This window comes from Anthonomus grandis, chromosome 10 (assembly GCF_022605725.1).
Source record: "Anthonomus grandis grandis chromosome 10, icAntGran1.3, whole genome shotgun sequence".
Lineage (NCBI taxonomy): Eukaryota > Metazoa > Arthropoda > Insecta > Coleoptera > Curculionidae > Anthonomus > Anthonomus grandis.
Window position 1 is genome coordinate 29,062,130 of NC_065555.1, and position 984,144 is coordinate 30,046,273.

General features: G+C 33.2%; 4 protein-coding genes and 11 long non-coding RNA genes across 18 annotated transcripts; 7 read left to right on the forward strand and 8 right to left on the reverse strand.

Annotated features, from left to right (window-relative positions):
- The first annotated feature begins 9,301 nt into the window (after nt 1-9,301).
- On the forward strand, nt 9,302-13,998 carry LOC126740862 (uncharacterized). Its single transcript, XR_007662040.1, has 2 exons — nt 9,302-10,078; nt 10,319-13,998. It is a non-coding gene; the product is annotated as an uncharacterized LOC126740862 (long non-coding RNA).
- A 1,259-nt stretch (nt 13,999-15,257) lies between these two features.
- On the reverse strand, nt 15,258-276,842 carry LOC126740856 (intermembrane lipid transfer protein Vps13D). Of its 2 annotated transcripts, none has more exons than XM_050447025.1 (63): nt 276,634-276,842; nt 276,336-276,456; nt 261,162-261,352; nt 260,923-261,102; nt 257,792-258,040; nt 253,521-253,694; nt 245,232-245,449; nt 240,061-240,184; nt 239,818-239,979; nt 239,633-239,757; nt 239,397-239,542; nt 223,214-223,376; nt 222,896-223,076; nt 222,589-222,778; nt 222,307-222,531; nt 218,119-218,244; nt 217,864-218,035; nt 212,245-212,465; nt 211,923-212,182; nt 204,976-205,150; nt 204,561-204,739; nt 196,319-196,611; nt 178,739-178,995; nt 172,961-173,154; nt 169,327-169,557; nt 168,800-168,995; nt 166,217-166,526; nt 160,155-160,343; nt 152,698-153,031; nt 130,636-130,871; nt 129,739-129,913; nt 129,121-129,675; nt 123,476-123,671; nt 123,190-123,364; nt 119,350-119,563; nt 118,549-118,772; nt 118,248-118,482; nt 117,775-117,989; nt 105,878-106,221; nt 105,680-105,822; nt 94,196-94,360; nt 93,378-93,586; nt 88,734-88,920; nt 88,501-88,680; nt 88,232-88,447; nt 75,279-75,503; nt 75,036-75,217; nt 71,559-71,734; nt 60,994-61,168; nt 60,768-60,901; nt 56,089-56,206; nt 55,579-55,712; nt 55,370-55,518; nt 43,686-43,796; nt 43,439-43,624; nt 43,242-43,379; nt 31,903-32,075; nt 31,619-31,838; nt 31,314-31,562; nt 26,520-26,758; nt 26,245-26,364; nt 26,018-26,161; nt 15,258-15,618 (listed from the first exon to the last, which is right to left on the reverse strand). In XM_050447025.1, the coding sequence occupies exons 2-63, from the start codon at nt 276,427-276,429 to the stop codon at nt 15,363-15,365; spliced, it is 12,357 nt and encodes a 4,118-aa protein (XP_050302982.1). In that variant the 5' UTR covers nt 276,430-276,456; nt 276,634-276,842; the 3' UTR covers nt 15,258-15,362. The 2 variants fall into 2 exon arrangements, with proteins under 2 accessions (XP_050302982.1, XP_050302980.1); XM_050447023.1 differs by having other exon boundaries at nt 55,579-55,781.
- LOC126740863 (uncharacterized) lies at nt 29,632-31,302 on the reverse strand. Its single transcript, XR_007662041.1, has 3 exons — nt 30,753-31,302; nt 29,975-30,688; nt 29,632-29,909 (listed from the first exon to the last, which is right to left on the reverse strand). It is a non-coding gene; the product is annotated as an uncharacterized LOC126740863 (long non-coding RNA).
- Nucleotides 38,672-40,053, forward strand: LOC126740866 (uncharacterized). Its single transcript, XR_007662044.1, has 3 exons — nt 38,672-38,920; nt 38,977-39,145; nt 39,211-40,053. It is a non-coding gene; the product is annotated as an uncharacterized LOC126740866 (long non-coding RNA).
- Nucleotides 86,364-88,499, forward strand: LOC126740864 (uncharacterized). Its single transcript, XR_007662042.1, has 3 exons — nt 86,364-86,638; nt 86,711-86,849; nt 86,965-88,499. It is a non-coding gene; the product is annotated as an uncharacterized LOC126740864 (long non-coding RNA).
- On the reverse strand, nt 101,776-105,649 carry LOC126740859 (uncharacterized). Of its 2 annotated transcripts, XM_050447028.1 has the most exons (4): nt 103,796-105,649; nt 103,491-103,567; nt 103,310-103,378; nt 101,776-103,167 (listed from the first exon to the last, which is right to left on the reverse strand). In XM_050447028.1, exons 2-4 carry the CDS (start codon nt 103,543-103,545, stop codon nt 102,218-102,220), a joined length of 1,074 nt encoding a protein of 357 aa, XP_050302985.1. In that variant the 5' UTR covers nt 103,546-103,567; nt 103,796-105,649; the 3' UTR covers nt 101,776-102,217. The 2 variants fall into 2 exon arrangements, with proteins under 2 accessions (XP_050302985.1, XP_050302986.1); XM_050447029.1 differs by lacking the exon at nt 103,796-105,649 and having other exon boundaries at nt 103,491-103,649.
- Nucleotides 107,784-109,073, reverse strand: LOC126740869 (uncharacterized). Its single transcript, XR_007662046.1, has 2 exons — nt 108,248-109,073; nt 107,784-108,163 (listed from the first exon to the last, which is right to left on the reverse strand). It is a non-coding gene; the product is annotated as an uncharacterized LOC126740869 (long non-coding RNA).
- LOC126740865 (uncharacterized) lies at nt 144,585-148,086 on the forward strand. The gene is made up of 3 exons (XR_007662043.1): nt 144,585-144,733; nt 145,466-146,563; nt 147,662-148,086. It is a non-coding gene; the product is annotated as an uncharacterized LOC126740865 (long non-coding RNA).
- Nucleotides 276,843-284,896: 8,054 nt separating the features above from the next.
- LOC126741381 (39S ribosomal protein L1, mitochondrial) lies at nt 284,897-309,615 on the forward strand. The gene is made up of 8 exons (XM_050447773.1): nt 284,897-285,064; nt 285,187-285,376; nt 292,481-292,700; nt 301,658-301,834; nt 302,145-302,212; nt 302,273-302,429; nt 309,203-309,300; nt 309,415-309,615. The coding sequence occupies exons 1-8, from the start codon at nt 285,046-285,048 to the stop codon at nt 309,575-309,577; spliced, it is 1,092 nt and encodes a 363-aa protein (XP_050303730.1). The 5' UTR covers nt 284,897-285,045; the 3' UTR covers nt 309,578-309,615.
- A 9,983-nt stretch (nt 309,616-319,598) lies between these two features.
- On the reverse strand, nt 319,599-737,553 carry LOC126741745 (aryl hydrocarbon receptor protein 1). The gene is made up of 17 exons (XM_050448292.1): nt 737,287-737,553; nt 716,796-717,022; nt 597,315-597,505; nt 365,436-365,536; nt 365,285-365,374; nt 360,387-360,596; nt 360,142-360,329; nt 359,956-360,062; nt 359,754-359,895; nt 355,711-355,872; nt 349,506-349,644; nt 349,261-349,451; nt 340,591-340,762; nt 340,221-340,400; nt 339,876-340,075; nt 339,664-339,818; nt 319,599-322,008 (listed from the first exon to the last, which is right to left on the reverse strand). Exons 2-17 carry the CDS (start codon nt 716,852-716,854, stop codon nt 321,851-321,853), a joined length of 2,445 nt encoding a protein of 814 aa, XP_050304249.1. The 5' UTR covers nt 716,855-717,022; nt 737,287-737,553; the 3' UTR covers nt 319,599-321,850.
- On the forward strand, nt 483,850-485,989 carry LOC126741748 (uncharacterized). Its single transcript, XR_007662314.1, has 2 exons — nt 483,850-483,991; nt 485,037-485,989. It is a non-coding gene; the product is annotated as an uncharacterized LOC126741748 (long non-coding RNA).
- On the reverse strand, nt 533,380-535,305 carry LOC126741746 (uncharacterized). Its single transcript, XR_007662311.1, has 2 exons — nt 533,679-535,305; nt 533,380-533,617 (listed from the first exon to the last, which is right to left on the reverse strand). It is a non-coding gene; the product is annotated as an uncharacterized LOC126741746 (long non-coding RNA).
- LOC126741747 (uncharacterized) lies at nt 553,095-553,663 on the reverse strand. Its single transcript, XR_007662313.1, has 2 exons — nt 553,485-553,663; nt 553,095-553,412 (listed from the first exon to the last, which is right to left on the reverse strand). It is a non-coding gene; the product is annotated as an uncharacterized LOC126741747 (long non-coding RNA).
- A 180,211-nt stretch (nt 737,554-917,764) lies between the features above and the next one.
- On the reverse strand, nt 917,765-950,821 carry LOC126741459 (uncharacterized). Its single transcript, XR_007662189.1, has 3 exons — nt 950,683-950,821; nt 950,510-950,591; nt 917,765-918,049 (listed from the first exon to the last, which is right to left on the reverse strand). It is a non-coding gene; the product is annotated as an uncharacterized LOC126741459 (long non-coding RNA).
- A 14,762-nt stretch (nt 950,822-965,583) lies between these two features.
- On the forward strand, nt 965,584-978,235 carry LOC126741596 (uncharacterized). 2 transcript variants are annotated; one of them, XR_007662235.1, is made up of 3 exons: nt 965,584-965,911; nt 976,872-977,510; nt 977,877-978,235. It is a non-coding gene; the product is annotated as an uncharacterized LOC126741596 (long non-coding RNA). The 2 variants fall into 2 exon arrangements; XR_007662234.1 differs by lacking the exon at nt 965,584-965,911 and adding an exon at nt 966,074-966,641.
- The last annotated feature ends 5,909 nt before the right edge of the window (nt 978,236-984,144 follow it).

Genomic DNA, 984,144 nt, shown 5'->3' on the forward strand with positions numbered 1-984,144 from the left:
CTTGTTACCTTATTGTTGTGGACTAGGTTCCTGTTCTTGTCGAACGGTGATTTTATTTACGTCAGTTTTCACTTTCTCTCTAACTTTGAATACCCACTCTTAAGTGATATAATTCTACTCGGTGTTGAACAGTTAGTTAGCAGTTGTTTTTTGTTCAGCGATCAGTTCAGCCGCAGTAAAAAGCACTTTTTCATTTTTATCAATGTGGACTTAGAGGTCTACTCTACTAAGTCAAAATACTCCACGAAGCAAACAGCAGACCCCAATAACGGCGACTCTTCCCCCATCGTCAGTAAAAAGCGTGCATTCTTGAAAGAATAAGTAGAGAAATGAACTGAAATGGTGATATGTATCTCACCGATCAGTCCACAAAAAGCGAAGGCTCTAGATCCAAAAGAAAAAAAAAGAGCGGACTAAGACTTCAAGAGTTAAGTTAAGTTATCCTACTCCCTCAAATGCAAAAAATTCCATCCTAAGCACCTCCAAAATAAATCAAATCCCACCTAAACCCCAACAATCCCTCCCCAGTCCTAATGGCCCCGGCGGGAGCCTAACGCCGCTCCAGAATCAGAGCTCGAGGGGTCCAGAGTTTTGAGGTAAAAGAACAACCCGACTGGTGCTGCAGAGCCAGGCTCCTGTTCATAATAAACGGGAACAGCCTAGAGAGAGAGAACTAGCAAGTAGGCGGGCATTTACCCAGTCCCAGAGGGCGAGGAAATGCATCTTTCCGAACCCGAAAGTCCTGAAATTAATGTTACTTGGGAGCTTGTGCCTGGGCAATGTAGCCCCTCAGCATTTCGAGTTGTAAACAAAGTCAACAATTCAAATAAATCAAATGAAAATCAGCATATAAGTAATAGTGGTGTTGCAACCTCTAAAAACCCTCTGTATATGCACCTAAACAACCTTTCCCTAGCGGGTAGGAACAAAGTCCTACAAAAAGTATTTAGAGACACTACAAAACGAGCAGCTAAATACAAGTTGATAGGTGAAAATGAAATAATCATAATTAAAGTACTATCAACTTTTAAATTCATGTAGAGCAATCTATAAACAAGGCAACAGCCCGAATATGGCAATTACGGCGAACAATAGGTACAAGATGAGGCCTAACACCCCATGTTCTTAAGTGGCTTTATACTGCAGCTATACGACCGGGGGTCTCCTACGCATCCGTGGTATGTTGGCCAGCGAAATTAAAGGTCACCAACACCCAAAAACTGGCTAGACTGCAAAGACTGCTCTGCTTGAGAATTACCGGAGCCAAGAGAACAACACCTGCGGCACCTCTAAACATTCTTTTTGGGCTACCGGAACTCCCAGTCTGAATTAAAATGGAGACCATGGCGGCGTATAAGAGAGTCAAGGATAGTGGAGAATGGTGCAATGTTCACTTAGGACAAGGCTCAGACTCAGGATGTGTAAGAACATACCAATTCTGGCATCAGGATGTACTACAGCGAGTGGAAAACTAAGTTTAAAGAAAGGCTTTCGGGTGGTAATCCCGACAAGGAAAGAATGGTGAACCAACCAAATCAAGGAGCTAAACGGTTTCCAGATGGGTCATCGATAGAAAGGATTAAGTCAACCGGAGGCGGAGTGTACAGGATGGAAACGAATACAGTAAAATTCTTTCCGCTAGGAGAAGACACCACAGTTTTCCAAGCGGAGGTGTTTGCTATACTTGAAGTAGAAAATGACCGTATTCGGTATAAATATATAAACGATATCTACTCTGATAGTCAAGCTGCCTCAGGGCGATCCAAAAATCTAGGGGCAGCTCAGCGCTAGTCCAGGAGACGCATTAAAGCTGGCAGTCTTCAGCACACAGAGAAGTGAAATTTTGGGTCTCACCTGGGTCCCAGAACACCAGGGTTTCGAGGGCAATGAACGGGTAGACGAAATAGCAAGACAAACTTCCCTTAGCCTCTTCGTAGGCTTCGGCATCTACTTCTCTTGGTATAAGAGAAAGTCTGCTCTCTCCGAATTGGTACAGGGGAGGAAACTTCATACTTATTGATTCTTCATAGGAATTTGCGATAGGTGGAGTCGTCTGAGAAGGAACATTTTTGTCTTTGGCAATGCTTTTCGGGCCTATCCAGAAATTTTGCTGCATGCACTGATGGGCATTTAAAGCGGCGCTTTTGCGTTTTCCAGTAAACAAGCTCGTGGCATTTACTTTCTTCAAACAAGGTTAACGCTGTTTAGAATTTAAGGTCGTTTTACCTGATAACCGTTCTTTTTTTCAGTTATTAAGGATTTTGCTGGTCAAATAGATTGGGATATTTTTGACTGGGCATGCTAGAAGTAGAAAACATTTAGTTTTATTTAGTATTTTCGAGATTATACAATTTCTCTCTGAAGCGTGTATTGCGTTTTTTAAGGTATTCCTGGATCGTGTCTATCTCCAGGTCTTTGTGGAGATCTGACGTCCTGAACCATCTAACCGCAAATGTCCTGAAGGATTTTATTTTGAAACCTTTGAAGGGTAATTGTGAAGCATATTGGAATATTAAATAAAAGGGTTTATTGTTTGTTTTTTAGGACATCTGAAGTATCTGAGAGAGTGTTCGCCATCGCAGTTGCAACACTTAGGTTTTTCGGCTTGTTCGATGCCTTTGTTCGGACAATCGCCAGAGAAATGTTTCCACCGCATTTGTGGCAACACTCGACAGTTTTGCAGGGTGTGCCCAAACTCGAAGCATCTATTACATTGACCTATTTACTTTATTTTAGCGGGTTGTAATTTTTTGATTTCAACTTTAACATAGTTGATTTTTTTAAGGTTGTATATTGAACTTGGTGATTGGCACCAAAAATCTCAGCAAATCAGTTTCAATGTTTCTTCTTGGGCCTACCTAAAGATCTGAATTGAGACAACGTGCAAGCCTTTATTCAGAGGACGGGCCACGGCTCTAGCTCCCCCACCCTTACTACTACTACTACTCTTAGCCAACTACGTGAAGCGAACCGTTTTTATCTGACCTACCAGTGTAAAACTCCATTTACCATAATGACTACCTAGGTAAAACCCAATTTTATCATGATGGATAGCTACATCCAACTTCCGTAAACCGACGTCATGTCGCCGAGTGGCCACACTGTTGGTACGAACAATCGACAACGATAACGATGATCGCCAGACATCAAGGCGGTTCGAACGAGACAAGGAAAGAGCAACCTTATTCAATGTCAACCAAAAGACCGACTCAGAACTTTCAAACCTCGCTGGAGGAGCTGAGCAAATGAGGGGGCAGGCCCACCTGCAACAAGTGATCAAGGAGTTAACCCAAGAACTCAAAAGGAGATCCGTCTTCAGCTTACTACCAGAATCTAACAACACTCTTCCTACCTTAAAAAATCAAATCAGTCCAGGCACTCCCTACCACCGCATTCTTGTCACGCTTTCTGTTACTGCAACAGCTCCCAAAACCGATGCTCCAACTACGGGCGAAACCACAATGGAGAAGGATGGATTCACTTTTATAGCCTCTAGAAAGAGAAAAAATTCTTGACTCTTCGGGCACTTGAAGCCCCCACTCCAACCCAAATAAATGATGCCTCTTCAACTGCATCCTCCTCCAAGCCAGGGTTCCGCTCCCACCCCAAACCTCAGAAGAATATATGAAGATCAATCCTTCCTTACGAATAAGAAGGAGTAATTCTACTCATTTGTACTGCCCGACCGGAGGAAGCTCCATAACGTCATTCGCGGTGTGTTAAAGCATTGGTCTTCTCATCAGATAGCTGAGGAACTTGATAACAGAGGATTCGATCCTGCTGCGTCAGTCTCGTGGTATTACAACGGAGACCGTCAACCCACCCTGCTTGTACATGCGCAATTACCGACGTAATAGAAAAATATCTTTGAGCTCACAGACAGCCTGAACGTAAAGATCAGATTCGAAGGTCGAGGAACAGGGACAGTCAATGTCACCGATGCTAAGCTAGATACTCAGTACATCCAAAATCGCTCAAATGTGCAGAAGACCCACTTCCAAGTGCCAAAAGCTCCCTAAACCACGACAAACTGTGCAAACTGCAAGAGGGATCACCCAGCCTCATATCGAGGCTGTCCTAAATTATAATCAAAGTTTACACAAGGAGATCATTATGTCTTTCTTTATTCCTTAAAAAAGAAGAACAACGTGCTGAATATGAAAATCATAACATCATAACAGGATTTGTTACGATTAAAAAAAAAAAAAAGTTAGCGCCAAACATGTAATCACTCTGTTTGTAGAGATGTATCTCTTTTCTACTACAGGTACAAATTAAATGTCGTAAATTTTACCGTCTACGAAATTTATTTTGTTTTATGAGAAATAAGTATACTCTATAGAAAAATTTATAAAAATGCGATAAATCAATAGTCAATAATGCATTGAATCGGAAAGAAACTTCACTCACCTGATCTGGATCTAAGATTTCGTATATAGCCTCTCCTTTCTTCTCCTGTTACAACTCTGAGCACTCTCTCTTTGATTAGACTTATACTATTTTAACTAATTTAAATAGGTAGTATTATATGTTAAATAAATACCGCACATAATCTTAAGCATAAAAACAAGTCCGTCTTATGAAGAAAACAAAAAGATGCTAATCTTCCTAAATGGTTTGTGGAGTTCATAGGCCTGCGCCTTTTTTATTTAATATTTGTAATAATACTTATGTACCATAATATACCAGTACTACTGGAAATAAACAATCCATTTTACGAGGTAAAATCAATATTATACAAATGAAAGGAATCACAAATTTAGACGAAATGAAGCAATTCCAAAGATGCGTATATACAAAAAAACTTTTATCCTTATTTTGACCTAAGAACACTCCCTTAGCTTTTTGCTTCCTAAATATTGGTCTACTTTATCTCACTACTAATTAATATGTAAAATAACTAACGTTGTACAAAATTAGTTTTATCCTAGGAAAAATATATTTTTTTAGCACTATCCCTTAACGTTTAATTAGAATTAAGGGATTCATTTACTACCTAAATACTAATAAAAGATAAACTCACAAGCATTCATGACATATCACAATAAAATATCATATTTATGACAGTTATAAGATGGTTTTATAAAACATGTTCTTAATTCAATACGTCATTCACAAATTGTTATATAGTTTATAAACCGTTGAAAATTAGTTATGAAAACAAAAATCTTGCTGCTGAAAACGTTAAGAAATATAAACTAAACCGTTTATGAACAGCATTGAACTGATGTGGTCAGATGGATGACTTGTACTAAACTGCAAATGCGTACTGCCTTCATAAATCAGAAAATAATATAAAATATAGACTCAAGTAAATTATTATTGTTCGTAATAAAAATAGACAGCCGGTGTCCAAAATAAACACGGAAAATATCTTACAAGTAAAAATTCCTTTAAATAGTGCATTTTTATAATATAATTTATAAATGTGGATTACTAGCGTTAAATATCTAATATATTTTTCTCTATTTCCCGAAAATTAATGATAATTTTCTCACATCATCCATTTTAAATTAAGGTAAATTGAAAACTCTGCAGTCTCCCTCCACTTATTGATTAAACATTCAGTTTTTTTTAATTCCCGACATGTTTCGGACACAGTGGTGTCCATCATCAGGGGATATTAAAAAAAAACAATAATAATAAATAGAGGTTTTTTTTGACATGGAATCAAATTCTGGGGCATCTGATATCAATTTAAAAATTTTCATTCCCCGATGAATGATGATGGACACCACTGTATCCGAAACATGTCGGGAAAATTAAAAAACTGAATGTTTAATAAATAAGTGGAGGAAGACTGCAGGATTTTCATTTTACCTTAATATACGACTCTACTGCAAGTATGGAATATTTCTGCACCATTTTAAATTAACTAATCTTTTGACACTCGAGGCGTATTTCCAAAAATTTTGACAGTAAACGTGGCCATGTTACAAAATTTGAGAGTAAAGTCGTCTTAATAAGTGTTATAATAAAATGTTTACAAAGATCTCAATTTCATGATATAGGGTGTCAAAATTTATTTGTTTTTTTAAATCTATCTCAGTTTAATGAAAATAGTTTTTTCTCATAAAATTTAGAATATGAGGGTTTTTGAGATTAAATTTAGTAAACTTTTTCACTTAAATTTTGTTAGAAATATTTTATAATTTTTATCATTTATCAGATAGGTTAACCCTCAAGGTTCATAACATTTACACCCTACATATATACCTCGAGCATTTCAGTTTGTTTTTGCATAACTTTTAAAATTAATGTAAAATATTAAAAGAAAAACATAAGTCTATTATTGATTTTGTACCTTGGCTACTTAAATACATTTATTATTAATTAAGCTAATTCTTCATAAGCTAGGTGGAAAGTCATTATAGTCAAGGTTTTAATAATAATGTGAAATGGCACCGCCTCTTAACCACGCTGACTTTTCATTTTATTATAATTTCATATAATGAGGCAAATGGTACTTTATACCGCATTACTCGGGTAAGTGTGTGCAGTGTATTTTTTTCATATTTTAAAATCATAATGTGCATTTTCATTTAGAATGTACTAGAGAATATAACAGAGAAACCCTTGAAGAATCTTGACGACAAATCTAGACATCCAAACTTCTGTCATTTCGAAAATATTTCAATGTTGGCTTAGCTGCGCATAATTACTCAACGCCCCCCTAACTGGTATCATAATCCTCATTAACTATTAATTTCATATAACTCATTAAAAACTAATCGAAATTAGCAACGGATAAATTTTAATTCCTCGTATTAATTTGCCATCCTGTATGGATTTGATCAAGTCATCAAAGTATTGATGTTTCATTTGGCAAGAGCTTCCTTAAAAAATTGAATGTTATACTATGTTTCAGACTAAGTAGTAGAATTTCATTACAAAGTTTCCATTATTTTACAATTTTTTACCTAGCTTTGCAGGAAAATACAATTAATTCGTACTTTTTCCAATATTTTAATCAAAATTATTCTTACTTCTCACTTACTCATTGAGCTACATAATATATTTACTCTTATATATACTTTTTATTTACTTTTATACAGATATGATCATTCTAACTTCGCCTATAGGAATTATATATCGCGGTAGGTCTAGCAACGTTGTGATAACATACTCGAAGCAGCGGACCCCGCCGAAGCCCGAAACCGAAACCTTACAGTGTTCTTAAGCCGTTCAAGTGGAAATGCACTGCTCTGTGGCAAATTAAAAAAAAAATTTTGTTTTGTTTGAGTCTTTGCTGCTGCCTGTCCTAACAGTAAAAAATAAACTAAAAACCGACTGCAATAATGTTGTAAACATAAATTAACTAAATATTGGACAGGAAATAAAAAATTAATTCAAAATAAAGCAAAATCTTATGTCAGGTTTAAAAAGGCCACCCTGTTTAGCAGTGCAGTACATCAATCGATCATAAAACGACCTTCTCGTGTTCGACAACATTTCAATGGAGATACTATTAAATGCTGCTTAGTTTTAACACAAAGCTCTTCTAAATTAGTAGCCCGTTCATTTTCGTGCCTATAAATTTGTTCTTTTAGGTATCCCCAAAGAAAAAAATCATTGGGGGCTAAATCGGGGCTTCTGGCGGGCCATTTAATAGTACCGTTTCCACTGATTGTTCGATCAGGGAAAGACGTTTCGAGAAATTGACGTACCACTAATGCATTATGAGCGGAACAAACATCCTGTTGAAACCAAACTTGTTCTAAATTGATATTGAGCCCTCGAATAGCAGGAAGAAGTTCATCCCTCAAAAGATTAAGGTATTTGTTGGCATTGAGGTTTTCATCGATAAAAAAAGGGCCTATAATTGAATCACTTAAAATGCCAGCCCATACATTAACCTTTTGAGGGTATTGTGAACGTGTTGGTATGTTTATGTGCTTATTTTCCCTCGAATAACCCACTGTAATGGACGGATTATGTTTACCATAAATAGAGAAAGAGGACTCATCTGAAAACAAAATGTTACTAATAAACATTTCGTCCCGATTTGCCCTTTCCAATACTTCATGGCAAAATTCCATCCGTCTCTCATGGTCCTGTGGGAAAATTTCTTGGGTTTTTTGCAACTTGTAGCACTATGAATAATTGGCGAGCGGTTTTAAATTTTAATCTTGGCTGATTAAGCAGGAAGCTATAGGAATAAAAATAACGTTAAAGGCTTAAAAATTAAAATGCAATCTCATATTGGCGGTGCAGTGTGGTGGGGATAAGAATTGTCTCGTTTTTCGATGAACGAGTGGAGAGCCGTGCGGCAGAAATATCAGTGTTGCCAAACGTATTAATTTGGAAATGACATGTATTGTGCCCTCTGTCTGTCTAATGCGGACTCCATATGTCCCCTCTCGCTTACGCTCATAGACTATTTCCTATAGGCGAGGTTTGAATGATTATATCTGTATATATTTACTCATTGAGCTATATATTGGCTTTTTCAAATTTACTACTATGGGTCATGGAGGCTATTTTTATCTCTAGTTTTTAGATTTTAAAATCCATTTGTCATGAATTAATTTGCCAGTTATTTTCTTATTTATACAGAAGTAGCCAATAGTTGTAGTAGAAGTAGCTGGGAAGAAGCAAGCTATAATATCAAAAATATACAAACTGTCTAAATTTTCTATGATTCGTAACCTCAAGCAAATTTTTCCTTTTCTGGCGCCGAATATATATGTTATTCGCAATAGACAAAATCCCACTGCCAGATTTTTTTGCACACAACACGTTGTGGGTATAGTAATTTACCCACGATGCAACCAGATATATTTTTTCGAACACTGAGTAAAGATAATTGACCAGAACGTGTTGTGGATACATTTCATCACCCACAACGCGAATGAAGTTTTAGCGAGTTGTAAAGCATTCATTTTGCCTACGTCGCGTTCTGGGTATTAAGATTTATTCAGAATGCGTTGGAGGTGAATTGCCGGTTGTCGGAGACAGTCTGTGACACGTACGGATAGATGACGGGTGCAAGTATTGTATTTTTATGTTTTGTGATTTGTGATTCATTGTGTGTGTCTTTGAGAATATTCCAAGATGAAAACTGAGTTTGAACAAAGATTATGGGAATTAATGTCAAAGAAAAAAGACAGGTCATTGTTATTATTAGACGAACGTTACATAGAAATTGTAAATGAGACAAAAGTAGCACTTCAAAGGAGACGGGATGGGCTAGAATTATCATCCAAACAACATCGTAGACTAAAACGATCATCTAAAGTCGAAATTATACCAATTTGTAATGACGTCATTTTTGTTTAGCATATTCCAAACAGCGGCGACAACAATCTTTTTAAAAAAATTGGTGTCTGATGATTATTCATCTTTTATATACTAGGTTATGTGAAATATCCGTCACTGTCAATCAACGATATTGGTTTGTCAACTTGTTCTTGAAAGTTATTTCGAAAAGTGTTAGATAATGCGTAAAAAAGATATAATAGGTATAATGAACAATCGCAGCTGATGATTTTAAATGCATTGGATTTTTTTCAACTGGAAAAGGAACAAGTCCGAAAGGGAATTGCACTTCAAATTGAGAATGTGATAGAGCGAGCCGCAGATGCAACAAAATTGAGCACAACAACGATCGCAAATATAAAATAGAATGGGATAAAATCAGATCAGGATTACGCAGCCCGTATATCTTCCAAGCAAAAGACAGCAAAAACCAAAATTACAACATATTTGAAACATAGAATTCGGGACACAATTTATTCTATGTACGGCAGAAAAGAATATGTAATATTGGCAACAATAAGAGAAAAGTTCAGGGAAGAAATTGAATATTTTGAGTTTTCCATTGACTCCTTAAGAAGATGGATCAATAGTATAGGCTTCAAGTGGAAAAAATCAAATAACAGAAAATATTTGATGGACTTGCCAAATATTGTTCATAAAAGAATCATTTTTTTAAGGGAGTATATCAAAAATAGAAATGTAGGTCCGGAAGGTTTTACTCCAGTTTTCATTGACGAGACGTGGATTTTTAGCAAGGGATCATTTCGTAGTAGCTGGCAAGATGACACCAAGCACACGGATTCAAGGAAAAACAGTGAAGGTAAAAATTATCTGGTTATCTTTTTTTGAATAAAAACTATTGCCCTTGTAAGGGCCCTCTAACTTCATAATTTCATCTGTTTCATAGTTTCATACAATTTCTCTCGAAGACAATATGAGGGAATTTAACTCCATACACTACTCGTATGTGCATGGAACATTACTTATTAATTATATTAAATTTATGTTCTGGAAGAATGATTTCTAAAAGAAGAGAATTGAATTATCTTTTATTTTTAAGGTCATCGTTATATCGTGGTCCACGCCGGAACCAAAGATGGCTTCATCAAGGGTGCAAATTTAATATTCAAGAGTGGATTAAAGACGGGAGATTATCATGACAATATGAACAGGAAAAACTTCGAAAACTGTTGTAGATTTGGTTTTTGCGGTCTTTTACTTGGAAAATATATGAGCAGCGTAATCCTGATCTGATTTTATCCCATACTTCTTTATATTTGCGATCGTTCTTGTGCTCAATTTTGTTGCATCTGCGGCACGCTCTATCACATTCTCAATTTGAAGTGCAATTCCGTTTCGGACTTGTTGTTTATGTCCCATTATTTATGATTAATTATAATAATATTTGTTAATTGTTAAGTTTGTTAATACAATAAATACTACAAGATTTTTTAACATTTTTTGGGAATGAAAGTATATACACAAATATAAAAATATAATAATATGCTGCTAAAATAAATCATTTGTTAATTTCTGAAAGTATAAAAATACCTAGCAGACTATTAATTTCTGAAGGCGATGGTAAAGTTTCTAACCTAATATTGATTGGCAAAAATATCTACGCCATACGTTTTTTCTCACCTGGATGACGTAACTACAAATGGGTAAAGTACAATGCAACGATATATTAGAATGGTCACCCGTCAAAACACCAGCATTCCAAACAATGTCATCCACCTTCTATTTACATTGTTTGAGAAGTAAAATGCTGACGGGTGACCATTCTAATATATCGTTGCACTGGACTTTATAATTTCGACTTTATTAACAGTTGGCGAAAAAGATAAACTAGTTAACAAGGAACATTTAGTAAACCAATCAGGTTTAATTTTTTATTGTGCAGCAAGTGAAATGTATGATATAACAGCTCATTTACAAATAGGACACAAAAGAGAAAAGGCAATGGAAAATGAAATAAAAAAGAAATACTGCAATGTTACTAGAGAGGTAATTCATATATATTTAGACTTGTGTCAATCGTGTGCTCTGAAGAAAAAGGTAAAAAGTAAAGGATTAGTTGTAAAACCTATGATTATGAGTGAAATGAATTCACGTTGCCAGGTAATGTTAATTAACATTTGTCATTATTATTTCCATGGTTATGTGTTCTGTTACGTTATATTGTATTTACCTTGATAACATTTTGATTTGCTGTAACTTTATTATCACAGTACCACTAACTTAATGTTTTTCTTTAGGTTGACCTTATCGATATGCAAAGTGAGCCTGATGGAGAATATACATTTATTCTCAATTATCAAGATCACTAAACTAAATTTGTAATACTACGACCACTTAAAACAAACACAGCAAATGAAGTGGCAGATGTTATTCTCGATATATTCTGTTTGTTTGGAGCCCCAAATATTTTGCATAGTGACAATGAAAGAGAATTCAGCAACCAGGTAAATTTGATTGCATTGTACAAAAGCTTTTATTACTTGAGTAAACTTTAGGTCATTGAACAATTAGCAGCCAGTTGGTCAGCTATAAAAATCGTTCACGGTAAACCACGACATTCTCAGAGTCAGGGCTCCGTTGAAAGAGCAAATCGAGATGTTCGCGATAGCCTTGTAGCCTGGATGTCAGACACGAACTTAAAAATATACCTGGACTGCTAATGCACATGGCCACGATACCCAAAAATGACCACTGCATGGTGGCCGCCATTTTTATAGTGGTTGTGTCCTTTTGATGTTGGTCACTCTGAAAATTTTTAATGTTGCCAACAAAAAATATATTAAATAACAGTAATGAAGTTGACATTTGACGTGTGAGTATAGCGGATTGCCTAGTTTTTGGCGATTTGTAAACGACGCTTGGGTATATCGTCTGGAACAGGCGATGTATCTTTCTCCTTATCTAATACGTGAATAATGTATCACCATCTTTATTTAAAGGTATTTGGTTCAGTTTCTCAAAACCGAATTATTGTGAATTGTCTGTCTGTGTTGTTTATAATAGAATGATATATTGAGGTGTTGACAGAATAATATATTTGTAATTTTTACTATATAAACCCTTTATAATTACAAACCCTCATAAAATCATCTATATTTTCATTCTTATATATGGTTGTACCTATTAATGTGGAAACACTGTACATGGAAGGAAAGCAAAACTCGTCATAGTAAAAATAGAAAGAAAATAAGTGTTTTTAACTGAATTTGTTAAGTAAATACAACCAAACATTTAAATGAATAATATGATTTTCATGGTATTAGGATTTATAAGATTCAAGATTATCAGAGTGATAAAACAAATATTTTAAAGTGCATGCATCTATTCCAAGTTGATTGAAACTTTGTCTCATTTTAGATGAGGACTACTTTCTTTCATAAATTTTAACGAAATTCTTAAAGGAAAACAAGAAAAATCACAGATCTAACGCAATTATCTTAAATTCTTACCTATATGTAACTTTCTATTTTGTATTTTTGTAAACATAACCTCTCAAAAACTTTAACTGTTTTGTATCCTTACAATTGGCACAACTAAAATTTGTCAGAGTGACCAACATCGAAAAGACACAATCACGGAAAATAGCTGCCCCCTAGTAGTGGTCATTTACTTTTCATTGAATTGGCAGTCCAGGTATATTTATTAAGTTCGTGATGTCAGATAATAACTGTCAAAATTGGGCAAAAGACCTTCGAATTATTCAGACTACAAAAAACCGCAGTTTCCATACAGGTATAAAGCGAACACCTTATGAAGCCATGTTTGGAACTCCACAGAGAAATGGACTTTTGGATTCATGCTTGGACACACACTGTGTAGCAAATGAAATTAAGACCGAAGAACAACTTGAAGAGCATCTGAAATTAATAAAAGAGTCTTTAGAAAACGAACAAGAAAACGACACCGAATTTAGTATCGAAAAGGAACGAGAAAACGAAATGCAATTTTATATGGAAACCGAATTAGATATAGAAGTCGAAAATAATACGAACGAGGGAAGGTTGGTAAATGGAAAAGTCGATATGATGAATTGTTTTGTTTGTGATAATATGTACGTCCCACGCAATAAGTGCATTGAATGTAATGCATAGTCATTGCATATGGCCTGTGCCATTGATTGGGATTTACCATTATGCAAACTTTGTGGTAATAAAAAGGCAACTGAGTTGCAAACGGAGGCTTGAACAACAAGTTGATAAAATGCTTAACCAATCGCAAAGCAAATTTCCACCTGTTAATGTAGGTGACAATGTTTTGATAAACGTACCAGAGGTAGATCGCGGGCGTTTAGCTCCTCGAAACGTATTATCAGTCATTATGGAAAAAACCGATCAAGGATTGTACGTTCTGGGTACCAAAAATGGAAAATTGACACGATTATACAGCAGAAATGAGTTTCAATTATCTCCTTCAGTATTTTTATCTTTATCTGAGGTCGTTGCAGATTCTTCTGTCAATGTGCGCCAGGAAGCCATGTTGTCTTCGGGGTCTAAACAAGGTTTTGTTAAATGTAACTGTTTGAAAGGTTGTCAAACTAAAGCATGTGCATGTGTAAAATGTAATTCCAAATGCCACAAGAGTAATTCTTGTAAGAACAAATAGTGTTTTTCAAATAATTTTTATTTTCCTATTTCTACATTTCGTTTAGTGTTTTGTTTTCAATATAATATACTGTAACTCTGTGATAGGTGTGTACCTTTTAATAAACGTTTTATATTGTTCATTGTTTTACTTGAAACGTATTCTGGGTATAACGCAATAGACAGAACGCGACGTGGGCAAAAGAAATGCTCCACAAAGCAAAACCACGGCGGACGAATCCATCATTCGCATTGTAGGTGACGTAATTTACCCAAAACGCGTTCTGGATAATTAAGTCTACTCCTACTCCTATTAAGTCTACTACCTTGTGTGCAAAAAAATCGGGCAGTGGGCGATTTCGGCCGTTGCGAATAACATATATATACACAATTATGCAAATGAAGGTAAGACACACACCTCATACTTAATCAAAAACAGTATGCAAACAATTTATCCATATAATTGCATCATGCACCTTACTGGATACTATTTGAGAAACTAAGAAATGCAAATACTATTCAGTGTCATTAACTCTGATAACTTACTATGTTTTGCTATCTGGACCTGAAGATTTGTATTGGATTATATATGGAAGACCGCAGTGTTAAACAGCTGGCTCAAAGCTTACTAAATTTTTTAAATGATAATGGAATTAATATCAAAGATTGTCGAGCGGAAAATATCGCAGCTTACAAGCAAATATTAAGAACATAAATAAGTATGCGGAGGAAATTCGCTTATTCATTAAATTTAGAAGGATTAATTTTCTTTCATTTCATTGAAAACCTATATTAATTTTATTTCGCTTCAAATATTTTAACAAAAGCAGTTTGAAAACAAAAATTCCAATTTTCAAAAGATTATCGGACAGTAGGTGATCTACCCGACCTGATGCAACGAAAACACTTTTATGTAATTATCAAACAAATTTTGGATCACATATTTAATAACGAAGATCAAAAGGTTAAACGTCCTAATTAAGGTTATTGACTAAATTTCGAAAATGAATAATGACTATTACATACTACACGTTACAGTCACCATTAAAATATTTGAATCGGTTAAAGGGTAGTGTGGTAAAATACTGCATTGCCAATGATTATCACTTTAATATGAGTTCATTTAATAGTAAAATATGTTTTTTAAATAATTAAATTTAATTTTATTAATTATTAGTGATTCAATTGTGCGGATTTGTCAAGCAACAAAGTTCCTAGCCTTCCTTTCAGAAGCCATAGGTACAATATGAAAAATTAATGTGATTTAAAAAAATATATTGAATAGTCTTTTTGCATAAATTTTAAAAATCCACAAAAAATTACACAAAACACTGAAATGCTCTGTATAAGTGAATAATAAAATATATCCTTGCACTTTTTCACCATAAAATTACAAAGTTCTCCTAGTATACATATATTTACAGAATTATCTTTATTATGTTTGTACATAGACCTTTGCACCTAAGCTAAAATACCTGATTCGATACATGTTATATACAATCTTCAGTCTTCTGAGATAGTAACGTTCTCGTCACTGGTCAAAGTGTAAAGCTGTTCCACGTAAAGAGATTTGGCGTAATTAATTTGTTGTGCGGTAGTTAGAGCGAGTTCGGCCGTTCTACAGCGGACTCTCGGTCGTTTTATTGGATCTGCGTTGACCAGGATCGCGTTCGGACCAGAATAGTGCATTACAATTTCTATGTAGTATCTGGATTCACCGCTTTCTTTTTCCTTTATCACGTTGCAGCTTTCCAAATCACTAAAGGTAAAATACTTTGTTACAAATAATAAAAAATTATCGACTAGTATGTATTATATTTCGCCCGAAAAAGCTGATTATTAACATAAGAATGCTCGTTTTGATACATTAACTTTACATGTTTCACTCACTTTCAAAAGTTTTTTATATAAAAATCAAGAGACAAAAGTCGTACAAGAGATCCTTTATTGACAGCCTCAATACAAAACCAAAAGTCTTAGTCACAAATCTCGTATCTATCTACATACAGAGTGGTCCAGTTTAAACGTCATTAATTTTAATTTGTTGTCTTTATGAGTTTTTATGCGTTGTTCCAAGACGCCTCGTGATGTCGCTACAAGTTCAGGAAGCAACAGTCCGCAGAATCAAACCTAGATGGCGGCACTGCCACCGATGGAAATAAAGTTTCACAAAATGGAGCTAACGTAAACCAAAACGTTGACAACAAAAAAGACACCGAATGGACTGAAATTAGGAGAAAACCAAAAAGGTTAAACAACAAGACAGTGGTCCATGTAACCCCACGTCCCGACCCCATTAGAAGATCATAATCCCAAAAATCTTTGAAAAATGTATTGCTGCTCAACTTGTAAAATTTTTTGAGGGTAACAATCTGTTTACATCCAGCCAGTTTGGTTTAAGGAAGGGTAAAAGTACCACTATAGCTATTTTAGACTTAGTTGATTACTTGTTAAATGCTTTTAATAGCTTGCAATATGGCAGTGTCTTGTTCTGCGATCTGAGCAAGGCATTCGACTGTGTTCGATTGCTGCAAAAACTTTCTAAATATGGACTCAGTCCCAACAGTGTTAAACTTCTCGCTTCCCATCTAGCCAATAGGGATCAGATGGTGTTCCCCAAGGATCTGTTTTGGGGCCTATCCTCTTTTTGATCTATATAAATGACCTACCATTAACTGAACCATCTGGTTTTTGCTGATGACACAACAGTGGCATGTGCCGAAGATACTCTTGTAACCGTAGAGAGGGAATTAAGAGTATTGCAGGGGGAAATTCAGGAATGGTTTAACATGAACCGATTGCATCTCAACGCAGACAAGACCAACAAAGTTATTTTTACTCTGAGACCAGCTGACATATCAAAGGATTTTTCTCTTAAGTTTCTGGGAGTTTTATTGGATCTTCTACTTCACTGGCATTTCCACATTAATATTGTTGCCGGAAGGCTAAAAACATCTATATATGCCCTTCGTCGCCTAGCTGGATGTTTATCTGAATCTGGCTTAAGACAGACTATTTTGGCACCTTCCATCCCTTAGCCACATATGCTATTCTACCGTGGGGCCATGCCCCACAAACAAAAAGGTTGTTTTCACTACAAAGAAGGGCAATCAGAATTTTGGGTAGGCTGGGTTGCAGGGAGGATTGTAGATCTGTTTTCTTTATGAAGGGAATACTTACCCTACCTTCCGTATATATATTGGAAAATCTTTTATTGATATACAGGAATAATGATCGGTATAAAGTACATGGTGATATACACAACTATGGTTCTAGAAACATAAATAGGCTAGTTCCAATTTATCAACACTTAACAAGGTGTCAGAGTGGTCCCGGATTTCTAGCTGTCAAGTTATATAATAAACTTCTTTATTTATTATGCTTATTATATTTAACTTGTTTATTTATTATAACTTTTAAACCCTGACCCGCTACTGGGGGCGATTCAGAGCGTTGATTAAACGCCACTCCAGAGAGAAAGGCTCATGGAAAAAGATTCAAAAGAGAAAAAAAATTGAGATACATAATCTAAAAAAAATAGTTAACGATTTTGAAAAAATTGAAAGTTTTAAAACCATAGAAGAATAAGTGAAGGAGCTAGTAAAAGAACCTGAAAATTCCAAAAAACAAATTATATAATCATTATTTCTCATAATCTGGAGTAAGCAAAAAATGTAAACAAAAACCTAATCATTAGCAACCAAATTTAACTATACATCTGAGGCAATTATAAGAATAAGCAAATAACAAAAACAAACTTGAGTATTTCTGCAAACGTCTCAGGGAAGATGCAAGCATTCCGGCGCTCCCAGAAGAAAAGAGAATGCAGGTATCGGATCTGGATAATGAAAATAGGTTGCTGAACACTGAACAGGGAATTAGTTCCTCCGGCTCCCTCGGATGAAAAGGAGAACAACTGTGAGGCAGAGAAGAGTGAAGAAACTTATAACAAAATATTCTAATATAAATAACAAAATATACATAAATAACATAAATAACTATATAAATAACAAAATATACATATTCAAAAACAATGTAATTAACAAAAATAACAGCAAACCAAAGAAAAATCCGTTTTTTATGCTGCGCGGAACTCTAGGAGTATCTAAAGTGGTTATCAGGGATACCACAAACTGGGCTGTCAAACATAAAATAATTATAGAGAATAAAATAAACATCGTAAAAACTCAAAAAGAGAGACTGGATTTAGCGCTTTTCCCGAAGGTGCTTCAGGACCACAGAAATCTAACAAAGCTTCTCAGGGACAAAGGAGTAGAATTCCAGTCGTTTTTTTCTTGAGACATACAAAAAACTGAATATAATTCTGAGGGTTGTAACGAAGTTGCTAAATTATCTGTAATTTTCTTATTTATCTATAGAATTAGTCGGTTCTTTTTCCAACTTAAATTAATAATTTTCAACATTCATATTGACAACTAAGCTTTGCCCAGTAAATTTAGTGCGGTACTGCCGCCCTGGAAATGCCTGCTGAGTCCATCGAAATGGCCGAACTTCCACCACAAGAGCCTAGCTCCTGCCCTAGGACTCCGGCAGGCCCCTAGGACGAAAACGACGGGTTCCAACCCGTCGTTAGCAGGAGGAAGATGAGGAAGACCTCAGACCCGGAGGCGGTCCCGAGGAAAAATCCAGCCATGACCCAGCCCCAGCCCACCAAACAACCCACCCAGACTCCCTCCACTTCCAGAGTTGGGTTCAGAAAAACTCCACCTGAGCCCAGAACCGAGCCCGTTCCGCCACCTCCAAAGGCCAAAATCCCCCAATTGTTATCCGTGAGAAGCAGATATCGAGAACAGGAGGTATCTGCTGCCCTCAAAGCCAAAGGAGTAAACCAAGGCCACCTCGTCAACATACGTGACGGCATCAAAACCCATCCACAGTCAATCGAGGACTACAGAAAAACTTAGGACCATCTAGACGAAAACAAAGTGCCATTCCACTCTTTCTCCCTGCCTGAGGACAGGAGATTGTACATCGTCTTCCGAGGACCGCTCTAGCACTAGCCAGCCGAGAGTATCCTGGAGGACCTAAGGAACCTGGGATTCCGCCCACACACTGCACTCCGTTACTACAACAGAAGTGTGGCCAACTGCACGCAACTGCCGAATGCACAAAACCCAGAGACCAGCCAGCCACATTCGCAATCTGCAGAGGACTGCACGAATTACCTGGGATGCCCCAGAAACCCAAAGCAGATCCAGAAGGCAACACACCTCAGCATCCAGCAGCAGCAGCAGCTGCCGCCCCACCACCGCCCGATACAAACCCGAATGCCATTATTTGCTTCTATGCAGCACCAATTCCAAATGCTGCTGCAGAGCATTAAACCAGTGGAGGCCAATTAGCATTAACGCATTTCCTCATAAATATTATATATAAATAAAGGTCAGTTTCAAAGTACAAAGTAACTTTCCCAAACAGTTGAATCCCGTGTTTAGAGTTGGGCGAGTGGAATATCAATGAAGAACATACTTAGTGATTTGTATCAAAAGATTCGTATAATTCGTACTGAAATTAAATAAAAGATATACAATACTATTGTATAAATGTATAATATGCCGTATGACAGGGCGTTTTGTATCAATGTATTTATACAATACGATACCAACAGTACGAATACGATACATACGAATTGCGATTGCCGATTCAACCGAAAGGCAGTTAATACAACTAGGACTGTTCGGTACGATACAGGATGCAAATCCATTAAATTGGGATAATATATTTTACACACCCAATATAAACAGCAAATTAGACATTTTTAATAAGGACATTTTACATTTGGTTAACAAACATGCTCCTATTAAATGAAGAAAAGTTTAAATAAAACCATTTACGCCATGGATAACCACAACCATTAAACTATTAATAAATCTCTGAGACAAAGCACATCGAAGATATTTAAAATCTAAAGCTCAAGCTCACTGGAATTATTATAAAGATTATTCGAGAAGAAGTTTCATGTTTCAACTTATTATCTACTACAAGGGGTAAAGAATTTTGGTCAACTGTAAATAGGTTTAATTTAACTTCTAAAAACATAGTGTATGATGTGCCTTCGGATGTAGCAAACGCTTTATTACTTAATAATTATTATGCAAGCTGTAACAGTGTTCCTGATGACAGAGCGACTTCTAATGACAGAATGATAATTCTAATAAATTTCTCCTTGATAAATATAGAGTTAAATTTTCAATTAATAGATACAGAAAGAGTTGATAAAATAATAAGCATAATAAATACAAACGCAATCGGGGAAGATGATATATTAGTTAGAGAGTTAAAATTATGTTTACCTTATTGTGAAAAACATCTAATTAACATTTTAAATACATGTGTTTTGGAAAAAGTTTATCCCTGACCTTTGGAAAAAAGCAATAATTAAACCTTTGCCTAAAGTTTGTAATCCTAATGAACCCAATGATCTTAGACCTATCAGTATATTGCCAGTAATGTCAAAAATAATCGAGAAGTACATCTACAAACCAATAATTTCTTTTACAAATACATATAATATAATTCCGGATTCTTAATCGGGCTTTCGTAAAGATTTTAGCACAACTTGCTTAATTAATATAACGAATGATATAAGAGCAAATGAGGATAAAGAGGAGGTCACTTGTTTGTGTTTATTAGATTTTAGCAAAGCTTTTGATACCCTTAATCATAAATTGCTACTGTCTAAACTTAGCTACTTTGGGCTATCAAATAATTCAATTAAATTTATGGAGAATTTTTTAATCAATAGGTCATATTGCGTTTCGATAAAAAATTGTTCGACTCAAGAAAAATCGGAGTATTTGCCAATGAAAGCAGGTGTACCCTAGGGATCAGTTTGTGCTAGTCTTCAACAATATGCTGATGACTTCCAGTTGTATGTATCGTTGTCTAAATATAATTTACAAGAATCTCAATTAAACTTCAACTCAGATTTAAATAAAATTAACCAATTTGCATCCCAACATAATTTAAAATTAAAGGCTTCAAAATGTTCGCTGGGAGCAGCATATATAAAATTAAGCGTGAAATTTATAAAGTGAACCACTCTACTTAGACAGCTTTTTAATACGCAGGAACACTCATATCATACTAGATTTCAAAATATCTCATAAAACAGCAAACTTTCAAAAATCTTTAAATTTTTTTGCAGTTCAGTTATGGAATAAGCTTCCAAATAGCGAAAAATATTTATCTATGTACAAATTTTCTAAGTATATAAAAAATCAACTGCTAGTTGACCAGATGAGCTGTTAATAAGTTGTTGATTATTTTTAAATTGTATTTTTTTTTATTGATAATATCACTATCCTTATACGAAGCCACCGTAATATAGAAAGCCAGAAACATCATCCCATTCTCCAGCAGCTACGTCACGTCGAACGTCTATTGCCCGAACGACTCGACTTCCTCGCCCAGTCGCCCGGCCCGGCATTAGGTATGCATCTATATTACTACGGGGTATTGGACGAAATCATGTAAAATCGAGCGCTCGTTTTCCTGAACAATAATAATAATTAATAAAAGTTTTACTTAGAGTTTTGAATAGAATTACCGTAAAGGTGAGATTAAATTATTAAATAATAATTGTTAGTAGGTATAAACTGCTAACTAATCTCTTTTAGATGCCAAATCGTTGCTGTGTTCCTTTATGTAATAGCAATTATGATAACACGGCTGAGAAAGTTTCGACTTTTCAATTTCCAAAAGAAAAAAGTTGAATGGAATGGTTGCGGCGTATTCATCGGGAAAATGTTAAACCTACAAAAAGTTCTTGTGTTTGTGCAAAACATTTTAACGCCCGTTTTATAATAAGGGAAGATTCCGTAAAGCGAGATGACGGCAGTATATTAACATTATCTCGAAGGGCTCCTAAGCTTACGAAGGATGCCGTTCCAACAATATTTGAAAATCAACCTAAATATATGTCTTCCAGCCTTCCTGCACCTCGCGTAGACCCAGAAGAACGTGCAAAAAACCATGCGTTGGCGCTAAAACTGGAAGAAGAAAAGAAGGCGAAGGCTGATATTATAGAAGACTTTATAGACTTAAAAAACAATTATCAAACTAATCTTAAAGACGTACTTGACTGTGATATGCATGTAAAGACTGAAGGTAATATGTTTTTAATAAATTTTTAATTATTATTTAGTTTTTAATTATTAAAGTAAAATATGATGTAGATAAACCTTTCCTAATATACTGTGTAAAAGTTTTACGTAATATGTGCATGGTAATTACTTATCAACATTTTATTTGGGAAGATAGTTACATTAAAGATTTATTAGGTCAAAGTCATAAATGCTGTAGCTGGTCAAAATTTAAAAACATAGTTAGTCATTTAAATAATATTAAAACGTTTGACACCACAGATAAAAACGATGCAGAAATTTATTTAAAAAATGCCGTAGAACTATTAAATAACATCTCCAACGATAACAAAGAAATAGATAAAAATATTTTCAGTAAAATCGTATTTTTGCGGGAGCAGTTAGAATTAATATATAAAAAGCAAGTAAAATATTCTGCTGACATGTTAGTTTGGGCTTTTGACATATATTATCGTTATCCAGGTGCTTACGGTATTAGAAACTCTAACTCTTTGACATTGCCTCATCCTAAATATTTAAAAAAGCTAACAATAAAGTTGGGCACAGACAATGCAGGTATAGATGATTCTCATAAATCTTATTTAAAAACTAAACTTACTCACCTAGAAAACTGCGAAACTAGGGTGAATCTACTTTTGGATGAGATATATGTTAAACCTGAAATCTCTTACTCTGATGGTAAATTGCAAGGCTATGCATATGTTTCTAAAGAGTCAGCTACAACAATACAAACTTCTATGATAACATCAATTTTATCTAAAAATAAAGATGTAGTAGGACTGTTTCCCATTAAAAGTTAAAGTCAGAACAACTAGTTGATCTAATAAAAACTGTAATAGAATTTTTAACAAAAATCGGTTACCTCGTTATCACTATTATATCCGACAATAATAGAGTTAATAGAAAAGCATTTGAAATTTTATGCGGGGGAAAGTTAGGTAGCTACATGATAAATTCATTCGACGAAACAAGCAAAATATTTTTTCTATTTGATTTAGTACACATTTTCAAATGTGTTCGTAATAACTGGCTTAATCAAAAAGATGACAAGCAAAGCTTTATAATGCCAACAATGTTTCCATTAGACATGACAAATAATGTGAATAATAATAATACTATTATAACCGATATAGACAGAGAAAATTATTCAAGTATAAACAAATCGCGTGTATTGCTGACTTAAAAAAAATTTACCGAATTGAAGAACATAAATTAATAAAGACTGCACCAGCTTTGTCTAAAAAAGTAATATACCCAAATTCGCTAGAAAGACAAAATGTCAATTTATGCACAAGACTATTCGACGAAAAAAATATTTCCGCATTAAAATTGCAAAAATCTACAACCAATTTCACTTATGAGACAACAGCCATGTTTCTTCAAATGATGTCTAACTGGTGGAATATTGTAAATTGTCGAACTCCTTTTAAAGGCATTCACAAACGTAACATCTTAATGAATCCTATTAAAGACAAAAACGATGTTCAACTAATGTTTTTAAAACTGTTCGATAAATGGCTGAAACTATGGGACAATTTGAGTATTCAGGGCGAAGGTATAAAAAATGCAAGAACAAGGAATGGAAAGCTGTCAGCAGAAACGCAATGCTTATCACATTCCACAAAAACTTATATCGAAATATGCAGCTATCTATTTGAAAAACATAATTTTAAATATGTTCTGCTGGGCAAATTTCAAACAGATACGCTTGAAGGCCGATTTGGTCAATATAGATCAATGAGTGGTGCAAACTATCACATATCAGTATCACAAGTGTTACAGTCCGAAAAAAAATAAAATTACTTAGCTTAATTACAATGAAGTCTTCGAGATCTGGAAACTTTGAGCTAAAGGAATTTTTCGACACACGTCAAGAATTTCAAGATGAGAATATAACGGAGAACGAAATTGTGTCATTTGACAGTATCGATAGCAGTTCTTACAACAATGTAGATCCGGATGATAGTATCATCCTAATGTATATTGCTGGATATATTGTATTTAAACTCTCCAAGAAACTAACATGCCAAAAATGTATGTCAGTTTTAATGTATGATAAAAGCATGCCTGCCGATATTCAAAACAAAAATTATGATTATTTAAAATTAAGTGATAGGGGTGGACTACGATATCCAAAAGAAATTTTTCACGAAGTATTAATAATAACTTTTAACATCTTTAAATCTCTAATATCGGACAGATATGAAGAAAATTATTTAAAATGCTCATCTCAGAGAGCCGTCCTCACCAAGCTTGCTGTTGGAATTATTTTCGACAATTCAGATATCAATCCTGAAATAACATGTGACTGTGGAATTCTTATGTCAGATCTTGTAAAAAATGCGGTATTTAAGTTTTCAAATATTTTATTAAATAATTACCGAAAAGTCCAAAATAATACAATCCATGCCGCCAAACTAAAAAAAAATTATAGAGAAAAAAGAAAAACAAAATGTGTCCAAATCAAAAGATAAAAACCAAAAACCAGAACCAAAGACCAGAAAATATAAAAAACTTTCCAGTTCATAAAATTATTTTATTAAATTTTTTATTCTGTTTTTATCGAGTTTTTTATCTAGCTATTTGAGTTTTATTTCTGTTGGTGTTTTATTAAATTTATGTTAAACCAACTTTCATATTATTATATTTATTATTTATTTATTTCATTATAATTATGTTTATTTTTTTTTAAGAGCTTTGTATTTATGTTTTAATTTATTATAAATATATATTTCGAGAGGTATTAAAAGCTTGTATGGGTTATTTGCCTTATATTTATACCTTGTTAAAGAATGTTATATTTTTTTATGATATTTTTGTTTTAATACAAAAATATGATTTTATGTATTTTGTACTACTACCAGCACACTATCAATTTTAAACAATTATTTAGTATTTTCCTAAGGGTTTTATATTTATGTTTCAATTTATTCTATTCTATATATGTGCATACATATAATATACTTTGGTAGCTATTAAAAACTTGTATGGGTTATTTGTCTTATATTTATAGCTTGTTGAAGTATTTTAGATTTTTTTTATGTTGTTTTGTTTTAATAAAAAATATTATTTTGTTTCTTTTATACTACTACAAACTATCTATCCATTTTATTAAATAATTATTTAGTATTTTATTAAATTTATTTTAAACCATTTTACAGTGGCTATATTTATTATTTTTTAAAGAGTTTTGTATTTGTTTTAATTAATAGTTATAAATATATATATGTTTCAGTAGTTATTAAAAACTATTGTATCATATAGGCCTTATTTGCCTTATAATTATAACTCATTAAAGAATTTGTTGATTTTTATATCATTTTTGTTTTAATAAAGAATATGTTTTTATTATTTGTACTTCTTTCTACTAACACACTATTAATTTTATTAAACAATATTATCATTTAAACGATACACAATGATAATATTATGATTTTAACAGCGGTAGTATTGAATAAATACGGCTATAGCATACGAACGACACGGGATACTCAGACGTTCGACGTGACGTCACGACTCGAGGGTTCTGGCTTTCTATATTACGGTGGCTTCGCCTTATAGCCAAGCCAATATTCCTTGGCGTTGCCGGCGCGAATTTCTTAAAGCTCCGGCCATGCTTCGTTTTGTTCCCCGACTGTTAAAGACTGGACAATAATAATTATTGGTTATTAATTCTACGCCTTGGTATTCCGCCCTCAACCGATTTAGTTGTTAATTTGTTTAGGTTTAGCTTTAAAGGTCTGCACAGTTATGCTTTATGATGCATATCTTGTGGATCGGTTTAAAAATCGCGGTGTAAGTCTTTATTTGCTTATATTATGATTTTGATTACTAATATTGTTTCTTGAATATTTAACAAATAAAAACATTTTGATTTGATTTGCAAATTATTACACAGAACAACAGATTTAACTATGGTAAACTTTTAAGAATTACTTCAGTTCAGAAACAGTATGAATAAAGTAAATAAATGCAAAAATGTCTAAAATATCATTCAGCTTGTTTATTTCTTATTTAGTAAAATTCTTTTACCTTAGGGAACATTCTATCACTGTAGTCAATTCTGGAAATTTAACAGTGGTGACTATCCTAATCATTCTGTCCGAAACGATGCATAAAAGATCCTCGGAAGCGTTACCCAAAATTTGGTAGGCCAGCAGTTTTTCTTCATATCGTCTATATTAACGGAAAAATAATTTACTATTTATTGCAAATGAAGTTAACATTTGTCACAGTGAATGTAAAAAAATAATACTCACTTGTCATTTACCATAAACAAAAACTGTTGTCCTTGGCTCTGTTTCCCGTCATATTTTGGTAAAAGGCCAGCAGGGCCATGCACACATCTTGGTAACCTTTTTCTTTCAGGTATTAGCTTACTAAAAATATAGGAGCATTCAATTAAATATCAAAAACATATCGAATTATGCGAAAAAAATCATCTTTCCATTTATCACAAGATATACATTGATAAAAACAAAAAAGGGCTCACTGAAACATTAAAATATATTTTATTCTAAGTTTCAAATATTACCTTCTACTTGAATCTCTGACAGCTCTGGCTGTTTCCGAAGCAAAATCTAATACGCCGACCACCGGTTTTGTAAAAGCTCCCACTACACCTTTGCCGAATCCCGAAAATACTCCCGATATCCCGTCGTTTGATGCGCCTTCGTAAACTTGTTTGAAAATACCAGTGGCTCCTCCGAGAAAACCGAAACCAAGTCCTTTAATACCCGCTAAAATGTGGTCGGAGGATTTTCCGGTTTCCACCTAGAATAGTAGAAATAACGACAATTTAAAAGAAAAGAATATAACATATAAAGTGCATCCGTAAAGTAGCGGATTAATCCAATAAAAATTTATTGAACCGTTTCTGAACAAAATGCGCGAACCCGTTGATTTTAATATTTGGTTTAGGGTTTTTCCATGGAAATTAAATATACAGGGTGACACAAAGAAAAAGATATGACGTCATCAATATGTTTTTTAAATGGAAACCACCATTGTTTAATGCAGAATCAGAAAGAACGCATTGTTTTACAAAGGATATGGTACAACTCAATAGTGGTTACATAAGCAATTTTGAAGGAAAAATTGTGATAAAATGTAAAATTAAAGAAATACCTATCTAAACTAAATATTCGAATTGAGCCCCGTTAAAAACCTGACAATAACCAAGGCGATTTAAAAATCTTTTTGAACGTTGTCAATGACATCTGGAGTAACATTTCTAATTTCCTGGCGAATTTGTTCTTTTAAATCTTCTTAACTCTGTGGTTTAGTGACATGCACTTTACTTTTTAAGTATCCCCATAAAAAGTAATCGAGGGAAGTTAAATCTGGCGATCTGGGTGGCCATTCAATGAATCCTCGTCTACCTATCCAAACTAATCTAGATAATTGCGATCGGGTAAAGCATAGTATGGCGGAGCTCCATCTTGCTGAAAGAAAAGATTACGTTGCTGCATGTCGGGTTCTTTCAAATTCGGATACAAAGTTATCAGAGCGGGGATAAGATCATTTTGAAGAAAGTCCAAATACCTCTCACCAGTGAGAATGTTATCTAAAAAGTAAGGTCCTAAAACTCTTCCTTCCACTATACCGCACCACACATTGTGTTGTGTATGACATTCTGTGAACCAATGAGAGATTCGGTCGCCCAGTATCGACAATTCTGTCTGTTCACATGGCCATTTAGACTAAACATTGCTTCGTCAGAAAATATTCGTTTTACAAAATTATTGTTATCATTACATAATTGCTGCATTTGCTCACAAAATTCATTTCGGCGATCAAAATCTTCTTCCGATAGCTCTTGAAGTAAGAATATTTTATAAGGGTAGAACTTTGCGCTTTTTTCAATACTTTATGCACAGTAGATGGCGATAAATTAACCTTAGACGTCATGCCTGTGATTGTTGCTTTGGAATTATCTTGGACCGTTAACAGAATGTTAAGCTTATCTTCTTCAGTTATTTAACCCCGACCAGCTTTTTGAGTATCCCGATAATGCCCGAATTTACGAAACTTTGCTTTAACTCTGCTGACCATGCTTTGGCTAATAGGCGACCGATCAGGATCAATTGCATTAAACTGAACCACCTCCTTTTGAGTAGGCGACATATCTCCGAAACCAATTATGCACAGGATTTCGATTATTTTAAGTTCAGTTAATTTTCTCATATTTCATACAATAACAGTGAGTAATAAAGTGTAGTTACTAATAAAACGCAGGATGATACTGCTTTCGCCTCCCAAAAAGAATAAACACCACTTGCAAATGTAAAAATACTTCAAATAGTTGTACCAAAATACGTACATACGTACCAATTCACTTTTTGACACTGACAACAACAACGACAACAACTAAAAAACCAACATATCAACATTTAATTTAGATAGGTATTTCTTTAATATTAGATTTTATCACCATTTTTTGTTCAAAATTGCTTATGTTGCTGTATGCTTTCTGATTCTGCATTAAAAAATCGCGGTGTCCATTTAAAAAACATATTGATGACGTCGTATCTTTTTTTTTTGAGTCACCGTGTATATTTAATTTCCATGTAGAAAAACCCTAAACCCAATATTAAAATCGACGGGTTCGGGCATTTTTTTCAGAAACGATCCATTTCATTTTTATTGGATTTATCCGCTACTTTACGGATGCACTCTATATGAGAATATTGGGGACAAAATATGAGCTGCACAATTTTGGTTCTCTGTCAAATCTTTATAAGTTCATCTCATTGGACATTAACATTTTAATTTTTATCAAGAAAATACGTTACGATCGTTTTATTTTTAGCGTATGACTTAGACTTATTGCAATTTAATACTTTGATTTTCAAACTCAATATTTTTCGTAGTTATTACATCGACTATAATGCAATCGGTGTCCAGTTTAATATTCCTAATCTTGAAGTCAGACGGCATCATTCTAATGTTTTAACATTTTATAAGATATTAAATAGTTTATAATATCATTGTCCTAATATCTTGAAAGGAATTCCTTTTAGAACCTGTCAAAGAAGTGTCAACCTGTTTTTTCTGTTAAGTTTTATCTTGGTATATTTTTTTTGTAATACTAATATTATATTTGTATTATTCTATTATCTTGCATTTCGTATATTTTTTATATTATTTTCTATTTTAAATAAATAAACTTACTAGGTAGCTAAGCTATCAAAAGGAAGAAACAAGCCCAGGGGTAAAAGCCGACAGATAAAACCCTTGCTCCTGGAGTTATAAAAAAAAATATTAAACCTCAAGTAAATTGTTGCATTTAGAAATTAAACTTAGATTGAATAAAATTAACGAAATGTATCATATGTTATCGTAAAGGTTTAAGTCTATATTTGTTCTAAGTACTGTAATAAAAATTTATTTTCACTTTTTTGCTCTCTGCTTTCTTCTACCGGGTGGTGCGTCGCCGAGCAGAACAGAGGAAATCCCATGTAAATTTTAAGGGGGTCAATTATTGGCTTCCCTGTACATTTTACAGATAACTTTTTGAAGAGACCAATCTGGCAAACCCTCGTGCAAAGTTTCAAAAAAATTTAATAAGCAAATCTTGAATTATTCAATTAAATATAATAAAGCAAAATTACCAAATTTTTGGTTCAGGTAAAACCAGACACCAGACACCAGCAAACAATTTGTTATAAGGCTTTGTCAAATCTGACGTACAGCCGAATACAAGAAATGTGTTTTTTTCGTTTTATCAATATCACAACCATACATTCAAAGTAAGACACGTTAACATTACTTTTTTAACTAAACTTTTATTTAATATAACGATGAACTGTTTTTGTACAAATTGAGGCTGTGTTGAACTCAAGGCCATTGGTACCTCTTTCTAGTGACTCCAATGATCTAGCGGTTTTAACACCAGGTCATTTTTTAATCGGTCAACCGTTAACTACAATACCACAAACAGATTTAATAATCATCCCTGACAATAGATTAAATATGTACCAAAGTTACCTGAATACTTTAGAAGAAAGGTCCAAATGGAACACTTTGTTTCCTAGCATTAAGGTAGGGACTTTAGTAATCATAAAAGACGATAATACAGCTCCACTATTTTGGAAGCTCGGTCGTGTTACGGAGTGTTTTCCGGGTAAAGACGATGTAGTTGGGGTAGTGAACGTTCAAACCAACCATGGTGTCATAAAGCGTGCAATTTCAAAAATGTGTGTATTGCCAATAAACAATAATGACTTTGGCAAAATGTAAATATTACAGTAGGTTAGTTCAATTCAAATGTCAGACCTAAAATGTTATTTTGTAAATTAACACTTATTTAATTTCTGTTATCTGTAGAGTAAGCATAGCTTTTAAGATGCACATTTTAGATTTAGGTTTGTTTTAGTTAAGTTTAAGTAACTAAGTAATATTTGTGTATAACTCTCTTTTTGTTCTCTAATGTATATAAATTAACACTTTGATACTTTAAGGTATATGTACGTATCTTATATCTACTTATGCTGTTTTATGTTTTGAAAGTTAATTCTTTCAAAGGGGGCGGTATGTTCCGTCGTTGCATAAATAATAATCCTTAAGCGTACGATCTCCTTTAATGTAAGCGCTTCTCGCGCCCTCTTTACTAATGTAGAACTCCTCTCTTTCACAGTCATTCAGTATTAAGATTTCAGCCATCATCAACGGCAAACACATCACTTCCATTCAATAATTCGGCTAAAATTATTTATATTTCAAACATAATTTCATGTAAACCAGTAGTTACTCTCTTTAAGTATACCTTAATTGCAAAATAGTGTTTTTTATTGAAAACCGAACCAGAGTACGTGTGTGAACTCACATGCACAACACGTGTAATAGTTGAAATAGACGGAATGGGCTTGGTGGGGAAATAAACTGAAAATAAAACCTTCCTGCATAAAGCCACTTAATTATGACTATTTTTTCGTCGATTAAATAATTCATACTTGTTTTCAAATATCGACTGTCACTGATTTATTAACACTTTTCCTCACGTCAGTGACAATACTCGTTTTACTGGTGCCCGTTTGGTTTTACCTGAACCGAAAATTTGCCAATTTTGCAATTACATTTTATTGAATAATTAAAGATTCGCTTATTAAAATTTTTTGAAACTTTGCACAAGGGTTTGCCAGATTGGTCTCTTCAAAAAGTCATCTTATATTTTTTCTATAAAATGTACAGAGAAGCCAATAATTGACCCCCTTAAAATTTACTTGGGTTTTCCTATGTTCCGCTCGGCGACGCACCACCCGGTATATTACTTTTAACTACTCAAACTCACAAGTGACCTAAGTAGTACAAAGAACTATTTAATTACCTGTCTAATTTTCATCCTCATTTCCTCGTGGTAATCATCCATTGCGATTTTTCCCAAACCATCACTTAACGATTCGGTGACTTTGGCTGCAGAATTCGATAAACCATGCGTAACATTTTTTACAAGCGCCCCAACGTTTCCTTCAAAAATAAAACCAGAAATCCCTTCGGAGACATCGTTCATTAGTCCAAGTGGATTTCCAATAAAATCGATGGAGCCGAGAATAACGCCTGCTTGCCATCTCAATTCCTAAAAAAAATTGTGTAAAAAATCGTTATATTTTTAATTTTGAATAGTTCACATACATCTTTGAAATGTTTTACGATACTCTTGATCAAGAACTGGCTAGTTTCAAAGGGATGCTTTCGGTCGAATGGCTCTAACAGTATGGCAGCGTCTTCAAATTTTATTAAGGTCAAGCCGAGTTTTTTCTTTATTCTCTGTAGTTGTTTTGACAACTTGGTAGCCGTTCTAACACTAAGGCGAATTTCATCAGGAATGAGTTTTAATACACCAAAATAGTATCTATGATAGACAAAATTTGATTTTTATTATGTAGTTTCAAGAAATATCTTTTGATTAAACTTACCGTTTTGATGTGGAGGCGGAAACTTCGGTTAATAATCGCTGCGTTTCATAGTCGGTCTCGTCTTTATAAAGTACTTCTTCCTCTTTAGAATGAAACCCGATAAAAGCCAGTACTTTTAAAAGAAGCCTCTCTTCGATTATTGCTGTGATTTTCTTAAGTCTTAATATCAGATGCTAAAAATTAGAGGGTCTAGTTTAAAATAATGTAAATGGAATATGGGAAATCGGTAAAGATGCAAGAACCAAATTGCGAAAAAGTGAAAAAGTTGCGCAATCAAATATCTAGAAATAATCTGCCATCTACTTCTTGGAAATCGGAATAGACAGAGAAAAAAAAGAAAAAAATGGAAAGAAGAGTTAAAGGGTTTCCTAAAAAAAAATTGCAAAATTTTGCAACTGTTATTCCTTTATGTTTCCTGAATGGAATATGCGTTTCGTACAAAGTATAATAAGTAGTATAAGTGGACAGTTAAAAGTAATAAATCAATCAGGTTTTCGTCACTTTTTTCCACATTTCAGGTGAGCGTCACTCATGTGAACCTGCTGTAATTAATCTATGCGATGCCTTCTTGAAAGAACTAAATAAGGGCAACTATGTTCTGGCTATATTTCTCGATTTTAAGAGAGCATTCGAGACTGTAAATAGAGCTAATCTGTTAAAAAAATTGGAAAAGATGGGTATTAAACATAAAGTTTTAATGTGGTTTAAATCTTACTTACAAAACAGGTCGCAAAAAGTCAAGTTTAAAAACAGTGTGTCCGAGTTACTAATCAACGAATATTCTCAGGGAACTGTTTTAGGTCCCCTGTTATTTCTGTTATACAGGGTGTCTGAAAAGTCAACGATAATACTGAAGGGACTGATGGAGCAACTCATAAGCACCCAGAAAAACATAAAATGACCTTAGTAAAAAATCGATGGTTTTCGAGATATTGGCACTTTAGTGGAAGTCACCAACTCCTACTCTTGGATCAGATTTTCGATTGTCACGCCTTAAAAATAGATATTTTTTAGAATCTCTTTTTAGCTATGCAACACTAAATAGCCATTTTACTGATCAAAGACAAACATTAAACTAAACGGCCAAAAAATGTAATAAGAAATCTATTCTAAAATAAAGTATTACTTATTTTTATTTTTTTAACTTTGAATTTGACCGCTCATACTGGACCAAAAAAATTATACGGCAACCTGACTAATACCTTAAAAACTTTGCTCATTTAATCTACTTTTTAAAATTACCTAAATGTTTGTTTAACAGTTTACTATTATTGTGTTATAGTAAAAAATAACCCTAATTCACCTTATGATATCATTGTAAAAAAAATTAAACAAATTTTTAAGTTATGTTTAAAATGTTTTTATTTAACTTAAAAATTAAAAAAATCAAGAGCGAAGGTAATTCTTATCACCATAGCAATAAACAACAAACATTTTTGGAATTTAGTTTGTTTACAGTATTCCGTGAACTAACTACTTTTGTGCTTGTATCCTAACGTTTCTGTTACCTTTTGCTTTGGATTTGTTTTTGAGTTAATTTTCCTGTGGACTGTGTTCTTTGTTTTATTGGTTAATCATTTATTATGCCCTTGCCGTATACCGCCCAAGAATATGCAAACATGCATCTCATTTATGGTGAATGCAGAGGAAATGCTCTAGCAGCATCTAATCTTTATCAAGAAAGATATCCGAATTTGGCCCGATATCCTGACTATCGTGTATTTATTAATGTTCACCGCTCATATTCCGAAGGCAGAATGCCTCATGCTCCTGTTCGAGAGGGAAGACCTCGTATTGATTATGTTGATCAAGTTTTAGAAGACATTGAAAATGATTCGACTACTTCGGCACGAGCAATCGGAAGAAGAACAGGGATACCGAAATCGGTAGTAAACAACATCACTAGGCGATTTCAATATCACCCTTATCATGTTCAACGAGTGCAAAGCCTACTGCCTCGAGATTACGAACCACGCCTACAATTTTGTCGCAGAATTTTGCAAAAAAATCAAGAGGATCCGAATTTTTTAAATAATATACTGTGCTCGGATCAGAGTACATTCAAAAAGTTCTTTATGAACATGCACAATTTGCACACTTATGCATCGGAAAATCCCCACTCTATTCGAGAAGAAAGGTCACAGTACCGATTTAAAGTAAACTTGTGGACCGGTATCTTGAACGGACGTGTAATTGGCCCATTCGAATTACCAGAAAATTTGAACTGGCAGGCTTATTTAGATTTTTGTCGAAACAATCTACCAATTCTTTTAGAAGTTGTTCCTTTGGCCAGTCGCCGAATAATATGGTTCCAAAATGATGGTTGCTCGGCACATTATGCCCATGAAGTTCGTCGGTATTTAAACCAAACATACCCCAACAGATGGATCGGCCGACTTGGTCTAATTTTATGGCCTCCCAGGTCTCCAGACCTAAACCCGCTCGATTTTTTTTACTGGGCTTGCATAAAAGAAAAGGTTTATGCATAGATAAACAGTTTATAGGGGTTAATAGAATGGAAACTTCCATATAAACGAACGTGCCAACAAAATTAAGACGAGACTAGCGGCATCTCTCGAGAGTGAAAAAAGTAAAAGCATATGAACAGTAGAAACCTCCTTAAAATTGAAAGCTTCAACTGTTTAACTACTATTTCAATTTTTCGATACTAGATGGCGCACGACACCCATATTGGCGGGATTTTTAATAGATTGATATCTTTTACAAAAATGATACTACATTACATAAATAAAACGAAAATTATATTTTCCCGAATACATACTTTATTGCTTAAAAAATACAACATAATATTTATACATAAATATAGGTATCAACAAGTAAATAAGTAAAATTATTGGATAAATGGTAGTAGAGAGCGCTCTTAGATTTTCGTTCATGATAAAGCCATTTTAATTTTTTTGCAAAACATTTTTATAAAAAATAATAATTATGTTCCTAGCAAGTAAAATACATGTAATATTATGTATGAACAAAATTTTGCAAAATTAGATACTGCAAGCAACTAAAATTTTTTTAAAAGCAAAAATCAAAACCATATATTATAATAAGTATAGTTGACTCCATCGATATTTTATTTTGGTCACCTGTTAAAAAACTTTTAAAACAATGCGAATTATGTACTATAACATTTTAAAACTATTTTTATAACACTTGAAAATTTTATTTTTAATTTCTTCATCATATAAACAGTCAAACAGTGTGCATTTCATTTTTGCACTGCCTATTTTTTTCACCAAATACCCAGAAACATATCTAAGTGCCTGTACCTCAATGGGCCGTATGTTGTTCGATGGCAACTTATCTGGTATGCTACAAAATTCGGTTCGGGCCTCATCCTTTTGATCAGCTTCGTCTTCTGGCAGACCCTAATATAAAGAAAAAAAAGTAAATTATTACGATTTATGTAAAATTAATTATGTAAATTTCTATAGTAACTCCTTTTTCATATTAGATTTATGGTCAAATATTTTATTGGTATTTTTTATGACATATATTTTTTACTCACCTGCGAAACTAGTCTTTTAAATCATATTAGTGCAATTTTTAAATTTTTTTTTGACATTGGAATCTTAATCAGCATCATCACAAACCCCCTGTATGCAAATTTTGAGCTCTCTAATGTACACGGTGTTTTAATGAAATTTCCATAAATTTAGTAAAAAGTTGTTGATTTGATCCATATATCGGACCACCCTGTATAAGGTATTGATATTTTTGAACTTAAAATTATTATATTGTTACAGGGTGATTCGATATAGGGGTCTAATTATCGATTTTTATAAAAATTTATGAACATTTTATTAAAACACCCCTGTATAGTAAAGAGCTAAAAATTCGTATAGGGGGGTTTCAGTGATTCTAATTAAGATTCCATTGCCACAAAAATTCTAAAAATTGCCCTAATTTTTAGAATTTTTGAAATTTGACCCCCCTAATTACCCAAAAGTATGACCCTGAAACAAGGTTTGCTTATTATATGTAGGAAAAGAAATTCGTCGCGACATATCAACCAAAAAAATAAATAAATAAAAATCGGTTAAAAAACAAAAATTTTACAGGGGTGGGGATACTTTAGGGTGGACACACTGTAGATAGGTAATAAAATATTCATGAAAATCAATATTTTTATATATGTATTGTGAAAGAAAAATAAAAAGTACACAATTGAGAATTACAATAAATTTCATTTCATTTTGCTATAATTATTATACCTTTAAAAATAATATAATACTGTAGGTATTATAATATAAGAAAATTATTATAATAAAAGAAATTGATCCTAAGAATTTAAGAGGTACCTATCTAATTTACCCAAATTTTTGTTTGTACCTGATTATTTATAACTGAAATAGGAAAATTCCCAGTAACCCAGGCCATCTATAATCCTTATAGGATTATAGGAATAATTATGAAATAATTTGCATTCAAGGTACCTAGGAAATTATTGGATTCTTTTTCTACTTTTAGACTGAAATTTGGTGATAAATTTCTATTACCTACATATAAATATATAAAATGCACTCACAGATAAAAATATTGATTTTATTTTGAGTTTTTTTTTAAAGATAGGTATATTTTTTCCATTTCAAAATTATTTGTTCCATTTTTTTTATTTCTAATAAATTGTAATATACGTAAAACGTTTTAGCATAACAATAAAAAACACAACATTTCAAAGAAAAAAAGATAAATACAAAATAGTGATTGTGATGAAAATAGTGATAGGCAATATTTTTGTCTGTGAGTGTATATACTATCTTCTAGCATCTAGAAAAAAATATTAAAATAATGGTTTTTTTTAAATATTATATGTTAAACTGTAATAAAATAAAAAAACGAAAATAAATAAGTAGGTTCTGGTATAATGGCTGAAGAAATTTTTTCATAATTTTTATGTACTTATGAATTTATGTATGTATGAGAAGATTTGGATTTTTGCATTCGAGCAGGGGGCATAGAGTCAACATTTTGGGTCAAAAATTGTCTTTATTACCGAAATTCTTTTTGCCATTGTATCTTAGAAACGAAGCACCCAAAATCAAAAAGCATTAAATGGCAAAATATTTTCAGAGCAGTGCAGAGAATAACCCCTTTGAAATTTTGCCCCATGTTTAACAAACACCCTGTATTTTATATAGGCAAATTCATAAATGTTAAAATATATTAATTAATACATTTATGGAATGGATATTATATAAAAATAATAAATATGGAAAAAGGAAAAACATTCTACTTACATTTAAATCTCCAATTGCAGTGGCAAATAACAGTACTATAAGTCTTATAAAGTTCTTGAGAAACACTGAGCAAAATTGTCACTAAACAAACACAAAATGAGGCACAAAAGTAGCGGCGAACTCGAACGTAGCGTAGCAAAATAAACAAAATGTAATGTATGTGAATCACAACCATAGAACCATATCGATCGGAGTTTTATATTCGTCATCAGGTAGTAAAAGTACGCGAGGGTTGCCTGACTTCTACCTTCATACTACCGCCATCTAGGGAGATTGAAGAAAGCTTTATATGAATTCATTTTGGTAATCCGAGATCGCAGGGTATGGGTTTATGCAAGACCAATAAATAATATTGCTGAATTACGGCAGCGAATAAATGATGCAGCCCAAGATCTTAGCGCTGCCAGGAATACAAGATGGATCAATAGGTCATTTATTAAAAGATGCCACGCCTGCATTCGCGTTGGTGGTAGACAGTTCGAACATATTATTTGATTTTTATTTTTTTTTTAAGTTAAATGAGCAAACTTTTTAAGGTATTAGCCGGGTTGCCGTACAATTTTTCGGTCCAGTATGAGCGGTCAAATTCAAAGTTAAAAAAATAAAAATAAGTAATACTTTATTTTAGAATAGATTTCTTATTACATTTTTTGGCCGTTTAGTTTAATGTTTGTCTTTGATCAGTAAAATGGCTATTTAGTGTTGCATAGCTAAAAAGAGATTCTAAAAAATATATATTTCTAAGGCGTGACAATCGAAAATCTGATCCAAGAGTAGGATTTTGGTGACTTCCACTAAAGTGCCAATATCTCGAAAACCATCGATTTTTTACTAAGGTCATTTTATGTTTTTCTGGGTGCTTATGAGTTGCTCCATCAGCCCCTTCAGTATTATCGTTGACTTTCCGGACACCCTGTATATTAATGATATCGTTAATATTATAAGTGATTGTAAAATAGAGCTTTTTGCTGACGACACTATGATTTATTTAATCGGGAGGGATCTAAATGAAATGCAAATAATTCTTAATAATGATTTATCTAATTTATTTAAATGGCTTTGCAGTAATAGTCTTTGTCTAAACACATCAAAATCGAAATTTTGTTTATTTGGAAAAAAGAGCAAATTAATGCACTTCAATGTGAAAGATATTAACATTGTGGTAAATAATGAAAAGATAAGAGTATGAGAGTCAAATTAAATATTTATGAGTAATATTTGATTGTAACTTAAATTTTTATGCACACGCTGATTACATAACTAGAAAATGTTCCATAAAAATTGGTTTCATTGCGAGAGTGGGAAAACAATTATCAATGGCTAATTGAATGGCTAATCAATGGCTTATGGCTAAAGAATTCTACAAACAAATGATGCTGTCCTGACTATAGTTTTATTATTGTGTATTTGTATTGTTTGGTTTGCTTTACTTTTGAAATAAATATTGTTAATGCATCATTAATTTCAAATTTTACTCGATTTCGCGAGGAATATGTACCACATTTTTCTCCCATTATCTACAAGCGTCTTCCGGGAGCGCGTACCAAATTGCTCAAAAGCAAGATAGGCAACCAAACATGCAGCGGATGTGTGATGTGTCATTTTGGAGGTTAGATGTTTTCGTTTTGTGTTGAGATGATAATATAAAATGATAATAATATATAAATTATTTGGGTATTGAGGTACACTTAATAATTTTTTAATTTTTATCAGTTTTTACTTTTGCATTTAATCAAACGCATACCATACAATCCATATAAGTAAGTATATAAAGGACCCCAAATGTATATTTGCTTTGTTGATTCGATGTTTTTAGTTAGGTCTTATATGTGTCTTGTGAGGGCAGGAACTTTGTGAGGACCTTTTTATCTTGTACTGGCTTTAGTGTGAATATGAAGGAAAAGAAATAAAATGTTCTGGTTGCGGAAAGACTTTTAGTAAAAAATGGAATTTAAAAAACCATATCAAAAAGAAACACTCCACAGGTAAAACATAAAATTTTACTTTTTTTTCAGAATATGTTTAGTTTACTTGTATTTTGCTGTTTTAGAGGAAGATGTATTTTTAGAAAAGCAGAGAGAAGGACAGTTTGCATGCACTATTTGTAATAAATCATTTAGAAATTTAAGACAATTTAAATACTATAAAAAAACATGCAGGCACCCATAACGAGACCCAAAATCTTATAAATCCGTCAGAACAAAGTAACAAGAAATGTCCACTTTGTGATTATTCAACTGTTGTGACAATAGATATGCATAAACATTTTGAAAATGTCCATGAACTAGCTTTGACATTTTTTAATAAAACATTTACATCTTCTCTTGAAACAGAGACTAGTTCATCTTTTGTGATGAAGACGAGGTACTTTTAATGCTAAAAATCACAAAGTTTTATTATATTATTGTCATAGATCAGGTTCTTTTAATTCCACTAGTAAAGGAATACATCACATTAAGATACAAGGTAGCAATACAATGAATGAGTATTGTCCAGCATCAATAAAACTTATTATTCAGTCTAACGGAAGTTGTGAAATTACTTTCTTAGAGACACATGTTGGCCACCTATTTTTAACAAAAAATGAAAGACAATCATTAGCTGCAAAGATGGCTCTAAAAATTCCAATCAATCAAATTTTGAATGATGTACAAGATTCATTGCATACTGACTCCCAGTTACAAAGAATCCACCTTCTTAAGTAGAAAGATCTTTATAATATAGAGAAGAGCTTTAATTTACAGTCAACAATTATTCGGCATCAAAATGATGCAGTAAGTGCTGATTCCTGGGTAAAAGAAATGCTATATAAAGCACAGCAAACCTATTCAGATAGATATACAGAACTGAAATATAAAGACTTCGTTTTGATTATTATGACTCCCGGGCAAGAAGAGGTAGATAACTGACTTACTGACTTAATTATTAGATGGAAGATAAATTATAACATTTATTTTTTAGGTTCTTAAGAAGTACGGATCTGACTGTATCTGCGTAGATGGAACACATGGATTAAACCAGTACAATTTTGAGTTACATACCTTGCTAGTTCTTGATAATCTTAGAGAAGGTTTTCCATGTTGCTTTTTAATTTCGAATCGAGCCGACACTGAAGTTATGACCATTTTCTTTAACTCTATAAAAGACAGAATTGGAGAAGACATTTATGTCAGATATGGTACAAGTATATTATAAAGCTTGGGAAAACATAATGGGGCCATATCAGTTTCGGTGAGTAGGTTGTTTTTTTTTATTATCACTAACTTATATATTTTAAAAAATCTACCAACAATTTCTTCAAAGGAAAAGCAGGTTTGTTTTTATATTAAAACTATTTACTAGCTAGATGTAAAACAACATTATGTTTGTTTTTAGGTGTTGGTCTATAAGCATTTAAGGACATTGCTTCAAGAAAGGGACATTTCAGCATTTAATGCAATGCTCCATAACTTCCTCCAGACCATGACTAGTGAGTCATTAACTAATGATTTTGCCACGTACTTAAAGAACATTATGTAAATAAGGCTACACATGGGCCTACTGTCACCGAAAATGCAGTGGTTTGAATACGAACATGCATTTAGAGAGGATGCACCGAAAAATTAAATACATATACTTTCACGGTCAAAAGGTCAAAAGACTTGACAAAGTCATTCATGAAATTTTAAGATTTATTCGTAATAAGCTGTTTAATAGACTCATTGCATTAAATAAAGACAAGCTGTTTACTAAAATTAAGGAGCTACGCAATCGCCACAAAACCAGTCGGAAAATGGATATTGGGCTAGTTATCTCCAACGGAAATGGTTGGTAAATTGCATCCTCTCCGCCAAATAATTTCGAAGTATACAATATTGAACAAACACAAACTAATGATTGTAAGTGCCAGATTGTCTGCAAGGAATGTGATATATGTTTCCACAAATATTCCTGTACATGCATTAAATGGAACTCTCATGCATTAAATGGACTCATGCATTAAATGGAATATGTGTAAGCATATTCACTCGCTTGGCAGATATTTAAAGTAATACCATGATCAAGCTTCACAACCAGAACTCCCACCTGAACCTAGTGGTATATATTATGTATTTATGTATGTGCAAATTCATACAGTTTTTTTTTGAGTTTATTGTTGCATAACTTTAAGATTCATTAGAACTTTTTAATGCATAAAGTCTATATAAACATAGGTCGAAAAATGCTTGGCTTCCGAAATACAGGGCGTTGAAAGTAAAAAATGTCATTTTTTATTTAACTAAAAAGAACGTTACGCTACTGCTTTTTTCACAATAAAAAATATTTGTATAATCTTCCACAAGTTTCTAACAAAAACCACCTCTTCACTTTTTTTTGTCCGGAGAACGATTTGTGCCAAAAAAAATAAAATCTAGGTACTGAGAGCGTCCTGCAAATTTTCGAAAATCCGATAATCCCAGAAGTTACGGGAATAGTATATAGGCTTTAAAACAAACCCCTACAGAGAGAACTGTTCATTACGACTTGGAAAAAAAAAACATATTGCATTGGAAAGCCTTGAAGAGTCAATTGGCAGGATCACCTGCAAAGAATAAATGGATGCATTTGAAAAGCTTATTGCTCCAATTGGTCCCCTCAGCCATCGTTAATGGTCCATTATCAGCCATTAACGATATCGACCTTCATATTAACAAGAAAGAAGTTAACTTTTAGTAGTAACTTTTAGAAGTTAACGTCGACTTTTCTCTACAAAAAAGAAAAAAAAAACAAACTTTAAACCTTGTTAAACCAAATTATGAAGAAAGTCAGAACATTGCAATAAATTCTCTTATGGAAACATGTGATTTGGAAGCAGAAAATGATGATGTTTTATTGGATTAATTTTTTGTGAAATTATATTTAATAATATGTGGAAAATACATTAGAAGTACATACATAGTATACATACAATCAGTATTTTTTTACATAAAACCTCATTTTCCAGCGACCTTTCTAAGTACCTATTTTGCTGTCTTAATTTTTCAATAAATATGTATACCAGGAACTGGTAAACTGGTATGTATAATACAACTCAGTAAAGTAAAAAAATAAGCTGCTCCGACCTTGATGGAACTCCCTGTATAAGGTAACAAAAGCTAACTAATAAAAAAATGTAAATAAATAAAGATTTACAAGTCTAAAAATATAAATTTTTTAGAGCATTCTGAATATTCAATACAAAACCAAAATTCTTTCTTAGTTAAAGGGCTTGTTAGCATATTTTTATTTTTTTTTATCAAAACTTTGGGTTCTTTTGTTTTTTGTTTGCCTTTGCTAACATTAAACACACTATTCTTTTAATCAATAAATTAATTAAAATCAATTACTGATTAAACATTTTCAACCGATTAGGTATCAAAAATCCAAAAAAATCATCTTTTATCTGTTACACATAGAGAAACAAGAACGGTGGTGTGATTGTGGTGTGATTGTGGCCTATCTTGCTTCCTCCCCGTTTCTTGCCTGTTCGCTATTGGTTGAAGCCATTTGGTACGCGCTCCCGAAAGACGCTTGTATTATCTGGGCACGATGTGCAAGGTCGAAGCACTTGTACGAGAGCAACGACGGTGAAAACAAGTAAATTTTTGGCGTCGGCGTCGGTACTAAGTCAACTGTTCAAACAATTTAATTAATTTTCGGTTTAAAAACCATTGTGTGATGGTGGTGAGACTGGACTGCAACTAAGGGGATCCCCGTTAAGAAGACCACAACTGTCTTATTGAGTAGTGTGGTACATTCGTTTTTTTTTACAATTTTCTTACTTGCGTTAGCAATCACTTACAATTTTCAAATACAGTCCACAATCTTTTCAATTTGTATTTATGCGTTGACAAATATTTTTTAATATTTTTTGTTGTTGTCTCTTAGGTAATATGGTATAACATTTTGTGAATATTGATATTTTATGTAATATATGTTTATGCAGAAAATAAAAGATTATTCTCAACACAGAATGCACTGTTAAAGTTTAGACACTGCGATTCGGGTCACCCTGTATGTGTTTACGCCCTTGATTTCCCGGAAAAAACTAAAAAATTATATCAAGAGAAAAAAATGTCTCACCTTAAAGATTACAGCGTTTTCATTAGTCTGAGGTTGAATTTCGGACTTTAAGTCTATAGCTGGCAAAAAATCGGTGGCTTCATCAGTGGCTTTTGGAGGAGTAACGTATAGAACTACAGGAACAGTAGCATCAAGCAGCTAAAACAAACAAAAAATCTCCTATTATTACATATTGTTGGATTGCGTATATCTCTTACCTGATTGTCAATTTGCATATCTTTGACGCTCACGCAAAATTGCTTATACTCCGAAGTAAAAATCGTTTCGGCGATAATATTGGAAAAATACGCATAAAGTAACTCTTCCGGTGCCTTTCTAGATACAACACTGATGCCTAGGCCCTTTATATCTAGGTTAAATTGAAGTTCATCGGCTTCGTTATTCTTAAAATTAATAAAAAATTAATTCAGTTAAATATATGAACAAAGATCGAATTAAACTCACTGAATTTACATCGTTGACCACAAGCCGTGGCCTTTGGCTTATTGTTCCCCATTCTCTATCGTCTGGAAGAGCATAAGTTCGTGTCTCTTGAACATCTTTTATAGTAATTACCTACAAACAGGTTGGAAGTTAATAGACCAATTTAAAAAACATTGTTCAATGTCACTTGTTTTATCGTAATCGGCGTTTAATTAAAGTACATGTAAAAAAAAGTCATTAATAACTTTAAATTAGAATACCATAAATCTGGCACGGAGGCCTTACACTATTCTAATTCAGATCTCACCAGTAAGTAATAAAGTCTTTTTAATGCATTTTCGCTTGAAAAGGACTTAAATTATCTATAATAGAACCCTAATTTTTTAATGCTGCGTTTATAGTATTATATAGGGCGATTGACGACCGATGGTACGATTAACAGCTGATCAAGTCAATTTACACCCTTCAAAATACAGCACGGTTCTCTATAAACCAAAACTAAAAGCATTTAGTAAAATAAATACGTCTTTTACGAAACTAACGATTTATAAATAACATGTTAGTTACGCCATCTGTCGAAAAAATTTAAAGTCTAGTATGGCCGCCGACGACGCCCCCTTAAGAGAAATTAATCGTCTTAAATATCTAGAAAAGTACACAGTAAAACTTGCTGATTTCTTTACATTTTTTGTGGAATTAAAATTGTATACCATACTTAATAGATTTTATAAAACTATGTAACATTAATATTTATATCGCTATTATTTAAAATGAGAAACCAATTAAAAATAAATAACAGTCATTAAGTCTTCGGTAGTTTTTAAAATAAAAGTAAAAATCTTCTACCTTAAATTTGATCTATTTTCGTATTCTTTAACTTTACTAGAAGAGTACGAAGTATGATTTATGGAGTAACCAAAAATTAAATCCAAAGATGTAAAACAGTCCGTAGAGCAATCATTTGTAAATAAAAAATCCAAAAATATGTTTTGACTGTTTGGAACATCAATCTTCTGATACATGTTATACAAAAACAAACATTTGCGCCAGTTGTAAAGTCGGTGAATTAACTAGATATCTTACTTTTACTGGAAACATAATAGACGACAAACATAAGAAGCCATAGGTAAAGAGTCACATGCTAAAGGAGAAAATTATCTCAATTAATTTGGAAAAAAAATGTAAAACACCTGGGTCATTCCCGTTATGACTTACGGAATAAAAACAACTACGCTTACCACCATATACAGGGTGTCCCAGAAGTCGACGATCAATCTTAAGGAGGGGAAGGAGGAGGTCATTTAGAATCTAAATATCTATATATGTGGTTATCAAAATATTGATGGCTAAAAAGTTATTCACCTTTTTGTATTTTTTATTAAAATTGAATATTGCGAACAATAAAAGAGTTGTTCGCTGATTGCAAAATGAATGCGGTAAACTACTGTTTTATTTTTGATTATGTTTAATTCTTAGGGATGTCCTTTTAATTTTAAAATAGTTTTAAAAACTCTAGTGTCTCTCTACTAATGTCTTCTAGTCCAAAAAAATGTTTAAAAACAAGTTTTGATTTCAAAAAATCTTAGTAAGTTTTTTTAATGGATGGTGATAAAAAGAAATTACCCTTTAAAAAACTGACCCGCCCTTAGAAAATCTTGAGAAATTATTGTAGATTCTTAACATAATAATAAAAACAGATTTGTTTTACCCAATTTCTAATGGAAAATACTTTACTTGTACCATTGCCAATTCTTTTAAAAATCACAACTTTTAAAGGGGTTTTTATTTATTACCAATATTATTAAGGTAGGTATTTACCATTTACCTATTCTTAAATTTAAGGTGAACGTTAAAGTTCAGTTTAAAAATATTTTGAATATTTTGCATTGTCCTTTTTTGTTGAGATAAAAATAACAAACGATTTGGTATTTTTCAAATCAGTCTTAGGTACGCTTTCCTACATACTGGGCTATTACATTTCGACCTTTGCAATTAATAAGTACCTATTTTTTTTTATTTGTTAGTTCAACTATTAAAGATACCTTATGCACCACAGGAATATGAAGAAATGCATTATGTCTACGGGTTTTGTGACAGTAATGCTCGGGCTGCTGCTAGAGAGTATAGGGCACGATTTCCTAATAGAGCACATTATCCTGATTACAGAGTGTTTCAAAATGTTCATAGGATATACGTGAATGGTCAAATTCCTGGCCAGCATTTGCCCAGAGAAGGAAGGCCTAGAGTTGATATTGGTGAAGATGAGATAATAAATATGGTAGCAGAAAATCCGACCATTAGTATTCGACGTATAGCAAGGCGTTTGGGATTATCATCTTCATCGGTGCATCGTATTTTGAGAAGATCTCTGTTACATCCATATCATGTGCAACGGGTGCAAGCATTGTTACCCGGAGACTACGCCACAAGAGTACGATTTTAGGGATATGTTACGTCGCAACAGAACCGACCCTCAGTTTTTCCAAAGAATTTTGTGGAGCGATGAATCATTGTTTCAAAGGATAGGAATATTTAATATTTACAATTTACATCATTGGGAATAAATTTGAAATAAACATGTGGGCTGGAATAATTGAGGGTAAGTTAATTGGCCCTTTTGAATTACCAAGACGACTCAATGGCGAAAGCTACCTCAATTTTTTACAAAATCATTTAAATGGCTTACTACAAGACGTATCCTTAGAAACACATCGAAACATGTGGTTGCAGCATGGTGGAGCTCTTCCACACTACGCTCAAGTAGTGAGAGTTTATATCAACCAACCAATCGTTGGATTGGAAGGGGTGGGACTATCCGCTAGCCACCGCGGTCCCCCGACCTTAACCCATTGGACTTCTTTTTGTGGGGTTATTTTAAGGAATTAGTTTACGCTACAGAAACTCGCACTGAACAGGAATTGCGTCAAAAAAAAAAAGAAGCGATCAGAGTGATCAATAACAACCAGCGGGGATTCCAACGGTTAAAAAGAAATTTTATTCGACGATGTAGATTATGTGTAAGGGTAGGCGGCAGACATTTTGAACATTTAATGTAGTTAATACCTTATTTATAATTAAATAAAAAAATATTATTACAATTTCTTGTATTTTTGAAAAAATGTGGCAATGGTACAAATAAAGTATTTTCCATTAGAAATTGTGTAAGACAAATCTGTATTCAAGTCTTTAATTATGTTATGAAACTACAGCTCGGAAATATCCAAATCACAAGTGAAATTTGGGTGCGCAGTGGCAAAATCCTCGAAAGCCCATTTTAGGCCGTTGGTTTATAATTTTCTGTCTTCATCGCACACTGACTCTCTCACTCTTTCTTCCCGCATCTCAAAGGCCATTTCGATATGGGCGAGTTGTACATTAATTTCTCAAGATTTTTTAAGGATGAGTCAGTTTTTTAAAGGTTAATTTCATTGAATCAGCATCCATTAAAAAAAATTATTCATATTTTTTGAAAATAAAACTTGTTTTTAAGATCATATTTTTCTTGACTAGAAGAGAACAAATTTTTTGAAACTATTTTAAAATTAAAAGGACACTCCTAAGAATTAAACATGACTAAAAACAAATCAGTAGAATAATCGGTTTATTTTGCATAACTTTTTTATTGTTGCCAGCATTCAATTTTAATAAAAAGTACAAATATTAAATTACTTTAAAGTACAAATATTAAATGACTTTTGGGACACCCTGTATAGCTGATGCACTTCGAACAACGCAACGGGACATCGAACGAATGATGTTAGGACTAAGTCTTAAGTACCATATTCTAAACACAGAAAGTATACAAGGAACTAGAAAGTATCCAAGAAGTCGATGATATCAGAACACGTATAGCCCAGTTAAAACGGAGCAGGGTGGACGACACAACATACTTCTCTAAGAACCTTAGAAATATTATTGTATCTCGGTATCAACATCAATAATCAGTAAAACCGAACTATGGAGATCAAAACGAGAGTAAGATAAAGTTCGAGCCGCCTTTGTAAAAATGAAAAAAGTGTTAACCAGTAAGGACTTGAAGCTGCAGTTGCGAATGAAGATTGTATGCTGCTAGGTCCTCCCAGTTCTTTTGTGGATTCATAGACACTGAGATAATAATAATAATAATAATAATAATAATAATAATAATAATAATAATAATAATAATAATAATAATAATAATAATAATAATAATAATGAAAAGCTAAAAGCTAACTAATAATAATATAAATGAAATAAATTTCTTATCCGACGCTAAAGCACGTTAATGATATAATTTGTATACTTATACAAGTTTTGGTTTAAAAGGAAATTAAAAAATTCCGCTATGAAACACAACTGAGACTGAGACGGGATGAAAGCAACCTTATATAAAAATATTAAACCCTGTTGTAAATTGTACTTGGCACTTTTAGTTTAGATTTGGTTTATGAATTTATTAGTTTTTTTTATAACGGTATTTGAATGATGCTGGTTTAAAACTTTTTAAATCAGTTGGTATATTACTGTATAGCATGTAAATATTATACGAGAATGATCTGGTAAAGAGACTTGTTTTATGCAAAGGTGGAGATAGCAAACCCTTAAATCTTGGATTTAAGGTATGAACGTCGGATCTAAATTTAATTTTTCGTTAAAGATATGGAGGGCTTTTGTTGAAAATTAAATCATGAAACAAAACCACTGAGTGAACTTTACAACGATTTTCCATGTCAAGCCAATGGTGAGTGAATTTGGGTCGAATTTTCTTATACCATACACAAACCTCAAACTGGCCCTCTGAACTCGCTGCACTCCATCTTTATCCTGTTTGGTTAAAGTTGCTTTGTTAAAGTGCAGCGAGATTTATTGGTCAAACAGGGACCATAAACCGCATCACAATAATTAAAGTGGCTCAATACAAGTGCGTTTGTTAAAGTTAATTTTTCTTTCTGATCTAATGCAAGCCTATGCGGATACAGTAATTTTAGATTGGCATATGCCTTTTGTACAGGGTCTTTCCCCACATATTGACCCTCCCCCTCTACAGGGGTAATGCGAAAAGTTAAAAAAAAATTTAATACAAAACTTTTGGGGTTTTACTTTAAATTTTTGAATCCGATGTCAAATTTTTTTTTTCGTTTAGAAACGTCAAGTTTTGACAGATGATCAGTTTTTTCTTATGAAACACCCTGTATATGACTTCATAGTTAAAAAGAGCCAAATTTTCTGATTTCAAATATATATAGTTTAGCTATGTTTTATTAAACCGTTTCGGAAATATCGGGCTCCAAACTTTAAAAAAATAATATATGCTGTACAACAGCTGTAGCCTTTTCTGAATCCTGATTGACGTAATGGGAGAATATAGTATCCATTTAAGTGTTCTATTAGTCTGGCAGCTAAAATTTTTTCAAATATTTTTAAACATGGTGATAAGATTGATATAGGCCGTAGTTTATTATAATCCGTCGGTTCATTTTTAGTTTTTGGTAGTGGCAAAACCTTAGTGATTTTCCAGAACTCGGGAAATGTATATGTCAGTATGCTACATTTATATATATTAACTAAGAACTTTAAAGTGTGTGGACAGCATAGCTTTAACATTTCACTATTTAGGCCATCCGAACCTAGGGCATTCGATTTGATAGAAGATAAAACTGAAAGAACTTCTCTTTCATCGGTAAGTCGAAAAACTAGTTTTTCATTAAAATCGCTTACTTAATTATTGGTGTAAAAAAATACTAAATTTGGATCCGGTTGCTCCAGCTGTGAAAACTGTAGAAAAAATTGTTTATTTCTTTAGGAATATTAATGTCACTAGAAATGTCCCCTTTAGATCTTGTATTCAATATATCCAGTTTCCTAAGTGAATTCCATAAAAGCCCACCGTTACCCCTATTTGTATTTATATTGTATTGTAAAAAAGCTTTCTTTTCTCTGTTAATGGCGCTTGTAGTTTCATTTTTAATATTTTTGTAAAACGTCCAGTTATCAGGTATCATATATCCTTTAAATTTATTGTTTGTCTTTTTGTTTAATCAAACAGCCCACGGCAAAAGTGCACCAAGATTGATTTGTTTGTTTAAATTTAACAGTTTTGTAGGGAGCTAAATTATCAAATAGGTTTAATAATAATTAAGTAAAACAAAGTACTTTAAAATTTGAGTCGTTAAGATAAAAAATATTATCATTGATAATATTTTTTATGCATGTATAGCAAATGCTTAAACATCTAGAATCATAACATATGTAGGTCTACCGACGATTACTAAGAATCATTTAGTCTCCCATTATTTTCAATCATCAAGTTAATACTATCAAACGACGCATTTATTAATTAAAATTAAAATATTTTGGTCACATCATAAGATGAAATGGAAATAAGACAACTTGATTATTATTATAGAGTAGTCCAGAAAGAAATCCAGAACATACTCGTTAAAAAAAATTGAGGCAATAATACGAAAAATCTAGAGTCCAATTTTTCTGAGCAGTTGTCAATAAAACAATAGTTCTTAACATGACAGCCAACACGATGGCTTAGTATCGTTAAAAGGTAATGGTACCAGAAAAAGAAGAAGTTAAAAATGCCTCTTATTGATTTGAAGAGTACCTTCGGTCCAACTTTGCTGACCTCCTGTAACCTCATTGTTTTATGCTTTATGTTGTATGTTATTTTTAGTTGCATTGTTAGTTTTGACTCATTTTAGACACCAATAATTTTTGTTAGTCATACGCTTTAGGGCCGTTTGACATGTAGCCGACGCTCAGTGCTGACCATCAGCAGCTTTACTATCGCGTTTTCACATGCTGCGGATGATCAGTTGTTCAGTATGTATCTGCGAAACAACATCGTGCGCGCCGTTGCCGTTTATATTATTTTACGTAGAAGACAACAAAAACCGAAGAAAAAGAGGTTGTGGGTACACCCCCTTGTTCTAGAGCGAAACGTAGCAGGTGCATTCGTAACATTATACTCCAGCCTCAGGGAAGATGAAAGAAAATTTTATAAATATTTTCGAATGTCATTCAATTAATCAATCAATCAATCAATGCTTTATTATCATAAAATTAAAAATTTTGTCGACAAAGCTATTATTTAAATAAATCATACAAACAAAATATACATAAAGCAAAACAAAAAATACAAATATATAAAAATAAAAAATATAACAAAACATACAAAAAACTTAACAATTTTATAAATTGTTTGAGTTTGAAATTATATAATAGTCAATAAAATCCTTTGACGAACTGCATTCCAAATTAGAAAGTAACTTGAAATTTACTGATAAAATTCGAGTTTCTATTTCATCGGTGGAGCGAATGTGTGTAGCATTAAAGTAAGTAACAAACTTGTAGGTGGTGCACAAGTTTTAATATTTATTTCAAGAAAGTAAATAAAGTACCTGAAAACTCTATCAACAAGAAACAGAAAGAATAATAAATATGTGTATAGTTATAATAATATCAGTAATCTTTATCTAAGCAGGTATTAGTAAGTTCAGTTAAGGTAGGGTGCATTGTTGCTTGTGATATGGATTCAATTGGTGATGGTGCAGGAGTGGCAGTGTAGTTAGAATAATGTGATGCTGCGATCGGATTCTGTATTGAATGCACATAATTGTGTCCCTCTTGTAAGTTAATGGTAGATCCTAAGTTGGGCCTAGATACCTCGTACGAGTAAGCACTACTCCAGGATGGTGCTGGTGAAGGGGTAACCCTAGAATAAGTACTACTATTTCCTGAGAGAGCATTCCGTGGTTGATATACGAGAATGTTTTTCATGTCAAGCATAAGACGCATAACTTCTACACGAAACTGTAGTTCCTTTGCCTCATCAAATGATTTTACGGTAGGCAAAAGTGAAGTAAAAAATGCCCTATCATCATCTTCCTCCGCTTCTTCAGTACCCTTAAGTAAGTTTATGAGGTCCTGATCAGTATCCGTATCCCTCTTACGTTTCTTTCTTTCAAATGTTTGTTCTTTATGTGAGAGTCGTCTAATCTAACTTCTGCCGATTTTGTGGCTCCCGTGTCGGAATTTGCTCCACTCTCCACTGCATTACTCTTGTTCATAAAAGTTGAAATGTCATCTTCATAATTTGTATCAGTCCTACGATAATATAGAGAAGACTTAGGAAAGTAGAATTAGCCTAGTGTTATAAGTTACTCATTTACTCGTTAAGTCGTTATTTAAGTGTTTCTTTAAATTTAATTAATAAGGATGATAGGGGTAGTCTATTTCAACCCCTTTACAACGAACCACCTATTTAAGTTTTTCGCATTTGTATACTGAATGAGTTGTTGTAAATATTTGAAAAATGTAGGTATTAAAGCAGCCAGTTAACTATTCTTTTTCTGTTTCTTTTTTGATTAGTTTAGGTACACAAATCTAGAACGTTTACATATTATTTTTTGTTTATTCTATTTTTTTTTCAGGTATTTGGCAAGTGGCAATACGTTCACAGACCTACATTTCACATACCGCCTAGGAATATCTACAATAAGTGGCATAGTAGATATATTTTGTGATAGTGCTTAGGATATTGTCAAATCTGAATGTATGCCAATATTAACACGTGATAACTGGATTGAAATATCTTCACAATTTAATGAATACGCGAATTTTTCCAACTGCATACGGAAAACACATAAGAATAATCAAACCAATAAAAAGTGGCTCTCTGTGTTTTAATTACAAACATTTCGTCTCGATAGCGCTTTTAGGAATGTGCGATGCCAATTATTATTTTACATACGTTGACGTAGGTGCGTGCGGGCAATTTTGTGATTCAAATGTGTTCACCAACACCACTTTTTAGAAGCGGTTAGAAAGCGAACGTCTAGACCTTCCAGAGGATTTTGCACTACCTAACGGTGATGAAACAGCTCTACCGTATGTTATTGTCGCTGATGAAGCGTTTGCATTGATCAGACACGTCCTACGTTCATATGCAAGAAAGAACTTGAATTATAAGAAGAAAATGTTCAATTACCGACTGACACGAGCTAGACGATTCATTGAATGCACTTTTGGTATATTGACAAATAAATGGCGTATTTTCCATAGACCTCTAAATGTATCTTTCAGGCAAAAAAAATTGTAAAAGCATGTTGTCTCTTACAAAATTTTGTACGAATAAGAGACGGTTACTCATTTTCACATACGTTGTCAATAAGAGGTTTAGAAGATATCGACACATCTACTTCTTCAATAAGATCTGCCACTTCTGTTAGAAATTCTTTTGCAAATTATTTTACTAGTTTAGGCGAACGCGTCTCGCAAGACTCGAAAATTTAAATTTGTAATTTGTGTTAAATATTACTTGTACAATAAAAGTTATGCAATCTGATACTAATTTGTTTTCCTTACCTGAATCCTTCTTTTCTAGCTCAGACTTATTACTAAAACCTGCAATCAATATTTCAGCCACACGTTCAAAAGCAGCATATTTCATATCACGGTTTTTATAATCCTCGCAAGAGGAATCTGGCAAATACATTTTTCTTCTTGTATTGTAGCTATTAATAATTCGGTATCAATATAAATATTATTATTTTTCTTATCACTCATTTAATACACTCTTTCGGCAAATGCTAACACAATAATAAGCAAACCAAATCACGAAAACACTGCAACACTGCTTGCCGACCATCAGCTTGCATGTGAAATACACCAAATCTACAGTGGCTCTACCTCACGCTGATCGTACGAGATGGCTCCAAAATCCTTAAAGCGCAAAATTCCTAAAACCCAAACGTCCTAATTGGAGCGGCTCGGCATTCATCGGAATTTCTGGGATCCCTATGTTACATTGAACCAAGGATAGATCGGTATTATATTTGTCAACGTCGCATTTCATAATCATCATGGCGCCTGGAAACGGTCGATCCTCGCTCCATACATAAGCGTCGCACTCTTCAGTAATTTTCTACCCGAGTACCCCAATTTGTACTGTTTAGGGTTTGAAGTGATGTAAAAATAGCAACGATTTTTATTGTCTATGTCTATGAAGTATTGGGAAAAATGGGATTATTTAGATGAAATTTATAACGGAAATAAGTAAAAGTAATGTGTTTTTGTTAAGTAATTATCTATTACTTGTACATATACAGTTAGAGTCTTTGCTCTCGTTGGATAGAAAAAAATGCAATGAATAATAGTTAAATTATTAGAAATGTTTCATAGAAAAAACTACACAATACCACCTTTTGAATAAAATATTATTTGTTATAAGGTGGCTTTATTTAGTAGGTAAATTAAACAACATATTTTCACCAAATGTTAAAACGAGGTTATTTAGAAAACAAACTTTTTACAGCGGCTAAGGGAAAGGAAGTGATGAGAGGGGTAACAAAAGAAGTTGAGTATAAATCCAAGGGTAAGTATACATGGTTACCATACAAGCGTTTATTTAATAAGTAAATTTATTATTTTCAGAGTCGAAGACATCGTCATATAATGCTAAATATTAATGTACCTTGTTACTTTTTTATAATGTAGGTAGTTCTGTTAAAAATATATTTTATGGTATTAATTTAGAATGTATTTTTTTTTGTAAATGTGGTTTTTTATATAAAAATAAAAAGCCTAAATCTAAGTATTAAACAATAATTGTGATGGTCAAGTAGCCGCCATCATTCCATGATTTTTTTATTTCTCTGATGGGTGCCACGTCAAAAATATTAAGTATCAGGTTAAAAAAAAAAAAATTAAGTAGGTAGGTTTAAAATCACTCTGTACAAGAAACTAATATTTTATAATAAACTACATGAGGTAGTTTAAAAATAATGTAAAAATAAAGATCTTTTTAAATCTGCTTACTACTAATTTCTTTCTTCTAACAAGCACCTTCACGTCCTCGGGTAGGTCGTCCAACCGCAACTGGATTACCCAGTTGCCCTCTATTTCGGTCCATTCGGTGAACCCAGTAACTCTAAAATTATTAAAATTTAATAAAAATAATATGCCTTTAATTTAAGAAATAATATACTAAAAACAAACTGTTTTCCTACCTTCTAGCTTCTTCCAAAAAAGCGTCCATTTTTATATTAGAAGGTGTAAATCGAACTAAACTGAAAACTAATCCTACACACCTACGACGATAGTAGGAGTAGGTACCCGTCCCAAGACCCGACTCCTGTGAAGTCCTCTCAATAATGGCTTGTTTACACCAGCTTAGTGCTAATCATTAGTATTCGATAATCGCACTAATACCAACACGTGTAAACAAACCGAATTAGCCCTAAGTACTAGCAAAATTTCAAGAGTGAGTCAATAGAAACTGATTCTATTTACTAATCACTTAGTGCGAGTAGCGAGTACTAATGATTAGCACTAAGCTCGTGTAAACAAGCCATAATGAAAATACGAAACTACTGACAACACTGCTTTTTACTATTCGGATCGGTAGGACAAATAAACATTAGGACAAATGTTGTAATCCCGATCGTACGCATCCGCTCGGGCTCGGCTGACGCCCGACGGACGATCCGTGCCGAGCTTATTAGATTAGTTTGCGCTCATACATATATTCATCATCACTGACGGTCAGCGCTGACCATCGGCTACATGTGAAACGGCCCTTATTGTATTTATCAGAAGTATGTATTTACCTTTTGTATTTCTTGACTTGTATAAGAGTGATTCACTTGTTGACAGTGATAGATAAATAAACTCAAAAATCAATATCCAAATAATTTCAATAGATCTATTTTATTTACCTGCGTGGGCCCATCCATGTTGATTTCAATTCGCAAAGTTCCAGACCCAGGTCTTAGCCTTTGAAATTCCACGGCTTGTTCTATCGGCACCCCCTTGTCTGTTAATTTGTGGCATGTAGGTTGCGGAAGACCAAGTACCGCTAAACTTCCTAGAAAAACGTCAGCCTTTCAGTAAAAAACATAAAACAATGATCGATTGTTAAAGTCACCTTCTCTGAGTCCGTAAAAACCGTCCTCTGCCTGAACGCACATATTGTGATGGTCACAACAGAGTCTTCCGTTTTCAGTAAATCTCCACCGTTGAGTAGACCGTCTACGAGGATCTATGCGCCGTAATGTGAGTCTGCCAACAGAATTAAATATTTTGGCTTGCTGCCTCGGACTAACACTACCATATCTATCTTTAAAATCGCTGAAAGAAAGATTGAAATTCTTCTGATGAGATTCTACACAATTTATTTTCGATTCGTTTGGATGTGTGATTTAGATGAGAGACGTTAAAAGTTAATAATCATATATTAAGTGTTTAAAACAAAGAGTGCGCCAATTTGTAGTTTTTTTATCGAAAATTTGAACATTACAAGTTTAAAAAATCAATTGCACATGACTATTAAAACCCCAAACATGGAAATCATTCTCCTAATATTCGCCAAGAGAATTCACATTATAAATCCAATACCTTCCATTAGATATTATGAATTAATTATTTTATTATTTACCTCGAATAATAGTTGGGTTGAGGCGCAGTATCCGCTATATCCAAAACAAGAAGGTTCTCTTGAGACCTCTGTGCATTAGGGTGGCTTGGCGGACAACTGCCTTCATGGACCAAATAACCTATTAAAAAATAGCAATAATAATACGAAAGAAAATATTACGGATTTCTGCTGTATTCGAAAGCCTCCTTATTTTATAATTTAATCAGTTTTTTTTATTGTTGTAGTTTTGTTGGTATTTTTCAGTTAGTTCATCTAATGCTGCCACGTTATGTGCGAAACACGTGTCATTTTTGCTGAATTAATATAGATTAAAACATTTGTTTTGTACTTTATTGGCGTTATAATCAATATTAAAAAAAATAATAAAGTGGCTCATCGAAAATATACCGCAAAGCATGAGACAAAAAAAGTTCTTTTCCAACAGAGTGGAAAAGAACTTTTTGGCAAAATCCAAGAGCACGTAGAGTTTTTTTATTTTTTTTTCAAACGGTAATGATTGCTCATCCAAAAGGATTCTTTTAATCCCTTCTATACATTGCCACGTAGAAAATCGATCGACTCTTTTAAAAAATATGGAGCATAGAACTCTGCCTGTCTCACCAAAAATCTACTACGCCTAAAAAGACGCGAAATTCGGCTAGTGACAGGTCTTTTAACCGGTCACTGGCACTCAAGAACCCATCTCCATACTATCGGTATTGCGGACAACCCGGAAGCGTAATTCCAGACCCCAACCTTAATTAGCACGCCTCAGCTCCAGAACCGTCCGATAACATCCGATCATGAAAATTAACGTACCCCAACCCGGTTCAGCGCGTATTACTTTGCCCAACCACATTCAGCGCGCATTACTGAATCAGTTTGGAGACTAGTATTCGAGATTGTATGATTGCGAAGTGAAACGCGAAGCACGTGCTACCGTATTAAAATGTTCTAATCTTGCAAATATATTACTTTTTTTTTATAATTGTGCTAAGCTGTAAATTCAGTACTTCTTCTGTGTTCATGTGCACCATGTCAGAGCTCAAGAAACTTCTAGAATTTGATGTCAACTGTTTGGTAATTGAGAATCAAAGCGAAATAAACAGTCCTGAAAATTTTACCGCTGTAGTTCGAACTAAGTTTAGTGGAGATAATCCAGGCATAGAAATCAATAACTGGTTATCCAAGTTTTCTGAAGCCACCTGTACAAACTGGATTGTATGGAAAGCAATTCCACATCCAAAACGGTACTTATATAAGAAATTATTCAAATGTCAACATAGTCGTTTGAACAAACCAAAGACACCAAAAAAAAAGTAAATGCCGACAACGAAATTTAAACTGCGATGCATTAATTAGTGTACTTGTTAAGAAGATAAACAAGGATACAATAAAAAACGATAAATATCTTAAACACGAATTAAACGTAGAAATAAAGGTAAGTTTTGTATAATATAATATTATGGTAACGTAATCCAATACCTAGATCTGGCAACAATATTATCACGTTACGCAAAAACGTGGTCCATAATAAAGTTGCACCGATTTAATATTTTTTGACAGTTTATATGCCGATATGTTAGAAAGATCTGGTCAATAGTAAAGAGGACATTAACGTCGTTTTTTCCCGCGCAAAACATCAAAGACGTGCTTTCATCCTCTTTGTCTAGTTCGGTTGGCCACATTCTAGCGCAGTGGCTGCGTGCGTTTTAATGTTTTATTTTTTTTAGTAAAAATCATTTATGTAAATACCGGGTGTTTCTCCAATGTGGTTCCCCCCTATAACTTCTTTATTTTTTTAGATAAAAATATGAAATTTGGCAAGGTTATTTATCAGATAAATTGGGATCAACTGACTTGTTCAAATATTTTTTGTCACTTCCGGTATCACCGCAAATGGTACCATCTTTATAATTTCAAATGGCATCCAATATATTTTTTACATATTTAAATATAAAATGACTCTTTGACTTGAAAACTGGTGTTTTTAACATAATCATGGCATTCTAGATTAAAAATTAAAAATTAAAAAATAATATAAAGGAAATGTCAAAAATTGACATATGAGGTACCATTGTATTCAAAATGTCATTCTCTGTCGAAATATGTAATAAAATATATAGGGTGCCATTTGAAATTCTTAGTTGGTACCATTTCCGCTAAAACCGGAAGTGACAAAAAATATTTGAATATGTCAGTTAATCCCAATTTATCTGATAAACAATGTTGCCAATTTTTCATTTTTTTATCTAAAAAAATAAAAAAGTTATAGGGGGGAATCACCTTTGAGAAACACATATAGAATAAGAACAAAAATTGGTCATCCTAGTAAAAGCATATAGGCTTACAAACTGTTTAAAAATACATTTTTATTATGTTCTGCTTTAATATCAAATGTTCACTTATAAACGTTTTAGATTAAATTCAAACACAATCATCGAGTAAAAGTTGGTGAAGCATTTAGCTATTTAAGAATGTCTGATGCAACAAGAACCACATTTTTGGAGTAATTTAATATTGGAATGAGTGCAGCTGTTTCTCACAAATTCCACGAATTAAGTATTAATGGAGAGACTGACACAGTTACAGAATTTTCAGATGTTACTTGATTTTGATTTGTTTATGGATTTATAATGTGTCCTTAAGGACTGTAATACGAAGGTTGGTAGAAGAGAATCTTTTAAAAGAATCGCTTAGCCCGATTGGAATTTGCCCGTCAGCATATACACTGGACAAAGCATGAATGGAAACGTGTTTGCTGGAGCGACGAATCGAAGTTTAATTTGTTTAATTCCGATGGAATTCAATATGTTAGATGTCCTTCTGGCCAGCGTTTGAATCCCAAGTACACAAAACCCACAGTTAAGCATGGAGGTGGATCAGTGATGGTTTGGGGTTGTTTCTCAGGTTATAGAATGGGCCCGTTACATCGCGTAGAGGGCATAATGGACAGGTTTATGTACAGGAATATTCTCAGAGATGTTATGTTGCCCTATGTCGAAGACAATTTACCATTGAGATTCCAATTCCAGCAAGATAATGACCTGAAGCATTCCTTCAAAATTATGAAGCAATTTTTCGAAGAAGAAAAAATTCCAATTTTAAAATGTCCATTCCAGTCACCCGATCTTAATCCCATCGAAAATTTATGGGAAATTGTAGATCGTGATATTAGGGATACAAACTATTCAAATAAAGGTGAATTATTCGAACGGTTGCAACAGAAATGGAAAAATATTGGTTTAAAACTCATAGGCAATCTTATTGAATCAATGCCACGTAGATGTCAGACTGTAATAGACAATAATGGGTATTTTGCAAAATACTAATATTGTAGATGGTTTAGTTTGTAATTAAGAAAAAATACTTCGAAAAAAAAGATGTTAAAAATGGTTATTTTTTAAATTTGTCTATCTACTTTAGTTAGCTACTTTTATTAGTTATTTCTTATTATTTACCAAACTAGGCGATTGTTTCTAAAGAATGTTTTATTATTTTTATACATGTTCATGTTGCCCATAACATACTTAAATATCTTTATTAAAGAATTTTTATTTCTTTTGATTTTTTTAAAAACCATTTGTCTGTCTACTTTTGGCCATTACTGTAGGTCCTTTAATAACGATGACCGTTTATAACGACCCATGCTCAGTAGTCCCTTCGCCATCATTATATCCAACTTTCACTGTATTTATTATTATTTATTAATTATTTAATTATTTATTCTCACTTTTTTAAAATTTTAATCAAAAATCAAATAAATATTATTAGTTAAAATAGTGAAAATTATTTAAAAAATGATTGCCTTTTGCTGGCCAGTGTATTACCACTTTTATATTATTTTAGCGTTTATAAATATTTTTAAATAACAACCAAAAAGAAAAACTTTTTACTGTATCAATAAGTAATTAATTTGCAATTAAAAAAAAATCGGGCCCGCATTAAGGAAATATTCCTGATGGTTATTAATACGTTGAAACGTTGAGAAACGTATGAATGAGATACTATCATTTTAAAAGGAATAAAAAATGCTTTCAAAATAAGTTATAAAAAATGCAGGTCCGTATTCAAAAACAAAAAGTTGACAGTCGTTGCCAAGATACCAAACGTTATAAAAAAAAAATTAAACATTAAGTTTAGTAGAGCACAAAAAATTATAAATATAAAAGTAAATTTCTAAAACCAACAGTTTTGAAAATAGTCATTTAAATAAAATTTGGCGTTTTTTTTATAAATCACCCTGTAATTTACGAACTAATAAGCATTTTGCAACGCTATAAAAGGATTTAGAACAAGGATCAAAATTGGCAACTTTTTTCTAATTTAACCACCCCCGTATCTCCTATAGTTTCGGAAATAGCAATAGTCACACATGGCAAATAGAACACCCTGTATAAAAACATAAGCACATGTACACTATTTCACCATTACACTATAACAACTCTAAAATGCAAGCGGTACTTAAATACAGGGTCTCCTAAATTTGGTTCTAAGGCTGACAACTTTCAACACACTGTAGCTCAAGAAGAAGTTTAGGACACAACACCCTTAAGGATCAGCATCTTGTTCTGCAATACCCCGTGTAGCAAGTTAATTTATACATAGTATACTTTGATTAATACTTTAAAGAATTAAGGATAAGATATTATGTAAAAAACTGGGAAATAAATATTTTTGCATTTATATTTTGTTTGTACCTTCTAGGGTCATCCTCCATAATTGCGATCTTTGACTGGGGATCTTCCGCGCTAGAAAAACCTTATTCTTTTTTCCTACGTCCAATACTAATTCTTGACACTCCACGTCATGGGGATCTTTCACTCTATGAGCGCTAAAAACAGGAACAAAAATATTTTATATTCTAGCAAATAGTGATTTATTAGTGAATAAAAGTACATTTAGACATTAATTATTGTGACTTACTTCTTAAAAGTTCCAACAAAAGCAATGTAGATGAAGTTCTCGTACGTCAGTTCACCTACTAGGCCCAAATTGTTAACGTCGCATAACTTTGAAACACCCCCAGGAGCGACTAGTTTTATAAGCGGTTTTTTCGTAGGTTCATCCCATGCATATGGTACGCTTGAATGTGCCCTTGCTATATACAATTAAAAAGAAACAAAAATAATATAAATGTATTTGTTTAGGTTATTTTTATTTTTATACAGAGTGTGTCAGCCAAATGACAAATGGAAAAAATTCGGTAATAAATGAACGAAAGCATATTTCAAAAAAATGCTACTTGAATTTGTGAAAGAATTATAAATCAAAGCAGCTGTTTGATGTTGGATCTACATGTATATCGGGATTTATTAATTCGCAGATAAAAATCAATTCGGAGCCATTCAAACAGTAAAAGAAAACAAACAAATTTATAAAGTAGTTTGATTTTATGACTGAAATGAATAATTTTTTGATTTGCGACTAATCTCTGTATTTTCTCCTGGGAAAAAATTCCAATCTGGGCTTGGTGAGAGACTTGCTGGATCTTCTTAGCATTATTGCTGTAATTTTAGCTTCCTATTTTGCTTTTCTTAATCAAATAAAATTTTTGTTTTTTTTTTGGCCCTTAATAGACGGAGTATGTTTCCTCAAAGCTAAAGGCTGCTGTAAGGCTTTATGGCAGAATTTATGAAAGAGTGAACATTTTAACATACAATCAGCCTTTCTATATTCATTCTTATAAACCAATCCTTCCAAGAAGGAATGTTTCCAGAAATTAAAAAAATACAAGTTAAAAAAGAGAGTACCTCTGACAAACAATTATAGATCTGTGGTAGATCCATCTATCTTTTCAAGAACATTTGAACGTGCTTTTTACGATAGTCTCTTAAAACACTTAAACAAAATCTCCTATTTTACTAAAGTTTTTAAAACAACAGATCCAGAGAAACTGCTTTATTCAGTTACATAAATAAAACTGCGAAAGCCATAGTTCCTGGAAAGTACACATTTGCAGTGTATTTTGACTTGAGTAAGACTTTCAATATGATGAATCACAAACTTCTCTTGGACGTCCTCAAATCAGCGAGAATTTGCGGTAAGGAATCAAAATATCCCTCAATTTTGGAAATTCCATTGCGGCTAAAATGCAGAAATTTTATGATGAAAAGTTGTTTGTTCTAAATTCTGGCAAGACCAAGTTTATCCTGTTCTAAAATAGAGACAAAACAAAAAATGCTTTGACTCTTAAAGTAAATGAGGTAAAAATTGGACTGGTGAAACTAGTTTTCTAGGGCAAAAAGAATAGTAAGCACCCTACTTGGAGCACTGTGCCTCATTATGTCTGAGTTACAGGATAATGACTGCCTTCTCTTTTTATTTGTATAAAATATGCTGCTTCTCACATAAAAATCAAAACTTGTTTTAAAAAAAATTACTAAATTAATCTAAATCATCAGACAAGAAATAAGCACAACTTCTCAGTACCCAGACATAAGACCAAATTTTAAAAGACAGTCCTTATTATTTTTATGCGAAATCAGGAAGGAAATTGCATATATACAACATATTTGATAAGAAAAAAAAACAATTCTTTATCCAACATCCATATTATTTAACAAATGAATTTTTTGAACATTTTGAATTCCAATAAATTTAGAAAGCTTGGCTGAAGCAGCTGCCCATATTGCTAAATTTTATATTTTGTTGAACAGGTGTTTATCTTTCGTGAATCAGGCGTTTGTGAAATCTACAGTAATATGCAAAGCAAAATAATAGGCGAAGGGTCCTGTTTACTTCACAATATTTATTTCAAAAATCTCGACGCGTTTCGGTTGTTAAACCATTGTCAAGAGAAAATATGTAAGTAAAAATATAAAAGGGTGTTATTAAACTAATAAATTAATTAAAAACACAGTAAAAGTTACATGATATTATCACAAAGTGTCTATAAATAGGTTAAAAACAACGACACACATAACATTACAATGCATTAATCTAAAAACATCACACCGTATATTTATAAACCATGACGGATTTTGGGTTTTAAAAATTCCATATGGGTACTACATTATAGACAGATATTTAATACTAGTACGAATAGAAACGTCTCGGATTAAACGCGACTAAAACAACATTTTAAAAATCTAGTTTTGCTATTTCTAGATTTTCTATTATGTTTAATTCTTTGCTTTCATTTAGGTTATGCAAAACTTATGGAAAATACACAAGTTAATTGTTTGAACGAACCTTATTATAAGGGCTTATTAATGCCCACTACCGAGAAGCGGCCAAGATTGTAAATTTATTTAAGTAGTTTACCACATTCCTGTAAATTAATAGTTTTTTTAAAATGTTCTGTTAGTCGCGTTTAATCCTAAATATTTCTATTCGTACTAGTATTCAATATCTGTGTATAATGTAGTACCCATATCGAATTTTTAAAAACCAAAATCCGTTATGGTTTGTAAATATACGGTATGATGAGATGCTTCTAGATTAATGTATTGTAATGTTATGTGTGTGCCGTTGTTTTTAACCCTTTTATGGACATTTTGTGTTAATATCATGTAACTTTTAGTATGTTTTTAATTAATTTATTAGTTTAATAACACCCTTTTATATTTTTACTTAGGGGAGAGGTCCCTATTTTTGGACCGGTCCTATTTTTAACCTCTTAAATTGGACCATCGCCTTTATTCGAATAAAAACTGTGCCAGGCGCCATTTGTTGGCCGGTAGATATAGCTTATATATTTGCTAGCCGCAGCCCGAACAAGAGATCTGTACAGTTCGGATAATTCGGGAAATAACATGTGTTATGTTTTCGTGCTGGCTGATGTAATTTTGCTGTTAGCTTCTTAGGGCTTTATTTTTTACTGGTGAGTAACTTTGTCATCTACCTATATATACATTTTAAACATGTTGTCACCTATTATTTCACCTAATAGTTTACCTGTTTTTCACAACAAAACCGTTTTAAAAACGACTATTTTAAAGTGAGGTTATAGTATCTTAAATTGAACCACTTAATAATTCTCATTTTGGACCGGTCCAAATTAAGCAACTTTTTTTTTCTTCAAGGTAAATATGTCACAACGTGGAAAATATTCCATATTGGAATGGAACTAGGAAGATAAGAAGAAACAAGCCTTAATTGCTCATCAAAATGAAGGTATAGGTTTAAACGAAGTAGCTAGAAGGTATAAAATACCGAAGGCAACGTTAAAACGCAGAATTGACGACAAAAACAAACATGTTCATGGAAGTGAAAAAAAATTTGGACGAGCCGCAGATCTTCCACCAGAAATTGAGGAAGAGATAGTAAAGCATGTTCTAGAGCTTGAGAGAAGTCTGTTTGGAATCACTCGTAGTGATTTAAGGAAACTCGCATACGATGTCGCCGAAGCGAATGGAATTCCGCACAGGTTTAAAAATGGACGAGCGGGCAAAAAGTTGTATTATTGTTTTATATCTAGACACAAAGAGCTATCGCTTCGCCAGCCGGAGGCAACTTCAGCGGCGAGGGCTGTAGGGTTCAGCAACGAAAAAGTTGAAGCTTTTTTTAATTGCCTCACTGCTCTTTACGATAAACATAAGTTTGGTCCGTCGGAGATATATAATGTCGATGAGACCGGTCTTTCTACAGTCTAGAGACCGCAAAAAATAATTGGACAGAAGGGTAAGCATCAAATAGGATCTCTTACAAGTGGAGAACGAGAAGTAAATACGACATGTGTTTGCTGCATTAATGCTGCTGGTATGTACGTCCCACCGATGCTTATATTCAAGCGAATAAGATTCAAAGATGAACTCAAAGAAGGCGCACCTCCAGAAACAGAATTTGCTTGTTCAGAATCGGGCTGGATAACGAGTGAATTATTCGCAAAATGGCTAAAGCATTTAATTAATTTTGCGAAGCCATCTAAAAATAAGAAAGTACTTTTGATAATGGATGGACATACCATCCATACAAAAAATTTAGAAGCCATAACTTTAGCAAGGGATAATGGAATTATCATGTTGCCACCTTAGTTCATATCAGCAGATAAATGGCTTCGTGCGCACCCTACCCAAAACATTACGCAATTTCAGGTATCAAGATTACTGGGAGAAGCATATGCTAAAGCTGCATCAGTGGGAAATGCTATAAGCGGATTTGCGAAATGCGTCATATGGCCTTTAGATCAACATGTGTTTGATGACAGTGATTTCGTTTGCCTTTTCAATGTGAACATCGAGCCTACAAATGCGCCAAAAGACAACATTACCTCTTCAGTAAACGAAATGTCCCAGAGTACTTCTACTAACATCAACAGCCTATCCCAACATGCCTCCACATCCTGAGATATATCGGTAGAGCTCGCATGCTCCAAGCCATCGCCATCGCCCCAAAAAAGAAAATCCATTTCTGAAATATCTCCTCTACCAATTTTAAAGCGAAAATCGCGCGCAGCAGCTTCCAGTTCTACGACAATAATAACTAGTAGCCCCTACAAGGATGCCCTTGAAGAAAACCAACATAAGAAAGTGGCACCTCCTCAAACCGTTAAAAAGGTATTTTCTTCTTCAAAGCCGACCTTCAAGGGACAATCCTCTGTATCTAAATCTGATAAGGGAAAACGCTGTTTGCCGCAAAAGTCATCAAGTGAATCGGAATCGGAAGACGAAGAGTGCCTTTGCCTCGTTTGCCTATCTCCATTTTTGCAATCTGGTCCAGGGGAAGAGTGGATACGCTGTATTTTATGCAAGAAATCGGCACACTTAAAGTGCACCACTGGTCGCAATACTGAGTTCTATGAATGTATAAATTGCGAGTCTGACAAAGACTGATTTTTTTCTTTTATATACCCAATAGTTTAGGCTTATATGTATATTAGTAAATTAATCTCAGAATTACATTTAGTTTTGTACTGTATTTGAATATTTTAATAAACGTTTTTTCATTAAAAATAAAAAAATATAGACATGGTCCAATTTAGGGAACTTGCGGTTCAAAATAGGAAACCAGTATCCTAAATTGGACCAATAACTCTATTTTGATTCGTTTTTTTTTGCTAACCACAGCAACAGGTTTTAGCCTGTTTTGTAAGCTCTATACATTTATAACAGGCCTAAAGTTATGTACAATTTTTTTGTTACAATTTGGTTCACAAAATTTCATTTTACAGAGGTATTTTGTTAGGAGGTCCAATATAGGGACCTTTCCCCTACATAGTCCTTCGCCTATTATTTTGCTTTGCAAAATGGTACTTCACCCTGGAGAAATCTATGGTAATCGACAGTAATATGTTTACTCTGTTCAAATATTGTTATCTAACAATGGTGTATCCATTTTTTACCTCACTCTCTTTTCTTTAACATTCGCAAATAAAATTACTTTCACATTCATGAGTTCCATTCAAGGCCCTCTTCTTTTTCACTCCACTTTTTTTACCTTTTACTTATTTCCATTTAAACTTCTTTGTTTTCCATTTTCTCTTTCATCGTACACTTTTTCCTTTTTCATCTTTACTCTTTCCTTTTCTACTTTTATTTAGACTTCGCTTTTGTTTAGCATTTCCATAACTCTTTTCAGACATCTTCCAAATACTCGAAAGCAAATATTTGCTTGCTCGTGTTTATTTAAATAAATAGAGTTAGGTTTGTCTCAATTGGTGTATAGTATGCACTTTTTCATACTCCTTTTTTTGGTCTCTTTGTTAAAAAAAAGGTACATTTTGAAATATTGTTCTTGGAATAGATGGACCTTCTGTAATAATTCGTTGCAGAAAATCATCAAGGGAATCTAATTCTATTTTAAACACAACAGTTTGCAAATGATCCCAGAGAAAAAATCAAGGGGTGTTAGATCTGGTGATATTAGCGGCTATTCAATTGGAAGTCTTCTTCCAATCTACTAGTCTGGAACTGTATTGCGTTTATATATTGTATCGCAGGAAGAACAAAGTAAGGAAGAAGAACGAAGAAGGTCCTCCATCGAATCCATTGAAAATTTATTAGATCTTCGTTTACGTTCATATTTTGCCAAGTATTTAAGTGATTTTCTATTTCTTCAACTATAAGAGAATGAATGATGTCAAACAGTTCCAAGTATATTTTGCTGTTAAGGTTCGTTTCGCTGTTAAGGTTCCCATTAATTAATAAAAGCCAAATAATAGCATCACCTAATATTCCCGTACATACATTGATTTTTTTGTGGATACTGTGTGTCTCCTTCCCTGAAAACAGACGGGTTTTTGTCACGCCAGTACCTACAGTTATGTTTATTAACAAAACCATTTTTAAGGAAAGAACATTTCTCGGTAAAACCAATATTTTTAAGCAACTCAGAAGTAATGATCAAGTTTTCTGTTAATCCCTTGAAAAATTGAATTTTTCGATCCTTGACACAACTCTTCAAGTATTTGGATGAGAGTAATTCAATTGAAGTACCCTATCAACAGATTCATGACATTTTAGGATTCATAGCAAAATCTCCTAACACTTTTACTTGTGCCGCTTCATCAAGTGCTCTTCGCTAAACTTTTTTTTGTTTGCCACGTATGCTGCTTCTTCTTCCCCCACCTATATAATAATAATAATAATTATGGTTTATTTATTCCCAAATATACATGCTTATAAATGAAATAATACATAAGAAAACTTTGAACTATTAGTAATAAAAAGCTACATCAGCTTACATCCAAAAAGAGGCAGCTGCTAGAGCAAAGGAAAAATTATATAAAAAAATACATCGCCGCAAAGCAGTGAGCAACGAAAAAAAAAACAATATAGTTTTCAGTTTACAAATTACAAGAGAAATTAAAGAGAAGAGAAAGGGAGAGAGAGAGACAGAGAAGGACAGAGATTCATTTAAATAAAACAGAAGAAGAGTAAGATCAGATAGAAATGAGATAGCATAGCGAGATGATGCTCTTGCACCAATTTGGCTTTAAATTTTCTTTTGAAGACTGGTATCGATTAAGAAAAGTCCATTATTTTGTATTTATTAATTACAGAAGCAATATGGTAGGTAAATGACTTCTTAAATGTTTCAGTTTTATGAGGTGGTATAGTTAAAAGGTTTAATTTTTGGAAATTGATGTTATGATTATCGGTGCGATATTTAATTTTGCGGTGGAGATATGGAGAACATTGAAATTTAATAATTTTATAAAAAAATACTGCTGGATGTAAATTAAGCCATCACTTATATTAAGCCATATTTCGGACAATTTGTGAGATATTCTTTGTCCACGCCTTATGCCACCACATATGAGTCTCAGACCGCAATTTTGCACTTTTTGAACCCTTTTTATGTCCAGGCTGTCAAAAATACGTGATCAGCAAAGTTGAAAAATGATAAAACGAGTGTTTCACAGAGCATTTTTTGCGACCAATAATATCTATGTGAATAAATTAGTTTTAACGTCAAATATACTTTTTTTAAACAAAAAGTAATATGTTCTTTAAATTTATTATCCAATATTAAGCCTAAATTTTTAACTGAGTCCTTAAATTCTATTATATTGTTGCCTAGTTTAGGTTTTATACTAGTCTTTAGGTAGTTTTTACAAGTTTCATTGCAGAATAGAATGGCTGTCGATTTGCCAGCATTTATTTTCAGTAAATGATCTTCTGAAGATTTCAGTAATTCCCCTAAGTCATTATTTATTTGTTCTGTTGATATTGCAGCTAAACTAGGTATAAATGATGAATACATTTGAGTACCGAGTCTGCATAGAGATGATATTTACAATATTTTAAGGAATTTGCAATGTTAAAGGTATATATGCTATATAGAAGTGGGCCAAGTATATTACCCTGAGGTACTCCTGATTTGACACTCAAAAATTCTGATTTTTTTCCCTCTAGGCTCGCTCTTTTTTGTTTAACAAAATTAATTAATTAAAGAAGACGAAGTCTCCTTAAAGCCTATATATTTTAAAATTGCAATCAAGATATTGTAGCGTTTTATTTTTCTACTCCTAATTTCACTAACGCTCCATTGATATTTCATTAATTTCAATAATTATATTAATAATTTCAGTCAACTTCTTTTATTCATATTTCTTTAAATTCACACTGTCAATGACACATTACTACGGTAACGTGTCACTCTTCTGATTGTTCTTAATTAATGTTTTCTCTGTTTGGCTGTCATTGACAGCTCAGGCGAGAGGTGGGGTCGTTACTTATTTAGTCGGTACTGCATCCATTTTTCAAAATCTTGTTCCCGTGTTGCAGGTAGAAGCGCACGTAAAAGACCAGATTTTTTATTTCCGAAATTTATGAAGCAGGAAGTGGTCAATATGGTTTATAATTTATAGTCCTTAATCTTGTTCCTTTAGGGAACCGTTTAACTCATAATTCTGGTGCAGGATGCCCAAGATTTTGATGGATAGATAATGAAACTTAGCAAGGTGAGTGTGTCACATTTTTAACGACATTAATTTTTTTTATCGACAGTGAATACAATGACAACCGTTGTTTTAGGGTTTTATTTTTCCGTTTTTCTCTTTATTCTTCTTCAATTGTTGATGGCTGCAGGATTTTGATTTCCCCGAGAAATTGCTGTAAGCTGTGGAGCTGGAGCCAGAGTTAGAGCTAGTATTAGAGATTCCCAGTCCAGATAGCTAAGCTACAAATGGCATACATTCACAGCCTCGATTTTGAAGGCCAGCCGTTCATTTCTTGGAGGAATATACAGGCCAGTCTATTCCATTTATTTAAATATTACTAACCATAGATTTGTCTCACTTATTTAAATTTTTATTAATATATTTTTAATTTCAATTTATTGCTACAAATATTTAATCAATATCATAATTTAATACGTCAATTTCATACCTATAATTTTAGTTATTTTTTGTTCAGTATTTTTCAGTATCTTTTTTGGTAGTTAAGTAGATATAACTCGGTTAAGGCTGATATGCGTTAGGTAAAAAGGTTCATGAACTTTCCCCTGCGTAATACAAATATATACTAAAAACTTTAATAATTGCAATTTATTTTTCACGTGCTGAAATCTACCTAGTAGCGAAATCATAATTTAAATGTTAATTTTGTTAAATTTATTTTAATCATATCAACATTATTCATATTTTAATTCATAATAAATTATTAACATTTAACAGATTAGAACATGAGGTGTATACATATCTTTCATGTAAATATAATTTGGTTGTATTGTTAAGATATTTTTTTTTTGCCTCTTTAAATCTACTTTATCCAGGGTCATTTAATTGTTAATTGAAACCTATATACCAAATCTTTTTTCTTAGTTTTCTTTCATTTATAAAAAAAACTAAGTGGCGCCCTCTTATTTATTAGTTATAATCAAGTTTATATTCTTTAATAGCCAGTCATAAGTGAACCTTCGAACAATCCCAAGTTTCCAATAATTCTGAGCTACCGTCTGCAAACTCTTGGCAAAATAGTAACACTGTAAAGTTAACGCCGCAATATTATGATCCATCATATCAAATGCTTTGGAATAATCTAATAGTATCAAGACAGTTGCATTTCCAGAATCTTAAGAAGTGACAATATCGTCCACTATATCACACAGTGCCATCGAAAAACTATATCGAGGTCTAAATCCTGACTGTTTGGAAGGTATAATATTAAGTCTGTCAACATAGTTGATTCTCTGAGTTTCTATTATCTTTTTGGAAAGTTCGCAAAATTGATATTGATCTCAGTTGACTTAATTCAATAGAGTTATTAACTTTAGCCAGAGGCAAAACGTTGGCTATTTTCCAGTTTTTGGGAAAGTATGAGTTCTCAATACAGCCTTTTATGATGTGTGTTATATATGGTATTATAAAAGGACAGCAAAGAGAGAGAAGTGTTATATTCAATATATCTGCACTAAAAGCTTAAGATTTTATATTTAGAATTTTATAAATTAATTCTTCATTTTATAACGTTTATATTAAATTTAATTTTTCTAACTTTTTTGCTTTCAAAGATATTCGCATTGAAGGTTTTTAAATTGACAACCTGAATAACATTTAAATTAAAAATTGAATCTGACTCAATAGATTAGCGGGACTATTAAAGTTTCTGAATCTAGAATATAGGAAGAAACGACCTAGTATATCATGTTTTGTTCCTTTTTTTAAATTGTGTTATATAACTTTAAGTTTATTATATATTTTCAATATTTTGTTTATATTATTACTGTTAATAAAAAAAGTGTAAGACTGGGTTTTCATCCATCTTCCCACTCTTTTCATCTTCCAACTATAACTTATAAAATCCCAATTCTCACCTTCAAACGCCAGTTCACAAGACCAGGCACCTATGTTAAGTATTTATTTAGTAAAAATTTTAATAGTAGAACTTTTATTCTAAAATTAGGGTGGTACCTTCTAAAAGAGTATTTTAAAAATTATACACACATATTAATATTTTTGTTTTTAGTATTACCATGAAAGGAATGTTTTAATTAAAGTTTTTAATAAAACCCTAAAAGGTTGTTCTTAGTTGTTATTCTTATATTATCGAATTTATCCTATTTGGCTGAGACACGCTGTATATTGTTTATCACATTAATTTTACCTGTACTGTGCATAACATCTATAAAACAACTCTGACCAAACTTAATGGGCACTTCAGAGAAATTGTCAATTCTGATTGGCGGTGGCATCGTATCGGCGTCTGTGAATATTATGTAGAAAGTTGCACTTTGAAGAACTACTTCCAGTCGTAGAAAATAAACTCTTGAATTCGGATCTCTAAAAGAAAATTAAGAAAAAGATGTGAATATGTTTCTGTCGAGCTGTAATATTATTGCCGTTTATTAAATGTACCGGGTGTCCAAATAAGAAAGGACGCCGGCTGTATCTCGGAAACTATTCATCGCACAGTGCTGAAAAAAAAAATTCTTAAGAAAAGTGGCAAAAAAAAATGGCTGGAAAATATTTACAAGTTCCTAAGACTACCACAAGAGGGCGTAACTGCACAGTAATTTCAAAAAATTCAAATTTCGTCTAAAATAGCCAGTATTAGGTACCATTTTGAAAACATCACAATAATCTTCATTAATTTTGCCTTAATTTGGCTAAAGAATTTTCTTCATATCTCCAATGAGAAGGGTGGGGGAAGATCATGAATACTGCAACCTTTTTAATCGCCCTGTACTCAGATTCTTTATTAAAGGTAATTCAAGTGGGTACTCGTTTAAAAGGAAATTAAAAGGGCTTTCAAAATATGCACCTGTCAATGTCACTTTGTTTTCAGTGAAGTCGTCAGAGGGCGTTGTTTAACAAAGACTGGGTTTTTAGAGATTTTCTCTAAAAAGTTAAATGCAATGATATGATTTTTTCACTGCGGTTTCAAGTTTCTTAAAACATACTAACAAACCAGTGAAAACCGCGTTTCGATATCTCCATTTGTTTTCGAGTAATTTTAAAATAACCTATTTTTCAAATTTTAAATATTATTAGCAATATTAGGGCGGTCTTTGTGACAGAATATTATCAAAAATTACTGAAAATTATTTGAAAGCTCATAATCCTATTTCCACTTGAAAATATAATTGGCAATCGAGAATCTCCGAATATGATTTATTAGAGCATTATTTTTTAATTCTATTTGAATATTACTATTATATCAAGAGGCCTATGGAAATATAAACAGAAACAAAGGATTGGAAAATGTCATTTAAAGTTACTTAAATTGACAGTTGTCAGTTTTAAGTTATTTCTTATGTGTAAGTGTTTTTTTACTACAAATTAATAAGTTTAAAAATGAAAATTCCAATGAAGTAGCCTATAATATGCTAGCAGTTTATTTCGAATGCAATCATAACTCAACGGTTGCCTCTCGAATATATGCTATGTGGTATCCAGAACAGAGACATACGAAAAAGACATTTGTAAGATTAGCTACTCGGTTGCGAGAAAATGGCAGTATCCATTTACCTCTTAACAGAAAACGTCGCTCTGGACGATCTGAAGAAAATATTGTTAATGTGCTTGCTTATATTGGATTATACCCTCACATAGGAATAAGGCAAATTTCATTGGATTTGGGCATTACGAAATCAACTGTGCATAACATTTTAAGAGACCACAATTTGTTTGTTAAAAAGTTGATAACTAAATTTGACTATTACTAGAATCGAATATTAAAAAATATATATTATTGATATTTTTTACCTAATTTGAATGTTATTTTAGGTTGCATCCATATCATATGGTGCTGCATCAGGAATTAACAGGAACCGATTTTGATAGACTTGATTATTGTATCTGGTTTAGCAATATGATGGAAGAAGATCCCCAGTTTGTCTCAAACATTCTATGGACAGACGAGGCAACTTTCATCAGTGTTAGTAGTGTAAATTTAGATAATATGCACTATTGGGCTCCGACAAATCCCCACTGGATGAGAGAAGTGCAGTATCAGGGTCGGTGGTCTGTTAATGTCTGGTGTGGGATAATGGGGGGAAGAATTATTGGTCCATACATTTTTGAAGAGGTCCTCGATGGACACACCTATTTAGATTTTTTACATCACTTGCCTTGCCATTACATATATCACTTGCCTGTACTGCTTGAAGACATCCCAATTCAAACCCGTGCAAGGATGTTTTTACAGCACGATGAATGTCCCGCGCATTTTGCGATAAATGTGAGAAATTTTTTTAATTTAAGGTTTTCTCATAGGTTGATTGGTCAAGGAAGTATATTTCCTTGGCCCCCGCGATCTCCTGATCTGACTTGCCTAGATTTTTATTTGTGGGGCAGACTAAAGGATATCGTTTACCAAACCAGAACTACAACACGAGATAATATGATAGCTAGAATCAGAAATGCGGTAATAAGCGTATCAGTTGCCGAAGTGGAGGCTGCAGTTCACGTTACTTATCGAAAAGTACGCGACTGTATTAGTAACTATGGTGGACACTTCGAACATCTTGAAAGAAATTGATTTAGTTATATGTTTTATTTTTATTTATTTTATATTTAGTATTAATTTGCGCTATTTGTTATAATTGTTTAGTCAGAAGGATTTTGAAGATTGAATAAGAGGTAAACGGATACTGCTATTTTCTGCTAACCGAGTAGCTAATCTTGCAAATGTCCTTTTCGTATAATGTCTCTGTTCTGGATACCGCATAGCATATATATTATTCTAGAGGCATCCGTTGAGCCTTTGAAATAAACTGTTATCAAGTCAGGGGAGTTTAATTTTTGTAACGTTTTTTTTTCAGATTGATCGGCGTTGCCATTCGCCTAAAACGTCTAATAGGCGATCTACCGTGAATCACCCTGTATATTAATGCGACTCAATATATGTAAAAACGCTAAGACAAACTTATTCCGACTTATCTAATCTGTAAATTCCTGCTAATTCTTAATCATTTGTTAAATTAATTATAGGTACTTATATTTAAAATTTAAAAAATAGGTTATTTTACAATTACTCGAAAACAAATGGAGATATCGAAACGCGGTTTTCACTGGTTTGTTAGTATGTTTTAAGTCTTCGAAACTGCAGTGAAAAAATCATATCATTGCATTTAACTTTTTAGAGAAAATCTCTAACAACCCAGTCTCTGTTAAACAACGCCCTCTGACGACTTCACTGAAAACAAAGTGACATTGACAGGTGCATATTTTGAAGGCCCTTTGAATTTCCTTTTCAACGAGTACCCACTTGAATTACTTTTAATAAAGAATCTGAGTACAGGGCGATTAAAAAGTTGCATTATATATGATCTTCCCCCACCCTTCTCATTGGAGATATGAAGAAAATTCTTTAGCCAAATCAAGGCAAAATTAATGAAGATTATTCTGATGTTTTCAAAATGGTACCTAATACTGGCTATTTTAGACGAAATTTAATTTTTTTGAAATTACTGTACAGTTACGCCCTCTTGTGGTAGTACTTAGGAACTTGTAAATATTTTCCAGCCATTTTTTTTGGCCACTTTTCATAAGAATTTTTTTTTTTTAGCGCTGTGCGATGAATAGTTTTCGAGATACAGCCGGCGTCCTTTCTTATTTGGACACCCGGTACAATATTTACCGTATATTAATGTGCATCGAGTTATTCGAATCGATCTTAAATCCCCCAGACCAACAGCAATCTGGAATATCTTCGATAGAAACACACAGTAATTGTGGCTTATCCAAACTGGACCAATGGAAGGGCGTATAAGAGTTAGGCAAAGCTTTAAGAAATGATTTTTGGTTGGACGGAGTTTCACCCTGCAAAAGTTTAGTCAATTAAATTCATAAATTGCTATATTAAAATGATTGTTATACGTACGTTATTTTCTTTGACTAAATAGGACTGCGCAAAAACTAACTTATAAGAGCTTCTATTGTGCAACTGGTATCTGGGAGAAATAGATATTATATGGGTCCCTCTATATTTCCCCCTTCCTTGTCTTACTTCAATACCAACTATAAAGACCCTATCAGACTTATCCCGGATGGTTACATGTAGTTTTCTATGTTGAGTGCCTTTTCGAGCATGGAAGTTTGAACACCACTGTAAAAAAATTTAATGTTTTAATTATTATAATTTATAGAGGATGTCCAAGTAGGGTGGAGCGACAGTATAAGATTTTTTTTTTGAAAATCAAGATGCCTGGCTTTAGGAAAGATGTGCTTGGGAGTAAGAAGTTATTTGCTTTTTTGTTTTTTTTTTTCTACTAGCATCGCCTCCACCGCCACAGGTTACCAAAAAACTTTATTAAGTAAACATTTATTTCTCTTTTAAAAAGGCAACACAATTTAAAACCTTAACTAAAAAAAATATAATAATTTTGCGACATATTACACTACTTTGAAGAAATTTTTTTTTAGTCTCAAATGTTGGTATTATGGACCGTGACTCTAATTTACTTTTTATTGCCCTATTTCTCTCTCATAATCACAAACTGTAGTAGATACATCAGTCACCATTTTGACGGCTCTTTCCACAGCTTGTGTGTGTGGCAAGGGTAATCTTTTAGGGGAGACCTTAAAGAGAATTAAATGAAAAATATAGCCTTGTATATTGTTTCAATTGTCCCGGAGACGGGGACAGTTTGAACACATACCATGGACAGTTGAAACACCATTAAGAATAAAGAAAATATTTATTTAAATACTGAAATAACATTCAATTTAGAAATACGAAGAAAAAACATTGATACATATAATTTTTACACTTAAATAAAACCAAATTTTTATTCAAAAGTTTTAAACAACATAATAATTATCCTAATGCTGAAATTGAAATAAAGATAAATTAGCAAAGTAGAATATTTATTCTGACATGCAGTTATGACAGATATACAAATCTTCTTGACGAGTGCATTCTACATATGATTATTAGTGGCAATCAATGCATTGCACCCATTTTTCCCCTGAACAGCTATTTCTATATGATTCCAAACATACTAGACAAAAACAGTCTTCATTGTCACTGCTGCTATCGTCCTGACTATTCTGTTGACAAGTTTTTTTGGACACTGGTGTTTTTGATATATTTTTTGGATCACCAATTTTTTTTTTCACTTTCTTCTTTTTTTTGCTTCATATTCTTGTTTAATAGCAACTTTTTCTGGTGTGTCCGTATAAGTGGTAGATTTTCTACTTTTGCGTTTCCCTGTAGTTTTCCGAGGAAGAGCTTTTGGTAACGGCCTTATTAGCTTAGGTGAAAACACATCCAAAGAGAGGTTAGAGGCTGACTGAACACCTGCAGATGCAACTGGAGGCGGGGTGCTTGATGGCTCCAACGAAACAGTTCCGCTCGTTGACGCTCTTGGAGAGTTAGAATTTACTAATTTTGGAAAAGAATCAGTGCTGCTTAAATCTTTATTCTCTCTTGAACCTACTGCCTGGACTTCTTGGGGGATATTCAACTGCACATTTTCGGGAGCAGGTCTGTCAGTTACATATGATGGAGCAAAATCTAAAGCCGTAAAAATATCTCGATTAAACGGCCATATACCAGTGCACTGGAATCCAGCAACAATATTAGATTGTGTTAAAACCATATAGAGACTCTGTTTAACGATGCTGGGGATGTCATAAATTGTCATCGTTTTGCCTCGGTTGTTTCTTATCCAAGAATCGCAAGTTGAATTTACAGCTTTTTTAAATGGACCATAAATCGATCGATCCAAAGGTTGTAGTTTATGTGAACAGTGTGGGGGAAATGAGAGGACAACAATGCCGTTTTCTTTGCAAAAGTCCAAGCATGGTATGCTTACATGAGATTGATGGTTATCTATTAAAAGCAAAACTTTATTTTTAATTGAACTGTTGGTATGTTTTTGAAAGTGTCTTAAGTATAGCAAGAATTCATCTTCTTGCGTCCATCCACTAGCATTTCCTGCTCCAATGCACCCAGGTAGACCGTCACGAACGAAATGATCCTGATATCTTAATCTTGGAAAGATAAAGATTAGTGGGATGCTATTTCCAATTGCATTTACCGCTATTGCCACTGTAACCAAAGTGCCCCTACTTGTTTGCGTCCCTTTTCTGCTACGATTTTAACAGGTTTTTGTACCGTCTTAACACCGGTTTCGTCTATATTATTAATGTCCTTCGCTTGGAGTTTATATCTGTCTATTACCGTGGCAAGATTGTCAAAAAAAAGTTGTACATCTGTTGGGTTAAAACTGGTCGCTCTTCAAAGGCTTGTAGAAATGTAGGTCCGGAAGGTTTTACTCCAGTTTTCATTGACGAGACGTGGATTTTTAGAAAGGGATCATATCGTAGTAGCTGGCAAGATGATACCAAGCACACGGATTCAAGGAAAAACAGTAAAGGTAAAAATTATCTGGTTATCTTTTTAGATTTTTTTAAAAATAAAAACTATTGCCCTTTTAAGGGTCCTCTAACTTCATAATTTCATCTGTTTCATAGTTTCATATAATTTATCTAATATAAGACAATATGAGGGAATTTAACTCCATACACTACTCGTATGTGCATGGAACATTACTTATTAATTATATTAAATTTATGTTCTGGAAGAATGATTTCTAAAAGAAGAGAATTGAATTATCTTTTATTTTTAAGGTCATCGTTATATCGTGGTCCTTCATCAAGGGTGCAAATTTAATATTCAAGAGTGGATTAAAGACGGGAGATTATCATGACAATATGAACAGGAAAAACTTCGAAAACTGGTTTAAAACTCAGCTGGTTCCAAATCTTCCCCCAAAGTCATTTATAATCATGGACAATGCAAGTTACCATTCTGGTTTATTAGAAGAAATCCCGAGAAAATCTTAGACAAAGCAGAGACTGACCGAATGGTTGAAGAAAAAGAAACATGAAAGATAAAATATGGAGTATTGCACGCAGAAACTGGTAACTAGATAAATTAGCAAAGTAGAATATTTATTCTGACATGCAGTTATGACAGATATACAAATCTCTTGAAAGGCTTGTAGACCTGGGGACAACAGATTGATAGTTCAGAATTACGTTTCATAAACCTGGAAAACCAATCTTCTCCTGCCAATGAGCTTTTAGTCCATGTATTCGGCATATTCAATGAATATTTTACGGCTATTTGGTAGGCCAGTTTACGTATTTCTTTTGGTGATAGACCGTAAAATATTTGAGATGCCTTTATTATGTATTTAACAATGGATTTTTCCTGCTCAACGTTAAATACTCGTTGTACGCACCTATATCCCATTGTTATAGTTTCAGTGGACCCTTGTTCAATAGATTCTTTCTTTTTCTTAATAAATCTGCCTAATGTAACACGATTCAGTTCAAACCAATCTGCCGCAGACCTTACGGATGCTCCATTTTCAATAACCTCCCTATACGCATTTTCGTAAACCAAGTTGGATTTGGTACCTTTATTTGTTTTCCTGACCCTTTCACGTGGCATTCTATAACAAAATAATAGCCCTTAGAGAGTTTGTTACAATCAGTTAATCAGTTTACGCAAAAATAATACCAAAAGCCTTCTATAAATTATGTTTCAACCGTCCCCGTAAAATTATTTACATCTTGTTTCAATTGTCCCATTCAGGTTTTTTTTTGGAAAAATATTATTTTTCTTTAAACTCTTTAATAGTTAGTAACAAGTTTAGGCTGCTAAACCTAAGCAAAAACGAAAAAAAATTATTAAAAACAAAAAAGTGGTGTACTTACACTCAAATTTCTTGTTTCCACACTTTTTAGATGAAACGTAAAAATTACTTTGTTGACATAAAATAAGAGATCCGAGCGCAAACACACCCACTCTGCTCAACTGCTAGTTTCACACTGTCGAGCAGAAATGTGGAATTAGTCAAACCTTGTGAGGCTGCGTACACGAGTTTTTACCTTCGCGTCTAAAAAAATGGCAACTGTTTCAACCGTCCCCTGTTTCAATTGTCGCCGGTCTCCCCTACATATGAAATCATGGATTCAAAATTTTAGTTGACAAGGATCGGTTTTAGCCCTGGCCTTCAAAATTCTGCGATGGGCTAGCTGCCTTATATGCCTGCAAACATCCCACAACATAGATAATATTATATTTTCCGGGTGTAATTCCAAATAAACCATTCCTGTCTATCACTTTATGAACGATTTTTTTAAAGTCATCTGACAAATAATTGCATAGCAGAAAAATTTTGAAAACGTGTTTTGCGCCATGAATGCATGAAGGTTCGTTTTAATGAAAAACCACATAGGCTCATACACTTTAATTATGAATGTTACTAATGTAATTAAATTTTGAGTTGGATTTGCGGTGCTAACATATAAACGTAACAGTCTGTTCGCAGTAGTCAATCATCGGGAATGGACTAGTCGGCCTGGTTCACGTTTTGAGAGAGCTTCGGAGCAGTAGCCGTTTTTAATAGCTAAATATAATTCGTGAAGGTATTTTTGATCCTTACTTAATTCGAAGTTACTATCAATACACGTTATTTTAGTTAATTCTAAGATTGGTAGCGTTTCGCAAATGATTAACAGCTTTTCAATAGCCCTACGAAATGCTCAAGGTCCAGTTGTTTCCCGTCGAGGTATTGAAGTAAATGCCGCAGAGGACGCTCATTCGCATGCAACTGGCAGATAAACCATTGCAGGGGTCGCTTAATGCTTCTTTCCAGTAATGAAATAATTCCTCCTTTTGTTCCTACAATAGTGTTTGTTCCGTCGCAACCAACCACTTCTAAACTATCCAACGAAATTACACGGTTATTTAAAAATTCGGTTAAAGAATTCAAAATGCTCTTGGCAGTTCCAGAAACAGTTGGAGACATATGGCCAATATAGTTTAAACCGGGTTCTTATAACAAAGTCATATGGGGTCCGGTAAAGTTAAAGGGACGTCTAATAACCAATTTTTTTTGAAAATTTTTACAAAGAATGTTGAGGGTGGTCAATATATTGATAAAAAAGTGAGGATGATTGGAAAAAATACAAGATTTGGAAATTATGAAGCTTTTTCTACATACGTTAAATACGTAATTATTGCCAGCTTGCACAAGGTTTTTTAGCTCTTGATTTTGCTATAGTTAAAAAATATATATATTGGGGCAATTTTGGAACTTTTTGGGGGCTATTATTGTAAATTTATATAATTTTTTATCGCTCTGTACCCCTTTTAATTACATATTTTGTAATTTACACAGAAGAAATATAAAACAACAACCTTATTGACAAAAATGGCAGTGGCTTCACCATGTCCCCAGTAGTATTTTTTGGTTTTGTCTGGAACACTTTTTAGTTGGATGGGTTGGCTGTGGACTCAATTTTAGATAATAAAGGCATAATATAGTTAAGTCAAGCTTATCAGGCGTACCAATTTTCAGAAATAAAAAATTTCGCTCCACCCTAATGTCCAGTTTTAAAACATGGGGATATTGAAAACCATTAAAGATACAGGGTCGACCAAATGGGAAAAAAGTTGCGCACTCAAATGCCTCTAAATAATCTGTCATCTACTTCTTTGAACTCGGAATAGCAACAGAGGGAAGAAAGTTAACAAGTGCATTTAATAAGATCCTTTATATTTTTTATTATAAAAGATACAATATCAAAGTTTTCAGGGTGGGGGTTGGGTTGGTGATCATAAGTTTGAAAATAGAGCACAAGTACAAAATATAAAAATATATAAGTCCAAAACACCATCAAAAATATACGATACAGGAAAACGTCATTGGTTTCAGTTACACTCTGTTATACAACATGCCCAAAATCAGGAGAACCAGTACAGGGATCTCCGCAAACATGAGTTAGATATAAAGTTGGTTAAATGGAAAGAATTTTGCGGTTTTGGGTGCCCAATAACATCCGAATTCAATCACGAGTTGTTGTGTTACAATCATCTAGTGATTCAATCATGTTTTAGACCTTTTTTTAAGCTTTATTAAATATCTTCGATGCCTCAGAAGAAAGTAGGCTTTGGAAACAAAATGGTCATCATAGACAAGCTTTTCCATGTTTTCGTGTCAAAAATATTTAAAAAAATCAATGTAAGGCCTACTTAATACAACTAATGCTGGCTAATAAATCCAGTCAACAACGTTAAGAAACAATAACAATACATAACATGAGTACAAACAATAACAATAAATAACCAAAAAACAAGGTAACAAAAAAGAAAAAAAATAATAGGATCTACGTCGATAGCAGATGTTCAAAAAGATTTCCTTTATTTTCTAAGCATAAATAGCATTTCCTTATTGTGGATACCAACACATTATTAGGCATCATTGGTGTTATATTCTCAAAAGCTTCGAACACCAATTTTTCACCATTTCAAAATTGTTATTGTAATTTTCAATACAGCTACCCCCAAAGAAATAAATAAAAAAGAGAGCAATGTCGGGGGAACGTCGAACGAATGTCGAGTGCCACAGTGTTTTGTACAAGGGACAAAATTCAAAATTTACAGTACAGATTTTTTAAGTTTTATAGCGCTACGTTTAGGGAAATCCCTATAAAGGACGATAAAAGTATTTATAATTTTTTTAATTTATACATTATTGGGAAAAAGAAATCGCATTTCAAAATTGGTTGTTGCCAATAATGTGCTATTTACAAAAATTAAGTAAAGGCCAAAATTAATGGTTTGGACATTTTAAATAGGCGTGTAAAAGATTTAAGTCATAAAATGCAATGAAAACTATTTTTCCGTGATTACTTGTAGTATAAAACAAAAGGTAGCAAATATGGTATCATTGTTTTTAGAATATTATTTTCTATCGAAATACGTAATAAAATACCAAGTGTCCCGTTTAAAATAAGAAAGTTAGTGTCACTTCCTGTTAAACCGGAAGTGGTGGAAAACCATAGAAAATGTCAGAAGATGCTCTTATAACTTCTATTCGATTCGATTAATTCTATCGATATATCAAATTTCACTTGTTTATCTTAAAAAGTTAAAAAGTTATTAAGTGTTCCCTTTTTTCTGTGTCACCCGGTATATATATAAGAAAGAAAGAAAGAAAGAAAATGTGCTATATTACGTAAGAATAATCTTGTGTACAAGCATCCTACAAGCTAAAAAAACAAAACACAAATACAATTTCAAAAATTGACAAAACAATTAACAAAATTAAACACAAGAAGACAAAACTTTTTGAACATACTTAAATTAAAGATAACTAAATAAAACAATCAATTACTAAATAAAGGTAAACTTGTTGACAAAACTAGAGAAGAAAAAAGGAAAAAAAGAAAACTTTCCAACATGTCCAAGGTTAAAACCTATCATTAAAAAAGTCATCCAGGTTATAATATGCCTTAGCCAATAAAAGCGACTTTAATTCTCTCTTAAATTTCTTAACATCCGATATATGTCTAACACGCAGAGGAACATGATTGTAAATTTTTTTACTTATGTAAATTAATGAGTTTTTGGTAAGGGAAGACGTAGGAATAGGTAGGGGAACATCATTTACACGACGAGTCAAATGGCCAGTGTCAGAGGGTAGTTTGGGAATTTTATGAATAAGAGAAGCTGTTTCTAAGATAAAGAGTGAAAAAAGAGTTAGGATTTTTTCAGAAATGAAGAGGGGTTTGCAAGAATCTCTTAACTTAGCAGAACACAGGTATCTAACTGCTTTTTTTTGAATAACAAAGATAATGTTAAGTAGCCCCTTATTGGTTAAACCCCAAAAAGGTAAGCTATACCGAATATGAGATTCAATAAGTGAAAAGTACACTGAACGTGCAACCACCCTTCCCAGCTCTTGTTTTGCCATTCTCACTGCGAAACATCCAGAAGATAATTTCCCAGCTAAATGTAAAATATGATCTTCAAACCGAAGGCGACCATCAATGGTAATTCCTAGGAACTTGCAGCACTCTTTATTCTGCAAGAGGGAATTTTCGTCACACATCAGACCCTGAACATCGCACTTAAACCCCATAATAGACGTCTTTCTTACATTAAACACGAGCCTGTTGGAAGCACACCACCCTGATAAAATCTGAAGGTCTTCAAGGATACAAGTCTTAATATAGTCAGAATTTTTATGGCTCCATAGTATGGTGGTATCATCAGCAAACTGAACCACCTTGCCCTGCAGTTTCAATGAACTCAAGTCATCCACATACAGTAAAAATAACAGTGGTCCCAACACTGAACCCTGGGGAACGCCGCATTTTAGGGATCTAGAAGCAGACAAACGCCCAGACACTGAAACCTTCTGAGTACGATTTGATAGATAGGACTCAAGCCATCGCAATGCTACGCCTCTAAAACCATATTTATCGAGCTTAGATAACAGTATTCCATGATCCACACAGTCAAATGCTTTGGATAGATCACAAAACACTGCCGCCGATGACTCTCCAGAATTCAAGGACACATAGACGCTCTCCAAAAAGCTAAAAACAGCATCCTGAGTCCCTTTACCGGCTTGAAATCCAAACTGATTTGCAGACAAAATGCCATTATGATGTAAAAAGGACAAAATTCTGCTTTTGGCAAGTTTTTCAACTATCTTAGAGAGGGTAGACAAAATAGAAATGGGACGGAAATTACAAGGCTGATCCAAATCTCCACCCTTATGAAGAGGGATAACCACTGCCTCTTTTAAACATGAAGGAAAAATGCCATTATGTAAAGAATTGTTTATGGCAGAAACTAAAGCATTTAAGGCTGAATCAGGCAAAAAGAGTAACAACCTCGAAGATATCCCATCAGCTCCAGATGATTTATGGTTCTTTAGGCGTTTGATTTCATTTTTTACTTCGGTAAGTTCGACAGGATGAAAGAAAAATGAATGCTCAACCGACACTTGTTGAAGATAGTGTAAGGGATCAATGTTACTACGAATGCCCTTGAGCAAGATATTAGGTTATATATCACAATAATAGTCGTTTAAAATGTCAGGTCTTAACTCCGGTTCCGATACTTTTCTATGGCAATGTCTAAAATCATTAATAATCGACCAACACTCTCTTTGCCTATTTGATGACATATTTAAGCGATCCCTATAATAATTAGATTTTGCTGCTTTAATTGTCTTTCTGTACATGTATATTATTTAGAAATTACATAAAAAGCCTTACATAAAAAAACCTTTTGTCCATAAACATTATATTTAACAGTCATAAAAAGCGTAATAAACCTTGCTTATAATAAATAAAAATGCTTATAATATGCAATGTTTTTTTTGCTCGAGTCTAAAAGGAAGTACGAAGTACTCAGTTATAATGAAATTTAGCTGTATTTAAATTTGGTTTCCGAGAGATACGGAGATTCCTTAGATAGCACGACATATTGTAGTTGTCATGTTTTTTCTTTGGTTCACTGATAACACAATTAATAAATAAATAAAATACGGACAATCTTTTTGTATACCGGCGATATCTAAGAATCATCCTTTTAGCCATTTGGTTTAATTGTTATAATAAGGTTGAAGTAGGATGTACTTAAATTCTGTGTATCTTGCTTTTTATTAACGCTTTTATTGTGTTTTTTATTGTTGAATATCTGAAATTATTCTTATAATTCTCTATCTTTCTTATAATTTGATTGTTTATTCAAGATTTTTACATTTTGAAAATTGAATTGGGGTACTTTTGTTCTGCAAGAGCCATCTTATTTTTTGAAGTTAAAATATTTACTGGTCTGACACTTTTTTATGTTCTGTAATTCTGGTTTTTATGTATCTCCCGATTTGTCCAATTTAAACTACTGCACAGTCTTATCAGGGAATTTTATAAACTACCCCACTCACTAGTTCTTTAAGAATAGGTGTTTTTTTGTGAAATGTACAATTGTTTTACGGTACTTTCACATTTAAAAGCTATCGTAAACTTTTCATTATTGAGTGTATGAATTTGTTTTTATGTTGTTAATGGCTTTTATCGTTTAGCTTGTGTTGGTGGTTTGTATTTTAAAATGTTGTTGATTAATTTTATCGGATACCCGTTTTTGAAAGTAATGTTTTTATGTGTTTAATGTTTTTTATGTGACAGTTCTAAGGCTCTATGTTTTAGGTTTTTTATTATGTTAGTTTTTTGTTTAAAAACATGCATAGACTGGAAGTTGAAAAGACATTCAGAAAAGGTGGGTTTGTAATACCAGCCCGTTTTAATGTTGTTTTAATGCTCTTATTAGTAATACATCCAAAAATGATATCTTATTATTTTTTCTATTTCAGTGGTGTAAATTGTAATTTAGGATGAAAAGAGTTAAAAATTTGAAAAACAGTTTGAATTTAATTAGTTGGGACACAAGTAATGATATCGTCCATATATCTTTTGAAGAAGGGAGCCTTAAAAGGTAGTTGTGACAAGCATTTATTCTGTAGTTTCAACATGAATATATCTGCATGAATATATCTGCCGGTTATAATGAGATCTTATTGCTCTTAATCTTTATTATTACAAATACTAATAAGTAACAGGTTTGGTTGCTTAAAACTAAATGAACAAAAGTATCCTTAAAATCTAACAATCCCCATTACCAATTTCTATGATTAAGCACAAGCAGTTATTTGGGAAAATGTACCGGAAAATTCGACACTATTAATGACGCAAAATAGTATGATTTAAGGGACGGTGTTATGATGTTATGTACAAGCCGTTACGGATGACATTCGTGAAGCAAAGCCGAAAAACTCAACACCAATCAAGCGAAGCAATCTCAATCAATCGATCAACATTTACCCCTGCTCTGTTAATATACGGATAGTAATTATATTCTCACGGACTCGGTTATTACCTGTCTTTCACCACTTTGAGAAGACAAGTAATAATTAATAAGCGCGGCTACTACCTGCCCTACAAAACACGAAGAAAGATGGGCCCAAACAACAGTTTCAAAATTAAATAAAACGGAACGGGACGGAACGATATCAATAGCAACGATTTTTCGATAAAGATCTTAATACGCGAGCTTTGAAGCGGCCGGTCAACTGTCAACAGGTGGCTCTTTACCTAACCCAATTCACACTGTCAACGTCAAGACAAAATTAAACGTAAATATTGAAAATTTAACGGTATTGAAATATGGAAAAATTACTGGTACTTCGCTCTAAAGGTATGCTACGACCTTACTGCCACGAATGTGAATCCTTGGTGGACCTGGAACCTTTTTATACCCATCGCAGGAATTTGGATGCCGACGACTCACGAACATCCTCGGAACCAATCGTTGAATAAAAATGCAATTGGGAAAACTTAATAAAAATAGAGTTTTTCCTCATGAAAACGGTACGGATTTATAGGCTATGACCTTATAAGGTAAACCAACTTAATTTCAGCTCTCAAACCGGGTATTTCTAGGTGAAAACAGCGGGACAAAAGCTGGCCACATGTGTACAAGAAAACCGGCTTTTCAGGAAAACCGCGGGAAACTGAATCATGATTTATATTATATTTTACCACACCGGGCATGCCCCTTCATTTAACAGGGCTTCCCAAGGTAGGTAAGCCTTGAAACTTGCAAAATAGAACATGTAAACAATGCAAAAGCATGAAAGGAAAATTTCATGAAAATAACCGGAAAACTGGAAGTATACTGATGAAAACCCTCTCAGTTTTAGGCATTTGTGGTTCTTTATTATCCTAAGAATAACCAGGGCTGAAAACAATAAGGCCAGAGACTACAACATAGTCAACGGAGAACTAGGCATAACCTATAAGAAATCAAACCTTTCTAGGATACTATCAGGCTAGAAACCTCTTTAAGTTAGTTTCTTTATGTATGTTTACAATTATAAACCCCTCATGACTCACAGGTAAAGCCTAAAATGTATCTTTTTGTTATGTAAATTATAAATTTAGAGGTTAAAATGTTAACGGAGCAAAATTATCTAAGTTGTCTTATAAAAGACCGCCTGGGCTTACCCTTATTACTATAAAATAAAGACAAAATCTTGTAACTTCGTTACAAGATATCGGTCACCTCTTCCATCTCCAAGTTTTCACACGCGCATCACAGTGGCTTAGTCTAAACTTTGGACTCATCCGTAAACAGAACGTGGCTCCATTATTCCATGTTCCAATTCAAATGATTGCGGCAAAAATTCAGGCAAGCTCTTCGTTGCACTCTGGTTAATTGAGGCCTAACAGCTCTAACTCTTGACCGCATACCACTTGCATGAAGCCTATTTCTTACAGTTTGTGTTGATATGCGCCGCCCTGTATCATTAAAATGAATATCAACGAGGTTCTGCGCTATCATTGTTGTATTTTGTGTAGCAGATCTTACCAAATTACGATCTTTACGAGGTGTTGTTACCCTTTCTCTTTGCGGATAAGGTTTTCTTGTCACCGGGTCAAGCTCTTGAGATCTCGTGATTAATCTTAATATTACCGAATGACTTACTTGAAGTCTTCGAGCAAAACTTCTAACGGAAAAACGTTCTTGATGTGAAACAACTGCCCGCATTACTTCCATTTGATTTAAATGTCTTCTTTGACCAACAAGTCTTCCCAATACATCAACATTCATTTTAAATAAAAAAAGTTGCAAATAAAAACAAAGTGAAACTTGAAGTTGAAGAAGTAATCCAAGTCATTTCATCCATCCATCCATTTCAAAGTGAAATTGTTTCGCTCAAGGCAAATGTCAAATTACCAATGAATACATTTCTCAAAGATTGTGTTTTTTCAAACAAAAAAAAGAATCTATCTGCTAAATATATTTTAAAAAAAGAATGTTTACTTACGAAATATTACTGTGTCTGTTTAATATTTTTCACCTTTGCTATTATAAATAATAGCAAAGGTGATTTAAAAATTGATAAAACTACGAGTGTTTTTAATAGTGGTCCTTATTTTGTTTTGACTAGTTTAACTTACTTGTGGCGTTCCATCCCAGACCACTCTTCTACCAACCCTAGCGTTAATGGTACTGCTAGCATCTTGGTCTGAAAAACTAAAAAGCATGGGCGAGACCATCCTGGCCTGTTCGTGTTCATCGAATTGACCAGCGGCTTCGGTTGATGTACCTGACTGCTTAAAAACTAATGGCAGACCTGTTTTATTTACGATCCAGTAGGGAGCAAAAATGTTTATCTAAAAATTAATGTATTAAAGTATGAAAATTAATAAAATAACTAAATAAGTACCTTAAGTTTGGCATGTCGATTAACCAAAATCTCCGCTGTAAGATATAGTTTGCGCTGTTTGCTGTCTTCCAATTTAATTCTACAGGAAAATTCTGATGTTCCATAGGGTATGATAATATTCGTGCATGTTTTAAAATTATCTATTCGTATTTCTAGATCGACAGTTTCGTCTGGATTAATCTATAAAACGATATAGATTTATAAACGATGTTTGCTAATCGAAATTTACTTACGCTGGTTAGAGCAGCATTCTGTCCAGCTTTAATAACCCCTTTTTCTTTAGAAATAATATATTGCATATCTACAGGCAGAAGGTTAACAATTTTTACGGTTGGATGAAGAAATATTCTATGGGCAGGTTGCTCCACTCTTGTACTTCTTTCTATTAGAACTTTTTCTTTTATTATTTCTGCACAAAACCTGTAATACAAAAAATAAAAATATTCTAATTAAAATAACAAGATTAAATAATACTGATTACAGGATAAGAGACAAATTAATATTTATGATTTAAATATCAAGAGTACCCTTTGCGACTATTTTTCCAAGAAATTTTGTTTGTAAAATGCAAATCGTAGATCAGAATTGATCTAGTCACCTTAGAATTTTAAGATATTTGAAGTTTTCAGTTTATTTACATCAAAAATATTTCAGAGTACAATAACGCAATGGCAAGGATAGAAATAAATCTAAATACCACAAAAAAAACTCATGTTAGTGGTGTAATAGGCAGTGGCGAAGCGTGAACTTTTTTTTCGGGTAGACAAACAATAAAAAATCGTTATTTAGAAAAAAATGTGTATTCAATATCATTCACTTTAATCAAATAGAGAATGAAAGCGCATGAAATATTAACTCAAAGAGAAAAATTATGTAGTGATATAAAAAAGAAAAAATAATTACTACTAGCATAAAAAAATAAATAGATAAAAATGAATACTACTTACAAAAAAACACAACTAAAATACAATTGCCAATATCGAACAGTCGTTCATAAATAACCATTAAAATATCCACTAAAAAAACCTTTTCTATAAACCCAAAAATAAAAATACTAATTATTAAATTACTATAGCACGCGCCCCCACCAAATGCAGATTCATCAAAACAAAACAAAACTGAAGATGTATTGTGGCCGCCCAGATCAAGCGTGTCCATAAACAATAACACCCTCAACAGCATATTAAAATAGCTGGTCGACTTCGATAGACAAAAGCTCGAATGTCTTTCCCGCGAGTAAATTTTGCATACGTAATAGGCTGAATGGTGATGCGGCCGGACCTCTGAGGGCTGTTTGATGCGTATTTGGTTCGATTAGATGCTCCAAATTTCGGAAGACAAATATCAATGTGTCTTGCTGGGGCTCGTATACATTAATTGGGTGTCAGCCCTGTATTTTTATCTTAATCGGTGCGGCAGGCGGGGCGCGCCTTCGGATTAATCATGTTTAGTAGTAAGGATAGCGACTACGTTCTGTGTTAATTTTTTTTTTAATTCAACAATTACATAAAATAATTACGTGATAAATTAATGACAAATAACTGGATAATTTTGGGTAGACAGTGTCTACCTTGTCTACTCGTACGCTTCGCCACTGGTAATAGTGTACTAATAAATGTAACATAGATCTAGGACATATTTTAACATTAGTCTAAACAAATTGTATTTAATTATTTCCTAATATGTAGGACAGCTTTTGTTATAGGTTTACTTTAGGAATAGTTATTATAAAAATATTTTTTAATATATTTTAGATAGTTTATGTCTGAGTGTGCATGTTTGATCTTTGAATGTATACATCGTATGATTGAGGTAATTAGGATCCAGTGTATTAGTGTCAACTAAAACTAAGAGAGTGCTACTATTAAAGGTCGATGTTGGACAGTTACTTAAAAACGCTGTAATAGAATGTAGTAAAATGTTCCTCAAAGTGGTTTTTTTTCATTCCTCCCATGCGTAGAACTGGTTATTAAATTATCCCTTGAACTGGATATTACAGTGGTATTGGACCTAATTATAAGTATACATGAGTAGACGAAATCCATAAATAGCTTAATTATTGCTATAATTAGTCACAATAAAATAAATAGTTTATTTAATGCAAATATAGATGTAAAAAATTATCAACTTGCAAAACACTAAAGCTTTATTGTAAATTGAGCAATTTAAGCATATCAAGATAAGATCATAATTGACTCATAATATATTCATTCATTGATTCATTTATCATAAAATCTTCTGATTTTACCTCCAATAAAACTAAATATGTTTACTGCTATATCAGACTGGAATGATATAATTTAATTGATTAATTAGTTAATTGCTGAATAATTAAAATAATCAAAATCAATAACCTGTTCAACAGTTATAACACAAAGTTAAAAACATTTATGGTATGCAATCGTCAAAAACAATTATCAAAATAAATAAACTAGACTATTATATTATTCTATACCTATTTCAATTATTCAAACACATCTTTAAAATATAGAGATGCCAATTAACAATAAAGTTTGAAAATAATTATAATTAAATGGGAACATTCAAATATACTTACAACAGAAAAATTCAAGCTTTTTGTTAGACGTTAGTATAGAGCAGAACATAGCAGTATTTTTTTTGATGATTTCATTTAGTTTATTTAGTTTTTGAGGATATCGAAGTGCTGGTGTGTAAGCAACATGATTAAATGAATAATATTTTAAACTGTGGGTTTGAATTGTAAAAGTGTTAAGATAATGTAAACAAAACATAAGGTTTTTATCCCTTTTTTAAAATTATCGTTATAAATATTTTAAGATTATTAATATATTTGTGCATGCTATTAAATGTTGTTAAAACTTGTTCTTTAAATTAAATGTTTCAACAACTATTAAATATTTTGGGTGTATTGAAAGATGTTAATATACTTAATATTAAGGTTAAAAAAATTGGGAATTTGAGAAATTGCTTGAACATCAGGACATGGTTGAGGGTGCAATATAGAAAAAAAAGATAGAAAATAGAAAATTATAGTTTTATTTTATAAAGTGCATATTGTAAACTGTACTTAGGTTAAGTTTTGTTTTATAATCTTTAAAATATAATAAAATAAAATTATTTTATTGTTATTTTTTCTTCTTCTTTTTATTATCACGTTTTACATATTGCATTCAGAAACACACTTTTATTGGCAACGTGAAAAACTCAAACCTAACTCGCGTTGACTATCGTTTAATTGATTCCAAGGTAAAAACTGACTAAAGAATTAAAAACTGAATGAATTGTCACAAAGCGCGTCCTTTTTAAAGCTCGATGGAACAGTTTTGAAATATTTAGTATTTCTTCATTGTTTTTGCCGAAAGATACCAATAATTTAAGAAAAATACTGACAGTCAAAGCAAACAAGTATACAAATTCTAGAAAATTTAAAATACAGGGATTTACAATAATATAACCTAAATTGGGGCCAAAATGGGGCCCTCAAACAAGATGAACTACTTGAAAACTAGACACTACAGATGAAAACATTAAACTTAACGTAAGTAGAACTTTAAGTAAACCTTAAGAATCGACATTAACTATAGAATAGTAAAATTACGAGTAAAATACTACAAAGACTACGAAAATAATTAACGTATTTACATTTTCATAATAATGTTATGTAATTTAAAGGAAAATTTTGGATAAAACAATTCACAGACTATGGACATATCGAAAAAATGCCAAAATCAGGAAGACCTAAAATAGTATATTTTGAATGGATAGAAGAATAAAGAGTATTAGTTAGCGAGATGAAAGTAAGGATTATCCAACCAAGATTAGTTGCATTGTTAGGCATCTAGTTAATACAAGGTTCGAACCAAAATATACCATAGCAACAATAATAAAGCACGTGTTTTAATTCGGTTGCTTTTCCTGGATGAAGGAGGTCTATTACACTTCATACACGGGACTATGTATCGATTGCTATACAGGGACGTACTCCAAAATGTTATATTGCCTCATATTATAGAGTAGGAGATACCTTTGCGATTCATCTTTCAGCAAGATAACGACGCATACATATCGTCTTGTTCAGGAGCGGTTTAAGGAAAACAATATATAAAACCTTCAATGGCCAGCACAATCGCCGGATTTAGGCCTTTATAGAAAGCCTGTGGAAAGAGGTTGAGTGTCAAATATGTACCACGAAATTTCCAAAGAAACCGACTTTTATTTATAAAATTACTGAGGTTTGGGCCAATACACCGAATGATACTATTAAAAATTTAATTTCGTCTATTCCACGTGACTGGCAGAAAATAATAGCTAATAGTGGATATCCAATTATCTATTAAATTAAAATTGTCTTTTTTGTGTTTTTTTGTAGTTAAATGAAATAAAATTTTAATTTCATGAAAGTTGTAAAGTGTACTATGCATAAATTTTATTGTTATTTAAAAACAATTATATTTATTTAGCATGTTATTGCAACAAACTATAAAATTTTAAACTGGCAGGTGTTTAATATCCGCTAATGCCAATTTTATTTTTGATAAATAAATATTCAATATTTTCATCAAAGTTGCTTTACTTTTATCTGATAAGAGTATATATTTTGGGGAAACAGTAAATCTATTTAAAAATAAATAAGTAATTTGAAAGTAAAGAAGACGGGAAGCAGCTCCATTCGCAGGCAGTATCTTTCCTGCCTGCGAATGGAGCTGCTTATTGTGGTGAAAAGCGAAAAAAAAAGTGTTAAAACCACTACTTCAAAATCAAAAATCTAACTTTTATTCAGATTTTTAACTTGTTTGAGTAATTTTGATTCATTCTTGCTACTTATACAGTACACAGTACTTAGTATCACAATTATTGTTTGGTAGATATATATTAAAATTAATAAATAATGTTACCTATAATTATGTCCTTTGTGCGTATGACACGTGCCCAAAATAAACATCCTATCAACGTTATTTTGCATCTGATCCCAAGTCATTGCTGTAGACGAATACGTATACTGATGGCTCAATCCCTTTGGTCTGACATGGATCTGGGAATGGGTATGTATCAAAGGTACCGCCAAACTTTCTTTAGGATCGATAGTAAATGTTGTACAAGGAACCTGAAATGAGAAATAATAAATATAAGATTTAGTGTAATATCAATTTAATTTAAAAAAAATATATTTAATTATGTTGAAGAAGTAGTTCATTCTTGCAGTGTAGTTAATAGTTCAAAGGGTAACTGAAAGTATTTAAAAAACCTTCAATCTAATATGTTTCTGACATAGAACATGTCCATCATCAGGGACACTACAAAAGAACCAAAGGAACTTATAAGATATAGATTGAAACGAAGTTTTAAGGTGTTAAATTACGAGCAAGGCATTTTTAAGGCGTTAATTTATATTAAGCAAAACTGTATTTATAATATATATTTATATAAGTTATAATGTATGCATAATTATGGATTCCCCAGCCTGCATATAGAATTTTAATTTATTTATTTTAAACAGTACAAGCCCAACAGTTCAACCATGTATAGGACAGAAAACTTTAAATTCCTTTAAAATCACACATAAAAAATTTAGTTAATCCATTGCATAACAATAAAATAGAAAACAAGCATCATTCTTAAAATAGTAGCAAAAACTGATAGTTTTCATCTTTAATAAATTCAACAAAACGAAATACGTTTAAATATAAATTTAATGGCATAAAAGAGTACTTACCCAAAAAGTAACATTATCATGAGGAAGTCGACTTTCGAGTTTAACTTCAATGATCTCGGGTAAGTTGTTAATAATCATCAATGCAGACCGTATAGTTACCAATTTTCTTGCCGAACCTTCTAAGGCAATATCAAAAACCACCCTTGCAGGGAGTATGTCTGAATACTAAAAAAATAATACGGTGTTTAATTATTAATTATTCTGTAGAATATTTCATTTATAAATGAAAAAATAAAGAACATTTCTTTTTTGTCTAAAATTACCTTAACATTTATAAACCATTTATATAAAAATCCTATTACCTAATTACCTAAGTGTTTTATATATGGTGTGTGTGAAAGTGATTCCGGTCCCACAAGCACATCGTCAAGTGTAGTAAAATTATATTTACAGGTTGACTATACATTCTTTAACCAGAAATACCCTGATTTTTTTTATAATATAATTGTTACACAGCCCTATATACAGATCGTGTTATCGTGAGCTACGTATTACCCAAAATAATGGCAACACCGCTTGGTTGCGAACCGGGAGTCAGCAGACCTCACTTTGCTGTGTTACTGCACGTTGCATTAATAATTTTTAAGCGTTATTTTCGTGTTTTTTCACTATCGCTGTTTATACCCCTTCCGAAAGAGTTGAACTAATTAAATGGTTTTATGAAGGCAATTCGGCAGTACAATGTAGAGATTTGTTTTCAGTGACATTTGAGAATAGACCGATTCCTTGTGCAAAAACGGTTTTAAATGTGGTTACAAATTTTGAGACATCTTTTTGTCTTCAAGATGTAAAAAATGCCACACAAAACGTCAAGTACTACCTGTTGAAGTGGTCCAGGATATAGAACGGCGGGAAGAAATGGTTTGCAGTACCCTAAAACTTGATTCGACACGGTCCGGTAGAAGTGTTGGAGAGGAACTGGGAATGAGCAATAAAACTGTTGCTCGTATCTGGAAAAAATATGGGTACAAATGTTTCAAGTATTCAAAAACTCATGAAATATTTCCTGAAGACCAATGGCGAAGAATGGAATTTTATGAAACCATGATGGAAAAGGCAAATGAGAACGAATATTTTTTTAAAAATATTTTGTTTTCTGATGAATCTTCTTTTCCATTACATGGCAAACACAATCCTTCCATTGTTCGTTATTGGTCTCAGGAAAACGAGCACAGAAGTTTTCAGTTTCGTACCCAGTATCCTCAGAAATTGAATGTTTGGGCAGGTATTTTGGGCGACAATGTTATAGGGCCATTTTTTATTGATGGCACTTTAAACGCCCAAAAGTACCTTGAGTTGCTGCAAAACCAAGTTCTTCCTGCCATTTAAATCCTACCTGATGTAGACCTGGGATCGGTTTATTTTCAGCAAGATGGCTGTCCTGGCCATAACGCGGCTAGGGTAAAAGAATTTTTAACAAATACTTTTCCTAACCGCCTTATTAGTGGGACCGGCGATATTAAATGGAGATTCTAGATCTCCAGATTTGTCTCCAAATGACTTTTATCTGTGGGGTTACCTTAAGCAGACCATTTACAAGCATGAATTTAGTAGGCCAACAAATTTAGAGGAGTTGCGAAATAAAATTGTCGATGGTGCCAATTCCATTTTACCTGAAACTCTTTTGGAGGTGCGAAATAGCTTTTACGATAGGTTAAGTTTTTGTTTAGCGAAAGAAGGCGGTTTATTTGAGCTTTTTATTTAAAAAATGATATGTTGTTAAGTTTGTTTATTAGAGTTTTATTTCTGATTTTTTATTATATTTTTATCAGAGTTGATATTTAATTTTTTATTAGAATAATTGATTACAATTCTATGCGGGTTTTACACATTGTCATCTCTGTAAAACCCGTATTAGAATAAATATTAAAAAAATGCCTGGATTTTCGCGTAATATTTTGGGACATTTTGTCGCCAAACGACGCAGCTCCTACGAAAGTCAGATGTTTACTAATCCCGTCCTCGGGCCGGCCGGGGCCCATATTTATAAGTATCACACGCTATTGCAAAGCGAGCGATGCCCGACGCAGTCCTTATCTATCACATGTTTTGCAAACGCGCCTCTTTAACTAGCACATGCGATCGCCAAAAATGTTGTCTTTTCGATTAAATGCATCAATCGGCGGTCATTAAAAAATATAATATTACGAATGCCTGCAATGTTCTTTCGGAACAACAGAAACACATTATCTATAAAATAGCGACTGGGAACCAACCCCCTTCTAATTTGCCTAAACCCCTTCTACTAAAAAAATATGTAACTGATGTAGAACAGAGTGTACCTTCACCCATAAAAGAAAGCCGGAATGTAGAGCCCAGTAACGATTTTGTTGTTAATATTGGGCACCCAGGGGAACAAGATATTGAAAAAACTGAGGTCACAGAGCGTCACAGGCAACTACAAAAAAAATATTAACAGTTCGTCGTCTCTTCGAGTAGATTGCACACAGCCTTTAAACCCTGCTGTTCATCTTTAAATAGGAAAGTGGTACACACAACTAGAAAAGGTACTAAAATTTCTGTCCAACCCATAAGTGTAGACAGACCAAATTTACAGGAAGAAGACGATTTCAGTCTGGAAGAAAACCGAACAAATCAACCAATAACGAAAGTAACTAACCTTTATTAATCCGATATCTCCCTAATGTTTATACAACAAATTACCCTTTATTTGAACAAGGAATAACCCCCTTAAGTTTTTTTACCAATTTTGAGACAACCTGTATAAGTTTTACCGTTATTTTGCTGTTTCTATTCAGATGTTTCTAAATGTTTAAAAAGTTTTGTTGTTTTTTATTATTTCATTTGATAGTTTCATGTACTATTCATGTCAAATAAAACAAGAGATTATTGTCGTTATTATTTTGATATATAGTACTATAGGTGTACTTTTATACTGTGGTGCTATACAAGGTGTAAATAAATAAGTACGAAAAAATTCAGGGTGTGACTCTTGGGTTCATTTTAAGAAAAAAACTTTATATGAACGTATGTCCTAGAAGTCCTAACTTTTGAGATACAGGGTGGATGCACAGAAAATGCATACCAAATTATATTATAATATCTACAGGGGTTTCACAAATATTATAAAAAAACATATGTTGTTCTTAAATATTTACCATCCTGTATCTCAAAAGTTAGGACTTTCAGGACATACATATGCGTTCATCTAAAATTGTTTTTTTTTAATTTACCCAAGAATCACCCCCTGATTTTTTTCGCACTTATATTTATTTACACCCTGTATAATAGGATACAAAAATCGAGTTTGGAATTACAAATTTCCAATAATATGTCATCATTCATAATATTCATAAAAAAGGTGCCTCTTTTAATCTGGAGGTGAGAACACCTGGCTGCTGGCAAGGCTGCTGTCTACCTATATTAGAATCTTTCATGCAAGATTACTCGTTCTAAGTGCAAAATTCAAAAATATGATATTAATAAATCTTAAAGCATTTTACTATATCTAGGGCATAACATCGCCATTTTTTGTTTTTTTTTTGTTTTTGATTTTAACTTAAAAACTAGGCCCAAAAATAAAAATAAAACGTGCTGTTCTACCCTTCATAAATTGGCAGTACTGGCAGTAAGACCACAACAGTTTTTATTTTTCTTTTTTTCTATTTTCCTTGTTTACTATTTTCCTCGAAAAAATCCTGCATAAACACATTTTTTTAAAATTGTTGTCCTATACTGACTCCTATCGGCAAGAACACAAAGCTAACGATAGATTGAATTATCAATCATTAATAAATATTGTGCACATACGATGCCATCGAGAGAGACACATATACCTGTGATTGGACTGAACGTCGAGTTGAAGTCACGTAGTGGAGAGCGCTTGTCTTGTTTTCGCTAGGAAATTAAAATACAGTCTATTTAGCGATTACAGGTGATAGTTATGAAGGTGCGTTTGGCATAACATGTGATAGATAAGAAACTAAGTTCGGCTCTCGGGATGAGCGATAGCGTGTGATAGATATAAATATGCGGCCGGGGCGGTGCTCTGTCGCAGGCAATCGTACACGCGCGACTTTGCAAAATTTCGCCTCTATGCGGTTTCCTATAAGTAACGAACGAAAACACGATCTGTATATATATATTTCAACCATCTCTATTACATTTCATCTCTATCAATTCAACCCTTTAGAAAGGGCCTAATAGTAAATATTTTTTAAAGATAAACAAACTAAACACCATGCCTCTTTAGCCCTTTTGAATATCCAATCAGTAAGTAAATTAGTTAGTAAACAAAATAAATGGACTTGAAATATGTTTAGATTCAATAGAGTTTTCGAATATCTTAGTTTTTAGCTTTGGCTCAAAACGGATACATTGAAAATTATATTACGATATAAAATATTATTTTTGCCACAATGTGATATTACTTTGTTATATGAAAGGGATTCTAAAGATTTATTACTAAAATATGTGTCCCTATGGGGTAAATTTTTATGTACCTTCAATATAACTCTTGTCTCCCAATACCACATTACATTGAAATATAAAAGAGATGCAACAGATAAATCACTACAATATGCGTCACTAAGAGGTAAAGTCTTTATGTACCTTTAATGTTGCGCTCACCAAAGAGTCAAGAGTCTTGCTCGTTAAAATGGGTTTATTTATACTTTTGTTTTTTGTGGCTTTTATGAAGTTTTTTTTGTAAACTGAAAAAAGTGGAGAAATCAACGTTTACCTGTTAATGTAAAATGAGTACTTACAATAAACCAAATAGCCCTTAAGTTTGCGATTGTCATTGGCGATTTAGGTTTTTTGATACCTATGATTGCCGAATTCCTGATAATTTTCTGATTTAGTAAGTAGAACCTTTTGTTACTCCACTCCTTTTTTTAATTGAACTTTATGAGACCTTTTTTTATGTTTGCTACTCGTATTTATATTACCTATTTGTTTATGTTCTGTGCTCTCTTCTCCTATTTATGAAGACATTTTGTGCTAGACCTTAATATTTTTTAGTGATAGTACTGGTAGATAAGCCGCAAAATGAATAAGGCCTTGAGAAAATCTATAAAAGATTTATCGTAAAGACAAAAGTAAAATAAAAAAAAACATATTATTACTAAAGCTTTTTCTAGAGAGAGCAGTGAAGAGCAATACATGGAACAGTTGAAAGATTTGCATATTAAAATCTTTCAATATATTATAGCTTCAATAGGCCTTTTATTATCATTTTCAGTTGAACCCAAGGGTCTGATGTTTCAGGTTTGTCTTAAATAAGGTTAAGCAGAAGACCGTATGTTGCAGGCAAGTACTACACTCTTACAACATTTATACTATTGGAAATACTTTTTTTATTTTATGTAAACATAATTCCTTATTTTAAATACTTCTGCTAATTTCGAGAGGAAATGATATAGCTTTGAAATATTTTACATTTTCCCATAAAGAAGCTATAAAAAAACTATGGCATGAATATTTAATGTGCTTGACATATAATTTCATTAAGTAATTTTTTTAAATTAATCTATATTTTGAGGATCTTTCTTGTCTATGGAAAGGCCATATGTTCTGTTAATTTTTTTTATTATAACAAATATTATTATTGCTGCTCTAGTTGCACTAGACGTTTTTTAAACAAATTGCCTGTTTCAAAAAACACAAAATTTATTATGAAGTCCATTATTTATAATCTAGCACAATTAATTATATTATAAAAGGTTTTTAATTCTTATTTATATTACTTTTAGATGATGACTTACTTAGTATGAATAAAAAATTAAATACCATTATAGCATAAAAATAGACATTGAAGACTTAAAAGAAAAATGGAAAGATATAGCAACCTAGCAACTAATTCTCAGCCTCAAGAATATTTTTCTTTAAAGCCCATCATTATTGTAAGTTGATGAATCGGAAAAGAAGGGTCAATTTTGTTGGACTATGTAACTACAAAATTTACTACAATTTTATACAATCTACATATTTGCTTATATTTTAGATTAATTTTTTGAGAAATATTAGGGAAAACAATGGGAAAGATTTTACTTTAAGAATTTACAAAAACAAGTGAAATATAAATATTTTTTCGTAATATACAGGGTGTCCCGAAATTACATTGCAATATTTTACCAGCCGCATCTTGTCTAAAAATGTCTAGAAACCTCATATACAGGAATCTTGAAAAGTGAATCGTTTTCATGTTACAGGGTATTTTATATTTCCTATTGAACATGGTTTTTTGTTAATATTTTTGAAACGCCTGGTCGTTATTTTTCGAAATTTTTATCGTATACTATTGTTATTGTTACTATAACTTACTTATAACTCATTTTATACCATTTTATGCTAAAATGTTTAAAGGGTCATTTAAAATTAGTGGTCAGCAAAGATAAAAATATCATAACTTATTTCTGGTTACTTTTTAATTATTTGGATAGTAAAATTAAAAAGAACCAACAATTTTACATAAAAAGGTACTCTTGTCTTATTTCGTTAGAAGCCTCCGGTTTTAAGAAAAATAATTATTAAGTTTTAAGAAAATCATGACTTGATATTGAACAGGAAACTATGTATAAAATGAAAAATAGTAGTTGGCAGTGCTTGTTGACAATTTGTTTATTGCTTGAACTTTGTTTGAAATTTTGATTGGCATTTTAAATATTTTACATTTACGTTGGTAAAGTTAAATAGTTCTTTGTGTAAACTATTCTTTAAAACTATGGATAGATTTACGAATAAAGAGATGGGCGATATGCATTTTGTGTATGGTTTGTGTAATAGCAGCTAGTTAGCTGCTGCCCGTGAGTATCGCCGAAGATTTCACCTCAGACGAATTCCAGATCGTCAAGATTTTGTTAACATTTATCGTAACTTATCTGAAAATTGAAGTTTTCAAAGAGTTCGTGGACAAGGCAGGCCACTAGCAAATCATAACTTGGAAAACGTCTTAAGCTATTTCGAAGAAAATCCTGGAATAAGCATTTGAACAGTGTCACGAGCCACACATATCCCCTGCTCAATAATAATTATTAAAAAAACAAAAAAAATACTGCCGACATAGGTAATAATCAAAATTTAAAAATATTTTTTAGATAGGAAGAATGGTAAGAATCCAAGGCATTTCAGAATCCTTATCATTACCAGAGAGTTTAAGAGTTGGTACCAGACGATTTTGCGCTGAGGGTCCAATTTTGTAAATGGATAATTAACAACTCGAACTTAGTCCCTTTTAATTTATGAACTAATGAAACAACGTTCATGTTTGGGCAGATGACAATTGAAGCTATTAGTGCATGAAGGTGTCAAGTCACTTTTTAACAGTTCTGAGATATTAAGGGTTAAAGTTATGTTGTCGGAGGTTTTTTTGTTTAAAATCAAATTAAAATCAGTGTGCGTAAATAGGCAGACAATAGAAGTAACTTTAAAAGTATAGATTAGCTTGTATATATTTTTTTTTTTGGTTTTAGATGTGTTTTTTATTTTTTTTTACAAAAAAATTGAGTTAGCACCTTTATGCACAACCAATTATTTTGTTATTCGAAATAATGACCAATAAAGAAAGGATTAACATTTTATTATAATAGAAAAAAATACAAAAAATGGTAATCCGTAAATACAAAAATAGGTAGGTACTTAATATTAATCACTTTCAGATCGATATAAGCTCATATAAAATCCCCGTAAATTCTCCGGAATAAATGGAAGCTGCCCTTGAATGTTATCAAATTTTTTGGTTGTTATGAGTCTTGATTTATTTAATGGAACCAACATATTTTTATTTTGGCCTGTTGTGCGGGTCGATTTGTGTTTAATAAAATCTATTTCTTGCCACTCTTCCGTCATCAAGTGAATATCTATATTTCGTTGTTCCAAATTTATCAACTCTTATCCATCTTACATTGCGGAAAAGTATCTTTTCTCCCTTGTTACTTTTCTTTTTGTCAAACAAATTTAACTTTCGTGGCAATTCTTTTAGATCAATAAATTTATCTTCCATTCTAATTAACACAAACGGATTTCTTTTCCTAGCTTCCCTCATTAACGTCATGTACTGGTCTACTGTATAAATATTTTAAGCTTTCCGGATAACTTTTTCGACAGCCCCAAGTCTCTATCAATATGTTCTTCAAATGCTGCCTTGTAGCGCCTAACTTGTTCGTCTTTATTTCTATTAGAGTCACAAACCTTACAGGTATCTGATTTTGGAGATCCAAAACCAAAATTAAATTCGGAAACAAAAATTTGTCTATATCTATTATTTTTGACACACTGTAGATTTTGTTCAAAACATTGGTTCTTGAATAGTTCATACATTTTGTTTATTGATAGCATAGGCGATAAGTACAGGCGATGTTCATTTTTATTTCGCGAATAATGCAACATTTCTGCAGGAAATGATTTAATATGTTGACGAACTATGTCAAGCTGCTCGTTGGGTGTTTGATTCTTGCGGGTCATATGGCGACCCCTCTTATCTTTAGCTGGAATAGCTTGTCCCTGAGAAATTTGATTACGAATACGCTCTAATTTTTTTCTTCCGACATTAAATAGTTTTAAAAATGCACTTTTGCAGACTTGTTTTGATTTTCCATCTAAAGTTACAAAATATCTGAAAGATTTTTGGCGAACAGCATTTGTACTACTTGGTTGCTTAACATCGAATGGTTTGAGACAACCAAAGAGGTAGACGTTTTTCTCATCAGTGGTAGGTAATGAATAGTATTGCTTAAATAAACTATTGCGATCAGCGTCTGCAAAGCTGTTATTGCATTTTAGTCTGCATTTTTCTGTGCAAAGTTGTGTTCCAACTGCGGACGATTTTTCTGGGACACGTCTATTTTTATAGTCAGTATATGCCTCTCCTTTTTCTCTCTTTACCATATTTATGTTTATTTTCAATTGTGTGGCTGAGCTCGACGCTTCCTTGATTTTTTTTCCGGTTATGCGCCGTTGGTTGACTTCAGCTTCAACCTCAGGAATACTCGTATATTCTTGTTCCATAATTTCTAAAAAAATACATCTATTTAGCAAAACACATTTTAATAACCAAAATAATGTAAAAAATTAGCTTAGCTTTTGTACAAGCAGGTACCATATTTAAAAAAAAATCTTAAAAAACCTATTATTTATTTATTTTTTTAATCTTACCAGTAACCTGTGGTGGGTTAACTTCAGCGTCAACATGAGTCATATATATTCTTTCTTCTCCTACAATTTCTAAAATCAAAAATATTTATTTACCAGAACAAACAACTCCTATGGCCAAAATAATGTACAAAATTGCTTAGCTTTTTATCAAGTAGGCACCATATTTCAAAAAAAATCTTACCAGTAATCTGTTGTTCTAGTTCTTCAGTTACATTATTTTCCAGTTCATTTTCCATAATTTTCGCCTTTCGTCTTGTTCTAAAAATTAAAAAGTTTCTATTCACACAAAATAAGGAACATTCTTAATTCAAAACAAAACATTACTTTTTATAATAACGAAAATATTGTAGTGTATAAATACATGAGACAGGAATAATATTATTTTTGTTCTACATATGAAGGGAAGCCAATAGTAATAATTTTGTACTTTGCATATATTTTTTTCCAATATTTTCGCTAAAAAACATATTCACTAAAAATACATACCAGGTCTTATTACTCGTTGATCTTGGTTTTTAAAAACAGTAACTGTATTTTGGTTTGATATTTTCTTAGCTTTTTTTCCTTTTTTTTGCACAACTGGTACTCGTTTTCTCTTACGATACAAATGTTCAGGTCTTTTTTCGTCGGTAAAATCTGAGGTAAAATCAGATTCTGCGGTGTAGAGTTCTTCCATGAAATTCACCCATTACAGAGTATTATCACAACTAAAATTAAATTCCTAGTGTTTTTTTTTGTCATTTCAAGGTCATGTAAAAAAGTGTTTATGATTTATATTATCAGCTTAGTTTAAATTAGCGATAATATTCATTAAATAATGTAAATACGACTTACTCTTTTTGCGGGACACAATAAATACAAAAATTCACTTAATTTGAACAGTTGTACAGCACCACCTAAACAACACGTACGTAATGTAAACAAACAATTTCGTACTAGTTTATTGTGGAAGAAGGCGCTAACTCAGCAGTTGACCCCTTCTTGCACAACTATCAAGAGTTAACACCTTCTTGCACCGACTATTTTAGACAAAACTTGGGTTGGTGTGTTTTAAACTTCAGTTTTTAAAGTCTCTAGCGACATCTATGAACCGAAGTCTTTACTAACGCAAGAAAATAAGTTAACACTTTCATGCATCTCATTTTCGGCATTTTTGCAAAAAAGTAAGTTAACACCTTCATGCACTAATACCTTCAATTCAATAATACGGCGTACCAACTTTCAGAGGAAGTTTTCAATAAATTTGTGGGCGGGATTAATCGGGGACCAACTTATTGGCCCGATAGAGTTACCCAACCGTCTTACCTCTGAAAACTATTTAAATATGCTGCAACATAATCTTGGGTAGCTTTTGGAAAACGTTCCTCTTAACATACGATAGAATTTAATATTTCAGCACGTTGTTCGTCAGTGGATGGATATCCATTTTGCTGAAAGTTGGATTGGTCGAGGTGGTTCTAGAAATTGGCCTCCTCGATCTCCAGATCTAACTTCAGTAGATTACTATTTATGGGGTCATTTAAGCGAATTGGTATATGCTGTAGAAATTAATTCCCGTGAAGAATTAATTCAGATGATTAATTGGGCGGTTAATGAGGTAAGGGGAAATCCATTTTCCTATTTCAAGGGCTACTTGCGCAATAAGGCGTAGGGCAAGATTATGTCTCCAACAAAATGGCAACCACTTCGAACATTTGCTATAATTTTTTTTCTTAGTTAATAAGTTAATTTTTTTCAATTATAAACAAAGAAAACAGTTTTTGATTTAAAATTAAGTATTTGTAATAGTCTTATGTTAAGTTTATACCTGCTGATTTGTAACATACCTTTTAATTTTATTAAACGTGATCAAAAATACTTTATCGAGTGTAGGTTGCAAAACTTTTATGTCTGATTATTGCAAAAAACAGGCGCTCCTATCGAAATAAGACAAGAGCACCTTTTTGAATTAAAAATATTGATTCTTTTCGATGTTATTATCAAAATTATTAGAAAGTAGCTAGAAAAAAAGTTTTGACATTTTCAACCTTGTTGACCACTAATTTCAATCGACCCTGTATATATTTTAGCATAAAATATTATAAAATCAGTTAGTAACAATACCAGTAGTATACGATAAAATTTTCGAAAAATAACGACCAGGCTTTTCGAAAATATTAACAAAAACCATTATCTTCAATAGGAATTATAAAACACCCTGTAACATGAAAACGATTCACTTTTCAAGATTCCTGTATACGACGTTTTTGTCTTATTTTTAAACAAAGATGCGGCTGGAAAAGCATTGCGATTTAATTTCGGGACACCCTGTATTAGATTGATGGATTACCTAACAATCAAATTATAAATCAATATTGTACAATTCCTTACTCTATTTTGTGCTTCTGATGGCGTATCTCTGAAATATGTTCCCACTTTGTCCACCGTAACGGCATCAAGCGGTTGCCATCCCTCAATTTTCACACCCAATTGATGCATTCTTAGCTTATGTGAATTCTGATGTCGCAGCTTATCTATAAAAAATTATAAAAAAGTAAATCGACATAAATTCGCAAAAGTCGGCCATACCTCGGGTCGTAAAACTAAATGGCACGGTTTCTCCGGGCTGTGCCTCCCACCATCCTTCGTGTTTTTCAACCGACTTGTTCGGCATATTCCAATCGCTTATATGTGTGGTAAACTTTAAGGAAGTTCCCGTATTATTTTTTAAGGCAAATGGCACAAATGGAGATCTTCGTTTTAAGGCGGAATTTCTTAATAGATCAGAAGTCCAGTTTTCTTTTACTTGCTTAAATAAGGTCATTAAGGTTGAAGTGATATTGATGTTAAATGTATGCTCCGATTCAACTTTCACCATCAAACGGTTGTTAATAAGGTTCTGAGAAGGGGACTTTTCCCACATTACTTTACACCTGCAAAATGACATAAACTGGGAATATTTTTAAGCTAAGTTTCATTCGTCAATGTTTTGGCCTATATTAAGCCATCATCGCCGCTCTATAATAAACATTGTATTCTTTGGGACAGTTTTTTACTACTTTGAGAAAGATTTTAGTTATGTAATATCTGATTTTAAAGAAGAGAAAAGTATTTTATAGAAAAAGAAACTTATTCAAAGATTAGGTTTTCTCGTTAAACTTTAAAGTTAAATAAATAGATCTAAGTTGCATGCTAATACGACGTGAAATTTAAAATAATACTGGATGGTTCTCTGAAAACTCCGAAAAATTTCTTTGCTTGGTTAAGTCTAGAACTAAGTACAAAATATAATTGTAGCAAAAAGGGCGCGCACACTAAATTTAAAAGAAGAGGGAAGTGGCTGTGTTGCTCGAAGGACAATACAAATCAATCAAACCAGATGTATTCAGAGCAATTTTTATTTTAAAAGCTTAGCAGAGCGCTTTCGGCGTATGAGCCATCATCAGTGCTAACTGAAATGAGTTGGGTGTTAAATGCGTAAAGACACTATAGTCAAAGGTGAACGTATGGAACGTACTCACTTGTCAGTTAAGCCCAGAAGTTTACCATAGTGGGAACACATTCGATATTATTAAAATTACACCTAACATTTAGACACACTTAAGACTATACAGAACACTAAACAGGACGAACAGTATTTAAAAAGGGGAGAACGTTGGTCTCCTTTGTGTTTTGTTTACATTTATTGTGGTTTCTTAGATGGCGGGAAAAATGTGTGTCAAATTAGGTTAGCCTACAGTTAACTTTACTTTAAAATTAATATTTATATTATGCGAACCTATCAGAGTGGTAGTAGCGACAGATCGGTCTAGATGTCATTATTGTAAATGATGTGCGGTAGTGCGAGTTGGTTATAAATTGGTGGCACAAATTAGACTACAACAGTGAATTTTTGTTCGGATAAGGAAGTTGTTATCCTTTAAGGATGTAAAGCGAACTTTTAAATTAGAAAGTTGCCAATGCTTATAAAAAATTTAATTGTGGAGTCTTCTATGTAATGGAACGTAAGGTCTGTTAAGGTTCACTTGTATATTTAAACAAGAGGGATTTTTTATGAGCTCGTTGGTGATATAAATGTCTTCAAGAAAATCTAGTCGGTTATAGTTCTTAGAGGTTACCTGTTGGAGAATTTTAGAATTAGACTTTGGACTGAAATTATGGCTGTTAGATTTTATATGTTCACCAAATGCAGATAAGGGTCTACTTAAGTACTCGGCTGTGCGTGTTTTTAAGGGTTTAAAACCCTTAAAAACACGGTACATTTCACCTTAAATCTTATAACCTTAAATTTAATCTTTATTTAAACTCTGTGTAATAAAGGTTTATCTTAATAAAGGTTTATAATGCACGTGTCACTGTCAAGACAAAGTATTCCTAAAGCCCTGATGTCATACCATTAGTAATTTTAACCGTAGACTACTAATCTAACTTTTTTTTGTACTGTGGATACTAACTATTTGTAGTGTATACTCTTAAAAACTCGAAAGAAACAATATCTTTAAAAAAGTATTTATTACAGACACGTGTCACATATGTTTGTTAAAAACCATTGTATTGCTGTACTGTATTTAAGTTTAACATAAACTTTATTTCCATAAAATCAGGACTGGAGGACAAATAAAATCGGTACAAAAACGCGATAACATAAATTTCAATCGAACACTGTTGATCTGCTGCTGGTCGGCGTGCAAGAGACCGAGCCATGGGTCCGCGAAGAGATGAGGCACATCGGCGCGGTTGCCAGCTTTGTAATTAGTATTGGCGGAAACAACCATTTAAAAAATCACTTCTCGGTGATCGGCATCGCATGTATGGCTACAACGCACACGATGTTCTGCTCAAAGTGCCTGTCTGCTATGGTTACAATATAAGACCCTAAAATTAACACGTGAAACCTCAAAAACGGCGACCTTAAAAACCATGAAAAAACGTTCAACAAAGAATAGGAATCAAGCTTACTTCAAGATGTTGGGGGGTCTTTTATAAAATGTATTAAAGTAATCTTTCACATTACATGGATAGTGACGCCATGAGGCCATGTGACAACTATGAGGTCGAATTCCAACCTCGATCAACTCGAATTTGTTAACCTGAATATTACACCATTTGAAAAGAAAGCCAAAACGCAATTGAATTAACAATACAACGTTGCCTTGCTTAGCTTTAAGTTGCAGCGAGTACGGAAATCAATATAATCCATAGGTGTTCCAATACCAAAAGGTATTCAAATGATAGGAAAAACAATGGCAACAAAAGCCCGCTATCAAAAATGCCAAGAGGTAAAAGTGTAAAAAGTTGATGCAAATGGTACTTACTACAATACCAAATGGCTTAACCAGTACGCCTATTAAAGGGTGATTTCCGCAATATAAATTATGCGTAACATGTAAACATATTACGTAATATATATTATTATTATTATATAATGCGCGTTAGAGTCATAAGCACGAACTTAATAAATATACCTGGACTGCTAAGGCATATGGCCACCATACCCAAAAATGACCGTGGTTGTGTTTTCTTGATGTTGGTCACTCTGAACATTTTCAGTGTTGCCAACAAAAAATATATTAAATACATTGAACTCTATACTATTCGTAACTGGAATGGCAACGCAATGATTAAAGACTGAGGCAAATTTAGTTGGTAGGTTAGATATTTTGGACCTAAATTTTCAATATTTGTAATGAAATATAGATATTTGTATAAACTAACTATATCATAGGCTATAAAAACTAATTATAGCCTATGATATATTAATTATTTAAGCAAGTTATTTTGTATATCTTTTTTGTATATATTTATATTTGTTTTGTGATCTATCCAAAGCATTTGACTGTGTGGATCATGGAATACTGTTATCTAAGCTCGATAAATATGGTTTTAGGAGCGTAGCGTTGCGATGGCTTGAGTCCTATCTATCAAATCGTACTCAGAAGGTTATAGTGTCTGGGCGTTTGTCTGCTTCTAGATCCCTGAAATGCGGCGTTCCCCAGGGTTCAGTGTTGGGACCACTGTTATTTTTACTATATGTGATATTAAAATATAAAAATTCTGATTATATTAAGACTTGTATCCTTAAAGACCTTCAGATTTTATCAGGGTGGTGTGCTTCCAACAGGCTCGTGTTTAATGTAAAAAAGACGTCTATTATGGGGTTTAATGTGTTTATTATGGGGTGCGATGTTCAGGGTCTGATGTTTGACGAAAATTCTCTCTTGCAGAATAAAGAGTGCTGCAAGTTCCTAGGAATTACCATTGATGGTCGCCTTCGGTTTGAAGATCATATTTTACATTTAGCTGGGAAATTATCTTCTGGATGTTTTGCAGTAAGAATGGCAAAACAAGAGCTGGGAGGGGTGGTTGCACGTTCAGTGTACTTTTCACTTATTGAATCTCATATTCGGTATGGCCTTTTTGGGGTTTAACCAATAAGGGGCTACTTAACATTGTCTTTGTTATTCAAAAAAAAGCAGTTAGATACCTGTGTTCTGCTAAGTTAAGAGATTCTTGCAAACCCCTCTTCATTTCTGAAAAAATCCTAACTCTTTTTTCACTCTTTATCTTAGAAAGAGCTGCTCTTATTCACAAAACTCCCAAACTACCCTCTGACACTGGCCATTTGACTCGTCGTGTAAATGATGTTCCCCTACCTATTCCTACGTCTTCCCTTACCAAAAACTCATTAATTTACCTAAGTAAGCATGTTCCTCTATGTGTTAGACATATATCGGATGTTAAGAAATTTAAAAGAGAATTAAAGACGCTTTTATTGGCTAAGGCATATTATAACCTGGATGACTTTTTTAATGATAGGTTTTAACCTTGGACATGTTGGAAAGTTTTTTTTCTCTAGTTTTGTCAACAAGTTTACCTTTATTTGGTAATTGATTGTTTTATTTAGTTATCTTTAATTCAAGTATGTTCAAAAAGTTTTGTCTTCTTGTGTTTAATTTTGTTCATTGTTTTGTCAATTTTTGAAATTGTATTTTTGTTTGTTTTTTTAGCTTGTAGGATGCTTGTACACAAGATTATTCTTACGTAATATAGCACATTTTCTTTATTTCTTTCTTTCTTTCTTGAATAATTAATAACGTCTTTATTGATATATATACAAAAAAAAACAACAAAATTAAACAAATTTATTTAAAAGTTTTATAATTATTATATTTAAACATAACCTTCAAATTATTTTTAATATTGGGACAACTGAAATTTGTCAGAGTAACCAACATCGAAAGGACACAATCACGGAAAATGGCGTGGTAGTGGTCATTTACTTTACATTGAATTGGCAGTCCAGGTATATTTATTAAGTTCGTGGTCATGAGCAGAAGAAGAACGCATTCAATATTTTTAATGATGAAGTTTCACTTTTTAAACTAATATGACCACATACAAAGCATCACAAGAAACTCTATTTGGTGATGTCTATCGAAAAAAAGCGTCCCAAAGCACTAAATAACACTAAAATCTATTTAAATTTCATTATCACAAGAATAGCCCTTTACAACAATGTGTAGAAGAGAGAGGCAATTTATAGTGCCTCCCTTGTCTTTTGCCTTTGATACGTTTTTCAAGCGTTTGCTGCATTAACGGATCCGTTCCAGTTTCCAAAGGTATTAAATTCGATGACTAAATAACGGTAATGAAGTTGACGCTGATGTTTAACGTGTGACCTGGCACGAACTAAATTAATTTTTTCTCTATTATTGGCACAACTGAAATTTGTCAGAGTGACCAACATCGAAAGAACACAATTACGCAAAATTGCAGCCACCTAGTAGTGGTCATTGACTTTAGATTGAATTGCCAGTCCAGGTATATTTATTAAGTTCGTGGTCATAAGTCATGATAAATGAATGATAATAATAATAATAAGAATAATAATAATAATAATAATAAGGAAATTCAGCCAGCGCTCACCCAGGCGGGACTACAAAGACAGCGCATGAAATGGATATCTGCGATGAATGAAACCGTCATGAGCAGCTTTTATAAAGTGACCAACCTGGGACGAGAAATGATCGGCTACAGACAACCTCTACATGCCGAATTTAGGAGAATCTATCCACATCTCCAAGTTACCGAACAGAGAGTAGCAGACCAGTATCGGGTAATAATGCGTAATCACCTAATTCCAGAGACAAGACTCAATACCATTAAAGAAGAAATACAAGCACAAATTAACAACGAACAAGACCCCGCTAACAATGAACCAGCTGAGGAGCAACCTGTAATAGAAAACGTATTAAATAACACACAGGAACCTAACACTACCGAAAACACCCAAGAGGACAATTCTGAGCTATATCACGAACTATCTGCAGAAATGGCACGTGCGATGCTAGAATTTGAGGGAACTAACCCACTGATAAGACCCAAACTTCCAAAAGTAAACTCTTCAAAAAAACTAGGTAAATTATGGAACTTTTAAACACCAAAATTCTTCCACCTTTAAATATTAATAACATGCAATCTCTTCACCTTTTAGTTTATAGCGCAGCAACTGCCGTTGCTAAAACCATGAAGATTAAGATAAGGATCCACAATGACTCTGCAAGAACCGAGCTCCCGATACCGCCATGGGAGACCAGACTTCAGCGAAAAATTCAGAGGTTTCGAAAAGATATCGGCCAACTAACAGAATATCTGAGGGGTACACGAACAAACAGACTAAAACAGAAAGTTGATGAAATTTTGCAGAGAAACAACATCCACACTCGGCATGAACCAGAAAATAATACAGCTCAACAATGCCTGGATACTCTAAAACAGAAGCTTTCCTTATTTTCAGGGCGCCTAAGAAGATACAAGACCAGTAATAATCGAAAACGTGACAATCTTCGTTTTGAAAAGGCCGAAAAACAATTTTATAGAGAGCTAAATTCAAAATCAGATCACCTAGATAAGCAATACCCCACGAAAGAACAAATTCAAGATTTTTGGGCCAAACAACTTGCAACTCAAACAACATACAATATCAACGCAAGCTGGGTTACTGAAGAGAAACAAAACAGTAATAAATATAACCAGATGGAACATCGACCATTCACTATCGAGGAAGTCAACCAGATTATCCAAAAACTGCATAATTGGAAAACACCTGGCCCAGATGGAGTTCCTAACGTTCCTAACGCAAGGAGTAACCTATCTACTGCCTAAAGACCAGAACAACACACAAGATCCGTCTAAGTACCGACCGGTAACGTGCCTACCTACTTTGTATAAAATTATCACTTCATGTTTAACACAGCGCATTTATCAACACTGTGAGGAAAACAACATCATAGCCGCACAACAAAAAGGATGCGCTAAAGGGTCTATGGGCTGTAAAGAACAACTTATTATCGACTCTGTCATCAACAACCAGGCATATCACAACAAGAGAAATACTTTTACTGCCTACGTCGACTATAAGAAAGCCTTCGACTCAGTACCACACGGATGGATTATAAACATTTTAAAAGTGTACAAAGTTGATGGTAATACTTTGTCTTTTCTAGAGAGCGCTATGACAAGTTGGAGAACAACGATTTAGCTCGAAGTACAGGGTAAAAGCGCAGTAAGTACAAACAACATTCCAATTCGAACAGGAATCTTCCAAGGGGACTCACTGAGCCCATTATGGTTCTGCCTTGCTATGAATCCTCTTTCGAACCGTCTTAACTCTACCAACTATGGGTTTAGCATCCGAGATAATAACACCGAGATTGCAAAGTTAAATCACTTACTGTATATGGATGATTTAAAAATAATGGATGCAACTAGGAACCAACTAAACCAAATGCTGCATATAGTAGAAGAGTTCTCCAACGACATAGGCATGCAATTTGGACTAGATAAATGCCGTACTCTCAATATAATCCGAGGAAAAATTCAGCCAGGAGAATATCAGATGCAGAATGTCCAGACCATCGAGGCCATGGGCGAACACGAAATTTACAAATACTTGGGGATGAAACAATCACAAACAATTGAACAACGAACAATGAAATGCGAACTGACTAACGAGTTTGTGAAAGCCAATCTCAGCAGCAAAAATATGTTTAAGGCCCTTAACTCCTACGCATGTTCAGCTTAGTTATTCTTTTGGGGTAATTAATTGGAGTAGGACAGACATAGAAAGGCTACAAAGAAAAGTGAGGACCCTACTTACTAAAACGCACAACCACCACCCTCGAAGTGCCTCTGAAAGAACAATGCTTCCCCCCCACCTTGGAGGAAGAGGATTAATAGATCTGGGTAAACAACTTGAAAAACAAATCACTAACTTAATATCCTATTTTTACAGGCAAGGAGAAAATTCCACGCTGCATCGCGCAATATATCAAATAGACGATTCTACTCCTCTACAACTTAAGAGCGAGGAAGCGCGCAGCTACCATCATACGGACCAGGAGAAACTCCGCATCTGGATGGAGAAGCTTCTTCATCTGATCCTAATGAGATCAGCCAAAATCATGTCGACACTGCTTCGTCGAACTATTGGTTGGTATCAGACAAGATGTTTCCAGAAACCGAAGGCTTTCTACTCGCCATCCCAGATCAGGTTATACCAACAAGAAATTATCTCAAGCACATCGTCAGAGATCCGTCCGTACAAAACGACAAATGCCGGTATGGATGCCAAACATCAGAGACAATCCAGCACATAACAGCAGGATGTCAGGCCTTTGCAGAAACAGAATACAAAGAACGGCACGACTCAGTTGGGAAAATTTTACATCAAGAGTTGGCAATGAAGTTGGAACTTATTACAACAGAGAAGGTTCTGTATTATAAATATACTCCAGAACCTGTAGTGGAAAATGACCGATATAAGTTATATTAGGACCGCAGTGTACTTACTGATCAACATGTAAGGCATAATAGACCAGATCTTATTTTTAAAGATAAAATATCCAGGAAAACAACTCTAATTAATGTAGCCATACCGAACAACAATAATCTGCAAGAGAAGCACACTGAGAAAATCGCCAAATACAGAGATCTAGAAATTCAAATAGGAAGGCAATGGAGAATGGATAATGTTCAGACCATCCCAATTGTTATATCGACAACGGGTGTAATACCAAAGAGTCTACTGGAATACCTTAAACAACTAGGAACTGGCGAACATCTATATAAGCACATGCAAAAGGCAGTAGTACTGGCAACTGCTCGCAGCACCCGAAAATTCCTAGGAGATAACTCTACATTTCAGGTCACTTAAGGGCACCGAAAAAGTCCCCCACAGACCTTAATCCTTTTAATATCGGAGGTATCTGGGATAAGTAAATGATCCCCTCCCACTCCCTTAGAGGGAGTGCGAGCCTTAACTGGCTGTAAATATAATAATAATAATAGTATAAAATAACGCATTCACAATCTTTATTAACTTCGAATGAAAAAAAAGGATCCCAGTGTAAATCCTTTTTCTAAATTCTATATTCAAGATTATCTTTACTTATTTTCCTTTACTACTGGCTCCCTTACTTTTTTCCGTAGACTGTACAGTTAAACTCGAACCAGAGAGATAGAAAAATCACGTTAGTCAGAGAGGGAGAGAAAAACAACCTGATTCCAGTAAATTGCTTAAAATTCAAAGCGAAGAACGGCTAACGCCATCTAGGAGTTCTTATTTTTTTAATGCCATTAACCAGACACTAGATCAGTACTATTCATACAATATTAAATTATTACATCATTGAAGCAACCAAAGAAAATTAAATGCTATAATATACTAAGTAGCCTAAAGTGGTCCCAAAAATAAAATAAAAAGAACAGTACTCCTATTTAAAAAAATGGCGCTTATATCACCACACATTTTTAAACCATGTAGCGGGGGTTCTACGTACTTGCCGTATGCCCACGCTCTAACCTTTGACGTCGCAGGGTATCCGTCAACCCCCCTCACTATTTCTTTGTACAGTTATAGGAGAAAAAGTTGACAAAATGCCTCGGGCGCCACTCTAAGTAATTAAAGGAGCTTAGAGTCCCCTCTAGCCTCTCGGGTAAGCCTTTAGACAGTGGAGAAACCAGGTAGAGATTGAAAGTAGACTGTCCGGTTATAATGAGATCTTATTGCTCTTAATTTTTATTATTACAAATACTAATAAGTAACAGGTTTGATTGCTTAAAACTAAATGAACAAAAGTGTCCTTAAAACCGCCAATCCCCATTACCAATTTCTATGATTAAGCACAGGCAGTTATTTCGGAAAATGTACCGGAAAATTCGGCACTCTATTAATGACGCAAAATAGTATGATTTAAGGGACGGGGTTATGATGTTTTGTACAAGCGGTTACGGATGACATTCGTTAAGCAAAGCCGGAAACTCAACACCAATCAAGCGAAGCAATCCCAATCAATCGGTCAACATTTACATCTGGTCTGTTGCTATACGGATAGTAATTATGACATCACGGACTCGGGTATTACTTGTTTCTCACCACTTTGAGAAGCCAAGTAATAATTAAAAAACGCGGCTCCTGCGTGCCCTACAAAACACGACGAAAGATAGTGCTTGGACACTAGTAGTTTTCATCAATCGAACAATTAAACGGAACGGTACGGCCGCAAACAGAGCAGAAAATAAAAAGTCAATAATAAAAATTATCAATTAAATACAAAATAAATCCGCAGTGAGTGTTTCTCTGGTTGCAAACAACAATGTAACTTTGTCGCGAACGGAACTAATGAAATGTTGGTTTAATCACTCGTTTAGTACTTGCCCTACAAAACACGAAGAAAGATAGTGTCCAAACCACAGTTTTAAAAGTTCATAAAGCGGAACGGAATCAATATGAATATTCTAATAAATAATCACAGACAAAAACTCACAGCGGAAAATTAAAATACCACCGTCTTCCAAGCTTGTAAAAATGGCAACTAAAATACCGTAACGCGGATAATTTTACGATTATTTTATCAATATATCCCGCTTACTACCTGCCCTACAAACACGAAAAAAGATAGTGTCCAGGTAGTAATTTGACAAAAACGCGCTGCTGCCTGCCCTACAAAACACGAAGAAAGATGGGCCCAAACAACAGTTTCAAAATTAAATAAAACGGAACGGGACGGAACGATATCAATAGCAACGGATTCGATAAAGATCTTAATACGCGAGCTTGGAAGCGGCCGGTCAACTGTCAACAGGTGGCTCTTACCTAACCCAATTCACACTGTCAACATCAAGACAAAATTAAACGTAAATATTGAAAATTTTATGGTATTCAAATATGGAAAAAATTACTGATACTTCGCTCGAAAGGTATGGTACGACCTCACTGCGACGAATGTGAATCCTTAGTGGACCTAGAACCTTTTTATACCCATCGCAGGAATTTGGATGCCGACGACTCACGAACATCCTCGGAACCAATCGTTAAAATAGAGTTTTTCCTTATGAAAACAGTACGGATTTATATATATATATATACTTACGGATTATACGGATTATATATATATTATTTATTTATATATACCTTATATGGTAAATAAACTCTGTTTCAGCTTTCAAAACCGGGTATTTCTAGGTGAAAACAGCGGGACAAAAGCTGGCCACATGTGTACCAGAAAACCGGCTTTTCAGGAAAACCGCGGGAAACTAAATCATGATTAATATTATATTTTGCCACACCGGGTATGCCCGTTCAATTAACAGAGCTTCCCAAGGTAGGTAAACCTTAAAACTTGCAAAATAGAACATGTAAACAATGCAACAGCATGAAAGGAAAATTTCATGAAAATAACCAGAAAACTGGAAGCATAGTGATGAAAACCCTCTCAGTTTTAGGCATTTGTGGTTCTTTATTATCCTAAGAATAACCAGGGCTGAAAACAATAAGGCCAGAGACTACAACATAGTCAACGGAGAACTAGGCATAACCTATAAAAAATCAAACCTTTCAGGCTAGAAACCTCTTTAAGTTGGTTTCTTTATGTATATTATACAATTATAAACCCCTCATGACTCACAGATAAAGCTTAAAATGTATCTTTTTGTTATGTAAATTATAAATTTAGAGGTTAAAATGTTAACGGAGCAAAATTATCTAAGTTGTCCTATAAAAGACTGCCTGGGCTTAGCCTTATTACTATAAAATAAAGACAAAATTTTGTAACTTGGTTACAACCACTTTCTATAATTTAAAATATTTTTCAGACATGTGCTATCACGTCCCCAAAAAATGTTTGAGAAGTTAGAAAATGTTAGCCCTTTTTTTAGGCTTTATGGAAGACCGACGGACTATTGCAGGATCCTGTGTATAGATTAACAATTACAATGTTTGCTAACTTTAATGAATAACTAATAAAAAATATATTTTCAAAGAATACAGCTTTTATAGAACTCCGGTGAAGATCTCACGTAAACAAAAAAGATTTAAAAAATTATTTTTTTTTACAAAATTATTCAATACCCGCTATTTTCTAGAAACAATAAAAAAATGGTCCTTAAATTAAAAAAAAAGAAAAACAAGTGATAATTCTACTTACATCCAAGGTTCCAAAATAGGTTCCCAGCCAGAGAGAACTCTATTATAATAGTTGCCGGCTAAACTACATTGTAAATAGGCTCGAGAGGAAAGGTTTAAGTCCAATACTGAAATCATCTGGCTCAATTCTAAATCAGATAAGGACACCTCAAGTAGTGGCACATCAGAGTCTCCACAGTCATCAATAATACAGATGGATATACAATTGGCCCTCACCTAAAATATCAAAATAACTATAATAAATTTAGATGTTGCCAGGTATCTATATTTGTTTTTATCTTGAAACTTCTGAAGAAAACGAATACACAAATTTTTGTCATTCCTTAAACTTTACCTTTGTGTCAGTGTATAACAGTATTGGTTTTTCCTAATTTATCATTGCCTGAGGGTGCAGCTTTTAATATACGAAACCGATAGCAATATAGAATAAGACTTTGAAGACATAATTGCATTAAAAGCAAATCATAAAATTACCTCTACTGTATGTACATTCAGTGTTTTATCTTTACACTCTCCAATATTCTCGGCGTTCTGCGTTAACCAAATGGCCGCGTCGTCCAATTTATTGTCGCACAATTCCAATGCTCGTATGCAGTCTTCTTTTTGAAAACCTAACGCTGTCAATGTCTGGATTTGGTTCTTATAGTTGGGCGTGGATTGTGCATCTTTACCAGAGAGCATCTGTTTGGGAAGAGAGTCTAACATTTGCCTAAAATTAAAAAAAAAAAAACAGAGAATAAACTATCAATTAAATATTCTCAAGGATACGTCTTACCTAAACATGCACATGTCATGATAAGACAATCTGACAGTCAAAAATTGCATCTGCACTTCTAAAAGTCCATTTGAGACTAAGTCGATGTTGAGAGTCACGGGGTCAATAATAGACAAAGCAGTTTCGTTTTCCTCTCCCAGGATGCACGAAAACATTTCGCAGTTATTGAGGCTACAAGATAACGGCTTTTCTTGGTTAGGTCGGTAGGTTACAACTGTAGTGCTCTGAGAAAAAAAATAATGGGATTTAAAAAAATTGACGCGCAGACCAATAGAAACAGACTATTGAATCCTGTATATTCAATAGTCTCAATTTGAAATTTTTCAATGCAAATTTCTCTGAAACTTAAAAAGTTTGCGCAATTTGGTACCAATATTACTCAGGCAGGGGAAACTACGACCATCATATTTTGGTTAGAGTGAGTCACCCCTTGGGTCTGATGCACTCCAACACCAACATTTTAAATGGCACCAACCCTTTTATGATACCATAATGGACTTGGATTGACTTTGAATCATTTGTTTTGGATCAAACATACCTTTAGAACATTGACCATTTTAACGCATTCTTCGCTTATGAACATTTTGGTATAATAAAACATTATTCATTAACTTATTTGTAAGACTTTAGTGTAATTTTATAGCTATGCATATTGTTACTTTGTTTTATTACTTCTATTATTATATTGCTTTATAATTGGCCCAATAGTTGATCTAAATAAAAAAAAGTTAGATATTTACTACTTGATTGAATGTGTTTAGGTAAATATAAGTTATAATTTTTACCTTACTAAATACTTACTTTAAGAATGACGGCATTTGAATCCCACTGACTTGAATTTTCAACTAGAACCAGTTCAGAATCGGTGACGTTTAATTTTAGCTCAAACATGGCATTTGGAGAGTGCGATCGTGTTCTGCCGACAGCTTGACGTTCAGGACTGGCCTGGACATTATCGATTTCTTGGAAAATGTATTCTCTTACTGCTTCCCACCAATCGAAAATCGCCATTAGCCTAAAACAAAAATACGTAACCGAAAGTGTGACTCTGAACAACACCTCCTTAAAAACAAAGGCCTCAAGGCTTGCTCGTGACGTCATTCAATGTAGGCTGATATTATTAAGCAAGCTGACACACATGGACTAAACCCTTAGTCGAAATTTTAAACCAAAAACTCAACTCTTTTAAGGGATAATTATGTCTAATTTTTATGTTAAAATAAACATATTTATACAAAAAATTAAGATATATTTTTATCAAATTAAATAGTAGACCAAATTTATTTTTTTTAAACATTTTTAAGAAAACTTAAAAGTTTATTTTGATAAAAAAAAAACATTTAAAAATTTTAATGATCAAAACCACTTTTACATGAAATAAAATAGATTCGTAACTTTATTTTGTGCATTATAAATGTGAAAATACATAATACATTTGAAACAAAAAATAATCTAAAAAAAATAAGTTACTAAAAAATTAACAGTGGCAAAATTGAAGCTAAACTACTTATTTCAAAATATTAAACCCCAAATGTTAAAATAAATTTGATAGATTGGTTTCGATTATACATATATATATATATATATATATATATATATATATATATATATATATATATATATATATTATTATTTGTTTTTAATTTTTTTTTGTTTCGCAAGACTCGCTGGAAGGATTATGCCATAGCTTTAAATGTAATGTTTAATGCTCTCATGCTCTTTTTACTCATCTCTCAGAAAACTTCTTTGAGTACTACTGAAAGTTTGCAGTTTCCTTTTCTTAGTTTTTCTAGGTTGGTTATGATTACTTTTTGAACAATAATTGTTGAGGAATGTATTGGACATGCTACTAAGAAAAATTCTCAACCTGTTAAAACTACATTTGCTACATGTTCACAGAGAGAACCACGATTTAAGGATTTTATTAAATTATAAGAATCTTCTACTATACAAGGTTCATCCAAACTTTATTTTTTTTACAACATGCACAATCAATTTTTTTTTTTAAGTACATAGCAACAATATGCTGTCAGATATGTTATTACTGGCAATTCTCATGTAATAGCTTTAGTATCACACTCTTCTATTAATATTTTATTCAATACATTATCAATTTGTTTTAAACTTAAAGAGGCTTCTATGGACTGTGATTCATGTGCAGAAAATTTAAAGAATTTATTTATATTAATGTCCCCATCATGTTGAGACCTTAGAGACAGAATTGATTGAATTCTAAGCCTTTTCTCTGATTCTCATGTTAATACCTCTTTGGTAAAAGGTTCTTGGTATTTATGTAGTATACAGTAAATGTTTACCCTTAAGAGGAGTTTTTACATTAACAATTTTCCACCAAGTCCATATAATATTAATAACTTCAGCAGTGTCTTGTGAGAAGGGCAAATTGTTAACAAAACCTTTTAGTGCTTCTGTAACAAAGGGATTAAAGATTTTAAGAGCCAGTTTAACATTTTGTCTTTCTACAGAAGATGGAAACAAGGCTTTTAAAGTAAGAGAATAGCAATGTTTTATTAGTTTATCTTTTTTCAGTTCATGAAGTTTTAATTAGTGAAGAGCAAGCATACTTTGTTTCACCTGTCTCAAAGTCAGGATAAGAAAATGTTTGACCAGGTTTGGAATTAAGCCAGTTATTAAAAATACATTTAAGTAAATAAACAGTATCAAAAAGGTAAAAAAGAGGCCTTATGGGGTCAATAGGATCTGGGAAAACCATACTTAACTGATAAATGGGTGAAAAATTGCTCATTGCTTTACTGTTTACTGCATTATTATCACTTACTACACAAAAAACTATGTCACTAATCTCTTTCAAATTTTCTACTATTGTTTTTATAAAGTTATATAACATTTTAGAATTTATCACAGACACAGGACATATATGAATAACTTCTTTAAGGCTTAAGCATAGGCTGGTTGCCATAAACTCCACTGCAGATTTTACTAAATTATGATTATTTACTGCTGTTCCTACTGTATTGCCAGCTTTGTAATCTAAATAAGGCTCAATGTGAATTTCATCAAACAGCAACACAACATATTTGCCTTTTTCTTTTAAATATTGATGAATATTTCGAGCATAAATTAAAAAACAATTTCTTTCATCAATATGTGGATCAGTCAAAAATTTATTACAAATAGATTTGATAATTTTAGGATGTGGTAAAGTAATAGGAGCATGATTTCTTAAATATTTGTATGAATGAGGGCTAATAGTAAATAAAATGGAGCATAAGACAATTGTACTGGGCGAGTACCTATACCTTTCTTTTGAAGCATTAAGCAAAGTCAATTGTTCTGAAATACAGTTTAGAGTATCTGTAAATTCAACTGAGCCTTTAAGATTTAAAAGAATATCAGAAACAAATTTTAAAATTTTTTTGTTTTTCGGATTCAAGTTGATTTGAATTAGGCTTGTCAATCAAATCTTTCAAACCAATGTGTCATCTTCGGTGTCACCACTAGTATTAGTTGTTGGAAACCCGGTGGCTAGGTTATTATGTAAGATCAAAGGGAATGATATCATTGTGTTTTCAATTGTGTCTATAATGCTTTCTAGTTGACTCAAAGTATTTGTTTTAAATGGTGATTTTGAATCATAAATTGAAACACAAACAGATTGACCATATAAAAATGACTCTAGCTTTAAAATTTGAATATATAACAATTGCCCATATCATTATAGGAGCAGGGGTATATTCTAGCTTAAACGTCAAATTTTTAATAGTGTTTTCAGAATTTGTGTTTGTTATTGATAACCCTTTACTGAAAACCATCCTTCTTTAATATGAAAATTGAATACTTTTAAACATTCCTTAAAAGTCTCAAAGCAACTCTCCTTTTTAAAAGCAAGGTAATCTTCCTTACTTATTCTTCTAATGTTGCTCCTCCCCCCTTTAAGAAATTGTTGCTACTCTAGTTGCTTAGATTTTTCATCTCTACTTCTATATAATAATAGATTTTATAATAACAGTAATAAAGACAATTTGGAAAAATGGTTGGTATGGCATTTTTCTTCAAGCGAGGTTTTTTCAAAGTGACTGAAATAATCCTACCTGTAACAGGATCCTGCTTGGAATTTATCCATATAATGCACCCAGGAGCAAAATAAAATATACAAACTTTAGTGTTTTTATTAGACACTAAATCATTTCGCGGAATGGCTCGCAGCCATTTTTGTTTCCACCACACGGCGTTTTTGAGGAAACTAAAAACATGAACTTTTGGTAAGAAAATTGATTAAAATTGGTATTTTCTTTAATTTCAAACCGAACCGGCGAATAATAAACTGTTATAAACAATCAGAATGAAAACACGTGATGCGTGGTGACGTGGCGAGCGCATCGTCACAAAACACAATCACCCAACTAGAGTTGACGTACGTCTCGCCGCTTGATTGTTATGCTCAATATTTCGCAGAGTTACTGCTAAATGCTCTCTTCAGATCTCTTATGGCATTTTCTACCAACCTACATGTGATGACGTCACGACAATTTTTATTTCAGCCCAGATTCCTTAGTTCTTAAGAAGGTGTTGCTCTGAACCCCACAAATAGATATTCAATCATACCAATTTCAAATCCGACATACAGAACTAGATTTAAAAAACTCAAATTCCTCTACTTACCTCATATTATTCAATAAAATAGTGACTTTTGTATGATCCTGTCGCCTTCTGGAATGGATCTCAGCCTGAACAAGGTCCTTACTATCTGTCAAGTTTTTGATTGGCTGCAAAATGTTTGTGAAAACGTTGCATTTTACTTGCATTTGTTCAGTCTCTAATCCATGGAATCTGGTATCTAAAAGTGAAATTTTCAGTTGTATATGAGTATAACTTAGTTGAGTTTACATTATAAACATTATTGTTAATATTTCCTTAAATCTCCCAATATTTTATAAATTTTTCTTACCGACGACTAAAATTTCTTGCGAAACCAAATCCACGTCCTGACTTAAGTTACTAAAAGTCTCAACGGTTAAATGGGATTTGATAAAGTTGATGCAGGTGAGGGGTGAATGGTATGAATGACTTTTGACTAGACGCAAAGACACATTTTGCATGTCTAACTTTATAGAAGATAAAATCCATTCCTCTTGATGTTCAGTCTAAAAATAGAAAAAGTTTCCTTTTAATTTTATGTACTTAAATAAAAAGCTTATGATTTAAATTCCCGATAGTCAGCACTTTTCCTTAATATATTTTGCTTCTTACGGGGTTTAATTCAGTTTTCTAATTTTAAATTAAAAGAACTCGTCCATTATCTCAAAGAGACCTACGTAACTAGAGAAAAAAAATGAAAACTCCAAGTCTCAGTCTCAAAATGTCCATTTTGAGACTGAGACTTGGAGTTTTCATTTTTTTTTCTCTTCTAATTTTAAGTTAAAGCAGCGAAACAAAACATAAACGATAAACAAAAAACAATAAAGGTTTTTTTTTTAAACGTCAGTTATCTGAAGAGAAAGCTCTTTAAACATTTTTTGTTGACGACTTTGTTTAGTAATTGAACAATTATATAATATTGTAGTTCTCCATAATATAATGTAACAACTTTTCTTGAGGAGGACTCCTCTGCAAAACATAGGAGTACTATTTGTAATATTTTTCCTCTATTATAACTTAATTTTAAAATTTTATTTTTTAATAAGGAAAAGATTTATTCAATTAAGTTAATTGGCGCAGTCGGGTCGGATTTCAGGAAACCGATAGGGATCGACGATGGATTTGTGCGGATCACATTGAGGAAGTGGTCCCACTTTTATATACCTAATAACTGAAATTTGACTTCTACTAATGTAAGTGAAATTAGTTCCTTTTACCATTTATTAATTTATTTCATATTTTATATTGAGAACATTGAATTTGGGATAATATTGTGTTTCAAATTCGACCCTCAACATGGGGATCTCGGAATCTTTAAGAGATACGAAGATGGTTAAATTGGGGCAAAGTTGAGAATTTTTGAGCTTAACAATACGTCGTTTATAAATATTGAAAATTCCGAATGGTTGCGAAGATATTCAAAAAAATAAGAAATTTTGAAACTCTGTTTTCTCTTATGGCCACCATATTGAATTTTTAGATTTTTAAAATCTCTTTAAAATTACTTTTGTAAAAATGTATCATAAGTAATATTTATTTTTTGTGAAAACCAGAATTTTTGGAAAAAAACTAAATTTGCCGCAGTAGGCTGTGTTAAATTAAAAGACAATATGCTGTCATAAGTCATAAGTATCACATGTTTTAAATATTGTACAAACTGACAGTTATTTTATTAAAAAATTAAGCAATTATGATTTTTTACGAATTAAGAAAAGCAAGATATGATTAAAATTTATTATAAAGATAATATGGATAATATGATGAAAGTACATTTACAAATTGGTATTTTTAACAGAAATAATAAATGCATTCGGATCGAATATCCCCGACAATTTCGGGAAATTATATTATATATATTATTATTTCAAAAAATTGACCTTTGAATTTGAATGGCTTAAAATATGTTTTTCTTTTCAGTTTTTGAAGTCAGAATTTTAAAATTTTAAAGTTTTTGTTTCCAATTTTTAATTCCAAAAATTTTGAAATTTAAAACATTTTTGGATTTTTTTATATTTTTCGAACATCCTTACAATATTCTTGACATATGAATAAAATATAATTTTATTCCCAGACCTTAGGATCATTTGCCACATCTTCCAAGTATTTTAAATAATTTTTCTTTTAATTTTAATGTTTTAAAATAGGTTTTGGTTTTCAATTTTTAATTTCAGAATTTTTTAAAAAACTTTTAACAGTTTCCAGACTTTTTGAGTATTTTTATATTATTCGAAACATTTGTAATAAAATTTTGTTGTATTTTAAGATTTTACGGTAATTTTTCAATGTCTTGCAGGTATATAGAGAAAAAATTAAAACTCCAAGTCTCGGTCTTAAAACATCCTATATATACGTCAAGAAGGTTACATGTTTCGCTAATAAAGCATCAGACTTACAATAAACAGAAAAACACACTTAATTACAATAAAACCCTATACTAAAACAATTTTTTGTTTGTTGTATACAGGGTGTTTGGCGGAGGGTTAGCCAAACTTGGTGGGCATATACATAGATAGGCTCAGATAGAAGATATTTTCTTAATAAACTTGTGTTCTAAAAGTCTCGGGTTTTTTTATATCATTGATTTTGTGTTATATTTAGGATTTTCAAAAAATTATGCCTTTTGACATCTTTTTGAAGTTTTTTCAGCATATTTTTCACGTTTTCTTTTACATTTGTATTTAGTCTGTAATGTATCCTGAATCTAAAAAAATCAATATCAAGTACAAATAATACCGAAATAATTCGTTTTGAACTCAAAAAGTTAATACAAGTAGCAAAAAAAGTTATGAAAGGTAACTTTAACTTGACGCAAAAAAAATACTAAAATCTATCAAGATGTTCAGGTAGTTTTAAAAACATTTCCGGTTAATACTCTTTTCAATGATATACGATGTGTAACACAAAGCCGACTAACTTGCCACAATTCATGAATTTAAAGGAAAAAAAGTAAAAAAAAAATATTTTTGTAAATTTTATGTATTTATTTCAAAATTATAGACTAAATACAAATGTAAAAGAAAACGTGAAAAATATGCTGAAAAAATTTAAAGATGTCAAAAGGCATAATTTTTTGAAAATCCTGAAAATAACACAAAATCAATAATATAAAAAAAACCCGAGACTTTTAGAACACAAGTTTATTAAGAAAATACCTTCTATCTGAGCCTATCTATATGCCCACCAAGTTTGGCTAACCCTCCGCCAAACACCCTGTATATAAGATGTTTTCAGACCAAGACTTGGAGGTTTTATTTTTTCTCTACTTACGTAGGTCTCTTTTAGATGATGGACGAGTTCTTTTAATTTGCACGTATATACAATATATGTATATTATTGGAATACAATGTTTTTATTTAATTTTAGGTTTTTATTTAATTTAATGCTATTGCGTTTTCAGCATGTTTTTGTTTTTTTTTCAGGTTTTTTGAGTGTTTTTTTATGACTTACAGACATTTAACGTCATTCTTTAGGTTTTATAGAAAATTGGATTAATTTTCTATATTATTTCAAATATTTGAAAGGAAATTTTTAATATTTTTAGGGATTTAAAAAAAATATTTTCCAGGAATTTTGCGTAATTTTGTGTCTTCCAAGCATTTAGAGTAATTTTGTAAAATAAAATGGAAAATTACTTCAAGCAATAAAGGTGTAACTCTGAAGTAATGTGTTTGTACTACTACGGTATTGCATTGCTAGTATTTCTGTCTAACGTGTAATATTTATTGGCAGTTTAAATATTTTCAGTTTATGCACGCCCTACTGCGACACATTTAGTTTTTTCAAGAATTCAGGTTTTTAAAAATTAAAATATTACTTGTGATATGACCATTAAAAAGGAAACTTTATATTTATAATTTATATTATTCTTATTACATAGAAAACAGCACGTAGACGCTGCGTAGTTAAGGTTACTAGTTTAGGATTATTGTAGACGTAAGGCAGTTGTAAGTAGGATGCTAATAAATGTATAGTAAAAACCACTCTAACGCCTTCGATTTACGATGAATCTTTTCCCAACATCACATGGCGATCCTGCCAGTTGGCGTTATTATAGTAGTGGTAAATAATAAGTAAATTAGATTAAAGTAATTTTGTAAATGTGTATAAGTGTTAGTGCCGAAGAAGATATTTGGTGGATATCATTGGAACCGAATATTCAAAAGAAGAGGTAATTATTGCCCAAGCGGGTAACAGTGGAGGCCTAACCAACAACCCCAGTATCGCAAAAGCCGCGTCATGGTCACTCAAAGATATTTTAGGCCTAGGAGTGCTGATATTGGCGATTTTTATCATAATTTATTTCTGCTGGAACAGATATAATAAATCTTTAGAGCAGAAAATACGGAGAGAAATAGCTCTAAGCCAAGAGCGTGTATAAGTGCCATTTTGACGACATTAGACCGATTCCGAAGAGCGGTCACAACATGCGAACTTCAACTGGTTGTATCCATACCGGAGCCAGCATCGTGGAAACGCATTAGTGAGGCAAAAAGCCGCTAATACGCACCGAGGGATGAGAGATGCATGGAGACTCAGGAGCTGAGGTACCTTTTGGACGAGCTTAAAGTATTTTATAGGAACTTGAATAAGGATCCATTAGATAGGCGTGATAATGTTAAATATAATAGGGGTAAGTTAGACATAGTTAATAATTTTAGTATAGAATTTGTGAACATAAGAGATAAATTTAATAGTGTTAATCATAAAGAAGAGGTAATTTCTGAGGCTAAAAAATATATTGAGGGTATCGAGTCTTATTTTTCCGCCATCGATAAAATATTACAAAGTAGATTAAAAACGGCTCTAGCTGAACAAACAGAAAAGGCAGAAAGTAGTTCAGATAATTTAAATCCATATTCAGAGGAAGCCAATTCTGATTGTCTGGAAAGAGTCGAAATCATGGGGGAAAAGTTTTATTTGAGAACCGCTGCATCCCTTTAGTAATGGATGGTAGTAATGGATGGCACAGAAAATACGACTAAAATGTTAATTGATGGCATCGAGTTATATGACTCACTGCTGGAGGCTAATGCAAAACAATATTTAACTAATTATGTTCTTAAAACTAGATTAACAGCTAATGCTAAAATACGACTCCAACGATCTTACGAGTCTAACGAGTTGTTAGTACCTACTTTAAAAACCAATTTTCTAACTAAAAAGTCTGCTGCGGCATTATCCGTCCAATTGAGTAATGTTAGGCAAGGTAATAAGTCTATCGAAGAATTTGGTAGAAAAATTGAGAATCTACTGCTTGATTTGACTGTTGCTCAATCGGAGGGTAATGACGGGGCTGTAGCGCTTTTAACTCCAATTAATGAAAAACTTGCCATTAACGCATTCGCAAACGGCCTACAAAACACAGAATTACACACAATTATAAAAGCTCGGAATTATATTAAGTTAGGTGACGCTATTTGCAGCGCTAAAGATGAGGAGGTTACTAGGCAAGATGGTAATTCGCGACTTTTCCATATTATGAGAGGTAGAGGTAATAATAACTCACGGGGTTATAATAGAGGATTTTCTCGCGGCCGAGGGTTTCAAAATTCTCCAAATAGCTATAATAGTCCGGCTCAAAATAATTATAGGAATGGTTTTCGAGGGTCAAGATATACCAAGGACTTTTTAAGGTCGTATTAAAAATCTAAAAACTCCATCATGTAGCATGAAAAAAGTGGCAAAACAAAAGTGTAAATTGTTTTAAAATCGCATAAGAAATAAGCTCAGAAAAAAATAAAATCGTCTTTTCAAAATTTGGTATTTTTTCAGAACTATTCGGAATTTTCAATTTTTATAAACGGCATATTTTTAAGCTCAAAAATTCTCAACTTTGCGCCAATTTAACCATCTTCATATCTCTTATTAATTCCAAAATCTCCATGTTGAGGATCGAATTTGAAACACCCTGTATAACGTGTAAAATAAACCAAATATTCTTTGAACCTCACTTACCTCTACTGGAGCACGGCCTGTTGATACTGACGGATAAATTCTCTCTGTATCCTCACCTAAGTTATAAATTAACAGCCCTCTAATCAGTTTATACTGATGAATATCTAGTGCACAGTCCAATGTGGATAAATGACCATATATGCTACTGTCAGGAACAATATGGCAAAAGTCCTTGTGGAGATTCCTCTCATATTGTAATTTTAACTCAAACTTTTTCGTTAGCAAGGAAGGTCCTTTTCGCATTATAAGACAAGAACCAAACTTGAAGCTATCATTGGACTTTGTTGGAGTGAGCTCGCTATCTTTAACACCGGTGTAAAGATCCATATTTTCCAGTTCAATTTGCATGACTTCCAAGAGACACTTTTTTTGCGTTTCTGGATCCGCTAGAGTACTTATAGTGCCTTCTTCTCCGGAAAACCGAAACTTATTGGTCACCAAAAGCTTTCCTAAATCTATTATGACCAAACTGGAAGATTTGGAGCTTAAGGGCAGTAGTATTATTGGAGATTTGGCTTTGAGAATCAGCGAGAGACGTAACGGTTCACTAGATACCTGCAAGCGATATTTTACTTTAAAAAAATCTTATTAATGTGTTATGGCAAAAGAGATATTTACCAGTTTTCCGCTTGTAGCAGCTTGCAATCCTTTTAAAACAGTTTCCTGTCGCTCGACGAACTTATTGAAGAATGCCTGTAATTCTGCCACAAATCTTTTTGTGTGCACGTACATAACCGATGCCATATCTAATGTTAGCTGGGTGTCGTAGTCTTTTTTGCCATCTGGTGGATGTCTAAAAGCAACGAGATTTAACAAATCACTTGAATAAAAAATAATCTAATTGATAATTGAAGAACTGCGTTAAAACTTTCATACTGAACATTATTGAATTTAAAAATAATATTTAAAGATAAATAAAATAATAAAATCGTTAATAGAAACAAGAACTAATAATCCTACTCATTCTCACAAAATTATTACTTTAAAGACTCTTCAAGTTCTATATAATTAAGAGATACTACAGACACAAATAGCTGGGAATTATAAATGTGAAAAAAGCATTCTGCAACAGTTTATGATAACATAGATATTTTAGCATTACAAGAAATACTCCAATAATAACACTCAACAAAAACATATTTAATGCAATAATAATCAAAGAATCCTTTTCCAGCTGTTTTGAAGACTGGCAAAGTAATTCCAATACATAAATAAGATGATAAACAAACAATAAACTACTGTAGACCAATTACGGTGGCAAATGTCTTATTAAAAATTATTAAAATGATTATTAAAAATAAAATAATAGAATTCATACAAGTTTAGTAAAGAACTAGTCGACACTTGCAGTGGAGTCGTAGATTAAGGTAAAATGAAAATCCTAGAGTCTCAGTTCCAGTTCCAAAAAATATTGAAAAAACTATCTTGAGTACCTTTAAAATTATAGGCAGTCAGACACCCCTTGATGATATATTTTTTTTTAATTTCTAGTATAAGTATTTTTCTTTTTTTTACCTTATATATTTGAACTGCAACGCTTCCTTTCCCGAAGTCAAAAAACGTTCCTTGTAAATCTGTCCATGCAATGTCAAATCCAGAAGTGACATGGACCCTAATATGCCTTTTACTTCCTTCTGCAGTCCTTCAATCTTGACAGTAACTTCCACATTTGATATGTTGGCTTTCGCTATATCTCTGTCGGGTTTTACGAGGACCACTGTTAGAGAGCATACCGTTATATTAGTGGCAACCTAAAAAATTATGTTACACTCTTAATCTTTTAGAAATTATTATTGTATACATACTTTTTGTTTGTAGGTTTATGAGGGTAATTGCAGCAACTAATAATTTACAGGGCCTTAGTAGCTTTATAGTGACTATCAACAATACAAAAATAAATATTGGGCGTTTTATTAAATTTGCTTAATGATGAGAAATAAAAGATTTGCGAGAAGCCATCTATTGAAATATACTGAATCTAAGTTGCACTAAAACACCACACCATTATATTATTTTAGACAAGGCACTTACAAAAGAGCATTCAGATTTTAGTGTAATTTCTAACTTTATTTAAAAATTATCTGCAATTCATAATAATTGTTAACCAAGTTCATTTTTAAGTCCTAATTTATTTATTTAATATTAATAATAATGTTGGAGGTCCAGATCGACTACACAGTTTTTGGCTCAAGAATCTTCCGGCATGCTTCCTAAGTTTGGCACATTATTTTACAGAAGCACTATCTGTTCAAGAATGGCGATCCTAATATTCCAAGCAATTTCGGACCAATAACATGCCTGTCAGTATATAATACACACAAAGGGGTTGCTTTTTCTTTAAAAATATTATAATAAAACAGTATAAATCGTCTAATGTATAGGAAGGTGTTTGCGTTAAGATGATTTATCGAAATTTATAATTTATGGTTTTTTGTGGTTAAAAGAAATTAATATATTTTTTGCGGTATTAAAATATTGTTATTGGGGTATAAAATTAGGTTTACGTATGTACTATATACACATTTTTTAATTGGGCTAACCCATCGATACACGTAACACTATGACTTTTTTTTTCTCAGCACTTTTACATTGCTTGAGGAGTCGTAAAGACTGTGTAATGAAGTGTACCTTAATTTTGTTAGAATTGAATTTTGGCCTTACAAGTGAAATGTTTTTGCGGGTGGATTGGGTGGACATGCGTGGGGTTGGGTGGGTTTTTTGGGGTAATGGAGGATAATCGACAGAATAAATTGATTATTCAAAAATATGCGAGGGTTGCAGGAGATTTTATTGTGGCACACTCTACATCCGCTTAGTGAAAACTGGTTTTGACGAATTTACTCATTATATTCTTGATTATAACTACGATATCAGAAACATGGTTAACATCGAATGATGACAATAATTCTTTTAGAATACCAGGTTACAGGTTTGTCATGCGAGATCGAGCTGGAAGAGGGGGTGGTGTGGGAATCTATATAAAAAGTAAATTAAAATTTGAAACTATTGATTTTAACATTGCGTCGAATGAATTTGAGTATGCTAGTATTAAATTTAACATGAAGTCAATTTTGTTCATTACTATTTATCGTCCACCATCCTCTAATATTAATCATTTTATTGATTGGATGAAGCAATTATTTGGTTTAACTATTCCTTGCTATGACCAGGTAATATGTGTGGGAGATTTCAATATTGATTTTTTAAGGCAAAAATCAAACTCCAACAGTTACTTGATATTTTTAATTTAAAGCAAGTCATTACTGAGTCTACAAGACATAATTTTACCACAAACACTTCAAGTATTATTGATCTAATAGTAACTAATCAAACCGCCATAATAAAAAAATCGGGCTCTATATATAAAAAAATATAGCTGACCATAATATGGTATTTTCAGCATTAGATTTTCCTATGAATAATATTAGCATTAAACGAATAGAATATATAAATTACAAAAATATAGATTTAAATCAGTTACTTTTGGATGCAAGTCAATTAAATTGGGATCAAATTTATTACGCACCTAATATAGATAAGAAAATTGAAATTTTCAATAAAAATATAGTGTATTTAATAAACAGGCATGCGACTCTTTTAATTAGAAATATACGGGATAAACCATTTACGCTGTGGATTACCAATAATATCAAATTGCTCATGAAGGAAAGGGATAAAGCATAAAGCCCACCGTAAATATTTAAAACAAAGAACTGACGCACGCTTGCAATATTAGACAAATAAGAAATTACACAAAATATGGCATTGCTAGGGAAAAAAATTACTTACTTTAATTTAATGTCTCAAAAACACGGCAAAGAATTTTAGAGGGACGCAAATAATTTAAATCTCAGACGTAACAAGGATTCTGATCTTCCTGATATGTTTTCTGATTCATCGGCTATTAATAACTATTTTACAAATTTTAGTAATACAGCTAATACAACATCTAATAAGAAAATACAATTTTATAAATCACATAAACATGACAAGATCAAATATGAATTAAAATTTACTTTAATGGATCAGTCAACTTTACTTAAAATTGTAAAAACCATTCACTCTAATGCAATTTGTGAAGACGTTTTTTCTTTAGAAGATTTACATCTTTGTATTCCTTTTTGTTTAAAGCCATTACTTAATATTATGAACAGTTACATTTTACAAAATTTTTATCCTACAATCTGGAAAAAGGCAATTATAAAACCCTTAGCAAAGATCAGTAATCCAAAGGCCTCAGGCCTAGAAGTATATTGCCGTTAGTATCCAAAATATTGTAAAAATATATTCATCAACAAATTTGGGCATATATTAAATTACATTCTTTAATTCCTGAATACCAGGCAGGTTTTAGAAAGAACTTCTAACAGTTTGATTAACCTTCTTAATGAAATCAGAAAAAATGAAGAAAAAAAAATAACATGTTTTGGGTTGTTAGATTTTAGTAGAGCCTTCGATACTATAAGTCACGAAATGCTAATTAGCAGAACTTTATTATTTTGGATTTTCTGCTGATGTAGTAAATTTTTTTAGGTCTTATTTAGCTGGCAGAGCTCACTGCGTAGTTCTTAATAAGGAATTTTGCACTGAAAAATTAAGTTACCACATTGTATCTACGGGTGTCCCGCAAGGTTCCATTTTGGGCCCATTGCTCTTTTCTTTATACGTTGCTGACATGATATCTTGTGTAAAACACTCAACATTACAGCAATATGCGGATTATTCCCAACTATATCTTTCGTTTTCATCAAAATGTTCCTATAGCTAAATTTCAGTTTAATCGGGATTTAAAAAGTGTTGATAACTTTTCACAGGATCACAACTTAAAACTAAATGCTTCCAAATCTTAAGCAATAATACTGGGTTGTGGCAAAAGTGCTTTTGAGGCTTTTCCCAATTTTCATGCACAGACTCGAAATGTTCAGCTACCAGTAGTCAATGAGGTCAAAAATCTGGGCGTGTATTTTGAGAGTGGTATTACATTTCAAACTTATATCAAAAATAAACTTAAAATTGCATATATAGGCATAAAAAAACTATTTACCATCTAATATTAAATATTATTTATGTAATTCACTAGGTCTCTCTTTGCTCGATTACTGTGATGTTTTGTATTCTGATTCCTTGACTGAAACAACTGCTTACTCTATACAAAAACTCCAAAACTGCTATATGCGTTTTGCATTCAAAATACCATTTAGGAATCATATTACTCCCTATTTAAATAACAATTTTATTTTGAATATGAAAAATTGTAGAATATGCCATGTGTACACCTTCATTTATCACATTTTAAAAACTGGAGAGCCTCTATATTTGGTAAATAATTTTAAAATCATATTCATATGTATAACACTAGATTTATAAATTTATTTAGAGTCCCACAGCAAAGAAACCCAAATTTTCAAAAATCTTTTGTTTTTGTAGCCTTTCAACTTTGTTATAAATTGCCTTGAGAAATATAATTGCCTTTGAAAAAGAGCAATGGAATGCTTAATTTAATTTGAAATAAATACAATTAAAGATTACAAATAGGGGAAGTCTTTATCTCCAAGAAAAATGCATAAAGGTCACTTAGGTAAATGTATTATGCATTTCGGCTGTGTAAACAGCCGTCATCAGATACTGAACATTACAAAAAACATATACGTTCACCAAATAAAACAAAAATTACCCGTTATCGGGAATAAAAAACAACAATTTTTATTCCCGATAAAGACTTCCCCTATTTGTAATCTTTATATTCACATTCTCCTACAAAATATGGACTTCTATTCAACAAATACAATTAAGGTGTTAAAAATCCTCAAAATGGCTGTATACATTTTTTATAAGGCTTTGGTATCCGCTCGCCGTTATCTAAAATTTCTTTACAAGTAGCATTTCTTACATGCCACGTTTTCCTTTGCACCCCTTGCACGTCTACCTACCTCCCTCTGGTATTTCTTTTACTTTACAAAAAAATAAATTCGAATTAAGAAAAGTACTTATATTGGCCAGGTTAATAGTTATTATTATTATTTGTTTTTATTTTTTTTTAAAAAAGGGCCTTGCTACACAGGTTTGCACCTGTGCTAACGGTTTCATAATCGAGGCATGGTTCTATTTATCATAATGGTTTATTTATTGTAAATTGATAATTAGGTTTGTACTTTTATCGATAAATAAATTTATTTTGAATTTGAATATACAAACTATTAACGTCACTTCGTGTTTACGTCAAAAAGGTTGTATCCGAGGGTCATTTAGGTGTAACCACCAACTTTCTATTGATGCATTGGTTATAAAACAAGCCCACACCAAAAAAAATGTAAATGTACGCTACATTGATTATCCCAAGGCCTTTGATTCTATCCCTCTGAAACTACTGGAAATCTACAAGATATGTCCCAAAGTGAGAGAGGTGCTCCATTAGCTTAGGGGCACTTGGAGAACCAATTCTTCTAAATAACAATAACGCCGGTAAAGTAAAAATTTCCAGAGGAATTTTCCAAGGAGATTCTTTATCACCGATATGGTTCTGCCTAGTATTAAATACTCCTTAATAATACAAATATAGGATGCATGCTGAATACAAACAAAAACAATCACAAGTTATCTCACCTGTTATACGTTGATGATTTGGAACTTTACGAAGAGAACAAAATCAGAGGGAACTATACTTTTTTTATTTTAATTAACATTATTAAGATATTCAGCAGTGACATGCATGTCATTTAAACTCAATAAGTGCGATATTGTAAACATCAAGAAAGACGTAGTGGAAAACCAAATAGACCAGTTTTAGGACTGTAGTGTATGTATATTATTAATAATTTATAAATAAAGGAATGCGGGGTCAGACACCGAAAAATTACATGAACAAACTTGCAAAAGTAAATAAATATTTATATTTAAAGATCCTAATAGTACAAGGACATTAAAAATATACAGCCAGAAGGTAATTATAAATATTTAGAAATGCCACAAAATCAACGTATTGACTACAACTTATATAAATATTTACCATCAACAACAAAAATTTCCAAAAAATTTAAGAAGAGAGTGTTCAAGATTTTAAATACCAAACACTCCGCCACAAATTAAATCGTTGCCCTAATTTGGGCAGAACCTACACTGACCTACACTTTTAGGATTTTAAATTTGACTGATCTAAGTGAGCTAGAATACTGACCAAGTTTCGATGTCTACACACAAATGCATCAACAGAAAGGCTTTATCTGTCTTGTAAAAAAGGTGGTCGGGCGATGGTGAATATCTCAAAGTTATGCAGAACCCAAGAGCAAAATTTGAAACAATGACTCCTTAAATCCAATCATACATTAATGATATTGACAGCCCAGGAAGACCCAGCTGCATGGATGGAACAGGCTTTACATGACCAGATCCCAAAGAGTTTATAGCTGTATAATGTTGTCAAACCGTCTTTGTTAGCATGGCTTAGAGTTGGTTGCCTATACCCAGAGACCGAGGGTTTCTCTATGGTCATCCAAGATAGAGTAATAAAGGCGCGAAATTAGGAGATGATGACAATTAGAGATGCCTTCAACTTGAAGTCGAAGATAAATGCAAAACATTTAATACAGTGGTCGATAGAATATGAGCCGCTTAGAGGAAAAGCGGTATATGTCAGTATTTTTTAATTTTTGAGTTATACCAATTATTATGTTTCCACTGGTGTAATATATTCAGTCAAAAACTGGAATAAGTCAAGGCACCACGCTGTTCCGATGTCGCGCCAGGTCCTATTAAACTCGCTTTTTCTTGTTTAGTCAGGTTTTTTTAGTGTTATGGTACGTAGTGTGTAGATCAGTTACTGTAGCTAAGAAAAGAGATATGATAGAACTTCTTCAGTGGATTCCCCCGATTCAGCATCAGTTTTTCCTGGACTTACTGACAAAAGAAGATGCTGTTGACAGTGGTCCATTATCCGATTCTGATGAAGATTAATTTGTTTAATAACTTGTTCTTACTCTCCTTACTGTAAGTTTAGTATGTAAGATAAGTAGTAGTAATGTTTTGCTCGTCAAGCTCTATACTTTTTGAACACTTTCATCAGTAATAGATATCATAGTAAACATACTACAGCTATTATTTTTCTTTGGCTCATCAATATTGTGAAATTTGGTTAACTTTTACGAGGAAAAGTGAAGAATGACATTGGGCGGCAAAAATGTAATTAATGGGCGCAATCAGTAAAAATGTTTACCATATGAAATTTTAGTACAGGATTATTATCAATATGTACAGGGTGGGCCAATTTAGACGTTTTCTTATGGGTCATGTCCCTGTTAGAGATAAAAAAATTTTGACCTCCATTCTCCGGGCTCAAATTTTAAAAGAAGTTTATTGAAGCAAATGAAATTTTGCTATGGCAAACAGTTTGGCCGCTAGAGGGCGTTTCTGAAATTTGGTCATTTTCGTTTTTCGGCTATGGCTGTTGTGTTTTTAAAGATAAATGATTTCTGTAAAGACTTTCTTATAGCACTTTTAAGCGCTTAACATGCTCATGATATTTAAATTTATACAGGGTGCTTCATTATTAATTTTTCTTTTTTTTTTTTTTTTAAATGGAATGCATATTATTTTTTTGCATTTTCTTGTAGCCCTTAAAATTCCCTTTTCAAATATATATAACACTAACAATCTAAATTTAATAGTTTACGATATATAAATAAATTTCTTAAATATTAAAAACACGTAGGTAATGACCCGCCATTTTAATCGCGTAAACGGAAGAGTAGGCGTGTTTTAAACTGCTATAAGTGAAGCTTAATATTTACATAAACAAACTTGTTTTTATAATCTATGTTTTCCTTTGTATTTATATTTTGATATTAGAATCCAAAAACGTATCAATTTTCCAAAAAATTCCATATGATTAGATGTTTTATCAAATATAATGAGAATTTAAGGGCCTGCGATATCAACGTCCTTATTAAAAATAAGTGCAGTTATTTAAGACACTCAAAGATTAAAAAAGGACGTTATAGGTTCTGTATTTTTTATTTGTGATACTTCAGTAAGCGCTTTTAAAAATCAAAAGTAAATTAAACAATAGCTCCTGTTTTATTAAATATTAATTATATTAATGGACAAATTTATACAGTTATAAAAACAAAATAATACTGTAAAAAAAAAAAAGTATTTATTTATTTATTTATTTTAAACTTAGAATATGAACTAACAAACAAAAAGTAAAAACCAGATTTTATTTTTTTATTGATATTTTAACTAAAACTGCAACTCTATATATTACGTACTTATAACAAGTGTTCAAACTGAGCTCCTTCCTGATCAATGCACCAGCGGCTACGTTTTTCAACATTATCAACAGCGTTTCTTAATTCAATATTTGTTATTGTTGCAAATGCATTATGTAAAGCTTCTTCCAACATTACTCTTGAAGTAATTGGCTGTTGGTATATCAAGTCTTTTATTCTTCCCCAAAGATAAAAATCTAAGGGTGTTAAGTCAGGGGATCTAGGCGGCCAACGTATTGGACCTTGATTTCCTATCCACTGCTCACCAAACTGCTCATTTAAATAATTACTGACCACTCTAGAATTGTGCGGTGGCGCACCATCCTGCTGGAAAAATATAGGATGCCTCTGCTGGGCTAGAGGCAATTCCTCTAGGAAGCGCTCAACTTGCGTTTGCAGAATTTTTAAATATCGCTCTGAATTTAACTGTCCATCATAAATATAGGGACCAATAAATCTGCCACGAAATATGCCTACCCATACACTAAAACTGTAACGGCCTTGATTTCTTACAGCCACCGTTGCGTGAGGATTTGCTCGAGCCCAGGTATACCTATTATACCTATTAAAAATCCCTACACTACTAATCGATGCTTCATCCGTCCAAATACAATTGTAGCCAAATGTTGTATCTTGACCACACTTTCGCAAATACCACCGACAGAATTCCAATCTTCTATCACGATCCGCAGGAAAGAGATGATGAACTTTTCGGGTTCGATAAGCTTTATACCAATATTTTTTAAAATCCGTCTTGCAGAGGTCCTTGGCACACCAGTTTCTACTTCCAATTTCCGGGTGGATAGATTAGAGTTATTTTCAATTGCGCCCAAAACTGTTATATCCAATAGTTCTTGATCGTCATTTATATTATTATTAGCATTTCTTCGCGGTTTAGCAAAAGAACCAAAATTAATAAGGTTTCTTTTTAATTTCTCAAACAGCGTACTATGTGGCTGCCCCCGTTCTGGATATCGTCGTTGATATAAATTACAGGCCTCTCTTGCATTTTCATTACATTCAATAAAACATTTAATCATATCGAATTTTTCATAGTTTTGATACATTGTGCTTATCACATAAAAGAAATACAAAGTAAAACAGATTATGAAAATAAGCTTGTTTATGTCAAAATGACGTATTACTCAAAACAGTTTGACAACCGCCTACTCAACCCTTTACGCAATTGTTTCACCCGCAATTGTGTCACCCGCCTACTCTGTTTTTTAGGCGTTATAAATGGCACGGCATTATAATTTATTGATACTTAAGAAATCTATTTATATCTCCTAAACTAATGAATTTAGATTATAAGTGTTATATATATTTGAAAAGGGAATTTTAAGGGCTACAAGAAAATGCAAAAAAATAATATGCATTCCATTAAAAAAAAAAAAAAAGAAAAATTAATAATGAAGCACCCTGTATACATTTAAATATCATGAGCATGTTAAGCGCTTAAAAGTGCTATAAGAAAGTCTTTACAGAAATCATTTATCTTTAAAAACACAGCAGCCATAGCCGAAAAACGAAAATGACCAAATTTCAGAAACGCCCTCTAGCGGCCAAACTGTTTACTATAGCAAAATTTCATTTGCTTCAATAAACTTCTTTTAAAATTTGAGCCCGGAGAATGGAGGTCAACATTTTTTTATCTCTAACAGGGACATGACTTCCCATAAGAAAACGTCTAAATTGGCCCACCCTGTACAAAAAAGTAAAGAATATGTTACTGCGATTTTTTAATTCATCCAGATGCAAAATATCAATTTTCTTAATTTCTACTTTAAGGGAGTTAGACCACTTTTCCGCTGAACGGCTCATATATCATTGCAGGTTGCTGATCAACTGCAAACAACGCCTATCTAGGTAGCGGCAATCAACCTTCTAAAATTATTTACCAACAACCGAACTCTAAAGTGGTCTCCTCAAGACTTGTCTACAATAATATGAATACGAGCCATAAGCAATTTTAGTAACACCCTTAATGCTGCTCTACTGGGCATCGACCGATAACGACGGATAGACAGTTGACCATAATAGACCTGACATCGTCGTTATATTCCAACGGTTTTGTCTTAGTTTCGTCATTCTGAATCCAACGAGACCATCCGCAAGATCGTAGCTCATACGATAGCCGAGATATGGCATTTTTGATGGCAAAAACGGACGTCGAGAACGACTTTTTCAGGATTTTCAAAGTGCTCTCATTCCCTTAGTTCTGCTCGGATCCTGTTATAACCCGGTGTTTTCGTAATCTAGGTGACCCAAATAACACGCTGATATACTTAGTTTGATTTCGAAAAAAATCAATTTTTGGTGAAAAAATTCGATACGGGGGTATACCCGAAAAATTAAAAAACCCAAACTTTGAAGGTCGATATCTCGGCTTCTATGGGAGCTATCGAGCATATTCCAACGGTTTTGTCTTAGTTTCGTCATTCTGAATCCAACGAGACCATCCACAAGGTCGTAGCTCTTACGATAGCCGAGATATGGCATTTTTGATGCCCATTTTTGGCCTCAAAAACGGACGTCGAAAACGACTTTTTCAGGATTTTCAAAGTGCTCTCATTCCCTTAGTTCTGCTCGGATCCTGTTATAACCCGGTGTTTTCGTAATCTAGGTGACCCAAATAACACGCTGGTTTTGTCTTAGTTTCGTCATTCTGAATCCAACGAGACCATCCACAAGGTCGTAGCTCTTACGATAGCCGAGATATGGCATTTTTGATGCCCATTTTTGGCCTCAAAAACGGACGTCGAAAACGACTTTTTCAGGATTTTCAAAGTGCTCTCATTCCCTTAGTTCTGCTCGGATCCTGTTATAACCCGGTGTTTTCGTAATCTAGGTGACCCAAATAACACGCTGGTATATTTAGTTTGATTTCGAAAAAAATCAATTTTTGGTGAAAAAATTCGATACGGGGGGGTATACCCGAAAAATGAAAAAACCCAAACTTTGAAGGTCGATATCTCGGCTTCTATTAGAGCTATCGAGCATATTCCAACGGTTTTGTCTTAGTTTCGTCATTCTGAATCCAACGAGACCATCCACAAGGTCGTAGCTCTTACGATAGCCGAGATATGGCATTTTTGATGCCCATTTTTGGCCTCAAAAACGGACGTCGAAAACGACTTTTTCAGGATTTTCAAAGTGCTCTCATTCCCTTAGTTCTGCTCGGATCCTGTTATAACCCGGTGTTTTCGTAATCTAGGTGACCCAAATAACACGCTGATATACTTAGTTTGATTTCGAAAAAAATCAATTTTTGGTGAAAAAATTCGATACGGGGGTATACCCGAAAAATTAAAAAACCCAAACTTTGAAGGTCGATATCTCGGCTTCTATGGGAGCTATCGAGCATATTCCAACGGTTTTGTCTTAGTTTCGTCATTCTGAATCCAACGAGACCATCCACAAGGTCGTAGCTCTTACGATAGCCGAGATATGGCATTTTTGATGCCCATTTTTGGCCTCAAAAACGGACGTCGAAAACGACTTTTTCAGGATTTTCAAAGTGCTCTCATTCCCTTAGTTCTGCTCGGATCCTGTTATAACCCGGTGTTTTCGTAATCTAGGTGACCCAAATAACACGCTGGTATATTTAGTTTGATTTCGAAAAAAATCAATTTTTGGTGAAAAAATTCGATACGGGGGGGTATACCCGAAAAATGAAAAAACCCAAACTTTGAAGGTCGATATCTCGGCTTCTATTAGAGCTATCGAGCATATTCCAACGGTTTTGTCTTAGTTTCGTCATTCTGAATCCAACGAGACCATCCACAAGGTCGTAGCTCTTACGATAGCCGAGATATGGCATTTTTGATGCCCATTTTTGGCCTCAAAAACGGACGTCGAAAACGACTTTTTCAGGATTTTCAAAGTGCTCTCATTCCCTTAGTTCTGCTCGGATCCTGTTATAACCCGGTGTTTTCGTAATCTAGGTGACCCAAATAACACGCTGGTATATTTAGTTTGATTTCGAAAAAAATCAATTTTTGGTGAAAAAATTCGATACGGGGGGGTATACCCGAAAAATGAAAAAACCCAAACTTTGAAGGTCGATATCTCGGCTTCTATTAGAGCTATCGAGCATATTCCAACGGTTTTGTCTTAGTTTCGTCATTCTGAATCCAACGAGACCATCCACAAGGTCGTAGCTCTTACGATAGCCGAGATATGGCATTTTTGATGCCCATTTTTGGCCTCAAAAACGGACGTCGAAAACGACTTTTTCAGGATTTTCAAAGTGCTCTCATTCCCTTAGTTCTGCTCGGATCCTGTTATAACCCGGTGTTTTCGTAATCTAGGTGACCCAAATAACACGCTGGTATATTTAGTTTGATTTCGAAAAAAATCAATTTTTGGTGAAAAAATTCGATACGGGGGGGTATACCCGAAAAATGAAAAAACCCAAACTTTGAAGGTCGATATCTCGGCTTCTATTAGAGCTATCGAGCATATTCCAACGGTTTTGTCTTAGTTTCGTCATTCTGAATCCAACGAGACCATCCACAAGGTCGTAGCTCTTACGATAGCCGAGATATGGCATTTTTGATGCCCATTTTTGGCCTCAAAAACGGACGTCGAAAACGACTTTTTCAGGATTTTCAAAGTGCTCTCATTCCCTTAGTTCTGCTCGGATCCTGTTATAACCCGGTGTTTTCGTAATCTAGGTGACCCAAATAACACGCTGATATACTTAGTTTGATTTCGAAAAAAATCAATTTTTGGTGAAAAAATTCGATACGGGGGTATACCCGAAAAATTAAAAAACCCAAACTTTGAAGGTCGATATCTCGGCTTCTATGGGAGCTATCGAGCATATTCCAACGGTTTTGTCTTAGTTTCGTCATTCTGAATCCAACGAGACCATCCACAAGGTCGTAGCTCTTACGATAGCCGAGATATGGCATTTTTGATGCCCATTTTTGGCCTCAAAAACGGACGTCGAAAACGACTTTTTCAGGATTTTCAAAGTGCTCTCATTCCCTTAGTTCTGCTCGGATCCTGTTATAACCCGGTGTTTTCGTAATCTAGGTGACCCAAATAACACGCTGGTATATTTAGTTTGATTTCGAAAAAAATCAATTTTTGGTGAAAAAATTCGATACGGGGGGGTATACCCGAAAAATGAAAAAACCCAAACTTTGAAGGTCGATATCTCGGCTTCTATTAGAGCTATCGAGCATATTCCAACGGTTTTGTCTTAGTTTCGTCATTCTGAATCCAACGAGACCATCCACAAGGTCGTAGCTCTTACGATAGCCGAGATATGGCATTTTTGATGCCCATTTTTGGCCTCAAAAACGGACGTCGAAAACGACTTTTTCAGGATTTTCAAAGTGCTCTCATTCCCTTAGTTCTGCTCGGATCCTGTTATAACCCGGTGTTTTCGTAATCTAGGTGACCCAAATAACACGCTGGTATATTTAGTTTGATTTCGAAAAAAATCAATTTTTGGTGAAAAAATTCGATACGGGGGGGTATACCCGAAAAATGAAAAAACCCAAACTTTGAAGGTCGATATCTCGGCTTCTATTAGAGCTATCGAGCATATTCCAACGGTTTTGTCTTAGTTTCGTCATTCTGAATCCAACGAGACCATCCACAAGGTCGTAGCTCTTACGATAGCCGAGATATGGCATTTTTGATGCCCATTTTTGGCCTCAAAAACGGACGTCGAAAACGACTTTTTCAGGATTTTCAAAGTGCTCTCATTCCCTTAGTTCTGCTCGGATCCTGTTATAACCCGGTGTTTTCGTAATCTAGGTGACCCAAATAACACGCTGGTATATTTAGTTTGATTTCGAAAAAAATCAATTTTTGGTGAAAAAATTCGATACGGGGGGGTATACCCGAAAAATGAAAAAACCCAAACTTTGAAGGTCGATATCTCGGCTTCTATTAGAGCTATCGAGCATATTCCAACGGTTTTGTCTTAGTTTCGTCATTCTGAATCCAACGAGACCATCCACAAGGTCGTAGCTCTTACGATAGCCGAGATATGGCATTTTTGATGCCCATTTTTGGCCTCAAAAACGGACGTCGAAAACGACTTTTTCAGGATTTTCAAAGTGCTCTCATTCCCTTAGTTCTGCTCGGATCCTGTTATAACCCGGTGTTTTCGTAATCTAGGTGACCCAAATAACACGCTGGTATATTTAGTTTGATTTCGAAAAAAATCAATTTTTGGTGAAAAAATTCGATACGGGGGGGTATACCCGAAAAATGAAAAAACCCAAACTTTGAAGGTCGATATCTCGGCTTCTATTAGAGCTATCGAGCATATTCCAACGGTTTTGTCTTAGTTTCGTCATTCTGAATCCAACGAGACCATCCACAAGGTCGTAGCTCTTACGATAGCCGAGATATGGCATTTTTGATGCCTATTTTTGGCCTCAAAAACGGACGTCGAAAACGACTTTTTCAGGATTTTCAAAGTGCTCTCATTCCCTTAGTTCTGCTCGGATCCTGTTATAACCCGGTGTTTTCGTAATCTAGGTGACCCAAATAACACGCTGGTATACTTAGTTTGATTTCGAAAAAAATCAATTTTTGGTGAAAAAATTCGATACGGGGGGGTATACCCGAAAAATGAAAAAACCCAAACTTTGAAGGTCGATATCTCGGCTTCTATGGGAGCTATCGAGCATATTCCAACGGTTTTGTCTTAGTTTCGTCATTCTGAATCCAACGAGACCATCCGCAAGGTCGTAGCTCTTACGATAGCCGAGATATGGCATTTTTGATGCCCATTTTTGGCCTCAAAAACGGACGTCGAAAACGACTTTTTCAGGATTTTCAAAGTGCTCTCATTCCCTTAGTCCTGCTCGGATCCTGTTATAACCCGGTGTTTTCGTAATCTAGGTGACCCAAATAATACGCTGGTATACTTAGTTTGATTTCGAAAAAAATCAATTTTTGGTGAAAAAAATCGATACGGGGAGGTATACCCGAAAAATGAAAAAACCTAAACTTTGAAGGTCGATATCTCGGCTTCTATGGGAGCTATCGGGAAAATTCCAACGGTTTTGTCTTAGTTTCGTCATTCTGAATCCAACGAGACCATCCGCAAGGTCGTAGCTCTTACGATAGCCGAGATATGGCATTTTTGATGCCCATTTTTGGCCTCAAAAACGGACGTCGAAAACGACTTTTTCAGGATTTTCAAAGTGCTCTCATTCCCTTAGTTCTGCTCGGATCCTGTTATAACCCGGTGTTTTCGTAATCTAGGTGACCCAAATAACACGCTGGTATACTTAGTTTGATTTCGAAAAAAATCAATTTTTGGTGAAAAAATTCGATACGGGGGGGTATACCTGAAAAATGAAAAAACCCAAACTTTGAAGGTCGATATCTCGGCTTCTATGGGAGCTATCGAGCATATTCCAACGGTTTTGTCTTAGTTTCGTCATTCTGAATCCAACGAGACCATCCGCAAGGTCGTAGCTCTTACGATAGCCGAGATATGGCATTTTTGATGCCCATTTTTGGCCTCAAAAACGGACGTCGAAAACGACTTTTTCAGGATTTTCAAAGTGCTCTCATTCCCTTAGTTCTGCTCGGATCCTGTTATAACCCGGTGTTTTCGTAATCTAGGTGACCCAAATAACACGCTGGTATACTTAGTTTGATTTCGAAAAAAATCAATTTTTGGTGAAAAAATTCGATACGGGGGGGTATACCTGAAAAATGAAAAAACCCAAACTTTGAAGGTCGATATCTCGGCTTCTATGGGAGCTATCGAGCATATTCCAACGGTTTTGTCTTAGTTTCGTCATTCTGAATCCAACGAGACCATCCGCAAGGTCGTAGCTCTTACGATAGCCGAGATATGGCATTTTTGATGCCCATTTTTGGCCTCAAAAACGGACGTCGAAAACGACTTTTTCAGGATTTTCAAAGTGCTCTCATTCCCTTAGTTCTGCTCGGATCCTGTTATAACCCGGTGTTTTCGTAATCTAGGTGACCCAAATAACACGCTGGTATACTTAGTTTGATTTCGAAAAAAATCAATTTTTGGTGAAAAAATTCGATACGGGGGGGTATACCTGAAAAATGAAAAAACCCAAACTTTGAAGGTCGATATCTCGGCTTCTATGGGAGCTATCGAGCATATTCCAACGGTTTTGTCTTAGTTTCGTCATTCTGAATCCAACGAGACCATCCGCAAGGTCGTAGCTCTTACGATAGCCGAGATATGGCATTTTTGATGCCTATTTTTGGCCTCAAAAACGGACGTCGAGAACGACTTTTTCAGGATTTTCAAAGTGCTCTCATTCCCTTAGTTCTGCTCGGATCCTGTTATAACCCGGTGTTTTCGTAATCTAGGTGACCCAAATAACACGCTGGTATACTTAGTTTGATTTCGAAAAAAATCAATTTTTGGTGAAAAAATTCGATACGGGGGGGTATACCCGAAAAATGAAAAAACCCAAACTTTGAAGGTCGATATCTCGGCTTCTATGGGAGCTATCGAGCATATTCCAACGGTTTTGTCTTAGTTTCGTCATTCTGAATCCAACGAGACCATCCGCAAGGTCGTAGCTCTTACGATAGCCGAGATATGGCATTTTTGATGCCCATTTTTGGCCTCAAAAACGGACGTCGAAAACGACTTTTTCAGGATTTTCAAAGTGCTCTCATTCCCTTAGTTCTGCTCGGATCCTGTTATAACCCGGTGTTTTCGTAATCTAGGTGACCCAAATAACACGCTGGTATACTTAGTTTGATTTCGAAAAAAATCAATTTTTGGTGAAAAAATTCGATACGGGGGGGTATACCCGAAAAATGAAAAAAACCAAACTTTGAAGGTCGATATCTCGGCTTCTATGGGAGCTATCGGGAAAATTCCAACGGTTTTGTCTTAGTTTCGTCATTTTGAATCCAACGAGACCATCTGCAAGGTCGTAGCTCTTACGATAGCCGAGATATGGCATTTTTCATGCCCATTTTTGGCCTCAAAAACGGACGTCGAGAACGACTTTTTCAGGATTTTCAAAGTGCTCTCATTCCCTTAGTTCTGCTCGGATCCTGTTATAACCCGGTGTTTTCGTAATCTAGGTGACCCAAATAACACGCTGCTATACTTAGTTTGATTTCGAAAAAAATCAATTTTTGGTGAAAAAATTCGATACGGGGGGGTATACCCGAAAAATGAAAAAACCCAAACTTTGAAGGTCGATATCTCGGCTTCTATGGGAGCTATCGGGAAAATTCCAACGGTTTTGTCTTAGTTTCGTCATTCTGAATCCAACGAGACCATCCGCAAGGTCGTAGCTCTTACGATAGCCGAGATATGGCATTTTTGATGCCCATTTTTGGCCTCAAAAACGGACGTCGAAAACGACTTTTTCAGGATTTTCAAAGTGCTCTCATTCCCTTAGTTCTGCTCGGATCCTGTTATAACCCGGTGTTTTCGTAATCTAGGTGACCCAAATAACACGCTGGTATACTTAGTTTGATTTCGAAAAAAATCAATTTTTGGTGAAAAAATTCGATACGGGGGGGTATACCCGAAAAATGAAAAAAACCAAACTTTGAAGGTCGATATCTCGGCTTCTATGGGAGCTATCGAGCATATTCCAACGGTTTTGTCTTAGTTTCGTCATTCTGAATCCAACGAGACCATCCGCAAGGTCGTAGCTCTTACGATAGCCGAGATATGGCATTTTTGATGCCCATTTTTGGCCTCAAAAACGGACGTCGAGAACGACTTTTTCAGGATTTTCAAAGTGCTCTCATTCCCTTAGTTCTGCTCGGATCCTGTTATAACCCGGTGTTTTCGTAATCTAGGTGACCCAAATAACACGCTGGTATACTTAGTTTGATTTCGAAAAAAATCAATTTTTGGTGAAAAAATTCGATACGGGGGGGTATACCCGAAAAATGAAAAAACTCAAACTTTGAAGGTCGATATCTCGGCTTCTATGGGAGCTATCGGGAAAATTCCAACGGTTTTGTCTTAGTTTCGTCATTCTGAATCCAACGAGACCATCCGCAAGGTCGTAGCTCTTACGATAGCCGAGATATGGCATTTTTGATGCCTATTTTTGGCCTCAAAAACGGACGTCGAAAACGACTTTTTCAGGATTTTCAAAGTGCTCTCATTCCCTTAGTTCTGCTCGGATCCTGTTATAACCCGGTGTTTTCGTAATCTAGGTGACCCAAATAACACGCTGGTATACTTAGTTTGATTTCGAAAAAAATCAATTTTTGGTGAAAAAATTCGATACGGGGGTATACCCGAAAAATGAAAAAAACCAAACTTTGAAGGTCGATATCTCGGCTTCTATGGGAGCTATCGAGCATATTCCAACGGTTTTGTCTTAGTTTCGTCATTCTGAATCCAACGAGACCATCCGCAAGGTCGTAGCTCTTACGATAGCCGAGATATGGCATTTTTGATGCCCATTTTTGGCCTCAAAAACGGACGTCGAAAACGACTTTTTCAGGATTTTCAAAGTGCTCTCATTCCCTTAGTTCTGCTCGGATCCTGTTATAACCCGGTGTTTTCGTAATCTAGGTGACCCAAATAACACGCTGGTATACTTAGTTTGATTTCGAAAAAAATCAATTTTTGGTGAAAAAATTCGATACGGGGGGGTATACCCGAAAAATGAAAAAACCCAAACTTTGAAGGTCGATATCTCGGCTTCTATTGGAGCTATCGGGAAAATTCCAACGGTTTTGTCTTAGTTTCGTCATTCTGAATCCAACGAGACCATCCGCAAGGTCGTAGCGCTTACGATAGCTGAGATATGGCATTTTTGATGCCCATTTTTGGCCTCAAAAACGGACGTCGAAAACGACTTTTTCAGGATTTTCAAAGTGCTCTCATTCCCTTAGTTCTGCTCGGATCCTGTTATAACCCGGTGTTTTCGTAATCTAGGTGACCCAAATAACACGCTGCTATACTTAGTTTGATTTCGAAAAAAATCAATTTTTGGTGAAAAAATTCGATACGGGGGGGTATACCCGAAAAATGAAAAAACCCAAACTTTGAAGGTCGATATCTCGGCTTCTATGGGAGCTATCGGGAAAATTCCAACGGTTTTGTCTTAGTTTCGTCATTCTGAATCCAACGAGACCATCCGCAAGGTCGTAGCTCTTACGATAGCCGAGATATGGCATTTTCGATGCCTATTTTTGGCCTCAAAAACGGACGTCGAAAACGACTTTTTCAGGATTTTCAAAGTGCTCTCATTCCCTTAGTTCTGCTCGGATCCTGTTATAACCCGGTGTTTTCGTAATCTAGGTGACCCAAATAACACGCTGGTATACTTAGTTTGATTTCGAAAAAAATCAATTTTTGGTGAAAAAATTCGATACGGGGGGGTATACCCGAAAAATGAAAAAAACCAAACTTTGAAGGTCGATATCTCGGCTTCTATGGGAGCTATCGAGCATATTCCAACGGTTTTGTCTTAGTTTCGTCATTCTGAATCCAACGAGACCATCCGCAAGGTCGTAGCTCTTACGATAGCCGAGATATGGCATTTTTGATGCCTATTTTTGGCCTCAAAAACGGACGTCGAAAACGACTTTTTCAGGATTTTCAAAGTGCTCTCATTCCCTTAGTTCTGCTCGGATCCTGTTATAACCCGGTGTTTTCGTAATCTAGGTGACCCAAATAACACGCTGGTATACTTAGTTTGATTTCGAAAAAAATCAATTTTTGGTGAAAAAATTCGATACGGGGGGGTATACCCGAAAAATGAAAAAAACCAAACTTTGAAGGTCGATATCTCGGCTTCTATGGGAGCTATCGAGCATATTCCAACGGTTTTGTCTTAGTTTCGTCATTCTGAATCCAACGAGACCATCCGCAAGGTCGTAGCTCTTACGATAGCCGAGATATGGCATTTTTGATGCCTATTTTTGGCCTCAAAAACGGACGTCGAAAACGACTTTTTCAGGATTTTCAAAGTGCTCTCATTCCCTTAGTTCTGCTCGGATCCTGTTATAACCCGGTGTTTTCGTAATCTAGGTGACCCAAATAACACGCTGGTATACTTAGTTTGATTTCGAAAAAAATCAATTTTTGGTGAAAAAATTCGATACGGGGGGGTATACCCGAAAAATGAAAAAACTCAAACTTTGAAGGTCGATATCTCGGCTTCTATGGGAGCTATCGGGAAAATTCCAACGGTTTTGTCTTAGTTTCGTCATTCTGAATCCAACGAGACCATCCGCAAGGTCGTAGCTCTTACGATAGCCGAGATATGGCATTTTTGATGCCCATTTTTGGCCTCAAAAACGGACGTCGAAAACGACTTTTTCAGGATTTTCAAAGTGCTCTCATTCCCTTAGTTCTGCTCGGATCCTGTTATAACCCGGTGTTTTCGTAATCTAGGTGACCCAAATAAGACGCTGGTATACTTAGTTTGATTTCGAAAAAAATCAATTTTTGGTGAAAAAATTCGAAATGAAAAAACCCAAACTTTGAAGGTCGATATCTCGGCTTCTTCTTCTTCTCTCTTGCATTTTCATTACATTCAATAAAACATTTAATCATATCGAATTTTTCATAGTTTTGATACATTGTGATTATCACATAAAAGAAATACAAAGTAAAACAGATTATGAAAATAAGCTTGTTTATGTCAAAATGACGTATTACTCAAAACAGTTTGACAACCGCCTACTCAACCCTTTACGCAATTGTTTCACCCGCAATTGTGTCACCCGCCTACTCTGTTTTTTAGGCGTTTTAAATGGCACGGCATTATAATTTATTGATACTTAAGAAATCTATTTATATCTCTTAAACTAATGAATTTAGATTATAAGTGTTTTATATATTTGAAAAGGGAATTTTAAGGGCTACAAGAAAATGCAAAAAAATAATATGCATTCCATTAAAAAAAAAAAAAAAAAAAATTAATAATGAAGTAAAATTGTATTAAAAAGTAAAAAGTGTATAAATTTAAATATCATGAGCATGTTAAGCGCTTAAAAGTGCTATAAGAAAGTCTTTACAGAAATCATTTATCTTTAAAAACACAGCAGCCATAGCCGAAAAACGAAAATGACCAAATTTCAGAAACGGCCTCTAGCGGCCAAACTGTTTGCCATAGCAAAATTTCATTTGCTTCAATAAACTTCTTTTAAAATTTGAGCCCGGAGAATGGAGGTCAACATTTTTTATCTCTAACAGGGACATGACTTCCCATAAGAAAACGTCTAAATTGGCCCACCCTGTACAAAAAAGTAAAGAATATGTTACTGCGATTTTTTAATTCATCCAGATGCAAAATATCAATTTTCTTAATTTCTACTTTAAGGGAGTTAGACCACTTTTCCGCTGAACGGCTCATATATCATTGCAGGTTGCTGATCAACTGCAAACAACGCCTATCTAGGTCGCCGCAATCAACCTTCTAAAATTATTTACCAACAACCGAACTCTAAAGTGGTCTCCTCAAGACTTGTCTACAATAATATAAATACGAGCCATAAGCAATTTTAGTAACACCCTTAATCCTGCTCTACTGGGCATCGACCGATAACGACGGATAGACAGTTGACCATAATAGACCTGACATCGTCGTTATCGACAAAAACAAGAAAAACTGGCCTTATTATCGACGTAATAGTTCCATTGACTAACAACCTCAGTAAAACTGAAACGGAAAAAATCACAAAACATGAAAACCTATTTATAGAACTGAATCAAACCTGACAGTTCCACAAAATCTCTACAATTCCACTAGTAAATTCGGTAGAGGCTATAATATCGACAAAGCTCTCCAAAAACATTCAGGCTGAGAGAGACTAAAGTGTTTTTTCTACATAATAGAGTTGTCCTAGGGTGTCGCAGAAATTCTTAGAAAGCGAGGAACCGTTAATGCAGCTCATTAACATTCACGAGTCTGCAGGAGCTGCAGCATTTCTCTACGGAGCGCCAGGTATTTTTTCACATGGTTTCACCGAAAATTCACCAAGACGTAGTTGGGATAAGAGTCAAAATAAAGAAGGCTGAAGTGGACGGATTTATGGAAGAATACATGAATAAGCCGATGCTCTCCGTGTTCTTCAGGCATGCGTGAGACAATAATCTCTCTTTTTTCTAATAAGAACAGTACACACACATAATTTCACAATCATCGATATATTCTTACTATGCTACTCGTATTTTAAGGATTCTAGGAGGAGACAAATAAACGTATTTACCTGCTCGAAAACTCATACAAATACTGGTTATTACTTTGTGTTTGCTTTTTGTAATTTTTTTCCTTTTTTGTTGAAACAGATTTTTTTTCAAAGAGAAAATTAATAACCACCTACTTTAAAATACGTCACCTACCTTGGTTTTCTTATTCCCGTTGCGTACTTTTGCTTCATCCCCGCCACTGTTCAAATTTAGTGTAGATCCAGTTTTACTTGTTCCGACGTTGCCGCTAAAGAAATCAATCACGGCGGCCCAAGAAGGCACACTTATAACCAGGTCCAAGCAGTTAAAGTCTACCGAGGTAGATCTTTGCGTTGAATGATACTTAGTGTCAAAATTAGGTGCCGAAGGGTCCACTAGAAGTGTCGTTATCAACACGAGATTTCGTTCTGGTCTAGGGCGGCCAGATCCCTGGGTGGGGCTTGGCGGTGGGGTACAAGGGTAAAGGGGTTTAGAATGTTGCTCAATTCTGGAAATTAAAGAGTATTATTTAGAGTAAGAGTATTAGTTTTTCGTTTATTATTTGAGCAATTTCTTAGTAAAATTGGTTTTAAAAGCTGGTAAATTTAATTACATTTAAAATAAGACCACTTTTATGCACCCGGATGGCATAAAAGTAATAGAAAAATGAGTTTCAGTGAACTCGTGAAAATTCGAGAAATAAAATTTTGATATGGCTCCCATTCAGAGGGATAAAGAGTGCGACCTGCATTTATATGGTTGTCTAGAAATCTTTATTTTAATTTATTTTATTTTTTCTTGGTAAATGATTGGAGACTATTGAATGGGTAGAACATTGAAAATAAATGCATTTCAACCTTATAATAAATATTAATTTCAGCACATATCTATATTCAAAATAATAATGCAAAATAATCTTACTTTTTTATTGCATCTAATATACAGTATCGCTCTGTATAATTTCTTCTAAATATACGCACAGATCGTCTTTTTTCGCATCGAGCATGCCCATAAGTGACAAATTTGGCAAGCCCAATTTGAGTGGGGAAAAAGAACGAGAACGGACTCCGGTGTGAAAAGTGACGGTACCGTCCGCGTGTTTCGTGCGTTGAGATTCCGGAACCACTAATTTCTGGATTCAACCCAAATACTTGATTATTCGTGTGTGGGTGATAAATTGAGTAATCGCCATTCCAGTACCCAAGTCCGATTTAGAAGCCTTATCAGGTAAGAGACTTGTGCGTATCGCATCGCGCCGATTAAATCCAATTTTTTCTTACTTTATATTCACTCATTCAATTTCATTATCTATTTCCTACATTTTCAATGTTTTTTTTGCAGATGAAATTGGACGTACAACACGTGGTTAAAGTATCGGATAACGAACCCCCAACACACTGTATGTACAGTGCATTCACGATGAAAGGAACAAATTCATTTAAAATTCAGGTGTTTTTTTTCTTCTTTTATTTTGCGGATACATCGATTAGCATTATCACTTACGCTTTTTTTGCAATAAAAATGTTCTATACAGGGTACCATTATTGGTATTATTTTTATAGTGGTTATTTATTGTCCTGTTTAATACTCAAGAAACAAGGCATCTTTAAGCATGAAGAAAAGGGGTACCTATTGGATCCAGTTTTCCCAAGGTTTCTCAGAAACTATAAAATTAAAAAAGAAAACTTCGGAGACTTTCTTAAAGCGAATTGATGCCTGTGTAATTTGATATGAAATTTTCAATAAAAAACAAAGCAAATAATATTTTTATGCAAAAGAACTAGGGGTACGTATTGATTTGGTTGAAAAACTATGCATTTTCAGAAAAAAAACTCAAGACACTTTTTGAAGGGAATTTAATTTCTTTTCATTTGATATGTTTTACAACCTTCAATATTTTTTTAGAATCAAGAAACAAGGCAAATGACATCTTTATACAAAAAGACTAGGTCTACCTATTAGTTCGGTTTTTTGCAAGTTTCTTAAAAATTATAGAATTTCCAAGAAAAACTCAAAAGACTTTTTTAAAGAGAATTTAATTCTCTATAATTTGATATATATTGCAACAAGATACAAGCCAAATAATAATTTCATGCAAAAAAAACTAGGGGAACGTATTGGTTCAGTTTTTCCTCATTTATTCAAAAACTATGCATTTTCAGAAAAAAAATATAAGACAGTTTTTAAAGAGAATTTAATTTTCTTTCATTTGATATACTTGACAACTCTAAATCCTGTTTAATACTCAAGAAACAAGGCAAATGACATCTTTAAGCACCAAGATTAGGGGTACCTATTGGGTAGTATCTAATTTTCCTCAAGCAAAAATTATGGCGTCAATATTATTTTTTTTAAATGGAACAGCCTGTATATCATGACATTTTACAATTCTACGATATATTCTGAATATTTTTTGTATAGCATACCATAGGCCTAAAGTCAGCGGTCTGTCAAATTTAACATAATAGACTAATGAAACATACGACATTAAAAAATAAAAATTTATACAATATTGTAACGAAATTCGGGAACACACTTTTATTGTCAACGTCAAAAACACTAACCTAACTCGCCTTTTCCAAGGTAAAAACTGACTAAACAATTAAAACTGAATGAATTGTCACGAAGCGCGTCCTTTTGAAAACCCGATGGAACAGTTTCGAAATATTTAGAATTATCTCCATTGTTTTTGCCCAAAGAGACCAATAATTTTAGGAGAATACTGACAGTCAAAGCAAGCAAGTATACAAATTCTAGAAAATTAGAACTACAGGGATTTACAATAATATAACCTAAATAACCTAAATTGGGGCCAAAATGGGGCTCTCGAACAAGATGAACTACTTAAAAACTAAACACTATAGATAAAAATAATAAACCAAAAGTAAGAAGAACCCTAAAGAAACCCTACGAATCAACTTTAACTACAGAATACTAATAAAATTGTACAAAAACTAGGAGAATAACTAACGTATTTACATTTTCATAATACTGCTCCCCTCTCAAGTTTGATCGTCCCGATCAAACATGGGACCACATGAGTCATGATAGGGCGGTAACCAGACGAAATTTACAATTTTCATCTTCGTTGTCGGATGTCGTTGGATACGGTACACCACGTCGTTGATTCTGGTGACCACATTGAATGGACCTTCCCAATCCTTCTGGAGCTTTGGTGACTTGCCTTTATCCTTTATCCCCAGGATTAAAACCGGTAGAATTTGCCTTTATGTCATAACGTAATTTCATTCTGTTACTTTCTAGATGAAGTTTATCCCGTGCTTGTTCGTGAACAATTTGTAAACGCTCTTGTAAATGGTCGACGTACTCCTCAAGGGTTTCAGACTTATGGGGTCTTCCAGTAATAATGTCCAAAGGTAAACGAAGTTCATCACCGTAGAGAACTTTTGCCGGGCTTTTTCCAGTTGACTTGTGGATAGAAGAACGATATGCCAATAGGAATGGTTGTATACAGTTATCCCAGTCGGTTTGCTTAGAGTTTACCACCATCCTCAAATAGGTTTCAAATGTGCGGTTAAATCTTTCAACCATTCCATCAGACTGAGGGTGTAGTGGGGTTGTACGGGTCTTATTGATTCCCAGCAACTGGCATACTTGTTGGAATATTTGTGACTCAAAGTTCCTTCCTTGGTCTGAATGTATCTCTCTGGGTACACCAAATCGACAAATCCAGTTCTGGAACGGCACTTCAGATACTGTCGTTGCTTCTTGGTTTGGAATAGGATAAACATCGGGCCACTTACTAAAGTAATCCATAGCAACAAGAGCATATCGGTTTCCGGAGCTACTAGTAGGAAAGGGTCCTGCTACGTCTATGGCAATTCGTTCAAAGAATGCACCAACAAGATACTGCATCATCTTTCCTCTTGTCCGGGTTCTTGGGCCCTTGCCTGACGAACACTGCTCACACTGTCGGCACCAGCGTTCAACATCTTGATGACTATTCAGCCAGTAAAACCGTTCTCTAACTTTTGCCAAGGTCTTACTAACTCCAAAATGTCCTCCGCCGACACCGCCATGAACAGCTTCAAGAATTTCCGGAATCCGTTTTCGAGGAAGGACTGTCAGATATGTCTTTTCTTTTCCATCTACGCTCTCTCAGACTCTTTCTAACAATCCATCTTTTATAACCAATGAATTCCATTGAGACCAATAAGCTTTTAGTTCTGGAGATTTGTCAGAAATGTCTGTCCATTCTGGTTTTGAAATTTCTCGAGATTTCAGTTCGTAAATAAGACCAAATACTGGGTCATCACACTGATCTTGGATTAAACTAGCTACATCCCATTCTTTAGAACTGTGAAGGCCAATACGATTACAAGTAAATATCTCTGGATGCTGTTTTGATTCCTTTTTAAAACAATGTTTCAATACAGGGTCTTCTTGATAAAGCATCGGCATTTTGGTGATATTCGCCTTTCCTATGTTCTATTGTAAAGTCATACTCTTGTAATCGTTGCAAAAAGCCACCTTGCTATTTGGCCTTCGGGGTTTTTAAACTGAAACAGCCGTTTCAACGAAGCATGGTCAGTTCTAAGGGTAAATCGTTGACCATACAAATATTTATGGAAATGTTCAATAGTTTTTACTGCTGCCAATAGCTCTCGTCTGGTGACACAATAGTTTCTTTCTGGTTTTGATAACGTTTTACTAAAATAAGCTATCACTTGCTCGCCACCTTCATATTTTTGTGATAGAACGGCTCCAATTCCAACATTACTTGCATCGGTATCCAAAATAAAAGTTTGTCCAGGAATCGGATATGTTAAAATTGGAGATGTGCATAGTGCTCTTTTTAACCGTTGAAATGCTTCTTCACAGTCTGTTGACCAACTAAATACCATTTTGTCCTCCTTGAGCTTATGTAGAGGCTTTGCAAGATTAACGAAATTTCTTACAAATCTTCTGTAATAGGTACAAAGGCCCAGAAAGCTTCTTAACTGGTATTTGTCAGTGGGTCGTGGCCAATTTTCGATTGCCTTTACTTTATCTGGATCAGTCTTGACACCTTTTTCTAATATTACATGGCCAAGGTATCGAACTTATTTTTGAAATACGCAACATTTTTTAGGACTTAGCTTCAGGTTGGCCTCTCGCAATTTAACAAATACCTCTTGAATATTCTTTAAATGATCTTCAAATGTTTTTCCCAGTATGATGACGTCATCCAGATAAACTAAACATGATTCCCAAGTCATTCCACGTAAAACTGTGTCCATAAGTCTCTCAAAGGTAGTTGGAGCATTGCAGAGTCCAAAGGGCATTACTGTAAACTGCCAAAGTCCTGTTCCAGTCGAGAATGCGGTCTTTTCCTTATCTTCTGGGTGCATCTTTACCTGCCAGTATCCACTCTTTAGATCGAGTGATGTAATCCATTGTGAACCTGATAGTGTGTCCAGGGTGTCGGCAATTCTTGGTGGGGGATAACTGTCTTTCTTGGTAATGTCATTCAGTCGCCGATAGTCTACACAAAATCTAGTGGATCGATCCTTTTTCTTCACTAGCACAACTGGAGATGTCCAAGGACTTTGAGAAGGTTCTATCACTCCTTGTGTCCTCATTTCTTGAAGCATTGAGGAAACTTGTCCTTGTTTAGCTATCGGAATTCTTCGAAGTGCTTGTTTAATCGGAGCATTGTCTCCAGTGTTAATTCGAGGCTGCACCAAATCAGTTCTTCCCAGATCATTATCGTGCAAGGAAAATACATCTTGATTTTCTTCAAGAAGACGTCGCCATTTACTACACTGGTCTATGGTTAAATTGGCAGAAGATTCTTCAAATAGGTTTTGTAAACATACAGGAAAAGGTCTGTTTGAATAACGACTTCTATCAGCATTTTTCATGACTGCTACTACTCCAGAGCACACGCCAATATTCTCTCTTTGTTTCAGGTGTTGATCATAACCTTTTAAATTTACCATTCGAACCAAAATATAAGTATAGCATACCATAGGCCTAAAGTCAGCGGTCTGTCAAATTTAACATAATAGACTAATGAAACATACGACATTAAAAAATAAAAATTTATACAATATTGTAACGAAATTCGGAAACACACCTGTATTGTCAACGTCAAAAACACTAACCTAACTCGCCTTGACTGTCGTTTAATTGTTTCCAAGGTAAAAACTGACTAAACAATTAAAACTGAATGAATTGTCACGAAGCGCGTCCTTTTTAAAACCCGATGGAACAGTTTCGAAATATTTAGAATTATCTCCATTGTTTTTGCCCAAAGAGACCAATAATTTTAGGAGAATACTGACAGTCAAAGAAAGCAAGTATACAAATTCTAGAAAATTAGAACTACAGGGATTTACAATAATATAACCTAAATAACCTAAATTGGGGTGAAAATGGGGCTCTCGAACAAGATGAACTACTTAAAAACTAAACACTATAGATAAAAATAACAAACCAAACGTAAGTAGAACCCTAAATAAACCCTACGAATCAACTTTAACTACAGAATACTAATAAAATTGTACAAAACTAGGAGAATAACTAACGTATTTACATTTTCATAATAATATTTATTGCCATTGATGTTCAATTTGCTGTCCATTTACTTCATTGTAGTTTTGAAGTCGGTAAATAACTTCCAATTGCACATTCTATCTTTCGATAATAACTTTCATTTCGATTAGTCCAATGTTAGGTTGAATTCTTTCCTTTAAATCAACATTATTTAGTTTATTTACATACACTTTGGACTTCAAATAGCCCTATAATAAAAAATCTAATGGGGTTATATCAGGTGACCTTGGTGGCCATTCAATCAGTCTTTTTCGTCCAATACATCTGTTAGGCAAAGTTGTCAATCAAGAAATTGTCTCCGTGGTACCCCGTCTTGTTGAAACTATATGACTAAACTCATTATTAGTCTCTTGTGGATCGGGGAATAAAACAAATAAAATAGAGATAATTTCAAACAAAGTCCAAGTAGTGATCTCCGTTTAATGTTTCTTCGAAAAAAAGGTCCAATGATTCGATTTTTCACAATACCTGCTCATACATTAATTTTTTTAGGGCTCTGTGTGTGGTATTCCTGAGTCCAATGAGGATTTTCGGTTGCCCAATATTTGCAATTTTTACTGTTAACTGTCGAAACTAAAACTCAGTTTCAGTTTAAATCTTCTCCCGAAGATGCAAACATCGTTAGCGAAACACGTGTCGAAAATAAATAAACAATTTTGGTTAGTGTTAAAACTATTTTTTTGATTTGAGTGTCACACCAAAGGTTCCAACCATAGGACTATACAAGAATTGAAAAATATATTTTAATTCATTAATTAATAATTAAGAGGCGACAAACTCACATTTGTCATTTAAATATTATTAAAAACAAAAGGAGGTATTATCTGACTGATACGGTCAGACAAAATATTTAACTCAACATTAACATGGTGTTTTTGAAAGTAATAGACATTGGTAAAGTAGCAGAATCTAATTTTCAAACTTCTATTGTCTTTATTTTCAAATTAGCTCGACATTTAAATTGGGAACTACCTCTAACAGTTAGTGTTCACTCACTTATTGTGCATTTTTTATTTTGTTTATTATTATACATAAGATTAAGTGTATACATGTCACTTAAACAAATAGCTTACCCATTTGCCAATTGATGTCTAAAGTGCCCAACGCCAAAAACATTCGCTGTTTCTAAATGGTCCGGTAAACTGCCATTGGATAACGAGGCCATGTGATTATGGTACGTTATGTCGGGACAAGACCTCGATACACAAGAGGTGTTAGGAGGCGGCTCTGGATTATTTGACGAAATTACCATCGAACGTTGTCTACAGAAAATGACTTTTATTAATATTTATTGAGAAGATACATGTTTTTGTATGATTATATTAGATGTAAAAGACCCTTCACAAAATTTGCAAGATAAAACCGTACCATAATTTAGAATGAAACCCGATAGAATGTGTCTTAAGCGGCTTAATATACAGGTTGGAGAATCAATCATTACGCATAGAGAGGTTCTTTTGGGCAAAATATGGCAATGCGCACGCGTGCATTTTGTATGTTCTGCTATGTTGTTGTTCTTCAGTACGACGTTAGTAAGCGGCCGACTTTAATAAAAATAACTGTTACAGTACAACTTCGATAATCCGGACACATATCGTTCCAAGCAGCGCCGGAGTAGCGAGGTGTCCGGATAACTGGATTATTATTTCAAAAGTTTTATTTTAATATACTATCCACATACTAGCTTTTTTTAGGTATAAATAAATCATTGTACCCTAATTAAAAAAGAAAATTATGTTTATATTTCAAATTATAACATACATAATAAGTAAACATATACATACACATGTTGTACACGCAGGTACACAAACATATATGTAACTAGAAATAAAAATACATTATGTAGGACAAAACATAAATTACAAATACAAGACAAAAAAGTGCAAGTTTAAATGGCTTTGAAAAAACTATCAATTTTTTTCTGAACTGCCTTAGAGCTTGCTAATTCAGTCGCTTTCTCTTTGACGTTCTTTAAAAGCAATATTTCGTGCATTGATAAGTAGTTTTCTTCAGCCCACTGAATTCCCAATGTTAATGCTTTCACAGCATCGCTGTGTTTCACTTTAGTGGCAATAATCTCAGTATCTCCATCTAAATCATTGCTCTCTGCATCCTTAGATTTTAGCGCATCACCTATTACCTCCTCTTCAGTCAAATCAACAATGACTTCATTTTTGCCTAAAGCCCATTCAACAATTTCTTCCCGATTCAAACTGTTTTCAGGATCTATCACAAGCAAGGAAGCGGTAATGGTTTTTAAATCTTCCTCGTTTATTTGACAAAGTCGTCTTTGAAGTTCTGAAAGTGGAATGTTTTCTTCATCAGATTCCTCTTCTTCTGCATCAGTTCTTTGGTTCGGCCATAATGCTATCCAACTTTTTTGGATATTTTTTTCAGATATCAACTTCCAAGCAATATCTAGATTAACAAGTGCATCTTTTAAATTAAATTGCTTTAAAACTGTAACTAAATCGTCACCTTCGTGAGCGATAATGTGATTTAGTAGCCTCTTTCTATATGCTACTTTTATGTTTTGGATTAAGTTTTGATCCATTGGCTGTAAAACTGCTGTGCAGTTGGGCGGCAAAAACATGACTCTGAAATCAGGATCGAAATTTATTTCTGTCTCAGGTGGATGAGATGGAGCATTATCTACAAGTAATAATGCTTTATGAGGTCGGTTAACATCCGATAAAAAACGTTTGACGTCTGGTATAAAGCAAGTCTTAAACCATTCGAAGAACAATGTCCTGGTCATCCAACCTTTGCTGGTTGCCTTGTATTTAACAGGTAAAGTAGCATTCTTAAATGCCCTTGGATTTGCGGATTTTCCAAGAACTAAAAGGGGTAACTTATGAGTTCCAGCTGCATTGCAACAGGGCATGAATGTTACGCGATCTTTAGATATTTTTCGCCCTGGTGCTGATTGTTCCTGACTATGAACCCATGTAGTGTCCGGCAAGGCTCTCCAAAAGGCCGCTGATTCATCAGCATTATAAACTTGGTCACGACTTAGCTTCATTTCATTAACCACAGCTAGAAATTTTTCTTGAAAAGGTACTATAGCACTTACATCACTGGAAAGTTTTTCACCACACACTTTAAGAAAGCGTATTCCGTGCCTTTTCTTAAATTTGTCAAGCCAACCTGAACTCGCTAAAAAATCACTCTTCCCAGTTATTCTTTCATAAAATTGTTTAGCTTTCGTTCGTAAGATATCAGAAGAAACAGGTACATGAGCACTACGCTGCTGTAGAAACCACTTATATAAAGCAGCTTCAACTTCGGGATGTTCTCCCTTTCGGATAACCTGCCTTTTACCTGAAAAGATAAAAATATGTTTCATAATAACATTACCTACAATAAAAATTAAATCATACATACCTGCTCCACTGAATGACTCCGACACAAATCTTCTTATTTTAGTTTTGTTTTTCTTTATATCACTTACAGTTGATTTTGGTACATTAAATTTCTCAGCCACCCTGCGTATGCTTCCCACCTTATCAAGAAAATCTAATATTTTACATTTCTCCGCAAGAGTAACTGTGTTATGCGGTCGTTTATTTGGCGCCATTTTTTTTTTAATAACACATTGACACACGACGCACGGTAACTAAACGATAACTGACCGCCAAAGGCGCCAAACCCATTAGGTTGCTAACAATATTGGTTTTGACAAGTTTAAAAAGGAAAAATCCGTTTATAATCGATTCGTATTGAAAACATTCCTTTATCCGGACTACAGAGGTAAAATATCCCGACACCTAGGAACGCCGGATTACTGGAGTGTCCGAATCAGCGAGTGTCCGAACTAGAGAAGTTGTACTGTACTTACAATAAAATTTAGCAAAATATTACGCGAACATTTTTTCTTATGCAGGCTTTATATACATCAATGTATAACCTATATAGAATCGTAATCTCAAAATTTTTATTATGCTATGTATTGCATAATGAAAATTAAAGCAATATTCTACGGAAAATAAAATATAAATTCATCAAAGCCATTTCGTACTTCCAAAAGAGTTTATGGTGAAAGGGAATTGGCACATTTAGCCATTTTCTTTCGCCACACCGCAAAATTTTTTGGCCTACTAAATTCGTGTTTACCAATCATCTCCTTAAGATAATCCCAAAAATAAAAGGCATTTGGGGACAAATCTGGAGATCTAGGAGGCTATTTCTTAAAAATCGTTTTACCAAAACCGCATTATAAGTAAAACAGCGTCTTGTTGAAAATAGATCGATTCCAAGTCTAAATCAGGGATAATTTGAATGGCGGGAGGACCTTAGTTTTGCAGCAATTGTAAAATATTTGTAAAAAACAGCTATAATAACTGGAGAAAAAAATATCAGCGTTTAAAAATTTAATACTACAGCATGCCGTTACACAGCAAAATGAGGCCTGCCGATGTTATTATTGATGTTCTATAAAAAAACACCAAATAATATCAGCCAACCAAAAGCGGCTGCTCATCGACAAGGATATTTTGGACAATGTGTAATCTTTAATTCCCCAACCTGTATATTTATTTATTTAATGATATAGTTAATATAGGTACATAGGAACTAAATAGATATTTTGATTATGATTTTACGGTATAAATGAGTGAATTTTTGTCATTTTAATGTGCGATCATTGTGAAAACCTTGATGTAATTTGGCTACCTGAAAGTTAGCTTAGTGGAGAAGTAGCGACTGATGGATACAAATTTATTAGACGGAGGTGGTTCTGTATTTTATGTTCTATTTATTTCTTTAAAATTTAATGTTATAGAAATGGGTTATGGTAATGGTTCATAAGGTTCCACAGCGTCCACACTCAGATTGACAGCGCTGGATTTAATATACCTCGTCGCATAGTACTGTGCACCGGTGCGATTCAGCCGTCCACACACCAAACGTGTTTAAGCCCAACTCAAGCTATGCAAAATATACAGAATGGCAAATAGAAGACTGCACATAGGCATTATAAATGTCAAAACCGCTTCTCGCTTACTTTCTGATTAATAAGCGGCGCGGCGGATCCGATTATTTGCTATTTTCGGCACGGTACAATCAGCAGATCTCATTTTGCTGTGTGATTGCATACTGCGCTGTTGAGTCTTAAAGCGCTATTTTAATTTTTTTAAATATTTATCATTCTCGCTATTTATACTCCTTCCGAAATAGTTCAATTGATTAAATAGTTTTATGGACGCAAGTCGGCAGTACAATGCAGGGATTTATTCTTAGTAAATTTTTAAAATAGACCGATTCCTTGTGCTAAAACTATTTTAAATATCGCGTCAAATTTTGAGATCTTTTGGCCTCCCAGAATGTAAAAACTATCACATCAAAGATCAACCACCTATTAAAAGGGTTCAGAAGAATAGGTTTGTAGTGCTTTAGTTTTGGATTTAACACGATCGAGCAGAAGTGTTAGAGAGGAACTGGGTATGCACCATAAAGCTGTGACGAGTATTTGGAAAAAATATAGATACAAATGTTTTAAATATTCCAAAACTCAGGAGGTTTTCCTGAAGACCAATGGCAAAGAAATGGATTTTATGAAACCATTTTAAAAAAAAGCAAATGAAAATGAAAATTTCTTAAAAAATAATATTTTGTTTTCAGATGAGTCCTCTTTTCCATTAAATGGAAAACACAATCCTTTCATTGTTTGTTTTTATTGATGGTACTTTGAACGCCGAAAAATACCTTAAGTTCCTCCTGCCATTCAACTCCTCCTTGATATAGACCTGGGATTAGTCTATTTTCAATAAAATGGCAGTCCTGCTCATAATGCGCTAAGAGTAAAAGAATTTTTAATAAATACTTTTCCTAAACGTCTTATGAGTATTACTGGCAATATTAAATGGCCTCCAATTTAATACCTCCCGATTTATCACCAAATTACTTTTATTTATGGGGTTACCTTAAGGAGACTATTTATAATAGTATGCCAACGAATTTAGAGGGATTGAGAAACAAAATTCAACCATTTAACCTCAAACTTTTTTGGAATTAAGAAATAGCTTTAACGATAGGCTAACCTTTTGTTTTGCTAAAGAAGGAGGTATTGTTGAGTCTTTTATTTAAAGAATATTAGGTTTATTATTTAGAGTTTATTTTTTGTATTTTTTTTCATTTTACAGCATAAAAAAATTGTAATTACGAATCTATGCGGGTTTTACACATGTAATTCCTATATTAGAAAAATATTAATTAAAAAGAAATAAAATAAATAAGAAAAATATTAAATATTAACACTTGGTAGAGGACTGTTTAATTAATTCTTACAATGGAAACCCATCCGATTTCCTGATTGCAAGAAGAGAGTCCATAAAATATATTCGTAACCTTAGTACATGTAGAAAATACTTTGATTGCGCTCCTTCCACGGTTTCATTTTTGGGTCAGAATTTAACGTTGACCTGCTCAATATATTTTTTTAAGGTTTAATTTATATCAGATTGTAAAAAAGCCTACCAGAAAGACTGAGCAATTCAGAACATAATAATATCCTATTCCTATAATATTTCTGATTAGAATGATCTGAAGTTAAATTAGTAATAAGACTCCGCTGAAGAGCGCTTACATTAAGTATTCGTAAGTTTATATTCGCTAAAAAAAAGCGAGTTTGCCCCAATCCCTAAATAATTTTTGCGTAACCTATGCCTGCCTATTTCAGTATTAAAATTGAATTCTTTTTTTTTAATGCAAAACAAATAATGGGTTTTATAAAAAAGTAATCAAGTCGATCTTTAAAACAAGGGTCAAGGTCATCAAAGTTACATGGAAAAATAATCCAGTTTGACGCGTCAAGTCGTGGCTTTTTCGCATTCCTACAACTTTTATTTTAAATAACTAACCTGCAACTGCCATTCTTTAGTCAGTAAATTTTGACTTAATGAGTTGAAAATCATACAATTGACATATCATCATTTTATTACCCTCGAAGTACCGTAGCTAGAAATCTAAAAACTTTTAATCGGGACAGCTAAAGCAACACAATCCACCTGGTCAGCACAAATGACTGTATGTTATTTATTTGATAGTTTGTGCGGGGTCGTTTACCAAAAAAGAAGTACATAGTATAACAGAGAAATAAAATTGTTTTTTTTTTAACAAAATAACAAAACTTCCTTACCTGGATCCTTCTGGCAAGAGCAAATCCTCCATAAAAATAGACCGCAGCGAGACTTGAATATTAGTTTCAAACTTATGGCATTTTTCATAACTGAAGACAAAATCTCGGAAGCTGAGGTCAACTAAACCCTGTTCACTATTGCTCGGGCCTTCCCCGCGCAGCTCTATGGTAAATACGGGAATTTCAAAGCTAAGCTTCATAGACACTTTTAGCTGAGGCACGTTTCCGGAGCTTTTATTTTGCGCGGATTGTAGAGTCGGCGAGAATAGTTTAGCTCTAACGTGGGGATCCATATTTAATGTTGTTACACCTAAATACAATAATATCTGTTAATGTTGGATATAGAAAATCGTCCAAACAAACAAAATGCAAAAATGGTAGTTAAGAAAGTTCTAAGTAATGCAACAAAACTTATATATTTCTTATAGATACTTCTTTCTTCCTAATCAAAACATCTTTACAGATGTTTTGTGATCGATATTAATCGCGTTAAATGTTTTGGGTGGCTCGATCGATTTATCTCGATCAAATGACATGTGAACCGCTTGTGGGAGAGGAGCATCTAAAATGTTTTTGTAACATTCACCCGTCGTTTTGGTAATCGACCATGCCTTCTGTTTCCTTTTACAATAAGACCTTCTATATGCTCTTTCCGACTGATGTGTCCAAAAAATTTAAGAATTCTAGAGTACACGATACTGGACAAACGTTTTGACGGACGTATTCTTGTAGAACCGAAGCATTTGTTATATATGGGGTCCAGGGCTATCCTTCCATATTTTACTGTGTCATTGCTGATTAAGCAAGATAAAATCGCCGTCTTATTTTTCCATCACATCTCCGGAATTTTCTATTAAGGCTCCAAGATACACGAAACAGTCCGAGTTTCCGGGTGATTGAACTGAATTGTAAATTGTTATGTTCTCTATCAATGATCCTAATTTAGGATCTATTATAATTTATGTTTAGGCAGTAAAGAGTACTGGACATCTTCAAGCCTCTCCAGGGGTTCCAGAATTTCTCTTTGAAAGACAACTATCACCGGTAAACCTTAAGACAATTTTGAGCAGCTAATATTTACTCCACTATATCAAACGTCTCATCATAAATTCAATCCAGTATAACTATAATACTAAATAGTACTAAATAATCTTGTGAGATTGAAGTACAACATGCAACTCAATTCAACTGTTTCACCTAACCCGTTCGTCTGGGAAACCCATTGACAACAGAATAGACCAAAGCTTTACCCATTTAACGTTATCAAAAGCTTTGCTATAATTGACAGTACTTCATGTAAATAAAGGGTTTCCAAAAATACAGCCTCAATTTCCCTTTACTTTTATTTGTTATGGCATGACGTTTCGTCTCGAATTTGTGACTTCTTCAGATGGCTGTTAAGGAAACACAAATGATAAAATTAATTTTTTTTGGAAATTACAACAAAATATGAACCTAGGATACAAACAAACACGCAAACAAAGCAATAGTTACATAACTACAAACTTAAAACATTTAACAACAAACACAAAGATGACCAGAATTATAAATCGTTCAAAAATTAAAATTAAGCTATAGTAGTAGCATCGAAATCTATCAGTTATGTACATTGTATCTATATGAAGAACAAACACACGATCTTCAAGACAGAAATATTTTTTTAAATCAAATACTTAAAACCTGCGTTTGGAGAAGAACAATAAGATGGCACAAGGAACATTTTGTGTATTGTGGGTTGTTTACACAAAATTCTTATTTTAGTAAAATTAGCAGTAATAATAGTCTTTTTTTGGTTATTTAATATTGTTCAGGATACACCTATAATTTTGCAAGATATTTTGTTGATCAGCCTGTTTATTGACAGCCTGAATTATTAGCCTGTTTATTTCTGTACTAATTTATATAACATGACTCTAGAAGCAAGTTTACTCTGTCTATGAAAGATCGTAACAATGTTAAAGTTGAATTTCTGCCCTGTGGTTATAGAATGTTCACAAAGTATTAGAAATATTAGATTTTTTAAATAATATTTTTGTTGGAAACCTTTTATTTATAAAAAACTATACCAATATATATTTTAAAATAAAACATTTTATTAATGTTTATTATTAATATAATAGAGAAAATATATAATGATAAATATATATATATTTTTTTTAAATTTAAATGAATATATTAACAATATTTTAATAAATAATTTAAAGTTTTGTCATTGCTGTTTTTTCTCTACTTCTGTTAATTGTTTAGTGCTGTTATCCTTTCTTTACATGTAATAATCCTGTTTATAAGTTATATTACATAAAAAATAAAAGAATCAAAACTGTACAATACTTATAAACAAATTAAACTATATATTGTAATATTTGAACGAATATCATACTATGTTGCCCGAAAGCAAATATACATAATTATATAATCTAATATTCTCTCATCTGCAAGTAGTAATAACTTTGCTATCTAGACTGTCATGTGCTGTTTTGTAGTAATTGCAAATGTAAGAAATTTTGAGTCAATATAATTTCCCAATACAAAAATGTAACTAACAAAACTTACTAATCTAATTTGTAATAGATAATTACATACCGGTATCTTCTTCAGATATGTCGCCTAAGGGATTTTGGGGCCTTACATTTGTCCCCGTCACATAATGTAGATCGTGTAAAACAGGCGAGGAAGTGAGCCACTGCATCGTATCTAGGACTTGCTCGTATTGGGCTCTGGTTAACGATACTTTTAGGGCCGTTACTATCTTACCAGTCACTTCCATTTTTTCTAAAGGCTAGAAAAGGTGTGAATTTAGTAGAAAATCTTATTAGGATTAACGATCACACAATTTTGCAAAGATAAATAATACATTATGAGTAAATAGGACACACATCCTCAACATAAGTTAACCAAACTCGTGAAAAGTTTTGGAATGTATTTTTTTTCATTTAACTCAAAACGGTTCATGTACAGCTTTGCTAGAAAGACAATTACTTATAGGTGCACCCTCAAGTTGTTTATAATACGAATTGTTGTAATGAGAAACAGTTTGTGACATGCAAAATTTGTTAATATAATTATTTCTCAGATATTATCTCAAAACCATCAAGTAATGATATACATACCTTAACGCTATCGTCTTGTTCTTCTTCATCCTCAAACAACATCGAGTCACTGTCGCTCTTTAAGACACCCATTATGGGTATCTCCCTCACAACGTCAAGTTGTAACATTGTGTCGTGGAGAATTGGTTTCGCCTGGCTTTTGCAACTATACAAAACCTCCGGTCTGCTAATCATCGGTCCTGGAACTCGTCTCGATTTGGTGTTTAATGAGAATATATTCATATCTCTAACCTATAACAGAAGAAGCGAATTGCTTCAATTTTTTATGGGATCAGAGTATTTGATAATAATAATAAAGGCGAGAATCAGTTTATCAGATTATACATATTAACAACTTCTTTAGTTATATTAATAATTAATATTAACTAAATACTATAGAATATATATAATAAAAACTTCTCTAGTGCTACTAAATATGCCCTACCTTGACGCTACCAACATATACAGGGTGTTCCTTAAAGACGTACTAATATTTAAGGGGGTTATTCCTGGACCCATTTAAAAAATAAGTTTCTATGAACATATGTCCTAAACATTTGAACTTTTGAGATACAGGGTGTTATGTTTTAAAAAAAAAATCAGTTTTTTAATGATAACTTAATCATACATGTATTATTCTAGGCATCGAGACGCATTTTTTGATGTGCAAAAAAAATATTTTCTCTGCCAGTGGCGTCCCTACAGGTCTTCTATTGAATATTTTTAGTGAAAAAAATACTACACCACTGCTTTTTCTTAAAATAAAAATTATTGTTAAAATCCTCAATCATCTTTCAGCAAATTTGATCTCTTGGTTTCTTTTCGTCCGACGCATGATTTTCGTTTAAAAATATAAAAACAATTATACTTCCCTAAAAATCTGATGCGGTGTGAAAATGTTTGTTCGTCGATTGAAAGCAAATAAAGGGATCAGCTTTGTTACAAGAAGTATGAAAAGTTAAAAAAATTTAATAATTTAAGAAATACTAATGTTTTTAAGGCGTTTAAAAAGTAAATGGGAGTAAAAAAGTGCCGTAACGCGCCTTTACTTAACGCAAATAAAGTCGCGGTGTCGCCTATGCGTGTTACGGGCAACCAGCTGTGATTTTAAATGTTAAATTTTTCTTTATCTAGTTATGCATGAATAAATGACGTTTTTATACATAAACTTCGATGATGGTAATAGCTGTTACCTTAAGAAGTAAGTTGTTGGTGTTAAATACCATTAAAATTTTTTTTTCTTTTTTGAGCTATTGAGTATGATTAATATCAATTGGCAATTAGTTCAGAAATACCTACCTAATTTTACTTTGAAAACAACAGGGTTTGTGTGTGCAAAAAACGAGTTTTATTTAATTTTATGAAACTAAGCTTAAATAAACGGTTCAAATGTATTTTATCTTAATTACACTAACTACAAAAATTGTTAAAAATGACCACCTTCACTAAGTAGGCATGCTTCCGCTCGTCTACGCATGGAATTATGCACAAGTTCAAATATTCTTGGAACATTTCGTATAGTTTCGAGGCAACTATTCGGTTTCTTAAATCTTCTAGAGTACTTACGGGAGTTTTATAAAGTAGAGTTTTAAGGTGCCCCCATAAAAAGAAATCTAAGTTATTGAGATCGGGGGATCTTGCTGGCCATTATTGTGGTCCTCCGCGACCGATCCATCGATTCGGATAAACGGTATATTTTTAGATTTCGGAGAATTAAACTAAAATGCACAGGGGCACCATCGTGCATGTGACTTAACAGAAGTGTCACATCTTCAAGAAGCCCAGGCGGTTCTTCTTCGAGAAACTGTAAATATAACCGACCATCAAGGCGCTCTGGTAAAAGAAATGAGCCCATTAGGTAATCACCAATAAGTCCTGCCCAAACACTAACCGAAAATTGGTGTTGAAAATAGGTTTCCGTTATGGCATAGGGGTTTTCTTCTGCCTGATTGTTGTGAAAGTGTTGAATAGCGTTCCGAGAAAAAATTGCTTCATCTGTGAACAAAATCTGTGACAACTGCGGATTTAGTATAATAAAAAGTCAACCAAAATGCGAAACAATTTGATGACAGATATACCGAATTCTAACGATCTTCCTCGTACTCAGGGTGTTTTTCGGGTGCTTGTAGCACCGCGTTCTCAATTTCAGGGGTTCTGACAATTCGAGGTCTACCTTCCGGAGTACCTTTCTTGAAACAACCAGTTTCCCTAAGTCGACGATTAATATTTGAAAAGATATCTGGTAGGACACCTTTCCCGATTTATTTATCTGGCTTCTGTTGCGTTAACATCGGCGAGGCCATATACGAAATGCATTGCTGTTCAGAAAAATAGCGTGGAAACGAAATAACTTCAATAAATAGTTAAAAATCAAATAAATGACGCGCAGTTATGGTTTTTAACAAATTGACATTTAAAATCACAGTTCGTTGCCCATAGCAGCGAGCAATAAGAAACATGCATAGGCGACTCCGCGACTTTATTTTCCTTAAATAAAGACGCGTTACGGCACTTTTTTACTCCCATTTACTTTTTAAACGCGTAAAAGACGTAAGTATTTCTTAAATTATTTAATTTTTTTAACTTTTCATACTTTTTGTAAATAAGTAAAATTGTTTTTATTTTTTTAAACGAAAACCATGCGTCAGACGAAAATAAACCAAGAGATCAAATTTGCTGAAAAGTGATTGAGGATTTAAAAAATAATTTTTATTTTAAGAAAAAGCAGTGGCGTAGTATTTTTTTCACCAAAGATATTCAATGGAAGACCTGTAAGGACCTGATGCAAAGAATACATGTACCAAATTTCATAAAAATGTCTATAATATTATTTAAAATATTATAAAAGATTTTTTTTTTTAAACATCTTGTGTCTCAAAAGTTAAGACGTTTAGGACATATGTTTATAGAAACTTTTTTTCTTAAAATGGGTCCAGGAATCACCCCCTTAAATATTAGCACGTCTTTAAGGAACACTACGCATGTATTTAGACGTTTTTACACAGCTTTGGTATTTACATATTTTTAATCCAGCCAATATCAGATCAATTTTATTACGTAGTTTTTTAGTTTATATATTCTGTAGATCTTTCTCTTAAATGATTAGTTAGATAATGTTAAATCTTAGTGTACCATAAGACAAATTATTATAACTGTTTTAGTTTTCAAATTACGTTTATATTTACGTTTTTTAATTTAGAATTGTCGATTTTTTTCATTTTATAATCTACCACTGACAACTTTAACCTTTCGTGAATTTTGTTCATTCATTTTAATCATTACCTTATAAAAACCTTTTGAATAAACACTATGATATTATTATTATTATTATCTACAGTTTTTAAAGTTATAAACAATTTTTTTTTAAATATAAATATTGCTGTATACTATGTCCCCTTTTGATTTTGATTGATAACCCGCAATTAAAAGTTATTTTTAACTATACAACTGAAACGAAAAATTTCACTTTTTAGGGTGTAGTAGGTATCTTTTCAAATGGTTTTGGGTCAGATATTTTCATTTCAGTTTACCTTTGCAATGATATTTTATTTGAATTTACCAATACACAAAAACCCCATCTTCAATCGATTGGATGGCACAAATTACTAAGAATTATTAAATCGTTTTTTTTTAATTATAAATAAATGTTATTTACCTCTATGTCGTAGTGCTCTGTTCTAAACTCATCATATCCAAATGAATAACCATTATTAAGGTGTGTATCCTGAGTACTATTGTAACTGTTGGATATCCGAATTTTGCCTAAATGTGCGACAAATACTTCTGAACTGGCACTGGATCTGGGTAGTACTAAAACGGGACTGTCTAGTTCTATGTCCAAGTTCACATCTGCAACATACAATTTCTAAATCTATTAACACAACATGCAACCGCTCAAAAAAACTACATATTCATACCATAAATACCGGTAAATAATGAAGTAATTATGTAAGATGAAGTAATGATAATGTAATATCAGAGTAAAAAAAAGTGATGGTAAATCTGTCTAAATCAAAGCCGAGATCCGCAATACTATTAATAACACAGGTTTACAGCAAAGTTAATGTTTTTTGAATCAACATCTATTCTTAACTAATTTTGACCTCCTAAATCCGAAACTGTAACCTTAGTGTTGTCGTATCACATCCTTATTTTTCATAAACTGATATCTTAATAAAATTCCTTATTTTATAAGAAAATAGTATTTATAAAATTCTGCAAAAATTTTTTAGCATAAATATGACAAAAACCAATATTTAAAAAACATTTAATTAAAAATCGTGGCAACATTGTAATATTTGTTAATTGGCGTAAAACCATGAGTCCGTTCTTGCAGCCGTAAGTGAACTTAACAAAAACCGTAAAATCCAGTCATTGCTTAACAGTTCGAGTGAGTGGTTTTTTTTGAGCCATGAAAAAGAAACGCTGTGTTAATAAAACAGACTATTTTTGTTGGTTTTGTGGTTACAAAACAGAGACAGAATATAACCTCATTTGTGCGTAATGCGTAGTATGCCTACTTTGGAGTGAAATTAGCAGATCAAGACAAATCTTGGGCACCACACATTATATGTAGGGTTTGTGAAGAAGCTTTAAGGAATTGGACAAAAGGTACAAAAAAGTCATTGAGGTTCGGGGTTCCTATGGTGTGGCGTGAGCCAAAAAACCATACTGATGATTGCTACTTTTGTTCCTTCAATTTAAAAGGGTTTATTGGCAAGAATAAAAAGCATATTTTATACCCCAATCTAAATTCCGCTATTACGCCTATTCCTCATGGTCCTGTTTTCTTTGAATACCTGTTTCACCTAAGGAAATTGAAAATGTGTTATCATCTGATTCGGAGCAGTCTGTAGTTGATTCCACTGACGTCGACTTCACTTCTGAAACCGAAAGAAGGCCAGGACGCGGATTCCGTGTACTGTTGAATTCCATAGCGACATGTCGCCTATAAAATTTTGTATTCCGTGCATCGTTTGCTACACGACTTTCGCCTGTTCTCGGTCGCTACGAAGACGACACCTCTTGACGTGTTGATTTCATCTTTTCTATATGACTTTCTTTGTTTTTTTTTATATTTTGACGTTGGACGGTTTTGTAAAAATTGTTAATTGTTTTTTTTTTTTTTTGTTGATGGTACTTATATGGGTACTGTATGGGTATTTAGAAAAATACCCATACAAGGTAAAACTAATAATTTTTAAATTGTAGGTATTTGGTAGCACCTTTTTGAGCTTCTTAAATTTGTCTTGATATTGTTACGAGCTTCATTTTTGTTAGGTTTGTGTTGTTTTTATTTGCATTACATTTATTTTGGTTATTGTATTTTGATTTTAGGTTCTAAAGGTGTTCTAGTTAAGTTTTACGTTGTTATTTCTGTTTGTTTTTGTCATTTGTTAGGTTAGGAGGGCCCCAATAGCCCCAAATTTAGCTTAGTTAGGTTATATTTTTGTCTGAAACTATAATGTTTTGTTGTGTTGCTTACCTTAATTCTTTCTAATTAGTTTCATAGCGTGTTTCTTTGTTATACAAATACCCATTTATATTTTAGATATTTCCTGTCAATATAAATAATATTGGTAACCAAATTTGGGTGCCTTTCACATATTTGCAAAAAAGTTTCCCAGTGCTGGGAAGTCACCCTCATTATTTTGTGGTACCTATTTTATTTGGCCGAGTAAATATCGAATTAGTAAATTGCGAGTAAATATTTTTGAAAGTAAATATCGAAAAAAACAAACCAACATAGATCACATAACCTACAAACTATTGACCAATACAAACACAATTAAAAAAATATCCCTAGATATTTAGTAACAAAGAAAAAATACCTAGAATTTGCTCAAACATTTTCAGAATGAATAGTATCCAAAATGCGACATGTTGATAAATCCCGACTTTTACCGAACCGGTAACGATGGGTACACGGAATACATATTTGGCGACATGTTGACTTTAGAAGTGGAATTCAACACTATAATTCGACATGTTGAAAGCAACAGAACACGGAATCCGCATACAGAACTATTTAATCAAATGAAATTAAATGATTTAGTAAAAAACCTTAATCTTCCCAAAGATGCCTCAGAACTTCTAGCATTCAGACTTTATGACAAGAATTTGCTGGCTCCAGGAACATCAACCAGTTTCTAAAGAAATCGAGAAAAAGATCTAAGCCCATATTTTGTTTAAGAAGGATCCTTAGTATATTGTAACAATATAGCTGAAGAAGTTATAAAGCTAGGAGCTACCTCTTACGAAAAGGAAGAATGGCGACTTTTTATTGACTCCAGTAAAAGAACTCTAAAAGGTGTTTTGTTACACAATGGTAATACGCTAGCCTCTGTTCCTGTTGTTCATTCTGTTCACTTGAAGGAAAATTACGAACATTTGAAACTTCTCTCGGAAAAAATAAAATACCGAGATGTAGAGACTTGAAAGTCTTCTGTATACTTCTTGGGCAGCAGTCAGGATATACTAAACATCCGTGCTTCATTTGTGAATGGGACAACCGAGCACGAGATAAACACTGGTGTCAAAAGGAGTGGCCTACAAGGGAAAACCTTACGTCGGGAAGCAAAAATATAAAGTACAATACCCTCTTTTATTGCCCCCTCTGCATATAAAATTGGGTTTGATGAAAGTTTGTCAAATCTCTCGACTAAAACGAAAACTGTTTCAAGTAAATTTGCGCAAAATTTCCCAAGTTGTCTGATGCCAAATTAAAGGAGGGAGTTTTGTAGGTTCGATATTAAGGCTTTATTAGAGACCAAGACTTTCAAAATTGATGAAATCTTTGATTGATGAAATGATGAAATCTTACGCCTTCCGAACAAACATTCTTTTGGCCCTGATGGTATCCCATCTGTTTTTCTTAAAAACTTTGTGTGCACTCTGAGTAAGCCTCTGCATCACCTTTTCAATCTTTGCTTGACATCAGGCAAATTTCCTGATTATTGGAAGGTAAGCTTTTTAACGCCAATTCATAAAAATGGGGATAGAACTGATATTTGTAACTATAGAGGTGTGTGTATTCAGTCTGTAGTTCCTAAACTGTTTGACAGGTTGTTTTCTGTGCGATTTTCGTGGCACTGTAGGCGATTGCTTAGTGATTATCAGCATGGTTTTTGTCAGGGTAGATCTACGGTGACTAACCTGTTGACTTACCAGTATGATTTGATTGGTGCTTTTGAGAGGTCTGTACAGGTCGATAGTGTGTACACAGACTTCTCAAAGGCCTTTGATAGGGTTGGTCATGAACATCTGGTTCGGAAGTTTGGGGCGAGTTTTGTCACAGTTTTTTGACTGGTCGCACACAGTTGGTCAGGATAAGTAATTATATTTCTAATGGTATTGAAGTATCTTCAGGCGTGCCTCAAGGTTCGCATATTGAACCGGTCTTTTTTAACTTGTTCATAAGAGATTTGAGTGATGTAATTGTTCATTCAAAACATCTTGCTTTTGCTGATGATTTTAAACTGTATAAAGCCATTGAGTCATATCTTGATGCTGAGCTACTTCAATTGGATTTAAATAGTGTTGCTGAGTGGTGTAATAGCAATAGTCTGGAACTGAATGTAAAGAAGTGTGTATGTATTTCGTTAGGTCGTTCTAATAAAATTATTAATTATCAATACACAATCAACAATAACGAACTCAAGTCAGTTGATACAGTTAAAGATTTAGGTGTTCTTTTTGATACCAAGCTAACTTTTTTGCCGCACATTTTGGATATTATTAACAGGAGTATGCGTAGTCTTGGTTTTATCACTAGAAATAGTGTACATCTTTCACCTTATTGTTTCAAATTACTTTATTACTCTTTGGTACGTTCCTTGCTTGAGTATGCGTCTGTAATTTGGTCCCCTTATTATGATTCTCATATTGAACACCTTGAGACTGTACAAAGAAAATTCTTAAGATCCCTTGCTTATAGAGCTGAAGTTAATATTTTTCGTAATTATTACATCGACTATAATGCTATCAGTTTCCAATTTAATATCCCTAACCTTGAAGTCAGACGGCATTATTCTGATGCTTTAACGTTTTATAAGATCTTAAATGGTTTATATCATTGTCCTACCATCTTGGAAGCAATTCCTTTTAACACCTGTCAAAGAAGGATCAACTCTTCTATGTTTCGTTTACCCTTTCATTCGGCCAACTATGGGTTTTTTTCTCCACTGTCCTAGTCAGTGGAGAAAAAAGAGTTTGCGTTTCTTTAATGAAAATAGTTTGGATCCATTTTCCGGCGGCTTACGGTCATTCAAATCAAAAATAAATAATCTTACACTTTAACCTACGTTCCTTGGATAGTGCTAAGTTTTTAGCCCTGTTGATGACTGTTTTTTCAGAGGTTTTATCTTGGTATATATATATTTTTTTTGTAATTCTAGTATTGTATTTATATTGCTATATTGTTTAGTATTTTGTATTATCTATTTTGTTTTTGTAAACTGGCTCTGCCGTATATTGAAATAAATAAATAAATAAATAAATAAAATTCTATGACGCCTGTCGAAAAGGAAGGTGCTCATTTACAGAAGTTATTGACGAGTTCTTGGGAAATAACAAGGATGATCAGTCAGGAAAATGTTAGGCTGCAACATGAGTTTGATGGTACACTTTCTATTCGCATATCTAAAGCACTTTCCGGGAAATCTTGGGGCAGTTAGCGAGGAACAACGAGAACGTTTCCACCAAGATATTAAAGAGATGGAAAGGCGTTACCAGGGTAGATGGAGTGTATCGATGATAGCAGACTACTGCTGGATGCTACAACGTGATACTTAATCCGCATAAAATTAGTGGAAATTCTACAAAACGCAGTTTTCTAACAAAAAGGCGAAGATTTTATTAAGTTAAGCATTAATTGCGTTATATGTTAAGCATAACTGATATTCTTCTTAAATTAATAAATGTATTTGTATTTATGGTATATACTTGTATTATTTATTTTTTGTGATTTGCTTAAACATCTCATGTGATGCATAAAAATGGAATGGAATGATGCATTGAAATCACCGTATCAAATTTATATAAAATCACTTATCAAATTAAAAACATCTTTCAAAAAGTTTTATTTTGTAGACCTGTGCAATCAGCCGTCTAGATTCTGTTTAAGTTCGCACAATCCTGAACGTATGACGTTTTTTCGATTGACAATCGTATCAAAAAAACAATAGTGAAAGCGTACTCCCAAGATTCAAGTACATAAATGCTGAGTTACTTATTATATTGGGTATTACGTCACTTATAGCAAAAATCAATTTAGAAAATTTCTAAATTAAAACTTAATTTTTAAATTAAAATAGATTTTTGCTATAAGTGACAGAATACCCAATATAATAAGTAACTCATTAAAAATTCGTCACAAAAATACAGATTTTACTTACATAAATGCTGTATTCTACAATAATTTAAGCTCACTCACCTATAGTAAATGCGTCGTCCTCTTCGGGGCTATACGGGGTTTGTGAAATCGTTTCCCTGGCAGAAGTGTACCCGCTGGCTTCACAGCTGCTACTTTTACGTCTGCGACGTCCCGGCGATGCGCTTTCGGAGATAGAGAGGGCGCTGCCGTAAATAGAGCTTGACAGACGTTTATTCATATTCAACGACTGGGCTAAAGCTTCTGCTCGCGCATGCACCAGTCCCAAGGCCATGTCGGTGGCAGCTGTACGAATCGATCTGGGTTAACAAGAAAGTTTAATTTTTATTTCATTCACTTTAATATATTAAACATCCATTTAACATAACAATATAAAACACCTCTTCTATGGCTATCGAATCTGTAAATAGCAAAAGAATTTGGACAAAGATTTCTACGTTGCCAAGAGCTCAATTGCAAATGAGGAACTATTTTAATTTAAAATTCAATAGTCTCTTATGGTTGGAATCTTTGACATCCGAATTACAAAACAGTTTTACCACTAAATTAGATTATCAAAAAATCAAATTATCAAAAATTTTTTCATCGCCAATTAGCAGATGTCTAAGAATGAAATTATACACTTCTCTTAATGGGATAATCTTTCTTTTTGTTCGGGTAGTTTTATTTCGAAGATTTTCATTTGCTCTCGTATGACAACTGTGGACTTTATTATTTTTCTTAAGTTCAACATTATTTTTAATAGTGTTATTTTTTATTTTGTATACTGGGTGATTGACGACCGATGGTACGTTAGCCACCAAAATATTTTTAGGACTGCAGCGTTGCCACTTATACAGAAAAATGGCAATGCCTTTGATTTTTTAAATGGAACACTAACTATTTTATTCATAGTTTTTTAGTCATACCTATCTCTAGCAGTTTTCGAGAAGAAAAATAATTTTGTATGTTTTTTGTTAAAAAAACCTAAGGGGCTAACTAATTGTTTACTTCTCAGCTATTTAAGTTCCTAAAATGCTCAAATTTTAAACATTACTTTAACAGATCATCTTGATCAATTTCCTATAGCCTGATTTAATCAGCATTCTAGAGGGTCGTCGAAAATTAGAATTAATATCTTTTATTTACTAAAATGGCGCAAAGTACATTTTTTTTTAAATGGAACCTTCAATATATTTTTTTCTAATAGACACTTAAAATACCTTTAATTTAATATAATACATTCCTATACCTAAGTAGCCGCGTTTTCGAAATAAATATTTGAATACACAAGTGCATAAAGGATCTATGTAACATTTTTTTTTAAATTCGAGTTTTTACGTTAAATAGGGTTGATTTAACCTCAAAATTTAAATTAAAGGATAATCTGACCTAAAAATGTTTTAGCAACAAATATACTAGGGCATAAAGGATCTATGTGATCAATGTGGTACATAGATCTTTTATGCCTGATGCAAAATGTTTTGTGTTGACATTTCATGTTACATAGATCCCTGAAGTTAGGTTATGTTTTTGTTCATACCATCCTTTTTCATTTCCATTTCACATATTTTTCTTCCTGCTGTGCGTATTGCTGTTGTGAATATAGTGAAATAGGTTGTAAACATGTCGGCAAGAAGTAGACGTCTAGTTAACTTAGGTCAAAAACAGTTTGGAGGTATGTTAAATCCATATAATTTATCTTTGTTGGAAAAATATGTGTTTTATTCACAATTTGAGGTTACAATCTTACCGGTGGCCTTAAAAATGCCTAAAGGAATGTATTTATTGTTTAAATTATTTTAGAACAATCCGATAAGAATATACAAGGCTTATTAAATGTTCCAAATTTTCATTTGCAAGAACAAGAAAATAAAGAACATGAGATGATTATTGCAGATTGTTTTTTTTAAATACTTACCTTAACACAAAAATATCTAACTTGGGCGGTCGGCTTATTAGAAGCGAGTCCATTGTGGTTCGGAACCCACGTAAAACTGTGGGTCCATGAGGAAAAAAAAATAGTTACTCCATTAAAAATAAAAACGTTAATTTATTACGTTAAAATAAAAAAAACAAAACTAAAACATCAGAGCCTAGGTATGAGTGTTATTTTATATGATACCTATATCTGAAGTGATAATAAACTTAAAAAGCTTTATATTTGTAGAGGTCGAAGAAGTTTTACCAACACAAGATAAAACTCCACCTAGTATCAGGAACATCGAATATGAGAAACGTACACAGATTATATCTCCACCAGAAGTACAAGATATATTATTTAACGGTAAATATCTAATTTAAAATGCAATTTAGGTCATAGCATAAATTCTAAATAGCTAAAAAATTTTAGATTCTCTCTCCGGAGATGAAGCATTTTCTACAGAAGATACTTCGGACGACTATAATCCCGACAGTATCGAATCAAGTGAAAGTTTTAAAGATAAGGATGAAAATGAAAGTCACCCTAAAACCTTACTATATGTTACAGCAGAAGATTCTGACTATCAAGAAAGGCAAGACAGTATTTTGGAGTCTAGGGTAAACAAAGCCAAGAGGAAGATATTTGATTTGCCAGAAAAAAAATCAAGAATCAGAAAGCGTCGTCCTGAAACATGGAAAAAACATAGGACTGCTTCGGCAAGACAGAGACGAGATTTACATTTCATTAAAAAGTAAAAAAGAAATGCCAAGCAAAAGTCCCGAATTAGGATCTTTATGTAAAAAGCAAAATTGTAGAAAAAATTGTGAAAATCAATTTGACAAGGACCATCGGATAGAAATATTTAAAAAATTTTACTCATTAGATCAAAATGCGAAAAACTCGCTTCTTTTTAAATCTGTTTCGATTGCGCCTGTTAATCGGAATGCCAAAAAAAAACATTACAAAAAGAAAATCATATACATTTAGGTACACAATAACCTGCAACAAGCATACCAAAATCGTTTGTAAAACTGCCTTTGTCTCCCTTTATCAGATTTCATATAAAAAAGTACAACTTATTCAAAATCAGCTGAAATCAAGGACTACAGCACCATCACCAGATAAAAGGGGTCGTCATCTTTTTAGACCAAATAAAATAGAAGAAGATGTGGTTGATGCTGTAAAAAAACGCATTCTCTCTTTTTCTGCAGAACAATCTCACTATTCACGAAACAAAAATGCCAATAAGATGTATTTGTCTCTAATATTAAATATAACGAAAATGCATAAGCTGTATCAAGAATATGTTCAAGAAACTAATATGCATAAACGGTTTTTGGTTTCAAATAGTTTTTATACACACGTTTTTCCAACGGAATTTGATTTTTCCTTTGGACAACCCAGGAGTGATACATGCAGTACCTGAGATGCCAATTTAGGAAATGAAATCCATACAGAAAATTTTAAATTTGCTTTTGAGCAGCAAAGATTCGATAGAAAGAGGGCCCTTGAGAATAATGAACTCTGCTATTTGACTATGGATTTACAGCAAACTATGCCTTTACCACGACTTACCACTTCCAAATCATTTTATTTAAGACAGATGTAGTTCTATAACTTTGGAATCCACACAATAACATCTGACGGTGATAAGGCCTATTTTTTTAATTGGACCGAAGATATAGCAACAAAGGGCAGCCTTGAAGTTGGCAGTAGCTTGCACACATTTGTTCAACTTTTAACAAATAGAAACAAGGACATAAAGCATCTTCTCATCTGGTCCGATTCTTGTGCTGGGCAGAACAAAAATTTTAACCTAATATGCCTATATCAATATCTAATTTTAAAAGGATATGTCAAAGTTATAGACCATAAATTTCCAGAGGTGGGACACTCTTTCTTGGATTCGGATAGAGATTTTGGAATTATTGAAAAAAAATTACGAAAAATTGAGAGAATATTCTCTGCAGACCAATACAGAGATGTTATAAAAGAAGCAAGTACGAAAAACTCTGTTATTAACATGACCGATCATTTTAAAAATATTCCTGAGATAGAAAATAAATTGAACTTGTTTATCAGAAAAAAAAATGTTGTGGAGACAAAATAAATTTTAGAGATGATATTAAATTGATACGCGTGGAATGCTATGGCGAATATTATTACAAAACCTCATTGGACTCAAACGCACCTTTCCTAAAAGTCGATATAATTAAAAATGCCAGGACAAATTCAGTAAATGAATATAAATTGGAAATAATATCAAACAACAAAAATACCTTATCGGAAGAAAAAATAAAGAACCTAAAACAACAACTTTGCTTTATAGAAGAAACTTATCAACATTTCTATTCTCGTTTATGGGAAAATGAAGATAATGACGACAATAATGAAAGCGCAGAAGTCGAGCAGATAAGAAAAATTAAGAAAAGAAGAACTAATTAGGATTTCTTAGCATTTATAAGCATATTCTTGTAAATGATACAAATAAAATATTTGATTTGAATTTATTTGTCCAAGTTTTGTTATACCTTGTACCCTTTATGCATTTTGTATATTTTTTTTAACTTACCTAGGGAATGAAGGATTCATGTACTTTTATAACTTCATAGTTTCCTTTGATAATGTAATATGCATTATTTGTTAAGACTAGTACACATTGTAGCCTTAGGGTCTAAAACCTTAAAAATTTTATATTTATAAGTTCATTAATTAAAAAGTTCTGATTAAAAAACTTTAAATTTAGTTTGCGCAAAAAGTTGTTTTTGTTACATAAATCCTTTATGCACTTGCGTCTTCATTTATTTTCGTGAAATTTGATAATTTTAAACATTTTTAATTTGTAAATTACTTAGTTAGCTATGAAAATGTCACAATGGTGTAATAAATGACAGTGACATATCTAAAAATATATAGGATGTTCCAGTTAAAAAATTAAAAAATGTTGCCATTTTTCTATACAGGGTGTTCCACCGCCAGGCGAGACATAGGAAATCCCATGAAATTTTTAATAGGGTCAAATATTGAGTCTCCAAATTATTTTAGAGAAAAAATGTATTAGAGCACTAGAGTCTGCAACCAACAAGATAACTTTTAATTTTATAGGTTTGCTCGTTTAGAAGTTATTGGCGAAAATCTTGGTGAAAATGTTGTCTTTTTGTCGCCCCGTACTTACAGGTATCGCTCAAGGTGAGAAAGTTAGGTAAAAGTAAACTGTCAAGTAAAGTTGTCATAATAAAATTGTAGTTTTTTAATCCAAAAGACTTAAGACCAATTAGTTTATTATCTGTGATTAGTAAAATTTTGGAAAGGGTTATTTACAATCAATTGTTTGCGCATGTAAATAAGAATGGGTTATTGCCTAGCAATCAGTCTGGATTTCGCCCAGAACATGGAACAGCCACAATATTACTTCATGTCGCGGATCTTATAATCAAGGGTCTGGATAGCGGAATGGCTACTATTTTAATATTTGAGTGCGTAGACCACGATTTACTAAACTTAAGTTTTTTGAATTGGGAGATCGTTCTCTTTCATTCTTTGAAAACTATCTAAGTAATAGAAAGCAATTTGTTAGAATTCCCACGGGTGAATCAGAATATGCAGAAGTTATGTCTGGAATGCCACAGGACTCCATTCGTTTTAAGCAGCATTTGTTTTAAGCAGAATTGTTGAATTTTCTCAAACTCAAAGTTATGCCGATGATATACAGCTTATTTATACTTTTGATACATTGGCATAATATAATGAAATTGAAGCAAATGTAGACTCGGATCTTAGAAAAATCACCGTATACAGCGAGAAACACAACTTATTTTTAAATGCAGGGAATACTAAAGTTTTACTTTTTTCCTCTATGCAACATTCTGGGTTTTTAAAAGAATACCTTAACTTTGAAATGAATGGCAAAATGTTGAAGTTCACTGAGGCTTCCAGAGATTTGGGTGTTTGTTTGGATTCTCAATTAAGATTTTTCCCAACATATATCTAACTTATGCAGGGCCTGCTACTTATCGCTAAAGGTACTGTATGCGAACAAACATATTTTAAATTTTAAAGTTCGGAAAAAGCTTTGCGAGTCTTATGTTTTTTCCAAAATATACTATTACCTAATTTTATATTATCCATGTTCCATTTTTGTAGACAGACAGCGATTGTAAATAATTCAAAATAATTGCGGTAGATTTATTTACAACTTAAAAAGATTCGACCATATTTCTCGTAAAATTAATCAGCTTCAGTGGCTTAATATTTCTTTTTCGTATCAGAACTTTTTGATGATATTTGCATTTAAAACATCTGATCCGCAGTATTTATGATCCAAATTATTGTTTTGACAAGATGTTCATATAGTACCCATTAGATCTAATACTCTTTTTATGTCGAATCATCACAAGGCAATTTTTTAATGTTGTTTTACATATAATACAGGGTGTCCATCTATAACCTAACACATTTCAACTGCTTATAAGTCGAGAACGGAAAATGACAACAATGTGCGGTTTTCACAGAATTCATAAATATTTTTAAAGTTTTTTTTGACAGTATTGCCAAGTTTCGAAAGTTACCTAAAATAGGAGGAAAAAAATTGATGATTTTCAAAGGCCGATTTCTCAAAAATTTTAAATGTAACACCCTGTACTTTTTAATTTCACATGAAAGCCTGTTAAATCCCCTTCCGAAAATGTATAAATTGTCTTAAATTCATTATTTTTTTTTACAGAGCCAATTTTAGTAAATAACACCTTTTTGAAAATTTTCGTAGAATACATATTCGGTGATTGATGAACATTTTCTGGTAATTGCCTATGTATCGCTTTAGCATGATCGTAATTAAATAATTTGCGCTATTGCCATGTCTATAAAAAGTATTTATTCTATGTAATAAATTACAACTATTTACAACAATTTTAACAACAAACAGTTGAATAAATTAATTTTAATTTATAACTAATAAATTAGCTGCTGAATCTGACTCCCATTTTGCTCGGAACACAAATGTAGACGAAGAAATAAGTAGCCGAAGGCGTTTTGTAGCATTCGCGGTGTAATTTGGTTGAAAACGTTTACTATGTTGTTGCGCAGTTCATCCAAATTTCTTGGAGTTGGATTGTAACAACGGTCTTTTACATATCCCCATATACAAAAATCTGGAATGGTTAGATCGGGAGAGTAAAGGGCCCACTCTATTGGACCTGCTCGCCCTATCCATCTGTTTCCAAAAGTAATATCTAAGGAATCCCTTGCGACCCTGGAGAAGTGTGGTGGTGAACCGTCTTGCTGGAAGTAGACCGTGTCTAAAATTCCATCCTGCTGAAGTTGAGGATAAAAAAATGTTTCCAACATATCGGTGTAATTGTTTCCATTCACTGTTGCTTCTTGAAAAACAAATGACCCATAAATTTTAGATTTCGATACTGCACACCAAACGTTCAGCTTAGGAGAATCTCTTTCGAATTCGTTATACACTCGAGGATTTTCATCTCCCCGAATTCGGCAGTTATGCCTATTTACTCGACCACTGATGTGAAATGTTGCCTCATCAGACATTATTAAATTGGTATCCGGCTTATTTCTAAAAAGATCTAGTAGTGTTTCGCACATTAAATATCTTTTTTCAAAGGCGCAATTTTCTATTTTTTGGAAACTTTGAATTTTGTAGGGTTTAAACTTAATTATTTTTAGAATTTTAAGTACTTTACTTTTTGACATATTTGTTGTTTGAGCTATCTTCCTAATAGATATTTGGTTATTGTTTAAGGACAACACTTCTTTTACCAGCAAAATATCATCCAACAGATTATCTTGTGCATTTAGGTCTGTTCTAACTTCTCTTTTAACTGTACCCTCCTGGGAAAATTGGCGTACCCAATGAAGTATAGAATTGCGTGAAGGTGGAGTCCTTTCAAAAATCAGCCTAAATCTTCTTCTCGTCTGCGTAACTGATTTGCATTCACTAAATAATAACACGCAACGTGCCCTTTCCCGGGTGGTAAACATATTTAAACCTTTCAAAATCTCGCAAAAATACATATAGAAATCAAATTATTGGGACTGCCCAACGAATGACGTTAAAAAGATTTGACAGTAGTTGAAGCCCACAAAACAAATTGTGCAACTCACAATCTCCTTGATAAGCTACAATTGTTATTGTTGTCACTTGATACCGAGAATGTTATTTAATAGGTATTTATTGTAGGAAAATTTTCAAAAAGGTGTCATTTACTAAAATTGGCTCTGTAAAAAAAAATAATGAATTTAAGACAATTTATACATTTTCGGAAAGGGGATTTAACAGGCTTTCACGCGAAATTAAAAAGTACAGGGTGTTACATTTAAAATTTTTGAGAAATCGGCCTTTGAAAATCATCATTTTTTTTCCTCCCATTTCAGGTAAATTTAGAAACTTGGCAACACTGTCAAAAAAAACTTTAAAAATATTGATGAAGTTCTGTGAAAACCGCACATTGTTGTCATTTTCCATTCTTGACTTATAAGCAGTTAAAATGTGTCAGGTTATAGATGGACACCCTGTATGGTATATCAAACATTTTAGTTTAAAAAATCTTTTTACATTCAGCAAAACGTTGTTGCGATATAGCTTGTAAATATGCTATTAGATTATATCGTATTTATTATTTGTTAATTTAAAAAATTAAAATATTATTAAATAAAATTTATTAATTAATCTAGTTAATTTAAGAAATTTTAATATAGTATTGTTTAATCTATAATTTTTTATATTATATGAAATTTTAGGGTTAATGTTGAGTAGCTGGCCTTAAAATCAGCAATACACTTCGCCCTTTGAGAAATATACTTTTACAAATTGTCTTTTTCTTAATAAAGACATTTATTGTTATTATTATCATATTATTATATTTCTTATTTCTTCAACTTTTTCTTATTATAACATATATATTTTCCTTTATCCAATACCCTCATAAGCAATACATAGTGATTTGTAATATTTACTTTAATGACAACTGGGATTATGTTAGTTAAATTGTCTTTCATGTTCACAAACGAAGACTTGAAATAAATAATGTGCTAAGTGCCAAAAAAATCAGTTTTCCATTTTATACTTGTAAAATGTTCTAGGTGCCAAAACAAACAACATATAAAAAGCGCTAAGTGCCATGACTATTAAATTGTACTTTAAAAAATCCCAACAGAGTGCGTCGTTGAAACGCCGAAACGCCGCCGGTAAAAAATGAGCTAAGTGCCAATAAATATAATCTTGTTTTCTGTGCTGCAGGCGGTAGTTTCTACGATGTTTTGGTGGTGTGTTTGTTATTTTTTTCCCGTTCTCGTTCTGTATAGTTTCACGATAATACAAGAATGAATACTAATACTGATACTACGACTAGACAGGGCAGTAAGCAAAAGCAACGACAGAAAAGAAGAAGTGCTGGAGAAGAATATTTTACAAGTAAAAATAATAAGAAAGTTCCTGCTAAGCAGCCTCCTGAAAACAAGCTTAGTCGAGCATTGTTTTTATTTTTTGACAGTGATTTTGCAATTTTATTTACTTTGTTTTAGATATTAGGCAAATGCAAGTTAAACTGTCAAAAGATATCGCATGAACAAAAATTGAAGCTTTTTTATGAATTTTACGGTCTGAATGACAACGTAAAGCAAAATACGTATGCAATGAGTCTTATACACGTATGTGCTATCAAAAGAAGAAGGCATGGAAACTATGAGCGCCCAGAAGCGAGTAGGAGACAGGCGACATTTTCCTTTACCTTGCCCAATGGAAAGGGCAACATTGTACAGGTGTGTAGGAGGACCTTTTTGCGCGGTGTTTGGATTAACTCCGAGACAAATTGAAACCTTGGCTAAGTTGAAAAAACGGGGAGATTCAGTTTACAAGGAAAGGAGAGGTAATAAACAGCTGTATCGGAAGTTCACGCGGGAAGATAAAGCACTGGTTATTGGTCATATAAACGAATTTCCAAGAGACTTAGGACATTACAACCGTTCAAAAAGCGAGAAGCAGTATCTGAGCTCCGATCTTCGTTGATTGTGAATCTAAGTTATTGCAACTGCAAGCCTAGAACTGATACCTGTGCTACCTGTGATTTACTGCACATGCAAAAACAAAAGATCCCACAAAGGCAGATGCTAAAATTAAATTAGAACCCCACCACAGGAAAGCTGAAGCAGCTGTAGAAGCAATGAGAAAAGACCATCAAAACTGCCAGCAACCCACCAGTGACAGCATGACAGTCTCAATGGACTTAGAGCAGGTCTTATTATCGCCAACTTTATCTCATAGTCAGATGTATTACATGCGACAGCTCTCCAACTACAACCTTTGTGTTCACCTAGGAGACAATAACACTTAACACTGGCTTCATGTGTTCACACTTAACATTGGCTTCACCCATATATATTGTAAGTATATACCCATATATACCTAGAATATACAGGGTGATTGATGGTTGATGGCACCTTAGACGTTTACGGAGAACGGAAAATATTTTTTTTTTTGAAAATTTGGCAACATGAGTTTTAGCTGATGATCTAACGATTAAAAATATTTTTAGCGATGCAGCGTTGCCGCTTATACCAAAAAGTAGTAGCAACTTTGTTATTTTAAATGGAATACCCTGTATATTTTTTTATTTTCCGATCCGCTATCACTTTATGATTGGTTCTGTATAAGGTGTTCCTTTACCTATCTTTAGTGGTTTTCGAGAAATTAATTATTTTCTTTTTAATTTTTAATTTTCTACGGCACTGGAACGCGCAGAACCTTGAAATTATAAACGTAATTTATGAAAGTATTGTACATTATTTTTCACTATGAAAATTTGTTCTACGTTATACAGGGTTGCTCAAAATTAGTGATTTTACCGCTAGATACAAAAATGGTAAAAGGTGCATTTTTTTAAATGGAACACCCTGTATATTATAACATATTCTAAAAGGAAATTAAAATCCCTGTCTAAAGAGGTATTATGTTCCTATATCGAAGTAGTTCGGTTTCGGAAATAAAAGCAATTTTCTGTAAAAATCAGAATATTTTGACATATTTGCTTTAGTTGGCCATGAAACGTCATGATGAAACAATGCTATGCTATTAATGTTTGACAGTGACATTTAGTTGATTAATAGTAAATACGCTTGGGTGTTTTTTTAAAATAGTGACCTAAAAATTCATTAAAATGGAATGAAATAGTTATTCAAATGAAGTGTTGATGAATCTATTTATTATTCATGGACAATGTGACAAAATTGTAGCAAGAACATGCAGAAAGTTCAATGAAATGTACCCGAATTTACAAAAAATGGATAAAAGAAAATTTGTGCGAATACAAAATAACTTTATACAATCTGGTTCACAACTTAAAAATGATACAAGTTTGCCCAAGCCTGTAACGTCTGATGAGGACAACATCGTGAATGTTTTAGCCTACTTTCACGCATATCCACAAGCTTCCATCCGGAGTGCAGCAGATGATTTAGGCCTAACTTATTATTCTGTGCAAAGAATTCTGAACGACAATAATATGCATCCCTTTAAATATTCAAAAGTTCATCAGCTGAAACTGGATGATTACCAACGTCGCATTCAATATTGTGAGATACTTCTGACACGCACTCAAGAGGATCCAAACTTTCTAAAAAAAATAATATGGACAGACGAAGCAAAGTTTTCTAGAGAAGGTATTTTTAATAGAAGAAATCAACATTTTTGGGCTAATCAAAATCCACACGCGGTTAAGGAAATGGGGTTTCAAGAAAAATTTAGTTTTAATGTTTTTTGTTTACTAAAAGACAATCAAATAGCTTTTTTTATTTACGACGGGTCATTAAACTCCCATAAATACATTCAGATTTTGCGCTCAGTAGTAGAAGATTTTCTGGAAAATTTAACGCTTGAAGATTATCGCACTTGCTGGTTCCAATTGGATGGCGCACCTGCTCATTGCACTGAGGAGGTGACACGTGAGTTATTTGAAAAATTCGATGACCGCTGGTTTAGGCGTTTGGGACCATGGGACTGGCCTGCGAGATCACCTGATCTTACACCACTTGATTTTTACTTTTGGGGTAATTTGAAGCAAATGGTATACAAGACACCGGTAAACAGTAAACAGGAACTACGTCAATGAGTTATCAATTGCATTGGTCAACTAGATCCTTCTGAAATACAAGCAGCGACAACACATGCTGTACAACGCAGGATTTTGAATTGCTTAGAAGTCAATGGCAATCATTTTGAAAATTTATTGTAAATTACTTATAATCTTGTATCATTTTTAAGTTGTGAACCAAATTGTATAAAGTTATTCATTTCTTTGAACTTTCTGCATGTTCTTGCTACAATTTTGTCACATTGTCCATGAATAATAAATAGATTCATCAAAACTTCATTTGAATAACTATTTCTTTCCATTTTAATGAATTTTTAGGTCACTATTTTAAAAAAACACTCAAGCGTATTTAACATTAATCAACTAAATGTCACTGTCAAACATCAATAGCATAGCAATGTTTCATCATGACCTTTTATGGCCAACTAAAGCAAATATGTCAAAATATTCCGATTTTTACAGAAAATTGCTTTTATTTCCGAAACCGAACTACTTCGATATAGAAACATAATACCTCTTTAGACAGGGATTTTAATTTCCTTTTAGAATATGTTATAATATACAGGGTGTTGCTTTAAAAAAATGCACTTTTTACCATTTTTGTATCTAGCGGTAAAATCACTAATTTTGAGCAACCCTGTATAACGTAAAACAAATTTTCATAGTGAAAAATAATGTACAATACTTCCATAAATTACGTTTATACTTTCAAGGTTCTGCGCGTTCCAGTGCCGTAGTAATACAAATTTATTTGGATCTATGTTTTCGTCAAAAAATAAAGAAAATAATCAATTTCTCGAAAACCACTAAAGATAGGTATAGGAACACCTTATACAGAACCAATCATAAAGTGATAGCGGATCGGAAAATAAAAAAATATACAGGGTATTCCATTTAAAATAACAAAGTTGCTACTACTTTTTGGTATAAGCGGCAACGCTGCATCGCTAAAAATATTTTTAATCGTTAGATCATCAGCTAAAACCCATGTTGCCAAATTTTCAAAAAAAAATTATATTCCGTTCTCCGTAAACGTCTAAGGTACCATCAACCATCAATCACCCTGTATATGGGTATTTTTTTTTTTTTTTTTTTTTTTATGGTAAATACAAGCACAAGAGGAAAGTCCTATGTCACTCTTGGAGTGGTGCTTGCGCGAAGATATTTGTGGGCATTTATCTTGAATCGCTGCAGGTTGTATGCGTCGGGAAATATGTGAGGTGGAAGCACGTTCCACAAAGAAGATGTTCTCCAGATGAATGAGTCCCGATACAGCGATGTCCTTGGGGTAGGCAGGTGGACTCGATGTTGATGAGCCGCAACTGCTAGACGCGTCCTTCTTGCCGGAACAGCCCTGGGTGGGATCAGGCCTGCCAGCTCAGAGGAGCACTTACCGTGATAATAACGGTAGAATAAACAGAGATCAGCCACCTTTCTCCTGTGCTCCAGACTATCCAGACTATTTGTCAGTTCTGGTTTGTCGATAAGACGAATAGCTCTCTTGTGTATGGAATCTAGCAGCTTTAAACTATGCTTGGGTGCAGAGCTCCAGACATGCGAGCAATACTCGAGGGAAGGGCGTATTTGAGCCTTATAAAGAGTCAGCAGCTGTTCTGGTGTATACAGTTTTTTCGTTTTGAAAAGCACTCCGAGTTTTTTGGAAGCTGCCCTGGCGATCTCTGCAACGTGGTCATGCCAGGACACACTGTTGGTGACTTCGACTCCTAGAAGATGTAAAGATGATTTCATTGGCAATGTTTTCCCTGCCATAACCAGCTCCGGGCCACCAAGGTTAGTCTTCATCGTAAATACTGCGGCCTGCGTTTTTTTAGCGTTAAAATTGACCAGATTATTATCGCCCCACTCCAAGATTGCTCTAATATCGTTGTTGGTTGAAGCTACTTGTTGCTGCCTAAGATTCTGAGAAGTTACGGCTGTCGTTGGTTTGGCGGACTTAAATGTGGAAATAAGTGTGCTATCGTCCGCAAAGCTGTAGTTTGGATTGGCAGTGGTTCCTAGCAAATCGTTGATATATATCAAGAAAAGGGTGGGGGATAGAATGCATCCTTGAGGGACTCCAGCGTTAATGTTAAATTTGTCGGAGAGGTGTCCATCGACGGCTACTTGGATTGTTCGTTGTTCAAGAAAACTTTTGATCCAATTCAATAATGAGTTTTGTATGCCGACTGAGGAGAGCTTGGTTAGTAGTCCCTCATGCCACACTCTGTCAAATGCCTTGGAAATATCAAGAGCGACTGAGCGGGACTCGCCGTGCTTCTCCATGGCCTCCGTCCACAAGTGTGTGACGTAAGCCAGAAGATCGCTGGTGGATCTAAGCTTTCGGAAGCCGTATTGATGATCGCTGATTAGTCCAGATGATTCCAGATATCTTAACAGTTGTTGGTTGACTGCTTTCTCCATAATCTGAAATATTACTGGAACTAGTGCAATCGGGCGGTAGTTCAACGGCATCGTCTTCTTTCCCTTTTTGGGTACAGCTTGCACTTGAGCAGTTTTCCAGCTTGTTGGAAATGAGCCACGCTTATACGATGCCGTGAACAGTCTACATAAGGGAGGAGTCAATTCGTCTGCATAACGTTTTAGTACTAGGGCTGGAATTCCATCGGGTCCAGAAGCTTTGTTGGTGTCTACGCTTTTAAGAATTTTATTTATAATTCGTTGGGGAAACGAAATTTCTCCCATCGATGAATTCACTCTTGGCAAATATGGCGGTGTTTTGCCTTGCGAGTGCAGAGTAGAATTGGACGCGAAGAGTTTACCCAGTAAGTTGGCTTTTTCCCTTGCTGTTACCGCGATAGAACCATCATCTGCTGTTAGGGGTGGCAAGGCCGACTGTTGTTGTGACTCTCTTTGCATTCATCAATAATTCGCTTGCAGCTATTTCTGGAGGTTAAAAAGTTCCTCCAATTTTCGGTGGAAGGATGTTGACGCCATTTGCGATATGCTGCGTTTTTAGTCTTTACTGCCTTTTTGCAATTCAGGTTGAACCATTGCTTGTTGTTTGATCTGCATTTAGTAGAAAAAGGGATATAAGCTTCCATTCCTGCCAAGATCGTCTCTGTAATTTGGTTTGCACATTCTGAGATGTTATTGGTTCTAAAGCAGACTTCTTTCCAAGGGAATGAGTGATAAAATTCCCGAAGATGGTTCCACTCTGCTGATTTATAGTGCCATACCTTCCGCGGCATCGGAGGATCCTGCGTTTTAACATCCAACTGGCAAGAGACTGTTATCAATTTGTGGTCCGATGTTCCTAAGGGGGCCTGTACTGATACAGTATACGAGTCAGGGTCTGAAGCCAAGACCAGATCTAGGAGACTCGCGAACTCGCCGTCTCGGTCGGGGATTCTGGTGGTTCCTCCACAAGCTGCGTAAGCCCGCATATGGTGGCAAATAGCTCAGCTTCTAGTCCTTCATCGTTGTTCTTGTTGCAGAAGCGCAGCCAGTTGATATTGTGAACGTTAAAATCACCCATGACGATGATTTCTGCGCTTGGGTAGTCAATTTGCAGTTGGTTAATGCAATCAACCAGGTTCAAAAAGAGCCGCCTATATTGGGCGTCGCTTGGTGGTCTGTAGATACAACAGATAAATTTCGTGGCTCCACTGGCTATTATTTTGAACCACATAACGTCGAAGTCCGCAGGTTCAAGCGTTTCCTCCCGCTGGCAACTCAAATCGCTCTTGACAAATACTGCCAATCCAAAGTTTAGTCGAAATCGGGTGTGTAGATCGTATCCAGGATAAATGAGGTGAACATTTGTTGTTGAAGGTTTCACCTTTGTTTCTGCCAATGCCAGAATGTGAGGCTTATTTGATTGCAGGTATTGGTGTACTGCATTAATATTGGTGTTTAGGCCTCTGATGTTGCAGAAATTGATTTTTAGGCTTTTAAATCCGCCTGATGAACCCCCCCGACCAGCCTCCGCCCGGAGATCCGAATGGGAGGCTAGTTTTCCTCCGGAAAGTTTTGGTCGTGAGGGCGCCATCATGCATTTATTTTTCTTCTCCATTTCCCCTTTGGAAACCGGACACATCGACATGGCGGCGAAACGTGAGTTCCATGGAACCACTTCACGCCGCCTAGTCCTATGTGGTGGTATTGAACCGGGCGATGCAAGTAGACAACATCTACCACCAAAGAGGTTGCTCTTTTAGTCGCCTTTTACGACAGGCAGTGCATACCGGAGGGCTATTCTACTCCGGCCCTCCCCGGGGTATATTAGTAAATTAGTAAATATATATACTAATATACTTACTAATTTACTAAAATACCCACACAGAAGCGGAAGTTAACAATCTGGAGTGACAACTGCGCTGGACAAAATAAAAACAAAATGTTATTGTTTTTATGGATTTATTTAGTTGCCAAGGGGCATTTCGATGAGATCAATCATAAGTATCTAGTGTCGGGTCATTCGTTTATGAGCTGCGACAGGGATTTCGCTCAAATTGAAAAGCGAAAACAGCAAGAAAAATATGAGGTACCTATGGATTTAGTGAAAATGATGATAGCAGCAGTGAAAAAAACCAATTTCTGGTTACAATAATGAACCGTGAGGACTTTTTCGATTTTAAAGTGGCTTCTGAAAGTACAATCAATACATCTAAGCTTCAAATTTCGAAAGCTCAATGGATTAATATTAGCCGAGAAAATCCAGGATTTGTCAGAATCCGAACTCTGAACGAAATAGAGTTTTGGAAAGCAACGAAGGTTTTGAAGAAAAGTGTTATAATTAAAGCTATCGCAGAAATGACTCTGCTAAACCTAACCTGCCAGAGTAGAATTTCTGAAGAGAAAAAACAAAATCTGCTGGCAATGATTCCTTATTTGAAGGAAGAAAACAGACAATTTTATAAGGATCTATTGAATCCTAACATTAATTAGAAGCTACATCTTTTGTGTTTTTTCGTTATTTACTTACCACAACTATTTTTGTAATGGCACTTAGCACATTCTATGAACTTGTAACTTGTCATTTTTTTTTCTGACATTTTCTACAAATGACATTTGTCGAAAATATTATGTACACAGAAAAATACTTTCTTGACTAAACCTATGTTTAATTTTCAGAGAGTTTTTTCTTATACATTGATTGTAGTATAAAAAACATTGTTCATCTCGAAATAATAATTTTAGCACTTAGCACATTATTTACTTCAAGTCTTCAAATCTATACAATTTTTCGAATTCAACTGAACGCTGGTGGGCCATTTATTACAAAATGACATCGATTTTCGCCCCAATTATTTAAATATTCAGTTCATTAAATGAGTTTTTTATTAGGTCTATATTTATATCTTCCTTAAAAAGCGAATAATCATAATTATAAATTTTAATTAGTTCACTCAAAAATTCCAAAAATATATCAGCCTCTGTAGCAAGAGATCGATAAATCGCAGTCAAGTGATTAAATCTTTATTTTAATATTTCAACCGACACTTAATAAAATTTTATTGCCTAGATTGTAAAATATTTTTTATTTATAAAAATAAATCTTTTCATCTCCCTTCCTATTTAATAGGTTGGTCTTTACTACTGAAACAAAACACATTCCCAACATAAACCTCCATAAGTGAATATTTTACATACCTTGCCAAATTCGCCAAATACTGCTTAAACTCTGTGGCACAACTCTGTAGTTCGACAACAAATAATGGCGAATGCGTATACCAGAGCGAAGCCATTCTAATCGTTACATCGGCTGTATCCTTATCTCTAGCAAAGTTCTGTAAATTTCTGACCACTTTAAAGCTAAACGCTTTTGTGTCGTTCTCCTGAGTGCCCGTCATCATATAAAGCGGATGGGGCATCTCCAGGAGCGGATCTTGTCCTACACTGATAATTCGCTGATGCATGTGTCCTTCAGGAGTCAGATCTAATACCTAAAACAAGATAAAATTAAAGGTTTGTTTACAGTTAAAGCTTTACAGGGGTACAATAGGTTGTTTTTTAAATTATGAATTAGCTTTATAGGTTTAAACTTTTTCTTTATGATAAACTTAATAGTTTACTCTACTCTTTTTTTTATTTACATAAGGAATTGTCAATTCCTGAACATAAAAACTACATTAAATATAAAAGAAGCAGAAGAGAGAGAGAGAGTCCGAAACCGATGTGACGGAAGCTGTTATAGAAATAGAAAAAAACAACCCAGTCATGTCCAGGACAAGAACGACAGCGCATAAATGAGGAAAAAAAAAAGGACGAAGTATATGAAAAGTACAAGATCAAAAATAAAATAGGTCACACCAAAGTAACGAAAGAGTGCAGAGAGATACACAAATAAACAGACCTACAGATTGATTTTTGTATTGATAGCAGTGGCTACTGCAAGTACACACTTTAACCCATCAAGTTTTTGCCCATCGTAAATCAATAATTTACGAAAATACAATAAAGGCAAGAGAGCAATTTATAGTAAGAATATTTACTGCTGCTGAGTCATTTAGAAATTAGCAATTATTTTCGCAATTATTATTAAGATTCGGCTATTAATTTTTCTTTTTTATTTATCTTTTGTAATTTATCGTTCATTCGAATTGGAACACAACAATTTAAATAGTTTATAAACCCCATTTTTTTAGTGCATTGAAGACTTTAAATGTAAATACATACAGTGAAACTTCTCTAACTCGAATCTTCAAGGGACAGACTAAAAAATTCGACTTATGGAAAAATCGACTTACAGAAAAAAACGCCTAATTAAGGGGTTATTGTTTATTAGTACCAAAAAAAGTATTTTCTTCGTATAAAACTAAAATTTTGTATGTTGTATGTGTTACATAATATGTATGCATATCAATATGTTTATTAATTTTTTTTAAAGAAGTCAGTTTTTTTTTTGTGTGAAATTGGTCCATTTTTCCTTATCTATAAAATCTTCTAATAAATTTAAAGAATTGTGTATTTCATATGGAATAGTTTTTCTGGATAAAATAAAACATCTTATATTTTCAATAGCAGAAATCGCCTCGTCAATTGTAGGTGTCGGAACAGTCTCACCTTCGCTTTGGCCATCATCTTCATTTTCTTCAGGGTCTGAAACAATACAAAACAATTCTTACAATCTAAAAAGGCATAATCTAGACTAGCCTACCTTTTTTATTTGGAATAAGATTTTCTATTACGCTTTCTAGGATCTCTTCATCAGTTGGAAAACCTGTTGTTTGTACATTCTCATCAAACGTCACATAGTCTTCAAATGAAACATCACTCATGTTTACAGCCCTTCTGTATGAGGTCCACAGGGTTTTTAATTCAGATAATGGAACAAGGTCATCCTCGTCCCAGTTATCAGCATCTTGTTGAACTTTATCTTTAACAAATCCTGCTTTTCTAAAGCAATTAGCAATGGTTTGTTCTTTTACGTCCAGAGTCCACGTTTTATTAAGATCTTGAATTGCGTCAAGTAACGCCACAGTTGTCGGAGTTGCCACTTCCCTATGGGCTAAAACTTTCATAACAATCCGCTTCCTATAATGTTGCTTCAAATTTTTTATAATTCCTTGATCCATGGGTTGTAAGATTGACGTAAGGTTAGGCGGAAAATATTCAAGTTTAATATTTTTTAACTTAGATTCAACAGACTTGGGATGTGCAGGACAATTATCAACGAATAGTAAAACTTTTTTTCTTTGGGCTGCAAATTTCTTATCAAGCTTTAATAGGCATTTTTCATAAATCTCACTTGTCATCCATGCTTTTTTATTAAACTCATAATCCACTGCAAATGATTTAATGCCCTTAAAACAACGTGGATTCTTTGACTTACCAATGATTAGCAACCTAAGCTTTTCAGTCCCACTCATATTACTTCCAACCATAACTGTAATTCGTTCCTTGCTGTTTTTGCCACCATGGCATTTTTGTCCTTTAAATGCTAGTGTTTTGTTGGGTAAACATTTGAAGAAAACTCCTGTTTCATTAGCATTAAAAATGTCATCCTTATCATATTGACCGATCAGAGTGGGCAATACATTCTTTTGCCATTCTTCGCAAGACGCCAAATCTGCAGAAGCACTTTCACCACATAAAGACATTTAAACGATGTTATGCCTAGTTTTAAACTTATCTAACCATCCTATGCTAGCTGCAAAATCGTCCCGCTCTAAAGCAGTTGCAAACTCCTTAGCTTTTTTTCTTATAAGAGTTCCAGATAGAGGGAGATTTTTATTTCGTGCCGTAGTAACCCACTTAAGCATTGCTTCATCAATATCTTCATTCACACAAGGTGTAAGCCTTCTCCTCTTACAGTTTGAAGCGTAATCATCTTTTTTTTCTAAAAGTCTATCCTTGTTTTTTAGGATCGTTGACAGAGTATTGGGTGGTATCCCAAACTGTTCGGCAATATCCTTCTTTTTCTTTTCACCTTTTTCCACTTCAGCAATTAATTTCAATTTCTCACATAATGGTAAGCACTTTAAATTTCTCTTAGCCATAATTATTTTTAATAAAAACAAATTGTCTTAATTCGCATACGCATCAAAAAACTGTAACCACAAAATCGCCACGTCGCGATGAGAGCCTTTTTCCGTTTGAACTAATAAAAAGAAAAATGATGCAATAGCAAATCCATGTAACAAACAGATTTTTTCCTAGAAAAATGTCTGTACTTCCCCGCAAAATTCGAGTTAGCCATCGGCAATGCGTTAAACGTTATTTCGACTTATAGAAAAATTCGACTTATAGAGATAAAATATCATATAAACTTGATGATACCTTTTTTGGTAGTATAAAATATTCGAATTAGGGAATATTTCGAGATAAAGAAGTTCGAATTAGAGGAGTTTTACTGTATATCGAAAAGGGTCAATCATAAGCAAAACTGTTTGCACGATGCATATTTTAAATAAAAAATTAAATTATGCCAAGCCTAAAAAAGCTGTGAAATTTAAAAAAAAAATCGAAATGTTGCGGGTGGCGCCCTCTGTGACACAATTTAAAAAAAGTTTAATTTTAAGTTATGTCGTATAAAAAAAACATATTCCAATTTTTTTTTTTAAACGAAAAATAAATGCCAAATTTATGGCCAAAATTCAAAAAAATTATATTAAGTTTATCATCCTGTCTGTTACTTGGCTTTGACATTCGGACTAGAAAAATTTAACTTAAGCTATTTTTTTAAGGGAATCTACTGTTAAATTATTTACCATTATTTGTGGGACACCCTGTATAAAAGCATTTATTTATTTAAGCAAGTTACTAAGCGATCTGTGTTGTGTTCCCAACCCCATAAACTATTTTGAAGTGTATACAGGGTGTTTTTTATATAATGCGACAAAATTCAGGAACGTGTTCTTTGGACAAAAATTCGCAAAAAAGTTCCTATAAACATAGGTCCTAAACCTTTTATAGATTTTGAGCTACAGGGTGGTAAAATTTTAACAAAAAAATATTTTTTTTCGATAACTTAAATACCCCTGTAGATATTTGTCCAAAGATTGGTATGCAGGGTCTGTGTATCCAGAGCCATTTACTTTTAACATTTTTATGTTCTCCAGTGGCGTGTGTGCGGGTTTTCCGCTGAATACTTTTATAAAGAAAAATGGTACGCCACTGGTTTTTCTTGTATTAAAAAGTATTTTTAAATTCCCCGTTTTATTTGCAACATTTTTGATCCCTTGGACTTTGTCCGTTAGATGCACGGTTTTCGCACAAAAAATTAAAAAACATTTTTCTACTTTGACTGATCGCTAAAATTTATTTTTTCTATGATCGTTATAAAAAGTAAGTTTTTTTAATTTTATTTAAAATTTCATTGTAGTTCATAATATGTCACTTTATTTAACATGTTAAAAAAAGTGACATATGAGTAACGTGTTAATATTTCACGCTTCCAAAATCGCGAAGTAGCCTGTAAACATAATTTTTTTTAACGTAACTACGGACAACGCCGCCGCAACGATAATTACATTCTTGTTTAAGAGTTTAATCTGTTTACCACATTCTTCCTCTGCCCACGATAAAGTTGATATTTGTAAGATTTTATGATATTTTAAATAAATCATAGTCACTGTCCGCCAGTTGACAAGATTAATTTGTTAAAAAAATGGCTAACAATTACACAAATAATGAAATGTGCGATATGCACTTCATTTATGGACTGGCTAACGGAAACGCACGAGAAGCCTTGCGTATTTATGCTGAACGTTACCCGAATCGTGTTATTCCTCATCACTCCATGTTTACGCGTTTACACCAACGTCTAAATGAAACCGGCAACTCACCGCTGAAAACGGACATCCCCGAATAGTTACTCCTCGAATTGAAGACCAGGTGCTCAATGAATTCGAGGAAGATCCTACCACAAGCACTAGGAAAATTGCTCAGACGGTACACATTAGTAACTTTACAGTTTGGAATATTCATAAAAGAAACCTTTTATACCCGTATCATATTCAGCGGGTGCAGGCACTTTTGCCAGGCGATTTTCCGAAAAGAACGGCTTTGTGTCATTGGATGTAAGAACGCATAAGGCAAGATGCACCGTTTATAAGAAAAATACTTTTCACCGATGAGGCTAATTTCTCCAGGGACGCAATTATGAACTTCCACAATAACCACATATGGCATTATGAGAACCCACATGCTAGGGCAGAAAACCGTCATCAGCACCAGTTTTCACTTAATGTATAGGTCGGCATTATTGAAAACTTTCTCATCGGTCCATTTTTTTTACCAGCAAGGTTGACTGGACAAGTGTATCAAGAATTTCTTGAAAATGAATCACCAGCGATGCTAGAAGATGTCCCCACTCAGCTGAGACAGCAAATGTTTTTTTTACATGACGGTGCTCTAGCCGTAGCCGATCGAGAGTTCTAGCCGTGACATTGGTTTCGTGGCGTCAAAATTGAAGCCGAGATTTGGTGGCGCACGCCGTACAGTGGAACGACTAAGTGGAGATTCCGCGGAACCTAATATTTTACATTTTACAAGATAATATATTTTTTTTATTATTACGTATTTTTAGGTATATGATAAATGTTTTAAATATTTTTTATTATTTATTTTATTGGAAAAATATACATAAACGGTGTTTCAAATTCGTCTACCCTCAAAATACGAAAATGGATAATTTACCCCAAAGTTGCACATTATTTACTTATAAAAGAATATGCCATATAAAAAAATATATATTATATTTTATGTGGTTTTGAAGATTATTGAAAAAAAAAACAAATTTTCAAAAACTTATTCTTGACACTTTTGTGGGTTACCTTGATTGCTATGGGAAAGTTTTTGCATTGCTGTATAACTTTTTCGTAAAAATGTTAATGCCAAAAACAAAATTAGGTAGGTACCTACGCCAAATTTTTGTTGCTTATTTAAAAAATCGAAAATTTGAATGATTCCGAAGATAATCAAAAAAAAACAAAAAAAAATTTAAAATCCATTTTAATTTTTTCTGAGCTTAAACAGGAATGCAGCAAGAGGTAGGCATTATTCTAAATAAAATTAAGATTGTAAAATGTAAGTTAAAAATAAAATTGTTAATTTACCCACCTAATTTAAATACCGAATTTTTATTCTTTTTAAAACTCAAAGCGAGTATCAAAATAGTTTGGTAGTTTAAAATGTTAAATGCGTAATCTTACTATAAACTACAATAATAACTGCAGTAAAATATTATTTCGAATCAACGCAAAATACGTGCCCCAGCGCGGAATTTTTGCCATCGCGATGCGGTCGTCGCCTCGCATGATTTCGGCTTCTGTTGTGAGGTATCGATGGAAGCGGGGATAAGTGTCCAGGCTAGAACTATCGATCGGCTACGCTCCAGCCCATTTTAGTTTAGTGACTCGGCAGTATTTGGATATTACGTATCCAAATCGTTGGATAAGTCTGGGAAGTATTCACCCTTGGCCCCCACGATCTCCCGACTTAAATCCGCTGGATTTTTTTTTGTGGGGCCACCTTAAATCACTGATTTATAGAAATCCAATTGATAATGTGAAGGAATTGCGTAATCGCATTAATACAGTGCATTTTTTCTATCTCGGGTCATAGGGTTCTACGTGTAATTTTTTCAACCCCATGTTAGAACCTGTTCTATTTAATCGATAGGATTAAAACTTGGAACAAGTGAAGTTTAAGTTAACAGACTTTAAAACATCCCATTATTTTGCAAAAAAAAATTGCGAGAAACCTATTTAAAATACGTTTTTCTGATAAAAAAGGTTGCTTTTTCTGCACCTCGTAACCTTCATTACCTTTACACTTCAAAGCAGGTAGACAAATATCTGACAGTGACACAAAATAATTTTTAAATTGCTCCATTGAAATTGTTCAAAAACTCTTTAAAATGTCGATTTACATACACTACGGAGGAACGTATTGAGATGGTTTCAAACTACATTAGAGGAATGTCGGCGCAAGAAGTGGTAGATAATTTTGCCGTGTCTTATCCTAACCGTCCCGTCCCGTCTAGATCAAATGTACAATGGTTTCATGAAAAATTTATTACTATTGGATGCATCGCCAGTTCTCACTTAAAACGAAAAAGAACCGAAACTGTAGTAGACGAAAAATTTAAAATGGAGGTATGCTTGGCCGTTGAAAAAAATCTTACAGTCTTACTCAGTTTGCTGAAGTTACCGGAAAAAGTAGGAGTAGTTGCTATAAGGCAATCAGAAAAGAAAAATACGAATCTTTTAAAGTTAGAAATGTTCAAGAACTCTTGCCTAATGATTATTTTCTTAGAATGCAGTTTTGTGAACAGTGGATGGAACGAATTAACAACGACCCCACAATTACAAACAAAATACTATTTTCAGACGAAAGTACTTTCTGTGCAAATGGTACAGTCAACAAACAAAATACTTGAATATGGGCGCGAGAACATCCTCACGTCATCCAGGAAACGCATACCCAAACAAGACAGAAACTTAACGTGTGGGCAGGAATTCTTGGAGATCGCATAATTGAACCATTTTTCATAGAGGGTAGCCTGAATACTGCAAAATATTTAGAATTACTTCAGGTGCAGGTCATTCCCGCAATAGGAAACGCTGTTCAAAATGGCAGGATAATTTTTCAACATGATGGAGCCCCCGCTCATAGTGCAGCGACTGTTATCGAGTTTTTGAATGCCACGTTCCCAGGACGCTGTATTGGACGTTTTGGGCCATCTAAATGGCCGGCGCGAAGCCCCGATCTTTCGCCTTTAGATAACTTTTATTGGGCCTATCTATCATCGAAAGTGTTTGATATTGTTGGAGGCAGACCCAACAATATCGAAGAACTTCGTAATAGAATTATCGAGGCTTCGTGTACCATTACTCCCCGGCAGCTCCTAAATGTTAAAAGACATTTCTACAACTGTCTGAGCTTTTGTTTGGCTCAATTTGGAGGTCACTTTGAACAATTTATTTGAAAGGTTTTATTTGTTTATTGTTGATTTTTGAAAATATATTTTTGAGATTTTGAGGAAATTATTTTGTGTCACTGTCAGATATTTGTCTACCTGCTTTGAAGTGTAAAGGTAATGAAGGTTACAAGGTGCAGAAAAAGCAAACTTTTTCATTAGAAAAACGTATTTTAAATAGGTTTCTCGCAAATTTTTTTGCATAATAATGGGATTTTTTAAAGTCTGTTAACTTAAACTTCACTTGTTTCAATCCTATCAATTAAATAGAACAGGTTCTGACATGGGGTTGAAAATATTACACGTAAAACCCTATGACCCGAGATAAAAAAAATGCACTGTATATAAAAAATACCCTGTCTATATACAGGGTGTTTTTTAAATCGTAAATGATGCGTTGTTTATTATTTTTTTTTATATCTTTTAACAATAATTGCGGCTCTATGACTGAGGATATATAATTTTTACCTGCAAACCTCCCAAAGATCCTTCAACAACCAACTTTTCATGAACAGTTGCGTGAATTTTGGCTTCGCTCATTGTGGCGGTGCAGATTTTCTTACCATATAACATTCCATCGCGCACCACTCCTCTCAGGAGCAGAACGTTCAAACGGTGAAAGTCGAAAGTTAGTTCAGTTGACCCAGCTAAAAAATATATTTAGTTAGAGATGTGTCAGAAAGGCTTAAGGGATACAATTATTTATATACATGGTTTAGTCAAAAATAAAATATTTGAATAAGTAAGCCTTTTGTTTTTCACACAATTGTTTTTTATTACGATTTTCAAATTTTCCGTGCTAAAATACATGGAGTGGTAATCCCAAATTTAAATACTGAGAAAATAAAACACGATGTCGTTGATGTAATTAATAAAAACTAACCTATAGTTGCTTTGGGACCTTCCACTAGAGACTCTGTAGACTCTCTGATGCTTGAAGGAGCTACAGTGGGCAAACTAAATCCAGACGGTCGTTGAGATTTCGGGAAAACCCTTCTTACAAATCCGACCAGTTCTACGATAGTTTCCTGGTTAGCGATAATATCCAAATTGTTAAACTGAAAAGTTAATAAAATTTCATTAAAAAAAATATTTCGTATTTTATAAAATTAATACAATTATTGCGCGTTTAGATATTAAAATATTATTTCGTCACTATTTGATAAATATAGTGTAAGATGTAAGTTTTTTTTTCCATTGAAAAAATATTAAACTAGACTAAACACTTCGTCCCATTTCTTTTAACGCCGCAATAACTATTAAGATTAAGAAAGAATTTATGGCCAAACCATATAAGAGTAATTCGATACTTGAGGTTCGATCTTATAAACATCCAGTCTAAGAGCCCTGAGATCCAAACTTTGCTTAAAAGATCTTTTTAAAAACATACTCGACTTTTGAAGTGAAAGTAGCGTGCGTGAATATTATTTGTTTTAAGTGCTTGTGCCTTATTTTGGATTATTTTTATACTGGTGAGTTTTCTCACGGAGCATATCCAATTTTCATTATTTTTTATTTCCTATTTTTATTGTTGTTGCTATTTACATTTCAACATTTTATTTTAAATATATGTGTTTTACAAGATAATAATAATATTTGACATAAAACATTTAATACCTGTTTAATCTACATAAAATATTTACAGATAATTCATTTAATAAAAGCAGAGCTGCATACTATCTTTTTCCTTTTACGTAAAATGGCCATATAACGTAGATTTATTTACCAACAAGTTGCTTATTGTGGAGTGATTGAGCCACAGAGCAATCTTTCTGTATTGTGGAGTGTTTGAGCCACTTACGGATTTGAATGTTGCAAACTACGTTTTCCTGTACTATTTATAGTATGAAACTCTCTCTACCTTTCCAAATATCCTATTTTACTATCTGTTTAAGCAGTTAATAGCACATTTATATTGCGCTAGTGGGTGATAGACACAATGCGTAATAATATTCCAAATATAATAAATAGCTATTAAATAATAATTTAACTAGTTATTTTTTTTTTTTTTATTTGTTTCCTAGAAGAAACTTCTTCTAGAAAATATATTTTCTAGATATATTATTCTATTGTAATAACTGATATATTTTCACAATATATCAGTTATTACAATAGAATGATATTATTTAATTATTTCAAAAATTAAACTATAGCTATATCTAATACAAGTCTTAGTACTCAACACCTAGATGTAAAAACATCTGTATGTGCGTAGTAAAGTTTTCTAATAATTTGTTACATTTATTTGTAATATTATTCTACACCGTGAAAACCAAAACAAAAACAATTCTACTATAACAATTTGCATATACAATCAAAAGATTAGTAATGTTAACATCATAGATCTCCTAAATTTACCCAAATAGACATAAAATCACAAAAACTAGTTAAAAATCCTTACAAATTGATGGTGATTTTCAAAGATTACATTCTTTGTTAGTAATTTAAATCTTTTCATTCTAGAACATATTTTTACATCTCTTGGTAATAAGTTATAAAGTTTTGGGCCAAAGTAGTTTATATACCTCAGATTAAGATTATTTAAACTTGTCGGAATTTTTATGTGCTCGTGATATCTAGCTCTTGTTTCATAGGAATGATCTATCAAAATCTTTAAGTTAGGTTGAGTGTGTATATAGGAACATGTTGTAAGTATATATAACGATCTAATATCTAGAATATCTTTATTAAAAAGCAAATGAGAAGGATATAAACGGTTTTTCTTAAGAATTATTTTTAAAATGTACTTCTGTATTATATTTAACTTATATAAGCTGTTATTATAAAGTCCTCCCCACACCAGTATTCCGTATTTTAAAATTGACTCTACAAATGCTTTATAAATGATAGTGAGTGTTTTTTTATTCAAAAATTCTCTTAGCAAGTAAAATTTATGAACAAGTTTTCGGACTTTGTTGGAGACATGATCAATATGTGTTTTCCACTTTAAATTTTTATAATATTATAATAATACGATTATAATACCGAGATATTTTGTAGATGAGGTCTCCTTAATGCAATCATCATTAAATAAAATCGAGGTATACTCAGGTCTATTTACACTAGTCAAAGAAAAAGCTATGTAATTAGTTTTTGTTAAATTCAAAGTTAGTTTAGAAGTTTCTAGCCAGTTTTTTATTTCTACCAATATGTTCATGGATTTGTCCCTTATGCTTTCCCAAGAATCTCCCGAAACAATAATTGCCGTGTCATCAGTATAAGATACTGTTAACCCATCAATCTGTAATTTTAAAAGGGAGTTTAAATATGTTATAAATAATATCGGGCCTAAGATATTAAAAATGCCAATTTTTATTTTTCGTTTTTCACTCAACACATTATTTAGCCTTACCATCTGATACCGCTCCGACAGATAACTAGAGAAGAGCTGAAGGGCTCTTCCCCTTATTCCATATCTTTCAAGTACATTGAGAAGATCCCTATGAGGGACGGTATCAAATGCCTTGGCAAGATCCAAAAATACCGCTAAACACCTTTTATTTGAGTTTAAATTATTTACAACCTCAGTTATTAACCTATGCATCGTCATCCTAGTTATAAATGTTTAAATCTTTTAATCATCAATATATCTAAATACTAAATAAAATAACATAATTAGGAAATTGGTTGCTCAACACATTTATTTTTTCCAGGTACGTACGTTAACATAATCAACAAGTAACTTAAGTATCGTGGTTTTTAAATATACAGGGTGTCCCATTAGTGCGATAACGGACGATAGCTCCTTATACAGTGATACAAAAAAAAATGTTTTTTACAAAGTTACTTTACTGTCTAAGGTGCATAACATAAAAATATTTTTGAATATACAGGGTGATTCATAAATGTGATATGATACACTACTTTTATGTCCTTTTCCTTTGAGACTTTTTTTGGCGGTCCATCCTCAAGCTGTTCACCAAGTCCTTTTTATGGGATTAGGAAATAATGTTGGTAATAAAACTTCTCATCAAAATGGTACTCACAGAGCTTATAGTTCCTGGTAAGTTGTTCTCTAGGTATTGAAAACAAGTCTGTTCTATAGCAAGCTGCCAGCCATAACTTGGCACTGAAAGTCATAAAATTACACGTTTAATTCAAAAGCTAAATTTATGTTTTTTTTTTTTAATTACTGCATAGATAAATACCTCTAATTACTGTAATTACGAATTTAATAAAAAATAAATAATGAATTACTGTAATTACGAAAAAAAAAAAGAAACAACTTATTTTGAGTGGAAACAATTAAAAGAAAAGTTGAACTTACCGATCTTCTTCCTGCAGAAAAGCAAAGAAAGAAACACCACACCCTGTCTTTGAATGACATCCACGAAAAGCACAGGTATAAGGCATATTATAAAAGTTTTTAATAAAATAAAGAGCACAATGACAACACACACAAAAAATAAACACAGAGAAAAATTCAGGCAACACTTGACTAGACTGAACTAGGCGTCGAATATTACCGGACTAACCGACGGCTGGCAGGGGACCGGCAATAAGACAGGTATACCAAATAAGCTAGCACATGCGCAAGAAAAATCGGTCCCGGCTTTGTCCCTTCTCGGTGGTTTGTTTTTCTCTGCTTATATTGCTCTGTTGTCCATTTATAATACCACATATTACTCATTTGATAAATTCATGCATAATATCAAATATATTTCTGACTAGTTGGAAACTAGCTAATATACTCCCATTGCCCAAAATAAAGAATCCAGAAGAATTTAGCGACTTACGTTCAATTTCGATTCTGCCTATATTATCGAAGGTTCTAGAGAAATGTCTTGAGCAGCAAATTACGTTGTTTTTAAACTGCAATTCTATCCTTCCTTTGAAGCAGTCTGGATTTCGTTCTAATAATAGCTGTGCCACCGCTCTATGTGATGTGACGGATAATATTATTCGATCTTTAGATAAAAAACGAATCCGTTGTACTAGTGATACTAGATTATAGCAAAGCTTTCGATATGCTTAACCACGAGCTTTTATTGTCGATACTTGGCTTTGTAGGATTTTCTAATGCTGCAATGAAACTCGTTGAAAGCTTTATCACACATCGAAAGCAAAGAGTTTGTTTAAAATGACAATTTTTCGGAAGACATGACTGTAGTTATGGGAGTTCCTCAAGGCAGTGTTCTTGGTCCTCTTCTTTTTTTGATTTATACGTGCGTTTTGTTTAAATGTTTAAAGTATACTAAACATCATAGTTATGCTGATGATACTCAGTTGATGTTGTCTTTTGATTCGTCAAATCCGGGCAATGCTGGTAACTGTTTAAATGAAGACTTGTCAAGTCTATATAATTTATCTGTAAAACATGGCTTACAGTTAAAACCTAAGAAATCTGTTGCGATGTTGTTTACCAAACAAAATTTAAGGCAGCACCTATTATAAAATTTAAAGATACAAATTAATAACGAGCCTATCGTATTTCAAGATATTTGCAAAAATCTCGGTTTGTACATTGAGGTAGGATTAAGATTTTCATATAATGTGACACTAAGATTACAGAAAGCCGTAAATGTGGATACTAAGCGAATGATGTGCGACTCTCTCATTCTTTCTCATCTTAACTTTTGTGATACTGTGTATGGCCCTTGTTTAGACAACAGAGATAAAAAGCGTATTCAAAAGTTGCAAAATGCATGTATAAGGTTTATTTTTGGTATCCGCAGGCCATATGGAGTGTCGCACAAGTTAAAAGATCTTGAATGGCTTAACATGTCATCGGGGAGAGAGTTACATTATGTGGTATTTTGCCCACAATATCTTTTGGATTGGGTGGTATTTAGAGCTGATATTCATCATCAGACTAATGTTAGAAATAGATGGCATCTAGATATTCCACGACATCGAAAAGAAATTTTTAAACGATCAGTTTCCTATAATAATGCATCTGTAGTAAATAAATATATTACTGATCTTTCGCTAACGACAAACGGCTTCCGAAAATGCATGAAATCTAAGCTCCATAATATTATATAAAAACAGAGCAATGTAGCGGTTATCCAATTCGAGGTTGGCTAAGTACAACCCTGCCGTTTGACACCTGTCAGAAATAAACGTCATGTGAAGCGTTTTTTTTTTTTAGTTGAAGGTTTGCCATTTATAAATATGGATCGTTTAACAGTCGAACAACATACTAAAATTATTAAATTGTATTATGAAAATGGTGATTCTCCTGTGTAAACGTTTAGAGCTTTACGAGCTGATTACGGTCGACATAATCGTCCTACAGAGCAAACAATTTCGAACACAGTAAGAAAATTTGAAGAGACTGGATCGGTTACTGATATTGTAAGGCACGTACATCACCGTAACGTTCGTTCAGCTGAAAATATCGATGCTGTGGCTCAAAGTGTGGCGGAAGACCCAAATTTGTCAATTCCTCGGCGTGCTCAAAATTTAGGTTTGTCTTACGGCTCACTGTGGCGAGTTTTGCATTTGGATTTACAGCTCCAACCGTACAAAGTCCAACTCAAGAACTCAAGAACTTAAGCCTACAGACCATGGACAACGCAGAACATTCGCAAATTGGGTGCTTGAACAACAAGCTGCTGATGCTCATTTTTCGAGCAGAATTTTCTGCATTGATGAGGCTGATTTTACACTGTGTGGCTACGTAAATAAACAGAATTGCCGCATATGGGGTTCTGAAAATCCTCAGGTGATCGTAGAAAGGCCTTTGCATCCCGAAAAAAAGACTGTATGGTGTGCATTATGGTCTGGTGGTGTCATTGGTCCGTATTTTTTTGAAAACAATCGTGGGAGAGCCTCAACAGTTTCTATTTTCTAGCGGTATGGAAGCATGTTGAAAAATTATTTTTGGAGAGAAATCGAAGAAGAAGATATGGAAGACATGTGGTTCCAACAGGACGGGGCCACAAGTCACACAACACAGGCCAACCGAGCTCTTTTGCAAGAGTAGTTTCCAGGACGTTTAATTTTCAAAGTGATATCTATTGGCCCCCAAGATCCTATGATCTTAAACCTTTGGATTTTTTTTTGTGGGGCTATGCGAAAGATCGTGTCTACGCCAATAACCCTCAAACTCTTTAACAACTTAAAGCCAACATTCGTGAAGTTCTAGCCGAGATATCACCTGAAATGTGCCGAAAAGTGATTGAAAATTTTCTTAAAAGGATTGAAGTTTGTCAGAGGTCCCGCGGTGGACCTTTAACCGATATTGTGTTTCACCTATAATGGAATGATTCAATCTTTAAAACAAAATAAAAATTTCGTCTGCATCTGAATATCTTGTGTGTTTTATTTAACTTTACTTTCCCAAGCATAAAATGGATAACTTTGTATTTAAAAATATGAATTTTGGATTTGTTATAGGATTTTATTTTTGTATATTCTCTTTTTAATTTTATTTATGTTAAGATGTTTTAAATGTGTTTCATCGATTTTGGTGCACTATTTATTTATTTTTCTTTGGGTACTTACTATTAGATACTTTTTTTGGATAAATTATTCTACTTTATAGGCGACAACAGCCCTCAAGCGTTGAGAAGCTGAAATTATGCCTTTTAATCCGCATTTTGTCTGTCATTTTTTTTTTCAATGATGTTTTTTTTTACACCTTTGTAAACATATGTATATGTGGATTAATAAACGTTATTATTATTATTATTATTATATGTTTGAATTAAAAAAAAATATATTAAATATATCCGTTATTAAACCACAACTCTGTATATATGTACAGTATAATCCGATAACTAGGGTGCAAAGTTCCTTAGATAGTTACTGTCTTCACGTGTTTCGGCTTTGCTTATATTGAGATCAAAAATATTCAAATTAATTTATTATTTACACATGACATACTTGAACATTGGCGATTTGGACTGGTTCGCTTCCAGACACCAAACAGATCTCTATTGTAATCAGCGCCTCACTGTCCATAAAAACGCCATCTCGTAAAGCTCCCGGCCATTTGGGAGGATCAGAGGAAAGAGTGCTCAACGCTTGAGTGAGCGCCATCGGGGAAGTGGCTCCTTGTCTAATAATATTCGGATCTGGACTATCGGGCGAGGTCGGCGAAGTCGGTTCGCTATCCCTAATACTACCCGACATTGAGTCCATACCTGGAAAAAGAAATTAATAGCCAATTCCACCCTTTAACGATTGTTTAAAATTGTAGCTTTACCGACGTGCTTATGGCTCGCGACCAGCAGCTCAAAATCCGGTCCAAACGTTTGCAGAGCGTCTACCAAAAGTAAACTGTGAACTGTTAACGTTATGCTAGTATCTACGGCGCGTTTAGTAAATGCTACTTTCACGCTTGCCACTTGGAGCTCGGCTACAGCCCGACCTCTGCTTTGCAATTCCAAAGAGAGCTGATCAATCGTAAACTGCATCATTAAAAGTCTGAAAAAAATTTCGTAAAAAAAAAATATGTAATAGGTTATATTGTTGCCACTAATAAGAAAATTATACAGGGTGTTCATTTAAAAACTTCCCAGCATGGATTTATCCACTCCACTAATTAAAACCACTGTTTAAAAAAAAAATCAACACAGATATCCTGGGCGAACTGTATTTATTGTTATACCTGCTTAGTTATTTATAGTTGCTAAGGAAAATAAAGAATTTATTTTGCCGTCAGTTACATTTGTGACAGTCTTGGAATAGTGAAAATTTATTTGTTAAATTGAAGATTTTACTTCCAAAATAGTTTACACACTAGCCAAAAGAGTGGAAATTATTCTAATTTATGGTGCCCAAAATCAATGTGCTCGGCAAACATCCGGAGAAGATAACTTCGCATAGGCATGTTTTGGAGCTCTATCTTCGGCGAATTTTGGATGAAGCCGCTCAAGTTGAAGTTTTGGGTCATTTTGGAATAAATCCTAATACTTCATTACGCAAAATTGTTGCTGCCACTGGTATTTCATTAGGCTCTGTTCACACAGTTACCAAACTTCATAAATTTCATCCATTCAAAATCAAAATATTGCAAGAGTTAACCGGAGAGTTGAGTTTTGTGAAAAAATGACTGAAGCGATTAATGATAATACTATTCATGTAAAGAATATCTGCTTCAGCGATGAATGCATATTTTATCTAAATGGATTTGTTAATAAGCATAACTGTAGATATTGGAACAATGAAAATCCTCATGCATTTGTAGAAGGGCATACCCAGTACCCTCAAAAAATTAATGTATGGGCAGGCATTTTAGGAAATAAAGTGATTGGGCCACTATTTATTGACGGAAATTTAAATGGAGACATTTATTTGGATATGTTGGAAAATACCATCAATCCGCTTATCACTGAATCCATTGAAAACCAAATCGATGATGATGGAAACCCTATACTTGATGAGGTTAAAATATATTTCCAGCAAGACGACGCTCCTCCTGACTATGTTCTTCCCGTTCGGCAATGGCTAGACGACGAGTTTCCAGATAAATGGATAGGGCAAAGGGGGCCTATAGAATGGCCTGCTAGATCTCCTGATATAACGCCGTTAGACTTTTTTCTATGGGGTCATTTGAAATCTATTGTGTTTACTCCCCAACCTAAAAGTTTGAATGAACTTCGTCAACGCATCATCGACAGCTGCCATGATATCCCACAACATGTTTTAGAAAATGTTCGTCAGGAATTTGAACATCGCCTATATCATTGTTTGGCCAAAAACGGGCAACATTTTAAACACTTATTGAAATAAAAATTGATATTTTCATGTTTTTATTTTATAGCTGAACAAATTAAGATAAACATAGATTTTTCTAATTTTCTCGAAAACGAATCGACCGATTTAAAAAAATCAAACGTCAAAATAAAAGACTTTGAAAGACCTTTTAAACAAGCTATTATATCGATACCTCTTGCCATTTAAAATTTTTAAGGGGATGACCCTGGGGGCAGACGATGAAAGGGGGTGAAGTAATCTTAGGTTAGAAAGTTGTCCTCCTTGACAAACTTTTTGACGTATTTCGGCGCTTTTTTTTAAACAGTGATTTTCGATAAATCCGTGGTGGAAGTTTTCAAATGAACACCCTGTATGTGGTACACTATAACCATACACCTAAGAAAGCCATTATTATTAAATACTCATAAACAAACCTAACCTAGTTGTATACAGAGTATCTAAAACAATTCAAAAGTAAAAAAGAAAAAATACATAACACAAATATCAATTCTCGCGACCAGCAGCTCAAAATCCGTATTAAGCATATACAAGGTGTCCCGTTAAACTTGTAAAACCTTTTAACTGGGGTTAGATCTTCCTATGGGCTATCGAATAATGTCGATATTACCTAGTGAAATGTTTTGAAAATTTTTCAAAGATTCTGACCAAATTTTTAAAAAAAATCTAAACTACGTCAATGACAATATCTGTCTAACTTTAAAAACTTTATAATATTGTCCACTCATAAAATGCCCTAGGACAGTAATCACTTTTTCAAAGTTCTTCTTTATTGTGGAAATAATACAGGGAGTTCCCACGATTATTGCTTTTTCACTTAATTACTATTTGTTTTGCTCTTATACTGTAAGAAAAATATTGAATGTTTTATCGTGACCATCAGTTTAAAAACTTCCCTATTTCATTCTAATTTCATAATGGTGAAAAAATATGCGAGTGTCTTATCTCATAAAAAAGATATGCTTTTTGATATACTACGAAATAGTTAACAGTACGGAAAACTATCACTAAAATCTACATTTGCATTAAAAATCAGATCTTTTTTTTTAATGCCTTAAACACAAAAACTACAATACTTACGCCTAAAAAACAAAAGCTAGAAAACAAAGCTATAAAAATATTCAAATAATTTAATTTTTATTTGTTTTTGAGTTATCACTGGTAAAAGTGGACATTTTTATAAAAAAATATATCAAATATAGTTCAATCAAAATTGCGTGAAATGTATTTTATGCAGGAAAGTAAACCTCAGGGATCATTTTATACTTCCTTAAAAAATCATTAAAATTCCTTAAAATGTTTTTGAGTATTACTCGAATTGACTCAATTTTGAGTGAAAACCTCATTAAAATGCCTCAAATAGTTTTTGAGTTATCACGGAAAGAAGTTAAATTTTCATGAAAAAATTGCTTCTTTTACGCCACATTTCCACAATATGGCCGTCAAAGCTATGGCAGCGTTGGGCCTTACAGTGGGTCTTTCAGTAAATACTATAAATATTATTATGAAAATGTAAATACGTTAATTAGGTTCTAGTCGACTTTAGGTATCTCCGAATTGTAACATTTTTGAATATGAAATAGTAAGTTAATCTTCTTTGGACTATTTTAAGCACAAAAAATTGGAGGATGAATAACATTTTCTTTAATAAAATAATAAAAACAAAAAAAAATTATGACAATGTGTACCTACGTACGATATAAACTCGTTTTCGAACATTCGCCGCAAGCGCTTCATGGTTTAGTGGTAATGAGAGTGAACTGTGAGCCGGTCGGCCTGGGTTCAGATTTCAACTGTGCCGGTTTTACTGTTTTTATTTTTTTGCGACTAAGAATTTTGTAGTTTTGGAAAAAGTATTTAACTTAAATGACATTATACATAAAACATGACCAAAAAGACGAAATTGTTTATATAACATGAAAAAAATGATTTTACCTTTTCTTGTAATTAAGTCCCTTTATTTTCGTGTAAAAAAACATACCAAAGACACCCATAATGTATTATTTATTGTTTTGGTACTTTTTAGATTTCGATCCTAATTAAAAATAATATGAAATATAGGCATATTCTATTTAAAATTAAGTCTAAAGAATATTAATTATTTTTCATATAAATAACAAAAACAAAATTCCCTTCCACCTTCCTTCATTATTCTTTTTTATTGACGTTTGACATAACGCCGCGAGGTGACAGCGTTGCTTGCAGAATTTTTTATTTCTTCTATATGAATGTTTTTAGTGTTTTGGGCTCGGTTGAATTGCATTGGGTTGATTTTGGATTGCGTTAGTGAAGCGAGTGCCTGTGTGTTGGGTTGGGTTGGGATGGGATGGGTTGGGTTGGGTTGGGTTGGGTTGGGTTGGGTTGGGTTGGGATAAATTGTTTTAAGTTAAGATGTTGAGCACATGGGGGGCGTAAACCCCCCATGTGCTCGACATTTACGAGTCCTCTCTATATTTTTCCATATGAATAGAATCTCAAAATGTTAGAAAATATTGAGGCTACGAACATTTGCATAAGGGAATGAATTTTTTGCTTATGTACAAACGTTTTTAAAAGCGAAACCCATTCACTATTATAGTGTAAAAACGCTGCTATCATTTTGGCAGATAGATTTAGATGTCTTTCATGTTTTCTCTTATATAAGATATGCTTTTTAGATGTGCTTGTTTCTTATTACATATATATTTGGCAACTGCGAGATCATATGTCAAAAGTTTGACAATGTAATTATCAATAGCAACGAGTTTCGATCATCAAATAGAGTAGAGTAGACCTCTTTTTTGACATAATTTAATATTATTTTTTAGCGTCCTACGTGAATAATCCGCAAATTTTTTTCTCTTGATCTATTCTTTTCACAGTACTCCTTATGCTTAAATTTTAAAATATTGCAAAATCGGAGATACTTAAAGTCGACAAGACCCTTCATCTTGTTCGAGAGCCCCATTTTGGCCCCAATTTAGGTTATTTAGGTTATATTATTGTAAATCCCTGTAGTTCTAATTTTCTAGAATTTGTATACTTGCTTGCTTTGACTGTCAGTATTCTCCTAAAATTATTGGTCTCTTTGGGCAAAAACAATGAAGATAATTCTAAATATTTCGAAACTGTTCCATCGGGTTTTAAAAAGGACGCGCTTCGTGACAAATCATTCAGTTTTAATTGTTTAGTCAGTTTTTACCTTGGAAACAATTAAACGACAGTCAAGGCGAGTTAGGTTAGCGTTTTTGACGTTGACAATAAAAGTGTGTTCCCGAATTTCGTTACAATATTTTATATTGCTCTTTGGTTCGACCTACAGGGGAATACTGTTCGGTAGTGTGGTCACACCATCCTATCAGCATGTTCAATGTATTGAACAGCGGATGTTGTCTTCAACTTTAATGTTACGACCAAGCAAAATCGTCACACTTGTATCTTCAATATCCCCTTCCATTCAACAAATTATGAGTCCCTTACAAAGATTCTGCATAAGGTAAATAACTTAACTTTAGAGAATAAGTGTTGGGTGTGCCTTTTTGATTCATCCCTTTGCCGTCCTAAGTGTAAATTGAAAAATAACTTGTGTTATGATGTTTCGCATACTGTGTGATATTTGACCTCCTCTTTTAATAAATAATATATTTTATATATTTTTTTTAGGTATTTTAATATTTTATTTAAAGTTTAAGAGTGTATGTGATGTTTTAGGATTTGAAATGTACTTGTATGTATATGGATATCTGTATTTATGATTTTAGTCTAGATATAAGCTAGCTACGTTTGATAACTTTGTATTGTAAATGGATGAATCGTAGATGAATAAATAAATAAATAAATAAATAATAGTTTGTTCTCATTGTTGTCGTTATGTTCTAAAGTTTCTAAAATGATTCTATGGGGCACAATATCCAGGGCCTTGGCAAGATCAATAAAAACGGCATTTTTAATCAGTATTTAGATTAAAAATACCTTCAGGCAGTTTGTATGTGGTATAATTTTTATTGATTCCCTCTTATAAGTTAAACTGACATTCCGATAAATTTCTATGATACTCATTTCGTTAAAAAGTAGTAAAGGAGGTCCTATTGATGAAATTTTCTCTAAAGCTTATAGTTTTTATAGTTACCTGCACATCGCCACACTGGTATCCATACTAACACTGTCTTCATTGTCCTGTCCACCATCTACAGTATCTTGTTCTAAGCCATCGTGTGCCCCAATAGGACTTGGAAGTCCGGTAGATAAAATCAGTTGTAATAAATTCCTTGCAGAGCAAATTTTATTTTCGTTTAAATGAACTAAAATTATATCCTAAAATTAACCTTATACGATATATACGATCTCTAGAGAGATCAGATGCAATTATTATTATAATACTTACCAACTAACTTAGGTAAATTGGCATTAAGGGTCAGACTAGGATATAGCGGGTCGTTTGTGTAAATTACCCGCCTCTCGATTTGCAAGGAAATATTAAATCTGTCAATTACGTGCAAAGTTGACGATCCTAAAAATATAAATCTTAGTAGGTAAATATTTAAGACGAACAAATAATAAGAAAAAAATTGAAAAATAGCTCAGGTAAAATATCTATGGTCTATACGAAGAAAATTTAAGCTGTTTTAATATCCTGTACTTAATAAAATTCCTTCCTTCCTTAGAACATTAAAAGGCTAGAAGTAGCATACCGTGGAACTATGGACAATTTATTTGCTTCCAGCATCTCTGATGCAATGATGCTAAATGCTTGTATAGAAATTGCAAAAAAACACTTTATAATATCACAAAAATTTGTCAGTTTATTTGAGAGACACAAAACAATACTACTGTTCCTCCTTAATAAAAACAATCAAACATTTTTTAAAATAAACTATGATCAGCTACTCTTTAATGAAGTCGATAGTCAACGTTAAATGAATGACATGGCAACGCCGCTCGATCCAGAGATTCAAGGAATCGCTACCAGTCGTCAAAAAATATTTACATGATAAATATCATTAATAATAGGGTATGTTTTAAATATAAGTAATATTACCGTTTAAAAACTATTTATGTATTTTTACGCACTTCATTAAGAGTCAAGGACCTACATAATAAGAAGCATTTTTATGTAAATGACATATTAAATAGATTTATTAATAAGTCATGTTTTATGATACACATTTATTTAACATATTGCATCATTTTATTGTATTAAACAAATATCAGTTTTACATTACTTATTTTATATCAGATAATATATACAGGATGCTGACTTCTCCAAAGGGAAAGTATTACTATATCGGAAACTATTCAACCTAATGTCTTTATTGAAAATACATAATAACTATAGGTGTACATACACTACTGCTCAAAAGTATTTGCCCACCATGTATTCTTTTTAATATTTTAAATTAGATACAAAAATCTTATCTTTATACCTATATTCAGATTGTATCTCTTTTGTAAATTGCATATATGCTTAAACAACATACCTATCAACTATGGTTCGTTGAAAAACACTGAGTATTTAAAAATAGTCTTGCAAATAACAAACAATGTAGTGAAAATATGCACTTCTTCTAGAAAACTAATCTGTTTACAGCTCGTTTCCGATGAAATTTGAAACATTTAAAGGTGTTTAGGCTTCAAGAATTGATTTTGTGTAACATTGGTAAATAATTTCGCTTGCTTATTGACGATTGTCACCGTTTCTTTGCTGGTTTTTCAACATTCTTTAAAATGGCTAAAACAAAAGAGTTATCGGTAGAAACAAAAGGTATTATCAAGGCTAGAAAGACTAACCGTCAAATTTCGACGGATTTGGGAATTCCAAGGCGGACTGTCGATTATAATGTTAGGAAATATACCAGAAAAGGGACTATTAGCAACAAACCTCGATCGGGAAGGCCAAAGGCAACAAGTTCAAAGGAGGATTTAAATATTATAATTACAAGCAAACGCAATAGACGCCTTATCGCCCCTGAAATCACAGTAAAAATCAACAAGGAGCGTAAAAAAGCAGTCAGTGTTTCGACAGTAAAACGGCGACTTTATAATGCTGGTCTTAAAGGACGTTTAGCTGTATCAAAACCGCTACTAAAGGATGTTACTAAGAAGAAAAGACTTGAGTGGGCCCAATCACACAAAGAATGGACCATTGATGACTGGAAGAAAGTTCACTGGAGTGACGAGTCGAAATTCGAGGCTTTTGGAACAAAGAGGCGAGTTTTTGTTCGCCGTTATGCCAATGAAAGGATCGCTGAGAACTGTACGGTGGCCTCAGTTAAACACGGTGGTGGTTCGGTGATGGTGTGGGGTTGTTTCGGAGGATCTGCAGTGGGCGATCTAATTAGAATAGAGGGAATTCTTCGAAAAGAGGGTTACAAACCAATTTTAAGTGACAATGTACTTCCTTCTGGTACTCGAATAATTGGGGAAAACTTTATCTTTCAACATGACAATGACCCCAAGCACACGTCGAAATTGTGCAAGCAATATTTAGGTCAATTACAAAGGCAACATCTTCTAAAAGTTATGGTATGGCCCCCACAATCACCGGACCTCAATCCTATCGAATTACTGTGGGAAGAACTAGATAGACAAGTGCGAAAATCATGCCCCACATCAAAAGAAGACTTGTGGAGGATCATCCAAGAAGAGTGGCACAAGATACCTCAGGAAACTTTGGACAAATTAATTAGAAGACTACCGAAACTCTGTGAAGCTGTTATTAAAAATCGAGGCAGACATGTAGATGAATCCAAAATTTTATTTTCTTAAATTTAATTAATTGAAAAATGTATTGTTTATATTCATTTTGTTATAAATAAACCGTTTCATAAGAATAATTGATGGGTTTATTATTTTTAGTTATAACTTTAAAAGAGTCATATGTGGGCAAATACTTTTGAGCGGTAGTGTAGGTTATACTTCCATTTATCTGCCAAGACAACAATAAAACATGAAATAAGTCCTGTTAGTAAAACCATGGACAAAACTCCAGTTTTCTATTTTTTATAGTTCTTTAATGGTTAAATATTTGAAAAAAAATATTTAGATTTACAAAATTTATTCTTATTTCACTTATAATCGTATTTCACACACACATATTAAAGTTTTTACTTAGACATATTTCTAAGATCTCCTATTCTGCGTTTATGAAGACGGTTCCCCCATGATGTGATGTTATGAAAGTATCGATATTAACAAACTAAATAAAAAACGCAGAACCTCACGCTACAGTCGTGCTACACTCATTTCGACCTACGAATTAGTTACACATAACCTACGAATCCGTAGGTTAATATTTTGTGGATGACATTTCGCTTATGCTTGCGATATTACCATGCCACATTTTATAGAAGCGTTAGGAATAAGAATGTTAATCTTATTCCTAAATGGATCTCTTAGAGAAGGAGGTAAATCAATATTTTTTTTTGTTTTACTATAAACGTTCATTTCATTTAGGCTACTCCAAAGTCTCTTGCTATTCTGTGATCTACTAATGTACTCAATATATGCCTTTTTTTCATTTCAACCCGATTATGTAAAATAATTTCTCACCTCTTTATAGTTTTTTCAGCCTTGGGTACTTTTGCTTTTTTTATACTTAAAGATTTATACTTTTTTTATACTACTAAGAATTTATTGCGATATTGCTTTAAAATTTTTAAAGTTTCTGTATATCATGGAGCTTTGGCCTTTGTGATGCGAACTGTTCTTAAAGGTGTATGGAAATTAAAAATATCTATAACTTTTTTTGGGTGATATATATTTATAGTATTCTATACGGGATTAAGAACGCAAACCTCATGCATAAGTTTTGTAGCTTTTGTATTTTTAAAACAATAACCTTTTGAAATAAATTCAGAGTACACTACATAATCAAAAAGGGATAACCTCTATAATACGAGATTCACAGAGCAGATATTTTACCTTGGAAGGGATATACTGTTTTAAATGAGAAATTGGCCGCGGTTAACTTTTTGTTTATATGGTTTTCAAATATTCATTGGCTATCCAGTAAAAATCCCAAATTCTTGACTTGGTAGCTTGTCAGTAACTGGTATTATTTCATTTTGAATTTGAATATTAATATTGGATTTTTTTAAGTTTTTAAGCTGACAGTTTGAAAGACATGTGATTTGTCAACTTAGCAATCAATGCCTCGATTACTAAGTTGTGTTCCTGAGCATAAAAAGAAATATTTTCTAAATCTCAGTTGAATTCTAATTCTAACTCGAAAAATTCATCCATTATCCCAAAGATGCTGGTCATACATTATTAAATATTTGTGATACTGTTGATTTTGGGTTTTTACCTTTTATAAAAGAATTCTAATTCTGATTGTTGACAGTTTTTAAAATTTAAAGTTAAAAAAATCTGATAAATAGCTGCATTACGTTTTTTTTTTCAGCTTGTTTACTAATTGATTACTATTATGTATTTGTATTTTTGTTATCAATTTGCGCAATTAATAAATTTATCTTCGCAAATATAGCCGACACTTCTTAGTGGTAAACCATAACCATTCTACCACAAATTAATTATAGAACATCCTAATATAAAGCATCAGTAGAATATTTACCTTTATTCAAGGCATATCTCCAATTTTCCTTAGCTTTGCCAATCAATATTTGCAAATCGCTCAAATCTAAGCTATAACAATCGTACAGCTTATTATGAAAATTAGTCTCGTCAAGTTTAAATTCAGGTAACTCGTCAATTTGTGATGTTTGGTCCAAAGTTCTCTCATCCGATTCGTCACTGTTTTCACTAACCGGTGGTGTTGAACAAGGAGTTAAAAACGTCTCTACAACAATAAACCATGAATATTTTATTTTGATCTATAAAAATCTTAATAACTTACCATCTTCTTCGCTCTCTTTAGCAATGAATTCAGGTTTCGCGGGCGGCTCATTACTAGAAATATTATTTTTTAATTGCAGTCTTCCAAAGTCTATCACAGCCATAGCAGAGTTTTGATCCGTGAAATTCTCGACAAAGATTATTTGTGGAGCGGAAATATCGAGCTCCAATTCCCAAGAGCTACGGGTAACCTAAAAAAAGCATTTGTAATAACATGTTTCTCAATGGCAAACATTTTCACAGCAAAGAATTTGTTCATTATTAATTAAAGCTTGCTTACTTTATGTTTGAATTAAAAGAATACTTACCACTCTGCCTTCTAAAAGCTGCTCCCAATTTTTAAAAATTTCTTTTTTGGTTTTGGATTTCATAGCTTCTATTCTAGATTGGGTAATATTCCTTTGATGGGGGAAACATAGAAAATTGGTAAGCCATTTAACCGCATTTGGTTGATATACTACGTCTAGGCATTTCGTTTTTACATTTAAGCTAAAAAAATAGTTTTTAATTTGGTTGATTTATTTATTTAAATGATGCGATCATTTTAATAATACGTACAAATTATCGAAAAATGTGGGCACTAGTTTGTGAATTCGTTCATATTCTGAACCGAAGTGCATACGTACCGATAATCACAGCCCGAATGCGGAGGTTTCTTCTCGTAAACTAAATAGAAGAGTTGCTGCTCAGCCTCGTCAATTTTCGTAAAACTTAAGTTTCTGGGACTGGGACCGCCGTAAGGCCTGCCCCTTAAAGCTATAGAGGTCCGATCGTGGCCAGGAGGCCCAACTGAAAAAAGTTAATAACATAACAACATTTTAATAACAGATACATGGTACGCAAACTAGATCTTCTCTATTTCAAGGTTCAATAACGGTGCCATTTTACATTCAGGATAAACAAGGCCATTTTCAATGACAAACCCGAAGAACGAAGAGATCAGTCGAAGTTATAAATAAGTTATCTTATGCATTAAGATTATAAGTTATTATTATTATCATCATAAGTTATCTCATATTTTGCCGGAAGGTGCCGAACGTTATGGGAGACATTTCATATAAGATACGCAGTTTTCACAGTTGAAAGATTGTTTTCAATTTACAACGAAACAATTTTAGAGATTTTCATATTTATTTCTTATAGTTTTTTAGAGATCATTGACTTTGTATTTCTGCAATCTCTGAATTTTTATTATTAAGAGGCCTCTTTGAGAAAAAACTGACTACTTTTTTGAATTATTTCTTTCAAGTCTCGTTACATAAAAAATGTTTACATGCGTCCAAATAAAATTCATCTATAATATATACAACTAAATAAGCCCTACAATAAAATAAAGAAAAATTATGTTTAAAAAACATATTTACAATTTAAATTATTTAGTTTTCCTCTAAAAACTCTATAAATTCTATCCCTATAATTCATTTTAAACGTATTATCGCAGGTATGTGCACGTGAATTGTGTGCTCCGAGTTCAACAAGCTGTCTCTTAGGACTGAGTGGACTGTTTTATATGTAAGTCGAATAAGCGGCTGTTAATACTTGCGGCTAAGCAGTTTCTTGACTACTATCTCTATAGATGTATAAACGGTTATTTTAATTAAACCTAATTATAAAATGGGCTGCAAACACATTTCTACAGTAGCGAATTTGTTTACCTGTGGGACTATATTCCCGATAATTGTGCAAAATAAATGATCTAACAAATAAGCTATTAGCTTTACTAAACTAAAATATACAAGCTGTTAAAAAACTTGAGAAGGAGAATAAAGCACTCAGAGACAGAGTTCAGCAGTTAGAATATCAGACTCGTTCCAAAAACCTAGTCCTGTCAGGCATTAAGGAAACTATTCATGAAGATCTTAATGCTATATTATCGGAATTCGCACAGACTATGCTACATATTAATATTATATCCCAAGACATTGATGAGGCCTTTCGGATTGGAAGATCTGAAACTAATAATAGAGTAAGACCAATATTAATTAAGTTTATAACGAACTCTGCCGCTCGTTCCATCTTAAAAGCGGCGTATAAACTAAAAAACACAGAGTATGCGATCTCAGAAGACCTACCTAAAGAGCTACTTGATCTAAAAAAAAAAGCTCCAATTTTATATGAAGTATGCCAAAAACCAAGGGCACTCCGTTAAGTTGAAAACGGACTGTCTAATAATTAATAATAAAACATGGCGCCCGGAAGCTCTGCAAAAGCTTGTTCCACAAAATCCTCAACCATCTGAATCAAACCCTGACCTACCAACAATTGAAACTGCACTGCCTAATGCCTCACCAGTTGCTAGTAAGACAATCTTGGTAGCCAATCCATTGAAACAACGTTTATCGAAGGGAAAAACGTCAGTTCCTGAAACGAAAACTGCAAACACTAGATACAACTTTCGTTCAAAAAACTGAAACAACCAACCCAACGTGTTCGAGAATAACACTCCATCACGCTATTATCAAAATGTTAGCGGCTTAAATTCCAAAATCGATAAATTATTTTCTTCAATAAGCGATTTTGCGTACGACATTGTCGCATTAACAGAAACATGGCTAGGTGGGGAGGTCGACAGTTCTGCATTATTTCCAGCTGAATACGAGGTACGCCGAAAAAATCGAGTTCAGGTCAATTTATCGCGTAGAGGCGGTGTCCTTCTGGTTGTCAAAGGCCAATAGTGTGCTCAATAATAGACACTATACTCTATTTCAGAAGTGTATAGAGCAATAAACTGGGGAATTCCGTTCTGTTTGGCTACATTTCGTGATAGTTCATAGGCGCAGGTACTTATAATATTTATGAATTTAATTTTCACGGATTAAATGCCTTTATTCTGAAAGAGAATAAATACTAAATAAATACTTTTAATCCTTTTGTATAGGTACCTATCTTTTAACGCTTTGTAACATGCAAAAATGGGGTCAGGTAATATATACAGACTATAAATACTTTTAAATCATATTTTAAACGTTAGTAGTCACTGCTACGCTGTAGCGTAATCACAATATTATTATCCCAATATTTAAAAAATGGAGGTATTCAGTCCAACGAAAAGATGTACTAAAAATTCTCCACTATCGCTGAGTGAAAAAGTTATTATTTTAAATGTACATGATTGCATAAAACACGATTACCCTAGTTTTACTGTGCAAGAAATTGTTGAAAAATGTTCTCGAATGAGTGGAATTGGAAAGTCCGCCATTTTCAAATTGTTGCGGGAAAGAAAAGTAGCAGGTGGCAATAGCAAGTGGAATCTCCCAAGCAAAAGCCAGGACGACCTACAAAAGTCCTTGATGAAAATGCTAAATGTATAATTCGAAGAAAAGTTCACTCTTTTTATTTTAAAAAGGAAATACCCACCCTAGACAAAATTTTATTGGAGCTTGGCCGAGATGACAGTATTCCGTTGATAAGTAGAAAACTTTTATGGAAAACTTTAAAAAATATGGATTTTGCCTGGGAAAAGCATAACCGCAAAGCACTTTTACTGGAGAGCGACGAAATTGTTTGTTGGAGACGACAATACTTGAGAAGTATCAAGCAGTACCGCAGGGAGCAAAAGAAAGTTTTTTATCTTGATGAGACGTGGATTAACGAAGGTTATATAGTCCAAAAAATGTGGCAAGACAAAAATATAACCAGTGCTCGCCAAGCTTTCATAGAAGGCCTGTCTACGGGTATTAAAGTACCTTCGGGAAAAGGAAAAAGACTTATAATCACACATATTGGAAGCGAAGAGGGATTTTTAAAAGAAGGTCTGCTAACCTTTGAGTCGACTCGCACAGGAGATTACCATGAAGACATGAACTCAGACGTTTTCGAGGACTATTTTGGTGAAATGATAAAATTTCTTCCGGCTAAATCGGTGGTGGTTATGGATAACGCAAGCTATCATTCACGGCGAATAGAGAAGACGCCAACTTCAAGTTGGAGAAAGCAAGAAATTATCGATTGGCTGACTGCAAAAGGTATTGCGTTTGAAGCAAATTTGATAAAAAAAGAACTGCTGGCAATAGCAAACTTACACAAAACTCGTTTCATGAAATACGCCGTGGAAGATATAGCCGAAAAATATAATATAACTGTACTGCGCTTACCGCCATATCATTGCGAACTAAATCCTATAGAACTGATATGGGCGCAGGTAAAAGGATTTGTAGCAAGACAAAACACGACTTTTAAAATGAAAGATGTTAAGCTACTGTTTGATCAAGCCATTACGGAAGCGACACTAGAGAATTGGCGAAAAGCAGTCCAGCATGTAATTAAGCAAGAGGACAAAATGTGGGATCTTGACAACCTCATCGATCAGACAGTCGATCCTTTAATTATAATGTCAAGAGGTGATGACAGTTCGTCAGATGACGAAGAAGACTACAATCTATTATAATTTAAAATTGTTATACACTGTTCAAAAAGTGCCAGATCCAAAAGTGACATTTTCAACTGTTTTACTCTACATATTATGTTCAATAAATTTGTGAAAAAAATATATTATTCCATTTAAACAAAAGTAACTTTCTCAAATAAAATAGCATTTAAGTACATTAATTATAAGGTAAAAAACAAGTCCCAGTTGCACGCCTTTGGCGAACCGTTTTCAATGTTTATCAGTGGGTAACAATGGGCAAAACTCATAAATTGACCCAAAACCGGGTGGCACTACCTGCAATCAACGAAAAGAAAGAATTTGAAACATTGAAACTAATACCCAACTAAGGTAGTGGCATAAAATATTGGTGGATCACCAGGTACCACTTTTGCATACCTAATGAGGTTTTATTGCTCTACACACTTCTGAAATAGAGTATAGTCATATCTCTAATAGTTCATATCACCACCTGTTTATGCTTGTATTATATATACCTCCAAAAATTACCGATGAGAAGTTTGAAAGATTCTTTGATATGCTATTATAATTAGACATAACTGGCGACTTTTTAATATTTGGGCACATTAAGTATGCCAGCGGGATAGAAAGAGCACCTATGTTAATTCTTTTTTTGTAATTTTTTGAGTTAAAGCAATATGTTAAATTAGTCTAATAGGCTGTTGGTTTGGTTGTGATTTGGTGTATTGTAGTGCTGAATTCTCGCTCATTGAAATTTAGGTATACAAATATATATTCTTTTTTAGGGTTAATAATTTGTGGTTGCTTATTTTTATATAAGTTTGGGGTTATTTCTTTAAATTATTGAAATATAGTTATTACTGTGATGTTGCGGAGAATATATTAGTTTATGTATGTTTTTATTATATCCTAAAAATTATTAAAACACTTTTGTAACTTTTAGCTCTGTAAATGGTTTATACTGTTGGGCTATACTGCTAAAATAAATAAAATAAATATGTGTTATAATAAGTCTTTTTAATTAGCAAGCCAGGTATCCTTTATTTAAAATTTCTTATATCAAGACCTCTGACCTCTCTCGATAACTCGTTTCAAAATTTATCAGCAAGGAATTCACTTTGCCATTTTCCAAGTCTTTGTTGTGACACCGAGTGCTTATGCCATGTGTGACTTCCACGTGACTTCACTACCACGAGTGGTTATGCCATGAATTTCGCCATTTGTGAAGTAATTGCTTTTATTCTGATGTATGTATGTGAATTAAGTTTTGAAAAATGTATAGAGATGGAAATGTAAGGTGATAAAGCTGTTCTTTCAATCATCTTTATATCCTACATCAGCCACAACCCGCACAGCGCTACGCTGTAGACCAAACACTCGTTGTCCCTCCACAGTACATGTCCCCATACAATAGCAGCATAAGACAGAATTACATAATGCAAACTAATGCATATATACCTTTGGACATCTTAACAGCCACTGATTAAGTTTGTGGAACCCAACCAAGCTCGGGTTCACAAATAAACACCAAGAAATTTTGCATTTTTAGGAACAGGCAAAATGACCTTATTTGTCCAATGTAGACAGAATATTATATTTTTATTCTTGTCTTGATTAAGAATAAGGCTTTTTTGTTGGAATCAGTGCTCAATTTCTAATTGTGCATCACATGCTCTGTGAGATGTAATAAGTAGGACATAATTATTATTTAGTCTTTAGTAAGTAAATCAGTCCAAGGTATGTAGGTTAGTAAGTTGTTTTAGATTATCAATGCAACAGCAATTATATTTATAAATTATGTTATTATTACCACATAAACCCAGCACGTAGATGCTGAGTAGTTAAGATTGTTAGTTAAGGGGTATTCTAGAAGTGATCTTAGTTAGTTGTAATTTTGACATCAATAAAGCAAGTAAACACCGCTCTAACGCCTTCGATTTACGATGACTTAACCCGAACCTTTCCCCAACATCACATCTGTCCATAGTCTCCTCAAATGTACATCCACTTGCAAATACAGAGGTGTCATCTGCAAGTAAGGTGTATCTGCCTATCTAGTTGATAACAAAGAGATCATTAACATATATTAAAAATAGTAGTCTATCCAGTATCGACCCTTGAGGCGCTTTAAAAATAACAAGTCTAAGTAAGAAAAGATACATCCCCTTTCATCGAAACTACCTGTGAACGGTCAATTAAGTATAACTATATCATTTTCTTAGAACATTGAAAGACTAGAATTAGCATTGCCGTAAAACTATGGGCAGTTTGTTTGCTTGTAACATCTCTGAAGCAATGATGCCAAATGCTAATGTAGAAATGGCAAAAAACACTTTATATCATAAAAATTTGTCACTACAAATTTTAAAGAATTTCAGTTGAAATGTGGTCTGATGGACTGGCAGAGTGTCTTTTCCTCTCATAAGTATTAAGGAGCCAAAAAGAAAGCCTTGGTACATAAAGGGTCTTAGAGTGTCTGGGAAGAATATGCGATCTCTACATTATATTCGTAAATGTTTGATACATAATCAACTCTTCTTAAAATATTTCAATAATTACAGAAAAATTTACAGAGCCTTAATTTTAATGGCAAAGAAAACTTACTTTCAAGAAAGAATTTAAAAAATCAAGTAATAGGGATAAGGAGTCGTGAAGAATCTTAAATGCATTAAGGGGTAAGGCTGGTCATTTTTCTCAGGTTTCAAGCGATTTAAAAGCTGATAATTTAAATTCATTTTACTGTTCTATAGCTGATAACCTCTCAAAAAGTATACCACAGACTGGAAATTCCTTGAAATATTTGTCACATGTAAGTGTACCTGAATCTTTTTTTCTTGCTCCCACTAACGTTAAGTGAGGGTTTGCAGACGATACAACTATCTTATGACATGATGTATATCCGTCTCAATTAACCAAAAAAATAACTGCCTGTCTTCACAAAGTAAAAACCTGGTGTGACTCAAATTTGTTGAGTTTTAATGTTTCACTTTGTCAACTTAAAAGGTTCCATTAATAATATTCTTATGGACTCTCATTTTGTTGCAACCCCACATTTTAATAAATTTTTGGGTTTAACCATTGATGATACTTTAAAATTTGAGGAACACATCTCTCGTGTTTGCAGTAAGGTCTCCTCTGGGTGTTATGCTCTTAGAGTGATAACAAATAATTTGGATTTTTTTATACTATTCCTCTTTAATAAAATATGAAGTATTTTTTTCCACAAAATATGATAAGATAGTCTATATCTATACAGTCAATATTCAAAGTTAAATGACTGCAGATTACGTATATTTGAGAAAAAGGCAACAACATGGGAACGCCGCTCGATCCCATTGTTGATTCCACAGACAGAAGAAATCTTTACCAGTGACGTCGTCAAAAATATTTACATGATAAATATTTATTATTAATAAATTATTTTTTAAATTATAAACAATATTACCGTTTATGAACTCTTTACGTGTTTTTTTAACGTACTTCACTAGAATAAACGTACTAACCTAATAAAAGGCATTTTTATCAAAATTAAATGATTTCTTAAGAAGTTTTTATTATTCTACCATACCATAACGGTGTATTATTGTAATGTTATAATAATAACGTGAAAAGAATGGCTTGAATCGTCTTTTTCTCATAACGCGCCACAAACTGCACAAGTTTTTACTATAGTAACAGTTCACAAAAACATTCAAATAACCCAACCTTCTTCTTCAGCTTTTGCTCGTGATGTTGCCATTTCAAATTTTTTAGAAGCGGTTTTAGGAATAAGTATGTTAATAATTTTTTTTTGCTTAGAAGATGTTATTTTTGCGCTTAGAATAAGATATATTTATTTGTCCTTTTTTTTTTAATTAAATATCAATAAGTTAAATTAACATTATTATATGTGTTAATATATAGCTGAAAATTTTCTCTGTTAAAAATGTGTGTAAACTTGACAACAGAGTCAACAATCTTTTAACATTTTAATTCGTGTCCATGCACTGTTGTTTTCTATACTATGGTTGCTTTCTACTTTTAGATCTGATGATGCCTTAGGGCGAAACACATATAATAGTTCTTTAAAAAATAAACATAATCTGAGACCATTGACTTTGTGTCCCTCCAATCTCTGAATTATCCTTCGCTAATATTCCGAACATTTTTGCTTACCATGTAGTTATATCGTGTAATGCGATGACTCACAAGTATAAAGAAATACCAAAACAAACTTATCAGCATTCCATTAATGAGACCATTGGGTGGACCACCCAATGGTCTCATTATATTGTCTTGTGCTATAGACTTGACATTACGAATTCTTTCACCGCTGTTTTTCGTTAAAAAGTTTGTTTAAAAGCTGTATATTGTTGGTTAAAATGCCGAAGCGTGCCCAAAGTGATTCTAGAAGTGCGGAAAAAGAAGGGAAACGTAGAAAATTGGACAAATTGAAAAGGAAAATGGAGGAATTTCAAAAAGAAATTATGGAGTGCTCTTCCGAATCAGATTCTTCATCGGACAATGTGCTTAATACTGTGTTTGATACCTCAGGTAGGCTTAATATAATTTACGTCAATATTAAAGGCAGTATGGCCAAAAAACAAATCCGTGTAAGCCTAATTAATTTTGGCGTAAGGCATTCTTTGAAATGGCCACCTGAATCTTAATGATTCTTTTTTTTTAATATTGGCATTTTTTTATTATTTTTGCTTAATGAAATCTTACAATGCTCTATCCTTGCAGATGTGGAGGTTCAGCAAAATAATCCTTTGGTGACCATAGCAGATGTTCATGTCGGTTCAAGTGATATTAATTTAGTAATCAATGAGACCGACCAACAAGGGGCCCCGGCCCCGACCAGTCTCATAAATGATATAACTTTAGTAGAGGAACCGTCAATAACTGAACCACCACTACCACTAACGGAAAACAACCAAAATTCTAACGATGTAATGAATCTTTTTGGTCAAGACCCCGCCGAGAATACTAAATTAGGTCACACAATACTAGACGGAATTACAACCCGGTGGTCACATCTTTTAACAAAAGGCTTAGATTCAGAGAAAAAAACAAAAATTAATAGAGCAATATCCTCCTGACCAGAATTGTGCTGCTTTATTAACTCCTATTTTAAATGAGGAGATTGCAGCAGGCTTAAAAGAAAACAAAGTACGAGAGGATAAATATTTATCAAAAATTCAAACAGAGATGACAGCCGGTCTTATGGCATTATATGACCCAATTAACCTTCTGGTTTCAGAGAAAAACTCTCCAAATCAAAATAACAACTATTACAGAAACTGGCTGATTCCACCACAATTTTTGCAGATGTTTTCCACCAAATATCTCTTCATAGGAGGTTTCTATTAAGTTCTTTTTTGAACCCCCAGTACAAAAAGTGTTTGGAAAATCAAGATATCGACAAATTTTTATATCGGGAAAATTTATTAGAAAAAGTAAAACAGTCCCGAGAGGCATCAAGTGCTTCTTCAAAAGTGGGAGGCATTGTGAAACCAAAGTATTCATATACTCAAAAGGATCATTTAAACTACCGAGGTCAATTCAATAAACCCAAGTTCAAGCAAGATTTCAAGCAGGGATCCAAACCACACAAATCTCAACCAATAGAGAGGAGGGCGTGGCAATCAGTAAGAGAGAAGACCGGATCATTTCCGAGAGCAGAGAGGAACGACAATACATTCAAAAAACAATCATCTTGGAGAAAGAGAAGGAATTAACTGTGGAGGTATGTACAGGAATTGCCGGAAGAGTGTCTAACTTTATTGATAACTAGGCCAAAATTACTCAAAATAAAACTATTTTGAGTTGGGTTAAAGGTTTTAAACTACCCTTTTTGAAATTCCCGGTTCAAAACAATAAGCCCAAGGTTTTTATTGCAAAAAAAGACTTAAATTCATATAGTCTTGTCATAGATGAATTAGAGGGAAAGGGAGCCATAGAACAGTGTACACATATTGATAACGAATTTCTATCGCCTTATTTTTTGGTCCCAAAATCTGATGGGGGTGTCAGATTCGTTTTAAATCTAAAAAAGCTCAATGAATACATTAATGCCACTCACTTTAAATTAGAGGATTATAGTTCTGTTTTGAGATTAATCTCTAAGGACGATTTTATGGCAAAAATCGATTTGAGGGATGCGTATTTTGCAATTCCTATAGATAAAGGTTATAGAAAATTTTTAAGATTTAAATTTAACAAGAAGCTATATGAATTTAAAGTTTTGCCCTTTGGATTAAATATAGTGTACTATAGTACTCCTTTTGTGTTTACAAAAATATTAAAACCATTATTGCATTATTTAAGATGTTGTAGCGTTTTATTTTTCTACTCTTATTTTCACTAACGCTCCATTGATATTTCATTAATTTCAATAATTATATTAATAATTTCAGTCAACTTCTTTTATCGATATTTCTTTAAATTCACACTGTCATTGACACATTACTACTGTAACGCATTACTCTCCTGGTTTTATTATTCATGCTTTCTGTTGACGGTCCGTCACTCTTCTGGTTGGTCTTGATTGATGTTTTCTCTGATTGGATTGACATTGACAGCTCAGGCGAGAGGTGGGGTCGTAACTTATTTAGTCGGTACTGCATCCATTTTTCGAGGACTTGTTCCCGTGTCGCAGGTAGAAGCGCACGTAAAAGGCCAGTTTTTTATTTCCGAAGTTTGTGAAGCAGGAAGTGGCCAATATGGTTTATAATTTATAGTCCTTAATCTTGTTCCTTTAGGGAACCGTTTAATTCATAATTCTGGTGCAGGATGCCCAAGATTTTGATGGATAGATAATGAAACTTAGCAAGGTGAGTGTGTCACATTTTGAACGCCATTCATTTTTTTATCGACAGTGAATACAATGGCAACCGTTGTTTTAGGGTTTTACTTTTCCGTTTTCCTCTTTATTCTTCTTTAATTGTTGATGGCTACAGGCTGTTGATTTCCCCGGGAAATTGCTGAAAGCGGTGAAGCTGGAGCCAGAGTTGGAGCTAGTATTAGAGATTTCCAGTCCAGATGGCTAAGCTACAAATGGCACACATTTACAGCTTTGTTTTGAAGGCTAACCGTTTATTTCTTGGAGGAATATACAGGCCAGTTTATTCCATTTATTTAAATATTATTAACCATAGATTTGTCTCACATATTTAAATTTTTATTAATATATCTTTAAAATCAATTTATTGCTACAAATATTTAATCAACATCATAATTTAATATGTCAATTTCTTATCTATAATTTTAGTTAATTTTTGTTCAGTATTTTTCAGTACCTTTTTTTGGTAGTTAAGTAGATATGACTCGGTTAAGGCTGATATGCCTTAGGTAAAAAGGTTCATGAACTTTCCCCTGCATAACACAAATATATACTAAAAACTTTAATAATTGCAATTTATTTTTCAAGTGCTGAAATCTACCCAGTAGCTTAATCATAATTTAAATGTCACTTTTGACAAACTTATTTTATTTAATCATATCAACATTATTCATATTTTAATTCATAATAAATTATTAACATTTAACAGATTAGAAAGTGAGGTGTATACATATCTTTAATGTAAATATAATTTGGTTGTATTGTTAAGATATTTTTTTTTTGCCTCTTTAAATCTACTTTATCCAGGGTCATTTAATTGTTAATTGAAACCTATATACCAAGTGTTTTTCTTAGTTTTCTTTCATTTATAAAAAAAAAAAACTAAGTGGCACCCTCTTATTTATTAATTATAATCAAGATCATATTCTTTAATAGCCAGTCATAAGTGAACCTTCGAACAATCCCAAGCCTCCAATAATTCTGAGCTACCGTCTGCAAACTCTTGGCAAAATAGTAACACTGTAAAGTTAACGCCACAGAAAATTAGCCCTACCAGCTACAGTTCGCTGTTCCTCAGAAAGCTCTTCTAATGAAAACAAATCAGGACAACCACCTGTAAAATCCAAAGAGGAATTTTCCAAGACATCAAGCTGATGACCACAATTAATGAAATATCAATGAAATTAATGAAATATCAATGGAGCGTTAGTGAAAATAAGAGTAGAAAAATAAAACGCTACAATGTAGGGGATTTGTTTCAATAGTTTATTTGGATGATATGTTACTTTTAGGATCATCATATAAGTTATGCAAAGAAAACATAGAATTCACAATAAAATTATTAATTTCTGTGGGTTTTGTGATAAATTGGGACAAAAGTATACTTAATCCGTCACATGACATATCGTTTTTAGGTTTCACTTTTAATTCAAAAAAATTAACATTTTCAGCTCCTCTGGAGAAAAAACTTAAAATCAGTAAGGAAGTTTACAGATTTATGTTTGAAAAAGAATTTAAATTAAAGATTTGCAGCCTTAATTGGTCAATTAGTTGCTGTTTGTCCTGTGGTCTTGCTATGGCTGGATATACACTAAACTTTTTGAACGAGAAAAATGGTTAGCATTATTGAAAGTAAACAATAATTATAATAAAAAAATGGTAATCCTCAAGTACTTGAAAAACGATCTTTTCTGGTGGTTAAATAATTTAGGGACAAGTAAACAACAAATAAAAGAAACTCCCTTTGTAAAAGAAATTTTTACTGACGCATCGCTAAGGGGTTGGGGGGCTTGTTGTGATTTAGAAAGGACTCATGGTTTTTGGAACATTTATAATCATCAAGTTTTTCACATAAATTATCTAGAATTAGTTGCCGCTTTTTGCGGACTAAAATTATTTGCAAAAAATTTAAAGAATTGCAGTATTTTACTCAGAATTGATAACACTACCGCTATATCTTGTATTAACAGAATGGGCAGTGTGCAGTATGAACATTTTAATAGCATATGCAGAGAAATGAGGCAATGGCGTAAAAAGCGTAACATTCGAATTTTGGCATCGTAGTATATAAGTTCAAAGGAAAATATAATTGCTGACTTAGAATCACGTTTACTAAGGACGGGTACTGAGTATTCGTTAAAAGCAAAATTCATACATAGGATTTTTACATCTTTTGGTAATCCTGAAATAGATCTGTTTGCTTCTGAACAGAATTCTAAATGTAAACGATATGTTTCTTGGAAACCCGATCCGGGATCGGAAACTGTTAATGCATTTACTCTATCATGGACCAATATTAAGTTTTACGCTTTTTCACCATTTTCAATTGTATCTAAAGTTTTAGATAAAATTATTTGTGATAAAGCGAAAGGAATTGTGGTTGTACCTGTATGGCTTAATGAACCATGGTGTCCCAAATTTAAAAAGATGTTGATTAAACCTGAACTTATTTTAGGACCAGATAAGAACTTAATTTTATCTCCTTCCAGCTTACCGCATCCGAATTACAAGTACCTTACCCTGGCTGTAGGGATTTTGTCTGGCAAGCGTTTCTAAGGAGGAACATCCCAGAATCTGGAATTCCCATACTTCTATCTTCCATATGTGAGAAAACGTTAAAGCAATATGATATGGTTTTTAGGAAATGGTGGTCCTATTGCAGTGAAAATAAATTTAACCCATTTAATTATGAATTAACGAGCATCATAAGTTTTTAAAGACTTTGGTAGATAAAGGCCTTTCCTATAGTTTAATAAATACACATAAATCAGCTTTGTCACTGGTAATAAAATTTCCAAGTAACGAAGGTTATATTTTCAAACGGCTTTTAAAGAGCATTTATAATATGAAGCCTCCTTTACCCAAATATTCGTCAACTTGGGATCCATATCCTCCTATGGGCCTTTATCCACTCGAAAATATCTCCTTAGAAAAGCTTGTTCATAAACTAGTAGCCTTACTGGCCTAAACATTGGCTCGTAGGATACAAACAATTTCGTTAATTAAAATAGAAAATATTGTTATTAAAAATTCAGTTTTAGAAATTAAAATTCCAGATAAGATAAAGACCTCAGGCAGAAATAAACTTCAACCTGTTCTTAGATTCCCTTTGTTTAAAGAAAAACCACAACTTTGTGTAGCATCTTTGATATCTCATTATGTAGATAGAACTGAATTTTCAAGGCCTAAAAATGAAAAACGACTGATTATTACTTTTAAAAAACCATATAGAGCAGCTTCGACACAAACTTTAAGCCGATGGATAAAGAATGTATGTATTAAGTTTAAGTGGCATTGACAGTAATATTTTTAAGGCCTATAGTATTCGACATGCTGCAACATCTGCGGCGGCTCGAGCTGGTCTTAGTATAGATGCAATTCGTAAAACCGCTGGTTGGACCCAAAATTCTGAAATATTTAACAGATTTTACAATAAACCTCTGGCAAATAATCCAACCGAGTTTGCTAGGACGATATTATCTATTGAAAATTATTCTATATAAGTTATAGTTTTTGTCTATTTATAACAAATAATAGGATATTAGGAATAAGACTTAATTATTCATGGTTATTTTATGTTAATATTAGTTTCTTGTCTTCTGTTTTTGAGGATTATTCTGTTCAATTAGTATGTAATGGGAATTTTGCATGTATTTTTGCTAAACAAATATATACACTTCTGTTTTGGATTAATAATTGGGTGTTCATTTTTCATCTCGAGGTGTATGAGTTCATAGATTGTGTACGTTGTTTCTCTAAACATCTACATGGTAAGCAAAAATGTTCGGAATATGAGCGAAGAATGTTTGAAACGAGAATTTTTAATATTAGAGAGAAGAATGGACTACTTTTTTGAATTAGAGAGGGAATCGATTAATATGTTTGTAAACAAAATACATTGTTAAACACAATCATCTTGAACTCTAAGAAAGTTGTTGTTTACTAATTCTAACCTTTCAATGTTCTATAAGATCATTTTTATAGAGTTACTACAAAACTGGTAACTTTTGAGTTGATCAATAGGCAGATCATGGGACACACAATCAAAAACCTTACGTAGATCACAGAAGGTAGTATTTTTTAGACATATTTTTTATTATTAAAAACGTCACAAATATATGATACCAAATCCATTTTACTTTTAAAAAGTAGTATTTCAACCTATCCTAAATCCAAATTGACGATCAATAAATAAATTATTCTGCACCAAATACTTCAAGATTCTTTTGGCAATAGATTTTTTCCAAGATCCAGAACTGGTAATAATGCGATTGGGCAGTAATTAGACATATTATTTTAATAACTTTTCTTAAATAATTGGAATTAACAAAGCCTTCTGGCAGATATTGAAAAAAGGGATTCTTTAACGCACTGGTTTCTTAATTATATAATGAGAATTAGTAGCAATTCTTTGCCAGACCATTTTTCAACGTTTTACAGGGAGAACAAAACAATCTTTGCCATTTTTATTCTTTACATTTTGAAAAATGTCACGCATCGTAAAAAGTCTAGCTAGAGTATTGGATAAATCAATGGGTGCTAAAGAGATAATAGTATGATTCATTGATAATAGTTTTGGAACTATGTTTAAAAAAAACATTAAATTCATTAACAATGAAACTATATGTAACTGGTTGTTCTCTTTTCCGAGAACGTCTGTTAAAATTTATTATAACCTATGTGTATTCAGATTCATGCTGTGCATTGTGAATCAAGTTGCTAATGTAATTTCTCTTCGCATTGATAACTGCATTCTTGTAGTTTTTTTCTGTATTATCACATGCTTCCTTTATTATATTATTATAGCAATTGACAACAAGATTGATATTGAAGCTATAATACCGTTATAAAATCACAATATGTAGTCTACATTGAGTTAAAAAAAGTGATAGATTAGTATCCAGTCTTCATCTTACATAGCAGTATGATGATACAGTAAAAAAGCCTTACAAGTATTTCGAAAAATATATTTCCGACGAATTCTTTGACAGCGTCGCCATGTTTACAAATATGAGGAAGATTACTTTAAAGGAACATTACCTGAATACCTCTTCTACCGATATTGGGAAACTATTTGAATGTGCAATATTAATTGGTATTTACTCGATACCCCGTTTGCGCATCTGTTAGTCCCGTGACACACAGATTCCGAAGAGTTTAAGGGTAACAAGTTCTTGACACTAATGCTATATAACCTGAGATGAGGCCTTTAGACAAATACTGCAAATTACGACCCCTACTTAACAACGGCTGAAATCTCCATCGATGAGCACATCATACCATTTACTGGTCAGGTTCACATTAGACAATTTATCCGAAAAACTTCGTAAAGACAACGCCTAACAATATTCCATTAGACTTTTACATGTACGAGGCTAAAGGTGCGTCTGCTGAGCCAGCTCTGATACGGATGATTTGCTACTAAATTGGATTGTGGAGGACGAATGGTATTGAAACTCAGGTATCAGGTACACTTCCTAGAGCATATCTATTTACGCTAACATGCAAGATTCTTTTAATTTCATTGTTAGATCCATACTAGTTTATTAAAAGTTTAGTGCATAGAGTGTTTGGTTTTTTGATTCAACATATTTAATTTTTTCATTTTATACTTACTTTGGTTTCATTTTATACTTACCAAGTATGGGAAACAAAGTATCTTTAGTTATTCTATCTTTAAGATAGAGTGCATCTAAACTAAGCTCTATAGTATGAGAGGAACTCCTGGGTTTACTTGAGAGTGTTAATAAAAGGTTTTTAAACTCAAGTTCGATCATCGGAGAGCTGAAAAAGAAGAATAGCTAAAATTAACAAAATCACTAAAATTTTATTTTATATCATGATTTAAATAATGTCACAAGGTATTATCCTTACCTCTCTTCAATTTCTTTATCCAGTGTACAAAGACTTAATGTGCCATTTTTCAAACAAAAAGTAAACTGACCAAACACCGCATCTCGTTTAAAGACTGTGTTATTTTCAGCCGTATCTGCAAGCACCTTAAAACCCCAATAAATTGCGTTACGATTTTTTTAATTGGATATTTAAAAACTACATACTTGTAAAATTTCTCCCTCTAACTGTCCACTTTCCGGGCTTTCCGCGGAAGACGTGGAATACCAACCCATCCATTGGGGAAACCAACTCTCCAACATACTACGACCCCTTGAAGGACTTTGTGATGTATTGTTAGTTGGAAGAGTGACGGAATTCATGGCAACCTAGCAGAAATTGTTGTTTTAGAGATATAAACATAAATAATGCGCAATATGAGTGAAAAATAATCTTTTTTAAAGTTTTACCTCTCTAAGCGCCCGTAAGTCCTCATATTCTCTGTCCCATTCTACTTGATCTTTAATTTTCTTCTCTTCTGCAGTTAAGGCCACTGCTGGCGTTATAAGTAGCTTTTTATAAACTTGAACATATCTAAAAATATATTTTATTTAATTTATTTCTTTGTGCCATAACACCAATTTACTAAATTTCCTAACAATAGAAAATATTACGCTGTATCAACCACAAATGATTAATAAAATAAATATTTAATTACTAAACAGATACATATCTAAAACCTAATATACCAATCACAAATTTTCCTAATGAGATTTGAAGTTTTCCATCTACACAGTTCATTCATAATTTACTAATCAATAAAATGCAATTGGCTACCTAATGTTATATCTGATAATAAATATTTTAAGGTTAACTCAAAGATCTCAGGTCGATAAGCGTCCCTCCTACTATGTCTAAAATTTTCCCGATAATTTCAGTGATCCTTCAGATGTTCATACTTATTTTAAAACTGTTGACAGTTTGCCGAATATAGCACTCTAAGATACAATCAGATATAAAAATAACACAGCTCACATTTCAGCTTATAGATCACGACAGTTTATTGAGAAACATCTTATCCATAAAATTGACCGCAAAAAGAATAGATTGCATATCAATTAAAGATTACAGATTGAAGAATTTGACTTAAACTGAATTTATAGAAAATTTCCTCAGCTTTCCAATAGTTTCAGTTTCTCTATCTTAATTTACTAATTTTGATTCCTCGTTATCATTCTTGTTACGATTTTTTTTGCTAACTGGCTGAGGTCAAGGGTTCTTGATCATTTTAATATACAGGTGTAAATAAATAGATGCGAAAAAATTCAGGGGCTGATTCTTAAGTAAATTTTAAGAAAAAAAACTTATGAAGATATGAACGTATGTCCTAAAAGGCGTAACTTTTGGGATACCGGGTGGTACAGATTAAAGAAAAATATATGTTTTTTTTATAATACCTGTGAAACCCAGATATTTTAGTAATTTTTGGTATGCATTTTCTATGCATCAAAAGGCATTCTCTGAGGCTCACTATTTTTTTTTATTTGTATCTGGATATTGATGACTTGAGAAATCGAATCATGTTGCATGAGAGAAGTACTCGTCAATGCTATAGTCGTTTGAATTTCATTAACTACAAGCCAGAAAAATGGTTCATTTAACAGAAATGCACAAAATAACAATTCTACGGATGATTGGCTATGGAGATAATACACGGACGCAAATGGAAGTAGCTCGCTTATTTCACGAAAAATTTCCAAATTTGCCGCCTTTAACCCAAGGGACAATTAGTAAAATAGAAAAGCAATTCCGCGAGCTGGGCCATGTTACGCAGGTAAAAAAAGCAGCTGCCAATGCAATAAGTGAGGATACCAAATTGGCTGTTATGCTTGAGTTTGAGGAACACCCACATACATCTACTCACTCGGAAAGCAGCCCCAGTACTCGATATTAGCTATTCATCAGTTATTAGAATATTAAAAGAAAACAAAATGCATCCCTATAAAATTATACCCACCCAGGAGCTCACGGAAGACGATTTTGACAGGAGAATGTATTTTTGTGAACAAATGATGGCAATCTTAGACAGCAATGTGATCCAATTAGAACATGTTATGTTTTCTGATGAGTGCACCTTCCTGGGAAAATCCTCGCTGGACGAGAGAAGACAATACTCAATACCCTGAAAAGGTTAACGTGTGGGCACGAATTATTGAAGATCAGAGCATAGGTCCCTTTTTTAATGAGGGCAATTTGAATGGCGATAATTACTTAGAATTGCTTCAAAATAAAGTAGTGCCAACGTTGGCCTACTTGTATCCTGATCCAGGAAACCCACAAGTTCCAGCGAATATGATAATATAGGACCAACAAGATGGAGCACCACCGCACTACCAAATAAATGTCCGACAGTACCTCAACCAAATATTTCCAGATCGGTGGATAGGGAGGCGAGGATCGATGGAATGGCCAGCACGGTCTCCCGATCTGACGCCATTAGACTTTTTCTTATGGGGATAGTCAAAACTATTGTATACAAAACTAAACCCACTGACTTTGTAGCGCGTAACTCGATTCAAGCCAATTTATTTCCAACCCGTGGGAGTCATACCTACTATCCAACCACAAAAAAAAATTACTAAGTCCAGACAAGCAAATTTTGCTTTAAAAGATTCAGAGATTTGGTGGCCGCCAGCTTTTAGACGATGGAGAAGGTAGTGGGAGAAATTTTAATAAGAGCGCCACTTGATTTAAATATTTTACACCAAACCCTGATATATTATGATGGTAATATAAGCCCCCTTAATCAAGAAAATGATGACCTATATTTATGATTGTACCTAGATCCTAAAAGCTGAAAATAATTTGGGAAAAACTCAAATAACAATGCATAGGTCCACCAGATTGATATAATCATCCAAGAATTTACATAGTCACTTCCATTTATACAGAAAAAATTAAATTCCACTGAGATATTTAAATTTAGATAATTATTCAAAATGTAATACTGTAGTAATTTTAAGTAAATAAAAAAAATTGATAAAAGAATTAAGAGTTACTTGAGGTATGCTTAAGGCGACGAATTAGTAAGGAAAAAAAACAAATCCGCACTGAACTACTGTTTAAGGGGAAAATCCAAAACGTGATCACGTGTTGTTTACAAGAAGTATATGTTTGGAGCCTAATTCACAATACCTCACTGGCCCTAAAATACCTTTTACAATCTCTAGTCAAGTCACATTAATCTAAATAAAACTTTTAAATAGTAAGGTTCGAATTTGAAAGCCTATTAATGGTATGTTGGTGCAATAAAACCTATTAACCAACAACCAACACTATGACTAAATATGTTATTTGCAGCAAATAGCCGATCCCTTACAAGGTGATCCAGGCTCAATGTCAAAATCAATTATGTCGATGCTCGACTCAAATAAAAACCCTCAGGTTAATATTAATAGACTTAGCAAGAACCTCTTAACGTTCTTGTTTTACATAAAAGAAAATAAACCCATAAAATTCAAATTAATAAATTAACCCTCAACCCTAAATCAAACCGTTCAATAAGGGAAAAATAAAATAAAATGTGCAAAAACTTGCGTGTCCTCTAATCTCTTGTGTATTTTGGCTAAGGTAGCTTAACTCGACAGCTCTGGAACCAGTCAGCTACAACCAGGGTAACGACCACATGGGCAAGTCGATTTCAGGCAAGTTCCAATCCAAAATCGCAGAGCCACAGTACAATGCTCAGTCCAGGCTGTGTTGAGGCTCCCTTAAGCCGGTTGCCAACAGTGTTGGGATGACCAGAAGGAACCAGAGAATAGGAAGAGACCAGAGAATAGAGGAGAGAATGAGAAAAAGGAGAGGCCTCTAAAATAGAGGACAAAAAAAAATCAGTAAAATAAACACACAATCAATTCTATGGCAATTACCAACATGTTGCTATATACCTAAGGTGATGAGCGAGGCCTAGAGTCTCGTTTTGTGGTTAGAAAATTTCAAAATCCCATAAATGGTGTGGGAGCAGCCGACCAAATCCAAAATATCAGGTCAATCCGAAATCCTCTCGGCTACAACTTCCCACTAGACGTTCATCAAATTAAACCCTAAAACTTGGGAGGAATATTTTTCCATTTAACCGAATTCCCGGCAAGATGAATTTAAATTTTCCTTAAAACCACAAAATGTCGACTGTTCTTTCTGATAGCGGGATGGCTACCGGCTGGACAAGGAACTGACAACCGACCAGACAATGACAGGTGACACTAGCAGTCACTCTCTCTCTTCGACACGATCTGACCCTGCCTCTTGGTGCAAACTACGCGGAGCCTCACTCTATCAAAATAGAAATTCCGCGATACCACAGCAAAATGATACTGCTCGGATACTAAAACATGGAAAACTTTCCCAACTGGGCTACGAAATTCCAATTTTCCTCTTACGTCGCTCTGCCTGATTTATGACGCTCCGTTATCCGCCAAATGGAAACCAAACTTTAATGGGAAACAGCAACGCTGCCAAACCTCCACAACAACAAGTATGTCAATAGTCATTACTGTCAATCACAGTCACTGTCAATCGGCTAGTAGGGTTAAAAACCAGATGTCAAGGCACGTTTATTTACTAAAACTTCTAACTAAACTTTCCTACACTAACGGATCACCATCTAAAAGGTCTTATTTACTCCACTCATAGCGCAATCTGTGGCACAACAGCACCCTCTAGAAGTCCCTCCATACCCCAGACATATACCGGCCTCATAGAAACTCTTGACAAATAAATCAAAGGTCAGAAAGTTCCCAACACCAGGTACATGAATAGGGACTAAGGAAACATAATACAACTAACTCCACCGAGGTGTGCTGACAGGATAGGGTAGGTAAATACATTCCTAAAAATAATCAAACCCCAAAAGCCTTGCATAATACGTAATAAATGCTATTGCCTTGTAAAATAAATTGCATTACTATCAAACCCCAAATTCCATTTATAAAACTGCAAATCACACAACCCTTTCAAGCCGATACCAAAACCTATAAACTTTTACCCGAATTTATATGAAATCCCATGTTACATGCTTAGGGCAAAATCTGCATGTAACAACTTAGCTGGCATACCTGAGATATTGAGTAACGTTCGAAGAAATTTCTATTTACGGGTAGGGTGTTACCAAGACGTTCGTGGCGAGCATTTTGAACATCTCCTACATTGACTATATTGTTTAGATTTGTATTATGTATAAGTTTTTGAATATGTTGTAACAATTTTCGGCAAATAAATAATTTTCTTTTCTAAATGTTATTTTTTGAATTTTACTTAATATTTCCGAAACAGTCAAAGATAGGTATAGGACATTGTATACAAAATATGTCTAAAATGATCTCAGGAATCTAAAAATTAATTAACATACAGGGTGTTATGTTTAAACTAAGCAAGTTGGTATTGGCCACCGTTATCTGATACTCCCTGTATAAAAAGTTTCTATGAAAAAAAATGCGCAACTATAAAAACCAATCTACGTGTTCGAGCGTTTTTTCCAACACGCTCCCGTCTATTTATTAGCTAATTTATTCCATTTGGCTGACACACACTGTATGTTTTTAAATATTGGTTTAAAAAAACGTCAGGTAAATATATAACTTACTTCACATTTTGTCTAGCCATCTCCAAGCTTCTTTCCCAAGTTGGTCGTGGCCTACAAAGAGCAGGCTGTCCCCCTGGATAAAAGCAACTGATTGCGTAATACCACCACGCCCTGGAATCTTCCTTGACCGAGGAGCAAGGCTTATATCTCCGGTAACCTCGGAGCCTAGAAATGTTTTCTAATCCTTTGGTGCAAGCAACTATTTGGTTATACTGCCACTAAAAATTACACTCAGATTCAAAAAAAGGCCATAAATTAAAAGTCACAGACATTTGGTTCTATGTTCATTTTTTTGCACTATGAATAAAACCATTAAGTAAATAGTCTTTAATTAAATGCTAGTTTTAGTCATAATATAGGGTTAATTAAATTGTACAGGATATTCTAGTAAAAAAACAAACATATAGGCATTTTTTTACTTTCTCTGTATTTTTCAAGAAATTGAAGATAGCCAATCAATGTATTTTAGCTTAGGGAAATTGGAAATCCTAATAAAAAAACAATTGTATGAAAAACAGAAGACTTATACTATAAAAGTTTTTTAAATAGAACACTCTATTTATTATTACATTTTTTGATTTTATGGTCAATTTTAAGTGTTTTTTTCTTAGAACATTGAATGTCTAGAATAAGCCTAGCTGCAAACCATAGGCGAGGTGTTTGAGTTCACCATCTCTCAGACCATGATGTCAAATCGATTTTCCAATTTTTCATACAATATATATTTTTCTTAATTCACTAAATATTTTGTTTATATGTTGTATTTTTTACCAGTAAAAGAAATGTACCCTTTAAAATTTTCTTTTATTTACTAACTAAAAATATTTACTTTGAGACTAATCACCAAACTTTTCAGAATAAAAAAATATTCTTAACAAAAAAGTTAATAAAAAAAACAACTTGGCAACGTAGAATACCTCTATGTTTACAATGCAACTATCCAATGTTGCCACTTTGTGTTTTTTTCTAGATATTTTTGCATGTGTATGAACCTAGCCTCCGATCGATATCCAGCAAATCGAGAACGCAGCATGTCGCATGTTGCTAGCATGCTATTTGTAGTCCGCGCCCGCTGTTATTTAATCGATTTAATACCCGTATTTCCTGGGATTTTTAAATTCTTTGTATACCCCTTTGTGTGCTAGTGTGCCTACGGTGAGGACACTTACAAATTAATTTTTACTGACGGTCCTGGTGTGCTTACAGCGAAGATATCATTGATGACGTATGCGGAAGCGTGTCGCTCCTCTAAATTTAAGCGCCAATAAGAGTCGAGTATTATTTGGACAGTTTGAATAATAATGTTCGCACGTGGTATTGTTGTGGTAACAAGTTTCCCTGTTTTTTGGTTGTTAGAGCAGTTTTTGGGACCATGGGTGGTAAGATTTGCTTTTATATTAGAAATAAAATATCTAGGATGATATTTATGTTATCGCTAGAATGCAATTTTGAGGAAAAGGTATTAGTTTTATAGAAAATATATGTGTGCTCAGGGCGGTGACACCAGTCTCTTAGGCAAATAGTTTTCTCAAAATTTCATGAGTATTTTTTTAACGGTTTAACAAGCTTATAAATCTCAACTCCAATGACCTGTATGATTATTTGGAAGAAATTCCTTGTGACAACATTAGCGAGTTAGGAGATGTTAGTAAAGATGAGATTGAAGGGGACGCAGAAATAGTAGGCCCAAAGGCAGCGGCGTCGCCAGCAATTGATTTGTTTGACATAGAAAATATGCCTATTATATTTGGAAATGATACTTTGTCCCAAGACGCTGATACTGATTTAGCCGAATGGAGCAGTGAGGATGAGCTACCTTTGTCACTAATACGAGCCCAGGAAATTCGCAAAAAAACTATAGGGACTAACTCCAACTCACACTGTATTCGAAATTTTAAAGAATTTGGAGAAGAAATAGGACCAAACATTCCCACCGATATAGAAACTCCTACCGACATGTTTTTGCATATATTCCCTGAGCATCTGTTAGACCACATAGCTTTTCAAACTAACTTATATGCCTTGCAAAGAAACGGAGGTAATAGTCATGCATTTACGCCTACTAATGTAAAGGAAATAAAGGGTTTTATTGCAATAAATTTGATAATGGGCATAAAAAAGCTACCCAGCTAAAAGGATTACTGGTCCTCACGATTGGAAATGAGAGATCCATTCATAAGTTTAATAATGTCAAGAGACAGGTTTTCATGGATGTTAGCAACCTGCACCTAAACGACAACTCTGTACAGCCTGGCCGTGATCACCAAAACTTTGATAAGCTTTGCAAATTACGGCCTTTGTTAGATGTATTATCTGATACATATAAAAATGCTTTGAAACCAAGTCAACATCAAGCTATTGATGAGTCGATGATCCGATTCAAAGGACGAAGCTCCCTAAAACAGTATATGCCAAAGAAACCAGTAAAACGTGGCTATAAAGTTTGGATTCGTTCCGAAAATTCAGGATACGTGTGTCAATTTCAGATTTACACTGGTAAAATAGGTCAAATGACCGAAAAGTCTCTTGGTGGTAGAGTTGTTAGAGACCTTATGAGAGACAGTTGGAAAAGGGTACGAAATATATTTTGACAATTATTTTAATTCGGTCGATCTGCAAAAACAACTGCAAACTGAGTTGATTTACGCTTGCGGTACCGTCAGAAAAGATCGAAAGAATCTACCAACAGATCTACTAGATGACAAGCAGTTAACAAGGGGTGAATTCGATTGGAGAGTTAGCACTGATGGGTTGACATTTTGGAAATGGATGGATAATAGGCCAGTCCATTTTTTAACTAATTATCTGGATCCATGCAAAAATCAATGGGTTTCCCGCAAAAAAAAAGATGGTTCCGCCGAAGATGTTACTTGTCCTGAACTACTAAAGAAATATAATACGCATATGGGATAGGTGGATAAGACGGACATGCTAAAAACTCTTTATGAGGTTGACCGAAAGTCGAAATAGTGGTGGCATAGAACGGATTCCAATGCGCGACTTTCGCTAAAACTTTTTCGACTTTCAGTGGGCCTAGGACTTGTGGGAGCTGAACAAGGTTTACCGAAGAGAGGTCGGCCATCAGCAACGGTGAATCATTTCAAACGTACTGTACCATACGAAATTCGGTACGACTCTTGTTCCCACATGCCTCTATATGGCAAGCCTGGAAGATGTGCTTTTTGTAGTACCAAGGCGGAACCTCACAAATCAAGATGGCATTGTACAAGGTAGCTGTTGATATTACATTGATAAATAAATAAACATAGTTAATTATTGTTATTTTTTTAGGTGTGATGTTGCCCTGTGCCTTTGAGGCAGCAGGGCAACATCATTCTGATATTCTGATGATTCTTCTCATCATTCAGATAAGAAAAACTGTTTCCGTCAATATCATACCAAATAAATTTTTTATAATTAATGTATTTTTCTAGCAACAAAAAATTAGTTTTTGCCATTTTTTTTTGTTTATCTGCCTAGTGTCCTTACAGTGAGCATACCTCATTGTAACTAACTCATATGCAAAAAAAAAAGATTTAATATTAAAAACATATTAAATAATCGATTTACGGTGGTTACAAACTAACTGGTTTTTTATGAAAATTAATTATAAAAAATCTTGAATTTCCTTATTGCATTTGTTATCCAAGCGGTTTTTTCAAGGTAATTATTCTATTTTTTGGCTTTTGGAAAGAAACATAAATGATTTCGTTCCAAAATGATTCTCATTTTGGAACGAAATGTCTGTAAACATTATTCAAAATAGGCCAAACAAAACTGTATCTAGCCTCTTCCAAGGTGAATAAGGTTATATTAAAATCACAATCTACTACTATCACTATATTTTTTAAACAACTTTACACAACCACCACAATAATATTTTCACTATTAGAATATAAAATGAAGTAAAAGTTATTCATTAGTAATTTGAAACTTATAATAGTTAATAGACACATTAATCAAGACAAAAAATATTGTGGCAAAATGAATACACTAACCAAAGCATCAGGAGCTGTATATTTTTTATTGATTTTTATGTGGGAGTGATTAAATTGGGTTGAACTGTTATATTGGATGTAGTTGAATGTTGAAACATTGTTAGAGGACTAATGTTTAGAATAGGTTAAAGGAAAAGTTCTATCCATCTCCTTTGAAAGTTATCGTCGTTTATATTTTTTAACATCTAACAACTCAATAATTTTTTACCAAAAAACTTTCGTTTGTAGAGGTTTACAACCATCTCAAATCCGTATATATTATATATTATAAAAAAAAGTTTCATTTAAACCCTTTGGGAGCGTTTTTCATTCGACTTTTTAAAATAACAGCGGACGCGGACTATAAATAGGTTGCTATCAAACGTCATATGATGTGTTCTCGATTTGGTTACTAGATATCGACCGTAGACTAATTTCACACACAAATTATTTTTGCGGCGTTACTAGTTCGAATAAGCAACAAATTTGCAGGTTATGACAATAGTCCTATTAACAAATTTTTATTGACATTTTCGTAAAGAGCTTAATATTGATATCAAATACTCCATATATCGTCTTTTATAATATTGTAAGAATACCTATAACGATAAAACCTAACTCGCCTGGGAAAGGAATAATTTGAATATCCTGTTGACCAATATATATAAATCACTTCAAAGTTCTTTAACATTTTTCAGCAAAAATTAAGTTTTTCATTTTATTATTAATTAAAAAAACGCACTGAAATCATTCAAAACATCCTTTAAATACTAATACTATAATATGAAAGGTACACCATCCAAACGTAAACTATGACCGCAATTGCCAAATATCATTATTGAGAGAATATTTCCGGGCGAAATTTACAGCCTTGCCGTTCTGTGAGGAAATTTGGTGATTTAAAGAATTCGAATTAAAAATATTAATTATTATTATTGATTAGTGTAAATATAATACAAACTAGTTTTGGTTATTCAACGAATTTCACTCTTTCTTTTGCTTTATAATAAAGAATATAATTCAGTTTCTGCTAATTACAATCGGCTGTTGATAATTATAGGGGAGTCTGCATTCAGAATGAAATACCTAAACTGTTTGACTCCCTTGTTGCTAAAAAACTGTACAGTGATTGTCGTGGTATACTTAATAGTGAGCAACATGGTTTCATAAAAAATAGATCTACCAATACAAATCTTTTAATGTACATACATTTTATTTTAAGCAATATGGAGCAAGGGTGTCAAGTCGACTCTGTTTATACTGACTTTTCCAAGGTCTTTGATAGAGTGGACTATAATTTCTTGGTTGCAAAGTTAAGGGCCTTGGGAATTAGCGGTAGGGTAGCTGATTGGTTAAATAGTTTTCTAACTGATAGAATGCAGAGAGTCAAATATGGTAGTTCGGTGCCTAGACCTATAATTGTTTCATCAGGGGTACCTCAAGGGTCACACTGCGGTCCCCTTCTGTTCAATTTGTTCCTATTAGATTGACCTCAAAATATAAAAAATAGCTCGGTACTAATGTTTGCAGATGATGTAAAGATATTTCGGCCTATTAGAACAATGACTGATGTTAAGCTTCTTCAGGAAGACATTGATAGTTTTTATGGCTGGTGTCAAGCAAATCATATGGACCTTAACGTAAAAAAATGGTATCAAATATCATTTTCAAGAGTAAAAAGTCCTATTTCTTACAATTATTTCATCAACCATACTAACTTAAAGGTTACCGATGAAATGAAGGATCTTGGTGTTGTATTGGACAGCAAATTATCATTTGATATTCATATATCTGGTATTATCTCTCGGGCTCATAGAATGTTATGTTTCATCATACGGTCTAGTAAGGACTTTTCAATTTTGACGATAAAGAAACTATATTGCTCGCTAGTTAGAAATGTTCTGGAGTATTGCTCACCTATCTGGAACCCTTGTTATGTAACACATGTAACTGCAATTGAGCGAGTGCAGAATAAGTTTCTTCGTTATATTGGTTACAGGTGTGGTTATATCAGAGATGATTATTCTTATAGTGAATTAAGATCGCTACTTAATATTGATACTTTGGAAGAGAGGAGACTAAATCTTGAAATTCGTTTACTTCACAAGATTATTAATGGTATAATTGATTGTCCAGATCTTTTAAATCTAGTATGTCTGAATGTACCTATAAGAAGGAATCGGCATACTAATGTTTTTTATGTTCCTTACCATTCTACAAATTATGGCAAAAATAACCCTATTACAAGAATGTTAAATAATGCAAACTCTATGCAACAATCTGTAGATTTTTTTTGGAACTTCAGAGGCAAGATTTAGAGGATCTTTAAGGCATATATTGTGATATATACTTTCATTTTTTTTTGTATAGCAATGTATATCTATACTGTATTTAGTAATTAGTTCTATTTATTGTAAAATGGTAAGTCCGTAAATAAATAAATAAACAATAATTTATTATGTCACTTTTATTTTCTTCTGTTAAAATTGCGTTATCACTGGCAACATGGAATACTAAGCATGTTTATCAACAAAATATCCCCTATGCCCCCTGTGTAGATTTGGCGCTCAATCCAAAACAGCCAATGTTTATTCTAGTGTATTCAATGGTATAACGTATTTTAAAATATATTTATATTAATGGCAGAGCCAATTTACAAGAATAAAATAAAAAAGGAACAGACATATACATAATAATAAATAGCAAATATACAGAATTTAATAAACAATCAATAATATGGAATTGAACAGAATTATAGCGAAACCAAAAAATCACAAAATAACAAAAACGTAAAATCTAACCTTACTAACAATTTCACTCTTTTAGTCTGTCAAGTTTTAATTTAAATGAATGAACAGAGTTATCTATGAAGTAATATTTTATGAAATATGAGTAAATTCGAACGAGTCCTCTTCTCTTAAAACTACTGATATTATTATGAAAATGTAAATACGTTAATTATTCTGGGTAATTCTGCAGTTTAGCGGCTTTTGTTAAAACTAACGAAAAATGGTCGGGTTTTTTGCAAAATGGGTAGATTTCGACATATATTTTTCACTAAGAGTGGCGGAAAGCCAAATTTTATCACGAAGAGGGTGTTATCACGCACTAAATCACTCACTATGGGACATGAATAGAATAACGTCATTAGAATAACCCTGTATTCGATTAGTTTTGACAACAAATAGGTTACAACTAAGGTGAGGTTAGGGGTGGTGTTGCCAGTTCTGTCGTCTACTGCGTTTTGTCACTCTGAAGCTTCAGCCTTGTCCCCAGTGTTGCTGACTCATGAGTGCCTTCTCTAAAACGGCGAATTCACTCTATATTTTTTAGTCACGTGAAATGTTAGATATTATGCGTAAAATAAATTCACAAAAACTGTTACCTTTAAAATTTACCTTTTCTTGTAACTAAATCTGTTATTTCCGTGCAACAAACATACCGAAGACACCCATAATGTATTATTATTTTGGTAATTTTTAGATTTTGGTCCGAATTAAAAATAATGTTATCGTATAGTGAGTGATTTAGTGCGTGATGACACCCTCTTCGTGATAAAATTTGGCTTTCCGCCACTCTTAGTGAAAAATATATATCGAAATCTACCCACTTTGCAAAAAACCCGACCATTTTTCGTTAGTTTTAACAAAAGCCGCTAAACTGCAGAATTACCTTATTCTCCTAGTTTTTGTACTACTTTATTAGTATTCTGAACTGTTAAAGTTGATTCGTAGGGTTTATTTAGGGTTCTACTTACGTTTGGTTTATTATTTTTAGCGATAGTGTTTAGTTTTTAAGTAATTCATCTTGTTCGAGAGCCTCATTTTGGCCCCAATTTAGGTTATTTAGGTTATATTATTGTAAGTCCCTGTAGTTTTAATTTTCTAGAATTTGAATACTTGCTTGCTTTGACTGTCTTCTCCTAAAATTATTGGTCTCTTTCAACAAAAACAATGAAGATAATTTTACATCGGGTTTTAAAAAGGACGCGCTTCGTGACAATTCATTCAGTTTTAATTGTTTAGTCAGTTTTTACCTTGGAAACAATTAAACGACAGTCAAGGCGAGTTAGGTTAGTGTTTCTTTTTGACATTGACAATAAAAGTTCCCGAATTTCGTTACAATATTAAATATATCTATTATCATATTTTTTTAATACGATTTTCAAATTCTCGGAGCTAAAATACACGGATTAGCAATCATGAATTTCTTGAAAAATGCGGGAAAAATTAAAAAATATTCCGCTTTTCCTGTATACATAAATAACGTCTATAATAACTCTATAAAAAATGTAATAAAATTCTTGACTTACATCGACGAGTTTTAGAGGGACCTCTTCTAATAATAAATCACAGATAATTCTAGGAGTAGAGCTGGAACGAAGGGGTTGCGTGCTCTTGTTTCTCTTCAAGTGCGCCTGCGCACTTACTGATGGTATTATGTAGTCTCTTATTTTGTTTTTCGATTTGCTGGTTGACATTAGGTCCTGCAAGAATATATAGATAAATCATATATTAGTATTAGATGGTATGCATTTTTAATCGGTAATTCAAACAGAATATAGACACAATAACATTTAACTATTTTTTTTTTTTTTTTTTTTTTTTTTTAATAGATAGAGTGATAGATATTTGTGGGCATTTATCTTGAATTGCTGTAGGTTGTATGCGTCGGGAAATATGTGAGGTGGAAGCCCGTTCCACAAAGAAGATGTTCTCCAGATGAATGAGTCCCGATACAGCGACGTCCTTGGGGTAGGCAGGTGGACTCGATGTTGATGAGCCGCAACTGCTAGAATAAACAGAGAGCAGCCACCTTTCTCCTGTGCTCCAGACTATCCAGATTCTTTGTCAGTTCTGGTTTGTCGATAAGACGAATAGCTCTCTTCTGTATAGAATCTAGCAGCTTTAAACTATGCTTGGGTGCAGAGCTCCAGACATGCGAGCAATACTCGATGGAAGGGCGTATTTGAGCCTTATAAAGAGTCAGCAGCTGTTCTGGCGTATACAGTTTTTTCGTTTTGAAAAGCACTCCGAGTTTTTTGGAAGCCGCCCTGGCAACCTCGGCAACGTGGTCATGCCAGGACACACTGTTGGTGACCTCGACCCCTACAAGATGTATAGATGATTTCATTTGCAATGTTTTCCCTGCCATAACCAGCTCCGGGCCACCAAGGTTAGTCTTCATCGTAAATACTGCAGCCTGCGTTTTTTTAGCGTTAAAATTCACCAAATTGTTACCGCCCCACTCCAAGAATGCTCTAATATCGTTGTTGGTTAAAGCTACTTGTTGCTGCCTAAGATTCTGAGAACTTGCGGCTGTCGTTGGCTTGGCGGACTTAAATGTGGAAATAAGAGTGCTATCGTCCGCAAAGCTGTAGATTGGATTGACAGTGGTTCCTAGCAAATCGTTGATATACATCAAGAAAAGGGTGGGGGATAGAATGCATCCTTGAGGGACTCCAGCGTTAATGTTAAATTGGTCGGAGAGGTATCCATCGACGGCTACTTGGATTGTTCGTTGTTCAAGAAAACTTTTGATCCAATTTAATAATGAGTTTTGTATGCCGATTGAGGAGAGCTTGCTTAGTAGTCCCTCATGCCACACTCTGTCAAATGCCTTGGAAATGTCAAGAGCGACTGAGCGGGACTCGCCGTGCTTCTCCATGGCCTCCGTTCACAAGTGTGTGATGTAGGCCAGAAGATCGCCGGTGGATATAAGCTTTCGGAAGCCGTATTGATGATCGCTGATTAGTCCAGATGATTCCAGATATCTTAACAGTTGTTGGTTGACTGCTTTCTCCATAATCTTCGATATTACTGGAACTAGTGCAATCGGGCGGTAATTGGAGGCCATCGTCTTCTTACCCCTTTTGGGTACAGCTTGCACTCGAGCAGTTTTCCAGCTTGTTGGAAATTGGCCCTGCTTATACGATACCGTGAACAGTCTACATAAGGCAGGAGTTAAATCGTCTGCACAACTTTTTAGTATTAGGGCTGGAATTCCATCGGGTCCAGAAGCTTTGTTGGTGTCTACGCTTTTAAGAATTTTATTTATAATTCGTTGGGGAAACGAAATTTCTCCCATCGATGAATTCACCCTTGGCAAATATGGCGGTGTTTTGCCTTGAGTAGAATTGGACGTGAAGAGTTTACCCAGTAAGTTGGCTTTTTCCCTTGCTGTTACCGCGATAGAACCATCATCTGCTGTTAGGGGTGGCAAGGCCGACTTAGCAGATCCTTGACTAATGGCTTTCGATACCGACCAGAATGATCTTGTTCCATTTGGGCAGCATTTGTTTAGCAGTTTGTTTTTGATCCTGTTGTTGTGACTCTCTTTGCATTCATCAATAATTCGCTTGCAGCTATTTCTGGAGGCTAAAAAGTTCCTCCGATTTTCGATGGAAGGATGTTGACGCCATTTGCGATATGCTGCGTTTTTAGTGTTTACTGCCTTTTTGCAATTCAGGTTGAACCATTGCTTGATGTTTGATCCGCATTTTGTAGAAAAAGAGATATAAGCTTCCATTCCTGGCAAGATCGTCTCTGTAATTTGGTTTGCACATTCTGAGATGTTATTGGTTCTAAAGCAGACTTCTTTCCGAGGGAATGAGCGATAAAATTCCCGAAGATAATTCCACTCTGCTGATTTATAGTGCCATACCTTCCGCGGCATCGGAGGATCTTGCGTTTTAACCTCCAACTGGCAAGAGACTGTTATCAATTTGTGGTCCGATGTTCCTAGGGGGGCTGATGTACTGATACAGTGTACGAGTCAGGGTCTGAAGCCAAGACCAGATCTAGGAGACTCGCGAACTCGCCGTCTCGATCGGGGATTCTGGTAGGTTCCTCCACAAGCTGCGTAAACCCGCATATGGTGGCAAATAGCTCAGCTTCTCGTCCTTCACCGTCGTTCTTGTTGCAGAAGCGCAGCCAGTTGATATTGTGAACGTTAAAATCACCCATGACGATGATTTCTGCGCTTGGGTAGTCAATTTGCAGATGGTTAATGCAATCAACCAGGTTCAAAAAGAGCCGTCTATATTGGGTGTCGCTTGGTGGTCTGTAGATAAAGCAGATAAATTTCGTGGCACCACTGGCTATTATTTTGAAACACATGACGTCGAAGTCCGCAGGTTTAAGCGTTTTCTCCCGCTGGCAACTCAAATCGTTCTTGACAAATACTGCCAATCCAAAGTTTAGTCGAAATCGGGTGTGTAGATCGTATCCAGGATAAATGAGGTGAACATTTGTTGTTGAAGGTTTCACCTTTGTTTCTGCCAATACCAGAATGTGAGACTTATTTGATTGCACGTGTTGGTGTACTGCATTAATATTGGTGTTTAGTCCTCTGATGTTGCAAAAATTGATTTTTAGACTTTTTGATCCGCCTGATGGACCCCCCGACCAGCCTCCGCCCGGAGATCCGAATGGGACGCGAGTTTACCTCCGGAAAGTTTTGGTCGTGAGGGCGCCATCATGCATTTATTTTTCTTCTCCATTTCCCCTTTGGAAACCGGACACATCGACATGGCGGCGAAACGTGAGTTCCATGGAACCACTTCACGCCGCCCAAGTCCTATGTGGTGGTATTGAACCGGGCGATGCAAGTGGACAACATCTACCACCAAAGGGGTTGCTCTTTTAGTCGACTTTTACGACAGGCAGAGCGTACCGGAGGGCTATTCTACCCCGGCCCTCCCCGGGGGAAATAAATACTTGAAAGCACTGACCCGGTATAATAATAATAACAATAATAATATAAGTTCTTTATTGCAAATCTCATATTATAGTACATGAAATGAAATGACGCCAAGAAGACATGCTGCTACTAACTATTTTAAATCTATACCAATATCTTTCAAACAATATGGGTCTAATTTGCTAATAATTTCTTTAATTCGCGAATGATTGCTTTTTGTATGAGAAAATATGTCAAAATATTCTGATTTTTACAGAAACTTGTTTTTATTTCAGAAACCGAACTACTTAGATATAGGAACCTGATACCTCGTTAGAAAGGGATTTCAATTTCCGTGTAGAATATGTTATAAGATACAGGGTGTTTCATTTGAAAAAATAAATTTTTCACAATTTTTGTATCTAGCGGTAAAATCACTAACTTTGAGCAACCCTGTATAATGTAAAACAAATTTTTATAGTGAAGACTAATGCGCAATACTTCCGTAAATTACGCTCATATTTTCATTTTTTTGTGCGTTCCAGTGCCGTCGAAACCCACTAAAAATAGGTATAAGAAACACCTTATACTAAAACAATCATACAGCGATAGCGGATCAGAAAATAAAATAATATACAGGGTATTCCATTTAAAATAACAAAGTTGCTAACACTTTTGCATCGCTAAAAATATTTTTAATCGTTAGATCACTAGCTAAAACCCATGATGCCAAACTTTCAAAAAACATCTATTTTCCGTTCTCTGTAAACGTCTAAGGTACCATCAATCACCCTGTATAAGGAAAAGGAAGTCACTTTGAGAATAATGGATGAATATGTCCAATTATTTATCTATATACACTTTTAATTTAAAGTAATTATTATTTAGTCAAATTATACTTACTGCTAATTGCGACACCCCCAAACCAACATAGCTTTCTTCCGGATTGATTTTCATCCAATAAAGAGCAAACTCTTCCAGTTCCAATAATTTAAAGGAATGTGTCCCTTGACTGGATTGCGTCTGCCCTGGCGTCCAATTACTATCGCAGCTCTGTGCTGTGAGAGAATCAATAGTAATGCCAAAAGCCACAGTCTGTCCCGGGACACTGAACGAGTCTTCATAGCGTATGTGCACATTTTTTATTTTGAGCTACAAAATATGCCAATATTATGATTTTATATTCAAGTGTGAGTTGAGTGTAGTAGTGCAGCTTTTTACTGCAGAAAAGAGTTGGGTCATGGTAGCACTATGATTCTAGTAAATAACAATATTTTAAAGACATTCAATATAACTTCTTTTAAGATGTTTTATTAATATTACTGATGGTAAATTTAAATTTACTGTGGTTTATGTAAAAGCTTTTAACTTTTATATTATATATATTTATCGTCCTCCCAGATGTAATATTCGGGAGTTTCTTATACTCTCTGAAATATGTTTGACACTATTTCTAGAAGGAGCAGAGTTAATCGTTTGTGGTGAGCTTAATATTGATTATCTATGAGACTCGCATGAATCTGATGGCCGAAAAAATCTGCTGACTTCTTTTAATCCACAAATGGTTATTGAACAACCGACAAGAATCACATCATGCTCCTAAACATTAATTGATTACAACTGTTTAAATTTGGTCTTTGAGGTAAATTTTGTTGTCCAAATTATTCCTTCTGGATTGTCTGATCACGAATCAATTCTTAAGAAAAAAAATTTAAATACGGCAGAGTCTACTGCGATGCGAATTTTAGACGCTTTAGAAATTTATGCAATAATACTCATTGAACGGTGGTGTATTGTTCTATTGTTCCTTTTAACCACTTTAGTGACTTTGTTTTGAGTATTTTCAATAAGATTTTTCCCATGAAAAAGATAAAAATAAAGCCTAAGAAACCATAGATTACACATGATCTTAAAACATCATCAACTAATTTAAGATTTCTATACATTTTAAGAAAATATACCTCCAATTCCTGGTTTCTTACATAATTTAATACATACAGAAGGATCTATAGGAAAACAATACGAAATGCCAAGCAACTTTATTATAAAAATAGAGTCCATAAAGCACGCAATAAAGTAAAGGAAAACTGGAATATTATTAATGAACTAAGGGGAAATTCCTGAAAGTCAGGTGATTTTCCAATTAATGCAGATAATCTTAATCAGTTCTACTGCTCAGTAGCAACAAGACTCAAAAATCAAATAGATCCTCTATCTATTTGATAATATCTCTATACAACAATCAAAAAACTGTTAAACGAAATAAAAAAAACATCTGGGATTGACGGACTATCCATCGAGTTTTGCAGAGTTTACCTGATCAAGTTGTGAGCTCAATCGTACACGCTATAAATGTGATGCAACGTTTCCAAGTAATCTTAAGGTTTCCCTTGTGACGCCTCTCTTTAAAGGAGCCGAACCAAATAACCCCATAAATTATAAAGTGATTTCACTTTAGCCCTGCCTGTCTAAGGTTATTGAAAAACCGGTCAAAGTAAGAATGGTAGCTTTCCTAACTAAAAACAACATATTAAGTGAATGTCAATTTGGTTTTCGAGAGCGCACTAGCTTGAATGATACAATGTTTTCATTCCTGGAGAAATTATACTTGAGTTTAAATGATGGTCAGTTTGCTGCAGCGGTATTTTGTGACTCCTCTAAAGCCTTTGACTATGTCAAATATGGAATACTGCTCGGTAAGCTTTCTAGATATGGGTTTAGGAGAGTGGTAGACACACAGAAAACAGCCTGTTAGGTCAAATGACTGTCTGAACTTTGTGTGGTGAGCCATGGAGTTCCTCAGGATTCGGTTCTCGTTCCTATTTTATTGCTATTGTATATAAATAACCTGGCGTCTTTCCAGATAAGAGGATTCTTCACTATTTTTGCAGAAGGAGCCACCATCATTTGAGCATACAATAATAAAAACACTTAACAAAAACAATTTCTAAAGATTTATTAATGGTTAAACAGTGGTGTGATGCTAATCTATTGTCTTTAAATATAGATAAGACTAAATACTTAAGTTTTAAGTTTGTATGTTCAGACCAGTTAATGATTTACAACAAAGAATAAGAAGTGAATAATTTCAAAAGATTTCTTGGAATTCTTATTGAAACTGACGTGTTGTGACCATATATCAGAATTGAGGCAAAAACTGGCTAGAGGATGTTATGCTGCTAGTGGTTTCAAATAAACTGGAATATGAAAAATCGGTCTATTTTTCTTTGATTAAAACTCACCTACTGTATGGAATAACATTTTGGGGTAGTCACGGGCTCTTTAATTGGGTTTGTTTTGCAAAAAAAGAGCCATTATACATATATGTGACCTAAATCTTCACAGGACTCAATAGGGGTCTACTTTTTAAAGATATTTACCTTATGTTGCTTGTTTATTGCTGAGTGCTGAGTTACTTGCCTAATATATAAAAAAATAAACTGTATCTTAAAAATAATGGCTTCTCAAAACATTATAATACCAGACAAAACTACAATATTCCAATGCCCATCCCGAAAAGTGTATAAAATAAAATACAATAATAATATAAAAGCCTCTAAATGTCCTTCTCGCTTTAAAAAGTCCTTAAAGGAACTTCTTACTTAAAAGCAAGTATGTTTATAACCTAACAGAGTTTTTTTAAAGATAATTGGGACTGAGCCAATAGGATATAATTAATTTATAGGAAAAATGTAAAGGTTACAATTTGTGATGTTACTCTAATAAAACTTTTACTTGTTTCATTAATTTTAAATTAATTTTTGTGTTATTATTGTGTATACTAGTATGCTGAACCCACTATTGTGTATTTTTTTAAAATTATATGTTAGTAATATATCAATTTATATTCTTATTTTATATTATAAGATGCTTTATCAACAAATACCATGTATTTATGATAATAAAGCATGTTTTGAATTTGAATTAAAATTTTACAGTTATTTCAAGATATAAATTTTTTAGTACTAAGAAAATTAAATGACTTAAAAATACTTTAAGTGATAACGTGATTAATGATGAACAATAAATCTTACCTGAATATTCTCCAAAATTTCGCTTACAAACCCCGTACTATAACTATACCAAGAAAAATAACTAGAAGCATAATAATTACTGTCTTTCAAATCTTTTTCCATTCGCCATTTCGCTTCTAAATTATCTAGGGCTGTTATTTTTACGTCATGCTGTATTGATTGCTCACTGTCATGGTCCCACTGAAATTATTTAATTATTACCAGTTAAAATGCATTAATTTGAAATATGACTTATATACCTCTTCTAAAGGCAAAAGACTAGCAACAACATACAGTTGCTCAAAAGATATGACCCAAGGAGCTGATCGAATTTGCCTAACTGGAATCTGTAACTTTACTTTCCCAATAAAGCCAGATCTTATCCTAATTGGTAGGCCTAGTTGGCTTAAAGCGTCTGTTTTCAAAGGTACATTTTCCAGCTCAACTTGACCTAAAAATATTCTTATACTGATTTCCTCATCATTTGCATAATAGTATAGTGTATGTATAAATTGCACATTGCTTTAAGATTCATGCTGCGAATTATAGTATTTTGGTAGTTAGTTTTAATCATGTAATGTCACTATTGTTTTATATAATAAACATCAAAACTGTCTAAGAACATTTCTCCTTGTGTGTGAAAAGGAGATTTTTTTCTTTTAGAGTGCCTGGCTTATTTTCATTTTATTGATAACACGGAACAATACTATTATCTGTAAATAATATAAGGAAAACAATGGTACAGCAGCTAATTGATAATCTGCCAATAATATAATTGCCAGTAAATGCCAATTATATTTTAAAATTTAACAAATATAAACAGACTCTTATAACGAGCAAATGACAAAACGAGTTGACTAAAGCATGTGTTGTTAGATAAATTGATATTCAGGCTTATTAATATTACCTAATGTTTTACTTTCATTCTGCAGAACGTCCTCTGTAGAATGAAAGTGAAAGTCAATATTGAAAATTACTTTGTAAAGAATATTAAACCTTATAAGACCTAAAAAAATGAAACTAGCACGAAATATATTACGACGTTAACATAGAGTCATAATTTTATATGGGTTCAATAAGCACAATATCTCAAGAATTTATGTTGGATCCTTTCTAAGGTATAAATATGAGTTTGGCAATATATAGATTAAACCTCAGTAAAATATTCCAACATAATCTTACTAGGCAGCAATAAACCCTTTTTGTTGAATAAAGTGAATAGATTCTTATAATAGGTCCCGGAAATTTTGAAACTGTAACTTTATATGTAGGTTCAATATGTTGAATGAATTGAGAGCTTAAATTATTAATAGCTATATAGGAAATTGGTTGGCCTCGTCAGTAAAACTAATAACACAACATTTTTTTTTACATTTAACTAAAAACAAATTTCTTTGCATCAACCATTAATTTAAGAGGGCTCTTAGGACCATGTTAGCTGACTGTCGTTTTTACTCATTGACAGAGTTCTTTAACTGTAGATTTATTGACTAAATTAAGTTAAATTTGTTTCCTTTCATATCTTTGTAATTTTATACTATTTTTATCAGCATTGTAGTTTTTTTATTGACAATTCTTATACATTGTTATGATGTCGATGGAAATAAATGATTTGATTTGATTGGGCTTTTGCTATTTTATTTAAAAGGTAATTTCTGTGTAAAGAGCAGCAATAAGAGTTTTGGAATGGATCTTAATCCATTAACAAATAATCTTTCTCAAAATGTAAATTTTTCAGTAATTTTGGTTCAAAATATGTTTAGTAAGATTTGTTGCTTGTCTAATAGATATATATTTAGTTCCTGAACACTGTAATTCTCAATATTTTCACGGTCTCCAGACTTAAAAAAAGGTACAGTGTAACTATGTTTCCACAATGATGGAAATACTACAGTATCCAAGGATTTTTTAAAAATTATAAAAAGACGATAAAATACACTGCATACCATTTTTATCAGAAAATAATTGGGCACACCATCAGGACCCAAACTAAGTTTAGGTGATAGTTTAAAAATTTTGTCGAAAATTAATCTAATAGATAAAACAGGATTAGGGATGGATATAGACATACTCCCGCTGAACTGCTGATTCTCATTGTTGGCCAAACCATTCTTACTTTGACTGTAAACGGTCAAAAAAAATTGAGCAAAACCTTCAGCTATTTGATCACAACCTATCAATTCACTCTCCCTATAATATATTGAATTTGGTAATCTGTTTAATGCTCTCTTACTATTTAAGTTATACCAAAACCGTCTGGGGTCAAATCGAGCAGCTGGTCTAAGTTTGAGATACAGCTATTGTAACAAATATTTGATAAGGTTTTACACCTTGCTCTAAGATTTGAAAAATCGTTATAGTCAGCCACACCATTACTGGCCCTCTTTCTTCCATAAGCTCATTGAAATATTTACTAAGGAATTTCCCATTAAGACAAATAAATCTAACCCAACAAAATCATGGATAACTAATATCAATCAATCAATCAATCAATGCTTTATTATCATAAAATTTAAAATTTTGTCGACAAAGCTATTATTTAAATAAATCATACAAACAAAATATACACAAAGACAAAACAAAAAATTACAAATATATAAAAATAAAAAATACAACAAAACATACAAAAAACTTAACAATTTTATAAATTGTTTAGGTCACATTTCCTTAAAATCTATAAAATATATATACATTCACTTGTATACAAAGTCGGCAAAAGGCAGTTGTTTACAAAAACATTATTAGCAAACTACTAATTTGTTTATATAATATACGAATATTATTTATGTACATTATCATAACAACATAAACAAATTTACCAGTGTTTAGGAAGCGCGTGCTTAAAATTACATAACATTAATTATTAAAAAATTTAAAAAAGTCGTTTACTGTGTATAAGGCTCTCTCCAGCAAGTATGATTTCAGAGCTTTCCGAAATTTGGAAAAAGTTGTTATTGATTTGATTTCAAATGGGAGATGATTGTGCATTTTTTTTGCATTGTAAAGAATGGATCGTTTAACTAGTTCTGATCGTGGGGTTGGTAAATAAAGATCGTACTCTGCGTTTCTAAGAGGATAATTGTGAGATGGCCTTTCTGACATATCTGATAAGTGCTTGCGGATTAGGCAGACGGATTCAAATATAAATAACGAAGAAAGAGTTAGTATTTTAAATTTTTTAAAATATTCCTGGCAGTGAGTTCTGTAATTTAGTCTTAATGAATAGCGTATAGCTCTCTTTTGTAGCTTAAATATGCGTTCAAATTGAGTCGCACCACACGTACCCCAAAACGGAAGAGCATATCGGAGGTGCGACTCAAACAGGGCATAATAAACTGTTATAGCCGTTGCCAAACTTAGCTCCCTGGATACTGATCTCAGAGCAAAACATGCAGAACTTAATTTTTTGGATAAGTAATCGATGTGGATATCCCATTTTAAAGAGTTGTCTACCATCAGTCCCAAGAACTTTACGGAATCAACGACCTCCATTCTGTTGTTATTAATTACAAAAGGTTGCAACGCACCGCTAAATGATAATACCCTAGTTTTTGAGACGTTAAGGCACAAGAGATTTGAATCGCACCACGATTTAATGGTGACTAGGTCACGAGATATGGTTCTACGAAGAGCCACCATATTTAAGTTGCTCCAAGAAAAACTAGTATCGTCCGCAAAGAGACAAATTTTACCATTTATGTCCAGATTAGCAATATCATTTATAAATAGAAGAAACAAAATAGGGCCTAGAACTGAGCCCTGAGGTACCCCGCATTCTATTGGCTTGCACGAAGACGTCATCGAATCAACCCTAACAAACTGATTCCTGTTGTTCAGGTATGACACTCGAGAGGTGTTCCTCTAATTCCATAGTGCTGCAATTTATTAATTAGGATATTATGGTTTACACAGTCGAAAGCTTTAGAGAAATCACAGAAAATTGTTGCTGTAGAGAGATAGCTGTTTAGGCTGGAATATATATTATTAAAGAGGGACAACATAGCATCATTGGTGCACTTGTTACTTAATAATCGGAACTGATGCGGGGTTATAATTTTATATTTAAGCAAAAAGGATAAAAGTCGTTTCTTTACCAGTCTTTCAATAATCTTCGATAATGTTGGGAGAAGTGCAATTGGGCGATAGTTCGAACATTGATCCTTCTCGCCCCCTTTATGTAAAGGAATAATAATTGCCGTCTTAAGGCAGCTTGGAAAGATTCCAATTTGAAGAGACATATTAATCAAGTTGGTAAGATGGTTTAAAGTGATATCCGGGAGATTTGAAAACATTTTGAGCGTTAGACCATCAGCCTCAGATGAAGATTTGTTTTTAATGTCTTTTATTGTGCTGCGTAGTTCTTCTAATGCTATGGGTGTAAGAAAGAAATTATGTAAATTCTCATTAGCGAGATATGAGAGAGGATCGTGGGAAGGAGTTACGGTATTCATGAGATTTTTGGCTACATTTATAAAGTAGTTGTTTAAGTTATCCGGTGAAGTGGGGATTGTGATAGATGGAGAAGCCTTATCCCTTAATTCATTAACAATAGACCAAGTTTCCTTACCAACATTTGCAGAATTAGAAATCCTTTTATTGTAATAGAGGTCCTTGGCTGCCTTTATTGTTTTATGGTAAATTTTTTTGTACAACCTTACGTAATCGTGGAAGAACACACTGTCTGAGAATTTTTTTAAGTGTGATAAGGAGCGTATATTTTTAGAAGACAAGCGTAAGCCTTTAGTAGACCATGGTTTTTTTTGTTTAATTTTGATGGGTCTAAGAGGAAATGAGTTGGATGCCAAATCAGACAGTGACTTTATAAATCGAGAAAACTCAGTATTAACATCATCAGATAGGAAGTCCCAGTCCGTTCTTAGACATAGATTTTTGAAATTTAGGAAATTTTTTTCCCCAAAGATACGGCACATTTTGCGCGGGACTCTTTTATTTTTTGTGATTTAGAGAAAATTTAGTTAACACTGCTTCATGATCGGAGAAACCTGAGTTAAAGACAGTTAAATCAACGAGTTCCGGATCAAAGGTTGATACGACGTAGTCAATGATACTAGAGCTAATTTTGGTTATTCTGGTTGGGGAATTAATATGCATAACCATCCCAAATGAATCAAATATGGACTGAAGAAATTCCTTAGCAGCACACACACTGGAGAAGTCAATATTAAGATCGCCACACAAGATTAATTTGCTTATTAAGGGCAGGGATTCTAGCAAGCTTAATAATTTTTGGCAGAAAATTTGCACGTCCGCGTCAGGTGTTTTGTAAATACAAACTATATAAAGGTCAAGGGTATTATGATAGACGATGGAAAATTCGAATACTTTTTCAGATAATAAATTATTAAATTTTGTGACCGCGGAAAAATCGTTGTTAGTGGACATTATCATAGTACCCCCATGAGATAAATTACTTCTATTATATCTAGCTAAAGTGGTATAGTTTTTAATAAATACAGGCTCATCAGTCTTTAACCAATGTTCTGTTATGGCAACAATATGTGGAAAGTTTAGCTCTTCCAATAAAAGATGTAATTCGTCTGTTTTATGTCTTAAAGACTTAATTTTAATGAGGAATAGATTAAGTTTGCTCAGGTCAATTTTTTTAGAGGGTGCTTGATCCTCTATTCTAGTCGTTTTATTTAAAATTTTTTTGACTTAGTTGGAGAAAAATAATTAGTTTGACCTTCTCTAATTTTCTGGAGCCGTAGGAGTCTTTCTGAAGAGAAGAAGGATCCAAAGGCGGAGAGGTCTGCTTCAATTTCAGCCGAACCAATACCATAGGCATTATGAAACCGACAGTATAATTTTCTCAGGGAGTCCATGTCAGTGGGAAGTCCTTCTGCGGCAAGCATTAGTTTAATGCTAGTTTTCGTGTGCCCTTCAAAGCATGTACTCGTCGGCAGGTCGTGGAGGTATGCCAGGTAGAGCCTTAGTGATTTTAAAATTGAAGGGTCCCTCAGTCTGGCCAATAATAAAGAACAACTGATCCTTGTGGTACCTCAAACTTCAGAGACTGTTTTTCTGAATTGTATTGGTTGAAATGAATATATTGATCTCAATCAGTGAGATAGGATTTAAGGAGCAGGATGGCGACATCTTAAAAATTGTAGAAAGATAATTTTTGTAAGAGGATGGTATGTGTGACACAATCAAATGCCTTTGAGAGGTCTAAAAATGATGCAAAAGTATCAAGATATTTCTCAAAACCTTCCCAGATATTAATAATGAAGTGGTCAATGGCTAAAGTTGTGGACAATATTGGCAATAGATATATAGGGCAATAATTGTTGCAGTCATCAATTAAGACTTTATTTTTGAAGTTACCACCTTTGCAGCGGCAAATCGCAAAAATCATAACCTCGTATTTAAATTCGCGTCAGTTTTGAAAGCATTACCTCGTATTTGTCAGTTAACCCTTGTTAGCGACCGTTACTGTTGTTATTCGTGGAAGTGCTTTGTGTTTTTGGCCGGTAAGATGTTTAAAATAGCTAAAATTTTATATCACTTTGAAAATAGTTGTTTTAAAGTTGTTGTTAGTAGTTTTTGTTTAATTTATTTTATAATAAATATATTTTTTCTTTACCTAAACCACATTTTTTTTCCAGGTAACACTTATGAGGTTCCACAATTTTTTTTTATTTAAATTGTATTACCACTTACGAGTTGCTGTTTAAGACTACTAATACAATTATAATGTCTAGCCAAGCAAGAAAAATGATGGCAATGGCTAAAAATCTAAACTCAAATAAATTAAATACAGTAACTAAATGCCTAGGACAAGAAAATGACCTGAACTTGTCAAATATAAGTGATTTTAACAATGAGTCTTTACTCGAGCTTGAGTTGGACCAAATTCTAAACCCTGAGGATATTTCTAAACTAATCAATAATGCGGAGGTCGTATTCGAAAGCTATTTAGAGCCAGTAATTCTTAGCACCTCTCCCAATCAAATGGAAAATATGGAAATCAAAGAAGCTACGATATCAGATCCCATCCTTAAAACAAATTCTATGGAAGCCAGTTTGGGTGAAAGCGTTACAAATTCATTTACGGATGATGTACCCGAAGAAAACACATTGTCTGATCCTGATTACGACGCCACTATGGAGCCCGATGACCCCGACTTATCTGAAGAAAGTATGGTCGAAGACAATTCAAATGAAGGACCGCAAGGGCAACTTTCAGAAGAGGATAGCGATTTAGAAGAACAACCTGTAGGTGAATATGAAAATAGAAAGCGAAAAGGATACAATAAAAGGGCTATTAATAAAAAACTAAGGCTGATAGGCAAAAGCTACATGGAATTCACAAAGCCCAAAAATAAAAAAAAATACGTTTTAAAACAAAAATCGCCAGGAAAGAAAAAGAAAGGTGTAAGTGTTTAAACAAAGTAAAAGTGAAGGATGCTACAAAAAAATGTTTTCTTATTTCAAACGAGGATCGAGAAAAGTTATTCAAGAAGTTCTGGGAAGATATGACTTGGGAGCAGCGAAAAGTGTTTGTTGGAAATACTGTCAAAGTATGCGATAAAAAGAGGCCGTCGAAACAAATCGATTTATCTTGTAGATCCCAAACACTAAATTATTCTTTTATTATCGGTAATCAATCCATTACTGTTTGTAAGAAAATGTACTTGAATACCCTTAATCACGGAGAATGGTCCGTACGATACGATCCTGGGCGATGAATTCTGAAAATGGCATGGCTAGTAGCAACCAAACCGATATAAGCAGGAGAGAAAAATGAGTTTCTTCAAAATTTAAACAAGCTTCCTTCACATTACTCTCGAAAAGATACCAACATAATGTACTTGGAACAGTCTTTTCAGTCATGGTCCGATTTATACCGTGTCTACATGGGGCAATGCCAAGAAAAGGGGCAAAATCCAATGTCAATTATTACAATGACTAAACTTGCCGACGAAATGAAAATCTCAATATTCCGACCTAGAAAGGACCAATGTGATGTCTGTTTTAAGTATAAGAACGAAAATATAGAAGCGGAAGAATATAAGGAACACATTGAGAAAAAAAATCAGCAAGACGTGAAAAGGAAATAGATAAGGAGAAGGCGATAAATGGTGAGTTTCACATGATTACCATGGATGTGCAAGCTGTGAAGCTATCTCCGCAAATACCAGCTAGCACGTTGTACTATAAACAGAAATTGTCTTGCCATAACTTCACGATTTATAATTTAGTCAACAACCAAGCCGTTTGTTATTGGTTTAACGAAACTATTGCCGATGGGCAAGCATCTGTTTACGCTTCCTTTTTAGTAGACTACTTACAAGAGCAACTTTTAACCCAAGAGGCCAAAAGACCTATCATTATTTATTCTAATGGCTGTACGGCGCAAAATAGGAATAGTGTGCTCGCTAATGCTCTTTATTTATCACAGAAGCATGATGTTTCAATTACGCAAAAGTTTTTGGAAAAGGGTCACACTCAGATGTAGTGTGACTCTGTCCATAGTGCTATTGAAACCTGCTTAAAAAACAAAGAAATCTATTTATCAAGTGATTATTTAAAAATCACTAAGCAAGCACATATTAAAAATCCCTATTTGGTAAAGAATATACAAGACTTACAAGTTTTTCAAAAACGGCCATAAAGATTTTTTAAAGTATGCCTCAATTCGGCCTTCAAGAATGAATAATGATAGGGCTATTGTGATCAATATTAGAGCGTTACAATATTGTAATGGGCAAATTTCATTCAAGGTAAAATTTTCTGACGAACACTTTCACCCCCTTCCCCTAAGACCAAAAAATGTTGACTTTAACAATGTAATATTTCCGCCTCTTTACCAATCGCCTCTTCCAATTACGAAAAAAAAGTATGATAATTTACAGAGCATTAAGGCTACAATTCCTAAAGATTGTTGGAGTTTTTATGAACAGTTGCCTTACAAGTAAAAATATTTTGCCAAGAAAAGTTTTGTTAGCTTTTATTTTTCATTTTTTTAATTTAATTTTATTTTTATTAGGTTGCTACATAAAAAATACTATTATAAAAAAATTTGTTGTTTTTAAATTTAGAAAAAGACCAGAACAGTTTTATTGCTCTCCTGAAAAATTTCCAAAATGTTACTTACAAGGTCCTGCTTTTTGACCCTTGTTGTGTTAATACCATCTGGATCTTTGCTGCTCCTATTTTTTATTGCTGAGATAGCTAGTATATCAATGTCACTTAACCTAACAGAATGAAACTTAAAAGATGGTATGTTTTTTGTTGAATTAGAATTTAAGTAGGCTGTAAATGTATGTTGAGAATTTTCAAGTTTATTTATCAAATTTTCAGTTGTAAAACAAAAGTGATTATTAAAATTATTTGCATCAAGTTTTGAATTTGGGATAAAGATATCATTTATTGTTTTTTTATTGATATGCTTCCACATAGCTTGTTGAGGGATACTAGATTTTTTTATAAGCATTAAGGACATGAATATTTCAATTATGCTAAATGCTCTTTAAAGAACTTCATGTTTTGAAATTAGAAATTGTCTTGTTTACAACAGATTTATGCAAACTAAGCATTTTGCTTTTGTCCACTTATTGTACACCACTCCTGTGTACATCAACTATTTATGTATGAAGATCTTGCAAAAAATATCTCTCGCAAGATATATTCTCTAAAAAACTATTAACAGATTTCACTTAAAGCAAAATAAATACTAAATTTGGTAAATTCTTATGTGAGTTTCTCTACAGTGCATTTTTTTTTATCTCCGGTCATAGGGTTTTATGTGTAATATTTTCAACCCCATGTCAGAACCTGTTCTATTTAATCGATAGGATTAAAACTTGGAACAAGTGAAGTTTAAGTTAACAGACTTTAAAAAATCCCATTATTTTGCAAAAAAAATTGCGAGAAACCTATTTAAAATATGTTTTTCTGATGAAAAAGTTTACTTTTTCTGCACCTCGTAACCTTCATTACCTTTACACTTCAAAGCAAGTAGACAAATATCTGACAGTGACACAAAATCATTTCCTCAAAATCTCAAAAATATATTTTCAAAAATCAACAATAAACAAATAAAACCTTTTAAATAAATTGTTCAAAGTGACCTCCAAATTGAGCCAAACAAAAGCCCAGACAGTTGTAGAAATGTCTTTTAACATTTAGGAGCTGCCGGGGAGTAATGGTACGCGAAGCCTCGATAATTCTATTACGAACTTCTTCGATATTGTTGGGTCTGCCTCTAACAATATCAAACACTTTCGATGATAGATAGCCCCAATAAAAGTTATCTAAAGGCGAAAGATCGGGGCTTCGCGCCGGCCATTTAGATGGCCCAAAACGTCCAATCCAGCGTCCTGGGAACGTGGCTACCCTTTATGAAAAATGGTCCAATTATTCGATCTCCAAGAATTCCTGCCCACACGTTAAGTTTCTGTCTTGTTTGGGTATGCGTTTCCTGGATGACGTGAAGATTTTCTCGCGCTTAATAAATATCTAATAAATCTCTAATAACGCTTAATAATAATCTATACGCTAAAATAAATATCTGCTTTCCCTTGGTTAGACTTAAATCCAAGAGACGAAAACCATGGATCACCGCGGGACTAAAAACATCTGCCCAAAATTTGCGATGCTTAGCAAAACTTCGCAAATCTATTGACAATCAATTCATCAGGTCTTATTTTCAGGATTATCGGAAAATTTATAGGCATCTGATAAAAGTCAGAAAGGAACTGTATTACAATGAGCGCTTAGATTCGTCCGGTAACAGACAGAAGGAAAGTTGGTTAATCATTAACGAATGTAGGCAGTCTTCTCGTCGGCGGTTGGTTGAATCGGACTTGGGGCCCGATGATTTCAATGACTATTTCTCTAATATTGCTGAGAAGTTACTGGAAGCAGTTCCCAGTGACGGCGATCCATTGCAGTATCTTAATCGGAATGCTATCAACCAATCATTCTTTTTCCACCCTGTAGATGCCACCGAGGTCCTTGAAACAATTCAGTGCTTGAAGAATCATAGGTCTTCGGGTTCCGATGGCATCTCTTCACGTCTGCTGTCACTTCTGCCTGCGAGCGCTTTGGGTGCTTTGGTTTGGGCAGTCAATCAGTCATTTCTTCAGGGCGAGTTCCCATCCTGTTTAAAGGAAGCTATGATTATCCCTCTCCATAAGGGTGGTAGCTTGGACCGACCCTCTAACTTCCGTCCCATATCAATTTTGTCTACCCTCTCCAAGGTTCTTGAGTGGCTTGCAAAAAAGAGAATTGTCTCTTTTTTGACCAAATACAATGTGCTGTCCCCTAATCAGTATGGATTTCAGTCATCTAGGGGCACGCAGGATGCCATTTTCAGATTCTTGGAGAATGTGTATCTATCTATGAACTCCAAGGAGGCTGCAGCAGCGGTGTTCTGTGATCTGTCCAAGGCCTTTGATTGTGTGGATCATGGAATACTGCTGTCAAAGCTTGATTTTTATGGATTTAGGGGAGTGGCTTTGGGGTGGTTGAAGTCATACCTGTCTGGCCGCACACAGAGGGTGGTTGCATCTGGATTTTCGTCAGGGATAGCACATCTTAAATGTGGTGTACCTCAAGGGTCAGTGTTGGGTCCTATTTTGTTTTTATTATACGTTAATGACTTGAGCTCTCTATCACTGCATGGACTAATAGTTCAGTTTGCCGATGATACTACAATTCTGTGGCATAACAAAGATCAAAAAGTAGTCAGATCTCTCATAGTAGAGGACCTTCACAAAATTAAAGAGTGGTGCATCTGCAATCAGCTTGTATTCAATGTTGATAAGACTTTTGTTCTGGGCTTTAAGTGTAATGTAGAGGGTTTTTTGTTTGATGAGCAGAGCCCACTACATGGTAGGGATTATTGTCGATTTCTCGGCCTCTTCATTGATGAGAGTTTAAGGTTTGACAACCACGTTTTGGGCCTCGCTGCTAAACTTTCTTCTGGTTGTTTTGCAGTCAGGGTTGCCAGGCATGAGTTTGGGGGGTTGTTTGCTCGTTCAGTTTATTTTGCCTTAATAGACTCTCATATCCGTTATGGGTTGCCATTTTGGGGATTGTGCTCCAAGGGACTCCTTAACATAATTTTTACTATTCAGAAAAAAGCATTAAGGTATCTGTGTGGTGTTGGTCTGAGAGTCTCTTGTAAACCTCTTTTTGTAGCTGAAAGAATTTTAACAGTTTTCTCACTCTTTATATTGGAAACTGCAACACTCATACATAAGTCCGTAAGTCCACCATCCTGCACCAGTCATAATACTCGTCAAGTGGGCAACTTATCTCTTCCGATCCCCACCTCCTCACTTACGAGAAACTCTCTTATATTTATTAGTCGTAAAATATTTAATCATGTTCCTTTTTCGATTAGGACTGTTACAGACCTTAAAAAGTTTAGGAGAGAACTAAAGAAATTAATCTTACCAAAAGCTTACTACAGCATTGAAGAGTATTTTAACGATTCATTTTAATATTTAAAATTATTTGGTTTTGTCTTTGTTTCTATAAAATATGCTTCTATGTAGAATCAAAATCGATTCTGTATTCTGTCTTTGTCCTGTATAACCATAAAATACTTGTATTATAAATTCTAGGATTAGGAAGCTTTTAGCATAAGTTTGTAAACTTGGCAAATAAAGTATATTTTGACTTTGACTTTGACTTTATATTCGAGTATTTTGTTTGTTGACTGTACCATTTGTACAGAAAGTACTTTCGTCTGAAAATAGTATTTTGTTTGTAATTGTGGGGTCGTTGTTAATTCGTTCCATCCACTGTTCACAAAACTGCATTCTAAGAAAATAATCAGTAGGCAAGAGTTCTTGAACATTTCTAACTTTAAAAGATTTGTATTTTTCTTTTCTGATTGCCTTATAGCAACTACTCCTACCTTTTCCGGTAACTTCAGCAAACTGAGTAAGACTATTTGTTGGATTTTCTTCAATGGCCAAGGATACCTCCATTTTAAATTCTTCGTCTACTACAGTTTCGGTTCTTTTTCGTTTTAAGTGAGTACTGGTGATGCATCCAATTGTAATAAATTTGTACTATTTGTAAAATACAGGGTTATTTTAATGACGTTATTCTATTCATGTCCCATAGTGAGTGATTTAGTGCGTGATAACACCCTCTTCGTGATAAAATTTGGCTTTCCGCCACTCTTAGTGAAAAATATATATCGAAATCCACCCATTTTGCAAAAAACCCAACCATTTTTCGTTAGTTTTAACAAAAGCCGCTAAACTGCAGAATTACCATAAATTTTTCATGAAACCGTTGTGGTACAAGTGATCTAGATGGGACGGCACGGTTAGGATAAAACACGGCAAAATTATCTACCACTTCTTGCGCCGACATTCCTCTAATGTAGTTTGAAACCATCTCAAAATGTTCCTCCATAGTGTAAATCGACATTTTAAAGAGTTTTTGAACAATTTCAATGGAGCAATTTAAAAATTATTTTGTGTCACTGTCAGATATTTGTCTACCTGCTTTAAAGTGTAAAGGTAATGAAGGTAACGAGGTGCAGAAAAAGCAAACTTTTTCATCAGAAAAACATATTTTAAATAGGTTTCTCGCAAATTTTTTTGCAAAATAATGGGATTTTTAAAGTCTGTTAACTTAAGCTTCACTTGTTCCAAGTTTCAATCCTATCGATTAAATAGAACAGGTTCTAACATGGGGTTGAAAATATTACACATAAAACCCTATGACCCGAGATAAAAAAAATGCACTGTATTTATGTCAAAGCTTAAATATTTGGATTCATACTATAAATAAACAACTAATAAAAGGAATATGGAATGTGATGGAAAAAAAATGCTGTTGTTATATTTTTAGGAAATAGTAACATAAGAAAGAAAGAAAATGTGCTATATTACGTAAGACAACAAAATCTTGTGTACAAGCATCCTAAAAACTAAAAAATTCCAAATTCACTTTAAATTTCAAACAAACATAACTTCTAAAACACTTTACCATAAAATTTACACACATTACCAAAATTAATCATAACAAAACAGATTGAGAAAAAAAAGCATCTTTTTGATAAATTTCATTAAAAAATAAGTAAAGCTGTCAATAAAACAGAATTTAGAGGAAGTAAATTACATTATTTAACAGGAAACAAAACTAAAACACTAAAATGATGTCAGAGCACAGGTTAAAAGGTATCATTAAAAAAATTGTCAAGGCTATAATATGCCCTGGATAATAAAAGTGATTTTAATTCCTTTTTGAATCTCTTAACTTCTAAAATTTGTCTGATACATAGAGGAACATGGTTGTAAATTTTTTTGCTGAGGTATATAAGTGAGTTCTTCGTGAGGGATGATGTAGGGATTGGTAAGGGAAAATCGTTAACCTGGCGAGTCATATGACCAGTGTTAGAGGGAGGTTTAGGACATTTATGAATAAGAGTAGCTGTTTCTAAGATAAAAAGAGAAAAAAGAGTTAGGATTTTTTGAGATATAAAGAGAGGTTTACAAGAATCTCTTAACCCAGAGGAACATAGGTATCTAACTGCCTTTTTTTGAATCACAAAAATTATGTTTAATAATCCCTTGTTGCCAAAACCCCAAAAAGGCAAGCCATAACGAAGGTGGGACTCAATAAGAGAAAAGTACACTGAACGTGCAACTACCCCTCCCAGCTCATGCCCCGCCATTCTTACTGCAAAGCATCCAGAGGATAATTTTGATGCAAGATTTAGGATATGATCTTCGAAGCGAAGGCGACCATCAATGGTAATACCAAGGAACTTACAGCTTTCTTTGTTTTGCAAGGGGGAGTTTTCACTAAACATAAGGCCCTGAACGTCACACTTAAATCCCATAATAAAGGTTTTGCCCACATTAAATACAAGCCTGTTTGCAGCACACCACTCCAATAAAATCTTAAGATCCTTAAAAACCTGGGCTCTAACATTATCAGAATCTCTATGATTCCATAAAATGGTGGTATCATCAGCAAACTGAACCACTTTGCCCTGCAGTTTTAATGAACCCAAATCATTTACATAGAGCAAAAATAATAGTGGTCCTAACACTGAACCCTGAGGTACTCCAGTTTTAAGGGATCTGGAATCAGATAAACATCCAGATACTGTAACTCTTTGGGTACGATTAGACAGATAGGATTCCAGCCATTGCAATGCCACACCTCTAAAGCCATAATTATTGATCTTAGACAGCAGCAAAATACTGAAGGTTTTTACAATATAAGGAATTTTAAAAGTCTCTTTACTTTTGTCTAATAGTGTATATTAAAATAGTGGTATAAAACAGTACAAGTAGGTTTTAAACACCTTAAGCTAGGAAATGGGGACCATAAAACTTTAAATCCAGTAAATTTTAAATACAAACCCAAAGGATAGTATTCTTTGCAAGTTTGCCACAAATACACTTAAATATTCTGTTAAAAAAAAAAATTACCTGAGAGTAATGCTATGCTTAGTTGGTCTGTATTTAGCTGTACATATTTTCCTAAATAGTTATTTAGGACCCAAGTAGCTAACCCTTCCAGCATCTTTTATTATTTATCATTTACCATCATCTGAAATACAGCCACTGTTATAGGAAAAGTTTGGAATTTTATTGACATGTTTTTGTAAGGTAAATATATAATAATTTATAATTAACCCCTATTGATTTTTTTTGCTTTTTTTTAGCAATATACAGATAAAAAGCCAAAAATACAAGCATTTAAAATTAAAAGAAAAATAGTGCTCACCTGAAATATTTGGACGAAAAAACCGACTTTGAAACCAATTATTTTACTAGAACTTTGTACCCTTGCAGGACAACATCATTAATTGCACGTTTTAATGTCCTTAAATAACCGTGTCACAATTTTTGCAACGAGAAATCACACAAATTATTATTATTATTTATAAATTACAAAATATTGTCTCAGACAGATGATTTCATTCATTCACGAGATTTACGTAAATACAAATGACCTTGACAGTTGACAAATAAAATTTGACAATTATGAATATAGATATAAAGGTGCGGCTATCACAAAAAGTACATCAAGCGACTTACGACTATGCGCTAACAACGCAACATTTTGCGCACTATTTCTAAAAATAACTGATTATTATTCGATCAAACGAATTTACCTGTGAAGTTCGATCGTAATTATATGAGGCGCTTCGTTCTCGAAATTACTAAATTAGAAAAGTATGTAGCAGTTTAAAAACTTGCATAATAAACGTTAAGAAAATGTTTCGTTCTTGATTTTATTAAGGCAAATCAAACATAAGTAGAAACTTAAAATCAAAAGTTAGTATTCTAATATAGATTTTAGCTATTTTCAAAACTCAAACTCAAACTCAAAAATGCTCTATTGTCAATATAAACATAGAAGTTGTAGACAAAGCCAATAGACTGTACATTAAAGGAATAAAAACGAGAAACTAATTTAAAATAAAATAAAATTATATAAAACTTTGAAAAATACTTAAATGCTAATCATTAAAAAATTCACCTAAACTATAGTACGCTTTACTGGCAAGAAATATTTTCGTCCTTGTACGTAGGCTTTTTTCAGTCTTAAGTTGTCTTATTTCTAGTGGAAGTTTATTAAACAGCTTTCTACCTCCATATATGATAGAGCTACGGACAAGTTCAAAATGAGGAATGGGTAGCCTCAACAAATAATTTTTCGCTCGCGTATTATAGTAATTAAATAATAAAATAATAATTCGCGTATTATAGTGGCTTCCTAAGTGGAGTTCCTGTTTATATTTTCTAAAAACTAAGCAAACTGTTTCCAAAATAAAGATACAACACAGGGTTAAAATATTATGACTTACAAAAAGCGGGCGACATGAGTGACGAGGCTTGGCCCCACATAGATATCTAATGGCCCTTTTCTGGAGTACAAACACTGAACTAAAAAGTGAATTTGAACATGAACCCCAAAAGCAAATTCCATATCGAAGGTGCGACTCGATAATCGCGAAGTATGCAGATCTGACGATGGAGAAATTAAGACTGGTGGCAATAACCCTTAGGGCGTAGCAGCCTGCTGAGACTTTTCTACATACATTCACAATATGGTCTTCAAATTTAAGGAACTTGTCTATGGAAAGACCCAAAAACTTACTGAACGGTGGCATGGTGATGGCTTCATTATTTAAACATATATCATTTGTATTACATTTAAAATTAAGGATATTTGTTTTGGAAACATTAAATGTCAAAAAATTTGCATCACACCAGTCTTTTATTTTTAACAAATCTGCACGTATATTGGCCTCCATTTGAGAAACATCAGAATCGTGCCAGAGGATGGTGGTATCATCGGCAAACAATGTAAATTTGCCAGTTACTTGCAGTTGTGGCAGATCGTTCACATAAATGAGAAAAAGTAAAGGACCAAGTACTGATCCTTGCGAAACGCCCACATTTATATTAAGTTCCTTAGAGATACCACCATTAAATTTGACAACCTGGACACGATTTAATAAGTAGGAACGAAACCACTCAAGGGCAGTTCCTCTGAAACCATAGAGCTCCAGTTTCATCAGCAGCACTCTGTGACTCACGCAGTCAAATGCCTTGGACAAGTCACAGAATACCGCTGCTGCAACTTCACCAACATTCAGTCGGTTGTACAGGTGCTCTAGAAAGCTAAAGATAGCATCATTTGTGCTCACAGACTCACGAAAGCCAAACTGCTGAAGACTCAATAGGCCAAACCTATTTAAAAATGAAACCATCCTCACCTTAACGAGCCGTTCCACTATCTTGGCTAAAGTAGGCAATAACGCTATAGGTCTAAAGTTAGAAGGACAGTCGCGATCGCCACCCTTGTAAAGAGGAACAATCACTGCTCTTTTTAAGCACTCTGGGAAAACTCCAGACATACATGAAAAGTTAATTGACTCGGCCAAGACTTGCAAAGCAACAAGAGGTAAAGCAGAAAATATTTTAAGAGAAAGCCCATCCCAACCTGATGAATTCTTATTCTTAATATTAACCATTAACTTTTTAAGCTCTTCTACACTTGTGGGGGCAAAAAAAAAAGATTCGGCTACTACCACATAGCTGAGATAGCTCCTGGGATCTATTTTTTGTGAGAGATTGGCTGCAAGGTTACTAGCAATATCACAGTAGAAGGAATTGAGGACATTGGAATCTAAGGTACTTGGAATAACCAATACAAAATTATTTTTGCCCCTTAGCTCATTTAAAATCTTCCAAGACTCTTTTGCTCTGTTAGAGCAATTATTTATCCTCCTTTGAAAGTAGGTCCACTTAGCCATTTTGATTGAGTTTCTGTAAATCTTGCGGTATCTGTTATAATAATTTAAAAATGTTGCATTGTTCATAGCGTATTTGTAAAAAAAAGAGCGCATATTTTTCCCAGATACTCGTAAACCCTTAGTATACCAAGGTTTTCTATTTTGTTTCTTAATATTGACAACAGGAAAAGCAGTGTTAAAATTGTTTAATACTATTTGATGAAAGCTATGCAGTGGGTTAACAGTAGTCAATACATTATTCCAACTTGACATATTGCAAAGCAAGGAGAATTTGCGGAAATTAGCTCTAGCATAAAGTCTATCGCGTGCAAACTTATTCTCATTAGCTGCACTATTAAGCTTTACTAATCCCACTATTGCCTCATGGTCAGACAAACCGGCATTGATTGTTGTACATTGATTTTCATGTTGGTTAAAATTCGTACAGAAGTAATCTATCAGTGAGGAAGAAAATGGTGAAATCCGGGTTAGCTGATCCACGTGCATCTTAAAATGAAATGAGTTTAACAGATTAAAAAGCATTCGATTTGATCCATTAGATTTGTCTAAAAAATTTACATTAATATCGCCAGTCAGAATCAACATCGCATTAACCGAAATTTCACTTAAGAGGATCTCCAACTTTTCTAAAAACAAATCTAAATTACCAGATGGAGATCGATACAATCCTAAAATATACAAATTTAACTTACTGCTAAATACAATAGAAACCTCGCACACCTTTTCAATCAATAGATGATCAAATCTGTCAATAGTAATAAACACAAATTTAATTAAAAAAGCTTTCTCTAACATAATAAGAGTACCACCATGTGTATATTGCTTGCGTGAAAATTTGGAAATTAGTACATAACCAGGGATATCAATAGGCTCGTCAGACCTCAACCAGTGTTCAACAAGAATTACCACACTAGGAAAGTTAACCGATTCTAAAAACAGTTCCAATTCGCTAACTTTTGAACGCACAGATTGAACATTAAGAAATGCTAGGGAAACTTGATTATGGTGGGAGTTTCTATTAAAAAAGAAGTTCCAATAGCAAGGGTGTCTATAGATTGGTCTAGTTGAGTCGTAACCGAAGACCTACCTTCGACCAAGGGTGTATCGCTGATTATCCCACTATTGCTAATACCTAAAGATGCTAATACTAATTTGGAAGACAGAAAAGTATTTTTAACATATAAAGATAAAAGTTTGCACATAGATTTGGCAGAGTGACGGTACCTAAAATTTTGTCTGACATCAGTAATTATTCTCACAGAAAAAATACAGTTGAATACAGATGAAAAAATTCATAAAATGAATTGTATTATAATATCTGCTTTTTGAGCACTTATTAAAATCGCATTTAATACAAACAATTACATTAGTTATCCTTCCCATTGATAGCAAGGATTTTATTTGGGAAAAAGATGGCAATGTACAAGAAAAATCAAGACAAACAACAACAACATCATTCTTCGTATAGTTAACAATTAGCGGAAACGCATAATTACATAAGGTCTGGGCTGAAACATTACTAAACACATAACCACAGGTGTTGTATGACGAGCTCAGAATGCCTGAGAGAAGAGAAGAGAAACCTCTGGCACTAGAATCACCATAAATTAGTACATTTGATTTTGCTCGTGGGTTGAAATGCGCTTTTGCTAAGCAGTTTGTAGATTTTGATTGAAGATTTGTATACGTCAAATCTTTTAAGTTACTGCTAGCGTTTCTATTTAGAGACAGGATAGCCTTCTCCGCTTCAAGAGTTTTAATTGATGTTAATATGTGCGTATTAATACAATTTAAGCTTTCAATCTCTGTCTGCATACTCTTAATCTTGTTTTCAGTTTCCTTTTCAAGCATTGTAATGGTATTAATCAAATTTTGATTAAGATCACTTAGCTCTTTTATCTTCTCTAAAAGTTCCTCATTTACCCTAGTATATGAATCCACTTGTAGCTGTACTTCTTTCTCTTTAGTTTTTAGATTCTGAATTTCATTCCTTAACCCATTTTTTTGTTCATTTAAAGTTGCAATATGCAAAGAAAAATTAGCTTCTGCCTGTGAAACCTCGTCCTCAAATACTTGACTATTTCTACGCAGTCTCTCTAAATACCTGTCCTTTCCTTCCAGCTCCTTTAGCAAATGTTTAATTTTTTCGTCATATATCCTATTTTTACTCTCTCTTTCATTGTGACTATTTTGACATTGCTCTGAACATAAAATTTTGTAAACTCCTATTTTTGCCACTTCTGTCAATCTTTCCAAACAACTTGGATGAAAAACAGAGTTGCAGACTATACAAATATAATTTAAAAAGAGCTTATTTTTACAACACTTAAAACTGCGAGACATCCTGTACTATTAAAATATTAAATTGATTTAAAACTTAATACATAAATTTACATAAAATTATTGATCTACCTATTCAATTCAGCAGATAATAATAAATGTATTTTAAAACGCCAAATAAATTCCCAGCAGCCTGGCCCAGTGCAACCACCTACTCAGTTCAGTGGCAGAACAAAGGTCAAGTTTCAGGGAAGTCAGGTCAGTCCAGCAATACAGGAAAAACCAACGCACTTCGAAAAAACAAGCACACGAGTGCGATGAACCTAGAAATACCAAACAGACCAAACCAAAACTATTTAAATGCCAAACAAATTCCCAGCAACTTTGCCCAGTGCAACCACCTACTCAGTTCAGGGGCAGGACAAGGTCAAGTTCCAGGGATGGCAGGTCAGTTTTGAAATACACGAGGTAAACGCACGTCAAAAAAACAAACACACGAGTGCGGTGAACTTTAGAAAATCAAACAGACCGAACAAATCAATACAAAACAATTGAGCAATTACCGGCAAACGCGTAGAACGAAAACACAACCGTTCAGCACGACTACGATACTACTCAGAAGAGGTAAATCTAAAAAGATCAGGATAGTCTACATCCAAATTAAAATACGAAATACGGACATGAATCTTAAAAGTATTTGTTTAAAAAATAATTCTGAATCTAAAATTAATAATAGAAAAATCCTGTGATAATGTTGCTTCTAAAGGTCACTGGTAGCACGTAGTAAAAGTCTGAGAATGCTGACACCAGCCGGCAGTTTTCCTTATCGTGTTTAATAAAATTTCTTTCCTATAAGCGGCTGAAGTAGCCGCATTTTTTACGGAGTAGGAAGAAAATACCTTAGTATTTCTGCCTCCCTTAAAGTAGTTAAATTTAGTAAGTAGTAATGTTAAAATCAGAGGTATCCAAACTTAGAAATCTAAATCATAAAGTTAAATATGATCTGATACTGACTGATGATACTGACTGATGGGCCTGATCATGATTCATCTATGGCTGAAACAAAGAACAAAGCCAAGCGATTGGAGAACGAGCATTCAAGACGGTTGAAAACTGTAGAAGGAAAAACTGTAAAAAAAATGTATAAATTTGTGTTTTGTGTTTATAACTGTGGTAAAAATATGTATAAATACTTGGAAAACTATCCAAATCATGTACAAACTATTTTTTGTTTGATGATGTAGTTTAAAGCATCGATTCTTTTATAAAAGACTTAACAAAATCGAAGTTTGTAGTGGTTTTCGCTGGGTTAAACAATGCAGATGTTTTAAATAAAACTATATCTACATTGCCAGACAAATGTTTCTTTACCAGTCTATTTATCAGTACATATTTGCAAAATATTACCAATAGGTTTTAATTTATAAATAGTAAAATTTTTCATTGTATGTCAAAATTATGTTTTTATTCGAATAATATAAGATTTGTTGATTTACAGGATAGATTTAGGACTATATGTTCTAATCGGAATAGTATTTGTTTGAACTTATTAATTTTGTTGTAGCTTGTTAACTTTATAATAACTTTGACAAATGCAAGACCCTCACTTATGTGGAAATAGACCTCACTTACCAACCTTTGCAATGTTATCTTGGAGTATTCAGAGAATTTGAATGATGGCTCTGCAATTGTGTCTCCAGATGCTAATGTTTATTCGAATTTAGCTTTTTTAAAAAGGCTTCAGCCTCCACCACCTTTTAAAATCTAGATAAAGTATCTTTTTTAGTGTTGAATATTCAATCAATCCGCAATAAAACAGATGAATTGACTATATTTCTTGAATACCATAATTAACCGGATTTGTTATGTATAACAGAACACTGGTTGCGAGTTGATGAGTCAATATTTATCCCTGATTACTTAATTATGCCTTGTTTTCGCAGACCTGTTACAAAGGGAGGGGTACAGCATTCATGATTTATTACTAACCTTTTCTAGTTTTAAGTATAGTTGTAATAATTGGTAATTAACGATTTTCCTGTAACGCAAGTTAAAATGTGGCGTATTTTCCATATTCTCTCGAGTGATTTTAATACGCTCACTCAAAACTCACTCAAGCTCACCCTTTAAATTTTTTGTCTTTAATTTTATTTCCATTTAAGTCAAAGATATTTATTTTTAAATTTTTTTCACCCAAAAAATGTGTACTTATATCACTGAACTACCCTTACACTGAACAGTTTTGGAGATATTGACTTGCTTTACAAATTGTCACGAATCACAGAAATGGATCACTTCTTTAAGATGTTTCAAACTTATGTTCACTGAGAAAAAATAAAAAATTTTCAAAACCAATGGGTGTTCAAGGGCCGTAAATATACTTATTATGAAGAAATTCGAATGCAAATGTGACAAAGCTAGTAATAGAGGCTGAGAATGAAGATGCACAAATCTTACAAGCAAGTATTTAAATTTAAGTTCCAAATAAATCTCCGGACAGATCTTTTTCAATCTACCTCAACGCTAATGTTCACTTCCCGATCTATAATTAAGTAAGTTTTTCTTGTAGTTATAACCGTTGTTCCCAAGGCGACCGTCGGAAGATTCTTCAAAAATGCATGCTTTTGGCAACCAGGAATGAGCAGCATGCATATTTACAAGCGTTATTGGCTTGCAAAAGCGTTAAAGTTAAAAGGCCAAAAAATATAATACGGCGAGATAAACCGAAATCTTGCACATTTAAATACTCTTTAACATCCTCATCTGGATGAATCGGAATGTGTAAAAAGGCTTTTATAAATATTCATGCAATTACACCTCTTAGAGTTCAGACAATACGCATTACTTTTTGCAAAAAATTATTTCATAAATAGATATTAAGTATTAAGAATTATTTCAATTGTTCTTTATACTTACCTGAAACCTACTTATATGTTAACATTTGTCTCACATATTTTTTTGTATATTAGTTTTTAGTAAATTAAGTGCCTCAGGCTTTTATTTAAAATCTTTACACTCTTGAACACAGATTGAAGAAAACATCATATTTGTTATGGAAATTATAACTTTTATTAAACTTTTTTGATAAATTTTTTAATAAATAAATAAAAGCTTTTTATATATATATATATATATATTTTTCATTTATTTATTTTCGTCTCAAAAAAGGGTTTTGGTAAGTAATTATTTGTTAATAAAATTTAACTTTCAGAGTGTCTCCACCTTTAAATATGAATCACTCGTCACTTGACCACCTAAATGACATCACTGCATTGTTTGTTTAAAAAAAAAATAAAACGAAAACGAAACTGGACGATAATATATAGTCGATCAGGTCCATTTTAAATCACAGGATTGCGTAATTTTCCAAATACATATTCAATCAACGATATGATATTAATTTAGAATTTCGCCGAATATCGCAAGCGCTGTGTCAGCGCACCTTAAGTAGAAATCAAAAGTGTGGTTAGGTTTTGGAATGGTGTTTAAATTGTTTGGTTAGAGGAAATTGAGAAAATAAATTGATTAAGAAAAAGAAAATAAAGGATACATCAAAGATTTTTAGGATTTAGTTCACATTTTCATAAAAAATGTCTTTATTAACAAATAGTAAGTCACATTAGATTCTTACATTACATAACTAGTCATGTTTCTATTATATCTAAGTGTTGTTTCTATTAAGTCTTAGGTTACAATATTTATAGGGACATTATTTTTGACCTTTATTTTAGAACTCTCCAAGATTATTCACTTTTCTTGGAACAATAACCTAAATAGGGTCATTTTGCCACTGGCAGCTGACTCACTTCAAGTTAGAAATTATGCTGCTCGTAAAGGTACAAGGGAGCGCAAGAGAAAAGCCAAAGTTCAAAAGGTAGAAGTTCCAAAAGTTGGGTTTATTCCTCACAATTTAAAAAACAGGTGAGGATCATATTATCTTGTCTATAATTTTATATATATCATGGTTTAGCAAGACAAACACATTAACAAACACATAAACAAGAATTATATGAAATGAACATATACATTATTAATGGATTAGAAAAAAAAAGTGATTGACAAAGTTGCAATTAAAGTTTTGTTTGTTTAAATGTAAAATACATATTAATCAGCACTGGTACATTAATTCAGTACTCCAGTGAGTTGATCATTAAAATATTTATTAAGGGAAAATATGTTAGTATGAACTAGTGTAAAAAAAAATATATTTTTTTCTTTAGTTAGACCCTTTATTCTACATTTATTTGATCTATTAATAATTTGTGATGTATCTATTTTGTTCTCTTAAACAATATATAGCATCTGTATAAATATTGATATTGTATCCCTTCCCCTTCCCTACTGCTGATTTTAACAATTTCTTTCATATACCTTCAATATTAACTTGATGATATTTTTTTGAAAACAAGCATATATTTCTGAAAATAAAGTTTACAATTCAATTGTTCAATTCAACAGTGCATATAGCTCTGGCCTCGAGAACTGTAGAATATTCAACAAAAATTAGTGTTATTCCCAAGATAAATAATGTACATTATATTACCATTACTATCACTATCACTATTACCATTATTACCATTATTATACGATATTAATCCTATTTCTAATAAACTATATAAAACTATAATATACTATGTAGAAAGGAAATATTTTAATTTATTAACAAATAATTTATTTATTTTTATTTTTTTAAAATTATTAGGCAATTCATTATATGTCTTAGATGCGCGGTCAATTGGGCTGTTCATTCCTATATTAGTTCTACTATATACTACATATAAGTTGGATTAAGATCTGGTGTTGTAGCTGCGAATTTCGTTGAAGAATGTTATACTGGAATTACATTTTAATTGTTTATTTAAGATTTTATACATTGATTTACATTGTTCAAGAATCAACAGTTTTTCCAAATTAAAAATGCCTAGTTCACTATACAGGATTTCTGTATGTGTAGTTATCTCATAATTAAACATTATTTTAAGTACCTTATTTTATGTTATTTGAACATCACTAAATTTTGTTTTACAACATGTACCGCATATAGGTAAAAGATATCTTATATGTGATAAGAAAAAGGCATTATATACATTCATTTTGGTTTGATGTGTTAAATAGCTCCTACTTTTATATATGCATGGTATGAGTGAGAGAATTTTTTGTGTAATTTTATTTATATACATTTGCCAGTTAAGAGATTCATCTATTTGTAAACCGAGATATTTTACACAGGATGTCTTTTCTAAATTAAAATTATTTATTTTAATGTTTATATTACCTATATGTTTATTTTTTTGCTTGAACAACATAAATTGTGTCTTATCGATGTTTATTTTTAACCTATTAAAAATTAACCATTTATAATATAAACTTAAATCATTATTAATTATTTCTACAAGTTCTTGCTCATTCTCCCTTATGTATAATTGAGCCGTATCGTCAGCAAATAATATCGTGCTTTTAGTTTTGCAGATTTTAGGTTTAAGACATATAATACATACAATAGCGGCCCAAGTACCAACCCCTGTGGTACACCATAGTTGTTTGTTAATAATTCGCTGCTAATACCACTCAAATCAACATACTGCCTTCTATCCACCAAATAAGTATTCATAAGATTTAAGAAAAGTGCCCCCAGACCCAAATCCTGCAGTTTTCTCATCAACAAATCATGACTAACCACATCAAAAGCCTATTTTTCAAATCAATAAATTTTACCACCACAATTTTTTCCTGATCTAATGCCTTTGAAATGGTACTAATAAAATCAACAGTAGCAGCAAGGGTGCTACTATTTTTAACAAAACCATATTGATATTGATCAAGCAGTGAATTTTTATCAACAAAATTCATTAACCTTTTCTTAATAACTTTTTCCAGGACTTTGGATAAAGTGTTTATAACAGTAATAGGTCGGTAGTTGTTCATTTGTTCCTTTTTACCAGATTTAAAAATTGGAATAATTTTATTTTTTTTTAATTCTTGAGGAAACACGCCAGTAGTAAACACTTTATTTATTAAATTTGAAATAATACCTATAACATGATCCTTTAAATTAATTAAGTCTAAGACCGTCACTCCATCTTTACCCGGAGAAGACCTCATTTGGGTTGGTTGGTTCAATATTAATAAGAGTGTCACTGCTACTTACTTCTTCAAAACCTATGTTATCATTATTTAAAATTTGAATTTCATTGTTTAACTCCTTGACAATATCCAACCTGCGAAAAATGTAAGTTTAAGTTATCAGCAATATCCTTTTGCTCTTTGATTATTTTGCCATTTATATTTAAAAAGTCTATTTGAGTATTGTTAGGTTTGCTATTAAAAAAACTATTGACAAATTTCCACTGCCTTTTTTGATCATTTCCTGCATGATCCCACTCCTTACGAAAAAATTGATTTTTCAGTGTTTTAATTTTATTATTAACATTATTTTTATTACATTATTTTTCGAAATTCATCATTATACAATAGATTACCTGGATTTTGAATTTTTTTTTTTATAAGCTTCATCCCTTTGCCTCATCATTTCAAGAATTTCGCTATTAATCCATGTATTATTTTCTTTTATTTTTACTGTTTTTATATTTTGTGATTCTCTTTTAGCTACTTGGATCAGTTTAGTCAAGTCCCGAAATGATGGTACAATAACAGACCTACTAATTTGACTAAATTTATATACAATTTTTTTGTAGTTTATCCAATTGATTTGATGGTTTACTTTTGGTTTATATATTTTACTATTATAATTTATTTTAAACAAGAGGCGATTATGATCAGTAAGAGAGGTGTAGTGAATTTGACACCTTCAGTTAATATCTTTGAACCCAGGTCTGATAAAACACGATCAATTATGCTCTTACTATTTACTGTTACTCTTGTTGCATTTTCATTATTAATTGTGTTACGTATTTTAAAGGTATTTATAGTTAATAAGTTTTTATAGTTAGTAACTAGTGTACAGTTTTCCAATAAATTAATATTAATGTCACCTACATGGATATTTCGTAAGGATAGTTTCCAAGTCTCTTAGAAACTCGATGTTACTATATGAGGATGGTTTATATACAACGCTTAATTTTAAGTCAGACTCACCGATATTTACACAGATCCAGTTTGTAGTCTTTTCTGTACTAAACCTATCTACTTCTTGGCACTTTATAGTTTTTTTTATATACAGTGATGTTTTGCCACCTCTGCCATCTCTTCATGAGTGTATAGCCGTGTAATTGTCTATCTCATACAAGAACACCTCGTCCTTATTTAACCATGTCTCAGATAGTGCTAGAATATCACATGAATTTGCTAGTAAAAAACACTTCACATCATCAACTTTGTTACGAATACTCTGAATATTCATATAAGAAACACTCAATTGTTTCAGAGGCCTAATTAGTTTTCCAGCGCAATTTCCGAAGCGACTGGTATCACTTTTGTCTATTTGATTTTTATTTTTATTAAGAAAGTACTGTATCGAAAGCTCACTGTTGAGAAAAATGGACTGTATTTATTGTTTTTTGACAATTAATGGTTGTGAGACCTTACCTGGTTTTCTCTCGATTACAGTTTTTCACTCGCGTTAGCTGGCCAGCTTTTTCTCAGTTCGAAATGCGGTTAATCCCATAAACACGGGATTGTATCGGGTGGTACTAGAACTACTAGATGCGTGAGCGATGCGGTTTAGCGAATTTTTTTCTGATAATGGGTTTCAACGAACTGGCTCAGTATTCGCGCACCTTTTTATAAGGCCTCAAAACATTCTTTGGATGCATTTGAATAGAAATACTTTGACTAACTGTTTCTACACAGTGAGCCAAGCGAAATTGAGTTAAAGTTTAAAGTTTAATGAAAATTTAAAATAGAATGAAGAATGAACTACTTGATTAAAATTATTGTAAAATTTAAGAAAACTGAACAACTTTTGATCTATCATCTTTCCTTAGAAAAATAATTCCATCACTCATCCACAGGTACTTATAATCATGTTAAAATGCTGTTAAAATGCTCTAGCCATTGTAAATAGTTTAACATTTTGTTTTGTTAGGCCATGATTTAAATAAATCTTATTGTTTTCAGTATAGCCTAGGTCCTTTGTATTTAATTCGTATCTTTTTTTTTATTTAAACATTAGCTCTTTTACTCCTTTATTTATAAAACACACTTTGATTGGGCTGTTTTTTGATGGCTCTTTGCCTAAACGATATACTGTGAGACCATTATTTCCTATTGGTACATCTAATTTTTCTCCTATTTTCTTAATTATATGTTGCATATTCTCATTCTCCTTAAAGGGAACTCCCTGTATAATAATGTTGTTGTCTAACTCGTTTTGTTCCTTTTTGTTTAGCTGTTTTTTAATACCTGTTAATTCAGCTTGCATTGTTTCATTTAGCTTTATCTGCTCCTGGTACTTAGCAAACAAGTTATTATATTTTTGATCCATCTCATCAAGTTTTGCCATTACGTCCGCTAGTGTGTAGTTTTTTTGTTGATTTTGTTGTGATATAAGTTTTTTCTGTTTATTTTTTTCTGCTTCCTTACATGGCTCGCAGAACCAAGGTTGTTTAGATTTGCTTACTTGAATGTAGACTTTTTGTGAAAGTGATGTACATATCCTATGTTTCCAAATATAACACTTCTCGCACAATAATCCTTCATCATCATCAGACACTTTTTTATTGCATACATCGCACTTCTCTGACGCCACTGGTGAGCCTGGCATCTTGGCAACACTGCCACCAAACTCTGCTGCGATTATAACCTTCACACCGCTTGGTACAATCTGTTTAATGCTTTTATCACTATTTTTTAAAGCGCACACGTTTGCCTATACTTGCACTGATAAATAATTACTTGAATTTTAGTACTATGATGCTTTTAACTATTGTTTTGAGACTAAAACCACTAATTTGTTGATATAAATTACGAGTTCAAAACAACAGGTGTTACGCTGTTGTCGAACCTCTTAAGTAAACGTATATAGGCTCCAAATCCCAAAAATATTCTAAAATTGATTTTACATATGCATAATAAATTGTTTGTTTGATGCAGGTGAGGATATAGCCAACATAAAGAAATGTATAACACATGTCTCTACATTGGGTCTTGTCGACTTTAAGTATCTCCAATTTTGCAATATTTTAAAATTTGAGCATAAAGAGTACTTTGAAAAGAATAGATTAAGAGAAAAAAATTGTGAATTATTTACATAGGAAAAATAATATTTAATCCCTTTAAATTATGTCAAAAAAGAGGTCTACTCTATCTGTCTATTTGATGATTGAAACTTGTTGCTATTAATAATTACATTGACATACTTTTGACGTATGAACTCGCAGTTGCCAACTTGTGTATATTTTCTATAATAAACATAATTATTCCTCTAAAGCTTAATGTAAGTAGTAAGGAACAAAACAAGCATATCTAAAAAGCACATCCTATATAAGAAAAAACACAAAAGACATCTAAATCTATCTACCAAAATGACAGCAGTGTTTTTACATTATAATGGTGAATGGGTTTCACTATTTGTACACAAGCTAATACCCAGTACTGAAAAAAATTCATACTCTTATGCAGAGGTTCGTAGCCTTCATTTTTTCTAATATACAGTGGAATATACACTCCACCAAAAAACAAATGACTTCTTGCAAATATTTACTTCTACATATCCTTGATCCACTGAGATGTAAGGCGTAGCAATTTTTTTAGATCTAAATTTATTACTAACTGCAATAAGCACCCCACCACCTCTAATCTTTGTACTTGATTCCAGGCTACGGTCAGTGCGGTAGATAATATTGTGCCTGGGTCACAAGGATTTCACTGTCAGAGATATCCTCATTCAACCAAGTCTCAACTAGGATTATGACAGAATAGTCAGACACTGCACTCCGTGATGAAATTGTTCAATTTTAATGCGCATACCACCAACATTTTGGCAGTAGAGGCTTAATCGTTTTTTGAGTTGTTATCACCATCTTGAGACCTCACATTTTTCAACGGCACGATCTTCGGCACTCCTCTAATGTACCTGATTCCCAGATTTTGTTCTCCATTATTAAGGCGATTCGAAAGAGTAAACTTTAGTTCCTTAAACTGCTTTCTCTGAAGAAAAGTCTGATCAGGACCTAATTTAACACCAGTGTCACTATACACTCTGCTCCTCAAAATCTTCAATGCCACTTGTTCATTAGCAAGAACAGCCTTGATAGGTCTCACTCCTGTACCCTTCTTCTCAACACGAAAAACTTTACTAATTTGATGCTCTGGTCTGTCCTCCACCACGTTCTGAAGCAAGCTTCTAAGTTTGTTCGTATCAAACGCCACTCTCTCTCTGGCATTCTCGATTATGGTTGTTTTGGATATGTTTTTTTACATGAAAATAAAGGGACTTAGTTACAAGAAAGGTAAAAACAATTTCCTCTTTTTCATAACTTTTTATGCATAATTTCATTAAAATTAAATAATTTTTCCAAAACTACAAAATTTGTAATTGCAAAAAAATAAAGAAAGTAAAACTGGTACAATTTAAATCTGAACCCAGGAAAAATAGCACTATTAGTACTGCTGTGGATCTTAGTAATCATTTATCAACTAACGTTGACCAGGGTCATATAATTATAGTGTTTATCAACTTCCGTAGGGTTTTTGATGCTGTCACAGTAGATTGCAGAAATTAGAGTATATGGGTTTCAGAGGTGTTATAACATAATTTTTAGATTGAGAGTATTATACAGGGTGTCCCATAAATAAAAGGAAATTTGTTAACAGCAGGTTCCTTTAAAAAAAAAATGAAGTTAAGTTAATTTTTCTTAGTCCAAAAGTCATACAACCAAGATACAGGGCGATAAACTTAATGTAATTTTGTTAAACTTTGGCCATATTTAGCATTTATTTTTAGTTTTTAACAAAATTTGATAATGTTTTTTGACCCCTTGAAGTTTGTCACACTTTGCTATAGAAAACTACATTTGCATTGTGCTCTTGTGCTTTCGCGGATAATATTCATTAGATATTTTTAAGGGATAAAATATTAGCTGCTCGACCTATAAAGAAGTTTGATGATAGTTGGAAAAGGGACCCCATCGATGATGTATTTGCGATGAAATATTATAAATGGATCGTTTATCCATTTGCGGAAGCAATCAAATGTCACAGACAAACGCATCATCCTACAATGTACAACATGCCCAATGCGCCGCTGAATGTTACTATCGAATTAAACATGCAAGGGGAAAAGAAGGTAAGACTAATATATTGTTGGTATTTTTTTACTCTCTTTGCTCTTTAATCTGACAAAAAGTTGCTATAGTGTCTAGATAGGATGATAGGATATATATGCATTGTAAAGGTTTTTAATTAGTTTATTTATATATATAATTGTTTAAATAACAAAACAGTTTTACTACTCGTGGCAGAGTTGAAGAATTTTTTAACAGGTTGAATATTTTACTTTCGTTATTGCCTTTAAAATTAAAAATTATTATGGCTAGTGATTTTAATAATCACTAAATAACAATAATAATAACTACCTTGATAGGCACTCTATACATGCTTAAACTCTTTCTACAATATTTTTGTCTTTTAATTTGACGCTGTGGCTAGTCAACCGTTAACGGCTGGCGATATTCAGCCGGTAAAATAGATATGACGTCATCTGTTACGTCAGAAATGACACGTTTGCCGACTGAATAAATCTAGCTGCGAAAAAAATGAAGTTAGGTTTTTGTTTTCTTTTATTATTTGTTTATTTTCTGTAAATTTTGCGGTACTTGTGGTTGAGATTAAATATTAGTTTACTACTGTTTTTATAACAGATATTAGCGAAAAAATAGGTAAGTAGGTACCTAATCTGCGTAATTCGTTCAATATATGTATAAATGCTATAGGTAGTAGCTATATTATTTTATTAAAATTTCTAGGCAAATTCTTAGTAACTCTGTACTGTATAATACAGAAGATCATGTCGACTGATGTTGTCAGTAATAATATTGAGATAGGATCTCAGTTTGAAAGCTATGAGGAAGTTCAGAAGGCAATTGATGAGTATTCAAAAAGAAATTATATCATTTTATGGAAACGGGATGCCAGGACAATTCAGTCAAGTAAAGTTAAGCGTTTTTTAAGTGATAAACTTATTTATTATGAACTAAAATATGCTTGTGTACATGGAGGTAGATGTTTTGTTTCTTGTAGCAAGGGCATACGTGCATCGTCGTAGTATCTATGTAAATTTAGTATTTATCCCCATACTTCATAATAATTTTTGTAATTGCAATGAATAGAATCCATTAATAATAATGATCTATGTTGTAGAACATATAGAAAGGAGTGTCCCTTTTTTGTCAGATTCAGGGCCTCCAAAAATGGAAAAAGTTTAGAAGTAATAGCCATGAACAATGAACACAATCATACAATTTCAAAGGTAAAAAATGTAATCAAACTTTTTATTTTTTTCTACTAACGATATTAATAAAACAAATTATAATAATATTGATAAATATTTAACATAGCCACAATAATTACAGGAATATTATGCCCACTACCCAGTTCAAAGACAAATGCCTGAAGATATGAAAAATATTACAAAAGAGTTATTAGTACTAAAGGCAAATAAAAAACTTGTTAAAGAAAAAATTATAGAAAAAACTGGAAAAGTAATTTTACTGAAAGACCTGTCTAATTTGGCATCAGTTAAAAATGTGAAGAGGGATAATTTGGCCTACTGCATTAAGCTAATACAGGATAAATATAGTAAGAACGTACGTAATATACCTGCATTTAAATTATAAAATTTACTTTTTATCTTAGAGTGTGAAGTTTCTGTTCTAAAAGATGATGATTCAAATTTCCAAGCACTGTTTGCCCAAATTCCTTATATGAAAAATATTTTTGAATATTTTCCCGAATTTATAGCAATTGATGCTACATACAAACACTTAAATATAAGTATTCCACTTTATTTAATGCTAGTAGAGGATGGCCAGTGTCAAAGTCAAATAGTGGGCATGTGCTTAATGGTTTCGGTAAGTAAAGAAAATATTAGTTGGTTTTTGAGCACTTTGAAACAACTTAACGGGAAAGCCACAGAAACTAAATGTATTATTACAGATAAAGATATGACCGAGCGAGATGTAATTAAGGAATTGTTTCCTAAACTTTCATTAATTTGATGTATGTTTTGAGTATTTTCAAACTTTAGTTTATGCCAAATCTGAAGAAGATTTTACAAAAACCCTGGACAGCTTTAAGGAAATTGCACCAAAAGCGGTCTTAAGCTATTATATGAAAAATTGGCATGATATTAAGCATCAGTCAATGCATACAGAATCCTGCAAAAATAATTTTCTTAATAATACTAATAATAGATTGGAATCTATTAACGGTAAAATAAAAGATGTTGTTTCAAGAAATAGCAGCCTTGCAGACTTTTTCATAGGATTCTTTAAAATAACATCTACTATGAAATCCGAACGCGCCCATAAGTTCATATATAGTGAATTAAAACGGACTGTCACTAAATTTGAAGCTGAAAGTGTTGAAGCTCGATATTTAAAACTATTGACAAAAGAACCTGGAAAACAATTAATCAAACAGCTAGAATTTTCAAGAAAGGTAAAAGATATACAACAGGATTTAGCACTTCATAATTCCTTTTTAATAAAATCTTCAGAATGGACGATTAATACGGACATTTATAAGTGCTCTTGTTCATATTCTATTTCCATGCTTTTGCCGTGTCGTCATATATTTGCTGTCAGAAAACTATTAAATCAGCCTCTATTTGATCCCCTCTCGCCAGATAAAAGATGGACCGTAGGTTACAAATCAGTGTTATTCCCAGAATCGATGCCTGACGAAAATGAAACTGAAAACATTTTTCCAAATGTTGCTATTACCATAGCAAAACCAAAACATATAGTCTCATATGGCCAGAGACGACGGAATATCTTACCAATAACTAATAGTCTTGCGGATCTAGCCGCTCAGCGGTCAAAAATGTTATACGAAGACGAAAATAATTATTACTTATTATTAAGAAATATTGGGAAGAAGATATTGATATTAAAAATTTTACCAGTCAGTGCAATAGATAGTCGTAATAGAGACAAGGTATCTTTTTTACTAACTACAGGTATTTCTAATTTTATGAAATATTTTTTTAGGAGAGTCAATTAGTGTCGGCTGATATGTCCCCTGATGACATTAGTAACAATAATAATTGGAATTTAGAAACGTAGCACTTAGAAAATAATGTCTGGGTTCTAGCAGAAAACGTGATTGTAGAAGAACCTGTAGTTGAAAATAATGATGAAATTGAAAATTTGGATGTATCTTCCTCAAATAAGATTGTCATACTGGAAAATATTGTACTGCCTAGTGCTAGTCAAATTTTAAATAATGAAAATACTAAAAACATGGTATCTAAGTAAAAAACCTTCAATATAAAAAAAATAATAAAAATATTTTAATTTTTTAGGAGTTGGATAATATTTAAAATGCCAAAGAAAATTAAAAAAAGAGGTAGAGTAAAAGATGAGGCTCTGACAACCATTGGCTTGCCTAAAAGAAGAAAAATTAATAAAAAACCTACGCCATTTGCCAAACTTAGCATTAATGAAAAACAACAATTTATTCTAAGGTTGCTAAATATAGAGGATAACGAATTTACATCCATTAATGACGATATTAAAAAAATTACTAAAGATGATGTTCATTTAATGGATAAAAGCATTTTATTGTACGTAATTATTATGTTTTAACACCTTAATAATACCTCCTAAATTACCTTATTACAATCCCAGTCACATATCACCTATTTTTAACCGGTGTATACGTAATGTTTATATAACCTCACTTTTTTTCCGGTCGACACCTATTCAGCCGGGATATATATTGCCATTAAGGTATTATGACGTCATCTATGATGTAACATAATAGAATAACGGTCAAATATGCTCAGCCGTTAACGGTTTTCTAGCCACAACGTTAATTTAAAAATGCTAGTTAATAACCTAATACTAATACTTCTTTATTTGCTCATATACATCCAACAGCTTAGCATCGTCAAAAAGTTTACTGTCAAACGCCAATAATACAGTGCATGGGAGACCCCTGTATGCACTGTATTATTGGCGTATTAATGTATCACAGTTTTACCTACATAACATAGCAAAAAAAAACTTACATTTTGTTCACAATCTAAAGGGATCTAAAATTTAATACAAGTATGAAAGTATAATATTCGATAAATTTTTGATAAACTAGGTCAAAAACTATTGTAGAATTCGTCCAATGAGTATGGACACATCTCCAAAATCAGGTTTTTCGTTACTTGCTTAAATCTATTTAAATGTAGTTGTTTTGTGGTTTCGGGTATTGCATTAAAAAGTTTTATGGCATTAGTCATATAGCCCTTATGGGTCAGACTAAGCCGGTGTTGTGGAAGTAAGAGATTTCCCCCATGTCTGGTGTCATATAGGTGCCTACTATTTACTGTACTAAATCTAAAAGAATGTGTTCTAGCAAACATCAGACATTGGTGAATGTATAGTCCAGGCATTGTCATGATTTTTAAATTTTTGAATAAAGGTCTACAACTATCTGTTGGTTTTTTGTTTTCTACAATTCTGAGTGCCGATTTTTGCAACTTAAATGCTCTCGTAACCCATGTACTGCACTTTAATTGATTAATTTTGCAAGAATTTTACTGACCATCATTTCTGCTTGATAAGAGTAGTGCTGTCTGCTTTATCGGATCATAAAAACCAGAACTATGAGACATAAAAGAAAAGGCAGAATATGCAGGGTAAGAAAGTAGGGAGAACCCGAAAGTAGTGAGACATAAAACAACAGTAGATTCCTTACATCAAAATAATGTGATTGAGGTCAACCTGCCTTATCCTAATTTTAATACTAATTGAAATACAGGGTGTTTAGAATAAATATAATTTCTTATTTTGTGTTATAACCAAATGGATCTATTTTATATAACCGGCAACATTGATTAATTTTAAGTTTGCAACTGTCACTTCGCGTCCTCGCTCTCTTCCATTCGACATGGCGAACGATACGTTTGGGTTTTCTTTGTTTTATTTAATTGTAAATGTATTACGGTAAAATAAAGATTTAAAAAGGAATATGGTCAATCGTCAATGATTAGCCCGAGGTTTACACACAGGGTGTCAAAGTATTATTTGATTTATCGTTTTATTCTCATAGGTCCTGAACCAATTGATATACTGACATGAAATTTAGAACATACACGAGTCTTTTATAAAGAAAAATAAAATTCCGTATACAGTTCTCGCGTTTTTGGTAGAGGGCGCTCGTTGCGTTAGTTTTGACTTTTTTAAATAATAAACAACTACGCTAAGGAATTCAATTTTGGGGTTATACAAGCCTTTAGCTCCTACAATCCTTTTTTGTACTTAAATTCTTGTCCTTAAAGATTGTATTCGCGTTTTGCCAGGGCCCGTTGCGTACATATTCAATCTTATCTTGTCTTTAATAGTATTTCCCGATAAATGAACGACTGCAAGAATATCCTCGATACTCAAAAAGGGACTAAAGAACGACATTCAAAATTACAGAGCTATATCGATCTTACGTAATTTCTCGAAACTTTTTGAAATAGTTCTTGATAATAGAATATATGCCAATGTCAAATTAGACATAGCACCTAATCAATTTGGTTTTGTCAAAACTCGCTCCTGTACAGTAAACCTGGCTTGCAAACAAAATTACAAAATTAAAGTATTACCTACTGATCTTTGCAAAAATTGTAATGTTACAGGTGACCTAAATCACATATTTTTTGATTATAAAAAATATACTCAAGAAATGAAGATGCTAGTTATTAATTTAGGCGTGGAATGTAAAGTGGCTAGTCCATTTAATATTATGCATTTATTGGCACTAGAAAATGTAAAAATATTTAATTATCTAATTACCTTCCTTAGAAATGTAAGACTTAGTATTTAGTTTAGATTTTTAATTAGAATAGTTATCACAGTTCCAAGTCTCATTCCCTTATGTTTCCGTGGTCAATATCCCTTGTATTGTATTAAGTCGCCCTGACAGAGCCCAGCGGCGTGAAGTCTGTCTCACTGGCTTAAATGTCTTAGGATAGCATAATGTAGCTAAGAACCGTCCTACAAATTAGATATATTAAAGATAAGATAACATTAAAAAAAATAAAATAAAATACATAAAGGATAAAGAATATTTTTAAATCAATTATTAAAGTAGTTAGAAATATGCCATACGTAATAATGGCAAATCAAATCCAATATAAAAATTGTAACTGGCTGCATGGTTAAATGCCACATGCCAACAAAAAAAAACCTGGCTTGCCTAAATGAGTATTTGTGTCAGCATTTGGATAATAGAGGTTAGGTTGATGTAATATACCTGGATTCCTGCAAAACTTGACCATTTAGTACTTCTTCATAAGCTAACATTTTTTGGTTTTTCTAAGCCCTAAGGATTTACTTGCTTTAATAAAATCTTACTTACGAGGTCATAAACAATGTGTTCCGCAAGGATCTAATTTGGGCCCAGTTCTCTTTTTATTGTTTATAAACGATCTTACCAAATTACTGTCTTGTCAAAGTTTACTGTTTGCGGATGATATAAAATTGTTTACAAAAATAGATACTAAAGGCCATTGCGAATTCCTTCAGGTAAATCTTAATGAAGTAGAGAATTGGTGCAATGTCAATAGACTATATTTAAATGTTAATAAATGCTCTATTCTCTCATTTTCTAGAAAACTGTTGCCAATCAATTTTGACTATAGAGCAAATAATGTTGTGTTAGCCAGAGTGGATGAGGGGATTGATCTGAAATTAAGTTTCGCCAAGCATGTAGTAAAAATAGTTTATGACTCTGCCAAATTGTTGGATTTAATTTATCGAAACTCTCGGCATTTTGATATTATTAATAACTACTTTTCTTCTCTTACATACGCTTAAAAATAGAATACGGATCTCTAATTTGGTACCCAATTTATAGCTGATAGATGATATTGAGCGCATTCAGCGCAAGTTTATTCAGCGAAGTATCTCTGGTTTAGAGAGAAAGGTGTCTTTCCAGCCAGACGTTTGGATAGTCAATTATACTTAAATAAATTTAATATTATACCCTTAGCAAAAGGAAGAGAAATTCTTTCCATAAAATTCTTATATAACCTTATTCATAACAAAATTGACTGTTCCACTCTTTTGGCTAGATTAAATTTTCGGGTACCAAGAAGAAACTCTAGGCCTTTTAGATTATTTTTTGTAAATCCCGCTAGGACTAATATTTTGTTTAAATTCCCTATTAATATAATGTGTCAGAATTATATTAATAATAATTTACATGAACGGTTCGATATTTTTGTTGACAGTTTAAGGTCCATTATAGAAAGTATAAAGTAAATAGGTGATGCAGAGTCTTTCTAGTATGTATATAGATAGTTTGTTTAGTACATAGAATTTTAAGTACAGTAATGTATGGATAATCCGAACAGAAAGTTGGCGGACCCCGCTCGGTTTACCAAAACTTTCCGATTATAGAATTCATAATAACTGATTTCTATAATCCGAACACGTTCGGTTTATAGATAACTTTCTTCACCATATAAATGCACTCTCACCATAAAACATATTTGTACATAATGGATTTAAAAACATTTATTTATGTGCATACATAAATGCATATTTCAAAATAAAAATAAACTTAACAGGAAATCAAACAAAAGATTCAGTAAAAATTTATCTAACAAGAAAAATAATTATGATTTTTTAAGAAACCAATTAACTGCATACATAATATGGACATACTTCATTGCCTCTTAATATTTTCTTTGAATAAAATTATCCAGAGTTCTTTGAACAGATTTTTTTATGCTTAGATCGACAGCCTTCTGTCGAATTCTTCTTAGAAGGATCACTTCATGCAGTGGTAATTTATTTTCTTCCGCCCAACGTAGACACTTATCAAATGAGATCACCGCTTGTTTACTGTTTCCATAAAACACGTCAAAACAATTATAAAAAACCACGGAACGTCTTGCTGCAAGAACAAACTTACAATTATGTACTACTCACATAAATTAAATGTTGCATCATGTTTTCGCACTACACGCCCACGCTCGCGTACGTACCGACAGTTCGGATTACGGAATTCACGGTGTTCAGATTATGGAATCAATTTTACGCAATTGGGGCATTCGGATTATACGGGGTTTGGACTATCCATACATTACTGTATTTTGAGTTTCCATTTTTATACATATTTTTGTAATTTTTTTTTATTAACTTTGCATGTGCTGAAGTAAAAACTTCAACATATTTTTTATTGTTTATTTTTTTTAATTCTTTGCTGTAATTGGGTAACAAACCTGTTGGAAATAAATGCCTCTTTTTTTTGTACTGCATAAGCAAGAGGTGAGATATCTGTGTGGCGCAGCCTTTAGGGATCATTGTCGGCCTCTGTTTGTTGAGGAGAGGATTCTCACTTTGATTTACTTATTTATTTTGATGACAGTCGAATTGGTTCACAAGAAATACAAAGGACCTTATGATCATAGTCACAATGCTTATAAGACCAGGTTTAATAGTGAGAATTTGGGTCTGTGCATTCCAAAATCATCTCTTAAAAAATACTCTATAATATATGAGAGTAAAAATATATAATTGCTTGCCTCTTGAATGCAAAAGTATAGAGAACAATAGGCAATTTACACGTAGTGTTAAAAATTGTTTATTGACCAAAGCATAAGCATAATGATGTTTTATAGTTAAGGCTCACACTAATGTACCTATTATTTTTAATTTCTGTTAGGTTTAGAATTATCGTATTTTTATCTGGCTTTATTTAATCTCTAAGCACTTTATTTTAATATCCACAATGCTGCAAGTTATTAAAAACTATTTTCATTTTAGAAGTTTGTAGCCTATCTGTTTGTAACAATGTATTTGTTTTTTTTTCTTTATTTTCTTTATATACTTTTTTTTAAACTTTGTAAATAAGAGCTTTTAGCTCTGTATACAATAAAGTATTTTTTGATTGATTGATTGATTCTAACCAAATTTTGCAGTTTACCAAATTCTCGACTCGAAAATAGATTAAAGAGTTATTGTCACAGCTGTTTTGTAATTTAAGTGTCACACCAAAGGTCGAACCATAGGACTGTATAATTATTGTTTTTAGACGAGATTCATCGATAATTTCAAAAGGATTGCAGCAGTGCCACATCCCTTTGATCACGGAGAAGATAGAGCTATAATTGCTTTTGCTAAGAATCCAGAAAGTATAAAGGAAGCAAAAGATGCAGGTGCATCGCTTGCTGGAGGCGTGGACCTAATTAAACAGATTCAAAATGGTCAGGTAAGGATTTTACTTTTTTTTTATTGGTAAAAATTGACCTTCGTGTAATAAAGTAATGGACTTTGATTTAAGACTGTAGATATTTAACAAAAATTTTTTTTAGCAATTTTTCGCATTTTATTATTTTCCTTTCTATGGATTTTTATTGATAGAGTTCTTTAATAACCTAATAAATAGGAAGTCAGCTATATTAGTCACTTGTTAGATTCTTCAGTTATTTATGGTGACCTATCCTGCGCAAATCCATAAAAAATTACAGCATTTTCCTCGACCTATTTTCATGTAGCATTTTAATAGTACTTTCTTTTAGGTACACTTAAATGATTTCCAATATAGTATTGCACATCCCGATATTTTACCCGAATTGGTGGTTTTAAGGTAAATATTTTAGTAGTTTTCGCCCTTAATGACTTTAACATATTGTCTATTTTTTAACAGAGGAATTATGAAAAGGAAATTTCCGAATGCCAAAAATGACACATTAACCCCTTTAGTAGGAAAAGTCGTTAGTCAATTCGTAAATGGTATTAGTTATCAGGCTTTAAAGGACGAGTACGAGAAAGATTTTGGCCAGATCGAGGCGACTTTGGGAACGGTAAGTGAATGTTTTCGGTATTGTTATATGAAAATATTTCTCATATGTATTTAAAAAATATTCTCAAAATTATGAGGAAAATTCTGTAGTTTAGCAACTTTTGTCAATTCAATTTATTTTAATGGAATGTCCTGGTTGTTTATTTTAGTAAAAAAAACTTGGAAATATTTTGATTATTATCAATTCGAACATAAAATGAATGAATCAGTGAATCGCTACTCGTTGACAACCTGTTGGCCATAATTCGACTGTGGAAGGTCGAAGTCCAAGGTTATGCAGATGATTTGGTAATCTTGTTAAAAGGAAAAAATGAGAAAGCAACCTCAACAGTACCACAAGAAGTGCTGAACATCATACTAAAATGGTGGGAAAAGGGGGAAATGTCTATTAATTCGCATAAAATGGTAATAGTGCCATTCACCAGAAAATGGAATATGGGCGAACTCAAACCGCCAATCCTAAGAGGTGAAACCATCCAATTTGCAACGGAGGCGAAATATCTTTTAACTATTAACAATATAAAAAATTTGATTACATATGCGAATACATTTATCAAAGATACTCAAAATAAAAACATAAATAATGCAGGCTAAGTTGTAATAATAAAAATTAAAAACATTACAAAAGTTGACTATTTAAGAATATTTTGACTTTATTCTTAAATGAATTTAAGGAAAGTTTAAAAACTTCAATGATGCTTTCCGGAATTAAATTCACTGCCCTATAAATTCTTGCTAATGGGTAATTAAATGCATAGTTTATTCTGAAATGTGACTCATTAAAAAGTAAAGGCGAAGCACCCTTTGAAGTCCAGAGAATCCAACAACACCTAAAAGTTATGGCATATCAGTCAAGGAATTTACAATTTTATAGAACAGAACGAGATCTAAATAAATACACCCAGCTGTTAATAATAATAGTGTTATGAAAATGTAAATACGTTAATTATTCTCCTAGTTTTTGTACAATTTTATTAGTATTCTGTAGTTAAAGTTGATTCGTAGGGTTTCTTTAGGGTTCTACTTACGTTTGGTTTGTTATTTTTATCTATAGTGTTTAGTTTTTAAGTAGTTCATCTTGTTCGAGAGCCCCATTTTGACCCCAATTTAGGTTATTTAGGTTATATTATTGTAAATCCCTGTAGTTCTAATTTTCTAGAATTTGTATACTTGCTTGCTTTGACTGTCAGTATTCAGTGGCAGAAATCATGGATGATGTCATATTAGGATTAGATGTTATGAATGCTCAGCAGTTTAAAATGGATGTATATAACCGGATATTGACGACGAGAAATGAAGAGATTTGTATGCACCACTTATATGAAGATAAAGTAAATACCAAAGTCGTTAAGTTATTCAAGGATGTTACTATACCAGGAAATTCAGAGGTGGTGGTTAATGCTACAACTGGAGGAAAAGAGGGAGAAACTGTTTTGATTGAGCCGATGGAAAACTGCAAACTATATGGTCAAGGAATTTTTCCAGCCAAGACGTTATCTACGCAGAAGAAATCTACTGTTTTGGTTCGAATGGTAATTTTAAAAGGATATGATCAACACCTGAAACAAGGAGAGAACATTGGAGTATGCTCTGAAGTAGTGGCAATCATGAAAAATGCTAATAGAAGTCGTTATTTAAACAGACCTTTTCCTGTATGTTTACAAAACCTATTTGAAGAATCTTCTGCCAATTTAACCATGGACCAGTGTAGTAAATTGCGACGTTTTCTTAAAGAAAATCAAGATGTGTTTTCCTTGCACGATAATGACCTGGGAAGAACTGATTTGGTGCAGCATCGAATTAACACTGGAGACAATGCTCCGATTAAACAAGCACCTCGAATAATTCCGATAGCTAAACAAGGAAAAGTTTCGTCAATGCTTCAAGAAATGAGGACACAAGGAGTGATAGAACCTTCTCAGAGTCCTTGGACATCTCCAGTTGTGCTAGTGAAGAAAAAGGATGGATCCACTAGATTTTGTGTAGACTATCGGCGACTGAATGACATTACCAAGAAAGACAGTTATCCCCTACCAAGAATTGACGACACCTTGGACACGCTATCAGGTTCACAATGGTTCTCAACACTCGATCTAAAGAGTATACTGGCAGGTAAAGATGCATCCAGAAGATAAGGAAAAGACTGCATTCTCGACTGGAACAGGACTTTGGCAGTTTACAGTAATGCCCTTTGAACCCTGCAATGCTCCAGCTACCTTTGAGAGACTTATGGAAACAGTTTCACGTGGAATGACTTGGGAATCATGTTTAGTTTGTCTGGATGACGTCATCATACTGGGAAAAACATTTGAAGATCACTTGAAGAATATTCAAAAGGTATTTGTTAAACTGTGAGAGGCCAACCTGAAGTCCTAAAAAATGTTGCTTATTTCAAAAAGAAGTTCGATACCTTGGCCATGTAATATCAGAAAAAGGTGTCAAGACTGATCCAGATAAAGTAGAGGTAATCGAAAATTAGCCACGATCCACTGACAAACACCAGTTAAGAAGCTTTCTGGGCTTTTGTACCTGTTACAGAAGATTTGTAAGAAATTTCGCTAATCTTGCAAAGCCTCTATATAAGCTCACGGAGGACAAAATGGTATTTAGTTGGTCAACAGACTGTGAAGAAGCATTTCAACGGTTAAAAAGAGCACTATGCACATCTCCAATTTTGACATATCCGATTCCTGGACAAACTTTTATTTTGGATACCGATGCGAGTAATGGTGGAATTGGGGCCGTTCTATCACAAAAATATGAAGATGCCGAGCAAGTGATAGCTTATTTCAGTAAAACGTTATCAAAACCAGAAAGAAACTATTGTGTCACCAGACCTCTTTTATATGGTCCAAGTGGTTCAGTGTTGTATCATTTAATCATACATAAGATTAGTTTTCTTTTTTGAATAGCTAATTATAGAACATTTAGCAAGATTAAGTTGCATACAATTCAGATCACACCATCCAGCCAGATCCTTCTGCAAAGCCACACAGTTCTCTGTAGTTTCAATAACTTTCAAAATCTTTAAGTCATCAGCAAATAAAAGTGATTGGCTTGCAAATATGCAATTCTTTATGTCATATACAGAACAATTAAAAATAAAAGGTGACAAATGAGCGCCCTGGGGCACTCCAGATGCAACATATACGTTAGAAGACTTAAACTCCCAAATCTTCAATTAAGTGAAGATCCATTAAAAAAGAAGTCAATGAACTTCCAAGCTCCCATGCTTACCCAAAAGCAATCGATGATTCACCCTGTCAAAAGCCTTGGAGATGTCCGTATATACGGCATCTACCTGACATCGGCTCTCCAAGGCCCTTAACAAGTTCTGTTCATATGCCAGCAGGTTGGTAACAGTAAAGCGACCAAGAATAAATCCATGTTGGGCTGTAGAAAAAAATATTCTTAAAAGTCAGATACATTTTCTGGTGAACAATTTGTTCAATAATTTTGCCAAAGATAGAACACTTAGAAATACTCCTATAATTCTTCACATTTGTTTTGTCTTTACTCTTTTAATATATAGAAGTAATATATTAAGTTACCTTCCAAATATCAGGAAACACACCTATGGAGAAGGATATATTAACCCTTTCACTGCTAGCCGTACTGGTAGGCAGCCGACATCACTCTGCTGCGCTAATATGCGTCGTCCGCATTGAGTCGATAAGATTCCAACAGCTAGCACAAAAAACTAGAGTTTGGTTTAGGGTTTTATTTGAATTTAACAATCTGGTAAAAAACAAGATATTACAAAAAAAATCACGAGAAAAAAACAGGAAAAAGTGCAAAAAATTTTTTATTGTCGCTTTAACTTGAATATATTTATGTTGCACATTCTGGCCACGAAAAAATATACTCAATTACAAAAAATTATAAAAAAACAAAAAGAACATTACCAACACTAAAAGAAAAAACTACGGGTCTCGTTGAACATGGTACCTTTCGAAGCATGGGGCTACACACAACCCTACGTCGCATTCTTCACACATGTATGTCGACTCTCTTCGTAACTTGTGTTGAGTACAAACATAGCACCTTCTCCGACCGGTCAAGGTGGAATTTTCCTTGGAAAATGCCTCGCAGTCAGGCGTCACGCAGCTGGCCTGGTTTCCCTTCGTGCTGAGTATACAATGTCTCCTTGATTTGACTCTAGCATTTGAGATACCAAATCGAGTTGGAATTTCGCCAGCGGTATCTTTTTCTTGGTGGCCTCTTGAAAAAGCACATGTGAATTAAGAAGGACCATACCCATGATATGGAAAAAAACTTTTTTGTACCACTTGGTACTTCTTCTCACTGATTCAATGGAGCTTAGTAGCATGTCCGTTTTATCTACTGCCCCCATACTCTTGTAGTCAATAATACATGATGGTTTCAGAATTCGGCGACCGGTTGCTCTATCAAGTTTTCCCGTCTCTTTCACATCCTTATCATGAACTGTACTAAGCATGAACACCTCGCGTTTGTCGCACCATTTCACAGCTATAAGGCGACTTTTAGCAGTGCGGAAGGTGAACTCGCCTTTTTTCAGTTTTTCGTGAAATTGAGGCATTTGTTTTCGATTTTTGCCCACAGTTCCACAAGCGTTAGTGCAGCGATCATACAACCATAAAAATAGATCTCGACTGCTGTACCAGTTGTCAATAAAAAGTGTATGACCTTTATCTAAATAAGGATCGAGCAGGGTTATAACCACGTGTCCAGATTTTCCGAAATCTGATTCCATCGTTTCTGTAGTTGACCCAGTATATATAATAAAGTCTAATATGTACCCACTAACCGCATCACACAGGACAAAAAACTTGATGCCAAAGCGGTGTCGTTTTGAGGGGATGTACTGCTTAAAAAAAAGCCTACCTTTATAAAGCATCAGACTTTCATCTATACACAATTCCTTGTATGGAATGAATGAACCTTTGAATACATGTCTCATGTGATCCACTATTTTTCAAATTTTCCGTAAGGAATCATCGTTCTTGGGTAAATGGTTATTTGAAAAATGCAGCATACTCATGATCAGCAAGAAACGGTCCCTAGGCATTGTGTTCCCGAAAACAGGTGAAGCTTACAAAGGATCTGTTGACCAATATTCTTGTATTTGGAGTTTCTTCACCCGCGCCATAAGAAAATTCAGAGTGAAAAATCGGTGCATTTCTTGAGAACTAGTGTTTTTCCATTGATTCAGCCTGGAGTGTGGTCGAATACCTTCCTTATTTTCTAGAACATATTCATAAAATTTATTAGTCTCATTCACTATAAAAGCAGTTATCTCCTCCAAAAAAAAAACTTCAAAGCAGTCATATTCTGAACAGTTCTCAAATAGATCTGTACATTATGACCAGAATTTCTAGTATTAAAAGGGAATACATGGGGCTGAATGTTCGCATTTTCCCATATTATTTTAGCATGTAAATCGACAGTTTAATTATCTTGGGGCTCCTCTGTCTCACTTTCATCGTTATCGATGTCGGAAGCATTTGCTGTCAATTCATGAAGCACCGCTGGCACAACTTCGTCGTCTTCAGAATAGCTTTGTGTTAGGATTTCTTCCAGTTCTGCAGTTGTATAATAAGACCCCTTCCTTGGGAAGGGAAGAGACATTTTCGTTACTATTCAACAGCTAAAAACAGATAAATTCTAAAAACACTACTTCACTTACACGTTGCAGAAATCTAACTGAGAACGCAGAGCAGAGACGTTTGCCATGCTTCTCACACTGAATACTGGTGGGGCAGTTATTATAATATCTAGACGCGAATAAGCGATCACCGCAGCGAGGCGAAAACAGCTTGCGCATAAAGGCGACACCCGCACGCTTCGAACAAAATAAATAAGACGCATATATGCGGCATCCGCAGCGAAAGGGTTAAATATTTTAGATAGCAAACTAAATAGGATACATTGGGTTGGGTTGGGTTAGGTTTGGACATACAATTCTTAATAACATAAGGTGGAATGCCATATAGTCCATCCCTCAAGTTATTATTCATTTGCGATATTGCATTAAACACATCTATAACGCATATTCATTTTCATCAGTTCGAAATTAAAATGGAACGCATATTCACTTAATACATTTTCATGGGGTTCGGTTGGGTTTTTTAGTAGTACTCCTCAAATGAATAGGAGGCATTCATTAAAAGGTAGTTGTAAATGTAATAGGTCAAGAGCCTTAATACCTGTTGGAATACAATTATAAAACTTTGCGGCTAAATACCTGGTTCCGTTTCTGGACCTTTCAAGTCGGTTAAAATCTGGCACAAGATCTCTACAATTACTAGTTAAATAGTAAGTGTTCATGAGTTTTATAGAGATTTAAGTTTTAATGGACATGCAGCAAGCAGTGTAGAATGTAAACAGAAGGTAGTGTGAATATTTTAAGCCTCTTAAATGATTTCCTGCAATCTTGACGATATCCCAGTCCAGTCAGGGTACGAATGCATTTTCTCTCCTGCCCAAACACCTTGTCTATATGCAAATGATACCCTTATTAGATTTGTGTATAAAATTTTTACACATTTTTTGACAATAGTGCAGATGTTTTGTCAAATTTTCAAACACAGCCCTAGATTTTTTTTTACGAATTTTAAGAGCCTCCTAGGTTTTTAAATAACGATCTATCACGCCTCTTAAAAAAATATTTTAAGGGATTTTCACGTAAGAACTCACGTGTTAGAGAGAGAGACGAATAATATATCTTTATCTTTAGACAATATTCCTCGATTTTAGTTATACCACATATAATTAATTTACCATAAATTTTAGCTAGACATGGATGAAAAACATCTGGAAGAGAACTTTGCGGCGTTAATAAACGACGTAAATACTCAAAAACCAAAGAGAGCCGGAGGTTTTATTAATCGGTAAGCGCATACAAATTAAGACTTGATTTACTTATAACATTATATAACCAAAATACGTCCTGCATTAGGCCTTCTTATATTTTTTTTTAAATAAATTTTTCAATTTCCTATCAGGTGCATATTATGGAGTCCACCATCAAGGGAAACACTTAAAATCGACCACGAACAATATCTTACAGCAACATCAGAGCCTAAAAAGGAAGAGAAAAATCAAGAGGATGCGCAAAAAGAAGATGATGAAGAAGAGGAGGTAAAAGAAGGAGTGGTGACTTTATAAAAATACCTTATAATATAATAAACAATTTGTTAGGATTATTTCATTTTTTTTTTAAATTACAGTGTCCCATAACCGTATTCAAAATTATTGGATAGACGTAAATAAAAAACAGACAGTTCTTTAAATTTTATTGACTTCTAATTAGGTTAAAATTTTTAATAACTAAATTTAGGAAACAGAAGTAAGGTAAGTTATAGAAAATAGAAAAAGTTATGCTACTCTCCGTGGAGTATCTGTAGTTTTTGTTGTGTATAAGGTTGTCAGCTTTGGTCTTTAATATTGCGCATTAATTGTGTTTTCAGCTATAGAGGCAATTATGATAATTTTCTTTTCAATGCGCTTAATCTTCTTTCTTAAACGCCCCACACACGCTATGATTTGCTGTACAGCAGGCAATACGATTTGGTTTTAAACGACTGTTTGAAAGACGGTTGATACGTTTGTGGCGTCGTTGAACTGCCGATTGTACAAGCGATCGCGTTTCACTTTTTCTGCAATATATGTATGTGATTTGATTTGAATATTATATGTGTTAATATATAGCTGAAAATTTCCTCTTTTGAAAATATATTTAAACTTGACGACAGAGAATCGGTGAATATGTTTGTATACAAAACACCCCCCTTGCCCCTGAGAAGATGTTTAACTCAAACAAGTTGTTGTTTACTAATTCTAATCTTTCAATGTTCTAAGCGATATACAGTGTAATCACGCGAGAACAACTCGCTGTCGTAGACCGCATCCTGTAGCCAAGTTTTAGATACTGCAACCATATCTTACTCGTCCTCATACAGATACATACAGATTTATAAAAAGCATGAGTGACTATTAAGAATGACTATTAAGAATTCGAACATTCTAAGGCAATACATCACTGAGGCTATACAAAGAGCTTCCTATTAGACAATTTACTCAGTTTAAATGCTACCCACGACCAGATATAATTTTTGGAGCGCCGTTGCTATAAACACATCTCAGGTTCTCTTTGCCAGCTTTAAGTCGGTCATGCAACTGCTTTGTGAGATTCCTATGCAGTTGTAATTGATTTGGAGTCTTATCATTTGTGAGGGAGAGGTGCTTTGGAGAGGGTACATTTTTGATCTTCTTGGAACATTTTATCAAGGTGGAAGCAACATCAGCAGAAGTGCATATCATCTTAAACGGTCTACACTTATTACCAACTTTTTTGCTAAGCCTAAAAACAATAAAACTCCCGTCATCAAGAGGTTTGTTCGGGACAGCAACTACAGACCACATCGTTGATATTCTCTAAAGATTCTAAGCAGTTAAAAATCATAAAATTCTTTTTCCTGATTTCTGTTTCATGGTACTCCTGAGATAGTTCTTCAATGTGTCCAATAGCAGTAGGAGAACTGCTGTGTTGACAGACTTGCTTGACTTAAATGTGTTCAAGCTGAGCCGAGACTTAGTTAGGAGAGCATTATGACTCTTAAGGAGATTATTTTCATCTTCCACTTCACTAAGCAGTTTTTTTAAATATGTTATCTCAGGTAATATGTCTATATATAGATATGTTACTTATAAGTGCTGGAAGAGATGCATTAATATTTTGGTTGCTGGGCAATGCCTAAGACTCTATATTAGTTAGGTTCTTCTTCTTGCAGCTTGGACACTACAGAATACATGTGCGATTCTGCAATAACAGGACACGCGACTCTGTAGTAGTTTGGATTTCACAGCATATGCTACAAATCAGTCAAGAGATATCCAAACGGCTGTTTTCTATCTTCTTTGGAAACACACTTAGATTCACATACACAGCAAGTCATAAGATCAGATTGACTCATGATATTGCCCCAATAAAATTGTAAATGAATACAGACTAAATAAAGTTTAAGACGGCTGTAGAGAGATAATGCTAAAAATTATCTGATTTGACACCAAAATCTTTTCGGGATCATTATAATAATAAGCTTTATTTCCAACAGGTTACAAATACCCAGTTACAGGAAAATCAATTAGATATATAAATGTACAAGTACGAATGTATGAACTGTATCAGATCCATGCAACTAAACTATAAAAGAATTGCTATTTAATAAAAAAAGTAGTGAGTTTGAGAAAATAAATAATAAAAAATCAACACTAAATTAGGATAAGGATCAATAATTAATCTAAATCAAAAGAGCAGAAAAAAAAGAGTAAATAAATGTATTCAAACTAAGAACTAAATAACCTAGCCTCCCCCACCGACCATACGCAGGTGATTCAAAATAAGTGCCAGATTGTCATGGTGAATATCACAAGAATCAGCAATAGTGTTAAAGTAGTAACACATAAAGTGAATAGGAATGTTGGACCTGGCTGTGTCTACGTTAAAAGCTGAATACTGTCTAGATCCTGGGCGTGGTACATGAAAGCAAATCCTTTGCAAAAGGGATGGGCAGTCAATTTTATGGTTAAGTAAATTAAATAAGAATTTCACCGAATGCATTTCTCTCCGCAAGTGACCGTTCAGTATCTCTAGAGAGCAGCAGGTTATGGTCAAAATCTCTTGGAGGATAGACTCCATCATCCTTAAATACCAAACATTTAAGGAATCGCCGTTGGACTGTTTCCAATAGGTGAATGTGCTGGTTGTAAATTTATTTATTTATTTATTTAACGATATCCACCAATTTTACAAAAATTAAATAACACAAAAGATACTAATATTAATACAACTTAAGGTAGATAATAGTAAGACATAAATCAATCAAAGTTACAAATTAATTTACAACAAAGAAACCTGTTAAAGTAACGAGTCACTAATTAATTTAAGAGAACTCCTAAAAGAAACGTGCAAGTCAAGACTATACCTATCGAAAGAACGGTGCATTCTAGTTACAGGATTATGCTGTCCATAAGAACTACTATCAAAATCTACATAGAAGATTTTTTTCAGTCTAGTCAATTTTTGCGCCCGAAAATTCAGCCCATTTAAAAGATAATCACAATCAGTCATGCCAGATATTAATTTAAAAATAAAACACAAGTCTGAATTATTACGCCTTAACTCAAGTGGGTCCAAAGAGAGAACTGACATGACCGACTTGTAATCAGTATGACCATTAGCTAATGGAACCAAGTTTAAAAGAACAATTTCTTAAGAATTTATTTTGGACTTTCTTAATATTTTCAATATGCGATTTATAAAATGGAGACCATACGGAATTAGCATACTCCAAACCAGAACGGACTAACGAACAGTACAGAACTTTATAGACAGAGCATGCGAAGTCTTGACTGCATCTAGTTATAACTCCTAGATTTCTATACGCTTTATGAACTAACTTTTCAGCATAAGACAAAAATGTCAATTTAAAAATCGAACATTACTCCGAGATCCCTAACTTCCGTTACCCTTTTTAAAATAGTGGAACCTATACTATAATCAAATAATGTAAAATTGCGAATTCTTTCAAAAGTTATTGAATAACACTTCGGAACATTTAAATCTAAACCATTAAGGTTGCACCATTCATAGTGATTATGCAAATCATCCTGTAACATTGAACATTAGAATCAATAGACAAAAACAGTTTTAAATCATTAGCGAATAATAAAAATTCACAATTTCTTACAAATAATCCTATATCATTAACAAAGATTGTAAAAAGCAACGAACCCACATGTGACTACTTAGGAACGCCAGATGGCACAGAGAAGCTGCTAGATAAGAAGTTATTAAGCCGTATACGTTGCGATGTACCCAGTAGATAGTCCCTTAGCCAACAAATAACATTTCATACAAAACCCAAAGCTTGGAGCTTTGCTAGTAGAAACACATGATTAACTTTATCGAACGCCTTCGAAAAATCCGTATAAACAGCATCAACTTGTGAACCCTTACCAAAAGCATTAAACAGATAATTTTCATAACATATTAAGTTAGTAACAGTGGAACGACCTTTTTAAAACCCATGTTGACTGTTAATAATAAGGCTTTTACATTGCCATGATAATTGCTTGGTTACAAGTGCATCCAAAAGTTTAATTAAATAAGCTTTGTACAAATTTTCAAAATTCTACGTCAAGGCGTTTTTGAGTTATAGATATTTTGAGAATTAAAAAAAATATATTAAAGTTTTTTTTTTAATAAACGCCCATGTAGGTGGCCAATAAAATTAATCAGAGAACTTTTGAGAATTAAAAAAAGGAGATTTTTTTTTAAATTTTAAAAGACAATAGAATTATGGATATTTTGAAAATTAAAAAAAAATATTAATTTTTTTTTTATTTTTTAAAAAACACTGAAATATGTGTATAATGAAATTTAGTTTAGATCGTAGTAGTCGCTGATCGTTTATAATTTTGATAAAGTTAGGATAGTTGTCGCTGTGTTTGTTTCTTTTTTGTTATTATAGGATAGTTGGCGTTGGGTTTGTTTTTTTTTCTACCTATATAATCGAATACTGTTTTTAAGTTTTTGTTGTTTTTAATAAGTTTTAGGTTATAGAGAATTTCCGAAATAGGTTGCTTTTGTTTCGTTTTCTATTTCGGATTTTATTGTTTTGTCTGATTAAAGGGTGTTTAGAAAATTTAGAGTGGTATATAGAATCGTTAAAAAAAGTTAAGAACTTTTTTCCTTATTCTCATTTTTCAATTTGTTAATTTGGGAAATAAATATGGAAAGGGAAGTTATTCCTATTTTAGGAGATGGAAATTGTTTCGATCGATTTCTTATTGTTTGTATAATAACGATGGACATCATAGGAAAATACGATTAATGGTTGTGGAAAAGGTAAGGAGATTTATCTTAAAGGAAAGGAGATTTATCTTACACACTGCCGATCAGAAACGCAGTAGATTACGAAAACTTGCTATCGTTGAATGGTGAATATGCGGGCCATGTTGAATTACACTGCATTGGGCAGTTGTTTCCTAACTATTTATTTAGGGTATATAGGGATGAAAATAATGAAAGTCAAGAGTATGGCACAGGAAATATTATTTGCAATTTGCTTTTTTCTGGCAATCTTGATAGGGTCATTATAGTGTTTTACGTTTTCGCCCCACAAATTTTGCGGAAAATGAAAACACAAGTTTTGTTGGAAAGCAATGTTCTTCAACAGTCTAAAAATAATAAACGTAAGCGAAAAAAAAATTTGACTGGTTACAGGGAAAAGTTAACCAAACCGTGTATCCGTTTGGTTAACTTTAGAACCAACAAAATTACCTAAAACAAAAGTGTAGACGTGCTGTATCAAACAACATTTCAAACGTTGTGCCTTATTTTAGCTTAGGCAATTTGGATAACACATGTGATTACTGTTTTGCACAATTTTTTTCATATGAAACGAACTTCTCTGGATATTTTGGTCTTTGTTGCAGCAATAAAAAGTTTAAACTGGCTGATTTTAAGACTCCTGATGAAATAAAATAGCTCTTTACTAATGATAATGATTTATCAAAAAATTTTAGGGCGAATATTCGTAAATATAATAATTCTCTATCCTTCGTTCCTGTTGAAGCAAATATAAAATTACCTCTGGGATATGGTCCTTATTGTTTTAGAATTCTTGGGACGGTATATCACAAGATTTCTGAATTATATTCCAAAAGCGTAAATTCTGCTTCTTACGGACAACTTCATATTTTGGATTTTTCTGAAGCCAACCAAATTAGACTTCAAAATTCTGCAAACACTTCTTTACGCAAAGATGTTCTTGAAATATTAAATAAAATATTAACTCAACATAATCCCTATGTGCGTTCATATAAAACGATGCATCAAAAGATATGTGAGGAAAAAAAGCTGGCTTTAAAAGAAAATCGGATGCCCTTAAATTTTGTAATGCGGTTTTATCATGAACCTCGGTCAGATCTGCAACGATATAATCATCCTACATGTCCAGAAGTAGCAGCAGTATTTGAATCAGTAGATGGAGCTCCTCCTTCCCATAGGAATATTGCTGTTTACCCAAGCGAGGGTGGGTTAAAAAATATTGATTACGACAGCATGCACTGTGACCCTATGTCGTATGTACTTATATGGCCGTGTGGAGAGCCAGGTTGGTATATTTCAATGCCAACTGGAGGTGAGCGAAAAACTAAGGTACGGCAAAATATTTCGATGCGAGAATATGTTTCATACAGGCTTATGGTTCGTGGTAATTCTGTAATTAATGCAGGAAAATTAAGCCAACAATTAGTTGTAGATTACTACTGCCGTATTGAAGGTGATTAAAGTTTATCCGTAACCAACAAGCAAAACTTCGAGTAGATACTTATATTGGTCTTGCCGATGCCTTACATGTAAGAGCTGAAAATGAAAATTTAAGAATTGGACGAATTGTTATATTACCCTATAGCTTTACAGGTAGTCCACGTAATATGATGCAAAATTATCAGGATGCAATGGCAATGGTCAGAAAATTCTGAAAACCTGATATTTTTTAAACTTTTACCTGCAATTCTCAGTGGCCGGAAATTAAAAACAGTATACATTCATATGAAACTCCGAATAATAGATCGGATAATATCGTAAGGGTTTTTCATTCAAAAGTAAAGCAACTGTTACGATTAATAAATCAGGAAGACATTTTTGGTGAAGAACAAACTTTTTTATAGTCGAGTTTCAAAAAAGAGGTTTACCTGATGTTCATTTGTTACTAAGTTTAAAAGATAACTGCAAGTTTCGAGAAATTTCGGATATTGATAACTGTATTTCCGCAGAAATTCCAGACCTGAATAACACAACACTGTACAATTTAGTTAAGGCACATATAGTGGACGGTCCTTGCGGCAATCTTAACCCCAAATCAGTTTGTATGGATGAGGGTAAGTGTACAAAAGAATTCCCAAAACCATTTATAGAACAAACAAAAGAAAACGTTAATGGTTATCCTCTTTATCAAAGGAGAAATAATGGTAGGACTATCACTAAAAATATTCATGGCAAAGATGTAGAAATTGACACCCAATACATTGTTCCTTACAATCCATTTTTATTAATGTAAGTATTTTCAGGCTCACATTAATGTTAAACTTTGTGCAAGGGTTCACAGCATAAAATATATACGTAAATATGTTTATAAAGGACATGATTGTGCTAATATACAGATTACTGCGGCGGAGAAAGGTACACTCCACCATGATGAAGTGTCAACATTTCTGAATACACGATATGTTAGTCCCACTGAAGCCGCCTACAGAATTTTTTGCTTCACTATGCATGAACAGTCTCACACAGTTATTCGCTTACCCGTACACTTACCGCAAGATCAACAAATATACTTTCGCGAGGACAATGCAACTGAAGCATTATTTAGAGCAGAAATGCAACATACAGAGTTAACTGCGTGGTTTGAGTTGAATAAAAATCCGTCAACCAGAAGTTCTTACATTTATCCGGAAACACCAGTTCATTATGTCTGGAATAAGCAAGGACATACCTGGAAAAAACGTGTAAAAAAGCTAAAAATTACTGGTCTAATGTACAATGTTTCTCCAACTGAATCTGAACGATATCACCTTCGTCTCTTACTACTTTATGTCGTAGGTGCTACAAGTTTTGACGACTTAAGGACTTACGATAATGTCCATTATGCTTCTTTTAAAGAGGCAGCGATGCGACGTGGGCTGCTTCAGGACGATACCGCATGGCATCGTTGTTTACAAGAAGCATCCTTTTTTCAAATGCCACATCAAATTAGGCAACTTATTGCTTATATTTGCATATTTCAGCAACCTTCTAATGCAGTCTCATTGTGGGATACTTTTAGGGATTCTCTGAGCGAAGACTACTTACTTCTTTACAGTCATCAGGATATTGCTTATAAACTCACTCTTAATGATATTAATAAATCCTTAACATTGCATGGTTTTTCTCTTTCGACATTTAATTTACCAATTGTAAATAATATACCATTAGTTCCAGACAATGCACCTCACTTAAGTTTAAATTATGATTGTGATTCTATGATTTTGCAGGCAAATCAGGAGCAACGTCTAATTATTAATGAAATAAGTAAAGTTATACAAGAAAACAATATTAACAGAAGCAATGCTTATTTTATAGATGGTCCAGGGGGTACAGGAAAAACTTTTTTGTATCAGTGTCTTATATCGAAGTGTCACAAAGAGGGTTTTGACGTAATATCAGTAGCATGGACTGGCATTGCTGCAATGCTTTTACCAAATGGTAGCACAGTACATAGCAGATTTAAACTACCTCTTAAACTTTACGAATCTTCGGTATCATCTTTAAATATTAACAGTAAAATGGCAGAAGATATTAAATTAACACGACTAATTATATGAGACGAAGCGCCAATGGCCAGTGCTCATGCATTACTGTGTGTAAATCGTCTCCTTCAGGATATAATGCGTAATAAACATCCCTTGGAGGTAAAATAATTTTGCTTGAGGGAGACTTTCGACAAGTTTTGCCGGTTGTTCCTCACTCTTCGAGACAGACAATTGTTCACCATTGTATTAAATTTTCTCCACTGTGGTCGAAATTTAAAATATTTAAATTGTATAAAAACATGCGCGCTAAATCGGAAGAGCAAGACTTTAGTGACTTTCTTCTTAAAATTGGCAATGGAGAATATCCTGCTTTAAGTAATGAGCAAACTGAAAATTCAGTTTTGATTAAATTGCCTTTAAGTTTAATAAGCAAACAGGACATCGTGACCGAAATTTTTGGCGTTGGATTTCTAAAAGCTGAAGATGTAATACAAGTCTCCAAATACGCAATTCTTGCACCAAAAAAACGAACATTGCAATCACATTAATACAAAAGTTTTAGATTTAATACCTGGATTCGTAAAAACGTATGTTAGTGTAAATCATTTAGTCACTGAAGAAGAAAACGAAATTCTTCAATTTTCAGTAGAGTTTTTAAATAGTTTGGAATTAAGCGGTTTGCCTCCTCATATTTTGACACTAAAGGTGGGTGCCAATGTGATGCTATTAAGAAATTTAAATGTATCTCAAGGCTTATTAAAAGGATCCAGATTAATTATAAGACAAATGTATGAAAACTGTTTAGCTTTGGAAATTATCACAGGAGTTAAAACAGGACAAAGGGTATTAATTCCTAGAATAGATCTTACGCCTTCAGATAGTTCATTGCCATTTAGTTTTAAAAGACGCCAATTCCCCATTCGTCTTGCTTTTTGCAGGACTATAAACAAGGCTCAAGGACAAACCCTAGAACGGGTTGGTTCGGTTAGAACGGTTGGCTAAATACCGGTTTTGGTAAATAAATACCAAAACCGGTATTTAGCCATGGCCAGCTATACGTAGCTGTCTCGCGCCCGATCGTTTGACAATTTAAAAGTACAATAGTACCCAAGGGCAACATTACTTCAAATGTTGTCTACAAAGAAGTTCTTTGAATTGGAAGACGGGTAATATTATAGATTACTTTTTTTAACATGCTTTGGCCTGTGTTCTAGCGTCGAATTTTGACGGGTTCAAACTAGTATTTAATAAAAACGCTTAGGTAGGTATTCAATGAAATTAATTAAAAAACCTTACTTGTAGTATGTTCCCTGGTTAATCTGTGCTATCAGAGACGTTTCAAGTCTGGTGGGTTTAGGAGGGATGGGAAAAACAAAAAGAAAACATCGTTATTATTATAATTCATTATGGAATTTAATTGTCTTACACCACTGCAATTTATTGTATATAAATTTTAATCACATTTAATTATATAATTAAATATTATCTGCAAGATTCCATATATTTTAAACGGTACTCTATTATCTTCTCAAAAATATATTTGAATTACATTATTAATGATAATTACCTCGATTTATTGCTGAAAAATATTTACTGGTTATTCAACTGTATTTTAAAACTGCGTTTAGCACTATGATTATGACTTAATACAGGTAGTTAATGTAACTAACAAAGAGAAAAACTTACATGGAATAAGCACTGGAATGTGCACATTTTAAGTTTTCCAACAATAATTGGAATTGGAACACAATAATTTGCCAAATATTGCAATTATAATAATAAATTTCATTTTCTAGCTTAATGTATTAAGGAATAATGTTTACATTCATTACATTTTTATATTTAATATTACAGTTCATAAATTATAGTACAAAATAATTTACAAGTAACCATTGATTGACTAGCATTGATCGCGTCCAAGATGATCGATCTACAAACATATTTAATGAATAACTAATTAATAAGTGCCTTAATTAATGGCATATTAATACATCTGGGCTACTTATCATAAATGAAATAATATTATATATATGTCCTAAAATTTAATTACGTATTATCGTTTACAAAATTGCGTATTATGGACGAACAGGGTGTCCCAATTTCGAGTCTCACTATTGAGATCTCGTTAACTAGAAGAGATACAAGGCAAAGTTGCGCAATTTGGTGCTCATCAAAACGCCCTTTTAAAATTTCAAAAATTCCGAATACTTCCGATGATATTTGGAAAAAACCGAATACTGGCGATTTCATTTTTTACGACTCTATTTGAATAGATATAACAAAATAAATTATTCATTCTCTTGTATGAATAATTTTTATTTTAATAATTCACTCTCATGTATCGCACTTATTCAACGATTTAATATTAATGGATATTTCCATAAGGACTCATATGTTAAAGAGAAAGACAAAAAATATATTTTTTATAGGAATAAAAACGTTCTCTTTACTGTGCTAGTATATTTAGTTTTAATCTTCTCCCGAAGATGCTAACATCGTTAGCGAAACACGTGTCGAGAGTAAAAATAAAGAGTTTTGGTTAGTGGTAAAACTGTCGCGTAATTTTATAACGAAGACTATAGAAATAGAAAATCCAAGGCAGAATCAAGAAGTAAGACGTAGGGACAACAATAATTTAATATATGGGTCGGTATGTAGCACAATAAAATTATCGGCCCGTTTTTTTCTTGAAAGAAATCTTAGACCGAAAGATATGCAGAATTAATAAATACCAATATAATTAATTCCTTAATGGAAGAACCTTTAATATATTACGTCAACTATGGTGGCAACAGGGCGGTGCATCACCCCATAATGGACGATGCGTCACCAATTTATTAAATGAATTGTTCCCTAACAAATGGATTGGAAACCAAGGATCCGTACGTTGGCCTAAATAGTTGCTAATGGTTGGTTAAATAGCTGCGAACTAAACAATTTTGACAAAACAAAACAGAAAATCAAAATATCTTAAAATATACAGAGTATTCCATTTAAAAAATTAAAGGTGTTGCTATTCTTCTATGTAAGCGGCAACGCTGCAGTGCTAAAAATACTTTAGACCGATAGAGCATTGTCTCTTTGAGAGTCAATCCTCGCATTATCAATTGCCTTTAGCAATGGCCAACAGAATGGTTAAGGAGTTTGAAATTTAAGTTATGGACCGTCCTGAGACCTTTGAGGTTGCAACAATTGAGAAAAGAAAGTGAAATTTGCATCCAAATGTGGATTTCCAGATCAGATCTTCTACTAGCTAAACACTTAAGTTGGACGTATTTAGGATATTTCATACAATTTCAGAAGATTTCTTTATAAAATACTTAAAATGTTTAGTGTACGATCATCTTGAACTAAAGTAAAATAAACAACATAAGAATTATTTAAATAATTACAAAATGATATCTACACAATAAAAATTACAGGTAATAAAAAAATGTTAAGCTGGATTTAAGAAAATTTTAATCTAGTTCTAAATTATGATAAAAGTGACAAAATATTAAAATTTTTATTTGTGTGTTTGCAAACAAAATTTGGTCAACTTTTTCCAAATTTTACCTTTTAATTAGCTCAGTTTCTTATGTTTGTTATTGTCTGGATTGAAGAAACGGATAACTCATGATATTTCTTGTCAATCCACTTGAATAAAGAAAAAGGGTCACTGTGGCAAATAATTTTTTAAATAACTAGATAAGTTACTAAACATCCAAGCTCACATTTCACTGACCTTTAGACATTTCATTTAGAAGACTAATTTGTAAATTTTAGCGAAATAAAATTAAGGAAGATATGTTTTATTCATTAAACACTATGCATGGAGTATTTTTTATGTGCATTTTATGTGAAAAAGCAAATTTCCGTATTGTAAAATTTTCTTCTTCAACACTTACCTTAATAATTACAAATTTGAACATTAGAACTAGTATTTAAAAATATTTATATATTCGAGTTGTAAAAATTAGGTTGAACTCGGTAAACCACCTATCTAAGGCTAAAACTGTAATTTTCACAATTTGAATATCAACCTCATATTTACAACTACATAATTATATACAAAAAAAAAGGGAAGACGCACCGGATTCATCACAAAACCATCACAACTCTTGAATTGTGATGATTGTGATGGCTCACGTGGTGCTGGTTCGGGCTATCGGGATTGCCGTTTTGGACCACCGTTTCGACTTTTGTAGGTCCCTCCTCAGGATCGTTCCACTGGTGATGGCTGTTGATTTCTGCTATGCCTAGAACATGTGAAATGCTCTATTTATTATCAATAAAACAACAACCTTCAATTATAACTTTTAAATCAAATATGAGCAATATAGATTTAGCTTTTGTACTGTCAAAGTTGCCTTATGTAGATGATGTAGTTTCTGCAAATTATGATTACTTATTTTAATTAGTGGCACAGCAACCATGTAACAGGTTCTCAACTTTTGGGTTTTGAATTTTTATTTTAAATTTCTATATAATCCGTGATTTTGCTTAATTTACATCAAAAAAATATTTTTTTATTAATATTTTGTACAACTTTCTTATTTTTTATGGGGCTTTTTAATATTTTTTACACTGAAAAATGAATTGAAACAGGGGACGGTTGAAACAGTCGCCATTTTTTTTAGACGCGAAGGTAAAAACTCGTATACGCAGCCTCACAACGTTTGACTAATTCCACATTTCTGCCCGACAGTGTGAAACTAGAAGTTGAGCAAAGTGGGTGTGTTTGCGCTCGGCTCTCTTATTTAATGTCAACAAAGTAATTTTTACGTTTCATCTAAAAATTGTAGAAACAAGAAATTTAAGTGTAAGTACACCACTTTTTTGTTCTTAATATTTTTTTTTTTGTTTTTGCTTAGGTTTAGCAGCCTAAACTTGTTAGTTTTAATTAAAGAGTTTAAACAAAAATAATATTTTGTCAAAAAAAACCTGAAGGGGACAATTGAAACAAGATGTAAATAATTTTACGGGGACGGTTGAAACATAATTTATAGAAGGCTTTTGGTATTATTTTTGCGTAAACTGATTAACTGATTGTAACAAACTCTCTGAGGGCTATTATTTTGTTATAGAATGCCACGTGAAAGGGTCAGGAAAACAAATAGAGGTACCATATCCAACTTGGTTTACGAAAATGCGTATAGGGAGGTTATTAAAAATGGTGCATCCGTAAAGTCTGCGGCAGATTTGTTTGAACTGAATCATGTTACATTAGACATATTTATTAAGAAAAAGAAAGAATCTATTAAACAAGGGTCCACTGAAACTATAACAATGGGATATAGGTGCGTACAACGAGTATTTAACATTAAGCACGAAAAATCCATGGTTAAATACATAATAAAGGCATCTCAAATATTTTACGGTCTATCGCCAAAAGAAATAGGTAAACTGGCCTACCAAATAGCCGTAAATTATTCATTGAATATACCGAATACATGGACTACTAAAAACTCATTGGCAGGAGAATATTGGTTTTCCGGGTTTATCAAACGTAATCCTGAACTATCACTCCGTTATCTCCAGGCTACAAACCTTTCAAGAGCGATCAGTTTTAACCCAACAAATGTACAACTTTTCTTTGACAATCTTGCCACGGCAATGGACAGATATAAATTCCAAGCGAAGGACATTTAGACGAAACTGGTGTTACGACGGTACAAAAACCTGCTAAAATCGTAGCAGAAAAGAGTCGCAAACAGGTAGGGGAACTTACATCAGGAGAACGTGGCACTTTGTTTACAGTAGCAATAGCGGTAAATGCAATTGGAAATAGCATCCCACCAATCTTTATCTTTCCAAGATTAAGATATCAGGATCATTTCGTTCGTGACGGTCCACCTGGGTGCATTGGAGCAGGAAATGCTCGTGGATGGATGCAAGAAGATGAATTCTTGCTATACTTAAGACACTTTTAAAAACATACCAACAGTTCAATTGAAAATAAAGTTTTGCTTTTAATAGATAACCATCAATCTCATAAAAGCATACCATGCTTGGCTTACCATGCGATCGATTTATGGTCTATTTAAAAAAGCTGTAAATTCAACTTGTGATTCTTTGATGAGAAACAACCCAGGCAAAACGATGACAATTTATGACATCCCCAGCATCGTTAAACAGAGTCTCTCTATGGTTTTAACACAATCTAATATTGTTGGATTCCAGTGCACTGGTATATGGCCGTTTAATCGAGATATTTTTACGGCTTTAGGTTTTGCTCCATCATATGTAACTGACAGACCTGCTCCCGAAAATTTGCAGTTAAATATCCCCAAAGAAGTCCAGGCAGTAGGTTCAAGAGAGAATAAAGATTTAAGCAACACTGATTCTATTCCAAAATTAGTAAATTCTAACTCTCCAAGAGCGTCAACGAGCGGAACTGTTTCGTTAGAGCCACCAAGCACCCCGCCTCTAATTGCATCTACAAGTGTCCAGTCAGCCTCTAACCTCTCTTTGGATGTGTTTTCACCTGAGCTAATAAGGCCGTTACCAAAAGCTCTTCCTCGGAAAACTACAGGGAAACGCAAAAGTAGAAAATCCACCATTTTTACGGACACACCAGAAAAAGATGCTATTCAACAAGAATATGAAGCAAAAAAAAAAAAAGAAGAAAGTGAAAAAAAAATTGGTGATTCAAAAAATACATCAAAAAGACCAGTGTCCAAAAAAACTGGTCAACAGAATAGTCAGGACGCAGCAGTGACAATGAAGACTGTTTTTGCCTAGTATGTTTGGAATCATATAGAAATAGCTGCTCAGGGGAAAAATGGGTGCAATGCATTGATTGCCACCAATGGTCACATGTAGAATGCACTTACACTCATCAAGAGGATTTGTATATCTGTCATAACTGCATGTCAGATGAAATATTCTACTTTGCTAATTTATCTTTATTTCAGCATTAGGATAATTATTATGTTGTTTAAAACTTTTGAATAAAAAATTTGGTTTTATTTAAGTGTAAAAATTATATGTATTAATGTTTTTTCTTCGTATTTCTCAATTGAATGTTATTTCAGTATTAAAATAAATATTTTGTTTATTCTTATTGGTGTTCCAACTGTCCCTGGTATGTGTTTAAACTTTCCCCGTCTCCGGGACAATTGAAACAATATGCAAGGCTATATGTTTCCTTTAAGGCTAATCTTATAGGCATTATATAATAAGTAAAATAAGCTGATTTAAAATATACATGGAATTAATAAATGTCCTTGTAAAAAATTTCTCTAAGAGAAAAAAATAAATAAACGGAAATTGTTTCAATTTACCCCGGTCTCCCCTAGCTACGTTTACAACGCGCGGATGTATTAGGTCCATGGATCTAATGATGGACTTTTTTTAACCTAGTACAGCCCTGTTTACAAGGATTGATTTTTAGGGTTAAGTTAGTGCAGGACTATCTCTAGGACCAAAATGTCAGCTGAAGGGAGTTTATTAGTTTAGACGAAGAACTTTAGGACATAATCTCTAAATTTTTAAAAATGTTATTGTTGCTTAAAAACAATAAGAATAAACTAATCATTTTTCTTAAGGCTTAAGACTGTCCTTCTCTTCCTATTCTTCTTTATTTTTGTGTACAAGAATAAAAACCTCCCAACCTTACATTCAGAGAACCTGACCTTCTGGTCTCTCTCAATAAAATGTCAAACTTGTCTTTTGGTACTTCTAAATAGGTCCTAGGTTTTTACACCGAAAAAATAATCCTCGTGACGTCATTTGATCCAAGTATTAAATATTTGGTACCCCCGTTGGAAACGTAGCTAGTGACATATCTCACACAAATTGACATTAATTGACAAGTGACAGTTAAAAATGATTTTAATATAAATCATCTAGATGGCTACAGACATCGAGTTAGCAATTGTTTTAGCTTAGCGTGTTATTATTGTTATATTGAATTACCATTTTTTTGTTGTTGTCAATAACCATTAACTCTTTTTACTTGAATGTTTTTTCTTTGCAAATAATATTTTTAATTTCTTCATATATTTCTTTTACCTAGGTAGAACATTTTAAAAACATGAAATAATTTGAAATTACCGTCTAAAAAAATAGGGCAATTATTCTTATTTTATTTTTAAAGACTAGTTGATATGTTTGGGAATAGCGAAACGCAAATTGAGAATAATGCTTTTAATTATAATTTTTTAAGTACTGTCAAAATTAGCCAATAAAAGCATTATCCGCAATTCGCGTCTCTAATTTTGCAAGCGTATGAACTGAGCTTAAGGATTCTCGTATGGTGGGTTGCCTAATAAATTATATGGAGTTCTGTATGGTTTACAGCCTTCCCGACATGGCGGCAAAATTTGAACTTCGTAGGCTTTAAATAAAACAACTGAAAAACTATTAGATTCATAAGAAATAGCATTTTTTAGTGCTAAAATATTTATCCGTCGTAAGAAAATCCCAGAATTATGAGAGAAAGTGGATTTCAAGAACGATTTTCGTTCAATGTGTGGTTAGGTGTACCTGGAAGAAAAATAATTGGCCCTATTATACTTGAGGATGTATTGAATGGAGAAAGATATTTAAATTTTCTCGAAAAAAAAAAAAGAAATACAGAATTTTCTCGATTAATTTCCTTTAAATTTTGATCCCATAATATTCTAGCAAAATGGAGCATCGCCACATAGCCCCAGGATGCTCTGCAATTATTTGTGGGAACGATTTGGAGAAAACTGGTTAATCATCATCTTAAAGATTAAGTCTTTCAAACGACTTCAACTGATAGAGACGACTTAGAAAGACGTGTAAGAGCTGCAGTAGGTCAAATTTTAGAACAACAGTTAGAAAATGTGATGAAAGCTACAATACGAATTATTGTAGATAATACGAATCGATTGTATTTATGTTAAATAGTTTATGTTAGAGAATTTATTAAATATAATCTTACAGCAGTTTACAATAAGAAATAGAAAATTTTCAGTTTGATTATGTTTTTTACATAGATAAGTATATTCGTATCTGTCAGATAAGGTACACCAGATCTAAACAGCGCACTATTTTTTTTTACCGATCCGAAGTTAAAATGTTTATTTATTTATACTCTTACAAACATTTTTAAAATGTAATTATATGTGGGAGTGCTTACTGGCTTGCAGAAAGAAAAAGGAAAACCAATAATAATGATGAAACTAAACCTACACTAAAACTAATAACATTTAATAAAATACACCTACTTACAATTAAAAATCAAAAACAAAAAGAACAGATTAACAAGTAAATGATTAATCAGATAAGGATACAAAATCAGTCTTAATCTTTATCATATTTTTGTATATAATTATTATATTCTTGCATCATTCTATTAAATGGCGAACAACTTGAGGGTGAACACTGGAAAAGATTGTTATTTCTTATTCTCAAATTGATTTTAGGAACAGCAAATAATAGATGATTAATTAAAGAACAGTTCTTATATTTTAAGTTGTTAGTTATGTAGTAAATAAATAAGACATCATTTATATTACGCCTAACACTCAATCGTACCATTTTAAATTCAATTAGCATACTATTATAGGAGATCATATAAGGATATGCATTATGTGTTCTTAAGTACAGGTATCTTAAAAATCTTTTTTGGACCCTTTCAATCATATTAATATGCACCATTGCTTTAGGTGCCCAGATAACTGAGGCATACTCCAAGATCGGTCTGACCAGTGAGTTGTACAGAATTATTATTGATTTTAGTTCTTTAAAATGTTTTGCATTTCTTATTACAAAACCAAGAAGCTTATATGCTTTGTTTACAATGGTTTCATAGTCTTGCTTAAATTTGAGATTTGTTTGAAAACAGATTCCAAGATCCCTAAATTTCCTTTTCCTAGTTAATGATAAGTTATCAATTTTGTAATCAAAATTTATAAATTGCATTTTTCTTGTGAAGGTTAGAATTTGACATTTATCTATCTCTAATGACATTTTATTTTCTCTGAACCACTGGGCCACCAAGTTCAAATCAATTTGCAGCTCAAGACAATCAATAAGAGATGTTATGTGCATAAATTATTTAAAATCATCAGCAAACACGAGACATCTAGCATGCTTTATACAGTTTGGCAAATTGTTCAGAAAAATTAGAAATAAATAAGAGAGGCCCAAGGTTACTGCCCTGAGGCACCCCAGATGTTACTATATATATTTTTGACAATTTTTTACCAACTTTAACTTGCTGAGGCCTTCCGGTAAGATAAGATACCATAAACCTACATGCTTTCAGCGAGAAACCAAATTTACCCAACTTATTCACCAATAGCCAATGGTCAACCCGATCAAAAGCCTTTGCACAATCTGTCAAGACAACATCTAGCTGCTCTTGGCTATCTACTGCATTGGCAGCTGCCTCAGTCAAAGTGCTGAGGTTGGTGACAGTTCAGGCATCTGGTAGAAATCCATGTTGTTGCTGAGAGAATTTATTCACGAAAGAGCTCAAAATATCTTAGTATAAAATGTTTTCAAAAATGTTTGCGAGAGAATTAAGAACGCTAATTGGTCTGTAGTTGTCAACCAAAGAATTATCTTCTGATTTGAGGATTAGAGTAACCAAAGCATATTTAAGCACTTCTGGAAATGTGTTTGTTTTTAGACACAAATTAAAAATGGTTTTTAATGGAGTGCACAAGATATCAGAACAACCTTTATAAATGTATGAGGGGATACTATCATTGCCAGTGGCCTTTTTTGATTTTAATCTCTAAATGGCTGGTTGAATTTGCATTTCAGAGATCTTGGAGAATGAAAAGTTGCCACTAGATTTATCAAAGTTAAGTTTTTCAGACTGTTGAAATACTGAGCTAAAATATAATGCAAATGTGTCAGCTATTTCCTGAGCACCGCTAATAGTACACTACACATAGCATACCTCAGCCGGAACACCAGGTCTTGAACGCCCAGACCTGACAAAATCCCAAAAGCTATTTGGGTTAGTTTTGACATTTCTCTCGATATTCTCATGATAAGTTCGAAGCTCATGTGCAGTTTGATATTTCACTGTACTTCTAATTTTGCTATATTCATTCCTAATTTGAAAATTGGCAGTGCCTTTTTTAATTTGTTTATGCAGATGTGTCTTTAACTTAATCTGATAATTAACTCTGATCAAATCGTGAACTACAGGCTAATCTCATTACTCTGTAACTTCTCAAAAATTTTCGAAATTATCCTGAATCGGTCGCTATTTAGTCACGCAAAAGAACTCATCTCTGTAGACCAGCATGGATTTTTTAGCGGGCGATCTTGTGTTACTAACTTATCCTGCCTGTCTAGCCACATCTGTGAATCACTTGATGTTAATACCGACTTCCAAAAAGCCTTTGATCGGATAGATCACTATATTTTGCTGCATAAATTAACTCAGTATGGTTTTTCAGCAAGATTACTTAATTTATTTCATTCCTACTTGATTGGTAGATCTCAATATGTTGAATATGAGGGCTTTAAATCGAAACTTTTTAACGTAACGTCGGGTGTGCCACAGGGCTCGAACCTGGGTCCGCTCCTGTTTAGTTTTTTTATAAATGATTTGATTGAGTCACTCACTTGTCATAGGCTGGCTTTTGCCGATGATTTGAAGCTATATTTAAATGTATATGGTTTGGAGGATTGTGTTTTTCTTCAGAACTGTCTAAATACATTGGAGGTATGGTGCGCTGTTAACAGGTTAGGCTTGAATGCGGCTAAGTGTAGTGTGGTCAGTTACTCTAGATCAAAAACACCCTTAAATTTTAATTACTTTATTAATGATACTATTTTGAGTAGATTAGAGCAAATTACTGATCTTGGTATAACCTTTGACTCTGAATTTACATTCGTTCCACATTTCAATAACATAGTCAAGTCAGCCCTGAGAAGGCTTCATAATTAGAGTTTTACTTTGGAGTCTACATTAAAACTGCTTTTCTGTTGCTTTGTGAGATCAAAACTGGAGTTTGACTGCATTATATGGAACCCGCTCTATCAGAATCATGTTGGTCTCCTTGAATCTGTTCAGCGTAGATTTGCTAAGTTTTTGGCCTTCAGGCAGGATGGCATATATCCGGTAAGAGGGTTTGATCATCGGCAACTATTGGAACGCTTCAATCTACATCCATTACATCTCAGAAGAATGATCTTCTCTGTAAAATTCCTGCATGGGTTACTGAATGGATTCATTGATAGTCCTGTACTTCTTTCTGGTGTACGTTTCATGGTGCCTAGGCTTAATGCTAGACATCCCCTAACATTCTTTCTGCCAAGGCCTCATACTAACATCCTGTTGAAATCGCCACTATATACAATATGCGCTATATTTAATCGGATCTGTCACAAGTGCGATATAAATTTCTCTCCGGTTCATGTGATTATCGATATCTTGGTGGATCATTACTCTTGGGATTAGGGCCCATGTGTTTAAGTTATAGTTAGTAGGTATATTGCAGTTAATTTAATTTAATTTTGTTGAATATGTGATTATCTTGTTAAACTTTTATAATTGGGTTTTTATATCATATTAATAGTTATTTGTTCTAATTTTTTGGATAACATTTGAGAATGTGACTTTACTTTACTCTTTTTCTTTTCTTTTCATTCTTTTAGGTTTGTTTGTGTGTGTTTTTTTTTAACTATATTTTTCATTGTTTTGCAACTGTTTCCTGTTATTGGGCAAGAAGCCTGTTGGAAATAAAGGCTTATTATTATTATTATTATTAATATTTTTCTTTAGTTCTTGAGAGAAGTATTTTGGAAAACTTTTGAGTTTTCGAGTGCCTATTTTAACTTTCTTTCTGGGTATTGCCAGGTCTAAGCATTCATAAACCTTTTGATAGAACACATGAGTGCACATGTCAACATTGTCAGCCCTTTCAAGTTCTGCCCAATTAACTTCCCTCAATAATGTATACAACCTATAAAAGTCGCCCATTGAATAGTCATAAATATATTCATAGTTAATGTAATGATGATTTTTTATGTGATTCAAAGATATCGGTAAAACCATACTTAAAGCAGGATGGTACTGATCTTCATCAAGAATTGGATTACCACAGTGTTCTAAATTAGTTATTTGCATATTAGATAGTACAAGATCCAGTTTTCTTTTCATTTTGTTAAAGACATTATTATGCTGGTCTAAATTATAAAAATTTAAAAAGTTATTTATCAACTTACTTTTCTCACAGCCTTCTGTTACATAGAATGGTTAAAATCTCCTAAGATAATTATATTTACATCCTTATCTAAGATACATTCAAAGAGGTTAAAAAATTGCACATATATATCAACATTTGCATTTAGTGGAATACTGCACATAAATAAAAATATTTCTTTTTAATTGTAATTTTTACCAGTAAGCACTCAAGACTAGAATCCTCATGGATATTAATGGGGACGAGCTTCATGTCCAAGTTCTTCTTAGCTTCTACAAGAATCCCACCTTCCCTTCGACCATCTTTCCTGTCGCTTCTCATTATACTATATCTGTTGTCTAACAGCTCTGCATCATGGAAACCATCTGTGAGCCAGGTTGCGGTTAAAGTGACTATATCATATTCTTCAGCTAAAAAGTTAGTATAGAGTTCACTAACCTTAGTTCTGAGGCCACGAACATTTTGATAGTAGACTTGTAAATGTAGAGTGGTATCTTGATGTTGACAGTAAACATTTTGAATCATATTGAAACATTTTATTAAATAAAATGTTTCAGTTTCTATCCTAGTTTTTAAAATATCTTAAGAAATAAAAGAGGTTAATTGCAAAAAAATAACATTCAAGTAAAAACAGTTAATGCTTATTGAGAACAACATATCCACAATTTCTAAATATCCGCACAAAAACTTACTAACGCGTTGTCCGTAGCCATCTAGATGATTTACATTAATTTTTTTACATTAATCAGTTTTAACTGTCACTTATCCATTAAATGCCAACTTGTGATATGCCGCTGAAAAGAAAATGTTAATATGCGAATGACGTAACATAAAATATATTGGATTTCATAAAAAATAAGAAAGTTGTGATTACTTCCGGTTAAACCAAAAGTTAAAGAACATATTATTTTATGTAAGTTACACAGAATCAGGGCTTATACACATTTTCAAAATTTAAAAAAAAAAATGAGACCATGTTACGTGGTTGCTGTGCCATCCGGTATATAACATTTAATATAAAGGGAGTTTCAATAAGAATGCAATATTTGAATTGCGCCATGTTTGACAGTCATAACGTCAAATGATTATGACGTGACAGATAGGAGTTAGTAAATATAGAGCATACCATGATAGAACAGCGCGTTCTGATGTTCAAAAATTATTATTAAAATGGTAAAAGTTTAATTGCCACTATTCGTAAAGTGCGTCTAATGTTCGGTACATAATTCATTTACTGTGAGAAGAACAATAATCAATAAATTCGAAAGTACTGGTTCGGTTAGTGATGTGAAATACACGATACGAGCTCGTTGAAGTCGTTCCGAACAAAACATCACGGTAGTTCGCTAACATAATATTATAGAAAGGCCAGAGACGTCAATTCATTATTAGGCAGAAGAATTGGACATTTTGACACGCTATTCAGCGAATCCTCACTAAAGATTTACAGCTGCATGTTTACAAAATCCAACTAATTCAACAACTGCTGCCAATAGATCATGAACAGCGAAGAGAATTTACCAATTGGATCTTTGAGCAACCTGCTGATTTTGCAAACAAAATCATTTTTAATCATGAGGCCCATTTTTAACTCAATGGTTTCGTTAATAAAAAGCAATGCATCCACAACTCGTCACTGTATGGTGTGCATTCTGGTTTGAAGAAATAATTAAAAAGAACTCTTTAAAGAGCTTCGAAATGGAAGCTATCTGAGATGACGCAAAAGAATACCGAAAAAGTAAATGAATTAGGATAAGAGGCAAAGAAACAGAACATCAAACGACTATGAAATCTGAATATGAAATGACTTTAAACATATATGACACTATTCTCACTTTCAAAAGTGAAATTGAATATCCGGATGTAATTTATAATGAAGAGCCACTGCGAGACTTTGACAAATCAGTTCTAGAGCAATATACAGGGTGTCCCAGCGAAAACGAAACAAAGCTATTTTCGGTATGAAAAAAAATTTTTTTTCAAAAATCTCGGACACGTCGATTTTATTTTTGAGGGGGACAACTTTTCCTTACCAAGGCATCCTCATACCAGCAACCCCCTTCGAGGGGGTGGAATCACCCCTAAAATCCTAAATGGAAAGAGGGGTCGTATGATACCTTATTTTAAAGGTCTTTTAATTCTGAATATAACTGCCAAATTTGAAGTGGCTAAAATTATTTCTCTGGATAAAACAGCTTGTCAAAATTGCGGAAACAGCGAAAATGAAAAAGGTATTATGGACTCTTTTTTGGATAATATTTTTAAAAGAACAAGAAAATCCTATTTTCGAAGGGGTCACTTATTAATTAAGAGGCCACCTAATACCTGGAATCCTTTACGAGGGGTTGAAAGCACCCCTTAAATCTTAAACAGAAAGAGGGATCGTGTTATACCTTATGTTGAAAGCGTTTTCACTTTAAATTTAAATGGTGACTTCTGAGTGACTGATGGATTTCTTCTAGATATGAAAGCCAAATAAAATTCTGGAAAAAATGCTTTAAATAAACCTTTATGTCTGAAACCCTTTCTTACAATTTTTTTTATTGGATCATTAAAACATGATTAAAAATTTATTAGTATTGTTCATTATTATTGTTATTACACCTTATCAGCATATCATAAATAAAAACAAAATACTAAATAAAATGCAAACACAAGTATCTGAAGAATTTATTTAGCTTGCTAAATATCATTGGTACTTTTTTCATAAAGCAGCATTTATTTCAGTGTCTTAAATAAAAAGCGTGAGGTTCAAAATGCTGTTGTTGTCAATGAATCAATGCAAATAACTGTCCTAGGTCAACTTCATGCCGAGCCAAGAATAAGTGTCAGAAAATTGGCGACGAGTACTTAGTGATATGATAACTGTTAATCCGCGTCTTATTTACAACATTTGCTTTTCAGATGAATGTACTTTTTTTCTTAATGGCAACGTAAGTCGTCATAACTGCCGCTACTGGTCAAATGCAAATCCGGGCCAGTTTCGTGAAGTTCATACCCAGTTCCCTGAGAAATTAAATGTTTGGGCGGGAATCTTGGGCGGCTCCATTGTTGGTCCGTTTTTTCTGCCCGGAAATTTGAATGGAGAAATGTACCGAGATCTCATGGAAAATGCCGTATATCCAAGAATAGTAGAAATAATGGAAGGCGGAAATCATTCTGATGATGATCAAGTCGTTTTCCAACAAGACGGAGCGCCTCCACATTATGCTGCTGGTGTGAGGCAATATCTTGATGAGATATTTCCTGATCGTTGGATTGGAAGGAGAGGACCTTTTATGGAATGGCCAGCTAGGTCACCCGATTTAACCCCATTAGATTTTTTTTTATGGGGGCATTTAAAAACAAAAGTTTACGCTACCCAACCAGACAGCCTAGAAGACTTACGCCAGAGAATTATAAATGAGTGTCAGATGATAACACCTGAAGTTCTATAAAACGTCAGGCATCGTTTTGAGCAAAACCTGTATTCCTGCATGGAAGTAGGCGGGGCACAATTTGAACATTTAATAAATTGGCGTAATTTAAATAAACTTGTTTTATTTAAAAGACACAAAAGGAAAAGGGTAGGTATTTCTTATCTCTCTACTTTTACTGGCAGTAAAGATTGTATTTCTTGCTATTTTTATATGCACAAGATATCCATCAGTTACTCAGAAGTCACCATTTAAATTCAGAGTAAAAAGGCCTTCAAAATAAGAAATGACACGACCCCTTTTTCTATTTAAGATTTAAGGGGTGCTTTCAACCCCTCGTAAAGGGTTCCAGGTATTAGGGTGGCCTTTTAATTAATAAGTGACCCCTTTGAAATTAGGACTTCCTGATTCTTTTAAAAATATTATCCAAAACAGAGTTCAAAATAGCTTTTTCAATTTCGCTGTTTCTACAATTTTGACAAGCTGTCATATCCGGATAAAAAATTTTAGCCACTTCAAATTTGGCAGTTATATTCAGAATTAAAAGACCTTTAAAATAAGGTATTACACGACCTCTCTTTCTATTTAAGATTTTATGGGTGATCCCACCCCCTCGAAGAGGGTTACTGGTATGAGGGTGCCTTGGTAAGGAAAAGTTGTCCCCCTCGAAAATAAAATCGACGTGTTCGAGATTTTTGTAAAAAAAAATTTTTTTCATACCAAAAATATCTCTGTTTCGTTTTCGCTGGGACACCCTGTATGACGCAAAGATGGAGACGGTAGCAATAACAATGAAAATTGCCAACAACTTTAACTCACACACATTCACTCACAAATGTGCCAAGTTCACATATATATCATCGACATAGAGTGAGATGCGTTCCCGATAGGAGAAAATAAGGAAGTATGGTTCTTAGTATTCAACATATATTTGAATACTATGTAAGGGCTCTTCTATATACTTCTTATCATAGCTACACAGAATAGAATATACACCTGGAGTTTTCAGTTGGTCTTTGATCTTAAAGAGTCTGATAATTTACATACTGTAGAACACCGAGTTCCCAAGCATCACATCATATATTATTATTATTAAATATATATTTATTCAACGATTTTTTAGTACATTTTTGGTTTTGGTATATTTATCAACTGTATATGGTCAAGGTATATTTATTAAACTGTAGAATATACGCATATCATATACGATTCTGTTTACCAAAGAAGGAACTTTCGAAAATTACATGGGATTTACATATCTAGTCTTGTGTGTAATATCTGGTCTTGTCAAATATGTTATAAATTGACCCCGATGTCACACATATGTCACTGTGTAGCATACGGTATACTTTTCATACACGTATATATCTTATAGTGTGATAATGGAATATCATACACAGGGAAATCTAGAAAAAAATAGGAGAACCCTTAACGTGTATGAAACATAATAATTATATCAAATAATATATACAAATAAAAAAAGCTCAAAAATACTAATTTGTTCAAAACTAAATAAAGTTTTAAAAAATAAAATTTATTTTAAAAAGATGCAGTGGTGTACTTTTTTTTTATTGAATAATATTTACGATCAACTCCTTATAGACGCCATTGGTAAAAATTATTTTTTTTCGAAGTAAGACAAAAATAAGACGTTTAGAACATACATTCATATACAGGGTGTCCCATTAGTGCGATAACGGACGATAGCTCCTTTTACAGTGATACAAAAAAAAATTTATACAAAGTTACTTTACTGTCTAAGGTGCATAACATAGAAATATTTTTGGATATACAGGGTGATTCATAAATGTGATATGATACACAACTTTTTTGATTTAAATGGAACACCCTATATTTTATTGCATTTTTGGACTGCTTTAAAAATTCGGCATACCTTTTATTAAGCATCGTCTATACCAAAACTTACCCGTTTGTGAGATATTTAATATTTTATCAAAAAATCGACGTTTGCACGTCTCCACAAAAACAAAAATTATTCACTTATTTGGAATCCTACCCGGAAACATAAATTTAATCTATATCACGTACAGCTTGTACAAGAATTAAGCGATCAAGATTTTGCTAATCGTCGAAACTTTTGCCGCTGGGCTTTGCATCAAATCCAACTGCAACAGGACTTTGTGTTGTTCACTGATGAAGCGACATTCCATAAAAATGAATTTGTAAACCGACACAACTTCCATTATTACAACGATGTAAATCCAAGGCATGTGATACCACTGGATCATCAACATAGATGGTCACTTAATGTATGGGCTGGTATCATTGGGACAAAGCTTCTTGGACCATATTTCTTTGATGGGGCAGTGAACGGTCAGAACTTTCTACATTTTTTGCAAAATGAATTCGAAGAAGAGCTGGATGATTTACCGTTACAAACAGTAAGACGAATGTGGCTACAATTAGATGGAGCGCCTCCTCATTTTAGCCGTGTTGTGAGGGCCCATCTAAATGACCATTTTCGAAATAAATGGATTTTCAGGAGAGGACCAGTTGCTTGGCCGGCCAGATCTCCTGACCTCACAAAACTCGATTTTTTCTTGCGGGGGTTTGTGAAAAATCGGGTTTATCAAAGGCCTGTTACCACCAAAAACGACATGAAGCAAAGAATTCGGAATGTTTTTCAAGAAGTAACTAGAGAAATGTTACAGAAAGTAAGCAGTTCTTTTGTTAAACGAATTCGTTTGTGTGATCAACACCAGGGTGGACATGTAGAACATTATTTATAGTTTAATGTACATACCTTTTTGGTTTAGTCATTTATTGTTGTTCTTGTTCACAGTTTTAATTTTTTTTATTTAAGGAATATTTTTTTGTTGATTTTTCGATTAGTTTTCAGATTTTATTATTTGGTAAATTTTAAACACAATTTCTTTTCTGTACATTTTGGTATCATTAAATTTGTTGTAATTTAATAAAATGCCAAATTTAAAAATGCTTTTCAATCCGTTCCGTTTACTATTTTTAAAGTTTAAGGTTTAATTAATTGTTTTTTTCAAACCTGTTTAAACGTTTAGCAAAATTTTTATCAGATAATTCTTGCATAATCTGTAGGTACGTACATAAAAATATGTGATTCTGTTAACAGTGGATTTTTGAATTATCTAACTGTGCTTGCCAATAAACAGTAAAGTTACCTCAATTGCACCCAAACAGTTGAAACAGTAAATCATTTTCACCATATCCTCTTTCGAAAAATTCATTTTTAATGCAAAAATGTTTCGCTTTAGTGGTAAACTGACAACACTAAATCCTCTGTCAATCAAAAAGTAATTGCTTGATTTTTGTGCAATTGTTATTTCCATGGCCAACTAAGCAAACTTCTTTTAAATTAAAACGCGACTATTGTGGATTTTAAGGGCGAAATTGGGAAAAAGTGTGAAAAACTCGATAACTATTATAGATAGGTATAGGACATGCTTAACAAAAAAGAAAGCTTATCACATTGTGAACTTTTTAAGATAAAAAAATTTGGGTCATTCCATTTGAAAAAAATAAGATATGATTGTTTACATTTTTTGGTTTTGGATAGAGTATTGCGAACACCCTGTAGAATATTATTAAATTCTCATAGGACCATAAAATAAGTGTAAGTATGCACTAACAACCTACAAAAGATTTGGCTTGTAGGATCCCAAATGAGTGAATTATTTTTGTTTTTGTGGAGACGTGCAAACGTCGATTTTTTTGATAAAATATTAAATATCTCACAAACGGGTAAGTTTTGGTATAGACGATGCTTTATAAAAGGTATGCAGAATTTTTAAAGCAATCCAAAAATGCAATAAAATATAGGATGTTCCATTTAAATTAAAAAAGTTGTGTATCATATCACATTTATGAATCATCCTGTATATCCAAAAATATTTTTATGTTATGCACCTTAAACAGTAAAGTAACTTTGTATAAAATTTTTTTTTTGTATCACTGTATAAGGAGCTATCGTCCGTTATCGCACTAATGGGACACCCTGTATATAAACATTTTTTCTTACTTTTTGTTCGATAATCACCCTGTAAAGCTTATCGGTAGTTTCATACTGGTTTTCTATAACTAAATATTTAACGTTTTATTGATGGTAAGTATATTTGTTTAGAAGCTCATTCAATTAAACGCATTTTGTAAACGTTTTTGAATAGTGTACAATATTTCCTATTGAATCGTTTAACTTTAGTGAAATAATAATTGTGTACTATTAACATGTAATAAACCTTTCTTGTTAAACATGAATAACATAAACATTATATTAAATTTTTTAACGTATATTATGCGGACATTTTATCCAATATTTATAGTTGAAGTTCAACCAAAAATGTACACCAAGTGTAAACCAAAAATAAATTTGTTTATTGAACTATTAAATCACGTGTTGCTTGGGTTTATATCTCAACAGTAATTTTGCACTAAGATATCAGGGGTATATAAAGGGTAGGTTTTTTGTACGCTGTTCATATAATCCAATGTTATAGGTCTGGTGTTAGGGGTATTGTTGTAAAAAGAATTCCAGAAATTGGTCGAAATTAGTTTAGAAAACTAACAGCTAACCAGAGATTTAAACCTACTCAGAATCCAAAGGAATAGGAAATACCAGAGGGAGGCAACAGGACATCCTAATCGAATGGATACTAGTTAAATTCTCTTGAAAATAAAAAAAAATCAGCATAATAATTCTAAGTAAAAAATGTAAATTTGAAACGTATAGATTATGTTAACGTGTGTGTGTAAAAGACATGATCTGTAAAGTCATAAACATTTTTGGAATTATTTGTCAAAACTGTAAGTATCACTAACATCATTACTGTCAAATTTTCCCAATGTCAAGTCATCCTAAGATGGCTGCCGTCCGAAATTCTGTTTTGGCCAATCAAGTTTCATGGGGCTGCTTTTAATACTAAATATTAGACAAAAGGTACACCATTCAAACGTAAACAAGGAGCGCAGTTGTCAAATACTTTTATCGAGAGAATATTTCCGGGCGAAATTTACAGCGTTGACTTCTATGTGGAAATTTGACGATCTAAACAAATCAAATTAAAAATATTAATAATTTTTACTGATATGTGATAGGCTTTGGACATTTTATTTTTATATGCACGGTTAAGCAACATCCGACAAATTTACGGTAGTTTAAAATAGAATATAGTCCTTAAAATCAGAAGAAATAATCGAGGAGTATAGAATGCAATGTGTTCTTAGATATTGCAGGCAAATCCTGATTTAAATTACATCATTGGTTATATGCTGCATTTAGAACAAACTGACCAAGAACATTTACCATATACTATATACCCTCAAGTAGATGATCTAAACCTACATACAGAGAAAGACTTACCTTTAATTGATTCGCAGTGTTCATTGCTGACTGGAACTGCCGTAACTTGGTGATGCATGCTAACAGGCACTGAATTGATATGATGATGTTGATAGTCTTGTGATGCACCATCACTTGTAGGACTTCTATTATTTACTGGTGTTGAATTATGGGATCTACACCAAAAATAGTTGTTAATGGTGTAAAACAGGATATTAAATTATTACACTGACCCCCACATTAATACAGTTTGTCGGCTGGGCATATCTCCCTGGTTAGAAGTGGATATTGGAGAAAAATGCTGAGGTGTCCCAATATGGTGGTTACTAGGGCTGTCTTGAGGCTGCATTAGCGGCGTGTCCTGTTTGATTTCTTCAATTTTAGGTTGAATGAGACCATGCTGTGGTGATGTAGAATGTTTTTTTAGGATATCCTTAAAAGACATAACATCTTTACAAATAAAATTGAAATGTGGGTTGGACTGAGTTGGTTCTAATAATAGACATGGAAAAGCTAATTAGGTCATCTAAGTATGTCTGTTATACTCTTGTTTCGAATTATATAGACATCGCACCTACCTTATGTGGGCTTGGTGCCAACTCAATTTGAGCAGAACTCATCACTTGCACCGGCTGTATTATACCTGAAGAAGGACTCACTGAGTAAGGCCATCCTACGTCAATGCATTTATTGTTTGGTACCACATAACTTCGGGTTCCGTCGTAAGCTGGGTATTTCACTGGCGTAGTTTCGACAACCTAAAAAATAAATGATTTAGTATTATGATACTTGACTACCGAAGCAAAACTTGGTGAGGTACCTGATAGTTTAGGTGCTGAGATGTTAATTTTATTTTTCTAGGGAATGGCACCATGACTTAATTAAGCCAGTACATCAAAATAATATAGGAAAACTGTAGTAACTATATAAAAAAATATAAGATCTCACCTGTTGATGACAAGGATACAGCTTATCATCTACGACAGCTGCTCTATATGTTGGATGGTGTGTTGGATTTGTAGCCGCTGGATCATACGTCCTTGGAGTCATGTCTAGGAAGCCATTGTACGGTGTGGAAGGCGATGGGTGGTGGTACTCGGGATAGTAACTACTAAGAGGCCTACAATTAAAACGTTATTTGTTATATCCGCGAAAACCATCTACAAAGATTATTGAACTGTCTTTGTGACATTTAACGCATATTTGTGATTGGAAATTAGTTCTATTAATATACTTATAGTGGAGATTTAAATAATATTAAACGGAGTTATTGCCTGCCTTTTTTTCTGTTTTGTTAGTAGAAATATTCGCAAACTGATTAACAAAAATGTCTGTTAGTATTACCAAGTTAGATCAATAAATTTATCTTTACAGTTGTTTGAGAACCTGACCTTCTGGTCTCTCTCATTGCCTTCATCCATTCATATTGCCTCTTTCATTACTAATTTGTTGGTAAGTTATTTAATTTATATATAATATTTAGTAAGGAACACTACTAGTGAATTTAGTAAGGGTAATTCCTTGGTGATTATATAAAATTTTTATTGCTTTTGTACATTTACTATAACCTTTTGCCACACTCTGTATAAACTCTATTTTGCAAAATTTGTTTGCAAAAAGTTTCTCATTAAATTACGTTTAAACATTATGGAATTTGGGAGAATTTTTATATGTTATTTAATATTTTAACAAGCATGTACAATTCCCAATTTAACAGTTTTTCAATCTGCCTGAAAAAGTGTTAAATTGGGACTTTTTTGTCTCCATATTAATAAAGTCCTCAATTTGTCACTTTTTCTATTTTGGTAATATGATTTCTGAAAGAACCTCTCATTTCCCACTAATTTTAAGCGCACGGTATAATAGAGCGAAATTGAAATTCGGCGCCATAATCAAATTTTAAATTACCCGCTATTATCACGTCAAAAAGCCATTTTCACTTCCGGTTAGTACTACTCCTCGAAATTCAGAGGGCGCAACAGTCAATCGACGTTCAGTGTTCTATTGGCTCTTACGGGAGTATTTTATCTAAGTAGTATTAATCTAAAGCCGAATTTACACGTGTCAAGTAGATTGTATCGACGGACTTCGATGTTATTGCGATATCGGAGTCTTGGCTGAATGATGGCATTTTTTCGTCAGAACTATTTCCAAATGAATATTCGGTATACCGCTGTGATCGTAACTATGCAGAGATGAGAGAGAAGAGGGGTGGCGGTGTTATTTTAGCCATGAAGCAAACATTTTCGGTCATTAACTTAAATTTAAAGCTACCTCAAAATCTTATTAATATGGTCGAGATTGTAGGAACTAAATTGATTCTTGGGTTTTCTGTCTTGTTTATTGTTTTATTATATATACCGCCCGGACTCAACTCCCAGGTATATGAAGATATTTTTGAATATTTATCTACTTTAACCTATTTATATAATCAAAGAGTACTTGTTTTGGGTGACTTTAATATCCCCGAGTTTACTTCTTATTCAGTTAATTCTGCCTCATCCAGTAGACTAAGTCAGTTTATTCACCTCTTGGAATTTTTCGACTGGCATCAAATTAATTCTATTAGGAATTCTCAAGGTAGGATATTGGATCTTGTCATCTCGTCTGATTCTGAGCTTTGCACAGTGGAGGGTTGCTCTGATTCTTTGGTGGAGGAGGAAGCAGTTCATCCATCTTTACTCATAAGAATTAATGACGTCAAGAGCAAGAAATGTAATACTTGTAAAGTAGAAAATATTTTCTATAATTTTAAGAGAGCTGATCTTAGAGTTTTATATGATAGCTTCCTCGGAATTGATTGGAGGGATTTGGGAGTCGCTGGGGATGTCAATAATGCCCTGGAGCTCTTTTATCAAAAAATTTATTCCTGTCTTAATGAGCTTGTTCCAAAAACTGTAAAACGAACACGAACCTATCCGCCATGGTTTACCGCAGAGATAATGAAATCCCTAAAAGAAAAACATAACAAGTGAAAAAATTTAAACGTTTTGGTCATCTTCAAGATTTAGCCAGATTTAAAGAATTACGTTCTAAGATTAAAAGAGATATTGATCTGTCTTATAAGCAATATTGTAGAGGGCTTGAAGATGAGTTGATTAAAACCTCATAATTTTTGGAAGTTAATTCAGAACTCAAAAGAAAATAGCTCGTTACCACAATCTATGTTTGATCAGAGAAGAGAGCTGTTAAGTAGCCCTCAGGGTATTGCCAATGCATTTGCCGATTACTTCCAGAGTTCTTACACTACTGGTGAATCGCCGCAAAATAATGTTGATATAACTCTAAAGCCTTATGTACAGTCCATAATTTTGTCTGATTTCACTGAAAATGATGTTTTACTGGCCTTAAAGACTATCAAGCCAAAATCAAGTTGGCCCTGATAAAATACCAGCTTTTCTCTTATATGATTGTGCTTGTATTTTTGCTAAACCGTTAACAGTTCTCTTTAATCTGGCTCTAAAACAAGAATGTTTCCCGAACCTCTGGAAGTCATCAAAGATAATTCCAGTACACAAAAAAAATGATAAAAATCTCATCGAGAACTATCGGCCAATTACAATAATCAACAACTTTTCTAAATGTTTTGAACGTGTTCTTCATTCGGCCTTATTTCCTTCAATGAGGGGTCTTATAGATCATCGTCAACATGGATTTATGAAAGGTAGATCTACCACCACAAACTTAGTTTGTCTTACAGAACATATATCTGCCAATTAATAGTCAATGCCAGAGTCAATAAATGCCAGGTCACAGGTTGACGTTATTTATACAGACTTCTCGAAGGCTTTTGACCGTGTGGATCATGGTATTCTTCTAAATAATCTTGACCAAAACTACGGCTTTTCTTCTCACCTAATACACTTTTTTAGCTCTTATCTTACGGGTCGTCTTCAGCACGTGGAATGTTATGGCTGTAGTTCGGCTCAGATTGTTGCAACGTCTGGAGTTCCACAGGGCTCCATATTGGGGCCGCTCTTCTTCAACACATTTATTAATAGTATATCGGAACAGCTCACTGTAAATAGTTTGTTATATGCGGATGATACAAAATTGTATTATGGCATCAATAGTATCTTAGATTGTATGGAATTGCAAAATAATATTAATCTCCTCAATGCATGGTGCAAAAATAACAATCTTCCTCTTAATGCTGCCAAGTGTAAAGTTGTTTCTTACTCTTTGAAGAAAAACCTGATTATGTATGACTATACTATGGACAGTGAGACTGTCCCGAGATCAACGAAGTTCAAGGATTTGGGGGTGACATTCGACAGCACTCTTTCCTTTCAGCCACACATTCAGGACATTGTTAATCGGAGCTACAGAGTGCTGTGTTTTGTCATTAGGAACGCACATAGCTTTAATAATATCTTTAGTCTTAAAATTTTGTATTTTTCTTATGTGAGATCAATACTGGAATATGCTTCTTCTGTGTGGTCACCATTTTATATGAATCATTTACATGAACTAGAAAATGTTCAGCGTAAATTCTTAAAGTTCCTTTCATATAAATGTGACGGAGTGTACCCAGAAATTGGTTTTTCACATCAACGCCTACTAGAAAGGTACTCCTTTAGTAGTCTTGAGGAGAGGCGAAAATCTGCTGATCTGAAATTTTTATTTAAACTTCTTAATAATAAAATTGATTCGCCAGACTTATTACGACATGTAAATCTTCATGTGCCCCGCATATCATCTAGAAATTCTAAAACATTTTACCTATCTAGACCTAGAACGAATATTTGTAAATATTCTCCAATGCGTAGAGCATGTGGCACTTTTAATTCTGTTCAGGATCAATATGACATATTCAACTGCAGTTTGTCCGAAATTAAAAGAGTACGCTTTTCCTAGATAGTAGACATAAACAAAATTATTTTTTATTCAAGTATTGTATAATATTGTAGGAAACTATTGCTATTAATAATGTATTCTTTTTTTTTCTCTAGTTTTGGATTGTAATTTGTATAATATTGTATTTTTTCCCCCACTCAATAATTGGAATTTTTTCTGTGGAGTGGCGTAATTAAAATAAAATAAATAAAATAAAGCAAGTTACTAAATTTAGTTACTTGTATGGTGTAAACAACTTGATTTAGTACTTGCGCGAGTACCTAATTTAGTAAGATGTTTAGTCAAGTAAATAGAAACAATTTCTATTTACTTGAGCAAGTTGTCTCTGCCACCTTTATTTTCTAGAAACTAAATCGCCGACTAAACAAGTGTAGACAGGTTTTTTAGTCGAGTTCATAAGTACAGACTGCGACGTTGATTTTTCTTTTATTTGTGGCGTGTTTTAAAAATGTGTCATTGGAGTGAAGAAACAATAAAATTTGTAGAAGAGTATCGAGAAAGGCGATGCTTATGGGATACAAGGGCTACCATTTACAAAAATAAACAAGCTCGGGTCTCGGCGTATAAGAAAATTGAGGAGATCATGGGGATACAAGAATTCGGAGTGCCTGAAATCAAGAACATAATACGGGCGTTGAGGTCAACTTATTCTCAAGAAAAAAAGAAAATAAGGGACTCTATGAAGTCAGTAGCAGAATCGGAGGATATTTATGTCCCCAGTGTAAAATGGTTTAAGGAAATGGACACATTTTTACGTAACGTAGAGGACAATAAGAGGCTTACGCAGGATAATTTTAATTAATCCGATATACGTCTTTCCTGTCCCCTAACCCGTAAGTATCAATTTGTTTATATAAAACCCTATAGAAAAATAATAGAAAATCATTTCTTAAAACTCTCTTATCATAAGGAAAACACGTATACCGAACAATAATTTCCATATTATATTATTTATATTAAAGTACAGTCAAAATATCATCCGTTACTGCCATGGCACCGCACCTTCGCCCATAAAGTACTGGCAGAGTCGATCTCGTAGTTCTCTTGCACATCTTGAAGAATGATTACCCCCTAAGGTTCTTATTGACGGCAAGGGAGTATTAGTTTCATTTCTCCACGAACCTAGTCTAACCTGACCGCTTTCTATATCTTCTTCATCTAACGATCCACTTGGTGTGTAAGTGTTATGAGAAGTGATTCGCAAATAATTGTGTATTGCGCAACAGGCCTTAATAATTTTATCCACAGTTTCTGGTAAGCATGCCATAGGCTTTTCAAAAATGCGAAATCTGCTAAGCAGAATTCCGAAAGCATTTTCTACTATTCGTCTTGCCCGCGAAAGGCGGTAATTGAATATTTTCTGATTTTCCGAAAGTGCCACTTTTGAATACGGTTTCATCAAATACGTTTTCAGTGCAAATGCATCGTCACCGGTAATGCAACCACCATGTGGTAATAAACCATTCTCTAGGGCTTCAAATAGAGACGATTGTTGGAAAACTCCACCATCGGATTGTCTTCCAGGACATTCAACATTTATATAGGAAAACCAATAGTTGTCATCTACCAGAGCTAACAAAATAATGCTGTTAGTACCCTTATAATTAAAGAATTCACTGCCACAATTTGCCGGTGCATGAATCGTCACATGTTTCCCATCAATCGCACCGTAACATTTGGGGAAATTCCACTTCAAACGAAATCCCTTTTCAATAACGTTCCATTCTTCTTAGGACTCCGGCACCTAAAATAATATGAAATTTACTACTGGTTGCATTATCAGTATTACCTACAAGTATATGAGTTTGGCTAATACGGTACAAATATTTTTTTCTATTTCAGATACAACGCGAAGAAGAAGTTAATGAACAAAAACGAGAAAATGAAGAAGAAATAATGGCTGCAAAAAACGCAACGTCTCAGGAAGTACCGCAGAAAAAAAGTAGAACTACGTCAAAATTGACGCAAGTTACTGCAGTAGTTAACGACCTAAAAAAAATAAGCGAAACCATGACACATGAACCTGCCAATGAGCATGATTACATAGCTTTTGGCCGCAGTGTTGCTGCACAATTAATGACGTTAACTCCTCTTTCCACCATACAAGCACAGGAACGCATTCAGCCTGTTCTGACAAGTTTTAAACTACAAGACCTCCAGGCCCAGAGTAACCAGTACGACACATATGCAGATACCAGTAGTGCTCATGCCTCATCTTCCATCTATACACCACTGCAGTCCCCTACATATTCCGACATGCATTCTTCGCATAGCGATGGATCCACAAATATAACTCGTGCAGAATCAGTTGCCGATGATATTGTACGATCACAGATAATAGCAAAAGCTTTTTCCAACATTTAACATGTTTTGTTCATCAACAACTTCTTCGTTATAAAAATATTTAAAAATAATACCTTTATATATTCTTTCAGACTTTCATAAATAGCATCACACACCTTGGGTATAAATTTGGAGATTGCAGGTGTTGACACACGAAATAACCTCTGCAAAGTTCCATAACTAATTCCTGTGGCTAAATAAGACAATGTGATTTCCAATTTTATTCTAGTTGGAATAGCTGATCTCATTACAGTATTCTTTTTCGTAATTTGAGGAGCAATTTGAGCCAACAATATATCAAAATGTTCTTTAGACAGCCTCAGCCAATTTGTAAATTCTGGTACGTCTTCAGCTGCTAATTCTCTTAATAAAGTAGATGAAGCACCATATATTTCTCTTCGACTCAGCCATTTTCTCACCCAGCAACGTTTCTTTTTGGATTTCTTCTGCAAATATTTCGGATAACTCGCCACATACTTTTAAAATACAATTCCGCACTGTTGCACGCGTAACTTTTCCGGCCATGTCTTATCAACACTAAACAACAAATCATTTAAACGCTCACAAAAACAAAAGGACTAATATTTAGCTACTTGATTTAGTAACTTGCTTTAGCTACTTGACACGTGTAAATTCGGCTTATGGTCAGATAGTCGTCTTGTGTCGGTATTGTGGTGTTTTTGCTTTTTGGCAATTTTAGTTAAAAATAATTCTTTTTAATGACTAAATTTATTTTGTGCCAGTTGATTATACTTCTGTCTACTACAAAGTGTTATTTAAGTGAATGACTGCAATTTAATATTAAAATTTAATGGTTGAAAAAATTAAAACAAACCGAAAATATTTCGGACAGGGAATGTGAAACGTGACAATTGGCGATCGTTTTCTGGGCATATATACATGCCATCGTTGGAACCAGTGGCCGTAAAAATTGAATGTGAAAGACAAAAGCAGTTTCTAATATTGTTTCTACCGAATAGTATAAATTAATAATAATGGAATCACTGTTCAACTCTTATGAAAAACCTAAAGAAACTAATAACTATTTTTGTAAGGTGTGTTTTAATTTATTCATAAAAGTTGTGAAAAACTCAAACGATTTGTCGTTATTGATAGACATAAAATATGCTATTCCGATAAATATGCGTTAAAAATTGTTAAATCTTAAAGCTAGAAAATGAAATATTAATGAAGGATAAATTCATCGACAGTTTGATAGGTTAAGGGTTTTTGAATCTCGGAATTCAGAAGAGAATTATAATAGGGAAATTGCTAAACAAAAAAATCTGATTAGCATTCTTAGAGAAGAACTAGAGAAAGTACAAATAAAGTTCAAAGTGTCAATAATTACTTAATAAATGTAGATCATTTAGTAAAGATATTATCAGGAATTGAAGTCCAAAATAAAAGGTATTGAAATAATTAACAGACTTTTGCAAGAGAATAAAGGCACTTTACCGTAGAAAAGAACAAACTAGAGGTACCAAGAAATAGTCCATCTTTTCTCAAAGAGACCGGCTTACATTAAATAGTAATGAAATAAACTCCGAGTCGCAGGTCTCAAATTTATTAAATTAAAGTCAAAAGGATTACACGTGTTTCGCCCAAACTAGGCACCATCAGATCCACTTGTGTATTCACTATTCCGATTTTACCAATTTTAGCTAAATTTCTACCCTTGACTTGTATCATGTAGTGTTGTTCTCTGCTTCTTTTTTCGTTCTTTTTATTTTTGAATACACAAGTGGATCTGATGATGCCGAGTATGGGCGAAACGTGTAATTCTTTGACTTTAACTTAATAAATTGGAGACCTGTGACTTGGAGTTTATCTCGTTACTATTTAAACTAGAGGTAGAAAACCAGAGACTAGGACACTCATCCCTGGTGCATCTTACCGAAGCTACCTGCAACCAACTAAAGAATCATTCCGGCAATAGAGTGGTTGATTTCTTTTCTTTATCGCTGCCAAAATTATCCAACAAGAACAAAAGGGGTAAAGTTTATATTCTTTGTGATGAAATCGGTAAGAAAATAGGTAAGCAACTCTATGCGTCTATCGAATCTGAATACATGGTAGAAACCCTAACAAAACCAAGTGTAGTATTTAGTTAGGTAATAAATATTGCAAATAAGTCAATAGAGAGTTTTACTGAAAGTGACTCTGTTGAAATAAACGATAGTTTAGATACGATCTAGAGTATCTTATTATGGACGAAACGGGCATAGATTTAAATAAGAATAGTAGTAATTATGGTGGTACTATTGATTCAAATTCTCCTAACATCGTTCCAACTTCTAGTAAATAAAAAAATAATCTTACATAATATTAGCTTAAATGATGAAAAATTTATAAAAGTAGTGGTTTTCGCGCATACCATGAAATAATGTTTTCCTTATGATTTTCTTTAATACTTACCTATATTGATGAAAAATATTCTCGGTCGTGGTCAGATACCGATTGTCCAGCGCTGTTGCCGTTGGATAAAGGGTATGATTAAAGTTCGATGCCGAATGAGTCATGTAGCTCATGTGATCTGTCGTGGCTGTTGCGTATGGAGCGGGGTACATATTGTATGTCGCTGTACAGCCATCTGCTATGTATTCCACCTAGAAATTTATGTTAATTAAATTAGTTAAAATAATTTTTTTGACATTACTTACTGTAGTGGGCATAGAGGGCACCACAGAAGTTGTCACAGCTGCATTATTAGGGGGCGTTACTTGTCCACCACTTGATCCGTGTGACAATTTACGTTTTGTTCGACAGGTCGATAAGAAATCTCTCAATTGCGTTTTATATCTAGAAAATTAAGTTGTATATACAGTATGATCACAAGTGCTTTTCAGATTTTTTTTTGAAGTTAGTGTTTGGTTTTTGATAAGGTGTTTTTTTTTCGTATAAGTCTGAACAAATTAAATTAAAAGTACAACAAGTTAAAACGAACCATTAATGAGCTTTATTGGGATATTTCTGCTCTTTGCATTCGCTTACGCGTATAAAATTGCATGAGAATAAACAGGTAGTAGGATTTCAAACCTGCAAAGCATTGGCGTTGAAACAAGGGCGATTGAAATGGAGGTGCTACCTCCCCCGAAAACATCCGAAATGCAAAAACCGAACAAACAAGTCAAAAAACTCAACATCGAATATATATACAGAAGTCCAGGCCTATATCTAGTGTTTTTAGAAAGCCTAACGGAAAAAAACATCAGTAACATGGATCCGATATAGGTAGGAAGTTAAAACAGAAAAAGATTGAAAATGTCATCAAAATTTCTAAAAAAGAGAAAAAAACTAGGAGTTGAATTTACTGTTGAAAGGATTTAAAATATTATTCCGCAATTATTCCGCTAAGTAACTGATAGATAAGTTCGGCCTTACGCCTCTGTCCGTTATGCGTCTATGGGTGTTTATAACCTATTAAGTACGACTTTGTTTACGTTTACTTTTACGTCTTTGGTAAATAATAATAAATCTGACAATTGCCTTACAGCAGAGCCATCAAGTCAACAAGACAAAACAACAATTGAAAATCAGAGTGGTAAGACTATTAAAATTCTCCGTACAGGCAATGGTGGTGAATGGGTAGGTACTAATTTTCAAAATTTCTTAAAAGACTCGGGTATTTTGTATCAGTTAACTGTTCCCTATTCTGCCGAACAAAATGGTAAAGCGGAATGTCTTAACCGTACAATTATTGAGAAAACTAGATGCTTATTAATTGATTCTCAGCAGTTTCTGGGCCGAGGTCGCTAATACCTCAGTTTCTTTATTAAATCAGACGCTAACGAAGTGTTTGATTGGGAACACACCAGAAGAGGCTTGGAGTGAAGCCAAACCGAATTTAGAGGGGCTACGCATTTTTGGCTGCAAAGTTCATGCACATATTCCTAAAGATATCCATAAAAAACTTGACAAGAAGACCGTTGCCAATATATTCATTGGGCACACAAAGTAAAGACTACAGGTTATACAACCCACAGAATGGTAAAATTTGTATATCTAGGGATGTTGTATTTCTTGAACAAGAGAAGAGCAGTATGTTACTCAAAATTGTAAGAGATAAGGTTAAAAAACACTTTTTTGTATTTCCAAAGGACTCTAGAGAGCCTGAACTGGAACCTGAAGTTGAACCTGACCCACAGGTTGATGTAATGTCATTCAGTCATCCAAAAATTACATAGATTCTGAGCCGGAGTCAAGTACATTAAGTGCTTCAGATGGAAAAGAAAGCATAATGAGTGAAGATTACGTTCCAGAAGAGGAGGGTGAGGTTCCTGAATAAAAAATAAGAAGAAATCAGCATGCGAAAAGGCCAACAAGGAACCTAGATGATTGTGAAGTAAGCTATGCTACTATAGCAGAATTTGCAAATTCAAAGACTGTAGATGAGGCTTTAAGTAGATCAGACTGTGACAAATGGCGTGCAGCTATGGACGAAGAATATTCTGTCTTGTTAGAGAATAAAACTTGGGAGCTAGTTGAATATTCAGCAGACAAGAAGCCTTTGAAATGCAAATGGGTGTTTAAGGTAAAGAAGGATCCCAGTGAAAAGGTAGTGAAACACAAAACAAGGCTGGTGATAAAGGGCTGCAGTCAGAAAAAGGAAATATACTACAAGGAAACATACTCTCCAGTAATCAAGTATACCTCCATAAGATATTTACTTGCAATAGCTGCTGAGTATGATCTTGATATTGCTTATTAGCTTGACACAGTTACAGCTTTTTTCTGAGTGATCTTACAGAGGAGAGTTACATGCTACAACCTGAAGGTTTTGCTGAACCAAACAAGATTTGTAGACTGCGTAAATCCCTGTATGGACTGAAGCAAGCCCGTAAAATTTGGAACCTTCAACTGGAAGAATGCCTGAAGAACTGTGGACTAACCCAATCCAAAACCGATTTGTGTATTTACTACTAAATCACAGAAACCGTTATTTTAATTGCGGCAATTTATGTCGACGACTTGTTGATGTTTTCTAATAGCAGTAAAGAGAAAAACAGCCTAAAAATTAAACTGATGCCGTAGTTTAAAATGAAAAATATTGGAGAGGCAAGATTTGTATTAGGCATACAGATCACTAGGAACCGTAAAAACCAGAATATCTGGTTAGACATTGAAGAGATAATTAAAAAGTACAAAATGTGAGATTGTAATACTTTTGATAGTCCAGTCTTATTGGAACACAAGCTGTTCAAAACTATGTCTCCAAAAAGTGAAGATGACATTGAGAAACTGGCTGATGTACCGTGTCAAGAAACTATAGGAAGCCTATTGTTCACAGCACAAGTATCGAGGCCTGACATTTCATATGCTGTGAATAATGTGAGTAGATTTACATAAGATCCGGAGCCAATACACCAAACGTATTCTTAGATACTTGAGAGGAACCATACAGAACAAATTGGAGTTTGATGTTTGAAGAAAAGTTTGATAGTTGTTTTTACTGATGCTGACTGGGCCAGCAATGTTGATGATCGTAGGTCAGTGACTGGCTATGTCATGCTCAAAACCTTGCAGTTCTTGGGGCTTATTATTCAAGAACCCCAAAGACATTGATGTTAGACACTATTTTTTAAAAGAAAAGATAAGTGATGGGCTTTTGGCATCGAAGTATGACTCAAGAGATAAGCAAATAGCTGATTCACTCACGAAGTCAGCTGATAATAAGAAAACTCAGTTATGTGCTAAGAATCAGTGTTTGAAATATTTTAAATAGAGGGGCTGATGAAAGTATTTAAAATATTATTCCGCAATTATTCCGTTAAATAACTGATAGATAAGTTCGACCTTATGCCTCTGTCGGTTATGCATCTGTGGGTGTTTATAACCTATCTTTTAAGTTCGACTTTATTTACGTTTACTTTTACGTCTTTAGTAACTAATAATAAAAGTTAGTTTTCTCCTTTCAATTAAACTTTTATTAACACATTTCTTTGGTGTTTCTACTGCCAAGCCCTTTCTCTCTTCCCTGCCAATATTTACCACTTCTATAGCAGCAAAAAAATTTTTTAATCGGAATTTATCAAGGAAATGGAACTACTATTCCCTGGTGCTACTATTCCCATCAACGTAGCAACAGTCAAGGAAGTAATAAGAGGAATCCCAGAGAAAATACCAATGGAAGAATTAGAAAAGATTGCATGGACGCCAGCAAAAATATTAACAGCAAGAAGCATGAACACAAGGACAAAAACAGAAGGAAAGATAGAATACATTTCATCGCAAACAGTGATCACATTCGAGGGATAACAACTACCAAAGGAGCTGGTTATTGAATATTAAAAAAGCAAAGTAGATGTATATATACAACCAGTCTAGTAATTAGATGCAGAAAGGTTTGTCTACTCAAGCAACACCTGTCGCAGTAAAAAAAGATGCGCCAAATGTTTAAACGAGCATGAGACAGTAATATGCATGATAGAAGACATAAAATATAGATTTTCTGAATAGGCGAATAGAACAGACAGCTTCCAGTGTCCAGAATCCATAAGGCCAAAGGAAATAAAGTAACTTAAGGCATAGAAAATATCTCCTACTTTGAGGGCCGACGAAGAATACCTAAAAGACACACATTAATACTACGAACACACAGCAGAAAAATAAACAAAACCAAGGAGACAGAGATCTAAGAGAGAGAGAGACAGCCTATGCATACAAAAACAGATTTTCCACTACTGAAAGTAAGAAAAAACGTAGTCGAGGACAACTTCATAACAAACCAAGAGAGACGGGACGTGAAAAACCAAAACCTTCATATAAGAGAGCCAACTTGTGTAGCTACCGCAACTAGGGAGACAAAAAGAAGACAATATAGTAAATACCACCAGCAGTGGATCAAAAACATTATAAACTATCACTTTCAGCGGGAAGGTCAATCAGCTGGTGCTCAGGCCCTCAGACAGGAAAAAAAGAAAGACTTAGAAGAGGAAAACCAGGAAGTAGAGGTTGACAAGGAAATAAGAGAGGAAATTCCGGAGAAAACCCAATCGCAGGTAAACGTAACCACGCTAAATCAATACATAAAAGACAATTAACCAAAGATCAAATGGACAAACAATAACACAAAGCTAATGGCAAGAACTAGAAAGCGTCAGGGAAGATTCGCAAATGGAAGGCCCTACAGTCCTAATTACTACTCTATTACCAGCGAATCAGAGGAATTCTAAAACAACATGAAAATCATTCACTGGAATCAAGGAAAAAATACCGGACCTACTATACCTAATTAGTACACGAAAAGGGCATGTAATCCTTATTAATGAAACACAAGTTAAAGAAATAGACCAAATAGAAGATCCAAACTGTATTTGTGGACAAAGAGGAACACTAAACCATCTCATCTTTAACTATACCTTTAGGGAAAATCAATGCAAGGAAAACTACTTGCAAGCCACACAGGAACTATTAGGATTAGTAGACATTTGATTTTTTAACCATTTGGCGATATGAAAATGTCTAGTTAATTATAGTTAAAGCAAAATGTATTTCGTTATAAATAAAGTAACACAAGAAACTTATAAGGAAGAAAAGTAATTAATACCTGAGTAAAATGGGTCATTGACTTGCCAGTGAAGGGCCTCCATAAGTAACTCTTAAGTGAATGTAAGTAGTTTAAAATATGAGACCTCCCTAATGCTTGCTGATGAGTAACGATTTACAATAACAACTCTTCATCGAAAATAAGGTAAGTCAATTGTATCGAGGCAAAAAGAGAACGCCATGACTCGGAAGGTTCAGCCTTATCCTACAAAGAATTATTTGCATAAAGGTACTGCCTACATTACCTGAGAAAAAATAAATTGATTTATTGCAGCGTCAATTTCCTGATCAACGACAAAACGAGTGGCTAACAGTTTCTTGCCAAGGACATTTATGTAATCCATGAACTAAAGCTGTTCGCCAATCACTAATCTTAGCCAGTTATTGCTAGAATAAGGTGCTCTAATAGGCAGTTATCAATTATTTATCATGGCCATATTTAAAATATAACTAATGGCAATAGTAGGCGTAACTCAAATCAGTAATTCACATTCTGAAAATCACCTGTCATTGTCGGTGCAGTGAATTAATGTTCGGGGAGTATTGTGTTGTCATCTGCAAAGAATGTGTGTTTTTCTCGAATATTAGGAGTTGTCAGGTTGTTGACGTATAACAGAAAAATAAATGATCAGTAAACTATACCCTGCAGCACTGCACAGATCACTCAGCGGTATTCGGAATATTCAGAATTCACAAACACCTGATGATGGTAGTGAACCACTTGATGAGATCAGAATCGTAAAGGATATAGTGGTCCTAGTCGAATGCCTTTGATAAGTCATAAGTGACTGCGGCGGAAACTACAACGTCATTTATCTGATATATTAGTTCGTCAAAAAAACTCTATAATATGGTTCCAGTAGTTCTTATACATTCTTGAAACCTATTAGGAGTATTGTTAGATTTTTGAAGATATTAATATTTACCTGGAATTTGAATGATTACCAAACATTTCACTTTTGTGAACTAAAAAACTTATTTCTGTGAGGTTTCAAGATGCTAAAGTGAAGTAAAGGTTTTGTTTTTTTTTGATCATTGAAAAGAAAGCATCCAATAGATTCATCACAGTGTTGTGGTAATTAATTACTGAGTCTAATGCCTTAAGGACAGATTTCGAACATGTAAGTCATACATATAAGTTTAAGTATCTATAGTATTAGATGTTCACTGCGTTATAATATAGACAAATAAGTCAAAAAAGAACAGTTCAAAAATCAACGAGTAACGAAGCAAAGTACCTTAATATCCTCACTGTATCTAGCAAGGTATAAACAATCAAAATATGCAATAACTTGAAATTAAAAACCATTAATAATTTACCTTCTATTTACTCTAGTAGGAGTCGAAGGTACTGACGTATGCGTTGGAGACGTCAGCAATTGGTCATTTTCTGAGAAATACGTATTAGGAAGACCTGCGTCCAGGTAACTGACCTTAAAATCCATAGTGCGCTTACCTAGAAGATCTCTACCTTCTTCTTCCCTGAATAAAAAAATATTATTTAATATACTTGTGTGTATGCATAGATCTAAAAATTAAGTACACCATTAAGATAGCCGCAGTAGATTCAGATGATGAGTTCAGATGTTAAGTATAGCGCGTGCATCACTTTTCTAACATTACAACCTCTTCATCTAAGATTTCTGTGTAAGAAAATCCATCTTGGGCTATTTCCATCAATGTTATTGTTTTGACGTTTCATAGAATTAATCCTAACAATCAGTTAACAATCTTTGACAGTTTTGACATTTGGTATCAAAAAACTACAAATCGGAAAATTTCTAAGCTAGGAAACACCCAAGCCTCGTCTACATTAGACTTTAGATTCAGACGATACTCTGAAGAAGCCACTTGCTTTGATTGCTGAGAGGAAAAATATATTTTTGCATAGTGAACACCGCACATCACACAATTCAGGATTAATCGGTCACCATGATTGTGAATTCGAGCCAGTTCTGTCTCACAAATTTGGGTCAACTGTATTTAGTATAAGGACGAGGAAATACGTTATTATTCTCTTTTTATCTTGTGATTTAGATTAGTTATTACAAGTTAATACCTTGACTTCTGAACCAAGAGCTGAGTTAACCAGACTATTAGATTATTGTGCAACCTCAGGGCTAAATATACTTAATGCGCGGGACGAGCCGACATTCGTCAACGTACTCCGTAGAAAAGTAATTGATCAAACTCTAGGCAAGTGAGGCTTGTGATAAACTGGCATGTATCTAATAAGCCCAGTTTGTCAGATTACAGGTACATAAGATTCGAACTAGAATATGCGGATACAACTCGAGGATTTACAGGAATCCCAGGAAAACGAAACGAGTTTCTATAAAGAGAAATTGTGACACAACCTGGAAAACTGTAAACCTTGGAGCTCGAAGTGCTGACAGAATCAGTTACAGAGGCTACCAGAGATGCATTTAAGAAACCATGTCAGGCAGAGAACACGTCCTGGTGCAACCAAGACTGAGTGAGCTTAGGCAAACAGTGCGGAAACTCTTCAATAGAAATAAGAGAACTGGGGCATCATTATAGACATAGCTTAATCAGATACAATGATGCCATGAAAAGGCATAAAAAGAAGGGTGGAGAAAACTATGCAGGGACTTAAATAAGATACTAGCATATGCAAGACTCCACAAGGCAATATCCATGGGTCGCAATAGCCCTTCATTCCTGCATAAATTCCAACGGAGAATATACGACAACCAAGGAGGAAACGCTTGGCTTAATGTTGAACTCACACTTCCCAGAATCGAAAACTCTGCAATAATCACAGGCCCAATACACGACTCCTGTCATTCCAAACAGGAGCAAAAGGGAGAACTGGTAACTGGCAAAAAAGGATATAATCTACGAAAAAGTTAAATAAGCGATAGCTTCAAATCATGTAAGTGTCCCGGAATAGATGATATACCCATCATGCCATCCTGAAAACAGAGGAAAAGCTTATAGAAAGGTATATCCGGGATGATGTATTATAAAATAGCCTCCTACATCGACACCAATATGCCTACCATACAGGTAAATCTTGTTAATCAGCAATCTACGAAATAACCCAGAGACAGGGCCGAGAAACTTTGAAAAACAAAGAAATCGCTCTAGGAGGCTTCTTAGACATTAAGGGAGCATTGTTTGTCTACTAGCACATCGGAGCAGTTAATCTCACGTATTTAAAAAAAATACAAAATCTCTGAACGTTGTCGAGCACTAGTGCATGGAAGAACTAAGGGTAAATTCCGCAAAAACCATCCTAGTTGCCTTCGCAAAAAGGAGAAAACTAGAGCCCATAAGAGACTTGGGCTTTGGCGGATAATCAAATATCTAGGCGTGATTCTGGATAAAAAACTTAGCTACAAGAAGCATGTATAATTAATATAAGCAAGGAGATGAAAACTTCTATGTACTGTAAGAGAATATTCGACAGATCATGGGGGTTCCCACGAAAAATGATACACTGCATGTGTACAACAAGTGTGATATATATATCACACATCATAGTGTAAAATATATACAACAAGGTGAGACTCATCAATATGTACGCACCACCAATATGGTGGCATCCGGCAGAAAGGAGGACTGTTATTTAATTACTTAATAACATATAAATAACAGCGTGTCTGGGTATGCGACTGCTGCTCTAAAAAACCTGACAGGGGTAAGCCCACTACACCTAGTAGTACGGGCTAAAGAAAAATCAAGAGCAAACAGGCTGTTGTCGAATGGCGAAATGATCTTAACAAAAGTTGGACACAATGCCCTATTCGACAAGATACAGGACCTTGGGTGTATGGCACTAAAAACGGACAAAACCAAGGTCACACAGTTAGACAAACCCTTTGTAATTAAAGAGGGAAAGGGACCACTAGACACATAAGTTACCTGTCTTAGGTAAGGCGGCTACTCAATATGGTGCATTACAACCATACGATCGAAGATCGGAGTAGCAGTAGGCGTACTAGAGGATCGACAACAGAGCAGGCAACTCACGCTGAAAATGGGCCTGGAAGCAATAGACTTAAAGGCAAGCATAATAGGAATCCAGACCTGTGTTCAACTGATGAGAGAAGGGGCTCCAAGAGGCCGAAGCTTCGTAATCATTAAAGGAGACCAGGCAGTAACAAATGCTGTAGGACAGTTTCAGACTAGGTCAATGACTGTACAAACCTTCTGGGAGAATCTCGCGGATCTACCAAAGATCAAAACAGGCTACAGACTACTACCACCTAATATGGGCAACCATGGCGTTGGAAGAAGGATAATCTAACTTACAATGAAGGTGGACAACATTTTGTGTCGGTTTTAAAACCTGGAAAAGAAATGTCAGACACTGGTTAGAACTTGAGCATAAAAACTACTGGGAACAACTGCCACAGCTGGAACTCTCCAAACAACTTTTGGACAGCCCACGCTTCAGGAAGCTGAAGCTACTGGGCCACTTCAGGTAACAACTGCGAAAAGTAGCAGGGCAGCTCATAGGCCATGCAGGAAACAACTACATAGACTTGGGAAAGTAGATACCACTTTATAGAGGTTGTGAGGAAGAGGAAGAAACTACTTTTCACATTCTATACTTTTGCGAAGCCTTCAACCAGATCAGCCAGACGCCAAACCCGAGAAAATAAAAACTATACCATTGGGCAAAATACTGGACTTTCTAAAAGCAATACAACTGAACAAACTGAAGTAAATCTATGGAAAACAATAGGACTGCAACAGAGCAGACCGCAGTACAGGGAACCAACTGGTACGTCCTAGCGGGGTTCATAAATGATTTCTTAGCCGAAAAAAAAATCAAACCTGTATAGCAGAGACGGGAGCACAAAACTTGTTGATTTGAATAATCAAAGTATCTTCGAACATAACTGTGTTACTGAGGGAACTCAGAGGTCACGAATTACGCCAACAGAATAATTAAGAAACTATCAGAGTCATTCAGAACTATAGAGGAGACGTTAAGAAAAAACTGTCCTTTAAAGTTCAGGACTTAAGATCTAATATAGTGTAATCTTCTTAAAGTCGGTGTTAAAGTACCTAAACACAACAAAAAAACCACAGTTTATGTGTGAATGAATCAGCAAAATTTCCACATCCTAGATGAAGATTCTATATGAAAAACTTTTAAGCCAGAGAATTGTACCTCGTAAAAGGAGCAATCTTTTTTAAAAGACTTGTCACATAATTACAATTTGAACTAGGAAAGAAAACTTTAACTCTTTTCTGTAGAAAATGACTGCTAATTAAGATCTTAATGGTGTACATTGACCTGGAAATATTCATACAATATAAGAATATAAAGACGTTCTATACTTTATATTTACAAAATATATACTGTAAATTTTCCAAAGCGAACTTACATTAAGGGTCTGTGCGTACTTATCACAAAATCTGGCTTTGAATTCTTATACACTAATCTAGAACTAGTCTGCAGCCATTGCCATTGGCCATCTTTGGTTTGGAATCTGTATGCTATCATACCGGACGCGCCAGTTTTTAACACTAAAATTTTAACCCACGTTTTACTCTTTTCAACTTACACTTCTGAAGTCTTCTACTTACACTCTTGATGCGCACTGGCCACATATGCAAGATCATCGTAATGAACAAGATCATATCCACCCATGTTGGCCAACTCCGAATCGGAGTAGCCCAACAGAAGTTTGCCCCTGCAAAATAACATGTAAAATCATTGAGCTTAATTTTTATTTACGATAATATAAACATAATCGATGCGTTTCTTATTACCTTTGATCCATTGAGACAAGTGCCAGATCCAATTTATGTTTACTCTTAAACATAACTTCTTTCTGTGGAATCTCTAGGAGCGAAGGCGGTCCAAATGGTGTGCAAATGGCAAATAGTGCCAACGGCGGCTCTTCTGACTTTCTGTTTTGACCGTGAAGCACTTTTACTCGCCCTCGTATATCCAACCTCTGGAAAATAAGATAAGAAATGTGATTTCTGTGCATTTTGCAAATTTAAATGCTTACCAAAAAACCGGAAGTATTGTCTAACAGACATCGGAAGCGCACGGTAAAACTTCGTTCCAAAAGGTGAGCATTCTCGGGACTCAGGACATCCTGAAGGCCCATATTTGCTGACTCAGGTGGAAGGAAGGAGTTCCACATCAGTTGCCTTTGAAGTTCTTCTCTGTCTTCTGAATGAACCAGTTCATAAACTGACTGGTGGACTATGTCCGACTAAAAACATTAAAGACAGCTTCGGGTTATGCCTTAGAATATTAAAAAACTAGAATCAGTAAACAACAACTTTGTTTCAGTTCCAACATGTGCTCAGGTGCAAGGAAGTGTTTTGTTTACAATAATATTTACCGATTCTCTGTTGTATTTCCAAAAGAGGAAATTTTAAGCTATGTATTAACACATAATATCAATTATTTGTATTGAATTTTGGACTAAAAATAAAACGTAGAAATAGATATAACCTATTCTAAGAGTAAATAGAACATCTTTACAAAAAAAAATTATTAAAATTCCTATTTCTAACGCTTCTAAAAAAAGTGACATGGCAACACCGCGAGCATAAGCGAAATGTCATCTTGTCAAAGTCAAACCGCTCTGTTTACACTCGGCATTTGTGAGGTTCTGTGTTTTTTATTTAGTTTTTGGTTGAAAAGGTCTTATTTGAGTATTTTTGTGAACTATTACGATGGTAAATATGTGCCATTTGTGCCGCAGCATGGAAAAAAGGCAATTAAATCCTTTTCTTTCACAAGTAAATACCAATACTTTCATAATATCACATCATGGAACCGTCTTCATAAACGTAGAATACGAGATCTTAGAAATAAGCCTATCTTAACCCAAATAAAGCTAATGTCCTTTAAAAAGCCATTTTCAAGGTAACTGTAATTTATCGATTTAGCTTAGCTTTTACAACTCATCTGTAGATGGCAGCACTGAAGTCGTTATTAAGAAGGACAAGCGTGTCAGAATTTTGAGGTTAGCTGTCTGTTTTTTGTTTTGCAAGCATAGTTTAGCTGTTATTGTTGTTTAAAATAATTTTAAATGCAAACATGGCGAATTGGAAGTAAGTACATCTAGTGTTATTAAATTTTGTGTAATATAGTATTTAAAATCTTAATATTTATAATCTTTTGTTATGATTTTTTAATTCGAAGTGAAAAATTATCATTTTTGGAAAAAAATATTTTGAATTTTGGGTTGTTCTTTTTAAAGGACTTTAGCCTAATGTAATGCCCAATTTTTATGTTATTGTTTATATTTACAAATTTATTTATTTGTATCTTTTTAGTGATAGGCGACCATTAAAATTGCACGAGCTGATAACAGAATTGGAAGATATGGATGATATCCTATCTCAGGGGGCTACTATAACAATCTTTCCACCGGAAAATGCTAACGGCGAAGTTACTGATGAGGATTCCGGAGACGAAGACAACATAGTCATCGATAATCTTCCTGGTAGCCAACTCAGAGTTTCTGCAGAGATTAGTTTTGATGGAGCACCACCGGCTGAAAGTCTAAATGAAGATGAAAATGAAGATTCTTTCGATGAAGAAGACAATTTGCCACTTTCTCACTTTGTGCCGCTAAAGAAATTACAAAAATTTAATTGGATTGCTGACCGTGATATTCCAGAATCAACATTTGCCTGGAATGCGCCCCATAAAGTTGAAAATCATCAAAGTCCTATTGAGATTTTAAAATTGTTTTTTGACGATTCTCTTATATCCAAAGTATGCCAATTCTCAAACATATATGCCGCACAAAATAATCGGCCGGCAGATATATCGGAGTCTGAAATATGGTGTTTTTTGGGCGTGCTGATTTTGAGCGGATATTCTGAACTTCCTAGAAAGCACATGTATTGGGAAAACTCAAGTGACACAAAAAATGAACTTGTGAGGAATGCCATATCACGTGATAGATTTAGGTACGTAATGCAAAATATCCACCTTTGCGATAACAATGATTTGAATGCCAATGACAAGTTTGCAAAAGTTAGACCCTTCATAAAAACCCTAAATGAGAAATTTATGGAGTTTGCGCCTACTGAAGAAGTCCACAGCTTAGATGAATCGATGGTTCCATACTACGGACGACATGGAACAAAGCAATTCATTAGAGGGAAACCTATACGCTGGGGGTACAAATTTTGGACAGCTACTACCTGACTTGGATATATTGAATGGTTTGACCCTTACCAGGGATCCTCGTATGATTCCAGAAAAATATAAATTATTAGGTCTTGGATCTAGCGTCGTATTGCAGTTTGCTGATGAACTTCAAAAGATTTATCCCAACTTGGCATTCCATATCTACTTTGACAACTTTTTTACATCTCTTTCGCTTCTCCATCAACTTAGCCAAAGGCAATTATATGGCACTGGGACGATAAGAGAAAACCGTATTCCTGAGAGTAAGCTGGGACCATCAAAAGACCACAAGACGAAAAATAGAGGCTCTTACGAATATATGTATGATCCTGATAACCATATAGTTGTGTGCAGATGGAATGACAATAGCCTAGTTACTTTGGCATCTAACAGTACCACTGTGAATCCAATTTTACAAGCCAAAAGATATTCTCAAAAGGAAAAGAAACGGATAATGGTAGATCAACCTTATATTGTAAAAAAATATAATGAAAATATGGGCGGGGTCGATAGAGCGGACCAAAACATCAGCCTTTACCGAGTATCCATAAGAGGCAAAAAGTGGTATTTTCCAATTTTTTGTCACTTCTTGGACATGGTAGTTCAGAATTCTTGGCAATTGAACAGAAATAGTGGGGGTAAAATGGACCAATTAGCATTTAGAAGAGCAATAGCCCAAAGCATATTGGAGACACACAAGAAACCATCAGCTTATCAAACTGGAAAGACAAGTAAATATTTGCATCAATCATCGCGTTATGACCGCATGGACCATCTTATTTTATATAGTGAAACACAAATCAGATGCAAATATTGCACAAAAAAAGTTAATTTTACATGTAGCAAATGCAAAATTGGGCTCCATTCAAAAGAATGTTTTTATCTTTACCACACTCAGCATTAACTTATATTATCATTTTTGTTTTGATTTAGCACTAAACATGGCAATAAAAAAATTTTCTTGGTACGATATTGATTATAATTTTTTTTTTCAATCGTATAGCAATAAAGCTAAAGTCCTTTTAAAAGGACAGTGACTTACCATAAATCTACCACTTACTAATTTTTTCAAATATTTTTTTAGGGCTTCTAGGTACACTAGCATTAAATATTTAGTGGTAAAAATAAACTTTTCAATTATTTTTTTTGTCAGCCTTATTTGGGTTAATAATAACTGCCAAATTCTGCAGTAAATGACGCAAATACATGGATTTTGGTTCTGATTCTTCTGATATCAGTACAATTCAGTTGGGCAGCCAAAGATGACGTCGTAGAAATCTGAAATTTTGCACCCTGATTTGCAATACCAAAAGGCAAATTCTTATATAGGCATTTTAAATTTGAAAAAAAAAACTCTTCACTTTTACTACTCCACTAACTACAGTAATTCTGGTTCAATAAAAATAGGACTCATTAAAACCCTGTATAGGAGGGCAGACACAATATGCAAAAATAATGTTGACCTCAGCAAGGAAATAAAAAATATCACCGTATCACATATATCATTTACAGCAGAACGAGTATCCAAGCAAGTTAATAAACACAACTACTAGAAAAGCAGCAAAGATAACAAGGATATAACCACAACAACGGGAGGACCTTACCGGATTAATAATTCTATAACAGTGAATGTGGAGATTCATATATAGGCGACATAAAGCGACCACTGGAACGCAGGATAAAAGAACATCGAAAGTGGAGCCGAACAGGAGAAGTTTTTAGATCATCAGAATATTCAGTCAAGCCAGTGTTGATAGTCCCAACATCAAGAGACTCCCTACTGTTGGGACACTGCAAGATCACCTTTAAAACCCTCTCTCAGATCCGTTCATCACTACGGGCTTCTACTACTTCACTAGTCTCTTCCTTTTATATTTAGATGGTGGTCAGCTAAATAAAGCAGATGACTCTGCCCCGAAGAATTCTCATTACACAGAAGGGAATGAGTCGAAATTCAGAAATAAAAACTCGTTTCAATATATGATTTACCAGACATGAGGATACAGAAGTTGATTTAAAGAGCCTCTAGCTGTCCAGACCATAATTTTCGTCGAGTTACATTAACTATTACTTTAATACCCACCATGTTACTTTGAGGAAGAGCCTATTCAGAGAGGGCAACCGTTTTGAAGTCAATACTAAGGAAAAGTCTATCATTTTTGAGTTGATAAGAAAGTAAATGATTTTTTAGTACTTCTATTACGGTTCCTTAAAATCACTGCTGAGATAGAATTTTTAAAAGAAAAACCAAGAATGTAGAAAATAAATAATTTCTTTCTGGTGCCGATGGAAATGTTCCAAAAGGAGAAGGAAGAGGAGGAGGAGGAGGAGGAGGAGGAGGAGGAGGAGGAGGAGGAGAAGGAGGAGAAGGATGAGGAGAAGGATGAGGAGGAGGAGGAGGAGGAGGAGGAGGAGGAATAGGAAGAGGAAGAGGAAGAGGAAGAGGAAGACGAAGAGGAAGAGGAAGAGGAAGAGGAAGAGGAAGAGGAAGAGGAAGAGGAAGAGGAAGAGGAAGAGGAAGAGGAAGAGGAAGAGGAAGAGGAAGAAGAAAAAGAAGAAGAAGAAGAAGAAGAAGAAGAAGAAGACACAGGTACAATTACTATGAAGTCTGCATTAAAGAGTTTCTCTTCAACTAAAAAATAAAAAAGCATTTTTGAGTTGGAATAGTAAGCTTTCAATCCCCTTATCCTAGGTTAGTTCTATGTTTATTTAATTCTAGGAAAATTTAAGCAATTAAAAATTTCTTACCTGATGAAACCCCAAGTAACCTTCTATACTATGAGTAGCAAAAAACACTTCGCCCTCGCAAGTAAGGATCATCAGGAAGCCGTTGAGAGCCTGCATAAAACACGTTTAAGGTTTTCTAGTATGAAATTTTTCAAGTTTTTCAAATATTTACCTGTAAAAACATTTCACCGTCCAGTGGTGTGTGGTCGAAGGCTGTGAGATCACGTGACCGATGCAATCCGATTTGATCCTCTTTGTCTTTGTGCATCACAACTGAAACAAAGAAAAGTCATTTAGAACTTAAGTTGGTGAAGATAGAACAATGATTGATTGCGTCATTTTTAAATGAAAATATGTTAATAAGAACTAGATTTTGGCTCTATTTCGCAAGCAGATTAGGTCAGAGAGTTTCTGTTTTAAGAAATTATGTTGACGATTGATAGTTTTTAGCCAGATCATCATTGGAGGTGCACGCTGATCTGGCTAAAATAAAAATGAAGTCAATTTTAAGTCAAACACCTGAAATATTACCACATACAAAGGCAAAGGATTAAAAGCACACGAAACTCAGCAAGTTTATGAAACTTAGAATAAAAATCGTGATGCTACAAGAAAAACTATAAACGTCAGAAGTCTTAGGGTTCATAAATCAAAATTTATTCGAATTTTAACAAGTCATCAAATGATAGGGGTGAGAGAATATAGTTTCGATCGTCCAGGGAATTGCAGCAAGAAACTTGAAAGTTTACAGATGTCGATAGTTGTTTTAAAATTTTAAATGGTTTTTTCAAAATTTAAAAATTAGTGCTCGAAAGTTTCTGTTTTTCAGGCCTTTTTTAATCCTGTCTTTTGCTTTGCATCTGTTTCAACCCAATCAAAATCATGTTGATATTTTTGTGACATTTTATGTTAGTTCCAAGTAACAAACCTTGTGAAAACTATATTTCCGTATTGTCGTGACTACGTGGCATCAATTTTACGCGTCCCGCGTACGAAATTGAGGTTACAATTAATATAAGTTTACAAAGTTTAAATAATGGAAAAAGAAAATGTTTTTTGTGATATCGTTCACTTTTTTGAGGAATATTAGAGGCTTCCTTGTGTGTGGAATAAGATTCATTGTGAATTTAAAGACAGAATCGCAAGAAGCAAAGCAGAAGAACATTAAGTCTGGCATAACAGTATTTTTCTTTTGAATGCTAGCTTGAACCTTCCCAAGAAGAATATTTAAAATAGCCTGGTCTATGCGTATGAAATTCAAAAAGCTTGAAGGATCTTCTGCAGCAACTTCTCGTATAAGGGTGTTACATGCACCCAATTTATTTCTCCATTGGATCCATCGCCTTACCATATTTTTTTTTACTTTTTTTTTCTTTATTTTCACTTATAATTAAACTTAACATTCGTGCAGCTGCCGCAATTACTTCAGTCGACGCCATTTTTTAGTTTAATACAAAAATCAAGACACTGAATACATGAAAACACTCACAAAAAATTTCATATTGTCAGGACTTTAAGTGTCATGACATTATTATGACGCATGAAAACAAGCCTTTATATTGACAGTATTTAATACCGACTTCTCTAAGGCCTTTGATAAAGTAAACAAAGATTTATTAAGCTGTAAGTTGATTTGCCGGATTCAGTGCGCAAGTGGTTAGTGCTAGTTAATTTTTAATTAAAGAAACCTAGCTTGCAAATCAAACCAGAGTAAATTATATGAAAAACAAATCCATTGACTAAAGAACAGACATTCAACATTAATCATATACCGAGAATATAATAAAATGTTGTTATTTTTATGATTTATATAAAAAAGGGAGAAAACAACCCTCTTTTTGTACCCGACTAGGCCAGGTAATGCGCCCCGATTTCCACAAGGAAATAAATTTTAAAATATGTTATTACCGACAGACATTAATATCCGAGAAGCGGAAATGCGGAACGCGCCACCGAGAATCAGGGTAGTTGATTACCCTCAGAGAGCGAGGGCCGTGGGCCGTGGGGTCGCTCGCTTCCTTAGTTTGTTATTTTGCCCCCCCTGACCGGACGGACACGTGAACGCCACCGCCTTAAACTATTACGGATTTTCTTGTTTAATTTGCCTGGTGTTAATTAGATTTTTCGAATTTAATGATAGAGGTGAGGGATGATTAAGCAGGCATTTATTTAAGGCAATCAAACTTTTTAAATTTGCTATATTTTTTAGAATGACAAATATACCAAATATCTTTTTATCTGTACATTTTATTTTGTAGGCAATACTATAAATATTTCAAAACAAATCAAATCAATAATTTTTTTTCAAATTTAAATATACATACAATACATTTGAGTTCTTCATCGACATTGTTTTTGTGCACTGAAATATTACTTATATACTATTTCCTAAAAATGTAAATGTATTATATATTCATTCATTTTTCTATTTATTTTCAAATGTGGAATTAAATCTAATTTTTCTACTCTATGACATAAGTTTAGAAAAAGTTTCATAATTATTTAAAGTTGTTTTCATTAGAAATATAATAATAGACGTTTTATTAAAAATCTTAATCCTACTTATAGTTTTAATTTTATAAGTTTTATATTTGTATAATTAAGTATCTATTAACATTTGCTCTTGTTTGATGATGATGGTTTACTATTTTTTTTTGTGTTTTTTTTTATGTATATAGGTACAAATATAATGTATGTATAAATAGTCTAAGTTGCAGATGTCGCTGTTGCAATGATTTAGTTGGATATCGCCTATATTTCCTAAAAATTATTTTTAATATGGAGTTTTGTATTACCCGTAATGGTTGTAAATTAATTTTGTATATTCCCCTCATACTACAAGGCCGTACCGCAGCAATGATTCCACCAGAGATTTGTATACTTATTTGATCAGTTTAATGCAGAGAAATTCTCTAAGAGGATAAAATTTATGAATTAAGGTGCGAACTTTTTTTGTGAGATATGATATATATTCTGTCCATTTTAAATATTGATCAATAACTATTCCTAAATATTTAGTTTTCTTTACCTCTGGTATAAAACAGTGATTTTCTTCAATTGTCTGAATTTCGGTAAAATTTGGTCTACTTGTGCTTGTTAGCGAAAATGCAATATAATTTGTTTTGGATAAATTTAGGGATAATTTAAAGAAGTCTAACCATTGTGTAATAACACCAAATCCGCGCAACACTCTTTGTTTTGCCTTTTTCCATGTCTTACCAGTAAAAACAAGTACCGTATCATTTATATTTAAATTTAGTAAGCAGGGACGGATGGGCTCTCTGAAACCGGCCCGAGAAATTTTCGGGCGAAGCGGCCCACTTAGCCCTGATGAATTATATTAAAAAATTTCGCTAGTGCCTACAAACACACATTTTTTTATTTAATTTAAAAAAATCAACGTAAATTCAGTTAACAACGAAGTAAAAAATTATAACACAAATAATATATGTATGTCTTAATATTATCCTAAATTATAACTTCAGTTAACTATTAAAAAGAAAGAACAAACAAGCTTAACAACCAAAAAGTTTTAAAAATAAGAAAATAAAAAAGGAACAACGAACTCTCAAACAAAACATAGAAAATGCAAAAAACTCAGTACATTAAACTTTTTTTATACAAGGTACTGGACTCTGCCACCTCATTTATAATATCTTCATTATCTATTTGATTATGTAGAGATCTTTCTATATTCATAAGCATGAAAGATTCAAGCAAATTATCACTTAATCTATTTCTTAGTCTATTCTTAATGTATTTGAAAATGGAAAATTATCTCTCACATGACACCTGGGTTATTGGCAAACTCAAAATGTATTGATACACCGTTGCTAAGACTGAATATGCCTCCTGATACAAGTTATATTTTAAAATAGCAACGTAACAGCAATACACGCAATCCCTGCAAGAGCAAACTGTAATTGTATCTTTCCAATCTCCTTGCACATCGTCTTTATCATCTTCCCCTTCACTGTCATCGCTATCGCTACGATTGGAAATATCGATTTTAGCAAACGTTTCTTGAAAAGATAACTTGTAAAGGTCCCAGTTAGCAGCAAAACTTATTAACTCTTCCTTAATTCTGTCAGGCGTCGCCTTGTTATTAAATTTTGCAACTAAATTAGCTATCAAATGCATACTTTTGTCAAGTAGCGAGCTGTTTGCCTTTATTTATTTAAATTATGCTGGATTAAAAATAGCTAGTTCAGCACAGAAATCTATATTCTGGGCATACCTGTTCGACATTGACTCACATACCATATCCATAATCTCATTGTTTGTTTTAACCTGAAAACTTTTATGTTCGGCTTGAGGAGCTTCGTCAGACGTATTTTCGTGAAAAAACTTTTTAACTCGTCTTTTTCTTGTCTTCGGAAAATCGTTTTCTAATTCAATGTCCAATTGACGGTCGTCTAGTTCGTCATTAACTGAAGACATAAAATCACTAACAGATTTTGTGATCCATTCCATATCCCTCTGCTTTTAAATGTTCTATTGATGTCTTAATCATCGCGTTGGCTTTAATTAGGTCTAAACCTTTCGTTTGAAGGTATCGCGACAGTGGTCCTGTAATCGAGAATATTTTTAAGAATATATGGGCCATCATAGTCGTTTCAAACTTTGTCAAATTAATTTTAAAGCTTTCTACCGTAGATCGGATATCTGGATTAAAATCTGTATCTTTTGAAATGATGTCTAGTGATTCTAGTAGATCTACATATAGCGGGTAAGATTTTTTTAAGCGTTTTTACTAGAACATTCAAGCTGAAATATTTTAGTTAATGATTGTTCTTTCGATCACCATCGAGTTTCTCCTATAATTTGTAGTACTCTAAATTTTGGATCTTGTGACATTTTTTTCCAAATATCCATTCTCTTGTATGACTCTTTAAAGAAAACTGCAACTGAGTTCAGAAATGCAAAAAAGGTTGCCGCCTTAATATGTCCTTTTAAAACATCTCCCAGGACTAAATTCAGTATATGACTATAACACCACACATGGACATGCTCGGAATTTTGTTGCTTCATCTCACTAGTAAATCCGCTATATTTCCCTTGCATGTTAGCAGCACCATCTGTAGAATCAGCAATACTTTTGTTTATACTTAGTCCGTTGTTTTGTGCAACTTCTCTTATTAAATCTTGAAACCCTTGTCCAGATGTTTTTGATTTTTTTTCCATTTGGGCTAGACGCGACAAAAATTAAGTTTATTACCGGCGCTATGAAATGTTTATACATATACTATAAGAAATAAAAAACTATAATAATAATAAAATCGAGAATAAAATGAATTAAAATCTAAAAAGCAGAAATAGATAAGTGGGTACTTACCTATAGGATAAACCCCTCTTTCCAATTAATTTAATAACATCAACACTCTGTGAAGAATTTGTCTATTACGGGAAATTTCAGAATTTCTCTTTTCTATTACTTCGGGCCTGCAAATCTTGTATACGATTGTATATTCCTTGTATGGAGGTTTGCCGATTCATGTTCGTTTAACCTCTGGTGTACATGTTTCCAGTCTCTCATACCTTCAATAAAACTGTTTGACTCATTGGTGCCACAAAATGCCAGGCAAATAGAGCAAAATAGTGCAGATTTGCCTGTGCTGTATGTTAGCCACTGTCTTTGGGGTCATTATTTATATCAAATACTTTTTGAATGTTAAATGGTATCTCTTTCTGGCTTTTAGGCCTCTGCGGATGATATGATCAAAAAATCGGATTAATTCATCAAAAACTGGACGTTATATAATATGTATAATATATAACAACCACTCACAAAAATCACAAAAAAACACCCAATTCAGTTCAGTCCGAAATTCGAAGAACTATTTCCTACGGCGGCGGCGCGGCGCGTGCAGACGTTAGCAAGACGGAATGACATCTAAGTTCGGAATTGGTGGATATCATGGTTGTTATTGTTTTTAACTTGTCGCGACACGATGTGACGTGTGGCGTCACATCGTGTCGCGACAGGATTTCCATTAAGCGGGCGGGATTGATATGGTCAGTGCGGTACTTAGTTTTTTTTTTTTTTTATTTCTTATTTTTTTACAAAAAATAATTTTAATATTTTTTTCTTTTTGCCGACCGGCCCACCGGGAAATTTCCCGGTGTCCCGCCTGTCCTATCCGTCCCTGTTAGTAAGCCATTAATATATATTATTATAATGAAAAGAATAGGATCCAATAAGGTGCCTTGTGGGACTCCAATATTTATTTTCAGAGGGCGACTAAGCACTTGATTTAGTTTTAGGAATTGATATCTATCGGAAATATAGCTTTTAAAAAGGTCCGATACCATGCATCGAACACCATAATGCGATAACACATTAAGGAGTTGTTGATGAGGCGCAGTATCGAAAGCATCGCAAGATCTATAAACACCGCTATGACTGATATTAAGATTATTTGCTATTTCTGAGACTAGTGAAAACATAGCATCTGTCGTGTTTAAACCCTCCGAAAATTCAAACTGATTTGGTGAGAGTATGCTATTTTCATTAAAAAATTTTACCAGTCTGTCCTTTAGGCACTTTTGCAAAAATTTTAGCAAAATTATTTATTAAACTAATAGGGCGATAATTATGAATTTTATTTTTTTTCTCCGCTTTTATCAATTGGGGTAATTATGAATTCTTTAAAATGACTAGGTATAATACTTGTTTTAAATTTATATTCAGAATAATTCGTTTGTTTGTTTGTGTACATGTTTAATAATTCGTGCGGAAATTCCATCCTTTCCTGGGGCACTCATCATTTTTTAATGTAAATATTTGTTTGATAAGTTCGTTTTTCGTTACTGGCTTTAAATATAAAGATTTTTGAGGCGTTTCTTTTATAGTTTGAGGATAATTTGTGTTTTTTATTTTTTTCTCTATTTCCACACCAATGTTATTAAAATATGTATTACAATAGTTTGCCATTTCAAGAGTACTTGGAAAACTGTGATTATTTTCATTTATAATCACATGATTAGAAGACTTTGCTTGATACATTTTATAAATAGTGTTTTGTTCTTTAGTAATTTTTTTTAAAGTATATCTCTATGTTTTATAGAAGTAATCAATCCATTCCTTTTTTTTTGTGTTTTGAGTATTTCATAGGGCGTCTTAAGGTGACATTTTACAAGACTTTTTAAAAATATCTAAAAAGGAGTTCATGGCTTGTTCAGGATCCTCTGTATCTAAGACTTCTGACGAATCCTGAACTGACAAACTCTGTTTTAAGAGATTTATTATCATAAATTAGAGATTAATTAATCATATAAAAATATAAAGCTAACAGTCATTCTGTGGATGTTGTCTCTTGATATTTCAGGAACATTCTGCGGCAGAAATTTTTAATATTTCTGGAACATTTTATTATTTATTACAAGAACATTCACTGAATATCAATTGTCATAAGTTCTTCAAATGAGATTTATTTTAATAGAATACACTGGCACGAAAGAACAGACCCTATGGTACTTAAGTATCATCTTCGTAGCGCAAGTGCTACGAAAATGATATTAAAGTGCTGCAAGTTGTAATATTAGGGAAACACGTGTTTTGGGAGTTAATTCCACAGATTTGGACTCCATAAAAAGAAGTCTCATTAAAAAGAATCAAGCACCTTCAAAGTATGTTTGAGTGAAAATAATACCTAAGAGATGGACAAATCTGCGCCATGTAAAGCGTTAAAAGCTGGTATACCAATTTTTTCGCTTCAAAGAGAGCCCCAAGCTTTTGAGAAGTCGCTTTAGTTATTCTTGCCACATGATGATGCCAAGACATAATGCTTCCAACCTGCATATCTAAAAACAAACTGACGAAGACAACGGCAAAATAAGCCTAGACATAATAAGGTTTAGGGCGGCACTGGATAACGGCTGAAGTCATCTAGTCGGGCAACTTAAAGGAAGACACGAGTGTACTGTCATCAGTTAAGCCGTCAATTGGACTAGAAGTCTTGTCAATAAGGTCGTTGATATATAACAAGAAGAGGGTAGGGGAGAAAATGCATCCCTGAGCGACACCGGCGTAAATTTAAAACCTCTGCGCGATGTGTCTGTCAACGACAACCTGGATGGATCGGCTCTCGAGGAAGCTTCCAAATCAAGCAACGAGAGTTGGTGGCAAACCATAAGAATACAGTTAGTTTAAGAGGTTTTCATGCTATAACCCTTATCAAATGCCTTTGAAATATCCAGAGCTATTGCACGGGATTCACCTTATTTTTCGATATCTTTTACAAATATGCGTGACATAGTCCAACAGATCGGCAGCAGACCTGTGTTTTCGAAAATCATACTGACGGACGCTAATGATGTTCATGCATGTACTCTAGGTTTTTCTATTATCTTGGCGATTGCCGGGACTAAAGCAATCGGACGGTAATCGATGAGCACCGTCTTTTTTCCTTTTTTGGATATCTGTTGAATCCGCGAAGTTTTCAGCCTCCGGGGAAAAGACCTCTTCGGTATAACAGAGGACCTTAGGCCACTATTCTTGCATGATAAAAAAGAAATTCCTATGTTGGGAGAGATAAAACATCTGGGGGTTATCTTGGACTCCCAATTAAGGAACCAACATTTCGAGAAAGTAACTTTGCATCGGAATCAATTTTATTTACGACCAAATGCATGCATGGGCAAACCTGGGGATTACAACCCAAAATGGCACACTGAATCTGTACCAGAGTAATAGTGCAGAGTACTTATGCTCCATTAACGTAGTGGCCAAAAACCCTGCAAGTAGGAGCAAGGCTTAGGTTAAGCAAAATAAAAAGGCTCACATGTCTAGGCATAACAGGAGCCATGAAATCTACACCAACAGCATCCATGGAAGCCTTAACCTCTCACCATTACACCTGGTGATTCAAGGAGAAGCAAAGCTGGGACTGGAGAGAATCGGAAATAACAGTCAAGTTAACTTGATAGAACACCAAACGATATCAAGAATCTGTGAGGCAATCAAATGAATGGAAAGAATTAAATGAAGAAAGATGAAAAGAATGGAATGACAGTAACCGCAGACCAGACGGAGATCTTATTTGGTACACAGATGAATCCCAGATAGACAAGGGAATGGGAGCTGGAATTTTTGGAGAAAAATCTAAGCATGAAACGTCTTATCCGCTTGGAAGATATTCCACTGTTTCCCAGACAGAAATATTTGCGATACTAGAATGTGCTATAGGGAACACATTAGGAGAACCTACACTAATAAGCAAATCCTAATAATAACAGATAGCCAAACCGCCCTAAGGGCCTTATTAAGCCCTGGAGTTACATCTAAGCTGGTTTGCGAATGCCTCATCGCACTGAAAGCCTTAGGAGACCGCAACTCAGTTAGGCTTATATGAGTTCCGGGACATATATAGTTATTCCAGGAAATGAAAAAGTCGATGAAGAAGCAAGAAAAGGCTTTACGGCACCTTCCATTGGACCGTAACCTGCACCGGAAGTGGCAAGAAGAACACTCAAAGTGAGATCAGGGACTGGGTAAATAGAAAACATCAAGCTCATTAGATAGAAATGAGACAGCTGAAGAGAGAAAACACGTTTATGAACTTTAGTACAGACGAAAAAATTACTTACAATTGGGAGAAACAAACTCAAAACATAGATGTATATCAGAACGGGACACATGTCCGTTAAAGAACACCTGAACATAATTGGAGTATATAATAGAGACCTTAATTGCCGATTGTGCGAAAAGGAACCAAAAACAGTCCGACAGTACTGACAGTAAAAACAGTAAAAAAAACTGTACAGTAAAAACAGTACTTTGCAACTGTGAGGCCTTGTGCCGCAAAAGGCAACAAATATTTGGGAGAGACATACTGGACCCAGGAGTACTAGGTACCACAGCAGCAAAAGACCTATACCGGCTGGTACAGGGCAGCGAGGTGCTAAGCTGGGTAGTATAGATGTTTATCGAGGTGAGCAGAATAAGCCTTTAGGCTGAGGTGTATTTGGGCACAAAGGACGAACCCCAAAAGACAAAAAAAATTAACAGAGAAAATAGTTTGCACAACGGTGGTGTCACCACGACCGTAAACTTTTTTCACACGATTGACGGTATTCCATCAGGACCGGTGGTCTTGTTATTGTTTAAGCCTTTAAAAATCTTGGCATCGAAGAAGCCTTTCTTGGCAGAGTCGCTGGTATTTTGCCTTGTGGGTTATACGAGTTTAATGCGAACATTTGTACAATCTGACCAACCAAAGTTTTTCACATAAAGTGTGTTTTTTTTGCCATTTCTACATAAGCATTTGGCATTATTGCAAGCAAACAAACTGCCAACAGTTCCACGGCAATGCTAATTCCAACCTTTCAATGTTCTAAGTAAGAATTTTGGATGTCGGCAAGTGTCAGATTACTTGCAGAGTAGTTTACTGAAAAAATGAATTGCTAGATTTCATCGATCATGTCTGCACCTTTTTAACGGGTAAAAAATTTGATTCCTTTACGTGTTCTGTTATGATTACTTCATGGGCATGCAATGTATGTATGTTTTTACTTGGCATAGAGGAGACTGTAATTCATTGATCTGTCTACAATGCGCTTTATATTGCAACCTCCCAATAATGAAAAAGGCTGTTATATGCAAACTGAATAAATGTTTCTGCATTATGCCCTATAACCAGAAAGAGGCATGCAAAATCGAATGAATAACATACGATGCCAGTCTACATAGCAAAAAAAAATTCAGCGGAATAACATTATACCAAGAAAAGTGCACATGGTAGGCTGTGCAGTTCATCAGCTATGCTAGTGGTGGAAAAAATTAAGAAGAGGATTTTTGTTGAACTAAGGAACAACATTAGTTTATCAAACGATTGCGCTGCCCTCGAGATTTCACTCAACGAACCTTCCATCGCTGTCATCAGATTTCGACCAGAGATAAGACTTTTGTATTATCAGCAAAGAAAATAAAGTAAGCCGGCGAGTAAAAAATGATTGTTAATAAGCCTTGAGGTAAACGAACCAATAAGGGTATTTTCTCTTTAATTGAATACAAGTCCCACCTTGTGGTTGTGGTCTGACAGGTAATACCTTATCATGGAGATACTTGAATCTGAGGAGGTATGTTGGTTACTTATAATAATAATAATAATAATAATAATAATAATAATAATAATAATAATAATAATAATAGTAATAATAATAATAATAATAATAATAATATTAATAATAATAATAATAATAATAATAATAATAATAATAATAATAATAATAATAATAGTAATAATAATAATAATAATAAATGTTTTTTATTTACTGAACTCAATAATAGATACAATACATAAAAAGTTTCATTTAGAATAAAAAAAAAACATTACACGAGTAAATAAAAAGCCGGCAAATTCAGATTCCTCCACACAGCAGATTCTGCTCTTTAACACTGCTGCCAAGCATCAATATGTATAAACTAAGTCTCAAGTGTGACAATACTAAAACCTTAATTTATAAACCTGCCTATGTAACATTTATTAGTAATCCTTTTTAATACAAATAAAACACATATTTGAAACTAAACCAAAAAGCAAAATCCATGACGGACACAAGGTTCAGAAGGCTATTAATTACTGACCATCAAACAGCACTGTAAATATATGTTTTCTAACCACATTTACTGAAATATGTAAAGAGCTTAAGTCGATATTAAAAAAATTTATTTGTCTAGCAATATTGTAAGAACATGATCGTTTAAAGAATTCAGTTCTATGTTCGAGAATTTGAAGGATTTTTCTTCAAAGATTCAAATGATGAACATCGGTACTAAAAATATCTTTCGATAAAAGTATGGTGGGCAACCGTTTTTTAAAATTTTATAATAAAAACACAATAAATGCATCAATCTGCAATAAGACATATTTAGCCACTTCGGTTCACTCAACTTATGTGATACATGATTTCATCTGCAAATACCAAAAATAAGTCGAATACATGAATTTTGTAGCTTTTGTATTCTTCTTTTATCCTCATAGTCCAAGCACCAACCATAGACAACATCACAATAATTACATTGAGATAAAACTAGCGAGTCACAAAGGAGTTTTTTAATGTTTATATCCAGATATTGCCTATGAATATAAATAGACTTTAGTGCTATGTAAGCCTTTCTAAGGATTACCAGATACATGGTATTTAAATCCCAAACTTTTACATTTATCACCGATCGGTATTTTACCATCATTTATTTTAATTTTAATCTGATTCTGCATGTTACTGACAATCGCTAAGTTGCCAATAAGCAGCATATTAGATTCCAGGGGGTTATTCTTAAGCATATGTTTTAATGCTATAGGAGACACTGCACCAGATCTTCGTTAATTTTATTTTCGGCATCTATTTGGCATGGCCTAAACATTAAAACTAGCACTACTTAGTATGGGAATGAGAATCCTAAGGTCATAATAATTGTATAAAAATTAATGACTTGCTTAGAAGTATTACAGTAGTATTCACAGTAATTATATTAAAAAAAATAAAAAATGACACGCCTAAATGCTACTAAAGCCAATAAAAAACCTGTAAATTAAAATAAAAGAAACCTATTAGCGCAATTTATTAATCGACTAAGTGAAATTGATCTTTTTTTGTTACTAAAAAAACCATTAAGATGCTAATTGGCCAATTCTAATTAACAAGAAAACGGACTCAATAGCCCATTACTAAAATATCCAGCATTAATAATCTCATTTTCCATAAAACGTATAGGATTTGCACAAAGTTACACTTGGAAAATTTACGCTCTGTATGAAACGGCCTACCTAATTAAATATTGAACGCACGTAAATCGGTGCTCGGTGTTATGTTAATTGGACCTCATCTCGGCGCATAAACTAAATCAATAAGTGTTACCTACTTTTTAATATTCATTTAAATATGTTTTATTTTTTAAACCGCAACTACCGCTAAATTTTTCTTTATTACCCCTTCAAAGTTTAATGTTTTAAAAGTTGTATGCTAACATTGGTATCTGCTGAAGTTCGCTATAACATCAGCTGGTCTTGGGACGTCGACTAGTTGTGGAATTTTGGTCATATTTGCTAGTTAGTAATAATTGGAAAAATATAGAGACCTCCCAAATAATAATTTGCAGTCACCTAAATTGAGATTACTCTTATTGTCACTAGTCGCAACGTTGTTTTTAGACCAAACTTCAACCTACTGCACCTGTATAGTTATCGTATCAGTCAAATATTCGCTTTAACATTTCTGCTAAAGTGAGGCGGTGCCCTATTTTGTTGAAAAACTGTTTCCAACTCAAATTTATGAGAATTGTCTTAAGTAATCTTAAGGATCAGTGGTTCTACTGCATTTTCCAACATGTTTAAGTATAGGTCCCTTGTCAAATTTTGGTCTTTACTACACCTGAACAGGTGAATGAAAAATAAAAATAAGAAAAATAAGATTTTGAAAGGCTGACATTTTGCTACGGGTAGAAGTAATGACTTAATATTCTAGGAACATAAAACATTCGGTGGGAGCTTTCAAACGATGTATCGCATGACCTCCTTTCCATTTAAATTAATTTTTCAAAATGGCGTCCCGCCGCCATTTTGATGTGTGCTAAATTTCAAATTTTTATATAAACGCATTTAAAAGATCAGAGGGGAGAAGGGCAATTAAGAGCCGCACTGTATATGATTGAAGTATTACTATATTATTACTCGAATAATAGACTCGAACCAGAGTGCATATTTATTTGATCCTTTAACGGTAATTTCAATATTTTTAAGAACATGGGTAGGTAATAATTATCATCATCTATAACGTCAACTGATCTCTTATTCTTCCTGATATCTTTTACTTAAATATTGGGACCACTTTACCAATCCTAAAGGACTTATAACAAGCACAAAGAAGTTGTTAAATATTTATACATTCAAATTATTTCAAAATTCAGCACATAGTCTCCTTTTCATGTGCCACTATAAGATTTTTTTATATGATATAACTAAAACAATTAGCTGAGGTCAGTTGAAATCATTGCTGAGATAACATTAAACTACTAATTTTGACGACGATTGGCTGAAACGTCAGCTTATCTTTACATTTAACGTTGATTGATTATTGCAGTCTAATATCAGCTGGTAATTGGAATCCCACGTCTGGTACTTGTTGGATTTTGGTCTGATTTGGTGGACTAATTGTTCAAATAATATAATATCCAAACTTTAAGAAACACTATCTAGAAGCCAACGTTTATCTGTCGTTGTGATTCGAGTGTAAAAGTTTAACACATTCATACAAGTCATTTGTCAATGTTATGATGTCATGTACGTCGATATTAAGTAATATACATACAGACCTTTACAATGTTAACAAATTTAAATTACGTTTGCTTGGACTATTGATATAGTGCACATCGTGGTCATATGACAGTCACTCCACGGTGGCAGTTTACGTTTGGTTATTACATCCTACTACTAAGAAAATATATCCAAATGCTCCATTGGTAGGGAGGTACATATACAAGGGATTTATTTACTGCATATATGCCTACAGAAGTGTAAATAAATTTCTCATAATAATAAAAATTTATACACAATAAACCAGCTATAATATACATTGTGGCGTTTTCCTATGATAGCCGACGCAACATACCCGATTACTACTAGAGCATAATAACAAGCCAATTACTGCATTACAGTGTTTAATTGCTGCGATTTTATTTTTCGCATCTGGTCTTTGAAATAACAATTAACGATGATAAGAACAATTGAATCTGTTAAATGAGTTCGTCGGCGTTTCTGTCGGTTAGGATTGATTATATAAATAATTTAACATTGCATTAAGTTTTTTTTATAAAATTGTGCTTTATTAAAGTACGGCAGAAATTTTTACGAACTCTGAGATGAATTTCATCTGTGAACTTGAAAGAAAGAAAGAAAGAAAATGTGCTATATTACGTAAGACAACAAAATCTTGTGTACAAGCATCCTAAAAACTAAAAAATTCTAAATTCACTTTAAATTTCATACAAACATAACTTCTAAAACACTTTACCATAAAATTTACACACATTACCAAAATTAATCATAACAAAACAGATTGAGTAGCTAGGTGTCTAAACATGGCGCATTATTTCAAAAAGATCATTTTCTACCACCTAACTTAATTTTAGAATTATAATTCAAATATTTTAGAAATAAGTGCAATTTCGCTACGTCCATTTTCTACGAGCAGCTTTTGAATATATTATGGGTACTAAAACACATCAAGTATAAGGTTCAACTTGTTTATCAAAGTAAAAGAACACAAATATTTGCAAAAATATTCCGAATCCTTAAAAAAACTCTTAAAATAAACTTTTAAATTAGGTTATTACAATTAAAAACTGGTAACTGGAGCTAACAATTGTAATCCTAGACTCATGATTTAACTTCAATGACCTGAAAGAAGTCTAAGACTAATTGTACGATTATTCCAGACACTTAAAAGTGCTTGAAAATTCTAAAATACGTTTTATCAACTTGTTTATCGAAGTGAAAGAGTAAGAATATTTGAAAGAATATTCCGAACATTTGAAAAGTCTCAGATTCTTGACACAAACTTTTAAATTGATATCAAGGTTATTAAAGTAAAACTGGTAAGCAAAGCTAACAATTATAATCCTAGACTCATGATTTACCTTGAATGATCTGGTGGAAATGATCTGAGAGGTCTTAAATTAATTGAAAGATTATTCTAGGCACTTTAAAGTGTCTAAAATTACTTTTAAAGACTTAAAGTTACTTTTAAGATTCGGAACGCTATCAGTAATCTAGATTTACATAATATTAAGGTAGCATTCATTTGGTTTAAAGGACACACAGAATTGTTAGCAAATGAGTTGGGAGATAAAGAGGCCAAGGAAACAATTAAGACAGATCGGATTCTTTCCAAAGTACACTTTAGTGATATAGTTCCAATTATCCGAAAGAGGTCTCCAGAAACTTAAAATATCTTGCATATTTAGCAAATACTTCAAATACATACATTTTAATTAAAGCGTCCTTTAGCAGTTATAGTATGCTTTCCAAATGTAACTTTTCAAGATATTTGACAACATCTTTCTTCAGATTTCTAGTGGGTTATGGTAATTTTAATAAATATTTACATAAATTAGGAATAAATAACTCATATATATGTAATTGTAACCAGTCAATTAATGATTTGAACCATATTTTATTTTAATGTAAAAATAATTTTGACGCAGTGATGTTTCTGCATAATAAATCGAAAGAGCTTGGCTTGCTTCCTATGTGTCATACTTCATTTATGGCAAACGTGATTGCGGACGATAGATTGGAGTTTATTTTCCTAAAATTTTTGAAAATTGTTTAAAAGGAAAAATATAACTTGAACGTATATACATTTTTAATTAAAATCTACTACCTGAATAATAATTTAAATAATAAGTAAAAGGCAATCATATCTATTGAATTTAGACATAAAAAAATTTATAGAAAAATGCAAACATGCTTTTAAATTTTATTTAAAATATTAAACAAAAGGCTGTCGTATCTATTGAAATTATGCACATAAAAACTGTAAAAACTGCAAAATAAATATATAAAATTAGAAATTACAATATTTTTATTTGAATTTAATGCATAATTTAAATGTCTCTGATGCACGGTTTTATATTTTGCTTTTATTTCTTAATTAAGGTAGCCCCCTTATGTTTTGTCTTTTAAAAAATATCCTGCATTGGCTCCAGGACGAGAAGCGTATCTAAAATCCCTAGTATTAATCTTTCTTCCACTATTCCTTTTTTATACTGTTTTTATTAGATACAATGTCATACTGATAATTTTTTAAATACTATATTAGCAACCTCTTCTATTATGAATGAGTTCCTATATTGAAACACGTGGCTAAATGTGCCAAGCATAAGGGCACAAAACGAAACAAAAACTTGCGAAATAAAAGAATAAGATAAAGTCTATAAACTTGTAGTATGTGATGATCACTCTCTGAATATACATATTCTTAGATGCTAATAGTTGTTAAAAATTTAACACTTCCGTTGGTTAAAATGAATTAGTCTCCTGGTTTCAATCCAAACATAACTTAGCAAGTTCATACCTCTGGTGTTAATCCAATCAACTGTTGAACATAGGCCTCTCTTAATAATCTCCAATTTTTCCGGTCCTGTGTAGCAGTTTGCCGAGATATGATTCACATCATCTATCGATGTGGCTAGTAGTTAACCCTGGTTTCTGAAGGCTTGTTCTCTGAATCGCCATTATATAATTCTTTTCGCCCATTTTTCATGTGGCATTTCTTGCTATATGCCCAGCCCAACTGCATTGCAAGCAAACCATTCGCTCTATCGCATCTATAACCCCGGTTTTTTGTCGTATTGTTTCATTAGGAACTTTATCCCTTATTGTAATTCCCAATAGAGAATGTTCTATGATGCGTGGTGTAACTCTCACTTTATTTCTCCGTTAACATTGAAGTCTTTAAACCGTAAATCATGAAAGGCGTATGCATCAATCAAAATCCTTGCATTTAAGGCACAACGAAATCTCTGACTTAGTATGGTAGTCCAATTTTCCGCTTAATTTCGTATGTTTGATTATCTCTGCCGATTCTGATCTCATGTCCTAGATATTTATAGGATGTCACTTGGAAGATCTCGTTTCCTTGTCCAGAAGGTCACAAATGCGGTTTGTGTTTCCTTGATTCTGAGACCAACTTTGTGTGAGGCAGATGTCAGTTTTGACATAATTTGTTCTGTTTTATTTAGGCAATCTGATTTAAATACAATGTAGTCAGCGAATCGGAGGTGATTATAATCTTTTTCATCATTTTATATCTAGACTCTCCACCTTAATATTTTTGAATATATATTCCAATAGCGGGTTAAACAGCTTAGGAGAGATTGTGTCTCCTGTCGAACTCCACCTTGTGTCTTAACTTTATCGGTCTTCTCATATACGCTTACCCTTGCTGTTGCTTGGTTGTAAAGTGGCAGAGTGTCAACTTGTCAGTGAGCAAGTGCATTGAACATCTTGTTCTGACTGACAGAAACAAATGCTTTTTTGTATCCTACAAACACTAGCTGGAGCAGTTTGTTATATTCGGCAAACTTTTTTATTAATGTTTTACTAACCTGCAGATGGTCATTAGTTCCGTACCTAGCCCAGTTTGTTCTAGAGGTTGATAGAAGTCAAGTTTAGATGCAAGGTACCTAGTAAAAAATGTTGGTAAATAATTTGTAGAGGTAACAGAAACAAATTGGTCTGTTGGATTATTGTTTAGGTTTTCCCTTTTTGTGCATAATAATCGCAGAAGAATGCCTACTATCTACTGTTCATCTACTGTTATCGTAAAATAAAACCCACTCTTAAAGAAAGTAGTAGCATACTAATATAGTCTGCAAAATTCAGAGCTTGTCTGCAAGATTTCCGAGGATTGGTGCTTAACTAGCTTAAAAGAAGGGCTGATCTTGATCCAGTATTTCTGTCTTTATAGCTTCATCATTTATATGGACTGCCTTAAAAATTCATTTTCATGAGGGTATAGCAAGGGTCGCACATCTCAGGCTGAGGTTCTTCGAATTATAAAAAAGCTGTGCGATAGTTTCCATCATTATATGAAACAAATTGCAAATTTGGACTTATTTTACCAGATACAGGGAGTATATTGTTCTGACTTATGAATAGATATATCAAATCCCAAGCTCACAATGTAAAGCGAAAATCAAAGATCTGTTGAGTACTGAATAATATTATTCATTTGGTGAATTTGCTTCATATAGATTTAAAATAGTCTGTTTATATTTACCTTTACTTACAAATTTTTTATCAAAATCTTTATACTCTCATCGTGAACCCGAAGTCAAACAGTAGCCCTAATTTAAAAATAAACACATCAAACCGATAATTATTTTGGCTTGTGCAAGGAAAAGGGCTGAGTCATCGTGACCTGGCACTATTTCGCCCTTATAAAAGCGATATAAACTTATACACGCATTAAGCGTTTTAACCTGTCCATTTTATTGAATCACCGATTACTGCGGGTTAATGGTTTTCTGATTTAACCCTGGCAGGTGCTCCGTTAGTTTGCCGCTCACTCTGACGTATGTACATATTAGAGTTCTAGTTTCATTCATGTTTACAGGATGATAAGCGTTTTTTGTTTTGCAAAAATGGTTAATAGTTTTAAGTAATAATTATTGACAATAAGAATAAAAATGCCAGTGGATATGATGAGGTCTTTCCTCCTTGACAATGTCACGATTTATTTTTATCAATGAACGATGTCGCTTGTTAGTTCTTGTGATCCTAGTAAAGCATTTGATGGTGTCGACGTTGAAATGTTGCTGACTAGGTTTTGTATTGTAACGAACTAGTAAACAGCGAGAAACCAGCTGATTCCCCGTCATTTCGGAATGACACAAGTGATACATCGCACGACATCTCGAAGATTAAGCAGGAATCTTCCGGAACAGCGTTCTGCCGAGTATATGAGCCGCATCGCCGATGGAAGTCAGTTGTCAGTTTAGTGAAGTAAAGTGACCAGGCATCTAGACATGCTCAATTTTGCAACCTGTAGGTCCTACTTTTGATACCATGTGCAAGTTTTAATAAATGGCATAAAATTCCCACTGTTTAAATTATATCTGACCGAATCTAGGTAGACTCCGACAAAAAGAAAATATATTGTTTTACAAATGAGAAGCATACTTTAACTGCTTAAGAGCCATAATAAGCTCAATTTTAATTTTTTAAGTTTTTTATCTAGGATGAATACTTCAGTCCATATTTTGTTCCAAACATTAGAAAAAAACCTGATGGTTTTTGGAAAAATTTCCTAAATTTTTAGGGAGAACTGGACTAAAATTCTGGATTGGAATTCCCAAAACCACATCGTATTACAAAGAATGAATTTTTTTTGGTCCTTAATATAACATGAGTCATGCGTGGGTGGAGATTCATTTACCGTAAATTTCCACTTCTTTGTGTAAATTTCACCCTGTAATGTGGACTAAATATCACATACGAAACGTAAAGGCAACATAGTATAATTTCGGCTGCACCCACCCCAGGTTAAACTATCGACAAAACAAGCAAGAAGTCAAGGCTCTATGGCAGCTTAAACGTCACCTGTCAAAACGTCACTCGCTCGAAACCAATGTATGCAAAACCGGCTATCGCCTAATTGCACCTTTTATATCGGGGAGCAGTCGGCATTTTACTTTCGGATCGATACATTTCCTTTATTTTCTTTTTCCAACGGGCCTGTTTACGTTCACTTTTTTTTATTGCATGCTCCCTGGGTTAATAACCAATATGTTGTAGAGTTACGTGAAGTAAATTAACATCTCGTTTTCTTATACAAGGTGACCGATTAATAAGTGGATATAATTTATGTTTGACAGCTGTCATAAAAAATATAGTATTTAAGTTGACGTGGAAATTATTAAAAATATTTGAAAAATACACAATTCTAAAGGGTATTAAGACGCAAGCCGCTTACTTGAGATGTCTTTAACTCTCAAGGCTTTAACTTCCTGCCTGATTCCCCAAGGACTACCTCAAACTCAAACTCAAACTCAAAAATGCTTTATTGTCAATATAAACATAGAAGTTGTAGACAAAGCCAATAGACTGTACATTAAAGGAATAAAAACGAGAAACTAATTTAAAATAAAATAAAATTATATAAAACTTTGAAAAATACTTAAATGTTAATCATTAAAAATTAACCTAAACTATAGTACGCTTTACTAGCAAGAAATATTTTCGTCCTTGTACGTAGGCTTTTTCAGTCTTAAGTTGTCTTATTTCTAGTGGAAGTTTATTAAACAGCTTTCTACCTCCATATATGATAGAGCTACGGACAAGTTCAAAATGAGGAATGGGTAGCCTCAACAAATAATTTTGTCGCGTATTATAGTGGCTTCCTAAGTGGAGTTCCTGTTTATATTTTATAAAAACTAAGTAAATTGTTTCCAAAATAAAGATACAACACAGGGTTAAAATATTATGACTTACAAAAAGCGGGCGACATGAGTCACGAGGCTTGGCCCCACATAGATATCTAATGGCCCTTTTCTGGAGTACAAACACTGAACTAAAAAGTGAATTTGAACATGAACCCCAGAAGCAAATTCCATATCGAAGGTGCGACTCGATAATCGCGAAGTATGCAGATCTGGCGATGGAGAAATTAAGACTCGTGGCAATAACCCTTAGGGCGTAGCAGTCTGATGAGACTTTTCTACATACATTCACAATATGGTCTTCAAATTTAAGGAACTTGTCTATGGAAAGACCCAAAAACTTACTGAACGGTGGCATGGTGATGGCTTCATTATTTAAACATATATCATATGTATTACATTTAAAATTAAGGATATTTGTTTTGGAAACATTAAATGTCAAAAAATTTGTATCACACCAGTCTTTTATTTTTAACAAATCTGCACGTATATTGGCCTCCATTTGAGAAACATCAGAGTTGTGCCAGAGGATAGTGGTATCATCGGCAAACAATGTAAATTTGCCAGTTAGCTGCAGTTGTGGCAGATCGTTCACATAAATGAGAAAAAGTAAAGGACCAAATACTGATCCTTGCGGAATACCCACATTTATATTAAGTTCCTTAGAGATACCACCATTAAATTTGACAGCCTGGACACGATTTGATAAGTAGGAACGAAACCACTCAAGGGCAGTGCCTCTGAAACTATAGAGCTCCAGTTTCATCAGCAGCACTCTGTGACTCACGCAGTCAAATGCCTTGGACAAGTCACAGAATACTGCTGCTGCAACTTCACCAACATTCAGTCGGTTGTACAGGTGCTCTAGAAAGCTAAAGATAGCATCATTTGTGCTCACAGACTCGCGAAAGCCAAACTGCTGAAGACTCAATAGGTCAAACCTATTTAAAAATGAAACTATCCTCACTCTAACGAGCCGTTCCACTATCTTGGCTAAAGTAGGCAATAACGCTATAGGTCTAAAGTTAGAAGGACAGTCGCGATCGCCACCCTTGTAAAGAGGAACAATCATTGCTCTTTTTAAGCACTCTGGGAAAACTCCAGAGATAAATAAAAAGTTAATTGACTCGGTCAAGACTTGCAAAGCAACAAGAGGTAAAGCAGAAAATATTTTAAGAGAAAGCCCATCCCAACCTGATGAACTCTTATTCTTAATATTAACCATTAACTGTTTAAGCTCTTCTACACTTGTGGGGGCAAAAAAGAAAGATTCGGTTACTACCATATTGCTGAGATAGCTCCTGGGATCTATTTTTTGTGAGAGATTGGCTGCAAGGTTACTAGCAATATCACAGTAGAAGGAATTGAGGACATTGGAATCTAAGGTACTTGGAATAACCAAGACATTATTTTTGCCCCTTAGCTCATTTAAAATCTTCCAAAACTCTTTTGCTCTGTTGGAGGAATTATTTATCCTCCTTTGAAAGTAGGTCCACTTAGCCATTTTGATTGAGTTTCTGTAAATCTTGCGGTATCTGTTATAATAATTTAAAAATGTTGCATTGTTCATAGCGTATTTCCTAATGTAAAAAAGAGAGCGCATATTTTTCCCAGGTACTCGTAAACCCTTAGTATACCAAGGTTTTCTATTTCGTTTCTTAATATTGACAACAGGAAAAGCAGTGTTAACATTGTTTAATACTATTTGATGAAAGCTATGCAGTGGGTTAACAGTAGTCAGTAGTCAATACATTATTCCAACTTGACATATTGCAAAGCAAAGAGAATTTGCGGAAATTAGCTCTAGTATAAAGTCTATCGCGTGCAAACTTATTCTCATTAGCTGCACTATTAAGCTTTACTAATCCCACTATTGCCTCATGGTCAGACAAACCTGCATTGATTGTTGTACATTGATTTTCGTGTTGGTTAAAATTCGTACAGAAGTAATCTATCAGTGAGAAAGAAAATGCTGAAATCCGGGTTGGCTGATCCACGTACATCTTAAAATTAAATGAGTTTAACAGATTAAAAAACATTTGATTTGATGCATTAGATTTGTCTAAAAAATTCACATTAAGATCGCCAGTCAGAATCAACATCGCATTAACCGAAATTTCACTTAAGAGGATCTCCAACTTTTCTAAAAACAAATCTAAATTACTAGATGGAGATCGATACAGTCCTAAAATATACAAATTTAACTTACTGCTAAATACAATAGAAAACTCGCACACCTTTTCAATCAATAGATGATCAAATCTGTCAATAGTAATAAACACAAATTTAGTTAAAAAGCTTTCTCTAACATAATAAGAGTACCACCATGTGTATATTGCTTGCGTGAAAATTTGGAAATTAGTACATAACCAGGGATATCAATAGGCTCGTCAGACCTCAACCAGTCTTCAACAAGAATTAACACACTAGGAAAGTTAACCGATTCTAAAAATAGTTCCAATTCGCTAACTTTTGAACGCACAGATTGAACATTAAAAAATGCTAGGGAAACTTGATTATGATGGGAGTTTCTATTAAAAAAGAAGATCCAATAGCAAGGGTGTCTATAGATTGGTCTAGTTGAGGCGTAACCGAAGACCTACCTTCGATCAAGGGTGTATCGCTGATTATCCCACTATTGCTAATACCTAGAGATGCTTCAGAATTAATCAGAATAGTATGTCGATTCCTATGTCAAAATAAAATACAACATTCTAACATATACAGTGTGTTTAAGATAATGATGTCTATCTTGGAGACATCATTATTTCAATAAAAACTCCCTTTTTGTTAAAAAATCATAAAGAAGTCTGAAGTGGGTCACATATATTGGAAAAAAGGAAATTCAAATCGTTCCTTTCACAGGCAAGTTAGGTGTCAATGGTGTCATCCCTCTAGGTTATAATATTATAAAAGACGAAATATTTCTGAAGTATTTGTTAAGTATTCGATAAAAGATATTTTTAATCCTCTTAAGCAAGAAATTTCAAACGTCTTCAAAAATAAATGGAAAGCTTTGGTTACAACGAAACATCACGGCTATGTCGAGGTTCAATCTACTTTTAACAGTAAAAAATGGTACGCCAATTTGACCTATAGGGATAAAAAACACGTTACAACAATAATTAGAATGCGCACAGGTCATTGCCTGACTAACGCCCATCTATATAAGAATAAAATGAAAGATAGCCCTTATTGCGACTGCGGTATGTTTGATGACCTAAACCACATATTTTTTGAATGCCCTATTAATAATATACCCGATCTAGACTTGTATAAAATCTTTGTATTGAAAAAGAAAATATCACCATTATCCATAACTCAAATTCTGTCTGCCCCCGACAACGAATCAATAGAAATAATCATGCGATTTATAAACATCAATAAGATTAAACTTTGAAGCTCAACTATCCAATACCCCTCTTGTATCCTGCAATCCCGCTTGTTTTAGTGCTTGGTGTGGTCCCTCATTCCTTTTGTTGTAATACTAACGTTTTCCTCCCGTATTATAGCCACAAACCATAAAGCCGACGGCCGATACAAGACAAAGCTATAGTCACAAGCTAAACAGAACGAGCAAAGTTGTAATATATGAAGAAATTTCGGAGATTCCTGCATGGTCCAGAGCCAGACAAAAAAGGAGTCTCCCCCAAATCGGACTGGCAATTGCCTTGCAGCAAAGCAAAGACAAACAAGATATTCGATACCAAAATATTAATAAAAATGTGTAATTAAGTATATTATTATAATCTAGCAAATTTATTGCTTATTGGAACCCAAAATGGCGCAAAATTAATGTGTGCAAAAATGAAGGTAGTGTCTGGTCGATATCCAGCAACCAAAATCGAGAACGCAGCATATGTCGTTTGCCAGCAACCTAAGTAATAGCCCGCGCCCGCTATTATTTAATCGATATAATGCCCGTATGTTCTGAAATTCCCAAGGAATTTTAATATTTTTTTTGACCAGGTATTAACAATCAATAACTAAATCGATTTATAGTGGTTATAAACCTCTACAAACGAAAGATTTTTTGTAAATATAAAATATAATAAAAGCCTACTTCATCAGACTCAGTGCCATCATTTTATCGTTCATTACACCAAAACATTTGGAATTTAATAAAAACCTATTTTTCCAATTTAAATATTTTGTTATATATAGTTATATTTGTAATAAAATATGCTTTTTAATACAGCGTATACTTTTTTACGAACCATAAAAAAAACAAAGTTCTCAAAATTCAAAGAATCTTCCTAAAACCGTTATTTATAAACTGTATCTGATATGTAATACAAGAAGAAATTGAATGCATTTAAAAAACAAATCAATTAAATTTTTGGTTCATTGAAATTAGTCAGCAGTTCATCAGTTTAAAAATCGTTGATTTTAATCATTTCTAGTATTCAAAGGGACAACGTTCAGGGGGTTCATTTCACCTGGCCCAACGACTAATGTATTTAAGCGTCGTAGGCGTCATGGTGCATCTGGTATGAAAGCAATAATGCCTCTTACGGTTAAATGCTTATAACTGAGATTAGTTACAATTTACCGTAACATTTAAAAGCATTTAAATACAGAAACAATATTTACATGTTGAATTACTGTCCATGGTAGCGAAATTTTTCGGAAGCCCATCGCCCCCCGGGTTATCTGGTCCATCAAAAGCGTTTCGCAATTCCGGGCGGACAAGTGCACCGAGCCTTGACATCCATCGGGCGCAAAAAGTAGCCGAAAAAACATAAAAATAAAAAAGAAATAAAATCGGCCAAGATAACGGCGTAATTACGGGAATTACAATAGCTGGCCTTCTAGACCGCAAAAACCCTTAATTAGGCAATCCGGCACGCATATCATTTACGTATTTAAAGGGCCCCAAACACTGACATGCTGCAGTGGTTTTAAAGGGGGCTCCCGAACCAACTGACGTCTATGGCAGATGCGATTTCAAGGGTCACAAAATGTGTTGTTATTTGTTGGAACTTCTCTACTAGGCTGGCTTTTAATAAAACAGTTTATGATTCAATGTTTGGCAAATCTTTGAACTATGGTTTCTCACATTTAAACTTTACACAACATAGGATATAAAGATTATTTAGTAAGTATATCCTTAAGTATTAAAATTAATAACAAATCTTCCAGCAAGCAAAATTTAATAAAAAAAAATATTACATGAAAAGCTGAATGATCAAAAAAATTTTGGTAGTTTAAGTATTCAGTAAATAAACATAATATCAAGTTGATGTAATATATGCTAATATCAGCAAAGCCTTTGACCAAATAGATGGCTACATCTTACTGGAAAAGTTGAGGAAACATTTTTATTTTTTCTGAAAATCTTACTGCTTTGCTATCATTTTATCTCATTGGTCGTCAACAATTTGTCCAAATTGAAAGCTACGAATCAAAATCGTTTATGCCTACCTCTGGAGTTCCACAGGGGTCCAATCTCGGTCAACTACTATTCAACTTGTGTGTCAATGACCTGATTTCAATTATCTCTTGCTGGAAACTAGCCTATGCTGACGATCTGAAAATCTTCTGGCGTGTTACAGACAAGATGAATTGCTTATTGTTAAATCAATATCAACCTATTCAGCTAAGCAATCATCTAAGTCTTAACGTTTCTAAATGCTGTGTTATGTCTTATCATAGAATCAAAACCCCAACAATATTTAACTATACCAGTGCTAATTTCACTTTATGCAGAACTTAATTGTTTAAGGACCTACCGATAGGCTTATATTCGTCCCTCATATTGAATATATAGTGGTTGCTTCCTTTCAGACTATTGGGGTATATTATTTGGAACTGCAGGCTTTTTAGCAATTAATTTTATTTGATAATGCTCTATTTCTCTTTTGTTCGGTCAAAACTGGCCAATATGGGTCTCAGATTTGGTATCTATCTTATGAATGCTATATTAACTCCCTTGTATACATCTAAAGGCGCTTTTTCAAATATCTTATTTTTAAGATTGTAACCTCACAATTATCTGTTATCCCGGTTCAAGTTAGAGTTAGAAGCTCTTGTTTTGAGGAGAGAGAGACTCACTCTATGACTTTTTTGTGGAATCCACTAAAGGGTCAAATAGATTCTCTAACTGTTCTTGTCACATTTCTTTGCAGGTGCCACACCCTTCCTTCCGAACAAATGTTACTTTTGCTCTTAGTCTTGTCAGAACTAACATTAAGTATTAAGATTCTATTTTAATGATGTGCAGGAACTTTTAACGAACGACAATTTTGCTTCCACTTGTAATATCTTTCAATGGTCTCTGAGGTACCTAGTTTCACAGGTGATCTTGAGTTAGGTTTGTTGAGTTTATTTCTTTCTGTGTTATATGCACTTACCTTTTTTTAAATATTGCTCAGAATTTTATTTTACTTTGTATTACTTTTTGTAATTTAATTTTAACTCTGTTTAATTTAGTCAGAGTTTAGCTACTACCATTGCTAATTTTGATTTTCTTGTAATTGTACTCTAGCCTGTTGGAAAATAAAGATAAATAATTAAATACCTCCCTCTGCTATACCCCGCGCTAGAACTCTATAAATCATATTTAAAAAAAAAGTTCTTCTGGATAACACAATTAGTTCCTGTAAAACTATAGAAATTGAGTACCTCAGGATACTATACTAGAACCATTTCCCTTTCTGCTACATGTTAATGATATTGATCTTCGATAAAGAAAAAGTTATATCATATGACATACTGCAATAATTGTTTCTGCAAGTTGATTTATGTTCTGAAGTAGAGAACACTTTTCAGGACGAGCTTCATCCCCAGCATAATTGTGAGATATTTTTTAATCACTGTCTTTTACATCTGTTTGTTCATATCTACTTGAAATAAGAAGCCATTAGAAGTTCATCCGCGGGAAGTTTATAACTTACTGACTTTAAACCAAAGTAGATGAAAATATAGGATCAGAAGAGCAACTCCTAACACCCAAGATGATTTTAATTATTAATCTTTTGATACAAGAGGGTCAAAAGGGTATACACGATGATTTATTAAAGCGACATGTGGAAAAATGGGCAAAGATATTTCCAGAAAAAGAGATAGACCTAGAACGACTTAGGGTACTTATGCCAGGCAGATGTGTCAGTGATGACAGTGTATGATCTTCTCCTAGGGGCAATCTTTTGCAGGACATAAAACAAGCTTGTCACATTAGTTTAAAATCTTTTTGATTACCGTAATCATTTTTCAAAAAAAAAATTGGCTGTTCTTAAATTCATTAGGTACCTCACACATAAATTCATTGCTATTTCATTAAAGAACTCTCATTGGCCAATCATAGACTTTAATACTGTTGAGGAAGCAATTTTGGACCCGTATATCCATAATGTGAATAAATATGTGGTTTACCTTAATCGTTTATACAGGGTGTTTCAAAATTCACTACATATATTTTAAGGGCGTATTCCTGAGGTCAAAGTAAGACTTTTTTTTTTATAAACATGGGTCTTAAAATGCACCCCCTTCAAGCTACAGCCATCGCAAGAAGTGTAAAAAAAATCGATTTTTTAAAACTGTGTCTACAGTTTTGCATTAAATTTAATGAAATTTGGAATACCCTCGTTATTTTAGGCGGTCTATTTACTTTTTATCTTAGAAAAGGCGTAAAACTCATTTTAAGGGGTAAACTGAAGGGTGCACACTTTTGACGGCCATAATTTTATGTACGCATACATTTTTTTAAAAATTAAGGTACACCAGAATTGGGGCCATACAACAATCTAAATTTTATGTCTCTTGAATTTTTTTGATAATACGAATAGTTTTTGAGAAAATCACCGATTAATAAAAGGCTACCAATAACGTAATAATTAAAATTTAAACAGATAATATTAAGTAGTAGGCTGTGATTATTTGTTTTAGGACATTTTTTAAGCGGCACGACATTTAACAATAAATAGATAGACTGATTGTTGAAACTTTGTTATTGAGGTTTTTTCAATAAATTGATGAACAATTATTTTCAGTAAAGAATGACGGTTTATAAAAATACAAAAGTTGGTTAAAAAATTATTTAACATTTATTAACATAATAATTAATTATTTTTTAAATAAACAATAAACTTCTGAGAAACAAATATTTTTTTTAATAAAAAGTGCTCGAAATGCGCACCCCCCGCTGCAATACAAGCCTCCATTCGTCTTCTCATAGATTGTCTTACTCGCTCTAAAATTCCGGGAGTATTTCTTATTGTTTCAAAGGCATCAATAATTCTTTGCCTCAGGACCTCGAGCGAGGCTTTTTACATATCCCCAGAAAAAAATCCAGAGGATTGCAGTCCGGGGAGCGTGGAGGCCATGGTATTGGGCCTACTCTACCAATCCATCTCTCAGGAAACATAAAGTTCAAATAGTCACGCACTGTTATACGGAAATGAGGGGGGGAGGGCACCGTCATGAATAAACCACATGTTCGCTCGCACATTTAAAGGTACATTGTCTAGTAAACCATTTAAATGGTGCTGTAGAAAGTCTAAATAAGTGTTGCTAACTAAAATTCTAGGAAAAAAGAAAGGACCAATTAACTCATCTCCCACTAAACCTGCCCATACATTAAGGCTAAAGTGCTCCTGGTGGTGAGATTGCCTAATTTCGTGCGGATTCCCTGCTGCCCAAACATGCACATTGTGAAAATTCACCACCCCTTCCCGCGAAAAATGAACTTCGTCTGTGAATAGAATACTTGATAAAAAATTATTATCTCTCGCGCATCTCTGAAGTAACCACCTTGCAAACTGTAAGCGTCTTGGGAAATCTTGAGGTAGCAAAGCTTGAACTCTTTGAATATGGTATGGATACAAGCTATTTTCGTGCAAAACCCGCCAGACAGTTGCATGAGAAACATCCAAATTCCGAGCTATTTGTCGGGTGCTTAGGTCAGGATCGTCGTCGATGGCATTCAAAATTTGCTCCTCCGTCACTGGGTTTCGTGCTTGTTGCGGTCTGCCTGCATTGTTCCTGGGGGTCCGAAAACTACCGTATTTCCTAAGATGCCAATGTGACTCTGAAAATGTTCGTACATTCGGGAGTTGGCGATTAGGAAACCTTAACTGGTACAATCTTTGAGCTTCATACGCGTTACCATCAGCAAGGCCATAAACAAAATGGATGTCTGCAAGATGTTCAAATGAATAACGTTCATTTTCCATTTTAGCAATGTTAGCGTTTAGAAATAAAAAATGGGAATAAAAACTACACTTTAAATCTAAAACGGGAAGTAAACTACTGGAATTAAACAAAGTCAACAATGACAGTAAATTTATTTTACACCAAATGTCAAGCAAGTTAAAAAATGTCTAAAACAAATACTCACAGCCTACTACTAAAACCTCAAAAATAAAAATGTCAACAATTGCGAAACACAGCCTAGGTACTTCCTACATTTTTTCTTTGATTTTTAACTTACGATATTGCTATCCTTTTATTCTCAAAAACTAATAGTCGTATGAAAAAAATGCAAGAGACCAAAAATTTAAATTTTTGTATGGTCTATTTTTTGGTGTAGCTTAATTTAAAAAAAAAATGTATGTACACATAAAATTTTGGCCGTCAAAAGTGTGCACCCCCTCAGTTTACCCCTTAAAATTAGTTTTACGCCTTTTTTAAGATAAAGAGTAAATAGACCGCCTAAAATAACCGGGGTATTCCAAATTTCGTTAAATTTGATGCAAAACTGTAGACATAGTTTTAAAAAATCGATTTTTTTTACACTTCTTGCGATGGCTGTAGCTTGAAGGGGGTGCATTTTAGGACCCATGTTTATAGGAAAAAAAGTCTTATTTTGACCTCAGAAATACGCCCTTAAAATATATGTAGTGAATTTTGAAACACCCTGTATACCATAAAAAGGAACCTGCAATTTACTTATATCTCATGTCCTACCGCACTACAGGGTGTTCGTAAAATAGACGGAGATATTTCAATGGGTGATTCCTTGTAAAATAATATGAGAAAAAGTTTCTATAAGCATGGGTCTGGAAATGCACAGTTTTCAAGATACAAAGTGATAATTTTTTTAAAAAATATTGATTTTTTATTAATATTAAACAAAATATTTACTCGATTCTTTTGAAATTTAGCAATGTTACTTGTTGTATTAAGAGGCTAATTTAGCCATGATTAGAATAAAATTATAAAGTCCAGTGGCGTCTTGGGGAACATCTTAGCAAATATTATTGGTATAAAAATGTACGCCACTGCCTTTTTTTCAACATTATTATTTGCTGTTTGATTAAACATTTAAAAATACAACTTTTTTGCCTCTTGTATTTTTTTCGTATCTCATTTCGTTTCCGACAAAAAAAATAAATACCGTTTTATTGCATGCCACTAAACAAAATTGGTTTATTCATTTTTGGTAAAAAAATCACAGGTGCCTTGAAAAACGAAAAATCAAAAACATTTCAAGGAGCTTTTTATTGTCCACCATCCATTTCTGTACACATTCTCACTCGACGAATCATTAAGCGACGCACTCGAGCTAATATTCGAGGTCTATTTCTCACTTCTTCGCAAGCATTTACAATTCTATTTCTTAACTCTTCCATTGTTTGTATGGGACTAGCATAAACCAGACTTTTAAGGTGTCCACATAGATAAAAATCTATTGGATTTAAGTCAGGAGAGCAAGGTGGCCTTTGAATTGGTCCACCTTCAAAACGGTATTTATTTTTTTTGTCGAAAACGAAGTGAGGTACGAAAAAACACAAGAGGCAAATAAAGTTGTATTTTTAAATGCTTAATGAAACAAGAAATATTAAAGTTAAAAAAAAGACGGTGGCGTACATTTTGCCAATAATATTTGCTAAGATGTCCCCCCGGGACGCCATTGGACCTTATAATTTAAATCTAATTAGGGCTAAATTAGCTTCTTAATACAATAAGTAATACTGGCAAATTTCAAAAGAATCGAGTAAATAATTTGTTTAATATTAATAAGAAATTAATATATAATCATATTTTTTTACAAGGAATCATCCATTGAAATATCTCCCTCTATTTTTCGAACACCCTGTATACATATGGGTATAGGGTGGGCCAGTTTAAACGTCATTAATTTTAATACGTGATAGAAAATTTAAAAAGAGATAGACTCTTATCATAAAATTTGTCTCAGAAATGTTTAATAGCAAAGATACAGGGTGTTAAAGTTAAGAATAATTATTTGTTTATTTATCTTAACATTTAAACGACCAGCTCATTTTTAATTAAATATCGCACGCAGGTTACTGTAGTAAATTGTCAATTACTGATGAAGCCAATTTAAAAAAAATGCTAGTGGCGTAGTCTACGGAGGGACTTGGTCCTTTTTTGCCTCTAATCTGCAACGTGATAAAATATTTTTTTATAAGAAGTCAACTGTTAGATTTTCCGTTTAATTTGGAAAAATAGTTACTCTTACAAAATTATGATGTAAGGCACTATTTTTAAAATATCTTAGATAGTTTAAAAACAGTGCCCTCCGTAGATGCCCCATTAGAAGTCCCTCCGTATGTTACGCCACTGGCAACTATTTTAAAATTGGTTTTATTAGTAATTGATAATTCACTACAATAACCTGCATGCGAAATTTAATTAAAATTTAGCTGGTCGTTTAAAAGTTATGATATGAATAATTATTCTTAACTTTAACACCCTGTATCTTTGTTATTAAACATTTCTGAGACAAATTTTATAATAAAACTCTATTTCTTTTTAAATTTTCTATCACTTATTAAAATAAATGTCGTTTAAACTGGACCACCCTGTATATAAACAATTTTCACTCCAAGACTTGTTTCCGTTCTTTGTCACAGCCTATAGTTAATAATACCCCCAAGTATATAGTAATAATTTAAGTATATATGGGTACTGATATGTGTATGATTGGTGGAATAGAATTTCCACAAGGAGGCCTTGTTGAGGCCTTGTGACCTCAACAAGGCTTTTGATTTAAAAATCTTAGACAAATTGTAAGAGTGAATGGTGTCGTCAGCTAAGAGAATAAATAATATTGGTAATCCTTATCATGGGACCAATAATTTCCCTAATGTTTATAAATGACGTAGCTTTCTTGAAACGTTTGATCAAGTATGTCATCTTTGCTGACCACACAACAATCTCACTTCATGGATTTATGAGAAAGTTTGAGGATGCACAGTGAGAAGCGGAGGTGTGATTTGCTTCAAGTTAACTGCTCCTAAATAATCAGAAAACCCAGAAACTGCCATTGTCTTTCACAAATTTAAATGATGTAAATGTGGGTATTACTAAATGTAAAATTTTTTGGTCTGTATGTGAATTCGGAGATGATGTAGAATACCCACATTGATAATATAGTAAAGGAACTTAGATTAAATTCTTCTTCTCAAAAATCTGGGTTTTGTTGTCATGGGAGTCTTAAAGTCTGTTTACTATGGTCTTGCCCTTAGAACATTGAAAGACAATTGAAAGACATTCATGGTTCTAATGTGTTCTATATGTCTTGCCACTCCGTTATGGTATATTTATAAAGGGAAGGGCTCTTATGTAGATAGAATTTTTAGCCTTTAGAAGAGAGCAGTCAGACTAATCTTAGGTATGAAATATAGGGATGATTACACACAGACTCTTACTTATCATAAAACTCTAACCTTTCATTTAGTGTCTATACTAGAAAGTTTGGTCTATATTAAAAAAAATTGCAAAAATTGTAATCACGGTGATATCAACCACTATCACAGGAGGCAAGTAGAAGCCTTTGTTGCTCCATTCAGACTACTCAATTGATAAACACAGCCAGAATACATTTTTAACGCAAGCGTAATGAAATTAGGATGTGTCAGTAAATGCGATTTTCTAGCGGGTCTTTAAAGTTTATTTTTTGAAGTCCATTGTATAAAGCTATTCGTGTGAGCTTGAATACATACTTTTGTATCCACAGCTTCTATTACCTGATTTTGTAGAGATAAAATATCACTTTGAGGTTTCCTAATGGCTCAAAGTTGATTCGATTTTGATAGTTCTTTTTTTTAACTGTAATCAGCCATATATGGCGCGATGTGACTTTCTTGTAACAAAAGTGAGTCCGGCTTTTTAAATCTCAAATTTATCGAGTTTTGAACATTTTTTCCATCATTTTCTCCTAAATTCAGTAAAGAAATAGTAAACATTAAATTATATTAATGATTTTGTTTCATCATCATCATCATCATCAAATTTGAGAATTGATTAAATTTTAATAAGGACATATTACGTTGTTTATATAACATTTCGCATTGAAGTAACTGTTCCCGGTTTAATAAATCATTCTGTTAATTTTGCTCAATGCAATATTTATTTTATCGCCCAGAAATTCACCGAGTGAAAGGGAGTCTTAATTTTAATTGCAATTTGCGAAAAGATTTGTGATCGGGTTAAATCCCAGCACGTGGCCGTTTCTTACTAAATGGTTTGAGTTATTGTCCGAAAAGTCACCGTGTAGTTTGATTTTCTTTGCGAATTAAATGTTTAAGCCTTAAAGGGGTTTAAGTGTTACTTTTTCTAATTATGACCCTTTTTTGTTTATATTGATATATTTTATTTAAGCAATTAAGGAACAAGCTTGTCACCCTGCCTGAGATGTGTATGTACTGATTCATCTAAGCTGTTCTGTATGCTGAGAGAAGACTTGAGAAACACATCCAAATTAAAGCTGATTCAAATTGTATTTGCAACTCTGGATAATAGAGCAGGATTAGCAAGAGGTCAATTTTAGATATTTAATGAACCAAGGCCGATATAGAACTTGATATATTTTTAACTATTGCTAAAAAACTGATAACTACACTACCTTTACCAAATATACCTGTCGGCATGTTATATTACAGCGACGTTCATTATATTGCAGAAATATTGCAGCAATAATTCTTTTAATATATTACTTCTGCAATATTGTTAAAATATTATATTGCATTTAAAATATAACAAATATAATATTACATGTTTATTGCTACAATATAGCACAAATAACATAGCAAATGAGATTGATTAAATTAAAGAAAAGTTGCGCATTTTAGAGCCTAACAATACGCCGTTTAGAAAGTTTTAAAATTTTGAGTAGATCCGGAGACATTCGAGAAAAGCCGAAATTTTCCGATTTTGTTTTTATTTTTTTCTGGCGTTATTAAAGAGATATGGAAAAACAAAAGATACTTTCTCATGGCCACTTTTTAAGCTCTAAAAAATAACATGCCAGATTTTTCGTACGACGTTTCATTTCGAAAAAATCATCATCAACTTAATTTTTTTATATTTCGCGTAAAAAAAGTATACCCTGTATAACATAGCATATTTTTTTACGATTACAACGATGTATGACACAATATGTATCTACAAAGTTTAAATTGTAAAAAATGATTTTTTATTAAATTCCGATGCGCAGTTGAAGCTGGTCCTATGTATTTAAATAACTATCCAGACAGGAAACAACCTAGTACAAAAATTTTCGGACGATTGATTTTTAATCTTAAACAGTATGGTGCGTTTAAGAAGCCAGTATTGTCAAGAAATAAGCCGTGCAAGAAAAAAAAAGAAAATAATGTGGTATTAGCTGCAACTGAAAATCCGGAAATATCTGTCAAAAAAATTGAAAATGCCACTGGAATACCAAAATCTACTGCCCATTTTATTTAAAAAAAAAATAAAACCGTTTAAATTCAGAATCTGTCAAGGCCTCAGATCTGGTGACGAAGAAAGGCGAAGAACATTTTCTGAATGGTACACCAGGCAGTGTCAGGAGGATGAAACATTTCCCCATAGGATTATCTGGTCCGACGAGAGCATGGTTACAAATAACGGAATTTTTAACCGAAAAAACACCCATTATTGGTCAAGAGATAATTCCCGAGTACACCGAATGGCTAGACATCAGCACTGTTTCGGTTTTATTATGTGGGTTGGCATTTTTGGAACAGATTTAATAGGCCCCTTTTTTTACAACAATTCCCTTAAATCGGAGCGGTATCGCAACTTATTGAAACGAGATTTGGAAGAATCCTTGGATAACTGACCGCTTGCCAAGGTTAGAAATTGGTGGTTTCAGCAGGATGGTGCGCCATAGGAACACATTCAACAGTTCCGTGGCTCGACTCCGCTCGACTGTTTTCTCTGGGGCTATTGCAAAAATTATGTTTACAGTCCTGTTTTTGAATCTGAGGATTAGCTGAGGAGAATAGTTCTTAAAGCATTTAAGAGAATCACACCTGATATGATAAGAAGTGTTTTAAACTCGACTGTTAAAAGATGTTATCTGTGTTTGGAGAATAATGGTAATTTGTTTGAACATTTATTACTATGATTTAAATTAGTATTTTTGGGTTTCTAGTAGGTAGTTTTTTAATTTAATAATGTGTTTAATTCTTTAAAATACTCACGTGACCTAGCTACATGACAGTATATGAATAAAGTTGTTAAGTTTAAGAGGGCAGGCTGTGAGTGTGAATGGGGTGTCATCAGCTCAAAGTAATATTACCATAGGAGTTCCTCAAGGCTCAGTTTTGAGCCCCATACTTTTTTTAATCTATATAAATGACTTGCCTTTAATGGAACAGACTGGTAAGTTCACACTTTTTGCTGATGACACAACTGTAGCATGTGGAGCTGACTCGCTGGAGGGTGCGGAGCTGGGGATGGATGCTATACAGGCTCAAGTGCAGGATTGGTTTAATAGGAACCGTCTACACTTAAACGCAGAAAAGACAAATAAGGTCATTTTCACGATGAGACAGTCGGAGATGGCCAGCACTTCAACAGTTAAATTTTTAGGAGTTCATTTGGATCCTCTCCTTCAATTGACAATTCAATGCACACATTGACAATGTTGCAGGAAAACTTCGAACTGTTGTATATGCTCTCCGCTGTCTTTCTAGCTGCTCTTCACCCACTGCTCTAAGAACAGCCTATTTTGGAACCTTCCATTCTGTTTCAACTTACGCCATTTTATCATGGGGGCATGCTCCTCGCATAAAGAGATTATTTGCTCTACAGAGAAAGGCTGTTAGAATCCTGCGTGGACTGGCATACTTACCCTACCATCTGTTTATATATTTGAAAATCTGTTGTGGGTACACAAAAATAAATCACAATATAGAGTGCATGGAGAAGTCCACAGCTACGAAACGCGATATGTGAACAGACTAGTCCCCATATATCAACGCTTGACTAGGTGTCAGAGTGGTGTGGCGTTTTTGGCTGTTAAGCTTTTTAATAAGCTACCTGGCAGACTTATAGAACTACCCTTTTTGCAATTTAAATCCCAATTGAGAAATATACTAATCAAAAACTTATTTTAATCAGTAGATGAATTTTTAAACTTTCATTTCGTTTAAATATGGGCCTATATAGTGTATCTGTAGTTAAGGTTTTAATTTTATGAAGAATAACATTTTGTAATTATTATTGTGTTACTTGATACTTTTAATGCAGCACTTATAATCCTATTTGTATTTTTTATTTTGTTGACTTGTGGAAATACTTTGTATGTTGGCACCAATAAATGAATTTGAATTTGAATTTAAGTTGTCAATAACGTGATTTTTATTTAGTATTTCAAAAAATGAGTAACAGCAGCCTCTTTTTTTAGATAGATACTCAGCGTCATCTTTTTTAACATTTAAATATTGTAGGAACATATTGTGTCATACATCGTTATATTCTTAATAAAATATGCTATTTTATACAGGGTGTACTTTTTTTACGCGCCATATAAAAAAATTAAGTTGATGATGGTTTTTTTCGAAACGAAACGTCGTACGAAAAATTTTATTTTTTAGACCTTAATCATGAGAAAGTGTCTTTTATTTTTCTATATCTCTTTAAATAACGTTAGAAAAAAATTAAGACGAAATTGGCAAATTTCGGATTTTCTCGAATATCTCCGGAACTACTCAAATTTTAAAACTTTCTAAACGGCGTATTGTTAGGCTTTAAAATGCGCAACTTTTCTCTAATTTAATCAACCTCGTATCTCCTATAGCTGCCGGGATCCCCATGATAGACATCCTTATCTTGGACACACTGTATACAACCTCATCTGATCAGCCGGTAATTCTCATGAAAAATATCTATTCTCATTCCCATTCAAAAATTATCAAAAACTATATTCTATATCGAAGAACATGTATCCATAGTCATCTCTGTCAGTTACTTGGAAGAATAATAAATCCTAAGAATTTTTAATTATTCCATCAGGCCTCGATATTGATATCCACAAATCCGATCAGCATACACATACCACGGTAGTATTTCTTTACCTTTATTGGAATTTGACTCAATCCAACACAGGTCAATCCTTGACACTGGAACTGTAGAAAAAAGATTATTATACTATCTATATTACTTTCGAATTATTATGTGTAATTAATAGTATATGAATATGTATATGTATTATTCTCCTATGCTTCCTATTTGTCAGGGAAAATTTCTGGAAGTTTATGACTCCTATCTAGATATTCTTGACTTATGCTGATATTCACTGACACTATGACACATGATTTCTTAATAATGGGGTATCAGTGTCTTTACATATCTCGTAATGGCACGTCTAGTCTGTCTCTGGTTAGAATCTGCCCCTTATTGTATTTAAGATTAGGATTCAGGAAAACCTAGTTAAAAATGCCATTTACTAGTTTGACGATTACTTCGGTCCAATGTTTTATTATATTTTTTAGATGTATTTTTTGGATGAATAAACAATGAACTGTGAAAAGATGCAACATGATAAATTTAATACCAAGTAAGACCTAAAGGTCGGTGCTATTGAAAAAATACAAATATAAATACTTAGGTCCTGAAATCCAACTTGCCAAAAATAATAAAACCACTGAACTGCCAAGAGACATGGACTGCATATGGAGCTCTATCAGATATTTTTAAGAGCAACATATCAAGGCACCTAAAAAAAGAAGGCCTTCGACTAATGCGCAACGATGGATAGACGATGTTAAAAGAATCATTGGCAACTGGCTTAAAAAGGCTCAGAGCCGACTGGGTGATAAAATTGGATACTCACAAATAACCATGACAAATTCAAGACTGGAACTGCTAGGCATTTGAAACTGAAAAATTGATTGGAAAGCTTTAGTCCATACTCTTAAAATAAATTAATGAACAATACTTATGAGCTACGACTAAATTGGTTCAAGGTTATACTGAAAAAATATCTTCTAGGTTCAATTAACCGGAAAATATTAATTTATTCAATTGTTACTTTAATTTAGAAAAAAATTAATTATATATCTGCTAAAATGCTGGGTATAAGACAAAAGAGTGCCATATTCATAAAATACACTATGTATAGTGTTACTAGAATACCTCTTAATAATTATTGTAATTAAACCTTCAGTAGAGAAAATACAGGGGAACATTTCGCGTTGCGAGCAGCCAAAGCCATATTTTGTGAGCTAACGAGAGATGCCTGTAAAATGCTAATTCTCTGTTACGAAAGGAATGATCGAAGGCCCGTCTTAAATCTGCGCTCTTCTTGTTGGATTACCCCCTAAAGTTACATATCCAATATCAATAAATACGTTGTTTTTGTGTAGGTAGCGGACGTGCAGCTCGAAATTTAAGGCCGTGTTCAAACAAGACTTTTAAACTACCTACGATGTTAGGATGGGTAGTTTACATGAATCGCCACCATGTAACGGTCCGTAAACTTTAATATTCGTATAAACATTTTTGGGACGTTTGCCTATAAATTACTTTTTAAACATACAAGATTCTACGTATAAAGTTTTTACTTCTGCATTATGTTATATACTATACTTTTTATATGACGACCAATTTAATTACCTTTCACTTTTTTAATCACACTTGTTTGAATTATTACCGTTTTAACTCCAGATACCTACTGATCATCATCCTAGTGTATTGCGTATTCCTATGGGTTATTAAAATTAGACAATAAAAGCGACGAGAACCCAGACATAAGACCAGAGAGACCGAGATGGTAGAACTCCGTCCCTTAAATCTTTCTACAGCAAGTAGCAGAGAGAGCGGGGAAGATGTCTAATCGACATTTTTAATTTTAAATTTATTAATTTAAAAATTCTATTTTTTCCTTAAGTATATAAAACTGTTTATGTTAGTCCATCAAGGTGCGTAGTATAGTTTATAAAAACATAGGTCTGTCACCCGAATCACGAACTGTTTAGTTTTTTAAAACAATTTGAAAGGTTTCCTCATTGGGAATGTAGGAAGTATTGTAAAGAGAATACATCTTAGTTTTGAAAATTACCACGAATTGTTAGTTTAAGACTGATATAAATAGTTATAGTTTTGGGTGAATAAATCAGTACTGAATTCTACAATCAAGTGGTTTTTTACTCAACCCATTACGACCAAGCCACTCTTGCCTGTAAACCTATAGTGAGGCTGCTATAGGGAAATAGGGAATAAAAATGGTTTAAGGGAAACCTTCCTAAATCTTTTCAAACACATTATTTGTATGAACTGTTTATCTTTTCAAACCCAGTGACTTTAGTCCATGGCTAGTCCATTGAAAATTTTAAAAAGATTTGCATTATGAAGTTCAACTCTGATTTAGGATCTCTCATATGCAAATAGCACATACAGAATTAAGAACAAGCATGTCTTTGGACATTAGACTTTCATATATAACAGCTCTACTGGAGAAAACTTTACCTTCAATCTCAGACTATACTTGCAATAATCTGAGTAATCTAAACCGTCAGCAATTTTCACGACTCATAGCCACATTACATGGCAAAAGATATAATTTTTCTAACCGAAGAAATTTAAGTTTTATATAAGTTTTCATTTTTTTCCCTTTGTCAGCCTATATTCATCCATTGACAAATATAGGCTTTCAAGTTTCTCTTTGTTCACGATCTCTCGCTAATCTTATTCATTATTCCCCTGCCACCACTCTTACATCATGTTATGCAATGGAGAAACTATTAGACCAGTACCTTAGAATGGAGGTATTCTCCATGAGACCATTGAGTCGACTCTAATTTGCGTATCAGAAACACAAATCAACTATAACGGCATTACACAAAATGGTTCAGGATATCGAATGGGCCTTGAAATCGAGGAAATCGATCTACCAAGGAAATAGCCCTGTGTGTATGTATGGACATTGAGGGCGCACTTTTTAACAACATTTTTTTAACAGAAGAGCTGATTCAGCCTTAGTAAGATGCGTTAGCTGCATGCTGATCCAAAGACCGATTAGATCGGTCCACTTGGATCCACGGATCTCAGTGTCACTGCGTCAAGGGAGCCCATAGAGCAAGGTAGTATCTCTCGTCGTATAGTCTATATTGGCGGATGACCTAATTAGGCTCCTTAACCGGAAAAGGTACAAGACCATCGACTATGCAAAGGATATCTCCGTATTAATCAGGGGAAACTACGAACGATTACAGAACTGATGCAGCATGCCCTAAACACGACATGTGAATGGTGCACTTTGGAGGGACTATCTATAAAGCAGCCATTGTACAATTTACCTGGGTGAAATATCTGGGTATCGTCTTCACCTGGGAACCGCACATCGAAGCAGTACTGGTAAAAACCACGAGAAATCTTTTGACGGCAAAACAACTACTTGAAAAATCGTAGAGTATGAGCTTCGAATGACCTATTGGATATATACCTAAATGGTAAGACTCACCGTACTGTATGGTGGATGAAAACCGAACAGAAGATAGTCATATCGAGACTGGGTAGGCTACAGAAACTCGCATGTCTATGCATCACAAAGGCCATGAAATGAATTTCGACGCTGGGCATAGAGGCTCTTTTAAATGTAACACCGCTCAATATGATCCTACAAGGGAAAAACACTGAGCAAGGATAAACCAATTTTCCAAACAAAACTATACAAGATATTGGAACTTAGACTGTAGAAATCTCATCCGGAAGAAGACACAGGAGAATATGAATTAAGGTAGTCTCAGATAGTCAATTGGTTCTTAGGGCTCTCAGCGGCTGCATATGTAGGTCCAGACTACACAAATGACCTGGAAATTCAGAATCAGATCAGTTTGGTCTGAGTACCAGGACACGAAGAGCACCCCGGGAATAAAATGGCGGACAAAATGGTATGAGGGTAACTTGGATCTACCCAATCTTTTGGGTTCAACAAAGATTTTCTTAAAAAAAGAAAGTGTTTACAGGCCGCTATACCTACAATGGCTACCTATACAAAATACCTAGTCTAATTCACCACAAACATCTGCAGATTCTGTGGTAAAGAAGAAGAGTCGATAGAACACTTGAATGCAAATTGTGAAGCACTGGGCCACAAATGAAAAAGGATTTTAGATATTTATATATTAAGTAAAAGGGATCTAATGACGCTCCCACTAAAGGAGCTGATCCTGTTCACAAAGGTATTGAATAGATAAAGACACGAGAAGTACAATAAATTAACAATGGTTGCAATGCAAGAGGTCACTTTGGGCTAGACTCCATTGCAATATATTACATTACATTACGACATCTGTTTACGATATCTATCACTTTGGTTCTATAACATATCTGTTCATTTTAAATTTGATACTCAGTATTATTCTTTCCCTAGATCTCTGTTATGCTCGAATCTTAGTTGCTCAGCTGCCCTTCGGGTTATTGCAATAGTTTCCAAACCGTAGGTGAAAAGCGATAGAGTAACAGCTATCGTAGACTCTCTTCTTTAGTTTTATAAGTACTTTTTTATCTTGAAAGTCATGGATCTTGCGTTTGATTTCCGCAGTTTGGTTTTCTTTGTCCAGCTTGATTTTATATTCTAAGTATATGTAATGTTCTACATTCCCTATGGTAACATTGTCTATGGGGTAATGTTACATCCGTTTTTGATCATTATTTTGGTGTTGTTTAGGTTAATTTTTAGGCTTATTCTCTTGGATTGCTCATTTAGCTGTCTAGTCTTCATAGGCTTGATGAACATCATCAAACCAAAACGGTCTTCTGGTATACTCGGACTGGGATAAGGCGGAAACTTCTAACAGATCATTAACAGAACAATTTGACCTAAACGATATACCAGATAATCCCAAATTACGTGAAGAAATAGAGCTATTAAACGTACAAATCAAAAACCTACCACTAAACGCATTACCTAACTACAAAAGTATAAGCCTACAAGAAATAAGAGACGCAATTAAAGACCAAATGAATAAGAAAGCACCAGGCCATGATGAAATAAACAACAAAATGCTGAAAACACTACCTGACAATACACTCTTGAACATAAAAACCATTTATAACAAATGTATGAGCCTGTGCTATTTTCTGAGTGCAGGAGCAGTAAGCTCTCTTTGACTAATAAATTAATGGTATATAAACATGTTCTACGTCCTAAACTACTTTACGCCTCAAACATTTTCTGGAATACCATAAAGACGAACATCAGAAAGCTTCAGGTGTTTCAGAATAAGTGTTTGAGGATGTTCATAAATGCACCCTTCTTCGTAAGAAATGTTGATCTGCTCTCGGACTGCAAACTTGATACAATTCAAGAATACATAATTAAAAAACATTCAAAGTTCAAGAAAAAGTCAGAAGTGTAGACAACTCCCTAATAGGAGAATTTCTCCTGAAACCAAGAAAAAATCGGCCATGTGATGTTAGCCGCCGAACTCAAATATGACTAAAACAGTTTTTTTAGTATCTCAGGCTACGTTCTCTCTGCGAGCAGTGGGGCTCGGGCTCTGGCTCCGCCCAAAGATAACTGGCAACCTTTTCTCGAAGCCTAATTACTCTTTCCTATCTTGAAATAAATTAAAAATCCTTTAATCCAACCTCAGCACCCAGATGTTACGGAGAAAAGTAGTATAGGAGATCAAAGTACTATAGCACCCAGTTGCAACTGAGAAGACCAGCAAGAGCAATAACAGCTAGTCCGGAAGAAATCAGTGTAACAAAAGATGAACATCATCTGCAAATCTGAAGTGACTTAGGTATGTTCCATCGACGTTTAGGCGCTTGCTTTTTCATTCAAAATTCCTAAAAATATTCTCGAGTGCCACTGTAAATAGCTTGGGATAAAAGTCGTGGGATAGAAAATTGTCGTCTATTTTTAAGTGAAAGGTATCCTAGAATATCAGAACTCGATTTTCGCATATTCCATTGCTATTAGAAAAGACCAGGATTCAACGCTGTCAAATAATTTCCGGTAGTGTATAAACGCCAGAAGGGGTATGTTATATTCCATTGTTTTCTTGATCACTACTTTAAGTGTTTGCAGATGGTCTATAGTGCTAAAGCCGTTTCGAAAGTCTGATTATTCTACAGATTGGTAGGTGTCCAGTTTCATAGTAAGTGGATTATTGAAAATTCTGAATTGAAATATTTATATAGGTGTGATATTTCTTATATTGTTATTGATTTGTATCTTGGCGCTGTCTAGTCTATGGCCAGCTTAGTGAATCAATTGGATATTCTATCTTTTGTTTGTACATCACTCTATTTCATATTGCTTGATATTTGGTGATAAGGTATTTGAATTGGCTGTTAACAGTAAAAGCCACTCCACCCTGGCTAAAGTTGTCGGAGGTGTTTTGAAACAGATTGTGCCCAGAATTTAGAGTAGTCATTCTTTAATCTTGGATCCATGTTTCACATACCCTTACTCTGTCCCACTTAAAATTCCTCAGTGGAATGGGTTTACCACTACTTTATTCCATTCATATTTCCCTTACCGTTTTATCTATTGCTCTTTTGTTAAACATTTTACTTTTGTTCCTGTTTAACAAGTGCATTCCAAATTAGTCTGAGCGATAAGGACGTTACCGGGGTATTTAATAATGGATGAGTTCTTTTGTTCCTTTGCTCTTCATGGGAGATTATTGCAGTTTTTAAGGAATGTCTCAAATATACCATCTCTAGTGCTCGCGTATATTCGATGATAGGCTGTATTATATGATCCAGGACAACTAGGACTAAATCATTACCATAACGCTAGGTTCTATTTATAAGGAATAGTCAGACTACTTTATTCATGTAAAATAGTAAAATTTCTTTTAGCAAAAATATATTCAGTTTAACTTTTTCTTTCTCGTTGTTGCCCCCACTTTTGTTGTTGTTTATGAAGAGCCATGACAGCTTCAGCAATATGAAGTTGACACTTGCAGAAATGAATAAATATATTTCTATCCTATATTTTTTCTTATGTAGCTCAATAAATAATATTACCTTTTACCAGCTGCTACACCAACCTCTTAAAAACGGTGAACTCAATTTTCAATTACTAATGGACCCTTCCTATCCCACCGCGTGTTACTAGAGGCTAATAACCTTAAAAAAACTAGCGAGGCACTCTAGTTTGCAAGATCTGATGTCGCTGGGTAAACTAAAGGTATTACCGAGAGATTTGAACCTCGCGTGCTTGAGAGCTGGGCACTTTCTGATAACTTGATCTGCATTTTCATGCATTTCCCAAAAATATCCGACTTCATCGGCATTCTGGGTTCTCTGCAATATTTATGGTGTGGAAATGACATCTTAAATGCCAGTGTCCGGTTAAAAGACTTGTAATTAGCCATCTTTTTAAGCACAGTAGTTGCTTGGCGAGATAGAGTGCCTATCTATGCGTGCCTAAGCCTGCTCATGCCAAGTAGTTCTGTCCATCTATGGAGGATCCACTTTTCCAGCAGACTCTTCACTGATTTAACAGTTACACATTTGACTAAACCGATTATAGGTTCGGGGCTTGTCCACGGTTTAAGGAATATTAATGTATGTTTTCGACTCAATAAATCCCATAATATACCGTGAAACGGGGTTAAATTGATCATTTCGTTTGTAAATTTGCTTGTAACTCTTTTGATAACTGCGTATCGATAATAAAATTAATCATAAATGATTGTGTATGGATGCCGTAAAAGGATTTTGCAATCGTATCTACTCTAAATTTAAAATTGTTTAAAAAAATGCCAAAATAAGGTGTGATCAATTTCATACCAAAAGGGGGTGACTTTGATCAGTGCCATATAATTGTATTCTTCTTGCAATGCCTTAAAATGCATTATGAATAATTTAACCCCCGCTTAAGTTCATCAATCCGTTTAAAAGTTACATAGGTTTTGGGATGAAATTGATCACTTAGGGGGAAATTGATCAGTCATAAAATTCCACTAATTGGTTATTTTTTTAGGTAAAATAAAAAAGAAACATTGCAGTTTTTTAATACTTTATTAAAAACACTTGTTTAAAAATACAAAAACTTATAAAAGACATTCAAAAAGTAAAGAAACAAATCTTCAATTAATAGATAGAAGCAGTAATGCGTATAGTAAGGATTTACATCTCCTTAATATTTACTGCTTTTTTGAATAATTGATAAATGATTTGACCTTTGACGCATTCAGCGGCAGGTTCTGGCAAAATAGCAATTATATCTGCCAAGTCTATGGAAAACTCGTCGCCTTCCTGTGGTTTAAAAACAGTTTTTCTTCCATCGACAGATTTTAGTCCCAGAACTTCGAATTCGTTTTCATTGAAATTTTGAACTGTAGCTATGTAATGATAGCTAACACTTTTTCGCATGCCCCTTAACACTTTAATCAATAAAAATGTCCCCATTTTGATCTCACTTTGACTCACTTCCAAATATTCAATTTCTTCGTTTTCCTGCAACTGGATATTCGTCGGCGGTCATGTCATCGTCGGAATTATCATTTGTTATAGGCTCTTCAACGTCGCTGTCTGAACTGTTGGAATCATTTTGGGCTGTCACACTTTTCCCTGGCTGAACATCAAGTTTTGTTCTCTTCTTATTTCGTCTTGTTGGAGCATTTGGACTTGAAAAAGAAGAAATAAGATTTCGTTTAACCGCATTTTGCAACCGCAACCAAGGTATTTTATCTTTGGATAGTTTACTATCCATTGTCACCAAGGTTTTTTGCAACAAATGTGGGAAATCCTTTTTGTCAATTGATGAATGTGTCGGATTTGTATTTTTCCATTCTAGCAAGACTTCTCTCCAGGCCATTTTAAATGGCCTGAAAAACCCTACGTCCATAGGCTGACATACATATGTCGCGTTCTTTGGCAGGCATCCAAATCCAATGTTATGTTCTTCACACAGTCTAATAACTTCTTCTGTGAAATGTGAGGCTAAGTTATCACCTATTAGAATTTTTTGCTCTTGCTGTCTTTTGGCATGTGGAAGAAACGCAGACTTAAACCAGTCATTAAAAGTTTCGGCGTCCATCCACCCATGTGACGTTCGGTTGTATCGTGATCCAGCTGCACAGCATCTATCTATGCAACAGGGTTCTAATTTTGGTCCTTGTTCAGTCCACTGCGCCCACATTTTTTCTGCTTGATAAATTACATATGGTGGCAAAAGAACTCCTGCTGCAGAACTACACATCATCACTGAGCTTGCAGATTTAGTAAAATTTCACACTCGTTCAGGGTATTTTACTCCACGGGAATATATTAGTTTTTTGCGCTCAGCGTCGTCAAGCAAATTGGTTTCATGATAATTATATACGTTGCATGACGGAATATCATTTAAAGTTGTTTTAAGGTTTTCAAAATATTCAGTTAATGTTTGCCTGGAAACATCAGCAAGAGCCCTTTTAATATTAGCTGCAAGCCTTTGAGTTAATTCATTGTTATGTCTTTTTAACAGTGAAAATACCCAATCGGTACCGGGTAAATTGTCCTTAAATTTTGCCACTGAACGACCTTGGGTATCTAGCAGGTTTTTTGCCATATGCCTTAAATCTGTTAAATTAAGAGGCAACCCCCATTCGCCACAAATAGCAACACATTTAAGAATTGATTGCTCTTTGGAGCAAAAATGGTTTGCCCGCCGTTAGTTTTAATATGACGCCCATAGTATCTATTATACAGGGTTACTGGTAATTCGATACATTCCTTTAAAGATGTGATAGGGGAGGGGGTAAGAAGTAAATTGAACCCTAATATGTATTATGCAAAAGTTGATAGTTTTCGACATATTTAATTTTTTCTGTTTTTCTTCAAAATGTAGACCTTAGTGGTTTAAAAGGCAGTTTCCAGAAAATCCGCTGTATATTTTTTTAACTTTTTAGGCAAAATACATGCTCAACACAATAGTGTTACGTTTGTAATGGCAAAAGTTCCGCAAATAGTTGTAACCATAGGTAAATTCTCGATGCAAAGTGTAATTTTTTTTTCTTAAATAAAATACTACACTTTCTAGTGGATATTTTTTGAAAAAAAATTATGCTACATTCTTCAAAATTTCCTTAAAACTTCCTTATTACCTAAGCTAGCTCACAGGATACAAATGCTTAAAAGTTAGGTGACATGGTTTTGTATTTTTATTATAAATTGTAAAGTAACGCATTTATCAGTATTTACCTTCACAAATCTTGTTCAAAATGAGAGCCTCTATTGCGAATACAGGCTCGGCAGCGCCTTCTCATTTCAGTCTTTGTTGTTCTAGTTGTTATGGTATTCCTGATCTGCTGGGCAGCGTTGGTTATTCTTTGGATAAGATCTTCCCGGGTAATTATTGGGGTTGCATAAACCAGCGCTTTCATTTGACCCCATATGCTATAATCAAGCGGGGTTAAGTCAGGGCTTCGTGCTGGCCAAGCTATTGGACCTGACCTACCAATCCAACGATTCGGGAAACGTTCATCCAGGAACTGCCGAACTGACCGCCGAAAATGAGCTGGACAGCCGTCATGTTGAAATATCATTCGTCCTCTAACGGCGAGAGGAATATCGTCAAAAAGATCTTGTAGGTCATGTCGTAAAAAATTTTCATAAATATCCCCGTTTAAATGGTCTGGGAAAAAATGTGGTCCTATTACATCCCGGCCAATAAGTCCCATCCACACATTTACAGAAAACTTTCTTTGAAAACTGGTTTCTCTTGTTAAACGGGGATTTTCTTCGGCCCAAAAATGAAGGTTATGAAAATTTGTAATGCCCTCATGACTAAACTTTGACTCGTCCGTCCACAAAATGTCGGTTAAAAAAGTTCTATTGTCTGCATCAAAATTTATAATGAATCTGCAGAATTCTACCCTTCTTATCGGGTCCCCTTCTTCCAATCCTTGGACAGGCGTATAATGGTAAGGATGGCTTCCCATTTGCCGAATCGTGGACCAAACTTTCCATTGCGATGATCCTGTTTGCTGCGTTACGGCATTAGTGGATGTGGTTGGATCGTCTTCAAAATGTCTTAATATTTCCTCCTCATCTTCTGCTCGATATACGCGAGGAGCGCCAGCGTCACCTCTTCTTGGTTTTACGGATCCAGTTTCAGCGATAGCTCGGTAGGTCGAAGCGAAAACACGGACATTTAGAATGCGGCGGTTCGGAAAGCGACGTTGGTATTCTCGGCGAGACTCCGCGGCTATATATATATCTGCATATATCTACATAATATCTGCATATTCAGCATTAGTAAACGTGGCCATAGCGCAGAAACCAATAGAATACCTTCTTTGAAAACACGAGAAAAATAAACTCGAAACTCGTAATTTAACTACTTTCCACAACAATTATTGCTGTCAGACTATCTACACATCAAATTTTTAACAATAAAATTTAAAAAACAAATTGTTGCTATAGTACTTAAATACCATAGAAGTAAATACCACTTGGCATTTTTCAAGTGCGTTCTTACTATTAATAATAAAAATACAAAATTCTGTTAAAATTTTTGGTAGCATTTATAGCCTATGAGTTACCTTAGATAATAAGAAAGTTTTACGTAAATTTTGAAGAATGTAGCATAATTTTTTTTCAAAAAATATCCACTAGAAAGTGTAGTATTTTATTTAAGAAAAAACAATTACACTTTGCATCGAGAATTTACCTATGGTTACAACTATTTGCGGGACTTTTGCCATTACAAACGTAACACTATTGTGTTGAGCATGTATTTTGCCTAAAAAGTTAAAAAAATATACAGCGGATTTTCTGGAAACTGCCTTTTAAACCACTAAGGTCTACATTTTGAAGAAAAACAGAAAAAATTAAATATGTCGAAAACTATCAACTTTTGCATAATACATATTAGGGTTCAATTTACTTCTTACCCCCTCCCATATCACATCTCCAAAGGAATGTATCGAATTACCAGTAACCCTGTATAAGGTCCCGTAAGAAATCTTGAAACATTTTGCAGCTTTGCGTAAACTCCATCCTTCATTCAGTTGATTAATTTGACCCCATCCAATAAATCTTAAAATTTGACAAAATCCGGCAACGCCGCAAACTTCATTTTGAGGTTATAAAAATACAAGATATTCAGGATACTTAATATATCACGCACATATCCACAATTTGCATGTATTTTTAAAAGCAGTCAAATTTTGGAAGGTTATATTTTTGTCTAAATATTACTTACATGTTTGAGAGCCGCAATTTACAAAAAAAACGTTTAACTGATAAAAAACATGTATATGGATCACTAGCTACACCATAACTGAATACGATTTTTTACCGAACGGAAAAAATCGGCACTTAATATGCGCGGGAAATTTAAATGTAAAATATTTTTTGATATGGTGATCAAAGTCGCCCCTCGAAATCAAATTCACCCCATTTGACGGTATCTCAAAAGAAAAAAGTTCAGTGGCTGAAAATCATACAATGTTATTGATTGATAGTCCCATTTCGTTTTATCAATAAATGTATCAAGTCTCGGGCAGTGTGTTATATTATGCCGTCTAGTTAAAAGCACTACTATTCCAAGGGTCTAACATCAAAAAAGCGTCAAAGAAAGTAAATTATCATATGACGGTTGTGGTCTGTATTAACTATAATAGTTTGCTCCTCTTCGTCCTTTATCGACTATAATCAAAAGTGACAATTTTGTGTATTGACAAAGCCTAATGGCTTTGTCAAAACTTTGTCAGACAAAAATTGGCCTTTACTGAAAAGATTATTTGTTTACCAAATTTGGTATCCAATTCCAACTGCAACAGTACCTAATTGGCAAATGTGCTTTGCAAAGTATGGTTGGTACGTCTGAGTTCTTAGGTTAGCACCATTTTATACGAAGCAAATCTTGATTCAAAATTCGCTCCGTAACATCGGTGAGAGTGGTGATCGGTGAGATTTGCTGAGAACGATACAAAACGAACACTTTGGCATTCGCGTTAACAGTTTCTCTTATAGAAGTAATATTTTCGGTACTCTTTGCATTTTGTTGTCGTTAGAAGAGTGTGGTCCTGTTCAAAATTGTCACTATGTGCCTGATTGCGAGGTCAGAAGCAAGAACACGATAATAGGCTCTAATCAATCGCACATTTTTGTAGTACCTTTATCCAATAATAATAAGACGTTGCATTTTAGTTAACCACTATTATTGCTTTTAGTGTATACCACTCTTGGTATACGTAAAAGTATACTTATCTCAAAGGTCTGCCCAACTTTTAATTTAGGATGGAAGTTTTAAAGGCAGAGGACGATTGCAAGGCACTCGGTTGTTCAGAACTTATTTCGTCAACGTTCTACTTATGTAACTGATAACCTGCTGAGTACCATTAGAATAAGGCTGAATAAGAACAGCGCCAAGACCATAACCATAACCAGTGCCATCGCAGCTAACGTCCACGATTTAAGTATACTATATAAACAGTTGACAGGTCTTTAATGAACCTACAGTACCACAAGAAAGGTCGCATACTTTACCTTCTGACCACATTTTTCTGTGTTAGAACATCCAACAGTCTTAACCAGGATCTATATACTTGTCAACAACATAACCCTAGAACATCGAAAAGCTAGAATTAGTAAACAACAACTTTGTTTGAGTTCAACATGTGCTTAGGGGCAAGAGGGGTGTTTTGCTTACAAACATTTTTATCGATTCTCTGTTGTCAAGTTTACACGCATTTTCAAAAGAGAAAATTTTTAGCTATATATTAACAAATATCTTTATATTAATTTAACTTATTGATGTTAGATTTTGGATTAAAAATAAAAAGTAGAAATAGATACATATTATTCTAAGCGCAAAAATAACATCTTCAAAACAAACAAAAAATTAACATTCTTATTCTGTAAACCGCTTCTAAAAATTTTGAAATGGCAACACCGTAGGCAAAAGCTGATGTTAACTTATCAAATGTCATCTTGACAAACGGGTTTGTGTTTACATTCGGCATTTGTGAAGTTCCGTCTTTTTTCTTTAGTTAGTGGTTGAAAAAGGAAAACGGTTGAGTCCTTTCAGTGTTTTTGTGAATTGTTGCGATCGTAAAAACTTGTGCATCTTTTCACAAGTAAATACCGATATTGTCATAACATCATATCAAGGGACAATCGTCGTCATAAACGTAGAATAATAAAAACTTATTAAGAAATCTATAATAAATGTAAAATATTTCCATAAAAATACATTTTTTAGATAAGTACCTTTAGTCTAATGAATTACGTTGAAAAAACGCATAACGAGTTCATACTTTTCATATTTTTAATGTAAATATTTTCTGGCGACGTCACTGGTAAAGATTGCTTGTGTCGGTGGAATCAACAACGCGCTCGAGCGGCGTTGCGATGTTGTTACTTTTTCCTTTAATATAAGATATCTATATTCATTAAACTTTGAATGTTGACTGCTTTATAGACTATCTTATCATATTTCATGAAAAAAAAATGCTTCATATTTTATTGAAGAGAAATAATATTGTTTTGCGCATGTCAAAATAAGTGACAAATTTTTATGATGTTATAAAGTATGTTTTTTTTGCCATTTCTACGCGAGCATTTGGCATCATTGCATCAGAGATGTTGCAAGCAAATAACCTGCCTATAGTTCCATGACAATATTAATTCTAGCCTTTCAATGTTCTAAGAACATAATCAAGGTATTTTAACCGAAGTTTACAAAACTGACATTTTTCTCGACCTACTTCAAATGCATCTCAAAATTAGGCGCAATCAAACATATATCATAAAGATACACAACAACTTATGGTTCGAGATCAGCACGAAGCATAATGCTGATAAGTTTTTGCCAAGTAGCAGGAGAATTATGTAAACTAAACGGAAGTCTCTTAAATTGGAAAAATCCGCGATTTTTAACCGTAAAAGCTGTGTAGCTACGCGAGGATTCTGCAAATGGTACTTGCCAATAAGCTGACTTGATGTCCAAGGTTGAAATGTACTTGGTCTAAGAGAGTTCGTCCAAATTGGGGAATGAACAATCCTTCTTTTTCACCACAACAACAGAGGTTATTCAAGGACTTTTTAAAGATCAGGACACTATACAAAGCTCCAACATCCCAAAGAGCTCCTTGTGAATATGTTGATGTTTGATAGGGTATACACGGTACCATCGGATCTATGCAACCGAATGTATTACAAATTTTGGCAAAGCTTTTCTCCAACAACTCATTCAACCTACGCTACGCTCCTGATTCTTAGTTAAAATATTTTAGGAAAGAAGCAATTTTAGGAAAGTCAGAAAAATACAATTTACCATTCACTGCAGGCTCTCCAAAAATCTGTACCTAAAATTAATACAAGAGGAAGATGCAGAATAGCAATAATCTTGATAAGACGAGTACGATCCCTAATACGCATTGGTATCTCACAAGTTTCTATGCTTGGAAATCTTTGACCATTTCCTACACTGCAAATCGAATATTCGCTAATATCGAGGCACAAGGACAGTGACTGAATCAGCGTTCAACCAGGACCATTAATGACTATTCGTGAAGTACCTGAATCAAGAAAACCTAAAACCTCTTTACCCAAAATATCTACCCGCAAATAAGGACCTTAATCAATCTGGGCATAGTTTGGGACAAAGGATTTCAAGAACAAAATTTGAGAAGGTTAGTTTTGTTGGGATACTCCCTAGAAAGGAAAGCAGAAGAAACTGTGGTGGTACCTGTGGATGTATTTCTGCTTATTGGCTTCTTCAGGGCAGGACCACCAGAAAATTGAAGAAAAATGAGAGGAAAAAAACATCAACAACAAGAGATCACGAACAGGAGCGAACAATCAATTTGTATAATTAGCTCCACTACCTCCGATTTAGAGGCAAAAATCAAAAAATCAGCAGGTGCCATACAATCTTGGATTTTTCTGCTTCCTACGGAGTATCTTGGCAAATCTATCCTGCTGGATTTTTTTGCACCCGTTCGTATAAAATTATGTTTTCTGCATTATTTTTCTTAGATGTGCACGATTATCGATTATGTGGCACCACCCTCACAATCAAAAATAAATCTCGGAGCGGGTCCCATATAAAAATGGTGTCGGAACACCGAGATATTTTCATAAGTTAATAAATTCGTAGCGCCTTCGACAAGCTAGTTTACGATTCCGATTTGTGAGATATTTATTAGTATGGCTATATTTATACACCCCGACATATTTATTAGCGGTTGAAATAAAAGAAAAAGGCCCGCTGTAATAAATATAATATGTGGTTATTGAGGATGCATGGTGAGAGGGCCACCGCACAAATTATCCCCGGCTCTGGTTTATCGGAAACTTGTTTGTAAATCATTACGCATATACTATGATTGGTTATACATTTCAGTATTTTTCAAATGGTAACAATAAAACACGCATGCAATTAGAATAAACCTATTTTCTATAATAGGAAGCATATTAGTTAGATATTAACCCTTTAATTCTCGTGTGATCAGTAATAACGAGGAATATCATATGTTAAACGTCTTTTGGACACTATCACACCCATATTATCTTCATCACTATTCAATGTTCAATATCATGAGGATCTCAAAGACTGAAATTGACACAGGTTTATAATTTGTTACATATTATACAGTAAATGGCAAAAATATGAAACAGAAATTCATAAAAGTAACAGTCAATAAAAAATAAATGAGGGTTTGTATGGTAAATTGTTCGCACACGTCGATTAATATTTTTGGTTGCGCATTTTTTTTTTTTTTTTTAATTTGTATATAGGGTGTCTTATGTAGCCGTGGTCAATACCAATTTTCTTATTTTAAATGGAACACCCTGTTGAAACGCAAAACTTGTATATCTATTTCTATTTATTTAGACGTCCATGAATGTTATTTGAACATAATACACTTTTTTTTCGGAGATCACAAATACAAACGAAACTGTTTTATGATAAAAAGGGAACTTATTCTCGGAATTAATAAGCTGTCAAAACAGCAACTATGAATTATTGACATACAAGCGAGCAAGTTTAAGGGCAGCTTCAACTTGTTAGTGAGTAACGTTTTTTTTATTAAAATGTCTTAAAACCGTTAATTAGACCGTTTTTTTCAACGGCAGTGCTCGTGAAGCAATTATCAAATATCGATATCAGTTTGCAAATAATAGAAGCGTTCCTTATTACACAACATGTAAAACTTCGTGATGAATGTTTTAATTATATATTGAAAGATTAAATACTGAAATTTCTCATAATCCTTCTTTTGGAAAACATCAATAGATTGCAAAGGTCTAATTACTCATAGTCTACTACTACTCATGTCCCAATAACATGCATATGGAAACCGAGGTTGCTGGTAATAGTCAGGATATTGTAAGCTTATTTGCTAGGTATTTTGAAACTACATACAGGCAACCTATCAGCAAGGCTCCTTACTATAAATTTGATTACAGTATGGATTTAAATCGTATCTCTTTTTCTTTGTTGGACATATTTGATGAAATCTTACACCTTCCTAACAAAAAATTTATTGGCCCTGATGGTATTCCATCTGTTTTTCTTAAAAACTGTGTGTGCACTCTGGGTAATCCTCTGCATCATCTTTTCAATTTTTGCTTGACATCAGACAAATTTCCTGATTATTGGAAGGTAAGCTTTTTAACACCAATTCATAAACATGGCGATGGAACTGATATTTGTTACTATAGAAGTGTGTGTATTCAGTCTGTAGTTCCTAAGCTGTTTGACAGGTTGTTTTTTGTGCGATATTCACGGCACTGTAGACGATTGCTTAATGATCATCAGCATGGTTTTTGTCAGGGTAGATCTATGGTGACTAACCTGTTGAGTTACCAATATGATTTGATTGGTGCTTTTGAGAGGTCTGTATAAGTCGATAGTGGGTATAAAGACTTCTCGAAGGCCTTTAATAGGGTTGGTCATGAACATCTGGTTCGGAAGTTTGGGGCTATGAACCTTGGTCGAATTTTGTCACAGTTTTTTGACTGATCGCACACAGTTGGTCAGGATAAGTAATTATATTTCTAATGGTATTGAAGTATCTTCAGGCGTAAGAGATTTGAGTGATGTAATTGTTCAATCAAAGCATCTTGCTTTTGCTGATGATTTTAAACTGTATTTTTTTTTAATGGTAAACACAAGCACAAGAGGAAAGTCCTATGTCACTCTTGGAGAGGTGCTTGTGCGAAGATATTTGTGGGCATTTATCTTGAATCGCTGCAGGTTGTATGCGTCGGGAAATATGTGAGGTGGAAGCCCGTTCCACAAAGAAGATGTTCTCCAGATGAATGAGTTTCGATACAGCGACGTCCTTGGGGTAGGCAGGTGGACTCGATGTTGATGAGCCGCAACTGCTAGACGCGTCCTTCTTGCCGGAACAGCCCTGGGTGGGATCAGGCCTGCCAGCTCAGAGGAGCACTTACCGTGATAATAACGGTAGAATAAACAGAGATCAGCCACCTTTCTCCTGTGCTCCAAACTATCCAGACTATTTGTCAGTTCTGGTTTGTCGATAAGACGAATAGCTCTCTTCTGTATAGAATCTAGCAGCTTTAAACTATGCTTGGGTGCAGAGCTCCAGACATGCGAGCAATACTCGAGGGAAGGGCGTATTTGAGCCTTATAAAGAGTCAGCAGCTGTTCTGGTGTGTACAGTTTTTTCATTTTGAAAAGCACTCCGAGTTTTTTGGAAGCTGCCTTGGCGATCTCTGCAACGTGGTCATGCCAGGACACACTGTTGGTGACTTCGACTCCTAGAAGATGTAAAGATGATTTTATTGGCAATGTTTTCCCTGCCATAACCAGCTCCGGGCCACCAAGATTAGTCTTCATCGTAAATACTGCAGCCTGCGTTTTTTAGCGTTAAAATTGACCAGATTGTTATCGCCCCACTCCAAGATTGCTCTAATATCGTTGTTGGTTGAAGCTACTTGTTGCTGCCTAGGATTCTGAGAAGTTGCGGCTGTCGTTGGTTTGGCGGACTTAAATGTGGAAATAAGTGTGCTATCGTCCGCAAAGCTGTAGATTGGATTGACAGTGGTTCCTAGCAAATCGTTGATATATATCAAGAAAAGGGTGGGGGATAGAATGCATCCTTGAGGGACTCCAGCGTTAATGTTAAATTTGTCGGAGAGGTGTCCATCGACGGCTACTGGGATTGTTCGTTGTTCAAGAAAACTTTTGATCCAATTCAATAATGAGTTTTGTATGCCGATTGAGGAGAGCTTGGTTAGTGGACTACTAACCACATGCCACACTCTGTTAAATGCCTTGGAAATGTCAAGAGCGACTGAGCGGGACTCGCCGTGCTTCTCCCATGGCCTCCGTCCACAAGTGTGTGACGTAAGCCAGAAGATCGCCGGTGGATCTAAGCTTTCGGAAGCCGTATTGATGATCGCTGATTAGCCCAGATGATTCCAGATATCTTAACAGTTGTTGGTTGACTGCTTACTCCATAATCTTCGATATTACTGGAACTAGTGCAATTGGGCGGTAATTGGACGGCATCGTCTTCTTTCCCTTTTTGGGTACAGCTTGCACTTGAGCAGTTTTCCAGCTTGTTGGAAATGAGCCCTGCTTATACGATGCCGTGAACAGTCTACATAAGGGAGGAGTCAATTCGTCTGCACAACATTTTAGTACTAGGGCTGGAATTCCATCGGGTCCAGAGGCTTTGTTGGTGTCTACGCTTTTAAGAATTTTATTTATAATTCGTTGGGGAAACGAAATTTCTCCCATCGATGAATTCACTCTTGGCAAATATGGCGGTGTTTTGCCTTGCGAGTGCAGAGTAGAATTGGACGCGAAGAGTTTACGCAGTAAGTTGGCTTTTTCCCTTGCTGTTACCGCGATAGAACCTTCATCTGCTGTTAGGGGTGGCAAGGCCGACTTAGCAAATCCTTGACTAACGGCTTTCGATAACGACCAGAAAGATCTTGTTCCATTTGGGCAGTTTAGCAGTTTGTTTTTGATCCTGTTGTTGTGACTCTCTTTGCATTCATCAATAATTCGCTTGCAGCTATTTATGGAAGTTAAAAAGTTCCTCCAATTTTCGGTGGAAGGATACAAAGCCATTGAGTCATCTTGATGATGAGCTACTTCAATTGGATTTAAATAGTGTTGCTGAGTGGTGTAATAGCAATAGTCTGGAACTAAATGTAAAGAAGTGTGTATGTATTTCGTTTGGTCGGTCTAATAAAATTATTAATCAATCAATACACAATCAACAATAACGAACTCAAGTCAGTTGATACAGTTAAATATTTAGGAGTTCTTTTCGATACCAAGCTAAATTTTTTGCTGCACATTTTGGATATTATTAACAGGAGTATGCTTAGTCTTGGTTTTATCACTAGAAATAGTGTACATCTTTCACCTTACTGTTTCAAATTACTTTGGTTTTTGGTAGGTTTCCTTGCTTGAGTATGCGTCTGTAATTTGGTCCCCTTATTATGATTCTCAAATTGAACGCCTTGAGGCTGTACAAAGAAGATTCTTAAGATCCCTTGCTTATCCCTTAGAGCTGAATTTAATATTTTTCGTAATCTTAAAGTCGGACGGCATTATTCTGATGCTTTAACGTTTTATAAGATCTTAAATGGTTTATATCATTGCCCTACCGTCTTGGAAGCAATTTCATTTAAAACATGTTAAAGAAGGATCAACTCTCTTATTATTTGATCAACTATGGGTTGTTTTCTCCACTGACTAAGACTTTGCGTTTCTTTAATGAAAATAGTTTGGATCTATTTTCCAGGCTTACGGTCATTCAAATCAAAAATAAATAATCTTTCAAAAATAAACTTTCTTTCAAGAAAAAGAAGTTTCTTGGCTTATTGTTGATTCTAGTTTGCCCACAATAATATCTACAATTTAATTCATGTTAAAAATAATTCTACGCTCCTATTATAAATGTGTTTTAATTACAACTTAAAAAACCTAGACTTAGTGTCCTGAGGATGACTTAATATAAGTCGAAACGTCGACATTTAGGTAAACAGGTTTCTGTTTTATTTCTGACCCCACCCAACAACCCTCCGCAATATTGAAGATATTGGGTCACAAACACGAAACTGAAAATGTAATATTTTTTTTGTAATTCTAATATTATATTTATATTGTTATATTATTTAGTATTTTGTATTATCTATTTTATTTTTGTAACCTGGCTCTGCTGTATATTGAAATAAATCAATAAATAAACATTTCTAGAAGTATACAGTCAATTTCGTAAATGCACTCTGCGTGATTATCTTTTCAAATAGGGAGTGAACTTGCCAGCAGACTTGGATCAATAAGTACTAGATACTGTCGTAAGAACTCTGTACGTCGAACCTGTAGACAAGCTGGGGTATCGCGAATGACTCTTTGGCGAATTTTAAAATCTAAAGCCTTACACCCGTATCATTATCGTAAGGTACAAGGTTTGCTTGAGGCAGATCACTATGCTCCTCTAGTTTATTCTACCTGGACATTAAGACAGTCCTGTATTAATATTCATTTTCACAGAACATTTGGGCTGCCCTAATCGATGACTTGTTGATTGGTCCTGTTATGCTTCCTGCAAGGTTAAATGCGATACACTGAAGGAAGTCTTGTACGTTTTTAAGAAAGTTCAAGGAAGTCCGTGGTATTGGTTTATATATGCAAGCGCAATTGCACGCGAAGTGTAAATGCGTCCTAATATTAAGGCGATTATAACCTTACATTTTTAATCTAACCTTATATTCTTATAAAATGATAAAAAAGTTAATTGATAGCTGAAGAAAGTTGACCGTGGAATTGGAAATAAAGTATTCAATACCTTTCATGTCAAAAAAGATGAATTCAGGGATGTATATCTTAGACGGTTTTTCTACATTAGCGACAGTCTCTAAGATTAAGAAGACTGTATAAAATTAGGATTCTCAGATATAAAGAATACATTATTCGAAAAGATAGAGAGAACACAGCATATTCCATATCTTAGCCTTAAATCAACAAGAGCAAAATAGATTATCCTTGTCAGCGATGTCCAAGTTCAGTGGCAGCGATTCTTACTGCATAGCAGGCAGATAAAGTGACTTTAGTAAGAGCCTTAAAACTTAGTTCCTCATCAACCCGTAGATTTTGCCTCAGAGCTACTCTCAATGGAAATAAAAGGTTTTTTAATAAGAGAGCAAGATTTCAATGTTCCATAAAACAAGGTTTTTTATAGCAAAATATTAAAATATGTAATGATTTAGAAAATATGCATTTGGTAATTATATATGAAACAAAATATCTTGTAAATGGCCGCCACAGCTTTATTGGGATATGCGTACCTTTTCACAGAATTTTCAGTAACGTTATTGGATACATACGGTGGTATTTCATTAATACAGCGTCCAATTTCGGCTTTCAATAATTCGATGGTTGCAACTTCAGATAACCCCACAACCAGAAGTCTAAATGCGTTAAATTGCAAGAGTGTGAAGGCCAATTTTGGTCACCAAATCGGGAAATACGACTTCGTAAATGTTTCGTGTCAAGATAAATAGTTTCCAAATGTGAGACAAAAACTGTATTATTATAGCACGATAATAGCACGTTCGCCATTCATCGTTACTGCATTACTTCTTTGTTTCTGAAGAAAAACATTTCAGTTATTCCTCTATACATGTGCATACCCTACAGTGACGCGTTGTGGATGTATTACTTTGTGATGAATACTTCATGAATTTTCCAAGCCTCAAATGCGACAGATTTACCTATTAACAAAGCTTTTGCTCAGGGGTTCAATTGGTGAATTCTCTTTGCTGGTAGAAGTTGTTGAGTTAATTGGATTTTGTAGCCATGTAGCGGTAAATCTTTAGTGAGAATTCGGTGAAGAGGCTCTCTCTGGCCTCTCTGTCATGCTCTCACGAACTGCCGTGATGTTTCATTCTGAACGACTTCTACGAGCTCGTATCGTGTGTCCTACATCACTAACCGAACCAATATTTTCGAATTTTTTGATTATTCTTTTCGTTGTAGATGAATTAGGAACATTATTTCGACCGAACATTGGACGCACTTTACAAAGTGCGCAATTAGTGGCAATTAAACTCTAATTATTTTGATAATCATTTTTGACAATCAGGACGCGTTGTTCTATTGGGTAATGCTTCAGTTTACTAACTCCTATATGTCAACTTTCGATCTGTCAGATTATTTATTATGTGACATTATTACTGTCAAACATGGCGCGCAATTCAAATCTGAGTTCTTATTAAAATACTCTTTATTTTGGACGATATCGTGTTCCAGACTACACCTAAAAGGCAGAACATTTCGGTCAAACTCAGAAGAAGAAGATTTGTGTCAACAGGATGTCAGCTTTTGAAGATCAGAGAAAATAGCTTGTTTTAGAGCTTAGAATAGTCCTGTCATCAGCAAATTTAGTAAAGTTTCCCAGAGGTTCTTAGAAATGTATGACCATTTACAAGAATTAGGAATAAAAGTGAACCAAGAACTGACCCATAAGGAACGCCCCAATGAACCAATATAAACTATTTGACGTCGACTATATAAGTAAAAGTTAATATGTGTTTTAGTGACCCAGATTAGTTGCGTTAACTTTTAAGGGTTAAGTTGGATAAGGAGTCAATTAAAATCCAAGCTGTTCAAAACTTTTAATGCCAACGTTTCCTAAAAAAATTGCGTTACAATGCAGGAAAAACAAGCGCCTTGAAAAAGGTCTAATATAAAGCCCGATATCCTTGGTCCAAGACACACCTACGAATTTCACCACCGGGAGGACAGAAACAGAAGAAGGATTTCAGTTTTTGAGACTGTTCATATTGATACTCATACTAGTTCAAAATTCAGATTTCAGTAAGATCATGCAGCCACCACGTAAAAATATGGATCTACAAGAAGAAGAAATAACTATATAAGTCAAAGTTTTGTAATTAGTAACATGTTAGGATATTCACAATAATCTATAAAAAGGTAAAATTCATTTGGCTTATTTTTTAAGGATAAGACGTTTAAGAGAAAGCGTATTAATTTTGGAATCTGCTATGATCTTATTAAAGTCTGACAGGGGTAAAGAAAAAATGGAATTTATAGTATGCATTTCTGTATCACTTACTACATTACTAGTATTTAAAACAGTTACGTCAACACGCAGAATTTGCTTGCCGAATTGACAAGTACCGTCAACTAGATCTATAAAAATCAAATTTCTACTAATGCCTTTGTGACATTTTTCGGATTTGCGTCTTATAATTCTGATTCTTTTTTAATACATTATAATTACCATTAACATCTAAGTGATAAAAGTTGCCCTGTACACACAAAATTAACCTATCATAAATATCCTAATTATAATCTTTTCCAATCAAACAGAGCATTCTGGCTTACTAGGCTTAATTAATTGCCTATGTCTGGGAGTTCAATATAGAAACAGATATTAAGATTTAAAATTAACGTGCATTTTTTAGAAAAATATGCTAGTACAGAGTGGCCAAATAAGAATGCGAGGTACTGTATCTGGGAAACTATTTATCGTAGAAGCTTGCGATAAAAAAATTTATTACTAAAATGGCCAAGAGAATGACCTGGAAAATATTATCAAGTTTCTAAAATGGCCGCTAGGGGGCGCAACTGCAATCTTGAATCTAGAAAACTGATGTTTCTGTAAATTTTGCTGAATTTACCAAACAAAACAATAGCTGATTATTAAAGTAGAGACTAATCCGAACCTTTTTTTAGTTGAATAGTTTTGCTGTATCTCTAAAAATAAAGTGGTGAGGGTGTTCAAAAGTTAGCTTAAAACACACCCTTTATACTAAAAACGCCTTAGCCAAATTTATCAAACTTGGGCTAGTTGAAAAGAGCTATTATTAAGCTACGAATATTATTATATTTCATGTTTTTTTAGTTTTACATCTCGCCGCTAGAGGGCTTTTTTCGGCTTTCTGACACAAATGACTAATTTTCTCAAAAAACTTAAATGCAATGGTATAAATTTTTTTATACAAAAAAATAGCTTAATTACGCCTAAATATGCTTGCGAAAACCGCATCTTAATATCTTCATCCTAACCTAAAATTTAGGTTAAAGAAAATTTTATATGGAAATCCCTTAATATTTATAAAAACTACAAAATAATTTATTTCGAATTTCTTTTATAATGTAAGTTGTGGCCCTATAAAGAACCGATTTTAAAAAGAAAGGGTTTTAATGCCCCCGTAAATGCTCGAAATGCTGACCATCACGCTCTAAGCATTGCTGAAGCCTCTCATGGGTAGATAGAACTGCGCTTCAATTTCGGCTCTCGGTATGGTATGTATTGCATTACGAATGCGATTTTTCATATCTTCTCTAGTCGTAGGCTGAGTCTGAAATACAATGTCCTTTAACCGCCCCCATAAATAGAAATCAAGACAGGTTAAGTCTGGGGATCGCGGAGGCCATGGAAACAGGCTTCCTCTTCCAATCCACCGCTGTTGAAAAATGTTATTAATATGCTCTCGCACATTCCTAGCAAAATATGCTGGACAACCATCCAACTGCAAAAACAAATTTTGCCGGACTTCCAGTGGCACATCTTCCAGCAACAACGGTAATTGATTTACCAAAAAGTCGAAAAAAACATTGCCATTTAGAGATTGCTCAAAAAAATATGGTCCAATAATGTTGCCTCCAAGTATACCACACCACACATTTAAACTCCAGCGCCCTTGGTGCTGAACTTCACGCAACCAATGCGGATTTTCTGCAGACCAATAATGCATGTTATGCAGGTTGACTCTACCGTCACTATTAAATGTGGCTTCATCGGTCCAAAGAATTTTAAATAAAAAATCTCTATCCTCGCGTATCATGCCTAATATCCAATGGCAATAGTCCAACCTACGGTCAAAGTCTGCTTCTTCCAATGCCTGATGTAAATTAACATGATATGGGTGCATTCTATAAATATATTTAAAAAAAAGCTGAACTTAAATAAATCCATATATGGTGATGGCTATTAGAATTTACCTATTGTCCTTCAAAATATTTTGAATCGTTGTTCTTGATATGCCTAATTCAAGGGATAATGCTCTTGTGCTAACATGAGGATTTCCTTCAATATATCCCAGTACGCTGTTAATATTGTCCACATTTCTTCTAATTCTTGGCCGTTGAAACCTAGGCCGAAAATTACCATTGGCTCGTAAGTTTGCCACTAATCGGGGAAAAAATCTAATATCGCAAGGACTTCGATTTGGATATCGAGCAGCATAAACTCTTTTTGCTACTGCAGCATTTTGAAGACATTCAAAATAAACCGCAAGCATATCAACAGCTTCATCGTTCGTAAAACGCATTTTACAAAAACAAAAAATGCTCAAGTAACGTAAAACTTTTGACAACTTACTATTGACAATTTGAGGAATGTTTATAATTTGAGTAGACATTTGTTTTGTTGCATTCCATGGCCTGCTTTCTAATAATTATTTTTTTCGTATTATATCCATAGTGAATATATAACATAAAATAGGTCTGATTTTTGATATAAGCATTATTAAGACTTACCTTTTAGTGATATTAGGTAATATTTTCAAAAATGGTAAATTTTGTTTTCAAAAGTAGTGAATTTTAAAAAATTCCAAAATAATTAGTATAAAAAAATTAAAATATAAGAGTATACAATATTCTTTGGCCTATATTTTAGGTTAGGAACAAGATATCGAGTTGCGGTTTTCGCAAGATTATTTAGACATCTTTTAGCTATTTTTCTATGAAAAAAAAATCATATCAACGCATTTAAGTTTTTTGAGAAAATTAGTCATTTGTGTCAGAAAGCCGAAAAAAGCCCTCTAGCGGCGAGATGTAAAACTAAAAAAACATGAAATATAATAATATTCATAGCTTAATAATAGCTCTTTTCAACTAGCCCAAGTTTGATAAAATCGGCTAAGGCGTTTTTGATATACAGGGTGTGTTTTAAGCCAACATTTGAACACCCCCCACCACTTTACTTTTAGAGATACAGCAAAACTATTCAAGTAAAAAAGGTTCGGATTAGTCTCTACTTTAATAATCAGCTATTTTTTTGTTAGGTTAATTCAGCAAAATTTACAGAAACATCAGTTTTATAGATTCAAGATTGCAGTTCCGCCCCCTAGCGGCCATTTTAGAAACTTGAAAATATTTTCCAGGTCATTCTCTTGGCCATTTTAGTAATAAATTTTTTTATCGCAAGCTTCTACGATAAATAGTTTCCCAGATACAGTACCTCGCATTCTTATTTGGCCACCCTGTACACTTTGTATAAGTACGTGATCCACTATATTTAAGATGTTTCCATCGGGCTTTTAGATCAGACTAAATCAGATCAGATGTAACTACACGATCATCAATATCTAGCCGATCGGTTGGAATGAACGTTTCACACAAATCCTAAAAATGCAAGTGATAATTATGACATTTAAATGACTTTTCTAATCAAAAATATAGGAAAAATTATTCTATCTCACATATGTTTCCCTTTTTTCAATACGTATGACTTATCGAGAAGATTCCTCGATCGAATGAAGCAAGTCGCAGTAGAAACTCAATTAAAAACGAATCGGTTCGATGCGATTGACTGCACTTGATGCACATTTTCCCATAAAAACGAAGTAATTATCTTATATTTCAAGAAATATTGCCTTAAAATTACGTAATAACATTATTGATGAGTTTAATAGATGAGTTGCTAATTTTTGAAAAATTAACAACAAACTTCGCCATGGGCAGTTTATCGAAAGCCACACGATATGATGAAATCGGTTGACCAGCGCACCCCCGGGCCTAATTTACGAGGAATTCGACCTTCCGTAACAAATAAAACCGAATCGGGGGCCACGAACTGCGAGTTGGTCCCATAAATCGCCTCGCCATGCCTCCTCGGTTCGACGCTGCTTCATTAAAACTTGGGAAGATTTTTGGTTTAGATATTTAAAACAGTGTGGCATTACAAACAAAATGCATATTCATTTTTAACCATCGGATCGTCTTCGACGCTTTACGTAGGAAGTGCAACCTTTCCAATCATAAGAAAGAAGACGTATCGCTAAGGAAGTGAGACCAAACCCTTTAAAAATCCGGGAAGTTACGAGACAGTTTAACCACTAACCAAAACTCTTTATTTTTAATCTCGATGATGTGTTTCGCTAACGATGTTAGCATCTTCGGGAGAACATTAACCCTTATGTGACTGGAAAGGTACCCGGGTACCTTTTCAGTTTTCAGATATGAATATCTTTTTAACTCACCTTCGATGAACCTTGTACTTTTGTGACATTTCTTAATTTGGTTTTTTTAAGTTATTGTTAAAATTTGAAATTATTTTTTTTTTATTTTCAAAGTAAATAAGGTGTAAAAAATTTTCACCCATAGTTGACTGGATGGTTACCCGGGTACCTATACTATGTTTATAATACTAATAAAATTTTTAAGAGTTAAATTCATATGTTTCATTATATATACAGTAATAAGAAGTCATAGAAAATTACAGTGGGGTACAAGTTAACGCAACATAGCAAACAAACACTTAAAAACACTAAAAAACATTACTTATGAATTACAGTTTTGACAAATAGTTTGAGCCACTGAATGCTCATTACAAACTGGTTTGGAGCACGATTTACAGGCTTTACGAGTTTTTCTCTGTTTATGGGTTCGCTCTCGGAATATTTGGCAACTACCAACCACCTTTACACGTCCGGATGCATCTCGTTCACAAACTGCTTGTTCTCTAACTGGATTATTTAAAGGAACTGAAGTACCATTTCTATAGCCTGACGAGTAAAATGATTACCAACAACTTTTGAAATTTGGGATCTTATTTGGATACTTGACAAACACAGCTTATTACCAAGATCTTTTAAAAATCGCCGACGTTGATCAGTAGCTTTGAAAGAAGGATAAGGTTCCTTGTAAATACAATAAGAAGCTAAACTAGCAACGTCAATTATGTTGAAAAAAAATGCTAATGGCCAGCGATTTATTCTACGTTTGACAGTATATTCACATAGCATTTGGTCCATAGTGTTAACACCGCCTTTAGTTATATTATAATATCTGTTTTTTTTTGGAACATAAGAGTACAATGTAGCATCTTTGTTGAATGCAAAAATGGTTGAATTTATGGCTCTATCTTTTTGTGCTTGCATATTGGAAGTTAAAAACGTTTTATTTTTTCTAACTGTTCCTACTAAAGTCATATTCCATGAATTTAAAGTACGAGCAAGTTGCAAATTTGTAAAAAAATTGTCTGTTGTGATATTTCTTCCTGATCCCTTATAATGTGCAACTAAGTCCAATACTGTCCTCTCACCAATATTTGCCTGACGTTCACCACCTGGTGGTTTTCCGGTATATAGCTGACCCTTTAGAGGATATGAATTTATCGCATCACAAGCCCAAAAAACCTTTATTCCATATTTCGCTGGTTTCGAGGGAATGTACTGGGTAAACTTAGTGTGTCCTCTATATGGAAATAATTATTCATCTACTGTAATACACTCTGTTGGCCGATAATATTTTGCCAAATTTGAATTCAGCATAATCTAGATATCTCGAATTGGAGCTGCTTTATATGTCTTTGCACGTTCTGTACGCGTATTCTGGTCATCAAACCGAATAAATCTTAAAAACATTTTGAAGCGATCACGAGGCACAAAGGGAGCGAATCCATCTTCCACATTTCAGAAATATGTTCTTTATTGAACCTATGTAAACCAGCAGTAATTAGAATTCCAAAAAATGCATCTAGTTCTACATCAGTAAATGGAATAAATACTTTTGGAGAAAATGTTTTCGGCGGCTTAGTTATTGCCAATAACCTTTGGTTATATTCCTCCGTAACTCTATTCCCTTTTTTATTGCTATATCTTAGAATCAGGGTACACATTTCTGAGGATATAATAGTTTTGAAAATGTCTTTGGCCGTATATAAACGACTTAAGGCTGGTGCACCACTTTTTTCACGCAAAATATTTCGACCTACTGTTTGTCGTTGTGGTGTAGGTGAGTCATTCCACTGAGTGCCATCTTTACTAGTCCAATAGAATTGTGAAGCTAAATCTGGATGAATGTCATCATCATTAGACTCCGAATCTTCTAGCTCTACAATAGGATCGTTTTCAACATCAGAATCCTCGCCCTCTCCATCTGACAGTTGTGAAATATACTCCTCTTCATCAGAAGCAATAAATGGCTCTTCTTCTTCATCACTTAGGTGTTCTAAGGCTTCTTCTAATTCCGAATAAGTCAACCTATTATAATATTCCTATTATTATTTAATTTACCTCCTTTTGTACTCTGTATTAACTTTGACCTTTTACCTATTAAGTAAAAATAATAAATATATTTGTTTTACCTTATCTTCCGCCATCCAATATTGCAATACTTATAATATACAGGCCCCCTAAATCGAAAGCGTTTGAAATTATAAATTTCCTGGAAGAAGTTGTTCCACATCTTTTAGTGACCTATGATTATTCAGTAATTCGCGGAGATCTAAATATTGATATGTTAAAACCTAATTCATTATATTCTATGCTTAACTCTTTTGGGTACGTACAATTAATAAATGAACCAACTCGTATAACAAATACTACTGCAACATGCTTAGATCCCATTTTTATCAATACTAAAGATATTTGTCATAAAAGTGGCACCGTTGTTTCAGGTTTAAGTGATCACAATCAAATACCTTTCTGCACTTTAAAATTAGCAGTTAAAAGACAAAAACAAAAATTTATAACCATCCGCTCTTTTAAACATTTCAATGAGAGTCGTCGAGATGTCGGCGAGTGCACATGTGTGTCCTCGTTGCTCCGATAATTTTATAGTTAATTCAAAGTTAGTTACTTGTAAATTCTGTGAATCGCGTTTTCATTCTCAATGTTTGAAAATAAAAGATTTGTTGTTTAAAGCAATCTCTGATTGTCAAAATATATTATGGTACTGTGATGACTGTGTAACATTAGTTCAGGAAAAGTTGGATTTAGTGAAACGTATTAATGTTTTGGAGCGGCAAGTTGCCGAAAACAATATTCAGTCGTCTGAAATCCTAAGAAAACTGGATAGTGAAAAAAGGTATAATAAAAACGATGAGGTGCCGTGGACCGAAGTTGTTAAAAAGAAAAAAACATTCCCACCACTAATTATAAAACCAAAAAATGCCAGTCAGGACAGCGCCGTCACTAAGAACGCCGTTTGTGAGAAAATTAAACCATCGGATTTAGCTGTTGAAATTAAAAAAGTAAAGGCTGTCGGCCATGGTAGTGTTGTTATCGAATGTAATAATTCAGATTCTTTAAAAAAACTGCAAAACAAAGTCGAGGCAGAACTATCTGAAAACTATTCGGTGCAGATTCCACAAATATCAAACCCAAAGATCGTTGTTATTGGAATTAATGTAAAATACTTAGATAATGAAGAGGATTTTGTAAATAAAATTAAAAACCAGAGCTGTTTGCCTACTACCGTAGATACTAAAATAAAATTAATTAGAAAATACATTCCGAATGGCAAACGGCTGTATAATGCTGTGTTGGAGGTATCGCCGGAAATCTTTAAATGTCTTATTAACAATAAGAGAATTTTTATAGAATGGGATAGCTATGCAGTATATGAATATATAAGTGTTATACGATGTTATAACTGTTGGAAATATGGTCACAAAGCAGGAAACTGTAGACAAACTGGTGTCACATGTCCTCTGTGTAACAAAAATCATAAGAGCACAGAATGTAGTTCTAATGAGCAAGAGTGTACAAACTGTAAATATGCACATGAGATTTTGAAAATTGCTAATATTAATTTCAAACACACTGTTTTTGACAAAAACTGTCCTTGCTATTTGAAGGCTCAAGAAAGAGTAAAATCTAAAACAAGGTATATATAGCAACTAAAGCAGCCACTTTATAATCATAATATAAATGACCTAATTGTCCATATTAATGCTCAAAGCTTTTTTTCGCACTTTCAAGAAATAAAAGATCTATTATATAACAGCAGCCCTCTAGTAGTATGCATTAGTGAGACACATCTTTCATCTGACATAGAACAGAAAGAAGTGGACATACCAGGGTATACTGCAACAATATGCTATTCGAATAGTCGACGAACCGGTGGTACTATAATTTATATTAAGAATGTTGCAACCCATTCTGTTATATGGAACGATGCAATGGACTATGAATATTGGGCTCTCTGGATCGTTTTACATGTGGGAAAAGAGATATTGTTGATAGGATCGATATATAGGTCACCTAATTCAAATTGCAGACAGTTCTTAAACTACTTTGAACAAAAATTAAATGAGGATCTAATACATCAGCAGAAAACATTTATTTTGGGTGACCTTAATATAGACCTCTTAAAAGAAAACAATGAAGCAAAGCGATTGAAAAGTATTGCAGAAACTGGTGGCCTTAAGCAGATTGTTAAAGCCCCTACAAGAATCACAAACACATCATCTACGCTCATTGATCATATCTATACAAATGAGTTTAAAGCCATAGAAATACAGAGAAATTTTCCTATAATAACTGACCATGAAATTATTGGAGTACAAAATTGCAGTGATTCTTTCAGGCATAATAAGCTGTATACTTCGAAAAGAACTATAAATCGTGAGACTATTAACCAAATAAATGAGGAACTGGTGGGCGCGAATTGGAATTACACCTCGACAGATGTAAATATTGTATATAATGATTTTATAAGCATAATCCAAACAGCTTTAGATAAGTTTGCGCCTGAAAACAGATATTCTGTAAAAAAATATCCATGGATTAATGCGGCGGTTCAAGAGGTTCAACGGGAAAGAAACTTGGCTTATAGAAGATTTTGCTTTACAAAAACCGATTGTGACTGGAAAAGCTATCAAAAACTCAGAAACAAAGTAACCTCGGTAATGCGTACTGAAAAAACCAAATATTATGATAATAAAATTGATCAATGTAAAGGTGATAGTCGCAATATGTGGAGGACCTTAAAAGGTTTACTGGGAAATAACAAACAATCTGTTGATTATATGGATGTTGATTTTGGGACGTATGCAGGTAGTATAGAGGAAAACTTTAATCAATTTTATTCAGATAGCTTACAAGATATTGCTGCAAGTATTGAAACAATAGAATGGACTTGTAATACAACTAATTCTCCGAATATACAAATTTCACATTTTAAAAATGTCAATCTGTCACAATTGAAAAAGACAGTTTTTGGATTAAAAAATATAAAAACTAGTGATAATGTGCTTAGTGTGAAATTGGCAAAAGATTTATTTAGTGTCATTGGATACCCTTTATTGCATTTAGTTAATTCATGCCTATCAACTAGCATAATTCCAAGTGATTTAAAAACTAGTGTAATGATTCCAATACCAAAGGTAACCACTCCAAAAATTCCTGCAGATTTTCGACCAATAAATTTATTGCCTGTCATTGATAAAATTATAGAGACAATTGTATGCCAGCAGTTGAGACAATACTTTGAACAACATAAACTGTTATATATTGGACAGTCAGGGTTTAGGAATAATTACTCTTGTGAATCTGCTCTTCAGTATGTGTGTGGGACATGGCGAAAAGACATTAACGAAGACAAATTAGTTATTAGTGTATTTGTGGATCTTCAACGTGCTTTTGAGACATTAGACCGTAATATTCTTCTTAAAAAACTATTATATTATGGTGTATGTAATAGATCTTTGGACTGGATTAAAAATTACCTGGATAAGAGGTATAATAGAGTATCTATAGGACAAAAGTTTTCAAATAAAATAGAAAGTATCGTAGGTGTACCACAGGGTAGTGTTCTTGGACCGCTGTTGTTCGTTATATATATAAACGATATCTATACTGTTTTACAAAACTCTTTCGTAAATTTATTTGCAGATGATACAGTAATTTATGTGTCAGGTAAAAATTACAAGGAAGCTACAAATATTTTAAATTCAGAATTGAATATTTTGTATCAATGGCTTTGTAAAAATAAATTAAAACTAAACGAATCAAAAACAAAGTGTATGCTAATAGGTACCAAAGCAAATTGTAAAAAATTTTTAGATCAAGGTTTAAATATTGAAATTAATAAGTCAAAAATTCAATTTGTCAGTGAAATAAAATATTTAGGAGTACTCTTAGATCAACAATTAAATTTTCATGGTCATGTAAATTATATTTCTAAAAAGATTGCCAAGAAAGTTGGGTTTTTTAGGAGAATTTCTAATTGCTTGTCTCAATGGACTAAAATGTTAGTATACAATACAATTATTTTGCCGCACTTTAATTACTGTTCCTCGTTACTTATATCATGCTCTCAGGAATATATAAATCAGTTACAACTTCAACAAAATAAAGTAATGCGAATTATTCTTAACGGTAATAAATATACACCTATCAATCAGATGCTTCAAATATTAAAATGGCTTCCTGTGAAGCAAAATATTCTTAAGGCAAATTTAATTTTAATTTATAAAATAGAGCATGGATTTATGCCATCATATCTGCAACATTTTTTAGAGAAAAGATCCAACTTTCAACAATATAATATAAGGTCAAGAAATGATTATCATATATCAAGAGTTAGATCAACTTTATTGCAAAAATCATTGTTTTTTGAAGGGTTGCAAGCTTTTAACTCTCTTCCATTAGAAATCAAGAACGCAAGTAATTTAAGGTTATTTAATAAGAATGTTAAAAAACATTTATTTAGAAATAGCGTTATGTGATGTACAGTTTATGTATTACTATAGGTTTTACTTATTTTTTATACTACTAAATTTAGCAAATTGAATGTATTAGCCAAGTGCTAAATAAAGAATATTATTATTATTATTATTATTATTATTATATATTTTAGGATTGATTTATTACAGATTTACTGGGATAATATTTATTATCTTGAGGACATAAATAAAAAAGTTCAATATTTAGAACAAAATATTAATTATTTATTTAATATTCATGCACCCTACAGAACTATAAGAGTCAGTAAAAAGCCAGCTCCCTGGTTGACAGACACCTTAAGACTTATTTTGAAGGAACGTGATAAGGCTTTGACTAAATACAAAAATCACAAGTGTTTAGAAAATTGGAGATATTACACGGAGTGTCGTAATTTTGCGTTGGCATCAATAAGACGAGAAAAAGCTGCATATCTTGCAAGCTTGGAGAGTGACAAAACTGGTAAAAAACTTTGGAAAGGTCTAGAAACTTTAAATATTAAAACAACCAAGAATAATAACGAGCTGCCGTTTAATTTATCTGATCCAAATCAAATAAATGATTTTTTTGTAAGTGTGTTTAATAAATCTGATAAATGTGTAAGCAAAATTAACTTCTACTCCAGTAATAAATTTACCGAGGATAATTTTTATTTTTCTTTAGTAGACCAAAGTACTGTCGAAAAAAACTATAAAAAATATTAGGTCCAATGCCTCTGGTGTGGATAACATAACTCGACGTATGTTACACTTATGTCTCCCTGATATACTGGATCATGTCACTCATATTATAAATTGTTGTTTGGAGGTAGGCTATTTTCCTACGGCCTGGCGTGAATCAGTGGTATGTCCGATTCCCAAATCCTCCAGTCCTGAAAGTATTCAAGATTTGCGTCCGATAAGTTTACTTCCCGTAATCTCCAAAGTTCTCGAAAGAATAGTCTATATGCAGCTGTCATCATTTTTAATGTCAAATAATATCCTCCCTTCCCATCAATCTGGTTTTAGGAAACATCATAGTATAGCTAGTTCACTTCTAAACGTCACCGATAATACCATGCGAGCTCTTGACAAAAAGATTTCAGCTATTATGATAGCCCTTCATTTCTCGAAAGCATTTGATGTCATCGATCATGATTTGCTTGTAGCGAAACTGAAATATTATGGCTGTAGTGAGGTTGTTTTGTCCTTTTTTAAAACTTACTTATGGCGTAGAGCCCAGAAAGTGAGGGTGAATAATGAATATTCTGCTTCGAAGAACATTATTTCTGTTGTCCCACAAGGGTCGATCCTAGGCCCATTATTATTTCTTATATATACTTCAGATTTACCCGGTCTAGTTGAAGATTCTGAAATACATCAGTATGCTGATGATACTCAATACATACATTATTTTGACTCTGCTAATTTTGATTACGTGGCTGATACTATTAAAGCTGATCTGAACGTAATAAATCAATTTTCAAAAGAGCATAACCTTGTCATTAATCCTAATAAAACAAAAATGGTTTTGTTTTCAAACCGAGGATCACATAAAAATATAATGGAAACTGTTCACATTCAATTGGATAACGAAACTATTTTGTTCTCTGATACTGTGAAGGCTCTGGGACTAACAATAGACAATTCTTTAAGGTTTAAGGAACATGTTAATACTCTTCTGCAGAGGTGTTATTTACGCATGCGTATGCTTTATACCAATAAACATATTTTAAATTTTAAAACTAGGAAAAAACTTGTAGTCGCTCTTGTTTTATCTATTCTAAATTACTGCCTTATCGTTTATTATCCTTGCTTAGACCAAATAAATCGTTACCGCCTGCAACGCGTGCAGAATACTTGCTGTAGATTTATTTTTAACCTCGGAAAGTTTGATCATGTATCAGACTCTATACTTCAGTTGAGGTGGTTAACGCTACCTTACCTATTCAAATTCTTCACTTCTACTTTTCTTTATCGATTATATGTTAGTCAAAGACCTGAATATCTTTTTAAAAAGTTAATACCAAGAAACCAGGTTCACACTCGAAATATTAGATACAATATCTTGACCATGCCGCACCATTCCACGGCTCTATTCGAGCGATCTTTTACATAAGTATTTATAAGAACTTAACGGCATTATAAAATGCCGTTAAGTTCTTTAATACTTATAAACCAATATTCAATACTTCGTTAAATGTGTATAGGAAATATTATAAACTTTTGTTTTTAAATCAATCCAAAATATAGTCTAGTGTTCTAGAAGATAAATACTTTATATATACTTGTTTCTTTTTTTGTTTTTTTTTTCTCGTTTTCTCCATTTAAACTGTGAATGTTAGGAAGGTTAAGAGTTAAAGAGTAGCTTTAAGCTTATCTTCGCCTTCTTGACAATAGAGTATTAAGTAATATTGTAAGATTAATATTGCTTTTTTTTTAATAAAGACATATTATTATTATTATTATTATTATTATCTTCCTCTTGCACTATCGCTTCGACTAGGACCGACCTCACTATCCGACATTAAAATGTCGTATAGTATAAAAAATACTTTAGATTTAACGTAATTCAAACTCTACTTAGGTACAACGCGTTACTGACGAATATGAACTGATCTTGTGCAAAAACATAAACAGTCCGAGGCACCAGAGATAGGGAAATACCTACACAGATGTGCATGTTTATAGTTAAGGGTAGAAATTTACAAAAAAAGCCACGGCTCTATATAAAATACATAGTAGGTACCCGGGTACCCACGCCGTCCTTAGGAGGTGTTTTTTTTTCCAGTCACATAAGGGTTAAAACTCAGCTTCACTACTTCAGTAAAATTATTTATAATTATTATATGTATAATTATTAAAGAGTTTACGGCCTCTGAAGCCAACCCGACAAGAAAAGGTCCATTAGGGTCAAATCGCACAATCTTGGTAACCCATGCAGAATGTCCAATATGGAATGTTGTCCAGTGTTGTCCTGTTGAAATTAAAAATCATTTATATTATTTAACTCAGAGCACAAGAAGTTAGTAATTATCAACGCATGTCAAATCTAGCCTTGCCAGCGGCGTTCTCTAAGAAATATGGACTGATCATGCCTTCAAAAATCACTTCAAAATCACCACCAAATAATAACTTTCGTGATGCATGGAACGCTGTTAGATGACATGTGGATTGATATCGACACAATATCCACCACAATTACCCATTCATCTAGAAGTAATCCTCAACACTGACGATAATTTTTAAGTCTTGTGAGGATACGAAATTCTTGAATTTGTAAGGCAGTGCGCAGCCAAGAGGGCTGCTATGCACATAGGTCTGCTAATGAACCCGTTTTACCTTACCAGGATTTACCAGGGGCCAATAACCTTGAAAGACTTGATGCCGCTGGGTAAACTGTAGCAGTTACCTACATATTGACAATTGAAAGTCTCAGATTATCCCGTATACTTTCACGGACAGTAAAAATGTTTTTGGTAGATTTCGCGTTTCGTCATTAGTTGATTGCGTACTGAAGCACTGTACTCCAATTAGTCACACACATCTGTATACAGTGCGACGTGTGTGTCCTCAAATAGCCCTCTCGGTAGGACGATTAGTAGAAAGCGACCGTAATTTTATCATTTGGACGTACGGTTGAAAGCTATATATGTCCATAACTGAATAAATTAGAATTAGAAAAAACAAATGTAGCTTCAAGAAAGTAGCTGCCATCAAGTCTGAAAGTTTCTACTGGAATATACTGTGTTTTGGACACGAAATAATGTTATAGTTACAATTTATAAATTAATGAAAAAATTGCACAAGTTTGACGGTAAATAATTAAATGCTTACGATAAATCAATAATTCGTCAAAACTAATGTTAAAGAAGTTTAACACAGTCTTCATAAGGAACAATTACAATTGTGAATTGACATTACCACAAAGATTTCACCTAAATACTCTTAGGACATTGTATATTGTATTTTTTTAATGTTGAAATACTTCCCAGTATCTTCACATAAAAAGTACCTATGTATTGTTGATATTAGAAATACAGGATGTTTCGGGAGGAAAGGGAAATATTTTGGGAACATATTCAGAAGGTCAAAATAAGATAAATTAACCCATATGTTTTAATATGATTCTTAACCGTTTCTGAAATAATCGGCTCTAATTTTTTATTTGTAAATTATTGGAATAATTACGTTCTCTATATTTCTAACTCACGTTGCAGGTATTTCATCATTTATACCTATTTTAATTGACCGGTAGTTTTGACAAGCATGGTTGTTATTTTGATTGATTCTGAGCGTTTCAATTTGAAAAGAGCAAATTTTCCATTACGTAATGCCTCATTCATTCACCCATAGGGAGTATGCTAACATGATATTTGTGTATTGTTTTTGTAATGGTAGTGTATTACGGGCTGTTGATGAATACCGAAGTCGTTTTCTAAATCGAAGAATTCCTAATCGAAAAGTTTTTCAGACAGTTTTTGCAAATGCTCAGGAAACAGGAATGTTTTCAGGCGTAAGAATTAATTCTGAACGAGAAGCGGCACTAAATGTGGAAAATGAAGAAAATGTTCTGGATATGGCTGAAGAGAACCCGGGTGTTAGTACGAGGCGGATTACAAAAGAACTTCGATTAACATCACAATATGTGGACGTTTAGAAGATACTTAGGAAAAATGGTTTTAAGCCTTTCCATATTCAACCTGTTCAACATCATCGACCAGTTATTTGGTCCTTTTGTATTAGATGAGTGTTTTACTGGAGAAGGATATTTACGCTTTTTGGAAGACCATTTAATACACATGTTGGATGATGTTCCGCTAATTGTTCGACACCGAAAGTATTTTCAACATGATGGAGCTCCGCCTCATTTTAGTCGCCGAGTGCGTAATTTCTTAAACAATCGTTTTTCTGATCGTTGGATTGGCAGAGGAGGACCTCAAGTTTGGCCACCGAGGTCATCAGATCTAAATTCTCTGGATTTTTGCCTCTGGGAGTGGATGAAAGCTCTAGTGTACGAAACACCAGTAGAAACAAACTTGCTGTAGCTTGCTTTGAAGTTGGTGGGGGTATTTTCGAAAACATTTTAAAGTAGTGGAATTTTATTTTTTTACTAGTATTTGTTTATGTTGCTTTTAACCCTTAACCACCGTAGTGAGATCTCCCTGACCGCAACGCATCTTTGATTCTATATATCTTATCCCCACTTAACTGCAATAAGTTAATAGCCCAGCTTAACTACAAACTTCGGTAGTTAAGCTGAGTTAATAGTCTAAGTACCTTCAAGCCGCCGCGTGATCAGTTTGTCGACGAAAGTTCGTGGTGACAGGTGTTTTTTTTGTAAGAAAAATTGCATATAAAGTTACGCAGCGGTCTCTGTGATCGGACTACGGTGATTACGTAAGTATTTATATTTCGGACTTTTTATGTTTTTTGGATTGTTTATTGAGATTTTATCACTAGTTTTGATTTCAATTACAGGTAAATATGAGTAATATTCCATCAACATCCAGAACACGTTTTGGAAACCCAGATTTTGAGTCGACTTTTTTAAATTGGTACGAGGAGGAGGATGATGACATTAACTTTAGTGACGAAGACAGTGTAGACGAAAATTATTGCGAAGAAAGTGAACATGACACAGATTCAGAAATTGAAGCGGAAGATATTGGTGAGCTGCCATGCGACGATAATCCTGATGAAAATCAGGGAGTGTCTTTTTACGGAAAAAACCGCTACAAGTGGTCGCCCAAAGCTTTGTTTCTCGGTCTAGCGCTGAGAAACACAACATTATAATGCAAATACCAGGATTGCGACCATCTGCTGCATCAGGAAATGAAGCTGATGCCGTAACTTGCTGGAATCTCTTGTTTACGGACGATGTTCTACAAATAATACTTCAATGGACAAACAATAAACTAGAAAGCATGAGAGCAAGATATAAAAATTCTGAATGATCTGAGTTGCAAGAAATAGATATGATAGAGTTGAAGGCTTTCATTGGATTATTATTCCAATTTATTGATCTAACATTTTTTTACCGAACTGTCAACGATTTTACTCTCCTGGTGCCAATATGACCATTGACGACATGCAAATAAAAAATTTACATGCCCAACAAGCCGTGCAAGTATGGTTTGAAAATGATGTGCTTAGCAGATGCTAGAAATCACTACTTCTACAATGGCTACCTATACTGTGGCAAGAATGGTCTTTCACAAGAAGAACAAAAGTTTTCTGTACCATCACTATCTGTCATAAGGCTTACACCGCTTATACAAAACACAAATCCCAACATCACTGCGGACAACTGGTTCTCATCTCTGGAGTTGGCAGAATATCTACGGCAAAAGGGACTTACATACATCGGAACTCTAAAAAAAAACAAGAGAGAGATCCCTCCATCTTTTTTACTACACAAAAATAGAGAAGTTGGTTCAGGGTTATATGGTTTTACAAAAAACTTTACGTTGGTTTCACATGTCCCAAAAAAAAACAAGGCGGTGCTTCTGATATCTTCCATGCACCATTCGCAACAACTTGACGAGTCTACTGGTAAGCCTGAGATGATAGTTTTTTACCATTCAACAAAATCAGACGTCGACTCACTTGATGAAAAATGGGCTAAGCATTCAACTGGTCGTCGCACTCAAAGATGGCCCATGGCGTTTTTTTTTCGGCTGCTCTACATTAGTGGCGTCAATGCACATGTTATTCAAAAATAATGTAAGACAAGAAAAAGCAGATTTTTTGAAAATACTTGCAGATGAATTAGTGAGACCTCATCTTCGCAGACGCGTTGAAAACACCAAGTTAAAATGCGATCTTCGAGGCGCAATCAAGCGAATTTTACGTCTACCAGAAAAAGATCGTGAGGACGAAATTGACTTAGACAGACTCGAAAAACGCAAAACATGTTACATCTGTCCACCAAAAATTAAGAGAAAAACATTTTATTTATGTAAGTTGTGTCACAAGCCCACTTGCTTGGAATGTGCCTCAAAAATTTGCAAAATATGTAAATTTAAATTTTGACTAATTTGTACCTTCCAATTTTCTATTTCTTATGGATAAGGATTTATTTTTTTTGTTTTTTAAAGTTGTTGTTATCCTTCTTTTAAAATTCAACTGCATTTTTGTAAAATGAAAAGTGTTCGTCGGTAAAAATGTTTATTTTTGAAATATATGTTTCAGTTGCATCAAATATGGGATTTATTTTGCTTTTTGTCAGTTGTAAGTGTAAAAATAAGATATTTTTACCAAATTATTAGTCTGAGTTTTATATTAGGGTACACTAATTCTCATTAGCCTGTACTTATTCTGTTCTCATTTCATATCTTATATTTATGATTGGTTAAATCGACGCGGTCATTGAGACCGCACTACGGTAAAGACGTTCTAGGTATAGCACTACGGTGGTTAAGGGTTAAAATAAAAAATCTTACGAAAAAACTTCAGAAACGGTTGAGAATCAGATTAAAACATTTTGGTTAATTTATCTTATATTGTCCTTCTCAACATGTTCCTAAAATATTTCCCTTTCCTACCGAAACACCCTGTATATAGACATAAACTAATGAGACGTATGAAATCTTGTTACGGTTCTGTCTTTATAGTAAAAATATCGGACCCACGCTGTTGGATTCGCACCTTTATTTTAGCTGCTACCGTTCGCTCGGACCGCTTAATAAATTTGCTGATGGAGAACCAGATTTGTGTAAGATTTGTCGTGATATTTTCAGTGAAAATTTACTATAATTGTTGTTCTTTGTTTTGCGGGTTTGTGCGATTTGCTGCCCTGCATATTTAACGAAAGCGAGAAGGTTATCAAGATTGACATAGAATATTTTTTTTTAACGCTGATAGTAAGACACAGGTATATCTTGTGTTCAATTCAAATTAACTAACAACGTCATTATAGTTTTTATTTAAACCGTCTAAGTCAAATTTTAAGACACATAACGAGCAAGTGGTCATACTAATCGCCGTTTCTAAGGATTTTTCTACAGCGAAGGTTGAAATGAAATTGTTTATTTCATGTTGAAGGCACTATAAACCGACCCCGCCTACAAAGACCTTGGATGCAAAAATCAATATAAGTTATATATTATATCCCTATTTAACTTATAAGAAACTGTACACTGTGTCCCAATTTGATTGTATTTGCAGCTTATCTCTGTTATTTTTAAAGATAGAGATGTGCGGTTTTCGCGAACCTGTGTCACTTTTTTGTAAAACTTTTATTGCCGTAAACAGAATTGAGATACCTTTTTTTGTTTCTGAGATACAGGGTGAAATTGAAAATTTTCACTTTTTGACGACTTGCTCTTTCTCACGAACCATATAAGTTATAAAAAAAGTAAAAACTGCTATGGATAGATAATTTTAAATAAAATTCAGTGGCGTAGTCAAAAATTTTATTAAAGGCATTATTTAAGAGATATGACCCAAACTTGCATTTTTTTAAATGGAACACCCTGTATTTTTTTATACCAATAAATTGCGCTATTTTTTCCGATTAAAATGATATATAACACTTGGTATCTTAAGTCATGATAAATGGCCAAAACATGCAAAAAAAACAAATCATAGCGAAAAAAACATTAGTTAGCCATGAAACAGAAAAAATTGAAGTTGGCTGTTTAAAGATGTCAGTATGAAGCTGTCAATAATTGTTTAGAATTTATTTAATTCGAACGAAAGTTTTTAAGTAAATATTTTAGTATTTTTCTTAAGGGATAGAGCGTAATTTTTAAGAATGACTAATAATTTTGAAAACAGTCACAAATATGACATGATAGCTTGTTTTATTGAGTGCCAAGAAAATAGTGACAGGGCATCCGATTTGTATTTAAACAGGTATGTGTTAGTGTCGTTACCTAATATTTGCTATTATACTTAAAACAATTTTTCTAAGATATCCTGAAAGGCGTCAACCAAACAAGTCTATTTTTCGGAGAATAAAAATGAGTTTGATTAATAATGGATCATTTACAAAGCCAAGAAATAAAAATTACCATAGGCAAAATCAGGAAAATAATGAAATTGCGGTTTTAGCAAGTGTTGAGGCAAATCATTCAAATTCCTGTCGAAATATTGAAACTAATGTAGGAGTGTCAAAGAGTCAAACACAGCGAATATTAAAAAAATATAAATATAAACCATACAAAGTTAACATAGTTCAACAATTACATCCCGGGGATGCGCAAAGGCGAATAGTTTTTTGCAATTGGTTTTTAGAGCAAACTCGAATTGCTCCAAATTTTGCCAGAAAAGTTATATGGTCCGATGAAGCATATATAAGTTGCACTGGAATTTTTAACCGTCATAATAACAGGCATTGGTACACTCAGAATCCATACTTATTACGGGAACGCCAACAACAGGGCAGATTTGGATTTAGTGTATCATGATCTTTATTTTGGGCACTAAAATAAAGTATGTTTTTTATGAACACACTTTAACAGCAGCCAGATATCTGGAAATATTGCAGCGGATTTTACCAGAACTTCTAGATGAGATACCGTTGGCATTTTTAAATAGCATATATTTTCAGCAAGATGGGGCGCCAGCTCATAATTCTCAAATAGTAAGGCCATTTATAATCGAGACATTCGAAGATCGATGGATTGGTACCCACGCTCCAAATAGGTGGCCAGCTAGATCACCGGATCTTTCTGTTTTGGACTTTTTTGTCTGGTCTTTCTTAAAAAACAAAATTTATTTAAATGTGGTGCATAATTTGCAAGAACTTCAGGATGCTACAGTTCAAGCCTTTGAAGCCTTGCAAGCAAGGCCGCTTATTATTTTAAATGCCTTGCGGAGAATAACAACTCTATGCCAATTATGCGTTCAGGAAAATGGCAACCATTTCGAGCAATTTAATTAGTTTTTACAAATTTTTTTATAGGACTGTAGAATTAATAAATAAAAAATAGCTTGTTAAGGTTCTTTGTTAAATTTATTCAGTTGTTACAATATTTTTTTTAATAAAATTGCTTAAAACAAGAGCTTTTGTATCTAAGACTTTTAAATATTATATAATTAAAAGGTTTTTATTTGGTTATAAAAACTTCTATCACGGTATGATTGACATCTTTAAACAGCCAACTTCAATTTTTTCTGTTTCATGGCCAACTAATGTTTCTTTCGCTATGATTTGTTTTTTTTTGCATATTTTGGCCATTTATCATGACTTAAGATACCAAGTATTATACATCATTTTAATCGGAAAAAATAGCGCAATTTATTGGTATGAAAAAATACAGGGTGTTCCATTTAAAAAAATGCAAGTTTGGGTCATATCTCTTAAATAATGCCTTTAATAAAATTTTTGACTACACCACTGAATTTCATTTAAAATTATCTATCCATAGCAGTTTTTACTTTTTTTATAACTTATATGGTTCGTGAGATAGAGCAAGTCGTCAAAAAGTGAAAATTTTCAATTTTACCCTGTATCTCAGAAACAAAAAAAGGTATCTCAATTCTGTTTGCGGCAATAAAAGTTTTACAAAAAAGTGACACCGGTTCGCGAAAACCGCACATCTCTATCTTTAAAAATAACAGAGATAACCTGCAAATACAACCAAATTGGGACACAGTGTACAATACCAACCAGCTTGCCGAATCATCATGTTGCCTTTTCCTATTTTCAGCATTTTATAAACTTCAGCTTTTACTGTACGTAAATTTATTATTTAGTCTAGAATTAACTCTGTACTGTATAAGACATATCTAATTTGAATAAAGTTTTTTTTAAAAACAGAATTCCGTAGTATAGTTACATAATTGGCGCAGTCGGGCTTTTAGGACTATCTCACGTTCTTAGCATAAAGTACGGTTCGTTTTAACGATTTATTGGGAGGTGAACCTTTGTTTTCGGACCTTTGGAATTTACGTCGTTTTCGCGCTTCTAACCAGTTGGGTGAATTGAGTAGCTCAACGAGAAGATCCGGAACAGTACTACGTCGTTGACGGAATATCAACGCCGGAAGCAGCCAGATCCAGAGACGAGACTTCAAAGGGACATTGAAGGGCTACGTATGGACAAGATCCTGGTTTTGCTGTAAGTACATTTAATGTCATTTAGAGTGTCTAATACTGATAGTGATAGCTCATACGAAAGTTCATCATCTTCAGATACAGAGAATATTAATTCTGGCTCACCAAGTTCTTTTAATTTTAAGTATCGTTCAAGATCTCCTTTAAAAGTAAAAGCGAAAGCACATCGCAAAAACTTTAATAAGGAAAAAAGAATTCAAGAGAGTAACTTTAACAATTTTAATATGCCTAACGAAGGTGCAGGAGCTTCGACTCCAACCTTTCCTTCTTTAAAAAAGGAATACTTAGACATGGTTCCCGAGTTTCATGGCGAAACGGAACTACTTCCTAGATTTTTAAATATTTCGGAAAAACTTGTAAATAAATTTTACAATACTTTAGATTTAACTGATTTTCAAAATGAATATTTAATGTCAAGTTTAATTTCTAAAATAAAAGGTAAAGCCGCAATAAATATTTCATCTAGTTTAATAACAAATTGGCAAGAATTAAAAGATGTATTACTAAATGCTTATGCTGATAAGCGTGATATTTATACTTTAAATATTGAAATGGCAGAAATAAAACAAGAAAATAAGACACCATTCGAGTTTCATAATAAAATACAAAATTTATTAAATTTGCAAATATCATTTATTTTAACACATTCAAGTGTGATAGAATCTCCAGTGCTGTCTCAATACTGCCGAAATTTAGCTTTAAGGGTTTTATTAAGAGGGTTAAAAGATCCAATTGGGTCATTAATGAGAATCAAAAATCCACAGGATTTAAATACAGCTTAAAATATGTTAGTTAACGATTTTTAAATTCAGTCAGCGGAACAAAAAAGTTTAAAAACGTTTAATAAATCTAATAATAATAGACCTAAATATCCAAATATGCTAAGGAATTTACCGATACCTTTTAATTTACCGATAACAAACTATAGCCATATTAATTATACACATTTACAAAATCAAAATCAAGCCAGTAATTTTAGGCAACATTTTCAAACTCAAAATTTACAAAGTCCAAGCAATATTGGTCAGAATTTTAAAAACACTCAAAACCCAACACAAACAAATTTAAACACACCAAACACCACAAACGTTTTTAGGCCTAACCAAAATAGATCTTTCCCAGCACCCACACCAATGTCAATTTCAACGAGGAATACTTTTAAGCCACCCCTTAGCAATAATTATTTTAAAAATCAGCGAAATAACCCAAATATTATTGTTGAGGAATTACATAACATTGACGAACAAAGTAATGATAATATATTTTACGAGATTGATGACGAAAACGATTAATCCGATTGTATTATTGAACAGCCCTGTGAAAGTGACGAGTTTTTTCGGTCACAAGCCTCGGTAGCACTGACACTATTACAAGATTGCCAAAATTCCAACTGATGAATTTTACTTATAACGAAAAAAAATTACCATATATCATATTTCCTGAAATATTTTAAAAATTGTAGAAAACATGATCCGTTTCAAATTTCCACTGCCCATGGTGCATCAGTTGAAAATTTTAGCACTCTAATTCCCTGCTCTAAAATATTTAAAACAAAAAAGTCTCTTGATTTAAAATATTATATTTTTGATTTTCATAATTACTTTGATTGTTTACTTGGAATTGATAATTTAAAAAAATTAAAGGCTATGATCGATTTAAATAAAAATATTCTTTGTACTCCAGAAACTGAAATAAAACTCTCATATTATAATGTGATGACCCATAATACAAATTTCATAGTACTGCAGCCAAGGTCAAAGCAAGTTATCAAACTCAAAGTAAAAAATATAAAAGACGGTAACGCCATAATACCCCACTTGAAATCGGATAATCTTGAAATTCCCGAGTGCATTGTGAAGGTTGAAAATAATCACGCCATTTGCTCTATATTAAATTCGTCAGAACAGCAGAAAACCGTTGATTTTTCCACCCCAATAGAGGTCATAGACTCTTGTGATTATGAAATATCAAGTAACTTTAATAAAAATGAAAATTTAAATAACGTTAATTTAAAAAAAATTAAATTCGATTTTTCGAGAATTCGGCATGAACATATGAATTCTGAAGAACGTGACGCAATTTTTAAACTTTTAAGGGAATATTCAGATATTTTTTATCAAAAAGGCGATAAACTAACATTTACCAATAAAATTAAGCACCATATCAGGACAAAAGATAATATTCCCGAACACACCAGAACATACAGGTACCCAGAAATACACAAAAAGGAGGTACAACGTCAAATCAAGGCACATGCTGGACCAAAATATAATTAGGCCATCCCATTCGGCTTGGTCTTCACCAATTTGGGTTGTCCCCAAGAAAGCTGACTCATCTGGACGCCAAAAATGGAGAATTGTCGTCGATTTTAGAAACATTAACTCAAAAAGCATAGGCGACTCCTATCCACTACCAAATATAACCGACCTGCTGGATAAATTAGGGCGCTGTCAGTATTTTACTACATTAGATTTAGCCTCTGGATTTCACCAGATCGAAATCGCAGAAGAAGATATCCAGAAAACGGCATTTAATACAGAAAACGGACACTACGAATTTCTTCGAATGCCGTTTGGGCTAAAAAATGCTCCGGCGACGTTCCAGAGGGTCATGGACAATGTACTTCGAGGATATCAAAATGAAATATGCGCCATATATTTAGATGATATTATCATTTTTAGCACCAGCATCCAGGAGCATATAACCAGACTAAAGAAAGTATTCGATCGACTTAGAAAAGCCAATTTAAAAGTCCAACTAGACAAATCGGAATTTTTGCAAAAAGAAGTGTCATATTTGGGCCATATAGTCACACCCGATGGTGTAAAGCCCAATCCTGATAAGATCCGAGCGATAAAAGAATTCCCAATACCAAAAAATCAAAAAGAGATCAAAGGATTTCTTGGGTTACTAGGGTACTACCGTAAATTTATTAGAGATTTTGCGAAACTAACTAAACCTCTAACAAAAAGACTAAAAAAAGACGCCATTGTAAACATTTCGGATCCAGACTATATCAACTGCGTTGAATTTTGTAAAAACCTTTTAACAAACGAACTCCTTTTACAGTATCCAACCGAACCGTTTATTTTAACCTGTGATGCATCAAACTTTGCTCTGGGAGTGGTACTTTCACAAGGAAAAATTGGATCTGACTTACCAATAGCATACGCTAGCCGTACCTTAAGTGAATCAGAAATCAACTACTCAACAATAGAAAAAGAACTCTTGGCAATAATCTGGGCAACCAAATATTTTAGGCCATATTTGTTTGGGCGTAAATTTAAAATCGTCACCGATCTTAAGCCCCTCGAATGGCTATTTTCATTAAAGGAACCAAACTCAAAGTTAATAAAATGGCGCCTCAAATTAGAGGAATTTGATTATGAAATCGTTTACAAAAAGGGCATTTTAAATAAAAATGCCGATGCCCTTTCTCGTATGGAACTATAAACGCTAATGAAACATCAGAACAACAGCAAAATTTTTCTTTACATGACTACATAAACCAATTTAACCAAGAACTTGAACAAAACAATAGAGAAAATGAATCTGTAATAGTTGAAACGGGAGATCTGGATAACACAGAAAACGTAGCTGAAGACGATAGTAACGAAACCGTACACTCAAATCACGAGAATCCAGTGATAGGAATACCAATCGTAGATTGCCCCGTAAATTATGGAAAAAATCAAATAATTATCTCAGAAGTCAATTTCTCCCCTGCAGATACTAATAGGGTCAATCTTCTGTATCGAACAAAGAAAAGAATCCATGTACAATTTTCAAAAAATAACTATGAACAAGAAATGGTTAAATTCATTAAAGAAAATATTGCCCCAAAAATTAAATATAATTTATATTTTGAGGATCCCTTATATGAAAAATTTAGCAGTGTTTTACAAAAATATTTTAATAAAAACTCCCAAATATCCATGATAAAATGCACTAAAAAATTAATAGATGTTACCACCGAAGACGAAATTAAGAATATAATCCAAAATCACCATGAAGGAAAGACAAACCACAGAGGCATAGAAGAAACGGAAAAACGTATAAAAAATATTTATTATTGGCCAAATCAACAAAAATCAATTCAAACATATATAAATGAATGTGAACTCTGCCAAATTACCAAATATGACAGACGACCTCTTAAATTAAATTTTAATATTACCCCATGTTCCGTAATTTTACTTAATTATTTTAAAAAATTAATATAATAATATATTTTGATACGCCCCTGCTCGTCTGTGGCAAACAGATAATATAATTCGACCTCTTTAGGCAAAACTGCCGAACTAAGATTTTAGGAACTGTCCCCCGCCCCACCGGACCACCTATCGTCTTTGCATAAGCGGCAACCCTGATGTTTTTTCAGTTCACTTTTAAAGGTGGTGGAATCTACAGTTAGTCGATCCCACATCTTTTCTAGGGCTCAATAGCAAATAAAATTGCATTTAAATGGGGTTTCTAAGTATGAAAATAAATGTGAATAAGTGGAGGTACAAATAAGTGGTGTAATAAATATATAAAATTAGCATTTGGGGTTTTATTTGGGCCTCAAATGAAAATAAGATGTAAGTACGAGAAATAGCGAATTGAACTTCAGTGTGTTTTCCATGAGATTGCACACCCCAACAGCCACAAAACCATTTCAAATTTTACATATAGACAGCATCACTTTGGAAAAATGTAAATTCCTTACCATCATAGACTCTTTTTCTAAGTATGCACAAGCATACAAATTAAGGTCATCACAAGGAATTGAAGTAGCAAATAATTTAATAAAATATTTCAGTCACCATTGTATACCAGATCAAATCATTTCTGATAATGGCTCAGAATTTAAAAACTCTATTATTTCTGAACTTTTGACAACGCATAAAATTAAAATTCATTTTGTTCGCTCGCAACACCCTGAGTCAAACGGGCTTATAGAACGTTTTCACTCTACCCTCATTGAACACATTAGACTATTAAATAATCAAAATGAATATAAAAATGAACCTATAGAAATAAAAATTAATTACGCTATTCTTGCCTATAATAATACAATTCATTCTGTAACCAACTTAAAACCCTATGAAATTATTACTGGGCATTTAGACACAAATTCTCCACTTGATATAAATATTGATAGTCAACTGTTAAATAATTCTATTTCTAACCACCGAGATAAAATTAAAATTTTATACAAAAAAATTAATAATGATATTCAGAAGAAAAAACAAGTGGATATAAATAAAGCTAATGAACACCGTGAAGAATTGCCGATAATACCCGATACCGTGTAGGTCAAAAATAAACAAAAACAAAGCAAAACTCTAAATAAATATAAAAACGAACAACTTAAAACAATCGATCCCACTTTAAAAACTGCAAAATTAAAAACAACACACGGTAATACGGCTGAAAAAATACATCTTTCCAATGTAAAAAGGCCTAAAAAGAAACCCTATAAGTTTCAAAATATTTCAGGTTCCTTTCGCTTGGACAAGGAACAGAAATAAGGGACATCACCAGCAACTTAGGCATCCTGCCTATAAATCTAGGACCTGCAAAACTACAACGTACAGATCACACTTTTGTACACTATTTTAGTCTAGAGCCCCTTTATAATGAATTTATTAATTTAAATGAACAATACAGTAGACTTAAGTCGTCCCTCTCGAACGGCACGTATAATTTCGATTTAGACAATTATTACAAAATTGTAAATTTTTCCCAATATTGCATTTTTGAAAAAATTGAAAATATACAATTTTATTAACATAACCGCACAAGAAGAGGTATAATTAATGGCTTGGGTTCTATTGTTGAAAGCATAACTGGAAATTTAGACGCTCGAGATGGTGAAAAAATGTACACAATTTTACAATATCTTCAGAAAAATGACCAAAATCTAGAAAATCAAATTAAAATGCAATACTCCATTAATAAACAAATTATTGAAAATTTTAATAATACTGTCCAGAGTATTATGCACAATGAAAATCTTTTAAAATCAAGAATAATGCAGCTAAATATAACTCCATACTTAATACTTTGCAAGATATCGAAAATTCAATTACCTTTTGCAAACTGGGCGTAATGCACCCTAGCATAATTAAATCTAAAGATTTGTTTTATGCAAAAAATTGCCACACACTATAAGAACCAACTTCCTTTCGATGTGAAACTCGAGAACATAATAAACTTCGAAAACATTCTAAAAATCTCTTGCAAAATTGATTCTAACAAAATATCGAATTTTTTATCACTTCCCATAGAATATAAAGACAATTTTAATTTATATTATTTACTTCCAACTCCAACAAAAATTAATTCAGAATATTTTGCAATAATCCCAAAAATAAAATATTGTCTGAAATCAGAAAACGATGAACTTATTAGGCCTCTTAGTGACAAATGTACCGGAGGTAAACCGTATCACTGCCCAAGCACGTTGCAGTCAAAAATAATTAACGCAACTTGCGAAAGTAAAATTTTGTTTGAGCAAAAAACCAGTACTTGCCGCTTCCTCAAACTTCATGTTTTGGAAAACCACATAGAAATTATTTCTGAATTAAACCAATATTTGGCAGTATTTCCTAAAGCCGAAAAACTAGAAATTCACTGCCAGTCGCAAATAGACGTAAAAGAACTTAAAGGTATTTACCTAATTAAAGAAGGAGCTTGCAAAATCTTTTACAGGAAACAAATGCTAATTTTTCAAGAGACGAGCTATGGAAGCCCTTTGGTCATTGATGCCCCTAAGCTTGAGTTCACACCTAAAAGTTTCCCGAAGTTTCACATACAGTTGGAAAATCTGCGCCTAGATACTCCAGGGCTAAGCCCAATTATCCCATTAGAAAACAGCACATCAGCCGACCAGTATTATATACCAAGCCTGTGGACAACCACTTTGTATATTAGTCTAATAGCCGCAGTGCTCTTTTACCTTGTTTACAAGAGAAATATCTGTTGGAAACGGACCACAATTAATGTCGAAGATCCTACCCTTCAAAATATTCCCCTACAGCCAAGATGCCCGAGAGTAAATCTTCCAGGGGATGCTTCGTTCTAAGAGGGGAGGAGTTATATATTATATCCCTATTTAACTTATAAGAAACTGTACTAACCAGCCAGCTTGCCGAATCATCATTTTGCCTTTTCCTATTTTCAGCATTTTATAAGCTTTAGCTTTTATTGTACGTAAATTTATTATTTTACTCTAGAATTAACTCTGTACTGTATAAGACATATCTAATTTGAATAAAGTTTTTTTAAAAACAGAGTTCCGTAGTATCGTTACATAATTTACATGAATCTGTAGTTTGTTTATTGTAATAATTTTTATTCATATTTTTTTATAATAAAGTTTTCTCCTTTATTGCAATTTTTATTATAATTATAAACAGCTTATCAAATTAACGAAAAACAAAGAAAAACACAAAGTCACGGTCTCACAACATGTAATCAAACGGGCTACACGTGTTTCGCTCTAGTTAGAGCATCATCAGGCCTAAAATAAAAATATTACTTAAACAAAACTAAAAACTTGCACAAAACAATAAAAAACCTTTAGAAGCCTTATTTTTAACAACTTTTGGAAAATGACTTGGGCGGAAAAAAAAGCTTATGTAAACACTCTTGTCCTTTCTATGCCACCTAAAAGACACAGAAACCGATAAAAAGAAAATGAAAGTAAAAGGGGACAAACCCTTCAATATTTTTTAAGAGTAGGAGAAGAAAACCTTAGAGTTTGTAGGACAATGTTCATTACCACTTTAGGAATAGGTCGCTGGACGAAACGGTCTTTTCATTTCCGTTCGCCTAATGTTCAAAGAGAAACGTCAATGGAAGGTCAAAAGAAGCCATTCGAATTGCGTCGTGAATGTTTACTGCAATTTTTAAAATCATTGCCAGTCATGGAGTCTCATTACTGCAGATCAACATCAGAAAAAAAAACCTTTTAGCTGAGTGGCAATCTAAACAAAGTCTTTATGATTTTTACATCAATAATTGGTGCGAATCACACTTCACCATACACTTCACAGTACCTAAATAAATAATAATTTTAAGGTTATAATTGTACAAAGCAAAAAATAAAAAATTAAAAAGTGGAACCCAACAACATAGACTCAATGAGAATCGAACCCGGTACAACAAGGTTAGAAGTACAAGTGTAAAACCTATCGGCTATACGGACCTAATGCTAAAACAACTTAACACGTTAGCCAATGTAAATTGAAAAGTGACTACAAGGAAAATATTAAAAGATACATAGCTAAATTAAATTGTTAAAAATTAAATTAGGTTCAAAAGTAAACACGTCATTTACACACACGAGAACAGGACTCTTTTTAACTTTTGTATTTCCATTTTCTCCAGAAGGTCAAGCTTCTTACCTTTAGGGCATTCATGAAGCATTTCAGCTCCCACCCCCGGAGAAAAATTATGGGTAGAGGACAGCAAATGGTTCGCAAATGCTGATTTGGTATCACTGACATTGGTATTTTTAAATTTTTCAAAAATCGCTACGTGTTCTTTAATGCGTGTAGAGATTTTTCTTCCAGACTGGCCAATGTATACTGCGTTGCAATCGTCACATTTTAAAGAGTAAACTCCCGATTTAGAAAGGGTGTTTGCTTTGTCCACTGTACTGACCAATTAGTTCTTTAAATTATTGACTGTCTTAAACGCGATTTTTACATTTAGGAATTTAAAGAATCTTACTAAATTTACGGAGATAGAACCAAAAAAAGGTCTAGGATCTAAAGAAACTTATTGAGTCGTTATTATGAACAATATTGTAGGTCAATTTATATTTATTTAAAAATTTGTAATAAATTTTGTCTATTAAATGAAGGGGAAATCCGTTGTTGAGAGCAATATGTTTTATAATATGTAATTCTTTAGCGAGAGCTTCTTTTGACAAGGGGATATTAAACAATCTATGGAAAAATGAATTAAAGGAGGCAAATTTATATGAGTAGGGAGAATTTGAAGAGTACTGAATTACATAATCGGTAGTAGTGGGCTTTTTTGAAATATATTACGATATATTTCAAAAATAAGTTTATTGTTGCATTTCTTAACTAGAAGGTCAAGAAAAGACAAACAAGCATCTTTTTCTTCTTCGATTGTGTATGAAATGTTAGGGTGTAAGGAATTTACGAAACGAAGAAAATTTGGTAGGTCTTCCTCCCTGCCATTCCACATTATAAAAATGTCATCCACATACCTCTTATATACATACCGTGAGGCAATCTCTAAACCTACCCTCAACTATTTCTCTTTCTAGATGACTCACGGAAATCGCGCTTAGTAGAGGGGAAAGATCGTGACTTTGTGTTTTTCTTTGTTTTTCGTCAATTTTGTATGTTGGTCTCTTAGACAATAATGGATGAGATTTTTGGATTATCAAATTAGCGATAAATTCATTTTTCCTAAGGAATTTTCACACTGTATAAGGATATAATTAGGTTGGTTACTGTTTCTAATGGCATAACTTAAAAGGACATTGTGCCAGTTCTTTCGGGAAAGTATAAAAACTGTACAGAATATCCTTAATATATAGATTTTAAGTAATGATAAGTTAAAACATTTTAAAATTTCAAATATTTCCGAAGAAATCCGAAAAAATGCATGAAAGTAAAACAATATTTTTATTTGAAACTACAAGACATGCTAAATAAAATTTTTAAGGCCACTTGTTGCATATTATATAATAAAAATTTGAAATTTCCGAGACGACGTTTTCTCCTGGTGACCATCAATCATCATCAATTTCTTCTTATGGACGCTATATTAAACTTAACGAGATGCTATCAATAGTGTATGTCCAAATATACCATTTTCATCAAACAAACGGATTTTGCAAAAGAATTAAGTTCATTGTGTAACAGCAAATAAATACCTTATTAATAATAATATTTGAAAACTTACGGTAACACAATGTTTTCAAAACCATTTCAGATATCCCCACTAATTTTTATAATTATTAGTGAAATCCCACCCGTTCAACTATGAAAAAACTTGTAGCGAGAAAAATAGTCATTTCAAAATGCATCGCATGCTGACATAAAAGGAACAGTTGATGGAAACAATATAAAAAGATTATATACCATCCTCGTACGTATCTTACACTATTATTATCCTAAAATTAGATAATGGGTGCTGTTATTCTGTAACTTTCTCATCATCAGCCAACTTTTAAGGTTTTGGCTTGCAGGCAGGAAAATGTGAATGACACTGACGGACTATTCTATTTCTTAGGAACAATTATATATGTATAGAGAGTATGGAGGCAAATATTGATTATTATGCAACCAAGGTGCTTATTATATCATAACATATAATAAGAAAATATTAACTTTAATCATAGGTTCATATTTTATGTAATTTATGCTAAACCTTTCATTCTCAAGTGTAAGAAAAGATTATGCATCTCACTATGGGAAGAAAATTGATGCAAAGCAAGTCCCTTTTAACATACAATAAGTGAAGATACAGAGGAATAAAAGTGTAAGTATTCTCAATCTTTGGAATGTGGGGACTACGTTGAAGGTCATCCCTGAATCCCAGTTCACTCAAAACCCTTTACAGTCCAAAGAGATGTTGAGTAGATAAAACAAGACCCCCAAGCTTCTTTAAGCGGATGCGATAGTTGATACAGACAAATGCCTTAGTGAGATCTCAAGATAAAACTGTATTTTAGTCAACCATCATTATGCGGTGTACCCTGTGTTGTTGATTTCCATTAAATAAGTCCACTGGACATCATTTGATCTAACAGACGTTTTTCCAAAATTTTGGAGACTATAGGGAGAAGAGAAATTGGCCTCTAATTATTAGGATCGGCTAGAATTTCCTTCTTCAATAGGGTAATAAAGAGCCTCCTTTTTGCAGTTTGGAAAACAGCTTTCTTTTAGTATATGCATTTTTTATTTCTCTTTAACCGTATTAAAGCTCACTTTCTTAAAAGTTAAAATTTTCCAAAATATTAACAGTCATCGTCAAATTGTATATTATTATATCTGACTCAGACTGAACATATAGGAGGTTATGTGATTCAAATCGGATTACTGTAATAACCTATATGAGTATCATTCTAGACGTAATAGTTTCTGTGAGGATGAGTGTATTAGTTGTACGCTGTTTTTGCTTAATAAATAAAACACTCTACTTGTATTCAGCGTATATAATAAATAAAAAATTGCTGCCTAGCGCTTTTGGCCGTAGGCTATCATCAGGGCTTAAGACACTATAAAAAGATACATTAAATTAGCACAGGAAGGAGCATTTTAGAATAAGACAAGCATCGTTAAACTACAAATCATAGTAAGTTATTCATAAGTCAGTTATTCATAATTCATATATCATTCGTAGTAAGTATTTCACAAATTAATGGGACGAAAAAACATGAGAAATGTTCGTGTGCTAAGTATCTTAAGCCCTGATGATGGCCTACGGCCGAAAGCGCTAGGCAGCATTTTTTTATTTATTATATACGCTAAATACAAGTAGTGTGTTTTATTTATGAAATAGTTTCTATCAGAACTTTTATTTTTTAAGCTGATGGAAATCGAGTTGCAGACACAAGATTCCCTGCATAAACAATATTATTCACTGTCTCTATAGATACTTAAGGTCCAGTTTAACATAGTATTATTAAAAACTGTTAATATAAACTATAATTACTTGTTACTCATCAAAATTAATGATGCATCACAATAATTTTTAACGTATTTTCTGACTTAAATTGTGTGTATTTATGATTTGTATCCTTTTTTTTAAATTATTTAAAGACATTTCTTTCCAAACACTCGATCTTAAAACAATTTTGATAAACGGAATTCTCATATTAATGCATCAGATGACTCAAATTAAAATTAGTTTCGGCGGTTGAACTCACACAAGCTTCCAATATAATTAATTAGTATTTAAATAGGTACGACAGTGTACATTCGTGACTGGGCAAAATTAAGCTTCGTAACAGCCACTGGCTTACAGGCATCGTATACTTCATGCGGACCTGGCAGCCCATTCATATTGGGTTTACCAACTTTATTATGATTTTATATTAGGATTGCGATTAAGGTCTTTGTTTTAATATTTTGGTAAATTTTTATATTGAAATTAGAATTGATAGTCAGTAATGATAATAAGAAATATTGCTGTATAAATTAAGAAATATTTATTTTAATAAGGAATCTGTACCTTATAGTTTTTTTTAAGGAAATCGAACATTATAAAGTTTAGAACATTATAACATTATAAATAGAACGTTATAAAATTCTCAAAATTAGTAGAAGAATCCTATTGGTTATACAGTGTGTTAGGGATTCGATTTCCGATACTTTAACCACATGTTGTAATTTTACTAAGAAATTACTGAAAATAATAAACGAAAAACTTTGGTTTTGATGAAAAATGTGGTAAAATTATGCGCATTTTTTCAGTTATTATGCTTTAACTTAAAAAACTAGGCCCTTAATCTATCTTTCTTTTTCTTCTAGTTTGTACGCAATAAACTATGCTAACAATTAAACACCAAATTATTACCGCTATTTTCGCTGATAGTTTACGTAAATGGCCTGGCAAAAGTGGGTAAAAATTGACAAAAATAAAATCCCTATATCTATGCATGTAACATTTCATTAGGTACAAAGGCAAAGACGCATTTTTACGATAGGGAGAGATAAGTGAGACCAATAAGTACGCATGATGTGCAGAAGACTTATTAAAAAATTAAACTTCCAAAAATTGCTGTGGCCATCACTATTGCCCTCAATCCAAATCTGCTAAGTAGTTCTAATAAAATCATTTCTCGATCGTTTTTAATCTCCTCAGCTGTAGCCATATCATTTGAAGAAGCTCTTACCTGGTTTCTGGAACTTTCTGTTTCATAGTTCGCAAAAAAAGAAATTCGGAGGAGTTAAATCGGGAGAACGAGTTGGCCAGGCGATTGTACCAGTACGTCCAATCGATGGCACATAATTAGTATCAGAGTGGGCCCTTACCTTGCCCTATTGTAAAAATATCCCTCTTCCTTACTACCCATATAATGTTACTTGTGTAGGTATAGAAATTTTATTTTTGTCAATTTTTACTCGTGTTTGCCAGGCCATTTAAGTAAATTAAATATTAGCGTAGATGGCGGTAATATTAATAAAATTTGATATTAATTTATTAACATAGCTTATTGCGTAAAAACTAGAAGAAAAAAAATTGTTAAGGTCCTGGTTTTTAAGGTTAACGCATAAAAAGTGAAAAAATTCACAGAATTTTACCAAATTTTTTATCTGAATCAAAGTCTTTCGTTTATTATTTTAAGTAACAAAAATATATATTTAGAGACAAATTTATAGTAACAAAATTAAGTAAAATTGGCTTTAAAAGCTGCTAAATTTAATCACATTTAAAATAAGACCACTTTTATGCATTTAGAGGGCATAAAAGTGATAGAAAAGTACACGGTTAAGTGTACCCCCATTTATACGATTTTTGTCGATAAAATTGGACGTGAAACTCGTTAAAATATCGGAAATCGAACCCCTAATATATAACCCCACGGTATATAGGACCTGACGTGATGTTAAGTTTATGTTTATAGTGGGAAATCCGTAATAATATTTTGTAGTCTTCTAACATACAAATATCGTGCAAGGACTTCCTGTATTTGTTACTTAAATTTACGTTGGAACTGCATGTTGACACCTTCAACAGATTCATTATGAATTATAATTATAATTCATTATTCATTATGAATTATATTTATTTATTCTATTGTTAGTAGTAGTTTTTTCTGAACTCCACTTTACTACGAAAATAAATGAGATACATTTTTCTTAATCTAACTTGAGGTTTTATAGAGCACGTGCACATGTAAATTAGAAGATACTCGTAAACAATTGTTAAAAAGTTTCCTTACTATGGCCTTGTCTTGGACGGCTTTGGATTTATATTCGTTTTTATTAGTAGTTAAAGCACATTCTGTTAAAATGCTAGAAATTAGTAGAAGATTCTTATTGGGTATATATAGAAACTGTAGCATCCATAAACTCTGACAACACTGTCACGTACAACGGCTGAGGTTATAAGAAAGATATTGTGGTGAATATACATACCAGGTTAATTCGCCCCAAATCTGCACTGGGATTCTAAAATTACGATTCGACACGATTACTCGATATGACTGATTTTATATAAAATTTTCAATCGTGAGTGTATTGCAAATTGTCTTACTTTTTAACGATTTGTCGACGACACGCTTGAGTATATCGTATGCACCAGACGATATAGCTTCTTCCTTATTTAATACGTGCCTAATGTGTCAGCATCCTTTTTTAAATGTATTTGTTTCATTGATTGTTTACCAATAGTCATACCAGGTTTTCATTACTATATTATCAAGAAGCCTTCTTAAACACAACATCAAATAGATCTAATTCGACCCTATTTTCCACAACCTTTTGTTAATAATAGAGGCAAAGGAAGTAGAGTTACCATTAAATGGGCAGTTTTAGTATGTCAAGATTTTATGCCACAGATTATTACCAAGGAAGCATTGGACAAGATTTTAAATTTGGAATTAACGAAACTACTGCAAGTCATTGGATCCTTCTGATCACCTTGCTGACCGATTCATTAATTTTCCAAATATAAGAGATAAGATACAAATTAATAAATTAACATTTATGGAGAGATCCAATTTCCCTGGTGTTATATTGATTGCACCCATGTTGCCATATTAAAACCAAAAGTGAATGAACAAAATAAGTTTTTGTGATTTTCCATGAATTCAATCATTATTTTTCTATGGGTAGCGGTGGTTTTAAACTACATTTTTTTTACTTTAAAGAAATAATATGGGCATATATTTAAATAAAATAAAACGGAGGCAAGCAAAAATTAACAAAATAAATGAAAATACTTAGTGTTTATCAGAAAAAACAATTTACATTTCCATTTGTTAAATAGGTATTAGGGAAAATAACAAATATATTATATTAGAACACGTGGCTAAATGTGCCAAGCACAAGGCCAAAAAACGAAAAAAACAAAATATATACCAAGAAACCTAAATCAAATCGAATAAAACGAGTTTAGCTGACGATTGAAATTTAGAATCAGCCACGACTCGCCACGACTGAGTCGCGATCGAATTCGAAGTCTTGATCGTATGGAGATCGAGTCATGATTTTAGAATCCCGACCCTGATTGGCTGCAGAAGTCCAGCAACAACCAGCTGTTATCTGTCTTGTCAGGGATAGACGGATGACAAGTGACGGTAGTAGACAGCAGTTCTTCCGCTAATTCCGATCGAGGACGCATGTCAAACATTTGCTCGTGTTCTTTTTCATAATTTAAGATAGTTTTTAAGTGCAATTTAGTTATTTAAGGATAATAAATTAAGTTCCTAAACAAGTGTGCCTCATTCAGATAATGTGCATAAAATCTGTTGCGGTCAGCAGCAACAGTCACATTGGTGACTCCGACGTGATGCCAAAATCGAAACAAAATTCAACGAACATATCGCCGATGCCGAATCTGTCGCTAATGCTGTCCCCGTGCAAGAGATTTTGGTCCCGGGACCGTCCACGCAACCCACGCTTCCTCAAAACGTTGACCACAGCGTAATTACCCGCTTAGGGATAAAGGCCCCTGAATTTTGGTGCTTGGAGCCTGAACTATGGTTTCTCCACCTCGAAGCACTGTTCCGACAAGCCAGAATCACCGCGGACGACTGTAAGTTCGACCACACTAGTCTCAATAGTGAAGTTCTCCTAGAGGTGGCTGATCTACGAAGAAACCCTTCCAAGGGTAGAGGGTATGACGATTTAAAGGCTCGCCTCCTCGCGAGATTTGGAACTAGTGTTAATCAAAAGATTCAACGTTTGATGGAGATGACCTTGGGCGACCTTAAACCAACACAACTCTTACACCGTATGCAAACTTTAGCATCTAATTATATTAGTTTACAAGTTCTTCAAAACTCATGGCTTGATCGCTTATCTTCCCAAGTCCGAGGCATAATATCGATCCTTGATGGTGATCTAGAGGACCTCGCCAAGAAAGCTTACAAATATGCGCGTTGTGCCGGTCTCCCAGTTATGTCCATTGATGAGAAACCGAAGTTAGACGAATTCGTAGTTCAACTTAGCGACCAGATTAGTGCCGTCTTTCAAAAAGTAAATCAAGGACCCCAATCAGCCCAAGTTACCAACGGCAATAAATCACACCCCAACGCGTGCTACTACCATCGCCGATTTGGGACCCAGGCAAAGAAGTGCAGATCTCCATGCACTTTTTCAAAAAATGATCAGGGGGCGCAGTAATGGCGACGACAGTTGCCCCCCATACACCCAGGTCACCAATGTGGCTGTTGCGGTCAGGAAATAAGGCACGCTTATTTACGAACTTAATTTATTATTCTTAAATAACTAAATTGCACTTAAAAAATATCTTGAATTATCAAAAATAACACGAGTAAATGTTCGACACGCATCGTCCATCGGAATTAGCGGAAGAACTGCTGTCTACCGTCACTTGTCATCCGTCTAACAGCTGGTTGTTGCCAGACTTTTACAGCCAATCAGATTTAGGGCGAAATAACCTGTTATATAAATAACCTATTATATATATAAACCCGGTACATTCTCTATAATATTAGAAACTTCTTGGTTAGATTAACAACGAACACGTTTTTGTAAAGTTGGGCAGAGAAATAAAATGCAGTTTTTGTTAAATTTACAACAGTTGTATTAATTTAAACAATGAATAAATACAAACAACACTAATAGTACAGGAACCTGATTCGATGTGAATAAAGGGCCAAATTATGGACCGGCTGGTAAAGTGCCGGGAAAAGTTATCCTGCTGGTAGCATTAAAAATTGAATTATGAACTTCTTGTTTGTCTTACCAGCGGGATAATTCTGGCTTACCAGTAGAATAAGGGAACAGCAGAAAAAAAGGAGCGTATAAAAAGTTTACCAGGAAATTTATAACCTCAAATTTTTCAAAGAGTTGGAGCTTGCATAGTCTTACAAGAAGTTTGTGTATAATATTCTAAATTGTATTCTTAAACTGTATGAGTATTTAGTTATTTTTCATCTGGTTAAATCTCTCTTTATTTAATATGATAATGCCCGACTTAAGGTTACACCCTTCCCACAGCTGCTCCTCTTTGCTGGCTATGCCACTGTTATGTGACTGAGAAATGAAAAGAAAACATAGATCTAAGTTTAACATAGAACTAAGTTTAATTATAAACCAGTTTTAAATATTTCCTGTTTGTTCTTGGCTATTTTTTTCTTAGATTTTTTTTATACCCTCATACTTTGTTCTAAGATTATTCAGGGTTCGAACCACCTCTGGCACAGGGTTTTTTACATTAAACTCAACAATTGTACCCACATATTGACTCACTAAATTACAGAGCAAATTATTGAGACATCCTCTTTAAAAAATAATGTAAAAAAATTATTAAAATTTTAGCAAATTCACTGTACAGTATACAGTTTCTAAAAAGATGTGTACTGTGATTCACTGGCAAATGTCTGGTTATTAACAATTATCAAAAATGTAAATACGTATTAATACTAGTACTAACAGAAAGAATATCGGATTTGGCACAAAACAAGTATACAAGTACATATAACTATTATCACAAATTAAAAACGAAACACTTCCATTATTTTTGTTTATTTTATTTATTTTTGTCAGGACGAAATACTCATAACCCTAATCTTTTTTTTCTTAAAATTATTTTACCGGCCACAACAATTAAATAAAAAAATAGCGTTTTGCAACAAAAAAAGTATTAGAAAAGCAGAAATTGAAAGAGATCAGGGACATAAAGTTTAAAATTTTAATAGTAAATGAGAGAAAGCAAGTATCAATATGGATCAAATTAATAAGTTCATGTCCGAATTTATGGATAAAATGGAAGAAGAAGAGCGGCCTCAACAGGATGAGGAAAGAAGAGGCTAAGAGATGCATAAACAAGAGGAAAGATTCCAGAAATTAATATCAGTTGCTTTTATGGACAAACGAACAGAAACAAAAAACAAAATAAAGGAAGTTGTTCCAATACCAGCTTCTCACCAACAAGACTATAAGACATTGGACATAGCCTAGACAGAAGATTTGGTGACTAAGATCGAAGACAACTATACAAATCGCAAGTAAAATCTAGACATCAAAAAACCGAAAAAAAATTACAAGAGTTTGAGGCAGATATTAGACGCCTTATTCATCGGGCCTACCCAGGAGCCTATGAGGGAACTTCAAGACGAACTTGTTGCCCAATACTTCGTAAATAGTATTAGAGATCAAGAGATCTAACTAATGCTGCACTCACATCACCAAATTTGAAAACAGCCGTGAAGCGCTGGATAAAGCCCTTGAAACTAAAGTTACCTATAACATTTCCAGGTCAACGATTAGAGCTGTTTCCATCGAACAGAATAAGGGTGATGTCAATAGTGATGGTCTACAAAATCTGTTTACAGAGATCATTAAGATAATACGACGGAAATTAAAAGAAAGAATCCAGCAGTTGCCTCGCCGCCAAGGTGTTCAGTGCTATCGATGTGGACCTCTCACTTGCATGTCTTACACGATTCAGTAATAAGTGTAGTTCTCTTAGGCAGATTCCAGCAGCACAGTGTCATCGGCGTAGCGGAAATTTTTAATATATTACCCGTTTAATCGGATTCCCAGTTCTAAATTAGTCACGGCTTCAGCGAAGATTTCTTTAGGATATAGAAAGCCGGCGAGAACATACAGCCCTGCTTCACTCCTCGTATAATCTTCGAGTTTGATTTGCGGACGCTGGTTCCAGTATAAATGATCGTTCTTATCGTCTATACCTATTCTTTGGAAGGCAGTGATCAACTTCAGATGTTGACAATGATCAAACGCTTTGATCTGCTTAAGGAAAAAAATGTAGACGTCATTAAAGTTATTTTCTACTATTTATTTTAACTTAAAAATCGCGGCAATATTCTGATTTGAACTGGCCTCCTAGAGGCGAGGACTACATATATACGAGCTAGACCGTTGTTCCGAAAGATTCGCTTATCTTCTTCGTATCTCCAGAGATGTCGCGCGGTGTGTTTTCCAATCGAGAACGAGATGATTTCAGCGTGAAATTTTCGTGAATTTCAACGAGAAGATTTCAGAATGACGCAAACATTCTCGTATATTCGCGGTGGTCAAAATCGTTACAATATTAAAAGGATGAGCACAGTCCATCATATTTTTAACCAAACTAACTCGATTCACTGTACATCTTATGCTAAAAGAGTGACTTATATATTAAATCATTAACGTTGAAAATATTCCAAAATTAAATTTTGAACCAAGTTTGAATGGGAACATTGCTAAAATGAGTGTTATATGCAAAAAGCAATAAGCAAATAAGAATAGTATAGTGGTATACAAGAATTCAAACCCTATAAAAATTAATAAGCAGCTTGTTAAAACTTATACAGATGTAAAACTGAAATAACCCCTAATTAATTCCAATGAAAATGTGACTGTGCTACCAACATCTGTCATTTGAGTAACGAAGTAATTCGCCCCGACGTGTTTTCAATTTTCATTTAAATTAATTTCGGCTTTTATCTTTTTGATTATCTTTACTTAATAAGTCCAAGCTAATTGGCTGACTTAAATTATTAAACAAAGTTATTTATTGGGAGAAAAGAATTGTGAATGAATTAATTAGCCCTTCAATGCAATAAAAATTGGGCATTAAGAAAGAAAAAGGAGAGTTTATAAAGGCGAAATGTATTGAGAAAAAATTTACCTGTAATGAAAATTAGAAAAGAAGAGTGTGTTTTTGAGATGCGATTTTTCTCTATATTAAAATTTATACTAATTGTCATTTTTTTAATCTGTAAAGTCGATACATTTGCGGTTTGCTATTTCGATCTATGTAAATGCAATGATAGATGTTTATAGATCTCCATAGGCATAGGATAGACCATAAAAAGATATGTCTCAAAGCCAGTTCTCAGTCTCCTTTGTTCTGGAGCAATCGTCAACAAGATATGACCGCCAACTCCCACATTTTGAAATTCTATACCTATTTATCAGAAATAAGTATCACAGTTTATTACGGTATGCCCGTATTGGTCCAAATGACATTTTGGTCTGAGTTTTCTCGACTCTTGAACTATTTTGTACTCCTACTACTAAAATTCAAAGAATTCTCCACTTATATATCCTCTCGTCCACTGTTAACTCGTATAGTCATGGTTTAGACATGGTCTTGTGTTTTCATTGTTCAAAATAAATTTGTTGGGTTAAATTATAAGTCATAATTCTACTTTAATTTTAACAATTTTCCATACCTTAGCAAATACTACTCTTAGCTTAACCTTTTTTTTTCTTAGAGTTGAAAAATAATCTTCAGTTTTGTCGTTGTTGGCGCCATCTAAAAGTGGTAATTTGTAATATGCTTCAAGAGCACGAACTTAATAACTATACCTAGACTGCTAATGCATATGGCCACGATACCCAAAAATGACCACTGCCTGGTTGCCGCCATTTTTACAGTGGTTGTGTCCTTTTGATGTTGGTCACTCTAAACATTTACAATGTTTCCAACAAAAAATATATTAAATGACGTTAATGAAGTTGACGTTTGACGTGTGAGTATAGCGGATTGCCTAGTTTTTGGCGATTTGTAAATGGCGCTTGGGTATATCGTCTACAACAAGCGTTATAACTTCCTCCTTACCTAATATATGGATAATGTTTTATCATCCTTATTTAAACGTATTTGGTTCAGTGTTTCTCAAAACCGAATTATTGTGATTGGTCTGTCTGTGTTTATGATAGAATAATATATAGAGCTGTTTATTTTTAAATAAACCCTTGCTAATTACAAACCCTCCTAAAATCATCTATATTTCGATTTTTGTAGATGGTTGTACCTAACAATGTGGAAACACTTTACATAGAAGAAAAGTAAAAGTCGTAGAAGTAAAAATAGAAAGAACATAAAAGTGCTTTAACTGAATTTGTTAAGTAAATACAAGCAAAAATTTAAATGAAGATAATCATTTTCATGGTATTAGGATTTATAAGATATAAGATATCTTGAATTCTTAATTAAATGTAACTTTCTATTTTATATTTGTAAACATAACCTCTCAACATTTTAAATGTTTTGTTTCCCTACAATTGGCACAACTGAAATTTGTCAGAATGACCAACATCGAAAGGACCCAATCTGGCAAAATGGCGGCCCCCTAGTAGTAGTCATTTACTTTTCGTTGAATTGGCAGTCCAGGTATATTTATTAAGTTCGTGATCAAGAGTACTAAATCTTAAAATGTATCCCATTTTCCCTTGTAGGTTTTGTAGTCACCAGACGAGAGATCCTATACTCTTAAACACCAAAATAATACACTTGTTAACGGGTAACAATACTTTATTGTACCAATCGTACAAGAAAACAGCTACATAGCTTAGACACGTGGAAGTCAACGACTTTTACAACCAGTCTCTGTCACGACTCAGGTGCAACCTAATCCGCCATAATGGATTGAATCCATCCTGACAATTGACAGCCTCCACTCCACTCTCGGAGTGAGTGAGAGGGCGATACAAGTCCCCACACACTCCCCTCCTAGTGTGAACGTTACAATTCAACAAAGTCACAAACATTATATAATATGCAAAGATTAATAAAATTATGCATTAGCAACATTAGAATAACACAAAGTTACAAACACTATAATATGCAAAGATTAATAAAATTATATATTTGAAAATCTCACTTGCTTTTTACGAGCGTAAGTTTTTAAAACCTTTTCAACCATTGGTACTGGCAAATCGCCAGGACCGTCCAAGTCGTGGGTTCCAGCCAAACTGGATGAGGTGACTGGCGAATTGCCAGCACCATTCGAGTCCTGGGTTCCAGCTAGACTCGAAGGGGTGGTTAAAGGAGGGTCGCCATCAAGTGTATCAGCTATCAAGTCTTCAGACATGAGATATGCCGGCTTAAGTAACTCAACCGAGACGCTTTTCGTTTTCCCGTTGATATCGATATCAAACACCCTATCGGACAGTCTTTTAACAACCTTGTAAGGTCCGGAATAAGTTCGTTCGAGTGCCTTCGCAACAACATTGCGTAAGAAAATATGGGAGCATTCGTATAAATTTTTAAAAACAAACGCGCGCCTCTTGTGGTGATGTGTGACTGGAACAGGCCTGACGAGTCGCATAAACTCACGAAACTCCTCAATGAATGTGCGAGGATCAGGAGTAAAATCCCCTTCAAGAAAGAATTCGCCAGGCATGCGAAGTGTCGTGCCAAACAAGAATTCGGCAGGCGATGCCTCGGTGTCAGCACGAACATGAGAGCGCAACCCTAAAAGAACCGTGGATAAGGTCCGCGTCCAATTCTTGTCATTGTGACACTTCAAAGCGGCTTTAAGGCAACGATGCCAACGCTCGATCATTCCGTTTGCCGCAGGGTGGTAAGCAGTCGTATGGATGTGTTGAGTGCCAATAAGGCTAAGTAAGGCTTTAAATAAGGTGGCTTCAAACTCAAGACCCTGGTCAGAGGTAATAACTTTGGGAGACCCATAACGAGAGACCCATGTATCATAAAAGGCCCGCGAAACAGTTTGGGCAGATTTATCCGGGATTGGAATGGCCTCTACCCAACGGGAGAACCGATCAATCATTGTCAAAATATAATGGAAGCCATTGCTTGGAGGCAGAGGGCCCACCAGATCGATATGTACGTGGTCGAAGCGACCATCAGGGGTTACAAAATGTTCAGGAATAAATTTGACATGCCTAGAAACCTTGGCATGCTGGCAATCTAAGCAGGTTTTGCACCATAGTGCAACATCACGGTGCAGACCGGGCCAAATGTACTTCATGCGAATTTGCCTGTCAGTTGATTTGGTTCCACAATGGGCAGCGTTATGTATACGATCAAAGATCATGCGCCGTAATGGCAAAGGGATAAAGGGGCGAATGGAGTCGCCAGAGACATCACAATATAAAGATGTCTTGTCAGGACCAAAGTCGAAGGTTTTAAAACAGAAGTCTTTATGGGGTGTCTTAATAAGCTCTGCCAGTTCTTCATCTTTGCTCTGCAAATCAGAAATTTGTTTTAGAGAGATGTCTATGGGTAGAGAGAGAGACTCAATACGTGACAAACAGTCAGCCACCACATTATCTGAACCTTTAATGTATTCAATGCACGTAGTAAATTGGGAAATGTATGAAAGTTGGCGAGATTGCCGGGGAGAAGCTTTGTCTGGACGCTGAAGAAAAGCGTAGATCAAGGGCTTATGGTCGGTCACAACCTTGAACTCCTGACCTTCAAGATAATGCTCAAAGTATTTAATTGCCTCGTAAATGGCTAGCAATTCTCTATCGTAAGGACTGTATCGAGTCTGCCGAGGGGACAATTTCTGAGAATAGAATGCCAAAGGCTCCCAGGACTGCTTCGTTCCATCAATCGGTTCAGACAGTTGTTCGAGGGAAGCACCAATCGCAATGTCAGAGGCGTCGGATACCACACGGAGTTCCGCACCAGCGCGGGGATGGACTAGTAAGACTGCACTAGCCAGCTCCTGTTTAACTTTTTCAAAAGCTCGTTCAGACTGATCCGTCCAGATGATAGGACTTTGATCATTTTTACGCGAGTCCTTGAAATATGCATTTAAAGGAGCTTGAGAGGAGGCCGCGGTAGGAATATTGCGATGGTAAAAATTTACCATGCCTAAGAAGCGGCGAAGCTGAGAGACCGTAGAAGGCTTGGGGAAACTTAAAATGGCTTCAACCTTAGTAGGAATAGGAGATATACCACGATGGTTAATGCGATAACCCAGAAAATCAATTTCATTAACGGCAAGAACACATTTGGCGGGATTTAAGCGAAGACCAAATTCTCTAAGTCTTTCGAAGACTGCTCGTAAATGAGTGTGATGGTCTTCAATGGTTTTGGAGAATACCAAAATATCGTCCTGATAAGCAAAGGTAAAATCAAGATTGCTCAAGGCTTGGTTGAGATATCTCTGAAAGGTCTGGCTAGCATTACGCAAGCCGAAAGTCATGAACATGAATTCGAACAAACCGAAGGGAGTTATTACAGCAGTCTTTTCGATGTCCTCAGGATGAACTGGAATCTGCTGATAAGCACGAATAAGATCAAGCTTGCTGAAGATTTTTTTACCATGTACTTCACTGGAGCAGTCATATAAATGGGGAATGGGATATTTATCCGGTTTGGTAACAGCATTTAACGGTCTATAGTCACCACACACCCGCCACTCGGTGTCACCCTTTTTGACCATATGAATGGGACTTGCCCAAGAGCTAGAAGAGGGTCTACACCTACCAGTGTTTATCCAATGCTGGAACTCCATTTTTGCATACTTAAGCTTATCAGGCGGTAGCCGACGAGCCCGAGCTGACAAGGGAGGTCCTGAGGTAACTATATGATGGAAAACTCTAGGAATTTTTGGAGGAATATTGCAGGAGCTGCCTGTAATTTCTGGGAATTCTGAAAGAATTTTTTTGCACTCACTATCTATCAGCACACAATGTATGGAGTGTACAGGAGCCTCTTTGACAATTCCTTTAGAGCATAGCTCAGTTGAAGGGTCTATTAAACATTTCCTGCGTAGATCAACCGCCAAATTATACTGAAAAAGTAAATCGGCGCCAATAATGGCATATGGAACCTCCGCGATACAAAAGTTCCAGGTTATATCGCGCCGCAGCCCCAAATTCAGAGTACGAAGCGCCTCACCATAAGTATTTATGAAGCTATTATTAGCGGCATAAAGTTTTAGCCGAGCCGGTCTGTCGCGAAACCTAGGATCGACTGGCACTAGCGAAATGTCCGCACCGGTATCGACAAGATAAATTTGACCTGTGGTCCTGTCACGGATATGAAGACGTCGAGAAGGTCCAATCACACCTTTACCTGCCGCCTCCAAACAGGAAGGTGTAGAACTTAGTTTTTTGGCTTAGCCGAAAATTCCGCGAACATTTTACACCACTCTTTGCACGAAAGAGCGTTATTCGGGTATTTCTGATGCGCATAACATAACTCGGATTTCGCAGAATTACTCCTGCGACCCTGATTGGACCCAGACCGTGACCGACCGCGACTGCGTAAGCGTTTAAATTCCATTTGCATTTGGTTAAATGATTCCATCATGGTGTCAAATTTTGCCTCGAGCTTTTGAAATTCAGAGCGGTCTACTGGCAATGATGGTACGGGTTTTTTAAACACCCCGAAAGCTTGGGGAAATTCAGCGTTCGAACCCGGTTGACACGAAATTTTGTCGGCGATAGTGGCTAAAGTTTCAAGGTCCTTGTCTGATACAATCGTTAGAATGTCGCGCTGTTGTTGCGAAAGACACTGGAGAAAGATTGTTTTAAGAACTTGATCCGAGAGGTTACTTTCATTTAAATCACGAAGTTGACTCAATACTATAGAAGGTTTGCAATTAACATCGACACGACCCTTTAATAACTTTTTTAAACTGTCCTCCTTAGATAAGGAAAAACGTGAAACAAGCTTGGCTTTTGCTTGTTCAAACGCATCACCCGGAAGCGGACTCGATTTAATAATTGAGCTGATACATTTGAAGGCTTCCGCATCGTCAATAGCCATAACTAAATAATCGAATTTTGTAGAATCTACAGTTATATTGGCACGGCGGAAAGCGGCATCGACCTGAAAAAGCCAGCACTGAATGTCAGAAGTTATAATTTTGGGAATTTTAGGCGAAACAGCGTCGATGCGGCCTTCATTACGGCCATTACCGGCAATAACATTAGCCAGGGCGTCCCTGACATCACGTAGTTGAGCATTAGTTTGATCTAATTGCACTTGTAGCTCTTCAGCCGACATTATGGCAACAAAATGAATAATATATGTGAAATAAATGAATAAAAAAATAAAAAAGTATGATCTAATTTTAAATTAAAAATAGTTTCCAACACAATATTTAATACAGTAAAAACAGTGACGATAATTAATCAAAAGGGATGATTATCACACATCCATAATAAAAAACTAAATTTAAACGTTTGTACCTTTACGCACTGCACTGAAGTATCATGAAGTATCAAATCAGCTGATCCCTCAATCACAAGTTTGAAGTTTGAAATCAGCTGATCTTGCTGTCAGACGGCGAGATGCAAGAGTCAAGTGGCGAAACGTCGCGCTCCAAAGTACAGCAACCAGCCAAACATCCGGCAACCGGTAAACAGCACCCGTACGAACACTACCAACAAGTGCGGCCAATAGTCGAACTGCAAAAAGCCGGCTGCACACAGCACAATTTCAACCGACAGCAACTGCGTGCCAGAATTCTGCCTAGCAATACGAACAATCACAAAGCCGGACGCACACGATGGCAGATGGGAAAAATTGGCGGTAAGGATACTGAAGACGGCACAATTTTTCAATAAAATTCATTAACAACACAACTGAGCGATCACATCACCGTTCCAGGGTAAAATTACCAAATAGCGTACTAGTTCACTGCTAAATTACAGCACACGCACAACCGTTACTATATGAACGTCGGGGTCACCACTGTAGGTTTTGTAGTCACCAGACGAGAGATCCTATACTCTTAAACACCAAAATAATACACTTGTTAACGGGTAACAATACTTTATTGTACCAATCGTACAAGAAAACAGCTACATAGCTTAGACACGTGGAAGTCAACGACTTTTACAACCAGTCTCTGTCACGACTCAGGTGCAACCTAATCCGCCATAATGGATTGAATCCATCCTGACAATTGACAGCCTCCACTCCACTCTCGGAGTGAGTGAGAGGGCGATACAAGTCCCCACACCCTTTAATACTGTGGCGCCATCTAGCGGTCATGCTTTAAAGCATGGATAAGGTATCTTGAGCTGAAAAGGCTGAAGAGAATGTAGAACTTTGCATACCTACACTAAATTTAGGTACATAATTAATTTTGTTTTTCACGACTCATATAAAATAAAGTAATGCTGCCACAGGTTCTCTAATAAGCATGAAACTTCAATTTGGTCTAGCATTCCACTATTTTAGCCTTTCCTGAATGTAGAATGTAGAATTTTTCATTGGACTAAGTCAGTTCAACACTGGCATGGTTTAAGTAGGCCATCAGAGAGTTTTTGTTTTTACTTCTCCTACTAAAAATGGTTGTCATTCATCCAGTTCCATCAGTTCTATCTATCAGTGTCTTAACGTATGGCTGAGTTTCTACAAAGACTTTTTCCGTTCAAAAAATGACGTAAGATGTTCTCTTCAAATTTTAAGAAGTTTTAAGTCTTTACTTATGAAGACTTTTGGGAAGTACCTGTAGAAGTTAAATAACATGGATAATACAGAGGAACCTCTATTTACATCACTGTTTCTACTAAAAACCGCTGCAATAAGGGTCTTTACGACCATCCCTCAGTCTTCCAAATCAGAATCGAAAGCAATTTAATTTGATGTGAGTTGTAGAACAACATTGAAAAGACGTTACACAAAACACCTATTTTATTATTGTCAGAAGACTACGTTACTTCAGCGTTAACAAATAAAGTCGCTTCTGATATCCTTCATAATACTAGTAATAACTAAATCTTCGAACTTGCAATACCTTTATTTTTAAATTTAACACGACGTTTCGGTTGATGTGTATCTCCAACCAATATCAAGTGTAAACTAACAAAAACTAGTATTCTACGGGGTATAACTAATGATATGCCTAGTCATGTGGAACTTGTGAAATGCATTATATATTGTATATTGACGGTAGAGGTCTCCAGATATTGGGAATTTCGACACTGGGCTGCCTGAAGATTCCATGATTTTGCGCGATGTATGTTGTTTCAAGAAATTTTCCTCTTTTCCAGTGTTGTTCCTTATATGGAATTTTTGCTTCTACCCAATGTATGTTGCACCAAGCGTGTTATGAAATTTCTAATCTGAAAACTTCCCCTGTTTGGATTTACTTTTGGTGCTCCTTTCTCCTTACTTTGAAGGGCGTTTTGTCTCGCCAATATAGTCCACGCATTCACATGGTACTCATATGGTTGTATTCGACGTAAAGGCAGTTTTTACGTTGAACTTCGTAGCGATTCTCCTGACTTTCTTCAAAGTTCCCCTGATGTGCATTCCTCTCGCTCTTGTGGTTCTTTTCTTTTTGTTACCGCTGATTTCTTGATTGTTGTTTTGATCAACTTTAGTGAATACCCATTTTGTTGAAGGTCCTTGGTGATATACTCTATCTCCATCTTAAGGTCGTTAATGTTTTTGCCAATTGTGGGCGCCGTTTTATATAATGACTTGATGATTCCCACGTTTGTTGACGCCGATTAATTTGAGTTATAGTGCAACCCACGCATACTGGCCAGTAGCCAGTAGCCAGTATGCGTGGGTTTGCGGCAGATTGAAGTCTTAAGGTGGCCGTTATAATTTTTCACAAAAACGTCTAAAAAGGGTAAGGTTGACTTCTGGTAAAATTGAAAGTTTCCAACTCCATCGTAAACTTGATGCTGGGTCTAACGTTGTTGAGATGTTTCAGAAAATCCGTTACTTCTGCGTCGTTCTTTTTGGTCGACATCGTCCCAGTCGATGAATGTGTATCCAAGCCACATCTTGGGTTTAGAATGTGCTGTTCTTATAGCGAGCTCTTCAAACCACTCCATGTAAATGTTAACTACGACTGGAGATAGTGGGAATCCCACTAGGAGTCCTTCGTCCTGGGCGTAAGACCTATTTTTGACGTGATAGTAGGAGTTATGCAGAACAACTTCCAGAAGCTCTATCACTCCCTCAAGTGGTAGTCCAGTGCGTTCAGCAAGGGTCGTGTCCTCTCCGAGCCTTTCCTTAATGATGTTCAAGGATTCCTCGATGGGCACATTCGTTTACAGACTCTCAACATCAAAATTTACTAGACAGTCACTGGGTCCGATGTTAGTGTCCTGAAGTAGTTCGACGAAGTATGTTCCGTGTTCTCTTGCAGTGGTCTAATGATGTACAACAGAAACCTAGAGAGTTTGGAAGTTAGCGAATCTGTTCCTCATGTATTTTGGGAAGTCCATAGAAGTGTGGTGATTTGCTGTGAGTTTTGTCCGCAAGTAGGTATTTCAAGGATATGATAGCTTAATAACTTTCGTAAATTTACTTTTAAGACTTACCATTAAGCTTCATGTTGTCAGCTTACCAAATCACTAAGAAGTTTTTCAAGTAACCTATTTGCGTGTAAACTGTAAAGAATCCTTTCTCGATAAAGTCTATAGACCTTCTTGTGACCAAAGAAGGAAAATCCTCAAAAAACGCAATCGCAACTATACGAAAGAAGAAGAAGTTTAACCGGAAATCCAAAATAGGGTGGCAAATGTAAGAATCATTTTCTCAGATGAAATGGGCGAATCGCGTCATCTGGAGTGGATGGAATCTTTCCTGCTCTTCTACAAATGAGGCAAAAAGAATGTTTTTCTGACTTATTTAGAATAGCTAGTGCCATATTAGGTTTACGATACCTTCGAAGTACATGCAGAAGGATTATATTAATCTTCATGCGAGAAATAGGAGAAAAAATTGAACCAATCCAAAATTTTATAGCGCTTCTTTTGTTGAAGATGATGGATAAAGCCATTAGACGATTGAATGTACAATTGACAGTAATTGGTAAATGGGAAAAAAATCTTAGATGACGGATGAGATCTTGGAACTGGTGGAAGGAAGATGATTGTTTAAAAATAAAATAAGAGAATACATGAACGAACAGAGAGAAATAAGAACAGCTAAAGAAAAAGAGAAATTAGAACAATGTATGGAAGAATATCAAGCCAAATTTGATAGATGTAATCTACACAAGAAGGTAAAGGCCTATATCCTTTACAGTTAATGTACTTAACGATAACCACCCAAGCAACGCACCATATGTATAATATATCGTTAAATATATGTTTATTCAACGATTTTTTAGTACATTTTTGGTTTTAATATATTTATCAACCGTATATGATCAAGGTATATTTATTAAACTGTAGAATATACGTATATCATATACGATTCTGTTTACGAAACGGAGAAAATTTCGGCATTAAAAAAATTGACACCGGATTGACGGAGGCAACAATATAATAGAATTTAAGGACTCAGTTAAAAATCTAGGCTTAATATTGGATTATAAATTAAAATTTAAAGAACATATTACTTTTTGTTTAAAAAAAGCATATTCGACGTTGAAACTAATTTATTCACATAGATATTATTTATCGCTTTAAAAAACTAAGACTATGCTCTGTGAAACACTCGTTTTATCATCTTCCAACTTTGAGGCTTTTTTTGGACAGCCTGGACATAAAAAAGGTTCAAAAAGTGCAAAATTGCTGTCTGAGACTCATATTTGGCATAAGGCGTAGACGAAGAACATCTCACAATTTGTCCGAAGTAGGATGGCTTAAATATGAGTAGACGTCGCAATTTATATTTAGCAGTATTTTTTTATAAAATTATTAAATTTCAATGTCCTCCATATCTCCACCGCAAAATTAAATATCGCACCAATGTTCATAACATTAATATCCGAAAATTAAACCTTTTAACTATACCACCTCATAAAACTGAAACATTTAAGAAGTCATTTACCTATCAAATTGCCTCTGTAATTAATAAATACAAAATAATGGACTTTTTTATCGATACCAGTCTTCAAAAGAAAGTTTAAAACTAAATTGGGTTAAGAGCATTAATTTGCACATCATCTCACTATTCTATCTGATCTCACTTATATTCTGTTTTTTTTTTAAATTAATCATTATTATTATTATTATTTTTCTGTTTTACCTCGCTGATAGCAGTGTTGTCAATTTCAGCGGCCTGAAGGCAAAATGAATTTTGCTATGGTAGATTTAGGAACTTTCGAACAATGTTGCATGTATTCAGTACAACAGATTTCTGTATGGTGACAATCGTCCAGGAGGAAAGACCCAATGCGTTAAGGTTTTTGGTTATTATTGACATTATTGGTATTGGGCACTGCTATGTCAATTAGAAAGGTTTTCTTTTGGGGTTTGTTTATATTATATCTGATCTGTTTGAAGTCAGCGTCCTGTCGGTCAAAACAGTTCTGTCCCAGTAGAGGCGAAAGTTGTCATTTTCAAGTACAGTTTCTGGCTTGTACTGATAATAGGGGCAAGTTTTGTCAATTAGATGATACACTTTTGCCAGTGCTTGATGAATAATTTTTGCCACACCGTTATGTCAGTGCAGATATTCGGCAGCTAATAGAGATGTGCATCCTGATGTTATATGTTGAATTGCCTCCGGTACGCGCAGGCATTTTCTACATCGATCGTCGATTACTTTCTCATCTTTAGTAATGTACTTAAGGCAATTTCTTGTAGCAATCACTTGGTCTTGTATAGCCATCATAAAGCCTTCAGTTTCAGGAAATAGATCTCCACGAGTCAACCAGTAGTTCGACGTTTCATAATCGACATGTTTGGCATTAAGTTCGTGAGGATGCTTCCCATGTATTGTCTTCTGCCTCCATGTGTTAACTTTAATGGCTGTGTGCTCTGATCTTGTAACAGTAATGTGTTCTGCTATACCTTCACGGAGATTCAAGGGTGTGTATCCGTTATCCGCTATCACCACTGCTGTATGAAGAAAAGAGGTTTCCCTCATAGTGAGGAAGTATTTCTGAAGATCTGCTACTTGTTTTTTGAAGAGAAAAGAAATATCAGTTAGTCCTCTACCACCCTTGGATCTGGGAAGAGTAAGTCTTTCGATGGCTGATGAGGGTGGTGTGCTCGAAACGTCGTGAGGGTTATTCTGGTCTTCCTCTTAATCTCCTCTATATCAGTCTTTGTCCACCTAATGACTCCAAAAAAATTCGTTAAGACAGGGATAGCGTAGGTATTAACCGCTTTAATCATGTTCTTACCATTCAGTTTAGTTTTTAAAATTTGCTTAAGACGATTGATATATTTCTTTTGGAGGTTCTGTTTCATTTTCTTGTTGTCTGTATGGGCTGACTGATGTACGCCCAAGTACGTATTAGTTTTCCCTTCTTCCATAGCCCGAATGAGACTATACCATCTTGTAATTCAAAGTTGTTGGTATTGTATTTACTTTCGATAACTGTTTGAGTTTTGCATTTATCGATACCAAAGCTCATTTTAATGTCGTGGTAAAATATTTCAATTGTTCGCAGCAATGAGTTGACATGCGTTGATGTCCCAGCATAGACTTTGGTATCATCTATGTACATTAGATATGTAATATTATATAAGTTTTCCCTGTTAGCTTTAACGGTTAAACGGTGACTTTGATTAAGCATATGAGAGAGGGGATTTAGAGCCAGACAAAACCAGAGGGGACTTAGGGAATCTCCCTGGAAAATGCCTTGTTGTATTTTAATAGGCTCAATCGCTAATGTTTGATTTTTGCAGTTGAGATTCAACTGTGTGGTCTAAAAACCCATCATAAGTTTTAATAAATTGATAAGCGGTGGAACGACTTTATAAATCTTAAGGACCTTAAGCAGCCAAGTGTGTGGAACGGTATCGAAAGCCTTACGGTAATCTATAAAGACGGTGTATAAGTTTCTCTGCTTCTAAATTGCTTGTTCCATTATTACAGTATCTATAAGTAACTGTTCTTTACATCCTTGAGACCTCTTAATGCAGCCCTTTTGTTGTAGAGCGATAATTCCGTGGTCGCAATAATTCAGTGCTTATAAAATATTTTTGCAATGCATGCTGTAAGCAGTTTATAGATTGTAGGCAGGCAGGCCTATATTTTTCAAGATTTTTGGTATTGTTATCTTTTGGCAGCAAATATGTTAGTCCTTGCGCAATGTAAGTTGGTATTTTGGTTGGTTCCTGCAAAAATCTATTGAAATGACGAGCTAAATGTGTATGAGTGTATTTAAACCGTTTGTACCAAAAGTAATGAATTCGGTCGTTACCAGTTATTATTATTATTATTATTTTAAGACCTTTATTATTTAAAGGCCTTGATCCCGATAGAATTCATAACATAAATAGGACACAATGTACTCGTATGTAGCGAATTCGTAAATTTCTTTGGAAATTTTAGACTGTTAGGCAGTAAATGTTCCTTAATATGATAATTTTATATCAGATCGAACGCTGCGCCATAATTATAGCCCATTAAATTTCATCATACTACTCAAATTACTCTAGAGCCATACTGAAATTTAATCTTTATTATGTTTCGACAATTTTACACCAATAGGGTGCGATAGATATAATAAGAGGGTAGTCGCAATCGCCTCGACAATTCGATGCGTATCTCGAGGTTACATAAATGGGGCGGAGTCCCGTCTCTAATCCTCATGACAGCTCGCCGATGCAACGCGTCTGATAAAAGAACGAAAACCAATTTTAGCTGTTGGTGTTGCCTACATACATTTTTATTTTAACAGAATTTCTACGTTTTTTTTTTAATTATATATTTACCACCCTTTCCTGCTGTTTTGTGTTTCGTTTAGGGTTGCATGAGCGGTGTCTTGTCTGGATAATGTTTATATTTTGTATTCTGTTTCTGACGGTTATTTTTAATTGGCTTTTGTGGTATTAGTTATATAGCCATATTCAGTGCGTCCCAAAAGGTATGTTTAAATTTACTTAAAATTAAGCGATAAGTGTTTCGCCAAAACGCTTGGATCTGTCGATTTCTATTTCAAGTTGCGCTTTTTTGTACGTGAAATATGTGTATTGTATATTGTTTGGCTTCTCAAAAATAAATTTCGACCATCAATATCATTTTTTCAAATGAAACCACTGTTTTTTATATTTGAATTTAAAGAATAAATAAATGAAAGCGCCTTTATTTTCAACTCGGCGAAATTCAGCTAAGCTGTTGGTTTATCCAAGAATATCAAAAAAAGATACAATTATAAAATTAGAAATAAGATTAAAAAAAAAGTTTGACAATATCATTTACCTATCAAAACTATCATACACATACTACAGAATTAAAAAGAAATAGAAAAGTTATAAACATATTAGCAGAAAACAAGATATTAGTCATTTAAACGTAACAGCTGCTTTTTAAATTTTGATTTAAATGTGCAGGAGGTATTATCTTTAACTTGACTGATGATTGGATTTTGATTAAGAAGTTTAACTGATGTGTAAGAAAAGCAGTTCTGAGTCCTGACTTTGTTAATTTTGGGTAGTTCATAGTGCGTATTGAAACGAGTTTCGCGTAGGTGAATATTATCTCTATGTGTTAGATTTTCAAACAAGTAAGAAGGGCTCTCAGATTTAATTAATTTATGCAGGAAGCAAGCAAGATGTAGTTTTTGTCGATCGGATATATTTATCCACTTTAGATCTTGAAGTTTATTGTTCACCTGATCACTACGTTTCAGGTTGTAAATGAGATGAATACAGAAGTTCTGGACCTTAGAATATTGAAAGGCTAGAATTAGCATTAAAACTATGGGCAGTTTGTTTGCTTGCAACATCTCTGATGCAATGATGTCAAATGCTTATGTAGAAATGGCAAAAAAATACACTTTATATTAACATAAAAATTTGCCATTTATTTTGACAGGTCCAAAACAATATTATTCCTTTTCAATAAAATATGAAGGATTTTTTTTTATATAATATGATAAGATAGTCTATGAAGCAGGCAACATTTAAAGTTAAAGTGTATTAAAGAAAAAGGCAACAACATCGCAACGCCGCTCGAGCCCATTGTTGACTCCACCGACACAAGTAATCTTTACTAGTGACGTCGTCAAAAAATATTTACATGATAAATATTTATTATCAACAGATTATGCTTTAAATTATAAAAAAATATTATCGTTTATGAACTCTTTATGCGTTTTTTTTAACGTTCTTCATAAGAGTAAAGGTACGTATCTAATAAAAAGCATTTTAATGGAAAATAAATATTTTATATTTTTTGATAAGTTTTTATTATTTTACGTTTATGACGACGGTGGTCCCTCGATATGATGTTATGATAATTTCGGTATTTACTTGTGAAAAGATCGGCTTAAATCGCCTTTTTCCCATGGTGCGGCACAAATGTTTACTATCGTAATAATAAACAATGATTCATCCTTTTTCAACCAAAAACTAAAGAAAAAACACAGAACTTCACAAATGCCGAATGTAAATACAAAGCCGTTTGTCAAGATGATATTTCACGAGATGGCGTCAGCTTTTGCTTGCAATGTTGCCATTTCAAATTTTTTAGAAGCGGTTTTAGGAATAAGAATGTCAACATCTTTTTTTTGCTTGGAAAATATTATTTTTGTGCCTAAAATAACATATATCTATTTCTACTTTTTATTTTTAATCAAAAATTTAACATCAATAAGTTAAATTAACGTTCTGATATGTGTTGATCTATGGGTAATTCTTCAAATTGATGTCAATATTCTGTAACCGCGTTATAAAAGTAAAAGAAAATGAAAAGTAAGTTCTAATATATCCTTTATAATAAATAGAAATGGAATATTTAAAAAAAAGCAAAATTTTTTTTTTATTTAACAAAAAGAATTTTAAATAATTATAAAATCACCTCCATGGACTGTAACTCACCAATGCATCGACATAAAACTTATCAAATATTACCATTAAAAATTCGAAATTATTTGTTATTTGTATTTTGCTGGACGGTAAAGGGGCTAATAATATATAAAAAAACAAATATCGATAAATAAAAAAAATATCATTTTGTATATTACCTAAAACATACCTGTATGTAATAACCAGTAACTTTATATTTTTGAATTTATTGGAAAATATCACCTCCATGGACATCCACTCCGTAGATTTCGAAGTCCACGGAGTTGACCGATGTCCATGGAGCTGATTTACTTGTGTATATATTTATCGGAATTTAAAAATGTATTAGAAATGCGAATATTTATATAAATATTTTTTACTAGGCCTGTTACAATGACTAAAAAAAGGAAATTGGTGATCAAAAAAGAAGAAAACAAAAAAGAGAAGCAGAGCAAAGGCGTATATTTAATTTGGCGATAAAATTAAGTTAAACGTAGAGCTGTATGAGTTGGCAAAGAAAAAAGAACGTGAAAGATACCACAGAAGAAAAAATGTTGGAAAAATAAAAACCATTAACAACGTCTCTGAAAGAGAAAAAAGAGCAATAAGAAAGCGATGGAAACAGGCTGTACTAAAATATTGAGAAAAAATAAGGAATAAAAAAAATTAGTTACATATTTAGAAAAAAATACACCGCTTTCGACACCAACGAATTTTGAAGTTCCAGTGATATCCAGAAGAGCTTTAGCAGGCAGTAAGAAAGTTTTAAGAAAGCGCTCTAAAATATTTAGGGAATTAAATCGAATAAAAACCGAATTAAAAAAAGCTGAAAAGAAAGCAACACGCTATAAACTAAAATACTACAGACTAAAAAACCGTAAAAATAAAAGGAATTTAACATCTCCGGAAACCAAAATAGAACATTTAACGAAAAGAAAAAACATAACAAAAGAAGTCAAGCGAAAACTAGTGTTCGGTGAGGCCTTAAAGACGCAACTTGAGTACAACTTTAAAGCCCTGGGTTCCAGTACATAAAAAAAAATAATTTTTCAAGTATGCTTCTGGACCCTTAATAAAAAAGTATTGCTTAATTCAATCTTCAAAGTCATTTACAGGGTCATATTACAGGTCACAAAGAAAGGCCTTTAAAAGACCAGAGAGTAAGGCTAAAGCAAAAAAAATCATTACTTATAAAAGCCGTGCAGATTTTTTTTGAAAGGGATGATAACAGTAGAATGTGCCATATATTATATACATGATTATATACATTATTATATTTATTATATACATTATATTACATATATATACAAATTTAATAATAAAAATAATATATGGATTTGTTATTTGTTTTTTTTTTAAACATTCCTTTTTTTCATAAAATTTATTGTGTATTTTTTCTGTTATACCATCGAATCAAATACTGTGATTGATTATTTCAATTTTAAATATTAAAATGCATTATTATAAGTTGGTAAGCCGATAATGTATTAATTTTTTTTGGAACATTAGGAAAAACTATCTATTTTGCCAAAAATTTAGTCATACGGCCTTGAAGAAAGCGAATTTGGGCACAGTAATCTTCGAAAATAGACTCAGCACATTATAAAATATTAAGTAATATGAAATTTAATCGTAAAAATAGTAAAATCAATGAGATCCCACGCCCCTTAGTAGCCGGAGTATTAAGTATATCAATGCAATCGAATGTTTATAGTAATATTATCAAGAAATTAACTTTACGATCAAATAACAAAATATATGTTTTTTTGTATTTTTTTTCCCGTAGAATTCAATGGTGTAATCAGATTTTTTGTTTTTTAAAAAACTTAAACAAATTCTTAACAATTATTGTAAACATTTTTTTAGTTTTTTGCACTTTTGAGCACATTTTTAAATGGCAAGTCTATTTTTTTTTATTTCATGAATTTTTTTCTCGTTCCTGATACCACCCCCCCAAACCTTTTCCCGTCGTTAGTTTCCGGATAACAATTTTTTCCCTAAAAAGTACAATTCGCCTAGACTATTTGGGAGTCTTTTATCATCTTTGGACTTGGAAGGAGTAATGAAAAGGCAGAAAAGCTCACACAACTCTTTAAAGAGGAAGAGCTCGACATCACGAACACATACCGTAATCTACCACCCATAAGATTATACACATGGAAATCCCCTGAAAATGATAAGAGACCAATAATTGGTAATCAAATTGATTACCTCCTGATCCACAAAAAATTGCACAATAACATTAAGGGAGTGGCAGCTTATCCCGGAGCCGACTTCGCATCAGATCACAATTCCATTAATAGGCAACTTTAGATTTAAGGGAAACTGCCGAACAAAAGCCAAAAAATATAATATTGATGCGCTTGATAAAAGAGTGAATAATCAATGAGACTCTGGATATAATAGATAAGAGATAAGGAGACAAGCAAAGGAGTATATACTGAAATCCACAGAAACATTCCTCGCAGAATTAGAGAGGCAAAAAACACATGGTTATCTAAACAATGTGAAGAAGTAGAAACACAAAAAACATAACAGTTCCCTCTTCATCAAAAACTAAAAGAGATAACCAACACTTTTAAGAAGACAAATACCTCAATTACTAATAAAAAATATATAAATTATTTAATATAAAAATAATTATCTTTCCACGATCAACGTACAATTTACAGCCTATTCATTTCGAGATAAATCTCCCAAAACGTCACAACAGATCTACAACTAATACTTCCCGAAGTTAACCAACCAAATCTACACGGTCAATTATTTCTATATATATCCGAATAATGGCCTTATTGGTACATAATCGACCCTGAAAGCACTTGCCTGGCCCTCCGACACGTGTAAGACCCTTAAAACCCATTGTTTGGTGGTCTCTATAGGTTCATAGTTGCCATTGTGTACCGGAATTGAATGATACTAATCTGATACGGGGGTTGAACTTTGGGATAAATGGAATGAGAATTTAAGTAATGTATTTTATGTAGGTACGTGCCTATATGTTTTTAAGATAAAATTTATTAGACAAATAAAAATTTCCATGTGGGTTGATTAACTTGTTTTAATCATGTGTATCTTAGAAATTTAATTTGGTTGTTTATAATTACGTAAAAATCATAGTATAGCTGGAAAAATTGATGTAAGTATTAAATAAAAATCTTCTTGTTACTTCACCAAACATTTTTATTTTGTTTTATTTATTCTCTGTACACGTGTTTTGCTTAACATATAATATGCAGGAGAAGATTTTTGTCAAAAAGATGGATAGTGTAAATCTATAAAAAGAAACAGTCTTATTAGGACATTTTTACTTGATGACACAGGTCTAAAAGATCTTGGACAATTTGGAGGACGATGATCTTGGATATTAGTTCATCCTCTTCATCGGTCCTTAAGTATTTTTTATAAATACATTAGAAGAAATCGAAGAAATCAAACGTCTATTGAGGCAGGTATGCAAGCAACATCAAGATCTCCTTATATTTTTTACATTTATATTTACAAAACGTTGTATTGTACTGATAAGGCCCTCTACTCCCTACAAGACTTTTTACAAGACTTTCGACCTTGATTACGACTTTTTCAAATGTACTTTCAAATGTACCTGACTCATATTTTTAAGTTTATCCATATCATCAAGTGATTTGGATTTGTCAAAACGAAACAAATAATCATAAGCAAAAGAGATTAAAGAATATCGGCGAAACTCGATTTGAACGTGTTCAATAATACTGCTACCTTGGAACCATAAAAAATGTACAATGGGACAGTGCACAAGAAATAAAATGACGTATAGGAGAAGCAATAACGGTATTTCACCAAATGGGTGCTATCTTCAAAAGTCACAACATATCTCATGACACGAAAGTAAGACACTTAAGATCCTATGTATTTTCTGTTTTATTGTATGGTGTAGAATCCTGGACCTTCACAGAAAGAACCTACGGACTTGGTTTAGAAAAAGCCCGGTAAAACTGTTTCAAAGCTGTAACAAAAATAGTTAACTTAGTCTATATAATTCCCAACATCCGAAAGGATAGGTAGAGGAGAGTCGGGTAATCGTGCGCGGCGGCTAATAGTGCGCGTCATATCAATAGAAGCAATCGGTTTATTAGTCAAATCTATACACGTCGTGACACCTATTAAGCATTAGTTAAAGTAACGCCACCGACGGAGCATTTATACCCATAATCGCGTATGTTATTTCACTTGGCGGTTATTCGGGTTGTTTACTCTAATTTGTGTGTGTGTGTGTGTGTGTGTGAATAAGAGATTGGACTGCTTCTAGAGCTGTTTTTGTTTCTGAATTTGGTGTAAACTAGTTAATGTGGTTTTATTTATTGGTGGAGCTATTTAACAAATAAATATTTAAAGTAAATTACATGCCACTTTTTTTTTGGTAAATTTTCATATCTTCTGGGTGCCCTTCGACTCTTTAAATTTATTTTTGTTGAAATACCTTGTTTTTTTTATTGTTTCAGGTGCCAAAATATAATCGCAAATGAAATATGGGCTCGTGGGCTACAGAAAAAATTAAATTGGCATTAAAATTTGTCGAGAACGGTGGCGCAATTAGAGATGCCGAAAGTAGGTTTAAAATTCCTGAATCTACCATTCGCAAAAGAAAGAAGGACTATGATGAAGGGCGTGATATAAATGGGCCTCACATGGGACGTCATTCTACTTTTTCAGAAGACCAAAAAACGAGTCTAGCAAGTCTAGCAATGTGTTTAAATTGGCAAAGTTGTTTTATGGTGTCACAAGAACTGAACTTCATCGACTAGCATATGATTTCGCATTAGCTAACAAAATCCCAAACAACTTTAACCCCACAACGAAAATGGCAAGTAAAGATTGGTACTATCAATTTTTAAAGAGGAATGATGAGTTATCGCTAAGAAAACCTGAACCAACAAGTATAAACCGAATATCTGCGTTCAACGGGAAACAAATTAACCAATTCTTTGCTAACCTAAAGAAACTATGAAAATTATCACTTTAAAGATGATAACATTTTTAACGTGGATGAAACTTGAATTTTTTATCGTTCAAAACCTTGTAAACGTCTTGGACCTAAGAGCGTAAAACAATTTGGAGCATAGACTTCTGCTGAAAGGGGACAAATAATAACTGTAATTTTTTGTTTTAATGCAGCTGGTATCTGCTATGTTCCTCCCAATGTTCATTTTTCTCAGGGCTCGCATAGCCAGCATTTCGGAGATAGCCGCATGCAAAGTATAGTTGCTCTAAATCCGGCTAGAGCAATGAAGAATTATTTTATGACTGGCTTCAGCATTTCAAAGAAACTGTTAAACCTTCCACAGATCAACCAGTTTTGGTAATACTGAATAATTACTCAAGCCACATTTCTATCCAAATTTATGAATTCTGTAGCCTGAATGGGATTAAACTGCTGACAATACCACCACATACCTCGCATCGCTTACAGCCTTTGGATTTCACATTTTATGATCCTCTTAAAGCAGTTTTTAATCGACAATGTGACAACTACTTCTTACGATATTCAAAAATTACACCGTATGATTTAGCAGAGCTCTTCCCTACCAGAAACGAAGAAGAATCCCTTTCTTTTTAAAATCAGGAGTATATTCATTAAGATGTAATGACTGTATTGCCATTTACATAGGGCAATCAGGGAGAAAAATTTCCACCAAAATAAAGGAACATACAAGTTTGGTGGATAGGTACAGGGATACTGACATGATTGAAACTAAATCGGCGTTTGCGAATCATTTATTGGCCTCCTCACATGGTTTTTTTTAACTCAGGGAGCGGATATTTTGCATGAGTGCTCAAAAGGCAAAAAACTGGACTTGTTAGAAAAAATGGAAATAACTAAAGCTAAGAAGAGCCCTGTCCTTGTGTGTGTGAACGATATTTTCACGTTTGAACCTCACCTCATTTATAACAACCTCTCTCGAAGAATTTAAAAAAGTCTTTTCCTTTTCGATTTTATATATTTTTGGTTTTTATTGTTAATATTGTTTACTTATATTCACACTTAGTAATATGGTTCTGATTGTTCCCTATGTTTGATTATGTTACTTGGTGGCCTATGACGCGCGCCTATGAATCTAAAGGTTGCTGGATCGTTCCCCACTGGTGATATTTTACATTTTTACTTTTTCATTTTTTATTTTTTAAGCATACATTTATCTATGGTAGAAATTGTTAACTTAATCTAGCTTTTCTTTTGCTGTTAGTTGTAGTGTGATCTGTGTAGGTCTAGGTAATGAGTTTTATCATCATTTATAAGCGTTCTTTTTGTGCAAAGTATCTTAATTTATTTTTTAGGCCTGATGATGCTCCAATAAGAGCGAAACACGTGTAGCTTCTAAAAAAATTACATGGGTTTGATGAGACCGTGACTTTGTGTTCATACCTTTGTTTTGCTCTTCCATATAGCCTATGTTCAAGCTACCACGATGGATCAAGCCCAAGCGGGATTTAAAGCTTCAGGAATATGACCTTTTCAGCCAGAAAAATTTACAAAAGAAGGCTTTTTGCCATCTACTCATCATATGCCAGCAATAACATTGGACGAAGAGAATTCGGAAAACGCCTCTAAAATTCAGCCAGAAACACCTGTTCCAAGCACTTCCACAGCTTTTCAGCAAGTTAAATTGGACTCCGCTACTTCAACTTCTCAACAAAGAATTTCCCCTTCTAAATACCAGTTCCATTAGCTCGCAGCTTGAAGTATCATTTAAGGAATTGAATCCAATTCCAAATAAATCAGGCACAGGGAAAGTTCAACGTCGGAAGAAACAAAAGTCACAAATTTTAACGGAAACCCCAAATAAAGAAATTTTGTTAGACGCCGCAATTTAGGAAAAAATAGACACAGCCTTGGAGAAAAAAGGAAAGGAATAAAAAAAAATTAGAAAAAAATGCTAAGCTAACTTTAAAACATTCTGGTAAAAATTAAAAAAAGGACAGTTAAAAGAAAAGTTTTTGAATAGAGCGAGTCTGAAGAAGATATCTCTGATAGTCAATTATGTGATGATAATGAATTGGATGACATGGATGCAAACAATGAAGAGAGATGCATAATTTGTGATGACACAAGCAGAAAAGGTGAATATTGGTTTCAATGTTCAACCTGCAGCAGGTGGGCTCATGGCCTTTGCACTGGTGTTGATTCCCTGGAAGGTTACGTTTGCGATTTTTGCGATGTTTAGTTTGTATTATTTTTATGTCTTTTGGATCCTAATAAATATATAACGCAATATGTTTTTTATTTCTCCTGTCAAACTATTTTAATTTACCACGTTCTGCTTGCGCTCGATTAACCGCATAGGCTGGGTAATCGTGCGTACGGCAAGATTTCATTTAATCTTGTCCTTAATTTTACAATATATTTCTTGGTACTAATTGATTCGCTCGGCTTATAGTACACAAAAAGAAAAACATCTGAGCCAAACTTCAAATTTTTATATGACATATTTACTAAAATACCAAGGTTTTTTCTTAGGTGCGCACAATTCACCGACTCTACCCTACTTGAAGAAAAGAAGAAATAATTAGTTTTATTGGTGCAAATAGACTTATATAATCGAGGGTTTTTTTTATCTGTCTTATAAGTATCATAGATTTCATTCTATCCAATTAGAACACCTGCTAGAGAATTGATTTATATGTAGTAAATTCTGATAAATCTGGTTCTTTTTTAAATATCAATATTGAGTTTCTCAAAAATAGAGTATATCGGATTGTGATCAGGTAGATATTGTTAATAATTAAAATTTATTGTCAATAATGAAACTTTTAATAATTTAAAGTTTAATGAAGATAGATTGTTGCTTGCAATTGTCATGTCAATAATAGAATAACCGCTTATACTAGGAGTTATCCTAGTGGGCTCAAAAATTCGTTAAGTGAAGTTAAAAATATCTACAATTATTTTAAGGCTATTTATAAGAGTTAACATTAAAATCCTTTTAGAACTAAAATATATTTAAATTATGTGAGTACACTTGCTAAATATGAAATTATCAAGAGAGTTACATTTCCCGAAGGCAGATTTTTTTAATTCTGTAACTTTTTCCTAATAGCCCAAGTCAGTCAACGTAAACCAACCCAACCCAACTCAAGATGTCACCCGCGTGCTTGTCAACAATGTCAATAAACCTGTCAACGGAATTGCATTAGACAACAGGCATTTCTCTATATTTGTGTTCTGTATTAGTAAGCGTCTGCCTGGGGGTAACTGTATTACTTGCAGTAAAAGTTCGGGCTTTTTCAAAACATTGTTCTAGTGCAAGCTTTACGTATATCACTGTATCGCCCAAAACGAAAATGTAAGCACTATACAAAAATAAAGTTAAAACTTTTACAAATAACGTTAAAAAAGAATTAAGACTCAAACATACCTCCTTTTTTCGCTAAACATAAGTACATTTATCATAAAAGATATTTCGCGCTGCCAAACAAGTTTCTGATGAAATTGAATTGGCATATTCGACAATTTTCTCTCGCAACTCTAAATTTCTTGCCTAAATTCGTGTTTGGAAAAGGATATCCTTAAGGGGTTCAGTTGGGGTTATTCAGATGCGGCTTAGATAGCCCCTCCTACCTAAAAGTCAAGTTTCACCTTCACGTTGGTGAACTCAGATGAGACGAGGTATAACCTTGAATGCGAAAGTGGACAAGGACCTGGAGACGGAAGGATGTCCAATAACAAACGAGGCGGAAGATCTATGTTCCATGTCATAGGGCAGCAACTAAGACATTACTAAACCAAAACTATTGACAAATATTGTCCCTAAAGGCTTGGCACAGACAGTCATAGGCATCAAATACATAAGATTAATTCGGCTGCGGCAATATGGTGTAAAAAGCAAGAAGAAACTACTATAGTGTAAATTCTCAAAATGATGATAAGTAGTACAAGAGATCTCTTTTACTACTTCACAATGATGAGTAGTAAAAGAAATGGCTTCTAGTCCCCAGCATCTCTTTGATAGGACAGGGATGTGAAGAATCCCTGGGTGAAACAGGAACGGGAAAAGGAATAAGAATGAAAATTAAACTTTGAACCGGAGAAAACTATGAAATATCAGAACTGGCTGGAAAAATAACAAATCATTTATTTGTAAAATCTTATACAAGTGGATGAATACAAGGGATGAAAAATCTGGAGAAACGTCAGCTCAAGAGAGCTTTAATGCCAAAGCTGGTAAAAGTATAGTTCGAAACGTTGTGGGGGATTTTGCTTTAGGAGTTAACATAAAAGAGGTAACATACTCATACAGTGTTGCTAGGAAAAGGAGTTGGTAATCACAAATACCTTGTAATGTACTGCCAATGTACTGCCCCCTTGACGACTTTACACCTGGACATGATCCTGTGACAATCTAAACAACACTATTAGGAATCTAATACATTATCGAGAAGTGTCAAGAAATAAGTATAAAAAAACAGTATAAAAAGCGTAAAAACCTATTCAGGTGCGGGCGATGCTACTGCCCACAACGTGCTCTTAGCCAATATAAAATGTATTTGATAGACTTCTGAAAGGTCTTTGATATATAACAAACTTATCGAAAACCTAATTTAAATCAAAGCAAAATACGCATAATAAAGAAGTTTTACTTGAACCAAACAGCAGTACTGCAGGTTGAAGATATGAAGACGAACGAAATCAAAATACAGAAAGGCGTCCGAAAAGGCTGCGTCCTGTCCACGCACCTGTTTAACTTATACTCCTAGTGTTTCGGTAGGTATTGGAGGAGAGAAGAGAAGAGGTGGGTTTGGAGGGACACTAATTATTAATCTTAAAATGACGGACGATACTGCAATGTTAACGGAGAATGCAGAAATGTTACACATCCAACTACAAAGAGTTAACCGAGCATGCGAAGAAGTAGGACTTATCATCAACATAGCAAATTTCATAGGGATAAGTAAAAACCGTAATATTTATACTAAATGGAAAACAAGTAAAGCGAGTACAAAAATACAAATATCTAGGAATAGACCGAAATGGCTTGAAAGAAATTTATTTCTTACTCTTAGAAACTACAAATAAAAGTTTGTCCCTGCGAATTAGACTAAGATTAAGACACATGGAGTGTTATGTGTGATCGGTGTTACTGTATAGAATGGAAAGCTGGACCTTACAAGCCCAAACTCTCAAAAAGCTAGAATCGCTCGAGATGTGGATATATAGGCGCAAGCTATAGATACTCTGGACCCATGAAGAAGTATTAAGGTGCATTCGATATGAAAGAAAACTACTTAAAGCCGAGTACTCATTGACGAGCTGCAATGGTAATTGCAACCGTTACTGAAACCTCTCTGGTGTATACGAGCCGATCACAAAGGAATGCATAGTTGGTCCGTGGACGTCGAAGCAACAAGTTTGCCTTGTAACAGGACCAGAAATATGAACTGAAACTTTAAAGCTGCAAGTAATAAAGATTTACTTCTATTTTGGGAAATCGCATGCCATCATCGGGAACGTTTATCTTCTATCAATGTGTTTATCCAAATATACTTAGCACTGCAATTACTTCTTTTCTTATCGACATTGTTAGGCGAACTAACTGGCGGACAATGCGGATCAACTTGATACAGTAACGGTTGCAGTTACAGTTGCAGTTCATCAATGAGTACCCGGCTTAAGATTATCAAGATCCGTAAAGTGGCATACATAGGTAATGTAGTAATTCTCTATAATGACAAATAAACAGGGTGTTTACTAAACATGCGGAAGAAATTTAAGAGAATATTCGTTGGAATATTCTAAGTATACTTTGCCCTTTATGATTTTTGATGCTTTGTTTCGAAAATACGGGGCAAAAAAGAATTATGACAATAACAATTCTTTATTTTACTGCACCAGCCGTGTTGAGGCACGCAACGCAATTCAGTGCGATGCCTGCAAAGGCACCATGCACGCGTCCTGCGCCGGGCTATCAACCGATGACTATACCCGCATTACGAGGAAAAGAGCACGGGCCTTGAAATTTGTCTGTGCTCGCTGTGAGACCCGAATGGAAAATCTGTCTAATTTTAAATCTATCATTCAGGAAGAAACATCCAAACTTATGGCCAAAATTACTGAGCTCGAAAGTAAATTGCGAGAACTCAGTTCAACCAATAGTCGCGCTCCTACAAGCATTGTACCAGCCCAATTTAAGGAAATTATTTCGGAGGTCAACGAGCGTAATATCCGTAAGAGAAATTTGATCATATTTAATCTAAAGGAACCCTCGTCTAATGAAAATAAAGAACAAAGAATTCGCAAAGAGCGAGAGGATATTAAGAATATAATGAAGACAATCACTTCCGACACTCAGATCAATGATTTCGATATGCACAGGTTGGGCAAATATGATCCTGGAAGAAACACACCGCGACCAATTAAAGTGTCACTCCCAGGAGAAGATACGATCCATAAACTAATAAAAAACAGCAAAAAACTTCGTGATTCGCAATATTATAAAAATGTAACCATATCTTACGATAAAACTCCCAAACAAATTAGTTATTATAAAGATGTGAAGGCGCAACTTAATGCTAGGGTAGATCAGGGTGAACATGATCTTAGCTTCGAAATTATAGACCTATATCTATTTTATGCAATTTTTCCAAGCTCTTTGAAATTTGTATTCATAAACAACTGTACAATCAAGTTAAATCTTTCATCTCTATCGATCAGCACGGGTTTGTGGAGCAGAGATCATGTGTCACAAACCTGAGCTGTCTTTCTGAATATGTGTGTCAGGCGCTTAATGCTAGAGGTCAGGTAGATGTCCTTTACATGGACTTTCAGAAGGCGTTTGGTCAGGTAGATCTCAGAATTTTATTAAAAAAACTGGATTATCTGGGCTGTTCCACAGGTCTGTTAAGTTTTCTTTCCTCGTATCTCAATGGGCGTAGGCAGTTTGTCGAGATCGACGGCTTTCATTCTTCTCAATATATAGTGAAATCTGGAGTTCCCCAGGGAGCAAATTTGGGTCCTTTGTTGTTTATATTGTTTATTAACGATCTCGCATTAATCATCTCTTGTTATAAATTGCTTTTTGCCGACGATCTGAAAATTTACACTAAAATTAACTGTTTAGCCGACTGCCAACATCTTCAAGAAGTATTAAATAGTATTAATAGCTGGTGTCAGAATAACAGACTTTTTCTTAATGTATCAAAATGTTTTCTTGTTTCCTATTGTAGAAATAAAACTTCTATACAATATGATTACCATATACAGAATCTTCCTTTAACAAGATGCCATGAAATCACGGATTTGGGTGTAACGTTTGATGAAAATTTTGACTTTAAAAGCCACATTCAGAATATTGTACTATCATCATCCAGGTCTTTGGGGTTTATTATTAGAAATTGTCGTAATTTTAACGATACCAGCGTGGTACTATTATTATATCAATCTTTTGTACGCTCAAGACTCGAGTATGCGTCACTTATATGGCATCCAATATATGAAACTGAAATCAAAAACGTTAAATATATACAACGCAGGTTTATAAAGTATTTGCACTATAGGGAAGATGGCGTTTATCCAGCCAGAGGCACTTGCCAAAATGTCATGCTTGGACGGTTCAATATGAAAACCTTACTCGATCGTCGTGTGACAACGGCTATAACTTTCTTATATAAGCTAGTAAACAACAAAATAGACTGCATTTCACTCCTAAATCAGATTTGGTACATTGTCCCAAGGATAAACTCCAGAAATTCTCGCACTTTTTATTGCAACAGAGCATTAAATAATATTTTCAAGAGAGCTCCGATTTTTTACATATGTAATTTGTTTAATACGCTTTGTAACTACAACATAGATCTATTTGTTGATACGCTATCTTCTGTGCTGAGGCTACTCAATCAATAACCCAGTATTACAACCTGTAAGTACCTGTCTAATGCTGTTTGTTATTTAGAAGTGTGGCATAAAGGTATGTTGAGTTCTTTTTTTATTTTTCTTTTCTTTTTGTTTATTCTTTAAATTAGTTTTAACTGTTTTACTTTACTACTTTGTTTTTTTGCATTTAATTTTTATTCTGTTATTATTGTTTTGATTTGTATTTTTTTTCTGCACTTCCTGCAAGTGGGTGACCATTGGAAATAAAGACTTATTTATTTATTACCAAAAATTACATGTAATGTTTCTTAATCTACAAGAACAGCTTAAAATGACTACTCCCCGCTAAAATGCAAAAATCCAATCTTCTCCTTATCCCAAACACTTTCAAAAACACCATGATTGTGTCTGACTGCGTGACATCCGGCAATTATCCGATTTCTCAAATCTTCTATATTTTCTACTCGTGTAGTATGAGCTAATGACTTTAGGTGTCCCCATAGAAAATAATGCAGGAGGTTTGAGTTCGAGCAGGCCGTACGTGAGGTCCATTGTGACCAATCCAGCGATCTCTGTATGTTATTGTTAAAAACTGTCAAGCCAAAATGCTAAAATGCGCTGGTTCGCCATTGTACATAAATCACATTGCATTTATTGCAGCCAATGGTACATCCTCCAAAAACTGTCGTAGCGTTTGTTCCAAGAAGTTGCGATATACCTCGCCGGTAGAAATACAGAAGAATAGAGAAGAAGAAGAGAATAGAAAGAAAGAAAAACATTCTGGCTTCATAATATAAAAGAGTGAACACAAATGAATGTTGTGACACAAGACACAAACGTATTCACAAATGTGGTCGCCAATCCTCAATGAGAAGACAGCATCAAAAGAAGAAGAAATAGTCTTTCTAACAGAAACCCACAAAATATGAGTGGTTTGGGTACAAATCTGGAGATCTAGGAATTTATTTAATATCGCCAGTACCACTAATAAGAGGGTTAGCAAGGAATCAATTTATTTTTAAATGTAACTCAAAATAAATCCCTACATTGTACCGCCGAATTGCCTCCCTAATACCATTTAATAGTTTGAACTCTAAAAACTATAAACAGCTATAATAGGTTGAGAAAATACACAACAAGCAAAATGAGCATGCTGATATTATTATTCTGTAAAAAATAAATAAACAATAGAATTTTATTGCTTTTAAAGGAATAAAATATATATTTATAGCAATAGAGTACAGGCATTAGAAGGAAAAATATCTTTCAACAAAAACAAAATGAAGAAATTTGCTGAAACATAAAGCACCGTTTTTAAAAATTACAGTTAGCAAGGCAGAATTATTTAAAATAAAAAAACTAAAAAAAGTAACGTAAAAAATTGACCAAACCTAATTATATAAGAATATATAATTACATAAACCAAAATCATATTATGTGTATTATAAGAAAAATAAAATACTAATTATTGATTATAGAACCTTTAGTTAGGAGAAAAGTAATACAACTTACGCATTAACCCCAATAATCAGTCCCTGATACAAAAAGAAAGAACAAAATTACTCAATAATTATAAAGCTTCTTGGTCGGAGAATATTTAAAAAGTTATATACAACAGGTTTAACTTTTTGAGGTATTATGTTGTTTAAAAAGCATATAAAGTTATGCACACTAAATACAACCACATCAGAAGAAATTAGACCCTGAAGAAGAGGGGCGCACTCAAAAATTATGTGCTGAAAGGTCTGCTTTACATTTGCGTTACATATAGTGCACATATCGTCAAGATCTATAGAGTAAGAAAATCCATCAAAAGTAGCCATAAAAAAAACAGCAATTGGCAGTCCAGATTTGGCAATGAAACTTTAAATACTTGAAAGAAATTCTCGTAAATCTTGTAAATAGTTTTTTGGCTTTTGGACGTTTGAAAAACAGCTATAAAAGAGAGGAAATGCTGAAGCAGATGCAAATTCAAGGTTTTTTTGGACACAAAGCTGTTTAAATTTATCCAACAACAAGGCTTTGTTCTTCTTTAGGTAGGTACTAGTTAATGATATAAATGACATGCCAAAATCAATTTTTGGAAAAAATAAATTCTTTACTTGCTCAATTCAATTATACGCAGGGTCAGGGTTTTCAAGTTCCAGCTGTCTCTTATAGCAGATTTGTGGGTATCTGGAGGTTTTCATAGATAAAAGTTTAATTAATTAATTTAAAAAAAGTTAAAGAAAGGTATGTTACACCAAAAACGGCAAATACCTATCAGATGACCGAAAGCGGCCGCGCATTGACAAGAGGAAGGGGTGTTGCCATTATTTTGGACAGTGCGTCATTTTAAAGTTCTCCAACCTGTATATAATTCTCTGTAGAACTATCTCCTTTGAGACATGTACAGCATTGTTTTATCTATTAAGTTATTGTCTTTATATTCTACATTTTGTTTTTCATCGTTTTTCTTAATTTTGTTTTTAGATAACTTAACCGATTTATTTTTTCCGATGATTGTCTTCACTTATACCTTGTTATAGTGATACTTTCTTTAGCTTTTAACTTTAACTACTTTTTTAATTTCCGTATTTAACACATTGGCTTTTAGTTTTACATGTGGGCAAATGCCTTTCTTCCATAGGTTTTTAATGTAGTTTTTTCTCCTTTTATCTGTTTTTTTTTTCGTTGGAATTATAAATGACGGTCAAATTAGGTGCTCGAGACTTTTGAGGTTTATTAAAAGTTACTGACCTACAGGAAAAGCAAGTTACTATACAATTACTACTGATGATTATTGTGACAAGGATTTCTACAGATATTCTGTAAAAAAATATCCATGGATTAATGCGGCGGTTCAAGAGGTTCAACGGGAAAGAAACTTGGCTTATAGAAGATTTTGCTTTACAAAAACCGATTGTGACTGGAAAAGCTATCAAAAACTCAGAAACAAAGTAACCTCGGTAATGCGTACTGAAAAAACCAAATATTATGATAATAAAATTGATCAATGTAAAGGTGATAGTCGCAATATGTGGAGGACCTTAAAAGGTTTACTGGGAAATAACAAACAATCTGTTGATTATATGGATGTTGATTTTGGGACATATACAGGTAAAATAGAGGAAAACTTTAATCAATTTTATTCAGATAGCTTACAAGATATTGCTGCAAGTATTGAAACAATAGAATGGACTTGTAATACAACTAATTCTCCGAATATACAAATTTCACATTTTAAAAATGTCAATCTGTCACAATTGAAAAAGACAGTTTTTGGATTAAAAAATAAAAAAACTAGTGATAATGTGCTGAGTGTGAAATTGGTAAAAGATTTATTTAGTGTCATTAGATACCCTTTATTGCATTTAGTTAATTCATGCCTATCAACTAGCATAATTCCAAGTGATTTAAAAACTAGTGTAATGATTCTAATACCAAAGGTAACCACTCCAAAGATTCCTGCAGATTTTCGACCAATAAATTTATTGCCTGTCATTGATAAAATTATAGAGACAATTGTATGCCAGCAGTTGAGACAATACTTTGAACAACATAAACTGTTATATATTGGACAGTCAGGGTTTAGGAATAATCACTCTTGTGAATCTGCTCTTCAGTATGTGTGTGGGACATTAGACGAAAGACATTAACGAAGACAAATTAGTTATTAGTGTATTTGTGGATCTTCAACGTGCTTTTGAGACATTAGACCGTAATATTCTTCTTAAAAAACTGTTATATTATGGTGTATGTAATAGAGCTTTGGACTGGATTAAAAATTACCTGGATAAGAGGTATAATAGAGTATCTATAGGACAAAAGTTTTCAAATAAAATAGAAAGTATCGTAGGTGTACCACAGGGTAGTGTTCTTGGACCGCTGTTGTTCGTTATATATATAAACGATATCTATACTGTTTTACAAAACTCTTTCGTAAATTTATTTATAAATAGTAATTTATGTATAGTAATTTATAAATAGTAACTTATAATAATTTATAAATAGTAATTTATGTGTCAGGTAAAAATTACAAGGAAGCTACAAATATTTTAAATTCAGAATTGAATATTTTGTATCAATGGCTTTGTAAAAATAAATTAAAACTAAACGAATCAAAAACAAAGTGTATGCTAATAGGTACCAAAGCAAATTGTAAAAAATTTTTAGATCAAGGTTTAAATATTGAAATTAATAAGTCAAAAATTCAATTTGTCAGTGAAATAAAATATTTAGGAGTACTCTTAGATCAACAATTAAATTTTCATGGTCATGTAAATTATATTTCTAAAAAGATTGCCAAGAAAGTTGAGTTTTTTAGGAGAATTTCTAATTGCTTGTCTCAATGGACTAAAATGTTAGTATACAATACAATTATATTGCCGCACTTTAATTACTGTTCCTCGTTACTTATATCATGCTCTCAGGAATATATAAATCAGTTACAACTTCAACAAAATAAAGTAATGCGAATTATTCTTAACGGCAATAAATATACACCTATCAATCAGATGCTTCAAATATTAAAATGGCTTCCTGTGAAGCAAAATATTCTTAAGGCAAATTTAATTTTAATTTATAAAATAGAGCATGGATTTATGCCATCATATCTGCAACATTTTTTAGAGAAAAGATCCAACTTTCAACAATATAATATAAGGTCAAGAAATGATTATCATATATCAAGAGTTAGATCAACTTTATTGCAAAAATCATTGTTTTTTGAAGGGTTGCAAGCTTTTAACTCTCTTCCATTAGAAATCAAGAACGCAAGTAATTTAAGGTTATTTAATAAGAATGTTAAAAAACATTTATTTAGAAATAGCGTTATGTAATGTACAGTTTATGTATTACTATAGGTTTTACTTATTTTTTATACTACTAAATTTAGCAAATTGAATGTATTAGCCAAGTGCTAAATAAAGAATATTATTATTATTATTATTATTATTATATATTCTAGGATTCGAAGATTTGAACTAAAATTTTAGTATTTTTTGTTTATAAAATGTAAGAAACAAAGTAAATTTTAGTCGGCTTCTTTAGCTATAACGGTATATCATGATTTAATATTACGCACTTCAGCAAATATGCCTCGAGTTATCACGAACATCATAAATATTTAATTTTTAAAGTAATTAGCAAGCAATTAATAAAGAATATTGATGCTAACCGGCTCAAAACCGATATATTTAATAGGCCTCCTTGACTGAATTTAGTCATTAATCATTAGCATAATATAAAATATACGACGATAGTGCGATTGATGATTTACAGCTCACAAAAGTGAAAAAGTACTAAAAACTATTTTGTAGAATTTATTACTCCATTTATGCAGCCTAACATTTCGCATCGATAGGATCAGAAATGGCTCGCGTGCCCGCTGGCATTATTAAACCACAAGAAAAAGTCGATTTTTCATATCAAAAATGTCTCATTCGAGTTACCAAAAATATGGGAAATGTTTGGCACTTTATTATGCTTAAATGTGGGTTAATGGCGTTCTAAAAAGTTTGGTTGTATTCAAAATGACGAATTTTTATCGAAATTTGTGCCAAAGTTTTCGATAAATGTTTTGTACGACAAGTGTTTTTGCTTTTTGGCTTCTTCAGGGCAGAGAAAAAGGAAAATAGAAAAAAAAGCACAAATGATCACGAACAGGAGTGAACAACCAATTAGTGTAAGCAGCTCTAGTGAAATTAGAAGGACAGTTTTAAACAAAACACTTCTGGTATAGGATCGCGTAAAGAAGAAGGAATGGACGATAAAACATTTGATATGAGGAAGTAAAAAAGACAACAGAAATAGAAATATCAAATGAAGGACCAAGAAACAATTCGCAATATAAGAACAAAGATAAAAGGAGCAAAGGGACGCTGGCTGAAGGAGAAATGTGGTGAAATCGATGAATGTGATTGAAGATATGACTACCACAATATGTGCCAACAAAATCAAAGAGTGAACAACTGGAAGGAAAACCAATATTCCCCACTTGAAGATTGAACTTGAAGCTCATGGTCACATGGAAAGATTACATAGATCGACTTTCGCAATTCGCCAATCTATCCGAACTAAAATCTCTCTAAAAATTCCGAGTCATTACGGGCAGTATAAAACAAAAAGATAAGAATCTTTTTGTTCCTGATAGCAGCAGCAGCTACCGGTCTTTTAATTGCTTTTCAAGTTTTCAACTCCTTCGCACTGCTCTGTGTGAGATTTATTGCGCTTTTCACACGCATATCAACATTTACTTTATCAAATTTTCTATCTCAGATTCGGTTTGTTTCAGTACAGTGTAATTAGATGACGTAATCTGTTATTATGTGGGTTTTTAATTGTATATAATTATTCTTGGAATAGATTGGGTATTTTGGTTAATATTTAGTTTTTAATATCATAATAATAGCAATGTAATAAATTATATCATTTTATATGGTTTGTAAAATATAAATGCAATATTATTATTTGACATATTTAGAATGTCGTAGGAACTTTATTAAAAACCTTATATGTATTTATTTGTTGAATATATCTTACAAATACTTGTAAAGTAAAAACAGTCTTTTTGCGATTTGAGCTTCCAAAGGCTTTACAGTTGGAATAGATTTTTGGTTTGAACTTTGTAGCGTTTTATTTTTCTACTCCTTATGTTCACTAACGCTCCATTGATATTTCATTAATTTCAATAATTACATTAATAATTTCAGTCAACCTATCTTATTCATATTTCTTTAAATTCACACTGTCAATGACACATTACTACTGTAACGCATCACTCTCCTGGTTCAATTATCCATGCTTTCTGTTGAAGGTCTGATTGGTCTTAATTAATGTTTTCTCTGATTGGCTGATATTGACAGCTCAGGCAAGAGGTGGGGTCGTTACTGATTTGGTCGGTGCTACGTCTATTTTTCGAGGACTTGTTCCCATGTTGCTGGTAGGAGCGCACGTAAAAAGCCAGTTTTTTATTTCCGAAGTTTGTAAAGCAGAAAATGGCCAATATGTTCTGTAATTATAGTCCTTAATCTTGTTTCTTTAGGGAACTGTTTAATCCATATTCTGGTGCAGGATGCCCAAGATTTTGATGGATAGAGAATGAAACTTAGCAAGGTGAGTGTGTCACATTTTTAACGCCATTCATTTTTTATGGACAGCGAATACAATGGCAACCGTTGTTTCAGGGTTTTACTTTTCCGTTTTCCTCTTTATTCTTCTTCAATTGTTGATGGCTGCAGATGATTTCTCCGGGAAATAGCTGAAAGCGGTGAAGCTGGAGCCAGAGTTAGAGCTAGTATTAGAGATTCCCAGCCCGGATAGCTGAGCTACAAATGGCATACATTCACAGCCTCGGTTTTGAAGGCTAGCCATTCATTTCTTGGAGGAATATAAAGGCCAATTTATTCCATTTATTTAAATATTACTAACCATAGATTTGTCTCACTTATTTAAATTTTTAATAATATACCGTGTATATCAATCTAAAGTTACAAATATTTAATCAATGTCATAATTTAATACGTCAATTTCCTATATATATCAATACCAAGTCTTTTTCTTAATTTTCTTTCATTTATAAAAAAAAACTAAGTGGCGCCCTTTTACTTAATAGTTATAATCAAGTTTAGATTCTTTAATAGCCAGTCATAAGTGAACCTTCGAACAATCCCAAGCCTCCAATAATTCTGAGCTACCGTTTGCAAACTCTTGTCAAAATAGTAACACTGTAAAGTTAACGCCACACCTTCTCGATCATTAAGGTAAAATGAAAATCCTGCAGTCTCCCTAATTTCATGAATCTCCTAAATTCTCTACATGTTTCGGACACAGTGGTCTGCATCCATAAAAAAAACAACTATAATTAATAGAGTTTTTTTGACATGGAATCAAACCCTGGGACGTATATCCAATACCAATTTTAAAACTTTGTAAGTGTACCTTATATTAATGATTAATTTTTTTTTCTGTGTCTATTAGTCTTTTGTTTGACTATTTCCTTTTAGTATCCCCTATGACACCACGGTGTCCGAAACATGTAGGGAATTTTAAATAACTAAATGTTTAATAAATAAGTGGAGGGAGACAGTGCAGGATTTTCATTTTACCTTAACCTACGACTCCACTACAAGTATGGACTATTTCTTTACTATTCTTTATCGTTGCTTAAGTATACCTTAGATTCACTCTTTTCCTTAACAAAAAAATAGTTTTTTCCAATGGTAGATTTTTGTTTTAGAAATTACGCGTTGTTTCGGTATTTTTATCACTATCATCATTGTCATTATGGAAGATTTCAATACCAATGTAACTCAAAGAATTAATAAATTTGAAGCCAAAGTAGGTAACACATCACCAAAAAAATCAATTTACAAAAAAAGTACAAAAAAGGAGTAATAGGAAGTTACATGGCAAAAGAAAGACATCTACAAAAATAAGTAATGTAAGAAATACGAGAGCTAATAAGTAAAGAAAAATTCATCTAAATAAGAGGAATCTGTTATCATTATCAGCAGATTATCTGCAAACGCTAACACACCATATAATATACATAGAGAGGTCAGAAAAGTGAATTCAGAAATAATACCAACTATAGAATTATTCTGAGATCGAATCAGCTAGAAAAGCAGCTGATGCAGACAAAATATCAGCAGATATGAAAAGGCAACCATCCGGCCACAAATTCAAAATTTGTAATGATACTGTTCATACTGTTATTTGAAAAAGAAAGCAGACAACATTCAATATCAGAAATTATCGTCTCATAGCTCTACAGTCACAAGTCTAAAACAAAGAATAGACCACAGAATTAAAGAAAGAAGTCAGGCAAGGAGAATTTCTTGATTCAAAATATTTTCCTTTTACAAAAATAAATAAATTTTAAATTGAATTATTTAGAGTAGCTGCAAGTAAGATAAAAACTGATGAAAAGGAGATGGAACTTAAAGTCGAGTATACATAACTTGAAAATTTATCTAATTTTTTATGGCTTTATACTACAAAAAACCGACAAAAAACTCCTAAAAACGAAATAGTCCTAAGTTTCTGACAATAGACTTATTTAGTTTCAAGTAAGTCTATTATTTTCAAAAAGATCCAACTTTTAATAGTTACAGTGAAGAAAACTCCAAGTTAAGGTCTCAAGTTACTCGTGAGACTCCGATTTAGTCTAAAATTGTTCTTGTAACCGTACATTCATTTCAATAAATACTACATATTAGCAAAAATAACGAAATAACTAAAAATTCCAATCTCAATCATAATTACTTCTTCTATTTTAATTTCACGCTTTATGTGTTCATATATAATATTTCAAATATTTATTAGTCTATTTAACCTTTTTTTATTTAAGGCTGTAAATTCTTATTTATGCATAACTTAAATGGCTACGTTCTTCAAGATTTTAAGTAGACTTTATATTACTTGTAAAATTACAAATGAAAATTATAATCATTTATGGTCTCTTGTTCAGTTATCATACTTGAATTAATGATATTCAATCATTTAGAAGTTTATCCCAATTTTTGCTTTTTTTTTCAGATTCATTTATGAGATATATTACACTACCGAACCCGAGCCGAAAACAAAACGAAAATTATACGGTATTGTGTACAGAAAGAAAACCAAGAGTTCTATGTTTTGAACTTAATAACCCGAAATTATTTGTAATCAAAGGCAAAAGTCTAAAGCTAACGATAAAATAATTGGCCATACCCGTCTATCTGCCGCTTAAGTGTATTACAGCATCAGTGAATTAAGAGTACCAGATCGGAACTGTGAAGCTGTTGAAACCACTTTTTTATACGTTTTTTTTTCTAGACCCCCATCGTTTTTTCTTTTATTATTTAAAATGAATGTATGAATTCCATGTTTTACTAGATTGAAAAATTATAAATATAGTTTGAATCGTTATAAGCAGGTTGATATAGTTGTTGCATTAAGTCTAAGCCTTAAATAATAATTAGACAGCATATTGATTCTTATATGTCTGTAACTAAAAACAATGAATAAAGTCCCACGATTTAATAAATTTTAGACTTTTAACTGAGCAGTCATCTTAAAGATCAACATTGTCAGTCATAATATTGAGTATTATACTTTTTATATAAAAATATTGACAAAAGTTCCATAGGTTCCAAGATTTTGAACTATTAGACGTTAAACTTAGGCATCTCTCTTAAAAGGTTTATGATAAGTTTGATGGGAATGGTTTTAATTAAAAATAGTATAAGTAGCTTTTTAAGCTGCAGATTATCTTCAAGATTAGACATTGTATTTAGGCAATACTTAAAAATAAAAAGTGAGTTTTTTGGAGTGAAGTGTACTATACACAATAACGGTATAGAACATTCTTCTGAATATCATGCCTTTATTTCGTAAAAAACGCATAAACTCACTTGAAATGTTCCATAAAAAACCAATTCAAGTACTCTTTTTCGTTTTTTTTTGTAAATCAGAAATTAAATCTCTTTTGCTTCTTATATCGAGAATATGTTTCTTAAGAGGCGCGACATCCGATCTGCCTTCTCGAGTTTTCAAATTGCGATCGGATTTACTTGGCGAGCAGATTTCAGGACGACAAGATGTAAGATACTGTAGAAAGCACCTAACGCAAATTTCGCTACCGAATACGCTAAGTGAAGTGAAAAAATTGTTGAATCTTTTAGAGGTCGTCGATCTTAATCGGAATCGTTGATTGGTAAGTATTGCAATAAAAAGGTTTTTCTGGAGTTATCAGTTATTCTGGAGTGGATCTAGTATTTGACCAGATTGACTCATTGTAAGCCCTAGATCAGAGAAGATCATTCTTAAAGAATCAGATTCTCAACTAATTTAACTTTTTAATTCAGCTTAAAGAGATGGCGGGCGGTAAAAAGGCACCACGAGTCAAGTGACTCGTCCACAAATATCTATTTTGAGTGCCATAAATCTACTAAGTCAAGTATATTTGTGTGCATGAAGTGTAGAAAAGCATCTCATAAATCTTGTGCCAAACGCGATTACTCCAAGAAAGTACAATTTATTGATGCCATTCGATTAATGCTGTGATCATGGCTTAGCCTCCAACACCAGGTAATATCCGGAAACGGAAACTATAAAGGTGAGTTCGTAATTCTGTACGGTATCCAGTAAGAAGTAACATGTTAGAATTAAGGATTGTGCGAATTCATAACATATAAAATTGTAATAAGTAAAAAAACGTAGCAAAGTTCATCCTGTCTCTCTTTCTGAATATTTTCCTCTCTAAAATCCCTAATAGCCCTAATAGCCTACCCCTTTTGATTGGTTATATTGGCGAACATTGACGATTACTTATAATGCCATAAGAAGTATGACGCAAGAAATTAAATTGAACCATTTCATGCGTCTTACTTCTTACGGCTTGCGGCATACGGTAAAATATGAATAACTTTATTTGAATATTAGTGATTTATTTTCCTCTTAAGAAAAAAACATTAACCAAGGTAACAAAATTCCAATAGAACAATGTCAACATCCCAAATATGCAGGTACCACTTTCCAACTGATTCTGTCACCGAGCAGCTTGAAGTTAGTCGCGAAGCAAGTGGCCATAAACAAGTAGCAACCGAATCAAACGGGTTGGTTTCCAATTAGCTAAAAGAAAACGGAATACTAGAGCTGGTTAATAACTATCGACTGAAGTTAAAGTCGATTGTCGTTTTATCTCTAAGCATAAATTGCCTACAAGCAAAGACCAAACATAAGAAGGTGTGTGGAGGATAGAACTATATTCGGGTAATAACCTACTGAAAAAAACAAGGACAGAAAAGTTTGGTTATACGTTAGCAAAATCTGGAAAGCAATTACTAGCGAGTTAATTAGAAACTACGTAACTAAGCCCATTGATACAGTTCTAGAAAATATGACAACAAAATCTGAGCGGAAGAGATATATGATTGGCGTGAGCCCCATTCACAAAGACATAGTGTATAATAAGGATTTCTGGCTACGTGAAGTAAGTTTCAAAAGATTCAACTTCTCGCGTGGCCTTAATTTTTTAGAGCAACATCAGAGAAATCAACAAACCACATAAGTCTACATACTAACCTAACAGATGCTATACGGGACTTGCCTCCTAAGACGCATGAAAACTATTCTCAGTGTGGGATTGACCATTCTCATGCAGAATACTTGACACCAAATAAAAATACTTTCAGTAATTTTGCACTAAACTTACTTCAGTGCAATGTGCAAATTTTAAAAAATTAAGGTCTGGAGCTCAAAGTTCACTAACTCCTAACACTAAGTCTTGGCAAACAACATGAGCAAAAAAAAAAACAGGACAGAATACTTGCAAAGATACATGGGTACAATCTCTCAAGTTACTATGGTCGCTCTTGTTCAAAAGTAGGTGGCACTGTTATATTTTATAAGATGATCTCAGCCATCATGTTAAAGCAAAGGAGGTAAACAGCCTACAAACTGGCACAGAAAAAACTTTGAATTTTGCATTTTTAAAATTGTTATTAATAGCAATAGTTCCATAATAGTTGTTTGTATTTACAGATCATCTGTATAATATCAAATTTATTTGACATATATACTTTGTTATTATCAAATGTATAATAACAAAGTTCCTTTAAATATTTTAGAAGACTTTAATTTCACCTTTAGTAATCCTGATGACCATGACGTGAGGGCCTTGCTTGAACTAATGCAGAGCTTTAGTCTAATACCTTACATTAAGTCCAACACCAGAATCACTGCACTCCGTTGGACAATATCTTTACAAATACGAATCCAAGCCTTGTCATATCTTCTGAAGTCCTCGTTTCTAATCTGTCTGATTAATATCCTCAAATTTTTGTTTTTAGGAGACAGATGGAGGTTACCGAATGTGGTATGGTTGTCAAGCGATGAAAATTCTCGACACACAACATGAATCGAGTTATACAATATCTTGATGTCTAAGGTATGAAAGGAGGTATATTCTGCTGAAGGAGTTAAAGGGAAATTTAATACTTTCTTTGCCTCTTCTATTATTTTTATCTGGCTTTTCCAATGTGCACAACTAGGATAAACAATAATAAGCCACCCTGGATTACACCAGAGATAAAGTTACACTATGTTACATACGAACGTGAAAGGAAACAATATTGATGTTACATCTTCTCTTATAAAAAGTCTATTAATGATAACAAAATCCAAAATTCAAAATACCAAGATAAAATCGGCATGATCAATCATAAAATCTGAGTCAGGTTAAAATAAAACTAACAACAATATAGTTTTAAGAGAATATATTCAGACCATTGAGAACCCAGCTTTAATCTCCGAATTATTTGCTCAACATTTTACTCTTGAGCTGTAACTACAATATACAGGACTTATTTTCCTCTGGCCGAAATTCCGGATATTCGTTTTAAAGTTTATTGGGATTCACTTAGCCGAAGCTATTTTCAATGTTATCAATGAGACTCCTGCTACCCAATTTTTCCCTTCTGCTCTTAAGCGGGCAAAAGAAGTGCATAAGGTGCAGCATCTAAATTACTCAGTTCATGCCTAGATCTTAGAGAACAGATAGTTTGTGTGACACATTCTGGCTCATCAACGATTTCTTGCCTCCAAATTATAGAAAAAGATGTGCCTCAGGGCTCAATCTTGGGATCCGTACTCTTCCTCTTATATGTCAATGGTTTGCCTGAGCTGTTCCCTTCTAATATGGTTTGTAAATTCGCCGACGACCCATCAGTTATAATTGCCAGGAAGACAATGGTACATTTTTCACAAAAATAAATTAAAAGAAGAGATAATGTTGAGAATTGCACCCGGGATTATCTGAACCATATTTGCTGTACAACAAACACACGTACACTAAGGCGGCTTAATTAAATATTATCCAAAGGAGGTAATCTATCACGTGACTAAAATAAGATATGCAATTGGTACTATAGGTGGCACTGGCTCCATCATCGCTACCGACCAACGATCGGCAGTACCGACAACCCGGTTTTATAATTGTTTCAATCAATCAATTAATATAAGCTTTATTGTCATAAGAAATCTTGTTGACAAAGCTCTAAAAACAAACAAAAAAATGAACAAACCATAATATAGTAAGAACACAATAAAACTAGATTTAACATATAATACAAATAAATAAATTACAATATTAAAATTCAAAGTAAAATTTACATATACATCGATCAATTATTAAAACTTTATTATTAAAGCATGTTAAAAAAGGACACAGTACATTTAAAATCTATCTGCTAAAAAGACTCCTATTTCATAGTAGTTTTTTGAAACAAGCAATCCTTTTACATTTTTTCGAAAGAGCTTTTTATTATGAATCTTTTTGATATCTGCAGGCAGATGATTATACAGCTTTTTACCACCGAAAATAAAAGATTTTTTTATTGATGTACTGTTGGATGTAAGTTAAGTTACATCATTGGCCCTTCTACTCCTATATTCATATCTTTCTGTTACATTACTGTGATTTCTATATTTTTTATGAATAAGACAAACGGAGTCCAAAATGACTAAAGAAGGCAGAGGTAAAATTTTGTGGGAAATGAAAAGTTTTTTGCATGAATCCCTCGCTCCAATTTTACAAATGTATCTGATAACCCTTTTTTGCAACAGAAAGACACTTTTGAAAAGTTGTTCACAACATGCACCTTACAAACATAATCCATACCTTAGATGTGATTCAATTAATGCAAAATAAGTATTTTTGGCAACATTAAACTCAACCTCCTGAGACACTACTTTAAGAGCATAACAATTTGATGCTAGTTTATTGCTTAGTAGCATAATATGGCTTTCAAATTTTAATTTATTGTCTATTCCTATTCCCAAAAATGTATTTTCACTCAAATTTTTAAAAGCACTTATACCCAGGGATACTTTACTTAAACTGCATTTAAAATTTATAATACTGGTTTTGGCAATATTTAAAATTAATTGATTACAGTCACACCATTTTTTATCACAGCAATGTCCCTATTTATTCTTTCATTTAGATTTGCAGCATTAATATCATGCCACAGCACTGTTGCATCATCTGCAAATTGAGTAAATTTACCTGTGATCTTTAGACTTGCCATGTCATTTATCTACAGTAAAAACAAAATCAGACCCAACACTGATTTTTGGGGAACACCATGTATGACAAATTGCTCCCTTGACAATACACCATTTACAGTTACAGTCTGTCGTCTATCTCTTAAACATAAACCAAACCATTGAAGAGAGAGCCCTCTAAATCCGTACCGCTCAAGCTTCCACAGCAGCACTCCATGATCAAAACAATCAAATGCCTTGATCAGATCACAGAATACCGCTGCAGCAAGCTCCCCATTGTTGAGTCTCAGATATAAAGACTCTAAAAATGAAAAAATGCCATGCAATGTTTCTTTGGTCTCCTGAAACCCAAACTGCTCACTCAGAATTATATTTTATGATACCACGCGGCTTTTTACTAATTTTGCAATAATTTGAGACAGGGTTGAAAGCAATGCTATGGGTCTGTAATCAGAGGGAGTTTCAGGATCACCACACTTATGCAAGGGAATAACTCTTGCTATCTTAAGACATTCTCGAAATATGCCTGTAGAAGTGTGTTTGATTTTAGAGTATTGAACTTGCTTACCACCTTAACAAATATTCAAATTGAATCAAATTAGGTATATTATTTCATATTTTAAGGGTTTAAATATCGACAGGAATTAATTTTTCTTAATGGCTGATTTAATTGCTTCTGTCATGTGTTTATGGACATGGTGGGTAGCCATATTGTGCAATGAAACTAATTTACTTCTTATGGCTTTTTGCAGCAGCAGTCGTCAAACTCCATTTGTTAAAGGGAGTCGCCCTTTTTACGTATTGGTATTTGATTTAATTTAATTTGATTTTTGACATTTTAAAATGTGAGGTGAAGAACTGTGTAGAAAGTGTATGATACCTTATGAACAATATTTAGTTTTAAAGATTTGTTATACCGCGCACAAATTCACATGATTTGTGTATTTTGTGTTATCGGTCACTATGGTCGCGCTGTAGTCCTTTTTGTCCTCGGGTTATATAGTATATAGTTGTAAAATTGATTGTGTATAATTTGTATATGTATATATTGGGCAAATAAAGAAGTTTGATTTTGATTTGATAAGTGACTGTCAAAAACTATATTATTTATAAAAAGACGTAATATTTACTATTCAGGAGGTGATGTCTGGCCGAAACATATAAAGATTAAAAGTTGTTAGTATTTTTGTATTGAATGTTTCCTCAAGAAAATTAACCAACGAATATTTGTTTTATTTGTTATATTGATAAATAAATAAATATATATTTGGAATGTAAGTAATTTTTTTTTAACATTTAAGAAGTCCTCAAAGGTAATTTTAAATGACTTGAAATAGTCTTTAAACGTCGTCTTACATAAGTATTTAACGTCTTCCAGGCGTCTTTTTCAATTCAATTTACGATGTTTTTTAGCCTTTATTTAGGACGTCTTCGCGACATATCTTAAGACGCCATTTTGGATGTGACATTTGTACGCCACTTTTAGGTCGTAAGGACGTCAAAATTACTCGTTATCTAGATCAAAAAGTACGACAAACGACGTCTTCATGACATCATTTTGCTACCTAGGGACTAAACTCATCGTAATACCAAACCGTTGTTTACAATCCACCGAGGATTATCTGAGGCCAATGGGTTGAGAAAAACCAATAAGGCACTTTGGTTTGAAAGACTTAATGTCGCTGTGTATGCTGTAGGCGTTACTCGGATGTTTGAACTTAGCGCCCATGAGTTCTGGGCAGTCCTCAGTAACGTGGTCTGTATTTTCATTCGTTTCCCAACACTATCGGGATTCAAGGTAATCCGTAATAATTATGGTGTAAATGATAATATCTTACATGCCAGTACTTGGTTAAAAAACCTGTCATTAACCATAATTCGCATCTTTTTAAGCTCGTCTGGTGCGAGAGGCGGAGAGCCCATCTAAGAGTGCGCCTTAACCAGTGTCATGCCAACTGCTTTCATCTATCTCGGAAGGATCCGCTTGTCCAGCATAGATGAAGAGTACATCCATGCAACAGTTACACATTTGGCCACAGCGATTAAAGGTTCAGGGCCTACCACTCGTTTTGCAAATCTCGATCTAGCAATATACAATCTTAGCAAGAGAGTCTGCTTACTCGTTTCTATCAATCAGGAGTGGCCAGGCACATAGACAAGATGAGCTCTGCAGCCCATCTTTACCTCCATGACCTTTATATACTCCAGTACGAACTTGGAGCACATCTTTTGGCCGTAATAGGTAGCTCGGCTGTTCAAAAGGATATGACTGTATTGCGGTATCTGCAATTTAGGACTCTTTTGTCCTCGTTTAAATATAAAAAAGACTCCATACTGGAAGGCCTGCTCCTCCAGCAAGAAATTTCCTGTTAGTATGTAATGCCCCAACACAAAACCTGACACCAGCTTTTTTGTTCATTCTGGAGCCTTCTGTATATCAGATAGTCTCTCTATTTAGCCATGTAGACAAATGAGAGTCCTGTCCTCCTGCCTTTATGGGTAATAAAGCATTTGCAATGTTTTGGATGCTATTCGAAGTTTGATTTAAAGATAAAAAAGAGTGGAGAGTGGACAGTAGATCTCATTTGGGACACTGATGGAGTCCCTGAATATCGAAGGTCAAAAGTTAAATCATTTGTCGTAAAACTATAACACGACATCTTTTAATTCTTAAAATTTCAGATTGAACTGTTTCCAATTTTTGACTGAGCAGACAAGAGCTAATGCAAATATAGGCGAATCGTATTCATGTTAAAAAACCAGGCAGCCTTAAAGACGCTGACAAATCATAAAATAATATTAAATCTGATATGGTAATGATAATGGAATTGAAAAAACTGGGAGACTGATCTCAGTTAATCTTATATTGGTGCCTGGATACCACGGATTTCCATTAAATGAGAAATATAATAAATTTAAACGAAAAAGATCTTCTACATTGAATCTGCCCTAGAAATGTCGAAAGGTATTGAGATATCATCGAATTAATAGAACAAAAATGAGAAATTTATTAAAGCAAATATAATTATGAAATTTAATATTAATTACCATAACAGGCATAATAGCGAATTAAAGTGCCTGCAGACCCAGACCTTTTACTTACCAACATCTGGACGAAAAGCTGTCTTATTAGTACTCACCTGAAATAAAAAAAAGTTTAATTAAACTAAATTGAAGCGCTGGAAATTTTTTTTTGTTAAAAATATTTTGTCAAAACAAGGTTTCAAATTTTATTCATTATTAAGTTTATTTGAATATGATATATAGTAATATGTTAAATTACCCAATGTTTTTGTTCTCGTACTTCAATAATTCTCTTATAGGCACAAAAAGAAATTTTCTACCCCTAAGAAAATTAAGATACATTCGTCAAAAACCCACCCGCCGCAAAGGTCAAAACCCCGCTTAAAAACGCGTTAGTTAGCGACGTGGTGCGTGGTGGGTGGGAGGGGGGCGGTGGGAAGGAGAGAAGGGTAATTTCGGACGCATTGTTTCGGCTCGTTGATTTCATTATTATTTTCACCTGGAGTTTTGACCAGCTGTTGTCTTTCACAGACGAGAAGGGTCTCCGTTACAGGGACCATATATCTCGGACTGGCGCTCACCGGAATGACGAATGGGGCAGTTTATTAGTCAGCAACCCCACGGGCCCCGGTAAAATACAACGTTTGCTTTTTTACGACTCTACAGGAGATATTTCATTACAGATATTACGTATTAGTGTAGTTTTAGATTTTATTATTAAGTATATCTTATTAGGTTTTATTTACTTGACAATTATTGGTTATAACAAAAAAAAATATCAAAAAGAATCAATCAAGAATTGATCATGTCTAAGAATCTCAGCACTGAACATCTGACGCCTTGCCAAAACTTTTTGATGTTCTATGAAACTAAATTGATTTTTATGATAAGCTACCCCCTATCTAACTTCTACTTGAATGATTATAACGAACCCTCGAAAGATCCTTCATTTAAAGGATGTTTCAGTAGGAACGCAAGATTTGAATTTCGTGCCATGTTTGACAGTTCAGTCACGTCATAATCATGTGACATAATACCACATGATTATGTCGTGACAAATCGAAAGTTGATAGACAAGAGTTTATCAAAATAGTGAAAGTTTCATTGCCACTATTCGTAAAGTGCGTCCAATGTTCGATCGAAATAATGTTCCTAATTCATCTACTGTGAGAATTAAAAAATAATAATTAAAAAATTCGTAATTACTGGTTCGGTAAGTAACGTAAAACACAGCTCAGAGAGCTTGTAGAGACCCTCGCAATTCGCGAGAGTGTAACAGAAGGGCCAGATTCGTCATTGGGCACAATAATTAAACAAGAAAGAACCCAACTGACTTTTGCCAGCAAACCATAAACAGCGAAGAATTCACCAATTGGATCCTAAAGTAATCTGCTGATTTTGGGAACAAAATCATTTTCAGTGATGAGGCTTATTTCCACCTCGATGGCTTCATTAATCAGTTTATGCCATGGTCTGTTGATAAAGAAACTTTGGGAGTACATGGATCATATCTGAAGTGGATCGATTCATATTTGAATAGTCGTACTCAGCAAGTCAAGCTAAGAGGAGCAACTTCAAGGGAAATTCGAGTGACTTCTGGAGTGCCTTAGGGATCATATCTTGGGCCAATTTTGTTCCTTTTATATTTAAATGAAGCTGTATCTATTTTTAAACACTGTGAATGTCTTTTATATGCTGACGAACTAAAATTTTTTCGAACTATTGACTGTGATGAAGACTGTTCCTTAGTGCAACTAGATTTAAATAATTTTAATCAATGGTGTGTAGAAAATGTTTTGAACCTTAATGTTAAAAAATGTAAAGTTATGTCCTTTCACCGGAACAATGTTCCTTATAGTTTTACATATACATTAGACGGATGTTTGCTGGAAAGTGGAGGCACTTTTAATGATTTAGGCGTTATTTTTGACCATCAATTGAATTTTAATGCTCATGTTCATCACGATGAAGGGTTTTAGAATGCTAGGTTTTATTAGGAGACATTATGATCAAATCAGTAATATTAAAACCATAAAATGTTTATAAAATAGTTTAGTTCGTAGTGTCTTAGAATACAACTGTATTGTCTGGTCACCATTTTATAACATACATATTAATCGTATAGAAAGAGTTCAAAAAGTCTTGCAAATTTGTACTTTATAAACATAGGTTCCCTTACGAAACTATTTGTTATAACATTAGATGTCAGCTAGTTGGGCTGCAAACTTTGGAAATTAGAAGAAATAATGCCAGAATCTATTTTTTGTTTAAATTACTTAACGATAAAATAGATAGTTCTTATCTTTTAAATAGGATATTATTAAAAGTCCCAAATAGGGTTACACGTCAATGGATCCTTTTCTATGAACAATCTCACCGTACCAATTATGGATTTAGAGGGCTAACAGACCAACTAATAAAATTATATAATAATCACTATAGTTCGTATAATCTATTTACGGGAGAGCCTTGTAATAGTTTTAAAAATAAGGTAATAAGAGGAACAGGGGGATAAGTTAGATAATATATGTAGCTACTTTATTTTCTTGCTTTTTTGTTTAATTTGTGTATGTTGATTTATAAGCTTAACACCTTAACCTGTTAAGGTGTTAAGCTTCAACCTGTTAAGGTGTTTGCAATTAAATATATAAATAAAATAAATAAAAAAATTATTAGGCAAAATTGTCGAATTTGAGCCTTAGAAAATCGACAAACGATTCATGAGAAAGCGATACATCCTCAACGTGTGTCGTATGGTGTGCATTATGGTCTGCAGAAATTATTGGACCGTTTTTCTTCGAAAACAAAGAAGGTAATGCAGTAACGGTAAATGGCAAAAGTTATCGTACTATGATAACACAGTTTCCAACGACTCATTTAGAAGCTATTGATCTTGACGGCATGTAGTTTCAGCAGAACGTTGTTACATATTATACTGCTCGTGAAAGCTTCTGCCTGTGGGGTTATTCGAACTTACAGGCTTATGACAAAAAGCCTGCTACCATCGAAGCATTAAGAATCGACATTAGACGCTGTGTTAATCAAATAGCACCACATGTATACAATAACGTTATTGAAAATTTCATTAAAATAATACGCATATACCAACAAAGCCGTGGCAACCAGTTACGAGATATTATGTTTTATACATAATTCCCACATAAATATTTTCTAAATCAAAAAATATTTCAAAACTGAAATCTTGGGCTCTTATTTAAACTCCACTCACATTTGAAAAATCTGATAAATAATATCCATAGATCATAATGAAATACCCCCATTGGACTTGCCGAAAATCCGTAAAAATGACTTTTCCATGGATTTTGTGAGATTTGGTCTATAGGCATCCGATTTCAGAAACATTATAGCCTTTGTTTATCTTGATAAACCAAACATAGACAGATAAGCGTTGATACACGATCAATTCAAGATGAATCGTTTAGCAACTTTATTAACCAAATAGGTTAAAATAAGTGATGTCCTTTATATCGTAAATGATAATAAAACACGTTAAAAATTAATTAGAAATATATTGTTAATTATACTAAAAAGTTTCTTTCTTCTCTTTAGCTCAGTACAAGTGAGGTTTCTTCAATCTTGGTAAAGATTTTTGGCGAGTCATGCAACTTTTTGAATATTTGCACTCCTAATAGGCCAATCCTTGGCTCCCATGACCTAAGAGATTTCAGACGATATCTTTATTTCTGGCTGACTAAGTACACAAATTTCCCATCCACACAAGGCAAAACTCGACATAACTAAATTCATGCTAAATCTGCATTTTTTAGGAATTAAGAATAAAATATGACCAAAAGGTGTCGAACAAATTTTACAAAAACATATTTGATAATTATTTTTCTATTTTACGGAAAACCTACGTATAACATTTTAACAAATTTTACTGTTTTGAAAGAAGTAAATGGCATAACTTAAATGGATAATAAAACCCTCTATTTTTTAAAAGTGTCAATTATATAAAGAGTGTTTAACAAAGTGTCGGACACTGGATTTAATGCTATTTTATTTGTGTAAGTGGTGCGGTACTTACTCACTGATAGTCGTGATACACAAGAGTAAACGTCATGAAGTGATATTCAAATGAGCAATGCTTAATTATTATAAAAATCTAAAATGCAACTTAACAGAGAAAACGCGAATATTTAAGCACACTATATGCAATTTTCGGTCGCAATAATGCGTCAAATAAATGAGAAGAAGACTCTCACAATTGTCAATGATTTTTGATTGGAGTATGGTAAAGTTCAATACTTTTTCAAGAAATACTTCATGTAAATCCTATAACTTTAGGAGAACTGATTTTTCCTCTCTTTATGGATCATTATGTAATGTAGACTGGTCATTCTTAGATCATTCAAAGGATGTAAACATGGCTTGTGTAATGTTTTATGGACAAATTTTATTAAATAGTAGATTTACATGTACAAACGTTTAAGAGTTCCAGGAAGAAGAAATTTCCATCCTGGTATTCCTCTCAACTTAAACTTAATATCAAACTTAAAGAGAAAAACTATTGGGCCTATAAAATCAAAGTAGTAATTATCATCTTACTGAATTTAAAAGGCTCAGAAAGCATAATAAATTTAAGATAGATGCTTGCTACAAATCCTACATAACTGATGTTCAAAACAGCATATCTCCAATCCCACATTATTTTCGTCATATGTAAAAGCAAAAAAGGGTTGTCTGAAAATACCAGGTAAAATGCATAATACTGCAGGAAAGTATTAAAGTCCAAAGCACGTTTGAATCATATTTCCAAAGTGTGTATGCCATCGATGATAATGATTTTCTGTCATTCATCATCAAACACAAAGTCTCGGTCTCAAAAGTTAATTTTGAGACCAAGACTTGTGTTTTTTCGCCTGTTTAAATTTGATGATAATGATTTTCTCCAAGAACAATTAAACATCCTCCATGAATGGTGTGTAACCAACAAACTGGAATTATAAAGACTTAAAATATTTTTAAGTGTAAAGTGGTGATATTTACTCGAAAGAGTAAATCACTGTTTTACATTTATAATTTTGATCATAAGAGTTTAGTGCATTGCAAAAGTATAGGGAATATAAAAGTATATCTTAGGTGTCACCTGTGATAATCAACTTTTATATCACACGTTCAATCAATTGTATCATCGATAAATAAAGTTTTAGAATTCATAATGAGAAATTGCAGATTATTTACAAATATTAAATCCCTTAAAATACTATTTATTCATTGGTGCCGTCAGATCAAGGCTTGAATATTGCTGTCTGATATAGTATCCTATCTACGGGATCCATTTTGATGCCCTGTAGTATGTCCAAAGAAATTTTCTCAATTTTTTGCATTTTAGAGAGAGTGGTGTTTATCGGCAAAGACGATTTGATAATACCATTTTGCTACGACAGTTCAACATTGATTCAGTAGGCTTCAAAAGATCACTTATATCTCTTAATTTTCTTTACAAACTCCTTCATAACGAGGTTGATTCTTTTTATTTATTATCGATGTTAAACTTTCGGATACCACGCATGAATTTTCACGCGACTTTCCACAACTTTCTATAATAGGCCTTTTAGAACCAATGTCGCTAGAACATCACTAGTTTTTATAATGACAACAAATTTTAATAATATTTCTCACGTATGTATGATGCGCATTTCTGTACTCTTAAGCAACTAGCTATTATTGTTATAAAAATCCTTAGCTTACGCATAATTTTGATTTTGCATTGTATATTTATTTTTTTCTTTTCTTGTTATTTTAGTGCTTATTAGTTTTACTCTCGTAGATTAAATATTGTTTGGTAATTGGTTTTTACTGTTAAATAATAAATAAAAACTTGAAGACCCATTGCATGTAACGCTAGTTACCATTTGATGATGAGATTTGAGACTGATGAAGTGATTAGGCCAAGTCGTATTTGTTTGAAAACGCAGCTGAAATCGCGAATGTTAACCGAATCCTGTGGAAACACTGTGGCAATTTTTCTACCCTATGGATATTTTTTTTTGCCTCATAAATGCACGGCAGCTTTTAGTCTGGTGAGCGTGGTGGTGGGCAGATCATCCCTCCCTTTTTATACTTACTGATTTCATCTTTGGACGCCACTTAATTTAATTAAAGTTTATTTAAATTTTATAATTAAAGATGTTGTTTATAATTAAGTAAATCAAGAAACTTAATTATGTTTTTTTTTAAAGCAATAGTCTGGACTGGTATCAACTTCAAGTGAAACGGTTTATTTTAATTTTTTTACAAAATTTATTTTATACCCTAGATGTCAACTGAAACATTGCATTCCGTGCGGTCAATAAAATACATAAAATACTTACAACTATTTACAAATGCTGGTGTGATAGTTTAAAAAAAAATGGATAAAAAAGATACTGAAAATAGTGATAGTAACACTCAAATATCACAAAGAGAACGTGAACTCTATGGGTTTATATTAAATTAAAATGGAAATATAACAATAATTATATGACGGTAAACCTGGGGAAAATTCATGAATTCTCTGCGCAGGAAAAAAGGATTAAATAGACAGTACGCACAGGGCTACTTATAAATCAAAATATGTGTACCAACAAAAATAAATACCACAATCAATCAAAATAGAATAAATAAATCATTAAACCAAGTTCATATAAGTATGATGAAATTTTACCAACTCCGCCACGCAGCTTAAACACTTCCTGCTGGATAATGCTTCCCTGAATGCTAGGGAAGCATTATCCAGCGATTGACAAGCCTGAAGGCATGGCCTTAGGTGGATGAGGATGAAGGTCAGCAGTCTGGAAGCAGCAAGGGTTGAAGGCAGGGCTCGGCGTTGAAAATGGCGTCAAGGCGTTGACTCGGCCTTGAGCGTGATGTATGACACCGTCAACTGTATGACAGCTATCAGCAAAGATTGAAGGCAGGGCTCGGCGTCGAAATTGGCGTCAGGCAGTATGGCAGCTATCACGTGGTTGGGGCAGGTAAAAGTAGACAAAATTACATAAGGACTAAGGACTAAGCAATAAGTAAGAAGGACCCCCCAAAAATATCAATCAAAGATATTTTGTGGCGTAGAATTATCAACCTTCGTTAAAGTTGATTGGGCAGCAACGCAGGACGAAGGAATCTCTAAATAAAGGAAGGAATACCTGATTTAAAGACACTTACAAAGGAACCACGTGCTACTTACGTGATGTCATGGAAAAACTCAAAAATCACAAAATCAGATAAACCACGCCCGTCAGCAAAAGGAAAACTACATCGGTAGATGTAGTTTTCGTAAGTTTAAAATATTATATATAAGTAAAATATTATATAAAATATATAAGTAAAAGTAAGTTTAAAATATTAACACATCCCGAAATGGAAAACTTTACTTGATTCGCCCTTTTTTCTAGGCAAAATTAGAACGACTTGTCAGATCTTCGGTCGCACGCCAAAAAGAAAGATGGATGGGCATTAAGGTTCACCTTGGTGCTTGGTGACCTCTCACCACCGAACCATTGCCGTTGTTGCCAACGTACCTTTTACCAGGAAAAGGAATAGAGCTGCTAGGAAATCTACATAAATAATTATGTACGACTGAAGAACATAAACCAGGACCTATCAAAATCCTTCAATAATGATATGATTCTCAATCAATAATGATAATGATTTTAATTCATTTTGAATATTGAAAATAATAAGATCAGCCGCTTTTCCGTTCCAGCACAATATGGCAACTCTGAACCTTAACCCGAAGATCGATATGCGCTGATTGTTTAAAGCAAGGTCAAGTTACACTGGATTTTGTTTATGCATTTTTTGTAATAAAATACTTAAATACAAACGTAAACTGTATTGTTAATAATAAAATATGTAACACAATATAAAAAACAGGTTTAATGATGTCGAAATAAATTAAAAGTACTTCAAGAGTCCATTTAATTATTTAAAAGTCCCTTGAGCTTTTAGGCAACACACAGTACATACTTTGTTTAAATTACGGATCCCTCCGAAAGCGATGTTGCCGAGATTAACATAAATAAATTAGAATAATTAATAAACAATATTCTTTCCAAATTAAAGTAAACTAAATAAAAAGAAAGTATGTAATATTTTTTTAAGATGATGCTAAGGGAACAAAAAAAATGCTTCAACACTTGGATTTGGAAGGAATTGCTTCCAATAAGATAATGCAACCTTGTACACATCATGCGATCTAACACAACACAGACTTTTCATATCGGGATAATTAAAAAGAGAGAGTGGTTCTCTCTTAGAAGATTATGTGATAATCAGTGCGAGATTTTTATTCGCCTTCTAATTAATACCTTGACGAAATACGATAGTGAACTGCCACCAAGTGTTCATCTGTTAACTGTCACAATTGAATTCTTCTTCTTTTTTTTCTTCTTTTTTAATTGGGACAAATATTATGGTATGTGCCCAGTTCCGAATGCGATAAAGGATGCGTTCACCTGACACCTGTCATCTGTCACAATTGTCTTCTTCTTCTTCTTAAGTTAAGACTCAAGAATTAAGGGCCAGTTTGGCCTCTGTACGTTTTGTGTAATAAAAACGGAACAAAACGCGACAGATGAATGTGTCAGTGAGTATTGCCATAGCAACATCGGCCATCATCTAAGTTATCGGTGAAATAGAGTCAGAGTTTTGCGAAAACGTTGTCCATCATTTTAAAATATTTAGTCGCAACTATTCTTTCTTACTCTCACTTTTTATGAGACCCTATAATAAATAGTGCATTTTAGGGCACTTCTACTTCTAATTTATTAACAAACAAAAAACTAAGAAAGACTTCTTTTTTAGAGCCACTAGACACCGCGGCGGCTACTATCGATTCTTAATTTTCGGCATAGCGGATTGTCTTAGAAAGCAAAATCGAAGGGCTTGTGCTAACCTTCCGGAATGGCTGATGGGAGTCAGGCGCCACCGGGAATGGGGTTTGGGGATGAGGGGAAACCAACTTCCGCCCTGTAATTATGCAGCATAGGAAGCGCGGCCATACGGCGCACAGACTAGATCGATGGGTTTTCAGAATGCGAACGAACAGCGGAAAATATATTTTGCTTTGTTGATGCATCTAGCTAGGTATTGGGAAAGAACGTTAGTTTACGTTTAAAATGGGAATATTAAAAAAAATCTGTTGTCATGAATGAAATGTAATTAATAAAAGCCTATTTATCTATTTGCTGGTTTTATTGGTCACATCATTATCTTCATATTTATTAACGTTTAATTTGCGTAGTGTGAGGCATCATAGCGAAGAAGATACAATTTGCAATTAAATCATAACAAACAGAGAAACAATAGTTAAATGTGTATTGTTAATACTTTCTCAAATTCTTTGCAAACTTTGCAAAAGTTTTTCTGGTAGTACTTTAGTATTTCAGTACAATTTCATCTTTAAATTGATGAATATTTACAGAAAAGAAAAAAATCTAAAGTCAAATCTGGAGAGCGTGCGGGCCATTCCATTACATTTCCTTTGTCAATCGACTTTTTGCTCCTATAGCTGGGACCTCTGGTGTGACACTCAAATTACGAAACAGTTTTATCATTAACCAAAACTCTTTAGGTCTTAACTCGTGTTTCGCTAACGATATTAGCATCTGCGGGAGAAGAATAAAACTAAACTAAAACTACTTGATCCCTTATAGTCAATTGTATAGTTTAGTTAGTGTTTAAGATTTGTTCAGGCATGCTTTATTGCATCTTTAGTATAAAGGCCACTTGTAAATAGTTTTAGTTTAGTTTTACTTTTCTCCCGAAGATGCTTACATTATAAAACACATGTCGACAGTAAATTAAAGAGTTTTGATGGATGGAATATTTTTGTTATTGACTGTAACCCAATTGTTTTCCTAAGTTGTTCTCTTCTATAGTGGTATAACCCTAGAAAGTTCTAGGGAATTCCCTTGACCCCATAAGTATCGACTTTATCCAGAAATATCTTGTGGCAGATAAAACTTTAAAACCTGGCTGCCATATATTCCCCACTTTCGAGACCATCGACCAGTTAAGTCATGTGTCTCAAAATGTTGAATGTTTGATTTTCGGTAAATTGTATATGACCTTTTTAAAATAGATGTAGATTTTTAGATCTATATTCTTGTTAGTTAACTATTACATTTAACGATAGCCTTTGTTAATACAATGACATATTGATTTGCCAATTTATATTTTTATGAGGTTGAACTATACCTTTCCTGCTTAGATGCGCAATTAGACAAATTCTAGCCTCCGTTTCTTTTTCCAAGTATAACAGCATAAAAGGCTTGCTTTTTATGTGAACTTTCATTAAAAAAAATTACCTTCTCCGAGAAAGATCCAATATAATATGTATATAAAAAAATTTAAACGACTCCTACAACGTGTTACTATTTCCGATATATAAAGAGTGTTTCAATAAGAATGCAAGATTTGAATTACGCGCCATGTTTGACAGTCATAATGCAATATGATTATGACGTGACAGATTGAAAATAGACAGTTGGGAATTAATAAACATGGAGCATTACACTGTAGAACAACGCGTCCTGATTCTCATAAACAATTATCAAAATGGTGATAGTTTAATAGCCACTATTCCTAAAGTGCTTTCAATGTTTGGTCGAAATATTGTTTCTAATCCATCTACTGTTAAAAGAATAATCAAAAAATTTGAAAGTACTATACTCTATTTCAGAAGTGTATAGAGCAATAAACTGGGGAATTCCGTTCTGTTTGGCTACATTTCGTGGTAGTTCATAGGCGCAGGTACTTATAATATTTATGAATTTAATTTTCACGGATTAAATGCCTTTATTTTGACAGAGATTAAATACTAAATAAATACTTTTAATCCTTTTGTATAGGTACCTTTGTAACATGCAAAAATGGGGTCAGGTAATATATACAGACTATAAATACTTTTAAATCATATTTTAAACGTTAGTAGTCACTGCTACGCTGTAGTGTAATCACAATATTATTATTCCAATATTTAAAAAATGGAGGTATTCAGTCCAACGAAAAGATGTACTAAAAATTTTCCACTATCGCTGAGTGAAAAAGTTATTATTTTAAATGTACATGATTGCATAAAACACGATTACCCTAGTTTTACTGTGCAAGAAATTGTTGAAAAATGTTCTCGAATGAGTGGAATTGGAAAGTCCACCATTTTCAAATTGTTGCGGGAAAGAAAAGTAGCAGGTCAAGTGGAATCTCCCAAGCAAAAGCCAGGACGACCTACAAAAGTCCTTGATGAAAATGCTAAATGTATAATTCGAAGAAAAGTTCACTCTTTTTATTTTAAAAAGGAAATACCCACCCTAGACAAAATTTTAATGGAGCTTGGCCGAGATGACAGTATTCCGTTGATAAGTAGAAAACTTTTATGGAAAACTTTAAAAAATATGGATTTTGCCTGGGAAAAGCATAACCGCAAAGCACTTTTACTGAAGAGCGACGAAATTGTTTGTTGGAGACGACAATACTTGAGAAGTATCAAGCAGTACCGCAGGGAGCAAAAGAAAGTTTTTTATCTTGATGAGACGTGGATTAACGAAGGTTATATAGTCCAAAAAATGTGGCAAGACAAAAATATAACCAGTGCTCGCCAAGCTTTCATAGAAGGCCTGTCTACGGGTATTAAAGTATCTTCGGGAAAAGGAAAAAGACTTATAATCACACATATTGGAAGCGAAGAGGGATTTTTAAAAGAAGGTCTGCTAACCTTTGAGTCGACTCGCACAGGAGACATTTTCGAGGACTATTTTGGTGAAATGATAAAATTTCTTCCGGCTAATTCGGTGGTGGTTATGGATAACGCAAGCTATCATTCACGGCGAATAGAGAAGACGCCAACTTCAAGTTGGAGAAAGCAAGAAATTATCGATTGGCTGACTGCAAAAGGTATTGCGTTTGAAGCAAATTTGATAAAAAAAGAACTGCTGACAATAGCAAACTTACACAAAACTCGTTTCATGAAATACGCCATGGAAGATATAGCCGAAAAATATAATATAACTGTACTGCGCTTACCGCCATATCATTGCGAACTAAATCCTATAGAACTGATATGGGCGCAGGTAAAAGGATTTGTAGCAAGACAAAACACGACTTTTAAAATGAAAGATGTTAAGCTACTGTTTGATCAAGCCATTACGGAAGCGACACCAGAGAATTGGCGAAAAGCAGTCCAGCATGTAATTAAGCAAGAGGACAAAATGTGGGATCTTGGCAACCTCATCGATCAGACAGTCGATCCTTTAATTATAATGTCAAGAAGTGATGACAGTTCGTCAGATGACGAAGAAGACTACAATCTATTATAATTTAAAATTGTTATACACTGTTCAAAAAGTGCCAGATCCAAAAGTGACATTTTCAACTGTTTTACTCTACATATTATGTTCAATAAATTTGTGAAAAAAATATATTATTCCATTTAAACAAAAGTAACTTTCTAAAATAAAATAGCATTTAAGTACATTAATTATAAGGTAAAAAACAAGTCCCAGTTGCACGCCTTTGGCGAACCGTTTTCAATGTTTATCAGTGGGTAACAATGGGCAAAACTCATAAATTGACCCAAAACCGGGTGGCACTACCTGCAATCAACGAAAAGAAAGAATTTTACATTGAAACTAATACCCAACTAAGGTAGTGGCATAAAATATTGGTGGATCACCAGGTACCACTTTTGCATACCTAATGAGGTTTTATTGCTCTACACACTTCTGAAATAGAGTATAGTTCCATTAGTGATGTGAAATACTCGATACGAGCTCATAGAGGTCACTCTTTAGCAACTTCTCGCAAAAGATTTACAGCTCTATCCCTACAAAATCCAACTGACTTAACAACTTCTTGGGGGTCAGACAATCTACGAATGATTCATTAGAAAGAAATACCACCACATGTATACAATAACACAATGTATTTGCTTACCCTTACAGACGGATATAAAATTAATGAACTCTTTGAATAAACAATGCTCTACAGCGACTTAATAATTTAGCTCACCTTTATTTATATTTCTCCTAACAGATTCGATCTGCTCTGATGATCGATGAGCTGATTGATAGTTTGACATCTTCTGCTTGACTAAGACAGATAGAAGAATTTGCTTGATTTTCTTTATATTACTCATACTTTTCTATATTTAGTATAACATACCATTACCTGCCAGGTTAATTTCATTCATTTGATATCATAATACAATTAAGGCAAACACTAGCAAAAACTCGAAGATGAGAGCAATAGACATTGAATCTTCTTAAAGATCCGTAGTTCAAGAGGTGTTAGCGAAAGAGGGAAGAATTACTGTTAAAGACATGATTAGGTCCAACCCCAGTTTACCTACGAAAAGTCATTTATCTATTAATGTATATACGACAAAAATCCAATCGTAATTCTTATTTTTCAATTAAAAATAAAATTCCTACTTTATGATTTATGACACACAAGAAAAATTATCACTAAAACTAAAAAACCTTAAGCCTAAATCTAATCATGGGCAATTCCCTAAAATTTACTGGTAGGATATTCAAATATTTAATAGGTTATGATCCCGAATTACTTCGACATCTTTTTAGTCTCAAATATGCCGGTACTGTTTCTGGTCTGGTAATTATGCATACCATTATGAGTAGTAAATGAGTTGATGTTAACATAGAGAAGATTATTCAATAACTACAATGAAGACAAGGTTACTATACCTAAGCATTTAAAACTCTCTCTACAATCATCCCTAAGCCCCAAATCAATTACCACCCTAACAGTTTTCCTCTGTAAGCCCAATAAATGTTTGGCATTTGGAGTATGGCTCCACATAAGAATTTCTTAGGGTAATTGGATAAAAAGGCATTTTATTTAGGTTCAAGAGTAGTTTGTTAGGAATAAGCCACCTCTCAGCTCTCGACTGCGCGTCCCCAGCACCTCGTAGAGCAGTTTCCAGAGTTCTTGAAAAAACTGAGATTATAGAGTGTATAATTTGAGTATTGATCCACGAGAGGCAAATAATTTAAATAAATGAAGAATAGAATTGGGCTTAAAATGGATTTATGGGGTACTTCAATTCTCATTTCCCTCTCATCAGACAATACATTACCATAGTTCACCGCCTGGCATTTCTGTGTAAGATATGACTTTAGTAATTTGATGCTATCTTCTTTGAAGTTCCATGGTCAACACTGTTGAAGGCTTTATTGAGATTATAGAAAAGAACTGCATTGCAACCCTATCCATTAAATTTGACTTAAGATTTAATATGCCCCGCTTAGTATTTCTCTTTTTACAGAACTCAAAATGCTGCTTACTAAACAGTTGTCCGCACTATCCGTTCAGCTATGACCTTTTCAAAGATTTTGGATATAATTGGAAGAAGCGATATTGGCCTAAAGTTCTCAGTCGCCTCCATACTACCCTTCTTATACAATAGAACTAATTATTTATATAGTATTATTGTATATTGGTATAACAAGAACTGTTTTCAAGCATTTGGGAAAGACTTTATTTCCGACTCACAAATTTATTATATTTGTGGGTCGAGGCCAAAGAAGAAACTTTGTGCAGTCGTTGAACTATTGGAACTTTTCAGACATTCCCTTTAAGTTCCTGTTACATAAGAGAAAATCTACATATTCCGACCAACAAACTATACTCATATGCTCAATCATAGACTTCTATGGAATAAAGATTGGGAGATCAAAAGACAGTCAAAAAAAAGTCAACAAAAGTCATAAAAAGGAAAGAAGACTCAAGGCTAACCAAGGCTTCTTTTTAAATATTTCCTTTCTCTGTCTTTCCAGACTCAATTTTTAAGACTTAAAGACTCAATTTGGCACCAATCACCAATTATCACTAATCTGCAAAAAAAAGATAGAAAGTCGTTCGTCGGTTTTTAGTAAAGGCTATGGAGTAGCTTTGACATTACACAAATTTTCATCAAATTTAAGACTTTATACTAGAAGGATTGTGATTATTTTTTCATCATTAATTATTCAACTTTGTTGCGTAAATCTTTGAGACATCCACTCATACGAATATTACCGCTGGTTGCCAAATATCCTTAATTTATTAAACAAGATTTTATGATTTACCTGGTCGAACGCCTTTGAAAAGTTCGTGTAGATTGCTTAAACCTGCACAGCACAGATTATTCATAAAAGTAATCAACTTTGAAATAGAATTTAAATTGCATACTGGCCTATAATTAGATTTAGTAGATCCATTACCAGACCAAAAAGAAACCTATTTCAAGAGATTTGATAAATTTAATATAAAGTGGACATGGTATATGGCAATGCGGACCTGGTCCCTTTATGATGTCAATATCAGCCATCTCCTCATAATTAGTTCATACTGAATAATCAGAGATACAAATATGATCAAATTATGAATTGTACTTTGACCAGTAACTATTAAATTTTACTGCGTGAATTTTTGAGACATTTATTCCAAAAATAACCGATCGATACCAAATGTTCTTAATTTATCAAGCAGAATTTTATTATTTGCCTCGTCCGATGCCTTTCTTTTTTATGAGAAAAAAAATAATAGAATTCGCCTAGATTAATCCATTTCAGCACCTGTTTTTCTTTAAAAATGGCATAGCATAAATAGGCATTGATAAGCAAAACCTTTCCAATTTCTATTGCTTTAAGATATAAAAAAAATGTAATAATCAGGCATAACTTAAGCCCATATGATACTTACTATTATAATATAAAATAAATTACGTCTTTTATAAAATATACACATACGAAGTAACAAATTACTCAAAAAAACGTGTCCGAGCGGGTTTCCTTGCATGTATATTTATTTTTGAGTAATGATATTAATAATGTCCTATTAACGAAATGATCATCATTAAAATTAACGTTCGATGTAAGATATTCACGTAACCACGACTAAAATAACATGTTAATGTTGATACTGAAATTAATTCTCTAATCAATATATTATTAGGTTAATTGAAGACAAAGGAAGCCTGCCCTAAAGACCCATAAATCTTCCAAAACGGGCTATTATAAATACTTAATGAAATTAAACATACGTACGGATGGTAGGTACGCCTTTCTGGCTAATTATTATAATGGATGAGAGAAGTGTTGTAATAAAAAATTGTACACTTGTTGGCGCAATAAATTACATGTTTTTATATTATGCTGAATTAGTTAGACCAAACCCATTTTGCGGGTCTTTTTCTTGATTAAGCTTAAAATTGTTTTAAAATGATGCCAGAGAAGTGGCTGATGAATTTTGTTGTTTGCGATAACTTGATATTGGTTGAAATTTAACATTTTATTAATTTAGTTGAAATTTTCAATTTAAATAAGTTTTGTTTATATATGCTTAAAAAAAGTTATGACCAATATTTTTTTATTTTATTTTGTACATCGATATCGTATTCTAACTGTGTTTTATGCTCGTTCCATGTAGAATATGTCAATAATTAATGAGAATATTATGATTTAGTAAGGTCTATTTATAAAAAAAAACAGGACAGCAACTCAGATAAAATATTCAAAATGTGCTCCATTTACGGCTTGACTATATTTAAAGCGATCAATAAATTCTATTTGCTTGATTCCACCATTTCCGGGGTTATAGCCGCATTTCTATTCAGATCCTCTATGAATTTCTGTTTATTGGTCAAATCAAATATTATTTTCAAATTGAAATATAGCCTTGAAGAAAGTCCATCGATATTGGATCTAGTACATAAGAAAGTTATTTAACTATTTTTTTTCCATTTACTGATTAGAATTAATATTTTATCTAAAAATATACACAGAGCTGTAGTGTGGGTTCACTACAAACTACCCGTTCAGAAATGAAACTCCACTGAATTAACGCAGAGAAAAAAACTTTTATTTTACCATAAAAAGACACCGAAAGAATTTACAGAAAAACATAAACTTAACCTTGCGACTACCTGCCTCAATATTCACACGTGTACTACTTAACCTATTACTTACAAATTACTTATAGGCCACCCGCAACGCATGACTTTCTAGTCTGTAAATACGCTGTTGCTGGCTTACAAAAAGTATTTAAGTTTAACATTTTGTGGGTTTCAACATGTAGTAACATAATGCAGAGGCGCATTATGTTGTGAACTATTTATTGTTTGTGAACTAAACTGTTTGTTTAGAAGAAACGAGAAACTTTATATATTTAATAAAAGTATTGGATTTTGTTTCAGGGTTAAATAAATATTAGTAAAGACCTTTAAAGTCAGATTTAAATTGAAAATTAATGGAACCGATATCTTGCGAACTTCGATAGCAATATTGGACAGACAGATCTTGCACTAATTACAGACCACCTCTGCCCGAGTATTTACCTTAGTTACTTCCTTGAGTTCACGCTAAGTACTTAAAAGATTCAATTCAAACTCACTTTTCAGCCACGCAGATAGTTCCATAGACATTTTTCAAGGGAAAAAAGAGAACTAATATCTCCTAAGACAGCAGTACTGCATAGCTATAATAAATATCATAATAAGCTATTTAGGGAATACTTTAAATAAAGTGGTCCTGATTGCTAATAACGTCTTAATTGTATTGGCGATAATAAACAGTTTATCAGATGAAGAGTCTAATTTCACAAAATTTAACGTCCAAATTTAGGTAAAAATAATTTAACAACAATTTCGTGAGTCATAAACTGTTTGTTTAGATGAAGTTATTATGTATTAACCCTTAAACGACAACATGAAAATATAAACACATAAATGACAACATGGAGTCGCCCATGACCCCTATTTAAGATCTATGTGGAATGCCCACCTTTTGCGGTATATTTATTTTTATAAAAAAAATACAAGATAAAAAGACTTTTAAAAGATTTATTAGGAAAAAACAACCAAATATTTAAATACAAAATTGACAAATTGCGTCTCTGTGTTCGGCGCATAATTTTCGTTCACACTTGACACATTGATCTCTGCCTTTCCTATCCTGCGTCCGAGGACAAATAGAGCAGCGTTTACTTTTGTTGTTTTCTGCAAGAGGTGGTGCCTGTCTAGAGGTGTTATTTTCCGCTATACCCAATATCTCTAAAATTTGCAGCCTGAAACAAAAAATTAGGATTTTAGATCAATAAGCAAAAACACTATTTTTGTTCCTGTTACCTGAGAGTACTTGGTAAATTCGGAATTTCAAGCCTCCTCTTCATATGCTTTATAGTTAGTTCCTCGCCCAGCTGCAATAAGAACATTCTTCGTGGAATTTTTTATTAGTATTGCTGTTGTTTGCTTGGTAAATTACATATGAATTTACGGCACCTCCATCAAGCATGCCATATAAAACTCGTAAAGGCCATCTTTTAGTTCTTCTTGATACTGATTTACCGTGACATAGCTGGTCAAAAACGTCAACACCACATTTCGTACCATTATAAAACAAATTAATTTCAGACTTGCCTGATAGGTTGTCAACTTCATTGCTATTATGCATTGTTGACATAAGAAGTACTACTTTTTTTTTACTAGGAGAATGAGACACTAAAACCACATTTTCATCGAATGCAAATCTGTTACTCTCTAATATTTTTGGTTTAAGAAATTCGGTTGGTACTTCGGGTTTGTTTTTTCGTAGAGTACCTACTAATGTAAGTCCAACTTCCTTCAGTGACATTGCTAAACCCATTGATGAAAACCAATTATCTACTGTGATATTCCTATTAGTTTTTTGTATGGGTTCAGATAATTTTAAAACATATTGTGTGGGAATAGGAAGATTGCTTGGACGATCTTCCTTGCCAATATAGGGTATTCCTGATACCATATAGTAAGTTTTGGCATCGCACATCATTACAATTTTGATGCCGTACTTATCGGGCTTATTTGGGATGTACATACGAAATGGACATTGCCCACGAAAGCCCAAAAGCTGCTCATCAATAGTGACATATTCTGATGGGGTATAATTATTCCGACAATTTTCAACGTATCCTTCCCAAATATCTCGAATGGCATAAAACTTATCTTTTTCTTTTATTTGGTTTCGTGTAGTCTTATCATCAAAACGAAGATTTTTTATAAGAAAAGAAAATCTGTTTTTACTCATGGTGGCTCTAAAAATTGGTGGGCCAAATTTTTTAGACCACAACTCGTCTAGGTTTACATGGTTATGTTTTAGTCCTCCACTTGTATACAGTAAACCAAAAAGGGCTTCCAATTCAATCTGATCGGTCTCTCCAATATATCTTTGGGCTTTTGAGAATTTTGCCTGATTTCTAATAATCTCTTCATTTGTATGAGTAATAATTTTTTAAAGGATATTATCATCAAAGAATAGTTTCCAGGCTTCATAACCACTTTTCGCATTACGTGCTTCAGCTTTAGGTCCCGGAAGATGTAGAACCAAATTTTTTTTCATAGTTCGTGTACTTTTTGTTTAAAAAGGTTTCGAGTACCACTTATAGCCATTTCTCCCATAAATTACTTTTCTTTGAAGATTTACTAAAGGTATATCTTTATCGGATGATTCATTTTCACTTAGTTCATACACTATTTCGTCCGCATGTACTTCATCCATCTCTTCATAATCATCAGATTCATTTCCACTATCACTTAAGTCATTGTAATCATAGCTACTATCCTCATCACCTTGTTCGTATTGCTTAACAATCTCTTCGAGCTCCTTTTCACTTAAATATTTTTGGTTCGACGACATGTTTTTTTAGTACGCAAATAACAACATGGGTCACGGGCGACTCCAACTAGGAATTAGCACGAATAAGTCGATAAATATTTATCGACCGCCCACGTCACTTTCCGCGATAATACTAATGTCCGAGTTTAAAAGGTAGGTGGTGGGGTAAGGCGCTTCAAGGTCTTGCGCGAGAAATATACGTTAAACATTATTCGATGGGGTCATGGGCGACCCCGTGTTGTCGTTTAAGGAGTAAGATATTTTGGAAGAAAATAATAAAAATAATTGAAGACGAACATACATACGATCCCAAGTTGCTTTTAAGTGCAAAAGCTCTCGTCCACACTACAATTAGATACTGTAGTATACCATATTTTAGTACACGATCTCATGTTAAGTATGAGAATATCATTATTTAATATATTTTTGCATAGACCACGCACTTATGCTTCGATTTTGTCGTATGGTCTTTGATATTTCATTTGCTAATTGGTTTAGAATTATTATGTTTAAAAATTAAATAGTTCTGTTCATTTACAATTATCACATTCACGTACATTATTCAATTTATTAAATAAAAACGATAAAGAGTTACTTATTATTATATTAGGTATTACGTCACTTATACCAAAAATCAATTTAGAAATTTTTATCTCACACGGTCAAAACTTGAAAAGAAGAAGACATTTTTTTTCAATTTTTGACCGTGTGAGATAAAAATTTCTAAATTGATTTTTGGTATAAATGACGTAATACCCAATATAATAATAAGTAACTCATTATGAATTCGTCACAACAATACAGATTTTACTTAAAAACGATAAAGTCAACATCCATGCGATTTGTCTACAGCTACATTTCCCGGACCAGAATACTCATCATTTATACAGTTTATCTGCGACTACTGTCTCGAGGTTGCAGAATTCCCTTTTTAACGCGACTTTAATTTGTGTTTTGACGAAAATATCGGTTTTTCGACAAGATGAAGCATCTCTACATTATGCTGCACATATAAGGCAACATCTTGATAGTAATTTTCCGATTGTTAAATTGGAAAGAGTGGACATTTTATAGCATAACCTGCTGTGTCATTAGATTTGTCATCTTTAAGTTTTTTAAGGGAGCATCTTGCAACTGTACGACACTCAAACTGAAAGACTAAATGGTTTACAAATGATTGCCACGTCATCATTTTGTCAGTTATTGTTTTGAATGGATTAAATGAATCTTAATTAAAAAGGGTCCTTCTTGAAAATAAAATAAATGTGTCGAACCAAAAATGTCAACGTTGCATTTCATACGTCACTTGTCTTTGAAGATAGTAGACATAGTGTATTTAAAAGTAGAAGTAATAGCGTTAATTTTGATATGGAAATTTATAGGTAAACCAACATGCCTCAAAACATCATAAATTCGGATTGCACTACTGCTGGGGGACCAGTGAAGGAGCTTTTGATGGTCTATTTTCATAGACCCTACTTCCAATGGGTTCATCTTTATCTCTTGTCGTAGCCAATAGTACGCATTAAGAAACATGTAATCAGCATGGCTTAATATACAGTCAGGAATAAGAATAAAACCGATCTGAACGAAATTCTTGCACTACAACGATATCAGACCGTCATATTTACATTACACGTGGAAATCGAGAGAATCTTGCCTTTTCTGCATATTCTTGTAAAGACTTGCAATGGAACCATACAATCATCAGTTCACAGGAAATCTGGAACATATAAGATGATGCCTACACTATTGGTCCTTCTATTTCGACCAACACTATATAAAAGAGCACCTACTACATGCAGCAACTATAGAGAACTTACCATCGAAGTAGAAATTTATGGTGGAATGAATTCCAAAAAAGCTCATTAGAACGACTATACAAAAAGCTAAATTTGACCGAATCTGCAGGATTCTTGCAATCCATGTATAAGGAGTATTGAAGAGCATGCGCATGACAAGCTAAAACCAGATCTAGTACAAATTACATTTCTTAGACGCTGTTGAGAGTACGTTGAGTAGCAAATTTTATTAGTGAACGAAAATTAAAACCTTAGAAATGAAGGAATCGTTAGTCAGAATTCTCTGCAAGAAGAACGACTAGAAAAGAATTAAGTTTTTAAAAGTTACATACGTCATATTAAAACATCTACAGATTGTCCATGCAAATAACCCGAAATACCGGACAGAACTTAAAATATTCAAATTAGCGTATAATACAACCCACATAGAACAACAGGAAAATCTCCTTCGGAATTGTTATTAAAGAGAAATATTGGAGACAAGATTCTATCTATATTCCATTTAGTATCCGAATTTTCAGACAAAGAAGCGAGAGATAATGATATAGCAAACAAAAGGAAGAGAAAAGGAGGACGCTATAAGAAGAGCCTGCGAAAACATTATTATAAACTGAGATAAAGTACAGAATATGTTAACTGGTCATAAGTTATTGAGTCGATTTAGCTAAGATCAATGTACTGTACTAGAAATAAAAGCAAATGAGGCTATGATAGTTAGAGGTAAAGGACATATATTAAAAATACATGTCAGTCATTTAAAGAAGTTTTGTAAGAAACATCAGATGATGTCGATATAAGTCGAGACGAACCAACAGCTTCTAGCTCCCAGATTATGGTTAGTACCTTTTTCAGGCTAAACACTCGCATTTTGGATCTCAATAAAGAAAGAAGATCATTTATGAAGATAATAAATGACAGTGCCCCAAATTTGATCCTTGGAGGACACCTGACCTTGATATGAAAAATGGTGACCACATATCTTGAATCTCGAGAAACTGCTGACGCCCTTTAAGGTAAAACTTTAATAACCTAATAAGGTTGTTCTTTTTCTTAAGGTACCTATATATTGCGGCTGTTGACAATTATAAATTTTTTTGTAACACCTCGCAACAGTTCTACCGAGCTTTTCCTAAACCAAGTTCGTAGGTTCCGCAACGATCATGTTCTTCTTCAATACCTTTCCTTGTATTATGGTTTGCAGTAGGGAGTATTGATCTTTATTTCTCATAATATGCCCCAGGATATTTAGTTTTCTTTTTTAATGGTGTACTTAAATGACTTTGCATTTTTTAAATTTTTCTTTTATGTTTATAATGTGAGCTGTCTATGGTATTCTGAGCATCCTCTTTTACAGCCACATCTCAAATGTTTTGAATATTTTTTTTTTTAAATATCTCAATTTTTTTACTAGTGATTATTGTAAATATCCAGGATTCTACGCCATACAATTAAACAGAAAAAACCTAGCATAATAAGTACCTTACCCTCGTTTCAAGAATTATAACTTTTGAAGATTTGAGCACTTACTTTGTGAAACACCGTCCTTGCTTTTCCTATACGTCATTTTATTTCTTGTGTCACTCATTGTTTATTTATGATGGTTCGAAGGCAGCTACATTGTTGAACACGTTGAATCCGAGTTCCATCGCCGTATAGGTGATCTCCTTTTGCTGATGATCATTTCTTTCGTTTTCTTTACGTTGATATTAAGACCATAGTGTTGACTGTACTACGCGTTATGGTCCTTTAACCTTTTAGTGGAGCGAAATAGGCCATGAATTGTTTAAAAAAAATTTTGGCATACAACCAGATAAAATGTCTATATTATTATAAAGTATATTAGTGAGCATCCGAAATGATGATTTACGATATTTTTTTGTGGTCGAGAGATTTTTTATTTAGAAAAATATTATGAATTTGGGTAAATTCGAAAAATGGATATTTTCAGCTTACACGCATAATATCTCTAAAACGGACAAAGCTAGGGGATACATTTTTTCACCAAAATAAAACTCATTTATTACACTTTCTAACAGATGTATAGATTGTCAAACCGTATTTTGCTTTATATGTTTTAAATGACGTTGAATGGCTGACGTCACAAAAAAATACTGTAAAATTTCACTAAGCGACAAACTTTTTTATTTCTTGACTAACTTTTTTCACATACATGCTGAGAAGCAAATTAAGAAAAAAAATCCAAAAAGTTTTTAAAGCAAACATTTTTTATTTCTGACAAATAGTTTTTTTGTTATGAATTTTACAAAGCCGCGAAATTAAAAAGCTTAAAAATATTTGCTGAGGTTATAGACGCAGCCGTGATGGTTTTGGATAGACGCGACGGCGCCGGCGCCTGCCGGCCGGCGGAACTGTGACGAGTCTTTTTTTCCGTGCTTAGTTGATACAATGTTACACCTAAAATATATATTTCTGATAAGATGATTTTTTAATGCTATTTTAGCAGACCAATTTATTTAGAAGATTTTAGAGAAGTCCATTTTTTTAAAACTAAAAGTACAAAAATAAAAGCAATAATTTTTTTTAATTCTTGTAACAAATAAGGTATACCTTGTTTATAGAATTCAGCCTCTTCTTCGTCGTTTTCAGATAACTGCGTTTCATCTATTACCTCTTTTTGATTGTTGCACTGCTTACAACCGCATTGGTCAAAACATTTTAGGCCCTCTTTAATGCAGGTGCATTTTGAATTGATGCACTTCTTATCCGAGCAGCACAAGTTCAACCCTTGCCTGATAAATTCGGGCACTGGTTGTTGCTTTGAAAGAACTGGATTCCAGTATTCGTTTTCCAGGATCCAACCATTATATTCAGGATCATTATTAGAGCCCAACTTTGCTAAATTACTATTACACCAGATTCTTAGCTGGTGCATGCACCTAAAATTGTATGATAAAAATAATAAAATAAAATTTTGTGTCAATAATTTAAATGATTTACTCGCCTAAGAAAATGCTGATAAAAGGCCGCGTTAGTTGTTGGCAGTTCTGATGATGGCTTATTGGTGGTTGTGGCCATACGCAAGAGTAATTCATTAAGTGTTGTTATATTTTTATCTTTATTTTTATATATCAACAACACATTTTGTAGCCAGCTCCAATGCGTTATCCTCTGGAAGAAGGGGTAATATTGTCAAATCTTTGAGTGTAAAAAGATTCTTCTTTAAGATGTCAAATGCGGTCCTTTTCCCAACTTTATAAAATGCACTAGTTGTGTCACATCCAGTTAAGCAGAGCATGGACAAAAAACAGGAACAAATTTCTTGTCCTAGAAGTTCAACAACCATATTTATTGAAACATATCGTCGTTTCGCACCGTGTCCCAATTCGATCAATAATTCAACTGATTTTAATACAGTCAAAGAGCAATAAAAATGAATCAATAAAATGAACACATCTGTATCTATAGATTTTATCAGAATTCGTTGACTATATTGCGATTCGTACACTGTATGTAAAATCATCCGTGTATCAGCTTCTTCTTGATTGCTATATAAGTCCATCAAATATTGCTCAGGAATGTTTTTGGTCAACAAAATAACTTTTTCATGGTCTTCAAATCCTCCAGCAATTATAATGCCTCACCGTTTAAAAGATTTGTGGAGCTATTTAAAGTCAGATATTCAGTAAGGAATATTAACAACGATCTTTTATTGCGGACTGATTTTAACAGATCTCGAAATGCACCAACTTTTCTTATTCCAATTATATTAAATTGTGCTACATCAGATTCTCCACGTCTAATTCTTTCAGCTGATTTAATGGAAGAAATTTTGTAAGTATCAAAAACTATGGTGATGCGTGGTGCCTGACATTCTCGAGCAAAGTCCAAAATTTTCTTCAAAAGAACTTTTTCAAAGTCGTTAAACGTTTCGAACTATTTTTCATTTATTCCCTAAATTGTAGCCATTGCATCTATTATTAAAGACTGTACTACAGGAACTTTTTCCGATGTATTAGATAAATCTACAATTTTTTTAGCAAGATCCGATTTATTTATTTTCCGCATCGAACCATCTTCATGGAACATAACTAATGGTACTAAGGTTAATTCATGTGAGTATCTCACTTAAATTAATTTCTCTCAGTTGTGCAGCACATAATATTCTTCTCAACATTAATTCCGATCCAATCAAAATATTTCCTTTATTTTTTGCATATTTTATATGGCTGTCTTTAAATGTTTTTATTTTGTTTCTCTTTTGAGGTTTCCAAAATTCTGAAGATTTACTTGTATTAAAATTTGTGAAGCCTATTTGTAAAGCGCGACTAATAATTGATAGCAGACCCTGCACTCTTGGATTTTGCACCACAGATTTGTCCCTGTCACTCACAGGTTTTTCACAAATAATACACTCCATCTGTAAAAATGTCAAAAACAATGTCAAAATGAAACCAAATCTAATTAACTAAAAGGCCCAAGTACGATACAAACCACAAAACAGAAACAATACAAATAATAGAGAAATGCATGCATCGCATTTCCAATAATTATGCCGCTAGCACGGGTTGGGGAGGCACGCTGCGAGAGTTTTTCATAGATAGCGCGGTCTTGTAAAATTCATAGCAAAAAAACTATTCACCGGAAATTAAAAAAATTTACTTCAAAAACTTTTTGGTTATGTTGTCTTAATCTGCTTCGCAGCATGTATGTGAAAAAAGTTAGAAATAAAAAAGTTTGTCGCTTAATGAAATTTTAGAGTATTTTTTTGTGACGTCAGCCATTCAACGTCATTTAAAAAATATAAAGCAAAATACGGTGTGGCAATCTATACATCTGTTAGAAAGTGTAATAAATAAGCTTTATTTTGGTGAAAAAAATTAATATCCTAGCTTTGTCCGTTTTTGAGATATTATGTGTAAAAGCTAAAAATATGCATTTTTCGAATTTACCCAATTTATGTTATTTTTCTAAATAAAAAATCTCTCGACCACTAAAAAATATCGTAAATCGTCATTTCGGATGCTCACTAATATACTTTATAATAACATAGGCATTTTATCTGGTTGTACTCCGATTTTTTTATCTCGCGAAATAAGCGACTTTTTGTCTCTGTTTCGCTGCATTATTTGCAGTGCTTCCAAGCTATCTGCTATCACCATGGTATTGTCGGTTCTGTTCAAAGGAACGGACACCTTCCTCTACTTTGTTAGGAGTTTGGTTGAATTTTTTTTCCGAATATAAATTGAATATCAAAGACGAGAGTATCCCTGTCTGACCCCATGTTGTATTTTTAACCATTCCGTTCGATCTCTATCAAGTCTTAGGCATGTTGTCTGATTTCAGTAGATTTGAAATTAATCTTTGTAATTAAAGTCGGCTTGTTGGAGGTTATTAGAGAGACCATATTGTTCAGTAGCTTGCATTAATAGAATAAATATGTTATTTTGATCAAATCCTTTGCGAAAATCGGTGTATATTACATCCGCCCTATTATTAGGAACTTCGCAGTTGACACAGAAAAATAACAAAAATTAGTTATACATGATCTTTTCGGATAAAATCCATGTTGATGAATCTATAATTTATTTTCAATTTCTGAAAATAGGCATTTTGGTAAAAGACTCCCAAAAACTTTGGAAAATTTGAATAATATGGAAATCCCACGATAGTTCTTAATCGACGTCGGATCATCGTATTAATAAATAGGGCTGATTTTTCCAATCTTCCATAATTACAGTAATACATCATATTTCAGAATTAAATTAAAAATATGTGCTAAAAAGGGTTTTTAGACATCTTCAAAGTAACTTGCAAAAGCAGAGACAATGTAAATAGGCCAAAAAAAAAAAAACTCTTACTATTAATACCAAAAATTAGAAGGGTCGTTAAAATTTATTCCAGAATTAGTGATAAAAATTTTTTTGTACGCTTGCTGAGGTTGAGCTTTGATTGAACTACGTAAAGTTCTAAACCTTTTAACATAAAAAGGATATCTGTCAACTGACAGATGTCGGCAATTGTTGTGTGTTCCTAATTATTTTTTTGTATACCAGGAGGAAAATTTTCTTTTTTGGCTAATTTAGGAAGTATTTAGGATGCGATGTATTTATTTAAGATTCTACAAAAACTATTACAAGGCGCAGCAGTGCTAACAGGCTCCATGATAACAGACCGGACGGCCCAGGTTTGGATGGTTTAGATTGGTTTAGAATGACAGACCCAGCGGTCTGTCATTCTAAACCAGATTAATTTTAAAATTAGAGAACACTTTTTTTTTGTGGTAAACACAAGCACAAGAAGAAAGTCCTGTGTCACTCTTGGAGTGATGCTTGCGCGAAGATATTTGTGGGCATTTATCTTGAATCGCTGCAGGTTGTATGCGTCGGGAAATATGTGAGGTGGAAGCCCGTTCCACAAAGAAGATGTTCTCCAGATGAATGAGTCCCGATACAGCGACGTCCTTGGGGTAGGCAGGTGGACTCGATGTTGAGAGCCGCAACTGCTAGACGCATCCTTCTTGCCGGAACAGCCCTGGGTGGAATCAGACCTGCCAGCTCAGAGGAGTACTTACCGTAATAATAACGGTAGAATAAACAGAGATCAGCCACCTTTCTCCTGTGCTCCAGACTATCCAGACTCTTTGTCAGTTCTGGTTTGTCGATAAGACGAATAGCTCTCTTCTGTATAGAATCCAGCAGGTTTAAACTATGCTTGGGTGCAGAGCTTCAGACATGCGAGCAATACTCGAGGGAAGGGCGTATTTGAGCTTTATAAAGAGTCCGCAGCTGTTCTGGTGTATATACTTAATCTAATAACCGATTATTGGAACTTGTTATCACATTAATGTAAGTTTTTTATATCCTTGTTTAGCGTGATAATTGTGGTTGGATTTCAGAAAGGCATTTGGATTAGTATTAAATATTCAATGTAAATATGAAATAAATTGATAACAAACTGGCATCAGGAATAGAAATGGCATCGAATATGGGAAAGAGAAATGTTTGAAAATCTTTTGATTTACATCAGTAGTTCTGAAACAATTTAAAATAAAAATAAGTTTTTTAGATAAATTCGATTAAAAATTAAAACTAATTATGAAGTATTAAACTGCTTAGATTAAGGAGCCGGCCAAGATTTAATAAGTTCTTGAGTTCATGAGCGGTAAAAATGATACATTAAAATCCCCAAGAAAAATAAGGCTTTTGTAAGCAAATCTACGATGAAAGAAAATCACAAATCAGCTCCACTTCGATGTAGGTTACAGAGAGAGAAATACAGTGCTTTTCTTTAATGTCCTCACCCCCCTCTTTATTTTTTGAACGGATGAATGTATTACTATTACTAGTATGTAATTAATGAATGAACACTATGTTTTAAAGCAAAATTAACAGATGAAAATTAAAAAAATTAAATGGAAAGGGTGGTATTGTGGCACATCATTTTAAAGCTCCTAACGAGTAATTTATAACGCTAGAATATAAATTTAATATCTTTATATATTAATATAATATAATATACTACATATTGTGGGGTCTCTATTCATCGAACAAAATTTAACAGGGGAACTGTATTTGGATATGCTGGAAAATACTATTAACTCTCTAATCACCGAAACTCTCGAAACAAATACTAATGAATTCGATATGGATATTGTATTCCAGCAAGATGAAGCTCCACCACACTGTTTCAGACAAGTTTGGAACTATTTAGATAACAATTTTCCCAAGCGTTGGATTGGCCGTCAAGGACCTGTAGAATAGCCAGCTCGCTCGCCAGATTTGAGACCTCTAGACTTTTTTTATGGGGCTATTTGAAGCAAAAGGTGTACGAAACAGAACCTGCTTCAGTATTGGATTTACGACAGAAAATAACGAATATTTGTAAATATATCGATGTTAGTGTATTTTAAAATGTTCGGTGTGAAATTTCGTACCAGCTGTTCTTGTTACAAGAAATTCAATACAACCATTTCCAGCATGTTCTCAATTGTACTCAATGTATTTATTCCATATATCAAGTTAAATGTGTATGTATTCAGATAATTATTAAATGTACCACCATTTTGTAGTGCCTAAAGATATTGAATTTATATTCTAGGGTTATAAAGTACTCCTCAGGAGCTTCAAAATGATGTGCCACAAGACCACTCTTTCCATTTAATTTTTTTTCCAAGGTGGCGCCAAGCAGCCATCTTGAAATTTTCATGTGTCAATTTTGCTTTAAAACATAGTATTTATTCATCAATTGCATTACCTCAAGTTTCAATATTTTGAATTGATCCGTTCAAAAAATAAAGAGGAGGGGGGACATTAAAGAAGAAAAGTACTGTATATATAATAACAAAAAAAAAGTGAAATAACTTATGCTAATCATACAACAGAAAAACTCTATATTTGGTACCCTAGACATGATGGTAGACCATTTATGAATGTGGAAAAAGCTCGGAGTCAAGGATATTTGGTTGAAGCCAGGATTCAGTAATTAATACTATGTCAAACTACAAACTCTGCGGATGTGACAGTGGTGTAAAATACTGTAAAAGTCGTGGGTCTTGATGCTAAGTCTCCGAACATTTTGATAAGTGCAGGATACTATCTCTCTGCTTTATATACTGCGGGTTCCATGTTTTTTATTATAATTGTTAGAAAACCATTGACGTATCTCAAAACAATTTTTTTTTAGCGGATGGAGCAAAACATATAGCGACTGTTGAGAAAAAACCCAACAACACCCTTTTCTGTCATTGAGATGTATTTATTTTTAATTGGTCTATGTTCATAATTTTAAGGACATCATCGATCTCTAGAAGGTTCCCACAGGTCAGAAAATAATCAATTTGAAGTGGTTATTTTTAAACGTTTCAAACTTTTAAAGAAAACAAATATAACCCATAAATTGCCATGAAACTGTTAGGCTCTTAGGTCTTAGGCCCGTTTTGACATCCCTTGTTTATGAAACATGCACTTATTGTACATCTTTACACCCACTAAGTAAAACAAGCTGGTTAAAAGGTCGCACAGCCTAAGTTTAGATATATAGTCGATCTCAGTTGTTGTAGAAGTCAGGTTGGGTCACGAGTTACCCCTATTCCCTGGATTCTTTAAACCCTAATATGAGTCTCTCTCTCTCCAGACTCTTAATGGCTAAATACTGGTCCAAAAGTTGCAGTACACAGTCGAGTTGAGGCACTCTCGTCGAGGAGTAGTGTGTGAGTCGAATCGCGAGTCGTAGTCGCGATCGGAGTGAGAAATTGCTCACGAAAGTTTTCCCTATTATCCGTATTACCCCTAATACTCAAGACGGGTTTACACCTTTACACCTTTTTTACACCTCTTTACACCTTTAATAACCTAGGAAGGTCCGTAAGTACCCTTATACTCTAAACCCAGTTAAAACTACCTGTATTATTGTCGCTAGTAATGAGTTCGGTCGTCGTGTGTTGATACAATAGGTTAAAGTAATTAACCCATTGTAATTAGAGTATAAGCACCATTGTTAGTAGTTAGTAAGAAGTGAGTGAAGTTACCTGCTAAGAAGCAAAGTGAGTGTAAATAAGGTAGAATTAAGTATACAAAAGGACCACAAAGACAATTCATAGTTTACAACTGCTTTAATGAATAACTGTTCCATTTTCCTGTCTTCGGATCAAATAAATCAGCTTATTTTGTATTGTAAAAGTTTTGTTTTATTTATTAAGTTAATTGGTTCAGCGCCATATAAACTGTGGTCCTTCGATAAACATACAAAATAAACAAGTACAGTCCCACTAGTACTCTCCAGTGGCACAATTAAACAATTCTGTCCCTCTCTATTTGGAGAATTAGCCAAGCAGCAGTTTTCCCCTGAATATTACTATAGCAGGTTTTTCTAAAATATGACAAATCACATTCATGCTTGATATAAATTTCACACATCATTGGTCGTAGCATTTAGTTTTAGAGATATCAAAAAAACCACTTATCTGGAAATATTTACATTATTGTCTTATATCCAGATAGTATTTATAATATGACATTCATTTTCCAAGTAAGAGCCTCTACGAACGTAGGAAAATATAAATCTTTCCCACCTGTGGCCTCTTACCACATTTGTTTTTCATTAGCTATAATAAATCCTAATATTTTTTTTTGTCACAAAAGTCTTTAGCACATGCAAAACCTTTTATTTGATAAACACTTGAAGCCCTAAATCTGGATCATGCAACCTGACCTGACTTCTTGATTTATAGCAAAATTCGAGCTCTTAACCGACTGACATGAAAACAACAGTTAAAAAAATCATGTGCACGATATTTGGCGGGCTGGCCAGACCGGTAGGCTGATGTTATTGTTTGCGTGATCGTGATACCCAAAGTGCAACGGGACGATCCAGTAGTACACGCCATTGCGTGAAGGCGCGCACTCTCGCAGATCTTGTTGCATGAAGGTCGGCGTCGCGTCGGAGCAACAGCTGATTTTACTCTCTTTTATGTATCGATGTGTAAAAAACCAAATAAACAAATTTTATACTTTATTATTATGAAAATTCATTTATAAGGAGGCACGTTTTATGTGAGCTTGATGATGAATAGTGGTCAAATTCAACAGCTAAAATACAATGCATCCGTAAAGTAGCGGTTTCTGAAAAAAATGCCCGAACCCGCCGATTTTATTATTTGGCTTAGGGGTTTTCCACGTGGAAATTAGATATACAGGGTGACTCAAAAAAAATATGGTACAAATAAATAGTGGTTACAGAAGCAATTTTAAACGAAAAATGATGATAAAATGTAAAATTAAATAAATACTCATTTAAATTAAATGTTCGAATTGAGGACCGTTAACAACCTAACAATAATCAAAGCGATTTAAAAATTCTTTTTGAACGTTGTCAATGACATCTGCAGTAATATTTCTAATTTCCTAAGCTCACTTTTAGTGACATACACTTTACTTTTTAAGTATTCCTATAAAAAGTAACCGAAGGGAGTTAAATCTGGCGATCTGGGTGGCCATTCAATAAACCCTCGTCTACCTATCCAATGATTAGGAAAAACTTCATCTGGATAAATGCGAATGGGTAAAGCATAGTGTGGCGGGGCTCTATCTTGCGGAGAAAAAATATCACGTTGGTGCATGTCGGGTTTTTCCAATTCCGGATACAAAGTTATCAGAGCAATAGTTGTAAGATCATTTTGAATAAAGTTCAAATTCCTCTTACCAGTGAGAGTGTCATCAAAAAAGTAAGGTTCTAAAACTCTTCCTTCCATCATACCGCACCACACATTGACTTTTGAGGGTGTTGTGAATGAGATTCTGTGAACCAATGAGGGTTTTCGGTCGCTCAGTATCAACAATTCTGTCTGTCCACATGGCCGTTTAGAGTAAACGTTGCTTCGTCAGAAAATATTATCCGTTTTACAAAATTATTGTTATCATTATGATAGATAGTCACCTAAGATGGGACCAACAGATAAACTATGTAATTACAAAAACTAGGGACCCTGTAACCAGATTTGATCATTTAAAAACAATATTCAAAGTTGACAAGCTTAAAACAATTTATTATGCCCTAGTTCAATGTGTGTTAAAATACGAAAGATCAGATCTTTACTCAATCCAGAGTATTCGATTTGCAACAATTATATTTCTTCAATATTGTTATGTACATTGCGAAAAACAAAATATTTCTCCGACCTGTTCAACATAATAGACCAACACGATACAACACTGACTGTGTAATGGTTCGTTATTAAAAAAAAATGGGCCATAAATCTGCTTCTTACTTAGCAGCAAAATTTTATAATTGTCTTCGAGAAACTCTAAAACTCTTAATAAGTAATGAAAGATCCTTTAAAAAAAAAAGACTGGATTTTTGAAAAAGATAGGCGAGCATTTCATATGCTTTGTAAGTAAAAAACATGCTTAAAATTATTTTAACAACCATAAGATATTAATGTGTTTGTAATGTATGTACTACATGTTCTGTGTCAGGATAAAATGTTACTAGTTCTAGTTAGTTAATTAGACGTAGAAGTTGGGAAAAATATGAACGCTAAACCAAATGTCATTTTATACTCTATATGGACTTTTCACGGATTTTGTATTTTTTCTTGCCCTAACAAGCTTTACCGCTTCAAGGCGTATTTATGTATTTGGCTATATATGGATTTGAAATTATCGTAAATAAACATTATTATTATTATTACATAGTTGCATTTGCTTACAAAATTTATTTCGGTGATCAAAATCATCTTTCGATAGCTCTTGAAGTAAGAATATTTTATAAGGGTGGAACTTTGCTTTTTTTCAATACTTTATGCACTGTAGATCGCGATAAATTAACATTAAGAGCCGTGCCTGTGATTGTGACTTTGGGATTGTATTGGACTGTTAATAAAACGTTAAGCTCATCTTCTACAGTTATTAAACTCCGACCAGCTTTTTGATTATCCCGAACATGCCCGAATTCACGAAACTTTGATTCAACTCTGCTTACCATGCTTTGGCTAATAGGCGACCGATCAGGATGAATTGCATTAAACAACTGAACCACCTCCTTTTGAGTACGCGACATATCTCCGAAACCAATCATTCACAAGATTTCGATTTTTTTACGTTCGATTAATTTTCTTATATTTCATACAAATACAGTAAGTAATTAAGTGTACTAGTCCACCAAAGTGTCTTGGCCTCTGAGATTTGGATGCGCGGTGACAAAACCGACGGGAGCTCATTTAAAGTGGTGCTCTCGTAGTGTTCACATTGTTTACTCCGCAATACCTATACTCACTCGGCAGTAAATCTTTATTAATATTTTGTGAGGTGATATTAAAACTTTTATGGTTTAAAATGCCCTTTCAAACTAGTTCAAAAAAAATAAAGTTCTTACCGGTCAAAGTCGGGAAATAATTAGCAATTTGTGTTAAATTTTATGCAAGCAGAAGCTGTAGCTGGAGAAGTTTCAATTCCTCTCGAAAAGGTATGTATGTATTTAATACCATTAACTTATTATTATTACATTAACTTAACTTATTATTATTGCTTTTAACGCGACTGATGTAAGAGTAAACAATTAAGACAAGTTACAAATTATGACCTTTCATCCCGCGAAATGTACGGTATTTTTTATAAGGACATCAAATTTTGGATTAAATTTTTTAAAGGTTGTTTTGATAATTTTTTAAATTGAGAATTTGATTTTGATTAAGACGGTCACTTTTAAATGATAAAAATAATAATTTTAAAAGTGTTTTATGCGTTGCTATGGTAACATTTTATTTTTTCACCCGCTTTTTTTATTGTTATAAGACTGGCTAAAAAACATCCATTTTCGTTTCGCTTATCCAAAAACATCATGTATTGTATAGGAGGTATGGAAAACTAAGTTTTCGATGCACGTATTTTGGAAAAATATTTTCACAACACCTTTCTCAGACGAGGTCAACAATTCACATGAGTCAAAAGCTATGATTTTTTTAGAACCACCCAAAAAATATTTTTTAAGATTAGAGCATCGAAAATTTAGTTTTGCTTTGTAAGGTTTATTGTTTTGCGGCTTTCGATTTAAGGAAATTGTCACTTTATATAATGTATGTATAAATTTATAATGTAGGTACATATGTACATAGGTATGTACCTACGTGTTATGAAATCATGATAAAGATTTTTATGGTTATTATATTTTTGTACACAATTTAAAATATTTACTTTTTAAACAAATATGTAAATATATGTATATCTAGGTTTTTACCTAAAAAGTACCTACCTAGGAGAAGGTAGTTTGGTAATATAGGTTAGGTACTTGTATTTAAGGTAATCAGCTTAACACCCCTTAATAACACGCAATTAGTTAATCCTTTTTATTGCTTTGTTCCCTTATAAAATTAACATATTTTTTAATAATTTGATATTTATCACTAGATCATCTTTAGAAAACTTAAGAAAATCCAATTAATACGTATTTTCCTGGCCTGGTGCGCCTTTATTTATAATTTTATAATTTTTTGTATAAGCTCGTATTTTTACCACGTGTTAATGCAACAGCAAAGTATTTTTTCCTTATGTGTAATTGTTTGGCAGATTTATAAATTAACTTTTTTTTATAGGTTCAAGAACGCGTTGCAGCAGCAACAGGAGTATCAATTAGAAGTATTTGACGAATTAAAAAAGAGGCAACATTGGTTACATCAGGCCAATCAACATCGTTTTTAACACCTAAAAGAACTAATAAAAATACCAAAATTAAAATTCGCTTGGACGACGCAGATTTGGGAATTTTGCGAAGAACAATAATTAACCACCATTTCACAGAGAAGACAGTTCCTAGATTAAAAACAGTGCATGCAAAATATGTCGCAGATACTGGGTATCAAGGATGTAAAGAGACTCTGCGTAAGGAAATGCGTAAAATCCGTTTTCGATGGAAAAAATTTAAGAGCAATCAAAGAGTGCTAATGGAGCAGCAACCGATCAGGGTGCTAAGAATAGAGTTTCTTAAAAAAATTCGTCAGTACAAAGAAGAAGGTAGAAATATAGTATATATGGACAAGACATACATTCACTCAACGCATACTCACTTAAAAGATTGGAGTGATAACTCTTTGGAAGGCATTAAAAAACCAACAGGCAAGGGACCACGTCTCATTATAGATCATGCAGGTGGCGAAGATGGTTTTGTCCCCAATGTGTATATTAGATGGAAATCCAACAGCACAAGTGGCGATTATCATCAAGATATGAATTATGATAACTACAAAAAATGGGTTTCAGACAATCTCATTCCAAACCTAAAGCAAAGGTCTGTTGTGGTAATTGACAATGCTCCATACCACAATAAGCAAATAGATAAAGCACCAACAACAATAACAAAAAAAGCAGAAATGCAGCAATGGTTACGTTTAAGGGGTATATCATATGACGATAACATGTTAAAGCCGCAACTATATCATTTAATAAAACTGCATAAACCCAAATATAAAAGATATGAAATAGACGAGCTTTTCAATGCAAAAGGTCTCGATGTGCTAAGATTACCTCCATACCATCCAGACCTTAATCCCATTGGTTTAGGCTGAATTAAAACAATTCGTTGTCAAAAAAATGTTAATTTAAATTTCAATGAGGTAATTAAACATTGTGATGATTTCTTTAGAGAATTCTCAATAGACGAATGGAAATCAAAATGTGAACGAGCAGAACGATTTGAAAAAGAATTTATTTTAAAGGAACCTACAATTGATATAGCTATAGAAAAGGTTATAATTAACCTTAACGATAGCGATGTTAAAACAGACAGTGATTACTCTAATGAGTCGGATAAACCAGAAAGTGACTTGTCTGGAATAGACGAACTTACTGATAATGTAGAAAGAACAAGCTGTGGAAATTAAGAATCTAACAGTTGACGATGATAAAACGTACCTTAATTTGTAATTTCTTTAAGTATAAATTTATTAATGAAATATTAGATAGGTATATTGCATTTTTTTTAATTTACATAACATAATTTAATTTTATAATAAGAACATTTTTTATGTATTATATCTATATAAATTTATTTATAATGTATTAATTATATGTATATAATTAAATATATGTATCCATAGATATTATGTACAAAATGTATGAAATACATAATAAATAAATATTGGTAAATATTACACTGGATTTAATTTAGGATTATTAAATAAAGTAATATAAATACCTTTGTTATAATTATTTATTTATTTTATAATTTCATTCAAAATTTGTATCCTAAGTAATTTCCGTTAAGGCTGGTACACACTTGGAATACACTGTTACTTGGTAAATATATTAATTCATGCGTTCATTTACTATTCATAATATAATTTAATTAAAACAAAAATTAAATAAAATTTAAAAAGCGCGTCAAATATACTGGATGTAAATGTAGTACATGAGCCTCGATTTATTGATTTTTATGTTTTGCATCTTCCTCGCACCCTAACTCTTTCACTTCTTTATTTGCGCATCTCAGAGGCCAAGACACTTTGGTTGACTAGTAGTTACTAATAAAACGCAGGATATTACTGCTTTAGCATCTCAAAAAGAATAAACAACACTTGCAAATGTAAAAATACATTCATTTTTTGACACTGAAAACAACAACGACAATAAAACCACTAAACAAACTAAAAAACCAAAATTAATTAATTTTACATTTTATCATCATTTTTCGTTCAAACTTGCTTATGTAAGTAATAGGCGTATTCTGCAACAGCTTCCTTACTTTATTTTCTGCAACTCGTAATGCCTCTGAATATTCATAAAGTGGCTGACAGAGATGCTAAATGGCCAGAGTTGAATCGATAATCTCGGTTTTTAGATCTGGAGGAGCTTTGATCATCTATTTTTATATACATAATTTGGCAAATAATTACTGCTTTTAACCCATTTTCCTTTCAATAAGCCCTGACAGCTGTTGCATCCACTAAGTGGTGAAAACCTGTAGCAAAGAACCATATTTTGGTAGTTGAAAATTTGGCTACTCTAAACTTTGAAACACTAGTGGCTGTACCTCTTATTGGCGCCGGTCTGCGACTTCTAGGCGTACATTTTCTTTTATTTTGAATAATAGTCCATCATTCTTTGTTATCTGATGAGTTTCGGTCTGTTGATTGGAAATGTTGAGTTTAGGAAGCAGAAATACATGATTCGGCATTACTGACTTGATGTTTTATTTTGCTTTCCTTTATCATTGTCTATGTCATTGACACTGTTGACATTTGGTAGGGTCACTGGTACCTGTTGATTGGAATCGTTGTTTTCTGTTTGGTTCTAACAGGTCTTAGGATGACACGCATACGGCAGAGACTGCCTTCTTTGTAAATACAGCAGGCTGAATCTTGGCTGCATTAAACTCAATCAAATTGTACTTACCCCACTCCAAAATGATCTTAAGATCGGCATTATTAATTACCTGGTAACGCTTATGACACTGTGTGTCGGCTAAAGTTATCTGGTTGGACGACTTGAAGGAAGACAACAATATACTATCATCAGCAAAGCTGTAAACTGGATTAAAAGTCTTGTCGAGAAGGTCGTTGATCTATAACAGGAAGAGCAAAAAGCGTTACTTTGAAACCTCGCTAAATTGACCATAAACGACAACCTGGATGGATCATCAATACAGTTTGTATAAAAGATTTTCTTATCACACCCTGCCAAATGCCTTTTGAATATCTAGAGTTCACCCTATTCACCATTAGCTCGATAATTTCGATCCAAACATGCGTGACATAGGCCAACAGATCGCCAGTAGACCTGTGTTTTTGAAAACCATACTGAGGATCGCTCAGCATGTTGGAGGACTCCAGGTATTTCAAATTTTGCTGTTTGAAAAGTTTCTACATTACCCTGGCAATTGCCGGGATTAAAGCAATTAAAACAATAAATGATGAGCACCATCTTTTTTCCTTTTTTGGGTATCGGTTGAATCCGTGCAAATCTCCAGTCTCCAGAGACGAGACCTCTTTTATATAAAAGCAAATGATACACAATAGTGATGTCAGCACTAGCCCACACTTTTTTAACATTACTTGCGGTATTCCATCAGGGCCGATGGCTTTTAGAACTGGCCTTTGGACTTTTTGAAGATCTCTGTGACGGAAGATCTCTGGCATCAAAGAAGCCTTTCTTGGCAAAGTTGTTGGTCTTTTGTCTTGGTAGAGTTTCATGCAAACAACTGACTTCTCCATTGCGGTTATTACAATCGAACCATCTTCCCCAATCCAGTCGATGGTGGGATTTTTGACCTACAGAGACCTTGACCAACTGCTTTTGCTACAGACCAGAACGATTGTAATCCATTTGGCAATTAAGAAGTTTGTTTCTCACTCTCTCATAAATATTTCTTAGCAGGTATCGATCGTCTGCTTGCAGGCATTTCTCAATACAATAAAATTGATATGATTTGCAGGGCTTGAGTCTTGGCACTATTTACGATAAGTAACATTTTTGTTGTTGACTGCACCGGTGCAACTCTTATCAAACCACGGTTTGCTGTCTAAAGAGCTCTCTTTTCAAGGTATTTGGAATATATGCCTCTATATCTGTCAAAATCACCTCTGAAATCTCGCTCGCATATGCTTAAGGATCATTGGTCCTGAAACAGATATTATTTTGAGGAAACGAAGAGAGTAACTGTCTTTAAATGTCTCCAATTGGCTGATCTATAATGCCAAACAACGCAGCATGAGTGGAGCCTGAGCTTTCATTTCTGGTTCACATTTTACGGTTGTTAACTTAATCTAATGTTCCTAATGGTGTACGTACTATCATATTACCGTAATCAAATAAAGAGAAAATGAGACTGTCACATAGGAAATATTTTTATTTTGGCGATAAATTCCATTTGAATTAAAATACTTTGTTTATTCTTAAATAAGCAATTTTTATTTTATTTTTGGTATGATACTCAAATTAAAAAGAGGACTATTAAATGTTATTCCTAAATTTTTTGCTTCAGGTACAACTGGAATTGGAATAATAATTAAAGACATTTGAATGCTATTTTCGAGAACTCGATTTAAATTTACATTCGAACACATATTAAGAATTTTAGATTTCCCAGCATTTAATGGTTTTCTACGTACTTATTTAAGTTTATTAGATCGAAGTGATTTTTTTGGTGAAATGTGTTAATATCGTTAACATGAATAAGCATATAAGTAGACTTATAAATCGTCAGCATATTGTTTTATACTTAAGTTATTTACCGTTTTATACGTATCCGCTACATAAATTAAAAAAAGTAAGGGTGACAGGATGGAACCTTGAGGTACATCTCAGTTGGAGGTTATAAATTCAAAAAACTGTTTTTGGGATTGCTGAAAGACCATAACACAACTTTGTTTATTAAGAAAATAGTCTATTAAAAAATAAACCCCATTCCTCGAAACACTTACACGAATATGGACAGATTAGTAAATACGTTCAATATAAATGGAAATTCCAATGTAATTAAACCAATATTGGAGAACTTGGTAGACCATAACTTAGTGGCGAAGTAAAATATCTTTAAATAAGAATATAGGAGTAAGTGTTAGAAGTTGCAAATGCATTTGCGAAGCTTGTTGCCTAACCACAATATGTAGCCTTTAATTAAGCTCGCGGACTATTTTAGACCCCTGTCAAAACATGACAATGCTTGCAGCGGACTATTGTTTTTTTGGTTTTTGTTAAAGAGACAGAGCGTTGATCTGTCTGTTTCGTTGCAACTATGAGTGTGTAAGCAACCTTGGCACAAAACCAATGCCTTTACCGGTATCTAACTAGGTTAATCTTGTAATAAGGTGATCGGAGGTGGACCTTCACTTTTGTAACCAATAAATTACTCAAAGATGAAAGAACTCTTTTAATACACCCGGCTGTCTATCGCATGACCAGGAGATCCTTATAGCATCACACAGCAAGAATTTTAATTATATGTGTTTAGGGAGAAAACCTAATTTTCCTATTCGTAAAACGAAACGTCATATTTCTTCCTGTTTAAGCAGAAAAACATGATGTCAATTAAAAGAAGAAATAGAAACAACGAGTGACTCATTAGAACAATAACGTTCTTTCCCTACCTAGGTTAATAATATAGCATTTTATAACCCGCTATTTTATAATCTTCTTTTTAAATATTTCGTTATAAGGAATACTTCTTCGTGAAGGATTCTTTCTTACTCAGTTAGCAGTCTAATGTTATGTTTAACCTTTAGGGCAGAAAAATACAACATAAGAAATTTAACTTTTGTTTGATCATGTAACTTATATTTTAAATACAAAAATATTAAGGTGTATTAAATTTTCCCGGAAAGCCCAGTTTACTATTTTGAGTGAAACTATTATGTAAAATGAACCTCCATCACTGGCTGTACAAAAAATTCATCTATAATTTTTTAAATACCAAAAATACATGGGTGTTTCCATAATAGTTATGTAAACTGTATAATTAAAAATAGGTGAAAAAATCCAACAGTGAAAGTGTTAAGTTCACGCAATTGCGTGTCGTTCAGAGGGTGCGTGCATGTTTGGCATCCTATAGCACTTTGTCCGAAAATAAGTGCAACAAGCACACGAGCTTTTTAAATTGTTGTCTACTGATATGGAAAAAAATGCGGCAATAATAAAAATATAACTGATGTTTTAAATATTTCTTCAACTGGACGAACTTTTATAGACTATTAATGCATACTTTCAATAACCTTTAAAAGACTTATTCAATTCGTCCGCTAGATCTTTCTCGAGCAAGTGTTTTACTAGCTAATACTCCATCAAGGACTTTCTATGTATATCTGAAACATATTTTATGAGATTTATATCATTGGTCAATCCATAACATGATTTAACTTTGAGAGAATAACGAGAGAGTGAAAAACGAACTTTTCAATTACCCAAAGGAATCAAGATCGTTCTCGTCTGTAACAAAAGCAGTTGGTAAAGGTTTTTGTAGGTCAAAAATTCCATCATTGACTATGGAAGATGATTCCATTGCAATAACCGCAATGAACAACGCAAACTTGCTGGGCCAGATGTTCGCATTCAACTCTACTGCAGACGTCCCAAGCCAAAATACCACCGACGTTGTGACATCGTCACAGAGAAATAGTCTTGAACACTAACAAGGCCATCGGCTGGGTTCGTAGTATCACCACCGTAGTGCAAACTATTTTTGTTTTTCGTTCAGAAGAGGAGAACTCTTCCCCTTGGAGACTGAAAACTTCGGTGAAAAAAAAAAGGCGAATTCAACCGATACTTAAAAACGAAAAAAAGACGGTGCCCATCAATTAACGTTCGTCAACATTATTAACGACGGTCAGTATGGTTTTCGAAAACACGAGTCCACTGGCGATCTGCTGGGCTATGTCATTAATGTTTGGAAAGAGGCTTTCGAGAAATATAGTGAATCCTATGCAATAACTCTGGATGTTTCAAAGGCAATCGATAGGGTCTGGCACGAAAACGTCTTAAACAAATTGTAATCTTATGATTTGTCATCAGCTCTTGTTGCTTGCTTGAAAGTTTTCTCGAGAACTGATGAACATACCTTGTAAAGGTTTCAAATTAACGCTGGTGTCTCTTATGGATGCATCTTGTCTCCTCCCCTACCTTTTTCCTGTTATATATCAACGACATAATCAGATTCACAGATTTGCTGATGACAGTACATTATTGTCTTCTTTCAAGTCACTAAACTAGATAACTTCAGTAGACACTTAATTGCATAGGCGTCTCCAGGTAATAACTATTAATGTCGACCTTAACATCGTCTTGAAGTGCGGTGAGTGCAATCCTAGCCTAGAACGCCGCTATATCGGGACTTCTGTTTAAGAAGTGCAAGTCTGTGGAATCAACTCCCAAAGTACGCCTTTCCCGAACATAAGGACTTACAGAACTTTAAGGAAAATATTTATAAATCTTCGTAGCACTGGCGCTACTCGTGATATGCGAGTACCATAAAGTTGGCCCTTTTATATCAGTGGAAAAAAATAGATGGATCGAAAAGCGATAAAAGAACTGAAGGTACCAAGATCAAGAGATTTTTCAACTCTTTGCGAAATCTGGATATTCCTGATAGAATTACTTGTAATACTCGATTGACAGACAGTCGGTTCTTGGACATTTGTGATCTAAGGTAGCTTCAAAAGTGGTATATGAATTTCTATCGGGGAAGTTGAAAGTTCTTCAGTAAGTGAAGAAAGTGCTCAGTAAAGACCTCAGTAACAAAAAAAGATTTTTTTTTCAACAAAGAAATTTTCTATGAACACCGGTAGTTCTTGACCCTCCAGTAGTATAGGACCCACGTCTTGTTACACATATCCCCACTGGGTGGTACATCGTTGGTTCCCTATATTACAGTCTGCTCTGTTACAGTTTTATTGGCCCCATAAATTTACTCCTACAAGTTCAGTTCTATTGCTTCTAGGAAGTCCAGTATTTTGTCCAGTAGTACAGATCTTCTCTAGTAAAGGTTTAGCTTCGCCCAGGACTGCCGCCCTTGTTTACTTATATGCTTCGCAGAAACATAAAATATGGATAGTGACTTCTTCCTCTTCCTCATAACCTCTACATAGCGATGTATTTACCTACTCAAGTCTATGTAGGTGTATGCTGCTGTTTCCTACGTAACATACATGGCCTGTGAACAGCCCTGCTACCTTTCGAAGTTGTTACCTACAGTGGCCCAGTATGTTTCCACCAAGAGTTGTTTCAAGAGTTCCAGCTTTGGCAGTTGTTCTTAGTAGTTCCTATGTTCAAGTTCCAACTAATGTCTAGTATCCCTTTTCCAGATTTTACTGATGACACAGCATATAGGTTCTGGGTAAAAAATCTGGTAATAAAATAATCTCTGGCCTGTTTTGACTTTGGTTAGGTTCGCAAAATCCTCTCAGTAGTTTTGTACAGTCTTTGACCTAGTTTCAAACTGTCCTACGGCTCCTTATCGCCTCTTCTTTCATTAGTTGATCACAGGTCTGGATACCTATTATGTTTGCGTATTAGGCTGTTGCTTCCAGGCCCAGATTTAGCGTGAGTTGCTTGCCCTATTGTTCATCCTATGGTACGCCCATTGCTACTCCGATCTTTGATCGTATGGTCGTACTGTATCATACTGAATAGCCGCCTTGCCTAGGCCGGGTAACTTCTGTGCCCAGTGGTTCCTTTCCCTTTGAATAGGGCTTTCCATCCAACTTTTGTCAGAATCGTTGCGCCATTTAACAGGAGCTTTTTGCTTCTGATATTGCTTCAGCCCGTTCTATTAGGTGTTGTGGGCTTAGGCCTGTGAATTTTTCTAGGGCAGCAGTCGGAGTCGTTGACATGGCTCCTGCTATACCGAGACATGCTGTCTTTAGTCTTTTGTTGAGTATCTGAATAATAGTTTTCCTTTCTTCCGCATGCCACCATATTAGTACTGCGTATGTAATGATGAGTCTCACTAGAAAAGGATTTACTATATCGTATAATGGACCAGAACCTGGTCTCGGATATTAAAAACCATTGCATGCAGAGGAATTAACTCTTGAAAAGGAAGCCAACATTTAATCAGTTCCGTAACATATATCAACTGGACCCAGAAGAATACCACATAAACAAATGACCTCTAGGTACTAATGAGGTGTATTCGGGATTACGGACTCCCAGGCTTATGAAATGAAATGCCATTTAGCATTTTTTAATTAAAATTAAAGTTACTACCTTTATATTTAAACTTATGTGACCACCTTCATCATTACGACTTTCAAAAAGTCGTAACATTATCGTCTCTTTAACAATTACAAGTTTCACTTTCATTCCTATCTTACTATTATGCACTAAATTGGGTGCATTTAAGTGCAATTAAAACACCCTCAATAATGGTTAGGATAAAAAAATCCAAATATCATATAATAACCTTGACACCTCCCTTATATCCAAGACATATACTGGTAATGTCCAATTTATATTCCATCAGGGAAAAAAAGTTCGTATAACGTAACTCACTCCCTCCCCCTAGACAACGCCCTTTAGCTTTATCCACAATCCACCGGGCGAAATTGATTACCGTCGGCCCTTCGGGAACAGGACGGTTGGCAGGGAGGGAATCCGGGGCGGAGGGAGAGGGGGGCGCATTAATAAGGAATCAGAGCCTTGCGCATAAATTTCTGGCTGTAACAACATCGCAAAATGGTCGATCAATTTGTACGAGCCGAATTACGTTCGTTGGAAACAAATTGGGTTGAATTGAAAATTTGTGGCATTATACATTTTTAACGTAACGACCTTTATAGTTTATGGCTTGTACTTCAAATATCAAATGGGAGGAAAATTTGGTTAATTTAAAATAATAGGGCAATATTTTGGGAAAAAAATCTTATAGAAACATTTATATTTTATTTTTAGGGAGCATCCAGGTGTACTTTATTTGGGTTTTTTATCCAACATTATTTATTCATTAGAAGACTTTTGAATCGAATTCATATTTTTGGTATATTAATGTTAAGAAGCAATTGAATTTAGTATTTTAAAAGAAGTATACTGCAAGTCACTGAGAAAGATTATTAGAGTAAATTTTTATATCTTTCAGGTATGTGAGTAAATTGCTATGCTTTCCAGGTATTAAAAATGGCTTTTGTTACATAATATATGCGATAATATTCATAATCGCATTTGTTTCGTAATGAATTCCTGTAACGCCATCTAAGAATCGTGTTTTAAAAAAGAATTTGGGTCACTGGATCTAAAAATGTAAAATATTCAAATAATGTGGCGCCATCTAACTGTCATGCTTTAAAACATAAATTAAGGTCTTTTTTTCTTAGAGTGCCTATCCATTCCAGACGTTAACTATCATATTGTCTATTCTAACTTTCTTAACAATAGTATAAGTGAGTCATTATTTGGTTGAATTACCTTCTTAAACTTTTTAACCACCTTATTCTTCTTCTGCCCACCCCTCTAGCTCCATATAACTTGCCTTGGAGAAACTTCTGCATCAGAACATATCTTATACAGCCACAGTTCAAATGCCTTAAGTTTTTTGGAGGAAGCCTCCGTAAGTGTCTACGATTCTACCCTATAAAAAAGGATTGAAATACGTAGAATCCCAGTAAACGAATTTCCGTTGACAGCTGTAAGTCGTGAATGGTAAAGACTTTTCATCCTGGCAAATGCTGTTCTGGCTTTTTCAATACGCCTTCTGATCTACACAGAATGTTCCCAGTTATATTAAAGGAGTTTGGTCTACCCATAAAATATTGCGAGTGTTTTGGTTTTTACTGGTTAACATGAATCTTGTTTTGTTAGTGTTTATTTCCAAACCAAATTGTCGACTGTATGATGTAACACTTATCCGTTAGGAGTTATAAGGAAGCTAGGTTGTCTATAAAAATGATGATATTATTTACATACCTTATGTTATTCAACCATTCTCTACTTAGCAGGATTTCAGCTTCAATATCTTCATCAGAGCTTCTCTCAATATGCATTGCGAGAACAGATCGAAATTTTCAGGAGATAGTATGCTTCCCTACCTTACACCACGTAATATTCGTATTTTTTCCTTTGTCTCTACTCTGATACAAGCCATCTGCTTCCAGTAGGGATTTGTTTTGATTTTTGCAGAACTTCCATCATTTTCGTATGCCACACTTGATCAAATGCCTTCTTAGAATCTACGAAACAGGCATATACATTTGAGTTGACATCCCTGCATTGCTGGATCAACACCTGAAGCGAAAATAGAGCCTCTTTAGACCCTTTAGTCCTTCTAAAGTCGAATTAGGTGTCGAATATCTGTTCCTCACATTGCTTAAATATTTTTTAATAGATATTCTGGATAAGCTCATTAAGGTTATTGTTCGAAATTTGCTACATTTCCTAAAAAGTCATACGCTCCTGTGGAATTTTACCTATTCTATACTTCTTACAGACCATACTACTTTAGGTCAGTTTAGGTATTAAAAGCGTCTTATTTTGGGAATTAAAAAGAATTTTTTTGATTTTTCCTGGCATTTGAATAAATTTTTTATGTTTTCCAGGGATTCGAAGTTTTTTTGGCTTTTGAGATTTCTACAAGTAAAAGTTAATAATTCATGTATTATTGAGCAATATTGATGATATGTCGGCTGTCATCACTACTAATTAATAGTGAGGAGGGAGTTCAATTATTTAGAAATATACTCACTTTCAAGTTTAAAAAATTAAGACCCACATGAACAATAAAAGCGGACATAAAACTCCAAAAGCGAACATGGATTAGTATATAATACATTCTGTTTCAAGGCTATTTTTGAAAAATATTATCCTTGCTTATTCAGTTTTAAGAAAAGTGCAACTGAAGCCCAGCATTCTTGAGCTCATCACCACAGCCATAGACGACTTTGAGGAGAAAACATATAGAATGGCTTAATTATTTGCCTTCAATAAGGCTTTCGATTGATCCCATGATATTCTTACAAAAATGGTCGAATACATTTAAATATTGAAAAAGAAGCCTAGTAGTAGTAGTTACAGTTGTGAGTGAGTTACCTGAAGTAAGTCTATCTTTCTATTGATTCTGGGTCTATATTTGGCTAATTTGTCAATAGTATGTGTAGATGAAACAGGACCGAAGGCGTAGGATGTCCAAAGTAGAAATCTGTAGTTTGATGCCATCAAATTAGCCTTTAACCTCTTCGTCTTTTTAGTCGCTAACATGACACAGGTATCATGATATCATGAATTCGTCTTGCTGATGCCCTTTTATTTTCCGGTCTTCTGTCAATTTTGCACAATCTGATAATGGAACGCCAATTGTTGCGATAATGTGGTCGTTTTATCTTATGGGAGATCCGCATCGGCCTCTTTTACCTTCCACACCTTACTGTGTTGCAAGCTTCATCGTTTCTTCGAAAGTCTAAAATAGCTTAATTCTTTGCGCTGTTAGCTGCGTCCTATGTCTTTTCTTAATTATTAATTGTCCTAATACTGATGTATAAGACTAGGCATCCGACCAATCTCCGTTTGGCCACAAAGATGATTTCGTGACTTTTCCAAATTTTAGACAGTTTAGCCATTGCTTTTTTTTTCAGTAGCTGATCTACGTTTAATTTCCTCAGTGCATCTGCCAGCATTGGTTATTTCAGATCCAGCTACACAAGCTGACAATGGTGATATTATTTATTTGCATTAATTGGTTTTAGTTGTTGGCTCTATCTGTTACCATGATCCCTGTCTTTGTTGTGTTTATTTTCAGACCTGCCTCTATATTGATGTTTTCTATCCTAAGAGTTGACGCAATTTCTCTTCAGACCGAGCGAAAATGGTTGTGTCATCTGCATACCTCAGATTGAAAATTGATTTTTTTTATTGAGTTTATAAAGGTACGTTGCAGCCGATTAGATTTTGAATTGGCCAATAATAATCGACAGAGGCGTTACTTGCGTTGTACAATATTAGATTCAGGAAATACGCTACCAGGACATACTGGACTTAAAGGAAAGACAACTGAAGAACGTAAAAAAGCCTTAAAAATTTTGAATCAACTTTAGACATTACTGACAACTATGAAAATGTTGGGTCCTTACCATATGAAAGCATACTGGTTACTTTAATAATGATCTAGGCAAACTATCCTTGAACTGCCTCACATTAAAAAAATATATAAGAAATACGTTCTTCAACTAACAAATAGATCTCCTTCTAAGGTCTAAATAGTAGAAGAAATCAATAGACCAGTGAGTTGCAGTGGAGAGTTGACGAATAAACGTCTACACATTTATGTTATGGAGAATATAAGTTTTCAAATATACTAAACACCTTAAAAAGACACACGCTTACTATTATATAATGACATTTATAAAACTGTTGCTCATGTATTACCAAAATATAGGACAAACCTTTCTAAATAGAGCTAGGTCAAGACCGAAATGACATACCAGTATAAGTGTAAATAATACCCCTTTGACAACATTAACGGTCATTTGGGATCGTGTTTGGTATCCCTGCACGTAAAATAGATATTAGAGAGAGTGCGTCGACAAATCAATCGCGTGCTATCACACCATCATCATCATTTGTTCAGATTTAAACGTTCCATTGACAACGGTATAATATTTAGATATTCTTATTGGCTTCATTTTGGCCCGAGTATCAATATTATAACTATTAGTTAAGCGAATTCCTTTGCTTTTAAATGATTGTTATTTTATTATATTATATTACTTAACGGCTCTGCTATTCTAATAATTTTAATGATCATCTTTAAGGACTTAAGGTTTTTCGCTTGCAGGTGCCATTTTTAGTTAGACGACGCATAAAAAAAGGTAGAAATAATTTAAAATTAAAAAAAAACTGAGCTGAGTACAGCTTGCGCAACATACTGTAACAATAACACCGATAAACCAGCTGATCCTCCGTTATTCCTAAATGACACAAGCGACACATCGCACGACGTTTCGAAGGTTAGCGAGAATCTTCCGCCAAGTATATTTTGCCGAGTATATAAGGAGCCGCATCGCCGAAGGAAGTCAGTTGTTAGTCCAGTGAAGTAGAGTTCGGAATATTGACGTACGATTTAAATAGTTTTATGTTGAACATGGTTTTCGTAGTGACGTGTGTAAATAAATTATTTGATTATTTTCGATTGTCACACCTAACGAACGGGAATAATGGTACAATTTGAATTGATTAAAGTTAATGGACTTTAGGTAAAAGAGAAAATCTCTTACCCACTGATAGTTGTTATCATTTCTATATAGGGTGACTCTTAAGTCTTTAGTTAAATGGTATACAGAAATTATTACCTCACTTACAACCCAGTTTGTGACGCTCACAAATGGCAAATTTATATCAATCAATACTTCCGAATCAAGTACCCCTGACTAAGGCTTAATTGTAAGTTGTTTATTGTGCAAAGAGAGGTTATCTTACAACTTATAAAAAACTTCTTAACTCTTCTTACAAACATTTTAAAAGGTTTTCTTGGCAGCCTCTTAGATAAGTGAGACCTAATTTCGCCTTACATTTTTTCCATATTCCTATAATACCTCTCATTATAGTGCTTTAATACTAATTGCAATCGAATATTAAGGGAATTAAGATATTGTACAGTTTCCAAGAGAAAGCAACCCTGAAAGTAGCAATTTCAGGTGAATATATTCGAACTAGGAACGTGCACGTGGCTCCCTCGACTAATTCCCGATATGAAATGAGGGCCAACGAGTTCGTTTTGTGGGCCTTAACGTAATATTTTTCAGTATGTTAAAAACATTGATAAAAATTTAAGCAAAAACATGTATTGACGTGCATACACCTATATTTCCATCATTTCTTATAATTCAATTCACCGATGAGTATGCAAAGCAACAGAACACGAAGTGTTTAACCACTTTAGGAACACGAGACCTCTGAATGAATGAGTTACTTCTCAAAAAAGTAACGTTTATGTAGAAGTTTGGAACTTATTTGGATGGTTTGAACTCTTTGGCTTATAAGTATTCAGAGGAAAGTAATAAAATAATACGTTTAAAACATTTATTACATAACAAAGGTTAACTAATCACTTAACAGATTTCCTTCTAGACCCAAAAAAAGGTTTTCTATTTAAAAGTCCAATGCAGAGTCGAATTTTTGACAGTAGTAGATGGAAAATTACACTAATAAGCTGGAGATCTAATGCTAATACCTGAAAGAGAGACAGGCGACCAATAGGGCGAAGCAACGCCAAACGCTTGGGAAAGGCATACAGCAATACACAACACGCTGAAAGATAATAACGAAAGCTGAGATCATAAACTCAAAATCTGCTCAATTTGCAAATTTATAAGCTATTGACATCATCTCAGCAGATTTTTTTCTTGGCTGCCAAATACCCATACAATAACATGCGATAGAATCGATGATCGACAATGCTTCCCAAGTGCCCACATGTACTTGTCGCTGAGAGAGGAAATGCAATACAATCGACGCGTAGTCGATTGTATTGCACTATGTTTATTGCTCTATGTTTGGTTGTACTATAGTTAGAGAAACACTATCTTTCTCTTTTTAACTTGCAACTTCAGTACCAAAGACCTTCGTTGGTCAGACCGGTATACTATTCCACTGATATCCTGGCATTGAACACTTATTTTGCACTATATACTTTGCTGTTTGTCAAAGGCCGATCATAAATAGATCAACTGCGACGCTGACAAACCATGTTGAGAGTTAGGTAAAGTTAGTTAACTTAGTTAACAGCTCACAGTGGGTATTTGAGTATTGTCTAATCGTAAGTATTAGATATTCACTTTGCACAGAGAGGCATGGGGATTATGATGTTCAACAGGCTTAAACACTTGGTAATAAAATTTTGTGTGGTGTCAGATCTGAGTTGTACATATCACCCTCAAAACGAGCAAGTGATACAGCGCGTAAATAATTCAAACCTACGCATCAATAGGTACAGCAAACGATTTTAAGGTAGAACAGTTATGCGAGGACATAACACTTGCAATAAAATAGGAGAAGACGTAATGAGACGCCTAAACACGAAGATTGGAAAGAGCACAGAGGAAGAGAAACATATTGGAAATTTTGAATTGAGAGTCAAAAATTTTAGAGGAGATATTTTAGTAATTTTTTTAAACACCGAATAGTTATATTGTCTTAACACATTTTATAGAAAGCAAAGGTATGAAAGTACTAAGAACACAATCATCAAAGAAAAGACCAAGAATCATACATATGAAAGACGAGAAAAGATCAATTATATCAAACAGGTAACAAATTAAACAAAAAATCCAAAGTTTATACCAGAATCTATACAGGTCAAGAAGACCAGACCACACCAATACACATTCTTAAGGTAGTATCGAAGGACATGATAGAAATTACGTCAGCTGAAATAAGGCGTATTAAAATAGATGAAAAATAACAATCTCATAACAATAGAAATGTTAAAGTTTGCCAGAAGGATACAACAAGATAAATTAAACATACATTTCAAGTGTCTTTCAGAAAAAAGAATGCAGATCTCGTAGAAGAACGCAGAACCTGTCATCTTCTATCTCATTTATATAAACTTCTCCAACAAGAATTATTACTAACAGGTTACCACATAAGCCAGAAAGGATATGGTACAGTAGACCACTTACACACTATACGAACTTTGATTGAGGAGAACATATATGAGCACTTGCATCACCTTGCATGCAAAAATCGATGAAGATTTAATAACAGATAAAGTCAATACATAGATAGGAGGACAAGAAGATATCATCTCTCCCAAATTATGTACATTGGTGTTAGAGGACATCTTTGAAAAGCTACCATGGGAACATTTTGGTCTTAATATCAAAGGGAGTTCATCAGGACATCAACCACGTTCGTTTTGCTGATGATATGCCCATTCTTAGCGATGTAGATCGCTATAAATTATATTGCAATGAGTAAAAAATGTATCGTATCAAATCGGACAAGTAATAAAGTACGAAAAAACAAAAGTAATTAATACTTTTGTTTAGTGACGAAATTGAAGTGTTTCTTGACATTAAAAAAAAGTTGAAAAAGTCAGCGAATACATATTTCTAGAACATAAGATCAGAATAAGAAAAGGAAAATCAGATAGCAGAAATCTAAAAGAAAATTCCACTAACGTGGGATGCATTTGGAAAGATGGAATATATACCATAAAACAAAGATATACTAATGAACTGGAACTCAAAAGTGTATCATAGCAGTATTCTACCAGCGACAGCTTACAAACTGGAAACCATGACTATCACAAATAGAACTGCTGAAAAACTCAGAGTTTGTCAGAGAGCGATGTTGGTCATCAGTTTAAGAAACAAAATAACAAATGAAAAAATTAGAGGAAGAACGAAGGTGATATAGTGTATTAGAACAGCTAAACTTAAATGGTAATGAGTGAATCATATAGCCAAAGGTAACACAGATAGATGGACATCAAGACTAGTAAGATGGAGACTGAAACAAACAAAAAGAATCGTAGGCAGACTTCAGAATAAAATGATATAAAGAAAATTACGGGTAGAAACTGGTTATACTATAATAGGACAGAAAGATATGGAAGGAAGTTGAAGAGGTCTATGTTTGGGAGTGAACAAGCAATGGCTGAGGAAGAAGAGAAATAAAAACAGCTAAGATAAGATAAGCCGTCAGTCTAGGCTTAGGTTCTGACAGCTTAAACCCTGAACGTAAAGAAAGAGTAAAAATGATGGTAACCTGTTTCTTATTTTAATAAAATAAAAGCAGTAAATGATTTAAGGATCTTTTGATCAAACCATATAGTCTTCATTTTTGAAAAAGGAAGAATACAACTTGTGGGTTTGGTTGCTAAGTATTTTCTAAATGTGTGGTTAAACGATTTACGATAGACCAATAAGCATTCAAGAATACTTGGCAAGTCAGATATTATGTATATATATTTATAGATATTATATATATACAGGGTGATAATTTAAAAACTTGAAATGGCCATATATTAGGAACGGAAAACTGAATAAAAAAAGCAGAAAACAGTTTCTATAAAACGAACGGGGAATAACAAGTATATTAACTCACCCTTATTTGCAACCTCTTGGACAGGAAGAAATATATCCTTAAATAGAGTCTTTATAAGTCTTAAATAGAAAGGGAGGTCGAGTGATACATCGTTTATAATAGGCTCTCGAAAAATACTTCTCAATAATACCATAAAAAAGCATATTTCAGAAACTTCTTCACGAACGTTTACAAATGTTTCTCTGGATATAGCATGGATGGAGTTGCTGAAGTGACTTAAGTTGCGTTTTAAAAACCACAGATTTTACGTGACCCCATAAAAAAGTCAAGAGGGCTTAGGTCCAGGGATCTAGGTGGCCATTTAATAAGACCTCTTTTTCCAATCCACTGGGTAGGATAATCCAACCATTGTCTAATGAAAACTACATAGTGAGGTGCTTCATTTTAATGAAATTGTATTAAGCGTTCTTCTAAAGATAAATTTCCGGGTATACCCCTCTGATTTCCTAACTTTCGCACTATAACTACTATCTCCGAATATACCAGCCCAAATATAAATTTTCTGGGGGTACTGAGTATGATCTTTTCTAAAAAGGTATGGATTCTCGTTATTCCAGTAAAGACAGGTTTACTTATTAACATGTCCATTTAAATCAAAGGTATATTTATCAATGAAGCAAATATTTTTAACTAGTCAAGGTTCTGCCATTATTCTATTTGTCATTATTTCACAAAACTGGATTCTTCTGTCCGGGTCATCGTTACCACGTTCTTGCAGTATTTGTAATTTATAGGAATAAAATTTATGAAATTTATGTGCCTTTTTTATTCGTTGACGAGATAATTCAATTGTTATCGCTGCTTGACGAGTTGATAAAGTTGAATTAATTGTAAACTGACCCAGTATTTCAATTTGCGCTGTTTTGTTGATGTTTCTTCAAAGTTGGCTACTAGTTGGCGAACATACTCCTGGCTTACATTTTGACCTGCATACCTTTCGTTAAAACGTCAAGCTGTTAAGAAACATTTATCCTGGGAACCATAAATAATGTCTACATGTTTATTTATGCTGTACACCATTGTTAAAGATAACTACTGCTTCTCGATTAAACTGAACCAAAAGTTAACTGTTCTTAAAATAATAATACTAGTACAAGTTAACTTAAAATTAAATTCTGTGATAACAAAATGTGAATATTAATAAAAATGTTTTTTTTTGGTGAAAAAACAGAGCAAGTACACAATATCTACGAACTTGACATGTTTAGAATTCTAGAAAGAGATACGCCAGTATATCGGTAGTCATCATTTTGAACATTTAATTAAATAATAAAAATTTCAAAAATAAATTTTTATTTATTGCTTTCCTTGATAAACAGCAAATTTTCTAAAATGTGGATTTTTATGACATCATTATAAAGCAGTTTTCAAGAGCTTCAAGATAATGTTTGCTCTAACCTCCTTTCTATTTAAAATTTCACGAGCATTGTATTCAAGGGACTGCAGATAAGAATGAGATAATATTCTTGTTTTTCTTCCCCCTTCGTTTTATAGAAACTGTTTTTAGTGTTTTTTATTTAATTTTTCGTTCGTTAATCTATGGCTATTTCAAGTTTTTAAATTGTCACATGTATGTATTATCAGATATAAACATTACTATGGGTCAAGACCAAAGGCTAAATCTCATTAGTATTACAAAATACGCCACTCATGGGCTGATACTTTACGAGTCAATTCTTATTCAAGTAGTATTGATAATATTGAGATATAATTGTTAGATTTATTTAAATACAGCTATAGTAAGCAAATTTCATTGTTCTGGTTAACTTATATTAAGGCTTTAATTCCTACTTGACAATCATTTTTAACCTCTCAATATCGGAGTGAGGTTTTAAATTTTGCCAGAGAGCCTTAGAACATTGAAAGACTAGAATTAGTAAACAACTTTGTTTGAAGTTAACATGTGCTCAGGGGCAAAGGGGGTATTTTGTTTATAAATATATTCATCAATCTCATATTTACACACATTTTTAAATGAGGAAATTTTAAATAATTAGTAATAATAATTAGTAAATCTAATAATGTTAGTTTAACTTTTTGGTGTTAGATTTTGGATTAAAAATAAAAAATATAAATATATATATCTTATCTAAAGCGCAAAAATAACATCTTCAAAGCAAGAAAAAAAAAGAACATTCTTATTCCTAAAACCGATTCTAAAAAATTTGGCATGGCAACACCGCAAGCAAAATCTGTCATATTGTCAAACGGTCTTGTATTTATATTATTTACATTTTCCGTAATTTTTGGTTGAAAAAGGTCTCATTTGAGTGCTTTTGTGACCTGTTACGATGTTAACAACTTGTGCAGTTTGTGCCGCACCATGGGAGAAATATGATCCAAGCCGATTTTTTCATAAGTAAATACCACCTAATCTACGCCACCGAACATTACCTAGAAACTCTTGTTCTTTATACTGTGTCTACGCTTATGGAGAACCGTCGCGTCGTCATAAATGTAGAATAGGGGATCATAGAAATATACCTTTCTAAATAAAAACTTATTAAGAAATCTATAATAATTATAAAATATTTAATTTCCATAAACATGCTTTTTATTAGATAGGTACCTTTACTCTAATGAAGTACGTTAAAAAAACACATAAATAGTACATAAACGGTAATATTCTTTATAATTTAAAGCATAATCTATTATTAATAAATATTTTTTCATGTAAATATACTATCGTGCATAAAGTACTCACTTTACACACTTATCAGGGTATGTAAAGTTTTACTTTTACGCACTATGGCATAAAAAGTAATTTGACATTGGATTTATAATTTATCAAAAAAAGTCGTTTAAGTGCGTAAAATAATTCGGTATTTTTGTATTTTTTTTATGTTTTCTTCGGTAGTAGTAGAAATTTTTTTACTTTTTTACTCATATTTTTATATTTTTTATAATTAGAATATTTTTTACTCATGCGATACATTTTCCATTGATAAAAAAAGGATCATTTTACACACTTGTTACATAAATATTTATTTGACGACGTCACTGGTAAAGATTCCTTATATCAACGGAATCAACAATGCGATCCAGCGCCGTTGCGATGTTGTTGCCTTTTTCCCTAATATACATAAGTTATCTGCGTTCATTTAACTTTGAATATTGACTTCTTTATAGGGTACCGTATTATATATTATTTAAAAAAATGATTCATATTTTATTAAAGAGGAACAGTAGTATTGTTTTGTGCGTGTTAAAATAAGTAACAAATTTTTATAATAATGTAAAGTGTTTTTTTACCATTTCTACATAACCATTTGGCATCATTGATTGCATTAGATATGTTGCAAGCAAAGAAACTGCCCACGGCAATGCTAATTTTAGCCTTACAATGTTCTAAGTAAAAAGCATATCGATTGTCTGGATATGGATTAGGATGGGTGGTTAAGTTGAATAAGTCTAGATTTCGTCCACTAAAGTCAGACAAATTAGCGTAGATTTAAAAATATACTACATATGGTGTGAGATTCTTCAAAAACTCATTTCATTCGTCAACATTTTTTCCAACAGAATAATGCTGTAATTGCTCAAGAGAGCAGAGAGAATATCGATTGGATAGCGAACCGTCCAAGTTTAAATTGGACAGTTCGACAATTGAGATTATTTGAGACAGGTTTTTAGTGACCTTACTGCTGATATGATGCAATGACTTCTTTAATAAATTTTGTATTATGAAAAACCAAAAAAGGGACTTCATGAAGAGCATTTAGTTTAATTTTTAATTTACGTTCGATTATAATTTTGTAATCTGTTTTTCCTCTTCTCTGCGGCTCGAAACTCGTGGGCCTAAACCGAAAGTTTCTCCGTTTGGTGGCGTACCATCGCGTGCGGGTCGGCGACTCAGGAATATTTTCGCAGGTCACGCGATCCACCTCCGAATTTCCACTACGGTTTATCCATCCCCCGATCCCCCCGCACCCCCTCGCCCACCTCGCCCCTCGTCCGTCCGAATAGAGACAATGGCAAATGACAGTTTTGCCCGCCGACGCCGCGCGTTTCTTTTTCCTTTTCCCCCGTTTTTTTTGCCCTTCGCCGATCGGCCAGAAAGATTATCTAGCTAAAAGCATTAAAAACTTTTTAGGTTTAAGAAGGGAACTACGCTTTTATAATGATTTATAACCTTTTATGCATATAAATTTAGGGAAAGTTTTTTTTTATTTTGCCATTTAAGCTTAAAAGGAAATTGAAGTTTTGTAAGATACATTATTTTTATGTTTATCAGTCATTTATTTTAGTTTTTAAGGCGCATTTAGGTAAAGATTCAGGTAATTTAAAGACAATTTTGTATGTCTATCAAGCATTTGAACTCCTTAAATTTTAATAAACTTTTCTAAATTCCTTCTCACTTTTTCGGTCATTTTGGCATTTATACCATTTTTTAAAATATATTATATATTTTTTTCTTCAGCCAATGTGTCTTAAATATAGTCATTATGACGATAACATCATTGCTAAGGAAGACGCTAGAGTGAGGACATACATACTTCAATATGATGGCAACGTATCACGTGTCAATTTTGATTTAATTATTTTAATTCTTGATAATAGATATTATATATTGGGTCATTTAACTTCATTATATCATTGACTTAAGTAACTTAAGTTACTTTGTATTCTAGTTCATTAATCGCAGTGTTATATTTCCTTGGTTTCGCAACAGTTTATCTCGAGTCATTGTGAATGCGGCTTTATTTTGACATCTCGGTGAGTAAGACATGACAGTATTTGACAGTGTTTGACATTAGCAGTTCTTCGACCGCGTGAAGGACTCACTTCTCTTCTGGTTTGTAGAATTTTATTTCTCCATTTAAATTGATTTTTTTTTAAATAAGCTAAATGCTCTATTCGTTACGGACGTTGCGGATTTTTTAATTTATTGGGTTTTGCTCCCTGTCTTGGTTCTTCATGGGTCTGTCCCTTGTCAAAATCGATATCGATTGCCACTTCCGATATTTCCGCTGACTCCATCCCGTGTGTTGGTAGGAACACACGTAAAACTTTACGGCCCAACCAAAGAAGTGAGCATGCAAGTTATATAAAATATTTTTTTAACTTTTGATCCATTGGAACCTTTTTTACCTTATCAAGACAAGATTTGATAATTTCTTGGCAGGATGCTTAAGATTTAATTGGAAACGTAGCGAGGTGAGTGATAGACCATTTCTTTGTTTGTAGCGGCATTATGACATTGAGTTCTGTTATTATCACTGAAAAATTGTTTCAGGGTTTTCTTTTCTTTTCAGTTCTTTTCCATTCTTATCTTTGATTGCTTCTTAACCTTACTACTGCCTTGAGGGTGTAATGGTTTTGAGTTGTGTGATGTAACACCATTGACACCAGAACAGTCTGGTTTTCCGGTCACCCACGATGAGGAAACCTAACCTAACTATGAGCCCCATTTCATACAGATAGGACTCGGACAGACTGCCCAGTTTGTCTTGGTAAAGCTCCCTATGTTGCTGACAAAAGACTAGGAGAATTCAGTTATTCTTTTAAACCTTTTTTTATTTCTTTTTTTAAGTAATTTATTATTCTTAACTTTTTGCTATAGCTTATTGTTGATTATGGTTGATTAGTGGGATATGAACACATAGCTAAAGCCCATATAACCTTGGGTTGTGTGTTCATGTCTTCTACGCCTTACTCAATAATTTCATATAATATGTACTATTTTCCATACAATTAACTTTTAAATACTTTGTCAAACTTTTGGGTATTACTTCCATATTTTGGTAGTAATTTTAATGATACACCCACTAAACAAGGTTCATGAACTTTCCCTGTGATATTCCTTTAATTATTTTCATTTAAATTCAATCTGATAAAAGTAAAGCGTTGAATACCCATAAGCTATAATCTAACTTAAAGTGGAACATAATATTTCAAATTATTATTCTATAAGGAGTGATCATTGATTATATTTTTATTGTATAAAGTGTAAAAAGGGTAAAGTATTTTATGTGAATAAAATGGGTTATTGTCGGGAAACTGTCTCCTGTATTACCATAGCATAATCCAAACTGTTTTGACTGAAATTTAAATAACCAGGTAAGAAGTTTTCTTAGTTTTGATAAAACTAAGTGGCGCCTATTTGGTTCTCTTTATTATTATTTTAATAATTTGCAAAATGTGACTTATATTGAATCCTTACCTATGAACCTTTGAATAAAGAAAACAAAGGAAGGAGCGAAGCGTGAAATAATAGGCGACCGAAATGGCTCTTCAATATGGCGGCTAGAAAGCTTCCGCTCACTGCGATCAGTGGCGTAACACTGTTAGTTTATTATAACGGTATATTTTGAAAAAAAATTATACCATCGAGGTTAATCGCACTTTTGAATTTTCAAAAATATTTTCATAGTAGTTTATAACAACCCTTCAAGATCACAAAAATGCAAAAAAAATATGTATATACAGTGTGTCCCAGGATTGAGTGCACAAAAGGGAAAAAATCTTTATTATTCATTTTACGACCAAAAGTCATTCTTTATAAAATGTTCTGCTTGTTGAGAAAATGGCTTTACAATATTTAAATTTTAGATGGAATGTATAGGGTGTTAATAAATTAGGAAAACATAAAAATGCCTTAAGAGAAAAGTGCCAATATTTATTATTTTAAACAAAATTTTATAATAGAAACTTGTTTATAAACATAAAGAATAAATAACATAACATAAAGACTAATAAATAAATAAAGGTAATAATAAAGGATGTAGCAGTAAAAATAGCATTATTATTTGGAATCACTGTCCTTTAAATTGTATTAATTTAGTATAAATACTTCTTACCCTATCAACATCTGAAGTTTTATTTTTACAGATAAATGAAATTCTAGTATTTAAATACATATTACAAATACTTTTTATTAATAAAACTCTATGGGATATTGCAGGGGAAGTGTCGTGGAGAGGCATATCATTAAAACCTGGTTTTAAATAAAAGTATTTTAAAATGTCTACAATTATCTGATCTTTATTTATTTTTAAATTATTTTGTTTTAATTTAAGTATTTTTTCTGACTGGATACATATGTTTAAAACATCCTGACTTGGATACTTCAAGTTTCCATAAGATTTTAATTTTATTAAAGAGTGTAAAAAATGTTGTTTGTTGCCATATAATTCTGGAATGCATAATTTAGCACCTAATTTAAAAGATACAAACCCAGCTATATAGGTTATAACCTCGGTCGAATACTGCGAAAGATAATCATTAAAATTTAGGGCATAACTATGATCTTGAAGAAATTCATCAATTTTTTTTCATTTTTATCATTATTCTCCTCTGCCAATAATTTTTGATTTGGTATGCTACAATTAATTATGGTCTCTGGTGGTTTATAAGAAGAAATATTTAATATTGAAATTTCTTCCAAAGGAATGCAATTTCCTGCCGTTTTCCCTAACTTAAGCATGTATTAACATTTTTTTGTAGGCAGCGATTAATTGCCTACATGTTGGGTTATTGTTATACCCACCATGTGCCCTTATAGAGCCAAAAAATAGTTCCAAATGGTCTTGGCTACATTTTTACATGGGAATGTACTTTAAAAATTTATTTTTTTCAACATGTTCAAACCAAATACTTTTCAAACACTCAAAACCCGCCAAGAAAGCTAAAAACCCCGTTTTTCGATTGGATTGTAAAATAAGTTGTCCATTTGACAGTTTTAAATTTTCCACAAATAATTTAAAGTCGTTATAAAATTCAATTATTTTTGTTATATTAGAATCGCACACAGCTTTCTTAAATTTTGGTAGTGTCAATTTCCTAGAATTTAAAATGTCAAAAGCATCATTAATTAAATAAATAAAATCAGCTGTGGCTTGACAATCAGCAAATTTTGGTAGTTTAGGGACATCTTTGCAAAATAATAATGAGTCTCCCACCGAACGGCTAAACAATTGTGTTGCCAGTTTGACCTTCATCTTTTGTTTAAAAAAGTTCATATGCTGGTTTCTTAATTTGTTGCCTAGATGTAGCCCTTCTGAATTTTGTAGATTGTTTAGTTCAACAAGGTATTCATATTTTATAAATTTTGTACCATTAGAAAAAATACCCTTTTCCGCAAAAAAATTCCTTATTAGCTTCACCATATGGCATGGATCAGGCAAAACAAAATATTTCTTACCTTCATGATTAAAGTTTACAACTAAATTAGATGGATTCAGTGAGCAACCTAAAATTTTTGACATGCCAAGATTGGCAGGGCATCCATCAAAAGTAACACTTGTTATCACTATTTTAGGTATATCATTTAACAATGATAAACATTGTTTTACTAAAGAAGCCTTTTGCTCACTATTTATTGCTACAATAAAAAAATATCCTTAAGGAATTTTCCATGCTTCATTTATGCAAACCAACATAAATACCAATGCATCCTTAGCTAAAGCGACACTTTCACCCTGCAACTCATTTCCAACATCAACATATCCATAATGATTATGACCATCAAACTCCAGATGCTGTCTAATGGCCATTTCATCAAAAATTATAAAACACACTATATGAAGCTTTTAATTTTAAAAATTTTAATGATTCAACAGAAAAACCAGGCTTTGCATCTACAGTGGAATACCATTTTGCTAAGGTTTTTGGATGTAGTAAACAGTTTTTGAATTTTTGTCTTACATAAGAATATGCTCTTGGTGAATGAAAATGTAGAGTTATTGCAAAAGTACGTACCGACTGTTCATATCTTTGGATAACACTTTGGTTCAATTGTTTTTTAAAAAGTCTTTGAATTATTTCCTTGTTTTCACCAAAGTGTTCCAATAAAACATTTTCCTCTTCTTCTAATAGCAGGTTCTTCTTCTTCAAATCAATGGTTAAACTTTTCAGCGACACAATAGTTTTCTTTAACTGACAGATTCTTTTCTGTAAACCTCGAATTCTCTTCTTATCTACAATATCCTTGTGGTGCAAATCAGCAATTGTTCTTTTCAATTTCTTTTTACGTGGTGAATCAAAAGCTAAGGGACCCGCAATTTGCCGACTTTCTACCAAATCACCTGGACGGTAAATCGGAAAAATGTTCTGAACATAAATAGCTATTAGCTGCAGGTACAAAATCCAATTTGGTTATAATTTCCAGCCATGCTTTGAATTTTGCTTCATCCTTTGGGAAGCTAAAAACATTTTACTTAAATTTATAACATTAAAATATTTTATGTTATTTAAGATAATAAAAACGTACTACGCCAATGATGCAAATCATGATTCAAATTAGGTTATGCTGTTTTAACCATGTTTTAATTTAATAAATTAATGATAAAAGCTAATAATTAACACTTTTACACTTACCGGTGAAAGGTTATACCCTGTTCCGATGACTTTGGGGTTTTAGACCGGCCACAAGCTGCACAGCTAACCATAATAACGGCTTCAATGTCACTAACCAATATATAGTCAATTATCTTAAATTGTGCCACTTAAAATATACAAAAACTACACGTACAACTATCACATTCACTTCTTAATAAATTACAAGAGTCTAAACAAATAAAAACTGCAAGTAAATAGAAAATAAAGCGAAAAATAAACCAAAGCCAAAATAATGACTCATTCATGGCTCTTCAATATGGCCGACTTCCGTCGCACCCCTTCCACCGAAAATCTGTCGCTTGGCTCCTTCCTTTGTTTTCTTTATTCAAAGCTATGAACGCTCAGAGACTCTCTGAGCAGCCGTCTGCAATACTTGTGTACAATTTAACAATAGCGACAAGTTTCCGGTAATTCAGTACCTCGACATTTTCGTAACCCGGTTTTGGGGATTTTGGGGGCTCACCACATTTCCACTTATATTTTGTTGCTTCTGTGTACCTTTATAGCCCTGTGGATAACGACATTGCGTGATTTATTAGGCAACTATACCTGAGGTAAGTGTCCTTTTGTCAGCCTTTTTTTTGCACCATGTGTTTTTTTAATTGTCATTGTCATCCTTCACAGAAGGTGTTAGGAACCTCTTGAAAAGGTTCCACTTTAACCACTGCTGCCAAACACTGGGACAGATTACCAAAAAAAAACTCTGTAACCAACAGGTAAAAACACTTTGTTTTTTTAATTTAATTAAGAGGTTGGATTGATTTTTTTTCCTACTTGATTTTCATTTTTTTTATAATGTACTATGATAAAAACTAACAGTTTTTTGCATAGGGTTTTTTTGCCAAGGTTTTTTTCCCTCGTATTTTATTTAACGTCCAACCGCACCTACAAGCTCCTGTGAGACCCTGCAGCCAACTGTGGTAACTATAGTAACTAGTATTAGTTTTGTTTTTAATAAATTGTAACATTAAGTGTGTGTTTGACTCTACCGATATCAGTGACCTAAGATTAACTCTCTTTTTCTTGTTATTATTAAATTTTATGTGAGTGAGTGAGTTCTGGGACGATTCAGGGAACTCTGGCACATTCCGCCTTGAGCCAGTGCCGCTCTTTACCCACGCTATCCTCTTTCTGGGCTGTGGCATACATTTGTCACCACTCACTTACCAACAAGCACTTCGTAACTTTTTTTTTTATATTATAATTTTTTTATTAATTACTTTTTTAAATAGCGTGGTTAACGAGTATGAAAAACACACTACATAATCATATAGAATAACAAAAACAATCATAAACTCACTTTTAGAGATGAGCAGTGACCCTATGATCTACCAAAATCAATATGGATAAACTGTTCCTAACCCAGGAATATATGGCCTTAACCCGAAAGTCAGCTTGGCTGCATCTCTCGGGCAATATACCGCAGTATTTCAAATAAAAATTCATACTATAGAGGTGTGTCTAAGGGAAAACCGAGCAAAAGGCTATATTAACAAAAACATAAAAACCTTTAGAGACAGTTTAGCCTCAATAAAAGCTCTAACATACCTAAATATCAGCTCCAAATTAGTCTGGAACTGTTTACCACACCTCCTCAGTCTGGCAAACAGAAAAACAGAGTAACCCTTGCCTGGGTGCCAGAACATACAGGCGTGGAAGGAAATGACAAAGCAGACTTCCTAGCAGGGCGAGGATCTGAAAAACTGTTCATAAGCCCTGAACCTGTATTTGGCATAACAAAAAATTTCAGTAGTCTTAAAAAGTGGACTAAAGAGACTCACGAAAACCACTGAAACCAACTACTGTGGCTAAATCATATAAAAAACAATCCTGAAGGATCCATAGTAACCACTTTTACCTGCGAGATACTAAAGCTCAACAGAACCCAACTCAGAAGAGAGACTTACTGGGTATAGCACACTGATAAAACACCTATACACAATAGGACTGTCTCATGAAGAATCTTTGTATTAACTTTGTGAAGAGGATGGTAAATCAGTCTCTCATATAATCTTCGAGTGCCCTGCATTCTGTCGCTGGAGGAAACAAAACCTACTGGAGGATAACTTTCCCCAGGAGAAAAACTTATAGAAAAAACGAATAAAGCAAAGATAAGTGACTTTTTCAATTAAGAAAACTACAACAGGGGATAAAATAAGCATTCGGCTGCAGTGTTAGGAATTTATTAAGACCTTGTCCTGTTGCAACTAACAATCAATCAAAACTTTAAATAATAGCTCATTTAATTAAGTTACTGTAAAAATAAAGCAAATATTTATATCTTATATTATACCGAAATAAATATTTATACCCTCAGTGTTTTACTTCTGAAGGAATTGGGACATAACCTTGCTGTGTTACACGACTATCATTGCTTAGTCTAATCTGAAATTACCTATAAATAAACCCATCCCCACCAATCTCTAGATTACATATTATCAATTCTTTGACAAGCACACTTCAGGTTTGTACAGTAAATACTCTAGCTGGTTTCCTACAATAGATGATCCTGTAATATTAAAACGAAAGTCAATAATGTTTCACCTTATTGCTGTTTCAACGATATTTTGCGAAATAATTAGACATGTTGATCAATTAAAAAGTTTGAAATCGGATGCCGTGGTGATTAATAAGGAAATTATGTCAGGTGTGTTTATCGCAAGAACAATTGTATAGAAAGAATACCCACTCGTCAAAATAATAAACACAACCTCTAGTAGGTTACATATTGAATTACTACAGCTGGAAACAATTAGTCTACACGAATTTAATATTTATAAAATTGAAGCGGAAACTAAAAACCGACATACTCAACTTATGTCTGAAATTAATCAGGATGTACCAAATTTTGTTAGGACTGATCTATTCGAGTTGTGCAAGGAATATTCAGATATATTTGCTTTAAAAATGGATAAGTTAACGGTGAATAATTTGTATAAGCAAGATTTAAAAGTATGTAGTAATAAACCCGTGTATATAAAAAATTATAAACAACCACAAGTTTTAATAAAAGATGAAATAAATATGCTCAGAAAGTTCAGAAAATGCTACGTAATGACATTATCGAGCCATCGGTGTCGGAATATAATAGTCGGTATTATTAGTACCTAAAAAAAGCGCAGACGGTAAAAAATCTTGGAGATTATGTATGTTATGAGACTTTCGTTGTGTTAATAAGGCCCTAGTGGCAGATGAATTTCCTCTTCCTCGTATTGACGATATTTTGGATCAGCTTGGCAGAGCTAAGTGGTTTTCGGTTATAGATCTTATGTCTGGATTTCATCAAATTCCTCTTAATGAAACATCAAGGGACATTACTTCCTTTAGCAGCGATAGAGGTTCTTTTAGTTTCACAAGACTTCCGTTTGGATTATCCGTTAGTCCAAACAGTTTTCAAAGAATGATGTCTTTAGCTTTTGCAAGTATCACTTCAGAAAAGGCTTTTTTGTACATGGATGATCTAATTGTAATTGGCTGTTCTGAGGATCATCATTTAAAAAATTTAAGGAATGTTTTTAGCAGGAAATATTGTTTAGAATTAAATCCACAAAAATTGTAATAAGAAAGGAGGTAACTTTTTTGGGACATAAAATAACAGACAAAGGTATTTTGCCCGACGAATCAAAATATGATATAGTCAGCAAATACCCAACTCCACCTTTCATCGGACGAGGTCAAACGATTCACCGCATTTTGCAACTATTATCGCCGTTTTATTCCTAATTTTGCAACTATTACATATCCACTAAACAAGCTGACAAAGAAAAATGCTAAGTTCGAATGGTCAGATGAATGCCACAATTCATTCAATCTTCTAAACAATTCCTTAATTAGTCATCCAATACTTCAATACCCAGATTTTTCCAAAGAATTCATATCGATGCATCATCATTGGATCATTGCATGCGGTGCCCTGCTATGTCAAAATAATAATCGAATTGAACTCCCTGTTGCATATGCTTCCAAAAGTTTCACGAAAGGAGAATCCCATACACCAACAATTTTAAAAGAATTAACAGCAATTCATTGGGCTATTAAGTATTTCAGGTGCTATTTATATGGTTGAAAATTCTTAGTCAAATCTGACCACAGACCATTAGTTTATTTGTTCTCTATGAAGGATCCTAGTTCTAAATTAACACGAATGCGTTTAGATTTAGAAGAGTTTAATTTCGATATTGAATATATTACAGGTACGAATAATGTCAGTGCGGACGCATTGTCAAGAATAAGCATCAATAGTCTTAAAGAAATTTATTGTGTAAGTTCTGTTTTTGCTATACCAAGGACAATGAATAAAAAACTTTATGAGGACAATAATACAAAAAAGATCCTTAAACCTAAAATTGTTGAGACCTTAAATAATGTTGACGTCATTAAATTACCATTACTGAAATTTAAAAATTATGAAAATTATTTAAAGATATTAATAAGTTATAAAGGAAAAATGAGCACTCAAGGTAAGCTGAAAATCATTAACAATAATTTTGCATTAGAGCAAATATTGTCTCAGCTAGAAATAATGGCTGGTGATTACAAGTTTTCAAAAATTAAAATATATATGAATGATAATATATTTACAAAGTGCACTATAAATGATTTTAAAGAAAAAGTTAATGAAATAATACAAAATATTATAATTGTGCTTTGCGATTCTCAGGAATTAATCACAAGCAAAGAAAAAAGAAACGAATTAATTAAAAAATTTCATGACGACCCCTTGTTCGGAGGTCACTGTGGACAAAAACGTTTGCTTAAAAATTTAAAGTCTTCTTTTAAATGGAGAAAAATATCTCATGAAGTCGCGAATTTTTGTAAAAATTGTTACAAATGTCAAATAAATAGAGCAACCGCGAGACATATGGAGCCTCTAGTGTTGACACCAACGCCTCAAAAAGCATTTGACATAGTTTGTGTTGATACTAGGTCCATTCCAAAAGTCGAATTTAGGAAATGCTTATGCGTCCACAGTTGCTAAAGCAATTTTTGTAAAGTTTGTTCTTGTATATGGATCCATGAAAATCATTAGGCCAGATTTGGGGACAGAATATAAGAATGAACTATTTCAAAGCCTTTCTAAACTACTCAACATTACGCATAACATGTCCACCGCTTATCATAGTCAATCTATAGGCGGATGTGAAAGAAATCATCGTGTTCTTAATGAGTTCATGAGGATCTATGTTATTGATGCCTATACAGACTGAGATATATGGACACAATTTTTCTCATTTTGTTACAACACAATCCTCAGTACATATCATTACTCTACAACTTTCGAGTTAGTGTTTGGTAGAAAGGGTAATATACCAGAAAACCTAAACGGATCATGTGTAGATCCTCTTTATAATATAGATGCGTATGATCAAGAAGTTAGGTATAGGTTGCAAGTTGCGCATAAGAGAGCTAAAGAGTATTTGGAAAAGGCAAAGGAAAATCGCAAAGCTATTTGCGACACTAAAAATTCAAAAGAATTATTTCTTAAATCAGGTGATCTTGTATTACTTAGGAATGAAGGACGACAAAAATTAGATCCGTGGTTCAAAGGACCTTATACTGTTGTCAAGGTAAATGGTGTTATTTGCGATATTACAAATGATAAAGGCAAGCAAATGACGGTACATAAAAATCGTCTAAAACCATATAATGACACGCTGTAAAAATGTTTATTTCAGCATATTATAGGTGTAAATTTTGTTTAGTTTAAGTATCAGTGTAGAATTAAGGACACAAAGTGCATATAGACACCAAAGTGCAACTCAACAAAATAGTGATATACTTATTGGTTAATGGTTAATGTAAACAATTATGTTTAGCTATTTCTATTGTTTATAATGTTATATTTGGGTAACTAGTTTAGCATACTATAGAAATGTAGGTCAATAAATATTTTATTTATTTTACTATTGGGAACGTTCCATTCGTTTTAAAATATGGGGATTTATTTACTTTTAAAATGGTTTGGTTTTGTTTTAATTGTGTAATTATTTAAGATTGTATAACTATGTTGTATTCACACCTTTTACTTATCAGTTTTTAGATTTTACAATCAGAATTTCCTTCACTAGTGGCCATAGTGAAGTCCATTCTCTAAAAAAAGGGTAGGTGCAGGGATCACACTGTACATTATTAGTTATTCTAATATTTGTTGAATGTTTAGGCAATAGCTTAAATGGAACATTGCTACCACAGCAATATTGAATACATGTAATGATTATTATAATCAAACACGAATTAATTAATAGATGACAACCAAACTAAACGGTGTGTTTTAATAATCTACTTAGTTTACATTTCCAAACTTTTGATATCTACTTATAAAGATATTCTTAGAACAAAGCAACTGCTATTGCTAACTGCTAACTATTATTGCTTTAATTTTATGTAAGTGTATTGTAACGATCTTAATGCGAATACATCAGTTGTTTTCCATCTTTCAGAAGTAATGTTAATAGTGCGTTTAGGTCGAAATATTAGTTCAATATAAATGGTAGTTAATAAATACTTCTAGTAGTCTTAAGTGACTGTGTTTAGTGTGTATGTGTATAATAGAACCAGTTGACTAATTTTGTGCATCGATGTGTTTTAATTAACATTAACTAACGGTAAAAATTCTACAGTTTTCTTTGACCAAGCAAGCAAGATACACAAATGAATTCATGAAAATTTGACACAAACACCAAACCGAATATTTCTAAAAGAATATTTTCATTTATTAAAATGAATTTCATGAATAACGTTATCTTTTACTAAGTTTACTTAAAATTACTGATAAAAAAGTATTTTATTAGCTTATTACGGGTTTTATAATTTTAAATTAATTAAGAAAGCATTCATAAAAGATGACTCTGTCAACTATTTAAATTGATAGAAGTATATAGATAACACCTTCACTCTAGTTGACCCAAATATTTTCCTGGGTGAGTAACAAACGAGGGAAAAGTCCCTAAATAATAGAGTCTATTATTCCACATCGTAACTCAGTAGCTATTCAATTTGCTTTCTAAAGTAAATATACCGATAAGTTTTCAAAACGATAAGGTAAAAGTCATGGCATCTAGAAAGGTACTACTACCTCTACTGTGGAACATCAGTCTTAGAAATCATAATGGTTCGAATTAATGAAGGTATAGTATCTACAGAATATAACATCGTTGTTTTGCAAACAGATTGTTATGTGAACAGGCTGTCGTTCGACACATTATTGTCCAGAGTCAGTTAACGTAGAGTAGACCACAGTTCGTTGAGTCTTCATCTTTATCAGCCTTTATTAATCCACTCCTGGACATAGGCTTCTTCCATTTCCGTCCATGTTAATCTGTTTTGTGCTGGGAGTATCCAGTTCTTGCCCCCTTTTCTTTGTATGTCCTATCACTATCTTAGCATGGTTTTTTACCTCTGATTATCTTTGTTCACCGTAGTCTCTACTACATAATGATTCTCGTCCATTTCCCATCATTTCGCGCAATGTGTTTTTTGCAGTCTATTCTATGACATCACTCACTTTGACACGTTGACAAACCTGTCGATAATGCTCACTTTTTTTTATCATAGTGACTGTCTTGAGCCCATATCATATAACTGATAGTATCCAGATATCTTATATTCTTTGTTTCAGATTAATTGATATTTTCGGTTCTTTGAGGATATATGTGAGTTTCCCAATGTTGCCCATGCTAAACCGATTCTCTTTCTTATCTCGGTTGACTGGTTATCTTTGCCTAGCCTGATGCTGGGTCCCAGATATATATATTCTTCCATTAGTGAACTTGATCGATAATAACACTGATGTTGTTATTGTTTGAGCTCAACTAAAGCAATCAGATACCAACGAAAATTTAAAAAAAAATTCAGAAGCATAAGGCTTATCAATAATCCAAACTGTAAAGTAAATAATATACTAAAATTCTAGAAAATTATGACAACCAGAAAAATGAAACTGAAAAGACCAATATTAAGAATAGTTAAATTTGTATTAAAGAATAAAATTTCGAAATAGCGATCTTTATTTATTTACCTAATTCTTTTGAAAAAACCAAATATATAACCACCTGCTTTGCTCTACATTATAATATTAAGTTCATCTCGTAAAACCTCTTAATAATTTACATCCTAATTGGTGGGTCTTTATCACCATAAATAACAATTAGTCGATAGAAATAAACACATTTTCAGGCACGTCCTAAATATCATCTTTTTAACCGGGGCCTCTCTTCATTAAAAGGAGTTTCGTTCGCTCGGGACACGATTTACTACAATATTTTTAATAACTTTTCTGACTTATGCCTTGGCTGACGCCGAACCTAATCAACGCTGTCCAAATGTGTAGTTTTGGTTTTAAATGCCTTTTATACGTTCGGTTTGTTTTTAATATTTAGGATTGGTGAAATTGATTAGAAATATGTTTAGGAGACGAAATTTAATTATATCGATGTCCTGTGCCTATTTATTTGTATACTCCATTAAACATATTTAGAACTTGCTTCGCAGAAAATTTAGAAAAATAGTGTACTGTTATTTAAAGGTCAGGGATAGATGTAAGAATTTCAGAAAAATCTGAAGTAATTTTAATACGAAATAATTTTTTATTAGTAAGGAGTCATACATTTTTGGCATAGTCTATGGCCTCCAAGTTCAAATATTTAGAGTTTTTTTTTAGCTTTAGAGGAAACACTAATTGACATTTTTTTCAAATGTTAATAATATAACGTGCCTCGGTGATTTTAACATTGATATATCCAAATTAAATTACAGTCATGCAACTCAGCTTATTTCTTTGTGTGAAACTTTCGATTTGAAGCAGCTTATAACCGAGCCTACTCGTATGACCAACAACACTAGTTCAATTATAGATCTTATTTTTACAAATCATGTTGGCATTTTGAAGTCTGGCATAATAAGCTCTACATTTTCTGACCATTTTGGCGTTTTTTGTGAAGAGTCTATTGTACAACCGCACATTGTATCTTATAGATCCTTAAAAGATATAAACCTAAACGACTTTCAAGAGGATTTGGAGGCTGTTCCATTTTATTTAATATATGAATTCGAATCCATAGATGATAAGATACATTTTTTAAACAATAACTTACTCAAATTGTTCGACAAGCATACTCCTATTAAAACAATAGTTGTTCGAAAAAAAAAAAGATTTTCCGTGGCTGACAATTTTAATTCATATTTTATAGATAGTACAAGAATGACAAATATTGATAATTGTGATGAGTTAATTAATTTTTATGATCAGAATGCATTAGGTACCAACCTTAAATAAGTTTTCTTTTCATCCCACTGATTATAATACTATTTTTGCAATTATATTACGTATTAAGTCTAAAGCATTCGGGGTCTTAATATTACGTTAATTCAACTATGCTCTCCTTTTATTATACCCTTTATTTTACAAATTGTAAACGAGTGTATTAAACTACTTTCCCAAATGCTGGAAAGAAGCCTTTGCGTTGCCATTGCCGAAAGTGCATAATCCAACAGATTTTAGTCAATTTAGGTCTATCAGTATTTTACCAACGTTTTCAAAAATTCTCGAACGCATTCTAGACTCTCAAATTCGTAGTTTTCTTAATAATAATAATATTTTACCACCTAAGCAATCTGGAGTTAGAACAAATTATAGTTGTACTTCGGCTATGGCGGACGTTAAAGATTACGTAATTCGGGCTAGGGATGATGGTAAGATTTCTGCTCTGGTGTTGTTGGATTATACTTAAGCTTTTGATTTCGTTAGCCACTCAATTTATAAGTCTTCGTTTCATTATATTGGATTTTCTGATGCTGCTATTAATTTATTTGCCTCTTATTTAAATAATTGGATTCAACGTGTTAAAATAGATCACGAAATATCTGATCCTTTGGAAGTTGAAAGTGGTGTGCCTCAGGGTAGTATTGTAGGACCCTTATTTTTTATTATTTACACGTCTAGATTTTATCTTCAATTAAAGCATTGTGCCCATCATTTTTACGCAGACAACACGCAGTTATATTATTGATTTTTACCAGGAGATTTTAAAATGGCCTAGTTTAAAATTAATCAGGATGTACAAATTATTTGTGATGTTTCTTCAAAGCGTTTATTAAAATTAAATCCTTCGAAGTCATCTATAATATCATAAGTAATCGAACTAATGTAAATAATATTTTAAATTATATAAACATTAAATTGAGGGACGAAAGAATTTCAGTTGTTGACGAATGTAAGAGTTTGGGCCTTATAGTAGATAATAATATTCGTTTTAAACATCACGTGTCTAATATTCTTAAAAAGGCATATCTTGCTTTAAAATTAATTTATTTGCATAGACACTATTTAAGTAAAGATATTAAGAAGCTTTTATGTGATTCATTGGTCCTTTCACAATGTAATTACTGTGATGTAGTGTATAACTGGTGTCTTGATTATGAGGATAGAAGTAGACTACAAAAGCTCCAAAACTATTATATATATAGCTCTAAAACTATTTCTTGTAATACTTTTCGTAATAGGATGATTGTACATCTAATGATTCGGCAGGGTATATAATTTAGGTATAATTTAGGTTCTTCTTTTTTAACTTTTTGAATGGTTGTTTTCTTGAAAAATTTATTACAGTTTTTGGTATTGGGATCATTTTATTTATTTATTTACTGTCTGTAATAATTTTTTTATTTTTTGTTATTTAACAAAAAATTTAATCTGTTTTTAAGGTGTTTGTAATGTGTATTGTTTTGCTTGATGTTAAACTGTCAAATTTAGAATTTAGAACTTTTATATGTAAGTTTATTAGGTATATAATTGAAGAAAAAGCTATATTTAATCAATTATTAGTTAAACGTTACTTAAATTACCATTTTTTAATGAAGTGTGGGGCCACAATGTCAAAGACCAGAATCTGCCATGGTAGAATTCTAAATTTGTAGGTCTTTTATTTGCGTAAATTTATTACTAGATTTTGTAAACTTGTATTTTTTTTTCTTTCTATGCAAATAAAAAATATTTATTATTGTTATTATTATTATTATTATTAAAATCCTATGTATACATTGGCTACCACTGGAGATAGCAAAGTATCCATTAGAATCTCATTCTTCGTCCAGGTTGTAAAACCTGGACGAAGGAACTGAAAACAGGAGTTATGAAGATAAATTTCCAAAAGGTCCATTACTTCCTCCAGTGAGAGTCCAGTGCACTTTGCAAGTGTTGCGTCCTGTCTGAGTCTTTCCCTGATGATTCGAAGGAATTCTCCCCTGGGCACATTTGTATAAACGACTGGAGTATGTAATGAAGTGATTTAAGGAGCTCGCTATAAGGACAGATAAATCTAACCTCAAGGTGTGGCTTTGGTATGTCGATGACATACTTATTATATGGAATAAAAGTGATACAGAGCTAGCAAATTTACTAGGCAAATAAATAACATTAAGCCAAGTACCGGGTTCACAATATAGTTGAAAGCTGAGTAAGCACTGCTGCTATTCGTAGATGTTTCTGTAAAAAATAACAATGAACGCCTAAGGACATCAGTCTATCGCAAACCAACACACAGGCTGGTTCAACAAATGTAGGAATCATTAAAACTGTAGATAGAAAACCAGTCACAATATGCAACAATAATATGGACCTCAGCAGGAAAATGGAAAACGTCACTAAACTAATAGAGACAACTATTAAGAAATCAGCAAAGATAAGTAAAGAGATAATTATAGTAACTGGAGGATCCTACTGGAGTTTTAATGATTTCGTACATCACGGGAACTTTTGAGAAAATGTATCTGAAAACCAAGCCATTATTCCTACTAGACACCAAGAACTGAGTAGACCAAATACCTGTGAATATAAAAAGTCACACATAAGCGAGACAAAGTGACTACTGGATGTTAGGATGGAAACCATCGGAAATGAACTCGAACAGGAGAAATTTCCAGATAAGAAATAGCAAAACAGGCTTGGTCCAATGACTACAACATATATTAGATAGAAGCAAAGATTTTATGCAAGGAGTACAATTGGAAAAAAAGAAGATTCCTGGCAGCAACTTACATAAGGCAAAATCAAGAAATCTTTGGCCAAACCAATGTTGATATGCCCAATATCTGGAGACCCTTACTGTCAGGATACTGCAAGATCAGTGCATGACCAGACCTCATCCTCTACACACATCTCTAGAATATAAGCCTGAAGAATAATTAATGTTACTATTTTATACTTGATAACGGTTGAAAATACTTACAAGCAATTGAACTTTTATAATTTACTACTTTACCAATGTCTATCGCCTTCAAAAACAAATTAATTTCTAGTGTTGTACTCAAGCCGTACTTAAAATTGTGTTTCACAAGTTTCATTAACCATATCTATTAAAATTTTTATATCCGTTTGCAGTACCGCTGGCGACTCTTCACAGTCGTATCAATTGGTTCTTACTCTAAGTTGTGGAGGTTCAGCTTTCTAAAACCAATCTTTTAGAGTAGAAAGAAGTATCAAAAACTATAGGGCAGTTTACACAACATGAGAAAACTAAGTTCCTGATTGTTTAATTACTAAAAAACTTAATTGGCACTGTAGTCACCTTATGAATACCGAACAGCATAGCGTGGCTTCATCAAGGAAAAGTCAGTTTTAATGAATCTTCCCTTAGATCAGAAGTTCTTATTAAACCCTTAGAAAAAGCTTTCAAGTTGATTCTACATATATGCAAACTGTCTCAAAAGCTTTGATAAAGTTCATCATTATTTGCTTATTAAGAATCTTGGTCATTTGGGCCTGCGGTATACATTGCTCAATTTGTTTGCTGACTCAAGCAGTCACGTATGAAAGTGTTGTGTCTTATGTTCTTAAAGTCCTGTTTTTTTTTTTCAATGTATTTATATTTCATTTGGGAAATTCATCGTATATATTTTGTATTTCCGTCTATTCATCTATATCTTTTGCAGATGCTTTAAAGCTATAGTTAAATTTTGTCAGGATTCAGAACTGCTACAAAAGGATATAGATGCTTTCAGTCAATGGTGTATTATCTGATATTGTAAGGTTTTCTTACTAAATGAATGATGCCTTATTTTAGGCAGTTAACAACCACTGGAGGATTGAATTCTCTGTTGCAGGCTTTGCATTGTTAATAATTTTGCTGGAAGTTTATCTTTTGTTTAGAACTTTCATCGCTTTTACGCTTCTACTAATTTTCATACTTTCAAATTTTATTTTTTCAGTGCCAATTTGACTTCGTAAATACGTTACAAGGTCGTTGACTTTGTAAAAACGTTACAACGTTGCAAAGTTGACCGAGTCTGGTGGGGCTTTCAAAACAGTGATATAGTATTTTATGAGGAACGCTTTATAGTGCATTAAGTTGCTAAAAGATCCAAGATTTAGTCTTTCTATGACTATGTCTTTTGCTGGCCATATTGTAACGATATTGGAAACTTCGAGAATACTAGCTGATTCTAGGACATGTCGGAATGACACAAGTGACATACCGCATGATGTCTCTGGCACGTCAACGAATCTTCCGAAATCATAGTCAGCCGAATATATACGAAACCGCGTCGCCGCTGGGACTCAGTGGACAATTCAGTTTAGTGCAATTCGGAATGTTGACGAGATATTTAAATCAGTACATAATAGTACTAAATAAGTAAAGTGAAAATAAATATTTCTAGTAATCATGTTTAGTAGTGTAAGTATGTAAGTAAATCAGTTGACTATTTTCGTGCAACAATTATTTTAATTTACACCTAACTAACGGAAAAAACACTACAATATCAATAATAGTAATAAATTAAACTCCAAGTCACAGGTAAGGCATATATTTCAGGCCTGTGACTTAGCGTTACAGTTATTACTATTTAATTTAAGCCGGCCTCTTCAAAAGCTCGAATATCAATAACATTATCTCAAGAGCTACGCGAATCATAAGGTTCATTTGTAGAGCCTCAGCAGGTATATCCGTAAGCCTTATTAACTTTATATTGTACAATGGTCAAGTCTGTATTAGAATACTCCTTAGTTGGTTGGTTGCTGTTGATTTGCTCTAAATATCAAAAGAGAGTTTATTTAATATATTCTTAAGAGTTACTGCATGGGGGAGCTAGAGCTCGGCAAGTAAGCCTAAGAGTCTCTTTTCGAATTACTCATCTGCCTCCACTCCCAATGCATGGTCCTTATGCATGGACTTGCACGTTATCCCAGTCCTTTCAGATCTTCTCGTTCACGCGTCGTTGCTTCAAAAATGTTCCTTCTCAGACGACTCCACCTATCGCAGATTCCTAATCTGTAGTATAAAGTTTCCTCCTCTGTACCGAATTCGAACAGAGCGGATTTTCTCTTATACCAAGAAAGATGTCTATTTAGGCAGTTATGCCCAGTTAGGATTCCCACTAAGTCTGATCCCCTGTTGGCTCTTTGTTAGCAATCGCCTTACTTTAGAGCCCTCATGATCTGGTATCATCATCAAACCGTTTAGCTCCTTGATTTGGTTCCTTAATTATTCCTCCCTTATCGATTACTATTTAAAAGCCTTTCTTCAACCTTAGTTTGCCACTCGCTGTAGTACATCTGGATGTCACAATTGGTATGGTACTCATTGGTACACATCCTGAGGGATATCGTCATATGGCCTGGTCCTAAGTGAATATCGCTATTCTTCATCCTCTTATGGCCTCCGTTTTAATCCTGACAAGAAGAATTTAGAGGTGTTGCTCTCATGGCTCCAGTAATTGCCACAAATACCAGTCTTTGCAGTCTAGCCAGTTTTTGGGTGTTGGTGACCTTTAATGCCACTGGTCAGCATACCACGGATTAATACGAGACCCTGGGTCGTATGACTGCAGTGTAAAACCCTTGAAAACCACTGTAGAATATGGGGTTTTAGATACCATCTTATATGGTTCGCCATATAAAGGCTGTTGTCTTGTTTTCTCCCTGCTCTACTTTTAAGTTTTGAGTTCAGAACTTAAGTTTTAAGTTCTAAGACTTGAACGTAAGTTTGCTTTCTAAAGTAAGAGACTGTCCATCACCAGATACCAGAGTTTTGACGCCGTTTTAACCCACCTGATTAGCTGACTCGGAGTACACCTGGTCAAGAGGGCGCGACAAATGGTACCTATTTTCGCCTTAACAAATGCTTCTTCCACGTCAAAGAAAAGAGCAAGTGCTATTTCCTTGTTCTCCGTAGCTTTTTTAGCCTTGCTTACTACAAAGCGAAGTGCCGTTACTGTCGACTTCCCTTTCATGTAAGCATGCTAATTTCTATGTAGTGGCGATTCTGTTAAAATCTTCTCTGTTTATCCGCCTTTCTATAGTCCTCATTAGAAATAAAGTCAGTCTTATTGCCCTAAAGGACTTTGGTTGGCGGTAGTCTTTCTTCTCTGGTGTTCGGATAAAGACCATGCTGCCCCCTTCATGCATATGGAATATATCCCATTGCAATACTGGCCTCAAGAACTCTTTAAATAACAGAATATAGTTTAGAGGCCTACCTGCAGCATCATAGGTACGATTTCATCAGGCCCCGCAGTCTTATATTGACTTGCCGACAAGCTAAGGAACTACTATCAACTCCAACTAAAGTGAAGTCTCCCTGGAACCCCTGATTTCTTTTCAACGGAGAATAGATTCTCTGGTTAAAGTTATAGACGGTGATCAGCAGTGACAAAAAAAACTAAAGCGATACTCCTGAACTACAAAAGAAAAGACAAAAACATGAAGTTCCAATTTAAAGGGATAGAAGTTTCTTCAAAGAAGACAGTTGAATATCTCGGCTTTCATCTAAACCAAAGGCTGAAAATAAGCTCACATATTAGGGAGGTGTGTTTGAAAACGCAACGTACGGCAAGAGAAATATCCACAATACTGTGAAATGTACTGGGTCCCTTGGCATCAAAAAGAAACCTTCTGGCATATGCATGCAAAAATATGCAACCTATGTTGAGCATCAGTATGGAGCATCGCAACTTCTACAAAAATAAATAAAAAGAGACTTCAAAACACACAGAGAACAATGGTACTGAGGGTCTGCTCAGCTTGCTGGTCAGCAGGTACTGGTCATATCAAGAATGGTACATTTAAATATTTTGGCCAAAGAAAGGAGCCGTATTTTCGCTTCCAGAGAAATGAAAACGGAAGCAAACAGGATACTTAAAAAGGGAAGATCAATCGAGGAATGGCAGATAGGTGCAGATAGATGAAATGAGTCAGTTAATGGTAGATGGACCCATAATATTATTCCAAATATTCGGCAGTGGATAAGTAGAGACCAAGGGGAACCTGATTACTATTTGACGCAGATGTTGAGTGGACATGGCAGCTTTGACAGATACCTATTTAAAATTTAAAAAATAACACACCCAGCTGCAGATACTGTGAAGAGCCAGAAGACACTACCTAATATACGTTGACTTAGTGCAGAGCAGCGCAAGACATAGTAGAAGGCGAGATATCTACCGAAAACTTTTTGCATATAATCAGTCGAAATAAAGAGAACTTTGAGGCAATTGCTAAGCTCTCCAAAAATAGTTTGTAAATAAAATACAACGAAGAATAAATGGACGATTTGAAGAACGACCCTAGCATTTACTTAAGGAAATGCATATAGCGGGTCCAGGTAGATCCAGAAGAATATTAGACGGTAGTTAAACTTGCCAGAGCAAACTAAGTCCCACAGTACTGGATATTGGATTTACAATTCCGGCTCCAGTATACAATCTGTGTAAACGTATATTACCACTTCAAAAAAAAAAAAAAAAAAAAAAAAAAAAAAAACAAACACGACGGGGATTACCGTAGAGGAGCTTTTTGGCTTACTTTTAGGACTTTGGTACTCCCAAGTTACAACTACTACTATAGACAATTTCGTTAACCAAATTATTAAATCAAAACCTTTTAACAGATTAAGAAACTAATAATTAAGAAATGATTGATCAAAGAAAAATGAGGCACGGACGCAATTTAACTTTAGGTATCAATAACATAACCACCAACGTATGAAAATGTACTTTTAATGAATAATCCAAATTGCTGACACAAATCATTTCCTAAATATTTCTCAAATGTATCCCATACTGTGCTATTACGAAGAATGATTAATTTTGAATATTCGAGCAAATAAGAAGGTATTCTTAGGGTTCAGCTGACTTTCTTTGAAGGACATTTTGCAATAAGGCTAGTGGCTTTAACTGCGGTTTTATGGCGTTTTTTCTATCATTATAACGGATATATTTTAATAAATTATTTATTACACATTGGAATAGGGGAGCCGTAACTGAATAAGATTTTTTAAATTGGGATGTCAGAGGAGGACAAAAATAGTAACGAAGGAGTTGTGGTAGAATTCGGACTAAACTCTAATTCACATAAAGTTAAAAAACTAATTTAGAACGCTTTAGTAGGATCGTTTTTTTTCTATTTTGATTCTATGCTATGATCTGTCTTGCTCCTGACATCGACCTTTTACTTGCCAAAAAAAAAAAATTCAATAGCATGTTTGATTACATTTGTAAAGACCAACGAACTATATAGTAATTTTGGTCTTATCACTTGTTTATAGATCGAACGTTTGTTTTTTTTTATTTAGTACAGCTTCCTGATATTTATTGGTTATATTATTGTTAAAAAGCAAGATTGTTAGAACAGAACCATATAGTTATAACTATATCCAAATATATATCAGTCTATATGCTCAGATTCTGAATAGTTCATCTTTAAAAACTGTACAGCAGCTGCAACCGTTACTACAGAATACTTGCAATAATTTTTAAAGTGATAATATTTCCGTTTAATGCAGTTTTTAGAGAACTTACTCTAAAATATAAAAAATAACTAACAGCAAATCCTTGGACCTTTAAATTATATCTGAAAAACCGTGGGTTATACGATTATATCACGTTGATATAGCATTCATCCATCACTGGAATATTTACAAAATAAGTTATGTAAGCCAATCGACTGGTGGGTATAGTTTAATGCGTATCTCGCGTGTTGCTCAACTATTGCCAGGAAGTTATAGGTTCAATTTTGCCGAATTTGGTATAAATATAGAAGCATACAAGCTCGCGGTGTTAATGATAGAGCAAAATTGCCACTTGTATCAGATTTTTGGTCACCTAATAGAGAAATTAGGGAAAATTTAGGTGAACGTAGGTTATCACTCTCGAGCTAAGTGTAATGAACATGCGATGCTTATTGTGTTCACCATTAATAATATAAAAATTTATAAAAGTCACTGACGTGGCCATTATGAATTATATTGAAGTAGTTTAAAAAAAAACTAATCTTAGTTTAAACACTGAACTTTTAAAAGATAGTGAGTAATTTAGAAGTGCTACGAGGTAGCGCTGTAGATCTATGAGACCATCTTTCACATTTTACATATTCGGTTCAGACTGAAATATTGGCTTGTTTGTTATTAAAAGTATTTCGATCAAAGCTTGACTCTTTTCTTTTAACGAATTTGCATATCATAAACACCGAGAAATCAGTTGATTCTTCGTCATTCCGGAATGACACTAGTGGCATACATGACGCCTCGAAGGTTGACGAGAATCTTCCAGAAAAGCGTTCTGCCGAGTATATAAGGAGCCGCATCGCTGAGAGAAACCAGTTGTTCGTCCAGTGAAGTAAAGTTCGGAATATTGGCGCGAGATTTAAATAGTTATAAATATATATCTCTAGTAGGCATGAGTGTAGTGATTTCGTAATGAAGTTGGTACATAGATTAATTGGCTTTTTCTGATTGTTTTAATTCATATCTAACAAACAGGAAAAACGATACTCAGGGATGAAGCATCGACCTTCTTCTGTAAGCCTGAACTCATTCAAAGACTCTAGACGATTTACATTTTTAGAAATAATCATTGTGACTATTGACTGTTCTTAAAAACCTTATGCTTGTCTGGAGCAATGGCGGGACATAGACTATTTTTGGTACTACATACATTTAATTATTTTAAAAATTGTTTATGGTATACGTTGCGACTTTACATAAATAAAATGAATTTGAAACGTGCTTACCTTGAAAATAGCTTTTTGTGCGTAAATAACTGACGGAAAGACGAAGGATAGACAGCCTGTCAAGCTTTGACAAGATGTTTTGCTCAAATGGCAGAAGACTAGCGAGTGTATCCAATTCGGCGTTCAACCGTTCCCGATGCCTTTTGCTGGGATTACTTTTGGTCACGCCATCTTTAGGTGTCGGTTTCAAACTAAAAAAAAAATACGTTCATTAATGACAACATAAATAATTGATTAAAGCATGTAATACTAATTGATGTATAATTGGTTCTCCTTCTATATAGAAAGAAGATCAATAAGCTTAGTGTGTTAAACATTTCACACTTAAGTACTACTGGCCTAAATCCGCAGATCCGCTCGAATATTGGTGAGAAGTTAAAAAGTCATCTAGTATTAAATGTTTTCCACTTTACTGATTTCACTTAATATAGTTTGCACGTGGCAGCGAGGGCGCCTCTTAAGCATGATCAGTTCTTCTGTATTGTTGAACAGCCAATTGCCATTGCAAAATTATTGGCAAGTTTGCAAATAAACTTTCCGAGAGTAAAAAATAACTGTCTATATTTTCACGCGATTCTGTATTGAGGTTCTTTAGTTACAAACGAACATAGCAACAGACATTTACATTTATATACATATATAGATGGATAGATCGTTTGTATGATATCAGATCTGTAAATGCAGGCCACGTCGTCTCCTTCATATTGCATTTCATTGCCAAGCGATGAAGCTTTGATCTCATTTTCATAGTATCAAGAAATTTATTTTATAAAAAAAAAAAAAATTGTTTTTATTGAAAAAATAGGTGCTAAAGCAAGGTGCTAATGTAAGATCTCAGTAACCAAAGGATTTAGTAACTCGTAGTTCATGTAAATTAATGCAGTATAACTCTCTCATAAACCATTTGGAAAATTTAACTTGCTGCTTTATTTATATAGATGTTCAGACTTTAAAAATACTTAACTTTAAGTATTGTTTAACTTTAATCCTTAACAGACGTTGTGGAGTCCCAAGGACTCCCAGAACTATATTAACACATATTCATCTTTAGCCTTTTATCCCAGCACGGCGTGCTTTTTAGTATCTTCCTACTATGGCCTCAGCAACATCATGTTAGCGCGACAAAATTGTCAGTCACTCTTGAACCTGCGAACCGAGCACATGGTAGTCCCTGGGACCTCACAACGTAGTTTTCGTGACTTTTTTGAGGCAATTGATGGCAACTCGTCGGAAAGTAGTGCAATTGGGTGATCCCGAGTCTGAAGAGACTGTTCAGGCGTGTTATGATGAATTGGGCAGTGATTCTTCTAATCTGGAAGGAGTATCGAAGATGGTGAATATGTTTTCAGTGCACATGAATCCAAAAGTAAAATGTCCGAGGAAGAAATCGATAGATCTGCAGGAGTCGAGAATGTTATGGATTAGAAGATGGAGGAGAACTTAGATCAGGAAAGGGATGAACATGTAAGAAAAAATTATTATCCCTTCTATGCGTGGCATATTTGACGCTGATAATAATATAGAGCCAATTGACGCCTGAAAGAAAATTTTTAGCCAAGACATGTTAGAAGTTATGGTACATTACACTAACCTAAAATTACAGGAGTATAGACAGAAGGCTTCAAGTGAGAATCGCACTGAGTTTAAAGACACCAACGAAATTGAGATTAATGGACGCCTTGGTCTCTTGCACTTGACATCTATATTCAAATCAAATAACGGAAGTTTAAAAGCTATATTCGCTACAGATGGAACTGGAAGGGAAATATTCCGATTGGTTTTTTCAGCCCGCAGGTTTCAAGTGCTTCTGATATATATTCGATTTGATAAACGCAACGAAAGAAAGAAGCGAATGAAAGTTAATTCAGCGGCTGCAATATCAGAAATATTGAAAAAATTCAACAAAAATTCACAGGCTTATACTTTGGGTGGAAAAGTTACGATAGATGAAATACTTGTGGGTTTTAGGGGTCGCTGTCGTTTTAAAATGTACATACCCAATAAACCTGAAAAATATGGAGCGATGGTGCAATACTTAGCTGATGCCAGACCTTATTATGTGTACAACACCTATATATATTGTGGTAAAGGTAGCGACACTTCAAAGGACTTGACTGATAAAAGAAGAAGCTGGCTGATATGGAAATTTTTATTAATTTTGCTAATACTGGTGTTACTCTAGTCGAAGCTAGAGAGGCCCTTTTTGAAGTCCTGATCCAGAGATGCAGTGAAGTATACGCATGTCTAATCGATCATAAAAATGAATTTAGTCGCGTTCAACATCATAAAATTCAATCAATTAATATTCTGAAAGAGGCCGGCTTGGACAATAAAGATATTAGATTTATTTGAAATCTCTACTGGAATCTTCCATTACACCGTGGAATTAAATAACGATGTGTTCTACTCAACTTATATGAAACTTATGGAATATAAGTTTCATATTCAACTTATATTCCAAAAAAAATTTCAACGAAGTCCTTAATGGAGTAAAAACCTTTTGAGCGGAATCAGACTGAATAATATTTGATATACCGACGATAGCATGGTGATAGGTTTATTCCTACGCAAGCTGTTGTTCGCCTTTGTAAACCAATCTTTGGGACCAACAGGAATGTCACGGACGACAACTGGTACAATTCAATTGAACTAGTGGATATTTTATTAAAAAAACTCACGTACGTTAGTACACTATAAAAAAACGTGAAGTACCTCTTGAATTCCTTCCTTCCAGAACAAGAGAAGTAGGGTCATGTCTCTATGGCTTTACCAAATTAATAACTTTATTATCGATCGTACCGAAGAAGGGCAAAGCTGTTGTGCTCCTTTCATCCATGCACCACACTAAAAATGTTGATCCAGATAGAGAATTGCAGGAGATAAATGAATTTTACAACAAGACGAAATCAGGTGTGGATGCCGTAGATGAAAAATGTTCTAGGTATTCGTGTAGCAGACGTAGATTGTAGATTGAGGAGGGAGTCGTTTCGGCTGATCCGCCGCTCAGCACTGCTACCTGTGAGATATTTTGTGCATAACTCTACTTGTCTTAGTTTGTCTCAAAAAGTCTTAGACTTCTGCCGTACAAAGCTATATTTTTGGGAGGTAGTTGTCCCACTTCTTGAGGTGTTGGTTGTACCCCTTCCAGGTACTTAAGCCTCTTGCAGAGTTGGGTCGGGCATTCACAGAGCAGGTGTTCTGCTGTTTCTGTGGCATTGCTGCAGAATCTACATTGGTCGTCCTCTGTTATACCTATTGCCTTTAGGTGATATTTCACTGGGCAATGACCGGTTAGGAGTCCGACTGCTGTTCTGATGTCTGATCTGTTTATGTCTAGGAGCTGTTCAGCTCTTTTTCTAGAAGTGGTTATAAACTTTTTTGCCTGTCTTAGTCCTGGTGCTCTTCTCCAGTGCGACAGCAATTGTTCTTTTTCCCACCTGTTTAGGTCTTCGGTGATGTGGGTCTTCATTAAACCACAGTATGGCTCTGGACCATAGTATGGTGTTTGAGCCCCTTTTTTTGCAAGGCGATCGGCTTCTTCGTTCCCCTCTATACCCCGATGGCCAGGTAGCCACATTAGTGTTACTTGATTCTTTGTTGTAAGGCGCTTTAGGGTTTGTTTGCACTCCCAGACTAGCTTTGAATCACATTTAAAAGCTTTCAGGGCCTTTAGAGCAGCTTGGCTGTCTGATAGTATAAATATGTGTTTTCTTTGGAGGCCTTGGTTGATGCACTCTTCTGCACATATGTCTATGGCAAGCACTTCAGCTTGAAAGATGTTAGGGTATTTGCCCAGTGACTTTGAGATCCTAATGTTAGGGCCTGACACGCCCAGTCCTGCTCCTTCTGTTAGTTTGGAACCGTCTGTGTACCATAGCGATGCATTGTGGGCTTTTGGTACTTCTTTTTTCTTCCATGATTGGCGATCATCTATGATCACTTCGAATGGAATTTCTAGATCCAGTATGGCCGTTATGTGGTCACGTGGTTTGCTGACATTTGTGTGTAGCAGATGTACAAAACGATGGCGATATTCTATAGAATTGTCGATATGAGTGGATTGAATGCATATAAAATTCATCAATGTCATAAAAACAGGCAGGTTTTATCAAGAGTTAAATTTCTAAAACTGCTGGCTAAACAACTATATGTTCTTCTTCTTAATGAAAGGGCCGCCAACCTTCGTCTATCAAATCATTTGAGAGAGAGTATCAATAAAGTACTAGGAATTGCAGCTGGACCACAGAATGACGAAGAGCTAGAAGTTTTACCTAGAAACGCAAGAAAATACTGCTCACGTTGCAACCCAAGATTACGGAGGAAGACTTCTTATTTATGCACAAAATACAAAAATTCAATCTGCCTGCAATGTTGTAGGAAAGTATGCCAAAACTGCCTCGTTGATGTCGATGAAAGTAGATAAATAAAAAAAAAATTAGTAAATAATCCTGCAGATTTTGAAATATTTTTGTATAAATATCTTTTGAATAACCAAGAATTTTTTTTTTCAGATATATACTATAAAGAAAAAGCTTCAGTAGTCGGTTACCGAATATTTTCATGACGTAAGATTGCCTATGCATTTATAAAAAAAAATTGTTTTTTTTAAATAGAATACCCTTTTTGTTTTATGTTAAAATAAAGTTAATTTACTTCATAAGTTTTTTTTATGGAAAGCCCCTTTTACCCTAAAATAATAAAAAATATAAGAGAGTGTTGCTAACTGTCATAATCTGTTGTCAAAAAATTGTCCCAGGGAGAAATTGTTGGAAGGGACCCCACAACGTGGTTTGTGTCTCACGTCATTAAGGCTTCTTATACTAATTTCAGGATTTTTTTCAACGGTCGCTAAAATAATTTCCTCATCATCAAGGTTAAAAATTGGATTTCTTCCTGTCTCATGGTTCCTTGGAACGACTGTTCCTGTCTCTGTCAGCCGCTGATGAAGTGCAATAAACGTAGTGTCATGGATGTCTCCTGTTACGAAAATTTTCAGCGTACCTACGTTGAGCTAGTCTAGCATTACACTGCGATTCGCGATAAACTAAATGCATATCAGCATATTCTTCGTTATTAAAATACATCAATATTAAAGTTAAAATTTAATAATTTTTTTTTTAATGTCAATAAATATTTACAAGGATATATTTACAGATAAGTCACAACTGCATCAAACTTGTTTTTATTTCTGTCGTTTAATATTTAGCCCACTAACAAAATTTAAAGAAACTTTTAATATTAGTGAAATCCGTTGCTATGTGCTTTATTAAAATGGGTATTCCCAAAAAAAACCTTACAAACGTTTTTTTTCTCCAGTATGTCACTTCTGAGAATATAATTTGGGAGACTCATTGTAAAGTAAAACAAGCATTGTCGCATAAGATTTTTATGAAGAAAAGACGAGCAAATTAGGATATTTTTGTGGAAATAGTGTTACTAGTTGTGTTAGGATGTGTATTTAGGCATAAAAATTATGCTGACAGGGGCAGCAAAATTGGCATTTCCTTCTCCACCAGTTTGATGATGGATGTATGCCCTGTCTCTTCTTTACACAGAATGCCAGCACCTCCTTCTGTATCTCTGGTGGGAGTACCGGCAAGCCCAGGAGGATGTTTAGCGCTGCACCTGGTGTGATTCATCCTTTGCAGTATAGCCAGTTTTTGAGCATTTAAGGCCTGGTTTGTAGCTGTCCATCAGACCACCGAGCCATACTTTACTCTAGGTCTGATCATAGCAGTATATAGCCAGTGTAGGATGTTGGATGTTAAATCCCACTTCCTATAAACTGCCCTTTGAACTTTTCGCAAAATAGCAATTCTTTTATATACTACCTCGGAGACGTACTTACTCCACGTTAGCTTGCTACCCAGGTACATGACTAAGTACTTGACTTAGAGGTTTCTGGGATATTAATGGCGGTCTTAGTCCTGCAAGATTTCTCCTTTTCATTGGAAGCATGATCTCTGTTTTGTCGGCAATGACAGAGCCCCGTTTTCACGCACCATCTTTGGATAATCCCGCATGTGCTCTGCATGCAATCACACACTACTTTAATGAGTTTGCCTGTAATTATGAGCAGTCTATCATCTGCGTAAGCCTGCGCGTAGAACCCTTCCTGCTCAAGCTGCTTTAGGAGGCCGTTGATGACCAGATATCAGAGCTTTGGTGATAGGCAACTCCCTTGCGGACTCTCTCAGAGCTGAGCTGGATAATTAAAGGTAAAACAACTGGTAAAACGAAGTTTTACCGTCCACATTAATCATGGAGTATTGTTGCAGAAGGAGTTTCATAGTTTCCGTGGTATTCTGAAACTATCTTTCAGAATATTCATCAATATCATTATATTATATCTGTAGATCCTGTGTTAAGTGACTCTACGTCATGGAAGTTAGCAACAGAATCAGAAACGAAAATCAAATTTTTACAGTCAACCAAATAAGTTCTGCACGCAATATATTTTTAAGGATTAAATCTGATTTTAAATTTCTAAAATAAAGTTAAGAGAAACATTATAATAACATATGAAAAAAAGGGGTGTAAACTAATTTTTTTGTAGCATAAAAGATAAATGTTGGTAAAATATTAAGCCATCAAAAAAATCACAGTTATTGTTAAAAATTATGTTACACCTTCAAACTTCATCCGCTAAAAAAACGTGTGTCTCTGAGATATATCGTGTATTTTATTTTTTTTTATTTATACACCAAGTTTGAAGGTGTAAAGAAATTTTTAATAATTACTGTGATTTTTTTAAATTATTTATTATAAGAGCGTAGCTTTTATAGAGGACCGCTTCTTTTTGGGAGTTTTCGCACTATCTCGGGACTCGTCGGATAAAAGTGCCTATACCTTTTTTTCTAATTAGGGTAGAGAAGTGATTTTTACCTTTTTATAATCTAGAAATATCAGGCTACAACTTGATTGTTTACAGATTTTCATTTGTTTTTTTGTTAAGGACTAGGATGCCTTCAAAATCAAAAATTTTTTTTTTGTCCAATTTTTTCAATGGGAATTCGCTACAGGTCACAGCGCTTCTTTGAATGTTATGAAACTTCACGGATCGACTAGAGTTTATGTGAGACAGTGCGGTATAGTTTTTGGTTATTCTAAGCATACGGGAAGTATTTTTTTTTAACGTCCAAAGTTTCAGACATGAGTGATATTCTAGCCCCTCTGACGGTTTAACAATTGTTTGCCGGAAATAATGACTCACAGAAGATATGTTCACCTTATTGAGAACTACAATTTTTATAAAGGACTTTTTTTGAAAAAAATGTTTTTTTTTAGGAAAAAAATCAAAAAAACCCAAAAAAATTGATATTTTTTTAGTTTTTTCTGTGTAAAATTTTTATGGTGCAAAACTTAAAAAAATTTAATTTGGATTAATTAAACGTACGCTCTTTTTAAATAAAACAAAGTAATAAGTTTACCGCTATCATTTATACAGGGTGAGCAGTGCTCAGTTGAAATTACCCTTTTTCACACTTTTTTTTTCCAGCCTTAATAACTTTTTGGTGGCGCCACTTAGAGCCAAATGGCTTATAGGCGGTTTGTAACGTGTGATAAGCATAATGTTTTGCAATTTCAACCGTACTTCTAAGTAAAACCGTTTTTGAGTTATGAATTTTTAAATTTTTTTTTACTTTGGAAACTAATTGTGCGCACCCGGTATGTGATAGAAGAACCAAAACCAATCGAGCAGATGCGCCATTTATTTTACTATAACATACTAAAATTTCATTCTTTCGCTATTTTTACAAGTACCCTAAAAGTAATTTTTTTTCAAAAAAGTCCCAAGTACGAAAAATCGCTAAAAATCTACCCATACAAGAGTTCGAGTCACCTATGGCCGGCGTCTCCATGGCAACGAAACCGGCGATTTTCGCCCGTTTCCACCTAAAATAAGATCCTTTTTATAATCGAAATTTAACTACTAAAATCGATTGGAATCGGTCCAGAATTGATGTTAAACTGTTCCTAAGGCTTTATACTATTTTTCCATGTGTAAATCATAAAGTAAAAACCTTTTTTTATACCCGAAATCATCGTCTGAAAATGGTCGATTTTGACGTCTACGCGCGATTTTAATGTCGACTTTTACGGCGGTTTTGACAACATGGCGTCAACGTGGATGAATCGGCTCGGACTTGCTTCCTAATTTCATTGATAAAATGCTTAAAATAGCTCAGAACTTCCTGAAATTGATACGGAATTATTCAAGAGACTCTGGAGAATCCGAATATGTGCATATCTTTTACCAAATCGGGCCCTTTTAGCCGTGATAATTCGCAACGTTTTGACGTTTTACCATTTTCCGTGTATTATTATAATATTCATGCGACACAGTGGTCTATACAAGGCATTTTGCTAGACAAAAATTACACAAGTGGGCCCTAATGATAAAAAAAAATCTAATCGGGATTTAATGGGTATTATTTTATGTGGTTTTTTTTTTTTACTTTTTTGGTATTTGCCCGATTTGAATAAAATTTGGTATTTGGATTTGGTTTAGGGTATAATTATTAATTTTTTACAAATTTTTAAAATATTGTGTTTTAGGGTCACGTGACTACCAAAACTTTTTTCCTATGGATCCGATTCGATTGAAATTTTGTATTTGGAGTTTATTTAGGAAATAATTATTGATTTTTAATATTTTTTTTTTAAATATTGAGTCCTAAGGTCACGTGACAATCAAAACTTTTTTCCTATGGGTCCGATTTGATTGATATTTGGTATCTGGGGTTTATTTAGGAAATAATTATTGATTTTTTATAAAGTTTTAAAATATTAAGTTTTATAGTCACGTGACAATCAGAACTTTTTTCCTATGAGTCTGATTCTATTCAAATTTGGTATTTGGAATTTATTTATGAAATAATTATTGGTTTGTATCAAATTTTTAAAATATTGAGTTTTAGGGTCACGTGACTATCAAAACTTTTTTTCTATGGGACCGATTTGATTAAAGTTTGGTATTCGAGGTTCATTTAGGAAATAATTATTGATTTTTAGCAAATATTTTAAGTATTGGCTTTTAAAGTCACGTGACAATTAAAACTTTATTCCTATGGGTCTGATTCCAGTAAAACTGCAGTCATATTATATATTAAAGCATACTTAAATTCGAGCGGAGCTCTTATCACATCATGGTTCTGTGAAGCATGATACCCCAAAAACCGTAGACTCAAAGCTTGTAAGTCATATAACGCGGTGAGTAGCGTTGTCGGAGCAACTGCTCAACAATTTTCAATGGTTATTTCGACTTGAATTGTATTTAAAAAACTTTCTACTGATCAAAATTAAGGAAAATTTCTACTGGTCCCAACTGATCAAAATCCGAGCGAAGCTCGTATTTGTTATTTTATAAACGTTTATATTTTATGCCGAAAAAAAAATAAATCTACACCCTTTTTGTCTATATGTAATTATAGTTTTTCTCTTAACTTTATTTTAGAAGTTTAAGATCAGATTTAATGCTTAAAAATATATTGCGTGCAAAACTTATTTAGGCGACTGTAAAAATTTCATTTTCATTCCTGATCATAACGTGTGACTCTTCAACATCTGAAAAATGTAATATATTTGCGGATGATATCACAACAAAAGAAGAATTGCATCAAATGATTTGCTCCGATTTTTTTGGCTCTGATGTTCTTGTTGTAAAGCTAACTTATTGGTACTAAACGGCACTGTATTTTAAGCCTTAAGCATTAACTCCCTATTTATACTTTAACTTTAAAAGACTTAGAATTTAAATAGGTTCATAGGTTCTTTATTATTTGAAAATCTATCTTATGGAGAGACATTTCTCCAAATATTCCGCTAACAAAAACCTTTAAATTATTACAAAAATCACTAAAAGGTACTAGCAGTGATGACAACTAGTTAATACTGTCATTTGAGATTCCTTTATCATTTTATTGGTCTTTAATTTAATTTTCCTTTGGTTTTCTAGTTTTCTAGCCTTGACCAAAAGAGGCAGATTAGTTAAACAAAAATGTATTAGAATAGATAGAACAGAGCATGGTAAAAAACAAAAAAACTAAAACTTGATGATTTTTTTTTTTTTTTTTTTTTTTTTTTTTTTTTTTTTTATAAAAGGTAAAAAACACGAAATCTACAGCATCACAAATACATTTAATAAAATAACGAAGGTTACATGTTTCGCTCGACTAGAGCATCATCAGACCTAAACAATAATTAAAATTATGTAACCCGAAAACAGGAGAATTCAACAAAAACTTACCATAACATACACAAAACACCTAATATTTAAGAAAACAAAGATTACAATAAAGTGGCACTATCTATGTACAAAGAACTCAACTAATCAATCAAATCCTTTATACATTTCAGAAATCTAACCATCATTTAAGAGTCTAGAACTACTAGTAGTTCTAGATACTACTATACTATAGATACTACTATACTAGTAGTACATAGATAGTGCCACTTTATTATCTTTGTTTACTTAAATATTAGGTGTTTTGTGTATGTTATGGTAAGTTTTTGTTGAATTCTCCTGTTTTCGGGTTACATAATTTTAATTATTGTTTAGGTCTGATGATGCTCTAGTCGAGCGAAACATGTAACCTTCGTTATTTTATTAAATGTATTTGTGATGCTGTAGATTTCGTGTTTTTTACCTTTTATAAAAGTGTATGACCAGCATCTTTGGGATAATGGATGAGTTTTTCGAGTTAAAACTTGATAAAATTAAATTTAAAAATTGGCCATTACTCGAAAACCAAGAAATTTATAGCATTCTTCTAATAAAAAAGCGTATGTGTAGCAAATCTTATTAAATCTTGAAATTCTTTATTATTGTCTAATAAAATATTAATATCTCCATTCTTGTTTATCTTATTGTCTATTTAACATTAAAATTAATGCTTTTATAGTTATCAACAACCGTATTATTACACAAAATCCTCATACAATATCTAAATTATGTTTTTGTTATCATATAAGTCTATCCACTTCCTTCACTGTACCTTTAGTGGTACATAATATTAATAATGAATATGTACATTTAAAAACAAAAGGGTCTAGTTGAATAAGTAAATATAACATAAATAATTGAAAAACCTTTTGGCGCCCAACAAAAATTCATTAAAAAGTAAAACCTTTTAAACAACAGTGGTTCTAGTTCGGCATATCATGAAACAATGTTGCATGTAAAAGAAATGTGTGAAAACGAAAGTAAGGATCGGATATCACGTAAAAATCATTTCCATGATTTTGACGGATATCTGGGAATCTCGTGCAGAATGCATGACCTTTAGAAAATAGTAGCTAGTCATGACACTGGGCTCTTTCATGAATGAAACCGCACCACTACACTATACACAATGTGCGTTTCGCCATGCCTTACGTGTACAATGTGATAATGACGTAGTAAAATCGTATCCACGAAAGGTCCAACTTAAAACGCGAAGATGATTTATACTGTCGAGTGAAAGAATTTACTATTTTAACTTATAATTAGGTGGGCCATCTATGATTGATTTATAAAGGTGGGTCACGAAAACACAGTTTAAATTAATTTTTTTTTCTTTGGGTCGTTAAATGAATTAATTATTAAATGACATATTATACGCGTAGGCGTATGTCTAATAACTGAAGTTCCTATATAAGCTGAATGTGTCCTATTTAATTCATATTACAACTTTTTTTTGTTATTAGACTATTTTCTTGCTTAAAAAAATAAGAGATTCACAAATAAAACAAATTATATACCAAGGGATAAAGGGACTAGGGGATTCATAGAACAATTTATTTAAAGAGGAATTTTCAGAAAAGATTGATAGGTCATTCAGTAAAAACACCACTAAAATTCTACCAATCTTTATATATGTCCTAGACGCTTTCTTTACATATGTTTGAGGAATGTTCTTTGATCTTTGATTTTTAGTTTTTTGAATACGTAATTTATACACCTTCAGAAAATCTCACATTATTTTGTCGTTAATAAATCAACCAATCAACAACCTAACGAATCCCATCCTTCAATTCATCTTCAGGAAATGGATTACAGGATAAACACGACGTGAGTCTGGGCTAAAAAAAATATTGATAGTGAGAACAATTTTAATTTGGAATATGTTAATAATGGAGAAGTCTGGGGTTTCTAAAGAAATGATGAATATTTAATAGCTTTGTAAGACCACAAGAAGATAAAATTAACTAAAAGTGACCAAAAAATAAAAACACATTGGACAAAGATATTTTAATATTTAAAGAATTTTAATTTAAAGACTTTGACAAATGTCAAAAAATTGTGTTTTTATAAAAAGAATATCGGATTTGGTATAAATGTTAAATATCATAGACTATTATAGATAAGAAGTTTTAGAAAATTAATTACAAAAATAATAAGAAATAGTGGCCCCAAAATCGCTCCTTGGAGAATTTCACAAGTAATAGTTAAAAATGAACTTTATACACTGTTAATCTAAGCCGACTATTTCCTATTTTTTAGGTAGATTATAATTAATCTTTGAAGAGGTCTTCGAGTGCCGTATTTTTTTAGTTGCTGCAGTAAGATACTATTGTTAACCATATCAAACGCCTTCTAAAGGTCAACAAATATGCAAGTAAGATAGTAAATAAGTTGGTCCTATATATGAAAATGTACCATGATGCCCTTTGATGAATTGTTTAAAATGTCTTCCTAAATCTGCTTTAACAAAAAAATTCAAGGCATATTTACAGAGTTTAATAATAATTATAAACTAATATTACAAACTAGAACCATTTTTTTAAAGTAGGTATTCAAACTGAACACCTCCTTCTTAAATACATAATTAACACCTTTTTCTAACTAATTTACAAGCGTTTATAAGCTCAAGAGGTCTAATAGCACGAAAAGCTTGCCTAGTCGCTACTTGCAACTCTTCCCGTGTTTCGATAGTTCTTCCTTTAAAAACTAAATCCTTCAATCTCCCCCATAAAAAAAAATCAAAGAGTGTTAGGTCACAAGACCTAGCAGGCCACAATATAGGTAGCCCCCTAGTACCAATCCAATGATCCCGAAATTCCTGATTTTGAAAAATCAGTCGTAATTCGTGCGTTGTGCGAAGGACAACCGTCTTACTGATAATACGTGTTTCGAACTCTCGCTAATGGTAAATTTTCCAAAAATGGTGCAACATATGTTTGTAAAATATTTACATAATCTTGGGCAGTCAAAATTTCATTAAAAAAATGAAGACCCAAAAATCTACCTCGAAAAATTCCAACCCAAATATTGAAGCCCAGCCGTCTATGTCTGTTCGCGCGTACTACAATATATGGGTTTTCTGTAGTTCAGTAATAGGAATTATACCTATTATATATTCCTGAAGTATCTATTCGGCTTTCATCTGTCCAAATAATGTTATTATGGAAGTTCTCGTCCAATCTGCACTTATTGACATACCAATCACAAGGTGATGAACTTTCCTAACCCTGTAGGGTTTAAATTTGTGCTTTTTAAGCGTTTTTAAAACTCTGGTTTTCTCAACACTTATATCCTCTGCTACTGCTCGATGAGATTTGTTAGGATGATCTAAAACCTCACCTATTACATAAAGTTCCTAAATTTCAGCTTCAACATCAACAGCATAAGTTTTGGGCCTTGGCTTTTTAAAACTTCCGTGCTTCACAAGATTTAATTTAACACTGGAAATATTCTTTTATCTGGTTAACAACGTTCAGGAAAGGTATTTAAATATAATTCACTGGCTGCCTCGGAATTTTCATTAGACGGAAAATAGCACTTTAACATGTCAACTTTTTCGTAATTTTCATAATTTTTTTTTAAATTCCCTAAATATTTGAGCACTATATAGCTCTAAATACAGCAAATTCAAACGTTTATTAGCCACCATTACAAAAAAAAGCATAATTACAGAAGGTAATATGATTATATACATGAAATTGAATATTACAATATTAAACAAAGAGAGCATATTAAAAACAATAGGTTATAGAAAGAATTTAGTTAACACAAGTAAGGCAACTAATAAGTCATGCGTTCAGACTTCCAGAAAAGAAGAAAACAGTACTAGTACAATAGATTATGTCGTATCTTCCTTTGAGCCAGATTTCGTCGATTGTACTGTCTTAAGCCCAGGTTTCTCAGACCATGAAGCAATGTTAACAAAGTTTTCCATAACTCAATCTAAAAGTAAAAATGTTCCACGCAAATTAGGCCGTATTTTCTCGGATAAAAATTTTTTACATTTTAGGCACCTTTGTCAATCAACTGACTGGAATATTCTCTCTGACGACGTTGATTCAGAATTCTCTAGATTTGTAAAAACGCTATCTAGTCTTTCTCACAAGTCCTTTCCTTTGAGACCTCTTAAAAAGAAGCAACATAACCCCTGGTCTACCCAAGGCTTGCGTACATCTGCTAAGAACATGCGCTTATTATCTCATCTTAAGAAATTTTCAGACAGCGCTTTTTTTCATGAGTACGTAAGACTTTACAAAAAGATTTATCAGAGAACTTTAAAAGCCGCCAAGGATATTTACTATAATAGGAGACTGGCTAAATCTAAAAATGTGGCTAAGGAAACATGGTCGATTGTTAATGCTTTGAGAAATAGGCCTTCTTTGTCGAATACTATCTCCACTTCATCTGAAAACCTTAATGATTAATTTGTAAATGTGGCAAATAATTTAATGAGTACCATAACTCCTTCCCATGATCCACTTTCATATCTTCCCATTGCAAATGAGAATTTCCACAGCTTCTTCTTTACGCCCGTAGTGTTACCAGAGCTTTGCAGTTCAATTAGGGAAATCAAAAACAAAGGCTCTTCTGGAATTGATGGAATTACTCTCAAAATTTTTTCAAATCTGCCCGAATGTACATTATGTCATCTTATTACTCTAATTAATCAGTCTTTTCAAAAAGGTGTTTTTCCTAACTGCCTTAAGTTGGCGATAATAATTCCACTACATAAAGGAGGAGACAAAGATCAGTCTTCCAACTATCGCCCTATTGCTCTTCTTCCCACACTTTCAAAAATTATTGAAAGGTTGGATTGAAAAAAAGACTTCAATCATTTTTGCTAAAATATAAAATACTTACTTCCCATCAATTTGGATTTTTAAATAACAAATGCACAAATAATGCTATGTTTTCTCTTTTTAATAATGTATACTCTAGCTTAAACAACCAACACCCTACAGCAACAATTTTCTGTGATTTTTCTAAAGCCTTTGATTTTGTTAATCATGACATCTTATTAAAAAAGTTGCAATATTACGGGTTCAGAGGAGCGCCTTTTGAATGGTTTAAGTCGTATCTCAGTAACAGAAGTCAAGCTGTGAGAATTGATTCGACTATGTCTTCTTGCAAGCCAATACAAAGTGGAGTGCCTCAAGGTTCCGTACTTGGCCCTATTTTGTTTCTTATCTTCATCAATGACATTGCTAATCTAAATATTAGCGGTAAAGTCTGTCTATTTGCTGATGATACTAGTTTTACCTGGAGTGATCCGGATATTTCTAAACTTCATAGAACCGTATCAAGTGACTTAACTACTATCAAATCATGGTGCGACTCTAATCTCCTTTGTCTCAACATTTCCAAAACTAAAATGTTGTCCTATAAAAATACCTTGCAATCTTTTGTACTTGGTAATGCAACAATTGACGAAGTTGATTCTGTAAAGTTTTTAGGGCTAACTGTTGACAACTCGTTAAAATGGAACACACATATTGACTTTTTATCAAGAAAATTAAGTTCCGCTTGTTTTGCGTTAAGATCAATTTCTAAGGAGCTTGGCCTGTCTACTTCTAGAACAGTTTATTTTGCCCTTTTTGAATCGCACCTTCGATACGCCCTTCCATTCTGGGGTACATGTAGTGCAACTCAATTTGACCGTATTTTTAGACTACAAAAGAGAGCTTTAAGTTATACACTGAGACTTAAATACAGAAGTCATTGCCAGCATTTCTTCAAAAAATTTCAAATATTAACTTTTCCATCTTTATTCATATTTGAGTCCCTTTGTCTAATACGCAAACACGGTTCAGCATCTGATAGGCCTTCCCATAGTTATCTACTTAGATACACGGAACATGATCTATACCTGCCTACCCCACATTCAGAGTTGGTCAAAAGTTCCATATTATATAATGCAAAAAAAATGCACAATCATCTGCCATTGGAAATTAAATCCATCACATCTTTTTTTGCATTTCGTAAAGCATTAAAAGCATTCTTACTGGAGAGAGCTTTTTACACAGTTAACGATTTTTTTTTGTAATCATTGATTTGAAATTTCGCACTAGCAGATTATGTATTTTTACTATCTGTACATGTTTAGGTATACTGCTTTTTGTAGCTATTTTAGGATTTTTTATAATTTTTTACTTTTTTAAACATTTTTTACATTTTTTTTTAACGTAGAGAGATTTTTTAATGATCTTTTTTTTTTGACATTGTATACATTAAATTGTATATTTTATAATAATATTTTTGACTACTTACAATTTGTAAATTGTATTAATCTGTACATATTGTAGATAATCTATTCTATTTATTTATTTATATTTTTTTTAAATTTTGTTTTGTTTTTCTTTTTTTTAATTGTGTTTTGTTTGCATTTTTGTGTCTTTTTTGTTTTACAGCTTTGTCTACAAATTGTAACAATTTCTTGACAATAAAGCATTGATTGAATGATTTGAATTGAATTGAACAACTTCCTGGATTTTGTTAAGGCTTATAATAGAAGAAGTGAGAGAAAAAAAAACAATTCTTATAGACAAACTAAAAAAAAAACAAATAGGTAGGCATATACTTATGAGGGGAAAAAGCAGTAGGGGGAAAAATGTATGAAACGGAATGAAAAAAAATCTTTTTTCTTTTTTCTCTTTTCCTTTCTTCCTTTTTTCTTCTTTTTTTTTAAACAGTTAATTTTTGAAAAATAAATGTTAATAGAATATTTTACGTTGCATTCAATTAGTTAGCATGTGCGTAGTATTTTAATAAAGAAAGGCATTCAAGAAAAATTAAGTTTGATTTAAAAGAAGAAGCTTGGTTTTTAATTTAAAAGTTTTTTTCAGTGACAGTAAGTTTAATTACTTTGAACTTATTAATCAAATTTGGTTGATTTAAGAATTTTGTAAGAAAAACATAAAATATGTAATATTCGTCTATTGTGCATATTTAGCCAACCTGCTTCTTTTAATTTATAAGAAATATGTTGCCGTCTTCTTATACCAAATATAAGTCTTAAGCAAGAGTTTTGAAGTTTTTGAATTCTACCTGAGTCGAAGTTATCGAGACATGGTCCATAAATTGTGCGGCAAAAATTTAACGGTGATAGTACTAAAGCATCACAGAGCAGTTTTTTGATACTTGAGCTTAAAAAATGTCTTTGATCATATATTGTTTTTAAGGCAGAATATCCATTTTTTAGTTTAAGGGTAACATGTTCTTTGAATCTAAGTTTATAGTCCATTACTAGTCCAAGATTTTTTGCAGAGTTTTTAAAACTTATTATATTGTTATTAAGGTGTACATTTAAATTATTTAAAATATTAGTCCGATGATTGTCACTACAAAAAAGAATAGCTGCTGATTTAGTGGGGTTAATCTTTAGAAGTAATTTTTGAGTTTCTATATTTAAGGTATTTAAATCCTCATTTATATATTGATTAGCTTGGACAACATTAGTGTGATGAAATGAATAAAATAGCTGGGTGTCATCTGCATAGTAATGGTGCTTACAGTGTAAAATGTTTTTAGTAATTTGTGAAGTATAAAGAGTATAAAACAAAGGACCAAGAATGCTACCTTGGGGCACCCCAGAGGTAACATCCAGTGCATTTGATTTATTGTTATTGAGCACTACTCTTTGTTTTCAATTAAACAAGAAAGAAGACACCAATGCCAATGCAGACTCAGCAAAACCCATATATTCTAATATAGCCAGTAATATTCTGTGATTTACCATGTCAAAGGCTTTAGAAAAATCTAAGAGAACCAACACCGTAGCTTTATTTTTATCAAGTTCCTTAAAAATATCATCAGTCACTTTAGATAAAGCGGTTGCACAACTATACCCCTTACGAAACCCAGACTGGTATTTAGGAATTAAATTATTTACATTTAAATATTGAACTATTTGATATTCCATATTTTTTTCTAATATTTTTGATAGTATAGGAAGTTCAGATATTGAGCGAACATCATTAAATTCAACAGGATTTTTTATTTTGGGCAAAGGAATAACATTGGCTTCTTTCCATTGATCGGGAAAGCAGTTTTGTTCTAATCATACGTTTATAATATGAGTGAGTCGTTTAATTATGGCAGGACAACAAAGCAAAATCAGGGTAATGTTTAATTGATCAACGCCAAATGCTTTAGATTTAATAGATTTTAAGTAATTTATTATTATATCTTGTGTCACCAAATTAATTTTAAACTCAGCCAAATAATTTAACCTATGTTTTTTAAAATACCCAACAAATTCTTCGTCAGGGTTATTATTGTTTTTGTTAATATTAGAAAAAAAAATATTAAGTTTATCTACATCTTGCATAAGAGGAGGAAGTTGTATATTTGATTTATTAGAAATATTTAGTTTATTAAGTTCTTGCCATGTTTCTTTGTTATTACATACTCTAAATCTGTGAGCCAGGTATGCCTTTTTTCCGCCCTAATTGAACTAGTTGCAAGATTTCTGTACTGCTTATAATTTTCCCAATCCTCGCGACTTTTGGTGTTTCTAAATTTACGTAAAGCCGAGTTGCGAAGTCTATGTATAAATCTAATATTAGGAGTAATCCAGGGGCAATATGTTCTAGTTTTACCCTTTACGTTTTTTATAGGAGCATATAAGTTAATTAATTCTAATAAAGATTGAGTAAAAAAAAAAACTTTATTATTTAAATCAGCCATATTGTACATATTATGCCAGGGAATCGATTCAATATCAGACTGAAATAAACAAGTGTTGATATTTTGTAAATTTCTATAAGTGAAATTATGAATTTGAGGCCTAGGTATATCAAAGTTTATATTGCAGTAAATTAGCATATGATCCGATATTTCAATATCCCTTATTCCACAATTCTCCACCGACTCTAAATTTGAGAAAAATAAATCAATTAAAGACATAGTGGTGTTGGATATTCTGGTAGGGTCAGTTATAAGCTGTTGCAAACCATATAATTCAGTAATTTCGCTTAATGATACCTTAAAATTGAAATCTAAAAAATGTATGTTAAAGTCACCCAAAAGTAAAGTAGACTCATAGTTAACATAAAAGTCGGTCATAATATTTTCAAGACGGGAATAGAATAGATGTATGTCGCTCTTGGGAGGACGATATATATTACCAATTAATACTTTTTGATTATTTACTTTTAATTCGATCAAGACATGCTCAAGATAATCGCATGTTTCCTTAAGAACTTCACGATGGTCGATACATGATTTTACACCTACACCACCTCCCCTGCTTAATTGATCTTGACATATGAGACTATAATTTTGGAATTCTATGACTTCGTTGGTAACCCCTGTATGTAACCATGTCTCTGAAACCCCAATCAAATCATATTGATAACTATCTACATGTACTTGAAAAATATTAAAATTATTTAAGATGGACCTTGCGTTAATGTGTGCACAAATGACAATGTAATATCGGAAATATCGGAAACAGCTAAAATGAGATACATGGTATTATATATTTTTGAAAAGAGGATTTCAAGGGCTTTAAAAATTTATAAAAAAATAATATGTGTTCCGTAAGAATTTTTTTTTTTTAATATTAACTTTATGAAACACCCTGTATAAAAATATATAACATAAAAATATTTATCATTAAAAAGTGTTCTAAGAAAGTGTTTCCAGAAGTCAATTATCTTCAATAGCAAAAAAGTTATGGCTAATTACCGAAATCGACCAAATTCAAGAAACGCCCCCTAGCGGCCAAACAGTTTGACATAGTAAAATTTTGATAATTTAAATTTTTTTTACAAAATTTAAGCTCATGATATCTAAGTCAATTTTTTTGTATCTGTTCGATAAATACGAGTTTTCTGTTAAAACAGTCGAAATCGCACCACTCTGTACAATGAAAGATACCCTCCGAAATAATTAAGATCGAAAAATAATCTATCTTGTATAGACCAGACTAATAAACGTTAATATTTTAATTTTATTAAAGCTTATTGAGTCAGATTAGTACCGTCGTCGGTACGTACTAATCCGCCACTGGCGAGCACAAAACCTTGATGCATAGACATGGCGAATAATTACAGAGAAATCCCCCATTATCAGGAAAAAAAAACATTGAAAAAAAAACGACTGTGCCTATGTCGAAGTCGGACCGCTCAAGTCCTGTTCCCTCTAATTACAATCATTGTTTCGGAAAACCAAGAGTGGTCATTATACTTATTTCACAGAAATTTTGCCGTTCGGGTTTATTTTCTTTTTACTGTGTAAAGCTCCTAAATATATGTTTTTTGTAGCTTTAATGGTTTACAATCATTATGGTTGTTTGTGAAATAAATTTAGATTTGGGACATATATACAGTACGTCCGAAATTAATGATACTGAGCCTAACATTGTGATTAAAAGTAAATTAATAAACAGTTACAAGCAAAATTAATAGATTCTGATTAATTAGACTCGGGCTAACAGCCAATTTATAACTTACGAACTTAACGTTAACTAACGAAAAACCAGGATAATACTCGAACATCATCAAATTTTCTTTAAAGTGACTAAACTTCTCATTCGTTGATCATCCGTAAACCCCTCTAAGGGGTATAGTATGATGTAGTACGTCCATCAATCGTCTACCTCCACGATTATCTTGGACATGATGTGTTGCATTTTGCAGGCTTTCCCCTTATAAATCAGATTTTTTATTTGGTCTACCCATCAGAATGGTGAACTTATGTAGCGTTTTTATTTTTATTTTTGTTGCTTTTATAACGTAATAATTGAATATTTAATGAAAATAGTACTGATCGCGACATCTAGTGTAAAGTGAGTTAATGACTTGGTAAAAAATAACTAAAATCTAGATGGCGTTATATATGTTTTTGTTTTTTCAATAATATATTAACATTATCAATATTTTGCAAGTTTAGTATATTTTTAATAGATATGAAGAGTCAAAATAAACACGTCTAGTATTTGTGTGCGCCTTTATTCTTTCTGGATTTACTTTTTTTGGAAAAAAAAGTTTTGTCAATCAGAAGCTTTGCTCTTCAGAGCAGATCTAGTCGACGTTGCATTTAAATGAATTTAAAATTAAATTAATTACATATTTTTTAAAAGCAGTTGTTTATTTATGTTTTTTTTCATTAAGCACAAATCAAAAACTAATTTGCGTAGTCCTGAGAATTACCTCATAGAAGTCGAAACGCTAGCTAAATATACAGGGTTACTGGTAATTCGATACATTCCTTTGGAGATGTGATAGGGGAGGGGGTAAGAAGTAAATTGAACCCTAATATGTATTATGCAAAAGTTGATAGTTTTCGACATATTTAATTTTTTCTGTTTTTCTTCAAAATGTAGACCTTAGTGGTTTAAAAGGCAGTTTCCAGAAAATTTTTTTAACTTTTTAGGCAAAATACATGCTCAACACAATAGTGTTACGTTTATAATGGCAAAAGTCCCGCAAATAGTTGTAACCATAAGTAAATTCTCGATGCAAAGTGTAATTTTTTTTTCTTAAATAAAATACTACACTTTCTAGTGGATATTTTTTGAAAAAAAATTATGCTACATTCTTCAAAAGTTACGTAAAACTTTCTTATTATCTAAGGTAACTCATACGCTATAAATGCTACCAAAAATTTTAACAGAATTTTGTATTTTTATTATTAATAGTAAGAACGCACTTGAAAAATGCCAAGTGGTATTTACTTCTATGGTATTTAAGTACTATAGCAACAATTTGTTTTTTTAATTTTATTGTTAAAAATTTGATGTGTAGATAGTCTGACAGCAATAATTGTTGTGGAAAGTAGTTAAATTACGAGTTTCGAGTTTATTTTTCTCGTGTTTTCAAAGAAGGTATTCTATTGGTTTCTGCGCTATGGCCACGTTTACTAACGCTGAATATTCAGATATTATATTTGTTTATGGGTTTTGCAATGGTAATGCCGCGGAGTCTCGCCGAGAATACCAACGTCGCTTTCCGAACCGCTACATTCTAAATGTCCGTGTTTTCGCTTCGACCTACCAAGCTATCGCTGAAGCTGGATCCGTAAAACCAAGAAGAGGTGACGCTGGCACTCCTCGCGTATATCGAGCAGAAGATGAGGAGGAAATATTAAGACATTTTGAAGACGAGCGCAGCAAACAGGATCATCGCAATGGAAAGTTTGGTCCACGATTCGGCAAATGGGAAGCCATCCTTACCATTATACGCCTGTCCAACGATTGGAAGAAGGGGACCCGATAAGAAGGGTAGAATTCTGCAGATTTATTATAAATTCTGATGCAGACAATAGAACTTTTTTAACCGACATTTTGTGGACGGACGAGTCAAAGTTTAGTCATGAGGGCATTACAAATTTTCATAACCTTCATTTTTGGGCCGAAGAAAATCCCCGTTTAACAAGAGAAACCAGTTTTCAAAGAAAGTTTTCTGTAAATGTGTGGATGAGACTTATTGGCCGGGATGTAATAGGACCACATTTTTTCCCAGACCATTTAAACGGGGATATTTATGAAAATTTTTTACGACATGACCTACAAGATCTTTTTGACGATATTCCTCTCGCCGTTAGAGGACGAATGATATTTCAACATGACGGCTGTCCAGCTCATTTTCGGCGGTCAGTTCGGCAGTTCCTGGATGAACGTTTCCCGAATCGTTGGATTGGTAGGTCAGGTCCAATAGCTTGGCCAGCACGAAGCCCTGACTTAACCCCGCTTGATTATAGCATATGGGGTCAAATGAAAGCACTGGTTTATGCAACCCCAATAATTACCTGGGAAGATCTTATCCAAAGAATAACCAACGCTGCCCAGCAGATCAGGAATACCATAACAACTAGAACAACAAAGACTGAAATGAGAAGGCGCTGCCGAGCCTGTATTCGCAATAGAGGCTCTCATTTTGAACAAGATTTGTGAAGGTAAATACTGATAAATGCGTTACTTTACAATTTATAATAAAAATACAAAACCATGTCACCTAACTTTTAAGCATTTGTATCCTGTGAGCTAGCTTAGGTAATAAGGAAGTTTTGAGGAAATTTTGAAGAATGTAGCATAATTTTTTTTCAAAAAATATCCACTAGAAAGTGTAGTATTTTATTTAAGAAAAAAAAATTACACTTTGCATCGAGAATTTACCTATGGTTACAACTATTTGCGGGACTTTTGCCATTACAAACGTAACACTATTGTGTTGAGCATGTATTTTGCCTAAAAAGTTAAAAAAATATACAGCGGATTTTCTGGAAACTGCCTTTTAAACCACTAACGTCTACATTTTGAAGAAAAACAGAAAAAATTAAATATGTCGAAAACTATCAACTTTCGCATAATACATATTAGGGTTCAATTTACTTCTTACCCCCTCCCCTATCACATCTTTAAAGGAATGTATCGAATTACCAGTAACCCTGTATAAGCATATGTAGGTCTAGGCGTGTTTTTGAAAGTAGTTGTCCATTTTGTTCATAACAGACTTACTTTTTACAAAGACCTAAAAGTTTGGTCAACGTTTTAAACTTATAATGATTTTAATATAAACGTAAAAAACTTGGAATCTCTCTATACGCAAAGGTTTCTTTCTCTACTTCAGATATACAGCTTAAGTCAAATTATCAATGAGTTCACTCGGCCTGGCTTAGCTGGAAACGGCTCCCTCTTAGATTTGATTATATGCTCAAACATAAATTTTGTACAGAATAGTAGTGTTGATTCGAATTTTCAGGTATCAGATCATTTTATCGTTTTATGTAAAGTACGTCTTATGATTTTCAAACCTCCACCCTTCCTATTAACTTACAGGGATTTTAAACATTTTATACATGATGATTTTTACCAAGATTTATTAAATTCTCGATTAGATGACATATTTTATATGAAAGATATTAATGCTAAAGTTGATAGGTTTAATGATTGTATACTTAATCTTTTTAATATTTTTTTATATACATGCGCCATTTAAAACGGCCAGAATTACTAAAGGAAGGAGTCCTTGGATCACAAATAATATCAAACATCTTATTTATCTTAGAAATGGGGCCTTGTCCAAGTACAAAAGACAAAAACTGAATTAAAATTAACACTATCGCCAACTTCGGAACCAAGTGACAGCGGCTGTTGAAATAGAGAAGAAGTGCTATCTCAATAACACCTTACAAAAGGGTGACTCCAAAAATAACTGGAAGGTACTACGTCAGCTGAACATACATTGCAAGCCTCAAAACACCATTCCTGACCCTGAAATCATAAATACCTTTTTTATAAATGCTGCATCTTCCAACGTGCCTAATCCAAAAACGTTGTCTTATTATCTACTAAATGTCAAGGAAGGGGTAGGAAACTTCGAGTTTCAGCTAGCAACGCTTGAAGAAGTTAAATCTACTTTATTCTCAATGAAATCTGAGGCCATTGGGACAGATGGTATAGGCTTGTCGATGCTGCTCCACTGCTGTCCATATATTCTTCAATTTCTGGTGCATCTTGTTAATTGTTGTATTGAATCTTCAACTTTTCCCGATTCTTAGAAGTCCTCATACCTTATCCCTATTCCAAAAGTCCCTTCTCCAACTGAATTATCCGACCTTAGGCCTATTAGCATTCTCCCTGTCATCTTAAAAGTTTTAGAGAAGGTATTGGAAAGACAAATCAGAACATACGTAAACATATTTGATAACTTGTCGGTTATTCAGTCCGGGTTTCGAAAAGACTTCAGCTGCTCTACTGCTCTTCTAAAAGTAACTGATGATATTATACAGTCAGCTGATTGTAATGAGTTAACAATCTTGACTCTAGTTGATTACTCCAAGGCCTTTGATAAGTTAAATCATCAACTATTACTAGCTATATTAAAATTCTTAGGTTTTTGGGAGAGTGCTCGCTCTCTAGTTCGGCAATATTTGACCGGTCGAACTCAGATAGTGAAGCTCAATGGGAAGCAATCCTCGGCTATAGATCTGTCTTGCGGAGTACCACAAGGGTCTATTCTTGGTCCTCTATTCTTTACCCTGTATACGTCTCAATTGTGTCAAATATTCAAAAGTCCATCTATATGCCGACGATACACAGGTTTATTTCTCTTTTCCTCCTAACAAAATCTTAGAAGCTAATGATAAGGTATCTTACGACCTTAACATTCTAGCAAAAGCATCGGAAAATCATTGTTTAAGTTTAAACCCAAGTAAATGTAAGGTTCTTCTTTTCGGTAGGTTGCATTCCAGAGACACATATGAGAATTTTGTTCAGATTAAATTGAATGGTCAACTAATAAATTGTAATAATGTGGCTAGGAATCTTGGAGTTTTATTAGATGTTAAGTTGAGGTTCACTGAGCACATTGATCAATGTATTAAAAAAGCTTTTATTAACCTTAAGCTACTTTATAGTCAGAGGCAGCTCCTTAATAAAGAACTAAAAAAAGTTTTACGTGACAGTCTTGTATTGTCCCATTTCACTTACTGTGATGTTTTGTATGGCCCCTGCCTTTTGATAAGTGATATAAAAAGAATGCAGTACATTCAAAATTGTTGTGTAAGGCTAATTAATGGAATGAGAAAATTTGATAGAGGTGTGAGTAGTGAGTAACGCTTGATGAGATGGCTAAATATGAGTGAAAGGAGGTTACTACATAGTCTTGTTCTCTTCAATAAAATTGTCTTTAAAAAATGTCCTAATTACCTTTATCAGAAAATTAAGTTTAGATATGACGCTCATGTTTTGGACTTAAGAAATAAGCATTTTATTACACCTCCTCTTCATAAAACTGTTTTATTTGAGAGGAGCTTTAGTTACTGTATTCATCTGCAATATAATAAAATGCCTCCTGAGTTAAAATATATTTCACCTTCTATATTTACTATATTTAAACGAAAAATAAGCAGTTATATTACTGATCTTTGTTAGCCTAGAGTGTTGTTAAATACCTATTCTTTAACTTATTGTAAATTTCATAGGTCTGTGTGGTTATCAAATGTTGTAATGTTAATCGACTGTGCATATAGGCAGTTAGAACTTAATATTTTGTAACAATTATTTAAGATACATTTTGAAATTCTTTGTAATATCTAACCTCAAGTTGATTTGTATGGTTAAGCTAGAAAGTAAGCTTCAACTTCGCCATTTGGAATTTACCAATTGTAAATTTAAATTAATTTTAAAGACATTATTATTATTATTATTATTATACGTGTAATGATTACTTGATAGCACGTGTTTCGTCCCTAAAGGCATTTTTAGACCTGATCAACAGTTTCTAAAATTTACATTCTTAAATATAGCAAACTTAAGACTTGTATACTACGTACATACTCCATACGGACTATACATAATCATTAATCGTATTATAAATCCGAAACTTTGACCAAACTTGTAGTCTTTTGTAAGGTTAGTTTCCTTTTAGCCTAACTCCGACAACCATTTAGGTATAGACATAGATATAGTGTAAGATTACGAAATCTATTGACTTAGAAGATAAAAAGGATAAAATAAACAGTACATCACCCACGGATGAAAACATTGAAGTGAAGAGAAATAATACGGAAGATCATCTAATTACTATTAGAGAAGAAGCTGCTGCCGATATATCGAATCATAAACAAAGCTAGACTACCTAAACTAATTACTTAATATTTATTTAAACATATTACATTAATAATAAATATAATACAAAAAACGAGTCATACATTTTGCTTAAACAGTTACCTTAACTACCTACAGGATGAATCACTTATGAAGAACAAGTAGCGTATGTATAAGATAAGCAGCTACATTCCTTCAAAAGCTTATGCCATACCTAAGGTAGTATTCAATTAATAAAAACATAACATCCTACAGACAGTTTTCTGCAAACGCCCAATTTGTGATTCTTAATTTTCAGTTCCCTATTAATGACTGTGCCCAAATATTTTGTTCTATTAGACAAATTGCTGTTCTAGAGATTTAGAAATAGGCACATGGTCAAGAATGCACCTAAAATATATTAATTTTGTTTTCTAAAGATTTAGTGACAGCAAGCTGGACTCAAACCAAAGATTTATGGCCTGAATATCAGCTGCCATTATGGTGAGCAGTATCATATGATCTGCAAAGAGAGTAAATTATCCTGAACATCAACATTAGTAAGATCATTTATCTACAGGAGGAAAAGTATAACCCTCAGAACAGTACCCTTCCAAACTCTCAAAAAAATAGGACGGAAATCAAAGCATTCAGTTCCACAAATACTTGCTGCTATCAATCTTATATATAGTAAAAAAACTAGGAAAATAATATAACCTTCCGAAAGTTGAAGCTCTCCCAGCAGAATATTATGGCAAACACAGTCAAATGCTTCTGACAAAAATAAACCTCTTGTCCAAGAATTCTAGTTGAATGGGTTATTGGCATTATTTGGTTTATATCATGTAAGTTCATAATTATGAACGTGACAGCTATATAAGTTCGGAAATTACTTAGGAGCCATTGAATGATATTGAAGACGATCTAGATAATATACAGGGTGTTTCCTAACTACGGTACGAAACTATCCAGGCTGAATCGTTAGGTCGTTTTATGAAAAAAAGTTCCTATGAACGTATGTCGGGAGTTGCTTTGTTTCTGAGATACAGGGCGATGAAGGTTCAAAAAAATAACGGTATTTTAAAAATACTATAACTATCCTTAAACCGATTTGGCTGAAAATTATTTGAAGTTATAAGACGCCTATTTAGCTGTAACTAGATTGAAATTATTAGGTCCACTGGTGTGTCAGTGGGCACCACATACTTATTGTTGAGAAAAAAACAAGGCCAATAATTAATTGTTTTGCAGCTTTTTATTCATTTTTGTATTTAAGCAACCAAAAATACAACTTTTTCGTATCTTATCTTATTATCTTCATATCTGGCTTTGTTTTCGAGAAAAAAAATTTAAAGTATCTTTAACTTATTCTAAAAATTATCCATGGACGACAACATGAAATAAAAACCAATTAATTCGATAAACAATTTCGACCATGACGACATGAGCAAAATGTCCACCCTCCAATGCACGACTTTTTGGTCTCTTGTGTCTAACATTCAACTTCTACGATTTTTATTATCATATTTTTGAAATACAACAAAATAACAAATACATTGCTCTTTATGACAAATAATTGGCAAGTCCATTCAAGTACCTCCTTTGTACCTACCTGCTTTGGAGACCAGCTGACAGTGATAGAACTGCTATAAGTAAAATTCAGCTGTCAATTAGCAGTGATTCATTACTCCATCATGAATAATTTTACTAACCATGAAATGACCGACATGCACTTTATTTATGGATTAGCAAATGGAAATGCAAAAGAAGCACGAAGAATTTACCAGAACAGATATCCTAACAGAGTGATCCCATGTGCAAAAACATTTAGAAAACTACATGCAAGATTATGTGAAACTGGGAGTTTTAATAAAAATATGGGTGGTGGAAGGCCAGAAACTATAACAACGCCTGAACTGGAAGAAGCTATACTTGATGCGATAGAAGAAGATCCTTCCAATAGTATCAGGAAGATTGCACTGCAGCTTGAAGTCAGTTCAAAAACCGTTTGGAAAGTTCTAAAAAGAAACCTCCTGCATCCATATCACATACAGCGTGTACAAGCTCTACTGCCTCGGGATTTTCATCCAAGATTAATGTTTTGCAGGTGGTTGATTCATACGATGGCACACAATAATAATTTCCTACCAAATATTTTATTTACGGACGAGGCAAATTTTTCAAGAGATGCTATTATGAACTTCCACAATGATCATTTTTGGGCCGACGAAAATCCACATGTTATTAGAGGAACTCATTTTCAGCAACAATTTTCGCTGATTGTTTGGATAGGAATTATTGATGACTACCTAATTGGCCCATTTTTTTTACCGGCAAGATTAACAGGTGAATCCTACATGGATTTCTTGCAACACCATTTACCCACTTTATTAGAAGAAGTACCCCTACAAAGAATCAACATGTGGTTTATGCACGACAGGGCTCCAGCTCATTTCAGTGGTCTTGCTCGTCAGCATCTCGACGTCATCTACCCTAATTGCTGGATTGGACGTGCAGAACCTCAAAATTGGCCGGCTCGCAGTCCTGATATGGATCCCCTGTATTACTATTTATGGGGCCATCTGATGGCTCTTGTTTATAAAACTCCTGTTTTAGATGTGAATGACTTGAGGAATCGTATAATTGTCAATTGCAATATCATAAGGGATACTCCAGGTATTTTTGAGCGTGTCAGACACTCAATAACAAATCGTTTGCAGTCGTGTATTTTATCAGAAGGTGGGCATTTTGCTCAATTACTTTAAGGTCGAAATTGTTTATCGAATTAATTGGCTTTTATTTCATGTTGTCGTCCATGGATAATTTTTAGAATGAGTTAAAGATACTTTAATTTTTTTTTTCGAAAACAAAGCCAGATATGAAGATAATATAAGATACCAAAAAGTTGTATTTTTAGTTGCTTAAATACAAAAATAAATAAAAAACTGCAAAACAATTATTGGCCTTGTTTTTTTCTCAACAATAAGCATGTGGTGCCCTCTGACACGCCACTGGACCTAATAATTTCAATCTAGTTACAGCTAAATAAGCGTCTTATAACTTCAAATAACTGCACCAAATTTCAACCAAATCGGTTTAAGGATAGTTATAGTATTTTTAAAATACCGTTATTTTTTTGAACATTTATCGCCCTGTATCTCAGAAACAAAGCAACTCCCGACATACGTTCATAGGAACTTTTTTTCATAAATCGATCTAACGATTTACCCTGGATAGTTTCTTACCGTAGTTAGAAAACTCCCTGTATATGTGGTAATAAAATCGAATAATCCAATTATGTCCGAATTATCTGAGTAAAAATTCTTATAATATGTTTTAAATTATAGGAAGTTTAAAAAATATCAATAAAGATCAATAAAAACTGACAAAAACTTTAATAAATAGCAAGCCTTTCCAATCACAAATTATCTGGCTGCATTTATGAACTTTATCTACATCTTAGTTCTTGTATCGCTTGATACAAATGATTGGATTCTTTTCATTCTAGATATATTGATTATTTTATGTTCTAATGATGGCCTAATAAGTATAATATAGCTGTTGTTAGCTGAGCAAGTTGAATAGTCGCACTGCTATCCGACTACGATCCGAAAAACACAAACTATCTTAATAGTAAATAAAGACGCAAAGATAAGAACCTTCAAAGGATTAAAATAAAGTGGACGAGAATTTCGACGTTTGACTCTATCATTTCTTTGTAAGGTGAAAACTAAATTGAATCGATACACAGAACTGATAATAAATTAATAATTATTAGGAAACTACTGCTGAATTATGGATGAAATTACATTTAAAGCATAAAATGCTAGTCTTAATTACATTGCCTTAACATAATAATAATATGCAAAAACTGAAACTTCGTTTAACGAATATCTATCTATTTCAAATACTTCAACATTAAATATCCATAAAACTCTTATTTATAAAAATACATTATACTAATGACTATTTCTATAGACTTAAATAAAATGTTAGTTTTACAATAGCATAGAGCCGAATTCAAGTAAAATGACAAATGATCCAATGTTTGCAAAGTAACAAAGCGGTAAACTCATCAATTTTCCACGGTATATTAGCAGACATTAGACCGTCAATTTTTAATTAATACATCTGGCGCGTGAAAGGTTAGTTATTTATTTTATGGTCTGTCTATGGTAGAATTATACGATTGTTTTTATTACGTGAAAATTATTTTTATATACAGGGTGATACTATTTATACTATTAGGATCTTCCGAAACTATTGTGTCAAAATAGTACTATAAAAAAACAGATGTATCATGCGTTTTCCATTGCTTTCAAGCAAGTTCCACATCGCTCCACTAAATCTAACGTGACAATGTAAGAACTCCTTATCTGTAAGTCTTTATCTCCAAGCAAAATGCATGTAGGTCATTTAGTTAAATATATTATGCATTTCGGCTGTGTAAACAGCCATCGTCAGATACAGAACATCACAAAAAACATATAAGTTCAATAAATAAAACTATTTAAAATTTTAATTCTTTTATTTAGTTTTTGTTTTTATTCCCGATAACAGGTAGTTTTTTTTTAGTTTTATTTGTTAAACGTATATGTTTTTTGTGATGTTTGTGATGTTTTTTATGATAATACATTTAACTAAATGACCTACATGCATTTTTCTTGGACCTAAAGACTTAATAAAGAAAATTAACCCCTATTTAAAAAATATTAAGATTTAACTAACATCATCTATACCTAGCAAAATTATTTAAAATAATAGAAAAGTCCGTTAAAATGTTAATGATACTTAACCCATTAACGCCGAGATTTTTTTTATTATTTTGATTATTTTTTTTATTGTTTTGTAGAAAATAAAGGTAAACGATCTTAGATTGACCTTTTTTTTGGAGTTTGGAAGTTGAAAAAAAATGCTGATACCATATGGTATCCATGGGCGTTGAAGACTTTTATTGCAAAAAATTTTGAACTGCATAATACAAATAAAATATGTCAAAATAAATTTATTTGGTGTGATAAGTGGCAAAACAATTGACACACAAGCCGACATTACACTTTCGGCACATTGTTCTACCGAATGATTTGCATCCTACCCCAGCACATCTTGGATCGGATATCTGTATGTACATTCTTTGAGAAAGAGCTTCTTCCAACAACCTTGGCAATTGTTTTGTACCTGGTCAAATATACTTGGACGATTTCTCTTCTAAAATTAAGTGCTGATATGTTTTTTGCATCTAAGGTACCAGGCATTATGCAGTGCTACGTCTATCAGCCAAGTAAAAATTGGCCAATACCATTTCTTACCACGAACTCCAATTCGGTACGTAGCAATACCCTGATCCATAAGATCGGTACCACCCATATTATGGTTGTAGGCAGCGATACAGTGAGGACGAGAAATCATGATGTGCCTTTTTTCTTTTTGGCAGTATCTTTTTATTGTTCCTTCGGGCTGAACACCGGCACTCGTTGATGCTATAGTAACGATAGCATTATCCATCCATCGTACAAATAGAACACCGTCATTTCTCTCAATAATCTGTTCATAAAAACCCCTATTATTTTTTTGAAAATCTTGTTTTTTGGTCAACGGACATGGTTTTGGAATTCGGTTTTCTCGAATCGTTCCAATTGCCATAACCTAAATTTCGAAGAAAAGCTAATAAATTTACACCGGTGAATAGATTATCAATGTGAATTATTTATGGCAAGTTTGGCTGTGGTAATTCTTTCAACATCAAAATCATGGGCGCTGCACATTTACCCACTAATTTGCTGATGTTCGCTTGTTCTCGAGGATCATTGCCTTGATAAAGATCAAAATCAACCAGATATCCATCTTTAGTATTTAGAGCCCATACTTTGTAACCAAAGCGGAGGTTTGCCACGGATGAATTGCTTACATCCGTGGCGCCCATAATATTTGATCATTGATTCATCGTAAGATAAATTTTGAGTAGGTTGAAAATTGGACAAAATTTTTTCTCTCAAGTCATCCATCAGAGGGCGTAATTTCCAAGCCTTGTCTGATTGATTTATTTTAGTGTTATCGGCCATGTGGATAAATCTTTGAATTTTTAAAAACCTATCCCTCCTCATTGAGTCTGCTACCAGTTTGTTATGCATGTCGTCTTTCACATCCCAAAATAACCGTTTCGAAGGTAGAGGATTGTATCCAGTAAGAATTAAAATTCCAATAAAACAGCGGATTTCGTTTGATGTTATTTCTGGATCAGGGTCATTTTTAAAATGGGCATAAAGTTGAATTTGTTCAGCAAGGTATTGGTAAATGTTTTTATCAAAAAATAACTCAAAGAGATTAACAGGTGACATGTCTTTGTACTTAGAATAGTCCGGTTCCGGAAATTGTCTGTGCATTGGTTGAATATCACCAGGTATCCATTTTGCAGCTTCTTCTGTTAAAAGTCGATTTGCAATCCACTCCGATTCGGGATTTGATTCAATTAATTTTGAAGGTATTATTGGCTCCCGCACTTGCTCAGCGCCCTAGAAATATATTGAATATTATAAAAAATATCATAATATTTTAAAAAATGCTGACGTTATCATCAGATTCATTACAGCTACTCGATTCTTCAACCCTGTCATTATTTACTAACTTTATTTCGGCTGGAGCGCTTAATTGACGGCCTAGAAAATTGAAATAAGGAGAAACAGAATTGAAAGTGATAACCTAGTTTTACCATTGAGGTTGCATATCAATCCTCCTTCCTACTCATCCGCGGAATCCTCATCTGAGTCTACGTTGGGGTCAGGAGGTTCCACAAATATTTCATCTACATTTTGTAGCAGTTCGTCATCTTCTTCAAGCATATCCAATGCTTGGGAAAGCGAAAAACCTCTTCTAAAACATTAAAAAAACATAAAAATAAAAAGCCTAAAACATGACACTCCTAGGTCCACAAACGCCTACGGATACCATACCTGGTATCAGTGACTTTTGACCTATAATAGTGACGTCATGTAAATTTCAAGAAGGTTTATTTACATTCAAGGGTGTTTGGTCACTTATATTTCAATAAATAATAACAATAAATTCATTGAAAATTACACAGAATTAACTAAAAAGATACTTACGCCCATCGGGGTTCCATGCTTTACGTGCAGCACCAACGCGCGTGATTTTAAGCTTACCTACCGCCAAAAAAACTTCACAAAACGAACAGCCGCCCACGATAGTTGAAAGTCAACTGTCAAGTCATCACGAATCCGCCAGGCGCACGATCTTCTGACATCGACCTTGACTACAATGTGCTGGAGAGGAGACACGTGTTTTGTGATACCATACGGTAGCCGTAGGCGCTAATGGGTTAATGCTATTCTTTTAAAGGAGAATTGACCGATTTAATGAACGTTGCATAAAGTTAATACTTCTTGCTGAGTTTTGTGCAGTAAAGCCCAGAATTTGTATTCAATTCAAAAAAACATTTGGAGTTTCTATTTTCAATTACAATCGGACTCCATGGATTCAATAATACCCAATTTTATTAAGCTTTTCATACACCTTTCTATAATAGAAAAGTTAATAGGAGAATATAGACTATTCTATGTGTGCTTTGTTCAAAAGATTGCACTGTACCATTAATGTTATAGAAATTGGATCCTAATAACTTATGCTGATATTACTATACAAAATAATATATTTACACGAGTATCACAGATAAGCAATTTAGGATAATAAATAAAAAATAAACGAGCATATATGATACTGCGATGATATTGTTAGCACCGAGAAACTAGCTGATTCTCGGTAATTCCAAAATGACACAAATGACATACCGTACGAGGTCTCGAAGGTCAGCGAATCTTCCGGAATGGTCAGCCGAGTATATAAGGAGCCGCGTCGCTCTGGGAGTCAGTTTAGTGAAGTAAAGTTTAGAATATTGCCGTGAGATTTAAGTCAGACATAAATAGTTGTAAATAAATATTGTGAAAATAAATAATTCTAGTAGTCGTGTGTTTAGATGTATAAGTAATTAGTTGACTATCTTTGTGCAATCCAATATTAAATTAACACCTATCGAATGGTTAAAATACTACAATATATCCTTATTAATATACCATATCCTTCGTTCTGCTCTGTAATAGGTGTTATATTGGTATCCTTGGAAGATAGAAGAAAGAGAAGGTTTTTTTTAATAGTGCATATAATATTAGTTCGAATTTATGTCTAGAAATATGTTGACTAGAAATATCATAGATAATATATTAACTTGACTATTATAAATTGCGCTTAATCCATAAATAAATGCATCAAAAAGGATCAATTTAATAACGTACTAATATATGTATAAGATAATTAGTGCAAGATAACAAACATATTTACACAGTGATAGAAAAAAATTAAAATTCAAGAGAAACAATGCAATTTTCCTCGTTTAGACGTTCTATTATCATAATACAACCACCATCGATGTATGTGTTAAAAATGCATTCGATAAATAGTCCAAGATTATTAAAATTGCGTGACTGCATCATGCAAAATAAAAATTGTTTTATTGTAAATTTAACAGTATTTTGCGCGAATGTAGTTAGAGTAACTAAGTATAAAAAAATAATGAAAGCAAGAAAGCACAGTAATTAAGTGTAGGTAATTAATGTTTTAATTTATTTGTTTTCAGAAGTATATGCAGTGATGGTCCTTTGGGAATTAATTCGAGAAATTGCGGAAGTACTTTTTTTAAATAAATAGTGTTTATATTTATAAGATAAACCTAAAATAGCTTTTTTTTTCTTTTCAAGTGTTTTTTTATAACAATATCTTAGTGGATTTGGCTGTTATTTGATAATTAAATGCTTAAAACTTTTAAATTGAAATGTTTTAAAGTAAATGCTAAAAAAGAGAATAAAAGCAAAATTAAAAAAAAAATATATATAATAAAACTCTTTAATTAAAAAGCTGATTTCTTATTCCATATAAAACTGCGTACTTATCAAAATTTTAATACTTGGTTTTCTTTATTTTTACTTAAAATGTAAAAAGAAAATTTTGATAACAGATTTTTCTGAATACACTTGGGCTAGAATAAACTCATTTAAAATTCAAGCAGAACACGATTATTAATTACTTAAAGGGTTCTCAGACTTCTGAGTCATGTATTCAATTCGGTGAAATCAAATCTTCCTCCAACAATTGACCAATTTCCCTTTTATGAATCATTTAAAAAATTTGTTCAAGGGTTGTATGCTGAATTTTTTGAAGAAAAATTAAATTTTTATCACATTTTGGATTCCAAAATAACCTAAGTACCAACGATCCAATTTTTTCATTTTTAAAGTAGCTAGTATTAAAGCCTCAACGAAGGTAGTGTAGTAGCAGCCGTATTTTGTGATTTAGCTAAGGCTTTTGATTGTGTCATTCGGTAAATTCTGTTATGAAAACTGAAGTTTTATGGATTTCATGTTGTTTCCTTAATATGGCTTGCATCCTATCTTTTTAATAGATATCAGGCAGTAATATTACAAAATAGTTCAATTCAACATATTAATATATAGTATTATATAATAGGGCCCTTTATTGTTTTTAATGTTTGTTAATGACCTTCCAAATATGTGGAAAACTGCACACAGAAAAATCCTGATGGATTTTTTCACATTTTGTTGTGTAAAAAAAAATGTTTAATTTTAATACACAATTGTTAGATAATATCTCACAATCCTGTATAAAAATTCTCAGACATTTTGTATATGTTTTAATGTATATATTTTATACAATTATTGCATATTAAATTAATACACCATAAGTGGATATTAATTATTAAGATAATGTGTATAAATATTCCACATTTTTTTTTAAAATCCAATGCAGTTTGGTAAAAAATCTAATAACCAAGTATATTTTTACTACAATTTTTAATTATTTTTTTATTCTGGCTTGTGTTGATTTTATTTACAATTGTGTAGAATAAAAAAGATTCTTGCTAATAGCCCTTCACAATTATAGAATTTTAAACTATGTATTGCGTAGTTATAATACACAATTGTGTATAAAGGAGGACGCGCCCGACGCCCTAGCCTTTGCCGCTAGAACTTCGTTGTTAGCGTCAATGTTGCCAGATTCAATATTAAACAGTTGTAAAGGTATGCATCAAAATTTGCAGTCGATTTAAAGTTGTTAATTGAAAATGATTTAATAGGATATTTAAAAATAAGTCCAATCAGCATAAGTTCTAATTTTATTTATTTAAATAATATCGTGATAATAACACGCGTAAGGAAAAAGGAAACGTAACTTTTTTAATTGGCGGTGTAATCTTTAAGATACATTTGATGGCAGCATTGCTATAATTCCCAGTGCCACAGGTGTTCAACTGTTCATTCTTCAGTCCTTCAATCAATCGGCCGGCATTAATTTGTTTTAAAGTTTTTTCGTTTCGTTAAGTGTTAAAAGTGTTAAAATTGCATAAGAAAAAAATGGATATATTCGTTGAAGATAAACTTAAGGTGTGGGGTTTATTGGACCAACTCCAGGAGCATATTATTATGTACCTGTAAATAAAACCCTTAGCTTAAAACTGTATGTTGTTAATATGTAGGTATGTACCTACATAAGAATTTTCGTTGTATTTCGTTGAAAAAAGGTCTTTAGATCTAGCAGAAAATATATAGGGCGTTTTATTTAATAAAATCAACTTATTGCTATTGTTTTATTAACTTTGCAATGGGCTTTTGTTTTTTTTTTACAAATCTAAAAGATAATACGCAAAAAAGTATGCAACTTTTGCATAAAAAGTTTTTCTCTATCACTTACAGTACCCCTGTTTAAAGGCACGCAAATATAAAAAATGACCCTGTACATAAATGTATGTGTTTATTAGCCTTATTTAAAATCCTGTTTTTACAACTAAGAATTTCCATTTTAAGATCCTATTTGCGTTCCTAATGTGTATTTGTAATACTACTACTAAAGTTTTTTTGTTTTGTTGTGCAGGTTATGTGTACTTTTTAAAAAAAAAATTTAAATAAAAAAATGTTTTTTAAAACAATTGAATTTTTTTACCCTACCTATGCAACTAAAATTTTTATAAAACATAAATGTTAGAGTGCTTGGGAAAAATAGGCAATATGGAAAAAAAGTCATAATTTGCTTAAAATTAAATAAGTAAATTAGGTAACACGATGGGAAAAAGTGGGGCCTAACGTTTGATAAAAATAAAATAAGTCAAATTAGGAAAAAAACATATTCAATCTGTATTTTTCTAATATGACTACTTTTCTTACCAAACGTTGGGCCTCACTTATTTCCCATTTTTTACAAGACTTATTTTATTTTAATCAAATTATGACCTATCCTGTTTTTCCCAGGCGTCCTAGAATTTATTATTACACAGATTTATGACGAAATTCTCTAAAACGTATTTTAAATTTTTAAACAATTTGTTTATTTTTTTATACTTGATATATATTGATTATTTTAAAATTTTTATGAATATAAATACAACATATTGTAATAAAAAACTCCAGTTCTTATGTTAAATTGATATACAAACCTAAAATAAGTAACCTATACTATATTTAAATTTATAAGACAATATATAGTATTATTATACACAATTTGTAATAAAATTTAATAGTTGAAATGAAAGAAAATAAAATATATTGTCAAAACAACCTACACTAACGTGTGTATTTAAAATGCACAAATTGTATTTTTTTCCTGTACATACCATGTTAAAAAAACACTAAGAGTTTGCTTTTTTACTGAACAATTATATTAAATAAATATAAAATATTGTCGAATTTAAGTACACAAATAGTGTACTATATATACAATAAAATAAATCAAATTGATACACAATTTGTTGATTATAGAACCACAGTTGTTTAAACACAATAGCATAGAGAAATTCTACACAAATTGATTCTGTACCATTTCCAGAATCAAATTGTATGTAAAATCTATACAATTGTTGAATTTTTATTCATTTATTTTTAAGAGTGTGGTGTAAAGCTAACTTGGTGGCACTCTTAACCTTTCAGTGTCTGAACGTCTCGAGGATCAGGAAGAATTATGTGTAGGTTAAATCGTTTTTTATTTTACAAACCTTTTATTCATTCTAAAAAATTATTAACAGTTCCACCTTTGTTTATTCTAGAAACCTGTTATTTGGTCTACTCTAAATTAATACATTATATAGTTTAGCTCCTAGTAATCTTAATTTTAAGAGAAGTTCTTATATTGTACATCTACCTATCAACAATACCTGACTCAACATAAACAAGTAATTCTTTAATTTACTCTAACTTAATTTTTAATCATCTTCCTTCTTCGATTCGTAAAATTATAGGTAAAAATAAATTTATAAAGAATTAAAGTATTTGGTGCTAGGGAAGACATACTATAAATTGTTAGCGTATTTTATTTTACTATAAATTGTTAGTATTTAGAGGATAATTTCATGTTTTTATTGTTTTATGTTAAAGCTTTTATTATTATTATTATTATTATTATTATAATTATTATTATTATTATTATTATTATTATTATTATTATTATTATTATTATTATTATTATTATTATTATTATTATTTTTATTATTTTTCTGTTTTAGCTCGCTGATAGCGGTGTTGTCAATTTCATCGGCCTGAAGGCAAGATGAATTTTACTATGGAAGATTTACGAACTTTCGAACAATGTTGCATGTATTCAGTATAACAGATTTCTGTATAGTGACAATCGTCCAGGAGGAAAGACCCAATGCGTTAAGGTTTTTGGACAATTCCAGTGGATGAAATAACTAGAGGGAGTATATATACATTATCTTTATATAATCATTATTTTATTACTTTTATTATTATTATTATTATTAATATTATTACATGTTAAGTTGCTTCAAGTTTTGGAAAGACTGACGAATCCTTATTCTCTATTTAAGGTAATCTCAGATGTGTTTAATACGATTCAGGTCAGAACAATTTGCTAGGCACTCCTGACCCTCAATATTTTAATGCTGAAAGAATTCAGTAATCATTCTGGCAGTGTGGGATATCACGTTACCATATTACACGAGTATCATTGCTTAAGTCTAATATGACCTCATCTATAAATAAACCCATTCCCACTGATCCCTAGAGCGGATATTTTAATTTTTTTGTATGCATTTATGAAAATTTTGAAAAATTGGAAAATTCTAGAGATAAAGGGAGATATTGGAAATATTGCCTAAGCAAAATTACCATAATTTTCCGAATTTTTAACAGATTTTTGTATAAGTTGACTCGTAAAAAAGAATTTTTAATTGCAAACGAAAAATGTCTCTACAAAAAATTTAATAAACCCAACTGCTTCTGACTCAAGAAGTCAAAAACTACGATAACCCCCTAATTTTTCACCGATTTTTATGAAAATTAGTCTTAAGGAAAGGGTTCTTAATTTAAAACAAAAAATCTCTTTATATAAATTTTAAAAAATTGGAAAATTTCACAGTTACAGGAATAAATTAAACTAACTGTTAAAACCTTAAATAATTTCCTCAATATTCCACTGATGTTCATGAAAATTAAGAATAAAAGGAAAGTGTTAAAAAACCCTTAATGGATATGTAGAACACTTTACCTCTTTGAAATCAAATTACTTTATGCAACCAAAAGCCAAATTTTTGAATGTTTTATGTTTAAGCTTTAACCTCCCAGACTCCATTATTCTCAAGTGACTACAAAGATCAAACATCATATCTTCTACAGAGGCCTAAACACCAATATTAATGCAGTACACCAACACCTGCAACCAAATAAGCCTCACATTCTGACATTGGCAACAACAAATGTTCACCTCATTTATCCTAGATACGGTCTACACACCCGATTTTGACTAAACTTTGGATTGGCCGTATTTGTCAAGAACGATTTGAGTTGCCAGCGGGAGGAAACGCTTGAACCTGCGGACTTCGACGTCATGTGGTTCAAAATAATAGCCAGTGGTGCCACGAAATTTATCTGCTGTATCTACAGACCACCAAGCGACACCCAATATAGACGGCTCTTATTTTAACGTTCACAATATCAACTGGCTGCGCTTCTGCAACAAGAACGACGATGAAGGACGAGAAGCTGAGCTATTTACCACCATATGCGGGCTTACGCAGCTTGTGGAGGAACCTACCAGAATCCCCGATCGAGATGGCGAGTTCGCGAGTCTCCTAGATCTAGTCTTGGCTTCAGACCCTGACTCGTACACAGTATCAGTACATGCCCCCCTAGGAACATCGGACCACAAATTGATAACAGTCTCTTGCCAGTTGGAGGTTAAAACGCAGGATCCTCCGATGCCGCGGAAGGTATGGCACTATAAATCAGCTGAGTGGAACTATCTTCGGGAATTTTATCGCTTATTCCCTTGGAAAGAAGTCTGCTTTAGAACCAATAATATCTCAGAATGTGCAAACCAAATTACAGAGACGATCTTGGTAGGAATTGAAGCTTATATCCCTTTTTCTACTAAATGCGGATCAAACAACAAGCAACCTGAATTGCAAAAAGGCAGTAAACACTAAAAACGCAGCATATCGCAAATGGCGTCAACATCCTTCCATCGAAAATCGGAGGAACTTTTTAGCCTCCAGAAATAGCTGCAAGCGAATTATTGACGAATGCAAAGAGAGTCACAACAACAGGATCAAAAACAAACTGCTAAACTGCCCAAATGGAACAAGATCTTTCTGGTCGGTATCGAAAGCTGTTAGTCAAGGATTTGCTAAGTCGGCCTTGCCAACCCTAACAGCAGATGATAGTTCTATCGCGGTAACAGCAAGGGAAAAAGCCAACTTACTGGGTTTTAACTCTTCGCGTCTAATTCTACTCTGCACTCGCAAGGCAAAACACCGCCATATTTGCCAAGGGTGAATTCATCGATGGGAGAAATTTCGTTTCCCCAACGAATTATAAATAAAATTCTTAAAAGCGTAGACACCAACAAAGCTTCTGGACCCGATGGAATTCCAGCCCTAATACTAAAACGTTGTGCAGACGAATTGACTCCTCCCTTATGTAGACTGTTCACGGCATCGTATAAGCAGGGCCAATTTTCAACAAGCCGGAAAACTACTCAAGTGCAAGCTGTACCCAAAAAGGATAAGAAGACGATGCCCTCCAATTACCGCCCGATTGCACTAGTTTCAGTAATATCGAAGATTGTGGAGAAAGCAGTCAACCAACAACTGTTAAGATATCTGGAATCATCTGGACTAATCAGCGATCATCAATACGGCTTCCGAAAGCTTAGATCCACCGGCGATCTTCTGGCCTACGTCACACACTTGTGGACGGAGGCCATGGAGAAGCACGGCGAGTCCCGCTCAGTCGCTCTTGATATTTCCAAGGCATTTGACAGAGTGTGGCATGAGGCACTACTAACCAAGCTCTCCTCAATCAGCATACAAAACTCATTATTGAATTGGATCAAAAGTTTTCTTGAACAACGAATAATCCAAGTAGCCGTCGATGGATACCTTAGAATATTGAAAGGCTAGAATTAGTAAACAACAACTTTTTAGCCTATTTTAAGAATAAATATAATATCCTTAAGCAAAAAAAAAATTATTAACATTCTTATCCCTAAAACTGCTTCTAAAAAATTTGAAGCGACAACACCGGAGCTTAAGCGCCTGAGCCATAGAGGTAGTGTCATCTGTCAAACGGTTTTTTGTTTACATTCAGGATTCGTGTATTTTCTTTCATTTTTGGTTTCAAAAGGAAAAAGACCACATTTTAGTGTTTTTTTTAATTGTTAGGATGGCAAAAACTTGTATCGTTTGTGCCGCATCATGATAAAAAGGTGATTCAAGCCGATCTTTTCACAAGTAGGTACCGATACTTTCATAACATCACATCATGGAGTTACCATCATCATAAACGTAGAATAGGCGATCTTATAGATATAAACCCAATAAAAACTTGAATGTGAAAGTGTGCCTAAAATACCAAAATATTTATATTTTTAAATCTAAATATTTTTTGAACATATTCATTTATCAATAGGCTATAAGAAATATAAAACTAGAATTTTGTCCCCGGTTTTATTACAGGATTTTATGTTTTTTTTTGTTGTTTTGGCAAAAAGAAGGCATAATACCCATGTACCTATCTATATATAGTTATGTTTTTTTAATATAGACATTAGGTAGATAGATAAAATTACTAATTTTTTATTGCCTTTAAAGAATTAAAGAAAATCTATGTATAAAGTTAATTTTGTCTTTCCCTAAAATTTGATCGATAATTTTTTTTGTTTTTCCATATTGCAACTTACAATAATATATATAGTAATTGGCACCACATATTAATTTATTACTGTAATTTTTTTTGCTCTTTAATTAAATATCAAATACTTATTATAGATTGCCTAATATATGCCCAAAGGGAACAATGGATTTCATTAATGGAAATCAACACAATTAAAAAGAACATATTTGTTCAGATCACATCCTTAGAAGTAATTTTTTATATAAGGAAGATAATATTATCAGTACGCAGACTTTATTAAAAAAATCAGCTCTACCTCAAAGGTAATTTTTTTTTAAATATATTTTTCTAGTATAAAAAAATCGTCACAAAAAGTATTAGTGTTACTCATATAAGCTTTATTTATACCTAATACTTATTAAATTAGGTATGTGTGTAAAACTATTTTTTTACTAGGATTTCTGATGCACTGGTTAAAAACACAGCAGCCGATAATTCAGTTAATTTACCAAGTGATTTACCCTTCAAAGCTGCAAGGGTAGATTTCCTGAAGAGTACAAAAACTTTTTTAGCTCCAAAATGGTATAAAGTACAAACAGTGAAGCTAATATAGACAAGTATGGATCATTAAAATAGATTAATATTCTTGATACACCAAATTTTGTATAATTACAGATCTGATCATTCATCATCAACAATAACTGCATCTGACATTAATAGTTACCGTGGGGTCTAGGTCAACAATTACTATTTCTCATCCAAGCCGTTTTTGTTTAACTGCTACACATTCCCTGACTCTACCAAAGAAAAAGGTAAAAATACACTCAAAATAGACTACTAGTTTTATGCCATGTATCATCCTATTCTATATATCTTATTTAAAAGTGATATAGTATTTTATTGTGTTACATTTGTTTAATAAAATCCAATTAATCAAATGTATGGTATTACAAAGATTCTTTATAATAACATACATTTTATTGATCAATTGGATTATCATAATACATTTTTTTAATTTTTTGTTTTTAATTTTGGTAATACTATATTTTTATGTATATTATTCTAGGGTAAAATCAAAATGATATCCTGAGAACGTAAGCACTGATGATTCCACCGTTTCAAAAGCTAAATCACTTGTCGCCAAATTATGGAAAAAAAATGAAGAACAAAAAATTAAAATTCGAAGATTGCAACAAACAAATTTGCGCCAAAGAAATTGAATTAGATGTCTCAAGTCATTATGAAAATACTTAAGAAATAATAACATGATTTTCGAAAAAGCCCAACATATTACATATTTAATTTGACTTGTAAAAGTACTTGTTTGCATATTATTACTAATAAACTATCTAATCTATTGTAGATAGTCTTCATTCTTAGGTAAGCTTTGTTTTTTAGTATAAATTAATATGATATAGTTGGTATTAGGTATTATATAGGTCACTGTTAAATGTCTCAAAACCATTGTACAGGCTAAATACTCATAATAAAAATCTTATAACCTATAAAAAACCTGCAACTCCTTCACAATTTGAACATTCTTGTAGTTTTAACTCTTTCCGCTGAAGCAATACTGTCCCTTTGACAAAGTCAGCACCATAGAAGTATATATTATGTGATATAAAATAAGTGATGTAAAACTGAGTTTTGTCCAATATAACAATAACAATAAAATTTTGCAAAATGTTAAAAATGTGTGTTTTAAAACATGATTTAATAAGAAATCTATAAAATTATATTAATAAAATATTTAATTTCCATAAAAATGCTGCCTTTTATTAGGACCTTCCTCTAACGAAGTCCGTTTAAAAAACACATAAATAGCTCATAAATGGTAATATTACTTATACTCAAACTATAATAATTAATAAAAATTTAACAGGTAAATATTTGTTGACGACGTCACTGGTAGAGAGTGCTTGTATCGGTGGCATCAACAATGCGATCGAGCGGCGTTGCGATGCCATTACCGTTTTCTCGTTTCTTCGTACTTTATTTTCATTTATTTAACGTATATTGACTTCGATATAGAGTTTCTTATCAAATTTATTTTAAAAAAATGCTTGATATTTTATTAAAAGGGAGCAGTAGTATTGTTTTGAGCCTTCGGAAACAACAAAAAATTTTTATGATATTATAAAGTGATTTTTGCCATTTCTCTATAAGCATTTGGCATCATTGCATCAGAGATGTTGCAAGCAAACAAACTTGCCCATAGTTCCACGGCATGCTACTTCTAGCCTTTCAATGTTCTAAGATGGATACCTCTCCGACAAATTTAACATTAACGCTGGATAACAAAGTACTAGTTGTTAAACAGAAGGCTGAAGAAAAAGACGTTGGAAAAGTCAAGGAGGACCTTAGAAAAAAAGTAAATCCCACAAATATTGGTGCTGGTTTAACACTAGGAAAACCCACTAAAAATGGGGGAGTAATTCTTAAATGTGGCAACGAAAAAGATTTGTCTAATATTCAGGCAGAGATCCAAAGTAAAATGGGAGATAATTATACAGTGGATATTCCAAAAAAATTAGAACATAGGATTAAGGTAGTGGGTATCAATGAGTCAGAATTTGCCTTAACGGATAATGAAATTTTATTAAAAATTGAGAGCCAAAATAATATACACAACATTCCTGACAAAAAAAATAAAGTTTTAAGGAAAACCAAAGTTGTAAATAAGAAGTTTACTATGGTACTTGAAGTGGATGCCAAAACATATGGTATTTTCATAGAAAGGGAGAGAATAAATATAGGTTGGAATCGATGTGCAATTTTTAATGATTATGGTGTGAAAAGATGTTTTAGATGCTGTCAGTATGGTCACATTGTAAAAGACTGTAAGGAAAATAAAGTGTGTGGAAAGTGTAGCGGGAATCACGATTTTAAGGAGTGTAATGTTAATAGTGTCAAATGTGCAAACTGTGTTATATCTAATAAAAAATATGGTCTCACTCTAGAAGTCAGTCATACCACTTGGGACTTAAACAAATGTGAATCCTACAAAAGAATTGAGGATATTTAACGGTTTAAGTATATTAAATAGCAATTAGACTTTAAAGATGTTCATAACTGTAGCATTGTGTATTTTAATTGCCAGGGTTTTCTAAATAACAAAGACCACATTATTTTATTAATTAATGACTGCAAATCCAAAATAGTATTTCTGAGTGAGACACATGTATCATGTGATATTGAATTATGTGAATTAAATATCAGGGGGTATAAATTAGAGCAATGCACTACCAACAACAACAGAACAGGGGGGTTAAGGCATTAACACGTTGTGATACTAGATATAAGATTATCACTGTTCATTGTTTTGAAAACTATATTTGGTTATTGTCCCTCGAAGTATCTTTGTCTGGTTTGAAGTATTTATGTTCGGTTTTATATCATCCGCCTCAGAAAGATGATGCAAATTTTATAGATTTTTTTAATAATCATTTAGATCAAATTTGTGAATTTGATTGAAATGTAATAGTAGGCGATTTTAATTTTGATTTATTGAAAAACTCATTTTATGGCAACAAAATAGTTAATGTTATATATATCAATGGATTTTATCAAGTAGTACAGACCCCTACTAGAATAGTCCCAAGAAGCCAAATATTAATAGACTATATCGTAACAAATAATAAAAATCTCCAATATAAAATTCACCTTACGCATAAAATCAGCGACCATTCAATTCTTTCAATAACTCTTTCTATTTACGTTTTTATTTATTTTATTAATACATCTTAGCACTGTAGGTTTATTCTCGTTTCTTTTGTTTCTCGTCCTGTATATAAATATTTTACATGTTTATTTTTAATTTTACACATTTTAGCCCGTTTTTTAATTATTTTATTTATTATTTGTTAATAAGTTAAGTTTTATCTTTGTTTAATTTTATTGTTGCCCCCTGGTATTTGTATTAATAATGTTTTTGTTAAATTAGGTATTGTAGGTTTATTCTTGTTTATTTTTGTTTGTGTCCTGTACATACATTACACTTTTTATTTTTATTTTTATCTAATTTTCACATATTTACAAATGTTGTTTTGTTTCTATTTCTACTATTGTAATAAGACTAATAAGGCAAACTTGTACTTACATGTAGCTTTTTATGCTAAATAAATGCTTTATTATTATTATTATTATTTTTGTATTTTTTTTTATATCTTATTTAAGTCATTTAACTAATTCATAAAGAAAAAATATATAAAAAACAATTTTTTTATAAGTTCATGCACTAATGGGTTAACTAGTTACCAGTTTCAATGTTTTCTGAAAAATATATATAGTAATGAGAAAAACAGTATTTTTTGAGGACAATAATTTTTTTTTCTAATAATTTCATAAAATGTCCATAACTCAAAAATTAGCCAAAAAAGAATTTTGAAAATTGATACATATATTCCTGGAATAATTTGTAGTAAATACCTGTTTCAGCAATTTCCAAAAAACATAGAGAGTAACTAGAAAAAAAAAAACATTTTCGAGGAAAGTATTTTTTTTTTCTAGAAATTTCACAATTTTACTTCTTTACCGGAAAATAATTGAAAAGAAAAATTTCAATAATTTCAGTTTATTAAAAATTTAGAAGACGAATTGGTTTCTTCATTATTACATCGAAGATTTAAAATTCTAACGCTACAAAAGCAAATTGAAGAATTAATAGGAACCATTCTTGATCTACTCGCAATTGTAGAACATTAAGAAAAACTCAAAATACGAAAATATGCATATGTTACTTAAAATTTAAGAGAAAGACTCCATATTTGCGTGCTTATTGACAAAAATCAGTTTGCTTGTAATGTTTCCGAAAATTGTGCATAGACTGCACTAAGAAAAAACAAGAATAATTATTTTTACCATTATTTTGTTTATTTGTAAACTTCCTGTAGAATTTATGTTTTGATGTTTATTTATACTTTTTATATAAAATATACTTAGTTTTAAGAACACAAAGTATTACTTTAATTAACTAAATATTATTGTTTTATAGAACTCATGTTAGAAAAAAAATGGTAATTCAACCTTTATAGCTCGGTTTTTCTTTTTGGATAAATAATATATGCAATTTAGTGATGCTGTTTTGTTAAAATATAATATTGTGCTAAAAAACATTTCTTTTTAATCAGCTTTTTTGAGCTGGGAGTCTGACACACTCATAGTACGAGTTAAGCGTTAAGAATAAAATAACCTATTGGTATAACACATCGTTTTTCGTAATAAAAACACTTCTCAATTATCTACCTGAATTAGTGTGTATTTAGGTTATATATTACATATTTAAAAACTAATTTTCAATTAAAACTTCGCAAGTATGAATATAATCGGCAAATTACAACCTAAGCTACTGCTATGTTCCAGCAATTAATTTATGTTTAGAAATCCATAAACCCCGACTTTAAGAAACTTTGGGGGGTATCGAATGAAAATCTAATGCATAATGCATGAAAACTTTTGGAAATTGCGCACTAAATCATCAAAATTAAGGCTGATTTATCGGCCTCCACGACTAATTTATTCAAATAATACCTCGTGGAACCTTTGCCGCATTAAGGAATAATAAAATCGTGGTATTATGGTAAAGACAGATTTTTGGTATAAGGGTGGAATTAAAATCGAATTTCGTTTGTGTTTGAGCGTTTGGATTTCGAGTTGTTTTGAGGGTAGTGGGAATTTACCTGTAATGCGGATAAGGGTTTTCAAAAAAAAAACCCAAATATGAATGAATGATAAGTAGGCACGAAGGTGGTTTAAACAGTTTCCGATCAAACAAAGATACAAGACATATTTCTTTTAATTAATTTGTATATTTATAAACAGTCCTATTGTAAGCTTACATACTTCGCTTAATGATATTTTAAGGCATAAAAATAGTACTCAGGGTCTTTCTCTATATAATAATTAGTAACGGAGATTAGAAAAAATTCTATCATCTCTAATGAGAAACTGGTTATGATAAAAAACTGTTCTAAATCCTAATCTACCCATGTAAATACAATTTTTGACACTAAATTTCACATTGTTCCATCCTAAAGGAAACGATTGGTGTCTTAAAGCAGATTTATTATTGTTTGTTTGGTTATAAATGATTTTTAAGTACTTTATATAAAGGGTCTATACGGACAGGTAATCAAGGCGGTAACCTTTGTGTGTCCGCCAATTATTTCGCAATAAAACGATATAAAAATCAGTAAAGGCCGTGTGTTCGGCTTTTACTATCTTACTAAAAACCCATTTTGGATCATTAGGCGCGCTAAGCTTGATGAGATACCATAATCTGTTGAGAAATGCAACTATACAAGGTTGAAATTAATTATTGTGATCCTAAATATCTTCATTGACATTTGAATATTAAAAGATTTATGGATTTTCATGGCAATTTAATAAACTTTGATAAAAATTGTTTTAAAAAACTATGTAACACAATTAGAACATTGAAAGGCTAGAATTAGTAAACAACAACTTTGTTTGAATTCAACATGTGCACAGGGGCAAGGGGATATTTTGTTTATAATTTGTGTTGTCAAGTTTACACTCACTTTCAAAGAAGACATTTTCAGTTATATTATTATAGATTTTGGATTAAAAATAAAAAGTAGATATATGCGAAAATAACATGTATAAAGCAAAAAAAACTGAAATGGCAACATCGCAGGCAAAAGCTGATGTCATCTTGATAAACAGCTTTGTGTTTACGTTCGGCATTTGTTTAAATTCTGTTTTTTCTTTAATTTTTAGTTGAAAGAGGAAAAAAAAGTTGAGTCATTTCAGTGTCGTTTCACTTCTTTTTACAAGTAAATACCAATATTGTCATAACGTCATATCAAGGGACAATCGTCGGTCATAAACGTAGAATATAAAAAATTATTAACAAATCTATAATAATTATGAAATATTTAATTTCCATAAATTTTTTTTTATTAAATAAGTATCTTTACTCCAATGCAGTACGTTAAAAAACGCATAAACGAGTTTATAAACAGTTAAATTGTTTATAATTTAAAGCATAATCTATTAATAATAAATATTTATCATGTAAATATTTTTTGACTACGTCACTGTTAAAAATTACTTATGTCGGTGAAATAAACAATGCGATCGAGCGACGTTGCGATATTGTTGCCTTTTTCTCTAATATACATTTTCTACATTTATTTAATCTTGAATGTTGACTTTTTTATGGAGTATCTTATCATATTGTAACGAAATTCGGGAACACACTTTTATTGTCAACGTCAAAAGCACTAACCTAACTCGCCTTGACTGTCGTTTAATTGTTTCCAAAGTAAAAACTGACTAAACAATTAAAACTGAATCAATTGTCACGAAGAGTGTCCTTTTTAAAACCCGATGGAACAGTTTCGAAATATTTAGAATTATATTCATTGTTTTTGCCCAAAGAGACCAATAATTTTAGGAGAATACTGACAGTCAAAGCAAGCAAGTATACAAATTCTAGAAAATTAGAATTACAGAGATTTACAATAATATAACCTAAATAACCTAAATTGGGGTCAAAATGAGGTTCTCGAACAAGATGAAAAACACTATAGATGAAAATAATAAACCAAACGTAAGTAGAACGCTAAAGAAACCCTACGAATCAACTTTAACTACAGAATACTAATAAATATTGTACAAAAACTAGCAAAATAATTAACGTATTTACATTTTTATAATACTGCTCCCCTCTCAAGTTTGATCGTCCCGATCAAACATGGAACCACCTGAGCCATGATAGGGCGCTAGCCGGACGATGTTTACAATTTTCATCTTCGCTGTCGGATGTCGCTGGATACGGTACACCACGTCGTTGATTCTGGTGACCAAATTGAATGGACCTTCCCAATCCTTCTGGAGCTTTGGTGACTTGCCCTTCGTCCTCCGTGGATTGTATAACCAGACTTTATCCCTAGGATTAAAACCAGTGGAATTTGCCTTTATGTCATAACGTGATTTCATTCTGTTACTTTCTAGATGAAGTTTATCCCGTGCTTGTTCGTGAACAATTTTAAACGCTCCTGTAAATGGTTGACGTACTCCTAAAGGGTATCAGACTTATGGGGTCTTCCACTAATAATGTCCAAAGGTAAACGAAGTTCATCACCGTAGACAACTTTTGCCGGGCTTTTTCCAGTTGACTTGTGGATAGAAAAACGATATGCCAATAGGAATGGTTGCATATAGGTATCCCAGTCGGTTTGCATAGAGTTTACCACCATCCTCAAATAGGTTTCAAATGTGCGGTTAAATCTTTTAATTATTCCATCAGACTGAGGGTGTAGTGGGGTTGTACGGGTCTTATTAATTCCCAGCAATTGACATACTTGTTGGAAAATTTGTGACTCAAAGTTCCTTCCTTGGTCTGAATGTAACCCTCTGGGTACACCAAATCGACAAATCCAGTTCTGGAACAGCACTTCAGCTACTGTCGTTGCTTCTTGGTTTGGAATCGGATAAACCTCGGGCCACTTACTAAAGTAATCCATAGCAACAAAAGCATATTGGTTTCCGGAGCTACTAGTAGGAAAGGGTCTTGCTACGTCTATGGCAATTCGTTCAAAGGGTGCACCAACAAGATACTGCATCATCTTTCCTCTTGTCCGGGTTCTTGGGCCCTTGCTTGATGAACACTGCTCACACTGTCGGTACCAGCGTTCAACATCTTGATGACTGTTTAGCCAGTAAAACCGTTCTCTCACTTTTGCCAAGGTCTTACTAACTCCAAAATGTCCTCCGCCGACACCGCCATGAACAGCTTCAAGAACTTCCGGAATCCGTTTTCGAGGAAGAACTGTCAGATATGTCTTTTCTTTTCCATCTACGCTCTCCCAGACTCTTTTTAACAATCTATCTTTTATAACCAATGAATTCCATTGAGACCAATAAGCTTTAAGTTCTGGAGATTTGTCAGAAATGTCTTTCCATTCTGGTTTTGAAAATTTTCGAGATTTCAGTTCGTAAATAAGACCAAATACTGGGTCATCACACTGATCTTCGATTAAACTAGCTATATCCCACTTTTTAGAACTGTGAAGGCCAATACGATTACAAGTAACTATCTCTGGATGCTGTTTTGATTCCTTTTTAAAACAATGTTGACATGTTTCAATACAGGATCTTCTCGATAAAGCATCGGCATTTTGGTGATATGCGCCTTTCCTATGTTTTATTGTAAAGTCATACTCTTGTAATCGTTGAAGCCACCTTGCTATTTGTCCTTCGGGGTTTTTAAACTGAAACAGCCATTTCAACGAAGCATGGTCGGTTCTAAGGACAAATCGTTGACCATACAAATATTTATGGAAATATTCAATAGCTTTTACTGCTGCCAATAGCTCTCGTCTAGTGCCACAATAGTTTTTTTCTGGTTTTGATAACGTTTTACTGAAATAAGCTATCACTTGCTCGCCATCTTCATATTTTTGTGATAGAACGGTCCCAATTCCAACATTACTCGCATCGGTTTTCAAAATAAAAGTTTGTCCAGGAATCGGATATGTTAAAATTGGAGATGTGCATAGTGCTCTTTTTAACCGTTGAAATGCTTCTTCACAGTCTGTTGACCAACTAAATACCATTTTGTCCTCCGTGAGCTTATGTAGAGGCTTTGCAAGATTAGCGAAATTTCTTACAAATCTTCTGTAATAGGTACAAAAGCCCAGAAAGCTTCCTAACTGGTGTTTGTCAGTGGGTCCTGGCCATTTTTCGATTGCCTCTACTTAATCTGGATCAGTCTTGACACCTTTTTCTGATCTGTTTTTGAAGGTGGTAGACAATGGTACAGTGAAAACATCTTGTCGGACTTGCATTGTCTTATTTATTTAATGTAACACGACGTTTCGGCTGGTAAGTATCTCCAACCGTTATCAAGTGTAAACAGTTTACACAGTTACTTTTCTTCGTTATCCCAGCGATTTCCCCTAGCAGCAGCCTCAAATTGATTTAAATAGGTACTCCATGCTTCTTTGCCGTCGAATTTTGGTGGCTTTATTGGCTCTTGTTCTCTGTCTTGTTCCTCCTGCTCCTTTTTAAGATTATCTTTTAAATTAAGTAAGTCATCTTTCATGGTTCGAATCAGGTCTTAATTTTCTTTCTTTAGGTCATCTTTCATGGTCCCTATCAGGTCTTGATTTTCCTTCTTCAGGTCAGATTTAATTGTCTTCTAGTAAATCTTCCTGTTTACGGTCTCGTTATTTTTGTTCTACTTTTTGCTCTTCAAACTTCCTTAATAGCAGCTCCATCAATTTCTCGGTCTCCATCTTGGCCTGACTTCTTGTTAAAGGCATCCACTAAAATGAGCTTCCAAATATCCTTTACTTCTGATATCCATTGTAACGAAATTCGGGAACACACTTTTATTGTCAACGTCAAAAACACTAACCTAACTCGCCTTGACTGTCGTTTAACTGTTTCCACTGACTAAATAATTAAAACTTAATAAATTGACACGAAGAGCGTCCTTTTTAAAACCAAAAGAGACTAATAATTTTAGGAGAATACTGACAGTCAAAGCAAGCAAGTATACAAATTCTAGAAACTTAGAACTACAGGGATTTACAATAATATAACCTAAGTAACCTAAATTGGGGCCAAAATGGGGCTCTCGAACAAGATGAAAAACACTATAGATGAAAATAATAAACCAAACGTAAGTAGAACTCTAAAGAAACCCTACGAATCAACTTTAACTACAGAATACTAATAAAATTGTACAAAAACTAGCAGAATAATTAACGTATTTACATTTTCATAATAATATTTTATGAAAAAATGTTTCATATTTTGTTAAAGAGGAATAGTAGCATTATGAAAATATAAATACGTTAATTATTCTCCTAGTTTTTGTACTATTTTATTAGTATTCTGTAGTTAAAGTTGGGTATCGTAGAGTTTATTTAGGGTTTTACTTACGTTTAGTTTATTATTTTTATCTATAGTGTTTAGTTTTTAAGTAGTTCATCTTGTTTGAGAGCCCCATTTGGTCCCAATTTAGTTTATTTAGGTTATATTATTGTAAATCCCTGTAGTTTTAATTTTCTAGAATTTATATACTTGTTTGGTTTGACTGTCAGTATTCTTTTAAAATTATTGGTCTTTTTCAGCAAAAACATTGAAGATAATTCTAAATATTTCGAAACCGTTCAATCGGGTTTTAAAAAGGACGTGTTTCGTGACATTTTATTCACTTTTAATTGTTTAGTCAGTTTTTACCTTGGGAACAATTAAACGACAGTCAAGGCGCGTTAGGTTAGTGTTTTTGACGTTGACAATAAAAGTGTGAGTTACTTATTTTTTAGGTATTACGTCACTTATAGCAAAAATTAATTTAGAAATTTTTATCTCACACGCTCAAAAAATTGAAAAGAAGAAGAAAATAGACATATTCACATATTTAAAGGAAATTTGAACTCAAATCTGTAATGATACCGTTCGATATACTTAGATAGATATAGATAGATATATATACTGGATAATAAACAAATTTAAATAATCTTCGTCCATATCATTATCATTGATTTTTTCATGTTAATTTTTAATGCTAGTTTTTGACCGCCCTGTATCTTTTTTTTAAGCCAAATATTAAAATAATCTTGTAAAATGGTCTTTCCTTTAAAATAAAATCAAAACTAACCAATAAATAAACGCTACTGAAAGGGAGTAATCGGTAATTATGTTAGAGCTTATAAACAGAATTTTTCACATGAAATTAAAAATACGTCAAAAACGGTTACACTTAGGTATAGGATATTATGCACAAAATATACCTAGAATTTCACGTGGAATCCAAAAATTTAAAAATATACATGGTGTTCTATTTAAGATAACGAAGTTAACACCTACTTCCGGTATAATCGGAAACGTTAAAACTGTCAAAATATTTTAGTTGTTAGCCCTCATCGAATGTGCCATGTTGTCAAATTTTCAATTTTTTTTAAAGATTAGTTTTTGAGATATCGATCGCGTTTATTCGTCGTGAGACACCCTGTATAGTAACGCCAATTGCAACAAAAAATGTTAACTGTTAGTAATTATGTCATGTTCATTTGATAATAAATAACCAAAAACCAGTAAAAGTATCAAAACTTACAGGATACATTATACAGAAATTTTCAGTTCTAAGTGCATATATTAATATTGGAATCTTGGTTAATACATTGAAACGTTCTGTATACCTACATAGATCAACTGACATCAATAACACATCTATTCAACTTTGAATTAAAGGTTGAGATCAACGTAAAATACAACGTTGATTCAACAAACAGAAACAACGTTGTCTCAATTATGATATTGTGCCGTCTTATTAACGTAGATTTAACTGTTGTTACAACGTAAATCAACGTCGGAAAGTTTTGGACATTCAACGTTGATTCAACTTGCTACTTAGGTTGTACTGGTATTTAGAAAATATAAAATAAAGCTGAATAGAGAAGGCGCTATCGTACAAATGCCTCTCCCTCACTCAAAAATTTACTCTTGTCCGTATGAAGTAACCAACTTTTTAATGATTTTGGGACATTAAAGTTTGTTTTGAAATCTATGGTTTTCCTAAATGGTCTGCACCGACCCTGAATCGATTTACATATAGAGTGTCGCGGGAATTCGGTGGCGTCGTTAATAGCCCGAGTGATGTCTTCATCGACGGCTACCGTCCGGCAGTCGTATCTTCAGACACGGGCCTTCTTAACGCACTAACAGGAGCGGTGACATCTTCGCGTGGGAAGCGGAGAATCGAAGACATTCAGTCTGTGCATTTTGATAAGCACGCGGCCTCCGCTTCTATGCCAGTGATTTATTGACTAATAGTCGGAGTTTTAAACCAAGAAGAACACTATTTAGTTCGTCTAGATATTTATCTCAGTAACTATTATCTAGATCTTTAAGGTGGGATTTAAATAGTTTACATTAATTTGCCTATATTTGATTTTTAACAAGACTTCTAATACATTTTTGACAAGACTTCTAATACAATTTACAACTTTGCTGATGACAGTACATTGGTGTCTTCGTTCAAGTCGCCCAACCAGATGACTTCAGCTGATACATAGTGTCGCCAGATAACAGCTAATACTGCCGATCTTAACATCATATTGGAATTGCATGAATGCAATCTGCTTACTTTGTCGCTGTCTTCATTAATTTGTTTGTTAAGTATGGAGATTGGGAGCAATAGGTCTTGGCAAAATCATATAGCGGCAATAGCTAAATCGGGTTCTCAAAAAACCTGGGGGTCTCTTTAAAACGAAAAAGCGGTATACACCGCAACAGCTTTTAAAAGTTTGCAAGGCTCAGTTCGATATCAGACTAAGGTAGTTTTCTATACCTAAGGTTATCCAAGAAAGTCATTGTTGGTAACTTACCGGCCGGGTATACCACAACTTTTTGGAACAAACGCTACCTCAGTTTCTGGAGGATGATACCTACAAGAAATGTAATGTGATTTATGTACGATGGTGCACTAGCGCATTTTAACATTTTGATTCTACAATTTTTAACAGTAACGTACGGAGATCGCTGGATTGGTCGAAGTGGACCTTTCATATGGCTCACTCGATATTCGGACTTAAACCCTTTCGATTATTTCTTATGGGGACATCTAAAGTGATTAGTTTATACTGTTCCAATGGAAAATGTAGAAAATTTGAGAAATCTGATAGTTACTGGATGTAACGCAATCAGAAACGAACCTTGGTGTCTTGAAGGAGTTCGGCAGTCGATGAGGAGAAGATTGGATTCTTGCATTCATGCGGGAAGTAGTCATTTTAAATAGTTCTTGTAGATTAAGAAACATTACATACAATTTTTAATAATAAATAATTGTTATTGTTAAAATTCTCTTTCCCGTATCCTCGAACCAAAGCGTCCTAAGAAAGATCATAAAAGAACATCCTTGGAATAGTCCAAGAAATAATCCCTTAAATTTTACCGCATGTGTAGTAAAAAAATGTTTAGAATATGAGATTGGTAACAAAAAATACTATTGAGTAGACCAATAAATTAGGTGCATTAATGAAAATCAAAATCTGATGTTGGCAAAGGGTAATCTTATTTAATCTAAATTAAACGAATTTATGTGAAAAAGACAAACAATGTTTAAGTATTAAAAATCACGAATTTATTGAGAACTAAGACAAAAATTAAAAGAAAAAAATGAAGGATATATAAAAAAATAAATAGATATATAAGGATAGATCAAAAAAATAATATAGTTCATGACTTTTAACTGGATATTAATACCTGCTTGGAAAACTAACAAAACACTGTAAATCCCTTAGAACATTGAATAGGTTATATTAAACATTGACTGCTTTGGATTGAGTGCAACACCTACACAGGGGGCAGAGGGAGATATTTTGTTACTATTACTCAATTTTAACAGAAGAAAATAAAGTGATATAATAAATTATTATAATTAGCAGAAACTGAGTTGCATTCTTTGTTACAAAGCAAAAGAAACAGTGAAGCTCGTTTAATAACCAAAACTATTTTGTACTATATTTACACTAAACACTAATAATATTTAATATTATTAATTTGAATCCTTTAAATCACCAAATTTCCACAGATAGCGGCAACGAAAAAACTTAAGATACGCATAAGACAGGCGAATATTACCAACAATAAAAAATAAATAATATAAAAGATAATTTAAATTATGAGGAGCTTTTTTAAACCACTAAAGCATATGCAATACAAATATATCAACATGCTTAAAATAAATAAGTTTAAATTATCTCCTTTGCCCCTCCAGAAGACGCGATTTAATAAAGTCCTTGTAAAGGTTAGGTGTTATTTGTTTCACTTCATGTGGAAGACCATATCTGTATTCCATATCTGTATTGCAAAATAGCTAAAAGATTTTTGAAATTTGGCTGATTTATGTGATCGAATATTAAAATCAGCTTTATTTTTATTAGAGTAAGTATGGTCATGAGCATTAAAAAGTGTCCTTAGATATGGTGGATCTCCACTTTCTATTACTCGGTATATAAAGGAAAAAATATGATATTTGGGTTTATTAAACATTAATAAAATCGAATTAGTATTCAAATGTGGGGTAATGTGATTTCTGAAAGCTATATCAAATGAAAAATGTATACATGCATTTTGTAATTTTTGAATAGACTTAGAGTTACCTAATCTAAGAGAGTTGTGATAAACAATATCTCTATAGTCGAAAATCGATGAGAACTGCATAGATAATATTTAGTTTTGGTGGCAAATATTTTTTTAAGTTGTTTATTTTCCTTAAACGCATATATGCTATATCAAGTTTTTGTTTATTGTGCGTTTAAAATGAGAGGGCATTATCCAAAAACATTCCCAAATTCTTCGCTTCAGTAACTACTGGCAGAGAGGTGTCATTTATTTGTATATTAATAGTGTCAGATAATTCTGTTACTTGATTTTTATTGTTACAAAAAAGAATAATCGATGATTTGTTTGCATTAAGTCTTAAATTCTGATTTTGCGTATCCTGATTAATCATGTTAATTTCCTCATTAAAAGTTTGTTGAAATATGGGAAAATCACTTGGATAAAAAGAAAGGAATATCTGAGAATCATCAGCGTATTGCTGTATTTTGGCTTGTATAAGGACACTGTGCATATCTGCTACATAAACAGAGAAAAGGAGTGGCCCCAATATGGATCTCTGTGGTACCCCTGCATTCATAGGTAAAAAGTTGGATTTGATGGTATTACCAAATTCTGTTTTTAAACAAAGACAGTGCGTTCGGTTTTTAAAATACGATTTAAAAAAACAGTTTGCATTCTTAGATAATCCAAAATATGTTAGTTTGGCTAAAAGCAATTCATGATTAATGGTATCAAAAGCCTTACTAAAATCTAATAGTCCAACGCATGTTATTTCTTTTTTATCCAGATTAGTTCTAATATCATTAATGAATTTTACTAGAGATGTAGTAGTACTGAAGTTTTTTCGAAAACCAGACTGACAAACAGGATTTAAAAAAAGATCATTGATTTAAAAAAAAATGGTTTATTGATTAGATATGTGTTTTTCTAATATTTTTGAAACTGCAGGTAAAATTCTAATTGGTCTCAGATCCTTAAAATTTACACGATTAGATATCTTAGGTGACGGTATATTATTTGCTTGTTTCCATATATCTGGATATACGTATTCTAAGATACAAGTATTAATTATGTTTTTTTTACAAAATGGAAAACAAAGTTTAATATCACGTATAGAAATTCCATCTTCACCGGCTGCATTTGTTTTTATAGAATTCACAATTTTTAACAGTAACTTGTTTCGTCTAATAACGATATAAAAAAATTATACAAAGTTCGATTGAAAACTTCCCACCACGGATTTACCGAAAACCACTGTATTTATTGTTATACCTGCTTAGTTATTTATAGTAGCTAAGGAAAATAAAGAATTTATTTTATCGTCAGTTACATTTGTGACAGTCTTGGAATAGTGAAAATGTATTTGTTGAATTGAAGATTTTACTTCCAAAATGGTTTACCTACACACTAGCCGAAAGAGTGGAAATTATTCTAATTTATGGTGTCCAAAATCAATGTGCTCGGCAAACTGCCGTCACGTTTAACGCCAGACATCCGGAGAAGATAACTTCGCATAGGTATGTTTTGGACCTTGTTACTAAGTTTACTGAAACTGGCTCTGTTGCAAATAAAAAACGTGAACATCGACGAATTTTGGATGAAGCCGCTCAAGTTGAAGTTTTGTGTCATTTTGGAATAAATCCTAATACTTCATTACCCAAAATTGTTGCTGCCACTGGTATTTCATTAGGCTCTGTTCACACAGTTACCAAACTTTATAAATTTCATTTAAAAACCAAAATAAAAATATTGCATGAGTTAACCGAAGACGATTTCGATAGGCGAGTTGGGTTTTGTGAAAAAATGACTAAAGCGATTAATGATAATACTATTAATGTAAAGAATATCTGCTTCAGCGATGAATGCACATTTTATCTAAATGGATTTGTTAATAAGCATAACTGTAGATATTGGAGCAATGAAAATCCTCATGCATTTATAGAAGGGCATACCCAGTACCCTCAAAAAATTAATGTATGGGCAGGCATTTTAGGAAATAAAATGATTGGGCCATTATTTATTAACGAAAATTTAAATGGAGACATTTATTTGGATATGTTGGAAAATACCATCAATCCGCTTATCACTGAATCCATTAAAAACCATATCGATGATGATGGAAACCCTATACTTGATGAGGCTGAAATATATTTTCAGCAAGACTAATTTTAATTTATTAGTTAATGACTTTGAGAATATTTTTTCATCTGTTTATCCTTTTTTTGAGCAGGTAATATGTCTGGGAGATTTTAATATTAATCTACTGAATGAAACAAACCCTTTGATATCCTTGTTTGACAATTTTAATCTAATCCAAATTATAAATCAACCTACTAGAATTAGTCGGAATACTGTATCACTTCTAGATCCAATATTTGTAACGGATGAGTCTTTGGTCGGTGATTCGGGGGTTGTGTCGTTGGAGGGGGTATCTGATCACGCCTTAGTTTATTGTTATTTAAAAATAGAAAAGGTGTCTATTAAGCCAAAACTTATAACTTACAGAAATTTTAATAATTTTAATGCTCGTGAATTTTATAATGAACTTCAAGCAATTAACTGGCATAATATAATTTACGAACAAAATATTGACAACAAAATTTCCTTATTTAATGAATACCTTCTTTATATCTTCGATAGGCATGCCCCCTTTAAAACAGCAAGGATTACTAAACCATGGGCGCCCTGGCTATCACCAAATATTAAGGTTTTTATGCGACAAAGAGACGCAGCGCTTCGAGAATTCAAGAGGTCCCGAAATGTACATGACTGGGAAAACTATAAAAGGTTGCGAAATCTTACGTTGTCTATGGTACGAAGGGAAAAAAAACTATATTCATCTAATATATGCGCTGAAAAAAATATTAAAAAAACCTGGAGGACTCTTAAATCTTTTAATGTTTGTTCAAATAATGATTTGAATATTCCGGATTACTTACTTAATCCTGAAGATATAAACTCATTTTTCAGTGAATTTTTGCAGACTCTTCTTCTAAAATCAATTTTTACAATCAAAATATTTTCAACGACAATATTCAGTATAATTTTAATTTAGCTAGTGTTTCTCAAATTAATAAAATACTAAATGGTATAAAAACAAATGCTTCGGGGGTAGATGGAATTAGTGCCAAATTACTTAAATATTGCAGTCCCTTCTTGGAAGTTTACATTACACACATAGTCAATTGTTGTATAGAACAAAGTTATTTTCCTGATCACTGGAAATTATCAATAGGTAAGCCACTTCCGAAAGTAAAAAATCCAACTAACTATGGTGATCTGAGAATAATTAGTATATTACCGGCTTTGTCAAAGGTTTTCGAAAGGGTTCTGTATAATCGGTTGATTGAGTACTGCGGTGTGAATAAAATTATCCCGGAGACTCAGTGTGGCTTTAGAAAGGATTTGAGTACTGATGTTGCCCTAATTGGAGTTACTGATGACATAATAACGTCAATAGATAAAAAGTTGTCTACTGCTTTGATTATGTTAGACTTTTCGAAAGCATTTGACACGATCAATCACGAACTTTTATTGGCCAAACTGAAATTTTATGGACTTCTGGATGGTTCGGTAATGTTGTTTAAATCATATCTTCATAACAGATTTCAAAAAATATTTTCAAATAATTCTTTTTCCGAAGAAGCTAGAATTTTATCAGGCGTACCTTAAGGGTCAATCCTAGGACCATTATTATTTATAATCTTAACTGAGAGCTTTTGCCGATGATACCCAGGTTTATCTTCACTTCAATCATCAGGATTATTTGCATGCATCTTCTTTAATAAACTATGACCTGAATTTACTTAACCAGCTTTCTTCTTGCCATAATCTAAAACTTAACCCTCTTAAATCAAATATTATGATTTTTGGACCTAATAAAGATTTTCTTAAAAATAATTTAAATATCTTATTAAATGATGTTCCTCTTCCCAAAATGGATCGTGCGAAAAATTTAGGCATTGTCCTGGATACTGAGTTGAGGTTTCGTGAATATGTTAAATTGTTATTTCAGAAGTCATTTTTATCATTGAAAATTTTATATAATAGTCGTCAGGTTCTTAGCTTTCATTTGAGAAAGATGCTTTGTGAGTCTCTGGTCCTGTCCAACTTCAACTACTGTGATTTTATTTATGCTCCTTGCTTAGACATTGCAGATAAAACTCGTATTCAGAAAGTTCAAAATGCTTGCCCACGGCTAATATTTGGATTACGAAAATACGATCACATTTCACACACATTTAAAGAGCTTAACTGGTTGAGGATGGACAGGCGCAGGGAGTTACACTAAGGTAATTTTTTGTTTAAAGTTTTATTAAACCCCTCCCTTCCCTCCACTTTACGGAATAAATTTTTTCCTCGTTTAAACGTTCACACAAGTAGTAATCCGATTTCCGGAGAGGATGACACTTCCTCGTCATTCGACTGCAATGTTTCAACGTTGTTTTACGTATAATGCCATTAAACTCTACAATAACCTACCAACTGAATTGTCAACTTTAGATCAGAAGTCATTTAAATCAAAGTTTAAGAAATATCTTTTACATTTAACCTTCAACCCATAATTTAGGCCTTTAATTATTTATTTTATTTTTGTCTATTTTTTATATTTAGCTATTTATTATTCATTTAAATTATATATATATTGTTCTTTATTTGGGTATTTAATGAATTTAATAGAGTTAATCTTTATATTGTAGCTGTCTTAGCTAGACTGCGCCCTGCTTCTCGGGTACTTAATTATAGAATGTTATTATTGTCAACTACATCTGTAAATTTTGAATAAAAGACATTTATTATTATTATTATTATTATTAAGACGGCGCTCCTCCTCACTATGTTTTTCCCGTTCGGCAATGGCTAGACGACGAGTTTCTAGATAAATGAATAGGGCGAAGGGGGCCTATAGAATAGCCTACTAGATCTCCTGATATAACGCCGTTAGATTTTTTTCTATGGGGTCATTTGGAATCTATTGTGTTTACTCCCCAACTTGAAAGTTTGTATGAACTTCGTCAACGCATCATCGAGAGCTGCCATGATACCCCACAACATGTTTTTAAAATGTCCGTCAGGAATTTGAACATTGCCTATATTATTGTTTGGCCAAAAACGGGCAACATTTTGAACACTTATTGAAATAAAAACTGATATTTTTATGTTTTCGTTTTCTATCTGAACAAATTAAGATAAACAAAGATTTTTCTAATTTTCTCGAAAACGAATCGACCGATTTAAAAAAAATCAAACGTCAAAATAAAAGACTTCGAAAGACCTTTTAAACAAGCTATTACTCGATACCCCTTGCCATTTAAATTTTTTAAAAGGATGACCCCGAGGGGCAGAGGGTGAAAGGGGGTGAAGTAATTTTAGGTTAGAAAGTTGTCCCCCTTGACAAACCTTTTGACGTATTTCAGCAATTTTTTTTAAACAGTGGTTTTTAATAAATCCGTGGTGGGAAGTTTTCAAACGAACAGTGTATATTTTGTCTATAAAATTGAATTTTATCATAGGAGGAAATATCAGCTCCATTGTAACAATTCGAAAAATAGTTATTAATTTTAGTTACATCAGCCAATTAAGGAGGAACATTAGGTTTTAAGTCTTAAGTAATGTTAAGTCTTTTTGCGGTTGCCAGAAATCCTTCCCTTTTTTTAAACTGACTGAATTGAAATATGCAATTTTTTCCCGCACAATAGCGTGTTTGGTACGATTTCGCAGTTCTCGATAATATTGTAAACGTGAATCTCTTTTATCTTTCAGTATAAGCTTTATCCCACAATTTCATTAAAAAATTAATATTAGGAGTAATCCATGGTCTATTTTCTCGTTCAATAGTTTTTTTAGAATAATAGGAGCATGCTTATTATTTAAATTTAAAATGTTGAAGTTAAATATTTCTAATTTTTAATTAACATCTCTGACGTGATAAATATCTTCCCATGGCAAACAATATGCATCTAATTCAAGGGTGATGTAATGGAGATCCTTATAGTTTCTATATACCTTTCCCCTACTTCAACAATTAGATCAAAAATACTGTTAACTAGGCAGGGATCAGACAAATATTCTGAGATTGGAATTGCTTTAGTGGTTTTGGGAAAAAAGTTACCATTTGATATAATTACATCTAGAATGTTGGTTTGAGCATTAATATTTATCCGAGTGGAGTATGTAATATCCTGATTTAAATAAAATGACTGAAATAAAGTGTAACATCTTGATGTAGTAAGTTAATATTTAAACATAAAAACTTATAAAATATAAATCACTAATAGCTGTAGTGCAAATGACAAAATCCAGATAGTATTTTATTTCATTAAAAAATAACAATACTAATTAGCTCGAGGGATTTAACCATCTCTTTATCCCCAAGAACAATGAAATCACAGCATGAAAGACTCATCAACCCTAATCCTTAGGGTTCTTACATGTCGTATCGTCGTCGCACGTTTTAATAATTTATTTTGGTAAACAAAACGAGATCGTGCAATACTCTGTTCTGTTAGCATGTTGTACATGACGTGGCCGTACTCGAGGAGCTTTATAATGTGTGAAGATTTCATTCAGAAGCAACAAACAAAACGCGCGCTGGCCGCACGCCATCCATATTCCTGAACGACTTGTCTTTCGTTTTTCGTGTCTAATTTTGAAGGCCGCCCACAAACACGAAAGAACTACGATGAAAATTTATCATTTGATATGTCCCCTAGTGCTGTATCGAGCACAGAAATTATTTTAATTTATACGCAAAAAAAAGCAACTAAACTAGTCCAATGCTTCGATCGATTAATTGCACTAGGGCAATTGCATTTACCTTTACTAAATTTATTATTTCTAGTAAAACTAACGCTAACTATATGGTGTTTTACCGTATAAATTTTCTCAGGCATTCATCCAATTAAAAACATATAAAAGGAACCGATTAAATCTGAAGTTGATGTGATTTAGACTATCCCTGTTATCTTCGGTCTGGTTTGGCACACTATAACTCGAAGATTTCAGACCACTAATTGCTTGTACCCACGCTGGAATGGCTACCATTAGCGGTTCAAGCGAAGAAAAGATAGCAACACTTAGAGTCCTGTATATAAGTTTGCACTTTCGATTTAATTATCATTTTCACGTTTTACATATAAAGCCAATGTAAAAAGAGTTGCAAATTATATAGAATATATTTTGTTTTTTTATAAGCAATATTGTCCTTAATATTTTTTTTATATTTAACCTGGGTTTTATAGATATCTCGTCTTGTTAGAGCAACAGCAGGCCTTAAAAAACAGAACAATTTTATTGACAAATTTTCTTTTTTAAATAAATTTCAATAAAGGTACTTGAATTCATTCAGAGGGCCTATGTTTACTTTCAGAATACTTTATTGCTCCCTTGTTTAACCAATTTTGGAGTATAGGTTAACTATTTGGTCCCTATCTTGCAGTTGTTATATTAAGCAGCTCGAAAAGTTTTTGTAATACTCTTTCACCACATACAGCATGAATGAACCACACGAACTACACGATTGGTTCACAGCGCTAGTAGCCTGCTAGAACTAATAAATTTGTTTGACTCTATATTTAGTTCTTTTAAGCAAAAACTAAAACAATTTTTGTTCTTTTTCCAATTATGGTCTGGTTAGTAATTTATGTTAAATGATTAGATTTGAGTCATATGACATGAAGTTCTTATATAGACTGATATGGAGTGTAATACTTTTTACTAAACTTCCCAAGCAACACATCATATATTATTATCATGCATTTATTCAACGATTTTTTGGAAAATTTGTGACTTTGGTATATTTATAAACTGTATATAATATACGTATATCATACGAGTTTGCTTACAAAAGGGAGAAAATGTTGGCATTGTGATAAAAAAATCCATAGTTTTTGTATCTATACTTTTCTCACATAATCTTAAGGAAAAAATGGATGAGGATTTTATATAATCTTAAGGTTTTCGAGTAAAACGTGAAAAAACCCAACCGGTATATTTATTTAACTGTAGAATTTATGTATATCATATACGATTCTGTTTAGATCAGGTAGAAAATTTACGGCATTTAAAAAAATTAACAAGAGATTAACATAGCTAGTTTAAATTTAATCATTACACCCTAAATACTGTATCAGATACGATATACTTTTCATACACGTATATATCTTATAGTATAATATTAGAATATCATACTCAAAGAAATCTAGAAAAAAATAGGAAATGCATTAACGTGTATGAAACAATAATTATATCAAATAAGATATACAAATAAAAAACTCAAAAATACAAATTTGTTCAAAAGTCAGAAATTAGAAAAATTTAGAAACATGCAGTGGTGCACTTTTTTTATTAAATAATATTTACCACAAATCTCTTATGAATGCCATTGGTAAAATTTTTTTTTGTCGAAAAAAACGCCATCTGATGCATAAAACACATCTGCAAAGTCAAAAAAAATATTTCCATTGGTTGCAAAGTTATTTAAAAAAAAATTATTTAATTAAACGCATTTTATAAACATCTTTATATAGTATAAAATATAGTGTATCTAAACGTTTAACTTTTATGAATTAATAATTGTATATTATTAACAATAATAAACCTTCTTATTAAAGGTGAATAATATATGTATATCATGCGGATATTTTATCTCATATTTATAATTGAAGTTCAACTAAAAATGTACATCTGGCGTAAACCAAAAATAAACGTTTATTTAACCATCGTGTCTTGCTTAAGTTAGATCTAATTTAATATATATTTCTACAATTACAATATCAATGGATTAAGATCACTGGTTCTAAAAAGGTTAACCATTCAAGCATACAATGTGTTTAATTTCTATTTTTATACCGTAGTGCCATCTAATAGTCATGCTTTAAATTACGGGTTAAGGTGTCTGGAGCCGAAAAAGTCTAGTCAAATTAGTACCAGTTAAAGCAAACTAAATTAATTAAATTAATTGTTGTGTTCAAATGGGTAAATAGAATTCAAAATTTAATATTCATAGAATATTTTTCTCCTCCTTTCACAAGTCTGATCGTGTCGGGCAAAAAACATCTACATCAATGTCGAATTTTGTTCCGTGTCGTATGTTATATCGAATATCTTAGTGGAGGTATTAAAATTTTATGGAAAAAACCTTACATCTGTTTCTTTTTCTATAAAATAGGTTTGTATTTGCTAGTTCGTTACACTCAAATTAATATTACAGTGATCAGATCATCCAGATAAACTTTGACGGAAGATCTAGTAAGATATACGTTTATAGTTGCAGCCAGAAATAATTTATTTTGGATCATCTATTAAAGAACCTGAGAAACAATGTCAATAGCAGGAAACAACATAGTTGTAACGAAGTAAAAAAGCAGAATTTTTGATAGGTGTCCAAAATAAACTGTCTGGCGGCGACCTGAGATAATCCAAGAGATTTGCACCTACAAATAAATGTTTGTCCTAATTTTGTTGATCTCTTTATTCTGTATATATTGTATTTCTTCATATCTCTCTTCTGTTGTGAAAGGTAAGCTAAGATGGCACTACAATACTAATTCTTCATGATGTCCAATGCATTTCATTATCAGAACACTTAAAAGAAAACGTTTTACTATCTCCATGTAAATAAATAGAAAAATACGGGATAGATAGGGTGCAAAAATTACAATTAAATCCGGATAATTGTGCAATCCCTCTTCAACTCCTCATTTTTTTCAATTGGGCAGTAATATTTGTTTCTATCCCTTGTATTTTGTTTGAAGAATTTTTTTATCTGTATGTTATTATAACGACCATTTTTGTAAATAGAACTGTTTGTGCATATTAATTGTCTTATTAAAAGTATGTCATTCCTATAGGGTATGTTTTTTAGGATATTATTGTAGTGTAATAATTTAGTTGCTTGATTTTTTAATTGCTATAGAGATTTTAGATACTATAAACGATAGGACATATCGTGATATTGGCCGCCTTATTAACTGTACTATATACGAGACAGTGTTGTTACTAGGCGTCAGATCGCTGACCAATAGTTTGAAAAAGAAAGTAAACCTGTTTTTTTTTTTTTTTTTTTTTTTTTTTTTTTTTTGGGTCGGTGGAGAAATTCTTTATGAACACTGGTTACGCGGCGCCGCCCCCAGTAGTGTGGGACTCAGTGTCGAGTCTGTCTCGTCCTATACCCACTAAAACTCCACCGCTGGGTGGTGCTTTGTGGCTCCCTACACTGCGGTCTGCTAAGAAGCAGTCCTATTGTGTCCCATATGTTTAGTCCCATAGGTTCAATTCTGTAGCTTCAAGGAAGTCCAGGATTGTGCCCAGTGGTAGATTTCTTATACCCTCTGGTGCGGGTTTCTCTTCCCCCAGGAATGTTGCCCTGGTTTGATTAAATGCTTCACAGAAGCACAGTATGTGAAGAGTTGTTTCGTCCTCCTCATTGCATCCCCTACATAGCGAGGTAACTGATTTCCCTAGCGTATGCAGGTGTTTCCTGCTGGATGCATGGCCTGTAAGTAGCCCTGCGACCTTTCGCAGTTGTTGTCTGGAGAGGCCCAGTATGTTCTCACCCTTCTTGAAGGGTGGGCTGCCTATAAGTTGTTTGGATTGTCCCATCTTTGGCAGCTGCTCCCAGTAGAATTTGTTCTGGTTTGTTAGCCAGTTGCCGATTTCCCTCTTCCAGGTCTTATCGCTGACATAACATGTTGGTTCAGGGCCTACCAGGCTGTTGCTGGCTCCCTGGGTTGCAAGTTGGTTAGCCCTTCTTGCAGCCTTATTGTTGCCCATATTCTCTGCTAGGATTATCTCTGGCCTATTTTGCGCTTCGGCGAGGTTCCTGAGATCCTCCCAGCAGCTTTGCAAGCAGCTTTGCACAGTCCTTGACTTAGTCTCTAACTGTTGTAGTGCAAGTGTCGCAGCCTGGTCTCCTGTGAAAATTGCGAAGGTTTTGCCTCTTGGCAGCCCTTCTCTCATCAGTTGGACACAGGTTTGAATTCCTATTATGCTTGCCTGTAAATTTGTTGTTTCGAGGCCCAGGTTTAGCATAAGTTGTCTGCCCTGTTGTTCGTCCTCCACCATGCCCACAGCTACCCCGATCTTGGATCGTTTGGTTGCCGTGTGCCATACTGAGTAACCTCTTTGCCTGAGCCTGTTCGCTTCTGCGTCCAGTGGTCCCCTTTTTTCTTTGATGATAAAAGGTTTGTCTAGGTATGTGACCTTGGTTCTGTCTGTTCTTAGGGCCAGGCGCCCAAGGTCCTGTATTTTGTCAAATAGGGCATTGTGCCCATCTTTCGATAGGATTGTTGCGCCATTTGACAGCAGTCTTTTCGCCCCCGTTATAGCTTCAGCCCGTACCACTAAGTGTAGCGGGCTTAGTCCTATCAGGTTCTCTAGGGCAGCAGTCGGCGTTGTTGACATCGCTCCTGTTATGCCCAGACATGCTATTCGTTGTGTTTTGTTGAGTATCTGTATTACAGTCCTCTTTTCTGCCGCATGCCACCATATAGGTGCTGCGTATGTAATGATGGGTCTAACCATTGTCGTGTACATCCAATGTACCATTTTTGGTGACAGTCCCCATGATCTATTGAACATTCTCTTGCAGTACATAAGAGTTTTCGTGGCTTTATTTGTAGCTTGGATTACATGTTTCTTGAAGCTGAGTTTTTTATCCAGGGTTATACCTAGATATTTGACCTCGTCTTCAAGTCGCAGATTTTCTCCATAAAATTTTATGTTTCTAATGGGCTCTAGTTTCCTTCTTTTGGTAAAGGAAACCAGAGTAGTTTTTGTGGGGTTTACCCTTAGTTGTTCTTCCTCACACCAGTGCTCGACAGTAGTCACGGCTCTTTGCATTTTTTCGAATACATAAGCCTGACTACCCCCTCGTGTAAGGATGACTATATCGTCAGCATATCCTATAGCAAGGATAAGCTGCCTCTCCAGTCGTATCAGCAAGCTGTCCGATACAAGGTTCCACAGCAGCGGTGACAGTACGCCCCCTTGCGGTGTTCCCCTGCACACTTTGGCCTTAACCGTTGTGCTGTTGAGATTTGCTGCTACTTTCCTATGATTTAGCATTTGGGTTATCCAGCCGCCAATCATGGGATGTATTCCTCGTGCTGCTATCGCACGGTTGATTGAGTCATATGACGTATTGTCGAATGCTCCCTCAATATCTAAGAAAGCTCCTAGGGCGATCTCTTTGTTGTTCAGAGATTGTTCGACCCTCTGGGTTATCTCGTGAATCGCTGATTCACAAGATTTACCTGTTTGGTAGGCATACTGGTGTCGATGTAGAGGGTTGACCCGTAATACATTGTCCCTGATATGCCTTTCTATAAGCTTTTCCTCTGTTTTTAGGAGGAATGATGTAAGGCAGATTGGTCGGAAGGATTTAGGTTTCGCATAGGAGTCGCGTCCCGTCTTTGGTAGAAATACTACTTTTGCTTCCCTCCAACTCTCTGGTATATGCGCCGTGGCTAGACTTGCCCGCATTATTTTACATAGTGCAGGCAGCAGCAGTTCGCTACCCCGCTGTAGCATGACTGGCATTATGCCATCCATTCCGGGAGATTTAAATGGTTTGAAGGAATTTATCGCCCATTTAACCTTCTCGTAGGTTACTACCTTTTTCGCTAGTTCCCAGTGTTCCCTTTTGCCCCTGTTCGGAGTGATAGGAGTTGGGTCCTGGGTATGTTCTGGTTGGTGGAGAATTTTCGATCCCGGAAAGTGCGTGTTCAGCATTAAGCCAAGCGTTTCTTCCTCGGTTGTCGTATATTCTCCATCGGGTTTTAGACAAGAGCCTAGGGTTTGTCGTGGCCCTTTGGATATTGCCTTGTGGAGTCTAGCATATGCTGGTGTCTCTGTTAGGTCCCGGCATAGCTTCCTCCACCCTTCTTTCTTTGCTCTTTTTATAGCATCATTGTACCTGGTTAAGTGTTGTCTGTATAGATTCCACTCGCCAGTTCTTTTGGCTCTGTTAAAAAGCTTTCTTACTGTCTTCCTTAGCTCGCCCAATTCTTGGTTCCACCATGGGGTGTTCCCTGCTTGACGCGGTTTGCTTAGTGGACATGAGTTTTCAAAAGCAATTTTAATAGCCTCAGTGACTGACTCTGTCAGCACTTCGAGCTCTACATTGTCTTTTGCCTCCGTTGGACAGTTTTCCAGTTCGCGTCCTAGTATCTCATTGAAGAGTCTGTTCCGTTCAGTGCATAATATAGTCGCAGACTATATTATGCACGCGAGGTCAGGCCCGAAAAATTGTGTTTTTTTGGAAATAAAAATTCATATCTTTGGCTGTATGGTTAGCGAAACGATGAAATTTGGCATAGGGTCTCTCAATACATTGGGAATGATGGATCCGTAAACGATTTTTTTTTCCGGTACCACCAAACGGAGCGGTACTGTCTCAAAGTCAAAAATTCGTAAAAAAACGGGTCAAATTCCTTTCAGACGCGAGAACACAAACAAAAAGCCTTTAAAAGACTTTAAATTTTTAGGACATAAGGGTCGGTGGGGGCTTAAGAACTGTATACTTTTTGGGCCAGATCGGTATACAGGGTGAGTTGTAATAAGCGAACAAAAGTGACTAAAAAAAAATTCAAACTTCTCCAGAGGCTAAAAAAAAATTTTTATAAAAAAATGTTTCGGCGAAAAGACTTTATTTTATAAGAGATTTAACATACTTGGAGCTTTTTTTTGTAAAAAATTTATTTTACGAGTTCTGGCATTTTCAGTTTTTTGGAATTTCCCGCCAAACGATACTTATTTTGGGAAAAATTTTTTTTTCAAAAAATAACTTCATCCTTTACCTTTTATATGCCATATAACCGAAATTTTTGGAAACCATACAGGGCAAGCAATAATGAACTTTACCCATGAAGGTCCGACCTGAAAATCACATTTTATTTAATAACTTTTTAGTGGTGGCACCTGGACCATTTGTATTCTCAGGGATTAAATACTTTAATAACCCCATTATTTATGTAAAATAACAATCCTCCAACGTTAACAGGTTCTGAGCAATTCGGTGTCAACCTAAACTCTAAAGAAATGGCTAGTGGGAACAATACTTTGACGCATGGTGGATACAAATTTTTTGCTCGTGACAGGTGGCCGGGACTTGGTTTGGTTTTTTGTAAAATTATGAATGAAAATGAACCGGAAACGATCAGGGAAAGGAAGCACCGAATCAGAAAATGAATGGGCTTTCCGAATCTGTGCATATCAATTGGGGAAATTGTGTATTGCGGCCAGGAAAATTCGGCAAACATTTTGACGTCTTCGAAAAATGCCGTTTTTTTGAAAAGTCAGTGGTTTTATACCGGGGTGAGACGAAATGAAATTTGCCCGATTATTTTATTAAAATTATTCGAATATATACACGGGTCAGTCGTAATGATCTATTTAATTTAAAATAAAACTTTAGATATTAGGTGAGTTTTTACTATTTAGTTTATTATTAATATATGTTTTAAGGTCACGTGACTACCTTAACTTTTTTCCTATTTGTCCGATTTGACTGAAATTTGGTATTTGGGTTTTATTTAGGATGCAATTAATAAATTTTAACAGATAATTGACAAATTATATTTTAAAGTCACGTGACTTTCATAATTCTTTTGCTATTGTTCCGATTGGGTTCAAATTTTGTATTTGGGCTTTATATAGGATGCAAGTAATAAATTTTGACAGAAATTTGACATGTTGAATTTTTTAAGTCACGTGACTTCCATAACTTTTTTGCTATTGATCCAATTGGGTTCAAATTTGGAATTTGGGGTTTATTTAGGATGCAATTGTTGATTTTTTACAAAATTTTAAAATATTAAGTTCTAGGGTCACGTGACTATCAACATTTCCTATTCGATCGAAATTTGCTATTAGATGATATGTATATATTTATAGATAGTATTTTGTATTACCCTATTCCTTTTATCTTAATTAATTAAATTATTTCTTAAATTTGCCTTAAAAAAAAATTAAAAAATCATCGCTTCGAATACATAGGCTTTAAAGGGAATTTATCTTCTTTCATAATATTGTAGCATTATTACAGATTTGAAAAATTTTGTCATTAAGCTTTTTCATTACTTTTTGAATGGTCTTTAGCCAGAAAAAAGAAATTTTGAATTTGGAGCATGTTCTGAAAAATTTTCATTTTGGGCCGGATTTTGTTTGAAAATCGATAAATGCAAATAAATAGGTTTTCTGTTCATTTTAGAGTCAAATCGATAATAACCTTTTTGAAAGGTATCCTGAAGTAGTACACGATAGAATAATAAAAAATTAAAGTTTTTCCATAGGGCTCTTGATATTCCGATATTTATGATTAATAGTTTTTTACAATTTTCTCCGATTCTGTGATAGCTAGAATCAATTCGTTTTAACATTCGGATACCTCGTAATATTCCCAAAAACTTTTGTTTAAGACAAAAAGTTGTGAGAGTTATAGTTTATTTAGAAAAAAATAAAAACCATTTTTTCGAAATTTTTCATGGCTATACCCCTTTCGATTTTCGACAAAAAAAATTTTTTTTTTCTTGAGTTTTTTTAGTGAAAATTGCCAGTTTAGGGCTAAAACTAAAATTTGTCAATAATTATTTTAAGAAAAAAAATGATACCGTGGGAAAAAACCAGTTTTCTTTTGTTTTTCCCACATTTTTACTAATATCTCGGCTTCTATAGCTTCGATTCAATTCGTTGATGGTTTCTTTTATTTCTTATTCTCCTCCTGTCAATTCTTTTGATATTTTATTACTATTACTTTTCAAAATAAAGAGAAAAATTAAAACAAATCGACGTAAAATCCCGTTTGTTCTATTTCAATAAATAGACCCTTATGGGAACTTCTCTCTGAATTTGGTATTTATGGTTTATTTAGGATACAACTAATAAATTATTACAGATAACTGACATTTGAGTTTCAGCCTAGATCACGTGACTACCGTAACTTTTTTGCTATTGGTCCGATTCTGTTCGAATCTGGTATTCAGGCTTTATTTAGGATACAATTAATATACTTTGACAGATATTTGAGATATAAGACAGTATATTGACACACAACGCGACTATATAACAAATTATGGTTCTTTGAAGCATGATACCCCAACCACTGGTCATCTCTTTCCTTGACATATAAACGTTGGTACACCTGACAATTTTAGTTTTTTTTTAAGAATTCCTTTATAGCCATTCACAGACAAGACCTAAAGGTTCCAAACTGGTCCCCACGGACCAAAAGTATAGGAGCGAAGCGACTATACTTGTTTTATGTGTTTATGGGATAGTAGAGCAAAATCAGAACATTGGTCAAAAAAAGAATGGCCCTCTAGGGAAGCACCACTTCCAGGTAGTCTTAATATTATAAATGAACCTCTAGTGCCACGAGATCGTATCATATTGCCACCCCTGCACATTAAACTAGGTTTAATGAAGCAATATGTTAAGGCATTAAATAAAGATGTTGAATGTTTCAAATATATTTCAAGGAAATTTCCAAGTCTAAGTTCAGAAGAACTCAAGGCAGGTATATTTGATGGTCTACAAATTCGCAAGTTGGTAAACGATCCTAATTTCACAAGCTCAATGTCAGAAATTGAGAAGAATGCATGGGATTCCTTTGTTTGGGTTATCCAAAATTTCTTAGGTAATAGGAAGGGTGATGATTACATTGCGCACGTCGAAGAGATGTTGTCACACTTCCAATGACTTGGATGTAACATGAGCATCAAAGTGCACTTCCTACACAGCCATTTACACCATTTTCCTGAAAATCTCGGTGACATGAGTGAAGAACAGGGTGAACGATTCCACCAAGATCTTCGAACCATGGAGGAACGATTTCAGGGTCGCTGGGATGCACATATGTTGGCCGATTTTTGCTGGAGTATTCAGAGTAGCAGTTCATTCAAAACTAGTAGAAAATCATATAAAAGAAACTTCCTGAGTGTATAGTTCTTGTAATTAAAAATGTTTGTACGTTGAGTGTATTTTTAATTCCCAAAAAATACTCCCTCCTTTTAACTTAAAAACTAGAGCTGACACATATAAACTGATGACATTATTTAATATCAGCATTAAAAATAAGCCTAGAATCATAAAAATATTCCATGCAACATACATGCTGTTGGGCGGTGTAATATATACCCCAAACGACGTAATAACGTTGCCAAGTCGCTATCTTAAGCTGTATATACATAGTATCGACTATCGCGTGATAATTGTATCACACCAAGCACTGCACTATTGGTAAACTTATGTTACGTTAACCGTATGTACTTGATAAATCTTGGGTTATTACTTTGGTGAGAAGCTTCATGAGGGGGTTGAGAATGCTTATGTCTCGATAATTCCTTGGGTCTTTCTTTTGTCCCTTCTTGTAGATAGAAATTGTAATACTAGATCTCCATGCCTGGGGTACTTTTTTATGAACATAATTAAACTGTAAAGGTGTGATAGTTCTATCTTTAGGTGTTTCGTTTGTTATTTTACCGAGGCCTGGTGACTTTCTGTTCTTCAAATTGTTGATTGTTGCTTTGATCTCTGTTTTATTTATAATGTAGTTGTCGATGTTGTTGTACAGGCTCTCTCTCTCTTTCTTAAAGATAATATTGACTGCGATTTATTCGTTAACTGGTTTCTTTTGCGATCTAATGAGGTTTCATATTCTGCGTTGTCCTTCGTACATGTCATGTCATATGGCGGCGAAGAACTTTTCCCAATAGTCTTTTTTGATTTGTTTTATGTCAGTGACTCTTTTTTTACCTACTGCTGACTTTGTTTATCTTTTTTTTGAAGCAAACATTTCTATTTCTGGAGTAAACTATTGGTTGTTGTCTTTGCGTCTTCTATTGCTGTTATGCTATTCATTTTGATTTTGGACCAAGACGTATCGATTGTATCTCCATGTTGTTCTTCCTTTTAACAGTGATTTGTATAACTTCTTGGTACTGTTATTATCAAAGGACTGTATGTTAAATTTTTCATGGATTACTGGTGGTTTTTACGGATTAGTTGCACTGCTAGTCCCATCAGTGTATCATTTTATCATTAAAAAATGTATACATTCAGAATGATGTAAAATTCCGTAATTTAAAAGAAGCTATTACCATTTTAAATTAACTCGTAAATGCATATTAGTACGCAGAATACATGTAAGCCATACTACTTCAGCTTGCACATTTTTAATATATGATTCACACTGTCGAACGCCTTTGAGAAGTCAGTATATATTAAATCGATCGATTGCACAATTCTCCATCCTAAGTTAGGTTAACGAGTACTGTCTTTTTAAACGTAGTAGTGTACATTAAAAAAATAAAACAAAATGAAGCAAAAGATATTAATTACAAATAAATATAGAAAAACAATAAAATTAAGAATTAATCTTTATAAATTATATAGAAAAATAGTTAAAAGTTGCAAGAAGTATTTCTGCCCATTTGTACTAAGATTTATGTTAAACAACTGCACGTGTAAAAAATTAATTACTTTTCAACTTGAGTATCAAATAAATCAACATAAAAAATACAAACATGCCATCACAAGGCCTATAATTTAACAAAATTTACTCTGCAAAATGCAACCCTCTAGCCGGCAAATAAATGCATTTGGAACAGAAAGAAGCTTCATAAACAAAGAAATATCAGTAATTAAAATGATATTGATAATTAAAATAGTAATTATTTACGCCAATTAGTGCTGAGAATAAGAAATACTTTTGAATGGTTGTTGCAAAATTGCAAACTATAATTTATAACTTCAGGAAAGCAGATGAAAAAAGTAGATCTGTGTTATATTTTAATTTACTTCTAACTTGTAATATGTCTGTATAATGTTCTCAGCAATTTAAGTATTTTACTTCGTAAACCTAAAATCTTTGACGGAAACCTCATGAAAATACTATAGCTCTTTAAATTAAATAAATAGGTGTATCTTAACGTCCAACTATTTTACAAAATTTTATGAATTTATTTAATTGCCCAATAAATATAGTAATTATTATTAGCGAGTGTTTTTTGAAAAGCGGAAAAAGCGCAGATGGTTTTTTACCCCAATTAACGAGACGCGAACACCTTGTTATATTATATCATATAATTATTACTTATAGATGTACCCAAAAAGCGAAATTTATTCCGAGCTTATCGATTTATTGATCGCGAACTTAAAAACTGCACTTTTCGAGGGGATTATTAATTTTATCGAAAAATCGGCGTACATGGATATATAATTTGCTCTACTTCCGATTAAATGTCTCGAAATGACAGGTTTTAATTTGATATTGTCATAAAAAGTCGGCGAATCTTTGGTTGGGGTATGGCATACGAACGGCCGGATTAAAAAAAAATATCAGGTGCAAGGACAGTGGCGACACGACGCAATAATACATCTGCCGATTCGCTAATCTCGAATTAATAAAAATTGCGCTAATTATTGCAATGTATATTTTTAATTGGCGTGAAATTTAATTGGCGGAATATTTTATTAAAAATACCTTAGAATCTGTCATTTTGCGTGTCTTTGCTGAACGCCATGTGTGTTCGGTGGCACCTATGGAACAGTTTTATAAAATACTGCAGATGTTTGTTAATTATGAACTGATAATAAATGTATATCCCTCGTAAGTAACATGTGTTGTAAGTCCTTGTAATACACCGATAAAAATGTTAATTTATTTTACAAATATTTGTCAGAAGAATTAAAACAGTATGTGTGGCTACCTATTCATTTGGTACTGCGAGTATTGGATATTCTAAAGCTAAATAAAAATTCTAAGATTCACTAACGTAGCTAATTAGCTGTAGTGTAACTAGAGGGAAAAGTAATCGGTTCGAAGTTTTTTGGAAAAAATTATTACGAAGGTGTGCACGACCATTATTAGTCAACAGCCTGATTAGAAATTGAGTCAGTTCTGCAAGACCCTTGATGTCCTTAAAAAATCAGTGGGAGTTATACACGAATAGAAAATAGGATACAGGCTAAACATCAGCATGATGTACTATGCTGATGATATAGCAATCTTGACAGAGAGGAAAAATAATCTGCAAAGGCAAACACATAAGTCTTATTAGACTAGTTAAAAATACAATATATCAATCTCCATTAAAAAAATAAAATCCCTTCCTAGTAAAATCAGGGTAGATTAAAATTGTAAAGTAATTGCTTGCAATATAATACATTTATTAAACTCTTGGCAATATTATAATTATTTTCATTCATATATCACATATTATATGCCACTGTGTAGCATACGATTTACTTTTCATACACGTGTGTATCTTATAGTGTTAATAATGGAATATCACACACGGGGAAACCTAGAAAAAAGTAGAAAATGCATTAACTTATATGAAACACAGTAATAATACTAAATAAGATATACAAATAAAAAAAAATCTGAAGAATACAAATATGCTCAAAACTAAACAAAGATTTCTAAAATAAAATTGATTTTAGAAAAACGCAGTAATATACTTTTTTTATTAACCCCTTATGGACGCCATTGGTAAAAATTATTTTTTTTTGTACGTCGAAAAATAATTTCTTATAATAATTTAATTGGGTCGAAGGGAGGACTGAACGTTACACGTCCCGGTACTTTCACCAAATTATCGCAGAAAAAACATTAAGTACACACCACTCTATTTAAACCCATTCATTAAATATGTATATAATTGTACTTCAATTGAGTGGAAGTATACAAAGAAATTGTCATATGTTTAGTGCATTAGTTTTTGATGCATTCTAAGAGGTATTTTAGACAATTAAAGGTTCCGAAAAACAGTGATTTTGCAGAAAAATTTCTCACTGGTAAGCTGTGTGGGATGGGTAGGGGGATAAGGGTAGTTTTAATGAAAAACTATTTTTTTTTTATTTTTGCCTATAAAAAAACAAATTGTATCTACACTTTTCTCACGTAACCTCAAAGTTTTCGAGTAAAGTGCTAAAAATCCTGTTCTTCGTTTATAAAATTTATTTTTGTTTGGGTTATATTGGTTTTTTATAACTAAATATCCAACGGTTTGTTATTGGAAATATATTTTTTTAATAAACGCGTTTCGTAAATGTCTCTAAATAGTATACAATATACCATCTTTAAACTTTTATGAAATCATAATTGTATATTATTAACATGTAATAAACCTTTTTGTTAAATGTGAATTAGATAAATTAATATATTTAATCGCGTGATATACGTTGATGATAAATTCCTCAACGTATATTACGCGAATATTTCATTCAATATTTATAGTTGAAGTTCAACTAAAAATGTAGACCGTGTGTAAACCAAAAATAAACGTTTATTTAACTGTCGTGTGTTGCTTAGGTAGTAATCAGAAATAGACCAAAATTGCGACATCCTGCTCCGGTGATGTTTCTTGCATATACTTTTGTGTGCCTTGTCCGTCGTTTTCTTTACTTCTTTAGGTCTGATGATTAATGATTGATTTTCTCATCCGGCTCTTTGAACATTTCTTGTCTGAGAGATAATCTAGAAGATAATTTTTATTATTGTAAATATTTGTTGATCTCTTGAGTCCTTAAAAACTAGCTAAAAGTAGAACTTTAAGTTAGGTTTAGGGAGCATTACCATGATTACAATTTACCATCATTTAGGCTGTGCTCTTTTATTTCCAGCCAAGTATTTCTATTTCTTATTTTCCACCTGGAAACCGTGGTCTTTCACAAAAGGATTTATTATGTAAAATAGACACCCATGGTCAGTGTTTCATTTTGTATTGGCGGTCGAAGTGACAGATCGGTCTCAACCTAAGGCCGATTGTGGACATCGCTGCTACGCTATTTTTCATATTACTGTCATGGGTCAAAAAGATTCTAGAACGTTTGCAGTTCATTGGAGGTTGTAATTGTAACTGCATGTGTCTTTAGAATTTTTGGAAATTTAACCCTTTATAGGGGATAAAAGTGGTTCAATTATATTTGAAATTTTGGTATAGTTGTATTCTTGTTTGGAACCGTAATTTCACTCGGATGAAGATTTTATAACAACCTCCAAGGATTTATTTTAGATCAAACCCATTACGTCATATCCCTTAGTGGCACGTTTTTGGTAAATCTTATTGGTTTACCAAAAACATGAGGTAAGACCTAAGATTACTACTTGATCCTATTTTAATAGAGGCTATTTCTTTCAGTTTCTAGTTTTGGTTTTTCGTTTGTTTGTTTGGCTTAATTTCTTGGATTTGATGGAGTTACTGGACTCCGGTTTAGCCTTTGGATAACACTTTTGCATTTTTGGATTTAAGATAAATTCCTAATGTAAGTCGCTTGCCTGGTGGTTGAGTTAAACTTTGGACCCTTTTACATGTTCACCACTGCGTTATTTAATGTACCGATTTTGACGTATTGCCGTATAATGATTGGAACACACAACAAGAGAAATCAATACTGTTGACTATCTAACTACAAACACATTTCCCAATAAATAGTGTTTATTTTTAAATATTTATTAAATTAATACCCTTTTTTTAGTGTATGTCCACACTTCTGCTTTGTTTAGTGTAGACTAATTTATTCGGTCAACTTGTGAAGCAGGTATGATCATACTCGCTACGAACTAAAGGATGTGAATAGACCAAGCTAATTTATAATTTATCTTCTTGATTTAGTTACTAAACGGGTACTCACAGCCACAGTAATATAAACCAACAGACACATATGTATGTTCTCATATATATACAGTGCGGCTCTTAATTGCCTCCCCCCCTTCTTTCTTTTAAATGCGTTTATATAAAAATTTGAAATTTGACACACATCATAAGAAACCTAAATACTACTTTTTGGTCCCTAGCTCATTTTGCAAAAAAATAAAATTGAATAGGAAGAGAGGTCATGCGACACATCGTTTGAAAGCCCCCAAGTAATGCTTTATGTTCGTAGAATATTGTGTCACTACTTCCACCCATAGCAAAATGGCAGCCTTCCAAAATCTTAATATATATCTTAATCGCGATATAGCTTTAAAAGTCAGTTGATCATGAAATTCGAAATTATTCAAGCATTACAATAAAAATATAAAACAACCTAAAAAAAGTCTATCAAATATTAGACACGTTTATCGTAGACGACAAACAATTCAAACAATTCAAACCTTTTCGGTCTTGGTCAGATAATAACCCGTTGCAAATTGTTAGCTAAAACATGGAATTTAGTTAATACCATATACTATACAAATGCGTCTAAAAGTTAGTCTACTAAAATCAAATGAGCCGCATTTATGTAAAAATATGCAAAACAAAAATGAAACCCGATCGCCCTATTCAAAATCTAAGTTTTGTGATTTGCACTCTAATTTAAATTTGAGAATTCGCATTTCGAGCATCGCCAGTCCCAAATTATGGTAAAACGTTTTGAAAATGTTCGCGGGAACCGCTAATTTGCCGAGAACAGCCATGTGTCGTAATGATACAGTAGCTCAAGTTCGGACAATCCCTGCGTTATTATTTCGTATTTGTGGCAATTTATAAGCAAATGTTCGGGGTCCAGATTGGCAGCTTCTTTATATTGCGTCGCCGTCTTGTCTGATATTTTCCCAGCGACTCATCATGACGGCAACAGCAAAAACATTTTCCGAAAAAAAAATCAAATTAAAGGCTATTTAAACCGATTAATTTACACTGCAACACATTTATTTCCAAAAAAAATTACTAATGTATTTTTTAAAATGTGTAGCAAGTCGTTCATTTTATTTGTATTTTTTTTCCAGGAGAGCAAATTATATGAGCAGTTGATTAATTATTCTTCTTGTATTTTAGAATGAGCTTATCAGATACACCAAGATTTGAGAATGAGCTTTGTTACATGAGATTTATGCCTATACTTGCAAATCCAGGCACTCTCAAGCCACATCATTCAGATTAGTATAATTTAAAGATACTTTAACTGAAGCACCTTCTCTGTAAATACACTGCAGAACAATAGCAGAATCAAAAATATACTCGCCGGCACAAAATTCCGCCACCCTGAAATATTGGCCAAGTTTGATGTTTTATAAATTTTTAATTTTTAATCAGATTCTCACGATTTTGCCATCAGTTTTTAGATACATTTATTGTGATTTTTTAAAATAATTTTGTAAAGTAGCATTTTTCGATTAGGCTATATTATACAGGAGTAAAACAAGCTGTTGTTTTTTCTCGTAATTTCAAAAGACCCTCTAGGAAAATTAAGGTAGATAATTCTATTTACATACTATTCCTTGTAATCTTTGATGTATTCTTAATATTTCGATTTTTGATTCATTCCATTATATCATTTCTGCTGCGAGCTGCAAACTTTTTATTAAAACGCTGATTTGAAGCTTATTTTTAGATAATTAATGTCAAGTTTTCGGTTAAAAATTATCGACGTTGGCTAAAGACGCAATTAATGTGACATAAAGTTTGACAGTGTCACTATTATAATTTGTTGTGTGTCAATATGGTTTTAACTCCAGCAGACGTGGGTAGAATTGTTGCGTTAATAGAGGATGGCCGTAGCAAAAGTTATATCGCCCGTACTCTGAGATTTCCGCGGTCTACAGTTCAAGATGCCTGGAATAGATATTTACAGACGGGAATTTTTACTTGACGACAAGGCTCTGACAGAAGGAGAATGACCACTGCAGCTGATGATCACTTTGTCACCATTAGTTCTTTAGGAGATCGAAGATCTACTGCTGTGTATCTAAAAAATGACTTGCAAATACTTCATGGAGTAAGTGTAAGTGAAAGAACGATATGTAGAAGATTAGCAGAAGCTGGACTTTATTCACGAAGGCCAGCAAGATGTCCACAATTACTTCCTCGGCATCGACAACACCGACTGAGGTTTGCAAGATCGCATTTTGAGTGGACTCTAGAACAGTGGGCAAACGTACTATTCACAGATGAATCTAGGGTTTGTTTAAGGACGCCGGATGGTCGTGAGCGGCTATACAGACGTAGAAATTAAAGATATGCTGACTGCACCACTGCGGGTATTTCTACCGAAGCGCGCACCAATCTTGTATTTATTGAAAATGTAGCTCTAACCGCCCACCGTTACATTAAGGAAATCCTTCAAGAAGTTGTTGTCCCATTTGCTCCATTCATTGGGAACCAATATTAATGCATGATAATGCTAGACCTCACGTTGCACATATAGTGAGCGAATATCTGGATGAAGTTGGACTCCCAAGATTGGAATGGCCCGCATGTAGCCCGGATCTTAACCCAATAGAACATCTTTGGGATCAACTTTAAAGGGCCGTTCGTCGTCGTCCTGTACAACGACAAACCTTGCAAGACTTACGACTAGCGCTGATCGAAGAATATGAAGCTATTCCTCAAGAAAGAATAAGGAACCTTATTCATTCGATGCCGCGAAGACTGCAAGCTGTTATTGGTGCGAGAGGAGGAAATACACGCTATTAAAATTGTTTTTTTTTAATAACTTTATGATATACCTAGTGTTTGTTTCTCCTAATAAAAATACGCTTCAAATCAGCGTTTTAATAAAAAATTTGCAGCTCGCATCAGAAATAATGGAAAAAATCAAAAATCGAAATATTTAAAATACATCAAAGATTACAAGGAATAGTATGTAAACAGAATTATCTATCTTAATTTTCCTACAGGGTCTTTTGAAATTACGAGAAAAAACAACAGTTTGTTTTACTCCTGTATAATATAGCCTAATCGAAAAATGCTACTTTACAAAATGATTTTAAAAAATCACAACAAATGTATCTAAATGATGGCAAAATCGTGAGAATCTGATTAAAAATTAAAAATTTATAAAACATCAGACTTGGCCAATATTTCAGGGTGGCGGAATTTTGTGCCGGCGAGTGTATATACATCTTGTAATTTCACGAATTCTTCTTACTCGTTACATTTCAAGTGGAGAGTTTTTTCAATAAAAACTGCAACATACTTATTGGAGTCGTCCAATTAATATAAAATAAGTTTAGAGATTCCTACTTCAACTCGTTGACAAGTAGATGATTGGTTCTGACCTTCGAGTAACTGTACTACACAGGGATTACTTAGATATACTACTTGTAGTTCCATTTTATCACAGAAGAAAGGCTTTCCAACTACTTCGTTCATTGCTCGGTATACGAAATGCAACTTATTTTTAATTAAATATTTATTTTTTGGAATTATTACCTTAAGTATGCTCTGCTTTTTTATTGGAATTGAATAGAGATGAAAGTAATTAAATTCCTTTGAGAAAATTTTTTGAGAATTTAATAACGCTTACTATTTTTATTATTTGTCCCATTGTCAACCATTATTTGTTTAGGGATACCATGGTGAGAGAAAAAGTCAAGTAGTGCTAGCGGTACAAGCCAAATAACAAGAAAAAGACGCACTTTGTGATACAAGCAAGCCACTTTGCACAGGCGTAACATGAACCTAATAGATTAATTTGACCCATAGTTCTTAAGTTTTCATCCCTTAGGATTTTGGTTTGGGGGTGGAGGGGGTTTATTTTAAAAAGTAAAATATTGAAATACGTAAATACATCTAAAAAGGCGTGTTTTAAAGTGGTTATCGCTTTATTTGTATCTTCGTAAGGCAATGCTAATGTCTAAATACACAAACATTCACCGGCAGACGAATTACAGCACCATTTTTCAAAATGGCGGCAAAAAAAGTAACATTTGTCAACATCTCCAAATGTTAATGTGTTTGGTATCATTTCATAGGTTTTTGAGGTCGCTGAATACGTTTTTAATGGTAAAAATACGATTATATACGACCTGAGTAATATGCAGGGCAGTTACTACACTATATTAAAAGTATTGCTCTAAATTTAAAAGCAAAGCGTGTTGATATAGCATGGGACATGTAGTCAAAAACATGCCTTAAGAGTGCTGTGCGCAACAGTAAAGGTTCTGGTATTCGCCGTCAAGATCTTCCAGCGAAAGGTATGTTTTACATCTGCATATTCTTATCACCTCTTTTCCTGTTCAAATTTAAAATATGTAAATTTATTTTTTTGGTACTTTACCAAGTAATTAGGATGATTATCTTCGTAATGATATGAACAAATTGGAATTGTTCCGATACTTAGCCCAAGCAGTTTTAAACAGCTTCAACGATGATGTTCACATTGTGACACATGTGGGCGATAAAATATTATCGTCGAAACCTTGTTTCAACAGCTTACATGGAAGCATAATATGTAACCATATGGAGGAAGCAGATAGCCGCCTCATGTTACACACCAAGGATATGGTGTTGTATAGTGCTAAACGTGTGGTGATTTAAAGCAATGACACTGATGTTCTAGTGCTGGCAGTTTCATTTTTTTTCAAACTGAAAAAGAATGAACTCGAGGAATTGTATTTACTTTTCGGGTCTGGGGTTACGATAATTTTTTGATACCATGGCAGAAAATCTAGGAAAAGCAAAGTCAGTTGCTTTAAGGGGCGGGGCTTCCATGCATATACTGGTTGCGACACGGTGTCTTATTTTGCAACCAAGGGAAAGCGTTCAGCCTGAGCTGCGTGGCGGGACGATTCAGCTACGAATACATTTAAAAGACTGGCCTGGCCTTTGGACAATGAACCAGATGAAGAGCTTGTGGAAGTTTTGGAAAAATATACAGTAATATTGTACGGTGCGAGATGGAACATGTACTGTACAGGTGTGGATCAAGCTAGAAAGCATTTATTTGCAACCGAGCATAAGCACTTTTTTTTTTTTTTTTTTGGGTCGGTGGAGAAATTCTTTATGGACACTGGTTACGCGGCGCCGCCCCCAGTAGTGTGGGACTCAGTGTCGAGTCTGTTTCGTCCTGTACCCACGAAAACTCCACCGCTGGGTGGTGCCTTGTGGCTCCCTACACTGCGGTCTGCTAAGAAGCAGTCCTATTGTGTCCCATATGTTTAGTCCCACAGGTTTAATTCTGTAGCTTCAGGAAGTCCAGGATTGTGCCCAGTGGTAGATTTCTTATACCCTCTGGTGAGGGTTTCTCTTCCCCCAGGAATGTTGCCCTGGTTTGATTAAATGCTTCACGGAAGCACAGTATGTGAAGAGTTGTTTCGTCCTCCTCATTGCATCCCCTACATAGCGAGGTAACTGATTTCCCTAGCGTATGCAGGTGTTTCCTGCTGGGCGCACGGCCTGTAAATAGCCCCGCGAGCCTTCGCAGTTGTTGTCTGGAGAGGCCCAGTATGTTCTCACCCTTCTTGAAGGGTGGGCTGCCTATAAGTTATTTGGATTGTTCCATCTTTGGCAGCTGTTCCCAGTAGGATTTGTTCTGGTTTGTTAGCCAGTTGCCGATTTCCCTCTTCCAGGTCTTATCGTTGACACAACATGTTGGTTTAGGGCCTACCAGGCTGTTGCTGGCTCCCTGAGTTGCAAGTTGGATAGCCCTTCTTGCAGCCTTATTGTTGCCCATATTCTCTGCTAGGATTATCTCTGGCCTATTTTGCGCTTCGGCGAGGTTCCTGAGATCCTCCCAGCAGCTTTGCACAGTCCTTGACTTAGTCTCGAACTGTTGTAGTGCAAGTGTTGCAGCCTGGTCTCCTGTGAAAATTCCGAAGATTTTTCCTCTTGGCAGCCCTTCTCTCATCAGTTGGACACAGGTTTGTATTCCTATTATGCTTGCCTGTAAATTTGTTGTTTCCAGGCCCAGATTTAGCATGAGTTGTCTGCCCTGTTGTTCGTCTTCTACCATGCCCACAGCTACCCCGATCTTGAATCGTTTAGTTGCCGTGTGCCATACTGAGTAACCTCTTTGCCTGAGCCTGTTCGCTTCTGCGTCCAGTGGTCCCCTTTTCTCTTTGATGACAAAAGGTTTGTCTAGGTATGTGACCTTGGTTCTGTCTGTTCTTAGGGCCAGGCGCCCAAGGTTCTGTATCTTGACAAATAAGGCATTGTGCCCATCTTTCGATAGGGTTGTTGCGCCATTTGACAGCAGTCTTTTCGCCCCCGATATAGCTTCAGCCCGTACCACTAAGTGTAGCGGGCCTAGTCCTAACAGGTTCTCTAGGGCAGCAGTCGGTGTTGTTGAAATCGCTCCTGTTATGCCCAGACATGCTATTCGTTGTGTTTTGTTGAGTATCTGTATTACAGTCCTCTTTTCTGCCGCATGCACTTAAATGCCATCCCTTCAACACGTGGTGCACTTATTCAACACATCAAACGATCTGCCTACCAGGCAGGTCACATCTGGGGCAGGTCTATTAAGGTTAAACCAGACTGTTCTCCTTCACCAACATTGTGGAGTTGGACCAAAGTTAAGGGACAATTTAAACCGTTTTGGACACATCTTCCAAAGGTTTGGAGTGTGTGTAGGGCCCTTGGCAATTATTGTGGTTGCACTAAAGGATGTGAAAGTCAACGGTGCAGCTGCCATCAATACCAGCTGCCCTGCACTTTGGCATGTAAGAAGTGCAAAGGACAATGCCAAAACCAGAGGTTTCTAAGCCCTTTTGATAGTTTTTTAATATTATTTATAATTATTATTCTTTTACTCGTAGGTTTAATAGTCCTGAGGCAGAAACCGATCCCAACCAAGATGACGACCTTTCGATTTTAATTAAAAAATTCAGCTCAAAAACCTATGAAATGATACCAAACACATTAACATTTGGAGATGTTGACAAATGTTACTTTTTTCCCCGCTATTTTGAAAAATGGCGCTGTAATTCGTCTGCCGGTGAATGTTTGTGTATTCAGACATTAGCATTGCCTTACGAAGGTACAAATAAAGCGATAACCATTTTAAACATGCCTTTCTAGATGTATTTACGCATTTCAATATTTTACTTTTAAAATATACTCCCTCCACCTCCGAACCAAAATCCTAAGGGATAAAAACTTAAGAACTACGGGTAAAATCAATCTATTAGGTTCATATTACACCTGTGCAAAGTGGCTTGCTTGTATCACAAAGTGCAGTTTTTTTTTTCTTGTACCGCTAGCACTAAAGATAGTTATTTACTATCTCTGTTGCGGCTAGTGATTTTAGAGAATAGGCTTATGCACATTTTCAGAAGCTATCGATTATTGTTAGCAATTTTATTCCAATGTATAAATGTCTAAGTGAATGATTTCAAGTGGTCTTATTGCAGTAGGAGTAATATTTGTTGAAATTTTAACAGGGTTTCTTTTATATTTACTTCGTGCACAAATTTCACATTCATTAATATAAGTTTGAACTGTGCTTTGATATCGTTTTTGTCAGTAATGTCAACTAATTTTGTGAGACAACGTTTGAATTTAATTGAAGGCCATCTAAAGTTTCCTTTACAGAAAGGTTCAAAGATGTCGGGGTTTTCAAAATATAGATGGTATTGTTTTTCAGGAACAATTGATTATTTCATGAAATTGAAAATAGCTTGTTCAAAGTTTTTATTTCATATTTGTACAATTATTATTCGACGTTTTTTATTAAATAGAATTCATATAATAGGTTTCGCAGTAGAATGTAAAACATTTTGTACACAAATTTGATTAGCTCCATAATTTACAGCATTATAATTTTTCTATAATGGGGATGCATACTATAGGACTTTATTCAGCGTTTGTGTAGATGGTTTCATCATCCAAAGATATAATGGGTGATTCATCGTCTGGTTAGGCAATGATGGATAACGAATCTAGGCTAGAGTTTTTATTGTTAGTCACTCTTTAATTTTGTGAAGGTCCTCTACTATGAGAGATCTGACTACTTTTTGATCTTTGTTATGCCACAGAATTGTAGTATCATCGGCAAACTGAACCACTAGCCCAAGCAGAGTGATAGAGAGCTTAAGTCATTAACGTATAATAAAAATAAAATAGGACCTAACACTGACCCTTGAGGTACACCACATTTAAGGTGTGCTATCCCTGAAGAAAATCCAGATGCAACCACCCCCTGGGTGCGACCAGACAGGTATACTTCAACCACCCCAGAGCCACTCCCCTAAATCTGTAAAAATCAAGCTTTGACAGCAGTATTCCATGATCCACACAATCGAAGGCCCTGGACAGATTTTATAGAATAAGAATAAGTAATATTTTTCATGGAACACTTCTAATCAAACTCCCAAATGACTTATGGTATCCTGAAGAGGTCAATATGTATAGGAAGAGAATTCGCTGATTTTGAGGATCTTGAAATGAAAGCCCAGATTGGTGCGTCTATGGTTGATTAAACGTTTGAACATAACTCATTTGCTTTCTTAGAAAGTCATAAGGACAACAGTAGAAGACTATCCACTAAAGAGTTTATAAGTTTAAAAAACATTTTTAAATTCGTCCCTTCTAGCCTTCAGAGAAAAGCGCACCAGAGGCATAATATCAAACTTTAAAGACATAAAACGTAAAAATTTCTTCGTACCTGTTCAATTCTGTAAATGTGACAAGTATGAGCGGGATTCCATGCAGAGAAACAGTACTGTATAATAGGTCTAATTAAGGAACAATATATTTGTTTTCACAGATAAAGGATCAATAAAATCAACAGTACAACGTTTCACAAAACCTAACATCCTTAGAGCCTTGAACATTATTTTATCAATGTGTTCTACAAAAGACAGCGAGCGATCAACTGTACAGTCATGAAGGGATGACACATACATATTGTTAGGTAATTCTTGGCCTGATTCTAAAGATTTATTAAATTTGTCTATATAATATTTAAAGGCTGAGAAGCTGGGGTTTCTTTCGTATGAATTTAAATACGTGATAATACATCTGCATTCGTGTTTAATTTGCCTTTTTCTGTATATTTATTTTGATGAAATGTATTAGTGCATCGGTAATAGTCATTTATTCGATTCTGGCAGTACAGAAACTATACAAACCTCTTAAGCTTTAAATTAAGCAATTCATCCAAAAAGATGCTGTTATTTATGAACTAGTTCAGTCCTATTGAACAACATTCTTAGACGATTAATTATCAACTCTTATAGTATGAAAATAGTTTATTTAAGTATGGATTTAGCAAATTTCATTATGAGTAAAAACATTTCCCACGTAACGTTTAACGCAAGTTGTAATAAATGTTTAACGTGAGTTAAACGTTTATTTAACTTGCAACGAGCATAGTTAAATAAACGTTTATTTTTTATTTACATTTTTGGTTGAACTTCAACCATAAATATTAAATGAAATGTCCGCGTGATATACGTTGAGAAATATAATAATACTTTTGTTATTCACGCTTAACAAGAAGGTTTATTACATTTTAATAATATACAATTATTATTTCATAAATTTAAATGTTTAAGTATGGTATATTGTATACTATTCAAAGATGCTTACAAAATGCGTTTATTAAAATGAGCTTCTAAAGAAATTTACTTACCATCAACAAAATGTTGAATATTTAGTTAAAGGAAACCAGTATAAAACCAGTTATAAAGTAGTATAAAGTTGTAAAATTCGCATCATCTATATTTAACTCAATGCTTGAGAGAATATAAAACATTTGATTGGTCTAGTTAAATAATTCCCACGGTAAGAAAAAAGTGCCGAATTGATTGGCAGAATGTCAAACAGTACTCAACTCATCATAAAAATAATCAATTAGTTGTCAAAATTAATCAGAAATATATGGATTGTTTTATTATTTTTAACTGTAATTTCTCGATATACAGGTCGAATGTCGACATTCTGCCATTGATTTCAGCACCTTTGTGGTTCGTTCAATTGTAATCTTTTTATAGTAATTTCAAAATTATGATTTTATTAATTTCACAATCTCATAGACACATTTTTAGAATTAAGGAGAGTTTTAGGAGTTTTTTTATAATTTTTACGCTTAACTGATAAAACTCAAAAAAAATAATTAATCTAGTTGAAAGCTTTATTTTATATGAAAATAAAGTTTTCCCAGTTCAATGGCAGAATGGCAAACCAGTTATTTATTTTGATTGGATATTATGGACGGAAAAACAAATTCAAAATAATTTCTTACTGGGCAAATGTTTGGGGTGGGTGGCTGGGGTAAGGGTTGTTTTGATGAATAACAATGTTTTTGCAGAAAATATATATGCAATATTAAATTTAATAAAACTGTTCATTTAAATTTAATATAATCTTAAATATAAATATTTAGTATAAAGACAGCGTTACTAGATTGGATAATATGGACGAACAACAGTGATTTTTCAGAAGAATTTTTTCAAATATTTAAGGTGTAATAATTGAATTTAAAAAACTAGATATATAAATTTTGTATTAATTTTTTTTTAAATACCGAAATTTCCTTCTTCATGTAAACCAAATAGTATACGATATACGTACATATGTTGTACAGTTTAATAAATATATATTTAACGATAATAATATATGATGTGTTGCTTGGGTTGTTACTATAAGGCTCTATAGAAAAATATACCTATCCATTTATATTTTAAAGCATGACTATTATTAGATGCCGCTACTGGTACTTATTCCAAAATAAAAGTAAGAATGAATATTCGCAGACTGGTAACGGAAAGAAGCTGTTCCTTTATCAAAAACGAAATCCATGTATTTCATAATAATGGTACAAAACAAGTTTTATTCTATAGAAATTCAAATTTTATACTGATAGGCAGATATTAAATTAAATTTCGGCAGCTGTACGCTGTAATTGACTATCCGGAAATTCAAATAGAACACCAGCACGTATTCAGCGTAAGAAATATATTAATATCAGCCTAGCGTTGGGTCTAGTACCATTTCTGTGTTATGTTCTGGTTAGTCTGTAAATTTTATAAAATAAGAAGACATTTGTAGAACGATGGTCTTCGGTTTTCGCCTTTGTTCGTTTTAGTAGAGTTGTCCTTTAACGAAATCAAGGTCTACAGCCGAAAGCGTTAGGCTAATATTAATATATTTCTTACGCTGAATACGTGCTGGTGTTCTATTTGACTTTCCTACAAATCTTGTTATTGATTCACATGTGGCTTCCATGACTTGCTATAGATTTGTGCCATGAGGTAGTGGTTGAAAATCTCTCCACCTCTCAGGTGCTGACTGTTAAAGTTGGTAAATTGTTCTCTATGTTAGGCTCGAAGAATCTATCCATGTTTATACAGATACTTATGTTTTTTAGTTAGGACTTTTTCTTTCTCCTTTTCTACTCGTATTTTATTATACTACGTACTCCGTTTACATAGTTTTTTATACTCCTTGTACCGTAATAAATGTTCCAGATAGTTTCTGTTTTTTGTTTTTACTTCATACACATTCTAGTTAAAACTTTTACATTTGTTGTTCTGGTAATCCAGGCTACACGGATCATTCGTCTGTTTATCTACATTTTAAAGGCGTCGATTTCCGAAGTTCGTCCTGCTTCACCGTCCATGTCAAACAGTATATTCCCTATTTAAAGAAAACCTGTCCTAACCCTATTCATCTCTAATTCCATTCTCAAAGTTTCATCCATTAGAGTGCTCATCAATGCCTGCAGTTATTTTACGGATTCTCCCATGACTAAAGTATCATCTGCTTATCTTATTGTTGTTCATCATGATACCGTTTATTTTTGCTCCTTCTAGTCGTTCTTCTAAGGTTTATATGATTAAAAATAAATTAAATTATGTTATTTTTTATGATCTAGAAAATAAAGAGATGTATTGTTTTGAGGTTAGGGTAATTAACAACAACAATCAATCAATATTCAAGTCTAACCTAGCTATTCAAGCAACCTCTAGCAGAGGTTCTGATTGGTAACCTAATACATTTGCCTATTCTTTCAATTGATAAATCACAAGTACTAACATAAAGTAATAAATATGCTAAAAAACTAAATCTAGACGAAATTACAAAGTATCAGGCTCAATTCAGCTCACGATCTATATTGCTGACTGGAGGCAAAAACGGGTATTAGCCATCATCTTTTAGAAAAGCCGATACGCGCATTCTGCGGATAACTACAACTAGATAGCAGCAATACCTGCGTAATAACTGTGCAATTGATACACAATTACCCGTGAAGCTCGGCAAATCAGGTGACCAAAATGGCCGTGATTATGCAAAGTGTTTTGCGCGTTGCTCTTCGACGCGCGCTGTAATTTCGTCTTGATATTCATCATTGGTCGAGGATTGTAGTCATTTTTTTTCTATTTGTTTTCTTTGTCGAATACTCGTGTGCAAAAAATTTATATTGCACTATAAACTTTTACTTGCTTACTGATTATGTGTTGGTCTCTATCGATGAGTGTCACATTTAATTTATTGTAACCCATTTCTATCTAACTATAAGCTACATTTTGATTTGATTTATTTCTCCAAAGAATTATAAATATTCGTTTTTAAGATATATTCGCAGTACAATGATATGAAAACTAAAAAATCAAGTTAATCAAATTATGGACTATCAATTACAGAACAGGTTCCTCTAAATTAACTAAAATACCGCTTTTTTTTATTTTAAAGAATTTTTCTAATAATGACCTAGTTTTAAAATTTACTTTTTTTAATAATAGGGTATCTAATCCTAGTCTTGAAAGGAATTTTTCTAGCTTCATTAATCAAATTTAGAACTATAAAGATCTGAAATTTTACCTAATAAATCTCCCTATAAACTTAATTTATTTAATTAGTAATTACTAAAAAATTTGTATTGCCTAATTTGTATAACCGTATTGCTGGCACAAATTTTGTTTAAACTTAGAAATTTACTATTTCTTCATTTTTTACATTAATAAATTTTGTAACAATGTCCTAGAATTTATTAAATATTTAATGACCTTTTTACATTCAGTATAATGTTTGGATAAATTCTGCTTCACAAAAACTTTGTTTTTTAAGCAACAAACTTTCCAATTAAATTAAGTTGTAAATTATGGAATTCGGATGAATTTTGATATTTTGCTTAATATTTTAACAAACATATAAAATTATTAATTTGGATTGTCTAACTTATAAATTTTTTATTAGAATCTCTTTTCACGATATAATATTATAATTTGTGACTATTTTTTGTTTAATTTCTAAAACCCAGGTCTATGAATAGTGAGTGGGAAATGTGTGGGTCCTTTAGAAATTATAGTACGTAAGTAGAAAAGTGATAAGCGGAAGACTTTCTTTAATATGGGGATTAAATAAATAAAGTCCTAAGAAAAAAAAGTCCCAACATAATAATTTCAACTTTTTCAATCTGCCTACTGTAGTTTCCGAATGAATCACACTTTTCCCACTAATTTTAAGCGCACGGTATACAAAAAGCAAATTCAAATTTAGCGCCACAAACCAATTTTCACTTCCAATTAGTACTTCTCCTCGACATTCAGAGGGCGCTCTCAGTCGACAGTTTACTATTCTATTAGCGTTTATGGAGCATCTTCGTATCTAAGAAGTATTAATTATGGGTATTGCCAACACTACGAAAAAAAAAACTTATGAAGCTAAAACAAACACGCTGTGATGGAATTGCACTAATTCTGTTACATGTTACTTGCACACATAAAATAAGTTCTGAAATAATTATTATTTTTCGCCATTTAGTTGCAACTAATATAATTTAAATGTTTTTAAAAATAATAATCCCGTAAGGTGATATGAATTAATGCTGATCGAGCCGCATGGTTGCCCTCCGTCACAAGTTTTAAATAATAATTTTTGACCACGGTTTGTCACCATTTAATGGCGTATTTTTATTTTTGTTTGTAACAGGAATTTTTCGTTAAATAAAAAAAAAAAAAATTGAAAAGTTAGAATCGGGCCGCCACTGTAGTCATATCCTAAAAGCTCGGCGCTTATAAGAAACTAAATTATGCTAATCAGGTATTCGATACATCAATACCATTTGAGAGAAACAACTCTAATTGTTTTCGGTTGGGCTTGAAGCCAATAAATTTTATGGTGACTTTGGAATGCTGCTTCACGGCTCGAGGTACCTACTTAATTTGATAGGGAAATTAGACGGAATTAAATAATCGCGCTTATTTATTTATCATTGTAAACTGTATTGACCTGACCAAGATGATTGAAAATATCATAATAAACATACTAACAAAGATCTTTTACTTGATTACTCCACCTCAAATATTTAATAAAATTCTTCTGAAAAATTACAGTTTTTCGTCCATAATATCCAATCTAATAGCACTGTTTTTATATTAAAGATGTATTAATATATATCTAATGTATATAAATAAACTGTGTTATTCGATTAGATATTAACGACAAAAAATGGGATAAGGTTAATGAAAATCTTTTTTTTTTTTCAGACGAAATTTGCCTACGAAAAAAGTGCTTTTAAGGAAAATTATAGATTATAAAAAATCTATAGTCTTTGTATTTATACTTTTCTTACATAACTTATAACATAATTTGTTTCAATGCTTTATATTTCTTTTGCCTATTGTCTATCTAAGATACACTCCTGCAAAGTCATAAAAATGTAAACAGTTTGGCGCCCAACATTTTTAGCAAATTTTTAATATTAACCCTCCTAAATGACTGATTGGTTTAAAAAACACTTTTTGTTATTCTTAATTTGATTCTCTTAAGAACGATCTCATACTCGTACTCTAATGTAAAAACCCAAAAGAAAATTTTTATTTTCTATTATCATTATATTATCTATAAAAGCTTGTTGCAGAAAGGGTACAAGAATCGTAACTTATGCCCAATCGTTTCACTAAAAACATATTATTTTCTCGAATTGTTATATATCATACTATAAGTGCTTGGTCCGAAAGTATAATCCCAGCAAACGAAATGGTATTTTGATCACGTTGCATCGCTATACTAATGATGCCTTCTTCGTGCCTCTTTGTTTATTCGGAGCTACTGGCCAATAACTTTAATCCCAATCTCCTTTTACCAATTAACCAGGGTACAGACAAGTCTCACTTTTTATTTAATTCAGCCCGCTTATCACTGAAAGAGTGGGTTCAATTTACGGCCTGCCGACACATTGAAGTGAGATAACGACAGTCCGAAAATACCGGTGTTTCGTTTAATGGCATTTTAAACGGAATCGAGTACACTCATCTGTCGGGTTATCTTCGCGTTGTATCTCTTTTTTGGAAGCTACGGTAGCGTATCTCTTCTCGATAGAACTCGTCTGATGAATGGGACTGGTTTACGGTCCCGATTTACTGTGGCGGTAATTTGGTTTTTGACTTTTCTACTTTTTTTTCTTCCATTTAAAGAAGACATGTTATTTAAGTACTAGGAAATAAGCTAAGGCTTAAAATATAGTCTATTGAATAGACAAATTTTAAAAATAAAGAAGTAATTAGATCTTCGATGATTTTAAGCTCTTGGAATCTAATGATTTAAATTTACGATTATCTAGTTTTTGAACTGCATAAAAATCAAAGGGCTTATTTGAAGTCATTATCATCATTGTTGATCACAGTTGTCTATCGCCGTCCATACACCTCCCCTAATCGTTGCTTATTTTGTTGGACTTGTGCTCGCCTCTTCTAGCGGATCGTTCTTTGTTTCTCTTACTAAATCATGGTTTCCACTCTATAAAGAGTCCTCCATCGTAGATATATGGCCTGCCCACCTCCATCACAATTTACATAGAAGACATTCGTCACTTTAGATACACGCCAAATTTCTCCGTTGTTTTTCGGTCTAGGAGAGTTACATCTATCATTTTCCTTCATACTGCTCATTGTGCAGTTTGTAATCTATAAATAATCTCTTTGTAATAACTCTTTCTTAAGAATTAACTTATAACTTAATTATAACTTAAGAATTCTTTAGTATAGTGGCCAGACGCTGACTAGAAAGCAACAGGTAACCTGTCGCTGTTTTTAGGGCTATGTCTTTAGCTAATAGAGAACTTCCTACTGTAGTACATGGAGGGCTGTTAAGTCATTTAGTCACCAAGTTATGGGTCACCTGGAGGTGCTCTATTGCTGTGGGTCTCTCTTATTAGTGGGTTGGCGTGGTTCAGGACGAGTATTTATTATTCAGATTTCTTAAGTGATTTTTCAGTGTGGTAGTCTGATAGTCTCACGTGGTCTTAGGACCACGGTGACCCTATTATTAGGCTAAAAGTGCGGTTTTGGATGGCTTCCAATTCTAATTTTGGTACTCACTGGCTTCGTTCACATTAAGGTTGGCCTATTTTTTCCAACTAAGCTTAGGTTCAAATATTACTTTCAGATGTTTGGCATGTTACTTCCATTGTAGTGGTGCGTCCTTGCATTCGAGTTTTTCTTTGGGTGCTCTTTTGGTTTTCGAGAAGAATATTACTTATGTTGCCAGGTTCTCGGCTAGTCTTCAGCGGGCCATTTATAATACCAGTCCATTCAGATGCGCTTGAAAGCGGACCCGAACGTTTTTCTTGTGGCTTGTGGCTGTATAGACCATATATGCATACCTAAACGTGGTTATTCAGGTCGATGTTGGAATGTCGCTTATGTAAAGAAGAACGAAGATAATGGTAATCCTTGAGGGATGCTAGATCTGATGAGACGAATTCTGCACCGGTACTCATCAGCGACAGATTCTGATCCTAAAGGAGCGGCCAGAAAGGAAGATGTGCACCAATTTCACAATTTGGTTAGGCAAATGGATGGCGATCAGTTTGTTGAGAAGTTTTTCGTGCTATAGACAGTCCGAACAGGCCTTTGTAGGATCCAAAAATGATGATGTGAATTAGCCTTGCTATTTGGTGCATGATAGAGTAATCCTTGCGTAATCCGCACGGCATGTGCTTGCGGTTTTTGCCACTATGTGAACTTCTGTTTCATGTCAGCAGCTCATATTCTTTTCACGCTTTACGTCTTACTCAATGATATGAACTCCATAAGATAAGGACACTTCATTGGCATTTCCATATTTTTCCTTTGACCTCTGGGAACTGTCAGTAATTCATTCTGAGTCTTGTATAGCATGTTTCACATTTTGATTCTAGAGTGCTTAACCTTTAATTTTTTTTCTTACAAATGATTTATGCCTTTGAATAGACCAGAAGATTCTTACATATTCAGAAATCCACAATTCAGCCGGCTTTATTAAAATTATACTAAGAATCATTTGTATATTTGGGTTTCAAAAACGAAGCGAGAAAATTAAAAATTATTCTAAACACAGAATGGGCTATTAAAGGTTAAATACTGCAAATCAGGACACCGTATATAAAAAAATATGCTTATAATATCACACCGTGTGCTAAAAAAGTATTAAGGTTATATTTTCAAATAGTAAGATACATAATAACAATTTCAAAAAAAATCTAAATTACGAGTATTCTGTTAGTTTTTTTCTATACCGTATCATTTCCGCATAAGTACAAACAAAAAAGATGCATCAGAAGTCATCGTTACTAAATCTCGGGAAAAAAGTTAATGCACCTTGTAAAATTAGGGTCATTGGATGTTTCTCTCTTGATAGTAGTGTAGCACTTACAAAAGTTTCGGGCCATTGATTTTAGAGAACTGAGGATTGTCTGTCTGCAACAAAGGTCTATTAAGATAAATGTACGGAAGAGTAAAACGACGGTTTTCCGTAGAACAGGGATAAGTTGAGTGGCTCCCTTACATTTTAAGTTAAATTAAACTTTATGAAATACCTATCAAGCAACCTTTTAAACAGAATTATACATTTTTCTGCATTTGAAATGGTTATGTTTATCTTTTGATTCTGATATTCTTATCATTAAATTTTAAAATTTTCTATTGTTCTGTCTACTTAATGTTTACATATCAGTCAGTTTATTTATTCATAAAAAATAGTCGAAAATTACTTGTAAAAATAATCTGTAGCGTGGTAGGCTGATAAAACAGGGAGCTCAGACTTTATTGAGATCATAACATTAAGGAACTAATTTCAAGTTTCTTAGTGCAATGATGGAGATGCAGTTTCTCCGAAACTTCATATAAGTTCAACTTCAACGCTCATAATTGTTTTCTCACTATGTAATCTATATATGATTGTAAGGGGTCATGGTAACGAGCCGATACCGACCTAAATGGCAACCCTGCTTGCACGTGATGCATTCTGCTGAATAACTAAAGAAGCTCTGCCTGTTGTTGGACATTAGGGCAACTTCTTGGTCTAAAAATGAAAAATTATTCCTAAAAGGGTCAACGGCATGAAAACGCAGAAGGCAACAGAAAACCACTGCATTAAAGATCCAACTCGTGAACCCAATGTGTTCACGGACTTTATTATGCAAAGAAAACTTATAAGATTTGCCTCCAGTCTCGTAATTAGTAACCTGCAGAACAAAAGCCAAAAAATACAATATTAATGCACCTAGCAATACTGAAGAATGTAATAGACTAAAGATTGGTTTAAACAAGAAAATATCAGATAACACACTTGTCGAAAAGAACATAGAGCGACAGTAGATCATGATCAAAATATACATACAAGAAGCTGTAGTACTTAAATTTAAAAAGACGCAAGCTAAGAAGAAGTAGATGACTAATAAGATTCTGGATATAATGGAGGAAAGGAGACAAGCAAATGGTAATACACTGAAATATAGTGAAATCCATAGAAACAATTGTCGCAGAATTAGAGAAGCAAAGAATACATGGTTATCTAAAGGATGTGAAGAAGTAGGAAAATTACAGGAAAAATGACAGTTTTCACTTCAATAAAAAAAAACTAAAAGACATATCAGCACTTCTAAGAGGGCAAATATCTTAAAAATCACTTAAAATAACCAAATTTATGTTAAAGGATCTCCAGGACAGTTTGAAGATGCACGAATCTTAACAATCTTAGACGAAAGCAGTATGCAATTACTGCTTTTTTTTTAACAACATCAGGTTCCCTGGCTGATTATGCAAATTTTTGGCTCATTAAGACTGAAAGCCAATTTGCTATCAAGAGATAGTTATAGCAAATATGTTAGTAGGGCTGAATGTACTATCCAGAAGGACAACATGTTTTTTTGAAAGTTCATAAGATCGCAGTCTAATGGTGGATCCAATATTCCAAGTGTAATATTCCTTGGTGTCACTAAGGCTGGTTCTGGGTTTTCTATTGCTGAGCTCTTTGCAAAGTACTTCTTTTCTGCATATTATACTATCAACCAAAGTGCCTCATTTGATTCAGATAACGATATCAGTTATATGTTTAATTTAGTTAAAGTTGAAGAAGTCTTGCTGATGTTGTAACAGTCCTTTCAAAAGTTCATGCTCAAATAAATTCGTGTTAATAGCACTATAATTTCTAGATTTAATTTTAAACTGTCTTTACTTTTAGGAAACTCAAGACAACAGAATACTAAGTCGTGATCACCAATGGTTTGTGGCAAAGAAAATGAACCGACTCCATTGATTGGGGAATATTGATTTATAATAAAGATATTAAGTAAGGTACTTGTAATGTTTGACATATTCAATCTAGTAGGCTCAATTATTAACTAAATTAAATCAAATGTATTTAAGAGTGCTAAAAATCGACCTCAATAGACCTCAATTAATTGGACATTGGTAAAAATAAATAATAGTGGACCAAAATAAATCGAACTTAAGTATGTGAAAATGCCAAAACTGTTGAATTTAAAAGTTGCTGAGCTAAAAAGGAAGCTAAAGGAAAGGAACTGAAGAGAATATTCTTTCTATATCTATATTTAATCTTTTTAAATAGAGTTACTATAGCTTTCGTTCAATCTGTAGATAAAGAATCATTTGTTTACTTAATGATTGGCAGCTATAGTGCAAAACAGTAATAGTTTTGCAAAAGTCTATATTTGGGCAATGCATAGATTTAATTGTTATTAGAAAAAATAGATACGAAAATAAACTATTATCCAAATTCCTTTATACTTATTGTAAATGAATCCATATTATCATATTTTTAACCAATAAAATCGTTGGCATTTTATAGTGCGTTTCTAATCAGTTGGGATAAGTAAATAAAAAAAAACAAAAAATTTAATTAACTTCTCTAATCCCTAATGAAATATTGAAAAAAAAAAGAAACAGAAAAAATGAATTATATCCTCGAGCTCTACAACGTGTTAATATATTCTTTAGTTCTATTGATTTTCAGGGGTCTTTGTCCGACGGTGTATCACTGTCCACCCCCAAAAGAAAGAGGCTTTTACAACCCCGCTGTGCTGCCATGTTTTTTTTTATTAAAAGGAACTCGCCTTTCGCTTAATATTGCCTAAATAAAAGAATATTTAAAATTTAAATATTAATTTCTTGCATTGTATTGTCAAGAATATTGTAACATATATATTGCCTAGTTTACTTCGTTAATGTGAGAATTTTTATTGTTTTTAAATGAAAACTGCTTGCAAAATAAAACTTTTATTTCATTTTAGTGATTTTTGGTATAACGTAAAAAAAACTGGTTTTTGTAATATTTGTTTTTTTCAACTTTCGGTTACTACCTCTTTATTACAGTTTGCATTAGTAATAAATGTATGTATTGGACAAGAAATATTTACATTATCTCTTCATGTGTATCATGTGTACCTAATTACGCCTCTTTTATATTATACAGAGTAGTTCAGTTTTAAAACAACACAACATGAGAGCATTGTTGTGTTGTTTTAAAACTGAAACGATCTTTGCAAGTAAAAAAAATAAAATACCTACTGACTTCTGAAAACCAATTAAACATAAAATAAAAACAACAAATTCTATTAGTGATCTTTAACAACATTAAGAAAATTAGAGAAAATCAAAAGTAAAATTACAAAAGTTACTCGATATATAGTCCTAAAGTCGAAAACCTAAAATTCAAACATCAGATATTTATTTTTTCTAGTCGTGTACGATATATTATAAAGTATCTTTATTTTTGACAATATCGACAATTGACGGGTTCCTGGGAAAAACAACATTAGTCACTTTTTATTGAAATTGAGTTGGCAACGCTGTTGCGTTCTACATGTTTCAATGCTGCTCTCTGATGTTTAAGTTTCCCGTAAAATGCACATATCTCCGTCTAAAATGCGTTTAAAGAATCGTCGGTTCCATAAGAACGACATTAGTCAACATTTGTTTCCCATAAAAACAACACTTGTCAATGACAAGTGTTGCAGCTAAAGAAGCATTACCGAAATTTAGCTAGGCAAAATCCTGACGATTTTTGTTGCATATCTTTCGATTTTATGCAGAACTTACCAGTTCCCCATATTCGCACAAATGAAGTTTTTTACGCCATTCAGATGTGGTACTATGTTTTTGGAATACATAATGAGGGAAATGATAATGCAACAATGTACTGCTATGACGAAACTATTGCGAAAAAAGGACAAAATGATGTCGCTTCTCTACTTTTTCACTTTTTAAAAAGCCATAAAGTTACCACAAAAAAATTAATATTGCTCAGCGATGAGTGTGCTGGGCAAAATAAAAATTATGTTCTCATGAGTTTTTTGTATGTGTTAGTTCACTGTTTGCAGATGTTCGAAAGTATTATCCACATATTTTTAGTTAGAGGACATCCTTTTTTATCAAGTGATAGAGATTTTTCTCTCAAACACAAGAAAACTGCAACCATTGAAGTACCTTCATAATGGGACAAGATTATAAAGGAAGCACGAGAAAAACCATCCCCATATGAACTTGTTAACGTAGACTCAAACATGATATTGGATGTATCAAGCAATATTTGTCCATACTTTCTAAAAAACCCAAAACCACCGGTAAAAATTAAAACAGCACGAATGCTTACGTATGACAGAAATGAACCGGGATATCTACTAGCAAGACAAAGTTATTCCGGAGAGTGAGAACGTAGTTATATACGAAATAACAAATCCTTGCTAAGAGAACTTCGTTTGATGTAAAGCTACAAGGAATCAGTAACACTAAAACAATCCAAAATTAAGCATCTACTAAATTTATCAAAATATATTAAAAAACCTGAAAATTTAATGTTTTATAAAAGATTGTTAAATACTCATAAACAAGATAATGAAGAAAATGATACAGAAATAGACAATGACGACAACAGCAGTAGTGCAACTAGTGATATATAATAGAAATATTATTATACAGTTAGAATACTTTTGAACAATATGTTTTTTTTTCTAAAATACATAAGTTTCGTTTAAATAAATATATCTAAAAATAATTCTTGTTTTACAAGCTTCTTTCTAAAAAATTTCTAAAAAACAACTTTTGACACGACTTTTTTGTATTTTATTTTATTCACAAATCCGATTTTTTTTTGAAATACACCTTAAAATATACAAGATGCCATCTTACATAGCCTTAAAACGAAAAAAACTGGGTTTCACATCCGAATAAGCAACAAAATCAGTTTTTGTTAATTTGCCACATTTTTTCTTTTTTGACAAATGTTGTTTTTCCCAGAAACTCCTCAATTGTGAATAAGAAAAGTTAAATAAGAAATAAGAAAGAAGAAAACTTCACCAACAAAAGTCAAAAAATTGTTAAAAGTAAAGAGATATCGTTGAATACAATGCTATCTACAGTGAAAAATCCTAAAGTGTCTTTGCAAAAAAAGGGTATCTCCGCTTCCAGATAAAAATGGTAAGTCCACAATATCAATAATTCTTAAAGAGAACAAGTTTTATCCATATAAACCACAATATATTCATACTTTAAAACCTGGAGCCTACGACAGACGACTAGAATTTTGTTATCTTATCCAAGGAGAGCTAGAAATGATCCTCCGCAAAAAAATATTTTTTTCTGAAGAGATTACGTCTAATAGAACAGTGTTTTCCCAAAACTCTCGATGGTGGACTGACTCCAATTCTCACTTTACAATTAAAACTCGTAATTAATATTATTTTGAAACTAACGTTTGATGCAGCATTTACAAGGATAGAATAATTAGCCCTTTTTTTTGATAATCTATGACTACTCAATCATATTTAAATTTTTTACAAAATCAATTTTCTTCGTGACCTTCCAAGATATGAACCACAACAGGTATAGTACCAGCAGGACGCCGCAACATATTATACAATGGAAGTAACGCAATACCTTAAAAATATATTTAATAGAAGGTTAATTCATAGATATTCCGATATTCTTTGGTCAGCTAGGTCGCCAGATTTAACCCCATTAGATTTTTTTTTATAAGATTACTTAAAAGAATGGGTATATCAACACAGGCCATTCACGAACATAGAACATTTAGAGACAATTATTACGGAAATAATTCAAAGTATATAATCAGAAATATATTGATGGAATTTTCTTCTAGAACGGAAACCTGTGATGTAAGAGAAGGCGGATACGTTGAGGCAATAGCAAATTGATGATAAACTTACACGCTTGTTAGGCAATTATTAGTTAACAGCACAAACATTGTCAGCATTGTACATAATGTTATTATTGTGAACTAAGTAATTTTGTTATTTATCAATTATTTTAATGCATCATCAAAATAATGTAACGTAAAGGCTATTAAATGTTTAATAAATAAATAAAAGTCAAAAATAAAGGTACTTTATTCTTAAGGAAAATTTATATTTACTATAGACTTCATCTAGTCTCGAGGAAACATCCATCGGTGCGTATCCTGGAGACTCACTTTGAATTTTAATTACTATTTTTTGTTGTGAACATTTTTATATCTTATTTCTTAAAATATCTGCCACATGCCCTGTGTTCAAGTTGCTTTTTTCCATTTTACTGTCCACAATAAATATTTGCAAAAAGTAGATTTTAATTACACCTTTTTGAACCGCAAAAAAGGTAATAAATGTAAAGAAAAATGTTTGCGTCGTAAGTCAATGATTAATAATCATATTCCCCCTAAAAAAAACCTAAAAAGGCCCGTTATCAGATCACGGCGCTCCTAGAGCCAGGGACATTACCTTTTGAGGAGGGTGGCTTGATATATAACAGTCATTTCACAAAATAAAATATTTTTATGACAGCGCTTTATGGAAATACGGCTTGTCATGCGAGACGACGACAGGCCGCACTTTTTTTTTGTTTCTTAAGCAACGGTATAGTGTTACCGAAAATGACAAGTGCAGGTACGGATTCGCACATAAAAGGGACAAATAAAAGAAAGACCAAGGTGTTTAAGTCGAGTTGCACGAGTTTTCAATTTAGCCTATTTAAAATGCATTAAATTTGTTAATATAGGTTTATATGGAGCTTGAATTTCTAATCAAATTAGAGCACTATTATTTTTTATGCATATTTTTGAAATGACACAGGAATAGCAGAATATATGCGAATTCAAGCGTAAGAAATATATCGCAAAATTTAATCAGAAAAAGAAAATCGAAATTTGGTATTTATTAATATATGTGGATATTATATGAAAAGGATTTTTTGAAATTTTTTTGGTATAAAAGAGAATAGTTAAAAGATGTTTTCTACGTATATTATTATTGTGTACATCTATAAACAATTTTGTTAGCTAAGAAGAGTGAAGTTTTGTATTTTAATATTTTAAAGAAAAACTCTAGTGTTACACCTATTTAGCCAATTTATTTCTTTCAGTTTATTTCAGAAAATTCACTCTCTATGCCGTATTCTAAATATAAATTGGAAACATGAATTCTGTAGCTTGTTGCGACCTATTTAATGTGGAAGTGAACGATAGAAGTTCTTATGCTCTTCCAGTCTTATTATGGGAGTCTGACCAATACAGAATGTTTGAAAATCGGAGAACTTCTCCTTGGATACTTTAATAGGTTCTGAATTCAGTTTTCCAGGATGTACGTTGTTAAGGTCGACTTTAAGGCGTTTAAGTGACAATGATTTGTATTTTTCTTCAAGATGGCTTGTTTTGAAAACTATCTCATGAGGAGAATTTTTGCTGACCTTAATTACCATAATCTCCGTCCATTTTATCTGCTCTCCAGTAGTTGCTGTTTTTATCGATAGGTCTTAAATCTCTTGATTATTGAGCTTTTTTTTTAAATAACGAATGTGGAAATTGGTTCGCGGATTTATTTAATGAACGGCATCCTGAAAAACACCTCTCTGAGAAAATTGTTCGGGAATTGGTTGCAAAGTTTCGCGAAACTGGTTCAGTTCATAACAGAAAGAGGAATATTGATAATGCAGGGTTTCATAAAGCTATTGAGATTGCAGTATTGGGAAAAGTTACAATGGATAGTACGCTAAGAACAAGACAATTGGCCATTGCAACGAGTGTGTCTCGAATTAGTATCCAAAAGGTATTAAAGAAATACAAGTTCCACCTCATAAAATTCGCTTAGTGCAAGAATTGAATCAAGACGACTTTGATCATCGCTTGCAGTTTTGCGCGAAGTTATGAGTGCGCGAACGTTAAACAATAATAATTTTATATTTAATGTGTGTTTTTCGGACGAGTCGATTGGTCCTTCTTCCTAAAGGGTTTAGTGAATCGCCACAATTGCCGTTGTTGGGCTGACAACAATCTAAGGATTTTCCACGAACCACACATACAACCCCCCAGAAGTTGTATGGGCCCTTATTTTTGGAAATTTCATTGTAGGCGGATAGGCGGACATCACTTCATGCATTTACTTAAATAAAATGGTAAGCATTAAATCGCTTTTTGCATTTTTCGTCACACATTATTGTTTAACTTTGAGAGCCCATATTTCTTGAACGAGTGACTCGATTTTTCAATACTAAGCAGCGTTGTATAGGGAATGACAAGACTCTTTTAAAGAGATACCACTTGACCCCCCGTCCTATTTGAAAAAAATTAGGGGATGTCACCCCCGCTTAGAGGGTTGAGTTTTTTGAAATTGTTTTTATGTCAAAAGTTGTCCCCCTGACAAACATACTTGACGTGTTTTTGGATTTTGCCGAAAAGTTTTTTCCCACCCTGTAATGCCTTGCGGTACGTTTTCGATGGGCCAGCCTGTATAATATTTAAAATATGTCATTAATTTAAAGAATTAAAAGGTATATAACATTTGGAGCAAATGTTCAAATATGCTCTCCTGAAGTATGTACACTTGCAATAATATCAAAACTGCCAGATACCATATTATCCAGGGAAACCTGTTATAAGAAATGAAGAAATCAATTTAATGGATGTCTCACTAAATCCAAAATAGTGTAAAATAGATTAATGATTAAAATTAGGGTTTCACTATATGGTTCACCATATCAAACACCTTAGTGAAATCCAATAACACCAAAACATTTATTATTAAGCTTTTATCGAGACCCTGAAGTAAATTCTGTATTGTTGTGACGAATTCATAATGAAAGTCATAATGAGTGACGTAATGCCTAATAAAATAAGTAACCCATTATAAATTTGTAACAACAATACATATTTTACTTAAATCAAAGGTATGAGCCTAATTGTTGTGATATTAATCTCACAGTGAAAATGATAAGATTTTTATATAAATGCAAAATTAATAATTTAATATCAAAATGTTTAGGATTACACACATTACACAACAATAAATAAACAAAAATCTTAGAAAGAGCAAGTAAAACGTTATTAAGAAAAAGAATTTAATTTCATAGATGTAACAAAATTAATTTAAATAATGAAATACAAAAATTTTAAAATAACCTATTTAATTTCGTTAATCAAAATGATTTCAATCATATTTGCTTCTGCATAAATAAGAATTATTTAAATAATTTTTAAAAACAAAAACAAATTCACATAAATAAACTAAATCTACTTTATAACGAAAAAATAAATCAATAACTGTTAAACGCAAATAAAAATGATTTTATAAATAAAACTGTTATTTATTTGTCAGATAGAGTTTTATCCGATACAGAAAGGCTTGTTCTTTCTAAAGATCTCAATTACTCAATTACTCCAAAAATTCTGCCTAAATTAAATATCTTTTCAGTTATAGAAAACGCAACAAAAGACTTACCAAAGGACCAACAAGATGAATTTAGAATAATGATAAAGATAGAAATTAAAAAACCAATTAAAATTTAAAAAAATTTAAACTCTAGAATTAAAAGCTTTAAAGACACTTAAATCCGATAACACTAATAAAATACTTCCAGCTGATAAAGGTAATGCCACAGTTTGTTTAAATATTAACACTTATGAAAATAAAATAAATTTATGAATTAATGATCGTAATTATTCTAAATTATCTAAAGATCCTACAAAAAAAAATTATAATTTCCTTCAAAAATCAATTTCCTGATATTGACAGATTTTAATTAATTCCACATTTTTATGGTTTACCAAATATACATAAAATAAATGGCCCTTTAAGACCTATAGTTAGTAGCATAAATTCACCTACTCACCCTCGTGAAAAATATCTTTTAAATATCTTAATACCATACACTAATAATTCTGAAAGAAAAACTTTCTACAATTTCTTTTAACCCTCATGATCTATTGGTAAATTTTGACGTTGTAAGTCTTTTCACTAATGTTTCAGTTGACAAAACCTTAAATATTATTAAAAATGATACTAATTTGGCAAAACGTAAAACACAGTACAATTTTAGAACTTTTAACCGATTGTGTAAAAACTACTTATTTTCAATACAATAATGAATTTTAGCAACAAAATTTTGGTATGGCTATGGATTCTCCTCTTTCACCAATTTTAAGTAATATATTTATGGAAAATTTTGAATTGATGATATTTTTTCAATATATTACCATAACGAAATAGATCTTATACATTTTGTCAATTACATTATCTCCAAAAAATTTACTATAAAATTTACCCTTGAAAAAAAAGAGGAGAAAGGAGATTGATGGTCTGCTTCCTCTTCTTGATATTTGAATTTAAAAAAATTTACATTTTTAAAATTAGAATTTAGCGTAAACCAATTCATACTAATAAATATCTAAATTTTAATTCTAATAATCCAATAATGGTAAAAAAAGAAGTGGTAAAAAATTTATATGATCGTGCAAACATTATTTATAATAATCAATATTTAACAAGTAAAAAAGAATTTATTAAAAATATCTTAATACAAAATAATAATCCCAAAGAATTAAGCCTGGCTCAACAATCTGGCTTTATTACGTAGTCTTCAAAACACCTTCTCTTTGTACAACTACTACAACTGAATTACATTAAAAAACTAATTTCATTAGATTAAACTCGACTAACGTAAAAATCAAGCCACTTAACCCAGAGAGACTCGAAACATACCTACTAGGTAAAATTTAAGAAAACCCTAATAATTCCTAACAACAAGGATATTAACGATCGACATGATGCATTCAGTCTTAATAAAGCTGACATAAAATAATATCAATTTGAGAAAAAATTTATCCAAAAGAGGTGATCGTTAAAATGAGGTCCTCCACTAAAATGTTCAAAAAACCAATGAAGGAAGTGGAGAAGAAGTATTCGGTTTGCACACATTGGGTAAGGGCGTCAGCACCTGTTAAACAAAAATGCATATATTAGTCCTGACCTTATATGACATCAAGTCCAATATGGTATGGGAGTAAATTATTTAGTCTAATAAAAAACACAATAAAGTATATGAATCATTCCTGGATATACGAGGATACAAGGTAACTAATATTCTGCAACTGGTTAGAAAGGAATCGAGCTCTCAATATATAGGATTTAACCTTTCTGCAGCATTTTACATAAATGGTTTCTGAGAAGAAGTCCTAAAAGGCAAGGCAAAGGTTAAGACAGATTCAATGAGGAGGGAACAAGAAGAAACTTCGGAACAGCTATAAGAATATAAAAGATTATATGATACAAGAATATATAATAAAGAAAACTTTTTCTAAGCTATCTGACTCAAAACGGGAAGTTAGATAATTATTTGTGTCCCATTTTGAAAAAAAAATTAGAAAAAAGAGTGCCATAAAATATTTTTACATTGAAACGTCTGAAAATCCTCAATACAGACAAAAAACTTTTTACTTTACTTACTTTACTGATTTGGAACAGTAAAGAGACTTTATGATAAAATATATGTTCACTTTAGTAATGCCATTGACAAAGTACACTATAATGAGTTACTTATTATATTGGGTATTACGTCACTTACACACTATAATATTCTTATTTATAAAATACAAATTCTTTGACCCATGAAGAGGCATTAGGTTGAAACTGATCTTTTTTTGTCTATAAACATGTTTAACTAGCATTGGATCCCTCATGAAGGATCCTTACTTAAAAGTCTGCTATTCAAATATTTACAAATATGTCTTTGTTGGTTGGAAATCCTAATACTGACGATTTGAATATTTTCAGAGAAATCTCCTTTTGATCAACTTTCACTTTAAACTAATATAAACCAGGTCTGTCTCTATTAGCACACAACTTAATTTTTTGAAGCTTTTTATAAAATAACAATTAAAATTTAATAACAAATCAAATTTTTATTATTTTAAATATTTTTTCTATTCTAAAAATAATTTTGCTAGTTCAGTTTGATTGAACTGATTAAGGACAATATGAGATGAAGTTTCAAGAATTATAACAATTTTTCCTTTAGGCGCAACTTAAGTGAATCCAATCATTTATTTTATAAAATTGTTTATCTCATTTTTCGTAAAATGAATGCACTAAGTCTATAGTATTGAAGCCTTGATGAATTTTGAATTTGGATTCATTTGGAAAAAAGTAAACAATTACAAGAAACCAGCATTAGTTGAGAGTTTTTTTTAGATAGCACATGAAAAACACATTTTTAATTCTACTTGAATTCATATTTTCATCTGGACTTCAAATCCTTGAATTATTAAAATGAGCTTTTTTGACGTTTTACTTAAAAAACTTATGTGAGAAAGTGTAAAAAAAAAACAGACTTTTTTATAACCTATAATTTTCTTAAAAACTATTAGTTTTCACTTAATTATTTTCTACAAAAAAACGTTTTTCGTTAACCTAACCCTTAACCCCCCACCCACCCCACATAACGTACCATTAAGAAATTGTTTTCAAAAATCATTACACAAATTGTTTATTTCAATTTGATAATTATATATATAGATATATTTTAATAAATATTTAGTGCTATTAGATTGGATATTAATTTTATTAATTTAAGATTAAAATTATTTTAAATTATTAATTTAAAATTCTAAATTATTTTTGGACAAAAACAGTGATTTTTTAGAAAAATTTCATCAAATATTTGAGATGTAGTTATCGAGTTTAAATACTAGCCGTGTCATGTTTTTTAAATGCCAAAGTTTTCTCTCTTTTGTAAACAGAATTGTATATAATATACGTATATTCTATAGTTTAATAAATATATCTTGATACGGTTGATAAGTATACCAAAATCAAAAAATTACTAAAAAGTCACTGAATAAATATGTATTTAACGATAATAATATATGATGTGTTTCTTGGGTAGGATTAAGAGTTATCAAAGAAAAAATTATCATTTGACTGGCAATAATTATACAACAAACCATTTAAAGGAATAAAACACAAAAACAATTTTCCAACATTAAATAAGAAAACCTGGTTTTTTTAAACAACATAATAAGAAATTCATTAATACCATCATTCGCATCTTTTCAGGATTTATATACGGTTCATATGAGCAAAATAGGAATTAAAAATACAAAGTAATAATGATCAGTGCATAATAAATATAATCTTTAAGGAATTATTATTACTATTATTTTTAAAGCATGTAGACTTAGATTATAAGTTAGTTTTAGATAGCATCTTGTCGGACTTGCATTGTCTTATTTATTTAATGTAACACGACGTTTCGGTTGGTAAGTATCTCCAACCGTTATCAAGTGTGAACTGGAGAGAGTTCACACTTGATAACGGTTGGAGATACTTACCAACCGAAACGTCGTGTTACATTAAATAAATAAGACAATGCAAGTCCGACAAGATGTTTTCACTGTACCATTGTCTACCACCTTCAAAAACAAGTTTTAGATAGTTCAGAAAATAGAAATTGAATTTTAATTGAAAACAAAAACTCATAACTTATAACTTAAAAAAGAGATATGTTGGCTATTTGGTTTAATCCAGTGCCATAAAACTTACTATTATTACTACTACATTTTTGATCACGTATATTAATCTAAAATATCACTTAACTTGGCTATTTGTCACTATCATCTTTTAAAATTGATAATTAAACTCGCTAGGTATTATAAAATAAATTATCACTTCGACTTATGTTAATTATGCTAATTTCATTCAAAATCAAATATGAATGTATGCAAAATATTGTCAAACTTATTATGCACGATGTTTGTGTTCTATCCGGCATGGCGATACATATTATTACATTTCTGACATTCAATACATGTAATAAGTTTAATAACAGTGCCCGTAATGGTATAATGTAGAAATAACTGTAAAAAGTGGCCGGGTAATTGTTATAATAGTATATTTTACTCCGTCATAAGGCATATTTATTGCATTTTACACTATCTTGAGCTTAGTACATGACTGCGTATACGATAGAAGAAAGATAACGAAAGTTTATAGCTGAGAAGGATACCCCTTTTTTATATGCCATATTAATCATAATTCATATCTTTTTATAATATATTTGCATTGAATTATAGCCGTATTTATTCATTTGGGTATGTTTTATATTTTTAATTTGATTTGCGTGATTAGTGTGGTATTTAGTCAGTAAAAGGATACAGAAAAGCTTTTAAGATACTGCAAACTATTTACTGTGATATTCCAAACTTAATATGGAACATATTTATATCAACCTACTGTAATAACAAGGTATTAGAAGTATTGTTTAATTAAAAGCTATATCAGACCTTTTAAGAATTAACTTAAAAATCACATTAGCTGTATTCTGAAACTATATACATAAATTCATTTAAATATAGACAACAATAAAAATAATATTTGCATTTAATTACAGTTTTATAATTGATGTTATTATGAGGGAACCATGTCCATTTTGGTTATGCATAAAAAATTCAATTTTAATTTTATAGAATGCGATAATTTTTTAAATAACGCATTTTTAGTAATGTAAATTATTACTATTTTAAAATTATTTGAAACTATGGTGCAGATTAATATATTGTGTTACAAGTTGGTGATAGAAGACTAAGAAGGTGTTTTCAAATATTTTTTGGTTCATTCATTTGGTGCAGTTTTCTTCATTGATTCGCAATTTAGACAGAATATTTTGCATTAATCTATTTAGATATATAAAATAAGATATATAATCTATTTAGATAATAAATTATTGGTTTCATCTAAATTCCCCGATAGCCTGTAGCTTCTTTTTAAATCGTCTAATTGGTTTATCATTATGATATATAATTCTTAGTTCTTCTTCACTTTTTATACAATTTTTTCTAGTTTTATTACCAATATAGCTAGTTGAGCTAGTTAAGCTAGTTGAACCTATCTTAAAACTTAACGACAATACTTGTTTTAATCCTTTTTAGTCTCAATACAGAACAGGTTTTCGTGTTGTATTAGATAATAATATCAGCATATGTTAAAATAATACAATACATTTTATTAAAATATTTTGTGATGGAATAATGTTTGTTTTAATTTGAATATTCCTTTAATAAATATCCAACACATATTCAATCACTATTGCTTGTTCTATTATCTTCTAGTATCCGCAAATGTATTAAGTCGTATCCATGTATTCTTTCTATGAATTTGTGATTAATAAATGCCGAATTTGAGAGATTGCAAATAAAACTTTTATTTAAAAAATTAAAACTAAATAAAATTTCTATGAATTTGAATTAAGAAAATGTAGATTAAAATTTTTAAACCAAAACTTCCTTAACTACTTAAATTCTGAGCTGAAAATGATGGTTTTACCCTCAAATCGCTACTTAGGAAATTCTCAATATTATATGCCAGAAAAAATATAGAGATTTTTTTTTCTGACTCTCAGTGCACAAAAATGTTTGTTAATTAATAAACATATGTATTTTATAATATACATTTTGAAGCATGTCAAATAAATAACAAGGTACAGGGTTCAGATTTTTATATTTTGGTAAAAGCTCGTTCACCCTGTAGTTCCTAAATGGCTTAGTCAATTTTTCTTAACTTGTCTGTTGACAAACATCTTTCGGCGATCCACATTTTTTAACATTTAGAAAATAGCAATGTTTCAGGGTCGAATTCAGTACAGATATATGTATGTACATTAAATTACGTACATATTTATGTATAAAAAAAAACCTTAGACGGTACACACTATACCTAAGCGGTACTACAGAAAACGTCAAAAAAGCTAGATGTATACATACGGGTGCTAAATAAAGTATCATATAAGAAAATATATAAATTTTAACAAATTTTAAAGCGCCACATAAATCAAGTAAGTTTGGGATTTTTGACAGATATTTTTAAAAAAATTTTATGTACCTATTTTATTTTTGTTTGATATTGTTTATTAAAAGCATGAAATATTGTTCTCCTTTTGCAAAAAGTTTCCCTCAACCGATGTTTATGTTGAAAAAGTGGTTCAAGAAAAGAATATTCTCAACCTTGTAAGCGAATATCCCACCACAAGCACTAGGCGACCGCAATACAGTCGTATCAATATGCTCGGACAGCAGAGCTGCCATTAAGGCTATTACAACCACAAAGGGAAGCTCCAAGCTTGTACTAGAGTGCATAAAAGTCCTGAAAAAACTGGTGCAGGTTGGCTGCAGGGTCCAGCTCGTCTGGATACCTGGCCACGCAGGCCATGCAGGTAATGAGGAAGCGGACTGCCAGACTTGCCAGACTGGGATCCGCGAATATGCCGATGGGGCCGGAACCCATAATTGGTATCGCCAAATGCGTAGCGGTTGCGTCAATGAAGGGTCTGCTGGACAAGTGGACCCACCGAAAATGGACTGAGTCCCCTGGTATGAGACAGACTAAAGCGCACATAGGTGGGCCCTTTGCCTGTCTCACCAAAAATCTACTATGCCTAAAAAGACGCGAAATTTGACTAGTGACAGGTCTTTTAACCGGTCACTGGCACTTAAGAAGCCATCTCTATACTATCGGTATTGCGGACAACCCGGAATGCCGATGGTGCTGTGAGGAGGATGAAACCGTTGACCATGTAGTCGGGGAGTGCCCAGCACTCACGCGCGCCAGGTTCAAATACTTGGGTAACACTTTCAGTGTACCGAGTGATTTTAAGTCCTTCAGACCAGAGAGCCTTATCGGTTTCTCTAAGGCCGTAGGGCTCTGGTAACCCCCGGTGGAACATGACGGGTCTATCAGGAGACCTATATGCACAACTGCCTTGGCAGCCCACTGTTTCGACAATTCAAGCACTATGTGAATTTCCGCTCATTTACAGGTACCACAGACACGAGTACTCTCATGTAGGGGCAAATGAAAACTCCATTTGATTATAAGCTGACTGTTACTAATATTTCCTTTGCATTTTCATGTTAACTTATCGACTCTCCTTATAGTGTGATGATAATAATTAAGTTTCGGATCTAAGTAAATACCCACCACTGCTAAAGGATCGAAATTACGGATTTTAAGATAAATGGAAAATCGTATATATTTAAGTTATGCATGATATGAAGAGATAAATTGGAATAATTCATTGGTTAAACATAGTTGAAACCCAAATGAAAAAAAAATCTATTTTCCAGTTAAGACTACTTCCTTCTATTTAGGCCTAATCTTAGCATATAAGAGCAATTAGATAAAAACAATGTATATACCTAATACTGATATAATTTATTTTAATTGTCAGGGCTATCTCAGTCATAAAGATAGCGTTGCTATGTTAATCAACGATTGGAAGTCCAGTTTTGAGTGAGACTTATGTTACGGTTGATATTGAACATTGCGACCTAGACATTAAAGGGTACAAATTGAATCAATGTGTTAGGAATAACTGTAGAACAGGAGATGTTTTAGCATTCTAATATTCAATGTTTCAGGTTGATAAATGTCCCTTGATGTTTTTCCAAGAGGAAATTCTAGACAAATTGAAAAAAAATGAACTTTATAAATAAGTGTTAATAAGGAAAAACAAAACATTCTATTCTACTAACTTTTATAAATACTATATGAATAACATTTTAGAGAGTGTAATAAAATATTCTTATAAACATAATCCTTAAAACTATAAAGTCACTGAAAGTAATTTGTTTTATAATAAAGTCTTCATTCGCCTAATATAACTAACTACAAAACCTTTATAAAATGATTTTATATCTGTTATATAGATATGTTTTAAAACAATTATAAAGCAACTAAATAGCAAATTTTGCTTAACACAATATAGTTATATAGTTATATAAGTAATACAAGGGCGGATGTGAAATATAAATTAAAAGTGTCCTGTCTGTTAATAGTTATGTCTGGTTAATATTTTAAGAATTCTCCGTGCATGGAATTTATTATTTGTCTTATGCATTGTATCATACACAAGACAAATAATGTATATACATACGCTTACTCATTTGTACACCAAAAAAGTAAGTCATTTAAATGGAACCAATATTATTGTTGAAGACTTTAACTTTGATTTGCTCAAAGACACTTTTTATAGCAGTAAAATAAAAAACAGTATTTACTCGAATGGTTTTACTCACATTATTGAAACACCTACCAGAATATTTCTTACAACTTCATAGTCACGGATGAAAGGCACTGGTCTCAAAGATCGTTTAAAAAGTATAATTCTAGTATATTACAAGAGAAACTGTTTGCTATTGAATAGAACAAAAATAGCTCTGATGTAAGTTAACTTGCTGACACGTTTGTTAGGGACATTAAAATTAATTTAAGGCAATTGTGCTCTAAACTTCAGTTTATGTAAAAATAAAAATATAATAAATGTGGATAAGAAATGAATAACGTTTGAAATTAAAAATATGATGCGACAAAGGGACATATTATACAAAAAGGCTGTTTTAGATAAAAATTAGGGCGTCTTGAATAAGTATAAGGCCAAAAAAATATTATATTAAATAAGAACAGAGTAGTGAAAAAAAATTTATACAGAATGCATAGACGAATATAAAAACAACCCTAAGGAGTTATAAAAAATCTCAAAACCCTCGCAATACTACCTGGCAAAATGCAGATAGCCCCCAATCAAATTATTTTGGAAGGGACGTAAGTCAGTAAAGAAGTGTGTATTACACAAAAATTTAATAAATATTTAATAGCAAGTATAGACAGTATTGTTTAAAACATTCCACAGTTGAATTAATAAATCATTTTACCAGGGCCCCTAAAACTAATGTAAGTATTTTCCAAGTTTAAACCAGTCGCAATGAGCAAAATGAAAACTACTAAAAACTTTAAAAAAATTTGATGGTTTTATATGATGTATCCGATGCTATAGGTGACCGTGTCCTAAATATTATTAATACTTCTTTAGAAAGTTGTGTCTTTCCAAGTTACTGGAAACTGTCTACTGTTATTCATGTTCCAAGAGTACCAAACACTACTAAATATAATGAGTTTCGACCCATTAATACTGTACCTGTCTATGAAAAGCTCCTTGAAGTTTGTGTTAAAGAACAACTCCTAGTTTTTGCAACAAAAATTCATTAATTACTATCATGAATCACTCATACAAGTCCGTTTGTTTAAATATATGTGATGATCTTTTAAGAGCAATTGATAATAATAATTATGTTCTATTCTTGGATTTGAAAAGAGCATTCAAAACTGTTGACAGAGCAATGTTGCTTTATAAATTAGAAGGTTGAAAAATTAAGGGAGGTGTCTTAAATTAGTTCAATTCCTTTTTGTGTAATAGAATTCAATGTGTTAAAGTTGTGAATAATTTGTCTGATGTTCTTAATATCACGTTTGGTGTTCCACAGGGTACGATTTCGGGGCAATTATTGTTTATTTTGTATATAAATGATATGGTTAATGTGCTTGCAAAATGCCGAACTATATTGTTTGTGAATGACATCATGATTTACATAGTGGGTAATAATCTTGACCAAATGCTGATTGATATTAACAACGACCTAAATAATTTATTCAACTGGCTATGTATTAACAAATTAATTTTAAATGCAAGTAAATCCAAATATTGTGTCTTGGTAAAGTGAACTGAATATTACTGTTAATTGGGAGAGCATTCTTTATGAAAAAAAAATTAAATACATAGGAATAATAATTCTAGATGCAAATTTAAATTTTATTGCCCATGCCGACTATAATATGAGAAAGTTCTCGATAAAAATTGGGTTTATAGCTAGGGTTGGTAAGCATCTATCCATGCATACAAGACTAATGCTGTACAAGGCAATTGCTCTATCCCAGTTACAGTTCTCTTCGATATTATTTTTTAACTTATCGCAATATAAAATAACTTCTGTCTCATCTATGGTAAGTATATTATGAATGTATTCTGTGACCTAAAGAATTATGTTAAGTATGGATGTATTTATTTTTAAAGTTAAAAACTGTTTATTGTCTGCATTTATCTTTGATAAAATAATAATATTGGGAGATGTTTACAATTTATAGTACTAGAAACTGTACAAATTTTGTCTAGGATAGATGTAACATTAGTCAAATGTTTAAATCCATTCTTTGCAGAGGAATAATTGAATTTAATAAATAACCAACTAATATTAAGGACTTGGTATGGCTAGGATGGTTTGAAGTGGTTTAAAAAATTTGTTTCATCGCATCTGTGATTGCCCGATTTTATTTTTGTTTTTAAGGCTTGATTTTCATCATGTTTTATTATTTATTTTTATATATATAGTCTTACACTTTGATTTTATTTAATCTGAAGTTTTATTTTTACACTTTTAACGTGTTTCCTATTTTTATTTTTATTTTTATTTTTTAAAACTTAGATTTGCTATTAAGTTTCTTTTTTCAACATAATTCTTGACGTGTGCCTATTATATTCTTTGTTTTGTTTTTTTTTTATTTTTTTAGATTTACTGTAAGCGACGTCTATTTTTTTAAGTTCTGATTATGTAATTAATTACTATCTTATAATAACCTTTAGAGCTTGTGCTAAATAAAGTACTTTATTATTATTATTATCATTGATTGAAATTACTATATTATTACTAAAATCGCAAAAAGAGTTACATTTTAAATTGCGGTTTTTAATTGAATTAAATTTGTTATATTGTACGAAATACTTCCAAAAATAGTTTGTATTATTATTTTCCAAAAAATATGTCGTTACAATCCTGTCCAAATGAAAAATGAGGTTAAGAGAATTACACTAGTGGCTTTATCGTTAAAATACAGAAAATTTATTCAAATTCTTATCTTGGTTTAAGTGCTGCTTTTAATACATTAATTTTGCCCTGTAATTACAGAACCCTGGTAACTTAATAATTCGCCGAGTTTTTTTTATTGTAGCATATTTCTAGGACAAAGCAAACATTTTCCGAGAATGATAAAAAATTTAATGGTCATTTTACTATCAAATGTCTGACCTTTCTTTTATATTTTGTTTTTTTTTAATGATAAACGTTCATATTCTTTATAAATAAACGGAAAATATGTAAAAATCTCTTAGTGAAGATTTTGTAGTGTACAAGATAACCTTAACGTTTTAAATTTGCTTTTATCTAATGAGAAAGCTTTTCTGTCTAGAAGCAAAAAATTATATTTTTTAAGCAAGTTAATGTATTTAAAAATAAATTTAAAATATTTAATCTGGATGGAAACACTTTATACAATTTTTTTTATAATTGTTACAAATTAAGTTAGCGAGATTCCAATACATGTAGATCACAAACACATACCTTTTTCCATTTCTTCTTCTCCTTTTTGTAGCATAAACAGTGCTCAACTGATGGTTCATGGTAGTAGCACTGGGTGTGGAAGGTGGTGGAGGGACAACTGCCACCCCGGAGGCGGCAGTCAGGATACCCTCACCGCCAAAAGGGGTCACGCTGACTAGTTGATGGTTGGGCGGACATGGGTGTGACCCTTGAACTCCCAAGAAATCCGTTTTGACAATTCGAAAATACTGAAATATAATGTAAATAATATTAGATGAGTTGAATAGAAGTCCATATTTTGTAGGAGAATGTGTATATAAAGATTACAAAATGGGGAAGTCTTTATCTCCAAGAAAAATGCATGTAGGTCATTTAGGTAAATGTATTATGCATTTCGGCTGTGTAAACAGCCATCATCAGATACAGAACATTAAAAAAAACATATACGTTCATCAAATAAAACAAAAATTACCCGTTATCAGGAATAAAAACAACAAATTTTTCTTGGAGATAAAGACTTCTCCATTTTGTAATCTTAATATTAGAAGAAATTAGGCGAAGTGCTGGCTAAAATATTTTTTTATACTGAGACAAATAGTTTAAATGCCTATAATGAATTTAATTTATATTTATCATAAATAAATAAATATATTAACAAAATTGCAAATCTACATCATACCACTTTATCTAAATACATACTATAAGACAAATCAAATTAAATTGTGAAACCTATCAAAATTAAGGTCATAATTTCATGATACTGCAAACCTATTAAAATTATTTGTAATAAAGGTTTGGCTCTTTTTTGTTTAACATTTTTACATTTTAAAGTTTGAGAGCTAAATTAAATAATCTACAAATTTTGAATTCATGATTTTCTTGGTATTATTAAATGTTTGTTTACATTTGCTTTGATGAAATGATGATGGTTTAAGCATTTTTATAAAATTTTATTTCTGTGAAAGTATGAACAGGTATTGTGTATATGTTACGCTCAATAGTCGAAATCGGGCATTGTCCGAAAAATATACGCAATTCTAGTTTTGAGCAAGAAATATTTCCCAAACCCGAAAAAAATATTTTATACGACTATTAAGGATTTTAAAATAAACAAAACTAGTTTTGCGCAATATGAAATGAACAGAACTAGTTCTGTATATTTTGGTGTTATCAGCACTAGTTTTGCTTATTTTGCAGCCTCCCAAACCCAGCTAAAAAGTAGGGTTATGTTTATGTTGTTGTTTTGAATTTATTTCGTTTGTGCTCGTGAAATTATTAATATCACAATTATTTTAAGTACGATATTTAACCATTTACCTCTATAAAAATGCAAGCTGAATTCGAGTCACAATTAGTTCGATTATTGGAGGCTTCAGGTACTCAAAAACATAATCTTATGGGGAAAGATCATTACATCACTATACTTAATGATGTAAAGGAGGCAAATGTGTGCAAAGCCGAATCAAAACCCCTATCTGCTAAACAGTACAGAAGAATAAAGCGGTTTGATATAATAAGTATAAGTGGCATGGAAAAGTTAATTAAAAAACGCAAAGAAGATTCTGATGCCATACTATATTTTGTTTCCACGGATGAAGTATTTCCTATCGTTCACCAGGCACATATTTCTACGGGTCATAAAAGGTATAAAGGTATGTCTCGGAACAACACTAATTATTTACTAAATCTAATATTAATATTGTACAATGCAAGTACCGCCCCATTGGCTAGACAAGCCGTTAAAAACAGCTACATATTATAAGATCCTATTGGCTTAATTGGGTTAATTCACGTTGGTTTAATTACCTTAAGTTGGTTTCATTTGGTTTGTTTTGATTTAGCGTGCCGAATAATCGAAAAAACTAACTTAAGCTAATCAAAACCAACCTGGACTAACACAAACTAATTTGTAAACTAAATCACCCAATAGAATCCTGAAATATGTAGCTATTTTTAACGGCTTGTCTAGCCAATGACAAAAATTAACAATAACTTATAAAATTATGTAAAGTTATTAGCAACCAATAAACTAATATTTAGGTTATTGGTTGCCTATAACGTCTTATTACCGGGATTTATTCGGATACCGGTACCGGCACGTTAGATCTCAATCTAGAATTTTTTTATAACGCATGCACTTTGTTTCAGCATTGGAAGAAGAGTTAAAGAAAAAATACGCAAACATTACTAGAGAAACTATTAACATATACCTAAAACAGTGTAAGATATGTCAACTGAAAAAAACGGCACCTAGAAAGGGAATCGTTGTTAAGCCTATTTTAAGTAAACTAATGAATTCTCGGTGCCAAGTTGATCTTATTGATATGCAGACCGACCCAGATGGAGACTACAAATTCATCTTGAACTATCAAGACCATTTGACTAAGTTTTGTGTTTTACGCCCAATGAAAAGTAAAACTGCTGTAGAAACTGCCAGAAACCTAATAGAAATTTTTTGTCTATTTGGAGCTCGGTCAATACTTCATTCTGATAATGGCCGTGAATTTTCCAATCAGGTCATTAATAATTTAAAATGCTAGTGGCCACATTTGAAAATCGTTCATGGAAAACCACGCCACTCACAGAGTCAAGGTTCTGTGAAATGGTGTAACAGAGATGTGCGAGATGTGCGAGATGCTCCTATATGTTGGATGTCCGATGAAAATACAAGACACTGGGCCAATGGACTGTGTTCAGTCAAAAAAGAAATAGAAGCTACCCAAAAGTGCAATTAAGCGATCCTCATACGAGGCTATGTTTGGTTGCGCTCAGAGAAATGGTTTAAAGGATACTGACTTGCCCCAAGATTTAGTTGCTTCTTTGGAAACTGAAGACGATCTCGAAAAACTGTTGAATGAAAGCAACGAACTTCAAAATACTGTAGGATCTATAGACGAAACCGAAACAGTTGAAGATGACGTGCAGGTTTCTATGATTCATAGGGAAAGTATGGCAAATAGTAAAGTGCAAGTTCTTATAGTCAACAAGGATAATATGGATGATACCGCAGAAGTGCAACTTTCTATTATCGATTTAAAAAATATGGCGGATAGTGAAGTGCAGGATTTTATTCAAGATAGAGAAAAAGGAGAAGAAGAAACTTCTAAAGTTAATATAGCCATTGAAAACACGAGAAATGAAAATGAACTTTCGTTATGTACTGTGTGTCAAAAAGCCTAATACCATCGTAGAAAATTGCTCAAAGTGCAAAGGAAAAATTCATGTTGCCTGCAGCATTTTAAAAGTTAACAACGAATTGGAATCAGAGATTCTATGTTTTCTTTGCCAACGTTCCTGTGATATAATTACGAATCGTGAAAATGCTAAAAGAGGTTTGAAAGTACAAGCCAATTTAATGCTCGCATAATCAAAAAAAAATTTTAAACCAGCCTCAGTTGGCGACAATGTCCTTGTGCGCATACCAGACGTGGATCGTGGCAGATTAGCACCATGAAATGTAATGGCAGTTGTTCAGTCAATTGATGATGGGTTTTACAAATTAACAACAAAGTCTGGAAATTTACAAAAACATTTTTGTAGAAACGAGTTTCAGTTGGCTGATAATAATATTTTTATAGAGAACAACAATTTTGGCGACAAGAACGACAAAGAAATATCACTTAGAACAGCATCATCCAATATATCAGGGTCTAAATAAGGATTTATTTCATGTATGTGTATTAAAAAGTGTATAAGCAGATCATGCTCTTGTCGAAAGAAAAATGTCCTCTGTTATTCTAAATGTCATCATTCAAGCTCTTGTTGAAATAAATAATATTTTTAAATTAACTGGATACTTACCAAAAAATAATTATTTATTTAATTTTGTAATTGTTAGAATATTTTTAATTTAAATAAAATAAATGTAAATACCATTTTTAACTTTATATCTAATTTATTCCGATGGTGGCACTAATTGAATAAAAAAAGCAGAATTAAAGCTGGTCATTTAGAAATATTCAAAACTAGTTCAGTGAATTTTAAATTGCGCAAAACTAGTTTTGTTTATTTTGTAATGCTCAAAAGTTGTATAAAATATTTTTTTCGGGTTTGGGAAATATTTCTTGCTCAAAACTAGAATTGCGTATTTTTTTCGGGCAATGCCCGAATTCGACTATTGAGCGTAACATATATAAAGATGTTGTTAAATCTTACAAAGTTCTGCATTCTATAATAGTTTTGCTGGACTATTAGCCTATTTTTCTTAAACATTATTTTAACAGTAGCAAATTTCTGTATGGTTGTTAATGATTTCAGGTTTCTTTTGTAGGAGCCTTCCCAAATAGGTTTTTCATAATCACTGACATAAGAAGTCTTACACCCAAAAGGAATAATTTCTTTAACTTAACTTTTGGCAATGAGGTAGTCTTACATAAAGAATGAATCGATAACATTTGCAAGAATTTTTATAGACAAGGAATAAGAAAAATTAGTAATGCGTTTGATGACCCCGCAGCTGAATACACCCCTATATTGGCCTTAGACAGAATAATGTAAACGATGTCTGGTTGTGGCACCTCATTCTAAGCAACTCGAACTTTATGGATTAGCTGGGCCAGAGTCTATGGCAAATGGTGCATCTATGGATGCCCCCATTATATCCCACACATGTTCGATGGGATTTAAATCTGATAAACGGGGTGGCCACGGCAAAATAATAACGCCTGCTTCTTAAAGAAAGTCCGTAGTCGTGACATGCGTTATCTGGTTGAAAAAAACTTGTGGACAACCCTCTAGATAAGGTAGTAAAGTGATTTGTTGAACATATTGGCTCGAATAAAGACAAGACATAAGCAATAATATCTTCCAAACTATTACTCCAGGAGTCTTGTATACATGCCTCTCAACAGCAAATCCAATATTACGTTCGTTCACAGACGTTCACCACCGTGGCATCTTACTCGTCTACGATCATTGTGCATACCTAGACAGAATCGCAATTCGTCGCTGAAGATTACATGCCATTTTGTCTTGGAATAGTGTCGTTCTCTGCTCCAATTCAAACGTTAACGATATTGGTCCGTAGTCAGAGAAAGCATGTCCAAAGGTTAGATTGCAACATTAAAGTGTATGCATAGTAACAGGTCTACCTTCTTCTCCAAACTATTGATTGATTTATTTGTTATTGCAATAAGATCTTAATAATTCTTTAATACTACAGGTAAATGTTTATTGTATCCCTTGTTGCAGTTTTCCTAATTGAAAAGATTACTGATCTATGCTAGGCGCAGTAGCCTCTTTAAGGTAAGTTTTCCTCCAGTAGGTTTGTTTCCTCCAGCGATTAAAAGTTATATGAAAGGCTTATTCATCATCATCATCTCCTACACAAAGTTTCTTCATGGCATATTTGTATTGTGTGTAGGTGTTTTCTCATTGTGCAGTGCCCAGTGAGCAGTCCAGTCACTATTCTGAGTTGATTTCTACTGAGCTGTAGCAGGTAAAAGTGACTGATAGCCTTTTCAGCATTATTTTGCTAAGATTTAGCCTCGGTAGTTGGTTCCAGTGGTTTTTGTGAGTCTCTTGAGTTCACTTTTTGAGACTGCCACACACCGAGGTTTTTGTTATGCCAAATACAGGTTGAGAGCTTATAAATGGTTTTTCAGATCCACTTCCACGCCTATATTTCCTGGAATCCAGGCAAGGGTTACCCTGTTTTGATTTGACAGATTGAGAAGGTATTTTAAACTATTCCAAACTAATTTGGAGCTAATATTTAAGCATGTTCGAGCTTTTATTGAGGCTTGACTATCTGTAAAAATTACTATGTCTCTATTAACATAGCCATAACATATTTTTAAAACATATTTTCCCTTGGTAGTACAAATAAATGCTATTTTGTATTTAAAAATACGTTTTGTAAACATCAGAAAAATAAAATATTTAAACGTACAAAATAAGACTTTTGCTCCACCCACGGGGTAAACGTCCGATTGATAAGGGGCAAAAATCCGTAACTAATTTAATCGCAAAAGTCGCACTGAAAACGTCCAATATTCTCGTATGCCGTACAGCTCTCGTGCCACCACTCCTTGCAGTAATTGCACTGGATCCAGGACTCAAGTGGCGGTTCTTCATACGGCCCGAGGCAGCCCTTATCAAGCTTTCCATTAGGCACATCTCTATACTATAAAATTCTGCTTGGAATACTGTGGTATGTTGCTCGAGTGATGCAAATAAGTTAACTCTCGAATGGACCAATATGCATTTTTACCTATTGCAAAACTGAAATTATTTGCTGTGTGGATTTGGTACTAAACCTTTTTATAGTATTAACCATAAACTATAAGTATTAAATATTCATGGGCCAATTTTTGCATATTCTAAATGGATATTATGAAGTTCTAGAAGAATAAAAAGAAGAAAAAAAAACCAACAAACTATTAAAATGACTAGCGAAACGGTGGTAGATTTTCATTACCTCATAGTTTAATAAAAAATAAAATAGTTCTTAAATAATTATTTAAAAATACATTATTTATTATTATATATATTCTAATATAAAATTCTTCTTCTTCAACTGATGTCTCCTCTTCGAAGGTTAGCTACTATCTTAGCTATTCGGACTTTTGAGGCTGGAGCTCTATAATGGAAACAATAATAGAACTATAGTTGTATCATTTTCTCAGGTTATCGAACCAGGCGTCTTCTTCCTCTGCTTCTTTTTGCCTACATATTATTCTGCAACAATAAGTATTTTTCTCCCCGTATCACGTGGTCCAGATATTGCAGCTTCCTTATCTTCATTTTATTCAATATTTTCTTTCCCCTTCGCATTTTTCTCAATACTTCCTCATTTGTTACCATGTCTACCCAATTCTCAAGATCCTTCTATATGGCTACATCTTAAATGCTTCCAGTTGATCACCTATATTTTCCTTTAATGTCTAGGATTCTATTCCATATAGCAACACTGAGAAAATTTAGCATCTCAGTATTTTAACTTTAACTTGTAAGATATAAGCTCTACTGCATAACTTATTATTTTATTAAATATTGTTATGGCTTGTCCAATTCTTGATTTGATTTTCTCGGTATTCTTATTATCTTCATTGACCCTGGTTCTTAAGTATTTATATTTAGTGCATTTGTTATGGTCATAAATTTGTTCTATTTCATATTTAAGGTAAGTCTGCTCTCCTCGCTGCTCGACACTACTTGATCAACCAAGCTCTATAAATCCTCGCCTATTACGGCAACAAGTATGGTGTCGCCTGCATATTGTTATTGGGTATTCTACTGCCATTGCTGTTTTTTCCAGTGCTTTCTAAAAAATAAAAATTTCTTCCAAATAAAAATTTAATAACAGTGACGATAGCACATCCTTGTATTTTTACTGCTTCTGAGAGTTTTATATTTACTTTTCTTTTAAAACTTATTAGCCATCTAATTGAAGTATAAACTATTTATAATTTTAATATCTTTTATATCAACATTTTTATTTTTAAGCAATTCATTAAATTAATTATAGCAAACATCAAATGCTCTTCTAGTCGAAAAAAAATAGATATATGCATATCTTTCGGTAAACACATTAAATGCAATCAAGGCTTCTCTTAGTTCATTTGTAGTTCTCAAATTGTCTGATGTATTGTCTTTATTTTGGCATGTCTGTACATTAAGATATCGCTTTGATTTCGTCTTTTTATTCCAGGTAACTCTTTAATTTTTTATGAAGGTTAGGTTAAATATATAATCCATTGTAAATCTAATGTCAATATTTTCATTAAACAAAGATCAAGTATAAATGCAGTGATTGCTATTATTTTTTTTAAATTCATTAAATTTGTATATAAATGGTTAACTTAAATAAAAGCGCATCGCCCCCATTTAAGTAATGCTTTTAAAGTAAATGAATTTAAGTAATGTATTAACTTAACAAATAGATAATAATTCTAATAAAAATTGTTTTTTTTACTCTCGGGATATATAATATCTAAGTCTTGTTTACTCTAGATCCACAATAGAGATTAATCACTTAGCTAGCATAACAGCCAGACGAACTTCTCCCAGCTTGTAGTAATTTTAAGGTATTAGGAGTTCAAAAAAATATTATTAATTGATCATTTCAAATTAATAATATTACTTTCTTAGACCTTAAATTTGAGGTGTTTATCGCAGTTATAAATATCTACAATACCTCTGTAGACAGAGCGAGAAAATACATAAGGATATTTTATCTCAAGCTAAACTAGTTTTGCTTTTAATCTTTAAATTTCCATTATTAAAATATCCGTGGGAGCCAGAATCAAAGATTTAGATACACTCACTTGACAAATATTTGAAGGGGTTTTCAGATTGTGGTATACTTTGTGAGAGATCATCAGCTATAGTACATTAAAATGAATTTAAATTATATTTCATCTTCGTTCCGTAAATAAGATAACAATGTAGTCTTTCTACTCATACCGTACACCACCAAATTTAATTCACAGCATATTTATGGTTAATGATTTAAAAAACAATTAATTATAAGTTTTTAAAATATTACAGCATGTTTACATAGAAATAGGTTACGATAGATAATTTTTGTTGGCTAAGGAGTCAATTAAAATCCTCAAAATCTCAATCTCTTTAAAACTTTATTGACAATGTTTCGACCTATATTACGCCTTCTTCGGGACGCTTAGCGTATAGATATTGAAGTGCTTCTAGTATCCTGGCAAAATACCATTCTATGTAGTTCTTTTGTCAATGTGATCCAGAAATTAATTGATTTTGTGAGTTTAATTTTGCTAACTTTTAAGGGTTAAGTTAAAAAGGGAATCAGAGTGCCTTTGATTGTCCTAAAATATTATGAAATATTTTTCAAAGGTTTAATTGAAAATGTGATATTCAAATTGTGTATACTATTAAGGTATACTTTATCAAAATTGTGGTGGATTTTCTAAAATATTATATACATAGACTAATATTATAGGATAATTTTAATTTTCTAATTTAATTGCTTAGGAAACAAATTATTGTTTCAAAATATTAGGACATATTTTAGATCCACAACCATTAAATGCTCGGTCTTACTTAATATCATTTATGCAAATGATTGATAGGGAACTCTTCTTGAATTTTGATGGGATAGCCAATATTACAATTGTTCTATTACAAAGGACAGGATAATATGGTATGTTAAATTTTGTAATTTATTGTACATTTTATATAATTTGTTGTTGGCTCTCCAAAATATTATGGCATATTTCAAATCCACAACTACCAAATGATAACCCTAAATATTTAAAAAGGGCAGGCCTAAGTCGAAAACTTGTCTGCTTAACTATATTCAAATAAAAATTCTAATGAGAAACAGCAATGAAAAGACAAAATTATGTGTATAAATTTTACAAAACTTGTTCATTTTAAAAAATATCATTGGATGTTTTAGATCTGCAATTACTTAAAAAAATGCCTTTCTTACTTACTCAATAATCTCTTCTTAAAATTCATAGGATAATACATAGTATTATCCGCTCCTTTCCGAGAGCCTAATGTAAAATATAATTAGAAAGTTTGTTGTTAGTTTGCTACAATATCATAAGAGGTTTTATATCCATGAGCATCTATAAAATGCCCTTACTCAAAAAGATTTATAATGATATTTTCGTAGATTCTTATTGGATAATAAATATTAATATTCTCTTTTATGCAGAAGAGCAGAAATGTGCACTTTAGCGCCAAAAATACATACAGAACTATCAAGTAGGTATAGTTCTTGTTCTGAGTCCACCTTCTTTATCTTGTTGAATAGGCCTTAAAATAATTTTAAAGGTTACCTTAGCCCTCAATGAGCAACTGGCTCAAAGATACACTAATTTCATGGCATTACAAACCCAGATTGGAGCTGCGCTCTCTGCTCTGTATTAATTAACAATAACTCTGATTTCGGAAAAAAACGGGAAGGGGGAATAATCTTAAGTAGAATGTTAGCAGCCAGCTTTGGACTTTTATCATATAAACTCCGTAATATATATAAATATATTAATATTGGATCTCCGCAAAGAATTGAAGAGACTCTAGCAAATGTGTCTGCAGATAAATGGTTAGAGAAAAAATGAAAACTCTAAGTCTCAGTCTCAAAATATCTTTTTATATGTATTAATCAGGTAACATGTTTCGCTAATAAAGCATCATCAGACCTACAATAAATAGAAAAACACACGTAACTACAATAAAACCTTATATTAAAACAAAATCAAATATTAAAAATTAGTTAAAATTACCTTATAGCTAGATGACCTGCTAAGTACTGACAAATAAAATTTAAATCTGAGAATACTCACATATTTTATAATAAAAACTATAAGCGGCACAAAAATCCAACAAAGAATATAAAAAAGGAAGAAACGTGACAGGTATAGTATTTGAACCCACGCTCTAAAGTCGATCTCGGTGAAACACCAGACCGTTAACCACACGGCCAGCCCTGTTTATGAATATTAGATTCAAAGGCATATATGTGTATCGTGAGCAGAAACAAGAGGTTAGATAAGTTTATTAAAGATAAGTCCTGGCTCAAAGGTGAAAACATCATTAACGCATGTCAAAATTGGACTCTTTTTGGCTTTGATGATTTCCATTTTCTCCAAGAGATCCAACTTTTTACCCTTAGGGCACTCGTGGACAATGGAAACATTTTCAGGGACAGAAAAACTATGAACCGTTGATAATAAATGGTTAGCAAATGCTGACTTAGTTTCTGTGGTGTCGGTATCCCTGAACTTATTAACGAGGCTTAGGTGTTCCTGTACTCTTGTGAATTCTCTCCTTTGATAATACTCTCCTGATTATCCCACATAAACACCAGGGCAATCCCTACAATTAAGACAATATACACTCGATTTAGATAAAGTGTCACTTTTATCCAGCGTCTTTACTAGGTTCTTTCTTAGCGAGTTAGTCGTTTTGAAAGCTATGGAAAGGTTGAAAGGCTTAAAAAATTTTACAAGTTGTTGAGAAATGCCGCCGAAATAACTAAGGCATCTAAAATTGTTATTGTTGGTGATGTTGTGCGGTGGGTGGACGATGTGATAGGACAGTTTATATTTAAGAAGTGTTATTTCAAAAAGGGGCATGTCCACAAAAGTTCAAAATAAATTTTATACTGATTTTTCTATCTTTTCTATCATTCCTATCGACTCACCCCTTTAAATCGTTTCAAAAAAATACATGTCCCCGTTAAATTCCCATATGAAGGTGTTGTGTTCGATCAAAACTAGACATGTCCGCCTCACATAAAAATTAAATCTGTTTTATTCAAAAACGGACAAGTCCACTATTATTTCTAATGGGCAAACACCGATTTTATCCAAAATCAGACATGTCTATTTTGTGCCGCTTTCTGCTATTTCTGTTATGACGATTCAATTACACCAACTTTTAATCGCAACGCATCTCGGTTTGAGAGTAGGGAGTGGGGAAACCGCTTGAAAAAAACACAGACGGGAAGAAACACAAAACTAAAAGAAAAAAAATTAGAAAATTCAGTTTCAAACGAAAAAAAACTTAATGTGAAGACGCTTCTTGAAAAACAATTTAATAATGAAGAACTGAAGTGGCAAACTATACCTGAGTTAATCTTTTTTTTAAATTCTTGAAGAATGTGCAACCAAGGACGCAGCAGCTGAAGAAGGTGAAAATGAAGCAGAAGAGTGCGACTGCTTAGAACCTGACAATGACATACATATTTGAAAAAATATGTTGTATTTTTCATTTAAATAAAAGTTTATGAATAAAAACAGTGCCTAAATTAAAAAATTTATTTATACTTTGTAAACACGTAAAAACCTAAATTAATAATTTAAAGTTCAAACAAAATGGGACATAAACACTTAATTCATTCAAAACAAGACATGTCCAAAATTATTTTTGATTTTTCTCTTAAAAAAAAAAAAGAAGTATTCAAAACATCTTTTGGAAATATGCTTTTAGGGAGTCAAAGAATTATAATTTATTGAATTTAATATTTTAGCTCTAAAGGTCTCATTCTAAAACGTTTTTTTCGTTTTTCTCAAAATTATAAAAAGTGGACAGGTCTTTTTTTGAATAAACACTCCTCATTTATTATAAAATTTGTAATATAATTTGTTCAAGCTGTAAAGTAAGAAATTATTGTTTACAGCAATTATTTTTATAATATTATGTTCTTTTTGAAAAGCATCTTTTGCATTTTGAGACTGAGAGTTTTCATTTTTTCTCTAGTTACGTAGGTCTCTTTGAGATAATGGACGAGTTTTTTCAAGATAAATGGTTGTCCTGGAACATCCTTCAAGAGTGACAGGTGATATTATAAAATATCTGGTTTGAATTTTATTGCATGCTTAACCCACATATTATATTCGGCAAAATTCAATTCCTTCTTAGTCGCTCCAGCAGAGCTTCTGTCTAATTGTCGAGTCCTTGGAACAAGATCATGGTTGTCTACAGCTTGAAATCTGAGAGCCTTCTACCTTAAATTATTCATGATTCTTAATAACTCTGTAGTCCTATAACTTGATTTCTTTAAACTTTTTTGAAAATAAATTTTATTTACCATTAAAATTCAGGCTTTGTAAATTCGTCTGTAATAATGAAAATATTTAAGAAGTGTTGATTATTTATAAAAAAAATTACGAATATAATGTAAAAATTACATATTTTTCCCAGACAGTCTAAGATCCATTATGTACTAAGGACAACCTATTATTTTTTTTTGCTTCATATCATGCTCTGCACCATGCTACAAAACAAACCAAAGTTGCGATCCAAAATTACTATGAAAAAATTCAAAAGTTTTAAGGATTTTAATATCTAAAGTATTAAAGTTCTATTCATATTTTTTTTTTCATTTCATTATACAGTATTCTTCTCAAAATTTTGTAAGATAAATAACCCTTAGATATTAACATTAATATTATTGTTTTTAGTCGTTCATATACCACTGAAAAAAAAAGAATAGGCGAGCGGTCCTATTTCACAAACCAAATAAAACAGAGACAGTTGTTCTGGTCCCGCCAACCTATAATTACGAATTTCGAGCAAGAAGCTAACGAACTTTTAATTGATCCTTTTCATCAGTTGACACAACAGAAGGATACAGTGGGCCGGAATGTCGTTCTTTGGATATTCTATTTCGTTCCTTTTTCGATTCTCGATATTTACCTGCACTTCGTTAGCACGTTCAACATTATTCTATTCATCTTTAATAGATTTTATATAATTTGTTTTGAGATTTATTTTTAATTAAAAAAAAGGAAAGCTTACAGTAATTTTTATGAATGACTTCTTTTTCGGTTTATGTGTAGTAGTGATAATCCGGACCTGTCATAGTCCGGATTATATTTATCATCCTGTTATATACCTTGTAGTTTGGATTTTTGCGCATTAAATAATCTAGATGTGTGTATTTTATAAGCTCCAGCAGTTTTTGACAACATTTTACTTGTTACTGTGCCACGTGCAAATTAAGGTTTCTATCGCCGTTTTTGGACTGTATTGTGTACAATATCAAGAAATGGCGCCTTTAAAACACAATCACAAAACTTTTACTATCCAAAAGAAGTTTGTTACTAATAAAATATGAAATATTTTTTATCACTTAAAAACTTGTATTTTAAATTAAAGATTGTAAAAGCAAAAGTTTTAAATCTTCAATTACAATTTTATTAAATTGGGCTGGCTTTTGTACTAAATCAATTAATAAAAATTTTATTATCTGTTATTAAAATTGCAATAAACTAAAAAAAACGAATAATTACTAGAATAAAGAAAGTCTAATCAAATCTGAGCAACTTGTCAATGTTTTTAATTTTTTGTGCGAAAACCGTGCATCTAACGGACAAAGTCCAAGGAATCAAAAATGTTGCAAATAAAACGGGAAATTTAAAAATATTTTTTAATACAAGAAAAACCAGTGCCGTACCATTTTTCTTTATAAAAGTATTCAGCGGAAAACCGCATACACGCCACTGGAGAACATAAAAATGTTAAAAGTATGGTGGTGTATAAGTGGCTCTCGATACACAAACCACAGATATAACTAGCTAACGCAAAGTTGAAAAACAAAAAACAAGTTACGTTAGCTAGTTATATCTGTACACAAACCCTGCATACCAATCTTTGGACAAATATCTACAGGGGTATTTAAGTTATCGAAAAAAAATAATGTTTTTTGTTAAAACTTTACCACCCTGTAGCTCAAAATCTAAAAGGTTTAGGACCTATGTTTATAGGAACTTTTTTGCGAATTTTTATTCAAAGAATACGTTCCTGTATTTTGTCGCAATATATAAAAAACACCCTGTATAAGACAAATATAAAGAATTAGTATTTTAATCGTAAAATAATTAATGATATGGCATTTATAATAAATGTATCTATTTGAGTTTCAATTGTGGTATATTATACCACCTATCCAGGAATTCTACCAACAAACTTTGCATTTATCCTAATTTTTTTTTAATAAAAAAAAGTACATCACTGCATTTTTTCCAAAATAAATTTTGTTTTTAAAATTCTTGTTTAGTTTTAAAAAAAAATTCTATTTTTATTTGCATATCTTATTTCATATAATTATTGTGTTTCATACACGTTCAGATAAACTATATGGGCGCCCAACATGTAGGGTCAATGAAAATTTGGCCATCACTGTTTCTTTTAATGTATAATCATAATAAAGTAAGCTGCAGATCTTTGAAAAGATAACAATAAATAAACATAAAAGTAACATATTACATAAAAATAAATAAACTCCTCCTATAGGAACCTTCATAGTGGTATATATTATATTCTAATTTTTTTTATTTCATGTTCTGTGCCAAATATCATCAAGAATTTTAACAAATAAATGCTTTAATAATTCAATGCTGATTAAATATTAAATAGAGAGTTTGTATTTTTGTTGAGGTATTTATAATTTCGTACATTCTAATCATTATGGTGATTTAAAACGATGCGTTTACGATACGGAAACGCTAGTGGAAACTGAAGGCGATCTTTAACAAAGAATTTTTTAGCATATTCAGGAAAGGAAAAATAACCTCCAAATGCTATGGAGAGTGAAGCAAGGGCTAGAAAACAGGCAAGGTGGTGCTCACTTTAAGCAATTTTTGTAGTTAGTATTTTCTTTTATTACTTTTGTTGTCATCCTTATTTGCTATTGTTAGAAACCATAGCAACACTACTTAGATATGCAAATCAAGTTGATTATTATGTTATACCTATTTTTTATCATCATAGTACACATATTGCATCGGAAATTTAAAAAAACAAATATCTTTAAAACTATAAACTTTAGACACTTTTAACAAGTGGACATTTTTTTATTGTGGAAATATGAAAAAATTAGATTTTTTGGTCAGTTGCTTACAGGGTAACACAAAAAGGTTATGATAAGTTATTTACCAAAATAGTACTGTAAATGGTGCCCAGTAGAAGTTTGGCCATGAAATGGGAGGTTCCCTATACCAAGCCAAAATCTAAAATGCCTTTTAAGCAACAGGAAAAAATATAACATAAAATTGTAATTTTGACATCCTGTATCTCGCAAATTATATCAACTTTTGAATTAAGAATTGTTTAAGTCAATTCATATATTTTGGACTGTAGTATCTCTAGACAACATTTCTCAACACTTTGCAGATACCCTCAATAGGTTTTAACCTTTTGTGTACTTCTATGGCTACTTTATAATAACAAATTTATTTTTAAGCAAACAATTTTATTTTCAAATTTTTCTAATGGTGATGGATCTCCTAAATTTCATAATGACATTCTAAACATAATGACCATGTCAAAATTTTAAATTTTAATCAAGCCAAGTTTAAATACTCTTGGTTTTTGAAAGACTTGAAGCACCATACCGAATTAAGTTATGCAGGCTAGTAAAGTGATTGAAACTTAAAGTCCAATGTTTAAATGAAATTAGGGTGATCCAGTACCATAAGAAAAATTTAAAAATAAAGCTGTTTACTTAAAAATAAATTTAGTAGTAAAAAGTAGCCATATTTAGAATATTGCTTTCAATTAAAGTACGTAAAATCAAAAAAGTGTAAAGTATATGGGGTGTTAAACACAACATCAGTCTATGTTGTGTCATTGTATTTACGTCATAAAAATCATTTTAAAAAGCCACAGTTACTTTTGTTTAATTACACCCTTATCTAAGAAATTTTTAATAGGAATTTTTAAATACTAAATAAAAAATGACATACAGAGATCAATAGACAAAAAATATATGAATATGTATAGATTTCATGATTATTATAGAAAGAGTTTTCTTATTATTTGTAACCATAAAGTTTGAAAAAATATTTTTTACAGGTAAACCAGTCACCTGGTTGAAAAACGCTCGGTCACCTTAATTATTCTCTTTAATTTTTTTACATGTTTTGAGATTTATGAAAAATAGAGTTCATCAAGACTGAGCACTTGCCAACTTTATTATTTTAAATAGAACACTTTATTTATTGGGTATTTATTATACCCCACTGGCATTTTTGGATTATATGATAAATTCTAAGCATATTTCATGTATAACACCCTATACCAATCTTAAACTGATTTCGAAATATCATTATTTAAAAATCAAAATTAAAAAAAATTTTCCCAGGCTTTATTTAACTTTTGATACTTTTTTATGTCATAGGTTTCAGGTGGTACACTTTGACTTTGATTAATAGATTTGGCGTCTTTACTAAGTTCACTATTGTCCAAAATGGCGCAATTAAATAACAGAGAAAAAATAACATTAATAAGGTTAATAAGGGTTTATAGAGATTGTCTTAACCATACGAAGAGGTCGCTAATTTATTTAATGATTTATTTCCAAATCGAAATCCAATTACTTTATCAGCTGCTCAGAAAATATTAAAGAGGTTCCACGAAACTGGTCGGCCAAAATCCTGAACAAGGTTGGAAGTTTTACAATGTTCTAATGCAAACCCTCAAAAGTTCGTTGAGAAAAACTGGCAAGCATAAATCAACGGTTATAGTAATTTTAAAACAAAATAAATTCCGTCTTTATAAAATTCACTTGGTGCAAGAACTTTTGCTTGACAGGAGGGTCGAATCTTATAAAACAATCATGGTGAAACTAGACCAAGATCAGAATTTATTAAATAACATTGTGTTTTCGGCTGAAATATTGAAATTGATGAAACGTTTATGCTTCATGGCATTTTAAACCGCCAAAATTGCATGTACCAGACCGATGGAAATATACCTTGGATGCGGGAAATGCGTACTCAGTATCCCCAAATAGTTAACGCGTTGGCTGCGATATTTGGAATCTACATAATTGATCTGTACTTTATTTGTGGACATCTGACTACAATAAAGTGTTTAGAAATGCTCTAAAATCGCATTGTTTTTAAATTAAACGTTTTCCCGGTCCAAACTACAAACAAGTAGGTATGGTTTCCATAAAATGGACCTCCTCCGCACTATAATCGAGAGGTGAGTGATTATTTCCATCCCATTTCTATTTTGTCTACCCTCTCTAAGATAGTTGAAAAACTTGCAAAAAGCAGAATTTTGTCCTTTTTACATCATAATGGCATTTTCTCTGCAAATCAGTTTGGATTTCAAGCCGGTAAAGGGACTCATGATGCTGTTTTTAGCTTTTTGGAGAGCGTCTATGTGTCCTTGAACTCTGGAGAGTCATCGGCGGCAGTGTTTTGTGATCTATCCAAAGCATTTGACTGTGTGGATCATGGAATACTGTTATCTAAGCTCGATAAATATGGTTTTAGAGGCGTAGCATTGCGATGGCTTGAGTCCTATCTATCAAATCGTACTCAGAAGGTTTCAGTGTCTGGGCGTTTGTCTGCTTCTAGATTCCTGAAATGCGGCGTTCCCCAGGGTTCAGTGTTGGGACCACTGTTATTTTTGCTGTATGTGGATGACTTGAGTTCATTGAAACTGCAGGGCAAGGTGGTTCAGTTTGCTGATGATACCACCATACTATGGAGCCATAAAAATTCTGACTATATTAAGACTTGTATCCTTGAAGACCTTCAGATTTTATCAGGGTGGTGTGCTTCCAACAGGCTCGTGTTTAATGTAAGAAAGACGTCTATTATGGGGTTTAAGTGCGATGTTCAGGGTCTGATGTTTGACAAAAATTCCCTCTTGCAGAATAAAGAGTGCTGCAAGTTCCTAGGAATTACCATTGATGGTTGCCTTTGGTTTGAAGATCATATTTTACATTTAGCTGGGAAATTATCTTCTGGATGTTTCGCAGTAAGAATGGCAAAACAAGAGCTGTGAGGGGTGGTTGCAGGTTCAGTGTACTTTTCACTTATTGAATCTCATATTCGGTATGGCTTGCCTTTTTGGGGTTTAACCAATAAGGGGCTACTTAACATTATCTTTGGTATTCAAAAAAAAACAGTTAGATACCTGTGTTCTGCTAAGTTAAGAGATTCTTGCAAACCCCTCTTCATTTCTGAAAAAATCCTAACTCTTTTTTCACTCTTTATCTTAGAAACAGCTGCTCTTATTCACAAAATTCCCAAACTACCCTCTGACACTGGCTATTTGACTCGTCGTGTAAATGATGTTCCTCTACCTATTCCTACGTCTTCCCTTACCAAAAACTCATTAATTTACATAAGTAAAAAAATTTACAATCATGTTCCTCTGTGTGTTAGACATATATCGGATGTTAAGAAATTTAAAAGAGAATTAAAGTCGCTTTTATTGGCTAAGGCATATTATAACCTGGATGACTTTTTTAATGATAGGTTTTAACCTTGGACATGTTGGAAAGTTTTCTTTTTTTCCTTTTTTCTACTCTAGTTTTGTCAACAAGTTTACCTTTATTTAGTAATTGATTGTTTTATTTAGTTATCTTTAATTTAAGTATGTTCAAAAAGTTTTGCCTTCTTGTGTTTAATTTTGTTCATTGTTTTGTCAATTTTTGAAATTGTATTTGTGTTTTGTTTTTTTAGCTTGTAGGATGCTTGTACACAAGATTATTCTTACGTAATATAGCACATTTTCTTTCTTTCTTTCTTTCTGTTTAAATTTTACTTTTACGTCTTTTACAAATATATAGATGACCAGCTAGGTCTGGGGACTCTTTAAATTACTTTTTTGAGGCCATTTGATAAATAGAATATTTGTCGGTAAATCTGAAAATATAGAAAACTTAAAACAATGCATAACATATAAAGCTGGCCAAATTACACAAGAAATGATTCAAAACATTATTGACAAATTTCATTACAACCTTGGGTATTGTCAGAAAGTCCAAGAAAAGCATCTTATAGAACATTTAGTTAAATAGTTTTGCTTTGTACTAAAATTCCTATTACAAAACCTTTATTAAAAAAGAGCATTATTTGCCTGACATTTTGGGCCTAGAAATTTGTTTTTTTTTTATTTAAACGATCGCTTATAAAAAACTAAGATAGAAAAGTACAACCCGTATGTTTCCAAGTTAAATCATTTAAATTTTACAGCCTGATAAAGTTTTTAAAAATTTTGATTTTCAATTGTTAATATTTCGAAAACAATTCAAGATTGGTATAGATTATTATATATGAAATTTGCTTAGAATTTATCATAAAATCCAAAAATGTCAGTGCGGTATAATAAATATCCAATAAATGGAGTGTTCTATTTAAAATAATAAAGTTAACAGCTGCCTAGTCTTCTTTACGAACCCTATATATTTTTCAGAAATCTGAAAACATACAAAAAAGTAAAAGAGAGTTAGGACATCCTAGCGTTTTTCAACCAGGTAAGTGGTTTACCTGCAAAAGATATTTTTCCGGACTTTTTGGACACACTATATGGTTATAAATAATAGGAAAACTTATTTCCATAATAATCACACAACTTATACATATTTATATATCTTTTGTCTATTGATTTCTATATTTTATTTCTGATTTATAATAGTATTAAAATAGTATTTAAAAATTCCTATAGACAATTTCTTAGTTAATGGTATAATTAAACGAAAGTAACTGTGGCTTTTTAAATTGATTTTTATGTCATGAATACAATAACACAACATAAGTCTACTTTTAACATCCCATATTTACTTTACACTTTTTTGTCAAATCATGTCAAAATTTTAATCTAGCCGAGTTTAAATACTCTTGGTTTTTAAAAGACTTTAAGCACCATATCGAATTAAGTTATGCAGGCTATTAAAGTAATTGAAGTCCAATATTTTAATGAAATTAGGGTGATCCATTACCATAAGAAAAATTTGAAAATAAAGCTGTTTGCTTACAAATAAATTTGTTTATATAAAGTAGCCATAGAAGTCCACAAAAAGTTAAAACCTATAGAGGGTGTCTGCGGCAAGTTGGGAGATACTACATACCAAAATATGTCAATTGACCTAAACAATCCTTAATCCAAAAGTTAATAGTTTGCGAGATATAGGGTGGTAAAGTTAGGGTGTTAAATAAAAGAGAATTGACGTATCCATGTTTTTCAACCAGGTAATTTGTTTACCTGTTAAAGGTATTGTTCCAAACTTTTTGGAGACACTGTATATTAACTACGTAAAATAAAATGTTCTCCCCACCTCTCAAAACGGACAATATTTTCCTTTTCCGGTAACACACTGAACCAGTCCCTTCATGCAACTCACTGCACAACAACTTTAAAAAGTCAAAAGTCCAAAAAACAATATTGTCCTAAATCACTCGAATATGAACTGTCTGTCACTCAAAATTAACCGGTTTTCAAGTAAAAACGTGCCCGAGAATATTCATCAAAACGATCGCGACAATTAATTTTACAACACCGTTTTACGATAATAATAAAACTATTATCGAACTTATGGTATATCACATGAATACTTCAACATACCAACATCGACTACCAGCGGTCTCTCCCTTAGACCGTAAAACCCGCTGGCCCAGCCTACCTGTCTCCTACCCGGTTTTCACTTGCCGACATCTGGCCGGCATTGGCCCGCACCTGGGTGACGTCACAAGATGGCAGTCGTTGGCGGGCGGGTGTTACGTTCTCGATATCTCTCTCTGTTTGACATTGAATTGTAGCGATTGTTTTTGTTTATCCTGATGGTGGGGGCGGGATTGGACTTGGGGTGAAGTTCCGGGGGTCGCGAACATTTCTTTTTCGCTTCCAGGGGGGTGGAAAATGAGATGCTGGGGACTTACTTTGACGGTTTACTAAAGAGGGTTTTAGGTAGTTATATTTACATGGTGGAAGCAACAGTATAGAGAAAACAGTGTGATACAAGAGAACTGTGTGTTTGTTTTAACTTGCAGTTTATTGTTTAAACCTACAAAGAAAATATATATTTGGTATTACAGAATAAGATTATGATTACACATGACCAGTAGGAAAAGCCGAGACCAAAGACCTGAAAATCTTGAAAAATAAATTTTTCAACCAAAAACGATCGGTCACTTCATGTTAAGGGGGGAGGGGGACATTTATTGACAGAAATAGGGGTCGAGTGTTACCTTGAATTAAAAATTATTTTATTTTCTACATAGGGCTATTTTTATTTTGTATTTTACCAATTCCTTCTTAAGAAATATGAATAAATGTGAATAAAAAAACAAGACCTTATTTTAAATGAAAAAAAATAAAAAGTACTTAACACCTATTTTATTAAATGTTAAAAATGATCTCCGTATTCTCCGTTGACCTCCATACAAAAATATAATTGTTGTTAAAACATTTGCGCACCTTAACGAACATTTCCAGCATTATTAACTGGCCCTCGTTAACAATTTTACACTGTGTACCAAGATTAACGCATAATCTTAGAAATTCCTTTTTTTTCGCATGTTTTTTTTGTCCTTTAAGTTTATTTTTTGTCTTTCTACTTTTTATATTTACTTTTTATGATTTTTTACATATGATTTCATAATAAATATAAAAATGCACAATGTGTTCTGAAAATGTTATAAGTACCAAAAAATAAATCAAATAATTCTATTCCAAAATATATAAATTGCGACATTCAAAAAAAAAATCAGTAACGGGTATTTTATCCCTCATATTGATAATTAGGGTCCTTATTTGATCTTGGTTTGACCAAGCTGGTTTTTTAGAAGCCACAAACACTTCCAAAAAATCAACATACCGGGTGGTACCTATGTCGCCGAGCGGAACATAGGAAATCCCATGTAAATTTTAAGGGGGTCAATTATTGGCTTCCCTGTATATTTTACAGAAGAAATGTAAGATAACTTTTTGAAGAGACCAATCTGGCAAACCCTTGTACAAAGTTTTAAAAAATTTTAATAAGCGAATCTTGAATTATTCAATTAAATGTAATTGCAAAATTAGCAAATCGATTTCAACTATTAAACGTATTATCAATAAGTTCGAGTCCAAAGGTACCGTAATAAATAATTGTAAATTTTCAACTCAGGATATCAAAAATAGAGCCGAAGAAAGAGACAACAAAGATCTTTATTCTACTGAGTGTGAAGGAAAACAAGATGGTTAGTACGAGGGTTCTTGGGCAAGAAGTAAATAAATATCATACAATGGTATTGCGCACTTTAAAAAAATACAAATATTATTCGTATAAATTCGAAAATATCAAGAGCTGCAGGAAGGAGATGAAGAGCAAAGAATGGCATTTTGTTTTGAAATGATGGAAAGAGCAAATAATGATAGGAATTTTTTAAGAAAATGAACATCGGTTTGTTCATACTTGGACACAATATCCCCAAAAAACAAATGTATTCGTGGGAATTATCGGACACCATATCATTGGACCCTTTTTTATGGACAATAACCTTGTTAGGTTATAGTCGCAGACGCATCACCCGGCATAGTAAATATATTCACAGTTCGAAAAAACCAAACTTAAAAAAGCCTAGAAAGTAATCAATTACGAACGAAAGCAGAACTATGGATCAGGCAATTTATCAAATATTGCCGATCGATGAACAACAAGTTTGGAATGCTATTATCTCACTCAAAAATTCATCCTCCTATGATATTTACAATATGAATATTATAATTTGGTGTCGGACTATAGGTCTATATCTATACTACCCATCTTAAGTAAAATCTTCGAAATCCTAATAAAATTTAGAATATCCGATTCTTTTGAAAAGAATAATTTATTGGATACGTCACAGTTTGGTTTTCATGAACACTGTTCTACAATCCAGACAGTAACGGAGATTGTGGTGGATATAATCAAGGGCCTTGAGGAGAGTGACCATATACATAAACTTAATGTTGTGTGATCTCTTCAAGGCCTCTGAATGTGTCTCACATAGTCTTTTTATAGAAAAACTTAATCGATATGGCATAAGAGGCATTTCTCTTAATTTGTTAAATCTTAGCTTTTTCCGCAAAAAAAGTGTGTTAGTCCCGATGATACCGTCTCTCAGGTTGGTATGGCGAACAGCGGGGTTCCTCTGGGTTCTGTCCTGAAGCCCCTGCTGGTCATTGTATATATTACAATTTGTTTAAATTTCTAGCATCTAATAAGTGTAAAGCGTTTGCAGACAACAGTTTAATTTCGTGCAAATTTAAGTTACCAAGCCATGAATATAACGCCATAACGCAGAAAAATGGTTTACTCAAACCTGTCTTAAATTAAACAGTGAACAAACGCAAAACATTAGTTTTTCAAGCAAACCTAACTCTTAATTTGAAGTGTTAAACTATTGGGCATCACACTGGACAATAAACTTAACTGGACACTTCACATAGATACACTAAAAAGAAAACTTTCTGCAGTGGTGTACCTAATTTGTAAATTAAAATGTATTATTGACGATAAATTTTTAATGGATTCATATTACTCTGTATTTCACTCACATATTTTATACAACCGGCGTTATGTGATGGAGAAATTCCACCTATTCAATTTGACATTTTTCGTTTACAAAAAAATGTAATTAGGGTTATCTCTAAAATTGGCTGCAGAGATCACTGTAAACCTTACTTTATTAATTTTAAAATATTAATGCTACCGGCTCTCTACATACCCTAGCAACTAATAAAAATATATAAAAATAAAAATACTTTTACTATAAACTTAAATTTTTGAATTAAGCACAAGATCAGCAAATTTAATACGACCTAGTTTTAAAAGGCTAGAAAAATCTATAAAAAATTCGCCAAGACTAGATATTCATAATAAACTTTCAGTTAATGTTAAAAATCCAATAATAAATTTGAGCAAGCTATCAAGCAGTCACTAACAAAAAATGGAATAAACAGTGTTGAGGAATTTTTGTCCCAACTAAATACTTCAGGGTTATGATGAATACCTTTGCAAAAATATGTATGTAGTTACAGGCGTCAGGTAGGTTTTATAAATCTTGTTTAATTTATTTTTTATATTTTTCCTTTTATGACTTGTTAGAATTGTATCTATTTATAAAAACTAGTCCATAAAATGATGATGATGACTCCAAATTTCTATCAATTTCAAATAAAAGTTATTCAAGTTGTTTGGGGATTTTAACAACTGTCGCAGTTAGCTAAGCTCCTATCAACTGAAGGTATTTTAGTAAAAAAAAATAGTAGGAGGATTTTAAGAAGTTAGTATTTTTTAATGAAATAAACCATTTAACCAAAATTTTATTTGCTTTTAACTAAGACACTTTAAAAAATATTTAGACAAAAAAACTGGTAATACTTAAAAAGGTAATACCTATTACCACAGAACACAAATATAGAGAAATGTGTGTTGCCTAATGAACAGACAGAAATTCTGTTGACAGCTTTATTGACGTTGTTGACAAAGATGGGGGCATCCTGTCCGCCACCAATCTTGGGTGGCGTGTGGCGGGAAATTTAAGCTTGATTTATTACCTGGTAATTAAATTTCAAATAATTTGCAATTGCATTACAAAGTTGATGCGTTTACTGACGGGTGATGAGATATATTTAAATAGAATTTTACTTTAATTTATTAAAAAAAAAAAACAATATACTTTCATTTTAGAAATACCCTCATTTAATTAAAATCGTTAATTTTAAATGTTGAGAAAAAATAAAAATATTGTATCTCAGACATCCCCCATCACTTTAATCAAGAATTAATACATCAACTAAAATATTATTTAATTTAAATTTGGTTCTCAAGACATTGCTTATTTAAGATATTTAGCTATAGATACTTACCAAGAATTATAAATTGGCCTGACAGATATGGGACTAAATTTTAAATAAAAAAAAAACAAAGCTAAATTGTCTTTTAAATGTTTTATTTTAAGATGAATTAAAATAAATTTAACAAAGGATTTTAAAATGCATAAAAAAGTTACAATATATTCTAAATGAAATACTGCAAACTGTAAGTATGGTATTAATAACACCTTTTATGTAAAAAATAGAATTGTTGCAGGTATAAAGCATATTTTAACTGAAAATCCTAATTTCTGGAATTTCAGAAAAAAATTACCTGTTTTTTTTTTTGTTTCCATAAGTATAAAACATGATAAGAAATATGCAACAAAGATACCTAAATAAAAAATTAAACATATATATTTTTTAACCCTCTATACAATTGCAATAAAATAATATATATCCACAAATTATGGAAAACAAAATATAAGCTCTTATAAAGACAGAAACTGAACCTATCTCTTGAAATAAATCTGGCTTTTCATTGTAAATAAGTTAATTAATAATGACTAGATATAACACAAATACATATGTACGAGTTAATATGCATGTTTTTTCCATTTTATTTTTTAGTATAAGCAAATAAAAACAAAATATGACTTTTGATTAGTCACAATCGGGTAAAAATGTCACAAGTCAGTGGGGTTGTCTCCAGTAAGTATGCAACATGAAACATAAGAAAACAGATTAAGACAGTGTATTGTGTATACAATATTATATATTCTATCGGGTTAAAATTAAATCTCCTAAAAGTATTTCATCCTAATGATCCAAAATACATAAGTTTTCATTATTAGTAAGTATTGATTATCACATTAGTTATGATTACAAATTAAGGTTCTAAATAATACCGTAAAGGATTTGATATTAGTCCATAATTTTACTTTAAGCTAATAATATGAATTTAATTATGGGTTAGTAAAAATAAAATAGGACTGTAAAAAGCATAGCATTTACTATCAAAATGTCTCAGGTAATTTAGGTATTTAAAAAAATAAGATATTACATACTAAAATCTTAGCTAAAAAGTTAAAAAACAAAATTATTAACACTTAAAGATTGTTGTTGTGGTTTTGAAATTGGCTTTTGATTTTATACTTGAAATATTTATAAACCAACCAAAACTTTTTCTCTAAATTGACTAAATGACCAGGGCTATCCATCCATAAATGTGTATAACTTAAGGTGGATTAAGTCGATTAGGGAAATCAGTTTTTGAGAAGTATATGTCAATCTGTTTTCGTTAAATTGAACAAATAGGTATTATGCTTATACTCCATGTGAGTATCATTTCTACTTAAGAACCAGAAAAGTGTTTGGAGCAAACATTTTTAGTCAGACTTACATGACAGACAAGATTTTTATAAGGATGGATTCAATGGCAATTAAAAAAAATTATGATTTCTGTGACTGTCTGGGCAATTCCTCATATATAAACTAGTGAATAAAGAATATTTGTATGAATATCTTAATCTAGATGAAGACAAGGAAAAGGAAATACTTCATATTTTCCCAGTGAAGGTTCAAGAATTAAAACTGAATTGTAAAAAAAAAGTTAAATTGAGAACAGTGACATAGATATGTCCAAAATAGGATTAAATCTATAATTATATCCTGGAAAATGATAATACATCCAAGATACACCAAACATTATTAGAAAACACCTGGGTATATCATAATTGAAATTTACCTGTCTTCTGCTCTATGTAGTTGCACGATGATTCGATGTTTGCACGTTTGTTAAATAATGTATCAACCCATAACTCAAAAAAACTACAAAAAGCTATAAAATTACTTAAAAACTTTAAATTGGAAGCAAATCATGAGGCTTGGCTTGTTTTCCACCCAAAGGAAACTTAAAAAACAATCGTCAAATATGACAGTTAAAATGTCACTATTGTCCTATTTGATGTACGTCAAAAATTAGACAATCAGAATCAATCGGCTATCTTGGGTGGCAGACTATTCCGCCCCGCCACATTCAACCTTCATACCGGTGCCTATTACTTAATTTAATATGGGCCAATAACAAATTTTAGGGACGTTTTGGGGATGTATTCACATAACAGACATAAAAGAGGCTTTCGGAGCTGTTTGTATTATGATATATGGCAAACTGCACACTCCAAACGTAACACACATTATTTAAAGTTTTGCAAGGATTGCTGTATTCCAAAAAATCCTAGTCTATGATACCCCAGACAACTGCAGAATTATTTGATCAAGTCTCACAAAAAGAAAAACTAAATATTTAACTAACATTTAATTTAACAAAAATTAAATTATTTAACAAAATTTAATTGAATTCTATATTTTCTGATCTTAATGTGCGGCTCTATTGTAAAACGTTTTTTGACATTTGATTTTTATAACTTATTTTGTCAAACGAAAACTTTGTGTGATCACAAAGGAACCTAAGGTATTGACGACAAGCGTTTATTGATTCATATTTATTTGTAATACTAATGACAATTATTATTATTACGTGCGGCTATTAAGATTTACAGTTTTCAAGTGTTAATTAATTTTTTTTGACCAAGTCAATTTGATTAATTTGATAGAAAAAAGTTTATATTATTGCACTATTTCTCGCACAATGCCTAAATGTGAGTTCCAGGGTTATTATTATTAGCCTTTAATAGGGCACGCAAAGAAAACGCAGCTTTTATCGGTAACCCCAGCTTTAGTATTAAAAGATAAATCAATGTCATAATTGACAACTAATTTAATCTATAAACTCAATTTAAAAAAAATACAGTAATACTGCAATACTTAATTTATAATTATAAAATTCAAGATTATGAAAGAAAATAAAGTAAAATTTAGCACTTAATACTTATTGAATTTTACATCTGATAATACCTCGTATATACGTATATACTCAGTTCCCAATTTCAAATCAAATCAATGATGGTGGCTACATAAACAATTTTGCTAAATTGAATTTAAAATTTTCTACATATTAATTCCAAAATAAAATAATCTATAAATTACGGCGAGCCGATAAATCAGTACCTGAAAAAAACCAAGCCAAAGGGGGTACCTAATATTCTGAGTCTCTCCGACTGGCAGCAGAGCCCACCTGGTCTGAATGGGGCTCCGTAGTTGGCAGCTTTACGTTTGGGCTAAAAGGGCAGCAGCAGATCAACCAGTTAGGAAGCCTCTAGAATGTCTAGCAGGTAGTGAAAGGCAATCGGTATTAAGGTGTAGCCGATTGGAAGGAATGTAGGTTCCGGAGGTGATGATCCAAGCGACTTGATGTGATAACACGTGGAATAGCAAGTAAGGTGGAATCAGTAACAATAAAAAGTGCAGCAAAAGCAGAAGCGCAGGATAAGCAGAAGGTACAGGAAGGCCTAAAAATGGGAACCACACATGAGGTTCGGCATGGCTGTCAGTTTTATGGTATTTTTATGTGGGTAAGTAAGTTAAATTTTATAAAATTGCTTTCTGGAAAGTTGGATGCATTGATGTTCTTTTGAATTAAACTGAAAAGCGTGCAAATAAGAAATTAATTAAATGAAAAAAATAGGAAAATGACTTAGGAATGTGACATGTGCTAACTTACCGAAGATAGAATGTGGCCTTTTCTCGGGTTTATTTAACACAAAAAAAACAAGGAGCTTTATAAGCTCTTACGCCTACTTAGTAAACCAGCAATTAAGCCATTCTAGCACATACTAGTAACTACTAAAAAAATTAGGCTAAGATAAGGCCTACCTTTTCACATCCGCATTAAGCGAAACTATCTGTCATACTTTATGACCAGATAAAGAATGGATCTATTAAAAATAGGATTGTCAGTTTTCCCCAGATTTTAAGGTATGCACTTATCTGTCAAGTACCTAGGTGTTGACATGCTGGGTTTAACTACTGGGTACTATCTGGTACCAACATTAGTTTAAGTAATTTGCAACTATGAAGCAACCTATAACTTGAGGCCATGGTTTAGCAACAATGATTTACAAAAAAAAACTGACAGACCAGATTGACATTAACATGCTTCACTATTGATTCTTATGACTTGAACAAAATAAATAAATAATTAATATGTGCTCAGTATTGATTAAAATCAACGTAAAATCAATGGCAGTTCTTAATGCTATTCAATCAACAAAACGATGAAACAATATCCCATATTATTATTTAATTTCCTCATATAATAATGGTTTTCCTTCCGTTTCAGATCGGGTATGTTAGAAGGAACCATCTTAACGGTGTATCATATCTGTGTAGTATATATATTTATATATGATTTTTAAATAAATATAAATTATTTAATGAAACTATGGTTGAAATTTACTTTATCTTGGCAAAAAAAAAATTAGTTAATATATCTATTGGAGATTAAACCTGTAACAGTATGGTAATACTTACAGATTTGTGAAGTTTCGATGTTTTTTTCGATCTTGTCATCCCTATATTTTACGAAGGTTGCTTAATTGGCAAGAAAATAAAATTTACCTTCAGACTCTGTTTAAAGAGTTCATAGGATAAAAAAATTAATATAAAGTGTCTTCTGACCAGGTACGTAACTTTGGAGTGCTAATTTAGGTTGGTGTCTCTGGTCACTGGCGCCTGTATTCTAATTCAGCTCTACAATTGTTTAAATACTTCTTGTCAGATTTGTTTTCCGATTAATTAATTTCATATTGAGATTATTCAAGATGTTACTTAATATAAAATATTAAAATTTAAAAGCAAGAATTTTATGTCAATTTTTACTTGAAAAATTACTAAAAAAATATAAACGTTGTGGGCCTTAAATGCTTGGTTATTAAAATACAAAATGTTATTCTTTAAAAAATATTTAATGAATAGTTTAAGTTAGAATACAGTTTTTAAGGTGAAGTTGTGGCTAGATCCATATAGCAAGCTTTATTTGCTAATATTTTTTAGCGAAATCACGAATATATTTCTTTACAATTCAGTACAATCTCAGTACAAATTAATTTAAAAGTAGAATTTAGTTTTTCATGAAAGAATATTTCCAGATCCTCAAGGACCACATCACATACATATTTTTCTACAACTTGAAAATTCCTTAAGAAATAGTAAGGCTTTTTAGAAATAACCATAAGTTTTAAAAACTTATGATCTAAAAGATTTTATTTATATAATTAAAGGCACAAGTTAAGAATATGACAATGTGGGCTTTCTAAGGAGAGCTACAAGTGAAATATTAGTGCAACCAATAAAACATAAAATAAATGTCATATAGTTTCAACTTTTTAAGGTAAATCTTAAATTTAGTTTACAAACGCATTTGAGAAATATTAAGTGTAGCACTATTTCTTCAACGCATTTTATAGTATGATAACAAATTATTAAATATTAAGCAGTTGAATGATTAAATAAATTGATTGAATAGCCGTGAAGCTTAAACTACTAAAATCACACTTTTAAAAAGGCTGATAAAGGAATAACATCAGGTTCCAGGTTTTCCTTCCTAAGCCTTTTTAAAACCTCAGATATTCTTAGGTTCATCTACCTCGAGTAAATTAAATCTTATGTTATAACTTATAACATTATTATCAAACCTTTAATACGTATACTAGTTTACTCTTGTTCGCTTTTTATATATTTCCAAAAAAAAAATTAGTGTTCATAATATAAAACCTATAATCTAGGAAATCTACCTTTAACAAATACATTTTATTTATAAACTTAAACAGCTGGATAAGATTGAGGGAATTGTTGAATTTTGACTTGCTAGAAAGACCATTCCAAGAAACCGGTGCATTCAAATACAAGCAACGGTTCCTTAAATAGTCTGTCTTTGGATCAAAATAACTGAAGAACTTTAGTCCTATAGACTGGATGTAGACTGCCTTTGTTGCATCAAGAGCCTATATATTAACAGTCTAGGAGTAGAGTAGTTTTGCTTGGAACATAAAATAACCACAATAAAATAAATCAGTAGAAAATAGGTATGCTTGGCATAACACGAGTCATTAATTTTATAAATGTTTTTCATCATTTTCTACAAGTTATTTATTCTGCGTATAGTAGAAAATACTGGTTCTTCGATTTCTCCAGTAAGTAAGTTTATAACTAAGTTTTTAAACCCTTATCGACATAGTTTTTCGGGGCCAGTCACTGAAAAATAAAAAAAGTGAATTGGGAATCTGATCCATTTAGGTTATGCATAAGTTCTATTATAAATTTATATATTAAGGTTAAGCAATGTTCTTATTTTCTCACAATTATTATGGGGATCGTTCCACTCTTCTACAAAATATAAACTTTTACACTATGATGTATTATTTTGTTGTATTTGTTTATATATTATATAATGTAATAATATATAAAGATTTTTAAATTTATTAACAGAATCTACTTGACATTATTATTGAGACTTGTAGCTTTATTTATGGTTAACTTAGTGTTAAACTTGGAAGAAAGTATCTTTGACTTGATTCGTAACGAAAAACCAGTTAGATAAAATTTATAGAAGTTTCGTATGAAGACAAGAAAATTTTTGAATATTTTTTAAAATATATAATATTATAATTTATTTAATTGGACTGATATATTATAAGGCTGTATGATTGTAAGAAAAAATAGTTGAGAATCTAAATGTAAAAATAATTTTTTGTAATTATTAATATGTAGTCTTTTTACTTTAGTAGATTAGAATTCAATGTAACACATATACAGGGTGTCCCAAAAGTATGGACACACCCAAAAATATTGGGAAATATGGGCGCTAGAAAAAATCGTTAAATATAAAAGTTTTGGGAAATCAATCGGTGCATCTGATGGTGACCTTAAACTTGACCTTGAGCTTGGCCTTCAAGGTTATTTGAGAGTCAAAGCGATTTTTTTGAATGGGAACCCCTATTTTTGACACCGGATTCTGAAAGAGCGGAAAATTTTACGTCCGGGTATGTATTGAGGTATGAGGTTGAAGTAATCCCGAGAGGTCAAATAGCGGTCAAATCATGACTTCCTAAAAATCTCGCGAGTTCAGTGGTCAAAGAAAACAAATAAAGGTCATACCCTAGGTAAGTCTTAACGTCATTTGAAGGTTGACCTCATTTCTTCAAATGGAAATCCTTATTATTTGACCTCTTAGATTACTTCAACCTCATACCTTAATACATACCCGGGCGTAAAATTTTCCGCTCTCTCAGAATCCGGTGTCAAAAATAGGGGTTCCTATTTAAAAAAATCGCTTTGACCTTTAAATAACCTTGAAGGTCAGGTTTAAGGTCACAATCAGATGCACTGATTGATTCCCCAAAACTTTTGTATTCAAAGATTTTTTCTAGCGCCCATATTTCCCAAGATTTTTGGGTGTGTCCATACTTTTGGGACACCCCGTATATTCATTATTTAATAAAGTTTCTTTTCTAATATCTATTTTGTTTTTAATATATTTGGATGTAGTTTAAATAAATTGACGAATATTTTGATCTTTATCTTGAGTTTATCAAAGTATATCAAACCTTTGTTTTAAGCACTCTCCAATAATGACTTGTAGACACAATAAAGGGGTGCCTAATTAATTCAACCATGCTTGCGCTGTATTGAGTTACTGTTAATTTAAATTTTATGTCGATGAAATCAACAGAAAATCCAAACAAGAAATAAAACATTCTTTATACGGCAAAGAGACACCATCTCACCAAAACTATTTACGACTCTTTTGAAACATACTTGTAAGAGGGCGAATATATGAACTATACGAACACAGTATCAATATAAATGAACAGAAGCTCAATCATTTAAGATTTGTAGACGATATCGTCCTCAGAGTTGATCGTGTGGATGATGCAACAGCAATGTTGGAAAAGCCCTATTACGCTTCACTCCAGCTCGGACTAAAAAATAATATAACCAGGACATAAATAATAACGAATCTGGTACAATGAAATATTTCTGTTACTGAAAAAAATATTGAGCAAACTATATCATAAAAAATATTAAGGACATCAAATTAGACTAGGCAGGGATAACCAAAGTTCCAAGCTCCTCTATTGCATAGGATTAATTGGACAGTTTTTGGTATACTAAATTATATATTTAAGTTGGACTTGCCCGTATATCTCAAAAGGAAAACCTTTAATTAATTTATGTTACCTGTTTTTATTTATTACGCCGAAACAATAACACTAACAAGAAATGTTGTAGACAAGATCCGCATAACTCCAAGTGTTATGGAACGTCGAATCTTGGGTGTCTCTGTAAAACCGAATTACAAATGAAGAAATAGGTCATAGAATAGCAACCATTTACGCTATAGAAAGAATTGTACATTAAAATGTAATTAGGTAGGACAGATTATGTGAGAACAGATGAATAAGACGTATTGTCGAATCGAGGCCAAGGCAAGATGATTTCCACATGTAGAGGCTGCCCATCTGACAAATGGACTGACGATCTGAAGCGTATAAGTAGCAATTGGATGCAGGACGCACAAAATAGGGATAAAGGAAGATTTATGTCCAGCAATGGACACTTATGGGTTGACGATAATGTTGATTCTGGCTGTAAACGCATCAATCCAATATATACTGATTTCAAAGACAACTTCTTACAAATCTTAAGAGTAAGACCTAACATCCTATTAGCTTTCACTGCTAATTGGTCTATATGACCATAGAAATTTAATTTAGAGTCAAAAAGTATACCCAGGTCCTTTACCACTTTATTTAACATACGTTTCTTCCATTAATTATGTAAACTTTCAGTAGTAATCTATGTTTTTTTTTATAAAATTAAATTTGATAACATTTATCAACACTCAAATCTAGCAGATTCTATCACACCCCTGCCAACAGCTATCCAGATCTTTTTATAACAAACTGCCATCTAGTTCATTAGTAATAATAAAAAATAAATTGAAATCATCCGCAAAATGTAAGAGCTCGTAGTACTGTAACCTCCTTAATATCATTAATAAATTGATTAAACAGCAAAAGAAAGCAATGTTCACCTTGGGGATCCCCAGAGCTCAATGCTTTAGATATAAATTTACCAATTTTAATGACTTACTTTCTATCATCTGTTATCGAATGCCTTGAAGAAATCAGTAACAACCTAATACTCCCTTTACAAGGAATCCGATAACCTGCTCTGGTAAAATAATTAAATTAGTTTGTGTGAAACTTCCTCCCTAAAACCATTATATTCATTAATGATGATCTCTTGCCAGTTCAAATAGCTTTATATTAGGCTGTCAAAAATATTTTTACACTAATACCTAACCTCATTTCTTAACCCTGATTTAAATATGGGAAATATGTAAATATCTGGATAACTTGATAAGTCTACAAAACTGAGATCTATACTATATAACGAGAATGTCGGGGATACCATCAGACTTAAACATCAATTACTGGGCAAATACCTAGGCTTGTCAAAAACTTCAATTAAACATCTTTAGTTTTGAAATGTTGAGATCAAATGCTTTTGTAAGATCACAAAAGATCGTTTCCACAAACTCCTTATTTTATCATAATATTAAATAATTTATTGACTAAAAGGTAAATAAGAGTGTCTAATGTAGATTAATTAGCTCTAAATCCAAACCAACTAAATATAAGGTGCTGTCATTTGACATAAAAAATTGAAGAACATTTTCTACCGTATATTAATGTTTATTAATGTAGACCTAAGGAATATAAGTCTTTAATATAATTTGTTAAAAAGATGCTACTGGTTTTTAGAATAAGTAAGCTTCAAATCATAAAAAAATTAAACTTTAAGCAAATTATCTATTTTAGTGTATGTTTATGGAGATCTCATTTCTTGCAACAAGACAAAAATGATTAATAATTACAAGGAATTGGTCGTCTCATTCTGATCTTTTTAATGAAGCACCCTGCATAATAATATTATAATGCCAACGTTGGTTCTTCCAAATCAGCTAAAGAGTAATGATTTATACATCTTTTGATAATATAGATAATATATCTTATAATAGTATTATCTATTTGAACCCATAAACGCTAGCTCTAAACAAAAGACACTAAGTTAAAGCGTGATCCAAAGAAAGAGCTTTGGCAAATTTATTTGCTTAATTATCATTTACCTTTCGCTATATGTAATAAATGGTGTATTATACATACATACCTTAATTAAATATAGTGAAATGATGTTGTAATAAACATGCTTTGAATTTTTTATTTCTACTTGCTAAAATAAATAAAAATCCAATTAATTATGTTAATTATTAATATTACCATAACGGTATTAAAATTAATACCTTTTTCCCTTTTTATATTTTAATTAACAATATTAAAACGGCTATAAATAGCTGTTTTTTTTTAGAATATATTTTACTTGATTATAAAATTTCAAAAAAGAATATATATATTTTTTAATAATAATTAGTACAACCGACCCATAAATAAACTTTCCATGTCATAATAGAACAAAAAAAAATTTTTTTTTTCTGAAACTCTTTTAGAGAGACTCTCTTTAGTTTTTAGGAAATCAAGAGTAGATAGAAAGAGTAATTAGTTTTGTCATATTTTTCATACAAACTAAATTTATACAGCTTGGCGTAGAAAATTAACACATTCATTTAGGTTTGTTTATACAGGGTGTCCCGAAATTACATCGCAATATTTTACCAGCCGCATCTTTGTCTAAAAATAAGACAAAAAGTCCATATGCGGTATGGTTCAAAAGTGCATCGTTTTTAAGTTACAGGGTGTTTTATAAATCATGTTAAAGATGGTTTTTTGTTAATATATCCGGAACGCCTAGTTGTAATCTTTTGATATTTTTAACATTTACTATTGGTTTTATTAAAAACTGATATTGCAACCATTTTTGCCAAAATGTATACAGGGTCGTGTAAAATAAGTGGTCGGTAAAGTTTAAATTGTTAAAACTTTTTTTCTAGCATTTGTATTAGAATTTGATTAAATTTTGGTATTAGAATTGAAAAGAACAAACATTTTTACATAAAAAAGGTGCTCTTGTCTAATTTCGATAGGAGCTTCCGTTTTCGAAAAAATTAGATGTAAATATTTTGCAAAGAGAACGCGTAAGTTATTTTGGTAACAGTTAATAAAATTAAAAAGCATCTTAAAAATCCGTTGGGGATAAACATGACCTAAGACTATCACAAATACATTATTTAAGATCAAAAATTGTTTTTCGAGTTCAATTGTTTTTTTTTAATGTAATTGAATAGGTAAAAAAAAGGAATAATTAATTTATTACGTAAAAAAAAACATAAAAACACCAAACAAAAAAGCACAAATTACAACAAATGTTCAAAGTGGTTTCCATTTTGCTGAATACATAATCTTGCCCTACGCATTATTGCCCGAGTAGCCCTTAAAACAAAAAATGGATTTCTCTTTATTTCATTAACAGCCCAATTAATCCTTTGCATCAGTTGTTCACGGGTATTTATCTCCACAGTATATACCAACTCATTTAAATGTCCATATAAATAATAATCTAACGAAGTTAGATCTGGAGATCGAGGAGGCCAATTTATAGGACCACCTCGAACAATCCAACGTTCAGGAAAATGGTTTATCATCCACTCACGCACATTGCGACCAAAATGAGCAGGCGCTCCGACTTGATAAATCATGTTTTGGCGTTAGATAAGAGGAACTTCTTCCAGAAGCTCCACAAGATTATTTTCCAGCATATGAAGATAATTCTCCGAAGTTAGCCGATTGGGTAATTCTATCGGGCCAATAAGTTGGTCCCCGATTAATCCCGCCTACAAATTTATCAAAAATCTTCTTTGAAGATTACTACGCCTTATGGCTCTTGGATTTTGATCTGCCCAAAAATGCATATTATGCATGTTAAATGAACCATTTCGTGTGAAAGTGGCTTCGTCAAGTCTTCGTAAGTTTGGATTATTAATTACCCATTGATTACCCCGGATTTTCTTCAAAAACATTTAAAACATTTTCTAAATTATAATCTTCTTATGGCCTGCCTTGTCCACGAGCTCTTTGAAAACTTCCGTTATTGCATAAATTTCGGTAAGTGTTTATAAAAACTTGACGATCTGGAACATGTTTTATGGGAAATCTTCGGCGATACTCACGGACAACCGCTAAAGAACTACCATTACACAAACCATCAACAAAATGCATGTCAGCTAACTCTTGATTTGTAAATCTATCTATAATTTTTGAAAAATGAATCACAAAAAAGAATTAATTTACTTTGCCAAAGCAAATTTAAAAAATGTGAAATGTCAACAAAACGTTAAACAAAATTTAACAAACAAACTAATTGTCAACAAACACAGCCAACTATTATTTTACAAGATGTTATTTATAGTTACTTTTTGAAATACCAATTCATGATTTATTAATAAATGATTTTCTCGAAAACGGAAGCTCCTATCGAAATTAAACAAGAGCACCTTTTTTATGTAAAAATGTTTGTTCTTTTCAATTCTAATACCAAAATTATCACGTAGTTGCTAGAAAAAAAGTTTTAACAAAATAAACTTTACCGACCACTTATTTTACACGACCCTGTATACATTTTGGCAAAAATGGTTGCAATATCAGTTTTTAATAAAACCAATAGTAAATGTTAAAAATATCAAAAGATTACAACTAGGCGTTCCGGATATATTAACAAAAAACCATCTTTAACATGATTCATAAAACACCCTGTAACTTAAAAACGATGCACTTTTGAACCATACTGTATATGGATTTTTTGTCTTATTTTTAGACAAAGATGCGGCTGGTAAAATATTGCGATGTAATTTCGGGACACCCTGTATATTAGGAATTAGACCACTCTGTATATTTTTTACTATAAGTAAATATTAAAGCTTGTGTAAAAGTAAGCCGGTTCCAAGACAGGATTTGACACTATGGATCATCTGCACGTTATAAAAACGATCATAGAAAAGTCTCCATCGAAAATTTTTGTCGTCAACAATCTATACATGGAGGAACCATGATCTTGGCTAGGCAAACAATTGAAACGATTTTTTTATTATTGATAAGTATGATAATTTTCTGTTAGAGAATGTTTTTGAATTCTCTCTTTCTTTTTGTAAGCGTTTTAATTTATATATTCTTTGTGTTTATAGGCCATCTACAGGAGATATTGCTATGTTTTTGGACAAACTTGATTCTCTTTTATCCCAGTTGTCCCTACACTCTAAGGTTATATTGGCTGGTGACTTTAATATCAACTACACTGATGAAACCTTACCACGTACTTCTCTTTTAAGTATTTTAAATTCTTACGACTTGAAAATGCACGTTCTTTCTCCCACACGAATAACTTCTTCATCTGCAACTACAATTGACTATTTCTGTACAAATTTTGATGACGTTTTAGGCACAGTACTCCCATCTGGTATTTCCGACCATGAAGCTATTCTTGCTAAAATGCCATATAATACTGTATCATCTTCATCTCATTATATGGGAAGAATTTTCAGCAGGAGAAATTTCAATGCTTTTTCTGCTGCTACAGCTTCGGTAAATTGGAATGCACTTGAAACGGCTTCTGACCCACTTACTTTATTTTTTCAAGTTCTGTGTGATAAGATCCATCAGTGCTTTCCTAAAATGAGGCTTAAAACTAAGAAACGAAAACCATGGGTTACAAGAGGCCTTAGAATTTCTGCTAAAAACCTCCGTTTTTTGACTCAATTGTGCAAATATACCACAAATGAAAATATCCTTGTATATCATCAGAAATACCGTAGTCTGTACAGAAAGACAATTAAAGCAGCAAAATCTAATTATTATATGGATCGATTAAATATGTCATCAAACAGGCAAAGAGAGTGTTGGTCGATTATTAATGATTTTAGACATTGCCATAGAAAAGTATCTGAACCGAAGTTAAGACCTGACATTTTAAACGACTATTATTGTGATATACCTAATATCTTGCTCAAGGGCATTCGTAATAACATTGATTCCTTACACTATCTTCAACAAGTGTCGGTTGAGCATTCATTTTTCTTTCATCCGGTCGATCTTACCGAAGTAAAATCAAACGCCTAAAAAACCATAAATCATCTGGAGCTGATGGGATATCTTCGAGGTTGTTACTCTTTTTGCCTGATTCAGCCTTAAATGCTTTAGTTTCTGCAATAAACAATTCTTTACATTTTGGCATTTTTCCTTCATGTTCAAAAGAGGTAATGGTTACCCCTTTTCATAAGGGTGGAGATTTGGATCAGCCTTGTAATTTCCGTCCCATTTCTATTTTGTCTACCCTCTCTAAGATAGTTAAAAAACTTGCAAAAAGCAGAATTTTGTCCTTTTTACATCATAATGTCATTTTGTCTGCAAATCAGTTTGAATTTCAAGCCGGTAAAGGGACTTATGATGCTGTTTTTAGCTTTTTAGAGAGCGTCTATGTGTCCTTGAATTCTGGAGAGTCATCGGCGGCAGTGTTTTGTGATCTATCCAAAGCATTTGACTGTGTGGATCATGGAATACTGTTATCTAAGCTCGATAAATATGGTTTGAGGGTCGTAGCGTTGCGATGGCTTAAGTCCTATCTATCAAATCGTACTCAGAAGATTACAGTGTCAGGGCGTTTGTCTGCTTCTAGATCCCTCAAATGCGGCGTTCCCCAGGGTTCAGTGTTGGGACCACTGTTATTTTTACTGTATGTGGATGACTTGAGTTCATTGAAACTGCAGGGCAAGGTGGTTCAGTTTGCTGATGATACCACCATACTATGGAGTCATAAAAATTCTGATTATATTAAGACTTGTATTCTTGAAGACCTTCAGATTTTATCAGGGTGGTGTGCTTCCAACAGGCTCGTGTTTAATGTAAGAAAGACGTCTATTATGGGGTTTAAGTGCGATGTTCAGGATTTGATGTTTGACGTAAATTCCCTCTTGCAGAATAAAGAGTGCTGCAAGTTCCTAGGAATTACCATTGATGGTCGCCTTCGGTTTGAAGATCATATTTTACATTTAGCTGGGAAATTATCTTCTGGATGTTTTGTAGTAAGAATGGCAAAACAAGAGCTGGGAGGGGTGGTTGCACGTTCAGTGCACTTTTCACTTATTGAATCTCATATTCGGTATGGCTTGCCTTTTTGGGGTTTAACCAATAAGAGGCTACTTAAGATTGTCTTTGTTATTCAAAAAAAAGCAGTTAGATACCTTTGTTCTGCTAAGTTAAGAGATTCTTGCAAACCCCTCTTCATTTCTGAAAAAATCCTAACTCTTTTTTTACTCTTTATCTTAGAAACAGCTCCTCTTATTCACAAAATTTCCAAACTACCGTCTGACACTGGCCATTTGACTCGTCATGTAAATGATGTTCCCCTACCTATTCCTACGTCTTCCCTTACCAAAAACTGATTAATTTACATAAGTAAAAAAATTTACAATCATGTTCCTCTATGTGTTAGACATATATCGGATGTTAAGAAATTTAAAAGAGAATTAATAACGCTTTTATTGGCTAAAGCATATTATAACCTGGATGACTTTTTTAATGATAGGTTTTAACCTTAGACATGTTGGAAAGTTTTATTTTTTCCTTTTTTCTTCTCTAGTTTTGTCAACAAGTTTACCTTTATTTAGTAATTGATTGTTTTATTTAGTTATCTTTAATTCAAGTATGTTCAAAAAGTTTTGTCTTCTTGTGTTTAATTTTGATCATTGTTTTGTCAATTTTTGAAATTGTATTTTTGTTTTGTTTTTTTAGCTTGTAGGATGCTTGTACACAAGATTATTCTTACGTAATATAGCACATTTGTCTTTTCTTTCTTTCAGAAACATGGACTGCGTTAAACGTGTTAAGTAACTGCCGACTTAAAATTACTGATTTATGATATTTTTTACCAGTGCATTAGAGGTTATGTTTAAGAAAATTGAGCCACCTTCATTTTGCGGATGATATCGTTCTGTTCGAATCTTAATACCTATTAAATAAACACCGAAAAACTGAATATATAACAAACGAAAATAACACTCAGACTATAAAATAAAGCTAGAAAGAACAGAGTCATATTTTCACTTAGGTCAAAGAATAGAATTAGCAAAGGATATTTTAAAAGCAGTTATATCTCGAAGCATATCGTTAGCATGATCAACTTTTAAAAGGTTAAAGATGTATTTTATTCAGATCTTCCAAACACTCTTAAACCACGAACCCTTGATCAGTAGGTTCTCCCATCTTTAACATATGGTACAGAGATATGAGCGATTAACAAAGAGAATATTTATAGATTACAAACTGCACAATGAGCAATAAAAATAAAAATAATAGGTGTAACTCTTCTACACCGAATAAACAACGAAAAAATTCGGTATAGGTCTAAAGTGACAGCAGTCGTCTAACACCTATGTAATATGCTATGGAGTTGACAATCATAAAAATGAAAACATTAAAATTATATTTAAACACTTTTTAAAAAAACTTTTGTTTGGAAAGTACTAATACTAAGTACAGAAAGATTTCCTAATGTCAGGATGGTATTTAATATAAAATACATTTAATTGAAAGCTAATAAAGGAAAATTAGAACACTTAGGTCAAAACACCTTTAGATCCCATTTTTTTCTATTGTGATACTTCTTCGGGATGTGGAAAAAAAAAAACCCTTTCATAAGTGCAATTTCTTCAACGGTATTTTTTTTAACATAAAAAACTTGATTTTCAGAGCTCTAAAATTAAAAGAAAAACATAACTTTATTATTATCAATGACATAATTTTATTTTTCACATAAACTCCATTTGTAGTAACACAGTGAAAGTAATAGACAAATTGGCGCCCAATATGTAAAAAGCAACTTTTAACAATTAGTGTTTTGCAATCCTTTTCGTGTAAATTGAACATAAACACCGTGTTTTGAAGAATTAACTATTTTTTTATTATGTAAAAACTTTATTAATGTAGAAACAATAATAATGTTTAACTTAATATTCTTTTTAGAAACTGTATGAAAAAAAATCCAACTCCAAACTTCTATTTAACAAAAATAAAGTTAAAATAAAAAAGTCAAAATGATAAAAGGTATATAATTGTGTGAATTACACGTGTTTCACCCTTTATTACGGCACCATCAGTTCTTCTAATAAAAATACATGGTTATAAGGCTAAATTCTAAATTAAAACAAACTACACATCTTGAAAAAAAGTTGACGTCAAATTAGATATACAGGAGGACGTTTAATTATGCATTTACTGAAGTTCTGTCAATCACCTCCTCACCTCTTGCAATAATGGACTACTTGTTCAACATTTAATTTTGTTATTTACTATCAAGCGTAGCAAAAAATACTAAGTTTTTATAATAGCTCATAATAACTCCCCATAAAAGTCTATAATGTAACAACAATATCTAAGAGTAAAAATTGATAAAATTTCTTTAATTACTGTTGAGAAATAATCATTTAAAGCAAGGTAATGGTTTCCAAAATTAGTTCTCTTAAAGGCGTTAACCATAGATATTTGCTAGAGTTTCTGCAGTATAACATCTAGGAAGTACCTTTAGTAATTTTTCTAATCAAGTCAGTTTTTTCACTACTAACAAATTAACTTTACCCTTACTGTCACTTTACTTATGATTATAATACAATCTCCGTTCTGCATATTTAGATGGTTTATGTTTTACTGGATGAAGCTCATAAAGAATCAGATGTTATTTTTAATTTCTTTTTGCAAGATCTATTTTTACGTTAATTTCATAATTTTTATTTTTTTTAATACGTTGTTGCAGTTTCCGTGTTTTTCCTGTAGCTTAGAAGATAAGCTATGATGTGCTAGTTATAACAAATAGTAGAAAATAGTAATTAATGAATAATTAAAAATTATAGAACTATTAGATTGTTTTTAATATTTGAAATTCTATTTTCGCTAAAAGATACAATGATTATTATGTTCAGAAATAACATTGACCTGCTTTTCTTTTTAGATTGCAGGATTTTAATAATTTACGATATGTAAAATGGAGTTGAATGAAGGGAAATTATTTCAGAGGTACACCATCATTACATTTTTGTTAATTACAAACAGTTGTATCAATGTCATGCTCAGATACGTAACTAGAATTTAATGAGATCATTGGATGTTTATTATTATAAAGAACTAGAATATTGGATGCGATTTTATAATAAAACAGTAAGTTGGGTTATTGCTGACTTATGTATCCTTTATTTAAAAGTTATGCTTCTGACTGAAATAAATATTAGTTACTGGAGTGTACATCAAAAACACTGCAAATATATTTGAAATTTATGAACGTAAAATTTTGTCTTTTTCCACAGAATTAGTTTTAATACTTAGATACTCAACTTGTTAGCAAGAAAAAAATTATTTTTCCGAAATCGATAAGAAATAATAACATTTTTGACAACATATTTGAAAGAAAAAGTCAATATTTCCTCCAACTTGATTGTTGCCTGCTAACCGAAAATAGCAGTAAGGAAATATTCATTTCTGTACTGTAAGGAAATGTTATTTCCATACAGTAAACTTTAGAACATAAATGCGAACAGGTTTTTTCCTAAACAATTTTATTTTTAAAACATTCAGCACAAAGAAGTTTAACATTATATTTTAAAATTATTACTTATTATTTGTTATATTTACTGTTATTTGACAATAAGTACAAGTATTGAAAACTGGAAAACTTGGGAACTAATAGTATTATTATGAAAATGTAAATACATTAATTATTCCTCTAGTTTTTGTACAATTTTATTAGTATTCTGTAGTTAAAGTTGATTCGTAGGGTTTCTTTAGGGTTCTACTTACGTTTGGTTTATTATTTTCATCTATAGTGTTTAGTTTTTAAGTAGTTCATCTTATTGAAGAGCCCCATTTTGGCCCCAATTTAGGTTATTTATTGTAAATCCCTGTAGTTCTAATTTTCTAGAATTTGTATACTTGCTTGCTTCGACTGTCAGTATTCTCCTAAAATTATTGGTCTCTTTGGGCAAAAACAATGAAGATAATTCTAAATATTTCAAAACTGTTCCATCGGGTTTTAAAAAGGACGCGCTTCGTGACAATTCATTCAGTTTTAACTGTTTAGTCAGTTTTTATCTTGGAAACAATTAAACGACAGTTAAGGCGAGTTAGGTTAGTGTTTTTGACGTTGACAATAAAAGTGTGTTCCCGAATTGTGTTACAGTATTATAGAAATATTAGATTTACTTTCTTGATTTTTTTCTGCTGTGAAAATTTTATTTGCCACTTCTTCCTTATTAGTAAGAGACTCTTCTGTATATCCTTCAGCGACGTTTGATGATTTCCATCCACCCAGTCTCTTTAAACTAGTAATATCTCCACCAGAATCGACAAGCATTATGGCAGAAGACGAAAACAGTGGCCGGTATATTCTTTCGAGTTTGGCAAATTCAAATCACTGGCCACTATTTTAGGTATGTTTCTAAATTAGTGAATTCCTACTACTTGTCTTAACCTTTTTCATTTTGGTACTTAAAAAAACCGAGTGGTATTCATGTTTCTTGGTCTTAAAGAGACATACTTACGGTATAGATTTAAGTACATTTCGTTTACTATAAATGATCTTGATGTATTGGTTTTTGAATCCGGTATGGTAACTAAAAGTTTAGATAGTAGGTCTTGTATATCTTGTACAGTCATTTTAACCAGCTCGTCCATTCTGCAAGCTCCGGAAATTCCAAATATTACAGCTACCTACAACAATAAATAAGCATGTAAAGAATCCAAATATAATTTGAAGTTTTGTAAGTTACCTTAATCATTAAATATTCCTTATCTGGAGCTTCCTGAATAAATTTGTTTATTTCTTCTTTAGTTAAAACATTGAATTTTTTTGGCTTATAGGCATGTGCTTGCCGTTTCAGGAATGCCCGAAGTTTTGAATATTTAGATATATGCGCATCATGTCTAATTTCAAGGGTTGCCTTCAGCATTGAATAATTGGCCCATAAAGTTGAAGATTTCATCTTGGAACCAAGCTCCAAGAAGTATGCCATTACAACATTTTCCGAGAAAGAAGTTACATTTTTATTCGCACGGTAGTCCATGAAGCGGTTGTATGCATAGTTATACTTATTTCTAAATTTCACTGGTAACAATTCCAATGATGTAGCATTCACTGCCTCCGTGAGTTCTGGGGGGGTTCCAGAAATGGAACAGTCATCATCACTGATCATTTTACACGTTACTTTGACTTTTAAAACGTTAAAAAATCAACACTTTGGAAAGACGCCACAAATAAACTTTTCACTCGTCAAGTTTGACAATTCAAAATTATGTACTTCGTAGTTACGAAACAATGTTTCATGGCTTCTTTTATTTAAGGGAAAAATAATAATGTTGATTTGAAATTTTTAACATGATTAGTAATAATTTACCATAATTTTAATGATTCCCGATTTTCGGAAAAATAGTATGTAGACCTCGTAGGAAAAGCCACATTCCCGGACTCCGTATTGCCAATTTTTACGATCGCCCGGGAATGTTCAGCTTTTCCTACTAGGTATATAATATACTATTAATTGGTTTTTCTTTAAATGTTTTCATGCCATTAATAAAGCTTATCATTAATCAAACGTTAATCAAATATGCCAACGTTTCCAAATTCTTAGATAGGATAAGGACAGTTAGTCTGATTATAGACCTACATTACAAAAACAATAGCAGAAATTATAGAAACATTTCTGAAAAAAAAATTACTTCTTGGTTTACCTTTTAGTCTAGTCTTCTAAAAGCACTGATAATCCAATTTTTCATGTAACAAATATATTCCAAATGGATTAGTATATTCCAAAACCATAAAGTGACTATATTGTGGGACTTTGGAGTTATATTATATCATATTTTAAGAAATTTCTTTCTCTTTCATTGTATTTGAATCCATTCGGTTAAGGTATTAGAATAATTTTTAATTTATTTCAGGCATTTGAAGTCATATTTCTTGACATTCCAATATTAAAAATTACTTAAAATGTCCGAAATACAACAAATACTTAAGCTAAATAATGGAAAATATGCCGCTGTAGTTTTTGTGATTATTTGGCAAAAACCTTTGTGTGTTTTATGAAAAGTGAGAGTAGAACCAAGTTCGATCATGGACCAAAGACCGAACTTCATTCGGTTTTTATTTTAATTATTCTTTAATGTATTTAAGTATATTTTAAATTTTTAAGGTAAGTTTGTTAATGTTGATTTTAAATTAAAAATCTATTCTGTTAATAGTAAATTTCAAAAGATTTTTAGGATGAGTAATAGATGATATATTGAGGTTTGATTAACATGAGCAGTTATTCTTAAGGCTAATATAAACGATACAAAAATAACTAAAGAACGAAAAATATTTATGTTTCCCTGCCTTAATAGATCCTGCTTATGGCTAAGGATTAGTTTTATCATAATAAATTATGTAAATCAATATTTCTGTAAATGAGTAAACCATAAGAAACATATTTTAACTAATACTTTTTGGCGTAACTTGTGCGTAAATCGTATATTAAATATCTGTTAACCGAGAGAAGGAAGTTTTTGCAGATCATAATATTTTCTTTAAAAAATATTCATCAGGAATTTCTTTTCATTAAATGTTATAAAATTTTAATTAATAATAAATGGATTTAAAAAAATTAATAAAAATTAAATTTTAAAAAATCTCTATACGATTTATAAAAAATCGACTTTTCCATTTTGGATAAGTTTAACTGTGTTATTACCAAGAAGTGATTTTAAATATTTAATAACCAAGACCCGAAGAAAAAGTACTAGATGTTTGTGTAATGTATATATTCTTTAATTTTAAACCTGACTACATTGGCCTGCAAAATTAACGCACCACTACATTATTTTAAATTATTATCGGAAATTTCCAAAAAAATGGAATTATTAATAACTGCCATATTACAGACATTCTAAATTTATGCAGGTATTTATTTTACTCGAAGTATTTTTGTCTTATTTTTATTTTGTTGGAATTCTAGACAAAATTTGAATTAACATATCTTTTTTTTGCTTGTAAGTTTTATTGGTAAAATTTAGCATTTGTACTGAAAATTTATATTTGTGAGATACAATGAGGTATAGTGTTTATTATGGAACGTCAATCACGGAAATTCGACGGCCGAAGAATGTGCGCAAGCAGTCGTTTTACTGGAAAAGGGATGGAGCTTTCGAAGAATTGGAGATAGAGTTGGTGTATCGCATACGTCCGTTTCCCGTATGATTGAGCGTTACAGAGAAACAGGTCAGCACTTAAGAAGACCTGGTCAAGGCAGCCATCGCATAATTACACAAGTTCAAGATTGTTTCATAAGACTCTCTGATTTAAGACAAAGGTTTGTGACAGGAAGATTGCTGCAGGAAGCAGATGAACTCAGAATTTCAACTGATACTGTTCGTTGACATCCAGCTTAATCTAATCTGAGACCAAAAATCCCAACGCGAGGACCACCTTTGATCTCAGAGCATCGTAGAGCACGGTTAACTTTTGCTAGGGAACATATCGATTGGGGCAATGAAGACTAGGAAAGAGTTCTTTGATCAGATGAAACCAGAATTTGTCTCTACAATTCAGATAGATGTATAAGAGTTTATCGAAGACCCAATGAAAGATATGCCCTATGTTTTGGGGAGGAATTTAACTGATCGTACTGAACTTGGCTATTAATAATGGCAGTTTAACAGCTGATAGGTACATAAGGAAGATCCTGCAAGAACATGTGATACCATTTAGCCCTAACATTCGTGAGAATTTTTTGTTTCAGCATGATAATGCTAGGCTGGTGGATGGTGGAATTGAAACTATGGATTGGCCAGCAAATAGTTCTGATCTTAATCCAATTGAGAATAAACAAAAACTCATACTTCTTACTAATAATAAACAAAACAAAAGGGGATTAATTGAAATGGATTTTTCAAAAGAGGATATTCTACATTTTTGGAAATTTCTAACATCAAAATTAAAAGTTATAATTTTTTTCTGAATATTGTGTTTTAATAGTAGGTTTATGTACTTTCTAAACAGTAAAACCACTTATCCGCAAATATTTTCGTATTTGTTCTAACAGTTTTTTTGATTTCCTAAACAAAAAGATAAGATGTAGATATCCCCATTTGAAAAGACACTCCTCATTTAGAATAAGAAAACTTAGTTCTGCTTACCAGGTTTTAGACATCTCAATATTATCTATCGGTAATCTTAAAAACCTGGATGTAACTCTATCTTGCAATTTCCACCATGGTTTTTTTATAATATATTGTAGCAATTTATTCAAGGCTGCTTACAGAGTTCTGAGGTTTGTGATACAAAGTTTTAAAAAAAATACTTTGAAAACTTAAGCAAAACACGCGTTTTTACAAGTGAGATAGAGAGAACGTTAGGTTTACCTGAATTTTTACAGTGGTTCTAGACCCTCCATAGACTAAGTTTCGATCAAACTTAAAATGATCCTACGTTATCGTCTAAAAAGATTTTCCTGAAGCTTATGATCATAACATCATCGATACCGGTTGCGATGTTTACGTTCGAGTAGAAGCACATTTTTAGCTCCGCATACTTTTGCTATACAGTGCGAACGTAAAGGTTGGAATAAATTCATTTAAAATTCAGGGGTATGTTAAAAAAAACGCTCGGACATGTCGATTTTTATTTTTAACTGCGGGTTTTCTTACTATAATTTTATGTATACAGGGTGGCCCAAAAATAAGTTACGGTCATCAACGTATTTTTTTTAAATGTAAACACCTATTTTTTATTTTAGATTTAGGTTCTACATCATTCTAAGTACATTTCATGTACCATGTCCTATACCTAAACTCGACCGTTGACGATTGAACACAATAAAAAGTTATTTTTGGAAGAGTTATTTATATCAAGCAAGAATACATAAAAAAATTTTAATTAATTTATTAAGTGTTGAAAATGGCTGCCACGAACCTCTTGGCAATATCCCAGTCGATGCTGAAATTATTGTAAAACGTTATCGATAACAGAAGATTCTATCAATCTTATTTCTTCCGTTATTCTAATTTTTAAGTCTTCAATGTTGTTTGGCCGATTAACATAAACTTTGGACTTAAGATACCCTCACAAAAAAAAAACTAAAGGAGTCAGATCCGGCGATCTGGCCGGCCATTCAATTGCACCCCTCCGACCAATCCAACGTCCAGGGAAAACGGTATCCAGGTACTGGCGCACGGGACGAGTGTAATGGGCTGGAGCTCCATCTTGCTGATACCATAAGGAATTATCTAATATATCCGGGTCTTCTGGATCGGGGTATAAAGTGGCAAGGCATGGAACCAAGTCATTTTCTAAAAACTCTAAATACCTCTCACCATTCAAGTATCCTTCAAAGAAAAAGAGCCCTATAACCCCGTTTTCAATCACCCCCGCCCAAACATTTACTTTTTGAGGGACTTGGCTGTGGCACTCCATCATCCAGTGCGGATTTTCAGTAGCCCAATATCGGCAGTTTTGCCGGTTTACACTACCATGAAGGCAAAACGTTGCCTCATCAGAAAATACAATTTTTTTTGAAAATTGTGGATTAGCATGGCACAAATCCATAAGTCTCTCACAAAATTCTAAACGCCTATCTGGGTCATCTTCATTTAGCTCATGAACCAATTGATCTTTGTAAGGGTGCCATTTATTTATACCTAAATACTTAACGACGGATGTCTGGGATATCTGATTTTCTAACGCAATATTGCGAGTCGTTTTATGGCAATCTTCTTCAACTGCCAGCAAAACATTTAGTTGCTTCTCTTCTGATATACTTCACCGACCTTTCGTATAATTATTCCTGACATGACCCAAATCCCGATATTTCTGTTCTATTTTACTGACAGTACTTTGAGATATACGTGGCCTATCAGGATACTTGGCATGATAAATTTCACAGACTTCCATCTGAGCGCGCATCCTATTTCCATAACCAATCATCATCAAAATCTCTATTCGCTCTCGCTCACTAAGACGTACCATTTTTTGAAATTTTAATTTTATCTTTTGATAAACTTAACACAAGCAAAACTTTGCTTAGGCATCTAAATCAAACTAAATTCACTCAAAATTATTTGATGTCAACAAATTGTGACAAGTTAACAATCAAAAACACCAACCACAAATGTAAATAACCAAACAATAACTGATAGGTTGCTTGATATAAATAACTCTTCCAAAAATAGCCTTTTATTGTGTTCAATCGTCAACGGTCGAGTTTAGGTATAGGACATGGTACATGAAATGTACTTAGAATTTGATGTAGAACCTAAATCTAAAATAAAAAATAGGTGTTTACATTTAAAAAAATTACGTTGATGACTGTAACTTATTTTTGGGCCACCTTGTATACATAAAATTATAGTAAGAAAACCCGCAGTTAAAAATAAAAATCGACATGTCCGAGCGTTTTTTTTGAACATACCCCTGAATTTAAATGAATTTATTCCAACCTTTACGTTCGCACTGTATATGTAGAACATACTCGCTAATAACACCGAACATAAACTAGATCTTGTTCTTTATACTGTGCTAATAATTAGTAATTTTATTGTTGTTGGTGAAAGTTGGTGAAGTGTTGTGTTAACCATAGTCTGAGTAAGTCGTTTTGAACATAATCGATTTGGTCTTTATAATCTGACTAATTAAAGTACCAATCATTTGAGATTTGACTGCTGGTTAATATTAGAGAGTACTTGCATTATGGGAGGTGGCACTACAACCCGTAGCGGAAGCGCTAATCGCCTGGAAGTTTTTTGAAGAAAATTTAATACTAAAATTGGAGCCTTGGAAACTAAGTTAAACAGGATCTGTGATGCGATTAAGAAGATGGTATGATGGTTCGGTAACAAACAACAGTAAAGAAATCGATAACGTCAAAACTCATTTGGATGATCTGGAGCAAGCTTCAAAACGAAATTCCCTAAGAATTTGCGGCTTTAGAGAGTTGGCGAATGAAGACCTGGGTGTCGATCTATTAAAATTCTTTCAAGAAAATTTAGGCGTCTCATGTAGCATGATGATTTCAATTATGTCTTTCGTCTTCCTAAAGGCAACGATGATCACCCTTCCCCAATTATGCCGGTTTTATTAGCAATATTAAAAGGAACCAGATTTTTATGCAGAAAAAAATGCTGAAAAATCATCCCGCATTCTTGTTTGAAGATTTAACGTCTCGTAGATACCATTTGCTTCTGGAAGCTAAACGAAAATATGGTCACAATAACGTCTGGTCCACATCTGGTAAGATATTTCGCTGGAACCCGGCAACTAAAAAATATCTATTAATAAAATTGACGATGTAAAATAAGGTTATCGTTGGAATAGTTACGGTATATCTCTATATATAAAACTACTTGGCTTTTCAAACTTAAAGAATGTAAATGTTAAGGAATTCTAAAACTGATGCGTCAGCGATAAGCTACGACGGTGGAGAATCGCAGCGAGGCAGGAAGTAGTAACAAAAAGATGTCGGCTGAAGTTTGTCGAATATTTTGTTGGCTACGAATATTTCGTTATTATAATAAATATATAAGTTATAATTAATATTACGGGAATATAAATGTTATTTTGGGAAATGATGAGTGTTTAACTTTTACTCTTACAATTCAGAAGTGGGATTATTCACGTCTACTATGGGAAAACATAAGAAAAGAAGTAGAACACGATCCTCTAGTTCATCATCTAGTGATTCAGACAGTGCTGAGAAACAAATAAAAAAATTAAAATGGCAATTAATACGAAGTGAAAAATTACGTAAGGAGAAAACTCATGCCGGCGAATGATTGGATAACCAAAATTGATGAACTTAGCAACATTTATAATTGGGACAACAATTTAATCATAAAACTTGCGACATCTAGAATAAGGGGTAATGTTAGGAAGTGGTAAAAAGGAGGGGTATCTCCACCCAATAGAAAAAGTTGCTACCCCCTTCCACACAATCCATATTTATCATCTTGGGCCGTTTATAAAAAGTAAAAAGAACAACAAGTATCTTCTAGTTGTAGTGGATGGATTACAAAATTCTGTTTTATTGAGGCTGTAAAGGACGTAGCTACAAAACCCGTAGTCAATGCTTTAAGTAACATTATGTATATTTTTGTAGCACCAACCAGAGTTGTGTCAGACAGAGGCATAGCATTCACCTCAGCGACGTTCAAAAAGTTTTGTGAGGACTATGGCTTGAAACATATCCTAAATGAGGTATCAACTTCAAGGGCAAACGGGCAGTGCGAAAGGTATAACCGCACGATATTAAACGCACTTTCGTGCAGTGCTACTGGCTTTGCTGAAGATCGTTAGGATACCGTTGTCAAGAAGGTCCAAAGTTCATTAAATATGACTTTTAATACAGCCATTGGTACAACACCTTTAGAAGCTTTGGCTGGTTATAAAGGAAAAAATGTGTCTGAAGCTCCGATATTAAATGCGGTGCAGGGAGAACTGGACCGTACAAGTTTGGAAGATTTAAGAGAAATTATTTCAAGGAAGTTGACTGAAAATCAGAGAAAACAAAAGGAAAGGTTTGACAAGTTTCGAAAACTACCACGATTATATAACAAGGGCGAGGTTTTAATGATCCTGAGGACAGATGCACCATGCACCGGTTTAAGTAGAAAGTTGTTAGCTAAGTTTAAAGGACCGTTCAAGGTTACTAATATCCTTTTAAATGACAGGTACGAAGTCCAGGATATGAGAGAGAATTTTCGAGGAATGAAGACAGTGGTCTCGGTAGATAAGATGAAACCGTGGATTATACTAAAGGGTAAGAATTCACTTGGTTAACAAAATGATAAGGCCGAAGGGGCAAAATTAAATGTGAGTTATGTAAAATAAGTACATACTATGAGGTACTAGGTTTACATAATATGCACCAAATCGTGGAAATAATGTGAGATATTTGGAGTAAGTACCTACTATGAGGTACTAGTACCAAATACTAAGCACAACATCAAATTATGGTTAATAAAATGTGAGGTGTTTGATGAAAAGGGTACATACTAAGAGGTATTAAGATCAAACATTATGCACAAGATTGGGAGTCGTAAGGTTCGATATGTGCATTGATCATGATTTTATGGTAAATGTTTCTGGGGTGCAAAGAAAATTATTATTCGAACAGAGTAAGATTATCAGAAGTATGTCATGTTCTTTATCTATTTCAGATGGGGAACCACTAGGACTTGAGGTCAGATCAGAAGAGGATGGCCGAATATTAAGGAATTCTAAAACTGATGCGTCAGCGATAAGCCACGACGGTGGAGAATCGCAGCGAGGCAGGAAGTAGTAACAAAAAGATATCGGCTGAAGTTTTGTATCGTCGAATATTTTGTTGGCTACCAATATTTCGTTATTATAATAAATATATAAGGTATAATTAATATTACGGGAATATAAATGTTATTTTGGGAAATGATGAGTGTTTAACTTTTACTCTTACATATATAATTTAGTTTTTTCGCAAAGTTTTTTTTTTTTTGGGTGATTTTTGTATTTATTTACAAGATATACATATTATGTGGATTGTTCGGTTTTTTAAAGAATACTATATTATTACATATACATATATGTATAGCATATTGGATATTTTACTGTATCGTAGTTGGCGGAGAAAACTTTAATGCCTCTAATTGTATATATGTCTGAAGCATGCAACAAAAAAATTATTATTATTTTTCTCACTTTATGGTACGTTCACTTTGTTCACAGTTTGACAGCTTTTACGAGTTTGTGGAGGCCGAGAAATATGATATAATTGGACGATCCGAAACTTGGTTAAACGATTCGATTAAAAATGGTGGTATTAATCTTTCTAATTACAATATTATTCGTAAAGATAGAAATGGACGTGGCGGTGGTGTCGCTTTTTATATACGTAGTTCTTTAAAATTTGAAGTTTTAGACGCCCCACCACAAATTAGTGCTTTAGAGCAAATATGGTTCCGCGCAAAAATTAATGACAAAGTTATAATCTTTGGTTCACTTTACCGACCACCATCTATTAATCTTGGTTCCTGTTTGGCCGATTTGGAAAATTCTATAGTTAGTTTTTTAACTCATTCTGATAATGTAGTTTTTGGGGGAGATTTGAATGTAGATATGTTGGATACTGGCAGCCCTGGGTATATTTGTGTGAACAGTCTTTTAAATAAATATAATTTAACCCAAGTGGTTCAGTCTCCAACTCGAATTTCAAGCATTGGAGCCAAGTGATGTTCTTGTTACTTCGGCTCCTGGCTTAATCACGGATGTGCAGGTTATTAATATGGATGACATATCCGATCATTGTTTAGTATTAAGTAAATTAAAATTTAAAAAAACCCGTACACCAAAGTCTTTACGTACTTACAGGGACTATTCAAATTTTGTTTTCGTATATTTTCTTAATGACATTTTAAAAATTAACTGGCAAAATATATTTAACTTTACTGATATTGATGAAATGGTAACTTTTTTCCAAAAAAACGTAATTGATGTATTTGATATTTATGCGCCCTTTAAAACCTCCAAGTTCACTAAAAGTAAAGCTCCATGAATTACTGACAATATACGATTTATGATGAAACTTAGACAAAAAGCCCTCACGAAGTATAAAAAACTAAAAACTGATGCTGCGCTTAATGAATACAAGCAAATTAAGAATTTTGTAACGGGCGCAGTACGTAGCGAAAAGAAAGCCTACTTAAATGAACAATTTAAATCAAACCCTACTTGTTTTTGGAAAACATTGAATTCTCTTAACATAACATCTAAAGTTTCTCCTTCCACAATTATTAGCAATTTTCGAAACGCACCTGATGGACTTAATTCTTTTTTTATTAATAGCATTCCCAAGGTAAATACGGTATGCACTAATAATGACCTTAAAACTAAGTATACCAATAAAGTACACCCTAATATTAAGAAACTATTTCAATTTAAAGAACTTTCTGAAAAGCAAGTTGAAAAAATAATTTGTAGTATAAAATCTACTGCAACTGGTTCTGATGGCATGGGCATTAAAATGATTTCACTTTTAGTTCCTTATTTAACACCCTATATAACTTTTATAATTAATAAAGTACTTGTATTATCAAAATTTCCATCTGAATGGAAGAATGCTGATTTACTGCCCATCCCAAAAAATAATACCCCTACGGAATTTTCTCATTATCGACCTATAAGTACATTGCCAACCCTTTCTAAAATATTGGAAAAGGCCATGTATATGCAATTTAATGATTTTTTTAGACTTAATTCCATAATTCCTATTACTCAGTCAGGGTTTCGATCGCAGCATGGTACCACGACAGCACTATTGCATGTATGTGATGATATTTTTAGTGCTTTGGATAATAGAGAGGTTACTGCATTAGTGTTGCTGGACTATAGCAAAGCGTTTGATACTCTGGATCACTCTCTTCTTCTTACCAAACTAAAATATTTTGGATTACACGAGTCGGCGCTGAGTCTACTTTGTGATTACTTAAGTAATAGAAAGCAAAGAGTACGCTTAAATTCCACTTTTTCAGAATATTTAAATATTAATCAGAGAGTTCCTCAAGGCAGCATTTTGGGGCCACTACTATTTTCGATTTATACTTGTGAATTCCTGCATAACTGTAAGTCTCACCAATATGCAGATGACGTCCAACTCTACTCAACTTTTCCCATAAATGAACTGAATACTGGCTTAGCGCGCATTAGTACCGATTTAAATCAAATTGTACAGGTGTCTAATTTTCATGGGCTGGCTCTCAACGGTACTAAATCTAAACTATTACTTTTTGGCATGCCTAAATCTTATCATTTGAATTTAAATGTTATTATCGATGGAAATATTATATGACCATCTGACTGCGAAAGAAACCTAGGCATTCTTCTTGGTAATCAGCTTAATTTCGTAAAACATATTTCCAGTATTTTACAAAAAGCCTATTATAAATTGAAAATTCTATACATGCATAAAGATATTTTATCTTCTGATGTTAAACTCAAATTAAGTGATTCGTTGGTTCTCTCTTTAATTAGCTATCGTAGTGTAGTCTTCTGGCCAGCTCTTGCTCAAAAGGACAAGTTAAGCCTACAAAAGCTACAAAATGCTTGCCTAAAGTTTTGCTACGATAGAAAAAAATTGGATCACGTAACCCCGTTATTTCTTGCCTCTAACTGGTTGAATTTGGATGAACGTTATAAAATCAATATGGCTGTTCTTGTTTATAAGGTACTCCATAATAAATTTCCCCAATATCTATATGGCAAATTATCCAGTCATAACAGCATACATGGCCGTGAAATGCTCCACTCTGCAAACCTTTTGATACCAAATCATAGAACTTCCAAATTCCAAGGGTCTTTCAGTTATAGTGCGGTTAAGGTATATAATTCATTGCCAAATAACCTTAAAGCTAAAACCTCGGCTGTCTTATTTCGAAAAGCTGTCAAATCTTACGTTTCTAACACTGCGAACTAATATTCTTCATAATGTTTAAAACTTATTCAATTTATTTATTATTTACATTGTTATTCTTTCGTATGTTAAGTTAGCTGTGCGGTTAGATAGATCTCGGCGCATTTTTGGTTAATAACTCTTGTAACTATTTTCGTAATATAAAGTCATTTAATATTATTATTATTATTATTATAATTATTATTATTATTGTTAATATATAATGTTCTTATTCTGTCAAACTTAAAATATCTACTGCGGAACTTTAATACATAGTTAGAGTTGTTGATCAGTTAAACTAGATCTTTCTAAGTTTACGTGTCACATAGGCTCTGTTTATTTTTCATTTAATGTGGAAGTGAGACTGTCAAACCGAATAAAAAAATTAGTTTTTCAAGAAGATGAATTAGAGCTAAAAAATTAGTACAATGTTTACTTCTTCAAGAAAACTTCTCGTAAGCTCTTACTTTTTTATTCATTTTCTCAATCTCTTTGTATTTAGTGTATTATTCAAACATCTAATTATCTTATCTGTGATATTTTGATATTGTCAAAATGTTAATACATTAATTATTTTCATAGTTTTTGTACTGTTTTGCTTTAATTTAGTCGTTTAAGTTAATTAGTTACATTTATTTAGAGTTTTACTTTTGTTTAATGGTTTTAATAGTTCATGTTCAAGGGTCTCAATTTATGTTATTTAGGGTATTTTAATGTAGATTCTGGTAGTTTACATTTTCTACAGTTTATGTACAATATTCTTTTGAAATGATTGGCTTACATCGGCAAAAATAATGTAAAAAGTTCTACTTCTTCTGTTTTGTCTTTTACTTTGAACACAATTAAACAATAATCAACGCAAGTTAGCTGGAAGTTTTGTAGTTTGGCGTTGTCAATAAAAAGAGTGTGTTTGTAACTTAAAAGTGTATTATCAAGATGGTGCAATATTTAAAATTATGTACATTTTAGCAATCTTTAAATAATTAGGTTGCATACATTTCTTTTGAAAATAACGGTCATGGATGGCTTGCAGAAAAAAAGCCCTCGAACTTTAAGCAGTAATTTAAAACTTCTAATAAATATTCAGCAACTGACCGTAATAATACAGAAAAAAAATTCTTTAGGCATAACATAATAACACGCGCCCTTTCATTGAATTTATAAAATTAATACATAACCGCTACTTTATATTTCTTATCTCTAACGGTATCAAATTAGCGACCGAAAGGACAATCTTAAAAAAAGGCAAGCACTAATAAAGCCACTATTAACTGAAAATAACAGCATTTAAAACCCTAAAAGAATATTCGGGAACAGCTGCCCGTGCGGAATTTTGCATATCGATTATAAAGTATCCAATCTTGAATTCATTTCGTGTCAATTTTAATATAATTAATGTCAAGACGTGAGTTATATACGAATAGTGGTTTTAGTACGAAAAATGGGTTAAATAGACATCATAAATTTTCTTTGTAACGTAATGAGATGTCAGGTGAGATGGAAAATTAAATCAGAAATGATGGAAGAATTAGCGAAAAAACTAAAGGTAAGAGATAGTATAAGTAGAATTTTGTTGGTTTATATTATTTTGCTAAAGAAGACAAAGTGATGAGAAACATAAAGGATATATGTATGGTTTTATAAATGAGCTAGGTCTCATTTAAAAAAAAGAGGTCTCTTATATTATATGTCATCAGATATAGCATACAATATAAACAATAATAATACACATTTAACAGTAGATATTAGAGTGAGTTATCTTACAACTTAACAAACATAATTTTATGTAATGGTAAAGACGAATAGAAGTTTAAAAAGTAGTCCAGTACAGAAAAAAAACTTAATACGATTATAGCAACGCTCTTGAAAATTATTATTTTAATAAACTTCTAGAAATAAAATATTAATTTGGTTTGATATTTATAATATAGAAGACTATCGTAGTACCTAAGATTAACTGAGATTAATAAGTAATAATTATAAGTATTCTTTATAGAAATTATGCCTTGTGGCAATTGTAATATTTTGATTGACTTTTATAATTTCCATCAATTTCGAATGAACTTAATATAGCTAATAATAATATTTCTATAATAAGTGTAAAATTGTCGAATTTTAATTTCCGCTTAGGTTGATTTGAGTATTTAAGTTACAGTTAAACTACCTGTCATCTGTATGACAGCTGACACAAGCTAGCAGAGATTTACAGAATAGACTATCGTTTCATAACATAAACATAATTAGAATATAATATTATTTAAGGCCCCCCTAGACGCTCAATTATATTGCACAATATTATATTGGGCAATGGGCAATATTGTATTAATTAATATTTTTTAACCTAGACTATGCAATATTTTTGTGCAATGTCCACATCTGGTTAGTATACAATCAGAAAGCACGAAGAGCAATTGAATTATGTCTAAAAAACGGAAAGCCTGTTTGGCAACAGTTTTATATTGTTCTTCTATAAAAGAACCAAAACGGCGGCGTTGGTCTAAAGATTGGTATCTTAAACGAAGTGAATTTACAAGCGAGAATTTACTGTGCGATTTAAACTTGAGTGAACCGAATTACCAAAATTATTTACGTATGAATAGCGACTCATTCAATGAGTTGTTGGAAATTATATCAGCACTAATTTTAAAACAAAATACGGTGATAAGGAGTGCTCTCTTACCTACAGAACGGTTAACAACAACACTGCGATTTTTAGTAACAGAACGAAGTTTTGAATACTTAAAATTTAGCTCTGCGATAGCACCACAAACTATCAGTGGAATTATTTTGGAAACATGTGAAGCTATAATAACAAAATTACAAAAATTCATTCAGGTAAGCAAATATTTTTTATGTTATTAGAAAAATGTAAACAAAGGTATTCTAAATAATTAATGGTAATACATTTTTATGTGGCCGAGTAATTTGAAAAATATGTAGCAGCACTGTCAGTTGAACTTGAAAACTGCTCCGTTTGATAAGAGTGGTGTAGTAGTTACAAATGACCAATTGGACCTTTCTAGCCGCTGAGGTTGGTGTTGAAAAGCTGCTGATGTATTTAAATGTTCATTGATTTTTACGGAGTTTTTATGTAAAGTACCTAACTGTCCTTCATACAAAATATGGTTGATGGCTTTTTTTGCATAAATTTGTTGCTCCGAATTCATCTTTTTTAATTCATTTCCCCACGTTATTCCGATGTTTTAATATTCATCTGAGCGTTGTAAATACTCACATTCCAAATTTAGTAAATGTTTTTGAGAGGCCATCGATTGTCTTTTTGCTGGTGGTCGCTCTATACCTGGTTTGACCTATTGGTTAATATTTAAATCTTCCTCCTAAAACAAAAATACAACATTTTTATAAAACTAAAATAATTGAAAGTAAAGGGCAAAAAAACAGTCTGCTATTTTCACAGATAATATTTAAATACTTTTGTTGCTTTATACTACAGCTATAGCTCCTTCAAATTAAATGCAATTTTACTAATAAGATTATTTATATAATTTTAGATTCCAAAAAATTCTGAAGAATAGGTTACAGTTGCCAAAGGATTTGAAAACAGATGGAATTTGCCACATTGCGTTGGCGCCATAGACGGCAAGCATATTGCCATACAAAAGCCAAAAGGATCTGGGTCTGAATACTACAACTATAAACAATTTTTTAGTATTGTGTTAATGGGCATCGTAAATTCAAATTATGAATTTATTATGGTCGATATTGGAGCTAATGGACGCCGTGTTTACAAATACTAAATTTGGATAGTTGCTGGAAAATGAACAATTAAATCTCCTTCCTCCAAGAATATTACCCAACAGGAATTATCAATTGTCATTTGTTTTTGTAGGGGATGAGGCATTTTCACTAAAAGATAATTTTATGAAACCTTTTCCACAAAGAAATTTAGCACGTGAAGAAAGAGTATTTAATTATAGGTTATCTCGTGCCCGATGAATTGTGGAAAACATATTTGGTATATTAGTGTCGCGTTTTAGATTACTTTTGACGACAATTAATTTATCACCTGAAAAAGTACAAAGAATAATTTTAGCTTGCTGCTATCTTCACAACTTTCTGAGACGCAAAATGAAATGCCAGTATACAGATATGTCAAAAAGCAATAATTCCGACAACAGTACAAATATTAATATAGAACAAACCCTGTTACATTCCTTACAGCCCTTACGAGGACAATACGTATCAATTTCTGCAAAAAATGTGAGACAAAAGTTCTGTGATTACTTCAATAACGAAAGGAAAGTCTCTTGGCAGGACAATGTTGTTTAAAATTTGATATGTAATATGTAATAAATAAATAAATAAATAAATAAATAGGACTTTGTCTTTCACTTACCTCTGCCTCTGATGTATTTTGCTAATCCATGTCCAAATTTTCTTCCTTCTCATTTTGGGATGTTATTGTAGAACATCCCTCCACAGGGATTTCTTGATCTTGCAAAAAATTTAATTCCTTGAAGTACTATAAAGAAGGTACATAAATATCATCAGTGCTAGTTCCAGATCTGTAGAATGCTTTTACCTTTTTAAGCTCTTTTCTATAATTAGTTCTTAAACTGTTTATCTTCTTTTTTACAATTTCTTTGTCCGCTTTTGGGTTAACTTCTTTATATTTTTCAACTAATACTTTATATGCATTATTTTTTAGGTTTCTGTCACTGCATTCTGTACTTTTAATTTTTCATAAAACTGGATATTCACGATTTAGTTGCAAAAACTCAATGATAAATTCACGGTCTTTATTACGCTTCGCCATGGTGCCGTTAACTCAAATGAACTGACCAAAATAAATAATTGGACAATCTTCTTCCTACACGCACAAATGATGCAATATTGCGCAATTCATTTCAAAAACGTTCAATCTTTTTTCAATACTTACGTGATTAAGACAATTCGTACAATAATATTGGGCAAACCCCAATATTGTGCAATATAATTGAGCGTCTAAGGGGGCTTTTAAAGTCTGAATACATAACACGCTTTCTCTTTTTTTTTACAAACAAAAATAAAACAAATTCTATGGATAACATGTTTTTCACTTAATAACGGAAATAAACCGTACATAAGATAAATGGTAAAAATTTAAACGTTACTACTGTTATCATCTACATTTACATTTAGCTCATAGTCATTTAAATAAGAAAGGAGTCTTAAATCTGTTTTTGATCGAGTAGTGTCATCAGCCAAGCACTTTGCAGCACAGACTTCTTCTCTTCTGCTACTAGCTGAAGGCTTTATAGACATTTTACTTAAATTGTTATCCAAATCATCAATGACAGCATAAGCCACATGAAATATCATTTTGAGTGCAAGAGTCTATCTGGGAAAAATCATAATCACAATGTAAAAGTGACAACTTTCTGAAGGCAAGAAAATGTTTGGATCCTGTACTGGGTCTTGAGTTAATAAAGATTTTTTAAAAAGTTTTCTGTTTCTCTGAAATTGTATCCCAAAGGTATCTTGAACTTTATAAGAACGTGCATTCACTTTTTTATTACTCTACCTTTCACCCATTTATTATTCTTATCAAACAATACACTATCACCAACATCCAAGGAACTTAAGTCTTTAGCATTTCTATCATAATAACTCTTTTGATTAGCCAGCTTTTCTTTTAACTTATCTAAAATTCTGGATCCTGCTGTTTAAAGACATTATTTGAAACAGGGATTCTGGCTTTAGCAATTCTGTTCAATTCTGAGAAAAATCCATAGCTAGTAAAGGAGTATTATTACATTCTAGTAATAATTCAGAAAGGGGCTTTAAAGGCCTGACTTTTTAATCACAGTCTTAACAATATGTACAGCTTTTTCTGCATATGAGTTAATGTGGTGATGGTGTGGACTACTGAATTTAAGTCCCAATAATTTGCAAAAGTTTTAAAAGTTACTGAATTAAAGGGTACATTAATAAGAAACAAGAATATCTCTGGTACACCAAACTGGCATTATTTACTAATGTAAAATTGAATAAGGTCATTAGCAGTTTTTGTTTGAGTTTGAGTACATTCTATCCAGTTTGAAAAAGAATCTACAAGCACCAGATTTTGTTATTTAGTTCAAAAAAATGTGAATAAATATATTGCCATGGCCACTTTGGAACTGTTGGACTAATTAAGGTCTCTTTTTGATTAGCTTTTTGATTGATTTGACAAAATTTATAATTTAAGATGTAATTCTCAATGTCATTTAAATTAGGCCCGTAAAATAATTGCCTGGCTCTCAGCTTTAATTTAAAAATACCCAAGTGTGAGCTCTGTATTAATTTGAGCATTTCATTTCTTAGAATTGATGGGACAATAATTGTATTATTTAAGAATAAAATATCATTTGAAAGGTATATCTGCTCTTTTAATCTATAATAAAATTTGAAGTTCTGAGATAATTGAATAATAATGATTTTTAGGTGGCATTTTCTGCGTCGATTGATACTTTTGAGCTTGCTGTAATTATTGTTAAGTCGCTTAAGTCAAGCCATATTTTTGAAGAGTATCATAATTTTTTTTACCAAGCGACCATTACATTGCTATACTTCAATAAATTGTTACTTGAGATAATCATTAGATAATCATATATCTTTAAGTATTTATAAAATACTATACTTTTTTATATATGGCATTTTATCCTGAATGCATGATTTGAAGGTTCTGCATTAAGTTTATTCCTTATGGTCCCAAGAAAAAGAGTTACTTGAGTAATTTTACGTGAATTAAAGATTTGACCGATATGGCACTTAGACTATTTTACCTGAAGGAAATGACTAACTTACTGGTTGTTAAGATATTTTATTTGGCACTATGAGTAAAATATGGGATTAAAAGACGAATGCTTAGTCGGTTAGTACTCTTACAGCAGTGGTTGGTGACGAAAAATATTCATAAATTTTTGAAAAATAGTAATTATATTAATTTATTTATTATTTGTTTTGTTTATTAATAATGTTAAATCATTTATTTGCTAAAATGCGATATTCTTAACCAATTAATTCAATTATGAAACGGTGTTCCTAGTATCCCAATATCGGCAATAAGGTTGCCATGTTGCTCACAGTAATTATTATTTATGATGCTCTGTTAAAACTTTTAAATTAACTTGTGTATTACCTTATTTTTTATCTGTGTTTCTGTATCTTGTACAGGTACATTGTTATTTTGAAATTTACCGTTGGAAAAAACTAAAGTAGCTCATGAACATGTTTTAAAGACTGGTCACTTTGTAAGGATAGACAACTTAAAATTACTTAAACCAGTTAATAACAATAGAAAATTAGATGCATACGAAAGTTTAGCAATATTCAAAGATCAAAAGAACATTCTTAACAGGGATATAGGTCCAATCTTTTATAGTCAATAATATAGTTTAGTTGGGTATAGAAGATGCTAAAGTATTATCGTTAGCGAGATACGTGTCGAGAGTAAAAATAAAGAGTTTTGATTAGTGGTAAAATTGTTTTGCAATTTAAATGTCATATCAAAGGTTCCAACCATAGGACTAGTATTTTGCCTGTAAGGGTGAGCATAGTCAACCAAAAAATAAGGTTGTTTCAGAAACCCTCTCAGTGAATCAATACAAATCGTCAGAATTTATGAAATTATTAGATTGGGAATTTATATTAAAGAGATATGAATTTTTAATAGACGCTTATTATTTTTATTTACCTAAGTGATAGAGTTATTTATGAATACTAACTTAAAAACATATTTCAAAAAAATTCTCCACAAAAATAATTTACTATATATATAAATAAAAATAGTTTACTATACCTATTTAACTACGATCTTACTCGAAAATTAAAAGATAAGTCAATGGTAAAATTAATTATGGGAACTAATACTAGAAATGCTTATTTTGCGATACAATAATGCAATAATAACATTTTATTAATCAGCAGGATTGTTCGGTCATCGGGATTATCAGCCTGGTTACGTCACATAACTCCTCCTTACTTAAGTTCGGAAAATAAGGACTGCAATGGCTGTTTTTTTCGAATCTCTTTTAAAGGTTAGTCTTTAGGAGCGTTCTTGTAGAAGTGGTTTCTTTAGTATGAAATAGGCTTTTTCCATTTCTTCCGTTCAATGTATAGAAGGATTTTAACTAGCTTCTAACAAGAGAATATGCATAAACACATAATACACATAAATGTCCATTATTTGAAATAGAATTAAAGCTATTTGTTTAAGAAAACATATATTTAATCTTGAAATGTGAGGTACTGAGAAAGAAGTGTAAATTCTGACTGAGATTTTAGTCAGAATCATGCTGAGTTTAAGAAGGATGGATTTGATGTCTTTAATTTAGTTATTATTTACATTGCAATTGTTTTATTTTAGCAGTTTAATCCTTAGTATGTTCTATGTGGATTCGATTTTAATTTCAGCAGATTCAAACTAATATTATCAATTGATTTTATTAAGAAATGGGATTCCGTTTATTATATATCTTAATTTTAAAATCTAGATACATTTTAACAAGTTAACAAAATAAATGTGAATCATTTTTTCTAAATTAAAGCTAAATTACTTATTATAATATAAGTTCTGGAATAATTACCCTAAATTATTTGTTTTGCGTGACCTCCATTCATTTGTATACACATACGACCTTTTTTTATTAAAGAAAATCTAAGGCTTTGAAAAATATTTGGTTTGAAACCAAATATTGCCTGAAATGCTCGCCAGCTGCAATGATTCTTTCCCTTAAATGATCCTCGTTTAAAATCGAAACCATATACACAAAGTCTTTCATTCATCCCCAGACTAAAAAATCCGAAGGTGTAAGGTCGGGCGAACGGGGTGGCCACGGAACAGGAGCGTCTCGACCCCGACCAATCCAGCGATTAGAAAATACTTGATGTAAATAGTTCCTAACACTTATAGCAAAATGAGCCGAAGCATCGTCGAGTTAAAACCAAAGATTCTGTCATAAATTTAGAGGCAAATCATTAAGCAAATCAGGCAGTATTTCTGGAAACAACAGAAATGAATCACCAGTCAAACTAACCTGTTAAAATGACAGGTCCGAAAAAAAAGTTATCCACAACACCTGCTTACACATTGACATCTCAACTATGGTCCTAGAATTCTCTTTAGCTCATATGTGTGCGTTATGGATAATTGTCATGCCGTTTCTCGTGAACGTGGCTTTGTCAGTAAACAGAATTGCCCTTATACAATCCACATTTCTATTATTCATTTCACATAACGATCTACAAAAAGCAAATCTTGCCTCGGGATCGTGGGGTAACAGACCCTGTACTTTTTAAAGATGAAATGGGTAAAGTTGTTGACTCCATAAAATATTATGTGTCGTTCAGCCAAAACCCTAGTACTAATTTTTGGAGTTCTTCGACAATTCTTAAAATTTCTTCCTTTTGTCCTGGTTGAACCACACGAGGTTAGCCGCAATTACTCTTCCGACTTAGACTTCTCCCTTAGGCGGTTAAACAAATCTAAAAAATATATTCTTTAGGGATGAAATCGGCTTGGAAATATCTGGGCATAGCATTTAGCAGCTAAACTAGTATTAGAGTCACATTTTCCTAGTACCCATTAATCGTACTTTGTAAAAAAAGTTATAGCTTCTAGGAGGCTTGTTTTTTCCGCCATGTTGAATTAAAGATGGCGGATGGTACTATTTTTTAAACTTCTTATTTATTAACCGATTTTTATCAAGTAAACAACATTATATTTGCTTCTCACTAAAGAATAAAATAAAAATATAAAACTATTTCGACAGGTTATATTTCTGTCAAAAAAAGTTAAAAAAAAATTTACACTTTTCTTTTATCATCTTATTTTACAGGCTCAAAATTTTTCTCCAAAAATTGATGTAGCAAAAAACTACAGCAAAATACAAAGTAAAAAAATCCAGTTGACGTAAATCCCCAACAGCTCTTTAATAGAATATTGCTCACTATGAGAAACGAAAATGATTTGAAGACGTTTTTCGAACATCAACTAAGTACCTATCCTCCGTATTTCTTTAGCCAAGGAAAACTCCGCAAAGGGAATAAGTCTGTTCTGATTTCCCATCTTTGTAAAGATAATTTTGAATTTGAGAAACCCGACACACTAAAAAATCCACTTTCAGTCATTGATGGTGGTTGCTTACTACATAAAATTGTCTGGCCCAAATTAGTAGCATTTGGCGATATATTTAAAATCTATTGCCATTATGTTATTGAAAATTTTGGTTTTAACTCTTGGATAGTTTTTGATGGTTATAGCGAAAAGTCCACTAAGGACGAGGAACATCGTTGACGTCAATTAAAAATTACGCCTAGGGTTGAGTTTCAGGAAAACACATCGCTGGTCTTCTCGCAAGCAGATTTCCTATCAAATTCTTCAAACAAAGAAAGGTTTATTTCTTGTCTAGCCGAGAAGTTGAAAGAAAAGGGTATAAAAGTCACACATATAAAATCTGATTGTGACAGAGTTGTTGCCTTAACCGCAATAACAGAATGTCAATCGCAAGATGTAGTAGTTTTAGGTAATGATACAGATCTAATTGTAATTTTAATTTCCTTAGCAAATAAGTCTAACCACCAGCAATATGTTTGGGCACCAGCACGAGTAAAGCTCTTGATAAATTTCTAAATATTTTTAAAATTCAAACTTTGCTCTCAGAACAGATCCGTGAAAATCTTTTATTCATTCATGCATTTACAGGATGTGATACTACCTCATATCCATATAAAATGAGCAAAAAAAGGATATTTGACGTATTAAAAAATAATCCTGAAATGTATGATTTTATCAAAAGTTTTAATGCCCCTTATATGAATAAGGCTGTCCTAAGTGAAGTTGGACAAAAACTTATATTAAAACTTTTTCCCATCCAAAACTGGGAAAATCTTAATCAGTCAAGATTTCATTGCTATAAACAAATCACCTCTACACATGGTTTAGGATCTAATTTTAATTTGGCATATCTTCCTCCCACAGAAGACTCCTGTAAGCAACATGTATTTAGAGTGCATTTACAGTTACAAAGCTGGAGAGGAAACGAGTTGGACCCACTTGAGTGGGGGTGGTTTTCCAATGACAATGAGCTTTTCCCAGTAACATACACAAAACCCCCGGGGCCCGAATACCTAATGGCTACTTTTTTTTGCAAATGCAAAGATCTATGCACAGCAAACTGTATTTGTGCTTCGTATAATCGAAAATGCGGCATTTTATGTAAAAAATGCAATTTAGCTTGTATGAATGCACCCAGAATTGATTTGGATGAAGTGGAAATAGATGATGAAGTTTAAGTAAAATGTATCCAAATAAGTCGTTATAACTTTCAACGATATTTTATCAGTTATATATTATTGTTAGTTGAAAGCTATTAAAAGCTTCGTTTGTAATTTTTTGGCACAAAAAAAAATCTACCAATATATAATGTTTCTTATTATTAAGAATAACAAAGGTTTTTTTTATTTTTTTTTTAATGTTTATATTTCTTTTATAAGTTAAAACCAAATTGTTTTTGTTATAAATATATTTTTGTTTTTAGTGTATTTGTTACAAAATATTTTGGTACATAAATCAAACAAGAAGTAAAGTTACATCCTGCATAAGTTTTATTATTATTTTTTTTTTTGGTATTTTGTAAGCGCTTTTTAACTCTATCTCCTAAAGTACCTATCATAAATTTGGCGACAGTTTTAAAATTAAAACAAAAACGCATAAAAGACTTCACATATTTTAACTTTTTTTTGGTAAAGAGTACGGTTGGCTAAAAGTTGAAGAAAAGCTTTTCGATTTTTTTATTTCCTTATTTTGGCAGAAATATGACCTGTCAAAGTAATTTTATATTTTTGTCTTATTCTCTAGTTAAAAATAAAGATAATGTTTTTTGCTTGACGAAAATTTGGTAATAAATAAGAAAGTTACGATTTTTTTAAAAATAGCACCAGCCGCCATCTTTAATTTAACATGGCGGAAAAAGCAAGCCTCCGAGAAGGTGTAACTTTTTTTTACAAAGTACTCTTGATGAGTTCTAGCATCTGTAAAAAATCCAGCTTGATTGCAAAAACTTCTCCTATTTTTTTTAATTGCCCTGGCGTATCTATGAGCCATTATGGTTTTACAAGTTGTAATAAAACACACCAAATACAGATATGTAATTAAAAAATGTAGATTTATTTTAAGAGTAATTAGGAAGTTTGTTAAGAGCATCAGAAGCGTTTAAATTTGTCACTTTGACAGTACGTAAAAAGTGCCCGAGGTCGACCAATTTGTTTACAAAAAGGTATCCAAATTTTAAAATTAAGATATCTAATAAACGGATTCTCAGGCCGACATTTACTAACAATACTTTTTTTACAAGAAAAGATTGGATAATAAGAATTTTTTACTAGAACTTTATTATACACGGATATAAAAAAGTTTTGGTATTTGTAACACATGTAATCCAATACTGCAGGTGGCAACCTCTGTAAGGTATAGCGAATCTGCAAACGGATTTCAATTTCTCGTTTCAAAAAATTCCCTCACATCAAATTTTAATTTAATATCTTATAAAACAATCGACTTACTTTGAAAAAACGATTTTATGTTTTTCATTTTGACACCCTGTATATTGAATACCGAGCGCTTAATTAAAATGGCATAACGAAAGTCGCATTATTTTAGTCCACCCTATATGTGGCCGGCGGATTGGCCTCCTTTTTTTGGACACACTGTATAGAAATTAAATTCTAAAAAAATATAAAAGAATTTTTTGTTTTGATTAATACAAGCTAATTAAGGCAGGGAATATTGCAAGGTTTATTTTTTCCTAAATTTAGATTAATTTAAATTCAGAGAGGCTCGAATGTACTTTTTGAATAATGAAATTTCCCTTTTCGTTTATTTTATAATCAACAACGAACAACAGAATTTGATCTTCCGACCGATCGTCGCCTATCAACAACCAAAACATATTTTCAATAACGTAATAGCATGAAAATGAAAATAACTGTAATTGTTTTAATGTCGCGTCCCCAATTTTCCATTTTATCGGGCAATCGGGCGCCCAACAAGGAAAACATTTTAGAGACTTTTCAATTTGAATATGATTATTGTTACAAAACTACGGTTTGTCAATAGAAAAGCGAGTGCGAAGTGTCGGTGGAGTCGCTTTCGCCAATGGAACGGCACCGGAGGCGGTGCATGTGCGTCAAGAAAGCCACGCCCGATACCATTATTTGACGACACGTTACTGCGGCCAATTGAGAAACTGATTATGGCATTATTTTCTTCTTTGTACACAGAAAGTTGAGTTGAATAAGGAGGTAATGTACACAAAAATATAGTTTTCTTTTGAGTAAAAGGAATTTATAATGATGCAGATTTTGATTTAAAGAATTTGCTTGCGCATGATAAATAAACTAGAAAGTTTGTAGGATAGGATTTTAATTTGTTAAAATAGTACCAAAGAAGGCTCCATTCTATCATCGACCTGCTTTTTTACCCCTACTGTTTTTAATTTTTTTCGCCAATGGTCACATACAATACTGTCACAAGACAATACTTGGATATGTAGGAAAATAACACTAGAAAAACATAGGAAGTGTCTTTAACTAGCTTATATTTTACATCCTATGTTTAATTTTATCTATCTTATCCTAAACTAGCATAGTATACTATTATAATTTTACTATTCATTATTGCAAGTCTAGTTTTTATGTGAATTATATTTTATTTTTACATAGCTTTAAAAAGATAATAAAAATTACTTCAATTTTTTTATTTGTGGTAACTTCTACCATAAAAGTTGCGTGGCACATTGGAAGTAAGGATAGTTTTCCATGTTTAAAAATTGAATGGTTTGAGAATTGTTTTTACCAGCTAAAAATCTATGATTCAGATCATCAATTGACTGATTATCACAATCGCAAATTTCTGTATCGTTCATGTTTATTTTATATAGGTATTGATTGAAATTACCGTGTCCTTCCAAACATCCTAACCCTAGCCGTCCCAAAATAAAAATATTTTTTTGGATCCCAGAACCGGGTCAAAATTGACCCTTTTTTTTTGTAAAATTTTTATTTGAAAAAACATGGGAATCAGAATAAAAGATATTTCTATATTTTGCTTTACGTTTATCACAAAAATAAACAACTAAAACTTTTTATTCTAAATACATATACCCAAAAAACTTACGAAAAAGAATAACAAACTAAATATTTACTTTTATTTGTCTAAAAAATTACATTAGTCCTTATTCTCCATCCTCGTCTTTTAAACAATAGGATCATACTACTGTTTTAAAAATTTTAATTTCTGAGTGTGTGAGACAAACAAATTTTTGACACTTTTGTGGAATATTTGTTATCATTTCCCCGGCACTGAAAACATCTACTTCTTTTTGCGCCTGCGTGGGGATTGGACTGCTTCCTTTTTACTGGAAGTCCCGTAGTTTCAATAGCTTGACATGTAGCTGCGGTAAACCTTCTACCATACTCATGATTTTTTTCTGCTTGCCGAACAATATTATCATGGGTTAACATGTTACCTAGTTCTTCTAAAAAAGTTTCCTTCTTATTTTCAAGTTACCATTAGAACTTTTCCAGTCTGGGTTTTTTGTAATCCAGATGACAATGGCATTATATGAAGCGACATCAAGCCAATTAAATAATAAACGTAGAGGCCATCTTCTTGTGCATCTTTTGGAAGAGTACTCACGTACAATTTTATCCAAGCAATCGACGCCACTTTTTGTTTCATTATAGGAGGTTATTATATCAGGTTTAAATTTCAGATCCTCCCCCGCAATGTCATGTTGGTGATGCATTGAAGATAGCAGTACCACAAATTTTTTGGGTTTCGTAACGTAGGATACTAAAGTAAGATTTCGTGTGAAAAGAAACTGTGAAGAATACGTTGCTCTTTCGCGAATATCCAGTAAGCACTTTGGCAAGTCTTTGCGAGTTTTGCGGACCGTCCCCATAATTGTTAGATTCTGGGTCAAGAAATCTTCTGCTAAAGTGATGTCGGTGAAAAAATTAGCAGTGGTTATATTTCGTCCACCACGATACCAGTGGCTTGCTAAAGTTTTAACAACTCGAGGTCCTTGATTCTTTTCTACTATTCTATTTATTTTTCCTAAATACACTTCAAAATTGGAGCAATAAAAATTTTCAGCATCACAAAGGGCCCATACTTTTATACCATATATGAGGCGTCTCATAGCAAAACTCGTCTTATCCAAATTTTACGAAAAATGTGGTAAATATGGCAATATTCTCTTTAGATTGATATGCTCCTTCTACCTTAATAATATTTACCAAAACTTGCCTTATCCACTTGATGTGTCGTTTCAAAATGCGCGTTATTCGCGCGACCAATCAGAAGTCGAAAACATGAAACACGTGCCTGCTTGTATCACCCGTTTTATATTTTGTAGATTATTTGGATTAGTATAGGTTATAACAGAGTTATTGTGGGATATTCTTACCAAATTCTTTGTTTTTAACTAACTTTTAAGGTATTTTTATTGGAATTATAATTTATAAAACTAACTAGTTATTTTCAATATGGAGCTAGAAATTATCCCCGCAGAACGGGGTAAATGCAGAAGAAATATCAGTGACAGATCTCAGTGGAAAAAAGGAAATACTAAAACGCGAAAGGTATTTTATGTTTTTTTTTTGCAAGATTGACAGGGTATTAAAGATAATTGTTTTGCTACTTTAGGCGTTCCGCCAAAGGTTTGCCAGTCTATCCTACCTGCGGTCACAATGGAAAAACATACAAAAGTATAAGATTAACCAGCCGAGATGTTTATGACTTTCATCAAAACTTTGATCAGGGGAAAACCAAAAAGGAGCAAGATGCGTACATATTAAAATTTTGTAAATGTTCACAACCGAAGCGCGATAGACATATAAAAGTAGGTAGCAGCCGAAAAGGTGTAAGTGTTAAGTATTTTGTGAAAAAGTCCGGTTGCCAAAAATTTGAAATACAAGTTTACGAAAAAACGTTGTTGAACATTCTCAATATCTCTAAGGATCGCGTTCAAAGAATTGCCAGGCGATATCTTGAAACTGGTCTTTTGCCCAGAGAAAATCGTGGTGGCGATCGCGTAAGCAAGAAATACGAAGAAAAGCGAGTGGCCGTGAGAAAATTTCTGGAGAGTTTGAAAGGAGTGGAAAGCCATTATTGTCGTTCGAAGTCAAGTAGTCGGCCATATTTGAGTAGTAATTTAAATGTTTCCAAGCTTTGGAGGCTCTACAATCAAAAAGCGACTTTTAAAGTAAAAAAACTTTTTTCCATCATTGGATTTGAAAGTCCTGTAATCGATGCATGTTCCAAATGCATTGAGCATTCTGAAAAAATAAAATTAGAAAAATCTCTTCGGCAGTCTATGATGTTCTTTCAAAAACTGATTTGTCCTCTTATTCGGTCATAAGGCTATATTGTGCTGACGGATGCGATGGACAAAATCGCAATTCGACAATGATAGGTATGTTATCTCATTTTCTTATAAATATCGCACCGCCCAATATTAAATCCATGGAAATCATTTTTCCTGTTCCTGGACATTCATATTTACCACCTGATAGGGTATTCGGTAGAATTGAAAAGGAATTAAAAAAAAAAGTCGACGATTATCGATCCTAAAATATATTTAGATTTATTTAAAAAACACGGTACTGTAGTAAACTTAGGCCAAGACTGTCTGGTTATGGACTGGAAATCTCAAGTTGGCGATTTTTTAAAAAATGTTAGCTCTTGGCATTTTAAGTTCTCCTTTGCTAAAAGGTTTACATTGACTAAAAACTCTGGTGAAAATAATATTTTCACCAGAGGAGAACAATATTATAACTCGGATACTAGGGTCGATTTTAAAAAAAGGAAAAAAATTGGATCATTTTGCTCCAGACACTGTTCCAATGGGAGCTACAGTAAATTCTGGCAAGTTAAAGGATGTTGACAATTTACTAGAAAAATATTTTGGAAATGAATGGAAGAGCAAAGAGGATTTAAAGTTTTATAAAGATGTTTTAGATGGAATGTCGCAGCCATTGATAGGACCTAATTCTGAAGTTCCAGAAGATCAATTTTGCGAATCACGAGTAGCAAAAGATGATATAGAATTAAGAATTTAACTTTTAAGGCTTTTGTAGTTTTAAAAATATAGATGCGGCTTAAATTCAGCGTTGTTTTATTTTTTTTGCAGCATAACTTGTCAAATCCAAAATGACTGATTAAAACTTGTCTTATCCATTTTTGTTTATTTATTTTAGCCGATTAGGGATATTCTACATTTAAATAAATTGATGTGAGTATTTTCTAAAAACTCATTTTATATTATTATTTATTTTTTTCATTGTATCCAAAAAAATAACTTTAGTAGAGGTTTTTCTGAATTTTCGTAGAATGATTTAACATGGATAAGACGAGTTTTGCTATGAGACGCCTCACATGACTGTTTCGTCTTCTAATGGATTAGGTAAATGTATGAGTAAACTCTTGAATATGAATATGAGTAAACTCTTGAAATAAAAGATTGCCGTCATGTATCTCAGGCTGTTCATCCGAGGTGTCCTAATCATCTCACAAATCACTAAATGCCTGTTCCAAAGGTATTTCGGTTTCACACTCGTCATCTGAAGAATGCATCAATATTTCGTAGAGTTCCTTGTCGGATAAACCCTTATTTTTAGACCACATGGCACTTTATTATTTATTATTGAAAAATAAAATAAACCTCTCACAGTAACGTTCGACAGTAAACTGAACAACAAAGCAATAAATTGGAAATATATGCAAATTATCTTGTTTAGATCTGTAAAAAAGGGAGTTATACCTATTTATCCCAAAACCGGGTCGTCGGTGACATATCCATCATTTTTTTGAAGATAAAATTAGTTTTTTCTTAAATTTTGATCAAATAAAGCATTGTTATGATAAAATTTGATAATTCATGGCCGCTCACTGAAAAACAATCAGGGAAGCAAAAGATATTTCAGGATTTTTAGGTTTCGGGTCATCGAAGACCCATATTCGGCAAGGCGAGGGTTAAATAGGATATTGACAAGTATCTTGGAAAATTATGGCTAAGGACTAAAGTGTTTTTGTCCAGTTTTTTTCTAATTGAAGCATAGGTATTTTTCATGTTTGATACATATTTTAGTAATGTGTTTTTCCAACATTCAAAGGCTTTTAAGTAGATAAAAGGAAATAAGCTCCGGTAGTGTACTTTAGGTATAAAATTGTTGCTAGAAATGGTTTTCTTTGCTTGTTTATCTACTAACTCATTACCCAATAATCCTGAGTGAGCTTTTATCCAAACAAAGACTATTTTTTTGTTATATAGCCTAAGATTTACCAGAACGGCTCTAATTTTAAAAATTATTGGATGATTTAAGTTATGTCTATTACCTAGAGTTTGTATGATTGATCTAGAGTCCGACAGAATTAAAGTATTAAAGGGAGTATTGACATTGTTTACATATTCTAAAGCCTTTAATATAGCCAATACTTCTGCCGTGAAAGTGGAAGCATTTTCTTCATATCTAAAACCCATTTGAATCTTTAATTTAGGGATAGTAAATGCACATCCATGCACATGAGTAACTTGTATTTTGTTTAATTGAGGGTAAAGTACGATTTTTATGATTTTGACCCATATTAAAAAAATTATGATATTATTTTTTTTTGTTCTAGTATCGGACCTTCGACAAATGTTACATTGTCTTCTCATGTTTCGGAATACTAAAATTCGATTTGCCGTTTACGTTTTTTTTTCTTATGATAAATAAAAATGTCCATGGAACACACAATTAGGTATTCAACAGACAACAAGTCCCATCAATGTAAACTTCAATTTTCTTGGTTCTTCTCAGCCAACTGAGTATATTCCCAAAGGATCAAATAAAAAAATAAAACTACTTATATGCCTTTATATAGGGTGTTTCACTAAGCGTGGATTACGACTATATCTGGAGAACTGACAACTTGACAGAATTGGAATTTTTTTTGACATTATAAAAGTGACCAAGAGAAAATGCTGGCAATTATTTTTAAGTTCGAAATTTCACCACCAGAGAACAAAATTAAAAATTAAATAATTCAATTCTAATTTTCTCCGGAAAATGTCCTTTTAAAACTTAAATATAATTAGGGACGTTGGAATATTATCATTCATTTTGGTCAAAAAGTCAATAGCGTACCGACCTTCATAAAGTAAGGAAAGGTAATGAAATTGTACTTGTTCAAATGGCTATAATTTTTTAAAGACATGTCCGACCTTGTTCAATTTGGGTTTGCTTAAAAGTGAAATGTAAGTACTTTTAAATACTGTATTGATTAATCCGCGTTACTTTGATTTTTCTACAAAAAGTGGAACGGTATAATTTTGATACCAAAATCAAAAAATATATTAAATTTTCTAGAAAAAAAACCTAAAAACCGCAGTCGGCTATCTTTTTTTACTTTTCGAGTTATTACCGAAATAAGAACTTTCGACGCTTAACGGGTGTGTCACTTGGTATTAATAATTACTGGATTTCTTTTGTTTATTTGGCACCTCCCTTCGTAGTTTATTTAGGCATCGGACTAATCTGAATTATGTAAGAATAATGAAATGTCAATCCTTAAGCATGTTTAAAGATCAACAGGTTAAAACCAATGAACAAAAACTTATACAAATATTCAGTGCCCACTTTCCCTACATATACGGAAACCGCTGTTTCAATTTTCACTTGAGAATGAAATTCAGAGAATTTTGAATACGTTCTATTATATCTTTTCTTGTTGTGGGTCGTGTTTTATAGATAATATCTTTAATTCGTCCCCATAACTAATGGACATAGAAACAAGCTACTCTTTCCAGTCCAGCGATTTATGTAACTGTTACTTAGAAAGTAATGTACTCTTTGAGAATAATGTGTTAAGCAACCATTGGCAAGGTATTTTGTAAAAATATAAGATATGATTCACTATTAATATTATTCTCAATAATAAATGCTCCAATAAGTTTATTTCTCGAGTGAGGGTTTCCCCGGGACCAGTAATGTATGCTATGCAAGTTAATATTATCATAACTAGAAAAATTAGCTTCATCAGTCCATACAAAATTTTAAAAAAACTGGGAATTTTGGTTGCACATTTGTCTAAGCCAATAGCAATGGTCGAGTCATTTGTTAAAATCATTTTATGATAAACATACATGGTACGGATGAAGTTTAAATTCTTTTAAAATTAGAAACACCGAAGGATGACTAAAGATTCCTAGATGAACCGAAATTTTTCTCGTGCTAAAATAAATCGACTTTAACTCGTTGGAAAAAACGTAAAATGGCTTAAAGTGCCTGGATATGAATTTATTAAATTTCTTTAAAGCAGTTAGAAAAAACTTACCCACCTGTAACTGCCTAAAAAATACTTTTCTTGACAAAAATTTCATGTGACTCATATTTCTATTCCTGTAGGAATATCCCGGGAATTCCTTGGGAGATTCCCAATATTCAATTTTCTCTTAGGATGGGATTAATCCCTTAGGATGGACATAAAGTTGAAACTGGTAGGATATCTATTTGAAGAACAATAAGCCAATGGAGAACAACTTAAATTAATTTTTTTACTAATAAATAAACTAAATAATTTAAAACAAATCAAAGCTTAATTAAGGTTAAATTGCAAAATCTGTCAAGTGTCAGCTTCAAAACTGTTAAAGATAGATACGTCAAATAAATTTACACCACATGAATAATAACAATATCCCAAAATCAGATTAGCCAACCTAATAAGGAATTCAAAGTTCCTTCAAGGGTTGATAATTATAATAATATTGAAACTGGAACATAGAATATAGGGTTAAACTTAATATTTATTGAAAGTAATAATTTTAATAAATTCTGCCGGATTAATGTTATCAATTTTTTTTTTAATTATTAATTGGTTTTTATTCTAACATATTCAAAAAAGAAATATAAAGTTTTATAGCTCAGTTTTATTTTTTTTTATTTAAGTACAATAATGAACAAATTAGACATAAAAGGAGGAGTACAAGTTGCCTATTTATACATGAGAATTAGAATATGTTAATGAAGAATGTGAGGTAATATGACAGAAGAGGATGGATAAGTTCATGGGTACAACATCACAATTTTCGTGTTATTTTAATAAACTATATTTGAGCAGCAGGTGATGGTTAGCGGCAAAGGACAAACCATATTTTTATGTTTTTAAAAACAGTTATATGCTGGGTGGAAAGGTAAGGTTATAAAGTTAATTAGTCGATATTCTTTGTAAAGATGTGCAAGATCTGTTAATATCATCCTGTAACTTTAAGAATTGTTTAATTTACTGCTTGTAATAATATCTTCGTTAAAATTGAGAAATCATATTTTAAGTGAATTGGTTTAGTAAAAGATTGTATAAGAAATATATTTGTTTTATTATAAACATATCTTATCTGCTTATTTTTACTTATGTTACTAAAATGTATCTATTAATGGCCCTAATATAACAAAATTTGTGTTTTTAAGAACAGTTTTATCTATGAAATAGTGAATTTAATGTCATTATTTTGTTTCATTATTTTATTGATTTCTGAATGTTTAACAGTCGTGAAATATTTATCATTAATACTTTTTTAAATAGACTAAAAATTTGGGTATATATTTTATAAATATTCAGAAAACCTGATGTAATTTTAACGTCACTATAATACTAATATCTAAAATAATCACCATAATATAAAGGATGTAAACTTTATTACTATAACGATATTGGCAACGCCGCGAATGTCAGCTGCGCTTTGTCATTCCAGAATTATCATGGTGACACAAGTGAGAACATCACACTACATCTCTGCAGACGCATTAAAAGTTAACGAATCTTCCGGAACCATGGTCTCGTGAATATCTAAGGAGCAGTGTAGATGAATAATATATTTGTTGACTATTTTTATATTTAATTCATACCTAACGAACGGTAAAAACGCTCCAATACTTGAAATGCAGATATGTAATTACTGCTTAACTATCAGCAGCTATAATATTTAATATAATAAATAAAGGGATCCAAGATTACAAAGCCTAAAAGTTTAAAAGGAAAGACCCATCTAAATGAGTCTCAATCCCTGTCGCGTTCTTCATGTATCCCCATTACATGCACTAGACATACATCCACCATAGACAAGACCACCCTTTCCTTTTAATTTTTTTAACCAATATGACGCCTAGCAGCCATTTTAAAATTTTCATCTATCAATTTTGCTTTAAAACATAGTATTCGTTCATCAATTGCATTACCTCAAATTAAAATATTTTGAATTGATCCGTTCATTCAAAAAATAAAGCGGGGGGAGGGGAGGACATCAAAAAAAGGACTGTATATAGGGAGTGATGACAATGTAGGAATGCCCAAAGAGAAGAATGCATTTCGTATACTTACTTAGGCTTTAAGCACTGGAAGCATATCTAGAAGAGCATAAGCCATGTGGCAATCCACATAAGCATAATACACCTTCAAGAGCTTGACACAAACTGTTTTAGGAAGGGTTAAGGTAAAAATTAGGGTAACAGAGTATACTTCCATTATTAAACAGTGAAGAACAGAAGTTCTGGATCTCTATGGAGTCTCTGTTAAAGGCTTAGGTTTAGCTGGCAGTACCTTGCATAGACATATATCCTATGAAAATTCTTTCGCCTGCATCCTAACTAGGGATGTGCGGTGTTCTTATCTCATAGGTATTTGTACAAGGGACTTAGTAGCTGTCAAACTGTCAATAGGCTTAAGAAAAAACCTGGTAGTCTCTTCTGCCCACTTAGTTATCGAAATTAATTTACCTACCCAGGTCATTACCGCAGTGGTCAAATATTGCAAAGACTTGGATCTCCCGCTTCTCATGATCTGATTCCAATTCGCATCATGGTCTTTGAGGATCTGGAAATGAGAACTCAAGGGACCCCTCACTGATTGACTTCTTGTGCTTAAACGGCCTAGAACTACTTAAACGGGGCAGTGTCTCCACTTTTTACGGCAATAGGGGCCAATCAGTCATCGATCTCACCATCTGTTAATCCAACACTCTAAACCTTTTTCATGCAGGGTGACCCTTAAGGTCTCCGTGTCAGACCATAGGCACATACTTATTAAGCTGGAGGAACATGCTCGGCAGGACTACAAAAATCCGAGAAACACTGATTGGGATAATTTTTAAGAGGAACTAGTGGTCTAGTGTATGTATATACATGCCGGCAAGACACACTTTTTCAGTAAATACTAAGATCGAGACTGTCTACCTTACACGTATGATAGTTGCAGCGTTCTAGTACAACTGTCCACTCAGACGGAGACCCGCAAATGCTAAAAATGCCTGGTGGAATAATAGCATGGAAGACACCGTGATAGAACAGAGTGCTGCAAGCTTGCCACTGCTATAACTCAAGCAGTTCGCAGCCCATGATTCGTAAAGAAAACGAGACTTCACCCTCTCGTAGGGGTGAAGTGGGTAATAAAATACCCACAATAAAGTGGATAATAAAATCATTCGTCTTTTTCAAGTCGGGCATCCATGTCTTTTACAAAATATGTTTAATGTACTAACTTAATATATCGTCAGACTATTTAGGACTTCTCTTGCTCAGGGCTACGGTCCAAAGTTATAACGTGAGAGTAAAAGTTGTCTTTATCCTAAAGCTAGAGACAAGCACCTATCTACAGATCCCAAATCGAATCGATCAATCAATTTATCAGTTTTCTACTGAAAACTGATTAATCGATATCTAAAAGAAAGCTTGGTCAAAAAACTTGGTTCAATGCATATTCTACAATATGCCTACCATAATACTGGTAAACCCACGAACCTAGCCCTACACTACCTCGTGAGAAAGGTAAATGGTGTTCTATGCAATGATAAGGCCTGCCTGAGTGCATTACTAGATATTAAAGGGCCGTTTGATAATACCTCTTACAAAGTAAGATCTGCCAAGAAGCACTCGAGTGCCTTGGCTCAGAACCCCGTTTAGTGAGTTGGATAAAGGCCAGAAAGCAAAAATCCGGGCGTAACTGGATAGACTCAGCATAATGCGTTCCATGCGAACGGACTAACTAAAGGGCTAGAAACTCTGTTGAGCCTTCCGCCATTGGACTCTGGCTCTGAGGCAATAAGGACTGCAAATAGGCTACATGTTCTTAGTAAACTACAGGCTGGTCAGACTAATCATTCAAAAGTCTATTCACAGGTATGTCCTTTCCTTCTGATAAGCCGTGACTGTATGGCATCTGAGACTATGGATTACAAGGGTTTTGTGACCTACATCGGAGGCAGAGAGGAGTGGCAGCACTCTAATGGGCCTACACTACTAAATATAAGAACCATCTGGTATACAGATAATACCAGAATGAACGATAGAGCAGGTGCAGGTCTCTGTGGTGGGGTCCCACATACCAGCAAAGCATACAGGCTAGAGAGGTCTTTTAGGCTGACGTTTTTACTGTTTTGAAATGCCGACAGAAAATTGCGACCACCATAACACAGTCGTATCATTCTGCTTAGAAAGGTAAACTCCAAGCTCTTACTGAAGTACCTAAAGGTCCTGGAGAAACTCGTAAAAGTGGGCTGTAGATCCATCAGGTTCATCAGGAGACCTATGTGCATAACAGCCTCCGGTTGTTACATAGGTCTCCACACAAACTACAAATCAAAAATTAAACAAGTAAAAAAGGAACACTACATATTTTGCTATGTAGTTCTTTTAATATTGACATACCAAATGGGAAAGAATTACCCAACATTATGGCTCATGATCGAAGTTCTTACAAATCACTGTAAACTCAACAGATACTTGTATCTCTTAAGTGTAGTTTCAATTCCATTGTTTTTAAGCTGTTGAATGACAGAGAAAATTGTCTAAGGAAACTACTAAAACTACGGAAAATCTTTGCATTAAAATTTCATACGGATATCTTATATACGCATCACAGAAATGGCTCAGTACTGGCTGCTGGTCAAGATCAAAATCCTGTGGATTAGATTCGCGAAATAAACGCGGCGACCGCTTTTGCGTAGAACATAGTTTTGTCAGGAGCAACACCTTCTTAGAAGTGCCAGCAAGAAGTGTACCGGGTGGCCAAATAAATGAGTTAAGCGGCTGTATCTCAGGACCTGTACATCTGGCAACAATGGAATTTTTTTATTATTATAAAAGTGGGCCATGAGAAAATTCTGGAAATTATTTTTAAGTTCCGTATTTCACTGCAAGAGGACGCAACTAAAAATTAAATAAAAGAAACGTCTTTTTCTCCAAAAACTTAAATATTAACCTATACTTTTGATATTATTTTTAGTAAGCCTAGATAATTTGCTATAATTTTGATTTATGAATTATTGATGTACGAACGATAGTAGGGTGGGGGAAGCTATTGAAAGTGGAATCATTAAAATCGGTGTAAATTCTAAACCACTTATTCGATTTGAGCAGCTCAAAATTTATTTGCAAGATAAATGTAGCTGCCTTAAAATTCTGATCTCATCGTTACCCTATAGTTCCTAATAAAACCACCAGAGGGCGCAATTTGTAATAATTCCAGTTTTTTTCATTTTGCCCCAAAAATTCAAATTGAATGGTATATATGGAGGGCCAAAATTTCTTCGCGATTACAAGGCAACCCGCACTTCTTTATATTTGTGTTCTGTGATTGGTAGGCAGATTCCGAAACACTGAGGTGCTTGCTGGTCTCCAGAAGCAACGGTAATAAGTCATGTTTACCATGAACAAACGCATGCTGGAATAAGTTCGAAAATATTAAGGAAATAAATCTTTAGGAATATATTTAAGTGTTATATGAGAGGGGAAAAGTACTGCATCTTACAGAAAACTATGCAAGGCCAAATCCTAGGAAGAAGGTGTCCAAAAAGAAGACGCAAGTCCTTACTAAAAACCTAAGAAAGTAGTATAGTATTAATAATTCTACTGTCCTGTTTCGTACTGCTGCTAATAAAATACAAATCATAATGATGATTTCCGACGTCCTAGAAGGACATGGTACGTGAAGAAGAACCAAATCAAATCAAATCATTTATTTCGAAAGGCAACAAATTTAACTTAATTTAGTCAATAAATCTACAGTTAAAGAACTCTGCCAATGAGTAAAAAGGACAGTCAGTACATGTACAGTAACATGGTCCTAAGAGCCCTCTTAAAAGTTGTAAAAGTCTTAGCTCTCTTTATTCTATATGGGAGATGCTTAAAAATTTTGAGAGATGTAATTTCCGGACCATCCTGTACTTGCGACAACCGGGTAAAAGGGATGTATAATTTATCTGCATTTCGAGTTTTATAAAAATTAAGATCTCCAGGTCTCATGTATTTTGAAAGATTTTTATGTACTTGACATGCCCACTCCAAAATATAGATGTTAAGTATGGTTAGATTTTTTCTTTTTTAAAAGTACCACGGCAAGTTTCTCTGAAGAAAAGTCTAAACATCGTACGTACAAAGGGCTTTTGATTTATTAGCACTCTCCTGATACTGAAGGAATTACCCCAAGCTAATAAGGCATAGGATAGAGTGGAATACACTAAGGCATAATAAAAGCTTTTAAGTGTATATGCATCCACATAGTCTCGAAGCTGCAAGATGGCATAATTGCTGCGGGATAATATATTGCACAAAGATTACAATTCCCAAGAACTTGGTGGAGTGTTGTTGGATGAGGCTACTTGATAACTGCTCTCTAAGGAGTAAGCTCCGGTCCTGAATAGCTCGAATCGGAGTGAAAACAATGAAATTAGTTTTCAAACTATTCAAACAAAGACCATTTTTCTGTCACCACCCCGTAATATCAGCTATACACTTGGTGGCTTTTGAGTAGATAGACTGATAGTCAGTACCCGAGACAACTGCTGATGTATCATCGGCAAAAAGTGTTATGTAGCTGTCATTAATAAAAAGTAAAAATAAAATGGGCCTAAGAACACTACCCTGTGGAACCCCAGTGATGACAGTTTCTCAATCAGATATGGTCACCTGACCACTAGCTCTCAATCTAACAGCCTGGGTTCTACCTGTCAAATATGATTCAAGCCATTTATAACCCGGATCTCTTATAATGAAAGATCTTATTTAATAGTAAAGCATGATTAATGGTATCAAATGCTTTATTAAGATCAAAAAAGGTACCAACAGATTTTAATTTCAATTCAAAATTATTCAATATATTTGTATAAAGAGATATAATAGCATCTGAGGTAAAGAGTCAGAAGATTGGTAAGTGGAGAGATAATATGTTCAGCACATGTTAACAATAAGTAACAAGGTACCTCATCTACACCGGATGACTTTTTCCTGGAGGAAGATTTTATAATCTCAAGTGTTTAACCTTTAGTGAGAGGGAATAGAAAAAGAAATTGGGATAAACTGTTGAAAGGCCCATTCATACCCATGGATGCCTAGCAATTATCTGTGATCTTTCGCACTGACTCTACAAAAAAATTTTTAAAGGTATTAGCAATATTGAGATTGCTAGTAACTTTCTTTCCATTATCAGTAACCAAATTAGGAACACACTTTGTTCCGCGATTTGAAAAGTTCGTGAATGAGTTAATAATTTCCCATGAGGCTCAAGTTATATTGTAAGAAGTAAGCAACTTTATTGAATTAGAGGCTTTTTTAGCTGGAGCTTTAGCGGATGTCAGTAACTCAAGGTCATGAACGGTTTTTAGTTGAATATGAAGTAGTCTCAACTGCTTGCCTTCATTAATTATCAATGGTGTTATCCACTGATGTGACTTTCTGTGATGTGGCTTCGATTTGTATTCATAAGGAAAGCTCATATCAAATAAAATGGAGAATGTGTCGAAGAAGTAAGAAAATTTACTTTCAAAATCCAGAGTCTCAATAACTGACAGCCAATGTTCTTTGGACAACAGGTTATTAAAATAGCGTATGTTTTCATCAGAAAAGGATCTAGAACTCATAAAAAATTTACTTAAATCGTGACTGATTGGGTTTTCAAGTCGAAACTCAGTATCTGAGCACAATGATTAGAAAATGCCACTTCAAAGGTTTCAGTTAAAAACAGTGCAGCGTTAGTGAATATATTATCAATCAAGGTACAGGATGATCCCTGAGTTCTAGAAGGATCAGAAGAAAAAAACTAGTTTAAGACCATTATGAGCTGAATGCGTCCACAATATGTACTACTTCTTTACATCTGGAAATAAAATCATAATTAAAATCACCATAAAAACACATTAAAATATTGGGTTTATATAAAAGCTTTAACAATTTCTCAAAGTATTCACTAAAAGTTTTAAAATCAGAGCTAGGAGGACGATATATACAAAAAACTAAAATCTTGACACCATTTACAGCCTGGAGAAGAGCAGCAGCACATTCAAAGTTACCAGACAGTGAAAAGTCTTTATTCTCTACATGTTTATAAGTACTGAAATCAGATCTGACAAATATTGCTACACCACCACCACCACACGAGTCTCTACAGTAGTATGATGCCACCTCATAGTGATTTAGTTTAAAACATGTGATCTCTATCTCCGACAACCAAGTTTCTGTGATGCAGACAATCTCAGGATAGGCATTTATAAATAAATAGAATAAAGCCAGTGCAATTTTTTTTAATGTTAAATGGTGGTTTATAGCTTTTATAGCCCAACTTGTCTGGAATAGAATAATATTATCATTTTTCACGGTAGATATCGGTCTATAATTTGAGCCTTTCTCAACATTTTCCCTTCTCTGAATTGTCATAATTTTAGAATTTTTTTACATCAATATCGGTTTTGGTGAAGAAGGCAGCAGTCGGGTTACCTGAAGGGCACTGCAGACATTTTAACCCTTACGAATGAAAGCATACAGACTTACAACTTTATTTTTTTTGCGCCCTATTATGTTTTATAATTTCACGTGGTTATATTATTTTTTCATTTTATATTTAATATAGTACATTATGTTATAACATAAAACTCTTCTAAATTTAAAAAATTCAGAGCTAGGTCAGTCAAAATTATACAAAAATGTTTGTTTTTTGTCATAATAAATCGAACTATTTAAAACGCTCGTTTGCAGTTCTCAGCAGATAAAATAAACAAAAAAAAAACAAGGTTATCGTTTCTCGGTATCGGCAATAAGCCAAATTAATTTTGCCGTTAAAAGTAAGGGGACCTGGAAGTGAGCCCCATGCAGGGCCGGACCGGTGGGAGGTCTCCGTATCGCGGCACCTCTGTAATGCTTCCAGACCAATAAACAACTGACCGCGGAGATATAAATTTCTTCTTAAAATGCTGGCGAATTATTCTGCGCTCCCTTTTTGCCGTACACTTCATAATATGACATTTGAGAAAAATTTTACTGGCAAGGCTATTAATTGACCATTAATGAAAGACTTCTTCTGAATAGTGTACATTTTTAATTATATTTAGTTTTGAGTTCTAATGTGAACCAGCTTAAACAAAACGTCTACAAATGGTAATTTTGTTAAAACATCCATAAATTTGTGTACATATTATATTTTTGATTATTTCTGTAATTTATTTAACGGTGTTGGTATTTAACGGTGTTAGTAGTGTTACAAAAACCTAATAGAAAAATTACCTTGCTGATGTGTTAATTGTTAATGTTATTGTACTAAAGTATCTGTTTTGTTACTTTATTAATTTATTAAGATGAAATAGTTATATGGAATAGTTAGAATCTCTAGGTGACAAAGGGTAAGCTCTTTTCTGCAAATTAAATACTCTCTTAATACAGGTCAAGTGGCACAGAAGAAAAGACCTCATACATTAATTTCGTGTGTCCAAAAGTTTTCACAATAAAGTTTGCGCCTTCTGTACAAAGAGCAGCAAAGAATTCAGTTCAGCAGAGTTAACATATATCATTGACATACCGGGTGACAATTTAAAAACAAAAAGCATTTAATATTGCCTCTACCAATAATAGTATGATAATTAGATGAAACACATCAATTTACAAATCAAGGGGGACAATTTTTGAGGCATTTGTTGTCGTGTTACTTTCAACTGATCCCCTGTGCATCTACCTCAAAAATTTTAAATGGCAACCCCTATTTCTTTTACCATTTTTGTGTTCCCTACAAAACCTGCAACTCCTTAAAAAGTTATAATAATGATATACTAGAAACCTCACCTTTACTACTTTATGAATAGTTCAAAATGGGTTCCATTCTTCTTCAAGCACAAGTACAGCCGGTATTTAAACTGATCTCGGACGTTTTGAAGAGTTTCAGGAGAAATACTTTTACACTCCTGTATAATTCTTAATTATTAAATTGAATCTGGTTGAGTTTTAAATAACGGATTTTAAGTGGTCCCATAAGAAAAAATCCAGCAGTGTCAGATCTGGTGAACTAGGTGGCCATTCTATGGGTCCCCTACTACCAATCCACTGCTCTGGATAATGATTATCCAACCACTCTTTGCTGCACTCTTAGAAGTGCATCAAATGTTGTTTTGACAAAAATTGTCCCCCTTGATATACAAATTGACGTGTTTCGCCTAATTTTTATACTATTATTGGTAGAGGCAATATTACATGCTATTTGTTTTTTAATTGCTCGATCTCGAGCGACGTAACTATTAATGGTACGAGCATTCCCCAGCATCTCTATTCTCTACGGTTCTTATTCCTGCTGCTATCGACATATTTGTAAGGTCCTTGATATGGTGTATGTATCTTAGACGAAATATACCTCTCGTTCTTTTGCCGTCCATTTTTTAACCCAGAGGTTTCAATGGAGAATTTCAGCGTTTTGAAAAGAATCATTTTCAAGGTAATTTTTCGGATATTGTGATCTTTTTAAATTTTATCTAGTCTGCCCAAAGTTTCTTTTGCCAATTCTCCTAATTTCTGGTTTCGAGCCTCTTTTGTTGGTTACTTTTGCGCAAAGATAAATGACAGTGTCATGGATGAGGTGACGTGACATTGGGATTGGTTAAACACATATATTTCTATTTGCTTGGCTACAAAAAGTAGATCTTTTGGTTTTAGCATATTTTCTTTTGGTTCTAAGCTAGGCTGCAATAATTTGCATAATATTTTAAATAATTTTTTGGTCATTCCAAATTTTTCGATACAATCCATTTCAATATAACTATTTAACATTAAGTCCCATGGCTCGTTATTTCTTACCTTCATCCATACACTTCTAGTTCTAGGATTTGGGAACAAAAGCAAATTAACAATTACTGCTGCTTTATGCAGCTATGCAATACAGCAATTGTATGATTGTATATTACTTCTGTTGAACGGTATAGAGTTTCTTCTGAAATTAGCAATCCTGTTGGTTCTAATTCTTTGTTTATAAAAATTAATTAGTAAAATTGCGGCCCTTTCATCCGTAATGATATAAATTAAATCAAATTTACTGAGATAATTTTACAGTACACTACAAATAACTCATTATCTTAGAACACTGAAAGGCTAGAATTAGTAAACAACAACTTAGTTTGAGTTTAACATGTGCACAGAGGAAAGGGGGGTGTTTTGTTTACAAATATATTCATCCATTCTCTGTTGCCAAGTTTACGCGCATTTTCAAAAGTAGAAATTTTCAGCTATACAGGGTGTTCCAAAAGTCAACGATAAGCTAAAAAAGGGCTAAAAAAAATCTATATTGAGTACTTTTAAAATTATAGGCATTTTTTTTACCTGTTGATCTTTTTAGTACTGTGGCTACAAATTTTTGAATTTCATAACAATTCTTATTTTAATGTAACCCTGAATAACCCGCGATAAATTACAAAACTAAATTGAAACAAAACTGTTCACATTTTTACAAAATTATCAGATTTTTGCGCAACTTGTGTTGAAAATTGTGTCTTTTGACCATTATTTCCCAAATTTAACTAACTGTTCTGGGGAAAAGAAAATTACTTCACCGTTTGGCAAGTGATTTCAAAAGTTGGCGTATCTAATCTAGCTTTTAAAATGGTAAGATACTTGCTAGAATATTTCTTCAATAGGTGTGTATTCTTATTTTTTTTTTAGTACATAATAAAATGTACGCCGCTGCTCTAAGCTAAGTTAATTTTATAGTCAAAAATAAATCACTCCCATCAAGTTCAGTTACATCAAGAATTCACCAAAAGTTATCACAAAAAATGCTGAAAGTGTCTACTGTTTTGCTCCAAACACAAATCAACCCTACGTGCGAAAGTTCTTCAAACTGCACGAAGCGTAAAAGGCGTAATACGTCTAAAAGACTCTTGTATGACATTTTGATTGACTTGATTTAACATGTCCCCCACAAAAAGAATTTTGGGTAACTGCTGGCAAGCTAAAACTAGACTTTGTCTAGCTAAGAAAAGGTACAGCCACAGATGTAAATAGCTCCGCACTGTGGTGCTATTTACATCTGTGGTACAGCACGTGTTGTTCGGCTCGGTTGCGCAGTAAATTTGTTTACGCCGCTGCCAAAGCAACGGTATCGATCGCCCCGATTTGCATATAAACAGTGCCGTTGCGTTAATTCTTATATTTGTGTTCTGTGCCTTTAAATCAAATTAAAATAAATTAAAAAATGGCGCGCTACTGTCGCTAATCGCGTGTTATTGGGGGACAAAACTTGGCGCAGCTTTGAAACAGATAGTGTACCTTTGGTTAGCTAGACAAACTCTAACACGTGATAAAAACCATCTATTTGAACTGCCAGAAAATTTAAATAATGCTTCCCTCATTCATTATTTATTTTTGAGCCACTCCAATATGCCTGATTCTACATCCTTAGAGCTACTAAATTTTTAAAAAATAGTAGATTTACCAATGAGATCTTTAGCATTCCTCTCTTAGACTCTGATACCTTAAGAAAAATTATTTTTAACTTAAAGACTAACGCAATCGGTACGGATGGTATATCAATGAAATATGTAAAGTTGTGTTTGCCTTTTTGCTTAAATTTGCTGTTAAATATTTTAAATTCATGTATTGTTAATGACAGATATCCCACAATTTGGAAAAGAGCCATAATTAAACCAATTTCAAAAGTGTCAAATCCCCTAGAACTAAAGGATCTCAGACCAATCAGTATTTTACCTGCTATGTCGAAAATTATTGAAAAACACATTTCCATTGAGTTTGGTCATTTTGCAGAAGTCAATAAATTCTTTCAGAATGCCAGTCAGAATTTCGCTTGGGGTACAGCTCAAGTACTTGTCTTACAAACATATTAAATGATGTTCGCTCCAGTGAGGAACAGAAATCTGGCACCTGCATGGCTCTACTCGACTTTAGTAAGGCCTTTGACACGTTAAATTACGACTCGTTACTAGCGAAATTGCACTATTTTGGCCTCTCAGCGAACACTGTACAATTTTTTAAAAATTATTTTAACAGTCGAGAGTGTCAAGTGGCCATTCCCGGAGGGGCGGGCATCACGAGGTACTCAGAGTTTCAGGTAATCTCTTGCGGGGTGCCACAAGGCTCAGTCATTTCACCTTTATTATTCTCAATTTATGTTGCGGATATGTATAAGGTAGTCAAACATGCTACTTTGCAACAATATGCTGACGATTCGCAAATCTATATACCAATAAATAAGAAAAATTTTAAAACGACACAAAACTCCCTCATATCCGATCTAAAAAGCATTGAAACCTTCGCAAGAGACCACAATCTTAAATTAAATTCCGCGAAAACGCAAGTTATAGTGCTAGGAAGTAAATACATCAGAAGAGATGTTGAACATAATTTAGATATTAGCATTTCAGGTAATAAAATTTCAGTTTTTAACCAAGCAAAAAATCTCGGTATTATTATAGATAATGCCCTTACTTTTGAGCCTTATATTAAAATAAAATTAAAAGCTGTCTATTTGCGTCTTAAAAATCTATATAAGCTAAAAAAAATATATTCCCTCTAGACAAAATGTGTTGTGTGACACTTTAGTTCTGTCTCTTTTTGATTATGGTGACACTGTATACAATAATTATTTGCTGTCACACGTAAAAAGAATGATACAAAAGGTACAAAATACCTGTCTAAGACTTTCTTTTAATATAAATTTTAGAGAACATATTACACCACATATAAATAGAGTAAATATTTTAAATATGGAAAACCGGAGAAAACTTCATATGTATAATTTTATTTACCGCATTATAAATAATAATAAGCCTCCCTATTTAAGAAATATTTTAAGGCCTGCCAGTCATATTCGCAACACTAGGTTTAATCACAAATTTTTAATCCCTCAGCATCATACGGCATCATTTCAAAGCTCATTCTCTTTTGTTGTTGCGCACTTGTGGAACCAACTGCCGGAACAGATCAAAACAGGTAGCAAGAAGGGTTTCTCAAAGCATGTCAGATTAAAGTTACTCTATGAACAAGGTTCTCAAGCTTAGGAAATCAAACATGTCATTAATAATACCACATACTTCAGCGTCATATCTTTTCCTGCGGCCAGGTTGCCCTTACTGTCGCCCCTCGCTTCTGCCTCCCTAATTGCTAATTTTTTGTTTTTTTTTTCATAACTTAACATTATATTTCTTGTAGTCGATTTAAATTCTTTCATAGACTAAATACTAATGATAGTGCTTGCATATGCCATGCATTGATTTTTTTTTTAGTTTAGTTTTTATATGGAATTATTTAGAAATATTTAGCTGTTTTGTTTGTTATCTATAGGATAGTTCACATATGCTTTCCTTAATATAAGGAGCATGTGAAGCGGTTTTTTTATAATCGATGAACTGTCCTTTTTGTTATGCTTTTTTTTTCATGAAATGTTTTTTTTTTCTTATTTTGACAAATAAACGATTTGTATTTGTTGTAGTTATTTATGATGAATCAATATGCTTAGATCCTCCCCTGCGTTGCCCCTGAGTTGCATAGTATTAATAACTTCTTCGGTCCGAAATCTAGAAGGTCATTGTAGCGCTTACTAAATTGTGCATTGAAATAAACTAAATAGAAACCGGCTATTAAAATGTAAGTTGACGGACGCTAGACATTATCTTGAAAATAAAAAGTCAAAAACTTAAAATTAATAAAACGAACATCTTAAACAGGGGCTTCTACTTTTGCTTCAGCGTTACGGATCGCATCGGTATTCGACCCAACAAATTATTATTCAAAGTAACACAAATAAAAACAAAAGCATATTAATTTTTATTGGCATTACGACCATTTATTCATTAATATTTATCGAAAGGCCAAGTCTTTCGGTCCTCGCGTAAATCATGGCAGCATGCGGTCTCGCCTCGCAGGAGAGCCACCAATAATTTGCGCCGATCGGATTCATAAAAAATAATCCACGGGTTCCAAACAAGCAGAGTTCTGTTCCTTTATGTGTTTCAGCCCTTGTCGGAAAGCCAATCTTGTTTGTTAGCTTTGCGTTCCAAATACGGTAGCTTTCTTTCCGCACGGTTAGCATGCATCGAACTGATGATGGCATTCGAATTTTAGTTGTAGTCGTTTAATCTTTACAAACCTTTACAAATTTTCGTATTTTTTTATATAATTATCATTAGTTTTGTTATAAGATTACTTTTCTTTTACAGAATGTCTCAGCAGGTACTTATACTATATTATTTTGCTCCTACGATGTTTAAACTTAGAGCTTTGACATGAAAATAAGGCCTAAGCAATTAATATACCTCTTTTATACAGCTTGTTATGATGCTAATGGTAATAATTTTGAAAATTTTTTTCAATTTTTAAATAAACATGTTTTTTTTCTATGGAAATGCAGAGTACCTAATTTTCATCAGTAAACTAAATTAAATATATTTTCAAAGTTAATTTTCTCGTAAATGGAAAATTTTTTAACTCTAAAATTTTATAATTTTTAAATAAAATCGCAATAACCCAGAGCGTAAAAGAAATAGGGATGTTTTAATCCTTACCCACCGTCTTATGTCACACCATTTTTATACCTTTTGTAAATGATTTTTAGAAAGGTCTTAAGTAGGTAACTTATAAGGCGCATAATTCTTTATATCTATCTATTTCATCACACTCTATTGCATTTGATTTCTTTGGCTAACTCTCACATGTTGGAAGTGGAGGATCCTTTGGAGGAGGAATTTATCAGAAGGAGTTAAAGTTATCAGGTTCTATTATTTTGTTCTCTTTATTTCCTTTGATAGCAACTCCTCCTAACTGACTTGGTTGTAATCAAAGGTCCAGTTATAAAGGTGCTTGTGTTATCGCACAATTATAAATTGTGTACAAGGATTGCAGACGGTAGCTCAGAATTATTGGAGGCTGGGCGTTCGTAGGTTAGGATTTAATATAAGTAACGGTTATTAAATAACAAATGAAAAGAGAACCAAATAGGCGCTACTTAGTTTTGCTAAAACTAAGAAAACTTCTTACCTGATTATTTTAATTTCAGTAAAGATAAATTGAACTATGCTATGGCAATTAGAGGCAACAGTTCGCAATAACTACGCATTTTATTCACACAAATCCCTTATTTAACTTTATACAATAATTAAAATTTAATAAAAATTAATAAATACTATTTATAAAATAAGATTAAAGTACACTAAAAGTTCATGAACCTTGTTTAATGAGTGTAGTGTTGAAATTAAATGGTTCTCTGCATATTTTTCCTATTGAGGGAATAAATTTCGCATACGTGAAAGTGTTCATTTTGAAAGCAAAAACAAAACCACGAGTTTGTTAATTATAAATGCTTTTATAGTTTTTTACGAAAATGCTTAAATCTAATTTTCTATTAGGTTTTTATTTACCTCTTTAGAATATCTATTAGGCATCTTCAAAATACTGCAATATAAAATTAGATATTTCGCTTTACTCTTTATGTAACATATATAAAATCAATAAAAACTTATATTTTCCTTTTAAATCTTTTTGAACACTTGCTAAACATTTCAACTTGTTGCAATAATGTGAATAATTCTGTGCCAAAATGAGAATTATTACAGAAACGTTAAAAGCATTAAAAACAATAACCGTGAGAGATTTTTTAAAATTCATATGACCGGTTAAGTATCTATGTCAACTTTAATAAGCGGCCTGGGCGAAATTACAGGGCGGGCGTATTATCTATTCATAGACAAAGGCGCATACCAGAAACGCGCTTATCCTGGAAAGCGGTCGGTCTTTTTCATGTCTCTCTGGTTTTGACGTCAAACTTTGGGAGGCCAATTATTGTCTTTTTGGTTCGTTTATTATGTGATTTGTTCGCACAAGAACGTATTTTCAATTTGTTATGTTTATGGTTAAGTCTATTGTTATTCACACAGTGAACGGCAAAAATATGGAACAAATTTCAATAAAAAATAAATGAGGACGTGTTCGAAGAAACGATTTCACGCGTCGATTAATATTTCTGGTGCGCATTTTTTTCAATAAAAAATTTAAATACAGGGTGTCTCATGTAGCCATGGTCAATACCAACTTTCTTATTTTAAATGGAACATTCTGTATGTGATTACACTTTTAGATTCTACACAAAATTATAAATATTTTCATCTCTTATATTCCATACTTTTATTCAACTGTTTCTAAAATACGCCATTTTGAAAATTGGCGTTTTTATGAATTTAAAAGCCTCTAAAATTTCAAAAACGGATTTCACTTTTCTTTACTTACTTTTTTTTTGAAAACACACAAAATATGATACGATAATGTCAAAAAATATAAAATAAATGCATTTAAAATTGTTTAAGTATCTAATAAAAAAACAAGCATTACTTAAACTATAAAAGGTATATTGTCATGAGTGGTCAAGTAAGTGGTCAAATATAACTTGTGTCGGTGCGTATTTAAAGTATATTTGGTCTTTTTAAATAAAACTCAACAAATTGAAATTTTAATTTTCATTGGATACTGAGATAAACAAAGGACTCGAGAACAAGTTTATAATTTGTGTAATGAAAAATATTCAAAAAGGCCCATTACACGAAGTACAGTAGGTAAAATTTCAAGAAAATTTAAAGAAACAGGGACAAAAATTAATGAAAATACAAGATTGAATATTATTTCATTAGAAATGGAAGATAATCCCCATATTTCGTCTTCTAAAGTAACCTCAAATAATGTTGTTAGCCAACGAACAACTTTGCGTGTATTGAAGAAAGAAAAGTATCATCCATACAAACTTAGATTACTGCATGAAGATGATGATCTAGATCGCAGACTAGAATTTTTTAAGAATTTGATGGAAATGTGTAATTTTCCATCCATTTTTCCATCGACAGATACTATTTAATAATTTTAATAAGAATAAAAACGTTTATTAGTCACTCAAAAAACAAAAAAAAAGTACAAACAGAGGTACACAGACAGTGAACAACACTATGTTACTTCAATGTAAATAAGAAAAATAAGAATATTATTCGTTACCATTAACAATATAATTTTGTACATATATAGTAATAAATTATAACCAAAGGGTGTTTTTTTTAGAGGCGCAGAACTTTAAATTGAAATTAAACACAAAATATTTTATTGATATGATCGAATTTGCTTTTATATTAAAGAATTTTTTTTGGTATTAATATTTAAAAATGATTTCGGGGATGTGACCCCCACGGCTGGCGCGTACGTGGCGTAATCTAGAGGTCCAATTTTCACACACTCTTTCCAGTACTGCAGGATGTATTTCGGCAATTACGCGTCGTATCTTGGCTTTCAAGTGCTCAAGTGTTTCGGGTTTATCAGCGTAGACATGTGACTTAGCATAGCCCCAAAGAAAATAATCTAATGGCGTCAAGACGCACGAACGAGCTGGCCAGTTTACAGGTCCATTCCTTGAAATTATTCGTTGCTCGAATGTCTCTTGCAGTAAATTAATTGTTTGGCGCGCGTATGGCACGTGGTACCGTCCTGCTGAAACCACATTTCTGCAACGCCTGCAACGGCTTCCAATTGAGGCACAAAAAAGTTGGTTATCATGTTTCTGTATCGCTCACCGTTTACTGTAACATTCTGACAATCAGCATTTCTGAAGACATAAGGACCAATGATTCCACCGGCCTATAAAGCGCAACAAACGGTTAGTTTTTTTGGATGTAACGGTTTTTCGCCAATAGCTCGTGGATTCTCATCCCCACAAATTCGGCAATTCTGCTTGTTTACATAGCCATTTAACCAAAAGTGTGCTTCATCATGAACAAAATTTTCATATGAAATCGTGTGTTACAGGATTAATTACGCTTTAGATGGGATCTGGAGAATCCTAACTTTTATTCATTTGGTTAAAATATTTAAAAATTACTTTGTTCTAAAATTTTCTTTCAAAACTTTATGAGTACGAGACTGCTGACTGTGACACCCACCATAATTACAATTGCCTTCGACTCTTAATGGAATCTGCCAATATTTTTCATTGAACCACTATCAATATTATCACCATTTTAATTCTTTGTTACTGTTTACTAAAGTGGACGCCAGTGGCGCCGCGTGTCGAATTATTACGATTTGGCCCGTATTTGTACTTTCTACCAGACACTCTATGGTTTGCTTATTAGTGATCTACGTTTTGGTCGGGCCTATAGCGGCTAAACCCATAAAGTAACGAGCGAAGTTCCTCAATCTCCGGTCTTGCGCCCAGACGTCTTTTGGTCTACTACTTAAGCAGTTCCGCGACGCATCTATGGGGTCTTTCCAGCTCCTGCGTCTGTCAAAGGTGAAGCGTGCTGACCGCTGTGATGGAGAGAGATTAATGGTGTAGTGAAATAAATCTAGTATCATCTCTCTCCGCCAGCACATTTTTATCTAAATTAATACTAAAAACTAAAATTCATTAGTGTTTCTTCATTTTCAAGCAAATATTTTTTGAAGCAGGATGGTTTTTAGTGGTTTGATGCCCCTCGAAACTTCGGCTCCTTGAAAATGAGTTTGTAAATCGCCAGCCATGGCCCAGCAGTAGTGAGGATTTCGCCCTGAAGCCTAAAAGCAGATAATTTCGCCGCCCTTAGTCCCGTCAACCCACATCATGCCTTAAGCCCTATGTGGTGAAAAATAGCCCATCGCGGGCTCTCGCCCCCGAAAGAAGAACGCCATGGGACTTGACCCGTAAGCTTACTAGTCTTTTTCTTTTCCTCTTTAATTGATCTTAACCATATTCTTTTGATTTCTTTGTATGATTTAACATGAATTTATTATCTTATCACCTTCTCATTTTAATCTTTAAAACTTAAGTAACTATATTTATCTTATAATTATGTAAATTAAAACACTTCAACGTTACGCCTTATTATCTAATGCTTCCGAAGTGATCACTGACGAAAGGTACCTGTATTTGGGTTTTAAACTTTAAAACCTATATATATATATATTATATAAAAGATATATAGGTGACAATTTCAAGAGTAGCCATGGCTTATAATTTTTAAACCGTAAAAGATATAAAAAAATGCTTAAAACCGTTTCTATAGTAACAAGGGGGAACCAAAATGATGAATTTTTTAGGGATATACTATCATCCCCCTAACCCCCAGAGCCACCCCCTTAAAAATTTTAAATTGGAAGGGTAGTCGAGTGATACCTTGTTTGAAAGGTCTATTAATTCCCTATATTATGCGACCCTACTTATAATAATCAATGCATTTATTTTAGAGTTATGCCAATTTTAATATTTTATTAAAGGTTATTTAAGTGTTTTTTAATTTCTTATAAAATTAACATATTTTGAAAATGTCATAAAATATTTAACATTTGAACATTAGTACAAATGGTTAAGAACTAAGAAAACACTCTGCAATATTGCGTTTATTCTATTTTTAAAACAATAAAAATCTGCATTGAACTTTAATTATTTTATTAAATGCTCAAAGTGGCTTCCATTATTTTGCAAGCAAAAGTACAATCTGTTTTCAAACTCTTGACGAACATTTCTAAAAACTTCAGTTGTTAATAATCGGCACTCTTGTGTAATTCTTTGTTTTAGCTCCTCAATGGTGGCAGGCTGCGTTTTGAAAACGACCGATTTTAGGTGACCCCAAAGAAAAAAATCGAGAGGGGTGAGATCTGGCGATCTTGGCGGCCACTCAATAGGTCCTCTTCTACCAATCCATTGGTCTGGATAATGATTATCTAGCCACTCTCTAACAGGCAATACATAATGGGGTGGGGCCCCATCTTGTTGAAAATGCAATAAATTTTCATCAAGAACAAGATCTCCATTTTCATCCCTTTGGTTTTCCAATTCCGTTATTACTAAAGGCTCAACAGTTGTTTCTAACATTTCAGCATAAATTTCTCCATTTAGATTATCATCAATAAACAATGGCCCAATTATATTATTTCCTAGAATTCCGGCCTACACATTTATTTTTTGGGGATATTGGGTGTGCCCTTCCCTAAAAATATGGGGATTCTCATCACTCCAGTAACGGCAGTTTTGCTTATTAACGTTACCGTTTAAATAAAAAGTGCACTCGTCACTGAAACAAATGTTTTTTATAAAACGTGGCTCATTTATTATTTTTTGGGTCATTAATTCACAAAATTCGATCCACCTGTCTGGATCGTCATCACCAAGTTCTTGAACAATCTGTAGCTTGTAAGGATGGAATTTATTAATTTTTAATATCTTTCGTACTGATTCACGAGACACTCCTGTGGCAGCTGCTGCTTGACGAGTCGACATACCAGGATCCATAGCAAAATGCCCAAGAACCTCAATCTGAGTTGCTTCATCCAGTATTCTTGGCTGATTTTTCTTTATATCACCTACAAACCCAGTTTCTTCAAATTTTCTTACCAACTTCTGGATGTAATAATGCCCAACCTGCTTATCTGGGTGCCTCTCATTAAATATTGTGGCACTTCTACGAAAACAGCGATTTTGAGAACCATAAATAAATATCATTTCAACTCTTTCGGCGATCGTATAAACCATTGTAAAAATAAAACTAGAGCAGTGAGAGAACTTTAAATCACAAAAAGAACCACGATATTACTAACCAAACCAAAAATTGAACACTTTAAGGCAAAATTTAAATAAACAAAAAACAACAAATATTTCGAGAATGGCAGGCATCGAAAATTTTCCTTTTTTTTACATCGCCAAATACCATTCCGACAATTCAATAATTTCAGTATAAGTGTACTATTTATTGGAGTTTTGTTTTGGCTTTTAACAATTCATTTTAGTATCAGAATAAACATTTTTATTCTGATAGTAAAATGAATTGACTAACATTTAAAAGGACATACATATCTCGGAAATAGTTGCATTGATTTTAATGAGTAAGACGGCAAAATATAGGGAATTAATAGACCTTTCAAACAAGGTATCACTCGACTACCCTTCCAATTTAAAATTTTTAAGGGGGTGGCTCTGGGGGTTAGGAAGATGATAGTATATCCCTAAAAAATTCATCATTTTGGTTCCCCCTTGTTACTATAGAAACGGTTTTAAGCATTTTTTTATATCTTTTACGGTTTAAAAATTATAAGCCATGGCTACTCTTGAAATTGTCACCCTGTATATATATATATATATATATATATATATATATATATATATATATATCTTTTATTTATTTTTGCTTACATTTTTAATACCATCATGTATATTTACTTGTATTTACTTACCATGTAGATTTTGTTTGTCTTACAACTTTAAATTACTCATTGTCTCCGACCAAGTAAGATGTTAACCTTAATAAACACCCTATTTAAATTAAATAAAGGTGTTTTACTACTGAGTGAGTGAGTGTGACTGAGGCAACTGACCATACAGAGAACCCACGAAGCCGGCTTGGTAGGTTTTTTTTTTTCATCATTTAAATTTAACAAGGTTTCTGGAACCTATCAGATCTAGGGAGTTGTTCTTGTTGTTTAGAACTTTTAAATCCCTGTCGAACAAACTCAACTCCCTAGAAATAGTTCCTGTAAACCGGTTAGTCTTGCCGGACTATTATTTATAGCATAACAAGATGGCGCCCAACGTGGTGTGATCAATAGCAATCTTTCCTTCCGCCCATTCAGCTAATGTACGGCGCGGCGCAAAAGATGATCCTGGGGTTTCAACTCCTGGACAAGTTGAATTTTATATGCTCGCAATCCGAGATCTTTGTGCAACATTTTCCATAAAGTGGACATAAGTTCACTTGTTGAGAACGACGACGAATTGACACATTTGGATTATTATCAACACTATGCTGCACAGGCAGCTATCGCTTGTTGCGTGCGCACTGTACGGCGTCTTACGAGATGCGTATTGTCGACTAGAGTAAAAGTATTGCGAAAACGATCAACAGTTTCTCGAATTAATCTCTCTGAAGGACGATTATGAGCACCATAAAACTCACGTAATGCCCGATATGTTTCTCGAATAGAACCATGTCTTTCAAAAATAAATTTGAACAATTTGGAAACGTTGCTCCGGCGTGAGTCTGTTCATGATGAATTGCCAAACCATACTCATCTAAAAATAACCCAGAACTGTCAGGTCGGCTGTCATAAAAAACAGTGTTGCCAAATGAAAGTTCTCCGCCTCTAAAAAAAACACCCTTTACATACATAGTAATAATGGAAATGAGTGACCAATATGCCATTATATTCAGACTTTTAGAGGAGACTCTCAAGAATTCCCCTAGATTTTGTTGAGGCCTTATAATTAAAAATCGTATGCAAAAAAATAAACGGGAACATATACCTAAAAAAGGAATGGGATAGGAAAACAGGAGGGGATGGTATATCAATTTTATAATATTTATAATATCAATTTTAAATTCCATCTTTTTATATAATATTAAAAAAAACTTTTTATTTTATTATTAAATATTAATTTACACATTAAGATTCGTAGTTATTTTTAATTATTTTAGAAAGAGAAAATGTATGCGTTAAACAAATGCCGCTTTAATATTGCTCTGAATGCGTTCTTGGACAACACAAAGTCTAATATTTTAAATTTATTTACAGATGTACTATTACATACGAACATTACTTTTTAAAAATTTCTTTGTTATGAGGGGGAACAGTCAATAAATTTGTTATTCTTATATTTAAATTGTGTACATCTGTTCTATAGGTCACCTTTCTAACTAGATATGGTGGAGTTTCCCATTTTAGCATCTTATAAAAAGAACAAACAGAATGCAGCAAATGTTGATTTTCCTTATTTAGCCATGCTGCGTCCTTCAACTTATGAGATATATGCTTTCTCCATATTAAGCCTAAAGCAAGAGTTTTGGAGTTTCTGTATTCTATATAAGTCATAATAATGAAGACTGGGCCCATATGGTATCACAGAAGTTTATTGGTGACAATACAAGTGAATCTCAAAGCATTTTTTTTATTATTGACACTTATAAAGTATAGATCTTAAAGCCGAATATTCTGTCTTTAATTTAAGCGTAATATACTCTTTAAATGTTAATTTATAGAAACGGGTAGTCAGACTGATATTGTCTTTGTTTTCGTACAACACGACGTTTCGGTCGGTAAGTATCTCCGACCGTTATCGAGTGTAAACTAAAGCAAATATGATATTCTGCAGGCTTATGTGACGTGAATTCTGATGATGCGTGAAGAGAGCGTCTGCTAGAAGAGGTCTCCATATGTTGGGAACATCCACACTGGGTTGGTTTTGCGTTATGTAGGCAGCTTCCAAAAATTGCCTTTTTCGCCAGTGTGATTCCTTCCTTAGGATTTTTGTTTCAGACCAATGAATGTTATGGCCGTTTGTCCAAGCATGTTCAGCAATGCCTGATCTGGCTACTTCTCCAGTGGTCGTTCATTTGCGATGTTCCTTGGTCCTAATTGCCAAAGGTCTTTTGGTTTCGCCAACATATAAGTCGCCACACTCACAAGGGATCTGGAAGATGCAGTTTTTGGTGTCTGCTGTAGATTCTTGCTTTATTTTGGAAACAGAACTTCTTATTGTATTTCCAGATCTAAAGGCGGTTTATAGATTAAACTTCTTAGCAACTCGTCGGATTTACTCTCACGAGATGTGTTGAAAAAGCAAGAATTAAGATGACCAAAGAAGAAGAACACTTTTTTATTTTCTACGCGAAGCACGGAATGCGAATATTGTACCTAAGGGTTTAAGATTGAAGATGACTGCACCATGGCCAGAAGGTCAGAACGAATTTCGAGCGTGCTAATAGGGAACTAGTGCGATCTCAACTGAGCTATCATCGCTGGAAGAAATCACAGTTAGAAGTCGACTGTATGGAGCGTTTCCATGAAATCAAGGAAATAACTTTGAATAAAGATTACAAGACAATTTTGGTAAATTGACCATATATGTCAGAAGCTCAGAAACAAATTGAGGATCAACCACCAGACAAAGTTGAAAAAGCTAAAAACAACATCTCCACCCCACAAGAGACAGAAGACCACAAATCAGGAAAAACCATCATAAATATATCGAACAGAACTCTTACTGCCCCGGAAGAAAAAGTATTGAGCCGAGGATTAAACTTTGCAGTATCCACCAAACCCCAGCTTCTTGATGTAATTTCTTCAATTGAGTCTGTTCAGCTACCCCGCGCGGTCGCTGACGAACTAAGATATGAGGTTAGAAGCACTCTGGACCAGCTGAACAGGCAGAAAATTAATACAAATATTGGCAGAGAGGAAGAGAGAGCGCTGAAAGATCTGAGGAAGGACAAAACCTTTAAAATTCTACCAGCGGATAAGGGTACTGCGACAGTTATAATGGACGTGAATACCTACGAGACCAAAATCGTTAGCCTGCAGAATAGGAAATTTGCTTTAGTTTACACTTGGTAAGTATCTCCGACTGAAACGTCGTGTTGTACAAAAACAAAGACAATGTCAGTCCGACTACCCGTTTCTACATTACCATTGTCTACCACCTTCAAAAACATGATCCACAACCAGACCAATATTGTTGGCACTGTTTTTAAAAAATAGTTTCATCGTTATTAAGTTAAATTTTTTAAATTACCGAAAAGGACAGCTCTATGGCTATCACTACAGAAAAGAATAGTTGATTTAACAGAGTTAATTTTTAAATGTAGCTTTTGAATTTTCGCCAAGTTGCTAAGATCAGTATTAATTTTTTGATTGGTTTGAGCAACATCAGTGTGTTTAAAACGAAAAATAAATTTGAGTGTCATCAATTTGAGTGTCATAGTAATGGTGTTTACAATATAATATTATTTTTGTAATCTGTGATGTATAAAGTGTATAGAGCAATAGGCGAAGAATACTACCTTGGGGAACGCCAATGGTAACATCCAGGGCTTTCGGAATTTTGTCATTTAACGTTTCCCTCTGTTTCCGATCAGACATATTACAGAAACGGCCGCATCGCATTATGTAGTAAGGCTAAAATAATTTTGCGATTTATCAAATCAAAAGCCTTAGAAAAATCAAAAAGAACCAACACGGTGGCCAGGTTATTATCCGGAGCATTCAAAATATCGACAATTATTTGAGTTAGTGCAGTAGTACAGCTATAACCTTTACGAAAACCAGACTAATATTCTGGTATCAAATTGTTACATTTTAATAATTCAGAATTTGTTATTCCATAACTTATGAAAGAAAAGGAAAAATACTTACAGAGACTCTCACGAGATGTGTGTGAGGTTATTGAGGTAATAAGTTCGTGAATATTCGAATGCGGTATTTTCCTGACAGTGGACTGGTAGGAGGGGTTCTACAGAATGGCCTGCAAGATCCTCAGATCTCATACCCCTGGTTTTTTTTCTTTGGGGATATTAAAAATCAAAAGTTTTTACAAAAAGAAGCAGCGCAATTTAGATGATATAAATTTTAAAATTAAATATTAGTCAAATTATTGAAAATACTCTTAGCAATGTTTTGGATGAGTTTTTAAATAGACTAGCATTTTGCCAAGAAGTGATTGGTAGGCATTTTGAACACTTAATAAAATATTTAATTCGTTGAGTTTCATTCAATTAAAAAGTAAGCATAGAAAAATTTAATTAGTGCTTTTTCTATTATTAGTAGAATATTTATTACAGTGCTTTCATTTTAAAACCATCCACCCTTAATAACTTTCTTAAAAAAAAAAAAAAAAAAACGCGTCAAATTAGATATACAGGGGGACGTTTAATTATGCATTTACTGAAGTTCTGTCAATCACCTCCTCACCTCCAACTAACCTCATTTTAATATGTCAAATGGGAACCCCCATCGTGTGATATATCATAGTAAGCAGCGTAATTCAGAAATTCTCTATTCAACGGTACCAAAAAAAATGAAATCGGTAAATGTGTAAGCAAATAGTTAGCGAAAATATCTAGAAATAATGAATATTTTATTTACGCCAAACTTTGGTATTTTAAATGAATACTTTTAGTGTGGTACCTACATCATTTTAAAATTCTTACATTTTTCATAATAGATCATCAAAAAAAATACAAGCAATTTAGAAGTTAAAATGTGTTCAAGTAAATTTTTATTTTTTTAAGTAAAGAATGTGTACCGTTATTTGCGAGAAAAAAGAGTGTCTTCAAATTTTTTGCAAAAATCTTTGCAGTCTTATAACTTTGTATGTGTATTTATTTCACTTATATTTTTTGCGAAACCTACCTAATAGGTACAAAAAAACACTGCAATACCTCACATTTTTAAGGCGTTTAAAAAAGAGGCGATTTATTATTGTTAAAACTGTCAGTTTGACGCGTGCAATTTTTCAATTTTAGTTAAAACAGTGAGTTAATAAAATGGTGTATACGCTAGCCGAAAGAATAGAAATAATTTTCCTTTATGGAGCTCAAGACCGGTGTGCTCGCAGAACCGCGAGAGCATTTAATGAAAGGTATCAAGATAAAAACGTGAGCCATAAATACGTATTAGAATTGATACGAAAATTTGAAGAGACGGGATCGATTTGCAATAAGAAAAAATATGAAAATAGAGTTGTCGATGAAGCATGCCAAGTTGAAGTACTAGGACAATTTGCTATGGATCCAACTTTGTTTATACCAAAGGCCGCAAAATAATAAATATTTCCACTGGTTCCGTACATAAAGTTTTAAAAAAAAAATAAGTTCTTTCCTTATAAAATTTATATTCTTCATGAATTTAGAGAAGATGATTTTGATAGGAGAATTCAATTTTGTGAAGTGATGTGCCAGCGAATTAACGACGATCCCCATTTAGTGAAGAAAATTTGCTTCTGTGACGAATCGACTTTTTTTTAATGGCCTAGTGAATAGACATAACTGTAGATACTGGGATAATGAAAATCCGCATGTTTTTCGGGAAGGCCATACCCAATATCCCCAAAAAATTAGTATTTGGGCAGGAATTTATGGGAATGAAATAATCGGGCAATTTTTTTGGAAGAAAATTTGACTGAAATTTATTTAAACCTTTTAGAAAATGCAATATACCCTTCCATCATCCAATCTATGGAAAATCAAGTAGATCAACATGGTGCTATATTATTGAATGAAAATAATATACATTTTCAGCAGGATGGAGCTACCGCGCACTACACTTTGGTAGTTCCAGAGTGGCTTGATGAAAATTTTCGAGAAAAATGGATTGGCAGACGTGGTGCAATCGAATGGCCTGCGCGGTCTCCGGACCCCACTAGACTTTTTTCTTTGGGGCTACTTAAAAAGCAAAGTTTATAAAACCCCACCTGAGAGTATTGAGAATTTAAAAAATAGAATATTTCAAGAATGCAGAGAAATTAGCGGGCAGACCCTTGCCAATGTTCGTAAGGAGTTTGAAAATAGGCTTTTTTATTGTCTTGCTAATAACGGCGCGCATTTTGAACATTTAATAAAATAAATTTGTTAAACTATTTAAATTTGTTTTTCTACCCTACCGATTTACACTTTAATTGCTTCTTGGTCAATTAATTTTATTTTTTTTTACAACCATTGATAGCATAATGAATGCCCTTTATAATAATGTATCACACCATGGGGTAGCCATTTGACATACCAAAGTTTGGCGTAAATAAATAAAGTACTGTATATTATATATACTAATAAATATTTAATACGAAAACAGTGGCATTAGATTGGATATTATGGATTAAAAGCAGTGATTTTTCAAAAGAATTTCATTAAATATTCGAGGTAAATATGTAAATTGCGTGTCAATTTTTTTAAATGTCAAAATGATCTCCCTTTTGTAAACAGAATTGTATATGATATATGTATATTCTACAGTTTAGTAAATATACATTGATCATATATGGTTGATAAATGTACTAAAACCAAAAATTCAAAAATCGTCGAATAAATATATATTTAATGATAATAATTTATGATGCTTTTCTTGAGTTACGTCTCCTCTTACGTTCCTGTAGTAACAGCGAAATCCAACTTTTAGGCACAAGAATTTATTTTCATACCTCTTTACCATCCTGATCAACTATTTTCAACCGCAAGAGTCCTTCTTCCAAAATTAGGCAGTTTCATTGTGCCCAATATGACTTGACATTGGAAGAGTACTTGGAAATTTCTTTTCAAGTTGTCGTCTTCCCTTTCTTTACCTAGGTTTGGACTATCTGGATCTTTCTCTTGGTCTTTTATAAAATCCCCACTTTGCCGAGTGTCATTAATGATGATTCTTAACAGCGGAGCATTATTCTTATCTGCCCTCTGACAATGTTTGCAGTCCTCTGGACAGGGTCTTTTTAATAGAGCAGCTGCATTTCCATGGATTTTCTATGCTCGGTGTTTAGTGTCAGAGTCAAACTCCTATAGCCTCACTATCCGTTTTGTCACTTGACCCTCTAGATTTTTAAAGTAAAGGAGGTATTTTACAGCTGCATGGTGAGAACGCGGACAGCGTATTGCCAAAACAACCAGTGACATTTCCTTCCTATCCATCCTGGATTTGGAATAGCATGATTCTTATAGCCACATTGCTACCGTCAGTATTCAGAATAAGTTTTTCTTCAGATAGATAGGGGATAGCTCAGAATAGGTTCGCTAAAACGAGCCTCTTTAAGGTGATCGAAAGCTTCCTGACAGTCTCGGGACCAATGAAGTTTCCGTTTCCTTTCTATCAATGGTTTTGTGATGTTGGCAAATCGCTCTACATAACTTCGGTAGTAAGTACATAATCCCAGAAGCTGCGTAGATCATGCTTATCTTCGGGAACTAGCCAATCTTTTACAGTCTGGACCATTCCTTTCTCAACCGCAACTCCTGGACTGGAAACGATGTGTGATCCAGATACTGCACATCTCTTTGAAAAAGATGACATTTCTTTGATCTGAACTTTAATCCAGAACCTCGTAGCCATAGAAACACGTCTTCTAGATTTTTCATGTGTTCCTTAAACAATTTTTCTATCGTAATATAGTCTCAACCAATCCTTCTTTCTCTTGTCCAGAGGTAGTCTTCAAGCTGCGTGCTGAATGGGACGAGCATTTTCCGTAGTGATTTTGTACTAGACTATGTGGATCCCGCCTGTCTTCCTAGTATCAAAAACATCTCGATATCTATGGGCCAAATGCCTCAGTCTCATTCTTTGCTGTGGCTCTAGACAGGTGCCTGACGACAATACCAGCAAATCTAATACTTTCGGACTTACCCGTTGATTTCCATGATCCCAGGTCCGAATTCCGTGCCCTTCTTTAATAATACAGGATAATGATTGACATTTATTACTGTATTTTATAGGAAAGAGTCTGTTTAAATGATTCCTCTCGATTAACAGGCTCGTCATGCATTGCAGGTCAGTCACATATTACATAAGTGTTCTCTTGATTTAGTGGTTTAGTGTCCCTGTATACACGTTCTTAAAGACACGGGCAAAGACTGATAAAATTTCTGAGCCTTCATAGCTGCATAAATCCGTGACGTACCCTTCCTACTATGAACAAATAACCAAAAGATTGGCGGATCCGAATGTATATTTTCATCTGCTTGCATAACATGATCTCGATAATGATTTTTGCTGTTAGACGAAATATCCATTTCAACGAAGTTGCAAAGCCCAAACTGCCTTAAGCTTTTTTGGCAATTGTAGCTAAAATCGAATACTTAAACTGATTCTTTACAAATTACCATTACATATACCATATACAATTTCATTTATTGGATTAACCGTTCATGAATTATCACCATTTAAATTTAACATCCCGTCAGTAGGTTTTTGTAGGGTTGAACCGAGAGTTTTTTTGTTGATGACTCTTGCTCTACTGTGACATCAATTTATAATAATCTTGTAAATATTAATATTAAGGTTCATACTTGGCAAGCTACAATATATCGAACGTAAATATTGAAGGTTTTAGCTATTATCGATAAAGAAAAATATCTACAGTTACACCAAAGCTATTTCAGATATTATGAAATGAGATATGACTTATAATACTAAATATTTACTATCAATTTATCATAATTTTAGGGCGAAATTGGCTTAGTAATTTTATCTGCAATATTTCTTTCATTAAAAAAAGGTCAATGAATGTTTGAAGATTTTGATCTAAATCAAAATTGGGTTATAAGATGACTTTCAAAAATTTACGTTTCACATGGCTCAATATAATACTTCAAAATGTGTCAACTATGCTTCAAAGAAATTGATTCAAATGGCAGTAATTTACTAAAATATAAACATTCAATGTCTAATGAATATAAAATTAGTTATATGAGTACTTGTTTTTTTAAATGACTTTGTAAACGCACTTTGTCAGTTGTTGGCACTATAATATCGTATCTGTACATTTTAAAGTGATATACGAGCAGAGGTGTTCGCAGATCATTTTTATTTTCTTCTGTATAATGTTACTGAGATACTCGGGTATTATTGGTACTTATGGAGTGTTATTCTTTATAAGGTACTGTACTGTAACGAATATGGTCTCGTAGGTGGTTAAATCGCTCGAATTACAGTTGTAAACGCTCACATAATGTGGGATTTAATCGTCAGATAAATCTACCAAGTGTTTACAATATGAACTAAAGATCAACAATTAAGAAAAAAATTAATTGTAGCCACAAAAAAATATTAAGGCAAAGTGTCTTCTTTAACAGCAATGTTTATATATAGGCGATTAAATAGACTAATTACCAGAAGCAGTTTAGAACAACCTTAATAACGCATTTTCTTATTTAATATATATCATTATCTAAATATAATTTTCATTACATAAAAAATATACTCTTACGAACAATATTTAATTTTTAAATTAATTTAATATATACCGCAAGTTCTACAGAATGTATCTGTACTATCTATGCGAAGTTACATCCCCAGTGTCTTTTTATCAGAGAAAGAGCTTGTTTGGGTTTTAGAAAGTATAAGTATGATCTAGAGTTAGATAAACCGTAAAGTCGAGTTCAGAGATCTATTAGAATCTTTGATGTGTCGCAGATGCGGCACTAAATAGTCCGTGCATCTATGTCGTATTTATTGTCGCATAATATACATGTCTAAATGGCAAAACTTTATATAATTTATCTATGAAATTATTTGAAATACACGTAAAACCGCATGTTTTACACTATTTTTTATTTTTCTTTCGAAAATGTCCATTTTTAAAAAGAAAATAATATCAAAAAATTGACCGTGGACTAAAATTCAAACATTATATAAGACATTTTAAACAATTCCAACACTTCCTACCTCTTTTTCGGCAGTCTATTAACAAAGCTAAAACACATGAGTTCTGGCGATTCATAATTTAGGCTACGGTTACAGTGCAAGCGATTCGAATGAATTCAAATATAATATATATCGTTCCAATGAATTCACGCGAAAAATGAGTGGTTTCCTGGTATTTCTAAAATTCGCGCGATTTAAATCAATTTCATAAATTTTAATTATTAAAGCATAGGTAATGAACGACATTAATTTAAAGTTTTATGTCGAAGAAGAATTTTATCTAGCTGAGAATTAAGTATTAAAATTAATTACATTCAACCAAAGAAATAGGCGGTTCTGGGTCAACGAAATATACGCAAATCAATATTTAAGCGAATACTACCAGATTTTCGAAGAGTCCAAATTGCAACCGATAAAGTTCTTTGAATATTAACAAATGAGTAATGTATTCTTATATATTGAACGCAATAGAGGAAGAAATAAGAAAATAGTGCAACTTCAGGAAATGTCCATCTAAAAAACTTACAGTAATATTAAGGTAAATAATACTCGAAGTGCAGCAAATCTCATTTTAATTTTAAACCATGAGATTGGTAACAAACGTAGCCATATCATAATCTCGGTGTTCCTCTTGTGAAGTTTCATTTTCGATGCCAAGTTTAATGCGTATTGATGAGTTGGAGTGCTAAAATACGGAACTGAAATACGGAAGGTGAAGGACAGAGTGATGGCGAAGATAACTCATACCAACTCGAGTTAGCTGAAGCACGTGATACTGCTGACTGAGGAGTAGTATTGTAGAATACGCAACCTGAGCCGCGGAAGAACTACTTGCATAAATAAAATTTTCTGGTGGTTAAGTTGTGGACTTGATTTTGTTAAGAAGGACTTGGTGTAGGTGTAACTGTATATTGAGCTTCCTTTCTTGTTTCACGTCTTTGAAATGAGGTACTAAGCTCATTAAGAAATGATAGTCATAATATTTATGTATTTCGGTTTTAACTTTGTTTAAAAAAGTTTAGTTTTTCTTGTTCTGTTGCTATCATTCTTTTCTGGAAATTATTCCCACTTTTTGTAGATTTCTTTGGCAGAGTTGACTGCTTCTTGCTTGAGAATTCCTGCATTTTGCTTGATGATTCTTGTTGTTGTTGTTTGGTAGCACTAGTAGATGGATAAATCTCTTCCACATCGTTTGGATGGTCATCAACGGTAATTTGCGTTTTGGGAGATTCTGTTTCACCATCTAATTCTTCACTTGATTCCTTACTTATTGGTAATATTAGGTTATCTTTAGGTCGCGAAATATTTCTTCATGTTATTATGTAGTCAAATTTTACGAATCAAATGTATAAATTTTTTTTTAATGTTAAAAACATTTATTTATTTATTGGAATGATTAAATATAGCTTAGAAAATTACTTTATGACTCTTTCCACATAAAATTTTGCGATTTAAACATGCATGCCATCTGACAACTGGACCTATTCATCACTCTGAACTTAAATGTGAAGGTATATGGTATATAGAGGTAAAAAGTTATTTAATAATCTTCCACTAGAAATAAGAAAACTTAAGACTGAAAAAACCTGCATATAAAAACAAAGAAATTTCTCGCTTATCCGTATAGCCGCTCTTAAAGCTTACTATAAGGGATTTTTTTAATGATTAGCATTCAGGTATTTTTTATGTTTTACAATTTAATCTAATTTGGTTGTAACTTATTATAATGTTTTGTCGCTTATATTATGATTTGGTTTTATCTGCAACTTCTATGTTTAAATTGACAATAAAGTTTTTTTGAATTGAGTAGAGTTAATTTAAATTAGATATAATATTTAATTTTGTATACAGCGAACAGCAAAAATACGGAACAAATTCAATAAAAAATAAACAAGAAGAAATACTCGCACACGTATATGCGATTTTACTCAAAATTTTAAATATTTTGATGTAGGACATGTTATACCTTTATTTAACTGTTTCTAAGATATGCGGTTTTGAAAATTGGCGTTTTTATGAATTTAAAAGCCTCTAAAACTTATTCTAATATGTATATAATAAATATACTACTAATAATAGAAAAAAAAAATTAATTTTTCTATGCTTACTTTTTAATTGAATGAAACTCAACGAACTAAATATTTTATTGAGTGTTCAAAATGCCTACCAATCACTTCTTGGCAAAATGCTAGTCTATTTAAAAACTCATCCAAAACATTGCTAAGAGTATTTTCAATAATTTTACTAATATCTAATTTTAAATTTTAGATCATCTAAATTGCCCTGCTTCTTTTTGTAAAAACTTTTGATTTTAAATATCCCAAAGAAAAAAACCAGGGGTATGAGATCTGGGGATCTTGCAGGCCATTCCGTAGAACCCCTCCTACCAATCCACTGTGTAGCGTTTTATTTTTCTATTTCTTATGTTCACTAACGCTCCATTGATATTTCATTAATTTCAATAATTATATTAATAATTTCAGTCAACTTCTTTTATCGATATTTCTTTAAATTCACACTGTCAATGACACATTAATACTGTAACGCATCACTCTCCTGGTTTTATTATTCATGCTTTTTGTTGACCGTCACTCTTCTGGTTGGTCTTAATTAATGTTTTCTCTGATTGGATTGACATTGACAGCTCAGGCGAGAGGTGGGGTCGTAACTTATTTAGTCGGTACTGCATCCATTTTTCGAGGACTTGTTCCCGTGTTGCAGGTAGAAGCACACGTAAAAGGCCAGTTTTTATTATTTCCGAAGTTTGTGAAGCAGGAAGTGGCCAATATGGTTTGTAATTTATAGTCCTTAATCTTGTTCCTTTAGGGAACTGTTTATTTCATAATTCTGATGCAGGATGCCCAAGATTTTAATGGATAGATAATAAAACTTAGCAAGGTGAGTGTGTCACATTTTTAACGCCATTCATTTATTTTTATCGACAGTGAATACAATGGCAATCGTTGTTTTAGGGTTTTACTTTTCCGTTTTCCTCTTTATTCTTCTTCAATTGTTGATGGCTGCAGGCTTTTGATTTCCCCGAGAAATTGCTGAAAGCGGTGGAGTTGGAGCCAGAACTAGAGCTAGTATTAGATATTCCCAGTCCGGATAGCTTGGCTACAAATGGCATACATTCATAGCCTCGGTTTTGAAGGCTAGCCGTTCATTTCTTGGAGGAATATACAGGCCACTTTATTCCATTTATTTAAATTTATTATTACTAACCATAGATTTTTCTCATTTATTTAAATTTTTACTAATATATCTTTAATTTAATAATAATAATAATAATAATAATCGTCTTTTATTCAAAAAAAAACAATAAATTGACAAATATTACAAATGGAAAAAAAGGCGAAGTCTAGCCTAAGGCTACTCAAACTTAACCCTAATAAATAATAAATAAATTTCGGTAATCATACATAATAATAATAAGAAAAATAATATAAAGATGAAATATTATAAAGAAACAATTGTTCACACCAAAAAAATACTTATACCCAACACGGAGGAGATATAAAACTCACAACCTGCACCAAAACAAGACTGTACATAAACAAATACCTCTGTATGCAATCGTAAACATCATGTTACCTCTGGAGCACACCATACTAGTGAGTTAAAAAATAGGAGCTCAACTGTTCTCTAAACAAATACAACCTAAATCCTGACTTAAACTTAGTAAAATTATAAAGTAGTAAATCATTGTTTGGCAAGGAATTACATGTTTTAATCCCATTATAAGTAAAAGACTTCTTGTATGTTCTTGTATTATGTCGAGGAATAATATATTTAAATTTATTTCTGGTATTTATATCATGGACGCTCAAATTGGTTTTAAATTTATTTTTTAGAGATTTAGATATGAATTTTGAATTAGTAATTAAACCATGCATAAAAAGACCCAAATGTTGAGTTCTACGATTTGACATATTTAACCAGTTCAACTCATTAATTTTATGTGATACGTGATCTGACTTTCTTAAATTAAAAATTAGACGAATACATGTATTTTGCACCTTTTGAATACGATATTGTTTCGCTTGACGAAGACAAGGGCCATAAATAAAATCAGCATAGTTAAAGTGGGAAAGTACAAGAGTTTTACATAACATTGCCATTAACTTGATACCTAAAAGGTTTCTATTGGAATATAGTTGCTTAAGCGATATAAATGACCTTTGTAGAAGTAACTTAATATGTTTGGAGAAATTAAGCTGACAATCAAGTATAACACCTAGATTACGAGCAGAATTACAAAATGGTAATATTTGGTCATCTATTTTGATTTTAATATAATTTTTTAAATATTCGCTTTGATTTCTTTTGCCAAACAGCATAAGTTTTGATTTTGATGGATTTAGTTGAAGGCCATGTTTTTTAGAGAGATCTTTTAGGTTGTTTAGTTCATGATTGATAGTTTCGTTACAAGTAACAAAGTCTTTTGAAGAGAAGTGATAGTACAACTGGGTATCGTCAGCAAAAGCTTGTATCTTTCCGACATGAAGAGAGCTTATAAGTTCAGAAGTGTAAATAATAAAGAAAAGGGGGCCAAGGATAGCGCCCTGAGGTACTCTTGATAGTATGGCACTAGACTCCGAGTACACACCATTAGCAAACACTTTTTGTGACCTGTTAAAGAAGTATGATGCGATGAGTGACAGTGAGTCGACGTCGAAACCGTAATATCTTAACTTTGCCAACAAGAGTCGATGATTTAAAGTGTCAAATGCCTTGGAGTAATCTAATAGTATAAGAATACTTTCAAGTCCATGATTTTAATTTAATTTCAATTTATTGCTAAAATATTTAATCAATATCATAATTTAATATGTCAAATTCTTATTTATAATTTTAATTATTTTATGTTCAGTATTTTTCAGTACCTTTTTTGGTGGTTAAGTAGATATAACTCGGTTAAGGCTGATATGCCTTAGGTAAAAAGGTTCATGAACTTTCCCCTGCGTAATACAAATATTTACTAAAAACTTTAATAGTTGCAATTTATTTTTCAAGTGCTGAAATCTACCTAGTAGCTTAATCATAATTTAAATGTTACTTTTGACAAAACTTATTTTATTTAATCATATCAACATTATTCATATTTTAATTCATAATAAATTATTAACATTTAACAGATTAGAAAATGAGGTGTATACATATCTTTGATGTAAATATAATTTGGTTGTATTGTTAAGATATTTTTTTTTGCCTCTTAAAATCTACTTTATCCAGGGTCATTTAATTGTTAATTGAAACCTATATACCAAGTGTTTTTCTTAGTTTTCTTTCATTTATAAAAAGAAAAACTAAGTGGCGCCCTCTTATTTAATAGTTATAATTAAGATTATATTTTTTAATAGCCAGTCATAAGTGAACCTTCGAACAATCCCAAGCCTCCAATAATTCTGAGCTACCGTCTGCAAACTCTTGGCAAAATAGTAACACTGTAAAGTTAACGCCACACTGTCAGAAAAATACCGCATTCGAATATTCACGAACTTATTACCTCAATAACCTCACTGAATTTAATTATTTTCGCTCTGTAAGTATTCTTCCTTTTCTTTCATTAGTTATGGAACAACAAATTTTGAATTATTTATAATTTAACAATTTAATACCAGAATATTAGTCTGGTTTTCGTAAAGGTTATGTCTGTACTACTGCACTAACTCAAGTAATTGTCGATATTTTGAATGCTCTGGATAATAACCTGGCTACCGTGTTGGTTCTTTTTGATTTTTCTAAGGCTTTTGATTTAATAAATCACAAAATTCTTTTAGCTTTACTACACGATTTAGACCTTTGCGATGCGGTCGTTTCTTTAATATGTTCTTATCTGTCTGATCGGAAATAAAAGGAAACATTAAATGACAGAATTCCGATGTAATCATTGGTATTCTTCGCCTATTGCTCTATACACTTTGTACATCATAGATTACAAAAATAATAAAATATTGTAAACACCATAACTATGACACTCAAATTGATGACACTCAAATTTATTTTTTGTTTAAACACACTGATTTTGCTCAAACCAATCAAAAAATTAATACTGATCTTAGCAACTTCTTGGCGAAAATTCAAAAGCTACGATTAAAAAGTAACTTTGTTAAATCAACTATTCTTTTCTGTAGCGATAGCCATAGAGCTGCCCTTTTCAGTAATTTAAAAGTTCAACTTAACAAATTATTTTTAAAAACAGTGTTAAAAATTTTGGTCTGGTAATGGATCATAATTTAACATTTAAAGCGCATATTACGCTCAAATTAAAGACTGGATATTCGGCTTTAAGGTCTATTTTTTCCCAGAAACACTTTTTAAGTGTGAAAAATAAAAAAATGCTTGCTTTGAGATTCACTTGTATTGTCATCAATAAACTTCTGTGATACCATATATGGGCCATGTATTCATTACTATGACTTATTCATTATATATATAATAATATCAAATTTAAATGAACAAACTGTGTTATTAGATTAAATATTAACGATGAAACCAGCTGTTGTTCATACATATTATTATGGAAAACAATGATTTTTGAATAAAATTTCTAAAGGGTAGAGTTAATGAAAGATGCCTTTTTTTGCAGAAAATAATTGCTTGAGAAAAAAAATGTTTTTTAAGAAAATTATAGGTAATAAAAAAATCTACAGTTTTTGTTTTTATACTTTTCTGACATAACCTTACGGTTTTCGAGAAAAGTGTGAAAAATCCTATTTTATTTTTTTAAAGAAAGGTGTACCCTTATAAAAAATGCAGAAGTTGTTCTATTTTTAATATTGTGCCATTTTTTATCGCAAATAAGTAAAAATTCATTTTTTTTCAATTCTAGACCACTTTTCATTATCTAAATTCAAGAATACAGTTTATAAATTAAGACCAATGGTATATTTATTAACCGTGATTATAAGATCTATTATATTTATCATGGTCAAGGTACATTTATTAAACTCTATTATATACAATTCTATTTGTACAAGGAAGAAAATTTCGGCATTAAAAAATCTTTACGCTCGCTCATTACACCTTAAATATGTGATAAAATGACTCCGATATCATGTATATGCCACTGTGTAGGATACGATATACTTTCATACACGTAAATATCTTATAGCGTAATAATGGAATATCATAAACAAAGAAATCTAGAAAAAAATAGGAAATTCATTTACAATTATGAAACAATAATTATACCAAATAAGATATACAAATAAAAAAAACTTATTAATACAAATTTGCTCAAAACTAAACAAGCATTTAAAAATTAATTAATATATATATTGGTAGTTATTTGTATTCATTCCATTAAAGGCATTTTATAAACATCTATAATATATCATACTTAAACGTTTAACTTTGATGAAATAATAATTGTATATTATTTACTTGTAATAAATCTTCTTATTAAACATGAATAAAACATAAATATAATTTAGTCGATGTTGACTGTTACAGCTCAAAAAGTTTTCTATATTGTCCTTTAACGAACAAGTATTATATAAACGTAGATGTTTTGTATCAGGAACTATAAAATCAACTATGAAAAAACTAAAAGCTTTGTCATAGCTTTTAGTAGCTTAGATACGTACAAATAATACTCATTTAAAAAAATTATTATAGATAACGTTTCGGTATAATTATAGAAATTAATGAACAATATTTGTCGTTGTTACTGTCTTTTTATATGCTAATATTCCGTGTTTCAAAAGTTTTTTATAACAATGTAACATACCCTTATATTAAAAACATAAATTATGAGAAATTAAAGTCATTACAGCAATAACCATAATAAATGGCTCCTAGCCTAGCTGGATTGTTAACAAAAAATTACACGATCAAAAATGCATATTTTTCAAAAAGGTTGCGGGTCAACGAATAAATTAATTTACAATGTTTTAATCGCGGTGGTTAACTTTTCATGCCCTTACATTTTTTCCTAACTAGGGCAACTCACACGTACGCTCACATTCTAACAAACTTAAAGGTATTAGATGAACAACGAGATGTGGTTAGCATGTTTATGGTTGACCGATTTTCCAGGGCGACTGACAAGGGATACGAATAAAATTACGGTTTTTATTTTGCCTAAGTCGATATTGCGTTAAATATGCATTAAAAATGCAAAAACCGACGGCGATAAGATTAATTTTATGTAAAATCTAGACTAAAGGTCTTTTGTTTATGTGGTTTTTTGCACATAGGATAATCTACTATAATTTTGTAACAAGTCCACTTAAAATACCTATATATAATACCCTCTATAGAGTTGTTATATTAGAATAAAGTGCTGATCCTTATGAGTGGTAATTTCCTTTGGTGTTTTTGAAAAATCTAATATACTAAATATTTTGGTTATTGCAAAAAGTTAAAATTAAAAAAAAAAATACCAATTAAAATAAAAGAATTTTATATGTGATCAATTTATCAGTAAATAATTTATATTTTTCCTGTAGATGAATTTTTATCTTTTATCTTAGAAAATGGATTCCACCACAATAGTAATGGTTCTGTAGGTATGAGTAGGTATTTAGAATATTACTAGTTTATATAGCACAATTTTTGTAAGCTAGCGTTATATTGACAGCAGATCATTTATTCTAAAAAACAGCCAACTCTTAAACATTGCCTTAATTCATTTTCGGGGTAGACGTCAATATTGTCTGCAACGATTTAGAAAATGTTGTTACCATCTTAATGCGAATCTGGTCCAGTTAAGACATAAAGATCCCATGCCGCTAAAAGGCCAGATCAAGTCGAAAAATTGGAGCGACTTTTAAACCGAAATAAATATAGTGTAAATAAATGTTATTAGTAGTCTTAAGTCAGTAAATATGTTTAGAGTGTACGTATCTAAGAAATTAGTTGATATTTTTATGCGAGTTTTTTATTAAACATCTTGACGAATAACAAACGCTAGAATATACAGATTGGCGAATGAATCACTTCACATATAAAGTTCCTGATAGGCGAGATGTTGCAATGCCGCCGCAGCGACATTAAGCTGGTGTTCGAGGTTCGAGCTCGATTATTTTAAAATTTCATATCAGGAAGCGTCGGTGAGGGCTATATCCCTTGCGGCAAAATTTAAAAAAATATTACGCGGCACTGGTATAATATTTTTCTAATGCAGAAATTACACGTGTAAAACCCACATAGATTGGTAATTCAATTTTTTTATGCTGTGCATTACGTATTGAAAACTAAAGCGTTATCCTTATTAAAGCAAAATATAAACTCTAATAAAAATAGAATATAAGCATTATAAAAAATTTAAAAATAAAACTCTAAATCAAAAAGACCTCCTTCTTTAGCTAAACAAAAGGTCAGCCTATCGTAAGGGCTGTTTCTTACTTCCAAAAGAGTTTGAAGTAAAATGGAATTGGCAGGTTTAACAATTTTGTTTCTCAACTCCTCTAAATTCGTTGGCTATTATGATGTTTATAGGTAGTCTTCTTAAGATAACTCCATAAATAGAAGTCTTTTGTTAACAAATCAGGACATCTTGGAGGACATTCAATATTGCCAGTCCCAGTAATAAGGCGGTTAGGAAAAGTATTTGTTAAAAATTCTTTCACTCCAACCGCATTATGAGCAGGACAGCCATCCTGTTAAAAATAGACTGATCCCAGGTCTATATCAGGGTGGAATTAAACGGCAGGAAGAACTTGGCTTTGTAGCAACTCAAGGTCTTTTTTAGCGATCAAAGTACGATCAGTGAAAAATTATCCAATAATATGGTCGCCCAAAATACCAGCCCAAACATTCAACTTTAAAGGGTACTAAGTACGGAACCGAAAATTTCTGTGCTCGTTTTCCTGAGACCAGAAACGAACAATGGAAGGATTATGTTTAACATGCAATGGAAAAGAGGACTCATCTGAAAACAAAATGTTTTCCAAGATATTTTCATTTTCATTTACCTCTTCCATCATGGATGTGACAATTTCTACTTTCTTGGAGGCAAAAAAATGTCTCAAAATTTGACACGGCATTTAAAATAGTTTTAACACAAGAAATTGGTCTATTTTTAAAATTTACAGAGACCAAATCTCTGGATTGCAATACCGAATTGCCTCCATGAAACTATTTAATTGATTGAACTTTTCCGGAATCATATGAACAGCCATAATGATAAATATTTAGAAACAATAAAACAATGCAATATGCAAACTCGCACAGAAAAATGAGGTCTACTGATGTATCGTGCCGAAAATAGCAAATCAGACGATCGGAATCTACCGCGCCGCTTATCAACCAGAAAGTAAGCGAGAAGCGGTATTGCCATTTATAACGCCTATGTATAGTATTCTATTCGCAAATCTGTATATTGTTGAGTTCCTCAGGCACTATAGGACTTTAGGCTCCTAAAATACCCAAAAAAGCTTTATTTGGTGTCTTTGTTGGTGTTTTATTTCGCTGCTGATGGATTCCTTCCAACTTAAAAACTCAGTAAAAGTTTCTACTGTAATTGTTTGATATCAGCAACGGACTTATTGCAAAAGATCAGATAAGACTTATAGATAAATATGTTTTTATGGTCGTATTGTGTGCTAAGGGTGTGATTGAAAATTCTGATTATTACCCTGAACTGGGCCTCAACCAATGCTTCTTCTTCCAATAACTGTAAATAAATTCATCAGATCCAGTAATTATTAGGATTTTTTATAAGTTGAAACGACGACATCTTTGTATCGTTTTTGCCTTTGTATATTTCGATCGCTGTCTTAATCAGTTATGCCATTGCTACTATCCCATTATTATTACTTGTATTTTCTTTTTCTCCTCAGACCATTTCCAGACTCCTATTCTTCTATAATCGGTAAGCCTTTTTACACTGCTAATCAGATATATGGATACCGAATGCATTGTGGAAGAAACTAGACTACCATGCCGCAAAATTGAGAACCCCTAACCTCAATACACAGTAGGGCGTTAGCAAAAATGATTAAAAAGAGGATGACTCTTCGTTCGAGGTCACAGGACATAATTTGAATAGCCATATAGCTTAGAAATGTCTGTCTAAATTCAGAAAGATCTTCGATATAATTGCGTTCATCCCAAAGAGGATGAACTACGGATCTGGAATAGTCATCACCGGTGACCTGGAAAACACCATACAGCTAGTCTACGATCAAGCCATAGAGTCCAGTATAGTCCATTTTCTCCGCCTGAACAGTGAGTAGCCCAAGAAGCTAAAGGCTTTTATCACAGAGAACCGCACATTTCGCTGGGTTTACGGACGTACCACTCTGGACGAGGACAGGATTACCCTGAACCTGCACAGCACCAAGCTCCAATGTTCCAAGGATCGTAATGTCTGGCAAAGCACTTCGCCGAAGCCAGATTCGGATTCCCCTTTCCACTTAAGCCGTGGATTAGTGTACTCTGACCTGGAAAAGTCCTGGTAAACTATCAATCTGATGAAGATGACACTCATGAGGAAGAAGTGACGGACGCCCTCGATGAACTGGACGAGCGGGTCTTACTCCAGTCAGCCCACAGGACATCGCCGGGATCACCAAGCGACTGAAGAAGAGGAAGGCGCCTGGCGCAGACCATCACAAGCTAGATGTTTAGGATATTTCCAGCCAAAGGACACGCTTACATTATAGTAGCGTTATCTTACCGATCGTAAACACGATCCTTCGACTGGAACACTGACCTGGCAGATAAAACACTTTTGATATCATTACGATCCTAAGCAGTCAGTTAGGAGGACATACCTTCGAAATGTTGGTTTCAACCAACAGCAATCCACGGGCGCTCTATTTCTAAATATGTCTCGGGTAGTCACTAGGATGTGGCAAAAGGCCCTGATTTACAAAATGATCCAACGAGGGTATTTCACAAATTTATTGTCTGTCAATAAATGCGCAACTTCATTTCCAGAACTTTCTGAATCATAGCTGGAGATGACCGATCTGCAGTTTACGAATTGAAGTCATGAGTTCCCTATGGCTCAACTTTAAGGTCCTTTCTTTTCTTTATCTTTACCCATGACACCACTGGCGATCTATGTTGACGACACCGAACTCATCTGCACTGCCATCGCTCCATCGCTAATTGGTCTTTATGAACACCCGCTCATAAAGACCAATAATAATAATAATAATAATAATAATAATAATAATAATAATAATAATAATAATAATAATAATAATAATAATAATTTTTATTTATGCTGGTAAAAATTATGGATTATACAGTTTCTCTATATGTAAACAGTTGTTTAAACAAAAAAGAATTGTTCGAACTCTTAAGTTATTAATAAGAATATAATAATTTACATTTCTTAACTTTAATTTTTTAACTAATAGATCTGCGAATAGAAGTGTAGTTATTTTTCTTGCAAGAAGATTTTTTTATTTTAATGAGAAACAATAATTAAATTAAAGTAGTTTTAATCATTATAAACTTTTAACAGTTGTTCAAAATGACCTCCGTCGACATGAATACACATATTAGCATGGCGTAAAAAGTTAAAAAGTACTCTTTGCATCATCGTACTTCAGTTCAATATGTTGGCTGTATTTGGTATCCTTGCCCATAACTCTTCTTATGTATTAATTGCTCTAGAGTACACCATCGTTTTCAGTTAAGTTCAGTGAGCGTGGTGGCCAGTTTACAAAAGCGTAATTTTCTCTCCTAATCCATTTATTTTAATATTGTTGATGCAAATAATTCCGAATATTTAAAGTGAAATGCTGTTGAGCATCATCATGCATGAACCATATATCTTGCCGATATTGTAATGGCAATTCTTCTAATAAAACTGGCAGCATATTTTGTAAATGTTCTAAATAATTCACACCAGTTAGCCCTGTGGGTAAAATTACAGGACTGATTATAAAATTGCCAATGATTCCGACCCACACATTGACCCTACACTCATGTTGAAAATCAGTTACTTTAGTGAAATTAGGATTCTCACAGCGTAAACATGTTTATTATGAAAATTAGTTACACCACTTTTCGTAAAGCATGCTTCACCTGTAAACAAAATTTGTTTAGCAAAATTAAACTTTTGATGTCTGTTTTAATTGACAAATTGACAGAAGTCCAAACGTTGTTCAAAATCCGTAGGCAAAAGGTCTTGTACCTTATGGATATGGTATAAATAAAGCTGCTGTTCTTTGAACGTTCTTTGAACCACATGCTCCTACCTAACCTAAGCGTCTGGTGCTCAATAGAATGGCTCTACTACATGGATTCTTTCGAAAAATTGTTTTTCCATCTAAGAAGTCCTTATCATACGGCGCCGTCCATATTTGACAGTTACAGCAATAACACCACCGGTCTCAATAGCAGCAAATGTTTGATGATTTGGTATATGCCAATATGGAAATCTTTACCCATATACCCTAACACTTTTCCGGCCATTTCCTTCACAATACCCAAAGCCTACTAGCATATCCGTCATTTCTGCAAAACTGTATCTTTCGGCAGTTTTATCAAGCTAGAAATTTAATTTTTACTATCAAGCTTAAAATTCCCTATTTATTTTCACACTAGCAAATTCTCACTGAAACACTTATCGTAACAAATCAAACAATTCTTTTTTTTCCGAATATATGGGTAATAACGAAAATTTTTTACCATAAAAATACGTGTTTATTATTACTTTTTTACACATACATACAAGACTTAAAAAAAATCATTTGACACTAATTATTGACTAAACTTCATTACTAAATCTAATAATTAAAAAAAAAATCCAGTGCGGCATTAAAGACTAAAACACGAAATATCTTGTTAATGGTTAATTTTAGCGGGATCTAGCAAGAGTACCTTTTTTACTGAAAAACTGAAATTTTTTTTTTTTGGTAACAAAATTGAAAACCACACTTGCAAAAAAGTTATGACTATTTTACACCATAAACAGTACAGTATTGAGCGCCCTCTTTCCGCCACAGTAAAAAGATGCCCATTTTCGGGTTTCTCATACCAAAAAACCTCTAGGTACTAATTTTCAAAGTAAGTGGTTTGTTACAGAATTAATGTTAAAAAAATTAAATAAAGTCGATTTTTTTTTAATTTAACACATTATAACTAAGAAACGAAGCAACTTTGGACTAAGGTAAGTTGCTTTAAATTGACTTATTTTGATCTCAAGAATATATCCTGGGATTTTGTACAGACCTTTTAGAGACAACCTGTATAATACGAAAAAGATACTTGAGCTTGGAAGATGATGGTAGACTCTTCCAATGAGTAGACCCTGCTGGTATATAGATTTGCGTATTTTTATAGCTTCATTTTTTAGTTTGAAGATGGTTATAATCGATAAGAAAGTTATTTCATTTGACGCACTACTTGAATTCTTCTTTTAATAAAATATTTAAATCTGACTGTTATATAAAAATTCAACCGATACGTTAAATAAGGTCAAGGTATTATAACATATATGGTCATCGGATACAAGAGACCCTATAAAGCAGGACGATGTTGTGTTATGAAGTAAACCTTGACTGGCAACTTTATTCTTGTATTAAATACCCCGTTTTCGAAGCATATGCAATGAGATATCTTCAATAATTTCTGTTAATGTTGGCAATAACTTGTTAGGCTGAAAGGAGTTACGATCCTGTCGTGGCGCTGTGTGTGCGGCGGTGATACTTTGACAACACCACTGAGGGCGACTTCGATGTTTTCAGATATACAGGGTGAATATTTGTGACACAAAATGAGGAAGCAGACGATTTTTGGTTATTTAGATGAGTTTGTTGATTGGAAAACTAGTTTGAATAATATGAGGTACATACAGTGCATCCCAAAAGTTATGTCTAAATTCATTTAAAATTCTGGGGTGTGTTCGAAAAAAAACGCTCGGACCCGTCGATTTTTATTTCAAGTTGCGCATTTTTGTACGTGAAGTTTGTATATACAGGGTTGCTCAAAAATAAATTACGACCATCAACTTCATTTTTTTAAATAAAAGCACCTTTTCTTTATTTCATCTTTGAATTTCGCGTGGAATTCTACGTATGTTTCATACCTCATGTCTTATGCCTCAGTCAACAGTTATCGAAAAAAAGACGCTTCATGTAACAAGTAAAAAAATAACAAAAATTAAGTTAAATGTTCAAAGTGGTTGCCATTCACGACTTGACAATATTCAAGGCGATCAATAACATCTCGTTGCACATTTTCAATAATTTCCGGAGTTATGGCGCGCACTTCTCTGCGAATTCTCTCTTTCAAGTAGTCTAGATTAATTAATAGAAACGTATCATTCATTTTTCTCTAAGAGACCAAACGAAAACAAAAACAAAGATAAGGACACAAAGTCACGGTCTCATCCAATCTATATAATTTCTCAAAAAAGACTTAAAAGCTACACGTGTTTCGCTCCTGTCGGAGCATCATCAGGCCTAAAAAATTCATTAAGATATTTTTCTAAAAGAACGCTTATAAAACTCATTACCTAGACCTACACAGATCACATTACAACTAACAACAAAAGAAAAGCTAGGTTAAGTTAACAATTCCCACCATAGATACAAATTTATGCTTAAAAAATAAAAAAGTAAAAATTTAAAATGTCACCAGTGGGGAACGATCCCGCAACCTTTAGATTCACAGGCGCGCGTCTAACCCATAGGCCACCAAGTAACATGATAAAACATGGGGAACACTCCGAACTATACTATTAAGTGTGAATATAAGTAAACATCTTAACAATAAAAACCAAAAATATCTAAAAACGAAAAAGAAAAGACTTTTTTTTTTTTTTTTTTTTCTTTTTTCTTTAAGACAGGTTGTTATAAATGAGGTGAGGTTCAAACGTGAAAATATCGTTCATACACACAAGGACAGGGCTCTTCTTAGCTTTAGTTATTTCCATCTTTTCTAACAAGTCCAGTTTTTTGCCTTTTGAGCACTCATGCAAAATATCCGCTCCCTGAGTTAAAGAAAAACCATGTGAGGAGGCCAATAAATGATTCGCAAACGCCGATTTAGTTTCGATCATGTCAGTATCCCTATACCTGTCCACCAAACTTGTATGTTCCTTTATTCTGGTGGAAATTTTTCTCCCCGATTGCCCTATGTAAATGGCATTACAGTCATTACATCTTAATGAATATACCCCTGATTTTGAAAAGAAATCTGCCTTATCTATTGTACTAACTAGCTGACTTTTTAAACTGTTTGTAGTTTTAAAAGCAATTGTAAGATTTGAAGACTTAAAAAACTTTGCAAGCTGAAAAGAAATATTACCAAAAAAGGACATTGATCTAAAAAGGTGACTATTTTCATTATTAAGATGGATTAAGTTGTAAATAAGTTTGTATTTATTAAAGAATTTAGAATAAAGGCGATTAATTATATCAAATAGAAAACCATTGTTAAAAGCAATATGTTTAATTATATTTAGTTCATCAAGAAAAGCTTCTCTAGAAAGGGGGAAAAGGAAGAAATTATATAGATTGGATGAGACCGTGACTTTGTGTCCTTATCTTTGTTTTTGTAGTCTAGATTATTTGGCCTATTAACAAATACCTTCGACTTGAGGTATTCCCACAAAAAAAGTCCATTGGTGTTAGGTCAGGCGACCTAGCAGGCCATTCGATGGGTCCTCTCCTTCCTATTCACCGATTGGAAAAGTTTTCTCCAAAAAATGTACGCACAGTGGCAGCATAGTGCGGAAGAGCGCCATCTGGTGGAAGATTAGTTCTTCGTCAGGATAGTTTGGGTCCAATGGATTTGGAAATAAAGCTAGTAATTCTGGAACCAATTCAAATGGGAGAAAATTAAGATATACTTGTCCCGTTAAAGTCTGTTCAAAGAAAAAGGGACCTATTACTCTTCCGCGCACTATTCCACACCACACATTTAGTTTATTAGGGTACTGGGTGTTTACCTCCCTCATCCAATGCGGATTTTCTGTTGCCCAATATCGACAATTTTATCTGTTCACACTACCATTCAAACAGAAATTTATTGTGTGCTTCATCGGAAAAAATAATATTTGTTACTAAATTATTATTTAGATTGCATATGTTTTGTAACCGTTCACAAAACTCATTTTGCCTATCGAAATCGTCATCAAATAACTCTTGTACAGGAATAACTTTGTAGGGGTGATATTTGTGCTTTTTAACTATTCGGTGAACTATAGATTTCGCCATGTGTAAATGTGCCCCAATGTGCGATAGTTGAGTGCATGGATTTTCTTCCAAAGAAAGCAAAACCTCAAGTTGTGCATTTTCATCTCGAGCAGGACGACCAGATTTCGGCAGATCTCTAAAATGACCGAATTCTTTAAATGTAGCCTCTATTACTCACTATCTTTTGACATATCGAAGGATGATCAGGATGGATTTCATTGAATAATTGAGCAGATTCTCTTTGAGTACGTTTTCTATCACCAAACCCAACCATGCACAGAATTTCTCAGAGATGAAGGTGACTCGTAAGGTAAACTTCAATAATAATGTTTGGTCGTCTTTTTTTCGATAACTGTTGACTTTAGGTATAGGACATGATGCATGAAACATTGCATGCACAAACGAAATTCAAAAATGAAATAAAAAGAGGTGCTTTCATTTGAAAAAATTAAGTTGATGGTCGTAATTTTTGAGCAACCCTGTATATACAAACTTCACGTACAAATATGCGCAACTTGAAATAAAAATCGACGAGTCCGAGCGTTTTTTTTTTCGAACACACCCCTGAATTTTAAATGAGTTTAGACATAACTTTTGGGATGCACTATATGTATACAAATGCTTGTAATATTATTTAAATTTAAATTAAAAGTAAATTATATATTCTTGTATTTATTTAGGAAACCTGCAGCAAACATCTTTGACATCTAGTCTCATTACCAACATCTCGAACCTCGACAAATTTAGAGATAGTCGTAAAAATTCAAGTAGCAACTTTCAGGCTCTGTAGCTAACTCTGCTCTAATTACATATAAATCTTGATTTAACTCCCTACAGTTTATAGGATGATACTGTGAGGATCGATTAGCATTAGTTTTACTACAGACTTGGAATCAGGATACCCTAAACTAGTGTGTTGCTTAAAGTCAGAAGACCTTCAGGGTCTATTATTTTTACACGAATAGGAAGATAGTCAACAGCTGAAGAAGGAACCGAATTTTGTTTGAATCAGGTCTGGATAAGAGGGGATTATTTTTAACCCACACAATTACAGTAAGGAAAAAAAACGGAAAGGTCTATGATAAAGATTAATGGCCTGTTCAAAACAGAAAGATATAAGAACAAGGAGATAACTAAAATGATTTTTGAAACAGAAATATGAGAATATAAGGAAAAAATATTAAAGTCTCAACTGTAGATTATTCAAACACGTTAAGTGGTAATGTAGATGTAAGCAATAGTATGAAAAGCGAAAATATGAAAGCAATAGAAAAAAGTGATAAAAAACAGAAAATAGAAGACAATGAATTACAAATTAAATTATGAAATGGAAAGAAGAGGATAAAAAATAAATTCAAAGGTATGGGTTGAGCAAATAATTTAGATTATTGCTGCCAAAGAGAAAATTTAAAAGTCTGCTATAAAAAAACAAATGTTTGCTTTTACTCTATTAAATATCTCAGCTAGGAAATCGGAACTTGGCGGGTGCTGAAATGTGTGGCATTTTTACTAGAGAAAATCGTACCCATAGTGATTTAAATTTTATCAATCCTAGCTAAATTTAAACTGAGAATGTCAATAGGTTCTCCCTAAAAATTATGGAATTAAGGGATAGTTAAATAAAGATAGATACTTGCAATTTGAATTCTCTACAAATTATATAACGGCAAATAATAATTAAAACGTAATATACATAGAGTTACTAAAAACTAAATCTATGTATATTACGTTTTATTCACCGAAAGATCTCAACGATCACCAAATAGGTTCGAATTGTAAATTATATAGATACTGCTGACTATATCTCTGGCACATATTAATTGCTGGCAATTAATATGTGCAATTGCTGTAATTTGTACTTATATTGCCATGTTTAATGTTTATTTATAATAGAAATTATACAGTGTATCCAAGATAAGGAATGAGAATAGGAGATACGAGGAAGAAAGAATAGGAGATATGAGTTTGATTAAATTAGAGAGAAGTTGCGCATTTTAGAGCCTAACAATAGGCCGTTTAGAAAGAAATTTTGAGTAGTTCTGGAAACATTCGAGAAAAACCGGAATTTGCCGATTTCGTTTTTATTTTTTTCTGGCGTTATTAAAGAGATATGGAAAAACAAAAGACATTTTCATATGACCACTTTTTAAGCTCTAAAAAATTACATTGCGAGATTTTTCGTACCACGTTTTATTTCGAAGAAACCTTCATCAACTTAATTTTTTATATGGCGCGTAAAGAAAGTACACCCTGCATATTTTGTTAAGATTATAACGGTGTATGACACAATATGTTCCTACAATATTTAAATGTTAAAAATTGGATTTTAATTAAATTCCGATGGTTTTGATTTAGTAGGCGGTGAAATGATGACGCTGAGTATGGAGTAGTAGGCTGCTATTACTCATATTTTGAAATACTAAATAAAAATCACGTTATTGACAACTTAAAAACTTTATTCATATACCGTCACGTAGCTAGGTCACGTGATTATTTTAAAGAATTAAACACAAGATTAAATTAAAAAACTACCTACTAGGAACCCAAAAATACTAATTAAATTCATAGTAAAAATGTTCAAACAAATTGTCATAATTCTCCATACACAGATAACATCTTTTAACAGTCGAGTTTTAAACACTTCTTAACATATCAGGTGTAATGCTTTCAAATGCTTCAAGAACTATTCTCCTCAGCTGATCCTCAGATTCCAAAACACCACTGTAAACATAATTTTTGCAATAGCCCCAGAGAAAAAAGTCGAGCGGAGTTATGTCTGAGTCCACGGAACTGTTGAATGTGTTCCTGTTCATTTTTTCCGGAAATCTGTTCGATAGATACTCTCGCACGATTAGGGCATTGTGTGCAGGCGCACCATCCTGCTGAAACCAACAGTTTTTAACCCTGGCAAGCGGTAAGTTGTCCAAGGATTCTTTCAAATCGCGTTCCAATAAGTTGCGATACCGCTCCGAGGTAAGAGAATTGTTGTAAAAAAAGGGGCCTATCAAATCTGTTCGAAAAATACCAATGACCAATAATGGTGTTCTTCCGGTTAAAAAGTCTATTATTTGTAACCATGCTCTCGTCGGATCCGATACACCTATGGGGAAATGTTTCATCTTCCTGACACTTCCTGGTGTACCATTCACAAAATGTTCTGCCTTGACAGATTCTGAATTTAAACGGGTGGTTTTTTTTTTTTTCAAAATGAAATGGGTAATAGATTTTGGTATTCTAGAGGTATTTTAAATTTTTCTAACAGATATTTCCGGATTTTCATTTACAGCTAATACCACATTATTTTCTTTTTCTTCATTGCAGGGCTTATTTCTTGACAATACTGGCTTCTTAAACGCACCATACTGCTTAAGATTGAAAAGCAATCGTCCGAAAATTTTTGTACTAGCTTGTTTCCTGTCTGGATAATTATGAATACATAAGACCAGCTTCAGCGGCATTGCTGTAGCATAGGATATAACATTTCAACATATCAAACTTTTTCTCAGGTAAAAAAGCATTTTCCATTTTGTAACAAAAAAAACTAGCAACAAGGCGCAAAAACAGAGTTCAAAAACACAATGTCAACTAAATTTATCAAATAATTAAAACTATTTACTTCACTTAAGATAAAAAGAATAAAAAATAACGGTTATAATAAAAACTACTTTGACATTTTCTCAACGTCATTATTTCACAGCCTACTACATCAAAACTCTCGGAATTTAATAAAAAATCATTTTTTGCAATTTAAATATTGTAAAAACATATTTTGTCATACATCGTTGTAATCGTAAAAAAATATGCTATTTTATACAGGGTGAACTTTTTTTACGCGCCATATAAAAAAATTAAGTTGATGAAGGATTCTTCGAAACGAAACGTCGTACGAAAAATCTCGCAATGTTATTTTTTAGAGCTTAAAATGTGGCCATGAGAAAATGGCTTTTGTTTATCTATATTTCTTTAAATAACGCCAGAAAAGAAATAAAAACAAAATCGGCAAATTTCAGTTTTTCTCGAATGTCTCCAGAATTACTCAAAAATTTTAAAACTTTCTGAATGGCGTATTGTTATGGTCTAAAATGCGCAACTCTTCTCTAATTTAATGAACCTCGTATATATCTCCTATAGCTGCCGAGATCCCCATGATAGACATCTTTATTTTGGACACACTGCATATTCGTAATACTTGTATTCATCAAAGTAAGGCAACTTCTGCATCCTAATAGTTAGAAGTTAATTAAGTTACAATAAGTGCTCCATCGGAACTCAATTAACAACTTCAGAGAACTCTACATTTTAGCTCAGACCAAGTCACCTCCTCAAGAGTTTAGAGATTAGTCCCTAATATTATGTGTTACTTTCATTATTTAAGATTTTTCATATTTAAGACTAGCTATCCATACAGGGTGTTTCTTAACCTATACGCATAAACTTGGGAAATTATTGCTGACGGCAAATAATGACTAATAGTGAAAAAAAAATTTAGTAAAATAGTTTTAGTTACGGAGATAAACGACTTATTAATTAAAATTTAAAAAAAAAAGTTATTTCCGTGACTTTCAATACATTGAGCATGCCTAATCCAAGAGTTGCAGACCGCAGCTAATCCAGGTTGTAGTCGAATTTCCTCGGTGGCAGCAAATATCCGATTTCTTAATTCTTGTTCATTGTCAACTTCGGTTACATACACCAGAGATTTTAGGTGGCCCCAAAAATAAAAGTCAAGCGGATTAAGGTCAGGTGATCGAGGAGGCCATCCAATTGGATCACCTCGGCCTATCTATCGTTCGGGGCACATTCGATCCAAATACCGTCGCACTGGTCGCGCAAAATGTGATGGAGCACCATCGTGAAGAAACCACAAATTCTGCCTAATGTGAAGATGGACTTCTTCAAGGAGTACCTGCAAATTTTGTCGTAAGAATTGTAAATAAAGAGCACCAGTTAGACGATTATCCAAAATGAAAGGGCCAATAAGTTATCCGTTTACAATTCCAGCCCACACATTTACTGAAAATCGTTGTTGAAAGTATGTTCGCCGAATGGCATGCATTTTCAACTGCCCAAAAATGCGTGTTGCGAAAATTGTGAATACCATTGCGTGTGAAAATTACTTCATCCGTAGCTAAAATGTTCCTGGTAAAGTTTGGGTTTAACTGCTGCTGATGTAATAACCACTCGCAAAAATTTACTCGAGGCGCATGATCCCTTGAAAGTAAAGCTTGTACCCTTTGGACGTGAAATGGATACAGTAATTAATGCCTTAAAATTCGCCAAACTGTGACTGGTAATAATCCAAATTGCGTTGCAATTGTTCTAGTACTTATGCCAGGATGCTCTTCGATGATATCTAAAATCAAATTCTCCAGATTTAAAATGCGTCTAGGTCTAATGGCTCCACCATGTTGCCCTGGCCTCGGCCGCAAATTTCCAGTTTCTCTACCCCGCTGAACCACACGCAAAAAAGCTTAACGCGACGGATGATACCTACGAGGAAACCTTTGTGCATAAAGATTAGCTGCAGCCACACTGTTTTGTCTTGATTCCCCGTATGTCAGTAACATGTCCATTAGTTCCTCATTTGAAAAATTATGCGGCATAATTTTAATAAAAAACGAAATACGACCACAACTGTATCAACTGATAGCAAAGTAGGTAGTACTAAACATAATAAACATCATCCGGACTTGTTTACTTCTTAATTTGAAAACAAAATTTTACCTGATAAAGTTATTACATTTTTGTGAAAAAAAATCTCAGAAACTAAAAATATTTTACTTAAATTTTTTTTCATTAGTCATTATTTATCATTTGCAATATTTTCCGAGATTTAGCGAGGAAAATTTAATTTGCCTTTGGCACTTTCAATGATTTTAATTTCGTAGATCCATTTTAATGTTTTAGTTATTGCATCGTCAAAGGTTACTTTCCTCTGGATTTTGCCTATATTCTGCAACAATTCTGGAATGCTTTTTTATCCGATAATGTTTGCTCTTTTATTGGAAGTAAGAGATACTATAATTATAGCTTGTCATATGATATTCTATTGCTCCGTTAATAGACTCGAGCAATTCTTTTTTCCTTAATTTCTTGATTGAAGACCTTAAACATCTATTGGCAAATTACTTTTTTAGTCTTTTGTGCTTATGTAGATAAACAATATTGAAGTACATATTTCGCCTAAAATTTTACTACTTCCATTTACTTCCTAAGCCTACAAAATTATCTTCCAGATTTATTCTATTGAAAAAACTAATTTGTTTGCTTTAATATACGTGAAATAAAAAATCATCAATAATTTTCTTAACGATTATCTGCTTTTGTGCGTCTTAGGGAATAAAAAAAACTACCCAATTGGAGTAAATTCAAAATAGAGTAAATTTCAAACTTTGGAAAAAAAGTTGGAAACTTTTTTTTTGACGAGTCAAGTTCACATGTCAGTCGTGTCAAAAAAAATGTTATATTGGCATATGACAAAAAAAATTGCGTTTTCCCTTTGACATGAGCAGTGTCTTTAACAATATCTAGAAAAAATAGAGGATTAAAGGTTATTTTATCTTTGCTTAAATAATTTAACAAATTTGTTTTTTGGTAAAAAACCATAAAATAAATGGAGCGATCAACGCTTTCCTATTTAATGAGGACTTTACGTGTTTGCGAAAGGTTTCATATAACGTCTTAATTAATCAAGGATATGTCAGTTTATCTAATTATGGTGTCATACTCCACATATGAAAATGAGTTAATTATATGTTGTGAACATCGACACTTTAACTTTGCTAAGGTGGTTGGTGATGATTTAATTAAATTGCGACTAGACTGCACCACTCGCCTAATGATGCATGTTTTACTTTTTTGAAAATGGTGGCGTGTAAACAACTTTTTAGAGCAATTTATATCATTATATTTAAATTAGTAAAACTGTTTTGCTTTTTTAAAAAGAAAAATATATTGTACTATTCCTAGTATTCCTGGTTAAACTAAGCATAGATTATTGTTTCCAGATATTAAAAGCAATTAGGATTTTGTTCATATATTAAAAGCAAACGAGGCTTATGTTCTAAATAACCTATGATCGATGGATTCATTAGCATTTTCAACTGAAATCCATAATGACTTAACAAGATTATTTAGTAGATATAGTATCTCTGTTTCCTTTAGTTATACCTAAGGCAGCATACCTAGGTGAAATTACATTAGGAAATAGTAAGACAACTGCATTACAATGTAAAACATATTGTGCTTTCTATTCATACTGAATTAATATTAGGCTCAAGTCGTAATAACTCATACAGTTTTATGGCTTTAATAAAGACTAGTAGCTTGTGATGATTTTAAAAATGTTATATCTTCTTCTGAAACTTTATAGTTGTTAAGATATATAGCAAGATCTTCAGCGACTGCTTGACATGTAGTAAGTGTTCTGAAATATGCTCCTGCTCCATTTCCTTTGTTTTACGAAGTATTTAACCAATTGGTCTCCGAGTAATTGGGTAACTTTTCAATTTAACAAATTGTTTTGTCATCTTTAAGTAGATAAAATAACGAAATATAACTGGGATGTTAATGCTCGCTCAACGATGATGGCACTGCTGGCTGCTCTATCAATGGATGCAGAGGTATAAGATCAAGTTTGAAATAGACTACAGTATATGTTTTTTTAATTATGCACTTTATCAGGTCTTCATTTCGCAGTTTTTATTTATTCATTTAATCAGATTTGGTTTCGCAATAAGTAAGTTACAACAATTACGTAATATCAGGACATTACAATATTACACACTTAACAACTTTATGTGTTAAAGGCGATAAAGCTATACAAAATTAAAATAATAAAAATTACTTATAATCATTTATTTTTTAAATGGTCCAAGAACTTTGTGGAACACCATGAGTCAAAAGCTGCTTTAAAGAGACACCATCTACAAAAACACTTTACACTCTATAATGCAACTAAGACCGAAATAACTGTAGAGCCAAACTCCTGAACCCACACCGCTAAAGCAGTATCCCGTGACTAACACAGTCAAATGCCTTGGTCAAGTCACAAAACATTACTGCAGCAGCATCACCAATGAAAAGATTTTATCTGATGCTCCCTTGGCACTTTGAAACCCAAATTGCTCTGACCTAATAATTTGCTTAACACAAGTCGAGATGATTTTTGAGAGGGTTGAAAACAATGCTCTCAATACTCCTAAACAAATTCTGGCCAACTTAAGACAATTGAAAAGTTGGCAAAGAACTGTTCATAGTTCGAAGAGCCCTGAATTTGACCTGCTAATTTACAACCTATGGTACAGTAGAAGTATTCAACCTATCAGGTTTAAAATTCAGATTCCCAATATTTCTCCATTTACCTCACATTTACCTCTAAGTTCATTTATTATCTTTCAACTTTATAACAAGTTCAAGCAGTGTAAAATTTTTTTACTACACCTACGAATGGCTTGGCAACTCGGCAAACTAAAGCTGCAAAAAAAAACATACCTTGAAATCTTTTTCTGCTGAAGATGGGCAGCTCGTCCAGATGCAGTAAAAATACCTTATAAATGCTATGACAAAATCATTGAAACTTTGATCTTATTTAAAAAAGATGTAACTGAAGATGTAATTACGCGATAAGTTCAAGAACTACGAATTCAATTAAAGCGACAAAACAGCATTCAGGCAGATCTTTTAGACTTTCTTACTTTCAACGTTTATTGAATATTTTAACAAATATTCAATTAAAGCTTTCAATTTTCCGCGCTGATAATAAAAGATTGCAAAAATAGTTAAGATCAGTATAGCTGGTATGATAAACTTTGTTATTCCAAGATATGAAATAAAATCACGTCTGGTTAAGGTAACGCCTTTCTATCAATTAATTGGTAAAAATCACCAAATTACATAATTGCAATCGTAAACTATTCGAAAAGTGCGATGATATCGAAAACTTCTTGGTTTGCTTATTGCACATATGAACCTATTGTGCTATATTGATTGTTTAGTTCATTGTCCTTAAAATTAAATATCTTTTACGCTAATGTTTTCTATATACAAGATAGAGTACACCTTCCCCGCAAAAAAACGAAAAAAAAAAAAAAATTTGGCATCGGTTCTTGCATTAAATGTCTTTCATTACACTTAACACTTTTTTTTTTCAACAAGTCCAGTTTTTTGCCTTTTGAGCACTTATGCAAAATATCCGCTCCCTGAGTTAAAGAAAAACCATGTGAGGAGGCCAATAAATGATTTGCAAACGCCGATTTAGTTTCGATCATGTCAGTATCCCTATACCTGTCCACCTTTTTTTTTGGCATGAGTGCTCAAAAGGCAAAAAACTGGAATTGTTAAAAAAAAAATGAAAATAACTAAAGCTAAGAAGAGCCCTGTCCTTGTGTGTGTGAACGATATTTTCACGTGTAAACCTCACCTCATTTATAACAATCTCTCTTAAAAAGTCTTTTCTTCTTTTTTCTTTTTTGATTTTAGATATTTTTAGTTTTTATTGTTAAGATTGTTTACTTATATTCACACATATTAGTATAGTTCGCATTGTTTCCCATTTTTGATCATGTTACTTGGTGGCCTATGTGTTAGACGCGCGCCTGTGAATCTAAAGGTTGCTGAATCGTTCCCCACTGGTGACATTTTACATTTTACTTTTTTATTTATTAAGCATATATTTTAATCTATGGTGGGAATTGTTAACTTAAGCTTTTCTTTTGTTGTTAGTTGTAATGTGATCTGTGTAGGTCTAGGTAATGAGTTTTATAAGCGTTCTTTTTGTGAAAAATATCTTAATGTATTTCTTAGGCCTGATGATGCTCCGATAGGAGCGAAACACGTGTAGCTTTTAAAAAATTATATGGATTTGATGAGACCGTGACTTTGTGTTTTTACCTTTGTTTTGTCCACTCTTTAGATTTAGAGTGTTGAGAACCATTGTGAACCTGATAGCGTGTCTAGGGTGTAGTCAATTCTTGGTAGGGGATAACTGTCTTTCTTGGCAATGTAATTCAGTCGCCGATAGTTTTCGCAAAATCTAGTGGATCCATCCTTTTTCTTCACTAGTGCACTTCGTATTACTTCTTGCACTTAGTATCACTTCTTGTGTCCTCATTTTTTGAAGCATTGAGGAAACTTCTCCTTGTTTAGCTATTGGAATTCTTTGAGATGCTGGTTTAATCGGAGCATTGTCTCCAGTGTTAATTCGATGCTGCACCAAATCAGTTCTTCCCAGATCATTATCGTGCAAGGAAAACACATCTTGATTTTCTTTAAGAAGACGTCGCAATTTACTACACTGGTCTATGGTTAAATTGGCAGAAGATTCTTCAAATAGGTTTTGTAAATATACAGGAAAAGGTCTGTTTGAATAACGACTTCTATCAGCATTTTTCATGACTGCCACTACTTCAAAGTATACGCCAATGCTCTCTCCTTGTTTCAGGTGTTGATCATATCCTTTTAAATTTACCATTCGAACCAAAACAGTAGATTTCTTCTGCGTAGATAACGTCTTGGCTGGAAAAATTCCTTGACCATATAGTTTGCATTTTTCCATGGGCTCAATCAAAACAGTTTCTCCCTCTGTTCCTCCAGTTGTAGCATTAACCACCACCTCTGAATTTCCTGGTATAGTAACATCCTTGAATAACTTAACGACTCTGGTATTTACTTTATCTTCATATAGGTGGTGCATAAAAATTTCTTCATTTCTCGTCGTCAATATCCTGTTATATACATCCATTTTAAACTGCTGAGCATTCATAACGTCTAATCCTAATATGACATCAACCATAATTTCTGCCACTAGTACTGGCTGTTGGAATGTTGTTAAGCCAATTGTAACTGTAGCTTCATGCAATCCAAGAATCGGGATCCTTTTTCCATTTGCAGACTCCAGAATTAAATTGGGTGGTGCTGAAAGCCTACAGTGTGCTACGATGTTCGGCTTCACGATAGTATGACTTGATCCTGTATCCACTACCATCTCACATTCATGGCCGCATATTTTTCCCGGTACTACCAAGCTCTCTCCAGGATGTGGCAGCCGGTTTAGTCTTATACGTGGGGCTTGGTAGCACCCAGCCAGCTTGCGCCCCATAAAGCTGACTAGTTAAAGTTTTCCTGGTTCCTTGGATCTCTTAAAGACTTGGCGCATTGACGTTTAAGGTGCCCTTCCTCATTGCAATTCCAGCATTGCAATGGTCTTTTAGGTTTCCTCGCTAATAATGATTCAGTCTTCTTTAGGAGGTCTTCGAGATCACTTTCCGAAGTTCTGATTTGTCTTATTCGTGTCTGCCTTCTAGTTGCTTGAAAAGCTGCCTCATACTTTAGTCCATGGGCCAAAGCTTCTGATATACTTTTATGATGAGCTATCCTTAGAGCGTGGTTAGTATCTGGATCTCGAACTCCGTCAATAAAACAATTTATAGAAATTTGTTCTCAAAACTCTGTTGGGGCTGAAGGGTAAGCGAGATTTACTAATCGGGCAACATCGGCCTCAAACTGTTGGAGTCCTTTCTCGGGTTGTTGTCTTCTAGATTTCAATTGAGCCTGGTACACTTATTGTAGATGGGCTTTACCGTACCTCATCTCTAAGGTACGCACCAGTACGTCGAAATTGAGCTGATCCTCAGATGGTATCATTCTTAATTTTATTTCTGCAGCTTCTTCTCTAAGGCTTAGCTTAAGATTGATTGCGTTTTCTTCGTTATCCCAGCGATTTCCCCTAGCAGCGGCCTCAAATTGATTTAAATAGGTACTCCATGCTTCTTTGCCGTCGAATTTTGGTGGCTTTACTTTCATCATTGTTTGCATTCCAGGATCGGGATGAAGAGGAGTCCGTTTTACTTTCATCTCTAGTTCTTGGATCATTTTTTGTACTTGCCCCAATTCTTCTTCTACCGTTGCTTCAAAGTTAGTTATTAATTGTTTCTGATTCTTCTCCAGATCTTCTTTAAGTTGTAAAACTCATTCCTCCTACTCCTTTTTAAGATTATCTTTTAAATTAAGTAAGTCATCTTTCATGGTCCTTCTCAGGTCTTCATTTTCCTCCTTCAGGTCAAATTTAATTGTCTTTAGTAAATCTTCCTGTTTCTTGTCTCGCTCTTCTTATTTGCGGTCTCGTTCTTCTTGTTCTTCCTTCTGTTTTTGGTCTCGTTCTTTTTGTTTATGGTCTCGTTCTTCTTGTTCTACTTTTTGCTCTTCAAACTTCCTTAATAGCAGCTCCATCAATTTCTCAGTCTCCATCTTCTCGGCCTGACTTCTTGTTAAAGGCATCCACTAAAATGAGCTTCCAAATATCCTTTACTTCTTGACACCAATTGTAACAAAATTCGGGAACACACTTTTATTGTCAACGTCAAAAGCACTAACCTAACTCGCCTTGACTATCGTTTAATTGTTTCCAAGGTAAAAACTGACTAAACAATTAAAACTGAATGAATTGTCACGAAGCGCGTCCTTTTTAAAACCCGATGGAACAGTTTCGAAATATTTGGAATTATCTTCATTGTTTTTGCCGAAAGAGACCAATAATTTTAGGAGAATACTGACAGTCAAAGCAAGCAAGTATACAAAATCTAGAAAATTAAAACTACAGGGATTTACAATAATATAACCTAAATAACCTAAATTGGGGCCAAAATGGGGCTCTCGAACACATGAATTACTTAAAAACTTAACACTATAGATAAAAATAATAAACCAAACGTAAGTAGAACCCTAAAGAAACCCTATGAATCAACTTTAACTACAGAATACTAATAAAAATAGTACAAAAATTAGGAAAATAATTAACGTATTTACATTTTCATAATAATATTTAGGCCTATTTGTATAAGGTTGTATATGTATATGGTGATGTGGTCTAAAAATTGTCTTTAACTTTGATGATAATATCATCAGCATATCCTATAAAGTCAAACCATAACCCACATATTATACTACTATATATTAGTAGTTTATCGATTACTAGATTCTACAGTAAGGTAATGAGACTCCTCCTTGTTGAGGTATACTACGGGTAGAATTTCATAAATCCACCGGATAATGATTTTGCTCGATTTTTTTCCCGAGCACATTTTTTTTACCGTTACATGTGAGCTGTTGTCGAAAGCATTTGATATATCCCAAAAGGCACACATGACTGTTTCTTTATCATTCTAATTGAATCATTATAACATACAAGTTGCGAAAAAAGATTTCGGTAGTCCTGGAACAATAAAGGATAAACTAAACTTTCCAATATTATTTACTTTTAATTCTGACCCATTTTAAAATGAAAAATTTTCATTTTCTTATAAATTAAAGAACTTTTTGATTATATAAGAACGCTTTAAATGTGACTTAATTAAATGTTTCAATTAGTATTATACGCCAATTCCTGTATGTACTTATAAGATGATAATTGGCTTTTAACTTATTCGTATGCAAAACCAACCCAATTAAATTTCTCAAAAAAGAAATGACAGCTGCGATGCTTTTAATATTTTTAATTAGTGTACTTTTTTGGTATAAATAACACCCGGACCAGTTAATTAATTGTATTATATTAATTATTACTTTTTTATATGGTTTTCACTTATAAGATAAGACGAACCATATTTCGTATTTTAAATGTAAATTTATTATTTTTTAGTTTTTTTCACAAATTATCGCTGGGACTGAATTAGTTGAGGAAAATATCTTTTGCGTTAATTAATTTTATACAACTACAAACTTTCTAATAATGTGACCTATTTACAAAATGCAGCATTTTACGTATTTATATTTATACCCGTTAGTAAACAAAAATTCCGAGTTTTTATTTTTCTTGCTCGATCTCCAGTAGAATATAACTTGATGGCACTTATTTAGGTAATATTAAAACATGTTAGAATATTAATTTCTTTATAAGAATAGTTGATTTCAGTTCACATTTAATTGAGTATTTGTAAATCGGCTTAGGCTCTCGATTGGTTGGTATTTTACTGCTAAACGTAATTAAATGATGTCTATAAAAGTGAAAATTATCAGTGAGTTCATCTAACATAATATAAGAAATATGTAAATTTTGTAGAACTTTTTTATTTTCAATTTCCTTCTCTCCCCACAATACGTTCCAGAGAATGATTTGTTCTGTTGATCAGTAACATTAATCTTCACTATCTATTATTTATATTTCATAATTTTTTTTATTTGTATAGCATTAAGCTAAAGTGCTGCTATATATCTTTTTGGTTTTAAATAAACTTTTGTAAATAAGGTGGAGATATTTATTGTTATCAACCTATTCTGAAGAAAAAAGGGACAAATCTATTATAGAATTATTTTTTCGCCTATAATTATTGTTTCAATTTTAGTTATGATTACAGCTAAAAGCTAGACAGCTATTGCTTATTATTAGGATATTGGTCATATCCAATTTTTGGTGGCAAATATAGCGTTCCGATTGAAAAATCTTAACAAAAAGCACCTGGACCCAATTAAAAACCTAAACTATTAAAATTCTAAAAAAAATACAAGGAAATACTGTTATTGAAAATTAACTATTCGAGGAGCCTCAGACTATTTCCTATTATTTCAAATTCTGCTATATCCTATTTCCTATATCCTATTAATTAAAACATTTTACACTGGCGTTGTATATGTCGTAACCAGATTATAAAAGCTGTCGTTTTATAAACGGCGGCCAGATTGTCAAATATTAATTGTCAACTCATTATGTTGCTATCTGGCTAGCCATTTTATAAAACAACTATGACAACTTTGCCAGAATGTCAAACGGTAATGTTTTCACCGTTTAACATTCTTGCGGGTGGAGTATTTCAGTCGATTTGTAAAATACAAATTCTATTTAAAAGTATTTAATAAAATATAAATTATTGATATCAACATACATATTTGGCAGCAATAAACAGATAAAAAATTGTCTTTGTAGCTATAGGACAGTTAGATGAATAAAACAAATGAATAAAAATTTATTATTTATTAATAAAACACACTAAAAATACAAAAATAAATAAACATTTAATATTCTGATTATGTATTATTTATACATAAGCATACTTAAATAAAAAAAAAACAAAGTAAGCGTTGATGAAAAAAAAGTTCATTTATTGGAACATGGACCACTAAAATGACGAGTTTTGTGAGCTTTAAAACAAAGGCATCTCTTAGTGCAGAATTGCAGTTTACTAGGTTTGCACTGACATTTCTTAAAACCTTGTCCTCCAAATTGCGAAACCTTATAAACTGACTTCCCTTAGAGAGATATTAACATCTGGTGTGACAAACGGATTAAAGTTAGAACTGCTAACTGGATTTAATTCGTCTCTAGAAAACCATCGATTAAGGCGACCATATTCTGTACCTATCTGGTATACCCCATTTTGTATATCCAAAATATTTCCTAGTACCCCTTTTGGGTCAAGGGGACCCCTATCAAATTTTGGAACTTTCACAGAACTTTCACTTGCAAATCCTTGAATTTTATTTTAGTTATTTGGGCCATTTGATCAGCTGCACGTTTTTTGCCAATTGTACATTGTGTTCTTTGTGTTTTTATTAATTTTTCCTTTTCACAAAGATTGCATATCGCTTCGCTTTCATCACAGGATAAGCACAGTTTTCGTTTTGCCCCATTTTCTTTATTAAAAACATTTTCATTTTCGATTATACAATTAATAATCGTTGACCCCGAAGTTAATCCATTACCCAAAAAACTTAGAAATTCTTCAACCTAATTTATTTCATGCGTTGTCTGTAAAATAATATTACCATTCATATAATTATTCTCTTCGACATTGTCCTGATCCATTACTACTACTTCGGAAATACTTTGATGCCCATTACAAGGACCTTCTTCTCTCACAACAATATCCTGCAAGACAACTGGTATGTCATCAATGTTAAAGATCTCTGAATCTGGTTCTGTCTCATTTGGAATATTTTTTACGATAATCTCGCTTTCCTCGAAGCTGTTTACTGAATTTTCCTTCATCATATCTTCTAAATCCTCTTCTGTCGAAATGCTTTTAACTGTTTCATGCGGTAAGCTACTTGAATAAAGCCCGACCTCAAAATCCACACCAAACAAAGCTTTATAAGGTGATTGCCCTATAATCCTATGGAAAGATGAATTGTTGTGCCACTGTACAAAGTAGCAACCAAGGGACCAATTTTGAGTATTATTGTCTGAAAGCCAAGCTCTTAACACGTTCTTGACATCTTGGTTGCTTCTTTCAACACTCCCCTGGCTTTGGGAATATCTGGGGCGACCATTTATTATTTTACAAGCCGGCCATTTTGACATCATTTCAACATCACATCCATTGTCACTTTGCAATATTTTCGGAGCTCCAAACTCTAAAAAAATCTTGAGAAGCTCATGAGCAACTTCATCCGCCCTTTTGCTTTTTAATGGCCTAAGATGCACAAACTTCGTTAGGTGGTCCTGATAGTTTAGCAGTCATTTAAATTCCCTCTCCGGTGTGGATTGAAAGTCAATTAAATCGTTAACCTGTCCACGTTGATTCCAATCTTTGGTCAATATAGGTTTTACTACCAATCCTTTTCGAGGTTGCCCTCGTTTTTCAGCGTAGCTGTAAATTTTTGTAAACTGCTGTACTCAGTTTACAAAAATTTCAATTGTTGTGCGAGGAATTGCGAACTTTGGTCTTAAAACAGATTTCATTTTGTCTCTACCCCCATGACCAGTTGATATATGACAATTTAAAGTTTTTCATAAATTTCTTCATATGGTACTACAAATATTATGGGATCATTATTAGTCAACCTTTTTTTAATAACCTTCTTTTATATCGTATCGTTCAATTATATCGTATGGTTTGCCAAAATAATATTGTTCATTGCTTCTCCTCCGAGAGTTTTGGGCGGCCAATCTTCCTTGAAATAATATTCCTAATACCTCTTCATGTCTCTCGGACGTCCATGGTTTCTTCTGAGCATTCTTTTTATCTGAAAATAAAAGGAAAAACCAATTTAATACCCTTCTCCTCTCAAAAAGAGGTAAGTGTTTAAATGACAAAAATATCGCAAAAGGTGCCCTTACCTGCCCCCATTAATAGCTGTTTACGAACTAACCAATTTCTTACCTAATCTAAGTACATTTTTATTCCCCTCTTTTTCGTTTTGCAAATGCTTGACAGAGAAAAACAAGTTAGATCAGTTGAGAAAGTGGTCAGTTCGTAAAACAGCTATTACATCAACTTTTATTCGCCTCTTTTATGTAGTGAAAAATAAATATTGTTTCAAAATTTATTGTTACATAAAAAATTTAATTATTAAGATACACATAACAGATAAACCTCAAATCCAAATTACTTTGATCGTGGTTCAAAAAACGGCAAATATACGTCTAAAAATGTATCCATCCGTGCAGCAACGAACATGGATTGGATACAATAATAATTATTTATGAAATTTTCATAAATAATTATTAATTAAACTATACTATTATAATTATTATTAAAGTGTTATTGTATCATGTTACATACTTACCCTTATAAAACTCTTGGAATAACTAACTGGAAATAAAAGTAGTTTTTATCTACTCCCGCTGCTACAAACAGGATCCATATTTTTAGAGTACTAAACAAACCAAGAAGAGTTGTAACTAAACGAACCAAGCAAAACTGAAATTATGAATCAAATTTGAGTATCTGGCTAATACTGGCCGCCGTTTTTTAAAAGACTAAAGTGCATCACTTGTCACAATGTCATAATATCAAACGATGAAATGTCTTTTTAGCGTTTAATAATCGGGCCAAGTGTAAGACCCTGTTTATTTTCTAAAGAATTGAAATATTTTTCTTAGTCATTAAGATGAAATTTATCGGTCTGACCGAAAAGAGGTCCAGGATATTTACAAAAGTAAAGCTAGCTCAGCGGTACCGTAAGTAACCAAATACGGTTTACACTTAGCGTTTCCCCTCGGGAATTATTTTTATGGGTTTCGATAAAAGAGTGAGATAAATATTTGGTTTATAAAATTCATTTGAGTTTTGGTCACTAAAGAGTGAAGTTATTTAATAAAAACAATAAAGGGTGTTACGACGTGAAATAAGCTGTGTTGGTTTGGTGTAGTGTTTTACTACAAGAAAGGGTAAGTGTTTTCACAGAGTATGCTTATCGATTACACCGATATTTTACCTTTTTAATTAAAAATGTGATTAATGAAATATTTTAATGACCGATTGTTGTTTGTCTTGCTTGTGTTGTTGTGACGATTGTTTATTGTTTCTTGTTAAGATATTGAGTTGGTCTGGGACCATTGCACAGCTCGCTGTATTTAACAAAGCTTTGTATTTGGAGAGGACCCTCGCGTTTTGGTGTCCATTGCACCCCTCAGTACAAAGTGTGTTATCGTCAGATAGTCTAGATCGGAGATTGCTGTCTCAATCTCATGTTTTATGATAATGTTTTTGGTAGCATTTTGGCTACGGTTTGTGAGTAATGTAGTGCTCAAGTTTTAGCATATTGAACGATTGTATATCATTCAATGTTAGTACGTTGTCGTTACTGGGACATTTAACAATCGGATAAAAGTAATAAATTGCTGAATAATGAATTTTGGTATATTAAAGTAAAGTGGTTAGATGTTGGGGAACATGAATTAAATGGTTATCGTAAAAGTAAAATCACTGAGCAAGTTTAAAACATATTAATTCATATTATTCATATTAATGAATTTTACTTAATATTTTTTTATTTAATTAATTTTACGGGAATAAGTGTGCTCAGGTTATTTTTATTATTTCAGGTCTACACGTCACCATCTCTACTTTGGAGTCGCCCAAGCGTCCAGTTATTTGTTTTACAAGGTGTTTATTCTATTTTAATGATTTATTTTGATTATTTTGGACTATTTTGAATTTATTTAACGTATTAAAAATTATAAAATTATTTAAATGATGCTCACAGGTTTTAATTATTATACAAGCAGTCAGCGTAGTTTTATAAAACGCCTAGTCGTTTTATAAATTGGCTAGCCAGATAGTAAAATAATGAGTTGACAATTAATATTTGACAATCTGGCCGCCGTTTATAAAACGACAGGTTTTGTAATCTGGGTACAACATATACAATACAAAGGCTTCAGTTGAATTCATAGGAAAAAACTTTAAACAATTTAAGTAAGGCAGCCTAAAGGATTGTAATTCAGGTATTTTTTCACACACTTTATTCTATTACTTCAAAGCCAAAATAGAAAAAATTACGAGTATTCACCACGCAAAAAAGGCTTCATCAAATGATTCCAAATTACCTCACACATTAATGAGTATTAATGAAAATTCTTCCTAAAAACATCATTTACATGAATTTTTTGATTCAATATGTATCAAATATTTTGATCAAATATTTATTATTTTGGAAAAATTGAATTATCAAGTCAAAACATTATACAAACATGGAAAATCATAAAAGAGGCAATAAATGAAAAGGAAAAAACCTTCAAAACAGCTGCAAGGTGATTGACAACGAGGGTAGAACTATAGATAATGATACAGAGGTGGCAGATGCTTTTAATTATTATTTTAGTAATGTAGGTAAAAATATGGCTAAAGAAATAAAAAATACAAAACAAATTAAATTTAAAATAGACGAAAACAGTATGGAATAATCTATGTACCTAAAACCTATTGACAAAAATGAACTTATACTTCAGATAAAATCGCTAAAAAATAGAGCAGCTCCGAGTAATGATGGTATATCTGTTGAAATCATAAAAAATTATCACATCTATATCATCGAGCCACTTAATTTAATATTTAAATGTGGTTATTTTCCACAAATTACTCCTACATACATAGGTCAGGAACCAAAGAGGCCTTAAATAACTATCGACCTATAGTACTAACTAGCAACCTCTCAAAAGTGATAGAAATAGGGGATCGACATAGAGGACGGTGCTTGGCTCTGTACTATTTACAATTTATGTAAATGGGTATTTGCGATAATTAAAGGGGAGCAGGCACAGTTATTGTGTTTTTCTGATGACACAGCTTTGACTGTTACAAGCAAGACTTGGCTTGAAGCAAAAATAAAAGCCGAAACTGCACTTAAACATATAAAAGATCTTCGATTCGATCTAAAAGAGGTTCGATCAGCATTGTCTAAAACTGAATGCCAGAAAGTCAGTTTTCCTGAACTTTTCAGCTGGCAAGACTAGTTCATCCCAAGTCACAAAGTTCATCAGTATGAATGGCAAGATATTGCTCAGTGCCAATGACAACTTGAAATTATTTCTGTTGATGAATACAAGCACCCTTGGAGTGATACTGGACTCTAACCTAAAATGGCAGACACATGTTCAGTATACGTCAAACAAAATCAGGAAATTAATTTACAATTTTTTGCTCAGTTGCGCAAGTTTATGAAGTTAAAAACTCTAAAAATTGTGTATTCTGCTACTGTTGAGTCTATACTTAACTATTGCATCTTGGCATGGTAGGCTTCTTGTCAATATGTGTTAGAGCCATTGATTATTACTTAAAAATACTTACTCAAAAAATGCAGAAGTATTAACAGTAAACCAGATTTATATTAAGTCTATAGTTAGGTTTATCTCAAAAACAAAAATATATCTAAACTTTATTAATCATGGACTCTTAACATGGCAAGTAAACATGGCAGTAGTTTTAAATACAAGACTTATAAAATGTCAAAGAAGCCTTTTATACATAGTGCCAAAGATTTTTAATATATTACCAAATGAACTAAAAATTGCTCCTTATAAAAAAATAAAAATAAATTGAACGATTGGTTGATTGTTAATAGTATTGTATTTAATATATAAACATATTTATTAGATAAAAAAAATTATATGTATTTTATAGGTTATTAAAAAATTTTATATTGTAAAAAATAGATATATATTAAAGTAATGAAATACACTTATACCCTCATACATTGTTTATAATTTAAAGCATAATTTATTATTAATAAATATTTATCATTTCAATACTTTTTGACGACGTCACTGGTAAAGATTAAGATTCCTTGTATCAGTGGAATCAATAATGCGATCGAGCGGCGTTGCGATGCTGTTGCCTTTTTCTCTAATATACGTTATCTGTATTCATATAACTTCAAATATTGACTTGCTGTTATTGACTTTTTTATAGAATATTTTTTCATATTTTATTAGAAAAAATGCTTGATATTTTATTATACAGGAACAATAGTATTGTTTTGTGATTTTTTGGAATTTATACGTAAACATTTGGCATCATTGCATCACAAATTTTACAAGCAAACAAACTGCCCATAGTTCCACGGCATGCTAATTCTAGCCTATAATAATACACAACCACAGAACATAAATAAAGGGACCTAAAATGTACAATTCTTTTTTAACTATTTACACAAGTTTGGTTAACTTCCAAAGAAGTCCAAATTGTCGACTAGCACATTTTGCCAAAAAAAAGTTTTGTTTATAGTGAGTTCGAGAAAAGGAAACTTAAAAGGATGACGTTGACCTGGTTTGCCTAGGTAATGTACAAACACCGATATTAAACAAAAAGGATGGAAAAGTTTATAGTTTAAGATTATGTATCCTTCTGCGAGTTAACAGGGAATCAAGACAAAGTTCTCGATGAAGGTCATCATATTGGATTTAAATGATATTAATCTGAGAAAAGTTCATTGCATCCTTCAATGGCAGACACATAACAATTTGCACATTATAACACTGAGATCAGACTGCTGATGCGTATGCCACATGGGGCCCAATGAAAGGCCTTTATGGCATGAGTGTCGTGAAAATCATGATAACTGATTAAATTGATTCAGGTACTATGAAGTTAATGGGATGTATAAATAAAAGTTGAGTATTAAGTATAACTCCTATGTTACAAATCTGGAGCAGGAAACTCTAAGGAATATTATTGATTTGGTAGGAAAAATTAATAAAGTTTCTTCCAGTACCAAACATAATCCAATTATACTTTGAGACATTTAGCTCAAGACTATTTAAGTCAGATTGTAATTGCCAACATCTTCCAGTATTACTTACTGTCATAAAAAATTCATCAGCGGATAATAAAAAGTTGATATCGTGGAAGCATTTACGAATATTATTGGAACACCGGACTTTACATTAACTATCCTAAATGAATATAAAACCAACCAACTAGGTTTCTACTCAACTAGGTTACCTACCGAAACTGGGTTTCTAGCCAACCCTTCAAACACTGTAACAACCATGCTTGGATTCCAAAGTACTCAAGCTTAGAAATTAAAGCCTGATGGTTGACATGAGCAAAGGTTTCATTCTCTAAGACCTCAAACAACCAATGGTTATATTTCAGGAGGCTCAGCTATGCAGATAGCCCAGCAGGAAAATCAAACTGGTTATCCAATATATCATTGTCAAACAATGTGCCAAGACAGTTGAACATACAGATTTCACAAAGCTAAGATATAGCACTGCGAATGCTTATGGGCCTGTAGTTTCTGACAGAAAATCTTTTTCCAGATTTGAAAATTGGAGTTATAAAGCTTGATTTTCAATGATAGGAAAAAAATTCCTTTAATGAGTAGAAAGTTAAAGATAGAATACAAGAGTCTGGCTAATATAAAACTGCATTTGTTTATTAAAAACATTAGATATTCTAAAATTAATGGAAAATACATATATTATTGTTATTAATTGTTAAGGTTATTTTAGACAAGTTGCAGGGTCTTGTGCAATAGACACTAGAAAAAACATCTGAAAATAGATTTTCAATTTAAATTCCGGAGTGACCTTTAAAGCCATTGAGGCTGAACTCATTGGGTATGTCAGGCAACATTCGTTTATTGTTTGCAAAACTCAAAAATTTGCGTATGTATGTTTCTAATGCAGATTCAGTAAAATTAATATATTCCCTACAAGCCAACCTGGTAAGTCTCGTACATTCAATTTTCAAACCAAAGAATCCCCAATAATCTAACTGTAGATACGTACGCTGATAGTGCCTGTGTGCACCCTTCTTTTCTATGCTCAAAACAACCACCTAGAAAAATTTCTTTTAAAAAACTTTTTTAATAGAACATACAAGTCAATTGACAAATAGCGTATATCATAAAAAATATCAACCACTGTATAAACAGACTGCTCTCAACATTTTGATAGTAAAGTATCAAACCACCTAATTTAATTAAAATTAAAAATATAATGAGACAGTGAAAAACAAACTTCTCAATTGTCTAAACGGATCAAGATCATTCGAATGTGTAGCAAAAGCAGTTGGTCAAGGTTTCTGTAGGTCAAAAATTCCATTATTGACCTAGGAAATGGGGAAGGTCGGAAAAGGCAGACTTGTTGAAACAAATATTCGCACCAAACTCTACCGAAGGCCCCTAAGGCAAAACACCACCGACTTTGCCAAAAAAGGCTTCTTCGATGCCAGAGATAGTCTTTCATCACAGAGATCTTAAAAGAGTTCTTAAAGGCTTCCAAGATCACAAAAAAAGTGTGTGGTCGTGCTGACACCACCGTTATGTAAACTGTTTTTTCTTTCATACAGAAGAGGTCCCTTCCCTGGAGACTCGAAACTTGTGCGTATTCAATTGATACCCAAAAAATGAAAAAAGACGGTGTTTTGGGATTCTTGTGTTGCCCCTGGCTGGACTAAGGTATTCCCAATTTCGGTTTATTAAAAAGGCTACTCAATTTTACAGGTTGCCTTTATTGGATTGAGTAACATGTTTGTTATATTCTTAAACTGAACGAACTAGAAAATACTTCTTCACAGCCTCTTCTCTACGGTTCTCCCCCGTCGACTCGTCACAATCGCGCAGGTTAAAGTGGAGAGCTTCGATTGGTCTGCACGGTCACGTGACGCAAAAGTAGAGTACAGATTGTCTCGTTTTCTTGTTTCTCGCATTATGCAATGAAGGATCGAGTAACGCAGGAATGATAAATCAAATTTAGCTATTATACAGTGTCGCACGATTAAATAAATAACTTAAGTTAAATAAAACTAATCAGATGGTGTCCATCAATTACCGTAAGCCAATAACCAACTCTCGTTGCTTGGCTTGGAAGTATTCTCGAGAACCGATCTATCCAGGTTGTCGTTGATGGACACACCTCGCAGAAGTTTTAAACCATCGTTAAGGTATCTCTCAGTGATGGATGTTGTCTGATACCCTCTTCCTTCTATATCTTTGTTGATAACAGTACATTGGTGTCATTCTTTAAGTCGCTCAACTAGATGACATCAGCAGACACTCAGTGCCATAGGCCCCATCAGGTAACAACTATTAATGCCAATCCTAACATCATTTTAGAGTGAGTGCAATATGAATGAGGCTCACGAAGAAAAATACTCAAAGACTGATGTATTTACAAAGAATGCCGCCTCTGCCAACCCAAGCCCTATTATATCCGGGCTTACTTTGTTGCTCTCTTTGTCAGTTTGCTTGTTAGGTGTGGAGTTTGGGAGCCATATGTCTTAGTATGATCATGTAGCGGGAATAGCTAAAATGGATTCTCAAACACTTGGGGCTTTCATTAAAACAAAAAGGCTGTATACACCGCAATAGCTTTTAATGCTCCACCAGACTCGGATTTGTTCATATCTTAAATAATGCTCTCACATATGGTGCTCTACACCCAAACCCATTTTGAAGCTGCTAAATTCTATCCAGAAGAGAATCATATGCCTTTTAGGAGCTTTAGATGCCTTCCAGAGATAACTAGGGACTTGGATAATTTAGCGCATAGAAGGAAGGTGGCGATCGTTACTCTGTTTTATCGATACCATAATAGCAAATGTTACAGAGCTAGAGCTACCGCAAAATCTTTTCGGCAGACAGATGTGACTCATGATTATCGGGTGCATCTGCAGACGCCTAGAATTTCGCTATATCGTAACCCCGTTTTATGCAGAAGTGCAAGTCTCTGGAGTTAACTCCCAAACCACGTCATTCTCAACTTCGAACTTTAGGAAAAAAAGCTACGGAGATTTTTATCGTAATGGCGTGTGGGGCATAAGGTATTGTGCCAGTATATTCCCATAAAAAAGAAAGGGTTGGTACTCTGGGTAGATGTAATAGATTTTTTGGTACAAATTTAGGGACTCCAAATATGTACTGAATAAATAAGATCACTTTTACCATCGCGCAGTCTTCTTGCGATCTCTTTTTTGACAGCATGTTAAAAAGGCTTGCTGCTGCTTTATTAGGTCAGCGCATTTAAGTAGATTAAAGTAAAAAACAAAGTTTTTGATTCTTAAGCATAATTTTTAGAATTCATATATGGTTTTTGTTGATGCCCGGGATATGAGGGCCGACAGTGCATCTCCCTGCTTCAATCCACTCAAAACCAAAAATTCTTTTGGTATATAGTGTCCAAGTTGCCCGCGACACCTGGCATCGTTTAGCATTACTTGTGAGAGTGATGATTTTCTGTGGTATACCTATATTTGCTATGGCTATCCAAATACTGTCGCGTATAACGGTGTCGTAAGCTTGACTGAAGTCCATGAACGTAGGATGCCTTTATTGAATTCACAGTGCTTCTTCAGTAGTTATAGGATTGTGAAGTCCACTGTTGACTTTTTTGGTCTGAGTCTACACTCATAGTCTCCAATCGGTTCCTTCGCATACGGGGCTCAATAGCAGAATAGAGAGTATCTTGTAGGATGCATGCAGTATCGATATTCCCTTGTAGTTGATACATTTCGTGCAGTCTCTAATTTTTATGTATGAAGGTAATACCCTCGTTCCATTTTCTTGACGAGGCTTCTATTTCCGTATTTCTAGGATTCATTTATATATTTCTTTGTGACGTTGCATTTCTCCGTATTTTTTTTGAATTTGTTGATTGCCACCAATATTTCTTAAAAGCTTGGCTTATCTACGTCTATTTCCGCCGTCTAATATGTTGTGCTCTCTGCAGTTATGCCGTTATCTCAATTAAGAAGATTGTTCAAATAGTCTTTCCATATTTTAAGTATTACCTACTTGTCTGTTATCAGTGGCGGCTCGTGGGTCAATCTTTAGGGGGGTCATTTTGGTTTGAAAACTTATAGTTTACTCTAATAAAAAAAAACAAATCAAACTATTGATTTTTTAAAGTATTTGAAAGATCCACGGTTGTCATAGGGAGTGTGCACAAAATATTTAATAATTTCACTGCTTCAGAAAATGTTTCAGACAAATTCATGTTAATAAAAAGCTGAAGTATGGCTACTGCACCGGCACTATTGCGAAAATCCTCACGACAATATATGACTTCAAGTTCCGATTTTAGTTTGGAAATATTAACTGTGTGATAATGAGCCTTCACCATATTTAAAATATTTTGCGGAAAGTTGGTAGTGTATGCTTCAAATTTCTCTGTGTAGAATAACTGTGAAATCATGAGATGATCATTGAAACCAAACCTGTGATTTATTTTAGATATAATAATATCACAAATTGCAGTTTGTGAGTTGAGTGATTGTGCAGTTCGTCGCTATGGATCCTCTGTAGTTGTAGTACTTTTTCTTTTTTTTTTGCTGTTGATGTGCTTGGTTCTTCTGATTCCATTATTTGGATACTGTTATTAAAAGACAGTATATAATTTTTGACAGATATGACATCAATATCTTGCATTTGCAATTGTTTAAACAATATATCAACATGGGGCATTATTTTATGGAAAAAATTTAACCAAAAAAAAAAGCTCATCTTCCAAATGTCTTTTTAAACCAGTTGCTTGATTTATATTGTTACCATCTTGCTCCTCATCAATAATTTCCTCTAAGCAAGATTTTAAATCATCTTTATAAGTGTATACAATTTCAACACATTTTGTATTGAAAGCCCATCGAGTGAGTGCAGCTTTAGGTAGCCTTACTTTAGCCACTCTATCCAGAACCATCGTACGTTTTGGAGATCGGCCGAAAAATGACGAAAATGCGTGTAAATTTGCAAAAAATATTTTTATCGGTTTATATTGACTCGCCGCTTTTTGCAGGATAAGATTAAGTTGATGGGCATAGCAGTGAATAAAGTGTGCATTTGGGTATATTTCTTTAATTTTTGTTTGTACTCCTTCCAGTTTACCGCTCATGACTAATGCACCATCGTAACTTTGGGCAATCAATTTTTCAGGTGCTTCATTAATTTTTAATAATTGAAGTTCTTCCAATATTACATTAGTTAAATGTTGTGCGTGGTACCTGGAGGGTTAACAAATTTCCAAAATCTTTCATGTACAATACCTGTTAATACATATCGTAATATGACAATCATCTGCGTTTTATTGGAGCTGTCTGTGGTCTCATCTACTTGAATTGCCATAAAATTTGTCTGGCCAATCTCCTTAATTATATGAGTATGTACAATGGCTAACATTGGTTCTAAAATATCGTTCTGAATTGTTTTTGATGTTCCTTTAAATACTGTACTTTTTTCAATATGTTCTTTAAACATTAAATCCAGTTCAGAAACAAAATCGATAAGTCCCAGAAAAATTCCAGGATTATTGGAGCTGTTACTTTCGTCATGACCGCGCAATGCAATTTCGAAAACTCCGCAAAATTTTACACAGACGATTAGTTTGTTTAAAATACATTAACTAACTAAAACAAAACATTCATCCAGTCGGGCCGTCGACTACGTTAGCGATATAGGACTGAAAGGTGACTCTCACTCCCGCTCACGAAATGCGAATCTGCCCTCTTTATTCTATTTTACATGCATTTCTCCATAAGCCATAAGAACTGTATAGGGACAATTTAAAATACGGCCCAGCCACGGACTTGTGTGATGAGCGCGAGGCGCGACGTTAGTAATATATTTATTTGTTTTGCCAATGCAGACTGCTTAGAGAATTTTATAATTCACAGTGAAGTTTTAGATAAAAGATATTTTTAATAAAATTGGTATTTTTATGAGATTATTTTAGGGGGGTCATTGTCCAATTGACCCTAAGAAGGAGCCGCCATTGTCTGTTATTATGCCTTGCCGTGCTCTTTTTATTGGCACTATTTTTTGAAAGAATCTCCTAATATTGTTGCTTTTACCATCCTACTCCAGTTACTGTAGTACTATATTCTGGACCGCACTTTTCTTGTTCCTTGTAAGGTTCCTTGCCTCTTTTCTGCATGTTTTAAATGTATCTATGTTGGCGTTGTTATTGTCTTCTAACATGGGCAATCTGGATTTACTTTTTGTATTTTGGATTTGTTCGCATTGCTCACCATCCAACTCCTTCTTCGTGACCACCATTATAGTTGTTTTAAGGATTTCCACGCTGTATTTATATCTTTTATTTCCTGGCTGTATTTGTGACTTGCTGTTCTTTTGTTTTTATGTTCTTGATTCTCAGGCAATGATGAGGCCTTTCACATCTATGATATTATTTGCAAATCTAGCATTGCCCAGCACATAATCTATCTGGTTTCGTGTTCTATGGTTATTGGACCCCACGTCTCTTTGTGATGTTTTTTGTTTTTAAGTAGCGTTGATACGTTTTAGTTTTTCATTTGAAATAACGTCGATATGTGGCCTGAGTTCAGTTTATCTACCCAATTTGGCGTTAAAATCCCCCAGTAGAATGAGCATCTCTTGTTTTGGTATAGTGTTGATTGTATGTTATAGCTGATCATAGAAAGAGCCTTTGCCTGGATATTATCTCTCCTACTAACTATTTTCTTACTGTGAAACCTGTCCCGAATTTATGTCGCCCGTCTTAGTTGGACCACTAAATTTTCTGTAGCTCCGTGATGTCGATGTTTCTTTATCTGTTTTATCTGCTTCTCTTTTTCTCTTTGCTGCCTCTGGTTTACGCCAACTAAGCACATTCCAGGTTTCAATAATCATATTTCTTGATCGTAGCTTGAGTCTACGTGGGCTACTTAATCCACCCATCAGCTGCCTCGACGACGATGAGAGAAGCACGCCAGTGAAGATTTAAAATTTTTACTATTAATATTGCGAAGATTATTCAAATAAAAGCTTGCTTTAGGACCATCTTAAAAGTGTTGTTTTTTTTTTTATGTAGTGATATACAAATGATTTTTTTGTAGTAAATTTAAAAACTTATGTTGAATAACATCGTGTCTGATACTTAAGTTTTCTTTTGAATGAAACAGTTTTTTTTTCACCTCCTTAAACCTTACAAAATGAACAAAAAAATGTTTTCCTATATAAGCTGCAGGCAATGGTAATATCACATCGTAATGAATATAAAATTATGTTCAAAAACTTCTGTTCGACCACCTGATAATAACACACCAACCTAACACTAAACATTCAATTTAAGATCGATATAAAAACAATTGATCGGTATCAATATAATGTGTCTATAATGATAGAGGCACAACATGTAATCGAAAAGTAAATGCAATATCGATAATCCGATAATTGGCGGCACGAGACGTCTGGTATTTTATCTTTTAATGTGAAAATAAGGTCGCGAAATGACAGCTGTATATAGTAGTATTAACCGCCAAGATAAATACAAATAAACTTGTTGTTATTACTATCTAGTATAAATTATGATAAAGTTGTTGCTGTATATGGTATACAGATTTCAATGAGTTACAGAATAATAATTACAATATGTAATAACTTTAAGCAACAATAAATATTACTCACCATTAATAGTTTAATTATTATTTTATTAATCAATAAAAACATTTTAGCTAATTAGAATAAATACTCTTAAAACATTAGTTAAGAAATACTAATATTAACTTATGCCGGTAGAACTGAAAAGCCATGATGTGCATTAACTTTCCATGAATCATATTTCAACGAGATCAATCAGGATTATGCCGAATTATTGGTTGATATAAAGATAGATGTTTCCAAAAAACAAAGAGCTTTTCATTTGATGTTTAAAATCAGGCGTTTTCAATAAAAATTCCAAGCCTTAATTAAATCGTCAAAGACCCTTTAATACAACACCTGAGACAATGAAACATTTGTTGCAGTGATAGAATCCAAATAACGACTGAAGGTACAATATAAATACGGTATGGACAAGTACAGATACGGTACCAAGAGTTGGCTAATAGTAGTAATTGTGGGGGACTGTGTCCGACTAGGAGGCCTACGAGTTCTTCCTACTAACCCCTGAAACCTCGTCATTATCGTGCTCTACCTTCCCTAGTGTCCCTAAGCAGGTGATCTTTCTATTGAAGGAGAGCAGTTAGTTAAATATTTGTCAATCATCCTCTCTAAGGTTTTCATTAAAAATTACGTTAAAGGAAAAGAAACGAAACAGTTGGCTAAAGAAATTAGACTTAATTTGAACACTATTGATATCAAAAACCAAATTGTGCTGATCTACCAACAGGCGGATAATAATATTTCATATCTTGTTCTAATAAGGGTAAATAAGTTTCCCAAGCGAACAAATCTGATCAAAAATATTATTGTATTTACTGTACGAAACAATTACAATTCAATTTGCATTATAAATAATAATGAAAAACCAAAAATATAAAATTACAGCGGAGAATAAACAATGTTCAGACTATTATGCTGTCAATAAAAGGTGTAATATCAAAGGGATAATTAATAATCTGAAATGGTCAACAGTTGAAACTTATTTGAAAAGATACGAAAGGCTTACTCTTAACTTGTCAATGCCAGAAATACATAAAAGTTTATAAGAGATGCTGCATTTTAGGACATTTGGATAACATGAATTCTTTTCACCCCCTTCAACAAACTTAATCTTCTCGAGGATCTTTTTTCTTCTTGAGATTCCTCTATTATTATCTTGAATGCACCTCATTATAGAAATGATTATTACTTTCTTATTTAAAACGGTTTGACGGTACTTTTGACACAATTGCATCCTTTTTACACCTCACGAAGGCCTCTGACTGTGTCATACATAGCATTTTCTAACAACAAATGCATTACTACAATTTTCATAATAGTGCTCTTCTCCTGTTAGAGTCATATCTTTCAAATCGCTATCAATATGTCTGCTGTCCTAAGGGTATGTTTTGGACCCTCTCTTATTCCTGATCTACATAAATGATCTGTTAATTTTTCAGATAAAACTTTCCTTTTTACTGATGATATTGATATTGATTGATGATATATTTTACATAAATTACCACCTTTCAGAAATACAAAAACTTGACTACATGAACTCGGACAAAATATTTGTCAAGGATTTTCGGCAAATTGTTTGTCCTTAAATAATTCAAAATTCCAAAGCATACATTTTGGTCTACTTAAAAACTAGAAGCTGTACAGCCATTACTGTCCTAATGCAGTTTGAAAGTCCTTTTTAAAAGTTCTTGGTATACCTACACTTAGATGAACGATTAACCCAGGAAGCACATCTTCTTGACGTATCAAAAAACTATCCAAACAGCTTCATATTTTTCAGGTTACTTCTAGAAAAACACTTCTTACTTCCCTTCCCACTTAACCTGCGCCATTCTTTCCTAAGGCCATTCTTGCCTATTCTATATTGGTTATAAGGAAGACTGTAGAGGTTTTTTTAAAAACTAAGAATTCTAAATTTACCCTATGTGTATTTACATCCTGTAGTACTTTTTGAACGTTAAGCTTATATACACCTCTTCATATATACACCTCCCAAGGCGACTTTTGCCAACTTGATAGATCTAGAAACGGATTCAGATATTTGGGGCTAAAGTTCTAGAAACGTGTACCAGACAGAATAAGGGTTCTTTACTTAATAATTTTCTTTTAATAAAAATTAAAAACCACCTTATCGTACCAAACTTATGGCGTAAGGTCAAAGTTGTCTTTACAAATCAGAAAAAAGCGACTATACAGACCCTAAATCGTACCGACTAATCCACCTTACCAATTTTCTGCAAAAGACAATGGAGAGGCTGATTGACCGATATTTAAAAGAAAGCATCTTGGTCAAAAGACTACTGCATGTGCAACAATACGCATACCAGGCAGGCAAATCTACGTACCGGTCCATATACGACCTTCTGAGAAAGGTGGAGGGTACTCTATGCAATAGTAAGGCCTGCCTTGGTACATTCGGTTAATATGCCAAGCACTCGAATGCCATGGCACAGAATCCTGTTTGGTGAGTTGGTTGTCAAAACGTTTGCGGCTAGGGGTGCCTGCGGGGAAGAGTATTATCCCCAACTTTGTAGTGCAGTTAAACAGGGCCCGCCTATACACAGAGGCCTACGCTGACGATCTGGTAAGGATGCTGCCACAATGCAGAACCCGATGATGAGGAGCCTATAGTGGACAAATGGTGCCTCTTGGGGGGCTTGAGGATCAACCCCAAGAAAGCAGCATTCCTACTATGCACAAAGAAACGTAACTTTGACACATTAGTAATATTTTAAAAGAGTTTCAATACCACAAGACACATACCTGTTTTGTCTCTGGGTAAAGTGCAGTTGCGATACTCTAGGACAGTTTAATTTCTGGGAATCACATTAGATTATAAACTCTCATGGTACGATAACGCAGAAATCACAATGAAGAAGGCCACCTTCGCGCTGTAGGCCTGCAGAAAAGCTTTCGGCAATAACTGGGATCTGTTCCCTAAGAACCTTCAGTGGATCTATTTATCTATTGTTTAACCTCTTCTCACATATGGGACTATCGTTTAGTGGCCATGCATAGAGAAAACTAAAATTTTAGCCCAATTAGAGTCTAGCACCTAAAATGCCTCAATATAATGGGTTCCATTTAAAAGGCGCCAACTAAAGCGCAAGAAACTCTGTTGGCCCTTCCATCGTTGGGCAATTTGAGGCAATCAGGACTGCGCATGGGCCTCTTGTCGCTAGTGAGACTGGTCATGCAAAAATCTGGTCATAGATGTTACAGGAGGGGTCTTTCTCTCCCTCTTATGGGCGGTGACTATACGTCATCTGAGACTGAAGATTGCAAGAGTTTTCTGACCCACATCGCAAGCAGAGAGGACTGGCAGCAATACAATGGGTCTACAATATTAAATTAGGAGACTATCTGTTATACAGATGGTTACAGAATGAACAATAGAGCTGTGCAGGGCTCTGTGGTGGAGTCCCAACATCAGGGCATACTCGCTAGTAGACCATGCTACTTACTGTCTTTCAGACTGAAGTTTTTGCTATGTTGAAATGCAGACAGAAAATACTAAATTGCTGACACCATACTTTATAATTAATATTTTTATTATTACAGGTCAATATAGTTTTTTCTAAAATTTGTTAATAAAATCTTAAATTTTGTTATAAGTATAGACTTTTTTTTAGATTGGGTTGAGAGTGGGACATAATGAAGTCACTTTAAGTTGGGTTGCGTTGGATTTGAATGAAAATAAATATTATATAAAACCCAACCCAACCAAATGATTTATGAAAAAAATTATACATTTTGCAGTGTTTTTAGCATAAATATATTTAAAAAAATATCTAAAAATTAAATCAAAAATATCTATTCATGTAACTGATTTCAATTATTCTAAAGTGGGAAAATTGTAAATGATTATAATCAAATTTTTTGTCATTTTTTGAAGCTAAAAATGTAATTTTCTCTTTAATAGTAAATTTCAGCTAAACGAAATTTGAACCCACACTATAGTTCTTATCAAGTAAATCATCCAATCTGTTCATCATTCAACAAGACCTTATATTGTCCTAAAAGATATTAATGATGATGTATGTCTACGTATATACAATCCAGCACAGTAAATAAAAATTTACACTTAAAGAAGGTTTAAGATGTATCACTTTAGTTGCACTGTAGTTTATTAAAATACTTTATGACATAAAGTTCGTTGCTCAAAAAACGAGAAAAATATTTTCCTTTATCGGTATTAGAATAATTTTATTACATTCATGTTACATAATAAATCAAAATATAAGACGTGTTTATAATGCAACAATAAAAATATTTATTTAATCCGACAGGTTTTAAGGATTTTACTATACTTTGCATATTTGTAACTTGTTCGGAGTTATATAAATATGCATATTTGTTTTTTTCCATCCTGCATATTAAGTTTCATATTTTTTGCAAAGAAACGTTGCATAATGGCCGTATATTAGCAAACATAAATCAAAATATCGTTACGAGCCATCATTAGCAGAAGCACAAATTTCTTTGTTGAATTGCTTTAAATTACCGTAGATTTACCTGAATTACAGTACGTATTGTTGTTGACAGAAAGGATTAAAATGAATTTCTGTAGGTTGTTATGATTTGTTTTTTTTTACTCTTTACTAATATGAGAGATTATTTCTGTTTATGGATATATGGACTTAACACCATAGGTACCTATGCTCTTTAGGAATAATATTTGCTTAAAGGTTTAATATTATTTTTTAGAAAATTTTACCACTCTGAAAATAGTTTATTATATGGCCTCTTGTCGCTAGTGAGACTGGTCATGCAAAAATCTGGTCATAGATGTTACAGGAGGGGTCTTTCTCTCCCTCTTATGGGCGGTGACTATACGTCATCTGAGACTGAAGATTGCAAGAGTTTTCTGACCCACATCGCAAGCAGAGAGGACTGGCAGCAATACAATGGGTCTACAATATTAAATTAGGAGACTATCTGTTATACAGATGGTTACAGAATGAACAATAGAGCTGTGCAGGGCTCTGTGGTGGAGTCCCAACATCAGGGCATACTCGCTAGTAGACCATGCTACTTACTGTCTTTCAGACTGAAGTTTTTGCTATGTTGAAATGCAGACAGAAAATACTAAATTGCTGACACCGCAATACAGTAGTATCAATCTGCTAGGACAGGAGGGGTCCCATTAAAGGTATTACTGCAGAAAAGGTAAGATCCAAGCTTATACTGAAGTGCATAAAGCTCCTAGAGAAACTGGCAATGGTGGGCTACAGAATTTTGCTTGTCTGGATGCCTGGGCACTCAGTTTATTCTGGAAACGAGAAAGCGGACTTCTTTTCTACACTGGATCTGAGAAATGGCCGGTGGGGCCTGAACCCATAATCGGTATAGCTAAATGTGTAGCAATTGCATAAATGAATATTCTGCGAACAATTGGAAGATGGACGGAGACACTTGACATGAGACAGGCTAATGCCCACATAGACGGGTCTCTCTGCCTGTCTCACCACAAATCTACTGCACTTAACAATACGCGAAATTTGGCTACTGACAAGTCTCTTAACCGGGCACTGGCATTTAAGGCGCCATTTTTACACCATCGGCATAGCGCACAACCCAGTGCGCCAGTGGTGTGTGGAGGTCAAAACTGAACGGTGTTGGGAGACGACGTTATCGGGGAGTGGCCACAACTCACGCGCGCTAAGTTCTAATTCTTGGGTAACACTTGCAGTGTACCGAGCAACTTTAAGTCCTTCAAACCAGAGAGCCTCATTGGTTTTTCCAAGGCTATTGGTCTCTAGTAACCCTCGGTGGGGCACGACGGGTGCATTAGGAGACCTATGAGCATAACAGCGCCCTTAGCTGCCCACTGCACTTCAAATCAAATCTAGCCTCTCATCTAAAATGCTTTTTTTCCAATATTATTCTATCTTATCTGAATTAGGTGTTAGTATTAGCTCTAGTTAAATAGTTTTTATGCATCACTGATTAGCACCGTTAATGTAAATTCTCATCTACCGAAAAAAATATGCTCTTTCTACACTTCAGCTTTTTTATTAAGTTTTACAGTGTGAGCCCTCTAGTTTCGTTAAATTTGATTAGATATTCTTTTCACTTTAGGGTTTGCAAATACAATTAGAGCTATTTGGTTGCTATATTGAGTGGCCAGATTTGCCAAAACTGGAAAGTGATGAGATTGATAGTCCCAGATAATAGTAAGATTTTACAAAATAGGAAAAATCTTCCATTGTATATTTTAGGATAACGATTGATGGGAAACGATACTTTCTTGTATGTTCTCTGCTTACCTATCCGCGCAATAGCGCGTTCAGAGACAATTTCGATATACTATTCAATTCTTGGTCGATTTAGATCAAACTTCGATTATAAACACACTAGTAGATATTGGCTTTATGTAAAATATCCTTATCAGCATACACACAGACATCATTTTCAGTGATGAGGCACATTTTCACCTTAATGGCTTCATTTATTGATACGAATGATCAGAAAGCAATGCATCCACAACGTGTCACTCTATGATGTGGATTATGGTCTGGAGGAATAGTTGGACTATTATTTTCGAAAACGCAGAAGGTAATTCAGTAACGGTAAACGGCAAACGTTATCCTGTTATAATAACACAATTTCTTTAGCCTCCTTTGAAAGCTATTGATCTTGATGACATATGGTTTCAGCAGGACGATGCCACTTGTCATACTGCCCTTGAAAAATTAATGACCTTGCACGAGTTTGCATGTTATTTCCTGATTTGGTGACCAGAATTGAACTCCATGCTCTTGCGATATATTACCTTTATGATTACTTCAAATCACAAGTTTATGCAATACGCTAACCAAATACCCCGACATATACAGTGTGGCCCAAATTGGATGTACATGTATGGGTATCTTGGAAACTATAAGAGATAGAAAAATTGGTTAAATGGGGACAGTTGTAGGGCATTTAGTTACCAATTAAGTGCCGCTTCCAGAACGATTTTATCTTTTTCCAATTTTGAAATATTTGAAAAAAATCAAAAAGTTGCCTTTTTGAAAAAGGGCTGTATTTCTTTTATTTCAATGTATTTTTAAAATCTGTAAAAACACTATTAGGACAACTTTTTAAGGACAATGCATACCTGAGATTCCATCCTCAACTTCTTTTTTTCTTATGGCGGCCATTTTGTTTTTTTGTTAAATTAAAAAAATCTTTTTTTTCCTTTAAAATGATGTATAACACTTTATGAGAATATTTAATTTTTATGTCAATAAGTTAAAAAGTTCTTCGCGGAGTTGCGAAGTTGATTGCGGAGGCGATTTGTCGTATAAGCAATTATTACGATTAAAATAAGAGAGAAAATTGTTCTAAAAGCAGCACTAAATTGGTAACTAAGTGCCCTACAACTTTCCCCATTTAACCAATTTTCTATCTCTTATAGTTTCCAAGATACCCATACATGTACACCCAATTTGGGCCACACTGTATATAAAAACGTTATTTAAAATTTGGTCAAAAGGGTATGCCAGTAAAGCCATGGGGGCGAATAACAAGATATTGTCTTTCATACATAATTCCCAAATGTATATTTTCCTAGTACTACAAAAAACCATGTTTCATTTAACTCTAAAATCTTACGCTCTTATTGAAACACCCTTCCTGGAGCTGAAATCCTGCCAATAGAATACACTATGACTCAACTTTCGTTTAGCTGTAATCAGTTATGTAAGAAATTTTGATTTATTTAGTATTTGGAAGTATGGAAAAAAATGCATTTTCTATTTTCCCACTTTTTGAGAATCTTACTGTTTACTTTATAATTAATATTTTTATTATTACAGGTCAATATAGTTTTTTCTAAAATTTGTTAATAAAATCTTAAATTTTGTTATAAGTATAGACTTTTTTTTAGATTAGGTTGAGAGTGGGACATAATGAAGTCACTTTAAGTTGGGTTGCGTTGGATTTGAATGAAAATAAATATTATATAAAACCCAACCCAACCAAATGATTTATGAAAAAAATTATACATTTTGCAGTGTTTTTAGCATAAATATATTTAAAAAAATATCTAAAAATTAAATCAAAAATATCTATTCATGTAACTGATTTCAATTATTCTAAAGTGGGAAAATTGTAAATGATTATAATCAAATTTTTTGTCATTTTTTGAAGCTAAAAATGTAATTTTCTCTTTAATAGTAAATTTCAGCTAAACGAAATTTGAACCCACACTATAGATCTTATCAAGTAAATCATCCAATCTGTTCATCATTCAACAAGACCTTATATTGTCCTAAAAGATATTAATGATGATGTATGTCTACGTATATACAATCCAGCACAGTAAATAAAAATTTACACTTAAAGAAGGTTTAAGATGTATCACTTTAGTTGCACTGTAGTTTATTAAAATACTTTATGACATAAAGTTCGTTGCTCAAAAAACGAGAAAAATATTTTCCTTTATCGGTATCAGAATAATTTTATTACATTCATGTTACATAATAAATCAAAATATAAGACGTGTTTATAATGCAACAATAAAAATATTTATTTAATCCGACAGGTTTTAAGGATTTTACTATACTTTGCATATTTGTAACTTGTTCGGAGTTATATAAATATGCATATTTGTTTTTTTCCATCCTGCATATTAAGTTTCATATTTTTTGCAAAGAAACGTTGCATAATGGCCGTATATTAGCAAACATAAATCAAAATATCGTTACGAGCCATCATTAGCAGAAGCACAAATTTCTTTGTTGAATTGCTTTAAATTACCGTAGATTTACCTGAATTACAGTACGTATTGTTGTTGACAGAAAGGATTAAAATGAATTTCTGTAGGTTGTTATGATTTGTTTTTTTTTACTCTTTACTAATATGAGAGATTATTTCTGTTTATGGATATATGGACTTAACACCATAGGTACCTATGCTCTTTAGGAATAATATTTGCTTAAAGGTTTAATATTATTTTTTAGAAAATTTTACCACTCTGGAAATAGTTTATTATATGTATTTATTTATAAACGGGCAAAGCCCAATAACATTTGAGCTTAACTTTTAAATTCACAACAGAAATACATAATTTAAGTGACATACATCACATACATAATCAAATAAAATAAATAATTAATAAATTCTAACTAATGTTTACTAACATTTGATCCAGAGAATTCGCTATGAGATTCAAAAAGGTCAGTGTTATGATGTTGGTTTGCTAATCTGATTGTGCTAGTGAGGAAATTATTAAGATCATAGTTAGTACGATGAATCTTGTTGTTCTCATTGGAGCATAAATATTAATTTTTTAAAATAGGTCTGGAGCTCCAGATTTCCCATGTAGGGTATTGTAAAAAGTGATAAGATCCCTCCTTTTATAGCGGGTAGTGATGGAGACCATATTTAGCATATTAAGTATATCTGCATCATTGACAGGACACAGTAGAGTGCTTTTAAAGCGACAGTAGTTCTCAAGTCTTAAGTAAACCTCCTAACGAAAACAAGCATCTAAAAAGTCTTGTTCATAGCATTATCGAAGTGTAGGCTTATATCCCTTATAGTACCGAGATAAAAAAAAATGAGTTTGGGGTTTATATTTATTTTACGCCAATAAAATTGGGTCAAAAGGTACGGAAAATTATTTTAAAAAATATTCGAAAGGGTTAAGGGAGGGATTTAGGGAGGACACAATTGTGTGTTTAGGGAGCCAACATTAGAAAAGCACAATTCTGAAACAAAATTTATTACTTTGTATGGAATGAAATAAAACAGTTTTTATCTTTGGTTAAACAAAGAAAAACATTACATTTTAGGCAACGCATTCTGGACCGACTTTTGCACCCTTCTAACCTGTATTTAACTGGGTTCTTCATTTCTTCATTCTTTGGTCAGTGTTCAAAACCATCAAAGCGTTTGTCTGCAGAGGGCAAACTGGAAGATATTCTTTTCTTTTTTATTTCATTTCCTTCAACGCTAGTCTCTTCCTCTATATTTTCTTGGCATTCTGTTTCCTCTAATACACGCTTCTTAGTACCGGCAATCAGATATTTCCCAAGATTAAGTCTAAATTCCGATAGATCCATAATATCTTTGCTCCGAAAGTTTTGACTATAACAATCCCTTCGATACTCCATTCAGCTGTTTACTATTGCTAAGTCGAACAAATGTAGGATGGCTTTAAGAGTCCATTTCCAGGTTCGAAAGAAAGATTGATAGTATTCCATCATCACCCATGTTTTCGTTGTATGATTTAACAACAGCTGGGCATGCTATGCCTGAACGTTTTTTTTCCTGTTTTATTCCATCTTTGCACCTCAGTTTCCGGCGGTCTTCCAAAAGCTGTGGATATCATTAAAACAAATTTATTATCTTTCCACTTTGTAATGCAAAGTTTATTATCGGTTTTAACAACTTCTTCTGTCTCTCCCCTAATCATTAAACTGTCTTGTTTAAAATCAAACCCTTTCACTCTGTTGGACATAATTGTAGCAGTTGCATCAATATTCAAACTCGTCAATTTGTTCATCAAAGCAATAGTTGAAAAGTATCTGGCTGTAGGTGATATGCATGGTTATACCCAAGCATCGCACGATAGTTAAATAAACGTTTATTTTTGGTTTACACCAGGTGGACATTTTTGGTTAAAGTTTAACTACAAATATCCGATAAAATGTCAGCGTGATATACGTTGAGGAAATTAATATTAAATTTATCTTATTCATTAGAAGGTTTATTAGAGGAAAGTCTCCTAATATGGGGTATTTTTTTTAAAACATTGTTATAAGAAAACGAAGTTAATTTTAAACACTACTTCCATATTTTACGAATCATTTGTCACTGTTTAAGGATTTGATAAAAGGAAAGATGTTAAAAATTAAATGCAGAAGAAAACATGCAACATTAAAAAAAAGTTGCACCACCCCATATTAGGAGCCATGGTATCCTAATATGGGGTACACCAAGTTCGTAATATGGGATACCCAATTTAATATGTAGAAACTAAAAATAACCAAAATATGTTTGTTTTTTTTTGTATAAAAGTATTATTTATTAAAGTAAATACCTAAAAGTTTTGTAACGTAAAAGTCACAAATATAGTGGCGTCTTTCACAACCAGTACACTCAACGTGAGCCCACTTGAAGCAGCCTTAGTACTTCACCCATTCCTCGCCTCTGACATTTTCAGAAAATGGACTTTCGGAAAACATACAAGTAGCATCTTCCTCAAAGTTTTCTACCTCGTCATCTGAATCTTGATATTCCGGTTCAAGAGCCCCGTCTTAAGAAGAAGAAGAACAGCAGGATACTGATTTCCCATTTTTTCGTTTTTGTTTAGCCACTGACAATTTTTTTTTCTGTTGGTTTGGTTTTAAATAACCAATTTTTCTTTTAGTGCCCGAAGTTGAAGGTAATTTTCTTTTTTCCGTGCTGCTTTCCAATTCTTCTTTGTAGGGCGTGCTAGTTATAACCGCAGCTTTACCACTTCTTGCACTCTGTTTTTTAATAATATCTTTAGAAGTAGTTGGAACAGGCATTAAATTTGCAGGAGTAACCTGTTTCAAAGCAGTAATTTGTCTCTCTGGGGTAATCCATCTCTCAGGGCTTTTTTCTTTTGGCTTGTTGTTATCTAATTCATCCTCTATTGTTTCTATTTCTATATTTTCTTCCTGAACTGTTTCTGCTTCTGCTAGTTCTTCACCAGACATATCCTGCACTTCTGCCACAAAGTCATGTTCTTTAAATATGTTTCTGTCAGGAGGGAACATTCCATTTTTTCTAAAGCCGTTGATGGCCGTGTCCATGGTGGTCGCTTTTATGTAGGCTTTCCCAAAAAGTTCTCCTATCTGATAGCCTGTTACTACACGTCCGGGATTCAACCTTAGCCAGTTTGTAATTTCCTGTGTGTAGTACGTTTTAAACGGAAACATAAAAGCAACGTCCAATGGTTGCATCCGATAAGTTGAATGTGGTGGAAGGCATATTATGTGAACATAATTTTCTCGCGCCACAGTTATGACCTCCAAATTTTTTGTGTGGGAATAATGGCCGTCAAGTATTAAAATCACTGGATCATCAGAGCTAAGCTTTGTCAGATTAATAAAATTGCGAAGCCATTCCACAAATATTTCTTGTTGAATCCAGCCAGATATATGGCACGCATATTTTGATCCTGGAGGAGTGCCTTTCATAAGCTCCATTTTCATGTTTTTTCGTGGGAAAATTATAAAGGGCGGTATGTATACTCCTGTTGCACTAAAACACATAACTGTGGTTAACAAAGACCCACGCTCAGCGGGGGTAATAGCACCGATTGGTATTTTCCTTTTTTTCCCACGACTTTAACGTGCTTGTGTTGCACTATGGTGAGGTCAGTTTCATCGCAGTTAAAAATTCTGGCTGGATTATGATTTATTTTTTCAAGAAGTGGCTCATACAAATCAAAAAATGCTGCAACATTTTCTCTAGTGAAGGATTTAATTCGTGCATATGATATTCCTTGAGGAGTTCGTAATGATAATTCTTTGTGCCTTGACAGAAAGCTGACAAACCATTTCTTCCCAGCAGATTCTTGGGCTACGCTAAATGGATTTTTTATATTATTAGCTTTGCATAAGCTATATGCCAATCTGCACACATCTTTGCGCGCCATTATCTTGGCGTTTTATTTTAACGGAGCCAGTCTCCCTGAGCTGTTGATTGACCCTTTCAAAAAGTGTCTGAGCTGGGATTCGCCTTTCGAGAAACCGCTTTTCATATAGTCGAAAAGCAGCTCTACCATTACATCGAACTTCCCCATAAATTAAAAACATATCGGCGTATTTAGCAAAAGTGTAATCTTCCATTACTTAACCGTAATAAAAAGACAAATTTAAAAAATACTGACAGTGGCAATGAATTAGAAATATTATTATTATTAAAATAATTAATTCAGGTGCTGTATCTTAGTTTGGTTTTAGTCAATTTCCACAAAAACGGTGATATTTAGATTCTACCGACTTTTACTAAGAGCACCTTTTTAATGTAAAAAGCATAGGAACATCATAATCTAATGCCCAAACGGGCAGAAATTAAAGTCTTAAAGAAATGTGATTCTGAAGCCCCTGGTAAATATTTTTTTTATTTAGTAGGTTAAAAAGAATAAACTTACTAACAATAATTTACCTTTCAAAATTGGTTGCGGTAGCTAAAGTAGTTGAGGAGCTATTAAAAAAAACTAGTTTTTAAAGGTTATTTTCAAAGAGCTCTAGCTCCCTGAGGAAGCTTTTCCGGACCCATGTTTTTATGAACTTTTGTTTTTCTTTTGACGTTTTCTATCTGCCCTAGAAGTTTGTAACATGATCAACGGAACACCCTGTATATTTAAATTTAAATATTTTAATTATAAAGAAACTTCTGAAACAAATAAGTCTAAGTATATTGATTATCACTTGATCACAACAAGTTAATCTCCATTTTATCGATTACGTAGGTAAAATAATCCTCCTAAAATTAGAAATATAAAAAAACCTAAAATATTTAGTTATATTAAAGACAATAGGTATAGCGGACGACACAGAAAAATGGAACACTTAATAACTTTTTTACTTTTTAAGATAAACAAATAAGATTTAGCATATGGATACTTATAAGAGCATCTTTTGCCATATTCTATTATTTTCCATCACTTTCGGTCTAACAGGAAATGACAATCTCTTTTTTATTTTAAATAGGACAATGGATATATTATTATGTACATATTTTGATAGAAAATAATATTCTGAGAATAATGATACCGCATTTGCTACTTTTTGCTTTATATTAAAAAAAAATTTTTTTTTTTTAATTTTAAAATAGGGTGCCATGAATACGTTGAAAGTTTTAGTTTTTAATCAGGTAATCACGGAAAAATAATAATCATTGTATTTTAGTACTTGAATATTTTACATGTCTATTTAAAATTTCCAAACCAGTATTTTTGGTCTTTACTTTATTTTTTTGTCAATAGCACGTTATTGGGAACACCACTTTTAAAATGCAGATTTTTTTACCAATAATTTTATATAAATATTTCTTAAATTAATTAATAAATAAACCCATAAGAAGAAAAACGTCAAAAAAATTAACGAATTTAATAATTAAGGTCAATAAAAATAGCACAGATGGATTTGATTTATTCAATAACAGGGGACTTTGTAATGACACGCCTGATGCAATATTTTCTTCAATACCTTAATACTACATGTTTTATTTAACATTTACCTAACATAATGTAGGTACACACACATGGTAAACAAACAAAAAAAATATTAGGTTTATAAATTATTTTAATATAAAATTTAATCCTTTTTACATGTATTCTTCGAAATGATCACCTTCTTTTCTAATGAAAGTACGTATTCGCGGGAATATAACAACTTTTTTTTCTTTGGTTGACATTTCAAATGTTAGTAAATACTAAAATTCTTTAAAAAAAACTGCGGCAAATTTATTTGAATAACAAATTATTCCTCCTATTCAAGAAATCAAAGCTTTCTATGCTAATTTTATTAATTAAATGCGTTTATTTATGTAACATACAGTGTTTTTCTTTTTATAATTTCTAATACATTTCTACATGGTCGAAATTTAAAGTTATTATACAAGGTGCCTCCGATTAAGTCGGCACTATTGGTATCTTTGTTAATATTTAAGATACAGGGTCGGTTAAATTAGCAAACTAGTAGGATTTTTTCTGTTGATTAAAATGATGAAAACAGAAAAAAAATTGAACATCGCGTTTTCCAGAAAATGTGAAAAATGTACTTAAATAACAAAGTTATATTAAGCGATATTAATAATTTTGTCTAATTTAGGCAAGTTGGCCTTGAACTTTTCGAGAGCAAAACAAATAAATCATTATTTGATTAATAAAATGACAGTATCCGTAGACAGTACGTTAAATAAAGAAGAACTGAGAGTTACATGTTACGCATATTGAAAAATGTGATAGATATGTTAGAATGTCGACATACAAGGTGTATGTCGAAAAAATAGTGACAGAGCGCTAGAAGAGTCCCGCCAGAGATTCCAGACTCACAACTTGCCAAACCGTAGATACTTTTTAAATCTCTACAGAAAATTTAGAAGTATCGAAAACCTGTTTAAAAGAACTAGAAGAAGGAACCAATTATTTATAGTAAGCGAGGATGTTGAAATTTCTATTTTGTCATATTTTGAAGCTCATATGGAAAACTCAACTAGAGATTTAGCAAGAGCTTACGGTGTGAGCTTAGTAACAATTTGGCGGGTCTTAAAGAAACACAAATTTGTGCCATATAAGTATCGACCAATACAAACATTGTTGCCTGGCGATAACGAAAGAATACTTGCTTTTTGCAACTGGTTACGTAATGCATATGAAGCTAATGATAATATTTTAAACCGTATAATTTGGAGCGACGAAGGTAATTTTTCAAACAAAGGTATGTATAACCGTAAAAATGTACACTATTGGTCCCAAAAAAATCTTTTCCTTACTGATCCCAGAAATCCTTAAAATCAATTTAGTATAAACGTTTGGTGCGGCTTAATAGGAACCCAAGTAATAGGACCTGTGTTTTATGATGGCACTTTGACTGGAAGGAGATATGTTGATCTCATATTATCTGGAGCGCCGGAATTATTTGGATAATGTTAACTTGGAGAGACGGCATCAAATCTATTTTCAACAGAATGGAGCACCTCCCCATCAACTAAATGATGTAAGAATATTACTTAATAGACTGTTTGACGATAAATGGATTGCGACACGTGGCCCGATTCGTTGGCCACCTAGGTCACTAGACCTAACCCCTCTAGATTTTTATTTTTGGGGTTACATAAAAAATGAAGTGTATAAAAAAAAATACAGAACCGTTGATGGACTTCAAACACATATTAGGCAAATAATTAGATCAATAGATAGAGGATCAATCTTAAAAGCTAAAAGACGTGTGCTTAAGTGTGCTCAGAAATGTATTGAACAAGATGGCGATGTTTTTGCTCATTTATTGTAAATTAGTAGTTTTACTTGATGTCATTTATTTCAAAGCCAACTTGCCTAAACTTGACAAAATTATTAATATCACTATAACTTTGTTATTTGAAGTTTAGACTATTAGTGTAAATAAACTTTTTTATTAAGAAAATTATTATCTTTTGATTTACGTAAGAATATACAGGGGATTCCACTTAACAAAAGTACATTTTTCACATTTTCTCGAAAACGCGATGTTCCATTTTTTTTTCTGTTTTCACCATCTTAATCAACCGAAAAAATCCTACTATATATTAATATTATAGTTTACTAATTTAACCAACCCTGTATCTTAAATATTAACAAAGATACCAATAGTGCCGACTTAATCGGAGGCACCCTGTATATATATAACTATATAATACATGTTATTCTGTACCTGTAAGTGTTATAAACACACACAAGTATTTATTTACTTAAGTGCTTTTTTGAAATTGGAAATATAAATTTGTGACTCCACTATAAACTTATGTAACATGTACATATAACATTGTTTTTCTAAGCCTTAACAGATTTCGACGACAAAATTAAATTGGTATAATCCATCAATGGAATATTCATCCAGTTTAACATTTGTTAAGAATATGATGTTTTGTAATAAGGGTTCCTACTTTTCTAGAAAAGTATAACCGGGAGTAATTTCAACAGACGTTTCTAGGAAATGTTAAATAAACCTACATAAATAAAAAACAGAACCTGAAACTATCTACTTTCATATTATGTACATACTTTAACTGTGCATTGTTTCACAAAAAAAAAAACAAATAATTGCCGACGGTTACGTTAATAACTGCCCGAGTCATTCGGCCGCCACAGGCTTAAATTCGACACACAGGATGTCAGGCAAAAAAAAATAAAATAACAAAACAAACCATCCTTAATTTATTTAATTAGTACAGAAAAAACAACGTTCCCAGTCTGCTGACTGAAAATGGCAACCAATGTAATTTTCCATATAATAAGGATCATTTTCAAATATGGTAGGAAACTATTATTACGGGAACGACGTGACGTGATTGGCAGGTTTTGTACACAAAGGACTTTTTAGGGTCCGCCCATCAGTCGGTTCGGTCACGTGATCGGCGAGAGGGGTTCGTCGCGACAGCAATCGACACCCTTTTTATAGGGTGTAAAGTACGATGGTATTCATTTTAATTCAGGTAATAACAGAATAACTTGTTAATAATATGGTATAATATAATATGGTATATTTCTATTTATCAGGTAGAGGTAATACGTTTTATATCTTGAATTTATAGGCCCTGTCTCGTTGCAAAAGTCAAATATTGGAGTTATGAAACTACCACAACTTAAATAGTTGATTTTTCTGATGTATTATTAAATTTATTGGATCTTTTTAAAATACAATTTATAATAAAAAACTATTTTAGGTTTTTGTCTTTCAGATGAACTAGAGTTTTTATATTTTCAGTTATGGACTATATTTTAATATAGAGTAGTGGATTCACACTAAGTGCTTTTAGGGCGGCAGATTTCGTAAAGATCGGGGAAATTAGAACCATAAAATTCGGGAAAAATGTGTACAATACTTAAGTGAATAATACACGTAATGAATAAAAGTGATTTATGAATCTTGGGAATATTTTTCATATGAATGAATTCGTCTTTGTTGTTTCAGAGTCAATGCAATGTAATAGTATCATTTCTAACATTTGAATGATCGTCCCAAGAGAGAATACGATTTTTCTTGAAATTTTTACCGAAGCAGCTTCCTTTTTTAATACACTTGATGCATTGTACAATTATTTTAACGTACCTATGAATTGCTTGGCCATTATACAGTGTGTGTCAGCCAAATGGAATAAATTAGCTAATAAATAGACGGGAGCGTGTTGGAAAAAACGCTCGAACACGTCGATTGGTTTTTATAGTTGCGCATTTTTTTTCATAAATACATTTTATACAGGGAGTATCAGATAACGGTGGCCAATACCAACTTGCTTAGTTTAAATATAACACCCTGTATGCTAATTAATTTTTAGATTCCTCAGATCATTTTAGACATATTTTGTATACAATGTCCTATATCTATCTTTGACTGTTTCGGAAATATTAATTAAAATTCAAAAAATAACATTTAGAAAAGAAAATTATTTATTTGCCGAAAATTGTTACAACATATTCGAAAACTTACACATAATACAATAATATCAAGGTAGGAGATGTTCAAAATGCTCGCCACGAACGTCTTGGCAACACCCTACCCGTAAATAGAAATTTCTTCTAACGTTACTTAACATCTCAGGTGTGATCGATCTAGTTGCCAGGATAATTCGTCTTCGTAAGTCAGCTAAGTCAGTGGGTTTAGTTTTGTATACAATAGTTTTCACATATCCCCATAAGAAAAACTCTAATGGCGTAAGATCAAGATACCGTGCTGGCCATTCCATCGATCCTCGCCTCCCTATCCACCGATCTGGAAATATTTGGTTGAGGTACTGCCGGACTTTAATTGGTAGTGGAGTGGTGCTCCATCTTGTTGAACCTATATTATCATATTCGCTGGAACTTGTGGGTTTCCTGGATCAGGATACAAGTTGGCCAACGTTGGCACTACATTATTTTGAAGCAATTCTAAATAATTATCGCCATTCAAATTGCCTCAATAAAAAAGGGACCTATGATCTGATCTTCAATAATTCCTGCCCACACGTTAGCTTTTTCAGGGTATCGAGTATTGTCTTCTCTCGTCCAGCGAGAATTTTCTCTGGACCAATAGCGGCAACTTTGACGATTAGCATGACCGTGAAGAGTAAAGGTGCACTCATCAGAAAACATAACATGTTCTAATTGGATCACATTGCTGTCTAACATTGCCATCATTTGTTCACAGAAATACATTCTCCTGTCAAAATCGTCTTCCGTGAGCTCCTGGGTGCGTATAATTTTATAGGGATGCATTTTGTTTTATTTTAATATTCTAATAACTAATGAATAGCTAATATCGAGTACTGGGGCTGCTTTCCGAGTAGATGTATGTGGGTGTTCCTTAAACTCAAGCATAACAGCAAATTTGGTATCCTCAGTTATTGCATTAGCAGCTGCTTTTTTTACCTGCCTAACATAGCCCAGCTCACGGAATTGCTTTTCTATTTTACTAATTGTCCCTTGGTTAACCGCCTTTAACAGGCGGCAAATTTGGAAATTTTTCGTGAAATAAGCAAGTTACTTCCATTTGCGTCCGTGTATTATCTCCATAGCCAATCATCTGTAGAATTGTTATTTTGTGCATTTCTGTTAAATGAACCATTTTTCTGGCTTGTAGTTAATGAAATTCAAACGACTATAGCACTGACGACTACTTCTCTCATGCAACATGAGTCAACATTAAATGAATAATTTTAAATTGGCATTTTAAACCATAGTAAACAACAATTTTTAGTTTTTTTTATTCTCATATCAATAAAAAGGAATGCTGAATTAATTTTTGCTTGCTTTATCATTACCAAGACCTAAATGAGCAAGAAGTATTAAGTGAGTTGTAGAGAATCTTGAAAAATAAATAATTTTCTTTTCTAAATGTTATTTTTTGAATTTTACTTAATATTTCCGAAACAGTCAAAGATAGATATAGGACATTGTATACAAAATATGTCTAAAATGATCTGAGGAATCTAAAAATTAATTAGCATACAGGGTGTTATGTTTAAACTAAGCAAGTTGGTATTGACCACCGTTATCTGAAACACCCTGTATAAAAAGTTTTTATGAAAAAAATAATTTATTCCATTTAGCTGACCCACACTGTATAAAAACCACAACTGGAAAAAACCTTGTCGGCAACAAGATGAGCACCTCGTCAGAAGACAAAATAAAAATGTTTAATCAACACTATGAAAAAATCGTTATAGCTTATTCTTATCTTATTTAAAACTTAATCTTATTTGAGAAAGATGTAAGTAAAAATCCGATAATGCGACAAAAACTAGGGGACTTGGGCGACTAGAAACGGATTTCACACGGATCCTGTAGAGTTATGTAGATCAAATGGTACTTATTACTAATACACTATTCTATTTTAGAGGATTTATTTTAATTTACAACTAATACTTATACATATGTGTTAAAGGAATCGAAAAACATGATAGAGAACACAACGACCTTATTTTCACTCAATATTGAAGTAAGTGTTCTGTTAAGAAACACTGTTGTAGCTATAGCTTCCTGCCAAAAAACTTTGTTCAATTTGCTTGAAAATGATTATACGACATTTTGCTTTATCTAAAATTGTGCAGTTATACCTCTCCGCCACTCCATTTTATTTAGGTGTTCTTGGTATGGTATATTCGACTTTGATTCCCTTTTGCTAGCACAAATTATTCATATAATGTGATAAAATATTCTACTGGAAAATGAGAGTAATGATCTATTAAAGAAATAATTTTTTTCATATCACTGTGTGAGCTAGAATTCGGATAATAAGGGATAAGGATCCACAAAGATCACTTGAGAAAAATTCCAAAATATTTTTAAAGTTTTTGTCATCTGATAACCTCTTGAAAGGTTTCCTTGTTTACTTCCCTTCCATACAAATATCACATATTGCATTCGGGACATATTTTGAAGAATGTCCCATTTCTTTGTGTCATAAGTCATTCTCCTTATAAACAGATGTTTCATTTATATAGACATATATTCATAGGCATTACTTAGAAAAGAAAACTAAAATTGAACTATGTGAGGCACTCGTACTATCACACTTTAACTTCGCGGATAGTGTTTATGGTCCTTTCCTGGATAAAACACAGGCTCGGAGAGTGCAAAAGGTTCAAAACTCATGCATACGTTTTATATGTGGCATAAGACGTGAACAACACGTCTCACATAAGCTTAAAGAACTTAGCTGGTTGTCAATGTTCAATAGGCGTGTACTGCACTCGGCTTGTCTGTTTTATAACATCATTAAATTTCAGTGTCCTATCTATCTCAGTAGGAAAATTGTTTACAGAACTGATGTTCATAATATAAATATACGTAGAAAGCACATCCTTACGATCCCCAAGCACAATAAGGAACTTTTTAAAAGAGGATTCTCTTATAACATAGCGTCAACCGTAAATACATTTCAAGTTACTCATTTTAACACATCTTTATCCTGTTTCAAAAGAAGAATCAGACAGCAGCTTCTCAGTGAATGAGTTTTTATGGGCGTTTATATGCATTTCAGAAAAAAATTAGATATTATATGCATACATTTTTTTTTCTGACCAGAGCTTAATAGTTTTACCGTGTACTATCTCTGTACCGCTCAACATAATGAACCGAGTTATCTAGCTTTTCATTATTGTATTGGGTTTTATTAGGCTTAGGTTAGGTAACTAAATGTAAGTACGGTTTAGAATTTTTCTACGGCTTTAACAGCCTCTCCTTTGAGAGAGAAGCTGACTATAAAGGACATTTGTTTCATTTATATATTTGTTTTGTATTTGCAAAATTGTTATAATTAATTGGAACAATAAAATGATTTATTATTATTATTATTATTATTATTATTATTATTATTATTATTATTATTATTATTTGCTACACTATCAAATTCTTCATTTCAGTTTAATTTTAACATGTACAATTTACAATTCAAATTTTTCTTTACAAGAATATTCCCACTCTGACTTATTAGCACTTCTTTATTTTGAAAAGCAATCATAAAACCCTTCGATTAATTTTTTTTACAGCTAGCAAATTATGTGTTACATTTTTGCAAACAAAAACATTGTCTAACCTAACTTAAGCCATACCTAATTAAAGCCATACAGAAATTATACATATGCCTTCATGATTTGCCCTAACATATTCACCAGCCTTTGAAACCTTTGTGATTAACTTGTTTCTTATTTACTTAAAATTGCTCTAATTCCTCAGTAATTAAGTGATTAGGACATATTGAATCAACTACAATCGTAATGCTTATATTTTGGCTTTGACTTTCTTCTTCAGCAACGTTCACCTTTGGACCTTCCCTTTTATTCTTAAAACAGTCCACCTTCTTGTTTTCAATCTTTCCATACAAATAACGTTTAAAACGGAATTTATTCTTAAAGGTCTTCTTCGGGTTGTTACTATAAAGTATAGGATAAATTAACCTTATGTCGCTCTTCTTTAGCCAAAAACTTGCTTTTGACAAAATCAAGTGTGACTGTATTATTTGGTTGAGAGAAAATGACATCAATGGCTGTCACAACACTCTGATATTGAGGATCTGATATAAAGGCTAAAAGCTGACTTAGAATTTCATTATCATAAATTTTATCACCTGCATTTTTTAAATCAGGAACTGTTCTCCGAAATTCTATATAGCTACTCAAAGACTCACTTTCCTGGTACTTCATGTTCCTTAAATTCCTCTAGAGCTGCACCTGGAAGGCTATGCCACTTTTGGCATAGGGCCAATTTAAAGTAATTATTATTTCGGGTACGGTAAAGTTAAAGAGACGTGTAAAAACCGATTTTTTTTTTAAATTTTTGCATAGATATTGAGTGTGGTCAAGATATTTATAAAAAAGTGAGGATGATTGGAAAAAATACAAAATTTGGAAATTATGAAGATTTTTCTACATATGTTAAACACGTAATTATTGCCGGCTTGCACAAGGTTTTTTAGCTCTTGATTTTGCTATAATTAAAAAATATATATATTACAGCTATTATGGAACTTTATGGGGGCTAAAATTGTAAATATATAGGATTTTTTTATCGCTTTGTACTCCTATAATTACATATTTTGTAATTTACACACACGAAAAATAAAACAACAACCTTATTGACAAAAATGGAAGTGGCTTCACTATGTCTCCAGTAGTATTTCTTGGTTTTGTCTGGAACACTTTTTAGCACACAGGTTTTGTCAAGCACACCCACATGGAGCGCTAGCCCCGTGTATGTGTATACAAAGGCGCAAAGACATCTTTGTGTCTATAATTGCCATTTCCTAACTGTGGCGTCGTAGTTTTCTCGCACAGGTTTGAGAAGTGAACTAACAACTGATGTTTGCTTGAAGGACCATATTTATTTAACAAAGGCACAACACATGATAGGATCGACAAAAGGGTGCGCAGCCGATAATGGATTCTTAAATTCCCTGAGTTTTATTAGACTTAAAAGATGAGATGACGCTAACGCTACCGAAACAGGGACGAGACTCTCATAACGCCTACACGGCCGGCCGTCACAAACATTTTCGACGTTGTCACGTAGAGCACATATTAGTATGGACTTATTAAATATAAATGGTTAATAATATAAAAAATTAATATCGTTTAGTTCCTAACATAGTCCCCCTCTTGAAAGGCTATGACTTTCAACAAAATCAATACAATTAAACTACTTATTGGTTAAGGTAGTACTAAACACTTCTAAACATCTAGGTAAGTATCCTACCCAACCCCATGGACACGAAAAAGAAATTAAATCTAAAATTCATACTTATAGATAGATTTAACTTAAATTATAATATTAGTTTTAATTTTAAACAGATTAATATCTTAATATTAAATTCACATTCACAGAATGTCCTTTTAGTCTTTAGCTTTCATCTTCTGGACTAGGCATTGGAATTACTCGACAAATGCCTCTTTTAAATGTTCCATTTCGGGTTCTGACGCTGATCGCTCTGACAATACCATCTTGGCCGGGGTGGACTTGGACAACTCGACCCATAGGCCAAACCATAGGTGGTACGTTGTCCTCTTTCAGCAGCACCAAATCGCCAATCTTAATTTGCCTCTGCTCCTCGCTCTGGTACCATTTATTTCTTTGCTGTAGGTGATTCAGGTACTCCTTTGTCCACCTACTCCAAAAGTGCTGTCCCATTTGTCGAACAAGGAGATATCGCTTACTGTAGTTCGTCTTCGCCTCCAGCAAGTTTCTTTCAGGCACGGCCGTTAATGCTTCTCCAATTAATAAATGTGCTGGAGTGAGGGCTTGTAGGTCAGAGGGATCGGAAGACATAGGAATGAGAGGTCTTGAATTTAAAACCGCTTCAATTTGACATATAAGGGTATAAAACTCTTCATAATTGAGATTAACGCCGTTCAAAATTCTTTTTAAGTAATGCTTGCATGATTTAATAGCTGCTTCGTGCAAGCCGCCAAAATGGGGTGTACGAGGAGGTTGAAAATGCCAATTAATTTTTGACTGAATTAAATAATTTTGAAACTGTGATGATTCGATGAGACCTCGTATATTTAACATTTCGTTGTTGCAGCCCACAAAGTTGGTAGCATTATCGGAGTATATATCAGTACAGAATCCCCGACGAGAGATAAATCTTTTGAGCATCGCAAGAAAACCGTCACTGGAGAGATTTGTAACTACCTCGATATGACACGCCTTTGAGGCTAAGCAAACGAAAACGCAAACGTATCCCTTTATCACTTTATTTGACCGGGTTTTGCTATCCTTTAACTCGAAAGGCCCGCCATAATCGACCGCAACATGTAAAAAAGGTCGCGCAATCGTTACGCGAGCTCCCGGTAAAACGCCCATCTTGGGAGATATTTCGCTATGGGGGTTAACCTTAAAGCAAATTACACATTTTCTAACGAAGTTTCTAACTACTTGCTTGCCCTTTAAAGGCCAGAATTTTTGCCTAACGTGTGATAGTGTTCCTTGAATACCCGCGTGAAGAGATCGTTTGTGTTCGAAGTCTATGATTAAATTAGTCAAGTCATGTTTGGATGGTAATAGTATTTGATGTCTTTCATCATAACTCAATTCGTTTGAATTTTGGCATCTACCCCCAACCCTTATAATGTTGTCTGAATCCAAAAAGGGAGCTAGACACTTAAGTTTACTTTTATGAGAAACAGTACCATGTTTCTGTAGATGTTGCAGGTCAAGTTGAAATGACTGTTTCTGAGCTAACTTAATTAAGCACTTAAAACTATTGTCAACTGCAGAAATTGATAAACGTCCAGTTTGTCTCTGTAAAGGATATTTTATATTATTGAAAAACCTCATTAAAAATGCAGTGACACGAATCAATTTATAAAGATCTGAATATCGCGAAAATGTGTCAAAGTCTACTACGTCGACCTTAAGACAGGTCTTTACCTCTGAAACGTCTGTTACATGGGAAAAATTTGAGATATGGGAGTTAATTGGCCAGTATTGAGGATCACGTAAAAAATCAGGTCCATGCAACCAAAGATCTGATACAATTAAATCCCTTAGACTAGAGCCTCTAGAAATTATATCCGCAGGATTTAATTGAGACGGAATATGATTCCAGCACTTTATTTTAGTAAGCTGCTGTATTTCGGCAACCCTATTAGAAATAAAGGTTTTCCAGGACCTTGGTTCTCTAGATAGCCAACATAAGACGATTGTGGAGTCTGTCCACAAAAAGATTCCATTAATATTGATTTTAAGTGCTTCCAAACACTTTACAAGCAATCGAGACAGTAGCAAAGCTCCCAGTAATTCGAGCCTTGCCAAACTGATGGATTTCAATGGGCTTACGCGTGATTTTGCGCACAATAAATGTGAAGCTGTGGTACCATCAAAATCTATAGAACGCAAATAGATGCAGCACGCATAAGCACGCTCGCTGGCATCCGAAAAGCCATGCAGTTCTATTACCTTAGGATTTTTGACAAGAACGTGTCGATTTATATGCATCATACCCACTTGAGACAATTCGTCACTAAAGTCTGACCACTCGTCAAGAAGGTGGGGAGGAATTTCCTCATCCCAATCAAGTTTTAGGACCCATAACTTTTGTATGATTAATTTGGCTCTTATAGTAAGAGGACCCAACATACCCAAGGGGTCAAAAATCTTAGCCACAAAGCTTAGAATGCTTCTTTTCGTAACTGATGCAGAATTATTGGAAAAAGATTGTGAGTTATATTCAAATACGTCCTGAGAAGGGATCCATGAAATTCCTAAGGTTTTTACACTTGAACCATCGGTGATTGTGTATTTTGATTAACCCTGGTCATCGGAGTTTATTTCCTTAAGGACTTCAGAACTATTTGACTGAAATTTGCGGAGATCAAAACGATATCTGGACAAAATTTCACAAAGATTCTTTCTTAAAGTTATCATGGATTGAACATCATTAACGCCCGTGATACAATCATCCACGTAGAAATCGGAGCCTATTATTTCACTCTCCAAAGGAAATTCATCTTTCGTATCGATTGATATTTGTTTAAGACACCGCGTGGACAAATAAGACGCCGATGCAGTCCCGTAAGTGACTGTATTAAGTTGATAATGTTTCACTTTTTGATCTGGCGATTCACGCCAAACAATTCGTTGCAAATTTCTTTCATTTTTATCAATTAATATTTGCCTATACATTTTCGCGAGATCACCAATTAGGCAAATGTTATGTTTTCTAAACCTAACAAGCAGTGAAAATAAATCATCCTGTATAGTCGGACCTATTTTTAGGACATTATTTAATGACAGATTATTAGGTGAGGATTTACAAGCCGCGTCAAACACTACGCGGAGTTTTGTTGTAGTGCTTTCTGGTTTTTCTACGCTGTGATGCGGTTTATAGTAAATTGGTGTCTCCGATTTAAAGTCTCTAGAAATTTCTGACATGTGATTTAATTGTAAATATTCCTTCATAAAACCTTTATATGCCACGTCAAGAATTTTGTTTTTAGACAATCGTCTTTCGATCGCGTAAAGTCTGTTTATCGCGGTTTCTTCCGTATTTCCTAAATCCAAATAATTTTCCTTTAAGGGAAACTTTACGATAAATCTACCACTCTCATCGCGAGTTGTGGTTTCGCAAAAATGATTTTCGCATTCTATCTCTTGATTGGTCATTTTAGAACGAGGATTAGGTGCTACCTCTTCTACCGACCAAAATTTTTCTAAATCAAAAGTCTCTTTTTCTTTAGGATTTTGGATAAAATAGCAATGTGACAACATAGCATCAGCTTTAAATGTCTGTCCTTTAGAAGGAACTTGACCTGCCACTATCCACCCAAATAAAGTTTTTTGTAGGATAGGTAGACCCTTTCCTAGTCTAATTTGACCAACAGAGAGTAATTCGTAAAAGACTTCAACTCCCAATAGCATATCAATATTAGAAGGTATATTAAACTCGGGATCTGCTAAAGTTAACTCGGAAGGAATCTTAAGATTTGAAGTATCAAAATAAATTTGTGGAGATATATTAGTAATGGTAGGTAAGACATAAAATACTAGTTTAGTATTATACTTAGTGTGTCTTGAAAATATTTGTAAATCGGTTTTTTCAGTTATATTCGATTGTATTTGATTAATACCTATTATAGGCATATCAACCGGTTTAGTGTCAATATTTAGTTTTTTAATTAAAGACTTTGTTACAAAATTTGATTGAGAAGCGCTGTCTAACAACAATCGACAAGGTACAAACTCCCCAATATTATTTTTTACATTAACAACAGCAGTGGATAAAAGATTAAACGAACCCAGGGAATTTTGACACGAATTTGCCATCACGTGATTTACAATGTTTGTACAAGTTTCCTGTTCCGAAGAATAAAACGATTCGCCACCAGAAATATCTTTAGATACTAAAACTTGAGAAGAACTGGGCTCTTCATTTGGTACAGCGCAAGCGTTATTTTCATTTTTATAACCGCGTGATTGATGCAACAGTGTGGAATGTTTTTGTTGGCAAATTCTACAACCCGATCCTCTACATTCAGATGTTTTATGACCGTATCGTAAGCAGTTTGTACAAAGCCTTAATTTTTTAACTTGTATATAGCGATCATTAATGGGTAAACTTGTCACAAAGGAAAATTGAATGAGAACTTTTACAAAATTGACACTTTGGTATGTAATTATTTGTATTTGTAACAAATGACTTTGAAGCCTTATTAGTGCTAGGCCAAACAGGCACATTTGAAAGAGTTTTTGTGTCTAGAGCTTCTAAAAGCTGACATCTTTGTTCCATACAGTCGATAAAATTATTAATCGTAGGAGAATTTATGTTTTTGGAAAAAACTTCCCATTCTCTTTTAGAGTTTTGATCTAGTTTTGAGCTTAAAATGTGAATTAAAAGCGTATTCCAATCCACGACATTTTCTCCTAAGTTATCTAAAGAGCGATAGTTTTTTAGGAAATTATTTAAAAATGTTCTTAATTGTCGATGCGATTCTTTATTTATCGACGGATAATCTACAATTTCTTTAATATGTGCATTAATTAACACCTTTTTATTTTCATACCTACGTGTAATTAAATCCCAAGCAACCTGATAATTCGCATCTGTCGGCAATAAAGAAGCAATAACATTCTTTGCCTCACCCTTTAAAGCGCTCTCTAAATGATAAAACTTCTGAACATCAGCAATTGTTCTGTTATTATGCACGATCGCGGTAAATAAATCTCTAAAACGCTGCCAATCCCCGTACGATCCGCTAAATTTCGGAATCGCGAGCTGTGGTAGATTTAATGATACGCTTGGCAACGCCGCCGCCGTCATCGTTGGTATCGCGGAAGAATAAACAGTTTCCGTTACAGCGTTCACGTTCTCCCCTCCTACCCCTTGCCCCAGTACGGGCGGATGGTCAACAGAGAGCCGCGTAAGCGGAACTGCTGACGCGGACGTGCGCGGTGGAACCAGCTGGGACTCGCTTGATTCGTTAGGAATTTGAATTGAATGACGGGAAGTGTCCGTCGGATTTATGTTTGTATGAAAGGCAACAGGGCTAACACGTTCAAATGTAAGCAATATTTTCTTTGCTCTTTCAAGAGCATCGTAATATCGTGATTCGAAATTATCTCGTTCATCTAGTTGCGCAGTTTCATTATAGTCGATTGGAAAATCACTAAGAAGTAAATCTTCAAACTCACTTTGTATTTTAATAAATCTTTCCAGTATCGATTGAAAATTATTCATTCGCGAATCTAAGTAAATTTTAGTACGATTTTTCTGGTAAAATTCGTCTAAACATGTCTCAAATCTGGTCATTTCACTTTTAAGTACCGATCTTTCTTTTTTAAGACGTTGAATGTCAAATTCGGGAGCGTTTCCTGCGGTAGACATTTTGTTGTTTTTTAAATAAAAACGGATTAAAAATGCTCAAAAGATTCACAAGCGTGGGACTAATGAATAAGTAAAAGGTCAAGCAAAAAAAGGGGTATAAATAAATAAACACACAAGCGTCTTTATTATAGAAATTTGACAAAAATATGTATATGAATATATATGCGCTTTGGCTATACCTATGACCTTTACTCACACTGAGTTTAGCCTATGAATAGTTTTTGTTTATTAATTTACTGTATTTATACACATACGTCATTTATATTTATACAACAAAGCCCCATCGACTCATTGTATATTTATGTTTAATAAAACAAAGGTTTTACGTACCTAATAAATCATGCAAGTTTGCTTTTTGTTGCATAAGACAACGATTACTTATTATTAACCCTTATATGGCTTTGAAATAGCTTTAATTAAAGACAGAAGGATTTAATATGATTGATATGATTGATGGGGTTTGAGAATTTAAGGAATAGAAGGACTGACCTTTAGCTTTAGCTGCACATCAATATCAAAATGGAACCACGTCACCATACCATGTCTTGAAGCCTGAATTTGATTTCTGCTGGCTGCTGGTTTCTATGCGGGTCGAAGGCCAATGTGGCGTCGTAGTTTTCTCGCACAGGTTTGAGAAGTGAACTAACAACTGATGTTTGCTTGAAGGACCATATTTATTTAACAAAGGCACAACACATGATAGGATCGACAAAAGGGTGCGCAGCCGATAATGGATTCTTAAATTCCCTGAGTTTTATTAGACTTAAAAGATGAGATGACGCTAACGCTACCGAAACAGGGACGAGACTCTCATAACGCCTACACGGCCGGCCGTCACAAACATTTTCGACGTTGTCACGTAGAGCACATATTAGTATGGACTTATTAAATATAAATGGTTAATAATATAAAAAATTAATATCGTTTAGTTCCTAACACTAACTACTATCCCATTCTCTTAAGGGACCCCTATAGGACTTAAACGACTACCTAACCCACTATTTAGCGCCAAGCCAAGGTTCCAATCCCTTTTTGCAATCCCAACTCCACATGTGCGTCAACCACACGGTCCCATGTGTGCCCGTCTTGTATGCGCATATATTATGATTACATAAATAATACTTACCTATAATGAGACACGACAGAGAATTACGATAATCAATAATCATACTAGTACAGCAGCCACTCCCAATAAATAATATTTGTTGACGTAAGTGACATTTGACAGTATTCTTTATTTGTGAATTAATCCGTATTTACATATTTGATATTCCTGATTTGTGTGTGGAAATTTGTGTTTATGACCTAAAGAAGTGATGTAAATCCTTCTAAGTTACAGAATTTGGTTATTTAAGACTTTTAATTTAAATTAATAGCATATATCATGATCAACGTGATGGCTAGTCGCAAATAGAGTGTAGTTAAGCCGGGTGTAATTGTGAATTATACGTGAGTAGAAAATCCTTTATAGTTTTGCATTTTTTCACTTCATCCTCACTTTTTTATCAATAAAATGTTCAAACTCAACATTCTATGTAAAAATTTTCAAAAAAAAGGGTTTTTAGACGTCCCTTTAACTTTACCGGATCCATTTCCTTTGCAGTAGTCTTATTTTGGATCATTTCAATTATACTGTCAGAAATACATTGTACAATAATGTTCCTGGCTTTCAGGTCATTCTTCTTTCATGAAGCTAACTTTTTACCATCTACTGGGGTTTCCACAGTTAAAACTCTCAAAAAAAAGTTAGTAACTCTGAATTCCCAGTCACTAAATTCGTTCGCATCAAATGGTTTTAAGCTTACAGTGAAGGTATTTCCCGAAATTTTCAATTTTCTTGGCTTTTTTATTCACGCTTGTATTTACTAACCTATAAATCTTTCCTGTGTCACAAATCCCGATAAATACACTATTTAGCACCGATCTGGGCCCATCACCTGTAGAGTTACGTAGATCAAATGATGTTTATCACTAATACACTATTCGATATTACAGTTTTTATTTTAATATACAACTTATACTTATACATGTGTGTTAAAAGCACAGCATAAAGAAACCAGCAGTCGCACTTCAATAAAAATACATTGGCTTGAATAAGCGAGTTCGGTGCATGTGTACTAACGCAGGCGAGGCATTTTTGCTTATAGTAGGGATGCCGCTGACACTCGCTACGGTCCACGAGGCTTTTGCCTTGGCTAGAGCCGGACTTAACATTTTTTTAGATGTTATTATCTTGTAAAATAAAAATACCTACATAGTACAAATATTGGTTGTTTAATATAAATAAAGTTCATACATTAACAAAATATTTAAACAAAAATAAACATCGCATTTCTACATCTAACAACGACGATATAGAAGAATACGTGCAGGAAGTTAATTAGGTATGAACCATAACTTTAAGAGACCATTCTTTGAGTAATTTTAAAACAAAAAGTTCATATAAACATATGTCCAGAAATTCTTCGTTCTCAATATACAGGGTGTTAAAATTTAACAACAACTAAAATATATGCCACTGACTTTTGTGCAATTTTTATTATGTTCTGTGGATTATACAAATAAAACTTTTCTGTCTCTTGAATTTTTTTCGTATCTTGCTTAGTTAATAATAAATTCCAAATGAAACTTTTCCCCAAATTCCTTGTGTGATCCAGGGATATGCAATTAAGTGGACTTTTTTTTCTCGAAAAATAAGCGAGATACGAAAAAGTTGTATTTGTATTTGAGTAAATCAAATAAGATATTAAAAATGGCACAAAATTCAGGTGCCCCAATTTTTTTGCCACAAATATTTCTTCAGGTCCCGTTCGAGATTACACTAAACCTAATAAATTTAATCATGTTAGGGGTAAATTAGCTCCTTAATGTTATAAATAACACCGCCAGAGAACTTGCGGACCTATGTTCATATGAACTTTTTGTCTTAAAATTACTCAAACAATCGCCTGTTAAATAATTTATGGTACATACTTAATTAACACCCTGTATAGTAACGCTTTTAGATTAACATCTGACTACATAGTAGTTTAAGGATATCTAATTATACAAATAAAGTAATATTTTAAAACAAATAGAAACTCTTAGGCCAATAAATAAAGACAAATAGTTGGCAACAATTCAAAACAATTCTAACATCTGCGAATTTTTGTTATCTTATTAAGTACCAACTAAAGTAAAAGTATACAATTTTGCAATTCTTTTAAATATGGCAACACTGTTAAAATGGCAGAAATATAAATAATGTCCTTAAAAATCCAAAAAAAAAAATTACATTGCTGCAACTTTAACTGATGCTTAATTATGTTATTTAAGCCATACAGCCAAATTTGCAGCTATTAAAAACTTTGGCAAAGTCAATTATTTTGCTTCATTAATAATTTTTGACATACCCCTCTTTTAATACAAAAGTTTTTATAAAAAACGCTACGCTTTGTAAAAACGCTATCAAAATAGTCACTAAGTACGGCACTGAACTAGGCGATACACCTATGAACACAGTTCGATAAACAGTGGGCTCGGCATCCGGAGAACATGGCTGCGGCATGGCTAAGGATGCTATTAGTTCGCTTACATTTTCGAGCGGAGTGAGACTGCTGGTTTCTTTATGCTGTGTTAAAAGTATCGAAAAACATGGCAGAGAGCACAACTAAAATTCTAATCCCAAAAAAAACATCTATAAATGACAAGACTAACATTGACATTAATGACAGAGGATTAAAGATACGTTTACATATTACTATCTACAGAACTATGACAGATCGAAAAACTGTATACATCAACAGATCCATTGGAATTTCTTACTTTTAAGATTCTATGATTTTAATAAAAAAATGTAGCAAGTTGATATCAGTATAGCTGATGTGATAAACCAATACCGTGGACTGATTAAGGTGGCAGCTGATACACGAATGGAGATCGACGTTTATGAAGAGTCAAGATGATTGTTTTCAGAATAAGAAAAAGAATGTTTTAGTCTGAGGAATCACGAAATGGGAAGGGTCAGTTCTCGCCATCGAACTTTTTAAAACTCTTGCGGACGAAGGTATTATACAGGGTATTACAGAATAAGATGCTGATCCTTAGGTAATTTTAAGAAAAAAAGTTCAGATAAGTTATTTTTATAATCCCTATTCATTTTAGGACAAATTTGATTTCTTTTTTTTTTCGTCCGAACCACTCCGTCCGTAAACTCACTGTCCGAACCGAAACAGTGAGTTTAGAAATATTTATTATGATAGAAAGTATTTTTCGGCAACTAATATTTATTATCATTTTTAAACGCTTAAAATTATTTAATTTTTTAAACAATATTCTCGCGTTTTGCAAATTCGTGTACTTTACATTAAGTATCAGAATAGAAAAGTAAATCTATAAAATTGGTTTGTTGTTTTTTTCAGAGTTATTTTAGAGTCCTGAAGTTAAGTATACAACATCTTGCAGAGCAAAATAATAAGCGTAGGGTCCTGTTTACTTCAATCAATCAATCAATGCTTTATTGTCAAGAAATTGTTACAATTTATAGACAAAGCTGTAAAACAAAAAAGACACAAAAATGCAAACAAAACACAATTAAAAAAAAGAAAAACAAAACAAAATTAAAAAAAAAATATAAATAAATAAATAGAATAGATTATCTACAATATATACAGATTAATACAATTTAAAAATTGTAAGTAGTCAAAAATATTATTATAAAATATACAATTTAATGTATACAATGTCAAAAAAATAGATCATTAAAAAATCTCTCTACGTTAAAAAAAATGTAAAAAATGTTTAAAAAAGTAAAAAATTATAAAAAATCCTAAAATAGCTACAAAAAGCAGTATACCTAAACATGTACATATAGTAAAAATACATAATCAGCTAGTGCGAAATTTCAAATCAATAATTACAAAAAAAAAATCTATAACTATGTAAAAAGCTCTCTCCAGTAAGAATGCTTTTAATGCTTTACGAAATGCATAAAAAGATGTGATGGATTTAATTTCCAATGGCAGATGATTGTGCATTTTTTTTTAATTATATAATATGGAACTTTTGACCAACTCTGAATGTGGGGTAGGCAGGTATAGATCATGTTCCGTGTATCTAAGTAGATAACTATGGGAAGGCCTATCAGATGCTGAACCGTGTTTGCGTATTAGACAAAGGGACTCAAATATGAATAAGGATGGAAAAGTTAATATTTGAAATTTTTTGAAGAAATGCTGGCAATGACTTCTGTATTTAAGTCTCAGTGTATAACGTAAAGCTCTCTTTTGTAGTCTAAAAATACGGTCAAATTGAGTTGCACTACATGTACCCCAGAATGGAAGGGCGTATCGAAGGTGCGATTCAAAAAGGGCAAAATAAACTGTTCTAGAAGTAGACAGGCTAAGCTTCTTAGAAATTGATCTTAACGCAAAACAAGCGGAACTTAATTTTCTTGATAAAAAGTCAATATGTGTGTCCCATTTTAACGAGTTGTCAACAGTTAGCCCTAAAAACTTTACAGAATCAACTTCGTCAATTGTTGCATTACCAAGTACAAAAGATTGCAAGGTATTTTTATAGGACAACATTTTAATTTTGAAAATGTGGAGACAAAGGAGATTAGAGTCGCACCATGATTTGATGGTAGTTAAATCACTTGATACGGTTCTATGAAGTGTAGAAATATCCGGATTACTCCAGGTAAAACTAGTATCATCAGCAAATAGACAGACTTTACCGTTAATATTTAGATTAGCAATGTCATTGATGAAGATAAGAAACAAAATAGGGCCAAGTACGGAACCTTGAGGCACTCCACTTTGTATTGGCTTGTAAGAAGACATAGTCGAATCAATTCTCACAGCTTGACTTCTGTTACTGAGATACGACTTAAACCATTCAAAAGGCGCTCCTCTGAACCCGTAATATTGCAACTTTTTTAATAAGATGTCATGATTAACACAATCAAAGGCTTTAGAAAAATCACAGAAAATTGTTGCTGTAGGGTGTTGGTTGTTTAAGCTAGAGTATACATTATTAAAAAGAGAAAACATAGCATCATTTGTGCATTTGTTATTTAAAAATCCAAATTGATGGGAAGTAAGTATTTTATATTTTAGCAAAAATGATTGAAGTCTTTTTTTAACCAATCTTTCAATAATTTTTGAAAGTGTGGGAAGAAGAGCAATAGGGCGATAGTTGGAAGACTGATCTTTGTCTCCTCCTTTATGTAGTGGAATTATTATCGCCAACTTAAGGCAGTTAGAAAAAACACCTTTTTAAAAAGACTGATTAATTAGAGTAATAAGATGACATAATGTACATTCGGGCAGATTTGAAAACATTTTGAGAGTAAGTCTATCAATTCCAGAAGAGCCTTTGTTTTTGATTTCCCTAATTGAACTGCAAAGCTCTGGTAACACTACGGGCGTAAAGAAGAAGCTGTGGAAATTCTCATTTGCAATGGGAAGATATGAAAGTGGATCATGGGAAGGAGTTATGGTACTCATTAAATTATTTGCCACATTTACAAAATAATCATTAAGGTTTTCAGATGAAGTGGAGATAGTATTCGACAAAGAAGGCTTATTTCTCAAAGCATTAACAATCGACCATGTTTCCTTAGCCACATTTTTAGATTTAGCTAGTCTCCTATTATAGTAAATATCCTTGGCGGCTTTTAAAGTTTTCTGATAAATCTTTTTGTAAAGTCTTACGTACTCATGAAAAAAAGCGCTGTCTGAAAATTTCTTAAGATGAGATAATAAGCGCATGTTCTCAGCAGATGTACGCAAGCCTTGGGTAGACCAGGGGTTATGTTGCTTCTTTTTAAGAGGTCTCAAAGGAAAGGACTTGTGAGAAAGACTAGACAGCGTTATTACAAATATAGAGAATTCTGAATCAACGTCGTCAGAGAGAATATTCCAGTCAGTTGATTGACAAAGGTGCCTAAAATGTAAAAAATCTTCACAATCTTTATTTCAAATATTTCGATGCGTTTCAAACCAGTGTCAAGGGAAAACTATGTAAGTAAAAATATAAAATGGTGTTATTAAACTAATAAATTAATTAAAAACATAGTAACATAAAATTACATGATATTATCACAAAATGTCTATAAAAAGGACTTCCCTTGACTTGGATTTTTGAAATAAAGATCGTGAAGTAAACACGACCCTTCGCCTATTATTTTGTTTTGCATAACAGTACTTCACCCTTAAGAATCTATGGGAATCATACAAAATCTTGTTTGTCCCAATTTTTTCCAAATTTTTACCATCTTATTCATTTAAATAAAATAAAGTAGTCTATTCTATCTAGTGAATCTAAAAATATGCATGGAATTAAAATTAAAAAAATCAGATAATTTTTTGGTTAGGATCCAAAGAGTTATGAATATTTTTGATTTTGAAGACCGAACCTCACAACAAACAACTTATACAAAGCGTTATTTAAATTTTAAATTTTGTATCAAAAAATAATATTATAGAGTAGCACTGAGTCAAGAAACGACAAAATTTTATTTATTAAATCTTTATTTTTCTATACATTTTATATATTATAATTTTTTAAAGAGCAATAATTTACTTAATTTAATAATTTATTCAATGTTGATCAGTCTTAAATTGGATTGAAAGATGAAATTATACAGTGAGGACGCGCAAGTTGGGACAAATTTATTTAAAATTCAATGGTGTGCTTGAGAAAAAAAACGCTGGAACCCGTCGAATTTTATTTTTTGTTGCGATTTTTTTGATAACGAATTCATTTATTTAGGGTGGATCAAAAATGAGTTCGTTATTACGATTATCAACTTAATTTTTTAAAATAGAAACACACATTTTTTATTTTATTTTTTAATTCTGTATAAAATTTTAAATATATTTTGTATACCATGTCCTATACCTAACCTCAATACTTATTAAGAAATTTGCTATTAAATATTTTATTAATAACCATGAATTTTTGGAACAGTGGGTTGCTATCCTGTTAGAACCATATGGAATCTGCCGGTATAAATGGGTTTTCACCATTTGAATAAAGTGTAATTAAACTAGGTACTATCTGATTTTGAAGCAACTCTAAATATTTTTCAGAGAGAAGTGCGCCCTCTATAAATTAGGGACCGACAATTGACGTGCCCACAATTCCTGCCCATATTATTATACTTCTTGGGAAATTGTGTGTGACTTTTCATACTTCAGTGTGGATTTTCTGGTGCCCAATAACGAAAGTTTTGCCTATTTATCAAAATATTTAATTGTCTGTTTTCTGGAAGCGTCGGACGGTTCAGGCCATATTTGTCTCTAACATGACCAAAATCTTTAAACTTTTTTTAAATTTTGATTACTACCGAACGTGTAATAGGCCTCTCCGGGTACCTATTGTTAAATAGGTCGCAAACTTCGGCCTGTGTTCGAGTCTTGTCGCCATATTCTACCATCATCAAAATTTCAATTCTTTGTTTTTCAGTTAAACGCGACATACTTTAAAACTTTGCAATTGCACTCGACACTTACTGACATTTACGAAGTAATATATACTGTTTCCATGCGATTAAATGGTGTCAAGGTGTCAACAATTGTAAACAGTTGCAAATTTATTAATAATGTTAGTATTAGGTATAGTACATGTTATACAAAATATACTTAAAATTTTATGCAGAATTTTGTATGTTTCCATTTAAAAAATTGAAGTTGACGGTCGTTGCTTATTTTTGGTTCACCCTGTATATATGAATTCATCATCAAAAAAATCGTATCGAATTTGTTCTAACTTGAGCGTCCTCACTCTCTGTTCTTGCTAATGAGTTAATTATAATCTACAAAAAGGACTAGTGAAGCAATTTCAAGCAAAGAAAAACTGTCTTTGTTGAAAATTAAATAACTTAACTCAAATTTTTCATTGTACTGTATGTACAACTTATTTTTAACGTATATATTTCCGCATATTATTCCGTACTTTATCTAAATAAAATGCCTAAGTTATATTTTTATAACCCATTGTTGATCTTAACTTTCAAAGTAGTTAGATGTGTTCAAAACAAAAGCAACCTGATTCTGACTTTCCGTCTTCCCCCCACCTTTTATATAACCTTTACATATTTTTACTTACAACAAGTTACCTCACTTTAACCGTCTTATTTAAAAAGTAATTTCACGATATTATTTTTTCAAAATTTCCAATAGAGGCATAATTTTATAAGATATGATCCGCACCAGTTTTGCATATTGCGAATTGTAGCATAATTAAACTAGATGTTTATTGTACATCACCGTAAAATACATTTTAAATGTCCAACCTTAAAGAGTCCATCGAGAATTAGCCTGTTTTAATAAATTTTGCGTCACGTAGTGCCGTTTTGTCATCACGGGTATCACCGCGATCGCAAATTCTTGAGCGGCGGCACGGTCTCGGGCCCATAAACATCCCATCGAACGCTATAAAGACATTATAAAATTATCAGTTAACGTTATTTATGTTAACGAGAACTTGCGTGCTCGCTATTTCATTCTCAAAGTCGCAATGTAGTGAACAAACTGGAAGTTTCTTGAATATGTGAGGGTAATTGTTTATAGGCGTTGAATACAATAGAAAATGGCGAAAACTTAAATTAATCTATTTACATGGCAATAAGTTACATGGTTTACTTTTTTAACGTTTCACGGTTTTTAATATGAGCTGCTAATTTGTTGTTGATGAGCAATTTAGCAGCATTTTATAATAAAATATCTTTAAATCTGGCAAAATTAGTAGTAAACAAAATGTCTGCTACAATAGAGTAAGACAAGTCAGGAGAAAGAAACTGATACATTGTAAATAATTGATAATCCTACTAACTTATTTAACAGCCAAAAAATACTTGTAAGAACCCTTATTACACATATATAAAGCTCAGAAATAGTAACTACAGAAGTACTAACAAACAGTACAAACAAAGCACAGATGTTTATTAGTTCTTCAACTTTCAACATGTTGCTAAATTCGTTGATATTGTAGACCACAAAGCTTACGAGAAGCCAATTTACTTTATTATTAAATATTATTAGTAAATATTATTTGTTTTAACGTGATAAATTGTATTAAATAAAGAAGTTTAATACAAAAGGAGAGGCTGGAATTTTTAAGAGTCTTCCAAAACACCTTTAGTCTCTTTTAGGCAATCAGGAAAAATGCCTTTAAGCTAAGAGAGGCTTATAGCAAATTCAAAAGCATTTAGGACAAAATCAGAATTAGATGTAGCAGAGAAAAAAATGCCATTAGATCTAGAAAACGAGTTGAATAAGATTGTAGGAACGTGAAAATGAATTTGGCTCCATTTCTGATGAGTATGAGTTTTTCGGATGAGTATTATTAGATATTGATGTGTATTTGCTTTAGTATTACCATTATAACTAATAAAATTTTTAAAAAGATTTCTTGCAAATTGAGAATCTGAATCATTTTTAACATAAAGTTGGGTAACAGTAAATATTTCAGATTGTTCAAATAAAAGGTTGGAGGAAACAGTCTGGATTTAAATAAAATAACTTAAAAGAAAACTTTCTGTACAATATTAATATTATTTAAAGTTTCATTATAGGCAGCATCCCAACATATTATACCATAGATTAGGCATGATTCAGCTAGTGCTTTGTACACATTTACTAATATTTTTTACTGAGTATATTATGTAACTCATAAAATTTATATATTAGTTTTTTTAGATTGTTTTGAACATAAGTACCATGATGCTGCCAGAACAAGTACAGTCAATATTCAGTTTACAATCTGGGGTATGAATCCTAAGAACATACTTGCTTGGTAACCCCAATGTACTTATTGAAAAACACATAAAGGTAGTTTTTTTGATATTTACTGTCAATGAGTGATATGATTCTTCTATATCCCTACTAAAACCATTACTGGCTTAAAAATCTTTGTCTTGAAGTCTTGAAAAACAAGCCATTGAAGTAGGTTGAATTCTTGGTACTCTTTCCTCCCATAAAAACTTACCTTTTTGGGTATTTTAGTTTGTGATTAATAAATATCATATTGTCCTAAGGCAGGACTATAAGTGGTGTAGATAAATCCCAACCTTGATTCGATTGAAGGTTTCTTCTTTAGTATCTAGTTTTATGTTCCCGAGAAAAGACCAATTCTATTTACTTAAGCTTTACTGTAGTATATTATATGTATTAGTTATTTTATTATAATAAACCGTATATATACCCTTGTAAACTTGATAAATAGGCCTATTTCGAAATTACTTACATAAACTTTTAGCCCCAGTACCAGGATATGAGATTTTACCATTAATATTTATGCTAAATTTAAGAAGGGTAACTTAACTTGTTTTATGCTTGTTTTTACTTTTTCTTTTAGCATAGATTCACTTAAATTAACCTCAGAACTCATCATGTAATTTAATTGCAGATTTGGGTAAATTGTATTCATATTCATTTTATTTTTAATTTAATGTCAGTAAAATGATGTAGGTATCACATTAAAAGTATTCATTTAAAATACCAAAGTTTGGCGTAAATAAAATATTCATTATTTCTAGACATTTTCGCTAACTATTTGCTTACACATTTATCGATTTCATTTTTTTTGGTACTGTTGAATAGAGAATTTTACGCTGCTTACTATGATGTATCACACGATGGGGGTTTCTATTTGACATATTAAAGTAATGTTAGCTGGAGGTGAGGAGGTGATTGACAGAACTTCAGTAAATGCATAATTAAACGTCCCCTTGTATATCTAATTTGACGTGTCTTTTTTTTTTTTTTTTTTTTTTTTTTTATGTTTTTTTTTATTTAAGTTATTAAGTTATTTTATTATTAATATTTAAGTTATTAAAAGTGGATCGTTTTGAAATGAAAGCACTGTATATTATTATTTTGGATCAATATAATTTAATATATTGTAACGAAATTCAGGAACACACTTTTATTGGCAACGTCAAAAACACTAACCTATAACTCGCCTTGACTATCGTTTAATTGTTTCCAAGGTAAAAACTGACTAAATAATTAAAACTAAATAAAATGTCACGAAGCGCGTCCTTTTTAAAGCCCGATGAAACAGTTTCGAAATATTTAGAATTAATGTCATTGTTTTTGCCAAAAGAGACCAACAATTTTAGGAGAATACTGACCGTCGCGTCATTGCAAGCAAGTATACAAATTCTAGAAAATTTAAAATACAGGGATTTATAATAATATAACCGAAATAACCAAAATTGGGGCCAAAATGGGGCCCTCAAACAAGATAAACTATTTAAAAACTAGGCACTATAGGTAGAACTATTAAACCAAACATAAGTAGAACCCTAAATAAACCCTGCCTATCGACTTTAACTACAGAATACTAATAAAATAGTACAAAAACTAAGAGAATAATTAATTTATTTACATTTTCATAATAATATTTATACATTTTTCTGTCTGTTCTTTGTGAGACTTCATTTCAAGTTTGTAGGTATAGTGCTTTTAGCAATTTTATGTTTTGTTGAATATCATGCTGTTTTTATCCAACCAGGGTAAAACAGGTGGCGCTTATATTTTACTGAACTCTAGTTGAACCCCATTCTACCAACATGGTTAGTGCTAATCGGCGCCCGTTTTAGAAGATCCCCCCCGAAGCAGTTACCTCTATTAAGTCTCCCTCCTCGCCTTCACTTTCCATATTTTTACCTCCTCTTCCTTCCCTTGTTGTCTTGCATCCATTTTCTTTTTCTTTATTACCCATCCAAAAATTCGAATTAATCCAAATAGTTTATCCAATGTTGACCAATTATATATATTTTTTTAAATTTAACAATCGGTCCTAAGACCGAACTCCGTGGAATACTCCAAGCCATTGAACTATATTCAGAACATAAAGATCTAATCCGCTGCTTATGATTTTTTAAGTAAGAGATAAGCCAAGACAAATCGGTACCCCTTATACCACACAGTTCCAGTTTTCGCAGCAGAATCTTGTGGCATACACATTCAAAAACCTTCGATAGATCGCAAAAGACTATTTCGAAAACCCCACCACTAGCTACACAAGTATAAAATAAAATTGTAAATGGCATTGTCTGTACTTGGGATATATTGAAGATGCTCTTTAATCTCAGAAAATTCATCAAGCAAGATTTAATCAATTTCTCCAAAAATGTGGATAAAGTAGACAACAGACCAATAGATCTAGAGTTGACTCCTCAGAATTGTCAATATGGATAGTAATTTCGTATGCCAATTTTAAATAATTTGGAAATATACGTAATGTTCAAGATGAATTGATCGATTCTACCAGGCCAGTCAGTATTTGTAACCAGTCTCTCCAAAAGAGTTTTTGTTTTTAATGAGTTGTAAAGTTTTCTTAACTCATCTAGGTTAGTTGGATGAACAAAAAACGAATTCTTACTCGACAAATTTTTGATGTAATTCGTTGGATCTAGTAGAGGATTCAGATCCCTTTGAAAATCTTGGGCTGTGTTACATAATGTATTTAATTTACCGGAAGATATTTCTGGCACAACTTTTGAATAATAATTATTCTTTCGACCTATATCATTAACTATTTGCTAGCTCTGACTCGGTTTATTGAACGAATTATTTATTCGATTATAATAATATGAGTGTTTAGACGGCCTGATTAAACGGCGGTATAGTGTAATGGGATTTTTAGTCCCAGGGGTTCGTAGGTCAAAGAAACCGCTTATGTCGGGAAATCTCAGTTTATTCACCTGAGTTACGGTTTTAGTTTTAACACCTTTTAATAGATATTATAAATTGCTAGACAGTTGTAACGTTACCTTTCAATAATAAAAGCACTGACCCGGATTAAAACTTTTTAACGAAATCACAGAGTCAAAGACGCCACACTTCTTTATTAAATGGTGATAAACGAAGTAATAATCATAAGAATACTCCGAGCAGAAATGTAGGGCTTACATTTCCACAAATAAAGAAAATATTTAAGGCGCTCGATATTCTAATAGAACAAACTATAGCAAAGGTAGAGGTTGCTTCGCTACAATAGAGAACAGTAGGAGTTAAATTATTGATTAAACCAAGGAGAATTTGAGTACTTTCTGATCATATTAAGTAAGCGTATTTTAAGCGTAAGATGTTTTAAACCCGTTAGTGAGCCATGAATACTTGTGTTTGAATAAATACTTGTGTGATGAATATTCTAGTTAGATACAATACTTTTTCTAGTAAATTTTTGGTTTTGGTATATTTAAAACCGTACATGGTCAAGGTTTTTAAATTTAATAAAGTGTAGAATATACGTATATCATATAAGATTTTTTTTACAAAAAATAGAAAATTGCGCCATTTAAAAAAATTGATACGGGATTTACATATCTAGTTTTTAAAATCGATTACTACACTTAAATATTTGATCAAATTCATCTGAAAAATTACAGTTTTTCGTCCATATTATACAATTTAATAACGGCGTTTTTATACTAAATATAAAATTGTATCAAATATAAATAAATATTATTATTAATTTAAATATTGAATATAAATGTTCTGCAAAAACATTGGTTTTCATCAACACAACCCTTACCCTCCCACCCACCCCAAACATTTTTCCAGTAAGAAATTCTTTTGAAAAATCACCGTTTTTCGTCCATAATATCCAATCTAATAGCACTGTTTTGTATTAAATATGTATTAATATACATACATAAAATTATATTAAATTTAAATATACAAACTGTGTTAATAATAATAAATATAATAAATAATATCTAATTTAATAAATTAGATATTAACGACGAAACCAGCTATTATCCATGCATATTATTTTGGTAAACAATGATTTTTGCAAACAATTTCTTATTGGTAAGTTGTATGGGGTGGGTGGGGATTAAGGGTGGCGTTAATTACAGTAGTTGGGTCATTTTTTTATTGCAAATAAGTGAAAATTCAGTTTTTTTAAGATAAGTTATTAAGTTTTGAAAATCTAAATTCAAAAATACAGTTTTAAATTAAAACTATACGTATATTTATTAACCGTATATGGTCAAGGTATATTTATTTAACTGTAGAATATAAGTATATCATATACGATTGTGTTTACACAAGGGACAAATTTCGGCATTTAAAAAAATTAACAGGATTAACATAGCTAGTTTTTACACTCGATCATTACACCTCAAATATGTGATTGATAAAATGACTCTGATATCACATATAATGCACTCTGTAGGGTACGATATACTTTTCATACACGTATATATCTCAAAATGTAATAATGACATATCATACTCAAAGAAATCTAGAAAAAAATAGGAAATGCATTAACGTGTATGAAACAATAGTTAAACCAAATAAGATACACAAATAAAAAAAAACTCAAAAATACAAATTGCTCAAAACTAAACAAGGATCTGAAAAATAAAATTTATTTTAGAAAAATGCAGTGGTGTACTTTTTTACATTAAATAATATTTACGATAAATCCCTTATGGATGCCTTTCGTAAAAATTATTTTTTTTTGTACGCCAAAAAATGCCCCTTGATGCATAAAACACAGCTGCAAATTAAAAAAAGGATATTTACATTGGTAATAAAGTTATTTAAAAAAGAAATTTCATTCCAAGTAACGAATTTTATAAACGGCTTTAAATAGTATACAATATACCATACTTAAACGTTTAACTTTTATGAATTAATAATTGTATATTATGAACATCTAATAAGCCTTCTTATTAAACGTAAATAAAACATAAACATAATATTAAATTCCTCAACATATATCATGTAGACATTTTATCCGATATTTATAGTTGAAGTTAAACCAAAAATAAACGTTTATTTAACTATCGTGTGTTGCTTGGGATAAGATTGCTTCATGATTCGATATGCCCAAAGACATCATAAGGAAAGACGGAAAGATATTTTAAAAGAGAGCCATAAATCCATAGAGTAATAAATACATTAATAGCAGTAAATGTATTACGTAAGTTTCAATTATGAATATAAACGTTTATCTACAGACGTCAGAGAAACCATAAAATAGTTGTGGTCTTTATACATAATCACTTAGATCCATAGCAAAATGGCGTCATTTTAAAGGTTATATAATTAAGGCTTAGAAAAGAATTATATAATAAAATCTCTCTAAAAGAACATCTAAGTAAATTCGTAAATGTGCGCATGATAGATCACAATTATTTAAACGTGTTTGTGTTCAAAGTTTTATGTTTGCTTATGTCGCTGTTTAAAGAATTCAAGATTAATTCAGCTTTAATATTTTCTTATGAGAATTTCTCATTGACTAACATGTTGAACTTACCTTTGTTCAGTCGTCGAATAAATACCAACATTATCGTGGGTTTCATCATTTATCCTATGAAAAATTTCTTAAGAATGGTTACACAAAGCTAAGGTTGATTTCTTTGTTATCATAATCACTTTTCACTAAACTTTCCATATATTCAACAAAATAATAAAATATTTTACCACAAGTCAGTTTACACTAGAAGCAGTCAACATAAAGAACATGAACAACGTCTTTGTTATGGCGGATTCGGTATGTCAGCAGGCGTTATCAATGACAAAATATCTCGCGTTTTGGGTAAAACACACTAAAAGACTGGACCCGAACTGGTAGAAAAGTTCCAAATAGCAATAAGCAGCCCGGTATGGTGATGGGCCCCACGTATGGCATAGTATCCTCTGCACGCCCTGTTGCGTGTCGCACGCGGGAGGAAATCGTGTCCGTCGGTCGGTCGGCACGCTAATTTTGTCGCTAAAAAGACAGGGATTTCTATCATTTTCGAATTCATTTTACAAACAATATTAAACTATATTTCAACATTTATTTATACAGAGTGTTCCTTAATTAGTTGTTTTCAATCTCTGGCTATGGCTACCCTTGCCAAATAAATAAAGGTATATAATAAAAATAATAATAACAAGTGATAGACGAAAATTGAAGCATCGCTTGGTAAACAGTAAACAAACACACGAAACATTGCAGCGGAACTAAGCAAGAACGTATTGTAACGATATTATAAACACCGAGAAACCAGCTGATTCTTCGTCATTCCAGAATGACACAAGTGGCACACCACACGACGTCTCGAAGGTCAGCGAATCTCCCGGAACGGTCACCCAAGTATATAAGGAGCCGCGTCACCGCTGTTTGTTAGCTCAGTGCAATAAAATTCGGAATATTGGCGCGAGATTTAAATCAGACATGAACAGTTGTAAATAAAAACAGTAAAAATAAATGTTTATAGTAGTCGTGAGTTATCGTATTTTTGCAGTGAAAGTGTGTAAATAAATTACTTCACTATTTTCGGTTATTTTAATTCACAGCTAACGAACGGGAAGACGCTACATTGCTGTTAGGTATGTGTTGTGTATTGGACATGAGTCAACTAGACATTAATGAAAATAAATATTAGTGGACTAAAATAAATCGAACTAAAGTATGTTAAATTTCCAACGCTGGTGGATTTAAAAGTTGGTGATCTGAAAAGGGAGCTGGAAAAGAGGAACTGCGATACAACAAAAAATAAAGTGGACTTGTAGGAGCGGCTTCGTAACGCATTATTTGAGGAAGGCGATGACCCGGACAATTTTGTTTTTGCTGCTTCAAGCAATATCGGTCAAACGTTATAAGATTTAGAAGCTAAATTACTAGAAATTCTGCCAATGTGGAAGTGAAGATGCAAGAAATGTCTGCAAAATTGGAAGAAAACTCACACTTACCAATTTAAAAACCGAGCTCGGAAAAAACTAAGAGAGAATTCTGCCAGGTTAAAAAAAAAGATTTCATAAAATAAGGAGGATGATAACTGTTTATGCGGCGAAGTGGGGGAATTAGATCATCATATTCTGGGTTGTTCTCTTCATCGTAATCAAATTAATATTCTATATTCTAATATAGTAGAACAGGTAATACTATAATATTGTAAGAAAATATAGCACTATATAGAGAGTTATATACATTTATTATAAAAGAAAACATATCAGTTTATCAAAAAATCAATAAGTCAAAAAAATTTAACTAGTACCAAAAAAAAAGACCACCGCTTTTACATTGGCCTAGAGAGGAGATGCTGCTACAATACTGCAAAGAATGTCCCCAGAAGAACAAGAAGTTTACGACTACTCAGTGAGGCATTTGGAGATGCATTATGGCTAGCCACACATGAAACATGTCTACCACATTGACACAACACAGTTGAAAAATCCGTGCCAGAAATCAGAAGTCTTTGCAAAAATTTGAACATTTAGTTGTTCACTAGCCCATCCACCTTAGCTAGTAGTTGCATTTACATTTTAAATTTGGAATTCCAGGGCCCTTGAGTGCGAAGCTGCCAAGGACACGAACAAGTGGCAGACTCGTATCCGACAAGTGATTCCAGAAGAAGATAACTTTAAGGAATCAATCAAGTGGATGATAAAGGAGGTGATTGAAAGACGTAACCGCCAAGACTGGAAGTTGGATTGTTAGTAATGTGGCAAAGCAGGTAACGAAAAAAGAAGAAGATGCTCCAGAAGGCGCTAATTCCACTCCCGTTAAAATAAGGAATGATGAGAAGCGACGATCGTCGACCGGTCTTCAGCAACCTTTAGAAAGAAGATCATGTCTAGAAGATTTCAAGCATTGTCAGCGGGTAGAGAAGAAAAATGCTAAGTTGTTAAAAACCACCATCGTTGCTGACACTTGGCAAAATGGGGATCTTATAAAAGACTAAGAGAAGTATACTGATATCCAGGTAGTCCTAGCCTAGATAAAGAAAGGGAGTGGGCCAATTTGGAAAGAAGTTACCAGGTATTCTTCCAATGTCAAGTCATATTGGGCACAATGGAACTCCCTTATTTTGGAAGATGGACTCTTGAGGCGGAAAATGGTTGACCACGCCGGCAAAGAGAAAAGAAGGCAAATCGTTGTGCCTAAATGTCGGATTTTGGAGTTGCTACAGGAAATCCATGCCGGTACGTTAGGAGAACATTTTGGAGTAACAAAGACCCTGGGAAAAGTAAGAGAAAGATTTTACTGGCTCAATAGCAACGCAGACGTACGTGATTGGTACAGAAAATGCGTTGTATGTGCGGCAAGTAATGGACGGGAAAAACCCGAAGGCTTTAATTTCATAATCTTTTTTGCATCAGTACAATGTGGGAAGTCCCTTTGAACCGGATTTCTATTGATGTTGCAGATTTGTTTCTCTAATCAGAAGCAGGGAATAAGTACATCGTGGTCCTGATGGACTATTTCAACAAATGGGTTGAGGCCTACCCTCTACCAAGCCAAGAAGCGTCTACTATAGCCGACGCCTGAATAAAAGAATGGATCTACTAATTTGGTGTACCTATATTCAGACCAAAGACCAAATTTTGACTCCAGCTTATTTCAGAACATCTGGAAGTCGCTTGAATCAAGAAAACAAGAACTAGTGTATTACACCAGCAGTCAGATGGCATGGTAGAATGAATAAATAGGACCATTAATAGATGTTTGGCCAAAGTAGTCTCTAGCCATCAAAGATACTGGGTTAGGTTACTTCATTTGTCTCTGCTGGCTTATCGATCGGCAATCCATGAAAGCCAGGCTAGTCTCCGGCTCGAATAGTGATAGTGAACAAATGTTCCCGGGGAGAATTACGTCAGTGAGTTGCGTAGGAGAATGTATCTCATTTATAATCAAGTATGCAATTCCATTCAAGATGCCCGCGATCAAATGAAGGAGACATATGCTGTCAATGCCAAAGACCAGAGGTACAATAACGGTGATTTACTTCGGCTTTTGACACTAAGAGGCTTTAGGGTCATAGTTTATAGGAAAAGTTTCACGGAAGCTTCAAGCATTTTCTATACAAAATGCTGGAAGCAATCAACGATGTTTCTTTACAGAATTCAAAAGCCGCCAAGTGGTAAAGCCTGAGTCATTCACTTTAGTCAACTGGCTTCTTATTATGAAAACCATGAAGACTCTAAGCTGGGGCAAACCACTTAGAATTGGATTTGACATTCGATAAATTCGTGCCCCAATATTATAATGGTCGAAAGAGTCGGTACGGCGTGACTTATAAAGTACAGTCAGACTTGCTTACTGTTTCATTTGAGTATGATGTGGCATATGTTGTAGCTAAGGATTTACAAATGTCTGAAGGAATAGAAAATTTTTTCCGTATAAAGTTTGGGAAAACTCAGAAGCCTAGTTAGTATATATAACCCCAGAGTCCGGCAAGCACCCAGGATAGCCGATAAAATGACTAGACATACCAGAAGTCAAGATAAAGATGTTTGGGATGCTTTATAGTCTCTTAAAGAGGAGTTGCTTATTAAGGATCTCAGAAGCTTAGCAGTTCCCAAATTCACGCGAACTGGATAACCTGGACCGGAGGGTGATTCGAAAGTGAACATCGACCATGTTTGGAATTATTTAGACACAAAGTTATATTAGGGAAAAGACAGTGTAACGATATTGTAAATACCAAGAAACCAGCTGAGTCTGCGTAGTTTCGGAATGACACAAGTGGCACAAGGCACGACGTCTCGAAGATGGACGAAAAACTTCCGGTTTTAACAGTGGTCTGCCGATTATATAAGGAGCCGCATCGCTCATAGAAGTCAATTGTTAGTTCAGTGAAGTAATGTTCGGAATATTGCCGTGAAATTTAAATAGATTTGGTCGAAATGTGATTGCTTTCTGAGGTACTCTTCGTAAATTTGGTTGAAGTTGGGGTTCGATGCCAATAATAAACCATTAAAATAGACCGATTCTGCGATTTTGTCGGGTATCGTTCGAAAGTTTCGTAGGACTACGCCAGTTATGATAGCAAACCTCAAAAAAGACTTAAAAAATATATATATTTTTGAACGTTAGATCGTGATTTATAACTAAATTAACTAAGCCCAAAATTTATCTTTTAGTGTAACTGATCCTATAAGTATACTAATATTTGTAAAATAAGCAAAGAATCATGTTTTGCAGAATAGAGAAATATATATATTAGTATGGGGTTCTATGGTTCATCATTTTTTAATTTTTTTTTCTCAATTCCTATTTGTTCGAATAGTTTCTTTTCAGGCTCCAGATACCTTATTAATTCATGTTTTAAAGCATGACTGTTAGCGCTACGGTATAAAAGTGAGAAAACGTCATGACTACAAAGGTACTCATTCCAAAATAAATATGTTATATTGATTACGAAATTAAACTATTTCGTTATCAAAAATTATATCCGATTGCATACATTTTTTATTAGTCGTATAAAAAAATATGTTTAATTAATAAAAGGTATTAAATATATAGAATTAAAATCAACATCAGAATTTAACAATAATAGTACTTTCTAAGAGATAATCAAAAACATTAGATATGCTAATGACACAGTTATTATCGCAACTAACTGCAACGAGCTTCATAGACTCATACAAGGCAACACTCAGCAAGTTAAGAATAAGTCCCAGAATTAAATACAAACAAAATTAAATGCCTGCTTATATCACACAAAATGTGAGGTCAACAGAAATAAGAACAAGAATTGAAAATGCGAGGAACGTGTTCAACAATACGAAAAAGTGGTTCACAAGCAAAATCTCATGGAACTAAAATTAAGACTGGTCAAGTATTCTGTCTTCCCAGTATTGTTCTATAGAGCAGAGGCATGGATCACAATGGAAGCCACATTGAAGATATTAGGATCCTTTGTGCTGTGGATATATCGCCGCATTTTTCGGATATCCGAACATCAACGTGTAAGCGATGCAGAGAATAAGCAAAAGCAAAAAAATAATTCTCACTCTGAAGAACCGGAAGCTAAAATACTTCGGACTTATCATGCTTGCTACAGTTAATAGTCCAAGAAAGGGAACAATAAAAAGTGCTTTGCAGAAGGAAATTAAGCCCTAAAATATATCTGCTACGGTAAATAAAAATGAATGAGAATGAAATAATAATGAAACATTACAGAAACCTTAAAATAAATCAGTAGAGGAACATTCTGCAAATTGTGATATTGAAATTCCAAAGTTAAATTATCAGATAATTGATATTATCGGGGCTCAAAAAGAGTATCTAGGTAAAGAGTGATGAATAATGAAAAATTTTATTCTAAAAATACCAACAGTTACCTTGGAATTAACATTTATTTATTATCAATTGTTTTCTTAAAATTATCGAATATGTACTCACGCTAAACTTGGGCCTGGAAGCAATAAACTTAAAAGCAAGCATAATAGGACTTAATAGAACTAAATAATAGAACCTGTGTCCAACTGGTGAGAGAAGAATCGCCAAGGGCCGAATCTTCGCAACCTACAAGAGACGAGGCAGCAACAAACGCTTAAGGACAGTTTGAGATTAGGTCAAAACTGTACAAAACTGCTGTGAGGATCTCGCAGTCCTAGCCAAAGAGCAAAACAATTTAGAGATAATCGAATCACAGAATATGGGCAACCATGACGCTGCAAAAAAGGTAATTCAATCAACTGGGGATATCAGACTGAAGTTGGAACTGGAGCATAAAAATTACTAGGAGCAACTGCCAAAGCTGAAACTCTAAACAACTCTTGCTATTGTCTATTGGTATACATACATTTGTATTTCCTGTACGTGACAGCAAAGAACTATTAAACTGGTGTTAATCCGACACCCATTGATCATCTTCATCACTGATAATTAGGCTCCTAAGCAGCACAAACTTTTTGAAGACTACGCTTTAAATTAATTTATGATATCTGCTAGAAAAGAATCTGTTTTATTTTTTCTTGCCAATACTCATTTATAAAGTTTAATTTTTTTCAAACCGTCTAGAATTTCTTCTTGGAAAAATATTAAAAATCCGAAAATTTTGAAAAGAAAGTAAAAAAGAATATTTAAAAAATCATATCATTAAAAACCGTTCATTCGAATTCACATGTTAGTGAGGTAATTAGATTACCCTTTTCATCAGAGGACATTTATCAACCTGAAACATTGGAAATTGGTCAGAATGCTGACATATCAGATATCGATGATTATGAAGTGGAAGCTATAAATAGTACTAATAAAGATTAACACACTGACATTTTTAAAAACATACAGACAAGTAGTGAGGTAAGGTTGAGGGCAATAAACTATAAGTCAAGATTTTTAATAAAAAAATTCCAAATATTATTTCTTCAGATTTTTTATAATAATGAAATCATCCTCAAATTCAAATTTCCTCTTGAATATAAATGTAAGGCAAAATTGAGCGAAAAAATAGCAATTTTTTTAACTTAATTTTTAAAAATTCTTTTTACTTATCCAAAATCTTTAATATTCCATAGAGGGGCATCAAAAATAAGACAATAACAATAAAATTCGTTGCGCAAGAAAATATTCGCTCAAAGAACCCTAAAATAATGTTTTTCTATACAGGGTGTTTCAGAACTATGGGATCAAACTTCTAGGGGTTGTTCAGTGCAACAGAAGAATCTATTTGAGTATAGGAACCCATGTCCGGAAATGCGTCACTACGCCACTACGGCCCTAAGACGCGTTAAAATTTATAAAAAACATTAATTACCTAAATAGGATCTGCTGCATTTATTTTTACCTTTTGTACATGATACCATAACAACAATTGTTTAAAATAAAATTCTCAATGTCATGTTTAAAAATTTTATAGCTTACAATTTTTAAACATTTATTGCTAATGGAAAACTTTACCAGTCAAGAATTGGCGGATATACATTTGGCATACGGAGCAACAAACTGCAATGCACGAGCAGCATCGCGGTTGTATGATGAACGTTACCCCGAACAACAGCATTCTGGATACAAAAAGTTTATTGCGGTTCATCGGCGGCTCGCTGGGACAGACATGTTTAAGACCAAGATGCATGATACTGGTGTTGTTCGAACCGTAAGAACGATCGAATTTGAAGAAGAGGTGCTTCAGCGAGTTGCCGATGAACCATCAAATAGCATACGTGACGTCGCTAAGAATATGAATACGTGTAACGCTTCTGTCTGGCGGGTACAACACGAGCAACAACTCCATCCTTACCACTTCCAGAAAGTTCAAGGTATGACTGCAGCCGATTATCATCCTAGAGTTCAATTTTGTCGATGGCTTCTGGATCACATCATTGCACAACCAAATTTTTTACGATATGTTTTGTGGACCGATGAAGCCTCTTCCACAAAAGACGGTATTTTTAATAGTAGGAATAGCCATGTTTGGGAGGAAGAAAATCCTAATGCAATTTTTCCAAGAAAATATCAGAATCGTTGGTCTGTCAACGTATGGGCAGGCATTGTTGATGATTATTTAATTGGGCCATACCTTCTACCGGAACGGTTAACAGGGCCTATTTATCTGCGTTTCTTGGAGGAGTTCTCCCAGAACTCCTTGAAAATGTTTCACTAAACGTTAGACAGCAAATGTGGTTTTAGCATGATGGAGCGCCGGCTCACTTTGCTGTACAAGTACGCGAGTATTTGACTCAGCGGTTTGGGCACCGTTGGATTGCCAGAGGTGGAGCAGTTTCTTGGCCTCCTAGGTCACCCGATTTAACGTCGCTCGATTTTTTCTTGTGGGGACATCAAGGACATAGTCTTTAGTCTACGAAACTCCAGTAGAATCAGAGCTAGACTTAATTGGACGAATAACAGCAGCATTTGAAATAATTCAAAACGAGGATCAAATTTTTAGTGTAGTCCGCCGAAATCATGTGCGGCGTTTAAATCGGTGTATTGAAGTTGAAGGAAGACATTTTGAACAATTTTGTTGTGATGGTATCATATACAAAAGGTAAAAATAAATGCATCAGATCCTATTTAGGTAATTAATATTTTTTCTAAATTTAAACGCGTCTTAGGGCCGTAGTGGCGTAGTGACACATTTTCGGACATGGGTTCCTATACTCAAATGGATTCTACTGTTGCACTGAACGACCCCTAGAAGTTTGATCCCATAGTTCTGAAACCCCCTGTATTATAGTGATTACAAGTATGATCATCTCAGCCACCATGATAGGCGTGGTGTTGTTTTCAATTTCGCCATTTATCTTTTCTTCTAACAAAAGGTATAGAGCTTATAAACTTTGTTAATTTTATTAATCTCTATGGGTGTGATAAAATAATCTCAGCCGTTGTTTTGATTAAAATATTTATAGTTTAATAATTGTATTTATGTAGTCTTTTAAGTTAGTAATAAAAAAATAATATAACATTAATTAAATACCTTTGTAAATGGTTTTTATGGACTGGAATCGATTTTATAATCGTAAATAAAACTAATAAACGAGTTTAATAAAATAAAAATATTTTATTAGCATGGGTTCTTTTTGAGTACCTTTTTGAGACTATTTATAAATGCTTATAAGAGCAAATTTAACCACAATAAAGTTTTTTTGTGATGTTTTTATATAAATAGTATAGGTTTGCCGTTTGTAATTAACGATATTTGATTCAGCCTTTGAAGGCTTGAAAAGTCTCTTCATTGAAATACATATAAAATATATGATTTATATAGATAATGTTATATATCATCGAAAAACATTTAAATAACATCCGACAAATAAAAATGTTAATAAAGTTATAATAATATATATAATATATATAATAATATAATATATATAATATATAATAATATCTGAAATAATAAATCTGAAATAGAGTATATATAATAATTTTCTATAAGACATATAAAGTCCAATTTATTAAGTTAAAAAAAATGTTTTCAAAGAAGTTACAATTGTGTTAAATACACCAATTAGAAAAAGAAACAATTGAGTGGCCATAAGTCAACGACAAGCATCAAGTTTGAACTTTTTTGTAAAATTAGTAAGCAATGTTGTTGATTCTAATGAGCTTTCACATTAATTTACCAAATACGAGTTGGCATTTTTAAGATTTTTGCTGCAGTCAAATCTACTAAACCTCTCCATAAGCATTTTCACATTGCTTGGTCAATGATTTATTTAGTTTATTTCAAGTATTCTAAAGAAGAAATGCAAGGTGTGGCGTAAATCAGAAAGATCGAAATAATACCGAAATTCTTGTACAACTTACAACTGATCTCACGTTCGTAAATATCGGATGTCATTATTTTTAGCTAACACCTATTTTTTAGTTTTAATTTGTACGGCCGCACAGTGGTCAGAAATGCAAAAAAACCGGACAAAACCCGAAAAATCAAATGTTACCATTCGAGGTAAAATACCTCTACATCTTGTCTAAATGGCGTTAGGTTCCTAAATTTTGGAGAGTCGGGTGATTTTATTGAATACCTGATGACAGGTGTATCTCGATAGCTGTTCGTTAAGTTTTCCAGCGCTCTGGAAAATCATTGTACAGATTCGAGTAATTGTGTTACAATCAGCATACGACATGTAAAATAATCGTGAAGATGTGTACAAAATTAATGTGTTGATCAAATTATGTTTAAAATTTTCCGAGTTATCGTAAAAAAGGTGAAAATTAGATTGCTTCACGTTGCTTTTTTTTTGTATTAAAAAAAAAATTGTGTATCAAATTAGTTGTTATTGCGCGAGATCTCGCTAAGGTAAGAAGTATTTCATTTTGTGTAAAGTATCATGTACGTGATTCGCGTTGACAGACTTTTTTCCTCCTTTCCCCCGTAAACGAATATTTTTCTGGACTCGCACAGTGGTTCAAAACGCCTGTAAATCTGACCATAGATTGAATTGTCGGTCGAGAATTGAAACTTTGTATCTAAAGGTTTTTGGGTTCGTTAAATTCGATTTTGACATGCAAATCAATAAATTCAACATGGCGGATCCAAAATGGCGGACATTTCTTCGTAAAAAAGATTGGATTCACCCCCAAATCGCGCTAAAGGCGGGTTTTTTATGCTCGTTTAATTTGAATTTGATATCAGAATTAATATATTCAAAATGGCGAATCGAAAATGGCGTACATTTCTTCAAAAAAAATCAGATTCACACTAAATTACGCTAAAGGGGGGTTTTTTATGCTCGTTGAATTCTAATTTGAAATCACAATTAATACATTCAAAATGGCGGGTACAAAATGGTGGCCGACTTCGTATAAAAAGCAAAGCGTTTTTAAGTTAAGCAATTTTAAGTTTACGTTTTCATAAGGTTAGTTTTCGAATTTGGCAACCTAGAAAACGTAAATTAAAATTGATTTAACATTAAAACGCTGCTTTTTATACGAGTCGGCCACCATTTTGTACCCGCCATTTTGAATTTCAAAAAATAAATCAAATTTTCGAATTCAGCGACCCCAAAACCGTAAAGGAAAGTTGATTTTAATTCGAAACACGATTTTTTTATACAATTTGGCCGCCATTTTGTGTCCGTAATTTTGAATTTTGAAAAACAAATATCATTTTTGAATTTAGCGACCTCAAAAACCTTAGAGTATGTAGATTTGACTTGATTGTCTTATGTTTAGGGGTTTTGTCCAGAAATATTGGATTTCAGACCGTTGTGGGCCGTCGTAATCCGTCTTAGTGTAATATTTTTATGTAATGTACGAACAATTTTTTTGTCGAGCTGGTAATCTTAAATTTCTAGGAGGTCCTAATAAATGATATGTGAAAAAGATTGCTACTGTATTACTTCCGTACTTTTACTTCTATAGCTTTTACGTACAATATATAATTTATATTATCGTTTTTCCTGAATGTTCGTTCACCTGCCAACAAAGCCCAGACAAATAATATGTTTTACAAATTTAAACAGAAAATCTGATAAAAAGGTATTTTTAAATTAACCACATTATCCGTATTTTCAAAGTTCTCTTACACCCTAATTTTAGTCAAATTAAAGCAATTTAGCCGACAATCGGGCTTTGTGCGGGACCCCATCAGACGACTCGACTTTTAACGAATGAAGCGAGCTTATCTGCCTGTCACAGCCATGTCATGTGGCCCCTATAATTTCCATTGATTCCCATAGTATAGTACAGATATCCGAAATAAAAGGAAACGCCGATAGACCTTGTGTTGCCCATAAATAATTTGCTTATAGTTATTTTTTCCAATAATCGCCGATTTTGTATTGAAAAATCGTTTTATTTTGGGTCATTTTAAACTTCAGATATTTTTTAAATTCATATTATTTATTACCTATAACAGAAAGGAACATCTAACTATACGACACTTTAAATGTACAGTCGGCAAATTTGAAAATGTCCCTCGCATCTGCTCTCGGACTTCGTTGCCTTACAATTTGGCAACATGGCTTTTGACTGAAAGGGGTAGCGTACGGCGGGCGGTAGGGTGTAGAGTATCGATCGAGTTTAGTCGTGTATAAATAGGCAAAGGTGACGGAACTCATTTTTCAGTAGATGGGGTTTTTGCAATGGGACGTTTCGAATATTTTTGTGGCTGTGCAAGCTGATATTAAAAAAATCAGTTTGTTTTTCTTCCTTATGTAAAGTTTTTAGGACAATGCGCTATAGTGCTTTATACGTTGGCTAAATGCGCTTTTCAAAATTCTGTTTGGTTCATCACTTTTGAGAAATTACCTTCAGTTATTTTTTTATTGGGACATTATATTTCTTAACTCTAAATTATTATTTTTTTGCTTGACCTTTCACAACCTATATTTTTGTTGTCAAATGCTGCTTGTTGTCAAAATAAATAGAAAAAAAAAATCGTTTTTACTTTTTTATGCATTACATAAAAATCCTAATCGATGTTTTCTTTGAATTTTTTTTTATCAAAGTATTACTTTATATTACTCACCCAACATTTAAAAAATAAAATGCAACTTAAATAAAAATACCAATTCAAATTTTAAATTGTTTTTTACTTTTAAAGTGTACGTTATTGTATAAAATAATATAATTTAAAAAAATACCTATTTGTTTTTATTATTTTTAAATATATGGTGTGTATTTAAAAATAAGTAAACAAACAGATGTAATTCTATGATAAAATAATAGTTTTTTTAATTCTGGCAGCAACCAGTATGTGTAAACCAAAATATAGGTAATCATAAAAAAAGGAAACATTATAATAATAGATACTTTAAGTGCTACAGCAGAAACGATAGGTATATGTTGTATATGTTGAGATTTTTCTCTTTCATCGTGTGTCTAGGAAATGAAAAACGCAAACTCAAACCTGTTTAAGGCATTAAAGGTTTCATAAAAAATAGCGCGCTATGGTTAGCACCGCCTCCTAGCATTAATAACGTAATACGAGCTGAGATACTACCAAAACTACTTATTTTGGAATACCCTGTCCAGCGCTGTAAAACTAAGTACTTGTACTAAGTACTACCATAATATGGGAAAAAAATTAAGATTTTTGTTTCTTTTTCCTCACATTTTATTTATAAGTATACCTATATAAAAATACAGAATGTAGAACTCGTCAAAAGAAGTTGGTTGATATACCAAAAATTGCCTATACTCATATAGTAAAAGTTGCATATTAAGAAAGTTAGTTTGCGTTATTGAAATTTTTTTTACTCATTATCAAGTTAAGTGGACATTGTTTTTACAAAAAACTGTTCAAAATTGTCCCCACTTGTTCGATTAACCCAAAATATTGTTCGGCAAATCAATATTTTAAATTGTTTATGTCTATGTTTTGGTAAGAGGTAGAAAAAAATCTATGTGGTTCTCATAAGTAAAGCACACTTTTTTACTGAAGTGATGAATAAAGTAATATTTCCGTTTGTAAATAAGGCACTCTCGTGATTTCTTCTTGGATAAAAAACTATTTTTTATATTTTTTTTATTGAAGCGAAGGTAACTTTAATTACTAAACTTTAATTGTAGTAGTCCCGTATCTTTTTTTATTTACTTTTTTTTAAACCTTATAAAACGTATAAGTAATGGATCAAAGGTCAGTTTCAAAGCGAAAATTTTATTTCCTATTTAATGACAAATTACAGTTCTTTAAGTATAACATCTTAATAACAATTAATAACATTCAACACTACTCCTAACAAGCTTTAGTAAGTATAATTACAATTTAAATCTACAATAAAAATACTTGTTTATTTAAACTTTTAAATAGCCTACGTATTGTGTTTTTTTCGAAACGTACACATTTTTTTTTAAATAATAATTATTTAATATCACAGGGTGTATTTGGTATTGGTATGGCTTCTTAATTAATATTTGGTATAAAAACCATTTGCGTCAATGCATTGTTGCAGCCTTTTCCGCATTAATCCCGCGTAATTACTAAAATCGGGTCTAAAATCGGGCCTTGATTAAAAGTATCCCAAAAATTCACCATTTCAGCCCACAAATTTTCGATGGGGTTTAAGTCGGGGCTTCTGGATGGCCATGGAATTAAATTAAATTCCGGATGTTGCTCAAACCATGTTCTCGCCATACGGGAGGTATGAATTGGACAATTATCGTGCATAAAGGATATTGGTCCAGCCGTATATAATATTCTGTATGAAGGCAGAAGAATTTTCCAAAATGTCCACGTAGTCCGCGGAATTCATTTGGGGTGGCGTGGTTACTAGCATTCCGGGTCCATTTTGGGTCATCCAACTCCATAATGATAATGTTATTTTCCCGCTTTTTTCAGTTTCTTGGACATAATGGGAATCATATCTGATACTTGTAGGTCTCCACACTATAAATGATGACACTATAATTGATGGGACCTTATGTCCGAAAAAAACGTTTTTTCGGTAAATACCACATTTGACCAGTCTCGGTCAATATTTTCTTGAGCAAACCTAAGCCTTCGCTCTGCGTTGTCGACCGTTAATTTGGCCTTTTTGGCTGGTCGTCTACAATTTATTCCAGCTGAACGAAGAGTATTCCTAATTGTTTGCATACTAACATCCAAGTTCATGGTTTCTTTGACCACCCGGCTATTTGTGAAAGAGTTATTTCTTACTTGGGTAACAATAGCTTCTCTCATATTTTCGGTCAATACAGGTTGCCTTCCAGGATGTTGTCTGGTTTCTAGATGCCCTTCTGCCTCTTGACGTTGGATACAGCGTCTAACTTGTTTGACCTGTTTAAAAGCAAATGCAGTAATTAGTATTAATTAATTAAATAGATATCTATTATACTATTAGGTTAGTGACAACAGTTTAGCAAAGGGGTGACCTATATGTATAGGTATAGATAAAAAATAGCAGTAAATATTTTATTATTAAGAATAAGTTAATAAAGTAGGTACTAAAAAAGAAATAACAGCGTCTCTTAACAATAATATAATTTTATATTATTTGTTGGTGTTTTTTTAAAACTTTCAGAGCGTTACGTCAAAATATATTTCTATGACAAATTTTTTTTTAATATATGGTGAAAAGCAAATAAAGCGAAAATATTGACAAAGTTTTCAAAGTGAAAATATTTCAGATTAAAATGTTTGCTATGACTTTTATAAAACCTTCATATTTAAAAATAACAATCGGCGCGAAGAGACAAAATTATTTTAAATTATAATAAAAGCAGGCGATAGAATTCTTCTCTTCTTTTTCGTAACTTACCTATGTCAAAGCTCACTTATGTCAATGCTAAGCTCAGTCTAATATCGTAAAATGCATATACATAATGTATCATATTACTAAATCGAATAAATATAATTAACGAGGTAAAGCTTAAATTTGGCATAAAAAAACCCATTCACAGGTATAATAATAAATACAATAATAATACAGATATAAAAATATACTAGATGGATACAAATAATGCGGTAAATAGGTAGTGGATTGGCTCATGGTGCGTTTTGGACTAAATATTATTTTAAAAAACATTTTTTAATAGGGCCACTCCCCTTAACCCTCAACTGGTGCTGTAGTGAGTCAGATATTAAATTTAAAATTCAAAATATCTACTACATTCTATTCTATATAGTACACATACATTCTATATACTACATTCGACTACCGTTTTTGAAAAACCTTTAAACCCATTAATACTTTTTTTAGGGTATGGTACTGCATTAAATTTATTTATTATCTAAAAAAAAACTATACCTTCGTTTTTTAAATATTTAGAAAAAACTTGAATGTTTTCAAGATATCGCGTTGCAACACTTTAAAAAACTCACCCTGTATAAGGTTTGCTTGGATTTAAAAAATACTACCTCAAAAAAAAATAATCAATCATATGTAAAATGATTTTACTTTAAAAATAAAACAAAAACATTTTTTATTTTGATAGACCCAATAACATGTATATTTTTCTTTGTTAAAAAATATAGGTCAGTTTTATAACTTTTTTAGATATCTATCGATAAATTAAACTTAAGATATGTAATTTTCACCTATTTTTCTAAATAAAAAATTTAATGAAAAAATTATAAATTACCCTCGAAATCACTCCTATTTGAATAGATTCCCGGGACGATGAGATGATAATTTTCGTTTTTGATTTATTAAATTTATTAGCTTATTTCGGGATATCAAAAAAAGTTGGTTCCGTATAAAAACAAACCTTTTTTTTTAAATAAAAGTTAAAGAGAATTTTTGAAGATTTTTGACAAATTTCATAGTTTAGTTTAAATAGATTTTACCTAACAAAAAATTTAAACAAAATGCATACAAAAAAAAACTTACTGAAAGATCCGTAGCCATTGCTATTTCTCGTAAGGTGGCACCCATCTCATGCATAATAATAATTCTAGTACGAATTTCCATGATACTCTCCCTCTGTCCGGGCAATCTTGGCATTATGAAAAAATATTACATAAAACACTTTAAAAATTAAACACGTAAATAGACTCGAGGCACTTATAAACACAAAAGACAGTACAATACTACTTACCATCAAATTTATTTATAATTACCACCTTATACATATTACCTGCATCCCCGTGCCGCCAATTAATATGGAAAAACGCTCCTTAAAAATAGATCTTAAAATTTACAATGGTACCTTACACACAATGTTATAATGGGATCGATCGCATAAGCTGCCCCCGCATCAGCCCCTGTTACTTATTTTCGAAAAATGCCGCTATACTTTCTTCATTCATACAGTGTAGCCAAATTGTGCTTAAATTACGTGTAAATGGGTAAAGAGCCACGGAGCGAGGGACATTTTCAATTTTGTTGACTGTACATAATTTATCTAGTATCTAAAAAAACATTTTTAATAAATGTAAACTATATACAGTGAACTGCCAAAATACGCAACAAATTCAATAAAAATTAAATGAAGGCGTGTTCGAAAAAACGCTTGCATATGTCGATTAATATTTTTGGATGCGCATTTTTTCAACAAAAATTTTATATACAGGGTGCCTAATGTAGTCATGATCAACACCAACTTTCTCATTTTAAATGGAACATCCTGTATGTGATTACATTTTTGCATTCTACACAAAATTATAAACATTTTGATTATCACATACCATACGTTTATTCAACTATTTCTAAGATACGCGGCTTTCAAAATTGCTATTCTTATAAATTTAAAAGCTTCTAAAACATACAAAATATGATACATGTCAAAAAATATGAAATAAATGCATTAACAATTGTTTAAGTATCTAATAAAAAAACAAGCAATTTTTTGAATGCAAAATAACAAAAAAAGCTCATTAAAAGAAGTACAGTAAGTAAATTTTTCTCTTTGCAGTCTTATGTATGTTGTTGTTTATATTTTATATTCTTTTTGATACCATAGTTTTTTTTGTATGTAGCTATGCTAAATAAAAGATATTATATTTAAAGTTGAAAGAAAATTTAGGGATACAGGGACAGTGAAAAAATCGTATATGGTCAGGTCGTCCAAAAATTCATGAAAATGCAAGATTGAATATTTTATTAAAAAGGAAAGAAGCAATTAAAATATAAATAAGGAATCACAAATACGAAACTGAAGCGAAAATTTTATTTGGTTATTTTACTCTGAAGAACCTAATAAACAAAAATACGTATTCTGCATTCAACTATGTTTTTCACTCAAATGTGCCTCAAGGTAGACCCAAAGATTAATGTACTAAATTTCTTTAACCATTTTACCATTTCATCAAGTTAAATCCGTCATTAATAAAAACCTTTATTCTTAATCAAATTTGTAAACTATAGTCAAGTTTAAACTCAAAAAACAACTGCTTGAATAACCAAGTCACCCACAAATCGTGAAACAATGTCAGATATGTATACTTTAATGGCATTTGTTACAATTTACAGAATAAATAAATGCTGCTATGGTTTTATAATAATCATGTTACATTTAAACACTCTTTAGAATAACAGTTATAGAAAGATTTTATTCAATGATTCGATAATTCCCAAACAGCACAAAAACGTAGTAAAGACGTATTTTCTACGTACCCAATAGACGTATATAAAAGAAATAGAACGTCCACTTTCCGCAGGATTCTACATCATATGTACATTCGTATATATACGTATTTTTAGGATATTTTACGTTATGTATTGGACATAATATGACGTGTCTAGGATGTTTACACTACTCCTTTTTTTATGTGGTAAAATGAATTTGGGAGAAAAAACAACTTATTTATAAAAAAATTAAAAAAAATTGAATTAAAAAAAATACAAAAAATTTGTCTTCGCAACTATTGTGAATTACAGTCTTCAAGTTTCTTTGTGCTTCCAATGCCTGCTTGTAATGCTTCACCTTAAAGTTATATTTTAAAATCATCTAATAAGTAATTTATTATAATACATTACTACTAAAATGAATAAATATGCTCTTACCATGAATTAGACTAATTCGTAGAAGATCCTTCCTATCACTGAGTGAAAAAAAAAACTAAATTCAAATGTAAAAAAAATTTTTTTTATAAACTGAATTTTGTAAATCCTAAATTCACAGGACTGTAAACTTTTATTACAAAGGGACAACCCACGCCATGACGCTAATATTGCTAAGCCGTCTGAAAGAAGGGTGTTCGTTCTCGCATCTGTCGCTTGTCTTAAACACTGTCAACAGTGTCAACTCCCTCATGTTGTCAATTCTTTATTTGACAGTCAGTGGGGCAACAAGAAAACTGGGTTGTATTTGCGACCAATCTTGATAATATTGATATATTATTATGTCAAATAGTCCATTATCTATAATTTTTAGCTGTTTTGAAAATCATTTGCCTAATTACTTTTCGACCAGATCAACGTGTAAATTAACTAAATACATATAGTGTTTATTAGTCCTTTGGAAAGAGGGAATCCCGACTTAACAGTTGTTGTCTAATTTATACCGAATTCGTTAACTATTTTTCTATCAAAGCGAAGAAGAATGCAGATGGTTTTTTTTCTGTTTACCCTACCGAAATTAGAAATATTGAAAATAAAACTGTAAAAATACGTATATTTGAAAAAAATTCTTTCCTAACATAGTTTTGTGTATTAACAAAAATTTAAACGTTTTTTTTATTCTTTTTATATGTACATACGTTTGCCAGACGTAACTAATGTACAAGGTGTCCCATTTTGGGTACTTTTGCGGGATATCTCCGTTATTTTTAGAGATAGAGAGTTGCAGTTTTCGCGACACTGTGCTACTTTTCTGTAAAACTAAAGAAGCCATCAACAAAATTTTCATAGCCCTTTTAGTTTTTAAGATACAGGGCTTTTTGAAATTTGTACATTTTGGGACCTCATCGTATCTCCGTTTTGTAAAAGTTAAAATTGGTTCTTATAGATTTTTTTTCCGTGAATCTAGTGGTGTAGATATATATTTTTTTGATTAATTGTTTCTGAGCTGTAACCCAAACTTATGTTTTTTTAAAAGGAACACCCTGTATATTTGTAGCTCATAATATTGGCCTTTTTTTTACCTTTTTAAAGATATATAACAGTATAGACTCATTTTCCAAAAATATGCAAATAAATAACAATTTTCGAAATTTTTATTATCAAATTCATAATTTAATGGGCAGCGTTTTTTATTAAATTAACATGTTTCTTTAAATTAATTTGTAACATTGATTTATGTCTTACTATTATCAAGCTTAAGTTGAATTAATATTAGTATCTTTTGTATCATTTTTATTTTTGTAAAATTGGTGGATACCGTTAATAAATAAATAAATAAATTAATAACAACTATCTTCGGGTTTTAATTGACATTTCTCTGTTTTTGGATGAGTTTAAGCATCAAAACCTATTTATTTTCGTTATTTGTGAATTTTGTTAAAAAAATTGCAGCATTTGAAAATTATGAAAAATATGATATGCTTGTATGTTTTAAACAAAGCAATGAAAATGCTGAAGAAGCTTTTGAACTATATTTCCGTAAGTAAGTTAGTATAACTACCGACCAATTTCTAATGTTGTAGTTTTATGCTTGTTAGAAATCCAGAGAGAAGGCAACCGTTTTTTAGTAAATTTGCTCGTTTAAAAAACAAATTACTTGAGCACGGAAAAAAGAAATAGATGTTTTAGGTTATATAGAAGCGACACCCTCGAGCTCATGCAGGCGAATCGAAAAAGAAATTGGAGTGCCAAAACCTGACGCACAACGGATCTTAAAAACATATAAGTAATATCCATACAAATTTAACATAGTTTAACATTTACATCCTGGCGATGCCGAGTGCCGGACGCTATTTTGCTAATGGTATAAATTTGTAGCAAATTGATGCCAACAACTTGTTCGAATTTTAGATCAAAAAAGATGGTGGTAATTTTGAACACGTTTTGTTACATTGTTGTTTTGTTAATGGTTGTTTTCTTATAGTGTTTATTAAATTTATATATTTTTTTTATGTTCCTTTATTATAAAAAAATAGGAATGGTGCAATTCCCCATTCATCGTTATTAATTTGTAACTTTTTTTTTTTTTTTATGGTAAACACAAGCACAAGAGGAAAGTTCTATGTCACTCTTGGAGTGGTGCTTGCGCGAAGATATTTGTGGGCATTTATCTTGAATCGCTGTAGGTTGTATGCGTCGGGAAATATCTGAGGTGGAAGCCCGTTCCACAAAGAAGATGTTCTCCAGATGAATGAGTCCCGATACAGCGACGTCCTTGGGGTAGGCAGGTGGACTCGATGTTGATGAGCCGCAACTGCTAGACGCGTCCTTCTTGCCGGAACAGCCCTGGGTGGAATCAGGCCTGCCAGCTCAGAGGAGCACTTACCGTGATAATAACGGTAGAATAAACAGAGATCAGCCACCTTTCTCCTGTGCTCCAGACTATCCAGACTCTTTGTTAGTTCTGGTTTGTCGATAAGACGAATAGCTCTCTTCTGTATAGAATCCAGCATGTTTAAACTATGCTTGGGTGCAGAGCTCCAGACATGCGAGCAATACTCGAGGGAAGGGCGTATTTGAGCCTTATAAAGAGTCAGCAGCTGTTCTGGTGTATACAGTTTTTTCGTTTTGAAAAGCACTCCGAGTTTTTTGGAAGCTGCCCTGGCGATCTCTGCAACGTGGTCATGCCAGGATACACTGTTGGTGACTTCGACTCCTAGAAGATGTAAAGATGATTTCATTGGCAATGTTTTCCCTGCCATAACCAGCTCCGGGCCACCAAGGTTAGTCTTCATCGTAAATACTGCAGCCTGCGTTTTTTTAGCGTTAAAATATATTTGTCTATTATTGTTATTTATGACCTACTATTATTTATGCATTACTACTATTATGCATTTAATCTAGAAAAATTTTAGTTATTTGCGTATTTTTGAAAATAAGTCCATACTGTCATATATTTTTAAAAAGGAAAAAAAAAGACCAATTTTATGAACTATAAATATATAGTGTTGCATTTAAAAAAACATAAGTTTGGGTTATAATTCAAAAACTATTAATAAAAAAATATATATATCTATACCACTAGATTCTATGGAAAAAAATTTATAAGAATGAGTTTTTACTTTTACAAAAACTTAAAAAATAACGGAGATACGACGAGGGTCCAAAAATGCAAAAATTTCAGAAATGCCCTGTATCTTAAAAAATAAAAGGGCTATGAAAATTTTGTTAACAGCATCTTAAGTTTTGTGAAAAACTAGCATAGTATCGCGAAAACCGCAACTGTCTATCTCTCAAAATAACGGAGATATCCCGCAAAAGTACCCAAAATGGGACAACCTGTACATACGTACGAACTATGTATCGAAAAGTATGTACTAAATACGTTATTTTTATAACAATGAACGTATAGGCATAAATATGACCTAAAAATTACGTACCCAGGACGTATGATGCGGTTTGGATTATTTATTTTCTATTTAAGAATATTTTAATAAAGGATAAGATATATAAGGAAATATATATATAAATATAACCAATAATTAGGCAAACAATCACAGACTGAAACTTAACCTCAACGTAACAATGGCTATTATATAAATTAGATACCTGTACACATATAATAATATTCAAAAGCATAGAAAATCGTCGATTTCAAATTTTGCTGTCAATCAAAATCCCTTGTTGGGTATAGTTCGACCTGACTTCCTTCTTCGGCGGTGTTCGATATACTATTTAAACTATTATTTCTAGACGTATAGATAGGTAAGGATGACGTCCGTAGTTATACATAATTTGATAATAATACGTATCAACTATTTTTGTTTGGTAAAAGAATATTTTTAAATTTAATAATATTTTGCTTTTACAATGCAAAAGTTTAGTTGTGTTTATGTTAAGAGTTCCTTAACTAGTTTCATTATGTGTTTTACCCGGTTAAATTAATTTCTATTTTTGAATTTAAGCCTTAATCAGGAATCTGTTTGGCTAATATGTTTACTATATAAGGTGTTCCATTGATTATGTTGAATAAAACCGCAAAAAAAAAAGAAAAGTTTATATGAACATGGGTCCGAAAATGTTTCTTCAGGGAGCTAGAGCTCTTTGAAGATAACCTTAAAACTAGTTTTTGTTTTATAGCTTCGGAACTATTTTAACTACCGCAACCAATTTTGGGACATAAATTATTCCTAGTGCGTTTATTCTTTTAAACCTACTAAACAAAAATAAATTTAAAAAATATACCAAAGTAAAGAAATTGCGATAAAAAAATACAACTTTTATGGACAAAATTCGCATATCTCTGAAACCATTCAAGTAAGAGATTAGAAAATTTGAATACATATTCTCTTAATAAAATTATTTGACATCTATTTGAGAATTTTTTTTATATAGAAAATCAATCACATAAGTCTTGTCTGAGATACATCTATGGCATAAGAAAGTTTGAACCAGTTTCTTATAAATTAAAAAAGTGTCACGGGGGGAGTGGAGGGGAACATTAAGTTTGTTCGCGGGAGAAATCCTAAACTACTTCGGGATTAAAGTGCATGCGCTTTTAGGTTTTCTCGTTCACGGGACCCAAAAATCTTCATTCGGAGACAGTGTTGCCAGGTCTCAAGTTTTTGCATGAGGTCTCATGTTTTTCAAACAAATCTCATGTTTTCAATATTTTGCCTAAAAATCTCATGCTTTTTAGCTTTTTTGCTATACCAAAAAAACTCATTAACAAACAAAAATGCATCCCAATATTTGTCAATTTCGTATCGTTAAATCATGCAATAATCATAAAATGCAACCTCGCATCTGCACAGTTGGCTTGGTTGAGTGCGGCCGAACGGGGATTCCCCGAATGAACCTAAACATCTTTGTGTGATTTACTTCGCCGTTTATACGTAGACTAGATTTTAGTTTTAACTTATTTTATATCCTGTTAATTGAAATAAACTTAAAAAAAATGGTTGTAAGTGATACTAGCAGTGATAGTGATACTTCTCAAAGCTTGCCTGGCCCTAGTGCCGCTAAGAAAAAAAAGATTTACAAACAACAGTTTAAAAAAGAATGAACCCAATCACCTGGATTTTACTGGGTTGAACCCAATAAGAAAGGATCTAAGTATGCCTGGTAAGTGTTGACTAACATTATCTCGTTAAGTATGTTTATGTATATTATTTATATCTATGAATTCAAAAATAATTTTGTTTTAGTTGTAAAATATGTAGATGCGACTTAAATATAGCCGCAGGAAAAGTGCAACTTTCTAAACACTTAGAATCCGGTAAACATAAAAAAGCAGTCCAGGAAGCTGAAACTAGCAGTAGAAATCAACAGAATAATGCTGATAAGTTTGCTGAGAGTAGGAGTAAAATAAGCTTGGAACAAAAGGCGAAAGAAGGTATTATACATACAGTAGGTTTTTTGGCCGAACATAATCTTTCCATGAACTTGAACATTTTATTGATTACCTAAATTTTATGTGTACCGATTCCGATATAGCAAAAAAAATTAAAGCGTTAGAACCAAAATAACTAGGGTTCTTAAAAAAGTAACAGGATATTCACAAAAGTCGTATTTGATAGACCTCATGAAAAATAACAAATAATATAATTATAAATAACATATAATATAATTGTTGACGAATCGACAGATTCTCAGATTCACAGAACTCGTGCATCAAACATTTGTGTTTAGTGGTTAGAATGGAAATTGCAAATAAAATAGAAGAGAATTTTTTGGATCTGATACCGGTAGCAGAAACTACAGGAGCAGCTCTTTTTCAGATGTTTATGGACTTTTTCACATAACACAATATACCTTATAAAACAAACTTTATTGGTTTTGCCTCGGATGGCGCCAGTAATATGGTGGGTATTAGAAATTCCTTAGTCAACCGGCTACAAGAAAATATAACAAATATATTCACTGTAAAATGTATTTGTCATAATGTCCACCTTTGTGCTTTATATTTATGTCAAAAACTCCCAGAAGAGGTTGAAATATTAAAGGAATTTCAGGAATATGTATGTGTTGCTCCAGTTAAAGTCCTTCATCCAAGCCAAACCCGTTGGCTTTTATTGGAGATTGTGGTGAAAAGACTGTTAAATCAATATAACGCTCTAAAACTTTATTTTACGGATCAAACTGCCAATAATATTACTCAAGTAGATCTTATTTTAGAAAAACTGAATAGGGAAAAAAATCGACTTTATCTGGAGTTTTTATCTCATGTTTTACCAATCTTCAATAATTTATATAAATTAATGCAAAGTAAATCTCCAAAAATTCATATTCTTTACAAAGAAATAGCCAAGGTAGTAAAAAGAATTCTAGACTTTTATATAAAAGACGAGAATATTAGCTCTACAACTATCGATAAAATAGATTTTAAAAGCCCCAAAAACTTTTTACAACGGATGAAATGTATTTCTCAGCAGAAATAAATTCAAGCAGTTTATAAAAAAATAGGCTAAAAAGAGTTAAATTAAATTGCTTAAATTTGTATATCGAAAGTATTCAGCAAATTTATACAAGATTTCCTCTTAAAAATTCTATATTTGAAAAAATGGAATTTACAGATCCAGAAATTCTTAAATCTCGAAAGATCAGATCTATCAATCATATTTCCAAATTATTTCTAAACTTGCTTGATGTTAATATACAAGAAATTGATAATGGGTGGTTAGCTCTAAGAAACTTTGAAATTGATTTTAAGACTGATAAGTCGCATGACATTTTTGAATTTTGGAAATATATCCAAATCTAACAAAATTCATCTTCAATTTATTTACTTTGCCTGTTTCAAGTGCTAATGTAGAAAGAGTATTTTTCGCCATAAATTTAAACAAAACAAAACAAAGAAATAGACTAAAAACTTATATCAATACTGCATACAAAAGATCTGGTTAATAAAAATAAATCTATTTGTTCAAATTTCTCAATAACAAAAGAAATGATCAAAATAACGAGAAACCTAACTGAGAAACCTCAGCCAACAGATCTATGAATTTGACTCTGATTAACATTTTATTTTTAAATATATTATTCTATATAATAATATGCACTTAGGTATAATCTTTAAGTTTTTAAATATAGGACATGTTATTATGTTATGTGTTTATCCCGTTTAACCCATCCATAAATAAAAAATCTTTAAAATATTGTTAGTTTTTTAGTTCCTGCGGCAATATATTTTGTTCTTTTATTTTAAAATATTTTTTTAAATAGCAATTAAAATTTAATTTAAAATCAAGGTAAAAAATTACGTTTTATAACAATAAATGAACACCCTGCTAGGGTCTTATTAACAACAGCGCCATATCATGTTTTTTTTTAATCTCATGCTTTTACGAAATATTTCTCATGTAAACATTTTTCGGCACCTGGCAACATTGTTCGGAGTTAAACATTCGTCTTTTGTGGTGTTTAGAATTAATTCCGAATACGTTCAATAGATCCCAGAGTCAAAGCAAGAGGATATAATCCTGCAAACGGATTTCATTTTTTTAACATTGTTTAACGATTCTCAAAATATAGAAACTAATGTTCATACGTTAAATATATTTGGCAAGAGTAATTCGTATATTTTAATTGAACTGTTTTAAATTGACATTAAGTTAAATAATATTGGTTTAATAAAAATTCAAATTTGATTTTTTTAAATAATGATGGGGAATAACAAAAAGTTCACTTCATAAAATCGTACGAAGAATGACATTCTTTTTAAGCGATTTATCCCAAGAATAGACAGGATGAGTAATTAATATTGCATGAAAATTTATGAGCGAATTCGGTGCTTCAAAATATTTAAAAAAATTCTTATTAACTTATGTCCGAAAATGTTTCCTTGCGGAGATATAGGGAATTAAGCATAGGAGGTTTTCTAAGGTGCTAAATTAAAATTTTTTGATAGTTTTATTTGATGTCAATAATATAAGGCGCCACGTATTCCGTTTGAAGTTTTTAAATACAACAATGAAAACAACCATTTCACTTATTCAATTTAATTCTTATTAAACCAAAGGTTTTTACAAAAGGGAAAAGTGATAAACATGACGTAAAACACAAACTAGAAGTAGAGGTTGTAAAAATTATTGAAAGTGTTGTTCTCCAACTTTAATGCAAGCACCTATCCTACGAACCATTGCATTGATTGCTGCACTCGTTCAAAAATGCTTGGTGTGTTTCAAATTGTTGCGCCACTTGCCACTACGCTATTTCTTAACTCTTCAACATTTTGGAGTAGTATAAACTAACCTCGGTTTACAAACTTTAATCTATTCTAAAGCTTGGCGTGCAAGTAAGGTAATTCCAACATTAAAAAAAGGAGACAGGAATGAAGTGATAAACTATCGACCTGTTACTACTTTGAACTCCGTGTCTAAACTTTTTGAAATTACATTATTTGATCAATTATATGATGAAGTAAAATGTAGTATATCCGAATATGAACATGGGTTTTTACCGAAAAAGTCAACATTATCTAACTCAATAACATTTTGCCAATATGTGCTTTTAATAAAAGAAAGCAGGTTGATGTAGTTTATACTAATATGGAGAAGGCTTTTAATAAAGTAAGGCATAGTCAGACAGTAAATTTTCTCTATAAAAGGAATGTGGCAAAAATTTAGTTAAAATACTTTTTTACTATTTGAATGATAGGCAACAATATGTCGAAGTTAAGGTTGTTAAATCTAATGTAGATTTAGCACCACTGGGGTTCCCCAAGACTTGCGTGTTAAGTTCTGTACGAAATTCAATAACCTTATGTTTTCCTGATTACTTTGAAATAAGTTCAATGTAGGAGCTGGTGTAATTTAAATCGTTTTAATATTAATCAAAAAAAGTATTGCTCTGTGGTTCTAACTCTTAATAAAAATGTAATCAAATATACTTACAGATTAATGGTGCACAATTACAAGACTGGAAGCATGATAAAGATTTGGGCATTATAGTTGACTGTAAACTGCCATTTACAGATAACAATATTGAATTAAAGAATACGGCATATAAAGAAAATTGGATTTATTCTCAGATCCACTAAAGGTTTTAGCGTTGAGTGTTGTCTGAGATTGTTTGACAGTCTGGTATTGCCGGTGCTGAAGTATGGTTGCATTGTATAGTTCTACAATTTGAAATATGAACTAAAAAAACGTGTGCAAGTAAATTTCTCAAATATATTTTTTTCAAAAAGTATGGTTATTATCCAAATCAAGGCTATAATATATTTTTATACTTATTATTATTGCAGGACTTTAATAGGCTTTATTTGGAAAATCGTCATACAAAGATTTGTCTTGTATGTATATATGTAGAAGATTTTAAGTAATAAAATTAATTTTCCAGAAATACTTTCAATGATTCCACTCTTTGTTATTACTGGCAGCACTAGGCAAAGAAAGACTTTTAACTTGGACTTTTCTAGGACATTTTTAAGGGTTCAACAATCTATAAAATGTGCAACGTTGTTAATATTTATGCAAGTGACTTAGAATTGGATTCACTTAACTCGGATGGACTTGTTTAAATAGTATTTACTTATAATTACATTTTTAGTATTATTGGAATTGTAATATTAGTTATTGGAATTGTCTCTGAAATTGGCCTTTTCGCTGTTGATGCATTATAAATAAATAAATAAAAATTAATTGTTTTAGGTAACCCCAGAGGAAAAAGTTTATAGCTCTAGAAATAAATAAAAAGGATCTTATCATAATGTTTTGTGAAAACATAAATTCCCTTTAGTTAGAAACAACCTACCCATAAGAATAATTATCAAGTATTAACATTAAAAAATGCGCCTAAAGTAGTATATTTTTGTTTATAATATACCTATATTTTAAATATGTTTATCTTCGTCCATTGCGAGGCCTTCGAAAATATCAAAAATTTCCTTCAAGGCACAATTGTTTTCTTGCCGAGATTAAAATAAAAAATAATAAAATAAATGTGATTATCAGCTAAAAGCGTTCGCGGGTTACCTAAATTCCAAATTAGTCCAAAATTAACGTGCACAATTTAGTAGCGTTGATTGAATATTATATTGAATAATTTCAAATATTCAATCAACGGTAGTAAGTAGTCCAGGATTTAGCCCGCGAACAAAGCTATTATATGTGCAACTTACTTGGCGCTTTCGCATGTTTCTTAAATTGTGCCAAAGATGGGTTTAAGGTATTTTACTTAGTGTGTGGCTAATGATGTTCTCACTGGCTCGGAATGCGACGTATTTATTTATTTACAATGGTGATGATAACTCCGTGAGTTATTTGAGTGTTAAATTCGCATTTAAGAGGCGAACTTCTTTAGTGGCTGTGTGCAAAATAGTGAATAATTTGAACTCGATTTGCCTAATTTTTCATCCCTCATTGTAAGTAGGTTTTATTATAGTTCATTATGTTTAAAGGTACAAGAAGTGTATTTTTTATAAAGAATTATTTTTTTTTATTAAGCATGCACTAGGGGCTAAAACTTCTAGGTAGAAAAAAATCCTAATTTTTTATTATCAACCTTTGTTGTTTGAAAATATGGTCTAGTTTAGTAAGTGTATTGCAAATCGCATTTAAAATTCTATATAAAAAATTAGTAATATTGATTTTAATCGTATCTGGAAATATAAACCCAACCCAACTTTTCTTAAAACCACACTTCAAATTATGGGAATTTATTTTCGACATAAAGTGCCTAGAAAGTCATTATTTTATAATAATAAGTACATATTTGCCTAAAATATCGCAACCTAAGGAATTGAAAGATCTGTGCGCAATAAACATTCTTCCAACACTTTCTAAAGTATTAGAAAAAATTGTAGATATACAGGTTCGTGTTTTTTTAAATGAAAATAAGATTTTGCTGTTAAAACAGTCACGCTTTCGAAAAGGATATAGCTGTGCTACAGCTATGACTGACGTAACTGATGATATCTTTCAAGCGTAAGATGAGGATAAATGTAGTGCTCTTATTTTGGTAGACTATACAAGGGCTTTTGATTTCATAAATCATGAAATTTTTTTGTCTTGCATTATATCGGCTTTTTAAATTGTGCAGTTAAGTTTTTTACTTCTTTTTTGAGTAATCGTCGACAGCAAATAGTTTTGAAAAGTTCCAAATCTAATACTATACCTCTATTTGTGGGTGTCCCTCAAGGAAGTATATTAGGACTACTTCTTTATACAATTTATACTTGCCGATTTAAAGACTTTTTAAAATTTTGTAATTACCATTTGCACGCCGACGATACTCAGCTTTATTTTTACTTTAACGCTAATAATATAACATCTGCAAATCAAGGGCGGCTCGTCAGGTGAAGGTGAGCTTCACCAGAAAATATAAATAAAATAAGAAAATGAAAACAACATATTTATGAGTATTCTTTTTTGATCTAAGACAATCAAAAAGTACCAAAATAACTAGTTTTTATTAAATAATATATCAGTTTATCCAATAAACAATAAATTCTATTAATCAGTTTCACGCCGCAACCCGCAAAACCCCAATATACTAATTTATGTCCAAGTGAAGATCCCGTGTTATATCCGCGATCGCCTTCACCGTTGCCATGGCAACGTGACGTCAGCCTCGCGCGGCATCGCATAATCGGCCATAAGAAACTGAGGCGGGTGCAGATCAATCAGTTTGATATTAACCCCTATAAACTGTTTATCTATGTTTGATATTCACCTGTTCTTTTTCGCGGTATCGGGCGTTTATTTGTGGATGGATGAAGATAAAAGGGATGTGTTGTTATATGGTCGACCAACTAATATTCTAAGCATAGAATTAAAAAAAGGAAGCAAAGAAAAGAGGCAAGTCTTATAATATTAATTTTAAGCCTTCTTGGTTTACCGAATTTAATTGGCTGTGTAGCAGCACAGTGCTGCAAAGATTATATTGCTGGCCCTGTTTACTATTTTCAAACATACAATCTGTATGGAATAGGGATGGCTTTACAGATTTTATTAATGTTAATAGGTCCTGGCATAAACATGCAGATTCTGGAGAGCATTTAAAATGCCAATTAATGTTCAGAAACTTTGAAAATAATCAAAACATCATTGCCGATGCCTTAAAAGAAAATGCTCGTTTATATAAATTAAAATTTAATGAAAATGTTATATTAAATAGAATTTGTATGAAAACAGTTATTGACGCAGTTTTGTATCTCAGTAAACAAGAGTTGCCGTTTCGCGGACATTTCGAGAAAATTGACTCAATAAACAGGGGAAATTTTAAAGAGTTATTAAATTTGTTAATGGATGTAAGTCCTGTCGAAACCAAAAACCACTACAACAAAATTAAAAATGTTTTTAGTAGGGAGTCAAAAATAATTCAAAATGACATAATTGAATGCATTTCAAATTACATTATAATATATATACTTTATAATATTTATGTTATAATATAAGTGACTTATAGTGACTACATTAGATCTGAAACTAAGGATACCAATTTTTTTTCCTTCCAAATTGATGACACTACTGACATGAAAAGGCTAAAAACATTTACAAGAAATACTATTTCACAAGAAAGACTTTCCAGTTTGGCTATTACTACATAAAGAACTTATGCAAATGCAACATCCGTTTTACGAGGATATTATTAATCGATTCGCTTCCCTAAAGGACCAAAGGATCGACTTGATTTATAAAAACTAGGTAAGTCAGCTCTAACTATAATACTGTTTTCTGGGCCATGCAGATCTTCACCTACTTTTTTTCCCACGAACCGCCACTGCTGCAAATCAAAATATTAATACCGACCTCCAGCATCTAATTACAGTTTCCAAACCACATCATTTAAAAATATTTTAAACCCTACAAAATCGTCAGTTATTGTCATTTTTTTTTTAGTTATTATTTGGAGGACATAAAAGCCACAGGTCTAGAATAAGGAACGAGGAACTCAAAATAAAATTTATAATAAATGACACCCCTATTATAATAACTAATACTTCGAAATCCTGAGGTCTTATTATTGATTCTGATCTTCGATTTCATATTCATATAACTGATAAATTAAAGAAAGCATATAGTGCACTTAAACTTATCTATAACCAAAGAAAAGTCTTAAAAGACGCATCTTTGTGATTCTTTAGTTTTATCCAATTTCAACCATTTGTATGGACCATGCTAAGATCAAGTCGACGCTCGTAGAATTCAAAAAGTGCAAAATGCATGCCTTCATCTTATTTTTGGAATTCGTCACTGAAATCATATATCTCATAAGCTTAAGGATATAGGATGGTTAAATATGTTCAATCAAGGTAAATTTGCCTTTTCGACATCACCCGGAATATAACACTCATTTATTTATGGTTTAAATTATGGCTATAATTTAAACTGTGATTTTCAGACAAGTAGCCAAACTAGACCTTTACCGCAGGTTTTTGGTTTAAGAGGTTTTTTAAAGTACCGTATAACAGATGTATTTTCTATAAAAATTATGTATTGATACCACGGAACTTGTTTTCTTAAAAACTTTATTCAAATAGGAATCGTATACTCTACTTACTACACACCTAAATTTTAGAGAGGCAATAATAGGGCTTACCTCCGATAATCCGTCTAATCTGTCCATCATTTTCGCATTTCAGAAAATATTTAATCTTACGTGTTACTATAAAAAAATCTACATTATGTTGAGTCGGAATTTTTTGTGTAATTCGAAAAATAACTCCTTCGATTTAATTATACTGGAGTGCATTGGGCCAAGTTTGCAAAATATTACTAAATTTTTGATGTCTTCTAAGATATTTAAAATAGAATTATATAAGATTGTTAATTGATTAAATATATCTTTGGCCATTATCTTTAAAATGACTTTTATCTTTAATTATTTCATTAAGTTCGAAAATTCTTGATCTTAAAAAATTTTTATTGTGCGATATGCTTTGAGCATTTATTATTATTAGTTTTGCATTATTTGTTTATTGATTTTAATCTAATTTTCAAAATGTTGTTCATTGTTCTAGAATTTTAAAAATTTCGTTATCATCCTGAGCATCCAAATTTCTAGTAATGCCTAAAAATAGAGCTTAAACTATTCAATTAACGGCGCTTTGTGTAATTATGTTTGTGAAACTGTTTATTTTCGACCTCTTCAGAAATGAAACCTTGGGTAAAATTAACTTGTTTAATCAACATTTTATGATGAATTTAAAGTGAATTAAAGTGAAATTAAAGTTTATTTAGTGTTACTAAATTCGTTGTAAAAGGATTCCATATTAAAATAGTGTGCAAATGTCTGGCCTATGCGGGCCGATAAAAATTTTTTTTGAAAATTTATTTGGTATAGTGCTAAAAAGTTGAAGAACATGAAAAAATATTTACCTGTTTTTTTTAATTTAATTTCCTATTATTTTTTAATGCGCCCCCCGGCCCTTAAAAGGGTCAAAATTTCAAGGTCATTTTTTTTTTTGGTATAGTAGTTAAAATTTAGGTATTGACATATAAAGTATCCACAAGAAAAATTAAAACGAAAAAATGATTTTTCACCACGCCCCATCCCTTAAGTATATAAAAGCAGCTCTTCGTTTGAGAATTTGATGAACCTTTCTAGAAAAGTTTTATTACAGGTGGCTTAATTTGGTAAAGTATACCATATTTCATCAATTACTCAACCCAGAACTCACCACGAGGAGGTGGCTGCTTAATCGAGTTCCACCCCCGTCTCCCTCTCCTCTACATCACCGTGTCCTTTGGTTCTTTAATAATCTAAAAAAGATGCAATTTATTTAGTTAACTTTACTTTTCTTTGATTTGTAATACTCTTCCTTATTTTCATATGATGGAAGATCACTTCTACCTTCAAATTTTACTCGATTGTAGCCATCTCTTTTGTCATCCTCGCAAATTTTCCCTGATGCTTCAGTGATAATTTTAACACATCTCTCCACAGATTGAGTGTGACATGGAAATTTATTTAACATAATGACCGATTTTTGCTTTATTGCTTCTGTCAAATCCCCATTTGAAATGTCCATTAATAAAGGAGGTTCGGTCACAACGCATCTGTTCCAGTCTATAAGATCGGTGTAGTCTCTGGCATTCGAGTTGAGAGCAGGTATTATAAAAACTCTTAAATTTTCTTGACCTTTAGTATTTCTTGACTTTAAAATTCGACGAAGCCTCAGTTCTCGTATATGACTCCGCGAGTCAGTAATCATTCCTAACAGAATGTTCTCGGGATGGGCAAAGTAAGCGTTAGTGCTTATGACATTATTAATTATTTTCTTTATGTTTTCGGGAAATTCTCGAGACAAAATTATAGATTGCCATAAATGTTGCGCTCCATACTGGCACAATGGTTTCATTTTGATATGAAACTACATTGGTGCATAAACCTTCATAATAAACCTTGATAAAACGACCAAGGTGTCAGAAGGTTCACTGGTTGATATATATAAATGTAATACCCCGTTAGCCTGCATGTCATCGAGCATGACTTAATTTTCCTGGATTTTTTTTGCTTAGAGTATCCGAACAAGTTCCAGTTTTAATGGCACAACATATCTGATATAAGTACTTAGATCTTCTTAGTACTTAGATCTTCTTAGTTCTAAGTACTTAGTGCTGATCAGTACTTAGATCTTCTTTATTTATTTCAGGTAAATCAGTTTCAATTGAATCAAATTTTTGAACAGGTCGTGACTCGCAAGTTGTCAAAAGTGATCCAATGGGTCCTGAAAGTGAATGTGGCCCTATAGTTTTTCCATCCAAAGCTTGCAACAAATGTCAAAGAGGTAACTCGTTGGCGTGAAGCAAACATATCAGCCATTGGACGGGTTTTCCAATCTGATTTTTCATTAATCTAATCACACCACCTTTCCAGCCCGTGTTAACATTTGTACCATCACAACCGATTGCCCTAATGGAGTTTAAACTTATTGATTTGGCCTTTAAACAAGAAATCATACTTTTTACAATATTGGCAGATGTTCCAGATCCTTTAATTGTTAAATGGCCAAGATACTTGCTTTTTGGTTCTTCTATAAGAGCTATGTGTTCTTCTTATCTGATAACACGGCGTCTTTCACTTAAAACCATAGTCTGATCTTTTCTTCCATCAAAATAAATTCCTTGTATCTTAATTTCGATATCACAATTTGGTTTAGTTAGCTTTCTTTTAGTAGCGCTGATTAGGGTATGCGTAAATATTAGTGGACAGGGCCGGCGTAAGTTTGGTTTATAGATGAGAAATGATTTTAGGTTGGGGCGCGGTTAAATTTATAGTTATTTTTGCGATATTTTATTGGTGTTTTAAATATATTATTTATGAACTACTTACAGTTACACCAAATCCAAAATATTTTTTTTTATTTTAAGGTCATTGGGGCGCGGTCAAATTTTATTTTAAAATTTTGAAAAAAATACAACATTATTTTTAAACCATTCCACAACTTTTTTTCACTATACCAAATAAAATTTCGAAAAAAAAATTTTTTCAGCCTTTTTTGGCCCGCCCTAGACTATAGTTTGCAATTATAGTTTAAAGTTTATGGGCAGGATGCCTAGTTTGCTGATAATATTCCTTATTTCTGTTCCTTGGCCGAATGCAAGCAACCTGAAAGATTTTAAAATTTTAGAACTAACAAGGGTTCCAGAGACTTAATATTTTAATTTTTATATGTATTCAACGTTTTGCTTTGTTTTCGTTTATTTTTACATAAACATTTTAAGATATTGTTAGAAGTTCTTTACGGTTTTTATTTACCTTATTTATGTCTGCTTGTTTTTTCTTTTGAATATCATTATTAATTATTCAGAATTTTAATAATGTTAATCAATGTTTATATCTAGAGGAGAATTTCGGTCTAAATGATTTGTTATGATTTTGTAAGATTTTAAGCTAGTTACAGAATGCATAGTGTCATTGTATGCAAGAATCGCATAGTTAGTTTTTATATCTATAGGTTCAGTTTTGTATATTTCTTAATTATTTAATAGTGCTTCCCCTACCAAGATCTTTAATATTTAATTTTTTAAAGTTTGGAGTCTGACATTTCCCACAAGGTTTAACTAAAAATAGTTAACCATGTATATTTAAAAACAGAAGATTATCTCATTTTAGCTATAAAGTCATATACAGGGTGTTCTATAACAAAAAACTAACCATCTGCCAAAATATTAAATCAATACTTCTACCCATGGCAAAGTGGGCAGCCTTTCAAAATCTTATTTTTCGCATTTTTATTTCCATTTAAAATAGTTAAACTTTAGGCAACACAGAAATGTAACTATTTCACTACAAAAGATGTTGAAAATGTGCACCATTAACTTCAAGACAGTAAAATAATCTATTGGAAGGAAAATAATCTTCACGAACATTTTGGACAGTAGCAACATCAATATTGCGATATGAGTCTGACTGGGTGACGTAGACTTTTTATTTTAAATAGCTCCATAAAAAAAGTTCAGAGATATAAATTCAGACGACCTGTCTGGCCACTCCATAGGCCCTCGACGACGAATCCACCGATTAATTTATATATCAGTCAAATATTCTCTGATATTTCTGATAAATTGAGATGGCGCCCCATCTTGTTGAAAAACTGTTTCCAGGACTCCCGCAAGGGTGAACGAGCACTAGGCAATTGGATCTCTCCATAAATGTTAATTTATTAATTTGTCTCTCATCTCTTATATTTGAAAAATTAATGAATTGATCAGCAAGGTGATTGTCAATAATTTCAGTAATTTTATGGATCCAACGACTTACAGTAGTTTCGCTAATTCCAAATTTAAAATCTTGTCCAATGCTTCTTTGGTAACAATCTGTGGCATAAAATCTTGACATACTAAAACTGCCCATTCAATGGTAACGTGCGTGCGGGACATTATTTTGGCGCCCTATCAATGTCGCCTCGAGTCATATTATGTAGGTGCCACGCCCTTTTTTACACTTATTTTGATATTTTGCTTTTATAAATTTTATTTATTTATTTCCAAGTTATAAAAAAAACATCTTTTTTTATTTTATAATAAAACAACAGACATTTTTGAAATTTTATTTTTATTGGAAATAATAAGTATTAAATTATTAATTATAATAATTAAAAAAAGATCTGTAATCCGTCATTTAAAACTAGAACTTTTATTAGGTTCAATGTTAAATGTAAGTGTTTTTCTTGATTTAACGGCAGCAAATTTTTTTATATCTTTATCAAAATCGATTTTGTCAACCATCTCCTGCTCTATAGCTAATACTGCTAGCCCAGATAGTCTCTCGTAATGTATACCGATTTTTTTTTTTATTATTTAGAATAATAAAACATATATTATATTTTTATTATATTAATTTTGAAAATGACCTCTCCCCAGAACCTGCAGATACTGGTAAAGTTAAGAGTTCAAGTTCATCAGTAAGCTTCTGTTGTAGAGCTTGGTAGTTTTTTAGGAGTTCATTGTCACATAATGTAAAAATATTACTCAAAAAAACCAAAGTCGTCATTAGAGATCATATCAAATCTACTATTTAGAGAACTTAGTACTTGATCAATTATTCTCAAAAATTTTTTTTATTTTAACGCGGTTTTAGGATTTTGAGGTGCCTTATCCCTATGTCCATAATCAAAACACTGCCGCTTGAGCAATTATTTCTTCAAAGAAATTATCCTTTCTATAATTTTTGAAATGATCGACTAAATTCTTTAAATAATTTTGATATACTTTAATGTCAATTGTTACACTTTACATCGTTTTGCTTACAGACTCTCACAAATTTTAATTAAATTAAATTTTTATGGCTTTATAGCATCTACCCTACTTAATCATCTAGTATCACTTAGGGGTTTTAGATTTAATGCAGATACATTTTTTTCTAATAATATCCCATCTTTTTGTGAAGGAAGAGAAAAAAACGTAGAGTTCTTGTACTATATTAAAAAAGTTTACTGTTTTATTCGATACTTTAGCAGCATCATTTACTGCTAAATTTAAGCTATGTACAACGCATGGGACTAAAAAAGCTCTAGGATTAACGTCCAGTATACGTTTTTGTAAGCCAATATGCTTTCCACGCATAAAATTACATAGTCTTTTTCCTATAGAATCGAATATTGAACTAAAAGCTAAAAAACTCTCTTATATCTGAACTTTTTTACAATCTTGATTTAACACCACATAACGCGAATCAAGGCCTATTTGTTCTGTGTTACTTGGTACAGTCCATAATTATTGAATAATATTTGGAATTGCGTACCACATTTAAAATATTATTTTTTACTCTAGAAGACATCAATTCTACAATTTCGTTTTGAATCTCTGCCTAAATAATGAGTTTTTTTTAAAGAATTTTTCTGCGAGTTTTGCACTCTTCTAAGATGTTCTCTCATCATAGGGTCGAATGAGGAAATCATCTCGACAGCCTTAAGAAAATGTTCGTTATCAAGATGAAAAAGTATTTTAGAAGAACCCTGAAATGCTTGACATTGTCGGGACAAAAATTTTACCACTGCAAAAATTCTTACCAAAACATTATGTCAATATTTTTTTTCGGTTTCTAAAACCCGTAAATGATGATCGTTTACAGTAATAGATAATTATGACATTTTTTTTAAACTCATCTATGTATTCATATGAACATTATGTACAATTGATGTTTCATGTCTTTTTATAGTCAACGATAAGTGTTGCCAATCAGAAAAGCCAACCGTTAAATCAGACAGTTTTACCGAAGAGCCTACAACAAGAGCAAAATATAGAGTTTTTTTAAACTGAATTAATAAGCCAAATTCTCTCTGTTGTTTCATCACAAATTTGTTGTTTTTTGACAAAGTACATACTTGAAATTTTTCTTTTGTCTTGATTTGTAGGAAATTGATAATTGCTTCCTATCAAAGGACGTCGTCACTCAACCAGAAGAATGGTACTTGTCATCTTAGGGCCAATTTTAGTCAAGGCTTCGGTTTCATTTTCACTTGTAGCCTCTATTATTAAGTCAGTGGGTTCGATGTTTTTACTGAGAGTTGATGTACTCGTAGATGGTTCAAGTGCAGGAACAGGTGAAACAGCGCCCGCTTCAAAACATTGACCCTCTAAAGTTTCTGTTTCTGCATTGGAAACTGGAGTTTTCGCCAAGAAATCTTTTATTTTGTCAGCCATCTTCTCCTGTTCTTGGGCTCTAACTTGTTTTTGCTTTCAAAATGTTGCGCCAAAAGGTCGTTTTCTCTTCTGTGGTTCCTAGAATTAAGCAAGTGAAGCTAATATAAGCTAATATCCTAGATCAATATAAAATGTCTTAAGATGTACTAGGCTCAGAAAACATTTAAAAAAGAAATGTGGTGAGATCGTTGGATGATAAACGAATAAAATATTTTGACAGTTTACTGACTACCGGCTACACACCCACGAAAGAGATGTCAACTTCGGTAATTTTAATGAAACACCCTGTATATTATAACCTATTATAAAATACCACGTAAAAGTCTAATTACCTGGATTTTTGTATATTTAATATTCTTTAAAATTTAAAAAAAAAATCATTTTTATTTCAAAATTTACATTTGCATTTTTTCCTATCATCAAGGCATTTATTATTTTAACTTGAATTATTATATGCAATGATATGGCGTAACAAAATTTGTATAATATTTTATTTAATTTATGATATTTTAAAGCTATATTGTTTGAAATAATGAAAATTAAAATATCGCAAAAGCCATTAAATCTTAAGAGATTATCCTATAAAGATCTAACTATTGTAATAAAACTAATTTTGGATTTTATTACTTTATTAGAATATGCCCAATTATAAATACTATTTTCTTGTAGGATATAATATAATAGTTACAATTTCACCCTTAATTTAATTTCCACACCAAAATCAATAACAAAAAACAACAAACATTTTATCGAATCGAGTATTTTCTTTCTACCACTTTAAAAGACGTCTAATTTAACTTCCGTTTTCTTGTGTGAATATTAAGAACTTATTAGCGAACCGAAAAAAAAATTAAAAATTTTCTTTTTCAAATTTTCTAAAAAAAAATTTCAAAAATTTTCCTGAACTCTTTTATTTTGTTTTTTAGAGCTAAAAGTCATTCTTTATGCTTTTTGAAAATATTGAATAAAGGAAAAACAATTTTTATTAAAAGCCCCATAATCGTTTAAACGATCAAATACACCACCGAAAATGTTATTTATTTTTTTGCATAGAAAAAGGAATTCCATACTTCTCCTTTGAATTATTGCGATGGATATACAATTCGGATCCAGTCTTTATCCAATGTGTAGTGAAGATAGAGTGTATTGAGGAAGTCCTTTATGGAAGTGCAGTGGTTAATAGGGAAGATAAGGGAACTTTTTTATCTACAAGATAAATGTCAATCTTCTTTAAGAGTTATACGTTTCAATTAGGGTACTTATTATCATCATCGGACTCAACACTTAGCGTTAATGAATAAAAACAATTGATGATGATAAGATATCTTATCGAAACACATAACTCTTTAACATCTTTTTTATGGAATGTTTAGTGTTTAATTAATAGTGAAGTGATCAGTATGTATATCAGTGTGGATATATTTGTATCAGTATATGTTACAAAACTGGTATGTACAGAGTAATTCTTTATATTTTTTCCAGATCAATCTTCTTGAAAACTATTGCACTTAAAATTTATTTTACTATTGCCTCTTATGCGCATTGATCTTCCAAACAACTTTTGCGCCTACAATTTTCTTTCTCCAGTCATTAGTTTTCAAGAAAAAAAAGTAAAAACCAAAATAACGAAAACTTTCCTTTAGCTTTTTTATGGAAGACTTTTTTGGGAAAATTGGGTATATTTTTTTATAGGTCGTTTTTCAAAAAGGTTTTATAAGACGTTTAAGGTATTTTATCCATTTCCAGAAAAAAATTATATTTTTTCAAAATATTTTTTTCCATTTTTTTACTCAAATTTTTTACATTTTTCAAAAATCTTCCATAACTCCCTTATTTTTCGATTTATGACTTTTTAACGGAAATCCAATACTCAAAGAAAATTTTCCATATTTTCATTAGTTTTTGAGAAAATTAGGAAAAACTATTAAGGGGTTTTTTCCAATTTTCTGGATAACTGTGGGAGTTAAAAATTATTTTTTTATTGCATTTGATGCGTATTGAAATTCCAAACAACTTTTGTTTTAACAATTGTTTTCTTCAATTAATAGTTTTCTAGAAAAGAAATTAAAACCAAAATTATAAACATTTTCCCATGGATATCCCTTTTTGAGGAAGATTTTTTTGGGTATAACTTTATAATGATAAATTTTTCAAAAAAAAATTATAAGATTTTTTGAAATTTTTTGGGTATCCATCTATCGATTTAATAAAAAAAATTAAATTTTTTCACAAATTTTTTTTTCCAATTTTTAAAAAAAAATTATATGCTATTTTGCTAAATGTTGTAACAGTTGTAGAGTTTGACATGTAGACTTTTGAGAAATATTGTGTTATATATATACAGGGTGTTGTACAAAAGAAATATGTTTTAAGTGGGACCCCATATGTATTTTATTATAAGTCTTTTAATTCTTAGTTAAAAAAAAATTATAAATTCGTAAAAACTTAGTTAATTTTTAATAATTTTTCTTTATTTTTGAAGTAAAATATTTCAGAAAGGGCTCAGCGTAATAAGACTTAATCATTAAAAAAAATTCAAGGGTCAATGTTTCATTTGTACAACACCCTGTATATATAACACTATATTTCGTAACTAGCACTATCTTTTTTACATTTACTATATTTATACAGGGTGGTGTAAACAAGGTAAGGGGGTCAGAAAAATATAAGGAAGGAAGGACCATACCTGCTTTCCTCCCTATATATATTTACATTTAATTTTTAGATAACAATTTTGTATCTTAAAAATTTCAATCAGAATAAGTTGAAAAAGCATTTTTAAATTACTAAAACTCCCTGTATATTTTTTTATTAATTTTTTATTATTTTTAAACGTAATATAAACATTTTGTCCAGGTAGTTCAGATCAAATCGCAAAGGTAAAATTCCGTTAATAGAAACAAATGAAATATCTATTAAAAATGTCATATACATCCCTGTTGCCTATTAAAAATTTTACTATAAATTCTTTTTTGCTTTTTCCAGATTTAAATTCTGCTTCTGCTTGGACAAATCCAGAGTTAGTGATAAAATGGAATCAGCCCTTAAGGCCATGTAAACCAGTAAAGAGTCACTTTCCTCCTTGTTTTTTGGCCTAATACTGAAGTACTTCTCTTTTTCAGGTGCTTCCAGAGCTCTACAGTACCCTACCTAGACCGAGTTCACCTTCAATCCATAAAATACCTGATTTAAAATTGGAACTTTTTGAATAAATTGAATGTAATATTATTACTTTCCTCCAGGAGGTTACATCCCTGTATCAAATTGGGCTCCTGACCATTAAAAATGTCATCATAATTAAATGTTTTTTCCATATTTAAACTAACGTGGTACAAATCCAGAGTTGACCCCAAAAATAGACGCCATCCAGCCTGGAAGAGGACCATGCAAACAAATGAGGACCCTCAGGAGATCCACACTTGTGACCTTTACTATTTGTTTTTGGGATTTGAATACTGTAGTAGTTCTCTTTTCAGATAGACGTGGCTTACCCCCTTACCAGAGGAGTTCACCTTAGGTCGATAGGGTGAGTCATGCTAAACTGACACTTTTGGATAAAACAAAAGGCACATGAACATTTTTTCCAGGTGGCTGAGGCCTGCCTAATCAAAAGACTTCGGCGATAGGAACCAAAGGAGCACCGCCACAATTTTTGTGGTAAGTTACCCTTGACTCAATCCTGTTGTTCTTCAGTCAAATTAATTACGCCGTTCTTGCAGTTGTGCCAGAGGTGCCCTTCTATGGTCACGAAGACTCCTTAAAGGGACTTAGGGATTAGTGAGTGAAGTAAGTAAATCTCTTAACAAAATTTCCTTTTTCTTATCAATATATATTTTTTTTAATTTTCTTTTTCTTTATTTCAGGTGTAGTGAGTGACTAGTATTTTGTAGTATACTAAAAATATCATGTAATGAACAGTATAGTAGTGTAGTGTAGTGCCAAAAGAGGGGGTAGCAGATCCGGTTGGCGTTATAGTCTCTTCCCTGGGGGCTTGTCTCTACGGGGGCAGAGTCCTCAGGACGTGGACAGAAGCGGACCTGTGAAGTAGACGATAAGGCGGTGGAATATACCTTGAAAAGGTGAGTTGGTTTAATACTTACTTTGGTTAAATCTTTTACTTAAAGACCCTCAACCTAACACCACAAAGTTTATTCCTTATTTAATTGATAACATATAATTAACGTGTTGATTTCTATTGTTTCAGGTATCTACTAGGGTTCATATAGGTGAGCCAATTCATTACTATGCATAACTTAAGTTTGAAAATCAGAAAATCTTAATAAAAAACTAAATTCGATGACGAACTGTTTGGTTCTCACTCACTGGATTTAGATTTTTAATAAATTAAAGTCAATGACAGATCTTTTTTTTTTAATGAATTTTCAAGCTTAAACACAAAAGTCCTTAAGGCTTAGATAAAGGTAGAAATACATACATACACACATTTGCCCTCCTTGTCTTTAACCATGATGAGCAGCCTCCCTGGGACACCCTGTAAAAGCCCACCCCGTCATTTTCTCTTTCAGCTTTCCCTTAACACACGGGGTAAAACATGAGAAAAATCCGGGCTGGTTTCTCTTGGTTTGCCCTATAAATTATTTTTTTACATTTCCATGCCTAGGGGTGCCAAAACCTCATGACCGGAGGTGCCATAATCTCCTCTGGAGTGCCACCAAAAAGATCAATCAGTCAATTTTTTTTTTTTTTTAATTACTTATTTCCATTTTTATAAAAAAATTAAAACTCTTCAATATCTGTATCTCCTTCAGTTCCTTAATGTTCAACGTAAGTTTTTATGGTGATCATTTAATACTGAAGGGTGATTTTCCACTTTTTGGTGACGTCACTTGAAGGGGGAAGCAATGATGTCTTTTGGAAACTGGAGGTGCCAAAAAATCCTCCATCGTTGCCGTGGAGTCCGGTGCCCTTTAGGTCGGACTCCGTTTGCGTTTGGTTTTTCGTAAAGGTTCATACGCTTTAACAATTAAATTATTAATTAACTTTTAATTATGGGGAAAATCATCCATCCAAACACACATTTACTAACAAGACGTCTCTTTCAGCTTTTTTTATTGTCATCGGAGGACCATATCAAGGACCACTCATGTACTTTTCTTTCAGGTTTTCTCTTTCAGCTCGTCAATCTACAGGGTCCAGAGTGTCCAAACCAGGATCAAGTTTCCTTCGGTTGTCTTTGAGAGCCACTGATTTTGCCACATCATTCTTTCCATCTCTTCAATTCTCAGAATCATCCAATATGCAGTACCTCCGGTACTTATTTTTTGGATATTGTATGTTATCATTTTTTCACATAACGGAGTCTCCCCTAAGGCTCCATCGTTACCCACTCATCCACTTTTTCACTATTGATTGGTAACTCCCACCTTTCCTCGTTTGTGGAGTGTGATCCGCTGGATCCGTCGCCAGCGTCGATCTCCTACTGCACGATCGGTTTTCCCGATCGTGATGATGTCGGAGATCCGTCGAAATTCGTTCGCCGATCGACGTCGATCTCCCTCCGCGTTATTGAAGATCTGCTGAAATCCGTCGATCAGCGTCTGTGATCTTCGCCGTCGCGTGAAGATCCGCCGGAATCGTCGCCCGGCGTCGATCTTCGTTTTTTTTTCGCGTTTAGGTCGGTCGCCATCGGGTCAGTTCGCGAGTGACAAGTAACAAATGAAAATTGTGCGTCGGGTTTATTCGGTTACGGTCGGGTCGGTCGTCGTATGTTTCGGATCTATGGGAGTCTTGCTTTATTTTATATTGTATTTTATTGTACTTCGTGTTTGGATGGAATTAATATTTTAAGTCTTTTGTAAGGTTGTAAGGTTTTTTGTATAGATATTTAGAAATTTGTTTTTTTTTGAAACACAAATGAAAAACCATGTCAAAGTGAACCTTTATGAAGCCAAATTGCAAACCATTTTTCATTAGATAAGTTAGGGGGTTTTTCCCGATGACATTGAGGTAGAAATGCCTCTTTGAATCAGGAATTTAATTTTTCTAACAAAATTTCTTATTTTATTATTAAAATATTACTCTTTTAAACTAAAATTTAAAATTCTACTAATTTATTAAAAAAATTAATTAATTAATTATAAATTAAATAAATAAAAATGGAATGTCTCTATTTTTTAATAATTTCTAAATTTGGGAATAAGATAGAGGATGCAATGCCTCTATCGATTCCCGCTTGAGTTAGAAGGCTTTAGGGCGTTTCTTAGACTAGGTTCGGAAGTTCTGTCTTCCTCAAAACTTAAAACCAAATAAACCATAAATAAATAAATAAAACATATATAAACATATAAAATAAAAAACAGGGTGTCCCATTAAGATTAGATGTATTAAATTAATAATAAAATTACAATCAAAACAACATTTATTTTGGAATGTGTTATAGATAAAAGAATAATACGTTGATGTTGTGTGTTATTGGTAAAAAATTGAAACCGGGGGACGTACCCAAAAATTGAAATACCCAAACTTTCAAGTTCGATGTTTGTGCTCCCATTGGCTTTATCGAGATAACTCCAACGGTTTTCACTTAGTATCGTCCGTAGAATTCGAATGAGACCATTCGCAAGGCCATAGTTCTTTGATTTGCTGAGATCTATCTATTTTGGAGGCGAATTTTGGGCTCAAAACGATTTTTTAATCGTCAAAAGTGGCATATTTGGCAATTTTTAAAGTGCTCTCATTCCCTTATTTCTGCTCGTAGAACCCCATAACCCGGTATTTTAGGGATTGTTAGGATGAGAACAACGTTGGTGTTATTTGTTCGAATTCGAAAATAAAAAAAATCGTGAAAAAATCGATACGAGGGGAGGTACCCAAAAAATTGAAAATCCCAAATTTTGAAGTTCAATATCTCGGCTCCCATTGGCTCTATCGGGATCATTCCAACGGTTTTCTCTTTGTTTCATCACTTAGAAAGAGACCATCTGCCAGGTCGTAGCGTTTATGATAGCCGAGATATGACATTTTTGATACCCATTTTTGGCCTCAAAAACGAGATCGAAAAAATACTCGATTTCTTAGTTCTGCTCAGATTCCCTTATAACCCGGTATTTTCGTGATCTACTTGATGAGAACAATCCGCTGGCATAGTTAGTTTGAATTCGAAAAAAAAAAAATTTCTGGAAAAAACCCAAACGGGGGGGTATACCCGAAAAAAGAAAAAACCCAAACTTTGAAGGCCGATATCTCGGCTTCTATGAAATCTATCGGGAAAATTCCCACGGTTTTGTCTTAGTTTCGTCATTCTGAATCCAACGAGATCATCCGCAAGGTCGTAGCTTTTACGATAGCCGAGATATGGCATTTTTGATGCCCATTTTTGGCCTCAAAAATTGACTTTTTTCCGAATTTTCAAAGTGCTATAATTCCACTTGTTTTGGTCGAATTCCGTTATAACCCGGTTTTTTCGTAATGTATGTGATGGGAATAAGCCGCTAATAGAAGTTTCTATAGCTACTTTCGGGTTTCAAGAAAATCGATTTTTCGCATTTTCAAAGTGCTATAACTCCCTTAGTTTTTCTCGAAACTCATTATAACCCGGTGTTTTCGTGTTGTAGGTGATAAGAACAAGCCGCTGGTATAGTTAGCTCAAATTCGAAAAAAATCAATTTTTGGTGAAAAATTCGATACGGGGGGGTATACCCTAAAAATGAAAAATCCCAAAGTTTGGAGGTCCATATCTCGGCTCCTATGGGCACTATCGGAAAAAATTCCAACGGTTTTGTCTTAGTTTTGTCGTTCTGAATCCAACGAGACCATCCGCAAGGTCGTAGCTTTTACGATAGCCGAGATATGGCATTTTTGATGCCCATTTTTGGCCTCAAAAACGGGGTCAAAAATTGACTTTTTTCCGAATTTTCAAAGTGCTATAATTCCACTTGTTCTGGTCGAATTCCGTTATAAACCGGTGTTTTCGTAATGTATGTGATGGGAATAAGCCGCTAATAGAAGTTTCTATAGCTACTTTCGAGTTTCAAGAAAATCGATTTTTCGCATTTTCAAAGTGCTATAACTCCCTTAGTTTTTCTCGAAACTCATTATAACCCGGTGTTTTCGTGTTGTAGGTGATGGGAACAAGCCGCTGGTATAGTTAGCTCAAATTTGAAAAAAATCAATTTTTGGTGAAAAATTCGATACGGTGGGGTATACCCTAAAAATGAAAAATCCCAAACTTTGGAGGTCCATATCTCGGCTCCTATGAGCACTATCAGGAAAATTTCAACGGTTTTGTCTTAGTTTCGTCGTTCTGAATCCAACGAGACCATCCGCAAGGCCGTAGCTTTTACGATAGCCGAGATATGGCATTTTTGATGCCCATTTTTGGCCTCAAAAACGGGGTCAAAAATTGACTTTTTTCCGAATTTTCAAAGTGCTATAATTTCAGTTGTTCTGGTCGAATTCCGTTATAATCCGGTGTTTTCGTAATGTAGGTGATGGGAATAAGCCGCTAATAGGGGTTTCTATAGCTATTTTCCGGTTTCAAGAAAATCGATTTTTCGCATTTTCAAAGTGCTATAACTCCCTTAGTTTTTCTCGAAACTCATTATAACCCGGTGTTTTCGTGTTGTAGGTGATGAGAACAAGCCGCTGGTATAGTTAGCTCAAATTCGAAAAAAATCAATTTTTGGTGAAAAATTCGATACGGGGGGTATACCCTAAAAATGAAAAATCCCAAACTTTGGAGGCCCATATCTCGGCTCCTATGAGCACTATCGGGAAAATTCCAACGGTTTTGTCTTAGTTTCGTCGTTCTGAATCCAACGAGACCATCCGCAAGGTCGTAGCTTTTACGATAGCCGAGATATGGCATTTTTGATGCCCATTTTTGGCCTCAAAAACGGGGTCAAAAATTGACTTTTTTCCGAATTTTCAAAGTGCTATAATTTCAGTTGTTCTGGTCGAATTCCGTTATAACCCGGTGTTTTCGTAATGTAGGTGATGGGAATAAGCCGCTAATAGGGGTTTCTATAGCTACTTTCGGGTTTCAAGAAAATCGATTTTTCGCATTTTTAAAGTGCTATAACTCCCTTAGTTTTTCTCGAAACTCATTATAACCCGGTGTTTTCGTGTTGTAGGTGATGGGAACAAGCCGCTGGTATAGTTAGCTCAAATTCGAAAAAAATCAATTTTTGGTGAAAAAATTTGATACGGGGGGATATACCCGAAAAATGAAAAAACCCAAACTTTGAAGGTCGATATCTCGGCTTCTATGGATATTTTTGATGCCCATATTTGTCCTCAAAAACGGACGTCGAAAACGACTTTTTCAGGATTTTCAAAGTGCTCTCATTCCCTTAGTTCTGCTCGGATCCTGTTATAACCCGATGTTTTCGTAATCTAGGTGACCCAAATAAGACGCTGGTATACTTAGTTTGATTTCGAAAAAAATCAATTTTTGGTGAAAAAATTCGATACGGGGGAGTATACCCGAAAAATGAAAAAACCCAAACTTTGAAGGTCGATATCTCGGCTTCTATGGGAGCCATCGGGAAAATTCCAACGGTTTTGTCGTAGTTTCGTCATTTTGAATCCAACGAGACCATCCGCAAGGTCGTAGCTCTTACGATAGCTGAGATATGGCATTTTTGATGCCCATTTTTGGCCTCAAAAACGGACGTCGAAAACGACTTTTTCAGGATTTTCAAAGTGCTCTCATTCCCTTAGTTCTGCTCGGATCCTGTTATAACCCGGTGTTTTCGTAATCTAGGTGATCCAAATAAGACGCTGGTATACTTAGTTTGATTTCGAAAAAAATCAATTTTTGGTGAAAAATTCGATACGGGGGGGTATACCCGAAAAATGAAAAAACCCAAACTTTGAAGGTCGATATCTCGGCTTCTATGGGAGCTATCGGGAAAATTCCAACGGTTTTGTCTTAGTTTTGTCATTCTGAATCCAACGAGACCATCCGCAAGGTCGTAGCTCTTACGATAGCCGAGATATGGCATTTTTGATACCCATTTTTTGCCTCAAAAACGGACGTCGAAAACGACTTTTTCAGGATTTTCAAAGTGCTCTCATTCCCTTAGTTCTGCTCGGATCCTGTTATAACCCGGTGTTTTCGTAATCTAGGTGATCCAAATAAGACGCTGGTATACTTAGTTTGATTTCGAAAAAAATCAATTTTTGGTGAAAAATTCGATACGGGGGGGTATACCCGAAAAATGAAAAAACCCAAACTTTGAAGGTCGATATCTCGGCTTCTATGGGAGCTATCGGGAAAATTCCAACGGTTTTGTCTTAGTTTCGTCATTCTAAATCCAACGAGACCATCCGCAAGGTCGTAGCTCTTACGATAGCTGAGATATGGCATTTTTGATGCCCATTTTTGGCCTCAAAAACGGACGTCGAAAACGACTTTTTCAGGATTTTCAAAGTGCTCTCATTCCCTTAGTTCTGCTCGGATCCTGTTATAACCCGGTGTTTTCGTAATCTAGGTGATCCAAATAAGACGCTGGTATACTTAGTTTGATTTCGAAAAAAATCAATTTTTGGTGAAAAATTCGATACGGGGGGGTATACCCGAAAAATGAAAAAACCCAAACTTTGAAGGTCGATATCTCGGCTTCTATGGGAGCTATCGGGAAAATTCCAACGGTTTTGTCTTAGTTTTGTCATTCTGAATCCAACGAGACCATCCGCAAGGTCGTAGCTCTTACGATAGCCGAGATATGGCATTTTTGATACCCATTTTTTGCCTCAAAAACGGACGTCGAAAACGACTTTTTCTGGATTTTCAAAGTGCTCTCATTCCCTTAGTTCTGCTCGGATCCTGTTATAACCCGGTGTTTTCGTAATCTAGGTGATCCAAATAAGACGCTGGTATACTTAGTTTGATTTCGAAAAAAATCAATTTTTGGTGAAAAATTCGATAGGGGGGGGTATACCCGAAAAATGAAAAAACCCAAACTTTGAAGGTCGATATCTCGGCTTCTATGGGAGCTATCGGGAAAATTCCAACGGTTTTGTCTTAGTTTCGTCATTCTGAATCCAACGAGACCATCCGCAAGGTCGTAGCTCTTACGATAGCCGAGATATGGCATTTTTGATGCCCATTTTTGGCCTCAAAAACGGACTTCGAAAACGACTTTTTCAGGATTTTCAAAGTGCTCTCATTCCCTTAGTTCCGCTCGGATCCTGTTATAACCCGGTGTTTTCGTAATCTAGGTGATCCAAATAAGACGCTGGTATACTTAGTTTGATTTCGAAAAAAATCAATTTTTGGTGAAAAATTCGATACGGGGGGGGGGTATACCCGAAAAATGAAAAAAACCCAAACTTTGAAGGTCGATATCTCGGCTTCTATGGGAGCTATCGGGAAAATTCCAACGGTTTTGTCTTAGTTTCGTCATTCTAAATCCAACGAGACCATCCGCAAGGTCGTAGCTCTTACGATAGCCGAGATATGGCATTTTTGATACCCATTTTTTGCCTCAAAAACGAACGTCGAAAACGACTTTTTCATGATTTTCAAAGTGCTCTCATTCCCTTAGTTCTGCTCGGATCCTGTTATAACCCGGTGTTTTTCGTAATCTAGGTGATCCAAATAAGACGCTGGTATACTTAGTTTGATTTCGAAAAAAATCAATTTTTGGTGAAAAATTCGATACGGGGGGTATACCCGAAATATGAAAAAACCCAAACTTTGAAGGTCGATATCTCGGCTTCTATGGGAGCTATCGGGAAAATTCCAACGGTTTTGTCTTAGTTTCGTCATTCTAAATCCAACGAGACCATCCGCAAGGTCGTAGCTCTTACGATATCCGAGATATGGCATTTTTGATGCCCATTTTTGGCCTCAAAAACGGACGTCGAAAACGACTTATTCAGCATTTTCAAAGTGCTCTCATTCCCTTAGTTCTGCTCGGATCCTGTTATAACCCGGTGTTTTCGTAATCAAGGTGATCCAAATAAGACGCTGGTATACTTAGTTTGATTTCGAAAAAAATCAATTTTTGGTGAAAAATTCGATACGGGGGGGTATACCCGAAAAATGAAAAAAACCCAAACTTTGAAGGTCGATATCTCGGCTTCTATGGGAGCTATCGGGAAAATTCCAACGGTTTTGTCTTAGTTTCGTCATTCTAAATCCAACGAGACCATCCGCAAGGTCGTAGCTCTTACGATATCCGAGATATGGCATTTTTGATGCCCATTTTTGGCCTCAAAAACGGACGTCGAAAACGACTTATTCAGCATTTTCAAAGTGCTCTCATTCCCTTAGTTCTGCTCGGATCCTGTTATAACCCGGTGTTTTCGTAATCAAGGTGATCCAAATAAGACGCTGGTATACTTAGTTTGATTTCGAAAAAAATCAATTTTTGGTGAAAAATTCGATACGGGGGGGTATACCCGAAAAATGAAAAAACCCAAACTTTGAAGGTCGATATCTCAGCTTCTATGGGAGCTATCGGGAAAATTCCAAACGGTTTTCTCTTAGATTCGTCATTCTAAATCCAACGAGACCATCCGCAAGGGTCGTAGCTCTTACGATAGCCGAGATATGGCATTTTTGATACCCATTTTTTGCCTCAAAAACGGACGTCGAAAACGACTTTTTCAGGATTTTCAAAGTGCTCTCATTCCCTTAGTTCTGCTCGGATCCTGTTATAACCCGGTGTTTTCGTAATCAAGGTGATCCAAATAAGACGCTGGTATACTTAGTTTGATTTCGAAAAAAATCAATTTTTGGTGAAAAATTCGATACGGGGGGGTATACCCGAAAAATGAAAAAACCCAAACTTTGAAGGTCGATATCTCGGCTTCTATGGGAGCTATCGGGAAAATTCCAACGGTTTTGTCTTAGTTTCGTCATTCTGAATCCAACGAGACCATCCGCAAGGTCGTAGCTCTTACATTAGCCGAGATATGGCATTTTTGATGCCCATTTTTGGCCTCAAAAACGGACTTCGAAAACGACTTTTTCATGATTTTCAAAGTGCTCTCATTCCCTTAGTTCTGCTCGGATCCTGTTATAACCCAGTGTTTTCGTAATCTAGGTGATCCAAATAAGACGCTGGTATACTTAGTTTGATTTCGAAAAAAATCAATTTTTGGGGAAAAATTCGATACGGGGGGGTATACCCGAAAAATGAAAAAACCCAAACTTTGAAGGTCGATATCTCGGCTTCTATGGGAGCTATCGGGAAAATTCCAACGGTTTTCTCTTAGATTCGTCATTCTAAATCCAACGAGACCATCCGCAAGGTCGTAGCTCTTACGATAGCCGAGATATGGCATTTTTGATGCCCATTTTTTGCCTCAAAAACGGACGTCGAAAACGACTTATTCAGCATTTTCAAAGTGCTCTCATTCCCTTAGTTCTGCTCGGATCCTGTTATAACCCGGTGTTTTCGTAATCAAGGTGATCCAAATAAGACGCTGGTATACTTAGTTTGATTTCGAAAAAAATCAATTTTTGGTGAAAAATTCGATACGGGGGGGTATACCCGAAAAATGAAAAAACCCAAACTTTGAAGGTCGATATCTCGGCTTCTATGGGAGCTATCGGGAAAATTCCAACGGTTTTCTCTTAGATTCGTCATTCTAAATCCAACGAGACCATCCGCAAGGTCGTAGCTCTTACGATAGCCGAGATATGGCATTTTTGATGCCCATTTTTGGCCTCAAAAACGGACTTCGAAAACGACTTTTTCAGGATTTTCAAAGTGCTCTCATTCCCTTAGTTCCGCTCGGATCCTGTTATAACCCGGTGTTTTCGTAATCTAGGTGATCCAAATAAGACGCTGGTATACTTAGTTTGATTTCGAAAAAAATCAATTTTTGGTGAAAAATTCGATACAGGGGGGTATACCCGAAAAATGAAAAAACCCAAACTTTGAAGGTCGATATCTCGGCTTCTATGGGAGCTATCGGGAAAATTCCAACGGTTTTCTCTTAGATTCGTCATTCTAAATCCAACGAGACCATCCGCAAGGTCGTAGCTCTTACGATATCCGAGATATGGCATTTTTGATGCCCATTTTTGGCCTCAAAAACGGACGTCGAAAACGACTTATTCAGCATTTTCAAAGTGCTCTCATTCCCTTAGTTCTGCTCGGATCCTGTTATAACCCGGTGTTTTTATAATCTAGGTGATCCAAATAAGACGCTGGTATACTTAGTTTGATTTCGAAAAAAATCAATTTTTGGTGAAAAATTCGATACAGGGGGGTATACCCGAAAAATGAAAAAACCCAAACTTTGAAGGTCGATATCTCGGCTTCTATGGGAGCTATCGGGAAAATTCCAACGGTTTTGTCTTAGTTTCGTCATTCTAAATCCAACGAGACCATCCGCAAGGTCGTAGCTCTTACGATATCCGAGATATGGCATTTTTGATGCCCATTTTTGGCCTCAAAAACGGACGTCGAAAACGACTTATTCAGCATTTTCAAAGTGCTCTCATTCCCTTAGTTCTGCTCGGATCCTGTTATAACCCGGTGTTTTCATAATCTAGGTGATCCAAATAAGACGCTGGTATACTTAGTTTGATTTCGAAAAAAATCAATTTTTGGTGAAAAATTCGATACAGGGGGGTATACCCGAAAAATGAAAAAACCCAAACTTTGAAGGTCGATATCTCGGCTTCTATGGGAGCTATCGGGAAAATTCCAACGGTTTTCTCTTAGATTCGTCATTCTAAATCCAACGAGACCATCCGCAAGGTCGTAGCTCTTACGATATCCGAGATATGGCATTTTTGATGCCCATTTTTGACCTCAAAAACGGACGTCGAAAACGACTTTTTCATGATTTTCAAAGTGCTCTCATTCCCTTAGTTCTGCTCGGATCCTGTTATAACCCGGTGTTTTCATAATCTAGGTGATCCAAATAAGACGCTGGTATACTTAGTTTGATTTCGAAAAAAATCAATTTTTGGTGAAAAATTCGATACAGGGGGGTATACCCGAAAAATGAAAAAACCCAAACTTTGAAGGTCGATATCTCGGCTTCTATGGGAGCTATCGGGAAAATTCCAACGGTTTTCTCTTAGATTCGTCATTCTAAATCCAACGAGACCATCCGCAAGGTCGTAGCTCTTACGATAGCCGAGATATGGCATTTTTGATGCCCATTTTTTGCCTCAAAAACGGACGTCGAAAACGACTTATTCAGCATTTTCAAAGTGCTCTCATTCCCTTAGTTCTGCTCGGATCCTGTTATAACCCGGTGTTTTCGTAATCAAGGTGATCCAAATAAGACGCTGGTATACTTAGTTTGATTTCGAAAAAAATCAATTTTTGGTGAAAAATTCGATACGGGGGGGTATACCCGAAAAATGAAAAAACCCAAACTTTGAAGGTCGATATCTCGGCTTCTATGGGAGCTATCGGGAAAATTCCAACGGTTTTCTCTTAGATTCGTCATTCTAAATCCAACGAGACCATCCGCAAGGTCGTAGCTCTTACGATAGCCGAGATATGGCATTTTTGATGCCCATTTTTGGCCTCAAAAACGGACTTCGAAAACGACTTTTTCAGGATTTTCAAAGTGCTCTCATTCCCTTAGTTCCGCTCGGATCCTGTTATAACCCGGTGTTTTCGTAATCTAGGTGATCCAAATAAGACGCTGGTATACTTAGTTTGATTTCGAAAAAAATCAATTTTTGGTGAAAAATTCGATACAGGGGGGTATACCCGAAAAATGAAAAAACCCAAACTTTGAAGGTCGATATCTCGGCTTCTATGGGAGCTATCGGGAAAATTCCAACGGTTTTCTCTTAGATTCGTCATTCTAAATCCAACGAGACCATCCGCAAGGTCGTAGCTCTTACGATATCCGAGATATGGCATTTTTGATGCCCATTTTTGGCCTCAAAAACGGACGTCGAAAACGACTTATTCAGCATTTTCAAAGTGCTCTCATTCCCTTAGTTCTGCTCGGATCCTGTTATAACCCGGTGTTTTCATAATCTAGGTGATCCAAATAAGACGCTGGTATACTTAGTTTGATTTCGAAAAAAATCAATTTTTGGTGAAAAATTCGATACAGGGGGGTATACCCGAAAAATGAAAAAACCCAAACTTTGAAGGTCGATATCTCGGCTTCTATGGGAGCTATCGGGAAAATTCCAACGGTTTTGTCTTAGTTTCGTCATTCTAAATCCAACGAGACCATCCGCAAGGTCGTAGCTCTTACGATATCCGAGATATGGCATTTTTGATGCCCATTTTTGGCCTCAAAAACGGACGTCGAAAACGACTTATTCAGCATTTTCAAAGTGCTCTCATTCCCTTAGTTCTGCTCGGATCCTGTTATAACCCGGTGTTTTCATAATCTAGGTGATCCAAATAAGACGCTGGTATACTTAGTTTGATTTCGAAAAAAATCAATTTTTGGTGAAAAATTCGATACAGGGGGGTATACCCGAAAAATGAAAAAACCCAAACTTTGAAGGTCGATATCTCGGCTTCTATGGGAGCTATCGGGAAAATTCCAACGGTTTTGTCTTAGTTTCGTCATTCTAAATCCAACGAGACCATCCGCAAGGTCGTAGCTCTTACGATATCCGAGATATGGCATTTTTGATGCCCATTTTTGGCCTCAAAAACGGACGTCGAAAACGACTTATTCAGCATTTTCAAAGTGCTCTCATTCCCTTAGTTCTGCTCGGATCCTGTTATAACCCGGTGTTTTCGTAATCAAGGTGATCCAAATAAGACGCTGGTATACTTAGTTTGATTTCGAAAAAAATCAATTTTTGGTGAAAAATTCGATACGGGGGGGTATACCCGAAAAATGAAAAAACCCAAACTTTGAAGGTCGATATCTCGGCTTCTATGGGAGCTATCGGGAAAATTCCAACGGTTTTGTCTTAGTTTCGTCATTCTGAATCCAACGAGACCATCCGCAAGGTCGTAGCTCTTACATTAGCCGAGATATGGCATTTTTGATGCCCATTTTTGGCCTCAAAAACGGACTTCGAAAACGACTTTTTCATGATTTTCAAAGTGCTCTCATTCCCTTAGTTCTGCTCGGATCCTGTTATAACCCAGTGTTTTCGTAATCTAGGTGATCCAAATAAGACGCTGGTATACTTAGTTTGATTTCGAAAAAAATCAATTTTTGGGGAAAAATTCGATACGGGGGGGTATACCCGAAAAATGAAAAAACCCAAATTTTGAAGGTCGATATCTCGGCTTCTATGGGAGCTATCGGGAAAATTCCAACGGTTTTGTCTTAGTTTCGTCATTCTAAATCCAACGAGACCATCCGCAAGGTCGTAGCTCTTACGATAGCCGAGATATGGCATTTTTGATACCCATTTTTGACCTCAAAAACGGACGTCGAAAACGACTTTTTCATGATTTTCAAAGTGCTCTCATTCCCTTAGTTCTGCTCGGATCCTGTTATAACCCGGTGTTTTCGTAATCTAGGTGATCCAAATAAGACGCTGGTATACTTAGTTTGATTTCGAAAAAAATCAATTTTTGGTGAAAAATTCGATACGGGGGGGTATACCCGAAAAATGAAAAAACCCAAATTTTGAAGGTCGATATCTCGGCTTCTATGGGAGCTATCGGGAAAATTCCAACGGTTTTGTCTTAGTTTCGTCATTCTAAATCCAACGAGACCATCCGCAAGGTCGTAGCTCTTACGATAGCCGAGATATGGCATTTTTGATACCCATTTTTTGCCTCAAAAACGGACGTCGAAAACGACTTTTTCAGGATTTTCAAAGTGCTCTCATTCCCTTAGTTCTGCTCGGATCCTGTTATAACCCGGTGTTTTCGTAATCTAGGTGATCCAAATAAGACGCTGGTATACTTAGTTTGATTTCGAAAAAAATCAATTTTTGGTGAAAAATTCGATACGGGGGGGTATACCCGAAAAATGAAAAAACCCAAACTTTGAAGGTCGATATCTCAGCTTCTATGGGAGCTATCGGGAAAATTCCAACGGTTTTGTCTTAGTTTTGTCATTCTGAATCCAACGAGACCATCCGCAAGGTCGTAGCTCTTACGATAGCCGAGATATGGCATTTTTGATACCCATTTTTTGCCTCAAAAACGGACGTCGAAAACGACTTTTTCTGGATTTTCAAAGTGCTCTCATTCCCTTAGTTCTGCTCGGATCCTGTTATAACCCGGTGTTTTCGTAATCTAGGTGATCCAAATAAGACGCTGGTATACTTAGTTTGATTTCGAAAAAAATCAATTTTTGGTGAAAAATTCGATAGGGGGGGGTATACCCGAAAAATGAAAAAACCCAAACTTTGAAGGTCGATATCTCGGCTTCTATGGGAGCTATCGGGAAAATTCCAACGGTTTTGTCTTAGTTTCGTCATTCTGAATCCAACGAGACCATCCGCAAGGTCGTAGCTCTTACGATAGCCGAGATATGGCATTTTTGATGCCCATTTTTGGCCTCAAAAACGGACTTCGAAAACGACTTTTTCAGGATTTTCAAAGTGCTCTCATTCCCTTAGTTCCGCTCGGATCCTGTTATAACCCGGTGTTTTCGTAATCTAGGTGATCCAAATAAGACGCTGGTATACTTAGTTTGATTTCGAAAAAAATCAATTTTTGGTGAAAAATTCGAAACGGGGGGGTATACCCGAAAAATTAAAAAACCCAAACTTTGAAGGTCGATATCTCGGCTTCTATGGGAGCTATCGGGAAAATTCCAACGGTTTTGTCTTAGTTTCGTCATTCTAAATCCAACGAGACCATCCGCAAGGTCGTAGCTCTTACATTAGCCGAGATATGGCATTTTTGATACCCATTTTTTGCCTCAAAAACGGACGTCGAAAACGACTTTTTCAGGATTTTCAAAGTGCTCTCATTCCCTTAGTTCTGCTCGGATCCTGTTATAACCCGGTGTTTTCGTAATCTAGGTGATCCAAATAAGACGCTGGTATACTTAGTTTGATTTCGAAAAAAATCAATTTTTGGTGAAAAATTCGATACGGGGGGGGGGTATACCCGAAAAATGAAAAAACCCAAACTTTGAAGGTCGATATCTCGGCTTCTATGGGAGCTATCGGGAAAATTCCAACGGTTTTGTCTTAGTTTCGTCATTCTAAATCCAACGAGACCATCCGCAAGGTCGTAGCTCTTACGATAGCCGAGATATGGCATTTTTGATACCCATTTTTTGCCTCAAAAACGAACGTCGAAAACGACTTTTTCATGATTTTCAAAGTGCTCTCATTCCCTTAGTTCTGCTCGGATCCTGTTATAACCCGGTGTTTTCGTAATCTAGGTGATCCAAATAAGACGCTGGTATACTTAGTTTGATTTCGAAAAAAATCAATTTTTGGTGAAAAATTCGATACGGGGGGGTATACCCGAAATATGAAAAAACCCAAACTTTGAAGGTCGATATCTCGGCTTCTATGGGAGCTATCGGGAAAATTCCAACGGTTTTGTCTTAGTTTCGTCATTCTAAATCCAACGAGACCATCCGCAAGGTCGTAGCTCTTACGATAGCCGAGATATGGCATTTTTGATACCCATTTTTTGCCTCAAAAACGGACGTCGAAAACGAATTTTTCAGGATTTTCAAAGTGCTCTCATTCCCTTAGTTCTGCTCGGATCCTGTTATAACCCGGTGTTTTCGTAATCTAGGTGATCCAAATAAGACGCTGGTATACTTAGTTTGATTTCGAAAAAAATCAATTTTTGGTGAAAAATTCGATACAGGGGGGTATACCCGAAAAATGAAAAAAACCCAAACTTTGAAGGTCGATATCTCGGCTTCTATGGGAGCTATCGGGAAAATTCCAACGGTTTTGTCTTAGTTTCGTCATTCTAAATCCAACGAGACTATCCGCAAGGTCGTAGCTCTTACGATATCCGAGATATGGCATTTTTGATGCCCATTTTTGGCCTCAAAAACGGACGTCGAAAACGACTTATTCAGCATTTTCAAAGTGCTCTCATTCCCTTAGTTCTGCTCGGATCCTGTTATAACCCGGTGTTTTCGTAATCAAGGTGATCCAAATAAGACGCTGGTATACTTAGTTTGATTTCGAAAAAAATCAATTTTTGGTGAAAAATTGGATACGGGGGGTATACCCGAAAAATGAAAAAACCCAAACTTTGAAGGTCGATATCTCGGCTTCTATGGGAGCTATCGGGAAAATTCCAACGGTTTTGTCTTAGTTTCGTCATTCTGAATCCAACGAGACCATCCGCAAGGTCGTAGCTCTTACATTAGCCGAGATATGGCATTTTTGATGCCCATTTTTGGCCTCAAAAACGGACTTCGAAAACGACTTTTTCAGGATTTTCAAAGTGCTCTCATTCCCTTAGTTCTGCTCGGATCCTGTTATAACCCGGTGTTTTCGTAATCAAGGTGATCCAAATAAGACGCTGGTATACTTAGTTTGATTTCGAAAAAAATCAATTTTTGGTGAAAAATTCGATACGGGGGGGTATACCCGAAAAATGAAAAAACCCAAACTTTGAAGGTCGATATCTCGGCTTCTATGGGAGCTATCGGGAAAATTCCAACGGTTTTGTCTTAGTTTCGTCATTCTGAATCCAACGAGACCATCCGCAAGGTCGTAGCTCTTACATTAGCCGAAATATGGCATTTTTGATGCCCATTTTTGGCCTCAAAAACGGACTTCGAAAACGACTTTTTCATGATTTTCAAAGTGCTCTCATTCCCTTAGTTCTGCTCGGATCCTGTTATAACCCGGTGTTTTCGTAATCTAGGTGATTCAAATAAGACGCTGGTATACTTAGTTTGATTTCGAAAAAAATCAATTTTTGGGGAAAAATTCGATACGGGGGGGTATACCCGAAAAATGAAAAAACCCAAATTTTGAAGGTCGATATCTCGGCTTCTATGGGAGCTATCGGGAAAATTCCAACGGTTTTGTCTTAGTTTCGTCATTCTAAATCCAACGAGACCATCCGCAAGGTCGTAGCTCTTACGATAGCCGAGATATGGCATTTTTGATGCCCATTTTTGGCCTCAAAAACGGACGTCGAAAACGACTTTTTCAGGATTTTCAAAGTGCTCTCATTCCCTTAGTTCTGCTCGGATCCTGTTATAACCCGGTGTTTTCGTAATCTAGGTGACCCAAATAAGACGCTGGTATACTTAGTTTGATTTCGACAAAAATCAATTTTTGGTGAAAAAATTCGATACGGGGGGGTATACCCGAAAAATGAAAAAACCCAAACTTTGAAGGTCGATATCTCGGCTTCTATGGGAGCTATCGGGAAAATTTTAACGGTTTTGTCTTAGTTTCGTCGTTGTGAATCCAACGAGACCACCCGCAAGGTCCTAGCTTTTCTAATAGCTGAGATATGGCATTTTTGATGCCCATTTTTGGCCTCAAAAACGGACGTCGAAAACGACTTTTTCAGGATTTTCAAAGTGCTCTCATTCCCTTAGTTCTACTCGGATCCTGTTATAACCCGGTGTTTTCGTAATCTAGGTGACCCAAATAAGACGCTGGTATACTTAGTTTGATTTCGACAAAAATCAATTTTTGGTGAAAAAATTCGATAGGGGGGGGTATACCCGAAAAATGAAAAAACCCAAACTTTGAAGGTCGATATCTCAGCTTCTATGGGACCTATCGGGAAAATTTTAACGGTTTTGTCTTAGTTTCGTCGTTGTGAATCCAACGAGACCACCCGCAAGGTCGTAGCTCTTACGATAGCCGAGATATGGCATTTTTGATGCCCATTTTTGGCCTCAAAAACGGACGTCGAAAACGACTTTTTCAGGATTTTCAAAGTGCTCTCATTCCCTTAGTTCTGCTCGGATCCTGTTATAACCCGGTGTTTTCGTAATCTAGGTGACCCAAATAAGACGCTGGTATACTTAGTTTGATTTCGACAAAAATCAATTTTTGGTGAAAAAATTCGATAGGGGAGGGTATACCCGAAAAATGAAAAAACCCAAACTTTGAAGGTCGATATCTCGGCTTCTATGGGACCTATCGGGAAAATTTTAACGGTTTTGTCTTAGTTTCGTCGTTGTGAATCCAACGAGACCACCCGCAATGTCGTAGCTCTTACGATAGCCGAGATATGGCATTTTTGATGCCCATTTTTGGCCTCAAAAACGGACGTCGAAAACGACTTTTTCAGGATTTTCAAAGTGCTCTCATTCCCTTAGTTCTGCTCGGATCCTGTTATAACCCGGTGTTTTCGTAATCTAGGTGACCCAAATAAGACGCTGGTATACTTAGTTTGATTTCGACAAAAATCAATTTTTGGTGAAAAAATTCGATAGGGGAGGGTATACCCGAAAAATGAAAAAACCCAAACTTTGAAGGTCGATATCTCAGCTTCTATGGGACCTATCGGGAAAATTTTAACGGTTTTGTCTTAGTTTCGTCGTTGTGAATCCAACGAGACCACCCGCAAGGTCGTAGCTCTTACGATAGCCGAGATATGGCATTTTTGATGCCCATTTTTGGCCTCAAAAACGGACGTCGAAAACGACTTTTTCAGGATTTTCAAAGTGCTCTCATTCCCTTAGTTCTGCTCGGATCCTGTTATAACCCGGTGTTTTCGTAATCTAGGTGACCCAAATAAGACGCTGGTATACTTAGTTTGATTTCGACAAAAATCAATTTTTGGTGAAAAAATTCGATAGGGGGGGGTATACCCGAAAAATGAAAAAACCCAAACTTTGAAGGTCGATATCTCGGCTTTTATGGGACCTATCTGGAAAATTTTAACGGTTTTGTCTTAGTTTCGTCGTTGTAAATCCAACGAGACCACCCGCAAGGTCGTAGCTCTTACGATAGCCGAGATATGGCATTTTTGATGCCCATTTTTGGCCTCAAAAACGGACGTCGAAAACGACTTTTTCAGGATTTTCAAAGTGCTCTCATTCCCTTAGTTCTGCTCGGATCCTGTTATAACCCGGTGTTTTCGTAATCTAGGTGACCCAAATAAGACGCTGGTATACTTAGTTTGATTTCGACAAAAATCAATTTTTGGTGAAAAAATTCGATAGGGGAGGGTATACCCGAAAAATGAAAAAACCCAAACTTTGAAGGTCGATATCTCGGCTTCTATGGGACCTATCGGGAAAATTTTAACGGTTTTGTCTTAGTTTCGTCGTTGTGAATCCAACGAGACCACCCGCAATGTCGTAGCTCTTACGATAGCCGAGATATGGCATTTTTGATGCCCATTTTTGGCCTCAAAAACGGACGTCGAAAACGACTTTTTCAGGATTTTCAAAGTGCTCTCATTCCCTTAGTTCTGCTCGGATCCTGTTATAACCCGGTGTTTTCGTAATCTAGGTGACCCAAATAAGACGCTGGTATACTTAGTTTGATTTCGACAAAAATCAATTTTTGGTGAAAAAATTCGATACGGGGGGGTATACCCGAAAAATGAAAAAACCCAAACTTTGAAGGTGGATATCTCGGCTTCTATGGGAGCTATCGGGAAAATTTTAACGGTTTTGTCTTAGTTTCGTCGTTGTGAATCCAACGAGACCACCCGCAAGGTCCTAGCTTTTCTAATAGCTGAGATATGGCATTTTTGATGCCCATTTTTGGCCTCAAAAACGGACGTCGAAAACGACTTTTTCAGGATTTTCAAAGTGCTCTCATTCCCTTAGTTCTACTCGGATCCTGTTATAACCCGGTGTTTTCGTAATCTAGGTGACCCAAATAAGACGCTGGTATACTTAGTTTGATTTCGACAAAAATCAATTTTTGGTGAAAAAATTCGATAGGGGGGGGTATACCCGAAAAATGAAAAAACCCAAACTTTGAAGGTCGATATCTCAGCTTCTATGGGACCTATCGGGAAAATTTTAACGGTTTTGTCTTAGTTTCGTCGTTGTGAATCCAACGAGACCACCCGCAAGGTCGTAGCTCTTACGATAGCCGAGATATGGCATTTTTGATGCCCATTTTTGGCCTCAAAAACGGACGTCGAAAACGACTTTTTCAGGATTTTCAAAGTGCTCTCATTCCCTTAGTTCTGCTCGGATCCTGTTATAACCCGGTGTTTTCGTAATCTAGGTGACCCAAATAAGACGCTGGTATACTTAGTTTGATTTCGACAAAAATCAATTTTTGGTGAAAAAATTCGATAGGGGGGGGTATACCCGAAAAATGAAAAAACCCAAACTTTGAAGGTCGAAATCTCAGCTTCTATGGGACCTATCGGGAAAATTTTAACGGTTTTGTCTTAGTTTCGTCGTTGTGAATCCAACGAGACCACCCGCAAGGTCGTAGCTCTTACGATAGCCGAGATATGGCATTTTTGATGCCCATTTTTGGCCTCAAAAACGGACGTCGAAAACGACTTTTTCAGGATTTTCAAAGTGCTCTCATTCCCTTAGTTCTGCTCGGATCCTGTTATAACCCGGTGTTTTCGTAATCTAGGTGACCCAAATAAGACGCTGGTATACTTAGTTTGATTTCGACAAAAATCAATTTTTGGTGAAAAAATTCGATACGGGGGGGTATACCCGAAAAATGAAAAAACCCAAACTTTGAAGGTGGATATCTCGGCTTCTATGGGAGCTATCGGGAAAATTTTAACGGTTTTGTCTTAGTTTCGTCGTTGTGAATCCAACGAGACCACCCGCAAGGTCGTAGCTCTTACGATAGCCGAGATATGGCATTTTTGATGCCCATTTTTGGCCTCAAAAACGGACGTCGAAAACGACTTTTTCAGGATTTTCAAAGTGCTCTCATTCCCTTAGTTCTGCTCGGATCCTGTTATAACCCGGTGTTTTCGTAATCTAGGTGACCCAAATAAGACGCTGGTATACTTAGTTTGATTTCGACAAAAATCAATTTTTGGTGAAAAAGTTCGATAGGGGGGGGTATACCCGAAAAATGAAAAAACCCAAACTTTGAAGGTCGATATCTCGGCTTCTATGGGACCTATCTGGAAAATTTTAACGGTTTTGTCTTAGTTTCGTCATTCTAAATCCAACGAGACCATCCGCAAGGTCGTAGCTCTTACGATAGCCGAGATATGGCATTTTTGATACCCATTTTTTGCCTCAAAAACGGACGTCGAAAACGACTTTTTCAGGATTTTCAAAGTGCTCTCATTCCCTTAGTTCTGCTCGGATCCTGTTATAACCCGGTGTTTTCGTAATCTAGGTGATCCAAATAAGACGCTGGTATACTTAGTTTGATTTCGAAAAAAATCAATTTTTGGTGAAAAATTCGATACGGGGGGGGTATACCCGAAAAATGAAAAAACCCAAACTTTGAAGGTCGATATCTCAGCTTCTATGGGAGCTATCGGGAAAATTCCAACGGTTTTTGTCTAGTTTTGTCATTCTGAATCCAACGAGACCATCCGCAAGGTCGTAGCTCTTACGATAGCCGAGATATGGCATTTTTGATACCCATTTTTTGCCTCAAAAACGGACGTCGAAAACGACTTTTTCTGGATTTTCAAAGTGCTCTCATTCCCTTAGTTCTGCTCGGATCCTGTTATAACCCGGTGTTTTCGTAATCTAGGTGATCCAAATAAGACGCTGGTATACTTAGTTTGATTTCGAAAAAAATCAATTTTTGGTGAAAAATTCGATAGGGGGGGGTATACCCGAAAAATGAAAAAAACCCAAACTTTGAAGGTCGATATCTCGGCTTCTATGGGAGCTATCGGGAAAATTCCAACGGTTTTGTCTTAGTTTCGTCATTCTGAATCCAACGAGACCATCCGCAAGGTCGTAGCTCTTACGATAGCCGAGATATGGCATTTTTGATGCCCATTTTTGGCCTCAAAAACGGACTTCGAAAACGACTTTTTCAGGATTTTCAAAGTGCTCTCATTCCCTTAGTTCCGCTCGGATCCTGTTATAACCCGGTGTTTTCGTAATCTAGGTGATCCAAATAAGACGCTGGTATACTTAGTTTGATTTCGAAAAAAAATCAATTTTTGGTGAAAAATTCGAAACGGGGGGGTATACCCGAAAAATTAAAAAACCCAAACTTTGAAGGTCGATATCTCGGCTTCTATGGGAGCTATCGGGAAAATTCCAACGGTTTTGTCTTAGTTTCGTCATTCTAAATCCAACGAGACCATCCGCAAGGTCGTAGCTCTTACATTAGCCGAGATATGGCATTTTTGATACCCATTTTTTGCCTCAAAAAACGGACGTCGAAAACGACTTTTTCAGGATTTTCAAAGTGCTCTCATTCCCTTAGTTCTGCTCGGATCCTGTTATAACCCGGTGTTTTCGTAATCTAGGTGATCCAAATAAGACGCTGGTATACTTAGTTTGATTTCGAAAAAAATCAATTTTTGGTGAAAAATTCGATACGGGGGGGGGGGTATACCCGAAAAATGAAAAAACCCAAACTTTGAAGGTCGATATCTCGGCTTCTATGGGAGCTATCGGGAAAATTCCAACGGTTTTGTCTTAGTTTTCGTCATTCTAAATCCAACGAGACCATCCGCAAGGTCGTAGCTCTTACGATAGCCGAGATATGGCATTTTTGATACCCATTTTTTGCCTCAAAAACGAACGTCGAAAACGACTTTTTCATGATTTTCAAAGTGCTCTCATTCCCTTAGTTCTGCTCGGATCCTGTTATAACCCGGTGTTTTCGTAATCTAGGTGATCCAAATAAGACGCTGGTATACTTAGTTTGATTTCGAAAAAAATCAATTTTTGGTGAAAATTCGATACGGGGGGGTATACCCGAAATATGAAAAAACCCAAACTTTGAAGGTCGATATCTCGGCTTCTATGGGAGCTATCGGGAAAATTCCAACGGTTTTGTCTTAGTTTCGTCATTCTAAATCCAACGAGACCATCCGCAAGGTCGTAGCTCTTACGATAGCCGAGATATGGCATTTTTGATACCCATTTTTTGCCTCAAAAACGGACGTCGAAAACGAATTTTTCAGGATTTTCAAAGTGCTCTCATTCCCTTAGTTCTGCTCGGATCCTGTTATAACCCGGTGTTTTCGTAATCTAGGTGATCCAAATAAGACGCTGGTATACTTAGTTTGATTTCGAAAAAAATCAATTTTTGGTGAAAAATTCGATACAGGGGGGGTATACCCGAAAAATGAAAAAACCCAAACTTTGAAGGTCGATATCTCGGCTTCTATGGGAGCTATCGGGAAAATTCCAACGGTTTTGTCTTAGTTTCGTCATTCTAAATCCAACGAGACTATCCGCAAGGTCGTAGCTCTTACGATATCCGAGATATGGCATTTTTGATGCCCATTTTTGGCCTCAAAAACGGACGTCGAAAACGACTTATTCAGCATTTTCAAAGTGCTCTCATTCCCTTAGTTCTGCTCGGATCCTGTTATAACCCGGTGTTTTCGTAATCAAGGTGATCCAAATAAGACGCTGGTATACTTAGTTTGATTTCGAAAAAAATCAATTTTTGGTGAAAAATTGGATACGGGGGGTATACCCGAAAAATGAAAAAACCCAAACTTTTGAAGGTCGATATCTCGGCTTCTATGGGAGCTATCGGGAAAATTCCAACGGTTTTGTCTTAGTTTCGTCATTCTGAATCCAACGAGACCATCCGCAAGGTCGTAGCTCTTACATTAGCCGAGATATGGCATTTTTGATGCCCATTTTTGGCCTCAAAAACGGACTTCGAAAACGACTTTTTCAGGATTTTCAAAGTGCTCTCATTCCCTTAGTTCTGCTCGGATCCTGTTATACCCGGTGTTTTCGTAATCAAGGTGATCCAAATAAGACGCTGGTATACTTAGTTTGATTTCGAAAAAAATCAATTTTTGGTGAAAAATTCGATACGGGGGGGTATACCCGAAAAATGAAAAAACCCAAACTTTGAAGGTCGATATCTCGGCTTCTATGGGAGCTATCGGGAAAATTCCAACGGTTTTGTCTTAGTTTCGTCATTCTGAATCCAACGAGACCATCCGCAAGGTCGTAGCTCTTACATTAGCCGAGATATGGCATTTTTGATGCCCATTTTTGGCCTCAAAAACGGACTTCGAAAACGACTTTTTCAGGATTTTCAAAGTACTCTCACGAGATGTGTTTCTGCTCGGATCCTGTTATAACCCGGTGTTTTCGTAATCAAGGTGATCCAAATAAGACGCTGGTATACTTAGTTTGATTTCGAAAAAAATCAATTTTTGGTGAAAAAATTCGATACGGGGGGGTATACCCGAAAAATGAAAAAACCCAAACTTTGAAGGTCGATATCTCGGCTTCTATGGGAGCTATACTCTCACGAGATGTG

Coding starts and splice junctions, on each gene's coding strand:
- LOC126740859 (XM_050447028.1), bottom strand. CDS start 103,545: ATGGAAAATGAACTGGAAAATAATGTAACTGAAGAACTAGAACAACAG. Junction 103,379..103,490: donor ACTAGAACAACAGATTACTG/GTAAGATTTTTT, acceptor TTTTGATTTTAG/AAATTGTAGGAGAAGAAAGA. Junction 103,168..103,309: donor TAACCCACCACAGGTTACTG/GTAAGATTAAAA, acceptor GTATTTTTTTAG/AAATTATGGAACAAGAATAT.
- LOC126740856 (XM_050447023.1), bottom strand. CDS start 276,429: ATGCTGGAAGGGTTAGCTACTTGGGTCCTAAATAACTATTTAGGAAAA. Junction 60,902..60,993: donor TTTGTTGGAACTTTTAAGAA/GTAAGTCACAAT, acceptor TCCTGTTTTTAG/CGCTCATAGAGTGAAAGATC. Junction 31,839..31,902: donor TCCGCCTCCACATCAAAACG/GTAAGTTTAATC, acceptor TGTCTATCATAG/ATACTATTTTGGTGTATTAA.
- LOC126741381 (XM_050447773.1), top strand. Junction 301,835..302,144: donor AACAGATTCAAAATGGTCAG/GTAAGGATTTTA, acceptor ACTTTCTTTTAG/GTACACTTAAATGATTTCCA. Junction 302,213..302,272: donor CCCGAATTGGTGGTTTTAAG/GTAAATATTTTA, acceptor ATTTTTTAACAG/AGGAATTATGAAAAGGAAAT.
- LOC126741745 (XM_050448292.1), bottom strand. CDS start 716,854: ATGAACCATCAGTTGAGCACTGTTTATGCTACAAAAAGGAGAAGAAGA. Junction 597,506..716,795: donor AGAAGAAGAAATGGAAAAAG/GTATGTGTTTGT, acceptor TTTTTTTTTTAG/TTTGAAACCGACACCTAAAG. Junction 340,401..340,590: donor TGTATCCTTGTCATCAACAG/GTGAGATCTTAT, acceptor TTTATTTTTTAG/GTTGTCGAAACTACGCCAGT.